General features: G+C 38.0%; 7 protein-coding genes, 1 long non-coding RNA gene, 1 other non-coding gene and 2 pseudogenes across 22 annotated transcripts; 8 read left to right on the top strand and 3 right to left on the bottom strand.

The window, feature by feature from the left end:
* Positions 1 to 44402: 44402 nt before the first annotated feature.
* Positions 44403 to 87440, top strand: ACSL6 (acyl-CoA synthetase long chain family member 6). 4 transcript variants are annotated; one of them, XM_047095099.1, is made up of 20 exons: positions 44403 to 44621; positions 46736 to 46850; positions 47771 to 47835; positions 48100 to 48201; positions 48713 to 48812; positions 49381 to 49559; positions 50541 to 50573; positions 52110 to 52161; positions 60784 to 60857; positions 62438 to 62515; positions 63945 to 64079; positions 64472 to 64606; positions 65657 to 65752; positions 67081 to 67153; positions 69916 to 70004; positions 70697 to 70813; positions 73792 to 73935; positions 75701 to 75802; positions 76726 to 76797; positions 87303 to 87440. In XM_047095099.1, the coding sequence occupies exons 1-20, from the start codon at positions 44427 to 44429 to the stop codon at positions 87438 to 87440; spliced, it is 2094 nt and encodes a 697-aa protein (XP_046951055.1). In that variant the 5' UTR covers positions 44403 to 44426. The 4 variants fall into 4 exon arrangements, with proteins under 4 accessions (XP_046951055.1, XP_046951166.1, XP_046951124.1 ...); XM_047095210.1 differs by lacking the exon at positions 62438 to 62515 and adding an exon at positions 62573 to 62650 and having other exon boundaries at positions 44409 to 44516; XM_047095168.1 differs by lacking the exon at positions 62438 to 62515 and adding an exon at positions 62573 to 62650 and having other exon boundaries at positions 44409 to 44621.
* Positions 87441 to 94865: 7425 nt separating this feature from the next.
* On the top strand, positions 94866 to 184786 carry MEIKIN (meiotic kinetochore factor). Its single transcript, XM_047076008.1, has 16 exons — positions 94866 to 95013; positions 95159 to 95246; positions 95618 to 95705; positions 97580 to 97640; positions 101489 to 101626; positions 108259 to 108378; positions 118154 to 118193; positions 119903 to 119967; positions 125496 to 125566; positions 145038 to 145202; positions 147268 to 147348; positions 161618 to 161737; positions 171492 to 171615; positions 176647 to 176771; positions 183748 to 183898; positions 184713 to 184786. The coding sequence occupies exons 1-16, from the start codon at positions 94881 to 94883 to the stop codon at positions 184784 to 184786; spliced, it is 1644 nt and encodes a 547-aa protein (XP_046931964.1). The 5' UTR covers positions 94866 to 94880.
* Positions 184787 to 192311: 7525 nt separating this feature from the next.
* FNIP1 (folliculin interacting protein 1) lies at positions 192312 to 341220 on the top strand. The gene is made up of 17 exons (XM_047084294.1): positions 192312 to 192460; positions 253969 to 254095; positions 274452 to 274586; positions 279288 to 279388; positions 279643 to 279717; positions 285881 to 285972; positions 292537 to 292608; positions 298169 to 298304; positions 300148 to 300349; positions 304047 to 304132; positions 311884 to 312030; positions 313146 to 313315; positions 316443 to 317871; positions 318908 to 319076; positions 331239 to 331436; positions 335897 to 336012; positions 338412 to 341220. The coding sequence occupies exons 1-17, from the start codon at positions 192369 to 192371 to the stop codon at positions 338488 to 338490; spliced, it is 3426 nt and encodes a 1141-aa protein (XP_046940250.1). The 5' UTR covers positions 192312 to 192368; the 3' UTR covers positions 338491 to 341220.
* Positions 341221 to 347024: 5804 nt separating this feature from the next.
* Positions 347025 to 538246, top strand: RAPGEF6 (Rap guanine nucleotide exchange factor 6). 5 transcript variants are annotated; one of them, XM_047084249.1, is made up of 28 exons: positions 347030 to 347287; positions 365559 to 365629; positions 367622 to 367678; positions 371988 to 372071; positions 393516 to 393585; positions 413414 to 413557; positions 438183 to 438314; positions 450277 to 450454; positions 452538 to 452674; positions 455014 to 455172; positions 455768 to 455920; positions 460455 to 460619; positions 464065 to 464172; positions 466753 to 466956; positions 469908 to 470016; positions 479198 to 479438; positions 485961 to 486118; positions 494528 to 494768; positions 496820 to 497203; positions 508350 to 508561; positions 513092 to 513215; positions 519023 to 519243; positions 521461 to 521652; positions 524109 to 524243; positions 529330 to 529558; positions 530853 to 531355; positions 533636 to 533950; positions 534658 to 538246. In XM_047084249.1, the coding sequence occupies exons 1-28, from the start codon at positions 347219 to 347221 to the stop codon at positions 534681 to 534683; spliced, it is 4821 nt and encodes a 1606-aa protein (XP_046940205.1). In that variant the 5' UTR covers positions 347030 to 347218; the 3' UTR covers positions 534684 to 538246. The 5 variants fall into 5 exon arrangements, with proteins under 5 accessions (XP_046940238.1, XP_046940228.1, XP_046940205.1 ...); XM_047084272.1 differs by lacking the exon at positions 533636 to 533950 and having other exon boundaries at positions 347029 to 347287; XM_047084255.1 differs by lacking the exon at positions 371988 to 372071.
* TRNAN-GUU (transfer RNA asparagine (anticodon GUU)) lies at positions 478584 to 478656 on the top strand. The gene has a single exon. It is a non-coding gene; the product is annotated as a tRNA-Asn (tRNA).
* On the bottom strand, positions 505753 to 694623 carry CDC42SE2 (CDC42 small effector 2). 5 transcript variants are annotated; one of them, XR_006962815.1, is made up of 7 exons: positions 694526 to 694623; positions 646521 to 646697; positions 598663 to 599005; positions 565344 to 565445; positions 561317 to 561433; positions 516730 to 516881; positions 505753 to 507519 (listed from the first exon to the last, which is right to left on the bottom strand). XR_006962815.1 is itself a non-coding variant. In XM_047084315.1 (6 exons), the coding sequence occupies exons 3-5, from the start codon at positions 598714 to 598716 to the stop codon at positions 561335 to 561337; spliced, it is 255 nt and encodes an 84-aa protein (XP_046940271.1). In that variant the 5' UTR covers positions 598717 to 599005; positions 646521 to 646697; positions 694526 to 694623; the 3' UTR covers positions 558508 to 560897; positions 561317 to 561334. The 5 variants fall into 5 exon arrangements, 4 of the variants coding, with proteins under 4 accessions (XP_046940271.1, XP_046940288.1, XP_046940264.1 ...); XM_047084315.1 differs by lacking the exons at positions 505753 to 507519; positions 516730 to 516881 and adding an exon at positions 558508 to 560897; XM_047084332.1 differs by lacking the exons at positions 505753 to 507519; positions 516730 to 516881 and adding an exon at positions 558508 to 560816.
* On the top strand, positions 561412 to 568006 carry LOC124515462 (uncharacterized). Its single transcript, XR_006962817.1, has 2 exons — positions 561412 to 561506; positions 567428 to 568006. It is a non-coding gene; the product is annotated as an uncharacterized LOC124515462 (long non-coding RNA).
* LOC124515451 (plakophilin-4-like) lies at positions 639278 to 643076 on the top strand (annotated as a pseudogene).
* On the bottom strand, positions 680123 to 680208 carry LOC124523782 (uncharacterized; annotated as a pseudogene).
* Positions 694624 to 740811: 46188 nt separating the features above from the next.
* On the bottom strand, positions 740812 to 961164 carry LYRM7 (LYR motif containing 7). Of its 3 annotated transcripts, XM_047084211.1 has the most exons (6): positions 961082 to 961164; positions 955609 to 955672; positions 757905 to 757977; positions 756349 to 756419; positions 751605 to 751686; positions 740812 to 741048 (listed from the first exon to the last, which is right to left on the bottom strand). In XM_047084211.1, exons 1-6 carry the CDS (start codon positions 961138 to 961140, stop codon positions 740978 to 740980), a joined length of 420 nt encoding a protein of 139 aa, XP_046940167.1. In that variant the 5' UTR covers positions 961141 to 961164; the 3' UTR covers positions 740812 to 740977. The 3 variants fall into 3 exon arrangements, 2 of the variants coding, with proteins under 2 accessions (XP_046940167.1, XP_046940182.1); XM_047084226.1 differs by lacking the exons at positions 955609 to 955672; positions 961082 to 961164 and adding an exon at positions 770554 to 770621; XR_006962807.1 differs by lacking the exons at positions 740812 to 741048; positions 751605 to 751686; positions 756349 to 756419 and adding exons at positions 803121 to 803299; positions 879483 to 879639 and having other exon boundaries at positions 757934 to 757977.
* On the top strand, positions 774890 to 778900 carry HINT1 (histidine triad nucleotide binding protein 1). Its single transcript, XM_047084237.1, has 3 exons — positions 774890 to 775043; positions 777292 to 777396; positions 778579 to 778900. Exons 1-3 carry the CDS (start codon positions 774933 to 774935, stop codon positions 778741 to 778743), a joined length of 381 nt encoding a protein of 126 aa, XP_046940193.1. The 5' UTR covers positions 774890 to 774932; the 3' UTR covers positions 778744 to 778900.
* Positions 961165 to 1153433: the final 192269 nt, after the last annotated feature.

The raw sequence follows: 1153433 nt of genomic DNA, 5'->3' as shown, positions 1-1153433 counted from the left end.
CGATTCTGTGTCTCCCTCTCTCTCTGCCCCTCCCCCATTCATGCTCTGTCTCTCTCTGTCCCAAAAATAAATAAAAATAAAAAAATAAAAAAATAAAAAAAAGTTTATAATTTTTTTTCAGCAGAGACTGAGAGTCTGCCTGAGTCTCCCATCACCCAGATGTGTCAGTGCAGTGAATGACAGGGTCCTCTGAGTGCCAATCCCAGGGTTCTCTCCACCCTGATCCCTGGTCCTTCCTCAGCCTGGGTGTCCTTGGCCCCTTCCCAGCTTGGTGAGTGCCTCTTCATTTTGAGACTCAGTTCCTGATCACTCCACTGTATAGCTCTCTGAGCCTCCTCACCTCCCCAAAGGACAGTTCTTGCCCTCCTGTATGGCCAGGCTACACCTACCTTCCTTTCTCTGTTTATGAGAACGTGTGGGCCAGGCCCAGAGGTTTCCATAGGGAGGCCATATCAGCTTCCTCCCTGTGCCCTGGGAGACCTGGGTGGGGAATAGGGGACTGGTCTGGGAGTCCTGGAGGAATAAACATTCTGGACTCAGACACCAGGCAATCAGGGTAGCAAGGAGGTAGAAGCACCACATGAAGATGGCTCTAGCGTCTGGCAACCCATTGCTCACAGCAGGATCTGGCCCAGCCCCAGGTTCCCTTTGCAAATTTGTACTCTTTATATTTGACATTTGGAATGTCAGCTAAGAAAATTTAGATCTCCCAGAGAGTACCCTCAGGGTGAGAGGAAGAGAGGCCGGCAGAAAAGGCCATGGTTCTGCCATCTTGCCAAACCCTCTTCACTCTAAAAATTTTTCTAGCTCTTTTGGGTTTTCCCATATTCAAAGTGCAAGAAATTTCATTTTTTATTGTATTTTTTACATTTAAAAATGGAATATAGAGCACACATACAGAAAAGGGTATAAAACGTGCATGCGAAGTTTAACAAATAATTATGAAGCAATCACCCATATCACCAGTGCTCATCAAATGAAGGAACAATGCCCAAACTCCAGAATTCTCCCCACATTTGCCTTCTGATCATGGCCTCCTCCCCCTTGGGGATAACTGATTAGCCTGGCTTATGATGATCAATTTCTTGGTTTTCTTTAAGCTTTGTCACCTTCATATGTGTTCATAAACAATATCATTTAGCTTTGCCTGCTTTTAAACATTAAGTGAATGGAGCCTAGTTGTTTCCAGTTTTCATTGCAAAAAAATATGCTGTGAATATTAATTATCTTGGTGCACATGTTCATATATTTATTAGACAGAGTAGATGAACCCCAAGCACCCCCATGACCAAGATGTCCGTGTCTTAATATCTGGAACCTGTGAATTTGTTACCTTACTTTTGTTGAGATGATTAAACTATGGAATTTGAAATGGGAAGGTTATTCTGGATTAACCACGAGGGTTATAAGAGGGATTCAAGAGCGTCAGATCCTGAGAAGGAGATGGAACAAAGGAAGCAGAGGTCAGAGAAAGAGGGAGGGTTTTGAAAAGGAAGGCTACACTGACGGTTTGACGATGGAGAAAGAAGCCATGGGCAAGGAATTCAGGAGGCCTCTGGAAGCTGGAAAAGTCAAAGAAACAGATTCTTCCAGAAGGCATGCAGCCCTACCTTTTAAGACTTCTGACCTTTAGAACTGTCAAATAATAAATCTATGTAATTTTAAGCCGAAGTTTGTAGTTACATGTGTATATACTCAAACCTAGGAGTGTAATTTCTGGGTCTTGGAATATATTTAGCTTCACTAGATAATGATAAATAAATGATTTCACAATGCCAGACAATTTACATTCCCACCAACAGTATTTGAGAATTCCTGCTACTCCACATCCTTGCCAACATGTGATATTGTCTGAACTTGTCAGACTTTTTATTTTATTTTTTTATTTTGAGAAAGAGAGTGAGAAACAGCATGAGGTGGGAGGGGCAGAGAAATGGAGAGAGAATCCCAAGCAGGCTCTGTGGTGCCAGCGCAGAGCCCAATGTGGGGCTTCAACTCATCAACCATGAGATCATGATCTGAGCCAAAATCAAGAGTTGGATGCTTAACTGACTGAGCCACCAGGTGCTTCATGAAATTGTCAGACTTTTAAAATTTCTACAAATCTGATAGACATCTGATTTAAATTTTCTTTGTCCTGATTACTATGAGGGTGAGAAACTTTTCATATGTTTACTGACCTTTTGGATTCCTTATATTATGAAATGCCTATTCAACCTTTTGCCTATTTTTTTTCTGGGATTTACTGCAATTTTCTTATTTGCAGGATTTCTTTAAATTGTCTGGCTACTAATGCTCTGTGGATTATACATGTTGCAAATATCTTCTGTCATTCTGTTTCTTCTCTCGTCATTCCATGGTATCTTTTGAAGAAACAAAGTTCTTCATTTTAATGTACACATCTTCCTCAGCCTACAACAGAGTTATGTCCTGATAAATCCATAAGAAGTTGAAAATATCGTAAGTTGAAAATGCATTTCGTACACCCAATCCACTGAACTTCGTGGGGTAGCCGAACCTACCTTAAATGTGCTCCAATCACTTATAGTAGCCTACAGTTAGGCAAAATCATCTAACACAAAGCCTACTTTATAATAAAGTGTTGAATATCTCATGTAATTTATTGAATATTGTACTGAAAGCGGCAATATGTATATTGATTGTTTACCCTTGTGATGGGGTAGCTGAATGGGAGCTGCCACTCCCCAGCATCGAGAGAGTATCCTACTGCACATAGCTATCCCAGGAAAAGATAAAAATTCAAAATTCGTAGTATGGCTTCTGCTGAATATGTATCACTTTCCCACCATTATAAGATGGAGAAATCCTGAGTCAAACTATTGTAAATTGGGACCATACACAGTTAAATCTTTTCTGTATAGGTAGTGCTTTTTGTATCTTCTTCAGGATTTCCTTCCTTCCCTACCTAATGGCTGTGAGATTTTCTTGTATACTATCTAAGAACTTTATAGTTTTGCTTTCCACATTGATGTCTTTAATTGACGTAGAATGTATGAGGTAGGCTCTGATTTAATTATTTACATATTAATATTCATTTGTCCCAGCACCATTTTTTGAGAAGACTGCTCTTTCCTGTTGATTTGCATCACTATCTCTATCATATTTCCAGGGTTCACATATATATATGGATGTGGGTCTCTTTCTGGGAAAGCTGTGCTATTCCATTGGTCTATTTGTCTCCCCTTGAACCAATATCACACTGTTGTAAATATGATAACTTTATAATACATCTTGGTATCTGGTAGAGCAAGTCCTCCCCCTTCTCCCTTCCTTAAGAGTATCTTGGCTATTCTTTATCCACATCAATTTTAAATTGGCTTGTCGACTTTTCCCCCATCCCCACCGCACAACCAAAACTTCTGGGACTTTGGAATTACATTGATTCTATATATCAACTTAAGTAAAATGGCATCCTTAAAATATAGAGACTTACAATCCATGAATATAGTATATCTATTTTTTATTTCTTCAATGTCTCCCAATAAAGTTAAAAAAAATTCTCAGTAGAAAACTTACATATCTTTCGTTAAACTTAGTCCTAGGAATTTGGTATTTTGGTGTAATATTAAAAATAATTTTTTAGGGGCACCTGGGTGGCTCAGTCAATTGAGCAGCTGACTTTGTATCAGGTTATGATCTCATGGTTCAGGAGTTCAAGCCCCACATCTGGCTGGCCACTGTCAATGCAGAGCCCACTTCAGATCCTCTATCCCCCCTCCTGCCCTTTCCCCACTTGTTCTCTCTCTCAAAAATAAATAAAAACATTTATAAAAATAAAAATAATATATTTTTAAAAATTTATATTAATAAATGTCTTTTTATTGTGTAGAGAAATATAATCTATTTTTATAGATTGATTTTGTACCTAGCAAATATGTAAACTCTCTTATCAATATTAAAACTTAATTTACAGATCTTTTTGGATTTTATATATAAAGTTTAACATGTGTGAATAGAGACATTTTGCTGCTACTTTTCTTATTTTTATATGTATTTTTTCTTCTTTACTATGTAGGTTAGGACATTCTGTACAATATTGAATAGAAGTAGTGATAGGCACCATTGTCTTGTTACAGATCTCAAAGGGAAAGATTACATCATTTTACCATTTGAGTGTGTTGTTTCCTCTAAGTATACAGCAGATATCTTTATCAAATTAAGGAAGTTCCCTTGTATTCCTGGGTTTGCTGAGAGCTTTTATCATGAATGGAAAAGGATTTTATCAAAATTTTTTCCACATATTTTGAGATGATCATATGTATTTTTTTAGTGTTTATTTATTTTGAGAGAAAAAAAGAGAGAGGGAGAGAGAGAGATAAAATCCTTAGCACTCTCTGTGCTGTCAACGATGAGCACCATGTGGGCCTTGAACTCATTAACCATGAGATCATAACCTGAACTGAAATTGAAAGTTGGACACTTAACTTACTGAGCCACCCAGGCATCCCTGTATTTTCTTTTTGAATCTGTTTCTGTGGTGAGTCACATTAATTTATTTTCTAATGTTACAATAAAATAATCCATATTCCAGATAAACCCAACATGGTTATCATATATTATTACCATTTTTATATATTGCTAGTTTGTGTATCCTAACTTTTTTTTTAGGATGTCGCATCATTGTTTAACAGTGAGATTTAAGAAAATACAAGTTCTGATTTGTCTGGGATAACTCCATTTTATACTTGTCTTCCTGGCATCATTATGAATAGCACTGCCTTTCGCTCTCAAAAGTGTTCTGTTTTGGATAATAAACGATAAGATCAGTCTAGTGAGAATGACTGTGGTGCTATCTTCTTATACTGTCTAGTTTGGTAACACAGCAGTATTTCCTTATTTTATATTTTCTGCAAGAGTTTGTGTAGGATTGGAACTATGTCTTTCTTGAATTGTAGAATTCACTGTTGAAGCCACTGGGGTCGGAGTTTTACTGAATCCATTACTTTGTGGGTTATAGGATTATTCTTGTTTTCTATTTCTCCTTGAATCAATTTTGAGGTCATATTTTATATTAATTTGTCAACTTTTTCTAAATTTTGTTAGCATATGGCTTTTCAAAATATGCTCTTATCTTTTTAATATTTGTGGCATCAGTAGTGATGGCCCTGGTATTGGTTGTTAATTTTTCTCTCTACTTTCTTTATTATTTCATTAAAAGTTTGTGAATTGTTTTAGTCTTTTCAAAACACCAACTTTAAGTTTTTTTAATCCTTTATATTGTATGCTTATTTTCTATTTCATTACTGTTTGCTTCCTATAATTTTTTTTCATGCATTTTATTTAGGTTTATCTTGCTGTTCTTTATCAAGCTTCTTAAGATGCATGCTTAATTTGTTACTTTTCACCCTTTAATCTTTTCCAGTATATGTAATGAAGGCTCTAAACCAAAACCTTTTTCTGTAAAAGACCAAATAGTAACTATAGTTGGCTTGGCAGGTTTCTCCCAGAACAACTTGATTCTGCCATCATAACACAAAAGCAATAACAGGCAAGAAACAAATGCAAATGGCTGTTCCAATAAAACTTTATTTATAAAATCAGTCTGTAGACTGGTTTTGGCTTGGGGGCTAGATTTTGCCAAATCCTGCTCTAAACTTTACTATATCTCACAAATTTTGATAAGCTGGTTTTTGTTACTCAGTTCTAATATTTTATTTCTATTTTGCATTCTTCTTTGACATGTGCGTATGGGGTGTTTTTGAAGTGTATTTCTTTTTTTTTTAATGTTTTTATTTATTTTTGAGGCAGAGAGAGACAGAGCATGAGCAGGGTAAGGGCAGAGAGAGAGGGAGACACGAAATCTGAAGCAGGCTCCAGGCTCTGAGCTGTCAGCACAGAGCCTGATGCGAGGCTCAAACTCACAGACTGTGAGATCATGACCTGAGATGAAGTCGGACGCTTAACCGACTGAGCCACCCAGGCCCCCTGAAGTGTATTTCTTAATGTCCAATTTGGTGATTTCTAGTTTTCTTTTATTTCTTATTTTCTTTTCTCTCTCTCTCTCTTTGTGTGTGTGTGTGTGTGTGTGTGTGTGTGTGTGTGTGTTACTAATTTCTTCTTAATTGTAGTCAGAGAATATGTTCTCTATCAGTCCTATTCATTAAAAATATAATGGAAGCCACAAATATAATTTAAATTTTTTTAGTAACCACATTTTAAAAACTGAAAAGAAGCAAATGGAAATTAATTTTAATAAAGTATTTTCTTTAACCTTATGCGTCCAAAATAGTATCATTTCAACATGTAATCAATATAAAAATTATTATGCCATATTTTAGATTTTTTGTAGTAAGTGTTCAAAATGCAGTGTATATTTTACATGAATAACACATTTTCATTAGGACTAGCCGTACTTCAAGTGCTTAGCACATGCTTACCAGCTACCATATTAGGCAGTGTAGCTCTAGATCATGTCATCCTTCGAATATAGTATATGGTCCATTGTTATGAATGTTCTATGTATATGTGAAAATAATTTGAACTCTTTAGTTATTGAATGCAGCATTTTGTACAAAATACATTTATCAAAATGTCCACTTGGTCAGATCTCTCACTATATTGCTCAAATCTGTATTCTTATTGAATTTTTGGAATTCTTTTCTTTTTAACGTTTTATTCATTTTTGAGAGACAGACAGAGACAGAGCATGAGCAGGGGAGGGTCAGAGAGAGAGGGAGACACAGAATCCGAAGCAGCCTCCAGGCTCTGAGCTGTCAGCACAGAGCCCGATGTGGGGCTCCAACTCATGACCTGAACCGAAGTCGGAAGCTTAACCGACTGAGCCACCCAGGCACCCTGAAATTCTTCATATGTTATGTGGTGAGTCACAGAGTGGTATGTGAAAATCCTCCACCATCATTGTGAATTTGTCTAATTATCCCTACAGTTTTGCCGGTTTTTCTTTATGTACTTTGAGATAATGCATGTAATACTTAAATTGTATCTTCTTGAATTAAATAGTCCATTGCTGTCAAGGGGCAATGAATGTTAAAAACTCTTTTGTTTCTGAAAAGATGTTTGCCTTGAGATCTATTTTGTCTTACTTCATTTTCTTTTGGTAATTGCTTGCATGTTGTATCTTTCTCCAGTATTTTACCTTCGACTTCTATCATATTTTAGGTGTGTCTCTCATTTTGTTTTTATAGTTTTTTAAATGTTTATTTATTCTTGAGACAGAGTGAGAGACAGAGTACGAGCAGGGGAAGGGCAGAGAGAGAGAGAGGGAGACACAGAGTCCCAAGCAGGCTCCAGGCTCTGAGCTTTCAGCACAGAGCCTGACACAGGGTTCCAACTCAAAAACCTCAAGATCATGACCTGAGGCGAAGTCCAATGCTTAACCGACTGAGCCACCCAGGTGCCCTTCATTTTGTTTTCAAATTCAGCGTGACAATCTTTATCTTTTGGCTGGAGTGTTGTATTTTAATTTGAATGTGATATTACTGTTATATTTTGGATAAACTTTTTATGTTATACAATGACTTCATTTTTCCTGACTATTCTATTTCTTTTCTTTCTTTGGTTATTTTGGGTTGGTTAATTTTTTTTTTAAAAGCATTTTTTTTTAAATTTTTTTTTCAACGTTTATTTATTTTTGGGACAGAGAGAGACAGAGCATGAACGGGGGAGGGGCAGAGAGAGAGGGAGACACAGAATCGGAAACAGGCTCCAGGCTCTGAGCCATCAGCCCAGAGCCTGACGCGGGGCTCGAACTCACGGACCGCGAGATCGTGACCTGGCTGAAGTCGGACGCTTAACCGACTGCGCCACCCAGGCGCCCCAGGGTTGGTTAATTTTTTAAAAATTTGTTTGTTTGTTTGTTTGTTTTAATGATTTTCTCCTCCTTTAGTGGTTTGGAAAACCTCTAGTTAAACCAGAAAATGAAGTACCCTTCTGTACTGAGATCCCTTAAATCCTTCTGACAAACCCAAGGAAGGGACAGGATTTTGGCTGCTATTTTCCTAGGGATCCTTGGCTGCCCCTTGCCTGCCCCTACCCCAAACACCCCATTCTACCAGTTGAGGAACGTTTATCAGGATGGATAAGAGGTCTGGCCCTAAGCCATTTTGCAGTCAATTCTTGTGTCCTGAATCCCTTAAGAGCCTAGGCTTTTGAAAGCTCCCCAAACAGCCTTTTCTCTGTTTCTGAGTTAACATCCCTCCCTGGAAGTCCTGTATGCCTCATATTCCAACCGCAGGAATCAGGGAAGCCTTATGAGGCAACAGAATTTGCCAGGAAAACAACTGGCTTAGTATTTCCCAACATTCTCCTTTTATGTCATTGTCATCCAATCTTCTATCTTTGGCTCCTTGGGATTTAAGGAAAATTGATAAGAAGAGCAAGGGCCCAGCGACCACAAGTGACAAGGAGGGGGTTGAGGTCTGGGTGGCAGTTCTGTTCTCTCCCCACCCTAATCTCTCCTTTTTTCTTTGCTCTAGTGTGGACTTTGAGTCGCATACCCAAGGTACTGCCCTGAAGAGGGCACTGCATCTTGCTCTAGTTGAAGCACATGGGCATTCAGTTTTAGGGAGCACCTGCCCCAGTGATCTCACTGAATGTTTTCAGAATTCTTAGCCTGTCCCAGCACATTGCTGGTCATTAACCTCCTAGGGCCAGGCCTTCCTGGTTTTCCCCCAGACAACTTCTTCTGCCTTTATAACTATTCCTTTGCCTGCCCCCAAACAGCCTTCTTTGGGTTTAGTCTTGGAACTCTATTATATTACTCAGACCAGGATGGCCACCATCTACAAGCTCCTTCACCCCCTCTAGGCCGACCTCTCCCCTTAGATGCTCCACAAGGACCTGAAATTTATTTCACTATAAAATGGCTCTTCTTCCTCTAGCTGAGCCTTCTCTTCCCAGTGTTATCATGCCAGTGGCTGACTGGCACCTACATCCACCCAGACACCCAAGCCAGGTGGTCATCCTCACTTCTGCATGCCCCTCACCTCCACATCGCCCACTCACATCACTTCCATCTCCAAGCTCACCCTCGGTCCTATAGGGGAAACTCTTCTTGGCTTTGCCCCTTGCCCCCTCTCCTATGACCTCTCTCCTGATGTCTGCTACAGCCTCTTCCCTAGAGTCCTGTCTTCCAGTCATGCCCTGGCAATTACTCTGCCCAGAAACCTGATGGAATCTTTCCAAAATTTAAATCTCGCCATTTCACTCCCCTATTCCTCAACTTTTTCAGAGTTTCTCTGTGGACTGGTGTTCAAGGCACAGCTCCTCAAGGCCTGTCACTCCCCATGCTCCTGAATGTTGAGTGTAGAAAGATGATTTATTGGGGCACCTGGGTGGCTCAGTCAGTTAAGCATTCGACTTCGGTTCAGGTCATCATCTTGCCATTCACAAGTTCCAGCCCTGCGTGGGGCTCTGTGCTGACAGCTCAGAGCCTGGAGCCTGCTTCCGATTCTGTGTCTCCCTCTCTCTGTGCCCCTCCCCCACTCAGCCTCTCTCTCTCTCTCTCTCTCTCTCTTTCTCTCTCTCAAAACTAAATTTAAAAATTTTCAAAAAAAGAAAGATGATTTACCTTCAGACCCTGCCCTCAAGAAGTTTACCAAAAAGTAAACAGGTTTCTATTATTCATTCATTCATTCATTCATTCATTCATTGAACTAATATTTATTGATCCCCCACTAATTGCCAGGCATTGTTCTAAGGGCTTAGGATACATTAGTGAAAAAATAGCCAATGATTCCTGCCCCTGTGAAAATCAGGAGGGAGAAAGAGAGACAATACAGAAATCAGTTGCTAATAAATAATTACATAGTATGTCAGAAGGTGATAAATGCTTTGGAAAAAGTCGAGCAGTTTAAGGGAACCAGGAATGTTGACAAGAGGAGGGAGGAATAGTGATTTTACACACCGTGGTCAATGTGGCTCTCAGGGAACTCAGTGGCAGCCTCCTTGAGAACTACAGTTTGTTCAGGGGCTGTGGAAGCAGAGAGGGATGCTCTCCACCCTGCCAGGAGGAGTTTATGGAGGGCTTCCAGGAGGAGGGTCCCATGAATGACCCTTGAAGGATAAGATGAGAAGTTAGCTGAGAGAAGACAGCAGGGGAAGGTATTCTAGGCAGAGGAAGCAGCATGGTCAGCAGCCTGCAAAGAATGGAGAAATTGGCCCCCAGACAGGTGACTTTGTCAAGAGAGTATGAGGAAGAGGTATCCGTCCTGGAGCCAGTGAGAGCTTGGGTGAGGATCATAGCCTGGGAATGGTAGACCACAGGTGGCCCTGCAGTACTTCCATCTGTCCCTTTGCCCAGAATATTGGTGGGATTTTCCAGAATGTGAAGCTAGAGTGACAGGGTGCCCTGTCCTGCCTATGCTGAGTGCAGGTCTGCCCAGAGCTGTTTTGTCTATCTGGAGCCAGGTCTGCCCCTCCCCAGTACAGCAAGGTGGCTGCCAGGAAGCGTGCCCCTGGCTCACTGAACACCTGTCTTGGGAGAAACTGGGGGTAGGAACAGTGTGCCCAGCCCTGTGTCTCTGAAGTCAAGACTCTTCTGACAGGGAAGCCACTAAGACAGTGACTGTGGCTTCTGATCTCAGAAGGAGGCAGGAAGCTGTGGCCAAAGCCTCAGCAACAACGTTTGCTCCTCTAAAAGGAAAAAGGAAGCGTGTGCCAGGAAATGTGTACAGTACCCCTTCCCCAGCCTGGGCCTGAGTAACCTCAGTCCAGCAGAGTCCCGGATCTGACCCGACGCTCATGATGGCACAGTGCCCACTCCCTCCCAGATGGCATCTTCTGCCCGTGGAGCTTCCCTGGTCATTGCGTTTGCTGGCTCCAGGACCTCTGGGCCCTGGAAAATGTAGAATCTGTGACCACAGGCCTCAGGGTGACTTCAGACCTCCCCACACACCCTCACCCCATGACCTCTCTGACTTGGGGCTTCCCATGACTACAGCCACAGAGGTTTCTTGGGCTCTTTTTCTCTGACGCTTTTTCCATAGCACAGCTGGAAACTGATGTGAACTGCCATCTGAAGCCCCAGTTCCTAAAAGCTTCTCAGATTCTCCTCTGCACTCTCTTGTCTGTCTCCACATCCCTGCTCTGTCCAGAAGCCTGGCAGAGAACTCAGAGCTTCTACTGCAGTGGGGCAGAGCATCCCACATTAGTGAGGCTTGACCATCTTGTGCTTCTGTGATGGTCATGCACATCACTGGAATTCACACTGTTCAAACACAGTGAATGTTAGGTCTTAGGATACAGCAATGAACACGGAGTTCCAGGAGCTCCCAGGAGAGGGACAGAGACAGACAATAAAGAAGTGAACACATTCACAAACAAGATAGCTGCAGACACTGATAAGTGTTATTAGTAAAGTAAAACAAGGAACTATGACCAAGTTTGACTGGGTGGTCACCATGAGACTGGGTTTTTCAGACAAGGCTTCCTTGGGACGAGACATCTGAGTTCAGACATGAGCAACAAGAGACAGGCAAGCATAGCAAGAATGGGGATACAGAAGAACAGTGCCAGGGTCTTTCATGGGATCCAGGGAGTCTCTGAGGAAGAGCAGACCAGTGTAGATGGAGAGAGGGCAGTGGAAGGGGATGAGTCAGAAAGGTAGTCAGGCCTACATCACCTATAGCCTTAGGTCTGAATTCTATTGCAAGTTGAAGGATTTTAAGCCAAGCTGATGACCTGATCTTAAATTTTCAAAAGTGAGTCTGGCTGTTGTGACAGAGTGGACAGCAATGGGACAAGAGTAAGCATGGGTGGTTGGGTTGCATATAAATTCTGAAAGTAATGCTGAGAGAAATTGATGACAGACAGGATATGGGGAGTGAGAGTATGAAAGGAGTCAGAGATGAGTTGAAGGATTTTGGCCAAGCCACTGAATGGAATGACCTGCCATGAACTGAAATGGGGGAAGATCACAGAAAAGAAGGTTAATGGGATGGTGGCAATATGAGAGTTCTGTTTGCTCTTATATGGATCATGATGCTTCTATTACCAAGTAGCAGAAAGTACAAGTAAAACTGGCCTAAACACCAAGGGGAATGTATTGACTCTGACAACTGAAAAGTCCCGATTTTGGACATGGTTTGATCAAAGCTTCTCCGTGGGTCCTCAAATCTTGCTTTGTCCTCAGTCTGGCTTCCCACAGTGGTGCAAAATGGCGGCATTGGTTTTAGTCCTGACCCCTACTAGAAGAAGCTTCTACTGCCCAACTATTAAACAAAAGTCCTGAACTTTTGTTCAATTTTACTGGACCAGTTTAAATCACCAATCACTGTGGCCAATGGGAATGGTGTTATACTAATTTTCTTCACCAATTAGAGACCACCCATGCTGCTGTGGGTAGGAGGACCTGCTTACCAAAGCAGGAGGCATGGCATGGATGCTGGGAAAACAGCCCTAATGTCCACAGAGTGGTGGCTCATTGGAGATGGACTTAGGTGTCCAATGGGAGCTACCAAGGGGAAGGCTGGATCTAGGAGTGTGAAGCTCAGGAGGGAGACTGGACAGGGAAATCAACATTTAGTTGTCACTGGTATATAGTAGTAGGAGGGCACCAGCTAGTGAGTGTAGATGGTGACTTGAGGACTCATCCCTGGCGCACTGCAATATTTGGAGGTAGGAATGCTCCTGAAGAGAAGCACAGAAAGGAGAATACAAAAAAGCAGCCAGCTAGGTGAAGGGAAAGCCTAGGGAATGTATTGTCATGGATAAAAGAGAAAAATGTTTTCCCTGAACTAAGTTGAAAACTGGTAAGCGAAAAAGCAAGGGGAGAACAAGGATGTGGATCCTGGATTTGGCAACATGGTCACAATGTGATACTCACACCCACCTCTTCTCTGCGGCCCAGCTTGGCCCAGGGATGGAAATAGTATGGAGAGGACTGAGGCCCATTTATTGTGGCATCAGCACAGAGGGTAAGTCCCGTGCACTGAACATGACAAAGGTGACTGATGGGGAGTTGGGGAATGGGCAGCAGTGGGCTTGGGGCTGAACAGGAATGGAAATGAAGGATGAAGGACAGTGGAGTTCCAACAGCTGGCATGAGTGCTGGAAAGTCACGAGGCTGTGTTTGTGTGAGATGTGTGAGGGTAAGGGCGATGGAAGAGGAGTCACAGAAGTGAATGACTGGAAGGAGAGGGCTGGAACAGGGTCCTTACAGTCCAGGTCACCTTTGGAAGCTGCCCTAGGATGATGGTGGTACCTGGGCTGAGAGAAGCCCTACAATATGGGGCCAAGCCATCACACATGTCATGATAATGTTTTGAGGTGTTAACACCTCCTTCTTATCTGTCTTGTCTCTTAGCTCATGTGACAAAGAGAAAACATGAACCCCCCAGCCCAGAGCTCCATCCACACCAGTGAAAGCAGCCACGTGAGGGATGGTCAGCATGCTCAGATCATCTCTGTATTTCCAGGGGGCAAGATCTCTCCATGGCTGACTCCAGGATCTCAGGTCTCTGTGGGAGAGAGAGACTTGGCTTGGCATTGGCTGGACTCATGGTTGGGGGTAGGGTGAGGGGGTCTCTAACAGCTCAGATATAGTAAAGGATCTCAGCCACCTGCTGCCTGGACACTGGAAGGGGCCCAAAGGGACAATATTTGATGAGTAAAAATGAACAACAAATGATCAAATAATTAGTGATCAATTCTGAAACCTAATTTCCAAAAAGGTAGCAGAGGTTAAAAAAAAAAATTCTAGGTTAGGAAGGATTGAGTCAAGGCAGTGAGCAACCTGTCTTAGTGTCCTGGCTGCTCACGGGAGGCCTGGGCCTCAGCTATGCCTGGTGATGAGAAAGGACATTGACTCATGGGAAAGATGCTGTAATCAGGATCAATATGATTCTGTGGGGGAGGATATTAGAGAAAGACTTTTAATATGTTCCTCTGCCTGGACTTTTCCTTCCTCCCACTGCTCATCTTGTGTTATCTGGATTCTACATGCACATCTGCTGATGGGGCTCTTCCCCACTGCCCCTCACCCCCACCCTCACCCCAGCCTACGTCCTCTACAGCACCAGATGATGTGTGCTAAAATGAATCCCTGTTTCAAAAAGCCACCTACTCATGGGTCTCCACTTGCATTCTTTGAAAAAAAGATGACTCCTTTTTTTTTCCTGGCCACAAATGTGATACACTTTCATTACAAAAAGTTTAGAAAACTCAGAGAAGTACCAAAAAAGAAAACAAAAACCAGCCTCAATCCCAAACTCAGAGACAATGCCTTACTTTTGACACATCAGTTTTGTGTCTTTCCTGACGTCCTTCCAACCACATCTTCTTTTTGTTAATTAGGACTATATAAGTTACGTTCCAGTTTATACATTTTGTCAGGGAATGAAAACTTCTGTGAGACAGTAGGAATTTTATCTGCTTTATTCACTGCTTTTACTACCACAAGATAGCCACTCAATAAATATTTGTTGTTAGAATGGATTTCATAACTTGTTTTCACTTAATGCAACGTAAACATCTGCATCATTATGTATTCTCTTATGCCATTATATTTAATGACTACAAAATATTTTGTAATATGTGTTTATGATAATTGATTTATCAAACTCACTATTGTTAGATATTGTTAGATTTTTAATAGTATAAAAATGACCTCACATTTTTTATACTATAGGTAACATCACGCTGAACATCTTTGAAAATTCATTTATAGCTATTTCTGCACATTATTTCCTGAAGTTAAGTTCCTAGAAGTGGAATTGCTGGATTGAATGTGCTTTACTTAAAATTTCTGTACATTTTGCCAAATTGCCCTCCCACCCAAAAAAAAAGGCTGATGCAAACACAGGTCCTAAACTCTTTCCAGAGGAATCTATGACCATGTTTAAAACTTTGATAATTGATAGAAAAGACATACCTTCTTTCCATTGAATTTTTCTTTGATTATTTGTGGGATTGACTTATTTTTTATATTTTTACTAGCTATTTGTATTTTCCTTTCTTTATTGCTTAGTCAGCTACTTGCTCCTGATTCTTTCCAGGTGTGTCTTGTCTTTTTTTTTTTTTTTTTTTTTTTTTTTTTTGAGAGAGAGAGAGAGAGAGAGGCAAGGAGAGGGAGACAGAGATCAGAAGCAGGATCTGCACTGACAGCAGACAGCCTGATGCTGGGCTCTAACTCATGAACCGTGAGATCATGACCTCAGTCGAAGTCGGATGCTTAACGGACTGAGCCCTCAGGTGTGTTTTTTCTAACTAATTTATAAGAGCTCCTCATATAACCAATATTTGGGGGCTGAAAATTTTTGAAATTTCATGTAGTATTTGTATTTAGTATATGAGCTTTCTAGTCAGTTGGGTCTAATTTCTGTACTGATGAGTGGACTTAATATTTGTGTGATTCATCAAATTACCTATTAAGGCATTTTGGTTTTTAGATTATTCTCCTTTCAAAGAGGGCTTTTGGCCAGTATTGAACAGGTATGTCCTTTAAATTAAATTTAAATCCATTTTAGGGGCGCCTGGGTGGCTCAGTCAGTTAAGTGTCCGACCTGGGGCTCAGGTCATGATCTCACGGTTTGTGAGTTTGAGCCCCGCGTAGGGCTCTGTGCTGACAGCTCAGAGCCTGGAGCCTGATTCGGATTCTGTGTCTTCTTCTCTCTCTGCCCCTCCCCAATTCATGCTCTGTCTCTCTCAAAAAATAAATAAACAATACAAAAAATATTTAAAAAAATTTTTTTATTTAAATCCATTTTGTTAAGTTTAATTTTTTTTAACATTTATTTTTGAGAGACAGAGAGAGACAGAGCACGAGCTGGGGAGGGACAGAGAGAGAAGTAAACACAGAATCTGAAGCAGGCTCCAGGCCCCAAGCTGTCAGCACAGAGTCCGACATGGGGCTCGAACTCATTAACTCTGAGATCATAACCTGAGCCTGAAGTTGGATGCTTAACCAACTGAGCCACCCAGGAGTCTCCATTTTGTTAAGTTTAAAACTGAGATTGCATTAAGTATAAACCCAACTTTGGGGAGGACTGACATGTTTGTAATATTTAGTATTTTAATCCAGAAAATTAGTTTATCTCTTCATTCACTTAAGTCTTTTTTATGTCCTTCTGTATAGCTTGAAAGCCTTCTTCAGCTTGGTTCTGCACACCTATTGTTTTTTCCCAGCTATTTTCTTGTTTTTTGGTTACTTTTGTGAATATTTTTTCTGTATGTTTTCTGTTATATTTATTTTCATATTTAACAAATATTCAGCCACCTTATAGAAACACTTCTATTTAGTATCACAGCTTTTAGTTGCTTCTCTTAGAGTTTCAACCATGCTTACTTTCTCTCCTCTTTCACTCTCCCATCCACATATGGAGGCAGAACTAAATTCGAGTACCCCAGAGCAGGAGTACAGATCAGCGCGCACTCCTGTCCTCAGAGGGATATGAATGATCTTCCCCAGTGAGATCATTTGTGCCTGTCTTGGAAAGAAGAGTCTGCTTTGGATGCATAGATGTTCATGGTGACACAGGAGGCACACGCACCCCCCCCCAACCACCACCACTTACACAGCTATGGAACCACGGAAACAAGTCTCCTAGGAGGAGCACAAACCTGATGGAGCAGAGAGCATGCAGATGGGGCTGGGGGTAATTTGGCAGAAGGTCCAGCAGAAGCAAGCCTTGGGGACTTGCAGCTGGCTAGAGGCCCTAAACTTCGTGCTCTTGCAGGAGGGCCCACCCCTGAGGAACATGGTGATGGGAATGGTAGGGCCCAAGAAGAAGGAGGAGGGGCTGAGTGTGTGTGTGTGTGTGTGTGTGTTGCGGAGCAGTGTCCGGGGCAGTGTGGCAGTGGGGAGGTGGGTTGAAGGGAGCAGAGGTACCTGGAAGGAGGACTCATCTGCCTAATTCTCTGTCTTCCTTCAGCTACCCCCTCACCATAAATCCTTCTTGACCCTTCCTAAAGCCAGAGTTTAGAAGTCCATCGTACCTGTTTCCAAAAGGTCCATGCTGACCCTGGCACAAACCCTGGGAGACATTCTTTCCAGTTCTCTACCAGAATGGATCCTACTGGTGTTTATATCTGCTTAATGATTTCTCTTTTTTTTTAATTTTTTTAAATGTTTATTTTTGAGACAGAGGGACAGAGTGTGAGGAAGGGAGGGGCAGAAAGAGGGAGACACAGAATCCCAACCAGGACGCAGGTTCTGAGCTGTCAGCACAGAGCCTGATGTGGGGCTCGAACTCACAGACTGTGAGATCATGATCTGAGCCAAAGTCAGATGCCCAACTGACTGAGCCACCCAGGTGCTCCTAATGATTTCTCTTTTATTCTAAAATTCTACAACACCACACTTTCACACTGAGCGTCTCCTGAATGCCAGATGGCTGAGCATGACAGCAGCATGTGGAATGGAAGGGATGATGGTATCAAGGGCTGTCCTGGATGGAGGGGGTGGCAGTGTGTGTTTCAGTATGACTCTCCAAAGATGTGGGTGGCTGATTCCCACCCCAACTCCTTACCCTGAGGTCCGTGAGAATTCACCATGTGAAACTCCTCTCTTCATCGTGTGCTTGGCCCAGCAGCTCTATCCTGGGTGTTTCACATTCCATCATCTTTTCCTTGTTTGGGAACTTTCATTCTACAAAGTTAAAATAATGTCTGAAATTATTTTGAATTAATTTGAATTATTATTTGAATGGAGTTGTACAGCGCAGTATGCAGGATGCCCTGGTATTTTAGGTGAATTCCCTGCTGCTGTGTCATCACCAAGAGCTCATGGTTGGCCCTGATATTTCTACCATGCAGGGGATATTGTCTTTCCTTCCGCCTGGGGTTTGCCTACACACAAACCACATCACAGCTTTGGAGATAAGAGTGACACCTGTGATTCCTGAGGATACTGGGGTTACTCTTGCCATCTTTTCCCACTGGAAAACATAATTGGCTCCTGAATTCAGATTTCTTCTTCCCAAGAAATTAACTCGATCTTTTTCCTTCTTTTCCATATTCCTAATTTCAAGAGGTTTTATTGAGAAAGGATGTGCAATTGTTGTGGCTTCCTCTCAATGTGACTCTTGCCAATTTTCCTCTTAGTCGATATGATGGAAAGAACACAGGCATGGTGGGGGCACCTGGGTGGCTCAGTCAGTTAAGCATCTGACTCTTGACTTCACCTTACATCATGATCTCACAGTTTGTGAGTTTGAGCCTCACATTGGGCTCTGTGCTGACAGCATGAAGCCTACTTGGAATTCTTTCTCACTCTCTCTCTCCCTCTCTGCCCCTCCCCTGCTTTCTCTCTCTCTCTCTCTCTCTCTCTCAAAATAAATAAATAAAAATAAACTTAAAAAAAAAAAGAATACAGGCACGGGAGCTGGATGGCTCTGGATTTAAATATCAGGCAGCCTTGGGATCTTAGGTGAATTATTTCAGCTCTCTAAGCTTCAGTATCCTCATCTGCAGAATTAGGTATTTAATGCAAGTGACTGCAAGGCTCACTGGGAAGTATCTCACACATTGCAAATGCAGGAACGTAACTGGGCTTGCAAGGGGTACTGAAATAAGGGTGCCGGGCACAGTCAGAATTGAAGGCCGTTGAAGACAATTGTGTCATGGACATAGCTGGAAATCTTTACCTGGGATTTGTTTTGAGTTGCAACATAGTTGGACCTGATCGCCCTTCTAGTTGGCTGACTAGTATACTGACTCTCTCCACTCCCTCACTTGCCCTGTAGAGAACTCGACAGTGAATTCTTCTGTTTCTCATCTCTGCTGTTCTGGGAATATTTGTTTCATTTTTCATATTCTCTGCAGATGTGTATTCTTTGCGGATAAAGACTAAAATTCCAATTCCAAATTCCCAGGGGTGAACTACTATTGGACCAGTTACCAGTGACCAGGGGACAGAGCCACATTGTGTGAACATGACAGCCCTAGTTGTAAAGCTGTGGCTGGATCGAAGGGCATGGTGAGAACAACATTTTCTAAAGAAGGTGGTGCAGAGATAACCCTGACAACCTTCTGTCTCAGAGTTGGAGCGAACTGGAGTTCATCGCGCAATTTCACCTGGATGACACTCAACACAGCTGCAGGTATGGCCCCTGGCTGTTTGTTCCCCACCAGCCTGTCACCCTGCAGTATGGGTCGGATTTTATTCTAGTGAGAATTCAATTTACATAGTTAACCTGTCTGTTAAAATTTCACTTAGGGGGTGCCTGGGTGGCTCAGTCGGTTGAGTCCAACTTCAGCTCAGGTCGTTATCTCATGGTTCACAGGTTGGGGGCCATGCGTCAGGCTCTGTGCTGACAGCTGAGAGCCTGGAGCCTACTTTGTGGATTCTGTCTCCCTCCCTCTCTGCCCCTACCCTGCACGTACTCTGTCTCTCCCTCTCTCAAAAATAAATAAAACATTAAAAAAATTTTTCACTTAGGATTTTTGCGCCTATATTTATATCTGATGTTAGCCTATCTGTGTTTATTCAGTTGTTTAAAAATCGAGTCTTGGAATTTTGTCTATAGTTACCTCATAAATTGAATTGGATAGCAAATAATGTTTTTATATAGTTTCAAGTAATCTATATAATATAGAGATGACTTATGTTATCAAATTAAAAAAAAATTCTTGCTGGGGAGTAATGTATGGTACATTAGGTTGGGAGTTAGAATGCCCAAGGTTTGGTTTGGTCTTCATCTTAATTTTCTGTATGAACATAAGCAAGCCCCTATGCCTCCCAGGCCTCTGTAGGATTAGGGAGGACAGGACAGCTGGCTCAGATGTCTTGTCCACCCCCCCCCCCCCCCGCCCCAAACCCAGCTGGCCTTTCTGGGTAATCAGCCGCTGGTGCTCGGAGTTGTTTCTTTTGGCAGGCCCGTCGACTCCTTTCTGGAGCCCTGTAGCAGATTTCTAGCCAGGGGTGTTCCCCCATCTTTGAAGTGCTTTCTGTTGTGTTCCTGGTTGTCTCCTGGCCCTGAGAGTGCCCCCGCCCCCCAGCACTGTTTTTGTTTTCCTTGGGTCTGAGCTCACATGGTCAATGACTTAGGCATTGATTTTTTTTGGTTCCCTATAAGGAGCTCTGAGATGGGAAGCATCCTGCCTGCCTCCAGGGAATGTATCATCCCCTTCTGGAAATTTGCTTCTCCTTGGATTTCCCTGGCACTTGGACCCTCCTCAAGAGTCCCCCCTTCCACTGCCTTTGTCCCCCTTCCCTCTCTCTATCACATCCTACTAGGCTGACATTAGCCACTCTGAAGGTCTTCCAACCATGATCTCCCTCTCCAGCTCCAGCTCAACATGGACTTCTTTTTTTGTTTATTTTTGAGAGAGAAAGAGAGTAAAAGCAGGGGAGGAGCATACAGAGAGGGGGACAGAGGATCTGAAGTGGGTTCTGTACTGATGGCATAGAGCCTGAAGCAGGGCTTGAACTTGCAAACTACAAGATCATGACCTGAGCCAACATCAGACACTTAACCGACTGAGCCACCCGGGCGCCCCTCAGTGTGGACTTCTAATGGCTGCCAGAGCCAAGGAAGCCTGGGACAGATGCCAAGAGCCCCCAGGGTCAGGAGGTGAGGAGTCTGGTAACACTGATCTCTACTCATACCCACCTTGAATTCCTGATATTTGGGAAGGAACATCATTCTGATTTCTCTAATGATCTTCCCATGACCTGCTTTTCCCTCTCCAATACCCCAGCCCTTTCTGAACTGAGAGAGGGCTCTGGAAATGGCTTCTTCTTATATCAGATTTTTCCTTGTTACAAAACTGTCTATTCATTGTAGAAAATACGGAAAAATACAGATGAATTCAAAGAAGAGAGAAAACCTTATAATCCCACCACTCAGTGACACCACCTACTAATCTTTCTTCCGTTTTTTCCATGAATATATAAATGCTTTTAAACATAATTGGGATTGTGCTGAATATACTGCTTGGTAAGCTGCAGGTTTTGATTGGCCACATGCCACAAGCATCTCCCCATGGCACCGTGCAGCGTTCTGCATCATCATTTTTATGGGCAGCAATGCATATACCATCTTATAGATGTGCAAAAATGAATTCAGCTTTGTGATTGAACATTTGGGTCATTTCCAATTTGGCACTGCTGTAAATAATATTTCAGTGACAATCTTTGTGGACAAATAATTCCTGATTTTCCCCCTTTGTGTTAATTCCTAAGCAAACCCAAAGGTTAAGTAGAAAAAAAATTTTTTGAGGTTTGTGACACATCCTTGCCAAACTGCATTTCAGAAGGGGTTTGCGGGATGTCAGAGCTTCAGATGCCCATACTTTCTCCTGATCCCTACTTTTCTTTTCTTACTGAGGTCAGCTGGCCTGGCCAGGAGGCTGAGCTGCCTAGATGGTCACCAGGAAGAAGGGTCTGAATTCCTGTTAGATGGGAGTAGTGAAGCGGGGGTGCTTCCAGATAAGTGAGGTGGAGTTTATGGAATGCTGGTCCTCTGAGCACCTCTGTGACATGGCTTGGAGTGGGGCCCCCACCCGTCTTTAGTGGAAGGAGACAGAAAAAGGGACAGTGACACTCAGGCAGTAGCCTCACAGCTCACTTACATGGACCGCTATGAAGAGAGGGCCAAGTATTTCTTCTTCCTTAAATTCCCTGTCCATGTCCTTTGCTCATTTGTCTTTTTCTTCTTGATTTGGGTAACATGTCAAAACATTTTCCTGCTGCCTATGGTATAAATAATTTTTGCAAGTTATCTATTTATCTGTTAAATCTTTTTAATTGTGGTTTTTAAGATGCAGACATTTAACATTTGCTTGTAGTCAGATCTTCAAATCTACCAGTGTTTTCCTTTTGTGGTTTCTACCTTCTTTGTTGTACTTAAAAAGATTTTTCCTAACCCCAGATGGCATAAACATTCACCTATATTTCTTCAAAATTTTTTGTTTGCTTCATTTTCAAAGTCTTAAAAATGTGATTTTTTTCCCATCAAATCCTGACCTTGTGTGAGTGGGAAGCACAGATGCTGGTGCTGGTGGCTTGATTAGCTCTAACTTCCAGGCTTGTGAGCTCAGGACAAATTCCAAGTCCTTCATGTTTGTTCTTCTATGACTCTGGGGAAATCCCAGGAGCCCTCTAGTTATTTAATTGGCCTTTTTAAAATTAAAGAATCTGGGGATGGGGCGCCTGGGTTGGTCACTCATTGAAGCATCTGATTTTTGGTTTTGGCTCAGGTCGTGATCTCACGGTTCCTAAGCACTAACAGCATGGAGCCTGCTTGGTATTCTCTCTCCGTCTCCCCCCACCTGCTCTCTCTGTCTCTTTCTCACTCTCTCAAAATAAATAAATAAACTTAAAAAAAAAACAGTAAATAATGTGGTTGCTTATGTCTGTCCAGTTGGCTCATCAGAAAGCTTTCAATCAAAAGAAACCTTCCCAAATAAGTAGATTAATGCATTTCTGACACCTAGGCAATGGCCTTTCCATAGAGCGGATGCACACCATGTAGGCAGGGACTTCTTGTTTGTTCACTGCTACATCTCCAGTACCTACATAATGCCTTGCACATAGTGGGGACTCAACATAGGCTTCTTAACTGAATTATGCATGAATGATTATCATGTACCCATTTTTTAAATTTAAAGAGGTGATAACATGGAGAAAATACTCATGTGGTCAGGTTTAAAAAAGTAACATAGGGTACTGAATAAACCGTATCCATCATTCATTTGTTTAACAAATAGTTATTGAACTCCACTATGCATGGGGAAAAGACAGGATGAATATAAGGATTAAATGACTTAACATATTGTATTAGTCTTCTGGAGATTCCATAACAAAATACCACAAACTGAGTGGCTTAAACAACAGACATTTATTTTCTCACAGCTCTGGAGGCCAGAAGTCCAAGATCATGATGTCAGCAGGGTTGGTATCTGGTGAGACCTCTCTACTTGGCTTGCGGATGGCTGTCTTCTTGCTGTGTCCTCACAGTCTTTTCTCTGTGTGTGTGCCCTCCTGGTGGCTTTCCCTTTTCTTATAAGGACACTAGGCCTATTGGATCCGGACTCCCTTATGGCCTCATGTAACCTTAATTATCTCCTTAAAGACCCTGTCTCCACATATAGTCACATTGGAGGCTGGGGATTCAACATATGAGTTGGGGGAGGGGAGGGGAGGATACAATTCTTTTTGTAACATATATGTAAAATACTTATAAATAATGCCTGGTTGGAGGCACCTGTCTGGCTCCTTTGGTAGTACATGAGACTCTTGATCTCGGGGTTGTGAGTTGAGTGTAGAGATTACTTAAAAATAAAATCTTTTAAAAAGAAAAAAAAAAAAGAAAGAACATCTGGCACATACTAAGCACGATGTGAATGTTTGATATTATTATTGCTATTATTATTGTTAGAAAATATACAAAATCACATTGTTCATTATCCTTGGGGGAATGAGATTACAAATGACTTTAGCTTATACTTTCCTGTATTTTCTAACATTTCTACATTGAACAATTTTATTAATATGGAGGGGAGTGGGATTTCTACTGTTCAATAAAAGACATGGGTTGAATGTTGTTTGCAGCCCTCCAGCAATTTCATCATATATTCCAAGCTTCTTCTCTGGATAGGGTTTCAAGTTCTTGCCTCAGCTCTTTGGATTTGTGGTTGTCAGAGTGCAGAGAAACAAAAATCAGGTTCAGCTCACGCAGGCCCACCACCTAGAGCTTCTATTTCCTCATGTATGCAGCGATGAGAGTGGGGGTGCATCATATAGTAAGGGCTGGAAAGACCTTTAGCAGTGCGGTAGTGAGTAAATCAGTTTGAGTTCTTGACTACAAGCAACAAAATCCATACTGACTATTTTAAGCAGAAAAGGAGCATTTTAAAGAATGTTAGGTGGCCCACAGAATTTGGGGGAAGGTTCAAGAAAAGGAGTCAGATCTCAGCTTCTAGGAACAACTCCTCAAACCATCCTCTATCCATTGCTTCTGCTACCAGCCTGTGCCAGTAAGATGGAGACCACACATAGGACTTTCTCTTGCTTACTGTTGGCTTTTGAATCAAAGGTTTACAAGGGTATATCTCATCGGCCTGGTGTAAGTCACTTATCCACCCCCTCCTGCAAAGGAGGCTGAAAAAGAGAGTTTTCTGGATTCTACCTTAAGAGGAAGGTTCTTACAATGTGGGAAACTATCAAAATAAAGGAGAGTGTTAAAAAAAATGTTGGAGAGTCAAAAAAATCAGAAGGTCCACCACTGTCAGAGAAGCATGGCTCAGATGTCCTAACTTCAGGAAAACATGAGACCGGAGTGGCTGAGCTCATTGTTTGATAGTACTTAGAGCCATTATCAGGCTAGAGACAGAATGACACTGGACCTCACAGACCAGAGGGTGACTTTTTGTGATGATGAAGCGGCAGCAGAGGTGTGGCTAGTCAGTCAGTTAAGTCCTGATGCCAGAAACCTCTCGATTAGCCTCTCTTTGTACCAATGGACACAGAGAGGGACAAGAAGCTTGCCCAGGACTGCACAGCATGGCAGAACTACAGCAAGGACTGGAAGCGGTGTCTTTTGCTCCACTTTGATGCCTGGCAAGATTTAAGGCTCCTCTGGAATATTTCCTCCTTCAGGATATCTCCCCTGGGTTAGGCTAGGATTAAATGTGTGTCTTCACATTCACCACTTGGACTGCTCATCACCTGTGCTTCCTTTTTGACTTTTTTTCCCTCCTTGGTTCCAAGCAGGGGGCCAAATATATACTAGTGAACATTAACTGAATGAACGAATGAATGAATGGGTGGATGAATGAGAGTCTGGAGGCCAGAATTGCTCTGTGACCTGAGGCAAATTTCTGCTCGCCGGACTTCAGTCTTCTGTTGAAGAATATACTGTTCTCTGTATTCTCTGGATCAGACCCTGTGCCAGGATTTGAAAACATGATCAGGATCCCACCTGCCTGCTCTGTCAGAGGTACTGATCTGGGAGGAGATAGATGTGAACCGAGCTGACCACTACTGTGGCTGATCTTACTAACAGAGAAGTCCAAGGGTCCTCCAGGCTGGCCTTGGTATCTCTGGGCCCTGGGTCCCCTCCTGCTGAGTTCCATGGCTGCTACCCATGCAATCTGGATGCCTCAGTGTCACAACTGCTGAAGTTCACAGAAGGTCCATAGATATCCACCCACAGAGGGGGAAAGAGATCTCTGGAACCAAAGACAGAAAAGAACAAGTGTCTGTAGCCAGTGGCAGGAATAAGCCTAAAGAGGAAAGATACCTGGCCATGATCCCACAGCCAGGCCCATGGTCTTCGAATCCCCACCCCTCAAGGAGTAGGTGGAGATAGGCCATGCTTGAAAAATACTCAGTTAAGCTGTAATCTGTCACAGCTCAGGCACATCTTTTTGAATTAAAATATTCACAAGTAGCAGAGACATCTGTAGAAGAGTAACTGGATGCGACATCCTGCAGGAGGCCAGACTAAATGTGTCCCATGACATCACTCTGGAGAAGAGGCTGCCAGGAGCCATGCAAGGGACTGGAGCACTTCTGCAGCTGAGTGTTGTAGAGGAAGGCTGGGCCTGGGGCTAGCGGCATGTCTTCTGGGCCTCCTGCTCTACAGAGAAGTTCTTTGTTGGCCCCCTGCCCTATGGAGAAATTGTCTGATGATCTCTCTAGACTGATCTGATCTGGAGAGATACTTTCTTGTTGCCCAGCCTTCTGGTTCCCCTTAGGTTTCCTTATGAGCACCAGCAGGGCTTCAGTTAGTCTGCTGCCAGTGTGATTTTGGAGGGGCGGGGGGTGCGGGATTCTGATAGCCATGTGACACCCTCTTGGAGGAGCCTTCCAAACCTGGAGCATGAGAGATTCCATCAAAGTCCCTGCCAGGTTGTGCCTGAGTTCCAGCAGGAGCATCTCTACCAGGAGTCCAGATCCTGCTATGGGGATGGTGGAAGATCCTACTGTAAATATGGGAATTGTCTCAGAGGCACACATATGTACACTTTCACCTACAGGTGTCTATGGACAGGCCTGGGCAGATGTATGCCATATACTGGTACTGCAGGTGCAGGCCCCTGTACAAATTCACAGCCTAATGGCTAAGTTGTTGAGCACATGCGCACATAGGGCAGGTGGTCTCTGGTGGGTCTGAAGAGACCTCTGGCTCTTCCATTCTCTGCCACCTGATCTCTGTTCTCTGGTTTTCTACCCTTTTCTCCCTGGGTCAGCTAGTGCCTGGCCTGGGAGGGTTGCATATATTCTGGACTGGGCTGCTTGAGCGCTGTCCTCGGTGCTGGAGGCCTGGTGGGACATGCACATTTAAGAACAGCGAGAGTGTTGGGAGGAGGTGACCCTGAAATCCAGGTGTAGGTGTAGGACCCACCAGGATATCTAAATTTATTCTAGTTATTCTGTCAAAAGAAGGTACAACTGGGCTTCCTCTTTCCATCCCAGACACTGAAACAGAAGGTGTCCAACCCCTCAGCCAGTAAAGTGGCCATATGTGGCTGTGGGTGGCTGTGTAGCCATTCCCTGTAGCTATGGGGGGCTTCTTGAGACCTCATGTGCCATAAATAGGTATGTATGAAGACCATGACTGCCTGTGTATTCAAGAAACACCTGTGATTCCATGTGGTTTCCTGTGACCTCCTGTGACCCACGTGGCAGGTTGTGACTACATGGAGCCTCCTGTGACCTTGGGTGGCCTCAGATTCAACCTTCCCAGAAGGGAAGATCTGAAGTCTGGGGTTCCCAAGGAATTTGGGCCCTAATCAGGCCTAGAAATTCGTTTGCCAGAGCCTACACGGACCACCTCTCTCTTCTCTGGCTTGCGAACTTGGCACCCATGGGCTCCTGGTGTCTGTAAACTTGGGTCCTGGGAGGCGTCCGCGTCAGCGGGAACCGGCCCACAGGCAGCGTGCCTCCTAGAACAGGTTGACTGCAACCCCTCTGCCACCCAAGCCTGCCCAGCAATCAAAGGCAGGGGCACGCGGAGAAAGGGTCGCGCAGCGGTGGGGTGAGCGCGGTTCACGCTCCGCCGCTCGTCTCCCGTGCGCCCCTCTTCTGCCCGTTTCCCCAGAACGCCTAGTCCTGACGTTGGGGGCGGGGGCGCAGAGGGCTGGTCGGCGCTGCGGCCGGCCCCTCCCCCTCCCGGGCCGGCGGTTCCGAAGAGGCTCTGAGCGCTGGGGGCGCCAGGGACTCGGCAGGTTGCAAGGCGGCCTGGGGGGCTCCGGTGCCGAGCGCGCGCCGCGCCCTCCCCCTCCCGCCAAGACTCCGCAGCGGCGCGGAGAGGGGGGGCGCTGCGGAGCCGGGGGGCGGGGGCTAAAAATACCCGGCGGCGGCGGCGGCGGCGGCAGCGAGGCGACTGCTGGGGCTGCGGGGCTGCGGGGCTGCGGCCGAGGAGGCCGTGCAGGGCCAGGCCGGGCCCCGCTGATCGACATGCTGACCTTCTTCCTCGTCTCCGGGGGCTCCCTCTGGCTATTCGCGGGTAAGTCCCTATTCTGTCCTCGTCCCAGACCCCCATCCCCCGCGCGCTGTAGGGTCTTGGCTCCGGGTGGAGGTGAGCTCCCAGTCTCGGCCTCTGAGCAGTCCCTTCAAGTCTCTCTCGCCACCCTGGCCTCCCAGGTCGTCTCCCCACCCCCAAATTCTGGCGGGCTCTGGGTCGGGGTTTGGGAAGCAGCTGGATGTTCGGAAATGAGGGACCTGGCTCTCAGGACATCACAACAGCCTCCCTCGGGTTCTCGCACCCTCTCCCCTTAAGGGAGCACCACCGGTGATCAAGACTAGGCCGAGCCCACTCGTACCGCAAGGGACACGTAGGGCATCCTTGCCCATCCCTAGTGTCCAGAAACAGAGGTTGTTGGTGCCTGACGTTTTGCCGCAAGTCAGCGACATAACCAGCACTGTCCTGGGGCTTCTGATCGTGGTCAGGGGTCTCCTCAAGACCCCTCACTGCCCACCCTTGAGCCAGAAATCTTAACTAGATTTCTGTAACAGAGGTGTTTACCTGATTCCTCAGCTCTACCCACTGCTTGTGTCCCCACTGCTCCTGGGCCTTTCCCCTCCCCCTCACAGGAGTGAGCTCCTCGCCCCTACATTCTCTTAGGAAGCAGTAAGGACCCCCTGTGAATCCCTGCCCAGCACTCCCCTCACCCCCCTACACACACCTGGGGTCTCACCACAGGCCCGTTCATCCACCAGTTCTGCTGCCTGCACCAGCCAGTCCCCTCTGAGAGCGTTGGGTTCCTCCAGGGTATAATACCACTAAAGGGTCTCCACATCGGATTGCCCATGTGCAGATTTAAGCCTGATAAGGTATGTGAAGTGTTTGAAACTTAAACTGGCCTTAAAAGGGACCTAGTCTAAAGTGAATACTCTGTGAATGTTAATTCACAAACTGCAGCTTCAGAGGTCATAGGGTTCTTTTTGAGCCAAAGAAGGGGAATCCAACCGTTTTTGAAATCCTTACCTGAAACTTTACATGTACTATTTAATATTCACAGCAAATACAAGGAGTTTGGTGGCACTTTCCCTTTCTAACTGAGGCTCAGAGGTAATTGACTTGCCCAGTGTCACATGGATAATATCTGGCAGAGTGGGATTTGATGTGAGGCTTTAATTGATCAATCATTGCTAAGTGCATGGTGGTATAAGGCCTGAAACTTGGTTGGTGGGCCAGGTGATCACCGACCCCCCCCCCCCCATTGCCCTCAGTTGGGCCACGGGGACACTTCCCCTGAGCCGGGGAGTGAGTGAGGCCTCCCTAATCCCTTCAGCTCCCTAAGCTCCTTCTGTCTGTTGGTGTCTGAGGACATGCCATGCAGGGCCACTCTGGGCCTGATGTGCTCATCTAGCAGGCAAGGTCGGAGCCGGAGCTGGACTCACGGGTCAGGGGCAGGAGTTACCAAAATAATGATGAGGATGATGATGGTGATAGCGACAGCCACCATTTACTGAGTGATGGTCTCCAAGCCTTTCCCTAGTGCCAGGACCCTTTGCTTTACCCTTAGTAGGCCCTCACCAAGCCATGGAACCTCGGTCTCCTGCAGCTGCAAGAAGATATCTGGAGACTACAGGGCCACATGTGTTGGGAGTAATCAGCAGCCTTTGAGAAAAAGCCCCTTACAGTGTTGGGTCCTTGTCTGAAATTGGGGTTCAGCAGACATTGACTCAAACTGATCTGTCCTGCATCATTGTGGAGTATTTCCCAAAGTGGTCACATGCCTCTCTGAATGACTGTACAGAGGCTCTGGAGTGGTCAGGGAAGGTGACTCTTGGTACAGGTGGCAGCTGCTTCCATAGAGGGCAAGCTCCTCAATGCAAAACAGGAAATTCCTCAAAGATGCCATATTTGGCACCAGAGTGAGTGACTAAGTAGTGATCACTGGACGGAGCATCCCACAATCATGTTAGGGTACTCCCAGATCATGTGTCCACCGTGCTTGGTACTTTGCCTAGTCCCCAGCTTTTCTGTGGGGAGAGAGGAAACTCCTAGGCTAAGACTGACAATACATTCGGCCTTGTGATCTCCAGGGTTCCTAGGAAGCTGTCAGATCCCTTTGGCTCAGCTAGAAAGAGGAGAGGACCCTCAAGCTGATGTCACTCTTTAGTAGAGGTATGTGCTTTTTGCCACCCATTCTGGCTCTAAGGAGACAAGGACTGCCTACAAGGGGCTGCAGGGAGGAGATAATGTGAAAAGGTAGGAGGAAGACACCTGGAGGAAGAACTTTCCATCTGGGGGAGGCAGCCTTGTGCTCTGAGCCCTAGGAGAGCAAGAGCTGCATCTTTCCTATTCCGCACTGGAGAGGCCAGTACTGAGTCCTGGGCCAGCCCAGGTCCCACCTGTGTGTTGAGTAGTAAACAAGGAAACAAATAAAATAGATCCAGCCTGAGTCAGATGCTGTGCCTGGCCTGGGAAAACCTCGTTGCTTTCAGTGTCATGAGTTCTCAGGACTGTGGGAGCAATGGATTGCCATTTCTGCCTGGCCATCCGGCACCACTGGGCAAAGCAGAAAGAGGTACCCCACTTAGTGGATGAATTTCTGAAAGGGTGTCCCTTCCTCTAGGTTGATGCAGCACCATGTCAGAATAGACAAGGTCTATTCTGCTCAACCATGTGCCTGACCATTGGTGACATCTTAATAGGCTTCTGTGGCATAGAGGGGTGTTTGTCAGAGGCAGGTAGAGAACATCAGGTCAGCAAAGATGTGCAAGAAGAATTATAGAGGAGTGGGTCTTCAGAGCCTTGTGCCTAGGGGGCCTAGATTGTGGGAGGAAGATGGAGTCTGGATAGCTGGAGATTCTGGAGGAAAGGAGGTTTCTTTAGCCTGTAGAGAAGCTCCCTGTTCAGGTGCACTGGCCAGGCTGTGCCAGCAGGGGGAGAATGGAGGCTGGTAGGGTGCAGAGAGGCTGTTGATGGTTTGGATGAGATTAGATGTGGCTCAGGTTGAGGCTGGGCTCCTGGAGGGGAAAGTAGGAAGCCTCAGCTGTGGCCGTGGGGAATGAGGGCTGGCTCTGGTGGCAGAGACTGGTGTGGCAGCCATCTGGCTGTAAGTGTCCAAGGAAGGTGCAGGCTTGCACAGCTTGGCTCAGTTCAACCACATCAAATCTTCCCCCACTGATTCCAGGCTCCCAGTAGTATAGAGGACTGATAAGAGATCTGGGGCCATTATAGGGGGCCCAAGAAGGCACTTAGGACCTGTAAATATTGTGGGGCTCCAGGCAGAACAGCTGAGGGCATGCCTCACAAAAGAAAATTTGGATTTACACATGATGCACTGCTCTGTAGGAGAATTCTCACCTCAGCACCTTATCCTCCCCAGCCTGTGGTAGGATACAAGAGTCATACCAGTGACAGCACACCAACACCAGAGGGCGGCAGAACTGGGCCTTTCAGCTCTGGCTGGTTTCCTGTCCCATGTGATTACAAGGGCCCTTAGATTGACCTTCAGAAGGCTGACTTTGGCTCAGCTTCAGGCCCAGATGGGACCCAGGACTATTCCATACATACATCAAGCAGAATGAGTGAGCATGAGGCTCTGGCTTGTTTGCAAAAAGAGGCAAAAGTTATAGGCATTTGAATAATACAAGCTGCACTTTGTAATTAGCCATGTGATTAGTGTGGCACATAGTAGGCACTCACATATTTATGGAATGTGGGAGTGGGTTGTTTTTATGGGGGGAAGTGTTGTTGCAAACATGCTGATTTGACTGCTGTTTCCCTGAGCACCTACCATGTGTCAAGCCCTGTGTTCTACAATTCCCTAACCTTTCCTTTAATCTTCCCCACAACACTGTGGTGTTGTTATCCCCGTTTAAAAAATGACGCAGTGAGACTCAGGGAGGTTCAGGGGTGAAGCAACTCCTAAGAGCTATGAGCCAGACCATACCCTCAGACTTCCAGTCCAGGGAGGAACCGTCAGATCTGAGCAGCCGGGGCATGAGCCCTCCAGCAGACTTGTCCGTGGGCACAAGTAAGGGAGTGGTCCTTGGAAGGGGGAGGGTTTGAAGAGAGGACAGACATAAAGCGCTGAGAGCAGGGGCTGGCACATAGGAAAGGGCCCTTTAAATGTTCATTCAAGCTAGGCCTTCCTTAAAGCAGGTGCAGGGTTCTGATGTGCAGAAAGGGAGTAGGGAAACAAGGCATTCCAGGCAGAAGGACTAGTCTGAGGAAAGACTGGTCATAGGAGTGACTGTGGCCAAACTCGGCTTGGCGAGTGAGGTCATCAGGGCTGGGTTCTGCAGGCCCTAGAATACCAAGCCAGGCATCCTGGGCTTTGTTCTGTACAGTGGCTGCTTCAAGGAAACATAGCCCAAACTGGACATGTGGGTGGCCAAGGTGACACTACCCCTGCACATCTACAAGCCATGGCTAGTGGCACCTCTCCCACTGAGCTGCAGTTTTGGGCCTCCTATAGTATGATCTCCTAGAAGGCAGGGCCAGAGTTTCTTCTCTCTGTGCCCCAGTCTGGGGCCAGGCACAGTGTGAGCTGTTGTTTACTGCATAAATAAGTAATATGAAGAATTCCATGAGAATAATTTATTTTAATAATGATGTGTTTTATAAGCCATTCTCTTACCACAAATCAATTAGCAAATAATAGATCTTGTGTGTGCTTTTACTAGGTGCCAACTGGGGATGATGCCAGTGTGGTAGAAACAGTAGGGGAAAGCAGGCATGAACTCCTCGCAGGCAGGACAGGTCAGCCTTCATGGGGGAACCGTTAGTGCTAAGAACCCAGAACAGAAGGAGGTGCTCCAAAAGTTTTTGCTAAAGGAAGGAGGGAAGGACCAAACCCATACCTGCAGGTGATTGGTTTTCTGGAAGATATTCTTCTCTAAGGGTGAGGTATTTTGTTTCCTTAGAGATCCAGTAGGGTGGGAGCTCTGACCAACTAGAGCAGACAGGAGGCCCTAATCAGGGTCCTCAGCTCACTTGATGGTCTGGTGTGATGGCCCCATTTCCTGCATTGGCATGGCCAGAATCATCACTAGCCACCCATTGGGCTTCAGGAATGCTACTTTGGGCCCTTGGAGTGTCCTTCAGGATGCCCAGGCTGGTCTCCCACCAAGGCTTGGATGCTCTGGGAGCTCATGGTGGGTGTAATCATTCCCAGACCTTGTTCCTTTTTGTGGCTTTTGATTCATGTGAGGCTTGGGGTCCGTGATAGGCAGAAATGGAAAGATGGGAAGTGGGTTGGGACAAATTCTGAACCAAACTGAGCTATCTGTTCTGAGACCTAACCTGTAATCTCAGAGCCCGAAGAATTTTTAGATCCCAAAAAGTCCCACCTGTACCTACCTACTTGCTCTTCCCAGGAACATCTTTCCTTTCCTGACAGCTAGTTCAGGTGTTTGGCTGGGGTTGTCTATGGAGAATAGTTGTGGGGGAGGGGGGTGCTGGCTTCTGATTTGCCATCTTCCCATTCAGGCCTGCATTCTGAGATAGGTGTCTTCTGGGGCTTTAGAGCAAGAAGCCAGGCCAGGATAGTACCAGTGAGGGAACAATCAGCATCTCTGTTTTCAGACCCTGGGACAAGCAAATCTGGAATGACACCTTTTGGGGCTAGGAACAGACCCAGTGATTGATGATTATTGGAGGAAAGAGAGAGGACAGGCAGGCCCAGGTCAAACGGGCAGCTCTGGGACCAAGCCCACTAACCAACACCAGGAATCCCACCCTACTCCCAGTGCACTACACCAGCCTGGCCCACCAGTACAGGAGGTGGATCCCAAGGGACCAACCAGGACTTAGCCCTGCTACAAGGCCCTTTGGTACCCTCCAGCATGTGGATTGCTGCTGGGGCTAACTATCTCCAGTCAGTGTCCTTCTGACCACTAACCCCTGGCCCAGCCTTGGCTATAGACCATTCTGGGCAGTGACTGCAGATCCTGTCAAATAGGCATAAGAGCTACTGGGAGGGACAGTGAGGTCAGTCAGAGACTGGGCAGCAGGATAAAATATGGGCCTGCCAGTAAGGTTGGACAGGGAAGTTGGCCAGAGGCTGGATGGTGAGGCTCTAGAGGCCAATGAGATGAAGGCAGTTAACAACACGGAGAAGGGGGACTCACCGGGACCCATCCAGACCTTCAGTGAATCCTTAACTTTGGAAAGGGCAGTGCTTCTGGCCCCTCTGCTATGGCCCCTAGAGCTAAGGTTGCATGAGGCCACCTAAACCCCAGGACCCTGTTTAGTGTCTGGCGAGCTTCAGTGTTAATGATGATAGTGCCTTCTAGCAGATGGGTTGGACATGGTTCTCTTGGAGATGCCCTCAACTCACCCTTACTCAGCCCCCCACCCTGCCTACAGTCTCTCCCCACAAGCCTAGCTCATCTTGGAGTGGTGGAGAGAAAGGGAGGGCCAGTGGGCTGGTGAGAGGTGTGTGTACATATGTCCCTATCCCTTGCCACGGGTCAGACATCAGGGAAGGCTGAGACCCATGAAGCACCCTTTCCCCTCCTGCTCCTCTCCTTCCTCTGACCTCCTGTTCCCCTCGGGGTAGCTCCCTGAACACTCACAGACATGCCTGGCCTCTTGGCTTCATGGGGGTACTGTTGGCCCCAACTTACAGACGAAAGACCTGAGGAGGGAACAGCAATGGAGGTTCATCAGAGATGGGCATTTTCTTTGGGCTGAGAAGCTGACCAGGCCTGTTTCCGTTGGCTTGCAGGGAATCAGCAGAGCAGCCACCAGCCCTCCTGTTGGTTCTGAATCAGTTCCTCAAGTGTTTTTGTCCTAGATTTCCTCTCAGGCTAAACCACCATGTGTGTGTTTGAGGTCTCCCTGTGTCACTGTCTCCTGTTAATGGGAGTCTGAGTAGCATTCATACTTCATAAGGTACTAGGTTTGTACTCTGGTTAATGGACAGCTCCTGGTGACCCCCAGGTGTCAGAAAAGCAGCTCTTCTGGCCTCTGGAAGTCTGAACAAAATTGATGTCTGATCTTGTCATGGGGCCTCTGTTGAGGATGGAGTCCAAGCCTTGGAGTGTCCCAGAAGCTTGTGATCTCGCACGCTGGGCTCTGGGTTACCGTAAACCCTACCCACAGTTTGAGGGCAGTGTGGCAGCAGTTCCTGGCGAGGTGGGCAGAGGATGCACGCGGCCTCCATTCTTAAAAGTCCTTTCTGGGCACTGCAAGTTCTTTCGTTTGCCATTACATTTTTCTTCCCTTTTCTTTCTCCATGTTTAATCATCAACACTATGAAAATTACCAAAGTTCCCTCATAAATAAAAGGCGGTGACCTTAGATCCAGCCATTTCTATTTTCGAAAGGGGGCAAAACGAACAGATCCTCAGAACGAGCCAATCCTACTTCTTGGTGCCACCCACTCTGACCCAACACAGTGCTTTCTTTCCCTGGGGCCACAGAGGCCTCTGGCTCCATCTGGAAAGGTGGCGGGTTCAGTGAGAATCCAAGTGATAGTTGCTCTCGGTGGGTCAGTGTGAACAACGTCCAACAGCCTTCCTGGACCAGCCAGGGCCTCGTTTTCGCTTGGTCTGAAAGAGATTTTTGTTTTCTGGTGAGAACAGCCCCAGTCTGGCGCCCGGAGCCAGCCACAGGAATACACACCCTTTCATGTGACAGGCCCAGAGTGGAAAGATACAGCACCAGGCCCTCCCCTGCACTCCTCAGGAGGCGGGCATTTGCATATTCCCCATTCATCCTGGCCTTGAAAAGGAGGCCTGAGTTCTCAATGCTCCTGCCCAGCTGAGGGCTGGGCCACTTGAGCCCTGATATTAACCCTGTGGACACCAGTGGCTCTCAGTGGCCAACAACAGGACCTTGCGGCCCTAGGGCAGTGAGAGACGGCTGCTGTGTGACCCTGACCTCCAGAGGGATGAGTCAGGAAATGACAAGGTCCCACTGACAGGCATAGCCTTCCACTGAACTAAGTGAAACGTGGATTTGTTTCTTTTTGTGGCATTCCGAAGAGAAACTTTGTCAGAGTATGGGGGAGCCAGAAAATTAAGCTATTTATCAAATTTTCCAGAAAATTTACTTTTAACCAAAGGCAAAACTCTCTCTTCTCTGCTTATTGTCTGTTCTGTGAAAAAACAGTGACACTTAGAATGGTTGGAATGGAGTCTTGTTGGCTCCTGGCTACAGTAGCAGCCCCTTTAGCAGAGTTCTAGGGGTACAGCTTGGCTGGTGGGGGGCACTTATGCATCTTAAAACCCCAGGTTACTAGGAGCTGGTGGGTTCTCTTAGCTGATGGCTGTGACACTGAAGGCATGAGGCTTATATACAAGTACCAAGTCTTTTTTCTTCTGCAGCTAAATGCTATCCTCCCAGCCTCAGCTTCCTGCCCCTTTCCTCAATGCAACCAGACTCCTGCCACTTTCCTAGGAGCCTCAAAATCTTACAGGCTGTTTCTGCAACTTACCAACCCACTTTTATCAGTCAGTCTATCCCCTTCTCAGAACACTCCTTTCCATCTGCTCCCAATTCCCACCTTCCTCCCTATTCCTGACTAAGGATGTGCCTCAGGTCCTGTCTTTTGTGCATTCCTTCCTGAGCAGGGTCCCTGAGTGCTCCTGAGTGAACAAGCAGGTGAGCAAATCCCTCTCTTGTCCCCCCACCTCAGTTCCCACAACCCTATCTTAGCAGAACCCCCGTTGGAGGAGGTCACATCCTGGGCCGCAGCCATCTGCAGTGAGCCCTAAGACCCTGGCCCTGCCAGGAGTGGCCTCTGGTCCCTTTCTGAGCTTGAACCTATTCAGTTCACAGTATGTCCTCAGCGTGGGCCGGTGACGGAAATGGATCACTGCGCCTGAAGCCAGGACACTGGCAGTCCTAACACGGACTGTCTGGGAGGGGAAAGGATCATGTTGCAGCCACAGGATTTGGCTTCCTGCACGGTGGGGCCTGGCCAGGGGGGTGTCCCTCTGCCTGTGCAGTGCTCATGATCCTCACCAGCATCCCCGAGTCCTGCCTGCTGTCCCAGGGCTTGGTGTGGAAGGAAGGGCAATGAGGCTGAGGCTCATCCACACCATCGGCCCTGGTTATCATACTCGGTAAATATTTCCATAGGGACTTCTGCCAGTTTTAGCCTCTGATGCCCCCTCTTTGCTCTGAAATTTTAGTTGTGCCCGATTCGTGGTAAGGACAACGTTTATCTCAGAGCTTGTGAAAGACACTGTGTTTCTGTTCGCTCCTCTGTCCTCAAGGTTATTTGTATTTTTAAGTTCCTGAAAGGGTTGTTTGAGCCTGGCTTCCTGGTGTTGTCGTCAGGAATGTGGGCCCATGTTCCCTGACCAGGGCTTAGGGTGAGTGGGATTCTTTAAAGGTGCCGGCATGGTGGGAGGAAGGTGGGGAGGTATCAGAGGGCAGTGAAGGCTGTTTCCCGCACTGAATGAATTGCTAAAGGGAGGCATGTTCACGGTGAGTCCGGGCTAGCAGGTACAGGTGGTGGCCCTGCTCAGCGGTCAGGCACAGCCAACTGTAGGTGGACTTTTCCACATCGAAAGGGCTTAAATTGAGCCTTCGGAGCTATAATCAGGCTCCCTGGGGAAGCTCAGCAGGTGAGTTGCTGTGTAACCCAGCAACCTGCATCCTAGCCTCTTGGGGGATGTGCAGTGTGTCTCCCCTGGCACTTCCCCGGTTGGGGAGGCCCTGGGCCCCATCTCTGCCCCAATCATCTGTGGTTCTGTGACTCTAATTAAAACCCAAGAGGAAGATGGAGAGAAAGCCTCACATAGTAGAGATAGGCATGAATATCTGTGAGGACCGGGTAGATACGTGGGCCAAAGGTGGGCTGCTGTGTTTGCGTGTCTGCGTGTCAGGGCCGCACAGGTTATGGTAAGATCTGTACTTTTCTTAACCTAGTGATGGGGCCACAAACTTCCTGGGATGGAACTGCTGCTGTGACTGTGTCCCCAGCACCCTGTGTGGCTTTCCATCAGCCAGGACCTTGGTCATGGCCGCTGAATTTCCTGCTCTGAAAGCTGCCCTGAGAGGCATTTAAATGAAGATTTTGTCTTGTTTTAAAACATCTCTGAAGATGACTAGAGAAACGTAGGGATCCTGCTAAGAAGGATGAGGTAGGAGCTTTGTGAACAGAACTTGGGTCCTCAGGCATTTGTGTATGTATTTTAAAGCTTCTTCCAGGTGGATTGGAGGAGGATGGGACCTGCGGGCTGAGATAGGCACCTGCCAGATTCTAGGTGGGGGCTACTGAGGCGGGAGGAACTTCCCCTCAGGGCCTGCCCCACGTGGTGGGGAGAGCAATAGAGGCTCCATCAGCCGCAGGCAAAGTGTTGCAAGGTCTGTGAACTCTAGACTCACCTGGCAAGTTGTGCACACAGCCCCTTAAAAGGGAGCTCAGAGCACTGGACTGTGGCATGGGACTGTCCTGCTGCTGAGGAGGTAGGTCGGATTTGGGTAGACACTGGGTCCATCTTGGCAGACTCGGAATCACCTGTTCTGGGTAGGGCCTGGAGGGTGGTGAGCTGGCCACTGTGGCCTGGACTTGTCTTTTACTTTTCAGCAGGGGCCACCATGTTGCTACTGTGTGCCCAGCCACATGCTGGTCACCAAAATAGGAGTGAAAAATGGCCATACCTAACCCCCTCCCCTCAACCCCACGGAGACAAACCTTGCAGGAGTGAGGCCCTGGGAGTCTGTGGGACCTCTGGTCCCAGTCTGTCTGCCAGAGGTGCTGAGAGATGTCAGAGATCAGCTTTGGTTCCAACAGGTCTGGGTGTGGATTCTGGCTCCCGGATGGCTAGTCCCTGGCAAACCAGGAAACAGTGTCTCTAAGGGCAGTCATTAAGGAGGGTCTGGTGTGCTGGACTAGGGTCTTTCAGAAGAGACCTGCTGACCCTGATCCTTGGTCCAGAGTGTCCAGAGCATCTCTGAGCAGGTGTTATATCTGGGACTGTGACCAGTTTCCTTCCTCTCCCCAAGTAGACAGGTTGTGACCTTGTGGGGTCAGGGAGTGGAGACAGTCCCTGGGAGGTGCTGGCGGTGGAGTCTCCTGGGCTTCTAGATGCCTCTCTCAGCCGGACATCTGGCATCCCCACCCCCACTCCCCACTACTTCCTACTACCTCTGCCAGTCACGTTGGCTGCAGGTCCCCAGCCCCTGGCTGAGGCTCTGGCCCCTAATCGGTGTCACGGATGGTTGTGTAAAGAGGCTTTGTCCTTAAGCAACCCATTTGGCAAACTCCCGTCCAGGACTGAAGACAGAGTGGAGGTGGGGGAGAAGCAGTGAACGGAGCTCTGGAAACCTGGCAGAGTGGGGGTTAAGGCGGGTTGCTTGGCTCTAAGCTGATCTGAGCCAGTGCTGCCCAATGTGCAGATGAAGGGGAGGGGGGGGCAGCAGCTCCTCATAGAGCTGTTCTGTACCCAGGTCCTGCCAGACCTGCTCCCACGGCCGCCAGGGAGCCTCTGCCACCACTGCTAACGCCTCCACCACCACCCGGCTTCTCAGAGCAGGCGGCTGTTGCCATCCGCTGTCCCCAGGAGGGCACACTTGGGGCAGGGCCTTCGCCACTTTTGTGCCTTGCTCAAGATGTGGTAAGCTCTCTCCCTGAGCCCCACATACCCTTTATAAAGGGAGGCTGGTACTAGTGGGACCAGTTCAGCCGCCTCCCCAGTGCCAGGAGCCCTCTGGAAAGGTAGGGTATAAATGCATGTACTTTTGCAAGTTATCTTTGAGCCCTTCTGGCTGGCAAAGAGATGGAGTAACCGCGTTAGCTAACTACTGTCTACTGAGGGTTTCATTTACTGTGTGATTGGCACCACACTCTCTGTCTATCCATTGGCTTGTTTGAGCAGAGGCCCAGAGGGATAAAGTGACTTGTCCAAGGTCATACAGCTATCAAGAGTCTGAGTCAAGGTTCAGACCAGGTCAGTGCAGCACCAGAACTTACCTTTGGGCCCTCTCCCTAGATTGTTTTCTGGGGACCCTGGGCCCTGGGAGAGGTTGTGATTTTCTTTTTGAAGCCTTTCTTTGAGAGTTAAGGATGTTCTTTAATGATCTGGTGGCTTGCCTTGTGCTTGCCCACCATCAGAGACCCAGAACCCCATTGCAAGAACTCCCACCCCACTCTGGGTGGATGCAGAGAGAACCTGAATGATTTAAAGGGGAGGAAAGAATCTGAGAGTCATGAAGTCCCTCAGTACTGGCGTGATGAGTTTGGACTTTTGTCATAAGGTGGTAGGGAGCCAGAGAAGGTTTTTGAGTAGTAGCATGACATGGTCCTATCTGTGTACCAGGAAAATAACCTTGGTATCAGTGTAAGCACTGGTTAAAAGCAGGGATGCCTATGAGGAGACTGGTGTGGGAATCTGAACTGCACTTAGTGGTAGCTGGACCAGGCCATGAGCTGTGGGGGTGAAGAGGAGCAGTCAGCTCTGAGAGGTGTTTAGGAGGTGGCCCTGACAGAGCCATCTAGGTAGCTTGTGAAGGTCTAGAGTGCTGCAGTTAGGAGGCTGGGTCTGCCGAGGGTTCTTGGATCTGAGCCAAGGGCCTCAGGGCCATCTCCAACAGGGACTGTGCCTTGGGGCTCTACCCCTGCCACCCTGCCACCTTGGTGCCAATATGCTTCCCACCAGGGTTTCTTTCCTCCTATTCTTCCCCTTCCTGGGCTTTGACAGCTATGCCACTCACCACCCACCTTCCATGTGCCCCAAATCAGTGGAGAACATGGTACAAGGAGGGGAGGGATGGGGGGGGACTCTCAGTCCCCTAGCCTGTGCCACCACTTGGGGTCCTGAACTGTTCTGTGCCAGAGGACAAAGAGGTATAGGATATGTTGGGGGAGAGGAGACTAGTTTGTGCCGAGGGCGCGGTCCTCCTGCCAGCTGAATATTTACAAACACTCACTTGGCAACAGTGCACCACTGATTCCATTGGGTGCTGCCCAGCCCACCCCCATCCCACATCCTATGCTGCTGCCACCAGGAGAGCCTCCTGGGGTATGGGAAGAGGCAGCTCTTGTTGGGATCCCAGGGACCACCAAACCCCACCCTAGCTTAATAGAGAGAGAGTAAAGGTCAGAGGAGGCCAAGGCCCTTTGAAATAATGAAATGAGACCAGACCCCAGGCCTTGACTCTACCCTGCCCCCATGCGAAGGGTTTGGTGGCGTGGGTTGGCTCTCAGGCCCATGTCCTCAGAAGACCTGGATTTGCAGCTCTGCCCTGCAGTGGCTCCCAGGTCTGCAGGGAATCTAAGGGTATACGCAGGCAGCCCTGAATGTCTGAGAAGGTCAGCAAGCCTAGGAGCATGATATGTGCACCACTGATTCCCTTGGTTGCTACCCAGCAGGGAGGGGTGCAGGCCCAGCCTCAGGGCCAGAGTTGCTACATTCACTTCAGATGCTTCCTTAAGGGTGGGTACCTAAGTAGGAGCCTGAGGAGGAGTGGGTAGTCAAGCCCTTTCTCCACCACCCTCCATTGCCCCAGGCAAATAGGTTATCTAGAGAGAAGGTCCCCGCCAGGAGAAGACGGTCTGAGGGACCCACCCCTACTGTGTGCACAGTGAAGAAGAAGCGAAGGGGGCCTGACTGCCTGATGCCGCTTCATAGGCTCTGGTGGCCTTGTGCTGCCTCCTTCCCCTGCAGCCTGGGCCTGGGCCTTTCTGAGCAGGTCTGGAGGTGGTTACCTGTGGGTTCAACCCCACTGCAAATGAGGGCACAGGTGTGGATATGATGGTCCAATGTTGGCAGGGATGGGGTAGTGGTATGGGAGGCTGTGGTCTGGGCCCTGGATCCTGGCTTCCCTAGTTGCCCCCTCTGTATCTGTGGATGGCAAGTACCTTCTTCTGTGGAGTCTGTGTGTTTCCACCTTCGGCAAGGGCTTCCTGGACACCAGGAATTCAGCAAGTTTAGACAAGTTCTGTTCTTCCCTCTCCTGGGGCCTGTGATACTTTGGTGACTTCTGAGAACTTGCATATCTAGGAGGCCAGCCTCTCAGACTTGTGGCATTGACCTTTGTACAAGATTTCTTGGGCTCAGACCTTATTTGCTGAGTGGAATATTCAGTTGGCTAAATGCTCTCTGCTCTCTGTCAGCTCCAGCTTCTGTACATTTGCTTCCCTCTGTTCAGGACATCCTTTCCTCTTCATCTTTCCATCTCAACATCAGTATGACTCCCTGCCAGAAGCCTGTCCTGACTCCCCATGCCTGCGCCGAGCACCTTCTCTGGCTCCCCATGCCTAATCACAGCCCAGACCACACTGCACAGCCCTGTCCGCTCCTTCATGAGCCGCCCAGGAGGAGGGCAGGCCCACATCTGGCTTGACCCAGGGTCCAGCACTGATCTAGATGAGAGCGGTGACCATGTGAGGGTCTGCTGAGTGAATGGGGGTTGGGTGGGTGGATGGATGGATGGCCATTCTGGGCTGTGCTCCGTGGATATCAGCGAATGCTGCAGATACCCACGTTCTGCTGTAGCTCAGGGCCCATGAGCAATGGCCGAGGACTAGGGACTATAGGGTTCTCTCTAAAATTTTGGGGGACTGTACAGCTGAGCTCTTAAGGCTTGTCAGAGGCTTCTCAGCCCATTGAACCAGTTCAGCCCATTAGAGGAAATGTCAATGAGCTCTGAGCGCACCCCAAGAGCTGATGAACACATCCGGATTTTCCACTATGTGTACTGAGTTATTTCTCTGATAGGCAGGGCTGTCACTTGGTCTCCCCATCTGCAGCTTAGGGAAGTAAATGTCCCAAGGAAACTAGCTGGCTGCCTGCCCAGGGTCTTCCCCAGAGTGGTTTTCCTTGGTGAATTCACTGGGGTCCATAGCTGGGCCTCTTCTTTGCTGGTGCAGAACCATAATGTGATTGATATGCCAGGAGTGATTTGTTCCTGTGGGATGGCCTCAAAACTGATCTAGCTCAAGGAGGCTACCAGTAAAACTGGGTTTCCAGCTCAGGAACTCAGTGAGAATGATAAACTCAGTGAGGAATTTAGTGAGGGCTGGCTGGGGGCTCACTTTCTCTGCTCTCCAGAGGGCAGCTAGAACCTGGGGGTGGTTCATGAGTGTTCCCAGGATTCAGACACTCAGACAGCCTGTTGTGCCATCTATAGAGCATAAACTCTTGAGGGACCATATCCAGGGCTCAGCCACCTCTGCCCGGTGCTTGGGCCTGCCTCCTTGGTCTGACAACCATACCCCTTAACCATCTGTTTAGTCATGGCGTGCCTCTAACTATGCCAGGCACAGTATGAGTAAATGCCTCTGTGATACTGTCCCCATATTAAAGATGGGCAAGTGGAGGTCCAGAGAGGTGAGTTATATACAACCTTGTGTCACTGATAAGTGGAGAAGAAGGGATTTGAATCAAGATTTACTTGCTTTCTCTGCAGTGACTTGCACATCACTGATCTCATCTCTGATGTGGTAATGTTACAATTTAGTACAAATATTATTTATTGGGATTTCAGCAGATTGCTCCTTTCTCCGGGGTCAAGCAATTGCTGTTTGGCTCATATCCTATGGCTGCAGAGTAGCTGCTGTTGGGTTTCTCACTGTTTTCCAAAAAGGAAAACCACAGTCTTGCTTCCAAAGGTCAAGGGCCAGTAAGGAGAGCGGCCATAAGTGGTGCATGGCAGCCTGGAGCTTACCCAGCCCTCATTAGGTTGGCAGACCTATAGGTATTATGTGGTGCTTGTAGCCTCAAATCCTACTGGGCAGTGACACTGAAGATGCCCTAGTGAAGATAAAAACATCCAATGCCTGGTCCATCCTCACTGCCTCTCTCAGTCCTGGGTGAAGTGAAGACCCTTAGCCCAACTGGCCATATGTCTGCCTGCCATCATTGCTTCATTTAGTGGCCATCAGGAGAACGTGGCAGCTCCTGAGACCTGCTCTCTTTGAACCAAACTTAGTTAATAGTATTTCTCACAGCAACACTTCCACTGTCCACCCTAGGGCGTCCTCTCTATGCCCTCATCAGCCCACTGTCGCCACTTGGACTGTGGTGGGCAAGCATGGAGTCCTGACCACTTTATGTGACATCACAAGGAGGGCTGGTTACCCCTAGAAGTGCACACAGCACTTTGCTGAGCCCTTTCTCTCTGAGCCTTGGTTCCTTTCCCTTCCCATCAGTTCCCCTATGCCACTTCTGTGTCCTCTGGACATGAGCTGATTGGGTCCCAGGGGGGACGGCCCAGGGCCCAGTTAATGGTGGGGCCAGCTGTGCCTCTTGGTGCTTGGTCAGTGGCCATGCAGAGTTGTAGTGCATAGTGGTCAGCACTCTGGGGCCAGGGAGCAGTACCTGGATCCCACCCTGGCTGCTCTTGGTAACTTTGCTGTTCCTCACAAAGTTGGCCCCAGCATCACCTCTGGCCCTGGCAAGACTGTGGCTCCAACTTTTCTTCAAGAAGAGCCTATGGTATGATGAGGATGTAGACCTGGGGAAGCCCTGTTGTGTCACTCACTGGACCCTTGCCAGAGAGATGATTGCCCTCATGTCATGAGGGCCAGAGGTACCTGTAAGAGTGGGTCCATGGGCTCTGCTCCCTTTCCTTTCTCTGTCTCCCTCAGGATCAGGGCCTGGTGCTGGGAACTTTGAGGTAGACTGGGAGGAACCTGTACCCCTTCACCGACTCATTCTGGTCACTGTGCTTTTCATACTCCAGGAGCAAAGAGAAGCACAATAATATGAACACAGAGGAGAGGCAGAGCACCCAAACCCTGGGGCTCAGGAGGCATTAATTCCAGAGCTTTCAGAGCATTCCCTGGCTCCTGGAAGATAGGGAAGCATCTGTCATCCATGGCCTAGGGCTTGAGCATATGGTTCTCAGGAAAACCGGGCCGGATGTCTGACTGTCAAGTGTGACCGCTAAGGGATCTGGCCTGTCACCTGGACAGGCCTGTCTAGGGATACACTGTGTTGCACAAGAAGACTGTACACCCCAACCAACCCAGGGCCTGCCCTACTGTATTTGGCCAGGGCCTGGCCAAGGTCATTTTGTCACTTGTGATCCAAGACAGATGGAAGGACAGAACCAGACTCCTCCCTAGCCTGCCATCAGCTCTCCTCTCTCACCTACCTCTTGTTTCCTACAGAGTTCATCCTCTCGCTTCTGGAGAAGATGCAGACACAAGAGATACTGAGGTTGCTGCGGCTGCCCGAGCTGGGCGACTTGGGCCAGTTTTTCCGCAGCCTCTCAGCTACCACCCTTGTGAGTATGGGTGCTCTGGCTGCCATCCTCGCCTACTGGTTCACTCACCGGCCAAAGGCCTTACAACCACCATGCAACCTCCTGATGCAGTCAGAGGAAGTGGAGGTGAGCAATGTGGAAGTGGCTGGGCTGTGGAAAGGAGTGGGCAGAGGACAGGTATCTTGAAGGTAGAAGCCAAACTTATAGCTGATTTTACCTAAAATGGTGCAGAGAATCTTGGTTTCCCCAAGCAGTGAACCACTAAGCCTCCCAGTAGCCTTGAGCAGTGTCTCCTGCTAGATGCTCCTCTGCCTCTCCCAGGAATTGAACCCTGGGCAGAGCCCAATCATGGCCTTGCACCAGGCCTCTAGTTTGCCTGTCTCTTGGGTGGGAAGACTTGGCTCACTGGTGCCTCAGTAGAAAACCTAAGGTTCTCAAGGAGCTGCCAGATAAATTCCCTCCCAGAGTCTCTCTGTGCCCAGCCATGGTCTGGAGCTGGGACTCTGAACTGAGCCCACCCGTGCTCCTGTCCTCCCAGAGCACGTGGACTCACAGAGAAGGTCACCAAGGGGAGGAAAGGTGGAGTGGCCCAGCCTGGACAAGGGTATTCCAGGCTAAATCTAGAAGGACTAGTGAGATTTGTTTCTTTCTTAAGCTTGTGACATTTATTTTGCCTTTTTTTTTTTAAGTATATTCATTTATTTTGAAAGAGAGAGAGTGGGGGGGGCAGAGAGAGGGAGAGAGAGAATCCAAGCAGGCTCTGCACTCTTAGCACAGAGCCCCATGCGGGGCTCGATCCTGTGAACTGGGAGTTCATGACGTGAGCCGAAATCACTAACCAGACACTTAACTGACTGAGGTACCCAGGGGCCCCTATTTTGCCTTTTTAAAAATTATCTTTTTCTTAAATTTTATTCATTTTGAATAGATAATATATTCACACTTCAAAAGGGAAAAAGGTCATAGACTGAAGAGCTTCCACCTTTTCTTCCCCAGGGAAACCTAGTAATGATCATCTGTGAGCGAATAGATATTTGCCCCTCTTTTTAAAAGCTATCATGCTGCATATACAGTTCAACATCCTGCCTTTTTTGCTCTTGATCTTGGCAACCATGAGCATAGCAGAGTTTTGCCCACTAGGAGAGGGTGCAAGTCTAGATAGGATGGGGATGTTCAGGGCACTTTTCCAGCAGAAGGCATGATGTGTGCAACGATGTGAGTATGTGATCTTGTACCTGGTGGCTTTGGGAAATGGAGATTCATATGGGGTGGCTGGACAGCGGAGAAGGGCTACCAACAGGCTAGCAGAGTAATTACCAGTATGGCGTTTGGTATACAGGAGCCCTGAAGGGCTGGCTATACCTCTTACTAGCTGTATGGTTGTTGGCAGTTTCTTAACTCTCTGAGCCTCAATGTCCTCAACTGTCAGGTGAGTAATAAAAGGAGTATCTGCTTCCTGAGTTGTGGTAAGGATTTGGTAAGGTGACACAGAGAAAGCACCAGACTATTTGGTAATTTTAATTATAACTTACTTTGAGAGGCCAGCAAGGACAAAGGTCCATGGGCCAGGATCCTGGAGGGAGCAGCATAGATTTATTTTTTGTTTTTAGTAGTAAGCAGACACAGGGTGAATTCGTGCCGTAGAAGGGTCATGTGGCATGGGCAGGAGTGTTCCTGGACAGGCACCTTTAGCCAGTATTCAAACTAATTCACGCTATTATGTGAATGATGGATGGCACCCAAATTTTTCTTAACCTAGGGGTACAGCAGCAACAGATGATGGGATGAAGGCCACCTTTCCAGGCTGATCCTGATGCCAGAGGGTAGCCTGACTCTAGCCAACACTCACCATTCCTTTGTATGAATGAACCATAGGTATATTTGAACAGTCACTGAAATTATGGACATTTTGTGTGTGCTCACGCAGTGTTTAGGTGCTGTGTGCATGTATGGGAGACCAGTGTACTGGGCCTGTGTATGTGAGCCAACTGTGTTTGAGTGTAGCTGCATATAGGTCAAGCGTATACCAGCCATATGTGTGTGAGTGTGTGTAGAGGTTGTGTGTGTACCATCCAGGTGTGTGTAGGCCATGTGTGTGAGTGCACACAGAGCATGTCCCAGTCCCAACTGTGTGGCCCTGGTGTGCATCCACGCCGTGTACAGCCTGCTGCATACCGGTGCTCTCCCCTGATGCCTATGCCTGCCTCAGCCAGCTTCCCTGGCCTGTGCTTGGCTCGTAGGACAGTGGCGGGGCCCGGAGATCTGTGATTGGAGATGGCCCTCAGCTGCTCACCCACTATTATGATGATGCCAGGACCATGTACGAGGTGTTCCGCCGTGGGCTTAGCATCTCAGGTGAGAGGGGCTGTGAGGGTCTGGAGGAGCCCTGCCAAGGGTTGAGCAGGTGCAAATGTGTGAGCCGACAAGCAGGGAACCAGGAGCGTGGCAGGTGAGTGGTTGCCAGGTTCAGAGGAGAAAAGCAACTCCTGGCACTCCTCCCACTCAGGGAAGTAACTGCATTATGCGGCCGAAGGGCTGACCTCAGCTTTGTTCTAGCCCTTAGCACTGCCTGACCTTAAACCATCTCTTAGCTCATAGTTAAAAAAAATTTTTTTTAATGTTTATTTATTTTTGAGAAAGTGAGAGAGAGAAAATGTGGGCCAGGGAGGGGCAAAGAGAAGGAGATACAGATTCTGAAGTAGGCTCCAGGCTCCAAGCTATCAGCACAGAGCCCGACGCAGGACTCAAACCCATGAACCCCAAGATCATGACCTGAGCTGAAGTCAGACGCTTAACTAACTGAGCCACCTAGGCACTCCTTAGCCCTTATTTTATATCTCCCATGGGCAGCCCCTGCTAAGCCTCAAACTGCCAGGCCTCTGGCTGGCATGGTTCAGAGCCTGAGCCTCTGGGATGTCTGGGTGACCCAGGGTATGGGTCAAAAGGAAGTGGTCACAGAGAGGCAACTCTCCATCTCTGCCTCATAGTCCCCACGTCTTTGTGTCCCCTTGAGGCTACATCACACAGGTCATGGTGGGAACTGGCACTGTGTTAGTCCTTATTCCAGGGCCTCCCTGATCCTTGAGGACATGTCATGCTTGTGTGCTTTAGGCCTCCTTCAGCTTCAGCAGGTTAGACAGGCAGCTGGGGGCAGTTCGCTTGACCCATGGACCACCCCACAGGATGGGATGTCCATTCACCTATCTGATGAGCAGATGCAGGTGACACCCACCCTACCATCCTCCCTGGCACAAGGCCTGCTTATCTCTCTGCAGGGAATGGACCCTGTCTTGGCTTCAGGAAGCCCAAGCAACCTTATCAGTGGCTGTCCTACCAGGAGGTGAGTGATAGAGGACAGGCCCCACCCTGTCGACCCATGTAGACCTGGCATTGTGGGGCTTGTGGGTACCCTGCAGGGTCTCAGAGGGTCATTGTTTCCTTGCATGGCCTGTTTGCCAGACTCCCAGCAGCAACTTCAGAGGACTTCCAGCCGACCTGGGTAGGGTCTTAGGGAGGTCTCAGACCTGTAGGAATCCTTACCTGGGAATCTCCCTCCCCTGCTAAAAGTCCTTGCTTTCCATCACTTCCCCATGTCCATGTGCAGGTGGCCGACAGGGCTGAATATCTAGGGTCCGGACTTCTGCAACACAATTGTAAAGCATGTACAGATCAGTTTGTTGGTGTTTTTGCACAAAATCGACCAGAGGTAAGCATCTGCCTTGATTGGTTTTAGAGGTTTCAGTAGAGTAGGGGGTTGGGTACCATACAACAGCCCTGGTCAAACTGCGTGTAGGGCCGAGGACAAGAGAAAACATGGATGTACTTGTTCCATGCCACCACCGACTCCTTTGACTTTGCCCCTAATCAGGAGTGGACATCTCAGCCAAGCTCCATCTATACCCCACCCAGCCCCACAAACAGGTGTTTCCTGAGCCATGGGGGAAGAAAGACCCAGGGAAGAAGGCCACAAGGCCTAGAAATAGGCTTTGGGCTATTTGGAGGCCCCAAATTCCCTGGGGGCATGCGTGCTCTAGAAAGCTGTGGGGAAGCAGGTGCAACCAGTTAACCTCATGGATTCCTTGCAATGTGGAGGGGGCCAGAACAGAACCTTCTCAGGAAGACCCAGAACAAGTACCCTGGTTGCCTGGGCATAAGAGCAGTACAGCCCTCCTATCTGCTCTGTGCTCCCCCAACCCTGCACCTGTGTGTCTCCACAGTGGATCATCGCAGAGCTTGCCTGCTACACGTATTCTATGGTGGTGATCCCACTATATGACACCCTGGGCCCTGGTGCTATCCGCTACATTATCAACACAGGTGAGTCACCGCTGCCTCCTCTTGCCACTGGCAGCCAGCCCCTGGACCCCAGCCTCTTAGCTTACGCTAATTGTCTGATACTAGTAAGCACTTTGCTTCCATTCTCAAAGAACATTTTCCAATCTGGCCGTTGAGTTGGCTTTCCCCAGTTGGACTTCACCTGAAGGCACCTTCCACAGGGCCTGGCTACCGTGAAGGAGCCTCTGCAGCAGCCTCCACACAGGCTTCCTACTCTCTGAGGCTTACTTTTCAGCTCAGGGCAGATGCGGGGGAAGCGGGGTGGTGGTGGCAAATAACCTCAAGCAGACCTGAGATTATGGATCCTGAGCCTGGAGCAAAGGAATGCTTGGAATCTGCTCCAGGACATTCCTTGGCCTCTTGCCCTTGTTTCTCCTAAGCTCCATGCACTTTCCTCTGTGTACAACACATAGCCTACATGGCCTGTCTTCTGCATTTATTTACACACAAGCTTTGGCACACACAGCCCATGGCTCTGCTGCCTAGCACATGCTACCCACAGTCACAGCCTGTGCTCACACAGCCTGACTTTTCCTAATGGTCCCTTCAGCTGACATCAGCACCGTGGTCGTGGATAAACCTCAGAAGGCTGTGCTTCTGCTAGAACATGTGGAGAGGAAGGAGACTCCAGGGCTGAAGCTCATCATTGTCATGGAACCATTCGAGGAAGCTCTGAAAGACCGAGGGCAGGAGTGTGGGGTGGTCATTAAGTCCATGCAGGCCGTGGAGGTGAGTGTCTGCTTCTGGGCTGTTTACTGGGCCATAGCTGGTTGGCTGCTGAGCCAGGACTGCTGGTTATCTGCCCCTCTCATGCCCCGGGGTGGACGTCTTGGGCCATCAGGGTGTGTCAGGGCTGAGATAGGGCAGGCTTTTACAAGGGCTGGTGGCAGGTGGTGAGGTTGGTGCCTATAGGCATCCTCTAGGTGACAGACTCAGTTGGCTGGCACATTGAATAACACAGGCACCAATAGGTATATGGTAGTGCCAGCCTGCCCCAGAGTTACTTACATAGCCTCTGGAGCCTCCATGTTTTCAGCTAGCCATCAGCCTGTGTGAGCCTCAATACTACAGACATGAGGTCCAGGATCTTTGAGAGGTTCCTTCAGTGTGTCCCAAACTCCCAGCAGCCAGCAGAACCAGTTTTTCTGTGCATGACCTCCCCAGAGGCATCAGGCTGGTGGCAGCTTGTGGCCTGCTAGAGTGACACAGGACATCCTGGTCCCCAGGGCCTCACGCCCGCCTCAGTAGCAGCTCACCCCCACCATCCCTTTCTGGATGTAGACCCCTGAGCGATCCAGGTGTTCTCCTACCTGCCTGTCTGTCACCAACTATACTTGTAATACCTGGGCAGTTGTACCCGTCCATGGTTTGGGGGCCACATTTATGCTGACAACCCCCCATCTGCCCCTCTAGCCTTGACCATTTATCTGGAAGTGTAGGCCACCTAGCCATTCTGTCCTGAGCATGTGTCTCGATGGGCACCTCAAGCTGTCTCCCCCGTTGTACACATGCACAGTGTCTAACCTCTCCCTGGGCCTCAGGCCCCTGTCTGTAATGTGTGGGGTGGCCTAGGCCTGGACGTGCATATAAGAAGAGGCCACTCAGGTGGTTTCTCCACCATGCCAAGCTTATTTTGATTTTTTGTTTATTAACTTGTTTTGATCAATCAGAACTTTTGAGCATTTTAAAAATCATGGTTTTCTCTTCCAGGAGTGTGGCCAACGGAATCATCATGTCCCTGTGGTAAGCTCGTCTGCCAGCAGGTCTTTATTGATGGTGTGCGGGGCTTATCCTCACAGACCACGCTCACTATGCACGCGGCCTTGCTAGGGGGTCAGAGAAGCACCCCTGTGTTAATAAGCCATTGCTGTGAGCAGCTTTGGAAATACCCACTCAGGGAACCAGGACTTGTGTAGGTGAGGGTGTAGAGAGGGACCTGGAACAGGAGTCAGACGTTTAAGATGGAGAAAAAAGGGCAGCCATTCCTCACTACCCTTGGTTCTCCAGAGGCCTTTTCTTTGGGAAGGCTTATTTTTTCCCCTTGTAGGTAGTGAACTCTACAAGGATGGGGTGAACAGGAGAAGCAACAGAATTAGAAGTGAACCCCGGGGCCAAGTGCCCTTGTAACATCTGCTGTCCTTGTTCATCTTTGTGAATTTTTCTTTAAAAAATTTTTTAACGTTTATTCATTTTTGAGAGACAGGGCACAAGCGGTACAGGGGCAGAGAGAGAGGGAGCCACAGAATCCAAAGCAGGCTCCAGGCTCTGAGCTGTCAGCACAGAGCCCAACACGGGACTCAAACCCACGGACCATAAGATCATGATGTGAGCCGAAGTTGGACCTGACTGAGCCACCCAGGCGACCCGTGAACTTTTCTGTGTGTTACCCCCAAGTGATACTTCCTGGGGTCAAGTAACCAGTGACGGTCACTGTTCCTGGGAGAGCCATGTGGGAGTTTTAAGCTTGCTTACGAGGCCTCTTGCCTCCAGTCTTCCCTCCAGCTCAGCCTTTCCCACTCTTCTTACCTGCCCCTGAGCTTTCTCATATGCAGATCAGCCCTTCATGGGCAGCCCTGGTGTATGCCCACCTCCCTCATACCATACCCCAGCCTCGGAGCACCATTCTCCAACCTCTTGGCACACCCTTGCCTCCATGCCTCCACCAGTAACCAGGCTAGTTCCTCTTCCAGAGCCCATCTTCCCTTTGTCTGGAGAGATCTTGCTTGTCCCTCAGTCCCAACTCATGTCATCTCTTCTGCATACAAGCGGATGTGATAGGCTCCTCCTGGTGACCACAGGACTCTGTGCCCTGGGCCAGGGCCAGGGTCTGATACAGAGCAGTCTTGGTGACACAGTGGGAATCTCAGTTCCTGGGCCACACATTGTGTTCCCAGGCCTAACCCCAAACATTTGGGAGAAAGTGGGAAGGCAGGATGGAAATTCTCCACTGAGAAGGTGAGGTCTTTGTTAGAGGCCTAGATGTGACCACTGTAGTCCAATCCCATCTCAGATTCAAGCTGGGGAGGCAGCAGGACCAGGTGAGAAATTAGTGTGACAGATGGATGTCCAAGCCCCCATCAAGTTTCCTCAGCCTCTTTCCTGAGGACCTGCCAGCCCACCTTTCTGACGGCTGCAGGCAGGGGCAGGCACACGACTCTATACCCACTCGTGGTGGGTGGGGGTGCACAGAGAGGCAGGCTGGTTGAGAATTCCAGGGGTCTCGGGCCCTGGCTGGCCACTCTGGATCCTCTTAACATACACTTCTTCTCAACTCTGCAGCCCCCGAAGCCCAGTGACCTCTCCATTGTGTGTTTCACAAGCGGCACAACAGGTGAGCTGAGGCACCCAGATCACCAGCCGGGGCCACCTGCAACCTTCTCTGGCAGCCTTGGTGGTGTGACTGCAGGGGTCTCTGGTGCCCCCCTGACCTCTGAGGCATGGGCTGAGCCTTGTCCCATGCCTGATTCCAGTTCATGGGCTCCCAGTGCCCAGCAGGAGGCAGCATGGGTGGTGGGACATGGATAGTGTGGACTGCGAGGTCCAGGGTGGGGGCTGGCCATTTCCTGGAGCTGGGGCCAGAGGAGGGCTGGGTAGCTGAGTCACATCATCCCTTGCTGAGAAGCAGCTCTCACCACTCTCCTTCCTGCCCTGACTTGGCCTTTGTGTCAGGGACCACAGATAAAGTGTGGGGTTTGGTGTCTGAAAGTCTTGATTTGGGTTCCACTTCTACCACTTGCTGGTGGCTAGGAGCCAGTCACCTAGGCTTGCTGCCACCTCCTCTCCAGCCTCTCCCTGTGATAGGGTGGTTGAAAGTGCCAGAGAGGGAATGGTGTGGAAAAAGGCAGTGCAGAAACTCTGAAGGATGGGGCTGGTATGCTGTGGGCGTGGATGTCGGATGAGGACAAGCAGAAATGATTCACCCCATGCCTGGTGCTGACAGAGGAGTGCATAGGGCAGCATCAGCAGGGATAGCCAAGGAAGGCTGCCTGGAGGAGGCAGGGTGCACAGGAGGGGTGTGGCCACAGGCACAGCACTTCACAGTCTGCAGTGCCTTTTCCCCCCAGTCACTGAGCTGCTGGGGCCTCAGCACGGCCTGTGAGGCAAGCAGGCATGGATGCTATATGAGTGGATGCCACCGGCAAGTGGAAGCAGGGGACTTGTGCCCTTTTTCCAGAACCCCCGGCCCAGTGCTCTTCCTCTGCTGCTACTCCATCTCATCTATTGACTTGGGAAGTCACTTGTCCTAGCCTTGAATGGGCAAGAAGTTTCCAGCCGCCTTCTTCTGGTTGGAGGGCTGACCTGCCTTGATGATAACGCTTGATGGGGTGGGCAGTGAAAGTGGAACTTCGCACAGTCTCTGCAGATGCAGCCTCTAAGGCATTTGGCAGGTCCTCCCCAGCCCCATAAGCAGACCCGCCATGAGGATGGATCATGATAAACAAGGCTTTGTTAGATCTAGATGGATTTTTGCCATTAACTCAGTGGGTTTGAGGATTTCCACCCCACGGCTAATTTTTATCAGAAAAGAAATAGCATAGTCCTTGCTCTCCAGTAGCTGACATCTAGAGTCAACGCAGAATTCAAAAACGCCCTTCAGGTTTACGTGGGTGTTTGTTTGTTTGTTTGTTTTTTGTTTTTTTTTTTTGTCATGAGTTTCATACGTAAAATTTTGGTGATATGTCTCTCCAGCCTGGGTTGGGAAACAGGTTACTACTGTGGCCTTTATGTATTTATTTTTTAAATTTATTTTGAGAGAGAGAGCAAGCAGGGTAGGGGCAGAGAGAGAGAGGGAGAGAGAGAATCCCAAGCAAGCTCCATACTGTCTCACAGAGCCCAACACAGGAGAAAGAACTCACAAACCATGAGATCATGACCTGAGCCAAAATCAAGAGTCAGACATTTAACCAACTGAGCTACACAGGCGCCCTACTACCGTGGCTTTTACCTTTAGACCCTTGATGTTCAAGAGTGCCCCTAGGCTTTTAATGAGTCACTTGGTCATATTGGCCTCCATATCTGGAGAAGAACTTCATGGAGCAGAAATGTGCTATCACCTAGGTGTAGAGGGCAGGCCTCATGTCCCATGCTTTTCCAAACCATGAAATCACAATTGGAAGCTAAACCATCCTGCCCAAGCTCTGTGTGGTGGAAGATGGTTATATGGAGCCAGGAAAACAGGTTGTGATTTAGTGCCCAAGCCTCCCTCGATAGAAGTGCTGCTGGTGCGAGGGCAGAGCTGGGGGATTGAGCAGACCTCTTATCACCCTGCCCGGCTGTACTTGGATTTCCTTGGCATTAGCATGAGCCTGTGCTGTGCCTCTGGTAGCCATCCTGTTTTCGAGCACATCAGCCCTGCCTGTCCTCAGCATCACAAACCCCGGATATAGCTTCTCTTCTGAACTGTGTTCCCAGCTTCATCAGGGGCCCACACTCTTCCTTCAGTGGGGAAAGATGGAACGTATGATCTAAACCTGACATTTGGTTCATGATTCTGGTAGAATCATTCTGGGAAGATTTTCTTCTTGCTATATGATGGAAACATCTGTGGAGATCCCCAGAATAAGCCAGTGCTATGGAACCCTAGTCAGGCTGTGACAGTCCTGCAGGAGGTGAGAGGATGGGGTTTGTCTACACTCAGGGATGGCTACTGGGTGGGTATATAGTTCGTTGTTCATTTCAAAATGACTATTAGCTGGACTGGAATCTGATAGCCCCTACCCCCCACAAAGAGAATTTGTGGGTATAATATAGCCTTGTTTGGGAAATTGGGTGCCATGAGTGATAGTTAAGACGCATACTATGAGTTCATGTACCCTCTCTTCCCAGAGAAGAAAATACAGCGATCTTTTTAAATATATCCTTCTCAAGCTCTATGCTTTTAGCATTCTTTTTCTAACTTGTATCGATTCACTCATTCAGCTCATTTATGGAGCATCCAGTATGCATCAGACCTAGTGCTAGGGGCTGAGGTCACGGGGATGGATAAGACAGACCCCTGTCTTCATGAGCTCACAGCTTATGTTACTGGGCAGTTCAGTACAATGTGGTCACTGCCTCAAGAGTCCACATCCCAGAGTGCATGGAGCACTATGCCACCAAGAGGTCAGAAGAGCAGGACAGAAAGGATTCCCAGCGGAGTCCACTGGAGCAGAGTCCTGAAAGATTGGTAGCTGGAGGAGAATAGGAGGAAGGGCATTCTCAGCATGGGGAACAGCATGTGCAAAGGATTGGCTGCAAGAAAGAAAATATTGCTTCAAAGGAGAGTTGAGTGAGGAAATAGCTGTCTGGGAACATGGCCTGGGAGCACTGGCAGGAGAGGAATGATGAGGGCAAGAGTTTCAAGTGGAGGCTGAGCTAGAGGTGAATAGAATCTGTCAGTGTTGTCTGGTGGCTGAACTATACCCAGAGGATGCCACCACAGAAATGCCTGCTGGTGCTCTTGGCAAAGGCTAATCGTGGAGCGGAGGCTGGAAGCAGAAGCTGATTGCGGTGGAATGAGGAGTGAATGGGAGGTGAGGATGTCACATCAGCACATGTGGACAATTTCTTCAAGAAGCATGGCCATGTCACCAAAAGGCATGCTCCATAATGTTGATAAACATCGCTGTTTGAATAGTCAAAATCTGGAAACAACTCCAGTGCCCATCAGCGATAGAATGGTATACCTCAATAGAATCCTCTCCCTTACTGTACATTGAGTGAAAGAAACCAGACACAAAAGATTGCATGATTTCTTTGGTATAAAATTACAAGAACAATAAACTAGTCTATGGTTTTATAAGTCAGGATAATGGTTGCCGTCCAGGATAACGCTGCCCTGGAATGCTGATGATGTTCTAGTTCTTTAAAAAAAGAAATTGTTTTTAATATTTATTTATTTTTGAGAGAGAGAGAGAGATAGAGTGCAAGCAGGGGAGGGGCATAGAGAGGGGGAGACACAGAATCCAAAGCAGACTCCAGGCTCTGAGCTGTCAGCACAGAGCCCAACGCAGGGCTTGAACCCACAGTTCGTGAGATCATGACTTGAGCGGAAGTTGGACGCTTAACCGACTGAGCCACCCAGATGCCCCGTGATGTTCTATTTCTTGATCTGGTGCTGGTTGCCCAGGTAAGTTCGCTTTGGGAACAAAAAAATCTATTGGATCTGTACACTTATTTGGGCAATTTACCACATATGTATGTTATGCTGTAAGGGAGAATCTATGTGAAAAATAGATTAGCTTTGAAGGAATGACAGACCAAGAGTGGAGCTGGCAGAGGCTATGGAGGGGGTGGGGCTCTTGTTATGGAAACACCTGAAAGTGTTTTTTGTCATCGAAAAAGAGCCACTAGAGACAGAGGAAAGGGAGGTGCTGCTCAGTGGAGCAGAGCCCTTAAAACTCTGGTGTGGATTGAGGGAGAGAGGAGGCTTCTGGATACAGCAGGAACGAGATGTACCCTGCCTGGAGAAGAAGGGAGGAAGAGTGGGTAGAGGCCCCTGGAATTGGAGCATCTCTTCTGTTCTAATTGAGGGCACCCAGGAAAGCTCAGTCATCTGCAGTCATTTAGCCGAGGATGTAATGCCCATCGGCCTTACCTCTGTGGCTGCTCAAAAGTGGGATCTTGGGAAAATACTCTCTTTGACCTATTTGTTTTGTGCCATTCAGTTCAAGACTTATGTGACCATATGCGTAAAACTACATCTGGGTATTCCTGCTGTGCAGCTTTAGGAGAATTTCTTAACCTCTCTTAAGCCTCAACTTGCTTGAATATTAAATGAAGCCATCTGATATCTGTAATATAGACTGTTTTAAGAAATAACTGAGTTACCATGTATGTTTGTATGAGATGCCTAGCACAGTGCCCACAGTCATGGATTTCAGCACCTGGCTGCTATTATAGTTATTATTTGTGTTTCTACCAGCTCTCAAGTCTGATTGTTCAAAAAATTGGTGGATATGGGGTTGATGAAAGTAGGACTCAATCCTGAAGAAGAGTTGGGAGCCTCTAGCAGGGAGATGAACACTCTATCCGCATTATAAAACTTCCAGAGTATTTCTGTCACCGGTGTCTTTTGTAACCCACCTTTGTGTGAAAGTGGAAGCCAGCAGCCAGAGGAACCTCCAGCCAGAGGGCCCGTCACTGCTCCCAGCCCCACTCCCATCCCACCCCTGCAGGAGAGACCTCGAGCTCAGCTTCACCCCATAACTGCTCTCACTTGGAGCCAACATCCATCTGGGGCAGACCTTCAGGTAGTGAAATGCCTTTCTGCAGATCAGCCATGGATGGCCAGCCCAGGAATACTGGTTAAAGCCAAAGTGACATCCGCGGAACCTGAAACTAAGAGGTTTTTTTTTCCTTCAGCAGCTGGAGAGAAAATAAATGAAGGGATGGCCAGCCTATGAGTAGAAGGTGGGGAATGGACAGTAGATCTCATGTTGATAAGATGGTGCCATTGATGTTGCTCCAGATAATAAGAGAAACAGAGCAAACAGTGGTTCTGTCACTTTGCCATGGGTCTAGCTAGGAATGCTCACCAGTTCCTCCATGTGAGCAACTTGAAAAATTTTCCATATCACATTTTTAAAAACTGCTGTCAGATGCATGCACTTGTCCTGAATCAGAGAAGCAAACAGAGCTTTCCAAAGAGTGACCTCCCGCCTCCTAACTCTGACCTTGCATCTTCTCCCAGGATTTGCTGTCAACACGTACTTCTCCTTCGTCCCTTGGGACCATGTCAAGGGATGACTTGAAATCATTTGAACCTTTTCTGGGAATATTTAAAAATCCTTTAGCTCATTAGAAGTTTATGAAACTTCACTTATACCTACAAGAAATCGTTTGTTTCTAAAAGGTCTAAACCTCTCTCATCATGTTGGAGAGGAAAAAGATTTGCCTAAGCAGACTTGGGTAACTACTACCCTTGTATGTGTTGTGGACTGAACTGAATGGAGGTTTCAGAAAATTTTCATTAATGAAGACAACTTTCTTTTGAAATTCTCGGTCACCCACCCTGAGGTTACATTAGGCATGAGCAAGGCAGCCACCCTCACGGATCTGAAGTTCTATAGTACTGGACCCTATTTTGTGGGAGTTCTGATTTCACATCTAGTATTTTGGTGTTATTCTTTAGAAACATGTAGAACTTGGGAATCCACAGGTGAAAATTCCCAGGTGATACTCTCAGAATTGTTTGTGGGCCCAGAGACTGTAGAATTTGTATGTAGGAGGCAATTCAGGGACATTTCTTTTTTTTTTTTAATGTTTGTTTATTTGAAAGAGAGAGAGAGAGAGAGAGAGAGCGCACATGAGAAGGGGAGGGGCAGAGAGAGAGAGAGAGAGAGAGACCCAGAATCTGAAGCAGGCTCCAGGCTCTGAGCTGTCAGCACAGAGACCAATTTGGGGCTCAGACTCATGGACTGCGGGATCATGACCTGAGCCAAAGTCGAAGTTGGACGCTTAACCAATTGAGCCAACCAGACGCCTCCAGGGACGCTTCTTAATATGGGGTTGGGTTTGAGAAAAGATGCTGGGTTAAGAGAAGGACCAGCAGAGGTGAAACAGATCCCATGCATCTTCTTCATTTAAAAAAAAAAAAAAGATGTTTTAATAGTTACCTATTAAAACCCTGTAACCTTCTGTGTCCCCAGAATCATCTCTGTGATTTGTCAGTATGGGGGTGTGTCCCAGAGCATTTGACACAACCTCACCCATCACACATCTTGGTCAGACAGAGATGGAGCCATTACTGATGCTCCTGTTTCTGGCAGATGGAGCCCCAGTAAGTTGAGCAAACAGGCCTAATGGGAGATAATTATGTGAGCAACTTTACCTTTGTCTCCATCTGTTCCTTTAAAGTTGTTCAGTGGGGGTGAAAACATACGCACCTCATGCCTTTTATGGTCATTCTCAGGTCAGTTTCATGGGTGTGGTAAGTCACAGACAGTCTTAATTCACAACTACAAGTGTCGGTCCAAAGTGTGAATCGGTCCACTTTCCTGTGACTTCTTCCCTCCGCACCTTGGGCTGGCTGTGGGCTTGGTGGTCTGCTCTCCTCTCTTTCTCTGGTGTCTCTCCTCCTCCTCCCACTTGCTAATGAAGCTTTTAGCCCTCTCCCACCAGGTGGAAGTGGGAAGGGAGAATAAGGAAGTGGGAAAGGGAAGTTCTCTGATGGTTTGGGGCAACACTTAAAACCTGCTCTTTGTGTCACGGACACTTTCAGGAGTTCTTCTGTTTTGTTTTGTTTTGTTTTGTTTTGTTTTGTTTTGTTTTGTTTTGTTTTGTTTTGTTTTTGAGAGAGAGAGTGAGCGAGAGTGAGAGATAGAGTGTGAGTGCACGTGCAGGCAGGGGAGGGGGCAGGGAGAGAGGGAATGAGAATCTCAGGTGAGCTCCCTGCTGGGTGTGAAGCTAGATCTCAAGACCATGAGATCATGACCTGAGCTGAAATCAAGAGTTGGATGCGCAACTGACTGAGCCACTCAGGTGGTGCCACTTAGGAGTTCTCTTTGCACTCCCTCCTCTACATTTTGTGCCTGTGGACAAGATTCCTTTTTAACCCACAGTTCTTGCCATCACCCCCTCAGACTAATGTTCCTTCTGCCAACTCCATATGCAGTCCCTGGGATTTATTATTTTTTTGCAGCCACGGTCTTCTTCACATTTCTCACCAGGATCCCCAGCTGCAGGGAACATGATTGAGCTCTGAGTTAGCTGGGGTTTCAAGTTGGGAGAGAGGATGGGCTAAAAAACTCTGCGTAGCTCTCTCTGAAGAAATTCTTTTCACAAATCCATTCCTCTCCCTCTTCCCCTTCCTCCTCCTCCTCTTCCTCCTCTTCCTTCTTCTTTTCTCTTCCTCTCTGAGGTAAAATTCACATAGCTTAATTAAGCATTATTAAATATTTTAAAGTGAACAATTTTATGGCATATACTACAATACTCTCTTAATCTCTAGTCACTTTGTCCTTTTATTACCTCTTTCTGGGTGACGGTTGCAAAGTTAAACATATTGGTTTATTTAATATTTCCTGGGTAAGTTTGCACATGGTCTGCCCTCTCACTTTTGGAGTTTCACAGTGGTTGTATCTGCTGCCTTAGTGGAAACTTCTAATAACATCTTTTGCACATGGATTATATTCTTAGACCTTATGAAAGCCCTATGAGGTGGGCATTGTCCCTATTTTACAGGTAAGCAAACAGAGAGGAGAAATGGCTTCCCCATGTTATGCTGGCAGTGACGGGAAAGGCCGGGAGTTGAGACCAGTCAGATGTGTCCAGACGCGGCCTGTGTTGTGTCCACCCTGATGTGAAATGGTGACCACTCTGGCCTCCTTCCCCAGCCTCCTGCGCCCTGGGTCCCTCACCTAGAGAATGACTCTTCTGAGTCATTCTAACAAACCTGGGCTTCACTACAAGGAGTAGTGAGAAGTCTTAGGAAGACAAAGCAAGAATATCCATGTCCCATCTTTGACAATGAGCAAGCAGGGGGTCTACCCCAGCGCTCTGCACCTCTAGCCTAGCCTTAACCCCGGGGCCTTTCCTGGTGCTGGATGCATTGAGGAAGTCCTCTGCTAGCACAGTTGGCTGTTGGATTCTGGAGATTAGACCTACTTAGCCCAGAGATCAGCTCCACATACTGGGTGAAGAGGCAGGGGGCTGAGAACCTGTGCTCCCTTAGGGAGCACAGGCCACAAGTAACCAGCCTGTCAGGCTTTGAGTCACCCTGCCTGTGTGGCTGTGTCACCCGCCTTCTGGTTTAAGCTGCTGGGAGTCTCAAGGTGGGCTTTGAGTGTCTACAGGGTGAAAGTCTCTGACATGGCATTCATCTGCCTAGGACTCTGAAGTGGCTGCCAACGAAGGCCAGAGGCTTGGGTCTGGGTCTGGGTCCGACAGTCTGGGGCTGTCAACTTGGGCACTGTTCTCAAGGAGTGGCCCTTGAGCTTCCAACTAATTTGTCTTTTGTGCTTTCTCTTTTCAGGGAACCCAAAAGGTGCGATGCTCACCCATGGGAACGTGGTGGCTGATTTCTCAGGCTTTCTGAAAGTGACAGAGGTGAATAAAGTAGACTCGCTAAAGCAGGTGTCTCTTGAGGACACCCTCAAGCCTCAGAGGTTTTTTTGTTTGCTTTCTTTTTTCTGCCCTGATGTAATCTGAGCTGCCTTTCACAGGCAGGTGTTTCTGTTGTCATTAGTACAATCTGACCTTTATAGATATTTTAACCTCAAACCCTGAAGTGATCCATACCTGAAAAATAGCCAATTTGATTTCTAAAAGTGCTAAGATCCCAGAAAGACCTGTAAAACTCTTTTTCATTTTTAACTGCAAAAAGTGAGATATCTGTGGTTTTTATGTGTACCTATATTTAGAAAGTAATCCTTAATTACTTGTTTTTCAAATAGGTCAGGGTTTAATTCAGTCATTTCGTGTTTAAGAACTACTAGAGTCTGGGAAACAATGGCGACTGCTAATGTGTAAGACTGTACTTAAAAAGGTAAATCTAAAATCCAAAAAAAAAAAAAAAAAAAAGCTTGATATCTTGGCCTGACAAAAGCATGTTAGCATTTTATAACCGGCTAAGAAAGAAGGACATTTTTCCACAAGTGGTGAGTATCCATGTCTCCTGCAGCTTCCTTAAGGAGAAAGGAATGTTCCTTTTCACTTAAGTTAGGCTTTTTCTCCACAGTGGAGAAAAATCACTGTCTGCATTCCTGCCAGATAGCATTACGGAGCATATGCCCCAAACACTGATAGATTTTGGTAGAAGACTGTAAGAGACTGTTGGTGGCTGAACCCAAGACAGGAGCTGTTTGCCCAGTTCCCAGGGCTTGTCCAGACTCATTCAAAAGCCAGCCTTGGAAGAATAAAGGCCCCTGTGAAAGGGTGGGGGACAGGGAAGTCCAGCAAAGGAGAGTACCCGAGGGTATGTCCTGCTCCTGGGCACAGGCCTTGTGCAGGCACCCCTGGCTGGAGCAGCCCCTGTCCCTGAGATCAGTCCCATCTGTGAGATGTGGGCCAGGGAGGAGGGGTGCAGCAGGGCTCCCTCTTGGCCTCCCCTACAGGCCCTGTCCCCAGACCTTGGCTTGTGAGGCCTGGTTTAGCCATCTGTTTGTCCTGGGCTCATACCCCAGCCACAGCTGGTATAGACCCAGGGCTCCCTGGGTCCCTTTTCTGGAAGAAGGACTAGAAAGTGCTGATAAGCCAAGCCCCTTGGACTCCTGGCTCAGGTGGCCCAGGGAGATGGCGAAGTGGGGTCTGGCCCCAGAGGAGACTTCCCTGCGGAGCTCAGCTCTGCTGGTTTATGTGTGCTTCACTGAGCTTTTTGCTTCTGCAGATAACCTAGACCCACTGGCTGCGCCCTAACACTCCGCCTCCTATGCTGCCCTGTCTCCCTCTCCCTCTCTTCTTCTGCGCCTTTCATCTTCCTCTTTCTCTCACACATTTTTTTCTCTCTCTCATCTTGCCTTTCTCTCTCTCTCTCTCTCTGTCTCCTCCCCACCCACCTCCCCATTTCCCTTCCCTTCTTCCTGTTTGCCCCTCCAGGACCATTTTTCTCTGTATTGTTTTATGACTCTCTTGTCGTCTTCCTGTCAGTGTTTTCTTTCCTTTCTGTCTCCCATGCCCGTCACCTGCAGAAAGTGATCTTTCCGAGACAGGACGATGTGCTCATCTCCTTCCTGCCTTTGGCTCACATGTTTGAGAGAGTAATCCAGGTAAGACGCCCACCTGACTGACCGGGCCTTGCCTGGGCTCCTTCTGTTTTCTTACAGAGTCAGTGGGCTCCCACATGTGCGGATGTGCACATTTCCTATTTGCCTTTAGCACACATGTTTGAGAGAATGGTTCAGGTAAGGCCCTGGCTCCAGGGAGGCACATTCTATGCCCAGAACCCAGAACCCTACCAGAGTGCCACTTGTCACTGGTGCCATGAAATAGAACTAAACTGCCCTGTCCTCAGGCAGGTACCACAGGGGTCCTGGGAGGACTCCAGGGAAGACCCCAGGTCTGCCTTGTCTTCCCTGCGGGTGTAACTCCTCTGAGAGAGGCCCCAGGTGATGGCCTGTGCTCAGAGAGAACTATAGCTTTGCAGAAGTATTTTTACCATTCACACTCTGTGCCATATGGCTCCACTTATGGCCAAGACATTTCCATACCATAACTTCCAAAACTCGCCAACTCCTGGAAAAGGAAACAAGACAGTAAAGTTGGGGAATCAAACTGTCATGATCCCTCGCTCTGGAGATGGGACTGGCATTATGATTGGCCCTGAGATAGGCTTTACAGGAGTGTAGAGGGAGTGAGGGGAGTCCCCATGAGGTAGTGGGAACAAATAATTTTCCACACATGGGTCACTCAGGGGGCCAGCTTATGAATGAGCTATGTCTTCTAAAGCCTCTCCCATCTATCTTGGGGGAGGGCTGGTATATTAGGGCAATGCTTTCCAGCTTTTTAGACATAGATTAGAATGCCATAGTTCATTACTATGAACTAGTTTTGCGACTCTGGGCAAGTCCCTTTACCTCTCTGAGTTTTGCATTCCTCATCTGCAAAATGGAGATATAAATGCTGCCTCACTTATAGGGGTGCTGTGAACATTAAAGAAAGGCACATGCATTAGGCCCCTGGAATATTCCTAACCCCATCAAGAACCATCCAGGACACCCCCCCCTTTTGGCCCCCCTCCACCAAACAATACCCAGAGCCAGCGTTAGCATTGTCCCACGGTACTCACAGGCACTGCACACCCTTCCAGAGTTGCTGAGGTGTCCCTGGGGCAGATCCACAGATCTGGATCAGATCTACTGATAGGATGCAGTATAGCTCAGAGACCTGAGACCCCAGGGAGGTCCTTGCCCAGGGCTTGGGAGTTGAGCATGAGGGAGCAGGAACCAGTGAAGTTGGCTGCTCTGGCATCTCCCAAAGACCCAGGATTCCTCCCTGTCTCCTGCTGCTTCACCCCGTGCCTGAGTGGGACTTAGTGGGAAACGGGGGGCACCCCAGACAGCATTCTTAAGTGTCTCATGGCAGAAGCTGGTGCTGGGATAGGGGGTCACGGGCGCCCTCCATGTAGGGCAGAGCTTTGGACTGCAGCCAGGAGTGATCACCCTGAGGGACTCCTCCCTTCCTGTCCTCTCCCTCCAGTCTGTCGTCTACTGCCATGGAGGGCGCGTAGGCTTCTTCCAGGGAGATATCCGTCTCCTCTCAGATGACATGAAGGCTCTGTGCCCCACCATCTTCCCTGTGGTCCCTCGATTACTGAACCGGATGTATGACAAGGTAAGCCCCAGAGGGGGTCTCTAGCCAGGCTGATGTGCTGTGTGTCTGCTTGACTGTACAGGGTCTGAAGCCCCAGGCAGGCTTTCCATGCCTCCTCCCCCAGGTCCTGGAAGTTAACCTCCTCTCTTGTATTCCTTCACTGTCCCCTTCCTTATCCTGTTTTCTTCCCATTCTCCAAAACCCTGTTTGGACAGATTTTTCTTCAGGAATTTCCATCCCTACAATGTGGCCAGACATTGGTAATGTTCACTTTAGCTGGGTGTCACATCCACTGATGTCCTGCAGGGGCAAAATGGAACTTCTCTTTTGGTTAGTCTGGGCCTTCTTTCTGGGGGGATCTGTCTAGAGGTAGTACACGGGGCCAACAGCTTCTTCCAACTTCTGTTCCTCAGATCTTTAGCCAAGCAGACACACCATTAAAGCGCTGGCTCCTGGAGTTTGCAGCAAAGCGTAAACAGGCTGAGGTCCGAAAGGGAATCATCAGGAATGATAGCATCTGGGATGAACTCTTCTTTAATAAGATTCAGGTAAGAAAACAAACAGTGTTATTATGGAGTGACACCAAAGTGGCCTTATAGAAAAATTGGAGAAACCCATTCCAGTGGGCTTATAAAATGATAATTCATTTGCTCATGCAGTCAAAGCTTAAACTACCATTGAAATATTAAAGGACTCATTTTTGTTATTTGGATGTGTGTGATATTTGCCAAAAGGCAACCAGCAAGAAGGACTCCTGGAAAATAGATCTGTTGGTCTTCCCAGGCATTGGGGCAACTTTGCCCTTTTATGGTCAGGTCCATCAGGAGCTTCTGTGGCCCGAAGTTTCTCTTGCCTTTCCCAGTAGCCTTGGCCATGCTGGCTTCCCAGAAACACTAGGTTCTAGCAAGGTGACCAAGAATCTTCCTTTCCCTTCCTGTTAGCTACATCTTCAACCCCTACCAGTGCAGACTGATCATGAATTACTCACTTCTGTATCCTCATTTAAGTTGTCAAGCTCTGCATTACCCAAAGAATCTATAGCTAATTCATAGCATTACTCGTTTTTTCTTACTACCCTATTTTTAGCTCTAAGGAAATTAATATTTAAACTCTCTTGGCTCAACTTACAGAAACAATTCTTTGTCCTCTGCAGTGCATAGTCACTAGAGTAGAAAACAGTATTGATTTATAAATGAAAAAAGGCTATGCCATTAAGATGGAAGTGGGAAGAAATTGTTCTAAGTAATTGTTTTGGCTGCTGGCAGATGATGGGAGAATGAGAGGAAAGCTGTTCATTTCAAGGAAGGGAGAACCAAAATTACAGAACACTGCCCAGAAGAGTGGCACTTACCTCCAAAGGCGAAGAGAAGTTGGCCATTTTGTGGGTTGAGTTGCAAAGCTGATTGGGTTGATTAATTTGTAAGGAGAAGGGACTGAATCTTCAGCTCACATGTTATAAAGCCTCAGGCCTTCTCTTTTAAACCTGACCTAGGGTCAGGTCGGATCCAACTGTTGAATGGTGACCTTGAAAGAGGCCCAGATGGGTTAGATGCCACCTTCAGCAGCCCAGACTGGCAGGTTCTTTTCTCTTCCCACAGGCTAATCTTGGCGGGTGTGTGCGGATGATTGTTACTGGAGCAGCCCCGGCTTCACCAGCAGTCCTGGGATTCCTCCGGGCAGCTCTGGGATGCCAGGTATTGCCTTTATGTGACTTTCCCTAGGGGCAATGGGATGTGTGTTAAGGCAGAGCAGGGAGCCCACTACACCCTCTACTGTATAGAGGAAGATCCTGGGGGCAAAATTTTAGTGGGACAAAAGCTCCCTCCTCTGAGGATGAAAAAAGGCACAGTGAAAGCCAGGATGATCTTGTGATATCCTGCAAAGTCCAATTGTATCTACTCTAGGAAAAGGGGTCAGATAAACTACATGTGGATCATCATTGTGCTGGAGAACCCATACCACACCTGCAATAGCATCTCTGAGTTCTCCATCCTGCAAAATATCTCCCAACCCAGAAAAAGAGCACTAGAGAGGGGGATCAAAGTTCACTGATGTTTTTTTATTTGATTCAGTAGGTTTTGTCATCTCTAAAATATTCATTTTTTCATTTATCTGTTCAACTAATATTTTCTTAAAGTTTATTTATTTTGAGAGATTGAGAGAGCATGTGTGTGTGCGCATGCTCTGGAGGGGAATATCTAACAGAGTTCAAGTAAAACTTACAGTAGGTTTTAAAATATTTGTCTTTGGGGTGTGTAGGTGGCTCAGTCAGTTAAGTGCCCAGCTCTTGATTTCAGCTCAGGTCATGATCTCTTACTGGTTGATGAGTTTGAGACCCACATCTGGCTCTGCACTGACAGTGTGGAGCCTGCTTGGGATTCTCTCTCCCCTCCTTGCTCTGCCCCTCCCCTCCTCACTTTGTATCTCTCTCTCTGTCTTCTTCCAGACATACGCTGACAACTGAATTATGTTACACATAAAATAGAAAATAATAAACCCACGGGCTCCTGGGTGGCTCAGTCGGTTAAGTGTCTGACTTCAGCTCAGGTCATGGTCTCATGGTTGTGGGTTCAAGCCCTGCATCAGGCTGTGCACTGACGGTGCAGAGCCTGCTTGGGATTCTCTCTCTCTTTTCCTCTCTCTGCCCCTCCCTTGCTGGTGCTCTCTGTCTCTCTCAAAATAACTAAATGAACTTAAAAAAAAATTTTGCCTTTAATACATATCATCCAAATGAAAAATAGAGTCAGTAGTTGAAAATAGGTCAGAAATCTTTAACCCAAACCACATAACCTTATCTACTAAGTGTCTGTGGTACAAATCACCCTTCTTCCAAACCAAGTGGTCACACCTGTTGTTTGTGTTCCGTTTCACCTGGAGAAACCTACCTCCAAAGCACCTCCCTCCCTCTGTCACCAGCATGGAGCAGCTAGATGCTCAGTGGGAAGTTAGCTGGCTGAAAAGGGAAGGCCATCAGCTGTAGGAGCATGTATACTTACAGTGTGGTTTTGTTTTCCATTTGAAGGTTTATGAAGGCTATGGCCAAACTGAGTGCACGGCTGGATGTACCTTCACCACGCCTGGGGACTGGACCTCAGGTAGGATGGCCTGTAGGTATGGGAGGGACTCATGGGGCACTGCTGAGTTAAAAACAGCAAGATCTCAAAAAGTGACAGAAAGAGAAGAAACAAACTGATGGTGATTATGTCTGGGTTGTGGCATTATGGATGTCGTTCTTTTTGTAACATGTTTTAGTATTCTCCAAGTATGTTTTGTATTTTCCTATTTCTTTTATAGAGAACTAGAAGTCATTTTAAAAAAGTAGTACATGACAGAATACGGTTCCAGGTAGAAAAATGCTTTCACTATCAGTCAGTATCAGTATATTGGATTTTGCAGGTTCTAAATACCACACAGCCTTGGTTGTGGTGGTTTTATAACAATTTTTTAATGTTTATTTATTATTTTTGAGAGCAAGAGAGACAGAGTGTGAGCAGGGGAGGGGCCGAGAGTGAGAGAGGGGGGGAGAGAGAGAGAGAGAGAGAGAGAGTGAGAGAGAGAGAGAATCTGAAACAGGCTCCAGGCTCTGAGCTGTCAGCACAGAGCCTGACGTGGGGCTCATACTCACAGACTGCGAAATCATTACCTGAGCTAAAGTTGGATGCTTAACCAACTGAGCCACCCAGGCGCCCCTGGTTGTGGTTGTTTTAGAATGAAGTAAGTAGGCTATGAATTGGATATTATTTACGAAAGAAAGGCAAGTTCATAGTGAATAGAGCACTATTTCTTTTTTTTTTTTTTAATGCTTATTTTACTTTTGAGAGAGAGAGAGAAAGAGACAGAGACAGAGTGTGAGCAGGCAAGGGGCAGAGAGAGGGAGACACAGAATCTAAAGCAGGCTGCAGGCTCTGAGCTGTCAGCACAGAGCCAAATGAGAGGCTCAAACTCATGAACTGTGAGATCATGACCTGAGCTGAAGTTGAATGCTTTACCTACTGAGCCATCCAGGTGCCCCAAGAGCACTATTTCTTAAAGGGCCATTTCTGAGGCTCTTTGGGAACTGGGGTGTCCTATGATGTTAATGTCTGGAAGAAAACAGCAACTTCAGGAAGGAGCAGCCCCTTTCCACGCCCTCATTCTGAAGAGATTCACTTTTCAAGGCAAGGAGGAAGCAGTAGGTAGCCCATGTATTGCCCATCACCAAATTTAAACCAAACACTGGAAGAATCTGAGAAGCACGGAACAAAAGAATCCTTGAGGATACCAACTTTCTCTGGGAGCCTGGAGCCACTCTTCATCCTTAAGTTTGCCCAACTACAAACCAGAAAACTTAGGGTGATGCACATGGAAAAGAAATATGCACAGTAATGTAATGCTATTTTCAGAACACCTTGAGGCAGTCAGCAGAAACATGATAGGTGGATTCCAAATTGAAATCATATCTGGCCACATCACGGACAGAAGCATTTTTGTCCACGTTTTATCTCTTCACACTCTAGTTGAATAAAGCCTGTCTTATGTATAAATTCTTTGATCTCTCTATTGCTGGAAAATTTACTGTAAGTACTGTTTTCTGAGATCCTGGAACAGTAGCTCTTTTCTTATTGTTGCCATCATATTTCCTGATTACTCACACATCCCCTTCTTTCTGAACACTCTCTTCCCTCTTAATGTCATCTTATACATTTTCCTATGTAAGATTTTTGAGGTTTTTGCCTTTTTAAATCATATTTACTGCAAAAAGTTGCAAAGCTATTGAGTATGAGAGGATAGATATCTTTGCACAGTATTGTAAAAGTTGGCAGCCTGTCATTTAAAAGAGAAACCAGAGTGTCAGCCTCATTTTTCATCTACGTGGCTCACTTTTCTTTCAGGACCTTGGCCAGCACCTGCTTAAAAATCCTCTACCTTGCCAGTGACTTGTGTTAACAACCACAGTTACTAGAAAATGACTTAGATGTAATTTTGTGGTTGGAGTATATATGACCAACAACATTTGAAGTCGTATCTTTCAGGGATGAGTTACCTCATCCTTGTCTCCCATTCCTTTGTTACTCAAAGTTTTATGTGTGGACCAGAAGGATCAGTATCGCCTTGGTGTCATAAGGGACATAGATACTTAGGCCTCATCACAGTCTGTATTTTAACAAGATTTCTAGATGATTACTATGCACATTAATCAATAGTCTGGTGACTGGAGGAAAAGTGATGATGACTATATATTATCCGAAAACCAAGGGTCTCACAATGGGAAAAAATGTTGAATATGGGCACTATTGTAAAAGGTCCTGATAGTGTGGTTGGTGTGGGTATGAACCCCCTACAGACCCTATTCAGGTTGGTGCTGGGCCAGGTGTGCCTGTCTAGCTTTTTAAGACTCAGATGTAAAACAGACCTAACAGAGATTGGCCTGTCCTTTCTCCAGACCTTTTCTTTTTTTTTTTTTTTTTTTATCATCAGTGCTTGCCTGTGACAAATGCTCATCTAAAGGTATATTGCTTTTCTGGATTGTGTGGGTGGCTCAGTCGGTTAAGCATCCAACTTCAGCTCAGGTCATGATCTCGCAATTCATGAGTTGGAGCCCCACGTCAGGCTCTGTACTGATAGCTCGGAGCCTGGAGCCTGCTTTGGATTCTGTGTTTCCCTCTATCTCTCTGCCCCCTCCCCCACTCGTAGTCTGTGTCCCCCTCTCTCTCTTAAAAATAAATAAAACATGTAAAATTAAATAAATAAAGATATATTGCTTTCTTTCCATAATTCCCCACTTTGACCACTGGAGGGGTTCTACATGGCATGGAGCATCTTCAGTGCTGAAATGGATCTGAACACTGACAAATGCCATATTGCTTTGGTGTTGTAGGGCATGTAGGGGCACCTCTGCCCTGCAATCATATCAAGCTCGTCGATGTCGAGGAACTGAACTATTGGACCTACAAAGGAGAGGGAGAGGTAAACTTAGGAATTTAGCTGTGCATGTCTGTGGATGCCACATAGAGTGAGTGAAAGGGAATTATTTTTCTTTCACCTTACATGTAAAGTCACTTTAAATTACTGATTTATTTGACTCTGTTTAATTCAGCATTTCATCTCCTATTTATGAAGGAACCAACCCCCAAGGTTGGGACTGGGCTGGTCTAACTCAAGACTTGAAATTCCCAAACTTTTTTTTTTAATTCATTTTTTTTTTTCCTAACTGACTTGGCCTGTTACTATGTTTCTGTCCCAGCAGAAACAGTGCCACTTGCAGCTAGGCCAGAAGGGGTAGGTAGTGCTGGCCTGTCCTTGTTTACTGTAAAAGAAGAGGGCTCAAGCACGTCTGGGGAATTAGCCAGTCATCAATACCTGAGGAGACCCCATCCAGTGTCACAAAGCAGCATATGCTAAAGGGAGGGAGGGAAGGAGGCCTGGGATGGCCAGGACAGGGAGAAAAGATGGCAAGGACAGAAGATGGTGTTTAAGAGAAGCGGGAGACAGGTGACAATCTGCTGGTAGCTGCTCCTGTCCTCTCTCTCTGCCACTGCATTCTCCACAGTGCATTTCCTGAGGAATAGGATACCTTATTCTATGTGTGTCTCACACCAGCCTCCCTTCAGGACCCCTCATGCTGTGGGCTGACAGAAACCTGGTGTTTGTCCCCACAGATATGTGTGAGAGGACCAAATGTGTTCAAAGGTTACTTGAAAGATCCAGACAGGACAAAAGAGGCCCTGGACAGTGACGGCTGGCTTCATACTGGGGACATTGGGAAATGGCTGCCGGTGCGTATGTTTGCAACCATGCCTCCTCATACATGCTGGTGGTGCGAGGGTGTGTAATCTGGTTCACTTCAGAGGCAAAAGTCTTCTCCTTACCTGCCCTGACAATTAGCCATTCAGGAACTGAATTAGCCATTCGGGGATTGGGAGGTTCTTCCTTACCTTGCCCCCAAAAGCTTTCTTGTCCATCCTCCTGATAAAGGGGATAGAGATCTTTATGGGAGGGTAGAGCTGGAGTTTAAGATCCACTCCCTACCTTATCTCTTTCTCTGATACAGATCAGACAGTGCTGTGGAATCCAGTGGGTGGAGTGCAAGACACAGGGAGTTCATAGCCCTGGGAGGTCTGAGAAAGGCAGGGCCCAGGAGCCCACAGATGCTGGCCCCTAGCCAAGAGGTTGCACCGAGCAGTGAGAAAAGCTTGGAACTGGGTGGGAGGGTATCTGAGTTCCTTTGGCTCCGTCAGCAGTTGCTCTGAGGCCTTTTCCCGAAGTCTCATCCCTCTCTGGGGCCACAGAATTTTTTGTGGAGTAAAAGAGTAAGGCTACATGACATTCTTTGGCTGTGACACAGCCAGACCCAGTTGTTGGGCCTCATTCTGGCATTTGTAAAGTGGGGATAATGACACTGCTTACCTCTACGGTTGTTGTGAGGAACAAATGAGTTACACCTGCAGAGCAGTTAATACAATGCCTGGTGCACGGGACATATTTAGATAAAAACTCTGACCAGGAAAAGGCTCTGTCACTGGAACCAAGAGCCTCTCCCCTGATGCAGCCCACCCCACAAATCTCCCCTGTGTCTTTGGGAAGTTGCTAAGGTTTAGGGTGGCCATTCAGAAACGAGTTTGTTGGGCACATGAATGATGCTGAGCCCTGCAGTGGTCCTCTGGGCTGGTGAGCCGATTTGCCCCTGCTTGAATTGAGAAACCCTCATTCCTGTAGCAGACATGGAAGTATATCGTATATGTACCCTGGGCCAGGGACTCTGCTCAGAGGAAAGATGCATCTTTAGACAGTTCACAGGCCAATATGATGGGCATAAGCTGAGGGCCATGCTCACCTGGGAAGAGGCAGAGGAGGACAAGCACCTGCTGGAGTCTTCGGATGTGAGTCATGTTCTGAGGAGAGAGGAGAGAGTGAGGGTGGTCAGAGCAGAAGTAAGAGCGCATGCTGAGTAGAGAGACACTGGAGGTGTGAGGTAGGTGATTCTAATTGAGGCCCCCCAGGTGTGGAGGAGGGGGCCCAGAGAGGCAGCAGGGTCCTGCAGGCCAGCTAAGGGGGGATTGTCCCATCAGCTCAGGAAGCTTGGGCTCAGGGCCCCTCACTTACAAAGGTAACTTCCAAGCCTCTGCCCTTCGTTTCATCTTATTTTTCTGAAAGAAGGAGGACCCTCAAGTATGGAAACTGCTTGAAGCTCCACAGAACCTTGGATCTGCTCCTGACTCCCTATAATTTGGATGCAACCACCCACCTTGAAGGGTGTTATAAGAAGCAAGTAAACTAATTCATGTGGAGACCTAGTGTTGTGATTCCACTAAGAGCCTAAGACAGCAGGCAGGCGGTCTGGAGGAGTCCATTTTTTAAAAATTATTATTGTTTTGAAATAGTATTAGATAGATTAAAGAAAAGAGATAAACTTCTGATGCAGAAAGACTTAATTCAAATCCTGGTTTCCCTACTTTCAAGCTGTGTGACTTTGGAGGAATTAACTAACCTCTCTCATCCTCACTTTCATCATCTGTAAAATGGAGGTGATGACAACCAGCTGAGGGGATGCCAGGAGGGCCAAAGAAACCAGTATAGGGAGAGTGCCTAAGGTCCAGCCTGGGTTTTGAACGACACAGAATCGGTTGGCTTTTTCTTTTCTGGAGAGATTGCTCTGCTTTGGCTAATCAAACAGATAGAGGGGAGGGACAGAGTGTATGCAGAAGCCCGGCCAGGAAGTGGTTTTGATGGGAGAAGGAGGGGGTGTGAGAGGGATTTATGATTGAGGACAATGAGCCTGACTGTTAGAAGTCCCAGGAGAGGCAAATACCAAGGCCATCTCCCAAGTTTGGGGCATGGGGGCTGGGACAGGCATGAGGAAGACAGAGATGGGCTTCCTTAGTGGTCTGTTTGTAACGTGCAGGGCAAACGGTCTGGTTTCTGAAGCGTTCTGAGTGTTAGGTTCTGGGCCTGCAATTCAGTGAAGAAGTTTGGCTGGATGGTTAGGCAGAAGTGGGAATGGCCAATGAATGAAGAAATAAATGGGGGTTATTTCAAGTAACATTGTCAGTGGAGGTAAGGAGGGTTGAGCCAAGGAAAGAGACCCACCTCTTCACCTGAGAAATTCAAAGAGGTTGAATAGAGTCAGTGAGGTGGGGGGAAGAGGGGTTCTAGAAGCCAGGGCCACAAGCACTCACTGACCAAGGGGTGGCCTGCCTGCTGCAGAGGCCCTGGAATGGTGAGGACTCCTGATGCATCTTGTCTGTCAGGTAGGAGCCTCTACCAGGCTGTGCTGTATGCTGGGCAAGGGAGAGGCCACTCTTTGGGAGTAGAAGCAGTAACTGGGCAGAGAAGCCTAGGCTTTGTTTGAAGCAGTGAATTTGAAGATGGTGGTGAGAAAAGGGACAGTTGGAGCAAGGGCCTGGGTGAGAGGGGAGCCAGGATACAGGTAGATGGGCCTCCTGAGGACGGGGACACCTGTTGTTGGGCATGAGGGTGGCAGGCATGGGAACAGAGAGTTGGGGGAGGGAGGTAAGTGCTGAGGGTAGGCACTCAGGGTCCAGCAGATCTTGAAAAGCATCAACCTGTGGTGCAGGGTGGCCCTCTCCAGCCACACAGGGGACATGTAAGAGCAGAGACCTCAGATGAAGGAGCAGATCCAGGTGGGGTTTGCAGGGTGGGATGGGACAGGGGTGAGGGGCTATGGCACCATTGAGTCAGGGGTTTCGGCTCAAGAATGCTATCTTTTCACGAAGCTGTTTGTCCAACTCCACAGGCAGGAACTCTTAAAATTATTGATCGGAAAAAGCACATATTTAAACTTGCTCAGGGCGAATATATCGCACCCGAGAAGATTGAGAACATCTACATACGGAGTGAGCCTGTGGCACAAATCTTTGTTCATGGGAACAGCTTAAAGGTGAGTCTCCTGTGCTTCAGCCCTTCCGTGTGTACTGGGCCTGCTGAAAAATCTAGAGTTATTTGGGAATAATTTCATAAATCTTTGGTACTTGATTACAGTGGTAAACATTAATTTCCAGGCAGACACTGATATTCTCCTACGTATTAGATCATGAGAGAAAATTCTTTTTTTAAAAAATATAAATGTTTATTCATTTTTGAGAGAGATAGCATGAGCTGGAGAGAGGCAGAGAAATGTGAGATCATGACCTGAACTGAAGTCGTATGCTGAACTGACTGAGCCACACAGGTGCCCCATAATTACTTTTTTAAGATGTTTATTTATTTATTTTGAGAGTGAGAGATCAGGGGAAGGGAAAAAGAGGGAAAGAGAAATCCAAGCAGGCTTTTCGCTGTAGTGCAGAGCCCAACATGGGGCTCCATCCCATGAACCACAAGATCATGACCTGAGCTGAAATCAACAGTTGGTTGATTAACCAACTGAGACACCCAAGTGCCCTGAGAGAAAATTGCTTTTAAATGAGAAATCTTACTTGCTTATAGTTTGATAAATTGCAATTAGGTAAATAAGTTGCTTGAAATAGTAGTAATGAACATTCCCATTACTTTTAACTTAGGCTCCACCTACTTCCAAGAGGGATTTTGAGGTAAGATGCCAAAGCAGGATTCAGGGTTTCTGCTGTTTAGATTTTGAAATATGCAAATGAACTTTACAGACAAATGGGTACAGTATTGCAAATAATGGTAATGATGATAACATAGCTTAATATATTGGCTCAGTATATTAAACTATTATGTTAACATAGTTTGGGATTAAATTATTTGCAGAGGATTTATATTTATTCTCCTTTCAGCATCATTTACACTTGAAGTCAGCAAGATCACTGTGAACATATTCTGTGCTATCATTGCATTTATATAAACAACTATCATTAAATTATTTTTTAAGACAATGCCCTTAAAAATTAAAATGGAATTCTTCATGACTGGGGACCATATCAATAAAACATTTTCAAACTGGTGAGAAACCCTGAGAAATACATGTGTTTTGGTTCATAGAATTTTTTGAATGGCATCCTAAAGGTGTTCTCATTTAAGATGAGCATGAAATGATCTCATGGTTCGTGAATTCAAGCTTTGCATTAGTCTCTGTGCTGACAGCATGGGGCCCCCTTGAGATTCTCTCTCTCCTCTCTCTCTGCCCCTCCACTGTTCTCTCTCTCTCTTTCTCTCTCCCTCTCAAAAAAAAGAAAAAAGATTGGCATGAGAATCAGATACATGTAGGTCTAACTTTACTGATTCTTAATCACATTAAGCTTATCCTTTATTAACTTTTTAAAAAAACTTAAGGGGGGCACCTGGGTGGCTCAGTCGGTTGGGCATCAGACTTCAATTCAGGTCATGAAGTCACAGTTAGTGAGTTCAAGACCCGCATCAGGCTCTCTGATGTCAGCTCACAGCCAGCTTTGACTCCTCTCTCTCCCCTGTCTCTCTCTGTCCCTCTCCCTCCCGGTCCCCCCAGCTCGCTCTCTCTCTAAATAAACATTAAAAAGAAAAAAATTTTAAAAAGTTAAGGAAATATATCAGAAAATAGTCAAGATGTGTGTTGTTTTGATGGAAATGTATCCTAACATAAGGATGTACTTATTTTTAGAAAAGGGTGGAATTTGAGAATACCAAGAGATTATTTTTAATGCTGGACCACAAATAACCACTTTGAAAGCATTTGTAATGACTGTGTTTTCCTTTGGTTGGGATTGCAGGCCTATTTGGTGGGCATTGTTGTGCCTGACCCTGAAGTCATGCCCTCTTGGGCTCAGAAGAGAGGAATTGAAGGGTCATATGCAGAGCTCTGTGCAAATAAGGTCTGTACCTTGGCTGCTGGACCTCTTATGTTACTGTATAACGGGAGGACAGAAACACAGGAAAGCAGTGGATTTTGAACATGTAGGGAAATTTCTGACTTGACTTTATAAATGGTAGAAATCCTAAACTAGAGGTTCATCTTTTCATTATTGTTGTTGAAAAAATGCAGATTTCTTCTTAGAGAGTTGGATAAGCTGTTGAATTTTAGAGCTGGGAGACATCCCAGGAGGCTTGTCCCACCCTGCCATTTTGCAGCTTGCAGGAGAGTCCAGAGAGAGAGGGGGTTTACCAGAGGCCACACAGTTGATAGAGCTGCTTAGCAGCAGTATCCAGTGTGACTGTAGGCCTTCTAACTCATTGACCTTGCTCTCTCCAAATGTGAGGTGGCTTTTGTGTGCACTGGGCTTAGTCAGTCATGGAATTGAAAAAGTAACTCAGTTCTTCCTGCTTAGAGCTTTACCACTCACACCTTCCCGAAGCCTCTTGGGCACATGTAGGGTCCTAGAGAAGAGATCCCTGTGCTCTGAGATCTCTGTGCTCTGGCTCAGCATCATCTCCTCCAGGCTCATGGCCCATTTTTCAGCAGCATCCATTGATCCTAGTGCTCCCACTGGGTCCTGGGCTCTTCTGGCGGTGACAGGATCCCTGGGACTCAGTAGGCTGAACAACGAGCCACCTTAAAAAATGGATGGTCCCCTAGTCTGTTCATGGCCACTCCTCTGGCTGTGCCTGGCACTTACTTGCCTGATGAGAGGTGGTGGCTGTGTGTGGCCTGGAGCATCAGCCCCAGTGAGGGGGGTGGGGATTGGGGTGGGTGTTGGCACAACCATCAGCTGCATTTTGCTCAAAACTCGTTGTTTCCTGTACCTCCATTTTGAAATGTGTTTTTGCCTTGTAATTTTTCCTATATGGTTCAATTCAGGAGCTGAAAAAAGCCATTTTGGAAGATATGGTGAGGTTAGGAAAAGAGAGTGGACTCCATTCGTTCGAACAGGTAACTATTACCTTCCCCATGCCTTGTTATAGCCCTTTGTGCAGTGACAAAGATTAAACCAGCCCATGGTGACCCTGACCTAGATTCTCCACCCTCCATGCTGCAGCCCGTGGGCAGGCTATGTACCGACAGACCCCTGAAGGCCTGTTCCACGCCAACTCTGTGGCAGCCTCTATCCTGAGCTAAAATAGGTCATATGAGACTGCACTTGCTGTCCTCCTGATCACAGGCATTGGTAAAGCTGAAATATTACCCTCACTGTCACTAGCCGAGTATGTGCACACATGGTTGGCCTGTCTCCACGCTGCCTGCAATACCTAAGACCCGAGTTCTTATTTTTATTTTTATGGAGACTGTCTTCTTGCCTGTGGCAGGCAAACTTAGTTGTTAGGACATTGGAAAGATCATGTTTCTTGGGCCCATGATCTATCAGCCCAGCGTGTCTACCACAAAGGGGAGGAAACATAGAATATGCTGGGAGATGAGACAACAAGCAATACTCTAAGACTCTGTCTTTGCAGGTTTGGGGTTCTTACTGTAACTGAGTTCCTAAACAATGCAAGCTTGGTCCTACTCACCTACACCATTTATACATCCTCTCTAGTCAAAAAATCTAAAGAGAAAAATTTATCAAGTAGAGAAATATTAATATTCTGAATTTTAAAAAAAATTTCCAGGATGTCTTTAACATAATCATTTTTAATAAAATTATATTTCTCCAATAGGGTTCCCAAATACAGTGTTAGGGATCTGGATGGGTTGTGAGAATTTGGAGTTTTGTATGTTCATTTTAATGAAAACCTGAAAACATTTTTAAGTCAGTTTCCAATATAAAACTCTAATGGCAAGTATTTGCAATCAAAAACCATTTCTGCAGAATCAGACTTTAGTTTCTTAAGTTTCAAACTGATGAAATCTAAGCATAGTTTCAGAATTGTTTTCTTTTGAAATGGATCTTTATATAAATCAAGTTTGAGAAACACTCCTTACCCTCATCTGTCAGTATCTAAGGCATAAAAGGTTTGTATGAATAAATCTTCATTAAAAAAAAATTATAAAATTGGAGGCACTCAGGCAAGGTATTTCTGGCATAATTATTTCAATTTCTAAATTTGCTAGGATGGACCTCCGTGTCCTTCCATTAAGGGGAGCTGTGTGACTGGATCATATGATGATGTAGAGCAGGGGCCACATATGGGTGGTCCACAACCCATTTGTTCTGGGCCTACATGTTGGTCTGAATGGGGAGCTATAAGGGCCCTGGGGATGCACTGCCTAAGGGGATTAGTTCTGGCCACTACCTTTGTGATTTCCGAGGCCAGCACGCCCCCTGCTGGGCTTGGGATGCATGACCTGCCCCAGGACTTGAGAGTCTTAACAGTTAGATTCTTATTCATGGATTGTCAACTCTTAAGATTATGCTGAAAGGGGACCTTTGGTTAGGTTTCAGATGTTAACCACTGCTCAAATTAGAGCTTTACTGAGAGGAGATGTGTTCTTGTCTTCCCTTATTCCTTAAGCAGTTTCTGCTCTAATTATCTGCCCTCACCATGGTAACTTCAAATACAGGGAAGTCATGTGGGTATCCCAAAGGCCTGAGTTTTATTGCCAACAGTGTCACCTCTTCATTTTCTCTGTCCTCCTTCTCCTCTTTGTCTGTGTGCATCTTCCCCTCCACAACCAGTGTGTAACCTCAGCTGACCACAGGAGAGCAAAAACCAGGCCTTCATGCCTGAGGAGGATGTGTGCTCCCAGTTGTGTTCCAAAGATCAGTATAAATTCTTTCAGTTAATCTACGATTCACTGTCAGCTTATCCTTTTCCTTTTTCCTCAAAAATGAGTGATCAGTTAAGGCTTAACACTAATTTTTTTGAAAACCACACAAATAGACAACCAAGCCTAAGGCTTAAATCATTCACCAAAAGCTTTAGGAGTTCAGGCTTACTGAGCAGGGTTGATCTGAATTAACATTTGAATTAGATTAAAAATTAATGTAATTTAATTTTCTTTTTTAACTTTTTTTTTTTTTTAATTTTTTTTTTCAACGTTTATTTATTTTTGGGACAGAGAGAGACAGAGCATGAACGGGGGAGGCGCAGAGAGAGAGGGAGACACAGAATCGGAAGCAGGCTCCAGGCTCTGAGCCATCAGCCCAGAGCCCGACGCAGGGCTCGAACTCACGGACCGCGAGATCGTGACCTGGCTGAAGTCGGACGCTTAACCGACTGCGCCACCCAGGCGCCCCTTAACTTTTTTTTTTTTAATGTTTATTTATTTTGGGGACAGAGAGAGACAGAGCATGAATGGGGGAGGGGCAGAGAGAGAGGGAGACACAGAATCAGAAGCAGGCTCCAGGCTCTGAGCCATCAGCCCAGAGCCTGACGCGGGGCTCGAACTCACGGACCGCGAGATCGTGACCTGGCTGAAGTCGGACGCTTAACCGACTGCGCCACCCAGGCGCCCCAGTAATTTAATTTTCAAAAACAGTTCCTAGAATGAGACCAATTTTTATTAATTTAAGGAGATCTTTGGAAGATATATTTTAATGAGTAGATGGGAAGCATTTAAAATAACTCTATCAGTAATTAAAAATGTAGGTGCCTGGGAAGTTTCTGAGCACATCTAACAATGATATATAACCATTTTATTAACATTTATATGCCTTATGAGTTTGTATAGATGATGCAAAGTGAACTTTGACACTTGATAGATAGATTTTCCAAATTCTGGTGTTTTCACTGTCATTCAAAATATGTTATTGTATTTCCTGTCACTGAAATGAATACTTACCTAACCAATTTGACTTTAAATCAGGAAAAAAAAATTGAATTGAGCATTTCCCTAATTAATTTTTTTTACTTTATCTCTTCTGTCCTAAATTATTCACTCTGTGTTTATTATCTCCAAGCAATATTATGTGTTTCATTCACTAATACCATTTAAAAGCTTAAATACCATGTTTCTTCAAAATTATGGGAAGTTTTGTGCTTTAATGAGTTGGCACAAATTGACACTTTTGAAGTATTTTATTCCAGTACAATATTTAAATGTTACAGTATTTCTAAATTTTAAAAAACCCTGTAGAATCACTTTTCAGTGACAAGAGTGTAGTTCCAGAAAGGAAGCTAACATTAAGCATCTCCTTCCTTCCTTAAGAAAAATTTTGCTTATTACAAATTGGAAAATGAGTTTCATGTTGTGTTAGGCATAAAGGGAGAGCAAATCCCTTTACAAATCAACAGTTTGGTTTTATTAGAAAATATGTAATTATTTATAGAAAATGAAAATTTGTTTTATCATTTATCATTAAAAATTTTTTTAATGTTTATTTACATTTGAGAGAGAGAGACAGAGCGACAGAGCCTGAGTGGGGAGGGGCAGAGAGAGAGGGAGACATAGAATCCGAAGCAGGCTCCAAGCCCCAAGCTGTCAGCACAGAGCCCGACGTGGGGCTCGAACCCATGAACCGTGAGATCATGCCCTGAGCTGAAGTTGGATACTTAACCGACTGAGCCACCCAGGTGCCCCTTATCATTGGTTTGCTTCTAAAAAATACTATACATTTGGGACCCACAGTTAAGGTTAGTATTAGTTAAAAAACTGATTTGACCCATTTTTTCCCCACTTAACTGACTGGACTTTTAGTCACTCAGGCAGTCTGTGTCGGTATTTTCACGGAAGAATTAAAATAGACCCAGAGCTGCAGGTCAGACTGGAGCAGGAACTGGCAGCCTGGCAGCAAGCCCCTAATCTACTAACTAAGGGAGTTAAAGGTGAGCCAGGTGCCACATCCCTTGGCTTCCTGCAAGGCTGTATTTAGTGATACTCCCTGTCCTCAAACAGAGGGAGTATCACCAAATACTATTTTGTAGGGAGCCACACCGAACTGCAGATGCCCCCATCGGCCTCTAGGTTTGCTGGCAGATCTACCTGTTGATTCAGTCCTTCGTTCCTAAGATAATGTTTTCTTTTATAGTCTATGTAGCATCTAAATAGCATTAGGTAGCCCTCCCTGTGTAATTCATCTGCCCTGTACTTTATTGTTTGTAGCTTCTGCTTGTCATTGCTAGATTTTCAAAGGTGCTCGCCCCAAGTCCCTGTACTGAACATGCACTCTTGTCCCAATTACACAGTGTTCACCATGTTGGTTTTAGGAGCTAAGATGAGCTGAAACCCAGGCTCCAGGGACACGGCAGATATCATATCTTGGCATTTGCTTCTCCTTTTACCATTGTATTATTAATTTCATTTACAAAAGAAGGTGAATAGATCATTTGCACTTACCAAAAGTCTTTACATGATGTCATTTCTATCAGAAGAGAATTTCAAAAAAAAAAAAAAAAAAAGGAAATTAGCATTGTCAGTTTTCAGCTTTTCATCTTATGACAGTGAACATGAGTTACGAAGTTAAATCACAGTATCTAAGATTAAAGTATGATTTAGATTGTGTTCCTATTTTCTTCAAGTTAATTACTTTTGTTGTCAAGTGGTGATTTCCAAACTTCTGTAAGTAGCAGAGCTTAGATGGCATCTTATCTGAAAATGAAGCTTGCACCAAACATAGATCAGTGGTAGCTCTGATGGGGTTGGGGCTTGAACGAGAGCCTTTCTCCTCCCTGCCCCCCAACCCAACCACTTCCCTTAATCCCACCTCCACCCCACCTCCACCCACCTCTGCCTCTCTCCAGCTACATCCCCCCCCACCCCGGCTGCACTTTACCTCCACCTCTGCACCACCCGAGCAGTGACCTCCACAGGAGCCCTACTTCTCAGTGTACTGTGTCTGAAAATGTCTCCTTTGGGACCTGTTTCCAGGGAATTTGGAGTCCTCTGGAATGGTTTCTGTTTAATAAAAACAAATTAGGGGGGGAAAGTATATCCAGAGGGTACAAAACATGGCAGACCTGTTTCTTCCCAAATCTTTGCTTCTTTGAATATCAGGAACACTGAGACAGTTTTCCAACAGACATTTTTTACAAGAGCCTTTACTAATCTTGAAGCATGTGAGAAGACCCCTTTTTAGCCAACAGCCTCAGATTTCCAGCTATTTATATTGGCTATGCAAGTAGAGATCCTTTCAGTATGTGAAGTGAAGTGGAGGCAGCTACCAAAAAAGCTCGCTCTAGTGTTGGCCTAACACCCCCTCCTCACCTTTCCCTACATACACAAATCCCTTCAAATGCTATTCTTTTCATAGCAAAAGTGAATCCTTCATTTGGACAAATGTCTAAAAACAAAGTGAATCTGACTTGTTAATGCTGTGCTCATTTGAAAACTTTCACATTTTTGAATTATAAGCCTGGGTTTGAAAATGCCAGAATTTGTTAGAATGTTTCTTTAAGGATTTTTCCAGACATTGGAAATATAGCCATTTTAGGATTCTTCTTTGTATATTGAGTTTTTGATCTGAATAACCAATGAACATAATGCAGAGATTTCTGAGCAAAGAATTCTTTGCCATCTCAACATGCCCACCTCCCAGGACACAAGACTGTTAACATCAGAAGTTTTGAAAACAGTCATTGACATATTGAACATCTTGCAACTGTTTGCATCCTCTGGTTTTTTTCAGTTTTTTAAATTGTGGTAAAGCATGTATAACATAAAATTTACCATCCTAACCATTTTCAAGTGCACAGTCTAGTGGTATTAGATGTATTTGTAATGTACAATCATCACCACCATCCATCTCCATAACTCTTTTCATTTTATAAAACTGAAACTCTGTATCCATTAAACAGTAACTTTTAGTCCCCCCACCCCACTCCAGCCTCTGGCAACCACCATTTTACTTTCTGTCTCTATGACTTTGACTACTCTAAGTACTTCATGTAAATGGAATCATAATATATTTATCTTTTTGTGACTGGCTTCTTTCACTTAGCATAATGTCCTCAAGGTTCATCCATGTTGTAGCATGGGTCAGAATTACCTTCCCATTTAGAGAGAACAATATTCCATTGTATGCATATAATCACATTTCGCTTATCCATTCATCTGTCAGTGGACCTTTGGGTTGCTTCCATGTTTTAGCTACTGTGAACAATGCTGCTATGAACATGGATGTACAAATAATTCTTTCCAGATCTTGCTTTCAATTCTTTTGGGTATATACCCAGAAGAGGAATTGCTGGGTCATATGATAATTCTATTTTTAATTTTTTGAGGAACTGCCATATTGCTTTTCCACAGTGGCTGCACCATTTAATGTTCCCATCAACAGTGCACAAGGGTTTAGATTTCTTCACATCCTCGCCAACACTTGTGTCATTTTCTGTTTTTTGGATAATAGCTATTCTAATGGGTGGGAAGTGGTTCATAAATTGATTTTTGAAATAAGTCATTTCCTGATTGTGTCCACTGATCTTATTAGCAGATTTTTTTAATGTTTATTTTTTTATTTTTGAGAGAGAGAGAACAGGGGAAGGGCAGAGAGAGAAGGGGACAGAAGATCTGAAGTGGGCTCTGTGTTGACAGCAGAAAGTGCTATGGGGGGCTTGAACCCACGAACTGTGAGATCATGACTTCAGCCGAAGTTGGACACTTAACTGACTGAGCAACCCAGGCACCTTGATTCTATTAACACTTCTTATATGGACAGTAGCATCTGAAAGAGTGCCCTCTCGTTTTTGTTCTCCTGCCTTTTGTAACCTGCACTCCAGTATCCAAAAACCACGTGGTTTTCCCAGAAGCATTTCAGACTTGAACATGAACATTTGATCTTCCCTCCCCCAAAGCATGTTTCCGTTCCTCCAGTTTCTCTGCTCAAGCAAAAACCTAGAACCATTCTTACTTTTATTATCTCTCTTTCTTTACCACTTACCCACACAAATTCTAAGTCCTGTCCTTTCCAGCCCCCAAATTCATTTCCATCTCCACAGCCAACTGTTATAGCTCAAATCACCATCAGTCTTGCCTCTTGGCTGGTCTTCCAGCTTCCATTTTTACCTCAGTTCAATCTATTCTTAGCAGAGTACTCTTTCCAAAGAGCCATTCTGTTTCTTGTTGCTTAAAAATTGTTTAAAGAATCATGTCCAAACTCCCTACTTTGGTCCTTTATAATTTGGCCCCAGTCTACCTCTCCAGCCCCATTGCTTTCTTCTTCTTCATCTATACCATATGCTTCAGCCTACACTTATAATGCCCTGAAGGTGCTTTGGCACATGTTGCTTCTACCTAGAGCACCCTCCTCTCCTCAGGTCATATAGCAACCACTCCTCCTTCTCCTTGCTGTCTTCATCAGCCTGAAGCTGACTTATAATACAGAGTTCAACTCAGGCATCTTTTTTCTTTTTTTCTTTTTTTTTTAAGTTTATTTATTTATTTTGAGAGGGGGCATGCGAGGGGTGGGGAGGAGAGGGGAGGGAGAGAGAGAGAATCCCAAGTAGGCTCCACACTTTCAGCATAGAGCCCAATGTGGGGTGTGAACCCACAAACTGTGAGATCATGACCTGAGCTGAATCCAAGAGTTGGATGCTTAACCGAGTGACTCACCCAGGTGCCCCAGGCATCTCTTTTCAATGAACCCTTCCCGAGCCTGGGTTAGGTGTTATATCAGAAATGAATTCAGCTCTAACAGAAACACATAGTGTCTTAAACACATAGAGTGTTTTGTTTTTTTTTTCTCACATAAGATGTCCGAAGGTAGACAGTCCAAAGAAGGTACAGGTCCTCAAAGACCTAGGCTTTACTATCTTTCCACTCTTCATTCTTAGTATGTTGGCTTACCACAAGGGCACTGTTATAGCTTTGGACATTGTCCATATTCAAGGAAGGAAAAAAGAACAATGGGTGGAGAAATCTATGTCTGAACCTTATATTAGGAAAGCAAAAACTTTCCTTTATCACTAGCCAAAAATGGATCTCATGGCTATCCCCTAGCTGCAAGGATAGCTGGGAAATCAGAGAACAAGGAGAACAAGATTGCCCTGGTAGACATAGACATAGTTTTGGTTTCATTAGCATGGAAGAAGTCAGGAGTGGGTATTGGCAAAGCAACTGATTCTGCCTGCAAAAGGTGACCCTCTCTGGGCTTGCCCCTGTGGTAGCAATGTCATACTGCAGCATCTGTCATTAGATTGTAAATCTATGAGGGCAGGGACTGTGTCTTGTTATTCTTTGTATCCCTGTTGCCTGACACATATCTGGCACATAGGAGTTGCTTGATAAATACCAAATACATAAAACAACAAATGAATGTGTATGTGTATTTAATACATAGGTTTTGAATTAATATTCTAAATGTCTATGACAGTTGACTATTGAACAACATGAGTTTCAACTGGAGGGGTCCACTTGGATGTGGTTCTATATATATACATATATATATATATGTATATATATAGTTCAGTAACTATAAATGTATTTTCTCTTCCTTATGATTTTCTTCATAACATTTTCTCTAGCTTACTTTATTGTAAAAACACAGTATATAATACGTACAGCATACAAAATATGTGTTAACCAACTGTTTACGTTATAGGTAAGTCTTCTAGTCAATAGTAGGTTATTAGTAGTTAAGTTCTGGGGAGTCAAAAGTTATATATGAAATTTCAGTTGCGCAGGCGGTCAGCTTCCCTAACCCTGTTTTGTTGTTCAAGGGTCAATTGTACATACCAATGGAGTAGTTAGGACTTGGTGCACTTCTTACTGGTGCTACCTGGGCTTCTCTGCCAGAGGATTCTGAGAAAATACTTATTTCAGCTTCAAAATTGTATTTTAGACTTTGAATAACATGCAGGACAAAATGGCATGAATGTTTAGCAAATCGTATCTGTAGTCATATTGTGTCTCTGTGCCTCAGGTTCATGACAGTTTTATTTTTTCAAAAATGTAATAAAAATTGTTATTAAGAAGTCTATTACAGCAATCCATAACCCTGTTTGCTATTTAATGATATGGGCCTATTATCTCAACAAAAATCATTTAATTTAGACAATTGTCAGTCCGGACACGATTTCCAGTATCACTCAAGGATTCAGCTCAAGCCCATATGATAAAATTCTCATGAAACTGTCAGAGACCCTTTCCGATAGAGCCCTACGTGGGAGGAGTCGGCCCAGGCCCTCCTACAGTAGTTCATCTGTCTCTGGTCAATTCATCACTGCAAAGGGACTTTGCATGAGGGGGCCTAGGATCTGCCTCATAGAAATAGGAAGTGTGAATGCTAAACCTGACCCGTACATCCCTCCTTCCGGTAGATATAAAATTCCATGGTGATGGGGCGCCTGGGTGGCGCAGTCGGTTAAGCGTCCGACTTCAGCTCAGGTCACGATCTCGCGGGTCCGTGAGTTCGAGCCCCGCGTCGGGCTCTGGGCTGATGGCTCAGAGCCTGGAGCCTGTTTCAGATTCTGTGTCTCCCTCTCTCTCTGCCCCTCCCCCGTTCATGCTCTGTCTCTCTCTGTCCCAAAAATAAATAAACGTTGAAAAAAAAAATTAAAAAAAAAAAATTCCATGGTGAGACCTTTTTTTTTTTAACAGACTCATCATGTACCCTCAAACTTTATATTCCTGCTCTGAATTGCAATACCATCCATGTACCCATTCAAATCAGAAACCCAGGGGTCATTGAGGCTGCCTCCCTCTTTACTACCTCTTGTCCATGGAATGGGTCTTAGAACTGCTTACTTGTCTCTGTCTCTGCCCTGAATCTAAGTGTAGGTGCTTATCTGGTCCCCTGTGGATTGGCCAGATCCCTCAGATTGGTTTCCCTGTTTCTAATCTTCATGTTCTCAAAGAACATTTTCACATTTCTCTTGGCGAGATCTTTCTAAAATGTGTATTTAGCCATGCCACTGCCCTGTATGAAAACCTTAAGTGCCTTCTTACAGACTCCAGCCTAAAGTTTGAGCTCCTCTGTAAACTGTTGCATTAACCACTTCAGCTTCGTCTCTTACCCCTTTACCTCCTACTTCATGTAGCTACACCAAAAAACCACTTGGATTTCCATTCGCATGTTCTGTCTTTTCTCATTCCCACAGCTTTGTTCTTGGAGTTGTCTCTGCCTAGAATGCCCTCCATTACCCACCTCTCCTCCTTTGCTGGTTAACTCTTACTCATCTTTTAACACTCATCTAATTTGGGAAGGCTTCCCTGGCTGCTCCTCCTCCTTTTCCCCTACCATCACTGCCTTAGGCGCCTGTCACTGTGCATACCACGCTGTCTGATAATTGCCCGGTGTGTCTGCTCTGCTGAATGCTAGTGTGCACCCGCTGAGGGCAGGGGCACTCATGATTCTTCTTTGTGTCCTCAGTGCCTGGGTGCACAGAATAAGCACCCAGCTCATTTCTGTTGACTGGCTAAATGAAGGAGTAGGAAGGGAGAAAAGGTGGCTTGCAGACATGTTAAATAGGCTGAAATGTTACTAACCTAACTTTGACTTTTAAAAAGAGCATAGTGTTTTAATATCAATATATCTATTCTTGTATGCCTGTTACTTTTATCATGTGTACTATAAATGCTATGTTATATTCCTGATAAAGACATATTCTGCATTTGGTTTTTAGGTTAAAGCCATTCACATCCACTCTGACATGTTCTCAGTTCAGAATGGCTTGCTGACACCAACATTAAAGGCTAAGAGACCTGAGCTGAGAGAGTACTTCAAAAAACAAATAGAAGAGCTTTACTCAATCTCCATGTGAAGTTCAAGGAAAGTTCTTCTCAGTATAATGGACTGTGTAGCAATATTATAGTTACTCTTGAAAGTAATGAATCAGAATGATGCAGCTGAAAATGAATAAGCACGTGATCTTATGACCATGCCTTTTCCTGTCCCAAGAGGTCTTTAACAATATTTTCTCTATCATCACTGAGTACACTTTATTTTTATTAAAATGATATTGTAACAAGCTGCTAAAAATATCACAAATGGCAATGTAAAAATCAAGACTTTTCTCAAGGACTGTGTACCACTAAAAGTAATATATTCTCAATGTTCACAGAACTCTTATTAAACATAAAGGAAAAACATAACTGATATACTGTACTTCATTATTTGTGGAATAGTAACCTGATATAGCAAATATCTAAGCAATGTGGACTACCTCATTAGTAACTGATTGTCAAAATCCCAGTTAAATCAGACTTAAAAAATTAAAATTAGGTGTACAGAATCATGCTAAAACAAGATATAATGCACATTCTACATAAATTCAGATTCTTTATACATGACAATTCTTATTGATGTGAACAAGTTTTCCCTGTCATTTTTACTTTTATGCATGAAAAATGCGATTTCAGATACTATTGAAACAAATGTTATATTTATATAACATTTTACAAAGATCTTTCAACATATTTTCTCATTTATTAAGCTCATTAAAATATTCAGGAACTACTTAGAGACAAATGTACGACTACTTCAAGGATAAAATGTGTATATCCATGGACTTCTTACCACATGAATTCTAAAAGATGTCTGTTGACTCTACAATGAATGGACCTTTGGGGAAGACTTGGGAAAAGAAACCCAGAATTATTTCTCAAGATAGACAGCAATTAATGTACCTATATTCCTTGCTGGGCTCTTCAGGCCTCCCATTCATAGTATGTCCAGGCCAGGCCTGGGAAACCAAATATGGCTGTAATCCTGAACAAGGGGAGGAAGGGATGTTATTTCCAAAGAAAACAGTTTTTCAACAACTTAATTTTGAAGTACCTCTTCAAAACACCGCTATGAAAGTTTTTAAATCCATCATAGATGAATATCTCATAGGGCATAATTCCATTCAAAAAATCTTTAAATGCTTTTTTTTTTTTTAAATGCTTTTAAGCTTAACCATGGAAACCTCCTTTTTTTGCATTATGTATTTAGACACTCCTTGCACCCGAGTACCAACAATTTCTTATAATTAAAACCCAGCATGGACAGCAGTTAGGTTCCAAGCTACAGACTGTGCTTCTGAAGAAGGAACCATCCCTAGGCAAGTGTTTTCTTCTATAGAGACAGGACTCTGAAAGCAGACATGGGGAAAGCATTCACAGTCCAGAAGTTCCTTTCCCCTGGAGCAAATCCAAGCTGTAAATAAATGCTATTGGTTAAAAAACTGCATCATCACATGGGCCTACTGGATGAATCTGTATCAGTGATTATATACACTTATATTTCAGTATTGGCAAAAGTGGATCACACCTTCATCTGATGCGTTTATCCAATTCTTTACACATTCCTTTGGCATATTTCTGTCCGCAGATCCTCTACTTACACTTACAAATCTGACTTTTAGTATATGAGCTAGTTCCATGCATATTCCTTCTTAAAGGCATTTCTGAATAAATAAATTCTAAAAATTTCCAAGGCCATATCTACATAGCATTAATTTTTTATATTTAATGTTTGACTAAAAGAGAAAATCATTATCTGAATTAGATATTCATACTCTTTTAAAATAAGGCAAGTAGCTTCACATCTTGAAGAAAATGAAGCTGACTCCCATTGTCCTTCCACTCAAAAAAATTTCAGTTGTCTCTTATTTTCAAAAGGATTTTGGACAATATAACATAAGCAAATAATGTAACACTTATTTTGGTTGTATTTTTACCTCATAGTAGTTAGATATGATTGATTATGGACAGGTAAAGATCTCTTGTTTTTCTCACTTTAAAGATCTTGTGTTTCTTCTGGCCTTCCTGATCTGTGTGTAAAGCACCACACTTGGGCCAATAAATAGGTTACAGCAAATGTGCTGAGAAAAGTAAACGGTGGGCCCTAAATATACTGCAGGTACATTTATCTATTCCTCTGTTTAACTCCACTGAATTTTTGAATAAAGAAGAAATAAAACAAGATGTGTTAATGGAAAATCCCTCTTGCTTCAGATTCCCCAACTTTATTTTGGGGGGAAAATTTTTGTATTTCTCTTTAACCAATATAGGAAAAGGCTATGTACTTAAGATGTTCACATTTGTAGTGGACATCAGATCCGACAGAAGTCTAGAGACATAACAGATGAATTATTTTTTAAAAAATCATGTTCCTAAATGTTTGGCCTTTTATCTGTTTTTCATTCAAATGTACATTATTAATGTAATTAGGAATATAAATTAGTAATTTTCACATTTTAGAAGCCAATCCTGTGTATATTTTCAAATAGAATATACACCTTTTTTTTTCTTTTGCCATAAAAGACATCTTTATATTGTATTATGATTCCCCCCAGGTGAGAGAGGAAACTCTGACCAGGTGTGGCATGGAGGCCTAGTTCCACATTTATTAGGGACTCACAGACTCAGAAGTTCAAGGAATAAACATACTATGTCTCCCTCATATGAGCAAGTTAACCTTTCATTCTACATTTGAGTAAAACTGCAAGCATGAGGAAAATAGAACTTTCCACTGCAATTTTTATAGTCAGGTAATGTTTTAGCAACTCGAAGTTTGCACTTAATTAGGTTGTATTACCCATCTAAGAACTGATAATCTTTTATTTTTTCTGCAGTAAAGAAAATGGATTATTCTTCATTTTCCAAATGTGTAAAGCACAAAGTTGATATAGTTATTTAGGATACAAAATACTATGAGATGAATGTAAACAATGGAAAACTGTATTTTTTGCATGAAAACAGACTACTTACAAACTTGCTTAATATCTCAGGAGAAAAAAGAATGAATAATCATATATAAAATTGATAAATTATATGTTGAGCTAAGTTGCTATATTTTTTTGCCTGTTTTTTTTATTTTAAGGAAGCATAAACATGAAAAGAAAATGATCCTGATAATTTGAATTGTCTCTCAAGTATGCTGCACAGTCCTTTCTGTGATTCTACAATTAACTGCAGTTAAGAATGGGATTAGCATTCAAGTGAGGACAAAGCCCTAAATGAGAAATTCTTGAGTTAGAACAATGAATGGTTATAACCCAGAGGCAATAGATAAATACCTGGAATATAAGCAATTCTAAACCTTGTCCCAAACTGAAAAGGTTCTGATGAGGTGATGGTGGCTTTTAGACATTTCATTTGACTGATTAATTTTCCTTCTAAGTCATTGCAACAATTGCACGGGGTGGGGAAAAGGGGTATTTTTTGAAGAATTGCTTATTCTACATTAAATTTTTAAAACTTGAGGAAATTAAAATATTACCTTTTAAATATGCATACAAGTATCTTAACTGTAATTATCTTTTTAGTTGCTTTGTTATAATAGCATGCCTATCAAATATAAAATGCATTTATGAAAACTTTTGTAAAAAATAAAGATTTTTTCGTTTCTCAAAGTTGCTTATAATTACTATTTTATATATTTATATAGCACAGTCCCCTGATGTTAGTATATTAGTAATTATTGATCATAGAGCTTATGGTAAACATTATATCAAACTTTACCACTAGTCAGCATACTCTGCACTCTCCGTAAGTGTCCCCAAACTCCAAAGATTTACAGTCCTCCCCCACCCCTGAGGTGCTCCTTTTCTTTGTGCATTTTCTGTTACCAAGTGTGTCCTGGATTTAAATGTGTACTGAATTTAAATCATTTTTATACTTTTAAAAGAACAACTGTATTCAAATTTTCCATTGTGATGCCCCTGAAACAGTATTTCCATGTTTTTTACCCATATACAAGCTAATGGTTATACTTTCTTAAGATGGTACATTCTGCCATGCCTAAAGTTATGCAGATTCTGCCTTCTCTGTATATTTGCTATTATCTATTCCTCCATTCTAATGGCTATTAGTATAGTTCAGGCCATTCTCATCTCTTGTCTGGAATATTACTGTTCTTTCTTAATTAGTTTTCCTGTTTCTACCCCAGCTTCTTTAAATGTCACCATCCACATTTTAGTCAGTGTGATCTTTCTAAATTGAAAATCTGGTCATGCCACTCTCCTGCTTAATATTCCTTCCATGACTTCCCAGTTTCCAGGATAAAGTTCAGACTCCCTGGTTCAGCACACAAGGCGTAGCATCTCTACTCCTGCGCTTCCTCCATTGGAGCCTTGGTTCCAGTCATTATCAACCACTTTATGTAGTGCCCTAAAAGCATCATGCTTTTCTGTGCCTCCATGTGGCACATATGGTCCCACTTTCATGGAATGCCATAGCCTTTAATAGCTCTGCTAACTGCCACCACGCAGCTCTTAGAACAGCTCAGTTATCCTTTTATCTGAGAAGATTCCCTCTGCCCCACTCCCACTCACGCTGTGAGTTGCTTGAGGTTATAGCCCCAGTGCAGAAGGACTAGCCCATACAGGATGCTCAAGAAATAGCCACTGAATGAAAAATCCCCTTGGCTGTTTTTCATGTGTTGCATAGCATTAAGATCACAACACCTGAAGATACATTTCCTCTGTCACTGTGGTTTTGTACAGTCTGGTCAAGTAAGCAGAAATAAACTGGTTTCCAGTTAGACCCTGAAAATTGTGGTTAGTAACACAAACAGAACTCAGTGAGTCACTCCAAAAGAAAACAGAGAAGGATTGCATCTGGGCTCCAGGGAATGCTAAACCCACAAAAGAGCTACTTAAAACAAAACAAAACAACAAAAAAAAAAACTTCTTCAGAAATCTCTTCAAAATTTGGAATTTGTTTTACCATGGAAGTTAGTTTCTCCATAACTGTTCCAAACCTAGTCAAACCCATCGTGTGACCCATCGTGTGAACTGAAACACTGCTAGCAGAATTCTGAGTCTAGATATGGGAGGAGTACAAAGGGAAACGGGAGAAGTTCAATTTAACTTGATGAATGCTTGCACTGGCATTTGTGTATCTGGGGATAGAATGAGGAGATACAGAGAGATAATTGAATTGAGACGTCTCTGCTCATCCTTTTGTATGGGACACATCTCCTTCCCTTTTATAGGCTGGCACTGGGTGAAGCTTTAAACAGACCAAGTGTGTAGGGCACCTAGGTGGCTCAGTCAGTTAAGGGTCTGACTTAGGCTCAGGTCATGATCTCACAGTTCGTGAGTTTGAGCCCCACGTCAGGCTCTGTGCTGACAGCTCAGAGCCTGGAACCTGCTTTGGATTCTGCGTCTCCCTCTCTCTCTGCCCCTCACCTGTTTGCTCACTTGCTCTTTCTCTCTCTCTCTCTCTCTCGCTCTCTCTCCAAAATAAAACATTAAAAAAATTTTTTTTAAACAGACCAAGTGTGTCTATAGTATCTTTCATCCCCTTGCAACTGAGGGCTTCAAACTCCTTTCCTTGCTCCCCTGACCCCTTTCCCAGCCATGTGTTAGGAAACACAGGGCCATGACAAGCCCACTAGCCAAATGCCAGGAGACTCATGCCACCTATGCCAATCGTCTGTCATAACGAGCCTCCCTAACCTGTAGTTTCCTCAGCTGCAAAATGAGGGGTAAATTAGATCATCTTCAAGGACCCCTTTTGGCTCAAGAAATCATTCCAAAGTTTATTTCCAGTTTTGAAACCCTATGCATTAACTTCCATAAACCTTTACTTGATGGCATTTCAGTAAATGGAGATCAGTATAGCGAGACAATTAAGGAATAGGGACACCAAAGCACAGATCAGCTTTTGCTTTAAGCTCTTTTCCTTTTTCATTGTTTCTTCCCTTTCTAGGTGTAAAGCATGGAAGGATCCACATCTCCCACAAGTCATTTAAGAACTCTGAGTTTTTTTCACAACAGCCTCCAAAGAAGAGAGGAGAGCCTGGAGACCTGACTTGTAAACTAGAGACTGCTTGTCAGCATGTTATGGATGTGACTAAAGAAAGGAGGTTGAAATATGATAATTGCTTTGTGTTGCAACAAGACTTTGAGATCCTAGACTGAAGGACCATTTCTAACACACTTCTGTATCCCCAGGACCTACCAGAATGCCTAACACAGACTAAGGTGCTAAGTAAGTATTGATTCAGTGACTCAAAGCACTATATCTAACTAGGTAGGAATTCCTACCTTCTGTTCTTTATAAAGCTAAGTTTTAATAATTAATTGTATATTAAATCGATTGTTGTGACTTTCTATGAGCAAATTTTAAATTTTAAAAAGTTCAGAGGAATTTAATTAGGAAAACATTGTGGCTATATGTGTGCTATAGTCACACATACAATATTGGAACATCACAAGTCTTTGAGTTTTTGTAATTTATATCTACAAATGCATTTTTTAATGTGAAATGTCATTTTAAAAATATGAAGATGGTTATTATATGCACAATATGCTTATCAAATGCAGCCAGGTGGTTCAACCAGGATGTATGGAGAGAGGGAAGTCATTCCTACGTTCCTGCAATGAGGCAGAGCAAACAAGCTGAGCCCCAGGACACTAGGAGGTAAGAAATTCTCTACCTTGACCATAAAGCTGCCCAGATGTCCAGGAGATAGCTCCTGGATGGGGCGAAGGGATTCTTCTTATCCTTAAGAAGAAATCTCCTGGAAGCAAGGTCTTTGAATGCTAACTCTCAAATGCCATGGCTCCCCAATAAACTGGTGGCCCCAGAACTGAGGTTGATTGCTCAGGAGGATATTCTCTGCTGGTAACGTGCTTTGGTTGCTGTCTGACTTTCCCTGCACTGAGTCAGGCTGACCACCGCACTCCGGCCCCCCCCCCCCAAGACTCCCTATGTTCGGAGACCTAAAACATTACTGAGGCATTAATGCAATGTTGATAATGAGATGGGCTAAGCCATCGGTAGCACGCACGTGATGAGCTCAACACATTAAGGGAAAAATAAAAAGCAAAGGTTGCAACCACCAGGAAGATTAAAAGGCTTTTTCCCATAAGTTTCTCTTCAAGCATGAGATGAGACAGCCAGCGCCACTGGACCTGCAACCACGCGGGCCTACCGCCAAATACCCGGACGCCCCACCTCCAGGGGGGCGGGGCGGCCTTCACGTCACTCCGTTTCCCAGAAGCCAGCGCATGGCTTGGACGAAATAAAAAAAAAAAAAAAAAAAAAAAAAAGGCGGGAGCGAGGCGGGCTGCTCCAGTCAGTCCAGTGTAGCAGTTGGTTCCGTGGGCTGTTGGCTTTTCTCCGCCCAGCTCTTGTTATACTGCTCCGCAGGCAGCTTCTGTGCGTTGACGCTGAAGCACTCAGACCCTAGCTTGCTTCCTCCGGAAGGCGACGAGAGAGGCTGTGGAGGGCCAAGAGGCCCCTAACGCCTTGGGGGTAGGGTGGCAATGTGGTCGCTAAGGGTGTATACCCGCAAGAAGCGGGCTGGCCAGAGGCTCAACCTAACCCCGACGCCGGAGCTAGGCCCCACCGTGAAGGCGGAGGCCCCTCCAGGTCCAGACAGAAGGCACTCTGCGCACTGTAAGCCCGGGTGGGCAAGCCTGTGGAGCGGCACTCGGGGTCGGCAAACGCGAAGGGCGGGGGCGGCTAGGCCTCGGCCCAGGGAAACCCGAGGCCGGCAAACGGGCCTCAGGGCTTCTCCCTGAAATATGCCGCCCTCTTTTAGGCCTAAAAGGAGAAGCGCCCTGTTTGCCGAAGATCTCAGAGAAAGACGAGTGGAGTGGGCGGGGAGTTAGCCGCTCTAGGCCGCCGAGGTGCGTAGCCACTAGTGCCAAGCCCATGCCTCTGGCCCCCCTCAAAATTTTCATCCTCATTTTCTGCCAATAGCCAACTTCTCCTTCCGAGAGTCAACGAAGAAAATAGGTGGAATACTGTGATTTCGCTCCTCCCACAACATAGGCCCAGAAGTTTTTAAAGAGCAGTTTTGCCAAGTTACCTAAAAGCAAGTGAGCTCAAATCTTCAGAAAGCATTCGCACCATCAGTTGGGTATTGGTACAATTAACCCACTGGGGTCTTTTTCTTAATGGCGTCCCCACATGGCCTTTCAGATTCTGAACAGTATGAACAGAGACGTGGAAAGCCAAGTCCTGACCGTGCAAACTAATTGCGTTGTTTGTTTGTTAGCACTCAGTTAAGAGTTACAGGACAGAAAAGCCTGCGTGGAAATAGCACTAGTGAAGAGCCCTGGGATGAGAAGATTGCTCCATTGAGTGTATGTATATTTCTCTTACGGACCTTGGGTATACTTACAGCAGAGACCAGCGGTAACTGATGCGCCTGCAGATTAAAATGTAGTATAGTCTTTGTTTAATAGAGAATACATGGCTTCGTAGCATTTTTATAAACGTTGGTGTTTTCTCTTTAGACAGGGCTTTGAATTTCTGATTCTGGTGGATTCATAGCCACATTTTTAATTTTTAATTTCCCTTGACAAAAATTTGAGAAATGCCCATTACTGAGTATATGTAAGTTTTTCTTAGTAACTCCCTTATGTTGAGGAGCACTTAAAAGCATTTCAAAGTCATTTTCATGTTTTCTTTTTGACTTTCCATTAACAACTAGAAACAGTGTTCGTTACCATTAGTATATTATATAATTTCTTGACCTACTGTACTTAATATGGATTCTGTACAGTATTTTAAAGATACATAGCAGTAGTTTGGAGAAACTCAGATTTTAAAAATTGCTTGTGACTCATCTACCATTAGCATTAAATAGTCATGTTACAGTGCTTTAGCTTACATATATCTCTAAAACATGTGTTTTGGGGGTGGGCAGTTTCAACAAAGGCATTTTTTTAAAGGATTTTACCCCAGATTTTAACACTGTTAAGTGTTCGTTGTAGATGATCCAGACTATGCCAAAAAAACAAGTGTTTAAAAAGTTTCTTCTACTTTTTATATATTTTTTCTACATTCCTTTTTTTCTGTGCCTTTTTTTAAATTTAAAAGTTGTTGTCTGATTGTATATTCCTCTAACATTAAGTGGTCTCTAAAAATATGATTTTTAGTGTCTGCATAGTGCTTTGTCTTATAGATATACTGTAATTTGTACGACTTTTTCCTGTGGTTGGAGGATTGAAATTGTTTCCAAGGTTTTGCCATTTTAGATATCAATGGGCATTCTACCACAGAAGTTTTTTGTGTACACTCAAATTGTCACTCTAAGATAAAAAATTTTGCAGTGGGTCAAGGGTTGAATCATTTTTAATTCATGTTGGGCAGTTGGCACCATTTTATCTGATAATTTGAAAACACATATATTTGATAGATGAAAAGTAACATGTTACCTGATTTTCCATTTCTCTGAATACTAGTAAAATTGATACTTTTTTTCTCATTTTATTGGCTATCTGTGTTTCTTTTTTGGTGAAATGTTTATTCGTTATATGTTGAAGGGAGTTACACTTTTATACACATATATAACAAATACTTTTATATTTGTTTGCCTTTAATTGTATTTCTCATATTTTATTTAGACTTATCAGTCTTTTTTTTTTTTTAATTTTTTTTTTCAACGTTTATTTATTTTTGGGACAGAGAGAGACAGAGCATGATCGGGCGAGGGGCAGAGAGAGAGGGAGACACAGAATCGGAAACAGGCTCCAGGCTCTGAGCCATCAGCCCAGAGCCTGACGCGGGGCTCGAACTCACAGACCGTGAGATCGTGACCTGGCTGAAGTCGGACGCTTAACCGACTGCGCCACCCAGGCGCCCCAAGACTTATCAGTCTTTTGATTTATTTTGCCTTCCTATCTAGAGAAAGAAAAACTTTTCCTACCTAGGTGGTCAGAAGAATGTTCACCTTCTAGGTGCTGGTTTAACCTACAGTAGTTAGTTGACTAGTATATTGCTGACTCTGTAGATGTGCCCACATTATTATATTTCAGTATTTATTTTTAGATTTAATATTAAATATCAGATTACATCTGTGATCAGGAAACTGAAAGAATCTATTATACATATGAAGCTGATACACAAAGTTCAGTTTTTCGTTTCAAAGTAACCAAATCAATGTGATATAATAAAATATAAAAATATTCAGTCTCATAGTTTGTGCTATACCTTTAATTCTTATTTCACTTAGGAGTCAATGACTGATGACCTCCAGGTTGACAGTAGTTCATCGAGTAGTGAGCTAGTATCAGGTAAGACTGCCAGATATGAACTCTCTCAACTTTCTTTCTTCTGAACATAAGCATCCATTTATATTTTTGCTTCATCTTCCCATCTTAGTGGAAGAGGTATCTTTCTCCTAGTCCAAGGTGAATCCATCTGCCTGTGCAATGGACCTCATCCTCATAGCTTTCAAGTACACACCAGGAAATTAAAATTGTTATAAATGCTACAAAAGAGATTGATTTGAATGTAACAAATTGAGTTTAGCTGGAGAGATTAGGGAAAGCTTCTATGAAGGAACAGCAATTGAATTGCGTTTGGAAGAAAAGGAGAAATTAGCTATGCAAAGAGGTGAGTTAAGAGCCACCCAGGCAGAGGGAATAGCAAAGACCGTAACTTGGGATTAAGCCTTACGTGTTCAATGAACTGAAAGAAGTCCAGTGTGGTTGTCGGTCAGAAAGGAGGGGTAAATGCAATATTAAGGCAAGGTTGAACACACACAGAGGCCTTGCCGAGCCTTGTAGGCCATGTCAAAGATATAGCTGTTTATATTTGGAGCAGCAGGAAGCCACTGGAGTCTTTTACTTAGGAAGATATATGATCACCTTGGCTACAGTATGGAAAGAAGCATGAATGGATGCAAATAGACCAGATAGGAGGTTATTACAGTATTTTAGGGGAGAAATGATGGCACTTTGTACTAAAGGATGACATTGAAAATGGGAAGAAGTGAGCCTAGCTCATGACCATTTTAGGAAACGAAACTGACAGAATTTGGCAAATGAAGAATGAAGGAGATGGAAGTATCAAAGATGACACCTGTTTCTGGCTTGCATAACTGGATACAAGGTGGTGCCATTTACTGAAAAAAAAATTTCGTTTGAGGGAAAGGTCATAAATTATGTTTTTAATATATTAGGTTATGGGTGCTTTTAAGATGACTAAGTAGAATGCCAAATAGGCAAGTTGGATATGGATTATTGCTGATAGAAATTTATGAGCCATCTACATATTGGTGTAATTGAAGTTATTTTTGAATACAAGAAAGGATGCCATCAGCACACCAGAAATACTGAGGAATTCTTAAAAGCAGATGAGATCAGATTGCTGAATATTTGAGAATATTTGAAGAGCAGAGAAAAACCACTGCAGAGATAAGAGCTCTAGAGACATTCCAAATAGTTGGTGAATAAATGCAAAAAAAACAAAACAAAACAAAACAAAACAAAAAAAAACCCCTATAATAAAAAGGACCCTGAAGGAATTGTCAAGGTGATAGATAGATTAAGCACTGCATTTTGCCACTATGTGACCTGGTTCCTCTGCCTCATCCTTTGCTTATTTTGGAAACATTGGCAGCTGACAATGCATGCTGCCAGGATAAACCCTGAGAACTACTCCTAAGGAAAGTGAACTGAGGGTTTAGTTCTTAAGTATCAATGCTGGGACTGGGGTGAGAAGCAGAAGAGAGTCTGTAGTAAATCCAGATTACCACAAGGACAGCAGAGGGAGAAAAAGGTAAAAGAGATAGATTATGCTTGTTAACCCCAGGATAAAGATGTAGTATGGCTCTCTGAAGTGGAAATTCTGATAAAGGAGCCTTCTAGTGTGTACAGTAGCCAGACAATTAAAATAGTGCCCCATTTTACCCACAGTACCTGACACTGCAGGAGGACATCACCATGTAGAACATGGGTTCTCAGCATGTCTCATTACACTTCTAAAAAATCTCCAGAGCTAGGCTGCTGTTTCAGAATTTATACACACTGCTGTAAAAATACATATTTTCAAGCAGAGATATGAACAGACAACTAGGAACACCCAAACCTTTGAATAAAACCAGTGACACAGAAGAGAGGCAATAAATCAAGCAAACAGAGTAACGCTTGAAGAACTAGAGAAAAACTAAATACCTCTTTAAAGACAAGAGGCCCCTGGATCCATAATACAACAGTCCTATTTTAAAAAATTAATGGTCCTTGGAAACTAAAAATATCATCAAATTTAAAAACTCAGTAATTGAGCCTAATATTGAAATGAATTCAGCTCAAAATCAAATTAGCTAGCTAGAAAATAGAATAGAGAAATATTTTCTAGAATATAGTGCAAAAGAGCAAGGGAGCTGCCCAACAAATGCTTTTCCTTACGTCCTTCTTTTTTGCCTGGTTAATATCTACTTGTTCTTCAAGAAAAAAAAAAAATTCCGGTGCTGTCTCTACTGGGAAGCCTCTCCTGACCCCTCTTCTTTGTATATGAGTTGTTTTTTCTTGGAAGTTCTGTGGCACTTTTTGTATACTTCTATCAGGACTTAAAACAGCAGTATAATTGCTTTTGTTACTCTTGGATCTAAAGCTGTTGAGAATAAGCACTACCTTTTATGTTCCTATCCCATATTTGGGACATCATATAATTTCAAATGCTTGTTGAATGAGTTTTATACTCTGTTTAGAGAAAATAAACTAACCATAATTATTATTTTGTAAAATTGTAGTTTAAATACACAATATATGTCCTTGGTTACTAGATTTATAAAGTTGATGTGTGAAAGATATAAGGAAATAGAAAATAGTCTCTAATTTACAACTGGTTGTATCCTTTTTTAAAATTTATTTATTTAAATTGAAGTTAGTTAACATACAGTGTAGTATCAGTTTCAGATGCAGAACCCAGTGATTGATCGCTTACATAGAACACCCGTTGCTTATCCCAACAAGTGCCCTCCTTAATTTCCATCACCCATTTAGCCCATTCACCCACCCTCCCCTCCAGCAACCCTCAGTTTGTTCTCTGTATTTAAGAGTGTCTTATGGTTTGCTTCCCTCTCTGTTTTTATCTTATTTTTCCTTCCCTTCCCATATGTGCATTTGTTGTGTTTCTTAAATTCTACATAGGTGAAATCATATGCTATTTGTCTTTCTCTGATTGACTTATTTTACTTAGCATAATACACTCTCGTTCCATCCATGTTATTGCAAATGGCAAGATTTCATTATTTTTGATCACCAAGTAGTATTCCATTATATATATATATATTGGAATATATATATATATATATATATATATATATATAATGGAATATATATATATATATATAATGGAATATATATATGTGGTATGTATATATATACCACATCTTTTTTATCCATTCATCATTCAATGGACATTTGGGCTCTTTCCACAAAATGGTTATTGTTGATAGCACTGCTATAAACACGGGGGTGCATGTGCCCCCTTGAATCAGCATTTTTGTATCCTTTGGATAACCTAGTAGTGCCATTGCTGGATTGTAGGGTAGTTGTATTTTTAATTTTTTGAGGAACATCCATACTGTTTTCCAGAGTGGCTGCACCAGTTTGCATTCCCACCAACAGTGCAAAAGAGTTCCCTTTTCTCTGCATTCTCACCAACGTCTGTTATTTCCTGAGTTGTTAATTTTAGCCCTTCAGATAGGAGTGAGATGGCATCTCGTTGTGATTTGTATTTCTCTGGTGATGTAGGCTCATTGATTTTTAAATGGAATAACTAGAATTACCCTTTATTCTCAGCTTGTTAGTTTACAGTTAGTGAGTTACTTGTATATAAAACTTGTATTTTGGGGTAAAAAATCACAATTGAAGCTAAGGAGCATAAGGAATAAATTATAAAACTTGGGAAAGCAATGGAAAAGATTATAATGCATTTTTCTACATAAAAAACAAGTTATTTTCTAAGGTTTAAGTTAAAGTGGTGTACAATTGTATGCTTTTTCAGTCATTTATATAAGTAATTTTACATTCTCTATAAAACTGCATGTATATTTCTGCATATTTGAATTCTTAGGATTTTGAGTGTGTTTACTGTTGAAACATTTTACCTTTTTTGTTTGTTTATTCTATAGGACAAAGTTTGCAGCATGATATTTCTAGTTCTCTTCTGAGCTATTCATTCACAGACTCTTACACAGAATGCAAGAGTTTTGAAGAGAGTTTAAGTAGTTTCCCATCACCTGAACTCTTCAGAGGATCAGATTATTTAGGTGAGAAAACAATTTCAACCTTAAGCTGACCCACTATAGAAATTGTTCCTTTGTCCACAAATCCTCCAATGAATAATGTTCCTTTTGAGAAGGTATACTTGTCTTCCTCATTAAAACCTCCTGCCCTCGCTCACTATCCACCGTATTCCAGGCTCAGTCACATAGGACTGTACATCAAAAGCCACCAGATAAGAAAAGGATGAAGACATTAGGGAATGACCCAGAAACAAGCCAATTTGCATTATAGTATCCCAGAGAAGCTCACAATTTGGATGCCCCAATACTTGTAAAAAGATATATCTGAAATGTAGAAGATGTGGTGACTACTTACTTACTTAAATAGAGCATGGAGATTTATTCTTTTGGGTATTTTGAAACTGAGGAACTCTGGAATGGAGGATACTAGGCACTGTTAATAGCAAGGATCGTGGAATTTGAAATGCTGATCCCAATTACTCATTCCCCTGGAGTAGTATCATATGTTCACACCCTTGCCATATCCTTGTAGTGGTGGAATGAACTTTCTCCCTGTTTGGCTTTGGTACAGTAATGGAAATGTGACTTGCTTTGGGCAATAAGATATAAACAGATCTTTGAAATATGCTTAAATGGTTGGGCTTGTCCTCTTAAAACTTTTAACATTGTGAGATAAATATATCCTAATTAGCTTCTGCCTCCCCTGTGGGGACCCCAGAATGAGAGGTATGGGACAGAATAGTCCCAGACAACCTGCAGACTGCAGGGAGCTGCCCCATCTGATCAGCGGGTCTGTAATCTGAAGCAGACCTGCCTGAGCCAACCAGTACACATGGGAATAAGAAGTAAATGCTTTCATTTCATGCCAATGAGATTTGGGGGTTATTATACATAAAAGGCAACTGTCTCAGATACTGTACTGAATGAAGAAGAGGGGAAATTAAATGAAAATGTACATCTGAATTGTGAGACCTTCTCGACTAATGCCTATTCCCATCCCAACCCAACATCCCATTTCTCTGCTCAGCTTCCAAAATACTAGCACCCAGACTTGAACTTTCTAGGCAGGAGAATGGAAGATTCTTTCCTAACAAATCTGAGCAACCATAAAGAAAGTACCTAAAGATACTGACCTCAGTACCCCTTCAGTGAAACTGACAAGAACACTCTGCACTGAAACCAACTCTGTGACAAGCCCAAACAAGTCCAGAGATTCCACTTAGCCTTTTAGGGCTCCCTCTTAAATAAGAGGAGAGCCAAGGATCATCAGTCTTCCTGAGGAAGTCTTCTAACAAAACACATAGTGATCAAAACAAAGGAAAATATAGAGAGAGTGACATCAGCAAGATGTTGGAATAAGAAGCCCTGATCCATTCTTCCCCCCATTGACACACCAATTCAACAGCAATACATGGACTTTTTCCCTTTGTGAGAAATCTGAAACTGGTTAAAGGGACTCCTGCACCTCAGGCATGTATGGGACCAGCCATATCAAAGCCAACAGGAATTGGCAGGAAACCCCTAAGTCCCATCTTCTCCCTGGTTAGGGAAGAAAAGAACTGAACCATGCGTGAAGTGTTGTAAATTTTCTGGGACCTTCCCAAAGGATTGGCTAGTCTCTTGCCTGCCTCAGAGTGCTACCCAAGGGAATGACTTCTTTCTCAATTGTCTCAAAGTGCTGATGGGACCTGGTATATTCTAGATGCCTATTGGCCACTGACAACAAATAAGGTGTGTGAGGAAACCTTAAGAGACTCATAGAATACAATTAAACAGAGCAACTTTTAACTTTAAACTTTATAGGAGTCTCAGAGGGCGAAGAGATGAGGGAGGGAGAGAGGGAGAAAAAGAAAGAAGGGAGGGATAAGGGTAAAAGAAAGAAAATGAGAGAGGGAGGAATAGGGAGAAAGAGTAAGGGGCTGAAAGGAGGGTGAGGGAAAAAGAAAGAGAGCCTGCCAGAAAGTTTATTCACAGAAATAATAGCTGCAAACTTACCCAATTTGGGGAAGGAAATGCACGTGCAGACCTAGGAAGCCCAATGAATCTCAGATAAGGTAACCAAGTAAATCCACACAGGGACTCATAAATTATCAAAAGTCAAATTTTGACTTTTAATAATTTGACTGTTTAATAATTTTTACTTTTTTAATTTTGAAAGCAGTAGTAGAAAAGCAACTTGATATGTACACGGAAACCCCTATTAAACTATCATTGGGTTTCTCAGCAGAAACCTTGCAGGCCACAAAGGGTAGAATGATCTGTCAAAGTGGTGGAAGTAAAGAAACTGTCAACCAGCAAAACTATCAATAGAAACAAACAACATCAATGGAATATTGTTCAGCCATAAAAAATGAAATTTTCCACTTGCAACAATATGGATAGAGCCAGAGAGTATAATGCTAAGCAAAATAAGTCAGAGAAAGTCAAATACCACGTGATTACACTCATAAGTGGAATTTAAGAAACAAATCAAATGAACAAGGCGGGGGGGGGGGGGGGAAGATAAGTCAAGAAACAGACTCTTAACTATAGAGAACAAACTGATAGTTACCAGAAGGCAGGTGGGTGAGGGATGGGTGAAATAGGTAATAGGGATTAAGGAGTATATTTGTCCTGATGAGCACCAGGTGGTTAAAATAAAAACCCAAAAAGAAATGAAGAGATAAGGAGTTTCTTTTTTTTTTTTTAATTTTTTTTTTAACATTTATTTATTTTTGAGACAGAGAGAGATAGAGCATGAATGGGGGAGGGGCAGAGAGAGAGGGAGACACAGAATCGGAAGCAGGCTCCAGGCTCTGAGCCATCCGCCCAGAGCCTGACGCGGGGCTCAAACTCACGGACCGCGAGATCGTGACCTGAGCTGAAGTCGGACACTCAACCGACTGAGCCACCCAGGCGCCCCAGAGATAAGGAGTTTCTTAAACGAAAGCTGAAGGAGTTAATTACCACTAGACTCACCTTACAAAAAAAAATGGTAAAAGGAGTTCTTTAAGTTGAAATAAAGGACTCTAAACAGCAACACAAAAGCATATGAAAATATAAAACTTGCCAATAAGTATATAGATAAATATAAAATAATACTGTAACAGTGGTATTTAAATCTCTTTTAATTCTAATATAAAAGACTAAGGTATTAAAAATAAAAATATGTTAATGGATACACAACATAAAAAAATGTAAACCATAACATCAGTAACACAAAATGTGTGTGAAGGGAGAAATAAAAGTATAGAGTTTTTGTATATAATGGAAGTTGCTATCTGATTAAAATAGATTGTTAAGACTATATTTTATATAAGCACCATGGTAACCACATTAGAAATGCCTATAGAAAATACACAAAAGAAAAAATAGAAAGGAGTCAAAGCATATCAGTATAAAAATAATCAATGAAACACAAATGAAGATGGCAAGAGAGGAAAAGGGGTAAAAGAACTATAAGACAAAATAATTAACAAAATAGTAATATTCTTTCCCTATCAATAATTACTTCAAATGTAACTGGTTTAAATTCCCCAATCAAAAGACACAGAGTGGCTGGATGGATTTTGAAAAACAAGGTCTATATGCTATCTAAAAAAGACTCTACATTTCAGGACACACATAGGCTGAAAGTGGAGCAATAGGAAAAGATAATCCATATAAATGGTAACCAAAAGAAATCAGGAGTGGCTCTACTTATATCAGATAAAACATCCGTTAAGTCAAAAACTATCACAAGACACAAAGACATTATATAATGATGAAAGGGTCAATTAATCAGGAACATGTAACAAATATAAAGAAATATGCACTCAACATCAAAGCACCTAACAGATAAACACTGACAGACCTGAGGGCAAAAATAGACATCCATACAGTAAAGAAGACTTCATTACTCCCATTTTCAATAAATAGAAAAACCATACAGAAAATTGACACTTTTTTGAATTCAAAATATATTGCAAAACTATAATATATTATAACAGTATGGTACTGGCATAAAGATAGACATGTAGATGAATAGAATAGAGAGAAATGATTTTAAACAATGGTGGCAAGAATACACAGTGGGGAAAGAATCGTCTCTTCAACAAACAATGTTGGGAAAACTGGACTTCCATCGCTTCTTGGCCTTTTGTCTAAGATCAAGTGTGGGAAAACTGGACTTCCACCTACAAAAGGATGAAATAAGACCAATACCTTACATCATACAAAAAACCCAACTCAAAATGGATTAAAGACTTAAACATAAGACCAGAAACCATAAAACACATGGAAGAAAACATAGGGGAAAACCCTCATGATACTTAATGATTTCTTGGATGTAACACCAAAAGCACAGGCAACAAAAGCTAAGTTAGACAAGTGAGATTACATAAAACTAAAAACCTGCACAGCAAAATAAACAACAGAGTGAAAGGGCAACATACAAAAAGGGAGAAAATATTTGCAAAACACTTATCTGATAAGAGATTAATGTTAAAAAATATATAAGAAACTCCTATAACTCAGGGGGAAAAAAATGAACAAATAACCCTGTTACAAAATGGCCAAAGGACTTGAATAGACATTTCCCCAAAGAAGATATACTGATGGCCAACAAGTATATGAAAAGATGCCAACATCACTAATTATCAGGGATATGCAAATCAAAACCACAATGAAATGTCAACTCACCTGTTAGGATGATTATTATTTTTAAAAAAAGTGGGGGGGCATCCTGGGTGGCTCAGTCGGTTAAGGATCCACCTTCAGCTCAGGTCATGATCTCACGGCTCATGAGTTCAAACCCCACGTCAGGCTCAGAGCCTGGAGCCTGCTTCAGATTCTGTCTCTCTCTCTCTGTCCCTCCCCCACTCATGATCTGTCTCTCTCTCAAAAATAAATAAACAAAAAAATAAGTGTTGACAATGATGTAGAGAAATTGGAACACTTGTACATTGTTGTTTGGACTGTAAATGGTGCAACTGCTATGGGAAACAGTGTAGAGGTTCCTCAAAAAATTAAAAATAGAACTACAATGTGATTCACCAATCCTACTTGTGGATATTTATCCAAAGTAATTGCAATCAGGATCTTAAAGAGATGTTTGCGCCCCATATCTATTTCAGCATTATTCACAATAGCTAAATGTGGAAACCATCTATGTTTTCATTGATTTATGAATGGATGAAAGAAATATGGTATATGCAGATGATGGAATATTATTCAGCCTTAAAGGGAGGTCCTGCCATATGCAACAACCTGGGTGAACCTTAAGAATACTATGATAAGTAAAATAAGCCAGTAACAGAAAGATAAATACTGTATCATTCCACTTGCATGAGATATCTAAAATAGTCAAATTCATAGAATTAGAGAGTAGAATGTTGGTTGCCCTGGCCTAGAATGAGATAGACATGGGAAGCTGCTATTCAACAGGTATTAAGTATCAGTTTTGTAAGATGAATAGGTTCCAGAGATCTGCTATACAACACTGTGATACACTATACTAAACAATATTGTACACTTACAAATTTGAGAGGGTAGATTGATGTTAAGTGTTCCTACCACAATAAAATTAAAAATTAAAAGTTAAGAAAAGGAACCAAGCAGAAATAGAAACACAAGGAGAAAAAAATATATTGAAAAAATAGTCTCACTGACATAAAATGTATATTGTGTTCATTAAATAAGAATAGGGTGCTATGAAAAAGGGAATATTCAGATCATGAATGCAATAGCAGAGAGAAATTTAGTAGAAGGATTAGAAATTAGGGTTGAGGAGGAAAAAAAAGGAAAATAAAGATGAAAGGTTGCTACTCAACAGAGATAAGTTAGTGGAGGAGTATATGATATCCAATATCAAATGAAAGCAGTTTCAGACAAAGATGGTGAAAGAAACAAGAGGAAAATTACCAATGCTATAATGCAAGAACAGTTTCCTAGCATTAAAGAATATGATTTCTGTGTTAAAAGGGTCACACTGTGCCTACCACAATAGATGAAAAACACCAAGATGAAGCATTGTGAAACTTTAGAACACTAGAGAATGGAATGAAAAGGATGAATTTATAGAACTTGGTAAAGTTTGGGATTAAATAGATGTAAAATACAGAGAAACCTAAACTAACAAAAAAGACTGACTGACTCCAGGGGGTAGAAATGATTGTTATAGTGTACAAGAGTAAATAGCCTTTTTATGGCAATTTATTATTATAATGTCTATACCGAATATTGATCTAACTAAATACGTAATATAATATCAGGATAATGGGAAGTGTGGAAAAGGTGGGGACAGGGATGTAAGAGAGAATAACCTCATTCTTGTGTAGTGGGAAGTTAATGGAAAGTTTAAAACTGACATCAAGTAATACTAGCATGTTATTTAATGGGACGTAGGTATAATTTATACATAAAATATTAAAAGGAACCTCGTAGGTATGCTGTCTGTCTCTTATGTCAATAATGTTTATGGGCCAAAAATCCATGAAAGAAAGTAGGTTACAGTACTGAAATAGGCCAAAGAATATTTACTATTCTGATGCCATCAAGACTTGTCTCTTTTCTCTGTCTTACCCAAATCTTTAATTGCCACAGCTTAGTATGGCTGGGACCTTTGGAGTTGGGGGAGGTAACCTACTACTTGTGTGCTGTTGTTCAAAGTTGTGTGCCATTTCTGCCTGCTGTTTTAGATTGGAAATGTCCCAGGTTGGAAGAACATATGCAATGCAAGAATTCAACTCTTCTGGATACCAGTAAAGCAATAGCAATAGAGAAGGTACCACAGTTTTCAGACCTCTCTGCAATTTTAGGTGAGTTTTCACATTCTTTTTTCTTATGTCACAGAGGAAAACCCTCATCTATATCAGAAAAACAAAGTAATTTTTTGAATGATTTATAGCTAAGTTTATCAATTAGCATTATCTTTGGCTACAAATAACATAGGGGTCTCCTGTTTTATAACTTTTATTTTGAAGTAATTTTAGACTTGCAAAAAAGTTGCAAAAATAGAGAATTCCCATATACATCTCACCCAGCTTTCCCTAATGCTGTCTTATATAACATTAGTACAATGATCAGAATCAGAAAATTAACACTGGCATAAAACTACTAATTAAACCTTATTTGCATTTCACCAGTTTTTCCACCAATCTCTTTTCTTGTGTTTCAGGATCAAACATTGCATCTGATTGTTACTTCTTCCTTAGTCTACTACAGTCTGTAACAGTTTCTCAGTCTTTGTTTTTCATAATCTTGGTACTTTTGAAGATTACTCATCAGTTATTTTATAGAACGTCCCTCACTTTTGAATTTGTCTAATGTTTTCTTATGATTAGAATGAGCTTATACAATGTTTTAAAGAACACTGCAGAAATGATGTTATGCCTTTTTCAGTACATTGTATTAAATTCTTGATGTCAGTATATCATATTACTGGTGATACTAAACTTCATCACTTGATTAAGGTGGTGTCTGTGGTTTTCTGAATAGTTAAGTTACTAGTTTGCCTTTGTGGTTAATAAATATCCAGAGAAGATAGTTTGAGACCCTATAAATCCTGTTTCTCCTCAAATTTTCATTCACCGATATTAGTATTCATCAGAGGAACTTGACTATAACAGTTATTATGCTGGTGTTTGTTTAATGGTGAGTTTCTATTTTTTGCTTCCCTGCTACATTCACTAATTGAAATTCTACTGTAAAAGAATTGTATCTTTTCTGCTGTTTATTTATTCAGTTGTTTATAGCAGTATTAACTCATGAATATTTATTTTATGTGTTAAAATACAATATTTTATTTACTTATTTATATAATTCAAGCATACACAAAGTTATATAGGTTATATATATTTCAGTGCATTTTGTTAATCACTTGGAGTATAGTTAGACTGATTTGCTAGTGTCAGATTCAATTTTTGGTTTTCCATCCTGATTTGTTTCTTTATTTGGGGAGAAGGGGCTATGTGAAGGTATGTGAAACATTGCTATGGTTCTAAGAGTCAAAGCTATAAAATATATATATGTTCTCAGGAAAGCATCACTTCTCCTTCCTGCTACCCTGATCCTATTCCCCTCTTCTTTCTACCCCTTTCCCACCCAACCCTTATGGTTTATCTTTCTTATATTTCTTTTGTATATATTTTCTTATATCCTCTTCTTTATTTCCTTTTTTTTTTTTTTTGAATGTTTCATTTATTTTTGAGAGAAAGAGCACAAGCAGGGGAGGGGCAGAGAGAAGTGGGGGACAGAGGGTCCAGAGTGGGCTCTGCACTGACAACAGCTAGCCCAATGTAGGGCTTGAACTCACAAAACGTGAGATCATGATCTGAGCCAAAATCTGATATTCACCAACTGAGCCACCCAGGTGCCCTATATCCTCTTCTTTCGTGCATGAAGGTTAGCATATTTATATATACTTTTTTATTTTGTTTTTTTTTCCACATATTAGTATGTATTAGAAATCACTCCAGCTAGTTTTAAGGAGCTCTTCCTCATGTTTTTTCAATAGCTGCATGGTACTCCACTGTATGGATGTATTTTTGTTTATTTAAGTACTCTCCTATGAATTAGATATCTAGGGTTTCCCCCCAGTATTTTGCCACTACAAACAGTGTGTAAATGAACAAACTTATTCCATCAATAATATGAAAATATATCGTAAAGATAGATTTTCAGAAGTAGGATGCTGGGTCATAAGGTAAGTGGATATATAGTTTTGTTGCGTATTGCCAGATTTTCCTCTAGAAAGATTATACCAGTTTGCATTCCCATCAACATATTCTCATATCCTGTTTCCTCATACCCTCACCAACAAAATATATTGTCATATTTAAAAATTTTTGCTACTCTAATAGGTGAGAAATGGTATCTCAGTGTTATTTTAGTTTGCATTTCCCTAACTTTATGTGAGCTTAAATATTTTTCATATGTTTGAAGGCTATTTTTATTTTCTGTGTGTGTGTGTGTGTGTGTGCATGTATGTGTAAATTTTCTTTTCATGACTTTTCCCCATTTTTTCACCTGTTTTTTTATTCTTTACCCTCCATTTCTTTTTTTTTTTTAATTTTTTAAATTTTTACTTAGTTTTGAGAGAGAGAGGGACAGAGTGGAAGCTGGGGAGGAACAGAGAGAGAGGGAGACACAAATCCGAAGCAGGCTCCAGGCTCCAAGCTGTCAGCACAGAGCCTGATGTGGGGCTTGAACTCACGAACCGCAAGTTCATGACCTGAGCCAAAGTCGGACGCTTAACCAACTGAGCCACCCAGGTACCCCTACCCTCCATTTCTAAGTACATTAGTTATTAAGAATTTTAGCCTTTTCCTAAATGCTCCAATAAAAAGATATAGGGTGGTAGAGTGGATTAAAAAACAAGACATATCTATATGCTGCCTACAAGAGACTCATCTCAGCCATAATGACACATACAGACTGAAATGAAGGGATGGAAAAACATTTACCATGCTTATGGAAATTAAAAAAAAAACTCCAGGGTAGCAACACTTATATCAGACAAAAAGACTTTTTAAAACAAAGACTGTAATAAGAGACAAAGAAAGGCATTGCATATTATAAAGGGATCAACCCAATGAGACAATAACAGTTGTGTATATCTATGCACCCAATATTGGAGCACCTAAATACATAAAGCAAATATTAATGGACATAAAGAGAGAAACTGATGGTAATACAATAATAATAGGGAACTTTAACACCCCACTTAGATTAATGGACAGATCATCCAGGTAGCAAATCAATCAGGAAACAGTGTCAGAGTTCCTGGGTAGTTCAGTCGGTTAAGTGTCCGACTTTGGCTCGGGTCATGATCTCATGGTTTGTGTGTTGGAGCCTGGGATTAGGGTCTCTGCTGTCATCACAGAGCCGGCTTTGGATTCTTGGTCTCTCTGTCTCTCTGCCCCTCCCTGACCCTCACATGTTCTCTCTCTCTCTCCCTCTCTCCCTCTCCCTCTCTCTCTCTCTCAAAAATAAATAAACATTAAAAAATATATATAAGGAGGGATGCCTGGGTGGCTCATTCGGTTGAGTGTCCAACTTTGGCTGAGGTCATAATCTTGTAGTTCATGAGTTTGGAACCTGTCAGCTGTTCTGACAGCTCAGAACCTGGATTTTGTTTCAGATTCTGTGTCTCCCTCTCTGTCTGTGCCTTCCCCACTCATGCTCTATCTCAGAAATAAATTTGAAAAAAAATTGAAAAAGATATATATATAAGGAAACAGTGTCTTTGAATGACACATTACCCCAGATGGTATGACAGATATATACAAAACATTTCATCCAAACAACAGAATGTACATTCTTTTCAAGGGCATGTGGAAAATTCTTTAGAATAGATTAAATGTTAGGCCAGAAAGCAAGTCTGAATAAATTTAAGAAGATTGAATTTATACCATGCATCTTTTCTTCCCACAGCAGTATAAAACTGGAAGTGAATCATAAGAAAAAAAACTGGAAAAAGCACAAACATGTGGAGGCTAAACAACATAATACTAAACAACTAATGGGTCAACATATAAATCAAAGGGGAAATCAAAAATTACATGGAGACACAAGAAAATGAAAATGTAATGGTCCAAAACATTTAAGACACATAAAAAGCAATTCTAAGAGAGAAATATATAATGATACAGGCCTACCTGAAGAAACAAGAAGAAGCTCAAATAAATTATCTATTTATTTATAATTATATATCTGTTTATAAACCGGGGCACTTGGGTAGCTCGGTTGAGCATCCAACTCTTGATTTCAGCTCAGGTCACAATCTCCTGGTTCATGGGGTTGAGTCCTGCATGGGCCTCTGCACTGACAGCACAGAGGCTGCTTGGGATTCTCTCTATCATTCTCTTTCTACCCCTCCCCCACTTTTGTGTGCTTGCTCGATCTCCCTCTCTCTCTCTCTCTCTCAAAATAAATAAACATTAAAAAAAATTATCTAACCTTAAACCAAAAAGAAATAGAAAAAAGAACAAACAAAGCCCAATGTGAGTAGAAAGAAGGAAATAATAAAGTTTAGAGCAGAAATAAATGACGTAGAGACTAAAACAAAAACCAAAACCAATAGAACAGTTCAACAAAAGCAGGAGCTGGTTCTTTGAAAACAAATAAAATTGATAAGTCCTTAGGCAGACTCTTCAAGACAAAAAGAGAAATGACCCAAATAAGTAAAACCAGAAATGAAAGAGGACAAGTAACAACTGACACCACATAAATATAAGATTGTAAGAGTAGTTTGAAAAATTATATGCCAAAAAATTGGACATCCTAGAAGAAATGGATAAATTTCTAGAAACACACAATCTAACAGACTGAATCAGGAAGAAATAGAAAATCTTAAAGAAACCATTAGTAATAACAAAATTGAATTAGTACACAAAAGACTACCAAAAAATAAAAGTCTAGGACTAGATGGATTCACAGGTGAATTCTAAAAAACATTTAAAGAAGAGTTAATGCTTATTCTTCTCAAACAATTCCAAAAAAATAGGAGAGAGAGGAAGGAAAGCTTCCAAACTCATTCCATAAGGCCAGCATTACCATGATACCAAAGCCAGACAAATACACCAATAGAGAGAGACAGAGAGAGAGAGAGAGAGAAAAGAAAACTACAGTTCAAAATCCCTGATGAACATAGATTTAAAAATCCTCAATAAAATATTATCAAACCACATTCAACAATACATTAAAAGGATCATTCACCAGTACCAAGTGGGATTTATTCTGGGGACGCAAGGATGGTTCAATATCACAATCAACATGATACTCCACATCAACAAAATGAAGGATAAAAATCATGATTATCTCAGTAGATGCAGAAAAAGCATTTGACAAAATTTAACATCCATTCATGATTAAAAAAAAAAAAAACTTTCCCTAATGTGACTTTAGAGAGAACATACCTCAACATAATAAAGGCCATCTATGAAAGAAAAAAAAAAGCACAGTTAATATCATACTCTATGGTTAAAACCTGAGAGCTTTTCCTCTAAGATCAGGAACAAGATAAGGATGTCCTGTCTTACTACTTTTCTAACACTACAGCATAGTGCTAGACATTCTAGCCACAGCAGTCAGACAAGAAACAGAAATGAGACATCCATATTGATAAGGAAGAAATTAAGCTATCATTGTTTGCAGATGACATGATACTGTACACGGAAGACCCTAAAGACTTTACCAAAAAACTATTAGAAGTAATAAATAAACTCAGTAAAGTTTTAGGATACAAAATTAATATCCAGAAATTGATAGCATTTGTGTGCACTGATAACAAAGTAGCTGAAAGAGAAATTAAGAAAACAACTCCATGTGTAATTGCGCAAAAAATAATAAAATACCTAGGAATAAACTTAACCAGGGGGGTGAAAGACCTGTATTCTGAGGACTGTAAAACACTGATGAAAGAAATTGAAGAGAAATGAGAAGGTATTTAGTGCTCATGAATTGGAAGAATTAATATTGTTAAGATGTCCATACTACCCCAAACAATTTGAAGATTCAGTGCAATCCCTATCAAAATACCAATAGCATTTTTCACAGAATTAAAACAAATAAGTCTAAAATTTGTTTGAAACCACAGAAGAGCCCAAATATCCAAAGCAATATTGAGAAATAGTAAAGCTGGAGATGTCACACTTCCAGATGTCAAGATATGTTACAAGCTGTAGTCAAAATAGCATGGTTCTGGCACAAAAATAAACACATAGATCAATGGAACAGAATAGAGAGCCTGGAAATAAACCCATGCTTATATGGTCAATTAATCTGTGACAAAGAATGCAAGAAGATACAATGGGGGAAAAGACTGCCTCTTCAATAAATGGTACTGGGAAAATTGGATAGCTACATGCAAAAAAATGAAAGTGGACCACTTTCTTATACCATACACAAACTCAAAATGGATTAAAGGCCTAAATGTGAGGCCTGAAATCATAAAAATCCTATGAGAGAACATAGGCAGTACTTTTTCTTACATCAGGCATAATGACATTTTTTTCTAGATATGTCTCTTTGTATGGCTTCAGCTCAGGTCACGATCTCACGGCTTTGTGGGTTCGAGCCCTGCATCCGGCTCTGCACTGGTGGTGCAGAGCCTGCTTGGGATTCTCTGTCTCTCCTTCTCCCTCTGCCCCTCCCCTATTTGAACTGTCTCTCTCAAATAAATAAAAACTTAAAAAAAGAAACTTTAAAAAAATGGGCAGAGTACCTGAATAGACATGTTTCCAAAGAAGACATGCAGATGGCCAACAGCCATGAAAAGATGCTTCCATCATTAATCACCAGGAAACTGCAAATCAAAACCACAATGAGATACCACCTCACACCTGTCAGAATGGCTAAAATAAAAAGACAAGAAAAAGGAAGTGTTGATAAGGATGTGGAGAAAAAGGAACCCTCATGCACTGTTGGTAGGAATGTGAATTGGCACAGCCACTGTGGAAAACAGTATGGATGTTCCTCAAAACATTAAAAGTCGAAATACTATATGATTCAGTAATCCCACTACTGGATATTTACCCAGAGAAAACAAAAACACTAATTTGAAAATTTATTGTAGTATTATTTGTAATAGCCAAGGTATGGAAGTGGTCTAAATGTACACTGATGAACAAATGGATGAGGAAGATATGGTACACACACACACACACACACACACACACACACACATGCACGCACACTATTACACAGCCACAAAAGGTTAAGATCTTGCCATTTGCAACTACATGAATGCACCTAGAGGGCATTATGGTAAGTGAAATAAGTGAGGATGAGAAAGACAAATACCATATGATTTCACATGTGTGGAATCTAAAAAACAAAACAAATTAAAAAACAAAAAACAGAATCAGACCTGTAAATACAGAGAACAAACTAATGGTTCCCACAGGGAAAGGGAATGGGAGTGTGGGCAAAATGGGTTAAGGGGAGAGGGGATGAGAGACTTGGAGTTTTGGAATGAATAAGTCACAGGAATAAAAGTCACAGCATAGGGAATGTAGTCTGTGGTATTATAATAGCATCATATGGTGACAAGTTAGCTACACTTGTGGTGAGCATAATATAATATTTAGAGAAGTTAATTCATTAGGTAGTACACATGAAACTAATACAATGTGTTTCATCTATACCTAAAAAAAATTTTTGTAAAGAATATTAAGGGCTCCTGGGTAGCTCAGTTGGTTAAGCATCCAACTTCGGCTCAGGTCATGATCTCACGGTTCATGGGTTTACACCCCACATCAGGCTTTGTGCTGACAGCTCAGAACCTGAAGCCTACTTCGGATTCTGTGTCTCCCTCTCTCTCTGCCCCTCCCCCCACTTATGCTCTGTCTCTCAAAAATAAATAAACATTGGGGAAAAAAAGAATATTAGTCTTTTGTCTGTGGCTTATATTGTGAATATTTCCCCAAGTTTGTCAGTTGTCTTTTTGTGTATGTTGTTTTTGTCGTCCAAAAAAGGCTTGTTTTTGTTAGATTTACTTCTCTTCCCAGGCCAGAGTTAGTGTAGCATCTCACTAATAGCATTAAGATCTTATACTCTTTCTGTCTTTCTACTACCAAGTGTGTTGGCTTGTTACCCCATAGTTGTAGGATGGTTGCTAAGCCTTTAGGCATCACAACAGTGTTCCAGGGAAAAAGAAATAGAAAAGGCAGTACTAGCCACATACATCTCTTTTTATCAGAAAAGCAAAAGCTTTCCAATTAATTCCCTGGCAGACTAGGTCTATTGGCCAGGACTGAGTCCTGTATCTCCTGACTACTTGGAAGTCTTCTTTGATAAAGTTTATAAAAACCCAAGTATTTTATTCTTCTAGTCTCTATAGTGGTAGAAAGGGGAAAATGTATAAGAATAGAGAGGGGGAATAGCAATGGATGTTGTCAGCTCATCTATCAGAGCCTCACAAAAAGGAGGGATAAATATCAAAGAATTAAGCATTGGTTATGGGGTCCCTTATGGGAGAGTTGGTATCTATCTGGATGGCAGTATTTCTGACAGTTTGAAAACCTTGTGTTATGTTTACTTTGGCAACTCCTTTGCTGATAATGAAGTGCCCAAAGAAGCAGCCTGTCTCTTTAACAAATGTTTCAGTTAACTTCTTTGTCCACTGTAAGTGATGACAAAAAAGAAAAAGAAAGAAGAAAAGAAAGAAAAAAATTTTAAAAAAATCAATCCTACCTCAAACTTTATTAGGTTAAAAAATGAAATTATTACCACATATACCTGAAAAATCTAGCAGTATATCATATGCAATTACAACTTGATCCAGGCTTTCTTTTTTTAAAAAAATTATTTTTAATGCTTTTATTTATTTTTGAGAGAGAGAGACAGAGTGCCAGCAGGGGAGGGGCAGAGAGAGAGGGAAACACAGAATCTGAAGCAGGCTCCAGGCCCTGAGTTGTCAGCACAGAGCCTGACGTGGGGCTCAAACCCACAAACTGTGGTTTGACCTGAGACAAAGTTGGATGATTAACCAACTGAACCACCCAGGAACCCTAATTCAGGCTTTCAAATGGTATCAGTAGGACCCAATTCCTTTCCATCTCTCAGCTCACGGCACTAATGTGCAAACTGAACTCTCAGCTAACCTCCCTTCATATAGTAGCTCTTGTTAGGTCCAGGCCTATATACTCACAGCCTCAAATCCAGTGAACAAAAGTGCTTCTCTTTCCCAGTGATTTGAACAAAAGTCCTGGTCTTATACCTTGGCTTAAATTATTTCATATGCTTATCCTTGAACAGTCACTTTGGGCAGAGAGATGCAGGGCTCCCATTGTACTGAGTCACAGGCCCTGTCTTGATTATCACAAGGAAAAGCAAGAGACTATCATCAGCAAAAGCAGAAAGTAGATGCTGTTCACTGTAGTCCTTTATATTTTGGGAACCTCCCTTTCAGAGAAATACTTCTAAATGATTAGTAGGCATCATTCACTTCACTTTTACTAAACTGTAAAATTCTAATTAAATGTAAGCAGAGTTCTGCAGCTTATTAGGGTCATATTCTTCAGAAGACTACTCCCACAGTTCTTTATATACCTAGTAATATAGAGTGCCTAGACAGCAAAACATTGACTGGTAGGCATTGTCTTGACTAATAAGTCTACTAATATGTGTATCTATATTTGTACTGGATTAAGAACCATGATATCTGAGTTTAAGTTCCAGGTAGGCAGCTGTTAGTTTTATCACTTGACCAGTTATTTTGTATATGTATTGTGGGAATAGTAAATTGTTATATTTACCTTGTGGGACTGTTGTAAGAATCAAGTAGATAAAAGATTGGAAAGGACTTCAAAAATTATAACTAACTATCCAAATACAGGCAGATGGATTCCTGCATCTCATAAAATTTCCTAACAGTTTTGTTTTATTTTGGTATTTTGAAAATACTTCTACATAATTTAAGTGGCAGATAAAAACAATACAAAACAATAAAATTATAAAAATAAACTGCACTATCACCATATATTTTAGAGAAAATATTTACTTTTAGCTAGAGTAATTTTGGCCTCTGGTCTGTGCTTGAATTATATTTCTAATAGATTGGTGTTTTGTTTTGTTTTTTTCCTTTCCTAGGTCCCTCTTCAGAAGACTATCAGAAATGCCATAGAGAAATGTAAGAACTAATATTTTATTTTAAAGTTGTCGAGCTTTTGAAAACCCTGTGTTATAATAGTTATATAGCTGGAATGATTGTTAGCCCACAAATTTAGGTATTCATTTTTTCAGTGTTTGTTGAGGAATCATTATGTGCCAGAAGTATTCTTACAGGTAGAGATACATTGTAATTAATGAAATAGATTAAAAACAAAATCTCTGCCCTCAAGTCCACATTCTACTTGGATGAGATAGACAATAAATGAATGAACAAATTCATTCTGTTCTATATGGTAATGAATGCTATGGATAAAAAGCAAGATGGGGGCTAGAGAGTATTGGAAGGAAGGTTCACTATTTTAAGTAGTATGGTCAGAGAAGTCATAAATGAAATTTGAGCAGAGACATAAAGAAGGAAACAGAGAAAGACATGTAATTCACAGGAGAAAAGAGGATTCCAGGTGGAGGGAATAGCTGAAGCAAGGCTCTGAGCCAAGAAGGCCTGGGCTCCTGGGATGGAGTGTGGGAGAAGGAAAAAGAAGATGAAATGAGAGAAAAAGCCATATCATATAAGGCATGGTAGCTGAATGTAAGTGGATTGGAAAGCCTTTGAAAGGGTTAGAAGGCTAACATGATATAGCTTAGGTTTTAAAAGAATCACCCTGGCTACTGTGTTGTGAATAGGTTATGAAGAGACAATTATACTTATAGTGAGATATAGTTAGGAGACTATTGTCCTAATCTAGGCAAGAGATATTGGACCAGAGTGGTAAGAGTATAGGTAAGAACTAGCTTTTGGAACCAAATCCAAAGGATTTTGGATATATTTTGAAAGCAGAACTAACAGGGTGGTCTGTTATTCATTGATGGAATGAATGGTGGAGTATGAAAGTAGTCAAGGCTGACTCCGCACTTTTGGCTTAAGCAACTAGAAGATGGGAGAGACTGAGGAGAAACATTCCTGAGCAAAGATCAAGAGCTTGGTTTGCGACATGTAGACTGAGGGTAGGGTGTGTGTGAGAGCGACAGTATCTAAATTCAAGGAGGTGGTCACAGTCTGGGGCTGGTGTCATTTCTAAAATAGAAAAGGACATTAATTTTTAAGAAGTATTATCTTTCCTGTTACTTGAGATTCTTACCTCAAGAATCCTAGGAAACAAGATTGCCATTCTGTTTTGCATAAATGAGGGAACCAAGAATCAGGACAGGTTAAGTAACTTTTCCAAGGCCAGTAGCAAAACTGGCCTTTAAACTCAGGTCTTTCTGATTCTAAACATTCTACCTTGTCCTCCATATGTATTGTCTCACACTGAAAAGTATATAAATGTATTACCTTTTATTAAACTATTTGTTCATATAGATATGGTAACATTTTCTTAACCAATTGTGTTCTTTCTACAGATATTTAATAGTATATAAATGTTATTATTGTAGGGACACCTGGGTGGCTCAGTCATTTGAGCGTCCTGACTTCGGCTCAGGTCATGATCTCACAGCTTGTGAGTTCGAGCCCTGCATCAGGCTCTGTGCTGACAGCTCAGAGCCTAGAACCTGCTTCGGATTCTGTGTCTCCCTCTCTCTCTGCCCCTAACCCACACGCATTCTGTCTCTGTCTCTCTCAAAAATAAACGTTAAAAAAATTTTAATGTTATTATTGTAAAGATTATTTGAGGATTCTCTACAGTTACTGAAAAATTGAGACTAATCATTAATTTGTTCCTATTATAGAGTGATGACATTAACCGACCAAAATATTTCTCAAAAACCAAAGAGTACTTTGCATTCAGAATCAGGTAATAAACAGTGAAACTAATCATTTTCATAATTCTGTATTTCTTTATTTTTGTGATAATGCAGTATATTTTTAGAAAATTGGTAGCCCAGGAAACTGAGTGCTTTTTAGCTTGGTTATATTTTAAAAAATGAAGATATGTGAAGTTAGAAAGATATGTGTGTCTTTAACTATCACTAAAATACCCATTATTAATTCATTTCATAAACATTTACTGAGTATATACTCTGTATTAGGTGTTGCTATATATACCAGTAAAGAGTAGTATTAAATCCTTGCCTCCTAAGTTTCAGTCATGGGAGAGGAAGATAATCAGTAAACATTTATATTGCAATTATGTGTGATGATTGAAAATAAAAGGGTAAACACAGTGTCTTGCATTATAGGCACTCTATAATTTAGTCTATTATTGGAATAAACTTAGACATTTCCAACCTTATTAATTCATGCTGTATCTCAGATTTCCATTTTTATTTCCTGAATCAAGTTTTACAGCATTTATTTGTGGGTAAACAAAGAATTGCTGGTTTTATTCTTAATAGGCAAGTTTGTATGAACTAAAAGAAAAAAATAGTTTTTTGCATCATTTTCACTGTGAGAAATACTGCTACTGAGTATTTTCTAAATGTCAAGTATTATGTTAGGATTTCTGGGTATAAAAATGATGAAAATAGTTGCTCTTTTAAGGGAAATTAATGAAGTGATAAAAAATAAACTTGTAAAAGCACCCATCTTTCAAAGGAGTAGCATCTACTACGCTGGAGGGTGAGAAATAGAAGAGGAATTTTTGTATAAATCTAAGAGTAAGGGAGCTTGTGAACAAGAGAAGAGAGGCTATTAAAGTGAAAGTAGTAAGGGTTCCAAAAGCAATCATGATTTTACTTAGGTCTTGTCCAATAAAAAGTTTTCTTTGGCTGTGGAAAATACTATTTATAAAGGCTGATAGTGAGTCAGAACAGTGATTCTGGAATTATGTATGCTTTTGTATTCTTACTTCTATGTGGTTGATTAACTTGAAATTTAAAATTAAATGACATCTTACTCAAGAATTACTTTTTACTTCCTTAGTTCAACAAATCCAACTGTGTTCCTATGTCACGTTCTTTACTAAGTGTTAGAAACTTGTCTAGTCATAGAGACAAGCATAAACAGGTAACTACTTCCCAGGTAACTCCTGCACAGTCTCCTTTGCAGTCTAATCTGCCACTATTAGCCATTAAATGTGGAAGTTCTTCAAGGCCAGTTCCTAGATTTTAATCTTTTTAAAATTTACCCCTAATATGTACAGGTGTTCTATAAAAAGCAGGGTCTCCAAGTTTTCTCTCAATCTAGACTTTCTTCTGAGAATAAGACCCTTATATGTAGCTGCCTTCTGGACATTTCCCCTTGGATGTTTCAGAGATAACTTATCACACCATTCATTAATTCCATTCATTCAACAGATATTCTTTAATCACCTACATTGTGACACAAAGTTTCTTAGTTGCTGGGGAACATGACAGAGTCCTTGCCCTAACAGAGCTGCTATAGTGGAGGAAGAAAGATAATAAACAGATAAACAAATGAATATGCATCAATATTAGAATAAAAATAAAGCAGGGTAAAAACAGGGTATGAGTAGGGATGCTATTTTATGATTTTTTTTAAGTTTATTTATTTATTTTGAGAGAGAGTGTGTGAGCAGGGGAGAGGCAGAGAGAGAAGGAGAGAGAGAATCCCAAGCAGGCTCCATCCTATCCGTGCACATCCAGACATGGGGCTTGATCCCATGAACCACAAGATCATGACCTGAGCCAAGATCAAGAGTTGGACCCTCAACCACCTGAGCCACCCAGGCGCCCCAAGGGATACTATTTTATTGTATTTTTAAATTTTATTTAATTTTTTTATTTTTTTATATAATTTATTGTCAAGTTAGCTAACATACAGTGTATATGGTGTGCTCTTGGCTTTGGGAGTAGATTCCTGTGACTCATCACTTACATAAAACACCTAGTGCTTACCCCATTAAGTGCCCTCCTCACTGCCCATCACTCATTTTCCCCGCCCGCACCCCCTTCCACCCTCAGTTTGTTCTCTGTATTTAAAAGTCTCTAGGATAAGCATCTCTGAGGAGATGATATTTGTACAGAGCTTGAATGTGGGTCATGTGAAAATCTGTGATAGAGTATGCTGGCAAAGGGAACAACAAGAGAAAAGGTCCTAAGATGGGAATGAGTGCAGCACGTTTGAAGAAGAGAAAAGAGGTTTGTATGACTGGAGCAAAATGAGTTTAAAAAAAATGAATGACTGCAGTTGTGTTGAGGGCTAGTCAAGTAGTATGATGTAGAGTCTCCTATGCCATCGTAAGGAGTAAGAATTCTCTTCTAAATGTACTGAGAAGTGGGATGATGTGATTGGATACATATTTTTTTATAATTTTTAAATGTTCTTATTTATTTTTGAGAGACAGAGAGAGACAGAGCATGAGTGGGGGAGGGACAGAGAAAGAGGGAGACACAGAATGTGAAGCAGGCTCCAGGTTCTGAGCTGTCAGCACAGAGCCCAACATAGGGCTTGAACTCAAGAACTGCGAGATCATGACCTGAGCTGAAGTCAGACACTTAACTGACTGAGCCACCCAGGCGCCCCTTGGATACATATTTTAGAATAATCACTCTGGCTGCTATGTGGAGATAGACTAAGAAGGCAAAGAGACCCTGTTAAACTATTGTAGTGGTCAGGTAATGGTATGAGACTAACGTGGTAGCAGTGGTCTGATTTGGAATATATATATATATATATATATATACACCTTTAGTGTTTTATTATTTTTGAGAGAGAGACACACACACATTATGAATAGGGAGGAGCAGAGAGACAGGTAGACACAAAATTCAATGCAGGCTCCAGGCTCTGAGCTGGTAGCACAGAGCGCAATGCAGGGCTTGAACTCATGGACTGTGAGATCATGACCTGACTGAAGTTGGATGCTTAACCAACTGAGCCACCCAGGTGCCCCCGGAATATATTTCAAAGCACTAGGATTTTCGGATTAATCTGTATGTTGGGTAAGAGAAAAATAAATGTCAAGGATGAGTCTAAAATTATTGGTTTAAGCAAGTGGATGAATGATGGTATCATTTCTTGAGAAAGCACTGGAGGACAGAGCAAGTTGGGAGGATGATTAAGAGAATTTGGTTTCCTTTTGGGATGAGCACTGGGTGTTGTATGGAAACCAATTTGACAATAAATTTCATATTAAAAAAAAAAGAGAGAATTTGGTTTCAACATTGAATTTTATCTCTCTACTCCTGTACCTAATGTTTCATGAAATGATGCAGACAAAAACATGTATGTGTTGTGTAATTCCATATATATGAAGTTCAAGAACAGGCAAGACTATTTTGGGTAGTAGAAGTAAGAATAGTGATAATCTTTGGAAAGGGGGTGCTGAATGGGAAGGAACATATAGGAAACTTTTGACGTGTTGGAATATTTTATATCTTGATTTGGGTGGTGATTATATGGGTGAATACATACATATTTAAGATTTGTGCCTACTATTGTGTACGTAGAGTTCTTCAATAAAATATTAAAACATTGAGAGACTTATTAGCCTTCAAGTAGAGATGTAATGAGAGCAGTTTATGATACAGGAGTCTGGAGTTTAGGGCAGAGACTGGAGCTATAAATAAATATCTGGAGTCAAGAATATAAATGTTTTAAAGTCATAGGATCAGATGAGATCACCTAGGAAGTGGCATAGAAAACAAACATGCAAAAAGAATGTAAATGAAACACTTCAGCATTTAGAAGTAGCTGTAACAAAAGTTACCGAGAGAATAAATAAAGCAGGAATTGAGGACTGAGAATCGTCACAACCAAGACCTAACCTGGTCTTCCACTAGTGTCTTCCATCTATCAAGTGTAGCTTAGCAGACTGGAAACATCGGGATCATTCTTGACACCTTCCTCTTTGTTACTTCTTAGACTTAATCTATTACCAAACCTTGGTACCAATTTTATCTCTTACAGAATTCTGAAACCTACTACTTCCCTCTACTTGAGGAGATGAAGATGAGTGAAGTGGTTAGTCTCAAGGGTTGCCAGATTTAGCAAGTAAAGATGCAGAATGGTCAGTTAATTTTGAATTCAGATAAATAATTTTTAATATAATTATGTCACAAATATTGTATATACTTGTACTATTACATGGCATATACTTATACTAAAAAATTATTTGCTTATCTGAAATTCAAATTTAAATGGGTATCCTATTTGTATCTAGAAACCTAATTAGCCTCTGCAACGAGGCTGGGAATGTATATGTATTATAGGCAGGCATCACAAAAATCAGGATTTTATATGCTAAGTTAAAAAGCTTGAGTTTTAACTGGAATGCAGTGGAAAGCCTTGGGAAAGTTTTAAGCAGATGATATTAGACTTGTATTTTAGGTATGTAACGGGGGTAGTGGAGTACAGAGCTAAATTGAAAAACTACTGAAATAATCCGAAGGGAAATCTCTTGTTGCCTTTTTTTTTTTTTTTTTTTAAATTTTTTCAACGTTTATTTATTTTTGGGACAGAGAGAGACAGAGCATGAACGGGGGAGGGGCAGAGAGAGAGGGAGACACAGAATCGGAAACAGGCTCCAGGCTCCGAGCCATCAGCCCAGAGCCCGACGCGGGGCTCGAACTCCCGGACCGCGAGATCGTGACCTGGCTGAAGTCGGACGCTTAACCGACTGCGCCACCCAGGCGCCCCTCTCTTGTTGCCTTAAAGCAAGGTATTAGTGTTAAGAATAAAGAAAAGCCAAATTTGCATATTAAGTACATATTCTAGGTAACATTGGCAGAAAGCAGACAGTCAAAAGATTTTTGTTGCTTTTTGGATTGAGTCTGGAGAGTGAAAAAAAAAAGAGAAGAGTCAGGACTGAGTAGGAGCCATGAAAGGGACCAGAGGGAAAATGTTCATGCTTGTTGTACTGATGTCCAATAAGGTAGGGCAGGAAAGGTTTCTGCTCATATTTGTGGGACCTGAAATTAGATTGCTGTGGGTTTGGGAGTAAACAGGAGGAGAGGAAGTTATGTTAGTATATGTGGACATGCCTGTGGATAAGAGGAGAGAGGGGATATAGCATGAAGGGGTATTGGGTACAGATAAAGTTTTTGGTAAGATCAAAGAGTCCTGACTATATTTTAAATGTTGATAGAAAAGTTGCAGTAGAGAAGTTTCAAGAGAGCCTGAAAATACAGGAATATGGAAATGAAAGGATGATTAATGAAGAATTTTAATCACACACACCTTTCTCTATTAATTGAAAAGTAAATATTTTACATAGAGCTTATTTACTCCTATGAAACCTGGGACTCTTATCTGTAGCAAGTCAGATTATTCAACATATATTAAGTTTTTCTTCTGAAACTATTACAGAGATGCAGTCATTGAAATCAGGGTTTTGTTTTTCAAATTTGAGTTCTATTTTCTATACTTATAGTTAAGGTGAGGTTAAATAATTAAAATATTGAAGTATCTTTTTCTTTACAGATAATGCAGCTTGTGAAGTTTTACTTGCTGAGAAAATTTACCCTTCAGCACCTGAAAAAACAAAGAAAAAAGCAAGTATTAAAGCAGAATAACTACATAAACCATAAATTTAATTAATATAGAGCATATTCTTAACTAACAGTTTTATAGGAATTATTTTTCAGTTATTTAAGTCAATAATTTCAAATATTTTTTGAATTTAGTAGTTAATATTATTGTTACTTGAATATATACTCTATATAGGTTTAGTGAAAGAGAATTGAAATTTACAGATTTTCCAGATTTCTTTTGGATAAGTGGATGTCTATTAAACATTCATTTAAGGTGAAAATAAGACATTTGCTGTATGTCCACAGCAGTGTTTTCTGCTGAGGAGTATTTGTGAATTAGTACTTTAATCCTAGAGTCTAGAGGTCTTTGGGGAGGAAATTGAATTTTGTTTTGTATGTAATAGAGCTACTATTTGAGTGAGTATTCAATGCTAAGCATTATTCTAAGCACTTTTTTATAAATTGTATCTTTTCCTTATAGCATTCCTATCACCTCAGTTTTTGTTTTGTTTTATTTTGTTTCCACCCATTTTATAGCTGAGAAAAATGAGATCTAGATATTAATTAGTATGTTTGCAGAGTTTGTGGCAGGTCTTTCTGGATCTAATCCTGTATTCTTTTTTTTTTTTTAATTTTTTTTTTTCAACGTTTATTTATTTTTGGGACAGAGAGAGACAGAGCATAAACGGGGGAGGGGCAGAGAGAGAGGGAGACACAGAATCGGAAACAGGCTCCAGGCTCTGAGCCATCAGCCCAGAGCCCGACGCGGGGCTCAAACTCCCGGACCGCGAGATCGTGACCTGGCTGAAGTCGGACGCTTAACCGACTGCGCCACCCAGGCGCCCCTTTTTTTATTTTTATTTTTTTAATTTTTTTTTTCAACGTTTATTTATTTTTGGGACAGAGAGAGACAGAGCATGAACGGGGGAGGGGCAGAGAGAGAGGGAGACACAGAATCGGAAACAGGCTAATCCTGTATTCTTTACACTACACTTTACTGTCATTGTATACATTGGGGGTAAAATTGGAAAAGGGCAAGACTGTAGGAAGACTCCGTAGCATGAAGTTGCAGATATTTTAGGTGCAAGATTGTGGTGGCTTTGGGGCGCGTAGGTGGCTCAGTCAGTTAAGCGTCCAATTTGGGCTCAGGTCATGATCTCGTGATTTGTGAATTCAAGCCCTACATCAGGCTGTTTGCTGTCAGTGCAGAGCCCACTTTGGATCTTCTGTCTCCCTCTCCCTCTGTCCCTCCCCTGCACGCAATCTCTCAAAAGTAAACATTAAAAAAAAAAAAAAGATTGTGGTGCCTTTGACGAGGGTTTTTTGTAGGAGAGATGGAAAAATAAGCATGGATTCAAGATAATTATGCCTGTAGAGTTCAAGAATCGGATATAGAGGGTAAAGGAATGAGAGGTGTCAAAAAAGACATCTAGGTTTCTGTCTTAACCAGCTTTGGTGGATAAAGGTGCTATTTACTGTGATAGGAAAGGCAGGAAGTTTGAGGGCACCTGAAAATGAAAATGTTGGAAGGACCATTGGCTACAACTCTGCAGGTTAGGACAGAAAAGAAGTGTACAGTGTTTTAAATTCATAGAAATAGATGAAAGCACGTTAGAAAGAATGAGTATCTATCAAGTGAGGAAGAGACAAGAGTCCAGGATCACTCCTTGGAAAGCTTTATGGTCAAGTACAAAAGTAAGAATGGACAGAGAAAAGGAGGGAAATAAACAGAATATGGTATCATAGAAGACAAGAGAGGAGAGCATTTACTCCTAAAAGAGGGAGTGGTTAACAATGCTGAATGTTGCTTGGAATCCCAGTGTTATAAAGAACTTTATAAAATTGGAGGGCTTCAAATTTCTGGTCTAGCATGTAAGGAACTTAGAAGTCATCTCTCTGTCCTAACAAGTAAAAAGCTGAACAAAGTGAAAAATCAACAACTCTTTTTAGGCATGTCAGAAAAATAAGGCCATAGGCTAAAGTGCTGCAGTAAAACTTGGAAAGACAGGTCAGTGGATATAGAGAATCATGACTTACTGGAACAGAAATGTGTGAACAGAAACCTCCCTGAGAACCAGTGCTGGAATGGGAACCAGTGCTAGTGTGATTAGTGAGTTGCTGGAGGCTCACTGAGGACAACACTGAGAGTTAAAAACTCAAGAGGAACACAGCCATCAGGGGGCCTCAATACTTTTATGAGTTTTACCTCTAGGAGGACCTCTACCAAGTCCTCACAGTAAATATCAAAGAAAAATCCCCTCATGCTTTTAGTGGTGAGAAGGGAAAAAGAACCATTTGGAAATACACTAGAATATTATGTTCTTTTTTAATGTTTTTTAAAAATTTTTATTTATTTTGAGAGAAAGAGACTGCAAGCAGGGGAGGGGGGGAGAGAGAGAGAGAGAGAGAGAGAGAGAGAGAGAGAGAGAGAGAGAATGAATCTCAAGCAGGCTCCATGCTCAGCATGGAGCCCAACATGGAACCCGATCCCACAAACCTTGAGATCATGTCCTGAACCAAAATCAAGAGTTGTTTGCTTAACCAACTGAGCCACCCAGGTGCCCCTGGAGTATTTTGTTCTTAACAAAGCCTTCCATCAGAAGAAAATATTTTACCAGAGCCTAATTTGCTGGTATTTTAGCAGAGGCTATCCTACCTGGGGGAAGGGAAGTACCCAACTCCAGCCAGCTCTGCTTTTTCAAATGAGGAAAGAAAAATACTCCAATTCTAGCTTCCTCTAACTTCCACATGGGGGAATGGAAATACCCAACTACAGGGGAGCCTGGGTAGTTCATTTGGTTAAGGGTCCAACTTTTGATTTCAGCTGAGGTAATGAGCTCACAGTTTGTGAGTTCAAGCCCCGCATGGGACTCTGCACTGACAGTGTGGATCCTGCTTGGGATTCTCTCTCTCCCTCTCTCTCTGCCCCTCCCCAACACGTGTACACCCTTGCTCTGTCTCTCTCTCAAAATGAATAAATAAACTTAAAAAAAGAACAGGAAATACACAACTACACCTCTCTCTAGCTGTGCTGTCCCACCTAAGGAGGTGTGAGAACCAAGAAACACTGGTGAATTTTACCATCCAGAAGCACAGGCTAAACAATAAACAAAAAAGACGTCATCACAGCCCTATGACTGCTTCCCCTCCCCCCACATCTTACCACTACATTACTATAGGCCTATTTACCACAGTTCCTATTAACCAGTACGTCTTGTCTACCTTTTAGCAAAAAATTACAAGGCATATTAAAAGGCAAAAAAAAGTTTGAGAGACTGAATAAACATCAGAATCAGAGTCAGATGTGGCAGTAGTATTAGAATTATCAGACCAGAATTTTTAAATAACTATGATTAATATGCTAAGGACATTATAGAAAAAGGAGACAACATGCAAGAACAGATGAATAATATAAACACAAAGATCGATGTTCTAAGAAAGATCAAAAAAGAAATGCTAGAGATTAAAAATACTATAGCAAGAATAAAGAATGACTGTGATGGACTCATTAGTAGACTGGACACAACTTAGGAAAGAATACCTAAGTTTGAGGATATGACCGGAGAAACTTCCAAAACTGAAAAGCAAAGAGAAAAAAGAAAAAACAAAACAAAAACCAGACTATTCAAGAACTGTGAAACAACTACAAAAGGTGTGACATACACATAATTGGAATTCCAGAAAGAAAAGAAACAGAAAAAGGAACAAAAGCAACATTTGAAGCAATAATGAGTCAGAATTTCCCAAAATTATTGTCAGATACCAAATCATAGATTCAGGAAGTTCACAGAATACCACGCAGGATAAATGCTCCCAAAACTACATCTAGATTTATTATATTCAAACATCAGAAAAATAAAAGAGAAAGAAAAAATTTTTTAAAGAAGCCAGAGGGAGAAAAACACCTTACTTATAGAAGAGCAAAGGTAAGCATTACAGACCTCTCCTTAGAAACTATTAAGAAATAAAAGACTGAAGTGAAATATTTAAAGTGCTGAGAGAAAAAAAACACCAAGCTAGAATTCTATACCTTGTGAAATTCTCCTTCAAAAATGAAGGACAATTAAAGATTTTCTCAGACAAACAAAAATTTATAATTTGTTGCCAGTAGGCCTTCCTTTTAAGAAATATTAAGGGAAGTTCTTCAAGGAGAAGGAAAATAATATGCCAGTATAAGTTTATCTATCCTAATAAATGTAACACTGTGTTGCAGTACGTTAAATAAGGGAGATTGTGCATGAGTACGGTCAAGGGGTATATGGGAACTCTATGCATTTTGCTCAATTCTTCTGTGAACCTCAAACTTCTCTAAAAATTTTGTTAGTTTTTTAAAAGTCAGTTGCATTCACAATCAAGAAGGAAACCAATGACTCTAGCATGAATAATTTTAGTGGACTGGTGACAGGCAAGCCAGATTAGAATAGATTGACGAGTTATAGAAAAGAAGGAAATATAACATATAAAAAGAAGTAAATTGGGACACCAAAAACATAAAACATATGTGGAGGTGGGGAGTAGAATATTTTTGTGTAGTTGAAGTTGATTTGTTATCATCTTAAAATAGACTATTACAAGTATTTTGAAAGCCCTATGGTAATCCCAAAGCCAAAATCTTTAAGAGACTCACAAATGATAAAGAGAAAAGAATCAAGGCATACCACTATAAAAATCATCCATTCATAAAGAGGGGCACCTGAGTGGCCCAGTCTGTTGAGCATCCGACTTCAGCTCAGGTCATGATCTCACAGTTCATGAGTTCGAAAACCGCATCAGGCTTTGTGCTGACAGCTCAGAGCCTGGAGCCTGCTTCAGAATCTGTGTCTCCCTCTCTCTGCCCCTCCCCTACCTGCAGTCTGTCTCTCTCTCAAAAATAAATAAAACATTTAAAAACATTTAAAAAAGATCATCCGTTCATAAAGAAAGACAGCAAGAGAGGAAGAAGGGAACAAAGGAACTATAGAACAATCAGAAAGTAATTAAAAAATGATAGTCCTTACTATCAGTAAGTTCTTACCTATCAGAAATTACTTTAGGGGCACCTGGGTGGCTCTGTCGGTTAAGCGTCCGACTTCAGCTCAGGTCACGATCTCACGGTCCGTGAGTTCGAGCCCCGCATCGGGCTCTGGGCTGATGGCTCAGAGCCTGGAGTCTGCTTCCGATTCTGTGTCTCCCTCTCTCTCTGCCCCTCCCCCGTTCATGCTCTGTCTCTCTCTGTCTCAAAAATAAATAAACGTTAAAAAAAATTTTTTTTTTAAATTACTTTAAATGATGAAAATTCTTCATTTAAAAGACATAAAGTGGGGGAATAAAAAATAGCGCAACTATATGCTGCCTACAAGAGACTCACTTAAGCTTTAAAGACAATTAAGCTTAAAGTGAAAGAATGGAAAAAATTATTCCATGGCAATGGAAACTAGAAGAGAACAGGAGTATACTCCTGATGATAAAAGGTATACTTTTATCGGACTAAATAGATTTTAAGTTAAAAGCTGTAATAACAGACAATGTTATTACATAATGATAAAGGGGTCAATTCATCAAGAGGATATAACAAGTTAAATATATACAGACACAATACTGAAGCACCTAATTATATTAAATAATCATTAACAGGTCTCAAGGCAGAAATACACAACAATGCAATAATAGTAGAATACTTCGATACCCTATTATTCAACAATGAATAGATGATCCAGAGAGAAAATCATGGAGGAAATAATGGATTTGGACAACACTTTAGACCAAATGGACCTAACAGACATATACAACATTTCATTTAACAACAATAGAGTCCACATTCTTCTCAGTGTACATGGAACATGCTCTAGGATAGATTACATGTTGTGGCACAAAACAAGTCTTACCAAATTTAAAAAGATTGAAATTATATCAAATATCTTTTCTGAACACATTGGCATGACACTAAAAATCTGTAACAGAAGGAAAGGGGGGAGGGTGTCTGGGTGGCTCTGTCAGTTAAGCTACTGACTCTTGGTTTTGACTCAGCTCATGATCTCATGGTTCATGGGTTTGAGCCCCATGTCTGAACTATCAGAGCCTGCTTGGGATTCTGTCTCTCTGCCCTTCCACCACTCATGCTCCTTCTCTCTTTCTCTCAAAATAAAGACACTTAAAAAAAGGGAAAGGGAGAACATTCACATATATGTGAAAATTAACACATTTGTGAGCAACTAATGAGTCAAAGAAGAAATCAAAAGAGATACCAAAAATATCTTGAGACAAATGAAAATGGAAACACAACATACCAAAACTTAAGGGGTGCTGCAAAAGTATCCCAAGAGAGAACATTATAGTGATAAATACTGTCCTTAAGAAGAAATTAAGGTCTCAAATAAGCAACGTAACCTTATACTGCAAGGAACTAGAAAAAGAACAAAGTCCAAAGTTAGCAGAAGGAAGGAAATAAAAATGAAAGAAGAAATAAATGAAACAGAGATTAGAAAGACAGTAGGAATCATTAACAAAACTAAGAGTTAGTTTTATTAAAAGATAAACAATTGAAAAACTTTTGTCCAGTTTAAGAAAGAAAGAGGGGTGCCTGGGTGGCTCAGTCATTTAAGTGCCCAACTCTTGATTTTGACTCAGGTCCTAATCAGTTTGTGAGTTCAAGCCCCATGTGGGGCTCTGCACTGGCAGTGTGGAACTTGCTTGGGATTCTCTCTCTGATCTCTCCCTCTCCCTCTCCCTCTCTCTCTCTCTCTCTCTCTCTCAAAATAAATAAATAAACTTTAAAAAAGAAAGAAGGATTACTCCAATTAATAAAATTATAATGAAAGAGGAGACATTACAGTTCATACCACAGAAATACAAAGGAACATAACAGTACCATGAGTAATTATACATAAACAAATTAGATAACTTAAATATAAGGATAAATTCCTAGAAACAGATAGAAACTTACCTAAACTGAAAAATTAAGTAATAAAAAATCTGAACAGACAAAAAGCAAGGAGATTGAATCAGTAATAAAAAATCTCTGGCAATTAAGAGACCAGATGACTTCACTGGTGAATTCTACCAAATGTATAATTTAAAAAAAAAAATTATTTTAGAGAGACAGCATGAGCTGTGGAAGAGGGGCAGACAGAGAAAGAGAAAAAATCTTTTTTTTTTTTTACTATGAAATTTATTGTCAAATTAGTTTCCATACAACACTCAGCGCTCATCCCAACAGGTGCCCTCCTCAATGCCTATCACCCACTTTCCCCTCCCTCCCACCCTCCCATCAACCCTCAGTTTATTTTCAGTTTTTAAGGGTCTCTTATGGTTTGGCTCCCTCCCTCTCTAACTTTTTCTTCCCTTCCCCTCTCCCATGGTCTTCTGTTAAGTTTCTCAGGATCCACATAGGAGTGAAAACATATGGTATCTGTTTTTCTCTGTATGACTGATTTCATTTAGCATAACACTCTCCAGTTCCATCCATGTTGCTACAAAAGGCCATAGTTCATTCTATCTCATTGCCAAGTAGTATTCCATTGTGTTTATAAACCACAACTTCTTTATCCATTCATCAGTTGATGGACATTTAGGCTCTTTCCATAATTTAGCTATTGTTGAAAGTGCTGCTATAAACATTGGGGTACAAGTGCCCCTATGCATCAGTACTCCTGTATCCCTTGGGTAAATTCCTAGCAGTGCTATTGCTGGGTCATAGGGTAGGTCTATTTTTAATTTTATGAGGAACCTCCACACTGTTTTCCAGAGCGGCTGCAGCAGTTTGCATTCCCACCAACAGTGCAAGAGGGTTCCTATTTCTCCACATCCTCTCCAGCATCTATAGTCTCCTGATTTGTTCATTTTAGCCACTCTGACCGGCATGATGTGGTATCTGAGCGTGGTTTTGATTTGTATTTCCCTGATGAGGAGTGACATTGAGCATCTTTTCATGTACCTCTTGGCCATCTGGATGTCTTCTTTACAGAATTGTCTGTTCATGTTTTCTGCCCATTTATTCACTGGATTATTTGTTTTTCAAGTGTGGAGTTTGGTGAGTTCTTTATAGATTTTGGATACTAGCCCTTTGTCTGATATGTCATTTGCAAATATCTTCCCATTCTGTAGGTTGCGTTTTAGTTTTGTTGATTGTTTCCGTTGCAGTGCAGAAGCTTTTTATCTTCATGAGGTACTAATAGTTCATTTTTGCTTTTAATTCCCTTGCCTTTGGAGATGTGTCAAGTAAGAAATTGCTGCAGTTGAGGTCAGAGAGGTTTTTTCCTGCTTTCTCCTCTAGGGTTTTGATGGTATCCTGTCTTACATTCAGGTCCTTTATCCATTTTGAGTTTATTTTTGTGAGTGGTATAAGAAAGTGGTCTAGTTTCATTCTTCTCCATGTTGCTGTCCAGTTCTCCCAGCACCATTTGTTAAAGAGACTGTCTTTTTTCCATTGGATGTTCTTTCCTGCTTTGTCAAAGATGAGTTGGCCATACTTTTGTGGGTCCAATTCTGGAGTCTCTATTCGATTCCATTGATCTATGTGTCTGTTTTTGTGCCAATACCATGCTGTCTTGATGATTACAGCTTTGTAGTAGAGGCTAAGATCTGAGATTGTGATGCCTCCCACTTTGGTCTTCTTCAATATTACTTTGGCTATTCGGGGTCTTTTGTGGTTCCCTACAAATTTTAGGATTGCTTGTTCTAGCTTCAAGAAGAATACTGGTGCAATTTTGATTGGGATTGCATTGAATGTGTAGATAGCTTTGGGAGTATTGACATTTTGACAATATTTATTCTTCCAATCCATGAGCACGGAATGTTTTTCCATTTCTTTATAATCTTCAATTTCCTTCATCAGCTTTCTATAGTTTTCAGCATACAAATCTTTTGCATCTTTGGTTAGGTTTATTTCTAGGTTATTTTATGATTCTTGGTGCCATTGTGAATGGGATCAGTTTCTTTATTTGTCTTTCTGTTGCTTCATTATTAGTATGTAAGAATGCACCTGATTTCCATACATTGATTTTGTATCCTGCAATTTCACTGAATTCATGTATCAGTTCTAGTAGACTTTTGGTGGAGTCTGTTGAGTTTTCCATGTATAATATCATGTCATCTGCAAAAAGTGAAAGCTTGACTTCATCTTTGCCAATTTTGATGCCTTTGATTTCCTTTTGTTGTCTGACTGCTGATGCTAGAACTTCCAACACACTATGTTAAAGAACAATGGTGAGAGTGGACATCCCTGTCGTGTTCCTGATCTCAGGGGGAAAGCTCTCAGTTTTTCCCCATTGAGGATGATATTATCTGTGGGCTTTTCATAAGTGGCTTTTATGATGTTTAAGTATGTTCCTTCTATCTTGACTTTCTCGAGATTTTATTAAGAAAGGGTGCTGAATTTTGTCAAATGCTTTTTCTGCATCGATTGACAGGATCATAAGGTTTTTATCTTTTCTTTTATTAATGCAATGTATCACATTGATTTGCGAATGTTGAACCAGCCCTGCACCCCAGGAATGAATCCCAATATATCATGGTGATTAATTCTTATATGCTTTTGAATTCGATTTTCTAGTATCTTGTTGAGAATTTTTGCATCCATATTCATTGGGGATATTGGCCTGTAGTTCTCTTTTTTTTGTGGGGTCTCTGTCTGGTTTGGGAATCAAAGTAATGCTGGCTTCATAGAATGAGTCTGGAAGTTTTCCTTCCCTTTCTATTTTTTGGAACAGCTTGAGAAGGATAGGTATTATCTCTGCTCTAAATGTCTGGTAGACTTTCCCAGGGAAGCCATCTGGTCCTGGACTCTTATTTGTTGGGAGATTTTTGATAACTGATTCAATTTATTTGCTGGTTATGGGTCTGCTCAAGTTTTCTATTTCTTCCTGTTTGAGTTTTGGAAGTGTGTGGGTGCTTAGGAATTTGTCCATTTCTTCCAGGTTGTCCAGTTTGTTGGCATATAATTTTTCCTAGTATTCCCTGATAATTGCTTGTATTTCTAAGGGATTGGTTGTAATAATTCCATTTTCATTCATGATTTTATCTATTTGGGTCCTCTCCCTTTTCTTTTTGAGAAGCCTGGCTAGATGTTTATCAATTTTATTTATTTTTTCAAAAAACCTACTCTTGGTTTCATTGATCTGCTCTACAGTTTTTTTAGATTCTATATTGTTTATTTCTGCTCTGATCTGTATTATTTCTCTTCCTCTGCTGGGTTTGGGTTTTTGCTGTTCTGCTTCTATTTCCTTTAGGTGTGCTGTTAGATTTTGTATTTGGGATTTTTCTTGTTTCTTGAGATAGGCCTGGATTGCAATGTATTTTCCTCTCAGGACTGCCTTCGCTGCATCCCAAAGTGTTTGGATTATTGTATTTTCATTTTCATTTATTTCCATATATTTTTAAATTTCTTCTCTAAGTGCCTGGTTGACCCATTCATTCTTTAGTAGGGTGTTCTTTAACCTCCATGCTTTTGGAGGTTTTCCAGACTTTTTCCTTGGTTGATTTAAAGTTTCATAGCCTTGTGGTCTGAAAGAGTGCATGGTATGATCTCAATTCTTGTACACTTATGAAGGGCTGTTTTGTGACCCAGTATGTGATCTCTGTTAGAAAATCTTCCACGTGCACTCGAGAAGAAAGTATATTCTGTTGCTTTGGGATGCAGAGTTCTAAATATACTGTCAAGTCCATCTGATCCAATGTATCATTCAGGGCCCTTGTTTCTGTATTGATTCTGTGTCTAGATGATCTATCCATTGCTCTAAGTGGGGTATTAAAGTCCCCTGCAATTACCACATTCTTATCAATAAGGTTGCTTATGTTTGTGATTAATTGTTTTATATATTTGGGGGCTCCCAGTTTTGGTGCATAGACATTTATAATTGTTAGCTCTTCCTGATAGATACACCCTGTAATTATTATATAATGTCCTTCTTCATCTCTTGTTACAGCCTTTAATTTAAAGTCTAGTTTGTCTGATATAAGTATGGCTACTCCAGCTTTCTTTTGACTTCCAGTAGCATGATAGATAGTTCTCCATCCCCTCACTTTCAATCTGAAGCTGTCCTCAGGTCTAAAATGAGTCTCTTGTAGACAGCAAATAGATGGGTCTTGTTTTTTTATCCATTCTGATACCCTATGTGTTTTGGTTGGAGCATTTAGTCCATTTACATTCAGTGTTATTATGAAAGATAGGGGTTTAGAGTCATTGTGATGTCTGTAGGTTTCATGCTTGTACTGATGTCTCTGGCACTTTGTCTCACAGGATCCCCCTTAGGATCTCTTGTAGGACTGGTTTAGTGGTGGTAAATTCCTTCAGTTTTTGTTTGTTTAGGAAGACCTTTATCTCTCCTTCCTTCTATTCTAAATGACAGACTTGCTGGATAAAGGAATGTTGGCTGCATATTTTTTCTGTTCATCACATTGAAGATTTCCTGCCATTCCTTTCTGGCAGCGTGTTTATTCCTAGCTGTTTTGAGAATTTTCTCTTTATCCTTGTATTTTGCCAGTTTCACTATGATATGTTGTGCAGAAGATCGATTCAAGTTACGTCTGAAGGGAGTTCTGTGTGCCTCTTGGATTTCAATGCCTTTTTCCTTCCCCAGACCAGGGAAGTTCTCAGCTATGATTTGTTCAAGTACACCTTCAGCCCCTTTCTCTCTCTCCTTCTGGAATTCCTATGATATGGATATTGTTCCATTTGATTGTATCACTTAGTTATCTAATTCTCCCCTCATACTCCTGGATTTTTTTATCTCTCTTTTTCTCAGCTTCCTCTTTCTCCATAATTTTATCTTCTAATTCACCTATTCTCTCCTCTGCCTCTTCAATCTGTGCTATGGCTGCCTCCATTTTATTTAGCAGGTCATTTATAGCATTCTTTAGCTCCCCATGACTATTTCTTAGTCCCTTGATCTCTGTAGCAATAGATTCTCTGCTGTCCTCTATGCTGTTTTCAAGCCCAGCAATTAATTTTATGACTATTATTCTAAATTCTTGTTCTGTTATATTGCTTAAATCGTTTTTGATCAATTCATTAGCTGTCGCTACTTCCTGGAATTTCTTTTGAGGAGAATTATTCCATTTCATCATTTTGGGTAGTCCCTGTGGTAACTCCAAACTGCAGGGCACTTCCCCTGTGCTGTTAGGAGTAACTTGTGTCAGGGCCACAGTCAGACCTGATGTCTGCCCCCAGCCCACCACTGGGGCCATAGTCAGACTGGTGTGTACCTCATCTTCCCCTCTCCCAGGGGCAGGACTCACTGTGGAGTGGTGTGGCCCTGTCTGGGCTACTTGCACACTGCCAGGCTTGTGGTGCTGCTTAGATGGGATCTGGTCAAGGGCGTATTAGCCAGGTGGTTCTGCAAGGTGCACAGGGGCGGGAGGGGCAGGCTTAGCTAGCTTTGCCTTCAGTGGTCCCTTGTGGGAGGGGCCCCGCAGCACCGGGAGGGAGGCAGGCCTGTCGGAGGGATGGATCCACAGAAGCACAGCGGTGGGCGTTTGCACGGTGGCAAGCAAGTTCAGTGACGGGAATTGGCTCCCTTTGGATAGAGAGAGAGAGAGAGAGAGAGAGAGAGAGAGAGAGAGAGTCTTAAGCAGGTTCCACATTCAGCACAGAGCCTGATGTGGGGTTCAGTCCCACATCCTTGGGATCATGACCTGAGCTGAAATCAAGAGTTGGATGCTCAACCAACTGAGACACTCAGGTGCCTCATCTAATGTTTAAATGTTTAAAGAAGAATTAATATCAGTCCTTCTCAAACTTTTCTAAAAATTGAAGAGGAAGGAACACTTCCAAACTCATTTTACAAGGACAGCTTTACTGTGATACCAACTCCAGGAAAGAACACTAAAAGAAAAGAAAATTACGGGCCAATATTCCTGATGAACGTAGATAACAATCCTCAACAAAACACTAGCAAACCAAATTCAAGAGCGAATTGAAAACATCGTATTTCACAATCAAATAGGATTTATCCCTGGTATGAAAGTATAGTTCAACATAAGAGAATCAGTTAACGTGATACACCACATTAACAGAATGAAGGATAGAAAGCATATCATTTCAATAGATGCAGAAAAGCGTTGGACAAAATTCAACATCCTTTCATAATAGAAACTTTCAACAAATTAGGTATAGAAGGAACATACCTCAACATAATAAAGGCTACATATGACAAGCCCATAGCTTATATCATACTCAGTGGTGAAAAGTTAAAAGCTTTTCCTCTAAGATCAGGAATAAGAAAAGATGTTCACTCTTGCCACTTATATTCAGTATAGTACTGCACATTTTAGCCAGAGCAAATTGATAAGAAAAAGAAGTAAAAATCATGCATATAGGAAAGGAAGAAGGGAAATTATCTCTTTGTGGATGGCATGATATTATATATTGAAAACCTTAAAGACTCTACCAAAAAGACTGTCAGAACTAATGGATAAATTCTGTAAAGTTGCAGAATACAAAATCAACATACAACAATTTGTTATGTTCCTATACACTAGCATTAAACTATTTGAAACAGAAATCAGAAAGCAATCCTGTGAGATAAGAGGAAATATATATTTTGGTCTCTGTCCCCATTTCCTGGCACACAGCTCCTAAGTGCTTGTAATTTCCTAAGTGTTAAGAACACCAGGAGCATCTCTTGTTTTAATATTTTTTTGACCCCATCCCTGACACAAGGCTCCTAAAACCCTTGTAAATCCCTAAGTTATAAGAATACTAGAGGATCTTCTGTTCATGGGACAACTCTGGGTGGACTCCTTTGTGGCTCCTAGATGGACCTGGTCATCAGGAAGACCACGCCATAATTAAAAGCTTGAAATTTTCAACCCAGTCACTCCCTTCTCCAAAGAGGGGAAAGGAGCTGGAATGAAGTTAGTAATTGATTATGCCTACATGAGGAACCCTCCATAAAAATTCTAATAGAAGGAGATTTGAAGAGCTTCTAGGTTGGTGGACACATCCACACCAGGAGGTGACAGATCACAACTCCACTGTGGTAGAAGTTCTTATGCTTGGGACCCTCCCAGACCTCACTCTATATTAGTATATATCCTTTAATAAATTAGTAAATGTAAGTGCTTCCCTGGGTTATGTGATTTGCCCTAGCAAATTAATTGAACCTGAGGATAGGGTGATGGGGGCTTCCAATTTGTTGCCAAATTGTATAGAACTTGAGGATAACCTGGGGACCTACTACTTGTGATTGGCATCTGGATTTGTATGGGAGCAGTCTTGTGGGACTAAGCCTTTAACCTGTGGGATCTGATATTATCTGCAGGTAAACAGTGTTAGAATTGAGTTGAATTGTAGGACATCTAGCTGGTGTTGCAGAGAAATTTTGTTGTGGGAAAAACTCCCAATACATGTAGTGACCAGAAGTATCAGAAGTGTGAGTGTTTTGAATGAGTAGTAAAGGAGACTCGCAAGAGAAAGACTCAGTGGAGGAAAGAACTGTGTTTTTTCTTTAAAAATCCCATTTAGAATCTCATCAAAAACAATAAAATACTTAGAGATAAATTTAAACAAGGGGGTAAAAGACCTGTACACTATAAACTCTAAGGCACTGATGAAAGAAATCAAAGAGGACACAAAGAAATGGGAAGATATTGCATGTTTTTAGATTGGAAGAATTAATATTGTGAAAATGTCCATCTACCCAAAGCAATCTACACAGCCAATGCTGTCCTTTCAAAATTCCAATCACATTTTTTCTCAGAAATAGAAAAACTGTCCTCAAATTTGTGTGGAACCATATAAGACCCCCAAGTAGCCAAAGCAATCTTGAGAAAGAAGAACAAAACTGGAGATACCACATTTCTTGATTTCAGTATATATTATAAATCTGTAGAATGGAAATAGTACAGCACTGGCACATAGACCAGTGGAACAGAAGAGAGAGCCCAGAAATAAACCCACATATATACAGCCAACTGATTTTTGACAAGGGTGCCAAGAACACAAACTGGGGAAAGGATAATCTCTTCAATAAATGGTAATGGGAAAATTGGATATCCACATGCAGAAGAATGAGACGGGACCCCTATCTTATACCACTCACAAAAATTAACTCAAAATGGGTTAAGGATGTAAATATAAAACATGGAAATATAAAACTCCTAGAAGAAACTTAGGGAAAAACGTCCTTGACATTGGTCTTGGCAATGATTTGTTTGATAAGACACGAAAGGAGCACGCAAGAAAAACTAAAGTGAGACAACATCAAACTAAAGAGCTTCTATACAGCAAAGGAATTAATAAATTTATAATAAATAAACTTATTTTTTAATAAAACAATTAATTGGAAAAGCAACCCAAAGAATGAGAGAAAATATTTACAAATCATACATCTTATAAGGGGTTAATATTCAAAATAGTTAAAGATCCTATACAATTCAGTAACAAAAAAGCAAATACATAATCCAATTTAAAAACGTGCAAAATACCAGAATAGATATTCTCCCAAAGAAGATGTAAAAGTTGTCAAAACATACATGAAAAAGTGCTCAATATCGCTAATAATCTGAGAAATGGAAATGCAAACCACAATGAGATATCACCTCACATCTGGTAGGATGGCTATTAGCAGAAAGGTAAGAGCAAATTTTGGCAAAGATGTGCAAAAAAGGGAACGCTTAAATACTGTTAGTGGGAATGTAAACTGGTACAAGTATTGTGGAGAACCATATGGTGGTTCCTCATAAAATTAAAAATAGAACTACTGTTACTATTAAAAATAGAACTATATCCTATAGTGTTACTTCTGGGTATAGATCCAAAGGAAAAGGAAATGAAATCAGTATCTCAGGGAGATATCTGCACTCCCATGTTCACTGCAGTATTATTTTCAATAGCCAAGATATGGAAACAGCCTAAATGTCCTTCAATAGATGAATGGGTAAAGAAAGTGATATAGATATAGATATAGATATATAGATACAGATAATGGAATATTATTTGGTTATAAAAAAAGAAGAAAATCTTGCCATTTACAATCTTGCCATATATGAACCTGAAGGGCATTATGCTAAATGAAATAAACCAGAGGAAGACAAATACTGCATGGTATCACTTATATGTGGAATCCTAAAAAACAAGCAAAACCCAAAAATACCCAAAAAACAAAACAAAGAATAGAAACAAAGAATAGAAAATACAATGGTAGTTGCCAGAGGCTAGGAGTCTGGGGAAATGGGGAGATGTATGTCTAAAGGTACAAACTTTCGGGGCGCCTGGGTGGCGCAGTCGGTTAAGCGTCCGACTTCAGCCAGGTCACGATCTCGCGGTCCGTGAGTTCGAGCCCCGCGTCGGGCTCTGGGCTGATGGCTCAGAGCCTGGAGCCTGTTTCAGATTCTGTGTCTCCCTCTCTCTCTGCCCCTCCCCCGTTCATGCTCTGTCTCTCTCTGTCCCCCCAAAAAATAAATAAACGTTGAAAAAAAAATTTAAAGGTACAAACTTTCAGTCATAATGAGAGAAAGTTCTGAATATCTGATGTACAGCATAATGATGATCATAATACACCGTTACATACTTGTAAGTTACTGAGAGTAGATTGTAAACTTTCTCACACACACACACAATATTAATATGTCAGATGGTGGATATATTAATTATCTTGATCTTGGTTATCATTCAACAGTGTATATGTATATACTGTTACTTGTCCACTTCACATATATACAATTATATTTGTCAATTTTTCCTCAGTAAAGGTGGGAAAAAAGAAAAAAGAAGTGAGGAAGTAATGATTACATATAGAGCTTGACTCTGAAGGGAAATTAAGAAAAAGCACAGTAATTAGAAGGAGAGGCAGGGTCAGAGGAAACATGTTTTGTTTTGTTTTTACTCCATTAGCAGATGTATTGCTAATGAGAACAGAGTTTCTTTTAGGAGGGACAAAAATGTTCTAAAATTAGGCTATAGTGGTTGTACAACCCTGTGAACATACTAAAAAACATTGATTTTACTCTTAAAGTGAATGAGTTTTATGGTATGTGAATTATATCTCAATAAAGCTGTTTTTAAAAACCCCAACAAACTTCGTATACAATTAGGGGAAGAGGGAAGTCTTTGAAAAGATGAGGAAAGATGGGATCCAGAATACAAGTGGAGGAACTGGCCTTTAAAAGAGTAGAGAGGGGTGCCTGGGTGGCTTACTTGGTTAAGTGTCTGACTTTGGCTCAGGTCATGACCTCACAGCTTACGGGTTCGAGCCCTGCGTCGGGCTCTGTGTTGACAGCTCAGAGCCTGGAGCTGCTTCAGATTCTGTATCTCCCTCTCTCTCTGCCCCTCCCCCGCTCACACTCTTTCTCTCTCTCTCTCAAAAATAAATAAATGTGAGGGGCGCCTGGGTGGCGCAGTCGGTTAAGCGTCCGACTTCAGCCAGGTTACGATCTCGCGGTCCGGGAGTTCGAGCCCCGCGTCGGGCTCTGTGCTGACGGCTCAGAGCCTGGAGCCTGTTTCCGATTCTGTGTCTCCCTCTCTCTCTGCCCCTCCCCCGTTCATGCTCCGTCTCTCTCTGTCCCAAAAATAAATAAACGTTGAAAAAAAAATTAAAAAATAAATAAATAAATGAATAAATAAATGTGAAAAAATTTTTAAAATAAGAGTAGAGATATTACCATTGTGGTATATTTGTAAAAATAGTGGTAGCAGCATGGGCTTTGTGCTTAGAAGGATCCCACATTTCATTTAATGCTCTCTTGCCTTGACATGTTTAATAGTTTTTTAAACAAGGGACCCCACATTTTTAGTTTGCACCAGGCCCCCAAAATTGAATCCTTAATGGTCATGTCCGTTTGATTACCTCTGTTGTTGTGGGGAAGTGTGAGGTAAGGCTGTCAGCTGAGAATGGGAGAAGGAAGGAGACCAGAGGTTTCAGGAAAATGGGAAGAGAGTGACATAATCATGAGAAGCTAGAGAAATGCAGAAGTGTTGCCAGTCTGTGGCTACTCCTTTTGAGTTTGTGGTGACTTTGATATGCCAGATTGTATGGTTTTCCCAGCACTCAGCTGCAGTGGAGGTACAGAAGATATTGATATCAGGAGTCATCTAGGGCTGGGGGTTTGTCAGATATCTGTGATAGAAGAAGGGATCACAAGTAATTACAAGGATAGATGGTGGTAGATGAGGAAAGAATAAGACAGGAGAAGGGTAATGTATCAAGATAGAATGGTAGGATCAGTAAATTGGAAATTTCAGTGGAGGGGAGTTGATTTCATGAACATAATTGAACATAGGTTGGAAGGATTTAAGAAGCTATTCAAATTGGTGATTCTGTAATTTCTGTTGATGGTAAGAGCTATGTTTGATCACAGAATGATTAAAATACCATGAAGTGAAAAAGTTATTGAAAATGCAAAGGTCAACCACTGAAAATTGCAGGAGGGCTAGTTAGTTAGATGAGTTATCAACTTGCGTGATGAAATTGCTGAGAATGGTGACAGGAGTGAGAGAAAAAGTTGTTTGCTTCGTATACATGAGAGTAGCAAGTCAGTAGATGCCAGTAAATACCTTGCTGTTTGCTCCATACCATTGTTCTTTCCTTTGATTGAAATGAACTTTATAGCTCCTTCCTTCCTTCCCCTACCTCTCTCTACCATTGTGTTTATCCCCTCAGCCCCAACTCAAAACTACTGTCATTCTTCAGGACTCAACTCAAATTTCACCTCCTCAGTTATGTTGAATATATGTAAACTGGGAATACTGTATTGGACAAGTCACACAAGACAAGCAGTCACTGAGCAATCCACAATTTTCAATGGAGGGATTAATTGGTAAAGGAACATGCTTTCTTGTAGTTGCAGCTTCCTGATGTCTTAGAAAGTACTTTTGATTTCTTAAATGAAGATAACTGCATAATAAATACATTTATATAAATACATTTGATGTTTTCTCTAAAATTTAGTTTGAACTACCGACAGGTAGATAAATCTCATTATGATCTGTTTTCATGGAACACTGTTTAAGAGAGGTTACCTTAAATGTAGTAGGGAAATTTTTTCAATTGTGTGTATTTCTTTTTTTTTTTTTAATGCTTATTTATTTTTGAGAGAGAGAAAGAGTGTGAACGAGGGAGGGGCAGAGAGAGAGGGAGACTAGAATCTGAAGCAGGCTCCAGCTGTCAGCATAGAGACCAATGTGGGGCTCAAATTCATGGATCTTGAGATCATGACCTGAGCCAAAGTTAGATGCTTAACTGAGCCATGCAGGCACCCCGAGTTGCGTGTATTTCAAACTGTTTTGTCTTTCAATAGATTTTATTTTTAAATATGTAGAAAACTTTACTTTTTTTTACAAAACCTTTATCTTTAAGTTGAAAACTCTTTTTCAAGTTGAGGAAATAAGAATAGAATTATATATATAATATTTATATGATTGATAAATGTACCCTATTTTAATTGTAATAATTATTACATTAATATTACAGTAAAATAAGACATCTGAGAAGTGCTGCAAATAATTTTACAGTGTATTTCATGATTATGGAATGTATTTCATGATGGAGTATATTTCGTGATTATGAATTTATTTCAGCCTGAAAAAGATCCTGAACATACAGATAAAAATTTTCAAGCAAAGTTAAGTTCTCGTCATCTAAAAATCAAGGTTCCATCATCTCACCAGAGATCTGTTATTGAAACCAGTGCAGGTGGACCAGTTACCAACGTTCTTTTGCCTCAGTCCATGGAATCTGCATCGGTAAGCACTGGTCTTCTTTTAACTAATTCTTGAAAAGCCTGTATCCAGAAAATGTACTTATTGGTAAGATTTAGATATACATAGATTTGTTAACAAATCTAGGAAAAAATGCAGAGAGCTTTATATTTATAGCTGTATATAGGCAGGTCTTTTTTAGTGGATTGATAGTTAACAATTATGTCTCTTGGGACCATGGGGAAGTAGATAGTCAGACAGAATTAAGAGTTCATTCAAGTGGTATACTGGAGGGGATAACAGCTGAGAAAGGAATATAGGGAGAAAGCAGTATTGGGCAGGAATAGTCTCAGCCCTCATTGCAAGTGTGCCAGAAGCTTTCCCCATAAGGAGGTCTGGAGCAAAGGTTCTCTATTACAGGAGTCTTACATTGGGCTTCTATGCTCAAACGTTGGCTAGGGGTTGCCTGAGAAGATGATGGCCTCAACCTGAAAGCTGAAGCTTTCCAGAGATTCCAGAGAAGTTGGGAGGGTTGCGGGGGGGGGGAGGACTGGGGCGCTGTCAGGTAACTGCACTCTTTGCACTGGAACAGCAGGTTCTCACTTCACGGAGGTCTGAATAGAACACCTCCGTGGCAACCACAATAATAAATACTAGCTATCATTGAATATCTCCTACTCTGTAGGCACTGTAGGTTCTCTTTACATGTATTATTCGTAACCTTTGCACAGCAATCCCTAGGGGTAGAATAATCCCCATCATTCCCTTTCCCAGATGAAGAAAGATTAAATAGCTAATGAATTCAAGAGCTGACAGTGTACCAGCTAAATATACATAAAATTTTTGATAAAAATTTTCCTAATAAACAATCCCATCTTATGTCTTGAACAAACAGCTATTTTAAGAGATTTTAAGCCAGAAAGGAAAGGAAGAGTGAAAGAAAAAAAAAAGAGAGAAAATTAAAAAAAAGAAACCTAACACAAATTTGCCTATGATGTTCAAGTTCCAACTCTGAGTTTGTGTTCCAGAGTTGGCTGCATATAATAAACACCTATTCAAAGAGATTTATCAGAGGCACTAGTTGTTTCATGGAATCCAGCAGTTGAAAAGACAGCTGATTGCTAGAAATAAAGTTTTCTGTCTTCTTTTTGAATATTTCTGTCACTCTCTTTCGCAGCTGCCTGTTTGTCTTTGCCTTCCCTGGTTTTTGTCTCTCAGTCTCAAGCTCTGTCTCTCTTCATCCTATCTCTGTCTTGATCTCTCTCCATCTGTTCTTCTCTGTCTCTAATTCTGTTTCTCTGTTAGTTTCTTTCTGTTCATAGTTTGTTGGTCTCTATCTTCTTCATCCTTCCTCTCTCTCCCTCTCTCTTCTCAATCTTTCTCTTTTTTTCCTTCATCTCTTTTGTCTCCTCATTCTTCCTCCCTTTCCTTCTCCCTTTCCTCCTTTTCCCATTTCCTCCCTCCCCCATCCCTACCTCTCTCTCTTAAACTTTTAGGTCTCTGATCCTGTCTTTCTCTTGCTCTCTCCTTCTTGATTTGTCTACCTGTCTCTCTGTGTGTCTGATTCTTTGCATCTTCAAAAAATAGGAATTGAGCCTTTATTATTTCTCTGACTTTGATACTGCATATATGGAAGTGTCTATATACATTTGTATGTATTATTTTAAACCAATTATCCTTATTACACATATTTTTAACAGCTTCAGAAATAAAATCCCTTTCCATAAAAAGTAAAATAATATACTAGGAATTAAACAAATTCTAAAAGTAAAATACTTTTTTATTAGCAGTAAAAAAGATAATCATAGCACCATTTCCTAGTTGAAAACTTAAATTAGTGTTCCTTCTGAAATTAATAGTGATTTCACGCAAGGTATTCTTGCATAGTTCTTGTCCTACATAGAGTTCTCTTAGGAGTTTCTTGACCTAGCTCAAGCCAGAAGATTTTTTAGTTTCTTGTCTAGTGGTTTAAAATTTAATTAGCACATTAAAATTTTATTAGTCTGACACATTATGATCTAGTCTACTAATTTGATACTGTGTTTTTACTGTATTAAATTTTTTTCTTTCTTTCTGCTATTCAATCCCCTATTTCACAAAACATTTATAGAGTACAAATTCTAGTACTCCTGATAAGAAAAGCAGAGACCTCTTAACAAGTACTCCATCTTCGCAAACTGCTGGTTTAGTGGTAAGTATTAGCATTTGGCACTTGTATCTATTTTCTGGTTCCCCCTCCTCCCTATTTTTCTGTTTGTGCCACACCAGGAGAATTTTGTACATATGGAATGATGTCTGTGGTTTTCTGTTGTATAAACATGCTTTTGCTGGAAGTACTCTATATAGTGCTATATGTGGAAGAAAAATTAGAAAGATTCTTTTTCATTTTTTTATTGTAGTAAAATATGGTAAGTAAACTTACCATTTTAACTCTTTTTAACTATACATTTCAAGTACATTCATATTGTTGTAGAACCATCACTTTTTTTTTCACTCAGAACTTTTTTCTTCTTGCAAAACTGAAACTCCATACATTAAACAATAGCTCCCCATTTCTCCATCCTGTAGTTCCTATCAAACACTATTCTAACTTCTCTCTATGATTTTGACCATTCTAGATAGATACTTCATATAAATGGAATCATATAGAATTTGTCCTTTTGTGACAAATTTCATTTAGCATAATGTCCTCACCAATGTTGTAGCCTGTGTCAGAAATTTGTTCCTTTTTAAAGGATTAATATATTCCATTATATGTATATACCACATTTTGTTTATCCATTCAATTGTCTGTGGACATTTGGGTTGCTTCATCTTTTGGCCAGTGTGAATAATGCTGCTTTGAACATGGGTGTTCACATATCTCTTTGTATCTCTTCTTTCACTTCTTTTAGGTATATACTTCAAAGTGAAATTGCTGGATCATATGGTAATTCTCATTTTTAACTTTTTGAGGAGCTGCCATACTCTTTTCCATATCAGCTGTACTATTTTACATTCTCCGTAAAATGTACGAGCATTCCAACTTCTCTACATCCTTGCCAACACTTACTCTTTTCTGTGTGTTTTCTGTTTTGTTTTGTTTTGTTTTGTTTACAATTTTCATTTTATTTCTTACTATAAGGTGGGCATTCATGTTTAATCATATCCACAGACTACCTTGATGAACACAAATGTGTTATGTTATCTTTAAATGAATGTCAATACGTTCTAAGGAAAAAAGTTAGTTACATCATCCTGCCACAAAATTGACACAATGACAGATTAACTCTGCTCCAGGATTTTGAATATATTTTTTTTTCTTTAGAAACAGAAATACATCTATCTTCAATTATAAAATACATGTTCATTGAAAATATAAATTTCAAGAAAGGCAGAAAAGCATGAAGAATATACATAGTAGTTTTTTATTTTCCAAGACATTTTTTTTCTAGGATGTATTCAAACATAAGTGCAATTGTATTTTTATTTTATTTTTTAAATTAAATTCACATTAGTATACAGTGTAATCTTGGCTTCAGTGATTTATCTCTTACATATGACACCTAGTGCTTATCCCAAAAAGTGCCCTCTTTAATGCCCATCACCCTTTAACCCACCCAGCCACCTCCCCTCCAGCAATCCTCAGTTTGTTCTCCATATTTAAGAGTCTCTTATGGTTTGCCTGCCTCTCTGTTTGTATCCTATTTTTCTTGCCCTTCTCCTATGATTATCTGTTATGTTTCTCAGATTCCACATATGAGTGAAATCATGACATTTGTCTTTTTCTGACTGACTTATTTAGCTTAGCATAATACACTCTAGGTCCATCCATTGTGTTGCAAATGACAAGATTATTCTTTTTGATCGCTGAGTAGTATTCCATTGTTTATATGTACCACATCTTTATGTATATATATATATATATATATATATATATAGTTTATTGTCGAGTTGGTTTTCATACAACACCCAGTGCTCATCCCAACAGGTGCCCTCCTCAATGCCCATCACCCACTTTCCCTTCTCTCCCACCTCTCATCAACCCTTAGTTCTCAGTATTTGAGTCTCTTATGGTTTGCCTCCTTCCCTCTCTATAACTTTTTTTTTCCCCTTCCCTTCCCCCCTGGTCTTCTGTTAAGTTTCTCAGGATCCTTGTATGAGTGAAAACATATGGTATCTGTCTTTCTCTGCCTGACTTGTTTCACTTATCATAATAATCTCTAGTTCCATCCACATTGCTACAAATGGCCAGATTTCATTCTTTCTCATTGCCAAGTAGTATTCCATTGTATGTAGCACATCTTCTTTATCCATTCATCAATTGATGGGCATTTGGGCTCTTCCCATAATTTGGCTATCGTTGATAGCACTGCTATAGACATTAGGGTGCATGTGCCCCTTTGAATCAGCATTTTTTTATCCTTTGGATGAATACCTAATAGTGCAATTGCTGGATTGTAAGGTAGTTGTATTTTTAATTTTTTGAGGAGCCTCCATACTGTTTTCCACAGTGGCTGAACCAGTTTACATTCCTACCAGCAGTGCAAAAGTGTTCCTCTTTCTCCACATCTCTGCATCGCCAACATCTTTTGTTGCCTGAGTTGTTAATTTTAGCCATTCTGACAGGTATGAAGTGGTATCTCATTGTGGTTTGATTTGTATTTCCCTGATGATGAGTAATGTTGAGCATCTTTTCATGTGTTTGTTAGCCATCTGGATGTCTTCTTTGAAATGTCATTTGCAAATATCTTTTCCCATTCCATTGGTTGCCTTTTAGTTTTGCTGTTTGTTTCCTTCACCATGCAGAAGGTTTTTATCTTGATGAGGTCCCAGTATTTCATTTTTGCTTTTGTTTCCTTTGCCTCCAGAAACATGTCAAGTAAGAAGTTGCCATGGCTGAGGTCAAAGAGGTTGTTGCATGTTTTCTCCTCTAGGATTTTGATGGCTTCCTGTCTTATGTTTAGGTCTTTCATCCATTTGAGTTTTTTTGTGTGTATGGTAGAAGAAGGTGGTCCAGGTTCATTCTTCTGCATGTTGCTGTCCAGTTCTCCTAACACCATTTGCTAGAGACTTTTTTTTCCACTGGATACTCTTTCCTGCTTTTTTCAAAGATTAGTTGGCCACATATTTATGGGTCCATTTTTGGGTTTTCTATTCCATTGATCCATGTGTCTGTTTTTGTGCCAATACCAAACTGTCTTGATGATTACAACTCTGTGTTTTTAAAAAAAATTTTTTTAATGTTTTTATTTGTTTTTGAGAGACAGAACATGAGTTGGGGAGGGGCAGAGAGAGAGGGAGACACGGAATCTGAAGCAGGCTCCAGGCTCTGAGCTGTCAGCACAGAGCCTGATGTGGGGCTCAAACTCGTGAAACACGAGAACCTGAGCCAAAGTTGGATACTTAACCAACTGAGCCACCCAGATGCCCCAGCTGTGTTTTTTAACTAATGGCCATCCTCATGGGTGTAAGACAGTATCTCATTATGGTTTTGATTTCTATTTCCCTAATGGCTAGTGATATTGAGCATCTTTTTATGTGCTTATTTGCCACTTATGTATCTTCTTTTGAGACATGTCTACTCAAGTCAATTGCCCATTTTTTAATCAGCTTATTTATTTATTGTTGAGTTATAGGAGTTTTTTAATTTTTTTATTTGTTTTGAATATTTATTTATTTTTTTTTCAAATATATGAAGTTTATTGTCAAATTGGTTTCCATACAACACCCAGTGCTCATCCCAAAAGGTGCCCTCCTCAATACCCATCACCCACCCTCCCCTCCCTCCCACCCCCCATCAACCCTCAGTTCTCAGTTTTTAAGAGTCTCTTGTGCTTTGGCTCTCTCTCCCACTCTAACCTCTTTTTTTTTTTTCTCCTTCCCCTCCCCCATGGGTTTCTGTTAAGTTTCTCAGGATCCACATAAGAGTGAAACCATATGGTATCTGTCTTTCTCTGTATGGCTTATTTCACTTAGCATAACACTCTCCAGTTCCATCCATGTTGCTACAAAGGGCCATATTTCATTCTTTCTCATTGCCACGTAGTACTCCATTGTGTATATAAACCACAATTTCTTTATCCATTCATCAGTTGATGGACATTTTGGCTCTTTCCATAATTTGGCCATTGTTGAGAGTGCTGCTATAAACATTGGGGTACAAGTGCCCCTATGCATCAGTATTCCTGTATCCCTTGGGTAAATTCCTAGCAGTGCTATTGCTGGGTCATAGGGTAGGTCTATTTTTAATTTTTTGAGGAACCTCCACACTGTTTTCCAGAGTGGCTGCACCAATTTGCATTCCCACCAACAGTGCAAGAGGGTTCCCGTTTTATAGGAGTTTTTTAAATATATTTGAGATTTTAACTTCTTATCAGATATATAGTTTGCAAATATTTTCTCCCATTCTGTGGGTTACCTTTTCATTCTGTTGACAGTATCCTTTGTTGTACAAAAGAATTCATTTTTTTTAAGTGTTTATTTTTGAGAGAGAGAGAGAGAGAGAGAGAGAGAGAGCAGAGAGAGGGAGACAGAGAATCCAAAGCAGGCTCTCCGCTGACAACAGAGAGGCCCATGTGGGGCTCAAACTCATGAACCATGAGATCATGACCTGAGCTGAATTCGGACACCTAACCGACTGAGCCACACTAGACACCCCAAAAGCTTTAATTTATATGTAGTCAATTTATCTATTTTTTCTTTGCCTGTGCTTTCGGTGTCATAGCCAAGAGTGCATTGCACAATTCAATGTCATTAAATTTTCCCCCTCTGTTTTCTTATAAGAGTCTTAGAATTTGGCTCTTACCCAATTAGGGTTCTTCTCATATTCAAGTAAACAACAGGAATACAACTTGCAAGCAGGGCAGAAATGGTGTTCCTCTTTAGTGGGATCAGTTTTCACAGAAGTCCATGAAGCAGTTTATTTAGCAGTTTGGGGACAACTCAGATACAAGAAGATGAGATCTAGTGTATTTTGTGATAGCACATAGACATAGCTTCCAGGGTCCCCACAAGAGACATGCCAGTTTACAAGTCAGGGAAATTCATGGGCACCTGGGTGGTTCAGTCGGTTAAGTATCTGGCTCTGGCTCAGGTCATGATCTCGCAGTTTGTGAGTTCCAGCCCTGCTTCAGGCTCTTTGCTGACAGTTCAGAGCTTGGAGCCTGCTTCAAATTCTTGGAGCTTCTCTCTCTCCCCCTCCTCCCACTCTCACTCTGTCTCTCTTTGTCTCAAAAATAAATAAACATGAAGAGTCAGGGAAATTCAAAGTATGGTGCTTTTCATAGGAGCTATTTACATATAGTATATTTATCATTTATTCATAATTCATTTATAGCCTTTCCTAGTCTGGATACAACTTATCATCATTTTTACCACCAGCAATGTTGACATTGTTACCTTTAACACCCTCCTAGTAGAATAGAGTGTGAGAATTAACCATCGATCAGTTTTTCAAGCTGAGGAAAAGGGTTCTTTATAGGTTTACTTGTTCTGGCTATTTTATATAACTGGAATCATAGAATATGTGGCCTTTTGTAATTGCCTTCTTTCAGTTAACATAATATTTTCAAAATTCATCCATGTTATAACATGTACTTTCTTCCTTATTTCTGGCTGAATAATATCCCATGGCAAGGATATACCACATTTTGTTTACTAATTTGTCAGTTTGGTAGCATTATGAAAAATAATACTGTTATGAACACTCATGTGCAAGTTTTTGTGTGAATATATGTCTTCAACTGTATTGGGTATATACCTGTAAGAGGAAGTAGAATCGCTGAGTCACATAGTAATTGTATGTTTAACACTTTTTTTGTAGTGGGCTTTTTATTTTTTTTTTTACTTTTTATTTTTTTTAATTTAAATTTTAGTTGACATACAGTGCAATATTGGTTTCAAGAATAGAATTCAGTGATTGATCACTTACATATAACACCCAGTGCTTATCACAAGTGCCCTCCTTAGTAACCATCGTCTATCTAGCCCATCTCCTACCCACCTCCCTCCGTGAATCCATAGTTTGTTCTCTGTCATGAAAAGTCTCTTATGGTTTGTTTCCCTCTCTTCTCTCTCACCCCCCCTTCCTATATGTTCATCTGTTTTGTTTTTTAGATTCTACATAGGAGTGAAATCATATGGTATTTGTCTTTTTCTGATTGACTTATTTCTCTTAGCATAATACATTCTAGCTCCATCCACATCATTGCAAATGGCAAGATTTCATTCTTTTTGATGGTTGAGTAATATTCCACTGGGTACATATGCCAAATATTCTTTATATATATATATATATATATATATATATATATATATATATATGAAATTTATTGACAAATTGGTTTCCATACAACACCCAGTGCTCATCCCAAAAGGTGCCCTCCTCAATACGCATCACCCACTGTCCCCTCCCTCCCACCCCCCATCAACCCTCAGTTTGTTCTCAGTTTTTATTTTTTTTAATTTTTTTTTATTTAATATATTTTTTTATATGAAATTTATTGACAAATTGGTTTCCATACAACACCCAGTGCTCATCCCAAAAGGTTCCCTCCTCAATACCCATCACCCACCCTCCCCTCCCTCCCACCCCCCATCAACCCTCAGTTTGTTCTCAGTTTTTAACAGTCTCTTATGCTTTGGCTCTCTCCCACTCTAACGTCTTTTTTTTTTTTTTCCTTCCCCTCCCCCATGGGTTCCTATTGAGTTTCTCAGGATCCACATAAGAGTGAAACCATATGGTATCTGTCTTTCTCTGTATGGCTTATTTCACTTAGCATTACACTCTCCAGTTCCATCCACGTTGCTACAAAAGGCCATATTTCATTTTTTCTCATTGCCACGTAGTATTCCATTGTGTATATAAACCACAATTTCTTTATCCATTCATCAGTTGATGGACATTTAGGCTCTTTCCATAATTTGGCTATTGTTGAGAGTGCTGCTATGAACATTGGGGTACAAGTGCCCCTATGCATCAGTACTCCTGTATCCCTTGGGTAAATTCCTAGCAGTGCTATTGCTGGGTCATAGGGTAGGTCTATTTTTAATTTTCTGAGGAACCTCCACACTGCTTTCCAGAGCGGCTGCACCAATTTGCATTCCCACCAACAGTGCAAGAGGGTTCCCGTTTCTCCACATCCTCTCCAGCATCTATAGTCTCCTGATTTGTTCATTTTGGCCACTCTGACTGGCGTGAGGTGATACCTGAGTGTGGTTTTGATTTGTATTTCCTTGATGAGGAGTGACGTTGAGCATCTTTTCATGTGCCTGTTGGCCATCTGGATGTCTTCTTTAGAGAAGTGTCTATTCATGTTTTCTGCCCATTTCTTCACTGGGTTATTTGTTTTTCGGGTGTGGAGTTTGGTGAGCTCTTTATAGATTTTAGATACTAGCCCTTTGTCCGATATGTCATTTGCAAATATCTTTTCCCATTCCGTTGGTTGCCTTTTAGTTTTGTTGGTTGTTTCCTTTGCTGTGCAGAAGCTTTTTATCTTCATAAGGTCCCAGTAATTCACTTTTGCTTTTAATTCCCTTGCCTTTGGGGATGTGTCGAGTAAGAGATTGCTACGGCTGAGGTCAGAGAGGTCTTTTCCTGCTTTCTCCTCTAGGGTTTTGATGGTTTCCTGTCTCACATTTAGGTCCTTTATCCATTTTGAGTTTATTTTTGTAAATGGTGTGAGAAAGTGGTCTAGTTTCAACCTTCTGCATGTTGCTGTCCAGTTCTCCCAGCACCATTTGTTAAAGAGGCTGTCTTTTTTCCATTGGATGTTCTTTCCTGCTTTGTCAAAGATGAGTTGGCCATACGTTTGTGGGTCTAGTTCTGGGGTTTCTATTCTATTCCATTGGTCTGTGTGTCTGTTTTTGTGCCAATACCATGCTGTCTTGATGATGACAGCTTTGTAGTAGAGGCTAAAGTCTGGGATTGTGATGCCTCCTGCTTTGGTCTTCTTCTTCAAAATTCCTTTGGCTATTCGGGGCCTTTTGTGGTTCCATATGAATTTTAGGATTGCTTGTTCTAGTTTCGAGAAGAATGCTGGTGCAATTTTGATTGGGATTGCATTGAATGTGTAGATAGCTTTGGGTAGTATTGACATTTTGACAATATTTATTTTTCCAATCCATGAGCAGGGAATGTCTTTCCATTTCTTTAAATCTTCTTCAATTACCTTCATAAGCTTTCTATAGTTTTCAGCATACAGATCCTTTACATCTTTGGTTAGATTTATTCCTAGGTATTTTATGCTTCTTGGTGCAATTGTGAATGGGATCAGTTTCTTTATTTGTCTTTCTGTTGCTTCATTGTTAGTGTATAAGAATGCAACTGATTTCTGTACATTGATTTTGTATCCTGCAACTTTGCTGAATTCATGTATCAGTTCTAGCAGACTTTTGGTGGAGTCTATCGGATTTTCCATGTATAATATCATGTCATCTGCAAAAAGTGAAAGCTTGACTTCATCTTTGCCAATTTTGATGCCTTTGATTTCCTTTTGTTGTCTGATTGCTGATGCTAGAACTTCCAGCACTATGTTAAACAACAGCGGTGACAGTGGGCATCCCTGTCGTGTTCCTGATCTCAGGGAAAAAGCTCTCAGTTTTTCCCCGTTGAGGATGATGTGAGCTGTGGGCTTTTCATACATGGCTTTTATGATCTTTAAGTATGTTCCTTCTATCCCGACTTTTTCAAGGGTTTTTATTAAGAAACGGTGCTGGATTTTGTCAAAGGCCTTTTCTGCATCGATTGACAGGATCATATGGTTCTTCTCTTTTTTTTTGTTAATGTGATGTATCACGTTGATTGATTTGCGAATGTTGAACCAGCCCTGCATCCCAGGAATGAATCCCACTTGATCATGGTGAATAATTCTTTTTATATGCTGTTGAATTCGATTTGCTAGTATCTTATTGAGAATTTTTGCAACCATATTCATCAGGGATATTGGCCTGTATGTTCTCTTTTTTTACTGGGTCTCTGTCTGGTTTAGGAATCAAAGTAATACTGGCTTCATATAATGAGTCTGGAAGTTTTCCTTCCCTTTCTATTTCTTGGAATAGCTTGAGAAGGATAGGTATTATCTCTGCTTTAAACGTCCGGTAGAACTCCCCTGGGAAGCCATCTGGTCCTGGACTCTTATTTGTTGGGAGATTTTTGATAACCAATTCAATTTCTTTGCTGGTTATGGGTCTGTTCAAGCTTTCTCTTTCCTCCTGATTGAGTTTTGGAAGAGTGTGGGTGTTCAGGAATTTGTCCATTTCTTCCAGGTTGTCCAATTTGTTGGCATATAATTTTTCATAGTATTCCCTGATAATTGTTTGTATCTCTGAGGGATTGGTTGTAATAATTCCATTTTCATTCATGATTTTATCTATTTGGGTCATCTCCCTTTTCTTTTTGAGAAGCCTGGCTAGAGGTTCATCAATTTTGTTTATTTTTTCATAAAACCAACTCTTGGTTTCGTTGATCTGCTCTACAGTTTTTTTAGATTCTATATTGTTTATTTCTGCTCTGATCTTTATTATTTCTCTTCTTCTGCTGGGTTTAGGCTGCCTTTGCTGTTCTGCTTCTATTTCCTTTAGGTGTGCTGTTAGATTTTGTATTTGGGATTTTTCTTGTTTCTTGAGATAGGCCTGGATTGCAATGTATTTTCCTCTCAGGACTGCCTTCGCTGCGTCCCAAAGCGTTTGGATTGTTGTATTTTCATTTTCGTTTGTTTCCATATATTTTTTGATTTCTTCTCTAATTGCCTGGTTGACCCACTCATTCGTGAGTAGGGTGTTCTTTAACCTCCATGCTTTTGGAGGTTTTCCAGACTTTTTCCTGTGGTTGATTTCAAGCTTCATAGCATTGTGGTCTGAAAGTATGCATGGTATAATTTCAATTCTTGTAAACTTATGAAGGGCTGTTTTGTGACCCAGTATATGATCTATCTTGGAGAATGTTCCATGTGCACTCGAGAAGAAAGTATATTCTGTTGCTTTGGGATGCAGAGTTCTAAATATATCTGTCAAGTCCATCTGATCCAATGTCTCATTCAGGGCCCTTGTTTCTTTATTGACCGTGTGTCTAGATGATCTATCCATTTCTGTAAGTGGGGTGTTAAAGTCCCCAGCAATTACCACATTCTTATCAATAAGGTTGCTTATGTTTATGAGTAATTGTTTTATATATTTGGGGGCTCCGGTATTCGGCGCATAGACATTTATAGTTGTTAGCTCTTCCTGATGGATAGACCCTGTAACTATTATATAATGTCCTTCTTCATCTCTTGTTACAGCCTTTAATTTAAAGTCTAGTTTGTCTGATATAAGTATGGCTACTCCAGCTTTCTTTTGGCTTCCAGTAGCATGATAAATAGTTCTCCATCCCCTCACTCTGAATCTAAAGGTGTCCTCAGGTCTAAAATGAGTCTCTTGTAGACAGCAAATAGATGGGTCTTGTTTTTTTATCCATTCTGATACCCTATGTCTTTTGGTTGGCGCATTTAATCCATTTACATTCAGTGTTATTATAGAAAGATACGGGTTTAGAGTCATTGTGATGTCTGTATGTTTTATGCTTGTAGTGATGTCTCTGGTACTTTGTCTCACAGGGTCCCCCTTAGGATCTCTTGTAGGGCTGGTTTAGTGGTGACAAATTCCTTCAGTTTTTGTTTGTTTGGGAAGACCTTTATCTCTCCTTCTATTCTAAATGACAGACTTGCTGGATAAAGGATTCTCGGCTGCATATTTTTTCTGTCTAGCACACTGAAAATCTCGTGCCAATTCTTTCTGGCCTGCCAAGTTTCAAAAGAGAGATCAGTCACGAGTCTTATAGGTCTCCCTTTATATGTGAGGGCACGTTTACCCCTTGCTGCTTTCAGAATATTCTCTTTATCCTTGTATTTTGCCAGTTTCACTATGATATGTCGTGCAGAAGATCGATTCAAGTTACGTCTGAAGGGAGTTCTCTGTGCCTCTTGGATTTCAATGCCTTTTTCCTTCCCCAGTTCAGGGAAGTTCTCAGCTATTATTTCTTCAAGTACCCCTTCAGCACCTTTCCCTCTCTCTTCCTCCTCTGGGATACCAATTATGCGTATATTATTTCTTTTTAGTGTATCACTTAGTTCTCTAATTTTCCCCTCATACTCCTGGATTTTTTTATCTCTCTTTTTCTCAGCTTCCTCTTTTTCCATAACTTTATCTTCTAGGTCACCTATTCTCTCCTCTGCCTCTTCCATCCGAGCCGTGGTGGTTTCCATTTTGTTTTGCATTTCATTTAAAGCGTTTTTCAGCTCCTCGTGACTGTTCCTTAGTCCCTTGATCTCTGTAGCAAGAGATTCTCTGCTGTCCTGTATACTGTTTTCAAGCCCAGCGATTAATTTTATGACTATTATTCTAAATTCACTTTCTGTTATATTATTTAAATCCTTTTTGATCAGCTCATTAGCTGTTGTTATTTCCTGGAGATTCTTCTGAGGGGAATTCTTCCGCTTGGTCATTTTGGATAGTCCCTGGTGTGGTGAGGACCTGCAGGGCACTTCCCCTGTGCTGTGGTGTATAACTGGAGTTGGTGGGCGGGGCCGCAGTCCGTCCTGATGTCTGCCCCCAGCCCACCGCTGGGGCCACAGTCAGACTGGTGTGTGCCTTCTCTTCCCCTCTCCTAGGGGCGGGTTCACTGTGGGGTGGCGTGGCCCGTCTGGGCTACTTGCACAATGCCAGGCTTGTGATGCTGGGGATCTGGCGTATTAGCTGGGGTGGGTAGGCAAGGTGCACGGCGGCAGGGGGGGCAGGCTTAGCTCGCTTCTCCTTAGGTGATCCACTTCAGGAGGGGCCCTGTGGCAGCCGGAGGGAGTCAGATCCGCTGCCAGAGGTTTGGCTCCGCAGAAGCACAGAGTTGGGTGTTTGCGCGGAGCGAGCAATTTCCCTGGCAGGAACCGGTTCCCTTTGGGATTTTGGCTGGGGGATGGGCGGGGGAGATGGCGCTGGCGAGTGCCTTTGTTCCCCACCAAACTGAGCTCTGTCTTCCGGGGGCTCAGCAGCTCTCCCTCCCTTTGTCCTCCAGCCTTCCCGCTTTCTGAGCAGAGCTGTTAACTTATGACCTCCCAGACGCCAAGTTGAGCTTGCTGTCGGAACACAGTCCGTCAGGCCCCTCCGCTTTTGCCAGCCAGACTCAGGGACTCTGCTTGGCCGGCGAGCCGCCCCTCCGCCCCGGCTCCCTCCCGCCAGTCCGTGGAGCGCGCACCGCCTCGCCGCCCTTCCTACCCTCTTCCGTGGGCCTCTCGTCTGTGCTTGGGTCTGGCGACTCCGTTCTGCTAATCCTCTGCCGGTTTTCTGGGTTATTTAAGCAGGTGTAGGTGGAATCTAAGTGATCAGCAGGACGCGCGGTGAGCCCAGCGTCCTCCTACACCGCCATCTTCCCCTCGAGAGCCCCAAATATTCTTTATCCATTCATCAGTTGATGGACATTTGCACTCTCTGCATGGTTTCGTTATTGTTGATAATACTGATACAAACATCGGGGTGCATGTACCCCTTCAAATCTGTATATTTGTATCCTTTGGGCAAATACCTAATAGTACAATTGCTGGATTGTAGGGTAGTTCTATTTTTAATTTCTTGAGGAACCTCTGTACTGTTCTTTGGCTGCACCAATTTGCATTCCCACCAGTAGTGCAAAAGGGTTCCCCTTTCTTTTTTTTTTTTTTTTTAAGGGTTCTCCTTTCTTTGCTTCCTCACCAATACTTGTTGTTTCTGGTGGTGTTAAATTTAGCCATTCTGACAGGTGGAAGATGGTATCTCATTGTAGTTTTGATTTGTATTTCCATGATGATGAATGATGTTGACCATCTTTTCATGTGTCTGTTATCCATCTGGGTGTCTTCTTTGGAAAAATGTCTATTCATGTCTCCTGTCCATTTCTTAACTGAGCTGTTTGGTTTTTGGGTGTTGAGTTTGATAAGTTCTTTATAGGGATATTAACCGTTTCTCAACTATGTCATTTGCAAATATCTTCTCCCATTCTGTAGGCTGCCTTTTAGTTTTGTTGATTGTTTCCTAAACTGTGCAGAAGGTTTTTATCTTGATGAGGTCCCAGTAGTTGATGTTTGCTTTTGTTTCCATTGCCTTCAGCAATGTGTCTAGTAAGAAGTTGCTGTGACTAAGGCCACAGAGATTGCTGTGTGTGTTTCTCCTCTAGGATTTTAATGGTTTCCTTTCTCACATTTAGGTCTTTGATCCATTTTGAATTGATTTTTCTGTATGGTATAAGAAAGCGGTCCAGTTTCATTCTTCTGCATGCTGCCATCCAGTTTTCCCAACACCATTTGTTGAAAACACTGTCTTTTTTCCATCGGATATTCTTTCCTGCTTTGTTGAAGAAGAGTTGACCATATAGTTGTAGGTCCATTTCTAGGTTTTCTACTCTGTTCTACTGATCTATGTCTGTTTTTGTGCCAGTAACATACTGTCTTGATGACTACAGCTTTGTAATATAGCTTGAAATCTAGAATCGTGATGCCTCCAGTTTGGTTTTTCTTTTTCAGGATTGGAGTCTTTTGTGGTTCCATACAAATTTTAGGATTATTTGTTCTAGCTCTCTGAAAAATGCAGGTGGTAATTTGGTAGGGATTTCATTCAATGTGTAGATTGCTTTGGGTAGTATAGACATTTTAACAATGTTTGTCCTTCCAGTCCCTGAGCATGGGCTACTTTTCCATTTCCTTGTGTCCTCTTTAATTTCTTTCATAAGTGTTCTATAGTTTTCAGAATATAGATCTTTTACCTCTTTAGTTAGGTTTATTCCTAGGTATCTTATTGTTTTTTTTTTTTTAATTTTTTTTTTTCAACGTTTATTTATTTTTGGGACAGAGAGAGACAGAGCATGAACGGGGGAGGGGCAGAGAGAGAGGGAGACACAGAATCGGAAACAGGCTCCAGGCTCTGAGCCATCAGCCCAGAGCCCGACGCGGGGCTCGAACTCACGGACCGCGAGATCGTGACCTGGCTGAAGTCGGACGCTTAACCGACTGCGCCACCTAGGCGCCCCGGTATCTTATTGTTTTTGATGCAATTGGAAATGGGATTGATTCCTTGAATTCTTTTTCTTCTGCTTTGTTATTGGTGTATAGAAATGCACATTGATTTTATATCCTGTGACTTTGCTGAATTCATGTATTCTAGCAATTTTTTGGTGGAGTATTTAGGGTTTTCTACATAGAGTTGTTGTGGGCTTTTAAAAAACAGCTTTATTGAGATATAATTCACATTCCATACAGTTCACTTATTTAGAGTGTGAAATTCACTGCTTTTTAGTGTATTCACAGGTATGTTCAGTCATCACCACAGTCAATTTTAGAATCTTTTTATCACCTTAGAAAGAAACTCCATATTTTTTCACAAGAAAATGCTTCTAATGAGAGAATATTTCAACTTTAGGTATGTAAAAATAATTGCTTTTCCAGCACTTCACTTCTATAAGAGTAATACATTTTTTATAGATTGATTTGTCCTCAGTGCAGAGAGCATCTTTTGAAGAACTATTTCCAAATGTCAGCACTTATGTTAATTCAAATGAAATTTTTCCAGTGTCAAGTTTGCAAGAAAATTCTTCAAATGAGGTTAGTATTCTCAATTTTTCCTTCAATTACTAAAAGAAATTATTACTATCATATTAGGTACGTAGTATATGAGATGCTCTAAGAAATCTGTAGCTCATTTGTGGCTAACATCATCTACATGTGGAGGCAGCTATCAGTTACAATTCTAAATAAAAGATATTAGGCTGCCACAGCCAGAACACTTTGCATTGTCAAGACTTGGGGTTATTAAACAACTAGAGGAAACAGTATTAACCTACTTTGATCCAAAACACCTATTTCATCTATAACATAAAAACTGTGGTCACCAATTTCATTGTGTTAGGATGAATACACAGAAGTATTATGCTTTATTATAAAAGAAAACATAAAAGTCATCAAGCTAAGTGCCATGGGGGTGGGAGTAGAGATAGGGGATAAGCAGAACAAGAGCGAACAGAAAGTGGGGTATGGGGAGAGAAAGAGCCAGAGAGAAGAAGCATGGGAGCAGACAGAAGGACAGTGTAAGAGAAAGAGGCAGGGAGAAAGAAATAAAAAGGTAAAATTTTAGGGATATGTAGTGGTTTAGTGTAGCCAGATCTTTTCAGTGAGCCCCTGGGGTGAGGATGGGAATCCAGATGGTGGGGAGAAAGCTGGTGATGAGATTCTAAAGGTAAATAAGGGCCAAGATTTCAAAGGGTCTTTAATCCATATTAAACAATTTGGATCTTTTTCCTGAGAAGGGCCAATAATTGTGAACAAGGGATGATATCATATGTCCTTCTGGCTCCAGGGATGGAGAACAGATTATAAAAAGCTGAGACCAGAGGCAGTTAAAGAGATAGTTTCCTGAGAGAGAGAGAGAGAAAGAAAATGTAGTGTAAGAGGCTGAAGGGAAGTAAAAATAAATTGAAATAGGAACTTGGAATGGAAGAAGCAGGGAAACACAAGACTATAGCACATTATTTCGAGAGGTCAGGTGAAACGGGAGACTTTTACCTTTTTAAAAAAACATCTTATGGGGCGCCTGGTGGTTCATTTGGTTAAGTGTCCGACTTTTGATTTCAGCTCAGATCATGATCCCAGTGATTGAGCCCTGTGTCAGGCTCCGCACTAAGTATAGAATCTGCTTAAGATTCTCTCTTTCCATCTGCCCCTCTCCCCCACTTGCATGCTCTCTGTTTAAAATAAAAAAGGCGTGCCTGGGCTCGGTTAAGCATCTGACTTTGGCTCAGGTCATGATCTCATGGTTCATGGGTTCAAGCCCTGTGTTGGGTTCTGTGCTTACAGCTCAGAGTCTGAAGCCTGCTTTAGATTCTGTGTCTCCCTCTCTGTCTGCTCCTCCCCAACTCACGCTCTGTCTCTCTCTCTCTCAAAAATAAAATAAACATAAAATAAAGTAAAATAAAAATAAAATAAATTTTAAAGCGTCTTTATTGAGGAATAATTGACATTCAATACACTGCACGTTATTTAAAGTGTATAATTTGAAAGTTTTCACATATGTATGCAACTGTGAAACCACCACCACAATCAAGATAGTGAAAATATCTATCAACCCAAAAGTTTCCTCCTCCTGTTTACTAATCTTGTCCTTCCTGCCCCTACCCCCCAAGCAACTACTGATCTAGTTATGGTAATTATAGATTGGTTTACATTTTTCTGGAGTTTGGGGATTACTCAAGTGAGAGATTGGAGAATTTTTGATCTGGCATCTTTTACTTAGCATAATTATTTTGAAATTCATTCATGTTGTTGAGTGCATTGATAGTTTGGCCCTTTTTAGTGATAAGTAGTATTCCATTGTGTGGTATACAGAGGTTTATCCATTCACCCACCACTTGGTATTCCATTGTGTGGTATATAGAGGTTTATCCATTCACTCACGCATTTGGATTGGTTCGCTGCTGGGAACATTCACATACAAGTATTTGTATTGACAAAGATTCTCTTCTTGATCACACTTTAGTTAGGCTTCTCTGAGCCCTCTTCTTAACTAGACCTTGACCTTGGGCTTTTGTGTCCATCCTGAATGTAGTTTTAGCAAGAATTTTCTCAGTTTACAGAGAATCTCCCACCCTTGATATCTGATCCCCCTGGCCTGCCTTTGGCACCCTAGCCTATTAGGTCTAATTAGGTTCCTGGACCCATTTTCAAAGTGTGTGTGTATAGTGGGGCTCCCCACACCTCCAACAAGCAATATTCCTCTCAGCAGCTGGGTGTCCTAGAATTCAACTCAGTTCTGACACTTCCCAAAGATATTGGATTCCACAGGTAAAAGGCTTAATTCCACAAGACCACCCTCCACTTCAGATCCCACTTGGAAGCCTAGATTGTTATCTCTGCTTCTCATCAACTGACTTTAAATCAGAGGTTCCCATGACCCCCTCCTTGGAGTCTATTAATTTACTGGAGTAGCTCACAGAACTTGGAGAAACATTTTACTTACTGGATTATTGGTTTATTTTGAAAGAGTATAATTCAGGAATAGCCACATGGAAGAAATGCATAGGGCATTATATGGGGAAAGGGCAAGGAGCTTCCATGCTTTCTTCTAGGGCACCACTGTCCATGAATCTCCATATGTTCATGAACCCAGATACTCTCTGAACCCTGTCCTTTTGGGGTTTTATGGACGCTATGTAACTAAAGTAACATGAGTTTATTCCTTGGTAAGTCACATGTAGAAACTATACCAGGTAGAGTTGTCACACAAAGGAAACTTTATTTGCAGCAAATAAGGAGATCATGGGGAATAACTTCCAAAGCCATGACTCCCCAGAAACGGTGAATGGTTTCCTTTTATTTAGGGTTAGGATGAATATTTAGGTAAAGGAGTTTTGTCATCATATGTGGAGGCAGGCACAAGGTGGTGCATGCGACTTAAGGAAACAAGCTTGTACATATATCATATAATTATGTAAATGAGGCTTGTGCTCCTCCTTGGGCAGAGATTTTAGTGTTATAATGAGGTAAAGGTAACTGCCATTCACAGCTTGGGTCATTCCATAGTTCATCTGTACAAGCGTGAATCAGGGGCAGGGTGGTTATGCTCAAACTGATCTGGGTGGTCTGGCCCTAGAAGGTCTTCTTCCAGGCTATGCCCCTTGGTTCTTTGCCTCTGTTAAGAGATAAACGGGAAAGAAGAGCTTCAGGGAAAATGTGGGACAAAGGTTGGTGGGTACAAGCAGGTGAGCAGTAGAGGTCAGGTCTTGGAGTTTAGCTGGTAACAGCTTCATTCTGTAGGTATGGTTGACTAAATCATTGGCCGTTGACAACTGAGTAAACCTCTAGTCCCTCTCCCCTACCTAGGTTATGGGGTGGGCCTAGAAATTCCAACCCTCTAATCCAGGGTCGATTCCCCTGGCAAGCAGCCCCCATTCTTTTTTTTTTTTTTTTTTTCAACATTTATTTATTTTTGGGACAGAGAGAGAGAGACAGAGCATGAACGGGGGAGGGGCAGAGAGAGGGAGACACAGAATCGGAAACAGGCTCCAGGCTCCGAGCCATCAGCCCAGAGCCTGACGCGGGGCTCGAACTCACGGACCGCGAGATCGTGACCTGGCTGAAGTCGGACGCTTAACCGACTGCGCCACCCAGGCGCCCCATGCAGCCCCCATTCTTAAGTGCATTCTTAAAGTTTCATCGCATTAACAAAAACACTTTTATTGTTGTTATCACTTAGGGAAATACAAAGGTTTTAGGAGCTCTGTGTCAGCAATGGGGGGAAAAACCAAATCTATATTTCTTATTAAAAATCACAGTATCACAGAAAATCTTTATGAAAATCTCCTTACCCTTGATGTCTCTTCATAGTAATTTTCCAACTGCTGACTTCCCCCATTCGGTTTGTTAGCTGTAAATCCCTTGCTGTATTTGCTGTATTTGGATTTAAGTCCAGTCTCTCTCCCCTACTGCAATACCCTATTATAATAGTCTTTTTTTTTTTTAAGTATGGTTGACATACAATGTTACATTAGTTTTAGTTGTGTAACATAGTGAGCCTCACATCTGGCTCCCAGCTCTCAGCAGGGAGCCAGCTTCAGATACTCTGTTCTATTGATCTTTTGTCTAGCTTTGTACAAGTACCACATAGTATTAAATAATGTGGCACTATAACAATTCTTGAAATTAGGTAGTATTAGCCCTCTAACTTTGTTCTTCTTTTTCAATTGTTTAGGCTATTCTAGGTCCTTTGCATTTCTATATGAATTTTAGAATCAGCTTGTTGTTTTCTACCAAAAGAAAAAAAATCCTGATGGAATTTTGATTTAGGATTGAATTAATCTACAGATTAATTTGGGCATAATTGACATCATGACGTTATTGAGTCTTCCAACCCAAGAAAAATGTAAAGCTATCCATTTTTTGAGTCTTTAATTTCTCTCTGAAACATTCTGTAGTTTTCACTCTTTGGATCATTATTCCCACTTGATGTCATCATTTCCCACCTGACGACAGTATTTTATATTCTTGATACTATTATAAATGGTATTCTTAATTTCAATATCTGACTATTAATGCTAGCATATAAAAATACTTTTTTGTGTGTATATTGATCATCATCTTAATCTGTTCGGGTTGCCATAATCAAATACTATAGACTGGGTGGCTTCCACAACAGAAATTTATTTTCTCACAGGGATGGAGCTTGGCAAGTCCAAGACCACGGTGTTGACCTATTCAGTTCCCCCAAGGGCTTTCTTCTGTCTTGTAAATGTGTACCTTCTTGCTGTGATTTCACTTGGTGTTTTCTCTCTTTGCACAAAGAAAAAAGAGCTCTGGTATTGCTTCCCCTTCTTAAAAGGGCACCAGCACTCTCAGATTAGGACCTCACCCTTATTAATTCAGTTAACCGTTATCACCCTCTCACAGAGCCTATCTCCAAATATAGTCTCATTGGAAGTTAGGGCTTCAACATATGAAATTTCTTTAATTATTTATTTATTTAATATTTTTTAATGTTTATTTATTTGTGTGGGGAGAGAGAGAGATTGCATGTGTATGAGTTGGGGAGGGCCAGGAAGGGAGAGAGAGACTCCCAAGCAGGTTCCATGCTCAGTGTGGAGCTCAATATGGAGCTTGATCTCATGGCTGTGAGATCATGACCTGAGCTGAAGTCAAGAGTCAGGTGTTTAACCGACTGAGCCACCCAGGCGCCCCTCACCATATGAATTTTGTGGGAACAGAAACATTCTATTCATAAGTATATTGTAAACTTGCTAAACTTAATTATTAGTTCTAGTAGTCCTCCATACCCCCAAGATTCCATTGGGCCTTGGGCAGTTATATTGTCTGTGGAAAAAAAGGTTTACCTCTTCCTTTTTAATCCAGATGCCTTTTTTTTTCTTGACTAATTTCACTAGCTAGATTTTCCTGTACAATGCTGGGAGAGCAGTGAGGAGAGCAGATATCCTTGCCTTGTTTCTGTACTTTGAGGGAAAATACTCAGTAGTTCACCATTAAATATGGTCTTAGCTATAAGTTTTTCCTATGTTGAGGAAGTTCCCACCTTTTCCTAATGTACTTAAGAGTTTTTGTCAGGCATGGATGCTGGATTTTTGCCAAATGTACTTTTTTTAGTTATTAAGATGATAATAGAATTTTTCTTTTTTAGTTTGTTAATATGATGAGTTGATGATTATGAATTGAGTATAATATATTGATTTTAGAGAGAGACAGAGCGCAAGCAGGGGAAGGGCAGAGAGAGAGGGAGACACAGAATGGAAGGAGGCTCCAGGCTCTGAGCTGTCAGCATAGAGCCTGATGTGGGGCTTGAACCCATGAACTGTGAGATCATGACCCAAGCCAAAGTTGGCTGCTCAACTGACTGAGCCACCCAGGTGCCCCTGGTATATGTTTATTTTTATATATTGATATATTTAATTTGTGAAAATGTTTTTAGAATTTTTCCATCAGTGTTGGTGAGGGTCTTTAGTTTCATTTATTGATTGATTGATTGATTGATTGATGTCTGTGTCTGAGTTTGGCATCATTGTAATGCTAACCTCATAGAACAAATTGGAAAGTACTCCTTCATCTTCAGTTTTCTGGAAAGGAACTAGTATTTCTGCCTTCAATGTTTAGTAGCGTTCACTAGTGAAGTCATCTAGACCTGGAGTTCTTTTTTTTTTTTAAATGAAATAAGCTACCGTTAAAAATCTCTTTAGGGCCTGGTGGCTCAGTTGGTTGAGCATCTGACTTTGGCTTGGGTCATGATCTCATGGTTCCTACATTCCAGCCCCACATCTGGATCTCAGCTCTCAACCTGGAGCCAGCTTCAGATCCTCTGTCTCCCTCTCTCTTTGCCATGTATGTGCCCACACATGCGTACTCTCTCACTCTTTCTCTCTCTCAAAAATAAACATTAAAAAAAAATCTCTTTAGGGTTATTCAACTTACCTATTTCTTCTTGAGTGAACTTTGGTAGTTTGTGTATTTCAAGGAATTTGTCTATTTTTTAGAAGTTGTCAAATTTATTGTCAAGTGTTCTTTATAGTGTTTCCTTGTTATCCTTTTAATATGTTGGTATCTGTAGTGATATAGCCTTTTTCATTCCTGGTATTGATAATTTGTGTCTTATTTTTTTTCTTTCCTCATTAATATGGCTAGAAGTTTGGTTTATTGATTTTTCTCTATTTTTCTATTTTCTATTTTATTGATTTCTCCTCTCATGTTATTTTCTTTTGTCTGCTTACTTTGGATTTGGTTTTCTTTTCTTACTTTTTTAAGGTAGAAGGTGAGGTCATTAATAGGAATCTTTCTTGTTTTCTTTTCTCTTTTTTAAAAATATTTATTTTTGAGAGGGAGAGAGAGAGAGAGCACATGAGCAGGGAAGGGACAGAGACAGAGGTAGACACAGAATCCAAAGCAGGCTCCAGGCTCTGAGCTGTCAGCACAGAGCTCAATGTGGGGTTTGAACTCCTGAACCTCAAGATCATGACCTGAGCCGAAGTCGGATACTCAACCGACTGAGCCACCCAGGTGTCCCGATATTGGCCATTCTAATAGGTGTGTAGTAGTATCTCGTTGTTTTAATTTGCACTCCTTGATGAGAAAATGTCATGTGGAACATCATTTAAAATGCTTACTTGCCATCTATATATCTTTTTTTTTAATTTTTTTTTTAACATTTATTTATTTTTGAGATAGAGACAGAGCATGAACAGGGGAGGGTCAGAGAGAGGGAGACACAGAATCCGAAACAGGCTCCAGGCTCTGAGCTGTCAGCACAGAGCCTGACGCGGGGCTCAAACTCACAGACCGTGAGATTATGACCCAAGCCGAAGTCGGCCGCTTAACCGACTGAGCCACCCAGGCGCCCCGCCATCTATATATCTTTGGTGTACTGTCTAGAAAAGCCTTTGGCCTGTTTTTTAATTGTGTTGGGTTTTTTACTATTGAGATTTAAAGAGTCCTTTGTAAGAGTTATGACCCCTTTGAGTATCCATGCCAGATAGTTTATGCTAACAATGTGATTTATGGTAAATACCTGTTTTTGATACCTGAGGCTTTGGGCTACCTCTGTATCAATTTGACCTCTGGGAGACTGGGATCTGAGTCAAAGTTTACTGGGCTTCTGATGTTGGCAATACTTTGCACTTGGGAAAATTAAACACCATCCATGTGACTCAACTAGGAGAGACAAGTGGAAGCTTATCATCCTGTTGTGAGCTCTGTATACTTTTTCTCCTGGACTCCCCCTATATGCCTTTTCCTTTTGTGGATTTTAATTTGTATTCTATTGTATCATAAACCATAACTGTGAATATACCAGTTTTTCTGAATCTTGTGATTCCTTTTGGCAAATCATTAAGCCTGTGGTGGTCTTGGGGACTTTTTAAAGTTAAACTTTCCGGACTTTATAAAGTACTTCTTATTGTGGGTGTGCTATAATTTCACTGGGATGTATACTTAAAAAGATTAGTATTGTGTTTGCTTTTCTTTTTTTATTGTAATGTTGCTTAGAATTTTAGGCTTCCTGAATGTGTGTACTCATGTCTTTCATCAGTTTGGGAAATTTCTCAGCTATTATCTGTTTATTCTCTCTGGAATGGTAACTGGCATAAGTTAGGCATCTTTCTATCCTCCCTATCTTTAAAAGTCTATTTAATATTTCTCATTTATTTGTTGGGGTACCTATGTGGCCCAGTCAGTTAAGCATCCAACTCTTGATTTTGGTTCAGGTCATGATCTCATGGTGCATGGATTCAAGCCCTGCGTTGGGCTCTGAAATGATAATGAAAGGCCTGCTTGGGATTCTCTCTCTCTCTCAAAAATAAATAAACATTAATTCTTCAGTTGTGTCTATTTTGCTCCTTAAGACCTCCATTGAATTTTGCATTTCAAAAATTTTATTTTTCATTTCAAGACGTTCTAGTTGTTTATTTCTCAAATCTACTTTTCACTCCTGTAGTCTCTTGTTGCTTGCTCATCCATGAGATTTCTATTGTTAATTCTTTAATAATTTCATACATTGTTATTCTATTCTGATTTGGCAGTTCTGATATCTGATGTTCTATAGGTTTAACCCCATTGTTTGATACTGTACAGTCTTATATATGGTAGCTTGATTTGTCATGAGTTTGGTGTTTCATTACTGCTATAATAAAATTAGAGGATAAGGTCAAATATATTTTGTCTCTTATTTCTGCTTGGAACTATTCTGAGCTGAATCTTGAAGAACAACTCTGATACTGACCCTGATCATTTATTTCCTTGCTCTTAGTTGATAAAAATCCTATCAATGGATCCCATCCATTATATATATATATATATATATATATATATATATATATATATGTGTGTGTGTGTGTGTGTGTATATGTATCCCTAAGAGGATTTATATCTGTTTCTACTACAACAGCTATAGCAAGGATTGAGTATCAATCTAGGACCACTTTAGTCCCCTCAAGGATTTTGGCTTAGTGCCAGAGTCTCAAGTTCAGCAATTCCTTCTTCCTGCTGGCCCATTTACAATGTTCTTGTCTCAGCCAGTCACTGTGCCCCCAGGACATGACATATGTTGATCGGCTAGGTTGGGTCCTACAGCCATCTTGGTACCCAGAAGTACTATCAATTCCACCTGAGCAATAAGGAAAGGGTGGTGTGCAGCCTAAGAGAATGAGTAGATTCTTCCAAGAAAACTCTGGTACTGTTTAGAGTCCGAAAAATGGAAACGACGCTAGGCAGGAAAATAGCAGATATCCACTACAGAGGATGATATGAATTTTACAGCAGAAGATGTTTCTGTATCAGCTTTACCTAAAATGTGAGGAGCCCTTGATAAATACATATCTCTACTTCTGAGTTCTAAGAAGTAAGGTGTGTTACTTTAATCTAGAGCCTGTCTTGTCTGTTTGATGGGCAGCTGTCAAAATTCATTGAGTTGAGAAATCAAGGAAATCTAGTGTTTGGCTCAGAATTAAATTAAATTTGTGTTTTAATTCAGTAAATTATATAGACTTGCTCTCACACTTTGGAATGCTTGAATCTTAACTCTATCATTACTCTCTCTGTGTCCTTAAATAAGTTACCAAAATTCTTTTAACTGAAGTTTCTCATTTTCAAATAGTGTTAAATATAATCTGCCTTATCTGCTTCTGGTGATTATTAAATAAGGAAATGTTTTCAAACCGATTCATTAGTGTCTGGAGTGGAGTAAGCATTTCATAAATGCTTTCTATAGTTAATATGTATGAAATATGGATGTTGAGAATATTTGCCTTTGAAATAAAACAACATACGAATATAGTACCTGGAAGAATTATGCATTACCTGGTTTTTTCTTTTTCAGTTTCCTTCAAATAAATCAGAAATATGTTGTATTATTAGAGCAACACCAGGAAATAGACAAGTGAAAAGTAAAGGTGTTGTTGTAAAGAAGAAGAAATATTCTCCACCTAAAGATATTCCCCAAGGTACTATAGTGTGAATGCAGAGCCTACTTTTTGGGTGATATAAAACATTCTTTCATGGTAAATTCCTTATGCGCACAGGAAGTCTGCTTATAAATTGTATTCTTAGAGCTCTTGTACAAAGTGAAAATGGTGAAATTATAAAAAGTTTGGTTCGGTGTCAGAACCTGACCAGAAAAAATTTTTAATGTCAAATACTTAATCTTTTGAAAAATTAGCTTATGCCACTGAGTTAAATATATTTATCTAGGATACTGTTTTCAACTATTTGAAATTTAGTGTTATTGGGTTTCACTTTTATTTATTTATTTATTTATTTATTCATTTTTAATTTAAATCCAAGTTGGTTAATATGTAGTGTAATAATGATTTCAGGAATAGAATTTACTGATTCATCACTTACATATAACACCCACTGCTTCTCCCAATAAGTTCCCTCCTTAATGTCCATCACCCACTTAGCCCATTCTCCACCAAACACTCCGCCAGTAACCTCAGTTTGTTCTCTTTACTTAAGAGTCTCTTATGGTTTGCCTCCCTCTCTGTCTTTATCTTATTTTTGCTTCTCTTCCCCTATATTCATCTGTTTTGTTTCCTAAATTCCATATATGAGTGAAATCATACACTATTTGTCTTTCTCTGACTGACTTATTTTTTTAGCATAATACACTCTGATTCCATCCACGTAATTGCAAGTGACAAGATTCCACTCTTTGTGATCGCCAAGTAGTATTCCATTGTATATGTATAATATATACCACATCTTTATGCATTCATCAGTTGATAGACGTTTGGGTTCTTTCTATACTTTGGCTATTGTTGATAGCGCTGCTATAAACATTGGGGTGCATGTGCGCCTTTGAATCAGCATTTTTGTATCCTTTGGATAAATACCTACTAGTGCAATTGCTGGATTTTTTGAGGAACCTCCATACTGTTTTTCACAGTGGCTGAACCAGTTTGCATTACCACCAGCAGTGCAAAAGCGTTCTTCTTTCTCCACATCTCTGCATTGCCAACATCTGTTGTTGCCTGAGTTGTTAATTTTAGCCATTCTGACAGGTGTGAAGTGGTATCTTGTTGTGGTTTTTATTTGTATTTCCCTGATGATGAGTGATGTTGAGCATCTTTTCATGTGTTTGTTAGCCATCTGGATGTCTTCTTTGGAAAAGTGTCTATTCATGTCTTCTGCCCATTTCTTCACTGGATTATTTGTTTTTGGGGTGTTCAGCTTGGTAAGTTCTTTATAGATTTTGGATACTAACCCTTTATGTGATATGTCATTTGCACATATCTTCTCCCATTCCATCGGTTGCCTTTTAGTTTTGCTGATTGTTTCCTTCACTGTGTAGAAGCTTCTTGATGAAGGCCCAGTAGTTCATGTTTGCTTTTATTTCCCTTGCCTTTAGCAACATATCTAGTATGAAGTTGCTTGGTGGAGGTCAGAGAGGTTGCTGCTTGTTTTCTCCCCTAGGATTTTGATGGTTTCATTTCTCACATTTAGGTCTTTCATCCACTTTGAATTTATTTTTGTGTATAGTGTAAGAAGGTGGTCCAGGTTTATTCTTATGCATGTTGCTGTCCAGTTTTCCCAGTACCATTTGTTGAAGAGACTGTCTTTTTTCCATTGGATATTCTTTCCTGCTTTGTTGAAGATTAGTTGGCTATATGTTTGTGGATCCATTTCTGGGTTCTCTATCCTGTTCAATTGATCTATGTGTTTGTTTTTGTGCCAGTACCATACTGTCTTGATGATTACAGCTTTGTAATATAGCTTGAAGTCCAGAATTGTGATGCCTCCAGCTTTGGATTTCTTTTTCAACATTGCTTTGGCTATTTGGGGTCTTTTCTGTTTCCATACAAATTTTAGAATTGTTTGTTCTAGCTCTGTGAAGAATGCTGGTGTAATTTTGATAGGGGTTGCATTGAATATGTAGATTGCTTTGGGTAGTACTGACATTTTGACAATATTTGTTCTTCCAATCCATGAGCATGTAATGTTTTTCCATTTTTTTGTGTGTCTTCTTCAATTTATTTTACAAGCTTTCTATAGTTTTCAGTGTATAGATTTTTAACCTCTTTGGTTAGGTTTACTCCTAGGGGTTTTATGGTTTTTAGTACAGTTGTAAATGGAATTGATGCCTTGATTTCTCTTTCTTTTGCTTCATTGTTGGTTTGTAGAAATGCAACCAAATTCTCTACATTGATTTTATATCCTGTGACTTTGCTGAATTCATGGATCATTTCTAGAAGTTTTTTGGTGGAGTCTTTGGGTTTTCCACGTAGAGTATCATGTCATCAGCAAAGAGTGAAAGTTTGACTTCCTCCTTGATGATTTGGATGCCTTTTATTTCTTTGTGTTGTCTGATTGCTGAGGCTACAACTTCCAACACTATGTTGAGTAACAGTGTGAGAGTGGACATCCCTGTCATTTTCCTGACCTTAGGGGGAAGGCTCACAGTTTTTCCCTAGTGAGGATGATATTAGCTATGGGTCTTTCATATATGGCCTTTATGACCTTGAGGTATGTTCCTCCTATCCCTACTTACTTGAGGGTTTTTATTAAGAAAGGATGCTGTATTTTGTCAAATGCTTTTTCTGCATCTGTTGAGAGGATCATGTGGTTCTTATCCTTTCTTTTATTAATGTGATGTATCACATTGATTGATTTGTGGATATTGAACCAGCCCTACATCCCAGGAATAAATCCCACTTGATCATGGTGAATAATTCTTTTAATGTATTGTTGAATCTGGTTTGCTAGTAGGGTTTCACTTTTAGTAGCATTCTTTCTGAAAATATTTTTCATATATTTTTACATTCACTTACCATTGGTTGAGCACCTCCTCTGTGAAAGGATCTGAGCTAAGTTTGTATTATATCTCATTTATTTCTTACTATGGCTTTATAATAGACAGATGTTGATTATTATTCTCATTTTATATGTAAAGAATATGGAACTTAAAATAGTATGCATTTTGTCCAAGATTTTACTGCTATTGGGTGGTAGAGAAGAATTCAATCTCTCGAGGTTTTTTTTAACTCCAAATTTAGGTTTTTCTGTATTCTCCTGACTGTATATCAGACAGAATGTCTGATTAATCATTGGAGCCTGGGGACATTTTATGAGTAAGCAGGCAATGAAGCAATTGAAATTTAATAGGTTATGTAAAACCTCAATCCAACTAAACTGCTTGCTTTTGATCCTTGTCCCCATTTCTGCTACACAGTCTGCTCTGAGCACTCCCTAAATCCACAGAAGTCTTTTTCTGTTTTTTAATTCAGTGCTACTCATTTGATGCTTAGTAATATATTACTACCTCACATAATTCACAATGCTGACTTTTCATATTCTTCAGGTTATGAGGTTTTCAAAGACAGAGACCCCATAATAGGCTTTTTTCTATCTCTGTCTCTGATGACATTAGCATGGTGGTAGGGAATAGTAGATGACATATCAGTCAGGTTTTTCCCAAAGAAGCAGAACTAGTAGGTTATAAGTACACATGTAGACCTAGATGTATACAGATATATATATATATATATATATATATATATATAGAGAGAGAGAGAGAGAGAGAGAGAGAGAGAGAGAGGTATTTCAAAGAATTGACTTATGCAGTTGTAGGGTCTGGCTGAAAACTATAGGGCAGACTGGAAACTCTTGGGTGGGAACTGATGATGCAGTCCTTAGGAAGTATTTCTTCTTTCTCAGGGAAACCTCGGTTTTGCTCTTAAGGCCTTTCAACTGATTGGTGAGGCCCAATTATCAAGGATAATCTCTTATCAGATTGGTCTGTTATTATAGATATTAAACTTATCTACAAATTATCTTCACAGCAATACCAAGATTATTATTTAGTTTAATTGGGTAATATAGCCTAACCAAATTGACACATACAACAAACCATCACAGTCTACTTCATGTCAAGTATGTGTTCATACACATCTCCTTAAATCATATTTAATCTGTAAATAAAGACAGTAACAAAGTCATACTTCTGCCTAACATAATGTACCTGTCCTACATACAATCCAAAATGTGCTAATTCCTTTCCCAGAAGAGGATCCAAAATCCTTGGTGGGGGGGGGGGGGTTTGCTCTTCTTGATACCCTGTAACTCAAGTGCTATGATATAAAGTGAATTTATTATTAAGACATTTTATGTTAGATGATATGGGAATAAGAGGGGGAAGAAAACAAAGATACTTGCTTAAACTAGTCATGTGGACATAACTGGTATATATAACTACCTTCCTCCACTACCCATTTCATATTTTTTTCTTCCTCAGCAAGCACCTCAGCTGGTTATAGTTCTTAAACTCGTAGGGTGATACATACCTCATTTAAGTAGGGTCTAGGCCATTAGTCCTGCTTGGATTGGGTTGTCGTAATTTTCCACTGACCTTAATCACAGGGCATGGTAATACTAAGAGATGCCTTAAGGAATCTCTTGATTTCTGGACATACTCTTCCTTGCCTCCATTGTGGAGGAAATTTCGCCTTGGTAGTCAGGATCAGTCACCCCACCAGCACAGTAATTCTTTTCTTTGTCTGTTGATTCAGAGGCCTGAGGAGCCCAAAGCAGCCAAGTGGCAGTCTTAACTTCCAGTTCAATAGAATCATTGTTGTGTCTGTTGGTGGACACATCCCTTCCTTTGGAACTAAGACCTCTAGGACAGCTGAGCATAAAGTCATGGGAACAGGAAGCAAAAAATTTTTGCTAGTGGGTTACGAGTGGTTATATTGAGTGATCTCAGTTCCACCTCCATTTCTTGATTCCTGCGCCTATGAATCCTGGCTGTGGGAGAAATAGTACCATATATTTGATGCTAATTCACAACGTATACAACATTCTGGAGAACCTTGTCCCAGCCCTGCAAGATATTGCTGCCTAATTGGTACTCTAACTAAGTCTTCAAAAGGCCATTCTACTATTCTGTCAAGTCAGCTGCTTCAAAATTGTGGGGAACATGGAAATATCAGTGAATTATATGAACTTGGGCCTTTTGCCACATTTCTTTTGCTGTGAAGTCAGTTCCTTGATGAGAAGCAATGTTCTTCAGGATACCATGAAGGTGGATAAAGCATTTTCTAAGTCCTTGGATGGTGGTTTTGGCAGAAGCATTGCATGCATGAAAGGCAAATCCATATCCAAAGTAAGTGTCTATTCCAGTAAGAGTAAAATGCTGTCACCATGATGAAAGTGGTGCGAGGTAATCATCTTGCCACCTGGTAGCTGGCTGATCACTCCAGGGAATGGTTCCTTATTGGGAATTAGGTGTTGGTCTCTCCTACTAATAAATTGAATATTCATCAGTGATGGTAGCCAGGTTGGCTTCAGTGGACTGCTGAGCCCATGTATAACCACTGTCCCTGCCACCATGGCCCCTTTGTTCATTAGTTTATCAGTTGGTGATGGAGGCGGCTGGGGAAAGAGGCTAACTGGTATCTACAGAATGGGTCTTCTTATCTACTTGATTACTAAAGTCTTTGTCTGCTGAGATCATCCTTGGGTTAGTAGTCACAGGGAACACAGATATCTTCACATTTTTTGCCCATTCAGGTAAGTTTATCTATATGCTTCTTCTCTAAATTTTCTTGTTATTAATTTTCCAGTCATGTCCCTTCCAAGTCCCTAACTGTCCAGCCAAACTATAGGCCACAATCCATGAATCAGTATATAACCACATATCTGGCCATTTTTCCTTTTAACAAAGGGAACATTGAGATATATTTCTTGAAGTTCTTTCTGCCCACTGGGAGAATATACCTTCACCAATTTTCTTCAAGGATACCACAGAAAGGAGATTTTAGGTTGTGCCTGCATATCTGTAAACCAAGTCTGAGGCGTTTTTTTTTCTTCAGTAAGCTGATTGTAGAGAGAATTCTTCATGATGCCAAAAGTACAGGCGGGGAGAGAGAAGATAGTATAGCAGTAGTGTGGACCATAGGCATTTGGGCCACTTCCTCATCTAACTTACTTGTGCCTTTCAGGCTCGAGCTCAGTTTCGTATATGCCATTTCTCTTTGATAGTGTAGTGATGCTCTGCACAGCTAACTTTATGGCTTGGTGCATCAGACTGTGCATAATTTGTGATGGGCAGCTTAGCTCTCTTTGTAACTTGGTGTTCCGTGGTTAAGTATTGAGTCACTACTAAGGCCCAGTAGCAGACCAAAAGCTGTTTGTCAAAAAAAAATAGTAGTTGTTCACAGGAGATGCCAGAGATGTGCTCCAAAATCCTAAGGACCTGTGTGCTGTGATTCACCTACAGGATCCAATAAAACATGTATATTTCTCACTGACATTTCATGCACCACTGGATCTGCTAGATCTTTTGGTACAAGTGTCAGAGCATCTTGCTCAGTAGCCTGGACCTGTTATAGAACCTTCTCCTATTCTAAGGCTTCCTCAAAACCAGTAGCCTTTAGGTACTTGGTAAATGGGTTGAAGTAGTATACTCAAATGAGGTATGTGTTGACTCCAAAATCTGAAAAGACCCAGTAGGAGGGGCCAGATGCAACAACTTATCAGTTTTTGGTTGTAGGAGGAGCAATAACTTACAATTTATTTTAGGAGGTATAATTCTCATATCACTAGGCCCCTAGAAATTTCACTGAGATGAAAAGATACCCTGCAATTCCATTTCCCTGGACCATGGAGCCCCATCATTTCCACTTCCAAGAGTATATCCAACTATAATGTATATACATGTTCATCAACAGATGTATGCTAGAATGTTCATAGAAGCACTTGGATAATAGACCCAAACAGGAAATAATCCAAGTGCCCACCAGCAGTAGAATGGATCAATACTGTGTTACATTCATTTTCATTGGGAGTGCTGTGTAGCAGTGAGCATCAACAATGTGCAGTTGCATGCAATGATATTGATGACATAAGGAGCCAGACACAATAGAGTACATTTCACATTACTTATATTTAGTACCAAGCTAGGTAAAACTAAACTATGATGAAAATCACTATAGTGGATGTCCTCATTAGGGAGTGACTATTAACTAGAAAGCATTATGAGAGGAAATTCTAGGGTGCTAGTAGTGTTCTATTTCATTATCTGAATGCTGGTTACATAGATATGGTAAGTTTGTGAAAACCCATCAAGCTTTGTAGTACATATATGTACATTTTTTTGGGTGTAACAAAAAAAGTTAAAAAATAAAAACAGAGAGAAACACCTGGGTGGCTCAGTTGGTTAAGCATCCTACTCTTGATTTTGGCTCAGGTCATGATCTCATGGTTCATGAATTTGAGCCTCACATTGGGGCTGATAGTGTGGAGCCTGCTTAGGATTTGGGATTCTCTCTGTCTCTCAAAAATAAATAAACCTTAAAAAATTTTTTTAATAAAATAAAAATAGAGAAACTTCTTTTAATTTTATGGCTGTGCATATTAGTCTATGACATGAGATAATATCACAATTTTGGGCTTAAGTATGCAACAAATCAATACTAAAATGTGTCTGGGAAGTTCTTCCAAGTGTTTAGACTGAAATTTTTAATGTGATTCAGAGAGACCCCTTGATGTATGCTGACCAATTATGCCACCTCCTGGCTTCTTTCTAGACTCTCACCTCATTTGGCAGCCTCTTCATTTAAGTAATTCCCTTTCAACTTCTGGCCATTTGTCTGTGCCTTTCCTTTAATAAAAATAGCAAAGCCCCAAGCTAACTAGTGATCGTGTTATTTTGAACATGTAACGGCCTATTTTTAGTCCTGGCATTTAACGTTTTAGCTAGTTTGGCAGTTATCTAATCAGGACTGCAGTATGAAGCTTACTTTTGATGGTCTAGGACCCCTGCTCATTATGATGTTTGATCATTAATGCTGATTAGAGGGGAAAAAAAGTGGTGAAAGTGAACCACAAGAGGAATCCAAAAGAGAAGTGATAGATGAGGTGGTATGGGTAAATAGAAGTTTGAGAATGGTACATCCATGTGAAAGAGGCCTTCAGTAACATCCAGTCCAAGGTTTCTTGATGGGTGGCCCTCTGACCACCTACACCAGAATTACTTCAGACCTGGAAAATTACATTCTCTAGAGATATGGCATAGGAATCCACAATTTGAAGAACTCTCAAAGTGATTCCAGTAAGCACTAAAATTTGATAGCCTTTTAATGATCTGGTCTATTTTGCTTATTTTACATGTAATAAAAATGACTTAGCCAGATGAATAAGTGACTTGTTCATATTCACACAGCTATTGGCAGAATCAGAATTAGAACTTAGCTTTCTTGGTTTTCATTAGTTTGGGTAGCTGTCAAATAAGGCATGTGGGGTAGAGTAGATAGGGCTCTGAGTTTTTCAGCTCATCTATACATAACAGTTTTGCTTCTCTTTGTTTTATACATTGGGCTTCTGTATTATATTTAAACAGACACTTTTTTTCTTGTTGATTCGATGTCAAAAAAGATGAAGTTCTGCAGTTAATTGGTTCATTTATTCAATAAGTTCATTGACTGGATGTCATATGTTAGATGAAGTTAGTGGTTGGTAATATTGAGATAAAGACATAGTTGTCTTTATGAAATTTGTAATCTCATAAAGGAAGTCACATAGGTAAAACAAGTCCAATAGGTACTTTCACATATGTAGGACTGTGTTGGGATACATAGGGAGATGCTTTGAAGGATGATCTGAAGCCCTCAGAGGCATTCTGAGTATAGGCTTTCTAGGCAGAGGCACCATGATAAATAGAAGCACAGGGGCTTAAAGTATCATCAGGTAGTTAAGGAACTGAAAGTAGTTACATTCGGCTGGAGTTGAGATTGGACTCTGAGAACTGATACTCCGAGTCTTTAGTAGGGATCAGAGGATAGATTATGAATCCCAAAATCCTGTATTAGGAAGAACCTGGGTTTAGCTACAGCATAGAGGAGTAGAACACAAAGGAAGGGTGGGTAGGGACATGTGAGGATCTTCTTGCTGGGTGGTTGCTGAGGAAGACAGGGATGAGGAGCACAGCTGGATCGACTCCTCCAGGTTATATGGCTGGAGTTAGAGGCCTTGTGTTGCTACTGTCAGCCATCTTTGCTGGACTTCCCAGTGGAATGTCATTGTCTGACTTCAGAGAGTAACCTCAGCATGTCCAGGAAGGAGTGTGCCAGCTATTCCTCTTTTTATTTTTATTTTTAAATGGCCTCTGGATTTGTTTAATAAGGGACAGAGTGAAACTATATTGGTTGGGTGTCAAGAGCTCATGCCCCCAGAGAGTGGTTATTAATAATTATTGGTCACCTTCTTGTGATATATATGGAATAATCTATTATTGTATTTTTCTCCAGATATTATAATAAAAACAAATGGCAGGATGTAGCAGCTGTGGCTGAATTTTCACCACTTTGAAGATATGCATGAATGTGAAGCCAAAGTCCATAAAGCAGAATATCTGCCTGAAATTATATGTAATTCAAAAATCAAAATTCTCTAATTATTTGTGATATATCCTGGTGTTTAAATTCTACCAAGATTCTTATAATTTAGTCTGTAAAGAGACATTCTTCTGTATCTTCTTAAATATGTGTATTTGTATTGTAAAATAAGAATAAATATCTTAAAAGACTGTACACTAACTAGATATTTTAGCTGTTTATAAAAAGCCAAGTACCAGAATACTGTGTAACTTCCTTTGTGTTTTTCCCAAAGTTTGTCCTCTGTATGAATTAAAAGTATTAAAGTTGTTGAAGCACTAAAAATGAAAATGCTTATATTACAAGCTATTTTTAACAGAACTTAATTGAAACCACATGAGTGAGAGACCTAATTCCAGGTCTGACTGAAAGAAATTCTATACTCAAGTTTGCTGAAGCAGGGAATGTATAATATGTACAATCAATCATACACTAAGTATTTGATATATTACCTCATCCTCAAACCTTTAGCTTATACTATCTGTAGGATTTTTTGTGTTTGTGTATGTGTGATATTACTTGTTGTGGCGTCTTTACACCGCCCTTCCTAAAAAGCAGCAGCTCTGTTGTCAGAGAACATCAGTTGTATAACTGTTGGTGAAATTGTAATTCTTAATGGTTTATTAATGTTATTATACATAAAAGTAAATAAGTCAAATTTTCAAAGCTGCTTCAATATGAAAGAAAATTCTAAAATCAATGGATTAATTTGAGGTTATGTAACCAGTATAACATTCATTTTTAAAGATGAGTTCCATGAAGATATTTTTGTAAATTACTTGACAAGGTCTTAAGCGACTAACAAAACTATTTTTAATTTCTATTTCACGTTTCCATCTGGAGGTGAAATACGGGAAAGTTACTAGGAAATGTAGAAAAGATCATTGAAGATGGTGGCTAAAACCAAGTTTAGATCTGAATGTTTTTAAAATTTTTTAACGTTTTTATTTATTATTGAGAGACAGAGAGAGAGACAGAGCATGAGCACGGGAGGGGCAGAGAGAGGGGGAGACACAGAATCTGAAGCAGTCTGCAGGCTCTGAGCAAGCTGGCAGCACAGAGCCTCACTTGGGGCTTGAATTCACAAATCGTGAGATCATGACCTGAGCCGAAGTCAGATGCTTCACCGACTGAGCCAGCCAGGTGCCCCTAGATTTGAATTCTAAATCAGTATTCAACTAACAGAACAACTTGGTTTTAAAAGCAGAAATGTGACAAGCAGTGAGGGGAAAAGAAACTCCCAAGTTTATAATCCAAGTGGGAAGGGAAAGGACAAATTATACTTGATAGTTTCTAATCAGGTGGTAGGTTCTTAGGAGAAAGAATGACACTTGATTCTTCGGCTGGGCCTAGTGGGGCTGGAGGAAATAAGTACTTACTTCGTATTGCTGATAAGGAAAATAGAGTTAGCTCAGAGAGAGGTTAATACTTAGACCAGGCTGATGTGAGTTAGAAAGTGACAGAGCCTGGATCTGAAGGCAGGACTATTTAAATCCACTTTGTTTTATCAGCTAGAGCATAGAGAAAAATGAGAGGGAAGGAGTTGCAATTGGCATTCAAGGCTTAGGGGTGGAGGTATGACTTAAAGTATTATTAAGAGAAAGGAAAGTTGAATAAGCTTTAGATTGCTGTCTAGAAGACATGAGAAGTCCAAAGCAGATTACTGTTGGCAAATCCTACAAGAAGGTTGTATTCTTCACTTTATATCTGTGGGTAGGTCTCAAGGTCCTTCAGTGAACCTCCCTAGAAGAGCATTATAAAAAGAGTTCTTTTCTGGAAAGAGGGTCTCCATAGTTTTCATCACATTTTCAATGTTGTCTGTGATCTAAAAACAGTTAACAATGGGACTGGACCCCTTACTTCAATGTATAACTAATATTAATTTCAAGCATTTAAATTTTTCTAATTATACCTCATGAAAAAGAAATCTCAGGTCGTAAGTCCCCAGGAAAATAGTTAAAAATGCATGAAAGGGCAGATGTTATGTCATTTTCATTTAGAAATTTTTAACTGGAGTGTTTTTTCACTTCTCCAAGGTGTAATTCATCATGCTTTGTTCACTTGTGAATGGCCTCTTTCTCATATTGTATATATAGCATATGTGTTTCTATGAAGGATATAATGCCCAGACTTTCCAGATAAAAGTTAACTACAACATCTTCTACTCTAATGTTGCTTTCTAACCTACATTTTATTTTACTTTTTACTTTTTCAAATTATTTGTTTTTATTTTTTAATTTACATCCAAGTTAGTTAACATATAGTGCAATAATGCTTTCAGAGTAGATTCCAGTGATTCATCCCCTACATATAACACCCAGTGCTCATCCCAACAAATGTCTTCCTCAACGCCCCTTGCCCGTTTAGCAATCCCCCACCCACCCACAAACCCTCCAGCAACCCTTTGTTCTCTGTATTTAAGAGTCTCTTATGTCTTGTCCCTTCCTGTTCTTCTATTATTTTTGCTTTCCTTCCCCTATATCCATCTGTTTTGTATCTTAAATTCCACATGTGAGTGAAGTCATATATTTGTCTTTCTCTGACCAGTTTCACTTAGCATAATACCCTCTAGTTCCATCCATGTTGTTGCAGATTCTAACCTGCATTTTAAAATGTTGACCCATTTTACATTTTAAATCCTCCCTTGACTCCTTATGTTCTTCTACATACCCATTCTTCACCCTTTTACACCCAAATTTCCTAAAGAGTGCTACTTTCACACCTATCCCTCACTCCTCAGCACATCCTCCTCCTCCACCTGCCCCCAATACACACAGAGTCTGGCTTCAACTCTCATTCTCCACGGACATTGCTCCCCTCAAGGTTACCAGCAATCTTCTTGATGATAATCTAAGGGGTATTTTTCAGTGTTCATCATATCTAACCTCTCTTTCCCAGCTACTGATAATGCAGACTAGTGCTCTCTTCTTGAAAGCCTCCAGAAAGGAATGACCTCTCTGAAACATTACTCTCCAGACTTTTATCCAATCTCCAGCTCTTTCTCTTCTCTTTCTTCTGAAGGTTCATTTTCCTCTGTTCAGTCTTTAGATTTTGGTGCTTCCATGGGTTCTATTGTAGGGCTTCTTCTAATGTTACACAGTCTCCCTGGGTGATTTCATCTATCTCTGACTTCAGTCACTATCTTTTTGCAGTTGACCCTAAATCTTTGTCTGTAACTGCCATGGGTATTGGTAGTAGACATGTGTGGTGATTGTCTCTGCATCTGTCCCCCAAGAGGTTACTTGTCTTTCCTTATATACCCACAGCATCCTATACTTGCCCATTATCATAATGTTAATTGTAATAATTATAATAATACTTATAGTTAATTGTCAAATTCTGTTTTTTTCTTCCTAGACTATAAGGTCCTTGAGTGAAGGAATTACACTTGTTCATTATTATATTTTAATTCCCCTCTACCTCCATCCTAATTGGGTTTTGAATTTCCAAGCCATATGGTTTAGGTTGGATTGATCCCTTCTTAGTTCCAGGGGTGAGCCTTTAATGATTTAAGGAAATTAACATAGCCCACCCAACTCTGGCAGAATGATTGGTTTAGAAATGGGGCCATGGCCTAAAATGATTCTATTGGAATCAAGTTCAGAGGTTTTTTTCTGGAAATTCTGGGATATAGACTTTTTCCTTTTTCCTTTTGGATTTTTACCTGAAAGGATTTTACCTGAAAGGAACGCTGCTGGAGCCACCTGTGTCCACACATGGAGGCCTGGGAATGGAGGTCACATAAAGAGATTAGAGTTGTGATAGAGTGATTGGATTCTTGATATCATTGGGGCAGTCCCTGGATGCAGCTGTGCCTGAACTTTCCATCTACTTTAGGTCAAATTATGAGAGTTCATCATTTTTTTTTTCAATTAAGCTTGTTTAGTTTGGTTTTTCTATCATGTGTAATATAGAACATCTTCACTGCCTAGAGTTGTAGATCAGTGTAACCAAACGCTTACTTGTCATTACTGCATGGGTTCTCATGGTATCTGATATTCAACATACCCCAACCTGAACTTATTTTCCCCCTTGAAGCAGTTCTGTTTTCTGTTTCAGTGCTAGATATCTTCATCCACCCAAGTTATATGAGCCAGGAATTTGGCTATCATCCATAATCCCCCCCTTTCTCTTGTTTTCTCACAGGCAGTCATTCATGAAGTCCTGTTGGTCCTGAATCCTAAAGACTCCTTAGTATTTCCACTCCCCTCCATTCCTATGGCTATTCTCTGAATTCATGGCAGTATTTCATTGGCTGCTTTAGTGTAACAGCCTTACCACTAGATTCTCAGCCTTTATTCTTTTATCCTATAGTTAATTTTCCACAATGCATCAAGAAGGAGTTTTTTGAAATGCTCATCTGATCATGTTTTCTGCTGAAAATCCCCCAATAGCTTTTCAGTGTATTCCGAATAAAGTATGATCTTTTGAACTTATTTTACATAATATTCTTAATCTAGTTCAGTGTTACCAGTAGATTATATTATATGCCACTGAATTTTTATATTTTCTTTTGCCTGCAGGCCTGCCTGTGCTGCTCCATCTGCCTGAAGCACAACTCCCCCACCCACATCCTCTTCTTTAGCTTCTATTTTAATTTTTAATCCCTATTCATTCCTTCCTTCAGAAAACTCTCCTTAATTCCCCTGAAAGGCTGTCTTTGTATTCCCATAATATCCTGTACTTGTCCACATCATAGCATTTGTCACAGTGTACTGTAATTACCTGTCAAATTCTTTTTTTTTCCCCTAGACTGTAAGCTCTTCAAGTGTAAGAACCACATCTTGTTCATCAGTGCGTTTCCAGGTTCTAGCATAGCTGCCAGACACATTAAACATATTATTGTATTTGAAAAATATTTGTTTGGGAGCATGGGTGGCTCAGTCGGTTAAGCATCCGACTTCGGCTCAGGTCATGATCTCATGGTTCGTGGGTTTGAACCCCACGTGGAGCTCTGTGCTGACAGCTCAGAACCTGGAGCCTGCTTTGGATTCTGTGTGTCCCTTTCTCTCTGCCCCTCCCCCCAGTCACACTCTGTCTTTGTCTCTCTCCTCAAAAATAAATGAAACATTAAAGAATATATACTTGTTGAAAAAATGTCATAGAAGTGTGGCATTATATAAAGGGCCTTCTTTTTTTTTTTTAGTATTTCCTTTTTTAATTTATTTTTTTTCAATATATGAAGTTTATTGTCAAATTGGTTTCCATACAACACCCAGTGCTCATCCCAAAAGGTGCCCTCCTCAATACCCATCACCCACCCTCCCCTCCCTCCCACCCCCCATCAACCCTCAGTTTGTTCTCAGTTTTTAAGAGTCTCTTATGCTTTGGCTCTCTTCCACTCTAACGTCTTTTTTTTTTTCCTTCCCCTCCCCCATGGGTTTCTGTTAAGTTTCTCAGGATCCACATAAGAGTGAAACTATATGGTATCTGTCTTTCTCTGTATGGCTTATTTCACTTAGCATAACACTCTCCACTTCCATCCATGTTGCTACAAAGGGCCATATTTCATTCTTTCTCATTGCCATGTAGTACTCCATTGTGTATATAAACCACAATTTCTTTATCCATTCATCAGTTGATGGACATTTTGGCTCTTTCCATAATTTGGCTATTGTTGAGAGTGCTGCTATAAACATTGGGGTACAAGTGCCCCTATGCATCAGTACTCCTGTATCCCTTGGGTAAATTCCTAGCAGTGCTATTGCTGGGTCATAGGGTAGGTCTATTTTTAATTTTTTGAGGAACCTCCACACTGTTTTCCAGAGTGGCTGCACCAATTTGCATTCCCACCAACGGTGCAAGAGGGTTCCCGTTTCTCCACATCCTCACCAGCATCTATAGTCTCCTGATTTGTTCATTTTAAAGGGCCTTCATTTTAATAGAGTAGAATAGAATTCTAATAGAATTCAAGGTCAGGATTTCAAACTGATTTATTTTATATTAAAGTAAAAGTTTGATTCCTTAAAAGCACTTATCACAGTATGTAATAACTTGTTTACTTGTTGGTTTCTTTTTTTTTAATTTTTTTTAAACATTTATTTATTTTTGAGACAGAGAGAGACAGAGCATGAACAGGGGAGGGGCAGAGAGAGAGGGAGACACAGAATCGGAAGGCTCCAGGCTTTGAGCCATCAGCCCAGAGCCTGATGCGGGGCTTGAACTCATGGACCACGAGATCGTGACCTGAGCTGAAGTCGGATGCTCAACCGACTGAGCCACCCAGGCACCCCTACTTGCTGGTTTCTTAAGGGCAAAGGATATACCTGTCTTGTTTGTTATTGTACTCTTAGCACCAAGAACATAGTAGGTGCTTGATGCACCATCTCTTTTTGATTGTTTCCGTTAGCATAAAAAATTCTTTGTTATCTTCTGTCGTAAAAAAAGAAACCAGTTTTCCCTCTTCCCATCTCCTCTCACTCATTTTCTCTGCTCCCTATGTCAGCAAAACAGAGGAAGTATCTATACTTGCTTTAACACTTCCTTTCTACCCTTTATTTTTTTGAACTCACTCTTGCACACGATTCCACTGAAACTACTCTTACCAAGATGCTCATGTTGACGAATCTAATGGACACTTAAATTTTCAGCAACATTCAACACAGCTGATCCCTTCCTTCTTTTGGGAACTTTTTCTTCTCTCCTTATTCTTCTCTGCTAGATCCTTCTCTTCGAGGCCTCTAAGTGTTGTCTTTGTTGAATCTTAGTCCTGGACCCTCTTCCACACATACACATTCTCCCTAGGTAAACTCATCCATTACATTATTTTAAATGCCTTCCACATTTATCTTTCTAATCCTGTCTTCTCCCCATATATTTTACTTAGAATCTCTACATGGATGTCTAATAGACAAGTAAAACTCAACATATCCAAACTTAATACGCTTGATTTTCTTCTTCAAGTCTGTGCTTTTCCTGGTCTTTTTATTGGGAAATAACTTCCATTTAGATGCTTAAGGGAAAAACCTAGGGGTTAATCCTTGGTTTTTCTTTCCTTCACTTATATCAGAATTCTTATTAGCTGTATCTCCAAAATAACTCCAGTTAGCCATTATCTGCTTTCACTGAAAATACACAGTAGCCTCCTATACAGTTTTTCTGCTTTCATTTTTATTCTTCTATAATCCTTTCTTATCAGAATATCCAGAGTGATCTTCTAGAGCCATTTATTGTCCGTCTGTAGTTTTAAACTGCTGCAATAGCTCCCATCACATTTAATCTATCTTTGTAACCTCTCAAACATCTTCTTCTTCCCAGAGTGCACTCAGCTTCTCTGACCTCTTTTTTTCTTCTTCAAACAAGTCAAACCCATTTCTGCCTCAGAGGCTTTGTACTCTTTCTTCTCTCTGCTAGAATATTCTTTCCATGGCTCGTTCCTCTGCATTGTTTAGACTTCATTTTAAATCCCACATCTTTGGAGAGGACTTTCCTGACCATTCTATCTAAGTATGGCCTCCTCCAGATGCTTGCTACCAACTATATTGTTCATAGCTCCTAGCACAACTTGCAAACATCTTGTTTATTTTGCCCCTTCCCACTGAGAACTAAGTTCTCAAGAGTAGGTATTTTTGTTAGTACTGTGTCCTCAGTTCCTACAAGTCTGAGACCTTGGAGGTCCTCAAGAAGTATTTGTTGAATAAATGAATGTTTTTGTTTTCTGGACTCAAACTACTGCTATTCCCTTAAAAACGTTTTTTTTGGGACGCCTGGGTTGCTCAGTCGGTTAAGCATCCGACTTCGGCTCAGGTCATGATCTCGCAGTTCGTGAGTTCAAGCCCCACGTCGGGCTCTGTGCTGACAGCTCAGAACCTGGAGCCTGTTTCAGATTCTGTGTCTCCCTCTCTCTCTCTGACCCTCCCCCGTTCATGCTCTGTCTCTGTCTCAAAAATAAATAAACGTTAAAAAAAATTTAAAAAAAAAGTTTTTTTGTTTTTCTTTTCTTTTCTTTCTTTCTTTTTTTTTTTTTTTAAATTAGGCTTCACATCTAGCACGGATCCCAGCACAGGCCTTGAACTCATGACCCTGAGATCAAGACCTGAGCTGAGCTGAGATCAAGAGTCAGACACTTTACCAACTAAGCCACCCAGGCACCCCTGCCTTTCCCTTATTATATAGCAGTTAATCATCAGTTGGTTTAAGAGTTTTTAAAACTGAGGTACCCTGAGTCCTTCTATATATTACTCAGGCAGTTTTACTTGATCATCTTGATTCTGCATGTCTTGTTCTATGACATTATTGGTGAGAACTGAACTTGTTTCATGAGAATTTAACATAATTGAGACATGCTTATTAGTATTGTGATTAAAGGAGATACATTCCAGTTTTATTGCCACCTTATCCTATATCTGTAACCAGAAGAGAGTGCCCCTGTCTTTTATGTTACTGGAAGCAGGTGGACACAGACCCATAGGCTATTGGGGTTTTGGGGTGGCTGAATCACCTATCCCTGAGTGAAAGTGTAGGCCTTAAATCTAACAGTTACACATTCATATAATATTAATGAATAGAAAACAATTACTTCATTTCTCACATTTCCTCCTTGCTGATTATCTAAAGTAAAAGAGCCTACTTTAAGACACCTCAGCCTCTTTGTGGGAAGAGGCAGTGTTAAGTGAAAGAGAAAAAAAAGATAATATACACTGTTACTGAATTTGAAGTTATTTTCAATTTAATCTGCATAATTAAGTATAGTTATGTGTCGTAACAAACTTGTGTCATTTCATTGCTTTCTTATTATGTAATTTGAATATTACACTGCAACATAAAGGAAATGTGATGAATGATAGCAAGTTAATTTAGTTTTTTCTGTACCTTTTAAGCATAAATCTAAATGAGACTACAGAAATGAAGTTATTACATGATTAGAGAATACTAAAACAAAGTATCTCTTATGCAAGCAGTCATGTTCTTTCCCTTATTAATATCTATAATTATCCATGAAGTAACTTTTTCCCAAGATGAAAGCACACAAGGTTATTGTATTTAGAAACTTACTTCTAAGAGGACAAGGAAATACTCTTCTCTCTGCCAGTCATGGACCAGCCATGAGTCCTTTGTGTCATTGGTTCTATATACACAGGTTTGGGTCTGTTTCCACTCTAACTAATTTAGTGTAACTTACTAATATAAAAGCAAAATAATATACCCCCAAATGAATGATTAATTGACTTATAGGATGTGCATATTCTCACTTCTAAATATTGCATTGATTTCATTTTTTGTTTACAAAAATTGTATTCCATATTCACATTTCTTTTCTCTCTTTTTTTTTGGAGAAAAATACAGTTAATTCTGAGCAACACAAGTGTGAATCTTATCTGTAGATTTTTACAGTTTAGTACTATAAATGTATTTCCCTTATGATTTTAATATTTTCTTTAACTTACTGAATCATAAGAATACAGTATATAATATATATAAAATACAAAAATATGTGTTAATCAACTGTTTATGTTATTGATAGGGCTTCTGGTCAACATTAGGCTCTTAGTTAAGTTTTTGGAGAGTCAAAAGTTATACTTGGATTTTTGAGGTTGTAGTGGTTGGGGCCCCATGCCCCCTGCTCACTTGTTCAAAGGTCAACTCTTTACATAGTTCATTTTGCCTTATTAGAAATCTTTCTGTTTTGGTGCCAGAATCTCAAGGATTATCTTTATACATGTACTGTCTTGCTGTTTTGAGCCTGTATTGCCCAGTAAACTATGGGGCTTGGTAAATGAATCTTAACCCCAGAATGTTGTATGTCACCTTCTCAGAAAGACCTTCCCTACTTCCCTCGTTTCATTACTTAGTTCTCATTCAGAAGCTAGTCTAAAATTACCTTACTTATTGTCTCCTCATATAGAAAGTTAGATATGCCTTCTTTGTTTACTTTGGATCCCCAGTACCCAGACCAAGGACACTTAAGCATTTGTGGAATTAATAAATTAGTTTCTTAATCATCTATAAATAGTGCTTTAAAAAAAAATCTTGCAACAGTGAAACTCATGGTAACCGCTGAAATTGTCAGTCTGCCTATTTGTTTTCTTTTTTCTACAGAAGACCACTTATTTTAGAGTTTAAACTCTAGCTGTAAATTAGTGGGAGTTGGTAGCCACTCAAGGAAAAGACTGTTTTATTTTTCTGCCTAATTAAATGAAATTTTCAAAAGGGTTTTTAAAATCTAGCCTTCCAACCACATACCGGTCGTTTACTGACATCCATATTTGTCAGAGAATTTCGTCCCACGCTACAAAAATTTCTATTATGGAGGGGGAGTGGGGGAATTAATGGGGGTACTGAAAATTTATTTAGACCAGTTTGATCGGAACCCTGATAAATTTTGGCATCCTGGGTTTAATAAGACTGTAAGGTCATTTTCAAGCCATGTGTTTTTCTTTGGAAAGTGGTTTTCCTCCCATCAAATCCATTTGTGTACAATTCCACTGTAGAATTCCTCTCTCCCTTACATAATAGACGTTAAGATTAAGCTTAAATCCTTAAATCCTGAGCTTCCCATCATTAGCTCTCACAAAAGGCTAATTCCCGGTGTCTGGGTTCGAGGGTTCAAGGAGCCTGTGGTAAACCCTGAAGGTGGCTGCCCAGAGCCCCTGGCAGAGGCCTTCTCTGCTGGAGGTCATGGCTATGGAGGGTGTGTTGGGCAGGATTCTCCACCAGCCACGCGCTGTCAAGCTTTGAGCCCACACACCTCGCGGCCTGGCGCGGGCAGGCCCGTGGCTCCGCACTCAAAGTCTAATCTAGGTCGAACACCTTCCCCGCTGAGGGGGCGACCGAACCCGGACAGGCGCCGGATGGAGGTACAAAACCTTGGAGGCTGAAGAGGGAAGGGCAGGGAAGGGTCGATTGCCCGTGGAGCTCTAAGCATCCCGCTTTGTCGTGGGTTCAGGGAGCCGAAGCCTTCTGCATCGCAAAGTCCCGGGCATCGTAGCCTCAGATAGCAGCAGCCAACGTCACAGAGAAGGACCGTGACCCGAGCGCGTTCCCCCTTCGCTTCCCCAACCACCTCTATTCCCCGCCCCTCCCCTCCTTTCCGCGCACACCCCGCCCCGTGAGCTGCCACGTGAGGGAATCCACTCGTTAGCCTATGGGGGCCAGCTCCGCCCCACGCCCCCGCCTTGCCCCCTGCTCTGCGCGCCGCCACGTGATGCGGCTCACCGCCAGCCAATGGACGCCGGTCTTGCCTCGCGCCCCGCCCCGCGCGCCGTGGCCGTTTGAAGTGACTAATTTCTGTCATATGACTGGGGCGCTCATGGGGGTGGCGGGGCGGCTCTAGGAGCGGGGGCCTAGCAATCGCCCTAAGGAAAAACCCTGATCTGGCCGTGGTCAGCATGGCCCCTACGCTGTTCCAGAAGCTCTTCAGCAAGAGGAGCGGGCTGGGCGCGCCCGGTCGGGACGCTCGAGACCCAGATTGCGCGTTCAGGTAGGGCGCTGCGGGGCGGGGGGGCGCGGAGCCGATGGCCTTGTGGGCTTGGGGCTCCAGATGTGCAGGGGCCTTTGGTGTTCGTGTCCGCGCGGCATTGCTGCGCGGGTACTTGGACCTGGGCCTCAGTGAGGTGGGGCTGGGCAGCTGGGGACTTGTGCTAGAGGGCTAGAGCGAGGTCCTGCCTCCCCACCACCCCTATCCCTCCGTTGGCCCCTTCCCCTCCTCCCGGTCTGTTTGTTTATGTCCTGCCCGACTTCCACGCGCGGCTGTGCCTTCCCCACCGACCACCGCGGCCTGAGCGTAGGGTCCACACTCCTTCCTGGAAGCGAGTAGAGTTGGGAGCGGGCTGGGTTGGATCTCAGCCTCGGTCCTCTGGGCTGAGAAGTTCTCCCCTCCTCCTAGCGACCAAGTCGCCCTCTGGGTGTTGCATTCCCCTTACTCGCTGTTGTGGAGAGGAGCTGCACGTTTTGGGCAACCTTCTGAGGGTAGAAGACTAGAGGAGCAAGTAGGCAAGGTGCCATTCTTTCAGGTTTCTTGGAAACGAATACTGGAGGTGTGCAGTTGGCCGGAACGAGCGATCCTAGTGTTATCGAAGGAGAAAGATGAAACCTAAGAGGTTATGGTTACTACTGACTGGACTGATTCAGATGAAGCACGGTCTTAGAATTGACCATCGAATCATCCCGTTAGAATTTACCAAAAATAAGTCTAAAAATTGAAAACGATAGCAAAATCTTTTGTGGTATTACAGGCTTTGTTCATTTTTGGTTGCACTACCTGTTGCTGGCAGAAAAAACTTCGTAGAATTGTAAGATTTAATGTAATAGAAACGTGAATTCAAGGTAAAATTTAGTCTCCAAACCGCATTTGAAGAAGAGGTTATGTCTTTCACATAGCCTTCATACTTGCTGCGGTGTGGAAACTTGTAAATATAACTGGGCTAAATGTCACGTATCACTCAAACCTGGTAAGACAGCAGAGAGCCCAGTGGTTCAGTAGTAGTAGGAAAAAATGAGAGTCTGTTAAATTTTGCAACAGGCAAAAGTTTAAAATGACTGTACCACACTGGTACAAGGTTTTGATATTCTTAAAATTATTCACTCTCTTTGTAATGCAGGTCACATTATTAAACATTGAGTAATACATGTGGAATTGTAGTATTAAATGGAAAGAAATTCACTGACTTTTAGAGGAAGAAAAATCTCAGTATGGACATTTTGGAAAGGTGTTTATTTAGTAAAAGATGTTTTTCTAGGTTTGGGTCTTTTGCACTTGGAAATAAATGCCTTGCCATGCTCATCTAATAACTTTTAAAAAACATTTCTTTCCTGATTTTCTTTTGAAAGATGAAAGTGTAGTGTAGTTAGTACTCCATTGAGACATCCAGTAAATCAGGAGTCAGTAGAAAGCAGTTGAGAATATTATAAAGGTGACACTTGATTAGGCTTTCCATTTCTGGGCAAAGATTGACTTTGGGATACTCAGGTTTCCAAGGGTCTCAAGTCACTCACTCGTGAAAAAAAAATTTTCGTGTCTATTTTTAAAAAATGTAAAGCCTACTATATAGTTGTGTAATAGTAGTTTAGAGTTGCCAAAGCACTTTCTCATTAGTTATCTCATGTGATATTTCACAACAACCTTGTGAGATAGAACAAGTAGCAATATAGATAACTATGTGATCCTTTTTACAGTGGAAGTAAGAATTATGTGTAAACCCAATAAGTGCAGTACAATTTAGAAATGATTGCTTTTAAAAATAAAATGTGTACAAGTGTGAATGTGAGAAAATGAAAACTAGTTAACATTCACACAGCTAGTAACTTGTAGATCTAGTTAGCCCAGGTATTTTTTTTTAAACAACTTCACTGGGCTGTAATTTACATGCAATGAAATTGAGCCATTCTAAGAGCACAGTTCTGTGAATTTTGTTATATGTACACAGTTTTGTACTCACTACCCCAGTGAAGTTTTAGAATACTTCCATCCCCAGAAAGTTCCCTTAAGCCTCTTTGCAGTCCATTCTTAAACTATTGTCACTGAAGGCAGTCCCTTATCTGCTCTAATGACAAAAGGTTTGACTTTTCTAAAATTTCCTATAAATGTGATCATATTGTTTATATAGCCTTTTCTGTCTGGCTTGTTTTAAATCAGAGTGATGATTTTGAGATTCATCTAAGTTGCACTTATCAGTAGTTCTTTCTATTTTGTTGCTGAGTAGTATTCCATTGTATGGATGTACCAAAATATGTTTATCCATTCACTACCAACTGGCAAACATTTGGGTTGTTTCCAGATTTGGGCTGTGATGAACACTGCTGCTATGAACATTTGTGTACAAATCTTTATGCAGACATATGTTTTCATATCTCTTGGATGGTTACCTAGGAGTGGGATTGCTGGGTCACATGCTAGGTATACGCTTAACTTTTTAAAAACTTGGGGTGCCTGGGTCGCTTGGTTAGTTGGTCGTCTAACTCTCGATCTTGGCTCAGGTCATGGTCTCAGGGTCATGAGATCCAGCCCTGCATCCATCTCTGTCCCAACAGCGTGGAGCCTGCTTGGGAGATTCTCTGTCCTTTCTCTCTCTGCCACTCCCCCACTCGTGCCTATGCACTCTCTCTCTCTCGAAATAAATAAGTGACCTTCAAAAACGAAAGAAATTTTTTTAAAAAATTGCTAAACTTCTCTGAAGCAATTGTACCATTTTGTTTTCCCACTGGCAGTGTGTGAAGGTTACAGTTACTCTATCCTCTCCAAAGCTGATATTGCTGGTCTTTCAAAGTTGTTTGTTTGTTTGTTTTTTTTGTATTGTAAAAAACACCAACAATATTTACCGTGTTGACCATTTTTGAGTCTTTCTGATTATAGCCATTTTAGTGGATGTAGTGGAATCTTATTGTGGTTTTGATTTGCATTTCCCTAATAACAAATGATGTAACTCAGGTTTTAGAGTAGATTAAAATTTCATTCCAGTATATCATGCTTTCCTTTCTAGAATCCTTTTTTGGTTTTGTTTTGTTTTAGTCAGCTTAAGTTGTTAAATCTGACTTGGACACTGTTAGCCATTGGCAACTAACCATAGTTCAGCGTCTAAGAGTCAGTTTCTAGAGTTAACAATATACAAGGCACGGTGGTAATAAGTCACAGTAGGGCTCTAGGATAGGAGAAACTTGTGATATGAAGCTTTAGGAGCCTTAAAATATTGTGTGCTTATCTAAGCTTCTTGAGCTGGAGATGAGTGTGAAAAATATCACGGGGATATTATTTCAGTAATTTGTAGAATTAAAACAATAACTTGTTTCATAGTTTGGAGAATTTGGGGAAGAAGTTTCTTTTAGGAAAATGAATAGTTTTATGTTTTCTCCATCACACCACTTTGCAATGGAAGAATTAAGTGTAAGTCCAATAACTATAGTGCATATGAAATGATTGCTTTAATTTAAAAATTAAATTTCTGGGAAGAAGTCTAATTTGGAGAAGAAGTTTGTTTCAGAGCTAAATGTCTGTAGGACATAATGTTTAGTTAAAAAATTCTGTATTTTTGTTTTATTCTTAATATGTGAACTTTTGCTCTTCCTGTCTGTATCAGAAATTCTTACCCTGTTGTAACAATCTCTTAATTGTTCTTTTTTCTGTTCCTCTTGCCTTTCTCCAGACTATTCTCAACGCTTCATCCTTTACAAATGCTAATTCTGATTATGATCAGCATGCAAAGTGTTATAGAATTTAATATCTGCATTACAGAGTTATTTTAAGGATTCAAAGAGATAAGTCATGGTTAAGTACTTAATGCAGTGCTTATTAGCACATGACATTCAGAAACCAGAAGTTGTTGTGCTATGATGATTCCATGTTTATGTGTAAAACCATTCTGTTTGGGCCCAAACTCCTTAAAGTGGCCGTATATTGTGTGGCTTTTGCAAAGTTTCTAGCCTTGACCTTGTTTTTAAATTAACTTAAGGTCATTTTTAAAAACATAGCCATTATTCTATTATTGTAGATATTTCTTAATATTATCTATTCTTAGGCTATATTAATATTTTCTTAGTTGTTTCAGTATGTCTTTTTACAGTGGCTTTGTTTGGATTAGAATCTTAAAAGGGTCTGTATATTATATTTGCAGTTACGTTGCTTAAGTAATTTTGATTCTATAACATCCCTCTCACCCTTTTAAAATAGGATTTGTTGCTGAAACTGGGTTATTTTTCCTTTAAAATTTCCCACATTCTTTATGTTTGCTTTCTTATGGGTTTCTTTAATTCAGTGCTTCCCAGCAATGTGTGTTTTAACCAGTTCCTTCCAGGTTATTCTCATGCTCAAGATTGAGGACCACTGCTTTAGCTTATTATCTATTTCCTGAGAACTGGTAGTTAGATACTTTATTAGATTCAGGTCCAGTTTTTTTTTTTTTAATAAAAATATACCATAGATGTTTTTCGTATACTTCCTTTCCATTAGAATTACATAGTGTCAAGTTGTCCCCCTTTTAGTGATGCTTAGATTGATGAGTAATTTCATATTGTATCAGCCTTGTTTTTCTATTATAAGATTCTCCTTTCCTTAATGGTTTTAGCATCTTTTGTTGATTATTGTCTGAATCCACTATCTTGTTAGGAATTGTGAAATGGTAATATCCTGATTCTTTAATTCTTCCCACATTTATTTCCTGGAAGAGATTTCTCTTACCACCTATTTGGCTACTCTTTGCTATAGGAAAGGTAACATATATTTGATTGTTTGCCTTTATCATTTGTCAGAATAATTTATAATGAATTGTTCGGTGAAAGTTTTCACTTTAATTTTCATTTTTTGTCATCACAAGCTTCTGGATTTTGGTGTATTTTAATTCCTTATAGTCCAAATTGCCCCGTATTTGGCCCATAGAAGACTTTCCAGGTTGACTTCTGTGCCCTTGTGCCATGATCTTTTTAATCTTTGATAACTTCTGCTTTCCTTTGGCTTTTTTTTTTTTTTAATTTTTTTTTTCAACGTTTTATTTATTTTTGGGACAGAGAGAGACAGAGCATGAACGGGGGAGGGGCAGAGTGAGAGGGAGACACAGAATCGGAAACAGGCTCCAGGCTCTGAGCCATCAGCCCAGAGCCTGACGCGGGGCTCGAACTCCCGGACCGCGAGATCGTGACCTGGCTGAAGTTGGACGCTTAACCGACTGCGCCACCCAGGCACCCCTCCTTTGGCCTTTTCTTAATCCCCTCTCCCTCTTCTATGATTTTATCATCTTGGACATGTTTTAGATTCTGTGATGTGCTATGTTGTCCTATTCTCTGTTCTTGACATAGTCATGTATATCTTTTTTGATTGGCATTTTTTTAGTGATCATCTGGACTTATCCTAATTGTCCTTCCTCCGGGAAGCTTTTTCTGATTTCTCCCAGACTGAGTTGGGTTTCGCTGCAGTTTTCTCCCATAGCTTAATGCATTTCCTACTGTGATATCTGTTAAAATTGTCATTATGTGTCCATATCTCTCTTTTTTGCTTGCTTGTGTTCTCTTCAACTTCAAGGTGGATTTAGAGTTAGAACCCTGTAGAGCCGCCTGTTGGATTGTTTGTGGGAAACAGATACCTAGGTTTCTGCCTGGAGCCTTTAGATTGGTGCCATTTTTTGAGGGAGAAGATACAAGATTGTAGAGGCATGTTTTGACTAGTGTATCAGCAGCAGCTTTCCCCCCTTATTCTGTATCATAAGGCATGATTTATATTCATCACAGCTCTTTTTACAACTTACCATCCATCTCCCCCAAGTTCACATTGTTGTGCCAATATACAGCACAGTGCCTGAACATATGCTTAGTAAATATTTGTAGAATGTATGTATGAAATAATTTCAAAGGCAGAGGGAGAGTCAAAAGTCCTATTTTGGACATTTAGTCTAGTTTTACTTGCCACTGAGATATCCACTTTGAGATGTCCAGTTGACAGTTCAATGAAGTAAATCGAGAATTCATGGCAGAGGTTGATTCACAATAGAGTTGTGACTGGAGATAGGAATTTGGGTTTATGGTCAATATTAAAACTAAGGGGAGGGATGAGATCATCTAGGAAAAGGTGTAGATTGGGTATTGGAAAGAACAGGGCTTTGCTCTGAGGAAATTTTAAAAGTACAAATGTAGGATAAGAAAGTCTTTTCTACAGAAGGAAATGGCACGAGAATCCATGAGAAAGCCAGGGGTGTGTGGTGTTAGGAAAGCTCCAAGGGGGAAGTGTTTAAAAAAGGATGGTATGATGAACTCTTTTGTATGCTGGTTGCTGACAGGTCTTGTGAGATGACAAAGAGAAAAGTATCTATTGGATTTGTCATGTTGGAGATAATTAGTGACCTTAATTTTTTTTTTTTTTTTTTGAGATGAGCATGTTTAGGGGAGAAAGATAGATGTGGAGTAAATGAGGTGAAAAATGGCTTCACTGCTAATGCTTTTTATTTTTGTAGGCGAAACCTTCTTTAATGCTTTGTTATTTTTTCACTTTCAGTATTCTGATTTTGTGTCACATTTTAAGCTTCTGAAGTTCTTAAGCTGGCTTTTTAATGTCAATGTTTGTAAGAATTGCATTTGAGAAATTTTGTTTTTTTTCACTGTGCTTTCTAAATATTTGCTGCATTTACAAGGGCTTTTGTTATTTAAAAAATACCACTTTTCCATAAATCGTACCTTTTAACTCTATATTAGAAATAGTAGAAAGTTTTAATATTCTTTACAGAGAATCCTGTGGGATCATACTTTTCTTATTAAAGCGAGAAGCTGAGAATTGTAAGTAATTACATGTTAATGCTCTTTGGCAGTAATATTTGGTCCTAAGAGTCTAACTTTGCAGAGAATTGCAAACATATTTTATTGTTAACTTGTTTTGCTTTTCTGTCTCTAAGTAGTAGTATTAGATTTATTTTTCAGAACCATGTTTATTGAAGGAAAATAGGTGATTGAAATACAGCTTCAGTATTCAGATTGTAAAACTTGGACCTCAAAGGGACATTTTAAGATAGAGGTGTAGGAAGATCCTGAACTCACCTTCTCTCACTGGACACAGCAAATCTATAGCTACATTTGAAATAACTTCCTCTGGAAAAGTTCTGAAAACCAGACAAACAGTTCTTCCACAGCAAAGAACAAAAGGGCCACATTGAGATGAGTAGGAGAGGCAGAGATAACACTCTTGCCAGAAATCCCGGCCCAGGTACACTGACCTGCAATCAGGAGGGATCTTAAAAATCTTTCCCCTGAGGAGCAAGTGTTTTGTGCTCCACATCGGGTACCCCAGCCCTTGGATTCTGCACCATAGAAACAAGTCCTCAAAGTGTAAGACCAGTGGAGACTATGTCCAGGAGAACCATAGAACTGTAGGAAATGGAGAACCTCCTGTTAAAGGTCTTGCAGGCAGACTCACTCACCCTAGGAGCTAGCAAAAAATGAGCAGATTGAAAAGCACCTGGACCATATGTGAAGGAGAAAGTCGTAGTCTTTATTCTTAAAGGGACTGCCAGAAGGGCAGGAATCTGTTGGTACTCTCTCTGGCCACAGAATTGCTGGTGGGTGCTATTTTTGTCATCTCAGTCTCTCTTGTAAATGCCAGCATTTGTGAGCACCACTTTGGCAATGTCCTAACCTGTTAGTGCAGGTGGGTGTGCTCCACCCCCCATGTGCCATATCGCAGTCAGCCTGCAAGCATCTCACACCCCCTGAGCTGCAGCTGCACTATAGCTGTCTGGGCAAGTACCCTGCCCCTCTGTGCCACAGCTGTCTGCGTAAGTACACCCCACTCCCCACATTGTAGCTGCAGCTTTGTCATATCCAGATGTTGTATTCAACCCACATGGGGGGTGCCCGTTAAGTGCCTAGCTCTGGTTGCTGGGTGGAAGGGGGATTGAGCTTCTGGGCCCCACATGTCATTGCTTACAAAAGGCCATTTCTTTAAGACTGTGAGAGGTAGCTATTTCACCTAATGTGAAGAATTAGAATTGGGTAAAATGAATAGACAGAAAAATATGTTCTAGACAAAAGAACAAGACAAAATCTCAGAAAAAGACTTTACTGAGGTGGAGGTAAGTAATCTACTTGATAAAGAGTTCAAAGTAATGGTTATAAATATGATCACTAAACTCAAAAGGGAAATGAATGAACACAGTGAAAACTTCAAAAAATATACAAAATATATTTTGTATAAAATATACAAAATATATTTTGTATAAAATATACAAAATATATTTTGTATAAAATATACAAAATATACAAAAAATATACAAAGAAAGGAGCAAAAAGAAGTCACAGAGTTGAAGAATACAGAAATTGAACTGGAAAATATATTAGAGGAGTTTATCATCAAACTGGATGAAGCAGAAGAATGGATCAGTGTGCTAGAAGACAAAGCAACGAAAAGTTACCTAGACAGCAGCAAAAAGAATTTTAAAAAGTGAAGATGCCTTAAGGGAACTTTGCAACAACATCAAGCAGAATAACATCCACGTTATAGGGATCCTAGAAGGAGAGAAAGGAGCAGAACAATTGCTTGAAGAAATAATGGCTGAAAACTTCCTCATTCTGGGTTAGGAAACAGACACCCAGGCCCAGGAATCCCAGAGAATTCTAAATAAGATAAAGAGATCACACCGAAACACATTATAATTAAAATGTCAAAAGTTAAAGAGAGACTTAAAAGCAGCAAGAGAAAAACAACGCTTTCTATACGAGGGAAACCCCATAGTACTAGAGGCAGATTTTTCAGCAGAAACTTTCTAGGCTAGAAGAGCATGGTGTGACCTATTCAAAGTACTGAAAGGAGAAAACATGCAATTAAGAATTCACTACCTAGCAAGGTTATCTTTAAAAAAATTTTTTTTAAATGTTTATTTATTTTGAGGGAGAGAGAGAATGCAAGCAGGGGAGGAGCAGAGAGAGAGGGAGATACAGAATCTGAACAAGGCTCCAGGCTCTGAGCTGTCAGCACAGAGCCCGATGTGGGGCTTGAACTCACGAATCGCGAGATCATGACCTGAGTTGAAGTCGGATGCTTAACTGACTGAGTCACCCAGACGCCCCAAGGTTATATTTTAGAATAGGATTTTTTCCAATAAGCAAAAGCTGATAGAGTTCATTACCAGCAACCAGCTTTATAAGAAATGCTGAAGGGATTTCTTTAAGGGGAAAATAAATGGCTAATTAATTATGATAAAAATTAATGATAAACATAGTAAAGCTAAAATCTCATTGGAAAATATAAATATATAGTAAAGGTAGTGGCTTAATCACATAAAACTAGTATGAATATCAAGAGATGAAACTAAGACTACAATAACTTACTCAGGGATACATAAAATAAAAATGTGTAAGCTGCAATATCAAAAACATAAAACATTGTGGAAGAATAAAAATGTACATTTTTGGAATATATTCAAATGTAAGTTACTATCAACTCAAAATAGACTGTTGTATAGAGGATGTTATATGAGAACTTCATGGTAACCACAAAGCAAAACCTTGTAGTAAACGTATAAAAGAAAATGAGAAAGGAATCTAAACATAACAATAAGAAATTATCAAGAAAGTTACCAAGAATGAAGAAAAAAAGAGAAGAACAGAGAGGAATTACAAAAACAGCCATAAAACAGTTAATAAAATGGCAATAAATACACACCTATCAATAATTACTTTAAGTGTAAATGGACTAATTTACCAACCCGAAGACATAGAGTGGCTCAGAGGATTTTAAAAAAGACTTATCTGTATGCTGCCTATAAGAGACTCACTCCAGAATAAGGACACACAGAGACTGAAAATAGAGGGATGGAAAAAGATATTCCATGCAAATGGAGATGAAAACAAAGCTGATGTAGTTGTCCTTCTATCAAAATGGACTTGAAAACAAAGAATGTAATAAAAGACAGGAGCAATGCATAATGATAAAGTGGTTAATTTAGCAAGAAGATACAGCATTTATAAACATATATGTGCTTGGCATAGAAGCACTAAAATATATAAAGCAAGTATTGAAAGACTTGATGAGAGAAATTGACCACAGAATAATAGTAGGCAACATTAATACCCCACTTATGTCAATGGATAGATAATCTAGACGATAGTGATAAGGAAACATTGGTTTTAAATGATATGTTAGACCAGATGGACTTAATAGATATATAGAGAGAACATGCCATCCAAAAGTTGCAGAATACACATTCTTGTCAAGTCCACATGAAACATTTTCCAGGATAGATCACGTTAGGTCCCAGAACAACTCCGAATAAGTTCAAGAAAATTGAAAGCATATAAGCATTTTTTCAACCACAGTAATATAAAACCAGAAATCAATTACAAGAAGAAAAATGGAAAAACCATAAAAATGTGATTGAGGAAATCAAAGGAGAAATAAAAGAATATTCAGAGACAAATGAAAACCGAAATATGATATACCAAAATCTTTGGGATGCAACAGAAGTGGTTATAGAAGGGAATTTCATAGCAATAAAGACCTGACTCAAGAAACATGAAAAATCTCAATCAATCTAACTTTACATGTAAAGAACAAGTGATACCCAAGTAAGTAGAAGGAAGGAAATAATAAAGATCTGAGTGGGTATCAATGAGGTGGAGACAAAAAGACAATAGGAAAGATCAGTGATGCTAAGAACTGATTCTTTGGAAAGATAAAAATGACAAACATTTAGCTAGACTTCCTAAGAGGAAAAGATGGCTCACATGAATGAAATCAGAAATGAGAGAGAAGTTACAACTGATATTACAGAATGCAAAAAATCAGAAAAAAACTACTGTGAACAATTATACATCAATAAATTGAACAACCTAGAAGAGACGGATAAATCCCTAGAAGCTTACAATCTTCCACTTGGATCCTTGGGCTGTTTCCGTATCTTGGCTATTGCAAATAATGCTGCCATAAACAGGGGTGCACGTATCCCTTTGAATTAGTATTTTTGTATTCTTTGGGTAAATAACCAGTAGTGCAGTTGTTGGATCATAGGGTAGTTCTATTTTTAACTTTTTGAGGAACCTCCACTGTTTTCCAGAGTGGCTGAACCAGTTTGCATTCCCCAAAACAGTGCAGCAGAGTTCCCCTTTCTCAGCATCATGGCCAACACCTATTGTTTCTTTTTTTTTTTTTTTTAATTTTTTTCAACGTTTTTTATTTATTTTTGGGACAGAGAGAGACAGAGCATGAACGGGGGAGGGGCAGAGAGAGAGGGAGACACAGAACTGGAAACAGGCTCCAGGCTCTGAGCCATCAGCCCAGAGCCCGACGCGGGGCTCAAACCCACAGACCGCGAGATCGTGACCTGGCTGAAGTCGGACGCTTAACCGACTGCGCCACCCAGGCGCCCCACACCTATTGTTTCTTGTGTTGTTGATGTTAGTCATATGACAGGTATGAGGTGATATCTTACTGTTGTTTTGATGTGCATTTCCCTAATGATGAATGATGTTGAGCATCTTTTCATGTGTCTGTTGGCCATCTGTATGTCTCCTTTGGAGAAATGTCTTTTCATGTCTTCTACCTATTTTAAGTTGGATTATTGGTTTTTGGGGTGTTAAGTTTTATAAGTTCTTTATATATTTTGGATGCTAACCCTTTATCAGATATGTCATTTGCAAATATCTTCTCGCATTCTGTCAGTTGCCTTTTAGGTTTGCTGATTGTTTCCTTAGCTGTTGATTGTTTTGTTGATTGTTTTATTTTTTAAATTATTTTTAATGTTTATTTTTGAGAGAGAGGGAGAGAGTGCAAGCATGAGCAGGGGAGAGGCAGAGAGGGACAGAGGATCTGAAGTGGGCTCTGCACTGACAGCAGTGAGCCTGGTGTGGGACTTGAACTCACGAACTGCAAGATTCTAAACCTGAGCTCTAAACCCAGGTGAATAAAAGTGGTGAGAGTAGGCTTCCTTGTCTTCTTCCTGAACTTAGAGGAAAAGCTATTTTTCCCTTACTAAGGATGATGGTAACTCTGGGTTTTTTATAGATGGTCTTTATTATGTTGAGGTATGTTTCCTCTAAACCTGTTTTGTTGAGAGTTTTTTTTTTTTTTTTATCACGAATGGATGTACTTTGTCAACTGGTTTTTCTGCATCTATTGTAATGATCATGTGGCTTTTATCTTATCTCCTGTTGATGTGATGTATCACACTCATTGATTTGTGAATATTGAAACATACTTGCAACCCCTTGACTGTGGTGATTTTTAAAATGAATTGTTGAATTTGGTTTGCTGGTGTTTTACTGAGAATTTTTGCATCTATGTTCATTAGGGATATTGGCCTGTAGTTCTCATTTTTAGTGGTATCTTTTATCTGGTTTTGGTATCGGGGTAATGTTGACCTCAGAATGAATTTGAAAGTTTTCCTTCCTCTTCTAATTTTTGGAAGAGTTTAAGAAGAATAGGTGTTAGCTCTTTTTTATAGCTGTCTAGTCCTGGACTTTTGTTTGTTGGGATTTTTTGTATTACTCAGTTTCTTTTCTGGTCATTGGTTGGTTCAATTTTCTGTTTCCTCCTGTTTAAGTTTTGATAGTTTGTATGTTTTTACCCTTTTCTTCTAGGTCATCCAATTTGTTGGCATATAGTTTTTCATAATATTCTCTGTTTGTTTTTCTACAGTGTTGGTTATTTCTTCTCTCTCATTTGTGATTTTATTTGAGCCCTTACTCTTTTTCTTGAAAAGTTTGGCTGGAGCTTTATTAATTTTATTGATTTTTTTTTCCCCAAAGAACCAGCTCCTGGTTTCACTGATCTGTTGTATTGTTATTTTAGTTTCTGTGTGATTTATTTTTGCTCTCATCTTTATTATTTTCTTCATTCTGCTGGTTTTAGGTTCTTTTGTTGTTCTTTTTCTAGTTTGTTGAGGTATAAGGTTAAGCTGTGTGTTTGAAATTTTTCTTGCTTCTTAAGGTAGGCCTGTGTTGTATAAACTTCCCTCTTAGAACCACTTTTGCTGCATCCTAGAGGTTTTGGACTGTTGTGTCTTCATTTTTATTTGTTTCCATATATTTTTTTATTTCTTCTTTGTTTCTTTGTTGACTCATTCATTGTTTAGTAGCATGTTATTTAACCTTCATGTGTTTGTGATCTTTCTAGATTTTTTTCTTGTGGTTGACTTCTAGTTTCATAGCATTATGGCCAGACAATATGCATGGTATGATTTCAGTCCTCTTTAATTTGTTGAGCTTTGTTTTGCGGGCTAATATGTGAGCTGTTCTGGAGAATGTTCTGTGTGTGTTTGAATAGAATGTGTATTATGCTGTTTTGCAATGGAATGTTCTGAATATATTTATTAAATTCATCTGTTCCAGTGTGTCATTCAGAGCCATTGTTTACTTGTTGATGTTCTGTTTAGATAATCTATTAATGTAAGCAGGGTGTTAAAGTCCCCTAGCATTATTGTATTATTATCAACTAGTTCCTTTATTTTATTTATTTTTTATTAGCTGTTTTATGTATTTAGGTGCTCCTCTGTTGGTTGAGTGCATTAATATTTACAGTTGTTAGATCCTCTTGTTGGATTATCTTCTTTATTATTATATAGTGTCCTTTTTTGTCTCTTGTTACTGTCTTTGTTTTGAAGTCTATTTTGTTTGATATAAGCCTTGTTACTCTGGTTTCCCTTTGATACATATTTCCATGGTAGATGTTTCTCCATACCCTCACTTTAAATCTGCAGGTGTATATAGTCTAAAATGGGTCTCTTGTAGGCAGCATATAGATGGGTCTTGTTTTTTTTAATCCATTTTATCACCGTGTGTCTTTTGAGGGGAGCATTTAGTCCATTTACATTCAAAGTAATTATTGCTAGTTATGCATTTATTGCCATATTATTGCTTATTTTGTGGTTTCTGTAGATTTTTTTCATTTCTTTATTTCATGGTTTTTTGATTTTTAAGTGATATATTTTGATTGTTTTCATTTTATTCTTTGCATATTTATTAGTGGTTTTTGACAAATGGTTACTGTTGGTTTTTTATATAACCTCTAATGCATATAGCAGTCTATATAATAAGTTGACGGTCATTTAAGTTTGAACCCATTCTTTCCTTTTCTCCCCATGTTTTAAGAGTATGTTATTGTATTTTTTTTAATGTTTATTTACTTTTGAGAGAGAGAGAGAGAGAGAGAGAGAGAGCACTAGCAGGGGAGGGGCAGAGAGAGAGAGGGAGACACAGAATCTGAAACAGGTTCCAGGCTCTGAGCTGTCAGCACAGAGCCTGATATGGCGCTTGAACTCAGGAATGGCAAGATCATGACCTGAGCCAAAGTTGGATGCTTAACCAATTGAGCCACTCAGGTGCTCTTGTTATTGTATTTAAAAAAAATTTTTTTTTACATTTATTCATTTTTCTTGAGGGAGGGATGGAGGGAGGGATAGGGTGAGAGAGAGAGAGAGAGAGAGAGAGAAAGAGAGAGGATGAGTGGGGTAGGGGCAGAGAGCAAGGGAGAGAGAATTCCAAGCAGGCTCCACGCTGTCAGTGAAGAGCCTGACACGGGGCTTGAACTTATGAAACATGAGATCATGACCTGAGCTGAGATCAAGAGTCAGATGCCCAACTGACTGAGCCACCCAGGTGCCCCATATTATATTTTATATCCTTTTTTTTAATGAGTTCCTTGACTGATATTTTTTTTTACAGAAAGAGTAATTCATTTTTACTACTTTTGTGTTTTCTACTTCTATATTGTCACTTTTGGTCTCTTTTCCATTAAAAGAGTCCCTTTTAATATTTCTTGCAGAGCTGGTTTGGTGGTCATGAACTCCTTTGGTTGTTGTTTGAGAAATCTCTCTCTTATTTTTTCTGAATGAAAGCCTTGCTGGCTAGAGTAGCTTTGGTTGCAGATTTTTCCCGTTCAGCATATTGAATATATTATGCCACTCCCTTCTGGCTTGCTAAATTTCTGTTGAGAAATTTCCTCCTAGCCTCATGGGTTTTCCCTTGTAAGTTAAGGCCTCTTTTGTCTTGCTGATTTAAAATTTTTTTCTTTATCACTATATTTTGCAAATTTAATTATAACATGCCTTGGTATGGGTCTGTTTTTGTTGATCCTGTTGAGGGGTTCTCTGTGACGCCTTAATCTGTCTATGTTTCCTTCCCCAGATTATAGCTCTTCTTTAAATAAATTTTCTGCCACCTCCTTTCTCTTTTTCTGGAACTTCTCCTATAACATGAATGTTATTACATGTGGTGGTGTCAACTGAGTTCCCTAAGTCTGTTCTCATTTTGCACAGTTTTTTTCTGTCACTTTTGTTCACCTTGATTACTTTCCATTACCTTGTCTTCTAGGTCACTTATTTATTCTTCTGCTTCTTCCATCCTCCTCTTGATTTCATCAAGCGTGTTGCTCATTTCATTGATTGTGCCCTCTCTCCTGTGTTGTTTTTTTATATCTGAGTCTCACTCATTTCTTGAATTCTTTTCTGGAGTCCAGTCAGTATTCTTATGATCATTGTTTTCAATTCTTTATCAGGTATGTTGCTTATATCTCTTACTCTTAGATCGCTCGCTGTGACCTTGTTCTGTTCTTTCATTTGGGATAAATTTCTCTGTCTCCTTATTTTGTCTGCATCTCTGTGTTAAAGAAAGTCAGCTGTGTCTTCTCCTCTTGAGAGTAGTGACTTTATGAAGAAAAGGTCCTGGAATGCCCAGCAGTGCAGTGTCTCTTCTTTATCAGAACCTGGCTTTCAGGAGAGTATCCTAAGTGTGTTGCTTATTCCCTGCTTTTGTGCCTGAGTCACATTTCCTTTCATTGCAGTCTCTGCGCTGACTCTGGCTGTTGTGGGCTGTACTTTTTCTCTGTGGTGTCATTGGGACTCAGGCAGGTCAGCTCTGGGGTGGCATGCATGTGAGGGAACTTGGGAGCAGGGTGGCAGTGTTAGCAAAATTTGCAGCAGGCTACTAGTCCTGTGCTGGACCCTCTGAAGTACTGAGGTGTCTGGGCCCTGTGTGCCAGGGTGGCCAGGGAAATGTGCCTGTGTGACACACAAGAAAGTGGCTGAGGGTGAACAGCTGGGTGCAGTGGGATGGATGCACACAGTGCACGGTGACAGCTATGCACTAGGCCTGCTGGATGGGGTGCCCCTTCAACTTTAACAAAATTTGTCCTGAGCCCAGGGCTGAGGCCAGTAGGCTTGGAGTGGGCAAATTCTCCTTAGAACTTGTGAGCATGGTACGCTGCTAGCAGGTTAGGTAGCAAGTGTCTGTGCAGCCCTGCTTCTCGCGTATGTCTCTGTGCTTATACTGTGGGCCGGGAGAGAAAAATGGCACCTGCCACCTCTCTCATTTTCAGAGAAGTCCCCCAACACACTCAGAAGTAATTGTGAAGAGATCTGTGTCCTCTTTGCCCCAGTGTTGTGTAAATTGCCATTTCTTTGGTTGTTGTTGTTGCTGTTGCCTCTCTGTGTAGGCTGCTGTCTCTTTAAGGGTGATGACTGGGCTATCACTTGCCTTTTGGGCTCACTCAGTGCTGAGTCAGCTGACCTCCAAAGCTCCAGGTTCTTAGCCTCACTGGTTCTTACTAACTCACTGAGTTCAGCTCCTCTGACTTTTAAAGCCAGGCATTATGGGGATTAGTTTTTCCTGTGTGTGCTCCCTGGTGAGAGGGCCAGTTTCTCTGCCCTCTGTGCTCCTGCAGCTTCCTGCCTCCTGTGGGCAGCCTCCCTCCACCTTCCTGACCTTCTTAGCCTTTCAGATGCACTTGCTTCTCTATATTTACTTGTGGAGTTTGTTCTGTCAGTCTTCAGGTGCTGTCTGGTTTATTGACTTGGATGTGGATAGTATCTAGTTGAAAACGTGGAAGGGGCTCAGCTCAGGGTCCTCTTACTGTACCATATTCCCATGCCCCCTTTCTATTTCATAAGGTTCTATTATGTTTTGAGAATAAAGATATTAACTAAAGTATGAAGTATGCATGGTAAAATTTCAAGTCTACACATCTAAATGAATAAAAGTAGAGTGTGTAATTTCCAAATTATTAGAGTGAAAATAGAATATAGAAAGAGAACTAAAAAGAATGTAAGAAGGGGTATGAAAAAGAACATAAGTTACAGAACAAGTACAAAGCAATAGAATCATGTAGTAGAAATAAATTCCAGCACGTTATAAAAACCACATTAAGTGAAAGCAGACTAAATAATGCAGAGAAGACAAAAATTTGTTGGACTGGAAAAAATAATATCTATCTGTATCTGCTGCTTAAAGAGCATATATTCAAGATATACAAATATAGAAAGATTGAAAGCAAAAAAAAAAACAGAAAAAGATACTGAGACAAAAAGAAAGCTGATAACTGCAGTCACATCAGTTAAAATAGACATGAAAATTATTAATGATAAATGTAATGATAAAAGGTTAACTCACCAAGAAGAGTATTTTTGGAAATACATGAAGCAGAAATGTCCAGGAGAAATGGACACATCTACTATAGTAGGTGATTTTTTTATTTTTATTTTTTTTGTGTGAGAGAGAGAGCGGGGGTGGGGAGAGAGAAAGCATGAGCAGGGGATGGGCAAAGAGAGGCACAAAATCAGTATAGAGCCTGATTAAGGGCTCGAACTCATGAACTGTGAGATCATGACCTGAGCTGAAGTCGGGTGCTTAACCGACTGAGCCACCCAGGAGCCCCATAGTAGGTGACTTTTAAACATATCTCTTCTAGTTATTGAAGGTCTAGCCACTCTAGACCTTCTTGGCCTCTCTAGAAGTAGCAAAAAAAGGTTAAGAATAAAAAAGATTCTGGGGGCGCCTGGCTGGCTCTGTGAGTGGAGCATGGACTCGTGATCTTGCGGTTGTGAGTTCAAGCCCACTTTGGGTGTAGAGATTACTTAAAAATAAAATCTTAAAAACAAAAAGATTTTGAAAACAAAATCAACATGAAACTAGCAATTAGAGGAAACACATTTTTTCCCCTGACATTCATAGAGCAGTTAGGGAAACAACTTATGAGTCAGGGAAAAGAAAACCTAAATGGAAATTTAAAGTAACTAGAATTGAATTATAATAAATACCATATTACAAAACTTGGATGTAGCTAAAGCTTCAGTGACAGTAATTTATAATGTTTACATAAGAGAAGAAGGAACGGTTCAAAATATGACTTGAGTGTTCTACTTAAGGAGTTAGAAAGGAGAAAACAGAATAAACTTGAAAAAGAAATAATACAGACAACAAAAGGAAATCAAAGGCATCAAAATTGGCAAAGATGAAGTCAAGCTTTCACTTTTTGCAGATGACATGGTATTATACATGGAAAACCCGATAGACTCCACCAAAAGTCTACTAGAACTGATACATGAATTCAGCGAAATCGCAGGATACAAAATCAGTGTACAGAAATCAGTTGCATTCTTATACACTAATAATGAAGCAACAGAAAGACAAATAAAGAAACTGATCCCATTCACAATGGCACCAAGAATCATAAAATAACCTAGGAATAAACCTAACCAAAGATGCAAAAGATCTGTATGCTGAAAACTATAGAAAGCTGATGAATGAAAGGAAGATATAAAGAAATGGAAAAAACATTCCATGCTCATGGATTGGAAGAATAAATATTGTTAAAATGTCAATACTCCCAAAGCTATCTACACATTCAATGCAATCCCAATCAAAATTGCACCAACATTCTTCTTGAAGCTAGAACAAGCAATCCTAAAATTTGTATGTAACCACAAAAGGCCCCGAATAGCCAAAGTAATATTGAAGAAGAAGACCAAAGCGAGAGACATCACAATCCCAGACTTTAGCCTCTACTACAAAGCTATAATCATCAAGACAGCATGGTATTGGCACAAAAACAGACGCATAGATCAATGGAATCGAATAGAAACTCCAGAATTGGACCCACGAAAGTATGGCCAACTCATTGACAAAGCAGGAAAGAATATCCAATGGAAAAAAGACAGTCTCTTTAACAAATGGTGCTGGGAGAACTGGACAGCAACATGCAGAAGAATGAAACTAGATCACTTTCTTATACCACTCACAAAAATAAACTCAAAATGGATAAAGGACCTGAATGTGAGACAGGAAACCATCAAAACCCTGGAGGAGAAAGCAGGAAAAGACCTCTCTGACCTCAGCCGCAGCAATTTCTTACTTGACACATCTCCAAAGGCAAGGGAATTAAAAGCAAAAATGAGCTATTGGGACCTCATGAAGATAAAAAGCTTCAGCACTGCAATGGAAACAATCAACAAAACTAAAAGGCAGCCGACAGCTTGGAAAAAGATATTTGCAAATGACATATTGGACAAAGGACTAGTATCCAAAATCTATAAAGAACTCACCAAACTCCACACCTGAAAAACAAATAATCCAGTGAAGAAATGGGCAGAAGACATGAATAGACACTTCTCTAAGGAAGACATCCAGATGTCCAGCAGGCACATGAAAAGATGCTGAACGTCACTCCTCATCAGGGAGATACAAATCAAAACCACGCTCAGATACCATGTCATGCCGGTTAGAGTGGCTAAAATGAACAAATCCGGAGACTATAGATGCTGGCGAGGATGTGGAGAAATGGGAACCCTCTTGTATTGTTGGGAATGCATACTGGTGCAGCCACTCTGGAAAACAGTTTGGAGGTTCCTCAAAAAATTAAAAATAGATCTACCCTATGACCCAGCAATATCACTGCTAGGAATTTACCCAAGGGATATAGGAGTGCTGATGCATAGGGGCACTTGTACCCCAATGTTTATAGCAGCACTTTCAACAATAGCCAAATTATGGAAAGAGCCTAAATGTCCATCAACTGGTGAATGGATAACGAAATTGTGGTTAACGAAATACACAATGGAATACTACGTGGCAATGAGAAAGAATGAAATATGGCCTTTTGTAGCAACGTGGATGGAACTGGAGAGTGTTATGCTAAGTGAAATCAGTCATACAGAGAAAGACAGATACCATATGTTTTCACTCCTATGTGGATCCTGAGAAACTTAACAGAAGACCATGGAGGAGGGGAAGGGAAAAAGAAGTTAGGGAGGGAGCCAAACCATAAGAGACTCGTAAAAACTGAGAACGAACTGAGGGTTGATGGGGGGTGGAAGGGAGGGGAGGGTGGGTGATGGGTTTTGAGGAGGGCACCTGTTGGGCTGAGCACTGGGTGTTGTATGGAAACCAATTTGACAATAAATTTCATATTAAAAAAATAATAAAAATTAAAAAAATTAAAAAATGTAAGAGCCCCCAAATTAATGAACTAGAAAATGAATGTGCAAGAGAAAATGAAACTTAGTTTTTTGAAATAGGCAAAACCTGCTAAAAATAATAAAAATAAACAAGCCATAGATAACTAATCTAAGAATAAGAAATGGAATCTATCTATAGATAGATTGAAGTTGAAAAGGTAAGAGAATGTTAGCAAAATATTTATGTAGTGCTTTATGATGTTTTAGGAATTGTTTTAAGGACTTCAGATATATTACTTCATTTAATTGTAAAAACAGCTTTATGAGGTAGGTGACATTACCCTCCTTTTATAGATGAGAAAACTGAAACACCAAGGTATTAGATAACTTGCTCAAAACCTAATAGGTTTTGAGAGAGAATTAAGAACCCAGACCCTGAAACCTCATTGTTCTTTGTTGTTTGGTGGTAGTACCTGTGCCAAGTAATTAAATCTCGGTGTCTGCATTTCATTATCTGTTAAATGTAACTAATACTTCACTTGTTCATTGGAAAGATTGAATGAGTTAGGATATGTAAGGCAATTTCAACAGTGTCTGCTCATTGAATTATTTAAGTGTTATTTTAATTATTAAAGGAGGAAGACTACATAATTAGCAGATGCAGACTTATTTCATAAAATTCAACTTCCATTTATGATACACACTCTTAGCAAACTAAGAACAGAATTCACTAATCTGGGTAACTTTTGGTTGGTGAGGGTATCTGCTGATTCCGCAGCCAGAATATTTGGGGCAAGAACAGTGTAAGCGGATTGGCTTTAGTTTGGCAATGGCCAAAAGTTGGATGGTGCCAAATATTAACAAAAATGTGGAGCAGTAAGAATCCCTGTATAGTATACATTGGTACAAAACAACTTTGGAAAAACAATCTGGCATTATTTAGTGAGGTAGAAAATACTCACTTTATGACCTAGCAATTCCATTCTGTGGCGTATTTGTTTACTCCTCACCAAATTTCATACACCCTTCCGTATTTCACAGTTCTTGTAGGCATATAACGCCATGTGACTCTTGTGGCAAATTTGGTGTAAATACTATTTACTTGTATTGTTTCTGTCCTGAAGGTTGAAGGATAGTGTGAGTTCTTCATGCTGTTATCTGCCATGGAAATAGCCCATATTCCTAACTCTACCTGTTGGAAGGAAGCTTCTTTAGAGAGCCAAGAGATGGATGTATACTGGAATGTTAATAGGAACTGGAATGGTAAAATTTCTGGGATGTAGTGTAGAAGCTGTAGAGTAGGAGAGTTATTGTTTCTAGAGTCATAGACCCGTCAAGTGGCTGTAATAATGATTTTGCAGGTAAGCAATTTCTTCTTTTCAGATTAATTGGCTGGGAACCTATCATTAGAGCTTTGAATTTATATTTACTTTTCTGGTTTTGTAATTAAGATGTAGAAATTTAGTTTCTGTAAATTTTTTTTTAAAGTTCATTTATTTTGAGAGACAGAGAGCATGCGAGCAGGGGAGGAGCAAAGAGAGTGAGAGAGAGGATCCTAAGCAGGATCTGTGCTGTCAGCACAGAGCCTGATGTGGGGCTGGAAAACACCAACCATGAGATCACAACCAGAGCCAAAATGAAGAGCTGAATAGATGCTTAACTGACTTAGCCCCTCAGGTGCTCCAGAAATTTAGTTTCTAACTTTTAATTTAGTTTTATAATTTTTTTTCTAGTTTTTTCGTATTGTTTTGTTTTACTTTTATATTGGATTTTTGGGAGCCAGCATGGCTTACAAAAATGGAAAGTACCCAAAGCATGATAACACTGTATCAGTATAGTTTTCCACTATATTTATATTATAATGTGTTTTCTATACTTTGCCTTGATATGCTTGCATTAAAATATCTTATATTTAGATGATGTTCAAATTCAATCTTATGTATAGTAGGAAGTAGTTTTCAACTATAGCTATTCATTAAAACCATTAGGGAAGCTTTAAGAAAATTCTGATGAGGCGTGCCTGAGTGGTTCACTTGGTTTAGTGTTCACCTCTTGATCTCAGCTCAGGCAGGTCATGATCTCAGTTTGTGAGATCAGGCCCCTTATTGGGCTCTGCACTGACAGTACAGAGCCTTCTTGGGATTCTCTCTCTCCCTCTCTCTCTGTCCCTCCCTCACTTGTGTGCACACAAGGTCTCTTTCTTTCAAAATAAATAAATAAACTTAAAAAAATAAATACATAAAAAATACATAAAAAGATTCTGATGTTAAGGCCTTCCTCCGTACCAGTTTTATGATTCTAATATGTAGCTCTGGGGTTGAGGATCATTGAACAAGAAAAAAAGATGAAGAAGAAAAGTGGATGTCATTGGCTGGATACTCCAGGGATATAGGGCCTAGTGATGATACCATACACCTTAGAAAAACAACCAAAAAAAAAAAAAATTGATCACATCTCTATAAGTACATTAGACTTACTTAAAATTTTTTTAAGTTTATTTATTTTGAGAGAGAGAGAGAGAGAGAGAGTAAGTGGGGGAGGGGGTGAGAGAGAGGGAGGCAGAGAATCCCAAACTAACAGTGTGGAGCCCGATGCCAGGCTTGAACTCACGAAACTATGGGATCATGACCTGAGTTGAAACCAAGAATTGGACACTTAATCTATTGAGCCACCCAGGCACCCCACATTAGACTTCTATAATTGGTAAAATCCATATTGTAGAGTAATTCCACATTTAAGTAATGCTACCATTTTAGAAAATTAGGATTTTTTTTTCTTTTATTTTTTTTATTATTATTTTTTTTAATATGAAGTTTATTGACAAATTGGTTTCCATACAACACCCAGTGCTCATCCCAAAAGGTGCCCTCCTCAATGCCCATCACCCACCCGCCCCTCCCTCCCACCCCCCATCAACCCTCAGTTTGTTCTCAGTTTTTAACAGTCTCTTATGCTTTGGCTCTCTCCCACTCTAACGTCCTTTTTTTTTTTTTTTTTTTTCCTTCCCCTCCCCCATGGGTTCCCGTTAAGTTTCTCAGGATCCACATAAGAGTGAAACCATATGGTATCTGTCTTTCTCTGTATGGCTTATTTCACTTAGCATCACACTCTCCAGTTCCATCCACGTTGCTACAAAAGGCCATATTTCATTTTTTCTCATTGCCACGTAGTATTCCATTGTGTATATAAACCACAATTTCTTTATCCATTCATCAGTTGATGGACATTTAGGCTCTTTCCATAATTTGGCTATTGTTGAGAGTGCTGCTATGAACATTGGGGTACAAGTGCCCCTATGCATCAGTACTCCTGTATCCCTTGGGTAAATTCCTAGCAGTGCTATTGCTGGGTCATAGGGTAGGTCTATTTTTAATTTTTAATTTTCTGAGGAACCTCCACACTGCTTTCCAGAGCGGCTGCACCAATTTGCATTCCCACCAACAGTGCAAGAGGGTTCCCGTTTCTCCACATCCTCTCCAGCATCTATAGTCTCCTGATTTGTTCATTTTGGCCACTCTGACTGGCGTGAGGTGATACCTGAGTGTGGTTTTGATTTGTATTTCCCTGATAAGGAGCGACGCTGAACATCTTTTCATGTGCCTGTTGGCCATCTGGATGTCTTCTTTAGAGAAGTGTCTATTCATGTTTTCTGCCCATTTCTTCACTGGGTTATTTGTTTTTCGGGTGTGGAGTTTGGTGAGCTCTTTATAGATTTTAGATACTAGCCCTTTGTCCGATATGTCATTTGCAAATATCTTTTCCCATTCCGTTGGTTGCCTTTTAGTTTTGTTGGTTGTTTCCTTTGCTGTGCAGAAGCTTTTTATCTTCATAAGGTCCCAGTAATTCACTTTTGCTTTTAATTCCCTTGCCTTTGGGGATGTGTCGAGTAAGAGATTGCTACGGCTGAGGTCAGAGAGGTCTTTTCCTGCTTTCTCCTCTAGGGTTTTGATGGTTTCCTGTCTCACATTTAGGTCCTTTATCCATTTTGAGTTTATTTTTGTAAATGGTGTGAGAAAGTGGTCTAGTTTCAACCTTCTGCATGTTGCTGTCCAGTTCTCCCAGCACCATTTGTTAAAGAGGCTGTCTTTTTTCCATTGGATGTTCTTTCCTGCTTTGTCAAAGATGAGTTGGCCATATGTTTGTGGGTCTAGTTCTGGGGTTTCTATTCTATTCCATTGGTCTGTGTGTCTGTTTTTGTGCCAATACCATGCTGTCTTGATGATGACAGCTTTGTAGTAGAGGCTGAAGTCTGGGATTGTGATGCCTCCTGCTTTGGTCTTCTTCTTCAAAATTCCTTTGGCTATTCGGGGCCTTTTGTGGTTCCATATGAATTTTAGGATTGCTTGTTCTAGTTTCGAGAAGAATGCTGGTGCAATTTTGATTGGGATTGCATTGAATGTGTAGATAGCTTTGGGTAGTATTGACATTTTGACAATATTTATTTTTCCAATCCATGAGCAGGGAATGTCTTTCCATTTCTTTAAATCTTCTTCAATTGCCTTCATAAGCTTTCTATAGTTTTCAGCATACAGATCCTTTACATCTTTGGTTAGATTTATTCCTAGGTATTTTATGCTTCTTGGTGCAATTGTGAATGGGATCAGTTTCTTTATTTGTCTTTCTGTTGCTTCATTGTTAGTGTATAAGAATTTTTTTTCTTTTAAAACTGAGTAAATACTTTTTGGTGCTGGCAACCTTTTCAGTGAATTAGCCACTTTGATGTTTTATTTATTCTTAAAATTTTAATTTTTATATCAACTTTATTGAAATATGACACATTCAATTAAATGCATCCTTTTAACTATATATGTGTTAGTCATGCCTTTTTTTGGTCTGTATTTTCTAGTGTTTTGACATGTGGACCCTTCTTGATCCTGAGACTGGAGAGACTGACCTTTCCAGGGTTACCTAATTCTTAGAGATAGCAAAGGATTTCCCTGTTAGCAGTGCATCTTTCATGTGTGAACCAACCAGTTCAGAGCCTGCTCCAACCACCTCCTTTACTGAGCTGTCATACTCTTGCTCTAATTACCCCAGGTCTAGGTACCAGCCAACTAGGGGGTTGTTCTTACACTGTGGAGACCCCTGTAATTATTGAGACTAGTCAGTCTTATGTTTAGCTTGCTTATCACATCTGGCCCATTTTTTTCTCTGGTGAAAACCACAGTAAAGATTTTTGCCACATTTTTCTCTTTCCCCTGCCTCCTGATTGCCCTGGTGCTTCCCATGTGGCCTGATGTGGTGTGGCATGCTTCCTGTTTCTAGGGAACTGTGGGTATAAACTTCTTCCTTCATGACAGTTTTTTCCATGTCTTTGTCTTGCAATACCTGATTAAAACAAATCCTGGGTTCATTTTAAGACAGTATGGTTCGTGGGGCGCCTGGGTGGCTCGTTCGGTTAAGTGTGTGACTCTTGACTTCTGCTCATGATCTCACTGTTCGTGACTTCAAGCTCCATGTCGGGCTCCACACTGACAGCATGGAGCCTGGTTAGGATTCTTTCTCTCCCTTTCTTTCTGCCCCTCCCCTACACTCTCTCTCTCTAATAAACTTAAAAAAGTCATCTTTATAAAAAAAATAAAATGTTATGTTTCTGAGTTTTGACAAATATATACACCTTTGTAACAACTATTATAATCAAGATATAGAACTTTGTGGGGGTGCCTGGTTGGCCCAGTTGGTTAAGCATCCAACTTTGGCTCAGGTCATGATCTCTCAGTTTGTGGGTTTGAGCCCCATGTCGGGCTGTGTGCTGACAGCTCAGAGCCTGGAGCCTGCTTCGGGTTCTGTGTCTCCCTCTCTCCCTGCTCCTCCCCTGCTTGTGCTCTTTCTCTCTCTCTCTCAAAAATAAATAAACATTAAAAAAAATAGTGAACTTCGTGTCACTCCCAAAAGTTCTCTTATATCCCTTTATAGTCAGTAACCAACCCCCCCAACTCCCGTGACCCCCCCTCCCCCCAATTTCTGATCTACTTTCTGTCACCATAGATTAATTTTCCCCATTCTAAAATTTCATGTTAATAAAATTCTACAATATGTGCTTTTTTTGTTTCTGGATTCTTTTATTCAGCAGAATGTTTCTTAGATTTATCCTGTGTTTCTGCTTACTTCAGTAGCTCATTGATTTTTATTGAAGATGAGTATTCCATTATACTGATATAATAAAATTTGTCCATATAGAAGTTGATGAATATTTGGATTATTTTCACTTTGAGGGAATATTATATATAAAGCTCCTATGAACATTGATGTATGAGTTTTGTCTGAACGTGTTTTTATTTCTGTTGGGTAGATATCTAGAAGTAGAATTGCTGGGTTATAAGCAAGTATATGCTTAACTTTATAAGAAACTGCCAAACTGTGTTCCAAAATGGTTGCACCATTTTACTTGCTCACCACCAGTATATGATAATTCCAGTTATCACCAACACTTAGTCCTTTTTCTGTTTTCAAATTTTTATTTAAATTCTGGTTAGTTAACATACAGTGCAGTATTGGTTTCAGGAGTAGAATTCACTGATTCATCACTTCCATACAACACCCAGTGCTCATCACAACAGGTGCCCTCCTTAGTACCCATTATCCCTCTAGCCCATCTCTCACTCACTTCCCTTTATAGTTTGTTCTCTATCATTAAGAGTCACTTGTGATTTGTTTCCCTCCCTTTCCTGCCCCCCGCCATCACCTTGCCATATGTTCATCTGTTTTGTTTCTTAAATTCCACATAGGAGTGAAATCCTGTGGTATTTGTCCTTCTCTGACTGACTGATTTCGCTTAGCATAATACATTCTAGCTCCATCGACATCACTGCAAATGTGGTATCAGTCTTATGATTTTAATAATTTTAGTAAGTGTGTAGTAACATCTCATTGTAGTTTATTTTGTCTTTCCTTCATTCCTAGTGATGTTGAGCAATCTTTTGAGCTCATTTGCTATATATGTATCTTTTTTTATAAAGTCCAAGTATTTTGCCATGTAAAAACTGGATAACTTCTTAGTATGAGTTACAAGACTTCTTTATATATTCTGGACAAAATTCTTGGTTAGATACACTCATTGCTGATTTTCTCCATGGTCCAGGTTGCTTCTGTGTTAGTGATGTCTTTCAAAGATGAGAATTCTGAAATTTGATGAAGTCTAGCTTATGATATTTTATCTATTTTTATTTTTTTTAATGTTTACTTATTTTGAGAGAGAGAGAGAGAGAGAGGGAGGAAGGAGCATAGAGAGAGGGAAAGAGAGAATCCCAAGCAGGTTTTGAGCTGTTAGTGCAGTGCCCCATGGGGGGCTTGATCTCACCAACTCTGAGGTCATGTTGTGAGCTGCAATCAAGAGTTGGAGGCTTAGTGCAGCTGGGTGGCTCGGTTGGTTAAGCCTCCAATTTTTTAGCTTGTGATCTCATGGTTCATGAGTTCAAGCCCCTCATGGGACTCTCTGCTGTCAGCATGGAGCCCCTTCAGATCCTTTGTCTCCCTCTCTGTCAAAAATAAACATTAAAAAAAGAAAAAAAGATGGGGCACCTGGGTTGCTCAGTCGATTGAACATTTGACTTCAGTTCAGGTCATGATCTCATGGTTTGTGGGTTCAAGCCCCTCATCGGGCTCAGAGCCTGGAGTCTGTTTCGGATTCTGTGTATCCCTCTCTCTGTCCCTCTCCTGCTCATACACTGCCTCTCTCTTTCCCCCTCTCTCTTTCTCAAAAATAAATAAATATTTAAAAAAATTGTAAAATAAAAGAGTTGGAGGCTTAACCAACAGAGCTACCCAGGCCACTCCTATGATATTTTTAAAAGTTTATGGTATTAATGCTGAGTGAAATAAGTCAGAGAAGGACAGATATCATATGTTTTCACTCATATGTGGATCTTGAGAGAAACTTAACAGAAGACCCTGGGGGAAGGAAAGGGGAAAAAATAGTTACAGAGAGGGAGAGAGGCAAACCATAAGAGACTCTTAAATACAGAGAACAAAATAAGGGCGCCTGGGTGGCTCAGTCGGTTAAGCGTCCGACTTCAGCTCAGGTCACGATCTCGCGGTCCGTGGGTTCGAGCCCCGCGTCGGGCTCTGGGCTGATGGCTCAGAGCCTGGAGCCTGCTTCCGATTCTGTGCCTCCCTCTCTCTCTCTGCCCCTCCCCCGTTCATGCTCTGTCTCTGTCTCAAAAATAAATAAAACCTTAAAAAAAAAATACAGAGAACAAACTGAGGGTGGATGGGGGGTGTGGGAGAGGGGAAAATGGGTGATGGGCATTGAGGATGACACTTGTTGGATGAGCTCTGGGTGTTGTATGTAAGTGATGAACCATGAAAATCTACCCCAAAAACCAAGAGCACTTTACACAGTGTATGTTAGCCAATTTGAGAGTATATTTAAAATATATATATAAAAGTTTATGGTTGGGTGTGTATGATGTAAGGAAATTTTGCCCTACTCCAAGGTCAAGAAAATATCCTGGCTTTTTTGTTTTTTTGTAGAGATTTTATAGTTTTTGAGCTTTCATGTTTAAGTCTATGACTTATTTTGAGTTAATTTTTATCTGTAGAGTGGGATAGGTTTGAGGTTTTTTCTCTATGAATATCTGGTTTAGTGCTAATTGTTGAGATGTTATCTTTTGAAAAGCTTTGTCTAATTAGAATATGTTAACATGTGTCTCTCTTTTACAGATACATTCTAGTTCAGAGGGAATTTCTCACTGGGCAATAATAAATGCTATCCATCCTACACTTGAAGTACTGTTGTGAGGGCACCTGGGTGGCTCAGTCGGTTAAGCGTCTGACTCTTGATTTCTGTTGTGGTATGATTTCACAGTTGATGAGTTTGAGCCCCACTTTGGGCTCTGCGCTGATCTTGCAGAGCCTTCTTGGAATTCTCTGTCTCTCTCCTTCTCTCTCTGCTCCTCCCCTGCTTGTGTTCTCTCTCTCGCTCTCAAAATAAATAAACTTAAAAAATTGTATAAAAAAAAAGAAGTACTATTGTATAAGATTAGGCATGTTTTTGGAATGTAGAAAGAGACACAATAAGATTTTATTTTAATAACCAGCCAAAGCACAATGCCTTGTACATAATATGCTTACTAAATAAGAATGTTTGCTTTGGAACTTAGCCTTAACTGCACAGAAAACTGAAAATATTTTTATTCAGGTAGTCTGAGCAGTCTGTGGGGTGAAAAGCAATAGAAGAGTGCTTTCAGTAGAGTCTCCAGTCCTTCAAAATTTAGAATCCAGGAGCAGAGATTCTGTATACATCTAAAGAGAATATACATTTGCTAATATTCGAGAAAGAGAATGACCTTTTTTCTCTAATTTGCCAGTGGTTATCGGCCTGGAGTGTGCATCAGAATCACCTGTGGACCTCTTTAAAAATCCTTCAGATTGCCCTATGTGGAATTAATTCTCAATCTTCTAGAGTAGGTTTTTGGGCAGGTGATTATTTCAACTTGTTTTGAAGCTCTTCAACATGCTTTTTTTTTTTTTTAATGTTTTATTTACTTTTGAGACAGGGAGAGACAGAGCATAAACGGGGGAGGGTCAGAGAGAGAGGGAGACACAGAATCTGAAACAGGCTCCGGGCTCTGAGCTGTCAGCACAGAGCCCGACGTGGGGCTCGAACTCACGGACAGTGAGATCGTGACCTGAGCCGAAGTCGGACGCTTAACCGACTGAGCCACCCAGGCGCCCCAACATGCTTTTGATATATAGCCCTAGTTACCTGATACCTTAGTATAACCACTGATTTTACTCTGTCATTTTCTCATTTGACCTCTCAATCACCCAGTCAGACTGGCTCACTTTTGTACCTGTGGAAGATAAAAATGTGATTAAATGTTTTCCTTCACAAGTGATTTAAACAAAATTCACAGTAGACATTTTTTTAAGGTCTATTTATTTTGAGAGAGGGAGAAGGGGAGAGGAGTGAAGGGCAAAGGGAGAGAGAGAGACAAGGCAGAGACAGAGAGACAGACAGAAGAGAGAGAGAGAGAGAGAGAAAGAGAGAGAGAGAGAGAGAGAGAGAGAGAGAGAGAGATCCCAAGCAGGCTCCACACTGTCAGCATAGAGCCTGATGTGGGACATGAACTCATGAACTGTGAGATCATGACCTGCACTGAAACCAAAGTCGACGCTCAACCTACTGAATATTTGAATAACGTTTAACCTCAATAACTGAAAAATAGAAATAAAGATAATATCCTGTCTATAATTTACGAAGCTGTCAGTCTGATAATACTGGAAAGAATAATACCTTATTATGGCAAAAGAAAATAAAGCAAGCCCTATTTTATGTGACAGTATATATGGGTACAACTACTTTGTAGAGCAGCAGTTGTGCAAAGGTAATATATAAACATATTTTGATGTTCCTTGAAGAATTATTTGAAGTTTCCAATTTAAGTTGTTACTGTGCCCATAATTAGGGTGATTAAATAAATTATAGTTTATACATTGGAACACTGTATAGCTATTAAATAGAATATGATAATTATGTATTGCCTCGTAGAGATTTCCACATACATTAAGTTAAAAAGTAAATTGTAGGGTAGTATGCAATATGATTTTACTTTTATAAATATGTTTGTTAATTCTGTTAACGTGTATTTGTACATTTATAAGAAAAGTCTAGAAGGGAGTACAAAAATGTTGAAAGTGGCTAGATCTGGGGAATAAGATTGGTGGGATAGTTTTATATTTGTTTGATTTTTGTATTCCCTTGGCAGTAAAGTAAGTTTGTTGCCTCTGTTTTAAAAAGATATAAATACGAAAAATTTGACTTGCGCAAGATCAGTATAACTTGGTAAGGGTAGTACTAGAACTTGGAATTGTCAGACTTCATGGGAGAAATTTTTCAGAGAAATATTTACCAGTATACTAAGAATTTTAACTGATTCGCGGTAGGAAAACAAAGTTTTTATTTTTGTAATTTACATAGAGTAAAATTCTCCCATAGCACTTAGAGTCCTACGAGTTTTTTTAAATAAAATTTTTATTGAAGAATAGTATACTTAAGAGAACTGTACATATTTTAACTATTGAATTAAATGAATTTACACATAGTGCCAGATAGCTACTACCAAGCTCAAGAAACAGCATTGCTTGTGCCCCTGGAGTATCCCTAGTGAGCTTTTCAACCTCCACTATCCTCACCTCTCATATCAGGGGTTAATTTTGCCTGAATTTGAGCTCATGTAAATGGAATCATACATATGTATTCTTGTTTGGCTTCTTTATTGCTTAACATTATGTTTGAATTTATCCATATGGTTTGTGTTGTATAGTTCATTCTCATAGGCTATAGGCTAGAATTTCTCAAATTCAGCTCTGTTGACAGTTTGGTTAGGATAATTCTCTCCTGTGCATTGAAGGATGTTTACAGCATCCTTGATCTCTAACCCATTAGATGCCAGTAGCACCCCTGAGTTGTGACAACCTAAAATGTCTCCAGACATTGCCAGATATCCTCTGGGGGGAGCGGGGGGTAGGGAGCAAAATCATCCCTGGTTGAGAACTACTGCAGTGTAATATTCTGTTGTGTGAAAATACCAGTTTATTACCCAGACTATTGCGTTGATGGATGTTTGGATCATTTCCTGGTTGATACTGTAATGAATAACATTGCTTTGAACATTTTATTAGCAAGTTTGTTTGTTTATTTAGAGAGAACACATGCAGGGCAGGGGCAGAGAGAAAGGGAAAGAGAGAGAATCCCAAGTAGTCTGGAACTCACGAACTGTAAGATCAGGACCTGAGCTGAAATCAAGAGTCAGACACTTAACTGAGGCATCCAAATGCCCCTGCTTTGAACATTTTTATACTGGTTTTTTTGAGGGAGGTATGTACATATTTCTATTAAATATGTACCTTAGTTTGACTTTATAGGTCATCAGATATGTATATGTTCAGTTTTTTTTAGATATCGTCACACTATTTTTCAAAGTGGTTGTACCACTTTTCACTCTCCCTCTTGTGTGAGACTTGCTCCACATTCTAGTGAGACTTGAATTGAACTATGCATTTTTGAAATTTAGAGTGTACCCACTGATTGTCACAGTAAATGGCACACAGAAGATGCCATTTGCTGAGGGAATAAAGCCATGAATGTTGGCCTTCTGCTTTAATGTCCTCTGTCTTACTGCTCAGCTGTGGCAATTGGGAAACAGTTAGTTACCCATTCTGGGCTGCTCTTTCCTGTGTTGGTGACAAGATCTCCCTCCCTGCCAACAGCAGCTTATGGGCTCTGTAACTGGGACCATGTTTTCACTTTCTTGTTGAGTTTCATGTAGTGACAAAACTATCAAAGCCAAATGTCAGTAACTGTGATTTGAAAGGCTAACTGAAATTTTCTGGGTTTTTTAAAAAAGTTTCTTTCTTTATTTTGATTGAGAGAGAGAGAGATCGAGCATGAAGTGGGGGAGGGATAAAGAGAGAGATGGAGAGACAGAGAATCCCAAGCAGGCTCCACACTGCCAGCACAGAGCGCAATGTGGGGCTTGAACCCATGAACTGTGAAATCATGCCCTGAGCCAGAGTCAAAAGCCAGACACTTAACTGACTGAGCCATCCTGGTGCCCCTAACTGAAATTATTTTATTTTATTTTATTTTTTTAAAGGAAAGTATTGCTTTAAAAAAAATAATAACGTTTATTTTTGAGAGAGAGAAAGACACACAGCACAAGTGGGGGCGGGGCAGAGAGAGAGGGGGAGACACAGAATCCTAGGCAGACTACAGGCTCTGAACTGTTAGCACAGAGCCCAACGCGGGGCTTGAACCCATGAACCAAGAGATAATGACCAACCTGAGCCAAAGTCAGACACTCAACCTGCTCAGCCACCCAGGCGCCCCTGAAATTATTGTTAAGTTTTGTCATTTAAATAAGACTTGCTGGTCAGATGAGAATCTGTGTTTTCCTTTTATGCTGTGACTATATTTTTACAGAGGGATGGAACTTTTTTTTTAAACAGTGTGTTTAACTGTTCTAGGTGTTCTGCACACTCTGTAAATGTTGAGCATGTTGAAGGTAGAACTATGCCCTCCCTGGTTTTTTAAAGTGCATTTCATTACCACTGTAACATCATCATCGTCATCATCATTGTCATTGTCACCATCATTATCACCATTATGTTGCTTATGTATGAATCTTCATATATATGTATTTATGTGTATACTTTGTTGAGGTGAAATTCATATAACATAAAATTAACTATTTTAAAGTGAACAATTCAGTGGCATTTAGTAGATTCATAGGGTTATGCAACCACCGTCGTTATCTACTTATAGTTAGTTCTAAAACATTTCCATGACTCCAAAGTAAATGTTGTTCTGTAAGCAGTTTCTCCTTCCTTTCCCCCTCAATCCCTGGCACCCTCCAGTCTGCATTTGGTCTATATGGATTTATCTGTTTTGGATATTTCATATAAATAGAATCTTATATGACATTTAATGTCTGTCTTCTTTCACTTAGCATAATGTTTTCAAGGTTCATCCATGCTGTGGTATGTTTCTGTATTCCATCCCTTTTTATGACCAAATAATATTTTCTTGTATTTATGTACCTTGGTTTTGTTTCTCCATTCACTCATTGATGGACATTTGGGCTGTTTCTACTTATTGACGACTGTAAATGTATTTTGCTGCTAAGAACATACATACACATGTACTTATTTTCAGTCTTAACACATGAGTAGGTTATTACAACTGCCAGCACTGATAGTGAACAATTTCAATGCCTCTAGATTTCTCTCATGCTACCACCTCTGTAGTCAGATCCTTCCCTTCCCCTCTAACTGCTGGCAACCACTGATCTCTTCTTTGGCTTTATAGCAGTAAGACAGACACTTAAGTAGTACCCCAACATACTCTGGCTTTCTTTAAGTATAGAATGGATTTTTCATGAGTTAAATTTTTAGAATTAGGGACAATGTTTTAGAAGCCAGGGACTAGCAATACTTTATATGTACGTCCTAAATTCAGTTTCTTCACCTTGCTAATTATGGTAAGAACTGAATTAAAATTACTAGTAAATAATTTTTTATTTACCTGCATGGCAGAGATAACTGTCAAAGATATTATCTTACAATAGTTTATAAATTGAACGTGCAAGTATTAGGTTAGATAGATTTTTTTAATAATTTTTTTTACTGTTTTATTTGTGTACAAAAGATACTTTGCGAGTTTACACTTTCTTCCTGCCAAAGTCTTCAGTGAGATATGTACTGATATGTTTACATGTTAATTTTAAAAGCTTAAAGGAAAGATTATTCAGCTTTCTGAAACCATAGCATGCACAATAAAATAACTGTTTGCCAGGGGGGAAAAAAAGCCCTGTTGTCTTCTAGTACCAGTTGGTATTACGTAGGTTTGTTTCGTGTCTCATATCTTATTTATAGTAGTTTGGAAATAGAAACTAGATACTGAACAAACACTGATGTTCCATTGTAGCTTAACTATGCATTAGAGTATTTTTATGATCATTTATATGCTTTTTTAAAATTGTGTGTATATTTCTCTGAAACGTGGAACTTCTGAGAAACTGGCAACCTTCTGGAGTCCAGTCCATTTCTATATAAATACAAAAATAATAAGTCACACATCTAAATGCACTCATTTGTTTAGATGATATTTATAAAAAGTTTGTAACATTAATAAGTTATGAATTAATAGAAGGTATTTAATGATTATCCCTAGTTACTAAGAGAGAGCATGAAAAAACATTTATTAGTATTGTTTGTGGAGCTGTAGAAGCTTCCCAGACTCTTCTTCTCAAGAAAAGAGCTGTTTTGGGAAGAATTTCAAATCTGATGACTGTTCCTTAAAGTATTTCAGATATATACTAAATATTCTAGGGCACTGAGAAGTTGCAAATGTTTAAAATCATATTACTGGATAATTTTAATTGTCCATTTATCCTTTTCTTGGTATTTAGCTGTTGTCTAGCCTTGCTTGCCTCCAACATGCACACCTGTGCTTCAGAATGTGTTTGTTTTATACTGGGAGTGACCTTTATTAGTTGGCTTGATTACTCCTTCATAATAACAAAGAGCGTTTGTAAATTTCCCCAAATCTTAAAGAACATAATGGAAAAGTATGAAATGGAAAAAAAAAATAGGCATCAGTAGTGTGGCCTTCTGTCGGTGTTTTGGCTGTGACATCTGTCACTGCATTGATCACCAGATTTGATTTGGCTGATCTGGCTGGCTAGGCAGTGTCCCTGCCTCCCTCACTGCTCCATGTATGTCCCTCACAAAGCTGTATACTTGGTCAGAGAGGATCACCTTGGATAGAGGAGGAACATTCTTTGGTCAAGAGTATACGAGTAGCTGCTGTCCCCTGCTAGAACCTCCAAATAAGCTCTTAAAAGTTAATCTTAAAGTTAGAGCTCTTAAAAATCCATCACCCAAGACTAATACAATGTTACTTTTTAGAGGTAACTTAAGATGCTTTATCTGAGTTTTGCCCTTAGACTATTAAGAAAATAAAGACTCTGACTGTGTTTTAAAAATGCAAAGGAGTTAAAAAATTGATTTCAAACATATTGGTTCATTCATTTAGTGAGCACATTTTGGATTTTTGTTGTTGTTTTTATGCCAGATACTGTGCTGGGCCTTTGGAGACAAGTCAAAACCTGTGGGACAGCCTGAACCTTTTGCAGCCTGGTAAAGCTTAAGAGACCTCTTCTCAGAAAGATGTTTATAAATGCTTAAAATTCATAGGATTATAAAGGAAACTCAGTATCTTGAAATAGTTGTCGAGATGCTAAATTTATGATATAGTAGCATGTATACAAATTAACTCATTAAATATTAAGAGTTAGCAGTGGAGGCGCTTGGGTGGTTCATTTGGGCATCCGGCTCTTGGTTTGGGCTAGGGTCATGGTTCCAGGTTGTGGGATTGAGCCCCACATCGGGCTCCACACTTCTTGGGATTCTCTTTGTCTCTCTGCCCTTCTAACCCTGCATGCGTGAACTCACTCTCTCTTTCTCTCTAAAATAAAATGTAAAAAATTTTTATAAAAGAGGTAGCAGTAGATCTAATAAGTATTGTAATTTTGAAGTAATGATGAGCATAAACTTTTTTCTAGATTATCTGCATCAGCTCTCATGTGGTGAAACTGAATCCTGTTAGTGATCAAAGTTACAGGAACTGCTAATAGTGCTGAGATTTGTTGCCTATATTTTAATTGAAGGAAATACTAAATTGTCGTTAGAGGTTGGTGAAAGTGAATGTATCTTTTCCCCCTCTCTATCCAAGTTCATTTTCTACACTGAACTACATACCCCTTGTGTGTCCATAGACTTGACCTTAAGCTCTCTTTTAGGAGCTGTGAGACTGACACTTAAGTACTTAGTTATACCTGAAGTCTGAGCAGGGATTTTATCTCTTTCTTCTTTGTATTTTCATAATTCCAGAATGCCTGGTAAACATTAGGCAGATGACTGTAACATGCTCTAATACAGCTATATAAATAAGTCTGAGAGTGCCGAAAAGGAGATAACCTTTGCTTAGTGGTTTCTTCTGTTTCTGTTACAGAAAGTGGCTTTGAGCTGCATCTTGAATTTAGGATACATTGGAATTTTCAAGTTGAATAAAGTAAGGAAGAGGCATTGTTTATAGGCATAGCCTAAGAAAAGGATATGGCAAGTTTAATGATTATTGAGAGTTTCAGGATATGCATATAAGGGAATGGCAGGAAATGAGAAATTGGGATTATCGTGGATCTCAAATTATAATCACAATTTTGTATGTTCTAGGCAACTGGGAGCTAGAAGTGATGTGATATAGTCAGCTTTGTGTTTTAGGGTATTATCTCAGATGGCATTGTGACAAACACATGGGACAGAGTAGGAGAGAGAGTGGAAGCTGATACTAGTGAAGACATTGTTACATTTGTAACAGGCTTAGAGAAAGGAGGTCATGATAGTAGTAGGGTGAGAAAGGAAGAGCTTTATCTGTGAGAAAAGGATTCAGTCTTTGACTGAATATGGAAGAAGGAGTTGTGGCTGAATCTACTTGGATGAGAGACTTGGGGCATGGAAGATAGTAGTGCCATTAACCAAGGTGAGGAATAAAGGAGGGAAGAGTAGGCATGGTAAAGAAGATAAGGAAGTTTGTAGTTAGTAAGTGTGAGCTACCTTGGAATTCAGGTAGCAGTTTTTAGTAGACTGTTGAGACTAGAGATAGAGATTTTGAAATCTTTGTATCAGTGCACTGCTAGTCATCTGTAATCTTTTTTTTTTTTTTTTTTAGGTTAGTTTTACTGAGATGTAATTTTCATGCTTTAAAATTCACTCTTTTTTAGACTTGGAGTTTTTTTTTTTTTTTAATGTTTATTTATTTTTGAGACAGAGACAGAGCATGAATGGGGGAGGGTCAGAGAGAGAGGGAAACACAGAATCCGAAGCAGGCTCCAGGCTCTGAGCTGTCAGCCCAGAGCCCGACACGGGGCTCGAACTCACAAACCATGAGATCATGACCTGAGCTGAAGTCTGAGGCTCAACTGACTGAGCCACCCAGGCACCCCTAGACTTGGAGTTTTTGATGAGTTTTACAAATATGTAGTCATATAATCACCACAATTGAGAACAGAACATTTCCATCATCCCCGCAAATCCTCTTGTATTCCTTGTGTAGTGATTCTCCTCTCTCCCACGTCCGGTCCCTGACAACCACTGATAACATTTTTCTCTCTATAGTTTTTCCTGTTCCAGAATGTCATATAAGTGAAATTACATATTTTGTAGGCTTTTGTATCAGGTTCTTTCACTTAGTATAAATGCTTTTGAGATTCATGTATATTATTGCCTTTATCAGTAGTTTGTTTTTGTTGCTGTATAGTATTCCATTATATGTGTGAAGGTTTATAAAAACACGTGTATCTGGGCTCCAAACCCTAGTATCAGAATTCAGAAAGATAACCAAGAAATGTTAATGTGTTGCAAACAGGATGAGAGTCATTGAATAGAGTGCAAGGATGTGGCAGTGCCAAATGTTGTGCAAAGTTGAATGGAGCATTAAGAAATTGTGTTAGGTAACTTTTCAAGTTTGATTTAGAAGGGGTAGAAATGGGTCAGTAGTATCCTGGAAATTTTTAGAGATAAATGGGTGGAAGAAGCAAATCAGAGTTAAAAGAAACAGGCAAGATTGAACCAGAAACCAGAAGGGATAGGATCAACTTCACAGATTTGGAAGATGGAGAGGAGCACCTTTCCCTTTAAGGTAGAATGGGAATGTGTGTGTGGCATGATTGGGCTCTCTTACAGGTGAATCTAAAGATGATGGAGGTTTGGTTATCTTAGAAAATTTGTAAGCATTCATGTGAAAGGAAATAAGGAGTCATAGATTGTTTTGTAGTAGTGGAATGACCTGATGAAGCATTATATTCCTATAAGACTGGAATGAGTTGGAACAGAGACCCTTAAGTTGAAAAGATGGCTGTATCTACTTAGGAAAATTTGAGGGCTTGAATTTTAGGATGGTCACGAGAAATGAAAGTGATAGATACTAGGGATATTTGTATGTTTTGTGGTTCAGAGGTTATTTTGAGAATTGTTAGCAATTTAAATTATGGGTTAAAAAATTATATTGAAAAGATTGAATAATCTAATGGAATTGGTGTTATTGAGATTCTGTTTAATTTTGCAAGTTTTTGCTTTTATTATATGTGCCTTAGGAATCACTACTGTAATTCTGAATTAACTTATTTCTAGTTCTTATTTGTGAAGTTTTCTCTGAACAGCCTATATAGCACATAGACTCCTAAAATCTACCTCTGTATTTTAGACAACATCCCAATTTTCAAGTATTAGGCTGATATGAAAAATGACTCCTTATGATTTTCCTTTTTGGGAATTCAGAATACTTTATGTATGTAAGTTTGTGTATGTATCTATCAGTCAATCAATTACTTTTCAGCTTTTATTACAAAAATAAGAGCATGATTCCTAGCCCCAGTTTTACAACAAAAGTTACTAACTCCAAGTCTGATTCGGTCAGGACTGGGAATTCAGAATACTTTAATATATGATAACTCGGTGATATTTGCTTTCTTTCAGATAACTTCTTGATTCTCATAATTCCAGAAGCATCTTGTGAGTTAAAAGATCTTTTTCAAAACAGTGACCTTCAGGTTGATTATTAAATATATAGAATACTATAGCCTGGTTGTAAAACTTTTTTCTTCTGTAACTTAGAAGTTAAGCTTACTGGCAAGCCACTAGCTAAAAAGGGACATTTTTAGGCTATCTGCCTATTTTTTCAGTTTTTCATATCCTCAAGAATGCTGAGATTATTTTCCCTCTAAAAATAGGTTAATTTTTTTAATGTGACGATCGTTTCAAAAGTGGAGACAAAGACAAAGAGAAAGGAAAAAAAATTTTACTCTAGAAGCTGTCAGTTGCCTGGTGCTGATTTTCAAAATTATATCTCTGGTCCTGACTTCACAGCAGACACACACACATTTTAGCTTCCTTTTGGGCATCTTCATTTTGACATCCCTCCACTCTAGGATAATTATAAAATCAAATTGTTTAGGCTTCTTATTTCTACTCTAGGTTATCTTAAAGAATAGTTTGCACACTATTTTTTATACCTGGGATTTTATACCTTGGTCTCTCTGCTTTTAAAATCATTTAACTACTGTGCTGGATTCCTTCCCATAAAGTGTGTTTATTTGAATTTATGTGTTTAAGATTTCTATTAAGCATCCTAAGACTATCTCATTTTTAATGCGGGGTTATGTATAATGAAGCTTGCTCTGTAAATTTTTGCTCCTGAAATGTAGCATAGTGATATATCTTATGCATTGCACTGTTATGTGCACTAGTATATTATATTTAATTATCCACTAAACCTTTTTCATTCTTGTTTTTGTTTTTTTTTTTTTGTTTTTGTTTTTTTTAGGTTTATTTATTTGTTTTGAGAGAGAGCACAAGTAGGGTAGGGGCGGAGAGAGAGAGAATCCCAAGCAGGCTCTGCACTGTCAGTGCAGAGCTGGATGCAGGGCTTGAAATTACAAACCATGAGATCATGACTTCAGCCAAAGTTGTAGGCTTAACCAACCGAGCCACCCAGGTGCCCTTCATTCTTGCTTTCTTAAATCCCTTTTTCACCATTGCCATTTCCACCATTCTAGGCCCAGTATTGGTAATTTCAGGTTGGTTCTCTCTGTTACATCTTTTTTTAAGTTTATTTATTTTGAGAGAGCAAGGGAGAGCATGTGCACGTGTGTGGGAGAGGGGCAGAGAGAGACAGGGAGAGAGAATCCTAAACAGGCTCTATGCTCACAGCGCAGAGCCTAGTGAGGGGCTGGGGCTCATTCCCAGGAACCTTTGAAATCATGACCTGAACCGAAGAAATCCAGGGTGGGATGGTTAACCGACTCAGCTATCCAGGCACCCCCTCTCTGTTACATTTTTAACAGCACCTAAATTGTGTTACTCACTTGCTAAAGAATGTGTGATATTCCTGGGTTTTGTGTTTTTTGGTCATATCTGAAAGTTTTAGAATTCTTATATGTGAGATTTTTGGTGGGTGAATTTTACCTTTCTACCCTTATTTTCCAAATTATGCACAGTCCTTGGGTTTAGTAAGTCTTTGACCCTGCTGCTTATATTTTACTCTGATCTTGTAAGTTCTGGTCAGTGCTGTGTCTGTCTCTTGATATCACCCTGCCCCCTCAAGTGTATAAATTTCTAAAAACTGTAGAATGTATCTTATATTGTAAACTCCATTTTGTAAATGATTGATATTTTGGTATATACCCTGTCTTCTTAATTATATTATAGGCTCTTCCAGGGCTGAGATGGCTGTTTTTACCTCTACAGAAGCCTTTGTTTTCACTTTTACTTATAATAGTAATAAAAACAGATATTTTCAATGCTAATATTTCTGTAGCATAGAATGATTATGTATATTTTTATATCTTAAGCTTAGTGTTGTGCCTGGCGCAAAATACATCTCCAGTGTAGGTGTGTTCAGTGAGTAAAGTGTAGTTTGTCAGTTAATAATAGCTATCTTTTATTGTATATTTATAGCATGCTAGGAATTGTGCCAAATGCTTTGTACTAAATTAAGCTCCTCTAAATCCTTACACAAGAATGAAATAAGTATTGTTATTTACACTGATAGTTGTAATATTTACCAATACAGCAATAAATGACAGAGCTGGGATTTTATACCTTGGTCTCTCTGCTTTTAAAATCATTTAACTACTGTGCTGAATTCCTTCCCATAAAGTGTGTTTATTTGAATTTATGTGTTTAAGATTTCTATTAAGCATCCTAAGACTATCTCATTTTTAATGCGGGGTTATGTATAATGAAGCTTGCTCTGTAAATTTTTGCTCCTGAAATGTAGCATAGTGATGTATCTTATGCATTGCACTGTTAATAAAAAGTCAGGTTTGACAGAAGTCAGAGCAATGTATACCAATAATAAATTCAGAGTTGAAGTTGGTCTTCTATGGATTTTGACCTCAGAAAGGGAAAACAATTTGCCTAAGAAGTGAGGCTCAAACCCAAAGTGGTATAGCTATGTATCAGGGTGTAAGCCAAGCTTGTAACAGAGTCTACAAGATACAGTAAAATAAGATAAAATTGTTTCTTTCTTACATTAAAAAAAAACAAAACAAAACTGGATAGGTAATTCTTGGTAGGTTATCAGTGTAGTTGTGTGAAGTCAATTTGTGTTCCACACTGGTAGGTTAGCTAGGACAGCTCTGCCATCTTTAACATGTGACTTCCCTTCCTGAGTCCCAAGAGACTGTGCTAGTTATTGTTGTCTCCTAGCTATCAGGAAAGGGGTAAGGAGAGAAGGAAAAGCATTTGGTATTTCAGGAGATGACCTAGAAATTGCACACATCAATTCCTGTTGTATTCCATTAACTTGAATATAGTAGTATGACCACACTTAGATGCAAGGGAAACTGGGAAATCAGTGTCTAGATAGGTAGCCTCGTGCATCCGAAAACTCTGGTAGGTATGTTATTAAAAGGAAGGAAGGGAGAAAGGAAACTCCAGGGAACGGTTAACTACAGTCTTATTTTAGTTTTCAATTTGAATGGCTGTAGAGATTTTGGGATATAATGATGAACTTTTAATGGTGTCAGATAACAATTGTAGCAGTAAACGTGGAATATTTACATAATGAGTAAGAGATAAGTTTGAGGTGTGCTATGCCACGGCAGTGGTTCATTAGATCACTGTACAGTTTCTGTTTTCCTGTAGCAAGTCTCTTCAGTTGAGAAAGCAAGTTTATGGTGGGGAATCTGGTGGTGGTAGGGATTCAGGATTAGAAAATAGCCAAGAGTAGAAAGTATGGAATCTGGGAAAATGTAGGTAGTGGTAAAGGGAACATTGAAGTGCCAGGCTGCAGAGATTCTAGCTCAATCAGAAGGCATGTGTACTAGAATTAGTAAAGTGGAGGGCTTGTGTAACTAGAGGGACAGGATAGGATGAAAACATTTATTGCATAACTGAGCAAAATTTTTTTTTTTGCTTTTGTTTTTAAATAATACTGGGTAAAGTAGCACTACTTTTGTTTTCATACTGCAAGCTTAATGCCCTTTACAGACATGCATACTACTTATTCCATGAGTACATTTTTTTATTGTGTTGTGGTACTACAAGACCACCCCCAGCCTTGGTGATTCACTGGAAGAACTCACAGAACTGGTTATATGGTCATACTAGAGCTCAAATTTGTTACAGCGAAAAGATACAAAGTTTGTACAAATCAGCAAAGGAAAAGGCCCATGGAACAAGGTCCAGAGGAAATCAGGTGTACTCTTTCAAGTGTTCTTTTCCAGTGGAGTCACACAAGATGCTTTTAAATCCTATAGCTGTTATGTATTATTACTGGGGACTGATCAGGTAGTGCCTAAGGTTTTTATTGGGGACTGGGCATATAGGTACCTCTGAGTAGCATGGATCAAAATCCAGATTCCCAGAAGAAAAGCAAGTTTTCAGCATAACCCACATTGTACAGGTTAGTCATAGTAAGCTACACTTACCAGTGAGGGAACGTTTCATGTCAGGGTAGGGAACTGTTTACCTGTCAAGTTCACAGATGCCAGCCAAAGGCTAATGTTGCAAACATGCCTTTCTAAGGATAGCAGTCTTAGGCCTGCCATATTAAATCTTTTCTACCCACTGTTCTCTGGCTTTATTCATGGTAGTTTTCTAGGTTTCTTATAGAATGAATGCCCTGTCCGCAAGTAGACAGAAATGGAAGTAATAGTTTGTAGATTGCTCTCACGCTTTTTATTTGATTCTCCCAACAACAAGTCTGTCTGTGATTGAGGTTGGTTGAGGAGCGGAATTTTATTAATCATTTTGTGGATGAGCAAATAGAGATTTAAAAAGCTTAAATGATGTTCAAACCTCATGAAGATTAGAGGCCAGGTTCTGTGAGTTATAAATATTTTAAATACTCTTTGTAAAAGATTTACACATTAAAATTCGATCAGCACTGAGAAAGAAAATTAAGGGAAAGAAAGGGGATATACAGTTAAATGTTCTCATAGCTTCCCATAAAGTCTGCCTAATATTTGTGACCTGGACACCCTCTTTCCCAAACTGATCTTGGAGGAAAAGAGAAAAGAGGACTGTGTATATAACCAGTTTATATTGTACTTACAATGATTATTCTCTTTTTTGCGGATAAAGAATTGGGGGAAAGAGTGAATGCATTACCCCTTGAAATAACTATGTACCTCAGAGTAAGTATGAGCAAGTAGGTACTGAAAGGGATGTTTTTATTTCATTCTCATTAAAAAAAGCTACCAAGATCCTATGGTAGTGTTTTCTTAACATTAATCTCAAGATAAGAAATGTCATCAGAAAATAGTTTTGACTTATTGCCAAGCTACTATCATCCATAGTGCTAGACAGTGGAATATACTTGTGTGCAAGAGAGAAGTATGGTCCTGTCCTCACAGGGCTTATGGTCTGATAAAAATGGAGACAATAAACAGGAAATTACGACAGTAGTCTGTTAAGTACCAAGATAGGGGATGTACAGTGGTATATCCACTGTATATCCACTACGTTGATAGCTTAGGGCTTTCTGTTGGGGGGAAGAAGACAATTATGCTATGGAGATTTTTCCCACTCTGGCTACACTGTGGAGAGTAAACTGGAGGGGGGCAGAAGTAGAGGTTGGGAGACTATTTTAAGTAGTTAGATGCGGTAGCTCACATAAGGATGGTGCCAGTGTGTTTGGGGTGGTGGTCTGACGTGAGACATTTCGGAGGTAGAATAAATAAGAGTTGGTAACTTCTGCATTTTTGGTTTGAGCCTCTAGGTAAAAATACTTTAGTAGGTTGACATTAGAGAAATAAGCTAATTCACCCACTGGCTTTCCTGTTTTGGAACACTTCCTTTTTCTTCCATTTTTTTTCTTTGTTTTGTGACACTATGCTGGTTTTTGAGCAAGTGGCTATCAAGCTTTCTCTGACGAGTTCTTCAGTGGAAAAACAGATCATGTCTTTCTGTAAGATTATGATGGTTATCAAGCTATTTGGTATTTCTTAGACAAGAAGGTGTCTTGGGGAGTCAAAGAAGTGCTTATTGAAATGAACGTAAACTTTTGGTACCCGATTAGAGGTAAAGAACATAATTTGAAAATAAGTGTCTTCCTTCCTTTTTCCACTTTCTACTTTTATTTCCTGGGGGGATCACTTTTTTTTTTTTAACAGGTGCTTGTGTATCTTTGTATTGAGTTTCATATTTATCTTACTTGAAAATCTTACTTTATCTTATTTTGCTTTAATGTACCTACGAGAATATTATGTTTATGTTTATTTGCATTCACTATGATGGTATACATACTGTTTTGAGCCTTGTTTGTCTTCATGTAGTAATTACCTTGGAGATCTTTGTATAGAGCTCTGTTTCATCCTTTTACATTCTTGTACAGTATTCTACCGAATGAATGTAGTGCAGTTTACTTATCAAGTCTCCTATTGACGGGCATAATAGTTGTTTCTATTTTTTTCCCCTTTAATACATTTAGTGGTAAAGTAAACATGCTTGTATTACATGTGATTATAATAAACCCAGATTTGCATTACAGGCCTGTTATGAATGACGTGTGAAACCTTAGATCTGTTAGACCTTGTGAATCATTCAATTTGCTTTTGTGTCTGTATGCAGGTTTCTAACTTGAACAATCAAAGATGGATTTTTTATTTTTTATTAAAAAAATTTTTTTTTTCATTTGAGTGTAGTTGACACAATGCTGCATTAGTTTCAGGCATATAACACAGTGATTTAGCATCTCTATACATTATGCTGTGATTTAGGTTCCCAACAAAATTGAGCAGATGATATAGAAATTACTCATCTGTCCCATGCCCCCAAAGATGAAAGATGGACTTTAAGTTTCTGCCTAATGAATTGTGGAGAAATTGCTAGTACCACTGTGGCAGATATTTATATATCTCAACAAGTACCAGGATTGTTAGAATTAATTATAAAGTATTACAATTAAAATAAAGAAAAGTTAGAGTCTTTACAGTCGAGACAAAAGACAATGTACTTGGAAGAGACAGGTAGTTCTAGCAGCATGTTAGTAATTCAGCAAATGTCACTGAATTCTAGATATGTGTGGCACACTGTTTTAAGTGTTAAAGAGATAAAACACAATGCCTGTACTAATCATAGAGATAGTCCTGTCTTACAGATGGGCATTCTGAGGACCAGAGAAGTTAAGGCATTTTCTAAGATCACATTCAGCCCCTATGTGGCAGAGTTGAGATTTAAATCTAAGTTAGGCTGATTCAGAGCCCGTTCTTTTGTTTCTGCCATGTTAGATGTGGGGAATGATTCTTGGTCTTAGCATATTGCCCATTAGGTTGTGGATTAATAGCTTATTGTATTAAGGCATTTGTGTTACTGCAGTAGTCATATCAGCATAATACACGGATGGTCTCTTTGCTTTTTCTGAAAGAACATGCTTATATATGTTAAAATACAAACCCGGTGAAAGACTGTTTTTAAAGCAAGCTGAAATATCTCTATTTCAAAACCAACCAAGTAATGTGACATGGTAGTTTTATTGAAGTATATAAAAAATATATTTTTATTTTTATATTTTAAATGAATAATCTTATAAATATAAACTTTATAAACTCAGAGGTCATATTTTGTGCTAGACTTGTCTGTCTGAATTCAACACGGCGTTCAGATTAATGAGCCAGTTTACATGTGACCGCTGCTGTGATCATCAGGGCTTGCTTTTCCAGTTGCTTGTCATCTGGGTAGAATACAAGCTTGGTGTGGCTTCCAAGAATGTGTGTATGTGCTTGTCTGAAATGGCAGAGTTGGGACACAGAGAAGTTAAAAAGGAGCTATTCTGTTTTCTTGTTTATTAGATTAGTCTAAGTTCCTTATAGATGGGGATTGTTGAATTGCTGGAAACTAGCCATGGTTGCCTCTGCGCAGACCAGCTATTGTTGAGTTAAAGCGCCCTTAAAAAAAAAATCAGCATTCCTAGGCTGCAGCAGCTGCCAGGGAAGCACTTAGTTGACACAATACTTAGGTTGATTTTCTTTAATTATGTATTTATAGAAGACATAAAGGAATTGAAATGTAGTCATAATATGCTTCTCTAAAAATCTCAGAGTCTTCAGTGCAACAAAAGAATAGGATCCTAGTTGTGAAATGGTAGGACTGAAAAGTTGAAGACTTATGCAAAAATAGACTTTTGTCATGGGCAATAGATTTCCCAAAGACTCTCGTTCGCGCATGGTTCTGTTGCTAGGATTAAGCCTTTTTCATTGCAGCATGGAGAAGCTTTTATTTGAGTTAAATTCAGACTTCTTGGTATGTCACCTGACAGTCTTGTGGTTTCAAATGAATATGGTTCATTGCTATTATTAACCTGAGTTGGCAGTTGTGCATAACTGGAGTTTTTAGGGATTTTGAAAAGTGGAACTGTGTAAGAGAAACAGAAATGCCACTAATGTACAGTTTAACTTCAGATGTTATTTTCAAATGTTGTACCTCAGAGTCATCCTAAATCTAGTTATAAATTTGGTGATAAGTTTGCTTCAAAATATCTGAAGCAAAAATTTAAATGCTGAGACTTTTAGATATACTTATTTTATGAAAAGTAGATTAAAATTGTGATGATAAATTTAATTAGAAGGACTTCTTGAGAATGTTTTAAGCAGATGGTTTTCATTATTTTAAATGTATAATTTATAAGTACTGTATATTGATCATTGATGTATATGTGTCTTACTCGGTCATTCACTGCTCTTTTTTCTCATGTTTACATAGGAGCAATTATTACAGATATTTGAAAAGCAGTTTGCTATTGTGTTTGTATTTCATATACATATATAAGTAAAATTTAAATTAAAATTGATATTGTATTAATTTATTAATCATAATCTATTTTTTATAATCTTATTTTTATAGTTAATATTATTCTTTAATTTTAATGACATGGGGCTGAAGTTTTCTGGTAATGTTTTTTATGCTGTGAACATCTTACGTGTCCCAATTAGTCATTTATGACTGGAGTTAAATAATCTGAATTAGCAGTGAATTTAGACTAAGGTACATTGTTTTTATATTTTAAATGAATCCTACTATGAAGTTTTAAAGTATTTTTTCAATATGTGTAACTCAGTTAACAACTTGGATACTGGCCCTTTGAATTATTTAACTCATTTTAACATTCTTTTGGGGTTCCACTACGGGTTCTTAATTTCTCAGGTATACAGATTAATGTCAGAGAGTTAAAAACCACCTAAGTCAGGTATATTTCAATTAGGCGTATGTGATGCTGAAAAATGTTAAGGAACTCTTACAGTAGATGTGATATATGATATCCTCTTATAGAAATTTACTCTTGCTGAGTTCCATTTCAACAAGAATTTATATTGTAGATTATTAATTTGTTTACTTTGAAATACTTTTTGTAAAATTTTAACTTCATGCATGTGACTTTATACATGTTAGATTAGTGGGTAGGTATAAATGGATTTGGGGATCTTTAATGCTGGTAACCGGTTATATTTTTACTTTATGCGTAGTAATATTTATATTTTTACTTTATGTTACATATAAAATATTTATTTTACTTTATATATAGTATATATTTTTATATTATTTTTCACAAACTAGTAAATGCCTAGTTTGATAAAATAATAGTAACCCTACAGCCAATTAGCTGACTATACTTTTCATTAAAATGTAAATGACAACATTAGGATTTCATCAATATTCTAGGTATAATTGAATTCATTGTGACTTCAATGATAAGATAAACAGATTAAAGGTTATCTAGTGTTATTATAATTTTTAGTTTATTAAACGTAATTGGAGAGAAATACTTGGATATAAACAGCTTATATAAAAATTAAGATTTTTTTGGATAGGAAAAGGCCTAAACTGATAACTGATTTCTTTGAACTGAGATTAACATATAAATCATGGGATTATTTTTCTGTCAGGTTAGAGAATTTCAGTTTCTTAGAAAGAGAAATAATTAGAAACATACATTTTCCTGGGTGGAATAGGTGATGGGGATTAAGGAGTGCACTTGTAACGAGCACTGGGTGTTGTATGGAATTGTTGAATTGCTATATTGTACACCTGAAACTAATTAACACTCTGTGTTAACTATATTAGAATTAAAAAAAAAATTAGCTTCTTGAATTGAAATGGTACTTTCTGATACAGCCATTCATTCACTTGCTTGTTAAGGAAATTAATTGAAGGTACATTATATTCCTTATCTCTCTCATCATCTCATAGTACTTAGTAAGAAACTGAAACAAGAAAAACCAAAATAATATATAAACTAAAATTTGTGATTAGCAAGTTATCAATGTGGGAGGAATTTTCACTGTTTACAAAATGAGTTTAAATTGTACTGAAAAGTGGAGCGGCTGGGTGGCTCACTTGGTTAGTGTCAGACTTCAGCTTAGGTCTTGTTCTCATAGCTCATGAGTTCGAGGCCTGGGTCAGGCTCTGTGCTGACAGCTCAGAGCCTGGAGCCTGCTTCAGATTCTGTGCCCCCCTCCCCCCCCCCACAACGCCTCTCTCTGCCCCTTCCCTGCTAGTGCTCTCTCTGTCTCTCTCTCTCTCTAAAATAAACAAACATTAAAAAAAAATTCTTTTTAATTCTCTTGAAAAGCAGAATTTGTATAATAATGATGCCTTATTACTGATAATCCTACTTTCTTAAGAAAATGTACTTTAAACAATTCTTTAATGTGTGACTCCTAGCAGAAATGTAGTGATACTCTGACGGTGATTTATATTTTATCTTTTTTCCATACTTTTAAAACTTTGTACAGTGTAATTTTCACATGTATTTTATGGTTCCTGTAATCCTGTATGTGATTTGTTTAATTTTGTATATATCCTGATATTAGGTGTTTCAACCCCTGAGTTGTAGTAGATTTATTGAATTAGGTCCTTGACTTTATAAACACATTTTATATAAACTATCTGTAAACTGAATAAATAACTGTTGAATATGTAGTTTCGTTTTGCACAAGTATATAGATGTTCTTTTGATTAATACTGTACTGAGTTCATAGTAGCCTTTATTCATATTTTCTCAGTTACTGGATACCAAATTTTTTAAAATATTAAAATTGTGTCCTTTTACTAGAAATTATTGGGAATTGCTCATACAGACCCATATGTTCACTATTGTTATTTTTTTTAATTCACAGTAAATATATATCGAAAGGAAAATAAGGTGCTCTGTTATCTGATATAGTTGGAACTTCCAGATTAAAAGAAAAAGTTAATTGGAGTGAGGAATTTAAAAAACTATACTTGTTGTGACATTTTATTTTTAGCTTGACCTAAATATGCATTCAGTTGCCAGTTCTTTGCTGGTCACTGTGTTTTAGAGGGAATGGTGAATGTTATTTTATTGAACATTGACTAATTGGCAGCAGATTTCTGTAAAGCACAATCTGTCTACAGGTTTTCAAAAACTCAGGTCACCTGCTCCATGTACAGAATATCTTTCTCTAATTGAATATGGTGCTTTTTGGCTATTGTGCTTTGGGGTTCTGATGGTGACCACTTCTTGCCACGTTGTTATGTTGAGAAAGATTTTTGATTATCTTTTGTAGCCTAGTTTAGCATTCTTCTCTTTCTCCCTCCTTCCCTTCATCCATTCTTCACTTCTTTCTACAGCAATTCTTTTTTTTTTTTTTTTAACCAAACTCAGAATGTTTGCTAGTATTGGGGGCAATTTCTCTGATTCCTCATGTATAGGTACTTGGCTCCCTTCTCTCTCTATGTCTTGTAAGAGTGTAAGATTTTAATTGTTGCTTAGTGTTTGCATCACCATCCATGTTTCCATTTCAGTGAGACCACATTGATGGATAAGGCCCAGGAAAGAACAACTAACAGTACCATTTCCATACTAGGCATTGCAAATGATTATTGAATAAATGAACTTATCATGTCTGATACATATACTCTGTAGTAAGAGATTATTCCAGACACTTTGATTTTAAGAAAAAGTGAAAATATCTGGATGATCAAATGTAAGTAGGAGTAGAGGAAGAGAAGACTAGGTGGTGTTTATCTACAAGTGCATGAAATTTAATTGTTGAGGCAAAAGAGTTGGTCAAATAGGAAAGAAAAAGTAAAATATTTAGATGTTACATCTAAGTGTGACAATCATTAAATGTGTTGAGATACAAACTAACATTTAGCCTGATGTTTCTCAATCTTTTTTTTTTACCTTTATTGTTCCCCCCCTAAGGAGCCTTTAAGATTGTTTTGTCTCCTCTTGGGAAGCCATCTTGCTCCCATCGAGAATGCATGATTTAGCAGTGTCAGTGTGTTAAGGGAGGTGCCTCTTCTAGCATGTTTATTTTCTGTTAGCATTCTTTGAAAGTGTTAGATAAAAAACATGCAGAGCAGATAAGCTAACATAAACTATAAATAACATCTGTGTAGAGTCTTAAAATAGTTTGTGGTTTATCGAGTAGTTTTCTTACTAATGTTTAAATTAATATTAAGTTGAACACAGTAGCCTAATACTGAGGAAAGTTTTGCTATAGCAGAAGTTACAAATAACTTTTGTGAATGGTGTGCTTATCACTGTTAATGATTTGACTTAGTTAAGGCCTCAGTTAAATTTTGATAAAAAGAGGCAACAAGGTGAAGTAGAAAGCATAGTCGATTAGATATCAAAGATTAGGTTTTGGTATAATAAAGGATCATGCCATACTGTTTGCGTGCTGAGTAGAAGTGAATGCCAGTGGAAGATAGAGGTGGGTGTGAATGGAATGGGGGAGGCCAGATAGCCTCACCAGAACAGTGATGTTAGGTAGGTCATTTATGCTTCTCTTTTATTTTTCATTTGAAAACTGAATAAATTTAAGATTACTGTTAACTGTTTACAATTATTTGCCTATTAAAGGAGTCACTTTGGGGTTATCATATTTAATATGTTCTTCAAGTATGTTTCAAATAGAATTAATTCGTCAGGCACCTTTTTGGTAACAGATCAATTTAGTCAATTTCAGTTTGGCGTGTCTATAAATTTCAGGATTCACAACTTGTTTCTATTATAGGATAAGGGAAATCATAACTCTGTCAGTAAACCCTCTCCATTTCAGGTATTTAGTCTTCTAAGTCACAGATCTCTTTCCAGATAACTTAAAAAAAAATTTTTTTAACATTTATTTATTTTGGAGAGACAGAGACAGAGCATGAACGGGGGAGGGGCAGAGAGAGAGAGAAGGAGACACAGAATCTGAAGCAGGCTGCAGGCTCTGAGCAAGCTGTCAGCACAGAGCCTGATGTGGGGCTCGAACCCACAAACTGTGAGATCATGACCTGAGCCGAAGTCGGATGCTCAACTGACTGAGCCACCCAGGCGCCCCATCTCTTTCCAGACTAAGTTAAAAAAAATTTTTTTTTTTTAACGTTTACCTATTTTTGAGAGAGAGAGGAATAGCATGAGTCGGGGAGGGGCAGAGAGAGAGAGGGAGACACAGAATTCAAAGCAGGCTCCAGCGTCAGAGCTGTCAACACAGAGCCCATTGTGGGGCTGGACCTCATGAACTGTGAGATCATGACTTAAGAGCCAAAGTCAGAGGCTCACCAGCTGAGCCAAGTAGGTGCCCCTCATTCCAGATAACTTGATCAGACATTTTTTTTTTTTAAACAGTGAATGACTGTAAGACCTTCTGTTGTCAAAACAACTTCACACAAGATTTCTATTTAAATATAAAGCTGTGTTATTTACATCTCTGTTCTTATTCAGGCATATCCCACAGTCTGAGCCCTGCAGGTATTGAGCCTTCTTCACGTCCCCATCATTCCCTTCCCCATCCATTAATGCCTATGCTGCCTTTTCTCTGCACCATTTAGAATTCCTTCTTTGTGTTTTCATTTTCTTTGCAATTTCTCCACATTTTTGTTATCATGGGCCGTAATTCCTCCTTTTGCCCTTTCAGTATGGGATGTTTATTTTTCCACACACTACCCAATACTGGCTGTAGGAACTTGGCCCGTATTATTGCTGGCAGATTGTTCTTGTCCTCTCATGAAAACCTCTTCTTTTCTGAGGCCTTTGCCATAAGAACACACTTTGCTCTATTTTATTGATGGCATCCACTGCTGACCTTCTACCAGATGGCTCTCTCGTATTCTTCAAGAACTTTGACATTTAGGTGATAGCGTTTCTTTCCTGATCACTTTGCACCATCGTCTTGGGCAATCCACACATCTAACATTCTGACTTCACAGTTATCTTCTCTTACTCTCCTTCTCCTACTGTCTACCTTGATCTGTTCTTAGCTATGCCTTGAGCCTAAGTATGTACTGACTCTACTCTCTTTTTGGGATGCTCCTATTCTGACCACAACTTCATGTCCTTTGATCTCTCATATAAATTTGCTCTCTAACTTCATTGAGACTACTGTTTTTTTGTTTTGTTTTGTTTTGTTTTCCTTCCATCACCTCCATCCTGACCATGTGTCCAGAATTTCTTTCTCAATATCACTCTTAACAGCCTTGCCCCTGGTTTTCCGTTGGAGCTACTCAGAAGATTTCCTGTTAAATCCATTGTCTACTTTTGCCCCTTCCGTACCTAGGTTAACTTGTGATAGTTGAAAAAATTAGTCCTATCACAGATTTATAGTTTTTAGCTCAGCTGGCTTGATAGTGCTTTGGCTTATGCTTTTCTTAGGTTAGCACTACCCCACCCCACCCCACCCCACCCCCTGCTTTTTTTTCTTTCTTTTTTTTTTTTTTTTGATGACTTTGTCAGACCTTTATCTCTCAAACGCTATACCCCAGTTCAGGCCACACATCTATCTCATATATATTTAGGTACGTGCTTGACTTCTACTTTTTAGAAAAAACAGAAGTGATCAGTACAAATGCTTAGTTTCTAGTCTCTTCAACCTGAAAACCTATCTGCAGTAATTTTCATTTGTAGATCCTTTTTGCTTGCCTCAGTAAGTGTACTTTGTAGTTCATTAGCCTTACCCAGGATACTGTGTCCTAATTTGTTTGGAATCTTAGTCCAACAGTTTTCTCTGGTTGCTTTTTTAAACTGTTTCCCTGCTACCTTCTCATAAATTTGGAAATACATACATTTAGGTGTATACCCTTTTTAGATATAAAGATAGGTAGATAAAATAAAAGAATATATATATGCGTGTAAAAGATATATGAAGATCTGTCTACATTTTTTTCTTTTAAAAAAAGCCTCTTGTAGCTTCACCTCTTTTTCTTTTTTTTTTTAATTTTTTTTTTTACATTTGTTTATTTTTGAGAAATAGAATGAGACAAAGCGTGAGCGGGGGAGGGGCATAGAGAGAAGGAGACACAGCATCCGAAGCAGGCTCCAGGCTTTGAGCAAGCGGTCAGCACAGAGCCTGATGCGGGGCTCGAACCCGCAAAATGTGAGATTATGACCTGAGCCGAAGTCAGACGCTCAACTGACTGAGCCACCCAGGTGCCCCTACTTCACCTACCTGTTTGGGGTGACTATAGACTTTGGTTGCCAAGATAATCTCAGTTTACTCCTGTGTGTTTAGGATCTTCCTTTACATTTAAAACTCTGCAGTGTATGTGGTGAATTATATGTGCACGTTATTCCTATCTCTTCCCTTTTCACAGGGAAACCTTTGCAAATAGCACACATACTTACTATCTTAATTGTCTCAGCTCTTTTCCCTTCATTCCATTGCCATTGCTGTGTGATTACCCCCACCCCATCGCACTTTTCCACTGAAAGCGTTCTTGCAAGAGTACCAAAGACCCCCAAATTGACAAATCCCATGGGCGCTTTTAGCCTTTATAAATTTGGCTTTTGGTACTGTACAGTATTCCTTTATCTTAATATTCTTGACTTTTTTTTTTCTTTTTTTTTTTTTTTTAGATCTTCCTTGACTTTCGAAATAACCTCTTACCATGGGTTTTCTTTTTTCTCTCTAGTGGTCTGTCTTTACTGATCTTCCCTGGCTTCTCTGCTTTTTTTCTACCTGTCCTTTAATTATTGCCGTGTCCTAAAATTCTAGTTTATTGGTCCTTCACTTTGTTTTCTCTTTTCAACTAATATGTTCTTCCTGAATAATTTCAGTACCAACACGTGTCAGTAATTCCTTTGTCCAAAACTCTAGTCTCAGCTTTCTTCCTACGCTCCAGACCATTTTTTCATCAGTCTCTTGAACACTTTTCTGCAGCTGTGTTTCAGACTCTCCAAACTCAGTCTGTTTATGCCCTTATCCCAAACTTGCTTTCCCCCTGTATTCTCCACCTTGGTTAATGATACCTGTTTTCATCAAATTGGAAACCTGAGAGTCAGCCATTCTCTTTCCTCACTCTTCATATACAGTCTCTCAGGTCATGTCTGTCTCCTAAATAATAACTAACTCTGTCCCTTTCTTTCTGTCTTCAGTGCTGTTGTTTTGTTAAGTTTATCTTACCTCTAGACCTCCCATTCTAGTCACTTCTCAGTGTGATTTTCTGTCAATGTGATTTTCTGAAATGCACAAATGATCTTTTCACCTGTTTGACACCCTTGTTTATTCACTGCCTGAATGATCAGGTTCTTTTGTGTTTCTGTTTCTGTGAAGTGCTTCTGAGTGATCTGGCTCCAGCCTGCCTTTGTAGTTTGCTTGTTGCTTCACTGCATGCTCCTGAGCTACAGTCACTAAGAATTACAACACATGCTGTTTTCTTCTTTCAGTGAAGAGAATGGTTAGCTTTAAGTAGTACTTCCTGCTTAATCTATAGTACAGAATAATCGTTAAGATCCTGTACTCCACAGACATACTACTTGGAATCTAAACCCAGCATTGCTATTTTTAGTAGGTAGCTATGTCATTTTGGGCAAGTTACTTAATCTCTCCCTGCCTTAGTTTTCTTACCTATAAAATAGGAATAGAGTTGTTACGAAGATCAAATGAATTAATGTGAAGATTAAATGAATCAACACATGTAATGCACTTAGAACAGTAGTTGGTATATAATAGATAATGTGTGTTAAATTTTATTATTTATTGTGTATCATTTACTATTAATTTTTAGTGAGTCCTTACTGACCTCCCTATGCAAATGTCTTGACTAGATTTTAAGTTTGCCTCAGTCATAGACTATATCAGATTGATAAATTGATTATTTTTCTATTAGACTATGAACCTTCTCATGGTATAGTTATCTTTTCCTTTCATGCTTAATGAATGCTTTTAAGTCAGTGAAAGAATACATAGATAAAGAATGTGACAACAGATATATTCCCAGCACCTGGCATTGTGCTTTTAGTGTGGTAAATGTTTAATATCTCTGTTTTAATGAGAAGTCTGTAATGTAAATACATAGTTTGGTTACATACAGTGTTGTTTTTTCTCCCTACAATCCTCTTTAATTTTCAAATTTATTTTTATTATTTTTTAATCCTCTTTTTAAAAATTTACATAAAGTACACATAATTCTAAGTGTATAATGTGATTAATTTTGAAAAATGTATACATATACCTGTTTAACTAAAACCCCAATCAAGATCTAGAATATTTCAGTTACTCCGTAAAGTTCCTTCATGCACTTTTCTAGTCCATTCCCCCTTGCTCCCTCCACCTCTGACCAACCACTGTTTGGGTTTCTCTCAGCATGGATGAGTTTTATCTGTTCTAGAACTACATATACATGAAATTAACAATATGTATGTATGCTTCTGGAGCAGCTGGGTGGCTCAATTGGCTCAGGACATGATCTCTTGGCTTGTAAATTTGCGCCCCACATTGGACTCTATGCTGATTGCTCAGAGCCTGGGGCCTGCTTCAGATTTTGTCTCCTCTCTCTGCCCCTCCCCTGCTCATGCTCTGTCTCTGCTTCTCAAAAATAAATAAATGTTAAAAAACAACAACAACAATATGTATGCTTCTGTGTCTGGATTTTTTCACTTAACAATGTTTTTAGGGTTCATCTATGTTACTGTGTTATCAGTGGCTCATTGCTCGTTATTTTGGAGTGGTATTTCTTTGTAGAAATGTACATTCTAGGTTGTTTATTCATTCTCCCATTAATGATCATTTATGCTGTTCCCAGTTTTTTTGCTATGATGAATAAAACCGGAGGGGGCATTTTTGGGAACATAAATTTTTATTTCTCTTGTCAAGTACTATGAGAATAATTGCTGGGTCATAGCTGCCAAGTAATTTTACCAAATGGTTGTCTCCTTTTATGCTCTTACTAACAGTGTATGAGAATTCCAAGTGCTTCGTATTCTTACCATCAACTGGTGTATTAGTCCTTTTAATATTAGCTATTTTAGTAGCTGTGGAGGGTTCTAAGTTGCATTTCTCTAATGATTGGTACTGATAGCATCTTTTCCATGTGCTTTTGATCATTCATTATTCACATACATACTTATGTAAAATGCTCCAGTCTTGTGATCCCATTTTAAAATTGGATTATTTTATTGCTTTGTAGGAGTTCTTTGTATACAAATCCTTTCCTCAGTTATATACATTTGAAATACTTTCTTCCAGTTTATGGCTGGCCTTTTTTTTTTTTTAACTCTCTTTCGATATGCACGTTTTAAATTTTGATCTTGTCCATTTTATCAATCTTTCATTATTTATTTATTTATTTATTTATTTATTTATTTATTTATTCAAGTTTATTTATTTTGAGAGAGAGAGCCCAAGCGAGGGAGGGGCAGAGAAAAGGAGAAACAGAATCCCAAGCAGGGGAGGGGCAGAGAAAAGGAGAAACAGAATCCCAAGCAGGCTCTGCGCCATCAGCACACATCCCATTGTAGGGCTTGAACTCAAGAACTGTGAGATCATGACCTGAGCTGAGCTGAGATCAAGAGCTGGATGCGTAACTGACCGGTTACCTCCACAGAGGTGACATTTAAGCTAGATCTTTAAGAATGAATGGGAGTTTTGCCAAGATGGTTGAGGATATTTCAGGTGGAGGTAGTAACTCATACAAAGGTATGGAACTGTGAAATTGTGTGGTATGTCTTTGCACCTTTGAGATCATTGTGTTGATACTATGGGTAACGTGAAGGAAGTCTGGAAGGGTAGATCAGGGCCGGATTTTGGTCATTTTTACATCTAAGCAAAGGAATTTAGATTTTATTCTTTGTGTTTCTTGAGATCACAGGGTGTTGGATGAATGAAATGGTGGCCACTGCTCATTCCAGCTCTGTTGGAATACTCTACATCTAGCAAAGCCTAAGTTTTCATTTTCTTCAGAACATTTCGTCCAGATATGCACTTAAAAAAAATGAATATACCTTACTGACTCACATAGCATTTCCTTACTACCACATTCTATCACAGTTTATTGATTCCTTGTTTTGATTTATTTCATCAGCTATTTATCTGAAGTTACCACGTCCATTTCTTTTTTACTTTGCTCTTGCTGTTTCTTGCTTCCACAGCAGGTTCTTACCTAACTTGCCCTGACCAGTGCTTGGCACTTGGTAGGCACATATTTGTATTGAATGAATGAATGAACTATTCATTCTAATAGTTAATATCTTAAACCTCTAGTGTCTTAAGTCTAGTATTCTACCCTATGATGATGGTTTTCTAGTCCTTGTCTTCCTGCCTCCCCCCCATAGCTCTTCATATTATTTCAGCACTTTGACCTCACTGCCTTCATTTTCTTCTAATCTGTTAGCTTCCCCCCTCCTCACTTTCTTACCTAACGAGCCTAGATTTCACTGTCCATCATTCCAGATATATTTTTGTCAGTCTTTTGTTCTATCTCCCAGGCTCCCCTTTGTTTTTGTCCTGTCTCCCTATCATAATCCTTGCCTTGGCTCAATCTGATCCAAATTCAAGAATAGGAGTGTTTGTTAGAAAAAATGACTTAACTGTGTAGTTGGTGGCAGGTATATATTCATAGTCTTGAACATCATGTAGACTTCCTGAATTTCCCAGAAACCTTATGTTTCCTAGTCATCGTAGTTTTCATTCCCACATCACTGTTCTTCTCTATTTTACTCTCTACTTTTCCTGCATTTTACAACTTTTATTTCCCTTCATCTATTTTACAAAGAAATTAGAGCTGTTAGAATGAATTTTCTCAACATCTTACCTTTATATTTACAGTTCTTTCTATATGCATGTCCGTCTTTGCCTCCTTTATTTCCATCCTAGTGCATGGATTATCCCTTCTCCTGTTTGATGTGAATCCTTTCACCTGTAGTCTATATCTATCCAACTCTACTTCTTTGGAGGCTTTGCTGTATCCGTCATCATCTCTCTTCCACTTTATATTCATCGTCATCAGTATGTAAATATGTTCACATGTGTCCTTTTTAAAAACAAAAAAGCTGTCCCTCCATGATTTCATGTCTTTCTTTATTTCCTTGACATTTGTCCTAAATTCGGTATTTTCTCTGTTCCTATTCATTCTTCAGTCCTCTGCAATCTGTTGAACTTCCTTAGAAGTGTCTTTGCCATGGTCCCCACAGACTTCTTTGTTCTATAACTAGTGGGTGCTTTTTAGTGACTGCCCTGGTATTTCTTCTTCCTCTCGAAAATGTTCTTTCTAGTTTCCATAAGACCTCTTTCCTCTTACCTATATGTTGGTGTGTATTCTTTTATAGTTTCCTTTGCATAACAGCAAGCCACAGTTTGGTAAGTCAGTTTTTTTTTTTTTTTTAATTTTTATTAAAAAAGATTTTTTTAATGTTTATTTATTTTTGAGACAATGCGAGAGACAGAGTGCAAGCAGCGGAGGGGCAGACAGAGGGAGACACAGAATCTGAAGCAGGCCCCAGGCTCTGCGCTGTTAGTCCAGAGCCCGATGCCGGGCTTGAACTCACGAACCGTGAGATCATGACCTGAGCCAAAGTCGGATGCTTAACTGACTGAACCACTCAGGCACCCCGGTAAATCAGTTCTTAATACAGATGTTTACTAAGGATTAGACAGGAGAAAATTAAAATTGTATTTACTGTCAAGAATTTGGAATGAAGATATTTTATGTTGCCAGTTATGGGTCATTTAAGATGCATTAAGTGTTATGATTCTCTTAAGGAGGTGAAGGAACCCAGTCACGAGTTGTAACTGATGGATTGTGAGGAATTGACCGTTCATCCTGACATTAAGTAACAACACACAGCCCCTGGAATAGCAGTTAGCAACTGTCCCATCAGGTGTATTGTATTCAGTTCACTGGACAGGTATCTTTACCATACAGTTCATTGTTTTCTCTTTTTCTCTCTTTTCCCTTATCTACTCATTTCTTTAATCTTTTTAAATTATGACAAAGAATGCATATGTAACATACATAAACCAAAGAAGTGGCTTTTTTTAATACTCTAGAGTGAATATTGATGTAAGCACTGTCCAGTCTAAAAATAGAACATAGTGCCCAGTCTACCTGGTGTGTACCTTTCTGGTTATACCACCACCACCTCCAGCCTTATCCCCAGAGGTAACCACTCTCAAACTTTTGAAGGTATCCCTTCATTTTCCTTATAGTTTTAAAAACTAAATATGCATCTGTATGTAAAACTTAACCTGATTTAAACTTTGTGTAAATGGAAAAATACAGTAACTGTGTGTGTTTTGTGTGAGCATACCATTGTCTAATTTCTTTTACTCAGGGTTGATCTATGTTTTTGTCTATAGTTGAAGTTCATTCATTGTATTTATTGTGTCTGAATATATACATATGTTCATAGTCTGAGTATACGATAATATGTTTATCCATTCTACTCTTGATGAACATTTGCATTGTTTCCATAACAGTGCTGTTATGAAGATTATTGTGTAATGGCATGGCACGGAATTGCTAGTAAAACTAAAAATCAGTTTTACTAGATTTTGTCTATTTATTATATGTATTTTAAGGGGTGCCTGGGGGCTCGGTTGAGTGTCCAACTCTTGATTTCGACTCAGGTCATGATTTTCTGGTTCTGGGATTGAGCCTTGCATCAGGCTCAGCGCTGAGTGTGAAGCCTGTTTGAGAGTTTCCCTCTTTCTCTGCCCCTCCACTGCTCACACTGTCTCTCTCTCAATATAAATAAATAAACTTTAAAAACATCAAAAAAGCTTGATTGGAAAGGCTCATCAGAGGAACATGGGAACTAAAGAGTTGGATATAGGAATTTAGAAAAAGTCTACTTGCCAGGGTGCCTGAGTGGCTTAGTTGGTTAAGTGTCTGACTTGATTTTGGCTTGTGTCATGATCTCACGATTGGTGAGTTTGAGCCCTGTCAATGTGGAGCCTGCTTGGTGTTCTCTTTCTCTCCTCTCTCTCTGCCCCTACCTCCACTTGCGCACATGCTCTCTGTCTCTCTCAAAATAAATAAACATAAAATAAAATAAAATAAAATAGTAAAATAAAGTAAAATAAAAAACTGTTCTCTAAGGAAATTGAGCCAGTTTTTATTCACACGAGCTTTATATGAGAATTTCAACTGCCATTTGGTCATTCCTTATTTTTTTTTACTTGTTATTGTTTCTATAAGTAATTAGCTGCTGTTACTTAATCTGAAAACTGTTTCTGTTTTTACATTTATATATAAAGAATCAGAATAAAACTGTTTAAAAATGTGGGTTAGCATTAAGCCACCTGGGTCCATGCCATGAAACAATTTGTATTTTCATTACATTAAGTGTAGCCACATATTTTTATTAAGTTAACCATTTTTTAGATTCATATGGGATGACTATATTTTATATACACTTCCTAGAACTTTTGTTTTTACTTTTTAATCTAAAGTGTCATTGCCGTATGAGTTTTTAGTCCTAAACTAACTGATGGTATTTAATAGAAAGAACTGTTATATATTCTATAGCAATACCACAGCTTAGGGTTTTATTATATAGATTTTATTTCTAGGAATTTATGTGGAGTATTTATTAGAGTAACTAATGGATCTTTATTTTTCTTTGAAGTTGGCCTTTGCCAGAGTTTGATCCAAGCCAAATTCGACTGATTGTGTATCAAGACTGTGAAAGACGAGGGAGAAATGTCTTGTTTGACTCCAGTGTTAAGAGAAAAAATGAGGACATATCAGTATCGGTGAGCATCATTATTGATTTGGTTGAAATTTAATGTCACATATTATAATTTAAGAAAGGAGGAGTGAAATTTCAATTATGACACTTTTGTCGTTACAAAACATCTTTATCATATTTTCAAAATTTAGAGCTGTGATTTTGAAAAATTTTAAAGGAAAAAACTTTATTATCATTCTATCACCAGAGAACATTTTAATTTGATTATTTATTTTCCTACATAATTGTATTGTGAGATATGACTAGAGCTTCAGAGATCCTTATAGAGGATCTGGTCCAAACTCCCATCTTACATTTGTGAGAAGTGTGACCTAGAGAGGTGAATTTATTTGTCTGAAGGAGCAAAGCACGTTACATCTAGCCCTTAGTGCATGATATTTCCCCCTGCTCTACCGTCGTAAAAAGAGCACCTATTTTGTTAACTTTCGATGTCATATTTTGAAATATATTATGACTAGTTTAAGAGTAGTACATGGACATTCATTTGGTTGTCCTAGAAAATGTTAACCTTAAAAATAGATATGCTAGTTATTTTACTAGCAAAAGGTGGGTTTATTTGGGAATAAAAAAAATTGTAATCCGGGACAAACAAGCTGAAGCAAAACCATAGGTAAGTCTAAGGAACAAAGGAGAGACATGCTTTTTTAAGGAGAAAAAGGGTAAGTTGGGAAGGTGGTTCAGAACAAAAAGTCCATTGGGGTAAACTGGGGAGTTTGAAGTGTCGTGGCTTCTCATTGGTGGAGCTACCCGTGGGTGGCAGTGGGGTGAGAAGAATGAGGAACGCGTCTATTCCTTGGGTGGAGTAGTGGAGTACCATCCTCATGCAGGGTCAAGTGCCTGTAAGGTCAAGTCTGTCTCTTCCTGTTGAGTCTGCAGTTAGGTATGAGTGCTAGGGCATGAGTGCTACTCCTGCTGAACCCTCTGACTCCATTTTAGTGAGGTTTCCCATCCATTACGAATTTTCACAAAAACCTAGGTGATTGCTATTATCTTTACTTCTTCTACTGCTAAAGACTCATTCTGTACATCTCTAATGTGGAAATCAAACCCTGGAACAGTGTTTTCTCCCTTCCTCTGAATTAATAATTTTCACTAACATTTTGCTAAATAACTGGAAACAAAATGCTTTGGGAAAGCTTTTCCTAGAATTGTCTGTTAAAGCCAACAAATACTCATTTTTTGAGACTTAGGAGTTTATATTTGAGATTTTGTGTTATTAAAAATATTTGATATATTGGCCATAGTCTATTTTATTTACAACTGCATCCTCAGCATCCACTACAGTGGCATATAATAGAAACTTGACTAATTTTTGAGTTAATTTCATTGCCGTGTTTTACAATGTCCCTTCTAATTACTAACACATTTCTCAGTTTTCTGGAGATGGTGCTTTGTTTAGATTTCTTAGCCATTCTTTGGATACTTTTTTCAATCTGATTAGAAAAGAGCATTGCAGAATGTTCTTAAAATATTGCTTATTTGTGCAAATAACTAAAGATTTATAAGTACTAGGCACTTGGAGATTTAGCAGTCTTTGCTCCTTGGTACCTACAATAAGGTATCCTTTTAGGGGAAGTAGACACTGAACAAATAAGTACACAAATAAATAATACCAAATTGTGATTAAGTGCTGTGAATGAAACACACAGAATGCTTATGACATTCCCTAGGAAGGGAACCAGTTTTCCTCATTTTGGATGTAGGGGTATTAAGAGGTCTCATTGAGGAAGTGAAATTCCAGCTGACATGTGAAGAAACCCAAGGCATGGAATAGGGGATGAATATTCCTGGTAGAAGGACTAACAAATGCAGACTACAAAGTGACTTAGAAGCTTCATGAATTGAAGGAACTAAAAGAATGTCAGTCTGGATTGATAGCAAGTAGTATGTAAAGTAGCTAGAGATGAAATTGGAGAGAGAAAGACAGCAGGAGCCAGAGTATTTAGGGCTTTATCAGTCTCTGGGTTAGAAATTTAGATTAAGTTCTAAATGGAGAGGGAAGCCACTACCAGAATCTTTTTAACATTTCAAAAAATCATTTTGGTAGAGAGCCCAGATATAAACCCATGCATATATAATCAGTTACTCTATGACAAAGGAGCCAAGAATATACAAGGGAAAAGGACAGTCTCTTGAGTAAATGTTGGGAAAACTGCACAGTCACATACAAAAGAATGAAACTAGACCACTATCTAACACTGTACACAAAAATTGACTCCAGATGGATTAAAGACTTAAACATAAGACCTGGAAGCATAAAACTCCTAAAAGAAAACATGGGCAGTGACTACTGATGGGAGAAAATATTTACAACTCTTATATCCAATAAGGGGTTAAAATCCAAAAAATATAAGGAACTCAATAGGAAAAAAAAAACAAAACAGAAAAAACAATAAACCAGTGCAATTAAGAAATGGACACAAGATCTGTATAGAATTTTTCCAAAGAAGACATACGAGTGGCCAGTAGTACAGGGAAAGGTGCTCAGCATCATTAATCATCAGGGAAATGCAAATCAAAACCACAATGAGATATTGTCTCACACTTGTCAGAATGGCTATTTTTAAAAAGACAAGAGGGGCGCCTGGTTGGTTCAGTTGGTTAAGTGTCCAACTTCAACTCTGGTCATGAACTTGCAGTTTGTGAGTTCGAGCCCCGTGTCAGGCTCGCTGCTGACCGCTCAGAGCCTGGAGCCTGCTTCCGATTCTGTGTCTCCTTCTCTGTCTGCCCCTCCCCTGCTCACGCTCTGTTTCTCTCTCTCTCCCTCTCAAAAATAAATAAAGATTAAAAAAATTTAAAAAATAACAAGTGTTGTTGAGGGTGTAGAGAAAACGGAACTCTTGTGAACTGTTTATGGGAATGTAAATTGGTGTAGCCAATATGGAAAACAGTAGGGGGATCCTTAAAAAATTACAAATAGAACTACCATGTTATCTAACAATTCTGCTATTGGATATTTACCCGGTGAAAACACTTCAAAAAGATAAATGCACCCTATGTTTATTGTAGCATTATATACAATAGCCAAGACATGAAAGCAACCAAAGTTTACATCATTGGATGAATGAAAGAAAATGTGTTAACAGCCATAAAATAGAAGATACTTTTGCCATTTGTGACAGCATGGATAGATCTTGAGGGCATTATTCTAAGTAAAATAAGTCAGATAAAGATAAATACTTTATGATTTTGCTTATATGTAGAATCCCAAAAAAAAGATTAAAGTCCTAAATAGAGATAACAGGAAGTGGTTGCCAGAGGGAGAGGGTGGGAAGTGGGCAAAATGGGTGAAAGGGGTCAAAAGGTACAAACTCCCAGTTATAAAATAAGTCATGGGGATGTAATGTCCAGAATGGTGATTATCTTTAAAAATATTGTCTTGTGTATTTGAAAGTTGTTAAAAGAGTAAAAGTTATCATCACACGAAAAAAATTGGTGACTGTGTATATTGATGGATGTTAACTAGGTTTATTGTGGAGGAAATTTTGCAGTATCTAAAAAAATCATTATGTTGTACACCAGAAACTAATATAATGTTATATGTCAGTTATCTTTCAGTTTAAAAGATATAGTGAAAAGAATCAGTTGCTGCTGTTAGGGGAATGGCTGGATGTGGGGGATGAGGGAGAAGGAAGTGTTTGGTAAATCCAACAGTTTGGTTTGAATAGTTGAGTAATGAGATATAGCCTTATAGTGACAGAATTGTGGATGGTTAGACAGTTGAAATCTAAGGTTGCATATGTGATAAGCATGTCTTCTTTGTATTTAGACTGCTGATAGCTCAGCAGAACTAGACTGAGGCTGACAGATTGATAATTGATTGATATATATTACTTTGATTTTTTAAGGAAGTGTTTATTGAGAGTTTTCTTTGCTTGATAGTGTTCCACTGCATTGTAGCATAGGACCTCTCATTTATTATTTATCTTGATTAATGCTTATTCATTGTGTGTTTTTTCAGCATTATTACTTTTTTTCTTATGCAGCCTTGTGAGTCTTGACTCCTGCTGTTACTTGAACCCTCCCGCCCACTTTTTCTGGAATGATGCTTAATTGGTTCTTGTTAGTCTTCTCTCTTGCTGATGTCTTTCACGGTTAACTTTTTTCTTTGTCTGCAGACATTCACAAAGCCCCTTTATACAACACCAACAAAATGATTATCCTTTTACTTTCTCCTTCATGTCTGTGTCGTCTTTTTCTTTTTCTGACTCTTCATTCTTAGCATCTGTTGCTGTCTCAGTCTCTCTGCCTCACCGTCAGGCTGTCTGTCCTTTCTGTCCCCTGGTCTCCTTAATGTCTCTTCTTGGTTTGCTTCATGTCTCTTGGTCTTTTCTCTCTCTCTATGTCTCGGTATTAATCTGTCTGCTGGCTCTAATCTCATACCATCCACTCATTCCTCATTTTTCTGAAATTTTCCTGTAAGCCTACTACTTAAAAAACAAACAAACAAAAAACACAAAACTGTTCTTGGTGTGCCTGTGTGAATCAGTCATTTAAGCATTTGACTCTTCATTTCAGCTTAGGTCATCATCTCACAGTTCATGAGACTGAGCCCCACCTTGGGCTCTGTGCTGACAGTGTGGAACCTGCTTGGGATTCTCTCTCTCCCTCTCTCTTTGTGCCTCCCCTGCTCATGTATGTACACACTTTCTCTCTCAAAATAAATAAACATTAAAAAAAAGTTAAAAAACCTGTTCTCTGGGTGCATGGGTGGCTCAGTCACTTAAGCATCCAACTGTTGAGCTCAGGTCATGATCTCACGGTCCTAAGACCGAACCCTGAGTTGGGCTCTGTACTGAGCATAGAGCCTTCTTAAGATTCTCTCCACACTCTTCCATGCACGCTTGCATTGCACTCTCTTTCTTTCTCTCTCTCAAAAAAACCCCAACAAAAACCCCCAAAAAAACAATAAGCCCTGAAAAACTAAAACCCAAACTTCTCTAGACTCACTGGTGACTAGAAATCAAACAGCCTTGAATATCTCCAGTCTCTCTTGGCTTCATATGTCCTCATCCTACGTGCCATTTCCCTAGATGAAGATTTATCCACTTTCAGGGTTCATTTTATCAGAACTTTATGACTCCTTTCTGATTCTTCTAGGTATATTCCTTTTTTATCAAAATTCTCATAATCCTTTATTCATAGTTTGTTCATAGACTTCTATATTATAGCTATATATATATTTTTTAATTTATTTTTGGGACAGAGAGAGACAGAGCATGAACGGGGGAGGGGCAGAGAGAGAGGGAGACACAGAATCGGAAACAGGCTCCAGGCTCCGAGCCATCAGCCCAGAGCCTGACGCGGGACTCGAACTCACGGACCGCGAGATCGTGACCTGGCTGAAGTCGGACGCTTAACCGACTGCGCCACCCAGGCGCCCCAATTATAGCTATATTTTTATGCACATTCATTATTAGTTGGAAAAGAAAGACAAAGTAAAAAATTCATCTGTTATTTACCTTAGTTTCCTAAACTGCCCACTGCCTCACATGTGGTAAGAAGTACTCAGGATATGATTTGATCAATTTTAGTTATAGTTAGGAAGTTTATTATCAAAATCCTGTAAATACTTTCATGAAGATTTCATATGTTCCTTTTGAATACTGTGAATCACATCAAAATACTCATTGTTTCCTCCAAATTGCAAGCTGTTTGAATCTTTAAGTGATTTTTAAAAATTTACAATTACTGTACCTTTGAAACTTCAAATCATGTGGGCTCTACATAGGCAAAGAAGGACTGTGTGAGTAAATGATATATTTTTTTTTACTTCTTACAGAATATTTGAGTCTATACATAATGATGAGATAGTTTAGACATTAGCAGTTTGCTGAATAAAGGTAAATCATTCAACCTTGTCTTTGCAGAGCAACATTCTATTTTCATATGATAAATACTGAAGTCACTTCTCATATCCTTCCTCTTTCTTAGTTTAAAACAGTCTACCAAAGATAAGGATTACAAATATTGATTTGGACATGTGTTTTTACCAGAAATTTTATTGAGAAAGTTCTCTCTTAAAATTGAGAAAATAATACTATAAATTATAAATGGAGAATTAAATTTTATAGTGTGAGTCATACGAAATTGCTTTACTCTGTTCCCTTTACCAAAAAGAAATTAACATTTTCCAATTTGGAAGCAGCTTTGGGAGACAGCATTTTCCAGTTTGGTTTTGGGTTAGGTCATGACCTCACGGTTGTGAGATCAAGCCCTGCATTGGGTTTCACACTGGGAGTGGAGCCTGCTTGGGATTCGCTCTCTCGTTTTCCCTCTCACACTTGCATGCATGCCTAAATACACTCAATCTCTCAAAAAAAAAAAAAAAATGAGCACTGTAAAAATACTTAATGAGGTCCCTTTAAATAAAACACATGACAGATCGTTTTCTTTGTAAAGGTGATTCACTTTATTCACTTTATTGACTATTTTTTATTTGGGATGGGAGGGGGAAAGGCAGGTAATATTTTCACAATGGCATACTGATTCATATCTGGATTTGGTGGAACCAAGGAATTCTCTATGAAGAGCATGGCAGCACCTTAGATGGATAAACAGATTTTTTCTATGTTTCCATGCAAAGAAAATACTGTCTCTTTAGAATATATTTAATGGGTTTAATGGGAAAATGAGGGAACTGTGTATTTTATCTTTTTAATTTTGTGACTCATAAATTACATGAATGCTTTGATTTTGTGTTAGAAATTAAAGTACTTTGCATGCTAAAATGTCTTATAATGTTAAAATTATATTGATCAATGTATAGCTTTTCAGAACAGGTGTATTTCAGCTTTATTATATTTTATGAAAATGACTATTGAACTGTAAAGATTAAAATGAATACATTCAATGATTTTAATAAAGTAACTTACTTTGTAAAAGAATTATTTTTATTTTTTGTTTTTTACATTCAGTCCTCAGACCTTATTCATTTATAGCTGAAATATAAAAATCACTGTGATGTCGTTTCTTTGAACACTGATGTAGCCAAATGTGTCCTGTGTGATTTCATCCTGTGATACTCTCCTTATCCTGGACATTGTTTTTGTTTTAATGATAATGTAATGCTGTTTCTTGAGTTCTCAGTGAAATTATATGATCATTTACATGCTTTAGCTTTTAATCATTATATTCAAGTATCAAATTGTATAGCAAATGCACGTAAGTTTGGAAAGGTGAACACAAATTACAGTGTATGAGTTTTGTACATGTTGAAGCATTGTATAAGTACTAATAGTTGAGTCTTAATTATGAGACCAAATTTGGAACATTGGATTTTAGGTCGTTGGAGCTGTAAAAAAGGTAATATACAGGAATCAGTAAGCTCCATATATACTTACAGGTTTCAGTTAGATGATGTGAAGGTAGCTAAGACAGCATTTAAAATAGCAACTTAAAAAAGTGCCTTGCATAAATTAAAAAAAAAACAAACAAAAAACAATTATGCTTTCAGAATTTTAAAAGTCTCCAAAAGTATATAGAATCTTACTCGAGCAAAGGGAAAGGCAAAATATATTTTTGGGTAATACTCACTGTCCTAAAGTTGTCCATTCTCTCTAAGTTGCTTTGTAAAATAATGCAATCCCAATAAAAAAGACCATCATTTTTTTGTTTTTTGTTTTTGGTGGAGGGCATTGTGTGGAACTAGGCAGAGGAATCTGAAGTTCAAATGGAAAAAAAATAAGCAGTAACTGGTTGGAAAACTGAAAAAAGGACAGTAAGGATGAGCTAGCTGTACCAGATTTGCAAAAATACTTTGTTTCAGTAATTAAAACAGTGTGTAATTGGCACACTAATAGGCAAAGAGATTAACAGAGTAAGATAAAGAAACACAAATAGATCCACATACACACAGGTATTTAGTATATGATAAAGACATCATCTTAAATCAGTAAAGATCAGTAAATGGTATTGAGTCACATAACTAGAGTAAAGATAAATTTGGATTTGTACTTCAAGTATGTTAGACATAATAATGTAAAAAAAGTAAAACTACAATATTACACAAGAAAATGTGAGTTCCTATATTTTTGTGGAATGAAGAAGACTTTTCTAACTATGACTTAAAATACAGGGGCCATAAAGTAAAAGACTCTTAACTTTGACAACCACTACACATGTAATAGGATTTATATTTTCATTCCTAATAAAGGAAACAAAAATGAAAAGTATACTGTGATTTTAGTTCTTTCCTTTTAGATTGGCAAAAACTCAGATGTTTAATCATGATACTTTGCTGTAAAAGTGAATGAGTAAAGTGATACAATCTCCATGGAGTTAATCTTGCAGTGTCTACTAATGTTATATCTATTTTTGCTTTTTTTTGTTGTTTTATTTACATTTGATTTATTCCCTGCCACACACAAAGGATTTAAATTGCCTTCCAAAATGTATAAAATGTAAGAAGAGTGCATTTTATTTATTTATTTAGTAAATTTTATTTATTGAGAAAGAGAGAGGGAGGGGCAGAAAGAAGGGACAGAGAGAATCCCAAACAAGCTCTGCATTGCTAGCACAGAACCTGATGCAGGGCTCAATCTCACTAACTGTGAGATTATGACCTGAGCTGAAATCAAGAGTGGGATGCTTAACCATCTGAGCCTCCTAGGCACCTGAAGAAGAGTACATTGTAAATAGGTAAGAAAAATAAGAAAAGGAGTAATTAAGGTGAAGCTTATTATTTTTATATTATCATCATGACATCAAGTAATTAATGGTTCAGAGTAGGAGAAACTCAGTGATCCAAAGAGGATGAAGAAACAGTTCCTAAAATAGTAATCTATTGTATGAAGATAAGGTACTGCACAAGAATTTATCAGTTATAATAAGCTCTTTCATAATTTCTTACCATAGCACGATATTGTGGGGAAAAAACATTGACTTTGAAATCATAGTCCCAACTTCCGCCCCCCCCAGCTTTATTGAAATACAGTAGACATACAGCATTGTGTAAGTGTAAGGTATACAATGTAGTTATTTTATGTATGTGTATATGGAAAAGAGATTGTCACAGTAAAGTAAGTTATCACATCTATCATGTCACACAGAATTTTTATGTGTGTTTGTGATGAGAACTTTTCAAATTTACTCTCTTGGCAACTTTTGTACTGTTAACTATAGTCACCATGCTGTACATTACATCCTTAGAACTTAACTCACTCTTTATCTGGAAGTTTGTACAGAGTTCCAGCTTGGAATCTATGCATACTGTGGTGATGATAATACCTACCTCAAAGGATTATTGTACAAAAAAATTAGACAATGTATGTAAGGCCCCAAACATAGGCACCAGGCAAATTGTACCTTTCTTTTTTAAATTCAATTCTGTTTACAGAAAAATAGAGCTAACTAAAATTTAGGTCATGGGAATGAACAGATTTTTAGAGTAGGAAGAAATTCTATTAATGGTCCTATCCAGTGATTGTGCGTGACAGTGTCCTGGGGCACTTGTTAAAAATACAGATTCTGAGGCTGCATCTCCAGAGATTCTTTTTTTCTTTTTTTAATTTTAATTCCAGTATAGTTAACATAGTGTTGTGTTAGTTTCAAGTGTATCAAACGGTTATTCAGTAGTTCTATACACTACTTAATGCCCACCATTATAAATGTACTTTTAATCCCCTTCATTTATTTCACTCATTCTTGACCTCATATCTGGTAACCATCAATTGTCTATAGTTTAGAATTTTTTTTGTCTTTTTTGTCTTTGTTCATTTGTTTCTTAAATTCCACGTTTGAGTGAAATCATATGGTATTTGTCTTTCTCTGACTTATTTCATTTAGCATTATACTCTCTAGAGTATAATAATCCCATTTAGTATGTTACTGCAAATGTTATTGCAAATGGCAAGATTTCATTCTTTTTTATGAGTGAATATTTCCTAATGTGTATATCTCCCTCACATCATCTCTAGCCATTCATCTATTGATGGACACTTGAGCTGCTTCCATAATTTGGCTATTATAAATAATGGTGCAATAAACATAGGGGTGCATTTATTTTTCTGAATTCGTGTTTTTGTATTTTTTGGGTAAATACCCAGTAGTGGAGTTACTGGATCATATGGCATTTCTATTTTTAATTTTTTGAGGAACATCCATACTGGTTTTTCCACAGTGGTTTCACCAGTTGGCATTCCCACAAACAGTGCACAAGGGGTTCCATTCTCTGCATCTTTGTCAGCTTTTCTTGTTTTTTGTTTTTTTAATTTTAGCCATTCTTACAGGTGTAAGAGATATTTCATTATGCTTTTGATTTGCATTTCCCTGATGATTAGTGATGTGGAACACCTTTTCATGTGTCTTTTGGCTATCTGTATGTCTTCTTTGCAGAAATGTTTGTTCATGTCTCATGCTCATTTTTAATTGGATTGTGTGTTTTTTGGTGTTGAGTTGTATAAGTTCTTTTTATATTTTGGATACTAACCCTTTATCGTAGAAGTCATTTGCAAATATCTTCTCCCATTCCATAGGCTTTTTAAAAATTTTGTTGTTTCCTTTGCTGTACAAAATATTTTTATTTTGATGTAGTCCCAATAATGTATTTTTGCTTTTCTTTCCCTTGAAATAGAAAAATGTTGCTATGGCTGATGTCAGAGAGATTACTGCCTGTGCACTCTTCTAGGATTTTTATGGTTTCTTGTGTCACGTTTAGGTCTTTAATCCATTTTGAGTTTATTTTTGTGTATTATGTAAGAAAGTAGTCCAGTTTCATTCTTTTGTTTGTAGCTGTCCATTTTTCCCAACACAGTTTGTTGGAGAGAGAGTCTTGTTCCCACTGCATATTCTTTCTCCTTTGTTGATGATGAAATTACTGTATCATTTTGGGGTTATTTCTGGGCTCTCTGTTCTGTTCCGTTCATCTTTGTGTCTATTTTTATGACAATACCATACTGTTTTGATTACTACAGCTTTGTAATATATGTTAAAATCTAGGATTGTGACACCTCCAGTTTTATATTTCTTTTTCAAGACTGATTTGGATATTCAGGGTCTTCTGTGGTTCCATACAAATTGTAGGATTGTGTGTTGTAATTCTGTGAAAATGCTGTTGCTATTTTGGTAGAAAGTGCATTAAAACTGTAGATTGCTTTGGGTAGTGTGGCTGTTTTAACAGTATTTGTTCTTCCAATCCATGACCGTGGAATACCTTTCCATTTGTTTGTGTCGTCTTCAGTTTCTGTAATCATTGTGTTACAGTTTTCAATGTTCATTTATTTTTGAGAAGGAGAGAGAGAGAGAGAGAGAGAGAGAGAGAGAGACAGCATGAGCAGGGGAAGGAGCAGAGGAGGGGCAGAGAGAGAGGGAGACACAGAATCCAAAGCAGGCTCCAGGCTCTGAACCACCAGCCCAGAGCCTGATGTGGGGCTTGAACTCATGAACGGTGAGATCATGACCTGAGCTGAAGTTGGACATTTAACCGACTGAGCCACCCAGGTGCCCCTTGTGTTACAGTTTTCAGAGAACAGGTCTTTCATCTCCTTGGTGAAACTTATTACTTGGTATTTTATTATTTTTGGTGCAGTTGTAAATGGGATTGTTTTTTTACTTTCCCTTTTGGCTGCTTCATTATTAGTGTATACAAATGCAATGGATTTCTGTGTATTGATTTTGTATCCTGCAACTTTACTGAATTCATTAATGAGTTCTGGTAGTCTTTTGGTGAAGTCTTCAGAGTTTTCTATATATATATAGTATAATTAGTGAAAAGTTTTACCTGCAATTATTGAAAGTTTTACTTCTTTCTTACCAATTTGGATGCCTTTTTTTTTGTTGTTGTTGTCTCATTGCTGTGAGTGGGACTTCCAATACTATGTTGAATAAAAGTGTTGAGAGTAGACATCCTTGTCTTGTTCTTGATCTTAGGGAAAGGGCTCTCAGTTTTTCACGATTGAGTATGACATTAGTTGTGGATTTTTCATATATGGCTTTTACTGTGTTTCCTTTAAACGTCCTTAGTTGAGAGTTTTTATCATGAATGAATGGTGTGCTTTGTCACTTTTTTTTTTGTATCTATTGAAATGATCATATGGTTTTTATGCTTTCTTTTGCTAATGTGAAGTATCACATTGATTGATTTGTGAATATTGAATCACCTTTGCAACCCAGAAATAAATCCCCCTTGATTCTGGTGGATGATTTTTTTAATGTATTGTTGAATTTGGTTTACTGGTGTTTTGTTGAGAAATTTTGCATCTGTGTTCATTAGGGATATTGGCCTGTAGTTCTCTTTTTTAGTGGTGTCTTTATCTGGTTTGGGTATCAGGGTAATGCTGGCCTCATAGGATGAATTTGGAAACTTTTCTTCCTCTTCTATGTTTTGTAATAGTTTGAGAAGAATAGGTATTAACTCTTTTTTAAATGTTTAGTAAAATTCACCTGTGAAGTCATGTGGTCCTGAACTTTTGTTTGTGAGTAGTTTTCTGATTACCAATAAAACTTCATTGCTGGTATTGGTCTGTGCACATTTTCTATTTCTTCCTGATTCAGTTTTGGGATGTTATGTGTATCTAGGAATTTTCCATTTTTGATTAGTCTGGCCAGGCTTTATCAATTTGTTGATCTTTTCAAAGAAGCAGCTCCTGGTTTCATTGATGTGTTCTATTTTTTTAGTTTCTATTTTGTTTATTTCTTCTCTAATATTATATTTTTTATTATATCCTATTATATTCTTTCTTCCTTTGCTATATCCTTTCTTCTACTGGTTTTGGGCTTTATTTGTTCCTCTTTTTGTAGCTTCATTAGGTGTAAGGTTAGATTGTTTATTTTAGATTCTTCTTGCTTCTTGACGTAGGCCTGTATTGCTGAACCTCTTTTATTGTTTAGACCATTGTGCTTTCATTTTCATTTGTCTCCATGTATTTTTTACATTTCCTCTGATTTTTTTTTTTTTTTCCCAGAGAGAGTGAGAAGGCACACACATGAGAGGGAGGGGCAGAGCAAGAGAGAGAATCCTAAGCAGGCTCCACTCCCATCGTGGAGCCCAATGCAGAGTTTGATCTCATGACCATGAGATCATTACCTAAGCTGAAACCAAGAGTCAGATACTTAACTGACTAAGCCACCCCGGCGTCCTTTCATTTCCTTTTTGATTTCTCAGTTGACCCATGAATTGTTTAGTAGCATGTTATTTAACCTCCATGTATTGTGTTCTTTCCAGACTTTTTCTTGTGGTTGATTTTTTAGTTTCAGTGTTGTGGTCAGAAAAGATACATGGAATGACTTTGATCTTTTTGAATTTGTTGAGACTTTGTACCCTCACATACGATCTATTCTGGAGAATGGTCTGTGTGCACTTGAATGTGTATTGTGCTGCAGGGACCTTTGCCTGTGTTATCCTCTGAAGCTTTCATTGGTGGGTGGAGCCTGTAGTCAGACCAGGCCCATTGCTAGAGTCTAGTTTGAACTGGTGTGTGTGGTTGTCTTCCCCTTTCCTTGTGCAAGAGTCACTTTGACGTGGTCCTGGCCCCTTACCAAGCTGCTTGCATACTCTCAGGTTTGTGCACTGCCTTGGCTGGCTCTGTCCAAAGGTCTGTTGGAGGAGGCAAGTCTGCAGGAGAAAACAGGGGCAGGCTTCTTAGTATTAGCCAGGTCTGGACAGGTCTGCTGTGGGATAGGACCTGGAATGAGGCATAGTTGGAGGGGGCTTGTATGGAAGAGAACACAGGAGTGTGGTACTCTGTTAACAAGTTAGTTGGAGCTTGTCGGGGCTGAGGTTTCTCCCCCCAAGTGTCCATGTGTCTAGTCTGGGGGTGGGGGAGGTGGGGGAGGGAAATGGTGCCTTCCAACTCCTTTCTTCCTGGAAAAGTCTTCCAAGGATCCCTGTCCCTCCAACACACGCTCTGAGATTAGTAAACACCTCTCTCTCCCATATACTTGAGGCATTTTTTCAGACTGCTGCTTCTATGCCGTATCTTCACAGGGCTGTTGTTGGTGCTCTTTATGCATGGGGACTCAGTTTCCTCTGCCCTCTCTGCTCTCCTAGAGCTGAGCCTGCTGATTTTAAAGCTCCAGGTGTTAAGCCCCACTGATGGTAAGAACTTGTGAGATTAAGCCCCACTGGTTTTCAAAAGCCAAATGTTATGGAGACTGGTCTTCCCTATATGGGATCCCTATGCTTAGGGTGCTTGGCCTGAAGGTCTGTTTCTTATCCCTCTCTGAGCCTGTGATGTTGGTGTCCTTCCCTTATGCAGACAGTCCCATGGTCCATTTAACTCCTGATCACTTTCCTTCCTTCCTTCCTTCCTTCCTTCCTTCCTTCCTTCCTTCCTTCCTTCCTTCCGTGTGACCTTATCTCTACATTTCGCTGTGGAGAGTCTGTTCTGCCAGTCTTGGGTCATTTTCTTGGTTATTTACACTGATATGGGTGTTAGTTAGTTGTGTTCGTGGGATGACATGTGGTTAGGATCTTCCAACTCCACTATCTTCCCTGGAAGTCTTATTTATTCTTGTTTTAATCCAGCAGTTCCACCAGCAATATCCTTCCTTAACAGATGAATGGTTAAATAAGCTATAATATTTACACACTGGAATACTCTTCAGCTGTATGAAAAAAAGAAGGAGGAGGATTTCTAATGATAAATGGAAAGATTCTCTAGGCTTTTAGAGGAAAATAAAGCAAGGACAGAACTGAATTACTTACCTTTTCTGTAATAGAGAAAGAAAAGTAATACTGTGTTTTTATTTGCAAAAAGAAATTTTAGAAGGATAATAATAAACCAGTTAAAGTGACTAATTGGGAATATGTGGAGTGGGAAATAGGGTACTACAAGAAGGGTTTCTAGATTTCCGTGTGTATACTTACTTATTTTGTTTTTGCTTTTGAGTCATATGAATGGATTACTTATGTACAACTTAAAATTATTAAAAGTTGACTGAACAAGAAAAAAATTGAAAATTTGTGTGAAAGACTTGTAAACTGAAAATACCATGTAAGTGTTGGTTACTTATTTGAATTTCAGTTGTGATATAGAATCTGGAACATAAAATATGGTTATGTGTCAAGGTTAAAATTTTTAATCCTCCATGTCTTTCTACCTTCCATCCATTTACCCTTTCTGAACAATTTAGTCCTAAAGCCATTAGGTAGGGCTGAACACTGATGTCAGTTGGTCGAGACATGGTGGTCCAAGGCAGAGTATTAGAACCCAAGTAAGTTAAGGAGGACATCTCCATAGCTGCTGCCTGATACAGAGTGTCAGTGCCCAAGTGGGATGTTGAGGGCATCCATCTTGGCTGGCTGAGCCTGAGGAAAAGAAAATGTCCATGCAGGTGAGGGAGTGAGAAATGAAAGACTGGTTTCATATAAGGGAGTTGATAAAATAAACACATTTGAAGGCTAATGAAAGGCATGTTGTTCTGATTGTTAGAAAAGGGAGTTATAAATGAGAAAACTAGAAGAACCTTGTAGTCTTGGAATGGAATTGGATTTATTGGTGCAAATTTATGTTTTAATATATATGTACACGCATGTATATACTCAAGTGCAATAAATGTAAATGTAAACTTGTTTATGGATATGTTAGATACATATGTGTACTCCTCAGCCCTGTCAGAGCAGTGAGAGCAGAAGCACAATGAGACCCCAACATGTGGGCTCATATCTAGTATCTAGATCTTAATGTCTTAATTCCCTTCTCCATTAGAATGAACCAGGGCTCTTTAGGGAAATGACTGGTCCTTAGACTGGAGCAGGGAAAGAAAAAGAAAAGCCTGGAACTTGTGCCAAAAGCTTAAACAATGATGGGAACATGTCAAAGGGACATAGAAATCAGCATGAAGGGCCTGTCACTGGCTAAATAGGGAAAACTCTAGCATAAAAACAAATAATGATAGTAGCAGATTACAACCCATTGGATGAAATAGAAAACCATGAGTTTATACTGATATAAATAAGTTGAAAGTTTGATGAGAAACAGCATTTTTATGGCATAAAAATAAAATAGCATACGAATTTCATTCCCCCCCCACCCCTTATCAAAATATTATTAATTACAAAGGAGAAAAAAGTTTGTTTACAGTGAGGTTGCTTGGTAGGTGCCACCTTAATCAAGTGACCATCAGTATTAAGAATATTATCATTAATGGGCATTGAAATCATATGCCACATGAAAAGTGGCTGTATTATGATTATGTAAGGGAATGTCCTTGTTTGTAGAAAATACACATTGAAGTATTGATGCTTTAGTTCATAGCATCTCAGGTAGTCAGCTTACTCCCATTTGGTTCAGGAAAAAATAATTCTTTGAACTAAGTTTGCAACTTGTTTGTGATTATGTGAAAATGTTAAAAAAAAGTTAATAAAAATTATAATCCATTTATAAGAAGCCAGGTTTTTTTTCAGTGGTGTTTATAACTTATTTTTTTATGCGTAAGTAGAGCATGATTTTTTGTGGGTTAAAAATAAAGTATGGCATCATTCTTTTTGGAATGAAAGTGAGATAAGAAAACTGAATCCTTTTGCTCTGTGGTTGTGCTCATAGAAGGCCTATGTTTGTCTACCTGAGGGTTGCAGACTGTGCCCTCTCCCCTCATTAGACCATCTTCCCGTGAAGTTGTTGCTATGTGGATTCAGAAAAGCCATGACTTCAGAATGGGAGGGAGAAAAGACTCTGGACAGCTGAGGAGTTGGTAGGAGAGAGGGGTGTGTGTGTGCGTGTAGTAAGAAATTTTATGTATACTTTAATGCTTCAGTCCTGAAACTGATGGATGTTTGTCCCTTTCCTCCCTATAGCAGATTGCTTCATGATTCAGAGATTGGATATACCAAGGTCCCTCAGCCTGGAATATCGTTCTAGCCCTCCCACTCTTCCTCTTTCACCTTAACTCCTGTGCTTTTTTGTAGTCCTGGGTTAAATGTCATTTTTTGGTTTCCCTAGACTAGGTTAAGTCCTCTCTTGGACAGTTCACTTAAGTATCATTGATCCTTAACCTCTATTTTAATGTGGGGATAATTATAATACTTCCTAGAGTTGTTGTGAGGAATAAAAGAATAACTGTATGTAAAATGGAATAGTGCCTAGGCACATAGTAAGTACAATGAGTTAGCTATTGCTAACATAAAAGAACATATTTGAAATATTATATTTCATTATACATAGTTGTCTAATTATTTGTTAAATGCCTCTTTCTCTCATTCGATTGTTAGTTCCATGAGGAAAAGGACTGTTTCATTCAACTGTTTCTTAGTTTTTGGTATACATTGTATTCAAATTGAGTTTTATTGACAAATAATTGACATATATCATTCCATAAGTTTAAGATATACAGCCTGATGGTTTGCTTTACATATACCATGAAATGGTTACCAGCATAGATTCAGCTAACATTTATCTTCTCATACAGACAGAATAAAAAGAAAAGAAAGAAAAAAGGAAGAAAAAATTCTATTTATGCTGAGAACTATTAGAATTTACTCTTTAAAAAATTGTTTTTAATATTTTTTTTTTTTTGAGAGAGAGAGAGGGAGAGAGGAAAGAGAAGGAGAGGGAGAGGGAGAGAGAGAGAGAGAGAGCGCGAGCGCTAGTGGGGAAGGGGCATACAGAGAGAGGGAGACACAGAATCTGAAGCAGGCTGCAGGCTTTGAGCTATCAGCACAGAGCCTGATGCAGGGCTCGAACTCACAACCAGTGAGATCATGACCTGAGTCGAAGTTGGATACTCAACCAACTGAGCCAACCAGGTGCCCCTAGAATTTACTCTGTTAACAACTTTCCTATAATATTACGAAGCAGTGTTATCTATTATTGTGTTGTGCATTATTACATCCCTAGTACTTATTATTACTGGAAATTGGTACCTTTTGACCACCTTCCTCTAAATCTGCCTCCCCATACCCTCCACTTCTGGTGACTACAAGTCTGAACAGTATTTGCTTTTCTTTGTCTGACATTTCACTTAGCCTAATGCTTTCAGGGTCCATCTATGTTGTCACCAATTGTAGGATTTCCTAATTTTTTGTGGCTGAATAATATAGTTTGTGTACATATAGTACACAATATAGTGTGTACATGTGTACATTACAAATGTACATTACACATGTACATTACATGTGTACAAAATAATATAGTTTGTGTACAACAAAGAAGTTGTGTTACAACTTCTTTATCCATTCATCTGTTAATAGAAACTTAGGTTCTGTCCATGTCTTAACTATTGTAAATAATGCTGCTATGAACATGGGTGCAGATATATTTTTGAGTTAGTTTTCATTTCATTTGGATATGTATTCCCAAAAGTGGAATTGTTGGATTGTAATATAGTTCTATTTTTAATATTTTGAGGATCCTCCATGCTGCTTTTCAAAGTGGCTGCACCAATTTGTAGTCTTAGCAAGAGTATACAAAGGTTCCCTTTTCTCCAGATCCATGCTAGTGTTTGTTATCTCTCGACTAATTGATGATGACCATTCTAATAGACATGAGGTGATACCTTATTGTGGTTTTAATTTATATTTCCCTAATCACTAGTAATATTGAGTATCTTTCATGTAAAACCACCTGGTTTTGCCTTTAAGCATATTATGTAGTTACTAGTTCTTATAACTTTGGTGAAGTTACTTAAACTCTTTGGGCTTCATGTTTCTTATGCATTAAACTGGGCTATAATATCTACCACCCTGAGTATTAAAGAAAATAGTTTTAAAGACCTAGCATTTCGATGGTGATCATTAAATAGAAGGTTGTTAAGATGTGGCCAAGAATATCAGTACCAAAAATATCAATATTTTAATAAGTGTTTAAATGAAATAATATACATGGAAATATCTACTGAAGTTCCTGACTCCAAAGTAGGTATTCACTTATTTTAGCTTCTTACTTTAACTTTTTTCTAATATCATTTATAGCTACAAACCAGTAAGCACATGCTAGTTCTAGATGCTGTATAGAGCACTTTATGTATTTTATATATAAGTACATATGGAGACACACACACACACACACACACACACACCTTAAGTGTCACAAATACCCTACCCATTAGATAGGGTTTTTCTTTCCATTAAATAGATAAATTTAGCGAGGTCAGGTAACTCGCTGAGCCAGGATTTAAATTCACATCTTTTTAGTTGTAAAGCCCTTATTCATTTTAGTTTATCATGCTGTCTCTCTACATTTTTGGTTAGAGGTGATTTTGGAATTACCAGGTGTTCTCTTTTACAATGCCCTTGGTGGTGATGACATCTATAAAACAGTTGATCTTCAAAAACTGTGATTTCAGTCAGATTACTTCCTCTGAAAACCTACGTGAGGTCTGTTACATGGAAGAGTGTACATACAGGTAACTGTGATAAAGCACCAAAATATTTTTAGGAGTATCAAAGTCCATGGTAGATTGCATCTTTGGTAGTTGTGAGCAGTGAAAGCTCTAGAATCTGGGAGTGGGAGAAAAGCAAGAGAATGAAGAAAAAGGAATAGAAATACATTATGCTTTCATACTATGCCACTGTACAACCTTCTTGTCCTAAACTTAGCTGTTATTAAAAGTTTGTTAAGAGAGGGAAGCAAACCAAGAGACTTAAATATAGAGAACAAACTGAGGGTTGCTGGAGGGGAGTTGGGTGGGGGGGCATTGGTTAAATGGGTAATGGGCATTAAGGAGGGGCCTTGTTGGGATGAGCACTGGGTGTTACATGTAGGTGATGAATTGCTAAATTCTATTCCTGAAATCATTATTACACTATGTGTAAACTATCATGGATTTAAATTTTTTAAAAGGCAAAAAACAAAACAAAACATTTAACTGTTCAACACATGAATACATTCTCATTTCAAAATAATAAACATGTATGTTTAATATATGTAAACACATACACATACATTTAGTAAAATATAAAAGCTTTGTATTTCTCGTCTTATCCCTACATATCTGCATAGAAATTTTCTTCCTTAAAAATATGTTATTTATGTTAACTTGTAATGGGTATATTATTATATTTAAGTGAATTAATATTTTAAAATTTCTCAGCTTTAATGTCTTATATGGGAAAATATTGATAGATCTAACTCACAGAAACAAAAGGCCTAAATGGAGTTTGAGATCAAATACTTTGAAAACTGCTGCCATCTCTTAAGTCACTTGTAAAGAATATTGTTGTAGACCATAATAATATAGAAAAACTCCCTTGATTTAACAATGTTTATGAGAAAAGCACAACACAAACTCAACAAATATTATTACAATTATGAGACAAAGAATAGAGAACAGTACTGGAGAAAATGTAGTAAAATCAATATATTAAGGCTATATTTTGAATTATTTCATACTTGTTTTTTCTAAAGGCTTTTATACTGTAAATTAAACTTGTATATGGTGAAAAGTTTGTTAAAACATGAATGGGAATAATATCTCTATTTCAGAAACTCTGTAGTGATGCTCAAGTAAAAGTCTTTGGGAAATGCTGCCAGTTGAAACCTGGAGGAGACAGTTCTTCCTCACTGGATAGTTCTGTGACTTCATCTTCTGATGTAAAGGACCAATGTCCTAAGTACCAAGTAAGATCATTGATGTCATTTATTTATTCATTAACTTACAAATATTTTTGAGTGTCCGTGATGTGTTATGCACCATCCTAGGGATTGCCGTACAATAGGAACTAGTCCTTACCCTCCTGGAGCTTACATTTGTAGCTGTGGAGACAGATAATTAAAGAAGTATGTTTATGCATTTTGATAAATCTTAGAAAAAGTACAGAAAACTATGGTCATAGGTAGCCAGGAGTATTTTCTCCCTTTTATTTACCAGATTTTTTGGGTTATAAGAATAATTTATTTTAGATATCTTTAATTTATTGAAATAATGAAGGTTAATATAAAATAATACAATTTGGCTGTAGAATGAAATTAAGTATGATTGGAACTATACACATGCAGAAATGGACATTTTTGTTTTTCAAAAGTAATGTGATTCTTCTTTTAAAATACAAACTTAAACAAAATAGTATCTAATAGTAACTTCTCTTTAAATTTGTTATATTTCACATAAGTGTTTGGTTTCATACCAAGTAAATGTCATCTATGTGAATTTATTCATGTCATCCAAGCTTGCATGAATGCATCACAAGTATTTTATATTTAGCGGTACCAAAATGGAATCCTGGGCTTTTAAATTATTTGTAATTAGGTAGTCGTGTTTGGAAGGAAAGTGACCCTTATATGATGTCAATATGACAGTATCTATGAAAGAGCTCTGAAGTTATTAAAATCCAGATATTAAGAGGTAGTACATAATTTCCCCTGTCCACCTTTATTCCTCCAGCTTAAGCATGATACATTAATAAGTTCCTAATTGTGCTATATGCTATGTGACATCATCATACTTATACCAATTTGGATGTTTACTACTTTGATGAATTGTGTAAGCTTGCCTTTCTTCCTAAGATTATGGAGTTGAAAATTAGCACATGGATACAGATTATAGGAACCCTGAAGCATTGAGTGATTGGACTCTTATATTGCATCAATATCTCTAGAGATTTTCTTTAAAAAATTTTATTTTTTTGGGGCGCCTGGGTGGCGCAGTCGGCTAAGCGTCCGACTTCAGCCAGGTCACGATCTCACGGTCCGTGAGTTCGAGCCCCGCGTCAGGCTCTGGGCTGATGGCTCGGAGCCTGGAGCCTGTTTGCGATTCTGTGTCTCCCTCTCTCTCTGCCCCTCCCCCGTTCATGCTCTGTCTCTCTCTGTCCCAAAAATAAAATAAAACGTTGAAAAAAAAAAAAAATTTAAAAAAATTTTATTTTTTTTTAAATTTTTTTTTCAACGTTTTTATTTTATAAAACGTTTTATATTTTATTTTATTTATAAAAAAATTTTATTTTTAAAGTTTATTTATTTATTTTGAGAAGGACAGAGACAGTGTGAGTGGGGGAGGGGCAGAGAGAGGGAGAGAGAGAATCCTAAGCAGGCTCTGTGCTACTAGCGCAGAGCCTGATGTGGGGCTTGAATTCACGAACCTGCAAGATCATGACCTGAGCCGAAACCAAGAGTTGGATGCTTAACTGACTGAGCCACCTAGGTGTCCCAAGATTTTCTTTTTTAAGGTACAGATTCCTAGGCTTTGTGCCCAGATATTCTGATAGTAGGCTGAGTATGGTCATGGAACTCTGTTTTTTTAGTAAGAGACATTGAATTATTGTAGCATATAGTTCACTACCCTTGATAAAATGTGATTTCAGGTAACTAGAACATTATCTTTAACACAGATTATTACAGATTAATAACTTCCAACAATGAGTATGTTCAAAAAATTGCCTTTTTAATAAGGGCATTATAAAAAAAAGTATTAAAGTAATAGCACTTTTAAAATTATAACCTTTATTATAGATTATGTCATATATAAATATGCCAGTGACATTTATGCTGAGTATTCGATATGTATTAGAGCAGGCAAAGAGAACCTTTACTAGCGAACTATATGGTCTGATAAAATTTAAACACCAATTTATTTTTACTGCGTTTTGGTTTCTGAGGTTTCTTTTCTAGTTTAGTATTAAAATCTATAACTGCTTTGATACTTAAATTCATAATAATTTTAGTCAAAATAAGAATGGAGTTAGCCACGTTATAGTGAAAATGAGCTTGTAAGAGAAGGCTCTCACTTCTGTCATTAACCAGAAGCAGTGTAGTTTGCCAAGTAGGGTTGGCATTAATTTTTTTTTTTTTTTTTTTGGATACGGGTGGAACAGTAGCTGGGGAGGGGAAGTAGGAGGGAGAGAGAGAATCTTAAGCAGCGTGGAGCCCAACGCGGGGCTCCATCTCACGACTGTGAGATTATGACCTGAGCAGAAATCAGGAGTCAGATGCTACGGACTGAGCCACGCAGGCACCCCTTGCATTGATCTTTTTTTTTAGGAGAAAAAAAAAGACCCTCCCATTTGATCATTAAAAAATTATTTGTCTCTGTTTCTTTTAGTACCCAAACCTTTGTGTTTTGAAATAAAAGTTTTTTCTTAACCAAATCCCTAGATGAGTTCTTTTATTAAATAGGTATATCAAAAGTGTTTTTTTCTTTAAACATTAGCTTTTTGTCTTTATTAAACAAAATTAAGGCTAACACCTAAGAGAGAAAAAATATGTAAGTGAATATATATTTAAAACTAATATGAAATAATTATGATGAAATGGATTGCTATTTGAAGATGTCTCTTTTAAGAAAGGTTGACAAATGTAAATACATAGATTTCTTTAATCCAAAATGGGCAGTAAATAAGCAAAAGAGTAGAAGAATCACATAAAAATAAAAATAGTGTACAGGTATATTTCCTATCCTCCACGTGTAAAATGAGGGTCCTTGTTACTTTATTGTTAATATCAGAAGAGTCTTTTAAGTATTTTCTTAAAACTCCTAATTCTTGATTTTTTATGATAGAATGATTTAATGAAATTTGTGAATAATTATTATCTTAGATAGTTACTCAGGTCCTCTTTCTTATCAGTTTTATTATATAACTACAAGTTAGGAATTACATTTTTCCTAGGGATTATTTTCTTCGCTGGATGACAGGTCTGAAGGTAGGCCATCTAGGTATGATATTTAGGGTTCAAGATGGCTTTAGAGATCAAGGTATCCTTATCTTTCTACTTACCCAGAGTTAATGTGTTAAATTGTTGCTCTGTGTTCCTAATATGGTATCTTCATCTCCAGTGACTTTCATTTATATCTCATGCATATAAATGTATAAATTGTGAAAGCTGCAACTCCAGCCATTAGTTTAACCCTCGAAATGTAGAAACCAACTCTAAATTTGTCTTTTTTTTAATTAAAAAAATCTTTTATTTATTTTTGAGAGAGAGAAAGAGAGAGAGAGTGTAAGTGGGGAAGGAACAGAGAGAGAGGGAGACAAAGAATATGAAACAGGCTCTAGATTCCAAGCTGTCAGCCACAGAGCCTGACGTAGGGCTTGAACCCATGAACTGAGAGATCATAACCTGAGCTGAAGTTGGATGCCCAACTAACTGAGCCACCCAGGCGCCCCTAAATTTGTCTTTAAGGGAGGATGTGAAATGCAGTTGTTTTTTCTTTTTTTTTCAGTTGGGCACATTGCTGCCCTGAAACACATTAGACTTCAAAAAATAAGGAATAAGATATTTCAGGGGGTAATTAGTGATATTTACCACAGTATCTAATTAGTGATGAAATGGATGATAATTAAAGACAGAATGATGGAAAGGAATAACTTTTAATTGGAGTTCTTTGAGAATGAGATATTCTCATGTTTTAAATAAGTCCTTTTAAAAAAATACAAAGTAGAGGTAAATTACCGTGTTTGTGAATATCTCTTTTGTACACCAGGAGTGGTGAAAACTGTTCTGCATGTTCAGTGAATTCTGTTTCTTATTGTCTGTCCTGGAGAAACATTGCATATGCACAAGATGTGGTTAAGAATGTTCATTTAAGGGGCACCTGGGTGGCTCACTTGAGTTGGCTAAGTGTCTGACTCTTGATCTCAGGTCAGGTCACGATCTCATGGTTTGTGGGATCAAGCTCTATGTCAGTCTCTGTGCTGACCCTGTGGAGCCTGCTTGGGATTCTCTGTCTCTCCCTCTCTGCCCCTCCCCCTGCCTGCCTCCCTCCCTCCCTCTCTCTCTCTCTCTCTCTCTCTGTATCTTTCTCAAAAATAACTAAACTTAAAAAAAAAAAAAAGAATGTTCATTTAAGCAATATTGTAATAGCAAAAACCTGGAAGTAACCTAAAGAGCCCATCAGTAAGGGGAACTGTGGTATTTTCATACAGTAGAATACTAATCAGCTGTTCAAAAGGAATCTTTGTATAACCGTATAGTTAGATGTGTAAGACATTGTGAAATGGAGAAAATCAAGCTATAGAACAGTGTATACAGTGTAGTATCACTTAAAAAAATCATTATGTAGCAGCGCCTGGATGGCTCAGTCGGTTAAGCATCCGACTTCAGCTCAGGTCATGATCTCTGGGTTTGTGAGTTCGAGCACTGCATCGGGCTCTGTGCTGACAGCTCAGAGCCTGGAGCCTGCTTCGGATTCTGTGTCTCCCCATCTCTTGGCCCCTCGCATGCTCATGCTCTGCCTCGCTCTGCTTCTCAATAATAAATAAACGTTAAAAAAAAAAACCATTATGTAGAATAACTATAGCAAAGCAATTGTCAATAAAATTCAATATTGGAAATAGTCATAAGGTTTGACATTCTGCAATTTGATTAATGTTATCGTTATTTTTTTAGGGTTCCCGGTGCTCTTCTGATGCCAATATGCTTGGAGAGATGATGTTTGGCTCTGTAGCAATGAGCTACAAAGGATCTACATTAAAAATTCATCAGATCCGGTGAGGGCTTTTCTGATTTTTCATTATCCATGTTAGAATATGTAATTTTTAAACATGAGAGAATTTCATATAGTCTTCATGCAGATTGAGCATGTCAGATACTCAGTTTATGATATTTTGTGGGGTTCATGCTACTTCATGACTGTTGTAACTATACAGTGAAATGTCTGTCACTTACATATTTTGATTTATAATAAATTGAGAAGTTCCTTGTCTTAGTTTTGATCTCTTTCTTTCTTTCTTTTTCTTCATAGTTCCCCTCCACAGCTTATGCTTAGCAAAGTTTTTACTGCACGGACTGGCAGCAGTATCTGTGGAAGTCTCAATACGTAAGTGATTATGAATGCAGGGAGAATTAATTATTTAGGATGTGCAAAGTAGGGAAACGAACAGACTATTCTCGGGGTTGCAGTTTAAATTGAGATTTTCTTCTACTTCTTAAGTTTGAAAGTTCACAGAAGCCAGCCTTTTTTCTTCCAGCTTTATTGAGATATAATTGACATGTAACACTATATAAATTTAATGTGTACAGCACATTGGTTTGATACTTTCATATATTGGAAAATGATTACCACCATAGCATTAGCTAACTAATACTTCCATGCTGTCACAATTACTATTTCTTTTTTGTGCTAAGAACAGCTATGATTTAACCTCTTAGCAATTTTCAAGTATAACAGATACAGTATTATTAGCTATAATCAGCATGCTGTCCATTAGATCCCAGAACTTACTGATCTTATAACTGAAGTTTGTAACTTTTGACTATTATCGCCTCATTTCCTCCACTCTCAGCCCCTGATAACCACCACTCTTCTTTGTTTTTCTGTGTCCAATTTTTTTATATTCCACATAGAAGTGATATCATATGGTGTTTGTCTTTCTCTGTCTGACTTATTTCACTTCTCATAATGCCCTTAAGATTCATTTATGTTGTTGCAAATGGCAGGATTTCCTTCTTTCTCGTGGCTGAATAATATTCCATTTTTTGTGTGAGTGCATGCATGCATGCGTGTGTGTTGTGTATGTGTATGACATCCATTCATCTGTTGTCTCCATTTATTGACTGTTGTCACTAATGCCACATTGAACACCTGAGTGCAGATATGTCTGTGAGATCTTCATTTCAGTTCCTTTGGATATATACCAAGGAAGTGGGATTGCTGGATCATACGGTAGTTCTATTTTTAATTTTTTGAAGAACCTTCATACTGTTTTCAAGTGGCTATATCAATTTATGTTCCCACCAAAAGTGCATAAGGGTTTCCTTTTCTCCATACCCTGGCCACCACTTGATTATCTCTTGTCTTTTTGATGTTAGCTATTGTAATATGTATGAGGTAATACCTTGTTGTGGTTTGATTTGCCTTTGCTTGATGATTAGTGATGTTGAGCACCTTTTCATATACCTCTTGGCTATTTGTCAGATGCCTTCTTTGGAAAACTGTCTAGTCAGTTCTTCTGAATATTCAGAGGAAGTTACTACTTTTTTAGTCAGGTTGTTTGTTTTTTTGCTCTTGATTTGTATGAGCTCTTTATATATTTTGGATATTAACCCTTTAACAGATACATGATTTGCAAATATTTTTACCATTCCATAGATTGCCTTTTCATTTTGTCAATTGATTATTTGCTGTGCAGAAGCTTTTTAGTTTCATGTAGTCACATTTACTTATTGTTGCTTTTGTTGCTTGTGCTTTTCTTTTTATGCCATGTCCAGGAAATTGCTGCTACAATCAATGTCAAGGGAGCTTTTTCCCTATGATTTCTTTTAGGAGATTTGCAGTTTGGAAGTCTTATGTTTATGTCTTTAATCAATTTTGAGTTCATTTTGTGAATGGGGTAAGATAGGGTTCTAATTTCATTCATCTGCATGTAGTTACCCAGTTTCCCATAATCATTTACTGAAGGTACTCTCCTTCCTTTGATAAGTGTTCTTTATATGCGGGTTTTTTTTTCTGGGCTTTTGATTTTGTTCCATTGTTTTCTGTGTCTATTTTTCTGCCAGTACTATACTGTTTTGATTACTTTAGCTTTGTAGTATAGTTTGAAATCAGGAAATATGATGCCTCTGGCTTTGTTCTTTTTCTCAGGATCTCTTTGGCTTTTCAGGGTCTTTTGTACATACAAATTTTAGGATTGTTTTCTTATTTCTATGAAAAATGCCATTGGAATTTTGATAAGACTTGCATTGAATCTATAGATGATTGTGGGTAATATGCACATTTTAATAATATTTGTTCTTCCAACCTACTTTTTTGACTTTTTTTCTTTTCGTGGAAAGATGTTGTGTTTTGTCAAATGCTTTTTCTGCATCTGTTGAGATGATCATACGATTTTTATGTTTCATTCTTTTAATGTGGTAATTCTCATTTATTGCCTGGCATTTATTGAAGCATCCTTGCATCCCAGGGATAAATCCCACTTGATCATATTGAATGATCCTTTTAATGTTCTGTTGAATTTGGTTTCCTAATATTTTGTTCAGAATTTTTGCATCTGTAATCATCAGGAAAAGTGATCTGTAATTTTCTTATAATGTCCTGGCCTTGGTGTCAGGATCATGCTGTCCTTGTAAGATGAGCCAGGGAATACTCCTTCTTTGATTTCTGGAAGAGTTTGAAAAGAATTGACATCAGTTCTTTAAATGTTTGGTAGAATTTACCAAGGAAACCATCTGGTCCTTGGCATTTCTCTGTTAGGAGGTTTTTGATCAATGACTGATTCTACCTTCTTGTTACTGGTCTTTTGAGATTTTTTTATTTCTTCATGATTTAGTCTTGGTAGGTTGTATATTCAGTCTTGGGATTTATCCATTTTTTATAGGTTACGCATTTTGTTAGCATGTAATTGTTGATAAGTAGTTTCATGATCCCTTTTTATTTGGTATCAGTGTAATGTCTCTTTCATATCTGGTTTCATTTATTTGAGTCCTCTCTCTCTCTCTCTCTCTCTCTCTTTTTTTTTTTTTTGAGTTAGTCTGGCTAAAGGTTTGTTGATTTTGTCTCTTTAGAAAACTAGCCCTTAGTTAAACTGATCTTTAAATTTTTTTTCTTTGTTCTCTTTCATATATTTCCTGTCTGATCTTTATTTCCTTCCTAACTTTGGGCTTTTTTTCTGGGTTTTTGAGGTGTAAATCAAGGTTATTTGAGATATTTCTAGCTTCTTACTGTAAGCATTTATCACTATAACTGCCCTCTTTTAAGTGCTTTTGCAGCACTTCTAACAAGTTTTGATATGCTGTGCTTCCATTTTTATTTGTTTCAGAGTATTTTTTTAATTTACTTTTTGATTTCTTCTTTGACCCATTAGTTGTTCAGGAGCATGTTTTTTAATCTCCCCATATTCTGAATTTTTCAGCTTTCCCTGTGGATAGACTGTTTTATCTGTATCTATATTTATATATCTGTTTGGTTCCATTTAGCCTAAGGTATGGTTCACGTCCAAAATTTCTTTGTTGATTTTCTGTCTGGATGAACTATTTGTTGTTGAAAGTAGTCCTTTACTAATTATTGCATCATTGTCTCTTCCGATCTGTTAGTATTTGGCAAATGAATCTGTTTATGTTCTCTGGTGTTGAGTGCATGATTGTTGTATGTTGTGTCTTCTTGATGAATTGCTCCTCTTATCATTATATGACCATTTTTGTCTCCTGGAACTCTTTTTAGCTTAAAGTCTTCTTTCTGATATAAGTATAGCTATTCCTGCTCTTTTCTGATTTCCATTTACCTAGAGTATCTTATTCTATCCCTTCATATTGAGCCTATATCATCCTTAAAACTGAAGTGAGACTCTGGCTTGTTTTTCATTCATTGAGCCACTCTGTATGGAGTCCAGATTACTTCTCATTTTACTTTAGTTGAAGAATAGGAAATGTACTTTCTCTTTTCTCTAATTTGCTTCTAGAAGCTATATCTGGAAGTAAAATGTTGACTGCATTTCCATGTTAGGATGAGATACTGATTTTCCGTTCTGTAGTGCCATGCTGAGTTAGCACCTGTATGTTGTGGTCTTTAGTTTTCAGATCCCCTGTAGAATTAACTCTGCAATCAGGACTGGCCTAGGTAAGCCATGGTGGAGTACAAGGATACAAGTTGTTAATGCCAGGATTAGGGTAGTGAACCTGATATGTCATATGCAAATACCTTCTCTCATTCTTTTGGTTGCCTTTTAGTTTTGCTGCTTGTTTCCATCACTGTGCAGAAGCTTTGTATCTCGATGAGGTCCCAGTAGTTCATTTTTGCTTTTATTCCCTTTGCTTCCGGAGACATGTCAAGGAAGAAGTTGCTGCAGCTGAAGTCAGAGAGGTTGCTGCCTTTTTTCTCCTCTAGGATTTTGATGGTTTCCTGTCTCACATTTAGGATTTTCATCTAATTTGAATTTATTTTTGTGTATAGTGTAAGAAAGTGGTCCAGTTTCATTCTTCTGTATGTCCCTGTCCAGTTTTACCAACACCATTTGCTGAAGAGACTGTCTTTTTTCCATTGGATACTCTTTCCTGCTTTGTGGAAGATTAGTTGGCCGTGTATTGTGGGTCTTTTTCTGGGTTCTCTATTCTGTTCCATTGATGTGAAAAGATGCTCAACATCACTCATCATTAGGGAAATACAAATCAAAACCATAATGAGATACCATCTCACACCTGTCAGAATGGCTAAAATTAATTCAGGAAACAACAGATGTTGTCAAGGATGCAGAGAAAGGGGAACCCTTTTGTACTGTTGGTAGGAATGCAAACTGGTGCAGCCACTGTGGAAAACAGTATGGAGGTTCCTCAAAAAATTAAAAATAGCAATTTTTTAATTGTACTGCTAGCAATTGTACTGCTAGCAATCTATGCAAAGGATACAAAAGTGCTGATTTGAAGGGACATAGGCACCCCGATGTTTATAGCAGCACTATCAACAGTAGCTAAATCACAGAAGAAGCCCAAATGTCCATCAACTGACAGATGGATAATGAAGATGTGGTGTGTGCGCGTGCGTGCGCGCGCGCGCGCGCGCGCACACACACACAGGAATATTACTCAGCATTGAAAAAGAATGGAATCTTGCCATTTGCAACAATGTGGATGGAACTAGAGGGTATTATGCTAAGTGAAATAAGAGAAGGACAGATATTATGATTTCACTCATATGTGGAATTTGAGAAACATGACAGATGAACATAGGGGAAGGGAAGGAAAAATAAGATAAAAACAGAGAGAAGCAAGCCATAAGAGACTCTTAAATACAGAGAACAAACTTAGGGTTGCTGGAGGGGAGTTGGGTGAGTGGGGGCATGGGCTAAAAGGGTGATGGGCATTAAGGAGGGCACTTTTTGGGAAGAGCACTGGGTGTCATATGTAAGAGATGAATCACTAGGTTCTTTTACTCCTGAAGCCAAGACTACACTGTATGTTAACTAACTTGGATTAAAAAAAATATGGAATAGTAAAGCTGAAACAGAAGCACATATGATGTCAGATTCTTGGACTACCTGCCAGACCTAGTAAATGAAGAACTGGGGCTAGGATGAGATGTTAGTGGACCACAGTGATGGATTCTGCAGGGACCATTTCAGAACTCTGGCTAGCAAGGGTCTGAGGGATACCCAAAGTCAGAAGCAACAGGAGGTAGTAAGGAGTTTACTCAAAACGAGAAAAATTCTCAAGAGATTCCATTAATTGTAAATGTTCCTAAAGACTTTTCAGGTGTTTTATTAGCTAAGGTTCTAATACCTGTAGCTCTTTATTAGCTTTTCTTTTAGGAAGGAAGGAAAAGGAAAGATGTATTTCACTGTATTTTGGATGCTTAAAAAATACTGATGATAAAAGTGCTAATTTTTAAGAATTAAACACTAAAGTAGAAATTAGAGATCCTGTATTGGAATCACTGATTTTAGCTGTAATCTTCTCACTTTCTTCATGTTTTCTAATTTTTTATTGATGGTTCTTAGGACAGATACTTTGTACTAAAAGCATAAAGTAATTTTATTTCTATTATTCTGAGTAATTTATGGACAGGAGTAATACAGTTCATTTATAATGTGTGAACTGAAGATATTTTTTGTATATTTGGTGGATTCTTTTTCCTTTTTTGTCTTTTTTTCCTGCCAGAAGTTTCAAAACTAATGTCAGGTCCAAGATATGAGGGGAAACTTTGCAATTTAAATTTGGGTCAGTAATCTTTTTCTGTAAAGGCCTTAATAGTAAATAATTTTAGCTTTGTAGGCCAGACAGTATGTCTGGTTCTTAGCTCTACCATTGTAACTTTAAAACAGCCATACACAGTACATATATGAATGGGCATGGCTGTGTTCCAGTAAAACTTTATTTACAAAAACAGGCAGCAGGCTGGATTTAGCCCTCAACATATAGTTTGCCAACCCCTGATCTAAATGATTAGGTACTTTATAGTCCTATTATGAATACTTAAAACTTAAAAAACTGTTAGACGCTTTAAATTTCATTGTATAAAATGAATTTGCAGTTTATTGTTTCTCTTCCCTTAGGCTGCAAGACAGTCTTGAATTCATCAATCAAGACAACAGTACATTGAAGGCTGATAGTAACACAGTTATTAATGGACTACTTGGAAATATAGGTAAATTATTCCTTTGGTGTTATAAGTTTTAAATAAGGTTAACACTGTAACAGGGATTTGCACTTCTTAATAATGTAGATCTTTTATAAGACCACAGAGTTTGACATACTAGAAGTGGAAAAGGCATTTAAATTGCAAATATGTATAACATTTGTATTATTTGAAAACATAATTTTTATATATTTGAATATTTATTTTGTAATATGAAAAAAGAAAACTTAAAGATATATCTGATTATCTGATTTGTTTTTTGTTTTTAACTTTGATGCATCTTTGAAAGGCACTGTTACTGATATAAAAAGTCTTTACCAGCTTTTTGGAATATTTCAGCTGAGGAAGACTATTATTATACTTTGTCCCTTGTCTCTTCCCTAACCATAGAAGTAATTTTAAAATGGTGCTCATTTTGTGACCTGAATTCACATAAATGGGCAGATATTCAAATGTGATGTTCCTTAAGAGATTTATTAAAGTAACAGCTTATTTAATAATTCAGATAGTTATTGATTGTTATTGTTATTTAATTTCAACAGACTGTTCCTAAAATTTCTTGCCATTTGTTTTACCCTAGAAAGCTCATCTGAGTTGCTGCTGACCATATTTCTGGTGCATAAAATATTATAGTATCCCAGAATGTGGACAGCATTTAGACTAGGAGAAATATTTCTCTTACTCTCTATTTAGTGAGAATTTTTATTTGGAATTAATTTTAATAAATATTAGTTATATATATAAGTAGAAAAGTTTTTCTTCCAACTTGAACCGTATTGTATTCTATTATTTTTCATAATTCCTGTTTATTCAAATGAGCAACCATTTATTTAGCACATAGTATGGGCTAGTTACAGTGAAAGGCATGTACTTTAGAAAGTTTGCATATTTTTTAGAAAGATAGAGTAGTTCTGCTTTTTCTTAACTCACTTGATTATTTTATTGGTTTTAAGAAAGTAAAAATGTGACAGGGAAATAAATGAATCTTTTTTCCTTATGATTTGACACTTTTCAAAGCTTAAGATGTTAATTAAAAGCTGTTTATTTTAATAATACAAATCTATTATCACTTATAAATGGTAAATTACCTTATGGATGCTAGATATACTCATCTTCTCTGTTTTAACGTAGGATAGGAAATTAATCCATATAACAAAGTATAGACTTTAAATAATGAGTGACTTTAACTTGCACATTTATAATTGTGAATTAAGGATATTTGAGGACCATCTCTTATTTTCTTTACATTTTTAGTTAATCAACAAATACTTATCAAGCACCTATTACCTGCTAAGGACTCTGCTAGGCCCTAAGGATACAGTGGTAAACCAGACACAATTCCTGCCTCAACGTATTTGGTAATTATAGTTAGTGGGAATCACACAAATAATACAACAGTTACAGTATACTACAGTTAGTTTTTGGACATGTTAAAGAGCACGTGTGGTAGAAATGAGGAGAAGTACCTAATTCAGTCCTAGAGAGTCCCAGAAGATTTCCTTGAAGAAGTGAGACTTAACCTTGAAGGATTAGCCTTATGTTTAGATAGAAATGTTCTAGGAAAAAGCATAATAGTATTTGCAAAGGCCTAGGAGCAAGAGATGATGGTATGAAGAAAGAATGTGTATAAATCAGTGTTGATGGAGCCAAGAATAGGAGTAAAGGAGGTTAAATCAGGAAGTAGGAGGTAGATCACAGAAGGCACTGTGGGACTTACTGAGCAATTTGGATATAGGTTGTAAGCAGTTGGGTAGCAGTGAGGGTATGTATGTTAGTTTGGGTGCTCCACCTGTTTTTTAACAGGTGCCAAGACATGATTAAATATGCAAGGATATTATTAGGGGAAATGACTATGTGAGAGAAAAAGAGGAAGGAACTGGGAAAGGTTGAGAAAGCCCTCAGATTGTGATACAAATGTTGACCCCAAATGAAAGAGAATAGAAGATTAAATGGAAGTGTCCTATCCTACCATGCAATCCAAGGAAGGTTTGGTAAGGCCATTGACAAGTCTTTGAGTCAAAGTGGTGTCAAAAGTGACCCACGTATTGCCAAAATGTGCCTGTCTTACTATTCCTCCTGTGTTCAGTTACTGACTAGGAGCAGCCTATGGGATATGTGGCCTTGCTCAAACATCACAATAGATTTCAGAATGCAGTAGCTTGAGGTACTTAGTCAATTATAGTCCTTATAGTTGGAGGTCTTTGCATTGTATTCTCAAGACCACCACAGAGGAGTTATCAGGATATAGAAATATGATTGGATTAGATTTATATCTGTAAGAGTATTGATTGCAGTGGGAAAGGATTCAAGTGAACCAATGGGATTGAAGAAAAGATCTGTATAAGAAGTCTGCTTATGATAATCCAAGTGACAGAGAAGGAGGCCTAGAGTAAGATTGTGCCAGTGAGGTAGAGTGTTTTTGAGGGGTTCATTATGGGAAATAGAGTGGATAGGACTTGACTTGGTAATTAGATGGAGTGGGGGAGGAAAAAGGAGGAAGCAAGGGTGGCACTTTGCTATCTGGTTGTATAAATGCTTGGGTATTAGTGCCATTTGTTGGGAGAATCAGAAGAAATTAAGAATTGGTGATTTTAGGTTTAGGTATATTGGAATGGAGGTATTGGTTGAGTGTTCAAGTAAAGATATCCATTATGGTTAGTTAGTTAGTAGATGTAGTGGTAGATGCTGTAACATAAAAATCCATGGGTGTATAATAACTTTAAAGCAATAGGGGTTTTTTTTCAGCAATGTGGAGTTCTAAAGGGTGTTCATCATTGATTAACAGTGTTTCTCCAAGCAATGTTTTAGAGTTCCTTCCTTCTTAGAATTCTGCCTTCTTCATTGTGTGGTTTCCAAGGTTGTGCTCAGCTGCACTAAGCCGGTGGAAAGGAATTGAGAATGGAAAAGGCACTCGATTTCATAATTAACCTCAGCCTGAACATGACATACATCAGTTTTGTTGACATTCCATTAGTGGTAACTAATCACATGGCCTCACATACGTATAAGGAGATTTGAGAAATATGATCCCTAGCTGGGCAGCTGCTTCCCACAAACTACTTGATACAGTAGAAGGGAGAACACAGTTCTTTGTTAGACAGCTGTGTCTACCATGAATTATGAATCATTAGCATGTAAATGGTAAGTAAAAGCATGAGAATGAATGAGATGACCTAGGAACTGTTAAAGAATGAGAAGGCAAGATTGTTGAAGATGAAACCCTGGGAAATGCTGAGTTAAAGACAGAGTAGGTGAAGAGAAACACATAAAGAAGATTAAGAAAAAAACTTAGTATGTTATCATTGTAAACTGTGAGGGGAAAGTTCAAAGTGTAATTTAACATCACATATGCTATAAGGTAATATAAGATAGTATGGACTGCATTAATCAATAAGAAGGCTTTTAGTGGCCTACTTGAGCAGTTTCAGTGCGGAGAATAGAAGCCAGAGTTGAGGAGAGACTCAGAGGTTAGACTTTTTTCCAAGATTTAATTAGTGACTCTTTTTGGTCTCAAGACCCCTTTACACACTTAGAAATTATTGAGGACCACAGAGAGTTTTTGTTTTTGTGGGTTACGTTTGTTGATATATACTGTATTAAAAATTGAAACGATTTTTAAACATTTATTAATTTATTAAAAAATACTAACATCCTTTTTCATGTTAATGTAAATATGTTGTGAAATGATTATTTTCCAAGTAAAATTAATGAAGAACAGTGGCATTGTTTTACATTTTTGCAAATCTCTTTAATTTCTGGCTTAATAGAATATTGCCTGTATTCTCCTATCTGCTTCAACGTTCATTCTCTTGTAATATGTTGTTTTAGTTGAAGTGTATTAAGAAAATCTAGTTTTACACAGACTCCCTGAAAGGTTGCAGGGACCCAAGGAGTCGTTAGGCCACATTTTAAGAACTACTGAACTATTATATAGGATTAGATATATGGAGAGAATAATTTTGTCTGTGTTTAAATGTTGATGGAATAGATTATAAGGAGGGTAAGGTTAGAGATAGAAGTGGTACTTACTCGGTAAAGCAAGGTTTTTGAAGGTACTATCTGACATAGAAGAATTTGCTTTGGAAGGGAGGGAGGAGCTTCCCAGGATTTTTCACTGAATAAGTTCCTAGCACACAGTAAGATTTGAATAATGTTTCCTGTTGTTACTGCACTGGCATCAAGGAGGCAGGTGGGTCAGTGTTTGATTAAGTTTGGAGATAAGGGGGTAGGAAAGGAAGAGTTCCTGTCTGGTGAAATCTGTGTGTGTGCACACATACGCATCTGCATCTGCATACTTGTGAGAGATGAAGTCGCATATCCTGAGAGTAAGGAAGGAGGTGCTAGGTAGAGAAGGAGTTTAAAGACATTAGGTAAGTTTTGAAGTGACTAGAGAAGGATTGCCTTCACATGCACTATAATTTTAGAAATTTTTGTTATAGAAAAATATCTATTAGCAAATTTGAAAAATACATTTGTTTCTTTTTAGAACAGAAAGCCCCCTATTCTTTCCTAGGTAAACCTCCTAGGTGACTCTTTAGGCCATCTTGATTAACCATAACAGGTGACTCAGCTGCTTGCTTCCCGGCTATAATGTTGCCCCTTTGGGGTCTTTAGACACTGTTAGCTTCATTTGGTCCAGTGTGTGGTGGCCATGCTTTGTGGACAGCTGGGAGTCTGGCCCTAATGGGTGCATTGGTGTTCCTCCTTCCATTGTGGCTGACCCTTGGGTTAGGAACTTTGGTTTCTTCCAAAGTTAGTTACTTTGTAGCTTTACTAGGTTAGGGAAAAACAAGTTCCATACCTGTTTTGCCAGTAAATCTCTTTTCTGCTTTGTTGTATGTTGTGTTCTCTTTCTTCAGCCAAGCACTTAGGTGGTTTTCTCCTTATGACAGTGGCAGGAGAATGCTGTAGTCTTAAAACTGACTTTTTAAAAGATAAATTTATTTGGCAAATATCACATTTTATAGATAACGTTACTGTGCTTTTTTGAATCTTTAAAAACATTGTTTTAGGTTAGAAAAGGTTGAACATTTAAAAAACTTTACCTTGTATAGTGGAAGGTTATTTTTATTATTATATATACAGATTTATTAGTAAACAGGCATGAAATTGTTACGTTTGACATCAGCTGTGACCAGAAGAAAACCATCCTGTTTCGAAGAAGGGAACCCTGTTTGAATTATTCTTACTTAGTTTAAAAGTTTCCATCCATATCTCTTGCTGTGCATTTGTGCTGCCTAAGCTCACCCTTTATTCCTGACGCTTTATGGCTTCTCTAACAGCCTTCTTTCATATGTATTTTACGTTTTTGCCATGTAGGTCTTTCACAGTTCTGCAGCCCCAGGCGGGCATTCTCTGAACAGGGTCCGCTCCGCCTGATCAGGAGCGCCTCTTTCTTTGCAGGTTTGCGATGTGCTGTGTGGGTAGACTAGTTGGTGTGCCCCAGTGGCTAGAATCTGTAGTTTAGCTGTGGAAACAAGAGAGTAGATAAATGCATTTGGGGAGGGTGTAGTTAAGAAAACATTTTTGAGCTGAGAACTTAATTCCTTTTCACTGAATATGTTCTTAAAAGTTTCCAGAAACTTTCAGCTATCAGTGGAATTGACATTTTCATGAAACTTTAGTTTGTTATTTCATATCTCATTATGTAATAAAGATTTGAACTTTAGAATCCTAAACCAAATTTTACTATGAACATTATTTCTTATAATAACAGCTAGAATTTCTAATTTGACACTCTCTTGTTTCCATGGTTGAGTAGCTTTTGTACTCATAGTTCACCAATTGCAGAAAATATCCTATCTTATTATTTTAAAATTTCTGATCTACATTATTTCATAAGAACGATTTTTCTTGGAGCTAAGATTTAGATGAACAAGCACCATTATATTGATCTGTAAAAGGTGTATGTGAGTGTATTTGTTTATATCATTACATTGATATAGTGTTTATTATATTGATAGTGTACGTTCATGCCTCTGTATTCAGGGAGTTGTATCTGACTTCTTGTTTTAATTAATATTTATATTTCTTATAAATATGAGGCAGGAACAGTACAAATTTATTACAGAAATTTTGTAAAATAGGCAAAAAAATATATATTAGCCATTGTGTCAGCTAGAATTAATCTTTACAAAAAACAAAATTGGGATCATACTATTCCAGTTGTTTTCTTAAAATTTTTATTATGAAGAAATTTTAAACATACATTAATATAGGCAGAATAGTAAAGCAAACCATTGTATACCCATCACTTACTGCCAGGACCATCGTTCTTATTGTTTAGTAGCATGCTTTTTGGTCATTTAATAGTATATTGTGAGTATCTTCCTTTTAGTCTTCCTTTGCTTCTTTAGATACTGTATCATTTTCATATTATATTTCAAATCTTCACATAGATCTCAAAGCTTGTTCAACTGAGTACTAGCTCTTGGTGTTGGGTTTGTGCCATGCTATTGAAAAATATAAAGGAATGCAATAAGATAAGCATGATTTCATTTGCTATATACAAGGAACGGCGTCACCCTGAATAGCAGTATGTGTTATAACTGACAGTTTTGTCTTAATTCACAGTTCACAGCAATCCAATGGACATGCCTGGAAGAGAGCTGAATGAAGACAGAGACAGTGGCATAGCACGCTCTGGTAATGCCATGTTTATGTATCAGTCTGGTTTTTTTTTGAGATCACTATTAGCATTGATTTTTATTTTTGCCTTTATCATCCAATTTAATGCACATAGTTTGTTAGTGTTGAGATTAACCTTATAAGAGAATTGTGGCAACAAAGAGAAATATTTTTATTTTGTTTTATTTTATTTTGTTTTGTTTTATTATAAATTTATTTATTTTTAGAGAGAAAGAGTGCGCGAGCTGGGGAGAGGGTCAGAGGGAGGGAGAATGCCAAGCAGGCTCCACACTCAGCATGGAGCCTGATGTGGGGCTCAGTCCCACAGCCCTGGGTTCATGACCTGAGCTGAAATCAAGAGTTGGGTGACCAACTAACTGAGCCACCCAGACGCCCTGAGAAATACTTTAAATTTAGAATTTTCATGTTTACTGTGACATGTACCTGGTGGAGTACCACCTGAATGAATGCACATTGGTTTAGGCTTAGCCAGTACATGAAAAAAAATATTAATCAAGAGACTCCTTAAATAGCATAGTAGGAAAAATACATTTGCTCATATCTGCTTGCTGTTAACTAGAGTTTTAAGTTTCAGACTGTCTCTTGCCCAGAAAAGCTTAGGCATTTTGAACAATACTATACATACTGTTTTCAAATATGGACTGATAAACTTCGGTCTGACAAACTTTTATTGCAATATGTTAGAGATGAAAAAAAAAAAGAAAGCTCACATTCTACCTTTGAGGATCACAGAATCTACTGAGAAAGGAGTCAGGAAAATTGTCCTACATTGTGTGATATGTTCTGTGATAGACCTGAGCAAAGAGGTTTGGAGAATGGGAACGTAACTTAGCCTGGGCCAGCAGCAGGGGGCCAGTAATGCTTTGCAGAGAGATAATACTTGAGTTGTATCTTGAGAAGTGGGAGTTACCCAGCCTAAGGCATGATATAAGTAAGGGCTTTCCAGGTAAAAGGAAAAGTGTTTGTCAGGGCCCAGAGTTAGAAAAAATGAAAGGAGTATCTTAGGCTTGCATTATTGTAAGGTATGAGAAACTTTATTCACTGTAGTCTGTCCCTATGAGCTGTCACATTATACGGTTTTGCTGTCTAAATTGTTTATAATTCAGTTTTGAGTATAGATGGGAAGTCCAAACTTACCAATATTATAATCCCTAGGTATGAATTAGAATAACATGGTTTCCAAAAAAAAAATAAAGTTCACACAACTGAACTCTACTCTGAGACTCTTATGAAGCCTAGAGAAAGGTTTATTTATGCAACTATATTTGAAAAACACAACAAAATGAAAAACTCAATACCTCTTCTGACAGACAGCTAGAGTTGAGGACCGCTTCTCTAATATGAAAAATCTTCATCTTTCAAATAATCTCACCTTTCCTTTCTCTTTCTTTCTTTCTTTCTTTCTTTCTGGACAGAAAGTAGGATTTCTTGGTGGGCATGAATAGGAAGAGGGCAATGCCAAGTTTTTCTTGAGTGCAGACCCTACCATTTGTCCAAGGGGCTATGATTAGGGATATATTTGATCCCATAGCCATCTGGGATGAGCTACTTTTCAGCCAGCTACCATGCCTTCAAATTCACCTGCATTAAACTTAGTAAAGTCCAACTTCTTGGAAATGCGGATCTTCTGGTGGCCAGACAACTTGAACTTGGCCCCTTGTAGGACCTCATTCACATGCTCCTTGTTCTGCAGCTTGGTACGATGGACATGATGGCTTGGCCAGTGTGGACCCTGTCCATTCTGCCCAGGGGCTTTCAAAAGGCACTCCATATACCTGTCTGGAGCTTAGATTGTAGCTAGCATGATCACCCTTCTTTTCTAATTGAGTTTTTTATTTTTGTTCGTGGGAACTAATCTAGAGTATATTTTCTTTTAATACTCATTGCTTCTGTGTAATCTAGAGATTTTAGTTTTCTCTACTGTGGCAGGAATTGGGTTCTTATTTTATCCAGGTTTCAGAGGCGATAAATTAATTTCTACACTTCATTTTCTTTAGTTTAAATTGAAGGACCAGGCTGGATTGATCTGTAAGACTTGTTCAAGCATTAAATTCACATACTCCTTTTAAATTAATTGTGTATTTTCTTCTTTTCCCAAAGTAGGGTTATTTTTAATACCAGCATTTATTAACACATAGCTCTTCCAAATTTAGGTTAGCATTTGATTTTTCATTGAAGCCATATCCAAGTTAGTTATACATACCCAATCTAGACTACAAAGTTTTAGAATACAATGATAAAAATGTGGTCTTTTGAAGAAAGTAGTTTAGAATTAATGCATTGATGGTTCAGATAGTTGTATGGCACATAAAGTTCTTGATCATTAAATTTGTTAGTGAGAATTGAAATAAACAGATCTTCATAATGACAGTCTTAGTTTTCACTCCCGATGTCCAAAATAGTATATCATCTGATGTGTACCTTTTTATAGATGATAATAATACTTGGCAGTTTTTGATTACCTTACAAATTTTTAGCATGTGGTTGTAATCATGAAGATAGGAATATAAAATCTTGCCAAACAAATGCAAGCTCTTAATGTCTTTTCCTCTCTGGAGCCAGTATAGAGAAGGGGAGGATTCATAGCCTAAGGAAAAATGAAGGGTTGTAGCTTTTGGCACTTTTTGGAAAGAGAGGTTTGGGAAGACAATAAACCTCACAATTAGGGGATTGCAGCAATTATAATCATAATGGGTTCTGTTAGAATGTGTCTGTCACCCCTTAGAATGCTCCAGAGAGCAGTCCATAGGATTACTCTTTGGAGCTTATTAGGTGTAGTCCTGACTGTTATTAAAAGTGGCCAAACTGGGCATCTGGGTGGCTCAGTTCATTAAGCTTTTGATTCTTGATTTCAGCTCAGGTCATGGTATCATAGTTTTTGGGTTTGAGCCCAATGTCTGGTTCTGTGCTGATAGTGTGGAGCCTACTTGGGATTATTTCTCCCTCTCTCTCTGTCCCTCCCCCGCTGGTGTGTACTTGAGGGCTCTCTCTCTCTCTCTCTCTTTCTCTCTCTGGGAAAAAAAAAAAAAAGTTGCCAAGCATTCAGAAGCTTGACTACCTGTACACAAGCAAATCATGAGTACTGTTGACCCTTCAATAACGCAAGGGTTAGGGGCACCAACCCTCTCCTCTAGCCCTGCACAGTAAGAAAAGTTTTGACTCCCTAAAAAAATAATAGCCTTACCAATAACATAAATAGCCAATTATCATATATTTTACATATTATATGTATTATATACTATATTTTTATAATAAAAAAGCTAGAGGAAAGAACATTTTATTAAGAAAATTAAAAAGAGAAAATACATTTATAATACTATACTATATTTATTGAAAAGAAAATGTATAAGTGGACCTGCACATTTCAAACCCATGTTGTTCAAGGATCAGTAGTATTTTTATTTTATTTTTATTGAAGTATAGTTTTAAGTATAGTTGTAATACACAATGTTGCATCCATTGCATCCATTTCAGGTGTACAACATAGTGATTTGACAACTCTAGATGTTACACCATGCTTACCACAAGTGTAGCTACCATCTATCACCATTCAATACTGTTACAGTACCATTGACTTTATTCCCTATGCTGTCCGTTTTATCCTTGTGACTTACTCATTTCATAACTGGAAGCTTGTATCTCCCACTCCTCTTTACCCAACTTGCCCTTCCTATCCAACAGCCTCCCTCTGGCAACCATCACTTTGTTCTCTGTGTTAATGCGTCTCTTTCTGCCTTTTGTTTTTTTAGATTCCACATGTAAGTGAAGTCTTCTGGTATTTGTCTTTCTGTGCTTGACTTATTTTACTTAGCATAATACCATCTAGGTCCATCCACGTTGTCGCAGATGACAAGATCTTACTCTTTTGTATGGTTGAGCAATATTGTATGCATCTTACTTGTTCATTCATCTTTTGATGGACACTTGGGTTGCTTTTATATCTTGGCTATTGTAAATAGTGCTGCTCCTAAACTTAGGAGTGCCTATTTTTAAATTAGTGTTTTTGTTTTCTTTGAGTAAATACCCAGTGGTAGAATTAACTGGATCATATGGTATTTCTGTTTTTAGTTTTCTAAGGAGCCTCCATACTGTTTTCCATAGTGGCTGTACCAGTTTGCTTTCCCATTACATGACAGTTCTTTTCTCTCCATATCCTTGTCAACCCTTGTTATTTCTTATCTTTTTGTTTCTAGCCATTGTGACAGGTATAAGATGATGTGCTTTTAAAAGACATCATTAAATGACATTCAGGCACTTATTTTCAAATAAAACTTTTGTTCTTAAAATCTGTCTGCTGCATTAAAACTGAATCGTATCAAACCAGCAATTGCACTACTAGGTATTTACCCAAAGAATATAAAAATACTAATTCAAAGGGATACTTGCATGTTTATACAATTTACAATGCATGTTTATAGCAGCATTACCTACAATAGCCAAATTATGGAAACAGCCCAAGTATACATCAACTGATAAATGGGTACAATATGTGGGGTGTGTGTGTGTGTGTGTGTGTGTGTGTGTGTGTGTGTATACACATACAATGGGATATTATTCAGCCATAAAAAAAAATGAAATCTTGTCATTTGCAAAGACATGGATGGAGCTAGAGAGTATGCTATGTGAAGTAAGTTAGAGAAAGATCAGTATCATTTGATTTCACTCATATGTGGAATTTAAGAAACAAAACAAGTGAACAAGAGGGGGAAAAAAGGGAGAAAAGCAAACCAAGAAACACACTGTTAACTATAGAGAACAAATTGATGCTTAGTGGGGATGGGTTAAATAGGTGATGGAGATTAAGGAATGCCCTTGTGATGAGCAAGAGGTGTTGTATAGGAGTATTCAATCTCTATATATGTGCACCTGAAACTAATATTACACTGCATGTTAACTAGCTAGAATTTAAATACAAACTTTAAGAAAAATGAAATTAAATTTTTTGAAAAATGGAATCATAGCATATTTCTTTTAATTTAGGGGCTATTTGGCTATGCTTTGGACACTTATGGCCAAAGAGATAATGCTTTGTTTTAAATGAGCCCTTTCTTCTAAAGTGGGTGGAGTGAGGGTAAGAATATAAAAAGGGGAATGTCTCAGAGTCTCTTGCCAACACACTATTGGTATATTTTTCTGCTCTTAGACTTTGCTCCAACAATGACATTATTTTTTTTAATGGAAATTTTTAAGAAGCTCATGAAACAAAATGGAAAATTTGAGTCACTACTGTTAAATTTGTTAAAAAGAAATTTATAGGGGTGCCTGGGTGGCGCAGTCGGTTAAGCGTCCGACTTCAGCCAGGTCACGATCTCGCGGTCCGTGAGTTCGAGCCCCGCGTCAGGCTCTGGGCTGATGGCTCAGAGCCTGGAGCCTGTTTCCGATTCTGTGTCTCCCTCTCTCTCTGCCCCTCCCCCGTTCATGCTCTGTTTCTCTCTGTCCCAAAAATAAATAAACGTTGAAAAAAAAATTAAAAAAAAAAGAAATTTATATTTTTGCTAGTTTTTATTGACATATTTTTAAATGCTTATATTATACTTGTTTTTATTTTGACTGACAGCATCTCTCAGCAGCTTGCTTATTACCCCGTTTCCCTCTCCCAACTCCTCACTTACCCGAAGTTGTGCCAGCAGTTACCAGCGACGTTGGCGACGCAGCCAAACGACAAGTTTGGAGAATGGGGTATTTCCTAGATGGTAAGTTGGAATCTTCACTTTATAATAAAGTAATAAAATTGAATAGTTCCTTAAACACAGTTCTGAAGGCTTTTTTTGTTTTGTTTTTGTTTTTGTTTTTGAGCCTGGGCTTGTATTTTGTGTATTTTAAGCCTTGAAACTTTTAAAATATAATATATTTTAAATTCAAGTTTTAAGTTTTAACCAGTATTAGGCATACAGTTCAGTGTACCTTCACATTGTTTTGCAACCATTATCACTCTTCATGGTTGGAACTTTTTTATCCCCCCAAACTGTACCCATTAAACAGTTAACTCCCTGTTCCTCCTTCCCCTTAGCATCCTGTCATCCTCTGTCGATTTTTTTTTTGTCTCTTTCAATTTGACTACTATAGATACCTCATATAAGTAGAATCATACAATATTTGTCTTTTTATGTGTTACTGATTTCATTCAGCATGTCTTTAAGGTTCATTTATGTTATAGAATGTATCAGGATTTTATTTCTTTTTATGGCTGAATGATATTCCATTGTATGTATATATCACATTTTGTTTATTCACTTATCTGTTGATGGACTTTTGGGTGGCTTCCACCTTTTGGTTTTTGCAAGTAATGCTGATATGAACATATGTGTATAAATACCTGTTTGAGTTCCTGCTTTCAATTTTGGGGGTGGGTATACCCAGAAGTGGAATTTTCGGGTGATATGGTAATTCTTTGAATACGCTTTTGAAGAAATGTCATACTGTTTTCTACAGTTGCCATTTTACATTTTTGCCAGTAAGTAGTTATTTTTCTGTTTTTTTGATAATAGCCATCCTAATGGATGTGAAGTGGTATCTTATTGTGGTTTCGATTTGCATTTCTCTAATGCAGTAATATTCCCTAATATTGCCTAATGGTTAGTGATATTGAGTATATTTTTATGTGCTTATTGGCCATGTGTCTGTCTTTTGGAGAAATATCTATACAAGTGGTTTGCCCATTTTTTAATTAGGTTGTTTTGTTGTTGTTGAGGTGTAGGAGTTCTTTATATATTCTAATATTATTCCCTTATGAGACATATGGTTGGCAGTAATTTCTCCCATTCCATGGGTGGCCTTTTCATTCTGATATACAGTAGTTTTTAATTTTATGTAGTCCAGTTTATCTTTTTTCTTTTGTTATCTGTATTTTTGGTGTCATATCCAAGAAATAAATGCCAAATTCAGTGTCATAAATCTTTTACCCTATGTTTTTTCCTAAAAGTTTTATAATTGTAACTCTTCTGTTTAGGTGTTTGTTCAGTGTACTCCATGTTTTGATATTTCAGTTTTTCATGTTTCTAATTAGACAAGTTAATTCATTCTTGAAAGATTTTTTTAAGCCTATGTCAAGTACAGCTTAGATTAAACGTAGTATAAAATTAATGTACATAGTACAACGTAGATTAAATAAAGTTTCTTGTTTTCTGTTTTAGTTACTCCCTTTAGTCCTTGATTTTTTAAATTTTATTCTTGAAATCAGAAGGAGATACAAGTAGATCGTAGAACAGTGAATTATATAAATGACTCTGGTCATTTATAACCTTAAAATTAAGGCATTTTAGGTGGATTATGAATTGGGAATTAACTCCTTTTTTTTAGTGACTTCTAACTAAACAAAAATGTTCCCAATATGACTCTCTGTTAAAATTGTTTATAAAAATGTGAGTATGAAGGAATAGCCAGTAGATTTTTCGCAGACAGTTGAGATACATTTTTAGATTTACTTGATAAAACAGCAGAAGACCTTTAGCTTGTATACATTAAATTAGCAAGGAGATGAAATTGTGAATTTAATTATTATTTTTTTTATATTAAAAAAAAACATTTATTTTTAAGGTCTATAGAAGAAAGCTTTAATCTGTCAGATGAAAGCTGTGGCCCTAATCCAGGAATTGTGAGGAAAAAGAAGATTGCAATTGGGGTAATCTTTTCATTATCCAAAGATGAAGATGAAAATAACAAATTTAATGAATTCTTTTTTTCACATTTTCCTCTCTTTGAAAGCCACATGAACAAACTAAAGAGTGCAATAGAACAGGTAAGCATAGTCATGTTGCTGGTTTGTTAATGTCCTTTATTTTCCTCTGAATCTTACTCTCCTGGTTTAGTATTATGTTTATTCATCTGGCAGAAAAACTAACAGCCATGGTGCAAGTACCCTACCAAGTGCTCTGGAGATGCAATATAGACTTCAACTGTTATTAAGGACCTTACTGCCTAATAAATGGTATAAAGTCATTCATTCATTCATTTAATAAATGTTTGAGGGCCCATAATGTGGCAAGCAGTAATCTAGTAATTGAAGATAATATGGGGAAAAAGCAGCACTCTTGATCTCATGAGATAGCAAATAAATTAATAGATAAGATTTTTGATGATAAATGCCATGGAGAAAAATAAAACAGATTTGTAAGGAATGTTGGGTGGAGTTATTGCTCATTTTTTATTGGCTAGTCATGAAGGCTCCTGATAAAATGACATTTGATCCAGAGATATGGAAGAAGTGAGATAGAACTATCTGAGGGAAAAATTTCCCAGGCAGGGGCAAAGGCTTTGTGTCAAGAGTAATCTTGATGCTTGAGCAAAGTAAGGAGGCCAAAGTGGCTGGGTTAGAAGTAAGATCAGATTATGTAGGGACTTTTAGGATATCATTGTAAGAGCACTGACATTTACTCTTAAGAAAGATGGGAAACTATTGGAGTTTCAAGCAGAGGAATGACATTATTTATGAGGATTACTCTTATTGCTGGTGGAGAATAGATTTCTAGGGTCAAACGTGGATGTTGCAGTTAGGAGTTTGTTGCAGTGATCCAGGTGAGAGATGGCAGGTACACCAAATTAGTGATGGAATTGGTGAGCAGTGGTTGGATTCTGGATATGTTTTGAAAATTGAGCTAATGAAATTAGCAGACTGACTGAATTAGCTGATGTATGAGAAAGAGAGCAGTTGGCTTGAGATTTTTCATTTAAGCAGTAAGAAGGATGGAGTTGCTAGTACTAAAATGGGAAAGATTAAGATGGAACAGTTTCGGTGGAGGAAAGTCAGCTGATTGTTTGAAATGCCTCCTGGACATTATATGAGTCTAGAGTTTAGGAGAAAGCTCCAGGCTAGACTGTCATCAGTGTATGGATGATCTTTAAAGCCGTGAAACTGAGGGATTAAAAAAAAGTAAAGGAGATCCTAGACTTGATTTGTGTAACATTTCAACAGTTAAAATCTGAAGAGTTGAGAAAACCCACAGAAGAAATGGGATTGGCCATTCAAGTAATAAGAAGAAACAAGATAGAGTACTTTTTTAGGGGGAGCCAAGTGAAGGAAGTGTTTTAAGAAGGTAGGACTGATCATTTGTATCTCATGCTGCTTCTAGTGTGTATGATAAGTTTGTATAAAGTAAGAAAATTGTGAATACAAGATAGAACATAAGAATAACTAAAAAAGAAAGACAAGCAAAGTTGTTAGGAGTCCATAGGAAGGAAAAATTATTTCCTGTTGAGAAGATGTTTCATTTGGACTACATCTTAAAGCATGTTTATGATTTTTAAACATAAAGTTTTGAAAATTGGATATCGTAGAATAGCAAGAAAAATAGATATACTTGCCACCCCAAAATAACTATGTAACCTTTTGCTCAAAGTCTTACCCAGGCTATTTCTATATGTATTGTACTTTTACTTGATTGGTATTGTTATGTGTACATGTTCTTTTTGTTATGTACATATTTTAAAATACCTATCATTGTAGGGGTGCCTGGGTGGTTCAGTTGGTTGAATCTCTGACTCTTGATTTTGGCTCAGGTGATGATCTCATGGGTTCATGAGATCGAGCCCTGCATTGGGCTCTGTGCTGATAGTGAGGAGCCTCCTTGAGATTGTCTCTCTCCCTCTCTCCATGCCCCTCTCCTGCATGTGTGTGTGCATGCATGCTCACTCTCTCAAAATAAATAAACATTTAAAAAATTAAAAAAAAAACTCATCATTGTAACATACATATTTCTCATGTCATTATAAATCATTCTTAAATATATTTTAGTGGATTTCCTTAAGTAACAATATTTCTATTAGGTTATTTCTTCTTTTTCACAATATAACTACACTGTAGTTAACATCTTGGTGAATTTTTGGAAGACATTCCCAGGAAGTTAAACTAATATATCAGTGGATATAATTAAATTATTAATCCCTTTGATGGTATGTGGAACTAACCACCACTACCATACCAACCAGCCATGGATGGTATGGCTGCAGAATTAATGGAAACCAGATCTCAAAGAATGCTTGCCATAAGTTTTGACTTTGTTGTTAAAGCTATCTCCAAATTGTGCTTTAGAATATTAATTTACCGGTATGTTTTTTAAAAGAGAGTGGAATAAGAGGCTGTAGAGGGGAAGACCAGTAAGAATGATCTAGAAAGCAGAGGATGCATTTCAGTAACTTATCAATGACTGAGGCTCATCTGCCTCTAGAGAGTACACTGATGTTTGTTATTCACATGAAGTCTGTCAACTTACTTTTTCAGAAGTTAGACCTTGGTGGCATTTTCTTCAGTTGGCTGCTGTCCCTTTTTTAAAGTATGTTGTTGCCAGAGTGTGTACACATACATAATATTTAGTTGTGGCTGAACTGACATTTTGGGTTACAGGGAAAATTGTGAAGTTTTGTATAAAACTTGATATATTCAGTCAATATAGAACTCATTAAAGATTACTTTTTAAATGTTTTAATGTTTTGACCATTTTATAACCTAAAGGTGTACATTGCAGTACTTACAGTTGTTTGGATATTTGTTCAAGTTTAACATCTTATTTCTTATTATAGCTAAAAGGTAAAGCTTAATGAATGAATACCTTTATGTAAGGTTTTGTCTCTGGGCACTTTGAGAATTATTTTGAAGCCTGTGCTACCTTTTGAGATCTGTAATGTAATCTTAATACTGTACTGCTGGTAAAATTAATAACAGTGTTCAATTCTAGCTAAAGAATATTCACTTTTTTATAAATTGGGAATCTGTCAACAGTTTGTGAAAACATAAGTAAGTTTTACTTAGTTTTTGGGTATACATGAACATGATTTCTGACCTTAAAGTAGTCTGATTTCTTAAAAAGATGTTTAAAGTTTCTTAAATTGATTTTTAATCATAAAAGTGATGCAGAAGTACATTCCCTTTGAAAAAGCCTAAAAAATTACAAGGTTATTTTTGACATCTGTATCCTAATCCGGATCCCCTTTTTGTTCACCTAAAGCAAGGCCTCTCAACGTTGGCTAAATATGTTTTAAGAAAGCAAATATTACTAATAACTTGTGATATCTTTCAATAGAATCTTGATGTTCTAGGTTTTATAAAAGGTTTACTTAATAAGCCATTATCTGTGAAATATTTGAGGAAGCCATGAGCTGTTGTTACTGAGTTATCATTGTATCTTGTTCTGTTTGTTAAAAAAAAAAGTAGTTTTATATAATACAGAAACTGTCAATATCATTTTCTCTTTGTATTGATATTCTTTCATTTGACAGAGTAAAAGATTTAACATTAGAAAATTTTGAATTTTGTTATAATTGTTAATGATCAAGGGTACGTACAGTAAAGCCACTGTAAATATATGTGCCTTCTTTACATCTTTCTAGATAAGGTTGATGGAAAAGTGTTGTGGAAATAAGTGACTTTGTCTTTCACTTTTTTTTTCTTCAGTATTTTGCCTGTGATCAGTGTAAGAATTAACTATTTCATTACTTTCAAGGCTATGAAAATGAGCCGGAGATCTGCTGATGCCAGTCAGAGGAGTTTGGCATATAATCGAATAGTTGATGCCCTAAATGAATTCAGGTATGTATTCTCCAGCTTTTCATAATTTAGAGTTGTCTAGCAGTGTATGCAAGATTTATTTGGTTTCTTTAGCTTATTCTAATAAAATTTAATTTTTTGAATTTCTTTGTCCCATGGCCAGATGAGGGTGTATAAATCACTAGGCCAATGGGGCTTTTATGTTATTAAATGTCAAATGGGCTAGGGATTCAGGCACATTTGGGATTCATCAGTGGGATCGTTTTTAGTACCGAACCATTACACACAGCAAGTATGAAGAGGAGATCCTCCTTCCAGCAGAAATGTGCTTTGTCTTCCCTGTTGGGCTCCTAGAGACTGGTCAAGTGTACCACCAGTAGTTATTATCACCAGTAGTTTATGTATCTGTTTTAGAAAAACTGGCTTCATATTTGTTCATTGATGACTGAATGGTCTATATTGGGGCAGGGATCTCCTAGATTGTTGTTTTAAAAGGACTATCACATTTAGAGGGGCGCCTGGGTGGCGCAGTCAGTTAAGCGTCTGACTTCAGCCAGGTCATGATCTCGCGGTCCGTGAGTTCGAGCCCCGCGTCAGGCTCTGGGCTGATGGCTCAGAGCCTGGAGCCTGTTTCCGATTCTGTGTCTCCCTCTCTCTCTGCCCCTTCCCCGTTCATGCTCTGTCTCTCTCTGTGCCAAAAATAAATAAACGTTGAAAAAAAAATAAAAAATAAAAAAAAAATAAAAGGACTATCATATTTTGAAGTGAGAACCTGTTTTAGCTTGTGCTATTTCAGAATTGCTATGGTAAACTATAGGCATGTCACACACATACACATATACCCACATACCTTTTGTTAATGGAGATTACCAAGGGGTGGTGTATTTAGTAAATTTCTTTGTTTTTTTAACCTCTCTCAAAATGAGAGACTTAATTGCCTGAACAATCTTTTGTATAATATTTGAAATTGAATTACAGATAACCATTAAATAGAAAATCATGGTAAAAATAACCTAACTAATATGGAATGTTTTATCATGTTTTGAATTTATTTAAATTGAGTATACTTTATAGCTGTTGTGTAGTAATCATCCACTGGTCTCAGCTACTGAGAAGGATAAAATTTTCTAGTCATTCATCTTTTATTTACCATAGTTTTTAGGATAAAAGGCATTAAAAGTGAGTTTAAATATCTTCCATTTTTGTTCATTAAATTCAGTGGTTAGGGAATGTGTAGAGAAAAATTAGAGAAATAAATTTCAACCTGTATTCTTTCTTTTTTTGTCTTAGAAGGAAATAACTTGCACAAGTGAAAATTATATTGGAGGTGATAGTTTTACTAATTTCTATATATATGTATATATACATACATACATATATATATGTACATACATATATATACATATATATACATACATATATATATACGTATGCATATATACATACATATATATATACATATATATATATAAATGGTAACATACTAACATCTGATAGGAACAAAATCTGTGTCTTAGATCTCAGTTTGATTCTGATGCTTTCTTTGTCTTTTCAGACTGTGTTTATTGTCTTTTAGCAATTTTTTGTTGATACAATATGGTGGCAAGGTGCTGGGAATGGAGGAGGAAGTATTCTATAATCTTGTGGTTCAATCTTAGTTCTTTTTGGTGAGCTTGTTTTTAAGTAATATTTTCATGTAAGAATACAATGAATTGAAATAAAAAATGATTGATTTTGTTAAAACTCAAATTGATTTTGTTTGGAACTTAAAGTATATTAAAAACTTCCAATTAAAAAGAAAAATGCAGTGCTCAGCTGATCACTAGGCAAATGTAACAAAATGTTTCCCAGACTTGTGGAGTTTGAATCAGGAGATCTAGAGCCTCGCATTTTTATTTCACAATCTGTGTGGAAATTACTAGGTTAAACTGTTTTCAGGGAAAAAAATTACCAAATCTGTACTACTACAATGTTAGGTATATTTGCAAGCCTTCATTGTACAACCATACAGCAACTGCAGCTGTACAGTTCTGAGAAAGGATGTCATACTCCACATTTGAGAATATTATTTTGAAATAATGACTTTCTGGCCTTGGAAATTCTTGAGAGAGATTATGTGTGCTATGGGAGAAGTTCTTTTGTTTTATTGAAACCAAGACATGTTGAACATTGTAACCTGAAATATTATCAGCTGAGTACCATGGTTATTTATACATTTCTCCTGGTTTATGACAGCTTAGCTCTTCACACATTCCCTTGTAGCTCTGGTCATCTCTGTTTACAGAGCTGAAGAATTTTACTCTAACTGCATAACTCAAAGAAATTCTAGAGTGATTTCTCTATGAGAAATCTGTAAAATATGCCTTTGTCATGAATATAAGTGGTTTTCAAGAAATATGAAAAGTTATAATCTTCTCAGTTTCTAAATTTAATCTGTAATTTGCTTGAAAGTTCACTCAAAGATTCTTAAGAGTTGTGCTTTTCCTAAAGTGGATACTATACCTTTAAAGTAAAAGAAAGGTGCTCTTAATGACTGGGTATTTTGTTAATAATTTTTAAAAATTTTTGTTTCAGTTGAGTTGTTCCGTTGACTTTAGACTGGAATTATTAAAAATATATGTTTGAACAGAACTTTTGCTTATTTGCCTAAACGAATCCTGTAATATTCTTTTTGAGTTTCACATTTTAACTATTACAAGGCAGTGTGAATCTTTGCCCTTGCACTAGAAACTGTTTCTTACATTATTGAATTGATAGTTTTTTCTCTGCAGTCACAAGCTTTGTGGAAAAAGGCCAAGAGTCCCTATTTTAGGTCTGAGGAAACTCTGCCATTATCCAGAGGTTACCAGAATAGTAATATTGTCATAAGATTCATTCCTAGTAGAATACTGATCTTGCTCTTTGGTTATAAAAATTTTTATTCAAAACAATTTTAAATACCTGTGAGTTAATTGCTATATTATTGGGTAGTATGAAAGGCCTAGTCTTAGAATTTTAATATTGCCTAGAATTTACAGTATGTATGACTTATATAACCATTGAAAATGTAGGTCGTGACTGTATACCTTTCCTTTTGTATTAGTTTGATTATTTTACTTCAGTCACTGTACAGATATGAAAGTCTCTGTAAGTCAGTTAAGCATTCTTACAGAATCTTAAAAATACTTTATAAACTGTTGTAATTTTTGTTAGGTCTATCATTAGTACTTTAATATATACATTTAATCCTTGTTACATACAGATTGTACATTTGTGAATTCACCTACTTGCTGAAATTTATTTATGACCTCAAAATATACTCAGTGTTTTAATGATCATTTGTAACATGTGCAGAACAGTGAAAAAAAATAGAGTAGTCTGATACATTCCTAGATGAGGTTGAACAAGGCATTACTCTGCCTTCTTGTTTCAGCTCTCATTCTATAAACAAGTATCCTTTTTGCATCTATTTAAAGGCACTTTTTTTTTTTCATTTTGTGCTTCTTGTTAGTGATTTTGCTATTAAAAATCACCCTCTGGGTTCCTGGGTGGCTCGGTCGGTTAAGCTTCCAACTTTGGCTCAGGTCATGATCTCACTGTTTGTGGGTTTGAGCCCCACGTCAGGCTTTGTGCTGACAGCTCAGAGCTTGGAGCCTGCTTTGGATTCTGTGTCTCCCTCTCTAACTGCCCCTCTCCTGCTCACATTCTATCTCTTGAAAATAAACGTAAAAAAAAAAAAAAATCACCCTCGAGTGTACTGCTGAAATGCTGTCTAATGTTCCTAAGTGTAAGAAGGCAGTGATGTGCCTTACAGACAAAATACATGTAACCTTCCTGAATACCTGAGTTACAGTGCTGTTGGCTGTGAATTCAATGTAAATGAATCAATAGTATATTAAATAAGGTATCTGTAAACAGAAACCCACATAAAACAAGGTTATGTATTGAAGGGCTGACAAAAATGTGATGAGAGACTCACAGGAACCTAACTATGTATTTTCCCTAGGTAAAGTGATTCATTGTTCACTAATTCATTGTTTGCATTGGCTTTACAGAACATTGCTGCAAATAATGAGAATCTGTCTTAATTTTTAAATTAAATGATTATTAAAAATTAATAGGTAGTTTTTAAAGTATGTGATTATTTGAGACCAGATGATTAATGAATTTGGGGTAGTTGGGAAGAGGAAGGAAGTGATTCACATGCATGCAGAAGCCATGATACCTAGACAGACAAGAAGCATGTTTAGTTAGCAGAGCGATTTGGCAAAGTTGAGGTTCTTGGACTCTCACTTAGACTTTGTGCATATCCAAGAAAACTAAATCAGGCCCACAGTTTACTTCCACCTAAGGTAGTCTTTCATTCTTTAGGGACAGTCAGGAAAAAAGGGGTCAGGTAACTAAAAATTCTTACCTTTCTTACCACTGAAAATTAGGGCATAATCATTAGGGGAGAGGAGAAGAAAGTACTATTATTTCTAGATTGCTAATAACAACATGGAGTTGTGTATAATGAGAAGCTCCATTGCATAATTAATTTCTTTGCCTTGTTTTCATTTGATACACTCTGAGGTTGTAGTACCTAGTCTTAAGCATCACAACATTAAAGCTAATGCCCTCAGTGGACCACTATACCAAGGTTAGTGATCTGGCTCTGCCCCATGACACATGGACTTGTAGTAGTCTCTAATATGGTTAAGAAACTCATGGAAAATGAATCGATCAGCTCATTCATTCATTTATACAGTATTTCTTTTCATCAGAAAGTACATTCACATGGTTAAAGACACAAAATATGCTGAGAAATCTAATAATGAAAAAGAAATGAACCATATCCTCTCTTTCCCATCCCCATTCTTACTTCTCAAGAACACTCTGACCTATTTCTTTTATTTACCTCCACATTACTAAGCAGTATACTTACTGTAGATATTTCTTGATTTATCAATTTTGGAGCATTTCTAATTCCTGCCATGAGTTTATACCTGCCTGTTGGCCCTTCAGCTTCAGTATAGCTCTAGCACTAGCTTGAGTTCTGGTAAATTTTCTACTTTTTTTGATTATTTATTTTCCTCTGTCTTCTCTGTCTTGAATTCTTTTTGTTAGTAACTGGCATTCCTGAACTGACCTTTTATGTCTTTTTCATGTTTTCCTTTTTTTGAATGTATCATTTTCTATTTCCTCTGGAGTCATTTTGTGTGAGTGAGTGTGTGTTTCTGTTTTTCTGGTTGTGTCCCTCTCTCCTTGGAGGCTCTCCCTCTATATCAGGATTTGGGTCGCCCTTCCACAGCTGAGAGTGAAGCACTAAAATACAGGTTGGGAGTTCTGTACATAATTAGGCACAAACTGGAGAACTTTACTTTAAGGTGGTGGTTCTGAACCTGTTTTTATTATCACTTCCTGAAGGAGCATATATAAGACATTTTTTTCTCCTAATTGCTGTCCCTTCTTCCCATTAAATTTTAATATCACAAGATTCATTGTGTATCTATTTACATACTGTGAAATCTTTGAATATCGGTAAGGCTTTGAGCAAGGTTATTTCTCTGGGCTAGTCAGTTGCTACATCTGTTCTTCTAGTCTCTAGTCATTCTGTGGAAAAATAGGGGGTGCAGAAAGGGGTCATCAGCCATTTATGGACCTTGAATTAGTCTCCCTGTTTACAGTCCTCTATAACTCCTGTCCTAACTTTACCAGGCATTTGTCAGTCTCGAGCCTCTTCTTGTTTCATTGGAGGAGATTAGCTATGTATGTGTCCCCTTCTGTGAGCACTGTAACCCATATCATCATCTACCTTAACACTTCACTTAACATTCCTTTCTGTGTTTTATGTTCTAGAATTTTATTACATGTATAATTTAAATTTTAAGTCCGATTATTCCCCATTTTTATTTGCTATAGTAATTTATCTGTTGGGGCGCCTGGGTGGCTCAGTCAGTTAAGCTGACTTCAGCTCAGGTCATGATCTTGCAGTCTGTGAGCTCAAGCCCTGTGTCAGGCTCTGTGCTGGCAGCTCAGAGCCTGGAGCCTGCTTCAGATTCTGTGTTTCTGTCTTTCTCTGCCCCTCCCTTGCTTCATACTCTTGTCACTCTCTCAAAAATAAATAAACAGTTAAAAAGATTTTTTTTAATCTGCCTTCGGATCCTTAACGGGTGTTCATTTGGGACCTCAGAACTGAACGGGATAAACATTGGTGCTCACTTTTCCATCTTACCTGGACATCCTTAATAGGCTTTAAAAATAAACATTTTCAGCTATTCCTAGTTTATATTTGAATCATATTTTTCTCTGTAAAATGCCTTTAATTCTTTTCCATTTGTTTATTTTCAAGTTCTCAGCCATGATATTATGCCCTACCAAGAACTCATTAATGTGACCTGTGTTTGTCACTTTTATCCATTGTAATATATTGTGTTCATGCTGGGTCAAGATTCAGTAAAATTTATACAGGCAAGATAATTCTTTTCCTTTTTTTGGGTTCTAGGTGTTAGAGAATTATGCTTGGGGTGCTTGGGTGGCTCAGTAGGTTTAGCGTCTGACTTCAGCTCAGGTCATGATCTCACCGTTTGTGAGTTCGAGACCTGCGTTGGGGCTCTGTGCTGACACTGTGGAGCCTGGAACCTGCTGTGAGTTCTATGTCTCCTTCTCTCTCTGCCCCTCCCCCACTCTCTTGTGTGCGCTCTCTCAAAAATAAACATTAAAAAAATGAAAAAAAAAAAGAATTATGCTGAAGTAGGTATTAGACCTATGGAGATCTTAGATAACTTTCTAGAGTTGTACTTTCTAATATAGTAGCCATTAGCCACATGTGGATACTTGAATTGTTTTTTGGTACTTAATTTAAATAAAATTAAAGTTAAAATCAATTAGTCATACTGACCACGTTTTAAGTGTTAAGTAATCACATATGACTAGTGGGTGCCATCTTGGACAGCACAGATACAGAACATTCCCATCACTGTGGAAAAAAAGGTTCTATCACATAGCACTGTTCTAGAGAGTAGAAAGTAGGACACAGTTCTGTATCTTCCAAAAGATCAACTAGTTTCTTAAGCCTCAGCTTTGTAGCATTTGCTTAATCTGAGTGTATAGGACTTGGCTGAATAGATATTAATGTGGAAGTAAAATGATTAATATTTTAAAGGTGTCCTTGAAGCCTTAAGGAGAGAGTGTAATTCATGGGTCTAGCTGTTGTCTAAGTAAATGCAAGAGAGAGCCAGAAAAGCGTCATCATAATTGTGCAATAATGCTTTCTTCTGTTGATTCAGGGAAAAACATCAGAAGATTGAGAGTCATAAAATACAGAGTGCAGATATAGTGTCCTTAGAACTTTACTAAAGAGTCTCAGCATAGGCAACAAAATGATGCCAATAAACTATTGTTTTGAGTGGGTGTATGGATAAGCTATTATCCAATACAGAATATTTTTCTCCTCTAGGTTGTTGATTATTTGCATTATATTTAAGTATGGCATATACCTTACAAACAAAGAACTGGAAGGGCTTTAGAAATTATCTGGTTCTATACTTTCATTTTTATGGGTGGCAGAAACTGATGCCTAAAGTAGGGAAGTAATTTACCCAAGAGCACACAGTCATCAGGGGCAGAGACTGCATCAGAACCATCATATATTGAGTTCATGTGCAGAGCATTCCTGTGTTACTATGCTGGTGACAAAGAAGGAATGACTTGATTGATTTTGTCCTTTTGAAAGTTTTTATAATCTACCTGTGAGGCCCATCCTGACAATATAAACTTTAAGAGTATGTAGTTCTGGGAACTATGAATTTCATAATGTGTTTTCCTCTTTTTAGAACAACAATTTGTAATCTTTATACAATGCCACGAATTGGAGAGCCTGTCTGGCTTACAATGATGTCGGGGACTCCAGAAAAGAACCAGCTTTGCCATCGTTTCATGAAGGAGTTCACATTTCTAATGGAAAATGCTTCCAAAAATCAGTATGGCTTTCTCTTTTTCTTTTTGTATATCTATCTTAGTTATTATTTACTGTAACGTGATTATCTATATTTTGATCAAACTCAGTTACAAAAGTGAAATAATTAACTGTTATCCTTGGAATTATTTCATATTATTAATAACCAAAACTGAATTCCAAAAGATAGTTAAGAGATAGGATATGGAGTGCCCTGCATGGCTCAGTTGGTTAAGCGTCCGACTTTAGCTCAGGTCATGATCTCATGGTTTGTGAGTTTGAGCCCCACATGGGGCTGCTGTCACCTTGGAGCCTGCTTCAGATCCTCTGTCTCCCCCTCTCGCTGCCCCTCCCCCGCTTGTGCTTTCTTTCTGAAAAATAAACATTTTTTAAATATTAAAAAAAGAGATAAGATATAGAAGTCCACAGAATATTATGAATGAAAAACTGTAAAAAGATCTTTAATTATGTGTTAACTTAAGGACTTAAAGTTCCTGACAATTTAACAATTCTCTGCGGCTTCCCATTTTTTGGTGAGTCATATCCACTTACAGTTTCATTCTATAGAAAATAAGTAAAACAAACAAACAAACAAAAAAAAACCCAAAACAAAACAAAAACAAACGCAGTGCCAGGATTCCAGTGATACATATTTAATGTGATCTTTTATCATACTTTTTTCTTCTAACCATTACATCAGATTCCTAGAATCCAGATGAATAATTTAGATGTTTTATTCTTTTAGATGGTAGACAAAGTTTGCTTAAAATGTTCCTTCATTTTCCTATTCAGTAATATGGAAATATATAGACTTGTTGGTTGATTCATTAATTTTGCAGGAACTAGTTTTTCAAATAAAATGGTAGTTTTGTTTTGTAATTATGATCAGAAATAGCCCTGTGTGAATATTGCTTTTATTTCAAGGATTTTTTTTAACCCCTACCTAACCAAAAACCTTGTTAATATTTATTTTCATCCAGGTGATATATCTTTTCTTTTTCTTTTCTTCTTTCCTCTCCTTTTTTAATGCTGTTTGGCTACACGAGAATATATAGTCTCTTTACTTTATTCTCTTGCTGCATTTTACGTTAGGTCTAATGAAGGCAATTTGGAATATGATAGCTGTGTTTTTGTTTTCAGATTCTTGCCAGCACTCATTACTGCAGTTCTGACCAATCATCTTGCCTGGGTTCCAACAGTCATGCCAAATGGACAACCACCTATAAAAATATTTTTAGAAAAACATTCCTCTCAGAGTGTGGACATGTTGGCAAAGACTCATCCATATAACCCACTTTGGGCACAACTAGGTATGTTTGAAAACCCTTACATTATGCATAATACTTAGATTTTTGTGTAACTGTCTGGAGTTACTTTATAGCAAAAACAAAAATAAAGAAATAAGATGTTCTCTTTTACCTCCTCCATTCGAAAGCACTTCTTTACTTGTCCTTTCATGTCTTATCCCCATATTAAGTGGTATCTCTTCCTTAGAGATATAGAGATATAGATATAGAACTTAGGGAACAAGAGAAGAAGCAGGATGAAGACTGGTTTACTAGTAACTTCAGGGTCTTGAGGGTGTTTTACATTACATACTTTTCCTGGGAAGCATGGATCACAGTCACTTGTGATAGCTAGACTAAATCTGGTTAACTGAGAGGCAATCCTTGAGGTTCCTGTTTTCCACTTTTGTTTTTTTGTTGAGTAATTTTGGAAAATGTTTCCATTAGTGCAAGGCCCTGTTAAAAAAATGAATGAGGAGAGAGGGGATAGTTGATTAGTTGATGGTCACTATGCAGGCATTGTAGCATGATGCTTAAAAGTGCAGGCTGTGAGGGCAGGCTGAGGGTGGCTCAGTTGGTTAAGCATCTGACTTCAGCTCAGGTCATGATTTCGCGGTCCGGCAGTTTGAGCCCTGTGTCAGGCCCTGTGCTGACAGCTCAGAGCCTGGAGCCTGTTTTGGATTTTATGTTTTCCTCTCTTTCTTCCCCTCCCCTACTTATGCTCTGTCAGTCAAAAATGAATAAATGTTTAAAAAATTTTTTTAAAAAAGGACAGGCTGTGAGTTAGGCAGACCACATTTGGATTGTAGTCTCTTTGTTTACAAATTGGGGATAATAATAATAGATAGTACATACTTCATAAAGATGTGGAAATTAAATAAAATAATATGTGTAAAGTGCTTAGAACAGTGTGAGGTAAATGTGGCTGCTGTTACTCCTGCTCTTACTCTATTGCTGTTAGGGCATGGGGGAGGAGTCCAATGAGAACATTTTGATGACTTGGTAGAAACTTCCCTTAGGTTGTGTTGATGAGTGAGCTTGTCAGGCAGGTGGTCATGTAACTTATTCATGTAACTTCCCTTCTTTTCTCTTTCTTCCCTCTCTTCCTTCTTCCTTTACTTTCATCTAGTTAATCGTGGTATAATTGACATACAGCCAACACATGTATAAAACACACAATTTTGTAAGTTTTGATATATATGTCAAAATATGAATGCCTCTGAAACCATTACCAAAATGAGGATGATAAACATACCCATCGCTTCCAAAAGTTTCCTCATGTAATCTCTCCCTCCTTTCCCTACCTACTCTCCCTACTCACCTTCCTTTCCATACCCAGGCAGCTGTTGATCTGCTTTCTGTCACCATAGATTACTTTGCAATTCTAGATATAAATGGAATCATACAGTACATGGTTTTTTTACTGTCTGACTTTTTTCATTCAACATAATTACTTTGAGATTCACCTATGTTGTATATATTCATAGTCAATCCCTTTGTTATGCTAGGTAGTATTCCATTATATGGATATTAACTTTTTTCAAATCAAGTATTCAGTGGTATTTTTTTATTTGGACATATCAAATTTATTTTCAATTCTACAATCACTTATTGAGTGCATGATATATGTAAGGTCCTGTGCAAAGAATATTGGGGGGTATGAAAGGTGAAATGTAGTTCTTGGTATCAAGAAGTGGATAGTTTATTACTGAAGGTAATAAATAGAACAATAATAATAACAATGACAAATTACCGTCAACAAATACGGGGATAATTCAAAGAGGAACTGTAAGAGAAATGAAAAGTTGAGTGAGAGTTCAGTTATGGAAGTTTACTTTTGCCCAAGAGAGGATGCTTGGGTGGAAAGCTTTGGAGTGGCAGAGATAACAGGGGAAATGGTAAATACATAGCATGAGGAAAAGGGGTCTTCATGTTAAAAGTGCTGAGTAGAATGAGTGTTTCATTTTATGTAGTTTGCTTTAAGTGGGACTTTGTGTGAATAATGATGAAAAAGGGTAACTATAAGAAAATAAACCTAGAAAAGTAAAGTAGAACCAGTCATGAAAGTCTCATTTGCCATGCCAGAACAGTTCAGTTTATTTGGTAATTTGTGGGAACCTTAGGAGTAGTTTTGAATAGTGGCATGATGGCATTAGAGCCAGTGTATTAACCAGAGGGGAAGAATTGTCATTATATTGTTTATAGCATATATTTATTTGAGACCTGTTTATGTTTAAACAATGTAGAGGTTAAGTTTTAAAGTGTATATGCAAACAACATGCTAAAATTGAATTAAATTTAAATTAATGACTGTATTCTCCATTTTTAAGTGTACTTTGGCAACTGTGTCTTCTAATTTGAGCTATAGCATAAATACAGAAATTTATATTGATGACTCTTAGGTTCCCCTCCTCCCCTTTTTTATGTAATGGCTGTTTATGTCTCACATGGATGTAAAAGTGAAAATGAACTACATGGCTAAATGTGTTGCCCTTTCTTTTCCTCTTAGGTTAGTTAGGTCTCACTCTTCTGGTCCTTTCTGGCCTTTTCTGAGTACTCAACCCTTTAGGAAATGGAAGGGGAAATGGGCTTTTAAAAAGCTAGTTTTGGGTCCTCGGTAGGGCAATAAAAGTTACTGTTCACGGATGTGATTTAAATCAAGAAAGATCAGATATGTGATGTGACTACTCCAGTTCTGCTCCATTCTACCATTGCTTCCTTTTCTCCTTGCCCCCCAGTAGAGGTTTTGCTTTTTCTTCTCTGCTTTGAGTGCAGCTATAGAATCCTTTTGCACATAGTCCTTAGGTAGAGCTTCTCTATCCCACTGAAGTGCTCTGTGTGAGGACTGGCACCGAGAATATTCTTGATAAATGTGAGTGTCACAATGGACTCTTTGGTTGAAGTTTCAGAACCAGTAGCTGCCTAAGGAGGAATCTGGAAAACCTCTCTGTTCACCTTTCTCTTTGGCTAACAAAGAGATTCATTCATCTTATCGTATCCTCCTGAATAGTCGCTCACGTATGAAAGAACTAAGAATAAAACCTGAGCTAGCCCTCATACAATAAGATTAGCTTTCTGATCATTGAAAATAGCCTGCTTAGTTAGCTACATGAATAGACGATGTGTCCATTAACTGTTTTTTCCATTTCAGGGGACTTGTATGGCGCTATTGGCTCTCCTGTACGGTTGGCAAGGACTGTAGTGGTTGGCAAACGACAAGACATGGTCCAGAGGCTGCTTTATTTTCTTACTTATTTTATAAGATGCTCTGAACTTCAAGAAACCCATCTTTTAGAAAATGGAGAAGATGAAGCCATCGTTATGCCAGGCACTGTAATTACTACCACTTTGGAGAAAGGTGAAATAGAAGAATCTGAGTATGTGCTTATCACAATGCACAGAAACAAAAGCAGTTTGCTCTTCAAAGACCCAGAAGAAACAAGGACTCCTAATTGTAACTGTAAATATTGCAGTCGTCCACTCCTGGGACAAAATATGGAGAATGTTTCACAACAAGAGACAGAAGAGATTCAAAACAGCTCTAAGGAGCTACTAGGAATTTCAGATGAGTGCCGTATGATTTCTCCCTCTGACTGCCAAGAAGAAAATGCTGTTGATGTTAAACAGTTCAGAGATAAATTAAGAACTTGCCTTGACACCAAGTTGGAGACCGTTGTTTGCACAGGATCTGCTCCAGTAGACAAATGTGCCTTGTCAAAATCAGGCTCAGAGCCAGCAGAGGAAACATGGCATAATGAGGAATTGCTGGGTTCAGGTAATCACACAGGCAAAGTGTTGAGATCCACGGGAATGGTTGTGGAAAAAAAACCTCCAGATAAGCTTGTGACTGCTGCATTTTCTTGTGAAGCATCCCAGACGAAGGTTACTTTCTTAATTGGAGATTCTATGTCACCTGACTCAGATACTGAACTCAGGAGTCAGGCAGTGGTGGATCAGATTACCAGGCACCACACCAAGCCACTGAAGGAAGAAGGAGAGGCTGTTGTTGATCAGCAGCATCAAGAAACTAAACAAACAACTAAGGACCAATCCGGAGAGTCTTCTATACCAAACGTAGTTTCTGGAGAGCCCTGTGAACTTCCCTGTTGGAATCATTCAGACCTAGAAAGCATGAGCTTATTTGATGAATATTTTAATGATGATTCAATTGAAACTAGGACTATTGATGATATTATTGCAGTTAAAACAAGTACAGACAGTAAAGAACACTGCTGTATGTTAGAATTTTCAAAAGGATTGTGTACTACAAATAGCAAACAGAACAGTGAATTTTGTAAATGTGTAGAAACAGTTCACCAAGATTCATGTAAAACCTGCTTTCCTCAGCAGGACCAAAGAGATAAACTCTCCATTCTTGTCCCCCATGGGGATAAAGAGACTTCAGAGAAAAAAATTGCTATAGGAACTGAATGGGACATTCCAAGGAATGAAAGTTCAGATAGTGCCCTTGGGGATAGTGAAAGTGAAGATGCAGGTCATGATATGACTAGACAAGTAAGCAGTTATTATGGAGGAGAGCAAGAAGATTGGGCAGAAGAAGATGAGATACCTTTTCCTGGGTGAGTAAGAAGTTTTAACCTATAATAGACTCCCTCTAAATATGTACCATTCTTTTGTTTAGTTGGTCTTTAATATAAAAGAAGAGATCATTGTCCTGGACAGATTTTCTTTTATTATCATGTGCTCTTACTCATAGGAAAGATTAAAGGCTAAGCCCTCCAGGCACCCCAGAAAGGCTCAATGAAGGCTTTAAAGACAAGTATATTTGTGTGTGGGAAATTCTTTACTGCTTAGGAGTTTTCAAGCCATTAAAGAATGAATTATGCCCCCAAATATATGCTGAGCCCAGCAACTAGAGAGAGGTAATCACGGAGAAGGTGGGAAATGGCTATTGGAAATAAATTTGGCCAAGACTAAAAGGAAAAACAGGGAATGATACTCTCAGTCAAATATACAAGGAGTAGATTTGTATTTGAGAAATGTTATATTCCAAGCTTTGGGTTTGTGATGTATTTAACTACTTTGTTTTGAATGATGGTTTTCATTTTCTGATTGCATTAAGAATGTATTACATACCGGGGCGCCTGGGTGGCGCAGTCGGTTAAGCGTCCGACTTCAGCCAGGTCACGATCTCGCGGTCCGGGAGTTCGAGCCCCGCATCAGGCTCTGGGCTCATGGCTCAGAGCCTGGAGCCTGTTTCCGATTCTGTGTCTCCCTCTCTCTCTGCCCCTCCCCCGTTCATGCTCTGTCTCTCTCTGTCCCCCAAAAAATAAATAAACGTTGAAAAAAAAAAAAAAAAAAAAAAGAAAGAATGTATTACATACCAAAGGGACAGCATTCCTGATGACTGTTAAGAAAGTTTTATACTTACCTCCTTACATAGCTGTTCATCTACCCTCTTTTCTTGATAGGAAGGAGTACTTTGTGATCTGATAGATCACTTAGGCCAGTTTTTACTTAACGATGATTTTACTCTGTATTTTATAGAAAATGATGGTACTAGAAATATGGAGTAGTAGAGTCCAAGAAGTTTTTTATTGATACAATATGTTTGTTACTAATTAGATATGCCTTCTTTTGGGACTTTTCTTCCAGGTCAAAGTTAATTGAAGTGAGTGCTGTTCAGCCCAACATTGCCAACTTTGGGAGGTCCTTGTTGGGTGGCTACTGCTCATCTTATGTGCCTGACTTTGTTCTTCAAGGAATTGGTAGTGATGAGAGGCTCCGTCAGTGTCTGGTGTCAGATTTGTCTCATGCTGTGCAGGTGAGTTACCTTCCCTGCTCTTGAATGTATTTAGAATGAACTTTGTTTACTGACAGAACCCCAAATTATCTTGTATTTTTGGTCATACTTTACTATGTACCAGTCACTGTACTCTGAATCTGTCACTTTTGCACCTGCATGTTTGTGCCTGTCACCCTGAAAGCAAGTAGAGAGTTTCAGGAATCTATGCAAACAGAAATGTGAAATACGGAGAGTATTATATATATTCATGGATGTTCATCATCAGATCATTTATGGTATCAAAAAAATTGTAAATGCTTAAATGTGAATGCAGTTATTTTCTTGATTTCATTTTCAGATTGTTCACTGCTTGTATATAGAAGTACATTTGATTTTTGTATATTGATCTTACATTCATCTGCCCTGCTGAACTCATTTATTAGTTACTAAAGTTTTGTGTCTGGATTCCTTAGGTTTTTCTACATATAGGTTCATGTCATCAATGAATAGACAGTTTTACATTTTCCTTTCCCGTGTGGATACACTGTGTCTTTCTTGCCTGATTTTACAGCCTAGAACCTTCACTAGAGTTGCATAGAAGTGCTGATAGTGGACAGACTTGTCTTTTTCCTGATATTAGGGGAAAACATCAAGTCTTTCATTGTTTAGTATGATGTTAGCTGTAGGATTCTTATAGATGCCCTTTATCAGATGGAAAAAGTTTCCTCCTATTCCTAGTTTTTTCATCCCCCCCACCTTTAAATGATCATTTGGTTTTCTTCTTTAAACTGTTAATGTGATAGATTACATTGATTGATTTTTAGATGTTAACCAACTCTTGTATTCCTGGGAAAAAAATCCCATATAGTTCTTTTATATATTACTGGATATGATTTGCTAATATTTTGTTATGGATTTTGGAATCTGTATTCATGAGGGATATTAGTCTGTAGTTTTGTTGTGATATATTTGCGTAGCTTTAATATCAGAATAATACTTGCCTTATGGAATGAGGTGGGACATATTCCTTTCTCTGTTTCCTGGAAGAGTTTCTGGAGAATTGGTATTATTTTTTTCTCCAAATGTTTGATAGAATTCACCTGTGAAGTAATTTGGACCTGGACTTTGTAAAATAAGAATTTTTAAATTACTGATTCAACTTCTTGTTCCAGATCTATTCCAATTTTCTATTTCTTCCTGAGTCAATTTTGATAATTTTTGTCTTTCTAGGAATTATTTACATTTAAGTGATCTGATTTATTAGTTGGGATAAGATGGTTCATATCCCCCTTCTTTCATTCCTGATTCTTACAATCTGTGTTTTTCCTTTTTTCCCCCTCCTAAAAGTGGAATATTCCAAAGAAGAGTTCATTCATGGCTTGACTTCCTAATAGTTATTTTGGGCCCTTATGTATCAAAGATGAATAGGCTGTGGCCCATGGGACAATAGGCTTGTTACATTGGAACATGACCACACCCATTTATATATTCTGTGACTGTTTTCTTGCTTCACCAGCAGAGTTGAGTCATTGAAACAGAGACCTTATAGTCCTTAAAGCCTAAAATATTTTGTCTTGTTCTTTATAGAAAAAGTTTGCTGATTCCTTATCTTTGTGTGTTAATTTTGTTCAACTTTTGTTTTCACTGAGTTTTCTCTCTTTTTCTGTCTTTTGTTTCATTGTTTTCTATCCTAATCTTTATTATTGCTTCCCTCTGCTTGCTGTGAATTTAGTTTGCTCTTTTTTGTTAAGGTGGAAGCTTAGGTTATTAATTTGAAGCATTCTTTCTTTTCAAATGTATGCATTTAGCTCTAAATTGTCCTCTGAACACTACTTTACCCAAAGTTCATAGATTTTGACATGTTGTTTTTGTTTTCATTCACTTCAAAATATTTTCAAATTTGTCTTCCCATTTCTTTGACCCAGGGGTTATGTAGAAGTATGTTTTTAATCCCCATATATTTGTAGAATTCTTAAATTTCCTTTTCTTGATTCCTAAATTAGTTCCATTGTGGTCAGAAAACAAACGTTGTATGATTTTAGTCCTTTTAAATTTATTGAGTCTTGTTTTATGGCCCAGCATGTGGTGTATCCTGTTCCATGTGTAGTTGAAAAAAAAAGTCAGCTGTTGTTGGGCACAGTGTACTATAGATGTCCAGTCAAGTTGGTTGATGGCTTATTTAGGTTTCTACGTCCTTGCTGATTTTGTCTAGTTGTTCCATTGTTTAGTGAGCATGGAGTATTGAAGTCTCCACCTTTGTTGAATTTTCTGTTTCTTTCTTTAATCCCATGTATCACTCTAATAAATTTTTTTAACAAAACCTTCCCCCTTTCCCCTGTGAGAACAACAGCAACAAGGAATAGAGAAAGTCAACGGGGAAATCATGAGTGAGAAAATATGGCTCAGTGAGCAAGCAGTCCTTTAATTATTAGCCAGAAAGGTTTAAACCTGTTGTGTTGGTAGTAAATTATCTAAAGTTGTAAACTTTGGTGTTTTATTATATAGTAGGGAAATTATGAAAAATCTAGATAAAAACAAAGTTTGAAAGAAAACTTATCAAGACTTGTTTTTTTTAATTAATTTATTTATTTTGAGAGAGAGAGAGAGAGAGAGAGTGTGTGTGTGTGTGTGTGTGTGTAAGTGAGGGAGGGACAGAGGAGAGAGAGAATCCCAAGCAGGCTCTGCACTCTTAGCTCAGAGCCCAACATGGGGCTTGCTCCCACAAATTGTGAGATCATGACCTGAGCTGAAATCAAGAGTCAGACACCCAACGAACTGAGCCACCCAGGCACCCCAAAACTCATGTTCTTTATATTTAAAAGCCATCTTGCTCAAACCTTTAACACCAATCAGATAAATGTTTATTGACATACTATGTTCTGAACATGGTGCGAATAGTCCATGGGATATATAGATGAAAAAGAAATAGCTTCTGATCTCAAGTTATTTACTCACTCTCAAGTTAGGGAAGTATATGAATAAGTGTAGTATAATACATAAAAAAATACATGCCTGAGAAAGATAAGAAAAAGTAATTTAATGCTTTACAGGAAACAATTTATATCAGTTAGTGGTGTTTGTCCTTCAGAGTACAGCCTCCATTTCTGGTTTTTGGGGTTTTTTGTTTCACTTCTGTCCTCCTGCTGCTGATGTAGTATGTAGTAAACATTTGTTGAAATACTTGGTTAGGAAATCCAATGTGGATCCTTCTAATGCACTGTGTCCTCTTGTCTTTATGTCTTATCTTAGTTATTCAGTCTCTTTTTTCCCTTCATCTGTACCCATTAGCACACACTGTGTACTTTGATACTGTCTCTGGAAGCCTCGCTTTGGAAGGGGTGACTGTCTCCTATTGAAAACAAAACATTTCCGTTTTAAGGGTTTTACCTTAGGAAGAGAAGGAATATTAATAGTAATAAGCAGTTTTTATTGTAGCCTTAATATGTGCGAGGGACTTAAATGTAATACCTCATCTAATTTTATGGTAATAATTTTATGATACTTATTTTTATCATTCGTATATTTCAGACATAGCACAGAGAGTTACATTAGATAGGGAATGGCAGAGCTAGAAGTCAGTCCTGATCTGCCTTTAGTAATGCTTTTAAGCTTCTGTGCTTAATATATACAAAACACTGGGTCACCTGGGTGGCTCAGTTAGTTAAGCCTCCAACTCTTGATTTCTGTTCAGGTCATGGTCTCATGGTTTATGAGTTCAAGCCCTGTGTCAGGTTCTGTGCTGACAGTGCAGAGCCTGTTTAGGATTCTCTCTCTCCCTCTCTCTCTCTGTGCCCTTCACTCTGCACATGTGTGCTCTCTCTCTTTCTCAAAATGAATAAACTTTAAAAAAGAATACACACACACACACACACACACACACACACACACACACACACACAAAACACCATCCCTGAAACATACCATCTCTAAAACAGATGTACGAAGTTAATGCAAATAAAACAGCAAATTGGCATTACAAAAACAAAGCTTGCAAGACTTTTATTATTAGCGGTCGTACTTCTGTTGCTCTTGGAGTCATTCCACTGTGGTGTAAAAAGTAAGCTTTCTGTCTTCTGCCCTCTCCTTATATTTTCATTTAGTTATAGTTTATAGTCTTTTCTTCTTATATTTTCATTTAGTTATAGAAGATATTTTATTATCAAAGCAGATTACAGTAAAAGTTTTTTAAGTTTATTTATTTTGAGAGAGAGAGAGAGCATGTGCAAGAGGGGGAGGGGCAGAGAGAGAGAGAGTCCCTGAGCTGTCATTGCAGAGCCTGACATGGGGCTCAGTCCCACAAACCCAGAGACTATGACCTGAGAGCTGAAATCAAGAGTTGGATGCTTAACGAACTGAGCCATCCAGGTGCCCCAGATTACAGAAAATTTAATGAGGAAGTGAAAACTAAAATACTAAACTTAATCTCAGAATTAAGAGATTGAATCTTCTGTCATTCATTTTTCTGTATTCATGTTTAAGGTTTATGTTTGATGGTTTTAATTACTGTGTGCTTATAATTTATCAACATTACGTTTAACATGAGAGTGATTTCTCATGCACCTATATGGAAAACCATGTAGGAGTTTTTAATACATAAATCATGAGGATAGTACTTAAAAAACAATACAGTCTTATTCTTCTGAACTATATCGTGGAGTGTCTTTTCTTTTTCTCCTCACTTTCTAAGAAAGAGGCATTTTTCTCATTACCAATTCAATGTATATTTACTATATATAAAATACTGAAATATGAGGGAAGCTGAAAACAAGTTTTCCCAGCTCTACCATGCAGTGGCAGACATTCTTAATATAAAAACCTCTTCCAGTCATTATGTAGTATGTGGCATCTGATAAAACCCAAACTTTGCCACTTCCTATCTGTGAATCCTAAGACAAGATATTTAATCTTATGGAACCTAGATTTCCTTGGCTATAATGAAAGCAATACTAATGTTTATATACCAGAGTTATACTGTGTGGTGTGTTGTATATATTAGGTTCTTTGTGTCTTACAGCTTCTTGTCATTGTTATTATTCTGTGTGTATATTGGTATGTGTGTGTGTATATATACATTTTATATATGTACCTAATTGGGGACTTTTATATATACATATACATATTTTTTCTATATAGTATATATATGTATATATGGTTTTGATCATTCCCCCCCACAAACTTTATTTTTTATCTAGATTTGCCATAATTTTTCTGCAATATAGTAAATCACTAAAATTTACATTTTTATGTATAAATACATATTTACATATATTATACATGTATATAAAATGCATATGTAGCTTGTGTATGTATATATATATATATATATATACAGTATGTATGTATATGGTATTATATTTAATTTCTTTTTAATGTTTGTTTATTTTTGAGAAAGATGTAGACAGAGTGCAAGTGGGGGAGGGGCAGAGAGAGAGGGAAATACAGAATCCAGAATCTGAATAGACTTCACACTCTGAGACTGTGAGCACAGATCCTGACGTGGGGCTAGAACTCACGAACTGTCAGATCATGACATGATCTGAAGTCGGACACTTAACTGACTGAGCCACCCAGGCGCCCCTGTATTTAATGTTTTGAATTCTGTTTTGTTAGTTAACAGTTGATATAAGAGAATTTCCCCGTATTATTAACATACTTTGTAAATACTGTTTTTAATGTTTGTTGGTTATTCCATTGTTTTGCTATATGGTTAGTTTTTCTAACCATTCTCCTATTGCTCAACTTTCTTTTTTCCACTTTTATTTCAAAATATGATTCACAACGTATTAGTTTAAGGGGTACAACATAATGATTGGATATATGTATATATTGCAAAATGACTACCGCAATAATATGTTTAGTTAACATCCAACTGACTTAGTTCACTTAGCATGATGCCCTCAAGGTCCATTCATATTGTTGCAAATGGCTGAATAGTATTCTGTGTGTGTGTGTGTGTGTGTGTGTGTGTGTGTGTGTGTATCACATATTTAAAAAAAATTTTTTTTTTAAGTTTATTTATTTTGAGAGAGAGCATGAGCAGAGGAGGGGCAGAGAGAAAAGGAGAATCCCAAGCAGGAGGGGCAGAGGGAGAGGGAGAGGGAGAATCCCAAGCAGGCTCTCTGCTGTCAACGTGGAGGCTAACATGGGGCTTGAATCCACAAAACTGTAAGCCAAAATCAAAAGATGTACGCTAAGCCCATTGAGCCACCCAGGTGCCCCCCACATCTTCTTTATCCATTCATCTGTTGATGGAAACTAGGTTGTTTCCCTGTCTTGGCTATTGTGAATAATGGTGCAGTGAACATGGGAGTGCAGATATTTCTTTGATAGCCTGCTTATGTCTTTTGAATATATGCATACCCAGAAGTGGTATTGCTGGATGATATGGTAGTCCTGTTTTTGACTTTTTGAGGAGCCTCCATGCTGTTTGCCATAGTGACTGTACCAATATACATTCCTGCCAACAATGCACAAGTGTTCTCTTTTCTTCACACCCTTGCCAACACTTGTTTGACAGGTTTGAGGTGATGTCTCATTGTGGTTTAGATTTGTGTTTCCGTTGAGCACCTTCTTATGTATCTGTTGGTCATTTGTATGTCTTCTTTGGAAAAATGTCATTTCAGTTTCTCTGCCCATGTTTTAATGAGATTGTTAGGGATTTTTTTTCCTTTGCTATTGAGTTATATGATTCTTTATATATTTTAGATTTTAACTTCTTATCTGATAACATAGTTTGCAGATATTTTCTCCCATTCCATACATAGGTTGCTTTTTCATTTTGCTTCTGGTTTCATTTGCTGTGCAGCACCCTTTTAGTTTAGTTTGCTTTTATTGCCTTGGCTTTTTGGTGTCAAGTCCAAAAAATCATTGCCAAGACCAGTGTCAAAGAGCTTACTCCTTATGTTCTTCTAGGATTTTTATGCTTTTGGGTTCTTTGTTCAAGGCTATAATCTGGTTTGAATCTTGTGTATGGTGTATGATAGGGATCTGGTTTCATTCCTTTGCATGTGGCTGTCTAGTTTCCTCAGCACCATTTCTTGAAGAGTATCCTGTCTGTATTGTGTAGTCTTGTCTCCTTTATCATAAATTAATTGAACATTATGCATGAGTTTATTTCTGGGTTCTCTATTCTCTATTGCTCAACTTTTAAAAGGTTTTATTCCTTTTACTGTTATAAATAACATTAATACTGTCTCTGTGTTTTAAAAGACTTTAGGATTATTTCTTTTAGGCTAGATTCTCAGAAATAGGGTTATTGGCTAGCTTTTAAGATTAGGATTATTTTCGTGTTCTTGATGTATGTTGGTTAGTTTCTTCTCCAAAAGGCAATGCTAGTTTGTTTGTTTATTTTTTTAACATCTATTTATTATTTAGAGACAGAGAGAGACAGATCATGAGCATGGGAGGGGCAGAGAGAGAGGGAGACACAGAATCCGAAGCAAGCTCCAGGCTCTGAGCTGTCAGCACAGAGCCTGACACGGGGCTCGAACTCACGGACCGCGAAATCATGACCTGAGCCGAAGTCGATGGTTAACCGACTGAGCCACCCAGGCGCCCCAAAAGGCAATGCCAGTTTAAGTAATTTTTTTTTTTTAATTTTTTTTCAACGTTTATTTATTTTTGGGACAGAGAGAGACAGAGCAGGAACGGGGGAGGGGCAGAGAGAGAGGGAGACACAGAATCGGAAACAGGCTCCAGGCTCTGAGCCATCAGCCCAGAGCCCGATGCGGGGCTCGAACTCACGGACCGCGAGATCGTGACCTGGCTGAAGTCGGACGCTTAACCGACTGCGCCACCCAGGCGCCCCGGCAATGCCAGTTTAAACAGCAATTTGCAGTGTCTCTAAGACCTGTTTGCTCCGCAGCATTGTGGGTCTCATTTTTATTTTGAAAAGTAATTGAAGAAACTGGCTAGTTTTGAGGACAGTACACTGAAGTTGAGTTGGTACATTTTTAGTTTAAAAGTGCAATTTACAAGGCCATGTTTGAATAGCTAGTAGGCGACTGAATAATGAGGTTTTGTAAAGGGGTGGAGATGTAGGAGTATCTGCTAGAGAAGAGATTTGGGGGTTTATGTATTGACATTCTGGAAATGGCTGGGAGAGAAAAAAAGGCTGGTAAGATTGAGGATGAATGTGTGCTGTAGAAGTCATGAAACTCGGAAAAGAAGGTTTAAGAAAAATAAGGCTTCATGGGGCGCCTGGGTGGCTCAGTTGGTTAAGCATCCAACTTTGACTCAGATCATAAGCCCCGTGTTGGATTCTGTGCTGACAGTGCGGAGCCTGCTTGGGATTCTCCCTTTCTCTCTGCCCCTCCTCCACTTACGCTTTCTCTTTCTCTCAAAAACAAATTAAAGAAAAAGAAGTCTTTATGTTTACTGTTTCTCACATAAACTACTTTCCATTTTATGACTAGGAAGTATCTGAAGCAGGATACAAGTTTAATTAAGGTTGTGGAAGAGGCCACTACAAGGTCTGCCCTGAGAATATTGTCCCATTTGCTATATAGTGTCTCTTTTCTAGAAGTTGATGATGAAGAGAAAGACTAGGATTGTTTAAATTGAAATTTTATCAGATTAGAACATTGCATATGACAGTGCATTAAATGAAAACAAGCAGTCAAAATGAATGACTGTCACTGCCTCCAACTTTGTGTTTTTTTTAACAACTTCTAAAGCAAGTTTGATTTGAATTATTTCTGATCATAAGCTTGGAATTTAGACCCTTCTCACTTGGGAGACTACCAACCTGGGACCATTTTCCTTTTCCTTACCAAAAAAATAGCTTTTATAGATTTGGGTTAGATACATTTAAAAACAACAAATACATGGAGAGGCAAACCAAGAAACAGACTCTTAACTATGGAGAGCAAACTAGAGTGGAGGTGGGAGGGGAGGATGGATGAAATAGGTGATGGGGATTAAGGAGGGCACTTGTTGCGATGAGCACTGGGTGTTGCATGGAAATGATGAGTCATTAAATTTTATACCTGAAAGTAATATTACACTGTATGTTAACTAACTGGAATTTGAATAAAAATTTGAGGGAAAAACAAACAAAAATGAAAAATCTTAGCCACATGCCTTTTGATTGAAGAGCGGTAAGGTTAATTTCTAAGGTTTATAACCTTTTAAACAAGGTATGTTTCATAGTAGTTTCCCCATTATCTGTTTAGGCATTTCCTTGTGACAATAGTGGATGTATCCCCTTCATAATTTTAATCTCCTAAAGATGCCCACTGCTCTTGAAAGTAGTATCTGCCTTTAACAGTTTGTTATTTCAGTTGTTTTTTTTTTTTAATTTTTTTTTAATGTTTATTTATTTTTGAGACAGACAGAGTGAGAGTGGGGGAGGGGCAGAGAGAGGGAGACAGAATCTGAAACAGGCTCCAGGCTCTGAGCTATCAGCACAGAGCCCGACGCAGGGCTCGAACTCACAGACCATGAGATCATGACCTGAGCCAAAGTCAGACGCTTAACTGACTGAGCCACCCAGGCGCCCCTCCACTTTGGTTTTTTGATCATACCTCCTGCCTTATTTTTCTTTTATAACCATAGAGATACTTACATTAAAATATATGTTTATATCTTTTTTTTTTAAGTTTATTTTGAGAGAGAGAGTGAGTGGGAGAGAGGCAGAAAGAGAAAGAGAGAATCCCAAGCAGGCTCCCTGTTGTCAGTGCAAAGCCCGATGCAGGGCTGGATCTCAGAAACCATGAGATCACAACCTGAGCCAAAATCAAGAGTTGGACACTTAACCAACTGAGCCACCCAGGCGCCTCTGTTATCTTGTTTCTTAAAAATGTATGGTATAGCTTACATCTTTAGATGTATGTGCCATTTGCAGAATTTTATTTCAGTAATTAAGTTGGTTAATTGAAAAATGTTATATTCTTGGTAAAAGTTGAATAAGAAATATTTGAGTATTATTTCATAAAAACAAATACAAACTTAAGAGCTTCATGGAAAGTTTGCACAGTGTAACTTTCCAGGCTTTTTCTTTGCTATTTTCTTCTTCCCCACTTCTCAGTATCATTTTTCACTAATTTAGTCACATGTATCTACTTCTTTCTTTTGAATCTTCTCATGATATTGTCTTTTACAGAATTATCCATATTCCCCTCTGATTGTTTACCAGCAGTCCAATCCATACTTAAAAGTTACGTTCCTTCTATTGTAAAACTCCTAATCACACAGAACCCATTATTGCCCTCCTGCTACCCCCCACTTGATGCCTGTTTTGTCTGTTACACGTAGGTCTTTTTACAGCCAGTTGTATTTATTTTTATCTCTCACACAGGACTGTGAGCTCCATTGTCTTTTTTTACTTAGTGTCAAGCCAAAGGCTTTATTCAGAGTGGTTGTTCTTTAACAGAGGCAAAGGGATATCCTTTCCGTGTGCCAAACCTGGGTTTACTAAGGAGCAAACCTACATTCTTTGCTATAAAATGTGGTAACAGTACAAGTTTGAAAGGAAAAAAGCCATTGGGTTAAAGTATTTCAAATGACAATTTTTAATCTCAGTTTTATTCCTGCTATTCCATATGGCCAGCAGTAAATAAATCCTTAGCTTTTCAAATGTAGAAAGATGTTGAAATATTGAGCACTTGTAGGAGCATCATTTCTTTTTTCTTTCTGTTTTCCTTTAGGACCATTATTTCTTTTTAATAGTGGTGCTATGTACTTGATTGTCATTTTTGGTCTTTGTGTATAAACCATGAGAAGCCAAGGGCATAGCCATGTGCCTGTGGTCCTTTTAATAGTATATGTTAGTTAAAAATATTTTTCATTTTACCTTAAACTTTCTAATTATAAAAGTGTCACTTAGGTAAATGCTTCTGATAGAAATTCAAACAATATGAAGATACACAAAATCAAAAAGAAATCCTTCTTTATACTCTTAATATTCCATCCACACTTCTTCACAAAGATCTTCATAATAGAGTTTGATTTGAGTATTTTCATTCTTTTCTTTACACATTTTAATTTAGATATAGATACGAATTTTTAAAAAACAACTGGGATATAATATGTATATGGGGTGTATGTGCGTGCATGTGTCGGGGCGTTTATTGACTTTTTTTTCCTACTTAACCATGTGTCTTGGAGAGCCATGTTAGTGCTTGGTGATTTGTTTCCTTTTTAATTTGCTATATTCATAATGTGGATGTATATTGTAATAAAATAGAAAAACCAGGGAACATAGGCAGCAAGGTATTTCATGTAATCAAGTGATAGCCCCTGAGGTGCTCAAGTAAATCAATGTCTGACAAGGTGGGATAGTTAGCACAGAACCTTACCATTAACTTGTTCATTAGAATTCCTTTTGGGCATACTTTGTAAATGTTTAGCTCTTTCAAGGTAAAAAATATTTTCTTTCAATTGCCTGACAGTAGTTAGCACTCAGTAAAATTATTGAATGATCAAAAGACTGGTGACAGTTAACTTCTGGATTAAAGAATACAAAGTTCAGGGGGCGACTGGGTGGCTTAGTGGTTGGCTCAGTGGTTAAGTGTCCAACTTCAGCTCAGGTTATGATCTCGCTGTTTGTGAGTTCGAGCCCCGTGTTGGGCTCTGTCCTGACAGCGTGGAGCCTGGAGCCTGCTTCGAGTTCTGTGTTCCCCTCTCTTTCTGCCCCTTTCCCACTCATGTGCACGTGCATTCTCTCTCTCTCTCTCTCTCTCTCTCTCTCTCTCAAAAATGAATAAATATTTTTTTAAAAATTTAAAGAATACAAAGTTCAACCAACTGATGCTTACCAGAATGGAGGTAGGTGGAGAGATGGATGAAACAGATGATGGGAATTAAGGAGGGCACTGGTGATGAGCACCAGGTGATGTTAATGAAGTGTTGAATCACTCACTGTATTTTACACCTGAAGCTAATATTATACTGTATATTAACTAGAATTCAAATGAAAATTAAAAAAAAAAAAGAATAGATTTCTGATAATGAATTTCTACCAATGATGATTTGAAGAAAAAATTTTTTTTCCAATAATGATTTCTGTAAGATATCTCAGGGTATTTGTTACTGAGTTAATTAAATATTCCATTTACCATGGTCAAGGATTCTTTGGCAGTAGGTGTCAGAATTTAATATTCTTCTTTCTGTTTTTGTTTAGTATCTCTTCCTTGCCTTATTTTCATTAACATTTATTTGAAAACTTCATTTGCTTATCTTAAGATGAATTCTTCTTTTCAGCATCCAGTGTTGGATGAACCAATAGCAGAAGCTGTCTGTATTATAGCAGATATGGATAAATGGACTGTTCAAGTGGCCAGTAGCCAGAGACGAATGACAGATAATAAATTGGGAAAGGAAGTATTGGTTTCCAGTCTTGTTTCCAACCTGCTTCATTCCACTCTTCAGCTTTATAAGCATAACTTGTCTCCAAATTTTGTAAGTATGTAAGGCTTGAATTATTTAGCACTGTGATAGATGATTAAACTTTAGTATGTGCCTACATTGAATACTGTTGTTAGCTTCATCACTGTTGCCTGGAAGAAAGATGTTATGGTGTGAATGTTTGTATTTCCCTAAAATCCATGTGTTGAAGCCCAAACACCTGATAGGATTCTATTCGCAGATGGGCCTTTGGGAGGTAATTAGGGTTAGATTAGGTGATGAGGGTGGGGACCTCATGATGGCATTAGTGGCTTTCTAAGAAAAGCAAAAGAGATTGTGAGGATGCAGGTACAGGCAGTGCTCTGTCTGCCTGGAAGAGAGTTCTCATCAGAACTGGACCCTGCTGGCACCCTGATCTTTGGACTTCCAGCATCCAGAAATGTTGTTTAAATCACTGAATCTGTGCTATTTTGTAATGGCAGCCCAAACTCAGAAAGAGATGTGAACATTTCTGTATATTGTATGGTTGCAGCAGCCAGAATTTAGTGCCTGACTTGTGTCATGTAAGGTATGGATATGCAATGCCTGCGCCCCTGCCCCATCTTTGTGCAGAATGCCATTGCATTCTAGAGCCTCATTGTTGTGTCAGGACTTTGAATGACCCCTTTTCTAATACTGAATAACCTCTTACTGAGGACACCATTTCCAATTTCCAAAGTTCTTTTTTTTTTCTTTTTGGGAGAAATCTAATACAGCTTAGTTAAAAACCTCTGTAGATCAACATTATAAAGGCCACATATAACACATCTACAGCTAACATTATTCTCAGTGGTGAAAGACTGAAAGTTTTACCCCTTAGATCAAGGACAAGGCATGGATGCCCACTTTCACCACTTCTGTTGTACATAGTACTGGAAATTGCTAGGCAGAGCAGTTAAGCAAGAAGAAGAAACAAAAAGTATCCTAATTGGAAAGGAAAAGGTGAAATTATCTCTGCAGATGACATAATCTTAAATGTAGAAAACTTAAAGATTCCACAAAAGAACAGATAGAGCTAATAAATGAATTCAGCAAATCTGCAAGGTACAAAATCATCAAAGATAGTTGTACTTCCATATACTAGCAATGAACAATCTAAAATGGAAGTTAAGAAAGCACTTAAAATAGCATCAAAAGAATAAATTACTTAGTAATAAATTTGACCAGACCCAAATGGCTTGTATACTGAAAACTAGAAAACATTGCTGAAAGAAATAAAAGACATACATAAAGAAAAAGACATCTAGTGTTCATAAATTGGAAGACTTAGTATTATTAAGATGACTGTACTACCCAAAGTAATCTACTTACTCAGTACAATCCTTACAAAAAATCCCAATGACTTCCTTTTTTTTTTTTTTGAGGAAATAGATCAAGTATCCTAAAATTTGTATGGTCTCTCAAAGGACTTAAAGAGCCAAAATAATCCTAAAAAAAGAAAAAGATGGAGGACTCACACCTCCTGATTTCAAAACTTAGTACAAAGTGACAATCTTCAAAACAGTTTGATATGGCTTTGGGACAGACACATAAAGCAATAGAATATGATAGCCCTCAAATAAACCTTTACTTACATGGTCAGTTGGTTTTGGACAAAGGAGTCACGACCATTCAAAGAGGAAAGGAGCTTTTGCAATAAATCGTGTTGAGAAAACTGGATATCCACATGGCAAAAGCATGAAATTGAGCCCTTTATGCCATGTACAAAAATGAACTCAAACTTGAATGTGACTTAAACCTAAACTTAAACCTAAACTTAAGTGCTTGAACTGTGTATAAAACTGTTTGAAGAAAACCTTGGGGGATAATCTTTATGACATTTGATTTGGCACTGATTACTTGGATTTAAAACCAAAAGCACAGAGATGCCTGGGTGGCTCAGTTAGTTAAGTGTTCGACTTGGGGCAGGTCATGATTTCACAGCTTGTGAGTTCGAGCCCCATGTCCAGGCTCTGTGCTGACAACTCAGAGCCTGGAGTCTGCTTTGGATTCTGTGTCTCCCTCTCTCTCTGCCCTTCCCCTGCTTGCCTTTCTCTCTCTCTCTCTCTATCTCACTCTCAAAAATAAATGGACATTAAAAAAAATTTTAGAAGCACAGGCAAGAAAAGTAAAAAGTAGATACATGGGACTTCAGCAAATTCAAATTTTTGTATATCAAAGGACATTATCAACAAGTGAAAAGACAATGTGCAGGGTAGGGGAAAATATTTGTAAATCATGTATCTTCCAAGAGATTGGTGTCCAGAATATATAGAGAACTCCCACAATTCAACAACAACAAAGAAAAACTCAATTTGAAAGTTGGCAAATAGACATTTCTCTAAAGATGTACAAACAGTCATTGAGCATATGAAAAGATCTTCAACATCATTAGTCATTAGGAAAATGTAAATCAAAACCACAGTGAGATACTCCTTCACACCCATAAGTATGGCTCTGATCAAAAACAAAAATAACAAGGATTAGCCAAAATGTGGAGAAATGGGAACCCTTGCGCAATGCTGGTGGGAGTGTAAAATGGTGCAGCTGCTGTGCAAAACACTTTGGCAGTTCCCTAAAGAGTTTAACGTTGTATTGTCCCATGATTCAGCAATTCTACTTCTGGGTTGATACTCAAAACATTTGAAAGCAGGGACTCAAATAATTGTACTGTCATGTTCATGGCAGCATTATTTCCAATGGCCAAAAGTTGGAAATAACTCATGTCCATCAACAAATGAATGGATAAACAAAATGTGGTATAACACATAGAATGGGATATTTGAGTCATAAAAAGGAATGTAATTCTAATACCTTTTGATACAGCATGGATGAACCTTGCACACATTATGCTATGTAGAATTAGCGAAAAGGACAGATATTATATGATTCTAGCTAAGTGAGGTATCTAGAATAGGCAAATTCATAGAGATAGAAAGTAGATAGAGATTACCAAGGGCTTGGGGGAAGGAGGGAATGAGGAGTTATTATGTAATGGGTGCAGAGTTTCTGTTTGGGATAATGAAAAAAAGTTCTTGAAATGGATTGTGATGATGGTTGCACAACTTTGTGACTGTACTTAATGCCACAGAATTGTATACTTAAAAATGGTTAATATAGTAAATTCCCAGATATATGTAAATTATATGTAAAGCTTATAGGTGTGTGTGTGTGTGTATGTATAATTTCTGTTTTGTTTTTCCAAGAAGAAAATGGATTGTTATTAGCAGTTTTGTTTTGTTTTTTTGAGTAAGCTCCATGCCCAGTGTGAGACTCAAGCTCACAATCCTGAGATCAAGAGTCACATGGTCTACAGACTGAACCAGCCAGCCAGTCACACCTGTTAGCAGTTTTAATAGTTGATTTTCATTGGAAAGGAATGGTCTGCAAGAATTTAGTGGATTTTGTTTGTTTTTGTTTTAAATATTTATTTATTTTGAGACAGAGAGCGTGCACACGCCAGAGGGTGCACAGCAGGGGAGGGGCAGAGAGAGAGAGAGAGAGAGAGAGAGAGAGAGAGAGAGAGAGAGAGAGAGAGAGAGAATTCCATGCAGGCTCTGAGCTATCAGGGCAGAGCTGGACACAGGTCTTGATCTCACAAACCGAGATCGTGACCTGAGCTGAAATCGATAATCTGCTGCTGAACCTACTGAGCCACCCAGGCATCCTGAGAATTTAGTGTTTTAACACCTGAAACTCATGTTTTGTCCTCATACATGTATAGCATTAATTCACATGAAAAATCGCCTATTGTATTTAATTGAGCAAGTTAGTTGATAAATGGAGTGTATGTGTTTTAGTTTTTAATGTTCTAGCCTAGAAACCTCTCTTTTCTAGTAAGGACTACTGAGCATTCTCTGTGAGCTGTTGTAGACTTTTTTTCTTTAACTCCCCAGAGTAGAATGCACCCTGTTCTATGTAAATATATTTGAAATGTATCATGAGTATTATATTTATCAAATTTGGAATAAAAGTGTTTTTTAAAGCTATGGAAATGTGTAGTGATAGTTTCACATCTTTTTGAATGTACTTAATGCTTCTCAGTTGTACACGTAAAAATGGTTAAAAAGGAAAATTTTATATTGTGTATAATTTACTGCATTAAAAAACAACAACAACACAGGGTTCCTGGATGGCTCAGTCAGTTAAGCATTTGACTCTTGATTTTGGCTCAGGTCATGATCTCATGGATTCATGATATTGAGCCCCACATTGGGCTCTGCGCTGATAGTGCAGAGCTTGCTTGGGATTCTCTCTCCCTCCCTCTCTCCGAACCTCCCTTGCTCCCACTCTCTTTATCTCTCTCAAAATAAATAAATAAACATTTAAAAAATCTCTGTAGGATCTAAATGTTTGATATGAGCAAGAAAAAAATTTACACTCCTTTAGTTAAAATTATGTGCTTTAAAAATGTGCTCAAAATTTTAATTTATATACAAATAACTAAACAGAATTGTCACAAATGTGATGCTTTGGAATTTCTACCTTCACTGCAGTGTGTAATGCATCTCGAAGACCGATTACAGGAGTTATACTTCAAGAGCAAAATGCTGTCTGAATACCTGAGAGGACAGATGCGTGTCCATGTCAAGGAACTAGGAGTGGTTCTAGGGTATGTTTATGGTTTCTTTTCTGGCTTTGTTTTCTCGTTACACTTTCCTTTTTTATTTATTTATTTATTTATTTATTTATTTATTTATTTATTTATTTTTTAATGTTTATTCATTTTTGAAAGACAGAGACAGAGCACAAGTAGGGGTGGTTAGAGAGAGAGAGAGACACAGAATCTGAAGCACGCTCCCGGCTCTGAGCTGTCAGCACATAGCCCGACGTGGGGCTCAAACTCAGGAACTGTGAGATCATGACCTGAGCTGAAGTCGGAGGCTCAACCGACTGAGCCACGCAGGCCCCCCCTCATTACACTTTCTTTAGAAAAGGAATGTTCGTTCCTCAGAATTGCCTTTTTTCATTTTAAGTTATTTTCCTGTTAGAAGCTGAACAGTTACCAGTTGGGTCGCTCTATACCATATAAAAGCACATCCCTGGCCTCCACTTGTACTATTACAGTAAGTTGAGAATATGGTCAGATAAAAATGAACTAAAATCTGAATTTTCATCTTAGTGAAAATAAGTAAGTATTCATTTTTATTCATTTATGTGTTAAAACTCATCATTCCCAGCATATGACCTGCCATCCACATGAGCTGATTGAAGTAACACCATTCTGTGGGTGGTAGAACATTATCTACATATTACTATTCATTCCCTATTATCTTTATATTATATCTGTTTACTTTGCAGTTACTCCTGGGGAAAAGACACTTTTCTAAAATGCCAACTGAAGGAGGAACAGGAAGTTGGTGGGAGGCATTGTATAGCCCTTTTCCTTATATTCTGTAGTCACTTTGCCTATGTTCTATGGCTACTTTTTGTGTGTGTATTTGTGTGTGTGTGTGTGAGAATGTCAATTTCTCGAAATCCTGTTGAATAAATTAAAACAAGGTAGAAATTTTTAAAATTAAGCTTTTTAGAAGGGAGGGAAAGTCAACATTAAGTAGCAACTGTGCATCAGAAACCAAATTAAATTCTTTGATCAGTGTTAATCCTCATCATCTAGACTGGACATAGATGATTCTGTGTGTGTCATGTCTTTTTTTTTTTAATTTAAACTAGCTTTTAATTTATTATGCATATAACCAGATTTTACAGTGCATTTTGGCATAAAATTAAAATTAATTCATCAGTGTCTTTTCCTCAACTTCTAACCCTCACCCACATAGTTGATGGATTGTCTCTTCTTACAGAATTTTTAAATGTAGAGGATAAAAAATATAAATTAGTTTGTATTCTACATATCATCCTCCAATTTGCCTTGGAATAGATGTTGAATGTTCATACAAGCACATACTAATTTATTTTTAATGGTTGTATAGCATTTCATTATTTGATAGAGTTTAAATTATTTTCAGGTTTTTTGCTGTTACAAATTAGTGCTGAAATGAATATACATCTTTGAAGTTTGTAGGATAAATTCTTAGAAGTAGAATTTTTGGTTAAAGGACATGTGTATTAAGTTTTTGATAGATATTGTTAGTTATTGTGATAGGTAGTACTAAAGGTTATCCAAAAAATATCAGAATAGATTCTCACAGACAGCAGGAAGCTACCTCTTCCTACTGCTGCCTATTAGCAAATTTTTTCATCTTTGTTAAGCTACTAGCTGAAAAAATGTAATAGGATTTTACTCAGATTTATTCTCTGTGAATGAATCTGCATAACTTTTTCTGTCTTTATTGGCCTTTTTTTCCCCTATAAATTATTTGTGGTAGGATGAATTTTTAAGAAGCATCCATTACTTCTTCCCAGTACTTCTTTTTATAAAAACATTTGTATCCAGGGGCGCCTGGGTGACTCGGTCGGTTAAGCATCTGACTTCGGCTCAGGTCATGATCTCATGGTTTGTGGGTTCGAGCCCCACATCGGGCCCTGTGCTGACAGCTCGGAGCCCAGAGCCTGCTTCTGATTCTGTGTCTCCCCCTCTTTCTACCCCTCCCATGCTCATGCTCTGTCTCTGTCTGTCTCTCAATAATAAATAAACATTTAAAAAAAAAAACCTTTTTTTTTAAAATAAGAAAACATTTGTATCCAAAACAGTATGGGTGCACACAATTTTTCTATTATTTATTGTATTTCTTACATACTGTCCCTTGCCCTGATACATGGTCCATTAGCAGGTCAGTGATATGCTTTCCTACATGCATGATCTTGTTGCTGTTGGGTTTCAGAGACTTTCTTTTTAAAAAAATCTTTGGCTCTGGTTTTTACTTACTGAAAAATTTCCAGCTTGTGTTATCTTCAACTCTCTTCTTATCCTTTTCCTTTTGGCCAGAGTGCCCTACGTTCTTGACATCTGAGATATAGTGTGACTTTACCCGTAGCACTTACTGCCTGTAGGACACATGTCCTGGGTACAGAATGCCTAACCTGAAATTTTTGTTTTCTTTATTTCAGGATTGAATCCAGTGATCTTCCTCTTCTGGCTGCTGTAGCAAGCACTCACTCTCCATATGTTGCTCAGATACTCCTTTAACACAAAGGTCATTAGAAATTAACTTTGGTAGAAAGTTAAATAGAAACTAAAGAAGCAGATGCAACATGCATTTATGGCTTTTTTTCTCCCTGTTAGACTTCCATCTGAATGAGTCAAATGCCTGGGTATCCTGCATTGCAGTACATATTGTGTGATCATTGGATTGCTTTTTCCTTTTGGCTGGACTTTTGGGTGGTGGTATATTTTTAACCAAGTGAGCCTAAAGCAGCATAAATAATATTTAGGGAAAGCATTTGAAAAAGCCAAAGTATAGAAATTTCTACAAAATGAATATCATCAAGGAATTTCATATGATCACTCCTGTGTTGCCACACCCATAAATAGCATTGGATATCTCACAATTAAATGACTCAGAAACAGTCATTTAATTAATTTGAATTCCTTATTTCTAAGGTATGGAGACCTATAAAAACTTGATTATTCTTTTGTTTTTCAATTCAAAATAGCTAATTTTAGAGTATTTCTCAAACTATTTTAAATAGCCTGTTAATTATAATAATCCAGAATAATGAGTGTAAATGTGTGTATGTTATCCATCCAAGTGTACATATGTATCTATTTTTTAAAGAAGCAGAGGTAGAAATACAAGATTGATTGGTAAACATGTCTTTTTAAAAAAAATATTTTCAACTAGTATCAGTTGTAAATAGTGTTGAAATGTTGCTTTCTGGTGAATTATCTGTTTCACACACCCTAAAACATAACTAGAGCCAATCTTTTTTTAAGGCTGAGTAATGTAGGTTCCCCAAATAAAAATACTACTTTATACCATTTGTTTTGTTTGTAAGAATAAGCTAATTCTTATAAATGTTAGTATTTACATTTTTGCATCTAATTTAATAAATAAAAATTAGGATTAAAAATTGCACCAAAGCATTGGGAAAAATAATACTGTTTTCTTTAAAAGTGCTCAGGTAGCCAAGGCCTTTGCTTTCAATATCAGCCCTTCTTGAACCCATAGGAACTGAATGTTTGTTTCACTGCTTCATAATAATCAGTTTACACTAATAGAGCTTAGTAATTCTTAAAATTACTCTCTTTTCTCTAACAGCCCCTCCCTTCCAAAATCTAATTTGTTTTCAGAATTTTCACTTTTCAGTTGTTAATATTTTTTGTATATATTGTAGAGTGTTGCTTATAAGAAAGGCTAATATGGAACCAAACTCTTGTAAGTAATGTAAATATAAAGATGGGTAGATAAAGTTTTCATTATGCTCTACTACCTCAGTTTACTTGAATACTACATTATAGTTTATTCTTTACTTACCTGATTTAAGATACTTTTAATGCTGAAAGTGAAATTGGTTCCTGCTTTCATGGACTATTTTCATCATAATTAATTGATTAGCTTAAAAAAAACTACTTGCTATTCTCTTACTCAATATAATTACTGTATAATACATTCATTCTTGCTGTTTGAATTTTCAGTAAATAAGGACGATTTCTGTGGTTTGTTTAGTCTTTGGCCTTGAATTTATAGTGTTGGGTCACATTTTGCTTTGTTCTTTATGTATTCATGAACTCTCTAATAGAAAAGAAATGGTTATTTTAATGGAGTGTAAACCTGAAATTGTTGTGCCTGTAATCATTGTTGCCCCTGTGTCCTGTCACCTGGTCCCAGTTAATACCTGAGTCTCCCATGGATGACTTGCTGCCAAGGAGCATTTATAGATCTGTTTTCTTTGGCTTGAGTTTCTTATTCCATTAATTACTGAAATTCTTCCCTCTTTTATTGTTTGGGATTCTATAGTCAGTCTCTTTGGCAGAATTCAGAGTATAGACAGATTCATATGGGGGCCACTGTACATTATTTTTTTTTATTGTAGTTCAAATGATATGTATGTAGCAGGTAGATAATGTCTGATTTTGCTTGTTTTCTTTTTTTAATTAATCATCAAATGATTCACAGTCCTGTTTGAAATCTCTATCATTTAGGAAATCTAGTCTTCAGTAAATGGATGGCCCATGCTACTACCGTTCCTTTTAAAACTAAGCTTTGCTCAGAAGGAAGAACCTTAGTTTCTTAATAGAATCATTAATCCTTATAGGATTCCTGAGTTTTATAATTCCTAACCCTCTGTAATTTCTACTGCCTTCATCATAGTCATGTTTTTCCTTACACAAAGCCCAAGGAATGAGCTGCTACTTCTTTAAAGTGTGATCATTATGATGGATGTGAAAAGAGTTCTGGCCTGTTCAAAATAATTTTTTCAACTTCTTATGGTACAAACAGTTATGTGTTACATATTTTAAAAACCTGTTTGATGCAACAGGGAATAAAAAAACCCTGTTAATGTTGCAACAGGAAATGAAAAAGGGATCTTTTACATTATAGATTTAAAACTAATTTTTCCTTGTATATAAACTAATTGGTTTGTTTTGAAATATTTTTAGCTTTTACTAATGTGTCTTAATTTTGAGTTTGAAAATGTTAAGTGCAATAAACATACTAGCACAGATTTCATTTTGTTGCAATTGGCATACACTGGGGATGATCACTTAAAAAAAAAGATTTTACACCATGCCTACTTCTGGTGGATGTCTTATGAGATTGTTCTGCTTTCTCTTAAGTTATTTAGATGGTGGGATATGTAAAATGTACATACTTGTTCCTTGTTCTGTATACATTTCTCAAATGTACACCTGTATTATAATAACCTCCCAGTTCTAGGGGAAATTTGTGCAATAAATACACGTCGATTTGATGGATGATGTTAGTCTCTTTCATGTGTTAATAAGGTGTATGTAACATCATAGACTCGGGTGTCACCTCACTTGGATTCTTTTCACAAGTGTGGCACTTCTACATATATGACCATGTTCATTATGTCCTCCTTTAATCCTAAATTTCTTCATTGGTATATAGTAGAATCTGCTTCCTAATATGGTTGTGTGGATCAAGTGAAATAGTGAACGTCAAAAATTTATCTCAGTGCATGGCACACCCCACATGGTCAATAATTCTTGGCTGCTGCTGTTATAAGGTATTCTGTCCAGTCTCCCCTGTATGGCACCCAGCTCTTGGGGGGAGAATTTAACATATGTTCTTGTGAATAAAAACCTAGCCACAAAAAATATACTGGTATAATGTTACATTTGGCCTGTTCCTTATGAGGACAGATAGAAAATCTTCTTTTTGAAAACAAACTAAACATCATTTAAAACCTAGAATCCATGTAAACCTGTTAAGAACATGTATTCAATACAAAGTACCATTAGCCTTATAATTAAACAAAAAATTCGCCAGTTGGTTTGGATTTTAATTCTGATTCGTTCACTGATTTTGCGTGTTGGCTCTGAGCAAGTCTATCCTCTTCATCTGCATTATAGGGTAAGTAATCTCTTCCATCAATCCAGAGTGCCTGCTTTGTGGTAGTGATTAAGCCCTGAGTAAGCTGTTGAGATGCTACCTTATCTTACTCAGGCTGGTCGATTTGGGCAGAGTTATGCCAGGAGATAGGATTAGATATGTTTTCATATCATTTTATATATATGACTCTTAAATTTGACCAAGGAAAATAAGTGCACTATTTTAAAGCAGAGAGGAAGTATCAAGTATTTGGGTACCATCCGTCAGATATTTTAAAAGTTTATAATTGGTACCTGTGTCTATATGTGCTGTTCCTGTATATAAATGATATCTTGTAACATTTCTGACAAGTGTAGAGGAATGATTTTGGTAGTAAGAATCTGAAAATACAGAATTTCATCTGAGATCGTGTAGTCTTTGAGGGTTTGTTTTGTTTCTCAGACGAGAATGGTTTCCAACTACTATGTGGTGACAAATGTATTGTAAAAAATTATTTGGTATTTCTTTGTTTTTGCCAATGTAGAATGTAGGAGTTGGATGGCAAACAAGACCAAAGTGAGTTGAAGGTACAATGGGAGCTGGGGAATTGTAGTTCTGAGTAGGAAGGACTTAGATAGAAAGGCAGAGGTTGGAGAGTATAGAGCTGCTTATCCTTGCTTTGGAGTGCAGACCATGGACTTGGTCATGTTTGTTCTAGGTTTAACATTTGAGACTTCCCTTAAAAAACAAACAAACAAACAAAAAAAAACTATAAGCAGCCCTAAAGATGTTTTTAAAGAATATGTGAAGTATTCATTCATTATTTGTCAGGAGAACTTTGGTGGTCTTAAAGCATATGCTACCTCCTGAGACTTGGTCCCTTCTAGTTCTTTTTAAAGGGACTCTCTTTCTGGTGAAAGTATGAGCCTAGTTTGATCCTTTCATCAGATTGCAGTCTCTGGGTTAACACTGATCAGACCTCCAGCAGATAAGATAAACCTGTATTTACTCTAAGGAGAGTATTAAGTTGAAGAGGCTCGAGCTTCCTTTTTTCCAAGTGACTGTTTTAACAAGGGCAGTCCAAAAATAGATGTATACACCTCAGTGCTCAAATTCAGATTCTTGGTAAAGGCAGTGTTACCTAAATAGTCTTCAGGGGAATAACACTGTTGAAATGTGTTAAGTATAAGGGTGATATTATTTTCTCAAGAAACTTGTGATGCCACTTTTGTGTCGCACATTTAGTCCAGCACTTACAGGTCAGTATCATTCACTGCATGAAAGGTCTGGAATTAGTTGGGTCAGACTAGTCCAGAACCTGAGTTAGTTTCAAGTAGTTTTCAAACCTGGCCACATATTAGAAATACCTATGTAGCTTTTGAGAAATATTAATTCCTAGACTTCACCCTCAGGTCCTGATTTAATAACCATAATTGACCTTACTTAAAGATTTGGGCCAGAAAATGCTCTTCTTTTTCATAGTGACTCAGACTCCCAGCATATACCAAATCTCAATTCTTTACTTTATTCTAGGTGCTGTTAAAAACAGGGCTCTTTGCTTGCATGTTTTTGTTGGTTTGCTATTATTTTGGAAAGACAGACATTATGAGTATGTCTGCCTAATTAGGATTTGGTTTTGCCTAAAGCATTTGCTTAGCCAGAACTTTCTTTGCCATTGGAGAGCAATCAAGTGCCTATCTTTTTTTTATAGCAAAATCCCCTCTTAATTACTTAGTCCTTAGGTAGTTTCATTTATTCATTCAACAAACACTGATTGAGTACTTATTATAGTGCTGGGCACAAGTCTGGATGCCAGTGATATGCCAATAAATAACACAAACCTTCTTCTGTGTTCTCATGGAGTTTACATATTTCCCACCAGTGGAAGAGATAGACAAAAATATGGTGTCAGGTTGTGGTAAGTACAATGGAGAAAAATAAGGTAGGGTAAGGAGTTAAGCCATTTTTTCTTTTTAAGATTTAACCATGTTTTGTTTTTCCTAGGAGTTAGTAAACCGTTTGTATTCAGAATCATTATGGTTCCTTTCCTACCTGGTATCTACCAGGTAGTACTGGTGAATCCCATCCCAAAGGTGGCCTTTTCTCTGAAAGTAGCTATTAGAGCTTTCAGTGTCAATTCACTTTTTTCAGCATACCAGAACATAAAAGATGGTAAGGACAAGATAGATTTTGAAAATGTGTGTGGGGTGCCTGGGTGGTTCAGTCCGTTATACATCTGACTCAGCTCAGGTCATGATCTTATGGTTTTTGGGCTCTGTGCTGACAGCAAGGAGCCTGCTTGGGATTCCCTCCCTGTCCATCTCTCTCTGCCCCCCACCCCCATTTGTGCACAGGCACACACACTCTGTCTCTCAAATAAACTTAAAAAAAATGTGCTTTAATTTCGATTTGTATAGCTACCATGAACATTAATGTATTGTTTACACTGTTGTTGTCTTATAGTAAAGCCTAAAAGTAAGTTATTTTTGTATATTCATTTTTTCATGAAATATTATATACAGAAAAATGAATATACATTAATGTAACCATCACTTAGGTCAAGAAGGAAATCATTTTTAGTAACCTAGAAGCCCCTTCCTCCACGTGCCCTGTCCTGATATAATTCTTTCTTATTTTTCTAACTACCAACCTGACTTTTGTGAACATCATCTCCCTTTTTCTTTATAATTTTATCTGTCTTTGCATCTCTATGTGATATAATTTAATTTTGCTTGTGTTTGAACAAGCATATTATACTTGATATTTTGTGGTTTGCTGTTTTTCCTCTCAACACTCTGCTGGTGATTCATCTATGTATTATGCAGTCGATATGCTACTGAATGCATATACCATAAAAACCCATTCTCTTATTGATGGACGTGTTATTTTTTAGTTTTTGGCTAATATGAACAATGAACATTTTTGTTCATCTTTTCTGGTGTACATGGGTATTCTTCAGGACATACATCAAGGATTGTCAAAGGGTATGTTTCAGCTTTACTACATAATTTTTTTGCCAAAGCAGTTTTCCAGTTAACACTTAATCTGCAGTGTGAGAGTTCTTCTTGTTCCACATCTTCATGAATACCTCAGTGTTTCTGAAAATTATTATTTTTTTTTAATGTTTAATGTTTACTTTTAAGAGACGGATATAGAGTGCGAGTGGGGAAGGGGTAGAGAGAGAAGGGAGACAGAGAATCCACAGCAGGCTCCAGGCCCTGAGCTATCAGCATAGAGCCCCACATGGGGCTCTAACTCAAGAACTGCGAGACCATGACCTGAGCCGAAGTTGGACGCTTAACCAACTGAGCCACCCAGGTGCCCCTGTTTGAAAGTTATTAAAGAAAAAAAAATTAGGCATTAAAAAAAAACTTTCCAGTTCTTCAAATTCGAATTTCTGCTTTAGAGAAATCACTTTTCAGAGGTGAAGTAATAGGAATAACAAAGTGCTTGCAGTATGCAGGCAACATCCTAAGTACTTCACATGAATTATCTCATATAATCTTGAGAATCCCAAAGCAATGGGGTCCTTTACTATTCTCATTTTACAGATAAGGGAACTGAAGTTCAGAGATACTAAGTAACTTCACCAAGTGATTCAAATAGAAATGGCCTATTAAAGACACACATTCAGTGTTTGTCCCTAAAGTCCAAGCTCATGGTCATCATGCTTTAATTCCTCTACCTTCTTTCAAAATACTTAAGTGGCCCTAAAAACTGATCCTTGAAGAATGGAAGGGCTAAACCTTTATGATCCTAGGCAGACTTTCAGAGGTTGTTTATACGCACAAAAAATGTCGAAAAAGGGTCATTGCAATTCCTTGTGATCTCTCCACAATTTATCTCCAGAATGGCTGAGCCACAACTTCCCTGGTAAGGTTTTTGACCTATACCCAAAAAAGAAATGTGCTAATATTATGTTGTAAACTTCAAGTTTGGGCAAGCCCAACGACCAACGGAAAACAAAACTATTATTAACAGCCATCATTACCAGGTCCCAGATAAGGTAAATGTTGCAGCCTGAATTCTTTACTTTCTGTTGTTCTAAAATATAATTTTAATTCTTACTACGTCATTAAAAGAGTGAATAACATAATCCTAAATCACTTCGAGTTACTTAGTGAACTGTGCTAATTGCTGTGAGAAATACGAAGATGTACGTAGATGTGGTATAGACCTCAAAAGGCTTCAAATTCAGTAAAAAGGATTATGCCTATGATGGCTACAAAGTGACGCATTTTGAGACCAGTGCGGCCCATCTGTGCGCTAAAGACAGCCATGAAAAATACTGTCCTGGAACGATGGATTCTGGAATTGTATCAGTCGTCTCACAGTGAAAACATCACCTGCGGGTGCCTGGCTGTTATGAAGTTTGGTCTGTTTTTCTTACCAAGAGACCAGTAGTTTGTAAATGGAAATGTGTTGTATTCGCACTGTTGGGGAACAGGCTAGCATGTAAAATGTAGTGCGAAATTGGGGACTTCCAAGTCCTGACGACCCTAAACCCTACCCGCCTGAGGAAAAGGCTGAGTTGAGGGAGGGCTGCCCTGGGCACTCGTTATGTGAATATAGTACAGACTCGACTTCTGGAACCTACATTAACTTTGAGCGGGCCGCGCCATCAGCGCCTGCCAATCTCTGAGGCTCAAGGCCGCGAGGCTTTTGATTTCTCTGTCCCGATCTCAGTACGTCCGTAAAAGACCGGGCAAGCAAGTACTTCCTGGAGGGTTCCTTCCACAGGAGATTCGTTTTATTTCAACAAATGTAAAGAAGAGAGGGAATGAACTTCCTTACTCGCTGAACGGTAGCACCGAAGTCTGCACTTTGTCCGAGGGAGGGGCGTCGGAGTTGTAGAACTGAAGTTTGGCCCAGGCCTGGCCACGCCCTGAGCTTCCGGATTTGGGCACAAACTGAACCCCCTACCTAGAACGCTTACCCCACCGTTCTGCCCCAACAGGAAACTTCTCTTTAGTCCGTCATAACGCATTTCCGGCCCCTGAGCCGGAAGTTGAAACGGCCGAAACCGCAAATCCGAGGCGGATCCTGTGGCCGGTTTAGGTGAGATCTCGCGACGCTTCTTCAAATCTCACGAAGAGCCGGAAGAGTCCTAATGCACCACCCCAGTTTTTACGTCACCCCGGAGACCCGCCCTTGGGCGCCCGTTTGCGTGCTCGCCCGTCTTGCGCATGCGCAATATCCCCCCTTCCGCCCCCGTGTGGGCTTCCCTCTGGCCAGTCGCGCGTGGGCTGAGGCCCTGGGCGGGCGTTGCGAAGGCTTGTTTGCTTGAGCGCTGACCCCGGGGCCGTCCGGAGTTCTCTACCTCGCGGTTGGAAGGTGTAGCCCCCCTACCTAAGGTGAATGTGCTGTCTCGTGGGCTGCTAAGGCCAGGCGGGGAGCACGGGGGCCGGGGCAGCGGCCATGAACTCGCCCGTGGACCCCGGCGCTAGGCAGGCGCTGAAGAAGAAGCCTCCCGAGCGGACCCCCGAGGTAAGGTTGGCGGACTCTAGTTGTCCAATGGACAGCATCCCCTTGTCGGTCCGAAACCTGCGGCGACTGTCCCCTTGCCAGATCCTCGCACCTGCTGCCAGTGTATCTGTTCTCTGCGTCCCCCCGCCCTCACCCAGGCCCTTCTCGCCGAGGTGATGACCGCCTTTCTTGCTCGCGATGCCGCCTTCCTCGTACACCCGTCTTTGCCGGTGACTTCCTGGTGTTTTCGATAAGAAGACACCATTACAAAGTTGTATTTTGTCAGGGCAAAATGTGCGTCTTGGAGGGAGAGTACCCTTAGGTAGATAGACTTTGAAAAACGAAGTAGACGTTATAAGTGAATAGTCATGTTGCTAAGAAGTAACTTATTGCCTAGAAAAGAAAGTTTTCAAAAGCACTTTAAAACTGCATCCAGTCAGATGATGAATTCTGGGAGTGGGTGATGCATATTTAAAGATCTCTTCTTGTGGTACTTTCTCAAACTGTCAGCGGGAAATTTTACAGTATTTTGTGCTTGGATCCAGAATTTGGTATATTGGGTTAGCATCAGTGGCATACGCTTAAATGATTTTCATCATCAGACCTGAAGGCTGATTTTCAGACTGGTAATCTGAAACCTTTTAATTTTGCACAGCCTTATAGAGTGCTTAAATTGGGGGGGGGGGAGGTTTTCCTTGCTTTGGAGAAGTTTCTGTAATAAATGGTATGTTTCCTAAAGCGAAAAGCAAAAACTGGCAACAGCGTGACCAGATCGGTGGATTGTCTTGTATATAGTTGCAATAAATGAAATTAATTGCTTTGATTCTTACTAAGTCACTTTGTAGGTTTTATCAGATTTATAGGGCTTTGCATAGTGGGTTTCAGTAACTTTGGGCTGACCTTTTGGGACATGGCATTAGTCAAGCCGTAACTGTAGTTGTGGTAAGTCAAACTTTGTTTTGGGGGGGGGGGGTCCTGATCTTTGAATGGAAACAAGGCATATTCTGCCACTTTCCAGAGTTCTCCTTTTGAGACCTACATTTGTAATCCCATGTGTTTTAGTTTCCCTGTGATGATTCTTGAAGTCGTTGTGAGCTAATTGAAACTGTTCACCTTCACAGGTGAATTTGCTATAGTTTTTATATAATTAGAAATTATTACATAAGGCTTCCAATGCATAATGTAGGTTTTACTTTTTTTTCTTTTAAAATTTTTTAAAAATTCTTTCTTCCTTTATTTTTGCTATTTGTATTTATTTATTTTTTAATTTAATTAATTTATTTTGAGAGCAGGAAAGCACAAGTGGGGAAGGGGCGGAGGGAAAGAGGGAGAGAGAGAATTCCAAGCAGTCTCTGTGCTGACAGCATGAGGCTCCAACTCACTACAAGATCATGACTTGAGCTGAAATCAGGAGTCTGACACTTAACTGACTGAACCACCTAGGCACCCCTCTGCACCCCTCTGCTTTTTTTTTTTTTTTAATGTTTCACATTTATGTATTTTTGAGAGACGGAGACAGAGCGTGAGTGGGGGAGGGGCAGAGAGAGAGAGACACAGAATCCGAAGCAGGCTCCAGGCTCTGAGCTGTCAGCACAGAGCCCAGTGCAGGGCTCAAACCCACCAACCGTGAGATCATGATCTGAGCCGAAGTCGGACACCCAACCTGCTGAGCCACCCAGGCCTCCCCACCCTCCCCTGCTCTGCTTCTAAATACAATTTATGATAAATTCACACTTACTGGGAATATCACACTTCCCTTTTTTTCTTAAGTTTTTATTTACTTTGAGAGGGAGAGAGAAAGTGGGGGAGGGGTGGGGGGAGGACAGAGGATCCTAAGCAGGCGATGTACTGACAGCAGAGAGCCCTATTCGAGGTTCAGACTCACGAACCATGAGATCATGACCTGAGCCGAAGTCAGACGCTGAACCAACTGAGCCACCCAGGTGTCTCTACTTCTCTTTAATAGCAGAATTTACTAGTTTGAAATGGCCCATTTTTGAGTCTTAGGAAATTTTCTGAACTATTCACAAAATTATGTTGAGCAATGTGTGCCCCATTAAGTACTTTATCTTGTTTTACTGGAACAGCAGCAGCATTGCTTTAAGGGAATGCTGACCAACTGCTGGCGATACAGTCTAGAGTCCAGATATCTAGCAGCAAAACTTGCTTGATTCATTGGCATTGCTTTTGAGTGAGTATAGAATTTGTTTGCAGTACAAAATTGAGTACAGAAGTGGTAAACCTGAATCCAAGTGATGATTTATTTGTGGTAACTTGAAATTCTCACAGATTCGTTTCTCTTCTCAGGAAATCTTTATTCTTTTAATGGATTCTTAGAATTTTATTCTGTGGTAATTGCTAATTTAAAAAAGATTGAAGGGGTTGGAAGCAAGGGGCAAGGGCTGAGTTGCAGTTTAAATGTCAGTGTTACAATTTTTGAGAAGACGAATTTTCACTTAAGGCTTGATACATGTGATGGAATTAGCTCTGGAGATATATGAGGAAAGAGCTTTCTAAGTAGAAGGGATACTGATTGCGCTCCCAAGAGGAGAGTATGTCTGGTGCATTCAAGGAACAGCAAGGAGCTCTTAGTAACTGGAGGAGAGTTAACAAGGGTGAGAATTCTAAGAGATGAAGTCATGGAGGCAGTTGGTGTAGGGGCACCTGGGTGGCTCAGTCGGTTGGGCATCCAACTTTGGCTCACATCATGATTTCACACCTTGTGAGTTCAAGCCCTGCGTTGGGCTCTGTGCTGACAGCTCAGAGCCTGGAGCCTGCTTCAGATTCTGTGTCTTCCTCTCTATCTGTCCCTACCCTGCTCACGCTCTGTCTCTCAATAATAAATAAACATGAAAAAAAATTGTGGTGTAGGAGGGAGTATATCATTAAGGACTTTGTAAATCATTGGAAATATCTTAACTTCTATTTTGTGTGATAGAGGGGGCTTCTGGAGGATTCCAAAGCAGTGATATTATCCTACCTAATTTTTTAAAGAGCACCCGTCCGCGCGTTGCTTGCTGTGTTGAGAATAGACTATATGAGAGCAAGGGTACAAAGAAGCAGGCACATCAATGAGAAACTATCATGTTAAAGTCAGGAAGAGCTGATTGTAACTCAGACTAAGTGATAGTAATACAGGTGATAAGTAATCAATTATGGAAATAACTCTGAAGGTTTAGCCGGTAGGATTTGCTAATGAATTAGCTTTGTGCTTTGAGGAAAAGTAGAATCGAACAAAATTTCAAGGTCTTCAGCCTGAAAAGTGGAGTGTTGGAGTTACCATCAAGGTGGGGTGGGGAGAAGCTGCAGGAGTAGGTTTAGGGAGGGAAGATCAGGAATTTAGTTTTGAACATTTCAAGTTTGAAATGTCTATTAGAAATGTTGAGTAAGGAGTTGCATATACAAATTTGTTTTTCTCTAGAGAGGGCTGGGCTGCAGATAGAAATTTTATAGTCATTAGCTTCAGATATTAATTAAAGTCATGAGACTAGATGAAATTACCAAGGCTGTGAGTGTACACAGAGAATAGAAGAGGACCGAAGACAGTCCCGTGGCACACTTGAGTACTACGAGATCAGGGGAGAAGAGCAGAAACCAGCAAAAGAGGATGAGTGGCAGCAAACAGTGCAGGAGAAGAAAAGCAAAACCAATGAAGTGTATAATAGAAGGGTATAAAATTCATACAGGTTATTTTTGTGAATCCCTAGTGGGTGCAAAGCGTTATGAAAAAATACACAAATAGATACGAATGACTGCCTTATAATCTTGTAGTCAGTTGTTTGCATTGTGTAGTTAATGAGTAAAGAAGTCTATTGTGTGTTTCTGGGACAGAACTAGTATTCCCTTTATTTTGAACCATCATCTCTTGTCCTTACATGAAACTATCATCTTAATCTTAGTGACCCAGACATTGAATGTGGAAATGTGTTTTAAAAGTATACCACTTAGAATGTGTTCTAACAGTTTTTACTTTTCTGGCTATTTCTCCTACTTTGTAGTTCCAGCTTCACAGCACATTGTCTTTCCTTAGCTAGTTCTCTGATTTCCACATCACAGAGATTTTTTTTTTTTTTTAATGGTAAATTTTAGACTTAAGTACTCTGCAAAGCTTAGTGCTCTAAATCAATGAAAGCTATTAAGGTACTCATTTTGAGTCTTTACACCAAAGTTAAAGATACTACAGTCAAAATTAAAGCCTTGAATTTGGCTTTTCCTCAGCTCAGTCTGTATCCAGCATCATTCTTTGTCTGTAACCTTTCATTTTACCTCAGAGTTAGTTCCTTAACTCTCTTAGGGTTTCTTTTTGTTAGTGTTTAATATTATGCTTTGCATGTACTAAATAATGGATAAATGTGTTAAAACAAAATTTAGAATTTTGTGTGGTCTTCATGTTAAATAGATAATAGTTTCAATTAGAACTGCTGATTTTGTACCTCCTGGGAAGGCTTTCAGCAGCTTGGCTTTAGTTAATATTTATGTGCTGATACCTGGTCCATCTTAACCACCTTTTATGTGCTTCGGATCCATATATCTAACTACTAAATTGTCCTCCAGGTTCTTCAGTCACTAGTCCTAAATTGAAAACTCATCATTCCTTTTTAATATTCTGTTGGTGACTGCTCCATTTGCTCAGTCTAGAAATTCATATTTTCACTCTTGATTCCCCCTGCTAATCTTCTCTGTATCCAACTGGCCTTTAAACCTTGTTAATTTTATGTCCTGAATATCTACCTTCTTTTCCCCTGCTCTGTTACCCTAGTTCAGGCCCTCATTTAATTTTACCTCTGAGTATTTTGAGTCATTTTTTTATTATATCACTGCTATAGTGTTCTTTTTTTTTTTTTTAAGTGTTTATTTTTAGAGAGAGAGCATATCCATGAGCAGGGGAGGGGCAGAGGGAGAGGGAAAGAGAATCCCAAGCAGGCTCTGTCTGCTCTGTCACCATTGAAGCTCCATCCCACGACCCACGAGACCATGACCTAGGTTGAAATCAATAGTAGGATGCTCAACTGACTGAGCCACCCAGGTGACTGTACGATATTCTTTTTAATACTTACATCTAATCATGTTTCAGTCTTGCTTAGAATTACCATGCTTAGGTAAATTAGCAATATAAGTTATCCACATTATTTTGAGGCATTATTAATGTTTATGTCAATAACAGGTTAAAGAGGGACTGTCTGAGATAAGCTGAGTTGTGTGGTTATATCAACTAGGTAATAACTAATTTATCCTTTTCTTTAATAAATATGTCAGACACAATACTAAAAGCCAAGGTTGTAGAAAGAAATTGGATATAGTCCCTGTTTTTCAATGACTTAAGAGACAGGAAAACATCAGTAAAATGTTAAGGTTATTAGTGACAAAGGTATGGATAGGATACTTTGGATTGCAAGTGGGAGAGGAAAAGCTTTGAGGAGCAGTTAATTGAATCTTAAACACTGTGAATAGCTGTCTGTATGATATCCAGAAGGGAGGTCTTTCCAGGCAGAGAGGAACAACAGCAAAGGCAAAGTATATGGGTAGAATAAGAACCCTCTCTGTTAGCATGCATTCCTCATTGGGGTGATATCATCCCCAAAGGGACAAAAATTATTTCTTAGGGGCATAGTGAAAAAAATCTTACTGTGGCTTGTAGCCTTCTAAAACTAAGTTCTCCCTGACAGAATTTCATTCCTTAATATTTGATTTGGAGTGGGGGCAGCGTTTAGGAAAAATGCCTAAAAATGTGCTTTGGAAAGGATGTGATAATGAATAAAGGTTGCAAAACATCACATATTGGTTGTGGGGTGTGGTACATGGTGCTGGATGTTAAATGTTGAAGCTGGATATACTAGCTGGGTTGGATCATTTTAGGGATTTGAACTTGATTTTATGAATAAAGAAGAAACATTGGAGGGTTTAGAGCCTGAAGATAAGCTTTACAAAGATTACTCTGGGCATTGTAGAAGATGTATTGGGGAGGAAGTACGGTGCTATAACAAAGGCAGGAAGGCTTATAGGTAGGGTGAACATGCAACATTTTGTCCAAAACAGCCTACTTTTCTGAATGAAAGATAAGACCTTCAATGATTTTACCAGGATAACAGGGAAACCAGGAGCTCGGGTCCTGGTTATAGGAAACAAATGAAGTAGTTCAAGTGTGAGATAAGGTAGTAGCATATGGGATAATGAGATAGTGAGGAGGTAGAATTGGCCCAAAGCGTTAACTGGCTTTTTTTTTTTTTTTCGAAGTTTGAAATTGACTATAATACACATACGGGAAAGTCCATATACTGTAAGTATATTGCCAGCTTAATTTTTACATATATATTTAGGTATCACTGAAATCAAAGTATAGAATATTACCACCACTTCAGATACTGACCCTTTGCCCCTTCCAATCAATGCCCTTTCCAAGAGGAAAGCACTGTTGTCACATCTTTTACCATAAATTTGTTCTGCCTGTTTTCCAGCAACCAAGAGGACTATGAAGCTACCTTGTATTTTTGTGTTTTATCTCTGGACTGAACTTTGTACCTCCTCTCTTGGTGATTTCTTTGATCTACACCTGTCTCTCCTTTGTATCTTAACTCATCTTTTGGCTACCCTTTTGAATTGTCTGCCTCACACTGTTCAGACCTACTTTTGAGACAGGTGTTTCTCAGCCCCAGAAGTTGCATTTGAAGGCCAAAATACACCCTGCCCTTAGGTTCCTCTCAAGCCTTTCTAATAGCACCAGGTTAAGTCTGGCAAAACCTTCCTGTCTTCTTGTTGGGAACAGGTTTTGGCTGGGTGCAAGAGCAAAGCAGAAGTTTAGATCATTTCTAGATTCTTGATTTGGGTAACTGCATGTTTAAGAGTGCATTATTGGGGCACTTGGGTGGCTCAGTCAGGTGTGTGTCCGACTTTGGCCCAGGTCATGATCTCACACTTGTGAATTCAAGTCCCACGTTGAGCTCTGTGGTCACAGCTCACAGCCTGGAGCCTGCTTCGGATTCTGTGTCTCCCTCTCTCTCTGCCCCTCCCCTGCTCACGCTCTTTCTGTCTCAGAAATAAGTAAACATTTTTAAAAAATTTTAAAAAAGAGTGCATCATTAAGGGGAAGAATTAGGGTAGGAGGAGATTCAATTTTGGAAGGGGTTTGAGACTCTGTGCAAGGGATGTAGAATAGGGATGCTCATTAAGAATTTTGAGCTTAAGATCAAACCAGGCTGTGGATCTGAGTTGATATGAGAGTCTACAGCATGTTGATTATAGGTGAAGTCATAAGATTGGTAGGAATGACCAGGATGAAAAGCAGAATGAGAGTAGGACAGCCCCTTTGGGTGCTCTCCTGTTAAAGGGATGGGACAAGGAAAAGAAAACTGCAAAAGAGGGAAAAGAAGTTGTTAAAGAGGTAGGAGGAGAACAGAAGAGTGCTGCTACAGGAGGGCGTTAAACAGACAGAAATCAAAGCCTTATCAGTAATGTCAGATACTGTAGAGAGTTCAAGAAAAGTGAGGACTGATAAATTCTTTGGATTTTGTCTATCAGAATGGTTTCACTGGATTGATGAATAAGGATCCTGGAAATAAGTCCCAAGAAAGTGAAGGCAGCAAGTACCATTTGTGATATGTATAAACAGATAAAGTCCTCCATGATCTTTTACCTGGCACTCTAGCCTTATCATCCCCCACCCCAAACATAGGCCTTTTAACTACTTACAAATATCTTAACACTGTACTTCTCAACTTAGGCTATGTATATTTCTCAATTTAGGTAATTTTTTTTGAATGCGTATGCCCACCCTTTTTTTCTTGAATTAGAACCTTGTGGAATGGAGTGTTAAGCATTAGTACTTACAGAGAGCTTCTTAAGTAGTTGTGATATATAGATAGCGGTGAGAAGCATTGTTCATTGTGTCACATTCTCCTGTCTCTTTGCTTTACACAAGAGGGGAAAGTATGGTGCAGTATTTATAGCCCTGGAATTTTGGATTTGGACAAGCCTTATGTCAAGTGTGGGTTCCAGCACTGAGACTTTGAGTGACCCTGGGCAAGTTACCTAACTTTTTTAAGACTGAATATCATTTTGGGGTTTTTGTGTGGACTAAATGAGATAATATATGTAAAGTATTTAGCAACGTGCCTGTGATCAACATTCAATAAATGGTAGCCATACGTACTAGCTTGCCATTTCCTTAGTGGAAAGCCATCCGATGGCTTGGCAAATTCAGTTTGCTCACTTTTCCACTCCTCAGTGTTCCCAGGATATTTGACGCCTTCCTCCACCACAGTAATTACTTTGTTATGATTACTTGCATGTTTGTCTCTCTGGCTGGTCTGTAAGCTCCTTGAAAATGAGATATCTTTATGTTCCAGTGCCTAGTATGCAATACTTGGTACATAGTAGGTTTCCAGATATTTTTTAAATGACTTTAAAAAGAAAAGCAATGTGAGGCACCTGGGTGGCTCAGTTGGTTAAGCATTTGACTCTTGCTTTCGGCCCAGGTCATGATCTCACAGTTTGTGAGATGGAGCTGGCATTGGGCTTTGTGCTAACAGCACAGAACCTGCTTGGGATTCTTTCTTCCTCTCTCTCTTCCCCTCCCCTGCTCCTGTGTGTGCTCTATCTCAAAGTAAATAAACTTACAAAAAAAGGAATGTGAAAAATACTTACTGTTCCCCTATTCTTCTAGTGGTGGTTTCTTTTGGTCTAATATTTGAAGTGCTGGGATTAAAAGACTGATGAAGTTTGGCCAAAATGGCAAACATTTGCTATTAATATCCTCTAATTAAAACATGAGTAAAGTACAGTTGCCATGAAGAGACTGTTTTACCTTGGAATTCATCATAAGTAGTACAGATAGAAACTCCTTTTTTGTTTAGTTTTAAAGCACACACACACACACACACACACGAACAAAAAACACACGTGCAGGAAATTTCGGAGAAATACAGATAAATACCAGTTTTAATCTCTCATAGAGTTTCAACCAGATGACTTTAAAACTTTCCTGGGCAAAAATTTCATGCTTAGCTAGATGCTGATATAATTGCCTTTTTACAATCAAAAAAAGGCTTAAAAAAAAAAAAAACAAAACACAAATTTTTATTAGAAAAGCCAAAGAGGGAGCTAGGAATGTAAGAAGATAAAATTTAGTATTCTTGTAGTTATTTATCCATTTCAGAATTTAGAATAGTGGTCTTTAAATGTAGACTTGTAGAGGTTTTTCCTGAATTGGCAAAAGTGCGCCATTGTACTTGGAGTCATTTTTGAGTGAGTCACTGTGCACATCCCTGAGGGTGGCAGAACAAAGATTCTTTTGTGCTTTTCTACAGCAGATGCACATTCAGAGGGTTTTTTGGAAGTAAAAGAATTTATTTATGCTTGTGGGGCCCTTTGGCCTTCATTTGTAAATTCTACTGGATAGAAAAGGAATAGAGATCTGGATGGGGCCTTTATTAGACAACATCTCTTCTGGGCACCTCATTTTACATGTATTGGAGATTCCCAACTAGAGAAAAAACTGTAGCCAATGAGGAGTTGAGACACCCTAAGATTTTGTTTCGGAGAGACTGAGGAGCTTCCCCAAGAGAATTCTGCAGAAAGGAGGAGCATCCAGGCATGATGAGCTTGACTGTGTGACAAAGTCCTGTTCTTTGGAAGGGATGGAGTGACTGAGCTCTGTAACATTGTAGTCATTATTTGATTTAACCTTGGACCAGCCTATTTAAACTGAGATATTGCTGTAAATAAGAAGTGAACGAGCCACTTTATTAAGAACATGAGATTCTGGACGTCTGAGCAGCCCCTATTTGATGTTTTTCCACTCTCCACTGCTTTGCCATAAACTAAAGCTTTGGCAGCTGGAGGGCTTTAGGCTTTGTTACGTGGCAGAGATAGTGGGGTTCACTGGACAGGACACTTAGTACAAAACTAAAGTAGTATCACTGCCAGCAAGTATTTGTGAATGTATATATAGCACTCTTAGAAATACTTTAGCCGGTGAGGTCAAGAGCTAGTGAAATGAGTTGCATACTGATCCAGGAACTAAGCTTCTGAGAGGTAAAATGTCTTGCTCAAGGTCACATGATTCATTGGTGACTTCCTCAGTCCAGTAGCACCCCACTTCTCAGAACAGTGAAGTTTAGGCCATATTTTAAGCTTTGAACTTTTGTTTATCATCTGCATAGATGTCTAATATTTTCCTGAATAAATTGTTACTGTTTTATCTTGCCTGTGATGCATGCAGTATTTTAAGGTGCTGTGTCAGTTCAGTGGAGGATATCAATGTAATGGAAGTTCAGAATTCTCAAGTTTTATGTAGAATGAAAACAGGTGTGTTTGATGTCTGTATTGGTGATTTTTTACACCATTCTGTTTGATAACTTATATTTTTGTTTTCAAAAGGTACTAGTGTATTCAGTTTTGGCTTTTTTTAAAAGTTTGTTTTTTGAGAGAGAGAAAGAGAGACAAAAAGTGTGAGCGGGGGAGGGGCAGAGAGAGAGGGAGACACAGAATCCAAAGCAGGCTCCAGGCTCTGAGCTGTCAGCACAGAGCCCAATGCAGGGCTCGAACTCACAAACTATGAGATCATTGCCTGAGCTGAAGATGGATGGTTAACTGACTCAGCCACCCGGGTGCCCCCAATTTTGGCTTTTTAAGAGCATTCAACTAATAATAAAAGGCTTTATCACAGATTTTTTTTTTTCTTTTACACAAAAGAGTTGTGTAACAGGTACCATCTGGAGTTTGGAGTATTTATGCCTTAATACCTGCCTTAAATGACTGAGGCAGAGTTGAATACATAATTTTTAAGGAGGAGTGCCTAGTGGATATTTGTGTGGTAAATATTTTTTAAGTACTATTTTTAAATGCCAGGGGTCAAAGATTAAAGTGCTTTCATTAGGGGAAGAGATAAGCAAATACACAGACAATTAAAATACCCTGTTAACTACTGTATAGCTGTAAAAGGAGGCACTCAGGAGTTTACAGGAGGACTCTGGGAGGGAGAAGTAAAGGGTTGGCAGGTGTCATTCTTGTTGTCTTAGAAAAGGGAATGCTGCCTTGAGCATAGATGAGAATATGTAAATGTTAGATGAAGAAGGGACAGTTTGTGTTTCCTGAACAGAGAACTGCATTTGTCAAGGCCACAAGATGATCTTAACACAAAGGTGCAAGTTGCCTGGGCACACAAGTAGTAACAGAGATGAGCCTGGAGGCATGGCCAGGGTCCAGATCTGGTGAAGAACTGCTTTCTCTTTGTTAAGGAGTTTCTGTATGCTTTTTAGAAAGTTAACTCTGGCAGGACCATGAAGAATGGATTACAGGCAGTCAGACTTAGATGCAAGAAGGCTGTTTTCTGTTACCCAGTGAGAAATAATAAATTTCAAAATTGCTCCAGGTGGGATCGTGAACAGAGATACTTATGAAATAGAATTGATAGATTTCTGGCCAGAGCGACTAAAGAAGAGAGCATCATGTAAATCAGGGAACCTAGGAAGAAGACCCAGGCAGGAATATAAACAATGAGTTTAGCTTTGCATTTATTACACTTGAGATGCTGATGGATCTCCCAGGTGAAAGGGTTCATTATGTTCTAGAATGTGTAGTTTCTAAGTTTTACTAGAGAGCTCTGGGCTAGAAATACAAATATTGGCGTCATTGGTATATATATGGTAGTTACAACTATGGATGTGGAGGGTAGAAAGTCTCTAGTGAAGAAAGGGTGGATGTCACAGTGATGGAAACATTTATAAACATTTAACGGAATAGGAAAAGAAGGCAAAGCCTGTGATGGAGACTCAGGAGCCTCTGGAGCAGAAAGGCAATAATAGCAATAAGAATGGCTAAGATTTATATGCTGGGGTGCTTATTGGATGCCTGTTACTGTTAAAAAAAAACACACACACACCTTTATACACCTTTAATCCTTCCAAAACCACTCTGAAACAACGTGCTGTCCACATTTTACATATGGGAAGATGGAATCACAGAAAAATTTGTCTAAAGGCACACAGCTAGGAGACTACAGAGTCAGGATTCAAATCTGGGATTTCTAATTTCACATTCTGTGTTTGTAATTGTTACTAAATGTTTTCCATTAGGACAAGAACCCACAGAAGACCGTATGATAGAAGGGATGGGAGGAAAAGAGTTTAGGAGGGAGGAGTGAATGAATGATGAATATGTCAGCAAATTCTGTAAACCAAATGTGTGTAGAGATAAGGATTGAAAAGTGCATGTGAAACTTGGAATTAGCATATCTTGGATAATTGTGTAATGTATAGTGGGATCAAAAAAGTGAACTTTAGCCTAAAGTTTGAATTTAGAAGTAATTAGATACTTGATCTTTTGATGCATTATCATTTCAGAGATTAATTATTGGAGTTCTAATGTTTAAGCATATCATTTGGGATTTTCAGGTCTAAAAATTAAAATTTCAGGCTATAATTTTTTAATGTTAAAGTTTTTATTAATAAAACTTAATGTTCAAGTAATTAGTTTATAATGTATTTTAATCTAAAAATAAAATTACCAGTCTGCTATAGCAAATGTATACCCAAATATATAGTAAGACTAAATTCTAATAAACTGGTGGAATGAGATAAGCTTTTCCAGAGAACATACTTGGGAGCAGTGTGTCATGGACACTGGTCAAAATATGGTGATGTTTGGGGATGCACAGGAAAAGATAATGAAAAAAAAAGAATGTAGATAATTAAATAAGACTTGACATTTAAGGAAAGCTAGAAATGTCTGTCACCCTGTGAATAAGCAGGACATAGTTGTATGTTGCCCACCCCCATCTTTGTTTTTTGAGAATTTCAAAACTATAGAAACATGGGAAGAGTAGTATCTTCCCTATTTTTAGTATCCTTTATTACATACTCTTCATTCAGAGTGATAATTTGCCATATTTATCTTACCTCCATCTCTCTAGCATAAATTTTATTTTGCTAAGCCATTTGAAAGTAAATTGGGGCTTGAACTCACAACCCTGAGACTAAGTCATATGCTCTTCTGACTGAGCCAGCCAGGTGCCCCATGATGTTCTTCAAATATTGTCACATCAGAAGACACATTATCAGTTCTTTCTATTATGGCAGATGCTAATTTGGATTACCTGTATTTCTTTGTTGCAAAGGTACAGTGCTGCAAGTTACAAGTGATCTTTGAGGTGATATTTTGAGAATGTATGGATATATTGTTTTTTGCCAGTATTTGACAAATACTTTAGCATTCATTGATGATCTTTGCCTAGATAACTACTACTTTGCTGTTACAAAGTGATAATTTTCTAATTGTATATTTCTCCCACAGTTATTAGCTGGCATTCTGTATAGAACTTTCCCCACCTTCCCCTGGCCTCCCCCTTTAAAAAACAATCACTCTGATTTCAGGGATTATTTTTGTGTTTTTAATATTGTCATTATTCCCTTTGATTATTAGATTACCCCACATTTAGCCAGTGGGAGCCCTTTCAAAGTCTGCTACTATGTCCTTTTGACGTGACCCCATTGGTCTATAAGTAATTTCTTAACTCTCTGGCACAAAAAGATGTCCGAGGCTTGTACTTTCCTTGCTCCAGTACTGAAATCAGTCACTTACCCAAGAAACCCTGGTTCTTATGTTAGAAAATGGTGTTTAGATAGCAGGGACTGGGCTCAAGGTGTGGTAAGTGTGTGTAGCTCTTTATTGCCGTTTTGTAGAATATATTTATACCTTTGTGGGTGAGAAAACCAGTGAGATAGAGTTCTATGTTTAATGCATGGTCTTGTTAACTTGACACTATTGTCAGAAACATTCAAAATAGCTTTAATAGTCTGCTGACTGTAATTTAGTGTTTGTTTTATAAATTTATGATCCAAACCTTTATATAAATGCATAGTACTAACATTTGTTAACTGTTTACCCTGTCATCATCTCTGTGCTACACATGTAACATTTTATATTCAGAGTTAATCATTCCTATTGTACAGATAATAAAGGTTATATGATTACTGATAGAGGCGTAATTTGAATCCAAGGCTGTCTCCACGTTCCCAGGTTTTTAACCACACTGTCTTCAGCCTAACATTGATTTGTAGAGGATTCTTCACCATAAGTTTTTATTATATAGACCTGTAGCTGCAGAACATATGTATCTTGAAATTGAATCTGTACTGTCCTTAGGATCCACCCTGAGAGATTTTTCATTGTTAAAATTCCAGGGATGGACTTGCTTTCCAAGTAACAAAGATAATGAGTAAAATATCTTGGTTAGTGAGTGTTTTAGATAATTGATGTTGTATTGAAAGTAGTGTGTGACGAATTAAGCATATCATAGATAAGAAATTTGTTATTTGTAGAGTTGAAGAAACAAAAAGCCTTCCAGTTTGAGTTTTCTGAGTTTTGTTTAGGTTTCTAAGCATGTGTAGAATGGCCGTCAGCGGGAATTGAAAGGTGGGATTATTCTAGGAGCAGCCCACTGGTTGGCACAAAATTGAGGAAGGCGCGACCTCTTAATTTTAAGTGTATATATAAAAGGGTCATTAATTCCTCATACAGAGCTGCAAATAGGAATTAATATATCATTTAAAAATGATATTTAAAACCAGTAGAATGTACCTACAATGAATGCATTAGGTATGGATTGTTTGAAGAGTGTAAAAAGATTGCTGCCTTCTTGTATGATGGCAGTGTTACCACCCACCTCAGTTTGCTCATGTTCATTCACATAACTGGCTTGGAGAGTATGGTTGATCTGTTTTCCGAAATACTGAGTCATCACTACTGCCTCATCATTTTTTGCCCAAGTGGAACCCATTGTTTTATTACCTAATCCAGAGCTGATATTTGTTCTTCTCATAGCCTTGGTTAATTTCTGCAGTATGTTATTTTAGTTACAGAACAGGTGGCACATTCTGGTGTTGCTGATCTGGAATGTCATGACTTCCCTCTTTCAGACTCAGTAGAGCAGCTTTCAAGTACTGTAGATTAATTCCTCCTTGAATCTAGCATTTAAATTTTTTACTACCAAGAAATATCTGTGAGACTTTTAGCCTGTCTCTGTCAAGTTTGTTTGTTTCTACTTTCTCTGTCAGCTTTTATTGATCTTCAGCACACCACGCCTAGTAATAATACCTCAAGCCTGTCTCAGAGGTAATTGGTACAAAAACTATGCAAGAAACCAGAGCATGTGGCTGGTTCAGTCGTTAAGAGCATGACAGGATGATCAGTACTCAACTTAAGACGCAAAGGACACCTTCTATAGGTTTCCAGAACATAATTTATTTCTGTGTAACAGTCTTGTGTTCTGCAAACTCTAGCCACTTTGTTGTCCCTAGACTGCCAGCTCCTTCTCCACAACTAAAGATACCAGCAGACGGTAAGGTATCATCATTATATGAATCATTTCGTTTGTCCTCTGTCAGATGTTAAAGTCTTTTGTTTCCTGATGTCTTACCTCATGAAAAATGTATATCATATATTCATTTTGATCTTTAGTTCTTTACAGTGGAAGATAAGTCCAATTCCCCCTTGTCTATGTTGACCTAAAGTTGAAATCCCAACAGTTGGTCAGTAGGAGATGTCCTGAAATGCCCCTGATCGCTGCACACCTAAAAGTGGTAGGCCTTTGCCTCCTCATAGAATTTATTGCCCACTTTCTGGAGTATTAACATGTTATAAGGACTCCAGGGTACCAGCCTCCTCATGGTTATTCTCTTGTTCATTCTGTCCATTCAGCAAGATATCATCTCTGTAATGGGTCAGAAGGTCTAGATGTTTTCAGACCGTATTATGGTAGAGAATTAGAGAGTTAAAATAGTCCTAAGGAAAAACCGTAAGTTAATGTTGTCCCACATGAATGCAAAGTGTTTCTGCTGATTTTTTGTTATTTATTTATTTATTGATTGATTGATTATTATTTTTTAATGTTTATTTATTTTTGGGAGAGAAAGAGAGTGTGAGCTGGGGAGGGGCAGAGAGAGAGGGAGACACAGAATCTGAAGCAGGCTCCAGGCTCTGAGCTGTCAGCACAGAGCCCGACACGGGGCTCAAACCCACGAACCATGAGATCATGACCTGAGCTGAAGTCAGACACTTAACCGACTGAACCACCCAGGCACCCCAAGTTTTTGTAATTTAAATGGAAAAGAATATAGTGACCAAATCAATACCCGAGGCTTAATAAGTTCTAACAACTATGTTATGTTGAGAATATTGGTTGGCATTTGGTTAAGTCTCTGGCAGTATTCAGTCATTTTTTAAATATACATCTTTTTTGTGAAGATGATAATATGAGATAGACCCCCACCCCAAATACTTTAAGTCTTTACTGATGGCACTAGTCTTTGCTGTCCTTTGCCTCTCTGGAAGCAATATTGTCATTTATTTACTATCTTGTTCTGGAGAATGGGCAATTTCAGAGGTTTCCTCTTGGCTTTTTGCACTGTGACTGCTTATACCACATAGGTCCTGGACCCATTGTGGGGATTATTCTAACTAACAAGTACATGCATTTTAATCATAAACACACATAGTGAAGAGAGACTATTAGATGGGTCTGTAGGCTCAGTGAGTTCACTATGGGCCAGACTTTTGCCGGAATGCTATTTATTACCTCAGTTCAGAACGTTCTGGCTGGGAGGTTGGTTCTTTTGCTTCACAGAACTGCCAACTGGGATCTTTCTCTTAGTTGCATTCGTTTAGTAGCTACACTGTTTCAAGACCTTGCTTACATATCTGATGCCTTGGTGCTCTTCCATGTGGCCTTTGTTTATCCATGAGGTTAGTGGGCTTCCTCACAACACTGGTGGTCTTAGGACACTTGAATCTTAGAAGTTACACATCCTTAATTCTTTTGATGAGAACAAATCACAGGACCAACCAGGTCCACGGGGAAGGCATGTAAGATTACAATTTTTGACGGGGGGTGGGGGCAAGGAGTGATAAGGTCCTATTGCAAAACAGCCTATAGGATAAGAAATACCATTGTAGCCATCTTTGGAAATACAGTTTACCATACCACTACTCTGTCTGCTGTCTTCATGAATTTTATAGACCTTCCTCATCTGTTAGGGTTTTTCCTTTGAACTTATCCTTTATATATACATAAAAATCTAATTCACTCCCATTTTCTCAAGGATTTACAGACGTGTGGTCATTGACTCCATCATGGTTAATTGCTGCTTGTAATTTTTGGAATCAAAGATTATTGCTGTTTTACTTAGTGGCTCCATGTTTTCTTAGTAATCCATTAAAATAGAAGTTGTCTGAGGTCTGTGTTTGGGAGCAGTCTGTCCTGGTATAAAGTCATTGTTCTTAGGAGAAAATAAGGAGGTACGTTTTATATAAGAAAATTTAAGGTTGTTTATAATCACTGTGCACCAAAATTATGCGTAAGTGGTAAAGTACACCATTCTGTCAGGACTTTGGACTGCTCCCACATTCTCCCTTTAATCTCTCTTCTTAGCTGAGGTTATACTATATTATCCTCAGACTTTCAATAGCTAGTTATCTGAGGGCTAGAGAGAGGTGCCCTTCCTTGTTCACAGAGTGAGCAGTAGGGTTGTCCCACTGGACTATTTATTGTTTGTTTATTTGTTGATTAATAATCACTTTGAGCCTCTTTAGAAAGAGATTTTTTTAGAAAGTCATATTTAGTAAGAATGTTGACAAACTGGGTCATGTCTACAGGAGGTCAGCCAGGGTACTTTTAAAGATTTGGAACCTGCAGGGGCGCCTGGGTGGCTCAGTGAGTTGAGTGCTTGACTCTTGATTTTGACTCAGGTCTTGATCCCAGGGTTGTGGAATCGGGCCCTGTGTCGGACTCTGCACTGAGTATGGAGCCTGCTTGAGATTCTCTCTCTCTTTCCCTCTGTCCCTCTCCCCTGCTTGCTCTCTCTCTGCCTAAAATTAAAAAAAAAAAAAAAAAAACTGGAATCTGCCAATACTGAAACTGCATTATCTGGAGAAAATAATAATTACAATACTTCAGATGATACAATAGTTCCTTTTGAATAGTTGGATGTCATTGAGCAAGAAGGGTTACATCTGTTTAGAAATGAAATAGACTTTCATATGAAATAATGAGTTTTTGATTTCTGGCATTGTGTGAGTACAGGCTGTCTGTCCTACTGAAGGGGGAGGGAGGTTCCTGTATGAGTAGAGGTAACTTTTCTCTTATCTTTTCAGATTTATTTTAATTCAGATTTTATTAGTCTTCCTATAGTTAACGGTTCTGTCATAAATGGTTGCTTAAAATCACAATTGTGGGGTGTTAAGATATCTTGAAAGATATATTTGAAAAATAATCTAATTTTTTTTTTTTTCTGTTCACCAGGATTTAAATACTATTTATTCTTATCTTCATGGAATGGAAATACTATCAAATCTCAGGGAACATCAGCTTAGGTAAGTGCGATGCTGTGTTTTAAAAGCTTGTGCTATGGAGTTATTCAAATGAGTTTGGATAGATCATTGTAGGGGCCACATGATTTGGGGGCTTTTTTAGGATAAGCATAGAAATTTCTGCTTTCTCATCACAGTTTTTCTTAACTATGGAACCTTGAGCAAATCTTAACATGTAAGCTATAGTTTTGTCTTCTGTAAAATAGGGACGATAAGATTTATCTTTGTTACAGTGTTTTGAGGGTAACATGAGAATAACTACCTGAAGCAGAGCATAGTGTTGAGTATTTGCTAGCCAGTGAAAACAAAGCTGTTTACTTTCTGTAGTTCTTTTTGATATTTATTAGGTCATATGTTTAGGATAGGCAAAGTATGATGTAGTGTATGAAAGTGGACGGATCAGGACTCTCGACTTGGTATGAGCCCCTGTGAACAGGACCCATAAACTTTCTGAACCTTATTTTCCTACTCTGTAAAATAAATTTTCTGTCCTGCTACCTTATGTCATTGTCGTTATATTTATAAAAACACTTTTGAGTTTTGCAAAGCACTTAACTTCGCATATCAAAATTTGGAGTGTGTTTTCCTTCCATGACCAGCTTATCCGTTACTTTTTCTGATCATTCTTTAAGTTTCTGTTTAAGGGCCAGATTAGATTGCTAAAATATAATTGTTAGAGTTTATTTTCTTTCTTTCTTTCTTTCTTTTTTTCTTTCTTTCTTTTCTTTTCTTTTTCTTTCTTTCTTTCTTTTCTTTCCCTTCCTTCCTTCCTTCCTCCCTCCCTCCCTCCCTCCCTCCCTCCCTCCCTCCCTCCCTTCCTTCCTTCTTACTGTTTGTTTATTTTGAGAGAGATTGAGAGACCGAGTGTGAGAGGGGAAGGAGCAGAGAGAGAGAGGGAGAGAATCCCAAGGAGCCTCCACACTGTTAGTGCAGAGTCCGAGATCTAATCCCAAGGAGCCTCTACACTGTTAGTGCAGAGCCCGAGATGTCACAGACTGTGAGATCATGACCTGAGTGGAAGTCAACCAAGACCTGAGCTGATGCTTAACCAACTGAGCCACCCAGGTGCTCCTGGGTTTATTATTGTCTATTTTATGTATAATGTAATCAGATGTCAGCATATGTATGGAAGAAGCGTGCTGAAAACTAGAGCATTTAGTAACACTAAAAGCATTTTTAATGAATTTTTGTAATGTTTATGTATTCAACAGACTTTGTGTGTATGCTTCTGCCAGTAATTTCTTTTATTTTTATTTTTAAGATAGAGAAAGAGAGCATGAAGGGGTGAGAGGGGGGCAGATAGAAAGAGAGAATCTCAGGCTTGGAGCCCAGTGCAGGGGGTTTGATCCCATGACCCTGACCTGAGCCAAAATTAAGAGTGAGACACTCAACCGACTGACCCACCCAGGCACCCCTCTACCAGTAATTTCTTTCTTTCTTTTTTTTTTTTTTAATTTTTTTTAATGTTTATTTTTGAGAGAGAGAGGGAGAGGCAGAGTGTGAGCGTGGGAGGAACAGAGAGAGAGTGAGACACAGAATCTGAAGGTGGCTCCAGGCTCTGAACTGTCTGCACAGAGTCCAACATGAGGCTCGAACTCACGAGCTCTGAGATCATGACCCGAGCTGTAGTTGGATGCTTAACTGACTGAGCCACCCAGGTGCCCCACTTCTACCAGTAATTTCTTAACGTGATTCAGTAGTGAATCAGACAAATGTGTATTTTTCCATAATAGAAAAGGAAAATTATGCAGTGTGAATTGGCAGGTTATAGAATATACATAAGAGATTTTATTTGTTGCCACTTAATATTATCCAATGGATGTTTTCGAAAATACTGCATTTGATGTCCCTATTTCTAAATTCTTGTAGTTGAGTGAAGAAGTTAGTGGTAGATACGATCATTGTCTACTGAAGTATATAATTATAACACTATTTTTAAAACAAAATTGAAGATAAAATAATTTTAAATTTTTGACTTTTTTTTTAATATGTTAGATTAATGTCTGCAAGAGCACGCTATGAGAGATACAGTGGCAATCAAATTCTTTTTTGGTAAGTATTTTCTTAACTAACTTAAACTAATAGCTTTAATGTTTAAATTCTGACTTTTAGCATTGAAATTCATTTGATTTGGAAGGAATTTATTTATAGCAGATTGTAATATATTCATACACTGAAATAGAAGGTGCATGAAATATTTACAGTGCAGTGAAGTTTAATAAATACATATAATATTATGTATTAATAACTAATATGCAACTGAACATAGAGAACATATCTGCTCTCCCGAGGCTCTAGTCAGCTCTCTTAGAAAGGTAATCCATTTCTGACTTATAGCACCATAAATTAGTTTTACCTCTTTTTGAAGTCCACTTAGATAAAAATATTTGGGTCAGGCTTTTTTTACTTGACACATGTCTAAGATTTTTCCATGTTTTTACTTTAGTCTTTTTGCACTGCTTTGCACCCTGTGTGAAAATAACACAATTCGTTTATCCTGTCCACTGTTGATAGATATTAGGGTTGTTTCCAGTTTTTTCCTTTTGTAGATAGTAAGGTTTGTATGAGCATTTTGTTCATGTCTTTTTGTGCTTTTATATACTCATTCCTGAACATTTGAGGGCATATTCTTAGGAATAGAATTATAGGAAATGTGTGACCAAATTTAGGAGAATCTGACATTAGAATCTGACTCACATACTTCATTTTATTATCTCATTATGATTTTATTTTACATTTCCATGCTTATTAATAATGAATGATTTTCATGTTTTTGTAGGCTATTTTGATAGCCCTTTTATGAAACCTGATTTGAATTTTTAACCATTTTTTAATTGGGTTTTCTGTAGTTTTTCTGTCAATTAGTAGAAATTGTTTATAAATTCCATATCCTTGTCCCTTGTTGGGATACTTCTATTTCTTGGATCTTCTCCTACTCTGTGGCTTGCCTTTTCACTTTGCTAAAGGCATCTTTTGAAGAGTAGAAATTTCTGACTAATTTTTCTAATTCTGGCTAGTTTTTCTCTTGTGATTAATGCTTTTCGTGTCCTATTTAAAAAAGTCTTTCCCGTTCTCAAGATGATGAAACTATTTGTACCTGTTTTCCTTCTAAAAATTTTGGCAGTGGTGAGTTCTTTTATTATATAGATTCACCAGCTATTTTGAGATAGTATTGACTTTAATGTTTCATTACCAGCACATTACATTTACCATTTTTAAAGCATTAAACTGGATTCATAGGAATTTTAATAGCTATTTTCATCCATCTGTTGATCCATTTATTATTAAATGTTTTTCTGCTACGCTTTATGCTTACCTTGGTGTAGAATGGTGCGAAGACACAGTGTTTTTATTGAGCTTATTGTTTAGTCAAGTAGAGAAAATTAATTAAAAGTTACACATATTTAAGTGCTATCAAAAAAAGAAAAGTATAGATAAATAGATCAGTGGAAGAGAATTGAGAGGCCAGAAGTAAACCCTTGTAATTATGAACAGTTTGTTTTTAATGGCCTCCAGGTAAGATCTTTGCATATTGTGGCTATAATATGAGGATTAAAAAGGAACCAACCACCAATGTACAATTTATGATGAAGATGTTAAAGTATTTCAAGGAGGTCAGCATAGTTTTTTCAGGAAATAATGCTGTGTTGAGTATTTATTTGCAAAAAGTTAATTTAGACCCTTACCTTACACTATACAAAATTAACACAAAAAACTAATGAGATGTCACTCGTACAGAGCTATTTGAATAGCTACATTAAAAAACGTAGACAGTACCAAGTGTTGGCACTGATGTAGTAACACCTGGAATCCTCATATGTTAGTGGTATGGATGTTAAATGGTATAGCCATTGCAGAAAATAGTTTGACAGTTTCCCAGAAAGTCATATAGTTTTACCACTTGTCCCAGTAATTCTACTTTTACTTATTTATGCTAGAGAAATAAAAACACGTGCATACAAAGACTGTACACAGATGTTCTTAGTAGTACTATTTGTATTTCCAGCTTAAAACTGGAAACAATCAAAATGTATCATGAATGGATAAATAAAATGTCATGTATCTGTATAATGGAATACTATTTGGCAGTAAAAAAGGAATAAAGGCAACATGGATTTATAATGCAGCATGGATAAACCTCAAAAACATGCTAAGTGGAAGAAGCAAGACAGAACCTCCACATATTATATGATTCCATTTATATGAACTGTCCAGGAAAGGCAAATCTATGCAGAGAGCATACTATTGGTTAGGAAACAGAAGTGTTCTAAAACCGGATTGCGGTGATCTTTGCACATTTGTTTTAGTTTTCTTGCAAATTGAGTCATGCACTTCAAATGGGCGAATTTATGGTATTTAAATTTTGCCTTAGTAGAACTTTTATTTTTTAAGTTTATTTATTTTGAGAGAGAGAGACAGAGACCGAGTTGGGGAGGGGCAGAGAGAGGGAGAGGTAGAATCCAAAGCAGCCTCTGTGCTATCAGCCCAGAGGCCGACTCTGGGCTTGAGCTCGCAAACCGTGAGGTCTTGACCTGAGGCCAAGATCAAAAGTCACATGCCACCCAGGCACCACAGCACTATTTAAAAAATATGAAGAGTTATACAACTCTGTATCTGGTTAATAATAAGATAACTTGCAAAGAATGTGGAAGTTAACTGAAGAATTTAAATTCAGAGGTTGGTAAAGGCAGAGAAAAGAGTGTGTAGTTGATCTTAAGCAACATGGTAGAAAAAGTGAAAGTAAATCAGTGTGTGCAAGCACCTTGATGAAAGAAGAGGAAACAGCAAGAGAAGATTCTGGAGAATCAGGTGGAGGCCATCTGAAGCGTATTTTGGTCTTTATCTTAGGAGCATCTGAAGCCTTTGAAGATAGAAGATCTGACAACATTAAGTATGCCTTCCTTCCTTGGACTGGTTCATTCTTTGATTCCTTTGTTTGCCCAGAGGAAGGAGATAGAATGGCTGACACTAAAGTATTTTACTTTGCTTGGGTTTACTTGTCCAAATGCATTACCACACCATGCTCTGAGTGTGAAATTTTTTGTAAGGTCTAAACAGTTTCTTATTCATGGGTTGGCATGGTTCTCTTTGTGGTAGGAGTGAAACTCAGGATTTTCTGCATTTATAATAGAATTAATTGATAACTTTGTGACCACTTCAGCTAAGTGAGATAAAAATTGGATGCTTGTGGTGGCATCCAATTATAACTTAGTTCTGTCTTAATTTTGGGCAGATTGTTTTTTGATTTTATTCTTTCTTGACTTTGTAAGTCCTCTTTCAAAAGAGTAAGGAAGTAGAATTTTAAGCAAGGAACCTTAACTAGGAAATTTGCAGCCATCTACATTTTCCCTCAATGAAGATTTGAAGAAATTAAAAAGAATTTTGAAGTGTCTCTTGGAAAGTTGACAAGAATTTTCCCTTCTCATGGTGAGCATTAGGATTGACATAGAAAGCTTACCCTGAGTGCTGTGTGGAATGTTTTGGAAGCCTAGGTTTCTGGATGGAGAAGAGCAGTGTTCACTGAGGACGGAGAATACTACAAAAAATAGAAGCTTGAAGGAAATAATAGGTAGATTTTGTTGAGTTGGAGTTCTCTGTTAGACATTCAAGTTTACATGTCAAGTAGATAGCTAGATAAATAGTTCTCCATGTCAGAGGAATGATTTGTTTTACAGATACTAAAATTTCCTCCAGATTGGAATTAATTAAAACCTTAGGTATGGTAAATAAAGATATTTGAGAGGACAGAAAGATAAGTTTATACACTAAGATCTAACAAGATGCTGGGTTTCCATTAGAGATTTAACTAAAATGTTGAGAGACTTGAGTCATCTGGTATTCTTTTATCCCTGAAACACATATAAAAGGTATTGTGTTTGTGTATGTCAGAATAAAATTTAAAAGAAATAAATAGATTATGGTTCACTTTTTAGTTGAGTGAAGATACAATATTGATGAAGTGGTTAATTCCAAATATTGTCTTTAATATACATAAGTTATTAGTATAGGATTTTATGATATGCACGTGTAGTACACAATTTTAAGTTTTCATATTCATCAAATGTTATCCACTGCACAAAATTGGAAAATGTGATGCTAATGATCAAATTAATAAGATTGAGCTAGTAAACATATTCTTCTGAAGTCTGTATCTTAAGATAGTGATTACACTTTTTCCCACGTGAACATAGTCTTATAAGTTGGTACATTTTTTAGCAACAGGCACTATGTCCCAAAATTCCATTAATTTTTAGTGATTTGTGATATTAGAATATATTTCATGTTAGGTATTTTGTATTGAATCCATGTAACAGGTGAAATGTGTATGTTTACTTACTCATTAACTTACTTACTTGAACAGTTCAGAAACTGTTGCCCGATGTTGGTATATCCTGCTTTCTGGATCTGTGCTTATGAAAGACTCCATGGTCTTGCCTCCTTGCAGGTATGTTTACATTTGCTGCTTAGAATATATGGCAGGCAACGTTAACATTACAACTTTTTATCTCTCATGTTAAACTGTTTTATGTAGGATGTGTAATTTTTCTAAGTAGGTGATGTATCTTATAAATGTGTTTACTTGCTGGTTCTGTAGGAAATAGTAGCAAGCAACCTGTATTTCTTATTTCTGAGGGTGTACTCTTTATGTCTTGACATTGTATCTTCACTTTGATTTGATCTTTAGTTTTATATGGAATTTGTTTGATTTATCTGATGGATTTGGATTTGTTGCTAATATTAATGGTTACAGGGAGGGTGATACATGTTTATAGCTAAGAAAATGGTTTTTAGAGTCAGGCAAACTAGGTTAAAGTCCTGATTTATCATTTACTATTTATATGATTTTGTACATATTTTAGTTTCCTTGTCTGTAAAGTGAGTATAATAATAGCACCTACTTTAAGTGTCTCTTTGAGGTTTTTAGCAAGCTCTGCTACTCAAAGTTCTGAACAGAAGTCTGTAAACATTGACCTCCAGAGCCAGACTGCTTGAGTTCATGTCTGTGTTCTACTATTTCTTGGGCAAATTATGTAATCACTCCCCATTTGTAAAATGGGGACAATACTAGAACCTATTTCGTAGGTTACTTTTGAGGAATAATTGACTTAATATATATAAAGCTCTTAGGCTAGTGCCTGGCTTTTATAAATCATTGTTAATTATCATCATAATTAATAGGTAAAAGAAGAGAAAGGTGGTTGGAAAAATGGTCACATGGGGTGTTCTTCTAGAATTTGTTCTGTTAGTTCTTAAGATTTGGGGGCTTCATATTAAAATTTGGTGACATTAGGGCACCTGGGTGGCTCCTGTGTCGAGCACCAGGTCAGGCTCTGCTCTGAGTGTGGAGCCTGCTTGAGATTCTCTACCTCTCTCTCCTGCTCATGCGCTCTCTCTTAAAATAATTGGTGGCATAAAAATGTAATTTTTTAGTGACTTTTTTCCAATAATGTTTAGAAGAGATTTTTAGACTTTTGAGGGAGGTAAGACTTTTAATTGTAGCTGTTAGTTACAAAACTGTTAAATTTAAATATCAAGGTATAGTCTGTTTGATAGATGCTATGGATCATTTGATTTTTTTTTTTTAACATTTATTTATTTTTGAGACAGAGACAGAGCATGAGTGGGGGAGGGGCACAGAGATTGGGAGGGAGACACAGAATCTGAAACAGTCTCCAGGCTCTGAGTTGTCAGCACAAAGCCTGACGCGGGCTCAAACTCACGGAATGCGAGATCATGACCTGAGCTGAAGTCGGATGCTTAACCAACTGAGCCACCTAGGCACCCCAGTGATTTTTGATGCCACTTTTAAATTCCTGTCTTGGAGTCCTGAAACTTTACATGGTTGCCTTTTGATTTAATGAAGTCTGTGCTTCTTGAACCAGTAGAACCAATAGAATAAAACAAAGCATCTGCTATTTTAACAAATAAAATGCAGAGTCGTTCTTGGTTATTTAAGCCTCTTGGCTATTGTTTCTTTTTCCCTGTGTTTCTGATGAGATTCACATTAATGAATTTGTAATGAAACAGGATAAGCTGGAATGATAGAGATTACAGTTAAGTTTTTGGAATATTAGTATTGTTCTTTTAAATATTTCCTCCCTTTTGTCTGCTGTGATGAATGGTCAAGAATTTAAGACTTTCTGTAGCCATTAATCAGCCACAATAACTCACCGTTATTTATATCAAGACAAGGAAGTATGGGGTGCTTAGGTGGCTCTGTTGGTTAAGCAGTTAATCGTTCAACTTTTGATATTGGCTCAGGTCATGATCTCGTTTTGTGAGATCAATCCCCACATCAGTATTCTTTCTCTACTTCTCTTTCTCTGCCTCTTCCCTGAGCAAACGTGTACTCTTTCCTTCTCAAAAAAAAAAAATAATAAACATTAAAAAAAGACAACAAAGCTTATTTTTTTAATAATAGAAATGGGGATGCCTGGGTGGCTCAGTCAGTTAAGTGTCCAACTCTTGGTTTAGGCTCAGGTCATGATCTCAAGTTTCATGAGTTTGAGTTCTGCACTGGCAGCATGGAGCCTGCTTGGGATTCTCTCTCTCTCCCTCTCTCTCTCTGCCCCTTCCCTGCTCTTGCGCGCTCTCTCTCTCTCTCTCTCTCTCTCTCTCTCTCTCAAAAATAAACAGTAAAAAAAAAATAAGTGACACAAATGTGTGACATTTAAACAACAAACTCATGGGGCGCCTGGGTGGCGCAGTCGGTTAAGCGTCCGACTTCAGCCAGGTCACGATCTCACGGTCTGTGAGTTCGAGCTCCGCGTCAGGCTCTGGGCTGATGGCTCAGAGCCTGGAGCCTGTTTCCGATTCTGTGTCTCCCTCTCTCTCTGCCCCTCCCCCGTTCATGCTGTGTCTCTCTCTGTCCCAAAAATAAATAAACGTTGAAAAAAAAAAAAAATAAACAACAAACTCATGGTACATTAATCTAACCATCATGAACTTCACAATAAACATTATAGAAGTTTCTTTAATCATTTAAAGGACAGTTCTGGGGACACCTGGCTTGCTTATTTAATAGAGCATGCAGCTCTTGATCTCAGGGTCATGAGTTCGAGCCCCATATTAGGTGTAGAAATTACTTAGAAAAATAAAATTTAAAAAAATAAACATTTCTGGGTAGGGGATGCACATTTTTCATTTGACACATTTTTTTTTTTTAGGTTTTTTTTTTTAAAGCTTTATTTATTTTGAGAGGTGGGGGAGGAGAGGATCCCAAGCAGGCTCCACACTGTCAGTGCAGAGCCCATTGCAGGGTTTGAACCCATGAACTGTGAAATCATGACCTGAGCCTAAATGAAGAGTTGGATGCTTAACTTACTGAGCCACTCAGATGCCCCTGACACATATTTGTAATAGGTCATTGTAGGGTGGTTGTTAGACTTAATAATCAGTGCAGATAAATTTAGAACATGCTTAGCCTATATGAAGTATTAAGTAATTTTTGGCTTCTCATTATTATAGCATAGTAACTTTGGGATATAGTTATTATGATACCAACAGAATATGAACACTGCTTAGTATACGAAGAATGATAGTAGTATTTTAGTTCATAAAAGTATAGCTTATTCTATTAAAAATATTTGATATTCCCTGCATTAGTCAGGAGACAGAAACCACACAGTAATTCGAACATGGACAGTTTAAGAGATTAGGCACTAAGAAGGGTAAAGGAGCTAAGGGAGAGTACCCAAGTAAAGAACAAATTTGGCAGGGGGCCCCTCTCCCCATGATTTCAGATTTTGTTGGAAGTATGTTAGTTGTAGCCCCAGTAGGTAGTGGAGAACTTCACTGGGTTGCCTGTGCCAGACCTCGTCCTCAGTCATAGGGTCAGGGCTGGCAGGAAGGGAACTGCTGACCAGGACTGACCAGAGAACTTCCCCTCCCCCTGCTAGGGTGTGGTTGGGCCCTGAGGCTGGGGACAGGACCTCCTTTGCCTTGACACACGCACACACTGGTGCACTTCTCCCTTCCCTTCCCCTTGAGAAAGACAGTTTTTCTATTGCATTGTTCTTCTGCTAGCACCCTCTACTGACAAAGCTTTAGCATTTTCAGCTGGCAGAAGGATAGCATTAACTGAATCTAGATCCTTTATTGGAAAGTAGATTTGAAACAGCATGAATGTATTTCCAATTGAAAGGCAGTGGATAACTGGCACAGTCCACTCTGAGTTCCTTAGCTTCTACATGGATGCTTCTAAACAAATTTGAACTCCCATCCAACAACAAAACAACTCTGTTGTCACCTTAAAAGATATAGGTGTCTTTTGTACCAGTGAAGAATTTCTTACCTTGTCCCTAAAATAAGGAATTGCACAGTCCTAACAATCATTACTGGTTATATTAATTATATAGTGCATCACAGTGCTTTTGAAAATTCTGTTAACCAAAGACTAAAGTTCGCTTCCACCAAACTGTACTTAAAATAAATAAGGGAAACAGAGGGAAGAAGAAAATGGTTAACATTTACATAAATACAGACATAAATGCAATAAACAAAGGAAAAAAATACCCTATATTTCTTATTTCTGTGATTGGTCACATGGCTGTAATTGGTACCTCTGGCTTCCTTCTTTAGCTACCCATTCAGTACTTCTGCCCTAAGCCAGATGTTCATCCGTTCTGCATCCTTTACCTGATGATGTTAACAAAATCTTCATTTCTGACGGGTCCTTAAATGTCCTGCTCTGTTGTGTTGGTGGTGGTAGTTTTCCATAAACTTTGAATAGTGGACATGGCAGTACAAGGAGCCTAAGGGAATCCCCCCATTTTGTGCAGCAACTCAGTTTGTGCTTGTGATTGTGATCAATTACTCAGGCCTTTAGAGTAACCCCTTCCCCTGCCTGTTGGTTCATTGGCCAGGTGAAAGTATCTAATTCAGTGGAACCATTGTGTTTCCTCATAGAAGCAATCTTCTTTTGGGCACTAGGACTCAAAACCAGAACAAAGTTTTTTGGATGGGCAGCAAAAATTCTGAATGAGTTACTAGGTATAGTAGTGAGAAGAGCCGCTCTTACTTCCATGCCTTGAATATCAGATCTGTGTATTCTGGTTATTGGGGGAGACAGAAACCCTTGCTGTACATAGGCTGTTGCAAAATGAGTGCCTTGATCAAAAATAGTGTTGTCTAGAGTGCCAGGATGGTAGAGCAGGCATTTTGTGAGCCCATGGATAGTGGTGCTGGCAGAAGCATTATGGATGTGGAAGGTAGATCATTTCCAGAATATGTGTTTATTCCAGTGAGGACAAATACCTGCCTCTTCCATGACAGGAAAAGTTCACTGTAAATAATCTGGCCCTAGGTGGCTGGCTGGTCCCCATAAGGAGACTTTCTGTTAATCTCTCATGTTGGCAGATTAGGTTCCTAGCAGTAGCATTAGCAGTTAAGCCCTGCATATTCTCCATCTCTGCCACCATGGCCACTTTATTCATGGGCCCATTGAACAAGCACTGGTGTAGCTGAGGGAAGAGTTTGGTTGACTTCCACAGAGCGTGGCATTTTAGTCACCTCATTATTAAAGCCTCCTTCACGGTGGATGCCTTTCAGGCATTCATATGAGATACAGATATATTGAAAGTCTATGCCCATTCTGAAAGAAGTCCTTCTACATACCACTTCCCAGACTTTTTGTTACCAATCTTCCTTTCAATCCTATTTGTTCCTGGTCCCTAACCTTCCAGCCCTACCATTAGTAACTTCCCTTGAATCTCTTTTGATCAATAATTCCAGCCATCTCTAAATCCAGAAAAAAGGACAACTAAATGTATTGCTTGTAATTCTATTCCCTGGGTCAATTTTCCTTTACCATCTTCCTTGGGGGTTATGTCTGAGTGACCTCTTGGCTGTCCACTTTTGGGTGCAGACCCATTGATAAAACAGGCTCACAGTTTTTCTTCTTCTGTCAGCTGGTCATAAGGAATTCCCTAGGTAGCCATAAGCATAGATTGAGGTAGAGGAGGCACTGCAATAGGAGTTGATGCTGGAGTCTGATCTACCTACCAGCTCTTGGGTAAATTCAGTTTCTTATTTTCCATAATAGATGGCTACTGCCCTGCCTGGCACTTGTGGCTAACTATGCAGTTCATTATAGGAAGTTCAGGCAGCATCGTCATCTGATGTCCTGTGGTTAGTCATTCGGCATCTGCTAAGGCCCAGTAGCAAGCCAGAGCTTGTTTCTCAAAAGGATAATAGTTATTTGCAGAGGAGATAAGTGTTTCAGAAATTGTAGACATCTGCACTATCATTCTCATATTAGTGCTTGGGAGAGTTTCTGTAGAGCATCTGTGTTTGCCATGGACCCTATACATACCATTAGATGTGCAGGTTCATAAGACTGCAATGGTTCAGGGGCTTATCCTCCATTTTGAATTTGCGTACAGCCTTGTGGGTGACGCTGAAAATGGGTCAAAGTAGCACACTCAGTATATGTTACCTCTAGAATCAAAAAACCAACCAAACATTGTGCCTTTTCTCTCTCTCTCTCTCTCTTTTTTTTTTTTTTTTCGTTTGGTTGATGGCATGAGATACAGCAAGTTGTGTTTCACCTTGGAGGGGAAATTTTGTGTCCCAAATTATGGAATTCTCGGAAACTTCACTGAGGGCAGGACATTCGAAATTTTATATGTATTTTAAATCAATATTTTTTTACAATTTACTATGAACTAAGTATATAAGTAAAAAATCAAGTCTGAAATGTAAATGTCTTCTGAAATGAATTTAGTCTCTTTCTGGAATTGAGTTCACTTTATAGTTGCTACAGTAAAATCTGTAAGCTCAAGAAAGCCAGGACTGGGGCAATTGAGTGGCTTAGTCGGTTGGGTGTCCCACTTCGGCTCAGGTCATGATCTCATGGTTCATAGGTTCAAGCCCAGCATCAGGCTCAGAGCCTGGAGCCTGCTTCAGCTTCTGTGTCTCCCTCTCTCTCTGCCCCTCCCCCACTCATGTGCACGCATGCGTGCACGCTGTCTCTCCCTCTCTCAAATATAAATAAACATTAAAAAATTTTTAAATAAAAAAAAAGCAAGGACTTTATTATGTGTGATTTTTAAATAAAATTTAATTCGTGTATTTATTCATTCAAACATTAATTTATGGTGCAAATAAGTATTGTCATCTCTCTATAAGACTCTACCCTTAAGACAAAATACTGATTTACTTTGGTTTGGGATGACTCTTTTGTTTGAAAAGGGTCTGTTTGGCCTGTAAAGAAAACTTTCTTGGGGAAACAGTTGTGGCAATGGATTCTACAGATCAGCAGGATTAGTTAGGCTTAGAAGAAGGGAACCAACATTGAAGTCAGAGAATATCTCCAGTAGTAGGGCATTAATTCATATAGCAAACACTTAGTGCCTACATGTGTCAGGCACACTGCTAGTCTTGGGTTGGTAAAGTTATCACCTGTAAATAGCATTGTAAATAGTAGTGTTCTTTTTTTAAAGACACACTTTTAAGATAGTTTTTTGAAGTAAATTTGTACCATTCAAAAGTGAAAACAGTAGAACAAGAGGTATTTTAAATATTATTATTCCCACTTTTAGTGTCCTCCACACCATTTAACCCATTTACATAGGTAACTAACTACATTTGTTAAAATCTTCGTGGGTTTTTTTTTTTTTTAAATACATATGTAAGAAATTCTTTTTTTTTTTTTTTTTCTATTTCTGACCTAATAGGAACCTAATGTGCATATCAGGGAGTTACTGTAATTTCTTGAACATTTGCCTATTTACTACCCAGAACAAGAATTTGAACATTGTCATCACCCTAGAAGCAGCCTGCAGTCTTTCCTCAAATCAACTTTCCTACTCCCCCCACCACCCAAAGTTACTATTTTTTGAGGTTTTAATTAGTCTTAGGTATCTGTAGAGTTTTAGCCTGACGATACATATACCTAAACACCGTAGTTTGGTTTTTGTTTACTTTTGAACTTGGTGTTAATGTAATCGTACAATATTCTTTTGTGTATGGCTTCTTTGAGCCAGTGTTGTTTATGAGATGCATCTATGTAGTTAGAGTTAATTCATTTTTCTTAATTAGCATTACATTTTATAGTTAAGGGCTGTTACTAGGAAAGCAGCTGTGAACATTCTTGTACATTAGATGCACATGGGCATGAATTTATGTAGGGTACACCTCACAGAGAATTGATGGCTCACAGGATGTGCCTATGTTCATATGAACAACATATACATACTGTTGATTACAAGTTATATTCCAAAGCGAATGTACTAATTTACACACTCTCACCAGCATTGTGTGAGAATTTCTGTTGTTCCACATCCTCACCAACATTTGGTATTGTCGAGCTTTTTATTTATTTTTTATCCTGATACATTTCAGTTACTCTGTTGAATTTATATACTTCATTATAGTTTTGATTTGCATGTTACTGATTGCTAATGAGTACATTTTTATTTGAATAATCTTTTTGTTTTTCAAGCGCATCTTCAAATCCATTGCCCATTTTTGTAATGCATTGTCTTTTTGTTCCTGAGATGTAGAAGTTCTCTGTATATCCTGAATAAGCATCTTTGCTTGGTTATTTTTGTTGGAAAATATTTTCCTTGTGTCTTGTATTGTTCATTCTCTTAGCAGTGTCTTTGGATGAATGAAAGTTCTTAACTCTAATACAGAGCAATTCAGTCTTTTTCTTTTTGTCTTCTTTGCTTAAGAAATATTTATGGTACCTGCAGTCATGAAGATACTTTCCTTTATTATTTTCTAGCACTTTCTTGTTTTCCTTCTACATTTACATCTATAATCTACTTAAAATGGATTTTTTTTTAATGTTTATTTATTTATTTTGAGAGAGCATGGCCAGAGAAGGGGCAGAGAGAGGGGGAGAGAATCCCAAGCAGTCTCCACACTGTCAGTGCAGAGCCCGTTGCTGGCTTGATCCCAGGAACCGTGAGATCATAACCTGAAACAAAATCAAGAGTCGGGTGCTTAACTGACTAAGCCACCCAGGTCCCCTGCTTAGAGTGGATTTTTGAGTATGATAATGTTGCATGGTTTTCCATATGGATTCCTATGTATCCTTTTCCCATTCTTGTTGAATGCCACATTTTTTTTTTTTTTTTAAATAAACATATCCACAGATGTGCCTGTTTCTGGGCTTCTAATCTCTTCCATTCGATTTTGTTCATACCTGCTTGAATACTACACTGTTGTAATTACTATAGCTTTATAATGTGTCTTGAAGTTTAATAGAGAAATTATTTATGAGAAACTGCTAAACTCCATTCCATAGCAGTTGTACCATTTTAAAATCCCACTGGCAGTGTATAAGAGTTCTGTTTCTCTTTCTACATAGTCACAAACGTGGTTGTCAATCTTATAGTTCAGCTGTTCTAGTCACTGTGAAGTGGTTTTAATTTTAATTTTCCTGCTTGGTGATACTGAGCACTTTTTCTTGTGCTTACTGGTTGTGGCTTCCTCTGTATTCTTTTGTGAACTTCCTATTAAATTTTTTTTTTCCCGTTTCAAAGCTGAGCTGTTTGTCTTTATTATTTTGTAGGAATCTTTAATACATTCATGCTGCAAGGTGACAGGTTTTGCAGACATTTTGTCTCATTTGGTCGCTTGCGTTTTTATTTTCTTTAAACAACTTTATTAAGGTATAATTGTAGACTAAACTGTGCATGTTTAAAATAGTTTGATAAGTTTTGGTGTATGCATACACCTGTAAAACCAGTGCTGTAATAAAGCTAATGAACATATCCATCACTCCCCCCCTCCTCCCACCCCAGATTGCTCATGTTCCTTTGTAAACTTTTTCTTTCATCCGTCCTTGTTCCCTTGGTCCCCATGGATTATTAATTACTATTATTATTTTTTTGGTCACTCTAGATTACATTTTCTACAATTTTATATGAAGTGAAACATAAAATATATACTCTTGTCTAGCTTTTCACACTAAAATTACTTTGAGATTTATCCATGTTGTGATATGTATCACTATTTCAATATTTCATTTCTTTTTTCTTTAAGTCACTATACTATACATTTGATCACCAGAAGTCATTCCTGTTGTATCTGCACATTTGTTCGCTTTGACCTTCATCACTGTAATTCCTTCTCCCGAGTACCTGGTAACCACCATTTTAGTCTTTATTTGAAATCAGGTTTTAAAAAACAGTTTTGGAACTCTCCATGTGACCCCATATAGTATTTGTCTTTCTGTGCTCTGTATGGTTTATTTCATTCAGCATAGTGCCCTTAGTGTTCATCTGTATTCCTTTTTATTGCAGTATTCTCTTGTATGGACCACTCTTTGCAGTTCACCTACTGGTAGACATTTGGGTGGTTTTCTCTTTTTGATTATTTTGACTTGTGGTGCTATCAACATTTGTGTACAAGTCTTTATGTGAACATACGATGTCTTATCTTTTGAGTAAATACATGGGAAGAGAATGGATTATAACCCGTCATGTGTACACATACTTTCATTTATTTTGGGCATATAAGTATATATTTTGGAACGGCTAGATTATGGGGTAGAGGGATACTTAACCTCTTAAAGTGCCATATTCTTCTAAAGTTGTGCCATTTTACATTCCCACCAGCAATATATGAGAATGCCTGTATCACCTCCTCACGAACACTTGTTAAGGTCAATCTTTTTAAGTTACATGTCTTCGTGGGTATGTGATAGTATCTGATGGTAGTTTAAATTTACATTTCCCTAAAGACTAATGATTGTGAGCATCTTTTCATGTACTTACTTGTCAGTTATATATCTTTTGTGAAGTGTCTTTTTGAATCGTTTGCCCATTTGGGAGTGGCAGGTAGAGTTGTACAATTTCTTATTTTTTATAGAAGTTCCTTACGCTTTTCACAAGTCCTTTAACAGATATGTGCCACACACATATTTTCTTCACTCTGTGGATTTCTTTTCAGAGGGCAGAAGAACTTAATTTTGATAAAACTCAATTTATCAGGTTTTTTTCTTTAATGGATTATAGTTATGTTGTAGGTAGAAAATCTTTGATTACACATAATTTTTAAATAATTTTTTCTGTAAGTTCTTTAGTTTCAGATTATGCTATGATAGATTTGTCTGTGATCTATTTGTGTCTAGTTTTTTACATAGTGTATGATATGTGGATCTCATTTTATACCTATACATACTCAATTGCTCTAGCACCGTTTGTTGACAAAACTGTCCTTTCTCTGAATTACCTTTGCATCTTGGTTGAAATTTAATTGACCATGTGGATCTGTTTCCCAGTTGTTTACTTTGTTTCATTGATTGATTGATTTTTGTGTGTGTGTGTGTGTGTGTGTGTGTGTGTGTGTGTGTGTGTGGTACCATTGCTACATTTTCTTGCTGACTCTAGCTTTGAATCACAAAACGTATGGGTCCTCCCAACTCTGCCAAATTGTTTGGGTCATTATAGGTTCTTTGCAGTTGCACATGAATTTCAAAATAAGTTTATTAATTAAAAAAAAAGAAAAACCTGGGGCATTTACTTTCAAGTACCCCCTCTCTGTAAAGAGAACTTTCCTACTGTTTTTCCTTTCTAATCTTAGATTCTTTGCCTGCTGCTCAAAGCCTGGGAGTTTGATTGCACCTGCACTGAATCTGTTAGACCATTTGGGGTAGTATTGACATCTTTTTTTTTTTTTAATTTTTTAATGTTTATTTATTTTTGAGAGAGAGAGAGGAGACAGAGCGCTAGCAGGGGAGGGGCAGGGAGAGAGGGAGACACAGAATCTGAACCAGGCTCCAGGCTCGGAGCTGTCAGCACAGAGCCTGACATGGGACTCAGACCCACAAGCTGCAAAGTCATGACCCGAGCCGAAGCTGGATGCTCAACTGACTAAGCCATCCAGGCACCCAGGGTAGTATTGACATCTTAACAGTTTATCTTTTAAACCAGTAACAAGGTGCATCACTCTTTTTGTTTAGGTCTTTAATTTTTTTTCAACAGTGTTTTGTAGTTTTCTCTCAGCAGTGTTTTGTAATTTTCACTGTTGAGGTGTTGTATGTGTGATTTTATATCTTGTAGCCTTGCTAAATTTCACGTTATTCTAATAGCTGTCTTACAGATTCTTTAGGATTTTTCTGATCTCTTGTCTACTGATGTGTGAATTGACAGTTTCTTTTTTTTCCCCTAATTTAAATGTGCCTTCTCCCCATTTTCCTGTCATATTGCCCTGGGAAGAAATTACAGTACAGTGTTGAAGAGATGGGCTGAGAATAGGGGCGCCCGGGTGACTCAGTCGGTTAAGCATCCGACTTCAGCTCAGGTCATGATTTCGCAGTTCGTGAGTTCGAGCCCTGTATTGGGCTCTGTGCTGACAGCTCAGAGCCTGGAACCTGCTTCAAGTTGTTTCTCTCTTTCTCTGCTCCTCCGTTGCTCATGTTCTGTCTCTCTCAAAAACAAATAAACATTAAAAAATTAAATAGAAAATAGATGTGCTGAGAACAGACACTATTTACTTGTTCTGTATTGAAGGGGAATTAGGGATGAGAAGGTAGAAGCATTCAATTTTTCACCAAGTGTATTCCTAGATACAAATTTTTTGTAGATGCCATTTGTCTGGTTGTCAGTTTATAATCTATACTATATTGTACCCTCATCATCAGGCAACCACTGTTCTGCTTTCTAGTAAATAGATTACATTTACCACTATTTTTTTAAATGTTTATTTATATTTTTGAGAGACAGAGAGTCTGTATGTCCACAAATGAGTAGGGCAGGGACAGAGAGGGGGACAGAGGATCTGAAGCAGGGTCCCTTCTGCCCAGTTCAGGACTCAGAGTCACAAACTGTGAGATAATGACCTGAGCTGAAGTCAGACCCTTAACCATCTGAGCCACCCAGACACCCCACATTTACCACTATTTTTTATAAATGGAATAATAAGTTGTCTAGCATTTTGTATTTAAAATATTTCACTTAGCATAATGTTTTGGAGATTCCTTCATGTTACTCTGTATATTGATAATTCATTTTATAAAATTGTTCATTAGTATCCCATTGTATGGATGTACCACTATGTGTTTATACATTCTACTGTTGAAAGACATTAAGGTTGTTTGCAGTTTTTTGCTATAATGAATAAAGCACCTATGAACATTTCTGAACAAGTCTTTTTATGAACATGTGTTTTTTTCTTGGAGTAAATACCTAGACTTCAGTGGCTAAGTTGTATGGTAGGCATGTTTAACTTGTTAAAAGAACTGCCAAATGTTTTGTTGACTGTTGTACCATTTATATTGCCACCACCAGTTTGAGTTCACATTACTTATACTTTTCAGTGCTTGATATGGTTAGTCTTTAATTTTTGCTCTTGTGCTATGTATGTAATGGATTGTGTGGTATTAATATGCATTTCTGTGATAACTACTAGCATTTTTGCATGTAGTTATTAACCATTCACATACCTTCTTTTGTGAAAAGTTGGTTCAGTTCTTTAGAGGTTGTCTTATTTTTGAGTTATATGAGTTACTTATCATGGATAAAAATTAACAGATATATCTGTTGAATATATTTTTCCTCGACTATTTCATGCCTTTGCAGTTTTCAGTGGCAGCTTCTTTAATTGTTACAAAGCCTCAAGGATGATTTTTTTCCCCTTTTATTGTAATACTTATGTGTTCTAATTAATCTTGGCATACTCCAAATTTGTAAAAATTTATTTCTGTTTTTTAAGACCGTTTTCTTGAAATAGCTTTATTGGAGTATAATTTGCATACCATAAAATTCATCCATCTTAAGTTCACAGTTGAATAATTTATGGTAAATGTGTACATTGGTACATGACATTTACAGTTGACTTGCATTGCCTGAAAAAGTTCCCTCATGCTCTTTTGCGGTTAATCTGATCTCCTTTCTGTCATTAGATACTTTCTGTAGATATTTAGAAGTAGTCTTTTGTTTTTGGCTTCTGTCAGCATGTTTTTGAGATTCTCCCATATTGAGCACGTATCACTTGTAACACACGTATTTTTTTAAATTACTGAATCGTACTTCAATCTAGAAAGATACCCCATTTTGTCTAGCCATTTACCAGAAGATAGAAATTTTTGAAAATTAAAAATTTTTTATTGTTTAAGTTTTGGAGTTTTTACAAATAATGCTGTTACCAAGATTTGTTTACAAGTCTTTATATGGGCCATGTGTTTTCATTTATTGTGTAGATTGTTCTGTTGTATGACAAGCATATATTTAACTTTTGGAAAGCACCAAATTGTTTAAAAGATGACTGTACTGTTTCACATTCTGACCAGCAGCATACAATAGATCTAGTTTATCCATATCCTCTCCATCACCTGGTATTGGCAGTCTTTGATTGTTACTGTTTCAGTGTATACTTAATGACATCTTCATGTGATTTTAATTTGCATTTCAATAGTGACCAGTGCTTTTGTGGATCTTTTCTTGTGCTTAGTAGGCATTTCTACTTTGTTGAAAATCGTTCACCCCTTTTCTCTATTTTCAGTTGTATTGTTTGTCTTAGTATCAATTGTAAGAATTTAAAGTTGATTCTTGAACAGCTGATGTAAACATCCGTGTGCATCTTCTTGTGTGGACATGAGTTTTCAGCTCCTTTGGGTAAATTCCATAGAATGTGATTACTGGGTCATATGGTAAAAGTATTTTTAGTTCTCTTCTTGTTCACTTTAGAGTTCTTTGTGTCTTTGTATTTTGGATAACAAGCCTTACTCAGATGGAGATTTTGCAAATATTTTTCCCAATCTGGGGCTTGTTTTCTCATTCTCTTGACTTTGTCTTTTGTAGAGTAGGTTTTAATCTTAATGAAGTTGAGCGTATCATTTATTAGTTTCATGCATCATTCCTTTGATGTTGGAACTAAACGGTCACTGCCATACCTAGAATCATTTAGCTTTTTCCTATGTTTTATAGGAGTTTTATGTTTTACATCTAGATCTGTGATCCATTTTGACTTCATTTCAGTGTAGAGGGGGAGTAAGATGTGTGTCTAGATTCATTTTTTTGACGTGTTTTCAGCACAGTTTGTCGAAGAGACTGTCTTTGCTCCACTTGTATTGCTTTTGCTCTTTTGTCAAAATCAGTTGAGCATATTCATGGAAATCTAATTCTGGGCTCTCTGTTCTGTTTTGTTGATACCTTTATTTTTTAACCAGTACCACAGTGTCTTGTTTCCTGTACCTTTACGATACATTTTAAAGTCAGTTAGTGAGTTAGTGTCACTCTTCTGACTTAGTTCTTCTTCTTCAGTATTTCATTTGCTATTCTAGGTCTTTTGCCTGTCCATGTATTCTGTAGAATTGGTTTTTCAGTACAGTATTTGCAAATAACATGATGAGATTTTAATTGGAATTGTACTGAATATATAATTCAAGATGGTAAGTAATGACATTCTGACAATGAGTCTTCCTGTCCACGAACATGGAATCACTCTTCATTTATTTAGTTATTTTTTATACTTTTTAAAATTAATGTTTATTTATTTATTTTGAGAGAGAGTACAGACGGGAGGGGCAGAGAGTGAGAGAGAGAAAGAATCCCAAGCAGGCTCCGTGCTTTCAGTGCAGAGCCTGATGTAGAGCTCGAACTCATGAATCATGAGATCATGATTTGAGCCGAAGTCAAGAGTCGAGCAGTAAACTGATGAGCCACCCAGGCGCCCTATTTAGTTCTTCAATATCATTGATCAGAGTTTTGTAATTTTCATCATATAGGTCTCATACATTATTCTGGTAGATTTTTACCATAGAATTTCATTTTTTGGAGGGCAGCTAATGGAAATGGCATTGTATTTTTAATATCAAATTCCACTTCATTCAAAGTGTATAAGAAAGTAATTGGCTTTTGTATATTAAACTTGTACCCTGTGACCTTGTTGTAATTGCTTATTCCAGAAGTGTTTTTGGTGTTTCCCCCCTTACTCCAGATTTTCTACATAGATAAACATGTTATCTGAACAGGATGGTTTTATCTTTTCCTTCTCAATCTTATACCTTCTGTTTCCTTTTCTTAGTGTGTTAGCTAGGTCTTCCACTATGAACTTGAAAAGCAGTGGTTGAGGGGGACATCCTTGCTTAGTTTCTGATCTTAGTGGTTATTAGCTATTAGTTTTTTTAAATAGTCTTTAACAAGTTGAGGGGGTTCCCGTGTACTTCTGGTTTACTTGGTTTTTATCTCGAATGGGTTTTGGATTTTGTCAAATTTTTTTCTGCATCTATTGACATAATTCTGTAGTTTTTCTTTAGCCTGTCGATGTGATGGATTACATTAATTGATTTTTGAATATTGAACTATCCTTGTATACTTCATTTTTTTTTAAATTTTTTTTAACATTTTTATTTATTTTTGAGACAGGGAGAGACAGAGCATGAACGGGGGAGGGGCAGAGAGAGAGGGAGACACAGACTGAAACAGGCTCCAGGCTCTGAGCTGTCAGCACAGAGACTGACGCAGGGCTCGAACTCACGGACTGTGAGATCATGACCTGAGCCGAAGTCGGACGCTTAACCGACTGAGTCACCCAGGCGCCCCTGTCCTTGTATACTTTAGTTAAATCCTCCTTGGTTGTGGTGTATAATTTTTACTATACATCCTAGCCATATCATAGTCTGGTTCTGATGCTTGATCTGTCTTTCTCGTCTGTGTCTTTTGTCTTCTAGTATTGCCTTCTCATGATGTAGATGTACTGGGTAAGCCAGACATGATGTACTGGGTAAAAGGAATTGCTATAAATAGGCCTTTAGTAATATACTGGTAAGGTGTGAGAGGAGGGGGCCTTTCGTAATATACAGGTAAGGTGTGAGAGGAGGGGAAGCATTTCATAGTCCTGTGATTAGATCTCAGTCTTTTGGTGAGCCATTACCTCTGTATTTTGAACTTGCCTTGTATTTCTCAGTTTCTACCCCCTGCCCACCATCCCCTTGAAGTGGGTCAAGATCGCTAGAGTGGGCTGGAGTTGGGCATTCCCTTTCTCCTTATGGAAGGTTGCGTATTTTCCTTTCTAAAGGTCACTTAGGCTCTGATGGGCAGACCTTGAAAAGAAGTCAAGAATACTGTAGGATGTTTCAAAATGGTCCTCTGCCTCTGCCCCCGCCAGAAGTACAAGGGTCTCTTACATATTCTGAGATCCTGGTAGAGATCAGTGAGGTAAAACTCCAAAGTGTCGAGGCCCCTTCAGTTGACTGTGTCTCTGAAGTTTTTAACTCTCAGAGTTGTCCACGCTGAGCTTCCAGCAGTTCATCAATTATAGTTTGGTTTTTCTTATCCTGGTGCTAGTGCCTGCAGAAATTGCTATTCTGGGTTGTAATTATCTATACTTGTCTGTTCCCTTCAATTTGGGGGCAACAGTTTGCTCAGTTATCTCAATTCTATTACAGAGGTAAGAAAAAGTGGGTGACTTACTAGTTAGTTCATTTTTTTACTTGTTATTAGGACAGATAGCAATTTCTAAGATTCTTATATGCCAGAACAGAAACTGGAAGTCTGGAAATATTTTGAATCTTTAGATTACTTGGGGGACATTTGTAATCTTAACAACATAGCATTATCCGATCCATGGACATGGATTGTTTCTACTTACATTTACATCTTTCATTTCTCTCACTTATATTTTACATTTTTCAGTGTGTAGCTCTTATGTTTTTGTTAAACTGTTTATAAGTATTTTTCTTTTTGATCCTATTCTGGATGGCATTGTTTGCTTCATTTCATGTTTATTTTATTCATTGCTAGTATATAAAAACATTGCTAATTCGTTTTTATATGTGGATGTTATATCCTGTGATCTTGATACACTCTAAGTTTTCTAAGAAAGTTTATAGGTCCTTAGAGTTTTGCTGCACTCAGAATGAGTTGTCTCTGGTAAAGACATTTATTTCTTTGTACCCATTGTTTATGCCTTTAATTTTTTTCCTTGTGTTACTACCCTGGCTTTAATCTCCAGTACATTGTTGATTGGAAGTGGTGAGAATGGACAGCTTTGCCTTGTTGACGATGCGTAATGTAATCCCTAGATTAACTATTAAGAATTTAACAACAGCAGGGGCACCTGGGTTGGTTGAGTGGCCGACTTCATTTCAGGTCATGATCTCATGGTTCATGGGTTTGAGCCCCACGTCGGGCTCTGTGCTGACACTTCAGAGCCTGGAGCCTGCTTCCAATTGTGTCTCCCTCTCTCTCTGCCCCTCCCCTGCTTGCGCTCTGTCTCTCTCTAAAATAAATAGACATTTGAAAAATAAAAAAAAAAAATTTAACAACAAAAAAGCATTTAAAAATCATCACAGGAATTAAAATGGTACACTGAAAACACTTGTTTAATAGAAATGATGGCAATAATGTAGAAGCAGAGGCACAAAAAAGATGAGGCATTTACAAAATAAGTAGAAAAACCATGTCAGTAATTTCATACTTGTGGTCTAGGCACTCTACTTAAAGGACAGATTAACAGATTCTTTGGTAATGCAAGATACAGTTATATGCTTTAGGTTCAAAGCACAAATACATTTGTAGTAAAAGGATGGAAAAGAATATAGTAGGCAAATTATATTCATAAGAGAACTGGAGGGGTCATATCAATACCAATCAAAATCAATTATAAAATCCAAAATATTACTAGAGACTAACAGCAAATTTTCATAGTGCTAAAAGGATGAGTATATTAGGAACATAAAACGGTTTTTACCATCTATATATTTTCTGATGGGAGCCCTAAAATAAAAGAAGTAAAAACTGACAGAATTGAAAAGATCATTAGAAATTCAACTCTTACAGCTGGAGATTCAGAACTCTGTCTATAATCAGTAGAACCACTAGATTGAAAAATTAGAAAAGCTGTTTAGCTTGAGAGGTACAATTACCACTTTGATACATTGGTTTGTTTTTTTTTTTTTTTCCAGACTTCTAGATCATTCTCCAGGATAGAGCATATTCTAGGCTATCAAACAAATCTCAGTAAGTTTTAAAAGGGTGAAATAATTCAGGGTTTGTTTTCTGAGTATGTTCGAATTAAAATTTTTTTTTTTAATGTTTATTTATTTTGGGGACAGAGAGAGACAGAGCATGAATGGGGGAGGGGCAGAGAGAGAGGGAGACACAGAATCGGAAGCAGGCTCCAGGCTCTGAGCCATCAGCCCAGAGCCTGACGCGGAGCTCGAACTTACGGACCGCGAGATGGTGACCTGAGCTGAAGTCGAACACTTAACCGACTGAGCCACCCAGGTGCCCCTCGAATTAAATTATAAATCAATTCCAGAAAGAAATGTGGGAATTTAAACAACATATTTATAAATGACCCATAGGTCAAAGAATAGTTGACATTGGAAATTAGAAAATGTTTTGAAATGAATGAAAACAAACACATGTCAAATACTGAGTTTCACTTAAAGCCTCCTGGAGGGAAATTCACAGCACTCAATTTGGAGCACCTTCATGAGAAAAGAAAAATGGTCTCAATTCAGTCATGTTAAGTTTCCATCTTAAGAATAAGAATAGCAAAGTAAATTTGAAAAAGAGGTAAAGCTTGAGTAGCAATCACTGGAATAAAAACCATAAAAACAATAGAGAAAGTCAATGAACTGAAAAGGTCAACAAAGTTGATAAACTTTGGGATAGACTGACCATTTTAAAAAGAAAACACAAATTACCAAAATGAGGCTTGAAAGAAGAGACATTATTGTCCTACAGAAATTAAAATATTAGAAAATTTTATGAGCCACTTTATAACAAATTGGGCAAATATTACAAAGACATACATTGCCATAAATAGAGTGTAAGAGAAACTTTGATTATACTTACAAAAAGTAAAGAAATTGATCATTACACTTATGCCCACATAGAAAAGCCTAGGCCCAAAGAGCTTTAGTGCTAAATGTTTTCAGGTATTTAAGAAAGCACTGTTAATTATCCTATGCAAACTCTTTTGGAAAATAGGGGAAGAGGGAGCACTTACAACCTATTTTATGAGTCCAATATTATCCTGACACACCAGACAAAGACATCACAAGAAAACTATACATTGTTATCTCTCATGAACATACATGCAGAAATCATTAACAAGATAACAGCAAACCAAATCCAGGAATATATTAATAAAGTATTAAAAACTGAGTAAGTGGATTTATTTTGGGAATGCAAGAGGGTTTACTATCCATAAATCAATTAATACAATATACTCTGTTAGTAAAATAAAGGACAAAAGCCATATCCTTTTAGTAAACAAAAAAAAATTGAAAAAAAACCTGTTCATGATAATTTTTTTCAAGTTTATTTATTTATTTGGAGAGAGAAAGAGAGTACCAGCGGGTGAGGGGCATAGTGAGAGAGAGAGAATCCTAAGCAGGCTCTGCACTATCAGCTCAGAGTCCGATGCAGGGCTTGTGACCTGAGCCAAAAATCAAGAGTCGGACACTCAGCTGACTGAGCCACTCAGGCTCCCCCTCATGATAAAAATTTTGAGCATACTAGACATAGAGAAGGAAGTTTCCTAATTCTGATCTAGTGCTCATACGTAAATGAAGTTTTTTTTATTTTCACTTCTAGGGATCACAGCCCTGTTCTTTCTGTTTTCCAGTGTCTTGAAACTGATGTTTTATATATTTTGTCTGATGTTTTAGTTTTTTTTTTCAGGTGGGAAAATAAATCTAGTCCCTGTTTCTCTATCTTCAGTAAAAGCAAACTTTGACAAATTTACTTCTAATTATTTTATGCATAAGATGATTAGGTGATGTTTTGGGGAAAAAAACAAAAAATAGACTGTTCTGCTTAAGAAAAAAAAGTGAGTTTTATGTTTAGAAGTAATTAGATATTAAGATTTTGTTGCAAGATTCACGTGATGCCTACTGTGCACTAAGGAGGCACCTTAGGATTTTGTTATGAACCATTATTTGTATATAACTTTATGTGGAGAATTAAAAATTTTATAATACTGAATTTTTCATAAAAGTACATGATAGGTCACTTTCTTTATTCAATCTGTGTTTCCAGTCTATAAAATTGCATAATGTTTTATAAAGGACTTCTGTATTTCTTTATTAAGTTTACTTTTTGATATTTTCTATTTTGCATGATTAGTGGAGTTACTTTTTAATTTGGTTACTTTGGAGCAATATTTTAGATATTTTATAATTGGCCATGGTACTTAATTTTCATTGATGTAATATTTTAGATTGCTTTTATAATTTTCTTTAAGTGTGGTTTGCATATTAGGTATGTTAATACTGTGTCTCTTACATAATTAACAAGTATTTTATTCTCTTCCCTCCTCCCCACTTCTTAAAATGATCAGTTTCTCTTTTCAAACGGAAACATTGTTTTTCCTTTATGAGTGCTCGCTTTTTTGATTTGCTGAGAAATCTTTCTCCCAGGTAAAGAATGTAGAAATATATTTTCTTTGAAAACTAAATCAGTTTAGTTTTTATGAAAGAACTAGCCATGGACTCTCAACACTGTTTTTGAAAAATAAATCACCTCTTTATCTTAATACATTTATTTGTGTATTTAAATGTGGCTATATTTTCTAAGTTCTTTGTATCTTTTGTTTATTACTGCTCCCAAAATATTATAATAATTTATTTTCATAAAAGTACTCTATAGTGGTGGCTTCATTTTTTATTAGGTGTTTTTACTTTAATTCAACATTATACCAAAATCAAAAGTTGAGATTAGGCAAGTATCTTTTATGATCAGCTTTAGAGACGAGTTGAAGGCAGATACTTTAAAAGAACTTTTACAGAGAATTTTGTTGAGATCACTTATATCTGTAAACAAGAAGAAAGGTGATTTTGTTTTTAAGAAAATCTTATTCACATATGTGATAGGGTTACAATTTCTTGGTTAACATCTAGGATTTTGGGGGTTTTTTTCCTATGTGATATATTTTATCTGTAAGCTTTGCTAAAGAAATTGTTTTTTGTTTTTTGTTTTTACAGTTTTGGTAAGCAGTTTGGAGGAAAAAGAGGATGTGATTGTCTTGTATTAGAGCCTTCAGAAATGATTGTGGTAAGAACTCTAAAGAATGCTGAATTGTTTTTTTCTTTGTTTTTTGTTTTATATACTTGAGTTTCAACTTTAAATGTAAGCTTTTAAATAGTGAAGGAGGTTCCATTACTGGGACATTTAAAATATTAAGTAGCATCAGACCTATATACCAAATTTGATATGTTTTTATCTACTTTAAGTTTTTCCTGATCCTTGAGAAAATTTGGAAAATGATACAGTTACATACAACATTTACAAATTTGGTGATTTCTTCTACTAGTTTTACCAGAAATTTTAAATGAAGGCACCCTGATTTTTCGAGTGTTTTCTCTTTTCCTATTCAATTTAGTTAATAATCTTTTAACATCCATCACTCTGTGTGCTGGACTTGAGGGAAAGAGAGACAAAGAGACACAAAATTATAACCAAGTAAGTGGTTTAGATCTTAATATTTTTACTTAGAGTATATTTAAGGAATAATCCTTTTTCCTAAGAAATCTAGGTAGTTGATGTAAAGTTAGAAAATCTAACTTTATTTTGTTTTCTAAGCATTAAAAAAACCAAAAACACAGCTTTGTTTTAACCTGTTCTGAGATGACCTCGATCGACTCATTGTCCTCCTAGCATCTCATGTAGATGATCCTGTCATCTAACTTGATTTTAAACTATTGAGAAGTGAGATTGCATTCTTAATGAAGGATTTTATTGTCAGGCATCAAAACTAAACCATTTTACCATTTCATGGTGCTGTTGTCATGCACATCTTCAAATAGTTTCTGTTTTCTCTTCTACAAACTTGATCACCTACATTATCATGCACTGACTGTCCTAAATTTCATATTTTAACTCCTAAAAGACAAAAATTAGGTCTTAATTAGTTTGTGTCTTTGTTAGGATTGCAGAGTGCTGCTTGCATAGTAAGTATTCAGTGAATGTTAAGTCCATTGAAGTTTGCTCAAGGCTTGGACTATGTATTATGTTTAAGTGTTGGTATATATAGTGTATCTAGTAAGGCCTCAGAACTCTCCCTTTTAAATAAATGTATTGAGGGACATGGCAAGAAAACTAGCTCAAGAAGTACTGGTTTTCTCACTGATTTGTCATTTGATCTATTTTGTATTTCTTTTACTTTATCAGGAAAGAATTGTGCTTTTTACTGCAGTGTTCTCATGTGCATTTTTTTGTTGTTGTTGTTTGGTTCTATTGTGGTAAAATACTCAACATAAAATTTACTATCTTAACCATTTTTAAGTATTTAGTTCACTATGTTAAGCTAATAACGTAGAAATTAATCACTCATATATTATTAAATTAATTTTTCCCTTAAGTCAAAGGGAAAGCTTTTTTCTTCTCATATCTGAAGTTAGCCTTTTCTCTAAGGACACCTGCTTGCTTTTACTGGAGGACAGTATTTAAAGCCATGATGTGGCTGCCAGTTGTTTTCATTGCTCCAAGCACCTCTTTGCTTATAGGGCCTCTCAATAAACAGAGTTAGAAAATATATCTGTGAGTGTATGTATACCCACACACTTATGTGTACATATATCTTTCTTTCTATATGTGTTTGATACCTAGAATTTATTCTGGCCTTTCCTCTTGGCTTTTTTGTACCTCCTTTTTCTACCAGTGAGAAGCTTGATTTCTATTATCATTATATTTATTTACACAGAGTGGTTTAAGAATTGCTTGCTCATAACATTGGAGACAGTGCACAGTGCTGCTAGCTAGAGTGATGTGCACAAATACATCTATTTTAAGTGTACAAGTTGTTGAGATTTTACAAATGTATAATCCTTATAACTTACCTCTATATCAAAGTATAAAATATTTTAATCATCCATCCTAAAAGCAAGGAAATACTCAGAGAATTATAGGAACCTGGCAAAAGACAGAGGAACCAGATTAAAAGAACTCCTGTTTGCCAAATCTGGGACAATTTGAGAATCTACATAAAAATTCATATTAATTAATCATACCCCTGTATATAACATAAGAATTTATAAGTTCTCTGGATATGGATGAATGAATGAGGGAGATGTTCTTCCTGATAATGTAATGTGAACTAATAAATACAGAAAAAATGATTTTAGAAAATCACTAATGAATGCTAAGACTTGGGGACTAATGTTTGAAAAACCAGAATACTTACATAATCTGAACATATCTCTCCACAAATCATTTATGAAGGGAAAAATTACCAAATCTCTAATGGCGTAACATCGAGGATACCCCTATAATGAATATCATTGCTACCACCATCAGTCTGGGCACAAGCTGATAACATACTAGTCCTGATATGATGAACTGAGAAGGACAAAATATCACATTTGTGAGCATTTCCTGCCAGAAATGCATGCCTGAATGTAGTCATTAGAAACTACCAGACAAAACAAATTGAAGACATTCTACCAATTGACTGGCCTATACTCTAAACATTCCAGTGTCAAAAAACACAGAGAAAGACTGAGGAATTATTCTAGATTAAAGACCAAAAAAAGACACATTACTAAACACAATGCTTGATCTTGTATTAAATCTTGGACACAGAGGGGCAATGTGGCTATAAATGCATTTGGCACAATTGATGAAAATTGAATATGGACTTGTGGATTAGATAATACTGAATTTGCTGATTTTGAGAAATATACTTGGGTTGTGTGATACAAAATCTTTGCTCTTAGGAAATATATATTGACATATTTTGGGGTCAATTTATACTAAGATGTTTCAGAAAAAAAATTGTGTGTATATAATATCTTAAAAATTACCAAAAAATCACATCAAATATTTATTGATTGATTGTTGGTTGGTTGGTAATTTTTAAATTCTGAAACCTCATTTCATTGATGAGCAGCATAAAAAAAAATGCTTTATAAGTTATAGGAAAAGATAATACAAAATAGTTTTAAGATTTTTATTTCTGATATTTCTGAAGAAATATCCTATGAATCTTGATTTTTTTTTTTTTTTTGGTTTATCACCATGACAACATGGTTTTTAAAAGTATGCACCACGCCCAACATGGGGCTTGAACTCACGACCCCAAGATCAAGTTGCATGCTCTACTGACTGAGCCAGCCTGGTGCCCCAATATTATATCTTTTGATATATAAAAATGTATTAAATATTTTGTACCAGTATAAATCCTTGGTATTCTGTATTTTTTTAGATGAAATTATTTAGCATTCCTTAAAGGTAGAATTGCAAATATGATAGAAGTAAATGTTTCTTATTTTGATAAGTTCTTTCAAATGGTTTGACTGTATATTTGTACAAATTTGAGTAACTCCTCTAGTGATTGGGAATGCCTGGTAATGAACATCTTCCTGATCACCTGTTAATATTCTTAATCTGACATATTATAAGGAAATCTCCCTCTTGCAGCTTACTTGTGCGTACTTTCATATACCTATTTATGGGCATTTGTTTTTTTTCTTACTGTTATTCTGTCTTGCCCATTTTCCTACCTGGATTCTTCTTCTTTTTATTTAAAAAAATTTTTTTATTAAGAGCTTTTTATTAAGGAATGTGCCCTTTTGCTTATACAGTGTTGTAAATATATCATTTTCTCACTGAAGTTAAAATGAATTTTACATCAGGTTTTTTTTTTAGTCTATAAAGGTATTTTCCTCCTAGAACTTTCTGGTTAGGGTCATGCTTATTATTAGAAAGACCTTCCCCATGACAACATTATTTAACTTTTAACCTGTATTGCTTTCTAGAATTTGTTAGTTCCTTTTTATTTATTTATTTATTTATTTTATTTTTATTTTTTTTTTAATTTTTTTTTTTTCTTTCAACGTTTATTTATTTTTGGGACAGAGAGAGACAGAGTATGAACGGGGGAGGGGCAGAGAGAGAGGGAGACACAGAATCGGAAACAGGCTCCAGCCTCTGAGCCATCAGCCCAGAGCCCGACGCGGGGCTCGAACTCACGGACCGCGAGATCGTGACCTGGCTGAAGTCGGACGCTTAACCGACTGCGCCACCCAGGCGCCCCTGTTAGTTCCTTTTTAAAAAGTTAGAACTCACTCCTCTGGGTAGAAGACAATGATAACCAGTTAACAAAGTGTCTCCCAACATTTCCTCCAAATACAATGCAGAACTACAAGAAGAGTGAAAGAATTGTACACATATACCATGCTCATGGCATAACTTGGAAGCAGAGAATGACAAATTTTAAAAGTAATAGTAAGTAAAAGGAGAAAACCCACCAATTCTCAGCATGTTATCTCTCCCACTCTATGTCTTTTCCCAACCCTCAGCCATCCAAGGCTTTGTGGTGAGCAAAGGCCAACCAAGCAGATTTGCAGAAAACACACAAGATGGAAGCTAACAAGGGGACTAAGGTTAACCTGCACTGCCAGAAGGACTAACTCCACACAAAATGTAAAATTGTGTGTGTGTGTGTGTGTGTGTGTGTGTGTGTGTGTGTGTGTGTGATAGATCAGAACACAGATTACAGGGAAGTCATTTAAAATGAAATGATTTGCTAAAGTCGTCTTCTAAGTGTGTATCTTCGGGGTTAAGACAAAGGTATTTAAGTGCTAAAGAAGAAAGAAACACATTGGGAAATTTTAGGTTTCTGCAAGACAAAGTGAACACAAAATTACAGTCTTATGATGCCTTTCCCCACCTCCCACCCTGCAAAACAAGGAAAAAGTATCCTAAAATACCTGGACCTCAAAGTATTTGATAATTTCCTATTAAACTAGGAATCTTGTAAAACATTCCAGTATCACAAAAAGATAAAAAGGGAAGGTGAATAAATGCATATAGTTATTACAAAAAAAATGAGAAACAGATTCATTACATACCAATTATCCCCATTCTAGAAAAAAAACCATGCAGATGAAAATTGACCATACTTTAGAGATAAACATATTCAGTCAAGCATTCGAGGACACTTTTTAAAAACGTAAAATCAGGAATTCAAAAACCAAGAAAAGAAAATGAGAAGAAAAATAGAATCAAAGAGTATAAAATCAGTAAAGGAATTGAAGAGACAGGAAAAAATTATTTTAGAAACAAAGGACGCCTCAGGGAGAATACACTCAAATGAAAGTTTAATAAGGTACATTGAACATATCAAAATTACAGTGAGATATCATGTTATACCTATGAAAAAAGGCAAGAAATAAAGGTTAGTGAGGATGTAGAGAAAAGGAATCCTCACACACTGTTGGTCGGAATGTAAATTGTTATAGCCAGTGTGAAGAATAGCATGGAGGTTCCTCAGAAATTTTTAAAAAGTAGTACCATATGGTCCAGTAATTCCACTGGTCGGTATTTCTGCAAAGAAAACAAAAACATTAGTTTGAAAAGATACATTCACTCCTATGTTTATTGCATCACTATTTACAGTACCCAAGAATTGGAAGCAACCTAAGTGTCTATAGGCAAATAGATAAGGAAGATATAGTATATATGCAATGGAATATTACTCAGCCATAAAAAGAATGAGATGTTGACATTTGTGATAACATGGAAGGTCCTAGAGGATATTATGCTTAAGGAAATAAGTCAGACTGAAAAAGACAAATGTGTATGGTGACAGATGGTAGCTCTGAGCATAGCATAATGTATAAACTTGTCAAATGACTATGTTGTGCACCTGAAACTAACCTTGTGTGTCAACTATACTTAAAAAAAAAAAAAAAAGGAAAAAACTAAATGAAAATGACAAAAAGAATGAAGTACAAGTTGTGAGAAGTATTAATGTACTTGAAAGCTGCTGAGAGAGCAGATCTTAAACTTTGTCACCCCAGAAACGAAATGGTAGTTATGTGATGGAGGTGTTAGCTAAGGCAATGATGATAAATCATTTCGCATATAAATGTGTTGAATCAGCACATTGTATACCTTAAATTTACACCATCTTAATTTTTTTATTAAGTTTATATATTTATTTTGAGAGAGAGCGAGCACAAGCAGGGAAGGGGCAGAGAGAAGAAGAGAGAGAATCCCAAGCAGGCTCCACACCATCAGCGAAGAGCCTGATGGGGGGCTTGAACCCACGACTGTGGGATCATGATCTGAACCAAGATAAGAGTCGGATGCTTAACCAGCTATGCCACCCAGGCACCCCTGAATTTAAACAATCTTACATGTGAATTGTATCTCAAAGCTGGAATAGAACAAGTGTCAGAGAAAATAGTGAAAATTAAAGTTAGGCAATGAAGGGATAATGTTCATAATTTTAACACTTCCAAGACAGAGAAATCCATGGAAAGCAACTATATTTAAAACAATACTTAATGAAAATTATTTAGAAATTAAAAAAGATTCAGATCTATACATGTAAAGGGTCTGCGGGAACTGGGGAAATGAGCCCATAACTACCATTTCCAGGACATTTCCTGATAAAATTATTTGATTTCAAAGAAAAAATCCTTGAAGCTTACAGTTAAAAACCTCACATAACTTTCAAAGGCAAACAAATTGAACTGATTCAAATATTTAAAATAACACTGGGACAATCAAAACAAGGGACAGTAGAGCAGCATTCAAAAAAAAGGAAGTATAGGGGCGCCTGGGTGGCTCAGGCAGTTAGCGTCCGACTCCAGCTCAGGTCATGATTTCATAGTTCGTGGGTTTGAGCCCTGCATTGGGCAGGGAGCCTGGAGCCTGCTTCGGATTCTGTCTCTCTTTCTTTCTTTCTCTCTCTCTCTCCCCCCCCCCCCCCCATCTCTCTCTCGCCTGGAGACTGCTTCGGATTCTGTCTCTCTTTCTCTCTCTCTCTCTCTCTCTCTCTCTCTCTCTGTCTCTGTCTCTCTCTTGGGCAGGGAGCCTGGAGCCTGCTTCAGATTCTGTCTCTCTGTCTGTCTCTCTCTCTCTCTCTCTCACACACACACACACAAAACTAAATAGAAGCATTCAAACATTAATAAGAAAAATAAATAAAATTAAAAAGAAAGTATGAACTAATGATTTTATATCAGCCACACTATCTTTATCAGGGTTAGGGGAAAACAGTTTTCAACATAGAAGAACTTAGGGAACACACCCATGAGCTGTTTTTAAGGAATCTGCTAGAGGATATTTAATCCACCTGAGAAATAACTGGAAAAACCTCAGTAAAAGAAACAAAGATGAATGTTTAAAATATATAAATGTACTGGTAAGACTAAAACACAGGTAGAGATGTGAGGGAAACACTACAGTTTTATATGTTGTGATAGAATAGAAATAATACAAATGAAGGAAAAGGGAGAGTGAAATAGGAAAAAGAATAAGCTTTATTGATGTTATTGATTGCGTAAAAATGGGTGAGTGTTAAAATAGCAATAAAAATGCTAAACTAGATAATTATCACGTGTGGGATTTGATTACTATGTAATCTGGTAGTTTACTTATTTCATATATGTTGGCAGAAGACTTAAGACTTGTGGGTCAGAAACAGAGAACTTTTTTACTTGTAGTTTAGCAAGCAGCATATCATTAGCATATTTCTCTAGATTCCTCTTGCTTCCCAGGTCCCACAGAGGCAATGCTGAGTGGCCCATACTGATGCCACACACATAGTAGGTTTGCATCGCAACTGAGAATCACTGAGCTTGGGGAATGACTGGTTTTATAGTGAGCAGCCTGCTTTTTTTTTTTTTCCCAGCAGGAAACATTATCTCATCCTTCAGGATTGCTAACTACAAGCACAGCTCTGAGAAATGGCCTAGTTAATGAGTGGTTAGGACTCTGCATTCTTGGCCAATGCAGCAAAATGTGTGGAAGCACAAGAGGCCCAGGGAAGACTTTGTTTCCCCACAGATAGTAAAAGAACAGCAAGAGAACAGGTGGACCATAATAAGTATTGGCAAGGGTGTAGAGAAATTCAAGCACTCATACATCGCTGGTAGAAATAGAAAGTGATGCACTGTCTTTGGAAAACCATTTAACAGTTGATGAAATAGGTAAAGTCTCCGTGGAGTACATCAAAAAGTATAGAGAAACCAGAGGGAAAATGGGCAGAAGGAATAAATTCACAGGAGATCCAAATATCAGAGGTAACATGCAGATTTTAAAACAGCTGATGGGTATTACAGGGATTTAGTGGAGAGTTTTAGAAGATTAGAAACTGTAAAATGAAAGAATGAATTCCAACTTCTACAACTAGAAACATCTATAAATGAAAATAACTCAGTAGGTGAGTTTTACAGAAGATAAAACTTGGCTGAATAGTGGGTTAGGCAACTGAATTATAAGCAGGAAGAAAATGAACAGATGAAGAAAAAACTTTAAAAATACATGATGGAGTGTAGGAGACAGATAATAGAAAAGGTCTTACATGAGTAATTGGATTCATAGAAGGAAAACATGACAGAAGTAATGGAAGAGAGAATGGCTGAGAATTTTCCAAAACTATCAAAAGAAATCAACTCACAGATTTTAGAACTCTACAATCTCAAGGCAGGGTAAATACAAAGAAACTTTGGCATAAGCACATTACAATAAAACCGGAAACCAAGAACAGAGTTATAAAAAGAAAATACATTACTTTTAAACCACCACAACTGGTAAAACACCTACTGACAGCAAAAATTTAAGGTACGTTTGTTAAGGATTGAACAATTTTCCAACAAAAGCTAAGAACATTTTCATCTGTAGACAGGCACTCAGTTTACTAACTGGGAGTTTTTCAGGCAAGAGGGAATCACAGATGGAAGCATAGATAGGTAGAAAGAAATAAGGGCAGTGTAAAGAATTTATATGTGTATTGACTACAGAAACCAGTTTTAAGTGTCTTTTCCACATTAAACACATGACATAAGAAAAGGAGGGATGGAGTGAAGAATACTTAGATGTTTGCATTTTCTAGAAAGTGGTAAATATACTAATAGTGGATTTTAATAAGTCAAGCATATATGTCATCTAAATATACAGCTTACAATTAATAGGAGGAGAATTGGAGGGCACCTGGGTGGCCACTTGCTTATGCATCCAGCTGTTGATCTCAGCTTGGGTCTTGATCTCAGGGTTGTGAGTTCAGGCCCCACATTGGGCTCTGTGTTAGGCATGAAACCTACTTAAAAAAAAAAAAAAAAAAGAAATGTAATAATAAATGAAAATAAAACACAGGAGAGAAGAAACAACATAATAGGATCAAAGAACATAAGATGTTAGATTTCCCTTCAAGTATATCAGAAATTACAGTAAATGTAAATGAAATAAGTGTTCCAGTAAAAAAGCAATTATCAGATTTTTTTAAGTTTATTTAGAGAGAGAGCATGCGTGCACGTGAGTGGGGGCAGGATGGAGAGTGGGAGATAGAGAATCCCAAGTAGGCTCCATGCTGTCATTGCAGAGCCCAAGGCAGGGCTCAAACTCAGGAACTGTGAGATCATGACCTGAGCCAGAATGAAGAGTTAGACCCTTAACTAACTAAGCCACCCAGGTGCCCCAGATTAAAAATTTTAAAACACAATTATATGCCACTTCAAAAAAAATAGCAGTGTAAATATAAAGTTTGAGAAGAAACAGAACTTCTCAGTCTTCTGGCTGAGAATTAGTGGAGGAGGAAAAAAAAGAGCAAGGGGAAAACAATTATATGGAAGAAGTTGTGTCTTAAAAGCATTAACCGAAAGAGCTGGTGTGTCTCCAATCCTCAAAGTGTACTTTAAGGCAAGAAGCATTATTTAATGCATAAACAGTATTTCCTAATGATAAACATGTATCAAGGTTAAACACTCCTAGATTTTTATATCCCTTATTTACACAGCTATAAGATATATAAAAAGTGGTCATCAGTAAAAAGAAAACTTGACAAATCCACAAGGACAGTGAGAGATTTAAACATCCCTCTAAAAGTGATAAAGCAAGCATGAGGAATCAGTAAGGATTGAGGATTTGAACCTCTGCCCAATAGTTCTATAAAGAACATTACACCCATTAATAACAGAATGCATTTACTTTTCAAGTGCACATGGATTATTTTTAAATGTGGCTATTCTCTGGAACATAAAATAAATCTCAGGAAAGAATTTAATTTTTAGTTTGTTTTTTGACCACCATGGAGTTAATCTAAAAACCAATTACAAAAACAGCTAGAACAAAATGCAACTTGTGAAATTCAGGAGTATACTTTATTTTATTATTTTTTTAACGTTTATTTATTTTTGGGAGAGACACAGAGTATGAGGAGGGGAGGCAGAGAGACAGACACAGAATCCAAAGCAGGCTCCAGGCTCTGAGCTGTCAGCCCAGAACCCAACTTGGGGCTCAAACCCATGGACCGCAAGATCATGACCTGAGCTGAAGTCTGATGCCTAACTGAGCTACCCAGGCACCCCCAGGAATATACTTTAAATCACTTGTCAGAGAGTCACTATGAAAATGAGAAAATATTTGGAGCTGAATGAAGATGATATATCAAAATGTATGAAATTCGTCTTGCATCTTAGCTGAGCAATTTAAGCCTTAATGCTGTAAGGAAGGGCTGAGACTCAATGAAGCATCCACGTCAAGAAATTAGAGAGCAGCAAACTATACCTACAGAAATTAGAAGCCAAGAAACAAGATAAATTAAAAAATCAGTGACATGTAAATCAAACTTAAAGAGAATCAATACGAGTAAAAGTTGTTTCTCAGAACAGAGTAATAAATTTGATAAACCTTTGTCAAAAGTAGTCAAGAACAAAACATGTTGCATAGCTTAATATCAGGCACCTGGGTGGCTCAATCGGTTGAGCATCCAACTCTTTTTTTTTTCTTTAACGTTTATTTATTTTTGAGACAGAGAGAGACAGAGCATGAACGGGGGAGGGCCAGAGAGAGGGAGACACAGAATCTGAAACAGGCTCCGGGCTCCGAGCTGTCAGCACAGAGCCCGACGCGGGGCTCGAACTCACGGACCGTGAGATCATGACCTGAGCCGAAGTCGGCCGCTTAACCAACTGAGCCACCCAGGCGCCCCTGAGCATCCAACTCTTGATTTCATTTCAGGTCACATTTCCAGGGTCAAGGGATTCTCTTTGTCTCTCTCCCTCTCCCTCCCTCCTTCCCCCCTCCCTCCTTCTGCTCCTGTTTCCCGTGCTCATGCACTCACATTGTAAGATAGAAATTAAAAAAGTTATTTAAAACTTAAATTTTAAATTTTAGATCATCAAATTCCTTGAAAAATACAGCTTACCAAAACAAGCTCATGCATGCATACACACAGAAAAGCTTCATGATCCATTATAGGAAGAAAGTGAATCTGTAATTAACAGACCTTTTTCATTTGGAAATATCCACCCACATTGTTTCACTGGTGAAGTTTTTCCAACATTGAAATAAGAAAGAATACAAAAAGTCTTGAAAGAGGCTAATTGCTTTTTTTTTTAATGCATCCAGTTTAATTTTATTTTTATTGACATATAAGTAGTGTGTGAGAGCCCAGTTTGATTGTGACAGCAAAACCTGACAAGTACATCACATCACAGAAAGGCACTATCACAGGTTAGTGGGTTTTTATTGTTTTGTTTTTTAATGTTTATTTTGAGAGAGCTAGTGAGCAAGCAAGCGAGCCTATGAGCAGGGGAGGGGGAGAGAGAATCCCAAGCAAGCTCTGTGCTATCAGCTCAGAGCTCAACACAGGACTTGGACTCACAAACCCTGAGATCATGACCTCAGCCAAAATCAAGAGTTGGACATTTAACCAACTGAGCCATCCAGGCACCTCAGCTTGTTTGTTTGTTTATTTTAATGAAAAATCTAAAAATTCTAAACTATTAGAGAATCAAATCCCAGTGATACATAGGATAAACTATCACGACTATGTTGAATTTATTTCCAGAGTTGCAAGCTTGATTGAATTAGCAGGTGGTAATTTGTTTTATTGCAGTTTGCTTTATTGTGCTTCTCAAATACAGTGTTTTTACAAATTAAAAGTTTGTGGAACCCTTGGTGAGCTATTCTTTTGATGCCGTTTTAAAACAGCATTTGCTCACCTCTGTGTCTTTTTATCCCTTCTTGGTAATTTTTTGCAGTATTTCAGACTTTTTCATTATTATATTTGTTACAGTGATCTATGATCAGTGGTTATAGCTCACTGAAAGCTTAGAGGATGGTTATCATTTTTTATCAAAGTATTTTTTAATTAAGGAATGTACTTTGTTTTTCAGACATAATGCTGTTGCACACTTACTAAACAACAGTGTTTTATAAACAGAAGTTATGCATTGGGAAGTGAAAATTTTTATTTGACTTACTTTATTGCAATATTTGCTTTATTAAAGTAGCCTGGTACCAAACCTGCAATATCTCTGAGGTATGTCTATATTTGAAAATTAGAGTAATGTAATTAAAGAGTCATATGATCATCTATATAGATACAGAATAAGCATTTGGTAGTACTCAAAACCCATTTATGATTTTTGAAACTTTTAGCAAACTAGGAAAAGAAGGAAACTTTCATAACCTTATTAAAGGTATCTGTGTTAATACAGTAAATATTGAAAATTTTATCCTGGAATTTGGGAATATATGGAAAGCTCAGCATTACTAAAATCCCTGGCTAAGAAGTGCTTAGGTGAATTTAGGGAAGGGAAGAAGGATAGATAGGGGAAGAAAATATAGAACTGCCCTTAACAGATGAAATGATTTGTATGTAGGAAATAAAAAAATATATACACATAAACTTTTAGAATTAATAAGTGATTTTAGCACGGTCACAGGATGCTTATTCATATACAGAAATCAACTGTATTTATATTTATGAGAAACAGGTATTTAGAAAAATGTAATTTAGTGAACATACCAGTTGTAAACATCAAGAAGTCCATATACATTAGAATAGATCTAAAAAAAGTTGTAGGAAACATGTATATAAACTATAAATAATTTTGAAATCTTTAGATCTAAATCAAGAGAGTGAGGATTTTTGAGAAAGGAATATTGCCTAAATTCCTGTAAAATTGAGTTCAATCCCCATCAGAATCCCAGCAGATTTTTTTAGGGAGATGAAGCAATTGACCTGTTTTATACACACATACACATACATATCACATAAGAGAAGAATACATTGACATAAAAATACTTTGCTGTAGGGTCGCCTGGGTGGCTCAGTCAGTTAAGCATCTGACTTCAATCGGGGTCGTCATGATCATGGTTCATTGGTTCGAGCCCCGTGTTGGGCTCTGTGCTGGCGGCTGGGAGCCTGTAGCCTGCTTCTGATTCTGTGTCTGCCTCTCACTCATTCCCTCCCCAGCTTGTGCTGCTCTCTCTCTCTCTCTCAAAAATAAAAACTTTAAAAAAATTTAAAAATACTTTGCTATAAATTTAAGAAATTTGAAAAAAATGAGATAACCATGTTCTTAAATAGTGAGTTCCTATCATAAAATTATTAATTTTCCTTTGGATACCTTGTAAATTTGATGAGATCCCACTGAAAAATACCATCAGGTATGGTGGTGATTTTGTCAAAAATACATGTGGAAGGATAAAAAAGAAGAGCTAGAAGAAACCTGAGAAGACTGACCTCATTAGTTCAGCCATACAAAGATTTTTATATACTTAAAATAATTCATAAAGGAGGGAAAAAATGTAATCTTTAATCAAAAACAAAAAAGGTGAATTTCATATATGTAAAATTGTTGGTATAATTCTACCAAGATTTATTGTTTCTAGTGACTTTAAAAGGCAGTATTTTGTCTGTGCATTTTTTTTTTTTTTTTTTTTTTTTTTTTTTTGGAGAAAGCAGCACAGGAGTGCAAGCCAGGGAGAGTCAGTGAAAGAGGGAGAGAGAGAATCTCAAGTAGGCTCCACACCCAGCACAGAATCCAACACAGAGCTCACTCTCGCCACTGCTGGATCATGACCTGAGCCAAAATCAGGAGTCATTGCTTAAATGACTGAGCCACCCAGGTGCCCCTTGTCTGTGCATTTCTAATGGGATAAGTCATAAGGACAGAAAGGGCCAGTAGTCTTATTTTTAGTAGTAATGGCAGTGTTAAAAATTTTGTTAGTGTGTGTGTATAGATACATACATTATTAGACATACATAAACATGTATTACATTTATGACGTAGTATGTAATTACTATTATTACAGTGTATGCATAAATCATTAGGAAACAAGACTATGTAGTACCGGGATGTTGGTGGTAATATTGATATTGTTAAAGCTGTTATATATGGATAGGTAACATGTATATGTATATTATGAAAGGAAATTCTGCACCTTAAGATACATTTATTTGGGGCGCCTGGGTGGCTCAGTCAGTTAAGTGTCCAACTTCAGCTCCCGTCATGATCTCGTGGTTTGTGAATTCAAGCTCTGCTTCCGGTTCTGCTGACAGCTCTCAAAAATAAATAAACATAAAAAAAAGATTTTTTTTAAGATATATTTGGACATAATTGAAACTTGTAGCTTATTGTTAATATAGTGTAGGTACTAATATACGTATAAATAAACATCATTAGTAATCAGTTTTTTTCCAGTGTGAAAGAGTTGTACAAAATCATAGATACTAAGAAGAAGTCTAAAGTTTGACTACGAAGTGTCAGCATCAAAACTGTTTGCATTCTTGAGTATTGTTGTGCCATGAATGCAATTTGGTGAGGAGAATCCTTTTTTTTCTCAGTGGTCAATATGGTCCCATTCTGTCACTTTTTTTTTTTTTTTTTTTGAGAAGTCAGTTACTAATCTAGTTGACCTTCCTTTATAGAGGATCATCATTTTCCTTCTGGCTGTGTTAAAAGTCGTCTTATCATTGCTGTATGAATTTGTATTTGTATTTTTCATTTATCCTGCTTGGGATTTGTTGGACCTCTTTGGGTTTTGTTTTTGTTTTAATCAAAGTTTCATTTTTTTTTGGACATGATCTTATTCTTCTGTCATCTCCTTCTTGAACTTTAAGTATAGGTTAAATTTTTTCAGCCTATCTGTATCTTCTGTGATTTCCTTTTTTTTTTTTTTTTAATCTCATCCTGACTTTATACTGCATCCTGTATGATTTCTTTTGGCCTTATCTTCCCAGTTTCCTAATACTTTTTTTAGTTACATCTCAATACACTGTTTACTTTCCTCATCTTTCTTTTCTTGCTCTCTTTTTTTTTTTTTTTTTTCTGTATTTCAGTTTGGGTAATTTTTTTTGTCTTTTCAGTTCACTACTTCTTAATTCAGTTGCATAACATCTTTTTCATCTTTAGTACCATGTTTTTTGTTTCTCGCATTGTAATTTTACTCTATTATTTTATTTCTGCTGAAATTTTTTATCTGTTCATATGGTCTACCTTTCTACCTTTATTATATCATTCATAGTTGCTTTAAATTCTCTGATAGTTTCCGTATCTGGGTCATGTCTGATTTTCATGGATTGCTCTATTGTTTGCTTTGTCTTGTAGCAGTGTATTAGATTTTTGTTTGTTTTTGCTGTTTGTTTCTTTACCCTTTTTATTTTTATATGACTCATTGTTTTGGATTTAATGATACACATTGTGTGTAAGGTAATAGAGACTTAGGATAGATAGTGTTTAAGCCTGCCACACCTCTTCTTCTGCTAGAGTTGAGCTAGGTTTGGATTTTTTTATTATTACAGTTACCTTTAGTTCACTAATGCTTTCAAATTCCTCTAGTTTCACTTTGTGGTTAGGATTGGGATTGGTTTCTTGGAAGATTTTTCTAAGTGTTCTTGTTCCACCCCCCAGTTTTAGGCCTTTCTTCTGCTCTTATGTTTCATACAGGCTCTCCATGTTGTGATCCTTTTCATAAATGAACACTGCTTTTCCTTATTCCTCATTGTTTGCTAGCCTGGCACTGGGGAGGAAGGGCACTTGAGAGAAATTTTTTTTTCTTTGTCCATGTCAAGCCTTATCTTCTTAGTTGTTATTTATAATATCTGGCTCATTTCCAAATTTCTTTCTGTTTGAAGGTTTTTTTTATTATAACTTTATATTTTCTGATACTTAAAATACATGGGAGTGTTTGCAAGTATGAGTCTGTTGTCCTTTTTCTGGCCGTTATTGTTCATCATGTCTATTATTTGTTCTCGTGTTGGGGTTTTGTTGTAGTTGGGGTTTTTTTTCCCTTGTTTTTTGAGGGAGAAAGTATGTTTGTCCATGAGGTCATATGTCTTGAATTTTAGGTGTGCAAAGTTTTTGAGGTTTAGGTTAAAGTTGCATTCTTGCAAAGAGGTTTTAGATTTGTTTTTACCCATTGCATATGTACATTACCAGTCCTGAATGCCTTTAAATTTACTTACATGGTTAAGGTATTAACAGATTTAAAGTACAGACCTGCATGAGGGATGACTTACGTTTTAGATTCTTAGGGAAAATGTTTTTTGTTTGTTTGGTTGCTTTCCACCTGCCCCCTGCTCCCCCTTCTCTCAGTGCCAAGCGAGTTTTCTTACTGTCTTCCTCTGCAGAGTGGGCCCTTTGCTCCAGACCCCTAACAGTGAGGGTTCAAGTAAGTAGGTTGAGCTTCACGAGTAAGTCTCCTGTTGGGTTTCCCATTTTTGGTGGATTTTCTATTTCTTGACTTTCTCACTTCCTACAGCCATCAAAGTGGAGGGTCTAGTCTCTAGAGTTGAGAAATCTGGTAGCCTGTCTCCTGGTATTTGCTTTCACTTTGTTGTTGGCCTTTAGATTTCTTACCTTTGTGCCATGAGGTATGCATTTGCTTGCTTTTATTTTTTTATTTTTATTTTTTTTAAATCTCACACTTCAGTTGTATTTGGAGGGAGATTTGTTAAGGGTACTTAATCCTTCATATATTGTTTGGTTTTTCTTTTCATTTGGTACTTAAAATTTTGAGGCTTAGAAACTCCTTTCCTAGATTTAATTTACTATTTATATTTTGAAAAGCCTTTATTGTGTATCTCTGCTATTGCTCAATAATTGGTAGATATTGGAAGATTTAAGGGTTATATGATATTGAAATTTCACCTAAAGTGGGTGATCTAATTCATCCCTTGAGATAAGGCAGTGTGAAGGAGATGAACTTTTTAGTAGTCACACGTGGGCTTTGAGTCCTTACCCACCTGTATGAATTACTTAAGTTTCATGAGACTCTGTACCATGTATCAAAACAGAAAGAGTAGCTGTGTAATAGGGCCATGTGAACTTTAAATGATATAACTTAAAGTTTCTGGTACATAGTATTGTGTAGTGATTCTGTGGTAGTTCTCCCATCATTTTTTAGAAGAGCAAATTGAATCTCAAGGAGGTAGCATATATTGCTACCTATTCAAAATTCTTTAGTTGTTGAGGTGGTTATTATTCTTCTCTGTCTCTGGATTTTACCGTTCAGAATAGTAACTTATTCTGCCTACCCTCATATTTCTTGAGTACGTATTTCCAAGGATCTAACATGTCTGATGAGAAAGAATCTAATGTATTGCCCAGTTTGGCAAACTTTTTGAATGCTAAGTAAACAAAGATAAATATATAATACATTTCCTGTCTTAGGAAACTTGTTAGTGAGATGAGCTTATCTAGTAATAATTATGGTTAATCTGCTTAGTGCTGTAGAAAGGGTAGCAGCTTTCTGGGGCAGAGGAAGGGTTGTTTAAACTGGGTCACGAAGTATGTGGAGGATGCCAAGATGTTAGCAAAGGAGTAATGGGCTTTGTGGCAGTAGGAACAGCAGCATATGCAAAGGCCTGAAGGCGCTGGAGAGCATGTCCTTTTTTTTTTTTTTATAAAAATAATTTGTTTTTAATGTTTGTTTATTTTTGAGAGAGACAAACAGAGTGCAAGTGGAGGAGGGGGAGAAGGAGGGGGGAGGCACAGAATCTGAAGCAGGCTCCAGGCTCTGAGCTGTCAGCACAGAGCCTGACATGGGGCTCAAACTCACGAAAGGTGAGATCATGATCTGAGCTAAAGTCAGGTACTCAACCTACTGAGCCACCCAGGTGCCCCAAGAACATGCCCTTTTAATGAGAAATCTAGGTTGTGTACACAGAATAAACTAATTATGATCTGGAGGAGAGGAATGTTTTTTCTGGTTATGGAAGAGATGGTAATTGAAATATGTCTTAAATGATTGGTAGTATTTCAGCAAGTGAAGATAGAATGAGTAGGGTAGCACAAATTAAGGAAGTTGAATATAAGTTACTAATAGGGACCAGTGAATAGTCACATTGACTTGGCCACTACTTTTGAACTCTCATACCTCTCATAACTGAAGCAGACAGACATCAACTCTTTCTGAGAAATCATCAGGAAATTTTGCATATCTCATTAGAGCTTTTATGTGAGAGGGATTTTTGTGTGTGTGTGGGGAGAAGAATAAAGAAGCAGTTTTCCCAGGCCTACTTGTGTAAGATAAAGTAATAAAAACATTTTGGAGATGGAGTATATGTGGCTTTTGAATATCAGTTTTAATAGTTTAAAATTTATTTAGTAACTATTAGAGGTCCATTGAACAGGAGACATGATGATTTATCTGGGGGATTTATTGGACCATATAGGATGGAATTGGAGAGGAACAGGACTAAAGCATCAGGATCAACTGTTATATATTGTAGTTCAGGACTGAAGTAAGACTTGAAAAATGAATGGTGGTAATGGCAATGAAAGAAAGGGCAGTGTGAGAGGAATTTCTTAAAACAAAAATTGAGAAGTTCTGAGAAATGATTGAAGATAAGATTTGGAAGACAAGCAGGGAAATTAGGATTTTTCATGAAATTTTCACACTTGGGTGACTAGAAATTTTTGATAATAGCAAAGGATAGAACATTTGAAGGAAAACTTGTGGGGGAAACTGAAATTATTATGTATGTGATATGAAGTTAATTACATGATTTACTTTAGAACATCATTATGCCTTTTTAAAAATAATTTCAAAAAGTATGGTTTAGTCTGACTGGACAGGCAATGTGGTCTTGTATCAGTACCATAAGTGTTGGAGACAGACCTATATTCCAACTCACCTTTAAATTTTTTTTTTATTTGTTTTTGAGAGAGAATGAGCGTGAGTGGGGGAGGAGCAGAGAGAGAGAGAGGGAGACACAGAATCTGAAGCAGGCTGCAAGTTCTGAGCTGTCAGCACATAGCCCGATGCAGGGCTTGAACTCACGAACCACAAGATCATAACCTGAGCCAAAGTCAGACACTTAACTGACTTAGCCACCCAGGCATCCCACCAACTCACCTTTAATAATGAGTATTTCAATGTGAGAGTGGAAAGTTATCAGTCTCTTTGGATTTTACTTTGTTCATCTGTAAACTAGAGATAGTAATACTTGCTTACAGGACTGCTGTGTGAACTCAGTAGTATGTTTATGCATGCTGGCCCATTTTAAGGCCTCAGTAATTATTAGTTTTCACTTCTTTCTTAAAAGATGCCAGACTTGGGGTGCCTGGCTGGCTCAGATGGTGGAGTGTGCAGCTCTTGACCTTGAGGTTGTGAGTTTGAGCACCACATTGGAGGTAGAGATTACTTAAAAATAAAATCTTAAAAAAAGATGCCAGCCTTACTCTTGGCTGTTGTCATATATTAAGATGGACACCAAAGAAGAATTCATAACATTTTTGTTTTTCCGTTTAGCATTTCACTGAAATCATAACCATGATTGTTCCCCAAAATAAATGTATAATCAGGCAGCTTATAATTGGATTAACTCAGAGGTAGTAATTATTGAATGTGTAGGTGTAGTTAACAGCTGTCATTTCTGGTAAGTGACTTGACTTAGAGGTTATATGTTTATGTGAGTGAGACTATTTCCTGGAAGGAAACTGTGGTCTACAGATCTTTATTATAATGTCATCTTTAATCTTTAACTCATGAACATTGTCCTATACAGACTATTTTCTTGAGGCAGTTTCTTGCAAGAAGTAAATGAATCCTCCTTATGAGCCTGTTAAGACTCCATAGACTGTCAGTAATATGGAAAAATTGGATATTTAATCAGGAATGTGAACATGTGTTTCAGGTAGAAAATTCCAAAGATAATGAAGATAGTATTCTACAAAGAGAAATTCCTGCCAGACAGTCTCGACGAAGGTTTCGGAAAATTAATTATAAAGGAGAGCGCCAAACCATTACCGATGACGTGGACATTAACAGCTATCTTTCTGTGAGTATATGTAGGAATAGTTCATGGATTTTCTTTAATTTTTATATATAGTATCTTTAATTTACATATATTTTTGATAATAGCATCACTTTGGGCTTAATGGATAAAATTTTGAGACAAATAAATGTATTTCATTTGTTAAAATACTTCTCACTTGAGTTTGGTAGAAATGCTTGTATGTACCAGTGGAAGTTTTGTTTTACTTTTGGTTTTGTTTAAATAATGTAAAAAAAAAAAAAAAAAAGTTCTTACCATATCTTTTTAGAACTTACTTGTGGATTTTCTTGCCTTTTTATTGCCTGAATGGAATATAGCTTAGAGTTCTAGCTGAGAACTCAGGTAATAGATTCGTTGGGAGCTTTTTTCCTGATAAGCTGTAAGACATGTAAAGAAAGAAAAATATGTCACTTTTTCCCTTGTGATATGAGAGAAATACAAATACTGTGTGTTAGTACAGAAACATGCGCAAATGTTAGCGATAGGTTTTCACATGCAAATATTGAAAAAAGAGAAGCAGATGAAATAATTAGCTTTTGTCACACCATAAGAAACATAAGCTGTTTCTCCAGAAGTCTTCAGTTTTGTAATTGTAGAGAACTTCATTTTAAACTAAAAAGTATTTGAATCAAGAAGTAAGAATAATCTAAGAAAGACTAAATCCAGGTGTATTTTATCAGTTTTCAAAGAAAACAGTCTAGAGATTGATTGCAAAATATAAAATATAAATATAAAAACAGTCTAGAGATTGATTGCAACAAAATTCCCGAGAGTATGTTTAATTCATTTGGTTGTCAGAAACAGAAATGCTTCCTTCGATGTTAGGAGTAAGGAGGATTATTTAGGGAGTTTTGTATAGTGGAATAAGTGTTACATTTAAGACAGCTCAAAGGATTTAGCCATGTTTGCCTAACTTCATTGATTCCATACATTCTATTTCCAACAACAAAGAGTTACATGAAATGATCCCCTGTTTTTTTTTACCACATCCAGAGGTACACAGTGTTCATTTCCTGTTCTTTTTATTTAATCATTTCTTTAAAAAAATAATTTCTTTTTATGTAATAAATTCCCCCATAAAGAATTAATTTAAATGAACATGTTTTGCATTATTATGCAAGTAGTACATGCCTGTTTTAGAAAAATTGAAAGGTGACTAGTCATTACCACCCAGTTATGTAACCGTTGACGATATTTTGTATATTCTTGGATAAAGGTTCTTTCTACCTAAAGATAAATATATAAGCTTTTTGGCCAACTTGTAAAACTTAAACATGTGTTCTGCTTTATAACTTTTTAAAACTTACATGTGTAATCTGAACATCTTTGAATGCTCTTAAAGAAAATTTTTTTACATTACCCTTAATAGTGTCTCTTTATAGTGTCCTAATACTCCATTATAATAATTGTCATAATTTATTTACTCCCCAATATTTGGTCATTCAGAATTTTTAGGTTTTTTTTTTTTAACGCTAATTATCTTTGTGGTTACATGTGTCCAGTTATTGGTTTCTTTAGAAAAGTTCTAAGAAGTAGAATTTCTAAATTAAAGTACCTTTAATTGCATTATTTGGTTTTCCTTATATGAGCTAGAGTGCATAGTTTGTATGTGTGTTTGGATTACTTACTCCAGTCTCAGCTCTAGTGTGTTCTTAGATTATTTTAGTGTCATGTCATGAAGCCTAATAGATTCTGTATTTCCTCTAGGTAGCTATAGCTTATGCTCATGTCATTTACTTGTAACTCTCACGTGTGCTGAAAGTTGTCGTCTTGGGGTTATGCTGGGTTCCTGAGTGGACCAGAAAGAGCAACAGGCACACTGCTTGGGATTTAGTCCATTTGATGAGTCTAAGTGAAGTGTGGCATTGTTGCATTTAAAGGCTTCTATTGCTAGTTTTAAGTACTCAGCCTACTAAGTACTGTCAGGGATTTGGCAGAGGGAAGAGCTAAGTTGATTCAGGGTAGTTAATAACTATGAGATTAGATTTTTGGTCATGATACTTGAATTTGCTGTTTCTTGAAATAATAGTGTGTGTTTGCTTTTGATTCTAAAAGGGATATATTTCAGGCAACTTGGAAAAGATTATAAGAGTTTTTCATTTACTTTTCATTAAAGTCACCAGTATGTAAAACCTATGTGTCTGTTCAAATACCTATATATTGATAGTTGGTCTAGATAAGGATGCTGCTGTGTAGCAAAAATGTTAATTAGTATTTGTGAAAACATCCAGTAGAAAATTGGTTTTATGGCTACTCTGGGGCCCTTTACTTCTTTTGTTCTTCTGTCAGCGATTCAGAGAGATCAAAAGGAAGCATTTTTTCTTTTAGACAGTAGCTGAGTTTATCTTTTCATTTGCAAACTATCATCAACCTTTTCTTGCTAAACTGCTGAAGGTCAAAAATTCTTAAAGATGTACGGAATAATTTGTTACTATCCTTTGTCATAAGTATTATTAGTATATAACCTATACATCAAAGTTTTGTGGTACTAAAGACTTGGCATGTTTTATTCTGTAACTGAACGCTTAGAATGATTGAAAAGAATGGTTTATTTTTATGAATTATTTTCATATTTTTGTCATATATTGCTTTCTGTGAAGATGAGAACCATAATGGGAAAGGGAAAGGTTGTTTTTCTTAATGTTAAAAGAGCATTCCTGACAGTTATGTTTTTGAAACTTCTTTGGGTATTCCTCTCAGAGTTTTCAACAAATTTAAATGTTTTCAGATGCTCTCTGTGAGAATATTTTAAGGTTTGGATCTTTGAGTAAGGTGTGTTTCATATTTAGAAATAGCAAAAAGGTGATTGGGAGTAATCAGTGAATAAGATGGGTAATTATGCCAACTGGAAATAGTCAAGCAGTTACAGGAGATCTGTCTTGACTTCTTCCTTACTTTCCGTATGATTGGGGCATTTCATCTAAATCCTTCATGCTTTGGTTGCTTTCGCTCAGAAACTGAGGTTAATATTTGTCTGCCTGTGTTACTGGGTGGTTGCTGAAGTACATGGGAACATGTTTGTACACTCATAGTCTAATCAGTCAGTAATATCTCTAGACACTTCCTTTCAAATGTTTCAAGATGTATACCCTCCTCACCTGTCAGTCTCTCCATGTGATTGCCTTAGTGTTCACTGCCATTCTTTCTAGAACTCTCGTAATAGCATCTCTCATACTACTCCAGCCCACTTACACTGTAAAAGGAATATTTTTTTCATTTTAAGAGATATGGAAAATTTTTTCTAAATTGGAAAGTGTTTCATAATCTCTTCATTAAAAGATACCTAATTAATTACTGTGTCCATGAACCATGAGATCACAACCTGACTTGAAATCAAGAGCCACACGTTGAACTGATTGAGCCACCCTGGTGCCCCTATTTTCAGCTTTACTGAGATATAATTCACATATAACAAACACTATGTAAGTTTAAAGTATACAGCATGATATTTGATATACATATTATATTGCAATATGATGACTGTATATGTGTGGATATGCATGTGTTGAAGGCTTAGAAACCTGTTGGTATAATCATCTTTTACATATACTGTTCCTTTTACTTAGAATGGTCTTTTATTTTTTGTCTTTTTGGCAAAAATCTTAATTGTCCTCAAGACTCAATTCCATATCACTTCATGGGAAGCCTCTGTGATTTTGGGGAAGAATTAGGTACACATCTCTGTATCCCATGTATATATTTGTGATCTTTCATGAGACTGTATTGTAATCATTTGTTCAGTTGTCCACCTCTCACATCAGATACTTGCCTTGAAAATGTGAACAGAACCATCATCATTGTGTCCTCTGAACTTACTATCTTTCAAAATGAGATTGCCTTTTTTCCCCCATCAGCTTCTTTAGATTCCTGTGTAACTTTGGGCACATTTTGTAACTTTCCTGCATCTGTTTTCATAAATAATCTATAAATTTATGAAAGGATTAAATGAGAGAATTTATGTAAAAGTTTCTGCCTAGTGTTTGGTGCTCTGAAAAACTTTCATTATGTCAGCAACTTCTATTCCTCTTGTTATTGTAAATACTCAGTCTTTGTTTTTGTTGCTTACAAAATGATTTTCCTATTTATTCTGTAGCTGAGTATGAAATACATCCAAGATATTTAAGCATGTTGGGGAGCCTGGGTGGCTCAGTCAGTTAAGCATTTGGCTCTCAGTTTCAGCTCAGGTCTCCATCTCACGATTCATGAGGTTGAGCCCTGCATCCAGCTCTGTGCTGACAGTGTGAAGCTTGCTTAGGATTCTCTCTCTCTCCCTATCTCTGTCTCTCACCTACTCGCTCACTCTCAAAATAAATAAATAAACTTAAAAAAAAAAGTTATTGAAAAGATATTTAAATATGTTAATATAATCAAAAACAAGCTAAAGAATTAGAGCAAAGGGAAAGGAAAAAGAAAATCAAGCTGGCTTGAGGTTAGGACAACCAATAGTCAGCCAACTGCCGCTGTCCTCACCGCACCCAAATTATTTTTGTAGTGTGTATTCATAGTAGCTCACTTCAAACAAGGTAATTTCTTTGTCCAACCTTAAGAGGTAAAGTGGTTACTCAATGTATATGAAAGTCACTGAAAGTGTGCTTTTCTGTGTACAGTAAGTAGCTCGAGTCCAATTAAATGACAACAGGAGATGTCTGCCAAAAACTGATCACTGGTTTTGGGATTACTGATTTGAAGGGCTTCTTTGTGATAGTAGTTAGCAAAGCCAGTAGTTTAGCTCAAGTGTCTTAAAATGTAAATTGCAAAACAGTCCTCGGACATGGGAAGAAAATAGTTTTTATTTATATGTAGTATTATCCTTTTAAATTTCTGGCAAGTTTTGTGTCTATTTCATAATGAACACAAAATATTTTCGAGGGGTGCCTGGGTGGCTCAGATGGTTCAGCATCTGACTCTTGGTTTTGATTGCATCATGATCTTGTGGTTTGTGGGATCATGCCCCTCGTGGGGCTCTGTGCTGACAGCGTGGAGTGTGCTTGGGATTCTCTCTCTCCCTGTCTCTGTACCTCTTCCCTGCTTGCATGTGCTGTTTCTCTCAAAATGAATAAACTTTAAAAAAAATAAAAAGTTTGAGATTAGTTGGTTTTTAAATGTCTTCCTCACTTGGCACTAGTTTATTTTTTTAGCTTTCTAGCATCATTATTTTGTTGGAGGTCCTTTCCTTTGGTCCTGTTTTTCTCTCTCCCTGTTCTTAGAGCCTTCTTTACCTAAGGTAATTCTGTCCTTTGATGAAGCAGTTTGAATTTTAACATTTCCTCCTTTTGTCCAGAATGGTATCCTACTGTGCCTTCCAGAAAACAGAGTAAACAACTTATTTAAGAATTTCCTGCATGTCTGTATTTTTTTTTACATAAAGTTGATTGCTGTGTTTTAATTGCCATCAGTGGTGAAAATTTTTCAAATGTAACGAGTTGAATTTTTAATACTGGTGTATATATGTGAAGTTAAATGGTAAAATTAAAGCAGGATCAGTAAGGGGGAAGTATCTTGGTTTCACCAAAGTCAAGCACCAAGTATGCCTTTAGTTAACTTGAAATGAATTTCCAGAATACCAGAGAACATTCATGCTCATTTTTGTGAAAACATCAATAACTGAAATGTAAATAGGGACATTCTTCAAAGGTTTAAAAAAATCTTGTTGGTGTTCTGGTACTTCATTTATGAAATTAGAGCCCTTTTTATTGATTTCTCCTTGCTCCTGCTATATTTTTGAATAAGGAACAGTATGGTTGTTTGGTGTGCTTGTTATCTTCTCTTAACTAGGTCCCACGTTCCTCAGTAGACCACATTTTTTTCTTTCTTGTCCCCTATGTTGCTTTTTACATTCTCAGGCACAGGATAAGCCACTGGTCATGCTTTTCTCTTTCTCCATCATGGCACCTGCATTTAAGTGGAACCATTAAACTGTTCGCAAAAAGACACATGGAAAGAGGGATTTCCATGGAAGCATCATGGGTCATGGTTTTAAATTTAGAGGGCTTCCTTTTGGTCACCTTTATAGATTTTCTTTCTACAGTTCATTGTTCTGGGAACGTATGCAGGTGGTAGGTATGGTATGATACTCTAGAATCTGATTTTAGGTGCACAAATTATAATGAGGCATGCAGCTCTTCCTCTTCTGCACCCTCTTTGATTTCATCTTAAATTTCCTGCTCTCCTGCGGTGCAGGCTGTTGAGTTTGGATTCAGAGCATATTTAGCAAGATTAAGACATAATTGTCAGTACACCTGAATAGGAGGTGATTATTAGGATCAGATCATGTAACCACCTTTATGTTGGTATCCTGAATAATGGCTCTATTCTTGTACTGGTCCATGAATGTGACATCTTAAGTTTTTTAGCAAAATGTGTTCTGCTTTGGTAGAGACTGTGAGTGTTTTATTTATCAAGCCATTCCTGTGGTAAGAAATGAGATCCTGCCCCCTGAAAGCTCATCAGAAATTAGAGGACTTTGGTCCACACATGATTCCTGAAATCTCCTTATGGAGGATGTCTTAGTCCATTCAGGCCACTGTAACAAAATGCCACAGACTGAGTGGTTTATAAATAACACAAATTTATTTTTCACAGGTCTAGAGGCTGAAATTTTAAGATGAGGGTGCAGGCATGTTTGGGTTCTGGTGAAAGCCTCTCAGCTTACAGACTCTGACCTCTCACTGTCTGCTCACATGATGGAAAGGGCTAGGTAGCTTTGTTAGGCCTCTTTTATAAAGGCTCCAGAGTGCTTTTATAGCGGTGGTGCTTTGCACCTTCATTACAGAAGAGGACTATCCTCTCAATTCATGAGTGTCTAACATCTCCAAGTAGGAAAATTCTTCCCATTTGCCTCCTGAGAAATAATGTGGAATTCTTGACAGGAAGTTCTTGTACCTAGTTAGAGGGTGATGAGTCCACCAATGGACAGAGAAAAAGCAAAGGGGTGATACTGTAATCGAACTAAGGACAGATGCCTGCCTGGAGCAGTTTAAAAAAGAATTCTGAAGAAAAAATGCTCATTGTAGAAATGTAAAAACATGCAAGAACATTAAGAGAGAAACTTGCTCTAATCCTCAAACCAGAGATAGCTAGTGTTGCTAACGATTTTTAAATATATCTTGATTAATTCAGATCTTCTAATTTAGACAGTGCTGAATTTTTATATCTCCTACCTTTCTACTACACATGCAATTTTTTCCCAAAACATATAATATTAATATTATATCATACGAGTGTAACATAGGATTCCCATGCAGCTTCTACTTTTTCTCCCTATTACAAACAACGTCTATGAGTTAACTGGACTTGGATTTTTTTTTCTTAGGGTTGATTAGTAGAAGTTAAATTACTGGATTAAGGATATAAAAATTATTTTTAAGGCTCTACATAAGTATTGCTAACTTCTAAATGGTTGTTTTAAGAAATTGTCTTGATCAGTCACTTTTTTATGAACTTCAGGAATGTTGGGAGCTCAAGGAGTGCAGGGTGTGCTCTTTTGGTCTCCTTTGTCTTTTAAGGTGACACTCATTCATATGGATCTGCTCAGGGAACCAGAATTGGACAATTGTTTTTAACTTACTTGAAACTTTATGCAGTAGCTGCTAATGAAACCTCTTCTGAAGATTGTTTGGAGCAACTCTGATACGGGGCGCCTGGGTGGCTCAGTGGGTTAAGTGTCCGACTTCAGCTCAAGTCACGATCTCGCGGTCCGTGAGTTCGAGCCCCGCGTCGGGCTCTGAACTGATGGCTCAGAGCCTGGAGCCTGCTTGCGACTCTGTGTCTCCCTCTCTCTCTGCCCCTCCCCAGTTCATGCTCTGTCTCAAAAATAAATAAAACGTTAAAAAAAAAAAATTGAAGCAACTCTGATATTAATATATACCAGTGGCCCAAGGTAATGATTTTCAAGAACATTTGGGTTGGAAGAATTATAACTACTGAGACATAGCAAACACATTAATGCTGATTTTTATTGCTTTTTAGTTTGATTTGTTATCTCTTCAGAAACTATGCTTTGTTCAGCATTTGGCTTTTATAGTACTAGAAAATGCATTATTTAAAATTAGAGAAGTGAGGGGCGCCTGGGTGCTCAGTCAGTTAAGTGACCCAACTCTTGATTTTGTCTCAGGTCATGATCTCATGGTTCAGGAATTGGATTCCCACATTGGGCTTTGCACTGACAGTGCGGAGCCTGCTTGGGATTCTGTCTCTCTGACCCTCTACCACTTGTTCTTTCACTCTCAAAAAAAAAAAAAAAAAATAGAGAAGTGATTTAAAGGTGGTCTCAAATATAATCCACGAATCTTCAGATGGAGAGAATATTCTCAATAGTTTAATCTTTTAAATGAGATTTATTTTTCCACTTATCTTTATATATAGCTCTATTTTAATTATGGGTAGACCTCATTTTTAAAGAAAATACAGTATTTTAAAACTTTACACTAGCTTTGCATGTAGTGTATAGCACATTTGACTGTTTACTATACACATAGAATGTATTTATTTGCATGTGTGTGTAGGTGATTGAATGAGTGAAAAATGCTTCATATAACTGCACAGTGTAGGGGAAAGTGGAAGCGTGGTGTGCCTTTTTATTGTTCCTTCAGTTTCACTGATTCTAATTATAGAAGCTTACATCACCTTAGTTGGTGATGAAGGCTTCCCTCTCCTTTGCTTTTTCTTCCTTGATCACTCCCTAAGGAAGGATCATATTTCATAGTGCTTATGTGTCCTGCTGGTAGCTTTAACAGAGTTTTCAACAGCATGGTGCTGACCATTTAGTGGACGTAGATGATCGTGTGCTGAAGCACACTTTTCTTACAAAAGAATAGGAGGAGAGTGTTGATACTCTGGCTTCCCTATTTTCAGAAAGGCTGACCAATAGATAGAATGCAATTTGAAATCAGGAATTCCTGAGGGGCACCAGTAATCAGAGTTAACTATGTCTGGTAACTTAATGAAGATTCATTTCAAATGTTCAAGTTAAGCAAGGGATGAGGAAGAGGTGGGAAAGCTTGCTGTGATCTTTTAAAAGGGCTTGTATGTTACCTCTGCCATTACGGTAAATGGTCATTCATCTTCCAAAAGGATTAAAGTGTTTTTACTATATAAATCCATACATTTAGCAATTTATATTTTGAAGACCAAATACATAAAACTGAAATACAGAAATGAGTAGCCTGTTTATTTTATTTTGTGAAACTCCATAATTTTTCTTTTGTTCACATGCTTTTGAGGTCAGTTTCTCTTAAGTTGTGATTGCAGTATTTCAATGTGCAGATGGGAAATAAACGGTATGACTTTGCCTGACATTACTATGACCTGGTTTTTCTTGTTGTTGTTTTTTTGTTTTTGTGTCTGGAATGTATATTCTCTGATACCTTACCTTTATCCCTAATGACCTTTTCTCTCCTCCTTTTCACTGTTGTTGCTTATCAAGTACAAAGTATACTTCTAGTTTAGCATCTATCAGAACTTCATTTTTGGCTTTCTATGCAATATGAGTTCAGATGTTTTGGTTTGTATTTTTGTTTAGATATAGTTTATACAGTTAACATACATTTTATATCTTAGCTATATAGCATCTAGATTTTTATAAAAATAACTTTGTAATGCTTTGAAGCTTTCAAAGCCAATATAGGTTGATTGCTTTATTTTATGGTGGTGCAGAGGATCCTCCTGAAGCTAAAGATTTCATCTTATGTGGCTTAGCATTATGGCGTTTGATGTACAGGGGAAATGTATTCTTAAATGGCTATCCTGTGGTGATGATTCCTAGATAATGTGTAGATCAGGGCATTCTCCTTGCTGCAGTTACTTCATTTGAGTTGGTAAGATAATGGAATGAGATCACAATAAAATTCTAAAAATGATGGAAGTGAAAAAAATGTTCTTTCACCTGATCATATTTTTAGTGATTTGACAAATTACTGACTCTTCTCTTCAAAAGATGTTTATTTCTTCCTTCATTAATTAAGAGGTCATGTTGTTCTTTCTGAAGAAGTAATGTGGTCTGGTGTACCATCAGAGTGCTGGTGGATTCATAGCTGAATATAGGACTTGGCCTATTTGTTTCTTTCATGGTATTGTTGCACAGGGAGAGTCTGCATGCACGATTCGCCATAGGGTTCCCTAGAAGGGCACATAGTATGAGATGATGTGTAGAACAAGGAAAAGGGTGATGTCATCTTCACTTCCAGGCCACACTGAAGGAAAAGAGAATTGTTGCTTTATTGAATTGGTGTTTACAATAGTAGTTTCTAACATATGGCTTTTAGTGGATTGCATTTCACACACAGGGCAGCAGTTTCTTTAAGCAGCTAAGAGATAGCTCTCCCTTGCTCAGCTTGAGGTCCTTCTTTGTGTGCTATCAGCATGATTTATTATAAAAAGGGGGAAACGTGACCATTATGATTTTATTTTTGATTTGGTAATAATTTATCCTGTTGGTACTGTACATGAATGTAATTATTATCTCCCACTGAAACTGAAATACTCTTTTAAGTCATGTTACAGATGTTTATGTACAAAGGCTTGTCTTTTAGAAATTTATCTTTAGGAATTGTTGGGCTTCATTTACATACAGTGCCTGCTATCATTTTTCTGTTTTAAAAAATGAGTGATTAAAATTAGATTTTAGCTAATTTATTCTTGAATGCTTAACATTATGGTGAAACTCCCAACTCATTGTAGTTTATTTAAAATAATTGAAAAAAATATATTGGTGTTTGAAAAATCAGCCTCTATATATTTTCCATGTTTTATGTTTAGAAAGCTACTCATGCTCATTTGTACTTTTGAAATTTAATTTTACATTTAAACGCAAAATTTTTACATGTATTCCTTTGAAGTTTTTGCAGAAAACATAATTCTTAAGTTTTATAGAAATCTTGATTCATAAGTGATCACATATTTTGAAAGCATGAGTTGTCTTTGTTCAGAATAATATTTAGCTTTACTAAAGTTAATTGTAGTTTTGTAAGTAACAGCATAATTCAGATTGGCAGCATAGTATTGTTGAGAAAGTGACTCATACTTTGCCCAGAGGTATTGAAGACCTCTTTTTTGGGGTATGGGGGGGGGGTGTGCTAATGACAAGATGTTTCTTTGACAGTGGAGTCCTTTGTAGTAACACCTATCTCTCAGGCTATAATTTCTTCTCTTACGTTGCATACCCCTTGTCTTCATAATAGTGTTAGGTTAATAAAGCAAAATAATTGTACTCCTCTGCTTTGTTCATCAGTTGTAAGTCTCAGAATTTTATTGTCTGAAGGTGTACCAAGCATTTTACCGTTGGAAACTGTGTCTTTTTTTCGCCATTGGGAGGCAACATTACCACCTTAAGTGCAAGCTCCTCATAGGAGTATCTGCAGTAGATGCCTTGTGGCAGAACTGTGAAGAGTAAGGGTGGGTACTAGAGGAATTGTGTTTTTAGATTGGACAGGGTGTGGCAAAAATTTTTTTTCTGTAATTTTTATAGCAAAATGAGGTTAATTTTTCGTCCAAGCTCAATTTTTTAAGCAGTTATAATTTCATTCTTCTCTTATGCTTCTGAGTTTTACTGGCTTCCTGTGTCTTTCTAGGAATTGAGCATTGGGCTGCAGGAAAGTACCATATTGCATAGATTATTCTTCCTCAGAGGAGTTGGTACATGCTGCAAGTCGGCTGTTGTGCCTGTGATGTAAAAGCTTTCCTTTGCAAAATGCAATTCTATTGTTTCCACTTAAATGTACTAATTACAGAAAACCTTAGTGCTAGTTTTGATATTTGATGTTAATTTAGAGTATCTTGAAGGTTATACGTTTTAGAACAGTTAATTGATAAATGGGAAGTTTTGCAGGCAGAAATCCCTGAATGAGTAGTGTAACAAATACATGTGTGATATCTGAGAACTGAGCTGCCTTATGTATTTGTAACGCAAGTATCTTACCAGAGCTAATTATTTTCCCTTGGGAGGACAATCCTGTGCTAAATTTGAATAATAATATTAGGAAATCTGCTTCCCAAATAAAGCTATGTATCAATGTACAGAATTAAAAATCAAGATGGATTTTTTAAAACTGAAATAGAGAGGTGCTGCTTGCCAATTTTTTTTTCTTATAGAATTTAGCTTGCTGACGTGTCTCATGGAAGGGTGTGTGTGTGTCTGTGTGTTCTCAGTAAATTGCTTTTTGGGCTACATCTGCAGATACAGTAGCCAATTGATCTAATGCAGTTTCTGAAGGCTTTCTATACAGGTGATGTCATCCTTTTAGCTCTATTCTCCTCCCACTCTCTTTCCTTCTTATTAGATATTTCATCTTACTGCAGAGCATGGAATCAATAGGAGCTTCTCCTTAGGGAGCTGCTGTGAAACAGGCAAGGACAGTAGGAATTAAAACACTAACATATAGTCTTGTTTTAGCAGAAGATGTAGGGTTTTTGTGTCATATCCTATATAAATTTTCAACCAGAAAAGCCAGAGTTAGATCAACATTACTGTCTTACTGATGCATTAGAACAAGAAGCAATACTGCTGAGCTGTAAATAGTGCATGTGAAAAGAGAACATTTTAATTTTGGAGATTTTCAGGCATTCTCCAGGACAAACCTGTTAGAGCATATCTATCTTTTAAGTACCATTTGCTTGCTCAACGGTTTTTTCTTTTTTTAAACCTTTGGTGATTAAGAATATCAAGAAGAAACTTTCATTTTAAGGATACAGTGTTCTGGTTTGCTTCTGATGCAGAAGAAATACTGCAGTGCTTGCTCTACAGAATGAAATAAGTTGAAGAAGAGACAAAGCTGTGTTACAGAGAGGAAAGGTTTCTCAGGATCCAGGAACACAGATTTGGTGCATGTTGCCTTATTTGCGCTGATTGATACAGTATTAACTGTTGTGTTACCGCTGTGCATGTCTGTGCCAGGTGCCTGAGGAAGCATGTGTATGTCTGTATGTGCTGAGCCAGAAATGTAAACATCTTAATTTGCTGTGATTTGCTTGTTAAAAGTGAACCTTGTGATGAAAACTGTTGCAGTTATTTAGAACAATACTCTGAGCTACTGAAAGCTCCTAATTTCAGTGTGAAAGGGATTTGGAGATCTGGGATCTGCCTTTATATAACACTGCAAATGGCGTATGATTTGTAAAAAGAAACTTAACAGAATTTTGTCATCATACTCATCCGTGTGGCTCTGGTTTGAAAAGGAAACTACCCTTTCCAGCCCAGGAAATGGCTTTTCTTGTTCGCTGTTATGCCAATTGTCTTCAGCCATGGGCCTCCAAAGTAAGTAATGTGTATTATTTTCTTAGAGATTGATATAATCTAGTTATTAAATTTAAATTCTATTTTGAATTGTAAATGAGCCTTATTGTGCTGTTACATTTTCTAAACTGTAAAAATAAGAATTACAAAGCAGTCTTAAAAGCTAAATCTCATGGCCATTTTGTTTTTCAATTTAAAGGAATCTCTGAAGTGTCCTAATGTACCTCTAAGAGGATATGAAAAAACCTTCTTAATAATCTGTAGACTTAAAATGTAATGCATTTGAGGTGTACTGTCTTCAGACTGAATCATTTGGTTATAGCTGTTTCTGTACTTTTCTGTGAGTGTACTCTTTAAGTTGATGGCATTGTATTGCCTCATTTTAAGTGGTTGATGTATATAGCTATGTTAGTCTAATCTCTAGCTTATGCTATACAAATTTTTATCACACAGAAATTTTAGGAAGACGGGGTAATTCTTAACCAGTGGAATATGAAGAAAATTATTATTAAAAGGAACTATATGAAAATTTTTTATAGTGTTCTTAAGCATTTTAAAAATAGTAGTAACTGAACTATTAGTAGCTTGAGACATTAAGATAGCATCTGTTATATTTGTCATTTTTTTTAAAAGCAAACATTAACTCACAGTAAAGCAGAATGCTACACAAAAGGACATGCTAGGTTTTAGGAAAATATACAGTGTAATTTAATAAATTGTATTGTTTATATTGGCTGTTTATATAGATCTGGAATCTGATGCCACTCAAGTTCTCTTTCCTGTTATGTAAATTTCAAAACAAAAACAGAGTAGTATGAATTTTTAGTTTTGTCTTATAAAAACTAAATGTGTTAGTAACATTTTAATTGACTCTGTTAAGATTTCCTTATGGTTTTGTTGAATAGAGACAGGCACAATAGAGGCATTTCCTAGGATGAAATCATGTCTTTGTTTAAAGGTTGTCCTACTGATGGTGACTAAGGGAGAAATACTAGGATAGCATCGTCGTAGTATACAGTTTTATCTGAAAGATGGCTCACTGCCTATCTTTCTTAAATGCAGCTTCTGGAAAGACATTGACATTCATTATCAAACAACTGATTGAAATGTAAAGAGATGGAAAGAAACATAGGTATACACTTCATTTGTACTATCTGGTAAGACAAGGGTGGCCTCTGTAGTACAAATGCCACCTGTGGGGTCCATGCTTTGTGGATGCTTGATGGCGACACTACTCAGGTTTAAAACATACAGAAGGGAAATGGATGAGACCAAATGAATAAGCTTTAAAGAAAATCAAGAATGAGATATAGGGGTTGTTTTTTTTAGAATAACAACAAAAAATAGACCTTGGTGGTACTGGTAATCAACTTTTAAGATTTAACAAGTGTAGAAGAGCCAAAGGGGATTTAAAAAAAATCAGATTTTAAGGTTTGATTCGATGCCAGCAAATACCATCTGAGCAGGATTCTGTGATTAGTACTTGACTATGTAAATTAAGTATTTATAAAAGAGTACATGTCTCCTTTTCCCCTCCCCCATCTTTCATGTTATTCCTGATGGAATTTTAACTCTGGATTGTGATTAAACACATTAAACCTGTGATTAATTTTTCATACTTGGTACTTTTGATTTTCCAGTACATCCTACTGATTTTTATTTATTAATTCATGTATTTTGCCCACCCTACTACTTGGATTTCATTACTTCTGAATTCTTTTATGTTCTTAACAGAATAAGTGGTTCTAGCAGCAAGAGAAGGGGGAAAGGGGAGTAGATGAACTTAAATGTTCAAAATGCCTTACTTTATATTTATAAAATAATTGTTTATTATATAAAATAATAAATCTAAAGTCTTTTCTTTTTAGCACTTTGAAAAAGTTAATGCCTTGTCTTCTGGCATCCAGTGTTAATGATGAGAAGTCTGGACTCCTTTTAATTCTTATTCCTTTGTCAAGCAATCTGTTTTTCTTGTTGTTTGTGGTTAGTTGTGTTTTTCTTTGGATTTTATTTTTATCTTTTATGCTGTGAAGTTTTACCATGGATTGTTGTAATTTTTGTTTTGTTTTGTTTTCTTGGTACCTGGAAGTCTCTCTCTAGCTGAAGATTCCCCTGGGTATTCATTTATGGGAAATTTATTTTTTGAAAACTGCAGTTCTCGTCTTATTGCTCCAGATGTTAGAACTCTGGATCTATCCAAAATATCTCTAAACATTTGTTTCATACTTTATTTTCATTCCATGCATTTTCAGTCTGATCTTCTAGCTCACTGATTCTCCACTTGTGACCAGTTGCTGTTCTGCTCTTCATCTTTTAAATTTCTAATTGTAGTAATCATTTATGAAATCTCCACTGATGATTTTTCACAACCACCCTTGTTTAATAACTTGTTTTCCTTTTATGGATACCATTCATTTACCTCATTGTTGTCTTAGCTTTTTCTTCACGTTTAGTTCTTCTCTTAGTTGAGTGTGTGTGGATTTTTTTCAGGAGGTTGATGTTCCTTGAGTGACTGAGAATTCACCTTCCTGGTCTGTGGAAATTGCTTGCCCAAAGGAACTGTTTACTGGATGGAAGAGGCATTACCTCTTTGGCTTCTATTTGCCTTCTCTTAGGTGCTCTTGGGTCACAGGTCAAGGAAATGCTTCCATTTTCTTTCTTTTTTTCTTAAAAAATTTTTTTAATGTTTATTTTTGAGAGAGAGAGAGAAAGAGCACAAGTTGGGGAGGAGCGGAGGGAGAGGGAGACACAGAATCTGAAGCAGGCTCCAGGCTCTGAGCTGTCAGCACAGAGCCCGATGCCGGGCTCAAACCCACAAACCATGAGATCATGACCTGAGCCAGAGTCCGTCACTTAAATGACTGAGCTACCCAGGTGACCCCAGTTTTCATTTTTACACACAACTAAATCTATAGGTTGTTTTTTAGTTTGTTTTGTTTTGTTTTGTTTTGTTTTGTTTTTGGCCCTTATCTTACTTATCCTGTCTGTAGCTTTTGACACAACTGATCACTCCCTTCTGAACAGACTTTGTTCAGACTATAAGCCAAAGTCTTCACCATGAGTCACTAGACAGTGTATGACTCTTCTCCCTTTATCTTCTGGTACATTCCTCCTCATTCACTGCATCTATTCTAGTTTTCTTGTCTCAACGTTGCCCACTCTTTTTAACTTTTTTTTTTTTTTTTTTTAATTTGAGAGAGAGAGTGAGTGTGAATAGGGAAGAGTAGAAGGGGGAGGTGGAAAGAGAGACAGACTTAACCAGGTTCCATGCTCAGTACTGAGACCAACATGGGGCTTGATCCCACAACCCTGGTATCATGACTTGAGCCAAAATCAAGAGTCAGAAGCTCAACTGACTGGGCTACTCAGGCCCAAAGAGGAAACTGATTTCCTTTTTTCTCAACAAGTCTGTCAATACTTTAAATAAACTTACTGTTAAATGCAAATATTGAATGAAAGCTGCTCTTTGCTTTTAAAAATGTTAAAGTGGGGAGATACATGTGTCTTAGAATGGAAAAACTCTAATACTTACTGTTGTTTAACAGTATTCCTTCAAACTTCATCTTTTAGTAAAAATAATAAATTTGAATTAGGCACGCATGCTTCCGCTGTAGTTTGACTTGCCTCAGGCAGAGTGCTGGTGTAACATACCCAAGGCTACTGTGATTAGATAAAGCTTTTTCCTTTAGGGCTTTTGAGAAATTTTAGACTGTCTCTCTCAAACAGGTTCCAAACTGTGCTTCTTGGGCCTTAGAATCTATTTTTAATTCTCTCTCATTGTCAGCAGATATTTCAAGGACATGTCACTCTCTCTAGTCCTGGAAGCTCCTTTATAAATCTGCTTTTAATTTCATAAGGCTTCTGTCTTCTTGTGCCTTGACTAATGTTTCATGTCTCCATACGTATGTCTTCCATTTCATCTTCTATGATGCTAGAGTAATCTTTTTAAAAAGCAGATCTCTTCTAGTCATTTTCTTGCTTAGAGTTGTTTAATAGCTTTTTTTCTAGTAGAGGAAATCTAAAAATACTACTTCTGGCTCTATGTATATCCCCACCTGAGCTACCCTGATTTCCTTACTGTTTTCTGATTGCATCATGCTCACTCAAGCTTATCTAGATGGGTAGATAGGTAGGTAGGTAGATATAGATACACATACACACACTTATACATAATAGGAATAGAGAGAGCATGAGTACCGCATTCAAAGGAGTAGGGTGAAAACATAGAAGTAAGTTCACTTTCCACTCATTTTCAGCTTCCCGTATAGGCTCTGATGTTGAGAGTTTTTGTTTTTACCTAATTTATGTCACTTTGTACTTGGTTTCTGATGGTTTTAAGTTACATGCTCATTCTTAGCTCTGCTTTGTATGTCAAGTATGTTAGCACTTACCATGTTCTCATAAGGGATTCTAGTAAAACTCATTTTTGACCCTTATTTAAGTTTTTCATCATAAAATGCCAGAATGTATACTACTGTGTGTATAGCTACCCTTACACAGTAAGGGCTATAGAATTTTATCACATTCCAATGTTTGTGGCCATTTTTTAAGTGGGAAGGTAAGAGAAAATTACCCTCACATACATGGATTTATATATATTTGTTTTCAGGTTTGAAAACATTTCAAATAATTTATTTATAGAAATAATAGAGGAATGTTTTCTTCATGCTGAAATTCCTTTTGGACTACCAGCCTTGATCTTTCTCTTTCACTAGAGAGTACTACTCTTGATTGTTTGGTATATATTTCTCCAGATCTTTTCTCCCACCCTTAGATAAGTTTGTACCCAGAAAATATGTAATGGTATTTTTAGGCTTTTAAAAAAATGAGTCTTACATTTATAATGATAGTTACTTTTTTAATCAGTGTATCAAGGAGACCTATTCAACTTTGACTATACAGGTCTACCTCATACCTTGAACTGTTGCACAGTATTCCATAATAGGCTATAACAATTTAGCCATTCTTCTTGTGATGGTTGGTTTTCTTTAAACTGTTACAGTTTGTTTATAATGAATGTTCTTGTACATTCCTCCTTACACACCTGTATGCTTTTTTAGGATAGATACCGGAAGAGGACCTGTTGAGTCATAGGTGCATGTATTTTAAATGTAATACTTCTTAATGTTTATTTCCCAGAGTGGCTACTCTTCAAATCACTCTCCAGAGTGGCTGTCCCAATTCATAACTCCCATTAGTAATTTATGAGAATATTGTGTTCCTCCATAGTCTTGCCCATATTTTGTATTATCCAGCTTTCTTTTTGCCAATTGATGAAAAAAAGTTACTTGTTTAAATTTTTATTTCGCTGGTTGTTGCCAGGATTCACCAGTCTCTTCCAGCAGCCTTCTTCTCCTGCTGCTGTGACTTAATTGGTCCTGTATTGATGTGGCAGAACCAAAAGCAAAGCAGTATTGGGGTCTGCATATAAAGCACTTGCCCCAGGGACGCCTGGGTGGCTCAGTCGATTAAGCATCAGACTTAAGATCAGTTCATGATCTCATGGTCCGGAAGTTTGAGCCCCACATTGGGCTCTATGCAGATAGCTCAGAGCCTGGAACCTACTTAGGATTCTGTTTCTCTCTCTCTCTCTCTCTCTCTCTCTCTGTCCCTCCCTCCCCCCCCCCCCAACTCCCTGTCTCTCTCTCTCAAAAGTAAACATTAAAAAAAATGAAATTTAAAGCACTTGCCCCAAATTGTTTCCTGGACCTACAGAGAACTTTGAATCCATGAAATACACATTTTGGTACGTTAAGTCTATCTGAGACATAACAGCAGCTCTGTCTGTCACTGCCCTTCTCAGAAGCTCTCTGTTACCTATCGGAATCAAAGTTAAAATACATACTTTGTTCGACATTGAAGATTATGCTCTACGTCTAGCCTCTTTTAATGCATGCTTTCTCCTTTATATGTACACAGTCTTCAACAGACTATGTACTTTTTCATAATCTTTGTATTCAAGCTGAATAACCTTTCCAACCTCCAAATAAAACTTTGATACTGGTCCTCATGGACATTTGAGCTCCAGCAGAGCCCAGAAGTTCAGGTATAAAAAAATGGATAAAGGAACTGTGGAAATTAGGAGAGATTGAAAGACCTGGTAGGCTCCAAGGATCATGGTGAATTGAGATTGCTCATGAAAGGTCAACTATTAAGTCCCTTCTGGGATCAGGAAGAAAAAAAAAGTCAGAGAAGGTTTAAGAAATTAAGAATTCCTGTGGGAGGAAACTTTTTCCCTTCTGCCTCTTTTGTTAGAAAGAAAATAGGAACTGTTAGGTGTTAAGAATTCACAACTTAGTATCAGGAAACAACTTAGTAGGAAAGAGCAACTGATATGTAGTTAGGCTGTCTGGATTTCAAATCCAGTTTCCCTTCTTCCTAGCTATGTGACTGTGGGCAACTTGTGTAACTTCTCTGGGCCTTGGTTTTCTAATCTTTGATGTTTAAATTAGATGATCTATGTAAAAAGTATGTAGAAGGGAATGTTTGCTAGCTTACATATTTGGCACACGTAATGAGCAAACATTAGCTGCAGTGACCATCATTATTATTCTCATCAGATAAAAAAGTTGAAAGGATCCTATATGTAGATCTGAATTTTCTTCATGAGGTAGAAAGGAGATGCTGTGTACTTGTAAATCTGTGTGCACTCTTCACTCTTAAACTGTGGTCCTTGAAGGTGGTATCTATCTGCTTTCATCTTTATGTTACCAGCAGAGTTGCTGGTACAAAGTAGAATATAGCGGAGACTAATAGACTCAGACCTGGGTTTGCATTCTAACTCCACTACTTACTTGAGTTAGAGATCGCCTCAGTTCCTCATTTGTAAAGCAGGAATGATAATAATGCCTGTTTTTAGGGTCTAGTGAGGATGAAAGATTGCTTAGTAGATTTTAAGTATTACTACTAACCCAGGACTTGCTCTTCTGGCTTTGGTTCATTGTGTTACTTTTATGGATGACCTCCTTCTCTTTGGTCTTAACCTCTGTAGGAATCTTGGAATATAGATTATCTCCCACTCCTGACACCTGAACCAATCATCTGACCTTTGAAAAATATTTTCATTCTTTGGCTTTTCATCTACTTAATTCCTGTGTAAGAATTTTTTTCTGTCTCAACAGTAGAAACTAAGTAGGAGGAAGATCTTTGACCTGAGACATTCTCCTCTCACTATTTTTGTATTATTATAACCAGTTATAGTTAGCTCATTGATTTTCTGCTGCTTTTTAAAATACACATAGTAGAGCCACAGAATGGCCTCTGAGCATAGCTTTAGTTTATTCCACATTTTTTGATCATAGCATTTTAATTTGTTTTTGTTTTTTCTTTGTTTTTTGTTTGTTGTTTTTGAGAGGGAGGGAGGGAGGGAGGGGGAGAGAGAGAGAGAGAGAGAGAGAGAGAGAGAGAAAATCCCAAGCAGGCTGCACCCCTGGCTTTGAGCGTGATGCAGGGCTCCATCTCACGACTGTGACATCAAGACCTGAGCTAAAATCAAGAGTCAGATGCTTAATGGACTGAGCCACCCAGACACCCCCACTTTTTTACTAAATTTAAATCAGAGGTTACAACAATGCATCCTTCTTCTATCAAGTCTGTTGCCACAGTTTCATGGACATTGCAGAGAACTTAAAGTACTTTTATAACTTTACTTTTTGCCAACCTTACATTCTGTTGTTAAAACATATTTTAATTGTATGTATGTATTATAAACTTTATGGGAACTTAATGTTACTATTTATGTAGTCACTATTCATGTAGATTTACCCACACATTTCCTGGTTTTCATTGGTTTTCCTTCTTTCCTGCATCTAGAAATTTCCGTTTGGAATTGTTTTCTTTCTCCCAGTGGATTTTCTTCATTCTAGGTCTGTTGGAGAGTATTTCTTTTCATTTTTGGTTCTCTGAAAATGTCTTTACTTTTGCCTTTTCTTTGAGGACTGTTCTTGCTGGGTACAGAATTTTGGCTGTTGTAGATATTATTCCATTGTCTTCTGGCTTCCAGATTTCTGTTGAAAAGTCAACCATCAGTTTAATTTTGGTCTTGTCAAAGTAATCTTTTTTTCCTGACTGCTTTTAAAACTTTTCTCTCTTTTTTCCCCCCACCAGTTTTACCCTAGTATGCATACCTATGGTTTTGTAATTATTTATCTTGTTGGTAATTTTTAAAGCTGTGTGATCTGTAACTGTATATTCTGTCATTTGGGAAAATGCTCAGCCATTATCTTCTATGCCTTGAATAGCTTTTTTTTTCCCCCCTCTTTGACTCTGGTTATTCAGATGTTAACTTCTCGCTGTATCTCCTGTGGTTTTTGCCCCTTCTCTCCCAACTTCATTCTTTTTTACCTTCATGCTTCATTGTGGATATTTTTTCAGGCCAGTCTTTACTTATTCTTTTTTTTATTCTTTGATTATTTTTGAGGGAGAGAATGCGCACACGTGCATGCACCCATGCAGGCGGAGGAGGGGCAGAGAGAGAGGGGGACAGAGGATCCAGAGTGGGCTCTGTGTCGACAACAGAGAGTGTGACGTGGGTCTTGAACTCACAAACCATGAGATGAAGCTGAATTCGGATGCTTAACTAACTGAGCCACCCAGGCGCCCCTCCCCTTTACTTTTCTAATTCTTATCTTAGTTCTGTCAAATCTGTTGAGTCCATGTTTGACTTTTTAATTTCCATAACTTTAATTTTCAATTTTAGATTTTTGATTTTATTTTTGGTTAATACTTATTTGCTAAAGTTATTTTTTCTTAAGTCTTTATCTCTATAGACTTGACCCTTGAACAGGGGCTCAAGCACCGCTGACCCCTGTGCAGTCGGAAATCCATGTATAACTTTTAAGTCCACAAAAACTTAAGTACTGACAGCCTACTGTTGAGTGGAAACCTTACCAATAACATAGTCAATTAAGACATATTTTGTGTGTTATATGTATTATTACAATAATGTAAGCTAGAAAAAAGAATGTTATGAAGAAGATCATAAGGAAAATACATTTGCAGTACTACAATGTATTGAAAAGATCCACATGTAAGTAGACCCATTCATAAGTGGAGCCATATAGTTCAAACCTGTGTTATTCAAAGTGCAGGTGTCTTTACCATGGATTGCTATACTAGAACATGTATGGCCAGTGAGCTGTATCCCCTGAGAGCTAAGAATGATTTTTACATTTTAAGGGGTTGTTTAAAAAAAAAAAGTCAAAGGAAAGTATGTATAGAGATTATATGTTGCCTACAAAAGTCTAAAATATATACTCCTTGGTCCTTTAAAGAAAATGTTTGCCAACCCCTGCTATATATATTAAATACAGTTATTTTAAAATCTGTTTACTGCATTATTTGTAAGTTCTTCATTGTTGTCTGAAGTTTATTCTGTTTTCATCAATGCTGTCTTGTAATGTGCTTAGATTTATTTGAGCAATGTATGTTGTATATGCAAAATTTTTATGGTAAAGATTCATTTGCTTCCAGTAGTTAACTAGAAGCACTAGTAACCCTGTATAACCTTAATACAACTTCAGGGATTGACATGGATTCTAAAATGAGCATCAGTTTACTTTTGGATCACATTCATTACTTGAGTGTAATGTTTTTTCCAGGGTCCCCTTCCAGAGAACAGCCCTTACATGCTAGGCCTTGGAATATAACTTTTGTCTCTTTTTTTTTTTTTTTTAATTTTTTTTTTCAACGTTTTTTTATTTATTTTTGGGACAGAGAGAGACAGAGCATGAACGGGGGAGGGGCAGAGAGAGAGGGAGACACAGAATCGGAAGCAGGCTCCAGGCTCCGAGCCATCAGCCCAGAGCCCGACGCGGGGCTCGAACTCACGGACCGCGAGATCGTGACCTGGCTGAAGTCGGACGCTTAACTGACTGCGCCACCCAGGCGCCCCACTTTTGTCTCTTTAACCAGTGACTCAGAAGTGCTTCTGAATCTCTTGATCTCATCTTTATGAATCAGCAAAACCTCAAAGGTCATATTGTGTGTGTTCCAGTTTTTCTGTTTACCTTAGTTAGAGAATTCATCTGAGTTAGTTACCTACTATTATCAGCAGGGGCATATGTGATACCATTTCTGTGTGTAGTTTTGATAATTGCAGTGACTACTGTTAAGATAATAGAATTCAGACTTGGCCATTTTTCCTTTAGGGTTTATTTAGTTTTTAGTAAAACTAAATGCATGTTTCCTTAATGTTTTTTTGCACTAAAGCAATAAGAACCCCTGTTTTAAAAAGTAAGTAGAGGGGCGCCTGGGTGGCGCAGTCGGTTGAGCGTCCGACTTCAGCCAGGTCACGATCTCGCGGTCCATGAGTTCAAGCCCCGCGTCGGGCTCTGTGCTGACAGCTCAGAGCCTGGAGCCTGTTTTGGATTCTGTGTCTCCCTCTCTCTGACCCTCCCCCGTTCATACTCTGTCTCTCTCTGTCTCAAAAATAAATAAACGTTAAAAAAAAAAAATTAAAAAGTAAGTAGATTTCTCTTAATGTTCCTGAATAGCAGTTGCAGAGGAATTATTTGGAAAATAGATCACCATGCCTCCTATCTAATACTTTCTTTCACTACTCTGCAGCATAGTGGTTTGTTGTTTATCTTAATTCCTATTGCATTTATTTTGTGAGGTTTGTGTTGTTGTGTTTTTTTTTTTTTTTGGTATGAAAGGTATTGTACAAACTTGCATCCTTTATAAAAGCATAACCGCACTAAAGATAATGTAGAATAATTTCCTTCTTAAGTCTCTTGTATCCTTGCACCTAGCATAGACATTCATTAAATCATGATTACTAACAAACTTTTTAGGGACCAACTACAAATTGGTACAATATTATGTGAAAAGAGGGTATAAAATTTTTGAAATTTGGAATGCAGTCAACTATTAAGTCTTGCTGCCAGATGCTGTACTTTAACCCAAGATACTGCCTTTTTTTTTTTCATACTAATGACTTTTGTGTTAGTGGGGTGTGTGTGTGTTCACATTGTTAACACTTTAGGGTGGCAGTAGCTGATAGTTTTATTTGAAACAAAAGAGGGGCAAAGTTTTTCCTCTGAAATACCATTACTAATGGTAATCTCTTCTGGAATCTACACAGTGAATTCCTGTCTAGGCTTGACTAACAGTGTCATAGTACTAATTTGGTTCTTATTATTTCCGAAGATTTTTCCTAAAAGTGGGGAATTTGGGTTAGAAATGGGGTTGCACAGTAATGTACATAAAACCAAACTTTGTTGCAGAAATTACAATGTGTCAAAAACTCTTGACAAGTTTTTATTTAATTTTTTTATGGTTTCTTATTTTAATTCCAATATAGTTAACAGTGTTATATTAGTTTCAGATGTACAGTATAGTGATTGAACAATTCTATGGTTATATATGTTCAGAATATATTAAATTATTTTTCTTCTTCAGCTTCCAGCCGATCTTACCAAGATGCACATCACAGACAACCCTCATCCACAGGTGACTCACGTGTCTTCTAGTCAGTCTGGTTGTAGTATCGCCAGTGACTCTGGGAGCAGCAGTTTATCTGATATCTACCAGGTAATATCTTAGGAGTTTGTGTGCTGTACATACGGCTTTTTTATTTTGCCAAATATCCCATGGTTGTGCTTTGGGTGATCACTTATCTTTTAAGTAGGGTATGAAATTCAGGTAGAAGGTCTTTGGGAAAATCTGCTATATTGTTTCAAAATTGTAAGCCTAATTAAAGAAGTGATCTATCATTTGAGAGTGATTAAATACGGTTCAGCAGTGTATGGATATAATGGGGTTTTTTTTAAGTTTTTATATATTTATTTTGAGAGAGAGGGAGAGCACAAGTGAGGGAGGGGCAGAGAGAAAGGGAGACCAAGAATCCCAAGCTGCCAAGCAGGCTCTTCACTGTCAGCACAAGGCTGTGATGTGGGGCTCAGTCTCACAAACTGTAAGACCATGACCTGATCTGAAATCAGTAGTTTGATGCTTAACTCACCGAGCCACCCAGGTGCCCCAATGTAATGTTCTTTTTCATTACTTTTATCCAGGGGAATTCATAATAATATATAATCCTTGCTTTGTTAAAAAATAGTTCTTGAAACAGCTGAACTTAAATTTATAAAAAGGCTGAATTTTACTGTAATTGACTAAGTTTTTTATAAGTAGTCTTGAAGATAATAAGAGTTGCTATTTTTTTTTTTTAAGTTCTAGCTGTAGAGTTGCTTTTTATTGTAAAGGCTTTCTTAAATTTTTAGTAGCCCCATTAAAAATGTAAAAGGAAACAGGTAAAATTAATTTGAATAATATATTTCATTTAGCACAATATATCCAAGTATTATCATTTCACACATAATCAGTGTTTAAAAATTAGGGGTTACTTAATTTTTTATCCTGTCTTCAGTAGCCCGAATTATTAAATTTATTTTAATATAAATTTAAAGTAAACCTGTACATGTAAAAATTAATATGATAAAGTTAATTTACTAGGTGATTTTTATTAACAGTGATAGTATTTGATATACAACTTAGAGGTTGTTTAGTGTTGGATTTTAGAAAAGTAGTGGACTTTTCAAGATGACTTCACAAATGTGATTCTGGGTTATTTAGGATGCTTCTAGCACAAGTAATCGAAGAGGTAAACGCCACTTGTTTAAACAATAAGGATAGGATATCAGCAAAAATGGCAGAGTAGAGAACTGTAAATAATCTGTCCTTCCAAAAATAAATAAACTTTGGCTGACCATCAGGCTTTATTCAGTCAAGCAGGAAGTGAAGGCTAAGGTAGGGTTGTAAACTACCTCGCTGAATGTTAGAGGCTTGCTCCATCACACAGAAACTCACCTTTCTGGGCTGTCAGTTACTAGTGGAGTTCCAGGTGGAGTTTTGGGGGGGGGGGTCTCCTAGGTTTGTTGTGGCTGGTGGTTCCATGGTAACCAGGCAGTGCCACAGAAGAGTTGTGATTTTCTGTGGAGCTTGGCTTTGAGCTGATTGTTGGGAAGCTGGTTGAAGTGGTGCATTTGCTGCCCAGTGACCTGAATCCACAACCAACTTTCTAGAGCTTCTTGGGCTGCAACATTCTTACTGCCTTCATTGCCAATCTTACAACAGGCCAGGCAGGGCGCAAGATGGAGCAGCAAGGGTCTGCCAGCCCAGGCTCTGGTGCCACTGGCTCCAAGGTACCACGCAGCAGAGCATAGGGTGCATGCGCAGCATGGGGATGTGACAGTCTTTCAAAGCCAGAATTTAATATAACCTTTAATATAACCTTACTGTGCATCTCAGTTCAGACTAGCCACTGTTCAAGTGACCAATTGTCACATATGGCAAGTGGCTACCATGTATTACTGGTCTTTTGAAATGAAATCATTGTTGTCTGAGGAAAACGTTATAGACATTATAGTTCTACTGAGTTACGCAGATTCAGTTATTTTAGGGAAATCAGCATTTCTCTCTCTTTTTTAAAAAATTTTTTTTACATGTTTGTTTATTTTTGAGCAAGAGAGGGAGGGAGACACAGAATATGAAGCAGGCTCCAGGCTCTGAACTGTCAGCACAGAGCCCGACGTAGGGCTAGAACTCACGGACCATGAGATCATGACCTGAGTCAAAGTCAGACGCTTAACTGATTGAGCCATCCAGGTGCCCCAACATTTCTCTTTTATGGGAAGGTTATAGGCAGAGACAAAATGGAAAAGAAGCTCTATTTTTGGATTATGCATAGCTTTTCTCCACAAAGGTCATTGCTTTAGCCATGTATATGTCCCTGTTTACAATTTTATAGTAGACAGAACAAGGAATTCTCTCTCATTACCACTGTGTAGTACACAGAACAAGGGATTTTTAAAAAGTCCAGTTAAAAAATGCAGTGGCTCTGGAGACACTCATAGTGTGCTCCATGGATTCTGGCTTTCCCCAAAGGAAGTATCATGTGAAAGAAATAAGAGGTCTTGCACACCTAGGGGTGCCTGGGTGGCTCGGTCAGTTGAACATCCAAGACTCTAGATTTTGGCTAAGGTTATGATCCCATGATCATGGGTTCAAGCCCCACATTGAGCTCTGTGCTGAGCATGGAGCCTGGTTGAGATTTTCTCTCTCTCTCTGTCTCTCTCATGCACATGCTCTCTTTCTCTCCTTCCTCCCTCCCTCCTTCTTCCTTTTGCCTTTGCCTGCTCACTCTCTCTCAAAAAAAAAAAAAAAAAAAAAAAAAATGTTGTTGCACACCTAAAAGTCAAAGTAGAGCTGTATAGCTTCTATGGCTTCTTTGTTTTTCCCAGAGAAGACTTACCATGGATTAATGAATTTCAGGGATGTGGCTATAGATTTTTTATAGGATAAGTGAGAATGTCTGGACCTTTCTAAGAGAAATCATATAGCAGACATGTGATGTTGTCAAACTATAGGTACCTGATCTCACTAATGTATCCGTTTTTTGTTGTTTTTTTTTTTTAAGTTTATGCATTCATTTTGAGAGAAAGAGCATGTGCAGGAGGGGCTGAGAGGGAGGGAGTGAGGGAGAATTCCAAGCAAGCCCTGCACTGTCAGTGTGAGGAGCCCGATGTGGGACTCAAACTGATCAACCTGTGAGATTATGACCTGAGCCCAAATCAAGAGTCGGATGCTGAACCAACTAGCCACCCAGGCAACCCAAGTATATCCATTTCTAAACCAGATGTTAACCAACTTTTTGGAGCAAGGAACAGAGCCCTAGATGGTTGTGAGAGAAAGGACAAAAGGATAGTGCCCAGATAGAGATCAGGGTCTTTTGGAGAGGCCCATGCTTTACTACACACTAGAAGATGAGCTATACACAGCAGAGTCCTATATCTTTGGCAGGATCCTGGAGGAGCTCCTGAAACATTGCACTTGTATCTACAGAATGTCTACCTACTGGTTTCCCTACCTGAGGCTGAGACTGGAGCACCCTACTTGTGTAGTTGGAGGTCTTCTGCTGTACTGTTAGGCCCTTGTATGTGGCTGCCCTGCTCCACCCTCCTGTATGTTTTCCTTGCTCAGTGGCACTCTATACAGCTCATTCTGCCTTTTATAAGATTAATTTTAATGTGGATAAACTGTGGGCAAGTATCCTTGCCAGCTGTCCTGCATGTGAAAGGACTCCCTCCATTACAAAGTGAGGAAGGCACCATCCCTGAAACCTGAAAGTTATCATTGACTCTTGTCCCTTGATCATAACATTTAGGGGCACCTGGGTGGCTCAGTCAGTTAAGCATCTGACTGTTGGTTTCAGCTCAGGTCATGATCTCACAGTTTGTGAGTTCAAGCTCCACGTAGGGCTTCATGCTGAGGTTGTGGAGTCTACTTGGGCTTCTGTCTCCCTTTCCCTCTGCCCCTCCCCTGCTTGTTCTCTACCTCTCTCTCAAGAATAAATAAATAGGCATTTAAAAAAAAAATCATAACTTTCAGCACCAAGTCATATTCATTCTGTTTCCTACATCGTTAATTGTGTTTGTATATGTTTGATGTTAACTGACATGTATGTTTGATGTTATATGTTTATATATAATAAAATTTAACCCCCATAGTAGAGCCTATGTGAAGACATAGAACGTTTCCATCACCTCAGACAGTAGTCTTTGCCCCTTTGTAGTCATTCCCTTCTGATCCCCAGCCACTGGCAACCACCAGTCTGTTTTCTGCCTATACACATCTTCTAGAAGGTCACATGAATGGAGTCATAGTTTATTTTTTTTCGGAGATGTACAGTTTAAAAGATGATGCAATTAAACATAGAAAGTAAACAGTAAGATAAAAGTAGGTTTTAATGAATTTAGGAAGAGTAAACAGACAAAAACAAAAAAACAATGAAATCTAGAACCAAAACAGGAATTCAGATATAGAAAGGAGAAAATTATAATACCAAAGTCAAATATGTAAAAAGTTAAGATAAAATCTTTTTAAGAGTGGCCAAAGAAGGTAAACATCCTCAAATTTGGACTTCCTTTAAGAGAATAGCCAGTGGATAGAAACAGTTTATGTTAAAAACAAAGATAAACACAGAAGAAACCACTATGTTAAAATAAATATACTTAAATACATAATTACATATGTTGTATATATGTTATACATGCAATGTAAATCTGAATGAAAGAGGACCAAATGGTAATAATGTTTTCTATTAGTGGTAGGTTTGTGAGTAGTTTTTATTATGTTAGCTAGGCTTCTCTTACCTTTTTTCTCTGTGAACATTAGTATTTCTCTAACACACTTTATGAAGGATGTAAATAGAGTGTACAGTTTTTAAAAAGTTGAATAGAATTTTGAAAAAGGTTAAAGTTAAATACTAGAGAATAAAAGGAATAAGTACAGAATAATAGATTGATAAAATGTTACCCCCAAATGCAGAATTTCTAGACCTACAGTTAAAACACAGATAAGGTAAATAACAACCAATTTGTGTGTGTGTATCCAATCAGATCCTCAGACTAAAACAAAGGGAAGAAGAGTGCTTAGAGTTAAATTCAGTAGTGAACCTTAGTCTTTTCTTGACCTCAGTCCTTGTTTGGAGTACCATTCAAGCTGTGAATACACCGTTAAGTTACAGGCTGTGTTGTCTGTGTATGTATACATTGGCCAGCAATAATTGAGGTAGTCTGGTTATCCAAATTTTGGCACTTGAAAGATTTTAAAAGTGAACACTTAACCTAGTCATGGCTTCTAACAGTATAAGCAAAGCCTTGTGACGTAATGCAAGTTTTTTTTTTTTAACGTTTATTTTTGAGAGTGAGAGAGAGACAGAGTGTGAGAGGCGGAGGGGTAGAGAGAGAGGGAGACCCAGAATCTGAAGCAGGCTCCAGGCTCTGAGCTGTCAGCACAGAACCCGAAGTGGGGCTTGAACTCAGGGACCTTGAGATCATGATCTGAGCTTAAGACCGACGAACAACTGACTGAGCCATCCAGGTGCCCCAGGTATTTTTTTTTTTTTTAATGCACGTATTTTTAATTTGGAGATTTGAGGAGAAGAGAGAAGAGAGACATTTGAACAGCACTTCTTAACAAGATCATTGTTAACACCATTTTATATGGCCACATATGTGGCTGTGCTCCTATGCATTTCCTTCTTGAGAGTTTTCATGTTTTCTGGTTTAAATATAACAGTCCTTGGCTCTCAAGGAAACTTTAAAATAAAGCATTTACCACAGTCTGGGGAAAATGCAAGTTACCATTTTGATATGAATATGTTTCTAATCAGATAAGCTTAAAATGTAGGTAAGCTTATACATTAAGATGTTAAATTGTTCTTGGAATAAATATTTTATGTATCTTCATAGAATATTCAAATAAGGAATGCTTCTTTCTAGATTTCCTTTTTCTATTTATTTCAGTCTGTTTATACCAGCAAGAGCTGGAATATTGTGAAATAAAGCACTTGTCTTTTCGTTAACTTCTTTTTTAGAAACCTCAGGCACACATTCATCACCTGTCTATCTTTCTTAGTTTTTCTGCAGGAAGTCAACGTGGTCCTAAAAATCCCAGTGCTTCAATTACTCTCTCTATGGTAGCGTGAGTCCTTATTTCATAAGTCTACTGCCAGTCTCTCCAGAACTGGGGCACCCCATTGCCACTGGGATGGTCATTGGACATTGACCTAGCTTTGCCATACCACGTGCTTTCTTTTGCTTTAATATTCCCGTTAAAAATGTGTGTCCTGGGGCGCCTGGGTGGCTCAGTCGGTTGAGCGGCCGACCTCGGCTCAGGTCATGATCTCGCAGTCCGTGGGTTCGAGCCCCGCGTCGGGCTCTGTGCTGACAGCTCAGAGCCTGGAGCCTATTTCGGATTCTGTGTCTCCCTCTCTCTCACCCTCCCCCATTCATGCTCTGTCTCTCTCTGTCTCAAAAATAAATAAACGTTAAAAAATAATAATAATAAAAATGTGTGTCCTAGTCATCTCATTTATCTTTGACTAACATTTTATAAACTCCCACGTGAAATAAATTCTAAAAATAGTATGACTTCACTCCTCTATTTTATTTATTTAGTTTTTTTTAAGTTTATTTATTTTGAGAAAGAGAAAGCGAGAGTTAGGGAAGGGCAGAGAGAGAGAACCCCAGGAAGGCTGCACACTGTTATTGCAGAGCATGACACAAGGCTCAAACCCACGAACAATGAGATCATGTCCTGAGCCGAAGTTAGATGCTTCCCGACTGAGCCACCCAGGTGCCCCTACTTGTATATTTTAAAAGCTTCAGTGCTTCAGGGTGCCTGGGTGGCTCAGTCAGTTAAGCGTCCGACTTCAACTCAGGTCATGATCTCACGACTCAAAAGTTGAAGCCCTGCGTCAGGCTCTGTGTTGATAGCTCAGAACCTGAAACCTGGTTCCAATTCGTCTCTCCCTCTCTCTCTGCCCCTCTCCCACTCATGTTCTGTCTCTTTTGCTCAAAAATAAATAAACATTTAAAAAAAATTAAAAAACAATAAAAGCTTAAGTGTTTCACCGTTATCTGATTTATACTCTTCATTTCATTTCAGATTTGTATTTACAGTCTTAGTCTTTGACTTCTAACCGCAGTCTGCAAGTCTGGCTTTATGTTCCACTATTCCCCACTTGAACATTCTAGATTCTGGTTCACAACAAAATACATATGTTATTCCCTGAACATGTTTGTTTTTTCCTAGCACTGTGTTTTGGTTATGCTCTTCTACCTGCCACTTCACCTAGATGACATTTTCACTTGGTCTCTCAGATCTTGGAACCCCACAGCAGTTTTTCTGTGGGTCATGAGTGGAAAATTTGTGGAGGCAGAGTTTATTTCATGTGTATTCCCTGATGAGTTAAGCACACTTTTGGCACTTAGGAAGTAATCTAGATTTTTTTTTTTTTTAGTTGAATTACACTTGAAAGTAGAAACCAATATTTTTTCCAGGGAAAATGCAGAGGATCACTACTGACTAAAGCTTGATTATCTAGGGCAAAGGAGTCTTTCCTTGACCTGCCTGACCTATTGTAGAGATTATGGAATGGGCTCTTCCAGACAGCGTTACTGTGAAGGATCAATTTCACAGGCTTCTTCCGCTAACCAGAGAGACAGGAAACAAGGACTGAGTGGTCCATGAAAAAGATAGAATGGAGTACTCACAATGAGAATGCAGCAAAGAGAAGCGCTGAAAATTTAAGGTTCTGGCTTAATAATGGCTCTGAAATTGAAAACGCAGTTTTTGTTAAGTCTGTATAACTTTTCGTTCCAACCTATAGTTCCCCTCATTCTTTATCTAGATGCAAACAGGAAAAGGATATCCTCTGGTGGTTTATTTGGGGAAGGCAAAGTCATCAAAAAATCTCCTCAGACTGTTAGCCTCACCAAATTCTATTTACACATATACACAGAGACACATTTACACTGCAGGAATGGAAAAACAGAAGTTTAATGAACTTTTTTTTTTTAAATGTTTATTTATTTTGAGAGAGAGTGCATACATGAGCAGGGGGAGGGACAGAGAGAGTGCAAGGGAGTGAGAGATAATCCCAATCAGGCTCTACACTGTTAGTACAGAGCCTGCTGCAGGGCTCTAACTCAGGAACCTTGAGATCATGACCTCAGCTGAAATCAAAAGTCAGAGGCTTACCTAGCTAAGCCACCCAGGCGCCCCTAAACTTGTTCTCTTAGCTCTTTTACCAATATACTTTTTTCCCGCTACACATAACTTACTTGTCATTATCTTCTTGAGGTTCTGCTGTATTCCAGGTTCTAGGATAAAGTAGTTGAAAGGCCAGGGCTCTGATTTTCTGTGTACCCTGCCTTAACAAATTTGGCATATCTGTTGACCTACATTTTTTATAACAACTTTTGATAATGATTTTATTAGTCTTTGGACTCTGGTAAATTTTCTTTATGGCTCTGTTCTTTGCTTCAGTTGGGGTAGTTTTTATTGCCCCCCCCCCCCTTTTTTTAAATAAATGTTTATTTTTGAGAGAGAAAGAGTGCAAACAGGGGAGGGACAAAGAGAGAGGGAGACGAAGGATCCCAAAGCAGGTTCTGCCCAGACAGCAGCAAGCCCATTGTAGGGCTTGAACTCGGGAACCGTGAGACCACAACCTGAGCTGCTCAACCAACTGAGCCAACCAGGTGCCCTTTATTGCCTCTTTTCAAGTTTACTCTTTTTAGAATTTACATTTATTTAGATTTCCCATTTTCACCCTACTTATATTTGTATTTCCTTTTATATCTTAAAACTTACTTACAATGTTGGAAGTTGATGTCTCCTAATTCCATCTCTCTCATTCCTGGGTCTCTTTATATTGATTGATTTTTCTCTTGGTTATGTATTACATTTCCCTCCTCCTCCTTCTCTCTTGTAAGTTTTTGTTATATGTTGGACATTTTGAGTAATACATATTTAAAATTCTCACCTAGTTATTAGAGAATTAAACTGTTTCCAAGGCCTGCATCCTCAGAAGTATCATGCAATGACTTCCACTCCTGATGGTCATTTTATCTAAAATGACCTAACTTAAAAAACCTAACTTCCCTTTGCTTAGTCAAAGAATTAGACCTTGGATTCTACATAGCTTGTTTTATGTACTTATTTTTAAATTACACGATTCTTGGGGCGCCTGGGTGGCTCAGTCAGTTAAGCGTCCAACTTCAGCTCAAGTCATGATCTCGCAGTCCGTGAGTTTGAGCCCCGCGTCGGGCTCTGGACTGATGGCTCAGAGCCTGGAGCCTGCTTCCGATTCTGTGTCTCCCTCTCTCTCTGCTCCTCCCCCGTTCATGCTCTGTCTCTCTCTGTCTCAAAAATAAATAAACGTTAAAAAAATAATTAAAAAAAAATAAATTACAAGATTCTTTTGTAAGAAGAAGAAAATTCTTTTGTAAGATTCTAGCATGTTTTTGACTTCCTTCCTTTTTTATTTTTAATTCTTACTTTGCCTCATCCTTCTGGTATACTTGTAACATTTTATCAGTTTAATCTCTGTTAAATGATATTGTTCATTCTTTTTCTTTTTATTCTACTTTGGAAAAAGTACAGTTAAGACAATTGTAAATATAGGTTATATTCTTTACTTTGCAGATATCCTTAAAAGCACCCTTCTCACAAACTGTACCCTTGATTTCCATTCTCCCTTAAGAATTTTCTTTTTAAGGGGCGCCTGGGTGGCTCAGTCATGTAAGCGTCTGTCTTTGGCTCAGGTCATGATCTCACAGTTTGTGAGTTTGAGCCATGCGTCAGGCTCTGTGCTGACAGCTCAGTGCCTGGAGCCTGCCTCAGATTCTGTGTGTCCCTCTCTCTCAACCCCTTCTGCACTCGTGCTCGCTGTCTCTCTTTCTCTCTTTCAAAAATGAACATTAAAAAAAATTCTTCTTAAGAATTTTCTTTTTAGGTATCTTCACTTTTTACACAGATGACAATAGACCTTGCCTCTTATCCACATACATGAATTGAATCTTGCTTATTTTTGCTATGAGCTATGTTTTTATCAGATATAATATAAAAGGTTAGGAGACTGTTGAAATAGTCCGGATCATAGGATGAAAACTTGAAATTATGATGAAGATAGTGGTTTAAGAACCCAAAGGTAGATTGTTCTTAAAATTTGATAAAATGGAAAAAGGCTATTCTGGGGGTGAGCTTCTATAGTCTGAAAAATTAAATAAACTTGTATGAAAAATACTGCTTTAGTATTTTTTCATACTAGTTTCTTGGATTAAAATCATTACATGTAAATAAATTAGGTTTTTGAAAGTCATGTTAGCATGTACACATTTTAAGTCTTATTTTTTGAAATTAGAACTTGCTTGCAAGTTCTAATGGTTCCAAGGGTATTTTATTCAGAAATATCTCCCCTTAAACTCTAAAGTTCCGTAGCCAGAAAGCAGAGGCAGCTTTGGCCTCAGGGAACCTGGTTGCTTGCAGGTGTGTGCCCCTGCCTTGTCTATCTAGTTCTGTGGCTCCCTGCAGCTTGCTTGCCTTTGCTCCTCCTCCTCCGCCCCCAGCACTTTCAGTCACAGGTGCTCTTTGCTTCACTTGCTTTGCTCTTGCTATCTCTATCATGCATGTTCTATTTGTATTGGTTTGTTGCTCTGTATCTTTCCATGTCTGTCTCTTGTTCAGTGTCCTTCCTTCTCATTCCCTTGCCCCTTTCCGTGCCAATTGGTTCCATTCTCTCATCACAGAATGGCATTCCCATGTAGCTGTTACCACATTCTTCCCAAGCAGTAACCAGAGACAAAAGAATGCTCTGCCCTGTAGCTCCAGTTATAAAAATGAAGACAAGAGTTCTTTCTGCCTTAGCTTCCATAGTCAGGGGCAGAACAGTGTTCTTCACTGGAATCTCTTGGTTAAATTAGAGAGGAACAGTAAGTCCCTAACAGAAGAAAGGGGCTCTTCTGAGCAGTCAAAACAGTAAATGTTTAGTATAGGTGATGACACTTAAATATTTGAATGAAGATGCCATACTCTTCACTCACACCTGTTGTATGCTTATTATTATGAAATTCCTGTATGTTCAACCCATTGTTTCTGTAACTGCTTCAGTATTCATGCTTTTTCATTTTTAATATGAATCAAGTGAATATAATGTTTAGGAGTATTACATAATCATTTCAGGATAATTTTATTTTCTGTAAAACATTATCATTGTTTCCTCTGAATGACATTTAAATTTAGTTTTTTTAGAAATCTGCTAGTTACTTCACAGATATCTGAGACATTATATTTACAAATATATTTCCAAAGTTGAGGTTGTAAATATAAGTTTACTTCAAACATTGGTTGGGATAATCTCAACTCATCTTTGCATACTGTTAGGTTCACCAAAAGGGTATTGGGACATTGTAAGTATGTGTTCAGTACTTCACAGTTGGTCTATTTTAGCACTTTTAAGTTTTACACTTCTTAATTTATATGGTTGCCTATTTACTGTACTCTGAATCTTTGTGGTAAAAGAATATCTTATTTACAACGCCCAGCATAGACGAATAGATACTCATGAAATGATTGTTAGTAAACTCCTTCCTGCACTTCCTGGTTTAGGAAATGTTTTACTTTTAAGAAATAAAGGTGTTGAGGGGCGCCTGGGTGGCTAGGTCGGTTGGGCGGCCGACTTCGGCTCAGGTCATGATCTCGCGGTCCGTGAGTTCGAGCCCCGCGTCGGGCTCTGTGCTGACAGTTCAGAGCCTGGAGCCTGTTTCAGATTCTGTGTCTCCCTCTCTCTGACCCTCCCCCGTTCATGCTCTGTCTCCCTCTGTCTCAAAAATAAATAAACGTTAAAAAAAAAATTAAAAAAGAAATACATGTGTTGGTTAGAAAATAGTGATGAATGCATTTAGTGGTGTTTACATCTCCTGACCATTTTATACTTGCTGGCTCAGATTTGAGTCCTGGATGTTATACTATGTAACATTCAGCCCATATTTTTGAAGAGTGAAACCTTTTACAAATAAGTATCATTTTGTTTTTGATAGAACACAGTATTGCCTGGTTGTTTATATTGTTAGGAGGGGTAGTTGTGATTAATTCAGGCTGTGACAAAATTTTTACAACATGAATAAGTGATCAAGATTTCTTTCTTTAGGCTACAGAAAGTGAGGTAGGAGATGTAGATTTAACACGTCTTCCAGAAGGACCTGTTGATTCTGAAGATGAGGAAGAGGAAGATGAAGAGATTGATCGAACAGATCCACTACAGGGGCGAGATCTTGTTCGAGAATGTCTTGAGAAAGAACCTGCAGACAAAACTGATGATGACATTGGTAAGAAATATATCTATTCACAATAAGAATTTTATATTTTAATTCATATGTAGTTAACCTCTTGTGGCGTAACAAATTACCTGGAGCTTAGTGGTTTAAAAGAACACACATTTATTTTCTCATAATTTTTGTGGGTCAGGAGTTCAGGAGCAGCCTAGCTGAGTGGTTCTGGCTCAGTGTCTCATGAAGTTATAGTCAGAATATCAGCAGGGTTGCAGTTCTCTGAGGCTTCACTGGGCTGAGCTAGAGGATATACTTCCAAGGTGGCTACTCGCATGGCTTTTAGTACAAGACCTCAGTTCCCTGTCAGGTGGGCCTCTCCATAGAGAGGTCCACAACATGGCATTTGGCTCCCCCAAAGCAGGTAATCAAGGGGAAGAGTAAGGCAGATGCCACATTGTGATTTGGCCTCAGGAGTGTCACAGAAAGCAATCCTAATACAATATGGGAGGGGACTGCACAAGATTGTGAATAACAAGAGGTTTAGAGCTGTCTTTGAGTCTAGCTGCCCCAACTGGAGAGTTTGTTTGGAGTTTCCAGCAGGAGAGTACAGCTTTTGGTATACCCTTGACTAAAGAACAGTCAGTTATCCCCTATCTGGGAAGTTGATCCTTCCACTGAGCACACTGCTTGCAGAGGGATGCCCATGGAGCAGTCAGGGAGGAAGGGGACACCTGCCTAGCCAGCCAGATCATCTGAATCAACTCTGGTGAGTATTGGGGTGATAGATTTCACAGCCATGTAGCCCTCACCTTGTGGCTGCTCCAGTTGATAAAAGCTTGACTGCATTAAAGTAATTTCCTCCTTCATGTCCATGAGATATTTCAAATACAGTACATCAGTGATGTCTAGCTTTTTTTAAATTTCAAATGTTAGCAAAAGTCATGTTTTTACTTCTAGCTTGAAAAAAATGTTTATATGTTATTTGTAGATAAAAGTTTATGAATTTTCCCTTTTGTAATTTCTTACAGAACTAATTACTTTGGGAGATTAAATAATACTAAAGATGCTAATGTTACCTTTAAGAGCAAAGATTACTTAGTGTCATTATAGTGCAAACAGAGTGGTGCGGTGGATGGAAGCATGCTGGGCCCATCATCCAGAGGTCGATGGATCGAAACCATCCTCTCCTAGACTCACTTAGTGTGTCATTATATATTGTTACGATTCAACTAAGATTTTATCCTAGATTTCCCTTCTATAACAGTCGTATTACTGATTCAAATCAGAAGATGCTACTAAATAATCATAATCTTTGTGAGTAAAGATCACTACATTTGAATATTCCTTGCCATTCTAATGACATAATATAGTTAATTAACTTGCAGTTTAGACTCATGTTATGAACATTGTCTGGGCAGAAACTGAAAATGCATTTTTAATGATAAAGAATTGTATACTGTGCTATTTGCAAAGTTTTTTTAAAAATTGAAATATAATCAACTCCTAATTATCTGGGCAGATACCACTTTATAGTTATTTCTGTTTCATCACTTAGCTGACTGTATGTTTGTTTCTCCCTTATATTTATGTTTATTACTCTCATATCTGTGCCAAAGAATGTTGGCTCATTAGCATTTGTTGGTTATAAAGAGAGTTATCTTGAAGTTGGTTTGACAGTTTGGAACTAGAATTCACATTTGTTATCCTTAATTACTTAATTGTTGACATTTATTAATAACATTTCTCTAATTCTGGCCTGATAAGAACTAGATCAAAGACTTTTTCACTGATGAGTTAGATTGAAGGACATCACTAACTTAACTACCATGGAGTGACATCTCAGGCTAGGAAAATTACTGCATTTGAATCTGTGGTTTTCTGTGAGGTTGTGAATCCTGGTTATCTTCCAATTTGCCTATATTTTTGTGTGAGTTTGAATCTATCTATTAAACAAATCATTGATTTTTTTTTTTTTAGCCAGCATTCATCTGTACCTTGGTTCCTGTACATTGGCAGCATAAATTCTTAAGTTGATTAGAAAATTGAGTATTCAATTCTAGATTTTACTGAATTTGTAAAGTTTAGTCTTTGATGGTCTCTATACCAAAATTTCTGTTTTTTGTTTTTTTTTTTTTAATAGAACAGTTACTGGAGTTTATGCACCAGCTCCCTGCTTTTGCAAACATGACCATGTCTGTAAGGAGAGAACTCTGCTCAGTAATGATTTTTGAAGTGGTAGAGCAGGCCGGAGCTGTTATTCTGGAAGATGGGCAAGAGGTAGGCTAGCAAATGTTACCTATTTTTTAGTGTGGGAGGTAATTTTTAGAATGATTTAATTTCCTTAGTCTTTTGTAAATCCTGAGTTTTGAAATGTATACAATTTTTACATGAATATTGAGTTACGATTTGTGAAGATACAAGTTTTTACTTTTGATTTTGCTTTACTTTGTTTTAATTTTTACTTCCCAGCCACAGACTTACCTAGCATAGAATAGATGTTCAATAAAGAACATTTATTGAACCATATTTGCTCTTCTCAAATTAAGTTGTAAGACATTAAGAAAAATTTTTAATCATTCTATTTGTATATCATTATTTAAAATATTTATTGAGTATTACTCTCCGTATCCATTTTCTGTGTTATACTTCAAAAAAAAGGTGAGGAAAATGTATTGATAATTATGGCTCCTGGTGGGCTGCTATCAGGTGAGGCATTTATGTGGTAGCAGGTTGTTGTTAAGAAATGCTTGGCTGGGGGCGCCTGGGTGGCGCAGTCGGTTAAGCGTCCGACTTCAGCCAGGTCACGATCTCGCGGTCTGTGAGTTCGAGCCCCGCGTCGGGCTCTGGGCTGATGGCTCGGAGCCTGGAGCCTGTTTCCGATTCTGTGTCTCCCTCTCTCTCTGCCCCTCCCCCGTTCATGCTCTGTCTCTCTGTCCCAAAAATAAATAAAAAACGTTGAAAAAAAAAATTAAAAAAAAAAAAAAGAAATGCTTGGCTGGTAACTTTGGGTGGGTGGAGGAAGGATGCAGAGCACTTGAAAGGTATTACTGCTGCTAGGAATCACTTCACTGTTTTTCTTATCAAACTGATAAAAATTAATGCTGACATGTCAACTGATGAAAATTGTCATATCCTGCTAATAGGAATATAAACAATATTTCTGGAAAATCGTTTAGAAATTTTTAACACGGGCCTTGAAGAATTAACAGGTTCTATCCTATTTCACTCATTATGAGTGTCTTTGCTCAGTACATAAGGTAAAACTCAGAGTTATGCCAAAAGATGTTCATTGCAGCATATTTCTAATAGTAAAAATTAGAAATGACTAAACTATAATTCGATAATAAGCAATGCTTAAATAATTGTTATACTCACACAGGGTCTAATATTATGTAGGTGGTATTCAGATTATTGTAAAATTTGATAGAAGCTCTTTGAAGGCAGAGGCTATGTCTCTAGCTTCATTTACATGCTTTCTCCCCATATTCTAAACATCTGGCTCATAGGATATGCTCAAGAAAAAAACTTTCATGAATATACTATTAAATTTTCCTAAAAAACAAGACAAGTATTTCAACAGTATAAAGTAATATAAACATAGAGAAACTAAACTGTTAGCAGCAACTTTGTAAACAGTGGAGTTTTGAAGAACTCTTCTTTTCCACAAATTTTTGTATTCTCTTAATTTTTCACAGTTTGTCAGCAAAACTTTGGTGTATGCCTAGTTTGTGTTGGGTACTGTTCTAGATACAGGAAGTGTTGTGGTGGAAAAATCTGACACAGTCCCTGTCCTCAAGTAATTTATGTTATCCATAAATTCCATAGTGAGTGAATTTTATATTTGAAATAACCGAAACACACTTAAAAAACTATTTCTTATTGCTACTGATTCTCCTTTAGAACTAATAATCCAGATTTCCCATAAATCACACTTAAAAGTTTAGGCTGGTAAGAGCCATACTGAAGGAGAAAAGTGTTCTTTGATGACTACATATTGAGTTGTCTTCTAGGAGCATTATATGTTGCTGTATAAATGAAGGCAGTATTTTCTTAACATTAGGAGAAATTTTGAATGTTTTGTCATCTCTGCCTTGAAAATCAGAATTTCTGAATTAGTTACCAGCTACTTTTTTTTTTCTTTTGAGTGCTTGCTATGTGCCAGGCACTGTACTAAGCACTTGGTATGCATAAATTCATTTAATTAACAGAAAGGCCCTAATAGGTCTGTTGTTAAGCCCATTTTAGAAGTAGAGAAACTGGAATTCTGAGAGGTTAAATAACTTGCCCATAGTCACTCACCCAGTTAGTGGCATGGTCTGGATTTAGATTTCAAGGTTTGTGGTTTTAACCATTACATAATTTTTCTCTGAGTGTTTAGTCAATTATGAAAGTCCCCTGATGTCGTTTGGTGACTAAAAGAAGGAAGACTAAAATGAGCTTTTATTAGTTTGTGTAGATGGGCATAGACTGTTTTCTGACAGAGTATAAAGTAATATGTAATCAGATCTCTATTTTTCTTTTTTAAATTATATAAATTCAATATGTTGATTATTTTTCAAAGTTAACTGTAACTATATTTTTAAAAAGATTCTTAAAACCTGTCTTTTTCTTTGTAGCTTGACTCATGGTATGTTATTTTAAACGGCACTGTAGAAATCACTCATCCAGATGGAAAAGTTGAAAATCTCTTTATGGGAAATAGTTTTGGAATTACTCCCACTCTGGATAAGCAGTATATGCATGGAGTTGTTAGGACTAAAGTAGATGATTGTCAGGTAAGGTTATCTGTTGAGTCTTGTAACTCTTGTTTGTTGATTTAAAGTGGCTGAGCCTGTTTTTTTCTTCCTCAAAATAAAATAGGTTGACTTGAGAACTGAGAGTTGTCAAAAGCTCACAGTTAATAAAGGAAACTAGATTTTGTGTGTGACTCAAATATTTGTGGATTTGAACAAAGCATAAATTTTTAGAAGAGAAAATTCGAAATTTTGGTTTGTTAAATTTATATCTGGCATTAGCCAGCTTATTCCTTTTTCTTTTCTTCTCTTTTTTTTTTTTTTAAATAAAGGAAAGAAATAGGAACTTCTGAGTTGTTTGTTTCTAACTTACTACTGCTTCATGTTTTCTTTGCCTAGTGTCAGTTTTGAGAGTAGATGTTCACTTCTTCTTTGAGAGCACAATTCAGATGGATTTGACTTCTTTGGTCTCGTTGTATATGAATTATTTCACCTTGATTTTTATTAAGAGTTAAAGGGACTGAATAAAAAAGAACTGATGCCACTCGATTTCTTACCTTTGTGCTCTACCTTGGTGCATAGTGATATATTTATGTACTACAGTTTCATTAACTGTCCCCATGTCATTCTCGGACAGTTTGTCTGCATAGCCCAGCAGGATTATTGGAGAATTTTAAATCATGTGGAGAAAAACACCCATAAAGTTGAGGAAGAGGGAGAAATTGTTATGGTGCATGAACACCGTGAACTAGATCGGAGCGGAACCAGGAAAGGACACATTGTAATCAAGGTGGGTGTTTTTATTTATTATATTAGTCGCTGACAGAAGCTTTCATTTTGCTTAAAAGGCTTTGAACCACTTTTTCAGTAGTGCAAGATAATTAACATTAGAATCTAATTTAAGCAAATGTGTTGGTTCTTTTGCTTCTCCATTGGTTTTTACACATGTTAGTAATGAAGAATGGCATTGCCATTTAATATCAGTATGGATAGGATATTATTTTAGAATATACCAGTCACAGTTTTTCAAATTTATTTTATGATCAATTGATAAGGGGAGTTAATTTCACCAAAGACAGCAATAATTAGAAACAAAACAAAATTAAAGTAGTAGATGAAAATGCAGAGTGCTTACTGGTTATTTATGGCTTTAAAGTAGACATTATCTTCTCTGACACTCATTTTTCTTATCTGAAAACAGGAATGTTATGGCAGGGTTTTATTGGGGCTAAATGAGGTAAATCAAAAGCCTTAGTACATTGTAGAGTCTGAATGTTGATCCCCATATTGTTTTCTCTAGTTCCCTTTCTCCCCTACCCTTTGCCCATTTGCCCCTTGCCTCCCTTCCTCCCCATCCTCTTCACTACCCTGTCTCTTTTAAGACCTCCACATGTAAAATAGAGAAATTGTAATTGAAAGAGGAAATAAAAACGTATAACCATTTCTCTTTCCAAGCTAGTCCTGGTTGCAAAATTAGTAAATGTGTTATTATTCATTACAAATGCTTGAGCTTATTATTTAATATTATGAAGGACTGATGTCAGGTACATTTTTCCCCAGGAGTCAGGCTATTCTAGAACACGTTTTCATTTTCTAAACTGATAAATCTAAGCTTTCTATTGTAGAAAAGATGAACATATGGGTGGATTGCCATAGGCTATCTTTTTATGGGGGCTCATGTTTTTTAATTCTTTATTTTTAAATAATTACAAACTTAGAGAACAGTTGCAAAGACAGTATAGAGAGCTCCTTCCCTCAGATTCCCCACCTATTAGCATTTATTTCACTGCATTTTCTCCATTTTCACCAGTCTTTCTCTGAACCATTTGAGAGCAGTCTGCATATGTGATGCCTCGTCCCTCTGAATATTCTCTTGTATATTTCCTAAAAGCAAGAATACTCTCCTACATAAACACCATAGAACCTTCAAGTTGAGAAATGAAAATTGATAAAGTGCAACCATTTAGCCTACAGACCCTGTTTAGATTTTCACCAACTATCCCAACAGTGGCTCTCTTTCCTTCCTCATCCAGGATCTTATCCCGGAACACAGTTGCATTTAGTTGTCATGCCACTTCTTTCCACCCCAGGAACAGTCTTTCTCTGTTCATATTCTCAGCAGTTTTAAAGAATACAGACCTTTTATTCCTTAGGGTCACCCTCAGTGTGGATCTTTCCAGTGTTTCCTCATGCCCAGACTCAAGTCGTAATTTTCTGGCAGGAATCCTACAGAAATGATGTATTCTTCTCTGTGCACCATGTCAGGGAGCATGTAATGTCAACCTGTCCCACCATTGGTGAAGTTTACATTAATCACCTGGTCATATTGATGTCTGTCTGTGAAGTTTCCTAACTATAAAGTCACCACTGTGTTCTTTGTAATTGATAAGTGTTTAGATGGGAGATGTTCTGGAATAGTGTCAGTATGTCCTGCAAACCTCTGTTTACCGGTCTTGCATTGACTCATGCCTAAAGTGGTGTTCTTTCGGGGCTCTGGGTGGTTCAGTCTGTTAAGAGTCCAACTTTGGCTCAGGTCATGATCTCACAGCTTATGAGTTTGAGCCCAGCGTTGGGCTCTGTGCTCACAGCTCAGAGCCTGGAGCCTGCTTTGGATTCTGTGTCTTCCTCTGTCTCTCTCCCCCTTCCCAGCTCTTGCTCTGTCTCTCAAAAATAAATAAATATTAAGCACATAAATAAACATGTTATAAATTTTTTTTTAATAAAATGGTGATCTTCTATTTCCTTTTTTTCCTACATTTATTGTCATTTTTTCTGTAAGGATGAACCTTCTCCTCTTCCCCATTAATTAATTCATTTCTACTGCCATGGATTTGTGTGTTGTACTGTTACCATCATTGTTGACCCATTGGTCAGGTTGTCCCAGATTTGGTGGGAACTTCATAAGGCTGACTCTGTATTTATTCTTTTGATATGTCCCCATTGGTTTTTAACAGCTTTTTTATTCTCTGCAAAACAAGATGCTCCAGTGTCATATTGTGCTTTTCCTTTTCCAGCTTTGGAATCAGCCATTTCTCTGGAGAGCTCTAGATCCTACTAGTCGAGAATAGCATTTTTTAAAAGTTTATTTATTTTGAGAGAGGGAGTGCAAGCAGGGGAGCAGCAGAGGGAGAGAGAGAATCCCAAGCAGCAAGTTTCATGCTGTCACTGTAGAGCTCGACACAGGGCTCGATCCCAAGAACTGCGAGATCATGACATGAGCTGAGATCAAGAGTCAGATACTTAACTGATTGAGCCACCCAGGTGCCCCGAGATTAGCTTTTAAAAGCCACCGTGTCTCGGGTGCCTGTCTGGCTCAGTCAGTTGAAGCATGTGGCTCTGGGTTGTGAGTTCGAGCCTGCATTGGGTGTAGAGATTACTTAAAAATCTTTTTTTTTTTTTTTTTTTTTTTTTAAATCCAAGATACGGGCGCCTACTCTGTTCATTGCTACTTAGGTGTCATTGCTTCTAGAGCCTCTGATCAGACAGAGCTAGGAAATATATGTATGTATTTACTATATTGCATTCACATCTGTAACATTGTATGTGTCTCTATCTATTTGTAACAATCATAAGTTCATAACAGTACTCCCAGTTTTGATACCACAGTTTTGCTTATCCTTTCCCTTCTTATGTTTGTAAATACCTTCTCCGGTCAGTGGCTCTTGTACGTTTTTTGTATTTACTTATTTATCATAACCAGCCTCTGTCCTGCCGGTGTAACCATGGCAGTCATTTCCTTGGCCTGCCAACTCTGCTCACCATGTCTCCCAGAATCCCACCTTGTTGAATACTAGTGAGCACTTCGGTGATGTGACTCTGCATGCCTATGGGGGCTCACCTTTAAAAAACAGTTCTTGATATACATCTTAGTCTCTGCAGGCATCCTGCCCCAGTGTTTAGCCAGTCAGAATAATGGCCTTTCTTTAACATGTTCATCAGTTCCTCCAGATTTGAAGCCTTTAAATCTGGAGGAACTGATGAACATGTTAAAGAAAGGCCATCAGTAGGTTAAGTGTCTGATTCTTGATTTTGGCTCAGGTCATGATCTCATGCTTCATGAGATCCAGCCCTGTGGCAGACTCTGCACTGACAGCATGGATCCAGCTTGGGATTCTCTCTCTGCCTCTCTCTTTCTCTGCCCCTCCCCCTCTTGAGTGCGCGCGCATGCGCTGTCTTTCAAAATAAAGAAATAAACTTTAAGAAAAAATAAAGACTTCAAGAGTGGCCTGCGAATGATAAACCCAACTTGGTACTCTTTGACTTAGAGTGTTGTGAAGGGTAGAAGAATAGGAATGACCTGTGGTTGCCTTGTCCCTTAAATAGGTTATATGAAGATGCTTAGTTTGACTTTGTTCTAGAGAAGTGATTTGCATACTTTTTTTTTTCAATAAATTCTTAGATAACATCGTTAGTATGAATGTATGTTTACCATACAGTTATTCTGACCGATGACATTGTTTGGATGAATGCAACAAATTGAAATTGGGGATTATGGACAATATTTTCTATATTTGGTTTAACATCTGATTTATTTTTATATTTGTTCTCTGTATACAGTTAGGAAAAGGCTGCAAAGGTAATAAATTTTAACATTGATTCAGAAGCTCAAAGCAGAGCAGCAGATAAATGTTTACATTCCTTTTTATAAACTTGGAGACAGGCAAGTGGTTAAAACTCTGAATTAATGTAAAAACTATATATAGAACTTGTGTTTCCTCTCAAGATGGTGAACTAGCATGGAGAAACCATTGAAGAAGAAACTTCTTTTCTAGGAAGTTAAAACAGTGAAACACATGGTCTTGAATTAGTGTATTGTTTCTCTGTCCTGGGCAGAAGAGATTTAAGGATAATTAAATTTGGAGGAAAGCTTTTTTTTTCTTTTTTTTCTTACTTAATTCAAGTTTAACTTGTACTACTTCTCTCTGGTGCCTTAAGACAGTCATCTTCCCATTTCTACCAGTTGTAGAAAAATGACATTATTGTCATTTTTTTTACCCCAGGCCACATCAGGGGTAAATCACTGAAATTCAAAAGCCCTCCTATGGTAAAATGCCAGGAAAAACAGCTATAACTGAGTAAATGCTTTTGGATATTTTCATTCCTCTGCCTTTTCTGTCTTCCAGCCTCTGGGTGCTGGTGGATTACAAGCTATAAAGACTACCGTCTCCCAGTATTAAGTGTTTTAAGGGTAAAACTCTACTTTGAGAACTTGTGTAATAGAGTGACTACAAAGGGAAGTCACTCTACAAAGGGAACTCAGTAGAGTTCTTTGTTTCCTGAGCTATTGATTTATTTAATAATCTTTTGTATCCTTGGATTTTTAGGCAACACCTGAACGTCTCATCATGCATTTAATAGAAGAGCATTCCATCGTGGACCCAACTTATATAGAAGATTTCCTACTAACTTACAGAACATTTCTTCAGAGTCCTTTGGATGTTGGGATCAAACTGTTGGAATGGTTTAAAATTGACAGCTTAAGGGATAAGGTTGGTTTGATAAATATGAAAAAGTGATTTTAACCTTTAAATTCTATTTATAAAATCTTTTGCAATTGATAAATATTTATTTTGATAACAGGATTTACTTAACCTAAACAACATTTCTCTACTTAGTTTTGTGACAAAACAGCATGTTAAAAGTGGAAATGAGCCTTAAAAGTTAAAAATTGAAATAGGCTGTGATAAAGCTATAAACTCAAAAAACATGATAGCTGCTTGAGAGTGTTTTGAACTCTATCAAAATGTTTGTTCATGAAGATCAATAAAACACTTAAAAGGTGATTAATAGTTAGAAAGACTATTCACCAAGTAAATTATTTTCAAGTGACCTTAGATTGATTGTAAGCCCCAAATAGCAATATGTTGATTTGGGGGGTTTACACTTTTATCATTTTAAAATAATCTTTTTGTCCTTAATATATCCCTGCAGTGACTTATTTTAAATCTACCTTTGAGTATTTTTTTCTTGTCATTAAACATTGTTTGCTGTTGTAGATAATCTTAGCTTATTTCATGGAGTGTTTGTACATTTAATGGGAAGACTTGCAATACCTCAGCAAATTGGTAGGAAGTTAGTTATTTTAAGAAAAATAAAAGAAGGGCCATAATTGCTTGGTGTATCTTTCTGAGTTATATTTTAAATGAAACAATTAGATGTGGCTAGACTGTAGAATTCTCTTGTTTAGGAAAGTAAGGTGTTCAGAACTACAGGCTTGCCCCCCCCATCCCCACCCCCCCAATGCCCTTTGGAGTTATGTGTAGGTACTTCAGTTGCTGAAGAAATAAAGGCATGCTAAATAAAGAATGAGCAAAAATATAAGTGAGGGACAACTAGATATTTACATGCAAAAGAATGAAATTGGACCTTTACCTTACATTATATACAGAATTAACTCAAAGTAGATTAGTGACCTAAATATGAGAGCTAACACTATAAAACTCTTAAGAGATTTAAAATCATTGACTGTATTAAACTTTTTTGTATCCTTATGTATTGTTTAAATCTTTTGCAGTGATCACATGCTATTTTTACAAAAATAAAACTTTTTTTCATTTAAAACTTAAAAGAAAAATCATGACCTTGGATTTGGCAGTCGTTTCTTAGATATGATATTCAGAGCATAAGCAATGAAGGAAAAAAAAATAGATTGAACTTCATCAAAATTAAAACAGTAAATTAAAAGGAAACACTTGAAATGGGAGAATATATTTGCAAATCTTCTATCTGATAAGGGTCTAGTATCCAGAATGTGTAAAGTACCCTTATAGTCCAACAACAAAGATACAACACAACTTAGAAACAGACAAAGGGCTTTGGGGAGCCTGGGTGACTCAGTCGGTTAAGTGTCCGAGTTCCACTCAGGTCGTGATCTCACGGTGCATGAGTTCGAGTCCCGCATCAGGCTCTGTGCTGACATCTCAGATCCTGAAACCTGCTTCAGATTCTGTGTCTCATTCTCTCTCTGCTCCTCCCCCTGCTTGTGCTGTGTCTCTCAAAAACAAATAAATGTAAAAAAAAAAAAAAAAAAAAAAATCTTTTAAAAGAAAAAAGAAATAAAGGGCTTGAATAGAGATTTTTCCAAAGCAGATACTTAAGTAGCTAGCAAACACATGAAAAAGATGTTTAAGGAGCACCTAGCTGGCTCAGATGGTGGAGCATGCAACTCTTGATCTCGGGTCAGGAGTTCCATCCCCACGTTAGGGGTAGAGATTAAATAAAAAACTAGAATCTTAAAAAAACGTTTAACATCATTCGTTATAAGGAAATGCAAATTAAAACCACAGACAGAGGGGCACCTGGGTGGCTCATTCTGTTAGGCGCCCGACTCACTTTCGGCTCAGGCCATGATCTCTCATTTCATGAGTTTGAGCCCTGTGTGTTGGGATCTGCGCTGACATTGCGGAGCCTTCTGGGGATTCTGTGTTTCCTCTCTCTGCCCTCCTCCATGTGCGCGCGTGCTCTCTCTCTCTCAAAAATAAACGTTAAAAAAAAAAAAAAAAGCTTTAAAAAACCACAGTGAGATCCTGCTTCACACCCCCTAGGATGGCTTTTCAAAAAGGAAAGGAAGTAACAAGCACTGCCAAGGATGTGACTGGAGAAAATGAAATTCTCAGACATTGTTGATAGTAATGTAAAATGTTATAGCTACTCTGGAAAACAGTTTGGCATTTCTTCAAAGAGTAAAACAGAATTAGCATATAACCTGGCATTTACTCTTAGTATTTTTTCAGAAGAACTGAAAGTAGGTATGCAAACAAAAATTTATATACCAAGGTTCATAGCACTACTGACTGCAGCCAAAAGGGGGAAACGACCCAAATGTCTATTAACTGATGGATGGATAAACAAAATGTGGTATAGCCATAATGAAGTATTAATTCAGCCATAAAAAGGAACGTAGTACATGCCACAACATGGATCAATCTTGAAAACGTAATGCTAAGTGAAAGAAGCCAGACACAAAAGGTCACAGTTTGATTTTTTTTTTTTTTTTTTTAACGTTTATTTATTTTTGGGACAGAGAGAGACAGAGCATGAACGGGGGAGGGGCAGAGAGAGAGGGAGACACAGAATCGGAAACAGGCTCCAGGCTCCGAGCCATCAGCCCAGAGCCTGACGCGGGGCTCGAACTCACGGACCGCGAGATCGTGACCTGGCTGAAGTCGGACGCTTAACCGACTGCGCCACCCAGGCGCCCCCAAAAGGTCACAGTTTGTATGAAATATTCCACATAGAAGAGAGGGCAGAATGTGAGGTGACTGACTCCTTAATGGGTGATAAAAATGTTCTGGAACTAGGTAATGGTGATAGTTGCATACCTATAACTACAAAATGCCACTGAATTGTATACCTTACAGTGGTTTAAATGGTGGCTTTTGTGTGTATCCTACCAGAGTTTAAAAAAAAAAAATGACTTAAATTATTTCCATTGTTAGGTACATTATTCGGTTCAACTTCATTAATTTTTCTGTTAATCTGTGGTACAAAGTAATCAAACCACTTTACAATTTTGAAGACTCACAGTATTTCTAACAAAGTAGGTTTCAGATGTGGTTTGTTAATAATTTTGATTAAACATGTTCTTGACTATGTAAAGGCTCTTGATATGATTGCCTGCCCTTTAGAAGCTTGTATTTTAGGATACTGTCTGAGGTATACATCCTGTGTACTTCTTATAGCTTAGTAAACAGGCTTGTGTTTTCTCACTGTGGGTCCAGTCTTGGCTCTCTGTGTTGCTTGTGCACCCAAGGAAGCAAAAACTCAGACCAAACCATGCCTGCATATTAGAATGAACCCTTTGTGTGCAGGGTAGAGGGCGAAGGGGTTAGCCATATAGCTCAGTTCCCCCTCAGTTTTGGACATGCTTTTGTAATATACTTCTACAGAAAGAATGCCTCTCATAACTATACTGTCTCCTTCATGTTTCTACAGGTAACACGGATTGTGTTATTATGGGTAAACAATCACTTTAATGATTTTGAAGGTGATCCTGCTATGACTCGATTTCTGGAGGAATTTGAAAAAAATCTGGAAGATACAGTAAGACTCCAAAGAATTTATTTTCTTCAGGATTTAGGGATTTCCCTGATCCTCAAATAACAGCACCTCAGAACACTTCCATTCTCTCTTGTGTCTTGAATGTCTGCTCTAAGAACTTTGAAATTTATATTTTAGATTCTGCTCATTCTCTGCCATTAACCCAAACAGAAAACAGGCTTCTTCCTGACTCTTCTGTGTTCGTTTTAAGGCTGATGATGTTGCTGTCTCCAGCCAGTCAGCCAGTCTTATGATCTCTAGTGTATATGTGGGCTACTTCTTTCTCTGCCTTGAATTCCCTGGCCAGGATGTCCATTCATTTGCTATAGTCACCTGCGTCACTAATTTTAGCGTACACCTATTTCCTATAGCCCCTCTCAGCCATTTCTTTTTCACTCCGCATTGAGGGGCTCATTTGATGATGCCTAATCTTTTATAATGGCTAATTTTAGTTCCAGTATTTCTTTGTTCTAGCGATTTTGTATGGCCAGAGATTGTTTTTAGGCCACAAATAAGATGAATATTTCTCTCTTTGTAAATAAGCTAAGGTACTTCCTACCAAAGTAATTCCTTGTCTATATATTCAGGTACCTCACCTACATCTTCAGTATTTTTTCTGGGTACCCTTGATTTTAGCCAACAGGATTATTTTATATTCTTCACTAATTCTCTCAAACTTAAAGTCTTTGCTTCTCCTCTTGCTATTTGAACTCTGTGCAACCTTTAAGGCCTGCTTTATGTATCAGATCTACATTAGACTTTATGAGTTTCCCTTCTGCATGTGATTTCACTTGTTCTAAATATATAACACCTAAGATAATCCCCTCAAGGTCCTGTTAACTTTGACAGTGGCTATTTATAATTAATTTACTCTGTGTCAAATATAAAACTATGAACTGGAACTGAATTGTCTGCTCCAGGCACCTTGAGATTTTAGGAAGTAAATTAATAATGCGGCTCAGGAGTTAGATTGCCTGAAATAGCATTCAAACTATACCACATGTTAGATATGTGAACTTGGACAAGTTGCTTAACCTTTTTATGCCTCAGTTGTTTTATGTATAGTAGTCCGTAGTTTCTGTTATGAGGATTATAATGAGCTATAATGAAAGTAACCATCTGAAAGGAAAACCTGTCACATAGCAAATGCCCAAGAACCATTGATTTTACTCAAGAGTTTAAGTGGATGGAGTTGAACAAAGGGACAGAGCAGCAGATTTTCGTCTGTTCCCATATCTTTTAGTTCTGTAGCTTTCCCAGCAGCACTCCAGCTCTGTGAAGAATGGGAAGAATGAACAGAGGCTGGGGAACTTAAGAGGCCATAGGAGCTCACCACCATCATATGGGTTTTCCAGTGCTCACTGTGTAGATATTCGTGGGCTGATGGAAAACAGAAATTGCCTTACAGTTGTGGGATTTCTTTTTTGGTAATCATTCAGTCATCAGATATTTATTAAATTCTACATTGTACTCCAAAGTGTTGCATAGGATAAGAACAGGTGTAAGGTTAGGTCCCTGCCTTGAAAAAACTTCAGCTGCTTTTTATGGACATGAGATATACACATACTATGCTATTGGAGAATAGTTGAATATTAAATTGGTGTTAAGGGGCGCCTGGGTGGCGCAGTCGGTTAAGCGTCCGACTTCAGCCAGGTCACGATCTCACGGTCCGTGAGTTCGAGCCCCGCGTCGGGCTCTGGGCTGATGGCTCGGAGCCTGGAGCCTGTTTCCGATTCTGTGTCTCCCTCTCTCTCTGCCCCTCCCCCGTTCATGCTCTGTCTCTCTCTGTCCCAAAAATAAATAAAAACTTTGAAAAAAGGAAAAAAAAAAAATAAATTGGTGTTAAAACCTGAAAGTTAGAATGTTATCAGGCATAAAAAAGACCTAAAATAATACAGGACTAATGTACCTCGAAGAGGCAGAAACTTGAATGTGTCTTTGACTGTTACACATTATTCAGAAGGATGATTCAGGTCCTGCAAGATTCTGGATTGATATAACAGCCAGGAGATAAGCAAGATAGCACTAGAATATGTATTAGGAAAGTTCATGCCATGAGAAGTAATTTTTTTGTCTTCCCTTTCTAAGTGGGACATCATTTTGAAATCTCTTCTGACCTGTGACTATCTAGACGTTTTAAAAAATAACTATTGATGGGGCGCCTGGGTGGCACAGTCGGTTAAGCGTCCGACTTCAGCCAGGTCACGATCTCGCAGTCCGTGAGTTTGAGGCCCGCGTCGGGCTCTGGGCTGACGGCTCAGAGCCTGGAGCCTGCTTCCGATTCTGTGTCTCCCTCTCTCTCTGCCCCTCCCCCATTCATGCTCTGTCTCTCTCTGTCCCAAAAATAAATAAACGTTGAAAAAAAAAATTTAAAAAAAAAAATAAAAAAAATAACTATTGAGAAATCTTGAGAGTGCTCTCCAGTGGAAGCTTTCCCTCCTTCAGTTTTATTTACCCTGACTCGTATGTGTTTTACTCTGTATTTAAATGTAACTCTAACTCTGATGATTTTAGGTGATTTTTAAAAGCCTATAGGAATAAATCCATACATTTATATACATTCTACCCTTTTTTGCTTTTTAGAAAATGAATGGTCATCTCCGGTTATTGAATATTGCCTGTGCTGCAAAGGCCAAGTGGAGGCAGGTTGTGCTGCAAAAGGCTTCCCGGGAGTCCCCTCTGCATTTCAGCCTTAATGGAGGAAGTGAGAAGGGATTTGGTATTTTTGTTGAAGGAGTAGAACCCAGTAGCAAAGCTTCTGATGCGGGACTGAAACGTGGTGATCAGGTAAATAAATACACAACCACTTGAATTAAAAGCCTTCTTATAACTAAAATGTCTGCTACTTTTTTTCTCATGTGATATTTCTTCAAGTAAGCATGACCAATGTAAGGAAATTTAATTAACATTAAAAGGTAAGTGGCCAAAGATTGCCATAAATAATGGTTTAGCTTAAGTAGTGGTCCTATGGTAACAGAACTACATCCATAAGTAGAGGAAGCCGGGCAAGGGACTACGAAAATGAAGGAGACCCCGGGAGGAAGTTGGAGGGGATTTATTATCTCTGTATACGCATTTGATAACTGTAGAGCAGTGTATTCCAAAATGGGATTCCTGAGAACCTTGTTACTAAAAAATGAAATTCCTAAGCCTACCTCAGTTCTACTAATTGTACTAGTGACATTCTGCCATGATGAGGTCCAGGAATCTGTATTTTTAACAGAGTGCTCTCTCTAGGTGATTCGCATGCACACCAAAGAGTCATTTTTCAAATTTAGCTAAATCACTTGGGAAGGTTATGTTTCCCCATTTTAAAGTTTTGTTTGTTCATTTTTTCATTTAGAGTGTGGCTTTATTTGACTTTTAACTAAACTATACTAGCGCTTTTCTTTTTAAATTATGAATGCATTCACATTGTAAAAACTTCCACACTGCAGAGCAGTGCTTCTCAACTGGGAGTGATTTTCTCCCCCCAGGAGACATTTGGCGTGTCTAGAGATAATTTTGATTCTCATGATCCAGAAGTTACTCTTAGCATGAAGTGGTTAGAGGCCAGGGATGCTGCTAAGCAGCCTCCAGCACCCCACAGCAGGATACCCGCACAACAGAGACTTACCCGGCCCAAATACCAAGAGTGCAAGGGTTAAGAAGCTGGTTTAAAATTTTAATGATCCCCTTCTTCCACTAAGGGAACTTTTTAAAAACAGATTTCTGGGCCTAACCGCACACCATTCATTAACAATTTCTAGTAGCTAGAATTCCAGAATCAGTGTATTTAATGTTCTAGTATTTTATTTTATTTTATTTTTTTTTTTTTTAATTTTTTTTTTCAACGTTTATTTATTTTTGGGACAGAGAGAGACAGAGCATGAACGGGGGAGGGGCAGAGAGAGAGGGAGACACAGAATCGGAAACAGGCTCCAGGCTCCGAGCCATCAGCCCAGAGCCCGACGCGGGGCTCGAACTCACAGACCGCGAGATCGTGACCTGGCTGAAGTCGGACGCTTAACCGACTGCGCCACCCAGGCGCCCCTCTAGTATTTTATTTTAAACTCATTTGATCATCTCATTCTTCACAGGGAAGGAAAAAAACAATGAAATCAGATTATTTCATTTTTGAGAGAAAATTTATCTGCTTTTTACCTCTTCCTTCAAGTCTTCTCAGTTATTGTTAAAATTATCTGAAATGTTAGATCTAGATTATTAAGTCATTTTTAACATTATTTATCTTTTGAGAATACTTTTGACATTGGAGTTAAGTTTCGGAGGTTTATCACTAATAACCATGTACACATTTACACCTTCCTTACTGATGTCATTGATCACCTCCATTTCATCTGTGCCACATGCCCCCATGATTAAGATTCATTTCACCAGTGTCTTCTAGTACTTTTCGAATCTCTTCTAGTTCTTGTCTTATATAGGGCCTATAAATACTATGGTTTTTTGTGTCCCTGCATGTTTGATAATGCTTTTGTTCAGTGGGGTATAAAATTTTTTGTTCACAGTTATTTATCCCTCAGAGCATTGATGTTAAAGAAAAGTATCACATCATTTTAGTATGGCCCAAGAGAAGTCCAAACCAACCTTTATTTTTTCTTTTCTAGCTTCCTTTTTTTGTCCTCCTACCCATCCCCAACCCCCCCAACTCCACAGTGGTGCTTAAAGATTTTTTGTTCAGTGTCCGTGGAATTCAAATTTTTCTTTGGGATATGTTAAAAAATAGATCTCTTTATTATCTTTGCACGATACTCGAGCCATTTCAATGTGTAGACTCAAGACTTCTTTCAACTCTGCATTTTACTTCTGTGGTTTCTCTTTCTTTTCATATTTTGTTTCTCAGTCTTTTTTTTACCGTGTTGGAATCATTGTGTGAGTCCTGACATCTGTCCTCTGTGCTGATTATCTGTTTTTTGTGGCTTTTTTCCTCATTATGTTTATCTCTTTATCCTTTTTTGTTAGATTTAGTATTTTTTAAATAAGCTTTCTGTACGATTTGGAGGTACAGCCAAGTTTGGGAAGCCTTCTGTGAAGGGTCAGCACATCACATGCAAGAATCCATCGCAGTTGTACTTGCTGCTTTTCGACTTCCTGATTCATCATCAGCAAAGGATAGTAGATATATTTAAAGTATCACTTTTGAATGAATTCTGTCTTTTAAAAGCAATAAATTTGCATTTAGAATATTTCAGTAAAATTTACACATACATACACGAGCACTAATTTTTATGAGCTGATGTGTCTTGATTTAAAATTCTCCTTCATATATAGGGGCATCTGGGTGGCTCAGTTGGTTAAGTGTACGACTTCAGCTCAGGTCATGATCTTTTGCTTCGTGAGTTGGAGCTCTGCATCGGGCTTTGTGCTGAGCTGGAGCCTGCTTCAGACTCTGTGTCTCCCTCTCCCTCTGTCCCTCCCTTACTCGTGCTCTGTCTCTCTCAAAAATAAATAGACATTAAAAATTTTTTTTTATTTTTGTTTCATATATAAACCATCCTGTTTTTTAAAAATTTTTTCTTTGATCTCAGAGGGAATGAACTTTCAAAAAATGTTTTTAGTAGTGATTTGGGGAAATAAAATATAGAGAAAAAAATTAAGTGGTAATTCCACTTCTCGTAGAGATGAACATTGTTCACATATGGGTGCATTTTGTTCAAGTGTCATTTTTTTCACCATTACACCTAAGGTTGCAGAAGTAGCTAATATTGTTTCTGTCATAATTTGTATTTTTCTTCAAGATAATGGAAGTAAATGGACAAAACTTTGAGAACATTACATTTGCAAAGGCCGTTGAAATTTTAAGGAATAATACTCACCTTGCACTTACTGTGAAGACCAACATTTTTGGTGAGTTTTGTTGTAAAAACTGAAAGGTTTTTTCTTCTGCTTTTTGTTTATTGTTTTTGTTTGTTTTGTTAATTAAAAGCAAAAGTCATCAATGAAAAGGAAAATAATAAAATACAAACATGTTTCTTTTTGAGCTCCTTGATCATTTTTAGGAACTTCAGTGTTGAGGTATAGTAAGTACTGTGTATTCTAGAATTTTCATTTTTCATCGTTTGCATTATTTTGGTATCTTACAAAAATAAATTTTAAAAGAGGTGTGCACGTACATTTGGTTAGACGTGTGAAATGTCTACTGAAGAGGTATTATGTACTGTACTTTGCTGGGAGATACTGAGTGAAACTTAGAATGACCTGTATGAAGCATAAAAATCATAATCAGGCTTTTATTCCCCCTGCTAATGGGCAACTCAGACTATTGCTAATGTTTTAGCTAGCTTTCTGAAATAATAATACGAATGCTAGATTGGCTATTTCATGAAACTAAATTGAGTAAAAGAATTAATCACTGAATTCCAGATTTTTAATAACAGTGTACTCTGCCTTTCTCTCTAAAAATGTTGATTACTGTGTCTGCAGAGTATTTTGATCATGTTTCTATTTGAAGCAAAGACTAAAGCTTGCGCTTGCATTTTTTTTTTCTTTGTTGGTTCCCCCTCCCCGCCCCCCTGCTTTTTAGGGAAGACTTATTGTAACTGGGTTTCCTTAGATACCATAGGGTATTCAATGAAATTCTGAGAAGGGCGATAATAAAAACAGCATAATAGTTTGAAAATTATCAAAGAAAATTTAAGAGTCTAAATGAAGTTGGGGAAAATTTCTTCAGGTCATCTGGGTTGCATTTTGAAAGCTAGGAGTTGAATTTAAAAACTGTGCCTATGGAAAAGGAAGTATGTTTTATTTTTTCACTTTCACTGCTCCTCATACTGCACTTAGTCATAATGAAAAATGAAACATTTGGTATTTTTCCTCTTTTCAGTGGAGTCCTTTTTACTGAATTATGTCCTATTAAGTCTGATATATAACTCCTTTGGCAACTTCCTAATATTATATTAGTTTAGCGTCAAATAAGTGAGCCTTCACAGTTCCTGGGTTTCCTGGAGTTTGGACTAGTATCTAGAAACATCAACTTTTGGGTTAAATAAAAAAGATTCTGATTTTGAAAAGTAAGAAAGCAGAGCTTGCTCTGTGTCTTAGAGCATCTGATTTAGTGTCTCCAAGCTTGACTTTGTTTAGATGTATTTCATAGGGGTCTTACAAGGATCAAAGACCTTGAACTTTTTGTGCCCGAACGTAATAATTATTACCTGGTATCACATACTATTATGTATAAAAATATAAAGATAGTACTATTTGGTGATTAATAACATGGCCCATGGGAAATAGAAAAAATAGATCTGAAAGGTACAAAAGGCAGGGAAGCCACCACTTCAGGACTCTCCTTGAGTGGTGAGAGACATTTGCCCAATAGAACTCTAGATGGGATGTGGTAGAGGGTAGGTTGTGGTACTGCAAAAGAGGGCCCATGTCCTCAATACCTCCTTCCTTACCCTTGGCAGAGAATGGTCAGCCAACTTTACCCCAAGCAAAACACCAAAGAGTATCTCAAAGTAATAGTAATAAAGCATTTTTAAAAATGGAGCATTTTAGTATGGATGTGGTACCTGGAATGAAGCCCTGGTAATTCTGACATTACAGTGAAGCAGAGATGAGCACTTAGGTTGTCCTGTATGGAGCTCGCAGTCAGAACACCTACAGACAGGAAAACTGTGACCAGAACACAGATTTTTTTTTTTTATGTTTGTTTATTTCTGAGAGAGACACGAAGAGTGTGAGTGGAGGAGAGGCAGAGAGAGAGGGAGACACAGAATCTGAAATAGGCTTCATGCTCTGAGCTGTCAGCACAGAGCCCAACGCGGGGCTCAAATGCACAAACTGTGAGATCATGACCTGAGCCGAAGTCAGATGCTCAACTGACTGAGCCACCTAGGCGCCCCTAAAACTGACAGCTAGGTGTAGGAGAACAAGAATCATTGAGGCATTGTGGGAAACATAATAACTGAGCTTATGGAATCTGAGGAAAGTAGTTAAAGAAGAGAAGAAAAACATTTCTAGAACCGTGCTCAGATTTAAAGAGTTATCCCTTAAAATAAGAACAGGATATTAGGAAAAAAGAAACAGTCATTGAAAAAGAAGTAACTCAGAGTGACTTACAGTATGATAGCAATGACAAAAACAAAATGTAAAGTAATGTCGATGCAACAATAGCCGAGACTTTCCCAGAGTGAAAGAAGGATGTGAATCTTCTAATTCAAAGGGCACCTGAAATCTGAGCAAAATGAATTAAACTTGTTTTAACTTTCTGTTTCCAGTATTGGAGAATAACCAGAAAAGGTAGACTAAAATATAAAAAGTAGTTACAAACAAGTGCAACAATCCAAAAAGAGAGCTAACAACTACCTGACACAGAACAGAGAGAGAATCGGACTGGAAAGATGTGAACTGGAGCCATATCTGCTCTGAGACATTCACCAGTACAGGAAAGCTCTTGAAAGACAGCCTCTTTGGGCAGTAGACTCCTAGCAAAAGTCTAAAGCTTTGGAATCCTGCACTTGCTAGGAACACAAAACTGGATGTGTTACATCCCTTCCCACCTCCTGAAACCATACCCCAAAAGGATGTCTTTTTTTTTCCATGGACATTATCAATCCATAGAATGTAGCTGAGAGGAAGAACTGCAGGATAAAATCACAGGTTTCTAGTGTTAGAACCCACCAAGGCCAGAACGCTCAAGCATAATAACCTTTGTTGAAGATTGGGACCTTGAATGGCTTACTCTAAAGTGGATGTGGGTTGTACTCTAAGCAACTCGGAAAGACCTCAAATTTTGGCCCTGGCTCTAGCCCTGGGACCTCAGGTGCCTGGCAAAAGAACATAAAAATCTTTTGAGGATTCCAGCAGTAACCTATTATTTGTGTCTTTTTTAATAAGTTTGTTTTTTTTTTTTTTTAGTTTATTTATTTATTTTGAGAGAGAGAGAGAAAGAGAAAGAAAATGCCTAGCAGGCTCTGCATTCACTCTGGAGCCCGATGTGGGGCTCAAACCCACAAACCGCGATATCATGACCTCAGCTGAAATGAAGAGTAGGACGCTTAACCAAGTGAGCTACCCAGGCGCCCAATAACCTATTGTTTGTAAAAATAATTTTTCAAATACAGAGTTAAGCAAACAATCAAAGATTGTGAGGCTCTCTTAAAAGTCATTGTAATCCCCGGGCACCTAGGTGGCTCAGTCAGTTAAGTGTCTGACTTCAGCGTAGGTCATGATCTCACAGTCTGTGAGTTCGAGCCCCACATTGGGCGCTATGCTGACAGCTCAGAGCCTGGAGCCTGCTTCGGATTCCGTATCTCCCTCGCTCTCTGCCCCTTCCCCTCTCACACTCTGAGTTTCTCCTTTGCTCAGAAATAAACATTTAAAAAAAAAAATCTTTTTTCAAGTCAGTGTAATCCAGAACCAACAGAAACAGAACCAGAGGAGTTCCAGAGTATCATACACAGTCTGTTAGGTAACTGTCTTGTATCTGTGAAGTTAAAAAATCAAATTGAGGGTTCCATTTCTAGGTAAGATGGAGTAAACACATGCCACCCTTTGTTTCCCAATCAGCTCAACAGTAAAACGTGGGCAGAATCATTTAAGAACTTGGAAAATTTAAAGTCCCACTACCAGGAGTAAATTAATTAATTTTTTTTTTTTTTTTTTTTACTCCAATAACACTGGACTGGAGTCAAGGCAAGCTGAAACCTGGTTGAGTACATACTGGTAAAGGTTCAAATGGAGAAGCCTGGCTTGAGGAGTGGGAAAAGGAATCCCCACAGTTTTTCCCCCCTCTTTTTTTTCCCATTCTGTCAGGCCTCAGCCTCCAAGCAGCAATGCAGCTGCACAAGCCAGACTTCTGAGGGAGGGGAACATTCTTCACCGTTCACTGGAGCTGTGGCTCCTTCATTGTTTCTCCCCTGCCCCCCACACACTCTTTCTCTCTTCCTCCTCATTGGCCCCTACAGAGCCAGAGTCAGCAATTTCTTTCTAAAGGACTGAAAAGGGTAGCCTAAGGAACTGTGGAAGTTAGTAGGTTGATAACTGAGGTAGAGAAGACGACTCCATAAAGTTGTTTATGAGATCCCGAGCTCACCTCCGTCCTGTGTGTGTGCACGGATGTGATCCTATTCAGCACACCAGAGACTTGGAGAACTGGCATGCCAGTGGACCTATGCTCGGGTCCCACGCAGACTGAGTGGTGGCACAGAGCAAACAGGTGGAGATAACACTGCAAAGCTTTGGAAACTGTACCACAGCCCACAGAAGGCTAAACAAAGATAGCAAAACTTTGTCGCAGTCATCAACTGAGGCATTGCCTTTGCCATTCTGCCTCCTTTTTGTGTGAGAGTTCACTTACTTACATATTAAAAGATTGAGTTCCATGCATCTTTTACAGACTGTTGTGTTCTTGACCTTTTTCCCTCTCTTTGTGCTTCACTTTGGATATTTTCTAATGACCTGGGTTTAAGCAAAGTTTTGCTCTTTTCTTCTGTATCCGTCCTGCCCTTGAACACAGCCAGAGAATTTCATTTTAGATAATTTTTAGTTCTAGAATATCTGTTTGAATCTCTCTTATAAACTCAATTCTCTTATACTCAATTCTCAAAACCATATTTTCATCCATTTTATCTCTATTTTATTTAATATATTTATAACGGTTATTACAAAAATCTTGTGTGTTAATTCCAAAATGGGTGTTATCTTTTATTCTGTGATCCCCCCTATTATCAAAGTGTCTTATTTTGTGTGTCTTACAATTTTTTATTGTATGCTGTACTTTGTATACTAAGGAACCTTAGCAAATAGGCAGATTAGTATTTTCTCATAGAAAGGATTTGCCATTTCCTCTGTTTAAGCATATAAGGTAAGGGGAATTGAGCTGGGTCAGACTAGGTTACAAAATTACTTAGACTATACCCAAGTTTCAAACTGAGAGTGAGATTTGTCATGTGTTTGATGCAGGCCCCTCCTCTAATGGAACTTTGTCTCTGAGCACAGAGAGATTGTGGGAAATTATACTTTGTTTTGTCAGCCTTGTCCTCCTACCCTCACTCCCAGTTTTTCCCTAAGGCGTGGCTTTTGATTCAGAGTCTGGTAGCTTTTTGTCTTATTTTTTGTAGAAATTTGGCCCTTGAGAGATTTTTTAACTTAGCTCTTGAGCCTCTCACCCCAAGCAGAGAAATATGTCATGTATTGGTTGCACACCCTTCCTTGTTGTGTGACTTTGTCTCCTAAGTACCATGAGACTAAGAAATTTCGAACCTGTCCCCAGCTCTTCTACCTTGTCTTAGGAGTAGATATGTCCCATGGAGGAAGGCATCACTGCTTTGGGCCTTGTGTGTATTCCAGTTTTTATGCCAGTACTTGAAGCCATCAAAAATCCTTTTTCCTCTAGCAGAGTCTCTCTACCTGATGGCCGTTTCATGTTTAGACTTCATGTTGAGAGAAGAAAACATCAGGCAATCTCCGTTTACCATCTTTTTGCCCTGGTATTTTAGCTCATCTATTCCTCCTGGCTTTCATAACTTTCTAACATTTGAAAATCTCACCACTCAGATAATTTATTATTAGCATTTTAATGTTTTCATAAAAGTATTATATGTGTATGTTTTGAAAATGAAAACATTTAAAAAAGGTATACAGTAGAACCATACTGTGTATAGCATTCTGGATCTTTGCTTAGGAGTTGATACAGATTTAATTCTTGTATAATTGTTATTGCAGAGAAATCCACTGCAATATTATTATAATCTGTTGAGCTAATGTATTGATGGGTGTTTTTGGTTGTTTTCAGTTTTTGCTATTTACAGTGTTGAAATAAAAATCCTGTATACTTTTATGCTTATGTAGATAGACCTAGAAGGTAAATTTCTCATAGTGGAATTAATTTTTAACAGTGCTGCAGTTTCACTTTCCAAAAGTTTACCCCAGTCTACATACACTTTCTTTATCAGTATATAAGAATGCCTCTGCAACAGGTATAATCAACTTTATTTTTATTGATACATATTATTTAATAATGAGGGAGGTTGAGCACCTTTTTTTTTCAAAGGTTAACATTTATTTTTTACAAAGTCATTTGTCCATTTTTATTTTGAGGTACTCATGTTTTATTGATGTATTTGAATGTGTTATAAGAAAGGACAATATCTTGTAGTCTTTTTTTTTGTTTTTTAATATTTATTTATTTTGGGAGAGAGTGTGAGCAGGAAAGGGGCAGGAGAGAATCCCAAGCAGGCTCTGCAGTGTCAGCACAGCCCGATGTGGCGCTTGATCTCATGAACCATGAGATCATGACCTGAGCCAAAATCAAGAGTCAGACACTTACCCTACTGGGCCACCCAGGCACCCCTAGTATCTTTTAGTCGAAGGGTTGCAAATATTTTCCCAAGTTGTCTTTTGACTTTGCTTGTTGTGTGTGTGTATACGTATGTATGTAATTGTAGAGACTGAGAAATTTTTAATCTTCATGTAGTCCAATTTATTACTTTTCTTGATTCTTGGGCACCTTCATTTCTGATTCATATATTTAGTATTGCTTTTTAATAGCATTGTAATTACACTTGCTCACCTATTAATTTTTGTCTTGAACCTTGACTGATTTTTTAAAATTTATTATTTTCTCTTCATCTATAAATCAAAATTTCTACAGTTTTATTTATAACTATATACACAAGTCCAGTGAAGATGTAAGCTACTGTGTACACCCTTGAGTTGTCTTATGTACATACCACAGGCAGGGATATCTTCTGCCCATTTAAAGATTTCCCATTGCTCTTCACTGTAGCATTTTTAGGCCCTTTCTTTGCCTTGTTCTCCAGTCATCTTAATTTTCTTTGTTTCTTTTTACCACAGGGACTTGGAACTTGAGATTTCTTCTACCTAGAGTCATTCCTCCTTCCCCTCACTTTGCCTAGTTAAAATCTACTCACCTTACAGCAACTTAATTAGGGAAGATTTTTCCTTTCCTGCTTTCTTAATTCCTCTGGTTATGATCTTTCTGTACCATATTTTGTATACTTACTCTTCTGCAATAGGGGTTATCTACAAGCGCATAGTGTAGTGCCTTCGTGTTTGTAGGTCAATAAGTGTTTTTTTGCATGGATGTGTATCAGTTTTACCTCAAAAAGGCATTTTAACCTTTACCACATGGCTTAAACAAAATTTTCTAAACAAACTCAAAGGAATTTGTTGCATTTTAATCAAGCAAATTATCTTTAAAAGGTGACTCCAAAGATGTTTATTATTTTGAAGGCAGAAAATGTGCTTTTCATAAACTTTCAGTATGCTTTGGTAATGTGATAACATCCTGGTTGAAACTTTCAAGATGATCTACTTTTACAACTGAACACCAAGCCATTTTGTGTTGTCATGCATCAGCTTTTAAGTCTTTGTCTATTGGATCTTACTTGTAACTCGTTTGATATTGAAGGAAATGATTGATTTGTCCCCAAAACAAAAAAGATCACAATTCTCTGTTTTTCAGTGGGCACATTTATAAAATTTTTTTTTCTTTTATGAAGGTTCCAAGTAACACTACAGAAACCTGCACCTTCTGAAGACCTTCATATTCAAGAATATGTAGCTTCATTTTTCTTTTATTCAGACCCTCCCAGACACCATGAATTCTTAGGAAATTACCTTCTGCCTTAGCATTTATCTTTTTAGTGGGTTTTTTTCCCCCTCTAGTAGTTGATAGGTCTTATTTAAGAACACATATTTAAAACAACTGAAAAATATTTTCATGACATTAATGAAACCTAAGTAATATAGGTTATCCTAATTGGAAAAGATGACACTAATAGTTACTAGATACATAGTCTTCTATGGATTTTTCTTTTTTTCACTTGATCCCAAGGAGGTATAGCCCCTCTCACAAGGTAAAAAAATCTGATCTAGGCAAAAAGATCGCTAGATAGGCAAATCTTCGAGTGCACTTGTACTGTTCTTAAGGATGAAATAACTCCTTAGACTTACGGTCGACCTGAAGTTACCTAAGAATGATTGGTTGTTACTTCAGACCACTGTAGTGAAAGTTTATTAGCTGCTTTACTCAGTGACAGGAGTCTCATAAATGTGACCTTGAGGAAATGGTGATTTATTATTAAATTTAGTACTGTTTATTTCTGGCAAAAATAGGTCCATCAAAACTCTTTTTTTTTTTCTTTTTTTAATGGCTAAATTTTACAAAACAACATGACTACAGTACTTCTATCTCATATCAAGTGATATATATTATGATATGAAATAACATAAATAATAGAATCTAAATATCTGGTTTTATAAAATCTGAGAGGATTAGCAGTTAATATTGCTTATTATTATTACATAGCAAATATTGCTAAATAGGAAGCCTTGAACTTTTCAAACATGCTGCCTGCCTACTTCCTTTTCATTTCTGCCAATGACTTTGTTTTTTTCCCTTTTGGCCTATATCAGAAGTATAGGTATTTATAAAAACTGAAGACAGGGGCACCTGGCTGGCTCAGTTGGTAGAGCATGTGACTGTTGATTCCAGGGTCCTGGGTTCAAACCCCATGTTGGGTGTAGAAATTGCCTTAAAAATTTTTTTAAAGGACATCTCGTTGGCTCAGTCAGTAGCACATGTGACTCTTGATCTCAGGGTTGTAAGTTTGAGCCCCTACATTGGGTGTAGAGATTACTTAAAATCTTAGGGGCGCCTGGGTGGCTCAGTCAGTTAAGCGGCCGACTTCGGCTCAGGTCATGATCTCGCGGTCCGGGAGTTCAAGCCCCTTGTCAGGCTCTGTGCTGACAGCTCAGAGCCTGAAGCCTGTTTCAGATTCTGTGTCTCCCTCTCTCTGACCCTCCCCTGTTCATGCTCTGTCTCTCCCTGTCTCAAAAGTAAATAAAAATGTTAAAAAAAAATTAAAAATAAAATCGTAAAAAAAATGAAGAGATAAGTTGGTATAGCTGATGAAGCATGGTGTAGATTTCATAATGTTTAGTGGATGAGACTGTGAAAGGCCAAATAATAGAAAGTGACTGTATTGATGTTTAAAATTTGTTGTTTTTTGTAAAAACTTGCTAATGAGAATAAAACAAATGACAACTTTATTTATTTACACAGTGTTCAAAGAGTTACTTAGTAGGACTGAACAAGAAAAATATGGAGTTCCTCATATTCCTAAAATTGCTGAAAAAAAAAGTAATCGCCATTCAATCCAGGATGTACCAGGAGATATCGAACAGACATCACAGGAGAAAGGAAATAAGAAAATAAAAGCAAATACTGTTTCAGGTGGAAGAAACAAAATCAGGAAAATTTTGGATAAAACACGGTTTAGTATCCTGCCTCCAAAACTGTTCAGGTAGGTGCAATCATCTCAGTAATGTAGACATTTTCCTGTTGACTCTAAAGTTTTTATTTGGTGGAAGGGAATTTGGGGTCAATTTGTTTTTTATACAACTAACGCATTATAAAATCTTCAAGTAAACCATAAATAAGAAAATCTTAGTATCTTTCCATCATTTCCATGAAATTACCACTACTAGAGTATATATTCTTCTAGTAGCTTTGTTTTGAATTTTAGGAAAGACTGACCATTTTATTTTACAAAATCTTTTCTTGTGTACTTTTTATCTAATTTAAGTCCTTTGGACATCTTTTTTCTTTTTTTTTTTTTTCAGTTTATTTATTTTGAGAGAGACAGCGACAGTGTGAGTGGGGGAGGGCAGAGAGAGAGGGAGGGAGAGAACCCTAAGCAGGCTCTGCCTTGGCAGTGGGGCTCGAACTCACTGAACTGTGAGATCATGATCAGAGCCAAAACCAAGAGTCAGATGCTTAACCAACTGAGCCACCCAAGTGCTCCCAAATTTGAACATCTTAAAACTTGAGGATAAATTTGCGGATGCTAGTTTTTTTGTCTTCTAAATCATCTTTCTCTTATTGCACTATTTATTCCTTCCTGAATTCTAAAGCTGACCTTTTTAGTCAAATCTACTTGTTTCTAAAATGAGATGTCACCAAAACTGAAGGAAACTTTGTGATTTGAAATGTAATTTGAGGTCTGTAAAGTACTTAAGAAAATCATTTCACTGAAGTGGATGGGAATGGGTGTAGTATATATTATATCTGTATATTTTACATTATCTACTTCATAAAGCAATCACAGAAGTGTTAATCCAGCTCAGTACCTAGCACATCAGTAGGCACTCAGTATTTGTTGAATAAATTAACACAGTGAATTAAGTAAAAGAAAGAGAAGAGAAGAAAAAAAATAAAAGGAAGAAAACATTTAAGCAAAACATAATCAAATATTTGTTTAGTTCCTTATAGTTCCCAGCACTATGCTCTGTGGTTTTGAGAGCTGAAAAGAGGTAGTTACTACTTTTAAGGAATTGGTATCAGGAACCCTTTATTCTCCACATGCTTATACACAAGGCACAGACAGTGTTCAAATATAGAAATGTAGGAAGATTAATAGAGCAAGTTTCTTGTCCTCTAAGAGTTGGTAATCTAAAAAGAGAAAGCAGACAAATGGTGCATTACAGGGTGATAAATGTTTTGATGTGCACAAAGACAGGAACAAGTTTGGTAGGTTATATAGACTCTGGGTGTGCATGTAGAGATGAAGCAGGAGAGATAGGGAAGAGCTGAGTTATGAAAGACTTTGAATATTATACTAAAGTGATGGACTTCATCGTGTCATAGTAGGAAGTGATAGAAGCTCTGTTAGTTGTATTTGGTGTATTGGGGTTGACAGTATAGCACATTGTCATTGTAATAATGACACTAATTAGGGGACAAGTTGGAAGTAGGTAAATGTCAACTCTCAGCTTTTATAGTGTTCAAGATCTCAGAGATTGCCTGATCTCAACATGCTTTTCTTCTTGAGTTCTTACTTCCAATCAGGTAACACATTTGTTCTTCATTTAATTTGGGGCTCACAGAGAATTAAAGCATCTTGAGCTCTGTGTTTATTGTCACTCATTTCTTTCTTAATGACTGCTCTCCTAGAGGCAAGCAGATTGTAAAAATCCTAACTTTAAAGTAGCAAAATTCTTTTAATATTGAGCATACTGTCATATGACAGCAGGGCAGCAAACACTGTAAGAGAAGTCTTATTCTCATAAATGGGAGGTAAGGAGAATATGAGAGGGACTAGCCTACATTGTAAAGATGGGAGACAGTCTTGGATGACCGGAATTGTGCATGACAGCACTGGGGAGAAGGGAAATGAATGGAGGACCAAAAAGAAAAGAGTTTGTAAAGGGAATTCTTAGGAGGTATTACCCCGAGTTCCATTTCTAGAAACCCTGGTGGATTTGATGTAGAATAAATGTATCCTTTAACTGTTTTTCATTTTGAACAGAGGCATAATTGTGACATGTGTCGTCTAGAACCATAGGACAGTGATTGTATTGGACTTTAGCTTGTTAGTGTCAGATTCCAAGTAGCTATGTTCAAGTTTCAGGCAGCTAAATCAGTCTGTCATCTCCATAGTATCTCCTTCAGGGAGTGGGAATTGGTTTCACCTCTTGGATTCTATCTTTGCTTATAGTAGGCATGGAAAGGAAGGTGGCCAGGAACAATCATTTGAGTGTTTTCAAGCCTTATTTCTTTGTATTGGTACGTCTCAAAATGAAATATCTTGTAGAAGTAGTTAACTCAGAAGGGAATTGTTTTTTCTTTTAGTAGTTAGCAAGTATTTATTGAGTCTGTTTTGCCAGTCGGAGGCTGTTCGCTGTGAATGCTAACATTAGTAAAATACTGTACATCAGGTGTTAATATTAAACTGGCTCTCTCTTCTAAACACGTTTCAGTGAAGTAAAATGCCAATAATTTCAGCCATATAAATACCAGAAAAAATGTTATTTTAGTAGAAATCATAAAGGTTTTCATTGGAGCCTTTTTTTTTTTTTTTTTGCAGAGAACTGATTTGTCATACTGGTCACTTTGCAGTTTTGAGAATGAATGTGTGTCCTGTTTCTTGGCACTTAATCATTACAAATGAATTCAGGTGATTTTTAATAGGTACACAATAAAATCACTGAAACTTCAATAGAAAAATAGGCAAAGAACGTTGAGTCACATACTCTACATCCATAATAATCAAGGACACACAATTTATTTTAAAAACGGTGTATCATTTGTTTTATCACAGATTGACAGGAGAATAATCAGGGCCTGAATTGATAACATAAGACAAATAATAAGCTCAAACTGCTGTAGAAATATGAAATTATGGGGTACATGAGTGGCTCAGTCAGTTGAGCGTCTGACTCTTGATTTCAGCTCAGGTCACTACCTCATGGTTCTTGAGTTCGAGCCCCATGTTGGGCACTGTGCTGACAGTGTGGAGCCTGCTTGAGATCCTCTCTCTCCTCTCTCTCTCTCTCTCTCTCTCTCTCTCTCTCTCTCTCTCTGCCCCTCCCCTGCTCCCTCTCTCTCTCAAAAATAACCATTAAAAAAAAAAATAGGAAATGACAACCTTTCTATCAAGTATTCGGGCATTTTTTAAAAATGTTTTATTTATTTATTTTGAGTGAGAAAGAGTGTGTGCAAGCTGGGGAAGGGGCCGAGAGAGAATCCCAAACTGGCTCCTGGCTGTCAGCTTGGAGCTGGATATGGGGCTTATTCCATGAACTGACAATCATGACCTGAACCAAAATCAAGAGTTGGAGGCTTAACCAGCTGAGCCACCCAGGTTTCCCTGGGCATTTTTTGATTAAGAGTTTTAAAAATGTTTATACCTTTGATTCAACAATTCCATTTCTAGTAATAAATTGATGAAGATTTATATACAGATATTCTTAGTAGTATTACCTATAATGAAACAAAGTTGGAAATACCCTAGAAGTCCAGCTACAGGGGATTGGTTAATTAGATTGTAATGTATACTGTAAAAATAACTAAAAAGGAAAACTGTTGGTTGTGGTTTTGTGTAGGGTGTGGTTTTATAGGTAATTGTTTTCTTCCTTGTTTGTTCACTATATTTTTTTAAATTTTCTACTTTGAATATTTTTTAAGTGAGAAAAAATTTTAATGAGTCTAATTCCATAATTCTGAACATATGTGTGTCAAGGCTCTTTGAAAAAGGCTCTTGGTCTCTGCCTTTGTAGCACTCACTTTTCTAAGAATTGTCCTCGAAATACTACAAGAAAGAGTATGTGTATCTGTGAGACAAAGAATATTAAAATAAGGAAGGAACAAATAGTTGAGATTAAGAATAGATAATTCCCCAAATCCCTAACCATGACATAATTTTAAAATGAAAGAATTCTCCTGAACATTAGAAGTAGAAAAATAGTTACTAATTTCCAATAACATCAGTGGAAAAACAAATCTGATGTCCTATTTTTTAAAATCATTCAGCTTTTAATTTGTTTTTTAATCACAAATTGCTTATATAACAGCTTAATATTATTCTTTGTAACACAGTCCCAGAAGTAGACTGTCTTGTTTGCTTATCAGAAATTATTTTTTCTCACCTTTTTTTTTTTTTTTGTCAGCATACTTTGTTTGCTTTTAACATTGGGATTATTTTTTATTAGCATACAGGTGTTTATGTAGCCTTCTTAGTTTCATAATGTGAAACTAAAATATACTTTTATTCTAAGTAAAGTTAGTGTTGGGGAGTTACTGAGGAATTTTTTAAAAGTATGTTGTTTCTGTTACTGCATCATCTTCTCAGGAGACTGTTTTGGTAAGAAATGATGTAATTACTATATTTGCAAACGGGCTTTATCAATTCAGCTTCCAAACAAGCATGGATATTTTGCCAATTAGATACTGTTTCATTCGTGTCATAGCATGGGTTGTACATAATAACATTAGTATAGTTTTCATTTATACATGCTCACACCTTAATTACCATGAATTTGTAACCAGCTTTACATTAATATATCTCTACAGTGTCCTGTCTTTGATTATTAAAAAGCAGAGGTAATGTTAAATAACATCAATAAAAGAGATAAGGACTTTTAGTGTTTCATACACTTTCCTTAGTCTTATAGTGAATTCCATCTTACTGTAACTTAAGGCAGCCAATTCCCTTTAGTAGAATATTATAACTTTTTAACACAATTACATTTGATTCTACTGTGATTATTAATGGGACCAGCTAACTTCTTTTAACAGTTTGTTTCTTTGGATTTAATTACTTGACCGTCTGTGTCCAAAAATTGGCAGATATGTTTTCAAAAGTCAATTAAATTAGAAAGCCTGTTAAAATTTTAAAATGTACTTTCTAGTTTTGTACTGTTCTGTTTTAATTTCAGTAAAAGTAATTCACTGTCTTCTTAAAAATTGGAATTGTTTTTTCCTCTGAGCCAAAATGTTCATCCACATTACCTCATTTAATCTTTACAGTAGTCCTGGGGGAGAGAGAGTTATATTTTTAGATGGGGAAACCAAGGTCCAGAAACAAATTTCCCTGAGGTCATGTAGCTAATTATCCAGGTTATGCATAGCTGGCTCTTGAAACACTTTTGCTCTCTTCCGTGTCTTCATGCTTTTCCCTAACTCCTCCGCAGTCTTGCTTGTCCTAGCTCTGTCTTCCTTGTCTGGCTACTAGCAGCAGCTCTTTAGCTGTTTATTTAACCATCCTCCACACTTCATCTTGCATAGTTGCCTTATCTGCCTAAGTCCTGTGTTTGACTCCTCTAACATTCTGGATGTATCCCATACCATTCATTTAATGCATTCCTTGATAATAGGTAAGTATTCTGTGATACCTCTATATGTGTAACAAGTATTGGGTAGAATTCTACATTGAGTAAAACATAGATAAGAATTAATGTTAACCTAAGAATTGGTTTAACTCTTAGAAACAAGTGGTGTTTTGATCATTGATGCTAATGGAAATCTTTTTCATTGCTGTCCTTTATATAGGACTGTTTCATTTATCCTTTGTTTTATAGAACTTTTGGGGGTATCTAAAACTTAAGTAACAGAGTTATATTTCTTTTGATTTTTCTCTCTTCAGTGGATTTAGAGTTGCCTCTGTAACACCTTTAAAGTATTTTAAGAGTGCTTTATTTGCTTACATATGGCCATTTGATTGATATTTTTTAAAACTTTAAAGGGAATTAACTTTAGATGGTTCGCTTTCTTTTGTAGTTTTGATGTTCTCATCTAGGGAGTAGCCAAGTAATTAGACTTGAGACATCACACAAGAAATAATGTGTCCTCGATTAAACTTCAGAGACTATAAAATTCTTTTTCCTTTATATTGATTTCTGGCCCTCTTCTTTCTTCTTTGTACTTGTCACATATACCCATTGTTTTCTGTTTGCCATCTTCCTCTTATCTTTTCCCAGTTATCACTGGTTTGGGCAGTTCTCCGGTTGTTCATATGTTTAAAGACCTCTCTTACTTTGTCACTCGGATATGGTCCCTTTGTTTTCTGCAGCCTGCCATTTTTTGGTTTGGGTTTAGACCCAGCTGCATCCTTTGCCTAAAAGGTCACCATCCACTATGTTGTGAGTGTGAACCTTGTTGGGGTGTGGTTGTGCCTTGTTGGATACATATATTAGTGTCTACTGAAACTGGCCAATCTTAAAGGCTCCCAACACACCCAGATTTAATTTCTTTACCAAACCAACAGAAACTCAATGTGACTATTTCTTTATGATGCATTATGAAGTACACCTTTATGGTATAGTAGAATTTCTTAGGTTTAACTTGCTTAAAATTTATTTATCCTAAAAATTTAACTTATAAGTGTATTCATTATTATAGTTGTCCTATTTTTAAATTGCTGTAATATATAATTTTTAAAATCACCACTCTGAATTGGTTCCATTATGCCTCAGTGTACAGACAGCAGAAACGTTTACCATTAAGAATTCTCAATTACTTTAAAGTGATGTATGACATTTTTTTCAAGTGATGGAGGCCTGAGCCAGTCGCAAGATGACAGCATTGTGGGAACAAGACACTGCAGGCACAGTCTGGCTATAATGCCTATTCCTGGAACACTCTCTTCCAGCAGCCCTGATCTCCTGCAGCCTACCACCAGCATGTTGGATTTTTCTAATCCTTCAGGTAATTTTTGTTTGTGATTTTATACAGCCATATTGATTCCAAAGTGACAAATTAGATGGTTGAGACTTGTGTATCAAATAGATTTGTTTGCTTCCCTCTTCTCTTATCTCAAGGTTATGACTCACTGCAGAACTCCAAACACAACATTCATTTTGTCTTTTTGCGTAAGCTTGAGCAGTACTTGCTCCAATATAAAATAGTACATAGGAAAGAGATTACATTTAGGTATCTTTTGGTAACCCTTATCACAACAGTGGAAAGAAAGCAAGAATGCTGCTTCTCAGCCAAGAAATAAGTTATCCATGGTGTGGAAAAGGATAAGGGAGATTTTTTCAGTCTTGGTGGCCTCACTTCTCTTCCTTTGTGAGGTACTGAAATGTGTTAGTAATTTTCTGGAAACTTTTTTCCCCAGCACCTGAAGCTAAAATTGTTTTATTGTCATGTATTGTTAATTAGATATACTATAGCATCTTTTCATTAGTGCTTAAATTTTGGTTTTGGGTTTAAACATCATGTGGGACATCAAGTTTATTTTTATGCATCAGTTCGTGCCCAAAGACAAAAATTGTTATTTAACTGTATAATGTAAAATTTCATTACAGGGAAGAAAAACTTGAAAAATTACTTATGTATCCATCACTTGAAAGGATTTGGGACGGTTTTCAATAAAAGACACATACAGTTAAAACCAAGATGTATAATTAGGTCCAAGGAGAAGAAAGAAAAAAAATAAATAGATCTACAAAGATTGGTGTAGTTGTGATTCAACTTCAGTTTTAATGCTGAAGGCCCTAACAGCTAGTATAAGAAAGGAAGGAAGCTTGATTACATGAATCTCATTATTAGAAAGGAGGGAATATATAGTAAGTGTAGTAGTAAAGTTTCTGTTTTATTATAGCAACTTGAATAAAAACTCAACGTACCACAGTTTAGTGACATTCATTCTGTACATTGTTATTTGGGTCTTTAAAAATTTCATTTGCCTCTTAACTGTTGGAGGGTACAAAACTCACTAATCTGTCTTCAACACATCCTCCTCTCTACCTGTCTACCAGTGTTCTTTCTGGATCACAAATTTTAATGAGTTGTTACTCTGCTTAGGAATTCTTAATGATTTCTGAATTAGTGAAGGTTCAGTCATGAGATAGAAACCACTCCAGATATTTAATCGGAATTTAATATAAGAAATTGTTGCCAATTAACTGTTTACCTAAAATGGTAAAGAAGTAAGCACTAAGGTATCACAGAGGCAGGAAAACTGCAAAGTGGATTCATCTTCTGGTACATGAAAGAAATGCCACCACGGGGTGAAGACGTGTTGCTGGGGTAGTACAGGAAGAAAAATCCCACAAGAAAAAATATAAAGCAGGAAGTGTTTTCTTCCTCTAACCTTACAGTTGCTTTTGGTGCCCTTTTTGGCATAACCTAAGAAGGGACCAGTTGGCAAGAATGTGGTTCGCAGAATCTCAGCCCCATCGTGACAAGGCAGAGTGAATCTGTAACCTTGCAACAATAACATAGTAACTGTCAGTGTTCACTTTACACAGCATGATTGTAAACCCCCTTTTTAGCCTTCTGTCCTGCCAGTCTCCCTACTCTGACATTCTCTCTCTTTGCCACATATCTTCACAAGTGTGATTTCTTTGCCCGTGCTGTTTTGCCACCTGTCAAGTTCTCTCCCTGCATATCCGGTGAACTTTCTCTTATTCCATGATGCTGAGCTCAAATGTTACATTCTCTGGGAAGGCCATCCCTCCTTTCTGAGAAATCTTTAACGCATTTTCATTGTCTATTCTTACATTGCTTTCAAGTAGGAGCATGGGAATTTATTTTCATGTCTCTATGTGTGTCCCACAGCAATGCCTCTTACTTATACTACATTCACAAATAAAATATTTTTAAACTACCAAAACACAAACTAAGTATGCATACTTTCATAAGCTGCATTTTTAAGGACAGATGATTTCTAAATTAAGTGATTTTTATGGCTGTGTTTTTGTCATTGGCATATCTAGAGGTGGGGGTGAGGAACATAAGGGATGGTTGTAGGGAGAGGACTAAGAGAGCAGTCAGCTGGGGAGTTAGCTGGGGGAACCAAAAGAAGAGGTTGAAATTACTAAAATTTAGAAACTGTAAGCCCCTCATTGCACTGAAATTTGAAGAGAAGGTGCTACTTGGTTTGATTGCATAGTTCACTCATTGAAAACATGTTGAAAGAGCCAAAGATGCTTTGATAAAATCTGTATTGAGAGGTCAGTCTGCAAAGCTCAGTCTGCAGTCTGTGTCCATACCAGCAATATGAATGAACACATATGGGGCACCTTGGTGGCTCACTCAGTTAAGCATCTGCTTCATGATTTCAGCTCAGGTCATGATCTCACTGTCATGAGATCCAGCCCCACGTAGGGCTCCTTGCTGACCTCGCAGAGCCTACTTAGGATTCTCTCTCTCTCTCTCTTTCTCTCTCTCTCTCTCTCTCTCTGTCTCTGCCCCTCCGCCACTCTCTCTCAAAAAAATTTTTTTAATTACAAAAAAAAAGAATACATACAGGTATTTAACTTATAAGTTGTAGTTTTTAAACCCCAAAATGTATAACTTTCTGAAAACGCTTTTATGGTGCTGTTTATATTTGTTGAATAAAATACTCCTTAGCAATTAATTTTCAAATTCAGTTCCTTAAGTTCTGCATGACAGCACTGAATTTTAGGTTAGCTGTGTACATCACATGTGTGTATTGTAGTACATGTGTGACATTGGCCAAGTCTGATTAACTTACTGTTGATTTCAGTGTGTTTATGCTGCTTGTTTAATTGTTTTTAGCAAGTTGGGTGAAAGCTACAGAACTGTTAATAGTTTGCTTTTGATTGCTGACTGTTCTGTGATTTTGCTTTGTTTTTGCTGCCTACAGCTGTTGGTTTTTACTGTAAGTATCTTGAAAACTGTGGTATTCCATTACTTAATGTTTCTGTGTAGTGTTTTATTATTTTTAAAAAGTCCCATGATACAGAATTGAATGAAGTAGGAACCAGAACTTTTCTACCCACTGATAAGCTTGCCAGTGTAGACTGGTGTGTATTCTTTTCATCATTTTCTTTGAATACATATATTTTTGGTTATAGAATCATTATACATGCTGCTCTATAACTTGGAAACTTGTAGGGGGAATTTTTGACCTAATATTCGATGAGACCTAAAACAACTCAAGAGTGTGGCCAAGGATTGTAAAACTGGAATTTTTCTTTTTTTCTCAAGCGTGCATATGGAACTTTTTGCTTACCTCTTTTTCATTTAATAGCACAAACCTTTTATTTGATTCTTTAATACTTAGTAAACTTTCAGATTCAGCATTACACTTCTGAGTTATTTTAACTAATTTTTTATTTTAAAGGAACATAAAGTTTTTGAAAAATCAAATTGCAGAGAAAGGATAGAATATAAGTCTCCACTCCCCAGAATTAACAATTGTTCATTGATTCATATATCCTTCCAGAAATTTGAGTGCACATAAAATGTGTTCACATTCTCTGCACCCCAAATGATACACTGTACTTTTCTTCTACTTACCCATCTCACCTGGCAATATACCTTGAATACTTTCCTGTTTCAGAATGTGTTGTTCTACCACAGTTTTTTTAACAGCTGTTGGCATTTCATTTAACCAGTCCCCTTTTGGTGGACATTTACAGTGTTGACTAAGTCTCTGTGTTTATGTATCCTTACATTTTATGTTTGCATTATTATTATATTTCAAATTTTTGTCATGTTTTGTGGAGATTTGTTTTCTCTGTTTTATATATATATATAAATATATATATTTATATATATATAAATATATATATTTTTATATATATATATATATATATATATATTCTGTGTGTGTGTGTGTACAAAATATCATCTATTTTGCCTCCTGTCCAGCAAAACTTAAAATGTTTACTGCCTTGCCCTTCATAGAACAAAAGTGCCAATTCTTGATCTATACCATTATACAACTATCTTGTGTTTTCCTAGTGAAACTCTTCACTATATAGATTTTCTTTCCTTGAACCACCACTTATTCTCTCAGGTATGAGCAGAGACTTTGTCCCATCTTATTTATTATTGTATCTTCATCATATGGAACACGGTTGACACATAACAGGCACTCCCTAAATATTTATTCACCATTTAGCAACTTAAAGTAAAATCAAAATGGGACACCTGGGTGGCTCAGTCGGTTAAGGTTCCAGCTGCAGCTCAGGTCATGATCTTGCATTTGGTGAGTTCAAGCCCCTTGTCACGCTCTCTGCACATAGCTCAGAGTCTGGAGCCTGCTTCAGATTCTTGGTCTCCCTTTCTGCTCTGCATGCACATTCTCTCTCTATCTCTCTCTCTCTCTTTCCCACTCACTCTAAGTCAAAAATAAATAAATAAACATTAAAAACATAAGATAGAATCAAGAGGCAGCCTTTTGGTTTTATTTTATCATCATCTTACCTAAAAAGGTCTCCCATTTTTACTGTAACATCAGGGTCAGTACATGCTTCCCTCAAGTATCTTATTTTTTTATTTTATTCAGCAAGATTATAGTTAGCATTCTAGAAATTTTGCCTTTGGGTTGAAAGGCCAGATATTGGAGATTGCTTTTCTTAAATTTATTTACCTATTATGTAAGATTTTTTTTTAAATGAACTATGAATCCTAAGACTAATAAATGCTGTCATCCACCAAGAGTCTTTTTAAATGTGTTTTCTCCTTACGGGGTTATATTTTTATATGCATTCTAATTTCATGCCTAAAATTTGAAATAATTAGATCATTTTTCTTGATTGAAATTTATTCTGACCTCATGTCTGCCATTCATCTGATCATTAACATTGGAATATCTGCCATGTTTAAGTATTAGGTTTGACATCTATGATGTCCCGCTGACAGCAAACTTGTTGATGAAGAATATGGATATTTTATATCTGTAACAACTCTAAAAGAGAAAAATAGGTTTACTCTGACAATGATAGCAATGCAAAGAAATGTCTTCCTCTAATCCTTTTCCAGGTAACTTTCTAGGTTGGCATTTACTACCTTGGCAAATTTATCAGGGTTTGGGTAATGGGCTGCCCTCTGGATAATCCCTTTTATGGTTCTATTCTAGAGGTACCCATTCATAATGCCAGATCCCTTTTATGTGATTATGTCACAGTTTGGCCTTCACATGGGAAACAAATCACTTTTAGGAGAGTATGACTTTTTTTTTTTTTTTTAACTGTTTAGCAAGATACACAACTCTGAGTTCCTTCCCAGAAGATGTTAATAGTATGTTGGAAACAAAAGAAGAGAAAATGAAATGTGTGCAAATTCCCACCCTCTCTTTGTGAATAAATTTCCCTAGAGAAATTAAAGTGATCAGAGCATCTCCCCCTTACCTCAGGGTTAGCCAGTCCTGCGGGCTGAAAGCTCAGTCTCCAAAGACCTAGTAAGCTGATCCAATTCTAGAGCCCCAGACAACTGAGGCCTACTTTTGTGAAGAGGATAGGAATGGGGATAATGAAACCCTTTTGTTCACTGTCTTTCTCTTAGCAAACTGCAGTTTGCATCTACTTGAAAATATTTTCTAGCCACGGGTAGAGAAGCATCTCAATTTGGGTGGATCATAAAACACTCTAACCTTAAGCCTTGTAGGTTTACAAACCCGATGTCAGCAACACCTGAAGGATTGTCTTATTGCAAAGAAATAATGAACAAGAGGCTTTTGGTGACTCATATATTTGCATACATCAAGAAAGGCAGTTTGTTGCATCTATCTTATAAAAGAGACTTGACTGAATATATGAAGCTTTCTGCTTCCAACTTGGCAGTAGACCCAGAACATTTAGGACTCCTTTTTCCTGGAATTGTATTCATATATGTTCAGTTGAATCTTCCAGTCGGTCATGGAAATCTGTCTCTTTTTGTGCCATTAGCCTCAGAATGTTACCTTATTCTGTGAAATTATTTTCTGCCGCATCTATTTCATTACTCTTTTCTTGCCTTTAAACAGAATTATACTTCAGATGGCCTTAAGACAAATTTGTTAAGTTTTCTTCATCTCTTAGAGTTAATAATGCAATAAGATAGTGCTAGAGAAACCATATCTACTTGAGCCACCAAACTTGCTCAACCCAATTACAGTCATTAGCAAAAAAACCCCCACAAATAATATATTTTTCTTAAGAAAAAAAAAGACAATTTTGGGGTACCTGGTTTGCTCAGTTGGTTAAGCGCCGACTTCAGCTCAGGTCATGATTTCACAGTTTGTGAGTTTGAGCCCCACATCGGGCTCTCTGCTCACAGCTCAGAACCTGGAGCCTGCTTCAGATTCTGTGTCTCCCTCTGTGTCTGCCCCTCCCCCACTCACACTCTGTCTCTCTCTCTCTCTCTCTCTCAAAAATGAATATTAGGAAAAAAATTTTTAAACAATTTTGTAACAATAATTTTAGGAAATTGGGAAATATTAATGATTAATTTTCAGATTATTTATGTTTATAATCAATATTTGGTAATATTAGGGGAAAATACACCATGTGTTCATGCTGTCAAATCACTTTTTCAACGTTTATTTATTTTTGGGACAGAGAGAGACAGAGCATGAACGGGGGAGGGGCAGAGAGAGAGGGAGACACAAAATCAGAAACAGGCTCCAGGCTCCGAGCCATCAGCCCAGAGCCTGACGCGGGGCTCGAACTCCCGGACCGCGAGATCGTGACCTGGCTGAAGTCGGACGCCTAACCGACTGCGCCACCCAGGCGCCCCAAATCACTTTTTACTTACACTGAATTATATTAAAAAGTAGCCCGGGGTCATCATATTGAACATTGTCCTGGAAGTTTTTGGCCAGTGCTGTGTAACCAGAAAAAATTTTTTAAAATAAGGTAGAATGGGGAGGATAATATCATTACTTATTTGTGCATATCCTATGAACATTTATCTTGAGGTAAGATTTATCTGCTGATAGCAGAAATCACAAAGGTAAAGGGGTGCCTTTGTGGCTCAGTCGGTTGGGTGTCTGTTGATTTCAGTTCAGGTCATGATCCCAGAGTCATGGGAGTGAGTCCTTTGTTGGGCTCTGTGCTGAGCATGGCTCCTGCTTGAGATTCTCTTTCTCCTCCTACCCATTTCACCCACTTGTGCTGTCTTTCTTTTGTCTCAAACATCAAAAAATTAAAAAGAAATGACAAAGTTTGAGATTTAACCGCATGAATATTTTAAATTTCCTGTTAAATATGAAAATAGGAAAACATGTCCACTTTATAGTAGACTGAGCGTTGTTATCTAGTATTGGCATAAATTCAGTAAGAAAGAGCATAAAGAATACCAAAAAGTATTTTTAAAAAGAAGGAATACTAAGAATGTAACTAAAATTGTTCTCTTTATATTCCAGGATGATAAAATATTATAGCCTTTTTGGAGAACACTTTGGCACTATATTTCAAAAACCTTAAAAATAAGCATGTCCTTCCTTGAATTCAGCAATTCTCTCTCTCTCTTCTTCGTCTCCTCCCCCATCCCCCACCCTTTTTGGATTTTCGTTGAGGAAATAATCAGATTGCCTGCAAAGGTTTATCTACTAGGGAAGGGGCAGGGGGTATTATTCATCATAATGTCATAATAAAAGATATGCAACCTAATGTTTGTCATTAAAGGTTTGTATGATGTAAAAATATAAAATACATATTATGGGGTTGCCTGGGTGGCTCAGTGGGTTAAAGCATCTGACTCTTGATCTCATGGTTCATGAGTTCACATTCTGTATCAAGCTTTGCACTGATAGCACAGAGCCTGCCTGGAATTCACTCTCTCTACCCACCTCTCTGCCCTTCTCCTGCTCACGCAAATGCACACGATCACTCTCTCTCTCAAAAATAAGTAAACATTTTTTAGAAGAGAATTTTTTTTTAATTTTTTTTAACGTTTATTTATTTTTGAGACAGAGAGAGACAGAGCATGAACGGGCGAGGGGCAGAGAGAGAGGGAGACACAGAATCGGAAGCAGGCTCCAGGCTCTGAGCGAGCCATCAGCCCAGAGCCCGATTCGGGCTCGAACTCACGGACCGCGAGATCGTGACCTGAGCTGAAGTCAGCCGCTTAACCGACTGAGCCACCCAGGCGCCCAGTAAACATTTTTAAAAAAATAAGTATATCTTAAGGAGTCCTATGCCTCCATTAAAAACAGCTTATTTTTTTGTATGTGTTTTTCTGTGAACATATATTAGTATTTCATCACCTGAGAAGGCTGATATATTCATTTATCAATAAATGCAACAGTGATTTCTGTTAACCTCCTAGAATAGAAATGTATGTATCACTGTTCAGAGGGAGCTTTTTGTTCTGAATTGCTTTTTGAAGAGTTTAATTGTCTTGAAAATAACAAGGCACACTTTTGTATTCATGTAGATATTCCTGATCAAGTTATAAGAGTTTTCAAAGCAGATCAACAAAGTTGCTACATTATCATCAGTAAAGACACTACAGCTAAAGAAGTTGTTTGTCATGCTGTTCATGAATTTGGTTTGACTGGTGCGTCTGACACATATTCTCTCTGTGAAGTTTCTGTTACTCCTGAGGGTGTCATAAAACAAAGAAGACTTCCGGACCAGTTCTCCAAATTAGCTGATAGAATTCAGCTCAATGGAAGGTGAATGTGCTTATTAGTGAATGTATTTTGTTTCTAGATGTGTTTCTTTTTTTTAATGAACTATAATTAGCCTACAGTGTTCTCTTAGTTTGAGGTGTACAGCATGTTTGACAGTTGTGTACAGTGTTCAGTGTTCTCCACGATGAGTGTAGTCACCGGACAATGTTGTCAGCCTGTTATTGGCTATATTTCCTCTGCTGTATGTTTATCTCCATGAGCTATTTATTACATAACTGGAAGTTTTTAAATCTCTTAATCCCCCTTCAGATGTGTTTTTGAAGATCATGTGTAAAAACAGACATTTTAAGTAGAAACATCACGTCTTAAGGCCACTGAATTCACTCTAAAATTAAAGTAGGATTTCTCTTTTTCAGCTTCCTTGTCTCCATAATTACGTAAATGGAATCTCAGAGTGTTAGCTCTCATAAAGACTACCTGAAAATGAGAGGAGAGAGAGGACAATTTGCTAAGCTATTTTAGCCCTCTTGCTGAAATAGTCTTAGAACCACTGATGTAGTCCAGTCCATTTTTTACAGAGGAAACCAAGTGATACATATCTTTATATGTATTTGACAATATATGTGTTAAATTATAAATTTGTTTTTAATGTGACTAAAATTTACGTGGGACAAAAGAAGGCATAATTTTTAAATGAGCTCCGAAAATTATTTGATCAACCAGAAGATTGTTTCTATAGTACATTTGTTCTTTATGCTGGTGGTTTTCTCTGAGAATAATATGTTCTTTTTAGTGACCTTAGATTTACATGTAGAGTAAAATCGTTAGAAACCTTACAGAGATTGCCTGTCATGGATGCTGTTAAAAGAGTGGGTTAACTCTGCTTTGCTAGCTACACATAGTGCTTAAAGAGCACAGACCCTGGAGCTAGGGTGCTCAGCAGTCTGGGTAAATTCTAGTTCTGGCTGTGTGACCAGGGTGTTATTTAGTTTCTCTCTGCCTGAATTTTCTCATCAAAAATATGGGGATGATAATAAATAGAAACTACCTCATAAGAATGTTAAGAGAATTAATGAGTTAACCTACCCTATAAATGTTAGATATAATTAACTAGTGTAATGGGTCTCAACACATTTGTAGTATTCTTTTAGGCATGTGAATAGTATAAAAGAAGAAAAAGAGGTATAGTTGCTTGACTGTAAAAATAGATGAGATACAAACTTAGGCTTGGATCGAGTTGTATACCAGAAAAGAATAAAGTAAAAGTGACGTGTGACACAGCATGTTACCTCTTTGTCCCCAGCAACAGCCTTGTGCAAGATATTTCCCAACTGTGAAGCTTGTCTCTTAAGTGCTATAGAATTGTTGATGTAAAAAGAAGAAAATGAAGGTCTTTTTTATGCTTGCTGATCAGTACCATTTGCTGGAGTGAGGTTTTGTATTTAACAAGGGAGAAATCGTTAGTGCAAGGGTTTCTCTCCTTTACAGGTCTTACTCTTCTTTGCTCCTCTTGGGAATTCAGAAATGAAGAAGAAAATAAGCGTAGGAACAACTTCTGAATAGATTCAGGTGTTTATTCATGCTGTCCATGAACAAATACTTAACATAGTACCTGCTATGCATCAGATACCTTCATATAGGCCTTAGAGAGCTTTCATCCTCAAGAATATATACACAATTATTGACACATTTTGTGAGTAGTTGTGTAAAATGATAAGGTTCACGGCACTATCAACATTATTTTTACTCTTTAAATTTTTCTCATTTAAAATGTTAATTTTCTGGGGCACCTGAGTAGCTCAGTAGGTTAAGTATCTGACTCTTCATTTCTGCTCAGGTCATGTGTTTGAGCCCTGCCTCAGGCCTTGTGCTGACAGCGCATAGCCTGTTTGGGATTCTCTGTGTCCCTCTATCTTTCTCTCAAAAATAAATGAACACTTAAAATGTTAATTTTCCATTTCATCTACAAATGAATAGTCTGCTAATATTTTTGACAAAATGTTATTAACCGTATAATGACATTTTGACAAGTTAGATACGGAAGATGCTCTTATAATTGTGAAATCACTTATAAAAACAATTTTTTTTTTTAGGTATTATTTAAAAAATAACATGGAAACAGAAACTTTATGTTCAGATGAAGATGCCCAAGAACTAGTTAAGGAAAGCCAACTGTCCATGCTGCAGCTCAGTACCATTGAGGTGGCCACTCAGCTATCAATGAGGGACTTTGATTTGTTTCGTAATATTGAGCCTACTGAATACATCGATGACCTTTTTAAGTTAGATTCCAAAACAGGAAATACTCACTTGAAAGAGTTTGAGGACATTGTTAACCAGGAGACATTCTGGGTTGCTTCAGAGATTTTAACTGAACCAAATCAGCTCAAACGAATGAAGATTATTAAGCATTTTATTAAAATTGCACTTCATTGTAGAGAATGTAAGAACTTCAATTCCATGTTTGCAATAATAAGGTAAGTTTGTACAAATAGTTGTGTATAGTTTTGTTGTATTAGATATGAAGCTAATTTCTTGTTTGTTAAGTGACTAGGAGAAGAAAAGTCCGATTAACAGGTTTTTAAAGTATTGTTAGAGTTAATATGTTTTCCCTTCTGGTGATAGTGGTTTTTTGCTTTTTGTTTCTTCCATCATTCATTTAAACTTTTTTTTTTTTTTTTTTGGCTGAGTAAGGTTGATTTCCTTGCCATTTTTCTTCCTTTCTCTCCCTTTGGCATACTCTCTTTGGATATATGCCCAACAGTTGGTCTTTATCATCAGACTCCAGTACTGTGCATCTTTCATTATCTACCTCACTGTGATTTGGCACTGAAAAATCATAGTGTGGTATCAGTACTCTAATCTAAAATTGCTATTTTGAAACAACAACAACAGTAATAATGCAACTATTTGGTAAGCTCATTCATCAGGTACTGCCTCACATATCACTGGATGTGTTGTTGTCCAAACTAGGTAGGCATTAGAATTAGAATTACAAAAATTTGGTTTATAAAAGCCCAGAAAGTGTGGATGGTTATATGAGCTGGGAATCTTCTTCCCCTGACTCACTAGGTCTGGCTGAGATTGATAATTTATCTTCTGACCCTCCCCTATAGTATAGTGCTGATCATTAGAGGGATTCCTCTCAAAGGAAGTGTAATTTTAAATAGGGAGGGTAGTTGCAGTTTTGTGCATTTATAAGGCCACGTGCTTACATATAGCAGCATAATTACATCTTAATCCCAACTATGTATGCCACGCCGCACCGCCCCCCGCCCCGCCCAGAATTTAATTATGGCTTGTTCCTACCCTCACATGAGATAGAATCAGAATCTTTATAATCATAAATCTGTCATGGTAATAAAAAAGTCCTTTATGAAGTTAACCACTGGATACACTTTAATTAGATGCTTTAGGAGGAGTTTTGGGTTGGGGCGGGGGTGTTTTTTGTTTGTTTCTTTTTTTTAGGAGGAGTGTGGAACAGAGTTTAGCAGTGACCTTTAGAATCAGCTGCACTTGTGTCAGAGTCCTGCCTCTGTGGTGTAGTAGCAATGTGTCAGTAGAAAATTGAAGACCATTTTTTGTTTTGTTTTGTTTTGTTTTTTGTTTTTCATCTGTAAAATGCAGGAATCACACTTCATACTGACAGTTTTTAACAGCTGAGTCTAAAGGGAACAAAAATGCCATTGATAAGTACTTCGAAGGTTAGAAATTGAAACTGTGTAGGGACAGGCTTAGTTTTGGAATAGTGTGAATAAAACTGACACCAAGAGGATTTCTGTGTAACAAGAGAGCATAAAAGGTAAATGGCTTAAGAGTCATAACTAGTGACCATCCTGAATGTTGGGGTGAAGAAGAGAGTCCAACCAAGAGATAGAGGATGAATAAAAGAAATAATACACCAGCACAGTGATGATCGTGTCACTAAAGCCAAGGAAAGAATGATTCAAGAGAAGGTGGTGGACAGTAGCCCCAAAATGGGTATTTGGTTAAGAGGTTTGTTTTGTTTTAAAGAGCGTTTTATTATACACATTACACATTTTCAGTAGTTCCTGAAAAATTAATTGCTTTGTTCCTCCTATTTTATGTTTAAGTGTATCAGACAAGATAAAGCACATACCAACTTTCCAGCAGAGGTGACACAGGTGAACCAACCAGTTCTTCCTGCTATTAGATACTATATTTTATTTATTTGAGTTCTTTTTCTTAGTTTTGCTAAGAGTTTGTCAATTTTGTTTATCGTTTCATTGCTTTTTTATTTTTATTTTTTGGCCTCTATTTCTGCTGTGATATTTGTTATTCCCTTCCTTTTCCTAACTTTGGGCTAAGTTTCTTTTTCTAGCTCTTTGATGTGAAAAGTTAGATAATTTATTGGAGATCTTACTTACTATAGAAAGTTATCACTAAACTTCTGTCTTGGAAATCGTTTTTGCAGCATCCCAGTGGTTTTGGTATGTTGTGTCTCCATTTTCCTTTTTGAGAGATACTTATTTCCCTTTTGGTTTTTTTGACCCATTCACGGTTATGTTGTTTAATTTCTACCCATTGGTAGATTTTCACATTTTCCTCTTCTTAATTCCTAGTTTTAGACCATTATGGGCAGAAAAAAATACTTAGCATGATTTCAGTCTTCTTAAATTTGCTAAGACTTTTGAGGTTTAGTTTCTAATCTCTCCTGGAGAATGTTCTGTTCATGCTTGAGAAGAGTGAATATTCTGCTAATGGTGAAAGACCTGTCCAGTGTGTATTTGTTAGGTCCATTCAGCCTAAGGTGTGGTTCAAGTCCCATTTCTTTATTGATTTTCTGTCTAGGTAATTCATCCATTCCTGCAAGTGGGGTATTGAATTCCCATACTAGTATATTGCCGCTTGTTGCTACTTCAGGTCTGTTACTGTTTGCTTAATATAGTTAGGTGCTGAAATGTTGGGTGCATGTATATTAATGACTTCGATGTTTTCTTGATGAGTTGACCCTTTATCATTATGTAATGACCCTGTCTCTTGTTACCATTTTTGATTTAAAGTCCTTTTTATCTGATACAAATATAGCTACCCTGCTCTCTCTTGGTTTCCACTTGCATGGACTGTCTTTTCCATACTTTGATTTCCAGCTTATGTGTGTCCTTTAAGCTAAAGTGAGTCTTTTGTAGGCAGCATATAGTTGGGTCTTGCTTTTTTATTCTTCCACCCATTTGGTGGGAAGATTTCAATCCATTTACATTTATTTTTTTTTTTAGATGAAGTCATAGTGTCTTTTATTTTTTTAAATTTTTTAATGTTTATTTATTTTTAATATGAAATTTATTGCCGAATTGGTTTCCATACAACACCCAATGCTCATCCCAGCAGGTGCCCTCCTCAGTGCCCATCACCCACTTTCCCCTCCCACCCCTCATCAACCCTCAAGTTTATTCTGTTTTTAAGAGTCTCTTATGGTTTGCCTCCCTCCCTCAACTTTTTTTATCCCCTCCCTCTCCCCCATGGTCTTCTGTTAAGTTTCTCAGGATCCACATAAGAGAGAAAACATATGGTATCTGTCTTTCTCTGTATAACTTTTTTCACTTAGCATAACACTGTCCAGTTCCATCCACGTTGCTACAAAAGGCCATATTTCATTCTTTCTCATTGCCAAGTAGTATTCCATTGTATATATAAACCACAACTTCTTTATCCATTCATCAGTTGATGGACATTTAGGCTCTTTCCATGATTTGGCTATTGTTGAAAGTGCTGCCATAAACATTGGGGTACAAGTGCCCCTAGGCATCAGCACTCCCGTATCCCTTGGGTAAATTCCTAGCAGTGCTATTGCTGGGTCACAGAGTAGATCTATTTTTAATTTATTGAGGGACCTCCACACTGTTTTCCAGAGCGGCTACACCAGTTTGTATTCCCACCAACAATGCAAGAGGGTTCCCATTTCTCCACATCCTCTCCATCATCTATAGTTGCCCGATTTGTTTGTTTTAGCCACTCTGACTGGCGTGAGATGATAGTGTGATTTTGATGATTTGTATTTCCCTGATGAGGAGTGACGTTGAGCATCTTTTCATGTGCCTGTTGGCCATCTGGATGTCTTCCTTAGAGAATTGTCTGTTCATGTTTCTGCCCATTTCTTCACTGGGTTGTTTTTCGGGTGTGGAGTTTGGTGAGTTCTTTATAGATTTTGGAAACTAGCCCTTTGTCCGATATGTCATTTGCAAATATCTTTTCCCATTCCGTTGGTTGCCTTTTAGGTTTGTTGATTGTTTCCTTTGCAGTGCAGAAGCTTTTTATCTTCATGAGGTCCTAATAGTTCATTTTTGCTTTTAATTCCCTTGCCTTTGGAGATGTGTCAAGTAAGAAATTGATGCAGCTCAGGTCAGAGAGGTTTTTTTCCTGCTTTCTCCTCTAGGGTTTTGATGGTTTCCTGTCGCCCATTCATCCTTCATCCATTTTGAGTTTATTTTTGTGATGGTGTAAGAAAGTGGTCTGGTTTCATTTTTCTGCATGTTGCTGTCCAGTTCTCCCAGCACCATTTGTTAAAGACACTGTCTTTTTTTTCCATTGGGTACTTTTCCTGCTTTGTCAAAGATTAGTTGGCCATACTTCTGTGGGTCCAGTTTTGGAGTCTCTGTCCTATTCCATTGGTCTATGTGTCTGTTTTTGTGCCAATACCATGCTGTCTTGATGATTACAGCTTTGTAGTAGAGGCTAAAATCTGGAATTGTGATACCTCCCACTTTGGTCGTCGTCTTCAATATTACTTTGACTATTCGGGGTCTTTTGTGGTTCCATACAAATTTTAGGATTGCTTGTTCTAGCTTCGAGAAGAATGCTGGTGCAATTTGATTGGGATTGTATTGAATGTGTCGATTGCTTTGGATAGTATTGACATTTTAAACAATGTTATTTTTCCAATCCATGAGCATGGAATGATGGAGAACTATCTATCATGCTACTGGAAGTCAAAATAAAGCTGGAGTAGCCATACTTATATCAGACAAACTAGACTTTAAAGGCTGTAACAAGAGATGAAGAAGGGCATTATATAGTAATTACAGGGTCTATCCATCATGAAGAGGTAACAATTATAAATGTCTATGTGCTGAATACAGGAGCTGCCAAATATGTAAAATAATCACAAACATAAGTGACCTTATTGATAAGAATGTGGTAATTGTAGGGGACTTTAATACCCCACTTAGAGCAATAGATAGATAATCTAGACACAGAATCAATAAAGAAACAAGGGCCCTGAATGATACATTGGATCAGATGGACTTGACAGATATATTTAGAACTCTGCATCCCAAAGCAACAGAATATACTTTCTTCTCGAGTGCACATGGAACATTCTCCAAGATAGATCACATACTGGGTCCCAAAACAGCCCTTCATAAGTATAAAAGAATTGAGATCATACCATGCACACTTTCAGACCACAATGCTGTGAAACTTGAAATCAACCACAGGAAACAGTCTGGAATACCTCCAAAAGCATGGGAGTTAAAGAACACCCTACTAAAGAATGAATGGGTCAACCAGGCACTTAGAGAAGAAATTAAAAAATATATGGAAACAAATGAAAATGAAAATACAACAATCCAAACGGTTTGGGATGCAGTGAAGGCAGTCCTGAGAGGAAAATACATTGCAATCCACGCCTATCTCAAGAAACAAGAAAAATCCCCAATACAAAATCTAACAGCACACCTAAAGGAAATAGAAGCAGAACAGCAAAGACATCCCAAACCCAGCAGAAGAAGAGAAATAATAAAGATCAGCGCAGAAATAAACAATATATAATCTAAAAAAAACTGTAGAGCAGTTCAATGAAACCAAGAGTAGGTTTTGAAAAAATAAACAAAATTGATAAACTTCCAGCCAGGCTTCTCAAAAAGAAAAGGGAGAGGACCCAAATAGATAAAATCATGAATGAAAATGGAATTATTACAACCAATCCCTCAGAAATACAAGCAATTATCAGGGAATACCATGAAAAATTATATGCCAACAAATTGGACAACCTGGAAGAAATGGACAAATTCCACACACTTCCAAAACTCAAACAGGAAGAAATAGAAAATTTGAACAGACCCATAACCAGTGAAGAAATTGAATCGGTTATCAAAAATCTCCCAACAGATAAGAGTCTAGGACCAGATGGCTTCCCAGGGGAATTCTACCAGACATTTAGAGCAGAGATAATACCTATCCTTCCCAAGCTGTTCCAAAAAATAGAAAGGGAAGGCAAACTTCCAGACTCAATCTATGAAGCCAGCAATACTTTGGTTCCCAAACCAGACAGAGACCCAACAAAAAAAGAGAACTACAGGCCAATATCCCCGATGAATATGGATGCACAAATTCTCAATAAGATACTAGCAAATCGAATTCAACAGCATATAAAAAGAATTATTCACCATGATCCAGTGGGATCCATTCCTGGGATGCAGGGCTGGTTCAACATTCACAAACCAATCAGTGTGATACATCACTTTAATAAAAAAAAAAGAACCATAGGATCCTGTCAACCAATACAGAAAAAGCATTTGGCAATATTCAGCACCCTTTCTTTTTTTTTTTTTTTTTTATTTTATTTTATTTTATTTTATTTTATTTTATTTTATTTTATTTTATTTTATTTTATTTTATTTTATTTTATTTTATTTATTTTTTTTTATATGAAGTTTATTGACAAATTGGTTTCCATACAACACCCAGTGCTCATCCCAAAAGGTGCCCTCCTCAATACCCATCACCCACCCTCCCCTCCCTCCCACCCCCCATCAATCCTCAGTTTGTTCTCAGTTTTTAACAGTCTCTTATGCTTTGGCTCTCTCCCACTCTAACGTCCTTTTTTTTTTTTTTTTTTTTTTTTCTCCTTCCCCTCCCCCATGGGTTCCTGTTAAGTTTCTCAGGATCCACATAAGAGTGAAACCATATGGTATCTGTCTTTCTCTGTATGGCTTATTTCACTTAGCATCACACTCTCCAGTTCCATCCACGTTGCTACAAAAGGCCATATTTCATTTTTTCTCATTGCCACGTAGTATTCCATTGTGTATATAAACCACAATTTCTTTATCCATTCATCAGTTGATGGACATTTAGGCTCTTTCCATAATTTGGCTATTGTTGAGAGTGCTGCTATGAACATTGGGGTACAAGTGCCCCTATGCATCAGTACTCCTGTATCCCTTGGGTAGATTCCTAGCAGTGCTATTGCTGGGTCATAGGGTAGGTCTATTTTTAATTTTCTGAGGAACCTCCACACTGCTTTCCAGAGCGGCTGCACCAATTTGCATTCCCACCAACAGTGCAAGAGGGTTCCCGTTTCTCCACATCCTCTCCAGCATCTATAGTCTCCTGATTTGTTCATTTTGGCCACTCTGACTGGCGTGAGGTGATACCTGAGTGTGGTTTTGATTTGTATTTCCCTGATAAGGAGCGACGCTGAACATCTTTTCATGTGCCTGTTGGCCATCTGGATGTCTTCTTTAGAGAAGTGTCTATTCATGTTTTCTGCCCATTTCTTCACTGGGTTATTTGTTTTTCGGGTGTGGAGTTTGGTGAGCTCTTTATAGATTTTAGATACTAGCCCTTTGTCCGATATGTCATTTGCAAATATCTTTTCCCATTCCGTTGGTTGCCTTTTAGTTTTGTTGGTTGTTTCCTTTGCTGTGCAGAAGCTTTTTATCTTCATAAGGTCCCAGTAATTCACTTTTGCTTTTAATTCCCTTGCCTTTGGGGATGTGTCGAGTAAGAGATTGCTACGGCTGAGGTCAGAGAGGTCTTTTCCTGCTTTCTCCTCTAAGGTTCTGATGGTTTCCTGAAAGCAGCACCCTTTCTTAATAAAAACCCTCGAGAAAGTCGGAACAGAAGGAACATACTTAAGCATCATAAAAGCCATTTATGAAAAGCCCACAGATAATATCATCCTCAATGGGGAAAAACCGAGAGCTTTCCCCCTGAGATCAGGAACATGACAGGGATGTGTACTCTCACCGCTGTTGTTTAACATAGTGTTGGAAGTTCTCGCATCAGCAATCAGACAACAAAAGGAAATCAAAGGCATCAAAATTGGCAAAGATGAAGTCAACCTTTCACTTTTTGCATATGACATGATACTATACATGGAAAACCCAATAGATTCCACCAAAAGTCTGCTACAACTGATAATGAATTCAGCAAAGTCGCAGGGTACAAAATTAATGTACAGAAATCAGGTGCATTCTTATACACTAATAATGAAGCAACAGAAAGACAAATAAACTGGTCCCATTCACAGTTGCGCCAAGAATCATAAAACACCTAGTAATAAACCTAACCAAAGATGTGAAAGATCTGTATGCTGAAAACTGTAGAAAGCTTATGAAGGAAATTGAAAAAGATACAAAGTCCATTTACACTTAGAATGATTACTGATACATGTGGGCTTTTACTACTGCCATTTTATTATTTTCTCGCTGTTTTGTCTTTCTTTTTTACTCCCTTGCTGTGTTCTTTTGTGAATTGATGATCTTCTGTGCTGATATGCTCTAATATCCTTTTCTTTGTCTTTCCATGAGTCTATATTATAGGTGTTTGCTTTTTGGTTACCATGAGATCTACATGAAACATAACAATTTATTTCATGCTGATAATAACTTCAATCATATGCAAAACCCTTTTACTCCCCACCTTTTATGTTTTTAATGTCAACAGTTTGCCTTCTTAGATCCTGTGTTCATTTACAAATTATCCAGGAATCTTAAATGCTGCTCTCCAGATCTGCTCCCTCCCCCTAGTCATGGAGCTCCCACTTTAATGGATGTTCTGGGTCTGGATCTTCCAAGAATAAAATGAGTGTCTTTGACAGCATCCTACACAATTAGGGAAACCAGGCATGTACTCACCAGCTCTCCCTCTCTCCTCTGGGAAAAATCACCAGCTATCTAGTTACCTTTCAACTGTGCTGCTTTGGAGAAGAGATGATGCCAGCAAAATCAAGCTCTTCTCTTTACCTACTTGAATGCATCCAAACCTTTTTTTTTTTTTTTTGTTTTACTCCAGCTGAGTACTGGAACTTCTCTTCTGGAAACCTGGACTTCCACAAAGTCTCTCTCTCTTCTTTAGGTGACTGAGTTCTTGTTCTGCAGGCACTGCCAGACTACAGGCAAGGGGGGCACAAACCACTTCATAACCTCCTATAGGTTCTACAAACAGTACTAAAGACGGTCTCTTACCAATACACTTGTAAACAAGGCTTTCCCGAGCCCCCTTGGCGAATGATGCCGGGTTCCACACACGCAGTGTTATTCATGAGTAGATGCTAGACTTTTGTTGTTTGGTTGGAGGGATAAAACAAGGGATAGCTTATGCTGTCATGACGCAGACATCACTCTCTGTAATCAAATCTTGGTTGAAATTTGCTTTCTAGTCATTTTATAAAGGTCTTGTAGAAATTCTATTTGCTGAATATATTCGAAGTGTCTTCCTGTTGTCTTTGAATGTCCATCACATTGTGGCTTTAAAATTCTTGTCTCACGTGTTATTTCCTGGTAATGTCATAGACAATAGCTTCATAACTAGCATTTTATGTAGCTGTTCAAATCTCTGAGATTTCTCCCCATGTTCTGTCCTTGTCTCTGATGTGCTTTACCTTTACATCTGTGTTTCTACCTCTCTTTTAGTTCTGTATCTGGTTCTCTGGGACTGTGGTGCCTGTTCAGTCTATAGTGCCTGATTTGTTTCTGTAGTTTTCTCAGGTTATACCTTTGAATATTTTTTCAGTTCCATTATTTTTGTTTCCTTCTTCCAAAGATAGCAGTTATTGCACATTTTAGATCTCCATTCTCTTACATATCCATTATTTTCTCTCTAGAGAAATAGAATTTCCATTGATTGCTGATTGCTTCCACTGATTGCTTTTGTTGATCCTTAACACAACTTGTGCACGGTCTTTTTTTTTTTCTTTAGTATGTTCCAATATGGCCTTCATTTCTGTGTTGGTTTTTATATTTCTTTCATTTCTTTTCTGAACTCGACTAGTTTTTTGTTTTGTTTTGTTTTGTTTTTTTGTCAACTTCTCTTACCATATTTTCTCCAAGCTCTTTATATCACTCCATTAAGCTGTTTACTTTATTCATTTGAAATCATGGCTAGGTCATTGATTTTTATTTGATTGGTGGCAACATTTTTCTTACTTGTGTTCTTTGTTAGTTTTCCTGTACCAACTATTTGCAGGAGGTTCATGTGGGAGAGGATACAGGGCATTATTTCAGGCTAGCAGGAATTGAGCTTGAATGTGAATTGTTTCCTCCCTCCCTTCCTTCCTTCCTTCCTTCCTTCCTTCCTTCCTTCCTTCCTTCCTTCCTTCCTTCCTTCCACTACGTGGAGATGGGCAGCTTTGGGGCTGCTTACCACTCAGAATTTCTACCTTCTGTCCTGTCTCACTGTTAAAGGTATTAAGGTATTGTCTCATGAAGATATTATCTCACTCTGTGTACTTAACCTGGCATTCCCTGGTAAAGATCACAGTCAAGCCCCCACCTAATTCTGTCATCCTATGGATTCTGTTGTGTTGTCTCCAATAGGATATTTGCTGTTCTTGCCTTTAGGGTGAGGTAGCCACTTCGGAGAACTTCACCAGCTTGCATTGAGATCTTTAACCATGCCCATTCTTTTTCAGCATTTGGCATTCTCCTGTTTAATCTTAACTGTTTATTGGCAACCTTTTAATGTGTTTAGATGTTACAGATATCTTAGTCTCTGTGAAGATGAAATTTGCATTTCTGTTATTGATCCGTAGAGTTTCTTGGGATGATTTCTGAGAGGCAAAGGGAACAAAGATATCTTAACTCCGAACCTTAAAATCAGAAGTCAAGAAAACATTTTAAGTACAGTGGTGTGCGTAAAAGTCAGGTGCCTGGGAATAAAAGAGGGGTTAACTGGTTAGAAAATTGAAGCATTATATATGCAGGATTCATGTGGCAGCCTACCTGCCTGATGGTAGTATAGACATAAAGGGATAGAGAGGAGCGAATGGGCATGTTTTTCAAAGGAGGGCTATCTGAGCTTAAAATCCTGTCAGAAGAAGACATTGAATATGTGGACGCCTTGGGGGACAGGATTAGAACCTAGAGATAGGGAAGTATTTGAATCAGGGACATGAGAGAACAAAACCTTGGAAAGAAGGCTGCCTCAGCTCTAGAACTTGCCTCAGTTATTATAGCAATTGTGTCCAGCATTACTTAAACCACTTTCACAATAGACAGTGTCTTCATAAAGTTATTTTCTAAATAAAGCAAAGAAAACTTTGTGATATTTGAAGGGTTTTTTTTTTTTATATTTAAGTGTCTATTTTATGGAAATACTATGTTTGTCTCAATACATGCAAGCTGTAAAATAAAGGCTACAGTCTACAACTATATGCAAGTTAATGTAGTTCTTCTGGTATAAATTTTCCTGATTGTAACATCAGAGAGCCCTTTTATTATTTTTTTTCCCATGGTTTTGGTCTCTTCATTTCAACACATTAGAAATATGTCCCTATTTATTTTATCTTTATTAGAGAAATTTGTTGTATACGCTTTACTGCCCTGAGTCTTCTCCCTTATCCAAGTCCCTTATTAATGTTTTTATTCTCATCTTTGGCAGTGGCTTGAACCTGGCATCTGTAGCACGACTCAGAGGTACTTGGGAAAAATTACCAAGCAAGTATGAGAAACACCTCCAGGATCTACAAGACCTTTTTGATCCATCTAGAAACATGGCAAAATATAGAAATATTCTTAGTAGTCAAAGCATGCAGCCTCCAATTATTCCACTCTTCCCTGTTGTCAAGAAAGATATGACATTTCTACATGAAGGTATTTAAAAGTTACTTGAAAATTAGTGTGTTTAGCTTCAGCAAATTCCACAGAATTGTGATGTATTATATTTTTCAGCCTTTTATATCACAAAAGCTTTACCTAATTAAATGTAGCAAATTTTAGAAATCAAAACCCACATTATTGACAAAAACAAATTTAAGTGTTTTCCCTCTGCATTCAAACTTAAATTTGACTTACACCCACATCAGATTGTTTGTTCATGTTTTTTATTTTGTTCACTAATAATTTTCCTTCCAAACTTTTTTTAATTGAATTATTCAACACATTCAATACAGTAAAGTGACCATAACAAGAGAATAACTAAATGAATTACAACAGAGCAAACTCCCATGTAATCAACTCACTGGTCAAAAATAAAATGTTGCTAGCCTTGCAGGAGCCCTATTGATGCCCGTCTCTAATAACCGTCCTCATTCTCTTCCTCAAAAGCAATGACTGTCCTGACTTCTAATACTGTGGTTTAGTTTTATCTGTTGCTGAACTTTATATAAATGGAATCACATAGTATATTTGTTTTCTTGCATTTTGGTTTGGTTTGGTTTCTGGCTTATTTTAGTCAATATTAGATTTATGAGATTTTCCCATGTTTTTTGAGTGTAGCTGTATTTCATTTTCAAAACTAGTATTCCATTACCTGAATGCAATACAGTGGATTTATCCATTCTCCTGATGAGCATTTCATAGTTTTCCACTGTTCACCTATTACAGATAATGCTGCTTTGAATATTAATATTGTTCATAGTGGATTTTATTATGGATGTGATATTCATATAATCAACTTTAGAAAACAGTTTGGCATTGTCTAGCAAAAGTGCAACACTGGCAGTGGTGCTAGAGTTAGTGTTCCTCACCAACACCTGGTAAATTCATTCGTTTATTAGGTTGTTGCTTATTTAATGCATTTTTAAGAATTTCTTATAAATCCTGGGTGTAATACGATTTGCCTTTTGAATCTCTTAAGGTTATCTTTTAATACACAGCATGTTCTTAGTTTTAAAAGACTAGCATATGGATCTTTTAGCATGTTTCACTTCCAGTCTCCCTGAATTCATTTTTGTGTATGGTATTTATTCTAGTCTGGTAACTGGCTAACTATACACTGTTTTACTATTTTTCTAGTGTTACCCTAGGCATTATATTTATACTTAATTAGTTGATATTAATTAGGTTAATATTCATTAGTACTTTTCTGTGTATTGGGCAGTGCAAGGAATTTAGAGTACTTGAATTCCATTTACTCACCTACCAGTTTATATGCGCTTGTCATGCCTTTAACTTCTATGTGATCTTATCATTTAGAGAAGTCAGTATTTATCTTTTTCTAGATGATGTTACTGTTTTTATTCCTCTGTTTTCAAAGCTTCCATGTGGTTGGGTTTTTTTTTCTTCCTATAGAATACTATTTATTGTTTATTTAAGTACAAGTCTGCTGGTGATAAAATATCCTAATTTCATTTATCTAAAAATATCTATACTTCATATTCATTTTTAAGGCATAATTTTGGTTCGCAGTGGTCTAAACATTTTAAAAGACCATTTCATTGTGTCCTGGCTTTTATTGTTGATACTAAGAAGTCATTTGTCAGTCTTATTTGCTGTTCCTGTGATTATATTCCACCCTTCTTCCAATAGCTGCTTTGTAATTGTCTCTTCTCTTGGTCTCTCTTTTTTTTTTTTTCCCCTGTAGTTCTGCTATGATGTAGCTAGGTGTGGCATTTGCTTGTTTTAGTTCTGATTTGTTTATAAGATACCTTGAAACCTATGTTTTGGTATTTTTCATCAGTTTTGGAAAAATTCTCATTCATTTTGTCTTCAGATTTCTTACCTACCCTCTTCTGACCTCTATTTTAGGGATTTTGATTTCGCCTGTCTTAGACATGATGACTGCCTCTATTGTCTCATACCCTCTTTTCTCCATTTCTCATCTTTTTGTCTAACCATGCTTCATTCTGGATATTTTCTTCCAACTTACTGTCCAGTTTATCAGTTCTTGAACTATGTGTAATTTACTCTTAAATATATCAGTGAGTTCCTAGCCAGTTATTGTGTTTTGTCAGGTTTACAACTTAAATTTTTTTTATCTCTGTGTTCTCTGCTAAAGTCCTTGGTGTTGTTTTCTACATCTTTGCACATATCCAGCTTAGTTAAAGTCTTTGTCTAATAACTCCATCCTTTGTGGGTCCTTTTCTGTTGTCTTTGTCTCCTGTTTTCATTTGTCATCTCTTCTCCTGACGTCTCTAGTTACTTCTGATCAAATGGATGTTGTGTATAAAAGATTACAGAAATAATTTGAGGTTTCAGATGATGTTCCATTCCTCCAGAAAGAAATAAAACTTGTTTTTGCCAGGCAGCTACGTAAGCTAGCAGTCCAAGATCACCTTAATCCATTTTTACATTTTTAAGATATTTTAACACTAAACTTTTATCTTGGTCACAACTAGTTCATCGTAGTCCCACATAGCCCTTCAGGATCCCAACCCAAAGCACTGGAGGTTTACCAGGACCTAAGGTGTTTTCCTCTAACCTAAGAAGTCAGGGTGTCACTACTTAGTTTTTTAAGCTCATCATCCCCTTTTCTGAATCAGTAGATGCCTCTAGGGTCAGGCACTGGGAAATGGTAAACCTTTCCCAGATCTTTCATTCTTCTTCCAAATCTTCACTTCCTTGATAGCTTTTTATTGCCTTAAAATACTTGTTTTTTCTATTTTTGCTCAAATTTTCTAATTATTCTCAGCAGGAGGGTTGTTCTAATTAGTCTTAATGCTTCCTCTCTATCACTCCTTTTTCATAAGGAAATACTCTGATAGGCTTCAAATATATTTTTCTGACTTGTTCCCTCAAGACATGTGTATGTGACTTGGAAGTTTTTGTTTTTGTTTTTGTTTTTTTTTAATGTTTATTTATTTTTGAGACAGCATGAGTGAGGGAGGGGCAGAGAGAGAGGGAGACACAGAATCCGAAACAGGCTCTAGGCTCTGAGCTTTCAGTGCAGAGCCCCATGTGGGGCTCGAACCCACGAACAGTGAGATCATGACTTCAGCCGAAGTCAGACGCTCCACCAGCTGAGCCACCCAGGCGCCCCTAGTGACTTGGAAGTATTTTTGGTGATTATTTTGTTAGTAGCTCACATGTTGAGACCCTGAACAACTCATACGTTCATTGTATAATGCTCTTTACCATGAGAAAGCAGACCCCACTCTATGTTTCAGACGCATTAAGTTCTCAGACTTGCCATTAGGAACTTAGAGTTCCACAGAGGCATCTCACAGGCTACCAGAGTAGATAAATGGGGTCACAGAAACTATAAAAGACAGGTGTGAAAAAGAAACACTACTATAGACCATCACATTGCCTTTTAAACATACAGTTTTTACCTTGTAGTCTGAACTTGGTAAGCCATCAAATGGGCTAAGTCTGATCTCCTAGCTATCCTCTTCAAAGAAAAGTAGATCATTTTGAAAGTTGTGTGAATTTTTCCTCAGAGCCCTACTGATTAGAACAAATAAAAGTTATGGAACTTAAGAGCTAGCACAAATGTAAATGCAGATTTCGGAAAGAAAAGATGAATGGCAGACCAGAAAGTGTTTACTCTATGAGCCAGTCACCTTAATTTAACTAATAATTGCCATTTGGGAAAACAGATCTACTCTTACTTAATCCCCCACTAGAACCCTCCCTTTTTAAAAGCAGTCAGAGGTTTTCATGGGATATATTCCATTTGTTAAATGTTGACAATTCATTTAACACTTTTTTTAAGTATTTTATTTTTATTTTTTTTCTTGATTTTGTCTGACCTATGCATTATTTCAAAAGGTATTGTTCAGTTTTCAAACTTTGGGAGATTTTATAATGTTTCTGAGTTTATTCATTTATTTTGAGAGGGACAGAGAGAAAGCACAAGCAGGGGAGGGGCAGAGAGAGACAGGGAGAGAGCTGACTCTGTACTGAGAACAGAGAGCCTGATGAGGGGCTCAAACTCAAAAACTGTGAGATCATGACCTGACTGAGCCAAAGTGAGACACATAACTGACTGAGCCAGTTAGGCACCCCTTAAAAGATTTTAAACCAAAGAAAACTTACTGGGTTAATTAAGCCCATAGGTCACTCTTTGTGACCTCTGGCTAAAGCCTAAGTTTTCAAGTGCTATACCCTGCTGTCCAAAAGAGCAGATACAGGTACCTGATAGAGTGGGCTGAGCATCTAGACAGTAAGATTTCAGGAGCCACACATTTTATAGATGTGCCTTTAACATCGTGAAATTGGTTTAGAAGCTATGTAGCTTATCAACTTCCAGTACTTGTAATCACTCCCATAGGAATAGAATTCCTCCTAGTTAGCTCATTCCCTGGGAGCATAGTTGAACCATATATGCTTTTATCGGTTCAAAACAGAAGTGGCAGTTTCATAAAGACGGTTCTGATTTGTGCCCCCAGAATAACTTGACTTTTCCTACCTTCATATGGGCATTTTAATTTTGAAAATGAAAAAGTTGGTTTTATTCCGTAGGGAATGACTCCAAAGTAGATGGTTTAGTGAATTTTGAGAAGCTAAGAATGATTGCCAAGGAAATCCGTCAAGTTGTTCGAATGACTTCTGCTAACATGGACCCAGCTATGATGTTTCGACAGAGGTATGGCATTGAAGTCTGTAGAAGTGTTACAGTGGCATCAAGTGATACAGTAATAATATTTATCATTTATTAGCCATCTCCCATTTGCTGTGCACTGTATGTCAGTCTCCAGTAATCATTTACCACAGCAACCCTTTAAAGGTAGGTGGTATGGGTTTCTTTGTACCTGTGAAAAAGGGACGCTCAGAGCATTTAGGTAATATGCCCAGAATTATGTAACTTGCTGAGATTTGAGCCCTGGTTCTGTATTACTTTTTGGAGTACGTGGATAATTCTATCTTGTTATGTTAAATAACTGACTTAAATATTAGTCTGCACATGCCTTTTATTTTTACTAAATGTTTTTAAAGTTCTATTTCTATTAAAATCATACTTTATTTTTTTAAAATATATTAGTTTCCTCAAGCCATAGTACTACTGTTTATTTGTATGCAAGTTCTTTAGCAGAATTTGGAAAGTGCAAATGTAAGCATGTTCTATCATTAATAAAAATGGAAAATGTTATTTGTATTCCATATTAACCTGATCTTCTAAGAATGAATGCTTTTTAAAATTCAGTTTTAATGTAATAACAGAGACTTTCTCAAACTCAGTAAAACTTAGAGAAAGTGTGTTGTCAAACCCTTCTCAGTAATTTCTAAAATTTTCAGGGTAAATAGATATTAGGGTTCTAATTTAGGGGACTTACTTTCTTCAGGCCTATGTGTATAACTTCAGTGTATAAGGCTTTTAAAAATGAAATAGGCACAAAGATAGGCACGGTTCCTCTGGCTAAAAAAAAAATACAGTCCAGTAAGGAAACAAAAACACTTGTTTCTTTAAAAATCAAAGGTGGAATTTTTGTAATCAAACAGTATCAGTATGTGTCAGTATAGGTGTTTTCTTCTGTTTTACTTAGATTACTGTTCAGGAGTCTTTGTTTTTGTAAGTAGTTGATTTGATAGTTGGCTCTAGTGTAGAGATCCTCAGAGAACAGACGAAGGGGGCGGTCACTCTTCGCTACCCATCCCGCTCCGCCCTTAGGAATCCAACATGTAAGGAGACATGTTGTTGCTCAGTAGTATGGAAGCAGAAAACAGTAAGAACCAGGGACCAAAGCAAACCTGGAGGAAGGTTTGTTGTTTGTTTGTTTGTTTTTTAAGTTTTTGCCTTTGTTGCTTGTTTCTGTACAGTGGCCCCACTACTGCCTGTTGTCTTACGTGGACCTCCATTTTCTCATATATGTTAGCACTCCTTCCCAAAAACAATGGATTTGTGCCCCTACAGACCAGTAAATAACATACTAAGTACCAGCTATGCTTCAAAAATGAACAAAGGAGGAAAAACCTAAGGAGGAATTTAATAAACTTGGCCATTTTCTGGGGCATGACCTGGGCTAAGTAGACTACAAGATAGGGGAAAATAAAACATTCATAATTAGATTGGACAAATTGAATTGGACTGAACTTTTCCTGAATCAGTTTTCTTTTTTAACCAGTACTTAAATGCACTTTTTTTTTTTAAGCAAGTAGTTATCCATTTTTGTGGTGTATATTATATAGTGTGGAAAAAGTAACCTCTTTCATTCTAACAGTAATCTGACAGAAAACAGTTTGCTGATAGAAAAGCAGAGTCTTGGGCCACCTGCAGCACATGGACTCTGGCGAGGGGCAAAAAATAAAATAAAAAGCAGTCTTTATTCAGTCCATTTGTAGTATAAGGATATGCAGTATCCTATTCTGATGTTATACTTTTACTTAAATTTTAAGTTGACTTCTTGGTCAAAATTTCTTTTAAAGTACATTGTTGGAGAAATTTCTGCCCTGAGAAATGACATTATAAATCTTTATGTTCCTTGTAACTTCATCTTGTCACTGAAAGGAGTGCTCAAAAATCCTTTCAAAAAAATGTTCAAAAATTCTCTTCCTTAATTTAAGGTTTACGTCCCTTAAAAACTCTAAATTCAAAATTTATAATAAGTATTTTTTTTCTTAAGTTGCTTATTAACATAAGCCTATGGTGTGAATTAGATATTAGAAATATAATTAGCCTTACAGCATATTTTAAAGAATATTGTGGGTTTGTTGGCTTCCGGTACACATCCTAATTCATTTTACCCCCTCTGCATTCCATTAAAGTCATTTTACTGTTAAGCTGCCATTTTTTCTTAGTAAAATTTTTCTGTTCTATTCTGTCTCCATAGTTTCTCTGACTCTCAACTGTTGTCTTTTTTCTGTGCTTTCCTATTCAAACCCATGCGTCAATGTTTGTGGCTCTTGCTTACAGGAAGAAGAGGTGGCGGAGTCTGGGGTAAGTGTAGAGATGAATGCACCTGAACCAGAGGTTGTGCAACTCTTAACACGTACTGCATCCTTTTTGTTAATGCACGCGGATGAACTAGCATGCGTCCTGTTAACCCTGTCAACCTACGCTCCTCACAAATGCCTTTTGCTAACAAGGTGAAAATAGTGATAGAAGTAGCTTTTTTTTCCCATGGACTTTTCCATTGTTGGTGTCCCGTAAGTCCCTTGTAGATTTTAATTTAGTAGGGTCAGTTAAAAGAGGATGATAGTAAATATTTGTTGTGTGCTTGTTATGTGCCATATATTGTTCTAAGCACTTTATAAGAATTATTTAATTCTCCATGCACCCTGTGAGATAAATACCGGTATTCTTATGGTGCACGTGGGGAAGATACACTTGTCTCAATTAAAGCTCACTAATGCTAGTTCATACTTAGGTAGTATCACTCCAGAGTCCATGCCATTTTCTTTTTCTCAAATCCCTTATTGTGGGGTAGCCTGCTTGGCTCAGTCATTAGAGCATGCAACTCTTGATCTCTCAGTCATGATTTCAAGCCTTGGGCATGAAGCCTCCTTTAAAAAGTTTGTTCACGTGTCTTATATGTAATTATCTAAATATGTAATTACATAAAAATGAACGAAGTTTGTTTATAAAGCTTATATTTCCATCAGTTTTACAAAAAGAGGCAGCCCTTATCCAAACTATACTATAAAGTCAGTAAATGATTGAAATGGAAGATGATTTTAATTATTCAGATCTACTAATACCATGTGACATAAACAATATTCATTGAATTTTATTTTAAATTTGTACCATTTTAAATAAGAGACTCCTTTCTCTCTGTTTAAACTGTGATATAGTCAAGTGTGCCTGGACAGCTCAGTGTGTGGAGCATTGGTCTTGGGGTCATAAGTTGAAGCCACACATTGGGGGCAGAATTTACTTTAAAAAAAAAACTGTAATATAATCTGAAACTGCCACCTTTTGCTGTTCAGGTATGTTTGGATCTCTCCTTATACATAGATATCTCTTATTTAGAACCCTAGAATGTTTAGGACCTTATAAATCACCTATGTATCCTTTCATTTTTAGATGAAGAAAGACAGTTTTTGTGAATGAAGGGATTGCATATGAAGGATTTTTGTTATTTTAAGACTAGAGTGAATCATGAAGTCAGATGCTTTAATTACACACAAAAAGGATTTTTTTTTTTTTTTTGTGAGCCACTTACTTGAACTTGAGTCTTGTCTTATTTGTGATCCTGTTTTCTGTTGAATTTTGGTGAACTTGAATTTCCTTCTACATTCTTCCTTCCTTGTGTTTTTCTCATGTGTTTCCTTCCGTATTATACATCTATGTCTTGTTCTTTTCTGGTTCTTTTCACTGAAAATAGAAATTGATTCCTGGCATTACTGTTATGAAGAAAAATACTTGATCAGCACATTCTAGTAGGAATTTGGGCTGTTGAATGACTTAGGTTAACACATTCATTGTTTGTTCAGTTTTAGGGTTGCATTGTATGATACTTGCAGACAGTAGGCATTTTTGTTATTTCATAGCGTTCTTCTGTTTTGGAACTAGTTTAGAAGGCATTTTATTGTCATTTATTACAATGTTCCTAGAATTTTGTATCCTAGATTTGTGGACTTTTTTTTTTTTTTTGTATCAGTAAAGGTAAAATTACTAAAACATTTGTATTAAAATTTGTTCCTAAATGTTGGCACTTGATTTTAATGCATATATTTGAATCTAAGACATCATCGATTGTTGGACACACCATTATTTTATGTACCACTGAGAAAAAATCACTTAAGTGCCTTCTTACCACTGAAAATGTTTTACTTTATGCTTATTTAAAAGAGCTCTTATGTAAACTTAGATAGGTATTTTTATCACATAACACCCTTTTACATTCATTAAAAGAAAAATGTGAGCACATTAAATTGGTTTATTTAGATCTCTGTCAAACTCACTCATATTTAGAATATGAATCTTTTGAGTTACTAGTTTCTGGGTGTTTTTCTCTGCACGGTATTTTCTTTTGTGCCATCAACTGTATTGGTAATGAAGTATTTCTTAAAACAAGCCATTAAAGAAGTAAAAGCTGCTGGTGCTGGGCTCTTAGCTTGGCTTTGCATATATTTAGAGCTGTCCTCTTTTTGACAGCTGCTCTGAGAATGTTGTTGAACATGTCACATCCACTACCTTCTTAAAATCATTTGGTTACTGGAGATTAAAAGAGTAATTCACTAATGTTGTTGGATTTTCTTCCCAACCATTCTTCAAGTTTTGAAGTTTCTGTGTGTACAAGTAGTGACAACCATGTCACAGATTCTGCCTGACCAGCAGCAATCAAAAGTTGCTTTCAAATGTAAGACACATCTTAATTCAAAGATATTAAAATTGTGAAAGAAAAAAATACTGTGACACTTTTACAACTTTTGTTTTGCTTAATTTACAATGAACACATTAGGGTTTTATTGTCAGTTTTAAATAGTATGTGAGCACTGCAGAACAAATTGTTCTTTGTGATCTGTGTATTTAGAATATTTTAGGGTAAATATGAGGCTCGTTTAGATAACCCATAGATAACTTTATTATTTTGGAGTGAGAACTGCATTTAGAATAAAAATCATTTAAGAACTTCGTGTTTCTAGCCTCATTAGAAAGGACAAATAGCATTGCTTTTCCTGTTTTCCATTGGTTCCAGATGTGGCCATTATAGAATGAGGTTTGCCACAAAGAGGTTGGGTGAAGCTATAGTTTGTTTGAACTGTGGTTATTTCTACCCAGCTTGCAATTCATCGCAGAGGCATTGCAAAGAAAGTTCCCAAGTCCCAGATCCTCAGTCCAGAACCACATATTGCCTAACCATTCCAAGTGTGAGTGGGAGATTGAGCTTTCTCTTGTACTTCTGGTCTCTGACTATACGGGATTGAGTATAAATGCCTATTTTTCTTTTCGGTTGTTCTCTTTGAATTTGGCCAAAACACTTAGTGGTAAAATTGGTTAGCTTTCTAAGAGTGGCCTGCTGTAGATAGGAATGGTGATGGCTATGGCATGTCCAAAGAAGCAGCACAGATAAGCAAAGCTCCTGTAGAAACTCCCTTGCTCAAGAATCCTGGTATAGAGATCTGGCTAAGGATGGACTTGTTCTGACTCAGACTCTTGCCATATTTTCAGAGTTTGGATGGCCTCCTGGGGCTGCTGTTTACTTGTCCCAGCTGTGCCATGGATTGCATAGGCACAAACACAGATTTCATGGAATTTGTTGCTGGGGCACAGGGTTGGAGGGAGGAGGAAAAATTATTATCTTACTCTTTTGAATTCTGCACTTTGCCGAATCTTAAAACTTAGAACATAGCCATGTGTGCCATATTACTTTGCATTAATGCTCTTCATCTTTTAACTCATTTGCATCAGCATGCAGTAGCATTAACAGAACAAAATTCTTTTAATCTTCAATCTGCCATGTGTGGTTCTCATCTTTACTGTTCCTCATTGTGATATCCATCATCCTACAGGTCATTGAGTCAAGGCAGCACAAACTCTAACATGCTAGATGTTCAAGGAGGTGCTCACAAGAAAAGGGCACGCCGCAGCTCTCTGCTCAACGCCAAGAAGCTATACGAGGATGCCCAAATGGCAAGAAAAGTGAAGCAGTATCTTTCCAGTCTGGATGTAGACACAGATGAGGAAAAGTTTCAGATGATGTCATTGCAGTGGGAGCCTGCCTATGGTACCTGTAAGTACAAGTTTTCACTTAATGTGATGTTAAATAGTACAACAAAATAGACATTATATCTTTACAGTTAAGCTTAAGTCCAGTGAAAATTAACTTTCTCTCAAAAAGGTTTCTGACATCCCAAGCGTCAAATGATCTCTTATCTGGATACTGAATTCCATCCGTTCCTAATTGCCATGTGTAGGAAACTGAGGGTTGAAGAATTCTTTAAAAAGCATTAGAGGGGAGGCTGGGTGGCTCAGTCAGTTAAGCATCTGACTTCAGCTGAGGTCATGATCTCATCATAGTTTGTGAGTTGAAGCCCTGCGTCGGGCTCTGCCCTAACAGCTTGGATCCTGGAGCCTGCTTCAGATTCTGTCTCCCTTTCTCTCTGCCCCTTCCCTACTTGTGTTCTCTCTTTCTCTCTCAAAAATAAATAAATAAACATTTTAAAAAAATTATTAGAAAGTTGGGGCCCCTAGGTAGCTTGTTTGGTTGAATGTCCAACTTTGGATCCTCTGTCTCCTCTCTGCCCGTCCCCTTCTTACTCACGCATGCGCTCGCGCGCGCGCACGCACACACACACACACACACATACACACACACACTCTCTGCCTCTCACAGAAATAAATAAACGTTTAAAAAAATCATTAGAAAGTCTTCTTATAAAAACTGGAACATTATAGAGGAGCCCTTCAGTTTGAGGACATATTTATCTTCATCCCTAAATACAGAGTAAAACTAAGTGAACTTTTATCTTCGTTAAATTTCATAGATATTTGCCAACTAGGAAATGGAAGAAATTTAATTGAAAGCCTTATAAACAATAGGTGTTAGTAAGGTGAACTAAGAAAAGTGAGGCACATTCTCATATTGTTAAAATACTGGAATTATGTGGGGGAAAAAGGAGAGCCTATTCTCAAAATTTTTAATTACACATAGGCTTCCTCCACCATTTGTAAGTAGAACATTCCTATGAAACATTTTGTAGGCCAAAATGACATAAAGGGAAGAAGCAGTTACCATTAATTTCTATGGAAAAAAATTTGAGTGTTCCCAGATCCAAAAAAATAACCTCTGTTAGGCTTTTCTGATACTTTAGGACACGACTTACTAACAGATGCACAGAATAAATCTAGATAGAGCACACAGGCTCACAGACACAATTTAAAGTTATGGCAGTTTAGGGGCGCCTGGGTGGCTCAGTTGGTTAGGCGTCCGACTTCAGCTTAGGTCATGATCTCACAGTTGGTAAGTTCAAGCCCTGTATCACGCTCTGTGCTGACAGCTCAGAGCCTGGAGCCTGCTTCAGATTCTGTGTCTCCCTCTCTCTCTGACCCTCCCCCACTCAAACTGTCTCTGTCTGTCTCTCTCTCTCTCAAGAATAAATAAACATTAAAAAAAAAATTTTTTTTTAAAGTAGCAGTTTGATACTGAGGTGCTGAGTGTAGTTTCTGGGAAAGTAGCTTGTTGGTTGTCTTCTCACTGCTTCTTACATTGCCTCTGTAAGCAAGAATCCTCTTTGAATTTATTTGGGCTATTTGGGCTAATTTCTAATGTAGGTATTTCGTAAAAGCAAAATGGAGTAATACAACTTGTGAAAGCCGAGAATACCCATATGAACAACATAGGGTATATGTGTCTGGGTCAAGGAAATCATGAGTTGTAAAAGCAGAAATCAAAAATGGTAAATTACACTATATTGTAACAATCAAAAAAGATTAAGTTGTAAGTGGCTGTTATTTTACACAGTGGATGTTATTTTACACATATATATGATTAAATGTTATGCCAATAAAAATTCCAATAGGATACTTAGAACTTGATAAACTGCTGATAGAATAAAATTGGAGAAGGAAACTGGTATGATCCGATTTTCATGTTGGAAGAGGCACTCTGCTGTTCTGTTGAGAGTGGCTTGAAGTCATAGACTAGAATTGATCCAATGAGGGAAGTATTTCAGTAGTGTAGATGAGAGGATGTAAACTTGGCTGTCACTGTTATGGTGGAAAGGGGACCATTTAAGTTAATGGGTTCAGAATGTATGGAGGAAGCAACTTAATTCTACAGACATTTTAGAAGTCATGTTTTATAATACATGAAATTATTTTTAGGAAGATTAATCTGTTGTATTTTTTCTGTTAAAAATAGAAGGTTTCAATGCAGTCATTATTGTCACTAGTGATAACCTTGCCTAAAAAAGTACACAGTTACATAATTCTTACTCTGTTCTATTAGTGACTAAGAATTTCAATGAGAAAAGATCGGCCAAGTCATCAGAAATGTCTCCAGTGCCTATGAGATCAGCAGGCCAAACAGCTAAAGCACATTTGCATCAGCCTCACAGAGTGAGCCAGGCACTCCAAGTGCCAGCTGTTAATTTGCACCCCATCAGGAAGAAGGGACAAGCAAAAGACCCCGCCACATTATGTGAGTATTCACAATTATTGCATTGATTTAATTAAAATTTCCAGGGGAGTTAGAATGAAAAATAATTACAAATATAAATGCTCAGAAGATCAGCTAGTATAGTTCATATAATTGTCATTCATGAATTGAAAGATGTTTGTTTGCCTCTAGGTATTTGATAACAGCATAAATATCTTAAATGCTGATAATTGGAATTCCTGTAGTCCTAGCAACAGAAAACTTAGAGCAATATGCCTAGGTACCAAGCGTTTGCTGCTTTCAGAGGTGCATTTGAACACTTACCTAACGCACCTGCAACCTATGAGAATGAGGTTGCTTATTCTAAAAATGTATATTGTTTTTACATTCACGATCACTTCTCAAAAACCTAGTGAGGAGACAAGAAAAGATTGTAAGGTTTATAAAGTATAGACCATGCTTTATCCCTCCTCTTCTAGGCCATGTAGAAAAGAAGCTACATTTAGTTTGGTTCCTAACATTAGCGCTTAACCCATGCATTATACATTTAGGACATATTTAGTAGAACTTTGTGAATTTTATTTGATTTTGTTTTGAGATCCAAAGTTGAATAAGAAGTGCCCCCCACTCCTTGCCTTTGCCAGGTTTCCATTTTGGTACTATAGACCCACAAACCGGTAACAAATATAATATGTTTGCTATTATGCCTAGAGTATGTTCAGAGCTTATAAAAAAACAAAAAATGGGAAGTTTCTGGAGCACACAGAGCTAAGTATAAAGTGGAACTTCAGAGCAGGCTTTGTGGAGATAACACCTAAGCAGAGTTTTAAGGCTTGATCAAGAGGGAGGTAATGAGGCAAAGACTGCAGAGAAATTGCTTCAAGCAAAGGAAAAGCATGGTATCTGCAAGGAGCTACTGGCAGTTTGCTGCCTCTGAGTGTAGAGCTGCAGAAAGAGTGCTGAGAGACAATAATAATTAAAGCTACCACCTACAGAGTACCGCCTGAGTGCCAGACACAGTTCTGAGTGCTTTATGCTTTACTAAGTTCATTATGTTCATTTAATCTTCATAATAACCCTGTAAGATAGGCAATACTCTTGTTTTAGAGAGTAAACAAAGAAGGTCTCAGTAACTTACACACTGCCAGTGTGTGATGGAGGTGGGAGTTGATCGCAGGCTAACTGGCTTTAAAGTCCTTTTTTTCAACCATCATATTAAATAGCCTCCCAGTATGACAAGAAGTGAAGTCCTAGGCATGCTGAAATTTTAATATGGCATGCCAAAGGACAGTTGTCCGTGGGTAGCTGTTGCAGACATTTGAGCAGGGGAAGGTTATGGTCCACTTTATATTTGGAGAAGAACTAGAGTAGGGAGGGCAGTGAGACTGCAGATAGACAGTCCAAAAGGAGGGCTGATAGAACAATTCACTGGACGTTGCTCAGAGCCCGAGCTAGTTTGATGGTTGGGGAGATGAGGAAATAATTGGGTTCAAAATTGATGAAATCAGTCAATATGCTGGTCAAGTGAGAAACAGGAGAGGTGTAGGTCTGGCTTCTTACTCGGATGTCATCACCCAAGAGGCAGTATTAACTCTAAGTAGCCCTCTTTTTGCTTGTTGTAATATGGCTGTTATTTATGTGATAAATGTATTCATATTAAAAAAGCACTTAATTAAGAGTAGTGTGAGTATACTGTGATTTAAATTTTAAATTTCTGCATTGTTAAAAAGGGCCGCTTGTTACTATGACAAATGCGCATCAAAGTTGGGCTTACTTTACGATTACAATAGTGTCGATAGCTCTTTGACTTTTCTTAGAGAAGATCTATAATATAAAAATGTCAGTATCGTGAAACCATTGCTAAGTTTGACCTATGCTAAACAGGAACGTCTATTCAACAAGAGTAAAGATAGAACGTTGCAGCATGTTTCCAGTGGGCTCCATACTATTTTTCTATAAATTCATGATTCTTTCTGTTGTCTACTTTTCTCCTATAGTGTGAATTTAGTCCTATTGAAAAGGGCTGGACTGGCAGCCCGGCAGCCTCTTCCATATGCCCACAGGTAGTGACAGTGCCAGCATCCCTACACTGCCCTGGCCACGTGCCTCACCCTGACTTGGAGAGGCCACCTCTAGAGGGGAGAGAAGAGTTGGAATCCATACCTTCCCTATTAAGACTTCCGACAAATGTGTTAATTGTGGGGGCTGGGACACTATACTCAAACCATTAAATCGGTTTCCCTTACGCCACAAAACAGACAACAAAGAACTGTTATAATGTGGTTTGTGCTGACTAGCTGAATTGGAACCAGTAACCTAGAGGTGAGAATCTCTGTATGCTATTACCCAGTCATTTAGTCCCTGTTTGTCATTTACACATTTCAGTTGACTACACTAGCCATTGTGCATCATGGCTTTAGTTACGTAGCATATTAGGCACCTTACAGATATTTTCATTGTGAAGTGATGCTTACTTGCTTCTTGGGTTTTATTTTCAGGTACAAATTTACCTCAGAAAGTTTTAGGGACAACTGAAGAAATAATTGGTAAGAAACATCCAGAAGATACGATCTCTGTGGCATCATCCTTACATTCTAGTCCTCCTGCATCTCCTCAAGGCTCTCCTCGCAAAGGTAAGACGTAACAGTTTAAGCTAGTTGTTCTTACACCAGGCAACGCTTTGTGACACATAATTTGCTTTTTCCATCTCTAGTGATAATAGAAAGTGAAGAAACATGTACCTCCTGATACTTTTTGAACTTTCATGTTTTAGTTTGAATTATTCAGATGCTCTCCAGGTGTTGTGCCTTATATAAGCTAGGACTTCTGTATTCAGAGTGGACATGCATAGATAAGAATGAAGGCAGAAGTCACAGTCACTTCATTCTTTGCAGATTCTTGGTGGTGTTATTCAAATTTCCAATTTTTTAAACATTTCTGTGGAGTATTTTAAAATACGAATTTCTACAATAAATTGGTTTTAACCAGCTACAAAATTCGGGGGAAAAAAGCATATTTAGGTTGATATGTTCCCTTTTTTAGTAATGGAATATTATTACCTTTTTAGTAATCAGGATTTAAAATAACTTATAGCCCTGTGGATTTTACATCACACTTAAAAAGAACCTCTTGATGTAAAATGCCTGAAATCGGTCTTGTTCGTTGACCTACATTTTTGTAATTCACAGTGAAGCTTTTTTTGTCTTGAGTAGACTGGGTAGTGTGTATGCAAATGCAATTTCACGTTAGCTGCACGTGTAGTATTTTAAATGGTGTGTGTATTTCTTACACTGGATGCTCCACACTCTTTTTGTATTTTGGTAAAAAAGTCTCCTTAGTTCTGGCATCATCTTCCTGGATGTAAAAGAATCACATGTTTAAATAATCACAGTACAAGAGGCCACATGGGATTGGGGAAGAAAACCTTATGAATTCTAGCAGGAATGAAAAGCTTCTAGAGCTTTCCCCCGCTCCCATGTTCTGAGTTTGATCCCACTTTTGCGAGCTCTTTTTTTATTATTTGCCATATTTGTGGCAGCGATATGGTAAGTGATGTCAGACCAGAGCTTGAATTCTAACTCTGTTCCCCACTATAGCTGCATTACTAAGCCCAGGTAATTTATAAGCTGAACAAAGACCAGCTATTTTAGGGACTTTATACAAGGGTTAAACGAAGTAGTATTTATAAAGCCTGATAGACGATAAGTGTTTAGTAAATTGAAGTGTGTCCTCTTTGTCCCTTCTGCCATCCCAGGGTAACTTAGCTTCATTCTAACGTTTCCTGTTCTCCTTCACATAGCTGAGAGAAGCTGGAATTTTCATTCAGATTTTACTCAGAAAAGATTAGTACAAATTAAACAGGATGTATAAACAATATATATTAACAGGTATGTTTTTAAAACACAGGTCTCTGATCTTGTGGTATGTAGCTCACATGTGATTTTGTGAAGTACAGTCTGTTTCATCCTCTTACTGTGTGCCTGGTGCCCTCCGAGGTCCTCCTTACCACATCCATTCACACAGATGGTCCTAATGAACAGTGGCTGTGTGTTCTTAATCCTCTTTCAGGCACATCTTTACACCCTCCACCCCTTGGGGAGACTAATCGGAAGTCCATCATAGACAGTTCTCTAACTAGGAAACTAGTTGATTGGATTTGGTGTTCTTGCCTGAACGTTACTTGTAAGAACAAGAATTTCCCCATTGCTCTCATTCTCGACAGAAAATCTACTCTCACCACTAGAATAGAGAGTCTTTGCCACAGTGTCTTTCAGTATGTGGCCAGCAATTGACCTTGACATTCATAGCTTTGGGAGCCTATCATAGGCATGTTGAGAATCTTTGGAAACCTGAGGAGTTTATTATCTTTAAAACTGTTACTAATTGTACAGTATGTTTTACCAAAACCCCAACCAGTTATTGGATTTCTTTTTGTTTCCATAGACATGGTCTTGCCAGTAGTCTGTAACTGAACAAAAATGTTACTAAACTAAGAATACAATAGTAGGATCTGTTTCTGGTTCTTGCTAAACTTGGAATTAGTGTTCTGTTTTTTAACATTCAAGGAAATAAGCCTAGATTCCTATTTTTTATAAGGGGAATTTATATAAGTAAGAACTTTTAAAAAATGACATCAGGCAGCCTTAACCTCCATCTTCCTCAATACATAAGGAGGGCAACCTTTCCACCTTGGAGATGAAACAGGATCAGAAATGGTGCTTTATAAATACTTATATTGTACTTAGTATTTATATGTCCTGTCTGGCTTTTTACCAAGCTTTTTCTTAGTAGAATCTGCCTGAAAATTATAGACATAGTTACTTTTGAGAAATAATTCTGGTTACCTGATACTCTTGTCATATTTTTCCTTATGATTTTACCACCCTGGCTTACTTTCAACAATATTTTATTACCAGCTTGTTCTGATTAAGGTAATTTTTCTCCCATGTTCTGTTTTGCAATGACTGAAGTATTTATGGTATATTGTAGACTTCTGTCCTTTAAGAAATACATTACTAGATTTCAGTTTTTCCAGTATTGTTAAAATGTTTGAATTTTTTTAATAACAAAATACTCTGTAATAGAAACCAAGCTAATTGTGATTAATTGGAAAGAATTAATTGACCGTGACAGGGTTTTTGCATCTCTCCCTCCAGTTGGCAGTATCCTATCTGATCTCAGCATCCTGCTGCGCCTCTCAGGGTCTTCCTCATCCCCTCCCCGTGAGTCCAGCACCAAGATCAGTGGCCAGAGCTGCCCCGGCATAGGCGGGGTTTACTTGCAAAAGAAAATCCTTCAGATTACCAGGAGCACAGCCAAAAGGACAGACAGGACCGAGAAGGCCACTGAGGAGGATAGAGACAGGACAAGTTGTGAGAACACAGCCAGAAAAAGAGTGACGTCCCCGTTTAGAAGATTTAGGGAAAGAACTCTTTCAAGGGAGAGACTAGCCAACAGCAAAAAAGAGGACGCAGATCACAATCAAGCTACAGAAAGCTGTGAGAAAGTGAAGGATGTTGGAAGCAACATCAAAGATGAGAAAGGGAAAGACATCTTCAGTTCAAATAGCCGAGGCAACAGTAACACTTTAAACTGCTTCTATACGCGATTCAAGTCTAAAAGGAGAAAGACAATCTGATGGAGTTCCTTACTTAATTTTAGTGTGGAATTTGTTTTCATTTATTAATGTAAATGTAGCTTAAGTTATTTATCGAACAAATTTTAGTCAGAAAACTTAGTGTATAATATGATTGATATAGGCATTTTATGATTAGTGTTAAAGGTACTCTAGCAACAAAGTCATATTTATATAAAGTGCCTTATTTGTACATGTTATTTTCCTAATGTTAGTAAAATTTATACTCTTGTTTTCTGTAGTTGGCTTTATTTCCTACTGTGAATGAAATAAGTAGAGGTGCTTTTTAAAAATCAGTATTTACTTTCTCATGAGAACACCCAGGAATGATCTTATCACCACCTTTACCTCAGAATTCTATTGTTCTTATTACTGCAACTACTTTACCTGCTAAGGGAAAAAGAAGGCAAGAAGCTGCATCTTGTCCACACTTTTAATTTTATCCGTTTTTCATATAAATCTCTGGCCCAGAGGAGGAAGAGGAGATAGTCTAAAATAGCAAGTAAAAATCATGTGGAAATTTGTTAAAAATGTAGTTACTGTGTCTACCACAAACCTCATAAATACTGAATTGCCAGAAATAAGCCCAAGAATATATATATTAATAACCCTTCAGGTGATTCTTAGAGCTGATTATATTTGAGAAATACTGATCTAACAGATACAGGGATGTAATTACTCTTAAAACAGTAAAGCAGGTCTATCCCCTAGGATAAAAGAGCAATGATTTTTTCTTTTGAGGAAGAATTTATATATGTTTATATTTATATATTTTTAAATTTACTACATCCGTTTTCATGGTACGCTTGAAAATTACCAGTCAATTCATAAAGGGCACTGAGAAAGTAGCAGTGAGTGGTCACAGGTCAAAAGACTGACTTATCTCAACTTGTCCTGTGCCTGGTCCCATAAGGCAAATATAAATCAGCCATATTCTTGGTGTTAATTTTTCTTTTTGAGATAATTAGTGGAACTACTCATTATGGTTATTGTTCAACAGATTTTTTCTTTAGTGACTTGAGTTATATGTGAATATAAAACCTGTAGTTTTTCTTAATGAGATTTCTAGGGATTGTCCTGAAAGTCGTGTATCTCTTGAACCTCATTTGTCCAGTGAACAGGAAAATAATTGTTTGCTTCGTTGAGACCTACTGGCATTTTCTTTTCTTTCTAAATAAAAGAGGTTTTGTTTACTTTTCTAACAGTTATCAAAACAGACATAATGTACATTTAACTGTCATGCTGCAGATTTATTTTTGGATGCTTCCATCTCATTCCATCTCTACCCCTTTATTCCAGAAAATGCAAAAGAAAATGTCTCTTGCTATATCTGCTGTGCAGTAAGTCAGAGAACAATTTAAAACAGGCAGATGCTGTTTTTTTCAGAACACATTTTTATAAATTTGTCAGTTTTGCTGTTTAATGCAATATTCTTCAAAGTTGGTGAAGAAAAAGGAAACCAGGTATAAGATTAAATCCGTATTTATTAAAAAATATGAAAATAATTGCTTTCAACTTGGGGCAAGACTCCTTAGGTATTATTCAGTATATCTAGGGTAAGTATGTGTGGTTGGAGAAAGCAGAAAAGAATTCTTTCTCTTGAGTCTTGATTCCCCTCCCCCACTCCTACCTCAAGGTGATATTCTAGACATTCAGATCAGGCCATGAAATATTTATGTTCATTAAAAAAGGAGACGCAGGATTAAAAAGAAGTTGAGAAATTCAAGATGTCTGCTTTTTACTATTTTGAAATACATGTAATTTCTCCTTGTTTTATTAAATGCTTACAACTATGTGAGAACGTGGGGCAGGTACATATTTGGACTAGTTTCCTCAGTAGTCCTGATTTTGACTTCCAATTTCTTGAGTTTGGAGGTGGGTTGGTACAGTATAGATAGGTAGGTGAGTGAATATGGAGGGAAGGTGTGTAGGAGATTGGCATCATTACAGCCACATAGATGGAAACTGAGATTGCTACTCACTGTCTTTTGCTGTTTTTATGCTTTTCTTTGTCTTCTCCCTGACCACATACCCCTACCTATTTCCTTGTTTTGTAGTTTGATCACTTGTTTTTTCTCATTTAGGTTGTACACTTATGACATCAACTAAATCTGACAACTTGTCTGACTCCAGCCATAGCGAAATTTCTTCACGATCCAGCATCGTGAGCAATTGTTCTGTTGACTCCATGTCTACAGCTCTACAGGATGAACGGTGTTCTTCACATGCTGTGGCGGTCCCTGAATCCACTGGACCATTGGAAAAAACAGAACACTCCTCAGGGATAGGAGACCATAGTCAGCTGGGCCCTGGGTAAAACATACTTGCCTGTGTTCATATCACAAAACCCAAGCTGAGTGGCCACTGCAAGCAGTGCTCCCCAACTTGGCCTTAAATACCCCCTATCCCCTGGGGTGGTTGCAGGGGGATCCCTAAAATAATATGAGGGCCAAGCATGGATTATCTGTATCTCATTTGCAAATGAGTACTATTTTATGTATGGGTGCTCATTTTTGAAGTGTTAGTGAATTCAAGTAACTTTCTGTCAAGTATATTTTTATTTAATAAGAACTCACAGAAGCTGCTGTTGACAACAGGGGAGGTGGTTGTTGCACTGTGGCTGTTAAGTTAGAGAATGCTCAAAAGATTGTATAATGGGAAGTATACCCAGTACTTTACACAGTGTAGACGTGTTGAGGGAGTAGGGCCAGTCCTTGATCTGAAAGTATGATTTGGAGAGTAAGAATTACTTGTGGAACTCCAAAGCTTTTTTTTTTTTTTTTAAGTTAACTGTAAATTTAAATTTACAATCACATAAAATGGAAATCTTTGAGAAAACATTGAGAAAGTTGATTCTAAGCCGATAAATAATGTTAAATTTGGTATTCCTTAATATGAAAAACTGAAGATATAGTAAAGTATTAGCATATTTATAAAAGTTTTTAAAGTATGATTCTCTAGACCAGGGTTCAGCAGACCTTTCTATAAAAGTCAAAATAGTAAATAATGTCAGCAGGCTATCAGTTTGCTCCAGACCATACAGAAACATCTGTTGGCCAGATTTGACCCTGGAGCCTTTATTTGGGCCACCCCTGCTATAAATACTAGAATTCATTTAATAGTTGTTAGTTAGTCAGGGAAGTTACTCTTTACTTGGCATTGTAGTAGGCTGATCTCAGAATTAAATTGGAAAACCAAACATGGTTCCTATAGTTGAGAATTCTTTATTCTGTATCCATGTAGAGAATGTAGCATTATATTGACCAAGAATGAAAATGTATACTTAATTGTATTCGTTTCAAACCTCATTTTTCATTTTCACTTAAAATCAATTCAAGAAAAATTCTTAGGTAACCTTGCTAAGTATTTGAGTTTCTTCCATGTATGTTTCTAGCTAAATACTAACATTAATGGGAATAGAGATTAAGTGATGATTAATTACAGTGTCTTTTTTTCTTTCAAAAGATTATTTTGGTATTGAACATTGATGATCCATGTTCTGTAGTCTCTTGTAGGCAGTAGTACTTGGATTGGACAGGAGGTTTTTTCAGGAAGCCAGTAAATCACTTTTAATTGTGTATCCTTAACTTTTTTTTTTTTTAAAAAGGTGGACACTGTCAAAGCCATCTCTAGTCAAGAGTTTAGCTGTGTCATCTTCTATGAGTAATGAAGAGATTTCTCATGAACATATCATTTTAGAAGCAGCCGATAGTGGTCGTGGAAGCTGGACTTCCTGTTCAAGCAGCTCCCATGACAACTTCCAAAGCCTTCCAAACCCAAAAGGCTGGGATTTTTTGAACTCTTACCGACAGACCCATTTGGATGGCCCCATTGTTGAAGTTGAACCCCCTGACTGTGAGCCCTATTCCTGTCCTAAAGGCTGCTCCCGAACTTGTGGTCAATGTAAAGGAAGCCTAGAGACTAATCAGATGAGACAGAGTTGGGCCTCCTCCAGTTCTCTGTCTGACACATATGAACCAAACTATGGGACAGTTAAAAGGAGAGTGTTGGAGAGCACCCCACTTGAGTCTTCTGAAGGCTTGGACCCCAAGGATGGCACTGACCCAGTTTATAAAACTGTTACGTCAAGTACAGAAAAGGGCTTGATTGGTAAGTTGTGTGTTCTTTGTCATATCTGTGGCATTGAGAGATTAAGTGGCAAAAAATCGCATTGGGATATGTTGGCCCAGAATTTTACGCTTGGCAAATATTCCATCTCTCTCTCCGACCTCTCTTCCTGCCCTCTACAAACAAGTTATTTTCAGAAAGTTCATGCTTTCTTAAGGGTTTGGGGGCATGTGCTCAAGCCTATTAAAATGAAAAGACTGTTATGAAGGTGCTTAATTAAGGCGACAGTTTTGTTTTGTTTTTCAGGTCTCTTTGGTTTCATTAAGGAAAGATTTTATTGTTATGCAGTAGTAATGAAGGGATTGTTCTCTCTCCACCTCATAGTTTGGGCCACAAATGTTTTCTACAAATGGTAGAAACTTTGGTACTATTTTTAGATAGCAGAAGTGAGGGTAATTGTGTTTAGAAAGTCCAAATTTTCACCATACCCTTCTAGCACACAGCGTGGGTGCCCCAACTCCTGTTGTGGGCTCCATTCTGAGCACACGCAGCTCTCTTGGTGTATGTATCCTTTTAGTATTTTGCCCTCAAATATATTTTTTTCATTTATTCCTTGAATTATGTAAGTATTAGGATATAGTAGCCCCTGCTTTTCTATTTATATGGAATGACTATATTATGAATCAACTCTGTAACATATTCCTGAAGTCAATTTAAATTTCTAAGAATGTGAAAGATGTGCTGATTTTTATAGCACATTTGTAGTACATTTTTTTTTACTTGTCAAATTGCATTATGGATTGGGATTTTTAGCTCATTCATTTTTTTCCAAGGATTTTTTTTTACATCTTTCTAGGTAACCACTATATGGATATATAAGCATGTGTGTGCAAGGATATACAATTAATCTCTTGTCCTTTTAGGCAACTAGATTTTTAAGAATCTTTTATTTCATTTCCAGATGACTCTGGGCAAATTCCTTAAATTCTTCATTCTTGTCTTACTGGTCTTGACAACTTGTGCTCTGCCCTGTCCCTGCCACATCCTCTCAGCTAGGAATGGAAATCCTTTAGGACCTTGATACTATATGCAGATTTTGCTGGTACATTTGTAGAAATTTCAGTATGGGAGAACTTGATCCTCTAAAAGGAGACTTAATATTAGAATTATTAATGGTCCTTTTTAATTTATTCTGCTTATATGTAGGTAATGCTTGTGTTTAAAAGTTACTTACGTCATCAGGATATTCAGATCCACCTGTCCCTTAGATCCTGCGAATTGCTCTTAATTTCATGGAACTTCCTTTTTTCTTTAACCCATTTCTGATGCTTTTTGAAACTTTGCCTTACTCCCAACATTTGCAAACTTAGGGAAAAGGATTTTAGGTCACAATTTTTCTAAAGTCACAGTTATTTTTTCAAAAATGTTTTAACAATTACTCATTTTTGAGAGATGGAGAGAGGCAGAGCATGACTGGGGGAGGGGCGGAGAGAGAGAGAGACACAGAGGGAGACACAGAATCTCAAGCAGGCTCCAGGCTCTGAACTGTCAGCACAGAGCCCCATGCAGGGGCTTGTGAACTCATCAACCATGAGATCATGACCTGAGCTGAAGTTGGACACTTAACTGACTGAGCCACCCAGGCACCCCAATCACAGTTATTTTTAATGTCCACTAAAAACCACGGAAACTTAGGATGAATTGCCTAAAATGATAGCTGTTTTTTTCTTTTTCACTTAGTCACAGATCAGAAGTTGGAAGGAAGGTTCTTGAAGGAATTAGGACCTCTGTTTCCCAGAACGTTAATGTTGTTCATATGCCAGGACTGATAGTCCACCTGGGAGGCCATGAAACAGTGGTTTGTGTCTCAGGGACAGGGTAGAAGAGACCTGAAATAGAGGGCCCAGACGTCCTTCCTGTGAAAATCCTCTCAGTCAGCAGAGCATAGATGTTCAGGGTAAACTGTTCAATGCTTCTGACTCCATCGTCCTCAGACCTGGAGTCGTCGAGGAGCCAGGCAGACATCTCTGTGGTGCAAGGGCCCCCCCCTGCAGAGGGGGGCCCGTCATGGCATCATTGTTTTCAGTTCTCTGTCACTCTGTTTATTTATGTTTATAAGACCTCATGTGATTTATGTGTTTGAAAAAACTGGTTTAATACTAAGGTTTAAAATAGTGTGTTTTTATAATCTGTCATTGTATTCAAATATATTTATTTAGTTTGGTTTTGGTTTCTGTTTTGTCAGTGTAATAAGTTTCAGTATGGTTTTTTTCATTTCTTACATTTTTCATTAACATTTCCATTGCTTATTTTTCATGCCAGTGTACTGTGTCACCTCACCCAAGAAGGAGGATAGGTATAGGGAGCCACCTCCCACTCCTCCAGGATACATGGGCATTTCTTTAGCGGACCTAAAGGAAGGACCCCACCTACACCTAAGACCTCCAGATTATAGTGTGGCAGTGCAGAGGTCAAAGATGATGCATAACAGCCTCTCTAGACTTCCACCAGCTTCTCTCGGTAGCAGCCCCGTGGCCTGTGTTCCATCGAAGATTGTAACTCAGCCTCAGAGGCATATTTTGCAACCATCCCATCCTAAACTAGCAGATGTGACTGACGCAGATAGCGAAACAGATGGTATGTTGACAAACTACCTTAATGGGTCTTAAATGAATTGCTGAATACATTAATTGGTCTTTACTATGTTATTTTACATAATCATTAAGGTTACATGTAAAATGCCTTACAAATCTCTGGTAAAAAAAGAAATTCCTAAATACAGGGGTGTATTTTTTTTTTAATGGAGAGATCAAGCTGCTTGTTTCTTTGCGCCCTGTACCTTTCTTCTGGCTCAAATAGGGTATTCTCATATTTGACAAATAGCAGCTCAATCTCAGAGGATAATTTCAAGAGGAGGCACTTGACATTAGTGGAGTTGTGTCTCCCATAAAAGCATGAAAACTTCAAAGTGCAAATATCAAAGTGCTGAGTTGCCTGAATTCATGCCGTTGATGTCGTTTCTCTTATGAGCAAAACTCTTGACTGACTGCAGCTGGGGCGATATTTCAAAAATGGTTCGCTTTATTAAAAATAAGTAAAATTGTATCCTTTTAAACAGTAGAGTAATGAAGTGATGAAAAAGCAGTTAGGAAATTGTAGTTTTTCAGCCTTCAAGTGTGATCAACACTCATAAATGTCATTATAATAAAATCAGGGCCCTGATGGGATATTTGAGAGGATTTCTCGTTGAAATTGACTAATTGTCTAAACAGGTAACTACATTGTAAGTTGATTTTCATTAATATGCCTCATCTACCACTTTCCTCTGTTTTTACTGTTTGCAGAAAATGAACAGGTCTCAGCAGTCTAGACTTTGGAGCACCCGTTTGAAGTTTACTGAAAGTCGTCGGGGAAGGAGTGGGTAGAACCACGTCATGATTCTGCAGGCCATTGCCAACAAAAAGCTTGCTGCTGCTGCTAATCCAGAGGTTTCATTCCCTGTACCCTGAGCAATGAAATAGCCCTGAGTTATGCTTCCTTTTATTTAATCCTTGTAGATGCATAGTTTCTTCAGCTATGGATATTGTGCCTGGAAACCAGTCTTCACTTCACACACCAGACCTGCCTTGGGACCACAGTTACTAGAACAGATTCAAACTCAGAGTCCTCCCTGTGTATATCAGATTTTTCTTGAAGAAGTTATTTTTAAGAGAGTAGTGGTAGTATTTCCAAGCCATAGCTTGGGTTAATGGACAAATTGAAAATGTCTGCCAATACCAAGGATACTCTTGTGTATTTGAAAAGTAACTTATTATTTCAAGTTTTGTGGTTTTCTTTGTATTGGGGAGCTACCATTAGTGGATGTTTATGTTTTAGGCCATAAAACTGTCTCTGGTCTGAACAAACTGAAGTCATCTTTCCAGGATGATATGCTTAATGTATACAGAGATGAACTTGATCTGTTGCACCAGTGCAAGGTAGGGTCTCCGTTTGAGTGGGGAAGGAAGCCGTATTTGGTTAAGGTGTTAGGAGGGAAGATACTGCCATCTGCTGATTTGGAAGGCCAAATGAAGCTGCCACAGGGTTTCTTATTAGTCCTTTGGGAAAGGGAGGCTATAATTAGGTCGGTAGCCACCCTCATCTCTAAAGAATGAAGTTTTCCTTAAACATGTATACCAACCCTTTTTGAAGTGAATGTCGTGCTGCATCTACCTAAAAGTATAAATCCAGTAAGTAGGAATGGGTTCTAGAGAGTTCTGCAGAAACCCAAAACAAAAATTTTTAAATGCTCAAATAATGGAGTTCTTTTTTTAAGAAGGAAGTGCAATCATTGGTGTGTAATCATGGAGATGAATTAAGCTTTATGTAATGTTCTGCAACATCCCCTCCACTCAATCTCACAGCATGAGGCTGTGTTCATAAACCTTGCGGCCCCCAGCTGCCTGCAACACAGCTCATTAGTGTACCAAGGTATTAATTGGTTGAAAATTTTAGGGGGGGACAGAGGAGCTAGAATTATGGGAATGATTCTCTCTTGGCTCTCAGTTTAAGCCCTTGAGAGGAAAGAGATCTATGTTTTAACAGTCTGTTGGGCATGGCGCTCCTTAACTGTTTAGTTAAAATTTCCGTGACTGTTTACTGGGCGACCTAGACCTTACACATTTTTACAAATTAAATACGGTGTTTTCTATATCTTAAGTTTAAATTTAATCATGTTTTAAAAATGTAAATGCAGGTGAGAGCTTAATTAACTTCTATGACTACCAAAAAAAGAAAAAAAAAAAAAACCAAAGCCATTCATGTGCACTACCCAGATCAACTTGGAGCCAAAATGGGTTTACTTCTGAGTACTAATTGTCTATATGTGAATTTATAGGATTTAGCTGGTTTGTGATTTCCTTTTCAAGACTGTTTCCTCTTTTTTTCCTAGCTGTCTCTTCTCTCTCTCCTTCCCTGCACCCCCCCACCCCAACCCTTGGTTTTTGTTGTTGTTGTTGTTAAGTAGGCTTCATGCCTTATGTGGAATTTGAACTGTTGACCCTGAGGTTAAGAGTCACATGCTCTACTGACTGAGCCAGTTAGGCACCTCTCCCACCCCAGTCCCCTTCGTTTTAAAATCATGAATCATTTCCAAGTGGTAAGTGGCAGTGGTCTATCTTTTCTGCCAAAATGATTGTCTCTTCATTTTAGGAAAAATAGCCTATCTGAAAACTTCCTTTGGGCCAAAAACAAAAAAACAAAACAAAAAAATGTCAATCTGAAACTTAAAGCCTTAAAAACCTGCCCACCACCCACCCCACCAGGTATGTCAGAATGAGGCTAATTGGCTCTCTAGCTTTCTTGGTCTGTTGAAATGGAAAATGGCCTGGATCAAAAATCCTGGTTTAAAAGTCACACTGTAGTGATTTAACCTATAAATACTGGTCCTTTGATTACAAAAAATGTTCCTTCACTGATTTACGCAGTATTGTTTTCATGTCCAGAGCCAAACAAAGAAAATGAAAGATACTTTTGTTAGTCATTTTTTTTTGTCAAGTTTGAGTATTTATTCTATTTTATATCCATTTCCCCAGAAAAAAAATGTGCTGTTTGTAAAATATCTGTTCATTTGCAGGTGTTTGAAATCATATGGGAGCCTTACCTGTCTTTGTCCTTAATGGTGTCAATAATATCTTGCACAGAGAGTCAGAGGCTGTGCTTTGGGACTGCACCTTGTAGCTGACTTTGTCTGTCTGGCTCCAGCTGTGAGTGTTTGAGTCAGCCAATCACAGTGATCAGGAACTAAAGCCAAATGCTTTGTATGTGGTATGTGTGTATCTCCTAAGAACTCATGGAGTTTGGATTTTTACATTTTAATTTTAATTTAGGGAACACTTCTGCCTTCTCTTAGTTTGTTACATGACTAGAACAAGAGAAGCCTTAACCTGTATTTCCTCCAGTTCTCAATCCCCATTTGTTTTTGTTTTTATTTTAAAATTTTAATGAGACTAGTGCCCTCATCCCACCTCAACTCTAAATCTGTCGGGACTTAAGGAAGTAGTAAATCCTCAGTGCAAAGTTTCTACCAAATAAGTTTCAACAAAACAGTTTCTTCATAATGAAAGATTTGAACAATGAATAAATCCAGTATATACTTCCATAAAAGTTTATCTTAAGTCGTAGATTCTTATTTCCTCCAAATGATTACTATGAATCTGATCTTTGGGGAGAAAAAGACTTAACTGTTTTTTCATGAGGGTGATAAGTCACACTGTCGTCATCTGTATAACCTCCTTGAGAATCTCCCAGGCCGGGAAATGAGGCAGTAATCATGAGGATTCCCAAGAACAAACCTAATTTTTATAAAGTGTTCTCTTCTCTATAAAAAGAAGGAGAGAAAGAGTTTCTTTGTATATTTAAAACAATTACTGTTATTCTGATACATTTTAAGTTTCTAAAAAATGTGATATTAAAGTAGATGTATCCCGTTAGCAGTACCTTAAAGGCCAGAAAAAAGGGATAAATCTTCAAAAAAGTGTCACAGTACATTTTCAAATTTAAACTTGAACTCCAGTTCATCTTCAGCTTTTGTTGTGCTTTTTTAAGGCTTCTTTATTTTTGATACACAGAATGCAGTTGTACTTGACCTTTTGAAATAGAAACATGTGAGCTTATCAGAAAAAGACAAAACAAAACTGCACAGTTGTAATCGAATGCAATTATACTGCACAATTCAGTGATTGTAAAGTATCCTGTAATGAGCAATGTTTGTCTCCTATTTTTTGATACCTCTTAAACTTATGTCTTTTAGAAAGACAGTGCCTCTGTATGCTTTTTGTATTTTTACTGAGTGTAAATATTTGTTATATTTTTGGTTAAGAGAATGTAAAAGTACTGTTTATTATTATCATATCTACTAATACATTGGTGGAATCAATAAAGAATCTACATTAACCTTCTCTGCACGTTATTACAAATGAATGGACACAGATAACTCAAGAGGGCCAGTCTGGGACCGGCATTGGTGTCACATCTCCAGATACTGGAATGATCCAATTACTGTTGACTTTGTAGTGTCTTATAAAATGCCCACCTGTTGTTTGGTTCTTACAAAGTGTGTTTGATTACGTATCAAGCAATAATGGTTACTCCCATTAGGGCTTGTTTTTCTCTTATGACAGGAAAGTCTGTGGGCAGACTGTCCAGGGCTAATCAAGTGACTGCACACTGCTGTCAAGGACTCGCGGCCTTTGTCAGGACATTGATACCTCTTGACATCACCTCTGTTTTGTAGGAAGGGCTTAAGGGAAAAGGTGCAAATTTTATTAGCAAAATAGCAGCTTTTCCAGAAGCTCCACTAGGTATTTCTGCTTTTATCTTACTAGGCAGAAATGTGTCACATTATCGGTGGCTGCAAGGAAACTTGGGAGGTGAACTTTTTTTTTTAAGTATATTTATTTTTGAGAGAGAGGTGGTGGGGCTGGGGGGTGGAGATGGGGGGGGGGGGGAGAGAGAATACCAAGCAGGCTCTGTGCTGTCAGCTTGGAGCCCGACACAGGATTCGATCCCACCAGCCACTGTGAGAGCATGACCTGAGTCGAGATCAAGAGTTGGACACTCAACCGACTGAGCCAGCCAGGCACCCTGGGACGTGAACTTTTTAGTTGAGCAATCCATGGTTCCAAATACAAGTGGGATTCCTTTCAATGAAGGAGGAAAGAATGCATGTTGAGTTGGCAGCTGGCTTGGCCCAGCACAGCATGCCTATTGCCCACTCCTCTAGTGGCAGTAAATGCAGCAGCTTCTTTTACAGGATCAGATCCTAGGACCTTGGCAGATAAGGAGGAAATTATGTTTTAGCATTCCTTTCTAAAATTTTCCCAATCTTTAGTCTGTACCTAAAGAATACTATTTCTGTGAAAGGTAGGGCTTCTTCGTCCTCCCAGCACACACACCAGGTTTTCCCAGGCTGATCCTTCCCCTAACCATTTGTGCAGTATCACTAGTTCATTCCTGTACTTAGAAAATACTAAACATGGGTGTAATAGGTTGAGTAATGGTTACCCAAAAATATCAAGCCCTAATTTCTAGAACTTGTAGATGTTACTGCATTTAAGAACAGGCTCTTTGTAGATATAATTAAGCATTCTGAGATGAGATTACTTTGGATTATCTGGATGAGTCCTATAGGCCAACACAAGTGTCTTTGTAAGAGAGAGACAAACTAAGAAGATAAAAATAGACCTAGTGGAGAAGGCAGTGTGAAGACAGCAGATGTGGCCAGGAGTGGAAGGATGCCAACAGCTTCCAGGAACTAGAAGAGAGGAGATTGTTCCTTAACGCTTCTGGAGGACACCTTGCTTTGGACTTCTGGCCTTGTTTTAAGACACCCAATTTTTGGTCCTTTGTCACTGTAACCCGAGGAAACTAATACACACTACGTTATTTGTCTGATATTGGGGACCCAGAATCTGCAACCTCTCTGCCATCCTCCAGAAGCACCTGATGAACAAAGACCAGGGGTACTGGCCACCCCAGAAGCACTCTCTATAGCCACCTGATCAGTCTGTTGTTTTTGCAACTGTTTACACAAGGGACATTCCTATCATCCTTGCCAAACTTAATATTTCTCATTTTTCTCATTTCAGACATTGTGATAGTGTGTACTGGTATCCTACTGTGGTTTTAATTTTCACAATGACTAACAATGCTAAGCATCTTTTCAAATATTTATCGGCCTTTTGGATATTCTCTTTTGTTTAAATGTTTTTTTAAGATCTTTTTTTAAATTTTTTTGCTAGAATATTGAACTACAGTAGTTTTATAATGACCTGTATCTAGCAATCTTAATTCATTTATTCTAGGTTTGTGTTTCTTTTGGATTTTTCTAGATACTCCCTATCATGTGCTCATAATGACTTTTATTTATTTCCAGTCATTTTGCCTTTCATTTCTCACCTGATTGCACTGGTCACGGTGCTGGTACAGTGTTGAAGTGGTCAGGGTGAAATTCCTTTCTTTGCTCCTGATCTCAAGGGTAAATTTTGTGATTCGCTATTGATCGGAATGACTGCTCTGGGGTTTTAATAAGTATTCTTTAGGGTCAATTTAGGGTGTTTCCTTTTATTTATAACTTGGTAAGTGGGTTTGTGGTGTACTGAATTTTGGCACATGACTTTTCTTGAGTCTCTTGAGATGATCGAATTATTTTTCTTGTATCTCTTAGTGTGGTTGGTTAGTTCATAGATTTCCTAGTGTAACCCCTCCCTCTTCCACACCTGCTCCCCCACTCCACCATCGGCTTTGCTAGAACAAACCCCATTTGGTTATGATATCTTCTTTTTATAGATATATAAACAAGATATACAGATATATCTTGTATTTCTTGATTGATTTTGCAGTATTTTACTTAGACTATTACATCTATGTTCAAGAGAGAGATGGTCTCTAACATCCCTGTCTTATAATACCCTTGTTAGGTTTTGGTATTAAGGTTAAACTGGACTCGTGGAAAGAGCTGGAAGTTACTCTTTGTCTGTTTTTGAAGCTTATGGAAGATTGAACTCTAGCTACTTGCATCTTCCCGGACTCTCACCTGTCTCGTCAGCTCTGGAACACTGATGAGCTCCGCCTCAGTTTCTCCTCCCTTACATTACAGCCTGGAAGTTTTCTTCAGGTAGTAAACTGGGGCAGAGGTAAGGCTCAGCTCTTGTTTTTGTGCTCTCGAGGATTACTGTTCTTCACTGCCCGATGTCCAGTGTCTTGAGTGGCATTGTTTTACATGTTTTCTCTAGTGTGTTAGTTACTTGAGGCATGAGGGTAAAGTGGTACTTACTCCATCTTGACTGGAAGTGGAAGTCCATATAGAAAAATTGAATATAACTGTCAGTAAATAACAGTAACAAGCAAGCACACACACCCTATTCCCCCCCCCCCAAAAAAAAAGCATTTAGGATACAGAGGGCAGGAACAACACAATTAACAAACTTAATCTAATGGACTATATAGAACACTTAATCAGCAACAGCAAAGCCTATGTTCTTTCCAGGTGAACACAGAGCACTGATCAAAGTTGGCTCTCTGGTAAGCCATAAAGTAAGTAAAAAATTGCGAAAAGTTGGACTCCTGAAGAAAAGGCTCTCTGTACAAAATTAAACTAGTAACACAAACTAAAAATTAGAAGTTAAGAAATGTTTCCCCCAATAACCTGGTGGAAAGTAGAAAAAAAATTTAATTAAAATGGAAATATGAATATCAAACCTTTTGGTTGAGATTAAAGCCATACTTAAAGGGGAAGTTTGTAGCCTTAAAATGTATATGTAAGAAAGGCTAAAAATGAATTAAACATCCTCCTCAAGAAACCAGAATAATAACAGCAAATTAAATTCTAATAAATTCAAGAAAATAATAACAAATTAATGAAATATATAACATGACCAACAGAAGATTAACAAAGCACTAAATTCTTTAAAAATTTTAGACTAATAAAATTGCTAATCTCTTGGGGGAATGACCAAGAAAAGAGAAAAATGGCAAAACTGTTATTAGGAATGAAAAGGAATCATTATGATTGACGTCATTAAAGACGAGACGTTTAAAGTAACCAAAATATAGATGAGATAAATTCACAGAAAAAAACAAATCTGTAACAAGGAAAATTTAGTAATCCTGTGGCTGTTAAAGGCGTTGAATCTGTCATTTTAAAAGCCTTTCCACAAAGAAAACTCAAGCCCTGGATGACTTTATCAAAAAATTGCACCAATGCTTACAGAAGAAACAATGCTTGTGTTAACAAAATGTCACCAATAGGAAGGATTTCTTAAATAAGGTCCTCCAAAGACAACTCTAAAGGAAATGATTGATGTATTTGACTGTCTTAAAGACAGGTTTATCTTAAGATACCATTTAAAACCACAAAAGGGGGGCGCCTGGGTGGCTCAGTCGGTTGAGCATCTGACTTCAGCTCAGGTCATGATCTCACGGTCTGTGAGTTCAAGCCCCACGTTGGGCTCTGTGCTGACAGCTCAGAGCCTGGAGCCTGTTTCAGATTGTGTCTCCCTCTCTCTGCCCTTCCCCGCTCATGCGCTCTCTCTGCCTCTCAAAAATGAATAAACGTTAAAAAATTATTTTAAAAAAAGATAAAAACACAAAATGCCATAATAGAGTTGGACAATGTACTTTCATTCATATACCCCTTCAAGGGACAGGTATCCAGAATATATGAAGTACATCTGTATATCAAAAGAAAAACCCTCAATAGAAAACAGGGCAAGACTTAAACTAAATTAGAGGGGAAAATTTCCATTAAACATGGAAAGTTGCTTAATCCCATTTTGAAAAACTACATCGGTTTGGAGTTCGTGTGGAACTTTAGCTCTGCTCTGCTCTATTTTGACTGTAGCAGCAGCTAATCAGGGGCCAGAACCTTTTATACTTTGTAAAAATGTGGCCTGAAAGGGGAAGTTGTGGTAAAATACATTGGAGCCACCAGATGGCGCCACACTAAAGCGTGTTTCTCGCAGTCTTTGTCTTCAGAAACGTAAGAGCGAGGTAATTTCTTAGCCGTCTTTCCCGGTATGCCTGCAGTCCACAGTGAAATATTTTGAGCTCTCCTTCACAGGAGTGATGAAACTGAAACATTTCCAACTAGAGAAGAGAATTTTAGACATTCTCTTTGGATAAACTCTGGACAGTGTGGATGCAGTGATTTCCTAACATATCATTTGTACATTTGTACATAGGATTTGGTGTTTTCCAGGGCACCTAAGGGAAATCTTCCAGATTTCCACATATGACCCAACTCTGATGACCCAATTCTGAGCAGGAAGGAAAATCAGGTAACACATAAGAACAAGTCAGATTGCTAGCAGTCTACACTGAACCACTGCCTATTCCATAGACTCCTGGCAGCTGTCTGTTCAGACCATTTGGTATTTTTCGCATTTTTAATGTTGGCCATTTTGGTAGATATGTAACAGTATTTTATTATGGTTTTAGTTTTTGTTTCCCTGGTTATAGGGAATTGAGCTCCTTTTCATAATTTGTAGGCCATTTGATTTTCACTTTTATGAAGTACATTTTTTAGTCTATTTCATTTTTATCTACCTGTAGATGTTTTTTATGTATTTTGGATATGACTCCTTTATCAGTTACATCCATGACTAATAACTTTTCCCACTCTATGGCATGCTCTGTCATAATGAAAAAAAAAAGTTCTTAATTTTAAACTGGAGAAACTGCATTACTCTTTTCCTTTATGGTTAATGCTTTTTCTGGTGTGATCTAAGAAGTCTTTCTCTGCTCCAAATTCATTAACATATTTGTGCCAATATTTTTCAAATACTTCAGTGTCTTACCTTTTAAATTTGGATCTACAGTTTATCTGGAATAGAATTTGTGCCCAATGTAAGGTAGAGGTCAGGTTCCATTCTCTCCCCTATGGATTGTTCCTATACTGTTTGTTGAAAAGATAAATCCTTTGTTGCATTGATTACAGTGCTATGAGCCAGCTGTCTGTATATGTTTGAGTTATTCAGGGGTCTGTATTCTGTTTTATCAGCGTATTCTTCCCTAATACCACATTGTCTTCATTGCTCTAGCAGTAAACTATATACTGATACCTGGTAGTGAAAGTTTGCTGACCCTGGTGTTTTTCCAGAATATTAGCTGTTCTTTATCATTTGCATTTCCAAATAAATCTAATGGCCAGCTTATCAACTTACACACACACACACAATTGCAATTTTGAGGAGGGTTTTTTTTTGAAATAATATAACAATTTGAAGGAAATTAACATATTCATAAAATTTAGTCTTCTGATCTGTGAAGCCAGTATATTTCTGCATTTATTTAGATTTTCTCTTGACTCTCACTGTTTTATTGTTTTGGTTTAAGGTCTTTAATATTTTTCATATAAGATGTATTTTTTAAGTGATGTGATTTAGGGCTCCCCATCCCCCCTGCTTTACTGAGGTATGCTTGACAGATAAAAATTGTATATATTTGAGGTATATGTCTTAGTTAGTTTGGGCTAATGTAACAAAACAGTTCTGAAAGCTGGGAAGTCCAAGATCAAGGTGCCAGCAGGCTCACTCTTCTTTGAGGGTCGCTCTCCTGGTTCATGGATGGTGCCTTCTTGCTTTGTCTTCACAGAGAAGGGGCTTCTATTATAAGGGTACTAATCCCAATCATGAGGGTTTCACCCACTTGACCTAATCACCTGCTACAGGCCTCACTTCCTAATACCCTCCCCTTTAGCGATTAGGATTTCAGCATGTGAATGGGGGTGGGGGCATAAGCATTCAGTGGATGGCAGCATACAACTGTACAACATGATGGTCTAATGTATGTTTATGTTGTGAAATGGTTACCACAGTTAAGCTAATTACCGTATTCATTACTTCACATACTCATAATCTGTGTGTGTTGAGAACACTTAAAATCACCTCCCATAGCAAATTTCATCTATGCAGTACAGTATTGACTCTAGTCCCTATACCATATAGTAGCACTCCAGAACTTACTCATCCTGCATAAATGAATCTTCGTACCTTTTGACCAACATCTTCCGTTCCCACACCCCTCAACTCCTGGCACCCCCCCCATATTCCACACGTAAGTGAGATCGTGCATTCTTTGTTTTTCTGTGCCTGGCTTATTTCACTTAGCATAATGTCCTCCAGGTTCATCCATGTTTCCCACAAAAGGCTAGATGTTTTTTTTTCTTTTTAAAGGCTGAATAATATTCCTTTGCACATACCACATTTTGCTTCCCCATTCATCAACAGATTGTTTCCAAATCTTGGCAGTTGTGAATAACACTGCAGGGAACATGGAGTTCCTGCTATGTATTCAGCCATCAGTCAGGAAGAAGGTGGAACCCTCAGTTCTCCAGGGAATGAATTCTCCCAAAATCTGGACCAGCTAGGAAGTGGCTTTTTTCCTAGGTCAGCCTCCAGATTTGAGCACAGCACAGCTAGCAGCTTGATTACAGCCGTGGGAGACCCTGAGCAGATGACCCAGCCAACCTCGGCCCAAACTCCTGACCCACTGAAATTGTGCTATTTTGAGCTGCTGAGTTCGTGATAATTTACAGCAACAGATAACTAATATTATTACTTATTCGCTGTATATTCTCTCTGCCTTAGTTAGTTCTCTTATCCACAAACAGGTTACCAGCAATAACCTGTCTCGTATTTATTGTTGCTCTGCAGATGAAGTGAGTTCACACATGTATAATCCTTTGTCAGTGCCCGGCCACCTCGCACATGCCTGTGCTGCCACTCTGTCTGCCTGCCTGCCTCTTAACCCTCATCACACTTGGGTAGTTTTCTACCTTAATTCTTCCATTTCATCTCCTTTTCTAGAATTTCATTTCTTGACCCAACTTGGCTGGCCAACACTCCTTTATGTAGTGGTCACTTATCTGACAAAAGCACCTCTTGGAAATATAATCAAGATGCTCCCCAAACTAAAATTGGTTCCAAGTAGAAAATGCACTAAGACTATACTCTTAACGTGTTGATGAGACTCAGCACTTCACTGTTTCTAAGTTAAAACACACTGGGAGTCAGAAAATTAATACGTGAGTGGAGAACTAGAAAGAACCATACTCCTAGCACTAAGAATGTGATGAAGGCACCCTGAGATGGAAGGAGCCTAAAAACTCGGACAAGGCACAGAGGAGCTCTAAGGTAGAGGCAGGCTGTACCCTGGGGTTCTCTGAAGGTATCACTGAACAAATATAACGTCATGTAGGGTAAGACACTCCTCTTAATACTTTCACACTTTTAAAGACATATATTAGAAATATCTAATAGTTTAAAAGATTTTTTAAATTTTATTAAATATTCCTTGTTCAACAATAAAAATAATTTTAAAATGTGTAAAGGACCTAAAGAAACTTCTCTAAAAAAGATACACAAATGGTCAATAAGCACATGAAAAGATGCTCAACATCACTTAATTATGAGGGAAATGGAAATCATAATCACATTAAGATGGGTACTATAAAAAATAAAATAAAATCCCAAGTGTTGGTGGAGAGGTGGAAAAATTAGAACCCTATGCCCTGGAGGTTCCTCCGAAAAATTAATAGTACCATATGATCCAGCAATCCTATTTCTGGGTATATATCCCAAGGAATTGAGAACAGAGTCTCAGAGAGGTACTTGCACACCCATGCATGATTCACTATAGCCAAAAGGTGGAAGAAACACAAGTGTTCATCGATGGATGCATCAAAAAATAAATTGTGGTATGAACATAAAATGGAATACTATTCAGCTTTTAAAAGGAAGGAAATTCAGACAGCTGCTATAGCATGAATGAACTTTAAGAAAAGACATTACGCTAAGGGAATTAAGCCAGCAAACAAAAAGATAAACAGTGAATGATTTTGATTGTGTGGGGTACCTAATAGAGTCAAATTCACAGGCACAGAAAGTAGAATAGCAATTGCCAGGGGCTAGGCAGGAGGGAAAAATTGAGTTATGGTTCAATGGGTATAGAATTCCCATTTGGCAAGATGAAAAATTTCTGGAGATGGATTGTATGACGTTGCAAATGTATATAACATTCCTGAAATGTACAGTTCAAAATGGTTAGGTTTGTGTATTTTACCACAATTTTTTTTAATTGCCAAAAAAAAAAATCCAACCCAAGAAAAATGAACAAATGAAGTATTTGTGGTAGGCTGAGGGAATCGGTAGGCAGTGATGAGTTTCAAGTCCTTTGAGACCAGAAGCATGTTTAGGGCAACTGCACACACCTAAAAAACCCAAACTCCAAATGATCACTCCCCTGCATCTCATCCATAAAATCCCCTAGGGCACCAAATATCAAGTAGCTAGTCAGCACTGATATTGCACCTAGGGCAAAAATTCACAGGGAAACTTGAACTTGGGTTTTAAGTCAAGCACTTCATTTCGCTAAAACCCTCTAGGGCTTTGTCATACTAAGGAGCAAAGAAAGAAGCTTTAAAAGTAGCAATTTTTTTGTCATTGCCAAGGTCAGACTTTAAATCTTAATTGAACTCGTGACTTCCTTTGAGAGGCAAAATAATAGACGAGATAGCCAAAGAGCTCTTTCTGTTCCAGGAGGCACGTGCAAGGGACAGGTATTGGGTTGTGGTCTAGAGATTTGCCAGCGACCAAGATGCTCAGGATGGCGAGAGTTCCGGAATCCTTTGTGGCCTGCTTAGAGCAGCACATCAGGCCTCCGTTCTGACTTCTGATGGCCCCAAAGCCAGCAAATCCACTGCAGCCTGGATCTTGGGGTGGGTTCTACCGCTAAGTCATTGGCGTTCTGGGTTTCTTTTCACTATTTTTTATCTTCCAATTAAAAAAATGTTTTGCACTAGTTACTCCTGAGCCTTGTCCTGTCTCCACCTTCTGGTTTAAAGACTACTGGGGCCTGGAATGTTACTGCATCGGGGCTCCTGATGAGCATGGGTTTGAGGCTTCAGAGTCAGGTGCCCCCCCACCTCCACTCAGGTGACAGGGAAGGAGAGTTAGAAGTGTAGCAGAGGGGCTACTGTCTTTGCTGTGAAAGCCTGTTCTCTTAGAGATCATGACTGGCAGGCAGCCGACCTATGTGGACTTAACCCCAGTTCTGCCTTCTCCTTCCTTGCTTCCCTGCCTTCCCTCGTTTTAGAACATGTCCCCAAATCCCTTTTTTAAGGCAACCATTCCGTCTCCAAGGCATGGTGTTCTGGTGGGATTTCAAGTGACAGTAACCTCCCTCCCCCCCCGCCCCGTGTGCACACACACACATGTATTGTGTGCATGACTGCAGGTGGGCCTGTGTGAGGCCTTCCTACATTCCTTAGCATATAGGTGGAGGTCAATTCCTGTGAGCTCCCATGACACTCTTTCTCAACTACAAGACTACTACACTCAATAATTAGCTGTTTGACCTTGAGCAAGTTATGTACCCTCTCCAACCATCGGTTCCAACATCGGTGCAATGGGGGGTAAAAGTTCCCTAATAGGATGGTTGTGAGAATGAGCACAGCCCACGCATGCCTAGCGCAAGGCTGGCCTTTACTAAGCACGTCTTCATCCCCTCCATGCAGTGGCCCAACCCTCAAATAGCCCCACAGCCTAGCACGTTCCACTGAGCTTTGCTTTCCCTCCCCTGTTAGGCCAGGTCTGTAAAGCGCTTTTGGCAATCTGGAACTAATAAAAGTCTAATGAATAAACCAATCATTGAACCTGTACTGGAAATTTATCTTCTGCATTTATTTCTTAAGGTTGGAAAGAAAGCAGCACTCTTAATTAATTTTGTACTATCTCTTTCAATAGGAGTGTATGCTGGTGATTTTCTTTTATCAGTCCCGAAATCCTTGTTTTTAGGAAATAGAGGGTCTGAGGAACTTGCTCATGAACAGCCTTGAACTAGATTGAAACACCTGCTGATTCTCTGGTTTTCTGTTCAGATTTGAGAGCTGCAAGTGGCTGGCGACAAAGGAGAGAGAAACCTCCAGTGACTTCACAAGCTACTGGGCAGAGAAAGGAGGGTGCCAATGTCATGGAAGGCAAAGAACAGCCTGTTTTCTGAAATCCAGGTCAAGAAGATCATTGAGAGGTTTGTTTAATTCAAGGGAGCACGTTGTGCTCGCCACTCACTGATTTCCTGGAATAACTGGCTGGGCTGCACTGGGTTTCCCCTTACTCTCTGCCCATCATGCCAGGAAAGCCCCTCGGCCACGTCACGGTTTGGCATGTGGTGTTCTTCACGTGGGATGCTCTCATGAGATTGTCTGACCCTGTGCGTGATGTCTGAGGCTTCATTTGAAAGCATCAAGTGGTTTTTCATAGCCTTCCATGATTTGTTTCCCCCAAGGCCCCTGCTCCACACTGGCCCAGTGAGGACGCTCTGTGGGAGCACTATATACTATCTGTCCAGTGAGTCGAGCGGAGACCTTGTAATGGTTTGACAGTCTGTACAGAACTCGTGCTACCTGAGGAAAGAACACAGCTTAGTCCTGAGGTATCGGGCAGTTGCTCAACAGCCTGAGCTTCTGACATGGCCTCTTTCGGGGTCTCTGGTGCTGGCAAAAGGCACGTGCCCATGTGCCTTTTAATGAGATCTCAGTCCTGAAGGCATTTCTCCTGGCGTGCAGGGGTAGGCGGAGGTTGACTCTATTCAAGTTCATCCCCAGGATGCATTCAGCAGGAATAGAGAGGAGGGTGTCCAGTGATTAAGTCGCTCATCGGCATTTCTCAGCTGGAGGTCCACATCTGCTCTGAGGCGTTTCTCCCTATGCACTTGATCATGCTCTGAATAGCCCACATTGTTTCCCGTCTCTTCATTTGTGCACTCTGCGGTTGTCTGTGAGTCAGTTCACCTGACCTGTTCTTTGGCTTTCTGTTTATTTGAATCTGACTACCATAGATAACTTATATTTTATAAACTTCTATTAACTTATATAAAAACACAATGTTTGTCTTTTTGTGCTTGGTGTGTGTCACCTAGTGTTGTGTCTGTCTTCAAGGTTCATTCATCCATGTTGTACGGTGGCAGAATTTCCTTTCTCGTCAAGGCTGAAGAGTATTCCTCTGTGTGTGTGCATTATTTTTCCATTCAGCTCTTGCTGGTCACTTGGGTTGCTTCTAACCCTTGGCTATTGTGGATAATGCTGCTGTGAGCATAGGTGTGCAGGTACCTCTGGGACTGTGCTTTCACTTCTTTGGCATATACCCCCAGGAATGGGATTGCTGGATCATATGGTAGCAGCATTTTTCATTTTTGAGAAAACTCTGTACTGTTCTCCCATGGCAACTGCACTGTTTTACATTCCCACCAGCAATGGTACACGGTCCCAATTCCTACACATCTTTACTGACACTTGTTATTTTCTGGGTTTGTTAGTTTTTTATTTTTTTAATTGTAGCTATCCTAATGGGTGTGAGGTGGTATCTCACTGTGGTTTTGATTTGCATTTCCTTCACAGTTAGTGATGTTCAGCATCTTATTAGCCATTTGTACATTTTCTTTGGAGAAATGTCTATTCAAGTCCTGTGCCCATTTTTTAACGGTGGTGGTCATTGTTGTTGAGTTGGAGGAGTTCTCTTTTGTTTTTAATGTTTATTTATTTTGAGAGAGAAAATGTGCAAGCATGAGTGGGTGAAGGGTAGAGAGAGGAAGAGAGAGACTCCCAAGCAGGCTCAGTGTTGTCAGCACACAGCTGGACACAAGGCCCAATTCCATGAACTGTGAGATTGTGACCTGAGCCGTAATCAAGAGTCGGACGCTCAACTGACTGAAACACCCCAGGCACCCTTGGAGGAATTCTTTATATATTCTGGATATATGATTGCAAATATATATTCTCCCATTCCACAGGTTATGTTTTCATTCTGTTGTGGTTTTTTGATGCAGTTGTTAATTTTGATACAGTCCAGTTCACTTTTTTTTTTTTTTTTACTTTTGTTGCCTTTGCTTTTAGTGTCATATCCAAGAAATTATTGCTAAATCCTCTTGTGAAGCTTCCCCTCAAAGCCTTTTCAAAAGTTTTGTGATATTAGGTCTTAACATTGGCATCTTCAATCCGTTTTAATTTTGATATTTTGTGTAAGGTGAAGATCTGCTATGGTCTCAATGTTTGTGCCTCCTTCCAACTGATATGTTGAAATGCTCTTTATGATGGTATTAGCAGGTGGATCCTTTGGGAAGGGTCTGCCCTCACGAATACAACTGGTGCTCTTGGAACAGAGAGATCCCTTGTGCCCTTCTACCACGTGAGGACACAGCAACACAGGCACTGGCTGTGAAGTGAGAAGAGGGCTGTCATCAGAAAGCAACCATGCTGGCACTTTAACCTTGGGCTTCTCAGCCTCCAGAATGTGAGAAACAAATTTCTCTTGTTTATAAGCCACTCGGTCTGTGGCATTTTGTTATAGTAGCTCAAACAGACTATGACAAAGTTTAACTTTATTCTTTTGCATGTTTATATACCATTTCCCAGCAGCATTTGTTGAAAAGACTGGCCTTAACCTTTGAGTGGTCTTGGCATCGTTGTTGAAAATCCCTTGTAGAGTAGGTGGAACATACACAGGAGAAATTATTTCTGGGCTCTATGGATATCCAATGTTCCATTGGATTCTATGGCTGTATATGCTAATCCCACATGGGATTTAATTACTGTAATATGTTTTGAAATGAGACCTCCAGTTTGTTGTTTTCCAAGATTGTTTGGTTCTTCAGAGTCCTTTGAAATTCTATATCCATGTTAGGATGGGTATTTTTGCTTATGCAAAAAATGTCATTGGGATTTTGATAGTGCATTAAATCTGTAGATTCCCTTATAGAGTATTGACATCTTAACAGTATTAAGTCTTACTATCCACGAAAACAGGATAACTTTCCCTCTTTTGTGTCTTTAATTTCTTTTACTAATGTTTTGTAGTTTTCAGTGCACAGTCTTTTACTGCCTTGGTTAAATTTATTCCTAAGTATTGTAATTTTTTTTTTTTTTTGAGGCCAGTATAAATGGAATTGTTTTCTTTTTTTTTTTTATTTTTATTTTTTTTTAACATTTTACTTATTTTTGAGAGACAGAGACAGAGTGTAAGCAGGGAAGGGGCAGAGTGAGACAGACAGAATGTCAAACAGGCTCCAGGCTCTGAGGTGTCAGCACAGAGCCCAACGTGGGGCTTGAACCCACAAACCGTGAGATCATGAGCTGAGCCAAACTTGGATGCTTAACTGAGCCACCCAGGTGCCTCTAGAATTGTTTTCTTAATTTCCTTTTTGGACTGTTAGTATGTAGAAACATAACCGATTTTTGTGTGTTGATTTAGAATGTGCAGTTTTATGGAGTTTACTGTTGTAACTGTCCTTTGTGAGATCTTTAGGACTTTCTATATACAGATCATGCTGTCTTTGAAGAGCGGTAATTTTACTTCTTCCTTTTTAGTATGGATGCCTTCATTTCCTTTTCTTGCCCAACTGCTGTGGCTAGACTTCTGGTATTTTGTCCAGTAGAAGGGTGAAAGCAGGCAACTAAGTCTTGTTCTTGATCTTAAATGAAAAGCTTTCAGTCTTTTGACCATTGAGTATGATGTTAGCTGTGGGCTTTCCATATACAGCCTTCATTTTGTTCAAATATTTTCTTTCTATTACTAGAGTCTGTTGAGTGTTTTTTCTGTGAGATTGTATTGAATTTTTTCAGATGATTTTTTTCTCTATCAATTGTGATGATCATACCAGTTTTCTGCTCATGTGGTGTCTTACATTGACTGATTTTCTTATGTTGAACCATTCTTGCATTCTTTTTATTATTATTATTTTTTTTAAATGTTTTTTTTTATTTAGTTTTGAGACAGAGATAGAGCATGAGCAGGCGAGGGGCAGAGAGAGAGGGAGACACAGAATCCAAAGCAGGGTCCAGGCTCTGAGCTGTCAGCACAGAGCCTGATGCGGGGCTTGAACTCATGGACTATGAGATCATGACTTGAGCTGAAGTTGGACGCTTAACCGACTGAGCCACCCCGGTGCCCCATCTTGCATTCTAGGAATAAATCCCACGTGGTCATCTGCATAATCCTTTAAGGTGCTAATGAATTCTAGCTAGCATTTTGTTGAGAATTTTTGCATCGCTTTCCTCTTGCTGCCTTTAAGATTGTCTTTCTTTGACTCTTGATAGTTTGATTATACAGTTTACCCTTGAGCAACCTGGGGGCTAAGGGTGCTAACCACCACCCTCCTGTCATGTACTCAAAAATCCAGTTAAAATTTTTGACTCCTCAAAACTACTAAGAAAATAAATTTTGATTGGCTTCTGTTGACCAGAAGTCTTACCAACAACATAGTTAATACATATTTTGTATGTTACATATATTCTATACTGTATTCAAAATGTGAAACTAGAAAAAAGAAAATGCTATTAAAATAATCAGGAAGAGAAAATATATTTGTCCATGTTCACTTAGCTCACTGAGCATATGTAAGACCCCTGTTTTAAAATGTGTGCCAAGTCAGAGAGCTGCATTTTTTTAAAGACTGGTTTCTAGAGATGTATTTTGTTCCTTTGAATGAGCCGTGTTTTGTTATTTCTTTCTACGTCTTATGATCTTTTGTTGAGATCGGGGCATTTGAAAAAGGAGCCCCCTCTTCCACTCTCCACACACCGGGTTCATGCAGGGGAAGACCTTCGCTCATCAGCCCAACTGAAGGCCTGATGGTCTTCTCCTCTTTCCTGGGAATGTATCTTCCCTGGGACGGCGTGTGTGCTTTTGTCCTAGTTCTCCACATAGCAACTGCTCTGACATGTTTCGCTTCCATAAGAATCTCATTCGTGCTCCTTCTCAGGAGACTTGAGTTTGTGTTCCCCTGCCTGTTATCTCTAGTCCCCAGCCATCCACAGGTCTTGAATCCACATGCACCCATGTCTGTTGTCAGCATCCTCCAATCTACCTTCCACATTATGCCACCATTTCCATCAATGTTGAGTCCAGCAAGACAAACCAGTCCCTCACGTAGCCCCCAGACAAGCCGGAAAGTTAGAAGCAAGTTTCATTCTTTTCCTGGAGTCCTGAGGGAGAAATCCAGAATTAAGTGGTTTTCTCACAATTGAGGCATACTGCACAAGAGCAAGGGTGTGGCACAGGCCAACAAAAGGCCTCAAAATTTCTGACCATTCTGAGCATAGCCTTTTTTTTTTTTTTAATGTTTATTTACTTTTGAAAGAGAGAGAGAGAGCGAGCGAGAGCATGAACAGGGGAGGGGCTGAGAGAGAGGGAGACAGAATCTGAAGCAGGCTCCAGGCTCTGAGCTGTCAGCACAGAGCCCGATGCAGGGCTTGAACCCACGAACTGTGAGATCATGACCTGAGCCAAAGTTGGACGCTTAACCGACTGAGCCACCCAGGTGCCCCAAGCATGGCCTTTTCTGTTAGGCGTTCACTTAGTTGATGCAGGTGCACTGGTTTCTAGCATTTTCACAAAACTATTTTGATTCATATATTGTGTATTTGATGTTTCTTTGCGGGAAACAAGAGCCTAGAGCATCCTAGCCTGCCATCTTGCTGAAAACACCTCCCTGATAATTATTTAAAAGGTATTGTTACTTTGTTTTATGTTACTGTTATGAAATTAACAGTATAAAGAAAATGAAATCCAAACAGGAAAACCGGAACTACATGAAAAATAAAAGTCTCCATGCCTGCTTCTAACTCCATTCCTACTTACACACATTGCATTTTGCATTATTCTGCAGGTTACCTCTTTAATAAGAAATTTCATTTCTTGACTCATCAACTTTGAATCCTGTAAAGGAGGAGGCTTGCAAGACTTCCTTCTCCCTCATTCCATTTATGGTTTTAGTTTACATTTAAGTTTCTCAGTTGTTAGGTTTTTGTTAAGTAAGCTCTGCACCCAACATGGGGCTCAAACTCATGACCCCAAGATCAAGAATCGCATGCTCTACTGACAGAGCCAACTAGACACCCCTAATTTGTTAGTATTATAATTTTTTTCAAGCTCTACTGAGATATAGTTGACATGTAACGTTGTTTATAACTGTAAAAGATAAACAGACCTAGAGGTAGTACTTCTCCCAGGATTTGCATAAAGAGATTAGCACTTACACTCTCCTCCACGACTTTCCCTTGCATTGAATTTTGCCATTTTCTAAAATGTATGGGGTGTTCTGTGAGAATAATTCTTTTATGCTATGCTTTTAAAAGATGATTATCTATGGACTCTTAAAGAGAGGCAATTAGTTGTCATATAACTCTTATTTGCATGGCTGACCCTGTCCTAGGTTCTTAAATTACGTACATTGTTCCCTCAAAATCATGTCCTAGCTTTGGACAAGTGTGTGGTTTATACCAGCATATCAAGAACTGTCCTTTCTGCTCACTGACAGTAGAACATGTTATGTCACCCTGTTACTACAGTCCTCTCCACTTCTTATCACAGTCTCAGCCTGGTGGCATTTCCAACTGTAGGTCTTCTTCCAAATCCTCAGCTGTCCAGGCCACTGGTCATTTTGTGATCTCTCGCATGATTTACTTATTTGGCTTTTAAAGTCCATCTGTCTGCATCCCCAACACTAGAATGAGAGCTCCCGGAGGGTAAAGGAATTTGTTTTGTTCACTGCTGTTATCTGCAGTGTGTAAACAGTGCCTTGGGCACAAAGTGCTCAATAAAAAATGTTTGAATGCGTGAAGCTTGCAGCTAATGATGCTTCTCATAACCAGCTTTCCTAAAATCTTCCCCTTGTTTCTTCTCATTAGGATAGACTGCTACATCAGCTTCAGACCTAGAAGTCCTGGCATTTCTTTGAATTATCCTCTTAAATTTGTTCTACTAGTTCTTGCAGAGCACACTCTTTGGTACGTGTTTTCAGAAAGGGTGTGTGGAGAACTTTCTGACCACTCATCTTTATTTTGCCATCTCATTTCACAGACAGTCTGGCTGTAGATAGAATGTACGAGTTCAAAATAATTTTCTCTCACAAGTCTGAGAAAGGGCTCCATTATAGGGCTGCTACTGAAAAATCTCCTAATCCTCAGAAGAAGAAATAATCTCCCAGAGCAGGGTACAAGTCTTCAGAACAAAAGGTTTATTGAGGCTATGAGTGGGAAAGTATAAATGCAAAAAGGTTTTTGAAATTTCAAGACACAAAGAATGAAGAGAGCATTTCTTTTTGATATTTTTTTTCCTTCCCCGTGAGAGCATTTTCTGGGCTTAGCACACCAGGGATCACTTGAATCCTCCGTTTCCCTTAACTTTTCACACCTCCTATGACCTAACAGGCTGGGTTTTTTTCTAAAATGTCTACCTGTCATGTTAGTCTCCTTCAGGAATATCAGATTGGTAAAAGGGAGGCAGGGAGGGAGGGTGGCTGGTTTTGGCTTCTCGGTTTCAGTAGTGCCTGATCCTGATAGGCTACTGGCCTGTAGCCTTTGCTCCGTTGTGCACAGGTTGGATGTGGCTGCCTCTAAAGAGGGACGATTCCACTCACTTCCTGTAGCTGAGTGCTTTGGTCTTTATGTGTGTATCCCCAACAATTCATGTTGAAATCCTAACTCCCAAAGATGATACTATCAGGAGGCGAGGCAACCGGGAAGTGCTGGTCATGAAAGTGTCACTTGTGAAGAGATGTTTTATAAAGAGATTCCTATTCACCCTATGCAGATCTGAAGCCCAAACAGGCTAAGACACTATCCAAGCAGTGAAAATTAGAGGTAAGCAAAATCTACAGAGATTTGTGAAAAATCAAACTCATATCTCATAGCATTTGGAATTTAGAATCTGAGTGACTACCAAAAGCAGCAACAAGGATATTTACCTCTTTGCTGCACTATTTCTGAACATCGAAACGATGATGTTGAAAGACACCCAGAAACAGACACCGCCTGAGCATGCTGTGGCAAAGAATCGGGGTCTAACGTAAATAGTCGGCTGAAACATTTGAAAGGCACAGATGTATAACGAATGAGTTTGTTCAGGTAACTAGGTGAAACTCTGAGGATTTTTAAGTTTTTTTAATGTTTATTCATCTTTGAGAGTGAGTGAGAGCAGGGGAGGGACTGAGAGAGAGGGAGATACAGAATCTGAAACAGGCTCCACGCTCCGAGGTGTCAGCAGAGAGCCCTATGCGGGGCTTGAACCCACCAACTGTGAGATAATGACCTGAGGCGAAGTTGGACTGAGCCACCCAGGCACCCCTGGGGATTTTTAAGTAAGTGTCTTGTTGGTTGTTCCTTTCGAGGGGCAAAACCAAAAATAAAAATCCTTGCTTAGGTATCCTTTCTGAGCTCCCAAAGCAGGCTGTCCTCATATTTATCCATAGAAAGCTACTGCCCATGGGAGTTTGAGCCAGTTGTAAAACCTCCAGTGAACTGTGTTTACGGGGGAGCAAATTTGGGGTAAGAGGTGGATAATGTCTTCTCTCCCCAGCTGTCACCTTCCAATCAGACTACAGTCCCCCTGACTGCATACCAGGATCACCAGTCCTTCCCCCTCAAATCAAACATTTCCATCTCCTTATTCAGGTGGTAACTGAAGGCAGGCCAGACAGAAACTGTTAACATCAGTGGACTGGAGAATGAAGGGAGGGGTCAAAAGTAGCTAACTGGTAGGAAGCACTGAAAACATAGAGTGAAAAGTTAATGTGCTTAGATATAAAGTCAGATTAACATGAGTTGTTGAGTGGTAAAGTTTTCTTACTGGACCCTTCGGGGTGGAGACAATAAATTGAAGGTAACATTTCAGTTGCTTTGCCATGTGCTCAAAGCATACTTTACTCAGAAGGTAAATGATTTCCTTACCTATGCGAGTTGCAAGTTTTAGCAAATTCCAGATCATTTTTATAGATTTGTCCTTTATGTGCTTATCTTATGAGTCCTTGCACATTTTATTCATGTGTTTTGAAAACGTGCTCAAAGTAGAAATCTTGATAAACCAACATCAGTTTCTTCAGATATTTTTATTCTTAATCATGATGTCTTAATTGTTACTATTTTATCATCTTAACCCAATTTCCTTTGAGTCTTGGGCCATGAAATGAGGACAACAGGCATCAAAACTTTTTGCAATATATATATATACACACACACACACACACACACACACACACCTATTTTAAAAGTTTGTTTTCGAGAGAGAGAGGGAGACATAGAATCCCAAGCAGGCTCCAACCTGTCAGCACAGATCCCGATGCGGGGCTCTAACCCACAAACCGTGAGATCATGATCTGAGCCGAAGTTGGGACACTTAACCGACTCAGCCACCCAGGTGCCCCTGAAATATTCTTCCTATTCTTCTCATTGATTTTTCTATTTTAGGACCAACATTACTTGGCAAGATGCACCCAAACCTACCTGACCTATGCACAAGTGCAGTGGAGAGTTTCTAACTGGATGTACTGGTCAGTGTATACACATTCTTTGTCCTCAGTCAGGGTTTCTCAATGGTGGCACTCTGACATCTGGGGGCTGGATAGATGTTCGGTAGCGCCCCTCCCTGAAGATGTGACAATGTCTCCAGACACTGCCAAGTTTTTCCTGGGGAGCAAACTTGCTGTCGTGTTGGAAATATTCCAGAACTGCTTAATGTGGTAGCTCACCGCTTCCTTACTGTGTGGCTACAAATTTAAATTCTCTTTTAAAAAGCCATGGGTTGTATTTTCAGTTGTGATTACTGTCATGCAAAAATAAGAATGCTAAAAAGGGGCTCTAAGAGAAATGAAAAACCAAACCAGGATGGAAAGAAAACATTTATTGAATCAAAATCAATACTTTCTTTTTAATATCTACAAGCCAACACTGAATGAACACAATGTACAAAAAAAGTATGCTTATATTATAAAAATATGTCAATTTTATCTTCTGGGAGCTGAGCAGAAGTCATTTTAAACAAAATCAAGGCAAACTTGCTCTCTATAATGAAACTGCTATAATTTAATAACAAAAGTAAAAGCTAATATATAAAGTATCTCCAAAGGCCCACTTGAAAGGCGATAATGCTGCACTGGAAATGCCAAACCCCATCACCACAGTTAACGTTCCCGGTCTGTGCTTACTGGCACCACTTCATGCCTCCACCAGGGGAAAGCAGCTCTTGTATGGAACGCAGATCACTCTTAGAATCCATGGCATCAGTTAACCCTTGTTTCAGCAAACCACTAACAGTCAATCCTGTTTATTTAGACTCAATTTTAAAATGAGACATGTTGCCCAAAATTTACAATTCCACTTAGGATGTGGGGAAGCTGCACCCTTCACACTCTTATCTTTAACCCTCCCTAGAAAATCTGTGTCCAAGGTTAGTATGTTAAAACTGTACTTGTCTCCTTGAATTTATTGGCACCTTCCTTGGCATATGTTCTTGCACACAGTGTGGCTACTGCAGGTCAGTTACACGCCGAGGAGCATAGTAATGCTCCTGGAGTATTTGGTCCACACAGAAGACGTTAATTAGAAAAAGAGGAACATCAAATCATGAATTCAGCAAAAAGGAGCATGGCTCCCTGTACTGTGATTCCAGGAGTTATAAGACAAGTATAAAAGTTATACGAATTTTAAAAGTCAAAATAGACTAAAGAGCATCAGTACAGACAAGGCCAAGGTCAGCAAATTCCAGAATGCAGTATCCACAGAGTAAATTAAACTAACTGCCTATTTTTACTACTAAGCATAGATGTTTTTCTTCACAGATTCTCTCTCCGTGTGGGGTTGACACCTAAGAAGACTCAAAAGTGCAGAAACACAAGCACCGAGTTACCTAGCACCCCCACTGCACTGGGTAACTTAAATTCAAAAGCACTGGTGGAGAAATGCTTGCCTGTTTTGCCTATATAAACCCATTATTTATCCAGTTACCTAATTTCTTGGCTCTCTACATTTTCAATTAAGCCCCACCTGCTGCATAAAATGCTAACCCTACAAAGTGTAGTCAGAACTGAATTAGACATTGGATTTAAACATTTTAATAAGACTACAAAACCACTAACTGTCTTAACACTACACCCTCATAGGGAAGGAAAAGTACTTACAGAATTATCTGAAATATACATAATTTGTGAAGAACAAACATTTTGGAGCCTGAGCAAAGGTTTCTCACCAATGTCCTAAAGAATCACCAGCCAGACTGTTTTCACGAGCAACGTTTCAGTCAAGTCACTAAATTGCTCTTGGTAACTTCCACTACCCTGAAAGAAGTCTGAATATGGAAAGGCCAAGGACTCTAGAGTGTGAAGTTAGGAGTACCGGCCAGGACTTGAACAAACTGTTAGTGGAAACAACTGGATCCCATAAAACTAAAATAAAAACAAGTAAAAACAGAATGAGTACACAATGAGACTGGATGAGGGCATCACCCCAACACGCTGATACACAACCATACCTGTTTACAATCCCAGGTCCTTGCTCTCAAAATAAATATATTGAACATTTACAACCAAATGAATGCCTTATGAATGCCAGATTTTAACTTTAAAAGAAGCTACAGTTAGGCCTCTTTGTGTGAAACTGACGAGACTTGGTGCCACAGCTAACCTTTCTCTAATAGCAGCAGTTACCCTCAGCCCACAGCAGCAAAGAAATACTCCTTTCTGGCATCCCATGGGCTCCCATATGAAGCAACTTCATAAAGCATGCAGATATCTATTCTGCTCAAGTTTCAAATGAATAAAAATGATCATTGTGCTTGTGGATGTCATACCTCCCAAAATATACATAAATGGTGACAAATTAACAAATAATAGCAGGTCCTACCTTACCAACAAACTCATAAGGCAGAGGGTTGGAGATGGAAGAGAAATGTTTCAAATGGCAAAAAAAAAAAAAAAAAAAAAAAAAAAGCAAAACAGTGCTAGCATTCACAAAAAAGATCATGCTAAGATCAGATCCATATTGGTAAAAATTAAGCCACAATCCAAAGTCTGTGAGTCCAAAGGCATGCATGCCAGCTGAAGGAAATGCAGGGTTCATCTGACAACAGCTTCTTCAGAGCAGAACAAGAACATCTCACTGGAGAAATCACAACAGGGTGAACAAGATGCCATCACACTTCTTTTTGTATTTGAAAAGGAATCACAACAACAACAAAATTAAAGAAGAGTGAAAAGAGAAAACACAGAAATTCACAATGACCTATAAAACCAAAAGAAAAATCCAAATTATTTTTACACTTTAAGGATTCATCCTTTAAAATTAAACTAGACAACTCTTTCAAAGTTTATCAATAACGCTGTGTAAAATATAAAGGTACTTCATGATATACGGCATTCCCCACAGTATCAATACTCAAATCAGTAATTTCACTTTTGTTTAAGGGACACACTCTGTCAAAGCCTCCTTCCCAACTGGATGTCTTAAAGCATTTGAGAAGAGCAACCTAAAACTAATACTCAAAGTAAAGTGCCTACAACGATCACTAGAAACACTCAACGGAGTAATAGATGTTTGCCCTTTTTCAGTAATTCACAATTTCTAAAGAGAACAAAGTATGTATCTTTTAACTCGAAGCCCTCACAAGCTATGCTGTTGGCGTGTGGGAGCTGGGTACTCACTGGAGAAGGGACGCGGGGCTATCCAGCCTTCGTGTCCACAAGCTGCATCTGTGCACTGGCGGCCATGCCACCCCCATAGCCCCCCTTGGACTGCATCTGGTTCTGGATGGAGCTAACCTAGAACAAGACAGAAACAGAACCAAGTCAGCAACTAGGGACAATGCAGCAGATGCTGGTCTCAACATTCCAGGTGAGCAGTTGTGGAAAGCATACTTTTTATAGAAAAAAATTCCATTTTTATAGACTTGAATTTTTATTTTAATATTTTGTTTATTTTTGAGAGAGATCGCGAGCAGGGGAGGGACAGAGAGAGAGGAAGACACAGAGTCTGAAGCAGGCTCCATGCTCTGAGCTGTCAGCACAGACCCCAATGCTAGGCTTGAACTCAAAACCAGTGAGATCATGACCTGAGTCAAAGATGGACGCTCAACCAACTGAGCCACCCAGGCGCCCCTAGACTTAAATTTGTCTGATTGCCCTGAGGCAAGTTGAGGAGGCTAGAAAACCACTTGCTGGGCCGCCTCTTTCTCTCCCCATTTACCAGTGACAAAATCCCTGTTCTGTAATTCACAATGTACTTGGTAACACTTCAAAAACAGTCTAAAGTATACAGATCAACTCAAGTTAAAGTATACAGACACCTCACGTATGGAACCACGTCCATTAGAGACAAAAATAATTATGAATGAAATTGGACCTAAGATCAATTTTTAAAGTTCCATTTGATAAAATTTACATACTTGATAGTGTTAAAGTTAGGCATCCAAAGACTTGGATGGTAGTCCAAATGTATTCATTAATATGGTTAACTCTGGGTGAAGTATTTATTCTCTCTAAAGGTAAGTCTTCCTATCTGTAAAAGAGTCAACATGATAATCTGTCCTAACCACCCAAAAGGGCTATTTTCTGATGTATGAGATACATAAATGGTGCAGTATTTTCTCCTTTACTGGGCTAAAACAAAGGTGCATAAACTTACTGGCAAGTTGTGAAGTACCCTAAGTGTATCATCCATTATTCCAATCTTACTTCATACCCCACTGGAAGCAGTGAATGAGAGAATCAGGCTAGAATGCTAGAAAAAGGAGAGGTAAGAAAGTTTCAGAGGTGTTGACCTAACTGTGAAGAGTCACAGAACCCTGGCAATCAGTTCAGCCAGCCAGTTGACACTTCCATGGTTCCCCAGGGAGGGGACACGACAGACAACATCCATTATTAATCTACTTATCAAATACTTAGTAAGCACTTAATAGAAAACATGACTTGTGTGGTGTTTTCACTGGTGATGCTGAGTCAGTAGGTTTAAAGAAAATAGTAAAGACTTGCCTATTTTCTGAGCAAGGCAGTTTTAAATATATTCTAACAGAAAAGCAAAATATAAAACGCATAGCTTATTTAGAATCCAAAAGGGTTTAAGTAAAAAAATGTAACTGGCTCTCAAATGGGTAATTTTTACCCATCAACTGAAAATTTTACTCACGTTGAACATCTTATTCTAGTGGTATCACATGTTTTATCTGTTTTCACATTATTTAAAATGACTACTTTATTAAAAAAAAAAAAACCTGAAATCTATAGGCCAATTTATTTTCAATAAACATCCCCGTCTGAGAAGGCCACAGTACAGTCCATATGCTACAGTTAAAATTCATTTTCTGCTCCTTTTTTGTGGTACAAAGTTGATTTTACGTACCAAATAATTTCCCACCTAACATGTTACTTTTTCTAGATATTTTAGGGCCTATTTATAAAAAAAAAAAAAAATACAATCTTTGTATTTTTACATAGTGGATTCATAATGTCATGCTAATTCTAACCAAGAAAAGAAACTGGTTTTCCTCCAAAACTCAATTGTTCAATTTCAAACCCCAGGATTTAGGTTTTCTAATGTATTATTTTGACTGTGTCTGTATTTTAACACAGTAAGTCTACATTATTAAAACAGTCATGGACTCCTTTTCTAGCAAAAATTTAGTATAAAAGGTTATCTTGGGAAGAACAGTTTATTTAGGAGAAAATAAATTCCAAGTCATCTGACCATTCAGTAATCCCGTATTGCACAGCTGTTTCATGTGCATCAAGCCATGTACCTAACACATGCTGCTCAGTCTAGGACAAACTAACAAGGCAAACTATTTCTTTGGATAAACAACATTTATGCTTTTGTCTCACTTATACTATTACTGCGCGTAAGAGCAAAATTCTCTCACCATATCAGGCTCAGACAAGTTTTATCTATCAATGAGACTTTCAGGAAACTCAGCAATGGCATGATATTCAACCTGACAGAACTGACTAAAAAACCAAGTCCATGCCCAATAGGAGTCAGAAGCTGTTTGTCACTGTACAAACAAAAAACTAATGTCGGCAGTAAGTACAAAAAGCCTTTGGGAGACATATTTGGTTCTAATGAGCTATGACACTTTTTAAAAAATCCCATCCCTTAGCAGAGAAAGCTGCCTGGAGACAGCCAAGGGCCTGTCTTGACCCAGCTCCTTCAGATGAAGCAGAAGTAGACGCCCCTTCAAGAGTCCTTCCTGAAGTTCTACCTAAATCAATGGCAACAATAGTCACCAACATCAATGACAGGCTCCTTGTAGAGACCAAATGATGAATAGGAATCTTAAAGGAAACTGTGAAATGTACATAAACAAGATTTAAAAAGTTAAATACCATGAACTAAAAATTTAATTCATTTTAAATTAAAATGAATTTTAAAAACCTGAACTGGGGAAGACATTTATTACGAAATTAAAATTTGGGGCGCCTGGGTGGCTCAGTCAGTTAAGCATCTGACTTCAGCGAGTCTGAGCCCCGCCATCAGGCTCTGTGCTGACCGTGCGGAGCCTGCATTGGATCCTCTGTTGCCCTCTCTCTCTGACTCTCCCCTGCTTGCATTGTGTCTCTAAAAACTAATAAACATTAAAAAAAAAAAATTCATCAAAATTTGAAGCCATTCAATCTATTTATATGTATTAAAATAACCCTCTAAAGAAAAATCCTAGGTTCCCATTTGGTTATTTCATGCTGATCCAGGAAACAAAGCTACTGAATTTGTATTTTGATAGCAACCTGACACCTCTTACAACTCCACAAAAGCAGTTGAGCAAAACAAAGCACTTTTCCTACAGATTTAAAATAAACAAGCTGTTTCCTTTCCAGGAAGCTACAAATGTTATTCCTTTGCTTACCTAGTAACTGATGTGACAAACTTGTTTGCTGTATCCAGGATAACCATCTACCTATTTTAAAAGTCTCTGCTCTCTTGTAAAGTCTTTTGTTAATTCTGCCAAGTAAGCAGACAACGGGCAATTCTCTATCTATAAAAGTCTTACTAATTTTCTGGTTCTAAACACTTCAGAGACCATTTAGGTATATTAGTGTACTTTAGATTTTGGGCAAAGAGGCTCCTGATACTTAGTGGCTTATTACTTCAGGGCAATAATGAGCCAGAGCCCTGACAAACCCTCATTTGGTGCTGCTTCTATTCTAGTGCACTGTTTTCCTCTTGCATGAAAATTAAGGAATATACAAGTTCAAGTGAATAAATCTAAAGTCTATTCTGAAATACACTGAAATCTCTATAAATAAGAGCAAATATGCACAAATTTTAATCCTCTGCTTAGTATCCAAGTTATTTACATTTCAGTGATGAATAAATCACATTCTAGTATCAAGTAAAGGCTAATATTTTATAAGGTAAAAGTGATAAACAGGTCTGCAAAAGGCAACTAAGTAAATTTAAGAGAACAGAAAGATTAATGTTACCAAAAGGCTGGTGTTCAAGTCCTTTAAAGTATTTTTTTCAGGAGAAAGGCAGAAACAAATGCATAGTTTGGCAAGTTAGGGAAGAGATTAAATTTTCACTGCTTATTTTCTTCTCTATATACTCAGGTTATGTATTTATATTCAGTGCCTACACATTCAATGAGCATTGTATCACCATTAAGAATGTGTGTACCTGTCATACAGATGACACAGGTCTATGCCCCAAGACCCCATCTGTATCTTCCATCAAAACACTTACGGAATTCATTCCACTGAACAGGTCTCCTGATCCTACATGAGCTGTGTGCACAAAATTTGTTGGCTCTCCAATCATACTTCGGTCAATCCGCCGGCGCCTTTTCTACAATATAGGGAATAATGTATTGAGAGATGATTTTATTAGCAACAAACTTACTCTGATCGATTTATATACTACAGATGAATGATTTTAATAACATAATAAAATTTGCCCAAGACACCAGGATCCTGAAATCTTGGACTACCACAATTATCTCATATGATGAAATCCCAAGAGAGATACATGCGCACGTGTGCACACACACACACACGACCCGTAAAGCAAAACAACATATTATTCAGAATTTAAAATAGATTTTTTGGCATCGCTTTAGCCACTGGCTTGTTTGCATAATAACCATTTAGGTTTCATTGTTTAAAAAAAATAAATGTAAAATTATCATCAGTCGCCACTATTGTTAGCAAAGAATACAGTCTGATTTGAGTACAACACTCTGATTTTTAACATCACTTTCTAGTTTTCATGGTTAACTGACATTATTTTGATGGTTATTATTACTTAGATTACACCCAAAAACTCTTCCACACTGAAATAAATCAGCTGCTCCGTCTGGAGGAGATCTGGTCCTAGCCTGTTCACTCTTTTCGGGTCTGCACTGACTGGGAATGAAAGCCTATCCAAACTCATACTAGGCTGGGCCTTAATAAGTCCTAATTTCTGACAACCACCTCTGACAGGGTACAGAATCCTATTTCCCAGTAACTTGTGCTACCAGCTACAATCCTTCCCTCACCAATATGCCCATTCATCCATTGAGAGGTATTTCCAGGGTAACTGTTTTACTGATCGTGAGATCATGAGAATCAGATTGTTCCAGAGACCAAGGTTATCTTAAACCAGTCCCAAGTTTTCCATGAACCCCTTATATAACTGGGATCTAATATATTCTAGAAATTGGAGTGTATCTACATCTACTGAAAGGTTGCTAGAATCCTGATAAATCCTAAAAACAAGACAGACTCAAGCAGCAGCCCCTCATGATTAAAAATTTATTTTCTACAAAGCCACACAAATGGAGGGTTCGTGCATTAATTTTAGGAGCCACCAAAGATTGTTTTTACTGTCCTCTAGTTTTTACTGCTACTGTTTAGAATCCCAAAAGCAGCTTGAGCTTTTCCCTGGAAATACTTATGTTCATCCTCACAGTTCAACAGTGACACTGGACTACCTCCAAGTTCATTGTTTTTTTCCATCCAGGGTTCTATATGGCAGGTGGTGGTCCTTGTCTATCTGAACATAAGTTTTACTGTCTCTTGGGAAAGTTTTCTTCTATTATGTTTTTTAATAATGCACCTTGTGTTTCTTTTTGTAATTTCTGTAGTTCCTGTTATGTGCACAGTGGATTGTGTGTATTTTCATCCATTATTTTTATTTCTCTTTATAGTTTTACGGTACTGGAAAGTAACTTTACTCGATTCTCTTTGGGAATCCACTAATTTTTTCCTATAGGCCAAGACAGTAAGTAAGCCATTCAGTCTGTCATAGCTTCAATTCCACTCTGGTCCTTTTGGCACAAAAGCAGGTACGGACAATGCATAAACATATTAAGTGGAGCTGTGTTCCAGTGAGCATTTAAACAAACAAGTACCAGGCCCAATTTGGACCATAAGCAGTAGTTGGATGATCCCAGTTCTAGACCATTTTTTTTAGTAGATATTATTTCTCGTTTATGGTTATCTTTTCAGAAGCTTTGTTATGAGAGGACATCACTGCAATATTTTCTAATCTGAGAATTTGTATTATAGGTTTTCATTTTTCCCTCTCAAAATGCTTGATTGCATGGATTATAGTCTGTAAAACTCAGAGCAAAACATTCTCATTCGTGTACTTAAAGCCCCATTTAGTTACTTCAAGTCCTTTTTTGAAGGGTTGATAAATTCAATCATTCTTTTGGGGCCCTGCTTCCTAGGATTACAGAAAATTTTCATGTTATCAGAAAACCAAGGGAAGGTATCACATTCTTCAATTTTCTGTCAGCACAAAGGCAGAGATTTCCTGCTTTTTATTCTATGTTCCTACTTCAGGTGTTCTAAAGGAGCCTCAGACTGCCGACCCCTCCATCAGACTTGACACCCACAGCATCTTTTCATCAGGGAGCCGCGTATCAGCAACGCACCATCCTTCCCACTGTTTTCCATCTTTTCCCCAGACTCCTAGTTTATCTATTTCTATCATCCCATTTAACGTACTTCCCTTCACACTATTCTCATCTGGGATAACATAGCATAAATGAGCCTTAGGAAGTGATGCTATCTTCTCTTTTCTAGGATTCATGTAGGGAAAGAAGAAGCTAATGATAGTCTTGCAGCTTTTTTCATCTTGGCTACCCTGTTACATTCCAGTGAATTTGTGTGAGAAAGTTGTTTGTCCAGGCACAACCAAATAATTTATGTTTGCCAGCAGAAGACAAGAATTTTCTCAGTACCCAGGCAAGACAAATTGTTGGGGCTTCTTCCCCAGTAAACCCCTTGACTGATAGAAAAGACTTCTAGCTTCCTGGCACCCTCCACAAGGCAGGAAAGGGTGGATGGCTCCAGGTGAAGAAAAAGAATAGCAGTTAAGTTCCATGGGATAATGGCATTTGCAGACCTGCAAACTTTTCCTCCTAAGGGCTTGTGCAACCAGCTTGCAGGTGCAACAGCTCATGACAGCTGAGGGTGCCACTCAGCTCAGCCAGAGGGCCCTCTTAGGCAGACAAGTGACAGGCATATTTCAGAAAGAAAGATCTCTACTTCAGGCCACTGGCAGTCTTGACCACCCTTGCCCTGTGAACACACAGGAGCAACTTCTCAAGCTCGATCTTCATCATTGCCCCTGGAAGGTATGTTTGTCTTAGCACAAGGCTACACTTGGCCCATACCTTCACATGAAGTGATTCATTCTAACAAATGGATTACTGCAGGAAGATGTTGGGAGAAGAGTCAGCACTCAGGCCATCACCCAACCCTTTCCAGAAAGGTCTCCTGAAAGGAATTAACAAATGGATCAGCTTGTGAATCAAATTCTAAGACTAAAACATTCTGAATTTTGAGGGAGGATGTTCAACAGAGACTATTCTCTTAATGAAAAGCAAAGAACAAATAACTAATTTGTAAATCTGAGAACAGTGAGTACTGAGTTCAGAGTCTGGCTTTCCCTTACATACTGGAATGTTTCTTCATGCCATGTAATCCGATACTGATTTAAGATACAGACGTTGAAGCTTTCAGTCCTTCCTGCCCTGATGACATGACAAGTTGGTTTTTTTTTTTTTAATTTTTTTTTCAACGTTTTTTATTTATTTTTGGGACAGAGAGAGACAGAGCATGAACGGGGGAGGGGCAGAGAGAGAGGGAGACACAGAATCGGAAACAGGCTCCAGGCTCCGAGCCATCAGCCCAGAGCCCGACGCGGGGCTCGAACTCACAGACCGAGAGATCGTGACCTGGCTGATGTCGGACGCTTAACCGACTGCGCCACCCAGGCGCCCCGACAAGTTGGTTTTAAAAGCCACTCTGTGATATCTGCAGCTGGCAGGGAGGCTGGAGGTGCCAAAGGAGAAGTTATTGCAGTAATGTTGGTGGAAAGAGAGGACTTGGATTTAGCTGACAGCAGGTGAAGGGGAAAGAACTGGCTGGATTTAAAAGGTATTTAGGGGGCAAGATCAACAGCATTTGGTTGCTAACTGGATTTGAGAAGGGAGAGCCAGAAGTTAAGAATATCTGAGAACAATGTGCACAATTCACAGGGTCAGAGAATACTGGAAGAGGGCCAGACTTTAGGAAGAACATGAAAGAGTTTAACACACACTGAATTTGAGTTATCTGTGAGACATGCAAGTGAAGTTACCAAGAGGGCAAGTTGGATACAAGGATATAGGATTCTGAAAGAGGCTAAACTAGAGATAAGAAATTAAGTCTCACCACTCAGCACAATAAATTTTTTTTTAATTTACTTTTGAGACAGAGAGCCATCAGGGAAGGAGCAGAGAGGTAGACACAGAATCCGAAGGAGGCTCCAGGCTCTGAGCTGTCAGCACAGAGCCCGACATGGGGCTCAAACCCACAAACCATGAGATCATGACCTGAGCCAAAGTTGGACGCTTACCTGACTGAGCCACCAAGGCACCCCTCACCAGCAGAATAAAGGTGTACAAGTTAAGGGGACTTCTGAGGAAGACAAGTGCACAGAGGAATCCTAAAGTTGGGCAGAGAAAAAAAATCCCTCAATGGACACTACAAAGAAAATGCCTGAAAAGGAGGAGGAAAATCAGGTGCATCCTCTTCTAGGTGTCATGGAGTGATGAGGCAAACAGTGGAAAGCTGGGGAGAGGTCAGGTCAAGGCTGGAATATGTCTGCATATTCAGATTCAGCAACATGCAGTGAGCACCTTCATGAGGGCTAAGAATGGAAGACCACTGAGGGGGCAGAAAAGTGTGTAGGAGTCAGGAAACAGAGCGGTCAGACACAAACAACTGGACAAGCCTAGGACAGGGACAAGAGGGCAGGCTGCAGCCGAAGGAAAAAAGCCATTTTTCCATTTAAGATGAGAGAGACTGGATTTATGCTTAATTTCTGATAAGATGCAGTAAAAGAGACTGAAGTAGAGAAAAATAATGATCAAGGTGGTAGGTTCCAGAGAAGGAAGGAAGGATAGATGCACACACAGACTGCAATGTTCTTTGGATCTGTGTTCTAACATTATCAATAAATCGAAAACCTAGATTCCAAATATAATTTATTATTTCAAAATACAAAAATGTATTACTTTTTAGTCACTGTGGACATTTAAGGAGTAGGTCACCTCTGTGGTAAGACAGAGACAAGATTTAACTCATGGGTAAACAAGGGGAACTCCACAGTTGGGCCTCTGCAAAGAAAAACAGGAAATGGTGCACTCACTCTTATACGTATTAACTGCTGTCAGTAGCAGAGTCATCGTTTTTCCTGGAAACGTACTCTATTCTTTATAGGGAACTCTATTAAGAGTGTCAACCTTTTGAATAATTGTTGCTATCCTTGAAATACTGTTATTCTGCATAAGGTCAAGGAAGGAGACAAGGAAAAATGTCTCTTCACATTTACTGAATGTTACTGATGCCTCCTTAAAGCAGTTTAATCTTAGACACACATATTGAAATTTTTTTTGAAGATTTTTAACCTCTACACCCAATGTGGGGCTCGATCTCAATGACCTGGGAATCAAAGTCACGTGCTCTACTGACAGAAACAGCCAGGTGCCACATACTGAAATAGTGTGGGATGAACTTGCTTTAAGTTTTCCAGCTGAGGCAAGAGGGTCACAGGTGACACAGGATGGGGCCCCCATCCACAGCTAGTGAAGCTGGGTGCTACATACCTGGGTGAGGCGGTTCTCTTCCCTGTTTCTGTGTACATGTGGTAATTTTCCTCATCAGTTTTTTTAAAGTAAGTTTTTAAAGATTTGTTATTTTAGTGAATTTTCTCCTACCTTTACAACTTAACACAAAAACCTAAGTCTTGTTTACTAGTAAAAACTATGTGACACGAGAATGAATAATAAACAATTCCTTTTCTGATTTCCACCAGAACTTTTGTCCTCCTCTTTTCTGATACTTTACTTTTTTTTTTAAAGTTTATTATTTTTGACAGAGAGAGCGCGCGCGCACGTGCCCGCGCGCGCACATGAGTGGGGGAGGGGCAGAGAGAGGGAGACACAGAATCTGAAGCAGGCTCCAGGCTCGGAGCTGTCAGCCCAGAACCTGACTCAGAACTTGAACCCACGAACCGCGAGATCATGACTTGAGCCGAGGTTGGACACTCAACGGACTGAGCCACCCAGGCGCCCCATGATACTTTACAATTCTAAAATCATACCCTACCTACTTCCTGTCTTCCTCCCCAAAACTACCGGCAGAGATTTTAGGTCCTTGAAAACTACACTGCAGAGCTCCCATGTGACATTGGAGCTGGCTACATTGTCACCTTAGGGTGTGTGTGCTATTCGCATCCATCATTCATACACTCCGATCACATGTTCCTTCTCTGAAAATAAAATTATAGCTGAAAACCAAAAATGGCTTACACAGTAAGGCCCAGGGGCAAGGTGTTTAGTGTACTCAGGGCTTCCACAAAATTTCTCTACACTTTTCTCAGCTGTGCCCTCCTGTCAGCTTCATTGTCAGGCTGGTAGCCAACAGAGCTGCAGCAAGTCTAAAGTCTTCTGTCCGTGTTTACTGACATACAGAAGAATAGCGCTTTATTAAAAACAAGACAAATTCCCCCCTGAGGTTTCCACAAAACTTCCTTTGGCATCTGAATTCTCTGCCCTGTCCTGAACCAACCCCTCTCATCCACAGAATGCCTTCCTTGAGCCAAACTCAAACCCAATCGCTGCAGAGGGACAGCAGTTCCCTATGAGCAGCACAGACCTAATCAGGAATCACCAGGAGCAGGGGGGGGTCTGCCACTCAAACGATGGCTCCTATTCGACAGACGAGGGGGAGAATGGATGCTGTGGTTGTAACGATAATATCCCGTTAGGAAACTGTTAGTGAAATTACTAGTCAGATATTTCAAAAACCTAGAACGTACAAAGTAGAGAAAGGATTACTCTGAGCTGCTTCTTCCAACAGATCCCTCTTCTCTGGTTCCTCACTCATCCACTACCTTACATCTCTGTGTTTTTTTTTGATCTTGTGTAAGCTGGCACCCTTGGTGTCTTTTCTTCCCTCTCACACATCTTTACCTTATCAAGTCTATGCCGATAACTAGTGAGTCTATTTTCTACTTTCTGGGCTTGAGACTATACATTCAACTGCTTACTGATGAGGCCAGAGGACACTCAAGCTTCTGCACTTAATGCACAACTTTCTTTGCATAGCCCATTCCTCCTCTTCAGTCCATGTTTGGTCAACAACATTTCTGCCAGTATTTCCAGCCAGGTTTGAGGGCTGTCCCTCACCACTCCTTCTCCCTCATATGATCACATCCAATTAGCAAACTATCCTGGGGAGTCTGCCGCTTTCCTCCCTCCATCCCCACATTACTGCCACGACCTTATTTCGGGCCCTTGAGCCTCTCACCTATGTCAATGCAGTCAATGCAGGAGTCAGGAGTCCCTCACTTATCTGGTTCCAGTTTTACAGTGTTCTTTCCCCTTCCAATACACCTCACCCTGAATCTAGGTGTACCTTTCCAAAGTACAAAACTGATCGTGTTACTCATTTCAAATCCCTCAAAGGCTTCCCAAATTTTCAGGATAAATAAAAAACTCCACAGGCTATGGAAATCCTATTTCTCTCTCTATCCTCATCTTCAACTACATTCTTCCATGCATTCTAAGCTTTCATCTGCTATTTCAAGTTCCCTAAGTATACTATGCTCTTCCACAACTCTGCATGGAAGAATCTTTCCTCCTGTTCCTTCAGTTCACTAACTCAGGCCTGACTCCTTTACTCCCTGGGGTTACTCCCACTCAGGACTCCCTGACTGCCTTGTATTCACCTACTAAAGCAAAATTTACATCTCGCACCAAATTTAAACTGTCCCCTGGATAGAAGATGTGCTCCTATATAGGCAGGCATATAAAATGTGAATCCACAAGGGCCAGGGCTATATATAACACACAGCAATTTATCAACAAACTTTTTATGAATAAATTTATGAATAGTAGGACATTCATGTTTTCAACACACCTTTTTTAAACACATTTCTACAGCAATATAAATACTCCCCCCCCCATAAATATTGCACTCTCATATTTCTTGAATATTAACCAAGTATAGCTTCTAGAGAAATAGTGATTAATCACTTAAACAGAACTTCCTTCAGGACTACCATCTGGGCAGTTTAGTGTGCAAACACATGCCACTGAGGAACAATTCGTGGCCAAGCCCCACAGGGCAACAGAAGGCATAAGCTAAGAGCACAGGTAGGTACTTCTAGAAATGGGCACACAGTGAATAGAAAATGAAGGTGCCGGGGCACCTGACTGGCTGTCGGAAGAGCATGAGACTTGATGTTGGGGTCCTGAGTTCAAGCCCCATGTTCAATGTAGAGATCACAAAAAAAATAAATAGAACTTAAAAAAATGAAAGTGCCACCTGAGGCAGTGAAAAAAGCTGGTGCCTTCAGGCTATTAGGTAGCAATCACTCACACCAGTGCAGCCTAAGTGAATGAAGAACAGAAAAAGAAAGATATGCTACTGACAGCTTGGTGACCCAGACAAAATAAGAAGTGAACCCCACCTGTGTATTTTATCAAATAAACCTATGATTCCCAGGAAATATCCTGGGGCCCCACACAATATTTTCAATTTGAGGGAAACCCAATGATATTCAACTTAGTAAATAAAGGTAATTCAAAATTGCAACATTATGAAAGAGAATGTCAACTACCTCCATTTTGACTTTAGGCTGTACTTTCCAACTGATTAAGTTCTCCTTTCCAGCTTATCTCTTAAGTCAGGCAAAAGACCCTGTGGGCAAAGTATCCCCTGAAGGGAACAGAAACTACTCCCTTAAGCAATGAGCACTGTCCTGAGCCACAAGACCCCATGTGACTGACTCCAAGACAATGATCAACTTGACCTTCAGTGCCCGCCTGTTTGCATTCAACCATGTTTATCCCACATTATCCTTATATAAACCTGGTATTTTCGGCACTCTGGACAGGCTTTGAGACTTCAGTCTACTCTCACCCTAGTGTCGGACTCACTGAAATAAATTGTCTTGTTTCTCCCTGCCTTTGGATTTGATTTGTGGCAAGTGGCCAAACCTGGTCTGTTCGGGACCCCTGGAACCAGGTGCTCTTGCAGCCCCCTCCACTCCGGGCTACAATTAGACCATGTGCTCTTTCTAATGGCACATCTCTGCAAAGCAGTGCTTTCTGTGGTTGCTGTGAAAAAACCCCAAGCATTGTACGAGAGACATATGGAACTAGAAAAGAGAGTTGGTGGCATTCATTCTGATTCCATGGCTTGACAAGGACAGGCATTGATATCCCGTCAGTAATCATGATTATATTCAAAGGAAATAAAAATTTTTTTCTTTCAATTTGTTATTTTTTTAAAGCAACCAAGATGTTAGGACATACATGTTTACTAAGTTGTCTGCACAAAACCAGTTAATACATCTGTAAAGAATTTCTCTTGGCTGAGAGGTGCCATGAAAAAAGTTACTCAAAGTATTAAGGGGACCAAAAAACAAACTCTGGGAACCTCTGAAATAAGTTTATGTTTTGAAATATTGACAGTATAACTAGGCAACAGGCATTTCTAAAACAGTAATTTTTTTCTATGATACTGATTCCCTGGGGGCATGAGCTGCTTTTGAGAGGCCTATTAACCAACCAATCCATGTAACAGAAAAAACAGAGTAATAAAAGCTATAATATAAAGATGGATTTGAGATTTTTTTTTTGGAGCAAAAGAAAAGTGTGTCTTAACTTAGGCAAAAAATGAGAACAGTAGCTTTTATAGCACTAATATCAACAAATACATGGAACACGCTCACCCCAAACCTATCCTCACTTGGCAACTGCCCATTATTCCTTAAGACCCAGATGGAACTCAACCTTGTGAGCATGGAGAGAAAAAGGCTATTTCAACCTTGTGAGCTCCTTGATCTGAGCATGGAGTGAAAAAGGCTATTTCTATTCTAGCACCTAAAACACCGTATCATAATCGATATACTCAGAGTTTGATTTCCCTAACATACTAAGAGTTACCCTATGACCAGAGCTGTGCCTGACAATAACTAGACAAGAAATAACTGCTAAATGAGAAGAAGGCTTTTGAAATAGTGTCAGCTCATTTCTCTAAAACCTGTCTTATTCAGTATTATGACCAACTATTTCTCAAAGAACTATTTTATGTGAAAGACATTTTTAAAAAGAGGGAAGGAACGCAAATTCTGGTGTTCCTATTTGTGCACAAGTCACTTATCTGATAGCTTTTTTTTTTTTTTTTATCTCTGCTTCACAGTAATGCTGTGTCCTAAAGACCTCAACTGCCATCACTATTTTGGTTTTATACTGGGTAGAACCTCAAAAGTGGTGGTTCTCAAACTTCTCTGTACATCAGAATTCCTGGAGAGTTTGTTAAAACACAGGCTGCATAGCTCTACCTGAAGGATTTCAGATACAGCAGTTTTGGGGAGGGACCAAAAATCTGCATGTCTAGCTGCAGGCCCCAGCTACTCTGATGGCTCAATGGTTTAGAAATACTGGTTCTAAAAACTTACAGGTGAATAGCTTAAAATAAATAATAGGTAATACTTAAGAGTCTTACTACATGCCAGGCACATTTCTAAGCACTTTAAACACAGGCACTCAATTGCTAATACCTTGAATATGTGATGCTTTAATATTGCCTTCAAATCTCAGCATCTCTGGCAATTCTTAGTATCCTGACCTTTCCTCAAGTCCATGCATTATACTCCCATTTGTTCACCTGTTACACTCCCTGAATAAAATTTTAAACTTTATGTGGGTTTCTTTTTCCCCTTTATTTATTTAGAGAGAGACAGAAAGCACAGGAGTGGCAGACAGGGAGGGAAGAAAGGAAGGGAAGGAGGAGGGGGGGAGGAGGGAGGGAAGGAGGGAGGGAGAGAGAGAGAGAATGAGAATTAAAGCTGACTCCACGCTGTCAGTGCAGAGGCTGACAAAGGGCTAAACTCACAAACCATGTTATCTTGACCTGAACTGAAATTAAGAGTCAGACCAGTAACTGACTGATCCATTCAGGCGCCCCCAATTTGTGTTTTTAAGTTACTTGGCAAGCCATTAGGTTGAATGGGTTTTTTTTTTTTCCATTCACAATAACTCTACAACAACCAAGCCACCAATGGTGGTGTTTTGTTTTGTTTTTTTTAATTTTATTTTTTTAGTTAGACTTCACATCCAGCACTGAGCCCAATGCAGGCTTGAACTCACAACCCTGAGGTCAAGAACTGAGCAGAGATCCAGTCGGAGGCTTAAAGTACTGAGCCCCCCAAGCATCCCCATACAATGTTTTTTAAATCACTTTTTATCAGAAGACCCTAGGGGTGTCTGGCTGATTCAATCAATAGAGCATGCGACTCTTAGTCTCAAGGTCATGAGGCTAAGCCCCACTTTAGGTTTAGAGATTACTAAAACAATAAGTAAATAAATAAAAGAAGAGCCTAATCAATGAAGCAATAATGAAACACTTCTTAACCAGCTATACCCTAGGGGCCACCGAAGAGGAGGCAGATACAAACTCCCATCTCCCAGTCTCTCCCTGGAAGCAGCCTATGTGCATACTTTAAGAGCTACTGTCTGAGTATCTGATTTTTAACAAGGCTCCATATCTAGGTGATCCTCCCCTTTAGGACACTGACAGGTCATGGCATATGGTCAAGGATTAGGAACCACTAACAACATCTTACAAGGTTTTAGAGAGAACCAAAAACTTCCACCAGGCTGGAATGATACACTTCAACTCCTACACAAGCCCAGTCCATCATGACTGGAAGAGGTGGTTCTTTGATATAATGGAAAGAAACCAACACCCAGTCAAGGAAAATAAGAGAAGAAAATTCTCCAAACTAAAGAACATGATAAAACTCCAGAAACACATCTTAATGAAATGGGAGTTGATTTCCCTGAAACCACTAAAGATCTCAAAATAATGGTCGTAAAGATGCTCACTAAGGTGAGGAGGACAACATATAAAAGAGAAACAATTTCCACAAAGAGAAAATAAAAGAGTGTACCAATGAGAAATCACAAAACTAAAAAATAAAACAACTGAAAAAAAATTAAACATTTTAACAAAAAAACTAGCTCAAGTGGAAGAGACAATCAACAAACTCATAAGACACTGCATGTTCACGAATCAAAAGGATTAGTATTGTTCACAAGTCCCTATTACCCAAAGCAATCTACAGATTCAATGCAATCCACATCAAAATTCCAATAACATTTTTCTCATAAATAGAACAAACCATTTAACGTTTGTGTGGACCCCCCCCCCAAAAAAAAACACCTGAGCAGCCAGAGCAATCATGATAAAAAAAGAACAATGTTGAAGGCATCACACTTTCTGATTTTGCACTCTATCACACAACTACAGTAATCAAATCAGCATGGAATTGGCATAAAAACAGATACAGAGACCAATGGAACAGAGAGACCCCAAATAATCCCAATCTCATATATGGTCCATTCACTTACAGCAAAAGAGCCAAGAATATAGAACACAGAAAACTGGACAGCTACATGCAAAAGACTGCTATTTTATACCCAAAATTCAACTCAAAATGAACTGAAGACATGAACATAAAACCTGAAACCATAAAACTACTAGAGGAAAACATAGGGGATAAGCTCTTGGCAGGGATTTTTTGCATTTGACACCAAAAGCAAAACAACAAAACCAAAGTAAGTTTGATTACATGAAACCGAAAAACTCCGGCACCACAAAGGACAATATGAACAAGATAAAATGGCAACCTACAGAATAGGACAAATTATTTGCACATCACTTATATGATAAGGGGCTAATATCCAAATACATAAAAAACTCACACAACCAATGTATTTTCTCTTTCTAAAGATCTTTTTTTTTTTAATTTTTTTTTCAAAGTTTATTTATTTTTAGGACAGAGAGAGACAGAGCATGAACGGGGGAGGGGCAGAGAGAGAGGGAGACACAGAATCGGAAACAGGCTCCAGGCTCTGAGCCATCAGCCCAGAGCCTGACGCGGGGCTCGAACTCCCGGACCGCGAGATCGTGACCTGGTTGAAGTCGGACGCTTAACCGACTGCGCCACCCAGGCGCCCCTCTTTCTAAGATCTTAATAACATTTTCTACAAAGGGCACGCGGGTAGCTCAGGTGGTTGAGCCTCTGACTTTGGCTCAGGTCATGATACCACATGAGCCATGATCTCGTGGTTCATGAATTCGAGCCCTACATCAGCCTCTGTGCTGAACGCTCAGAGCCTAGAGCCTGCTTCAGATTCTGTGTCTCTCCACCCCACAAACTCCCCTGCTCACGCACTTGGGGGCATGCGCTCTCTCTCAAAATAAATGAACATTTAAAAAATTTTTTTAAATCTGTTTTAAAAAATATTTTCTTTTCGGGGCACCTGGGTGGCTCAGTCAGTGGTGGTGCAGAGCCTGCCTGGGATTCTCTTTCTCTCTCTCTGCCCCTCCCCTGCTTGTGTGCGCTCTCTGTCTCTCTCAAAATGAAATAAAACTTTAAAATAATAATATTTTATTTTCTCTGACTTTATTGTAAAGATACAGCATATAACACATATAGCAGCAGTTTTTAGGGAGTTTCAATTGTGCAGGGGATCGGCCCCTACCTCTGCACTGTTCAAGGATCAAATGTATATACATACATCAAATCCATTACATTGCATACCTTAAATGAATATAATGTTATATGTCAATAAAATTGTGGGGGAAGAAGAGAAGAGCCTATTTCTACCTCACAGACTAGAAATAGTTAGGTCCATAGTTCTGTCAAATGATCTACCTGTACACATTTTCATTGCTTACCTCTAGGCACTAACCAAGTTTTCTACAACATACTTCAAATGTGAGTCATGGTTTTATTTAAATAATGATTGATAAATCACAAGCTTACCAGGATGATTATTCAGAGGTCATCTATAACCTATGTACAGATATCACTAATGACCTGACCTACCCAATCCACTATTTCCCATCTGTGTCCATAAGCCCCTTTAATGCTGAGTCAAACCACCTTTGAAGGTAGTCTGTAGTCCTTACTATTTAATACATTAAAACTGAAAGAAAATTTCTGCAAAAATCAATAGACATAAAAAAGCTGCGACCCTGGAAAAAGGCATTGTCATTACTGACTTTAAAATATACAAAAATAAATGATTTATCAGAAGAGTTTATTACCTATTAACCAACATGTACCTAGTAAGTGTCAATACATTGTTCAAAATGACACAACACTTATCATTTTAAAGGGAGGAAAGTGAAAACCATATGAATAAACTGTGATAGATAATACAAGTAGCTTCTACCTTTTACATTATCTTTCATAACAGATTTATTTAATATGGCATAAAAGTCAAAAGGGCTTACATAGCTCAGCTTTGCTAAAACCCTGCTGAAAGTATGTAATTAGCATCAGAACTTGAGCCTTCTTTTACTTTTTCACTTTGGTTATTCTATCAAGGGGTTGTAAAATAGCCTCAAAGTTTATTTTAGAATTTGGTAAAGAAATACAAGTTTCTGACAGTATAAACTATCATTTACCAAAAGATAAAGAGTTGTTTTTACAATTCACGTATCCTTAGCTCCTATTTCACTGATTCAGGTTTAACTTCTTTTTTTTTAATACAGTAAGCTTAGGGCATTCCAGACCTAAAATAAATTTTCTATTGTTCTTAAAGGATTTCATGCAGCTTTTTAACATGCTTATCAGAATGACTAACAGATATCTAAACTGACAAAGTGAGATTTATCCTTTTGCAAAAATAGACATAAATCTTATAATGGACACATGCCATTTTTCCTGCATATTTTTTGTTCTGGAAACACCAGTCTCCTTCCTTTCCTTTCAGGAAATCACCTCTTCCCAAACCCAACCTTATGATTTTGAGAGGCTGCCAACCACAACAGTCCACAACCCTGATTATAAGTGTGTGCATACGACACAGATTGCTCCAGAATCCTTCAATGGAAAGAACTAAACCAGGGAGAAACCCTTTCTTCCTCATGGTTGTGAAACTGACATGATGGACCTGGAGCTGAGGGTCACCATGTTTCCTATGAAGGAAAAACAACCACCTCTCGTCAGAAAGCAGCCTAAGTGCCAAGAATCAAGAAAGACAGAGAGGAGTCTTCACTGTGCCCCAGGCCCTGGATACAGATGTTTAAGAAGTCAGATCCAGCTTTCCCAGGACTAGTAATAATATGAGCTAATAAAACCACCTGTGGAAGTCTGATTTCTAAGATCATAACCAAAAACCCCCAATTAATAGGTTAAGGGACAAACTGAAGAGAACCCAGGGGTGAGATACTACAGAGACTGGAAAAAAAAAAATCTATTCTTCAATAACTTAGCCTACTTTACATTTCATATTCCCCCATGAGGGTGAAACTTTTAAAAACAGTAAGGCTTTTCAGTATATGTATCAACTTATACTATATCTTCCACTCTGGGGATGATGAACAATAATCTGCTGGCTTCTAGATCTTGGTGCACAATCACCGGCATGCCAGCAGTGGCCCTGAGGTCAAAGGGCTTCTCTAAGCCCTTTCGATAAAAAGAGGAGAGCTACACCACATATCACCACAGAGAAATCAGAACACCCAACTAGAGTTACAAGCAAGGAGTTACCTCAAAGTACAATAGGCAGGATATTTTGTGCTGGAAATGCACTGAAAATCCAATCCTCAGTACAGTCTTCTTTATTTTGCCTTTTAGAGGTTAGTAGAAACTAACCTTTTCCCACTCAATATAAATTTCACAGTTGGTAACAGATAAGAAGTTTGCAGGAGGCCTCAAAATTTGCTTTTAAAAAGAATCTCTAAGCAAATTTATAATGACCTTTCAAGGGCAAAATTGCTAAAAGCAAAACTGAAAGAACTAGCTGTTCTCGCTCAGAGGGAAACCTGAAGTGAACATGAGTTCTTTTGTCCCTTCTATTTAAAGTTAGTATCTGGATTAAACCACATGTTGCAAGCACCAAATAGGTTTAAAAAATAATCTGAAACTGGTTTTCTAGCTACTAATGACAGTTATTTCAATGATCTTGAGTATAAAAGCCTTTCCAACACTAGAGATTTCCGCCACCACGAGTCGTTGTGAGATTGTTTCTGTCCATTCAATATGCAAGCACGTGTGTATACATGCATAACATAGCTACCTTTAGACTTGCAAAATACCTTCTATACTGCGCAAAGAAAATGTGATGTGGGTGACTCAGCTGAACATCCCTCTCTTCATTTCGGCTCAGATCATGATCCCAGGGTCATGGGATCACGGACTGAGCCCCACGGTGGGCTCTGCACTGAGCATGGAGCCTGCTTGAGATATTCTGTCTCTCTTTCCCTGTGCCCCTCTGCCCACTCGCACACATTCTTTCTCTAAAAAAAAAAAAAAAAAAAAAAAAAAAATTTAAAAGAAAATGTAATATGATGACCTACATTGATTTTAGTACAGTGAGACCTGTACTGGACTTGTGGCCTCAAGAAGTGCACATAATAAATTTGTGCTTTCATCTACTAACCTTGCGACAGACAATCTGTTACTGCAGCAACAGGAAACTAATGCACCCAGAGAGATCGTTACTGCTACCCAAGGAGCCACAGCTGCTACTAATGCACATCTGGGAATCTTCTTGTCCACTATTCTTTCCATCTCTACTGTACTGACAGTTGCTCTAAAATAAACCATTTTCTTAGAACTGAATTATTTTATTTCTTTTCTTTCTTTTTTTATTGTCAAGTTACCTAACATACAATGCAGTCTTGGCTTCAGGAGATTCCCATGATTCATCACTTACATACAACACCCAGTGCTCATCCCAGCAAGTGTCCTCCTCAATGCCCATCACCCATAAAATAAACATCTTTGTTTCAAAGAAAGTCATGTAACTCCCCAAAAATGCTATGTAAAATAGAGAAAGAAAAATCCAGTGTTTATATTAATTTTTTGTTCACAAGTGAGTCAAGCAGTGTTCCATCATTTTCTTTTCATGTACTATGTTGAATTGCTTCTTTTTCTTTGCTTCATGTTCTATGAAACCATCATTAATTACTCCAACACCATCCATAAATAACTGCTGGTTAAATAGCTAAATGGCTAGTCCATATAGTCTGAAATTTCATTCAATAGGCCTTCAACCAAGAAATCTGTTGTTGGGGCCCTGGGTGGCTCAGTCAGTTAAGCACCCAATTTCGGCTCAGGTCATGATCTCACAGTCTGTGGGTTCAAGCCCCATGTAGGGCTCTGTGCTAACAGGTCAGAGCCTGGACCCTGCTTCAGATTCTGTCTCCCTCTCTCTCTGCCCCTCCCCTGCTCGTGCTCTCTCTCTCAAGAATAAACATTTCCAAAAAAAAAATTTTAATAAAAAAATTGTTTTTACAGTTCAGTAAAATATTCCTGTAATGTTACTTTGGTAACTTATTCTTGAAGGAATTCTGAAGAGCAAGGCAGTTAAAGAATGTTACATTACTTCTGGTCAGTATGTCCCTTTTTAGGCAATTAGGCTGTGGCAGTGTTCAGCAAATTCCTATTCTATCATGCACTTTTTATTATCTCTCATCCATGCTTCTCTCTTTATTCTCTTTTTCTTTGTGAGTTGTATCATTTCATACCTTTTGTTTTTAAACTCCTTTAATGTCATGTAAAGTGGGTTTCAGGAGAGCGGTGATGGGGAAAGAGAGAGAGTGTATGTGTGTGTGTGTGTGTGTACACTTGGAAGATCCTGTTCATTTCAAATACAATGTACTTAGGGGCGCCTGGGTGGCTCAGTTGGTTAAGCATCCGACTTCCACTCAGGTCATGACTCCATGCTTCATGGGTATGAGCCCCACATCAGACTCTGTGCTGACAGCTCAGAGCCTGGAGCCTGCTTCATATTACGTGTCTCCCTCTCTCTCTGCCCCTCCCCTGCTTGCATTCTGTTTCCCAAAAATAAATATTAAAATTTTTTTTAAAAATACAATGTACTTAAAAATAATCAGTGGAGATAAAAACAAGAAAAAGCAGGAAAAAATGTTTTTAAATGAAAGGAAATTTCAATTTATCAACTCAATATCCATATTAAGAGCAACCCTGTAAACCATGCACTATTCTAAGCACTTTACATGAATTACCTTACTTCACATACTTAATCTATTCAATCCTAGAATACTTTTTTCAATTCACATACTTTAATATATTCAATCCTAGAAGATAGGATTATTATTCCTAATTTTCCTATCATTATTCCTACTTGCAAAGGTTTAATTAATCTGCTCAAGGTCAAACAGTAAATGAGTTTTGGCAATGGAATTCAAACCCTTATCTCAACAACTCTTAAACCCCACAGAAAACCACATCTCATATGACGAAGGTGGAGAAAAGGAAAAAAAAAATTTTTTTAACTACCCTTAACTTTGGGGTTCCTAAAAATGAGATCAATTTCCCATAGCTCAACACTACTAAAAGTAGATTTGTCTTATGTTTCTTATTAATTTTATCTGTTCCAAAAGTAGGCAAGAAAATGGTATCTAGTAACAGCTTTTCTGTGTTTAATGTAGAGAAGGTTCTGTTTACTTAATGTATATACAGAATTCACTCAGCTAGTATTTTTTCCAGTATCTTAATCCCTTTTAGATACATGCATATAAGTGTATACACAGAAGCATTTGTGTATCTTAAGATCCCAGTGAGAAAATCACCCAACTACTACCCAAGCAGACACTGTAAGGACAAATAAAGCCAAAATCAAAACCACACAAAGAATGGCAGAAAGAAAAACGCAAAGATGGAATGAAAATGACAGGAATGTATACTATTAAGTTAATATATATGAAAATATTTGAACTAAGAAGGTCTATAAAAATGGCAGATAATAATTAACATTTGGTAGCAAGGAGAGCCTTTTAAAATATTGTAACTGCTCTGCTGGTTTCACCTTAACTTATTAAAAGTGATGTTTATTTGCAGAGTTTCATAATTCAATTTCTTATCCAATATACATATTCACTTCCATTTGGGTAAAAGTTACCGAAACACACACAGAAAGAAAACCAATCTTCAAGCACAAAGACTCTGCCATTTACTCATTAGTCTCAACTTTACTGGTTAACTTCAAGTTTCCAAGTCTGCACGTGTGCACACACAAGCATTTGACTAGATGTCAGTGCAAAAATTGTTTTTAATTCACAAATGAAAACAGAAAACAAATCACAAGTAAAAGAAATAATGTCTCACCTTCTAAAAGAGAAGAATTTAAGCATAGGTATTAGCTTTTCAAATAACTAAAAGAAAATTCAATGTACAAAAGCAAATGGAACATAAACATGGGAAATGTCTTATATAAAAAATCAAAATTTTTACTATGTACAAAGGTGGTAAGAGACCAGACCAACCTTTAGAGTACTCAGTACTTAAAGCAGATACAGGTGAGATCTTAGAATCTGTCCTGCATATAAGAGCTGCTAATAAAACTGATCTCTAATATTTTCTACCCATTATAAACAAGTTTAAAGTAGAGAAGGATAAAAAACAGAATTTTTTTCCATGTATTTATATCACTGATGAACATATTCTTAAGAAGTGTTTCTCAAATTTTCAGTATACTATAAACACCATAAATATCTATCCCAGATAATTACCACTATCGCATTAGATTCCAGAAATTATTTAAATTCTAATTTCTCCTTAGTAATAGATCACATAAAATTTGCATGAAAACTTCCTTTTTCTACAAAAATGAATAGTTTGTTACCTGGCCTGGTATACTCATTTTTTTTTCCCTGATTTTTATAAGAGTAAAATTTGTGTTCCTTAACAGTATTACTCTTCTTTCCTTGTTTGTATATAATACCAAGGCAATGGGAGGATAAGGACCCAATCCACAGTAACTCTAGATATAGGCTTAAACTACTTCAATCTTGCAGTTTCTAAGTTTATAAAATCCAAAAGTCAGTAAAAGAAAACTTAATGCTATTGATGTTTTAGAAGGGCCCTTATTTTAGCATTTTGAGAATTCGCCACCTTATGAAACGATGCAGATCTTCACACTATTTACACAAATGACGCAACTTAGAATTGAAGACTGTTTTCTAAATAAACCTAACAATATCCCAGGTGTGGTCAGAGGACTTGCAAACAACTGATCTTTTAAGAAATGCTTCAGTATTCATATAAGCAGCCAATTAATACAAGCTCACACTACTTAACATTACAGATGAGGAAGATTTTCTTTATGAACATGAGGATATGTACTTTGTAACAAGCAAAGAGAAAAGTATTAAGTTAGGGCTTTGTCATATACATACATACTTTTCAATTATTTGATCACAATGGGTTTTTTCCCCTCCCGGTTCATAAAAAAAAAAAACTCTTTCCAAGTTTTTCCTTTTCATTTTAGTAATATTTTTAATCACAAAGAACATAATACAATCCTGCTTTTGAGCTCCAAAGCTCCATGCTCCGACTTGTTCTGTATTCAATGGTCTATACCATGGGATACGCTTACTGAGGAATGCTCAAATGATCTGATGGGATGTCAGAGGAAAATAAAAGAACTCTGGTTTTTTTCATTTGCCCTTTATGAAAATTGAGCTCTAGTAATATCTGGTATATATAGACTGACATGGATGATGCTTGGTGGCTACTGACGGCATGTATTTCTACAACACTAAAAGACTAAATAGAAAGCACTGAATTAATGCTTAACCATACTTTAAATACAAAAATGAAACGTTACAGAATCATGTCTTAACTTAATGTGCTTCAATTTATCTAAAATGTCTTTTCTGTACTCTTCAGTAAGTGATTGTATGCTAGAATATAAATAGAGTATGCTGATGAACAAACTGTGGAAGAGCTGATTTGGGGAATTGTACTTGAAGAAATTTCTGGCTTGTGTATAATCCTGAATAGTCAAAAAAAAGTCAGGTTACTTTTCACTCCACTATATTTAATATGCAAGATAACACAAGTTCAAACTTCAAAGAGATGTCATTACTTCCCTCCCAGAGTGATAAAAATGTAAAAGTTTGCTAATACGTGTTCATGAGGATATGGAACAGTACACTCAAACTACTGGTGGGAATGTAAACTGGTAACACCAAATTTAAAACAATTTCGTATTGCATGGTAAAAATGACTGCCTTTAGACTTCAAAGCCACTGATTCCACTCCCAGGTATATACCCTAGAGAAACTCAAGCATGTGTTCACTAGACAACATACTCACAGGAAGGCACAAAAGAGCATTATTCACCACAGTCCCATATTGCTAACAACTCAAATTTTCAAAAGGACTATAGTGGATAAACATATTATGGGGTAGTCACACAACAAACTGTGAAAGAAAAAAGAAGTTTAGCTACCTGGATCCATATGGTCCAATCTTATAAAGTTAATATTTAATTAAAGAAAACACAAAAGAGTACAGCTAGGAGAACTCCATTCATTTAAAGTTACAACAGGTAAACTAAATAATACTGTTTGGGGATACATATATAGATGGCAAAACAATAACACAAAGCAAGGAAGTGATTTGAACCAAGGTCCTCCCAGTGATGGACCTGGGGTGTGTCTGGAAAGTACACTAAGAGACTGCTGGGGGGTTGGCAATGCTCCTTTTCTTAATTTAGGTAGTGTGTGCTGCCTAACATATATGCTTCATAATTATTTACAATAATGGATGCTTAGATGTAAAACAAACTTTTAAATTATTAATATTTTGGTATAAGAAAAGTGTCATGGTTATGTTAAATAATAGTCATTTATAGGAATAAACAGTGACATATGTATGGATAAAATTATATAAGGCTTGGGAGTGGTCTTCAAAGTAACAAAGGAAAGGCAAAAATGGATGGAATGAGATGAACAAGGTCATATAAGAATTGAATCTGTTGAGGGGCGCCTGGGTGGCGCAGTCGGTTAAGCGTCCGACTTCAGCCAGGTCACGATCTCGCGGTCCGTGAGTTCGAGCCCCGCGTCAGGCTCTGGGCTGATGGCTCGGAGCCTGGAGCCTGTTTCCGATTCTGTGTCTCCCTCTCTCTCTGCCCCTCCCCCGTTCATGCTCTGTCTCTCTCTGTCCCAAAAATAAATAAAAACGTTGGAAAAAAAAAAAATTAAAAAAAAAAAAAAGAATTGAATCTGTTGAAGCTGAGAGATGGGTGTATCACATGGCTTGCTAAGAAATAGCTGGTTGACAGCCCTACAAGAGATCCTAAGGGGGACCCTGTGAGACAAAGTACCAGAGACATCACTACAAGCATAAAACATACAGACATCACAATGACTCTAAATCCGTATCTTTCTATAATAACACTGAATGTAAATGGATTAAATGCGCCAACCAAAAGACATAGGGTATCAGAATGGATAAAAAAACAAGACCCATCTATTTGCTGTCTACAAGAGACTCATTTTAGACCTGAGGACACCTTTAGATTCAGAGTGAGGGGATGGAGAACTATTTATCATGCTACTGGAAGCCAGAAGAAAGCTGGAGTAGCCATACTTATATCAGACAAACTAGACTTTAAATTAAAGGCTGTAACAAGAGATGAAGAAGGACATTATATAATAGTTACAGGGTCTATCCATCAGGAAGAGCTAACAATTATAAATGTCTATGCGCCGAATACCGGAGCCCCCAAATATATAAAACAATTACTCATAAACAGAAGCAACCTTATTGATAAGAATGTGGTAATTGCTGGGGACTTTAACACCCCACTTACAGAAATGGACAGATCATCTAGACACACGGTCAATAAAGAAACAAGGGCCCTGAATGAGACACTGGATCAGATGGACTTGACAGATATATTTAGAACTCTGCATCCCAAAGCAACAGAATATACTTTCTTCTCGAGTGCACATGGAACATTCTCCAAGATAGATCATATACTGGGTCACAAAACAGCCCTTCATAAGTTTACAAGAATTGAAATTATACCATGCGTACTTTCAGACCACAATGCTCTGAAGCTTGAAATCAACCACAGGAAAAAGTCTGGAAAACCTCCAAAAGCATGGAGGTTAAAGAACACCCTACTAACGAATGAGTGGGTCAACCAGGCAATTAGAGAAGAAATAAAAAAATATATGGAAACAAACGAAAATGAAAATACAACAATCCAAACGCTTTGGGACGCAGCGAAGGCAGTCCTGAGAGGAAAATACATTGCAATCCAGGCCTATCTCAAGAAACAAGAAAAATCCCAAATACAAAATCTAACAGCACACCTAAAGGAACTAGAAGCAGAACAGCAAAGGCAGCCTAAACCCAGCAGAAGAAGAGAAATAATAAAGATCAGAGCAGAAATAAACAATATAGAATCTAAAAAAACTGTAGAGCAGATCAACGAAACCAAGAGTTGGTTTTTTGAAAAAATAAACAAAATTGACAAACCTCTAGCCAGGCTTCTCAAAAAGAAAAGGGAGAGGACCCAAATAGATAAAATCATGAATGAAAATGGAATTATTACAACCAATCCCTCAGAGATACAAACAATTATCAGGGAATACTATGAAAAATTATATGCCAACAAATTGGACAACCTGGAAGAAATGGACAAATTCCTGAACACCCACACTCTTCCAAAACTCAATCAGGAGGAAATAGAAAGCTTGAACAGACCCATAACCAGCGAAGAAATTGAATCAGTTATCAAAAATCTCCCAACAAATAAGAGTCCAGGACCAGATGGCTTCCCAGGGGAGTTCTACCAGACGTTTAAAGCAGAGATAATACCTATCCTTCTCAAGCTATTCCAAGAAATAGAAAGGGAAGGAAAACTTCCAGACTCATTCTATGAAGCCAGTATTACTTTGATTCCTAAACCAGACAGAGACCCAGTAAAAAAAGAGAACTACAGGCCAATATCCCTGATGAATATGGATGCCAAAATTCTCAATAAGATACTAGCAAATCGAATTCAACAGCATATAAAAAGAGTTATTTACCATGATCAAGAGGGATTCATTCCTGGGATGCAGGGCTGGTTCAACATTCGCAAATCAATCAACGTGATACATCACATTAACAAAAAAAAAGAGAAGAACCATATGATCCTGTCAATCGATGCAGAAAAGGCCTTTGACAAAATCCAGCACCCTTTCTTAATAAAAACCCTTGAGAAAGTCGGGATAGAAGGAACATACTTAAAGATCATAAAAGCCATTTATGAAAAGCCCACAGCTAACATCATCCTCAACGGGGAAAAACTGAGAGCTTTTTCCCTGAGATCAGGAACACGACAGGGATGCCCACTCTCACCGTTGTTGTTTAACATAGTGCTGGAAGTTCTAGCATCAGCAATCAGACAACAAAAGGAAATCAAAGGCATCAAAATTGGCAAAGATGAAGTCAAGCTTTCGCTTTTTGCAGATGACATGATATTATACATGGAAAATCCGATAGACTCCACCAAAAGTCTGCTAGAACTGATACATGAATTCAGCAAAGTTGCAGGATACAAAATCAATGTACAGAAATCAGTTGCATTCTTATACACTAACAATGAAGCAACAGAAAGACAAATAAAGAAACTGATCCCATTCACAATTGCACCAAGAAGCATAAAATACCTAGGAATAAATCTAACCAAAGATGTAAAGGATCTGTATGCTGAAAACTATAGAAAGCTTATGAAGGTAATTGAAGAAGATTTAAAGAAATGGAAAGACATTCCCTGCTCATGGATTGGAAAAATAAATATTGTCAAAATGTCAATACTACCCAAAGCTATCTACACATTCAATGCAATCCCAATCAAAATTGCACCAGCATTCTTCTCAAAACTAGAACAAGCAATCCTAAAATTCATATGGAACCACAAAAGGCCCCGAATAGCCAAAGGAATTTTGAAGAAGAAGACCAAAGCAGGAGGCATCACAATCCCAGACTTTAGCCTCTACTACAAAGCTGTCATCATCAAGACAGCATGGTATTGGCACAAAAACAGACACACAGACCAATGGAATAGAATAGAAACCCCAGAACTAGACCCACAAACGTATGGCCAACTCATCTTTGACAAAGCAGGAAAGAACATCCAATGGAAAAAAGACAGCCTCTTTAACAAATGGTGCTGGGAGAACTGGACAGCAACATGCAGAAGGTTGAAACTAGACCACTTTCTCACACCATTTACAAAAATAAACTCAAAATGGATAAAGGACCTAAATGTGAGACAGGAAACCATCAGAACCTTAGAGGAGAAAGCAGGAAAAGACCTCTCTGACCTCAGCCGTAGCAATCTCTTACTTGACACATCCCCAAAGGCAAGGGAATTAAAAGCAAAAGTGAATTACTGGGACCTTATGAAGATAAAAAGCTTCTGCACAGCAAAGGAAACAACCAACAAAACTAAAAGGCAACCAACGGAATGGGAAAAGATATTTGCAAATGACATATCGGACAAAGGGCTAGTATCTAAAATCTATAAAGAGCTCACCAAACTCCACACCCGAAAAACAAATAACCCAGTGAAGAAATGGGCAGAAAACATGAATAGACACTTCTCTAAAGAAGACATCCAGATGGCCAACAGGCACATGAAAAGATGTTCAGCGTCGCTCCTTATCAGGGAAATACAAATCAAAACCACACTCAGGTATCACCTCACGCCAGTCAGAGTGGCCAAAATGAACAAATCAGGAGACTATAGATGCTGGAGAGGATGTGGAGAAACGGGAACCCTCTTGCACTGTTGGTGGGAATGCAAATTGGTGCAGCCGCTCTGGAAAGCAGTGTGGAGGTTCCTCAGAAAATTAAAAATTAAAAATAGACCTACCCTATGACCCAGCAATAGCACTGCTAGGAATTTATCCAAGGGATACAGGACTACTGATGCATAGGGGCACTTGTACCCCAATGTTTATAGCAGCACTGTCAACAATAGCCAAATTATGGAAAGAGCCTAAATGTCCATCAACTGATGAATGGATAAAGAAATTGTGGTTTATATACACAATGGAATACTACGTGGCAATGAGAAAAAATGAAATATGGCCTTTTGTAGCAACGTGGATGGAACTGGAGAGTGTGATGCTAAGTGAAATAAGTCATACAGAGAAAGACAGATACCATATGGTTTCACTCTTATGTGGATCCTGAGAAACTTAACAGGAACCCATGGGGGAGGGGAAGGAGAAAAAAAAAAAAAAAAAAAAAAAGACGTTAGAGTGGGAGAGAGCCAAAGCATAAGAGACTGTTAAAAACTGAGAACAAACTGAGGGCTGATGGGGGGTGGGAGGGAGGGGCGGGTGGGTGATGGGTATTGAGGAGGGCACCTTTTGGGATGAGCACTGGGTGTTGTATGGAAACCAATTTGTCAATAAACTTCATATATAAAAAAAAAAAAAAAAAAAGAAATAGCTGGTTGACGTTGAGGAAGAGAGTAAAAAACCACAATCTAAACTGAACAAAGATCAATTTAAGAAAAGCATTAAAGAAACCATTTTTAACATTTACAAACTTATAAAAGCACTGTAATTTCTGAAAATAAATGGCTTTCTACTACTTCTGCTCATCCCCAACTTGACCTCACGTGAAACGCAAGGGACACTAACTTACAGGGCTTGCTGACTGGTCAAGGGCAAAAACCTTCCACTGCACTCTGGTGCCAAGAGCCTCTCTAATTTGTCTTTAAGCGTGTACACACAAATTCAACCTTCTCCTTGGGATCTGAAGTGCACAGGGCACACAAACCCCCACACTCCAAAGTAGGTGACTATGAGGAAATATGGCAGCTACTCCTGAGGCAGGTCTGGAAGTTGTGGGGCATAAAACAGTCTTAGGAATTTCTAGGTTTAGTATACACCTGCAACATTTCAATCAGTCTTGTGCACTACCTTTCTAAAAACTAATGACATTTTTCATTTCTCAACTGATAAGGGTAATTTTTTATTTTTATTAAGCAAATTCATCTATTAAATGCTTTGAGATGCTTGTGGTTACATGATAGGATTTTTTTGTGAAATTAAGCAAATCAAGAGCACATACTTTTTTGTTTTCAGAAGGAATAAAGATATTTTTACCATATTCACATTTCACATATGGTATATGGAATATTATTCTTGAAAATGGAAGTTCTAAATGAACCGGCCATCTGGAGTCATTATAATATAGTACCTACAGGGATGCAGTGCACTTGAGTAAGTACTCTTCTAACTATACAAATCCCCCGAAATCACAGAATGCCCTCAGCTGGAGTTTCCTCTACTGGCTTTTCACAGAATTGTTACTTCATTTTAGGAGGCTGCAGTAATGGCTTTGATGCTTGTGAGGATATCTATGGTCTTCTTAATAATTCCGAACTGTCTAGTGACCCAAGCCACCCCTTCCAATACCTCAACTATTTCCTTTGAAGAAACTTGAAACCCTTGAAAACATGGAGCACGATAATCTTTGTTTTGTTGTGGTCAGTCCAGCAACACCTCCACCACCACCATCACCACCACCACACACACACACACACACACACACACACATACACACACACACACACACACACTCAATTATACATTAAAACTACATGAGAACAACAACAAAAATGACAGGAAGAAGAGCCACTGAGGGCTTTTCTAACAGCCTCATTGTTCGACACACTACAGGCTGATGAGGAACCTCTGGGTGAGTGTGCACAGAGAAGGCAACTACTCACCAGTCCAGAGCTTAACAGTATGGTCAGTCACGGCTAACTCTGAGTCTGGGCTTACAGAAAGTAACATTCAAAACATTACAAAAAGACCATGTTCTTTTCCACTTGTTTTGTTCAAAACCATTCAATGATTTCCCATTTCATAAAGAACAGAAACCATGAAGTCTTTTCATGGCCTGAAAGGCCATATAGGAGCAGGCCCTCAGCAACCTCCCCGACCTCATCTCCCAGCACTGTTCCCTGGGCTCACAGCCACTCTGCCTTCTCTGATGTTCCTGTCACACACACAAACTCTGCACTTGCAGAGCCATGCACTCTCAGTCCCTCTGACTGCATGCTCCAACCTAAGGATCATGTGTTTTATTCCCCTCCATCTTTGCTTAAATATCACTTCACCAGACGGGCCTTTCCTGTATACTCTTAACACCCCTATTTCTCCTCTATCTCTGCTCCCTGATTTCCTTTTCCACACAGCAGTTCTCCCCAGCTGACATCACAAACACTTATTTATTCACTAGGTTTCTCCTTTACTAGAGTGAAAGCTAAGACAGCAGAAACAATGCCTGCCATCACTACCTAGTTTACTGCAGAAATAACTGGTGTGATAGTATATGCAGTAGCATACATTAACTGTGTGTATAGGCCTAATTAAAGTAACACATTTCAGTGACAAATAGCATTAACAAAATATGTGATGAAATATTATAAGTGGAAGGCATGTAATATAAATGGAAAAGTGGGGGAGGGTTGTAATTAATATTCACTATTTTGAGGATACCTTAGAAGTTTATTACCTTGATTGTGGTGATGGTAACACAAGTGTATGCATATGTCCAAATTCACCAGACTGTATACATTATTATGTGCAGTTTTTTGTATACCAATTATACTTAAATAAAGCTGGAGGAAAAAAGAAGCCCTCCAGTACTCTAATGCACAATACTAAGTAAAGAATCACTAGAGCCCTAAAAAGATCTGACAGATCTTTTCATTTTTTTTAAAGAAAATTAAGTTACAAAGCAGCAACCATCCAAGTTTATTACTGTAGCTATATCTAATAATAGTAGCTACAACATTAATAAATTTAGTCAACTTGAAAAGTTAGGATTGCCATGGCTCAAAAAATTTGAGACTCCTTTATTCTCTGTACTGCACTGTGAAGTGAATGAGTGGGAAGAAAAAGTATGATCTTGTGCCACTACACAGAAAAATGCATCTGTTTTCTTCCCATATTGGGTTGTTTCTTTTTCATACGTGGAATGTGCAAGAGCAGGCGGTGGCAAAGAACGAGTGGGAGAGTTGGCATGCAGCACTTAATTTCAGTAAATACTTTAGAAAACTTCAGAGATGACCAAGCAGCTTTCAAACAAGGCACTCTTGATACGTCTCATAGAACTTCAAGGATATGTTTTTGAAGACTGTAAATACATAAAACTATTAGTGCATCCTTTAAATGTTTTTCTGAGGCCAATAAGCAAGGTATTCTTGCACTGTAACAGCCACATGGCCTTGTTAAGTTTTGTGTTCTTTTTCTTGGCAAGCCAAAAATAAGAACTCAAATGCCCATGGAATTCTTATGATGGAATATCTCATGCAAATATATATTATTAAACAATAACAGAATACTGACGTGTTGTATGTGTGCAAAAAACTCAAGGTGTATGTAAATCCTCTGTAACAGAAAATGTATTTCTAGAGTTTCATACTTTCAATTCCAAGGCTTTATGCTCCTGTGGTCTACTCTCCTAACCTATATTTTTCTATTTTAGCTATTAGTGCTTATACCCACATCACATACTGGAACAGGACTCACTTTACTATTTACATTATGAATAATGACAATGAAAAAGTCAATGTTAAAAATTATAGCAATACTGACTTCTGGTTTCCAGGCTGGCATGTAAAGAGCGTGGCAAGATTCACTCCCTTCCACACTCAAGGAAAGAGTTGAACAAACTGAAAACAAATAACTCTTCTTACTGAGATCATCATCAAACTGAGATCACAGAACTGCTGCCCCCAAAACCAGATAGACAAACACAGAAAGTCACAACTTACTGGAGCAGAAACCCATGATGAGGAACTTCTGGGTACCCAGGACCAGTGTAGGAAGGCCTAAACTCTAAGTGATGAATTACTGGAAGAGGAATGTACACGAGTTTGAGAGTTAAGTACTTCAGGGGGCCCAGTCTTAGTTTCACCTCCAGGAACTCTACTATATACTTAATTGAAGATCAAAGAAACATCTCCTTGTGCTTCAACAAAGAGAGAGAAAAGTAGGTATTTTTAAGTCAGACACGGCGTTTTGTTCTTAACAAAGGCTACAATCATGACAAACTATTGTACCCCACACCTTACCAACACATCAATAAGGCTTCTATATAACAGGAGAATACAACTGAAAGAAGTAGACATCTCAGATCTTATTTAAGAAGTCTCCAAGCAAATGCAAAGAAAATATGGCACAAAAACCAATATACCAGAGGAAATTTTATCTTCTGACACCAACAACTACAGTAAACATGGCCTAACACCGAGACAGATAAACATAAGTTGGCCTGTTCACTTCAGTTCCTTTATTCGCTACTATATCTGACTCTCAACAAAATATTACAAGGCATAAAACAATATACCCACAATTCAAAAATTCCATAATTTTTAAAACTGGTGAAAATGTAATCCTTGATAGTATCATTTATAACAAGTTACACACAATAACTTAAATGTACAGGTTAACACACATTCACTAAAATATATATTCATATTATGTTTAAATTAGAACCTTTCCCATTAAAGTCAGGAAAAGCAATGATGTTCACACATCGCTGGCACTATTCAACGTTATACTGGAGGTCTTAGTTAATGCAGTAAGACAGCAACAGGACAAAATATTTACTTACTAGAAAAAGACTAAAAAAAAAACATTGTTACCATAAAAGATATTTTGAAAATATAAAGTGTTCAATAAGTTGTCTGGTTAAAAGATTAGTGGATAAAAATTTTTTATTTCCTATATACTAGTAAAATTCTATTAGAAAATGTAATAGAAAAACAGTTCGATTCACAACAGTATTAAAAGACCCTAAAATATTTAGAACAAATCTAACAAGAAACGTGCAAAATGATGAACTGATGATGAATGATGAAGTTTTAAAGCTTTTCTAAAAGAATATTAAAAGGTTTATGTAAATGAAAACATGTGGTATGTTTCTCAAAGGGATTGTCCAGAATTTTGAAGACATCAATTCTCACCCAATTACACCCTATATATAATGCAATCCTAAAGTAAACACCTGTTGGATTAGAAATATGCATTATAGGGGAGTGTGGGTGGTTCAGGGAGTTGAACGTATGACTTCGGCTCAGGTCATGATCTCACAATCTGTGAGTTCAAGCCCCACTTTAGGCTACGCGCTGACAGCTCAGAGCCTGGAGCCTGCTTCGGATTCTGTGTGTGTGTGTGTGTGTGTGTGTGTGTGTGTGTGTGTGTGTCTGCTCCTCCCCCACCCACGCTCTGTCTCCCACTGTTTCTCAAAAATAAATAAACATTAAAAAAAAATTTTAAAAGGGGTGCCTGGGTGGCTCAGTCAGTTAAGCTTCTAACTTCAACTCAGTTCATGATCTCACAGTTAGTGAGTTCGAGGCCCACATCAGGCTCTGTGCTGACAGCTCAGAGCCTGGAGCCTGTTTCAGATTCTGTGTCTCCCTCTCATTCTCTGCCACCCACACACACACACACACTCTCTCTCAAAAATAAACATTTGAAAAAAAATTTTAATTAAAAGATATGTTATGAAATATTTTATATAAAGAAAAACCTAATAAGGAACCATATAAAAACCAGCTACCTAACAAAATATTACCAACATAGTTGAAAAACAGTATCTATGGAATAGATATCCTCTATGATACAGCAAAAATTTACTTAGTAACTACAGCAATTAAAGCAGTATGGGAGTGACACAGATGTAACCATTATGAATAAAACCAAAAGAAAAAAGAGACTTCAGGAATGGACCCTGAAATATATGAAAAAACATAGTATATAGTAAAAGTGACATTCCAAATCACTAATACAAAGATTATTTAATAAACTGTCTGTAGAGGCTACTGGGTGTGTCAGTCGGTTAAGCATCCGACTTCAGGTCATGATCTCGCGGTTTGTGAATTCGAGCCCCGCATCCGACTCTGTGCTGACAGCTCAGAGCCTAGAGCCTGCTTCAGATTCTGTGTCTCCCTCTCTCTCTGCCCCTCCCCTGCTTGCACTCTGGTCTCTATCTCAAAAATAAATATACATTAGAAAAATTTTAAAAATAAACCAACTGTCTTTAGATAGCTGATTAGCATGAAAGAACAGACCCCTACCTCACACCACACAAAAGAATCTTCCATACTTCATGGATCAAAGAGTCAAATGTAAAAAACAAAATTATAAAAGTTGTAAAAGGGGAAATGGCAGAGTAAATGGCACAAGGAATCTGCATCCAAACACAACAAATGCATTGGCAAAATCCGTCTTGACAGAACTATTTTAGAACTCTGGAGTCTGTTCAAGGCTTGCAACCTCCAGGGAAGACTTGGAAGATAAACTACAGTTAATTTCCCCTCAATCTCAGTTCTTACTAGAGTAGCAGCTACCCATCCCCCCACTCCTAGCTGTGCAGAGCAGCTTACCACATCTTGCAGAGCCAGGGTGGGCAAAAATCAATCTGTCCTCTAATTACCTGTGCTTCTCATCACAAAAGAGCAAAGAGGTGGGCAGCCCTTGTACCTCTCCTTCTGGTTCAGCCACTTGTAGGGGATTTAAAAGCTGGCATCCTTTCTCCTCTCCCCCCAAATCCCTTCATTTTTTCATTTTTTCCCCCTTGTGGAACCAGACATAAAAGACTAAGACATTCAAAAATCACTGCATGTATACCCAAGAAAAAATTTAAAAGTGACTGCACATGCCCTGGAAAAGGCTCAGAAAATATCTGAGAAGACTTTAAGATTACACCTCATTCTTCCTTTTATGGTCTTATAAGTGTAAACCAAACAATACAAACTCACTTATTCGGCCAGCCAGCCACCCCACCCGGCTAACCAGCTGGCATCTATAGCTACATTCTCCAAGGTAATAGATCTGATCCTGAAAATACAAAGTAAATATAGTCAGGGTCCCTAAAGAATTAAAAGTGTGGTAGCGAGACTGTACAAGGGTTATTTACCATGCAGAAGCTCCATGTCATAACAGAAAAATGAACTAAGGAGCTAGTAGGAATAAAGATGAGGTAATGGCTAAGTCAGGAAAAAGCTGGTGGAGATTTTATAGAGGTTATTTGATGTACACATCTTAAAAGATGAAAAGAAAATGAGACTTTGGAGGGCAAGATTTAGGAAGGGTTAACAATATGAGTGTACAGGTTAGAAGGCACAAAAGTGGGGCATGTACCAAAAAAAGTCAGCTAAGACCACTTACTATCTATAAGACTTTGAGCGAAAAACTGAATATATTTCAACTGAACAATAAGGATAATGGTATCTTCCTCAGAGGTACTGTGAGGAAAAAGAGGTAGTAGGTCAAGAAGGATGTAAACGCAGTCTGGCTGCCACACCCTCCACCTGCTAACTTCCAAGGCCAACTCTACTGTTTTACCTCAAATTGGAGTCTCCACCTCTCACTGTTCCTCTAGAAGCCATGTACTCGGTAGAGGAGGACAACATCCTCACTCATGTACAATGATCTAGCACAGTTCTTGACACATAGTATTTACCCAAAAAACAGGTGTTTTTTTTTTCTTTTTTTCCTAACCAGATGTTCAGAGTTCCCCTAAACTACTTTCTGACACTCCTGAGATCTGCCCTCCAATTACTGCTACAGTCCTGATTCTCAGCTTAAGAACCAGTGGTATGTTTAATAAGCACCCCACCCAATCTGTACACATATTACATCATACTTACAGGCTGAGGCTGTTCTGCAATACAGCAGTTGAAACATAACCAGAATTCACTCATGCTTATAGTCCACAGTATAAATGAGCACCAATGAAGTTCTTGAATCTTAGCTCAGGAAGCTTCACAAAGCACGCTCCTTGAGATGCTGAATGTCCAAAGATGCCAAAAAAATAATTTTATTACTTCTCTGTGTTTTTGCTCCTGGAAGTCAAGTATCTTATACAGATAATTCAATGAAGAAAGTCAAACTGTCTTTCTTTCTTTGCTTCTGGCTCTACAGAAACTTGTTTCTGAACCACCAGGAAGGTACAAAAGTTCTTGTCTTGACTCAAGGCCTCTAACAGGTAATCTAAAGAAAAAAAAAAAAGAAAACAAGTTATTTTACTGATCGTTAGATGCTTTTATTTTCTCAATCTGTGATAAAAATATTTCCCTACAACATAAGCATTGAAAAAAATCAAGATTTTAATAATCTGATATTTGACAAAAAATTTTTAATGTTTATTTTTTTACTTTGAGCACGTGAGCAGGGTAGGAGCAAAGAGAGGAAGGGAGAGAATCCCAAGCAGCCCCCACGCTATCAGTGCAGAGTCCCAGTGGGGTTGGATCTCACAAACTGCAAGATCATGACCTAAGCTGAAATCAAAAGTAGGACGCTTAACCAAGTGGGGCACCCAGGCACACCACAAAAATTTGTGAACACTTTTTTTGAGTGTTAGGTATTAAGAATATAGCAGTGAAATAAAACAGAAACCCTTGCTTTCATTAGGCACCCTATTTTATAACTATAAGTATTAATTATTCTAATAAATTTATCTAATCACTAACTACAACACTATGACTGCCATATAAAAGTCTCAAATTCCAGGCAGAAATACTGATCATTTTCATGTTTCTTCACTTGAACACTGATTTCAAAAACAACCCAGAAATAACTGGTACAGCAATCAATTCTTCTTACTCATTTTGTGAATTAAGACATTAGATCCCTGCCACCACCATCACCACAATCAGTGTCAGTAAAAATAGTTTATATCCCACTGGTAGTCAACCAAGCTGAGTCGATCAGAATACATGTCTGCCAATATTCTTTGTGGACTTGGGTTAAGAGTGAACCTATCTTTTCTTCTTGACTGCCAAGATGTTGATTTTAAGGCTTTAGCCAACTAAATTCCAAACTTCATGTAGATGACCATTCTGAGATAATAATGCTGACAAGCAGACAAGAGAGAGGAGAAAATTTAGATGACATGAATCTCTGCTTCCTGTCATCCCTAAGACTAGTGTGACCTATGGGCCTGAGCTCTGTTTTTGTGAGGCAGTGTTTCTCTCTCTGCAGCCTGAAGCTACACTGAAGTGGATTTATATCACCTGCAGTCTAGTACAATTATCATGTGAAGATGTCCAGTAGACCACTGGATATACAGCTTTGAAACCAAAGAAAATTCCTTGAATTATCAAGAGATGATAAATGAAGCAATGAATCTGAAATTCTAAAGTAGCATATAATAATAAAGAAAGCAGTATCATGAAAAGCAAAGAGAATCTAATAGAGAACTCTAAGTAAGTAAGCATTATTAAGTTAGTTAGGTAAGTGAGTTACTAAGTAAGCAAGTCAGGAGCATTTAACTGATGGGTAGAGAAAGAAAAGTCTACCAAGAATATCTGAGTGCTATCAGAGAGAGAGAGAGAGAGAGAGAGAGAGAGGAAGAAAACCAGCTACTTTGGTGATCCTGCTTCAAAGAGGAAGGAGATAACGTAACTAACTGACATGGAGAGAGCAAAGAGAGAAAAGAGTCCATCAGAATATGGGCAGCGAGGAGTCTGCTTGGGATTCTCTCTTCCTCTCTCCCTGCCCCTCCCCTGCTCTCTCTTGAGTGTACATATGCACGCATGCTCTCTCTCTCTCTCAAATAAATAAACATTTTTAAAAAAGAAGACAACGATGAAGAAGAAGAAAGGGCAGCAGTTACATGGCCCTGGTTACATCTGTTTCAGTAAAGTAGTATGGGCAGAAATCAGATTAGAGTGGGTTAAGAAGTGAGTGAAAGGTGAGAAGCAAAGGCAACAAATGTTAGGAAAAATTTCCAGAAAGACGGGATACGAAGTTTTAGGGGTGCCTGGGTGGCTCAGCTTGATTAAAGCATCTGACTTTGGCTCAGATACAATGAAGAAAAAAGCCATCCTGGAAATGAAAAGATCAAAGACCAAAGGTGCATTAACAATATTCCTCAAAGATCTGTTAACATCTTTGTCCCAAGCAGTCAAACAGGTATCGTATGTTTATAAATTTTTGAAAAAGTTATCATAAATTTATAAGCTATGCAAACTATAAATCATAAACCATCACAGGCCCTGAATATTAAGTGAAATAACGTTCCTCCTTTTCACTGTCTCCAAAACCAGGACTCGTATAACAGGAATGATAGTAATTTTTATATTCGTACACATGAAGATCTTCAGTAAAGATAAATGCGTCTTATGTTTATGTCACAAATGTGGTACTCTGCTTCTACAAAGTCCAGAAAACAAGTCTCCTAACATACCACAGAAAAATGACATGTTAAGATTTAAGCCTACATTTAAAGAGAAAGATGAGAAGGAAGAAAATTTACATTCTTGCCATAGTTAACAATTCAGAACAGGGAAGATTTATTTTCAAGCAAGGATGAACATTCCTCATCTCACTCAAACTTCCAAAACAAAGAAGTGGCAGTGTTACAATTGATTCTGTCCACTGAAGTAGGTAAATAATATGAAGGTTTAAAGGCTCAGAAGAACAGTATGTTTCACTTACTTCCTTCTTAGGAAGAATATAACAGGAAACAGTTAAATTCACAATAACATGAACATTATTTCAGTGTTGCATTTAAGAAGTTTAATTCCACCCTGAATCAAAGACAAGAAGTCACTGTAAAATAAATCATTGAGATGAAACAAGCATGGCAGAGGGAATACAGTCAATAATAAAGTAGTAACTTTGTGTGATAACACATGGAAACCATACTTGTGACAAGAATTTCATTATGTATGTAACTGTCCAATCTCTATGCTGTAAGCCAGAAACTATGTCAACTATACTTCAATTAGAAATTTAAAAAAATTTTAAAGATAAAAAAGTCTTTGTGAAATGAAGTATCTTTTAACCAGTTCCATACATCTCTGTTTAAAACTGAAAATTCTTTATGCTCATCATTGCTGCAACACAAACAGACATGGTAAAACTCCAAATCTATTGAAATATGAGGTTAATTTTTTTTTGTTCCAAGTTTTTATTTAAATTCAAATTAGTTGACATATAATATTGGTTTCAGAAGGAGAACTTAGTGGTTCATCACTTACATACAACACTCAGTGTTCATCCCAACAGGCACCATCCTTAATGCCCATCATCCATTTAGGCCATTCCCCCATCCACCCACCCCCTGCCACCTCCCCTCCAGGAACCCTCACTCTGTTCTTTATAGTAAAGTCTCTTATAGTTTTCCGCCCTCTCTCTTTTTACCTTATTTTATTTTTTCTTCCCTTCCCCAAGTTCATCTGTTTGGTTTCTTAAATTCCACATATAAGTGAAATCATATGGCATTTGTCTTTATCTGACTTATTTCACTTAGCATTATACACTCTAGCTCCTGAAATCTGATGTTTAAAACTACTGTTTAATTTAATTTTCTTATCTACATATAAAGTCAGGTAAGTTTCCTTATCTGGAAATTATGTTTTTCAGAAACCACCTTTAAATATTAATTTTGGATTGGGAGGTGTTGTGGTTTTTTCTCCTTTTAACCAAGTGTGCTTTCTGTTTAATACTTCAAAATAATAAACGGCTTCCTAATTTACAATCCATAATATTTCATTATGCCACATTTTACCAAATTCAAAATTCCTTCCCATTTAAAGCACAGCTATTCATTAATTTGTGAATTTTAAAATATACAATTTCCCACTCTCAGGTAGTACTTTGAAAATGACATTCACAAGACTTCCTTCATGTTTAGTTGAAGAATTATTTTTTTTGAAGTACACTAATCTGTGCTTTGTTTTTGAAAAGCATAAACAGCTGAAGTTATTTCCACCTAGATAATACATCTGGAGAAACATACTTTCAGACCAAAAGGTTATTTGCAACTCCACAGATGTGTATTTGTTAAGTAAATACATAACTCTAAAAATGGTTCAAACATGCCTTGGAATGTCATGCCAATACATTTTCCATCTTCTTGCTTTTCTTAAACTTCCTCTTTAGAATTATTTTTCGGAAGTGTATAGACTTAAAATATTTATACATACCCATCTTGAGAGAAGTACTAAATTTATCACAAAAAAATGTCACTAATAATATATATATAATAGTTACTTTCATTTCTTGAATTGCCAGTTGCTTAAAACATGCAACATGATGTTGCAACAACATCAAAATCTACACTTGGCTTGAAACACAGCTCAGCATATGCTGGACATGTAAGGGATCAGACTGGTCTACAGACCAGAGACTATTTCACAAACACAGAGATTCGCAAGATACAAAATTTTAGTAAAGCTTGCAGTGAATTATCTGGCAATTTATCAACTGAGCAGAGCTTCCTTGAATTAAAAGCTGGTCTCTTGATTTTTAAAGAGATTGGCATGAATAAAAAACTGTGGTAGTATTCTCCACCATCACCTTCCTCTCCTCCTCACTTTCTGCACTTAAATGCTACAGACATTTGCTTTATACTTGTATGAAAACGATTGCTATAACAATGTAAAGAACAACCTACCCACAGTAAAACTGTTTCTTAGATAAACTTCTAAAGAAACAAAAATAAAGCCTTGATGTAAGACACAAGAGGGGCACCTAGCTGGCTCAGTCAGTTGAGTGTCCAACTTCAGCTCAGGTCATGATCTTGCACTTTATGAGTTTGAGCCCTGCATTGGGCTCTCTGCTGTCCGTGTAGAGCTTCCTTCGGATTCTCTATCCCCCGTCTCTGCACCTCCCCTACTCGTGTGCCCCCCCCTTAAAAACAAACATTCTAAAAAAACAGGAAAATGAGAAACATATTTAGCTAAACAATTTCTTTTTTGTAGATTTTAATTTTTATTTTTTTCCAATATATGAAATTTATTGTCAAATTGGTTTCCATAGAACACCCAGTGCTCATCCCAAAAGGTGCCCTCCTTAATACCCATCACCCACCCTCTCCTCCCTCCCACCCCCATCAACCTTCAGTTTGTTCCCAGTTGTTTGGTTTTTTTTTAATTTTTTTTAAATGTTTATTTATTTTTGAGACAGAGAGAGACAGAGCATGAATGGGGGAGGGGCAGAGAGAGAGAGGGAGACACAGAATCGGAAGCAGGCTCCAGGCTCCGAGCCATGAGCCCAGAGCCCAACGCGGGGCTCGAACTCACGGACCACGAGATCGTGACCTGAGTTGAAGTCGGATGCTTCACCAACTGAGCCACCCAGGCACCCCTGTTCTCAGTTTTTAAGAGTCTCTTATGCTTTGGCTCCCTACCACTCTAACTTTTTTTCTTCCTTCCCCTCCCCAATGGGTTTCTGTTAAGTTTCTCAGGATCCACCTAAGAGTGAAAACATATGGTATCTGTCTTTCTCTGTATGGCTTATTTCACTTAGCACCACACTCTCCAATTCCATCCACGTGGCTACAAAGGGCCATATTTCGTTCTTTCTCATTGCCACGTAGTACTCCATTGTGTATACAAACCACAATTTCTTTATCCATTCATCAGTTGATGGACATTTAGGCTCTTTCCATAATTTGGCTATTGTTGACAGTGCTGCTATAAACATTGGGGTACAAGTGCCCCTATGCATCAGTACTCCTGTATCCTTTGGGTAAATTCCTAGCAGTGCTATTGCTGGGTCATAGGGTAGGTCTATTTTTAATTTTTTGAGGAGCCTCCACACTGTTTTCCAGAGTGGATGCACCAGTTTGCATTCCCACCAACAGTGCAAGAGGGTTCCCGTTTCTCCACATCCTCTCCAGCATCTATAGTCTCCTGATTTGTTCATTTTGGTCACTCTGACTGGCGTGAGATGATATCTGAATGTGGTTTTGATTTGTATTTCCCTGATGAGGAGCGACGTTGAGCATCTTTTCATGTGCCTGTTGGCCATCCGGATGTCTTCTTTAGAGAAGTGTCTATTCATGTTTTCTGCCCGTTTCTTCACTGGGTTATTTGTTTTTTGGGTGTGGAGTTTGGTGAGCTCTTTATAGATTTTGGATACTAGCCCTTTGTCCGATATGTCATTTGCAAATATCTTTTCCCATTCCATTGGTTGCCTTTTAGTTTTGTTGGTTGTTTCCTTTGCTGTGCAGAAGCTTTTTATCTTCATAAGGTCCCAGTAGTTCATTTTTTTCTTTTAATTCCCTTGCCTTTGGGGATATGTCGAGTAAGAGATTGCTACGGCTGAGGTCAGAGAGGTCTTTTCCTGCTTTCTCCTCTGGGGTTTTGATGGTTTCCTGTTCTCACATTCAGGTCCTTTATCCATTTTGAGTTTATTTTTGTAAATGGTGTGAGAAAGTGGTCTAGTCTCAATCTTCTGCATGTTGCTGTCCAGTTCTCCCAGCACCATTTGTTAAACAGACTGTCTTTCTTCCATTGGATGTTCTTTCCTGCTTTGTCAAAGATGAGTTGGCCATATGTTTGTGGGTCTAGTTCTGGGGTTTCTATTCTATTCCATTGGTCTATGTGTCTGTTTTTGTGCCAATACCATGCTGTCTTGATGATTACAGTTTGTAGTAGAGGCTAAAGTCTGGGATTGTGATGCCTCCTGCTTTGGTCTTCTTCAAAATTCCTTTGGCTATTCGGGGCCTTTTGTGGTTCCATACGAATTTTAGGATTGCTTGTTCTAGTTTTGAGAAGAATGCTGGTGCAATTTTGATTGGGATTGCATTGAATGTGTAGATAGCTTTGGGTAGTATTGACATTTTGACAACATTTATTCTTCCAATCCATGAGCACAGAATGTTTTTCCATTTCTTTATACCTTCTTCAATTTCCTTCATAAGCTTTCTATAGTTTTCAGCATACAGATCCTTTACATCTTTGGTTAGATTTATCCCTAGGTATTTTATGCTTCTTGGTGCAATTGTGAATGGGATCAGTTTCTGTCTTTCTGTTGCTTCATTATTAGTGTATAAGAATGCAACTGATTTCTGTACATTGATTTTGTATCCTGCAACTTTGCTGAATTCATGTATCAGTTCTAGCAGACTTCTGGTGTAGTCTATCGGATTTTCCACGTATAATATCATGTCATCTGCAAAAAGTGAAAGCTTAACTTCATATTTGCCAATTTTGATGTTTGATTTCCTTTTGTTGTCTGACTGCTGATGCTAGAACTTCCAGTACTATGTTAAACAACAGCGGTGAGAGTGGACATCCCTGTGGTGTTCCTGATCTCAGGGAAAAAACTCTGTTTTTCCCCATTGAGGATGCTGTTAGCTGTGGGCTTTTCATAAATGGCTTTTATGATCTTTAAGTATGTTCCTTCTATCCCGACTTTCTCGAGGGTTTTTATTAAGGTTGCTGAATTTTGTCAAATGCCTTTTCTGCATCGATTGACAGGATCATATGGTTCTTATCTTTTCTTATATTAATGTGATGTATCACGTTGATTGATTTGCGAAAGTTGAACCAGCCCTGCATCCCAGGAATGAATCCCACTTGATCATGGTGAATAATTCTTTTTATATGCTGTTGAATTCGATTTGCTAGTATCTTATTGAGAATTTTTGCGTCCATATTCATCAGGGAGATTGGCCTGTAGTTCTCTTTTTTTACTGGGTCTCTGTCTGGTTTAGGGATCAAAGTAATACTGGCTTCATAGAATGACTCTGGAGGTTTTCCTTCCCTTTCTATTTTTTGGAATAGCTTGATAAGGATAGGTATTATTTCTGCTTTAAATGTCTGGTAGAACTCCCCTGGGAAGCCATCTGGTCCTGGACTCTTATTTGTTGGGAGATTTTTGATAACTGATTCAATTTCTTTGCTGGTTATGGATCTGTTCAAGCTTTCTACTTCCTCCTGATTGAGTTTTAGAAGTGTGTGGGTGTTTAGGAATTTGTCCATTTCTTCCAGGTTGTCCAGTTTGTTGGCATATAATTTTTCATAGTATTCCCTGATAATTGCTTGTATCTCTGAGGGATTGGTTGTAATAATTCCATTTTCATTCATGATTTTATCTATTTGGGTCCTCTCCCTTTTCTTTTTGAGAAGCCTGACTAGAGGTTTATCAATTTTGTTTATTTTTTCAAAAAACCAGCTCTTGGTTTCATTGATCTGCTCTACAGTTTTTTTAGATTCTATATTATTTCTGCTCTGATCTTTATTATTTCTTTTCTTCTGCTGGGTTTGGGGTGTCTTTGCTGTTCTGCTTCTAGTTCCTTTAGGTGTACTGTTAGATTTTGTATTGGGGATTTTTCTTGTTTCTTGAGATAGGCCTGGATTGCAATGTATTTTCCTCTCAGGACTGCCTTCGCTGCATCCCAAACCGTTTGGATTGTTGTATTTTCATTTTCATTTGTTTCCATATATTTTTTAATTTCTTCTCTAATTGCCTGGTTGACCCACTCATTCTGTAGTAGGGTGTTCTTTAACCTCCATGCTTTTGCAGGTTTTCCAGACTTTTTCCTATGGTTGGTTTCAAGCTTCATAGCATTGTGATCTGAAAGTATGCATGGTATGATTTCAATTCTTGTATACTTATGAAGGGCTGTTTTGTGAACCAGTATGTAATCTATCTTGGAGAATGTTCCATGTGCACTCGAGAAGAAAGTATATTCTGTTGCTTTGGGATGCAGAGTTCTCAATATATCTGTCAAGTCTATCTGATCCAATATATCCTTCAGGGCCCTTGTTTCTTTATTGACCGTGTGTCTAGATGATCTATCCATTTCTGTAAGTGGAGTGTTAAAGTCCCCTGCAATTACCACATTCTTATCAATAAGGTTGCTTATGTTTGTAATTGTTTTATATATTTGGGGGTTCCTGTACTCGGCGCATAGACATTTATAATTGTTAGTTCTTCCTGATGGATAGACCCTGTATTTATTATATAATGTCCTTCTTCATCACGTTACAGCCTTCCAGTAGCATGATAAATAGTTCTCCATCCCCTCACTCTCAATCTGAAGGTGTCCTCAGATCTAAAATGAGTCTCTTGTAGACAGCAAATAGATGGGTCTTGTTTTTTTATCCATTCTGATACCCTATGTCTTTTGGTTGGCGCATTTAGTCCATTTACGTTCAGTGTTATTATAGAAAGATATGGGTTTAGAGTCACTGTGATGTCCGTAGGTTTCATGCTTGTAGCGATGTCTCTGGTACTTTGTCTCACAGGATCCCCCTTAGGATCTCTTGTAGGGCTGGTTTAGTGGTGACGAATTCCTTCAGTTTTTGTTTGTTTGGGAAGACCTTTATCTCTCCTTCTATTCTGAATGACAGACTTGCTGGATAAAGGATTCTTGGCTGCATATTTTTTCTGTTCATCACATTGAAGATCTCCTGCCATTCCTTTCTGGCCTGCCAAGTTTCAGTAGAGAGATCGGTCACGAGTCTTATAGGTCTCCCTTTATATGTTAGGGCACGTTTATTCCTCGCTGCTCTCAGAATTTTCTCTTTATCCTTGTACTTTGCCAGTTTCACTATGATATGTCATGCAGAAGATTGATTCAAGTTACGTCTGAAGGGAGTTCTCTGTGCCTCTTGGATTTCAATGCCCTTTTCATTCCCCAGATCAGGGAAGTTCTCAGCTATGATTTCTTCAAGTACACCTTTGGCACCTTTCCCTCTCTCTTCCTCCTCTGGAATACCAATCATGCATAGATTATTTCTCTTTAGTGCATCACTTAGTTCTCTAATTTTCTCCTCATACTCCTGGATTATTTTATGTCTCTTTTTCTCAGCTTCCTCTTTTTCCATAATTTTACCTTCTAGTTCACCTATTCTCTCCTCTGCCTCTTCAATCCGAGCCATGGTCGTTTCCATTTTACTTTGCAGCTCATTTATAGCATTTTTAGCTCCTCCTGTCTATTCCTTAGTCCCTTGATCTCTGTAGCAATAGATTCTCTGCTGTCCTCTATACTGTTTTCAAGCCCAGCTATTAATTTTATGACTATTATTCTAAATTCACTTTGTTATATCGTTTAAATCCTTTTTGATCAGTTCGTTAGCTGTTGTTATTTCCTGGAGATTCTTTTGAGGGGAATACTCCTGTTTGGTCATTTTGGATAGTCCCTGGAGTGGTGCGGAACTGCGGGGCACTTCCCCTGTGCTGTCTTGAATATCTTGCGTTGGTGGGCGGGGCCACAGTCAGACTGGTGTGTACCTTCTCTTCCCCTCTCCTAGGGGCAGGATTCACTGTGGGGTGGCGTGGCCCATCTGGGCTACTTGCATACTGCCAGGCTTGTGGTGCTGGGGATCTGGCGTATTAGCTGGGGTGGATAGGCAAGGTGCACGGGGGCGGGAGGGGCAGGCTCAGTTCGCTACTCCTTCGGTAATCCGCTTCAGGAGGGGCCCTGCGGCACCAGGAAGGAGTCAGACCTGCTGGTGGGATCATCCGCAGAAGCACAGCGTTGGGTGTACGTGCGGTGCAAGCAAGTTCCCTGGCTGGAACTGGTTCCCTTTGTGATTTTGGCTGGGGGATGGGCGAAGGAGATGGCACTGGCGAGCGCCTCTCTTCCCCGCCAAATTGAGCTCCGTCGTCCCGGGGCTCAACAACTCTCCCTCCCGTTGTCCTACAGCCTTTCTGCTCTCTGAGCAGAGCTGTTTGTTAACTTATAACCTTCCAGATGTTAAGTCCCGCTTGCTATCCAAACACACTCCATCCGGCCCCTCCCAGTTTGGCCAGCCAGACTTGGGGGCTCTGCTTGGCGGGTGGGCTGCCCCTCTGCCCCAGCTCCCTTACGCTAGTCCGTGTAGCGTGCACTGCCTCTCCGCCCTTCCTACCCTCTTCCGTGGGCCTCTCGTCTGCACTTGGCTCCAGAGAATCCGTTCTGCTAGTCTTCTGGTGGTTTTCTGGGTTATTTAGGCAGGTGTAGGTGGGATCTAAGTGATCAGCAGGACGCGGTGAGCCCAGCGTCCTCCTACACCGCCATCTTCTCCCAATTATATGTCTGTAGATTATTTTTAAAAAATTTTTAATGTTCATTTATTTTTGAGAGACAGAGTATGAGTGGGGGAGGAGCAGAAAGAGAGAGGAAGACACAGAATCTAAAGCAGGCTCCAGGCTCCGAGCTGTCAGCACAGAGCCCAACATGAGGCTCAAACTCACAGACCATGAGATCATGACCTGAACCGAAGTTGGATGCCCAACAGACTGAGCCACCACGGCACCCCTGGGTAATTTTCACTGACATGTTTTTGAGGGAAAGCAGCAAGGTACAAAATAATATACATGGAATGGTTTCATTTACATGAATTTCAAACAACAAGTTAAACTAAACTATTTTGTTTAGTGATACACACATTGGTAAAAGGAAAGCAAGGAAATTACTGTAATAAATGTCAGGAGAGTAGTTACCTCTAAAGTTGAGGGCAGGGATTGAGAATAAGCCCATGCATAAAAGGCTCCTGGCATGCTGGCAATATTCTACCTCTTGATCTGGCTGATATACTTGGTTTATAATTATTCATTAAAGAATACATGTAAGTTCTATGCAATTCTCTATATATTTTTAAGTAACAATTTAAATGAAATGTAACTAAAAGAAGCAAATCCTAACAATGTCCACTTGATCATAGTAGAATGATAAAGATCAGGAATGGAAATGCAAAACATAGAATCAAGCAAAAAAGAACATCCTTGCTGCAGACTTTGAAGGACATGGTGAACATACTGGGGTTGGGGCAGGGGATGAAGTCTCTGGTTCTATCAAATGGCAAAGAAGTTTTTGCCAAAAATGCAAACATTATTAATCAACAACCAAGCAAAAGCACAAATTATCAATAAAGCTTATTCACAGCTACACCAGCACTAAATCTGTCCCAATCTGAGTAAAATGGTTCTTTAATACTGACCTGTGGTACAAAATCTTTTTGAAAAACTACCTACTTATCACAGATCTACTTTTCTGTGGCTAATCAGGTTTCTGTAACTACTAAAATAAATGGGGTGATTTTTTCGTACCTTTGAAATGACTAATTCTATGTTAGTCTTCCTGCAGCTTCATATAAATGTAATCACACAGTATGTGCTCTTTACAAAAAAATACCTGACTTCTTTCATTTAGCATTTTTTTGAGATTTACTTATGTTGCTTCTACTTTTTTTATTTTAATTTTTATATTTACTTTAATGTTTGTTTATTCTTTAATGATTTTTACATTTTTATTAATTTTTTTATTTTTAAAATTTTATTATTATTTTTTAAATTCACATCCAAATTAGCACATAGTGCAACAATGATTTCAGAAGTAGATTCCTTAGTGCCCCTTACCCACTTAGCCCATCCCCCCTCCCACACTCCCTCCAGCAACACTTTGTTTGTTCTCCATATTTATCAGTCTCTTCCATTTTGTTCCCCTCTGCATTTTTATATTATTTTTGTTTCCCTTCCCTTACGTTCATCTATTTTGTCTCTTAAAGTCCTCACATAAGTGAAGTCATATGATATTTGTCTTTCTCTGACTGAATAATTTCACGTAGCATAATACCCTCCAGTTCCATCCACATAGTTGCAAATGCCAAGATTTCATTCTTTTTGATTGCTGAGTAATATTCTATTGTATATATTCACCACATCTTTATCCATTCATCCATCGATGGACATTTGGACTCTTTCCATACTTTGGCTATTGTTGGTAGTGCTGCTATAAACTTTGGGGTACATGTGTCGCTTCAAAACAGCATACCTGTATCCCTTGGATAAATACCTAGTAGTGCAACTGCTGGGTCGTAGGGTAGTTCTATTTTTAGTTTTGAGGAAACTTCATACTGTTTTCCAGAGTGACCGCACCAGCTTGCATCCCAACCTCTACTTTTTTCTAAATAGATTTAACTGTACAGATACAGTACAATTTGTTTATTCATCCGTTGATGGTTACTACTGCTTTTCCAGCTTTTTGGTTATTAAACATAAGGCTATTACAAACTTGTGTGTACAAGTGTTTGTATAGACAGACGTTTTTATCCCTCCAGAGTCAACAGTTAGGAATGGAATTGCTGGATCTTACTCGAAGTTTAATTTTAACTTGGTAAGAAACTACTGACCAATTTTCCAAATCCATTATACCATCTGCACCTGTGCCAGCAAGAATGAGAGGCCCTGCTGTTCCACAATCTTGCAACTGTTTGTACTGACAGTCTTCAGTGTTGGTCATTCTAGTGGGTATGAAGTAGTATCTTACTGTGGTTTTATTTTGCACTTTCCTGATAACTAATGGTAGTCTTTTCATAAGCTTGTTGGCCATTCATATGTCTTCTTTGGCCATATTTGTTCAGAGCTTTTGCTCATTTTTAAATTTAGTTGTCTTATTCTGTTGTGTTCTTTATATATTCTAGATCAACTCGACTGTCCAAAATATATACTGTGAATATTTCTTCCTGGACTTTTTTTTTTTTTAGTGACATCTTTTAAGTATGTTTTTTAATTTCATGAAGTCTGACTTAACAATTTTATAACTTATGTTTTTGGACTAAGTTCTTTGCATTTCCATACACATTTATTTTTTCCCAACGTTTATTTATTTATTTTTTTTTTGGGACAGAGAGAGACAGAGCATGAACGGGGGAGGGGCAGAGAGAGAGGGAGACACAGAATCGGAAACAGGCTCCAGGCTCTGAGCCATCAGCCCAGAGCCTGACGCGGGGCTCGAACTCACGGACCGCGAGATCGTGACCTGGCTGAAGTCGGACGCTTAACCGACTGCGCCACCCAGGCGCCCCTCCATACACATTTAGAATCAGTTTGTCAATTTTTACAAAAAGTGTCCTATATTCTGAGATAAATTTTTCTAACAATTACAAAACAGAAAATCACATCTTAATAATATTGTGTGTTCTGATCCATTAACATGGCATATCCAATTGAATTAACTGACTTTGTAGTTTTGAATGTAGAGGCTTTACATGTTTGTTTTTTGTTTTTGTTTTTTTTGCATCAGTTTGCTCCTCAACATTGTTTATACTTGTCATATGAAAGCTTTAAAATCTAATGTAGTCAAATGTCAATTTTCATCCTGGATTAGGGGGTTTATTTTACTTGAAAAGTCATTCCCTATCCCATTATAAACCATTATTCTATTACAAACCTATCATCCCATATAGCACTGGTTAGGTTTACTTTTATAAACTGACTTGGACATTAATCATTGACATTTTATAAGTTTCGTAAGGTAACATTTTCATAATATACTCAGGCTTTATTCCCCTCACATCTTCCTTTTTCTCTCTGAATTAAAACCAAGTATTTGACACCAAACATAAACATATCATTATGTTTAGGGATATAGTAGAGATTTTTCTGGCTCAAGCGTGCAAGGGTTTACAATACAAACACAGAAGAAAGTAATATTCATGGACACCACTCTCTCATGTTCTACTCCCCACACTTCTCCCCCTTGTATGAGAATGACTGCTATGTTTACCTTTTCCTCCCTTTAATAATTTTCCTCCTTTTCTTTTCTTGCTACTTCTCTTCTTTCCATTTTTTGGTTTCTCTCCCTCCCTTTTTCTTTCTCCCATTTCCATTTTATTATTCCCTCCCCTTAAACATTTCTTTAGCTGCCTCGATTAGAAGTAAGAATTATGTGACATATAGCCTCTCAATGTATTAGTTGATGGATTGAAACTCTCTTATCACTCTGAACTTTTCATCTAAGTCCAGGCAGACATTTATATACACCTGCAAATGAACATCTCATTTAGTCTCCTACTTACCTGAAACACAGTATGAAAAACTGAATTCATTGCCCTTTCCCTCATACTTGTTTTTATGTTACCTTTCTTGGTGGGTGGTACCATCACCTACTGTTTACCAGGACACACACTGGAGTTCTATCCTACTACCAGAAGTTCTTGGAATAAATCCACACTTGTACAATGCTTTCTTACATTTTAACAAATCTGTCACTCAAATAATACAAGCACATAGATTTTTAAAAGTCAAGCAGGGGCGCCTGGGTGGCGCAGTCGGTTAAGTGTCCGACTTCAGCCAGGTCACGATCTCGCGGTCCGTGAGTTCGAGCCCCGCGTCAGGCTCTGGGCTGATGGCTCAGAGCCTGGAGCCTGTTTCTGATTCTGTGTCTCCCTCTCTCTCTGCCCCTCCCCCTTTCAGGCTCTGTCTCTCTCTGTCCCAAAAATAAATAAAAAAAAGTTGAAGAAAAAAAAAAAAGTCAAGTAATGGGGCACCTGGGTGGCTCTGTCGGTTAAGCATTTGAATCTTGATTTCAGCTGAGGTCATAATCTTATGGTTTGTGAGTCTGAGCCCTGCATCAGGCTCTGCGCTGATGGTACAGACAGATACTGCTTGGTATTCTCTCTCGCACATACACACACGCAGATACTATTCCGACCTCTATTGTTGCTGATGAGAAGTTCATGGTTAATCTCACTTTTGGTCCTTTGAATGTAAATGTGTTTTTTCCCTATGGATGCTTTAAAGATTGTCTTTCCATTTGGCTCCCACATGTGCTCTCTCTCTCTCTCAAAATAATTAAACTTAAAAAATAAAATAAAAAAAATAAAAATAAAGTAATAAAAAGCTATTAAAAATCAGAAATCTCTAAAAAATAAAAACACACACACAAAAAAGAAAAAACCTCTTCATCTCCTGGTGGTAGTAATTTTTAATTTACCAACATGTTTCGTCTAGTATTTTTAATTATGAATATGTTTATTGCTACCTGTTGAGTTGCTGATTTTTTGATAAACTGACTTTCTCTTAAAACAGATGAGAATAGGTCTTTTCTTACCACATTATCTCCCATCTTCAAACTCCATATCACTGTCATCATCACCACTAGATAATCACAATTTTTGGTTGAATCAATATTCAATGTTTCTGTTATTGTAAGTGCTACTGCAAAAACAAGTAACATTAAAATCAGCTATCCCTTCTTCAATCATCTTTTGTTTTCCCTGAGGTTAATAAGTGCTCATCTTTTTTATTTGCTTAGTTTTTCCATGCACATGTATCAGAACTGTAAAATATTTTAATTAGAGCTGTAATTTCCAAAAATGTAACCAGATGCACAGATGTACAAATTCAAATTTTTTTGGTTTCTTCACAAAACCTAGCTTCTTGCTTCATTTCTGACTAGCTGCTCTCTAGGCACGTTCCCTCAGTTCCTTTCCTGTTTCTAGTAATTATGTATTACTTTTTCTTCATTTTCCTCAGCTTATTTATAAAATCACATACTCCATCATCTTTTTGTATGTGAAAATAGTTGATTTACTCACACCTTCCACAGTCCAGTAGCTTCTGAAGAAAGGGTATATAGGAAGGAAAATGTTTTAAATCCTTGCATTTAACATTTGACTGAGCATTTGGTTGAGTACAGGATTTTAGAGGCACTGTTTCACTCTCTTCTGTTTCCAGAGTTGCTAAGAGGTCTGGTGATATTCTAATTTTCTTTACTTTCTAGGTGAAAAGTTTTCAGTTTTCTCAAAGGTTTAAAGATTTTCTCTTTACTCAGAATTCTCAAATTTCAAACACATAACTTGGTTTTGTCCTTTTTCACCCAATGTGCCGAGGACTGAATGAGCTCTTTCAAAAACAATGGTATCCTTCAGTTCAGAAAATGTTAAGTATTCACACCATAGGGCTGTTGTGTGAAGTAAACAAAATACTTATACTTGGCACATGTAAGTACAGAATGATAATGATGATCGATAGTTATCAACATTTATCCATTTCTTTGATAGCCACTCTATCTTGCTTCTCAATCCTTCCTTTAAAGTTGAATTTCGATCTTCATAAAGTATAGACTTAAGAGGTTTTTTTAATAATACATGCTTTTAATGATTATCTGCAAGTGGTAAGCTTCCAGTTGTTTCTCTAAAATTGTGGGAGAGGTGGCATTTAAAATTTTTAACTTTAAAACAATTTACTTATAGAAGAGTTATCAAAACAGAAATCTCCCATCTATCCTTCATTCAGATACATTGATAACACAGTTTCTATATTATGCCCTTATTCTTGCATGACAGTTTACCAGCTAAGTATAAAATTCTTGGTTGACAGTGCTTGTTCACAGTTAATCTTTTGGTCCTTTGAATGTAAATGTGTTTTTTCCCTATGGATGCTTTGAAGATTGCCTTTCTATTTGGCTCCAGTTTCATAGAATCTCTAGTTTCAGGTTCATTTCTAATTATTTAAGATTCTTCCACCTGTTTCTCAACTGCTATTTAATTTTCACTATTAATATTTTCCCCCAACTTTGACTTTTAATTCAATCATCAAAATTTTTATTTCAACAAATCCTACGTGGTTGTTTTGCAAATTCACTTATTTCAGTGTCTTAGTTGTTTATTTAGACACTTTAGACTGGATTTCTATTGTTTTTCTGATCTGCTAAATCAGTTCCTAGTCTTCTAATTAGCCTTCTTATGTTGTCTGCTAACTCTCCCTCATGTTGGACTACTTCCTTGTAATTATATTATGAGTTTATCATCACTGGGAGGTTGTTTTTCTGGTCAAAGTCCCATGCTCCCTGGCTGAGGAAGAATCCCTACACAGCAGCTGCATTTGCTAACGCTTAGATACCCACAAGGCCAAGTTCACAAAATCAAGTATAAACTTTAGATCCTTCACTTGGAATTCTCATACCACATGGCTACTATGCATTCATATGGAAGTATAAGCTTGGAAAGACAGTACAACTTACAGCCTTACAACTTAAGGCTCTGAAACTAGACAGCCTAAGTTCCAATCCTGAATTCCTCTACCTACTAGCCATAAGATCTTGGACCTGTGTGTGTGTCTCAGTTTCCTGTTCTGTAAAATGGAGTTTATAATTTTATCTACCTCAAAGGTTTATGTGAGGGTTAGATGAGTAAAGTTGCTAAGTACAGAGGGGTGGCAAACAAGTTTAAATAAATAAATAACCAACCAACCAACCAAACGGTACTGTTTTTACTGTTACCATTATCGTCATCATTATTACATCATTTTTTTTCTCTTCACCCAGAGAACTGAGCAGAGATAAGCTTCCTTGATGCTTACCTAGGCAGGTGGAAAAACTTTTCTAGTCAGTCTCCCTTCTTAGATGGGAGTAGCACACATAAAAAAACACATGGGTCAAAAATAAAAACAAAAACAAAAAAAATGAGTCTATTTATTATCATTTATATTTAACAGGGAGAATAAAGTAGGAGCAGTAAAGAAAAACAAAACTTACTTAAGTCGATTAAATTAATCCCTTTGACAGTAATGACATATTTTCCACAAAAGCAAATATAAATGTATATATAATTTGTATGTCTATGGCATACAGTAAGATTAACAATATCAAGAATACTCAGCACATACTTTAAGTAATTCTAACTTAATTCATCAGTTACTAATTATTTAAAAATACATTCATATATAAATTGTATTTAGTCAGGTTTGCTCTTCTTGGTATAGAAAACCTTGGTATCAGAGATTTAAACTTTCAGAAGGGAATACTCATTCAGTACCTAGTTACTGCCTGAACTGTGTGCCAAGTCTGTTTTGCAAAAGAAAGGCTGAGGGGAGGTAATTAAAAGGCCTGAAAAATGAGAAGTATGTGTAATTCATGCTTCTTAGTCAGGCATGGAATCTCCTATCAATCCCCTGAGGATGTGAAAGTCAACTGAACACAAACTGTGGTCATTTATCTGGATGTAGAACTAGGTAAGGCAGAGACCAGTCTTTGATTTTGTGTTCCAGATTCATCCCAGAGAGAAAAGATCACTGTGGTTTTACATTTGATTCCTACTTGCTTTGTGGTAATTGCCTGAGAACTTTTTGTTAACTTGATACTTTCCCTAAATAAATGAGGTATTCTCGTCTATCAATGATTCTTTCGCTGGGAGAAACTTTTACAAGATTAATTTGTTTGGATAAGAGAACTCTGTCACACTCCTTAAAGAGTTCTCTTAGCTGTTGTAAATTTCTCCACCCCAACACTACCATAAAAATTTACATCAGATTGTATTAACAAAGTGCCTAATATCTGATCTGGCACAAAGTAAGAGCTGACTTATGTTATCAGGTTATCAAGTTTCTTCTCAAGTCAAACATCAGGCAGTATCAACAGAAGGTCTAGCACCAGATACAGTTTGTTCTGTAGCTTAAAATGATTCACAGATTTTCTTCTTAGAGACTAATAATACCTACAGAAAAAAATTTTCTAAGAATTACATATGTACATAATATCTTTTAAGTTCCAGATGGAGCTGATGAACACAAACAAAAAAGCTATATACATCACATTTCACTTATGTATTTCTCATCATTAGTAAGTTAAAAACAAATGACAACACATGTGACACAAGTATGCCCACTGCTAAAGACTAACCAGACTACAGGAATTTATTTACAGCTCTCAAACTTATCATAATTTATTCTTTCAACAGTTGCTTAGGTCTCCAAAAAGATGTTGCTAAGGCTAATGAGGTAAGGTAAACAAAGAGAAGAAAAGGAAACAAGTGTAGAAAAATACGGCCTATATAAATGGTGTATCAAAAAATATACCATTAGCTTTATTACAAATGAACAACAATCAAGATAAATCATATTTATTACAAGTAAAAATCACTGGAATCCTTATATTGTGTAAGTGAACTATTGCTTCTGGTATTAAGATAAAACTTACACAAAAAACTGTTCTCACACCTACCGAACAGATTTTTTATCTACAAATGCACAGAACTATTTCCATAGGTTTTTAAAAAAAATTCTAGAAAATACCATCCTGAAATTCTGTTCTAATTTTACAGAGGAAATAAAAAGAAAAAATTAAGTCAATGCCACCAACTGGAAATCAAAACATGGTATCTTGTGTTCTTAAGAATACAAAAAAGCAGGGCGCCTGGAAGACTCATTGGTTAAGCTCAGGTTTAGGCTCAGGTCATGATCTTAGGGCTTCTTTGTGGAACAGAGCCCCACACTGGGCTCTGCACTGGCAGCATGGAGCCTGCTTAAGATTGATATTCTCTCTCTCTCTCTCTCTCTCTGCCCCTCCTCCACTTGTGCTGTCTCTGTCTCTGTGGCTGTCAAAATAAATAAACAAACTTAAAAAAAAAAAAAAAAAAGAGGACAAAGCAGCAATATGCTGCCTGGAGTCAGAATGGGTTTCTATTTTTCCAAAAGAAAAATTACTAAACTCTTTAGTAAAACCTCTTACAGGCAGATTAAGTTCATTAAAACTTAATGTTCTGCCCTGATAAAATAATACAAAAATTCAAGCTGTCAAAGGGTAAAACTTGCTGTTATCTTTATCTTTTAAAAAGTTTTCTTACAAGGGGCTCTTGGGTGGCTCAGTCAGTTAAGCGTCTGGCTCCTGATTTCGGCTCAGGTCATGATCCCAAGGTTTGTGAGATCCAGCCCATGTCGGGCTCTGTCTGACAGGGCAGAGTCTTCTGAGGAGTTTCTTCTTCTGTCTCTGCCACTCCCTTGCTCGTGCTCTTTCTCCCTCTCTCTCAAAATCAATAAAAACGAAAAAATAATTTTTTAAGCTTTCTTATTATAAACACCCTAAGTGCATTTATACAATTATTTTTTAAAACACAGTGAAATTACATTCCCAAAAGTTAAAGCATTTTTTGTATTTTAAATGATCCTCAAAATATCTTAAAAAAAAAATTACTCAAATCTGCTATTCTCCTTCCTTACACATGAACTTTACAAGAATAAGGTATATGTATTTAGTGTATTACTAAAATAGAGAAAATTTAAGTTGGAATTTGTATGAAAGGTTAAAGATATATCTATGTGGGATCCTAGTCAGTGGTTAAAATCTATTGCCCTTTTTGGTTGCCTAGAGAAAATAATATAAGGAAAAAATACTTCTCTATCACCTCTTATCCTCTAGCCCTTAAAATGAAATTTAATATATTTCTATGAACAGTGTTGAGACTTTATATGTAGACAAAAACCTAAGAAATATTTTAGAACAGATCATCTTACAGTATGATAATCTCAAAGATCACAGTCAAAAAATTCAATTTGGGGACAACACAAAGAATACTGAAACACAAAGTATAAAATACCTGTTGTAACTTATCAGTGAAGTCTTCCATTGCTTCATTCAACTTTAAGTGCACTCTATCAGTGAGGAAATTAAAAAGTACACTCACATTTGGCATCTTTTAAAAATATTTCTTTACACAAATCATGTAATCAGTAACCCTCTGATAACTCAGAAACCAACTTCAGAAAATGGGATCAAGAGAATGGAGTAGGAATATCCTGACCTCACATTCATTCAAGGAAACACCAAAATCTACAAATATATACAGAACTATCTTCGACAATAAACTCAAGACTAACAGAATGGATCATACACACTGGGATATTTAAAAAAAAAAAAAAAAGCCACAATGATAGAATAGGAGGAGCAGAGAGGCAGTTTAGTCAAGACCCACACCCCAGTGTTAATGACCCACAAAAAAGGATGAATATCACAAATATAAAAGCCATCTCTGAAGAACGAAGGTCTGAGCCCCACATGGTTCTCTACATCCCAGGGTGCCTACGCTGGAAAGAGACACCTAAGGTGTCTGGCTTTGAAAACCAATGGGATTTACATCCAAAAGAGCCAGAGGGGAGTAGGAAACCAAGAAGACTCTGCTCTTAAAAGGCACACTGAACCTCAGTGGCTCAGAGTCCCAACACAGAAACTACAGTCTGAAAAGTGCCTGGGTTACATGTGAAGGAAATCCACTGACTAATTCTAGGGCATGTAAAAGATGGGTAGCAATCTGTTGGTATGTTCTCTGGGGAAGTGCTTATGGGTGCCCGTTTTCTTACCCTCATCTACTTAGGCCTGTAAGCACCATTTCTGACATTCTCCATATACTATGCTAGCACCACTCACCCTGCTCCAGCATTATCCTGTGTACTTGCCTCACCCAACCCACTCATGTAACTTGGAATCCCTCCCAAGCAGCACCCCATTCACTCCCACCATAACTGCCAAGTAGCCTTGGCTGGCCCTGAGACCCTCCTAAACATTCTGCCCTGGGGGAGCAGTCCCATACACTAAAACTCCCAAAACAAACACAACCTTACCTCATAGCAAGCTGCCCAAAAGACATGCCTCGCCATCAGCAAACCCCAGCTGTCACAGCACGGCCTGATATCTAGCCACACTGTGGGCCGACCCTTTACCAGTGCACCTACAACAGTCCTGATTGGGCTCCTCAGCCACACAAACGGCACACCAGCCTTATTCACCATCATGCATGCAGCAGTTGATGGCGAGACCTCAAGAGACAGCCAGACGAGGGGAAAGTCCCATAGACCAACAAGTCCACATCATTGCAATCAATCCATCCACAACAGGAGAGTAAATGCACACCACACAGGGAACATTCCTGGAGCACATGCCTCAGGTGACCAGCGGAATTTGTGCTACAGGGCCCAACAGGCCAGCTTCTGCATAAAGACACTACTTAATGACCAGGAGCTGTAACAGATCTACCTAACTAATAGAAACAAGCAGAGACTAAGGCAAATGAAGAGACAGGGGGAATAGATTTCAAATGAAACACGACAAAACTTCAGAAAATGAACTAAATGAAACAGAGATAAGCAATCTACCAGATAAAGAGTTCAAAGTAACTACCTAAAAATGCTAATCAAGCTCAGGAAAAGAATGGACAAACACAGTAAGAACTTAAAAGCAAGGAAAATACTTGAAAAAAAAGTAAGCTGAAGAATACAACCACTAAAATTTAAAATACACTAGAGGGAATCAGCAAATTATTCAGAAAAACAGATCAGCAATTTGGAAGACAGTATAGTGGTAACACCAAATCCAAACAGCAAAAAGAGGGGAAAAAAGTGATCTGAAAAACGAAGATACTTTAAGAGACCATTAAGAAAACATCAAACATACTAATATTTGCATTATAAGGGTCCAAAAAGGAGAAATCAAGGAGAAAGGGATAGAAAATTTATAAACTTATTTGAAGAAAATAGCTGAAAACATCCCTAACCTGACAAAGGAAACTGACATCCAAATCCAGGAAGCAGAAAGAATCCCAAAGTCACCCACACTACAATCAAAGTCCAAGCAGTTAAAGAATGTTAAAAGCAGCAAGATAAAAACAAACAAAAAAACTAAATACTACAAGGGAACACTCATAAGGCTATAAACTGATTTTTCAGCAGAAACTTTATGAGCCAGAAGGGAGAGACACAATATTTTCAAAGTGTTGAAGGGAAACAACTTAAAATCAAGAATACACTACACAGCAAAGTTATCACTCAGAACTAAAGGAGAGATAAGCAGTTTCCAAGACAAGCAAAAGCTAAAGAAGTTCACTGCTACCAAACTGGCCTTACAAAAAAATCTTAGAGGGACTTCTTTAAGAAAGAAAAGGCCATAACGTCGAGTGAGAAAATTATGAAAGAAGAAAATCTCACTGATAATAGTAAACATATACAAGCATACTCCAAAAATATTTTGAGTTCAGCTTCTGACTACCACTATAAAGCAAAGAAAAAACATGTGAAGGCTATACAACATGCTACTAAACAACCAATTTCAACAAAGAAATCAAAGAAGAAATCAAAGACCACACGGAGACAAGTGAAAATGAACACAATGATCCATAATCTTTGGGGCACAATGAAAACAGCTCTAACAGGGAAATTTATACCAAAACAGGCCCACCCTAAGAAATAGGAAAAATCTCAAACACTCTAACCTTACCCCTAAAGCAACTACAAAAAGAACAAAATTTAAGGTTAGCAGAAGGAAATAATAAAGATTAGAGCAGAAATAAATGAAACTGATATTAAAAAGAATACACAAGATCCATTATACTGAAAGCTGGTTCTCTGAAAAGACAAAACTAGTAAACCGGTAGCAAGGCTCATCAAGAAAAACAGAAAGAGCTCAAATAAATAAAATCAGAAAAAGGAGGGATGCCTGGGTGGCTCAGTCAGTTAAGTGTCTTTTTGTTGTTGTTGTTTTTTGTTTTTTTAGTGTTTATTTTTGAGGGAGAGTCAGAGCACAAGCAACAGAGGGGCAGAGAGAGAGGAAGACATAGAATCTAAAGCAGGGTCCAGGCTCCGACCTGTCAGCATAGACCCTGACGTGAGGCTCAAACTCACAAGCCCTGAGATCATGACCCGAGCCAAAGTCGAATGCTTAACTGAGACATCCAGGCACCCCATGCTCTGACTCTTGATTTCAGCTCAGGTTGTGAACTCAAAATAAGTTAATAAACAAACTTTAAAAAAATAAATAAATAACCCTTAAAAAAAAAAAAAAGGAAATCAACCCCATTTATAATCACATCAAAAAGAACACCTAGGAATAAATTTAAACAAGGAAGTAAAAAAGACCTGTACTCTGAAAACTGTAAGACAATGACAAAAGAAACTGAAGACATAAATAAATCGAAAGATATCCTGTGCTCATGGATAGCATATATTAATATTAAAAGGTCTATAATACCCAAAGAAACATATACATTAAATGCAATTCATATCAAAACACCAATGGCATTTTTCATTTAACTAGAATGAAGAATCCTAAATTTTATGTGAAACTACAAAAGACCCCAAATAGCCAAAGTGATCTGGACAAAGAAGAACAAAGCTGGATGTATCATGATCCCTGGTTTCAAATTACACTACAAAGCTACAGTAATCAAAACTGTATGGTGCTAACACAAAAAGACAGAGATGGATCCATACCAATACAGTCAATCTTCAACAAGGGAGGCAAGAATATACAATGGGAAAAACAAGTCTCCTGAATAAATGGTGTTGAGGAAATGGAAAATTACAAAGAAAAAAAAAAAAAGAATGAAAGGGGACCAGTTCTTTTTTTAAACATTTTTAATGTTTATTTTTGAGAGTGGAGGGGAGGGAGAGGGAGAAGAAGGGAGAGGAAGAAAGACAGGGAGAGGGGCAGAGAGAAACGCAGACAGAATCTGAAGCAGGCTCTAGGCTCTGAGCAGTCAGCACAAAGCCCTATGTGGGGCTTGAACCCATAAACCATGAGATCATGACATGAGCCGAAGTCGGACACTTAACTGAGCCACCCAGACGCCCCTTAAATATTTTTAAATGTTTTTATTAAGTAATCTCCACGCCAAATTCAGGGCTCAAACTCACAACCCTGAGATTGAGAGCCACATGCTCCAACTGAGCCAGCCAGGCACCCCAAAACTCGTTTTTCTTTTTTCTTTGTTCTTTTTTTTTTTTTTTTTTTTTTAAGTAAGCTATAAGCTCAGCGTAGGGCCTGAACTCACAACCCTGGTAACAGAGTCACATGCTCTACCAAATAAACCACCCTGAAAGTGGACCACTTTCCTTTGCCATATACAAAAACAATCTCAAAATGGATTAAAGACTTAAAAAGTAAGACTGGAAACCACAAAACTCCTTAGAAGAAAACACTGGGAGTAAACTTTTGGATATCAGTTTGAACATTTTTCTGGATGTGTCTCACCAAGCAAGGGTAGCTAAAGCAAAAATAAACAGAACTACCTCAAACTTTAAACTTTAAACTAGAGGATCTGAATAGATAGTTCTCTGAAGAAAACACATGGCCAACAGACATATGTATCACTAACCATCAGGGAAATGCAAATCAGAATCACAATGAGATCTCACCTCACACCTGTCAGAATGGCTAGTATCAAAAAGACAAGAAATAACAAGTGTTAGCCAAGATGTAGAAAAAAAGGAACCCTCATGTGCTACTGGTGGGAATACAAAATGGTGCAGCCACTATGAAAAACAGATTGGTGATTCCTCAAAAAATTGGCAATAGGACTATGACACAATTCAGCAATTCTACTTCAGAGTAGTTATAACAAGGAAAGGAAAATACTAATTTGGAGCAATATACAAACCCCTGCAGCATTATTACAATATCCAAGATACGGAAACAATCTAAATGTCCATCAAAATATGAATGGATAAAGACAATGTAGTGTACACACACACACTAGAATAAACCATAAAAAAGCATGACATCTTTCCTGTGCTACAAGAATGGACATAGAGAGAATTATGTTTAATAAAAAGTCAGACTGAAAAAGACCATACCACATGACTTCATTTTATGAAGGAATAAGGGAATAGGTAAAATAAGGGAAGGGGATTAAAAGGTACAAATTATACCATGTACAGCATAGGGAATATAGTTACTAATATGTAGCAATTTTGTATCATGGTAAATGGTAGCTAAATTTATAGCTGTGATCACTCCCTAATGTATATAAAATGGTTGAGTCACTATGTTGTACATAAGAAACTAATAATATGGTATGTCACTACAGTTAAAAGAAAAAAAAGCATGCATTTTTGAATGATTTCACCATACATACATGTATGTATGTATGACATTGTATGATATGTATGTTATGACAGATTTGTTGGGCAATAACCAAGTAATAAGCTCCAGGAATATAGCAATTAACAACAGAGTAATTTGAATACTTTAAAAAATTTATTACTCACTAACAAGGTTAAATACAAATATGTAGCACGCATGAAACTATAGGCCCATCTTCTATTTCATTTGTCTCCTGAAGATGTAATTCAATTTGGGGTTCCATTCAGTCAAGTACCCCCACCACCCTGCCAAAACCCTACAGATTTGGTGATGAATTACAATCTTACGGACATTACCTCCTAGAGTAAGTGTTATTTCTTATTTCTAATAAGCAATACATATTTCTTATCTCCAGTACGTATTACTACTCATTTCTAAGAGTTTAAAAAATAAACCCTGATGGGGCACCTGGGTGGCTGAGTGGGTCAAGTATCCCACTTCAGCTCAGATCATGATCTTGTGGTGAGTTTGAGCCTGAGCCTGGAGCCTGCTTCAGATTCTGTGTCTCCCTCCCTGCCACTCCCCTACTTGCATTCGCGCTCTCTCTTGCTCTTGCGCTCTCTCTCTCTCAAAAACAAATAAGCTTTAAAAACATTATAAAAAAAAATAAAATAAACCCTGCACATAAAATGATGCAGTAGCAGCCAACAGGAGAGCAATTTGGTGGTGCAAGATGGCTATCTGAGCAGAGACCCAAGCCCCTCCACTCCTTAAACTCACCCGGACTCACACAAACCAAGGTCTGGATGATGGCCATTTCCACCACAAATATTAGATTAGGCAGATCTTCCCCCTGCCCCAACCAAGGGATCATTACCTTACCAATCAAAATAAACAGACATCTGGAGCAGGAAAAAAAGGTAAAATAAAGACAAACACTGAACAATTTACACCATCTGGAGCACAATGCCTCAACTGTACAATACAGAAATGCACACCAAGGGACTATCATTAAAACTGGACTCCAGATACCAGAAGGGGGAGCTCTCCTGCCCTACTACTCCTAGTTAATTGCAATGCCACCAGAGAAGGAGGAAGGAATAATTTCTCCTTGCCCAGCAACAAGCTCAGCCAATAAGAAAATATATACCTCAACCAATGAGAAGCCATCATCATGCTCAACTCAAGCTTTACTCCAAAGGACTTTCCTTCAAAGCAGCTCCCTCCCATCTTTCTCCTTTTCTCAATAAAGTAATGCTCCTCTCCTCTCCTCTTATCTCATCTCCGGACTTGCATATGGTTTTACATACTTGCATTTTGAGATATATTCCAAAATGCAGTACCTTCACTGATGCTGAATAAACTCATTTTGCTAGTAAAATAACTGGCTGTTTTACTTTTAGAGTTGACAGGAAATAACTGTACTAGACGGATATTATTACCACATGAGAGAAGTTCCAGAAAGAGGGAAAAAATAAAACATTTCAAGAGAAAAATAAACATGTTAAAAAATGATGAGAGTAAGTTTTCCCAGAATTAAAGATAAAAGAAGTCACGACTGAAAAGCCCAAAGAGAGGCAGCTGGGTATCTCAATCAGTTAAGTGACAAACTTTGGCTCAGGTCATGATCTTACAGTTCGTGGACTGGAACCCTGACACGGGCTGTGTGCTAACTGCTCAGAGCCTGAAGCATGCTTTAGATTCTGTATTTCCCTCTTTATTTGCCCCTCCCCCATTTGCACTCATGCCCTCTCTTTCTCAAAAATAAACATTACAAAAAAAATTTTTTAAGAAAATTAAAAAATAAGAAAAGCCCAAAGAGCCAGATAAGATACAAAGGAAAAAAAACTCACTGCTGAAAAAATTAAGGTTATGTAAATTGGTAGTACTTTTAGAAACTGTCAAAAATGTGTACATTTAATGTGTATGACTTCTGAAAATCCAGCAATAATTGAGGATAAGGCAGAAAATGCAAAATATTTATATGCACAAAAAATGTTTTATTGCAATACTTCTTTATTTTTATTTTTTTTAATGTTTATTTTTTGAGAGAGACAGAGTGTGAGTGGGGGAGGGGTAGAAAAACAGAGGGAAAAACAGAATCCGAAGCAGGCTCCAGGCTCTGAGCTGTCAGCACAGAGTCCCACGTGGAGCTTGAACCCTTAAGCTTTGAGATCATGACCTGAGCCAAAGTCAGACGCTTGAGGCGTCCCAGCAATACTACTTATGATAGGAGGGAAAAACCCAGACACAACCTAAATGTTGGTAATAATTAAATTATGGCTTAATGATAGATTCTACAGCAGCCACTCTCATAGTGTTGAGAGAAGAGAGTATGTTTAACAAATTTTATTTGAGGACATCTAAAGAGTCCAATAACCGTGAGAAATGTACATTAAAACTACAATGAGCATGTATTTCTTAAATTACTAAAATTTAAAAACCTGTTTTTAAAAATCTGACAAACTTGGTAGCTTGTGCTTCAAATATTTTACCAAGAATAGGCCAGCAACAATTACTTTTTAGATATAATTCACAGGAGTATTAGCTTCCCAGACTTTACAGGGCATTTCTATACTAAAGGAGAATATAACGCAGCTACTCTTATTGAGTAAGCACCTTATGACAGTTTTTTCATTTTGTAAATATTAAAATATAGTTCAGAAAATTTCAACATCCACTAGGCCAAAGAAAGGTCTTATTTCTGGTCGTATTTCTACTAAGTGGTTTATATTTTTATCAGTTTCATTAGCTCAGCTCCACATGAGACCAGTGCCTGCCTTGATTTCTGGAATTCTGCCCCAATTCTTTTCTCCTAGTCCATGTTGCCAGGGTTGCAGCTGCACAACCAATTCTTATTAAAATGTAAGTCTTTGAAATGCATGTCTATGGAAAAGAATATAAAGGATTTCATTATCTTTTCTCAAAACTGACAGGATTAAACCCCCACCCTTCCCAAGCCTTACTACCACTCAGCACCCTTCTTTACCAACTCACACACCAAGTACAGTAAATGCAACTGCTCAGTCTTAAATATTCAAATGAAAAGTCATAAAGAAGTTAATTACACAGTGGTGAAACTTGAAGTCTAGCAAAAATTATTTTTAAATGACTTCTAATACTTACGATTTAATTGTAGGCTACAGCTACAGCTGTATATATCTACAGCTAGATATTCACATAATGATGTAATACTTTTAAATACTACTACTAACTACTTCCAAAGAATAACTACTTCTAAGACAGAAGCAGCAATTCTATGATGATAATGCCAGAATAATGATTTCAGGCACTTCAAGTCAAGAAAACAAAACTGCAATTTACTTAAAATGGAAAATGTTTTACCAGGTATTTTGTAGTAGGACACTCATGACCCTAAAATTTTTTTGGAGGAGAAAAAAAAACCTGAAAAGCAATTTATACCCTTTTTCCATTTTTCACTAGGATCTCATGTACTTTTTTGGTCTGGATAAAATCCTTCAACACTGCTTGACCTTGCTCTTAAAAAAAAATTTATGACTGAATTCATCTTGTGAGAAAAGTTAACACCAAACTGTCAAGACCATGAAGGTAAAACTTTTCAATTAGAAGTAAACAGAGGCAGGGGTGCCCAGGTGGCTCAGTTGGTTAAGCGGCCAACTTAGGTTAACATTATGACCTCTTGGGTGGGTGAGTTCAAGCCCTACGTCGGGCTCTCTCCTGTCAGTGCAGGAGCCTACACTCAGACCCTCTGTCCTGGTCTCTCTCTCTGCCTCTCCCTGGCTCAGATGAGCTCTCTTCCTCTCTCAAAAATGAACATTAAAAATAAATAAATAAACATGTTTTTAAAAAGTAAACAGAGGTCTAATTCTACCTTGCAGAGGAAAAATGACATACAGTTTTTTATTAAAACATCGTACTTTTAATGCTGGTACACAGTTGAAATTCTTATAACATGCAGAACCTGAGAATTTAAACTATGTATGAGAAGGGGCACCTGGGTGGCTCAGTCAGTTGGGCGTCCGACTTTGGCTCAGGTCATGATCTCGCTGTCTGTGAGTTCGAGCCCCATGTCGGGCTCTGTGCTGACAGCTCAGAGCCTGGGGTCTGTTCCGGATTCTGTGTCTCCCTCTCTCTCTCTGACCCTCCCCCGTTCATGCTCTCTCTGTGTCTCAAAAATAAATAAACATTAAAAAAAAATTTTTTTAACTATGTACGAGAAAAGTTAGCATAATTCATTTGGGTTAAATATAGCCTAGTTTGTTCCTGGATCATTCGATCATGGTTAAATAGAAGGAAAAAACAGGAGAGGCACAGTAAAGGGTACTATCCCTTTAAGATCTGATTATAGAACATATACCTAACAACAAAGCATACTGAGCAACGGTTGTAAAAATTGACTACTTGTTTCATTCTAGGTGATCAAAATGAAATCAGATTAAATATACTTGATAAACTTTTTTATTTTTTATTTTTAAAAATTTTTTTTCAACGTTTTTTATTTATTTTTGGGACAGAGAGAGACAGAGCATGAACAGGGGAGGGGCAGAGAGAGGGGGAGACACAGAATCAGAAACAGGCTCCAGGCTCCGAGCCATCAGCCCAGAGCCTGACGCGGGGCTCGAACTCACGGACCGCGAGATCGTGACCTGGCTGAAGTCGGACGCTTAACCGACTGCGCCACCCAGGCGCCCCATTGATAAACTTTTTTAAATATGCAAGGAATTTATGACTATAATGCTTGTTAAAAATGTATATTGGGATCACCTCATACCCATTACAATGGGTAGTATAAAAAAAAACAGTTAAATATAGGTGAGACTGTGAATAAATTGGGAAGTCTTGCACACTGTTGGTAAAATTGTAAAATGGTGCAACTCCTGTAATGAACAATATGAAGATTCCTCAAAAATTGAAAAATAATACCACTAGGTGATCCAGCAATCCCACTTTCAAGTACATCACGTGTGTGTATATATGTATATGTATTTTTTTTAAGTTTTTTTTTTTTTTTACGTTCATTTATTTTTGAGACACACAGAATGAGAGGGAAAGGCAGAGAGAGAGGGGGACAGAGGATGTGACAATGTGGGGGGCTTGAACTCACAAACTATGAGATCACGACCTGAGCTAAAGTCAGATGCTTAACCGACTGAGCCACCCAGGCACCCCTATTTATTTATTTTAATGTTTATTCATTTTTGAGAGAAAGAAAGATATGGAGTGTAAGCAGGGTAGGAGCAGAGAGGGAGACACAGAATTCAAACAGGCTCCAGGTTCTGAGCTGTCAGCACAGAGCCTGACGCGGGGCTTGAACCCACAAACCACGAGATCATGTCCTGAGCCAAAGTCAGACGACTAACCGACTGAGCCACCCAGGCGCCCCTAGGTATATCAGGTATATATTTAAAAGAACTGAAGGCAGAATCTCAAAGAATATGTACACTCTCATGTTCATAGCAGCACTATTTACAAGAGCCAAAAGGGGCAAGGAAGACAAACATCCAACAGCCAATGAATTCACCAACAAAATGTGATCTATACATATAACGGAATACCATTCAATAGTCTTAAAAATCCTGTCACATGCTGCATGGATGAACTTTGAAAACATTATGCTAAGTGAAATAAGCCAGTCACATTATGATTCCACTTATATGAGCAATTCTACTTACATCTAAAGTACTCAAATTCAGAGAAACTTCTAACGTGCTAGCAATAGAAAGTAAAAGGAAGTGGCTGAATGAGTATTTGAGTTTCATTTTTGCAAGAGGAGAGTTAAGAAGATCTGTTCACAACAATGTGAATATATTACTAAACTATACACTTAAAAATGGTTAAGATGCTGGGGCGCCTGGGTGGCTCTGTCAGTTAAGCATCTGACTCTTGGTTTCAGCTAAGGTCGTGATCTCATGGTTCATGAGATCAAACCCCCTATCAGGATCTATGCTGATGGCATGGAGGCTGCTTAGGATATTCTCTCTCTCCGCTCTCTCTGCTTCTTCCCTCCACTCATACTCTCTGTCTCAAAATAAATAGACTTTTTTTTAATGGTTAAGATGGTAATTTTTTTTAAATATTTTTTTCAACTTTTATTTTAGGAGAGAGAGACTGTGCAAGCAGGGGAAAGGGACAAAGGGAGAGAGAGAGAGAGACAATCCCAAGAAAGCTCAATGCTCAGAACAGAGCCTGATACCAAATTCAATCTCACAATCCTGGGATCATGACCTGAGCAAAAATCAAGAGCAGGATGTTCAAGAGACTGAGCCACCCAGGCACCCCAAGATGGTAATTTTTGTTGTATGTTTTATATCACAATAATAAAAAAAAACTTTTTAATGTAATTTAATGTAATGTAAGGTTTCACCCTTAAGAAATTCTGATGAGTTGATAAAGATGAAAATTAGGATAAAGAGGTTTTATTACTCAGTATTACATATTAATTTGTGTGTGTGTTATATGTTTCTTTCTGGTCACATGGGTAATATACCAATATGTTACCATAGTGTAAAACTCTAAAGATGCAAGAGTAGATTATGACAAAATAAATCTCACCATTATCTAGCCACCCAGTTATCCTCCACAGACACAGCCACTAGTATCAACTTCTAGTGTAGCCTTTTACAAGTATTCTATACATACAAAAGAATGTAAATATGTATCATTTTCTTTTTAAAATATTTTCATGTGACTGCATATATCATTTGGCACCTTGCTATTTTCACTTAATACTTCCCTTGGAAAACAGGCAATATCAAGAACTTTTTTAAAACTGCCTACCTCAATTTTGAAGGCTATATTTTATCACATGGGTATAAACAATCTCCAATAGGTGTAAAGCTGAGTTGTTTCTCACCTTTTACTTCCACATACATAATGCATGGAATAATCTTGTACTTTCACACATGTGGAATATGACAGAGTGAACCCAAAACCTAGAGCATTTATCTGTGGTGGTGGATCAAAGAATTTGTAGATTTAAATTTCAGTAGGTATTTTAGATTTTCACAGATATTTTTCAAATCTAACAGAATATACCAAGCTACACACCCACTAACAATCCACTAGAGTATCTGCATTTCCAATCTCTGAAAAATGCCTCAACTCCAATAACATAAAGGGGGGTAAAAATCTGCTTTCCTCCTCTGAAGAGAAGGATCTATTTTGTTTGTTTGTTGTGGACCATTACCCTGCTATAATATACTGCAATTAAAAAAACCAAAAAATGCTTTTCTCTGATCTGAAATGCATTTTTATCATATTCTAAATTTCTATTTCCATTCAGAGTGATTATTAATAGATATGAATTTAACTCATTGTATTACCTATAAAGTTGTTGTTTGGGGATTTTTTTTTTTTTTTTTTTTTTTTTTTTTAAGAAAAAGAGGGAAGGAGGGGCGCCTGGGTGGCGCAGTCGGTTAAGCGTCCGACTTCAGCCAGGTCACGATCTCGCGGTCCATGAGTTCGAGCCCCGCGTCGGGCTCTGGGCTGATGGCTCAGAGCCTGGAGCCTGTTTCCGATTCTGTGTCTCCCTCTCTCTCTGCCCCTCCCCCATTCATGCTCTGTCTCTCTCTGTCCCAAAAATAAATAAACGTTGAAAAAAAAATTTAAAAAAAAAAAAAAGAAAAAGAGGGAAGGAGACCACGAGTAGGGGGTAGGGGGAAGAGGGAGTGAGAGAGAGGGAGTGAGAGAGAGGGAGAGAGACAGAGACAGAGACAGACAAAATATGAATCTTAAGCAGGCACCACACTCAGTGAAGAGCCCAACACAGGGCTTGATCCTACAACCCTGACATTGTGACCCTAGCTGAAATCAAGAGTCAAACGCTCAAATGACTGAACCACCCAGGCAACCCTTCTTTGTTCCTTTCTAGTCTTGGTTGCTTTTGGTCTTTCTTTCCCAAAGATTCCCCTTTAATATTTCTTGCAGGGTGGGTTTAGAGGTCACAAAGTCCTTTAGTTTTTGTCCCGGAAACTCTTTATCTCCCTCTAATTCTGAATGAAGCCTACTGGATAAAGTATTCTTGTATGCCTATTTTCCCATTCAGCACACTGAATATATCATGGTTAGTGAGACCAACAGAAGTTCTTCCCAGAGGCAGAAACTGTTCTCCACATTACTTTCTATGGTGTAGAGAACAACTACAGCTGAAATAAGATTATTCCATAAATAAAGGGAAATAAGGGGTTCAGAATTCCATCCCAAATAAAGAACTTAAAATGAGTGCTTTACTACAGGCTTAGAGCACCAGGATGAAGTGGGACCCAGAATTTGAGAAATTAAATAAATAAATAACACTGGGGCTTGGAAAGATCTTCCTCCCACCCCTACTTTCAACTCATTTAAAAGACCAGCATTTCAGGTAAGTACAAAGATGCATAAAATACAAAACCCATGTGTCTGAGTAAATAGTTAAAAGAAGAGGACTCAAAAGGTCCCATTAAGTGAACCCATTCAACCAAAGAAAAGCACGCATGCTAACCAAGGCCAGCTCAGGCTTGGCAGGTGTATCTAGGTCCTAGACGCTATCAATATCAAGTTTCTTTCCCCAGAAATCCATTCAAATTCTATAGTTTTTGACCTTAAGAGCTTTACTCATAACAGCATCCCAATCCTGATTTTTAACCAAATTACCTCAGCTAGGCTTGACAGTAACTGTCTCCTTTTCAGTGGATAACTCTATAACTCCAGGAAAATATAGAAATCAATACAGAAATGATGAGGTCAACCAAAAGCTACAGCATTAATATTTTATTGCCATTAAATATATTTTAACAACTTACTATTAGGGTATTTTATGTTCTATTTATAAAGGTATTTAACAGATAAGAAAATGTGATAAGCTAAATTTGCAAGTATAATTTATTGGACATTTAAGGATTATTTATGTTTTAAGAAAATTTACTGGTAAATCTGCCTTGTTAAATGCCTGAAATATATGAAGGAATCAGAAAAATGTAGCTATAGCTTATAATATTTAGGAATGTAAGTAATCAGGCATGAAAGTGTTAGTCAATTTGTAAAGAGTAAAATTTACTCTTCCCCATCTACCATTAAAACCCAAAGACAATACCACAGCAACCAGACAACAAAAAGTAATGAAAACTATCCAAATTGGTAAAGAAGTAAAACTGTCACTATTTGCAGATGACATGATAATCCTGAAACTCCTGAAACTCCACCAAAAAACAACTAGAACTGATAATTGAATTCAGTAAAGTCACAGGATATAAAATCAGTGTATAGAAATTCACAACATTTCTATACACTAGTAACAAAGAAGCAGAAAGAGAAATTAAGAAAACAATCCCATTTACAACTACGGCAAAAATAGTAAGATACCTCAGAATAAATTTAACCAAATAGGTGAAAGATCTGTTCTCTGAAAACTATAAAAGACTGATGAAAGAAACTGAAGACAACCCAACCAAATGAAAAGAGATTCCATGCTCATATGTTAGAAGGACAAACCAGGTAAAATGTCTACACTACCCAAAGCAATCTATACACTTAATGCAATCCCTATGAAAATACCAATGGCATTTTTCACAGAACTGGAACAAAAAAATCCTAAAATTTTTATGGAACCACAGAAGACCCTAAATAGCCAAAGAAATCTTGAAAAAGGAAAAACTGGAAGTATCACAATTCCAGACCTCAAGTGACACTACAAAACCATAGTGATTAAAACAGTATGGTACTGGGATAAAAACAGACACACAGATCAATGGAAAAGAGTAGGAAGTCCAGAAAGAAACCCACTAATCATATGGTCAATTAATCTGCAATAAAGGAGGCAAGAACATGCACTGGAAAAAGTCTCTTCAACAAATAGTGCTGGGAAAACTGGACAGCTACAGCAAAAGCATGATACCAGACAACTTTCATACACCCTATATATAAATAAACTCAAAATGGACTAAGACCCTAAATGTGAGACCTAAAACCATAAAAATCCTAGAAGAGAGCACAGGTGGTACTTTCTCTGACACTGATTATAGCAACATTTTTCTAGATATGTCACCTGAGGCAAGGGAAACAAAAGCAAAAACGAACTACTGGAACTACTTCAAACTAAAAAGCTTCTGCACAGCAAAAGAAACAACCAACAAAACTAAAACACAACTTACTGAATGGAGAAGATACCTGCAAATGACACACTCAATAAACAGTATCCAAAATATATAAAGAACTTATATAACTCAACACCAAATGAACCAAATAATCCAATTGAAAAATGGGTAAGGGCACCTGGGTGGCTCAGTCTGTTAAGCATCTGACTCTTGATTTTGGCTCAGGTCATGATCTCATGGTTTTTGAGATCAAGCCCCACATTAAGCTCTGAGCTAACTCTGCTGGGCTCTGTGTGGGGCCTGCATGAGAGTCTCTCTCTCCCCCTCTCTCTCCACCCCTCCCCTCCTTTTGCTCTCTCTCAATATAAATAAACTTAAAAAAAATTTTTTTTTCAATACAAATGGGAAGAATAGGGGGTGCCTGGGTGGCTCAGTTGGTTAAGCATCCGACTCTTGATTTTGGCTAGGGTCATGATCCCAGGGTCACAGGATCAAGTCCTGTGTCAGGCTCTGTGCTAAGTGTGGAGCATGCTTGAGATTCTCTCTCTCTCTCTCTCTCTCTCTCTCTCTGTCTCTGTCTCTGTCTCTCTCTGCCTCTCTCCCCTATATTCACGCTCTCTTAAAAAACAAAAACAAAAAAAGGGCAGAAGAAGACATGAATAGACACTTCTCCAAAGACATACAGATGGCTAACAGACACATGAAAAGATACTCAACATCATCCATCATCAGGGAAACTGCAAATTAAAACCACAATGAGATCTTTCTTCATACCTGTCAAAAATAAAAAAGACAACAAGTGTAGACAAGTATGTGAAGAAAAAGAAACCTTCGTGCACTATTAGTGAGACTGCAAATTGGTACAGCTATTGTGGAATACAGCATGGAGGTTCCTCAGAAAATTAAAAATAGGACTACCCCATGATCCAGTAACCACATTTCTGGTTACTTACTCAAAGAATATAACACCGCTAATTCGAAGGGATAAATGCACCCCTATGTTTACTGCAGCATTATTTACAACAGCAAAACTATCGAAGGAGCCCAAGTGTCCACCAACAGATGAATGGATAAAAGATGTGGCACACACACACATACACAGGAATGTTAGCCATAAGAAAAGAATAAAATATAGCTATTTGTATCAACATGGAGTGAGAAAGCATAATGCTAAGTCAAATAAGCCAGAGAAAAACAAATCTTGGATGATCTCGCATATATGTGGAATCCAGTAAACAAATCAGCAAGGCAAAAAAAAGAGGGAGACAAACCAGAAAACAGACTCTTAATTATAGAGAAAAACTGATGGTTACAAAAGGGGAGATGGGTCAAGGGATGGGAGAAATAGGTGAAGAGGATTAAGAGTACAGTTATCTTGATGAATGCTGAGTAATACAAAGAATTTTTAAATCACTATACTGTATACCTAAAAGTAAAATAACACTGTATGTTAACAACACTATAATTAAAATAAAATACCCAAAGACAGTATACACAGTACTCAACTTGTTCTGAGTTCTATGGGTCAACCATTTTTAAAGAAAACCATAGAAAGATAACCATAGGAATGTGGCCTTGAGTGGAAAATTTCTATACCCACCCTAATATCAACACATTTCCTTTAATTAGTATCATTCCCTATAAGCATTTCTTCAGTGAACATGTGCATTAAAACCATTCACAATTATTAGATGGTTAATAATAAAATTAAAATAGGTATCTTGCATAGGACTACTTTTTAAAGAAATGGCTCCTTTTGTAAAAGCACATCTTATATCTACAGAGCACAAAACAAGCAGAGCATTTTCTCATGCTGCCAGGAAAACACTCGTTAATCAAAACCACAAAAGGGCTGCTTTTCTGATTTCCTCACAGAAATCACAGCCTTTACAGTGAGAACATACAGCAATAGCTACAATAAATTCCAGCTGCTGTGGTAAGGATTATTATACTATGGTTAGCTGCTGAGTGGGCCCAACACGGACCCACCAATTCTATTTACTTAAGCAAAGCATAGCTCCTCAAATGGCAATTATGTCCAGATAATTATACCCTAGACCATTAACCAAAATAACTAGAAATTTAATATCAGTTTCCATTCCCTTAAACTATAACACTATTATAAGACTTTCAAAAATATTTTCTAGCTATAGATAGAGACAGATATTTTGGATCATACTGACAAAATTGAAGAGTAATTCCAATTATTCCATTCCTTAGATATCTCCCAAACTCCTCCTTTATAGCTATTTGCAAGTTTAACAGGAGAAACTCTGAACCATTCAGGGGCAATATTTGAATGGGACAATCACATTCTACCTCTGTATTTTAATAATTTTCTATAATATGCATATTTCCTCATTCTCTCACATTTGGTAAATGAATTAGTCCTCGTGTGTGTGTGTGTGTGTGTGTGTGTGTGTGTGTGTGTGTGTGAGAGAGAGAGAGAAAGAGAGAGAGACAGAGAGAGAGAGACGGAGGGAGGGTTGGATGGAAGGAGGGAGAAAGTATGAGAGAGAGAGAGATAGCGCTCGTGCGAGAGAACTAAGAGAAATACCTAAACCCACCAGCGAACTACTGAAAGAGTGGTACCTACAGCAAAATGCTATCAAGTCAGAATGGGAAAATGGTAGGATCAGAAATCAGCTAAATGACCATGAAACCAGGAAACTACAACAATACTACATATCTATTTTCTGGGTTTTTTCCACTTCTAAAATTGATACAACATTTTCCTATCATTAGTCATAATACAGGCTTATTATCAATATGCCTCACTAATCAGATAATTATAAAAATTAACATATTGAACATATATTCACTGAACTCCTACTACATGCTAGCCCCACATAAAAATTTTTAAATATATATTTAAAATAAATACAACTCAGCAAGTTACAAATTATAATAAACTTATTTTTTAAATGTACAAAAATGAATACTGCCAGAGGTAAGACGTGCATACATTATCAGAGATTAAAAATGAGTGCGGTATAAGTAGGTAGAAATAACAGTAATTTTTAGTTTCAGCCATTATGACACAGCAACAATTAAGACTTTAAAATCTGGCCTACATAGACATCCAAAAAGAATTTTAAAAAAACTCTTAATAAAACAGAAGTACTTTGCTCTCTTTCCTATTTTATTTATGAAGAATACTACTAAGGGCTGGCATCATGCTCAGTGGTGAAAAACTATATTCAATTAATGTAAGCATTTAGTGAAACATCAGATGTTTTAAATTAATTAACAAGATGCTCACTGTTATCACAATGTTCTAGAAGTTCTAGATAATGCAACTAGTAAGTGAACCAATATGATATAAAGTCTGAAAAGGATAAGCAAAATTCAATATTATGTATGTTTATAAATAAGGACTTTATTCCCAGAAAAGCTAAGTCAATCAGCAAGACTATTAGAAATATTAAGTGGGGGCGCCTGGATGGCTCAGTCGGTTAAGCATCTGACTTTGACTCAGGTCATGATCTCACAGTTCATGGGTTCCAGCCCCACGTTGGGCTCTGTGCTCACAGCTTTATATTCTGTGTCTCCCTCTCTCTCTGTTCCTCCCCACTCATGCTCTCTGTCTCTCAAAAATAAATACATGTTAAAAAATTTTTAAAAGAAAGAAATATTAAGTTAATTTAGTTAGGTTAGCTGATTAAACTTCCCAATAATAATCTTACTAATGTTAATAAATAGGTGAGTTTAAGGAATACAACACAATGAAGAGGCAGTGCAACAGAGGTTAATACACACATGGATCTCAGAGCCAAACAGATATGGATTATAATCTCAATTCTACCACTTCCTAGCTGCATAAACTGCTATAAAGTCACCTAATGTCTCTAAATTTTTTCAAGTATAAAAATGAAGAGGGGCCTCTAGGACTGAGTCCTTATCAATGCTGGCTGCAAAGCTAACTCCACAGGCACGGGGCAGAGGGGCAAGGTAGCTACCACCCCTGTGGCTGGTGGGAGAGCTGTTCCAGGGAAGGGGGTGTGTAGGGAAAGGAGGGTTGGGGAGCCGTTGCTCGCTTTTCAAATTTTGGAGGGTAGCACAGCAGCTACCCCTCAGGCGGATGTACCTGGTTCCTGGAGTGACAAAAAACCCTGTTTAATCTAGAAAAAGAAATAAATGCCCAATACTGAGCAGGCCTCACTGGAGGAGGAGGAGCAACCACACAAAGAAAACTGCCTACACTGGCCTAGACCTGAAACCCAATATCACAGCCACCACTGTTCTAGCTTCCCTGAAGGAGCAGCTCACCTAAGGAGTCATCTCCTTGGAGATCAAGAGATGTGCAAATACTGATATGAACAAACCTAGAGTTTTTGATGCCATCCATCCCAACAACAACCTCATCAGGACAGAGTCAGCACAAGGGACCCTCTATTCACCATGAAAGATCATTGGGTAACTCAAGAAGTTCAACACAAATGAATTCTTATTCTGACAGTGAAAACCAGGAAGCAAGGAGTTTCCAAGACAGCCAGAATCTGGGTAAGACAAACAAGAGACCACAGCATTCGCTCACAGTTCAACCAGTAACCATTTAGTGAGTAATTCAAGAGCTGAAGGGCAAACACTAGTTCAACCATGAGTAGCCAATCAGGCCATGAGAAGAGTTAGTTCAGCTCCATCTAGGGCACAGTCGTTCTTATGTTACCAGGACAGGTATGTCTTCCTCAAAGGGGTCAGTGAGAACTTCTCTGGATAGTAGATTTGGCTCTCCGTCACTGAGACTCAAGACCACCGAACCCCAGGGCATCTTCCTCCACCCCATTACCTGCTCAGTGGGCAGCGTCTCCATACTCTAAACAGAGAGTCAGCTCCCCAACAGTTGTACATCAGACTGTATTAGTCACCACCCTACACTCCTCCAATCCCGAAAGACCAATCCCTCAGTACCAAACTGCCACCAGAGCAGGGTCCCCACTGACCCTGATGGTCAAGCTCAAGCAGCTTCCCCATCCAAAGGCCAAGTGGGGTCATTGTCCTGCAGTGATGACCACTATACCACACATCTGGGACCTTCACTGAAAAGGACTGTTCATGACACAGAACAATGTGGACAGCAGCATCGTGCCATTACAAGTATGGTTCCTCATCAGCCAGACAGCCTGACAGGCTTACTGTTCCTAGGCTAGTCAGCCCAACCAACTTGGGCAAGACCTTCATTCTGCTGTGTCTCCCAAACTGCTCATCACTACTATATATGGAGGGAAGACCCAGTACAGCCCAAGGTTATCGCAAACCAAACCACGAAACCATGGAGCTCTAAGGATTACAGGCAGCACTGTATTGCACAGGTACAGTAAGTATTGAAAATGTGCAAACGATATCCAGACAACAAAGCACCCTTACATACCAAAAAAATAATGATGCTCTGAACACAACAGCTAGCCACACAGAGCCCTACAGTCCAATCCAACACTGAGTGCAGGAGTGCAGATGTAACAGGCTTCACCATGCAGCACCACCTGATGATGGCACCACAAGATCCACAGCAATAGACCGTATTCAGACAGACCCCAGGGAGTGCCTGGCATGTTCAAAAGTTGGGTCAAGTCGCTCACATGTTGCAACACCATTCCCATCAGTTCAGGCAGATGCAGTGGCCTACCTGCATCACCTGTGCTCTGGCAACAATAAAGTGCAGAAGGTGGTGTATAGGTTAGGAAGAATCAAGCATTTGGTGCACCTTCTTGATGACAAGAGTTTTGGAACTTTGGCGGAATGCTGTGGTGCTCTCTGAAACCTCCTTTTTGCCAGTCTTACAGATGAAAAATAAAATACCAATCAAGAATGTTGGTGAGATATCTGCCTCGTTCCAACTGGTAAGAAAATCTACTGATAAAGTAAGGAAATTTGTATAGGAGTTCTTTGGAATTTATCTCCACAGGATACTGTAAAGGTGACAATCGACTGAGATACTCTCTCAATCTTAACAAAAAGTGTGAATATTCCAGTTCTTCTGAATGCAGTAATTCTTCTTTTGATGCTGATCATAATCAGACTTCACTTGTTCTGCCTAATTCTGTAGGGGAGGGAGGGAGGGAAGAAGCAAATGCAAAATCCTATGAGGGGCTGGCAGACTCACATCGGCATGTGATTCGCACATGTATGAACACATCTAATTACAACAGCAACACTGTGGTGAACTGTGTTTGCACCCCCAAGAAACCTATCCTATCAGCCTGGCTGCTGGGATGACTTAACTAGGAAAAGAGTCTCCCAGCAAGGACATAGACCCAGGCTGACAGGGGGAGAAGAAAAAGAGAAGGACATAAAGAGATCAATGAGATGAAGTTGGTCATATCCCCAAGTTGTCAAAGTTCTCCAAGGGGACGAGATGCTGTGGCATCCAACAATGGTAAAACGGTATCTGATTCTTCCACCAGAAAGTTCCAACCCAGCCAACTTGAAAAGCTCTGCTAGATCTCTCCAGAAGCAGTCTTCTGGAAACTAGATGTTTACAGCATACATCCTGGTGGCCATCCACAAAGAAAAAGGGCTGCCCATCCTTATAGAACTTCTAAGGGCAGATAATGATAGAGCTACTCCATGTGAAGCAATTGCTTTCAGGAATATGGTGCAAGATGTTCAGAACAAGAAGCTCACAGGTAAATATACCATGAGACCTAACCAACTGGCTTCCCAGTAGCCCTGGTCCTCATGTGCTGTCTGACGAGATCACGGAAGCCATCTGCTATACCAGGTCCCTCCAGCCTGTATCCAGCTCACTCAGTAGTAACCCGCAGATGCAGGGTCGGATGCAGGCACCCACAGGACTCTACAGACTGAGGCTGGGCTGGTTCTGTCTGCATTCCAGGCCCTTCCTCTCTTCATGATGCAGTTCTGTGTATGGAGCACTTCATACAGCTGCAGGCATCAATTACTACTACCCCAATAAACTGGAATTGTGGAAGGAAGGAAGGAAGGAAGGAAGGAAGGAAGGAAGGAAGGAGGGAAGGAAGGAGGGAGGGAGGGAGGGAGGGAGGGAGGGAGGGAAGGAAGGAAGGAAGGAAGGAAGGAAGGAAGGAAGGAAGGAAACAATAAACCTGCACGAGGTCACTAGCAAAATCATGGAGAACAACAAAGTCCTTGTTGACTCAAGGGAGAAAGAAAAGCTAGTGAACACAACCAAAGGCAGAGGAGACAGATCATCTCTCAAAGTGGTAAAGGCAGCAGCCCAGCTCTTGAATACATTATAGCAATATTAGGACCTCCAAAGCATTCATGAAAAAGATGGATGCAATCAAAACCATTTTTTTACACCTTCATTGTACATTGCAGACCAATTCAATTCACATTCTTCCTTGTCTACCACTAACCAACAGATGTCACCCATCAGTCCGTCAGCAGCACTTCCTCCTCACGAATACTGTTAAGAATCAGAGACCCTCACTCTGAATACAACAGGATCCAGCCACCTATGCAGTATTTTAAGAGCCAAAAGGAAACCACATATAAAGGCTTACACTCAGGCTCCAGCAAATCTTCACCAATTTACATCAGTTCCTATTACTCACTAGCAAGAAAACAAAACAGATGGCTACAGGATACTAGCTGTATTGTAGTCAAGATGATTTCAAAAGAGGGGTGCCTGGCTGACTCAGTTTTAAGAGTGACTCTTGATCTTAGAGTTATGGGTTCAAGCCCAACATGGAATGCAGAGATTACGTAAATAAATTTTTTAAAAAAAGAAAAAGATGATTTCAACAGAATTGTATTTGTAGAACTGTATTTCCAGTCTCCTCATAGCTATGAAGATCCTTATTTTGATGATGACTAAGTTCACTTTCCAGCTATTTACTGATTATCCAACACAGTATGGACTGAAATCAACCACAAATTATATAGACTTTTATTCCATTAAAGGACCTTCTTAAGAGCAGAACAGTACCCAGAGTCTCCAGACTTGTGGGTGTAGTATCAAGATGCTCAGCAGAAATCTTTCTAATCTTGTTTAGAATGAGAAGAAAAATACACTTGCTGATCTGCTGATGAAATGTGAAAGTGAAATATAAAGAATGAGTGAAGAGCGTTTCTTTTTTGAAGACTTATCAGTGAAGTGAGGAAACCTTTGGGAGAGAGCACTTTGACTTTCTAAGCTCTATTTAGGTGTCAGAACTAATTACTTATAGACTCTTTAGTCTGGTAAAGGTGTGGGCAATGCAAGGAGAGGTTTGAGAAATGAGTGAAAAGAGATGGGGGACGTGTAGGTAAAATGAAATTAAAGGGGATTTTTAAAATGTGCATAAAGTTATGTTCTGATAGTATGAATAGACAGTCAGTAGAGCATGTGACTCTTGATCTATAGGGGTTGTGAGTTCAAATCCCACAATGGGTGTAGAGCCTACAAAAGAAAAGAAAGAAAGAAGAAAAAAAGTAAAGAAAGAAAATGGATGGTCTTCATGTTTTATTGCTATTAGAAAAAAAAATTTGTTCAAGAATTAAGATAATGTTGAAAAGTGTACAGAACTTGGCATTTACTCATGTAAAGTATTATTTGCATTTTTCCTTTAAAATTTTTTAATGCTTATTTATTTTTGACACACGGAGAGAGAGAGAGAGAGAGAGCGTGCAAGTCAGGGTGGGGGAGTTAGACAGAGAGGGAGTCACAGAAATGGAAGCAGACTCCAGGCTCCACACTGTCAGCACAGAGCCCAACACAGGGCTTGAACTCATGGACTGAGAGATCATGACCTGAGCCAAAGTTAGACACTTAACAGAATGAGCCACTCAGGCGCCCCTATTATTTGTATTTTTAATAACAGAAACCAACTTGTCCCTTAAGTTAAAAGATACAAATACACAGTGTATGCACTATATTAACCTTTCTAAAATCTGAAGAATTGTGAAACCCCCACAAATATATCTGGCCCCAAGATTCTGAATAAGGAAAACAAAAAGATTTTAAATAAAGGCATAAGGTGTGTATATTTCCTAATGCTTTATTAGGAAAAACTGATTAGTGAGAATTTATATATATATTTTTTAAGGACTGCCAGACTCCAGGTTCCCCACAATTGTTTGTTTTACCAGCTTCAGAAGTACCAAGGGCTCAGTAGGAGTCTCCATCAAACAGCTAATTACAAGAGACGATGGATACTCCTTTTCTTCCACAACCCTAGCCTCAGTTAATAACAGATCATTAGGAGCGCGAGTGGCTCAGTCGGTTAAGCATCTGACTTCAGCTCAGGTCATGATCTCTCAGTCCATGAGTTCAAGCCCCACATTGGGCTCTGTACTGACAGCTCAAAGCCCGGAGCATGCTTCAGATTCTGTGCCTCCCTTTCTCTTTGCCCCTCCCCCCCACACACTCCTTCACTCAAAAATGACTAAATGTTAAAAAAAAAAAAAATTTTTTTTTAAAGAGATCATCAATCCTCAGTTAATAATCCTACTCTACACTAGTAGGATCATTCAGGTAATGATAGCCTATTCTAGTTAACAGTAAGCTCCTTAGCAATGGCATGGACAATGTATTTATTCACCACCTTCTACTTAATCGTAGAATCCTTGGAATCAAACAATGAATGGCCTGCTTTATCTGCCCCCTTACACAACTGATAATGGATTGCATTATCAGAGACTTACTTACCTAATTCACAAAGTCCCTTGAGTTATCATTATACAGTTTAAAATGGGTGATGATAAAGGATGTATCAGTCAAGATGTTTTCATACACAGGGGCGCCTGAGTGGCTCAGTCAGTTAAGCGTCCAACTATTGGTTTGAGTTCAGGTCATGATCTCACAGTTTGTGGGACTGGGTTCCAAGTCAGGCTCCTCGTTGACAGCACAGAGCCTGCTTAGGATTCTCTTCTCTCCCTCTCTCTCTGCCCCTCTTCCCCTAACTTGTGTTCTGTCTCTCTCTCTCAAAATAAACAAACTCTCTTTTGAGAGAGACAGAGAGAGAGAGAGAGAGAGAGAGAGCATGTGAACAAGCAAGGGAGGAACAGACAGAGAAGGAGACAGAGGATCCAAAGCTCACAGCATAGAGCCTGATGTGGAGCCTGAACTCACAAACTGCAAGATCATGACCTGAGCTGAAGTCAGACGCTTAACTGACTGAGCCACCCAGGCACCCCTTTGTTTCTTCCTATCTTTGGCCCTTATTCCTATTATTAGTATCAAAAACAGAACATAAACTATTCTGTTTATAACACAGAAGACAGTGAAATTTATTAGACTGAAAACCAAAAATCAAATACATAGGAAAAGATCTGATTTTGGCAGTCAAGTTGAAGAAAAACAAAACATTTTTTTAGAATAGAACTGATTACTTGAAAATGTATTACACACCAATCATCTTAAAAGCCAAACTTCATTTATAATCCTCCAGGGAAGTAGTGTGGTTAAAGAAAAGAATTTGAATTAAAAGACAATCTCCATAATTATTCAATTCTGTAGATTGGTTTTTCAAATACTAAACTGTTCAAACAATTCAATTCAGTAAATATGCACTGATGGCTTTATTAAGAAGATAATACTAATGTAAGACACAGCAGGAATATAAGCACAGCCCTTGACTTCACAAAATTTATAATGTGCTAGAAAAGCGACATACATAAACAAGTATTACTGGACAGGACAGGACCTAATCAAGCATAAATAAATGCATGACACACTAAAGACAGCGGATAATCAGTGGAGAAATCAAATGAGAGGATTTCTGCAGCAAGTTAACAGTAAGGAAATTGATTATTTCACATCACAAGTTAGGGTAATTCTAGGTATATTACATGGAGCTCCCAGTTCTACTTCTCTGCACTCTTCTTGCCTCTGCCCTCCTTTCCATAAGGGCATCACTTTCAGTCTAGTAACAAAATGGCTACAGCAGTTCCAGAGGTCAATCCAGATAAAACCATCTTTACGGAGAAGAGGGATCATCTCTTTTCTTCTTTCTCAAAACCAAGAAAACCTCTCCCAGCATCTTCTTAAGACTTCTTTCTATGACCAACTGGCCAAAACTAGATCGATTCCTAAAACAACCACTTCCAACAGCAATGACATCTACCATTAACCAAGATTAGAGTGGATGCTGTTAAGTATCATGACCATCATTTTAACGTGAGCTGAACATTTCAAGGACAGGCCTTGGAGAAAGGTATAATTTGACAGAGAAATAAAGAAGAAAAATACAATGCCAAAGGAATAGATGTGCCTAACTTAAGAAAAAAGTCTGACTGCAAACATACGTTAAATACAGTTAGGGATAAAGTGTCTTCCTAAACTGCACTGTTGTCATTCTCTGTGATACAAAAATTAACTTACTATTCAACAGTGAGTAAATGGTAAGAACAAAAGAGGAGGAGTGCTCTTTTTATGGAAAGGATATAGTTAATTATCAGTGGGGATAGTCAAACTTACCACTCCTTGTCAATGGAGTCACCCATTCAGCTATCTCTAGGTTGAGAACATTCCATATTACACATACAGATGACTGCAGATTCTATGAATAGCAGTTGGTTCTTGAAGGTTTCTTCTCATTTGGGTTCAGTCAAATGGGTTTCAGTTAAATGTCCACAAACTCACAGTTGGCCCGATCTACAAATGAAAGCATGCAATTAGGAGGCAAAAAGCTATAGGGAGCAATTCCCTCTTCCACCATCTATAAGTAACTGACCTATAAGAAAACTGAATTTAAATACCAGATTCATTAAGTGCCATGTTCAAGTTAAGCAACTTGCATTTCAAAGGTTGTAATGTGCTTATTACAGTTACCACCCTCTTCACATCATATAAATTTATTGTTGTGTTCATAGTATACCAGGTCCAAGGCTTACCATAGATTGCTCACGAGGTAGAATCTAACACATATGTATGGTGGACCAAATAAGGATGACCTACATAGCATGTAGGATATATACATATATAGGATAGCTACCTATAAATCAGAAGACTCGACATGAAAACCAGTATTTCTGACCTCTCTTGGAGGGGAAAAAAAAAAAAAAAAAAAAAAAGGTCAGAAGATCCAGCAATGCCGGGCCCACATTCCCACATGGTAACAATCTGTTGGAGCTGATTAGCAGCTAATCCTTCAGATGGGACATAGGCTTTGCAGTTGCCTGCAGATGTCATCACTCTCTTATAACACAACTCAATTATCTGTATGGATCCTGCTGGCCTGGGATGTTGCAAACTCTGCTATAAAATCATAAAAGCTCAGAGGGAACATTTATTACTGTCAAAGTGAAGCATGTTTTTCTGCCTTGACAATACAACAGGGACAGCTATATTGGCTTTGGAGTCAGAGGGCCCTAGGTTTGAGTTCTAATTTTGCATACAACTAGTTTGGGACTTCAGGCATATTTTTAACCTAAGATATATGTTATACATATTTATAAAACTCCAAATAAACATATAAGCACTTAACAGTCAACAAAAGGCCTAAAATCTACCATGTCCAAATTGAAATGAAAATCCCAAATTCACGGCTTCCTCAGTCTTCTGCATCTCAGTAAGCTGCAATGTGATTCATGTGCATAAGCCTCAAACCTCAAAATCCTTATACGCTTTCCTTCATTCTCACAAAACCAGTACCAAGGCACTGGGTTCTCTAAAATATATAATTTGAATGGACTCTTGGAATCCCCTAAAAACAAATAATTCCTCCTTCAGAATCAAATACTTTCCTGAAATTGCCTACAAATTCAACTATTTAAATAATGGTACTTTGAAGTTTCAAGGTTCCATATTATGAGGAATATTAGTATTTCATTTTAAAAAAATGATGGAGGTACCTGGCTGGCTCAGTCAATAGAACATGCAACTCTTGATCTCAGGGTTGTAAGTTAGAGCCCCACAATGGCTGTGAAGATAGCTTATAAATAAAATCTTTGGGGTGCCTGGGTGGCTCAGCTGGTTGAGTGTCTGACTTCAGCTCATGATCTCATGGTTTGTGGGTTTGAGCCCTACATCGGGTTCCACACTGACAGTGCAGAGCCTGCTTGGGATTCTCTCTCTCCTTCTCTCTCTGCCCCTCCCCCACTCATGCTTTCTCTTTCTCAAAATAAAAAACTTGAAAACTTTTTAAATAAAATAAAATCTTAAAAAAAATGAAGACAAAATACTGGGGATAATATGTACCACTCCTTGCAAGATACTGACCCATTACATTTTGTAAGCTTACACATTTCTTCCAATCTAAAATGACAATGAACTAGGACACTATACTTCATCTGAAGATGAAACTAAGCAACAGATGGTTAGAATTAAAAAATCAACTGTTTCTATAGAACAGCTGTTCAAAGAAATCAGAAAATTAATTTTTGAAAATAATTCTATTTAGTATCACTGGAAAATAGGAAATAATTAGAATTATCAAATGATGTACAAAGAGGACAAATAGATACAGTACTGTATTCATGAATTCAATGACCTTTACATGTCAATTCTAATCTGAGCAAGATTCCATGCACTTCTAATCAAAATCCAAGCAGTGTTAACAGAAATTGACAAGGTGAATCAAAAATTCATATGGAAATGTATATGAACTAGAATGGCCAAAACAACCTCAAAGATCAATTATATTCGAAGATTCGTTATAAAACTGCAAATATCAAGACAGTGTAGTACTGAAGAGAAACAAATAGATCAATGAAACAAAACTGACAGTCCAGAAATAAAGCTACATATATATGGTCAACTGATTTTCTGCAGAGGCAGGCCTTTTCAACAGCCTTTTCAACAAATGGAGCCAGAATGACAGGATATCTACACATTGTACCATATATAAAAATCAACTCAAAATCCATCACAGCTCTAAAGGGAAAATCTAAAACTGTAAACTCCATGAAGAAAACACAGTGGAAATTTTTGTAGTCTTAGGCAGAGATTTCTTAGATAAAACACAAAAGCATGACACATAAAAGACAAAAGTGATAAACAGGACTTCAAAATTACTAATTTCTGCTCTCCGTAAGATGCTGTTAACAAAATGAAGACAAGCCACACAGTGAAAAAAAATATATATGTAAATCATGTCATCTGAAAATGGACTTGAATCCAGAAAGAATACAGGAATGCTCAAAACTCATTAAGAAAACCCAATTTTAAGAAGGGACAAATGATCTTGACATACTCCTGATCAAGGATAGATACTAGCAAGTAAGTACATGATAATATGCCCTAACATCATTGTTCATTAGGAAAATACAAATGCTGGCAATGATATGGAGCAAATTCAACTCTCCTATGCTGTTGATGAGAATGTGAAATGGTAAAACCACTTTAGAATGCAGTTTGGCAGTTTCTTAAAAAATTAAACACACACTTACCATACAACGCAGCAATTCCATTCCTAGTTATTTACCTAACAGAAATCAAAGTCTAGAAGTGCCTGGGCGGCCCAATCAGTTAAGTGTCCGACTCTTGATTTCTGCTCAGGTCATGATTTCACTGTTTACTGAGTTTGAGCCCCACATGGACTCTGCGCTGACAGTGCAGAGCCTGCTAGAGATTCTTCCTCTTTCTCTGCCCCACCCCCACTCACACTCACTCTCAAGATAAACGAACTTTAAAAAAATAAACAAAAAAAACCCAAAAAAGATATGGAAGTCTACGTCCACAAAAGACTATTAACAGCACCTTTATTTTTAATACCTGGAAGTGGAAACAACCCAACTATCCTTCAAGAGGTGAATGGAATACACTAAGTAAGCTATAGCCAATCAATGTATTACTATTTGTAACAAAAAGTTAATGAACTATTATGCACTAGTCAACATGGATGAATCTCAAAATAATTATGCTAAGAAGCCACACCGGATTGTAGAATTCACACATATATAATTCTAGAATCTCTAGTGATAGGAAAGAGGTTCAGTTGATTGCCTGAGAACAGACAAAGAAGGTTGAAAGAAAGAATTTTGGAGGGGACAGGTATTTTCATTATCCTGAGTGTAGTGATAATTTCACAGGTATAAATAGTTCTCAATTTATAAAAACTAAAATATGTGCAGTTAATATTAAATTTAAAACAAATTCATTGCATATTAATAACTGGTAGCAAGACTGATTCATACGAAAGGCAAGACCCTTTCAAGCCATTAACTTTAAAAATTATGGCCACCATCTTTCTTTTTGGAAAATAACTCCATTGAAAAGTACAGTATGTCAATGCTAAAGATCAAAACCATAATTACTAATCAGAAAGAAAGCATATGCCAAAAATAGTTCTCTAGAAAACCCCATATAATTTAGCAGGAGCAAGAAAATTTAGTGGATTTCAAAATTACTCATTCAAATGCAGTCCATAAAGTCCCAGTCTTTCATTACATTTTGTAGGAATTACATGAAAAATAATTTTTTTCACGGCCAACCAAAAATATTTTAATGCAGTCATTTTATTAGCATTCATCTCATATCACTATTACAATGTAATTCACATGCTGCTTAGAATTAATGAAGAAATAATGAAATGAGATCCATTTTAATTAACTGCTGGCATCACTTGCTGCTTTTGTACCTCATTAAATGGCACCTCCATCCCCATTTGCCTGTTATTTATACTGAAGACAAAGCAAATTACATTATTTCCTTAGGTGAATTTAGCCATTGAAAAAAATTTTTAAGTTTATTTATTTGGGGGGGGGGGGGGGATGTGAGCAGTGGAAGGGCAGAGACAGAGGGGGAACAGAGAGAATCCCAAGCTGGTTCTGCCCCGCCAGTGCAGGGCCTGATGTGGGGCTTGAACTCACGAACTCTGAGATCATGACCTGAGCCCAAATCAAAAGTGAGACACTTAAATCAACTGAGCCACCCAGGCACCCCAACCATTTTAGAGAATATCAAAAGTGTGTAAGCTCATCTCTTATCCAAAGACACCTCTTCTCCAAATTAACAAGGCTCAGTTCCATCACAATGCTATAAAAAAAAAAAAAAAAAAAAGCCTTCATCTTTAGAGAAATGAGTTAATAGTGCTACTTAGAATACTTTTAGGGAAGTCAGAGAGAAAAAGTATACCAGTTCTGAATCAAAACAAATGGCACAACTAGAGTGAATGTTCCGCATATGAGAACATCTTTCCAAGTCACTGCTGCCTCAAGGGGAATGTCCTGTCTTGGGACACTTATCATAAGCAGTAAGTATATTAGGATAGTGATGTGAAAGTACCAGATCTAGACCAACTTTATGATACCTGGCAACCCTCGGATCCTAAGAATTTAAAAATAAAATCTATTTTTAAGTGCCCAAATCCAATGCAAAAGTCTCAGGTTTAGGAGCACCTGGGTGGCTCAGCTGGTTAAGTGTCCAACTTCAGCTCAGGTCATGATCTTGCAATTGCTGAGTTGGAACCCCACTTCAGGCTCTGTGTCTCCCTCTCTCTCTGCCCCTCCCTGGCTTGTGCTCACTCACTCTCTCAAAAATAATAAATGGTTTAGGAAAAAAAAAAAAAAAGCAAGAAGCTAAAGCTCTAAGTCTTACAGTAACATTGTTGCTTAGTTTCCATTTTCCCCCAATGAATAATGGCTTAAATCATCAGGCCTTTACCCTATTAAGTTACTCTGATACTGAAAGAAAAATATGTACTAAGTATATGCCCCATCTCCTTGCTCATTGTATTGTCAAATGCTAATTCCTTTTTTCTTCCCAAAGAAATACAGATCTGGCAAGAACAATAAAGACCTGTAAGAAATCTAGTCAAATTTCCTCATCTTACACATTCAGAAAGGTAAAGAAATTTGCTCTGAATCTCTTAACTAATCAGTATACTGTAATACCTATTAGCACTGCAATAAGTCACTGCCATTTATTTCCTTCCTAAGTACACTGTAAAGAAAGGCATATTACCATTCACTTAAACAGTTTAAGTGAAAAGTTATCTGGGCAATAGTATCATAGCCAGAGGTGATACTGTTGAAGACTCAAAACATTCTGCCTCTTGCTATTTGCTGGTGCTAATAACACTGCACATAGTAGGGTTACAGAAATGGATAGAAGTGAGGTTGTACTTGAGAGTACCTATGAATGAGGCAAAATGTTTAAAGAGGGAGAAAGAATGTATTTCTAACTACCAGAGTTTCAGGACTTCTGGAAAAGGCTGCATATGCCTTAATAAAAAACAGAAAAAGAGGGAGGAGGTAATCAGATGGACTACCAGCGTGAATGCAAAATTGTACAACTTCAGAAACACTAAGGAAACCTACCTATATAGGTATACATACACTTACCAGGCACCAAAACAATTCCACTCCCAAGAGAAATGAAAACAGGTCCAAAGAATATGGGCTAGAGGAAGCTGTACAGGATAGCAGTTTAAGAAAACAGGCTCTGGAGTAGAACTGCCAGAATATGAATTCTGGCTCTGGCACTTACTAAATATGTTGAGTTTAGGCAGTTACTCACCATGCCTCACTCTCCTAACTATAAAATGGAAATAATTCGTAACGCTATTGTCAGGTTTAAATTAGGTTAATACATGTAAAATGCCTAGAATGTAGTCTTAGCACAAAGCCTTCAGAGTTATGGCTATCAGAAGGGGAATGGGATTTGATATATGATGTAAGATTACAAGAGTAACTTTCTAAGTCAGAGGACATTTTAAAATACATATACACACCCACAGCCTCTGCAGTACAGTTTAGTCAAGAGTTTACATGGATTTTGATTATGGGCAATATTAAGTCATTTCATTGTTTCCAAGTCTAACTGCCATGGAGAAATGCAGGCCAAGTTTTCTGCACTTTGGTTTCATCAACTATAAATAAAAACAATGCCACTTACCTCAGAGAATTATTTTAAGAATGTAGGAAGATGTTCAAAGTGCTTACTCAGTACAATGCTTGGCACATGGTAGCTTAAAGTTGACACTATTTTATTAAAGTATTATTTAAATAAGCACATTTTAACTACAATGACCATTTGTCCTTATTTGCTTATGACAGCACCAGTTTATGCAAGTTTTCACAATGTAATTACAGCCATTCCTCTATCTCGGTATGTCCCAGTTTAAATGAAAAATTTTCTCATTATGTCCTAGTTTAGATGATAAATCATATGGTTGCCCTCATTTATAAATGAAGTACTTTCAAGATTCTCCATCTACTTAGTTCTTTATCTTCTCAAATGTTCTCTTACCTCCTTTTAATGGAATCACCTCTTTGTTCTCCAACTCAACATTTCCATTTTACACACACACACACACACACACACACACACACACACACACACACAGTCTCTGGCTCTCACTCTCCTACTAATCTCTTTATCCCGGTGGTTGGTAACCTCAATGCCCAAGTCCAGGTTTCTCTGTCACCCCATACTCCTCAGCGATGTATGTTTCCCAAATCTAATCCTTCTCAAATTCTTACCTGTCCCTTCAGTCTTAATTCCAAGAAGAAAAACCTACTGACCCAAAATACCACCACCACCACCAATTAACATTTTAGGTCTCTTTAGGGATATCGACATTTCAACAGCTAACTCCTAGAGACAATGCCTTAACCCAGAGTAGAGAATCTACTAACATGAATTTTAGACACTGTGAAAGTTGACTAGAGGAGACAATTTTGAGAAATATTTTCTCAAATCAAAACTCCCCAAATCAAAAATTTTGGTGGGTTTCTATTAAATAAATACATCAGAGCGGTCCTGTTTTTTTTTTGTTTGTTTGTTTTGTTTTTTTTTTTTTTTTTGCTGGTTCCCAAATAATCCCGACAGAAACACCACAGGCTTTTAGCTCAAATATAAGGTAACAGTTCTTTAAGGGTTTTGGCCTGTGCCTTCTTTTCACTCTACAAATGCTCCTCTGAATTATGTTGGATCACTGCCCTGAGGTCAGTTATTATATGCATATTGATGACAGCCAAATCCACTTTCCCAGCAGAGCTCTATCTAAAGCACAAAGTTCTCAAGCAGAGATGCCTTTCAGCTCAACCTCATATAACCAAATGCATACAGTATACCTCCACCTGGATGTGCTACCTGTCTCAAGATTAACTGAACTCCAATTCTTCCACGGCACTCCTCTACTCCAATCCCACTCAAATAACTTTCATTAAATTCTCTCATCCACCCAGTTCCCCAAACCAAATCCTTGACTCCTACCTTTCCATCTCTTCCCCTGACAGTCAAACAACAATGGAATTCTCTAAACTATTTTTCCAATCTGTTTCTTCTTACTCCAAGAGTCACTAGTGAAGGTCTGAGGACCACCATCATATCTAAAAAATACTATTATATCTGCTTACTGATCTCTTGGCACATCTCAGCCCTCTAATTCACTGCCATTTGGGGTAGAATGATCCTTCTAAAATGAATGGCTGGTGGCATTTATTACTTTTTTTATTAAACTCTGTTAATGACTAATATCCTCAGGAACATCTCCATTAATAAAATTTCTAAGGGCCTTTTTGATGTGGTCCCAGTTTTCCCTTCAACATCATTTACTACCTTTTCCACTCAATGCCCTATAATTGTGCCATCCAACCATTCTCAACTTCATTCTGTTCCACAAGATACCAGGTTCTACCTGTCATGGCTATAGGGCATCACACCTGGTGTTCAACTTAGCCTGGCATACTCTTCAGAACTTTATATGGCCATCATTTCCCTCAGGAAACTTTTTCCAACGCTCTCATCTATTTTAGGTGCTCTTCAAAAGTATCAGGCACCTTCCATTTAAGGCACTTATATTAAAGAGGTTATCAATCCTGCTTGTACCTCCAAACCATGAAAGGAACTTAGGGCTAGAATTTCATATTCAAAAGTTCAGGAATATGGCCTCTTATTTTAGATACCATATCTTAAGAGACATTAATAGGCCAGAAATATCCAGAAAAAGAAAAAACAAAGCCAGAGGTATCAGAATCCCAGATTTTAAGATACACCACAACACTATAGTAATCAAAATAGTATGGTATTAACATGAACACTGACACATAGATGAGTGGACCAGAATAGAGAGCCCAGAAATAACCCTACCTTATATGCTCAATTAATCTATGACAGAGGCACCTGGCTGGCTCAGTTGTTTAAGGGTCTAACTCTTGGTTTTGGCTCAAGTCATTATCTCACAGTTCATAAGATAGAGCCCCATTATCTCACAGTTCATAAGATAGAGCTCCCCACTGTTAGTGCAGAGCCTGCTTGGGATTCTCTCTCCCTCTCTCTCTGCCCCTCCCATACTTGCACTCTCCCTGTCTCTCTCAAAATAAATAAACTTAAAAAAAATCTGTGACAAAGGAAGCAAGAGTATACAACGGGGAAAAGATGGCCTCTTTAATAAATGGGGCTGGGAAAACCTGACAGCTACATGTCAGAAAATGGAACTAGACCACTTTCTCACACCATACACAAAAATAAACTCAAAATGCATTGAAGACCTAAATGTGAGACCTGAATCCATAAAAATTCTAAAAGAGAACAGAAGCAGTAATCTCTCTAACATCAGCCACATTTTTCTAGATAGGTCTCCTCAGGCAATGGAAACAAAAGCAAAAATAAACTACTGGGACTACATCAAAATACAAAGGTTTTGCACAGTGAAGGAAATCATCAACAAAACAAAAAGACAACCTACTGAATGTGAGAAAATATTTGCAAATGATATATTCAATGAAGGGTTAATACCCAAAAGACATGAACAATTTCTACAACTCAACATGGAAAAAGCAAACAATCTAATTAAAAAAATTGACAAGGAGGGGCACCTGGGTGGCTCAGTCGGGTAAGCTTCTGACTTCGGCTCAGGTAATGATCTCACAGTTCTTGGGTTCAAGCCCCATGTCAGGCTCTGTGCTGATAGCTCAGAGCCTGGAGCCTGCTTCAGATTCTGCATCTCCCTCTTTCTCTCTGCCCCTCTCCCACTAATGCTCTATCTCTGAAAAATAAACGTAAAAAAATTTTTTCTTAAATGGACAGAGGACCTGAAAACAAATTTTTCCAAAAAAAGACATACAAATGGCCCACAGACACATGAAAGGATGCTCAAAATCACTCATCATCAGGGAAATGCAAATCAAAACCACTATGAGATATCATCTTACACCTGCAAGAATGCCTACTTGAAAAACATAAGAAGTGTTTGGCAAGGATGTGGAGAAAAAGGAACCCTTAGGGGCACCTGGGTGGCTCAGCAGGTTGAGCATCTGAGTCTTGGTTTCAACTCATGTCTCATGGTTTCATGTATTCAAGCCCCACATCGGGCTCTGTGCTGGCAGCATGCAGCCTGCTTGGGACTCTCTCTCTGCCCCTTCCCCACTCACATTGTCTCGGTCTCTCTCAAAAATAAATAAATTAATTTAAAAACAAAAAAAGGAACCCTCATGCACTGTAGGTGGGAATGTAAACTGGTATGACCACTGTGGAAAACAATATGAATGTTCCTCAGAAAATTAAAAAAAGAAATACCATATGATCCAGTAATTCCACTACTGGGTATTTGCTGGAAGAAAATAGAAACACAAATTCATAAAAGTTTTATGGACCCCCACAGTTACTGCAACATTACTTACAAAGGCCAACATATGGAAGCAACCTCAGTGTCTATCAACAGACACATGGATAAGGAAGATGTGATACACACGCACTGGACTATGATTAAACTCCCTTACAAAAGGATGAGACTGTACCATCTGTAACAACACGGATGGACCCAGAGGATATTATGCTAAGTGAAACAAGTCAAAATGAGAACAAATACCTATGATACCTATGATTTCACTCATGTGGAATCTAAAAAAACAAACAAACAAAAAACAGATTTAGACCGATAGAGAAAAAAACTGATGGTTGACAGATGGGAAAGCAGGTAATGGGGAGGACAGGCAAAGTGGGAGAAGGCAAGTGGGAGATATAGGATTCCAGTCACAGAATGAGTAAGTCAAAGAAATAAAAGGCATAGCATAAAGAATAGAGCCAACAATATTGTAGAAGCATCATACGGTGACAGATGGTGGCTACACCTGCGGTGAGTACACCATAACATACAGAAATGGTGAATCACTTTCTGTATATACAAAACTAGTATAAATGTTGTGTGTTGACTATACTCAAATTTTTTAAAAAACTTAGAAAAAGAATATATCCAGAGAAGAGAAAGCTGAATGGTGAAGAATCTGAAAAATATGTCATGTAAGAGTTAAGGGAACTAGAGATTTATCACAGCTTTCAAATACATGTAGGCCAGAGCATACATCATGTGAAAGAGGAAGCATTACTGTGGGTTATCAAAAGAGGATGGAACCAAAGCCACTATGCAGAAGTTTCAAAAAGGCAATTTTTGGTTTAAAAAGAAGAACCATACAGGGGCGCCTGAGTGGCTCAGTCAGTTAAGCATCCGACTTCGGCTCAGCTCAGGTCATGATCTTGCGGTTTGTGAGTTCAAGCCCCATGTCAGGCTCTGTGCTGACAGCTCAGAGCCTGCAGCCTGCTTTGGATTCTGTGTCTCCCCCTCTCTCTGCCCCTACCCTGCTCATGCTCTGTCTCTCAATAATAAACATTTTTTAAAAATTAAATTAAAATAAAAATAAAAAAAGAAGAACCATATAAAGTATAACTGTCCTTCTAAAGACAATGGGTTGGCTAGAAAAATGGTGAATTCATACTCGTCCAAGTTTAAAAAAAAAAAAAAAAACACTAAAAATAGTTCTACACTTGAGAGAATGTCAGATTAAATAATATTGACAGACCAAATCAATTATAACATTCTAGGACGCCTGAACTTCTAAAATATTTTAAATAGGACCAGGTGGCAGCTGAATTAAAGCAAATTACCCTAGCCTACACTGTTAAGAAACAATGCCCTAAGACCTAAGATTTAACTGCCTGTTTCACAAAGAAATCAGAGGAATCACTCATTGTTAAAAAAAAAAAAAAAAAAAAAAAGCTGAAGACTTTTCTTATATTAATGAAGGTTTCAGAGAAAAAAAAAAAAATAAAGCACTTTGAGTAAGACTACATGAAGGGAGAGTTTCCTATTTTTTTATTTGACCCGATTTGGGGGGAAAAAAAATCTAGATAACAATTGGTCAGTTTATTCCCACAGAATGCTTATTTCTCCAAGAATAAAAAGATACAGGGGTATAGCTCAAGGGCAGAACATCTGATTGCAAAGGATAAAAAATAACAAGAAGGCTTATTTAGGATGTAATCACTTTTAAAAAGATTTTGTAGACTAACAAATATTTGGCTTCTGATTTATACCTGACGAACAGAGAAAGGCAAAAAAAAACTTTTAAAGTTTTCCTAATGTTTTTGTAGAATTATGATGGCCAAGGTACAAAAGAAAAATTGACAAGAATGGAGCTAACTAAAGGCTATGTGCTCTCTGCTGCCATATTTGATTTTATCTTTAGATGAAACTGATCTGGAAACAGGCCATTTTTGCATGGGTGAGAACAAAAGTGAAAAAAAAGCATGTATTTATCTTCATGGTAAGACTTTATTAAAAAGCAAAAAAATTGTCCAAATTAGGAACGCATTGTCAGCTCTCACTATTTACAACCTCCACTTTTATTTTACAACACTGAGAAAAAAAATACTCTATTTTCATTAAAACATTACTTTTAAAAAACAGGCTGGGGGCGCCTGGGTGGCGCAGTCGGTTAAGCGTCCGACTTCAGCCAGGTCACGATCTCGCGGTCCATGAGTTCGAGCCCCGCGTCAGGCTCTGGGCTGATGGCTCGGAGCCTGGAGCCTGTTTCCGATTCTGTGTCTCCTTCTCTCGCTGCCCCTCCCCCGTTCATGCTCTGTCTCTCTCTGTCCCAAAAATAAATAAACGTTGAAAAAAAAATTTTTTTTTAAAAAAAAATAAAAAAAAATAAAAAACAGGCTGCATTCTTAAGTTTGATTTTATTCAGAGATGGAATCTTTTCTCCTTATAGGAAACACTTTCCTATTAAAATATTACAAATATTACGAGTCTTTAAAAATAAACTAAATTTGTAAAACATTATTTATCTTTCCATACAACTTTCCAAAACACTTTTGTATATATGAAAGGCTATACCAGGAAAGCAACAAGCCTCCATTTTGGGTTGACTTGTGTCCATTTTCCCCTATTATACCCCACAAAATACATACTGAAGTCCTAACCCCAATAACTCTGAATATGGCCTTATTTGGAAACAGGACTATTGCAGATGGAATTAGTTAAAATGAAGTCATACTGTAGTAGGGTGGGTCCCGAAACCACTATGATCAGTGTCCTTAAAAGATGCCAGCCAGGTGAAGACACAAACAGGGAGAATGCCATACAATAAGGAAGGCAGAGACTGGAGTCACACAGCTGCAAGCCTAAGAATGCCAAAGAGTGCTGATAAACCACCAGAAGCTAGGAAGAGACAAGGAAGGATTCCCCTACAGGTTTCAGGGAGTGTAGTCCTGATGACACCTTAATTTTAGATTTCTAGCTTCCAGAACCATGAGACAGCAAATTTCAGTTGATGGTATCTTACTGTGGCAGCCGTAGGAAACAAATACAGCTTTCACTTATTTGATTAGAAAAGTGAAAAATCATCACATCATGTGAATCTAAATGTTACCATCATGACCACTGCAATCCATTACCCAATGAAAACAGAACGTTGGCCTTGCTTTGGAACTGTGACTGTCAACAACAAGGTCTCCAGCTAAAAGAACTGAGTCCATGTTTCTATTAACTGTAGATTTTTTATTCACTATCTAGGCTAGACTCATACAAAGGCCATTAGGTGTTATAAATATGTGTTTTCCATCACTCTCTAACTGGGCAGTCTTCACGTTCATACTTTACATCTTATTTATTTACTCATTTTGACTAAGTAGTATATATACAAAGTAAATGGGAAGTGAACTTTTTTTAATGAACTCGACGTTTTTCATTTTTTTTAACATTTTTTAATTTTAAATCCAGTAAAGTTAACATACAGTGTTACATTAGTTTCATGTGTACAATACAGTGATTTCACAATTCCCTACACTGTTCAGTGCTCAGCACGAAAACTGTCCTCTTAATTTCCATCACTGATTTCATACATCCCCCTCCACCAAGTTTCCTCTGATAACCATCAGTTTGGTCTCTGTAGTCAAGGGTCTTTTTGTTTTTGTTTTTTGGTTTGCCTCGTTTGTTTTTCTTAAATTCTACATGAGTGAAATCATATGGTATTTGTCTTTGACTGACTTGTTCCACTTAGCATTATACTCTCTAGATCTACCCATGTCAATGCAAATGACAAGATTTCATTCTTTTTTGTGGCTGAATAATATTCCATTGTGTCTATATACCACATCTCCTTTATCCATTCATCTGTTGATGGACACTCAGGTGGGATTTGAACTATTTCACCCACTCCTATCTATCAATCACCCTGTTCTCCACTCCCAAGACAAGCACTATTAACATTTTCTTACGTATCTTTCCAATGATATTTTATGCATTTATAAAATTATGTGTGTATATATAATTTTTGTGGTAGACATAATGGTAACATATTCCATTTACCATTTCATATCTAATTTTTATTCTTGTACCTTAGGAGAGGATTCTGTATAGGCAGGACTTCTATTTTTATTTGCTGTACAGCATTCCACTATATAAATATATCATAATATACCTGGCCAATCCTCTGTAGATGAATATTTCGAGTGCTGCCAATGTTTACCTTTATCATAAACGATACTGTAACAGCTGTCCTTTTATTGTCTTTCTGTTGAGCCCTTTCTTTGCCATCCTGTTTATGACTGCAATCTCCTCTTCCTTACCTTGACAGTCCCCACCTTGCTCCAATGCTTTATTTCTCCCCAGAGCACTTGAAGTTACCTGGCATTCTATGTATTTTACTCATTCATTGCCTGTCTTCACCAACTAGAAAGGAGGCTCTAAGAAGACATAGATTTTTTTCTCTTTAGTTTGCAACTGAACTCCTGCTACCTGAGTCCCTACAACACAGCTAGTGCTCAGTAAGTATTTATTGAATAACTCAATTTTTTACTTACTCCCACAAAAGAAAAACCTACATAACTAAAAGGTACAACATATATTCCCTTCACAAAAAAAAAGTTTGAGAAAGAGAGTGTGTGTGTGCGCACGCAAGAGCAGGGGGAAGGGCAGAAAGAGAAGGGGAGACAGAATCCCAAGCAACCTCTGCACTGCCCCACTGCCCCCAATGCGGGGCTCAATCTTACGAACTGTGAGATTCTAACCTGAGCCAAAATCAAGAGTCAGATGCCTGACTTAGCCACTCAGGCACCCCAACATATCTTACATTTAAGGCAAAATAAAGCTAGTTTCCAAACTGATCAATAATTGCCCTTTAATAATTGCCCTGTATTAATGTGCTATATTATGGCAAACAAGATTATGACATTTTAATTTGATCCAGATTTGATACACTCTGTGAACCCAGGAACGTCTCCATTTATTTCAGCTTATTTGCCCAAGGATAATGCTTCCTGATTTTACTGAATATTACTCAATTAAAGGATGAGTCTCTGCATCTTAGTATGCAGCGGCCCTCCTGCACTGACACTGTCATTAACATGCAATTTCTTCTACCAGCTGTGCATTTTCAATCCCAAGGGTGACTCAGTGTGGTATTATTTCTGGTAAATGCAGAGGGTGCTGAAATCACAACTTATTTTCAGAAAGTCAATACATTTTTAATTTATACCAACTGCCTTCCTAAGGTCTTCAGATGTGGTAAACTGCATCATTCTCTTGCAGAGCACTCAGTATGCATTTCAGTCAGGCCCTGGCACACTCTGGCCTAAAAGTGGTCACTGACAAATTACTCACTGGGAGAGAAGGGAGGATATACTTTATAAGAAAATAAAGAAATGTAAGTTCTCACTCATTTTATATTAAAACTTAACAAATCTATATAATAAACTGTAAAAAGAATTCTATGTTCAACAATTCAATACTCAAAATTAACAAGTATATATACTATTATTCAGTATGAAGATCTCCATCATAAACCAGATTAGTAATCAATACAGACTTCCTGAGCTAAAATTTTTTTTTTACTTTACCATGGGGAGAAAGTTATATACATTCAGGAGAAACCGTACTTGGACTAGTAATAATGGGGTATAATACTTTCTTGTGATTTTCACAGCAGCAGTGAGCCACAGGTCCCATCAGCCATGCTATCTTGGGGGTAAATGACAGATATACTTACAACCATTCTGTTTTTCACTTACAGCATTCAATATATTACATGACACATTCCATAGTTTATTATAAAACGGGTTTGTGTTAGAGCTTTTTGCCCAACTGTAGGCTAATGCAAGCATTCTGATCACATTTAAGGTAAGGCAGGCTAAGTGATGATGTTTGTGGTATGTTAGGTGTATTAAATGCCTTTTAGACTCAGGATACTTTAAACTTCTGATATAACCCCATCCAAAGGAAGTCAAGGAAGATCTGTACTTTATTCCAAAAGAACACAACAGACTGGTTCCCTAACAACTTCAATTCCACCCACTCCTGTGTATGTACAACCCTGTCTGTTACCAAGAGGCAAATAACCCCCAAACTTAGCAAAGGAATCATTAGGAAGGTTCATGGGTACTGGGTCATGTTTGTTACAACAGCATTTTGAAGGGTTTCTCTAAGCTTAAAATTTTTTTTTAATGTTTTTTATTTATTTTTGAGACAGAGAGAGACAGAGCATGAACGGGGGAGGGGCAGAGAGAGAGGGAGACACAGAATCGGAAGCAAGCTCCAGGCTCTGAGCCATCAGCCCAGAGCCCGACGCGGGGCTCGAACTCACGGACCGCGAGATCGTGACCTGAGCCGAAGTCGGACGCTTAACCAACTGAGCCACCCAGGCACCCCAGGTTTCTCTAAGCTTAAAAGGGAAAATATATTAAATCTGCAAGAAAACTTAGATGTAAACAAGAATCCTGACCTTTTACATTTATTTTTAAAACTTTATTTCTGAAACAGATAAGAATCTGTATTTTTAAAAAAGTTATGGCCATAAAACAGTAATTTTAAAATTTACTTTTTTAATAAGTATAGTAGTCTTCCCCCTTATTCCTGATTTGTTACCCACCAGCAACCTCATGATCCTCCTCATGAAGCATGTTAAGAAGGTCAAGAGTAACCTAATGTTACATCACAAGACCTGTATCAGTCACCTCAGTTCATCTCACCATGGAGGTATTTTTTCATCTCACAACATCACAAGAAGAAGGATGAGTGCAGTACAGGAAGACATATTAAGAGGGGAGCCTAGCCAGCTCAGTCAGAAGAGCCTGTGACTCTTGATCTTGAGCCCCATGTTGGGTATACGGATTACTTAAATAAACAAGAGAGAGAGAGAGAGCAGGGGAGGGGCAGAGAGAGGAGGACAGAGGATCTGAAGTGGGCCCCACACTGAGAGCAGTGAGCCTGACGTGGCGCTCGAACCCACCAACTGAGAGATCGTGACGCAAGCCGAAGACAGACTCTCAATCAAATGAGTCACCGAGCGTTAGAAGATGGTACTGATTTTCAAGTCTCCAGGGCACCAAAGGCATAACTGGGAAAGTCTCAGGTCAGCAAAGCAAGAAATACTGAAAGAAACTCATGGTCAAGATTCCTTGCCTAATCAGTCAGTCTATGTTAGTATTACAATTTGCAAGTGAAAGTAGTCATGCAGTGGTTGTTCAGTGCAGGTGTTACCATTTCTATTAGCATTGAAAAAGTCAGGCCACTTTGACAAGAAAACAAACACAGCCTGGCTGGTTTGACAGTGAGAACTAGTAAGTTATATAGCAATATTTTCCATTAAAGTAAGTAAGAAGAACCCACAGGGTCAAGATGTTTGGCAGCATATTCTTTAAAAACATAGGCAACATACAATACTTCAGAAATTACATCTTTGACAATTTGGTAAACTTAAGTTTTTAATGTCAGTTCTAAAATATATGAGGAAGTACAAAAGCTTTCAAAAAACTTTTAGAGTCAACATATACAAAAAAGTTTAAAGGTAACAACTTGCAGAGAATAACAGTATTGTAGAACTAACTAGAATAGCAACAGAACACTATCAGCTCTTTAAAAATAAATTTGGAAAGTAACTGGAAGGAAAAAATGCTTATACCAAAACCTAATCTCATGCTCCTTGCAAGCAGTCAACAGGGATTCCTAAAGCAGAATTAGGTTTCCAGGTCAACTTAATACTTTTTCTTGCAAAGAATAGATGCCATGCTCTCAAATACTTAATAGTGAAGAACCTAAGTCATAGCATTTGACAGGTATTTAGCAAAAGGCTATTTAATGACATGTTCACCATACCGAAACTACTCAACAGTTTGGTATCTCACAAAATATGGTAGGTATAAATACTTTCTGATAGAAAAGCATACTAACTTGTAATACTCTCAAAATTTTATGAGCAAATAAAAATTTCTTTAAAAAACTCAGTATCAAAAAAGTTTACATGTTTTCATTCTAAATTATAAGAAGAAAAGCTATTTTTACTATCTGACACATTCTTTTTACAGATTACCACACCTTCTCCTTGTTAACAAACAACTGAGGTAGCATAAATGATTTTTAAAAAGATGTTTAGGGGTGCCTGGGCAGCTTAGTCGGCTGAGCATCCGACCTCAGCTCAGGTCACAATCTCATGGCCTGCAAGTTCAAGCAGCCCTGTGTTGGGCTCTGTGCTGACAGCTTGGAGCCTGGAGCCTCCTTCGGGTTCTGTGTCTCCCTCTCTCTCTGCCACTCCCCTGCTAGCTCTCTCTCAAAAATAAATTAACATTAAAAAAAGAAAAAAACTTAAAAAGATGTTTAAATTACACGTTAACTCAATCCTATGAAAAACCAGCAGTGAGGAGTAAACATGAGATTTTACAATTATATTTTTTTTAATTTTTTTTTAACGTTTATTTATTTTTGAGACAGAGAGAGACACAGCATGAACGGGGGAGGGGCAGAGAGAGAGGGAGACACAGAATCGGAAGCAGGCTCCAGGCTCTGAGCCATCGGCCCACAGCCCCGACGCGGGGCTCAAACCTGCGGACCGCGAGATTGTGAGCTGAGTCGAAGTTGGACACTTAACCGACTGAGCCACCCAGGCGCCCCTACAATTATATTCTTTGAAAATATTTCACCTACTCAACCCAGAGGTAAACACTACAAAAGTTTTTACAAACACTAGTTTATTTCCAATTGGAAATATTAGAATTGACATGCTGTTTTAGGAAATTAACAGAAAAGCAATGGCTCACATTACAGGAAAAGAAAATTTTCTGAATAAATCAAGTCTAAGTTGTATTTTTTCATCCCACCACCTTCAAAATACACTACACATAAAGCCTTGTCACCTAACAAATATGAAAGCTTGTGCTGAATGTTAGATAGGTTAGGTTATTCAAGTAGTGCTTGGCATTCATTCTTTCCTACCATTCCTTCTATATGCCTTACTGAACCTCAGGCACAGGAAAGCTAAAAGAAAATAAAACCAGAAAACTAAATTTCCCAGATTTCACCTAACAGTTAGCATTCGGAATCAGGTTCTACCAGTAAAGCCTCATTGTGAGACCTGGAAAGCAAAAGTGAAGTAAAGAAAATTTGGAAGCTATCCTTCCAATGTTAATTTAAGTGGTAAACAATGACACAACAGAATCAATGATGAGAAACAGTTACAGTAACTTTACTCACCAGATGCAAGGATATCAAGAAGCAGTCGCATCACAGATTCAGCATTCCTATGACGGGTCCCTGGTTTTATCTTCCTGACCTTTCAGCTATGGCTTTATGTTCTTAAAAATATAATCCAGTGATGGTCCTCTGACTCCGACTCTTCGAAACCAACCAATGATTTTTTTTTTAAGTAACAAATTCTCTGTATAAAATAACTTTCCACCTGAGAATCCTAAAATACTGTTTGTATCTTGCAAAGAATGCTCACAGATATAAGTTTAAACTGTGCATTGGCTGTATTTATTCTCCCTCTCCCCAATGTAGAAGTCAAATACACAAGAATTAGTATTATTCTGTACTACAATTATGAAGTGAAAATTTGAGGTGAAAATGAAGAATTAAAAGTTCTCTTAGCAGTAGTATGAAACGACTATGACAATTAGAGCAACATAAGAGCAACATTTAATGAAACCAATATTGCACTGTTAACTAAAATTTAAATTAAAAAAAGAAAAAAATAATAACACTGAATTATCTTTTCTTGGCTAAATAAATTTATCAGTAATATACAAAGCTATAGCTATGGTCATTTTTTTTAATTTCTTTTTTTAACATTTATTCATTTTTGAAAGACAGAGAGAGACAAAGCGCCAATGGTTGAGGGGCAGAGAGAGAGGGAGACACAGAAACAGAAGCAGGCTCCAGGCTCTGAGCTGTCAGCACAGAGGCCCACGTGGGGCTCAAACCCTCAGACAGCGAGATCATGACCTGAGCCGAAGTCGGCCACTTAACCAACTGAGCCACCCAGGCACCCAGCTATGTTCATTTTTTTAAAACGTTCTTGGGGCGCCTGGGTGGCTCAGTCAGCTGAGCGTCTGACTTCAGCTCAGGTCATGATCTCACATTCTCCGAGTTCGAGCCCCGCGTCAGGCTCTGTGCTGACAGCTCAGAGTCTGGAGCCTGCTTCGGATTCTGTGTCTCCCTCTCTCTCTGCACCCCCCCCCCCATTGTCTCTCTCTCAAAAATAAATAAATATTAAAAAATTTTATATTAAAAACATTTCTTTCACTCTGATTATCAAAGAAATATATGCTGGGGTGCCTGGGTGGCTCAGTCAGTTAAGCACCCAATTCCTGGTTTCAGCTCAGGTCATGATCTCAAGGTTGGTGGGATCGAGCTCCACGTTGACTGATCTCTGCACTGACAGCACAGTGTGCTGGGGATTCTCTCTCTCCTCTCTCTGGCCCCCTCTGCCTTGCTGTCTCTCAAAAGAAATAAACATTAAGTTTTTTTTTTAAGAAGTATGTGCTTATTGCGAATTGTATGGAAAATACAGAAATGTTTAAAAATTTTGATAATCCCCATCCCCCACTACTACATGCACTGATTAACAAGTATACATGTACAACTTAATATCTTAGTTTAGCACATGGGCAATCATTTTCCCTTAAAACACTCCATAGTTGTTAATGGATGGTACAGGCAGATGTGCCTAATGTAACCATTCCCCTTCATTGAAAATATAAGTAATTTTCAATTGTTCTTTCATATAAATAATGCTTCGCTGAATATTTCCGGATAGAAAGCTTTTTTTTTTTTTTTTTTTCAGAGTTTATTTTTAAGTAACCTCTACACCCAACATGGGGCCCAAACTTATGACCCTGAGATCAGGAGTTGTAGGCTCCAGTGACTGAACCAGCCAGGTGCCACAGAAAGCTTATTTTAAGGATAAACAAAAAATGTTATATATCCATAAAATATTATTCAGCTATAAAAAGAAATGGTGCAGTCTAGTAATTCCTCAAAATGTTAAACATAAAGTTACCCTATGACCCAGTAATTCTGCTCCATACCTATGATAAATTAAAACATACATCTACATAAAGTTGCATATGAATATTCAAAGCAGTATTCATAATAGCCAAAATGTGGGAACAACTCAAATATCTATTAACTGATGAATAAATAATATGTGGTATATCCATACAACTTATATTCACCCATAACAAAGAATCAAGTGCTGATACATGCTACAACACTGAAGAACCTTGAAACATCTGCTAAGTGGAAAAGCCACTCACAAAAACACACAATACTGTATGGTCCTATTTATATAAAATGTCCAAAGGAGGCAAAACCAGAGAGACAAAGAACAGATTACTAGTTGCCAAGAGCTGTGAGAAATGGAGGAATGGGGAATGACTACTAATTCTTTTTGGAGATGATGAAAATATTCTAAAATTAGATAGTGCTGATGGTTGTGCAACACTGACTTATACATACTTTAAAAGGTGAATCATGATATTTGAAAAAAAAATTTTTTTTTTCAACGTTTATTTATTTTTGGGACAGAGAGAGACAGAGCATGAACGGGGGAGGGGCAGAGAGAGAGGGAGACACAGAATCGGAAACAGGCTCCAGGCTCCGAGCCATCAGCCCAGAGCCTGACGCGGGGCTCGAACTCATGGACCGCGAGATCGTGACCTGGCTGAAGTCGGACGCTTAACCGACTGCGCCACCCAGGCGCCCCAGAATCATGATATTTGAATTACAATCCTGACACCAATTCCGAGGTACAAAACACACCAACACCAAGCTATTCTCCAACACCAACTGGGTGTCCTATAACTCAACTCAATTCTAACACTATACCTAGAGACAGCATTAGATCCCATAGGCTAAGGGGCTCATTCCTACAAGACTGCCCCGCCCTTCAGAAACCAATCATTAGTCCAGACTGTCATCTGTGCTTCTGAAGGTCCCAGGACACCCTCCTCAGGTGTAATTAATATGCTACAACAGCTCACACAAGTCTAAAAACCATTTTAGTTAGGAGATTACCAGTTTATTATGAAAGGATATATATAATTCTGGAACAGTCAAATGGAAGAGATGAACACGGATAGGAAAAGGGCACATAGCTTCCATAATCTGAGTATGTCACTCCTCCCAGCACCTTGACGTGTTCACAAACCAAGAAGTTATCTTAACTTCATCCTTCGTGGTTTTATGAAGAGGCTTTATTACACAGTCACGACTGATTAAATCACTGGCCATTGGTGACTAAGCCTGCAGCTCCTGGCCCTCTCTAGGTCAGAGGGGTGGGTTCTCCTGGCAATCAGCTGCCATCCTTTAGTGCTTCCAAAAAGTTACCTCATTAATGTTACAAAAGACACCTTTAAGGCTCTCTTCACTTAATAAATCCCAAGGGGGTGGGAGGGAGGGGAGGGTGGGTGATGGGTATTGAGGAGGGCACCTTTTGGGATGAGCACTGGGTGTCGTATGGAAACCAATTTGACAATAAATTCCAAATATTGAAAAACAAATAAATAAATAAATCCCAAGGGTTTTAGGAGTTCTGCACCAAAAACAGGGAAGACCCAAAAGATTATTTATTGTAAATAACATCACATAAATTACCTCAAGAAAGGTGCCATTAAAAAAAAAGAAAACAACCTCCTCCCTCAAGAAAGGATGAGGATTATTTCCTTAGGATATAGTCTCAGAGACAAAAATACTACTCTTTTATATATTCCAAACTGCTTATGAAACAAACAAACAACGTTCTACACTCCCTCCAGCAATGTATTTGGTACCTGTTTCACTGTATTCAGGTCAACTGGAACCATTTCTTAAATCTTAAATCTGGTAAGAGAAACTTATAAAACACATTTTCCCATATTTTAGTCATTTTTTTCCTTTGCAAAGGGTCAGTTCTCAGCCTTTAAAATAGACATCTTTATGCACACAATTATTACACTATACACAAATGCTTCAATTTCTCAAGAAACAAAGAAATTAGTTATTAACCATTTTGGTCAGCAATAATGAACTTGTCCTAACTCTGTTCTACTTTGGCTTTAACTTTAAAACTTTCCTTGAAGTCAAAATACTTTTTAAAAACAGTCACAGGAAGCACTCTCCTCCTTAAATAAGCAGATTATAAGGACACTACACTGAATCCACCTGGGTTACACAAATTTCCAGTTTCCTGACTGCAATTCACTTTTAAGTGAAATGTCCAACTGACTCCAGAGATGTTTTAAAATAGGGGTGCCTGGGTAGCTCAGTTGGTTGAGCATCCAACTCTTATTTCAGCTCTAGTCATGTTCTCACAATTGATGGGTTGAGTCCCACATTGGGTTATGCACTAATAGCATGGAGCCTGCTTGGGACTCTTTCTCCCACTCTCTATGCCCCTCCCCAACTTGTGTGTGTGTGCTCTCTCTCGAAAATTAAAATAAAAATACACCTAAAAAAAAATAACATAAAGTAGCAGAAATGAAATATTTATTAACTTTCTATAAGCCAAGTACTTAATATGTACCTCATTTAATTCTACCGAACCTATTACCCTCACTTAATAAAATAAGAAAATTAAAGTCACCAAGACTGAGGGCTGACCATGCAGCAAATATGTGGCAAAGTTATGGATCAAACTAAGGTGTGCTTGGGGCACCTGGGTGGCTTAGTCGGGTTAAGTGTCTGCCTCTATTATGGCTCAGGTCATGATCTCAAAGTTCATGGGTTAAAGCCCCGCATCAGGCTTCATGCTGACAGTGTGAGGCCCGCTTGGGATTCTTTCTCTCCCTCTTGCTCTGCCCATCCCTGGCTCATGCTCGCTCGCTCTCTCTCTCTCTCTCTCTTTAAAAAAAAATAAAACCAACAAAAAGAACCCTAAGATGTGCCTAATTCCAAAGTCCATATTCTTTCTGCCACTTTACAATGCTTCCCAAGTCACTGACTCTGGAAATGAGACAAGATTTTCAACACCAGTACTGCCATTTAATATGTGACTAATTTGAGCTTTAGTGTGTATCATTTTTAAAAAAACAAGGTATTTATTCACAAATACAAAAATGGGAGACTACAAATTCACTGTGAGATGGAAATCTAAAACAATACCTATTTCTTAAACAGTAAAATGTACAGAATTCTATATATTCTTCAATTTGTATCAAGATTCACTGAACCTTCCAGCATTTACAAACTTGTGATCACTGATTGAAAAACATTTTTTGAGGAACTGACTGCCAGTCTCCACTTCAGACAACAAACACATCATTTCTCAGTAGAAAAGGCCACATCAAGCACAATGCCTTTTATTCTTCTTTACCACATGAGAAATGTCTTCAGGATTATATGCACCAACCAGGAAGTAGCACTACAAGTTAAGAGAAATGGCTACTTAGCTTACTTAAGAAGAAAGAGTACAGGAGCTTGTGAGCAAGCACTAATACAACAAAGAAAAAGACAAAATCAAAAACAATAAAAATAAGGTAAGAAACCAGCTTTCTACTCTACCAAAGGTAATGAATACAGCTGTGATAAAGAAAAAGTCATTTAAACCATACAACTCTTAAAGGACTCTTTATGAGCTTTAAAAACTACTTTTAGTCCGGAGCAACTACTTGGTAAGATTAGGACTGATTTCCAAAGCATGAAATATGCCAATACATATTACAAGGATGTGCACATTCATGAAACAAAAATCAACACGAACGTTAATAAAAGAATTCTTACACTTAAAACCTTTTTCCAAGCACTCCTTCACTCCTCATTCCAACATATGAAAAAGGGTAGCGACAGGCACCTGGCTAGCTCAGTGGGAAGAGCATGCAGACTCTCGATCTTGGGGTTGTGGGTTCTAGCCCCCTGTTGGGTATAGAGATTACTAAAAATAAATGAATTTTAAAAAATAAAATAAAAGAGGTCGAAGTATCTAGTGAAATAGTCTTGGATAGATGAAAGCCTTTAATAAAACATATTTTTCTTCTAAAATTATTTTAATATTAAGACATTGGGAGGACTTGGGACAGACCAAAAAACAATCTTTATATACAGCCCCGAACTTTTTACCCTAGGGCTATTATTAAAATAAGTCCACTGTACACAGAATCATGTACTGTTTTCCTTAGCTGGTACAACACAATCAAGCTATTGTGCAATGGTAAAAGAGCTCTTAAGAAAAAATTACTGCTGAAGTAATTTTTGAGTCGAGGTGACTTACCACATTTTACTCTCCATAAACACCATTGTTTTTAATCACAACTTTACTTACAGCTTTACCCACTGTCAAACAAAATTTTCACTTTTCAATGAGATCCTTTCAAACTAAAGTAATAAAAGTAATGCCTTTATGATCACAGTATTTGCTAAATTGTTTACTAAGTGAAAAAACATTTGCTAATCAATTTGCCTAAAAGGACTTTCAACAAAACATTACCAGTGGTGATTACTGTGACAGAATTATGGACGTGTGGGTTTTTTAACATATATGTATACTCTGATTCTCTGCATCAAATATAAGTTATTTTTTTAGTGCTTGTGCATAAGAGACAGATCCTGAGTTAAATGATAAGAAATATAGGTGCCATATTTTAATTCATTATCACCAATGAAAATCCACTTATTAACGTAAAGACAAATGTCGCTCAAAAACCGTCAGTAGGTCGACAAAGTTCAATTTTTAAATGAAGCTCATCAGGAAAATTTTAAATAAATTTCCTAAGATAGGTGCCTATAAGAAAGTAACCTTATGGTGTGGGGGAGGGGAAACGGTGAGATGAGGGAGGAAAACAGTTTGGAACATCCAGGTGATCAGAGGAAAAGACAAAAGACAAAAACTACTAAAACCTGAGAAACAGGACAACATCAATTTGTTGATTTAAAGATTCACAGAATAAATCAGAGTAGCAAGAAGTAAATTATCAGAGACAGCAGGTAAGCACTTAGAGGATAATGGGCAAAAGGTGAAAACAAAAAGGCGGGGGGGGGGGGTGGTAACGAACAAAACACAAAACACTGAACTCAGATGTATTTATGTCAATCTTTCTGAAAAGCAAATTTTAAAATAAAAGTTACCTACTAATTTATGACTCAAATTGAATCGGCTCTCAGTTCTTCACCAGAAAAAGAACACCTTACAATGAACATAGCAACTCAGTAGCAAAAACAAAAACACCTTCAGAGGCATCTCAAGGTCTTATGTGCCTGGAACTAGATAAAACTAAGTATGCAGTTAAACAACTGATAAACAAACATACAAATAGTTTTTACACATTAAAAGAATCTACAAATCATCGTCAGATGTTAAGGGAATGTAATTTTGAAGAACAAAAAACTTACAGCTCTGAGGTAAACCCATGACTGAACTGACTTCCTGACTACAATGAAGAAATTATCTTTAAGCCGAAATAAGTAACTCAACTAGTTTAAACCACAAAACATTGTCAATATTCAAGCATTTTTATCCATAAAAACAATTTCATATAGTTCTACCCAGTGGTCTGCTGATAAATATTTAACAACCACTTCTCTGGAAAAAAGGTCCTGATTTGTACCTTTTGCAGACTACCATGTTGTAGAGTCCACAGCCAGTTTCGAGCTGCCACCATGTCATCACTGAACACAGAGCTGGAGAGATGCACAAGATCAGCTCACCAGCTCCAACACACCATTAGTTTTTCCCAATACTCTCATCTAAGCATCATCAGCACAGTTCGTAAATTTTCTCATCCTTTCCTTACATCAGGCTTTTACCTGAATAATTCTGTTTCCTACTTCCCTACATTAGAAGGAATACATTTTTGACACTTTAAGATACCAGTGCACTGAAATCCATTCACAATAAAGAATGGATGAGGCTGGTACCTCATTTTATTCATTCAATACTTTTTTACTAAACACTTACCTAGTGCCTGAGCACTGTGACACCAAGGAACAAAAAGGAGCTCCTTGCTCTCATAAAGTTATAATTGATTTTAGGACACAATAAAAAAATTAAAAATATATTATCTTAAGGTCTGAAGAATGCGGTAGTGTAGAACAGTGATGGGAGGGTGCTATTTTAAACTGAGTGGTGAGGAAATGAGGTGATATTTAAGCTGAGATCTTAAAGATAAGAGGCCAGCCTTACAAAGATCTGGGAACCATCATTTCAAAAGGGCACAGGAAACAACTAGTATAAAGAAATCACTGGGGTGCCTGGGTGGCTCAGTAGGTTAAGTTTTGGCTCAGGGCATGATCTCAAGGTTTGTTGAGTTCGAGCCCCAGGTCAGGCTCTGTGCTAATAGCTCAGAGCCTGGAGCCTGCTTCAGATTCTGTGTCTTCCTCTCCCTCCGCCCTTCCCCCACTCACACTGTCTCTTTCTGTCTCTGTCTCAAAAATAAACATTTTTAAACGTTTTTTTAAAGCCCTACGCAAGAATAAGCAAGGCATGTTTGAGGAATTAATTTGTAGCTAAAGGCTTATGATAAGGAAAGGGTGAGCTACTCTGAGAGGTTGTCAAATCTGTATTATATAAACAGAATGTGAGTGAGCTTGTATTTCCTGAGTGAGCACAGTTTGTATTTTATTCTGAACAGATGGGGAAGAGTACTTTGAAAAAGCTGTTCTATGAATGAATGAATGCATACTTTAACAACCCTTTATGAGACTCGGTTCACAGTGTATTATTTATATTCACTTTTCTCAATATTATCATTTTGGTTACTTCACAATCCACCTAGAACAATATCAAGTTAAAGCAGGCTATAGTAGGCCTCCAACTATGAATACACTTAAAAATAAACTTAGAGATTTGACTACATATCACTTCAGAAATAATGATCTTATTAATCCAAGATAGGTATTTCATATACAAAATGCTAACATATGAATTCAGGTAGGCCAATGTCAAATTCTAATGAAGACTATGTAATTAGTCTACAAAATAGAACAATTAATTCAAAACTGTAGGCAAACACTTGTTAGTATGTCATCCAGAATCAACTTTACAATAAACTTTTAAAAAACTGTGTCATGTTTCATTTACTTTTTATAATGTCACAGGTTTAGTATGAAAATTTTTATATTTTAATTTCCTATTTAATATGAAAGAAAATATACCAAATCTGATTTATAGATATAATTGCATAGAAGTTAAAATATCCAGCATATACACATTTATATTACATCTGTGTATTACAACAACTACAGATACATACCAACACATACATACCCATACCTCTATGGCCATGAAAATTAAGTTCACATTATGGCAACATGAAAGTCCATCAGACAAGTCAATCGAGTCAAATTACTGCATATTACATAAAAATAGAGAAATGTTTAGACTGGTTTATGGAGAATAATGTATGCCTAATGCATAAAAAGTTATTCATTTAGAAACTTCTAAGTCACCTATTTTAACAATTTATTTAAAGGATTTTTTTTTAATCAACAGGAAATGAGACTTATAACTCAGAAAAAAAAAGGGTTTAAAAATAAATAAATTTTAGGGGCACCTGGCTGGCTTAGTCAGTGGAGCGTGTGACTCTCGGTCTCAGGGTTGTGGATTCGAGCCACACATTGGGTGTAGAGATTATTTTAAAAGATAATCTTCAAAATTAACTAATTAACTGACTTTAAAAAGATTTTTTAAAAATCTTGTCCCAGCATAATGAAATACTTAAAGTTTACATTATCGTTAACTTCCCTCACACTCCCATTTCCTACTTAAATATTAAATTGCAGCTTTAAAAATTCATTTAAATACATTCAAGTATTTTTCACTAAAGAGCACAAATATGTTTATAGATATTATTCAGTAAAATTGTGCACACTAATATAGCTAACTGCTAGCTTACCAAAGAACTACAATAAGGCTACTTACAGTTCTCCCCCCTTTTTCGAGGGGGTGGTAAATAGTGCAATACCAAGAGGACAAGGCATACTCATAAATTTTTGTACAGTGAAAAGCTCTAAAACTATGAGACCTCTTTTTGACCTCTCTACAAAAAAAATTAAGAAATGCTAAGTAAATGTCAGGTAAGCCACATTCTTGATCATAGTTTTCTTTAACAAAAGGAGTTTGGTAATAGACAAGCAACTACATTTTGGCTCCCAATCTCACTTGAACCAATGTCTCTGATAAAAGAAAGGCAAAATATAGCCCAACTTGAAGAACCTAGTAAGTCCATGTAAATCACCAACATTCAGAATTCAAAAAACAGCCCAAAAGAAGTATGCGGCAAGCCAAAAGTAGTTTGTCACCCTACTTCCAAATCAGGCTTTCCTTCTCTTTATTCCATTTACCTTACCCTCTCTGTTCCTTTCCTACCTCCTCTGTCCCTTACCATTTTCCTGTGTATTTTCACTTTCCATACACAAAAAGTGATTTGAACAGTTTTTCCTCTTGTATCTAAATGTCTGCATGTAATTTTTACAGGACTTTATAGTTTTAGGTGAAAAATTTTTAGTCAAAATAGTTTTAGTTATAGAAACATACATAAAAGTTGTTATCAAAGACCTGAATAACAAGTTAAGCGGCCGCTCATTTAGCAAATGTGAATGCTCATCCAGTGCGAGTCATTATACTGAGGATCCTTTAATGAAAAGAAAGCTCTTTCCCCAAGGAAAGAGCAAAACTCTAAAGCAAAACTGTGCTTGGCAGGTTTAACAAAGTTCCAAGGAGGCCTGCGTACCTGGTGTGGAGTAAACCAAGGAGAAACTAGTAGGACATGTCATCAGAGAGGCTGGAGGCACAGATTATGGAGGGCCCTGTAGGCCCTGTTGTATTCTGGCTTTTACTCTGATTAAGGAAAGCCACTGAAGGGTTAAAGATATAAGTAAAATAATCAAACTTTCATTTCAAAAGGATCACTCTGGCTACTGTGTTCAGAAAAGCAGAGAAGCAGCAAAAAGACCAGGAAGGAGACAACTAAAATAAGACAGGCAAGAGATAATGGTGGCTTAGAGAGAGAAGCAGTAGGTGAAGATACCAAGTTATGGTTGTATTCAGACTTACAGTAGATTTTAAGATAAATACAGGACATACTTTCGTTATACATTATTTTGAATCAGAAATGGGAGTATGAGAAAGAGGAGTCAAGAATTTCTATAAGGTTTCAGCCAGAAAAACTGAAAGAAGGAAGGAGTTATCACCTAATAAGACAAGGGAGACTGGAATAGGAATAATCATTGGGGTGGGAGAGCAAGAAGGATGAGGGGTTCAGTTTTGACTTATTAAATGTGGGATATTTACTTGGGAATGTTGACTTGGCAGTTGGGTACACAAGTCTGGAGATTAGGAAAGAGAAGCTGAAGGTAACATTTTTAGTTTGAAATATATGATAATTCTAGCTAGAGGATAGGATGAGATTACAAACACTACATATAAATATAGAAGAGGTTTAAACATAGAGCTCTGGGATACTGCCTTATTTTTTAGAAGTTGGGGCAACAAAACAGAACAAGCAAAAGAAACTGAATATAAGGAGTAGTGTCCCAGAAGCAAAAGGAAAAAAGGTTTCAAAGATAAGAAAATTATCAACCATGTCAAATGCTGCTGCTACTACAACCAAAAGGATTAAGACTGAGAAGTGACTAGGGAATGTATCAGCAAGGAGGTCATTAGGAATCTCAACAAGAGTAGAGTAAAAAAGAAAAAAACCCAAAGGTAATGGATCCAAAAGAGATTGCACTGATGACCACAAAAAACTCATACAGAAAACAACCTGAAGAAAAGTGTGGTGTTGAGGGAGGTTTGTTTGTTTTTTTTAAAGATGGGATATATTTCAGCATATCTCTACACCAACAGGAATGATCCTGTAAAAATGGGAAGCAGTGATGACACAACTCATTGGCAGGCAGGAGACGGTATGAATACGGAGGCAATGCAATGTCCTTGACAGCAGGGGATAGAACCAAGGGCAGAAGAATAGAGGCCATGGTCATAGCATAATACAAAATCCAGACAGTGTAGGTAGAGAGGCAAAACTTTTCTTCTGATTGCTTTCATTTTTAATATACAAGAAGTAATGTCATTAGCTGAAAATGAAAAGAAGTGCTGAAGTTTTCAGGAAAGATGTAAAATGGTCATTGAGGGGAAGTGGGAGAGTGATTCAACCGGGGAAATGTACTACAATTACAGAACTGTGGGCAGCATGAAGGGCCCTCCTTAGGTCTGGTCACTGGTCATGAATTTACCAGGAGACCAGGTCAGCAGTGTTGTTTTCCTCAAGCTACACTCAAGGTGACATACAGGATGGACTAGATGCAGCACTGAATTGGGGGAAGAGAGGCAAACTGTGAGAGGAGTAGAGTGAAGAAGTGCTATAGAGAAATGAGGGTGTACAAAAGGTAGAAACTGTAACACGGACCATGGATTCAAAGCATGGACATGGCAGAAGGGGTACTTGTGACAGTAAAAAAAGGTGGTGGCAGCAATGGGCTATAGGTCCCAGACACAGAAGTACTGTTTAAGTGGGGATAATTTACAGAAGAAGCTGGAAAGGTACAATGTTGGGGTCCTCGTGGAATGCCTGAAACTGAGTCGTATGAAATAACCTTAATAAACTAAGGGCGGGTCTAGTTAAAAAGTTCTAGAATTACTTTAATACTAAACCAAAACCTCTCCTTGGACATAGTGAGCCTGCAGATGAGGCCAACTGGAAGGTGAAGAGAATGTAAAAGAAAAATTGTATCACAAAAATTGTAGGTAGAAGATTCCCAGACATGGAATCCCCAAAAAACCCATTTCCAGCACTTCTGAAGAAAGGGTCCACTTTGAACAACTGCCCAATTCAGAAGGCACCAAAGTCAGATCATAACGGGATGAGCCATGTTAAAATCATACCTTTCCCCCCCAATCCCCTTTCCTCAATGAGCTGGACCCTGGACAGGTGAATTGGACAGCATTTTAAAAAGGTAATGGTAAAATAAGAGACACCTACCAGGACTCCTGCTCCAAAGCAGGCTTCTAGATCTCAAGAAGTTCTGAGCTAGAAAAGCTCTAAATTAAGAGTTTTAACAATGAATATTATACTGAACTGTGCCTTCTAACAACAAAATAAGACTATTACTGACAAAGGAGCACAAGAATTTTTATTATCTAAAAGTGACTAGAAAAGCTATCTGATCTTCCTAAAAGCTCATCCACAGGCAGGGAAATCCTTAATCTACAGGGACAGTTTAAAGGTATAGGGTGAGAGAGTTGTTTTCTGCATAAACTTTATCAAATCCCATCCAATACACATAACAATTCCACAAATATCCATGGGTTCCCGCTATATGTAAGAGCAAAATATACTCAATTGCTCAATATACATAATATACTCAATGCTCAATTGCTTTATTAAGCAAAAAGTGGGAGAATATTAAGCTAAATGAAACAAAATTATTTTACTAAGTTGTTTTACTGAAAGATGCCTATAATAATTCAATCATAAAGATTCAACTGGAAATCTTAGCATGAATTTGTAACTGGGAAAGAGAGAAAATGAAAATATCAGCACTCATGGGTTGGTCATTTTCAAAGACACCTAAATTTAGTATGAAATTATCTAAGGCTTTCTAAGAAAAAGGGAGGTTTGTTTTACTACAATCCATTGTGACTAAAATGCATTTGCAGGTATCTTATGGTGTCTTGATAAAGACAGCTTATTACCAAGTCTTTTGGCTTGCAGTTCAGAACTCCCTTTGGATGGGAGCCTACAACTCTTTCAGCTAAATCCTGCTCTGTTCATTATTTGTTAGTATTATAGAAATGTTCAAGTATTCTTAAGCTTTGAAGTGAGGTACCAGGACACATAAAGTTAATTATTAATATGCTAAATTCCAAGTTTCTCCACATGGTATGCAAAAAACCCAGAATAAATCCCCTCACCTAACTAGGAACTAAGCAAGAAGGATAAGCACACATTTCACATCTTTCTTCTCCAGAATGCACCTAAAACATCACAATCATTTAATATTCAATAAAATGTTAAAATATTTCATGGGAATGGAGATTAAGAACATTGTAACAGATGAATACCAATATGCATTTCCAATTGTGAGAAAAAACTTGATACTTTCTTAATCTATACAAATTCGAGAACAGGTATAATATGCTTTTTATCAGCATCATTTAAAAAAAAATTTTTTTTAGTATTTACTTTTGAAGGAGAGAGACAGAGTGTGAGTGGGGGAGGGGCAGAGAGAGAGAGGGAGAGAGAGACAGAGACACAGAATCTGAAGCAGGCTCTTCAGTGCTGACAGCTCAGAGCCCAACGGGGGGCTGGAACTCACAAACCATGAGATCATGACCTGAGGTGAAGTCAGACGCTCAACCGACTGAGCCACCCCGGCGCCCCTATCAGTATCATTCTTAATCACTATTAATTATATCTGACAAAGGAAACACTTTGTATAGCACTCTCAAGGGTCCCAAAAAAACTTTACAAATCAACAAACTTCCTACTCCCATCCTGAAATAATACACATACCCTGAGAAAGAAAGCATCAACATTTCAAATACTCCAACAATTATAAAATGGTAAGGTTCTGGAATTTATTTAGACTCAAAACACTATAAAATCCTCCCAAGTAGTAATAATACTTTGAAAACACATTATTTTTTTTAAGATATAAAAACCTAGTCATTATGGGTTATTTCTTAAAAAAAAAAAAAAAAAATTAAAATGTCTCAATACTCTTCACTTGATCTTAGCCAAAAGGCCAAGAAGCGATAAAATGTCTCAATACTCTTAACTATCAGGAACTCTGATGAGGAAGTTCGTTTCCAAACAAAATACACCAAGCATTTTTTATTCAACATATCACAGCTTGCATACACTTTCAAAATATTTTTTTCCTTATTAGAGAGGGGGACAAGGGAGGGCGGGGTGGGGAGGGTGTGTGTGGGGAGAAGGGGGGGGATCTCAAGCAGGCTCCACACCAGTGCAAAGCCCTATTGGAAGCTCAATCCCATGACTCTGGGATCCTGACCTAAGCCCAAATCAAGAGACACTCACCTGGCTGGGCCACCCAGGCACCCCTTGTTTACACTTTTTTTAAACATCACTATTAGCATCCACTGTTAGGTTTCTTATCAGCACCAGACTATCAGCAGTATATTGTCAAAGTAACTCTTCCTACTAGAAACATACATTTAAAGAAAAACTATCATAACCCTCTACAACTAAAAATTAAGGAATTACTTTCCATATTACTCCCAAGCACAGCGACAAAAAGTAGCCAATAAATCTAAAAATCTGAAAGTTCTATATGAAGGTACGTATTTTTTCCAACAATGTGTAATGTAAGGTGTTAACAAGTCAAAAGGGTCCACCTAAAATGAAATGTTATCTATAAAAAAATTATTATCCTACATTATTTTGTAATAATCTAAACTGACTTTGGAACACATCAATTTGGCCTTCTGATGAGGCCAAATAAAATAAGCACTGTTTTGGAGCACCCGAGTGGCTCAGTCAGTTAGGCACCCGACTTTGGCTCAGGTCATGATCTCACAGCTCATGGGTTAGAGCCCCCCCCCGCCCCCCCCCGCCCCCCCCCCCCGCCCCCAAGTCCAGCTCTGTGCTGACAGCTCAGAGCCAGGAGCCTGCTTCGGATTCTGTGTCCCCCTCTCTCTCTGCCCCTCCCCTGCTCACACTCTGTCTCTGTCTCTCAGAAATAAACATTAACAAAATTTTTTTACATAAGCACTGGTTTTTTTAATCCTATGTATAAGACAAAAAGAGGCAATGCAACCTTACATTCAGAATAAATTCAATACTACAAATAGCATTCTCTTTTTTAGTAATCAGTTTCATCACGGTCGCAATACTAGATAGAAAAGCCTAAACATGGAACCATGAATTATTACTAATAGTCCTTCCCTTTTCAGCATGATCAAGTCAATATTGCATTTATTTGCAAATGGTGGCTACAAGGTCAAATCAAACTTCTGAATAGGTGCTTTACTGAAAACATTTCTTGTAGAAAAGGAATCCACTGTTTTTCCTTGGAGATTTTTAAAAATAGAAAATGCTGTATAGCAAAGATTACTTACAGAAAACAACCACAAGTACATTACTCTTCAATAAATACACTGTACCAAATTTATCCAGTGGGGAAGAAGGAGAAAATAAAAATACTAGGGTGTTAAATGTCTTCCTCCCTTCATTTTAAAATGTAGATTGCTTTTATTAAACAGACAATATGGAAAATCATTGTCTCAGCTCCATGAAGTTACTTATTAACCATTAAACAGAATGTTAGGGATCTACACTTCCTGCACTCCACCTGCCATCTTTCCCAACTTTAAGTAGGCAGCAGGGGTACAAGACAGTCCCAACTTGCAACATCGATCATGAGGAAAGAACTTCACGCTCAGGTTAAAGCCATAATTGTGGGTTTCGTTTGCTTCTAGAAACTCAGCAACCAACTCAGGTGCTAGTACATAATGGGTGCTTAATGAATACCGGTTGAATAGGGTTTGATTGGTGCAACATTAGTTTTCCTTTCCCCCTAACTTTAGAGTTCCCTCTAGATCAAAAAGCAACTTAAGACCAGGCCACCACGGTCCCCCACAAAGCCCATAAACTTCATTTATTCGTAAGGAAAGAGAATGTGGGGGGGGGGGTCTCAAAAAAACAAAATGCAATCCACTTCTTTAATTTCTTTGCTCTTTCAGAAGAAAATCTTGTTTAAAAACAAGAAATAGCACTTGTTTTTAAATAACAGAAAATGTCTACCAACTTCCCTCAAAATGAAAACTTCCACATTTCAACCATATTTTCTACACTTGCAACATGGAAAACTGATTATCAACACTATATATATGCGTTGGGTAAAAGCAAGAAACACGAATATAAAGAAAAACTACATGTTGTCTGCCAACGGTTTTTCCTCGAGTCAAGAGGGTTGTATACCTAAATTTTACTAGCTCTGAAATCAGTTTCGAGGTTTCAAGATTCGCTCATTCATTCAAATACTTTACTGAGCACCTACTATAAGCCAGGCACCTTAACAAAATGTGTCAATTCTGTGAACTGAACCTCAGCACCAAATTCCCGTACAGAAGCTTATCATCTACGGTTACAGCAGCTAAAGAGAAATCCCAATGTTGTTTCAAGTACACATGAAGTCAGGCCATCGGGGCTCCTTTTCAGCTATGAATGCGGCATCAGCGAGCCGCTACCTACCACACCCGTTACCAAAAATCACAACTAAAGCAGCAAGCGCTCGGTAAGACAACCTGTAAGAGTAACACGAGCTTCTCCGAGGAGGTGGTCAGTGAGGGCTTTCTCTCCGGGGCCCAAAGAGAACCGCGGCGAGACACGCGGGCTGAACGCGCCGCACGCCTCAGGCGAGAGTCGGGGCTCCGGAGGCTGGGGGGGCTCCCCGCCCCCCCCAACTCTCACCTGGAAGACCCCGACCTTCTCCGCCCACCCCCTCGCGCCTTCCTCCTGACTCCCAGACCTGCAAAGTTGGGGGGGAGGGGGGGGTCTTTTCATTTCCATTTTACATCAGGCGGGCGGTTGGCTCCCTCAGCCGCCCGCCTGTCGTGAATTTTGAACTGAGCATGTAACCATTTCTCAGAAGGAAAGGGAAGAAAAACCAAAGGCAGGGTCCGCAGGAAGACCTCGCCCAGACCTGAAAATGGAGCCGCAGGCTCAGCCCACAGCCCGCAGCGCGCGGGGGGTAGGGCCGGGCCGCGCTCCCCACCGAGCCCGTGGCGACGGGGGTTCGAGGCTGCGGGCCCCCGCCCAGGAGGCCGCGAGGGCGAGGGGTGGGGGCCGGCGCTCGCCCCGGACCGGCGCTGCACTCACCGTCGCCTTTGTCTCTGCCGCCCGCTCCGGCCGCAGCCGCTCTCGGTGCCGGCTCCGCGGCTCCTGCCACCCCCACGCCCGCAGCTGCGCTCCCCGGCGCGCTCGCCGCTTCCTGGCCCCTCCCTCCCCGCCCAGGCTCGCGAGCGGGCGGAGCGAGAGGCGGCGCGCGCTCCGAGGAGCGAGGGAAGACTGCGCCGCCGCGCAGCTGCCGCCGCGCCGGCCCCACCCCTTGCCCCGCCTGGGCGTTGGACTCAGCCCGCGACCCCCACGACGCGCAGCGCCAGCAGCTGCGCGCGTTGGGAAGCCCCTTCCAAAGAGAGACAAGGGCCGAGAGCGGGGGCTGGAGCCCGCGCGGGAAAGGACGTGCCGGAAGATGGCGACCAGGTCTGGGTGGGAGCGGACGACAGCCCCTCCTCGCCCTGCGCCGGGGGACTGGCAACGGTGGCTCGCGCCCCCTCCCTGGACCGCGCGGAGGGGAGGTGCCTGCACTCGAAGTGCGACCGCGAGCGCTGCCAGGCTGGCCGGGATCGGCGCTGAGCCTTGGCACCGCGTGTCGGTTGGAAGTGTTCGAGAGACAGATACCCCGAAATCAAATCCCTGGACCACAGCTTTTTCTTAACGTCGGAATCGTTGAATCTGTCATCAACTAACTGGCTTTTACGGCCTAGAACTTCCACCTGACATTTGAAAAGTGTGAACGTACTCGTGTCCTGGATCTCTGAGTCTTATTTAGCTGTACATTTTATATACCCCAGAAATCAGACACACCTAAGAGTGCCCATCTAGCAGCCAACATTCCACCAAAATGACTACAATAACTTTTCAGGCCTACCGCACTTGGAATATCCTATAATACACACGTCTTCTCCACCTAGATGGATTATATTCGTGCAATATTAGTGGGTTTTTTTCTAAATGTATAATTCTCCCTTGCTCAAAAAGCAGTTCAAGACCTAGCCACGGTCCTTCTAGCTAGTTGCTCCGAACAAATACTTTGTGGAGTCCTTGGCTCCTTTCCTTCTCTCATCTTCACCTCCAAGCCTTCGAGCAGCCTGCTAGTTGTACCCTCAAAATGAATCAGAATTAGACTGCTCATCACCTGCATTATTTCCATTTTCTCTTGTCTGGATCATACTTCAGTGGCCTGCTAAATGGTCTCCCTGCCCACCATTCACTCAGTCCCTTGTCAGAACAACAACCAGAATAAAGAATACTCTCTTGGGATGCCCGTGTGGCTCAGTGGGTTAAGCATACCACTTTGGCTCAGGTCCTGATCTTGGAATTTGTGACTTCCAGCCCCGCACTAGGCTCTCTGCTGTCCACGTGGAGCCTGCTTTGGATCTTCTGTCACCCCCCCCCGCCCCGCCCACTCCCTGCCCCTCCCATGTTTGTTCTCTCTCTCTCTCTCTCTCTCTCTCTCTCTCTCAAAAATAAATAAACACTTCAAAAAAGAATACTCTCTTAAAAGTCAGCTCCTGGCTTATCTGGTCAAAATCTTCCAGTAGCTCTCTTTCACTGTCCGTAAAAGCTAAGGTCTTTATGGCGACCTACAAAGCCCTTGGTTTGCCTTTGCCCCTCACCTCTCCCACTCCAGCTCCAACCACCCTCCATCCTTTGTTGCTTAAATGTTCCTGACAGACTACTACTTAGGGCCTTTGCGAGAGTCATTCCTTCTGCTGGGAACATTTTTCCTGTGTCTACTTTCCCTCTTTTAACTCCTTGCTCAAATCTCACCCTGTGATGCTTAGCCTGACCATGCTATTTAAAATTGCAACCACCCCAGGGTGCCTGTGTGGCACCCTGTGTGGCAACCACTCAGGCCATGACCATGGGTTTTGTGAGTTTGAGCCCTGCATGGGGCCATGTGCTGAGAGCTCAGAGCCTAGAGCCTGCTTCACATTCTGTACCTCCCTCTCTCTCTCTGCCCCTCCCCTGCTAGCACTCTCTCTCTCTCTAAAATAAATAAATGTTAAAAAATAAAATATATTGCAACTTCCCCAACCCCAACTCTCATTCCTTCCTAACTTGCTCTTTTTCTTTTCTTTCCATGACAGTTTATTTTTTATTTTTAATATATTTTTAAGTGTATTTATTTATTTTGAGAGAGAGAGAGTGAGCAGGGAAGGGGCAGAGAGAGAGGGAGAGAGAGAATCCCAAACAGGTTCTTGCTGTCAGCACAGAGCCCAATGCCAGGCTCAACTCACAAAGGATGAGATCATGACCTGAGCCGAACCCAAGAGTGCAATGTTCAACCGAATGAGCCACACAGGTGCGCTGTATGATTATCTTTTAAAGTCCATCTTCTCCAATACAAGATGAAATTTTGTTTTGTTCAGCTGATGTATTCCACTGCCTAAAGTAAGTGAAAAAAAAGATTTTTAAATCCCGAAATGATAAAAAGCGCAAAGAAAAAAAAATAACCCAGTTTTTTTTAAACTTGCTCTTGTCCCAATTTCTCAGTTAACCATAGATCCTTATCTACATTATAATTTAAGCATTTTTTTTGTAGTTACCTGAGTGCAGTGAAAACTTGCCATTTAATGCAGTTTTTCTACCCACTGATATACTGGTATCCTATTTCACTAAGTAGGAATAACTTGTTACGCTACAGAAAGCTTTCTGGCCTGAAATTCAAAGGCATATTAATTCTAAAAATTTCCCAGGACAAAAAACCCAGGAAATTCCTCTAACTGCATGTGAATCTATAATTATCTCAAAAATTTTTTAAAATGTGGGATGCTAGGGGCGCCTGGGTGGCTCAGTCAGTTAAGCGTCTGCCTTCGGCGCAGGTCGTGATCTCACGGTTCGTGAATTTGAGCCCCCACATCGGGCTCTGCGCTGACAGCTCAGAGCCTGGAGCCTGCTTTGGATTCTGTCTCCCTCTCTCTCTGCCCCTCTCCTGCTCACATTCTGTCTCTCTCTGTCTCAAAAATAAACATTAAAAAAAATTTATTTTAATGTGGGATGCTAAAAAAACACAAAAAACAGAAAATTCCTGAATTATAGCAAATGTAGGTGTTTTTTTTTTTTGAACTTTGTTTATTTAAGTAATCTCTATACCCCATGTGGGGCTCAAACTCATAACCCTAAGATCAAAAGTCCCATGCTCTTCCAACTGGGTCAGCCAGGTACCCCACAAATGTAATCATTTTGTGTGAATGTCTTAAATAGTAACATTTCTTATCATTTATTCATAAAGGTTAATATTCATTATGTAAACATTCATTTTCAAGTTTCCCATATTATGTTTATAACACATCACATGCAATTGATTACCCTGATAATATCCAATTTCAGTTGCTACAGCTATTCATACACCCCTCTTGTCAATAGAAAAAGAAAATCAATTAAGAATACAATTCTTAAAAGATACCTTCTGTATGAAAGTCTGTGTGTGTAATTATCTGGTATTATATTTATAGCATATCCTCTGTATGTATTTATCTCTTATGATTTAAAACAATTTAAAGCTACAATTATCCTTATAGTTTAGCTTTTTTTTATAGAATTAAATGGACACCTTTTGTTTAAAAACCACTGATAATGTGTTTCATCAATGTCAAAACATGGCTTGTAATTACAATAATACTAAATAATTTTATTAGAGTTAATATTATGATGCATCTCTACTGTCCTTAAAATTGTTACCAAGTAAAATCTTACTCCAAAGAACAGGTAGAAAATAGACACTGTTCATGCTTTATCTATATAACATACACTGAAAACTCTGCTAAAATAAACCCAACCATTGTACTACAACAGTTTTGTTGTAGTACGAACTATTTTGCATACTTAATAGTTCATAGAAAAGAAAATGACCTCAACAAAACTAACAGTATATTTGTGCCATAACAAATGGAAACGTTAATGCAAAGAACAGCAAGAATGTGTTTGTCTATCACTACTCATGACCTCACAGCTGCCACATTGACTTGTTTCTGCAGTCTGTAATTAGTTAAATACCTTTAAACATGTAAACACATGAAGTTTTTCTAAAAGTATGGTATTAATATTTTTAAATTACTTTCCAAAATTTGATACCAGCTATTTCTCACATATAGGAGACTACAGTCTACACTGCACTATATTACTACTACACTATCGTCTACACTCTAGTCTGTGGTTCAACCTCTACTACAAAATAAGCTGGATGACCCTGAGCAAGGTTCTTAATCTTTCTAAACTCATCCTTTCTTCTAATTTAATGAGACCATAGTAGTACTTACCTCCAAGAATCGCTGTGAGAAATCCATGAGAGAACTCAACCAAAGTTCTTAGCCTTGGGCCTTACACATGCCAAGTGCTGGTAAATGCTAGCTATTATCATTACGCAAGCATATAATTAAGCTCATTGCCCTATATTTTTATACTGAGAAAATGGCTCATAATTGGCACCAAATGGGATGGTTTGAGTTCTACATCAAGATAGTATAATATGCAATTAAATGAAAATTATTAAAGAGGCACTCACATTTCTTCTACCACCACTATGTGCCAGGTACAGTGCTTGATAACAAAGGAAGCTAAGAGAAATAAGGCTCAGACTTAGAACAGCTTTACGGTTCAATGACATACAGTAAGCAAATAACTACTTTCAAAGTAGTATAACCATACTTCCTGGTTTGTCAGGAACACCTTTTATCCTGGCTTACTAGTTATTTGTGCCTCCTTTCATTCTCAATGTGTCCAAGTTTGGACAATAAATTATGTGGTCACCTCTAACTAGAAGTATGTATGATGACACGCTCAGAATACAGGAAAGGAACCATCGGTTGTGTGTAAAGCTCTAAAGACTTACATTGCTCCTTGAAAGAAACATTTGAATTGGCCAAGTGGACCAAATGAAGGGGGAGAGATAGAAGGAAGATCTCATTTTTATTACTCCAAGTCAAAACCACAGAGCGTTTGCATACTTGTTAATAAACTTAGTAAATTCCCTTGACCAGTGTTAACATCGATTAGTTTGGTGATTTCATATTTTTTTCCTAAAGACATAACAGAACTACTCCAAGACACAAACAATATTCACATATTCATTTCTTGATACAATAAATAGCTATTATGTACCCATGGTCTGTCTTTGATGTGATAGAAGATACAAAAAAATTGTATAAGACACAGCTAAGCTGCATAAGATCTAGTAGCAAACACCAAATATCTTAGCTAATAGTCAACAAGATAATGAGACACAGAGCACATGAAGTGGGACTTGGGGAGACTGAGAAAAATTGGGAACCACCTGGAACTTACTGAGAAAAGGGAACCTTACCAATTCAGAGAAGGATCATAATCCATGGCCCTTTCTGTGACTGAAGCAGCCAAAGGTAGAAGAACCTGAGACAAACTTGGCTTCACACTTTTACCCAGAGCTGCTCCTTGCTGATCATCAAACCACAAATATTCATTGAATGCCTGCTGTTTGCCAGGTAGCATACCAAGTGCTGTGGGAAAACTTAGTCTAAAGCATGGTCTTTGTCCTTAATGAAATGTCACACAGCAACATTTGAATAATTAGACACAGTACCCTTATGAATGTAGTTGAGGAGATCACTGAGGTCTGTATTGTCAGAAAAGGTTTCTTAGAGGGAAGGAATTCAAGGTGGGTCTCTGGGAAAGAGGGAGTCATATCAGTGTTTTCTAAACTGTGGATTGCATACCTCTGGTGGTATGAGGTATGATTTTAGGTGATATGCTTAACAGCAGCAGGGATGGAGGGGGTGAGAACGGGGAGAGGTAGTATGGGGCACATGCATCTTCAACACAGCCTGAGATGTACAGTTGACCCTTGAACAACGTGGGGGTTAGAGGCATACTTGAAAATCCACATTTAACTTTTGATTCTCCCCAAAATGAACTAATAGCCTACTGTTGACAAGAAGTCTTGATGTGGAGAACAAACACAAAAGAAAAAAAATTTAACTTCCTTACATCTTACAGCCCAGTGACAAGGACTTGAGATAGACAGAGTGACCTTCCTCAAGAAGATTAGCTGCCTCGTTGTTAATACTTTGCTAAAGGCAAAAGGCAACTTCAGCTTGACATTATCCCAGCCTCCAGGATCCTGTATATCTCCTTTAACATATAAAAATCCCTTTGGAAACTTCCTTTATCTCTACCCCCACCCCCAGATATAGATAGATAGATAGATAGATAGATAGATAGATATTAACATATATATATGTGTTGATGTTTGTTTATTTTTGAGAGAGAGAGCATAAGTGGGGAAGGGGCAGAAAGAGAGGGAGACAGAATCTGAGGCAGACTCCAGGCTCTGAGCCATCAGCCCAGAGCCTGTCGCGAGGCTCAAACCCACAAACTGCAAGATCATGAACTGAGCCAAAGTCAGACGTTTATCCAACTGAGCCACCCAGGCATCCCTCAAGATATATATGTTGGCAATCATGTTTCAAACATATGGCCCAATGATGTACATGTGAAGGGTCTCACGACTAAGGTTTTACTAGACAGTAATCAATGACCTTCTAACAACAGCTAGCCCCTCAAGGTCCTGGAAACCTTGCTTCCAAATTCCTTAGGGACTTACACTATCCCTAACACCATTCCAACTTGAAAATATATAATCAGCCACTTCTCACAACCCCAGTGCAGCTCTTTCTGCCCGTGGGTCCTGTCCCCATGTTTTAATAGAACCACCTTTTTTGCACCGAAGATGTCTCAAGAATTCTTTCTTGACCATTCGTTCCCAAACGCAACATTTCACATCATTACCTATAACATAAACAGTTGATTAACACATATTTTGTATGTGATATGTATTTATATATGTATTTACATTGTATTCTTACAATAAAGTAAGCTGGAGAAAAGAAAATGTTATTAAGAAAAGATGAAGGAAGGGGAAATACATTATGGTACTGTACTGCATTTAATGAAAACAATCCGTGCATAAGTGGACCCACACAGTTCAAACTCGTGTTGTTCAAGAGTCAACTGTAATTGCATTACGGCCCCTCAGTTCAAAACAAAAACCCCATATGAAACAAAACAAAAATAAAACAAAAAAAGCATTAGGAATTATAGTAAAAATGCCCCTGGGGACAACCAGAGAAGAAGAAAGGAGACTTTTGAGAATAATTCTGCTACATCAGGTTAGAGACTACCAGTAACTAAGAATTACCTTTTCTTTTTTCTTACAGTGAACACTTATATATGGCAGGTAATTCAGATCTTGCCCATATAATAGTGAGAAAAGTTTCCTCTATACATTTGTTAATGTTAAAAATATGAGTCAGCTAAAAGGAACCTCTCAAGTAAACAACAGTAGCGATAAAGAGAAAGGGGATGTGTCACTTAGGAGAGCACAAAGTTGGGCAAGCAAAACCTCAGTAATTGGCATTTCGTTAAAGGGGAGTTCCCAAGAAGAGCAAGAGCCACAGTGGATTTTGAGCTGAGTATTGGCAGGTTGGCATATGAGAGTGGGGAAAGAAAGAGTCCAAAAGGCAGGTTTCCAAGAGAGACTGAGGTCTGCACTGTGCTGGGGGGAGGGGACTACTCCCTACACCTTGAGGAGGCTCTTTGGCTCAGAGGAACCAGCAGAATTGGCCCCAGTGACCTGTTAGGAAGACATTCAGAAGGCACCAGTGGGACTCCCACCTCCATGGTTTCCTAGGGCTTCAGCAAGAGGGGACATGGAAGCTCCAACATAACTTAAAATGTCTGGACACCACTGCCCTTAAAACTGATGGGTCAGAAATGTTGTAATTCCACCTAACACAGAGATCTACTTGTTGCTTTCACAAAGAAAGGGTTTTATATATATAATTTTCTTAATGTTTATTTATTTTGAGAGAGAGAGAGAGAGAGAGAGAATGGGGGAGGGGCAGAGAAAGAGAGAATCCAAGGAGGCTCTGATGATGTCATCGCAGAGCCCAACATGGTGCTCAATCTCATGAACTGTGAGGTCACGACCTTAGCTGAAACCAAGAGTCAGACACTTAACCCACTGAGCCACCCAGGCAGCCCTCACAAAGAAAGTTCATGATGAGTAAGATTTGAGGGTAAAATTGGAAGAAAGGGAAGGTAATACACCAGGATTTTTCACATCCAATTCTCATTCCTTCCCCAGCAAATGTTACTACCTGAAAGAAATTAAGCTCTTGCTTTTGTCCCTGTGACTGGCTAAGCTAAGTAGCTGGCAGAATTCTGATACTTTGCTCTGTGCCACTGCCACTGTGGTAGCATACATGCCTTATATAATCCCTAGGACTATAGTGCGCAGACTGATGAAAATAGATCACCCACCCCCCCCAATATTCTGTGCCCTCATTCCTGGACCTGTGGCTAGGATGAGATAGTCCCATGATTATGTTATGTTATATGTCATAGTTGACCTGAACAGAAGATAATCTGGGTGAGTCTCATCTCACTACAAGAACCCTTAAAGCAGAGAGTTTTCTACCATTAGTGGCAGAAGGAGAAGTCAAAGAAATTGAACTCATGAAAGAGACTTGATGAACCATTACTGGCTTGAAGATAGGGTAAGGGGTGGGCACATGACAAGGAATACAATCAGTCTCTAGAAGCAGGGAATGGCCCTTGGCTGACAGCCAGCAAGGAAACAGGGATCTAAGTCTTATATCGACAAGGAGCATGAACACTGCCAACAACAATAATGTGCTTGGAAGCAGATTTTTCTCCCAGAGTCTCCAGATGAGAGCTCAGACTTGCAGGCACCTTGATTTCAGCCATGTGATACTGTGAGCAGAGAATTCAGCAATGACATGCTGGACTTCTGACCTACAGATAATATGAGCTAATAAATGGGTGTTGTCTTAAGCCACTAATGGTAATTTGTTACACAGCAATAGAAAACAAAACCACTGTTCACTGAATTAACTCTTCTCTAGACAGGATGTGAGGTGGTCCTCCAGCCTTGAGTGTATCTGAGTTTCCACTCTATGGTCAATTCACAAGACAAATAGATCAATACTCAGGCATTAGTAAACAACTCTGGGTTATTTACGATTATATAGGGAGGGGAACCATGGGAAAAGACTGGAATCTCTGATAATTTGGCATATGAGGGACTTAAGTTTTATTTTCATTTGGGTAAAAAAGAAAATCAGATCTTATTTTGAAGTAATCGGCTGGTAAGACCTCATAACAGTGGGTGGTATTAGAATTTCTGGTAGCATATGGTGCCAGTCTCTGAAAAGAAAAGGCATTTTAGAGAGTTCTCTAGTAAAAAGAGAATGATGTCTGAAGTCAGGCAAATATGATTAAGTTTTATTGACAGACAGCTGAGTGTCTGATCATGGGCTTGTAGGAAATTTTTTAAACTCTTTGAGCCCCAGTCTACCTATTTTAAAAGAGGAACAATACTTATCTCATAAGATTTGGGGAGAATTAAATGAAATTTAGTTCATGTAAAATCTCAGTGCCTGCAGCACAGCAGACTATCAACTAATTTGTCCCCTCTATTGGAGTGGAAATTTTTTCACAACTTCCTTGTAATGTTTTTAAAGTAAAAGTAACTAAATTATAGCATATACTAGAGTAATGCTATCTTACAGAAATATAATGCATGCTACACATGTAATTTCAAACTTTCCAGTAGCCACATAAAAATAGTAAAAATAAGCATATAAAATTAATTTTAATAATATGCTGTTTAACCCAATATGTAAAAATACTGTCATTTCAACATGCAACCAATATAAAACTGTATTAATGATAAATTTTACTTTTAACTAATAAGCTAAGCCTTCAAAGTTGTTTATATATTTGATACAGCACATCTGAGTTGAATATAGTCATGTTTCAAATGTTCAATTTTGGCACGTAGGTAGTGACTATGGTACTAGACAGCTCAAATATTTCAAAAAATTCTCCTTTATTCTTTCTTAATTCTAAAATAAACATGAATAGGTGATAAATAGATAATTATAGATGTATGAGAACACACATGCATATACGTTACACTCTGGCATAAACTAAACAGGTGTTTTTTTGTGTGTTTTTTTTAAACCATCGGTTCTTAGTTACAATAGTTGCACTGCGATAAGAGAATTAAGGTATAAGTGGCTTTCTAATTTCAGATTCCAAAAATACTACAAATCAGAGCTATATAGCCAAAGTAAAGTAAGTACAGGCAACCATGATAGCCAGGTGAAAACAAAATCCTGTCTTGCACAAAAGAATACAGGTTGGCTTTTAAAGTAACTTTACTTGAGGGTTATATATTCATTTTCTTTGCTTTTTCTTTCAAGACACTGGACTAGACTTTTGGATTCTACAAAGCTTGTTTCTTCTTTCTAAGTCAGTATCTCCATTATTGAGAATGAGAACTAAAGCATTTTGGAAATGGTGGGAAAGAGGAGTAATACACAGTAGCCACCTAAAGGCTCAAAGAAAATCTGTAACACTTCTACTAGGATCTTCAAAGATGATTCAGACAGTGATCTTGCCCCTAGGGTGGATACCGTCAGGCAGGAAAAGAAGAAAAAACCCCCCAAAAACAAAAACCAACAGAACAAATTCAAACATGGGTAATACAAAGTACAACACTGAAAGCGACTGAGAGATACCAAAAAACATACCAGGAGTATATATAAGAACAAAATCCTATTCAGTGGCAGTGAGGGAAGGTTTCCTAGATAGGTATCCTACACGAGAGATTTTTTTTAAATCTTTTTATTTTTAAAGATTTTAAAAATCTTTTTATTTTTGAGAGAGAGAGAGAGAGAGAGAAAGGGAGAGCGGGGGAGGGGCAGAGAGAGAGAGAGAGAGAGAGAGAGAGAGACAGAATTCAAAGCAGGCTCCAGGCTCTGAGCTGTCAGCACAGAGCCTGACACGGGGCTGCAAATCATGACCTGCAAATCATGACCTGAAACAAAGTCAGCTGCTTAACCAACTGAGCCACCCAAGGGCCCCCAAAATGGTTCTTAAAGAATAGTTAATAGGGCTCCATGCAATTCAACAGATATATGCTGCCTACGTACTGTGCAGCAGGTCCCATAGAAAGCAATAGAGCTACAGTGATGGAGGTCTACGCTTAAGCTGTTGGGCTGGGGATGGAGAATAGTGGAAGAAAAGCAAAAACCAGAAAAATGTCACAGCTGTGGATCCTAACAGCTCTTGGCTCTTCATACCACCTCTGACAGCCCCTTGTCTCTGAACTCTTCCCAAGTTCTGCCTCTTGTACCCACAAACAACTTCTGGCTTCTTTTCTGTTTCTGACCCTCCACGTACAATCAGACTCTTGGTCTTACCTTGTCCGCAGGCCAGCCTGGCTGTGGGGTGAGTGTTTCATCTCTGACCCCTGCCCTGCAGCCACATGCAGACTCTGCCCACCCTTGCTCTGGCTCTAGCTGTAGTCAGGAAGCTGCTGAATCAAGAAGCTGCCACCACAACTTCCGGCTCCAGCTTTACTCTAGCGTGAAGAGGAAGTTGGGCAGAGTTAGGTAAGTATTATCACAGAGATAATTTGGGTAGAAGACGTTTGACTCAGTCTGTAGGAATCCTATTCTTAAAAGATCAGATACTTGAGAGGAATTATCCAAAAAAGAACGGAAGGATCCGATTTTTTGGCATGGAAGAACCAAACGAATGAAATCAGGGAGAGGTGAGAATGTGGTGCCTTTAGGTAACTAGGGAATGAGTGCAGGGTCAGAGGAAGGAGCCTCTTAGGCACAGAGACAAAAAGATGCTGCACCTGCACAATGACATTACACTGTACTGAGTCTGGCTTTAGAATATGGAACAGAATATGATAGTAATAAGTAGGGCAGAAAGACAAAATGCATGAATGATATTGCTTTAAGAATAAAGTGTGTATATATGGCCATGTCGTTAAAGTATCACATATAACCTTTGAACTTCAAAATATTCCTGCTTCAATTACTTCCTTGATAAGCTCCATATAGCATTCGTCCGTAAAGGATAGTATGCGAAGAGTTGAAATGGAATTTTTTCAAGTTTATTTATTTATTTTTAGCGAGAGGGAGAGAGAATCCCAAGCAGACTCTGTGCTGTCAGCACGGAGCCCAACACAGGACTGGATCCCACCAACCGTGAGATCATGACCTGAGCTGGAATCAGAGTTGGGCACCTAACCTACAGCACCACCCAGGTGCCCCGAAATGGAATTTATAGTACCTGCATGATTGTTTTATATGCATCTGTGTGTTTTTAATAAATCATCAGTATTGCAGGGATTGACTTCTTCCTGGTTTATTTTCCATTACTATGAACAGTTTTGTATTTACAGTATCTCCTTATGAACAGAAATTGCACACACGTGAGATTCAACGGGCACTGTCAATTCAGTGAGTTATTCTGCTATTCATATATTGTCTCCAAGACCATTTCCCTCCATTTTTCTCTTCTCTCATAATAAAGAATATTCTACTTCATTAAAAAGTAGATTAAATGGGGGCGCCTGGGTGGCTCAGTCGGCTAAGCGTGACTCTTGATTTCGGTTCAGGTCGTGATCTCACAGATCGTGGGTTTGAGCCCGGGGTCAGGCTTGTGGCTATCAGCCTGTCAGCACGGAGCCCACTTTAGATCCTCTGTCTTCCTCTCTCTCTTCCCCTCCCCCGCTCACTCTCTCTCTCTATCGAAAGATAAATAAAACACTAAAAAAAATTAGGAAAAAGGAGGTGGATACCTTAAAAGAGAAAGGAAATTAACTTTTTTGAGAGGGGAATGTTAACATTTTGATCATTTGACAACTTCATGGGAATTTCTTAAGTGGAAAAAACATAAAAGATTTTTTAAAAAGAATTTCCTTAGGTAAAAAGAATGATCTCCACAGTGATTTCTTGGTTTAGAAAAGTGAAAAGAACTAAAGGAGCTTTTTACAGCTTTTTGCTCCAAGTAAGACCTGCCCAACATATTCTTTTGCTAACCAAGCGATAATTTCAGTCCTATTTCCATATCCCATGAACTAATAAATTATAAATCAGTAAGACAAATATATAAAATATTAAAATAAGTCATCTCTTTGTTAAGAATTCTGACAAACAACTATAGCACTATTCATTATTTCTTCATTTGTTTTTATATAGTTTTCCTGCCTCTGTATATATTCTTTAAAGGGGATTTTTTAAATTAATGGACTTCTTTTTAGTAGTTTTAACTTTACAGAAAAAACTGAATGGAAAGTACAAAGACTTCCCATATAGCTCTCATCCCCATAACCCTATTATTAACATCTTGCATTAATATGGTATATTTGTGTTATGGTAGGTATTTTTTATTTACTCATTAAAAAAAATTTTTTTTACATGTATTTATTTTTGAGAGACAGAGAGAGACAAAGCACCAGTAGGAGAGAGAAGGAGACACAGAATCCAAAGCAGGCTCCAGGCTCTGAGCTGTCAGCACAGAGCCCGACACAGGGCTCAAACTCACAAACCGTGAGATCATGACCTGAGCCAAAGTCAGATGCTTAACTGACTGACGCACCCAGATGCCCCTTTGATAGGTATTTTTTCAAAAAATTTTTAAACTTTTCTCTACAGAGGTGTTGGATATTTTCCATTAGATTTATTCCTACAGACTTGATATTCTCCAATATTACCACAAATAGTTTCTTCTCTTTTATTACTCTTTCTAGGTATTTGGTGCAGTATATAGAAATAAAACTAACTTTTGTCTACACCTGACATCTTATCAATTTGTGGATTATTTTGGGTTTCTCATATAAACAGAATCAATTGCAAATACTGACCATCTTATTTCCTTCTTGCCAAAGCATATGCCTCTAAACTGATTAGAACCTCCAATGCAAGACTTAACAGAAAAGATGATCTTTCTCTAATTTCTGTTTTTTTTTTAATTTTTTAAATGTTTATTTATTTTTGAGACAGAGAGACAGAGAGAAAGGGTGAGACAGAATCTGAAGCAGGCTCCAGGCTCTGACCTGTCAGCACAGAGCCCAATGTGGGGCTCCAATTCACAAACCGTGAGATCATGACCTGAGCCAAGGTTGGACGCTTAACCGGCTGAGCCACCCAGGTGCCCCTCTCATTCTTGTTTTTAAAAGGAATGCTTCTAATATTTGCTCACTTAGAACGATGATTGCTTTGGGTTACCTATAGATAACGTTAATCGCATAAAGGAAGATAAGGAAGTAGATACAACACACATGTAATTGGTATATAATTGGTATCCTCAAAGATATGAACCCCCTCCCAAAAAAGGACCATCTTAAGTAAAGACATAAATCAAGAAAACTTTTTGTCTAGATAAAAGGCCACTTATCTTTTACTCTACTATGAACCAACTAACACGAGACATATCCTAGCAAAAATGTTACTGAGCATCAACGGTAAAGAAAGAAAATTTTGGTTTGCCAGGTAAAAGTGTAAGTCACAATGACTGTGTTTCTGATTTCTTCATAGCCTTGTTTTGAAGTCAGTAAAATGATGTCCTCAAAGAACTCAACATCCTCAAGGGAAGAAAGTGTGACTCAAGAAATTTTATGCCTGGTAAATTACTCCTAGGTATAAAAGCAATAGAAGCACAATTCTGAATACAGAAAAATTCAGGGAGTTCTTCAACAAACTACTTCAGAATTTAATTTCAGCCAACTGAGAGATAAATGGAGAAACTGGCAAAAGGACAAAGTATGCAATAGTGAATTCATTTAACTGTGAAAACAGATTAAAATAAAAGTTTGTGGTTAAAAAAAATATATATAAATGTCATAAACTCTAATGTCAAAATAATGTTACCTTTAACAAAAGTTGGTACAGGAAGAAAAAAACCGTAGGCTCAAATTATATGTATAAGAAAATTCATTTGGCATTGGGTTTTTTTTTTTAATGTTTATTTATTTTTGAGACAGTCAGCATGAGTGGGGGAGGGGCGGAGAAAGAGGGAGACAGAGAATCCCAAGCAGGCTCTGAGCTGTCAGCACAGAGCCGGACGTGGGCCTCAACATTCACAAACTGGGAGATCATGACCTGAGCCAAAATCAAGAATCAGATGCTTAACCATCTGAGCCCACCCTTGGGCCCTGGCACCAGGATTTTTAAAAATCCTTCCAGGAGATTCTACTATGCACCAAAATTTAGGAACCACTGCACAATGGGAATAATGACAGTCACTTTCCTGTTTCAGCCTCAGTTGTCCACGGGAAGTGCAGCAAACAATGTTGACTTCCACCTGTCCCAGGACTGTTGAACAGGGAGATAGCAGTGGTTACAATCCGTACAGTTAAATTAGGAATGAGATAACTAAGTTTTTTTCTTCTTCTTGGTATGACACATTGTTTTATCATAACAGTCTCAGCAAGAACAGGCTCTTATTGACTATGAATCTTGCCCATTGTTATAGAAGTCATTAACAAAGTTTACCCTGAATAAATCCACCCAGGATACCCTGTACCCAGAACATCCATATCACTCAGGAAGACAGACAAAAGAACAGTAAGCACAGTACAGACCTAAAATAAATACATAAGAAAACAAACAAACACCAGAAATAATCACCTGTAAGCTCTGGTATCCAGCAAATTCAAGAATATTTGGGGTCTCTTCTTTGGGATGAGAGTAGTGGGGAACTAACAGAACCTTGTTCTTTCTTTCCTGTACCCATAATTTTCTTATTCCATGCTGGGTTTGCTCATCAGCCTATTTGCTTGTCTGGGCTTTTGGTCCATAGAGGCAGCAAAATCGATTCCAGATATTTCTCTCAGCCCATCAGAATGGCTGCAATTCTGAGCCATTGGCAGCCAGTATCTTTGCTTTTCTTGTACATTTTCTCTGTAAACTATAGGAACAACTCCTGCCATCCCTTATTATCATTTCCCCTGTAATTCTGAACCACCAGCTTTAGCCATAAAGAATACACACACTCACGTGTATGTTAGCTCTTTTGGTAGAAAAATTACCCAGAGTTTCCTTTCTGGAGGGAATCTACCTCTTTTAAGGGTGTCTTGCACACTTTCACATTTTGAACACAGTAGATCTTGCTGCTGTTATGTAACCCCTCAGGACTTAGAGCAGATTCCTCAGCAGGCCCTCTTGCTCCTGGGATCATGGAAATCTGTAGCCACTTCGTTCACTCCTAGGTTAGCAGACACCTTGGCCTTCTGACCCCGTGGGACTTAAGACACCTGGGCCAGCCTAATTTCCATTTTTGAAAATGTTCTTTTGTGTGCTCGAAATGTATGTTTTCTGCAGTTGTGAGTATAGTGTTTTCTACATTGCATTAAGTCAAGCTTGCAAGTTATACTGTTTAAATCTTCCTTACTTTTTCTGTTTTTTAACAATATTTGTTTATTTTATCCCTATCAAAAGAGGTGGATTATATCACCAACTATGATTTTGATTTTGTCTAAGGTCTATTTTTGCCTCTTAAATGTGGGCCATGTTAAGTCTATAAAAATTTGGAATTTTATATCTTCCTGGAGATCTGGACCTGGACCTTTTTTTATGTTATTCTTTTTTATTTTAAGATTTTATCTTTAAACAATCTCCACACCCAACATGGAGCTCGAACTCACAACCCTGAGGTCAAGAGTCACGTGCCCTACCGACTGAGCCAGTCAGGTGTCCCTGGACCTTTTATTATTATTAAGTGTTTCTCTATCTCTAGTAGTAACTTTTCATTAAATCCTGATATTATTAAAGCTACATCAGCTTTCTTTTAGTCAGTACTTGCACGGTTTAATTTTTGGAATTCTTTTGCTTTCAGCTTCAAGATCTCTATTCAAAAAAATGAGAGTTTAATGAAATTTAATTTGACAGCCATTTTACCACATTGAAACTCTCTGTCCACTGTTTTCTGGCTTCCATTGTTGTTGGGATCTAACTGTGGCTCCCTTAAACATATGCACTGCAGATATGTGGCTGGACAGCAGGAACTCCAGTCCAGAGCAACTGTTCCTAGATCAAAGTCCTCTTTCTTGTGGACTCAGATTATGAGCCTCCTGGGCTAACCCAGAAACACAAACTTGAGTTATCAGGAACTTTAATGTTGTTTTGACATTGGAACCTCTTCACTTTCACCAAGAATTTTTGCTTCAGAGATGAACAAGTACTGAGATCAAGATTGGCTACATAATTTATATGTCTTGTACAAAATGAAAATGCGAGGCTCCTTTTTAAAAAATAGTAGGAATAAAATAAATCCACGATTATATGATCAATTGATCTTTGACAGAGGCAAGAATATGCAGTGGGAAAAAGTCTCTTTGGCAAATGGTGCTGAGAAAGCCATTAGAGCTACATGTAAGAGAATGAAACTGGACCACTTTCTTACACTACAAACAAAAATAAACTCAAAATGGATTAAGGACCTAAAGGTGAGACCTTAAACCATAAAAATCCTAGATGACAGCACAGGCAGTAACTTCTCTGACATGAATCATAGCAACTTCTTTCTAGAGACGTCTCCCAACACAAGGGAAACAAAAGCAAAAATAAACTATTGGGACTACATCAAAATAAAAAGCTTCTGCACAGCATAGGAAACAATCAACAAAACTAAAAGACAACCTACTGAATGGGAGAAGATATTGGCAAATGATAGGTCTAATAAACAGTATCCAAAACATATAAAGAACTTATAAAACTCAACACCAAAAAACCCAAATAATCTAATTAAAAATGGGCAGAAGACATGAACAGACATTTCTCCAAAGAATACATACAAATAGCCAATAGACACATGAAAATATGTGCAACATCACTTATTGGGGAAATGTAAATCAAAACCACAATGAGATTTCACCTCACATCTGTCAGAATGGCTAAAATCAAAAGACAAAATGGGGAGCTTCGCTGGCTCAATTGGTGTAACATGTGACTCTTGGTCTCGGAGTTGTGAGTTCAAGCCCCATGTTGGGCTTGGAGCATACTTAAAAAAAGTAAAAATAGGGGCGCCTGGGTGGCTTGGTCGGTTGAGCGTCCGACTTCGGCTCAGGTCATGATCTCACGGTCCGTGAGTTCAAGCCCCGTGTCGGGCTCTGTGCTGACAGCTCAGAGCCTGGAGCCTGTTTCAGATTCTGTGTCTCCCTCTCTCTCTGCTCCTCTCCTGTTCATGCTCTGTCTCTCTCTGTCTCAAAAATGAATAAACGTTAAAAAAAAAATTTTTTTTTTAAAGTAAAAATAGAAATGAATAACTAAAAAAAATACAAGAAACAACAAATGTAGGCAAGGTTGTGGAGAAAAAAGAACACTTGTGTACTGTTGAAGGGTATGCACACTGGTGAAGATACTACGGAAAACAGTATAGAATCTCCTCAAAAACTAAAAAGAGAACTACTCTATGAGCCATTAATTGCACTACTGGATATTTACCCAAAGAATATGGAGACACTAATTTAAAAAGATACATGTACCCCTATGTTTAGTGCAGCAGCATTATTTACAATAGCCCAGTTATGGAAACAGCCCAAGTGTCCATTGACTAATGAATGGATAAAGAAGATGTGACAACATTACTCAGCCATAAAAAAGAATAAAATCTTGCCATTTGCAAACACATGGATGGAACTAGAGAGTTTAATGCTAAGCAAAGTAAGTCAGTCAGACAAAATAAATACCATATGATCACACTCATATGTGGAATTTAAGTAACAAAACAAAAAAGCAAAGGAAAAAAAGAGAAACCAAAAAAACAGACTCTTAACAATAGGGAACAAACGATGACAGAGGGGAGGTTGGTGGGGAGGATGGGTGAAATAGGTGATGGGGATTAAGAGTATGCTTATCATGATGAACACTGAGTAATGTATAGAAGTGTTGAATCATTATATTGTATACCTGAAACTAATATAACAACTGTATGTTAAGTACACTGGTATTAATTTTTTTTAATAAAATAATAAAATAATAAATAAATAAATACATACATACATAAATACATAAATAAATAAAGGGGTGCTTGGGTGGCTCAGCTGGTTAAGTGTCTGACTCTTGATTTCAGTTCAGGTCAGGATCTCATGGTTCCTGGGATTGAGCCCCTCATTGGGTTCTAGGCTGACAGTGTGGAGCCTGCTTGTGATTCTCTCTCTGCTCTCTTTCTCCCCCTCCCCTTCTCTCTCTCAGAATAAATAAATAAATTTAGAAAGAAGGAAAAGAAAGAAAGAAAGAAAGAAAGAAAGAAAGAAAGAAAGAAAGAAAAAATACTAAGACAGCAATAGCAGAACATTAAACCAAGTTCAGGATCCTTCTGAACAGGGGAACCTGTGTTACTGCACAGGCTGCACACTGAAGACACTGGCCTGTATAAGCCAGATCCTGCTTGCTGGTCCGATTGATTACTCTTCCGCACCAACACAGCCATTTGTTCCACTAGGACTTCAGTGAAATTCAAAGGAAAAGAAAGCTGATCACAAGACATGAGTTGTAAAACTTTAGAAATTGATAACCTTCTTGCAAACATATATACGCTTTTTCTAGAAATAATATATAAATGAATGAATTCTTATAACTCTCAGTTATTGACTTCAGAAGACAACTTAACCCTAATTATAATAAGCAAGCAGAAGTGTAAGAGAGTAAAGACACTCATATGAATGAGATCTGCGAAGAGTTCCTAGCAGAGGGCTTAGAGTTATGCTTCGTTGCACTTTATTGATACTTCTTACAAAGTCCTAAAATAAATGGTTAATAGAAATCCAATATACAGTTTGAGAGATACCCAGGCAAAAATAAATATACAAAGGTTAGGAGTAGAAAGACTCAATACTGCTATGTCTACGAAAGAACAAAATGGAAAAGTAGTTTATATTCTAAGCTAAGCAGAACATAATAAAAATCCATAAGATGAATTTTGAAATTCATAAAAATGTTGCATAAAACATAAAGAAATGTTTAAAATCTGTAACTGAGTCTATAAGAAAGAAAAATTCATAGGTGCCAGAAATGAAAAAGGACTCATTTCTGCTTTGGGAAGTGTGTTAACTGATACTAAGGCAGAATACTGGATCTAAATATTGACCCTATTAGCTAGAGACTGGAGTTTAATCATCATAGGAGAACACAACATAACAGTTTTGGCCATTTCAAAGCGGGGATATAGAACCGATACTTCCTATAAAAAGAAATGACGTGTGGAAGGGTTTCCCCTTTGGGTAGACAAACTCTATCAAATCAGAGAAACATCAAGGAAGTAAGCTCTGAGCAGGACTCTGGGATAGCGATCCCCACTCCCCCACCGAGAAACAAAATGTAAGTTAAGCCTCTCTCAGATGTGGAATCTGAATTTATTCTACCCCTATGGTGAGGGAACTCCTGGCCAAGACATTAATATTAAAGCTGGTGCTGGATCCCAGTGAAAAACACCCAGGGTGCCAGGCAGTAGCAAACTCCAAAGTGCTCTACAGGGATGCTTCTTCAGCAGTGGTCACATGAATTTTGTACTCAAGATACACGGTAAAAAAAAAAAAAAAAAAAGACAAAACATATGACATTATGTCCACAGAAAAACAATAAACAGGAGTACAAGCAACCTGGAGAACTTACAGAAAAATATTTCTGCAAAATAATTCTTTCAAATGATTAAAAAAATGGAAAAAGATAAAAAAGTTTTAAATTACTGTTAATAATAGTAACAATAATGGATTTTTGAAGTTTATTTATTTATTTTTGAGGGAGAAAGATAGGGAGAGCATGTGATCAGAGGAGGGGCAGAGAGAGAGAGAGAGAGAGAAAATCTTCACTGTCAGCATAAAACCCCCTACGTGGGACTTGATCCCATGACCTGAGCCCAAATCAAGAGTCAAATGCTTAACTGACTGAGCCACCCAGGCACCCCTCAATAATGAATTTTTAAGAGAAAAAATATTAAAGAAAAACAGTAAATAAAACTACAGTATAATATTTATGAAAGACAATATGCAATTTTGATTTTAAAAATACATAATTTTGGGCGCCTGAGTGGCTCAGTTGGTTAAGTGTCTGGGACCTCAGCTCAGGTCATGATCTTGTGGTTCATGAGTTCAAGTCCTGAGGTTCATGAGTTTGAGCCCGACTCATGCTCTATCTCTCTCTTTCAAAAATAAATAAAAAACATTAAAAAATGTTTTTAATATACAATTTCCAGAAATGAAAACTAATGCTTTGAATTGAAAAATTCAATTAAAGTACAGATTATACATAGCTGAAGAAAAAAACAGTAAAGTGGATAATGGAGCAAAGCAAATTACTCAGGATATCATGAAATGATAAGATGGAAAATAAGAACGAGTGGTTAGGAGACAGGAAGGCTAGGGGCACCTGGCTGGCTCAGTCGGTAGAGTGTGTGACTCTTGATCTTAGGGTTGTGAGTTTGAGCCCTACATTGGGTGTAAAGATTAAGGAGAAAAAAAGACACATGAAGGATAGACTGAAAGGCCTAATATAGACTGAAAGGATTTTTAGAGTGAATAGGGATAATATAAGAGAGAATGTATATGAAAATACAATGGCTGACAATTTTCCAGAAATGATGAATATAATAAATTCTGAAATCAGAAGAGAGTGGAGACTGGAGAAGAATAAATAAAAACAAATCCACATCTGCACTGTAGGTGATACTGCAGTGATACCTACCACTTCAGTGATACCACAAAATGCATAGATTAAAAGGAAACTCCTACGGCAACCTTGAGAAAAGATGGAGACTACAAAATACATTTTTTTAAAAGTTTATTTATTTATTTTTGAGAAAGAAAATACAAGTGGGAGAGGGCAGAGAAACAGAGAGACACAGACACAGAATTGAAAGCAGGTTCCAGGTTTTGAGCTGCCAGCACAGAGCCCAACACAGGGCTCCCACTCACAAACCATGAGTCATAACCAGAGCCGAAGTTGTACACTTAACCGACTGAGCCACCTAGGCTGCCCTACAAAATACTTTAGAAAGAAAGAAAAATCTGAAAGACAGACTGGAAAAATGATTTCATTGATAACAGATATATCAGCAGCAACTATAGAAACTGGAAAACAATAAATAATACTTTCAAAGTGCTGAATGGAAAGAACTGTCAGAACAATTCTGTCGAGTGAAACTATCATTCACAAATGAAGGAGAAATAGACATTTCAGACAAACCGATTAACACAGGCTGCCTCTTACAGACTCTCAGGAAAAGAACTGTCTTAATAAAAAGAAACTTGAACTAAGGCAGAGTGAGAGGCAAGAAACAATAGTGATCACATGACTAAAAATGTTGACCTAACAAAACAGCAGCAAAAATGACCAATTTGATGTTTAAAATAGGTGATGTCCCCCTCTCTCCTCCAAAATTAGGTTACGTATTTTTGAGAGCCAGATGGGCTTAATGTAAAGTTTACATGGACAAATAAACCAGAATAGTTGGGAAAATTATGATATAGGAGAGTAACGAATGGGAGCTCTCTCTACAAGACAGCCAAACACTTTTATGAAGATTACATGAGAATAATGTGGTCTGGCATCTGAATACACAGATACATCAGTAGAACAAGATAGAAAACATGAAAACTGCTGCTGTGACGTGTGTTGGAATTCAGCATAGGTGGTCCCCAATTTACAATGGTTCAATTTAAAATTTTTTGACTTTATGATGGACTTTATGAAAAATCTCCTGAGTTTCCAGGAGAAATCATACTTCAGATTTTCAATCTTGGTCTTTTCCTGGGAGAGCGATATGTAGTAGGGTAATGTGTTGTGATGCTGGGCAGGGACAGTGAGCCACAGCTTCCAGTCAACCACGTGATGATCATGAGAGTAAGCAAACGATATACCTATAAGCATTGTTTTTCACTTCATTACAGTATTCAATAAATTATGACATATTCAGCACTATATTATAAAATTGGCTTCGTGCTAGATGATTTTGCCCCACTGTAGGCTAATGTAAGTGTTCTGAGCACAGTTAAGATAGGCTAGGCTAAGGTATGATGCCCAGTAGGTTAGGCAGAGTACATTCATTTTCATTTTCTGGTAGTTTCAACTCACAATGAGTTTATTGGGACATAACCCCATCATAAGTTAAGGAAGCTCTGTATATGACAAAGGTAGAACTTCAAGTCTTGTGGAAAAGATAGATTAGGCAAAAATCTGTTAGAGTAACTGGTAGATGTGAGGGAAAAAATAAATTTAATCTCTACCTACCTAAAACCAAAATAAAATCTAAGTGGATCAAAACCTTAAATGTAAAAAATTAAAACTATAAGATTACTATAAGGAAATATAAAAGAATATTTATTAAAAATCTTGAAGTGGGGGCGCCTGGGTGGCTCAGTTGGTTAAGCGTCTGTCTTCGGCTCAGGTCATGATCTTGCGGTTTGTGAGTTCAAGCCCTGCGTTGGGCTCTGTGCTGACAGCTCAGAGCCTGGAGCCTGCTTTGGATTCTGTGTCTCCCTCTCTCTCTGGTCCTCCTCCACTCACGCTCTGTCTCTCTCTGTCTCAAAAATAAATAAAACATTAAAAATTTTTTTTTTAAATCTTGAAGTGGTTAAGACTTTTCTAAGAGTGATTAAAAAGAAAACCCAGAAACTGTAAAATAGAATATTGATAAACTCATTACATATAAAACCAAAAATTCCTGCACAGCAAAATAGAAACAAAAACAAAAGAAAACAAAAAACCTCCCCCCAAATCCCATAAAAACATTAAAAGAGAAATGACAGTCTGGGAAAAAAATCTTACAATTTGTATCACAAACAAAAGAAAAAAACCAACAATTGTATAGAGAAATGGGCATACGATGTGAAATGACAGTTCACAGAGAAGGAACTATCAATGATTCTTAATATATGAAAACATACAAAAAGACTTTTGACTTGAGTCACAGTAAAAGAAATGCAACGTAAGACTCCAGTAAGATGGATTCTCTACCTATCTGATTTGTAAACAACACAAGAGTTTCTAACACACTGTTAACAAGGGTATGGAGAAATCTTCTTTCAAAATATATATTACTGGTAAAACCATAGTTGATGAAGCTGAAGGTAATCAGATATAGGTAAATTCTAGTTGCTGCTTCAAATAAACCCCACAATTTTATTTACTTAACAGAAGTGTATTTCTTGTACATGAAACAGTCCACTGGGATTTCCTAGTGGTGGGAGCAGGTGATGGGGGGAGGGATGTGTAGGGAAAGAGGTTTGATTCATGAATTCACTCAGAGATCTAGGTTGATGGTAGTTCTGTCCTCTCCAACAGGTAGCTTTAAAGTTGCCCTGATATCAATATCCAGTCAACAAAAGCAGAAAGAATTTAGAGAACTGTACGTGGTAAATATCTTAGCTTGGGCTGCTTTAACAAAATACTATAGACTAGGTGACTTAAAGAAAGTAATTTTCGGGGCGCCTGGGTGGTGCGGTCGGTTAAGCGTCCGACTTCAGCCAGGTCACGATCTCGCGGTCCGTGAGTTCGAGCCCCGCGTCAGGCTCTGGGCTGATGGCTCGGAGCCTGGAGCCTGTTTCCGATTCTGTGTCTCCCTCTCTCTCTGCCCCTCCCCCGTTCATGCTCTGTCTCTCTCTGTCCCAAAAATAAATTTAAAAAAACGTTGAAAAAAAAATTAAAAAAAAAAAAAATAATTTTTTTCCTCATAGTTCTAGAAGCTGGAAGCCTGAGATCAGGGTGCCAGCATGGTGAAAGCCCTTGTCCGGGTTGCAGAAAGCTAATTTCTTGTATGCCTGAAAGAGAGCAGGCTAGGTCCTCTGTCTCTTCTTACATGGGCATGAATCCTGTTCATGAGGGTTCCACCTTCATGACCTAATTACCCCCAAAGGCTCCACCTCCAAATACTATTACACTGAGATTAAGGTTTAAATTTAATATATTTTTTTGAAAAATTTTAAATGTTTATTTATTTTTGAGAGAGAGACAGAGCGTGAGTGGGGGAGGGGCAGAGAGAGATGGAGACAAAGAATTTGAAGCAGGCTCCAGGCTCCTAGTTGTCAGCACAGAGCAGGATGAGGGGCGTGAACTCACAAGCCGTGAGATCATGACCTAAGCCAGTCAGACACTTAACTGACTGAGCCACCCGGGCACCCCTGAGATTAGGGTTTAATTTTGGGTATTTACATTCAGTCCATAACAGTAAGCTTTTTTTTTTTTTTTAATTTTCACTCGCTTAATTGAAATGTACCAAATATCCTTCCAAACTGCAACTTAAATGGTATACATGGGTGTTATAAACTCTTTGAATAAACTTTAAAAACTGAGGTTATAGTTGCTATATAACATTACATCAGTTTCAGGTACATGATATAATGATTCAATATTTGTATATACTGTGAAATGATAACCATTTTAAGTCTAGCTACCTTCCTCATCACACAAAATTACAGATTTTCTTTCCTAGTGATGAGAACTTCTAAGACTTAATCTCTGAGCAACTTTCAAATATGCCATGCAATATTATTATTACAGTCATCATGCTGTACATTATATCCCCATGTCTTACTTATTGTATAACTGGAAATTTGTACCTCTTGACCCCTCTCACCCCCCTTTTTGCCCACCCCCCAACTGCCTCCCCTCTGGCAACCACCAATCTATTCTCTGTATCTATGAGTTCTATTTTGTTTGGTTTGTTCATTTTTTTTTTCAAGATTCTACATACAAGTGAAATCATACAGTATTTGTGGTTCTCTATAACTTATTTCACTTAACCTAATACCCTCAAAGTATATCCGTGCTGTCACAAATGGCAGGCTTTCATTCTTTTTATGGCTGAGAAGTGTGTGTGTGTGTGTGTGTGTGTGTGTGTATGTGTGATATATATATATATATATATATATATATATATATATATATATCACATCTTCTTTATCCATTTGTCCATCAATAAGCACTTAGGTTATTTCCATATCTTTGTAAATAATGCTGCTATAAACATAGAGGTGCACTATCTTTTTCAAATTAGTGTTTTCATTTTCTTCAGACAAATACCCAGAAGTGGAATTGCTGGATCATATGAGAGTTCTATTTTTAATTTTTTTGAGGAACTTCCATACCGTTTTCCATAGCAGCTGCACCGATTTGCATTCCTACCAACAGTTCATGAGGGTTCCCTTTTCTCCACATCCTTTTCCACACAGGGTCACCAACACTTTCGGAACAGGAAATTTTAAGGGGGCAGCCATAGGAAAGCATTGAAATGCATTTGTAGAATAATTTGCTGAAATTAAGACATACATGCCCTGTGATACATGCTCTTTGAGGAATTTATCCTACAGATATATACACATATATGCAAAATGATGTTTATGCAAATATGCTCACTTTAATATTGTTTTTAGTAGCAAAACATTAAGTAACCTGTAGGTGTTTGTGAAATACATTATGATACAGGCATGTAATGGATATTATAATAAGAATTATAAAGCTATTATTTTATAACTTATTTATATGTGTAATATAAAATATATTTATAATATATTATAAATAATTATATAAATTATTATAGGAATGAGAAAGTTGTATATTTACTGATATGAAATAATCTGGAAGAAGTATTTTTGGATGAAAAAACATGTAGAACAGTATGGGTTCTATACCACCATTTACATGAGAAAAGAAAATACTACGTACACACCTTATATGCTTGTCTACGAGTATTCTGCCTCCAGATGGATATACAAGAAACTGGTACGAATGGTTGCCTGCACAGAGGAGGGGGCCTTGAAGGCAAAAGACAGAGATGGGAAAAAATCTTTCACTGCATAGCTTTTTGTAGCTTCGAAAAAAATTGTTTTTACTATGTACAGCCTAGTCAAAACACAAGATATTTAGGGGTGCCTGGGTGGCTCAGTCAGTTAAGCGTCTGACTTTGGCTCGGATCATGATCTCACGGTTTGTGAGTTTGAGCCCCACATAGGGCTCTCTGCTGTCTGCGCAGAACCCACTTGGGATCCTGTCTCCCTCTTTCTGGCCCTCCCTTACTGGCATGTGTATTCTCTCTCTCTCTCTCTCTCTCTCTCTCTCTCTCTCTCTCTCTCTCAAATAAACATTAAAAAAAAACCCAAGTTATTTAAAGATAAACCAAAATATAAGAGAATAATAATATGGAAGATGCTGGAAGTTAGGCAGAAACACAGTGATGAGGATTAGTTAGAAGGCAGGTAGACACAGTTTTAAAGCAGATTTTTTAAAGACATCTATGCAGGATACAAGTCCAAGTAACCACTAACAAAACAGACATAAAATGTATAATTCTGAAATAGAGTTGGGGTAAAGAAAAGTTGCGGTAAAAAAGAAAACTTCAGCAGAAGACAAAAAGGAAGAAACAAATGAAAAGCACAAAATGGGACAGGTAGTAATAATTCAAATATGTCAGAAATTGCAATGAATGTGAACTGATTAAGTCATAAGTAAAAAAAAAAAAAAAAGAAGCAGCGTCTGGGTGGCCCAGTCGGTTAAGTGTCAGACTCTTGGTTTTGGCTCAGGTCATGACCTCAGGGTTTCGTGAGTTCAAGCCTGATATCTGGCTCTGAGCCGGCAGCCTGGAGCCAATGCCCGGAGCCTGCTTGGAACTCTCTCTCTCCCTCTCTTTCCCTGTCCCTCCCCCACTTGCACTGTCTCTGACTCTCTCAAAATAAATAAATAAACTTTAAAAAGTTTTTTTAAAAAAGTAAAAGGAAACTTCAGATAGGCCCTTCCAGATTGTCCAGCCTGCCAACCAGCAGAGATGTGAGAAAAGCCATCTTAGACCATTGACTCCCCAAGCTGGCCCAGACCAGAAGAGACCATCCAGTCAATTCACAGAATCATAATAATAATAAATGTTAAGCCACCATGTTTTGCAGCAAAAGTTAATTGACAGAGTTGGGATTTTAAAAATCATAATAAAATATATCAACAATTTTAGGCTATTAAATTGAAAAACCTTAGGAAAAGATGATTTTCTAGAAAAATATTCCAGAAACAGATTCAAAAAGAAAGAAAAATATGAATGAACATAAACCATTAATTGAAACCATTACTCTCATTTAAAGCACTAGGTTTAGAGTTTATATGAGATTAAAAAAAAGAACAAACTTCAAATAACAGTTAATTTATGATAGAATACAAAAGTAGGAAAAAGAAACAACTAATGTAACCTTAATACAGAGTTACACAAGAACAGAATGGAGAAATGAAAATGAAAGGCCAATCTTGCGGATAAACATACATGAAAAGCCCCAAACAAAAATGTTAGCAAATGAAATCATGCATATACATTCATACACAGAAAACGCAAATATTTTTATATGTTTACAAATGCATCATGATCAGGGCACCTAGTGACTCAGTTGAGTGTCTGACTTTGGCTCAGGTCATGATCTCACAGTTCATGAGTTGAAGCCCCACATCAGGCTCTCTGCTGTCAGCACAGAGCCGGCTTCTGATCCTCTGTCTCCCATTCTCTCTGCCCCTCCCCTGCTTGCACTCTCTCAAAAATAAATAAAAACATTAAAAAAAAAGAAGCAAATACATCATGATCAAAAAGGTTTTACAGCAGAAATGCAAAGCACATTCAACAATAAGATATTTAACATAATTTCCTTGTTGTACTCGTTAAAAGATTTAAAAAGAAAAAGCCATTTGGAGCACCTGGGTGGCTCAGTCGGTTAAGCATCCGACTTCAGCTCAGGTCATGATCTCACAGCCTGTGGGTTTGAGTCCTGTGTCGGGCTGTGTGCTGACAGCTCAGAGCCTGAAGCCTGCTTCAGATTCTGTGTCTCCCTCTCTCTCTGCCCCTCCCCTATTCATGCTCTGTCTCTCAACAATAAATAAATGTTAAATAAATAAATAAAAAGAAAAAGCCATTTAATCATCTCATTTGGTACAACAAACATGAAAAAACTCTTACATGACTATGAATGGACAAAAACTTTCCTAATCTGAAGGGTACTGTGCAGGCTTTTTTGACTTTTAGCTGTCAGCTTTATTCCTGCACTTGCTTTTTCTCTTCTGTCACAGGAGGCTGGAAGGCTGACAATTCTATTTCCCTTGTTCCCTTGCTGTTGTTTGGTTAGGTTCTGCCAATGGGAGACAATGGTGAGGATTTAAAAGGTGGCAGAGGGAAAGAAGCCATTGGTTGCCTTCTGCTCCCGGCCCTAGCAGCTGCACCAGCTGGGCCCCAGCTGCCCAGCAGTACAGCATTCCTGGGCTCTGAGAAGCACTTTCACCTTTTTGCTCCTCTGTCATTTCAACTATTTTGTAATTAGTTCTCTGTGTTAACTACCCTCTGTTTGACATTCCTAAAATGGTTTCTATTTTTCAAACTGGTTAATAAGTGATATAAGTATCCATCAGCCTGCAACAAACATCATTAATAGTGGTGAAACTTTAAGAGATTTTCCTGTGAAGACAAGAATAGGACAAAGATGCCTGCCCTTACCGCTTTCCAAGGAATATTGCACTGGAAGCCTTAGTCCAAGCAACAGGATAATTAAAAGGAAATGAATTATAAGGAGTTAAAAGAAGGCAAGAGAATTGTCAATAAAAAAAAAAAAAAAAAGGATGCTTGGCAACACTTCTTGGTGCTATATTACACCAAAATCAATTGCATGCTTATAAATGCTATCTGAAGGATTTTTCAGAGAGGGCTCTCTGGTGTCTTTGTATAAGGGAAACTGATCTTAAAGGATCAGGGCCCTGCCCTTATGACCTCATTCAACTTCAATTACTTCCTTTGAGTGCCCTCTCTAAATACAGCTTCACAAGGCTTAGGGCCTCAGTATGAATTTGTGGGGGTGGGGGGGGGCGGGGCAGGGACACAGTCTGTAACAAGAACGTACACCCTGAAAGAAGGTGAGAAGCTAGGCTGCCTGTGTTTGCACTCAGAAAAATTGAGGTATCCTTAATTACTTTTAGGTCAAATGTCTTTTATTGAAGAGAATAGAGCCTTTGAATAACTCGGATGAAGGGCGTAAGTCACACGGAAAACAGAGACTGAAGCCAAAATTCCAATGGATTTCATGGGAACTAGAAAGCCACCAGGGACCAAGGCTGCTCTATGTTTATAGTCTGTGGGGCTGATTCTTTATATGGTGCTGCAGGTTGGGCAGACAATGAAAGATAGGTCTCATACAGTTACTAAGCATGAAGTTAAGTTGTGCACCTCTAACAAAATATTCCGTTCCTTCATGCGTTTACTATGCATATCCATACCTTTACTTAAACTTAGAAAGAAAACTTAATGTAGATTGAAACATAAAAGTCCAAAATAAAATTAAATTCCATAAATTAATGTTTAATCTAGGTTTATAAAACAAATGTACCCAACCTGACATTGAGTCATGAGCTACCAAATATGGAAGTTACATTTTATAACTATAAAGCCCTACTTCTTTGTAAGACCACATCTGGTAAAGGGAGTATTATTATCACTATTTTTTAAAAATTTTAATTCCAGTGTAGTTAACATGCAGTGTTGTATTCACTTCAGGTGTACAATATAGTGTTTCAACACTTCTGTATGTTACTCAGCGTTAATCCTCTTCACCTATTTCTCCCATCTTCCCACCCCACCTCCCCTCTGGTAACCATTTGTTTGTTCTCTATAGTTAAGAGTCTGTTTTCTGATTTCTCTCTCTTTTTTTTCCCCTTTGTTCATTTATTCTGTTTCTCAAATTCCCCATATAAGTGAAATCATATGTTATTTGTCTTTCTCTGACTGACTTATTTCACTTAGCTGAGGGGACACCATGGCTCTACTCTGAACTGTCACCCTGGGCTCCACCTAAGTCACCGTTCAAACAGCAGCCACTGCTTTACATTGCATGCCTGTTGTGCCTGTCACGCTGCTTCACCTGGGCCCCTACTCCTTTCCCCTCAGGCTGATGCTTATACTGGTGCTGCTGCCCTAGGTGCCCCTCTTGGTCCCTCCACATGGGCTGGGGCTGCCCCAGATGCTGTCACTCTCCCTGGATGCTCCTTCTCCGTGCTATGCCGCTCTGACCTACCCCATTGTTGCACCTTCTGCTTCAGCTCCTGCTTCTACCATGGTTGTCCTCTCTGGCTGGTCAGCATGCGTCACCATCACCCCCACTCTGCCCCAGGCTGCTAGTGCTCACCTTTCATTTCTAAAATAGGTAGGGAAACAGTTTCCCCTTCTGTTTTCTTCCTCCTGTAGAATCCCACATCAGGACTTCTTGGGGCCTGAGGTGTTACATAGTTTAAGGACTCTTTACCATTATTCACACGCTGCTCTGTCCTTGTACATCCTCCACACTGGTGACTGGGATGGCAATAGAGCATATATAAGTGGAAGTTGTGTCCTACGCATTGCACTGCACCCAGAAATCCTCTTGAAATGGCAACCCTTATTACTTAGTTTAGTTTATCACGCTAGGCTTCCTTCCTTGATATTGTGCCATACTTCTTCCAGGAGTTGCATAATCCACTTTTCTTTTATCCAGTTTTCCACTCAGTTTGAACTCCATTCATGAACACAGTTCAAATACATGTCCTCAAAGATGCATTAGCTTGTGGCTCCACCAGTGAATGCAAAGAGATCCAGTGGTAGCTGTGGGCCGTATCCCACACTAAAATATGGAGGGTGGCTATGCCACTACAGGATTTAAAAAATTCTCCTTTGGCTTTATCATAGAGAAACAAGTCTTCTATAATATCAACTGTTCATCAAATACATATATTATACAGATGCTTCCAGTCTGGAATAAAACAAGGATCTTTACCCTCAAGCAGCTTACATTTTAGTGAGAATACAGACAATAAATAACAAATATTTATAATAAGTATATCCCATATTAGCAGAGGACGACTGCAGAAAAAAAAGAGAACGGTTATAATAGCATTAGGATAGTCAGAAGTGCCAGTGGTATATGTATATGTGTTGAACCAGTGTGTGTGCATCCATGCGAGGACACAGCTGTAGTAGTAAACCAGGCGGTTAGGGCGAGTCTCGTCGAGAATGGTGTGTCACTCAGGGAAGACGGGGAGAAACAGAGGAAGTTAGCTAAGGGAAAGAACATTTCAGTCAGATGGCATAGCCAGAGCAAGAGCATGTTTGGAGTGATGGAGTAATAGCAAGGAGGCCAGTGGGTGAAAAGGAGAGTAGATAGAGATAAAGTCAGAGAGATAATGGGATACCAGATTAAGTAGGACCTTGTAGTAAGAGTTTTGCTCTTACTTTTGTTGTTATAAGAGTTGCTCTTACTCTACTTGTTGTAAGAGTTTTGCTTCCTTGCTGAGTAAAATGGAAAGTTATTTGAGGATTTTGAAGAAACGACATGGTCTGTCCTACATTTTTAAAGCTCATTCTGGCTACTAACATGGGGTTTAGGTTATAGGAAGAGACACAGTGAGGAGGTTACAGGGTTAGTCCAGGTGAGAGAGGACAGTGGCTTAAATCAGGGCAGTCACCAAGGAGGTAGTGAGTAGTTTGATTCTGCAAATATTAGAAGGGAGAGCCAACTAGGAATTCTTGACAAATTGGATGGGAGAGATACACAACAGTCAAAGCTAACTGTAAGATTTTTTTTTAAAGCTGTTCTTTTTTTAAGTTTGTTTGTTTGTTTATCTTAAGGATAAATAAAAAAAATGAATAAAGATTTAGAATCCTAAGCAGACTCCACACTGTCAGTGCCCAGCCTGACCCGGGGCTCAAACTCAGAAACCATGAGATCATGGCCTGAGCTGAAATCAAGAGTTGGATGCTTAACCAACTGAGTCACCCAGGCGCCCCTAACTCTAAGATTTTTGACCTGAGCAGATGGAAGGACAGAGTTGTCCAGGATGTCAAGATGCCAAGATGGAGAAGGCTCCAGATGGGCCAGGTTTGAATAGTGTGATCTGGAGCTCCATCTGAGACCTGTAAAGTTTGAGATTCCTATTAGATATTCAAATGGAGATACTGAATAGGCAGTTAGATATGTAAGTCAGGAATTCAAGAGAAAGATCGAAGCTAGAGAGATACATTTGGGAGTTGTCAGATTAGAAGAGACATTTTTAGCCCAGAGAACAGATGAGATCATCAGCGGAGTGAATGTGGACAGAAAAGAAGAAAGGACCCATGATTGATCCTGAGGGATACTCTAACACTAAGGGGTTAGAGAGGGAAGAGGCTAGGTTAGCCAGAGGCTGAGAAGAAATAGCCATGGAGGGAGGAGGAAAACCAAGAGTGTGGGGTCCTGGAAGAAAAGTGAAGAAAGTACATCAAAGAGGAAGGAATGATCAGTGTCATAAATGCTGCTAGTCAGGTAAGACGAGGACTGAGAACTGATGATTGGAATGATCAAATGAGGTCATTTGATGGCCTTAACACAAAGAAATGTGGTGCATCAGTGTGGGTAAAAGCCTATTGGAGTAGATTCAAGGAAGTGGGAAGGAAAAAACTGGAGAAAGAATTTACAGATAGCCATTAAGAAATTTAACTGTAAAGAAAATGGGCAGTAGATGGAGGGAAAGTAAGTCAAAAGAAGGCTTTTGTTCATTCTACTGGAGATGATAGAAATAATAGCATGCTTGTAGGCTGATGGAAAGGATTTAGTGGAGCGGGAAGAAACGATAACATGAGCCATGGAGCAGGAATGACTGGAGAGATGTCTGTTACTGGGAGAGAGGGGATAAGATCTAGATAAGATCAGAAAAGATCTGACTGCCTTTAAACAGAACAAGAAGAGTTCATCTACCGCAACAAGCCGTTTCGGGGAGTTTTTGTTTTATGTAGAAAATTGAATTTTTTAATCTGACTTATAATATTGATCACAAGAAAGCAAAATGTTTGTCAGATCAATGGAAAGTTACCTGTCCAAGTTGGCAGTTGTGCCCCCAGACATCCTCCTGCCAGTACTCATCCTGCAGACACATGTCTAGTCCCAACAGTGCAGTCCATGCCCCAGACATATTTTGGGAAGGCCAAAGAAGGCCAAAGACCATTTTTCTTTCTTTTTATTTAAAAAATATTTTTTTAATGTTTTTATTTATTTTTGAGACAGAGAGAGACAGAGAATGAGCAGGGGAGGGGCAGACAGAGAGGGAGCCACAGAATCCGAAGCAGGCTCCAGGCTCTGAGCTGTCAGCACAGAGACCGATGTGGGGCTCGAACTCGTGGACTGTGAGATCATGACCGAACTGAAGTTGGACGCTTAACTGACTGAGCCACCCAGCCGCTCCCACCAAAGACCATTTTTCTAATGGTCATTGACATTCAGTTCTGGGGTGAAGATGCTCCAGGTTAGATTAAAACATCAGGATGAAAGAAAGAATTGCATTTTACAATCAATTGTGTTCCATTTAGGACTACAAAGGAAAAAGAAACAATTTTCTATTTTAAGGAAGTGGATAGGGTGATGATGAGTCGAGTAAATTAGCTAAGAAACAGTGCTAGGAAGAAGGAGAGAAGATAATATGCTATTTTTAAAAAAAATGGATGGGGTGACGATGATTTAATTACGTTAGCACTAGCTAAGAAATGAGTTAGCGCTATTGTACCTTTAAGGGGGGCTGGTCTGGAGACTTGAATATGGGACAGATCTGGAAGCTTGGCAGCAAGCAGAGTAAGAAGCAAAGACTTCTTTGGTAGAAAATGATATTGTCATTTGTATCTGTCTTTCTGAGGGAATCACTGGGCATGGTATTGAGAAATTAAAGGTGCCACGTCCCACATTCAGGTCCTCCTCCTGTGTCCATGCCAGCCCACATGTCACTCTGTTAAAGAAGACTGCTGATATAAAGCAGATGGACAAGAAGCAGATAGTGTGTCATCTCAGGCCAAAATGGGACTGGAGTGTACTCATCCGCAACAGACACACAGTAGAAATGCAAAGGCAAATTCAGTAATGTGTGGGTCTTCATCTCCATTCATTTTGTTTCTTTTATGTGTCATTTAGAAATAGCTCTGGTTTCTTTTGATTCAGTGTCATTATCAGATAATGCAAATAATAGATGGCATATCAAGAATTTCCAATGTGCCGGGCACTGTTCTAAGTAGTTACAATGGTTTTTTTAAAAATATTTTATTTATTTTTTTAAAGTAGAGTCCACACCCAACATGGGGCTAGAACTCATGACCCCCCCCAAAAAACAGTTACATGCTCCACCGACTGAGCCAGCCAGGCATGCCCTCAGTAGTTAAAATGTATTAATTAATCTGAAGTAGGGACTATTATTTTCCCTTTACAGATGAGGAAGCTGAGACACAGAGAGGTTAGACAACCTGAACCTCCACACAAAATTAGTGGCAAAGCTGTGTTCTTGCCTCATCTGGAATCTCAGGACTTAGGGACTTTTTGATTGCTAAGCACTTCTTATTCTATTTGTGAAAAATCTGTTTCGTCTTTGCGTTATGAGATTCTATCCCAATGATGAAAATTGAGCAGAAATTTCTCATCTTCATAGACATATTAAGGTAGAAAAACTCAGTTACTCTTTCCCGGAGCATTCATCCACATGAGCATTATGCAATGATGAATCAGAGCTGTTTGAAAGGTTTGGGGAGTGATATATTATTCATATTACTAACTGCCTTATCACACTAAAATGGTAACTTACACAATGTTTATTTTGAATATTCTTCAGGTAGAATTTAGTTATTTAAATGATTTCTGACTTCATGTATATATATGAATCAATGATAACTTGCAATGTTCTTTTCAATAACAATTTTTAACAACTAATAAAATATTAAATTTACACAATTCACTTATGGAAAAGAGCTGATGGGTAGTGTGAAAAAAGAGGGCTGCAAATAGAGGAAAAAAAGGTGTGAAAGAAAAATTTATTTGTATAAGTTAACAGAATCATTTTCCTCTTTCCTTTAGAAATTGTTTGTAGAGGAGGATAAATGAAACAAAGAAGTCAGAAGATACTCTGTTAGGCATGAAGCTTCTCCATCCTGTAATAGAAGTAGTCCCTGAGACCTCCATTCCATCCTCTGGAAAAACACAATGAGTATTCTGGGGTTGCTTGTTTTTTGTTTGTTTTGGTTTTCTTCTTATTTTTCCTCAATCATAGTGTTCTCACACAAGAGAATCCCATTACATTTTAAACTCTGAGGGTGAGGTCACATTTCTTGCTCCTTCTGTATTTTGCCTAGTATCTAGTGCTATGCTTTGCTTAGTGAAGGTTGTTAATCAATATTGATTTAGCTGGGTGTGATGGTTAATTTTATGTGTCAACTTCACTGGGCTAAAGGATGTTGGTAAAACATTATTTCTGGAGAACTAGGAAATCTCAGCTGGTAAAACATTATTTCTGGATGTATCTGTAAGGGTGTCTCTGGAAGAGATTAGGATTTGAACAGTAGACTGAATAAAGATCTCCTTTAGCAATGTGGGTGGGCATCATCCAATGCATTGAGGGCATGAATAGAACAAAAGGTAGAGGAAGGATGAATTCACTCTTTGTTTGAGCTGAGACATCCACCTTTACTGGTTGTTAGATATTGGCACTCTGACTCCTTAGGCTTTTAGACTTAGATCAGGACGGACACCGTTGGGATCCCCAAATGCCATCCTATTCCCAGGTCTTTGGATTGGACTGAAGGACACCACTGCCCTTCCTGATCCTCCAGTTTGGAGACGGTAGCTGGTGATTAGCCTCCATAACAGATACTGCTTCTGTTTCTCTGGAGAACCCTAATACATGGGGAGATAGGATGGATGACCAGATATTTAGCCTCAGATGAGGTACTCTTGGAAACATTTTGGCCTTGGAGACACACGAACAAGTCTGTATAACTTGGGAGATTAGAGCTGAATATACACACACACATCCATAATGTAGAACTGTGCCCTAGTAATTAGGCCATAGCACGTGTTTCACAAAAATATCACTTGATGAATGGCTCATCCTGAGCAAAATTCCAGTAATAGTTCTGCCCTGATTTGCTTTGTGATCTTAAATAATTTATTACCTTCTGTCATTCTACCTCATTTTCTACATCTATAATAGGATATTCTATCAAGGTGCCACAGAATCACATTAGCTAAAATGTGCTGTTGCAGATGGAAATAGGTGTTATGTGCTGCCTGCTTGGAAATCTTTTCTGAGAAAAAAAGTAAAAGTATTTTTAAAATAGGGCTATTCCTAAAACAAATGACATAATTAAATGCAAGTGTATGAGCAGAAAGAACATTATGTACTGACAGCTTACACTTACAGAAATTGAATACTTCTAAGTAATTCCTATATCAACTATTACTCAGGCATATTGATATAAAATATAGAGGAATTAGAGTGGTCACAAGCAGAAATAATCAAAACCTTATTCCAATAGATAACTACATTACAGTTACTGTGGCAACCCACAACTTTTCTTTTCCTGCCTTGTGTGTGTATCAGAGCCACATGATGTTTTGGCGAATGCCATTTTAACAGCCCAGGTTCCAAGTACAAAAGTTAATGACCCACCTCAGTTCAGTCTTACTTGTTCATTATTGTGGAAGGAAGTAATAAAGTGCTATAGTTCCTGGAAAAAATGGCCAGACTTTATTTTTAGTGCAAACAGAATTTTATTCTTCTGAAAAGGATACTGAGGTATATTCACAATAAGCAACAAATGTGGGCTTATATAAGAAGCCACTGGGAGCTTCCCAGAATTAAATGGTAATTAATTATTTTTTAAAAGATTTTATTTTTAAGTAATCTTTACCCCAATGTGGGGCTCAAACTCACAACCTTAAGATCAAGAGTCGCATGCTCTACTGACTGAGCCAACCAGGTGCCCCGGTAGTTGATAGTTTTTAAATCTTGAAATATAACAGAATTGTGGGCTTTACTTACTTGTTTAATTTATACCATTACCAGGAACAAAATTTTTTTGTGTGTTTCATATAAGTGTTGTGTTCAAGTAACTATGCCAAGATCACAGGGAGGGGGTAATGATTTAATGTAAACTGCATGGTTTGTTTGTTTTTTTCACTTTCTTTTTAAGTGAAAATCTTTATTGCTAGCATAATATACACGTATACAAAAAAAGCACACAAATTCCAAGTGCGTAAGCTCACTGAACTTTCACAAAGTAAACACTGTGCAATCCCCCACTTTAATCAAAATACCGAGCATTAGCAATACTTTAATAGCTTGTTTCCAGTTTGGGCTAAAATATTAGTAACCATATTTGTATGTCTTTGGTAAACATAGTTCCATAACTCAGAGTACAAATGTTGGGTCATAGGATATGCATATGTCCAGCTTTAGTAAACACTGACAAACAGGATTCCAAAGTTGGTCCAATTTGCACTGTGGTCAGCAACATATGAAAGCTCCATATGATGCTCCACATCCTTGTCAACTCTTGTTATTATCTGTTATTTACATTTTAGTCATTCTGGTGGGCATGTAGTGATATTGCCTTCCCCTTGTATTTTCCATTTCCATGATGAGTAATATAGTTGAATACCTTTTTTTCAGGTTAATTGACTAATTAGAATCCCCTTTTGGAGATGTGGAGATCTATTCAAGTCTTATGCCCATTTTTCTAATGTTATATCTTTTGTATACTGATTTGGAGGAATTCTTTACACATTCTGGATGTGAATCAGATATATGTACTGCAAATATCTTCTTTCACTCTGTAATCTGCCTATTCGTTTTCTTAATGTGTCTTTGGCAAAGAGGTTCTTAAGTTTAACATAGCCCAAATGATCATTTTTCCCCTTATGATTGATATTTGTGTCCAAGAAATTCTTGTGTACCCCAAAGTCATAAAGATAGTCTATTTTTCCTTTAAAAACTTTGTTTTCTCTTTTATGTTTATATCTACACAACATTTCGAGTGGAATTTTTGGTATGGTGTGAGATATGGTCCAATAGTTTTTTTTCTATTAATATTCTATTCACCCACTACCATTTATTGAGAAGAACACATTTTCTCAATCATACTTTTGACACAGGCCTATATGAGAAGGCACATTCAGAAAACATAAGTCTTTAAAAGAACTGTATATAATCGTGTGAATAATTTGGAATGCTCTGGATTGCCAAAACAGATAATATAAGAAAATTAATTTATCTTTAGACTTGGGTTGGCAAATTGTTTATGTAAAGAACAAGATAGTAGGGGCACTTGGCTGACTCAGTCAGTAGAGCAAGCAATTCTTGATCTTCAGGTCACCAGGTCAAGCCCCATGTTAGGTGTAGAAATTACATGAAAAACAAAATAAGCTTGTAAATATTATTTTAGACTTTCTGGGTCATATAATTTCTGTCCCAACTACTCACTGTTCCTACAGTGTGCTGCTATAGCAAAAAACAAAACAAACAAAAAAAATATAGCTACAGACGACATGTAAATGAATGGGCCTGGTAGTATTCCAGTCAAACTTTATTTACAAAACTAGGTGGAGGGCTAGATTTGGCCTGATGGCCATAGTTTGCCAACTCATACTCTAGACGGTGACCAAATTACCAAATAATTATGTAATTTTTCTATTTCCTTGTATCAGTGAAAACCTGATATAGGAATAGACCTTTGGCAGACAGATGCCCTGATCCTGCTTCGGGGTTGTTCACAGGAGTTGATATTGATTCACCCAGTCTGAGCTACCCCTTAGGTGTTTCATGAGTATTTAAGATAAGACTGAGTGAATCAATATCAACTTCTCCAGTGAATCTTCCCTATGCAGTCATTTAGTGAGTGTTTTCAGAATGGTTTGGAAGGATTAATGTGGTATAAAGTTCCCTAATATGAGAGGGAATGGAATTATTGAGGACCTAATTGAATCATGCCCCAAGTCAGGTCATTTCACTGGCAGTTTTGGGGACCCGAAGATCAGGGAAGTTTGCACAAAGTACTATTTTAGTGCAAATGAATTGTGTCCTCTACCTAAAGACTGTATCCTCACCCCACGTCTATAGCCCCTTTCTGTCAATCACTTCACAAACTCTTAATGACAGCTACACTTCTGGTTATAGAATATAACCTTCATTGTAAATAAATATCAGAAATTGGTTTAAGCCACACACCAATCACGAATCAAGAAAAAACATCTTAGGGGCACCTGGGTGGCTCAGTTGGTTAAGTGCTGACAGCTCAGAGCCTGAAGCCTGCTTCAGATTCTGTGTCTCCCTCTCTCTTTCTCTGCCTCTCCCCAGCTCACATTCTGTCTCTCTTTCCTTCAAAAATATATAAACATTTTTAAAAATTAAAAAAGAAAAAACATCTTTAGTCCAGGTGTTTTAAACATTCACATTCCTCTTCTGAAAACATTATTTTTGCATTTCTTGATATTTTATTACCAGGTAAACACTGTCAGTTTTGTATGGGTCTAAATAGAACAGTGAAGTTGTCAATGCATCTTGCTCAGAGAATTAGGTTTCAACCTCCCTCATTGAATTGTCAAATTCCCATTCACAATTTGTGTATTTTAATTAACTGCCATACTTTTTTTAAGTTTACTTATTTATTTTGAGAGAGAGAACATAAGTGGGGGGAGAGGGAGAGAGAGAGTCCTAAGCCCTGATGCAGGTCTTGAACTCATAAACCATGAGATCATGACCTGAACCGAAGTTGGACGCTTAACCAGCTGAGCCACCCAGACTCCCCAACCACCATAATTGTTAAATGACAGTTTAAAGCATCATTTAAGAATCAGTGGAAAGTGAATCAAATTTCACTTAGGTAATTGCTTAATCAAATCATAGGATTTTAGTGTCAACAGCAGTGTACAAGTTGGCTGTCATGGAACACTGTCCTAAATATTTTCTGGAAACTTCTCTCTCCACCAGGTTCCTCACTTAGCCACAGTTATTTGAATCAGAGGTTGTTTCCTTCATACAAATAAGGCCAACAAGCACTGTTCTCAGACAATCTGGAACTCAGACCAAGGGATTTTAGCCTGGGTGTGGCTACTCTCTTGAATACAGGAAATGAAAACAGAAGAGCTGCTATTTTATTATCTCCCTCGTGTGAACTGAAAAACAGTGACTGCAGCAGTAGGAAAGAATGAAGTAGGTGCAGAGGCTGGGGTGGAGGGCATCCCTGGATGGCCTAAAGTACTCCAGTCTGCTCCTATAGCTCAGCTTCAATCCAGCTTCTATGAGAGGCAGATTTATTCTTTAAACCTATTGCCTCCTCTCTTTCTCTCTTTTCTCTCAAGCTAGGTAAAGGGAGTTTCTGTTAATCACAACTAAAATATTTCTTTATTTTTATTTTTGACACTGTGAGAGAGAGAGAACAAGCTAGCGAGTACAGGGGAGAGTGGGAGAGAGGAAGAGTGACAGAATCCCAAGCAGGCTCCACACTCAGCACTGAGCCAATGCAGGGCTTGATCCCATGACTACCAGATCATGACTCGAGCCATAAATCAAGAGTCAGTATGCGGGGCTCGAACTCATGGACCACGAGATCATGACCTTAGTCAAAGTCGGATGCTTAACTGACTGAGCCATCCAGGTGTCCCCACAACTAAAATATTTCTAATAATCTAGTCCACACATCTCATTGTATAGGAAAAGAAACACAAGTCCAGGGATGATAAATGATTTGCTCAAAGATCCCATTTTCAGTGACAGGGCTGTGACTAGAACCCAGTCTCCTCCCATTTTGGTAGGTTTTTCTTCAGGTGATCCTAGATAGACATTTATTGAATGAATGCATAAATGACTCCATGAATGAATTCACCTTGAATCTCAGCATGTGATTAGCTCTTTTCTAGTGGGTTTGCTCTCTTCTTTTGGTCTGAATAGGTAACAAACGGTCTCTGGGATACTTACTTCCCAGAAGGGAAAACGCTCAGCTTTAGAGTTGTGCTTTTCCTGCTCAAGAAGTACGAGCTAATTATGGAAAGGCCTTATTTGGTATAGCAGATTCTGTGCACTGACCAGATGTCTCCTTCAGAAGGAGTCATTCATTTCCCTAGCTCCTGGGAGTGCTGACTGCTGAGGGTTCACAACTATTGCTCTTGCTAGTTGTTCGATTGAAGGGAATTGCCTCAGTCAGGTTATGCCTCTTCACCGGGATCTGACTGTCCTCAATGACTGCTGATGCCAGGAAAGGCAAGTCTGGTCCCCTTGCCTCAGCTCAGCACAATTCTGAAGGCCAGTTCATCTCCTGGCCTCCTTTGCAGCTGTGTGCTAATTCCACCGCTCTCTCCGTCAAATCTCCCATACTCCCTCAAAGGGGTTATTCCTGAGAACACTCCTTAACTTAAATCTCCTACATGCACAGTCTGTTTCTCTGGGAATCTTATCTATGACAGTAGTACCTTCACTGTTACCAGAGCAAAATATAAGAGGATGAAAAATGCTACATAAAGCGATTTGTGGCAGAAAGCTTAAGATCTCGCAAAGTTGTCCTCTCTTGGAAACAAAATCCTGGGGTGCCTGGGTGGCTCCGTCAGTTAAGCGACCTACTTCAGCTCAGGTCATAATCTCGTGGTTTGTGAGTTCGAGCCCCGCATCCGGCTCTGTGCTGACAGCTCGGAGCCTGGAGCCTGCTTCGGATTCTGTCTCCCTGTCTCTGCCCCTCCCCCACTCATGCTCGCGTGTGCGCGCGCGCGCGCGCGCTCTCTCTCTTTCTCTCTCTCTGCCAAAAATAAAAATAAACAGTGGCGCCTGAGTGGCTCATTCGGTTGAGCATCTGACTTCAGCTCGGGTCATGATCTCACAGCTCCTGAGTTTGAGTCCCACATCAGGCTCTGTGCTGACAGCTCAGAGCCTAGAGCCTGATCCGGATTCTGTGCCTCCTTCTCTCTCTGCCCCAACCCACTCGCATTCTGTCTCTGTCTCTCTCAAAAATAAATAAACATTAAAAAAAAAAATTAAAAATAAATAAATAAATAAAAATAAACGTTAAATTTTTTTAAAAAGTCCTACTTTTTTCATTCTAATTGATATTTAAAAAATAGTGTTAGCTGTGAGTTATTTTATAACTGTTTACTTCTTTAAGATATTAAAAGCACGTCATCTTATGTATTTATTGTATTTTACCAACCACTTTCTAATAAATTACTTTTTATATACTTAAAACTTTTTAATCCCTATATAGCAGTAATTACGCTCCAACTGCCTCCTTCCTTGCTGGTCTTCCCTGATAGATTGTCTTGTCTTTGAATCTCTAGCACCTATCTTTCAGATTGACCCTGAGCAATTCAGTTATTGTTGGTTGAAAAAATAAAAAAGATCGCATTCAGTTGAAATTAGGAAAAGGATTATGGCAGGAAAAAGATTCATAAACTGAAGGCCTGAATCACATTTCGTTGAATAAGATTCCTTATACTCAGAAGCCTTGAGATATTAACATTGGATTGACAGACAATTGGATTAACATTTTAGGAACTTGTTTGTTGCTGGGGCACCTGGCTGACTCAGTCAATGGAGCACGCAACCCTTGGTATCAGGGTTGTGGGTTCAAGCTTCACTTTAGGTGTAGAGTTTGCTTAAAAACAAAATCTTAAAAAAAAAAAAAAAAAAAGAAACCTGTTTGTTCCTAGAAAAAGTATCTGGAATTCTCAGGCAACATGTGAACTAAAGCTAATACAGAATTTAACCATTCCACCAACAAAATGCTGAATAAGATTCAATTTCAATTAACTTCAACTTTTAATTTTGAAAAATTTCAAAGCTAAAGAAAATTCAGTCTGCTTAAAAAAACAAAAAAGCCCTCCAAACCTCACCTTTTTTCTTTCTTCCCCTCTTTGACTGTCTTAATGAACTCATGGGTTATTTCATTTTAAAATTTTTATTTAGGGGCGCCTAGGTGGTTCAGTTGGTAAGCGTCCGACTTCGGCTCAGGTCAGGATCTCACAGTTTGTGAGTTCGAGCCCCACATCGGGCTCTGTGCTGACAGCTCAGAGCCTGGAGCCTACTTCGGATTCTGTGTCTCCCTCTCTCTGCCCCTTCCCCACTCATGCTCTGTCTCTCTCTGTCTCTCAAAAATAAATAAACGTTAAAAAAATTTTTAATAAAAAAAATAAATAATAAAATTTTTATTTATTTTTATTTTATTTTTTAAAGTAGTTTCCATACCCAACATAGGACTCAAACTCAGAACCCTGAGATCAAGAGTCAGATAATCAACCTACTTGAGCCACCCAGGTGCCCCAGAATATTTTATTTTTAATTTATGTATAAGTCCATTATAGTATAATTGTTATTTTTGACCCATAAATTGTCCCAAACTTGGAGCTCCTGGGTAGCTCAGTTAGTTAAGTATCCAACTTCAGCCCAGGTCATGATCTTGGGGTTTGTGGGTTTAAGCCCCGCGTCGGGCTCTGTGCTGACAGCTCAGAGCCTGGAGCCTGCTTCGGATTCTGTGTCTCCCTCTCTCTCTCTGCCCTTTCCCCGCCCACACTATGTCTTTCTCTGTCTCTCAAAAATAAATAAACGTTAAAAAAAAAAAAAACTGTCCCAAATTTGACTGAAGAGTTCCTTCACTCTGGCTTGTGGGTACTTCTAACATTACATCATTACTCTTTTAGCATTTCTTTGCATTCTGGCTTATATTACATGGCTGAGCTCATAGGAAATGAAAAGAAATTCCCATTTGCTAGAAAGAAAAGAGAACTGAAAGTCAAAGCAGATTGTAATCGTAAGGTGACACTGAGGTAGCCTAAAAGGCTGTGAGGTGACCTGGAAATAGACCTTAATTAATAGCTAGAGGCTTAGATTTTATTTCCAGCATATCACAGGTGATGAGTCCCTGGACTTGGGTGTAACAAGGAGTAGAACTGAGATCTCTGTATAAAGCAAGTCCCCTTCAAAGTACCATGAAAAAGGACTGAAAAACTATTCATAAGGCCAGAGAGAGAGAGCAAAGATCCAGGGACTCTGGGTGGGGGAAAAAAATCACTGGTGAGAGAAGAAAATCACCATGCCATTCACTGATTCAGGATCAATTCTAAATAACCTGAGTGGAATGGAAATCTCCAAGTTACTCTTGGGGTACCTGGCAAAGTCACGCATAAAATCTCTTTGGAGGTACACTCCCATAATTTACAACTCCACATTTGATCATAAGAGAAATAATAATTGCCATTCAAGATATACACATTATCAAAAAACTATAAGACACATGAGGAAAGACTGTCAAAAACAAAAAGGAGTATTGACAATCTAGACAGATGATAGAATATTCTGAGAGAGACTATAAAATTAGTATTTTTAAATGATGAAAGATATAAAGAACTAGGATTACAGAACAAATCACTGTGCAAAAGGAATAGTGTATTTAATATAAAAACCAAACATTATGACTAGAAATGAAAAATAGTCACTGAAATTACAAGAGAAATGCATGGGTGTTAATAAACAACAAATCAGATACTGATGAAGAAAGTGATAGGGAACTAGAGCAGATACTAAACCAGTAAAACTGAGCAAAGTACCAAAATGAAGCACAATGAGAGACGCCTAATAGGAGCCCCCACTACGCAAAAAACTGTAGAGAATGTTTGTGAGTTAATGAAAATATAGGGGATGAAAAATTTCCAAAATTGAAGCATGACATGAATCTTCAGAAAGATGAAGTACACCAAAGTTGAGTAGGATAAACAAAAATAAAATCTCTACCTAGAATACCAAAGAAAACACAGAAGTCTTAAAATCAATCATAAAGAAAGGACAGATTAGCCAAAAGGGACTGCAATTAGATTGCTAATAAATGTCTCAGCAGTAAAATGAGGTTAAAAGACAACACCATCTGTGAAGTGCTAAGGAAAAAGGTGCCAACATAAAATTCTTAAAAAAAAAATTTTTTTTTAATGTTTACTTGTTTTTGATAGAGACAGAGACAGAGCATGAATGGGGGAGGGGCAGAAAGAGAGGGAGGCACAGAATCCCAAGCAAGCTAAAGGCTCTGAGCTGTCAGCACAGAGCCTGTCGCGGGGCTCAAGCTCATGAACCTCGAGATCATCACCTGAGCTGAAGTGGGACGCTTAACCGACTGAGCCACCGAGGTGCCCCTCAGCATAAAATTCTGTATCTAACTAAACTTATTCAAGGAAAAGGCTGAAAATAAATACTTTCAGACACAGATATTCATTGAAAAAACTATTAAGAACGTATAGAATAAAGAAAGTATATACATTCAGAGGGTTATTTGGGTCTATCTCTGTGTTCTATCTTCTGGTCAACTGCTACCATTTTTCAGTTTTTTCACCAATACTACACTTAGAATCACTATGACTTTATAGTATTTTTTAACAGCTTTATTTTATTATAACTGACATATATGGTAACTACACATATTTAAAATGTACACATGAAATTTGTACATACATGTGCATGCATCCATCAAATCATCACTACAATCAAGAAAATGAACATATACATCACCCTCCAAAGTCTCCTCATACACGGTTTGAATTTCTCCCACCATCCCTCTCCATGCCCTCATCCTCTGGCAACCAATGATCTGCTTTCTACCACTATGGATTAGTTTGCAGTTTCTAGAATTTTATATAAACAGTATCATAAAATATGTACTTGTTTTTGTCTGGTTTCTTTCACTTATAATAAAGTATTTTGAGATTCATCTATTCGTTGCATGTAGCAATAGTTCCTTTCTTTTTATTCTAGAGAAGTATTCCTTTGTACCAAAGGAATATACCAAAATTTATTCATTCATCTGCTTCATGGACATTTGGGTTGTTTCTAGTTTGGGGCCATTACAAATAAAGTTGCTATAAATAAGGTTTTATTTTATTGAGATATAATTGACATATTAGTTTCAGGTGTACAATGTAATGATTCAGTATTTGTATGTATTGTGAAATAATCACAATAACAATAAGTAGAATAACAGTAAGTCTAGTTAACAGTCACCACCACACATAGTTGCACTATCTTTTCTTGTGATGAGAACTTTTATTTTCTTAATTAATTTTATTAAAAAAATTTTCGAGACAGAGAGCCCACAAGTCAGGGAGAGGGGCAGAGGGAGAGAGAGAGAGAGAGAGAGAGAGAGAGAGAGAGAGAGAGAGAGAGAGAATCTCAAGCAGTCTCCATGCTCAGCGTGGAGACTGATTTCATGATGGTGAGATCATGACTTGAGCTGGAATCCAAAGTGGGATGCTTCACTGACTGAGCCACCCTGGTGCCCCGTGATGAGAATTTTAAAAATTTACTTCCTTCGGATATTTGAAATATACAATATTATTAACTATAGTTAATGTATAACTATATAATATATATATCTATAATTTATATATATAATTTTTATATATTATATATAAATTATATATATAATTAATGTAATGTTGTACATTACATCCCTGTGATTAATTTTTTTTACAACTATAAGTTGTACCTTTTGACTACCTTTGATTACACATTTTGTCCACCCCTACTCTTTGCCTCTGGCAACTACCAATCTGTTCTCTGTATCTATAAGTTCAGTCTTTTTGTTTTCAGAGTACACATCTAAGTGAGATCACACATTATTTGTCTTTCTCAGACTTATTTCACTTAGCATAATGTCCTCAGGGCCCATCCATGTTGTGGCAAATGGCAAGATTTTATTCTTTTTAATGGCTGAATAATTTCTCTCTATATAATATAAATACCTGCACCACATTTTCTTTATCCATTCATGCACTGACAGACACTTAGGTTACTGGAAATACACTGCAATGAACATGGGGCGCACAAATATCTTTTCGAGCTAGTGTTTTCCTTTTCTTTGGATAAATACCCAGAAATAGAATTGCTGGATTGTATGGTAGTTTTATTTTTAATTTATTGTGAAACTTCCATACTGTTTTTACAGAGTGGCTCCACCCATTTACATTCTACCAACAGTGTACAAGGATTTCCTTTTGTCCACATTCCCACCAAAACTTACTCTTGTCTTTTTGATAATATCCATTCTAAGAGATATGAAGTGGTATCTCATTGTGGCTTTGATTTGCATTTGACTGAACACCTTTTTGTGAGCACCTTTTTGACTTAACACCTTTTTGTTGAGCACCTTTTTGTGTACCTGTTGTCCATTTGTATGTCTTCTTTGGAAAAACATTCAGATCCTCTGCCTGTTTTTTAAATTGGGTTGTTTTTTTCTTGCTCTTGAGTTAAGTTCTTTATATATTTTTGGATATTAGCCCCTTATGAGATATGCTTTATAAATATTTTCTCCAATTCTATAGGTTATCTTTTCATCTTGTTGATGGTTTCCTTTCTTGTGCAATATAATATAAATAAGTCTCCACGTGGATAAATGCTTTCATTTTTCTTATGTAAATACCTGGATTATACTGGGAGTATATGTTTAATTTCTTAGTAGTTTTTCAAAGTTGTTCAGCCATTTTGCATTCCCACCAGCAATGTATGGGGATTTCAGTTCCTCTAGATCCTTGTCAGTCTGTGGTATGGTCACTCATTCTAATTTTAGCTACCAGAAAAGGTGTATAGCAGTATCTAATTGTGATTTTAATTTCTAGTGACTAACGTTGAGCATCTTTTCATGTGCGTATAACTTAATTTTTTTGATAACTTGATAATTTTTTCAAATATTTATGTTTCAAAAATTAGCTTGTTCCCTGATTTTGAGTTCTTTATATATTTGGGATACAGATTCTTTATCAGTTTATGATGTGTGAATATTTTTTCCCAGTCTGTGGGTTATCTTTTCATTCTCTTACAGTTACCTTTCACAGAGCAAAGTTTTTTTAATTTTGATAAAGTCCAGCTTATTTTTTCTTTATGTATGGTACATTTTGTGTTATATCTAAGAAATCTGTGTCTAATCCAAAGCCAAAAAGATTTTCTCTTGTTATTTTATGAAGTTTTACAGTTTGGGTTTTATATTTAAGTCTATGACAAATTTTGAATTAATTTTTATATATAGTGTGAGGTATGGATCAAAATTCCATTTTTTGCATATGGATATCTAATTTTACTCTTCTGTTATAGCTGATTTAGCTATTTATGGACCTTTATTATTCCTCATAAATTTCTGAGTAAATTTTATTAGTTCGTCAAAAAATCCTATAGCAATTTCAACTGTGATCACAATGAATTTAAAGATCAATTTGGGTAGAATCAACATGAGCATAACTTTCTCCAATTATTTCATTGAAATTCTCTTGCCTAAGGGATCAAAACCACCTTCATGCTTCTAAATCCTACTGGAATTTTTAAATTGCAATTACACTGCAATCACTCCATCTACAATGAAACATTTTTTTCACTTGGCTTCCAGGACTCTACAACCAGGGTCAAAAACTTGTTCTGTATGAGAACAGATAGCAATTTTAGGTTTTATGGATGAAATTACTCAATGATGGCATTATAGTATGGAAGCAGCCATAGAAAACATGTAAAAAGACAAGTGTGGTAGTATTCCAATAAAATGTTACTTACAAAAAAAGGCAGTGGGTCAAATTTACTCTCTGTGAGCCACAGTCTGCCAACCTCTATTCTACCTTCTTTTTGTTTTCCTCCTACCTTACTGGAAATTTTTCTGTCTCTGGTGCTTGTTGTTCTTTATCTCCTTAACCTCAACGCTGGAGTATCCCAGGACTCAACTTTCCTTTTCTATCTAACTTCAATTTCTTGGTGATTTCATCCAGTATTATGGTTTTAAGTACTTTATCTATATTAATGGTTCCCAAATATGTATTTCCAGCCCAGACAATTTCTTGAAATACAGAGGTTACATTTAATGTCTTATTAGTATCTCCATTTGGATATCTAATAGGCATTTCAATCAATACATGTCTAAAACTAATTTCCTGATTTTTCACAAACCTAGTCTGTTTTTAACCATAGTAATTGATGGCAACAATGTATTTCTAGTTGCTCAGGCCAAAACTCTTGGAAATTATCTGACTCCTTGTTGTCTCACTTCACATAAGAACACCATGAGCTCTATGAAAATATACCCAGAATTGTGCCCCTTCTCACCACTATCATTGCTGCCACTGTGGTCTAAGCCATTATCACCTCTTATCTAGATTTATTCAACAGACTTCTAATTCATATCCCTGCAATCAACCCTGCCCCATAGTCTATTCTCAGCACAAAAGCCAAAGTGAGCTCTTTAAAACTTAAAATCAGATATCACTTCTCTTCTCAAAATCATCTAATGGCTCTCATTTGATAAGTGAAAACCATAGTCTTTGTAATAGCCCAAATAACCTGGCATCTACTCCCCAGCTCTTTCTATCATATCATTTCTATGACTGCATCTACTACTACTCTTGCCGTAAGTCACTTTCCTCCTGTCACTGGGCTTTCTTCCATGACAATAAGCATGAGCCAGTGTTAGGAACCTTGCACTAGCAGTTTGCTGTAAGGGAAAACTCTCCCCTTACATATATGTATGTCTAGATCCCTCATACCCTTGTCTTTGCTCAACTATCACTTTCTTGGTGAGACCTTCCCTGATCACATTTAAAATTGCAACACCTTATTGTTCCCAGCTTCCCTATCTCCCTTTCCTGCCTTATCTTTCTCCACATTACTTATCACCTTCTAATTTACTTGTTAATTTTGCCTATCATCTGTCTCTCACCTCCATAAGTAAGTTTCCTCAGGGCAGTGAATTAGTGAATTAAAATATGGCACTTTGAAAAAAAAAATATGGCAGTTTGAGAAAGATTTACATGTAAAGTCACTATTTATAAAACTATGAGTGTAGGGGAACCCATGTGGATAGTAACAGATAAGCTGTTGCAACCCCAGGCCTGAAAAGGAAACGGAAGCTCTTATGCAAACTGGAAGGCAAGAACTGTACAGAACCCACCTTGAGAGAAGCTTTGAGGATAGTACAGCCTGAGGCAACTTCTCAGGGATACAGTCAGAAAGATAAATAACTGCCCTCATTTTCCTCCCTCCTAATATCCTGCCAGCATCCCCCATTAGCCGAACCAACCAAAAGTCAGAAAGTACAGAAGCCACTTGGAGCTGGTTTACACAGTCAGTCCTCACAGAGGAGGCTGAGACCAGGGTCAAGAAAGGCTGAGAGTGGATCTAAAATAACAAATAGAAGACAAGGCAGGCATTTTTGTTACTTGGGTCCATGTTTGTATCATACAATAGGTTTATAGTAAATGAGTGTCTAGGTCTCTGTTCAAAAAAGAGGGAATGATTGATTATGCCAACTGCTACTGAGAGGATGAATAAAATAAGAACTAAAAACTGACCTTTGGACTTCTAAGTGGAGGTCACCAGTAACTGGGACAAGAAGGGTTTGATTGCAGTGGTAGGGATTAAGCCTTGAGTGGGGTCTGTATAAGATAGAATGGGGAGAGAAGTGCTGATAAGGACAGTGTTTTCTTAGTAAAAACTGCAGAAAAATGTGGTGTTGAAGCTCAAGGGCAGAGGTGGGTTCAATAAAGTTTTTTTTTTTTAACAAAGGAAATATTCCGGAATGTTGAATGCCATTGAGAACAATCCAGTGGGGGGGGGGGAAGATTTGGGGGGAGAAGAGGGATAATTGTAGAAACCAAGTCCGTAAATAGCTATGTCCTTAAATGATTCTAATATATTGTAACTTGAGATATGATCAAAGTTCTTTTACACGTAATCAGAAAAAGGATGGGCTATCCAATAAATGATCCTGAGGCAAAATTTTCCCATAAAAAAAGGCAAAACTAAATCCCTCCCTCATATATAAAAAAAATAAATTCTAGATGGCATTAAGTCCCAAATATAGAAAGCAAAACCTTAATGTTCAGAGGAAAATGTTTTAGAACATCTTTATGCCTATGGAGTATAAAATATTACTTAAAAAGGTACAAAAGCAAAATTAATAAAAAATCTTTTGGGCGCCTGGGTGGCGCAGTCGGTTAAGCGCCCGACTTCAGCCAGGTCACGATCTCACGGTCCGTGAGTTCGAGCCCCGCGTCAGGCTCTGGGCTGATGGCTCAGAGCCTGGAGCCTGTTTCCAATTCTGTGTCTCCCTCTCTCTCTGCCCCTCCCCCGTTCATGCTGTGTCTCTCTCTGTCCCAAAAATAAATAAACGTTGAAAAAAAAATTAAAAAAAAAAAAAATCTTTTAAAATGGATACACTAAAATAAACTCCCATAATACAGGTTGATGATAAACAGTGTTAAAATACAAGTCACGTTATGGAAGAAAGCATTTGCAGATAACAAACACAAGATTAGTACCCAGAACATATAAAAAGGATTAGTGAGAAATAGCCAGACAATCCAAAAGAAAAAGGAGGACACAGGATATGAACACACATTCATAAAGGAAAACTGTAACGACCAGTAAGTACAAGATGATCTCACCAGTAATACAGAAATCCAAATTAAAACATGATACCATTTCATGGGGCACCTGAGTGGCTCAGTCGGTTGAGCGTCTATCTCTTGGTTTTGGCTCAGGTCATGATGTCAGGGTTTTGTGGGTTCGAGCTCTTCACCAGGCTCTGTGAGGCAGCATGGAGCCTGCTTTGGAATCTCCCTCCCTCACTGCTCTCCCCCACTCGTACTCTGTCTCTCTGAAAATAAATAAACTTAAAAAAAAAATGATACCATTTCATATCCAAATATTTGACAAAAATGTGAAAAGTCCTATATAACACTAACAGTGAAGATATGGAAAAATGGGGCTTCTCATACAGTGTTGACTGGAATATAAAGTGGTACAACTACTTTAAAGAACAATTTAAGAGTTACTTGGGTGGCTCAGTCAGGTGAGCAACCAACTCTTTATTTTGGCTCAGGTCATGATCCCAGGGATGTGGGATCGAGCCCTGCCACTGGGATCCATGCTAAGTGTGGAGCCTGCTTAAAATTCTCTCTCTCTTCCCTCTAACATTAAAAAAAAAAAAAAAGACCAATTTAAAAATTCTAGCAAGAATTGAATATGTACATACCCTACGACTCAAAGGTTCTGTTTCCTTGTGTATATTCAGGTAAACTTTGGGTGCAAAATCCACATGCTGGAATCTTTGGTAAATTTGTTTGCAATATCAAAAAACAAAACAATACTACTGTTCATCAAGAGACATGGATAAACTAGTTCATTCTTACAATGGAATAAGACATAAAAGTAAAAGACCTAGCTATTTATGCAACAAAATAGATCTCATGTAAAAATTTTTTTAAAATAATCTCTAGGGGCGCCTGGGTGGCGCAGTCAGTTAAGCGTCCGACTTCAGCCAGGTCACCATCTCACGGTCCGTGAGTTCGAGCCCCGCGTCGGGCTCTGGGCTCATGGCTCAGAGCCTGGAGCCTGTTTCCGATTCTGTGTCTCCCTCTCTCTGTCCCTCCCCCGTTCATGCTCTGTCTCTCTCTGTCCCAAAAATAAATAAACGTTGAAAAAAAAAAATTAAAAAAAAAAATAAATAAAAAAAAATAAATAAATAAAATAATCTCTAAAACCTCATGTATGATGAAAATAAGCTCGAGAACACATAAAGTATAACACCATTTATTTTCATTTTAAAACCACAAAACAACACTATATATTGTTTTGAACACATGCACATTTGGTAAAAGTATAAAAACAAGTATGGGAATGATATCCATGAACTGTAAAACAGTAATTATACCTGAAAAGAGACAGGCGAAAGAAAAGAGAGGTGGGACTTTAACTTTTTAAGATTTTGTGACTCACAAGGAAGGAGCTCTTTAAACAAATATGGCAAAATGTTAACATCTGTCAAATGTGGAAATTAGGCTCATGAGTGTCTCATACACTAGATGCTGATATCTGAACTATTTCATAATTAAGTTTTAAATAAGTCACTAGCAGCTTAAGTACTGTCCTTTAAAAATTATACATTGATACACTCACTGTAAAAAATATTTAAACATGCAAGAGTTATCCTAATAAAAATCCTCAATTTATCAGTCCTTTCATCAAATCTCATTTTCTTACCTACCTACACTTGGCCCTTGAACAACATGGGGGTTAGGGGAGCTGAACTTTGTGCAGTCAAAAATCCACATATAACTTTTGATATGCCTCAAAGCATAACTAATAGCCTACTTGTTGACCTTAACAGTAACAGTTGATTAACACATATTTTATACAGGCATTATATACTGTATCCTTTTAAAAAAAAAAAGCTAGAGAAAATATTAAGAAAATCATAAAGACAAGAAAATACATTTATAGTATTGTACTCTATAAAAAAAAGTCTATGTATAAGTGGATCTGTGCAGTTCAAGCCTTTGTTGTTCAAAGGTCAACTGTAGTAACATTAAACATGTATATTTCTATTCATTTGTATATACAGTAAAACCTTGGTTTACAAGTATAATTCGTTCCAGAAACATGCTTATAATCCAAAACACTTGTATATGTAAGTGAATTTCAAGAACCATCGGCTCAGTTGTGATCATGTGACATTCGGCATCATGTACTACACATACTGCAGGACATTGCTCGTTTATCAAGTTAGTATTTATTAGAAATGTTTGCTCGTCTTGTGGAACACTCAGAGAACAAGTTATTCGCAACCCAAGATTTTATTGTATATGCACAAACCTGTGCAAAGTAGTTCTTTTGTATGTAAATGGATTCATAGAGAACATATATTGCGACTTGCTTCTTTCAGTTGACAATACATATATTTTGCATCAATTTTTGAACTGCTGTGTAGTATCCCAGAACTCTATTTCCTTTAATTCCCCGTCCCAAGTTTGGAAATTTAGGCTATTATCAATTTTTTTTAATTATAAATAATGTTACAGAAATTTCTGTAAATATATCTGAGTATTCATTTATTAGCACTCTTGTGTGCTATTGACATAAAGACTGAGCAATATATTTATTTTAAATTTTGATGTCAATTTTCCTTTCAAAAAAGCCCTATCACTTACATCCTTTCCAGAAATATGAGATTGCCCATTCCCTCACACCCTATGACCTTTAAAAATATTGGGTATCTTGAGCTTCTTTAGCTTTTGCAAATTTGATGAACAAAATTGTTTCGTTTTGTTTTAATTTACATTTCTCTGATCACTAGTGAGGCTTAATATTTCTTCTTCTGTGAACTTTTAATTTACATCATTTGATCATTTTCCACTGAGTTATCTTTTACTGAGTCATAGGAACATTTACATCTTACCTATCTTTTTAATGTTTACTTTTGAGAGAGAGAGAGAGAGACAGAGACAGACAGACAGATCTGAAGCACACTCCAGGCTCTGAGCTGTCAGCACAGAGCCTGACATGGTATCTGAACTCACAAACTGCCACATCATGACCTGAGCTGAAGTCTGAAGCTTAACTGACTGACCACCAAGGTGGCCCACATCTTAACTATTTTAATCATTATGTTGGTAGCAAGTATCTTCTGTAAACTTTATTTATAGTAGCTTTCACAGAGTGTACAAGTTATATATTTTTATTTAGACAGACTTCCAATCTTTGGGGATTTTGATAGGTAACATTTAAAGAACTGTTCACTTCCATAATTTTCAATTGTCCCATCTAGGAACATAGTATATCTTTCATTTTTTAAGTTACAGCTTTTTTAAAAAAAAAGTCCATTTCCTTTTTTTTTTTTATTTATTTTTGAGAGAGTGTGTATCTATCTGCTCAAGGAGGACAGACAGAGACGGGATAGAGAATCCCTAACAGGTTCTGCACTACAGTGTGGAGCCCAGTGCAAAGCTCAATCTCACAAACCATGAGATCATGACTCAAGCCAAAATCAAGAGTCAGCAGCTTAACCGACTGAGCCATCCAGGAACCTCTAAAAAGTCTATTTCTATTTTATAGTTTTGTTTGCTAATATAAACAGGATCTTTTCTCTTATATATCTAAAACATGTATCTTGGAGAAAATCTCAAAGCCACTATTTTAATAAAATAAACCTATGAATTATTAACCTCTATTGCTCTTAATGGTAACTATTAAAAAAAACCCTGTTGAGATATTTAAATTAATGTGAGTGAAGAATTGAACAAGGGAATTAAGATTAAAGAGAGAAAGCTAAGAACTGCTAAAACTGTTCAATAATACGGAAATAATTAAAATATGTTAAATTAACCTAGGTCAGGCAACTTTCCTTAAAATATATAATATACTTAATGAAACAGTAGTAAGTCAGGCAAATTACCAGTGATGGTATTATGACAATTTTCAGCACACTTTTATAAAGGCAAATTTCAAATAGCAAACAACTTTTATTTTTATGTAGGTATAATTTCCACATAAGTAACAAATATACATGGGAGATGAAAAACTAACATAGCAAATCTTTTGACATGTATAAACCATTTCACAGAGTACTAACTACTCTCCTCAAAAGTATTAGAAGGCATTAAGGATAGTCGATGGCTTAATGTTAAGTATAATATGTCTTAAGGAATTTAGACAAATCTTTGATTTTCTAAAATTAAATTATTTTATTATGTTTTAAAATTAAATTACGTTAAAACCTAACATTTCATATCCAGAATGGATATATCCATGTTTTTCCAAAAAACAAAGCTTGCATCAAGAATCTTGCAAAAATTTTACGGGTGCCTGGGTAGCTCAGTTGATTAAGCATCTGCCTCTTGGTTTCAGCTCTGCTCATGATCTTACAGTTCATGGATTCGAGCCCTGTTGTCAGAGCAAAATCAATTTTGGATTCTCACTTGCCCTCTCTCTCTCTCTCTCTCTGCCCCTCCCCTGTTTGTGCTCTCTCTCAAAAATAAATATTAAAGAAAAAAAAGAATCTTGCAAAAATTTAAAACTCTGTATTGTTATTGGGAAAACTTATCAGGGAATTAGGAAAGAACACACTGTTCACTAAGAACAGAAAATGGTGGGGCGCCTGGGTGGCGCAGTCGGTTAAGCGTCCGACTTCAGCCAGGTCACGATCTCGCGGTCCGTGAGTTCGAGCCCCGCGTCAGGCTCTGGGCTCATGGCTCAGAGCCTGGAGCCTGTTTCCAATTCTGTGTCTCCCTCTCTCTCTGCCCCTCCCCCGTTCATGCTCTGTCTCTCTCTGTCCCAAAAATAAATAAACGTTGAAAAAAAAAAATTAAAAAAAAAAAGAACAGAAAATGGTAAAGACACACAGATAAAAGAAAAACAAGAAGATTATTAAATACAATTTTATAATTCCTACCATTAGAGGGTACAATGACAAACTGTTCTGTGATATTCCCAATCTTGTCAGGGAGGGATGGAACATGTGGGAAAAAAAAAGCCATTTAAGTTTATTGATTAAAATGGAAAGAATGGAGCCATGTATTACATTTTCATTATAAAGTCTAGCTATGTCTAAGTACAGCTATTTCTACTAAGGCTATATTATATAGTTTGATCAAGGGTCACTCCTTCCTAAAAAAATTCGGATTTATTCCACAGTGATCCTAGGTGATTTTGACATTTTATTCATCTATCTTCAGAAGACTTATGAAAAAAAATGTCTTTACAGGAACAGAGAGATACTCTGTCTCTGAAATGAAAGTGTATAATTATTTGTTAGAATAATTACAGAAATAATGTCAATGCTTTACAGGAAACAAAGGCCACTTTCTATAGAGAGTTGGTATATGCTATGGTTTTTTACTAATTTAAGGTTTGTGGGACTAATCATAAATTTAATCTAATAATTTTAATCTAACAGTTTCATTTCACATGGGAGGAAAACCCACCAACTTGTCAAAACACTGCACTCTTAGTTATGGTGAGACTAAAATACTCATCAAGGTCAAAGAGAAATGAGTATGACATGCCTCCCTAAGCGTTCATTTTACTTTATAAACTTTGATTTTATATGCAAATTACAGGTCTTCTTATCTAATGCTGTCTAGAAATACTTAACTATGTTCTGCAGTTTTCAGCAATGTTCATTTAATGTGAAATTTAATTATGATGCAATACTTCATTCATTTTCAACAGGCCAGTTCTAAGAGGAATATTTCCATTTCCAAAACTTTTGCCAGAGTTATATATTTAAGATTAAAAACTACAAAGCTTGAGTTTATCCTAGAAAACTCATTTTTTCTGAGTTGGTGCATCACAGTATGGCACATTTTCTATAAGGAGTTCTTTCCTAGGGACCAATTCTGAAAGAAAAACAAAAAGAGTAATTGACATCATGAAAATGAACATACATTCATTTCCCCCTAAACTTTTTAACAGTAAAATATTGAATTTTAAGGTAGATCTTCCATAAATATTTGAGTTAATTTCTAGGGTGAAGTCCTTGATTTTAAATGGAAACTGTTAACAGAATTCTCATTTCAGATTATCTTAAAACATATATTATCAACTGAACCTTTTATCATTTATTAAATATAACTAATTACGTGAACAGAATTAGGCTAAAGCAGATTATCACCTATCTGATGACAGATTACTGATAATTAAAATAATCAACAGGAAATTTGTTTAAATGCCTATTATATAAAAAGCAAGACTGTTTCTCTAATTTAAAGATCCTAAATTTTACAGAATAGTAGTTCTCACATGGGGGTGTTTTGGGTGGTCACACCAACTGAAGAACGCTGCCTGCATTTAGTGGGTAGGAGCCAGGGATGTATGGGACAATTTGGTGCAGTGAAGAACTATCCTGTTGAAAATGTCAACAGTTCCCCACTGAGAAACACAGTTAAACAACAACAACAAAAAATATGAGTCTTCAGTAACATATCTTGCTGAAGGTCAACTGAGATCCATAATTTTGAGATCATTGATTTTCCCTTTTTTTCCCTGAAGAGGTTAATTCAGGTATCATGATAAAAAAAATGCTCACATCACTTGCTATGAAATAACTTGGGTATACTCTGTCAGGGGCCTACTCTGTCAGGGGCCCCTGGGTGGCTCAGTACGTTGAGTGTCCAAACCTTGATTTCAGCTCAGGTCATGATCCCAGGGTCATGGAATGGAGCCCTGCATCAGACTCCAAGCTGAGTGTGGAGGCTGCTTAAAACTTGTCTCTCTCTCTCTCTCCTCTCCTCTCCTCTCCTCTCCTCTCCTCTCTCTCTCTCTCTCTCTCTCCCTCTCTCTCCTCTCTCTCCTCTCTCCTCTCTCTCCCCTCTCTCCCTCTCACTCTCTATCGGGGCACCTGGGTAGCTCAGCTGGTTAAGCGTCTGACTTCAGCTCAGGTTATGATCTCACAGTTTGTGAGTTCAAGCCTCGTGCTGGGCTCTGTGGTGTCAGCATGGAGCCTGGAGCCTGCTTCAGATTGTGTCTCCCTCTGTCTCCGCCTCTCCCCTGCTCATGCTCTCTTTCTCTCTCTCTCTCAAAAATAAACAAATGTTAAAAAAATTTTTGAAAGAATTCTCTCTCCCCCTCTGCCCCTCTCCCCCACTTGTGCTGTCTTTGTCTCTCTCTCAAAAAAAATCATGGTCATGAAAGAAAGAAAGATTGAGGAATTGCTTCAGATTAAGAAAGACTAAAAAACATGGTGACTAAATGCTATTTGTGTGATCCTCAATGGATCCTAGACCAGAAGGAAAATTTGTTTCTTCTGCTATGGAAGACAAGTTAGGACAAATGAAAACATGCAAATGATACAGTTGTATCAATGTTAATATTGTGGTTTTGATAATTATACTGTGGTTTTATAAAAGAATCTCCTTGCAAGTTTAGCAAATATATATGAAAGTATTTTTAAGAAATACACTCTTTCTCCAAATATAATCTTAGAGGGCTATCATGATTTTAAAAATGATCATTTGGGGGTAAAGAGGCATTATGTCTGCAATGTACTGTCAGAACATCCAGGAAAAAAAATGAGGGAGGAATAATAAAGCAAATGTGGTAAATGTTAGCATTTGTGAAATTTCAGTAAAGGAAGTATCCATACCCTTCAACTTCTCTTGCATCTTTTCTGTAAATTTGAATTACTAAAAAAAAAATTTCTAAAAGGTGTCACTAAAATAAATTTAATTCGAAAGGAAAATATAACTGACCTAACTAAAAATAATGTTCTTATGAGCCAGGTCGTAAATGTGGCTTACTGAAATGAAAACCAGTTAAATAAATATTTTATATCTCATCTGCTTTACCAAATCTTGGGAGATATCACCAGAGAGCAAATTATAGATTAGGTTTTAACTTAGTAACAATGGCAATAAATTGTTTCACTTATCAAACATATATGTGCCTATTTTATGCTGAACATTACATCATGAAATGAAGATGCAGAGATGAATATGTAATAGTCTTTTCAGGACAGCATGGTAACAATAGTTAATAATACTGTATTTGAAAGCTACTAAGAGTACATCTTAAAAGTCCTTATCTCAAGAAAAACAATTTGTAACTATGTAGAGGACAGACATTAACTAGACTTATTGTGGTGGTCATTTTGCCATATGTACAAATATGGAATCATGTTGTAGAAATGAAACTAATAATGTTATATGTCAATTATACTTCAATTTAAAAAAAAAGCCTATTCGGCTTCAAAGAGTCTACAGTCTGGTGGAAAAGACATTAACCAAAAGTACAACAAACAGTAGTTTAAAAAAGTAAGAGATTTAATTTTCTCACATATCAAGAAATATGAATTAACGCAGTCCTGGGCTACTACGGGTCTTTACTACCACTAAGAAGCCAGGCTCTTTTTACATTCCTGTTGTGCTATCCTTCATGCGTGGTTTTTGTCTTTACTGCTGCTGTGACATCACATCTGCTCTCCAGGCAAGAAGGGAAAAGGGCAAAAGGTGAGTGCTAGGTTGGTTTATGACTTTTTAACAGGAAAACAATAGCTTTCTTGCAAGCAACATCCAGTACACAACTGCTTATGTTGGCCAGAAAGGTGTCCTGTCGCCTGAGAAATAACCTTTTTTTTTTTTTTTTTTTGGCTTGGCACACTGCACCCTGAACAAAAGTTTTCAGCCAGTAAGAAGGAATGGATAGTGAATACAAGTGGTCCACCCTCCTGTCTACACAACATGAATATATACCCTTTGGTGCATACACAGAATATATCAATTTACAACCCCCAAAGTCTTATCCACCAGGTTTAAATCAAATATTTCTGGCTGATGTGCTAGTCTTTCCCTTAGGTCTACCCAGGGCTCACATGGTAGTATAGACACAGCAATGAAAAACTGGAATAGGAAACACAGCAGTCACTGTACCACAGCAAATCCTAAATCCTGCTGGACAGGAAGAGCAAGGACTTCTTGCTTTTGCCAAGCGATATATTCCCTAGTTAGCCAATCTGGCAGCACCTATCCTGTTTTGTGGGAGACTAAAAGACCTTCTCCTGTCCTCTCTTCTTCAAGGCTCCTGGTTCTGTATGCTAGGGGCATCCTTGTCCAGAGGTGGGATACTGGGGAAGATCCTCTTCGTTGAGACTGTGAAGCTTTCACAGTCCACTTGCTATTGATATGTGTTCAAGGGTCCAGGGATGGCCTTAAGAGTTGAAGTGAGCTAGCCAGACTTGGGGTTTCTTGGCAATATAATTCATTTAAAAACTTTATAAGCTCCAAATTTATTTTTTTTTTCTAGTCATTTCCATGTATAGGTAGTCATAGGTTTTTAAGCATGAAGATTTTCATTCTTTGGTAATGGCCTCTACGTTCTGCCCATTCCCCAATCCTTAGATTAATGCATATTTCTTAAAGTAATGAAAAACTATAGGCTCCAGTGAATAAATGCACTGTATATCTGATCTTTGCCTGACAAATGAGAATGGCTTGAGGCAAGGATCTTATTTCATGTCAGAACTCAAAAGCCCCGGCTTATATTGGCTATAGTGTTAGTAGGTAAGAGCAATTCTCATCTTCAACACTGCAAGACTCTAAATCTAAAGTATAGGATTCTCCATCAGGACACAGACAGAAAAGTGCCCTTAGCAAAACAGTACTTCCTTCCATCTTTGCTTGGTAGCAACTAGCTTAATCTGCATTCATTCTCTTTTTCAATATTCTGCTGAAAGCAGGAAGATATAACCAGAACACCATGACATTCTGGTTATTTCTCTTATTCCTATAGCTTCAGCTGGTACTTGGTGTGTTTCAAGAAACACTACGAGGCACTTACCTCATGTTTCATCACTACATAACAAGGGCCACCAGCCTTAAAGACTGTAAAGGTGAGATCCATAACAGTCATATCCACCTGTGTCTTTGCCTTCCATTCAACTAATCGCACAGCACCTCACTTTTGGTAACAACTTCTGTTGTTCTTAGTTAAAAGTAACAGAAGCTGACTCTGGCTGATTAAGCAGAAAAGGCATTTATTAAAAAGGTTTTTGGTCTAACTCATGCATTATTGTAAGGGCTTAAGAATCAGGCATGCTTAAGGCTAAGCTTCCAGGAACAATGTACAAATCCATACCACAAAACTGGCTTGATGATGAAAACTGCTGCTGCCTGTTGGCCCCTACAAGAAATTGCCATCACTTCTATCACCATGGAACAAAAGATGCTACATTTCAGATGCTGCTGGAAACTAAATTTTACTACATCTGCTTCTGCCACCACACCAGTGCCACTTGTGAATCAGTAAATTGACTCTGACATTACTGCCAGCAAAACAGATTGTATGCCAACCATCTTTTCTCAAGTTCATTTCTGAGTATGAGTGAATGTACTGCACCTATGTCCTATGTACTGCACCTATGCACCTATTCCATGCCTGAAGTTTATTTTTTTTAACATCTATTTATTTATTTATTTTTTATTTTTTTTATTTTTTTTTCAACGTTTATTTATTTTTGGGAGAGAGAGAGACAGAGCATGAACGGGGGAGGGGCAGAGAGAGAGGGAGACACAGAATCGGAAACAGGCTCCAAGCTCTGAGCCATCAGCCCAGAGCCTGACGCGGGGCTCGAACTCACGGACTGCGAGATCGTGACCTGGCTGAAGTCGGACGCTTAACCGACTGCGCCACCCAGGCGCCCAACATCTATTTATTTTTAAGAGAGACAGAGCACGAGTGGGGAAGGGCAGAGAGAGAAGGAGACACAGAATCCGAAGCAGCTCTAAGCTGTCAGCATACAACCTGAGGCTCAAACCCACAAGCTATGAGATCATGACCTGAGCTAAAGTCAGATGCTTAACCAACTGAGCCACCCAGGTGCCCTTCCATGCCTGAACTTTAAAGAAAACCAAGGAACTGAATTTTCCAGATTCTTATACAAAATTTTTTTTTAATGTTTATTTATTTTTCAGAGACAGAGAGAGACAGAATATGAGTAGGAGAGGAGCAGAGAGAGAGGGAGATACAGAATTTGAAGCAGGCTCCAGCCTCCAAGCTGTTAGCATAAAGCCCAACATAGGGCCCAAATCCACGAACCATGAAATCATGACCTGAGCCAAAGTTGGCCACTTAAATGACTGAGCCATCCAGGAGCCCCTGAATTTTCTAGATTCTATAATGGAAATTTAGAACTCACTGAGATGGAAATTTCTGAAACAAAATGAGCAATTCAGAAAGTGGTAAATAACCAGAAAACCTGTCAAATATTCATTACTCAATCCCTTAACCCAATTCACCTTATTAGGTAATCTTTGGAATCAAAAGGTGCCCTACAATAGAATTTTTCTAAAGTAACTGCTAGCACTTTCATTAGGACAAACATATAAGAGGCAGATTTACATGCTGTATACTATTTTTCACTGTAATGTTTCTTTACTGATTATAAAATCCCTGACTTTGTTCTCTATGTTAGATATCAATGTGCCATAACAACATTAAGTTTATTGAAGTTGTCAGATCTTGAAAAAGAACTACATCGAGATCATGATTTATTTCCTGTACTTTAGAGGTCCCTAAAAACCTTATTATGGTCATATGAAATTTATCAGTTAAAGAGTAATTTCTTTTTTTTAATGTTTTATTTATTGAGAGGGAGAGAGCACAAGTGGGGAAGGGCAGAAAGAGAGAGGGACAGAGGATCCAAAGTGGGCTATGCACTGAAAGCAGCAAGCCTAATGTGGGGCTCGAACTCATTAACCATGAGATCATGACCTGAGCCAAAGTGAGACACTGACTGAGTCACACAGGTGCCCCCAAAAAAGTAATTTCTTTTTTTTTTAATCACTTTATTTTATTTGTTTTTTGAGAGAGAGAGGGTGCAAGTGAGGGAGGGGCAGAGAGAGAGAGAGAGACAATCCCACAATGGGCAGAGAGAGAGAAAGGGAGAGAGAGAGAGAGAGAGAGAGAGAGAGAGAGAGAAGTGGAGCTCACCCAAAGTAGGGCAGAACCTCACTTTAAGCGGAGCTCAAGCTCACTTGTTGCAGGACTTGAACTCATGAAGTGTGTCAGATGCTTAACTGACTGAGCCTCCCAGATATCCCCAAAACAATAATTTCTTAAAATAAAATCCTTTAACTTATTTATGGCCCAAATAAAAATTTAGGTCAAGATTAAAAATAAATAAATAAGTAAATGAAACAAAAGAGGAAGGAATACTTTCAAACTCATTTTATGAAGCCAGCATTACTCTGATACCAAAACTAGACAAGGACACTACAAGAAAAGAAAATCAGAGGTCAATATCCTTGAGGAAAACAGATGCAAAATCCTCAACGAAATATTAGCAAATCAAATTCAACAACACATGAAAAGAATCATGTATCAAGTGGATCAAGCAGAATTTGACAATCAAGTGGAATTTATACCAGGGATGCAAAAATAGTTCAACATCTGCAAAATACTGTGATACACCACATTAACAAAATGAAGGATAAAAAAGAAACATAGAATCAATGCAAAAGATGCAGAAAAAGGATTCAACAAAATTCAACATGCAGTCATGATTAAAAACTCTCAGCAAAACTGCTGTAGTGGAAACACACCCCAACATAATAAAAGTCACATAGGACAAGCCCATAACATCATAGTCAATGGCAAAAAACAGAAAGCTCTTCCTCTAAGATCATGAACAAGACAAAGTTGCCTATTCCCACTGCGTCTGTTCAACACAGTACTTTTTAGCCAAGTAGCAGAATTTTAATTCATTTCTATATACCAGTACAAACACTGCTAAAATTTGTGAAGATATTTGCTTAAAATAACTTTAAAGTAGATTAAATAATCCAATTTGTTATATCTTCGACATAGGCACAAAGTAGGAAAAAGAGACCCATATATCTCTTAATAGAAAGAATGATGAGGCCATTCTTAAGATAATATAGCACTATATACTAATTACCATGAAAGGCTCAAAAATTTCAATCTTGTGGGAAAATTAAATTATAAAGAAAACCAAAAGATCAAAAGAAATTTAAACCAGTATTATCACATCTAAAACCAGGCATGTGAAATATATCCAATTTAAATGTTTGAAATAACTTAATTTTTATTCATATAAATAAATATTATTTTATTCAAATAATAACATTTAGAAGGGACTACCTGTATAAAATGTTGGCTATACTACACAAAAGCTCTAAAGATCATTATTAAGATTAAAGGTAATGATTAAAATTTGCAATTTAGAGTAATGCAAATTTTATGTTTTGCATTTTTTTTTACTATGTTTACTGCCCTTATGAATACAACTCAGATCTAATAATTTCTGATAAATCCTCATGAACTTAAAAATAACTTTAAAGCTTTATAGGGCTTAAACTACTAAATACCAAGACTTACTATGAGACTGTAATAATCAAGACATTAAAGCATATGATGGATCGATACAAAAACTAATTGCAGAGATTATGAAGTTCAGAAACAATTGAGAGCATATATAGTCATTTTATTTTATAACAAAAGTAACCCTGCAGTACAGTGGGAAAAAGTGGTCTTCTCTATAAATGCTCGATCAATTGGACATTCACATGTAAAAACATTGTGACAAACACCAAATGATTTCACTTCTATGTAAACCAAACCAAACCAAACCAAAAACACACAGCAATGAACAAAAAAAGCATAAAGAGACCTATAAATACAGAGAACAAACCGGTGGTTGCCAGAAAGGAGAGTGGTGGGGAAATGGGCAACAAGGGGTGAAAGGGAATGGGAGGTACAGGCTTCTAGATATGGAGTAAGTCACAAGGATAAAAGGTAAATAATAGGGAATATAGTCAATGGTAGTGTAATAGTGTGTTGTGATGAATGGTTGCTACATTGGGGTTAGCATAGCATGGACAGTTATCAACTCACTATGTTGTAAACCGGAAACTAACATTGTGTCAACTATACTTCAACTAAAAAAAAATCTTGACCCCCTAGCTCATACCATATACAAAACCCAACTCCAGGTGATATAAACAACCAAATGGAAAAGATCAAACATTAAAGCTTTTGGAAGAAAGCATAGGAATATCTCTTCATGACCTTGCTTGAGACACACAAAGATTTTTTTAAACAGGACAGAAAAGTATCAACCATAAATGAAAAAATAGACAAACTGGATTATATTAAAATTACAAACTTCTCATCAAAAGGCAACATTACCAAAACCAAAGGCAAGCCATTAAGTAAAAGATTCTTGTAATACATAGATCTAAGAATGTATATTCAGAATATACAAAGAATTCCTTCAAATCAGTAATAAAAAATCAGCTAACCCCTTGGAAAAAGGGGGAAAAGACCAGTCACTTCATAAAAGAATATCCAAATGGCCACTTAACAACTGAAAGGGTGCTAGTACTTTATTAGTCACCAAAGAAACGCAAATTAAAATCACAATGCAAATACCATAACACAATCACCAGAAAGGGTGCTTAAAGAGGTGCAGATTACCAAGTGTTGGTGAGGATATGAAGCACCCTGAGGTCCCAGACACTGCTGCTGGAAGTGTAAATTAGCCTAACTAATTTGGAAAACTGGTTAGGAGTATCATACATTCATATTTTCCTTAAAATATAATGTTTTCTTTTCTCAAGCTTACTTTATTGTAAGACCATAGTATATGATACTATAACATATGTGTTTATGTTATCGGTAAGGCTTCTTATTAACAGCAGGCTATTAGTAGTTAAGGTTTTGTGTAGTCAAAAGTTACACATGAATTTTCTAATGTAGTCAGCACCCCTACCCCTGTACTGCTCAAGGGTCAACTATGTATATGTGTGTGTGTGAGTGTGGTGTTGGTGTGTGTGTGTGCGTGTGTATACCCACACACACATAAATTTTTCATATATTTATAAATTTTGAACTAAAAGGCACATCCAATTATGTTCAAGGAATCAATAGTCATTACACATTAAGAATTAGAAACAACACAAATGAACAGCATGGATAAACTGTGATATGTTCCAACAGTATTCATAGAAATGTTATACACAACAAAATAGATTAATCTCACAAATGCAATGTTGAAAAAAGCCAGACAAAATAGTAATCCTTTACAATTCCATTTACATAAAGTTCAAACATTTTATTTTACTAAATTAAAAATCTATAGTATTAATAGTAAGGATAGTGGTTAGCTTATTAGAAGCGGGTATCTGGAAGGGACATGAGGAGTTAGGGGAATACGATAATATTATGAAATAGCTTACTTTGTATGGTGATTACATGGTTATTTTACTCTGTGAAAATTCCCTGGCTGTATATTTATAATTGAGCACTTTTCTGATTGTATGTTATACTTTGAGATTACTTAAGAAAAAAGAAAGAAAGAAAGAAAAAGAAACCTTGGGACACCTGGGTGGCTCAGTCAATTTAGGATCTGACTCTTGATTTTGGCTCAGGTCATGATCCCAAGGCCAAGGGAGCAAGACCTGTGTTTGGCTCCACACTGAGTGTGGAGCTTGCTTAAGATACTCTCTCTCTTCCCTGCTCTGCCCCTCTCCCTTTTTTTTTTTTCAATTAAAGAAAAAAGAAAACATTTTCAAAAATTTGAATGTCATCTTTTGTTGTTGTTGTTGTTGTTGTTGTTGTTGTTGTCGTCGTCGTCCTCAAAGATATTTTAGGGAATGAGAACAAAATATAATGTGAAATGAAAATTCTGCTGAAGCCCTATGAGGTATCTGGAAGTATAATGGAGGATCCTCAACTGTATTTCCATTTTCTATAATACCAACTCTTCTAAATTAAAATAACTCTAACCAAAGAATAAAAGATAAACAGTCTAAGTAGGTTTTAACTGATAATACAATTGTTAAGAACATCAAATAAATATGATGAAAAAATAGTCATACTGTTTTTGTAACTATAGTTCTATAATATAACCAGTAGTTAAGATTAAACAGAAAAAATAAATTTAAAAAAGAAAAAAAAATCTGGTAAAATAAAGTTTCATAATCTGGCATTTTAAATGGTAGCCTTACAAATATATAGAGGATAGGAGCACCTGGGTGGCTCAGTTCGTAAGCTTCCGACTTCGGCTCAGGTCATGATCTCGTGGTTTGTGAATTCGAGCCCCATGTCAGGCTCTGACATGGGCTGACAGCTTGGAGCATGGAGCCTGCTTTGGATTCTGTCTCTCCCTCTCTTTCTGCCCCTACCTCACTCACACTCTGTCTCTCTTTCTCTCTCTCTCTCTCTCAAAATAATAATAATAATAATAATAATAATAATAAACATGTAAAAAAAATTTAAAAAAATTAAAAAGAAAACAAAATTTATAAAAAACAAATGTATACAGGATATACCACATTGTCTGGCAAAATCAAGTTGCTTTATTATTAAGCATTAAAAGCACTGCAACTGCTCAATAGTTTAAAACACATAGAAGTCAGAAAATATTTTTAATTTTACTTACTCAATGTATTGTGGTCTGTATGAATACCTTGTACAACAGATGTTCTGAGTAACAATTCAACGTCGGAACCTATTTTTATTAGCTGTTAAGAAAACCAAACATAATAAATCCTCTGGGTGTTTTTTTTTCCAATGGTCCATATAGAATGCAATGATTTTGAAAACTGTAGGTATACTGTTTAGTTGTTTTTAGGTAATACTGCCTTTAACTTTTTAAAACTATTCCAAGCGTAGAGAATATAGACATATGTGTAGTTTGAACTTTTATCCATCCATTCCAAATTTTGTTCCAAAATAGATTATTTTTTCTTGAATGTGTATTTTATATGTTAAAAATGCTGTTTTGGGGGGCACCTCGGTGGCTCAGTTGGTTGAGCCCTTGGCTCTTCATTTCGGCTTACGTCATGATCACATGGTCATGAGACTGAGCCACATCAGGCTCAGTGTGGAGCCTGCTTAAGATTCTCTATTCCCCTCTGCCCCTCTCCCCTGCTTTCTCTCTAAAATAAAATTAAAATAAATTTTTTTTAAAAAAGCTGTTTTGGGGCGCCTGGGTGGCTCAGTCGGTTGAGCATCCGACTTCAGCTCAGGTCACGATCACGCAGTCCGTGAGTTCGAGCCCCGCGTCAGGCTCTGGGCTGATGGCTCAGAGCCTGGAGCCTGCTTCCGATTCTGTGTCTCCCTCTCTCTCTGCCCCTCCCCCATTCATGCTCTATCTCTCTCTGTCTCAAAAATAAATAAATGTTAAAAAAAATTTTTTTTTTTAAATAAAAAAGCTGTTTTTGGGGTGCCTGGGTGGCTTAGTCTGTTAAGCATCCAACTTTTGATTTCAGCTCAGGTCATGATCTTACAGTTCATGGGATTGAGCCTGGCATCAGGCTCTGCTCTGCAGAGCCTGTGTGGGATTCTCTCTCACCCTCTCCTGCTCTCAAAATAAATAAACTTAAATAAAAGAGTAAATGCTGTGTTCTTCAGGAGACGGCTGAGTCTTTCTTTTATAGAGTCGGATGTACTATAAACACTAGAAATGATACTGAATTAGAAGTCAGAATACTTGGATTCCAAATCTGGCTCTATCATTAAGTATTAGGACTTGAGTTAATAACCTACTCTGAGTTTCAGAATTTATCATATGCAAAATGAAGAAATGGACTAGAACAAAGATTTGTAAAGTTGTGGACCCTTAAGGTACCTTGAAAGTCTTTCAGATACCATGAAGTCAAAATGATTTTCATGACACTAGAGCTTTCTGCATTGTTTGAGTTATAGCAAAAGTAGAGTTTTCTCCATGGACTACCATTTTGACCTGAATGAACCACAGACAGACAAACTATGATTATTCAGACTTGGGTATTTGGAAAACATTTTCTTGAAAATGAGTAAGTGGACTCTATTTTATTTGCTGACAATGACAAAATTCAAATTTTCAAGAACAAATTAGAATTCTAGGGAAATTGTATCTGCCACCATGAGCTTGATAGTTTCCCAATACTTAGAAATTTTACTTATGAGATGGATATTAACATTAATAAATATAATTTTAAAACATTACATACTGAACTATGTCAACATTTGGAAGGTATGCATTACTTAGTGAACCTGTATTTTCCAAGTCAATGGTGCACGATGTTACAAAATCATGCATGGGTAAAAGATCCATTCCAAGAGAAAGACATATTAAATATATTAGTCTACTAAATCAAGACTTGAGGCCACGCTGGAGAAGAATATCCTAGGAAGAAGCAAAACCATAAATGCCTTAAGACAGGAAAGTTCTTGGTGAATTCCAGTGCTCTCAAAGAACACACTGAGACTGGAAGAGTAGGAGAGAGAGGGTGAGCTGAAGTGGGGAGTTAACAGGAGTCAGATGATACAGTCTTACAGGCCATGGTAAGGACTTTAGTTTTTACTTTGGGATGAGAAGCTATGAGGGTTTTTGAGTACAAGAGTGATGAGATACACCTTTATATATTTTTAAAAGGCTCAATCTGGGGCACCTGAGTAGTTCAGTTGGTTAAGTATCCAACTCTGATCCCAGCTCAGGTCTTGATCTCAGGGTCATGAATTCCAGCCCCATGTTGGGCTCTACACTGGGTGTGAAGTCTACTTAATAAAAAAATAAAATAAAATAAAAATAAATAAAAATAAAACAATCTTCTTTTAAAAGTGTTGAGGAATAGGCTCTAGGGAGTTAGGGTGAAAGCAGGGATACCTACTAGGAGGCTTTTGTAATAATCCAGTGAGAGATGATGGTGGCTTGAACTAGGAGGTAATGATGGGGAGAATGAGAAGTGGTAGAATTCTGGATGTATTTTGAAGGTTAAGCCAACAAAACTGGCTGACAGGTTGGATATAAGTGTGAAAGAAAGCAATCAAGAAAGAGGTTGACCAAGGTTTTTGGTCTGAGCATTAAAAGGAGGGAGTTGCCATTAACGGATACGGAGAAGGATGTGTTAGAGCAAACACTCACCTCTCAAAAACCTGAGAAGGGACCTGGCAAGAGAAAGGAAAAATATGGGTGTTCTCATCTATTGGAGGTGCATAAACTGAGTTGAATCATAGGTCTAATGCTGGAAACAAAGTTAGATGAGGAACAGGGATATGGGGAAATCAGAGAGGATGAGCAAGAGGTGGTCCGTACAAATCCAGGAGCCAAAAAAAAAAAAAGCATCTACTTATCTACCTACTTCTCTCCACCCATTCGTCTAACAGGTAACAGAGTTCCACAGCGCAACTAACCTTTAAAGAAATTTACAAACTGTTGAGGTGTAGTATCAAAGAATATTCAATTTATTTGAAAACGTTACTCTGTACTCTGACACTTTTCCAACTACACATCTGTGTAAGGCTGAATTTTCTTCATATATTTCTTTTTATGTTTATTCATTTTTGAGAGAGAGAGAGCATGCGCACAGGGGAGGGGCAGAGAGAGAGGGAGACAGAAGATCTGAAGCAGGCTCTGTGCTGACAGCAAAGAGTCCGATGTGAGTTAGCTTAAACTCACAAACTGTGAGATCATGAGGTGAGCTGAAGTCCGATGCTTAACTGACTGAGCCACCCAGGTGCCCCTTCATATATTTCAATCTAAAAAACACTGCACCGGACTGAATGAGGAAGCAGATATGAGAATTTAGCTGACTGCTATTAAGCCAGACTTTAAAGAGATTTGCAAAATATAAAACAATATTCTCACTAGATTTTTTGAAAATATGGTTATTTTCCATAAACAGTATATCTGTTAATGTGTAATGAGCTTATTTTTAGACAATAAATATATATTTCAAAAATTTCTCAGTTTTAATTTCTACTATGGTAAATAGTGAAAGAGACACCACATGAACAGCACTTTGGGGTCCTCAACTTTTAAGAAAGTAAAAGGGTCTTGAGATCAAAGAGTTGAGAACTGCTGGTGTAAAGGATGCATAAAATTCCTTTTGGCATCAAGATTTCATTAATGCTCTAATACACAACAATGTGATAATCTAAGAACCACTAAATATTTAACAGATGCAGAATTATAAAACATACAAAATATATATTTGTATATAACAAATATCTAATTTCTATACTGCTTAATGCTAAATTGGTGCTTCACAAGTAAAATAAATTTAGAAGACTGTAGTTCATCTCCCAGTTGACATAAACAAACTTCAATTTAAAATTTTTTTACCATGATTTCAAAATTAAAAAACAATTATCACATTCTTAGTAATCAGTCTACTGAAAAGCAAATGGTACAAACTTTTGTATATATCCATTACCCTCTCTTCAAGTCATCACTTATGATGTCATCTTAACTTCTGCCATGAAAAAAATTACAAAGTCCCTGTTTGCCCTATCAAATGGCTAAGTGAAATCTTTCCCTTTATATTACAGGGATAGAAATACTCAAGCTACCTCATTTTGTCTCATTAATTTGATCATTATAGATATTTACTATTCTAAAAATAGTATTTTTCTCTACTGAAAATAAATGCATTTTAAGTAAAAAAAAAAAAAAAAAGTTAACAGGTAGATTTTATTAAACCAAACCAATTCTTGGAATTATAACTGCCCTGCAAAAAATTTTCCATTTTTTTGTTTTCTTCCTAAGGGTTCTTTCCCTACATTTATACAAAATGAGATAAAGAAATACTTGGGAAGTTAAAAACAGAGACAATATGTATGTATATGCAATATGAGTTTAAACAATAAACAAATCATTGTGCATTTTTTAAAATGAATATGTACTGGGAGTATTAGGAAGTTCATAGATTAGTGTCAGTAGACGGACTGTCTTCAACTAGAACAAGTGACTAAAAGGCAAAACAAGAAGAGTTCACAAACTGGCTGATTAACTTTCACTGCCAAGACAGGAATTAAAAAAAAAAAAAGCCTCTAGTTGAGCTAAATGAATAGAGAAGTTCTATCTGCAATTTTAATATTTATTCTCCTTAGTTTCAGTCACTCGCCTTAGGTGAAGATAGGATTTCTGTGGGTTTCTGGATTGGTTCAGCTGCTCTTGCTCTGACCATAGCTACATCCATGTTCTTTTCAGCCAGAAACTTGCTGTCTTAGGGGTGTAGGCAGATGAGCGTGAAGAGGTGAGCCATACCAAACAAGTAAACTATAGACATAGTTGTGATGCCTTTAACTATCAAGTAATAATTTTTATTTCATATAACCCCTCTATTTTCATCATTTTCTCTAGTGGCTAAGAAAATGTATAAGGGCTTTGTCATAAATGAAAGACGCAATTACTGTACCTCTTCTATTTTCTTGGGAGAAGTTTCACTTTTATTACTTTTGAATTCTTCATTTATCTTTATTCTGGCTGCTAGAGAAAGAAAAATATATATACAATTATTTCTTTTCTAATTTATAATTCCTGCCCCAAGAATTTATAGGTTATTCATTATGAATGACTACTTCTCTAGTAGTCGAGATAGTTTTGCCTCATGTAAAACAAATGCTAAAAAAAACAAAATATTTATTAAACAAGTGTCTTGGAGAGCTTTTGACAGGCCGGCAAATTTCTAATTAAACTGAATACATTCTTAAGGCTCTAATGTTTTTGTTTTCTGCTTTTTACTTCCAGTTTCATTTGTGTACCTCCAGCTACTAGATTCTAATAAATCCCATTTAATGCTTTTTTTCATAAATCTAAAAATTACAATTAAAATGCTTTAAAATGGCAAAACCCAAAATATACAAAAGCATGTTAAACCACACACACACACACAGACAAAGACATAGGAACAAAATATATATATAAGTGTCTTGGCTAACATGTAAAGTGAGTGATAAACCTTTTGTTCATGTACACCACTGACACTTGGCATCATTATAGCACAATTTAGTCCAATCTAACAACTGCCTTATTGATGCTGTGAACATTGAATAGAGCAACCCATGTAAAGTGCTTAGTAATTATGTAAGGCTAACTGTTCTTATGTCACTTGAAAACACTTAAAGTAACAAAAATATGCTGCTGATGGAGAATAGCCAGAAAAGCTGCTTGATATATTTCGATGTGTAAGATGGTGAAGATTTGGGCTTTGCACCCAAACTGCTTAGGCTAAATTCCAATTGTACCTCTCACTAAATACGATGTGGGAGAAATTTTTTCACATTTTGTCAATTTTGTCATCTGAAGAAAACAGAAATTATAATAGTAACTCACAGGGATCTAGGATTAAATGAATTTGGTAAAGTATATACAAAATGAAGTATACACTTTAATATTCAAGAAATTATTTTTGGTGAATTACAAAAACTTGAATTCCTGGGGAAAAGTGAGGACACTATCTAAGTGCCCTCTCAAAGAGTTTTAGAAATGTATTAAGATAGATACTGAACATGACCAACATAGAAACTAAGCTTTAGAGCTCTGATTTCCAGATAAGAAGCCACTTAAAACAGTGAAATACTAAATTATAATCGTTTGGGATAGGTTCTCTTTCAGCACTACTATCACTTTGAGCATGAAACAAGGCATTAACTATATGGTAGTATCTGGTCCAAGAGTGTGAAAATGGGATTATATAATAGAGGAGTAAGTTTAATGGCTCGAACATAAAGCAAACAAAGGATCACACTGAAATTCTGATTTTTTGTAAGAACTTGATCTTTAAAAATTTTTTAAGAAGATACGCCTCAAAGAAGTGTAATATAAACTAATCTTTACAAAACATAACAACATTAGGGGAGAGATAGTGAAGATCACTCTCTAAGATGGGTCTTGAGCATACAAGTTTTCTTGGATATATTAGTAGCCATGTGAAGAATGCACTTACTCCAAAGGAGCAAAAAGTAAACCTACCTTCTAATGCTCTGGTATCATTTTTAAAAACCTGTTGTCTGGTCCTGTGTAATGTTTTAAAGAGCTGTAAAACCTGTAAAAGAAAAAAAAATTAGAATTCAGATCTCAAAAGAAAAAAAATTCACATTTTATATAATTACAAGGATTCAACAGCATTTCTTTCCTGTTTGTTACTTAGACTATTTTTCTTTAATTTTTTAAAAAATGTTTTTATTTATTTTTGAGACAGAGGGAGACAGAGCAGGAGCAGGGGAAGGGCAGAGAGAGAGGGAGACAGACTCTGAAGCAGGCTCCAGGCTCTGAGCTGTCAGCACAGAGCCCAGCGTGGGGCTCGAACTCAAAGACTATGAGATCATGACCTGAGCTGAAGTCAGACGCTTAACCGACTGAGCCACCCAGGCGCGCCTATATTTCAAAGTAGCTGGTGAAAATGAGGGTTTGCCAAAATAACTTTCCCTTCATTATTTATCTTTAAATAAAAAAAATAGCTTTATTTAAAAAATAATACCAAGTTCTTGGAAAAAACAAGGAATGGTCAAAAAGTTAATAATCCCCCTGTCAAAACCAGTATACTATCAACTACTAACAAACTTTGTCAGTCTGGTTTGTACTCTCACTTTTCTTAACATTGAGGACTTCATCTGTTCTTAAAGTTTTACACACACATACACAAACTCATGAACCTGGTATATATCTTAAGAGACCAAGAAGCAAGATGTCACATATAATTTAACAAAGTGTGATTGTGATTTCCCAAAAGAGAAGCAGAATACTGAGACTAATGAATATTCTAAGGCTATGTTAAAGAAATAGAGAACAAAGGCTGACATTTGGGTAGAAGACAGACTATGTAGAGTCTTTAGTGTTAAACTAAGTCTACTTTGCACTTCTCAAATCTAAAAACATACTCAATCCTGTTGCCCCAATATTGCTTTTTCTCCTGTCTTCTTAATTTCAGAGAATGGGAGACACTGAATTTCTCAAGCTTGAAATATTTAGGTGATTCTTTAAGTCTACATTACTTTTCATGTGGAAACCTTAGGAATGTCTCTCTAATGTTTTCGATATTCTCCATCCCTGAACATTATTCAAGTTCATCCTCTTGTGGTAGAGCATTTGCATTTTTGAAAATGTCTACCTGCCTCTGTAGTTGGGTGATCATTTAGCTTAGACTACTTAACACAGATTTGTCACTCTGCCCCCATTCCCTCCTTTCCTCTAGTTTATTCACTAGACAAAATACCTAATATTTATTTACTGAGTATATCCTGTGTGCTAGGAATGGTTTTAAATATTTACATATATTTACCAAACATCAAAGACAGACACCAAAACAGAAACAAGAAACATGTAGCAAAAAATAAATAAAATAAAATAAAATAAATAAATAATAAACAAATAATAAATAAATAAAACAAAACAAAAACCAAACCATCACAATGAACTTACTCCGAAACAAAGTGACTGCAAAGACGTTGTAACAATAAAAAGAAATTATAGTAAATTAACAAAGAAACATTCAGAAAATTCCCAAAAGCTCTCAGATAGCAAATGAGTAATAGCAAATATTAAGTTGAGAAAAACAGTTGAGAAGTAGAATAAAAATTCAGAGGTAGAAACTAAGGGGAGAAAAGAAAGTAAATTAAGAGCATAATCTAGATGAACCAACAATTACATTAATAGGATTTCCAACAAGAAGAGAGAAAACAAAGGAAATTAAAAGGGGGAGAAAATTAAGAAAATATCACCAACTAAGTCACTTGAGATACTAGATTGATAAAGTTTCACCAAGTACCCAACACAAAACCCATACGATAGGACATCATGATATAAGTTCAGCACAATGCTAAAAAACAAAAAAAGGAAAATCTCAAAGATAAAAAACAACTCACATACAAAAAACAGAAAATCAGACTGGCACTTGACTTCTAAATAACATCATTATGAGAAGACAATGGTTTAAGATTTTCAAGCTTTGAAAAAAAAAAAAATGTCCAGCTCAAAATACCATACATAGCTAAACTATCACCTAACTACAAAGGCAAACAGACATTTTCAAAAATGCAAATGCTTCACAAGGCGATGAACTACAAAAGAAAAAACATGGGAACCAGTGAGACAGGTGATCCAACACAGAGATGATGGTGGAGGACAAATACATGTCAGCATTTGTGTGCCCACCCTGGAAAAGAGTCTAGACTACAGCCAAGGTTGAACTGCTCTAGAAAAGATGTTCCTAGGAAAAAAAAATCAAACTGAATTTTGGAAAGATAAGTAGGAAACTAACCAATGATAATAAAAACAAAATTATTAATTTCAAGAAAAACAAAGAATTAGAAAAGAAAGGCAATGTAATCATATATTAGAGGACTCAACTGTGGACAATTTTATACACTCATAGTAACATCAGAAATGAAAACTGATACACCAAAATTTATATAACAAGAAGACTAAGGTATAAGGAGGGAGCTTAGCTTGGTCCTTAACTTCCATTGTTAAAAGTCAGTAAATAATTATCCTCAAAGAGAAAAAAAACCCAATGAATAGCAGTTTAAACATGTTATTTAGAAACATGGAGGTAAATATGAAAATAGCTAAAATGACTAAAAGCACTTATCTCTGGGGAGCAGGAATTGGGAGTATGTAGAAGGAAGGAGACATCTATTAGTTTCTGTGTAACACTATTTGACTTCTTAAACTTTTCACATTGATCACCTTTATAAAAACTAAAAAAAAAAAAATTTTTTTTAAAGAGAAAGTGAAAGGACTTTATCAAAAAAGAGTTAAAGACAAGCACACATTGGAGGAAAATATTTACCAACCATATATCTGGTAAGGGGACAGTATCTAGAACATAAAAAGAACTTTCACAACTCAACAATAAAAACACAGACAAAGGATATGAACAGACATTTCTCTAAAGATAGACAAATGGTCATTAAGACCATGAAAAGATGCTTAACATAATCTGGCATCTGGGAAATATAAATGTAAATCTCAGTGAAATACACTTAACCCCAGCAGAATGGCTATAACGAAAAAGAAAATCAGTAACAAGCATTGCAAGAATGTGCAAAAATTAGAACTCATACATTGTTGGTACGAATGTAAAATGGTGCAGCTGTCTGGAAAATAGTTGGGCAGCTGCTCAAAAAGTTGAACATAAAGTTACCACATTTTCTAGCAATTCCATGCTTAGGTATATATCCAAGAGAAATGAAAACATACCCTTATATAAAAACTTATACATGAACGATTACAGTACCATTATTCACAATAGTCAAAAAAGTAGAAACAACCCAATTTTCTATCAATTCATGAATAGGTAAATAAAATGTGATATACCCATACCGTTATAGCACGAATTGTGCTTCCCCCAAAGGACATGTTGAAGTCCTAGTCCCTAGTACTTGTAAATGTGACTTTATTTGGAAATAGGGTCATTAAAGATATAATTAAGATGAGGTCATTAAAGTGAACTCCACTTTAATGGATACAATATAACTGGTATCCTTAAGAGGAAAATGCCATGTGAACACAGAGACACACACAGACTGCCATATGAAGATGGAGACAAACATTAGAGTGAGGTAAGAGCAAGCCAACAAGCCAACGAACATCAAAGATTGACAGCCACCATCAGAAGCTGGGGAGACTCTACCCAGTTTCAGAGGGAGCATGGCTCTCCTGGCACTTTCATTTCTTTACATTCTCATTTTCATTTCATTTCATTTCTAGCCTCCAGAACTATGAGACAATACACTTCTGTTGCCTTAAGCCACCTAGCCATAGGAAACTAAAACAGATTTTAATACTGGGAAATCGGGTACCACTATAACAAGTACATAAAAATATGGAAGTGGCTTTGAAATCGAGATGTGTAGAGTCTGAAAGAATTTTGAAGTTGTGACAGTAAAAGCTGAGACTGCCTTGAAAAGACTGTTTGTATAAATATGGACTTTAAAGGTAATCGAGTATCATAGAAACCTAGGCAGTTTAATATTACAAGAATGGTGGAAGACAAGTTGCATGGGATTGAAGGAAATGTAAAGTTAAGTAAATTTTACATGCTGTTTAGGGAAAAAAGAAAGTAATGTCATTAATACAAAAGCCAGTGTTCCTAATTTAAGAACTAGTATACACAAAAATAAATTCAAAATAGATTAAAGACTTAAATGTTAGATATGAAACCATAAAAATCCTATTTGACACTGTCCATTGCAACTTCAAACTAGGTATGTCTATTAGGCAAGGGAAACAAAAGCAAAAATAAACTATTGGGACTACATCAAAATAAAAGGCTTCTGCACAGCAAAGGAAGTCATCCACAAAACTAAAAGGCAACCTCCAGGATGGGAGAAGATATTTGCAAATGACATATCTGATAAAGGGTTAATATCTAAAACATACAAAGAACTTATAAAACTCAATACTCAAAAGATGAATAATCCAATTAAAAAGGGGCAGAAGACATAAATAGACATTTCCAAAAGGCATACAGATCACTAACAGACAAATGAAGGCACTTAACATCACTCATCATCAGGGAAATACAAATCAAAACCACAACAAGATATGCCCTCACACCTGTCAGAATGGCTCAACTCAAAAACACAAGAAATAACAGGTATTGGCGAGGACATGGTGAAAGGGGAACCCTCTTGCAGTGTTGTGGGAATGCAAACCGGTGCAACTACTCTTGAGAACTTTATGGAGGTTTCTCAGAAAGTTAAAAATAGAACTGCCCCATGATCCAGCAATTGCACTACTAGGTATTTACTCAAAGAATATGAAAATACTAATTTAAAGGGTTATATGCATCCTGATGTTTATAGTAGCATTATTTACAATAGCAAAATTATGGAAACAGTTCAAGTGTCCATCAAGTGATGAATGGATAAAGAAGATGTGGTAAATATATATACAAAATGGAATACTACTCAGCCATCAAAAAGAATGAAATCTTACCATTTGCAATGACATGGATGGAACTTGAGAGTATTATGCTAAGTGAAATAAGTCAGTCAGAGAAAGACAAATACCATATGATTTCACCCATGGGTGGAATTTAAGAAACAAAATAAATGAGCAAAGGGAAAAAAGAAACGGAGAGAAGCAAACCAAGAAACAGACCCTAAACTATACAGGACAAATTGATGGTTACCAGTGGGGAGGTGGTGGTGCAGGGGAATGGACTATGTAGGTGAGGGGGATTCAGGAGGGCACTGATGATGAGCACCAGGTGTTGTAATACCTGTATTACAGGTATTACCTGTGTAACTGTATACCTAATATTATATTGTATGTTAACTGGACTTTAAATGAAAACTTAAAGGAACTAGTGTAAGGAAAAGAAAATGTCATCAATACTCCCATACCCCAGCTGACATTCCAAAGGGAACCAGTTCCTGTCACCACACTTGCTTGCACCCCGCAAATGCCCAACGTTGTGCTTCTGTGGATCCATCACTGCGGTGCTGCAGGGCCCCTCCCACAGGAGACCACCAAAGGCAAAGCTAGCTAAGCCTACCCCTCCCACCCCTGTGCACGTTGCGGATCCACCCCGGCTAAAACTCCCTTGGCCATATACCATCGAAGCAGCACCACAAGCCTGGCAGTGCACAAGAAGCCCAGTCAGGGGCCACACCACTCCACAGTGAGTCCTGCCTCTGGGAGAGGAGAAGATAAGGTACACACAAGTCTGACTGTGGCCCCAGCGGTGGGCTGGGGGCAGACATCGGGTCTGACTGCAGCCCTGCCCACCAACACAAGTTACTCCAGAGAGCACAGAAGTGCCCTGCAGTTTGGAGCTACGACAGGGACTACCCAAAATGATGAAATGGAAGAATTCTCCTCAAAAGAAACTCCAGGAAGTAGTGATAACTAACGAATTGATCAAAAAAGATTTAAGCAATATAACGGAACAAGAATTTAGAATAACAGTAATAAAATTAATCGCTGGGCTTGAAAAAGGCATACAGGACAGCAGAGAATCTATTGCTACAGAGATCAAGGGACTAACAAATAGTCACGAGGAGGTAAAAAATGCTATAAATGAGGTGCAAAATAAAATGGAGGCAGCCATAGCACGGATTGAAGAGGCAGAGGAGGGAATAGGTGAATTAGAAGATAAAATTATAGAAAAAGAGGAGGCTGAGAAAAAGAGAGATAAAAAAATCCAGGAGGATGAGGGGAGAATTAGAGAACTAAGTGATGCAATCAAATGGAACAATATCCATATCATAGTAATTCCAGAAGAAGAAGAAGAGAGAGAGAAAGGGGCTGAAGGTGTACTTGAACAAATACACCATACATACGCCATAGCTGAGAACTTCCTTGACCTGGGGAAGGAAAAAGGCATTGAAATCCAAGAGGCACAGAGAACTCCCTCCAGATGTAATTTGAAACGATCTTCCGCACAACCTATCAGAGTGAAACTGACAAAATACAAGGATAAACAGAAAATTCTGAAAGCAGCTAGGGTTGAACATGCTCTAACTTACACAGATAGACACATAAGAATAGTAGCAGACCTATGTAGTGAAACTTGGCAGGTCAGAAAGGAATGGCAGGAAATCTTCAATGTGATGAACAGAAAAAATATGCAGTCAACATTCCTTTATCCAGCAAGTCTGTCATTCAGAATAGAAGGAGAGATAAAGGTTTTCCCAAACAACAAAAACTGAAGGAATTCATCATCACTAAACCAGCCCTACAAGAGATCCTAAGGGGGATTCTGCGAGTGAAATGTTGCAAGGACCACAAAGTACCAGAAACATCACTACAAGCATGAAACCTACAGACATCACAATGATTCTAAACCCCGTACCTTTCAATAATAACACTGAATGTAAATGGACTAAATGCTCCAACCAAAAGACATAGGGTATCAGAATGGGTAAAAAAAAACAACAACAACAAAAACAAAACAAAAAACAAAAAACCAAGACCCATCTATTTGCTGTCTACAAGAGACTCATTTTAGACCTGAGGACACCTTTAGATTGAGAGTGAGGGGATGGAGAACTATTTATCATGCCACTGGAAGTCAAAAGAAAGCTGGAGTAGCCATACTTATATCAGACAAACTCGACTTTAAGTTAAAGGCTGAAACAATTGATGAAGAAGGGCGTTATATAACAATCACAGGGTCTATCCATCAGGAAGAGCTAACAATTATAAATGTCTATGTGCTGAATACGGGAGCCCCCAAATATATAAAACGATTAATCACAAACATAAGCAACCGTATTGATAAGAATGTGGTCACTGCAGGGGACTTTAATACCCCACTTACAACAATGGATACAACATCTAGACACAAGATCAATAAAGAAACAAGGGCCCTGAATGATACATTGGATCAGATGGACTTGACAGATACATTTAGAACTCTGCATCCAAAAGCAACAGAATATACTTTCTTCTCCAGTGCACATGGAACATTCTCCAAGATAGATCACATACTGGGTCACAAAACAGCCCTTCATAAGTATAAAAGAATTGAGATCATACCATGCACGCTTTCAGAACACAGTGCCATGAAGCTTGAAATCAACCACAGGAAAAAAACTGGAAAACCTCCAAAAGCATGGAGGTTAAAGAACACCCTACTAAAGAATGAGTGGGTCAACCAGGCAATTAGAGAAGAAATCAAAAATATATGGAAACAAACGAAAATGAAAATACAACAATCCAAATGCTTTGGGATGCAGCTAAAGCAATCCTGAGAGGAAAATACATTGCAATTCAGGCCTATCTCAAGAAACAAGAAAAATACCAAATGCAAAATCTAACAGCACACCTAAAGGAAATAGAAGCAGAACAGCAAAGACACCCCAAACCCAGAAGAAGAGAAATAATAAAGATCAGAGCAGAAATAAACGATATGGAATCTAAAAAAACTGTAGAGCAGATCAATGAAACCAAGAGTTGGTTTTTTGAAAAAATAAACAAAATTGATAAACCTCTAGCCAGGCTTCTCAAAAAGAAAAAAGGAGATGACCCAAATAGATAAAATCATGAATGAAAATGGAATTATTACAACCAGTCCCTCAGAAATACAAGCAATTATCAAGGAATACTATGAAAAATTATATGCCAACAAACTGGACAACCTGGAAGAAATGGGAAAAATTCCTAAGCACCCACCCACTTCCAAAACTCAAACAGGAAGAAATAGAAAACTTGAACAGACCCATAACCAGTGAAGAAATTGAACCACTTATCAAAAATCTCCCAACAAATAGTCCAGGACCAGATGGCTTCCCTGGGGAATTCTACCAGACATTTAGAGCAGAAATAACACCTATCCTTCCCAAGCTGTTCCAAAAAAGAGAAAGGGAAGGAAAACTTCCAGACTCATTCTATGAAGCCACCATTACTTTGATTCCAAACCAGACAGAGACCCAGCAAAAAAAGAAAGCTACAGGCCAATATCCCTGATGAATGTGGATGCAAAAATTCTCAGTAAGATACTAGCAAATAGAATTCAACAGCATAAAAAAAGAATTATTCACCATGATCCAGTGGGATTCATTCCTGGGCTGCAGGGCTGGTTCAATATTTGCAAATCACTCAATGTGATACATCACATTAATAAAAGAAAAGAACCATATGATCCTGTCAATTGATGGAGAAAAAGCATTTGACAAAATTCAGCCTTTCTTAATAAAAACGCTCGAGAAAGTCAGAATATAAGGAACATATTTAAACATCATAAAAGCCATTTATGAAAAGCCTACAGCTAATATCCTCCTCAGTGGGGAAAAACTGAGAGCTTTCCCCCTGAGATCAGGAAGAGGACAGGGATGTCCACTCTCACCGCTGTTGTTTAACATAGTGTTGAAGTGCTAGCATCAGCAATCAGACAACAAAAGGAAATCAAAGGCATCAAAATTGGCAAAGATGAAGTCAAGCTTTCACTTTTTGCAGATGACATGATAATATACATAGAAAACCCAAAAGAATCCACCAAAAGTCTGCTAGAACTGATAATGAATTCAGCAACATCACAGGATACAAAATTAATGTACAGAAATCAGTTGCATTTTTATACACTAATAATGAAGCAACAGAAAGACAAATAAACTGATCCCATTCACAATTGCACCAAGAAGCATAAAATACATAGGGATAAATCTAACCAAAGATGTAAAAGACCTGTATGCTGAAAACTATAGAAAGCTGATGAAGGAAATTGAAGAAGATATAAAGAAATGGAAAAACACCGTGTTCATGGATTGGAAGAATAAATATTGTTAAAATGTCAATACCACCCAAAGCAATCTACACATTCAATGCAATCCCAATCAAAGTTGCACCAGCATTCTTCTCGAAGCTAGAACAAGCAATCCTAAAATTTGTATGGAACCACAAAAGGCCTCGAATAGCCAAAGTAAATATTGAAGAAGAAGACCAAAGAGGGAGGCATCACAATCCCACACTTTAGCCTCTACTACAAAGCTGTAATCATCAAGACAGCATGGTACTGGCACAAAAACAGACATACAGACCAATGGAATAAATAGAGACTACAGAATTGGACCCACAAACGTATGGCCAACTAATCTTTGACAAAGCAGGAAAGAATACCCAATGGAAAAAAGACAGTCTCTTTAACAAATGGTGCTGGGAGAACTGGACAGCAACATGCAGAAGGTTGAAACTAGACCACTTTCTTACACCATTCACAAAAATAAACTCAAAATGGATGAAGGACCTGAATGTGAGACAGGAAACCATCAAAACTCTAGAGAAAGCAGGAGAAAACCTCTCTGACCTCAGCCACAGCAATTTCTTACTCGACACATCTCCAAAGGCAAGGGAATTAAAAGCAAAAATGAACTACTGGGATCTCATGAAGATAAAAAGCTTCTGCACTGCAGAGGAAACCATCAACAAAACTAAAAGGCAACCGACAGAATGGGAAAAGATATTTGCAAATGACATATCGGACAAAGGGCTAGTTTCCAAAATCTATTAAGAACTCACCAAACTCCACACCTGAAAAACAAATAATCCAGTCAAGAAATGGGTAGAAGACATGAATATACACTTCTCTAAGGAAGACATCCAGATGGCCAACAGGCACATGAAAAGATGCTCAACGTCACTCATCAGGGAAATACAAATCAAAACCACACTGAGATATTACCTCATGCCAGTCAGAGTGGCCAAAATGAACAAATCAGGAGACTATAGATGCTGGAGAGGATGTGGGGAAACGGGAACCCTCTTGCACTGTTGGTGGGAATGCAAACTGGTGCAGCCACTCTGGAAAACAGTGTGGAGGCTCCTCAAAAAATTAAAAATAGACCTACCCTATGACCCACTAGTAGCACTGCTAGGAATTAACCCAAGGGATACAGGAGTACTGATGCCTAGGGGCACTTGTACCCCAATGTTTATAGCAGCACTCTCAACAATAGCCAAATTGTGGAAAAAGCCTAAATGTCCATCAACTGATGAATGGATAAAGAAATTGTGGTTTATAAACACAATGGAATACTACCTGGCAATAACAAAGAATGAAATATGGCCCTTTGTAGCAACATGGATGGAACTAGGGAGTGTTATGCTAAGTGAAATCAGTCATACAGAGAAAGACAGATACCATATATTTTCACTCTTATGTGAATCCTAAAAACTGAGAATAAACAGAGGGTTGATGGGGGGTGGGAGGGAAGGAAAAGTGGGTGATAGGCATTGAGGAGGGCACCCGTTGGGATGAACACTGGGTGTTGTATGGAATCCAATTTGACAATAAATTTCATATTAAAATTTTTTTTATTAAAAGGAAGAAAACTAAGTTACACATTATGTTCTCTTCCTCATTTGCTTATATTAGATAATTTAGGTAGCATATATGGAAAGTGGATTTTTTTTACAGGCAGATCAGTTGGAATAGGACACTGACATTTATTTTAAGCTTGGACAAGTTAGTCAGCCTTTGTCTCAATTTTCTTATAATGGATTAATATTAAGAGTATATGGGAAATTTTCAGAACTAGGTTCCCTTAAAATTTTTTTAATGTTTGTTTTTGAGAGACAGAGAGAGAGGATCCAGAGTGGGCTCGGTGCTGACAGCAGAGAGCCCCATGCAGGGCTTGAACTCCCCAACGAAGAAATAATGACCTGAGCCAAAGTCACATGCCTAACCGACTGAGCCGCCCAGGCACCCCTGGGTTGCTCTTTAGATAGTCATTACTTACCTGTCCTTTATACGTCTGGGTTATATGTTCCTGAGGGACAACCACAGCACTGGGTACCTCCGACACTGTATGTTAATCAAATGCTTACTTGCTGTGGTCCCATACTTCCTCAAAGACTTCTTGGTCACTTTTGTATTCTTCACACTTACCATAAGTACCTTCTATACATGGTAGATCTTCCCAAAAGTGTTTTTGGAATGAATCCTATTTAATTTATTTTGTATTAAAGTTTTTCAAGCAACTTCCCACTTCAATAACTTTCCATATAGTACTTCCTCTTTCTGGAATATTCTTTTCTCTCTTCACCTATCAATTTTTTTTTTCCCTCCTAGCAAATTTCTAATCAAACGTCAGGACTCAACTTATACTTCTATGAGATGTATTTTTTTGCGTCCCTCTAGAGGTTAAATGCCAGTAATCTCACAAAATACACTGTATTTTCCATTCGAAATCTTCCTAACTGCTAGATTTCTTTACGAAGCAAAGATAGTCTGTTTATCTTACATCCACTATGCCTAGACACTGTACAGGGCTAAATGCTGGCTTGAAGGCATTACTGATAGCTATAATGGATATGCAATAAATCATTTGAATAATTCTTTAAAATTGTTTCTATTGGTGCTGTGACATATACTAAAAGGTAGTAGGAACACTAAATTCACTAAAACACGAAGCACCGCTTGTTTGTTCCTTATTGTTGACCAACCATAAGCAGTGCTTTTCCTCACTACACCTTTCCAGGCTTATACTGCAGCAACAGTGACAGGCCCCAACAGGTCACGCTCTTATTTAAGGTTAGGAATGGCTAGTCTTGAGAAGTGTGCCCCAGCCAGGAACCTTTATCATTTTAATGAGAAATGAATCTGAGACCAGGTCTTCAGCGAAGTGCCTGGTGGGCCCATCACTTCCCAAGCTCATTCCGAGCACTCAGGTCTCACAGGACTCTGCTGTCTCCTCAGGTGTTAATTTTTGACAAGTGATTCTGAGGGTCCTCGGTTTCCTTGGTTCCCAGACTTCAGTGTACTTTCCGGTTATCTGACTGAACTTTTCATCTCATCTCATCGGATGGTTGTGGCGCAGGAGTGCATTTGGCGTTTCGTCCACCTTTCAAGGACGTAAAAGTGGTCCCTCAGACAAACGTTCAGTGTGGGGATGAAACAGGGGCAGAACTCAAAGCGCAGCCTTGCATGGCTTGGAAACACATACTTTGGCACCCCAGAAAAAGAGGGAGAAGCACTGGTGTTGCCCTCCCTCCGCACCAGCACAAAACCTCGACGGCCCTTCGGAGTTGGTCACCGGGCTCCACAGCGGCAACGTTCACATCCTCCGTGAAGGATCCTAAACCCGTATCTACTGAAGTTACAGACAAGCTTCGCAAGGCCACCGCTTTCCCTCCCCGTCGCTATCGTACCCACGCCCTCCCCGGACCCTGTCACCTTGGCCGCCTGACCCATGGCTCTCCGCGCCGCGGCGGCTACTTCTTCAGTGGTCGAGTCGCCCCGCCTCTCGACAACCAATCACTGCCCGGCGTGGACTATCCAACTACCTGAAGTCACGTTCCTATCGTGCCGCAACCAATCACTGCGCAGAATCCCCTTCGTAACCCGCCCCCACAGAGGACCCTGGAAGACAGTTTGCTAAACTCCCGCAGTCTGGTAAAACCGCGAGAAAGTGCCGAGCTCAATTACTGGAGAGAGGAGAACGGAAATTACCTGGACGCCATGTTAGTCAGGGGCAGAGTCACTTCCGGTCTCGCAGAGAGTCCGTTACGTTTAGTGGATGGTTTCTAGACCGATACGTTATACCTGTTGTTTGGGGGTTGGAGTTATCTATTAAAGAACACTTATGTTAACGTTTCCTAGTTGCGAAAGTGTGCGTAAATAAGGGCCAAACCCTAACTACTACAGCGGCTGTTGATTGGAATGCTGATGCCCCAAAGCGCTTGTCTAAATTAATCCCCCGAAAAGGTGAGATAGAGTTACTTAATACCACACGGCTAGTAAATAGAGGTCTGGGATACCAAACCCTATGTTGCACCTGAAAATCCAGTCTTACCCTCGACACATTCTGCTTGGCTTACTCTACTCCTTGGTTTTGCTGGTCAAGAGGTCGGAAATGTTATTTAACTACATTTTAACTTAGGACCTTGCAAGCTTCAAGAAAAATCTAAACCTTTCCCCCATTGCATAATCGCTGTTTGCCTTCCCTACCTCACAGCCTTTCAGGTTAACGTTTAGTTAAAACCGACTTTTTATTAGGAATGAAAGATTTGAAGCAGTGGATCTTAAAGACCTTTTTCCTTCTCTGATTTACGTCATTTTAAAGAATGTTGCAAGTCATCATAAGACTAGCAAGATAATAGTTGATTTTTTTTAATTATAATTCCTTAGATCTGCAGATGAGTGTTTAACATAACCAAGCAATTAAACCAAATATACTGGAAACAGGAAAAATATCCAGGAAACAATAGATGATCTAGTGACACTACATGATTCTGCCTTCTGATTTGTAAAGAATGATTGAAACATGCTTTTCTTTATTTCCAGTTTAGAATCATAGCAGTTTCCTGAAAATTCATAATTTATTGTTATAATTTCTGGCTAACTAGGGTCCTGTAGTCAGTTAAGCAAACCCCCTCACCTGCCAATACTTGAAAATACAGTTCCCATAGTGCCCTAATCGGTTCAGTACTAAAGCTTCTCTTAGATAAATCTGTATGGTTTGTTCAGCTGTTCCATAAATGAGGTGACTATATTGGTTATTCTAGGAGTATGAGTTTGGTAACATCTCAAAGTATGGGACCCAGAACTGAACAAGAAATTCCAACTTGTTCCTCACATAAGTTCATGCAGTTATACAGTAGGCAGAATGAAGGACTCCAAAAGGTGTACTGTTTAAATCCTAGGAACTTCTGAAGATGTTACCTTATATGACAAAAGGTACTTTACAGATGTGATTAAATTAAGGCTTTTGAAATGGGAAAATTATCCTAGATTGTCTGGTGGGCCCAATGTAATCACAAAGATCCTTAGAAGTGAAAAAAGGAAGGAGAGACAGGGAGAGGTTTGAAGATCCTCTGCTGTTGGCTCTGAAGATAGAGGAAAAGGCCTCAAGCCAAGAAATGCTGGTACCCTCTAGAAGGTAAGGAAGGGGAACTGTTCTTCTCTAGAGACTCTAGAAGGAATGCAGCCCTGATAACACCATGATTTTAGCCCAGTGAAACTCAGATTTGTGACTTCTGGAATGCTACCTGTTTGTGGTCCCTTCCATCTTCAAAGCCAACAGGAGAGCATCTTCAATCTTTGACTGTCACCTCTATTTCCATCATCATATCTCCTCTCTTTCCTGTGTCTCTTTTTCACTTATAAAGGTCCCTGTGATTATATTGGGCCCACCTGGACAATCCAGGCAATCTCTTCCACTGCAAGATCCTTAATTTAATGACATTTGGAAATCCCTTTTACCACGTAAAGTAACATATTCATAGGCTCCAGAGATTAGGGCAAGGACATCTTCTGCCTACCACACCCAGTTGGGGTAAAGCTAGTTAATAAGGTTGAAATGGAAGGAAATGAAGAAGTAGCCATGGGCCTGATTGCATAAGAACCTAATGTGTCAAGGCCAATATTTCAGATTTAATTCTGTGATGAAATGCCTCGCCAGCAGGAGAATGACATCATGATTGGTATTTTATAAAAATTTCTTTGTGTGCTGAATGGCAAACTGACTACAGAAGAAGCAGAGAGGCTAGCTAGGAGGCTCTCAATGTACTCCAAGCAAGATATGATAATAGCTTGGATTAGGGTGATGTAGTAGAAGAGGTGAGGAGTGATTAGATGTATGATATATACTGCAAATATGAGAAAGAAGAGTTAAGGATGATTTCAAGGCTTTTGACTTGAGCAATTTGATGAATGGTATTATAGCAGATGTAGAATGCTGCCAAGAGGAGTTTTGTGTGTTTGTTTACTGTGCAAAGAGTAAAAATATAAATTTGAAGTGCCTGACAGACATCCATATTAAGATAGTGAGTAGGCAGTAATATATACTATAGACCAATCTGGAATTAAGAGGTAAGGTAGGTCAGGAGATACATACTGGAGAATCATTATTCTGTATATGGTAAAATCTGAGTGAAAGATGACCATATTTATTATCCAAACCAGTATATATCTCTTTTTAACTTTCTACTTTGACAATTTCAGTCTTACAAGAAAGTTTCAAGAATAACAGGATTTGCATGTCTCACTTGGATTCCCCAAATGTTCACATTTTACTACAAATGGTGTTATCCTTTTCTAGGTCTCTATATATGAACATTTTTCTTCATTTCTTTACTGTTTGAAACCAAGCTGCGGTCATGATAGCCCTATACGCCTAAATACTTCAGTGTTTTTTTATTTCTACAAAAAGGTCAGTCTCTTACATCAGTGGGTCTCAAAGTATGATTCCAGGGTCAGCAGCAAATACATCACTTAGAAACCTGAATTATAAGACCCCATCCCATATCAACTAATTTTGATAATTTTGTTGTGGTTATGTGAGGAAATTAACATAACTTTCAAAATTACTATCCAATTTATAGGCATTACTTAGATTTTGCCAATTGCCCCAATAATGTTGTTGATAGCAAAAGTAGCAAATGGGACACTTGAGATTCGAAGGATCTACTATCAGTAATTTTTATTGGTAGTGGACAAAGCAATACAAACTGGTAAAGTATAATCACATAAGTAGTCCTGGAGCTATAGTTAATTTTTCTTAATAACGATATGTAGAAATTAAATATTAGCTAGAGAAGAAGGCTAAGAACGGAACCCATTGAGAAGTCTGGAACTGGAGGCTTACTGTGAAGGAGAAATAGCATCCAGAGAGGTAAGAGAAAACTAGGAGAGTGAAATCTATACCTGAAAAGAGGAAATGGTCAACAGTAGCAAATGATACCAAGAGGTCTAGTATGATGAGAATTGTAAATGCCAACAGAATTTTATAAGTGGGACTTCCTTAGTGACATTGCAAGAGGGAAATGGGTTAAAAAAAATATGAGAGGGTGGACACAGAGTAAATAAAACTTTTAAAAGGCAACAAAGATTTGAAGGGGTATGTCAAATTAAGAAAGGTATTGTTCCTTTAAGGTGGGGCATCTTACATTATGTTGATTACTTCTGGGAAAAAGTCTTTGTAGAAGAGTCCTGGGAGGATTACAAACTACTGATGCCTGGGTCCCAACCTGGGAGTCTGATTTAATTGATCTGGAGTGAGGCCAGATTCAAGAGGATTTTTCAAAAGTTCCTCAAGTGATTTTTAACATGTTGTGCGAACCACTGCTAGAGGGAGAAAAAAACTGACGCAAGGAGGGCTTACTTACTGGAGCCAAAACTTTCTGTGGCTGAGAAATTACGTGGTACAGTGTCTCATACAGCAAACATGCTTGGATTATCAAATCTTTTCAGTTACAGTACCTAATTTTTCCTACAAGTGCCCATAAAGCAAGGGAAGAAGGGCGTATACAGTAACTCCACTCCCCAAGACACACTAAAGGAAGAAAGAAAAATGACCTTGATGTGGCTCCCTAGAGTCTCCGAACAGGAACCTCCCTTCCGCCGGGTCTAGTCGGGCGGTTCTTGCAGGCTCCCGCGCGCTCGCTGCACCCCACAGCTCAGGTCGCCAGTGCGCACGCGCCGGACCTGCTCGGGAGCCCGAGCAGCGGTCCCCGCGCAGGCTTGGCCGCGCACCCCCGCCCTCTGCCCGCTGCCCCGGCTCCTCCCTCCTCCGGAGCTTCTCCCTGGGGCGGCCGCGCGGGAGGGAGGCCGAGATGGCTGATGAGATCGCCAAGGCTCAGGCCGCCCGGCCTGGTGGCGACACGATCTTCGGAAAGATCATTCGCAAGGAAATCCCAGCCAAAATCATTTTTGAGGATGACCAGGTAGAGACCGGGCGTCACCTCGCTGGCGGGCAGAGGCAGGCCAGTCGCCCGTGGACACGCGGGTTTCCTGTCGAGGGAAGGGTCTGGCGGCGCCGCGAAGGGAAGGGACCCGGTCGCCCCGCGCGGCCTCTGCCGCGGGCCCCCAGCCAGCGGGCAGGGCCGCGGCCACTCCGAGGCGGCCTGCCGGCGCGTGCCGGCGCTCCGGTTACGCGTTATCAGCCCGGGGCGCGGGTCAGGCTGCCCGGCGCCCGCGGGGCCCGCACCGTGAGGTCTGGGCGCGTGTTGGGGACGCGCTGGCTCCTCGGCGTGGGCTCCCGCCGGCTCCGCGGCTGCCTCGGACCTCGCCGGTGTCAGGAATCTTACAATCTCGCCAGCGCTCTGCCTGACAGGGAGAAATCCGATCGCGCCCTGACTCGGGCCCAATCTCCGCGATCTCCCGCGCACAGCGGGTCCGCCTGGGCTTTCCCGGCTGCCTCTCAGCGTTGCTCAGACAGCCTGGGGCCGGGTGCACCGGGGTGGCGGGGGGCGTGCGGGGGTCGAAGGTCAGCTTCCGCGAGGGCCAGCCAGTCAACCCCACCCCCACCCCTGAGATGAGTGGGTTCTGGGATTTGCTTTCCTTTGACCCCGCGCGGTAGCAATGGTTCCTTTCTTGTTTGACAGGAAGCAGTTTTTCTGCCAAGGGACTGAGCATGTAGTTTTTGTTGATTTCACCGTAGGTGAAATTCTGTTTGAGAAAGTCCGAGTTGATGTGACATCTTGTATAAAATATTTAGTAAGCAGTTGTATTTATGAGTTTGGATCTGAGACAAAGCTGGGCAGGAGGTTGGATGATTTAGACAAATACTTTTGTAACTTTCTGTTAAATTAACTTTAAGAAATATAGAATATAAGGGAAACATTCTTCTGATGCTCCTATGGCATTCTTAGATTCAAAATGTTATCCAAGATTTAATTAGATTCCTTTAGGTGATTTTATTTGGATACCTTTATTTGTCACTAGGAAGAAAGTTATTTTGTTCTAAAAAGTGCGTCTTTTTAAATATTTTCACTTGCTTTTTATAAATTATTGAAATATTGACTTTTGAACCACCTACGCCCCAAGAAGTATAACTGCATGAAGCAGTCTAAATGATACAGCATTTTGTGTGGAGTACTAAATAGAAATACTCCTGAGACACTTGAGTAGGGCTAGGTTCTATTAAGTAGCTTCCGCCTTCATTAGAGAACAAGAGATACAGAAATAGTCATGTGGTATGTAATTTGTCTAAATGCTAACTATTCTCCTTGTGTCAATGAAAGAATAGAATATTACTTAAATAGTTGAGTAAGGGGGGAAGAAATAGGTCTTAGTCAAATATCAGACAAATACATGATTACAAAGCTGATCACTGCAGTAAAGGAAAAAAAAAACAGGAAATTGCACAATCAGGGCTTCTAACCTAGGGACATTGGGGAGGGGAATCAGATTTCTTTCAGAAATTTTATATATGCTGGGAGCTGAGAAATGAATAGCAGATTAAGTTAGAAGTTGGGGTTGGAGAGGGGAGAGAGGACCATTGCAGTAGGGAATGGTCTTTGAAAAAGCCTGGGAGGGTAGAGAGAGATGGAAGACAATATGATTTCAGCAGGAAGAGTTTGCAGTTTCTACTGGAAAGGTAGACAAGGATTAGCATGCCTAATTTCTACTTAACTTTTGGAATTTCCCTAACTCATAGAGCCTGGGGTAGCTCAGTTGGTTGAGTGACTTCAGCTCAGGTCATGATCTCACGGCTCCTGGGTTCCAGTCCTGCTGAGCTGTCAGCACAGAGCCTCGAGCCTCCTTGGGATTCTGTGTCTTCCTCTGTCTTTTCTCCACTCAGGCTCTGTCGGTCTGTCTCTCTCTCTCTTGCTCTCAAAAATAAATACACATACATACATACGTACATACATACATAAATTTCCCCACCTCAGCATGGTTGTCTGTAATCACCCACTCAAAATCAGGTTCTTCTATGTTAATCATGTATTTCACCCTTTTCCTTTGTAACAAATAGGTAGATTTCTAACTTAATTAATTATACCCTTTTTTAAGGCCAGCCTTCCCATTAGGCTGTAAGTTCCATGAAAAGGGACCATGGGATCACATGTATTTTGTACACTTCTGATTTCTGAGCATCTAATACAGTGCCTCCCATGGGATTAGTGTGAAAGAATAAATGTAGCCTATAAGATGATATACTAAAACTGATTTTTCCCCCCTTATCTCTAGTGTCTTGCTTTCCATGACATTTCTCCTCAAGCACCAACACATTTTCTGGTGATACCCAAGAAACATATATCCCAGATTTCTGTAGCAGAAGATGATGATGAAAGTGTAAGTAAATTTACCAACACAGTTTATTTTCTTGCCTTTTTTTTTAAATTTGGGAGACTAAATTTTGACCTGAAAGTGATGTCACATTTTCGTTTTCCTAAGGACAGTACTGAGGGAACAAACCAGATAATCACTAGGGAAGTGCAATGTATAAATAATTTGAGGGTTTTTTTTTTTTTAAATAGAGATATAGTTGACACATAATGTTTTGTTAGTTTTAGGTGTACAACATAATGTTTATATATATGTATATTATGAAATGACCACAGGAACTCAAGTTAATATCTATCACCACAATATTCTTAAACAAAATGGTTCCTAACGAGGAATAGTTGGTGAGACTTATTTTTCCTTAATAAAGAAACAGTACGTCATATAGGGGAAATTCAGTGAGTCTTCTTCTATTAATGCTATTAAAGGAAAGAAAAATCATTATTTCATTTTGCCAGACATACAGGCCTCAGTTAAATATTCTCCTAATGCTCCTTGTGATTGATTGTATAATTGTTTGTAAGTACTGGCTGTTCTCCTTCACGGGTGCTTTAAAACTTCCTGCCTCATTGATATCAGGCCTGGTCATATGACTTGATTTGGCCAGCAAATGCAAGCAGAAGTGGTATGTCTTGCATAGAAACTGTAAGAGCTAGTACCTGGTTTGTCATGTTCTCTCTTCCCTTTCCCCCTATGATCACACAGAAACTACTCCTTCAGCCTGGGTTTCAACGTGAAAAAAGATGTATTATTTAGAGCCTAGTCTACTTGTGATGAACATGTAGTGAGCACAGGAAATGTATCTTTGTTATAAACCAGTATTTGGGGTGGTTGTTACCATAGCTTAACCATACTTATCCCGATTGATATACTCTCCTATTACAAGAAAGCAGGATATATCTTGCTTTATTAAGAACATTTAAATACCTCTTGGAATATGATTTTACCATTGTTTTAATTGAGATTTACCTCTGATTTGTTTATTGGAATTAGTGATGCATAAATACCTAATCTTAATGGGTTTTTAATTGTAAATTAGGTTGTATTAGTACTAAGAGTTACCAAATAATTTGTCCAGACAGGTATGTTTCAACTTGGTGGTCTTTTAATATTTCAACTTGGTAGTATGTTATTTAATGGCAAAAACTTGTAAATTGCCTATACTTAAGAAACTTTTTTTTTCTTTTCCAGCTTCTTGGACATTTAATGATTGTTGGCAAGAAATGTGCTGCTGATCTGGGCCTGAAGAAGGGTTATCGAATGGTGGTGAATGAAGGTTCAGATGGGGGACAGTCTGTCTATCACGTTCATCTCCATGTTCTTGGAGGTCGGCAGATGAATTGGCCTCCTGGTTAAACATGTTTTAGGGATAATTTTCCCTTCTCTAGGCAATGATCAATATTTGCAAGTTCCAATATGTTAAGTAGTATACGTATTTTTGCCTGTGTATGGAGAGATTGAGGGAATAATTTTAAAAGCCCATAAATAATAAAAGATAATGTTGCATGGTTTACAATCTCTCTGAAACCTGTGTTTGCTTTATTAAAAAAAAAATGTTGGAATGTATGAAGGTAGAATTCATAATTTGGGTATTCTTTTTTCTCCCTAATGTATACTAAACATATGTACATTGTTAAAATGGTATGACTGGTTTCTGAAGACAAATACAAGATTTCACAAATTGAGTTTTAGCTTTGCAATACCCTTTTAGGGTAAAATATTAGTCCAGGTGGAGATTTTCTAATCTAATTCTCTCAATACTTAAGAACAAAAGAGTATCTGATGTGATTGATCCAGAAAGTGAATGTTTTGGGTCTAAAAGCAATGGTTTTTGTCAAGCCCATGTTCCCCCTGGACTGTTGGGGTAATTTGGAAGGAATAAAAGTAGATTTGTCACAGAATCTTTGATGACCATATGAAGCCATACGTTGTTATTTCTTTCATTATCTAAACTCTCTGAATATTTACTATAATTATATTACTTAGAATTAACTTTCCACATTGAAAACTTATAAAAATATTTTAAGTTGTGCAAGAATCTGGCTGTGTGGAATTAAGGAAGGAATCTCAAGGTCTGAGTTCTCCTTATCAGAACATACTTTTTTAGTCTTGCCTTTCTGCCTTCCACAGACTAGTAGTTGTCTAGCAACCAATTTCTGTAAATAATAGTGGGTGTAACTTTTTTTCCAAGTTAAATCTCCTTTCTTGCTTCATTCATATATGGTACTTTATTGTATTGATTATAATTTTTTTCTGTTCGCATTTTGACTTACAAAATAAGAAGTAATTAAATTTTAAAAAGCCCTTTTCTTATGGCATGGGTTTTAATTAAAAAGAAAAGAAAGTAGTTAAGTCTTTTTCAAACATGTACTACAAGTGTGCCAAGAGTTCATTTAAACTCTGCATATCAGTCCTTTCATAAGTCTGGAAAGCAAACTGTTTGAGAGCACCAGCTGATGATAGTAATTGCTTCTTGAAATGCTTTGTGTGATATACAGGATCATTTAATAAAGAGATTTTTGCCTCTACTGTCATAACTTGGAGATATTGCAGGTTCTGTTCCAGACCACTGCAATAAAGCAAATATCACAAAAGTTACTAAAATTCAATGAATTTTTTGGTTTCCCAGTGCACATAAAAATTACATTTATACTATACTGTAGTCCAAATATGTGATAGCATCATGTAAAAAAAAAAAAAACAAAACAGTGTATAAGTGTATATACTTTAAAAAATACTTAATTCCTATAAAATGCTTACCATCATCTGAGTTTCCAGTGAGACAATCTTTATTGATAGAGGGTCTTGCCTTGATGTTGATGGTTGCTGACTAGTAAGGTTGGGGTTGCTGTGGCAATTTCTTTAAAAAGGCAGTGAAATTTGATGCACTGATGGACTCTTCCTTTCATGAATGATTTCTCTGTAGCATACAATACTGTTTGATAGCACTTGACCCACAGTCGAACATCTTTCAAAATTGGATTTTTCTCAAACCCTGCCACTGTTTGATCAACTAAGTAAGATTCTAAATCCTTTGTTGTCACTTCAACAATCTTCACAGCATCTTCATTAGGCACAGATTCTATTCACAAGAAAGCACATTGCTCACCCTTAAGAAGCAACTCCTGGGGCGCCTGGGTGGCGCAGTCGGTTAAGCGTCCGACTTCAGCCAGGTCACGATCTTGCGGTCCGTGAGTTCGAGCCCCGCGTCGGGCTCTGGGCTGATGGCTCAGAGCCTGGAGCCTGTTTCCGATTCTGTGTCTCCCTCTCTCTCTGCCCCTCCCCCGTTCATGCTCTGTCTCTCTCTGTCCCAAAAAATAAATAAACGTTGAAAAAAAAAAATTTAAAAAAAAAAAAAAAGAAGCAACTCCTTATAGCAATTTAGTCACATCTCAGGCTCCACTTCTAATTCTAGCTGTCTTGTTCTTTCCATAACATCTGCAGTTACTTATTCCACTAAAGTCTTGAACCTCTCATAGTCATCAATGAGGGCTAGAATCAACTTCCAAACTTATGTTCATATTGATATTTTGACCTCTTCCATGAATAGCAAAGGTTCTTAATGGTATCTGGAATGATTAATCCTTTTTAGGAGGTTTCCAGTTTACTTTGCCGAGATCCATCAGAGGAATCTATTCTATGGCAGCTACAGCCTTAGGAAATGTAGTTTTTAAAGGGTAAGTCTTGAAAGTCAAAATTACTCCTTAATCCATGGACTGCAGAATGGATGTTGTCTTAGGCATGAAAACAACATTAATCTCATTCTACCTCTCCAGCAGGGCTGATGACCAGGGTGACCAGCTACATTGTCAACGAGCAGTAATATTTTTAAAGGCCTTTTGTTGTTTTTTTCCTTAGCACTAGGTCTCAATGGAGGGCTTAAAATATTCAGTAAATACTGCAAACATGTTGTAAACAGATGTGCTGTCATCCAGACTTTGTCCAATTTATAAAGCAAAGGCAGAGTAGATTTAGGATAATTTTTAAGGGGCCTAGCAGTTTCAAAATGGTTAATGAGCAATGACTTCAAATTCATGTTTCCAGCTGCATGAGCCCCTAACAAGAGAGTCAGCCTGTCCTTTGAGGCTTTGAAGGTAGGCACTGACCTCTCTAGCTATGAAAGTATTAGCATCTTTTTCCAAGAGAAGGCTTTTTGGTCTACATTGAAAATCTGTTGTTTGGTATGGTCACCTTAATTCTCTTCACTAGACCTGAAAAATTTGTTCAGCACTTGCTGCTTCCTCTTGCAATTTTATGTTATGGAGATGGCTTCTTTCTGTAATTCTCATGAACAAACCTTTGCTAGCTTTAAATTTCTGGATCCTTCTTTCCTCTCTCAGCCTTCGAAGAACTGAAGAGAATTAGGGCTTTTCTCTGGATTAGGCTTTGGTTTAAGGCAATGTTGTGGCTGGTTTGATCTGTCCAGACTATTAAAACTTTTCTCCATATCAGTGATAAAGCTATTTGCTTTCTTATTCATGTAGTCACTAGAGTAGCACTTTTAATTTCCTTCAAGAACTTTTCCTTTGCATTTGCAACTTGGCTAACTGGTACAAGAGGCCTACCTGCCAACTTGTTCTGTCTTTTGACATGCCTTCCTCGCTAAGCTTAATCATTTCTGTCTTCTAATTTAAAGCCAGAGACATGTAACTCTTTTCAATTGAACACTTGGAAGCCACTGTAGGGTTATTAAGTGGCATAATTTCAGCATTGTGTCTTAGGGAATAGGGAGGCCCAAAGACAGGGAGAGATGGGGAAGGGCTAGTTGATGGAGCAGTGAGAACACACAACATTTATCAATTAAATTCGCTGTCCTACATGGCTGTGGTTTGTAGCACAACAAAATAATTACGATCACAGATCACCATAACAAAATTGTAATGAAAAAGTTTAAAATATTCCAAGAATTACCAAAATGTGCCAAAGATATGAAGTGAGAAAATGCAATTGGAAAAATGGCACTAATAGACTTGCTTAACATAGGATTGTCACAAAGCTTCAATTTGTAAAAAATACAGTATCTGCATAACGCAGTATCTGTGAAGTGTAATAAAATAAGGTATGCCCCTAATAGCTCATTAAGTTTTCTTCCTAAGTATATTTATTACCATTCTATCCAGTTCCATAAACTTCTCAGGAATAGTTACATTCATTTGTTTATTTAGAGTAACTTTTTTTTTTTTAGATTTTTAAAAATGTTTATTTTTGAGAGAGAGAAAGCACAAGCTAGAGAGGGTCAGAGAGAGAGAGAGGGAGACACAGAATCCGAAGCAGGCCCCAGGCGCCAAGCTGTCAGCACAGAGCCCAATGTGGGGCTTAAACTCACAAACCATGAGATCATGACCTGAGTCAAAGTTGGATGCTCAACTGACTGAGCCACCCAGGTGACCCTAGAGTAACTTCTGATGTTTCTATAGTTGGTTTCTTTGTTTCATACTGAAGATTAGGCACTTTTTCTTAGAAATGCCCTTGGTTTAGGGGTGCTTGGGTGGCTCAGTCGGTTAAGCATCTGACTTCAGCTCAGGTCATGATCTCGAGGTTCGTGAGATCAAGCCCCGCATCGGGCTCTGTGCTGACAGCTTAGAGCCTGGAGCCTGCTTCAGATTCTGTGTCTCCCTCGCTCTCTGCCCCTCCCCTGCTCATGCTCTGTCTCTCTCTCTCTCTCTCTCTCTCTGTCAAAAATAAACGTTAAAAAAATTTTTTTAATAAAAAAAAAGAAATGCCATTGGTTTAACATGGATTCACTGTACTTTGTTTGAAAATGACCTGATAGTGATGGAACTGACAAGGAGTGATCAGATTTCAGCATGTTTTTGAAGTTAAATCTGGAAGGATTTGCTAATGGGTAAATATGGAGGTAAGAGAAAGGATGAAGGATTTATTATTTCTCAAGAGTCTGTGGACTGACTGGGTGGTTTTTCTGCTGCTTTGGACAGAGTTAGTTGTGTCGCTGTGTTCTCTTGAAGGTTGGAAGGTCCAAGATGACCCCACTCAGATGTCTCATGTTGGTAATGGAAACTAACTGTGGTCCTTTGATTCTCCTTTGTATGGCCCCTTATTCTCTTGTAGCTTAGACTAGCTTACATGATGGTCACATGGTGATAAACACCCCAAACCCAGTGTAAAATAATTATTATTTCTCATCGTTTTGTGTGTTGGTTGGGTGGTTCTGCTTATCTCACCTGGGCTCACTCATGTAGGTTGGATAGAATGGATTCTGAGAATTGGGATGGCTTGGCCTCTTTCCATGTCTTTCACCCACAATATTCTACACAGCTTAATGTTCTCAGGGCAGCATTCAAGAGGGCAAAACCAATGCTGCAAAACACCTGAGGCATAGGCTTCAGAACTCAAGTAACACCACTTGTACCACACCTTATTGGTCACAGCAAGTTAGAAGGCCAGCCTAGATTCAAGGGTTTGAAGAAAGAATGAAGTATGCAAGAAGTAGATCTCTTTTTTGTTTTCTATAACAACTTTTCTGTTTTGATTCTCTGATCCAGCATGGTAGGAAATTCTTCATTTTAGTCAGTTTAGAGTTTCCCCCGCCCATCCCCAGGTGTGTACCTAATTTATGGAGGGTCTTGTATAATGTCATGGTATCAGGTGCCATCTAGGCCTAGGTGTCATGGGTCTCTATAGTCTGCTGGAGACTTTCATTATGTCACTTAATCCTTATTTACTGATCCCTGTAGGTTGACACTTTGTAATAATGATGACCAAGATTATGATAGTAATTATGACAGTTTTATGATAGTATTAATAGCCATTGCTATTTATTCAGTGCCTGCTATTGGATAGGTGCTGTGCTCTATTAAATACGGTATTGCTAAAAAATAAATAAATAAGTAACTCTGTATATGTCTATTATATCCTGCGGCATTTGCTCAGAGTATTATATGTGTAATGGACGCTTGTAATTATTGGTGCCCAGCATTTGAACCCTGTTCGCATCTGAGGGATTCCTTGCCTCCCAAAAGAGAAGCTGAAATGAACAGATATCTAGTATTCTAGCTCCTCTGCCAGCTGGGATTGGGGCCCTTGACTTAGGCTCTGCCAATCAGATACACTCATCTGGGATTTTGAATTTGAAACTAATGACACAAAGAAACAAGGACAGTGGAGACTTCTTTCTGGTGTCAGTGGCAACAGCACCCAGTTGGCAGGCACAGCAGTGTCTGTGTTGCCAATCGCTGGATCCAGTATTGAATACCAGGGATGATAACAGTGCTAGCTGTGGTTCCTGGGTTCAGTGACAGTGGGAGCAGAGCCCCACCAGACTAGCGCTCTGGTTCTGTTTTCGGGTGTGGTATTACTTGTATAGCTTCTCTTTCTTTTTGCCTGTTTTCCCAGTTAATCTGTGACTAGCCATTAAATATGGTTTCAAGAAATTAATGTTTGGAGAAATTTTTAGTCAGAATGGTTTAGACAATAGATTCTCAGGGGAAGGTGAGGTTAGGGGGTGGAGAGCCACGATTAGTTATTTGGCCTGGTTTGGGATAAAGACAAGGAGAATCCAGCTAACATTAAGGAACTGTATTTTTATAGCCCATGGTAAATAGTAGTAAGTAGCTAATCAAGTCATTCTGTGGATCACTTGTACCAGTACTGCCAACTGAAGGCAAGGCTTTGGGTCTGCCAAGTGCTACGGCCATAGTACCGTATGAAGGGCAACCAGAATTCAAGGATGGTGGAGGTATTGTGATTGCTTCTGATTGCTTGCTGAACAGCTTTAAAAAACGAATTACAAGATTTCTTTACTTTTTCTTCCCTTCCTTTCTTCCTTCCTTCCTTCCTTCCTTCCTTCCTTCCTTTGACAAACTAAGATTTCTACGTTAGTAGTTCAAGTTAGCAGTTGAAACCCAAGGGCTTTCTATGACAATGCTATAAAAATCTGAGAGATTGTTCCAGGAAATAAGCTCTTGTAGCTAGAGAACTGAAACAGTTGTAAGCCAAACAACATTTTGATCCTCAAGGTTGCCATGTTTCAATTCATAGCTTTGTCTAGACTCTTATGAGGAAGTTAGAGTATCGATAAGCAAAGAATGGTATCTGAATACTTGGAATGAGCTATACTGGACAATTTTGCTGACTCAGAGCATCCCACATTCCTAACCTCCTGAGCCTTTCTTGTCAGCTGAAGCAGCCTCTTCTCTTGTGTAAAAGGTATCGGTTGCTTAAAGAACCTTCCCAATTATTTCTCTTATATACTGCAGCTATTCCTGTTCCTCATTCTTGAAAAAGAAAAGTAAACTCCTCAGGGCTAATCTTCCATGCATCTCTTACATTTCTTTCTCTGCAGTTTTATCAGAAGATCCCAAGAGACCCTAAATGGTACATCTGGGACCATTCTCAGAACTGCAGAAAGAGAAGTCGCTAGGTGAAAAGAACACTTTCTACTACTGACAGGAATGGAGAAAGGCTGAAAACACCCAAGAGTTAATAAGCTAAAAGTAAATTAAAAAGATAAAAAGTAGAGGGGTGCCTGGTGGCTCAGTCAGTTGAGCATCTGGCTTTTGATTTCGGCTCAGATCATGATCTCACAGTTCATGGGATTGGGATTCTCTTTCCCACTCCCTCTGCTCCTCCCCCCCCCAAATAAACAAATAAAAACATTAAAAAACAAAAGATAAAGAGCCTAAAATCAAATACAAAGAGAACCAAATTAAATCAACTATATATAAATCTTAAAAACAAACACACACAAAATATAACTCAAGTTACTTTTTGTAAAGTTTATTTTACTTATTTTGAGAGAGAACAAGAGAGAAAGAGCACGGGAGGGGCAAAGAGAGAGGGAGAGAGAGAATCCCAAGCAGGCTCCACACTGTCAGCCCAGAGCCCAATGTAGCGCTCAAATTCATGAACCTTGGCATCATGATCTGAGCTGAAATCAAGTCTGCTTAACTAAATGATCCACCCAGGCACCCCTCAAGTTACTTTTGAACACAACACATGGACTCTAGATCCTAAACCAGATAAATTTTGAGGACAAGGACAAATGCAAAAAAATCTTGAATATTATCTCATGGGCTTGCTGTTTGCAGTATTGTTTGTAACTCTTTCTGTGTGTATCATAGGATAGAACAAAGTTAATGGTGTGAATGAGAGTTTTCATTGTGCCAGAAGGGAGATAAAGATATGGAACAGGAAAAGGCGAGAAAGAAGCTCATGAAGTTGAGAAGTACGAGTATACATTGATGGTTTAAAAAAAAGGCATAGTCTTATCCACTAGGCTTAGTGACAGTAACATTACATAAACACCTAGCTTTTGGTCTTTAACTACTGTTCCTGATTAAAAGGTTCCTTGAAGAAATGGCTGATTCCAGGTGTGGGGAAGGGAAAGTACAAGGTGAGCATTGGATATCTTGTTTGGGTATGCTGGGCAGAGGGAATGCTCAAAGACTGAGGAGGTCATGTCAAAAGGACACAGGAATTTGACTGAATGAGCTCCAGGTGGCCAAATATGCGATAGAGCATAAGAATGATTAATAATGGGCACGATACATGGAGAAATAAATATGTAAATCTATATTGAGAGGTACCTGGGTGGCTCAGTTGGTCTAACTCTTGATTTCAGCTCAAATCATGATGTTACGGTTTGTGGGATCAAGCCCTGTGTAGGGCTCTGTGCTGACAGTGCAGAGCCTGCTTGGGATTCTGTCTCTCCCTCTCTCTGCCCCTCCCCACTCGCACGCACTCTCTCAAAATAAATAAACATTTTTTTAAAAAATCTGTGACTTTATATTGAGATGACAGATAGTGTGTGCTTTTTTTTTTTTTTTTAGCATAAGCACCAACTAGTAATTGTAGAAGAAATGATCAAATGGAAGAAAAAATCACAATTTTTCCACCCACTACATAACATATATATAACAATATAACACAATGTAACAACTGAATCAGTCAAGGATCATCAATGAATGCTAACACCAGAGGGGGATATGGTCTCAAAGCATCACTTATTTACTGGTTTGCAATCTCAGAGTTTCTTAGGTGAAATTCAAAACCGGGCCCCAAATGTGCAGTGCAAGGAAAAACTGAAGAAATAAGCAGATCCCTCCAGACTGGTGGTTAGCAGTTTTGGTTTTTTTTTTGAAAAAAATTTTTTTAGATTTATTTTTTTTGATAGAGACAGAGCACAAGTGGGGGAGGGTCAGAGAGAAGGAGACACAGAATCTGAAGTAGGCTCCAGGCTTCAGGCACCGAGCTGTGAGCACAGAGCCCAATGCGGGGCTCAAACTCACAAACCATGAGATCATGACCTAAGCTGAAGTTGACACTTAACAGACTGAGACACCCAGGCGCCCCTGGTGGGTAGAAGTTTTAATAAGCAGGGGAACTTACATATGAGGCTTGTCTTGGGCAGCCTTGAGATGAGTAGATCTCTGGATCTGCCCACAAGAATCTTCAATATTTATTTAGAGGTCTTAACAGAGCTCAGGCACATATGCCATCCGGATAGTCTCAACAACATATTACTCTCTCTAGGCTGCATCCTTGAAGTAGCTGCTAGTATAGCAATAATAGGTGGAATGTAGATTCCTAGGATAGGGGAGAGAGTAAGGAGGCTCCAATAGCCTGGGTCTAGCTCACAAGTCAACCACACTGGTCACATCCTCTCAGTGACCTCCTCCAGTATACTTCCAAATCACTTACTAGTTACAAAAGGAGAAAGTATGTATTCCAGTGAAAAGGTCTGCTGGTTATTAGCACATTAAATATGTACACCAAAAAAAGCATCACCAATAATGGTGCAATAAGGAATACATGAAACTATCATAGGGTATTATCTTGCTAGATGTGTTTAATGTGAATCTAATGATGAAGAAACAATCTAATAAATGTTTAAATTCAGAATATGGGACATTTATAAGATAATTGGGTTAAACTCTTTTTAAAAAGTCATTGTCATGAAAAACATCAATACTGCAACTATCAATATTGTAAACAATAACCACCACCACCAAAAGGTAATTATATTCTTATATTAAAAGAGGCTACAGAGACGTAACATAAGACAATGTATTTATAAAGATTGGATCTTGGATTAAAAAACAGCTGTAGGGGTGCCTGGGTGGCTAGTCAGTTAGGCATCCAACTTTTGATTTGGGCTCAAGTCATGATCTCATGGCTCATGAGATCATGCCCCACCTCAGGCTCTGTGCTGGGTATGAAGCCTGCTTGAGATTCTCTCTCTCTCTCTCTCTCTCTCTCTCTCTCTCTCTCTCTCTCTCCTCCCTCTGCCCCTCCCCTGCTCATGCTTTCTCACTTTCAAAAATAAATAAAGAAAAAATAAAATATTAAAAAAAAATCCCAAAACAGCTATGAAAACTTTCCTGTAACAACTGGGAAATTTGAATATAAACAGTATATTAAATGACACTATTGAATGGTTAACTTCCCTAGGTGGGTTGTTACTCTGTTGTAGTTTTACAGGAGAATATCTTTGTTCTTAGCTGATGAATGCTGAAGTATTAAGGGATAAAGGGAAGTGTAATGATCATTGCAACTTATTCATTAACAGTCATTCTCTATTTCCTTCTAAACCTACTGACTCCATCCCTGAACAACCACTATTTTCTGTCTTTATGGAGTTGCTTATTCTGGACATTTCAGAATCATACAATATGTGGTCTTTTGTGACTGAATTCTTTAATTTAGTACCCATTTTGTAGCATGTATCATACTTAAGTCGTTCTTATATGACACCTTTTGGTTTTCCATTCATTGGCTGATGGACATTTGGATAGTTTCCACATTTGGCTCTTATGAATAATGTTGCTATAAACATCTGTGGGCAGGTTTTTGTGTGGATATAGGTTTTATTTCTCTTAGGAATCTACCAATTTAATTGGAATAGGAATTGCTTATATGGTTACTCATTTGGTCATATGGTTAGTCTGTGTCTATAGTCTTTTATGACATATATAACATAGAGACATATATGTCTACATTCTTTTTGAAAATTTGCCAAAATGGGGGCTAACCCATTTTCCTAGTCCACCAGCCATGTATGACAGCTCCAATTTCTCTACATCTTGGCCAACACTGCCGTTTTTATTATAGTCATCCTAGTGGGTGTGAAGTGGTATCTTGTGGTTTTGATTTGTATCTCCCTAATGGCAGATGATTATCTTATCTATTGGTTATCTTTTCATGTGCTTATTGCCCATTTATCTATCTTTGAAGAAATGTCTATTCAGATCATTTGCCTATTTTATTTTTATATCTTATTTTTAAAAAATATATTTTAATGTTTATTTATTTTTGAGGGATAGGCAGAATATGAGCGGGGGATGGGCAGAGAGAGGGAGACATAGAAACTGAAGTAGGCTTCAGGCTCCGAGCTGTCATCACAGAGCCTGATGTGGGGCTCGAACTCACAGGATGTGAGATCATGACCTAAGCCAAAGTCGGACATTTAACCAACTGAGCCACCCAGGTGCCCTTCATTTGCCTATTTTAAAAATTGTCTTGTCTTTTTTATTAGACCCTTATTAGATATAGGAATTGTGAAAATTTTCTCATTCTTTGCATCACCTTTCCTCTTTCTTCATGGTGTCCTTTGAAATACACAATTATTTTTATTCTGAAAAAAATTTTTTTCTCGTAAACTTTAAGCCCATTGTGGGATTGAACTCATGACCTTGAGATTAAGAGTCACATGTTCTATCAACTGATCCAGCCAGCCCCTAATTTTTTTTTTTAATTTGAGTATAGTTGACACACACTGTTACATTAGTTTCAGGTATACAACTTGGTGATTTGACAAGTTTATACATTATGCTGTGTTCACCACAAGTATAGCTACCATCTGTCCCATTACATTGTTATTACAATATCACTGACTGTAGTCCTTATGCTGTCTTTTTTATTCTCGTGACTTACTCTTCCATAACTAGAAACCTTGTATCTCCCTCTCTTCTTTGTCCATTTTGCCCAACCCCTTACTCCCATCCCCTCTGGCAACCATCAGTTTGTTCTCTGTATTTATAGATCTGATTCTATTTTTTTCTTTATTCATTCACTTTTTTAGATTCCATTTATGAGTGGAATCACAGGGTATTTGACATTTTTCAGTTTTATTTCACTTGGCATAATACCCTCTAGGTCCATCTATGTTGTTTCAAATGGGACAACTTCATCTTATTTATGGGTATATAATACTCCAGTGTGTGTGTGTGTGTGTGCGTATATATGGTTTCCTTATTCCTTCATCTATTGATGAACACTTAAGATGCTTCCATGTCTTGGCTATTGTAAATAATGCTACAATAAACATAGGGGTGCATTTTTTGTTAGCATTTTTGTTTTCTCTGGGTAAATACCCAATAGTAGAATTATTGGATCATATGTTATTTCTTTTTTTTTTTTTTTCTTTTAGAGAGTGCTAGAGAGAGAGAGCACATGTGAGCAGGCGAGGAGCCAGAAGGAGAGAGAGAGATAATCTCAAGCAGGCTTCACATTCAGTGGGGAGCCTGATGTGGGGCTGGATCCCACTACCCTGGTATCATGACCTGAGCTGAAATCAAGAGTCAGACACTCAGTTGACTAAGCCACTCAGGAGTCCTAGATCATGTTATTTCTATTTTTAATTTTTTGAGGAACTGTTTTCCACAGTGGCTGTACCAGTTTATGTCCCCAAATACACAATCATTCCATTTTCTCCACATCCTTGTCAGCACTTGTTGTTTCTTGTCTTTTTGATTTTAGCCATTCTGGTAGTTGTGAGGTGATAACGCATTTGGTTTTAATTTGCATTTTGCTGATGATCAGTGTTGTCGAGCATCTATTGGCCATTTGTATGTTGTCTTCATGAAAATGTCTATTCATGTCCTCTTCCCACTTTTAAATTAGATTGTTTTGTGGTATTTAGTTGTATAAGTTCTCTAAATATTTTGGATACAAACTGTTTATTGGATATGTCATTTGCAAATATCTTCTCCCAGCCAGTAGGTTGTGTTTTACTTTTGTTGGTTGTTTCTTTTGCTGCAGAAGTTTTTTATTTTGGTATAGTCCCAATAGTTTATTTTACTTTGATTTCCCTTTCCTTAGGAGATACACCTAAAAAAAATTGTTGCTATGGCTGATGTAAGAGTAATTACTGCTTGTGTACTCTTCTAGGAGTTTTATGGTTTCAAGTCTCATGTTCAAGTCTTTAATCCATTTTGAGTTTATTTTTGTGTATGGTGTTAGAAAGCAGTCCAATTTCATTCTTTTACATGTAGCTGTCCAGTTTTCCCAGCACCATTTATTAAAAAGATTGTCTTTTCCCCATTGTATATTCTTGCTTCCTTTGTCATAGATTAATTGACCTATAATTGTGGAGTTATTTCCAGGCTCTCTATTCTGTTCTACTGATCTATGTGTCTGTTTTTGTGCCAGTACCATACTGTTTTGATTGCTGCAGCTTCTGAAAAATTCTGAAGTCTGGTATTGTGATTTTTCTTTCTCAGGATTGTTTTGGCTATTTGGGTTTTGTTTGGCTATTTCTGTTTTGGCTTTTGTAGTTCCATACAAGCTTCAGGATTAATTATTCTAGTTTCATGAAAACTGCTATTCTTAATATGATAGGGATTGTGCTGGATCTGTGGGTAATATGGACATTTTAATAATATTAATTCTTTCAATCTGTGAGCATGAAATATCTTTCCATTTGTGCTGTTTTCAATTTCATCAGTGTTTTACAGCTTTTGGAGTACAGGTCTTTCAACTCTTTGGTTATGTTTATTCTTAGGTATTTCTTTTTGGTGCAATTGGAAATGGTGTTACTTTTTTAAATTTCTCTTTCTGTGACTTTTTGTTAATATACAGAAATGGTACTGATTTCTGGGTATTAATTTGGTATCCTGCCACTTTACTGAATTCAATTTCCTGACGGAGTTTTTAGGATTTTCTATGTATATATTATACTGTCTGGAAACAGTAACAGTTTAACTTCTTCTTTACCAATATGGATGCCTCTTATTTCTTTTTCTGGCTTGGTTGCTGTGGCTAGGACTTCCAATACTATGTTGAATAAAAGTGGTGAGAGTGGATATCCTTGTCTTGTTCCTGACCTTAGGGGGAAATCTCTCAGTTTTTCACCATTTAGTATGAGGTTAGCTATGGGTTTTTCATATATGACCTTTATTATCTTGAGGTATGTTTCTTCTAACCCCATTTGTTGAGAATTTTCATCATAAATCTATGTTGAATCTTGTCAAATGCTTTGAGATGATCATATGATTTTCATCCTTCATTTTGTTGATGTGGTGTATGACGTTGATTCAAACATTGAACCATCCTTATACTTGGGGAACAAATCCCACGTGATCGTGGTGAATTATCTTTTTAATGTATTGTAGTGGTTTGCTAAAATTTTGTCAAGATTTTTGCATCTATGATCATCAGAGATACTGGCCTATTGTTTTCCTCCCTCCCTCCCTCCTTCTTCCTCTTTCTTTCTTTCTCATTCTTTTTCTTTCTTTGTTTTCTTTCTTTCTTTCTTTCTTTCTTTCTTTCTTTCTTTCTTTTTCTTTCATAGTGTCATTGCCTAGTTTTGGCTTTGTGGAAACTTTTTGGAAGTTTTTGGAAACTTTCTTTCCTCTTCTATTTTTTGGGATAGTTTGAGAATAGATAGTAATTCTTCTTTAAATGCCTAGTAGAGGGGCACCTGGGTGGCTCAGTGGCTTAATCATCTAACTCTTGATCTCAGCTTAGGTCTTGATCTCAGGGTTGTGAGTTCAAGCCCTGCATTGAGCTCTGCATTGGGCCTGAAGCCTACTTAAATAAACAAACAAACAACAACAACAATAAAAAATGCCTGGTAGAATTAATTTGTGAATCGATCTAGTCCTTGATTTATTTTTTGGTGGCTTTTTGATTACTGATTCATTTTCATTATTTGTGACTGGTCTGCTTAGATTTTCTATTTCTTCCTGGTTCAGTTTAGGAAGATTATGTCTCTAGGAATTTATCCATTTCTTCTAGGTTGTCCAGTTTGTTGCATATAATTTTTCATAATATTCTCTTATAATCCTTTGTATTTCTCTGGTGTCAGCTGTTACTTCTCTCTCGTTTCTGATTTATTTGGGTCCTTTCTCTCTCTCTCTCTCTCTCTCTCTCTCTCTCTCTTTTTTTTCTTTATGAGTGTGGCTAAGGGTTTGTCAATTTTGTTTATCTTATCAAAGAACCAGCTCTTGGTTTCATCTATTTATTTCTTTTTCTTAGTCTCTTATGTCATTTATTTCTGCTCTGAACTTTATCACTTCTTTCTCCGACTTACCATGGGCTTTGTTTGTTCTTTTTCTAGTTCCTTTAGGTTTAAGGTTAGATTATTTATTTGGTCTTTTTCTTATTTCTTGAGGTAGGCCTGTATTGTTATATACTGCTCTCTTAGAACTACTTTTGCTGCGTCCCAAAGATTTTAGACCGCTATGTTTTTATTTTCATTTGTCTCCATGTATGTTTTAATTTCTTCTTTGATTGCTTTGATGAGTCATTGGTTGTTTAGTATCATGCTGTTTAGTCTCCATGTGTTTATTTTTCTTCCAGTTTTTTCTTTTGATTTATTTCTACTTTCATACCTTTGTGACTGGAAAAGATGCATAGTATGACTTCAATCTTCTTAAATTTATTAATGCTTGTTTTATGGCCTAATATATGATCTATTTTGGAGAATGTTCCATGTGCACTTGAAAAGAATGTGTATTCTGTTATTTTTCAATAGAATGTTCTGTATATGACTGCTATGTTCTGTATATGACTGCTATGTCCATTCAAAGACATTGTTTCCTTATTGATTTCTTATCTAGATGATCTGTCCATTGATGTAAGTGGAGTGTTAAAGTCCCCTATGTTATTGTATTACCATCAATTTCTCTCTTTATGTCCATTAATATTTGCCTTATGTATTTAGGTGCTCCAATGTATTTACAAGTGATAAACTCTTTTATTGCATCGATCTCTTTATGATTATGTAATGCCCTCTCTGTCTGTTGGTATGGTCTTTGTTTTATTTTATTTTTGTTTATTTATTTTTTTTACTCTTTATTTATTAATTTACATCCAAGTTAGTTAGCATATGGTACAAGAATGATTTCAGGAGTAGATTCCTTAATGCCCTTTACCCATTTAGCCCATCCCCCCTCCCACAGCCCCTCCAGCAACACTCTGTTTGTTCTTTATATTTAAGAGTCTTTTATGTTTTGTCCTCCTCTCTGTTTTTATATTACTTTTGCTTCCTTTCCCTTATGTTCATCTGTTTTGTATCGTAAATTCCTCATAGGAGTGAAGTCATATGATATCTGTCTTTCTCTAATTTTCCTTAGCATAATATCCTCCAGTTCCATCCACGTAGTTGTAAATGGGGTATAGTCTTTGTTTTTTTTTTTTTTAAATTTTTTTTTTTCAACGGTTATTTATTTTTGGGACAGAGAGAAACAGAGCATGAACGGGGGAGGGGCAGAGAGAGAGGTAGACACAGAATGGGAAACAGGCTCCAGGCTCTGAGCCATCAGTCCAGAGCCTGACGCGGGGCTCGAACTCACGGACTGCGAGATCGTGACCTGGCTGAAGTCGGACGCTTAACCGACTGCGCCACCCAGGCGCCCCTAGTCTTTGTTTTAAAGTTTGTTTTGTATGGCATGTTTTTTTTTTTTTTTGAAACACATAAATTTTTAATTTTGATAATGTCCTATTTACTTCTCCTGTGTTACTTGTATTTTTTGTGTCTTATCTATGAAATCATTGCTTTATCAAGGTCAACATTTTACACCTATTTTTTGTTCTTTTAGATTTAGTTCTTACATTCGGGTCTTTAATCCATTATAAGTTTCTGTATATCATGTTAAGTCTAACTTCATTGTTTTGCATATGGCTATCTAGTCCCACTACCATTTGGTGAAAAGATTGTTTCCCCATTTAATTGTCTTGGCATCCTCATTAAAAAATCAACTAACTATAAATGTGAGGATTTGTTGCTGGGCTCTCAATTCCATTCCACTGATTTATTTATTCTTATGCCAGTATCAGACTATCTTGATTTCTGTAGCTTTGTAGTAATATTTGAAATTGGTGTGATTCCTCCAGTGTTTTGGTTTTTTTTTTTTTTTGTTATGTTTTGTTTTGTTTTTTGGCTTTTTGGTTTGTTTGTTTTTGTTTTTGTATTTTAGATAGAAGTGTAGTTCACACTTGAGTGTTCTTTTTCTATTTTGTTTTGGCCATTCTGGGCCCCTTGATTTTTAAAAGTAGACTTTATGTTTTAGAACAATTTTAGTTTCACAGCAAAACTGAACAAAAAAAGAGTTTCTATATATCTCTGCTCCTACTATCAATATCCTGAACCAGAATGGTACATATGTTACAATCAGTGAACCTACATTAATACATCATAATCTTAAAAAGTCCACTGTTTACTTTAGGGTACATTGTTGGTGTTGTACATTCTATCAGTCTGAACAAATGTAAAATGACATCTATCATTATAGTATCATTCAGAATATTTTCACTGTCCTAAAAATTCTCTGTGCTCTGACTTTTCATCCATCCTTCCCCACTAACCACTGACCTTTTTATTGTCTCCATAGTTTTGCCTTGTCCAGAATGTCAATCTGTTTACAGATTGACTTATTTTCTCTTAGTAATATGTGTTGTAGGGTTTCTCCATGTCTTTTGATGACTTGATAGTTCGTTTCTTTTTAGTGGTGAATAATATTCCATTGTCTAGATGAAACACCTTATTTATTTATTTACCTACAGAAAAATATCTTGGTTGCTTCCAACTTTTGGCAATTATGAATAAAGGTGCTATAAATACCTCTGCACAGGTGGTTTGTGTGTTTGTCTGTGTGTGTGTGTGTGTGTGTGTGTACACAAATTTTCAACTAATGTGGATAAATACCAAGAAGCACAATTGCTGGATCTTATAGTGAAAATATATTCAGTTGTTAATAAACTGCCAAACTGTTTTCCAAAGTGGGTATATCACTTTGCGTGCCCATCAACAATGACTGAGAGTTCCTGTTGCTCTACATTTTTACCAGCATTTGGTGTTGCCAGGGTTTTGGATTTTGGATATTTTAAAGGGTGTATAGGTATATCTTATTTTTGTTTTAATTTGCAAGTCCCTAATGAGATAGGATATTGAACATCTTTTTATATGCTTATTTGCCATATATATATCTTCTTTTCAGGTCTCTTGTCAATTTTTAAATCCATTATATATTTTCTTATTTCTGAGTTTTAGAAGTTATTTTTATATTTTGGATTACGGTCCTTTATCAGATACATCTTTACCAATACTTTTTGTAAAAACGTTATGCATGTTGGGATTTTGACTGGGATTGCAATGAGCATTTAGATCAAATTGGAAAGAACTCACATCTTGATGATACTGAGTTTTTCTGTTAATGAATATGGACTGTCTCTCCATTTCTTTAGTTGATTCCTTCATCAGAATTTTATACTTTTCCTCATTTAGATATTATACATACATATATATATACACATATTAGATTTATACCTAAGTATTTCATTTTTTTGGGTGCTAATATATAAATGGTATTTTAAAAAAATTTTTGAATTCTACTTGTTCATTGAAGGTTTATGGGAAAGTGGCTGGCTTTCGTATATTAACCTTGTATCCTGCAAACTTGCTTTAAAAGCTTATTAATTCTGGTAGTGTTTCTTGTTGTTGTTTATTCCTTCTGTATTTCTACAAAGAAAATGATGTCATCTATGAACAAAGATAGTTTTATTTCTTCCTTCTCAATATGCATACCTATTATTTCTTTTCCTTGTCTTACTGCATTAGACATGGCTTCCAGTATGTGATAGGAGTGGTGAGAGGACATTCTTATCTTGTTCTTGATATTAGCAGGAAAACTGTTTAGTTTCTCACATTTAAATAGGTGTAGGTTTTTGCAGATGTTCTTTATCAAGTTGAGGAAGTCCCCCTCTATTCCTAGCTTGAGAACTTTTATCATAAACCAATGCTAGATTTTGTCAAATACTTTTTTCTGCATCTACTAATATTATGTGTTTTTTTTTTCTTTTTTAGTCTGTTTCTGTGATGAATTACATTAATTTATTTTCAAATGTTGAACCAGTTTTGCATATCTGGGATAAATCCCACTTAGTCATGATAGATAATCCTTTTTATACAATGGTGGGTTCAATTTACTAATATTTTGTTGGGGATTTCTGCATCTGTATTCACAAGGGATACTGATCTGTAAATTTATTTATTTATTTATTTATTTATTTATGCACGCTCTGGTGTTTGTATTAGGGTGATGCTGGCCTCACAGAATGAGTTAGGAAGCATCCCCTCTGCTTCTGTCTTCTGAAGGAGATTGTAGAGTATGGTAAAATTTTTTCCTTAAATGTTTAGAATTTACCAGCAAATCCACCTGGGCCTGTTATATTTTGTTTTGGAAGGTTATTAACTACTGATTAAATTACTTTGATGTATGTAGACCTATTCCAATTGCCTATTTCTTCTAGTGTGAATTGTGGCTGATCGTGTCTTTGAAGGAATTGGTCCATTCCATCTAGGTTACCAAATTCGTGGGCAGAGAGGTGTTCACAGATAGTATCCCTTATAATCCTCTTGATATTCCTGGGGTCTGTAGCGATGTATGCTCTTTCATTGTGACTAATGGCAACTTGTGTCTTCTCTTTTTCTTGGTTAGCTTGGCTAGAAGCTTTTTTGGTTTTAGTGATCCTTTTTAAAGAATCAGCTTTTCATTTCAATGATTTGATGGCTTTTCAGGTTTCAAGAGAGAATTTTACAATTTTATTAAATTATTCTTTAACTTTGATTATTTCTTCTGGTTCCTTTGAATTTAATTTGCTCTCCCTTTTCCAGTTTTAGGTGGAAGCTTAAATTAATAATTTTAGGGGCACCTGGGTGGCTCAGTCGATAAAGCCTCCAGCTCTTGGTTTGGGCTCAGGCCATGATCTCACAGTTTGTGGGAATGAGCCCTGTGTAGGGCTGAGCTGACAGCACAGAGACTGCTTGGGATTCTCTCTCTCTCAAAATAAATAAACATTTAAACAAACAAAAAACGTTAATGATTTTACATCTTCTTCTTTCAAAAAATTTTTTTTAAATGTTTATTCAATTTTTGAGAGAGACAGAAACAGAAGGCAAGTGGGGGTGGGCAGAGAGACAGGGAGACACAGAATCCAAAGTAGGCTCCAGGCTGTGAGCTGTCAGTGCAGAGCCCAACACGGGGCTTGAACCCATGAACCACAAGATCATGACCTAAGCCAAAGTCAGATGCTTAACCGACTGAGCGACCAAGGTACCCCTAGATCTTCTTCTAATACATGCATTCAATGCTATAAATTTTCCTCTAAGCATTGTTTTTGCTGTATCGTAAACTTGTTTTGTTATATTTTCACTTAGTTCAAAACATTTTAAAATTTTTCTTGAGATTTCTTCTTTGATCTCTAAGTCCACATGAATTTTTGAACTAGCTTTTCTTTTTCTGCAAAGAAGACAGTTAGAATTCTTATTCTTCAATAAGAATAAATGATTTCCAATGACTAAAAGTACTTTGGAACCAATGTAATGCCAACTGAGGTCTACAATACTTTTCTCCTTTAGCTTCATTCTTTCTCCGAATGTGTCACTTCAAAACAGAAATAAGATTTATTTTTTGAACGTACAACCTTGATATCGAGTCACAGCCTCCACCAACTGAACCATCCAGGTGCCCTCCTCCCGGTATCTTTGATGGAATATTACAAAATACATTTTGTCACTCTTCTTTCTCTTCTTTCCTCTTTTTTGATGTATTTATCCTTCTGTGGATAGCATCAACAATTCCTGAAAATGAAAGAGCTCTAAGGCTCATTAGCTATAAGAATGGTAAGAATCTTAGTCTTGAGACCAAGTGTTTACCCTTTTTAAATTTTATTTTTTGTCCTATCACATTAGACACTTATATTTGGCCACATAGTACAGGATAGGGTCAGGAGAGCATTAAGCTTTGCTAGACTGCATTTAAAAAAAGTTTCCTGGAGCACATTTTTGTTATTAAAGAAAATAAATTAGGTTCTAATTCAAGAGGTGTTTCTCTGGATTTTTGTTAATGCTGTAAAAAAATTGTTTTGTGTCTGCCATCATAAAACCAGTGCATTGATTTTCCTTTCTGAGTTCAGGAAATGCCTCATTTAATTATTTGTTTGCTAGTAACTACTCTTAGGTAAAAAGCAAAGGAATGAATTCTCTTTATGATGGAAATAAATGGTAAATACGGCATATAGCATGTATTTTGCAGTTTATACTACTTACATTCCATTGAACATGGCTATGAATGAGTCAGGGAAAGACAGATATCAGAGAGTTCTTGTGTTTGCTAAAGGGAGGATTTAATTCTTGGTATTGAGATACTCTATGTCTTTAAGATTCAGCTATTTGGTGTGTTTAGGAATCTGTAAAAGGTTTTGTTTAAGAGTATAATTATCATGATGAGCATGTATAGAAATGCTGAATTACTATATTGTACACCTGCAACTAATATAACACTGTATTTTAACTATAATGGAATTAAAAAAAAAAGGTTTTGTTATTACTCTTATGAAATCGTAATGACTAGCATTTCTCTTTGGAAAACATAAATTACCCTGTGTTGGAGTTTCCAAGAGGACTCCCAATAAATACCACCTCTCTTCCTTGTTTGAGTTTTGGACAAACTGAGAAAATAAAACCAAGAGTAAAGATAGAAGCCAACATTTTGATTACATCTTACTATTGGTAGAGATGTGGCTGGAGGATATGACCCTAGGTCTATAGCCATGTGTTCTTCCTAATTCTCAGCCCATAATTAGATTTAATCCAGGAGGGGTGAAAGAACTGGGGGAATAGGAGGGGATATGAGTTTCTTGCTTGCAAGAGGAAGAATGGCAGAGGTAAGAATTTCCATTAGGGGTTATTCTTCACAGATTTACCCAACAGATAAATCACTCCACTCTCTTGGGATGGAATGGAAAAAATGGAAGAATGTGCTTAGGAAGAAGCCCTCCCCAAGGAAGCCAGGAGAAGAAGAAAGGAATTCCATTCCTACATTCCCCAGTTCTTTGTTCTTTTAACCCATTTATTTAGTTACTAAGCCTGTGGTTGACCACTGTTTAGTGCCCCTTCATAAAACTGCTCCTCCTAAATCATTCACTTCTCTCTGGGCATCATTCTGGAACTGTTAGTGGGAATTTAGATTTTGACCCAAGAAGGCCAGGAAATGAGTGAGAAAATACATTTATTAGTCAATACTAAAGATACTCTATTTCAAAGGCTGGAAACTAATTCCCCACTTTGCATTCTCAACTATGTACAGTTACACTGTCCAACAGAGTGTATCAGAGGTCCTGCATGAGAATGGATTAACATATTAATATATAGTAATTAAATAATAACAAACTCTGAAAATATGGAACTTCATGTGTGAATGTGAATGTAAATCTTTTCTCATTATCAAATTCCCAGAAATTAGTCTAAACATAAAATCTTTTTGTAAATTTTATACAAAGGAATTAAAATCCAAAATCAACATTTTTGTTCTATTGAGCTGCAAGTCTGAAGTTAAAAATTTTTCAGACCCCAAACTCATCCTCTCAAATTTCTTTTATTTGGTTTTAGCCAGGGACTAGGTGCTTAGCCATGGACCATGATGTTAAGGTTTCAGCTGGCTCTCATGTAAGGAGTATGTTTTCTTTACAATTTCAGAAATAATACCTGTTCAGAGTCAGGTTTTTCCTGGCTCTCCCATTTTAGAAAGTTCAGAGTGTTCACAGACCTTATCATAGCCACAGATTTAGGAAAGGAGATGTCTCTATTCCAGGAGCAGGAGATGGGGGAAACCCAGACCCCACTCTGCTTCAGCTTCAATGAACCTGGGAGATGGGGAGTACAAGAATACTTGGGCAGAGAGCTCCAAGCTGGAGAAAACCAACCCACTGTCAAGAAAACCCACACTCACAGCTACATGCAAAAAAATGCACAAAATGTAACCATGTACAAAAATAAACTCAAAACAGTTTCAAACCTAATTAAGACCTGAAACCATAAAAACTCCTAGAAGAAAACATAGGCAGTAAACCCATGGATGTTGATCTTAGCAGTATTTTTCTGGATCTGTCTCCTGAGGCAAGGGAAATGAAAGCAAAAATAAACTACTGGGACTACACCAAACTAAAAAGCCTTTGCCAAGTGAAGGAAACCATCAACAAAATCAAAGGGAAATCTAATGCATGGGAGATGGGTGCAAATGATATATTGAATAAGGGGTTAACATCCAAAATACATAAAGAACTCCTAAAACTCAACACCAAAAAAAAGCAAACACTTTCATTAAAAAATGGCAGAGGACCCAAACAGACACTTTTCTAAAGAGGACATACAGATGGCTAACAGACACATGAAAAGATGCTCAACATCCCTAACCATGAGGGGAATATAAATCAAAACCACAGTGAGATATCACCTCACACCGGTCAGAAGGGCTAGTATCAAAAAGACAAGAAAAAAACAAGTGTTGATGAGGATGTGGAAAAAAGGGGACCCTTGTGTACCATTGGCAGAAATGTAAACTGGTACTGCTACTATGAAAGAACAGTATGGAGATTCCTCAAAAAATTAAAAATAGAACTACCAAACCATCCAGTAATTCTACTTCTGTATATTTACCCCAAGAAAATGAAAACACTAATTCAAAAAGACATATGCACCCCTGTGTTCACTGCAACATTAAATATAACAGCCAAAATATGGAATCAAACTAAGTAGTCCATCAATAGATGAATAGATAAAGCAGCTGTGGTATATCTATAAAGGGGAGTATTACTTAGGTATAAAAAAGAAAAATCTTGCCATTTGCAGCAGCATGGATGGACCTAAATAAGTCAGAGAAAGATACCATGATTTCATTTATGTGTGGAATCTAAAAACAAATGAATAAACAGCAAAAAAAGAGAAACAGACTGATAAACACAAAGAATAAACTGGTAGCTGCTAGAGAGGTGGGGTGGGGAGGTAAAGGGGATTAAGCAGTGCAAATTTCCAGTTATAAGGTAAAGTCATGGGAATGAAAAGTACACATAGGAAACACACTCAATAATAATGTAGTAACTTTGTAAGGTGACCATAGTAACAATAGTTATTGTGGTGAACATTTCCTAATGTATACACTTGTCAGATCACTATGTTTTTGTTTTTTTTTCAGTAGGATCCATGCCCAACATGAGGCTCGAACTCACTAACCTCAGATCCAGAGATCAAAGGTTAAATCCTCCACTGATCCAGCCAATGCACCCCACTGTGTTGTACTCTTGAAACTAATATTTATTGAAATTATATTTAAATTAAAAAAAAAACCCAAACTGGGGCGCCTCGGTGGCTGTAGATTAAGCATCGGACTTCACAGCTTGTGAGTTCAAGCCCCACATTGGGCTCTGTGCTGACAGCTCAGAGCCTGGAGCCTGCTTCAGATTCTGTGTCTCCCTCTCTCTCTGCCCCTCCCCCGCTCATACTCTCTTTCTTAAAAATAAACAAACATTAAAAAAATAAAAAAAAAAAGTTAATCACCACACACTTCTCAAACAACCTTGTAGATAAGGTGTTCCTTCTTTGCCCCGGTATTTGTAGGAATTTTCCAGGGAAATAGAGCCAACACAATACAGATAGATATAAATAGATATACAGATTTAGATACAGATGAGGAGATTTATTATAGGAATTGGCTCACTGCGGTTATGGAGGCTGAGAAGTCCCATGATCTGTATTCTGCAAGCTGGAAACCAGGAAAGCTGTTTATTTACTTCAGTTCAAGGCCTGGTAACCAAGGGCCTCTGGTGTAAGTCTGAAGGCTCCAGAGTCCAAAGGCAGAAGAAGATGGACGTCCTAGCCCCAGATGAGAGAGAAAGTCTGAAAGAGAAGACAGGAAATTCTCAAAAAGGACTGAATGATACCCGCCCATATTTGTCAGGGTGGATCTTCTTTACTCAGTCTACTGATTTAAATGCTAATTTCTTCCTGAAACAGCCTCACAGATGCACCCAGCAATAATGTGTGATCAGCTCTCTGGGTGTCCTTTAGCTCAGTCAGGTTGACAAATAAAAATCACCGTCTTAGCCTCCTAGGGAGAAACAGCAAAGGAGGACACTCCTTGGCTGAACTTACCCAAGTCAGAGGTTTCTAAGCAACTGCTGAAGGTCAGTGAGCCCCCTTATTGGTCTCCTCCCCTCCCACGCACAGGACTTCAGGTTAAAATTTATCTAATTTTAAACCTGAGGACACTTGGACCCCAGGCTGCTGGTAGAGGCTTAACATTAACAACTGACTGGAGCTTGTTAGGGGCAGAGCCTTGATTCGTAGTGTTGGCTGATCTGCATGGCATAAATACTCCCACCCGGACCAATTTCAAGCTGCCAAGTGAAAATTGAGTTGAGAGGAGATGTGCAGAAGCACAATGTTATATGATATTTCCACCGTACAATATACATAAATATTATCAGGAATACAGATAATTGCAAATTGTAGTAAAATAATTAGGAAGTGATAACTTTTGAGTATTGTAAAAAAAATCCTTATAAAATTTTTTAATTTTAATTTAATTTCTTTTTCAAAGTTTTATTTATTTGCTTTGAGAGAGAGAGAGAGACAGAGAGAGACAGAGACAATCAGAGGGAGAGAGAGAATCCCAAGCAGGCTCCAAGCTGTTAGCAGAGAGCCTGACTCCCGGCTCCATCCCACAACCCTGGAATCACGATGCCAGAGGAAATCAAGAGTCAGACGCTTAACAGACTGAGCCACCCAGGCGCCCAAACACCTTTTTATTTTTAAATAATTATAGACTCACAAGAAGTTGCAAAATAGAACCAGGAGGTTCTGTGTACCCATCACCCAGTTTCCACCAGTGGTAATACCTTATATAATGATTCTATATTATGAAACCCAGGCAATTGAGATTTCATGGCCTTTGATTTTTTAAATTCTACTTTTAATTGTGGTAAAATACAAATAACGTAAAATTTACTATCTTAACTATTCTTTTTTTTTTGAAGTTTTTCTCTGCTCACTCTAGGTACAATTCCTAGCAGCTAACATTTATTGAGGAAAACTATGCCTAGCATGTGCTTTCCGTGTAAATTTGGTCCTCACAGCTATTGAAAATAGATGCCAGTTTTCTTTTAAGTGTTTATTTATTTGTTTTGAGAGAGAGAGAGCACACATGTGAGAGAGTGAGGGGAGGGGGAGAGGGAGAGAGAGTCCCAAGCAAGCTCCATACCCTTAGTGCGGAACCCACTAACTGTGATCATGACCTGAGCCTAAACTGAGTGACTGAGCCACCCAGGTGCCCCCTATCTTAACTATTCTTAACTAAGTGTACAGCTCAGTACTATTTTTTATTCACAATATTGTGAAACCACCTCCAGAATTTTTACCTTGCAAAACTGGAACTCTATGTCCATTAAATAACTCCCCACTCTTCCTACCCTCAACCCCTGGCAACTACCATTCTACTCCTAGGGTCTATGAATTTGATTACTCCTGGTATCTCATATAAATGGAATCATACAGTATTTTTTGTCTCTGGTTACTTTCACTGAGGATAATGTCCTTAAGATTCACTCATGTTGTGGCATGTGTTAAAATTTATTTCTTTTTTTTTTTTAATTTTTTTTTAATGTTTATTTATTTTTGAGACAGAGAGAGACAGAGCATGAACGAGGGAGGGTCAGAGAGAGAGAGGGAGACACAGAATCTGAAACAGGCTCCAGGTTCTGAGCAGTCAGCACAGAGCCCGACACGGGGCTCGAACTCACAGACCGCGAGATCGTGACCTGAGCCGAAGTCGGACGCTTAACCGACTGAGCCACCCAGGCGCCTCAAAATTTATTTCCTTTTTAAGGCTGCATTGAAGTATTGCATTGTGGGTATATACCACATTTTCTTTATCCATGATCTGCTGATGGACACTTGGGTTGTGCCTACCCTTTGGCTATTAAGAATAATGCGACTGTGACATTATTAAGAATAATGTGACATGAGGGTTGCCTGTGTTTTTAACATAACTTATGTGTTAGTTTGTATAATTTAATTTTTAATAATGGCTGTATTTAAAACTGCCTTGAAAAATTCCTGAAAATTTAACAATTGGTTTTGAGCCACTTTACCAACTAACACATCAGTGGATCATAGTCACTTGAGCGTGGGAATGAGCGCAATGTGTTCTGAGACAGTGGCAGAGGAGAAAAAAACAAAACAATATTTTCTCCCATTTTGTTTTATTCTCTCCTGCTGGGCTGCCTCCCGTTCTAGGCCAAAGCCACCATACCTCACACATACCAGTTCAAAGTACTTCCCCCATTAAGAATTTCTCACAGTTTTCCTTCTTTACATACTTGAGGTCAATCTTGGGAGAAGGAGCCAGTATTTCTGGCAGCTCAGCATCCTTTCCTATGTTATCTCTACCATTTGCAATGATATTTTATTTTTTTAAATGAATGTTTATTTTTTAGGGAGACAGAGGGACAGAGAATGGGGGGAGGAGGAGAGAGGGAGGGAGACACAGAATCTGAAGCAGGCTCCAGGCTCTGAGCTGTCAGCACAGAGCCTGTTGTGGGGCTCCAACTCATGAACAATGAGGTCATGACCTGAGCCAAAGTTGGATGCTCACCTGACTGAGCCACCCAGGCGCCCCTGCAATGATATTTTCACCGGGGAAGTATGACAACAGAATGCCTGTCTCCTTTCATAGGACTATGCCTTATTAATCCTGGACTTCATGCTTACTGGAGCCCTTATCTGGAGGAGAGGGTATGACTGTGCCTTAAAAACACACGTTGCATCCCCTGACATTTCCAGGGGGATAGAAGTCTTTTAACTTGTCAACAGTGATTTTTTCCCCTTCTAGACAATTGCCAATCTCTGGATGGAGGGGATGATCCCCTGAGGCTTTGTGGACTGCTTTGGTTTTCATGAATGCCTAATGGGATTAGGAGAATTTCTGCTTTGATTGCAAATTGGGAGAATGGGCTTTAGGAAGTAATGAAGATACAACTAAAGTCGAGCAAAGGCCTTATTGCATTATGGTTTGTAGAACACTGTTAATTTTCCAGAAAAGTATATATATATATTTTTATGTGTAGCATATAATGAGAAGTTGTAGTGGGCCATTTGCATGGTACAATTATACTTTTGATGAGTGGTATTCATAAAAGTTAGCCATGTACTTTGGGGACTCATTAAATTTCATTTAGGTGACACATTTGAAAATTCATAGATCTGATAGGAAATTGTAATTAATCTCTGTTTCTCTTCAGGGAAGAAGCTGAGAAATGTAGCTGCATCTGATGAGGTAGAACTGAGAGACTAAGTAGGAGGGGTAAGCCCGAGGGAGGCAGGCATACAGGCCTACGTGGCCAGCCTACGTGACCCAGGACACTGGGGAGATAAACCGCACAGAACAACTTGTAGAGGCTCAGAGGAGGGTGTCCACACAGCCAGCTGGACATGTTCACTTTCTTCCATCTCTTCTCCAGGGGCTACGTGCCAGTTTTGGCACTAGGGAACTTCTTTCTCCCTTTAGGTATTGGTTATGACATGGCATTTCTGTCAGTTATTTAGTAAGAATTACAAGATTTGTGTTCCTGTGCTATTATTTTTGCTGATTACACAGCATGTACTACCCCATGGTATCTGACCATTTATTTATGTCATAAATTTATCTCAAGATTCCTACCACTTAGTCGGCCACATGTTATTTCTCTTTAGGGAATGGACATAGTTTCCTGTTCAATAAGCATCGATTAGGTCTTGGGCAGGAAGTCCTACATGCAAGAATATCATCTACGTACATTAGATAAAAACCTTGGAGACATATTTCGGCAATAAGTAAAGGGTTGTTTTTATTTATTTATTTTTTGTTTTTTCCCTGCACTGTTTGCAAGTGAGTCCAGTTTTCAGAAGCAATGGCTCACTAAATTAAGAGAACTATGGTTATAACTCAGTGTATATGACAGTCAACAACTCTAATTAGATAGCATTTAGCTCAGGTTTGATTAAAAAAAAAGATGTGTCTGTGTTTTGCTAAAGGAAACCAAGGTGTGCCTATTATTCTTGGTTTATCATGGAATGCAAGGATTTTAGGAATCTTACTGTCTCTTCAGATTATATGTGACAAAGAGTCTCCCCTTGACCACACTTTAGTCAGGCTCATTGGAACTTTTTTTCTCAACTGGTCTTGACTTTTGGACTTCTGTGTCTTTCTCTGCTTTGCCACATTTTAACAAGAATCCTGTCAAGTTGGTTTAACCAGAATCTCCCACCTTCCATATCTGATCACCTTCAATATCTGAGTGGGTTCCTCATTCCCCATGATTCTCCAGTGTCTGAACACTCTGGTCTGCTTTCAGCAAGAATCCTGTTGGATGGGCTTAGCCAGAATCTTCTCTTACCCTTGATGTTTCCTCTTAATGACACTTCATTCACCAACCCCACTTTCTCCCACTCCAACCTGGTTTATTGGCAATAAATTTCCACTTTTCCTTGCCATATTTGGAGTTGAGCCTGATTTCTCTCCCCACCTACAAAACTTCATTGTAGCGGCTCCCTTTGAATAAGTTCCCTTACCATCTTGAAAAGGTGACTGCATATTTGCTTTTCCTTTAACATATGAAAACTTGCTTAGCTGAATGGTGAATAGAGTTGGGTTAAGGATAGGATGTGTTTTTCCTTTTCAGGTGGCTCTAAAATTTATTACCTTAACTTTTGGAGGAAAGTATTGATTCTAATTATTTTATAAATGTTTTATGAAGATGTGTGTGCACAAGCACACACCCTCTACTTTGGTTCTTAGAACGTTATCACCTCTGATAGAATTGGAATCTAGCTAATCTATGGGCTCTTAAGTGAAGAGCAGCAGCTGGGTAAAGCAGAAAAAAGATTGAGGGAGGTAATTCTTGAGAGACGCTCCTGGCCTTATCCGTACCTCTACATACTCTTACACTGCACACCCTCAAATGCCCCATTTTCCTCCATGTTTTATTTCATTTTTTTTAACTGCATGAAATTCCACAAAATGAAAATTAACTTGAGTTAATCAATATCATTAAAAACATGAAAAATCTAGAGGGTTGAATAAACTACTCATTTATAGTTAGGGTGAGTCCTTTTGTGTATTCTTCTTGAGGTGCATGGGACTCTGCTCCTGGGATAATGTATTTGGCCACATCAGAGATTATATAAGAAATGCATGAGTTAATGCACATTATAAAAATGTCAAACAATTTGGGTATATACAGAAAAAACACAATCCACTTTTTTATCTCAATTCCTTCTTGCCTCCTAGTTATAAGCATATATATACATAGATACAAATATGTTTTTCACTGAACACTATGTCTTAAAGATCTTTCCATATCAGAGTACCATGATTAGTTAAAATTTAGAGGCCCCTGGGTGGCTCAGTTGGTTAAGCACCAGACTTTGGCTCAGATCATGATTGCAGGGTGTGTGGGTTTGAGCCCCATGTCGGGCTCTGTGCTGACAGCTCAGAGCCTGGAGCCTGTTTCAGATTCTGTGTCTCCCTCTCTCTGCCTTTCCCCAGCTCATGCTCTGTCTCTCTCTGTCTCTTAGAAGTAAATAAATGTTAAAAAATTTTTTTAAAAGGGCTTCTAGGTGGCTGAGTCAGTTAAGCGTCCAACTCTTGGTTGCAGCTCAGGTCATGATCTTGCAGTTTGTGGGTTCGAGCCCCACATCAGGCTCTGCGCTGATAGTGTAGAGACTGTCTGGGATTCTGTCTCCCTCTCCCTGCCCCTCCCCTACTTGCTCTTTCTCTCTCAAAATAAATAAATAAACATTAAAAAAACCCAGATTGTTGCATGGTATCACATTAGGCAGACATAAAATAAATTATACACTAAAAGTTCAGCATTGGTTAAAATGAGAAAAAAAGAGATAGTTTCTAAATCTTAATGGTAAAAGAAGTCTTGAGGGGACAAAAAGAGGATAAAGCTGTTTATCAGGACATGTGGTTAGAGGTGGTTATCTCAAAAACACAACAGATAAAACTTGAAGCTAAGACAAAGTTTTTTTTTTTTAATATTTATTTATTTTGAGAGAGAGAGAGATAGAGAGCAAGTGGGAGAGGGGCAGAGAGAAGGAGACAGAGAATCCTAAGCAGGCTCTGCATGCTCAGTAGAGCCCAATGTGGACTTAAACTCACAAACTGTGAGATCATAACCTAATTTCTATATTTAACTATTATAACATTCGTGGCAAACATCTTTGTATAAGCTTTCGTAAATGTGTACAAATATGTGCAAATAGGAGAAATGTCTAGAATCGGAATTTCTAGGTCAAAACATCTGCACATTATGTTTTGAAAGAAATTATCTGATTTAAAGGCAATATATTTTGGGTCAAGTTGGTGGTTCAGTCAGTTGAGCATCTGACTTCGGCTCAGGTCATAATCTCACGGTTCGTGGGTTCAAGCCCTGTGTTGGGTTCTGTGCTGACAGCTTAGAGCCTGGAGCCTGCTTCAGATTCTGTGTCACAGTCCCTCCCTCTCTGACCCTTCCCTCCTTGTGCTCTGTCTCTCTCTCTTTCTCTCAAAACAAATAAACATTAAGAAGAAATAAACCGTGACTTTAAAAAATAGAAAAAGGTTGTATGTTTGTAGCAGTATATAAGAATATCATTTATGCAGGCACCTAGAAGGTTTAGTCAGTTATGTGTCCAACTTCAGCTCAGGTCATGATCTCATGGCTGGTAAGTTTGAGCACCACATTGGGCTCTCTGCTTACAGTGTAGAGCCCACTTTGGATCCCCTGTCTCCCTCTCTCTCTGCCCCTCCCGTGCTCATTCTCTCTCTCTCTGCCTCTCAAAAATAAATATTTACAAAAATTAAAAAAAGAGTATCTTTTATGCAGTATAATTACCAGCACTGTATTTTAAAAGGTAGCTTTATTGAAATATAAATCATACACTGAAAAATGCACCAATTTAAAATGTATAATTCAATGGTTTTTCATGTATTCACAGAGTTGTATAACCATTGTCACAATATAATTTGAGAGCACTGTCTTCACTACCAAAAGAAACTCCCCATTCGGAGCCACTCCCTAATTACCCCTTTCTCCTGATCTTTCAGCCCTAGACAGCCACCTATCCTCTGTCTCTATAGATTTGCTAGTCTGCACATTTCACATAAATGGAATCATAAAATATATGATCTTTTGTGTCTGGCTGTTTTAACTGAGCCTAATGTTTTCAAAGTTCATCCATGTTGTAGTGTGTATCAGTGCTTCATTTCTCTTTATGTTTGAATAATACTCCATTAAATGGATATAACCCATTTAGTTTATCTATGTATCAGTTGGTAGACATTTGGGTTGCTTCCACTTTTTGGTTATTATGCATATAATGCTGCTGTCAACATTTGGGTGCAAGTTTTTCTGAGGAGACATGTTTTTGTTTCTCTTGGGGGTATCCCTAGGAGCAGAATTGCTGGGGCATATGGTAACTTTATGTTTAACTTGCTAATGAAACTGCAGAACTGCTGTCAAATGTGCCTGTACCATTTTACATTCCCATCAGTGATAAATGAGGGTTCTGAGTTTTCCACATCCTCACCAGTGATTGTCTGTCTTTGAGTCTAGCTATCACAGTGGGTAAAAGTGGTATTTCCTTGTGATTTTGATTTGCACTTCCCTAATGAATAATGAAGTGAAGCAACTTTTCACTACGTGCATTGAGGCCATTTACATACCTTCTTTGGAGAAATGTCTATTTAGATCTTTTACTCATCTTAACTGGGTAATCTTTTTACTGTTGAGTCATAGGAGTTCTTTATATATTTTGCATATATAAGTCCCTTATCAGATGTATAGTTTGCAAATAACTTTTCCTATTCTGTGTGTGGTATTTTCACTCTAACATTGCATTAAAAAAATGTTTGTTTATTTTGAGAGAGACAGAGAGAGAACAAGTGGAGGAGGGACAGAGGGAGAGAGAGAAAGAGAGAGAGAGAGAGAGAGAGAGAGAGAGAGAATTCCAAGCAGGCTCTGTGCTGCCAGGACAGAGCCCAACACAGGGCTTGATCCCACAAACAATGAGATCATGACCTGAGCCAAAATCAAGAGTTGGATGCTTAACTGACTGAGCCACCCAGGTGCCCTTCCAACTTTGCATTTTATCAATCTTTTAATTACTGGCAATCTTATAGGCAGAAAAGGTGACTCACTGACCAATTTGTATCATTTTCTCCAGGTTGAACTCATTTTTTAAAAAAAGATTCTTTATTTTTAAGTACTCTCTACACCCAACGTGGGGCTCGAACTCACAACCCCAAGATCAAGAGTTGCACGCACCACTGATGGAGCCAGCCAGGTGCCCCAACTCATTTTTATATACTTACTAGTTTTTATTAGTGCTTCTTATATAGGTTGCCTGGTTCTGTAATTTGCCAAGTTTTGTTTGCTCCTTTTGTTTAAAAAAATCTAGCTCACAAAAATTTGAATAAAATATTCTGTTCTAGCCTCCTTCTTTGCAGATACACCTTTGTAAGGAAGACTAGATTTGAATTTTTCAGACTCTCAGCAGGTTTCCCTAAAATGTGGGACTGCAGGGAGGGCTGGTCCTCAACCCAGCTCTAGGGCCACCCCGTTTTTTCCTGCTTTTCCCCTGAGGCAATACACAGGGTGTTTATACCCTGGCTCTCACAAGCACTCTCCTCTTCTAACTCCCTGTAAAGGACTCGTGACCCCCACCCCTGCTGAACCAGGGAGCCCAGGTGCCAGTGGAAGGGGGCAGACTCTGGGTGGGCACATCCTCATTGCTCTGCAGACTCCTGGCTCCATGCCCCAGGCAGAGGGGTGAGCCCAGTGAAGGTTCATAGCCGGCATAGGGACCCTTCTTGTAGGAGCTGAATGATACAAAATTAAAAAAAAAAAATACTTTTTTTTAATGTTCATTTGTTTTTGAGAGACAGAGTGTGAGTGGGGGGTGGGGCAGAGAGAGAGAGAGAGAGAGAGAGAGAGAGAGCACAGAATCCAAAGCAGGCTCCAGGCTCTGAGCTATCAGCACAAAGTCCCATATGGGGCCTGAACTCACAAACCGTGAGATCATGACCTGAGCTGAAGTCGGACACTTAACCGACTGAGCCACCCGTGCGCCCCTACACAATTTTTTTTTTTAAATAAATAAGCTCTACTAAAAATAAATGCTATTAGTACCAACTTTAATTTGGGAAAACCCGGGGCGCCTGGGTGGCTCAGTCGGTTAAGCGTCCGACTTCAGCTCAGGTCATGATCTCTCGGTCCGTGAGTTCGGGCTCTGTGCTGACAGCTCAGAACCTGGAGCCTGTTTCAGATTCTGTGTCTCCCTCTCTCTGACCCTCCCCTGTTCATGCTCTGTCTCTCCCTGTCTCAAAAATAAATAAAACGTTAAAAAAAAATTTGGGAAAACCCGTCACAATTTCCATACAACTCACTTGGAAATCAACTTTTGTAACCCACCTATTAGTTTGGAAGAGTGTTCTGCCAAGTCCATGTTAATTTTATCCTAGACCTTGCCATTTGTTAATTTATGTTTGTAGTTGCAAACTCACATGAGAATGGTCAGCCTGAAGCTGGGAATGAAAAAAAAATTTTTTTTAATGTTTATTTATTTTTGAGAGAGAGAGAGAGTGCAAGTGGGAGATGGGCAGAGAGGGAGGGAGACACATAATCGAAGCAGGCTCCGGGCTCTGAGCTGTCAGCACAGAGGCCCACGCGGCGCTCTGACTCACCAAATGTGAGATCATGACCAGAGCCGAGGTCGGAAGATAAACCGACTGAGCCACCAGGCGCCCTGAAGCTGCGAATTTTATTTTTGAAAATATAAAATATATAAAATGTCTTGATCTGGAGGAGCTTATTGGGGAAATCTAGCTAAATATAGAATGCAGTTTTCAAGTACAATTCACCACAAGATTAAAAGTTAAAGATCTAAATGATGGTCGTTGTTTGCTCCAAACAGACAGAAAGGAAACCAAACCCGAACAACAAAATGTAAACATAAACAAAAACAAAAACAAAGGCAAACAAAAACCAGACTGAAAGCGGACAGCTTGTCAAGACCAAGTCATATCAGCTCCTTGGGAAGTCTCATATGAATGTCTAGATGTTAGGAACTGGACATAATTAAGTAGATCATATCAATGCGGAGAAAAAATGGAAAAGTTCAGCTTAATTTTGGGTCTTCAGATGGGGCTTAATGCTAATTATCTTACCTTAAACTGAGTCTGCTTAGTGTATAACAGAATAAACCATTATGCCTAATTAGTCAGCATTCTTTTCTTCCAATGTTAAAAACAGTAAAGAGAAAACCTGTCATTGTAAGATGCAGTCATAATGCTTTCTGCTTATTCAGTTTTGATAGGCATTTCTGAGCCAAGATGAGTTGGGTTGATAGTTTTTCTTTAGGCTGTAAACCCAACATCTTTGTGCAAGTAAAATGAATACTGCCCTGGGAGTTAGGATACCTGGACTCTGGTGCTGAGTGTCACCTGAGGTCTATCTGTTCAGCTCAAGGTCTTTAGGTGTCTTGCATACCATGAGGTTTCCTGTCTCCCTCACAGCACTGTGTAGGGAGCAACAGAAAACACTTATGGAAAAGCACTTTGAAAAGTATCAAGAGCTGGTGCTCCGTATCATGAGTTGGTTGTGAAGATCAAATAAATATTTGTCTGGTATCTGATAGATAGTAATGGCTCAACTAATGTTAATTATTATTGTTATCCCTGCCTCTCACATTTAAACCATATTATGTTTTACACAGCTTCAAAGATCTTACCTTGGAAAAATTAGAAGCATGTAGGAACATTAAATTCCACCTTATAAGTGAATGAATTAAAAACAATTTGATATTCGCCACTTTCCCTCTAAGTCATTTACATATTATCCTTTTATGTCCAGTAATGCTATGCTCAGAAATATGAATATTTAGTGCAGATTTATTCTTAAAAGAGAAGCCTCTGGGGACACCTGGGTGGTTCAGTCGATTGAGCGTTCGAATCTTGATCTGGGCTCAGGTCGTGATCTCACAGTTTCCTGAGTTTGAGCCCCACGGCAGACTCCCCACTGACAGCATGGAGCCTGTTTGAGATTCTCTCTCTCTCTCTCTCTCTCTCTCTCTCTGCACTCCTGGCACTCACACTCTGTCTCTCTCAAAATAAATAAGTAAATAAACTTAAAAAGAAAAAGAGAACCCTCTTTTTTATTTGTGCTTTGCCTGTTTATCTGACTTAAGGCATTTCTATTAGTTGATTCTGAGTCTTTTCATGCACTTCTCAGTGTTCCCACAGCAGGGCAGAGCAGCACTGTGAAATGAACACTAGTCAAGCTGAGCTATTAGAATGCTAGGTCTGCTGGCCTTCACCTTGCTGGAATCTGCAACCTAATAATGAAACCCTGTGAACTCTTTGTTTGCAGTCGTGCTTATTAAATTTAACGGCTCCTTCCTGAAGCACTTTCATGCCATCTGAGCATTTTGTGTGTGTATATGTTTAGTATAATCAGAAGGGCAACAATTTAATGTTTACTCTGTATAACTGCCCTTCATTTAGTTTGATGCTTTCCTCTGTGGAAGGGAAGAGAAACCTAGCCTTGCGGTTGAGACAACCACTGATGTTGCTTTCGTGACTGAGAGCAATCCTTTGAGAAACCATCAGGTTGATGCTGCTGTTGTTTTTTTTTCACTCCTTACAGGTAGAAGAGAAATTATAAAAGGCTGCATCTGAGGCTTACATGTTGTTTCCACAGCCATTGTTTAACACTTACCCAGGGATCCAGACATTTTGTTGAGGCTCTCCCTACAGCTTGAATTCTAGAGTAATCTGTAGATAGGTCTCTGAGGTGGACACTGATAAATTAAAAAAATTAAAAAATATAGCAAATGACCATATATGGGTGCAATATTACAATGGCTATTTGAATGTAAATCTAATCACTCACTATTAACTCTTCTTTTCCATCTTGGCAATCTTTCAGAAAAGCACTGATAAAAGAAAACATTTACTTAGCTATCTTGTTCTTCATAAAGCCGAGGACCTTCCTGATACCACCAGTATGTTTCTATGATTTAATTAATGCCCCCCTCCTCCCGCCTCCCCCGCCCCCTGCCTCAACTTTCTAATCCCTGTTTTTTTTTATTATATGAAATTTATTGTCAAATTAGTTTCCATACAACACCCAGTGCTCATCCCAAAAGATGCCCTCTTCAAAGCCCATCACCTACCCTCCCCTCCCTCCCACCCCCCATCAACCCTCAGTTTGTTCTTAGTTTTTAAGAGTCTCTTATGCTTTGGCTCTCTCCCACTCTAACCTCTTTTTTTTTTTCTTCCCCTCCCCCATGGGTTTCCGTTAAGTTTCTCAGGATCCACATAAGAGTGAAAATATATGGTATCTGTCTTTCTCTGTATGGCTTATTTCACTTAGCATCACACTCTCCAGTTCCATCCACATTGCTACAAAGGGCCATATTTCATTCTTTCTCATTGCCATGTAGTACTTCATCATGTATATAAACCACAATTTCTTTATCCATTCATCAGTTGATGGACATTTAGGCTTTTTCCACAATTTGGCTATTGTTGAGAGTGCTGCTATAAACATTGGGGTACAAGTGCCCCTAGGCATCAGTACTCCTGTATCCCTTGGGTTAATTCCTAGCAGTGCTACTGGTGGGTCATAGGGTAGGTCTATTTTTAATTTTTTGAGGAGCCTCCACACTGTTTTCCAGAGTGGCTGCACCAGTTTGCATTCCCACCAACAGTGCAAGAGGGTTCCCGTTTCTCCACATCCTCTCTAGCATCTATAGTCTCCTGATTTGTTCACTTTGGCCACTCTGACTGGCGTGAGGGGATATCTGAGTGTGGTTTTGTCTAATCCCTGTTTTGAGCAAGTTACAGTGGCGTGTGTGTGTGTGTGTGTGTGTGTGTGTGTGTGTGTGTATTTAGGGCTTATTTGATAGACTCACATACAAATCAACAAGTATTTGTTAAATACCATGTATAGAACACTGCTAAAATGGGGGATTTCAATCAAGTAAAGAATGTAGACTTTACAAAAGTACAGTTTGAGGCTGATGGATAAGACCTTAGATATTAATAACTATTAACATTTTAAATTTGTGCCATTGAAAATGGATAAGCACTAAGGTTTTCCCAGTTGTAAAATTTTGATTCTATGATTTAGAGAAAAAAGGAAAGGAATATATATAAGCAGATACTAAATTTTATGGCATAGCTCTAAGCACTGCCTCAGAAGATTAATGATGATGATAATGATTTAGGGTTGATTTTTTTTGACCCCCAAACTGTTACTAATGATTAAGGTACCAAAGGAAGAATTTGTATTTTTTCATTCCTTTTGGAAAAAGACACGACCAGAGTTTTTCCACTTGCTGTGGGCTGTTTCTATCTGCTCAACAACAGGTACCTATGATAAAAATTGTACAGTGTAATGGTGCCTGGGTGGCTTAGTCATTTAAGCATATGGCTCTTGATTCTGGCTCAGGTCATGATCTCATGGTTCATGAGTTTTAGTCCCACGTTGGGCTCTGTGCTGACAGCTCGGAGCCTGCTTAGGATTCTTTCTCTCTCCCTCTCTGCCCATTCCCTGCTCTTGTGCATGCATACATGCTCTCTTTCTCTCTCAAAATAAACATAAACTGAACACTGTACATCCTACTCAATGCCTTTTTAAGGTATGTTAATCATCTCAAATTGTATCTGTCATTTTAACTTAATCCACAGGTATTTCAGGGCCACCTACTGTGTGCAAGGCACAGGAAATACAAATAAGAATAGGCTTTATTGTTTTGCATTACATATACTGACTTTATTATATTTATTGTGATTTCTTAAAAAAAGGTAGTAATTATAGAATATAGTCTGCCTGCTCTTCTCTCTCTTGGGATAATAAAAAACATAGGGAATGATTTTGTGTGTCCACAGAAAAGAGCCACAATATCTGTGGCTTTTCAGAAGTCAGTGGCTATTCTCAGACTATAATTTCAATATTGGCAGAACCCTTGACACAGATGACTTCCAAATCCACATCCCTAACTTTGAACACTTCTGAATTTCAGTCATAAAACTCCAACCACTTAGTGGAAATACATTTGGATATCCTGCTCACCTCAGTTGAACTTAATCGTAAGAGTCATCATTGACTGGCCCCCATCCTTTTTCGACTTCTTTTTATGGTGAGTTTACCTAGTGTTGAAACTTTGGAGTCATCTTAGATTCCTTCTTCCTTCTATGTCATAATCAGTCACTAAAGCCTGTCAGTTCTTCCTCCATAGCTTCTTTCATATTAGACTCCTTAATTTGACTTCTGCAGTCATCACTATAGTATATGTCTTTATCTTCTATCTCTTATCTTTTCACCTCCAGGCTCTCTGTCCTCTAATCTAACCAGTCACCATTTTCATAATAAACTTCTGAGAGTACTGCTTAGATCTCTTAACAGCATTTCCAGTTCAAAGATATTCTAATTCCATTACTCAAGAACATTTAGGATGTTCCTGTTATTTAGAAGATGAAGCCCAAGTTGGAGTTCAAGGAATTCAGTCTCATTCCAACACATTTCCAATGATGTCCTCTATTACACTAATATCACGATCCTCTGCAGCAGGTTTGGCAATACATTCATGCCTTGGTACTTTTTCACACCTTCTTTATCTGCTGTTTTTTCTCTATATTCCCATGTTAATCACCTGTCCAAATTGAGCCCTGGTATCATTTTTAAAAATTGAATCTTCCCTGACTGCTCTATTTGAAGTGATTTCTCCATGGCTGAATCAAAAGCAATGTCTATGCTCATATATGGTGCAGTTGTCTGTGTCTGATGTTTATAATTCTCCCTTTGAAATAGAGGCTATCCATTATTCTCTATATCCCCAATGCAGATAAAGCAGCTCTCAAACTTATTTGTCAGTCAGCCAACTGAATGAATGATTCAGTAAATACAGAATGAATGAAAAGTTAGGCCCAGCTGACTTGACCTAAAAGCCTTACATATGATTTTGACCACTGAACACTTTAAGACTGGCATTATGTTCTTCCCCAGTGCCTTGAATGGACCATAATAAAGTCAGGAAGAAGATATCATCTGTCCTCTGGAGAAGATTATAGGCTTGGGTAGTCAGTCAGAAGTTTCTGCTGGAGTGCCCAAAGGGCTCTTGTAGTCCTACATCCTTTTGAGCCTCAAGTCTTCGAATATTCTGTGAGGAGTGTAGGGCATTTGCAGAGAAATGAGTTTAAGATTTGCTTTTATTCTGTCCAGAATGGATTGAAACCACAAATTCATATCCCTGATCTTCTTCCCAGACTTCTGGAAAATGCTTCTGCCAAGAAGGCACCAAGCATCCCTCTGCATTAGGTCGAGAGGTTTTGACAAATATCTACTGATCTCTGTTGGATACTCACCATAAGAGCTGTCAACTTCTATCCCAAGAGATAGATGTCCAAGGGTCTGGCCTGATTAGAATTACCTTAAGATTTAAGGCTAAAGATTTAAGAGTTTATCTGCCCAGATTATCACATATACAAGTCCACATAACAGTTAAAGGGCTACTGAATAACTTCCTATGGGTAATGGGACTAAGAGGGAAAATGATTAATCCACTCTGTGTCTTCTTTACTGACAACATTATGTACCATTTAGGCTTGTGAATTTGTATGGAGTAAGTATGATGAAATATTAAGAAGTTTTATTTTATTATTTTATTTTATTGAGATTGTTTTATTTTGAGATTGTTTTATTGTGTTGTGGTTCAAAAGTGAAAAGAAGAATTTGACTTAACATTTTCATTATATCACCAATCAATCATCTGAGTACATGATTCAGATATATCCCCTTGGCCCAATTTCCATGACATCACTGCTTTGGATCTATGATGTTGTTGACCAAAGAAGTTGACTTGTAGAAGTTCTAATTATGCCACTTTTCTATTGGTTTCCTTGCTCTCCTCTTTCACATACTTGTTTGGGAAGGAAAGGAGTCCTTTACTGACGCTGTGATAATGATTTACTGTGAAGCCGAGCTTTCATGATAATCAAAGAATACATATACAATTTCCATGTTCTCAACAGCAGGTATTCTGAGTCTGCAAATATTCCTCTATTTTCCTTTTCCTAGGAAGTTCACTGGAGACCACCGTATGTGAGCCTCTGTTTCTTCTTTAAAGCCCAAACAAAAGTATTGTTTTTGCTCAGATAGTTGCCCCCTCTCCAAATTATTCCCTTAAGAACTAGTGTACATTTCCTAGTCTTTAAGGATCTCTAGGGTATAGTGATTTTGAGTGACTTTTCATCAGTTTTAAATGGATATTTACTTAATATCAGCACCACCATGGTGACAGAGCACATCACTGAGCACATCACCAAAAAATGATTGACACACAGTATGAGATACTGAAGATGACTCTTTTGACCAAGAACCATTCATTCATTCATTCAAAAAATAATTCCTGAGCACCTACTTCATGCTAAGCACCATGGTATTAACTGGGAACAAAATAGTAAACAAGGTAAGAACATTCCTTATCTTCAATGATCTTATGTTCTAGTAGGTAAGACAGATTATAGGCAAGTAGACAAGTGGATAAATAAAATAATTGCACACTCTTTTATGTGTTATTTAAGGAAATAACCAAGCATTGCAGTTGGGTGGTCATGGAAGACTTCCCTGAGGAGGTGACATTTGGGCTGAGACTTGAGGGCTGTAAAGAAGCCAGACATATGAAGAATCAAAGAAGAGATTCTCCAAAAGATCAAACAGTTAGTGCAAAGATCTTAAGGGAAAAAGTGAAACTAGCCAGGTTGGAGAGAAAGGTGGGATCCAAATTTTGTTGAGAGAACCCTGAAGGAGAAGGTAGAAAAGAATGGGAAGACCTAGAGGGTTTTAATCTGGGTTATGGTAGGAAGTGGATTTTACTTTGAAAGATCATTCTGGCTACTGTGAAGAGGTGGGAATGGGGGAAAGGTTAGAAGTTCACTGAGAATGTACATGTGCCGATGTCTTCTGTTTGCTCCTACATATTCACCTTATACTCTATCCTAGATGGCTAATCTGAATGGATTACTTCAACAGGGTTCCCATGCCCTGTGTCTTCAACAGGGTTTGACCAACACTCAGCTGAACACCAGAGAAAGAGAGTGAGGTTAGGCTAATTATTCACTTGGATTCTTTCCTGTAAGACCTATGTTCCTCAATGAAGACCCTTGCTTCTCTTGATGTGGCCTACTCTTTTATGACTGTTTCTCCTCTGGGGTTCTTTCCCTCCCCTCACCCTTGTGAGGTTTGATAACAGCTCTGATGCTGCTAGCTTAGATTGCTTCAATCTTCTGTTTCCTTCACTTTGTATGCTTGTTTGAAGATACACCTTGAAGTTCTAGTTCTGTCCAGGGTTGGACAGAGTCTTTCAGGGTTAATCACCTCCAGGATTCTATCTTTCTTTTTGGCTTCTACAGATTCCTTACTTTCTTGCAGTCTCAGCAACTCATTCAATATGGTGACTGTTAGTATTATTTAGCTTTTTTAGTAAATTCATTGGGAGAGTCTTAGAATATCTAACCAACATGGGTACTCTCCATTTATCCTTGTGATAGACACAGAATCTCCTGATCATGGGATGGACACATGACACAGGCTGAGGCAATCTTAGTTTCCAATTTCTCTGGGTCAGTGATTGGTTCAGGCGGAGCATGTGCCCCAAGTGGAGACAATCAGAGACATTCCCCGGGATTTTTCTAACCAAAGCCAATATGGGAGAGAGATTTCTTCTTTTCCTTGGTTTTGAGCATCGAGGATGTAGGAAACCAGAATTTCCAGCACTCATTTTTACCCCTGCCATGGGGCAAAGGCCTGTCTGCTATAGGAGAGGTTGAAGGCAAGCAGAGATCAGCAAGCATTAGAGATGGGTTGAAACAGAGTGACAGGGGGTGGGGGTGGGGGTGGGAGGTGTGGGGTGGAAGACTACTTTGGAAGTATCAGGTTTCCAGTTCCCATTGCTGAGATCCTTGGAGCTGTATGAATCCCCATAACCCTCCCTTTGATTCTGTGACAAATTTCAATACCCTTCCTACAAATTCCTTAATTCAGTTGGGTGGATATCCTATGGGACTCAGGGCCTAGGCACTGTGGGATACTCAGGAGACAGCTTTATAGCCACACTTTTATCAGTGTGACCTTGTTGGAGACTGGCAGTTTTTGAAAACAATCATGTGTTACCTCTTTTAATATCAAAGCAAAACTACTCAGCAGCATAGCTCTCGGGCTAGAGATTCAGGATCAGAGTATCTAGTTATGAACTCTGCACAGGGCACCTGATTCAGAAGCTAAATCAAAGGTAGCTGAGATGAGGCTATCTTTCCCATGACATCAAAGACAAAATTAAACCTGCAGCCCCTAACCTGTCGATCCAGAGCCTTCACCAGCTACAAATTCAAATTAACATTTAGGAGGAATTTGCTTTCTTACATTTTCTGTTGCATTTCCAGTCATTGGCAAAATTCTGGCAGACTTGATATCTTGAAGCATGATTGAATATTTAACATATTTTAGAAAGTGAATGTGAAAAATTAATTTCAAGAATAATTTAATTTTTTCTTTTAGAAAAAAAACTAACACCAGATTTTATAAAACCTTTTAACATTGTCTCGAAAAAACGAGAGAGAGAAAGAGAGAGAGAGAGAGAGAGAGGCACATTACATACATTAGTATACGTGTTCCACTTTTAAAGTCTGTCAGATTTGAAGTTTTAAACAGCTGATAGGCAAAACAGAGTCAGCACTATAATCAAGTTACTTCCCACTTGATGTCAAGGGGTTTCTCTTGCGAAGTTAGCTTTACCTGAACTGAAGTTGACAGGTGGGGGGTGGAGATGTGCGGCTCTTTGTTCTTCATCATGAACAAGCTCAACTTCCCAACAGCTCCCTGAAAGACTCAGTAAACTCTCAAGACCAGTCAAGATTCAAGTCCATTTACATCACCATTAACAGAGCTCCCAAACTCTAACCAAGCAAAACACATCAAAGGATCTATGAGCATATGAGGAAAGTGCCTCTACTCTCAGTCATTCTTTGAGGGACCAACAGGATCAAGTGAGATGACACTTGATCAGCCTGGGGCATTATCAAAAGGATCAGACATGGAAACAGTACCTAATGGTGCCTCTCTGTCTTTTTCTCTTCCTCCTTCCTTCACTCTCCCAGCTACTGTCCTTCCCCATTTGTATTAGTTTCCTATTGCTGATGTAAGAAATTAGCACATACATAGTGGCTTAAAACAACACAAAAGCTTTATCTTACAGGTCAGAAGTCGGAAATGGGTTTCCCTGGACTAAAATCAACATGTTAACTAGGCTGCATTCCTTCTAGAGGCTGTAAGGGAGACTGCCTTTTCCACCTTCTACAGGTCACCTGCATTCCTTGGCTCCTGACGTCTCTAGTCACCTGCATATCAGCAACTGCAATATTTTGACCTCTGCTTCCCTCATCAAATCTCCTTCTCTGACTTTGACAAAGACTCTTCTGATTCCTTGTTTCACTTTTAAGGACACTTGTGATTTACAATGGGCCCACATAGATAATCTGGAATAATCTCCCCATTTCAAGGTCAGCTGATTATCAACCTCAATTTCATTTGCAATCATAATCTTCCTTTTCCACGCAACCTAACATATTCACAGGCTCTGGGGATTAGGATGTAGACTTTGGGGGTGTGTATGTGTGTATTATTTTGTCTACCACACTATGTCCCTCTTAAGCCATTACAAATCAAAAGTAGTTTTTAAGGTCAAAAATAGATCTAAGATGGTGAAATGTTGCAGAATTAAATAGTTGTGATGGTGCACATCCCTGCAAATATGCTAGAAAACTACTGAATGGTATACTTTATTTAAAAAATTTTTTTAATGTTTATTTATTTTTGAGAGAGACAGAGTGTGAGTAGGTGAGGGGAAGAGAGAGAGGGAGACACAGAATCCGAAGCAGCTCTGAGCTGTCAGCACAGAGCCCGACACAGGCCTTGAACTCATGAACTGTGAGATCATGACCTGAGCTGAAGTCAGAAGTTTAACCTACCGAGCCATTCAGGTGCCCCTGAACAGTATACTTTAAAAAGGTGGATTTTATGGCATATGGATTATATTGAAAGAAAAAATATGTCTACATACCCCGTGGACTCACTATATGCTTGTCAAGTGCTTGCTCATTAAAAATAATCTCAGTGGAAAGAAAAAATATATATGTATACAAAAAAGTCTCAGTTGTCTATATGGGTTCTATTCACCTTGCTTATATCACTCAGTCACTCCTTCTCCAACTTTATCTAATTCATTTTTCTCCTGAGTGGGAAAACGTTAATGAATCCAGATATATCAATTTCAAGAAAGATTAAAGAAGAGACAGATATACAATAAAACAGCATATTGGAGCTTCAAAGATGTTTTAGATAATTGAGGCTTTCAGATCTAAGACCAACCTAAGTCATACACTAGCAGATCGTACTGGGTTCTGTAGAATTTGGAATAATTCCCAAGTAAATGAGGTATGTGCTTAAAAATATCCTGGGAAGGTTTATATAGAAGTTTAAATGGTACATGTTAGTAAATATTCTGAAGGAGAAAATATAGACAATTAGAGATCAGCTGCAGCTGCATCCCAAGATAAGTAAGTACAAGTTCCCTGAGGCCAAAGAGAGTTTTAGGTAGGTTTTAATGACAAAAAATGATAAAGAAAATAAAAGAAGAAAACAGCTCCAGGGGTCCTTCATTTAAGACTACAGGCTTAAATCACACAGTATCAACTAGTAAGCCTTATTCTATCTGACACAGAGGCTCAGTAGAGATGGTAATGTTCACAAGGATCCCAGGACACAGAGCACAGGGCACAACCATCATGTGGACCAGTGGTTCTGAAACCTTCTCTGTGCTGTACACTGTGGGGAATAAGCTTAGGAATTCCCTGAGCTTGCACAGATGGGTTAACAAGGCATAAAGAATTAGAAAACCATAGGATGTACACACCCAAGTTTTGGTAAACAAGAGTAGGTAAATAAGATTAGGTAAATGGGTCAAAGTCCCCCAGTTATAGGCGAAGTGGGGCAAGGTCCCTGTATAGGACAAAGGTATAGGAATAGGGAATCTCAGGATGAAAACATCCAAGATGTACTAACTAATGTACTAACCAAGTTAGTACAATAGCAGAAAGCTGCTTTCACAGCAAGGAAGGACCAAATTAGGTAAACAGGTAAATAGGGCTATAGACCGATGTGGGGTGAAGCTGCCCAGAGTGGAGCTAATTAGCAAAAGAAAGGTGTCTTGTTGAACCTGAGGTAGCATGCTCTGTCTTTGTTCCCTAGACCAGTTTAGGTAAATAGAGGTTGTGCCTCCATCTGCTGTAAACAACCTTCTGCCTGGTGCCAGGATTTTGTTTTGTATTAACCCAAACCCCTAATACTGCATATCTTCAAAACCCCCTTTTCCTCACGCCCATGAGTTAATGTTCATGATTTCATTGTCTCTTTGTGCATGTCCATCACCACATTTTTAAGCCTTCTGATCCTAACGAAAACAGAGCAAGGACCTTTACTCGGGGCTCTTGTCTCCCCCCGGACATTAGCCTCCCTCACATTTTTAATCCTGCATCCCGCTCTCTTACTGGACAAGAGAGAACTCCAGACACAGAGTCTATGACAGTACACCTCAAAAATCTAGGTGCAGAATATATGTGAATAGCTGTGGCAAGCTTTCCCAGGTTTACTTCTCAAGCATCAAGTTCATTAGAGGGGAGAAGATATTAGAAATGGGGAGGGTGAAGATTGAGGAGTATAGTGTCAGTTAATAGTGAAAACTGATCCCTTGAACTGCCATTCGTGTTTGGGGAATAATACAATTAAACAACTAACTAGTCACCCTAGCTGTCTCCTTTATCTCTCTACTCACCTTAGGGGAAATTCAAAACTTATGTTGATGAAATGGTATTTGTATCTTTTAAACTATTTTTATTCACTGTGTAAAGTGCCTTTATTCTTCAGGAAAAATCTCACAACATTTATTAATCCTCCCACAGTGCTGTCATAAAAGACAAACCTGAGATGAACTTTTTTCTTTTTTTTTTTTTGCTTTGAGTTTGCATTTAAAAGAATATGATGCTGCAAGAGAGGTTTCAAGAATTTACAATGAACTCACTGAGTTATTTATTGCTGAACTTTTCCTTCACTCTCACCAAGGGAACACATTTATTATATTTTCTTCCTCTGTGCATTTACATTTCTGAGAAGTCTCCAGAAATTGAAGGAAGTGGGGAATCAGTATACTTACTCTGCAGCCAGGGAGACTCTTCATTTTTTAATGGCTCATGATACCAATGGGATGGTTGAATCAAATAAATTTCTTGGCCAGAGATTGTGTTGGTCTAGCTTGATTTTTCAAACTGTAATCAACCCATTTCTATGCTGCTCTTACAGCTGGATGTAGTTTATATTTCAAAGTCTCTGAAAACATAGGTTACAAATTTTCTGGTTGTAGACGGGGTGGGAAAACCTTTTGATGTTTTTGAGGTGAAAATTACCCATCAAAGAAGGAGACTTGAGCATGTGCACTGGGAAAAAAAAATATCCTAGTTCCATACTTGAAAAGAAGAAGGAAAACAAAAACCAAAGACCTTGTAATTCAAGGAATAAATTTTATTAATTTTAGGCTTCCTTGGAAATATTATCCTGACCTGTCATGGGCTCTAAGAAATGTTAAGACAATCAAACCAAAATTATCAGTAGATTTATCAACCAAGCCATACCTTACCCACAACAAATTTTGAAACCTCAAATTGTTTTTTCATGCAATATTTTTGTACTATTAACCTCAAATCTTTCTCTCTCTCTCTCTCTCTCTCTCTCTCTCACACACACACACACACACACACACACACAGAGGACCAGTTGGTTAGCCTTTATGGACTGCAACAAAGCTTAATGTAGTAAAATTCTATTACAGGACAATTTGCTCTCCCACAGATTTGAAGGATGGCATAAAATATATTTTTCATTTCTTTCCCAAGCTTAAGCAGTTGGGTTCCAATGCAATTAGCTTAAGCTATATAAACTATCAGGAAAAGTAAATAAATAATCACTTCCTCAAATAGGTTATTTGAAGTGGGGTTTCTCAAGCTTGGCATTATTGACATCTGGGTCCAGATAATGCTATGTTGTTGCAGGTGTCCTATGAATTATAGGATATTTAGCAGCATCTCTGGCCTCTTCCCACTAGATGCCAGTATCACTCCTCCTCCATTTGTGGTAACCAAAAATACCTCCAGACATTTCCATTAATTTCACAGGAATAAAATCATCCCTGGCTGAGAACCACTGATTGAGAGTGATGGAAATTTGGGGTTCTTGTTTAGGATCATCAGCTCTACGGTTCCTCTTTCTTTCTCTACAAGGATCAGAAGTGCATTCTCTTGTAAAGGAGTTTATGTAAAATACAGACATTTATGCAAAATGTGTTGCTAGACTTATGCAAAACCCCATTCCTCACCCGACTAGCAATTTCACAGAGCCAACACCTTCCAGACTGATGGTCAGACTGTTTCACTCACAAATTGTTCAGTGGTTCTTTTCTTTTTTCATTTCAACCCCTTTCCATCATGATGATCAAGCCAGCCTTTCTCCCTGTGGTGCCCACTGAGAACCTTGTGTAACCCCCTGCAAATCAAGCCTTGTGTTATTTCTTGGGTCAATACTGCCTTGCTTGCCTTATCCTGTGGGCCTTCCAGTTCCTCTCCATTCAATAATATTCACATGTTCTTGGAGACACTTTCTCAGTAAAAGGCATCTTAGACATATACTGTGTTACAGTTTAGAGTTTTATTTTGGTTGGCTGGGCCTTTAAAAAAAATCTGTGTCTTTTATTCCTGACATATATGTATATATCCCGAAACTGCAAACAGAAGTTTCTAAGTAGCCTCAAGTCCCCCTGAGTCTTAGAAAAAATCATTTTAACTACTCTTTTTTTTTCCAGTTCTATTGAGATGTAATTGACATATAACATTGTAATAATTTAAGGCATACAGTATAGGACTATATTGTAAAATGATTATCATAATAAATTTAGTTAACATCCATTATCTCATAGAGATACAAAAAAAGGGAAAAAGAAAGAACATGTTTTTTTCCCATGTGATGAGAACTCCTAGGATTTACTCTCCTCATATTGTACATTATATTCTTCCTACTTGCAACTAGAAGTTTGTAGCTTTTGACAATCTTGATCCAATTCTTCCTCCCATTCCCTCTATCTCTTGTAACTGCAAATCTAATTGCTTTTTCTTTTCCTTCCTCTTGTTTTTATTTTTTTTTTCAAAAAAATTTTTTTAACGTTTATTTATTTTTGAGACAGAGAGAGACAGAGCATGAACGGGGCAGGGTCAGAGAGAGGGAGACACACAATCCGAAACAGGCTCCAGGCTCTGAGCTGTCAGCACAGAGCCCGACGCAGGGCTCGAACCCACGGACCGTGAGATCGTGACCTGAGCCGAAGTCGGCCGCCCAACCGACTGAGCCACCCAGGCGCCCCACTTCTTCTTGTTTTTAAATAAATTAAATGTTTATTTATAAGTGAGAGAGTGAGCGAGAGTGCAGGGGAGGAGCAGAGAGAGAGGGAGAGAGAGAATCTCAAGCAGGCTTTGTGCTGTCAGCACAGAGCCCCACTTGGGGCTCGATCTCATAAACCGTGAGATCAGATGCTTAACTGAGCCTCCCAGTCTTTCCTCCTCCTCCTCCTCCTCCTCCTCCTCCTCCTCCTCTTCTTCCTCCTCCTTCTTCTTCTTCTTCTTCTTCTTCTTCTTCTTCTTCTTCTTCTTCTTCTTCTTTCTTCTCCTTCTCCTTCTCCTTCTCTTCCTCCTTCTTCTTCTTCTTCTTCTTTCTTCTTCTTTCTTCTCCTTCTCCTTCTCTTTCTTCTTCTTCTTCTTCTTCTTCTTCTTCTTCTTCTTTTTAGATTACACATATGAGTGAGATCATACAGTACTTGTCTGTCTGTCTCAATCTGACTTGTTTCACTTAGCATAATGCCCTCAAGGTCCAACCTGTAATTGCAAATGACAGGATTCCCCCCCCCCACACCCTTTTTTTTGGCTGAATAATATTTCACTGTGTATATATATGCCACATTTTCTATCCATCCATTCATCTGTCAAGGGACACTAAGGCTGTTTCCATGTATTGGCTATTGTAAATAATGCTGCAATGAGCAAGGAGGTGCATATATCTCTTTGAGACTATTTATTTTGTTAATTTTTTTTTTTTTTTTTTTTTTTTGCTGTGCAGAAACTTTTAAATTTGATGTAGTCTTACTTATTTTTGTTTTTGTTGCTTTTGCCTATGGGGTCAAACCCAAAACATCAATGCAAGTCCAATGTCAAGGAGCTTATCCTCTATGTTTTCTTCTTGGAGTTTTATGGTTTCAGGTCTTACATTCAAGTCTTGAATCCTTTTTTTTTTCTTTTTAAGTTTATTTATTTAGTTTGAGAGCGACAGAGACATTGTGAGTGGGGGAGGGGCAGAGAGAGGGAGAGAGAGAATCCCAAGTAGGCTCCACACTACTAGTACAAGCCTGATGTGGGGCTTGAACTCATGAAATCGCAAGATCATGACCTAAGCCGAAACCAAGAGTCAGATCTTAACCGACTAACCCAGGCGCTCCACAAGTCTTGAATCCTTATATCTGCTACTGCTGTATTTTTAAAGTTCTCTCCCTTAGTAGGCAATTCCCTGTTACTATAATCTCCTGTTAGAAGTTAATAATTGTATTAAAAATTTCCTATTTAATTACTCTGTGGTCTCTGTCTATTTATTTTGTTAATAGATACAAACTGACTGATACAAACTCTACCACCATTGATTTTGTAAGAACTTTGCCATCCCATTATTTTCGTTTTAAAAAAATAGAGTGCTGGTGCAACTGGTTGGCTCAGTTGTCAGAGCATGTGACTCTTGATCTCAGGGTTGTAAGTTTGAGCCCCAAGTTGGGTATAGAAATTACTTAAAGATAAAATCTTTAGGGGCACCTGAGTGGCTCAGTCGGTTGAGTGGCTCAGGTCAGGATCTCATGGTTTGTGAGTTTGAGCTTCACATTAGGCTTGCTGCTGTAAGCCTGTCAGCACAGAGCCTGCTTCAGATCCTCTGTTTCTCTCTCTACGCCCCTCTGCCACTTGCACTTTACCAAAAATAAATAAATATTTTAAAAATCTTTAAGAAAAACAAAAGCCAGGTGCTGGTTTAGGCCAGGGTGAATAAATAACTCCCATATCATCTTCAGCTACCTCAAAGGTGTGACCATATTCCATGCTGTAATGCTATAGCAGTGTGGCCAGTCAGTACTCCATTTGAAAGAGACAGTGGTCTTCAGATAACAAAAGAACAAAAAACATTCTGTGAGTATCAGTAAAAATACTGAGTGTTTACAGTATTACATATATTCAGAGCAAAAAAAAATGATACTTTATTAGAAGGAGTTGGCTAAAGGTACTAGAAATCCAACTTAAACTAAATTAAGCATACCAAGGAATTTATTAGAAGGACATTTAGATTTGTCACAGAATCAAAGGAAGGAATCCAGGAACTCATGAAGCTCCAAAGATCTTAGCAATTAGAACTGGAAGCCTGACACTTCCAAAGTGTTCTCTTTTCTATCACTCTTTTTCAACCCATTTCAAATTTTTGCTGATCTCTGCTTGCCTTCAATCTCTCCTATAGCAAACAGACTTTTGTCCCATGTCAGTGGAAAAAACCAGTGCTGGAAATTCTGATTTCCTACATCCTCGCTGCTCAAAACCAAGGAAAGGAAGAAATCTCTCTCCCCTATTGGCCCTGGTTAGAAAAATCCCAGGGAAAGTCTCTGTCTCCACTTGGGGCACATGCTCCTTCTGGACCAATCACTGGCCCAGAGAAACTGGAGACTAAGATTGCCTCAGCCTGTGTCATGTGTGTGTCCTACAATCAGGAAATCCTGGGTCTGGTTTAGGGATAAATGGAAAGCAAGCTTGTCACTTAGATATTCGAAGGATTCAGCTAATGAAAAGACTACAAAAGCTAAATAATAAGCTCTTAATAATACATAACAACCATCATATTAACTAGGTGCCGAGATGGCAAGAAGGTAAAGAATCTACAGAAGCCAAAAACAAATTGAAAGGAGATCCTGGGAATTGTTTAGCCTGAAAAACTGCCCAATCCTGGTGACCGAGAGCATCTATCTTTATTGCTACAGCAGGTACAAGAGACAAGATATATTTTTATTAGAAGCTTTTTAAATCACGGCTGCCTTATTATTGATGTTTCATTAAAGACTAAAAGTAATCTTATCTTAACAATAGCTAGCCCTCCAAAGGCTTGGAGACCTTGCTTTTAACATGCACACATTCCTTAGAGACTGAAGTTATCCCTAACTGCCGCTAACTAAAAATTATATAATCAGTTACTCCTCAAAAGCCCAGTGCAGCTATTTCTGCCCACGGGTGCTCTCCCTATAATAAAAGCACCTTTGTGCACCCCCTAAAAAAGTTTTCAAAAAAATGGGACTTGAAAATATGAGCAAGGAACAAGAGTGTGTGAAAATGATATAGTAGACTTGAAAAAGAGCCAAATCGAACTTCGTGTCAAAGACTGTCCGCCTAGATTTTGTTCCTGAAAGACAAAGGACAACTTTAAGCCATCACTCTGACGAGCTACTGATCATCTCTGGGGACTGTGAACTGCGGCTTTGAGCCTGTGATAAAACTGCCTTTCTGTGTTCCAAGTGATCCCTTTTCAGCTTCGTTTATTTACTCATTCTACACATATGTCACCATCAGGCTGTTTGTACCACAAAGGAGGTCACAGTGTAATAAGAACTCGGGTTCACAATCGGATCATGACAATGCAGGGTGACAAGTGCTATAACAGAAGAGTGGACGAGAGGTGAGAGGAGTTCAAGAGGAAACTCCTATATCTACCTGGGTAATGAGGAGCCGTTTCAAACTGCGATCCGAGGCAGACAATTGAGGTCGGGCACCTTGGGAATTGGGAAGAACACGTACAATAGCACGGCCCCTAGGAAGGCATGTGGTGTGTGTGGCAAGTTTCCAGAGCTTCCGTATTATTGACTCACAGTGGCGAGTGTGTGTAGAAGAGGGAGAAGATGCAGGAATGGTCAACTGGGACCAGGCCGAAAAGACCTTGTCCGCCTTGTCTCAGAGCTGAGATTTTATCCTGTAGGGTAGGGGAGGGGCGTTACAGAATTTTAATCTGGGCAGTGACATGACAGAGGCTGCAGGAATGAGCACTCCCTCATGTGTAGCAGCAATTCACAACAGAAGTGGTGAAGGCCTAACCCAAGGCTGTGGTGGCAGGGGGATGAATCTGAGATATTTAGCTCGTTAAATCACCATCCTTACTGAAAAGGTGCGATAAAAGAGAGAGACAAGGTTTTTGGCTTGTGTAAATGGGTATGGAGTAAAGTGCGAGTAAATGTTGTCTCATGAAAATGAAAGATAAATGTGAGTTAGAAGGATATAATATAATTCCCACCCCACCCCCCGCAACCCAGAAGAATGTAATTTTAAAATTATAGGGAACCTGCAGCAAAAAAATCCCAAGGAGGAAAAAAAAATGGCCTTAATTTGTCAGCTGAGCATAAAGCAGTATTATTGGACAAAAGTAGAAAGGGCTGGCTTTCAGAAAGGCTCAGCGCTGGTGAAATGAGCCAAAGAGAGGAGCAAGAAGATTTTCTTAGTCTCCTAGTGCCATAAAATGAAGCTGGGACAGATGCCCGGGATCCTATTTTCGCAGTTTTAGAACTCCTCTAGAGACAGAATTCTTGCTTCTTCTTACTTCATCAATGAGACCAAGAAAAGTTTTTGGTATTTTACGGAGAGTGGTTATTTCTCCAAAAGAAAAATAAAATCTTACATTATCCTGTCAGGCTTACAAATGTTTTAGTTAAAACATTAGGGCCATCAAATCTGCATAGGTTAGTCTCGCCTATATTATTTATTTATTTATTTATTTATTTTTTTTTTTTCAACGTTTATTTATTTTTGGGACAGAGAGAGACAGAGCATGAACGGGGGAGGGGCAGAGAGAGAGGGAGACACAGAATCGGAAACAGGCTCCAGGCTCTGAGCCATCAGCCCAGAGCCTGACACGGGGCTCGAACTCCCGGACCGCGAGATCGTGACCTGACCGAAGTCGGACGCTTAACCGACTGCACCACCCAGGCGCCCCAGTCTCGCCTATATTTAACAGTGCCACTGTCCCATTTTCTAGGTGGCTTTGCTTCTTGCTAAGGCTGGACTGTCCTCAGAACACGTACACTCACATATGTATTTTCTAAAGAGAAGGTGGGGAAAAGAACAGTGCCTGATCGTGCTGGGCTTGAAACTCATTATTCTGCCGTCTCTTTCTCTGTGTCTGGCCTGAGCCATGAACCATGAAGCTGAGTCCTATCTTCACGTTCTTTGCTTCTGCTACTGGTCATGCCTGCAAACCTGACTTACACCTCTGGACTTTTCCTCTCAACCAATTCTCCTCATCATGTCCTATACCTTCCATATGGAGTACTCTTATAATCTGAGTGAATCCAAATGCTCCATGTTGACCAATCTCAGCATGCTGCCACATTCAAAGAAGTGATGAATCAGACAGAAGTAATTAAAATTAATTTGAACCTTTGCCTATGCCTCTCAAAGAACATGAAGGGAGATCCAATTCAAAACTCACAGGACCACTGTTTAAACTAGCCATGTTCTCATTCTCTTCCTTCTCTATCACTCTGACAGCCCCACAGATGCTTCCATGCATTAGTTCTCTATCAGATGCCTTACTTCCTCACCCTCATTTATTATGTGTTTCTGCATAATAGGACTGGGATGACAGGGAGAGGAGGGACATGCCAGATACTCCTTAGTAGGCTGGAGTGGGAGACACTATTGGTTTTGGTTACAATGTCCTTGAACTTTTAACACTTTAAGATAATTATTTATATGTTTATCTCTATCACCTAGATCAGCAGCCCTCCATAGAAGTATCCTAGCCCTCTAATGTGTTGGAATCAGGCTGGAGGAAGGGCTTGGGTTATAGCTATGGCTCGGGGACTGTGCTTAGCTCTTAGTGTATGCCAAAGCCTGGTGTGAGTGACCACAAAAATCTGGATGTATAAAGACAGTAAAATCCTAGACAGTAAAAGGGTAGGGAAAGCCACTATACTCATTTCTGTTCTTTATCTATAGGAGGAATGAGTAAATGCACTTTCACAATGTAGATTGGGATTTATTTAAAAGGTCCAGTGGTTATAAGGTTAAGTCTTAGTCATAAGTTAGTTGCTTTCAACTTGAAGTTACTAACACAAATTTCATGATTTACATATTCCTAAAAGAAATAAATGTGGTAGGAAGAAAGAAGGCGAAGACCAATTCTAAACTTATCTGATGGATATAGATTTTGGGGACTTTTCTTTTTTTTTTTTTCCTCCAGGACAAAACATAATGACTCTCACTTAAAAAGTCCAGATCTCATGACAGTGGATTTGCCTGAAACTCAGTATGATATTTGCTGCTAGAGTTTTCATATAACTCTATATTGATTCTGTACTAAAGGATATAGAAAACTGGTTTTAGGCAAATAGTAAGTGTGTGATGGGCTTCTTTTCTTTTTTTAACTTTGCCTTGTCATACATTATTGCCAAACTCCTTGTGCTTATGTGCTCATATGATTTTGCATTTCTGGGTAGCATTCCATCTGATTTATCAAAACTGTGAATCTGTTTCTTTGGTTTGGGGAAAAACAGGAGATACAGTTTGGGTGCCAGAATATGAAAAATCTGTTCTCTTTCTGTTAATACTTATCAAGTCAGCAAATCATAAATCACCAGTAAATCATATATAAGAAAGAAATCGACAGAAAGTCCAGCCCCTTTCTCTGAAGATCTGTATTCATACATGCAAGTGTCTAAAATCACCTCAAATATAACATGTCTACAAAAGATTCTTATTTCCTTTCCAGTTTACACTTTTCTACTGTGCTCCATCATTATAATAAATGGTAGCACCATCCACCCAGTTGCAAGGACTAAAAGCTAGTAGTCATCCTTTTATTTTCTTCATTTATCACCCTCCACATTTAGTACAGTAGAACATTCTATGGAATCTACTCCCAAGATGCCTCTTGAATTTGTCCATTTTCCTCTTTGACCCAAACTACCATCATAATCCAACTTATATCATCTTTTTTTTTTCTAGATGTCTATAATAGCTGCCTAACTGGTCTCCCTGATTTTAAGGCCACCCTTCACCTCACCCTTGATATAATCCATTCTCCACATAGAAAAGTGATCTTTTATCTTTTGATCATTATACTTTTTTTTCTTAAAACTATCTAATTTCCTATTTTATTTAAGATAAATTCCAGACTCTGTACCTTGGCCTGAATGGCCCTGTGTTCTGGGTCCTGCCAGAACCCTCACCATCATGCTCTAGCCATGACAAGTTTATTTCCACCTCAGCGCCTTTATATTGACTGTGTTGCTAAAGGTGCTTTTCTTTCTTACTGATGGGACAATGGTTCACTGTCAGAGATCAGGTTTCCTGGGATATTGATTCTGAGATGCAGATTTATATGCACAAAGTATACTGGGAACACTTGGGATCCATACCTGTGGGAGGAGTAAAACAAGCAGGCTTAAGCAGAGGGAGAAGTTGAACTGTAATATAGTTGCAATGCAGGCCTCAGCCAATTCTAAAAAATTGGCCAAATTGTAAAAAAAAAAAAAAAAAAAAAGAGCCCTAGGAACACTCAGTCAGTTAAGCATGAGACTCTTGATTTTGGCTTAGGTCATGATCTCTTGCTTCATAAGATTGAATCTCGTGTAAGGCTCCCCAGTAACAGTACAGAGCCTGCTTGGGATTCCCTCTCCCTCTCTCTCCTGCCTCTCCCCCACTTGAGTGCTTGCGTGTGCATGTGCACTCTCTCTCTCAAATAAATAAATAAACTTAAAAAACATTGTAATATAAGAGCTCTGGAATTGGGCCCTGAATTGGGCCAAGGTGGCTGAATTTCTATAGTTTCATATCAACCAGTCATTGGGTAAGAACTGTCCTGGGAAAAGGGTATAATCTTAGGGAAACAGTCTTTTTCAGCTGTGAATATTCGCTAGAGAGGGACTCAGGTGAGGGCTGTTATCAGGCAAAACTGTCAGGAGCTGAGAGATTGATTCATTCCTGATAGAAGGGGGTATCTAGGTGGTACTCCATCACAACAACTACAGTTTCAAGACTTTCTTCAGCTCCTGAAAAAGGATGTCCATGACCATCCTAAAATTGACAATACCCACCTCTTACCTCCATCTAAAACTATCTTGCCGATTTGTTACTTCTATGCTTTCTACACTATACTATACATACAGGTATCCACATGAGAAAAACAGGGACCTTGGTTATCTTAAAAATTTTTTTTACATTTATTTATTTTTGATAGAGACAGAGCACAAGTGGGGGAGGGGCAGAGACAGAAGGAGACACAGAATCTGAAGCAGGTTCCAGGCTCTGAGCTGTCAGCGCAGAGCCCGACGTGAGGCTCAAAGCCACGAACTATGAGATCATGACCTGAGCAGAAGTCAGAGGCTTAACTGACTGAGCCACCCAGGCGCCCCGACCTTGGTTATCTTATTTAATACTAATGCCACAGTACCCAGAAAAGTATCAGTTGGGCAAATAATTGATGTGAAAGAAAAATTTCTTGAAAAGTTCAGTCTCAGACAGGCAAACCTTTTTTCTTTCTTTCTTTATTCCTTCCTTTTTTTTTTTTTTTTTTGAGAATGAGAGAGCGAGCGAGGAAGAGCATGTGAATGAGGGAGGGGCAGAGGAAGAGAGAGAGATGAGAGAGAATCTTAAGCAGGTTCTACACCCAGAGTGGAGCCTGACAAGGGGCTCAATCTCATGATCATGATATCATGACCTGAGCCAAAATCAAGAGTCAGACACTTAACTGACTGAACCACCCAAGTGGCTCCAAAAGCTTTATATATACTATACATATCTTTCCCCATAAAAATGTGAATCTGAAAACTCTCACAAAACTAATTTAGAGGAAGTGGATTTGTGCAGTGAAAAGAAGTCCTGAATGGTAAGACAGAAAAGTCACGGCTTCCTGCTACTTAGCAAATGAACATCAACAGCACCTGTTGGGACCTCTATATCATCATTTGTTAAAGAAACTTTTATAACGCTGATATGGATGATTGTAAGCTGAGGGTGTGGAGAATACAGATAGAGAATTACTGATTAAAAGGCGAAAGGATTCCACTTATGTAAATATAACATCAATTTACAACAAAAATAAAATTGCCTTATTAAATAAGACAATATTAGTATTGGATAACTAGAGCTCGATGTGATAAATACACTCTTGTTAGGTATATATAATATAAATAACCAGAGCTTGATCAATTGCTTGTTTACTTCAAAAATAATATCTGTTTTTCAAGTAATTTAATTAAAAAATGGCAGAGGACCTAAATAGACATTTTTCCAAAGAAGACATCTAGATGGCCAACAGACACACGAAATCTCTCACTCAATATCACTCATCATCAGGGAAATACAAATCAAAACCACAAAGAGATATCACCTTACATCTGTCAGAATGGCTAAAATAAAAATGACAAGAAATAGTAAATGTGGGTGAGGATGTGGAGAAAAAGGAACCCTTGTACACTATTGGTGGGAATGTAAATTGGTGCAACCACTATGAAAAACAGTGTAGAGTTTTCTCAAAAAATTAAAAATAGAAGTACCATATGATCTACTAATTCTATTACTGGGTATTTACCCAAAGAAAATAAAAACATGAATTCAAAAAGATATATGCACCTCCATGTACAATGCAGCATTATTTACAATAGCCAAGAAACGGAAGCAACTTAAGTGTTCATCAATAGATGAATATATAGATATCCTTATGATAAGGATATAATATACATATATACATTACAAAGCCATAGCAAGGACATTATACAGCCATAGCAAGGACATGAACTTGGCATTTGTGACATGAATGGACTTAGAGGGTATTATACTAAGTGAAATGGGTCAGACAGAGAAAGACAAAAACCATATGATTTCACACATATGTGGAATCTGAAAAACAAAACAAATGAATAAACATACAAACAAAATCAGAATCACACCTATAAATATAGAGAAAAAATTGATGGTTGCTGGAGGTAAAATGGGTGAAAGACATTGGGAGATACAGGCTTCCAGTTATAAAATGAGTAAGTCATGGGGATGAAAAGTACAGCACAGGGAATGTAGTCAATGGTGTTGTAATGGTGGTGTATGGTGACAGACGGTAGCTACACTTTGTGGTAAGCATCCAAATAATGGTAATAATACAAATAAAAATTAAGAACTAAATGCTAGCCCAAAATGACAATATCTGAAATTTAGAAAAAGGTCAGAAATTGTCCCCTTAAAATAGTATAAGGATCAGGGCTCCTGGGTGGCTCAGTTAGTTAAGCGTCTGACTCTTGGTTTTAGCTCAGGTCATGATCTCATGGTTCGGGAGTTTGAGCCCCACTTCGGGCTCCATAGTGACAGTGGGGAGCCTGCTTGAGATCCTCCCTCTCCCTCGCTCTCTGCCCCTCCCCCACTCACTCTCTCTGTCTCCCTCTCAAAAATAAATAAACTTTAAAAATCTAAAAAATAAAATAGCATAAGGATCATTAAAATACAGATGATGTGGGGCGCCTGAGTGGCTCAGTCGGTTAGGCGTCCGACTTCAGCTCAGGTCACGATCTCGCGGTCTGTGAGTTCGAGCCCCGCGTCAGGCTCTGGGCTGATGGCTCAGAGCCTGGAGCCTGCTTCCGATTCTGTGTCTCCCTCTCTCTCTGCCCCTCCCCCGTTCACGCTCTGTCTCTCTCTGTCTCAAAAATAAATAAAAAACGTTAAAAAAATGTTAAAAAAAATACAGATGATGTGTAACACACAGTATTAGAATACAGCTAATTTAAATGTCTATTTGTAAACATGATGTTGGTATAAATGGGATGTTAAATACATCTCAGTAAGAATTAGGAACATCCCTGAAAACAGAGATATCAAATTCCAAAGTAAGATGGCTAATTGAACAAAGGTATCAAATTCCATTCCTTCTACATGTAACTAAATCTAGAGTAAGGGATTTTAAAACATTAAGCCACAAGAGCAGTGAGAACAGAAAAAAAGGAAAACATACGTGAAATTTTAGAAGCTAGAAAAGAGATGAATACATGGTAAGCAACTTAGCAGAATAAAGAACTGAATACTAAGTCAATAATTGGCAAAAACTGAGGCATGATCTGATTTTCACTGCAGAATATTTAAAGACTTAGGAACTGGCAGTACTAAGTACCTCTGAAATGGATGCCAAAGAGAATATGAAATAATACTGATTTGATGAAAACTATATAAAAATGGTATTTCTAAACCCACTCACCATTATATGTTTCTGGGCAACAGATTCTACCCTACCCATGATAATTCAGGAGTGGAGAAAATAAAACCCAGGGCATTTACCCTGGAGAACATAGGCAAAGTTAAAGGCACGGGTGCAGAAACAAAAGTAGATAGGTTAAGTGGTCTTGTGCAGACTGTATATTGAGATCCCCAACTTCCTTCATTCACTCTGCAGCCCTCTGGTGGACAAAACTTTACCCTCCAAAGAGAAAATAAAAGCCTTCTATTTAGAAAACTGATGAGCTAAAGAAAATATCTAAAAATACCATATATCAGAGTTTCTTAGAAAATAACCTACCTGATCACTCTACCAGAAAACTTAACCTCAATGAGTCAACCCACTTGTTCAGAACTTCTAATTAGTTTTTTTAAAAGCTTATTGAAAGACATAAAAATAATTAAACAAAAAGGAAAATAAAGGCAACCTGTTGCAGACAGAAGTTATGTAGTAAGGGGCACCTGGGTGGCTCAGTCAGTTAAGCATCTGACTTCAGCTCAGGTCATGATCTCGTGGTTTGTGAGTTCAAGCCCCATATCCGGCTCTGTGCTGACAGCTGGAGCTCGGAGCCTGCTTCAGATTCTGTGTCTTCCTCTCTCTCTGCCCCTCCCCTGCTCTCTCTCTTTCAAAAATAAATAAACATTAAAAAATTTAAAAAAATGAAATTATGTAGTAAAACAAAACAAAAAAACGACATAAGACTTAGATGAATAAACCAGGTGTATCAATTGAGAGATTTAAATCTCCCAATAACCCTCATCTAGATCTATAGATTAAGTGTAGTCCTAATAAAAATCAGGGTAAGATTTTTAAAAATAGAAATTAAAAAGCTCATTCCAAAATGTACATGGAAATGCAAAGGGCCAAATATAAGATAATTCTGAAGGGGGATGAAACTTGAGATATTTTGCTTTCAGATATAAGACTTGTTGCAAGGATGCAGAAAATGCGACAGTGTGATGTTAAACAAGGATTGATGAATTGATCAATGGAACAGAGTAAGAAGCCAAATAAAAAACTGACATATAGACAAACACATAAACAGTTTTTATTCTACATGTAGAGTCATTCCTATGCAGTGTGGAAAGAATTTCAGGTATATAAAGGACAACGATACAGAAAAATAATCTATCTAGACTTCTCCAATCCATATCCTATCTATTCCAGGAGTGTCCTTTGGTATGGCAGAGTAAGCTTCTAACCTACCAACCCTCAGAGAAATATTAGCGATGGCAAAGATGCCACCATGACTAGCCAACAAGAAACTTAAAGCCACTCATACCAGTAAGTTGAGAATGACCATCTACAAAAGAGGTGGTATCATTAATAACTTGTGCCAGAGTTGGTGATAAGATTCTTTCGTCTTTTATTTGTAAGATTCTCACCATTGGGAACACCGCTTTGATTGTATAAACACTAAGTTGGTAATTCTTCCAGGTAGAGTGCCTGAACAGTCAAAAGTAGCCACATTTGGGAGGTCATGTGTAAGTTCGAACTTCCAGATTTAATGATTTACAAAATTATATTTCAGAATACTGTTCCTAAAACACATGACATATTAGAGGCAAAATTGACCACAAGTCCTAGATGTAAAAGCAGTAAGTGGCTCGTAAGGGCATGGGAAAAAAAAGGTATTTCAAAATGAGACCAGAACCAAGGCCTTACATCAGCTTGGTTACATATTTGGATCTCTATTAGTGTCTTCTAATTGGCAAGTTTTTGGCTCATCATCCAATGAATGCTGTTGAATTCAGATTTAAAATCACCTCTAATTGATCAGTTGTAATAATTAGTGTTTTGGGGGGAGGAGAGAGCCATCAAAGTCACAGGTTGATTTTTAAGGTCATTTGTCCACTGAAATGAATTTGTCCATTGAAATGCCATTGGCTATAATTCCCTGTGGTCTTATTTGACGAGATGTGAATTTCCCAGAGGTTTTAAAATATACATATATTTCTTTTGTTTTATTTATTTATTTTTGAGAGAGAGAGAGAGAGAGAGAGAGAGCGAGAGGCAGACAGAGAGAGGGACAGAGGATCTGAAGGATCTCTCCGTTACCAGCGCAGAACTGACATGGGGCTCCAACTCACAAACTGTTGACATCATAACCTGAGCCAAAGTCGGATGCTCAACCGACTGAGCCACCCAGGTGCCCCCCACCCAGAGGTTTTTATCATGGAGATCTGGGGATAGATGGCATTTTCAGCAGTAGGTAAGATTAAGAGTAGTGCCTACTGTTTAAGACAATCTAAAAATGGCATTAAAATAAGTTTCTTCTAACCTAACAATGACCACACAGAGGAAAAGAGAAATAGGGTCATTATGGATGGACAACAAGAGTGATTAAATATAATCGAGAAGATAAAGGTATATGCAGAGCACTTACACTTGATTATGAATACAAGAGTCCTTAGAAACCTCTAGAAATAGTCCGTTTGGTGAACACTGAATGTTACAATTCCTTTTTTGGCAAAGCAAGTCTGTCCCTATTAAAGGAGCAGTATCACAGAGCAGGAAGAAATATTTTTCAGTCAAGGGCCCAAGAATTATAATGAGGGACTAGGAAAAAGGGAGTCTGTGGATTATTTAAAATACCTACCACCTGTGTGGTATGTTTACTCCAAGGAAGAGATTGAACAAAGATGTCAGGCTTTAAGGTAGAAAGAAGAGTGGTAGTATCTACCATAAACTGATGAAGATTACCATCTATATTTATAGTTAATTCGCTTTGAGTGTTTAAGGTGAAGGCAGTATACTGGGTGCTTTAGCCATTCTTGGAGTATTCTCGTTGATATGAAGTGAGGGATTTTTCTTTGCCTCAGTTTTCTTTTGTAAGATGCATTAATATTTTTTAAGAGTACTTTTTATTGATAACATTTACAAGTGTTCTTGTTAATAGGTGATCTGTTAGGAAGTGGGCTATGCACGTTTTGTATCTGTAAGTCTATGTAAGTTTATTTGTTAAGGCCCTGTCTTGTTCTGGAACCTTTCAGAATGTCTCACCAGGTGTTGCAGGACCAATTCCCATTCTGTTTTCTGCTTTCTGATTAGGTCTCTGATTTCAGGTTCAATTCCACTGTTAAAGATCAGAAGAAAGGTCTGCATCGGTGCCTTCTCTAACTCCCGAATGTTGTCAGAAGACATTTTCTAGTCTATCCCATAAAACTCCTGTCTTTAAATATTTGAACTTTCTCCTGGAAAATCACAGTACAATAAATGAAATCAAAATCTCTGACAGATCCTTCAATAAAGAAATTCTTTTGTCAAAGATAGAAGAAAGATTATGGGAAATGTTGTGTTATATAAAACACTTCTGTGAACTAGAAAGATATATCATTGGTTAAGATGAATAAATCACCTTATAAATCGATATCACATTAGTTTGGTTATATGACTCATTTTCACAGAGCAGGACTACAATTGATAAAATTAAACAACTGAACATACAAAGCTGAGGATCTAATTCTGAACTTCCACTTACCCGGTAAAGTGCAGATGCCCTGAGGATTCAGAACAAATGCAGTGTGTGCTTGTGTCTCTTTACCACCTCGGCTGTAATGCTGTCCTGTAGTACAGAATTTTAAACTTAAATTATATACTTTTAACATATTTCTAAAGGCCATTCCATTTTTTCACTGAGTCTATCTCATTCACTGTTTCTAGAAATGTGGGGTTTTTTTTGGGTCTATTTGGTAGTTTTAATTCCAGGGTCATTAACATACAATGTTGTATTAGTTTCAGGTGTACAATATAGTGATCCAACAGTTCCATACATTACTCAGTGTTCATCAAGACAATTGCACTCCTAATATCCTGGGATCACCTATTTCATCCATCTGCCCACCCACCACCCCTCTGGTAACCATCAGTTTGTTTTCTGGTTAAGAGTCTGTTTTTTGGTTTCTCTCTCTTTTTCCCTTTGCTTTTTAAAAAATTTCAAAACAAATTTTTTAAACGTTTTATTTATTCTTGAGAGAGAAAGAGACAGAACATGAGCGAGGGAGGGGTAGAGCGAGAGAGGGACACAGAATCCAAAGCAGGCTCCAGGCTCTGAACTGTCAGCACAGAGCCCGACGCGGGGCTTGAACTCACAAGCCATGAGATCATGACCTGAGCCGCAGTCAGATGCTCAACTGACTGAGCTACCCAGGCACCCCTCCCTTTGTTTGTTTTGTTTCTTAAATTCCACATATGAGTGAAATCATATGGTATTTATTTTTCTCTTATTGGCTTATTTCACTTCTATTATACTTTCCAGACCCATCCATGTTGTGGCATATGGCAAGATTTCCTTCTTTTTTTTTTTTTTTACAGCTGAGTAATATTCCATTGTATATATATATACCACATCTCCTTTATCTATTCATTTATTGATGAACACTTGGGCTGCTTCCATAGTTTGGCTATTGTAAATAATGCTGCAATAAACATAGGTCTATATACATATATCTCTTCAAGTTAGTGTTTTTGTATTGTTTGGCAAATACCCTACTCCCTACTATCTTGTGCAGTGATTGCACCAGTTTGCATTCCTACTAAAAGAGCATGAGGGTTTCTTTTCTTTCACATCCTTGCCAACACTCGTTTCTTACGTTTCTGATTTTAGCCATTCCAGAAGTGTGTTCTTTAGAATACTATCACAGCAGAGTATAAATAGGTATTATAAGAAAATAGGAGAGGAGGTAGGGAGAGACTGAGATCAAACATGTTTAGGAAAAAGCAATGTGCTAACCAATGAAAAATCATTTGTTTTTGCTTTTTCCTTTTAATATTTCTGAAAGCATGTCCTTTATTTCAAAACGGAAACATGTAGTTTTACTCTTTAGCACGTAGGTCATGAAAAGCCATTAAAATGCATTGAGTCATGAAATTATGAGACAAGTCAATTGCGAAGATGAAAATGGCTGCAAAGAAATAATGAATAATTGCTTAAATAGTTTGTGTAATTTAAGAAATAATGCCACAAGGGAAACAAAATAGACCTTTAAGGATTTCTCTCTATACCTGTTGAATTATGTGAAGACTTTCAGCTTCAGAGGAATAAATCACTGCAGCTGCCTTTCTGCCTTATTCGAATGGCATTTATGCTCTGATTATGCTGAAATTCTTTCATAGCTTTGATCATGTGGGCTTTCCTTTGAAACTATGTGGAAATACTAAATTGGCATTTATACTAGATATTTATGAAAAATGCACTTCAAATTTTAGGATTCAATTAATATAAGTAAGAAAAGTAAAATAGCTTGCATTCAGAAGATGGACTAGAGAAAGTAAAAAATTTAAAATATGGTATAAGGGTAGAAAAATTAAGCATTACAAAAGACAATAAAACACTAAAAACAGGCAACGAATATGTTATCATGGAAGTTTTAGAAATAGTTTCTTATGGAAAATTGTTCAAATACTGTTCATGACACATTTTACACAATCAGTTCAACCCTAAGGAAAAGAAATTATGCCCAGGTGTTAAGGGAAGGGGGCATAAAACTTTTACCGGGGAGTGGAAAAAATTGTAAAGTGAACTGATTTGAAGTAAATATATTCCTTTGTAGGATATATGTTCCCCTGCTGCTCTCTCTTGCATCATTCCACTTGCCCTCTCCTCATCCTTTATATTTTGCTGGCGTAAACCATGAAACTGATTTCATGAATCTTCCTCAGGTTAAGCTTTAAAAGAAAGAGTAAAAGGAACGCTCAGAGCTTATATATATGTCTTTGTAACTAGCTAAGATAGGAGTCCAGGTAGGTGATCAAAGCCATAGCGTCAATAAGACTTTCAGGAACCCAGGTGGGTGCTGCTGCTTATGAGAGAGCAGCATTCTGGGTTTCAGAAATCCTAAGGTCATTACCTCAGGGAATAGGGTAATACAAATATTTTTGGTGAAATTTCAAAGAATTCTGCTTGGATTGCAAAACAACAATCTATCCGGTAACATGGGAGCATAGGTAAGTGAAAAAATATTTACCTGCATCATGAGCCATATGAATTAAGCGTTTTTTAAAAGTGTTTTTATTTATTTTTGAGAGAGAGAGGAGACAGAGAATGAGTGGGAGAGGGGCAGAGAGAGAGAGAGAGGGAGACAGAAAATCCAAAGCAGGCTCCAGGCTCTGAGCTGTCAGCACAGAGCCCAATGGGGGGCTCAAACCTGCAAACTGTGAGATCATGACCTGAGCCAACGATGGACGCTCAATCAACTGAGCCACCCAGGTGCCCTGGATTAAACATGTTTATTGCCTTTAGTTTGTATAATTTTAAACTTTAGATGTGTAGGTCCCAAATAATTTATATATTTGATATAGCATCCAAGGTCATCTGAGGACCACTGAAAGGTCTTGCGAGTTTCATTTTGTCAAAGCAAAAACTGACAAAGTTAAATAGGCAAGGAAAACTTCATTCAAGGTTATTACCAACACAGAAAAAACCCAAAACTGGTCTGAACTCTACTGAAGCAAAGGTCAGAAGAGTTTTTCAAAGCTAGGGTGAGCAGGAGAACATATGTTCCCTGTGTTTACCAATGGAACTTACTCAAAGGAAGGATAAACTTTCTCCTATCTTTGTGACAGGAGGTAGTTTTACAACTTGGATCAAGGCACCCATTGAAGTTAGGCTTCTATTCTCCCAGAGAAACTGAATGATAGGGGCACTATTATCACTGATGATTTGATGACTTTTCAAAAGGGATGGCTCCCAGGTCCTTAAGAAAGTCCTATACTGCAAGATTGACAAGAGGCTTAAAAAAAAATTTACATCTTAAAAGAATAGAGAATAATTTAAGTGAAGTAAACACTCGAAGGAAAGACAGGTCAGAGACCTAGAGACAGAAAGGAACCTGCCTAACATTTGGCCAAGCTGAGGAGAACGCTAAGATCATCTTGGTCACTCCCCTCTTTCATTCAAGGGTAACCAGTTTAAGAACAATTCTGTTCTTGGGTGCCTGGGTGGCTCAGTCAGTTATGCATCTGATGTCGAACTCAGGTCATGATCTCATGGTTTGTGAGTTTAAGCCCCAAGTTGGGCTCTGTGAGCCTGGACCCTGCTTTGGATTCTGTGTCTCCCTCTCTCTCTGCCCCTACCCGGCTCATGCTCTGTCTCTCTGTCTCTGTCTCTGTCTCTCTCAAAGATGAATAAACATTAAAAAAAATTTTTTTAAAGAACATTTCTGTTGTTGAAGGACTAATTGAACTATCTGCTGAGTCTTGGCAACAGAAAGTTTTGCTGGATGGCACAAGCAATTGGGCATTTAATGAGGGGGATTCCTATAGAAATAAAAAGAAAAACAAAGATTAGTGGTTGGGACAGACTTTAAACTCAGTTTCTAAGACCAGAGCTCAGCAAGTTGAGAAGATTTCTAGACAATGGGCTTGAAATGTGTTTAGACAGTGGAGTAAGGATGGCAGTGGTAATCCAATGGATTCTTCATTTGCAGTCTCAATGTTTTTGGTGTGACATAAGAAGGATTTTGGTAAGATTGTCCATAGTCATGGCTATTTCCTGCAGCAGAGAAGGGAGGTTGCAGTGAATGTTCTGAGTGGCCCACCCAGCAGGAGGTCTAGGTACAAAGTGTGCCCACACATGATCAGCTCTGGCATAAGCTTCAAGCAATCCAGCTTCAGCTTGCAAGCCTTCTTCAGATCCTGGGGGAAAAGGCCAGCTATGAAATGATATGGAATCCCAAAAGGATCTGGGCAGTCAGACTTTATAGTTTTCAGTGATGCCAAAGTCAGGAGGGCCAGAAAAAGTTGGAAGCATAAGTTAGTAGAGTTGTACTCAGATATTGAAGGAAACTGCAAACATTTAAAATTTGGTAAGGATTACCAATTTGTGAAAGATGACAGGATTGAATGTCATGTATAGGTACGTAACAAAATCATGTGATTTATATAGAGGTGCATAATCACTCAAAGACAATGAACAGGACTCAAATCTGATAACCCACAAGGGCGAGCTATAGTTTTCTACTGAAACATTAAATTCCTCTCTACAGTTTATACCCTTTCAATAGAAGATAATAAAAGTAAGATTATGTTCAATCATAAAATAAGTCCAGTCTCATTAGATCTGGTTTGATTATTTATGTTCATACAGCATGAAGAGTAATAGATTACATAGATCTTTTAAAATTTACTTTACAGGAAGTTTTCATAAGAAATCCAAGCCAAAAAAAAAAAAATCCAAGCCAAGAATTTGCTATCAGATTTCACCTGCAGTATTTATGGACTTAGGTGAATTCCTCTCTTCCTGAGGTCTCCACAAGACCCTAAAACTCCTTTGTCTTCCAGGAAGTGATCTTCCTTACTCACCTATAAAGCTGGGAATGAGATAAGCCAGATGCCAGGCCACTTTTCCCAAGAGAGCTTTATAAGTATTGATGCCATAAAGTCAACCTTAGTTCCTTAAAACTCTCTGATCATATCTGATTCTAGGCACATCATTGTCAAATATGACATTCCAGTTAAAGCCAATGTTTCCAGTTATGTCCTGTTATAAGGAGGACAGATTCTTATTCAACCTACAAGAATTATATTGCAATAAAATAAATATACAGTGAAACTTTGGTTGGCGAGCATAATTTGTTTCAGAAACATGCTTGTAATCCAAAACACTTGTATATCAAAGCGAATTTCCCCATAAGAAATCATGGAAACTCAGATAATTCATTCCACAGCCCAAAAATGTTCCTATAAAAATGATTACAGTACTGTAATATAATATAAAATAATAAGGAAAATGCAAAATACAAAGAAAAATAAGCAAATTATCCTGCACTTCTCTTTGAAAACCTTTGTGGCTGGTATGAGGGAGACAAGAGAGAAGAGGGTTATTGTGTAGGACGACTTTCACTATAACCAATGGAATCAGTGGTATCTATGGCTCAATGGAATCTTTTTCTTTTATTGCAGCTTTAACAAGGAACCTATCCAATGGCAATTGCTTTTGCCTCCTTTTGAGGATTTCATGGAATTGTGACATTGCATTGTCGCAAAACAGATTTATCACCCACACTGCTATAGTCTTAGTTGAGTGGTGCTTTTCTACAAAATTTTGCACTGTTTCCCACATTTTACACATCTCCCTAATCTCATTTGAAGTGAGGGATTCCTCTGCCTTTTTCTCCTCCTCCTCTGCAGATAAGATGCAAATATAGATTTCTTATAAAATCTTGCAATTTTGGCCACTTGCATACCTCATTTATAGTTCTCCATGATTTCTTTCTTAACTTCCACCGTAATCATCTCCTTCTTACCGCCTTTCTTTTCAACCTTTTTCTGCATGGGGGCCATTGTATATGCTTGTATGGATGTTGACTATAGCACAGTATTAATAAACTCTTGTTATATACTGTATTTCATATAACTGGCAATAAGGCAGCAGATGAAAGGGTCTATATCTGCAGGCAGTCTGACCTAGAATGAAGCAAAGCATTCCTAAGCTTACTCTTGTATGGAAAAGCAAAGGACTGTCCATAGGTCTTTGAAGTGACAAAAAATACACTAGTGCCAGTTATGGGCACCTTCCAACATTCTGAAAAATCACTGATTTCTGCCAAACACCGCGGCCTGAGACCGAGCATCTGGGCATCGGAGACGATCACCCAAAATTCCAGAGCAAGAGAGAGAGAGAAGAGCCACTGGCTCAGTTGTGATCATGTGATCACGTAATAGTCACATTGCAAGACAATGCTCGTTTATCTAGTTAAAATTTATTAGAAATGTTTGCATGTCTTGAGGAACACTTGCAGACCAAGTTACTCACAATCCAAGGTTTTGCTGTACCCAGTAAGAGTTTCTGAATTCTGGAGGAATCAGGCAGGGAAAAAAAGACAAATATTTTATTTCTGTTTTCAAAAGCATACTGTACTAAGTTGTTATGAGTTATAGAAACCTTAAGAGAAAAAGAAAGGAGTTCCTTACATCCAGAAAACAGAACATTAAAACATCAGCAATATTCCAAACAAAACCTATAATCATCCTTCATCAGTTCCTTCACTACTATATAATTAATTCTTGTCCTGCTTGATCATGGGTTAGCAGTCTCATGAACCCATCAGTATCTCCACCAGAGTTACAGACATTCTGACTCAGTCCAGTGGAATGATCTTAAAGTTATTAAGCAATGTCCTCAGGAGTTTGTGCCTCAGAGTACCTGGCATAGCCCTTTCCATGGGTCTCAGAAATAGTCTCTGTATGTTGAAGACAAAGAATTCTGATCTATAGCTAAGTGCAAGTGCTTTCAGAGAAGGATTAGAGTAAAACAAACAAACAAATCTGTGTATAACAAAAGACCTCAAATGGCTGTGGTTAAAGATCTGATGTGACTTCATTACAAAAATAATGCAACTGAGCAAGGTAGTTTGGTTGGTGGGAATGTAAACTGGTGCAGCCACTAAGGAAAACAATATGGAGGCTCCTGAAAAAAGACTAAAAATAGAACTACCGTATGATCCAGAATTCTTACTTCAAGGTATATGTTCAAAATAACTGAATCAGGATTTCAAAGAGATATCTGTACTCTCATGTTCACTGCAGCATTATTCACAATAGCCAAGACATGGAAGCAACCTAAGTGTTCATTAACGGATGAATGGATAAAGAAAACGTACATACATAGAATAGAACAAGATTCATCCACTAAAAAAGGAAATCCTGCCATTTGCAACAATGTGGATGAACTGGAGGACATTATGCTAAGTGAAATAAGCCAGATAGAGAAGGATAAATACTACATGATACCACTTACATGAAGAATCTAAAATAGTCACTCATAGAAGAATAGTGCAGAGAGTAGAATAGTGTTTGGCAGGGCAGGGGCAGGGGAAAGGGGAAAGAGGAAATGGGAGGTATTACTCAAAGGGTACAAGGTTACAGTTATGCAAAATGAATAAATCCTAGAGATCTACTGTATAGTATAATGTCTTTGGTTAACAATACTTTATTGTACACTTAAAAATTTTTTAAGAGAACAGATCTTATGTTAAGTGTTTTTATCACAAAAAATAAAATAATAACAAATAGAGCCAGAGGAAACTTTTAGGGATAATGTATATGTTTATGGTATTGATTATGGTGCTGGTTTCATAGATGGGTACTGATCTCCAAATTCATCAAGTTGTATACATTAAATATACAGCTTTTTGTATGCCAATCATACTTCAATAAAGCATGTTTAAAAAGAAAGAAGATTTCCTTTAGGATTTTACTTCATGAAGAAAAATATACCAAAGTTGTCAAGTTTGAACACTTGGTAAATAAAGTCATGAGTCACGGAGAAACAATATTTAGTTACTTAGTAATCTAAGTGAAAATAAAAGATTTAAAAAGTAAATATAAGATATAACATGATGGTAAAAAAACACTTTAAGTCATTAAAAAATAAGATTTGTTTCTTTTAAATAATCGAGGATATGATAACATCAACACAAAGAACAAGAAATAATTCTAAGATACAGATTGTGTTGTGTCTTGTGAGTTTTTTTTTTTAAGTTCATTTATTTTGAGAGAGAGAGAGTGTGAACTGGGGAGGGGCAGAGAGAGAGAAAGAGAGAAGAAAGAGAGAATCCCAAGCAGGCTTTGCACTGGCAGCGCAGAGCCTGACAAAGGGCTCAAACCCATGAGCCGTGAGGTCATGACCCAAGTCAAAATCAAGAGTCGGATACTTAACCGATTGAGCTACCCCGGTGCCCCTATGTTATGTCTTGAAAGTCAATTATTCAAAAGGTAAAGAAAAAGCTTTTACAACTTCTTATTAGGAGTAGACCAATAATCCAAGAAAATTTTTCTCATTTTATGAGAGAAACTCAAACTCTAGTTTTACATCCTTATGCTACTGATACTAAAGTTTATTTTTAAAAACCTTATAAGTAAATCCATCAACTCTTTGTTGGCCTGTGTTTTTCTCAGTTCCACGTATTTGCCTGGGCAGATCCCAAGGATACTAAAATGCTGGTGTTTATATAAAAAAATAAGAATCACAAAATTGGAATTCACAGGGTTGAAGATAGATATTTCTCTCTAAAAGCAAAGAGGATAGCTGTTAATGATCTCTCCCAATTATCATTGGGATCACATTCCATTCTGTTTTCTAGGTAAAAATTCCCTTCTTCCCTGACTAAAGCAATGCCCTGCCAAGAAGTTAGATGAATATGATTCTTTGATCAAGGATACCTACTTCTCTCCCCATCTATCCCTTTTGGAAATCCAATCACTTGTTAGCACTAATTGAGCTTGCCATATGGCACTGCATATGACATTGTTAATCAATCCCTTCTTCAAGGAAGTTTTTCTTACCGTGGTTTTTTTTATTTTCTCTTCTCTCCTGGAAAGCTACCCAAACAAGAAACCTCGGGTCGTTCTTATCTTTTATATTTTTTTTGTTGGTTCTCACTCTGATATGCCCTTCTGTCTAGCAGAGTATTTTAACAGTGGGACTTGAACCAAAATGTAAACAGCAGTTCCACTGTTTATAAGCTATATGATCTTGGGAAATAATGATACTAATAAAAATAAGAATAGAAATAAGAATAAGACTATGTATCAGGCACTATTCTGAAACACATATATCATCTCAATTACCACAACAACTTAATGAGATAGGTCCTATTATTCCTCTCATTTGATAGATAAGGAAACTGAAAAAACAGAGGTTAAACAGCTCTTTGAAGGTCACATACACAGTAAGTGTTCAACCAGGATTCAAACCCAGTCTGACTGAAAGTTCATGCTTTTAACCTCTTAGGTTTTTTGGGGTTTTTTTGGCCCCTAGGTTTCAGTTTGGTACCTACCAGGTAGTAAATAATAAATATCCTAGCATTCTTATTAATCCAAGTGCATGAATGTTACCAAGATTTCATTATTTCTTCCTTGTACTATTCTATCAGTCTAACTGCATGTCCCTAGGTTATTTGATCTCACATTGCTGCCAAGGACATCTTTCAAAAAACAGAACTAACCATGTTACTTATTTGTATTAAAAACTTTTAATGATTTCTATTAAATCTACCAAATACCAAATACAGCATAGTGTTCAAAGGTCTGAATGGTTTTGCCCCAAACTAATTTTCTCACTTCATGTTTTATCATTCTTCTTTACTCACTCATTCCACACCTGCCCAATCCCCAGCCACATCAACAGTTTGTTGGTCCACATGGCTCTACACATTGTTAGATCTTGGTATAAACTTAGTGACGTCACTTCACTATATTGGACTGACAGCTGGGTATCACACCTAGGTCCAAATGGGTTCTAGTTGGTAAGCATGGGGTAAGAGGGCCTCTGGGTAGAATCTGTTAGTGTGTGGATGCTATGTATGAGATGGGGAAACCAGGCCCATGGAGAGAACCAGCAGGGTGTCCTGGTCATGAGCACCAGGTCTGATTCCTACGGAGAAGGCAGCAAGCAGAAGCTGAAGGGGGTTTTCCATAAAAGTCTTAGGGCCCAAGACCTGCTGCTCTGAAACTCTGAGACCAAGCTTAACATTATCTTGGGAGTAGCTCTTCCCCCATTTCTGAAACAAAAGCAAGACAGCTCCAGGTACAGAGGAAAGGCAATAAAGTAGCACATTACTGGGCACCTAGGGAATGGGAGAACTGAGAAAAATTTCCTTAGGTGGTAGAGGGGTGGCCATGGAGAGGAACGTACAGATCTGCTGGTTTTGAGTATATGGAAAGTACTCTAGAGACCCCAGGAAGAACAAGGATAATAACAGACCACTTCATCCATAAGTGCAATTACTGAGATGCTTAAGTGTATGAGTCACCATTTAGATTTTGTGATACACTCTACAACTGGATTCAGCTAGACCAGTATTCTAGCATTCTAACACTATGTTTAAGAATCATTATTCTTCCAAATTTGCTGCTATTTTCCTGGCAGTAGGCCAACATTTCTCAGGTTTTCCTCTGCACTTTCCATAAGTGGAAAAAAGAAGGGACCCAGGACGCAATGGAAGACTGGGTTTAGAGCTTGTGTGCATGAGTGTGAGCCGCAGGTTAGAACACTGATGACTACAATCATCTCGATTTATGATAGACCGCAGGGGTGCACTGTGGAGGCTAAAAGATAACAACACCTGCAGCAGTCAAATTCCAGGTGTCAAAATTAGAATCTCATACAGTAAGCTGTGCCTTTTCCAAGACACTCATAAATGATTCACACTCTTACTCCTTCCCTCAAATGGCCCCCTCAGTCACTCATCCTCCAGGGGTGACTCACTCTGTTCCTGTTTATGCTTGAGCACAGGGCACTATCTTCATATATGTCACACATGTCATGATTTACTTGAGTAAAAGGTTTCTACAATGAGTCTGGGACACGCACCCCTGCAGGGTTTCTCAGATGTTTCACGTTACTTAGGGCACTAGTCAGGGGCCTGGCATTTGAACTTAGAGTCATCTCTAGGCATCAAAGACTCCTTAATAGGGAGTGTAAACAACCTCCTATTTCCTTTACGGTTTTGTTTAGTAGCAAAAAAACTTTAACATTTAGCGGTTGCAAGTTGCTAGAGTGCAGTGTAGGAGAAGGACCAGTAAGCCTGTTCCTTTAACCTTGTCCTAAGGGTCTCTGGCCTAGAATTCACTGCCCAAAACCTCACTGAATTTGATTTTCTCTAATTACCAATGAAAATATAGGAAATAAATACTTTATTCTTTGCTGTCTCTCTGCTGTCTTACTTATGACATTCAATCTGGTATCACATAATCCTGAAAGTATCATCAGTAGAGTATTCACTATTATTATAACACCCTATATGATAATATTCTACTTATACTGTTTCTCTAAACTGTTGCCAAAGAAGTCCATTAATACTAATTTTGCCACACTGTTTGATGCATCCCACAGACCCTTAAGCATCTTCTTTGATGAGACTCTAACCTTGCATTTATGACACATGTTCCAATAACAATAGAAAAGGAAACTAGCAAAGTGGACATCTAAGTCAAAATACTTTAGTTAATAAGTAAAAACATTGGAAATCATTCCACCAGTTGATCTAAATGTTTTTAAAAAGTGTATTTATAAATATTAAAAACCAATAGAAACCACATAGGCAAATTCAAATACTCTCACATCCTAGAATCTGATACATGGTTGACTTTGTAAACTTTTCAATATTTTCAGACAATGATGTAATATGCATAGAGGGAGAAATTCTGTATGTATATGTATGTGTACCATATTGCCAAAATTTTAAAATGGAGATAAAAATATATATTCTCAGATATTACTTCCTAGGGATTTCATGTGAATAGATTTAAAAATCTAAGAGATTCCATTGGCTTAAAAATAAATCCTGTGTTTAGTAAAGAAAGCAGTCTTTCTTTTTACATAATAACTAGTCTAATCTCACTGATGGACGGAACGTACCATAAGGTTAGTCTCTGTGTGGCCAAGCAGAATCCTTATAATGTTCAGGAGTTTCTGCACAAAATCATAATCATAAATAGCTAATTAACACTTCATGAAATCAAATGGTACCTAATGCATCTAAGTTATATCCTTAAGTATGATGTATATATTTAAGAGGGACAATATGGTCTAGAAATTGCCAAAGGAAATATTAAAAAAAAGCCAAACTTCATTAGAAAAAAGTTTTTTGACTTGGGGGTGAGGAACCATTTTGGGTTGAGCTGAGTGGCTGAGCCAGGGAAGGCATGGATGTAAGTCCATGTGGGAGCCTGAAACCTTGCACCCCACCTTCACCCGAGCAATAACTGTTGATGCTCTCCAGCCAAGGAGAAGGACCCTTAATCCAAGCCTAGTATCAAATCAGGCGGAAATCCAAAGGCATGGCCAAACCTCAACTAACCCAAACTAAACCTTTTGGGCACCAATGAGTCCAAGCACAGGGTTGTTGTGGTGACAGTAAACCAGCGTAGATATAAACACAACAAGAATATGGCTCCTTGAGTGCAGGGATTGAACACTCTTTCATTAACTGCTTAATTTCCAGGTCCTAGAATAGTGTCTGGTATAGAACAGGTATTCAGTAACTATTTGATGAATGAATCTCTACTTCCTACGTAATAACCAGTCTGGCCACACTTGGTCTATACATATGAAATATCTGAGACATGATGATCACCCAGCAATCTCATACACATAGACCTATCAGGCATATGTTTCTTTAATTAATTGTTTTACGAAATTAATCTTAATCAAATGGGAAAAGGACAATCTCTTCAATTAATGGTGTGGGGAAAAGTGGACAGTCACATGCGAAAATGAAACTAGACCATTCTATCTTACACCATAAACAACAATCAACCCCAAATAGATTCAAGAGTAGAATGTAAGCCCTGAAACTATAAAACTCCTAGAAGAAAACATAGGCAGTCAGCTCCTTGACAGAGGTCCTGGCAGTGACTTTTTGGATTTTACACCCCAACTAAAGAGAACAAAACAAAAAATAAACAAGTGGGACTACATCAAACTAAAAAGCTCTTGCACAGCAAAGAAAACCATCAACAAAATAAGAAGGTAACATACAGAATGGAAGAAGAAAGTTGAAATCATATATCTGACAAGGAGTTAACATCCATAATATATAAAGAACTCATATAGCTTAATAGTGAAAATATGAATAATTTGCTTAAAAAATGGGCAGAGGATCTGAATAGACATTTTTGCAAAGAAGATATACAGATGGCCAGCACCCATGAAAAGATGCTCAACATGACTAATTGCCATGGAAATGCAAATTGAAACCATAATGAGATACTACCTCGAGTCTGGTCGAATGGCTAGTATCAAAAAGACAAGAAATAAGTGTTGACCAGGATGTAGAGGAAAGGGAATTCTCGTGTACTCTTGGCATGAATGTAAATTGGTATAGCCACTATGGAAAACTGTATGGAGGTTCCCCCAAATTAAAAATAGAACTACCATATGATCCAGCAATCCCACCTCTGGGTATCTATCTAAAGAAAATGGAAACACTAAATGAAAAAGATATATGTTTTCCCCCTCTTGTTCATTGCAGCATTATTTACAATAGACAAAATATGCAACAAACTAAGTGTCCACTGATGAATGAATGGATAAGGAAAATGTGATACACACACACACACACACACACACACACACACACACACACACAATGGAATATGGACCTTGAGGGAATTTTGCTAACTGAACTCAAACAGAGAAAGACAAATATTGCAAATCTCAGTTGTATGTGGAATCTTTTAAATTTTTTTTAATGTTTATTTATTTCTGAGACAGAGAGAGACAGAGCATGAGTGGGGGAGGGGCAGAGAGAGAAAGAATACACAGAATCAGAAGCAGGCTCCAGGCTCTGAGCTATCAGCTCAGAGACCGACCTGGGGCTTGAACTCACAAACTGTGAGATGATGACCTGAGCTGAAGTCGGTTGCTCAACGGACTGAGCCACCCAGGCACCCCTCAATTGTATGTGGAATCTTAAATAAATAAATACCCCACACCCCCACCAAAACCAAACACGCTCACAGATACAAGGAACAGATTGTCGGTTGCCAGAAATGGGAGTGATAGTGGGGCAAATGGGTGAAAGGAGTCAAAAGGTAAAAATATCTAGTTATAAAATTAAGCTAGGAGGATGTAATGTGCAGCATGGTGACTATAGTTAATAATATTGTATTGCATATTTGAAAGTTGCTAAGAGAATAGATTTTAAGAGTTCTCATTCTAAGAAAAAAATTTTTAAGTATGTATGGTGATGGATGTTAACCAGACTTATTATGCTGATCATATTGCAAATATCAAATAATGTACACTTGAAACTAATGTAATGTATGTTAATTGTACCTCAATAAAAATTAAATTAAATTAAAAAGAGAAATTAATCTTAGAACTCCTACAATGAATAATATACTTTCACCTATTTTGAACCTCAGGTACTACATAAACGTGCCTATAAAGGTGTGTATACCATTTTAAAAAGTTGTGGTAAGAACACTTAACATGAAATTCTCCCTCTAAACAAAATTTTAAGTGTACCACACACTGTTTTCAACCATGTTGTAAAGTAGATCTCTAGACCTTAATCATCTTGCATAAATGAAACTTTACGCTCTTTGAATACCAACTCCCCATTTCCATCTTCCCTCAGTCCTTGGCAACCACCATACTACTCTCTGCTTCCAGGAATGTGGCTTCTTTAGACACTTCCTAGAAGTGGACTCATTCAGTATTTGTCCTGTGACTGGCTTATTTCACTCAGTGGATTGTACTCAAGCTTCATCCATGTTGTTGCAGTGGCAGGATTTCCTTCCTTCTTATGGCACCTTTCAGGCTTGATAGAACCTGCTTAAGTTTTCTGAAGCCTGTATCTTGCTATGAGAAACTGTTGATTGATTTCTTTAAAAAAATTGTTTTTAATGGCTTTTTTTTGAGAGAGAGAGAGAGAGAGAGAGAGAGAGAAAGGGAACGCGAGCACAAGCAGGGGAGGGGTAGAGAGAGAGGGAGACAAAGAACCTGAAGCAGGTTCCAGGCCCTGAGCTGTCAGCACAGAGCTCTAGGTTGGGGCACAAATTCACAAACTGCAAGATCATGACCTGAGCTGAAGTTGGATGCTTAACTGACTGAGCCACCCAGGCACCCTGGTTGATTGATTTCTTAAAGGTTTATTCAGTGGACTTAAATGTTTTCTTTTAATTATATTTATAATTAAATGTAATAATAAATAAATGTGTTAAAATTTTATAATTAACTATCCATTCTGCTATGATGGCAAGTGGTACATAGGGTACAACTTAAATAATAATCACCATTTACTTGAAGCTAATATGTACCAGGTCTTGGGCAAATAGCTTTTCATGCATTTCAAAATTTTAATCCTTATGAAACTTCAGTGCAGAATATATGATTATCCTCATTTTATAGATGAAGAAACCAGGGCTTAAGGAAATTATACTTTCAAGAATGTAAAGTTTATACAGAGCAATGCACAAAATACGTGTGATGTGACCAGTGCTGCTCAAATAGCACATCTGAACCATTCGTTATCGGTTCAACATGAGATAAGAAGCTTGTGCTGGGAAGTAAATCGAATGAATCACAATTCATTTTCCCATGAGCACAACAGAATTGTCAATTAGAAGGAATCTGTTATCCACATATATACACAGAATCCCTATCCCAGTATTTGTTAGTGTGTTGATCCTTTCTTCATTGAGAAAGTCTTGCTTAAAAAAAAAAAAAGTCAGCTGAACTCTAGAGCAGTATGACAACAGAAGGCGGGGAATCCAAAAAACCAGGGTCATTGTCTGCTTCATAAAGTTTGCCATCTGAATGGAGAGAAAACCGAATGCAAAACAACAACAAAAAAACCAAACCAAAACAAAAACTCATGATACGTAGGCATTAATGGTAAAGGTCTAGAAAGTGATGGAGACCACAAGAGCCAACACAGGCAGCTGAGGGAGGGTGCTCTGTGATGATGTGCCAAAACTTTGTGGTAGAGGGAGAATATACTCAGGTCCTTTCATGACGAAACGCTCCATCTGGTCTGAGAAAAACGGAGAGGCAGAAGAGACTGTGACATTCCAAGGAAAAGAAGGGAAAGTAATCAAGTGGAGTGAAGACTTTGAAGGGAAGAGGGAAAGGTCGACCAGGAAAGTAAACTTTCTTTCAGGGACAGGAGGTGCAGATGCTTAATAAGCATGCTGAGTTTCTTGAAGGAAAGCTTTTTATTGCTGAAGGCTGACTGTCTTAACAAGTGAGCAGGGACTTAGGTAAGGACAGTGTTTTCCATTTTTAGTATGCAAGGGTGCACTTTTCTGCATAATTCTCACTTTGCATGAATTGTCATGAATACCCTGCAGGTTTAGTTTTAGTCCAGGTTTATGTATTAAGGATGGGACATTTTATATATGAAAAACTTCTAAAAAGCCCTACCCTGGTAAATAATGCATATATTCATAGCCTTTGAAAGTATCTGATCCAGGGTTTAGGCCTAAATCAAAATGAATTTTCCTAGGAAGCTGTTAGTAAGTAATATCCTGGGATATGTTCCAGGAATAATCAGTGTCTCTGATATTTTCCAAGTTTATGTGGTGAGTTTAAATTGGGAAATCTCCTTAAACTATATACATTTGTTACAGAGTAAAAAACAGCCAACTTACTGGGGGCAAATACTTCTTTAAAATTGAATATACATTTTCCTCTCTATTAAGACTTTTTTCCCTTACTTTGGTTTTATATTTACAAAATGCTAAACATACGAATCCCCAAATTTGAACCAGTGAAAGATGATGGTTGAATGTGATATGTGTTCTTTTCTATTTCAAAGTTCAAATGCCCATCTCTGTCCTGATTCATAAGGGAACCGTTTGGGAACATCTACACCACCAATCATGTCTGTATCTGCATGCAGTTTGTGTAGTATAAGAAAAGCCTATAACTCTCCTTATTTAACCTGTGTAAGTGACCCACAAACATTTATTGAAAGATTTAATGACCTAGATTATTTCATGGAAGCAGGGAAATACCTGACAAAAAAATCCATTCACGTGCCAATAATTTCACCTGGTTTTAGTAACTGGTAAGGTAAAACCAAGATGGGCTATATTTGCATTTTAGCTTGGAATAATACGCTGACATTTGCCTAACATTTCCAAGTGAATTTGCACATCTTTCCCCACAAGCATTCATTGTCACATTAGTTGCTTCTCCTTCCCAGATATACTCTTGGGTAATTAGGGTTAACTTCAAACTAAGCCTGAAAAAATTTGTTCAAGGGAGCAAGAGACTCCAGAGGACAGGAAGCCCTCCGCATCAGATATAAACACACAGAGCGGAGTACAGACACCTGGCCAGAGGCACAGGTTCTATGATAATGAGGAATCAAGAGGGGATGAGCCTATGTCAGGTCAGGGGCAAGGAAGTTTTTCAGAGAAAATACAAAGAGAGTGGAGAAATGAGAAGAGGATGACAAATTACAATCCAGAAATCTGAGCACAGATAGAAGAGATGCCTTGCCAGTTTACCAAGCTTTAATTGCTGATGGGACCATGAGCGCTGGGGGGCTCAGTGGATTGAGCGTCTGATCTCATGGTTTGTAAGTTCAAGCCCCACATCAGGCTGGCAGGTGTCAGCATAGAGCCTGCTTGGGATCCTCTGTCCCTCTCTCTCTCTGCCCATCCACTGCTTGTGTGTGAGTTCTCTCTCAAAAATAATAAACATAAAAAAAAAGAGGGCACCAGGGTGGCACAGTCGATTAAGCGTCTGACTTAGGCTCGGGTCATGATCTCATGGTTTGGGGGTTCAGCCCCACGTGGGGTTCTGTGCTGAAGCTGGGAGCCTGGAGCCTGCTTCAGATAATGTGTCTCCTTTTCTCTCTCTGCCCCTCCCCCACTCATGCTCTGTCTCTCTCTGTCTCTCAAAAATAAACAAAAATGTTAAAAAAAAGAAAAGAGTTGAGGGGACCCTATACAAGAAGTCAGGACATCTGATATCAATGAGTTTGTTTTGTGGAAAGGTCCTGACCTTAGAGTGGGTCCTAAAAGTCAGAATTTCTCACAATGGCACTGAAAGAAAGCTGTCAAAGGTATACCTCCGTGAGGGTTTCTGTTTGCCTGTGCATGCACATGTGTATTCTCCACTAAAGAAATGACTTACTGTCTAAAGTTCCATCTTTTTTTTTCAGCACTCTTCTATTAGTGAACTTCAGACACAAAAATCAGGGTTCAATAGGCTTCCTTGGGGTGGAAGTGTGGAAGGAAAGATTTTTCTAATTTAGAGTTCTGGAATGCTTCCATAAAGCTTATGACACTGTCTTCGTTTCTACCTTTTGCTGTCAATTATGAGTTCCACTTGGCCTGCAGAGAAATCTTTTCATAAGCAGCTGCTTTCCTATAAGATAGAATAACACAGTTGACAGCGTTCTCTGCTCTATCATTAATTTATGTTATTCCTTGTGGGTGCAAAGATTAAAACTCAGTCCCTGATGCATTTATAACTCATAGAATTCAATCTGAATTCCGCATTAATTAATGTGCCATTAAGCATGCTCTCTTTTTTCTTGACACTGCATAATATTAAGTCCTTTTAAACTTTTAGTTGTTCTTAGTCATTTACACTATTTGAAAATAATATGTTGTGGCAGAGCAAGCAGAAGTCAAATTTATAGCTGATTTAAGTCAATGTATTCCAAATCACAATTCATTTACCTATTAATATATCAGAGTCGTCAACTAGAAAGCATCTGTTATCCTTATTATAGTAACCGAATTTCTATTACAGTGTTTGTCACCAAAACTTCAAAGAAAATACTTTTGACATGCTTAAGTCTCATTCCCTGTGAGAGACAGTCTTGCTATGTGTGGAAATAAAAGTAGATGCCCTACAAATCCTATCATAGAGAAGCCAGAATAAGAATATGACACTAAGTTATTTGTTCTAAGGATGGGAAAGAAAAATAAGTATAATAGAATTGATAAACGACTTTCTAATGTTTAAACAGAGTCTAGTATTTTTGTGTTACCATAAATCACCGGATCTTTAAATTCAGAGCATCTATATGAGGCATTAATTCATAGAGGTTTTTCGTGAAGGTCAATACTGAATATTTATTGCATGTGTTTATGCTTTTGTCTAGGAAAGCAGTAACGGAGACAAGTCATTTTATCTCTGCATTTTGTGAAAAGTAGTACTCAACTAGGTGATATTGGTTCTTATACTCAAACAATATATGCATGCCCACACCTCAGTTTGAGAGCAAGCAGATTAATGGTGGCAGGCATAATATGAACGGTACCTGTTCAGGTGGCTTCTTTTTCATTCCCACTCAGAAAAAGAAAAAGGAAAAGAGAATCTTTACAAAAAATGTTTGCCTGTTCTTTGTCAGAGAGGGCAGGTTATCTTTCCTTTTAAAATGACCTTGCATTTTATAGAATCATAAAGCCACAACTGTCACAGCTAAAATTTGTCAAACTTGTTAAATGTAACATCAAACATGTTACATGAAAAGCAGTCACTGTTCCACAGGTGAGGCTGACAAAGGTGTACTGGGTATCCTATAATTCCTTCTATAACAAAGAAATGAAGAGATGATGCAGGAAACAAGAAGGAAATGTTACTCATGTTGGTTTCCCTGAGCCACCCATACTAACTAGAAATTATACCATACTAGTGATCAATACAGTTATTAGTCAAACAAGTACATTAATATATTTCATTATCGACACAGCTCGCAACAAAATTCCTTTAAGACATCACACTTCAGCCCAATCATTAAAATTTTGACATGGTTTCACATACTTTTCTATTATTAACACCAAATTATAGAAGGGGATTCTATTAAAACGTACAGTTTGCATACTTGAGGCACTGTTCAGCTTAAAACAGGAGACATCTTTGTGATGCTTTACTTTGCATAATTTCCCAGATTGACTTCTAAAAGATCAAATACATAAATACCCTGAATTATATTCACGTCTCAAGCCAGTCACTACTGGCCAGAGTCGCGTAAGCAGTAGCCTTTATTTAAAAAACAAAATAAAATAAAGACAAAAGAAAAAAGAAAGAAAATTGGGCATTGTTTTTAATGTGGTGCCTGAATGGTTTTGTGTTCAGAGCCTGGAATAATTAAGCGAGAAGCATACTTTCTTATCACTACAAGAAGAGAGAAAATGGAAATTGTGACCAACCTCAGCCTCAACTTTTTCCCAGTATCAGTGTGGTCAGATGGAGCTGAGTTGGTCAGGGGGATGAAGGAGATACTAAGGCTGGATGCTTAGTAGGAACCAGCAGGTCAGGCCTATGTGGGTATCAAAAGTAGTCACTGTGGATGAGGTAGAAATCCTTGAGGCAGTCAGTGTGTCTGTATTGACGATGTGTCCAGACCATCAGTTTGAATAGACCCTGCGGTGAGGTTTTCATATAATTTTTGGATGCTGGGTAACCATTAGCTGAAGTTTTACCTGTGAATCACGGTCACCAAAACCGTGGGAGGAAAATCTCTAAGTTTGGAATGTATACCGATCATTTTAAAGGTATAACTATAGGGTGCCTGAATGGCTCAGTTATTAGGTATCTGACTTGGACTCAGGTCATGATCTTATGGTTTGTGAGTTCAAATCCCACAATGGGTGAGCACAAGCCCCACTTTGGGTGAGCCCTACTTCTCTCTCTACACCCCTCAGTCTGCCCCTCATGGGAGTCTCTCTCTCTCCCTCTGCCCTTCCTGGGATTCTCACTCTCTGTCTGCCCCTTGCTCACTTGCGCCCCCACTCTAAAAAAAATAAAATAAAGATATGCGTGTTGTGTGTGTGTGCGTGTGTATGTGTGTTTATCTGACTCTGCAGACAAGAAAATTCTAAGTTCATCATATCATAGATCTGACCTAAAAGCAGAATTATCTTGAATGTAAATGAAGTGTGGGAAAAGGAGCAGGAAGAGTTTAATCTCTCACTTTGTCACTGAAGGAAAGACCCTGCATTTTGTTTTATTTTTTATTTACTTAAAAATTTTAATGTTTATTTTTGACAGAGACAGTCAGAGACAGAGTGTCAGTGGGGGAGGGCCAGAGACAGAGACACAGAATATGAAGCAGGCTCCAGGCTCTGAGTTGTCAGCACAGAGCCGGGAGGCAGGGCTAAACCACAAGATCATGACGTCAGCCAAAGTCGGCCGCCCAACCCACTGAGCCACCCAGGTCCCCCAGCAAGTTGTTTTTAGAGTTTCAAAACACAGATGCTGATTCTCATCAGAGGTTTTTCACTTGGCCCCCTCTCTCCTGTTCCAATGTAAGTCCTTCAATTGCTGTGTGAAAGACCACAGTGCCACAAACTTGCCAGGTCCCTGTCCTTAAGAAAGACACCTTTCTTGAAACAATGCAGTGGAACCAATATCTTTAGCCAAGTGTCTCTACTGAACGCCAAAGGTTTTGGGGTTGAAAAGTGTTTCCATCTCTTCTGCGTTTTGGATGATTAGCTCCATGGATAGTGCTGGCACTGGTTAGGGAAATATTCATCTGGGGGCAGAATTCGGGGTTCCAAGCAGCATGGCATTATCCTTTGTGGGCCAGACAATACCACAGTTGGTAGGGGAATAATCACATACATTGCCTCACTTTAAATCTGTCCAGGCATTCGGCTACACAAACTATTCCTCTTCACTTGGTCCTAATTGACAAATTGACTGGGGAAAATACAAGGGAGCACTAAAGAGATTTATCTCAAATTACTGCAGGGAATTGAATTTGTGGCTCAACTGAAATAGGGAACCACTTCTGTTTAACAGGCTATAAAGAGATATCAGATGGCGTCATGATGTATGTTCCTTAGGATAACCTTTGGCATGTTACGGTGGGTCCCGAGGCACTTCACGCCACACCTGATGGTAGTACTTTCTTGTGACTTTTTCTGTTAACATTCTCTGTGAATCAGAGAAGCCAAGAGGTTGGTTTCTTATCTAAGAGATTTTTTGTATGCACTTATACCACCTATTGCTGTAGGACCATCAAATGAACAATGGTTTTGGTGGGAAGAAAGGGGAGATACTTGAATGGCAAAATTTAGTAGTAATAATCAACATCAGATGTGGACTGCATTTGGTCTTCAGCTAGGCCTGGTACACTACCTGTCATTTTGTATTTTACATACATTAGGTATATAATTTGCACTTAAAGCAATTTCAACTAACATATATTAGAAAAGATTATTATTTTCCCCAAGTAATTCTCTGACCTTACTTTATTGCAAGATAGTGATGCTGATTAATGTAAAGAGAACTGGAAAAAAAAAGATTAGGTAAAGATAACTACTCTTAATTGAGAAAATTTTAACGAATAATTATAACTTTTCCAGAATAATAAAAAATTTATGTGTAGAATTATTAAAAACAATTTAGTAAAGATGCTTCTACATTTTCCTTTAGATTTTCAGAGCTATCATGTTAGAGTTAAAAATATCTCAAACTTCTGAAATTAAATGTTATTTCTTTTTTCTTAAGTTTACTTATTTATTTTGAGAGAGAAAACATGAGCAGGGGAGGGGCAGAGAGAGAATCCCAAATAGGCTCCAGGCTGTCAGCGCAGAGCCTGACGTGGGGGTTGAACCCATGAACCATGAGATCATAACCTTAGCCGAGATCAAGAGTCTGATGCTCAACCAACTGAGCCAGCTAGGCACCCCAAGAAATGAAATGTTATTTCTATAGAAAATGCCCCTCTTGACCCACAATTAATTTAAAACCAGCAATATTCATTTTTTAATGCTTCCAGGTTTCCACGGGGTTACCTGAATTATGTACATTATAAATGCAGTCATCCTTACGTTAGTCATCTTTCACAAAAATTATGCTAAGTTTTGGTTTTGCAAAACAACACTGAGACACTGGAAGCCTAACATTCCACACAAAGATTCATTCGCACTTGAAATGAAAGGAGGCAGAGGGAAAGGAAGAGGTTATTAAGTTATTATCAAGTTAGCGTAGAAAATAAAAAGCAAAATGTAAGATCATTTTACGACAGCCACTATTCCAGATTTCATATGACTCCTCCAAGTGGAAACGTGAAAGAAAACAAAAATGGGTAAGAAAATCCTATAGAGAATGGAAAAGAAACTAAAGCTCTTAGATGAGGACTAAGTGAAAACTAAAAAGGAATAGCAAGGTAAATGAAGGAGCTAAATGAAAAGCACACAATTTGCATAAGAAAAACACTTGTGAAACATTCTTACCAGGATGTAAGTAGGATTGCTGCCTAGTTTCAAACTCAGGTACCATGTAAGTATGCCAAGGAAAGGGAACAATGAGACAATAAACAATTCTTATCAATTGGAAGTAATGATTTCAAAAATGGAAAATTCAATAGAAAATAAAGATGATTACATGGAAGATGTTCCTCAGCATGTGAATGAAAAAAACTGTAAAAAAGCAAAAATTTTAGGAAATATAGCATCATGAAAAACACAGCATCACTTCATCATTCAGCTGTTAGGAATTCTAAAAGAAAGAAGTGAGAAAATATTGGGAAGAAAATTAGCAAACAACTAACATAAGTATCTATCTGAGAGTAAAAATATTTGCATTAAGCGCCCACTGAGCAATGTCATCAACAAATCAATCAGTATCAGATTAGCAATAGCGCCTAAAATATAGGAGGTATATAAGCCATATCTGTTAAGACTGGCAACAATGGATGCTAAAAAATGAAGTGATACCTTGAGAGTATGAGAAAAGAAGATATTTGATCTATGATTCTATGCCAGTCCAATTATCAACTAACTTTGAGTGTTCAAAAAATTTTCAGAAATGCAAGGACTCAAATTTTACCATCTGTACTTTTTTTTTTTAATGAAGAAAAGGCTTGAAGTTTACTCTATAAAAAGAAGAGGAAAATGAGACAGTGAAATGAAATGCTGATACTAACCCAGGAAGCAAAAAAATTAATCTTTTTTATTCATCAATATTTTATTAATTCTTGATTTTACAAATATCAAAACAATTCACTAACAAGTTTGTGTAAGAATTATGATATTAACACACGAAGCATGAATTATTTAGAGTATAAAAAAGAACTGATTAACCTAAATCACAGAGTGCACTATGAAGAATGCTATATTGCCTCACTGGCCTAACTGGCAGGTAGCTTCTCTGATGTTATGACAGAAGGAAGGTCCATTATCAGCGGTCACCACAGCATCCTATGACACCACTTGAAATACTGCATTTTTATGCAAAGTTACGTTATAATTGATTTTATCACTTATTACTGATATTATTTAAAGTGCTTTCCTTCTGATACACAAATATTTCATTGCTTTAAAAATGGAAACAGGTGTACTGGTATGTACTAGTTACATGTCAACCTTGAATGGGGCCAAGTTAGAAGAGAAAGTAAAGCTCCTAAAACAATATCTCCAAAAGTGGCGCCTGAGTGGCTCAGTCAGTTAAGCATCCAACTCCTGATTTTGGCTCAGGTCATGATCTCACAGTTTGTGAGTTGGAGCCCCATGTCTGTCTCTGTGCTGACAGCATGGAGCCTGCTTGGCATCCTCTCTCTCCCTCTCTCTCTGTCCCTCCCTTGCTTGTGCTCTCTCAAAATAAATAAACTTAAAAAAAGCAATATCTCCAAGAAAGAATACAATTGAGTCAAACAGTTAATAACTCAGAAAAGAAGCTGGAAGATTACTTATCTCAACAGGAAAAGAGAAATGCAAGAAACTCATGGTTCAAAAGGGAAACAAGCCAAAAAGATGAATTTTAAGTGAAAATAGCCTATTTAATTTTGATGCTACGTATATGCTCCTTTGAGAAGCACAAGGATGATGATATCAGAACCCAGAACAGGGAATGTAAGTGGATCATGATACCGATGTAAAAATGAGACAATAATATGAATACTTTCATTTGAGCTCATCTTTTAAAATTATTCTTTTTCTATGACTTTTCTATAAACAGGTAATTATGGAAACAGAGGAGAGTGTGAATTGTATCAACTGTGACCAAAGACATGAGGTGGAGCTGACAGAAGTTGAGGATGCAGTTAGGAAGGACTGGTGAGAGGGACTAACAGGGAGCAAGGAATGTCTGGCTGTGCCTAGAACTGATGAAACAGTAAGGTAAGTTATACACACATTATTTAAAGTTACAAGTAGGAAAAAGAAAAAATAATATCTCCATCAAATATGGGGAAGGGGAGGAAAGACGATATTCAACTGGAATGAATCCTCATTTTTTATAGTGGAGAAGCAATAGGTACCATCTCAAATTGCCAAAGCAACAAATAGTAATGTGTTTATATTGCTTAGAGGAATGAAGGTGAATATTCAGGCCCCAAAATTAAAAACAACAACATTTGATGGGCCCCTGGGTGGCTCAGTCGGTTAAGTGTCTGACTTTGGCACAGGTCATGATCTCACAGTTCATGAGTTCGAGCTCTGTGTTGGGCTCTTGCTGACAGCTCAGAGCCTGGAGCCTGCTTCAGATTCTGTATCTCCCTCTCTCTCCGCTCCTCCCCTGCTCACGCTCTGTCTCCCTCTCCTTCAAAAGTAAAGAAACATTAAAAAAGTTTTTAATAAAAACAACAAAATTTGAGTAGTTACGGACAGAGGATTGGAGCTTGTATGAGGTGCAGAGCAGAATAATGCAAGCATAAAGTATGTGTATTTATTAATATATAAAAAGTATTTTAATTATTTAAAGGCTAAAGATAAAGGAGAGCCATCACAGGAGATTTATAAGATAAGCAGCATGACCCACGCAGCTGGAGAACGCCACCTTATAAAGGATGAATTATGGAGCTGGGTGTTTGGATGGGTACAAGAATTTTGAAAGAATGATGGCAGGGCTAATTTTATCTCCAGTTTCTCGACAAAGGGAGTTGAGGGTTAGACTGTGAAAATCAGTGCTCAGATATTTGCTGATAGTAAATACGGAACATGGAAGGAGAGCCTCATCTCCTGCATTTTATGCACTTTATATCCTTTGAGACCCACCCTTATCCTAAGGTCTTTGTACATTCTTATAAAAGTTAGAGAAACATGTTCCAAAGCCTTTTTTTACACTGGTTTCAGTGCTGATTTTCCTGCAAAATACAGACTTAAAATTTGCCCTGCCCTTAAAATGATTCAATTAAAACCAACTACAGAACGTCTGTCTAGGGATAGAAACTGTGCAATGTGGTAAAACACAGTGTTCTTCCTACTGCATATAATGGATAATCCTTTGCCTCCTGTAAATTCTTACATTGCCTTAAGACAAAATAACAATAGCTTAGATATCTATTTAATAAAATGTGGATTTTTTTGCAGAGCAAAATCCAGTGTTGTACGTAGGAGATATAAAGTAATTCAGAAAGACTAAATGTAAAGGGATGAGCAAAGGCATAACAGACAAATGAAGACAATAAGAAAACAAGGAGTTGTTTCCTGATATTCAGCAGACTACAATTCATATAAAAAGGCACTGAATGTAAAAACAAATACAGCTTATAGTACTTGCTAAAATAAAATGGAAACCAGGCTTGACGATCCTGCAAACAAAGAAGACTAGTTTAGCCACATATGCAAAACTTAATCTAGCTTATTTCATGAACGTGAACAAAATTTAACTCAGGTTATTTCTTGTAAATACCTCGATAATCACGAATGAAACTTAAGTCATCTTCCTAAAATGATACAAGAAAATCACTTTTAACCAATGCCCCACTATCTGGAAATACCCATTGTAAGAACCAATCACTGTAAAAACAACTCACCCTTGCTCACTTTGGAAGCTCTCCTGCAAGGACATGCCCTTTGAGCTTCACACCTCTTTCGGGTTTCAAGTCTCCCAATTCTTCAACAGTTTATTCCTCACTCAATGAAATATTCACATCAAGTAGAGCTCTGAGTTTTCTTTTGACATGTTAAAAGCCACAATTCACAGAGAAGATACAGTACTAATGAAAATCTATGCACCAGAAACAGCAATCACTTTCACAAAACAAAAATCATAAGGAAGGAAAGGGGAAAAGAGAGAAACCCATTAATAACGGGAAACACCGTCATAACAATCTTAATCCAAAAGAGATCAAGCGGACAAAAAACAAATAGGAATATAGAAGACCTATACAACAGGACCAATAAGGTAAATATTAAAATATGTATTGTACTCTATCACTCCCAAATAGAGAATATTCCTTCTCCAACACAAATACAACTTGCACAACTACTGATCAAATACCAAGCTGTAAAGACAGCCTAGGCAAGTTCCATAAAATAGAAATAATAGAAAAAATTCTTTGAGGACAATACAATAGAACCAAATATTAATAACAAAATCAGAAGGATCCTGAATATTTATAAAAAGAAACTGTGTGTGAAATAATTCTTGAGTGAAAGAGGAAAATGAACTCTTAAGTCCTGTGTTTCTTAAGGAGTAATGAAAATGTAAATATAGTACCAGAATACATGGAATGAACTGAAAGCCACAAATTCATAAACTTACTTAAATAATAAGGAAGAACTGACCAGCGAAACGGAAGAAATTACAATAAAGAGACTATATGATTAATGTAAAAATGTCAGTATCTATATAAAATCATTGATAATTATTTAGGAAAACACAATTAACCAAAATTGATTCCAGTCAAGACGGAAAGTTTGAGTAAATCAGTTTCCACAGAATAAATAAAGGTATCAGACTTCTACTCAACAAAAAAAGGCCAAGGCCCAAAAGATTTTGTAGGGAAATGCCACCAAGTTTCTAAAAAACAGATATATTAAATGTTGTTCCAGAGGATAGAAAGTGAAGGAAAATTCCCAAACTTCTTTTATGGAACAAGTATAACATTAATACCTAAACTTAGGATCCTAAACTCAGGATCTCTCTCTTTCACACACATGTATACACACATAGCTCAATTTTACCTATGAATATCAAAGCAAAAATGCTAAAGTAGAGTAACAGCAAACATAATAATACATTTAGATAAATAATAATGCATAATAAATAGATAGGATTTATTTCAAGAATGCAAAGATGGTTTAATAATAGGAATCCATTAGTATAATAAATTATATTAAGAGATCTAAGGAGAAAAATCAGATAACTAGCTCAGTAGATGCTTATAGGCCTTCAAAAAAATTCAACATTTATTCCTTATAGAAACATTCAATGACAGGGAACTGATATTTCTTTGTTCTGCTTTAAAAAATACATATATATATGTATATATATATACACACATACATACATATACACATATATACAACATATATATACATATATATGTATATATATATACACACATACATACATATACATATATATACATATATACACATATATATGTATTGTGTGTATATATATACATTCATACATACGTAGTGTGCGTGTGTGTATGCATGTGGAGAGAGGAAGAGAGAATATACACACAGACACACACAAAACAGCCCTGTACTGTATTCTTCTTTTACTGGAGACCTCTGAGGAAGAAAATAAAATGACCCAGTCAAATGCCTTTGCAAACAAGATAATGTCCTAAAAACATATTAGTGGTACTTACTAGCAAGAAGATTAAAAGGAATCTTTATAAAATACTTTTAGTAGGATAGACATTTTAAAATAAAATAGTTGCTCATTTTAACTCAGAAAAATATTGTAAACAACCTAAAAACCCAAACATAGGAGAAACATTATGGTTCGAGGAATATTATTCAGCTGTATAAAAGAAGAAGAAATACCTGTAAGAACAGATATGAAGTAATTGCTAGGATACATTTTTTTTTTGAGTTTATTTTTGTGAGAGAGAGACAGAGTGTGAACACAGCAGGGGCAGAGAGCAAGGAAGACAGAATCTGAAGCAGGCTCCAGGCTCTGAGCGATCAGAATAGATCCCAATGCGGGGCTTGAACTCGCAAACAGTGAAATCATGACCTGAGCCAAGGTCGGATATCTAACCGACTGAGCCACCCAGGTGCCCCCGCTAGGATACATTTTTAAGCAAAATATGTAAGAAAAAAAATCAGATTTTTTTCCTACCTCTTGTGTAAGAAAGATGTGCAAATTTATGTATATATGGGTTTCTAACTAAAATCCCTCACCAGAAAGAATCAGGACTCCTTAGAGGTAATACCAGATATGAAATAGGAAATGTTCAAAGCAAGTCTAGAATAATGTTTTGTGCCAGAAACTAAGGAAGTGCCAAAAAATGATGTATAAATGCCAAAGGTCACAGTAACTCTCTTGTAGGAGCTCCCACTTAACAATCATATATATATATATATATAATGATAATAGGTTATGACACGTTGAATAAAAAAGAACCTATGAGTCCTTAGAAAGAAGGGACAACTCTTCTTGACAGAAGAAAATAAGCTAAGAAATGTGTAAGAAATGATAAATGATAAAATCACAGTTTTACAACTACTTGCAGGATAACTGATTCAGGAAAACATCATTAATAAATGCTCAAACCGTTGAATGGAAATTTGTTGAAGAACAGGTATTCATACAACCTGTACAGATTATTTATAAATTAGAGTAGTGACCTTTAAAAAGCAGATGCAGAGTAAGTGACATAACATTCTCTGTTTGGTGGTGGTGGTGTCAAATTATGAGAGAATGTTAATCAGCAAATCTGAATGAATGGTATGTAGGGTTTTTTTTTTTAATGTTTATTTATTTTTGAGAGAGAGAGACAGAGTGTAAGCAGGGAGGGGCAGAGAGAGAGGGAGACACAGAATCTGAAGCAGGCTCCAGGCTCTGAGCTGTCAGCACGGAGCCCAACGCGGGGCTTAAACTCACGAACCTGTGAGATCATGACCGGAGCTGAAGTTGGATGCTTAACCGATTGAGCCACCCAGGTGCCCCTATATAGGTGGTTTTTGTAATATTCCTTCAACATTTCTACAGGTTTGAAATGATTCAAGATAAAATATTGGGGAACGTAGAATTTTCCAATGCTTTAATATTTTGAATCTTTATGACCTACTTAATTAATAATTCTAAGATTCCTTGTCTTTTCCAAGTCCGTGTAAATTTACTACCTAATTCACATTGAACTAAACTGCAATGTACATACGACTTTGCTGCTAAATGGCAGTGGTAGCACAGTACAATGGAAAGAACAATGCCTGGGAAAGAGAATCTAATCCAAGTTCTGTTGCTAACATATTTTATGAGTTCAGACAAATTTCTTTCCATCACTGAGACTCTATGACCTTATCTGTACAATGGAGAGTTTTCAAGTTGTGTTCTTAAGCATTTTTCAAACCAAGGCTTACTGTACTAGACCATCTTCAAGTTCTGATAACACTCATGCTTTTTAGGAAATTAGTTCACATGGATTATATCTCTGTAAATGAGTGGTTAATTAGCAGTATTTTGTCCATAGAATTCTGGCTTCTCAGAATTGCTGTGTGATTAATCTAAAGGGAGAGGAGTTCTGAGTGTCAGAGTGAAAACAATATATTGGCTTGTGATTTTCATTTAATTTGAAGTGCAGCTGCCTGACTCACATATTCTACTATCAATTAATTTAGTCTGCAAAATCTAGCGTTGTTCTTTAAGGCAGAAAATGCTGGAGGGTGGAGGGAGTTCATATTGAGGCACTTTAAAAAAATGTTTATTTATTTTTGAGAGAGTATAAATGGGGGAGGGGCAGAGAGAGGGAGGCAGGATCTGAAGCAGGCTCCATGCTGACAGGCTGACAGCAGGGAGCCTAGCAAGAGATCATGACCTGAGCAAAAGTTGGATGCTCACCAGACTGAGCCACCCAGGTGCCCCTTTAGGCACTTTTATGGAGTCACTAACTCTCTCACCATGTTCATTTAGGTAACCCAACTGATACATAAGTATGTTTCTAAGGAAGAATAGTGTAGAAACGTCCAGAAAACTGCAAGCCATATAACCTCAGATTACTCCTCCAACTTTTCATGGACATCTGAAATCCCACAAGTGTTCCTTCACTCTTTGTTAGAATGTTGATACTAAGAAGAAATACAAGATGGCTTGTGTCATTTTAATCATGAATAACATTAATTTAACAGGTCATTTCTTTGGAAACTCAGGGATGAAGAGATGAAAGTCAGAGGACATATGGGAATGTTGGGATAATGAGAGAAGGGAGAAAAAGCCCAGACAAAAGATGATGGGAGGCAGTGTAGACAAGCCAGTCAGACAGAGCTCTGCTGTCTCAAGGCCTTCCTGGGTGCATAAAAACCTTAAAAGATGCCTGAGGGCAAAGTCAATCTGAGCAAGAGACAAAGTGAGGTTCTTTAACTAACTCTGGACAACTGGGGCACCTGGGTGGCTCAACTGCATCTGATTTTGGCTCAGTCATGATTTCACAATTCGTGGTTTCCAGCCCCGCGTTGGGCTCTGTGCTGACAGCTCAGAGCCTGGAGCCTGCTTCAGATTCTGTGTCCCCTCTCTTTCTGTCCCTCCTCTGCATGTGTTCTGTCTCTCTCTGTCTCTCAAAAATAAATAAATGTTAAAAACAAAAAATAACCCTGGACAATCAAGAGCAGGTTACTATGATGAAAGGTATAGGTTGCTTTTATTTTTCATTCCAAATGTCATCAGCCTAGGATTAGTCAAAATTGTTCATAGACGATTAGAAATAAACTCCACTTGTCACAAATAACCTTGACACACTTTAAAGCACAAAGTACTATGGTAGATATGGGTTAAAAAAGTCTCCAAATGGCATAATCAATCTCTCTGTGCTCTATATATTCTAAATCCTCCATAAAAATGTATTTGGCTCCGGAGGCCAAACAGTCCTTTTGAACTGCCCTTTATCTCCCATCAGTGGCCAAGTGGCCATATCTTCAGGAAAAACATTCACAGAAAAGGAGAACGGACAGGACACAGTATATATTCTGGTGGCTCCTCCTGAACGACCACATGAATCCCTTTTATAGCTTTAAAAAGAGTTTCATCCTGATTAACCATGCTTTGCTGATACATCACAAGCCTGGAATGAGCCTATAAGTGGATCCCCATGTTAGGTTTCTCTGTGCACAGATATGCCCCCAGAGCCTACTTCAAATATGCCAACAGCTAACACCCTGCAAGTGCAGATGCCCTACCAGCTCATCCGTTAGAAATGATCTTGTTCTATCTGGGATAGTTGGCTTGCAAACTAGAATCTAGTTCAGTCACTCTCCCTCTCTGTCCTGGCAGATGTGACGGATCCTCAGAAAGCTATCTCAAAAGCAAGAAGCGTTGGGATAGGGCTGCTGTTGGAGCTGATGCGTAGCTGGACAACTGATTATACTGGACCTGAGTGGTAACAATACAGCTTCTCTACCTCTCAGGATTTTAATGGGTTTCAGAAAGTCAGATAACTCTGAATGCCATGGAAACCTCTCATCTGAAAGCTACAAGGGGATATGGAAAGTTTATTTCCTTCAGTTAGTGATTCAGTGAACTCAACATAGCATCAAAAAAAAGAAGCACTTTGGGGTCAATGCTAACGTAGACACAATTTAGACAAAAGCAGTAGAAATAGATCAGGTCCTCTTTCACTGGGGTACCCATTGGCATACCTGCCCATTAGCAATGAACAGAGAAAGAATTTTCAATATCTTTAGAGCTTATAACCATGTTGTCATCTGTAGAAGAACTACTGCCTGCAAACAAACCCATTTCCTGAATTTTGATTCTTTTGATTAACTTAAAAGAAGTTAAAGATGTAAAAGACATCATTTTTTTTTTTTTTGTAAATGAGTTTCTGTACTTGGCCAGATTACTGTCAGGCTTATAGTTTTATTTATCTTCTTATCCCAAGAACATGTTTGGCACAAGTTATGTCCTTTTAAATAAATGGAACATTAAACAATAGATTCTGAGACTTATTGGAGATTCGTTAAGATTTTTTTCATCCCTGTTCATAGCATTCTTCTCAGTCTAAATTAATTCCTTGGAAGAATATAAGTAGTTCTTAATACTCTCCATCAGCTTTCATAATACAATTGCATTTTCCTCTTTACAGAGGAATGTATGCAAGGGAATGTAAGTCATTTTAAAACTTCTCTGCTATTCTAAGAGAAAGGTAAATGACTAATAAAAGCAATAATCAGAGATCCAGGTTAAAATAGAAGACTGAAAACACACATCCAAAAATTTATTCTTTTCTGAAGTAGAAACAAATGGGATCTTTAAAAATAAAACACCAAAAATAACAACAACAAAAATATACTCTCTCAAACATGGGAAGAAAGTAGCTACTAATTTATTAAATTAAAAACCAGATAAATGTATGACCACTGATTAAGTAGATCTAATACAACCAAACTCCTAAGCCTGTAGAGGAGAATAGCTGGAAACAGCCTGACTTACAATGAAGAAACCTCAAAAAGCTCAGAAGCTGGCAACACCAGGGACTTCTGGTATTTCCGGAAATGAGAGTGAAGGGTGAGTGAAAGGATAAAATATAGAGAACATGGTAAAAGTTGATTAGAATCTTTTAAAACCTTAGATGCCCTCCCAGATTGCACAACATTGAGTCTCGCTCACTTTCCACCCCAATAGAAATATGAAAGATTATTCTTCACAGTAGTTTTAAATGGAGGATCTCTCTGCCGGTCATATTAAGCAAAGTTGTGAGCCAGGGCTACTCATGTGGAATATAAATGGTGAGTGCTGAAGGCTGGAACCCTTGGGTCCATCAATCCTATCATCCGCCCCCCAGCTCCCCCCTCCCGCCATCCCAGCCCTCCCTCCTGTTCCCTACTTCCTCCATACCCTGATCTCTGGCAGCAAAAATCTCCACCCTCTAGGCTGGGGACTGGGAGACTTTACTTTGGGACACCTGATTAGCCCAGAAAGAAATATATAAAGATACTGACATATGGAGCTTCGCAGCTAATGGTCTGCCAAGACCAACCTACTGTGAAATCTGCAAGCCTCATTCCCATACTCAGAGCATCCCATCAGTTTTTAAACCTATCCTAGAAGCAGACAAGAAAGAATCCATAAACATCTAAGGAAAGTCTGTAACAGGAAGACAGCAATTAAAACAAATAATCACAGGGGCGCCTGGGTGGCGCAGTCGGTTAAGCGTCCGACTTCAGCCAGGTCACGATCTCGCGGTCCGTGAGTTCGAGCCCCGCGTCGGGCTCTGGGCTGATGGCTCAGAGCCTGGAGCCTGTTTCCGATCCTGTGTCTCCCTCTCTCTCTGCCCCTCCCCCGTTCATGCTCTGTCTCTCTCTGTCCCAAAAATAAATAAACGTTGAAAAAAAAAAATTAAAAAAAAAAATAAAACAAATAATCACAATGAACAAAGCAAAAAAAAAAAAAAAAAGACTTGGAAGACAATGTCTGAATGCAAGAAGAAAATAAAAGGAAAACAACTATTATTGATATCTTCCCAAATATGAAAGAAGGCATGACATCCCTGATCAGGTCAGGAAATAATAAGAAAGAAATAGTTAAAGAACAGAAAAGTAGTTCTTAGCAATAAAAAAATGATGGCAGAAATGAAAAATATCAACATACAGGTTAGAAGATTAATTTCTCATAGAAAATAGAGCAAAAAGACAAAGAGAGAAAAAGAAGGATGGAAAGTTAAGAAAAAAAGGAGCAATGTAGGAGGTTCAATATCCAAAAAATAGCAGCTCATTAGGAAAGTACTGAGAAAACAGAAGAAAATAATCCATGAAATAATTCAAGGAAATATCCCAAGATTAAAGGGGAGATTGAAAGGTCCCACTGTGAACCAAACACAGTAGATGAAAATAGATTCACATTAAAATACAACCTTTAGAACTTTACTGGGAAAAAAAGAAGATCCTAAAACTCTTCATAGAGAGAGAAAAAAATCATAAATCAAAATGAATTATCTGTGGAATAACAAAGAAAATAGAACAATTAACTTCAAAACTCTGAAGGGAAATTATTTCCCAACTAGATTACCATGTCTAATCAAACTCACCATCAATAAAGATATTTTGAAACAAGCACCAACAAAAGCAATGAAACAATCTCCTAAACAATCTTTAGTGCACAACCAAAATGGGGAAGCAGATTAAGAAAGCAGTTTACAAGGCACAGAAGACAGAGGAATTGCAAGTGGTCCTCTGAGAACCAGGTATGAAGCTGTATCAGTTAATGTACACGATAAACACTATAATAAACTGGTCTACCAAATACAGTGGCTTAAGGAAGGCAGAAATCTCTTTTTCTTTCATGTAACACCCCCGAGTCGAGCAAGGATGTTGGTGGGACATCTGTGCTTCACACAATCATTCAGGGACCTGCACTCCCTTTGTCTTCTTGCCCATCCAGATTGTCGGACAATCCTGCATATTCAAAACTTGAGAACATATCTATGTACCCACTTGTTGGAGAAGGGATGTACCTAAATCCAGAGTAAAAATTACAGTACTTTATACACCCTACTTACACTCTGATACAGTCAGTGATAACTTCGTCACATGATCACACCTACCAGAAGAGAACTTATGTGATATAGTTCCTATCTATACAATCATGTGTCCAGCTTAACTTCTCTTATTACAGAAGACAGAAACAGACTTTGTGAAATAGTAGTCTCTACCATAAAGACCAATCAGTTCAGGTTGCATCATGTTGTAAAAACTTGTGGATCAGAACACTGTAGGTTCCCTATATCCATGGCCATCCCTCCCTACAGAGTGAATGGAGACATAAAATGAAAATTAGTAGGATCACAAGTTTTAAACACAGGATCTTCAGTAATTCTGATATATGATAGACAGTGAACAGTGAAACAATATAGAACTGTGTTCCTAACATGAATAGTGACATAATAGCTAGAACCTTTGGGCCCTCTTCAGTGCAGCATAGAAGAAACCATAAATATTCCCAGTGAAGAGAAACTTCCTAATTCCTAATATATGCATACGTTTGTATTTGCATAGAATATCTCTGTTAAGGATATATAAGGAGCCCCTAACAGTGGGTGCTTATCAAAAGGAGATCTGGTAATATTTTCACTGGTTTCTTTCTTTTTGTTTTCCTTTTAATTATATATATCATACATTTTTATCTCATACAAGAATGAAAGAAGAATTTTTATCCCATTTAAGAATAAAATAAAATCAATTCCCTAAAAAAAGAAATACAAGTGCTTATACCCTCTGGCCAGCTAATTCTAGTTCTAGGAATTTACCCTATAGATATACCAGTACAGAATTTTTTATAGTTAAAAAAGAAAAGAAACCTAAATATTCAACAGTAGGACACTGTGTGGAATTAATTATGCATATCTATACAATGGAATACAACACAGCCTCAAAAAGGCATACATTGTGGAAATTATCTAAAACCAAAATATAAATTGTGATCAGTAACTACATGAATGATTAAATGAATGTAGTCTTTGGCTCTGATCACAGCTTGATTTCACACACATTTAAAATATTAGTTTGAATAAAAAGACAGCCTAAGAGTGAAAATGTAATGGCATAAAGTGAAATTTAAAACATGTAGGAAAGCACAGTTGTTCACCTTTCTCTGTGAATCAAAGTCTGCTCAAAATCACACTTGTGTGTAAAAAAGCAATGGCAATCATACGGCTGACTCATAAAAGTATTATAGGAAGTCAGCAAAAACACTGGATTTGGTGTTTTTGACTTGGGTCAGGGCTCAGCTCTTTCATGGACTGTCTTGGCAGCCAATGCTGTAACAGACACAAAAGGTCAAAACCTAGAGCTCAGTGAGGTTGGACTGGTAGGAAGGAGGAGAGAAGATATAACACTACAGTCCATGTGGATAATGGACTTAGTTACCCTGGAAGTTCAATATGGGGAACTAGAAATAACAGAGATAAAAATTGGTGTCCAGGGTTAGAAAAGATACAGGATAGAGGTGCCTGATTGGCTCAGTAGGTTAAGTGACAGACTTCAGCTCAGGTCATGATCTTGCAGTTTGTGAGTTCGAGACCTGCATCAGGCTCTGCGATGACAGCTCAGAGCCAGGAGCCCATTTGGGATTCTGTGCCTCCTTCTCTTTCTGCCCCTCCCCCACTCACACTCTTTCTCTCTCCAAAAATAAACATTAAAAAAAATAAAATAATAAAAAAGAAAAGATACAGGATGATAAAACTAAGTCATGCAAGAGACTGATCCTCTGGTACCTGGTGTTTTCAATAAGCTCTCTGGGCACAGGCATGCTGGTATTTTGTGTAAGATGTCTCCAGGTGCTGATTGGTGTTTCTGTAATCCTGGCAAAGGAATCTCACCTCTAGGAGCCTCGATTTCCTCATCTGTGATGTGTAAATAACAATACATATCCTGAAATGAGGAAGGAAAAGGACTCTTACAAATGTAAAATAGTATTAATTTATTTACTACCAGCTGTTTAGGGCTACTACATTGAGCTACAATAAGAATTAACTTTTCTGTTAGCAGGACTCATTCCATCTCTATATGTGCAGAGCAACTGTGAAATCCAGTCTACTGCTGATTTTCAGCATTTTACTGTGGCTTCTTCTTTCTGGAGGCTGTGCTTCATGGTGTCCTGATAACTTTCCTAACTCAGACCCATGTTGAGAGTTCCCTCAAGCTTATTCCTGCAATAACTTTGTGTCTTATTGTCTGATATTTATGCCCCAAGCAATTAACTTCGTAAGACTAACACAAAGAATGTGAGATAGCTGTAACATCTTAGGATTTTCTTGCAGAAGTTCCTGTGCAATTAGGGACAAGAATGGTTCTTCAAAATTGTCTGTGGTAGCTCCAACTGTAAAATCATTCCACAATTTAGTTAGAAAATCAACAGTTCAGGGGCACCTGGGTAGCTCAGTCGGTTGAGTGTCCGACTTCGGCTTAGGTCACAATTTCGTGGTTCGTGAGTTGGAGCCCTGTGTTGGGCTCTGTGCTGACAGCTCAGAGCCTGGAGCCTGCTTCGGATTCTGTGTCTCCCTCTCTCTGCCCCTTCCCCGCCTACACTCTGTCTTTCTCTAAAAAATAAATAAACCTTGAAAAAAATTTAAAAAAAAGATCAACAGTTCACTGGTTCATGTTCTGCCTGCATTCCACCAATGTGCATGGTAGCTGTTAGCATTCATAATGCCTATTTATTAAATGACCATAGGTCACCTCCTTTTGTTCCTTCTAATATGTAGATGATTTTAAATAAAAACACATAGCGAAATGTCTGTGATGTTCTACAAATAGGGTTTAAATATCCTGAATAGAAATCACTGTATTTTCCCAACATCATTTGTTGAAGAGACTATCTTTTTTCCCATTGGATAGTTATTCCTACTTTGTCAAAGATTAATTGGCCATATAGTTTTGGGTTCATTTCTGGGCTTTCTAGTCTGTCCCATTGGTCTATGTATCTGTTTTTGTACCAGTACCATACTGTCTTGATCTCTATAGCTTTGTAATATAACTTGAAGTCCGGAATTATGATGTCTCCAGCTTTGTTTTTATTTTTCAAGGCTGCTTTGGCTATTTGCAGTCTTTGTGGTTCCACCCAAAGTTTATGATTGTTTGTTCTAGCTCTGTGAAAAATGCTGCTGGTATTTTGATAGGGATTACATAAAATGTGTAGATTGCTTTGTGTAGTGTAGACATTTTAACAATCTTTATTCTTCTGATCCATGAACATGGAATGTCTTTACATTTCCTTGTGTTCTCTTCAATTTCTTTCATTAGTGTTCTACAGTTTTCAGAGTACAGTTCTTTTACCTCTTTGGTTAGGTTTATTCCTAGGTATCTTAGTGTTTTTGGTGCAATGGGATAGATTGGTGTAAATGGGATTGATTGACAGTGTAAATGGGATTGATTCCTTAATTTCTCTTCCTGCTGTTTCATTATTGGGTGTACAGAAGTGCAACAGATTTCTGTATGTTGATTTTATATCCTGTGACTTTAAATTTGGGTATCAGTTCTAGCAATTTTTGGGTGGAGTCTTTTGGGTATTCTCTACAGAGTTTCATGTCATCTGCAAATAGTGAAAGTTTTACTTCTCCCTTGATGATTTGGATGTCTTTTATTTCTTTTTGTTGTTTGCTATGGCTAGGAATTCCAGTACTGTATTAAATCACAGTGGCAAGAATGGACTGACCATAGAGGAAAAGGTCTGTTTTCCCTCACTGAGGATGATACTAGCTGTGGGTTTGGGAAAACTGGACAGCAACATGCAAAAGAATGAAACTGGACCAATTTCTTTTTTTTTTTTTTAATGTTTATTTTTGAGAGACAGAAAAAGACAGAGCACGAGCAGGGGAGGGGCAAAGAGACAGAGAGAGAGAGACACAGAATCCAAAGTAGGCTCCAGGTTCCAACCTGTCAGCACAGAGCCTGATGCAGGGCTTGAACCCATAAACCATTAAATCACCACCTGAGCTGAAGTTGGATGCCCAACCAACTGAGCCACCCTGGTAACCCTGGAACACTTTCTTACACCAAACACAAAAATAAATTCAAAATGGATTAAAGATCTAAATGTGAGACCTGAAACCATAAAAATCCTAGGGCAGAACATAGGCTGTAACCTCTTTGATCAGCTATAGCAACTTCTTTCTAGATATCTCTCCTGAGATAAGAGGGGGAAAAAAGCAAAAATAAATTATTGGGATTTCATCAAAATAAAAAGCTTCTGCACAGCGAGGGAAGCAATCAGTGAAACTAAAAGTCTACCTACAGAATGGGAGGATATGTTTGCAAATGACATATCCCATAAAGGGTTAGTATCCAAAATATATAAACATGTAAAATATACAACTCAACAACAAAAAACCAATCCAGTTAAAAAATGGGAAGAAGACATGAATAGATATTTTTCCAAAGAAAACATACAGATGGCCATAGACTCATGAAAAGATGATTAACATCAGTCATCATCAGGGAAATAAAAATCAAAACTACAATAAGATATCACCTCACATCTGTCAGAACAGCTAAAATGAACAACACAACAACAGATGTTGGTGAGGATGTGGAAAAAGGAGAAGTCTCTTGCACTTTTGTTGGGAATGCAAACTGATGCAGTCACTCTGGAAAACACTATGGAGATTCTTCAAAAAATTAAAAATAGAACTACCCTATGATCCCAGCAATTGCACTACTAGGTATTTACCCAAAGAATACAGAAATGCTAGTTTAAAGGGATACATGCACCCCAGGGTTTATAGCAGCCTGATCTACAATAGCCAAACTATGGAAAGAGCCCAGGTATCCATCAAATGATGAATGGATAAAGAAGGTGGGTGAGATGTATATATATATACACACACACACACACACATACACACACACGTATCTACATGTGTGTGTGTATATATATATATATATATATACACATGTGTATGTAGATATATATATATATCATGAATATTACTTTAGCACAGAAAATAATGAATTCTTTAAAACATTTTTTTTAATGTTTATTTATTTTTGAGAGAGAGAGAGACAGACAGAGCACGAGCAGGGGAGGGGCAGAGAGAGAGGTAGACACAGAATCTGAAGCAGGCTTCAGACTCTGAGCTATCAGCACAGAGCCCAATGGGGGGCTTGAACTCACAAACTGTGAGATCATGACCTGAGCCGAAGTCGGATGCTTAAATGACTGAGCCACCCAGGCACCCTGAAAAAAAATGAATTCTTGCCATTTGTAATGACATGAATTGATCTGGAGAGTATTATGCTAAGCAAAATAAGTCAGTCAGAGAAAGATAAATACCATATGATTTCATTCATATGTGGAATTTAAGAAACAAAATATATGAGCAAAGAAAAAAATAAAGAGAGAAAGAGTTAAACCAAGAAACAGACTCTTAACTATAGAGAATAAGCTAATGGTTACCAGAGGAGGATGGGAGAGGAGGATGGATGAAATAGGTGATGGGGATTAAAGGAGGGCACTTACTGTGTGAGCACCAGGGTTGTATGGAAATACTGAATCACTGTATTATACACCTGAAACTAATATTACACTGTATGTTAATTAACCTGGATTTACATAAAAACTTAAAAAAAATTGGGGCACGAGCGTGGATCAATCAGTTGGGCATCCGACTTCAGCTCAGGTCTTGATCTCGTGGTCTGTGAGTTTGAGCCCCACGTCGGGCTCTGGGTTGACAGCTCTGAGCCTGGAGCCTGCTTCAGATTCTGTGTCTTCCTCTCTCTCTGCCCTTCCCCCACTCATGTTCTGTCTCTTTCTCTCTCTCTCAAAAATCAATAAACACGAAAAAAATTAAAAAAGAAAAAAACAAACAAAAAACTTAAAAAAAGAGGGAAAGCTGAAAAGAAATCACTGTATTTTGATCAGGTATGTCTTAGAAATGACCATCTTGGTAAGAAGTAGCTATGCTGGACAGACATATCGCACCTTAGGGTGTGCGCCCATAGTAATTGCTACAATCTGAAAAAATGAACATGTTGAATTAACAGAAATTTAGGTCAGGAAAAAGTAAGCATTTTATAGTGCCATAAATTCAGAAGCAAAACACAGAGATTTATCACTGTGGCAGAAATGGTTAATTGCTTCACAAATCCCATTTTCCCTCTCTGCTCATTTCTATCTGGGCAGTTTGCCACCCAGCGAAAAGCATGTATTCCCCAGTCTCCCTGACTGTGTGGCAATTCCTTGCCTCAAATCCTCTATAAAACTTAATGGAGGATGAATAAATACATACAAAAAAAATTGTAAACTTACTTATTTGTTTCAACAGCCTGGGAAGATGGTAAATCTTGTCTTTCAGCTAAGAGCCTCTCTAACCTGAGCAATGGAGCAAGGTGATGAGAGCTGGCAAAGTAATTAAGTTTGTTTGACCTGAACATATGTGCACTTGCCCATTTCTTATCATAAACCACAGCCAGAAGATGAAAAGGAGCAAACAAATCCGGAGCCAGGTATGTAACTCCAATGATGGTCTTCTGCTACTATAACGTATTTGACAAGACACCCTTGTTCTTCTGAGACCAGAGAGAAAAGGTAAGAAAGCATGGAGATTTAGAAAAGGGTCAGACAAAATGTTCAGAAAATTGTATCTCCTCCTGCCAATTCTGATCTCAGATCTTACTGCAGACACCAAAATGCGTTTGTTCACCTTGATTCCCCAAATCTGTGTTCAATGTCTGCTCTTGGCCCTATCCTTTGGGAAGTTTATCCCCAGGTCTCCCAATTCCTGCTTCAGAACTCCTGTAGTTCAAAAAGATACTAATTTGCTATGCAACTACACCAAATAATGAAGTTGGAGCTGGAGTGTCCTGAAATAATAATATGGCTTCGTTTTCTAAAACTGTGTGTTGTAATAAAAAAAATCTGGACATAGATATCAGTATATCTAAGGACTCAATCTTGTGGCATCAAAGTATTAACATTTTCAATTTTATAAATGAAGCATATAAAGAGTAAGAGACTTGTCAAAGACCACTTTACTTGTTTGCTAAGAAAAGACAAGGGGGAAAAAAAGGAACAGAAAAGACCAAATATTTTTCCAGGTAATTTCTTGTCTCCTAAAAATTGCTCTTTTCTATATTTCACGGAAGATGGTCACTTAGGCTCCTACCAAAAGAAAGAAATACATTGCAGGAATTTCTTCATTGTTACTTATCACCAAGGGTAGTCATGGTATACTAGTGAAATACTGGCAAAACACTGTTGTGTAATATACTACCCAAAATTCAGAGGCTTAAAAAACAGTCATTTATTCCCGTAGATCTGCAGAACAATTAGGACGGCTCTGCATGAGACTCTGGTCACTAGGATTGACTAGGCAGCTCTCCTTCACCTCCCTCTCACCCTTTTCCCAGGATCAGTAAGCTAACTAAAGAACTAACATGAAAGTCTGTCTCATGGTAATGACTGAGGCACAAGAAGGCAGGTCGAAACACACGATGCCTTTTTTGATGCTTCCAGTGGCCAAAACAAGTTACATGGTCAATCCCAACATCACGAAGATAGGAAAATACACATCACCCACGGTGGGAGGGGGCACTGTAAAGAAGGTGGCAAAACAGGTGGAGGTACAAGCCTGTCAGGAAGTGGTGGCAGCCAGGGCCAGGAGTTGGGAGAATGTCAGGGGAAGAGTTGGAATGATAATCCAGGCTACCATAATGTATTGGAAGAAATGCGAGATTTTATAAAGGTATATTATTTGCAATCAATGCCTATCACAGATGAAGTTCACAACATATTGTTGGACACTTTTTAAAATTCCTTTAAGGGATTACATTTTCTAAAGGAGCCAAGTGTAGACCAAACACAAATGTTTTTTAGGAAAATTGGTAAAGAAGACAAAGAACTTGATTGATTGGTAAAAATTGATGGCCAGCAGTGTTTTTAAAAGTAGATCATTTCAGTAGCAGATAAATACTAATTACATAAACAAACAAACAAAAAGGATGAAGTAGGTGAAGTTGGATGAATACTGAAGAGTTTTAAAATGTCGGTTCAATTAATAAAATGTGTTCATCACCAAGGGTGTGTGTGTGGGGGGGGTGTGGGTGTGTACGTAACAAATATTTTTTTCATGCTGTGTTATCTAACTGTTAATAAAGTATTATGACTCTTGGGGTGCTTTTCTGGCTCTGTCGGTGTGGCGTGTAACTCTTGATCTTGGAGTCGTGGGTTTGAGCCCCACAATGAGCACAGCAATCACTTAAACAAATACAATCTTAAAAAAAAAGTATTATGGCTCTTTACCAAGTAATTGTTGTAAGATACCAGGCACAAAGATTATTCCTCCAGTATTCCTTAAGAAGTCAGCAAGGAAAAAGCAGGGAGATTTTTCTTAACTGTTGTTTTGTATTTGTTTTTTGTCGATATTGTTGGTAAGCTCAAAGAGGCAATGATAATGAGGCTTTTTATTTCAAAATGAACTGTCATATCTTGTGATACTTCTTAAATATGATAATGTAGAGATTCTTTTCTAAATAATATGATTTAATTGATAAGGAGCATACCTGCTTCTACAATCACAGCTGTGTGGTGCAGTACTGCTGAGTATTTACCATAAAACTGTCAAGAATCTGAATTTAATTTATTGTCCAACCTTGCTGGGAAAAAACTCTACGGGGCTCCTCTGGAATCAACTAGTACTTCATTTACAACTACTTGTTCAGAACTTATTAACACCAGAAAAAAAATTACGTAAGTTTTTATCATTTGGTCAAGGAATTTTTTTTCAAAGAATTAAAGAAATAAAAGTGAGGCCTGCTCTCTTCTTCACTATTCAGTGAAGTAACACATATTAAAGAAATGAGTGTTATTTATTTTTTGATACTTCAATTGTATTAAATTAGCACTTCTGATCATAGTGGAGAATACATTTGCAGTCATTCAGACTCTCCATGTAGAGATTACACTGAATTTTAGGAATTGACTCACTGAGAGAAAAAAAAAAACACTGTTTCAGATTTGATTTATGGAGGTGCTCAAACAGGCTAAAGAAGATCACAGTGAAGGTCACTTATAAGCTCTGCAATGAATCAAAGTTTTCTGTCTTTTTTTTTGCAGCCAGTTCATTGCTATTACAAGCAGTCTCTCTGAAGCCCAATTCATGGACATTTCAACCACTGCCTGAGTATAAGGCAACCAAAACAATGTCTCTGGCCTCCATGGTGCCTTGGTGGTTTTCATTTGATATTCTTTGTTCTCAAAAAATAGGACACTCTTAAGCGTTTTTGAGGAACAACTAAATATGAATGTAGAGCATATTAGGAATGTTTACATCTGGTACATCAATTCTAAAGAATTTCAAAACAGGTAGACTGTTTGTATCCTCTTTTATTAGAGGTACTTAACACAATCCTGGAATATTATGTGTGCTCTATTAACATTTGTTAAATAAAATAATGAAACAGTACTAAAGCCAACAGCTTGTTTCAAATTAAAAGAAATATTTTGGCAAACAAAGGACATGGATTTTCACAAATGGCCTTAATGTTGGTATTATACAAATAAAAATAAAATGTACTCTATTATCTGTAATATCATTAAGGAAACTCTTTTTCTTTGTTGTAGTCAAAATAGGCAAGAAACAATCTCCATTAATTTCTCTTAAAAAACATCATGCTATGCAAATCAATGGAATACTATCCTTACTGATTACAGTGGCTTGAATGTTCAACAATACACACTTTTTTTTCGTAGTTGTTCACAAAAATCACAATCTCAACATGTTCTTTATTTCATGGAGACCTAACAGTGGATATCTCAGACTTAAAGACCCCAGCTACCTCAGTGATTACCAAGTATAGGATTCATTTTAGCCATTACTCGTTTTATTTATGATTTTAGTTTAATTGCTTCTAGGCTTTTATTTATACATATCTTTACGGAATGAATATAATACTCTGTACACAAAAGAGCTATCATTGCTTTTGAAATTTAAACTTAGAATGCAAGTATTTCCCAGTGCTATCAAAACTTTAGTAAGTCATATTCTAATAGTACATAATAGTCAATTAGATATATTTACCAAATCCTGTATCTCTACTCCTTAATTGTAAACTTACTATACTACTTTTCATTTTAAATCATTATATACAATACTGTCATGTACATAGGTACAGATATTATGGTTTTAGGCATTGTAGATTATTTTTTTAGGCTACATTCCATACGTGAAATTATTGGGCCAAATATAGGTTTTGAAACATTTTGTTCAAATTTCCAAATCACTTTTCAAAAAAGTTAAGGACAAATAATTCCTTATCTGAGTGGTAGCCTCATTTCCATCTCACCAGCATTTAGCTTGGTCTTATTTTAAAGGGGATTTGCTAATGTGAAAGATGAAAACATTATTATTGCTTTATATCTACAATTCTCTCATTACTAATAAGGTTAATTCACTTGTCCGAATGATTATTTGTATATGGACAATGTCCAATCTATGACTGACTAATATCCAAATAAGATTCCTTGCAGGTTCCATTTAGTTGCCTTTTCATTTGATATAAGAAATCCCCTTTCCTCTCACTGGGTGAAAATTTGGTAGTTAAATACTTACCATGTACTACTATTACCCTGGCAACTGGAGCCAGGCATCACTCTGGCCCTTTTCTGGCTGCACCTTTCTCTAGAAGGCAAGAAGTCCAAGGGGACAAGGGGACATGCTACCTGAAGCCTGTGCCCCTCGCCACCACAATCTAGGTTCCCCACACCTGGCATTCCCTGTATGAATGACTCCAAGTGTATTTCAGAGGTTGCTTGGGCCCCTTCCATGACTCTATCCTCCTGAGGGCTTCCATCTGTAGGCTTGCCCTGGAACTGCCAATGTTAACAACAAGCCCAACATGGACTCTTCCATATCTTACCTATTGAGTAGATTGTTTTGGACCTTAGTCACAAAATTAATCTGTGGAACTTTTATATTTATGCTCAGCAAGTTGCAGGGCCAAGTTATTAAATGCATGGGATTTGGGAGAAGTATGGATTTGAATCCTAGCTCTGCCGCTTACTAGTTCTGAGACTTTAAGTAAGCAACTTAATGAATCTAACCTCATGGAGCCTCAAATCTAGAATGTAGATACTTTCTAATATTAGAATTATGGAATTATTTAGTGTTTATGGTGTTTAGTGTATAATAATCACTTGATAAGTTATAGCTTTCATTGAGAAGAAATAATCAAGTATTAGGAAAAATATGCATTTTCTTCATCTTCTGAGTAGTCAGGCAGAAGATGTGCTGTGAAATTCTGTGTATATATGTATGTGTTCACAAATATGACCATAGAGAAATAGGTTTAAACTAAAAATTGAATGTTAAAGATTGACTGAGTTTGGCTTGAAAGGTATAGAAGTAGCAAAGACAAATTCAACCTACTTTGTATGAAATAATAAGATGATCTATTATAGGAGAATCAAACTGAAAATAAGCAAGTGTTACATTCACATTGTATTCTTATGAGAGTAATCACTTTGGACTACTATTTCCCTATCTATAAAATGGCAATAATGATATTTCTCTGCCCACATGATAGTACAATGATATATTTATGTTTATATGAATATATAAATTATAAAATGCTATTCACCTTTAATAGTATTAGTAAGAGTAGTATCTAAGGTAATTGTATGTGGTCCTGTGATGGGTTTATATTCACTACTCTAGTTAGAATATTTTCACCCAAAAGGTACACATATTCATTTTGGCTTTCAGGATGTCTTGTTGCATTGGCATTAAAAATTAAATGGAGGGGCACCTGGGTGGCTTAGTAGGTTTATCATCTGACTCTTGATTTCGGCTCAAGTCATGATCCCAGGGTTGTGGGATCAAGTCCTGCTTTGGGCTCTGTGCTGAGTGTGGAGACTGCTTAGGATTCTCTCTCCCCCTGTGCCACTCTCCACAGCTCATACACTCTCTCTCATTCTCTCTAAAATAACAACAACAACAAAAAAGAAACAAAAAGAAAATAAATATATTCAGTGAGACTAGAAGAGATGAAGTGAGTCTGAAACTTTTAACTTTGGGGACATGGGATTGAATTCAGCCCAATCCAATTGTGGTTAAAAACCTCCAGATAGGAGAATGAGAGTAATATGCCTCATTATGTGAGTGTGTGTGTGTGTGTGTGTGTGTGTGTGTGTGTGTGTGTGAGAGAGAGAGAGAGAGAGAGAGAGAGAGAGAAAGGGAGAGAGAGAGAGAGAGAGAGAGAGAGAGAGAAGGAGGCTATGCTATGCCTTGCAGAAACGGTAGTCAGAAACTAGTTATCATTATGATTCATTCTGTTTAAAAAAATTTAAAAAAACCTCTAAACCTAAAAAACATAAATAGAGCAATAGGTTAAAAACAAATTGTAGAGGGGCGCCTGGGTGGCTCAGTCAGGTGACCATCTGACTTCGGCTCAGGTCATGATCTCACAGCTCGTGGGTTCCAGCCCTGCATCAGGCTCTATGCGGACAGCTTGGAGCCTAGAGCCTGCTTAGGATTCTGTGTCTCTGTCTCTCTCTCTGCCCCTCCCCTGCTTGTGTTTCTCTCTGTCTCTCAAAAATAAATAAACATTAAAAACAAATTGTAGAGGGAGAGGAAAAACTGTCATAATCCTAACTTAACATTAACATTCTTGGTTTCTTCAAGTATGGATATTGATAACTTACCTTTCACAAGTAAAGTACACTGGCACTATTGGGTCCATTTGGCCTTCTCCTTCCCCTCATCCTATTAATGAGGGCTAGAATTTAAAGTTTGAATCAAGGTTGGATGCATGTTTTTATTTTGTTTTCATTAATCCCAGCTCCTTTCTTTCTTTCTTTCTTTCTTTCTTTCTTTCTTTCTTTCTTTCTTTCTTTCCTTCTTTCTAACAAAATATTTGATTTTGATTTTGATCACCTTTACTTCACATGTATCTTGCATCATCTTATAAAATTGTTTCTTGTTTCTCAAAAGTGCTCTTAATATCCATCTTTGTGTGACAGTCCTTCTGAGGTGTTTATTTTTTAAATGCCTGAGAGTATTTTCATTATATATCCCTATCTGAATGGTAATGTGGCTAGACATAAAATTGTAGATCGAAGTACCCCTCTTTTTATACTTAAAAAATATTACCCCATTATCTTCTTTCTTTTAGTATTACTGGTGAAAAGTTTAAAGTTACTATTTTTTTTCCTTTGTAGGTAATCCTCTAAAGTTATATAGTATTCTTTGTTTCTGATATTCCTACATTTCTCTACAATGTTTGTATGTGTGGATTTTTTTCTTTTTCTTTTTTCTTGATGTTCTATGTGTGGATTTTTTTCTTTTTCTTTTTTCTTGATGTTCTATGAAACCCTTATAACTGAAGATTACTTTTTTTAATAGTGGGAAAGGTATTTCCATTATTTCTTTAAATATTTTCTTCTCTTCATTTTTAATTTTTTTTCTTTCTGAAACTTCCATTATGTCTTCTATTTCTATCCTTCAAATCTCTTTAGCCTTTCTTTTTATTATTTAAGCTCTTTATTATTTCCTGAGGACTCTGGAGGATTTCTGACAATGTGACTTCACAATTTAACTAAACTGGTCTTAGGTGTATCCTTCATATTATTATCATATATTAGTTTTCACATTTCAAATAATTTTTCATGCCTAATATTTCCACTTGGTTATTCTTTTTTTTTTTTTAATTTTTTTTTCAACGTTTATTTATTTTTGGGACAGAGAGAGACAGAGCATGAACGGGGGAGGGGCAGAGAGAGAGGGAGACACAGAATCGGAAACAGGCTCCAGGCTCTGAGCCATCAGCCCAGAGCCTGATGTGGGGCTCGAACTCACAGACCGCGAGATCGTGACCTGGCTGAAGTCGGAGGCTTAACCGACTGCGCCACCCAGGCGCCCCTCCACTTGGTTATTCTTAATGATTCTAGTTGTGTTTCATATTGCTAATATCATTCCTTATCTCTTTAAATTTAGCATGTTTACTTTTTTAATGTTTATTTTTGAGAGAGAGAGACAAAGACAGAATGAGCGGGGGAGGGGCAGAGGGAGAAGGGGACAGAGGATCTGACAGCAGAGATCTAGATGTGGGGCCTGAACTAACTGTGAGATCATGAACTGAGCCAAAGTTGGACACTTGACTGACTGAGCCCCCAGGTGCCCCCAGCATGTTTATTTTAATTCATTGATTCAAGCACTAGTTGGAATAGATTATGATGCAGCATGAAAAAATCTCCTAAACTCAGTGGTTTAGCTCATAGAAAGTCTACTATATATCCAGGCAATGCCTCAGGGCAACACATGTGGTATCACAGGAATCTAGATGGTTGCAGGTTCCACCACAATGTTGTCAACGCATCTGGAACATGCAACCTACATGGCAAACACAGCAGGAAAAAAGCACTCTGGAGAATCTTGTACTGGCAATGAAAAACTTCACCCAGAAATCATACATCATAACTCCTAACTTTGATTCATAAAAAAAAGGGACCCAGTACTAATCACATGGTCCTGCTTAACTCCAAAGGTGGAAAAGTGTAACGCTCTTATTCACCTGGAAAGAGAAAAATCTCATGCAGATGAACATTACAAATTGCTACAGTCCCTCTGTTCTGGTACCTCTGTTCAGGTTACATACTCTGTTCTGTTTATTTATTTCCTTTTGAGGTTGTTTAACTCAGGTGTAAAGGAAGAGTCACCATGGTAATGGTTAACTTGATGTGTCAGCTTGGTAGGCCATGGTACCCAGATAATTGGTCAAACATTATTCTAGATGTTTCTGTGAAGGTACTTTTTTAGATGAATGAACATTTAAATTAATAGACTGAATAAAATAGACTACAATGTGCGTGGACCTCATCCAATCAGGTGAAGGTCTTGTTAGAAAAAAACTAACCTCTCTGTAGAAAGAAAGAATTCTGCCAGCAGACTCTCTTTGTACTGGAACTACAACACTGACTCTTCTCTGGGTCTTTAGGCTACTCTGCAGGTTATGGACTTGCTAACCTCCACTATCAAGTGAGACAATTCCTTAAAACAAACATCTCTCTCTCTCTCTCTCTCTCTCTCTCTCTCTGCATATGTATTTCCTATTGGTTTTATTTCTCTGAAGAACCCTGACTATTACACGATAAAGCCTGAGAGTCATGGACTCTCACTAGCAAGTGGTTGCATATTTTTGTACATATGCAAAAGTAAGATACTTAACATGCAATGAGTCAAGACTGCTGTATCTTTCCACTCCATTTCCATTCCAATATATATGATTTGTGGTAACTTCTGAGTATGGTTATTACTAGCTGTACCTGTGTAAAAATAGCTTCCAGAAATAGTACACTGTGCCAATTCATCCTGCATCATGACATCGAACAGGTCATATTGTATTATGAAAATGTTCTATTGTGTCCAGCATTGAGAATATGAAGGAAGTGGTGTGGAAAGCACAAGGCAGAAAATGATACATAAAAAATTATTCTAATCATCAGATATAGAAGATTCTAAGAGGAGAAGTTGTTTTTCATTGACCCCTACTCAAAATGCAAGTTCTCTGTTTTTAGGAATATAACCAAAAATTGAAAATACACAAAATTTCAAATGTAACCTATAACTTCTCTTTTTTGATACAACTCATGCAAAGCAGGATTAATCAGATGTCCTTCAATCTACTCAAAGCAGAAAACCATAGCAGGATTAAAGGTACTTAAGTGGTGTGCCTGGGTGGTTCAGTCACTTGAGCATCTGACTCTTGATTTTTGATCAGGCCATGATCTCATGGTTCTTGATATCCAGCCCCACATTAGGCTCTGTGCTGACAGTGCAGAGCCTGCTTGGAATTCTCTCTCTTCCTCTCTCTCTGCCCCTTCCTTGATCATGCTCTCTCTCTCTCAAAATAAATAATAAAACTTAAAAAAAAAAAAGACAAGTCAGTGTCTGAAGCTGTATGTTTTATGCATTTAGATATCAATAATAAAAACAAAATTTGACCAATCATATTATAGAAAAAACTAAAATACCTTTCCTTTTTAAAACTGTAATTATCTTTGATAATACAATTGTTGAAAGATAAAGAGGTGACCAGAAAGAATAAAGACCAAAAAAAAAAAAAAGAGAAAATAGTTTTCTTTTTTTCTTTAAGTTTATTTATGTATTTTGAGAGAGAGTGTGAGCAGGGGAGGGGCAGAGAGACAGGGAGAAAGAGAGAGAATCTCAAGCAGGTTCCACACTGTCAGCACAGAGCCTGACGTGGGGCTCAAACTCACAGACCATGAGATCATGACCTGAGCCAAAATCAAGATTTCGACACTTCACTGACCAAGCCACCCAGGCGCCCCAACAAAATAGTTTTCTAAGGATATATCAGCTGGTTAATTAATAAACATACCTTTTGTAGATTTAGTGATGCTTGTGATATGTCAGGTTTTTTAAAAATGTGTATTTGGTTGTGATTTCTTTTGTCATCCTAAACATTCATTTTCTTTTTATTTAAAAAAAAAAATTTTTTTTTTAATTTTTTTTTTCAACGTTTATTTTTTATTTTATTTTTGGGACAGAGAGAGACAGAGCATGAACAGGGGAGGGGCAGAGAGAGAGGAAGACACAGAATCGGAAACAGGCTCCAGGCTCCGAGCCATCAGCCCAGAGCCTGACGCGGGGCTCGAACTCACGGACCGCGAGATCGTGACCTGGCTGAAGTCGGACGCTTAACCGACTGCGCCACCCAGGGGCCCCTAAAAAAATTTTTTTTAACATTTCTTTATTTTTGACAGAGAGACAGAGCATGGGGGGGGGGATAGGGAGAGAGAGAGAGAGGGAGACACAGAATCTGAAGCAGGCTCCAGGTTCTGAGCTGTCAGCACAGAGCCTGATGTGGGCTCATGGACCGAACTGAGTGAGATCATGACCTGAGCTGAAGTCCGATGCTTAACCGACTGAGCCACCCAGGCTCCCCCTAATCATTCATTTTCATTTCTGATTTTGTATTTGTAATTTGTTTTTATTTTTTGTAAGATAAAAAATAATTACATAATTTTCAGGCCTCAGAATCCTAGATTCACCCTTCTCAGAGCTCTGTTCTCTGTCAGTTAGATTCCCAGTAGTTGACTCTGTGGAGCCCCCTGCAATCCCTCTGCGGTGAGATCAGAGTAGGGGATCTCACAAAGTGACCCACAGTGCTGGGAGTGCTTGGGGGTGCTGGTTGTCCCCACAGGGCTCTCTTTTCCCAATGAAGGAACCAGAGGCTCAGGAGCGACCTCTCCATGTGGTGCTGTGCTGGCTTGGGGGAGGGGCGATGTGGTCACTTGTGTAGTGGCTCCTCTTTCCCTTCTAATGCAGTTTGCTTTGGTCTCTGTGGTGCAAGTCGTCCTTCAGCCCAAACTCCAGTGTTCTAGGAGTCCCTCAATGGGGTTCTTGTCCATGAGTAGTTGTTGGTTATTCTTCTTGCGAGGGGGAGCAAAGTCAGGAACAACCTATGTCACTGTCTTGATAATGTCACTCTCCAGAGGTCTCATTGTTGTGTCTGATAAAACCATGTCCTCTTGGGGATAACAGCTATTCTGTCTGGTCAATGTTTAGTTGCCCAAGATTAAATGTTGATTTGGATCAGTCCAGGTTTAGTTGGGGAGGCAGAGATAAGCCCCCAGGGTAGAGTATCTCAAACTCCACAGAATCCTTGGTGACTTTTTGGCTGACCCTCCAGCAGGCAGCTACCTGAATCAGGGTTTCTTTAAAGCCTGAGGTGAATCAGCAAAGGCAGGTACACTCTATTCCTGAGGCTGTAACCTGAGGGCTTCAGTGGAGAAATAAATGCTGGAGAACAGCTGGTTACACCTATGTTCCTAACTTTTTGTCCAAGCACAATTTTTTGCACCTGGTGTAATACTCCCCTCACAAGTAATGACACTGATCCTCTAAGTTTTGCTGAGCTGCTGGGGGAGAGGCAGATATCTGTAGAAATGCTTGCAGGCCATGACTGTTCTAAGGCAAAGCAAGAAAAAGGCAAGCGAGGCTTAAAAACCCGTTCTCTCCTTAAACTTTACCATATATCAGAATTACCAGAAAAGGTTACTGAACATAGACGGTTGGCTCCTGCTTTAAGTTCCTGATTCAGCAGGTCTGGGACTAGCCTGTAATTTGTATTTCTAATAAGTTCTTTTTTAAAAGAAAATTTATTTATTATTTGAGAGAGATAGTACAAGTAGGGGAGGGGCATAAAGAGAGGGATAGAGAGAATCCCAGGCAGGCTTGTGCCACCAGTGCAGAGCCTGACCTAGGTCTTGAACTCATGAAACCAGGAAATCATGACCTGAGCTGAAACCAAGAGTTGGATGCCCAACCCACTGAGCCACACAGGTGTCCCTGTATTTCTAATGAGTTCTGATGCAATACCAATGCTACTGGTCTGAGCACTTTACTTGAGAACCACTCTTCCAACCCACTCTCCCATTTGTTGTGTCTGGCTTTTCTCTGCCCCAGGCTACCACTACCCATCTTTTCCTGTGCAAATCAGTTCTCAGATGGCCTTCTTCCTGGGAGGAAGAAGACAGTTTGATAGTTCCTTAAAACCTTACTTCAAACCAAACGAAACCTTCCTTAAAACCATACTTTCCTCTTGCTTCTATATTTTCCCCAGGGTTTGTTTTGAAGGATAGAGACTGAAACTGGTATTATTTCACCATCTTGGCAAAACCAGAACCCACACCTCCTTTAACCCACACCTCCTGTCTCCTTAAGTTTAATATTTACCTAAAACCCTGGTGATGAATCACCCTGGTTTTCCCAGATTAAAATGCAGTGATAGAGAAAGTACCACATTAAACTGACTATTCTTAATCAATTAAGTAGCAACATAAAGTACACCAATACTGTGGAGTCGTCACCTGAAATCATGTCCAACAGATTGCCTCTATTATAGCAAGTTCCTTCTGGAAAACACATTAAAATAAAAGGTCAGCTTGATGAAGAAGGGAGTGGCAAAAGATCATGCAGAGAAAGCAGAGCAGAGCAAAAAAAAGTTTCCAAAACCAGGGATTGTGAGCCCAAAGCTTATAGTTATATGAATTTTAGACCAAGAGTTTTCAAACTATTCAATGTTTCCCTTATGATTGGAAATAAAAGTCTTTAGAATCTTGACGATGCAGCAGTATTTTAATTATATATGTAGATGTTTTAAAAAATCTATTTCCTTTTAAATAATATGTATAATAACTTGCAATAAAATAGCTTATAGTCAATGACTCACAGTAAAAGAGGAAATAGAATATTTATTTATTTTTTTAACGTTTATTTTTTTATTTTTGAGACAGAGAGAGACACAGCATGAACGGGGGGAGGGTCAGAGAGAGAGGGAGACACAGAATCTGAAACAGTCTCCAGGCTCTGAGCTGTCAGCACAGAGCCCGACGGAGCTCGAACTCACGGACTGCGAGATCATGACCTGAGCCTAAGTCGGACGCCCAACGACTGAGCCACCCAGGCACCCCAGGAAATAGAATATTTTTTTAAATGAAGGAAAACAAAGAGGAATAATAGAAGAAAAGAAAATTATATATTAAGTAAACTCTACAGTGAGATTGGGATCTTATCAAAGGCAAACTGTTGATCTTTCCTTGAATATCACACACACATACAGAAGTAATACGTTTCTTATCCCTAAGTGTCTCATCTGTATTTTGCTTTCCAGTGGAGTCCGCTGATTGCCCTAAGCACGCCACCTACAGGATGAGGACTAAACTGCAGATTTGTACCTAAATAAAACTAAAGTAGGAAGTGATTTTATTTTTTTATTTTTATTTTTTTAGAAGTGATTTTAAACTAATAGATTTTAAACTACGTACATTTATAGAGTATACGAGCAATGTTGTGGAATTATTCTCCTGCGACCTTCTGTCCTTTTACCTCACTGTTTCAACATATAGAGGAATAGAGAACGCTGCCCTAGCTGAACAAAAAAATCTGAAATCAACAACAGGGCAGATTTAAAGGAGGCTTTTTTTTCTCTTTAAATTGGTAAGAGCTGAGGATAATTTCACAGCTCCTCAGAGGCAGCTGTTGAGAGTCACAAACACAGAGCTCAGCGCCTAAGCCTGGCTGTCGTACCCCTGCTACTCTCCAAAGGAAGCTTGCCTGTGGCCCTGTTCTCCCTGAAGAATGACTTTGAAAGATGAGTGCCAAATTACAGTAATTTAAGACTTTTTAACGATTTTCTAGTAGCAGAAAATAATCCACAATTCATCTGTAGAGCAGAGTGAGGTTAACAATTCAACCACATTTTGAATCTTTGAAGGAATCTTACTCTCCTGAAATTTGCAAAAAAAAAGTCAACATGTGCTGTTTTTGCAGTATTGTTAGCGCCTGAAGTTCCTAAGGAGAGCATTGTTTAAGCTAGTTCTTTGTTCACCATGTAAATTATTCCAATTCAGTGGTTCAAGAAAAATGAGCACGGTACATGCTAAACTGCAAATTCCTTAATGCAGATTTAGTAACGTAGAATCTCCCCACTGTGGTCTTGACTGTGATTTAAGTTTCCTTTGTACATGTCAGAAATGTGTGTCAAGGTATTTCATTTATCAGGAAATGCCTTTATTTTTTAATCCGAAAAGCCAAAGAAAGAGCCTCAAATCCACAGTGAGCAGCTCTCTTTTTGAGAGTATGTTTTTATTAGGCATATGGTGACAATCCTCAGCCACGACAGAGAAAAAGACAGCTTTTGGAGGTGCAGCAAGGTTTGGGAAGTATGAAGGTGCCAGAGAAAATCACTGGAATATGTCACTTGTTTTGCAACTTTCTGTGCCCACCTTTAATTTGCAGGACTCTGTGTCCTTGGAGGGAATTATTCTTTGTGGACTCATTTCAAAAGTTTCTCTGTACACGAATGCTTCAGCTCCCCATGGTGTCATGAAAAGAGACTGAATAGGCTGTACTTTCACCTGAATAGGTGCCGAAAACAACAACAAAAACCTCTGTGATGAAAACAACAAATTGCACAGTGCCTGCTGCATTTAAGATGCCAGCATTCTGTGAAGGAAGATGTTCTGAATGCTCAAGAACAATTTTGCAACATAAATAACTTGTTCACTGAGATAGCAACTATGCATATATTTTTCAGCCAGGCAGGGAATGTGTGAGTGAGAGGGATAGAGTGTACTCCTCTGCTTCTTCCTTCTTGGGAAACAGACAAGAAGCCCTCTGATGAAACTGCAAATTCAAAGAAAAACAGTAACTGTTGTTCCATTCCCTCAGGGCAACATATCCATGTGTTAGTTAAGGATTTCTGAATCCACAGTACCTTTATTCAAAGAATGCTCAGTGTCTTAACTGACTTTCTAGTGTTGTGCATAATCAGTTGGGAAGATAATCAGTTGAGAATACAATTTAAGAGTAAAGGCTCCCATCAGAGTGATCTGGGGGTAAAATCCCACAAAGACAAATGACATTCTTGAGCTAATTCTTTCTCTTCTCTGAGAATTATGTTCCTTGTCTATGAAATGAGGCTTGACAAAGTTTTCTCTAAGATCCATTTTAGTTTGAATATGGCATCTAAGAAATCACCCCTTAAAAAGGCACAAAAAGATCACTGTAATTGCACATGATGCCATTTTCTTTTCTACCTCTGGTTTCAGGTTGAGGCAGCATTTTGGTGAGGAGAGCTGAGCCGAGTTGCGCATGCCTGTGCCTGACTATTGGTACCTCCCCCTGCCAGCTGCATAATCCTGGGAAGGTTGTCTAACAGGTCTAAGTCTCAGTTTTCCCACCTGGAAAATGGGAGAGGAAAACACCTTCTCTTATAAGGGTAGTTGTGAGGATTAAATATGTTAATCCCAGTGATGGCTTGCAAAAGAACCATGAACATGTAAATATTCATATATAACACTCCAAAAAAATTTTTTTTAATAACATTTTACTCTTAGAAATGCATTTATTCTTAAGGAGATCAAAGACATAGGCCCAGCCATTTTCACATTTGGCTCTCAGCATTGATCCACATGCTTTTAGATCCTTTCAGAAGCCTGTAACCATTTCAGTTTACACAATTGTTAGCAATAAAAATCGATTCTGTTCCCTGAACTTTTCTCTCAGTACTATTGCTTTAGATCTTTGTTTCTCTCATCTTCACAGTGAAACAGCATGGAGAATACTATTGATTTCACCCATTATGGTAATACCAGAGAGATCTTTGATTTCATCAGGCATCCTTTGTTTTATTTTTATTTTATTATTTTTTTTCGAGATTTTATTTTTAAGTAATCTCTATACCCAAACTGTGGCTTGAACTCACAACCCTGAGATCGAGAGTCACATGCTCCACTGACTAAGCCACCCAGGCATCTCACATCCTCCATTTTGAAAACAAATAGTATTCAGCAAGATTTTAATCATTCTTTTTTTTCCCCCCAGGTTTCCAAGATTCTTCATATGCTGCCTGTTTTTTTTTTTAAAGTGTTTATTTATTTATTTGGGGTGGGGGAGGAATGAGCAGGGGAGAGGTGGAGAGAGAATCCCAAGCAGGCTCAGCACTTTCAGCACAGAACTCGATCTCACCAACGGTGAGATGATGGCCTGAGCCCAAAATCAAAAGCCGGACACTTAACTAAGCCAACCGGGCGCCACTGCCAATTTTTTTTTTAACTGAGAAGAGAAGAAACATTCCTATAAAAATTATTTTTTCATCAAGAAAAGGAGTAGGACAAAAATGTTGGAGGTCAGGTGAGGGAAAGAATAAGTCTGTGAGCAAGAAGTCTGTCTAGTGTGTCTGAGAGTGAGAAGGAGAAATTGGAAGGAGAACTATAGGCACAGAGAAGGGAACAGATTGAGAAACTAATTTTAAGCAGAATCAACTAAAGGGAAATAGAAGATTTGAAAAAAAAAAAATAAGAGAGTGGGCACCAAAAAGAGAAAGTCTGATAAAGAGTAAAGAGAGATAAGAAAAAATTCATAGCATTTCATGTATATGACAAATTCAAACACTTGTGAATAGAAATGCCAAGAGAAGCACCAAAGAAGGACCTTAATGAAAGATTCTCATCACCCACATGAAATGGAGATTCTTTTCCCTAAAACTTATTACCCTCTTGTACTGCTTTCTCATTCCTTTTATAATTATTAAGGCTAAATAATTCATCACAATATAAATATGTGTACTGTTCTTAAGTATTTTCCCCTCTTCCACACCAAAGAGGTAAACCACCATTCAAATGATCTGTGCGAATTACCTAACGTGGTGTACCAAGAAAATGTGCTTAGATTTCTGTGTCTATCAGTATGACACTGTAGATACCTCAACTATCATATTCCCTGAACACAAATAAAAATTATGGAAAATAAATATTAATGCATGTAAACTGTCCCCAGAGCTGGCAAGAAACTAAGAAATAAGCATTTTTGGTGACTGTGGGATTTCACCTGCTTCACGGAGGACATTGGCTCTCATTGTCTCCCAATCCCGATGACCCTTCCCCCAAAGCCCCTCAGTGAGATGGTTTGATTCCACCACCTCTCCACTGCAAAAGAAGAAATAGGGGTGAAAAGTGAAGTGAAAGAGGGAATTTATAGAGGTAAGTAAGTGTTCACCAACTGGCTTTCACCTGGAGGCGACTGCTCACCCCTGGTGACACTGAGTGTCTGTTTTGCTGCCATCGCGGGGATAGTGGACCAAAGACGAACCCTGTTTCCTACAAGATAGGAAATGAAGAGGATCGTCTATGTGAAGCTGGGACTTTAAAGGGCTATAGCCTCAGTGCAAAGGTGAATCGCACACACAAGCACATTGCAGATGAAATCTGCCTGTTTTTGTGGACACAGGAACAAAAAGAAATCCCCCTTAATAACATGAACCAAAAAAACTGACCAAAATGATTTATAATCCAAGTGCCAAAGGGGAGATCGATCAGTAATGAACTGTTATTAGCTGTTACTTAAAAAAAAAATCCATCATCTTGCCAAAATAAAGGGAGCAGTGTCAAGATTGTAGAGGAGGCAGGAATATTGAAAGAAAATGTTCCTTTTATTGAAATTTGGAGACACTAAGTCCCGCAGCAGGGTATTGGCTCTTTGTATTAGTGTGTGGATAAAACACAAGGACACAGGCAGGAAATACACATTTTTGGAGGGACCAAAACTAGTTTAATTAATGCCTTGCAATGACAGAGATTTCAGGTTCTTACTTGGGCGTCCATCTCACTGAAGGGCCTGCCCATTCATTTCTGAGAGGAAAAAAAAAATCATCCTTTCCTGACTTCTCCATGGGAGGCATGGAATTTGAATGCCAGAGAGTCTTTATTCTCTCTTACTCTAACTTCCCTAAATCTGATCCTCCATAGAAAAAAAATGGCCATAGCAATTCCTACATTTATAGAGCATCTCTGGAGTATCGGCTCTGAAGCTGGCATTCAAATAAGGCAACAGAGAAAAGAATGAGATATGCTCTAAGCCCAGGAGGAGCTCAGTATGGGAGCAACAAGAATGTAGACTGAAGATTTAATGCATAATAGGGAAACTTGAGATGCAACAGAGGTTTGGAATGGCAAGTGTGGTAGGAAAACAGGGGGCAGAGCAATTAGTTTTGATGAAGAGTGGTTGTTTCTCAGCTGATCAGAGGAAGGTGGCCTTAAGAATAGGAGTAGAAGAATTTTGTTCAGTGAGTTAAGAAGAACAGAATGGTATTCCAGCATGAGACATAGCATGGGAAAAGGCACATAGACATTAAAAGGACTTCATGTGTTTATGTTAAGATAAAATGTGTTACCGAGTAAATGACCCGCCGAGTTACAGAAAGAAGAGCCACCTTCTCAACCAATAAACAGCTGTGCCGTGGGCTGTGGATTCTGGTCTTGTGTGGTGTGGTCAAGTTTTCCTCTATAGTGAGGGGTGGGACTGACCAAACTGATTCAGGGATACCTGTAAATGCCTGGGGATGCCTGGATGTACCTGTCTGCAAAAATTGTATTATCTATTAATTTGGGAAGATCAGGAGTGGTTCTTGGGGTTGCAATGTAGGCATGTTGACAAATTAATCTGCTCTTATTACGGGAAGGTACTTATTCACAAATGTATTTAAAATGAGTTTTTTTCTATATAAAGAAATCTGTCAAAGGCCACAAAACCCTTGTTTTAAATTTTCTTACAATCTAGTTGAGGAACTAATGTATGCATTTATTTGTTGATTCTTTCAACCAGTATTTTTGATCACTTACTGTGTATCAACTATCAGTCTGGGCGCTGAAGACATGGCAATGAAGAAGGTAGGGGATCCTGTGCACACAACACTTATTTTCTCTTGGAATCACCAAGAACTTACAAGTCTTGATATAATTAGCTGCAGCAGTTCAACAGATATGTATAAAAGACGTTCTAAACTCGATATACACCAAGGTAATCTGGAGATTTTTTTAATATAAGACCCCAGGCCCTGATCACCAAACATCCTATGCTTTTTAAGAAGTTCCCTGGAGAACCCTTGATAGCCATCAGGCTTAAGTAACAGTAACGTAGACCAGTGGTTCTTAAACCATCTATGGTGAAGGTCTAACTTTTTGGTCACAAAAAAATAATTCTATAAAATAATTGTATTTTATAAATACAATAAGAGATAAATTACCAGAAAAGTAAAATGCTGCTTGGACAGCTTAGCAATATCAAATTGCTACAAAAATTTGTCATTGTTGGGGTGCCCGGGTGGCTCAGTCAGTTGTGTGTCCAGTTCTTGACTTTGGCTCAAGTCATGCTCTCACAGTTCATGAGCTCTAGCCCTGCATGGGGCCCTGCACAGACAGTCTGGGGCCTGCCTGGGATTCTCTCTCGCTCCCTCTCTCTCTTCGCCGCACCTCTCATGCTCTTTCTCTCTCAAAATAAATAAATAAACTTAAAAAAAGTTGTAATTGTTTGTCCCAAATTCCTGTCTTGTTCTCATTGTGGTGGACAGGTGACAGCTTGTATATCAGCCCCAGAATATTTTGAGTAGCACTGGTTTAAATTTTAAGTGTTTTTGTAGTTCATAAAGTGATTCCAATGTTGTTATGTGACCCAGGAAGAGAGTATGGAGAGAGAGAATAATTGTCTTCAAATATGCATTACATGCCTGAGGAAGGTATTATCTTAGGAACTGTAGAAATTAACCAAGTAAACACTCACTTTTGTGAGACTGGCTTCTAAATCAACCAAGTAACTGTTGAACAGAGCTCATGTTGGTACAGAGTAATTTAGATGTATGTACAAAATAAGACAGATAAGTATTTTATGTGTATTTATATAGAGTACATATTTTACACATGCCTGTGTATGTGTACGTGTGTTCTTATGCACCTGTATATCTTTTTCAGTGTATTGTGTCTGGAACTAACTATTATTGCTTCTACACAACCATACCAATATTTTACCCTCTTCTACATATACTCTTTGTAGACAGTGAAGGATGGGATACTGGAAAGGTAACTTAAAGTTGATCCATACTAAACCTTATATATATATTTATTTATTTATTTGTTTGTTTGTTTGTTTATGTATCTATCTATTTATCTATTTTTCTATTTATTTAAGCCTAGTGCTATGTCTTGCTTAACAGAGTTGACTGCCTCAAAAATCCCTTGGTAAGTCACTGGAGTTGAGTAAACAACTCATTGCCTTATGTAATGAAACAACATATCAACAATGCATTTCATTACTTTATGAAACATTTTGAATATTCATGCTATTTGCAATAAGAACTTAAAAAGCAATTCAATTGCAGGAGAAGGTCATGATAAGAATGAGAGGTGGGGTGAGGTGAGGGTTGACCTCTTTCTTTGCTTTATTTCCTTCCCAAACTCTCATTGTCCTAAAAGATGACTAAGCCAATGTGTAAAAGCACCATAGAGAATACTCCAAATGGAGACATTTAGATAAGAAAGATAAGCTTAACTCCTTTAGAAAATAAAATGCCTTCTGCAAAATTTTTCATTTACTTTTATAGATTTACATTTACTCTATTCAGAGACTGAAAGGCAGAATTTCTTGCATTTCAATAGAAAAAGGATTTGTATCTGAATTGTATGATACTGGAATACAGACTATCGATTAAATATTTTCTTCTTGGTTTCAGGAAGATGTTCGTTCCAGAACCTTTAATGGCTTACTTTAATGTGCACACATAATAGTATTCACATAGGGTTTAATATTCTTAGAATAACATAATAGAAAACATGGATAACCTGCCTCAGTGATAATGGTTTAGAAGCCATTATGGGATATTTATGACTGATAGTCCAGAAGTTGGAAGTATAGTAAAACCACGGTTTGTGAGCATAATTCGTTCCAGAAACATGCTTGTAATCCAAAGCACTTGTATATCAAAGCAAATTTCAAGAACTACTGGCTCAGGTGTGATCATGTGATGTTTGTCATTATGTACAACTCGTATTTCGAGACATCGCTTGTTATCAAGTTAAGATTTATTAGAAACTTTTGCTCATCTTTCAAAACACTCACAAAACAAGTTACTTGCAATTCAAGGTTTTACGGTATTTTTCATAGAAGTGCTGGCAGTTTGGGGAAATAAAGAATGTGTTAACACACTGGGGAAGACATAGGTTAGCAATAATATAAGCATTGCCTATGGGCTAAGGACAGAATTTGGAGAAAAGTATAACAGAGAGATTCAAGTGATATGCAAAATCAAGGAAAATCCATCTGGAAAAACACTTTTTATCTTTAAGATTAAAAATAAGGTGGGGTGCCTGGGTGGCTCAGTCAGTTAAGCATCTGACTTCAGCTCAGGTCATGATCTTGCGGTTCGTGAGATCAAGCCCTGTGTCAGGCTCTGTGCTGAAAGCTCAGATCCTGGAGCCTGCTTCTGAGTCTCTGTCTCTCTCTCTCTGCACCTCACCCACTCACATCCTCTCTCTCTCGTAAAACTAAATAAACATTAAAATAAAATAAAAAAAATAATCTGAAGTGTCACTTATATCAGGTTTCCAGTTGAGGAAGAGAGCCCTTTAAGCTTTACAAATCAGTGATTTTCTTTTTCATAAGCATTTTCTTATATCTAACAGTTAAAGAACAGTTAAAGAACTTAAACATTTGTATGTTAGAAGTTAAGGAACACTCTTGCCTTCATTGCTATATTATTTTGTTCTACTCCTGCATTGCTTCATTACTTTAAAAATACTGAATTTTCCTTGATTTTCTTACTATTATAAGTGTCTCATGGGTGGGGATTCATTTCTGAAAGCAATAAAAGTTTCATTCGGTTCATAATAGAAGAACTGGTTGTGAATTACATTACCACAGCTGTTCTTGAGATGCCTGTCCATTAAAATAACACAGAATTGCCAAGAAACTCCCATTAAATCATAAAAAGAATTTTTTTAAAGTTACCATTTTGAAGGACTGACTTTGTTACTGTGTAATTCAATATGCCCAAGCATAGGTCCATTCTTCTAAATCCTGAATACATAACCCATTAAAAAATCATGACAAAGTGGCCTTGAACTAGAGACAGTAGTCCCTAAGTAATAGAAAAACCAACTGAATGCATGAGTGGTTTAAATTCAAAAATTTAAAAACAGTGAACAAAATATCTTATGCTTTCTTCTATAAAAATCTTCTCTAATGTCATATCATTTCCAAAATATAAGTACTATTACTACAAATAAAAAGTGTCAACAAAAGGATTATTCAAATGTATAACAAATTCAGACTTAGAAATTGCATCACGAATTATAAATTATTTTGGTTCTAAATGGAATCTTTGATATGGAACTTTATTTAGTGAAGCTGCCAGATGAATTGACAGTACAAACTCCAAATTTCTACCTATGAAGGGGGTTAATAATATGCTTGGAATGGGTCCTTGAAGCTGAGCTTGCAAAACACTCTGTGATCCATCAACAATTCATGACTTGTCCACATCAAAGAAGAAGAAACAGATGATGGAAAGTTGAGGTGGGGGTGCGGGAGGTGTTAAAGACATAGGTTCCCCTGGTACATGGGGTCAGGAGAATGGAAGTGATATGGAAGGAAACTGAAAACAAAAAAGGAAAATGAAGCAATCATGGTGTCCATATACTTTAGTTTTAGTTCTATACAAACTAGGTGGAGATAACCTTTTCAGCTTTAATCATTTAGGAGAAATTGGTCCAGGTAACATGGGTCTTTATAGAAATTAAATTCCTTATTAAATTTCTTAATCTTGAGGGATCATTTGAAAGACTAGTCCTGGATTTGAATTTTATTTCTCCACTTTTCAGTTATGCAACTTTGAGCAAGTTACTTAACCTCTCTTGGATTCTCTGTCCACGTCTTTAAGTTAGAAATATTAACAATCAGCCCCTAGAATGGTGCCTGGTACACAAGAGGTACTCAATTCATGTGGATGAATGGATGATTGAGTTGCTTACCTCGCACGAGTATTAAAGACCTAAATAAGAGCATGCAAAATGCCTGACAACTAGTAGGGACACCACATGGATTGATTTTCTTCCCATTTTACACCTCCCACTAGTTACCGCTGCAACCTCCCTCCTGTTTTCTAATGGATCAAAGTAAAAGAAGTCAATTGTTTAAGGGAAATCTCTTCTCATTTCGGTCCCCAGAGAACATGCAACTAGGCAAAGTGGGAGAAGAGAAAGTGATAGGAAATTCCTTCCCTTTCCTCCCTATCTCCCCGCATGGAAGTAGCAAGCACAGCAGGGGGCAGAGCTATTGTCAGAAGCTTCCATGGAACCCAGCCTATCCCAATCTCTAGAGATCTCTCATGGCCAATGCTGACCAGAGATTTGTATCCAGGCTCCAGTGGCACCAAGGCACACTCAGAATGTGTAGTGACCAGTGATGATGACAAAACTTTGCTGGTAGGGCCTAGAAATAAGTTAGCAGAGGTCAACACCTAGCTATAGACTTCCCTTTTCCAACCATTGTCAAGGGTGACACCTCACAGGATCTTCAAGCCCTAAAACTCACATTCAGAGATAACTCATGCTTCCCAATAACACTTAAAATCACAATAATATTCCTGGCCCCATGTGACCATTAGAGGCAGAGAGTCTGCTGGGAATGAACCCTGAAACATGATTCTGTAGGCTCCTGATATATACTGGTCTTGCTTAAAGTTCTGAGAAAACCTAGTTTTAACACATAATGATGTACTAAAATATCTTGATATTGCTACCAACTTTGTCTTTTTTACTGCAATAAAACTGTGTAAACGAGGAATAAAAAATATTTAACATATTGGTAACACATATTCACCTTGACAACAGAAGGGATTAAACTCAAGTAACTGAAACCATAATGCCTTTCTCAAGGATACTGTCATCTAAAGATGATACAGAGCAAAAATTAACAAGAGGCATGCTTTCTTTCTTTCATGGAAACTGATTAAAAAAACACAGTCTAAGTCTTGCCTCCATCTGCACTGAATTTATCTTCTATGAAAGTTAGAGGTTTTTCTTCTTTTAAAGTTTATTTATTTATTTTGAGAAAGACAGAGAGAGAGAGAGAGAGAGGGAGAGAGAGAAAGAGAGAGAGAAGAAGCAGGGGAAGAGCAGAGAGAGAGAGGGAGAGAGAGAATCCCAAGCTGGCTTTGCACTGTCATTGGGGAACTGGAACGTGGGCCCTAACTCACGAACCCAGGAGATCATGACCTAAGCCGAAATCAAGAGTCAGTTGTTTAACCGACTAAGCCACCCAGGTACCCCGAAAGTTAGGTTTTAATGCTAGTTCCTCACTTTGGGTCAGAACTCAAAAAGAAGCTCAGCCCTGGATTCTTCGGATCTTTGTAACAACCGTGAGCAGTAAATGATATGATATTGGCTGCAAGCATATTCTAAGCACATATCAAAATAATACAAATAGAAAAAACGCTTATTCACTGGAATGGGGTGATGGTAAAGTCTGTATGGAGAAAACTAACTCTTCTGATATCAGAACAAACTTGTTAGCAACAAAATTATGGAATGAGATGGTACCTAATGAAAAAAGCCAAAAAACATGTTTCTTCTTAAATTTCAATCTTCCTTTCCTAACTCTTCTTGTCTCACTGTTTTCTTCTTCCTCTTCCATTATGTAAGTGTTTAACTGTGTCTCATCTCAGAAAAACCTTAGAATAGGAGGTAAGATGGTAATATCCTCAAGGTCACTTAGGTGTAAGTTTGCTGAAAAATAAAGTGTAAAATATGTACTCCTGAAGTTTGTCTTTCAGACCAGCAGTTTAGCCACCAAAAAGCTTTCATATCAGACAAACTTCAGTTTTAATCATAAATCTTCTCCTGACTAGTTCTGTGGGCTTACCATTTTTACTTAAACTTTCTGACCCTCAATTCCCCTTTTGGAAAAGATATATGGGGAAAAACCAGTGTTGTGTGAGTTTAAATCTAAGAATACATATCTGGAGCAGTGGAGAAAATATTTTTATGTTTCAGCACAGATAGGGCTCTTTTTTGAGCAAATTTTACTGAAATTTGGCCTTGGCTAAAAGCAACCCATGGAGGTTAACTCACGACTGATTTACACAGTGAGAGAACTCAAGAGTGGGAGACTGGAGCCATCCCCCTGGATTGTGATGCTGGAAACCTTGGTCTTATCTTAACCCTGGGGAGATTTAGTTATATTCCAACAGGTTAGAGAAAGAACTCAGGATCCTTTCCACTGCGCTTTTAGGAAGACTCTATCGGGAGGGAGGGAAATAGCATATATGAGAACCCACATTCATAGTTTCAGGGTTCCTCATCTAAAATACAGACTCCTTATGTATAAAGTTTTAATCTTTATTAGATAGTGCTCTCATCATATCACCCCATTTATAAGAACTGGACATAAGGGAACCATGTGGTTATTATTATAAATAATAACAGGCTCTGCTCCAGAAACTTCATGTATGCATTCAGGATAATATTTTTAAATATCGATATTTTTAATTTTTCACAAAATATAAATTATCTAAAAGAGTACTTGATGTGGGGCACCTGAGTGGCTCAGTAGGTTATGTGTATGAGTCTTGATTTTGGCTCAGGTCATGATCTCGCGTTTCGTGAGTTCAAACCTGGTATCAGGCTCTGCATTGAAAGTGTGGAGCCTGCTTATTAGGATTCTCTCTCTCCCTCTCTCTCACTGTCCCTCTCCTGATTGTGCTCTCTCTCAAAACAAATAAATAAACATTAAAAAAAGTGATTTTTTAAAAAAAAGAGTACTTGACATATAGTTAATACTTAATAAATTACACTTTTAAAAGACTTTAACATTTTTTTCAACCACAGAAACTTCATCTGAGATATGTAGTTTTTTTTTCCCCTCAGCCAGGATTTCAATATAAGATTTATAGGTGAGTTTCGTATTAATAAAATCTGGCAGTCATATAGCCAAATAAATTAGGATCACTTGTTCATATTATAAATAGAGTTTTCACTTTGTGTAAATTAAACCTTTATTTCTCAAACTTACCCAGGCATAAAATTCTTAGTTTCGATGGCAAAGGCATCCTTTTTCATTTTATATACCGATACAAGCATATACTTATCAGCCAACCACATTTTAAATTTGCACTAAGTAACAAGTATTATACTAAGTACTTTAAAGACATTATCTTATTTTATACTTACAATCACCCAATGAGGTATTATAAGCTCCATTTGATAAGAGGGAATTAAGCAGAGGCTTAGTAATTTATAAAAAATATTTAGCTAATAGGTAGGACAGAGGTCTAATTTAATTTAGGTTGCCTGGCTTGAAAGTAGGTTATGTATCTTTTGAGGATGCCTTACTGCTTTTGGCATGTGTGGAGGTCATATTTAGAAGTTCATAAAATATCAGCTTTTATTTAAAATGTCCAACATGAATATATTCCCTTTTTGACATCTGGCTTTGTAACATATTTGGAGATGGTAAGCCACGGAAGCTCCAAGGAACAACAGAAACTATGTGGATTCCGTGTGCTGAATGTTGTACTCGTAGTGATGGTAGTAGTAATAATCAAGTACTAATAATGCTAATGCTTATAGTAAAAGCAGCAATAATATTTATTAGACACCTAATATATGCCAGGCCCTGTGCTAGTTTTAAGTGTTTTCTTTTAGACAGTAGTCACTATATGCTTCTCAGTTACATTTTCTCTGTTTTGCAAATGAGGAAAATGAATTTTCATGAGGCTAAGTAATCCGTCTAAGATTATATAGTCATTAAGTAGCAGAGGATGCTAGATAGAGCTATAGTAGCCAAAGGACTCTGGCTTTCTGATTCCATCTTTAAAGCTAAAGTAAAGAGTGCCTGGGTGGCTCAGTGGGTTAAGCGTCTGACTTCTCTCAGGTCACGATCTCACGATTCTTGGGTTTGAGCGCTGTGTTGGGCTCTGCACTGACAGCTGGGAACCTACAGCCTGCTTCAGATTCTGTGTCTCGCTCTCTCCCTGCCCCTTCCTTGCTCACACTCTGTCTCTCTCTCAAAAAGTAAATAATAAATATTAAAAAAAACCTAGAGTAAACAACCTCAAAAAGACTTGAATTACTATGAATTATCAGAACGATAAAGGAATCATTCACAATCATAAATGGATTGTCTGTGATACTTCTGAGAGAAAATAAAGTCTCCAGATAGTGGGTTAGTCATGTGAGTATGTGCATAAGCTAAATCTACACACACACACACATGAACAGACACATACCTTCATATGGTTTTATACACCAATACACAGATGTACACATTTACATACGGGGTACACATAAGGACACATAACACACTCAAGTACTTAAACATCTGGAGTTTCAAGGGAAAAAAAAACTTTAATGCCGATAAATAAAAGCAGAATCTTATTTATGATTTCCTCAGGATCTTTAGTTTTATTTCCCTTTATAATTCTAAGTGTCTTCCCTAGGAACACCTGCATCCAGCTCTGATATTTGTGATCTATTAGCTACTAAGTGGAAACTTATTTTTTTGGTTAGTTTTTTTATTTTTGAGAGAGAGAGAGAGCGGAAGAGAGAGAGAATGCACGCATAAGTGAGAGGGGGCAGAGAGAGAGGGAGAAAGAGATTGACATGGGACTTGATTTCACAAACCATGAGATCATGAGCTGAGCCAAAATCAAGAGTCTGAAGCTTAAGTGACTGAGCCACCCAGGGGCCCCCATTATGTGGAAACTTCTGGTTTCAAGTGATAATCCAGCTCCTCTGGCACTTTCATATGATGAAGACTGTGAGCTCTTCTGCCATGGTTGGCTAGGTGTGGAGTCTGCCTGAAGCAGGAGATGGGGGTCTGACAGAAATGAAGTCCTTTCTAGAATCACTCTAAGCCAAGATGACTTTATCAGTTTTCCAAGTGACAGATAAATGAAAATAAATCATTTAAAGAATCACATTCCAAGAAAGGAGCTGAGTAAAGGTCAGAAGATAGAAGAATAGAAAGGCAAAATGTTGAAAGAAGTTAGGGGATGAATTAGCCTACCTATCTTAGAATCATCCTTTTCAAATACCACCTTGTTAATTACAGTGTAGTCAATCAGAGATAACAGAAAAACAGAGAGGAGCTGAAGACCATTTTATTAGAGTTGCATCTAAACTGGTGTTTTGATAGGCATGACTTCAAAGGTAGTGAGTTATCATGAAAAAACTCTGTTTTTGTACTAATTTGTTAGTACATGAGTCATAAAGGCTTCTAATCCAACATATGAAATGAAAAGCACTCTGAACATCTGCCTTATGTAGTGGCCAAGGGCAGGCTGCCCCCAAATGGGCCACTGTGGCATACTGATTATTTAAAATAAGAGTCACTTAATGTACAGCCTGTGCATGAACGACACCCATGACCTCCTTTGTCCTCCTAAAACCAGGAAATAAATCTCCCATGTGAAAGGTACCCTTCGTGTACCCGGAGGTAAAGGGGCATCCTTATCACCTGGGAGAGGAAATTTAGAGTCAAGAAAGCTGGGTATAAATAACACTTGTAACTTTTTATTGCTTTACTACCTATACCCCAAAATCTTTTTAAAACTGCTTACTAACTGAAGCTCCCCAAGTTAAGTTTTCTTTCTTGGGTCAACTCCTAACAGAATTATTGCTTCTTTGTATAAAAAGTATAAAAACTGCCTGCCTTGGTCATTTCTTTAGGTCTCAATTTCATGATTGGGCCTCCATGTGCTGGCAATAAAACTTCCTTTTTTTCTTCTCTTAATCTGTCTCATGTAAATTTAATTCTTAGTCCAGCTGGAAGACCTTGAGGGTAGAGAAAAATCTTTCCTCCCTCTCACCTATGAAGATATTTGTGAAGATAATTTTACCAAAAATGGAGGAAAGTGTGAGCTCAAGAACTGTTCTCCAATTCCAGCTCGACCAGAAAAATCCACTTCTCCAGCCATTTTTGATAATTGCTTATTTGTCTTGCATTCAACTTTTCCCCAGAATTGGCTCATATAAATATCTCTGACTTAAAAAACATAAAAGCTAACTGGAAAGAACCATTCAAGTTATCTCCAATGTACCACTAATATCTGAACTATTAACTTGGTCCAGGAGAGCAAACCATGTTCTTCCCCTGAGCAAATCTTCATGAGACTTGTCATAAGAGGTTAACCCCTGGGAACCTGGGTGGCTGAGTAGGTTACGCGTCGAACTTTGGCTCAGGTCATGAGCTCAGAGTTGGTGGGTTCAAACCCCATGTAGGGTTTGGTGCTGGGAGCTCAGAGCCTGGAGCCTGCTTTGGATTCTGTGTCTCCGTCTCTCTCTGCCCTTTACTCACTCGCACGCTGTGTCTCTCATAAACAAACATTAAAAAAAAAAAAAAGAGGCTAGCGCCTAATCAGAAAATATCTAATGTGGTTGGAGACTTTATATATATATAATTATCATGTATTTATATTAATATAGTATTACATTATAAAAGATTTAATACAAGATTTAATATAATTATATATAATTTGTACTAATTATGTTATATATAATATACATATTATATACATAATATATATAATTAGTATAATTATTATATATTATAATTATATATAATTAGTATGAATTACATATAATAAATACTAATTATATATAATTATATATTTATTTATATTTAATTATATAATAAATAACCATAGAAGTATAATTATATATTAATTATATTAATAGTAATATCATGTAATTTTATTATATATTATAGTATGATGTTATGTAATTCAATGATATGATATTAGTTATATTAACATTAATTAAAATCATATAATTTTATTATGCATTATAGTATGATATATTATGTAGTTCAATTATATATTGATTATGTTAATATTAATTAGTATTATGTAAGTATATTTATAGTAAATTCTATATCATAATGTAGAATTGTATACGTTATGTTAATATAATATACAATTCCTTGAAATTCCTCCCATGGTCTGATGAGTTAGGTACTGTGATCCATCATCACGGGGAGGAAACTTAGACCAAGTTAATTGTCCAACATCATTCAATGAAGGGGGAGAACTGGTATTTAAAGCCAACGCTTCTCACTCCATTCAAGCCGCTTGGAATCTTGTAATTTTAAATATGACAAAAATGTTCATTTAAATAATAAACAGCCCCTAGAGCACCCCAGTCACACACCCTGTGAGTCTCTTTTCATAACAGAAAACCCCAGGCACCTGGGAAAGGAAAACATTCCAAAATAACCTCAAGGGCTTGATGCTTATTTAAATACCAAGATGTTTCAGGAAAAGAAGCTAATGCTGCCAAGAAGAGTCAAGATTTTCTCCAAAGCTTCAAGGTGAAGATAAATAAAGCTCTCAGCAGCATTACAGATAATGAAAATCATCAACAATTTCCTACCTCTACTGTTTCTTGTTAATACTTTTGTTATGCAGATTGTCCTAATTGGATTGCAGGAATTTTTTTTTCCTGCCGTTGCCAAGAACTATAAACACAATGGGATGTAATAAAGTGGTGTTCTAGGTCTTTTATTAGCATTAGTATTCTCATTTGGTTTTGGAAATTAGATTTGACTACTGGCTAAGAGTAGAGCTCTCCACCTTTTCACATAAGGTATGCCAGTCAGAAATCTCCTACCATGTCACCTCCCATTCATCACCTTTGCAAAACTGCCCTGGAGGAAGAACCTTGCAAAGCAGACAGACACCTGTAAAATACACTAAAATCTCTTCTGAGAATGATGTTTCTCTGGGACTGAGCCACATTTATTAGGTGACACCCTTCTGGCCATCCTTTACTGATAAAGTATGCTTAACAGTCTCCCACAACTCTCAATAACTGCCACCCCACCTTTTTATTCTATTTTTTAAATCTTTTTATTTTAAACAATATCAGAATTAGCTGAGTGGTCCCTGTGCTAGGGAAAGGGCCAGTATTGGGTACCTGAAAAGCAGTAAAGCATCCTAAAAAGATACATAACCTACTTTCAAGCCAGGCAACCTAAATTAAATTAGACCTCTGTCCTACCTATTAGCTAAATATTTTTTATAAATTACTAAGCCTCTGCTAAATTCCCTCTTATCAAATGGAGCTTATAATACCTCATTAGGTGATTGTAAGTATAAAATGAAATAATGTCTTTAAAGTACTTAGTATAATACTTGTTACTTAGTGCAATTTTAAAATGTGGTTGGTTGATAAGTATATGCTTGTATTGGTATATAAAATTCAGCATCATTGGCAAAATGAAAAAGGATGCCTTTGCCATCGAAACTAAGAATTTTTATGCCTGGGTAAGTTTGAGAAATAAAGGTTTACACAAGTGAAACAGATTTTTTACTGAAGATTTCACAAAATTTGTATTATGCTAATATGCATTAGGAACCTACTAGAGAAAGCTATAATAAAAGTAATAATTAAAAAACATGGAGCTTCACAAATGCCAACCAGTCAGCTGAAAAGAGACACCGAAATGTTAAATCAACACTCAGAAAAACTGTCACACAGAGGGTTTCAAGAGAGGCCAGGCCAATTCTCATCTTCACCTGAAAGAAAAAGACCAAAAAGTCAGCAGAAAAAGCCCATGAGAAAGAAGACACAACAGATTCAGAGAAAAAGTATTCTAGGGCTGATTATCTAAACTGAAGTTGATGCCTAGCCCTGCACACTCAGTCCTTTCGGAAAACATCGGGTACACACATATGAGACAGGAAAATTAAGACTGAGAATTGTCTGGGGTATGCTACTGGGTACTGGAGCTCACTTTTCTCAGCGTAGAAACCAACTATTCAAATCCACTGGTGTGACACAGTGATGATTAAATAAGATACGGTCTTTCTTTAAACACCAAACTATTAGACATTTTTATATTGAACAAAAGCTGTGACCGCTTAGCAAGAAACTGGTGAAGATAAGGCCAAGAATCACTCCCCAAACTACTGAAATAATAGAATGGGACCTTCTAGGGTCTCCTGGGTGGCTCAGTCAGTTAAGCATCCAATTTCAGCTCAGGTCATGATCTCATGACTTGTGGGTTTGAGCCCCGCATTGGGCTCTGTGCTGAGCCTAAAGCCTGCTTCGGATTGTGTGTCTCCCTTTCTCACTGCTCCCTACTCACACTCTGTCTCTCTCTCTCAAAAATAAATAAACATTAAAAAACAAATTTTAGAATGAGACCTATTCAAAGTGTTGTCTATGGATCAGAAGTCTCAGCATAACAGCATTATCTGAGAAACTGCTAGAAAGTTATCTAAACCTATTGAAAAATGATCTGCATTTTTAACAAGACATCTAGGTGATTTGGATACACGTTAAACTTTGGGGAGTACTGGCAGAGTAAGTTGATAGAAGTTAGCACTGAAAACCTGGTAGAACCTGAGCATAAGGAAATAAAGCTAAAAGTAAAAGAAAACATGGAAACTCAAAAAAAATCTACGACAGAATTTTAAAAACTATCTCTTAAATTCCTCTCTTATCAAAGAGGAAATACAAATATACATTGCAGAGTATTTAGAAAATGATTAAGCATCATGTAGGCAGACCCTCTGAAATACAGGTGAAGTGATAAAAAAAAAACCAACATGCTTAAAACTGATAAATATGAATCTTAACTCGGTTAAAAAAATTCTAGGACTTCAGCTTCTGCTTCGTTAAAAAACTATAACCTTAGGGATAGAAGATAACTCCAAAGATCTTTTCAAGTTGAGATTAAGTGTGTGTCCCCTAGATGACTCAGGGACACCAAGGAGGTATATCCCTTGTAAAAGGTTGAATGAAAAATAAATTCTAGCTCAGAAAAGAACAAGGAAAATTTCCTCCATCAGTCTCAACATAGGATGAAAGAACAACAAAATAAACAGAAATGAGAAATATAAAGTAGAAAGAGCTAAAAACCTGTCAGTAATCATTTTGAATATAAATCGACCTTCTGCTTATCTAAAATGCAAAGAATACTGGATTGGATATTTTATAAAATATCAAAATATATGCATGTGATGTTAAAATTACATGACTAAAACATTAAGACCACAAAGGATAAAAAATAAATATCTTAGAGGCAGGTATTCTTTCACAGAGACTAAGTGATAGGGGTGCTATCTTTCTTGATGATTATGTTTTAAAGGGATGGCTCCCAGGTCCTTGAGAAAGGCATTCTTTGGTTGTAAAACTGGCAAGAAGCTTAAAAACTTTTACATCTGAAAGGGGCAGAGAAAGAAATTACAATGACAAGATTTCTAAAGTAAATGCTCTAGGCAAAAGGATGTTAGGGTCCCAGAGTTAGGAAGAATTCTATCTAGAGGTCAGCTATGCTGAGGGGAACATTAAAGCCTTCTCAGTCAATGGTAAGAGAGTGACAGCTAGAGTAATCAAAAATAGTCATTAAAGACATAGAATACTTAAACGATAGGATTAACAAGTTTAATTTAATGATTATATATAAAAAATTGCATGGGCCAATTAGAGAATTAATCTTTCCAAGCACTCTCAACACAGTAATATAATTATATATTTTTTTCTAAGGCCATAATGCAAATCTCAAAATATATCAAAGGAATGGTAAAACATATGGTAAATGGTAAACTGTAAATTACAACAACAGATTCTCTGACCACACATAACACAGATATCAATAACCCAATGACAACTAGAAGAACCCAAATATCAAAAATTTTTAAATACATTTCTAAATAACTCATGAATTAAAATGAAGTCATAATAGGAAGTAAAAAGTGTTTAGAAAGGGATTAAAATGATTTTAAATTGTGGGAAAGAGCTAAATATTTAGGGGAAACGTAGCTTGAAAGCTTACATGATTAAAGAATAAAGGCTTAACGTTAATGAAAGCATTATATAACTTAAGAAATTAGAAATAAATAAAAAGTAAAACAAATAAAGAAGAAGAAAAAAGGTAATAGAGTAAAATATAGACTTAATAAAATAGAAAACCAACAAAACACAGAAATTAAACAAAGAATGAAGGCTGCTTTTTTTGAAAAGGCAATTAAAATGTTTAAAAAATCTAGCCAGATTAATAAAAAGAGAGAGAAATTACAAAGAAGCAATGAAAAAGGGATGTGACCACAGATGCCATAGAGGTCAGACAGATGCAAAGATATATTAGGACCAAATTTGTTCCATTTCAGACTCACCAAATTGTCAAAAATTAAAATTTTATACCATAGTGTGTTCAAATATATGAAGCAATGGAAACTCTTAATACTTGTGTAAATGTAAACTTATTCAGCCATATTGCCAAATAGTTTTAGTATTAAGCATGTAAATGGTATGTGGTATACCCTTAGTGGTTTAAAATAAAAATAAAAAATGAAAACATTTGGAGCGCCTGGTGGCTCAGTTGGTTAAGTGTTTGACTTCGGTCAGGTCATGATCTCACAGTTTGTGAGTTCGAGCCCTGCGTCGGGCTCTGTGCTGACAGCTTGGAGCCTGGAGCCTGCTTCGGATTCTGTGTCTCCCTCTCTCTGCCCCTCACCCGTTCACACTCCATCTCTCTCTCTTTCTCTCAAAAATAAATAAACATTAAAATTTTTTTTAAAAAAATGAAAATATTTGAACTTATATAATGAGACATGTACAAGAATGCTCATAGGAAGACTGTCCCAAATAGCAAAAAATAGGGATTTAATCCAAATGCTCATTCAGGGTAGAATGGCCACATTTTGGTATATTTCTCAAAAAAAATTTCTTTTTGAGAACTCAGAAATGGACCCACAAATGTATAGCCAACTCATCTTTGACAAAGCAGGAAAGAATATCCAATGGAAAAAAGGCAGTCTCTTCAGCAAATGGTGTCAGGAAAACTGGACAGCAATAGGCAGAAGAATAAACCTGGACCATTTCCTTATACCATACACAAAAATAAAATGGATGAAAGACCTAAATGTAAGACAGAAGCCAACAAAATCCTAGAGAAGAAAACAGGCAACAACCTCTTTGACCTTGGCCACAGCAATTTCTTACTAGACATGTCTGTGGAGGCAAAGGAAATAAAAGCAAAAATGAACTACTGGGCCCTCATAAAGATAAAAAGCTTCTGTACAGCAAGCAATCAACAAAACTAAAAGGCAACAGATGGAACAGGAGATATTTGCAAATGACATTTCAGAAAAAGGGTTAGTATTCGGAATCTATAAAGAACTTATCAAACTCAACCCGCAAAACAAACAAACAAACAAACAAAAAAACAAATCCAGTAAAGAAATGGGCAAAAGACATGAACAGACACTTTTCCAAAGAAGACACCCAGATGGCTAATAGACATATGAAAAGATGCTCAACATTGCTCATCATCAGGGAAGTACCAATCAAAACCACAATGAAATACAACCTCACAACTGTCAGAATGGCTAAAATCAACAACACAAAAAACAACAGATGTTGATGAGGATACGGAGAAAGGGAACACTTTTGGGGCACCAGAGTGGCTCAGTTGGTTGGGTGATAGACTCTTGATTTTGGCTCAGGTCATGGTCTCGCAGTTCATAGCATTGAGCCCCAAACTGGACTCTGCACTGACAGCACGGAGCCTGCCTCGGGATTCTCTCTCTCCCTCTGTCTCTCTGCCCCTCCCCAACTCTTATGCACGTTCTCTCTTTCTGTCAAAATAAATAAGTGTAAAAAGATTTTTAAAAAGGGAACACTTTCACACAGTGAGTGGGAATGCAAACAGTCACTCTACAACACAGTATGGAGATTCCTTAAAAAATTAAAAATAGAGCTACTCTATGACCCAGTAATTGTACCTCTAGGCATTTATCCAAAGGATACAAAAATGCTGGTCCAAAGGGGAACATGCATCCCGATGTTTACAGCAGTGCTGTCAACAATAGCTAAATTACGGAAAGAGCCCAAATATCCATCGATGGATGAATGGATAAGGAAAATGTGGTTTATATATTCAGTGGAATATTACTTGGCAATTAAAAGGAACGAAATCTTGCAATTTGCAACAACGTGGATGGAACTAGAATGTATTATGCTAAGCAAAATAAATTATTCAGAGAAAGATAAATATCATATGATTTCACTCGTGGAATTTAAGAAACAAAACAAATGAACATAGGGGAAGGGAAGGAAAAATAAGATAAAAACAGAGAGAAGCAAACCATAAGAGACTCCTAAGTATAGAGAACAAACAGGGTTGCTGTGGGGGGGAATGGGCTAAATGGGTGATAGGCATTAAGGAGGGCACTTTTGGGATGCTAACACTGGGTGTTATATGTAAGTGATGAATCACTAAATTCTACTCCTGAAATCATTCTTAAACTCTAAGTTAACTAACTTGGATTTAAGTAAAATAAAAATAAATAAATTAAAGATCAAAAATATTTTTTTGCCCATTAGGAATGGTGTTTCTAATAGTTAAAATGGGAAAGAATGTGACTTCATTCACAGTTAAATGTGTCAAGGTGGACAAATTTTCTTATACCCTCCTAGGTTCTTTGGCATACTAATTAAATTGATTTACAACAGATTAATATGAGAAAAACAAATTTAATTTCATAGGCATGGAAGCCCCATAAAAATATGAGACCCAAAGACAATCAGGCAACTGAGGCTTGTAAGCCATCCTGAGCTAAGAAATGACACAGGGCTCCAGGGCTAGAAGGCAAACAGAACAATCCATAGGGAGATAAATAGAACAGACATTTGGTAATGAGATGTTTGCCCTGCCATGCTGGTATGTCTTTCAGATAAAAAATTCTCTGGTAAAACTTCTCTTTCTGTGCTAGGCCCCCTATCTAAATTCTTTCAGGCAGTTAAGAGAGAGGTAAAAGTTTTTGAGTCTGTTGGGTCTTGATTGCTTCCAGCTCAAAATAATCCACTTATAAAAGTGGCACATTTTGGGATTGCTTATTCTGCTCCTATTCAAATGAATACATTCTGGTATACTCATTCTTTGGAAAATATATAGCTGTGAAAACAAGTGAACTCAAAAATATAATACTAAACAAAAGAAGCTAGTCTTAGAAAAATACAACATAATTTCATTCCTATTATGTATAAATGGTGGCAAAATTTACCAGTATATTGCTTAAGGATAAATATACAGGTAGTAAAACTATCAAGCAAAGCTAAGTAATGAGTACCATAAACTTCAGGACTGTGGATTTTGTTAGGGGAAAAGAAGGAGAAAAGCACCAGAGAGGTTTATTCAGTGCCTTTCCAAGATATTAATAAAATTAGGGGCGCCTGAGTGGCTCAGTCAGTTGGGCTTCTGACTTCAGCTCGGGTCATGATCTCCCAGCTTGTGAGCTTGAGCCCCGCACTGGGCTTTGTGCTGACAGCTCAGAGCCTGGCACCTGCTTCGGATTCTGTGTCTTCCTCTCTCTCTGCCCCTTCCCTGCTCACACTCTGTCCCTCTCTGTCTCTCAACAATAAATAAGCCATAATAAAAAAAAGAAGATATTAGTAAAATTCTATTTCTTATCCTGTGCAATAAACACATGTGTGTTTATTATTACTACTTAAATTTTTCATGTACATTTATATTATTTATGCATATATGTTTAGCATGGAAAAGTAAAACATAGTTTTACATACAAAGAGGAAAATAAAGATGTGTGAATCCTTTTTCCAGAAAAAAATTATGAATCTAATAACACTGAAAAGAATAAAGATAAAAGTTGAGAATATTTATGAAGAATAAAACAATACAACCTTATATTTTATAAATCAATAAAACATGTTACAACCTAATCCCAATGAAAAAAAGGGAAAGATCAAGTACACAAATTTTTAAATAAAAAGAGAGCGGGAAAATTGCTAATGAGAAAGTTTAGTTAAGGGTTTTCCTAGATGTCACCAAAACTCTACCATGGCCAAAATCCCCATCATCATCTTTCTTATATGTGAGATTCAAGTATACATGTATTGGAAGGTAATGGAGATAGTCACAAAGTAGGATGGGTAGAAGACTTCATCTGGATGTTCCTCTTAGTTCTCATTTGGATCTACTCACTTAACATAAACAAGGCAGCTTTCATCTTCATCACAGAAAAAGAAGAAAAGCATTCTTGCACATCAGCGATCACTCACATCGACAGAAACAACATATAGTGGTGGATACGCTGGAAGTACCTTAACGGTCAATTGGCAATTCTGGAGCTCAACAAGGACAGTATTATTTTCTTGTTTAGTTTTACAGTATCTGCAAAACCAGAAAACTAACACTCCAAGTGGTACCTGGATTCTTTTTAAAATAATAGTGGAAACATCTCATTGCATATTTGTCAAGAAACATATACAACAAAACAAACACAACACAAAAGTGAACACTGATGTAAACGATAGACTTTAGTTAATGATGATGTCTCAGCATTGTCTCATCAACTGTAACAAATGTATTGCACTAAAAATGGGTAACAAAAGGGGACACTGAGGAAAGTGGTGAGGCAGTATATGGGAACTCACTCTTCTTTTGTTCATTTTTTTGTAAATCTCAAACTGCTCCAACAAAGTCCATTTATTATTTTTTAAATTGTATTGAATAAATTAACCAGAGTTGGAGATGGGGAGAAAAATGCAAAAGGATGCTCAGAAAAAGATGCTATATATCATAATGACAGATACGGAGGCTTAAACACAAGACTGATTTAGGAGGTCATCATTGGTCTTGTTCCCTTTATTTAATATTTATGAAGAAATAAGTATTTCATAAATATTTTTATTTTTTAAAAAGTGTATTTATTTTGAGAGAGAGAGACAGAGAGAGTGTGTGTGTGCATGGCAGAGGTGCAGGGAGAGAGAGAGTGAGAGTGAATCCCAAGCAGGCTCCACGCTGCCAGCACAGAGCCTAATGGGAGCTCAAACTCATGAACTGTGAGATCATAAACTGAGCTGAAACCAAGAGTCGGACACTTAACTGACTGAGCTACCCAGGTGCTCCTCATTAATATTATTAAGGAAAGACAATTATTTGCATCCAATGGAAACATGCATACTTTGTAGTTACAGTCCAAGAGTACAGACTAAAATTTATTTCATAGTTTGTTCTGATTCAAGCAGTTGCAGCAGCGATAGAAAATAAATAAATGAAGTCATTTCTTTTTTTTTTTTAATTTTTTTTTTTTACGTTTATTTATTTTTGAGACAGAGAGAGACAGAGCATGAGGAACTAGCCAAGGATGGCAAGCAACAGAAGAAAAGGCTAGTTAAAATTATACATTAAAAACCCAGTCAGTGCTGGTTTCATGTGCTATGTGCTAGAGCACTAATTCCTCCTGGCTGAAGGAGTACAGGGACATCACAGGCATGGGTTGGCAAAGAACTTTACCTGCTGCAAACTGCAGTGAATTCAGTCCAGATTAGCTGACCTATTTACTTCATAGGTTACTAGAGAGGCTCAGGTCTTTGTCTCTGCTAATGTACCACACACTGCAAGGAAACAGAGTGACTTGTGAAAAGCTCTCCGATAACAAAAGGGGACTTGTTTCTAAAGATTTTGTTCCGCTCCATTAGCTCTCTTTGGTGTAGGGTAATTTCTGATTATGGTATAATGTGTTATCAGATGCCAGGCTTTGGGAAGTGCTGCTCTCCTATGGCAGAGAAAGGCAGTGTCACAGGATCACTTGGGTTGCTATTTTTCTAATGAGAGAGTAACAAGGTACTCAGGCCAGCAACTTTTTTCAAGATCCTAACAGTGAATGAATGTGAAACATGGCTCCTAATGTGTCCTCGCATGTTTTAACCCAGGTGACTACAGACTGAAATACCTTGCAGTACTAGAAACAAGTGACCTACTGCTTTGCCTTTAAGCGACTCCCTCAAATTCTTGGGCTGATGATCTGGAATCATTCCTAAGCACTTTTTTCCCCTCCCTCTCAAAAGATTTTCTGAGCAGTTGCTGTCATACTGCGCTGCCCTTTGGGGCATTAGATTTTGGAAGATTTTTGCCACTTCTTGGCAAGAAATGGAACTGAAAAGAAAGAAGAGCAGACATCCACCTATAAACTTTGCCTGGCCACTCCATTGGCTAGCTTTTCTCATGAGCAACCTCACGACACATGGAGAAGATTCTTCTCAACTCCATGCCATTATTATACGTTTCTAAAACGAAGCATAATATTTATCCTGACTAATCTAAACCAATTAATTACAGAGATTTGTTTAATCTTGTATCTTCAGAAATTCACTGGCCCTTAAAATGATATAAAGGTCAGAGCAAATTCAATTTCTTTGAATCCTTTATTCCTTTATGGAAAAAAAAATTTTTTTAACACACAAAATGAAATAAAAATCAAAATAAGCAAATATTCATTTTTATTAAATAAATAATGTTACAGAGGGATTGCTAATCTTCCAATGGATTTTGAGTAGAAGAGCACAGATTAAACGTAAAAACGAAAGGGTGGGGTACCAAATGTTTTGAATGGTTCTTTCCGAAGCACAGATGTCTTCTTTCTTGTTTATGATTGCTAAGACATTGTGTACATATCAACCATTCCAACATCTATCTTAGATTTGCCTGAAGTGCTAATTAGAAAATTATTAAGACATTTATTTTTGTTTCCTTCAATAACAGCGAGTTACTTTGAGTGGAAAAAGCCAGGTGAGACCATTGGAAATATAATTATAGAAATGAGGATGTCAGTCTTTCATAGAAGAACAACCAGTTTGTCATAGTTACCAGCTTCAAATGCCATCATTTAATAAATAGAAAATATTGCTATAATATTTGAAAAACTAGTCAATAGCCATAGGCAAAATGTTCTAAAACTAAGCAATGAGGAAACAGTCTTAAAAAACTAACTAGCTCAAGAATGGCTCTTCTCAGGTCTTTAAAATAATGGACTAGACATAGGCAAATGGGATAGTCACAATGATCAAATATTTTCCAAAATGATCTAAGTTATTGTGATATTTTTCTTTAGAAGCCTGGCTAGATATTTTCCTGCCCTAACCAAACATCTGAAAGAGGTCTTGATTAGTTTTTGATTGCTGTGGAACAAATTACCACAAAGATAGTAGTTTAAAAACAATACAAATTTACTGCCTCACTTTCCTTGGGTCACGAGTCTGGGCATGGCTTAATTGTGTCTCCTGCTCTGGATGTCACAAGCCTCCAATCAAGGTATTGGCTAGCATGCATTCTCATCTGGAGCTCAGAGCCCTCTTCCAAGTTTATCTAGACAGTTGGTAGAATTCAGTTCCTTGTGCCTATAGGACTGAGGCCCTCTGCTCCCAGAACCTGCCCATTTCCCTAGGTAGTTCATGACATGGCTGCTTACTTCTTCAAGGGTAGCAGGAGAGCTTTTGCTTTCAAAGGGATCAACTGATAAAGTCAGCCTCATTAAAATCCCTCCACCTTTTCCATATACTTTTCCTTTTCCATTTACTACAACATAACTACTGGAGTGATAACCCATCATATACATAGGTTCCAAGCACATTCGAAGAGAGGGGATCTCCACTTAGAGGACATGGTCATTTGGGGTTATCTTAGGTCTATGTCAGGCCCCTGCTAATGAACTTAGTACTGATTTCTATCCCCTTCCTCGAACATAAGACTTCAACATACTATAGACCTCCTTTCTTCTGAGCCACACATCTTTTTAGCCAGGCGAATCTGTCACAGAGAGACTACAAATCCTTCTCCCACCCTCCTACTTTCTCTGGTTCCCAACTCAAGTCCTTCAAAATTTACTGACTCTGGACTTTCATACACTTCTCTGTTGTTCTACTCACCTCCTGAAATAACAATCCACCTCTCTTAAATTGCTATCCATTCTGTTTCCACCAGTTTCCCACATGAGTATTGCTATGGCCAGGCCACATGTGTTCATGCCGAGCAGAATTTGCTACGTTGGGAATAAGAGACATGCACATTAATACTCCATAGTGTTTTATCAGGGCACTGTAACACTAGGAAACCAGAATCAACATTCCCTGAAACACTTGACAATGTAGATGTGATTACCAATTAATGACGGTAGGATTTAATGTCACTTCAGATATTTTTATATAACAATGAAGTAATTACTTCTAAGTTACAAATGATAAACTTTAAGGCTACTTTCTGACAATATTCTTGCCTTTATTGGTGTTCTTTCAAACAAGAGCTAAATTTATTTATGAAATATGCTGTCTTTTAAAAAAATTTTTTTAAATGTTTATTTATTTTTGAGACAGCACAAGCAGGAGAAAGGCAGAGAGAGAGGGAGACACAGAATCAAAAGCAGGCTTCAGGCTCTGAGCTGTCAGCACAGAGCCTCACATGGGGCTCGAACTCACAAACCGCAAGATCATGACCTTAGCCAAAGTCAGACGCTTAATCAACTGAGCCACCCAGGCACTCTGCTCATTGTCTTAATAATTATCTTATTGTATACTTGAGTGAATCATGTTTTCTGTTTCAGAATATACATATGAAATAAATTATAAAAATATGATAGAAACGTGGAACAGTAAATTCAAGATAATGGTTATTTATGGAGAAAGAGATGGAAATGGGTTAGAAGAATATAGGAAGTAGAATACCGAGGGCTATGATTGCTTCTATGATATTTTATTTCTTAGGCTTCTTAGGGAATACATAGTATTCAATAAATTATTGAAGTCATTTTTTAAAACCATTTGAAGTCTCTGGAAATAATTCTAAAGATATACAGCAAGGGAAAAAACACTTCTTTAAGAAAATCTACTAAAAGTAAGAACAGCAGTAGTTTGTGCCTTTGATCCACAACCCATTCTCTTCTCCCTGCTTCCTTGGCCAATGTGACAGAAATTGCAATCAGAAGAACACAGGGCTCCCTTTTGGTCAAGCACGCCATCAAAAGCTACACTGTCTTCTCAAGAGGGGCAGAACATCCACATTTCTCATTGTACCCCACAGCTACTACTTGCATAACTAAGTTCCTATTAAGTGCTGCCAAGAGTTTGTGGCCTCCCTTTTTCTGCCCAGCCCCCATGTGTGGAAAGAAATGTTACATTTATGTGTTTATGACTCTAAGAATACTGGGGCCCCAGCCCCAGCTCATTCATAGGTCTGAGGTTGCAGGCCAGGAGAGGCAAGCAAAGAAGACCAGAGTCAACCACTCCCATCCAGTGCACAGTAACAAAAGCAGGAATCACTCAGACAAAAGCATACCACTATTCCCAGCCCCAGCTCTAGCCCCTTGGCTTAGAGATTGTGCCCAGGGGAAGAGGCAGCCATAAATTAGGGAGCTCTGAAGTTCTATCCAAGAGAACTGACTATTTGAAACAAAATGTAAGCATGTTCAGGCCTGAGGGCACTCAAAAACAATGGAGGTTCTGGTGCAAGGTAATTAAGAGCAGGACAGTAGCTTCATTACAGATAGAAACTAATCCAGACACCAGCTAGTTTACCAGGGGGAACCAGGGAAAAGAAAAGCTAAGAAGAGCCATTCTAGAGTCAGAACAAATCTCAAACACTGGCCTCAAATACTATCTCTGCAAGGGATCCTGATTAAGTAGATCAGTCTAGGGCACAATTTATACCACAGAGCCTCATTGAAAACAATGGAGCAATCACCCAGCAATTATTGGAGTTTAACAGATGGATGCAGTCAGGGAAAGAAAGAGTCCAAAAGAACCTTGTCCAAACTACTTACTGTAAGCATGCCCAAGGCTATATACTCTGAAGAGGAATGCCTGAGACCTTAAAGGGGTGGGGGAGGGGAAATAGAAAAAAATAATCCAACCAGTCACTAAACAAATAAACAATAACAGTCTCCAGAGGAGAGGGACCAGTACCCAGAGTTGCTAAAATGTCCTAGTTTTAACCAAAATTATGAGACCTGCAAAGAAACAGAAAAATGTAACTGGTATATGGGGGGTGAAAAGGAAGCAAAGCAAACCGCCTGGAAGAGCAATCCAATGTCAGATTTAACTGACAAGCATTTCAAATTAGTGGTCGTAAATACATTCAGAGAACGAAAGGAAACCATGATTAAAGAAGAGTATGAAGACAATGTCTCATCAAATAGAGAATATCAATATAGAGTTAGAGATTATAAGAAAGAATCAAATGGAGATTGTGGAGTTGAAACGGACAATAACTGAAATGAAAAATTCACTAGAGGTGCTCAACAGTAGATGTGAACCGGCAGAAGAATGAATTAGCAAATATGAGTTGACAGAGATTATGTAATCCAAAGAATATAGAGAAAAGAGAATGAAGAAAAACAGAGTCTCCAATGTGGGACCCAAGGAATTTAACAAGAATCCCCTACCCCTGGACAAGCAGAGCAAGACTAACTCCATTTTGTGCTACACCCACCATCTCATGTATAACCCCCACATGACCTACTTATTGCTTAAGACACTCCCCCACCCTAGTCAAGCCGCTGAGCACACCCTTACTGGAAACCGGCTCATACAGGAATACGGAACCCCTAACCACCAAAGAATGTAAACCCCGCCTTTTGCCTGCCAAACTTGTGCGTCAATTCTGACCAGTGATAGGCTAGTTCAAACAGTTACTATAGGGTAAATTGTAATTTAATTGGCCACCTGCGTGTGGACTGACATGACTATGCAACTTTCTGTGTGTGTTACAATCTCATTGGCCACTGGCCCCTATAAAACTGCTACGTCTCTTAACCAAGGGGTCCAAGTCCCTGCTCTGCTGTGTCGGGTATACTTGGGCCCAAGCTGGAGCTTGCAAATAAATGCTCGTGCGTTTGCATCAGTATCGGCTCCTTGGTGGTCTCTCGGATTCGAAATCGGGGGCATTACATCCGAGAAATGTGGGACACCATTAAAATCAACAACATACACAAAATCAAGTATTTAGAAAGAGAGAAAAAAGAGGACAAAATATTTGAAGAAATAATGGCTGTACATGTCCTAAATTGAATGAAAACCTATGTATCTGAGAAGCTTATTGGAATCCAAGTAGAATGAACAGAAAGAGATCAACAGAGACAATTCCTAATAAAAATGCAGAAAGTCAAAGATAAGAAGAAAATCTTAAAAGTTGTAAGAGAAAAATGTCTTGTCACTTACAAAGGAACTTCAATGAAATTAATCATTGATTTCTCATCAGAAACAATGGAGGTAAGAAGTGCTTAAAGGTGCTCAAAAAACCCCCCCAAAAAACCCTGTCAAACAAGAATCATAAATCCAGAAAAATCTTATTTCAAAGGTAAGAGAAAATAAAAACATTTCAGATCACTAAAAACTGAAAGAATGTGTGTTGTTAGCAGACGTGTGTTATGAGAAATACTAAAGGAAGTTTTTCAGACTGAAATCAAGTAACCCTAGAGAGTCATTCAAACACCTAAGAAAAAACCCAAAGCACTGGTAAAGGGAGTTACATAATTATAAATTATAATGTATAAATTATACATTATAAATGTATAAATGCACATTTCTTTTCCTTTCTTCTCATAATTGACTTAAAAAGTAATTGACTAAAACAATATGTATAATAAACATTAAAAAAAAACTTCTTGTTTTTAAATGTTTATTTTTGAGAGACAGAGACAGTGTGAGCAGGTGAGGAGCAGAGAGGGAGGGAGACACAGAATCTGAAGCAGGCTCCAGGCTCTGTGCTGTCAGCACAGATCCCCATGCAGGGCTATCACCCACGAACCTATAGATCATGACCTGAGCCAAAGTTGAATACTTACCCAACTGAGCCACCCAAGTGCCCCTATTTATACAATAAACATTTTTTGAATAAATCAGATGAAAAGTAGAGTACAGGGAATACAGTCGATTATATTGTAATGATGTTGTATGGTGATGACTGGTGATTACACTTACACTGACCATCGAGTAATGTATACAATTGTTCATTCACTATGTCGTTCACCTGAAACTAATTAATATATCATTGCATATTAATTGTACTTCAATAAAAAAATAAAGGGTCACAAAAGTGAAAAAAAATATAGGTACTCAAAGGTAAATGTTCTTTTAGTGAAAGGAAATTTTAAATGTAAATAAACATCACTTAATTTACATGATTTTAACTGATAAATCAAATCATAAAATTATATGATTAAAAAAATTAGAGAATTAAAAGAACTGAAAATCCCCAATATGTATATAATCATATTGTTGGACTTATAATATATAGAAATACAGCAAAAAGGAGAAGATGAAAACAAAACTGTATTGAACTAAAGAAATGACACTACATGTTAACTCGAATCCACAGGAGCAAGTAAAAAGAACCAGAAATGGTAAATAAGATATTTATTGCTAAATAAGATATAATAAATGCTATATATATAAGTGTGTATATATACACTACACACACACACACACACACACACACACACACACACTTGCTTTCCTTGCTCTCTTAGCTTCCTGAAAAGATCCAAAATTATATAAAATAATAATTAAAACAATGCATTGTTGATTTTGTGATACATAGAGATATAATATGTAAAACCACAATAAGACAAAACAGAAGAAAATGGAGTAGAGCTACACAAACTGAGCATTTCTATCTCTCTTACTGGAATTAAGTTAATATAAATCTGATGAAGATTCTGGTAAGTTAAGAAGCAGCCCTACAGCAAAAAATAAGAAAACAACTCAACAAAAAATTATGAAAAATCATTAAAGGAATGAAAATGTTACATTAGAAAATGATTAAGCAAAAGAAAGCAGTGAAGGAAGAATAGAGAAACGAAAAATACATGAGACGTATAGAAAACAAAAGGTAACATTGCAAATGCAAATCCAACTATATCAATAATAAAACTAAATATGCATAAATTAAACAAACCAAGCAAAAAAGAAGATTGTCCACTGGATTAAAAAAAAAAACAATCGGGGCGCCTGGGTGGCTCAGTCGGTTGAGCGTCCGACTTCAGCTCAGGTCACGATCTCACAGTCCGTGGGTTCGAGCCCCGCATCGGGCTCTGGGCTGATGGCTCAGAGCCTGGAGCACACTTCCGATTCTGTGTCTCCCTCTCTCTCTGCCCCTCCCCCGTTCATGCTCTGTCTCTCTCTGTCTCAAAAATAAATAAATGTTAAAAAAAATTAAAAAAAAAACAAGTTCTAATATATGCTGTGTCTAAGAGATGCCTGTTAGATTCAAAGTATAAATAGATTAAAAGTAAAAGGATAGAAAAAGATACATCATGCAAACAGCAACCATAATACAGCTAGAGTGGCTACACTACCATCAGAGAAAATAGACATTAAAACAAAAAATATTACTAGAGATAAAGACAATTGATAAAGGGTAAATTTTTTTTAAATTTTTTAAATGTTTATTTATTTTTGAGACAGAGAGAGACAGAGCATGAATGGGGGAGGGTCAGAAAGAGAGGGAGACACAGAATCCGAAACAGGCTCCAGGCTCTGAGCTGTCAGCACAGAGCCTGACGCAGGGCTCGAACCCACAAACCGTGAGATCATGACCTGAGCTGAAGTCGGACGCTTAACCGACTGAGCCACCCAGGCGCCCCTAAAGAGTAAATTTTTATAAAATGGTAAATCTATTAGGAATACATAGTGAGTTATAAACCTAATCACTGAGACATGTACCTAATAACCAAAGTCATGAAGCGAACACTTGCAGAAAGGAAGGGAGAAATAAACAATTCAACAACACTAGTTGGAGACCTTACTACTTCACTTTAAATAATGGATAGAACAACTGTCAGAGGAACAAGGAAACGAAGACTCCTACAACACTATAAACCACCCAGACTTAATGGATATCTATAGAACCCTTCACCCAGCAACAGCAGAGTATACATGCTTTTCCAGTATGTACGGCACATTTTCTGGGATAGACCACATGCTAAGCCATAAAACAAACTGGATAATATTCTCCAAAAATAATGAAAATTAGAAATCCATCAGAGAGAAATTTGGGGAACTCATAAATATATGGAAATGAAATAAAACACTTCTAAATAATCAGTGGGTCAAAGAAGAAATTAGAAGTGAGTTAGAAAATACTTTGAGATGAATAAAAATGAAGACATAGAATACCAAAACTTATGAAATGCAGCTATAAAAGCAGGGTTCATGGGGAAATTTATAGCTATAAATGCCTATAATAAAAAATAAGAAAAAATCCCAAATCAATAGAATAATAACCTTCCACCTTAACACACGGAAGGGAAAAGACAAACTAAACCCCCAGCAAACAGAAAGAAGGGAATAATAAAGATTAGACTAGAGATAAAAGCAAATAGAGAAGATTAATGAAACCAAAAATTGGTTTTTTGAAAAGATCATCAAAATTGAGAAACCTTTCAAAGAGTATAAACTTCCAGCTCTAAGATAAGTATGTTCTGGAAATCTAATGTATAGCATAGTAATTATACTTAATGATACTGTATTCGATACTTGAAAGTTGCTAAGAGTAGATCTTAAATGTTCTTACCACAAAAAAGAAAATGATAATCATGTGATGGAAGTATAGCTAATACTATATTGGTGATCATTTTGCAATATATAAGTGCATCAGATCAACACGTTGTATACCCTAAATTTACACAATGCTATATGTCAGTTATATCTCAATAAAGTTGGGGAAAAAATGAACAAACTTTTAGTTACACTTACCAATAAGAGAAGAGAGAAACCTCAAATTATTAAAATTAGGAATGAAAGAGAAGAACATTATTACCAACCGTATAGAAATAAAAATGATTATTAAAGAATACCATGAACAATGAATGCCAATAAATTAGATAATATATTGAAATGGACAAAATTATTCAAAAGACAAAAACTACCCAAACTGATTTAAGAAGAAATAGACAAAATGAAAAGATATTTAAGAAGTAAAAAGACTAAATTAGTAATTGAAAACTATCCATAAAGGAAAGCGCAAGCCCAGATGGCCTTACTGTTGAATTCTGCCTAATATTTAAACGAATACTTAATGCATTCTATGAGGCTCTAACAACCCAGACCTGACAAAGATATCATAAGAAACTACAAACGAACATCTCTTAAGAATGTAGGTGTAAAACTCCTCAACAAAAAACTAGCAAACCAAATCTAGCAATCTATAAAAAGGATTATATACCATGACCAAAGTGGGATTTATCCTAGTAATACACTTAATGGTGAAGAATGAATTCCTTGTCCCTAGTATCAGGAACAAGACAAGTATGTCCACTTTTACCACTTCTATTTAATATTGTACCAAAGGTTCTAGTAAGATCAATTAGGCAATAAAATTAAATCAGTGACAACCAGATTGGAAAAGAAGAAATAGAATGACGTCATGGCAGGATTGTGTGTATAAAAAATCCTAGGGAAACTTCTAAGGATTATTGCAACTAATAAATTCAACAAGATTGCAGAACAGAATCCCAATATACAAAAATTTATTATATAAATCTATACACTTACAATTTACAATACAAAGAGAAAATTAAGAAAACAATTCCAATTCTATAGTATCACAGAATAAAATATGCAGGAATAAATTTAACAAAAGAAGTGCAAAACGTATACTCTGACAACTTCAAACCACTGTTGAAAGACATTAAAGATCTAAAGAAACAGAAAGGCATCCTACATTCAGGGATCAGAAGACAGTATTGATAAGATGGCTATGATCCCAGTTTGATTTACAGATTCAGTGCAATCCTGATGAGAGTGTCCTAAAGTTATCTATGGTAAACAAGTGTATCACAAGATATTGTTAAGTATTCAGTGGAGACAAACTAAAAAACTTTCTCTGATCAAGGATATCTTGAAAAATAAGTTAACCAAAATTAAACAATGTTGTTTAAGCCAGAACTTTTTAGTAACTTTATATACTTATAAGTACTCTGACTTGGCATTTTCTTAACTTATTTAACTACAGTCACTTTTTTGGGGTGCATGTATTAACATATCAAGAGCAATTAATGTTCTCCAACACACATTTTGGGAAATGGTATCCTAAGGGATATTAATTCACTATGTTTGTCTAACTCCTCTTGTCTCCCTAGCTAACACAGTGAAGTAATCAGAAAGGAGATTCAGAAACTCAAGGCCATGCACGTAAGTACACATATCTTAGACTTTCACTGAATCAAAAACTTGAGTGTATTCATTTACTATGATCTCAACAGGATTACAGAAAAACTTCATACAAACTGCCTATCTGAAATAAACATACACATTCCTTTTCAGTGATGGTGCATTAAAATGCCTTTCATCATCTTAGAAATGACATGTACAGATATTTTTCAATGATGTTAGCTCAAGGTTCACAAGGCTTCCAAACTGCCAAACTCACCCAAGGAAGTAATTAATACAGCAAAATTCAGAGGGTTGGATTTCTACAGATCAAACAACCTGGGTTATTCAATGAATGAAGAGCAAGGACATAAAAAGAAGTGTGAGGGGGCATTTAGGCTAAAACAGACTTTAAAAATACCTTTTAAAATGGGGGAAATTAATTAAAATGTTTAGAAATACACTAGTGATACACCCTTGGGTAATCATGTTTAAAGAAATGCAAAGAAATAATTACTACGAAAATCAGAAGTGTGGTTACCTTTACAAAGGAAAGGAGGTCATGTGATTGGGATAGGGAATGTGGAAGAGCTTCTGGAGTGGCTGGTTAAACTCAATTTCCTGAACTTTGTGATGATTCACCTGTTAATAATTCATTATGGTATAATAATTCTTTAAGTTGCATATAATAATCTTTGTGTTATATTCATTATGCTACAAGTAGTTTTCTTCATCTGTGTTTTGTTTTATAAAGAAGAATGTTTTTATTAAAAAGTATGCACCAAGGAGTATACATATCCCTATTACATTCTTGCAGAAAATTGTGGGAAAAGCAATAGATCTTAGCATGCTTTCTCCTGATATTCAATACCTTCCCATGTTACCACATTAAGGCACATAACATTTCCACATTCACCAAAAGACATGTGCGTATACCCCTCTGAGGACACTGCTTTCTTGCTTTTGTTCTTCACACATAGAACTAAAGTATTCCTATATTGTGAAACTTAAAAAAAAAAAACTGTTCTAAACAGTTCTTTATGGAAGTCATCAAAATTTATTACAAGGCTACACATTTCTTCAGTACAAGACATTCATAATACGCTCCTCATGAGGTATGCAATTCAATTTTACCTTGTAAAATAATTAAATTGAATTTCTGACACTGTGAATAATTAAGTACTATGAGATGAAAGGACAAATGATTCAACAGTTGACTGGGATGATTTAAAATATCACCAATGTTGAAAAATGTGTTGCAAAATATTAAAAAACAAACACATTGTTATGATACTCATTATAATAAAATGTGACTTGATCTAAATACTATCATACATACTCAAAAACTGTTAACATTAAGTTCTGTTAAGTCCAATGAACACAGGGCTTAAACCACAGGAACTGAAGAGAAATAAATAAAATATGCTAAACTATGAAACACATAATTACCAAACTTCTTGCTAGTTCTTAGATATATATGATGTGACCAGTTGACAATATGATTAAATATTCACCATCTAAATTCAACCTCAAGTCTCTATTATCCCCACTAGAATTCAGGCTGAAATGAGATAATGTGAAAGTCATTCCCTTCTACTAGAAAATTTTCAATAACCAGCAGAACTCTTTAGTAATGAAACCTAGGGGTACCTGGGTGGCTCAGTCAGTTAAGCCATGGACTCCCGCTCAGGTCATGATCTCGTATTCTGGAGTTTCAGCCCCACGTGGGGCTCTCTACTGTCATCATGCAGAGCCTGGTTCAGATCCTGTCTCCCTCTCGCTGCCTTCCCCCTGCTCATGCTCTTTCTCTCTCTCTCTCAAAAATAAACATTAAAAAATATAAAATGAAAACTACATCGAGAAGAGTAACACACTAGCCTATTAAGATTATATTATATATTAGCTATAGAATTTAACCTTCTAGTCATTGACAAACAAGAGGCAGAGGACAGAAAGGAAATGGGGGAGGGGAGAGGAAGAGGTGATATTAAGCAACATAGCCTGGAGCAGGAAACACTGTGTTAGGATGACCTAAGCAAGGTACATTGAAGAAAGCTCTGGAATAGGACCACATTGTATGACTGCAAGAGTTCTCACTCATATTGTAATCTATGTAACTGGTATTTATTGGAAAAATTCTATTGAGATTTGAGACAGAACACTGGGGTCATGCCCTGGAAGGCAAATTTGGAAAGGATGGCATTGTGCTAGTTTGGTAAAGGGAAGAAGAGAAGGTAGATAGGAGGTTACAAAGACAAACTTCCTCTCTTTGCCTATGTCACAAGGCAGCAGTGGACCTCCTTCCATCCCTTGCCATTTCCGTAAGTGCACTCTCTTAGTAGTATCTGCAATAAAGGGCTTAGTTTCATAAAAAATTATTGTCTCTTACTCCTGGAAAAGCATTTAGGAATCCTGAGATCTGGAACATTTAATCAACAAGAAACTCTTCAGAACTCAACGGTTAACTGAAGCATGCCTATAAAAGGAAAGGTAACCACAAAGATATCTGCTTTTGGCTTGGAGATGTGGCTTGCAGAAGGCCAATGCTCCCATTGAGAATAATTAGAAAAACTGGACAAAAGACAGAAATGAACTATTTGAAGGAATCACACTGATAATGAATCAGCCAGGACATGAAGGTCTACACTGCAGAAAGATGAGAAGCAAGTTGATAGAAGAACAATTTCCTTCATGCCACTTTTCCTCTTGGGGGATGTGGCAGTACTCAGAAACATGTATCAGGCTTATGAAACAAAGGTGAAAGAGAAGTCATTAGAATTTTTAAACAAACTCAGGAACAGAGAGAGAGAATTTGAGGCTTGAGGCTACTAAAGGAGGCAAGATGCGGGGCCAGCATGTAAGGCAGACAATATTCCTGGGACATAAGGACACAGAAGAGTGTAACCAATATGGAACACTAGTCATCATACAGGCTTGTACTGATGTGGGGCAAAAGGCTAACAGGCAGAGCTAAAAGTAGTTAAGAAGCACAGTGAAACTTTTTATAAGCTCAAGTATTGGAGATATGAATATTAGAGTTCATGGCTTATAGAAAAAAAGGTCCTTAGGAAGCACCCTAGGCACTTAGTTGGAGCCTTGGAGGGCTTCACCCTGGGGGTCAGGGAAGAAACTCGAAGACCCATACGAAGACTGCAAAAGAGCTTCAAGTTGGCTTGCGTTCTCAATGAGTTGAGATAACATGCCCCTCTGCCACTAGCAAGAGGATAAAATAAATTTCCCAGGAGGAAGAAACATCATCCAGAGCCTCAAAATGTGTATATGCAATGCCCAATTTTATTCAAACATACCCCATTCAGTAAGAAGCAGGGCCAAGAAACAAAAGAGATAAATAGAAAAAGATACACGGTTGACCCAAATATTGGAGTTATGAGTCACTGACTTTAAGAACATTGTGGTTATTAATGTATTCAAGAAAATAAATTACAAGATTTCAAATGGAAACTGCAGAACAGAAAAACACAATGACTAAAATTTAAAACTCAGTTTAGTGGGTTTAGGCATATGGAACACAACTCGAGACAAAAATTGTGTGATCTGGGAAAAAGGTCAGTAGAAAATATCAAAATTTGTGAACTGGATAAAAGAAAATAAAAACAGAGCATTGAAGACCTATAGAGTATGATACATGGGGTGCCTGAGTGGATCAGTGGGTAAAGCAGCTGACTCTTGATTTCAGCTCAGGTCATGATCTCACTGTTCATGAGTTTGAGCCCACATTGGGCTCTGTGCTGACAGCATGGTGCCTGCTTGGGATTTTCTCTCTCTCCCTCTGTCTCTGCCCCTCCCCCTTTCCATTCACGTTCCCTTTCTCTCTCAAAATAAATAAACACTTGAAAAAATACAGAATATGATACAAACTTTTAATAAGATGTAATTGTAGTCCACATGGGAGGAGTGAGAGAATGGAGAAAGAGCAGTAAGTGAAGAGACTTTGGCTGAGATTTTTCCAAAGCTGTAAAAAGACATTAAGTGAGATATTTAAGAAGCAGTATGGCCTCATGCAGTAGCTTATATAACAACAAAGAAAACCCACTTAGGTACCTCGTAATAAAACTGCTGAACATTAAAAATTAAGTCAGTGTTGGGGCGCCTGGGTGGCTCAGTCGGTTAAGTGTCCGACTTCGGCTCAGGTCATGATCTCACGGTCCGTGAGTTCAAGCCCTGCGTCGGGCTCTGTGCTGACCGCTCAGAGTCTGGAGCCTGTTTCAGATTCTGTGTCTCCCTCTCTCTCTGTTCCTTCCCTGTTCATGCTCTGTCTCTCTCTGTCTCAAAAATAAATAAACGTTAAAAAAAAATTAAAAAAATAAAATTAAGTCAGTGTTAAAACCAGCCACGGAATAAAAGACACATTTCCTTCAACAGAAATGATGGAAGCCACAGGATATGGTGGGATTTCTCTAAAGTCCAGAAGGGGAATAAAAAGCAAAAATGTCTTTTAAAAGTGAAGGAGGAATGAAGACATTTCCAGAAAGAAAAAAAAAATAGAGAGCTTGTCAAGAGCAGAAATGTACTAAAAGAAATACTAAAGGGAGTTCTTCAGGGAGAAGAGAACTGGTTCTGATCCAAGATGGAAATATAAAATTGTAGGAAGAGATGAAGAACAAAAGAATGGGCACTGATATGCATAAATCTAAAGGAATATTGATCACATAAAACAAGAGTAATATTTGGTAGGATTTAAGAAATATATATAGAGGGGCACCTGGGTGGCTCAGTCGGTTAAGTGTCTGACTTCAGCTCAGGTCATGATCTCACGGTTTGTGAGTTTGAGCCCCATGTTGGGCTCTGTGCTAACAGTTCAGAGCCTGGATCTGCTTCAGATTCTGTGTCTCCCTCTCTCTCCGCCCCTCCCCTGCTCATGCTCTATCTCTCAAAAATAAACAAACATTAAAAAATTTTTTTAAAAAGTTTAAAAAATATATGTAGAATTAAAATTACATACAATAAAAAATTTTAAAGTCATAGTAGTAAATGGTGATAGAAGGATCTGAAGCTCTAGTATTTTCTAGGATGCGGTAAAAGTATTAATTTCTATTAGGTTCTAAGTTAAGAATGAATTATCTATTTTCGATTCTAAAGTTAAGGATTCATGGTATAACCTCTAGTGTAAAAAAAAAAAAGAAAAAAGAATAAATGTAAAGCCAATGAATAGTAAAAGAATGGATAACAAGAGAGGGAAATTAACAAAAATGTAATAAAAGCAAAGTCAAAAAGGAATCATAAAAGGAACTTGCAGGGGTGCCTGAGTGGCTCAGTCGGCTAAGCGTCCGACTTTAGCTCAGGTCATGATCTCACGGTTCATGAGTTCGAGCCCCGCGTCAGGCTCTGTGCTGACAGCTTGGAGCCTGGAGCCCACTTCAGATTCTGTCTCCCTCTGTCTGTCCCTCCACTGCTTGCACTCTGTCTCTCACATTGTCTCAAAAATAAATAAACATTTAAAAAAATTTAAAAAAAAAGGAACATGTGAAGGTAGAACAGAAATCAAATTATTAGACAACAGACATATAGCAAAAATATACCAGGAAGTACATCAATTGTAAATGATCTGAAAGCTTTGATTAAAAGACTTTTCAGACAAGCAAAATATACACATCACAAACATTAACTTAAGAAGCCAAAAGGAAGCTGTTGTAGCATTTGTAAAAATAAAGAAACAACAGGCATTTCTTGAAATAAATAAATAAAAGAATCCTTTCATAATGATAACAGGGCCAAACCACCAGGAAGATGTAATAATTCTAAATTTCAAAACACAAAAGGTAAATTGTACCATAATAAAACCTGATAGAACTAAAATCAGAAATAGACAAATACACATATAAAAGGAATTTTAGCACATCTATCTCAGAAAGTAATAGAACAAGACAAACACTGCTAAAGATAAAATAAGTTTGAATAAGATTAACAAATGTGACCTTTACAACTGACATATATGAAACATTATGCTTGATAATAAAGGAATAGACATGATTTCCAAGTATGTTTGGAAAGCTTGCCAATACCGATAATATCCTGGGCCATAGGAAAAACTGTCACAGTTTTAAATAATTGAAGTAATTCAGAGTGTTCTGACCATTGTGGAATGAAGCTAAAATTAATACCAAAAAAAAATCTAAAAATCTTCTAAATACTTCTACATTATTCAAAATAATTCTAAATCACACTTTAGAATTATTAGGTCAAAGAGGAAATTGTAATAAAAATTAGAAAATATTTTAAACTGAACAATGATGAGAATATTTCATATTAGTTTTTGTGGGGTAGAGCTAATACTATGCTTAGAAAAAAATTTATGTCACCAAGTGTATAGAGGAGAAAAAGCCTAAAAATCAATTATTTAAGTATCTGATATGAAGACGTTTGAAAGGAAACAAATTTGATTCAAAGAAATTGAAAGGAAGGCGATAATGCGAAGAGCAGAAATGAATAAAATAGAAAAAAATGCACAAATGAAAAATTCAACAAAAACACAAGGATTTTTTTTTTTGCAAAAGACTAATGAAATTGATATTACTATTAACACCTCAAAAGAGAACAAAAGAACACACATATTACCAAAATCAGGATTGAAAAAGAGGGCATCATTACAGATCCTGTAAACATTAAAAGGATCACAAGAAGATTTTTTCTTTAACTTTATCCATAAAATTTAAAAATTCACATGAAAAGGACAAATTGCTTAAAAAGGTCCACTTATCAAACCCTACACAAGAAGATACAGAAAATCTAAATTGTCCTATATTTGCTTTAAAAGTTGAATCTGTAATAAAAAAATGAAACCTCTACTAATGGAGTTTAATGATTTCACTGGTAAAATTTTCCATGTAAAAATAATAGTGTTTTTCAGGGAATAGAAAAGAAACAAATACTTCCTAACTTGTTACATGAAGTGAAGATAATCTTGTTACAAAAACCTGTCCAAAAAGAAAAGAATACTAAAGGTCATTCATTTTAAGAGCATAAATACAAACATTATGAAAAAAATAAGGTATCAGGGGCGCCTGGGTGGCTTGGTCGGTTAAGCGTCCGACTTCGGCTCAGGACATGATCTCACGGTTTATGAGTTCGAGCCCTGCGTGGGGCTCTGTGCTGACAGCTCAGAGCCTGGAGCCTGTTTCAGATTCTGTGTCTCCCTCTCTCTCTGCTCCTCCCCTGTTCATGCTCTGTCTCTCTCTGTCTCAAAAATAAATAAACGTTAAAAAAAAATTAAAAAAAAAAAAGAAGGTACCAACCCCAATAACAAATTATTTTAAAAAGTATATCATGGGTCACCTGGGTGGCTCAGTCAGTTATGCATCCAACTCTTGGTTTTGGCTCAGGTCTTAATCCCAAACTGACAGTGCTGAGCCTGCTTGGGATTCTCTCTCTGTCTCTCTGTCTCTCTCTCTCTCTCAAATAATAAATAAATAAACTTAAAAAGAAAGCATATCATAACCAAGCAGGATTCACTCCAGCAATGCAAAGTTGGTTTAACACTTAAAAAGAAGGGGCACCTGGGTGGCTCGGTCAGTTAAGTGGGTGACTCTTGATATCGGCTCTGGTCATGAGCTGATCGTTTGTGGGATCAAGTCACGCATTGGGCTGTGCACTGACAGTACAGAGCCTGCTTGGGATTCTCTCTCCCTCTCTCTCTGCTCCTCTCCCACTCACACACACATACACACTCTCTCTCAAAATAAGTAAATAAACTTAAAAAAAAAAAGCAAATGCAATTTATCACCTTAACAGGATAGAGACTAATCATGTTAATTCAATAGATATGGAAAAAAGCACTTATAAAACTGAACACATATACATGACTAAACAAATTTAAAAAACCTCTTACAAACTAAGAGTAAAAGGATAATTTTCTTTTTTTTAATTTTTTATTTTTTTTAATTTAATTTAATTTTTTTTAAGGATAATCTTCTTAAACTAGTAAGTAGTACTAATTAGTCCTAGTAAGTAGTACTAACTAGTAAGTTAACTAGTTAGTAAACTAGTTAGTAGGACTAGTAAGTAGTACTAACTAGTAAGTAGTACTACTAAGTAAGTAGTAAGTAGTACTAACATAAAAACTACAGAGAACAACAATGGTGAAATAATAAAAGCTTTCTCTGTGAACTGGAAATGAGATCATGATGCTTGATATCACTACCTCCATTAAAAATTGTGCTGGAGTTTCTAAGAAATGATATGAGCTAGAAAAAGTAAAAATTATAAGGGTTTGAAAAGAAGGAGTAGTCATAATTCATAAATTACATATTTTCTATGTGGGAAATCCAAAAGATTTACAATCAGGAATTAAAGGTGATCTCAGGAAGTACATTGGATGTAAGGCTAATATAAAATACTGATTTTTTTAAACAATTAGAAAATAAAACTTTAAAAGATATACTATTTATAACAACATTAAAAGTCTTGAATATTAAGGAATAAACTTAACGAAAGAATTATAAAACCCCTACTGAGAGAATTCAATGAAGACCTAAATAAATAGAAGATTATGTATTCTGTGTACATATGGCCATGTATTAGAGATCTTAATATTGTAAATATATCATTTCTCCATAAACTGATCTATAGATTCAATGCAATTTCAATCAAAATCCCAGGAGGTAATTTTATATACAATGATAAGATAATTCTAAGATTTAGATAGAAATGCATAAAACAAAAATAGCCAACATTTATTTATAAATTATAAATCTGAGTATAGTTGATACACAATGTGACATTAATTTCAAGTATACAACATAAGTGATTCATCTTCTCTAAACTTCATGCTATGTTCACTACCAGCTTGTCTACCCTCTGTCACCATACAATGCCATCACAATGGCAGTGACTGTATTCCCTATGCTGTGCCTTTTATTCTTGTGACTTATTCATTTCATAACTGGAAGCCTGTATCGCCCACTTCCCTTCACCCATTTTGTCCATCTCCTCACTGCTCTCCCGTCTGGCAACCACCAGTTTGTTCTCTATTTTTATACTTCTGATTCTTCTTTTGTTTCCTCATTTATTAATTCATTTTGTTTTTTAGATTCCACTCATATGGCAATTTGTCTTTCTTAGTCTGACTTATGTCACTTAATATAATACCCTCCTGGTCCATCCATCTTGAACCAAATGGCAAGATCTTATTCTTTCTTTTTTTTTATGGTTGTCTAAGATTCAGAATAGCCAATATTTAAAGAAAATATGTTGAGCATTATTTTTATTTTACATGGCATTATGTTGATATAGTATTATTACTTTTTTACCATAATGGCAGGTTTAATTCCTTTCTTCTGAGTCTAATGCAGGAATATAGGCATAACTTAAATCTTAAGGAGATGGTTGGAAGAATCCAGAAGTCCTAATCTATGGGTTGACTTATTCAGAATCTGTTAATTCAGTTTGGAATCTTACAGAGTATAAGCAAAGGAACAAATAAAATCTTTAAGGTTTCATAAAACAACCAAGGTTCTTGTAGACGGTTGTAAATTTGGATTTGAGCTTTGCCACTTAAAGGTGTATGACTTGAGCAAGTAATTCAATCTCACAGGGTCTCACTTCCTCCACAGTAAACATGAGATTTATTATTCCTCCCGAGAAGGACTGTTATGAGGTAAAAACATAAGATTTTTAAAAATACAGAAGATATTCATGTTGACAAACAAGATATTTAATGTTACTTACATTTCTTTCCCCTTCAGATCAACATACTGACCTTGCTGTAGTTGCTGAAAATGATCAAGTAAATAGCAATGCATTATCCAGGTTGAGTGGCAATTAAATCCAGCTTCAAGTTGGGTGTGAAAAGGGAAAATATGCCCCAATTTTTGTTTCCTCTTATTGCAAATTCTGCTAAGTAGTTTTTGCATTTTTAGGGAAAGGGAAATCTGTGTGCTTTAAAATTTTATCAGTTATGCTTGGGGGTCCAGGTTTGTAGGTATATCTTTGGATCTCAGATACTGAGTTTCATTCTTGAGAGATAATGAAACCTTGAACCAAAGAGCAAAAGGCTTTAAAAATTTTTTTTTAAACATTTCTTTTAATTTATTTTTGAGAGAGAGAGAGAGAGAGAGCACAAGCAGGGGAGGGGCAGAGAAGAGGAAGACACAGAATCCGAAGCAGGCTCTAGGCTCTGAGCTGTCCATACAGAGTCTGACACAAGACTCGAATTCAGCAACTGCAAGATCATGACCAGAGCCGAAGTCTGAGGCTTAGCCACGTAGTCATGCAGGTGACCCAAAAAGGCTTTTATTTTAGTGCCACCACTCATCAGTTGATGGTGGCTACCTAGAGCATGTATGGAGAAGCGTTCTTAGACTGAATCTGAACTGACCAAAAAAAGAAGCTACATCTGCTATGAGCTGTGGGAGGTAGGAATAGCAGTATAGGCCATTTTGCTGAGAATTTACCCTACCCTCCACAGTATACATCATTTCAGAGTAGGAGAAATCCTCTCAATGTAAAAAAATGTTTTCAAGCTTCCCCATGATAGAAAAGTAGGGCTTTGCAATTTCTCTTAAACACTAAAACAAATTATGACCAGAAATCTGGGTTTCTATAACCTATATGCTATAAAATGTCCTCTATGCAGTATTTTTCAAAACTAAGAAAACGTGTGGATGTTTAATGGATCAAAAATAAAGTGAGATTTTTAAAAAGTCCTAGCACGCTTATGTACAATGGTTGTTTATATAGGATGTTTGCATGCAGACTTATTCACCTAGCAATATTATGATTTAGGTTTATTTCACAATGAAAGAGGTGGTCTCGTGTGATAGAAAATGGACAGAAGGTGTATCATTAGGGGTATATATGTGATTGCAGAATATAAGTATTTAAAATTCCTACTTTCCTTCTTTTCATCAAACACGCACATGGCTCTTTCCCATTAGTCCAAGGCATTCTCACCCAGAAAGCACAGGTACAGCAATACCATTCAGGAAGTGGATGGGGCACATTGTGTAAAATCACACAAAATCAGAGGCACAGATCAAAAGATGTCCTAAATGCCAACCTATACAATCATACTGTGTTACCAAGTTCATCTGCATCTCTACTAACAAGTTCCAGAAAATAAAGCAAATCAAGTCAATATGGATAGTTGGTCCTTCTTTCAGTGCTATGATTTATAAATATCAAAATTTATGTAATCTTGGCTCCATGGTAAGATGACGAATATAACACATTTCTTCATACACTGTAGGAGTTTTTGTGTTAACACGTCAGCACATTTTTAGTTACTTAGATGTAGCCATGAAATATCTTTTTTCCCTGTTAGTTGGCAATGTGAGGTAGAATTTTTTTTTAAACATTCCTCAATATCGTCACTTCTTGCACACCAGCCTAATCTGAACTTAAACAAAAAGCAACATTGCCAAAGCTAATAAACCATGACTCTGGAGACATTAGCCAATGAACAGTTCAGTATCACACAAATCCTCTGGTTTTGGGGGGTGGGTAGAAAGAAGTTCATGTCTTCACTCTTATTTGTTTTAGTTATTCTACTCTTTGCCTGTGCAACGAGGCCCAGGAAAAGACCTGATAAAATTCTTGGTTCCCTTATCCACCTATAACATCCTATTTTAGTATCGGTGGAGACTGTTAACTTCCCTATTTGATTTTCTTGTTGCTGTTTTAAATACAGCACCGTGCCATTTTCAGACCTCAGTGCAAGGCTTCTGATTTTAAGATTACTAGCCAGGAGTTTCTCTCTTTTAGACTCATTAATCATTGATAGAGCTACAACACTTTGGAGCTGAAAAAGTTAAGGTGCCTGAGAACTTACAGGTATTAGAACTTCTTAACTATACGTAAGGCGCTGTGCAAGATGCCAAAGATGTACGTAGATAGAATATGGTTCCTGCCCTCGGAAGCCTTCCATATGCCTGTCATATTATATCATTAAATTCAACAACGACTCATTGAGCATTTACTATGATAGGACATTTTACAAGACTGCATGAGATACTCTGTCCTTGCTGTCAAGTTGATTAGGATCTTTTCTGTTCAAATAGTTTTAAGATGTCTAGTGAAGTAAAAATATACATAGAATATTACAAGTGTTCGTGATTCTAAATAAGTATGTAATGTACATTCTTATCTCATCTTCTCAAATGGAAAGTTTTTTAAGGCAATGACTCTGTGATGCTTGTTTTTAATATTTCCAATACCAAGCCTAACCCACGGGGATATACTTAAAGAGACTACATGACTACTATGGAAAATATACATGAAAAAAATTTTTTTGAATAAAGTGTGGTAAATGCCATAACAGAGGTATTATCAGGAACCAAAGAAGGATAAAGGAGGAATAACTTATTTGAAAGAGTAATAAATGCCAGTTGCATAAATGAATAAAAATATTAAAGTGAAATTGCTTGCAATATAGGAGGTTAAATTATTACTTTTCATTATACCTTATAAAATAGCCTGGGTATGATAGTGCTTTTTGGAGCTAAGATTATTATTTTTATGTACACTCACACCGTATCTTATTGTTGTATTTCATTTTTCTTCAACTGTAACAATGATTATTTGTCTTCAAATCAATGAAAGCATAAAGTGATCCATGGAACCAAAGACATGATCTCTTTGAGATATTCTTCTGAATTGAAACTTTAAGAATTTTGTGTTAGTGGAATTGCTTTAGATAGAAATGTTTTGAGAATTTGAATCAGGCATCAGTGGAGCCATCAGAGGGTGCCAATGGAGGGTGGGTTATCCCGTAAATATGCACTGTCTATTATATGCTAGGCACCCCAGTAGACACTGGTGAAGAACACAGACTAATACATTGGTTTTGGCCTCAAGAAGCTCACAACCAATAGACATATGAATGAGCAGGGAAAGAACAAACTTAAAATCTGGGCTACATTTCGCTTTGTTGTCATGCAATCAGGCAGTATTTACTGTAAGCTAGTGGTTCCCAAACTATGGAACCTAGACCCGAAGCATCAAGTATCCTCAGCAAACTTGCCAAAATGCAAATTTTCTGGTCCAGGTCACATCTAGTGGTCATAAATCTGGGGGTGGGGCCCAGCAATCTGTGTTTTAATAAGTCCTCTAAATGAGACTAATAATGCACACTACAGTTTGAGAACCCCTCACATAGCCTGGCTCTTTCACTTCAGACATCAGTACTGCAACTACAACTAAAATACTATCTTCCCAGTCATTATGTAAGTGAAGAAAGTGTGACATGCTTATGTATATTGAACATGAGCCCCCAAATTTAACATTTATTAATCATTTAAACAATAATATTTCTCCCCATCTATTTATGGTCTTGGCACAGTTTATGTGGTGGCCTTTGTTTTTTCCTCACCTTCTGTGATACCAGTCAGAGTGCTTGATACTGGATAAAAATATAAAAGAAAGTGGTTTTAAAAACCTCAGAGATCTCTTGTATGTTCTTTGCTTATAAACTTAACTTCAGCCCAAAGGAATTATGACCATAGTACAAAACTCTGGCTTCCTATAGACTGGTAAATGTACATATGGAGAGGAGGCAGACATAAAGAGTACATAGTCAGCTAAATCTAAGATTATTTTCTCCTCCAAAGTAAGGAATATTTAGTGATGCCATTCTATTCCCTCATCAGTAGTGGCAGCAGCACCTCTGATTATTCTTCAGACCACTTTAAAGAAGAAAAGTGGCACTCTATTACAGCTGATCAGACATCAGTTTATTTTTTGAAGTCTTTTGGGTGTTTTATGAAATGGGTGTGCCTGTTGTCATTAGATCCACCCCATGTGACTGTCTAGCATAAAATACCTGTCTTACAGGAGAGAAGTAAGAAGCATGATGGGAACTTCTGTGCATCTGCTGATTTCTCAGTCACAATCTTGTTGGCGAAACTAACAAGGTAACCTCACTGATTTCCTCTGAGGAAGAATTGAAAAAAATTGCTAGAGATACATTACACAGGAGCTGTCCCCATGGAACCTCATCAATTCCTCCCAGGAGTTCAGAGGTGAGTAGAAAAGTAAAGAACTTGGGATCTGAGACAATGCGCTTTCTTTCTAGTCTCCTTCCATGGCATTAATTCATCAGCCATATGGAACTCTCAGCCAGAAAGGAATGAACACAATAAACTGGCCTAAATAGGATTTCCCTTAACAAATACATTTAAGTAAGCAAAATTTAAACACACAGTTTATTCCAATATCTTCTACTTAGGAATTCTTTCTGTTTTGGGTCATTTTGTTATCTTTCCTGGCTTCCTACTTTGTGTGGTTCAACTTTTTTTTACTTAACTTTTTTATTATCCCTCCATATCCAGTCCGAGAATTAAACATTTTGTAGGATACACCTGCGGCAGTGCCAGCGTGTTGGCTACTCTATGGTCACCCTTCTTCGCTATAAACAGACATTTAACAAGTAGTCTCAGGAGAAGGAGTCCCCACCCACAGTTCAGGAGGATGAATCATAATTGGTCTAGTTAGTCATGGGAATTTCATTTAATTTGCCAGTAACTGGTCTGGAGTCAGCCCATTTCTGACTAAGGAGATACAATAGACAGTTTGAGGAAGAGTTTCCTTTCCGAGAAGACAAAGAGCTGTCTTCTTTGTTAGAATATTTGTGTGAGGATATCTCCAAGAGATGACAAGGGCAAGAATTAAAGGCAACAGGTAAGGATAGAAGAAGGGAAGGACAATAAGAGCATGGGGGTCTTGGTAGTATCTTTAAGCAGTTGAACCAATACCTACAACCACCCACATCTGACTTCTTGCTTGGGGAACAAAACAAATTGCTGTTTGTTGAAGACATCATTGATTAGGTTTCCAGTTATATACAGCTTAACATTTCTGGCATTATGAAGTATATATTTCAAAAATATTTCAAAGCTGACTTTATTCGAAGTCCAAAAGCAACATCCACATTTCCAGGGTATACGCCCTATGGAACTGGGCAACATCTTTCCACTAACTAGAGAAAGGGCAGTTGAGAGCCTTCTGGAATCCAAAAATGGGGTTCTAGGAAGTTGTGCCATAAATGTCTTTGCCACAAACATTTTTGCCACATACATTTTCACTGTGTAACTAAAATTATGAGGGCTACTATTTACATAATATAAAAATGGGAGTACCACATCAATGTAAAACTGAAACTGACTGTCAAATGGTTATTTTGGAAGACGGAATTGCCTTATGGCCAATTAGTCACGTAGTGAAACTGCTTGCGGCAAAGGTACCTGAAGTGAAAACTATGGACATGCAAAAATGGTTCCATTTTATTTATTTATTTATTTATTTGGATTAAAAAAATGTTCATTTATTTTTGAGACAGAAACAGAGAGAGAGAGAGAGAGAGACAGACAGAGGATCTGAAGCAAGTTCTGTGCTCACAGCACAGAGCCTGACATGGAGCTCGAATCCACAAACCATGAGATCATGACCTGAGCTGAAGTCGGACAACAAACTGACTGAGCCATCCAGGAGTCCCAAAATAGTTCCATTTTAAAATAATGTGGATATTTATTAATTGTGAGGTAATAGCGAATTTCCATTTTATCAAGTCCCATTGAGGATTTTCAAACTTTTCAACTTGGTAAACTTACACATCACTCTATAGGTTTGTATTCATTTCATTTTACAATCTTAGAAATTGTTTTAACTTTGTCTCCCAGATCTTTTTATGTTTTATTTCAGTAATTTTGTTCTAATTTATAAGATCTTCTTTCTCTTTGTTTTTATCTCTTCTTTTCCCTGCCCCGCCCACCCCCCCTTGGCTCTTCCCAGATCCCTTTTAGAGAGGTTTGCTTTTTTTTCTTTTACTTTTTATTTTTGTATTTATTTTTTAAATTTACATCCAAGTTAGTTAGCATATAGTGCAACAATGATTTCAGGAGTAGATTCCTTGGTGCCCCTTACCCATTTAGCCCATCCCCCCCCCCACAACCCCTCCAGTAACCCTCTGTTTGTTCTCCATACTTAAGAGTCTCTTATGTTTTTGTCCCCCTCCCTGTTTTTATATTATTTTTGCTTCCCTTCCCTTATGTTCATCTGTTTTGTATCTTAAAGTCCTCACATGAGTGAAGTCATCTGATATTTGTCTTTCTCTGACTAATTTCGCTTAGCATAATACCCTCTAGTTCCATCTTCGTATTTGCAAATGGCAAGATGTCATTATTTCTGATTGCCCAGTAATACTCCATTGTATAGATATACCACATCTTCTTTATCCATTCATCCATTGATGGACATGTGGGCTCTTTCCATACTTTGGCTATTGTTGATAGTGTTTCTAGAAACATTGGGATGCATGTGCCCCTCTGAAACAGCATACTTGTATCCCTTGGATAAATACCTAGCAGTGCAATTGCTGGGTCATAGGGAGTTCTATTTTTTATTTTTTGATGAACCTCCATACTGTTTTCCAGAGTGGCTGCACCAGTTTGCATTCCCACCAGCAATGCAAGAGGAGGTTCCCCTTTCTCCATATCCTCAACATTTGTTTTTTCCTGAGTTGTTAATTTTAGCCATTCTGACAGGTGTGAGGTGGTATCTCATTGTGGTTTTGATTCGTATTTCTCTGATGATGAGTGATGTGGAGCATTTTTTCAAGTGTTGGTTGGCCATTTGGATGTCTTCTTTGGAGAAGTGTCTATTCATCTCTTTTGCCCATTTCTTCACTGGATTATTTGTTTTTTGGTGTTGAGTTTGATAAATTCTTTATAGATTTTGGATACTAACCCTTTGTCTGATATGTCGTTTGCAAATATCTTCTCCCATTCTGTCGGTTGCCTTTTAGCTTTGCTGATCATTTCCAATGCTGTGCGGAAGCTTTTTATTTTGATGAGGTTCCAATAATTAATTTTTGCTTTTATTTCCCTTGCCTCTAGAAATGTGTTGAGTAAGAAGTTGCTGCATCTGAGGTCAAAGAGGTTTTTGCCTGCTTTCTCCTTGAGGATTTTGATGGCTTCCTGTCTTACATTGAGGTCTTTGATCCATTTTGAGTTTATTTTTGTGTATGGTGTAAGAAAGTGGTCCAGGTTCATTTTTCTGCTTGTCACTGTCCAGTTTTCCCAGCACCACATGCTGAAGAGACTGTCTTTATTCCATTGGATATTCTTTCCTGTTTTGCCAAAGATTAGTTGACCATATGTTTGTGGGTCCATTTCTGGGTTCTCTATGCCAGTACCATGCTGTCTTGAGGATTACAGCTTTGTGGTATAGCTTGAAGTCTGGGATTGTGATGCCTCCTGCTTTGGTTTTCTTTTTCAAGATTGCTTTGGCTATTAGGAGTCTTTTTAAAAAAATTTTTTTAATGTTTGTTTTTGAGACACAGAGAGACAGAATGTGAACATGGGAGGGGCAAAGAGAGGTGGAGACACAGAAAATGAAGCAGGCTTCAGGCTGTGAGCTGTTAGCACAGAGTCTGATGTGGGCTGAGATCATGACCTGAACTAAAGTCAGAAGCTTAACCAACCGAGCCACCCAGGCACCCCCCTTTTTTTTCGGGGTCTTTTCTGGTTCCATACAAATTTAGGAATGTTTGTACTAGCTCTGTGAAGAATGCTGGTATTATTTTGATAGGGATTGCATTGACTATGTAGATTGCTTTGGGTAGTATTCACATTTTAACAATATTTGTTCTTCCTATCCAGGAGCATGGACTATTTTTCCATTTTTTTTGTGTCTTCTTCAATTTCTTTCATAAGCTTTCTATAGTTTTTAGTGCATAGATTTTTCACCTCTTTGGTTAGATTTATTCCTAGGTATTTTATGGTTTTTGCTGCAATTGTAAATGGGATCGATTCCTTGATTTCTCTCTCTGTTGCTTCATTGTTGGTGTATAGGAATGCAACCGATTTCTGTGCACTGATTTTATATCCTGCAACTTTTGCTGAATTCATGAATCAGTCCTAGCATTTTTTTGGTGGTAAATCGAATTAGTAGTCAAAAATCTCCCAAAAAACAAGAGTCCAGGGCCAGATGGCTTTTCAGGGGAATTCTACCAAACATTTAAAGAAGAGCTAATACCTATTCTGTTGAAGCTGTTCCAAAAAATAGAAATGGAAGGAAAACTTCCAAACTCTATCTATGAAGCCAGCATTACCTTGATTCCAAAACCAGACACAGACCCCACTAAAAAGGAGAACTATAGACCAATTTCCCTGATGAACATGGATGCAAAAAATCAAGATATTAGCCAACCAGATCCAACAATACATTAAAAAAATTATTCACCACGACCAAGTGGGATTTATACCTGGGATGCAGGGATGGTTGAATATCCACAAAACAATCAGTGTGATTCATCACATTAATAAAAGCAAGGACAAAAACCATAGGATCTTCTCTAGATGCCGAGAAAGCATCTGACAAAATATAACATCCTTTCTTGATAAAAACCCCCAAGAAAGGGATAGAAGGATCATACCTCGAAATCATAAAAGCCATATACGAAAGACCCACCGCTAATATCATTCTCAATGGGGAAAAACTGAAGCTTTTCCCCTAAGGTCAGGAACAAGACAGGGATGTCCACTCAGCACTGTTATTCAACATAGTATTGGAAGTCTTAGCCCCAGCAATCAGACAACACAAAGAAATAAAAGGCATCCAAATTGGCTAGGAGGAGGTCAAACTTTCACTCTTTCTCCACTTCTTTAGAATGTACTCTAGGTTGTGATTCCTCCACTACTTTTTTATCACTCCATAGCAACCTCTCAGTCACTTTCTATTTCCCAGAACTTTATTTCTTTCCTTTACTATCCTATTCCTTTACTTTCTTACTGGCAGTTCCCTCTGGATGCTCTGCTCCAATCCTGATCTATGGGATTCCTATCTCCCCTTCCTTCTGCTCTGTTCTCCTGATTTTTTTTATTACAGATGCTCAACATAATCACTTTTGCAGTATTAAAACTGTCTTCTGAGGATAGGTGGAAATACTCAGGGGAAGAAACTAACCTGATACAATTATAAAATTACAAGTGAAGGGTAAAGCGATTGGCATGAGGGAACATATATTTCACACAGCAGTGATTAGCTGAGAGGGATACAGAAGACTCTCAAGACACATAGGGTTTTTGTTTTAGCTTTTAGTACATAGATCAGACTGCCACTGGCTTGAAGTTGTGAAGTAGTTTGAAGATTTCGAAATACAAAGCAATCTACTATGACTCCTATAGTGTTAAGCTTTTCAACAAAGAGAATAAAAAGACCAGACATACCATGCATAGGACTCATGCATAGGCAGAGTGTTCCAGTGACTGAAAAGACATTTAGGCTTTATTCAGAAGGCCTAAAACAATACCCAGGAAACTGACAGTAGTACTCCCGGCCAGCCTGAGGCCAAAGAGTAAGCATGGAAGAACTCTGGAACCTTCAGCCTATAGTTGAACAGGAGCAATCGTTTTCCTCCTATGTGTTGGACACTACCTTGTTTCCACCTACCCTGAACGCTTACAAAGTTGCACACTGGAAGTGAACGAGCGAGACCTTCTGGAGCAAACCTCCCTGTTTAGAATCCCAGAGGCAATCACCACTGTGCCGTGCTATCTTGTGTGCAAAGTGAAGGGGTAGGATGTGAAATCCTTATTGTAAGGCTCATAGTAGCAGGCATTTCATCAGAATTTGCAGTCACCCCCCTGCTTAAATTACATGAGCAATACATACTCTCAAACACTGACAAAAAAGGATGTCCTTGTTTTGCAGAGAATTTACAGCTGTGTCTAGCAAATTTAACAAAGATCAGATAAAGTCACTGATTTACAAATAGCAATATAGATAGGTAATGCCTATTGGATGTATCTACTTTAAAAAACTTTGGCCTTTCCTTTTAGAAATAGTTTTTAAAAAATAAGTTAATTTTTCTTTCAAAATGATCACTAGCTCATCACATTTAATTTTTGTTTTGGTTTTGATATATAACTACAACATAATGTAAAACATTTATTCCCATAATATTTACTGAAGATCTAATTTGTACCACTGATGGTAGATATAAACATAAACACAGGGACTCTCTTATTGAGAGGTACTGAGCTTGTTTTCTGTAGCCAAAAGGATTACTACAGGTCCTTCAGGTTAAACTATCTGGAGATTTGGGTTTAAGAATGCCTAAAATCTGTCTCTAAACAGAATTCTACATGTAGTCACATCACCTTATGTGTTACCAATTTTCTTTTCTTTTTTTAAAAGTTTATTTATTTATTTTGAGAAAGAGAGAGAGAGATGCAGAAAGAGAGGGAGAGAATCCCAAGTAGGCTCTGTGCTGTCAGTGCAGAGCCCAAGGTGGGGCTCTATCCCATGAAGCATGAGATCATGACCTGAGCGGAAGTTGAGTCGGAAGCTTAACTGACTGAGCCAGTCAGTTTTACAAAATTTTCTTTTCACCTTTTACCAATTTGCCTAAGTCTTTTAATTCCTATTAGGGAGAAAAATCTAGAGATTTATTCCTAATCCGTTGTTTTGCTAAATTATTTCCAACAATGCCACATAGCAAGAATTACACTGAGAGAGCTGACAATTAATGTACATGTTCAAAAACTATCTGTCTAAAGTATACAAAGAAATCTTAAAACTAAACAATAAGAAAACAAACAACCTAATTTAAAAACAGGCCAAAGACCTTAGTAGAAATCTCATCAAAGAAGACATACAGGTAGGAAGTAAGCATATGAAAGATGTTCAGCCTCATATGTCACCAGGGAAATGCAAATTTAAACAACAGTGAGATGCCACTACACCCCTATTATAATGACTGGAGTCTAGAACACTGAAACACCATATTCAGGAACTCTCATTCATTGCTGGTGAGAACACAAAATCATACGGTCATTTTGGAAGACAGTTGGGTGGTTTCTTGCAAAACTAAACACTCTTTCCATAGGATCCAATAACTGCTCCTTGGTATTTACCTGAAGGAGCTTAAGCCTCATGTGCACCCCAAAACCCGCACATGGATGTTTATACCAGCTTTATTAATAACTGACAAAACTTGGAAGGCAATCAAGATGTCTTGACTGAATGGGTAAAACACAACTGTAGTACATCCAGACAGTGGAATATTAGCACCAAAATGAAATGAGCTATCAAGCCATAAAAAGACATGGTGGAACCTTCAATGAATATTACAAAGTGAAAAAAGCCAATGTGAAAAGGCTACATCCTGTATGATTCCAACGATATGACATTCTGGAAAAGATAAAACTATGGAAATGGTAAAAAGAACAGTGATTGCCAGGGGTTGGTGGAATAGGAAGAATGAATAGGTGGAGCCAAAGGGTTTTAAGGCAGTGAACATGCTTTTTATGATACCATTATGGTGGATATATTGAGGCTCTAGAAAATAAAATCTCCTAAAAAACTCAAATAACTCATTCACCATGACAAATGAGTAGCTTCCAAGTGTGAAAAATGAAGTCCCTCCTGAAATTAGGACAGAATGATCCCAACTCTCTCCTATAAATACATCATTTGTAATATTCTGAAGACAAGTGAATCCCATCAAGCCTCTGGAAACAGAAAACTGCTAATGGCCAAGAAGCAGATGCCTTGTTCTATTCCCATTCTGGACAGTACTAGTCCTCCAGGGTGGTAAGGAATGGACAGGAAACTAAACAGCAAATAAGGGTTGTTCCAGTTCTGGGCAAACCTACCTGGGGCCCCAGAATGGTGAGCTTCAACTGTTCTCCAGTATAAAGTTCTTCCAGGAAGATGCCACTGAAAAGAAAAAAAATGATATAGAAAGGTAATTACATGATAAATTACTTACACAGACTTTGAAACAAAGCTAGGACCCATAAAACTTTCTCTTGATTGACTTTTGGGTAATAACATTCTTTTTCATGAGATTCAAATTCTTTCCCTTTGTGGGCTCACCACTTTTTTATATAAATGTCTCTCAAACTCTTCCCCACATACTTAAAAATTTGTAAAGAAGGTATATCTTATGTTAAGTATTTTATCATAATAAAATACATAAATAGGGTGGATGGAAACTTTTGGAGGTAATGGATATGTTTATGGAATTGATAATTTCATGATGTACACTTATGTCTAAACTCTTTAAGTTGTATCTATAACCTAAGTATATACAGCCTTTTGTATGTCAATCATAAATTTTTTTAATATCTCAAAACAAAACAAAACTTCTCCCCAAATCTTTTCAAAACAAACAGATGGAACCATATTTAATTCTGAGTCTCATTATCATATATATTGTTTCCAAATAGTTTCTCATTTTTATCTCATTATTATGAAATATATCCCATCAGGAGTGGTACATTCTAAATTTTAGGCTTTATTGAGAGGCCTGAATACTATGTGACAAAACTACTGTGTTCTTAAATGGCCTCAGTTTTGTGACTGCAATAAAGCAAAGCATTCTACTGTCCTGACTATATTCTTTCATATCTTATTTCTCACTCTCCCTCTCTCCCTGGCCCTAATACTGTTCCTTCTTTCTTCATAATATATATAATATATTCTCCTTTTTTAAAATAAATATATTCTCATTTTGATCAGTACAATCCAACTCAACTATTTTTTGTCAGCTTTATAGAGGTGTAATTTACATGCAAAATTCAACAATATTAAGCATATACTGAAATAAGTTTTGACAAGTATATACAATGGTAAGTGCCATTACAGTCATGATATGGAATATTTCCATCACTCTGAAAAGTTCCTTTGTTCCCCTTTGTGGTCAGTCCACTCCTATCACCCAAACCAGTAACAGGTACTAATTGTTCTTTCACTATAGTCTTTTCTAAAAGCTTATACAATGGAATCATACCATGTGTAGTCTTTACAGTTTCTTTCACTTAGCGTGATACTTCCAACATTCATCCATGTTGCTACATGTATCCATTGTTGGTTCCTTTACATTGCTGAGTAGTATTATAATGTATGACTATGTCAAAGTATGTTTATCCATTCACCATCTGACGGCATTTGGATTATCTCAAGTTTGGGATAAAGTTTATTAATAAAGCTGCTAAAACATTTGAGTACAAGTCTGTCAAAATGTTTTGATTTTTCGTAGGTAAACAATAAGGGATAGAATTGGTGAGTCATATGGTAAGTATATGTTCAACATTTGAATAAACTGTCAAGCTTCTCTAAGTGGCTCCAATGATCCTTCTTGAAGTATCATTGTGCACTATGACGAGCAATAAATGGGAGTTTCAGTCGTCCCATATCTTTGCCAACACTTTGTATTGTCCGTCCTTTTAATGTTAACCATTCAAGTGGGTATGCAGGGGCAACTCAAAGTGGGTTTAAATATACTATCTTGCTATTTGCTTTTTATCTGTCCTACTTTTAATTTGTTCCCTTTCCCTTATGTTTGTTTCTACCTTGTTTGGATTTACTGATTTATTATTTTATGATATACCTAAACATATCTCAAATGAATTCTGATTAAGGTCAATGGCTTATGACTCTACAGACTTTATTCACTCAGTGGAAACTCAGTTTATTTCATGACCCACTATCCTAAAATGGATCTGTGGACTTGATCAAACATGGTGAACTTAAAGAAGAAATGGCTGGAGTTTGTATTCAGGGAAGAGTTAGAATCAGTATAGTGGTGATGAGGGAAGCACAGATGTGAAAACCAAACTTTTGCAAATTCAGCTGTTTGTTTTTAAAGCTATTACATAGTCTTGAAGCTGTTTCCCTTTAAGAAAACTATGCAGGCAGGAAAAGAAAAAAAATTACTATTATTATCAACTGTATTCTCTACTGATGTGATGAATTTTATTAAAGGTAGGTGAAAAAGAAATAATCTTTAAATACAATAAAATACCTAAATACAAAGAATGGTGTCCTGATTCTTGGTAAAATATAGTGTAAATCCAGAGATTAAATTTATAGGATAACTGAATATGAAGAACTATTCCCTATGAGTGTACCTGGAGGCATAATAGCAGAAACCCACAGAAATTCAATATGAAAATGAGAGTGGTGGATGGACACATGTTCCTCCTCCTGCTGAGAAGGATGATTTTATGGTTGGGGAAACATCACTTAAGGGTTTGGGAGTGAAGCTGATAAAGCACAGGAAATGAAGAGAGAAAGAAAGGAAACAATGACTCTGCTGAAGGAGGATGAGGATCTATACTTTCCGCAAAGCAGGAGATAGTTTTCCAACACTGATCGTAACACATCTGTAACTACCTTTCTAAATAGCTCAGTTGTAGGCATGTTTATGAATAAAATCCATTATTTAGAGAACAACATGGAGAAGTTAAATGGCCATATTTATATACTTATGGGGGCGACGGGGGAACCTGTGTTATTTTATCTGGGTGTTTATAGCAAATAGATCAAAGAAATTAAGTCACAGGGATTGGAAAATTTCCTGGCAAGGAAAGGACTCATCTTGAGTAAATTCTTTTTACTCTATTAAGTTTTTCTTCTTGATTTTTCTTTCTTTCTTTCTTTTTTTAAGTTTACTTATTCATTTTGAGAGAGACATAGAAGGAGCCGGCATGCATATGTGGGGGAGGGGCAGAGAGAAAGGGAGAGAATCCCAAGCAGACTCTTCCATCAACACAAAGCCCGATGTGGGGCTACATCCCATGGAACCAAACCATGAGATCATCACCTGAGCTGAAATCAAGAGTGCGCTGCTTAACCAACTGAACCACCCAGGTGCCCCTCTTTTTCTTTTTTTAAGCAATCCCTACACCCAGTGTGGGGCTCAAATTCATGACCCTGAGAATTAAGAGTTGCATGCTCCACTCACTTGAGCCAGCCAGGTCCACCCCCCTTTTTTTCTTTTTGTTCCTTTCCCACCCACACTGCCTCATTTCTCTTTCTTTTTTCAAGAAACAATGCTGTGCTGGTTCTCAGTAGTATTAATTGAAGGCAAATATAGAATCAGTTAAATTCAATCAAAGAATGGATGTCTCAACTCTGTTAACATAAAGTAATTTCTGTAAAATAGTCAATCATTTCTTTTGCTTTTGATTCTTGACAGACTCCTCTGGAGATATGTAAATTATTGATTCCATCTGGTTTATTGCCATCAGGGCTGCTTGAGTGTTTATTTTTTGAAGGCAGGTGTAAATAAAGCTAAGTTAATTTCCAGAAAAGCTGCAAAGAAGGTTATAAACCTGAAGTGTAATTCTCCTCTTCCAGATGCCACCCCAGACCTAGATATGTACACAGAGAAACATACTATCTTTTGGGGGCTGCTAAAGTGAGGAACTCAGGGGAAAATCACCAATGTACAGCTGAATGGCACTCTGAAACACTTTCTGAATGGCAAAGAAAAGTTGAGGGCATTATAATGTTTTTTTTTTCTTTTGGATTTTTCTCTCCTCTTTTTGTTTTTCTTGGGTCAGGGTAGGTGGAGGGATGTCTGATGTAGCTGCCATATAAAGTGTTTTTCCTTAGTCTGAGGTAGGATTGATTGTCAGGGTATATTTCTTCTCCCACTACTCTCCTCATTTTCTTTCTCTACTTACTTTCTGCTCCCATCATCTTCTGACATGAAGCTTATCTGCCTCAATACATCATTTCCAATCTAAATGGAAAATATTGAAGAGGAAAAATCTTTCCTTAAGCCTCCTTAAATTTCCAAATTAGCCCTAAATAAACTTTATTTATTTATTTTTTTAAATGTTTATTCACTTTTGAGAGAGAGAGACAAAGCACCAGCAGGCAAGGGGCAGAGAGAAAGGGAGACACAGAATCTGAAGCAGACTCCAGGCTCTGAGTTGTCAGCACAGAGCCCGCGCAGGGCTTGGACCCACGAATTCCAAGATCATGACCTGAGCTGAAGTCAGATGCCCAACCAATTGAGCGACCCAGGCGCCTCAGCCCTAAATAACCTTTAAATCAGTTCTAAATAAAAGAGTTATGGATGAGACTCAAATCCTACTCACTTCCCCAGGCCTGTGGCATCTCTCTGCTCTAATCAGAAAATGTATCGTTTATGAATTAATGGTTTATTCATTGAATTAGCAGATTATAAATCATATTTAGATACTCAAACTGAAAATAGTAGTCAGATGTGGAAATACTCATCTCTGTTAGTACTTTTAAGACATATCTATAGTTTCTGCATTGCCAATGCATACAAAAAAACGAGTTTGTGCTGGGCAATGGTCCAGGCATAATAAGCTCTGAGTGTTGCAAATTAGCGAGCACAAAATAGATAATGTACTATGTAAAATATCAAAGAATGTCAGATGTGCCATAATAATCTAGAGAAAAAAAAGTAAATTCTTACACTTATGTTAAGCTTCTAAGATTTCTCAGTTAGTTATTAGTTGCAATTTGCCAGGACTTTATTCTGGGACATTAAGTTCCTATTTTCAGGTAGTCTCTTCATGTTCTAACTGTCAACAAACATCTTGGTGCCTCCTTGAACTACGGAATCATCTTGATGAACTGACCTGTTAGAAAAAAATCCCTACATAGCCAAAATGAGAAAATGCAAATGCATGTTTACATTCATTTTGGTGTAGTATAAAAGGTCAGAGATTTAGAACCAAACGGATATGGGTTCTAGCCCCAGTCCATGCCAGTTACCACTTATGGGGTCCTGAGAAGTCTATTAATTCCTGTGGGTCTCAGATGGCTCATCTGAAAATGAGATTGTTGTGGGATTGCTCTGGGGATTAAATAACATGAGGTATGCATAGCACCTGTGTAATAGATGGTCAAATAATGAATGATAGCTCTCTGCTTCCACTCCATTTATATTTTCAGCTTCCTCAGTAAAAAAGGATAGTTGGTCTTTAAGGATATAAGAGGGGTGCCTGGGTGGCTCAGTCGGTTGAGCGTCTGACTTCAGCTCAGGTCATGACCTCACAGTTCATGAGTTCAAGCTTCGTGTGGGGCTCTGTGCTGACAGCTCAGAGCCTGGAGCCTGTTTCAGATTCTCTGTCTCCCGCTCTCTGCCCCTTCCCTGCTCATGCTCTGTCTCTCTCTGTCTCTCAAAAATGAATAAAAGTTTAAAAAAATTTTTTAAAAAGGATATACGAAATTTTTCTCTCTCTTCTCTGAAAGCATTCAGCAGATCGGAGGTGCTCAAAAATATGTGAGCTCCTTGTCAAATGTTTGTCTCATCAGACTGCAGGCATCCACTGGGGTATAACCCTTCACAAAAATTACCTTACTCCATCCACACAGCAATTGTGAGGCAGACCAGTTCTGACTTCCTCATTTCTCATTCCAGAAGCAGTGAGTCAGGCTGAAAGAAATAGTGGAGTGCGTAAGTATTTGCAGATCTAAGATAAACAACACCCATTTCTGGGGGAGATTAACATGAAAGTACTGGTGTAGATACATGTATTAACAGAGGATGACATTTCAGGATTTGTGCCCTCTTGTGTTTTGGTTACACGTCTTGTTTTGACCTCGACTAGAGAGTTACCACTGTAATTGTGGGTGAAGGTAGTGCTCATAAAAAATGATGTTCTTTTAATTTTTCAAGGTCAAACTTCAATGAATTTGTGTACTATACTCAGAAGTAATAAAAATCAGACAAGCAGAAAGGAATATAATTTGGCATTTCTTATTCAGAAAATTTATACAATGTATAACCCTATAAAGTGAAGGATCTTTAGCCTCACATACTCTGCTTTATTTGGGTTATTCATCAATGGATATGTGAATAAAAGTCTATTTTAAGACACACTGTTCAAAGTAACATTTTAAAAGGGATAATGCTTTTGAAAATATTAAACCAATGTATTTTTTTATTTACCATAAATCCACTTCTCTATGACTCCCCACCCATTAGATGAGTAATACTCATTACTTCAGATATTTCCTAGAACAAGTAAGCCATTATTCAATTCTGAGCTTCAGACTAAATTATTCCTGAGTTTATAGCTAGATGATAGTCTTGTGAACCAAGCTTTTCGGGGAGTAATATGTTTTCTAAATTTCAAAATATTCTTTTTACACTGAAAAAGCTAAACAAGAGAGTCAGAGCCTGGATTTTTACTGTCAGCCTCAGGACACAGAGGAGGAAGGCTGCCAGGGAAGGCTCTGACACACAGCAAGAAGAAGCCATCCTACTGCAGACAGGACGCTGAGAGCTCTGGAGGAGATAAAATTAGGGTAACTCTGACTAGATCCCTGAGGTGACGTCAGATACCCATACTACCCCGGACCAAAGATAGGAGACAGAATGAGATAGCAGGAAGTGAAAAGCAGTGGGAACAAATCCTTCTTTCCCATTTCGGCTATAGCCAGAGAATGCCCCAGAGGTATCTTGTAGCCATTGGCATGGCCACAGAAGAGCAGACACAGTCTAGGACAGGCTCTGTCAGTGCAGAGCCTGATGTGGGGCTTGACCTCACAAACCATGAGATCAAGACCTGAGCCGAAACCAAGGGTCGGATACTTAAATGACTGAGCCACCCAGGTGCCCCAGTGTACGACATGTTTACACACAGGTGGCTCCCACACCCTTGCCACCATGTGGCATGTTAAGAGGTTTAGACCTAAAAGGCTCTCTGGGTGAACTAGGGCTGGGAGTGGGGGCAAGATGGGAGAGTTGGCAGGTAGCTAAGAATTAAGGAGCAACTTGCCATCCAGGGGCACTAGGGTGGCTTACTTGGTTAAGCATCTGACTCTTGGATTTGGCTCAAATCACCATCTCACATTTTGTGAGTTCAAGCCTGGTGTCAGGCTTTGTGCTGACAGCGCAGAGCCTGCTTGGGATTCTCTCTCTCCCACTCTCTCTCTGCCTCTCCCCTGCTCATGCCCTGTCTCAAAATAAATAAATAAACATTAAAAAAAGGGAAGCAACTTGCCTTCCAGTGGTTTGAGGGGAGAGGAAATGGAAAGAGCTGGAGGGCAAATGGAAAATGCACTGAGTCTCAGAGGTGCAGCCATTCAAACAAATACTAAACTGCTACACCCCAAACTGAAGTTGGTGAGAGCTATCAAGAGGTCTAGACACTTCCTTGCCTACCATCACAAAGTGATGTGAACTCTCCCTTGTGCCAAGAAGCCTCTGAGGGAGAAGGGGCAGATGATGGGAAAGATGCCTTGAAATACCAAGTACCCTCTTCCCAAAGGAAAGTCTTTCACATTAAAAAAAACAAAACCAAACACACACACACACACACACACACACACACACACACACACACAAACACAAAACCCCTTGAATAATCTTGAATGGGCTATTTTGTTTTGGCGATTGTTAAGTGTTTGCTACTGAATGGAAAAGGGGGCTGTTAAGCAACATGATGTAAGTGATAGAAATTAATTTCCTACATATCTGAATTGTGCCCTTTGCTACTTTTTGGAGGACCAGGTAAGAAATTCTGGTTTGTCCACAGCTCAGGGCTTGCACTGTATGAATTAGGAATTAGAAACACCATTTGCTTACTCACATTACAAGATTATAGAGAGTGTCACAGTTTTCAGAAGTATAAAATAGTCTTCAATGGTCTTCAACCATAAATGCTATTAAGTATTGTACTATGCATTCATTTTAAATTGTCTATGTGTGTGTTGTGACTCTTGTGTTTTGGGGCTTCAATTCACAGAGAGGTCAAATCAAATGCACCATTTTTTTTTGTCCACAAGAACCCAGAGGCATGAATATGCAAGGATCCCAAATACAACCATTTTAACACCTACAGCCCCAAAGTAGCAGGCTACGCTAGGGTTAATTTACATTCCACAGCAGCAGCATGAGAACTCCAGCAAGACAGTACTTAAAAGAAATCAATCCGGCAAAAGCAAAACACATATCTGTTTCAAATCCAACACTATCATTCTAAAATGAGCATTTGTTTTTAATTCTGTAGATCCTGACTGAAATGTACTGAGCATTCTCAAAAGCAACTCATTAACTACAACGTACAACATGATGACTATAGCTGACATTGCTGTATGATATACAGGAACTGTTAAGAGAATAAATCATAAGAGTTCTCATCACAAGAAACAATTTTTTTCCTTTTCTTTCTTTTCTTTTTATTGTATCTATATGAGAAGATGGATGTTAGCTGAACCTACTGTGATAACCATTTCACAATATTTGTAAATCAAGCCATCATGCTGCATGATTTAAACTTATACAGTGATGTATGTCCACTATTTCTCAACAAAACTAGAAAAAAGTAACCCACAGAAACTGGTGACTTAAAATGAGTTTCCCCCAAAACAGACCCCGAGATTTGAGTGCAAGTGGTTTCTTAGGGAGCTGATCTTAGCAGGACTGCAGGGGAGTGGTAAAAGGAGACAGGGAATGGAAAGGAAGCAACGTGGAGTAAGATGATGTGCAGGTGACCACTGTGGGAAACTGAGGACCACCTACTGGAAACCTTGGAGTGAAGAGATAATTCCACAAAGTTATAACATATGAAGGATGAGGTAGCCACCATTTATTATCCAACTCCCTCTCTCATTAGCTGAGAGCTGCTCTTGGAGCATCAACTTCCAGCACTCTGACCTGCCCCAGGCAAGAGCCAAACACATCAAGGAAAGCCCTCTAAAGGAAAGTAAAAACCACATGCAGTAGGAAGCTATCAGTGTGTGCATAGAGAAAGGAAAGCTAACGGCAATCTGGGTGACTCAGTTGGGTGAGCATCCAACTTCAGCTCAGGTCATGATTTTACAGTTCGTGAGTTTGGGCCCTGCGTCAGGCTCTGTGCTTAGAGCCTGGAGCCTGCTTCAGATTCTGTCTCCTTCTTTGTGCCCCTCCCCCACTCACGCTCTGTCTCTTGCTCTCTCAAAAATAAATAAACATTAAAAAAAATTTAAAAAAAAGAAAAGGGAGAACTAACAATGTTAATTAGGCATCTGGGCAACTTAAAAGAAGAAAATAATGAATCAGGGATTGTTGGAAGCAGCAAAAACTATCCATGTTATTAAATGAAGGTGAACACTAGAAGGCACTAGGGTTCTGCTAATGTCCACGCAAAATGTAACCTTGTAACATGTAGTCTTATCAGAATACATGTGCTTAGCTTGTAGATTTAAGCTACCATTTTGTCTAATTATTCTTTGACATTTCATTCAACTGGGTAGATCCACGAGAAGTTTGCAAAAGACAAAAAAAGATTTTTTTTAAACAAATTCACTAGTGGAATCCAAAGCAAACCGTGAAAGCTAAAATCCTCTGTGCATCCCTACTAACATGAGGGGAGGGGTAGACCAGTTATACTTAAGAAATGAGAGGAAAACAACTTTTAAAAACCTTTGGTTTCTTAGGTGCTTAAAATGTTAACACTGGGGAAATATGAGTTCTGTAGCTTTAGAATTAAAACTCAAGTTGTGGTTATTAATGGTTTAAGAAACATAGCTCTCCTCTCAAGTAATTTATATTTAATATACAACTATGGTTGAACATCAGTTAAAGAAGACTGCTTAATTAATCTCCACAGAAGGGCAATCAGTTTGGAACAAGTTCCTAAGAATGTCTCAAGGGGAAAAGGGTGTGTGTATGTGATTCCTTTTCTTCTTCTTCTTTTTTAACTAAAAAAAAAAAATTAGTTTCAGCATTGACCTCTGGTCACAACATTATCTTTGAGGTCAGTACAGATGTGCTTAATTTATTTCAAGGCTTTATTTCAATTATTTCAAAGAGAAGAAGTGAGGCCTGGAATGTATAAAATGTAATATTTTAGATGGTGCCCATGGAAAGAAGGAAGAGAGACAAAATCTAAAGAGATATTCAAGAAATATGCTCCTTGTCCTTCCCAGTAGACTGACCCAGACATTTAGGAGACAATGACAACCCAAAGAGAGACTGAGCATGAGTAAGCCCTTAGGAACCAGACAAGTTCTAGCCACTTTGCTAAAAAAAATATGTACAGTTCCTTATATGGAAAAGTAGCAGCTAGTTACTAGAAGGGGACAAATACAGACAAGTCTGAGTCAAGCAAGTGCCTTAATGACATCTGCTAATACTAATATTCACTTATAATAATCATTTTTAAAACTTTGGCTAGTATACATATACAAACATTAAATGCTTCTTTTAATGCAGATACTTTAAAAATGAGTATGTTTAATATTTTTAATGTTTATTTATTTGTTTTTAAATTTTTAATGTTTTTATTCATTTTTGAGACACAGAGAGAGACAGAACACTAGTGGGGGAGGGGCAGAGAGACAGGGAGACAGATCTTCCAGGTTCTGAGCTGTCAAAACAGAGCCTGACCTGGGGCTTTAACTCGCCAACAGTGAGATCATGACCTGAGCTGAAGTCGGATGCCTAACCGACTGAGCCACCCAGATGCCCCTAAAAGTGAATATTTTTTACAAACCTACATTATATAGAAAAATAACGTCATAAAATAAAATAGTAATTCATCTTTAAAACTGCCTTGAATAGTGTTATGTCTTTTCAATGCAGGTATTTAGCATATACTAAGCAGTGAATAAACAATTAATAGGGATGAAGGAGGAGTGCCTGAGTGGCTCACTCGGTTGAGAGTCTGACTTTGGCTCAGGTCATGATCTCACTGTCTGTGGGTTCAACCCGCGTGGCAGGCTCTGTGCTGACAGCTCGGATCCTGGAGCCTGTTTCAGGCTCTCCCTCTCTTTCTGTCCCTCCCCCACTCATGCTCTGTCTTTCTGTCAAAAATAAATAAACATTAAAAAAATACGGATGAAGGGAATTAGTAAGCAGGCCAGTGGAATGAGGGAAGAAAAAGGACTGAGGGCCAAAAATATTTTCTCACTGAAAGAAGTATATAGAGGAAGGGAAGATGGCGGCGTAGGAGGACGCTGGGCTCACCGTGCGTCCTGCTGATCACTTAGATTCCACCTACACCTGCCTAAATAACCCAGAAAACCGCCAGAGGATTAGCAGAACGGAGTCACCGGAGCCAAGCGCAGACGAGAGGCCCACGGAAGAGGGTAGGAAGGGCGGAGAGGCGGTGTGCGTTCCACGGACTGGCGGGAGGGAGCCAGGGCGGAGGGGCGGCCCACCGGCCAAGCAGAGCCCCGAGTCTGGCTTGCAAAAGCGGAGGGGCCTGACGGACTGTGTTCCGACAGCAAGCGCGACTTAGCGTCTGGGAGGTCATAAGTTAACAGCTCTGCTCAGAAAGCAGGAAGGCTGGAGGACAAAGGGAGGGAGAGCTGCTGAGCCCCCGGAAGACAGAGCTCAGTTTGGTGGGGAACAAAGGCGCTCGCCAGCGCCATCTCCCCCGCCCATCCCCCAGCCAAAATCCCAAAGAGAACCAGTTCCTGCCAGGGAACTTGCTCGCTCCTCGCAAACACCCAACTCTGCGCTTCTGCGGAGCCAAACCTCCGGCAGCGGATCTGACTCCCTCCCTCTGCCACAGGGCCCCTCCTGAAGTGGATCACCTAAGGAGAAGCGAGCTAAGCCTGCCCCTCCTGCCCCTGTGCACCTTGCCTACCCACCCCAGCTAATACGCCAGATCCCCAGCATCACAAGCCTGGCAGTGTGCAAGTAGCCCAGATGGGCCATGCCACCCCACAGTGAATCCCGCCCCTAGGAGAGGGGACTAGAAGGCACACACCAGTCTGACTGTGGCCCCAGCGGTGGGCTGGGGGCAGACATCAGGTCTGACTGCGGCCCCGCCCACCAACTCCAATTATACACCACAGCACAGGGGAAGTGCCCTGCAGGTCCTCACCACGCCAGGGACTATCCAAAATGACCAAGCGGAAGAATTCCCCTCAGAAGAATCTCCAAGAAATAACAACAGCTAATGAGCTGATCAAAAAGGATTTAAATAATATAACAGAAAGTGAATTTAGAATAATAGTCATAAAATTAATTGCTGGGCTTGAAAACAGTATAGAGGACAGCAGAGAATCTCTTGCTACAGAGATCAAGGGACTAAGGAACAATCACGAGGAGCTGAAAAACGCTTTAAACGAAATGCATAACAAAATGGAAACCACCACGGCTCTTACTGAAGAGACAGAGGAGAGAATAGGTGAACTAGAAGATAAAGTTATGGAAAAAGAGGAAGCTGAGAGAAAGAGAGATAAAAAAATCCAGGAGTATGAGGGGAAAATTAGAGAACTAAGTGATACACTAAAAAGAAATAATATACGCATAATTGGTATCCCAGAGGAGGAAGAGAGAGGGAAAGGTGCTGAAGGGGTACTTGAAGAAATAATAGCTGAGAATTTCCCTGAACTGGGGAAGGAAAAAGGCATTGAAATCCAAGAGGCACAGAGAACTCCCTTCAGACGTAACTTGAATCGATCTTCTGCACGACATTTCATAGTGAAACTGGCAAAATACAAGGATAAAGAGAAAATTCTGAAAGCAGCAAGGGGTAAACCTGCCCTCACATATAAAGGGAGACCTATAAGACTCGTGACGGATTTCTCTTTTGAAACTTGGCAGGCCAGAAAGAATTGGCACGAGATTTTCAGTGTGCTAGACAGAAAAAATATGCAGCCGAGAATCCTTTATCCAGCAAGTCTGTCATTTAGAATAGAAGGAGAGATAAAGGTCTTCCCAAACAAACAAAAACTGAAGGAATTTGTCACCACTAAACCAGCCCTACAAGAGATCCTAAGGGGGACCCTGTGAGACAAAGTACCAGAGACATCACTACAAGCATAAAACATACAGACATCACAATGACTCTAAACCCGTACCTTTCTATAATAACACTGAATGTAAATGGATTAAATGCGCCAACCAAAAGACATAGGGTATCAGAATGGATAAAAAAACAAGACCCATCTATTTGCTGTCTACAAGAGACTCATTTTAGACCTGAGGACACCTTTAGATTCAGAGTGAGGGGATGGAGAACTATTTATCATGCTACTGGAAGCCAAAAGAAAGCTGGAGTAGCCATACTTATATCAGACAAACTAGACTTTAAATTAAAGGCTGTAACAAGAGATGAAGAAGGACATTATATAATAGTTACAGGGTCTATCCATCAGGAAGAGCTAACAACTATAAATGTCTATGCGCCGAATACCGGAGCCCCCAAATATATAAAACAATTACTCATAAACATAAGCAACCTTATTGATAAGAATGTGGTAATTGCAGGGGACTTTAACACCCCACTTACAGAAATGGATAGATCATCTAGACACACGGTCAATAAAGAAACAAGGGCCCTGAATGAGACATTGGATCAGATGGACTTGACAGATATATTTAGAACTCTGCATCCCAAAGCAACAGAATATACTTTCTTCTCGAGTGCACATGGAACATTCTCCAAGATAGATCATATACTGGGTCACAAAACAGCCCTTCATAAGTTTACAAGAATTGAAATTATACCATGCATACTTTCAGACCACAATGCTCTGAAGCTTGAAATCAACCACAGGAAAAAGTCTGGAAAACCTCCAAAAGCATGGAGGTTAAAGAACACCCTACTAACGAATGAGTGGGTCAACCAGGCAATTAGAGAAGAAATCAAAAAATATATGGAAACAAACGAAAATGAAAATACAACAATCCAAACGCTTTGGGACGCAGCGAAGGCAGTCCTGAGAGGAAAATACATTGCAATCCAGGCCTATCTCAAGAAACAAGAAAAATCCCAAATACAAAATCTAACAGCACACCTAAAGGAAATAGAAGCAGAACAGCAAAGGCAGCCTAAACCCAGCAGAAGAAGAGAAATAATAAAGATCAGAGCAGAAATAAACAATATAGAATCTAAAAAAACTGTAGAGCAGATCAACAAAACCAAGAGTTGGTTTTTTGAAAAAATAAACAAAATTGACAAACCGCTAGCCAGGCTTCTCAAAAAGAAAAGGGAGATGACCCAAATAGATAAAATCATGAATGAAAATGGAATTATTACAACCAATCCCTCAGAGATACAAACAATTATCAGGGAATACTATGAAAAATTATATGCCAACAAATTGGACAACCTGGAAGAAATGGACAAATTCCTGAACACCCACACTCTTCCAAAACTCAATCAGGAGGAAATAGAAAGCTTGAACAGACCCATAACCAGCGAAGAAATTGAATCGTTTATCAAAAATCTCCCAACAAATAAGAGTCCAGGACCAGATGGCTTCCCAGGGGAGTTCTACCAGACGTTTAAAGCAGAGATAATACCTATCCTTCTCAAGCTATTCCAAGAAATAGAAAGGGAAGGAAAACTTCCAGACTCATTCTATGAAGCCAGTATTACTTTGATTCCTAAACCAGACAGAGACCCAGTAAAAAAAGAGAACTACAGGCCAATATCCCTGGTGAATATAGATGCAAAAATTCTCAATAAGATACTAGCAAATTGAATTCAACGGCATATAAAAAGAATTATTCACCATGATCAAGTGGGATTCATTCCTGGGATGCAGGGCTGGTTCAACATTCGCAAATCAATCAACGTGATACATCACATTAACAAAAAAAAAGAGAAGAACCATATGATCCTGTCAATCGATGCAGAAAAGGCCTTTGACAAAATCCAGCACCCTTTCTTAATAAAAACCCTTGAGAAAGTCGGGATAGAAGGAATATACTTAAAGATCATAAAAGCCATCATCCTCAACGGGGAAAACTGAGAGCTTTTTCCCTGAGATCAGGAACAGCTAACATCATCCTCAACGGGGAAAAACTGAGAGCTTTTTCCCTGAGATCAGGAACACGACAGGGATGCCCACTCTCACCGCTGTTGTTTAACATAGTACTGGAAGTTCTAGCATCAGCAATCAGACAACAAAAGGAAATCAAAGGCATCAAAATTGGCAAAGATGAAGTCAAGCTTTCGCTTTTTGCAGAAGACATGATATTATACATGGAAAATCCGATAGACTCCACCAAAAGTCTGCTAGAACTGATACATGAATTTGGCAAAGTTGCAGGATACAAAATCAATGTACAGAAATCAGTTGCATTCTTATACACTAACAATGAAGCAACAGAAAGACAAATAAAGAAACTGATCCCATTCACAATTGCACCAAGAAGCATAAAATACCTAGGAATAAATCTAACCAAAGATGTAAAGGATCTGTATGCTGAAAACTATAGAAAGCTTATGAAGGTAATTGAAGAAGATTTAAAGAAACGGAAAGACATTCCCTGCTCATGGATTGGAAGAATAAATATTGTCAAAATGTCCATACTACCCAAAGCTATCTACACATTCAATGCAATCCCAATCAAAATTGCACCAGCATTCTTCTCGAAACTAGAACAAGCAATCCTAAAATTCATATGGAACCACAAAAGGCCCCGAATAGCCAAAGGAATTTTGAAGAAGAAGACCAAAGCAGGAGGCATCACAATCCCAGACTTCAGCCTCTACTACAAAGCTGTCATCATCAAGACAGCATGGTATTGGCACAAAAACAGACACACAGACCAATGGAATAGAATAGAAACCCCAGAACTAGACCCACAAACGTATGGCCAACTCATCTTTGACAAAGCAGGAAAGAACATCCAATGGAAAAAAGACAGCCTCTTTAACAAATGGTGCTGGGAGAACTGGACAGCAACATGCAGAAGGTTGAAACTAGACCACTTTCTCACACCATTCACAAAAATAAACTCAAAATGGATAAAGGACCTGAATGTGAGCAGGAAACCATCAAAACCTTAGAGGAGAAAGCAGGAAAGACCTCTCTGACCTCAGCTGTAGCAATCTCTTACTTGACACATCCCCAAAGGCAAGGGAATTAAAAGCAAAAGTGAATTACTGGGACCTTATGAAGATAAAAAGCTTCTGCACAGCAAAGGAAACAACCAACAAAACTAAAAGGCAACCAACGGAATGGGAAAAGATATTTGCAAATGACATATCGGACAAAGGGCTAGTATCCAAAATCTATAAAGAGCTCACCAAAGTCCACACCCGAAAAACAAATAACCCAGTGAAGAAATGGGCAGAAAACATGAATAGACACTTCTCTAAAGAAGACATCTGGATGGCCAACAGGCACATGAAAAGATGCTCAGCGTCGCTCCTTATCAGGGAAATACAAATCAAAACCACACTCAGGTATCACCTCACGCCAGTCAGAGTGGCCAAAATGAACAAATCAGGAGACTATAGAGCTGGAGAGGATGTGGAGAAATGGGAACCCTCTTGCACTGTTGGTGGGAATGCAAATTGGTGCAGCCGCTCTGGAAAGCAGTGTGGAGGTTCCTCAGAAAATTAAAAATAGACCTTCCCTATGACCCAGCAATAGCACTGCTAGGAATTTATCCAAGGGATACAGGAGTACTGATGCATAGGGGCACTTGTACCCCAATGTTCATAGCAGCACTGTCAACAATAGCCAAATTATGGAAGGAGCCTAAATGTCCATCAACTGATGAATGGATAAAGAAATTGTGGTTTATATACACAATGGAATACTACGTGGCAATGAGAAAAAATGAAATATGGCCTTTTGTAGCAACGTGGATGGAACTGGAGAGTGTGATGCTAAGTGAAATAAGCCATACAGAGAAAGACAGATACCATATGTTTTCACTCTTATGTGGATCCTGAGAAACTTAACAGGAACCCATGGGGGAGGGGAAGGAAAAAAAAAAAAAAAGAGAGGTTAGAGTGGGAGAGAGCCAAAGCATAAGAGACTGTTAAAAACTGAGAACAAACTGAGGTTGATGGGGGGTGGGAGGGAGGAGAGGGTGGGTGATGGGTATTGAGGAGGGCACTTTTGGGATGAGCACTGGGTGTTGTATGGAAACCAATTTGACAATAAATTTCATATATTAAAAAAAAAAAGTATATAGATAAACCTTATGGTACAGAGAGCATGACTGTGACTCCTGCTACTGTCCTCAAGTTATAGCAACAAGCAGATCCAAATGTTGTTCTATACTTAAAATAAAATAAAAACACTTAAAATTAATAGGCATTACAAATTTTTATAAAAAAGTTTTCAAACAACAATTGTTTATTTTTCTTTAAATTCCGGTATAATTAACATACAGAGTTATATTAGTTTCAGTTACTGATCACATGGTATTTCCATTCTTAATTTTTTGAGGAAGTTCCATATTATTTTCCACAGTGGCCGCACCAGTTTGCATTTCCACCAACACTGTATGAGGGTTTCTTTTTCTCTACAACCTTGCCAACACTTGTTTCTTGCAGTTTTTTTTAAACCTTTTTTTTTTTTAATTTAAATTTTAGTTAGTTAACATTTCAGTGCAATATTGGTTTCAGGAATAGAATTCAATGATTCATCACTTAAATAAAATACCCAGTGGTCATTACAAGTGACACCCTTAGTAACTATCACCTATCTAGCCCATTCCTTGCCCATCTCCCTCCGTCAACCCTCAGTTTGTTCTCTATCATTAAGAATCTCTTGTGGTTTGTTTCGCTCCCTTCTCTTCTTTCCCTCTTCTTCCTATATGTTTATCTGGTTTGTTTCTTATATTCCACATATAAGGGAAGCCATATGGTATTTATCTCTCTCTGATTGACTTATTTTGCTTAGTGTAATGCATTCTAGTTCCATCCATGTCATTGCAAATGGCCAGATTTCATTCTTTTTGATCGCTAAGTAACAATACACACCATATGTAAGTGTATATATATGTATGTATATCACATCTTTATCCATTCATCAGTCAATGGACATATGGGCTATCTCCACACTTTTGACTATTGTTGATAATGCTGCTATAAACATTGTGGTGCATGTACCACATCGAATCTGTATTTTTGTATTCTTTGGATAAATAATAGTGCAAGTGATGGATCATAGGGAAGTTCTATTTTTACTTTCTTACTGTTCTCCATACTGTTTTCCAGAGTAGCTGCACCAGTTTGCATTCCCACCAACAGTGTCTGCACCCTTGTCAACACCTGTTTTTTGTTATTGTTAATTTTAGCCATTCTGACAGATGTGAGGTGGTATCTATCAGGATTTTGATTTGTATTTCCCTGATGATGAGTGATGCTGAGCATCTTTTCATGTTTCTGTTAGCCACCTGGATGTCTTCTTTGGAAAAGTGTTTATTCATGTCTTATGTCCATTTATTCACTGGATTATTTTTTGTTTGTTTTTGTTGAGTTTGATAACTTCTTTACAGATTTTGGATACTAACCCTTTATTAGATATGTTGTTTATAAATATCTTCTCCCATGCTGTAGGCTGCCTTTCAGTTTTGTTGATTGTTTCCTTCACTGCGCAGAAGGTTTTGATCTTGATGAGGTCCCAGTAGTTCATGTTTGCTTTCATTTCCCTTGCCTCCAGTGATATGTCTAGTAAGAAGTTGCTCTGGCTGAGATCAAAGAGGTTGCTGTTTGTGTTTTCCTCTAGGGATTTTGATGGTTTCCTATCTCACATTTAGGTCTTTAATCCATTCTGAATTTATTTTTGTATATGGTGTAAGAAAGTGGTCCAGTTTCTTCTGCATGTAACTGTCCAGTTTTCTGAACACCATTTCTTAAAGAGACTGTCTTTTTTCCATTGGATATTCTTTCCTGCTTTGTTGAAGATGAGTTGACCATATAGTTGTGGGTCCAATTCTGGGTTTTCTATTCGGTTTCATTTACCTATGTGTCTGTTTTTGTGCCGGTACCCTACTGGCTTGATGACTGCAGCTTTGTAATATAACTTGAAGTCTGGAATCATGATGCCTCCAGTTTTGTTTTTCTTTTTCAGGATTGCTTTGGCTATTTGGGGTCTTTTGTGGTTCTGTGCAAATCTTAGGATTGTTCTAGCTCTGTGAAAAATGCTGGTGGTATTTTGATAGGGATTGCATTAAATGTGTAGATTGCTTTGGGTAGTTTATAGACCTTGTGTTTTTTACTTTAGCTATTCTGACAAGTGTGAGGTAGTATCTTATTGTGGTTTTGCTTTGCATTTCCCTGACAATTAGTGATATTGAGCATCTTTTCATGTTCCTGTTGATCATCTCTATGTCTTCTTTGGAGAAATGTCTGTTTATGTCTCCTGCACATTTTAAAAATTGGATTATTTGTATTTTTTTGGTGTTGAGTTATATATGTTTTTAAAAATGTATTTTGGATATTAACCCCTTTTGGATATATCATTTGCAAATATCTTAATAGGAGTTATTTTTAAAGTAACTGATTTCTTTTTTAAATTATTTTTTTGTTTTTATTTTATGTTTGAGACACAGGGTGTGAGCAGGGGAGGGATAGAGAGAGACACACACACAAAATCTGAAGCAGGCTCCAGACTCTGAGCGTCAGCACAGAGCCTGATGCGGGGCTTGAACTCATCGACTGTGACATTATGATCTGAGCTGAAATCGGATGCTTAACTGACTGAGCCACCCAGGTGGCTACTCTGGCTACTCAGCCCCTCAAGTAACTGATTTCATGCTGGAATTAGTAAGATTTTACTCACACAAAAAGAAACATGTTTACTAATCATTAAAAATCATTAAAGTTAAAATATGGCAATAATATATATAAAATCAATATTCATCTGCACGAAATTTGAGGAAAATTTCTAGCAACTTCTAAAATAGTAAAAAGGCCATTTACAAGTTTTAATTCATTAGTATGCCTAAATCTCATGCTACTACTTACTAATTAACTGTCTGCCCACAGCAAACAGCCTAAGTATTCTAATTTGGGTTACCAGTAAATGATTCCTATTCTATTAGACAAACCCATTATTTTTTTTTTTAATATAAAAGCATTTATCACAGTATCTGGTAGGCAGTAGATATCCAAAAATGTTACTTATACTTAAGCAAATATGTTCACATTTCTATGATAAGAAAGAGTGAAGTATAGAAAGATAGAAATATGTGTTACTGGATTCCACTTTTCATGAAATGAAGAGAGTTGCTGTTAGGTTTTGTCAGGTTTGGGTAGGTAAGGGAAGTCCACCAGGCTTTAACATTTTGACTTGTGGGAGCTTGTGAGGAAAACTGTTGTATCTAGAACTGCCTTATCAAACTTTACCTTAGCTAGGGTTATACAAAAATGTTATTATTTGTTCCTGATACAATGCTTTGACCACAAGTGAAAGTTTTATATTGTGTGCAATACAAGATTTAAAAACACACAACTAACAGTCTCAAGTTTTGTGGATTATTTGATATCCCCTCAAATCTATAACACTAGTTTGAGAGGTATTATGACTCTTATCCATCAAAATGAGCCTCAATATAAAGAAATTCACTAAGAAGTTACCCCTTCATTCATTGCCTAGTATGTATTAACCTAAATTAAGCTTCTAGGATAAAGGACTAAATGTGAAAGACAGGAGAAGTTTCAGTCTGCAATTATCTTTAATTATACTGGGAAGATATGTAATGAACAGATAAAACAAGAACACAAAGAAATTTGAGCTAGCAGTGAATATTATGAAGGATGATGTGATAGATACCACTGGAGACTAGAGTTGGGGATATAACTGAAGAAATTTATCAGATTAAAATTATAACCAATGGCATCATTATAAACTTAAATAACTTGATGAAATAATCAGGACTTCTGAGAAATTACTGAAAAAGAAGAGATAAAACAGGAGCTGGCAGAAGTGAAGAAAGAAACACATAGTAACATAAATTGTAGACCTCACTGGAATAACTAACTCACTCTGAAACTAATAATAACTAATGATGATAATACAATGAGATTCATAATAGAATGAGAAATGTGAACAAAAAATTCAAATTATGAGTTCAAAATTATTAGATAAGTGATGAATGTGGATGATCCAATACATATGTAACTGGAGACTCCTAAAAGTTTCCATAAATAAAAGACTAGTTGAATTTATGGATTAGAAGGACTTATTATGCCATAGGAATATCATCATAGAACCATCAACACTGAAACACTAGCCTTCAAAAGCAAAGAAAGAATTTCGTGGATGTTTAAGAAACACAATTAGGTTATTTGTCAGGGCAGAAAAAAATCAACTTGGAGTTTGATCAACAGACTGATTCAAAGACAGATGACTTGGAGAAGCATCTAAAAGTCTTTGGAGAACAAGCAGGGAAGGGATAACCCAATAGTTTCATATTATGGCCAAACTGTCTTTTATGTGAAAGTTCCACATTCAAAAAATCAAGAAATCAACTTCTATGAGGCTTTCTTGAAAATATTATTAGGGTATTGTCTCCCATGAAGATCACTAGGTAAATACTGCCACATTTTGTATCTATGGCTTCCCAATTTTTAACGTTTTATTCTTACCACTTTCTATTATTGTACCACCACTAAGTAAGTAAGAATGAAGTCATTCTTACTGCTTTCTGAGACTCATTCCATGTCTCTGTTAACTAAAAGATAAATGTAAAAACTGAAGCAAAATGAAGTAATTTAATTGAAAGACTAAGAATAAAACAGTTTTGGAGATTATAGTTCAGAAGAGAACACACTTTTAAAAATATTATTGTTACTTGTAAACAATATAGCTAACAACCATATGGAAAAAGAAGTAAAAGTTGACAGGCTTGCAAACGGGTTGATTTCTTTTAAAGATATGTCAACAGATTTTATGCTGACAAAGAAAGTAATGGAGTGTATCAATCAAGGCAGACTAGACTGGGTTGAAACAGTTCCCAAATCCCAATCGTTTAACGTGATAAAGTTTTATTTCACACAAATGTGAAATGCCCATCATGGGTACACTGTGATTCTATTCTACATCATCTTTACTCCTACACAAACTGACAGAAAACCACATTCGGTAACATTACCAGACTTATGACAGAAGAAAAAGTCTCACATCAGTAATGTCATTTCTGCTCACAACTCATTGGCTAGAATTCATCACTGGAACTCTCCTAAACACAAGATTATCTGGAAAAGCAATCCTCCCACACGCTCAAAATGAGAGAAGTGTATTATATGGCAAAGAACACTAACCGCAACCAGGAGGAGAGAGGGAAAAAATAATGAAGATAGGAAGAATGGAAGTGTACTCATAGATGGGAGTTAGTGAATACTGTTTAATGAAATAAAGAACTGAATATACCACAGATCTCTATTGTCCAATAAGGTAGCCACTAGTCACTTGTGAATATTTGAATTTACATTAATTAAAATGAATATTAAAAAATTCAGTTTCTCTAGCCATAGTTCAAGTTAAACTAGCCATAGTTCAAGTGCTTGATATCCAACATGTGGATAGTAGCTCCTGCACTAAAAAGCACAGACATATGACAATTTGACAGTCTCAGAAATTTAAATTTCAATTCATAATGTTGCCATTGATATTTGTTGTTACAAATTTTTAAAAATAAAGGCCTTGTAAATTATGAGAACGGAAATACACATACAGAAAGTAGTCAAAGTGCAGCCAGATAGTAAAAGATAAAACGATAATTTGAGAAACAGAAATGACAATGTTATATGATGACAAAGCTAAGAACAAAGATAAATGTCACACCAATAAATGTGACTACAATAATAAAAAATTCCAATATGATCATGTGTATAAACTCAAATATATGTAAACATAAATAAAAATTGTTTATATTTTTTTTAATGCTTATTATGAGCCAGGCAACTAACATAGCTGTGTGGTACATATTATTTCAAGTAATTATCCTAATTAGTTATGGGCCAAATTCTTAGGCTTAAGTCTCAACTCTTAAAACCTCAGAATATGATTGATTTGCACTAAATGGGTCTTTAAAGAGGTAATTAAGTTACAATGAAGGCATTATGGTGAGGGCTCAAACCAGAATGACTAGTGTCCTTGTAAGAAGATGAAGAGACACCATAGGCACATGTGCACAGAGACGACTATGTGAAGAGGCAGCAAGAGGGCAGCCATCTACAAAGCCAAGGTGAGAATCCTCAGAGAAATCCAACTTTGCTGCCATCTTGATCTTGGACTTCCAGCCTTCAGAACCATGAGAAATTAAATTTCTGTTTTTTAATCCACCTAGTAAGTTATTTTCTTATGGTAGCCCTAGCAAACTAATACAGTAATATTAATATATTTGTTTTATTGTGATAAAACCAAAACACTGAAATGTTACATAATTTAACAAAGATTACAAAGCTTGAAAAACAGCAGAGGCTAACTGTGAAGCCAGTCAGTCTGATTTCAGACCTTGTCCTCTTAACCCATTTGCCAAAATTGGTCATGTATGGAACATAAAGCAAGCCTTAACAAATTTCATGATTAAAACAATTCAGAATATGTTCTCTGACTCTGGTGGAATTAAGCAAGAAATCAAAAAAAGATGTCTAGAAAATCCCCAACCGTCTGGAAACGTAAAAATGCACTCTAAATAATTCATTGGTAAGAGAAGGATTTGAAATAAAAAATTCACAGTACTTTTAATGAATCATTAAGAAGACACTACAAATAAAAACTTGTGGGATACAACTAAAGCAGCATACATAGGGGAATGGGAATCCTTAGACACATGTATTCAGAAACAAGAGAGGCTTTGGGGTGCCTGGATGGCTCAGTTGGTTAAGCCTCAGACTCTTGGTTTGGGCTCAAGACATGATCTCACAATTCATGAGATCAAGACTTGCACTGGGGGCTCCCAAGCAGGCTCCATGCTTTCAGTGCAGAGCCTGACACAGGGCTCGAACCCATGAAACATGAGATCATGACCTGGGCTGAAATCAAGAGTCAGAAGCTCAACTGACTGAGCCACCCATGTGCCCATGAATCCATTAGTGAAAACCTTCCCCAAAGAAAACTTAAGACCTAGGTGTCTTCACTGATGAAGCCTTCCAAACTTTTAAGGAAGAAATAACACCAACCACGCATAAATTCTTCCAGAGAATAGAAAAAGAGAAAACTTCTTTGCAATAATTTTTATGAGGCCAACTTAACTTTGATTTAAAAACATGAGGGGTGCCTCATATTCTCTCCCTTTCTCTTTCTACCCTCCCCCTACTCACATTCTCTCTCTCTCTCTCTGAAAAAAATAAATAAACTTAAAAACAAAAACAAAAACATTTGATAAGCCCATTACCAGCAAGGAAAAGTGAAGACCAGTTTCTCTCATAAACCTTGTTGTAAAAATCTTGAACAACAGATTAGCAAAACAAAAACAGAGATATAGTAAAAAGATAACACATCTTGAACAACAGACTTTTATTCCAGTAACGCAAGGGTGGTTTGACATCTCAAATTCATCCTAAGTAACTTACTACACTAACATAAGGAAGGAGGAAAAAAATAGAATCATCCCAATAGAGACAGAAAAAGCATCTGAGAAAATTCAACATCCGTTTCATGATAGAAATTCCTTTGGAAACTAAAAATAGAAGGGAACATCCTTAACCTAATGAATACTAGCTATACAAAAAAATCTACAATGAACATAACACCATCAAGATGTTGAAATCATGAAAGCTTTCTTTCTGAGATCAGATACAGAACGATGATACCTGCTATCACCAGTCAGGTTGTACTGGATGTCCCAGCCAATATAGGAAAAGATGAAAGGAAGAGAATAGCATAAACATAAAAATAATGGCATAAAACTGCCATTTTTGCAGATGATGTGATTAGAAATATAAAAAATCCACAACAATCTACAGACAGAATATTAGAACTGGTAAATGAATATAATGAGGTTACGGCATACAAATATATAAAAATCAGTTCTATTTGGGTTTACTTGCAATAAACAAATAGAAAAATTAAATTTGATAATTTACATATGCTTTTTACAATATATTTTTAAAAAGTCAACTACCAAGGAATAAATCTAGTGAAAATAAGATGTGCTGTATTCATTGACAGAGTCATTATTGTAAAGGTATCAATTCTTCCAAACTAATCTATAACTCAACACAATCCCAAACAAAATTCCAGCAGATTTTCTAAAGAAACTGAAGAATTCTAGAAGAAACAAATAGAAGAAACAAAATAAATGAGCAAAGGGAAAGAGAGAGAGAAGTACATTTTTGATGAATACTAGGTGATGTACACAACTGTTAAATTACTATATTGTACACCTGAAACTAATAAAACACTGTATACTAAAAAAAAAGAAGTTACACGGAAATATACTAATCAAGGATTAGCTAAGGTAGTCTTAATAAGGAACAAAACTAAAGAAATTATCCAACCAAGATTACTGTATTATATTGTGCAGCTATAATAATTAGTACTCTGCTGCTAATACAGGACCAAATAGAACAAAGAGACACAATACAGAGTCCAGACAGAGATCCATACAGACATGATCACTACATTTATGACACTGCAGAGCACAGACTAAGAGATGGTCTTCTCAATAAATGGTACTGGGTCAACTGGATGATTATACAGGAAAAAAAATAAATTTGTGACCTTTAATAAATAGCATACTTAATCATTAATTCCCCATGAATGGTATATCTAAAAGTGAAAGGAAAAATAATAAAGGTTCTAAGAGAAAATATGGTTGGACCTACTCATGACTTCAGAATAAGAAAAGATTTTAAAAATAGAATATAAAAACTGCTAATCATAAAGAAAAAATTGATAAATTGGATTACATTAATATTAAAAAATTCTGTTCATTAAAAGATACTATTAAGAGAAGAAGAAGGAAAGTCACATGCTGGGGAGAAGATATTTGCAACAGATATATTTGACAAAACACTTCTATCCAATATATAAAAACAAATTACATATATCAATAAGAAAACAAAGCCTAAAGTAAAAAGGTGTTTGTTTTCTCTAGCTATCAAGAAAAGACAAATTAAAACCACCACAAGGATAATATGATTACATGCCCATCACCAAAATGACTAAAATGAAGAATAAATAAATAAAACAGATAATACCAAGGGTTTGTGATTATTAGGAGCTTCCGGAAATCTTCATTAGTGACACAAGTAAAATTGAAAGCACTTTGGAAAACTAATTTGTAACATCTATTGAATGTATGTCTAACTTATAATTAAACAACTCTACTCCTAGGTATCTAATGGATATGTAAAGGTATATGAACCAAAATAATATACCAAAATGTTCATAACACTATTCAAAACAGTTGTCAATTACCCAAATGCTGATTAACCAGTGAATGACTCCATTGGCACAGCCACACAGTGAAATAGTGAAACAATGAGTCTGAATGACCTACAATCCTATCTGCAAAGTATGGATGTATTTCATCATCACATAAGGATCAAAACAAAGCCAGACACAAATAAAAAATATACTGTACAATTCCAAAATATAAAGAATACCTTTAAATAAATATGAAAAAAGGCAGACAACCCAATATAAAAAACGAATAAAAGACTTGCACAGGTAATTCACAAAAGAGAATATCCAAATGGTCATCAGGGAAATGCAAATTAAACGACCAGAATGGTAAAGATGAAAATGACAAAAAATACCAAAAGTTGGCAAACTGTGAAGAGGAACTAGAATTCTCATACATAGGCTGCTAGGAGTGTAAATTGGTACAACTATTGTCAGATTGTATCTACTCAAGTTAACCTAGGTATATATATCCTGTGATCGAGCAACTTCATCCCTTGGTATATAACCTCCAGAAATACAGAAGTCCAACAAAAGGTATGTACCAGAATGTTCATAATAGCACTATTTGTAACACCCCTTACCTGGAAATGTTCATAGTACCAAAATATCCATCAATAAGGGAACAGATATCTTAATTACAGTATTGCATATAATGGCATACTGTACAACAAGAATGAATGAATTACATTTACACACTATATAGATGAATCTCACAAACATAATGTGGATAAAAGGAGTGAGGCAGAAAAGAGTACATAATGTATAAATCCATTTATAAAAAGTTAAAGAGATGAAACTACTCTATGTCATTAGAATTCAGAATGGTGATTACCCTTAATAGGAGGAAGAGAAGATAGGGTAGTGATTCAAAGGGGCATAAGGATTTCAGGCAATGTTTTGATGTTAATCTGGTTGCTACTTACAAGGATATATTCCCTTTGTGAAAATTCATGAAGCTGTACATTTATGATTTTTATACATTTTTATTATTATTATGCATTTCAATAAATGGTTAGTATAAAAATACAGAGGGAGAATTAAACAACTATGGTATTGGGAAAGGAAAAAGTGGACTCGGAAGGATTTGGGGTCCTTTGATTTTAAATTACTAGAAAATATTATACTAAGTCAAGATTGTACATTATATTCTCCAAACCAAAACATCAATTGCTAAACAAACCTAAATGCTCACACCTATACTTAGAGAATGAGATTTGTCCACAAGGAGGAACTTTCAAAGAAACTGACGAATGGTCCTGCCACCATTACAATGGTCACAAACACTTCCAGTCACAAGACTGGGGTCCTCTGTTGAATGCTAGTACTCCAAATCAATGTAACTTGGAGCATTTCCTTCATGTTATTTTCCCTCTAACAAAAACCTCTACTCCAACTTTGTCAATGCTGACTATCTGAAGATATGTCATGACCCGTGGAAAGAAGATAACCATCTAAAATAAATGGTTTTTTCACCATGAACAGAACTTTGTGGACTTTATCATTAAATACCAGTTGTATGTTTTTGTTTGGTGATTCCATCCTCCTAAAGCCTCAGAGCTCCTGCCTTCCATGCAGGTAAGCTTTCCCCCTCCATGCTCCCTCGCCCCAAATGATGTCTTCTCTGAACCTTTCTTTGACAACACAAAACCCAAAGCTATGAGATTAAAGATCAATAAGTTTGACTATTTTGAGTTTCAATATATTACCAAAAATCTCTCTGTCCACTTATCTATTTACATACTCTCTACCTCATGTGAAATAACGCGAGCACCAATTTTATAAATAAGGATTCGTTAAGTAAATATTTGATTTAGGAATCTGGAGAAATAAAGATGTAGAAGAAAACATAACACCTGTCTTCAAAGAGTTAACAACAGATGGTGAGATAAACAGATAAATTATGAACCAAATTATTAATGTGATGAGTGCTATGATATAGATGTACAGATGATGAATTCCCTTGTCCATGAGGAAAGGAAAAGCAAAGCAATGAAATCTCTTCGGGAAGAATTTCAGTTAAAACAAAAGAATTACTAAATTAACATAGGACACAGAATAGAGGAATATTTAGCATTCTAATGGCAAGTAAAATATCAGGGGAACAATGTTACGAAGAATGGGCCACTTCTACTAAATTCATCACTATTAAAAGTTTGTTACAATTGTAAATGGGATTGAGTCCTTGATTTCTCTTTCTGCCGCTTAATTTCTGTATGTTGATTTTGTATTCTGCAGCTTTACTGAATTTGGGTATCAGCCGTAGCAATTTTTTAGTGGAGTCTTTTGGGTTTTCTACATAGAATATCATGCCGTCTGCAAATAGTTGGGACTTCTTCCTTGCCAATCTGGATAGCTTTTATTTCTTTTTGTTGTCTGAGCGCTTAGGGGAGGACTCCCAGTACTGTGTTAAATAACAGTGGTAAGAGTGGACATCCCTGTCTTGTTCCTGACCATAGAAAAAAATATCTCATTTGTTCCACATTGAGGATGATGTTAGCTGTGGGTCTTCTGTATATAGCCTTTAAGATGTTGATGTAAGTTCCCTCTATCCCTACATTGTTGAGGGTTTTTACCAAGAATGGATGCTATACTTTGTCAAATGCTTTTTCTGTATCTGCTGAGAAGATCTTATGGTTCTTATCTTTTCTTTTATTAATGTGGTCTATCACGTTGATTGGTTTGTGAATATTAAACCACTCTTGTGGTCCAGGAGGAAATGCCACTTGATTGTGGTGAATGATTCTTTTCATGTACTGTTGCACCAAAAACCAGAAGATAGAAATAAACCTAACTTAAGAAGTAAAAGACCTGTACTCTGAAAACCATAGAACACTTACGAAAGAAATTGAAGATGACAAAAAGAAATAGAGAAACATTCCATGCTCATGGATTGGAGGAACAAATATTGTTAAAATGTCTGTACTACCCAAAGCAATCTACACATTTAATGCAATTCCTATCAAAATACCACCAGCATTTTTCAGAGAGCTAGAACAAACAATCCTAAAATTTGTACGGAGCCACAAAGACCTTGAATAGCCAAAGCAATCTTGTAAAAGTAAAGCAGGGTCACCTGGGTGGCTCAGACAGTTGAGCTCCAATGTTGGCTCACGTCATGATCTCACGGTTTGTAAGTTCAGGCCCCATGTCGGCTCTGTGCTGACAGCTTGGAGCCTGGAGCCTGCTTTGGATTCTGTGTCTCCCTCTCTCACTGCCCCTCCCCGACTTGTGCTCTCTCTCTCTCTCTCTCTCTCTCAAAAATAAATAAGCATTTAAAAAAATTAAAAAAGAAAGAAAGAAAAAAATGAAGCAAAGCTAGAGGCATCACAATTCCATACTTTAAGCTATATTACAAAGCTGTAGTCATGAAGATGGTATGGTACTGGCACAAAAACAGGTACACAGATCAATGGAACAGAATAGAAAACCCAGAAATGGACCCGCAACTATATGGTCAACTAATCTTCGACAAAGTAGTCAAGAATATCCAATGGAAAAAAGACAATCTCTTTAGCAAGTAGTGTTGAGAAAACTGGACAGTGACATGCAGAAGAATGAAACTGGACCATTTTCTTATACCGTACACAAAAATAAATTCAAAATGGAGGAAAGACCAGGACACCTGAATGGCCCAGACAGTTGAGCATGTGTCTGACTCTTGGTTTTGGCTCAGGTCATGATCTCACAGTTTGTAAGATTGAGCCCTGTGTTGTGTTCTGTGCTGGCAGCGTGGAGCCTGCTTGGGATTCTCTCTCTCCCTTTCTCTGCCCCTTCCTCACTGATTCATTTGTGTGCTCTCTCTTTCTCTCAAAATAAGTAAACATTAAAAAAATGAATGAAAGACCTACATGTCAGACAGGAAACCTTCAAAATCCTAGAGGAGAACATAGGCAGCAACCTCTTTGCCCTCAGCCATAGCAATTCCTTACTAGACATGTGTCCCAAAGCAAGGGAAACAAAAGCAAAAATGAACTATTAGGATTTCATCAAGATTAAAAGCTTCTTCACAGTGAAGGAAACAATCAACAAAACTAAAAGGCACCATCAGAATGGCAATGGATATTTATAAATGACACATCTGATAAAGGGTTAATATCCAAAATCTACAAAGAAGTTATCAAACTCAACACCCCCCAAAAAACAAATAATCCAGTTAAGAAATGGGCAAAAGACATAAACAGACATTTTTCCAAAGAAGACATCCAGATGGCCAACAGACACGTGAAAAGATGCTTAACTCACTCATCATCAGGGAAACACAAATGAAAACTACAATGAGATATTACCTCATGCCTGTCAGAATGGCTAAAACTAACAACACAGGAAACAAAAGATGTTGGTGAGGACACAGAGTAAGCAGAACCCTCTTACACTGTCGGTGGGAATGCAAACTGGTGCAGTCGCTCTGGAAAACAGTATGGAGGTTACTCAAAAAGTTAAAAATACAACTATCCTATGAACGAGCAATTGAACTACTAGCTTTTTATCCAAAGGATACAAGAATACTGATTCGAAGGGACATATAGATCCCAATGTTTATAGCAGAATTATCAAAAGAAGCCAAATTATGGAAAGAGCCCAAATGTTAATTGACTGATGAATGGATAAAAAAGATGTGGTGTATACATACAATGGAATACGAGCCATCCAAAAGAATGAAGTCTTGCCACTTGCAATGATGTGGATGGAACTAGAGTGTATAATGCTAAGTGAAATAACTCACTCAGAAAAAGATAAATACCATATGATTTAACTCATATGTGTAATTTAAGAAACAAAACAGATGAGCACAGGAAAAAAAAAAGAGAGAGACACAAACCATAAACAGGCTCTTAAATATAGAAACAAACTGATAGCTGCTGAAGGGGAGGAGGGCAGGGGAACGTGGAAAATGGGTAATGGGTATTAAAGGGGTGGTGGGGGGGAATGGGAAACCGGGTGATGGGCACAGAGGAGGGCACCTGTTGGGATGAGCACTGGGTACTGTTTGGAAACCACTTTGACAATAAATTATATTTAATTAAAAAAAATAAACAGAATTCTAGAATGTAAAAAAAAAGAAGAAAAAAAAAGGGGGGAGCATTTGTTTTCATGAGTGCTAGGTGTTATACGTAAGTGATGAATCACAAAATTCTACTCCTGAAACAATATTACATCATATGGTAATTGGAATTTAAATAAAAACTTGAAAGAAAGTAAAAAAAGGTTGTTATAAGATGCTTTTATAATTTTCAGATTTACAAAAAAGAGGTAGTTTCTACATATTTAATTATATAAATGCTCGTACCAGAGTGTCAGATACTGAGCTAGATATTTAATGTAATTCTCATATACAAGCTGATTTTCACAAGGATTCTGAAAATTAGGAATCATTGTCATAGTCTTAAAGACAAGTAAATTGAGGTTCAGTGAATTTAAATCTGTTGCTCAAGGTGAAAGAGCTGGCAGTTGACAGAGTGAGGACTCAGACCCAGGCTTGTTTGTATCCAATACGTTCACCTTTTTATGCTACATCATGTAGCTGTCATGGTTCCTCACAGACATTTACATCATTCACGATAGAAATTAATACATCAGTGACATACTAGTGAAAGAAATTTGAAAGATGGAGTAGGGGGTGGTGGTCAAAGAAATAATTCTGTGCCCTTCAAATAGCTGCCTTGGCATGCAGAAAGCTGGTCCCATTACATTAAGGAGTTAAAATATATAGCCTGGGTACACTAAATTAAAAGGGGGTGTATGAATCAAGTGCAGATGGATTTGGAGGAAGGTGCATTTATTATTCTGTATACCTTGGCATGTGTGATTGATGTCAATTTGGGAAGTAAAAAGTGCTGACAAACAAGTGAGTCACTTTATTAATGTGCTATAAAAGGATAAATGAGGCTTGAGAAACTTTCTTTGCCCTAGACTCAGCACATTGGGAAGGCTGGCAAAGGTAAACGCCTCCTTGGGATGATCCATTGCTCCCCCTGCTCAGTTTTTCATATGCAATGTTCCTTTAAGTTTCTTAGAGGTATTAATTCTCTGTGTTCACAATTTCAAAATACTTGGTCTCACTTTGACACGTCTCAAAATACTTGGCTAAGTTATTATACTCATTTCCTACCCCTCAAGCATTTGACTCATCTCTTATCCAAAGTGAGCTCTCCCGAAAGGAAGACTAATTAGATATCTTCCTCAGGACTTCTAGAGAAAATGCATGAGAAATTTGTATACCTTGGGAGGAACAAATCAATGTTGTCACAATGGGAATCATGAGTCCTAGGAAAATCAATGAGCTTTTCTCACCTCTATCACCGTCATGTGCCTGAAAAGCTTCTTTGTAACATTAGAAATTCATTTCTATGTTTTAGAATTTTTTATTTTTCAAGAGATCTTTCTCAGAATGCAAATATCCCCAATCATTATTAAATGTATCTTGGAAAAGCCAAGAAAAAAAAGGGCAAAGAAGTGATAGGATCTCTAGAGGGAATTCAAAGGCAATCCACCTATTTTCCTGGACCAAGGACGAATGTCTTCTTAGGCTTCTGAAATCACCGTCAGTATACTTTTCCAACTTTCTTGGATCCCTTGTCACCCTTTCCTTTTCTTAAGAATAAATTTGTTTCTCCAGGCCATGAGAAATGGTACCCATTGACAGGAACTGTTCCAGAGAGAAGCAGGTATGCATTTAAGTCACACTTGGGAAAATAAACTGTGAAAATCTCAGCTTGCTGTGCTATTTAGGACCTCAGGGCATCTTTGTGCAAATTAGAAAAAGCTGTCCTTTCTGGGTGGATGGAACATGGTTTAGTACATAGAGAAGGAGTTGGATTTCAGCCCCTACTCCTATTCTTGCCAGGAACAATTGTGCAGTACACACAGAAACTGCACAACCATCCACGAGGCTCTCTAGGAGTACTGTCTTGGTTTACTAAAGTACTGTTCATAGGTTCTGAGACTAGGCTTTATGCAGATGTATTAATTAACTAAAATTAATTAACATTTTAATCTTATAGGTTAAATTCTAAGTGCAAATTTCTGAAAAGTTAATACTTGTTTGATATTTCCCTACAAGGTATCTTGAAATTCACTGAGGAAATGGACTTTTTTTTGTTACTCTTTAAGCATTTTTGGTTTCATCTGCCTCTGCTGAACCTTTTACATGAATATACACACATATAAACTAGACACACCCACAAACACTCAGCCACACTCATACCACATGCATAGCCACATATTCATATGTATGTATGCATACATGCATGCACTCAGACACACTTTCACCCTGCCACATACTAGCACACACATACACATAATTGCATGCATGCAGAAATACAGCACATACTCATATCAACACATGTTCACCCACACTTCTAGCCACACTTCTAGCTCACCCACATGCCCATAAAAATATTCACATACACTTACCCATAACCATATACAAATTCTTCCTCCAATCACTGATACCTTCTTCTACTCACAGACACTCTACTATACTATAAATTGTTTTGCTATTCCAAATAATTTTGCTGAGGTATGAAGGAGGCTAATAAGTGATATTCCTTTTCCTGGGCAGATCAAAGCCTATTGAGAGCCAAAGTGTTAGGCAGAATTTACTGTAGATGAAACTGGATTGGAGGAAATGGTCTTGGAGAACAAAAAGGTTCCTAAAACATCCCTGTCCAGAATTAGACACCCACTATTCACAGGCAGCACAGAACAATGACAATCTTTCCTCCACATAAACAACAGTACACCAGACATTGCTATAGAGAGACAACTCTCAAGAAGGAAAGAAGTAGGCTAAGCATGTCTTGTTTCTTGTCCCAAAATCACCGATGAGGATAGAGTCCATTCTCCTCTCATTACGAGATGTAAGGGGCATAGAGGGGAAGAATGTCCCTCTATGTAGAGATATCAGGAGTAGGGAATAAAGATTTCCTTAGAACACTCCTTAGCTTCTCATCCATCTTTACTGCTTATGCTAACCCAGTGAACTTAAGCATAACCAGGGGTGGGAACATCTCCCTTAGGGGAGGAGACCTACAGTCTGTTACAGTGTCTACTCTCACTTCTGTAAGAGCATTGGTTCATCCTCTTTGAACCACCTTGGTCCCAAAAGACACTGTATGTGCTAGAACTACAAATTAACTAAGTGAACCCCAAGGCTATTTAGGAATTAAGCCTGAAAATTTACTCTCTATTCTACCTCTTGTCCCAGATTATTTCCAGTCTTGTTGTCTAACATAGCTTATCAGCTGTTTGGCAATAAGATCAAAAGCCATCATAAAGATATTCTGGTAATAATATAATGAATTGAGATGCCCCAAATTTAAACATAATCCCTTTCCTGGAAGCAATTAGAATTCAATTATTAAAGTCTCAAGTAAATTGAAGCCCTAAATTCTTATGTTAGTGTCCAAGAGGTCATTATCGATTAACTCCCCCAAACCCCCAAAATACTAAAGCCCTACTCCAATTCTTATACTACTCAACTTCGGCCAGAAGAATTATTGGATAGAATCAGAAATTCCTCTAACAGCTAACAGCTGGTATCATCCTCTAATGGGAGCTGTTGTTCTTTCAGTACCCTAGGTCTTGAGTCCGGTTACAAGAATATTCTAATGTGTCTGGCTTTTTGCAGAGTACAATGAGTTACTAAAACCCAAATGATGCCCGGCAATGACAAGCTACTAGCTTTAATAAAAAGCCATTCCCCCGTGAGTTCGAGCCCCGCGTCGGGCTCTGGGCCGATGGCTCAGAGCCTGGAGCCTGTTTCCAATTCTGTGTTTCCCTCTCTCTCTGCCCCTCCCCCGTTCATGCTCTGTCTCTCTCTGTCCCCCCCAAAAAAAAAAAAAAAAAGCCATTCCCCAGTGATTAATAAATCATCTAATGCATCATTATGTTCTCAGTATCTAGTTATTCATTTTAGCCAAAGACTGTGGCAGAAACTCTATGGCTCTATGAAAAGGAAGGTAGATGAAGATCTTAGTTTCAAGTTCATTAGGGCACAGGTAGGTATGGCAATGGCCTAGAGTTTATAATCTCTTATAACTTTAAGGTCACACTTAAATTCAAGTGATAAAAATCTTCCATTAAAAGAATTACATATGGCAATATTTAGCTACCTAATCTGGAAAGAAATTTCACTTATGCATACTATCTCCTTACAGCAATAGGCATTTGCTACACTTTACCTTCTTGGAAGCTATAGACAACTGCAGTCACGGCTGCCCAAATCATCAGATCTTATTTATGCTGCCATTTTATGTAACAGATTTATAAAATAAGCACCTCTCAATGTCCCAATATTGGCATAAATTTGTTCAGCGGGGTTAGTTCTTACCCTGTCCTTAAATAAAAGCACAGACAGATTCCATGGCTTTTAAGGTCATCTTTAAGTCCTAGAAAGTCTTGGAGTTATTTTAAATAAGATTTTAATTTGGAATTTGAAATGTCCAATCCAATGTAATAAGGCTTCTAGCTGCATTTATGGTTAAACCTCCACTCCTCTAATTAGAGCCTTTGGCAGACAGGAAGCAAGAGAAGGAAGTGCTATGCCTCTTTTCCCTACTCCACCTTACAGTTTGCAGCCTTTCTCCCTCAACCTAGTAATTATAGTTTCTTATCCACCATGTTCAAAACGAGAGGAAGATGTAATGGGCAGGGAATATCCCTCTTGACTGATATTATGAGAAGACAGTTTTACATGATAGGAGTTAGAGTTGCTTTTTTTCTTTCTGGGGACTTTGCTTTGGGTACTTGGAGAGGCTCTCCATTGCTGATAGTCTCGTTTATAGTCCCCTCGACTTGAGTGAATGCATACTTTTCTGGTGGCTTCTCACTCCCCTCTTGGCTCCTAAAAATCTGGAAGTTCGATTTCAGCTTCTTTGTTTACACTTGTTTACCCCTGTCTAAGCAGGCATGTGACAAGCTATCTAGGATGTCCCCCCATACTGCAGGCACATGATCAACACCTTATGCAAGGGAACACTACTGCATTAAGGCTCATTTATATTCAGGGATTTATGGAATTTATTTTGGCTGTTGTGAATTCATTTCTCATCAATTCAATTGCTATTTCTATTCTTATGGCTCTCAAATTAGTACCCCAGAGCTTCAGTCTAAGCTGCAAATGCCACTGACCGTTTTTCTGTGAGGCATCATCACAATAAAGCTGCTGTCTTTTACTGCTCTTATCTAAATTCCCTGCTTCATAATCTCAAATCGAATATGCATAAAACAAACTTTGTCACCTCCTCCAAAAATAGACATCAGAGCTATTTTGGCTACCATGAGAATATGTCATCTGCAGACCTCCAAGTAGCCAAGGGTTTGAACTACTGTCCTTTGAATTCCATGGCTGCATTTATACTGAGACAGCACTTGCCGTGGGCTGCTCCCAACCAATGACTGAGCATGACAAGGACACTAGAACAGGTTTATTCCTCAGAAACACAGGATTCCTAGGACAACTGACTACCTCTAGAACTTCCTAACAGTCTTGGGAGCTGTTCCTGGACCGCTCTTTCTTTCTCTCCTTCATTCGGGGAAGGATGTGCATTATAGTCTGAAGGCTGTCTCTCAAACTCCCTTCCTGTTTTCTCTCATGGCTCTTTGCCCAAATAAAATCCTTTATTGTTGAATAGCACCCAGGGTTTGCCTTTCAGAAGGCCTAATGAGTTTCTCACTGACAACCTTCTCCCATCTTCCTTTCCTTCTGACCACCTGTAAGACTCAACTTAGAGCCAGACCCCTAGTGATTGTAGCTCATCTGGTCAATGAGTTGTGAGTGGAAGTGACATGTGTCACCTCCAGGCTAGAATGTTTACTTGCTGGTTTAAGACCCACCTATGCTTTCTTTCTCTGTGCTACAGCACCTACTTACTTTCCAGACAGTGACTGATCTGTCAGTGTGAGTCTCCAAAATGAGGAGGATGTGGGGAAGAAATCCCAGCTACACCAAAATGGGCATGTAGCAATAGAAAAAAAAAGCTTTTGCTATTTTAATCCCTGATATCTGAAGGTTAACATTAACACAGTATAACCCAGGTCATCTGGACTGATAAACTCCTATTCTCTAGCTATCTTTCTCCTCCTGTGTTCCCTCTCTTGATTAAAGTCATTCTCAGGCACTCAGGCCTATCATTTTTATTACATTCCTCTCCCCATGTTTCATCAATCACTAGACTCTATTGATTAATTCTCCCAAATGGTTCCAACATCTGTGTACTCTACTTTTTATTTCCAAAAGAGCTCTTGCTATAGTTCTCATCCACTGGCAAGTATGGAATTACATTCATATCTGGTATCTGATCTTCCATTCACTTATTTATGCAGCTAATCTTTCTTTGGCATGTTAACTGGCCTTGCATGTAATGGACACAAAGTAATCAACTCCTTAAAACTTTCAGTGTTCGCTTACCGCTGATTAAAAATCTAAATTCCTTAGTAAACTTTTTAATACTATATTCTCAAACTAACTTCTTAATCATATTTAGCACTCAAATTTACAATCTCATATATTTCAGGCAGCTTCCTCAATGGAGGATTCAGCTTTCAGGATAATATGAATAGTGATCATAATCTCAGTTTTAAAAAAAATTCTACAAATGCTAAGATCTATAAATCCTCCTACTATGTATAGGACTGATGAATCCAGCTATCCATGGAGATAAGCCTTCAAGATTCTGTTCTTTAACACTCAGGCCAAGTAAGAAGTTTATTTCACTTGTTAAAGTATGTTAAAGCAGCAATGGGGAATTTCTAAATTAGTGATCTAAGGTTCTTCTATCTTGAAGTGTCCTTACTGCACTTATTTACTTCATAAGAACTTCCAAATGGGGTATTTAAAAAAGTATCCCCCTTCATTCTGTTTATCAGATTTTCTACAGCCATGCACTGTTTAAGATGATGACTACTCACTGTTGGCAACAGACAACTAAGACTACTCCCATGTAATTCAGTCACTCAACATATATTGAATCAGCACCTAACACAGGCAAGGGACACCTACCACAGGCATGGGCTATGTGTCCATGTTTGTATCTCAAGCAAATAGAGCATCCTATAAGCTCATTAGCAGAATGGCCAAATGCTAGTTATTGCTAAGCTTTGGGAACATAAGATCAATTACTCATGGGCCCTGCCCACAGTGACCTTCAAATCTTTGGGTGAGACAGTGAAATGAGCATACAATGGAAATACAAATACTGTACTGGGAGAGCCTGGGGCAAGAAAAAATGCATTCTGAGAATCCAGTAAGGTTTAAAAGAGAAGGTTTCATCTGAGTGAATGCCATAATTTTTCACTGCAAGGGAACAGTAAGAAAGCATTGCAGAGTGAAAAAGCAGTATAGTCAGTCTAAAGAGATACAGAATTACCTGACATGATTGGGAAACAGAAAATACAATGGAATGCTAGATCAGAATACAGAGTGGATTTATGGAAAATTTGGCTGGAGAGGTAACTTGTGGTCATATCATAAAAGAAACTTAAATACCAAATTAAAAGCTTTTGAAATTATGTCTTAGGGGTAACTGCATTAGGAAGATAATTGTTTGGCGACATCAAGGATAAATAATTTTAAAACAATTTATTTCATAGGAGTCTGTATTTCTCTAATGATATTATGTTCACGATTTATTCTCTTAAGGATACCTGAATATTACACTGTACTCTCCTACAGAGTCTCTGAATGGTTTTGTGGGAATGAAGAGAAAGTGCATTTTTATCATGTGGTCCTGTTTGGCATTTAATCTGGTTGCCTTTGAGTAAAATATTTTTATATAAGTTTATGATAGCCAGATGCCCTTACTTCCATTCAACAGGTTTATGAATCATTTAAAAGGATGAAGGACTAAGAAACCATAAGTTGTTGTAGTGGATTAAAGAGTTCAAGGATGATGGTTACTGCTTTATCAACAGTTTTCCCATTGATGTGTCATTTATACATTAAGCAATGTTCTCTCATGGCTAAAATCATCTCTTTTGACATCCTTAACAGTCCTGGTCTCTTGCTTCATTGCGATGAGGCCTGGTGTTCATAAGGCTATATTCATGCTTTTCAGCTTAATATTCTGTGTCACTGCCATGAAGAAGGTCCCTTTCTGATTATAGTTATGCAACAAGAGTTAATTGTTAGTACTGCTGTCTGCTCCAAAGGTCAAAGCTGGAATTGTTTCACTTTGATGCCCTCCAGACACACAATGAGACAGCAGGTATTCAAATTTGGCTTTAGGGTCAAGTTGGTATGGTTTGATGAGTATAGCATATGTTTTATTAAGCAGTAACTAAAATGCTACAAACAAATCTCACAAGGTGGAATTTATAAACAAAAGCTATATTTCTCGTTCAACATATCTACAGAGATAGAAAAGCAATTTCGTGTAGTTTCCTAGCAGTGGAAATCATAAATCAAAGCAAGCATTAATTATGCTCCATCTTCATGAAAGTACAGGTCAAAACTCCACAAAGATGCAGTAAACCCAAAGCCTCAAACTCCATTAATCTTTTCCACTTTTATGACCTTTCTAACAGATAAGTATAACACCAAAAAGAACATAGTACTGTGTAAGAACCACATATGATGTGACTGAGACAGTAGCATAAACCAATGCAAAGCCTCTCAATCAATGTGGCGTTTACCTCAGCAGACAGGTTAAGGGAGAGTAATTAATTTCTTAGTCATTTGCAAAAGGACATGCACTAAGATGGAAGAAATTTTGGCAACATTTCAGTAAAGGACACATTAATAATGGCTATTTCAAGGCCTCTTCCTTTAAAGGAAAAAGACTTCCATTTTAATAACATATATGTTTATCACAATCACATGCAACTTTTTTTTGCAGTTTTATTCCTGTGTATTTAAGTGAAAGTATTCCTTAGCCTTTCCATTATAGAATAATATGTACAATTTTACACCAATAAGTTAGGAAAAATTAAAGAAAACCATACATTTTATTAACTAAATTGTAAAGAGAAATAAATTCAGTCACAAGGAGACATTTCTCATTCCCGACAGTGAAGCACACTTCTTTCAGTAACTGACAGATCAAGGAAAAATGTAAGAATATAACGAATTGAATAGAAAAAATGGAATTGAATGGACATATAAAGAATCTTGTAAACAGAAAATGGAATAAACATTTTTTTCCCCAAGTACACATAGAACATTTGGAAAAAATACCACATGCTGGGTCAGAAGGCATATCTCAACAATTTCAAAGGACTGAAATGATGCATGTTTCACACATATGCTCTCTGGCCAAAGTAGAATTAAGCTAGGAATCAAAAAACAAACAAAAAAAGGTATTTTAAAAGAAAGAAAAGTCCATATGGTTAGCATTTCAGAAGAAAAAGACTTAGAAATAACCTAAGAGTCAAAGAATGAAAATGGAAAAAATATTTTGACTCAAATGATATATAGGGAATAAAAAGAATCTCATATATAAAAACTTATGTGGAAGGGCGCCTGGGTGGCTCAACTGGTTAAGCGTCTGACTTCAGCTCACCTCATTATTTCCTGGTTGGTGAGTGGGAGCCCTGCATCTGGCTCTGTGCTGACGGCTCAGAGCCTGGAGCCTGCTTCAGAGTCTGTGTCTCTCTGTCTCTCTCTGCCCACTTCCCACTCATACTCTGTCTCTCAAAAATGAATGAATGTTAAAAAAAATTAAAAAAAAAACTTAGGTGGATAAAGCAGCACATTTACATACTGAACTGCATATTAGAAAAGAAATAAAACTCAAACTCAGTGAGCTAAGCATCTATTTTAATGTAAAGGAAATAGAAGATTAAATCTTGATCAAGTACAAAGAAGAAAATAATGAATAGAGATTAATGAAATTAAAAAAAAATAAACAAAAAACAGAGTTAGCTAAGGCCAAAGTTGGTTCTTTGATAGGACTGGTTAAATGATAGATTCTTGCTCAGACCAATCAGAAAAAAAAGGCAAGACATAACTGATACAAGATGTCTCTACCAGTGAATTCTAACAAATTTTTAAGGTTGAAATAACATGACTTTTAACAACATCTTTTGAGAGAAGAGAAAAATCCCAACCTATTTGATAAGGACAGCATATCATATCAAAAAGACAAGAAATAGACAAGTGGTGGTGAGGATGTGCAAAAAAAGGAACTCTTGTGCATTGCTGGTGGGAATGTAAATTGGTACAGCCACTGTGTAACAGCATGGAGATTTCTTAAAAAATTAAAAATAAAAATACCATATGATCCAGCAATTCCATTATTGGGTATTTACCCAAAGAAAATGAAAACACTAATTTGAAAAAATATATGCATCCCTATGTTTACTGTAGCATTATTTACATTAGCCAAGATATGGATGTCCACTCATACATAAATGGATAAAAAAATGTGGCCTCTTTCAAATACGTATATAAATAATTCTTAATATATATAATTTATTTTTATATAAATATATACATTTATATATATAATTTCTTAATGACTTGCAAAATTATATACTCACTAAAATGAATATAATTATGTTGCAAAATAAAAATTACATATAAACATGTATATAATGGAATATTACTCATCCATAAAAAAGAATGATATCTTGTCATTTGAGATATTTTGGAGGGACCTAGATGGACTTAGTATAATACTAAGTGAAATAAGTCAGACAGAGAAAGACAAATAACATATGATTTTACTTATATGTGAAATTTAAAAAACAAACAAATGAACACACAAACAAAATCCAGACTCTTAAATACAGAGAACAAACTGGTGGTTGCCAGAGGGTGAGGGTATGGGGAGATGGGAGAAATAAATAAAGGAAATTAAGAGGTAATGACTTCCAGTTATAAAATAAATAAGTCGCAGAGATGAAAAGTACAGCATAGGGAATATAGTCAATAATACCGCAATAATGTTGCATGGTGACAGATGGTGATAATATTTATTGTGATGAGCTTGGAGTAAGGTATAGGATTGGCAAATCAATATGTTGCACACCTAAAACAAAACATGGTATGTTAATTTAACTTCAGTAAAAAATATATATACCACACACATAAAAATAAGGCCAGCATACAGGAAATCCCAAGGCCAATTTCATTTCTGAATGTAAATGTAAAAAGTGAATACAGAAGTCAATGAAAAGATCAATGCATGTTTGTACTTGCCATATTTTGTTGTTCTTTCAGATCCACCCCACTTGGTAAAACGGGAGAACACTCTACAAGGACTGCGTCAGTGAACTTCCCTTTCCTTAAGTTTTCATCCGGATTTGGCCACTAACTGAGCACTAGTTACAGGTTAGAAGAAAGGAGACTAAGGCTGGTTTATTAATCCCTCCAGCTGCTGTCCAGGCATCCCTCTCTACGCAGCTCTCTTTCTTCTTGTTCTGTAACTATTCTAAACCCTTATGCCTGCGGGCTTAGTGACAGTAATATGGCTCCACTGTTATACTTCTGGTGGGTTTTTTGTTTTGTTTTGTTTTTTTCATTTTCTGGCCCTTATCTTTTTAAAGCACCCTTTTGCTTAGCTGTCTTCAAAATACCCATTTTCACTGGGTCATTGTTTTCCTGCCAGGACCCATGACAAAGTAGGGTTTATTCAAAGAATGCAAAGCTGACTTACCCCAGGTCAACCAACGAGTTCATACACATGACCAGAATCAAGGAAAAAAACCATCATAATGTCATCTCAGTAGATGCAGAAAAAACATTTTCTCAACATCCATTCTAATATATTATATATTCTAATTTGTATATTCAGCAAACTAAAAAATAAAGGAATCTTAAAAAAATTTCTTTTAATGTTTATTTATTTTTGAGAGAGAGAGAGAGCACAAGCAGGGAAGGGGCAGAGAGAGAGGGAGACACAGAATCTGAAGCAGGTTACCATTCAGAAAAAAAAATGTTTAACATGTTCCCTCTGTTACTTCATTTACCAAATTAAATTTCAAGAAAATTAAAGACCTAAATTTTCATTTATTTATTCATTTTATTGAGGGATAATTGACATTATATTATATAATTGACATTATATAATTGACATTATATTAGCTTCAGGGTATATCACAAAATGATTTGATATTTGTATATATTGCAAAATAATCACCACCTTAAGTCTAGTTAAGATCTGTCATCATACATAGTTAGAAAATCTTTTTTCTTGTTATGAGAAAGTTAAAGATCTACTCTCCTTGTAACTTTCATATGTGCAATATAGTATTATTAACTATAATAACCATGCTGTACATTACATCTCCAGGACTTAGTAAGACCTACATTTTATTTTTTAATGCTTTTTTATTTATTTTGAGGGAGACAGACAAAGGCTACAAGGAGGGGAGGTGCAGAGAGGGAGAGAAGAGAATCCCAAGCAAGTCTCCACATTGTCAGCACAAAGCCTGATGCAAGGCTCCATTCCACTAACTGTGAGAACATGACCTGAGACGACATCAAGAATTGGACGCTCAACTGATTGAACCACCCAGGTGCCCCAAGATTGTTATATTTTAAAATAAAAATTATTGGGTATAAAGATATCCAACTGCATGTATAACCTTGGGTGAAAGAAAGAAAGCCTTCTTACACATCTTCAAAAAGCAAAAGCTAGAAAAAAAGCCAGAAATGAAACAACACAAATAAAATAAAATACAAAAATTCTGAATAGAATAAAGCAAATGATCTATGAAATGCGAATGACACAAGGAGAAAATATTTTTAATATATAAAGTAGGCAAAATTCCCTTAAATCATTTAAAAAACAACACACACGATGGGATATGAGTAAAGAGTAGAAATATATAATTCATAAAAATGTAGATACTATTGATTTATTAAATGTATGGAAAGATATTTGACCTCAGTGGTAATGAGAGAAATGCACATTTTGGCTGAACTAATTTCTCTACTGTCCGAAAAACCGACTCCGAGAGTCCCCCACTGTACCCCCCCCCCACTCGCCAATAAACCAAAGAACACAAATTTGTGAAGGGGATATTTTCACAGTAGGCACATCGAGTTTGGGCCAATGAATATGATAACTGTGCCAGGCACCTTACAACCACAGATAAGTTTCACGAAGCCAGTATCCTGAAGATCAGTGCCTCATAAGCTATGTTTGCCCCCAGGTACCATCACTATCTACCTGCAGCAAAGGTTAAGGGTATAGTAGTGAAAATCTACATTAACTCCAGTCTTCAGAGACCTTCATGTAAGCCAAAGAAATGTTTCTTGCTTTTTAAACTGCAATCTAGAATTTCCTAAAAATTTTCAGGTATTCAGAAGCAAACATAAAAGCCTGGTGGGAGCCGAGGGGGTTGGAACCACCAAAACTAAATTATAAGAAAATTAACATTATAATAACACAGGCATAGTAAACAGAATAAAACTTTAAATAAATAAAATTATTACCCTTAGAAAGTCCTTCTTACCCATAATAAAAGAAACATGTCTCTTTAATATAAACTATTTTGGGGCTTAGATATTAAGCATACATATATAAAATCCTTAATAATATATATTTCATATATTGTCAATTTCATATAGTTTAAATATTTTTATAATATGTATAAAATATTATGTAAAAATGTTTTACATATTTTTATGTGTATGTAAAATACTTAATGTATGAAGATACACACAGATATAGGTTCATAAATAAATGCTGAAATTTAAAAACACATATAATAATAAAAAGAAACCTAGATAAAATATGAATTAGTGAGACTGCAGATTGAATGAAAGGATTATCAAAAAATCCTCAAAGAATGCAAAATGGTAAAAAATGGTGAACAGGTAGAAAAGAAGACTGGCATAGATATGTACAAATATGTCCATCACATCACTCTTGCAACATTTAAAATGTCTTTTACGTGTTCAATTGTTAAATAATCTATGACACATCCCAATTTTTTAAATAGTGCATCCTAATTTTATTAAATATGATGTATTTAGCATATATTCTATTAAAATATGGTGCTTCCATTTTGATTATTACATATATCACAAGAGTTGCACTCAGTTGTAACAAATGTTAAGTAAGCAGTGGCTTAAGAAAATTAGGGTTTTTGTTGTTCCAACTTTATCTGAGGTGTGACTAACAAATAAAAATTATATATATGTAAGATGTATACCATGATGTTTTGACATACATATACATTATGAAATAATTACCATAATCAAACTAATAAATATAACCATCACCTCACATAGTTACCTTGTGTGTGTGTGTTTGTGTGTGTGTGTGTGTGTGTGTGTGTGTGTGTGTAATAGTAGAGATCTATTCTCAGTAAATTTCAAGTATACATCAACTATAGTCACCATGCTGTGTACTATATAGGTCTCTGGAACTTAGGCACCTTACAATGGAAGGTTTATACCCTTTGACCAACACCTCCTCTTCCCCTCCCACTCCTGCGCCCCCCTCACCTCCCCCAACCCTTACTTAATCTCTGGTAACCCCATTCTACATTCCATTATAAGGAGTTCACATGTGAGATCATGGAGTATTTGTCTTTCAGTATCTGGCTTATTTGACTTACTGTAACATTATATCCTCATGACTTACTCCTTTTTAGAATTGAAATTTGTATCTATTGACTCCCTTCACTCACCTGGCCACCTCTCTGGCTCAGAAAACCACCAATCTGTTCTTTATATCATAAGTTCATTTTTCATTTTTTATTCATTTTTTTTTAGATTCTACATATATATGGGAGATCAAACAGTATTTGTCTTTTTCAGACTCATTTTACTTAGCATAATGTCTTCAAATTCTACCCATGTTGTCACACATGACAAGATTTTCTTCTTTTTTTTAATGTTTATTTTTTTATTTTTGAGAGAGAGGGAGTGTGAGCAGGGCAGGTACAGAGAGATGGGGGACAGAGGATCTGAAGCAGGCTCTGTGCTGACAGCAGACAGCTCAATATGGGGCTCAAACTGACAAACTGTGAGATCATGACCTGAGGCAAAGTTAGATGCTCAACTGACTTAGCCATCCAGATGCCCCAAGATTTTCTTTTCTTTTTTTTTTTTTTTTTATTTATGGCTGAATGATATTCCATTCATGTCTGTGTCACATTTTCTTATCCATCCATACATCAGTGAACATTTAGGTTGTTCCCATATATTGGCTATGATAAAATAATGTTGCAATGAATAGAAGAGTGCATGTAACTTTTTGAATTAATGTTTTTTCTTTGGATAAATACCCAGAAGTACAATTACTGAATCATATGGTAGTTCTATTTTTAATTTTTTGAGAGAATTCAGTACTGTTTTCCCGAGTGGCTGCACGAATTTACATTTCCACCAATAGTGCACAAGGATTTCCTTTACTCCATATCTTTGTCAACACTTACTATTTTGTGTTTTTGTTTTTGTTTTTGATAATAGCCATTCTAACAGGTGCGAGGTGATATGTCGTTGGGGTTTTGACTTGCATTTCCCTAATGATGAGTGATGTTGAGCATCTTTCCATGTACTTGTTGGCCATTTTTATTTTTTCTTTCAAAGGATGTCTATTCAGATCCTCTGCCCACTTTTTACCTGATGATGATGATGATAATGATGATGATTTGCTACTGAGTTATGTGGATTCCGTATATATTCTGGATATTAACATTTATCAGATACGTGAGTTGCAAATATTTTCTCCTATTCAGTAAGTTGCCTTTTCATTTTGCTGATGGCTTCCTTTGCCATGCAGAAGCTTTGTAGTTTGATGAAGTCCCACTTATTTATTTTTGCTTTTGTTGCCTGTGCCTCTGGTGCCAAATCCAAAAAACTATTGCCAAGACCAATGTCAAGAAGCTTTCCCCCCATGTTTATTTCTAGTCATTTTATAGTTTCAGGTCTGATGTTTAAGCAATTAATCTATTTTGAGTTGGCTTCTGTGTATGGTGTAAGATAAGGGTTAAATTTCATTCTTTGCAAATGCGTAGAAGTCTGCAAGTGTGGAATGTTAGGGGCACAAAGTTGGCCATTCACTTAACCTTTCTCTCATGGTGGAATCATAGCCCTTCCAGCCATTATACCCATGTTTTAAGGCAGCAAGAAGGATGAAAAGGATAAAGAAGTAGAGGCAGTACCTGTACTGAGGAAACAAAACTTTGAAATCCCTAGCATATATCTGCCTATACCTCATAGGCAAGGACTTTGCCAATGGCCATGTGAACTGCAAAGGATACTGGCAAATTTGACTGATTTTGGTGTTGTAGCTGGGTGTATTGCTGCTCTCAGTAAAACTAGGATTCTATTATAAAGAAAAGGAATTGGATAGTAAGTAGGCTTCTATCAGTTACTACAAACTATAAAAAAAGAATGATAATGATCTATATAAATTAATACAATATACTGTGGTCACAGAAAACATATGTATAGTATCATTGTATGTAAAATGAAAAAAACCCTCAAAGTATATTTTTGTTTGTATGTGACTTTCTGTGTGTATACGTATGAAAGTGAATACACTAAGGCATTGCATTTCATTGCAACTTGGGGAAAAAAACAGGGAAAAAACAGAAAATAATATCCTATGAAACGTCAAAGTTGGTATATATGAGTGAGGATAGTTTTTAAATATTAGTGCCTTTTTTCCCATTTTTTTCTACACTCAGAATGTTTATTTTTATAATCAAGAAAAAAACCCAGCAAGTAGATATGTGTAAAGGCTGGCATTAGCTAAGTGAAGTTTTATATAGCTTAGAGAGGTGGGCAGCCAGAACAATTTCAGAGGACAAAATATTCTCTGGTGGAAAATCTATTTCCCTTGGGATTTTTCCATTGTTTTCTTACCCTGTTTCATTTATTTGCTTGTTTTATCAATTCTGAACATCAAAACTCTTTCATATTGAAAGTATTTATAGAGATAGAATTTTAAAAACACCTATTTACTTCCTGTTTAATGAATTCACACTGATTGCCACTGTGCCAGTTTGATTATCATCTCCTCAGGCACAGGAAGTCAGCATTCTTTTCTGGAGAAAGCCAATATGTTATCTAAAGCTAATACTTTTTACAAATATTCTAAATTAATATTTTAATTAATTTTTAATAATTTATCACAGATGCTAGTCTGAACTTTTATAATGTGAGTGTTATTTCTCTCTCTCTTTTTTATTTTTAGCCTACAGTTTAATTACCAAAGAAGCCAAGGCATGATCCTGGGATAGGAGATGAAATCTAATCAATCCATTTCCTCCCAAGGCTCATCTCCTAGGACGTATTATTTTCTTCCGGCCTCTTCATTTTCAGTTCTGCTTGTTTGATCTTTAGGCTCCTTATATCTTATTCTTCAATAAGTCAGAGACCAGAAAGTATATGAACTGAGGCCAAGGGGAGTATATCAAACATTTGGTGCTCTGGAGCTGCCATCTAATTCTTACCAACTCCTTGAGGTATTTACCTCAGAGCAGTAAACTGTGGGGAAAACCGATTTCTTTATCTGTAATAATGCCAGGTCATATTTATTTCACTGCATTGCTATAAAAAATAAGTGAAAGAGTTTAAATTAAAAGAATTTTAGAATATTAAAGAACATGAGCCTTCCATCCCCCAAATCTCTTCTTTCCTGATAGTATTTGCCTATAAGATATAAGAGCCACTCCTGCTTCTAGAATATGCAAGAATTCTAGAAAATATTTTTAATTTCTTTAGGCTATGTCACACTTTAAAGCATTACCTATCATCTGGGTCACCAGCTTTCATTAATCTAAAGGATCATCAGTTAGAAATATACATTATTGATTCAGGAAAATCATTTTCATTCCCAGCAAGAGGGAGGCTCTTTCTCTCTCCTGGTTAGGAACTTGCTAAAATTCTGACTCTTAAAAGACACATTCAACTTTAAGCAGCACATCTCAAGATCAAGAATATTGGTAAAGGGTAAAAGTGGGAAAACTAAATATTTAGTTTCCTGATTTTTCTAATTTCATTCTTTAAAGAGGACATATGCAGTGTTTTTTTCAGCATTTCTCTGGATAAGGGGCTCCATGACCTTAAGCTTGAGGCAAACACACACATCTGCCTTATTTGGTATTTCAGTGATGCCAAAGACAATGGAATACAGATTTGTATATAGTTCAGGTATGTTATTAGAATCTCTCTCTCTCGCTCTCTCTCACTCTCTCTCTTTTTAATTGTGATTAGAAAGCAAATTCAAGTCTTATTTTACCAAATCACAAGAATGAATTAACTGACTTTGAAACACAGCAATGCTGCACGAGGGCTTTTTGAAAATATAAATGATATAAGCTTTAGTTTGTCTTTATTCTCAAAGTGAAATTATGTGATCATGATGCAGTTACCTCCACTGAAAGAAGACATTCCTTATCAAAGAATCAGGGAGTTCTACCTTCAGACAGGGCACACCTCTGCTTATGACTTCCTCCTTATCTTCAGAAAATGCAAACTGTATGATACTCTTCAGTATTGTCTAAGGCTCTTCATCCTCTTTTTTAAATTTTAATTCCAGTGTAGTTAACATACAGTGTTATATACATTTCAGGTGTACAATGCCATGATTCAAAAATTCCATATATTATTCAGTGCTCATCAAGATAAGTGCACTCTTAATTCTCTTCCCCTATTTCACCCATCCTCCCACCCACCTTCTCTCTGGTAACCATCTGTTTGTTTTCTACAATTAAGAGTCTGTTATTTTGGTTTATCACTTTTTTCCCTTTGTTCATTTGTTTTGTTTCTTAAATTCCACATATGAGGAGAATCATATGGTATCTGTCTTTTTCTGAATGGCTTATTTCACTTAGCATTCTATTCTCTAGATTGATCCATGTTGCTGCAAGTGGCAAGATGATGATGATAGTTATCATCATAATTTTTTTATGGCAGAGTAATATTCTGTTGTATGTATTATACCACATCTTCTTTATCCATTCATCTATTGATGGACACTTAGGTTGCTTCCAAAGTTTGGCTATTGTAGATAATGCTGCTAAAAACAGACGGGCACATGTATCCCTTTGAATTAGTGGTTTTGTATTCTTTAGTAAAATACCCAGTAGTGCCATTACTAGATTTTTAACTTTTTGAGAAACCTCCATACTGTCTTCCAGAGTGGCTACACTAGTTTTCATGCACACCAGCAGTCCGTGAGGATTTCTTTCTCTCCACATCCTCACCAACATTTGTTTCTTGTCTTTATGATTTTACCCATTCTGACAGGTATGAGGTGACATTTCATTGCAGTTTTTAAAAAAAAAAATTTTTTTAATGTTTATTTATTTATTTTTTTTTTGAGAGAGAGTGAGAGAGAGAGAGGGAGTGAGCACATGTGCGCGCACACATGCTGGGGAGGGGCAGAGAGAGACAGGGAGACACAGAATCTAAAGCAGGCTCCAGGCTCTGAGCTGTCAGCACAGAGCCCAACGTGGGGCTTGAACCACAGACTGTGAGATCATGACCTGAGCTGAAGTTGGACGCTTAACCCACTGAGCCACCCAGGCGCCCCTCACTGTAGTTTTGATGTGCATTTCCCTGATAATGAGTGATGTTGAGCATCTTTTCATGTATCTATTAGCGATTTGTAGATCTTCTTCGGAGAAATGTCTGTTCGTGTTTTCTGTTCACCTTTTATTTGGATTATTGGTGGTTTTTTTGGTGCTGAGTTGTATTATTTCTTTATACACTTTGGGTACCAACCCTTTATCAGGTATGTCATTTATTCTTCTTCTATTCCATAGGTTGTCTTTTAGTTTAGTTGGTTGTTTCCATAGGTAGAAGCTTCCTATTTGGATGTACTCCCAAAAGTTTATTTTTGCTTTTGTTTCCATTGCCTCATCTAGAAAGATGTTATGCCAATGTCAGAGAAATTGCTGCCTGTGCTCTCTTCTAGGATTTTAATTGTTTCAGGTCTGACATCTAGGTTCCTAACCTATTTTGAGTTTGTTTTTTGTGTATGGTATAAGAAAGTGGTCCCGTTCCATTTTTTTGCATGTAGCTGTCCAGTTTTCCCAACACCATTTGTGGAAGAGACTGTCTTTTTCCCAATGGATATTCTTCCCTGCTTTGTTGAAGATTAATTGACTGTATAATTGTGGGTTCATTTCTGGCTATTCTATTTTGTTCCATTGATTTATATGTCCATTTATGTCGGTGCCATGCTGTTTTGATTACCGCAGCTTTGTAATATAACTTGAAGTGTGGAATTGTGATGTCTCCAGTTTTGTTTTCCTTTTCAAGACTGCTTTTGCTATTCAGGATCTTTTATGATTTCATACAAATTTTAGGGTTGTTTGTTCTGGTTCTGTGAAAAATGCTATTGGTGTTTTGACATGGATTGCATTATATATCCTGTGATTTTATATCCTGGATTGATTTTATATCCTGTGACCTTACTGAATTCATTTACCATTTCTAGTAGTTTTTTGGTGGAGTCTTTAGGGTTTTCTATATATAGTATCATATAATCAAATATGAAAGTTTTATTTCTTCCTCACTAATGTGGATGTAAGGCTCTTTATTCTTAAGCCATATATATGTTGGCTCTTGTGGTCTGGATAACATAGCTCTCAGGCAGAGCCACTCAACCAAGAAGAAAAATAAAATTAACACATTTGGAAATTTAGCCTTTAGTCAAGCATTCCATCTTGTTTGCTTTTCTTCAATTGTGTGGTCAATATTTACATTCTCCTCTCCCCAATAAAAGAAGATCTTAAAAATTGGGTAATACATTAAGATACTGAAATCTCAGGTTGAATTTAATTTCATGGTTAGCCTTTTCCAGTTGAATTTTAATTATAATCCTTCCACTTTTTCCCAATATAGGTCAGCAGTAACACCTCCACAACCAACATTTCTTGAATCAAGGTGAGCAAGAAGAAACTTAGAAGAAAGGGAGAGACATCAATTTTATGCAGTATACATAATTAATATACCATATGCCCCAAACCGAATTATACATTTCTATGATGTTTCACTTTCTTCTTCCACAAAATAGAATAATAATTCAAGCCTCTTTCATAAACTTTGATAATAAATGACCAATACGTTAGAAACTAGGAATCATAGAACTTTTTTCAGTTTCCTTTTCTTACCCCTCCCCTGGTAATGGTTTCTTTCTTTTTATTGCATTGCCTCTCTCTAGCTAAAGATCTGCTATCCACTATTAAATTATCTTTCATAATTGAAATGTCAAATGAAACTTTTGCATCTAAATTGCAGATGGCACTTCTAAGCAAAGAAAAACAGGAGAGAGAAACAGGATTCATGAATAACACACCCACGTTATTCCAACATCTTTCAGGGTTATTTTAAATATAATTCATTAACTCAATGCCAAGACAGTACCTTTTTGTTCTTCTCTGCTTTATATAGATACTCTGTCAAATCTCAGTGTTCTTGTTTTTGACTTATTAAAAAACAAAAGTGAAAGGAAACCAGGGTGTAGAAAAATTAACTTGTTTATAAAAGGAAATCTTAACATCAGATTGAGAGGAGAGATGATTCATGAAGACATACATTCACAAGGTACATTATAGCGTTCTGCCAAATTTCTAGCTATTTCATCACTGCTTGTTCATTAAAGGTTAAAAATAAAAACTCTTGATATGTATGGAAAATGCAAAGGTGAGAATGTATACTTCTATTTCTGACTCTTTGATTTTAGTAATGTAGAAATAAGGTGTTCATTTTAGCTAGAAGTGAAAACATTGTTGGGTGGGTTAGGAGAAGATCTGAAACAGAGTTAAGGATAGTAATGAATAAAAATCTTTTCATTGTGTGTGCATGTGGTCTAAATGTTATGAGAGGTACAGGTAATCTATTGAAGTGATTAACAGCCCAAGCTCTGAGATCAGACAGTTGGACTGAATTCCAGTTCCCTCATGTCCCAGCTGTATCACATTGAGCACGTTATTTAATATCTGTACGGCTCGTGTTTTTTAATCTATAAAATGGATACACTAATAAGGCCTAGTTAATACAGTATTATATCAGTATTATATCTGCCTTGGTTTAATAGTTTCATTAACTATTTTCTGGAAAAAGAATCCCTGACTATAAAACAAATATTTAAATATATCAAGTATAAGAGGGCAGATGTTTTGAGTTCTTAACAACACTGAAAATACTTCTAATACCTTCATTATCTCAAGCCTCACAAAATGGTTCCCCCTTAGCAATTTGGTGACTTCCCCTCAAGTTTTACAGAGAAAACAGAAGCCATCAGAAAGAAATTTCATCATCTTCCCACCACTAAATTAAAAAAAACCTTCCTGTATTAACCCCCATTCCTCATCTTCCATCTTGTCTCAACAAAAGATATGACCATGCCTCTCTCCACAAATAGACTTCGCTTTAGCTCTAGATCAAATTCTCTCTCACGTTTTTAAAAGGTCTATACAATGTCAATCACCTGATTCTCTCCTGTGTAATTAATCTCTTTCCCTCTACGTATCACTTCTAGTGGAATACAAACATGCTCTAGTATCTTTCATGTTAAGATTAAACAAAAACGCTAGATGTTACATCTCACTACCTGTTTATATGAGTCAACTATTCACAGTCAAACCTCTTAAAAATGTCAACTTTTCCTCCATTTCCTCACTGTCTTCTAACTCGTTAAAATGAGCCACCACAATATTGCTCCTTACCCAACAATGTACCGAAGCTGCTTTTGCCAGGACCACTAGTGACTTTCACGTTGCCAAATCCAATGGGAACTCTATTTATTCTACTCTGACATTCACACTCATTTAATACCGTTGACTCTTTCTTCTTAAAACTGTATCACCTCTTGCCTTCAGAGACACTGTGTTTTCCTCCTACCTCAGCCTCCTTTGGGTCTTGCTCTAATACCTGACCTTTCAACATCAGAAATGTCTCAGAGTTTGCCTTCTACTCTATCTATACAACCTCCAAGAGCAACCCATCCTCAAGGCTCTAATTACCATATTTAGGCTAACCCATCCCAAATTCATATTAAACCCAAATCTCTTCCCTGAGATCCAGACTCATATCCAAGAGTAGATGTGAAATCCTCACAGGATATCTCGGAGATTTCTCCGTATTGATGTTAATTTTAATGTCATGTTAATGTTAATTTCTCAATGTTAATATGTTTAAGATGGAATCATCCGTACACTTTCCCATAGTAGTCTGGCCTTCCAGACTTCATCAAACGAGTGGCACCACTGTCTTCCTAGTACCTCAGACCAAGAAGATGTAATGACTGCCCTTAATAACTCTCTTTTCCCTGGCTTCTATATTCTATGTGTCAGTAAGCTCTGTTTATTCTATATCTTAAGCATTTCTGTAATTCATATCAACAAAAATTATTAGGAGACAGCTTTCACCATGTCATTTCAATATTTTCAAAGGTTTTTGGTTTTTCATTTGAAGATAATGGAGAAAAGTTTCTTTTTACTGTACTCTCAACCCCATGAAACCAACTAAAAACATCTGAAAGAAGGCAAAAAGAGAAATCTTCATATGCAGTTAAATTATAAAATGTGAGGTATTTTTTCCACTGTGGGATATCTAGACCAAACAAGGAGGACATTAGGAACAGGTAGGTACAGGCTTAAGTTGTGAATAAGAAACACTTTTCTAAAAACTAATGATTCTGTCCCAAGTGAGCAACAAGATTTGGAAGGACGAGAGGATTAACAAAGGTAATAGGGAAGGTAAACTTAACAGGGACAGAGGGAAAGTGGAATGGAATGGATTATCATGCTGGTATGTTATTTTTCTGGTCTATGACCTGGACTGTTCACGGATGGATAAAATGGGGTCAAGGCAAGAGCAGACCCAGTTACTGCACACTACTTGATCTCAGCAACAGAGCTGGGACATAAAAGATTTGAGACATATAAAAACTGCCAGGACACTGAAAGCTGAGATCAGAGGTGTCCCCAAACAGAGGAAATCAGAGGTTTTCTAAGAGGGTTTTTAAGATGAGAAACCTACACCTAATAGTGTTCCAGCTCACATGACCTCCACCTCTACTCAGTTTTTCCAACTATGTTTTTTCAAATAGTTTCATCCATTAAAAGCAAAAGAATAAAAAAAATTTTAAATATGTATATATGCTCCAAAAAAAGTAGAGAGGGAAAATAAAAAGCAGACAGATGAAGAACATATATTGCAAAAGCAAATGTCGAACAGATTAGGAGCTCTGGAAGTAAGTCTCTATGGCCTCAAATAAATTTAGGTGACACTACCTCCCCATAAAAGAAAAGCTCACAAGAAAGACAGATAAGGTAGTTGCTAAGACCACAGAAGTTAATAGGAGCTAATTGGGTGCTGGAATAACACGAAAAGAGAGTGAAGAAAGTCTATATTAAAACAACTAAAAATAGGCTCAAGATGACTTAACATATTCAGGTACATGCTGAAAGGACAGATGAAATTACAAATAAAGAATAATGGAAAATAAAAAATTTATAGAACTAATTATGAAGAAAATGGTAGACTGAAGGCTGAAGATCTACACATACATACTTAGCGCTCATGAAGCAGAATTTATGATTAATGGAACTGAAAACCATGCAAATACCAAAAAAAGTTTTTAAATTTCAAATTATAGATAAGTTTTAATCTGCATAACGAAAGAACACTCTATTTCCCAGATGTCTCATGAAAGTTTGTTTAAAGAATGATCAACACTAAGATATAACATGTTGTAGAACTTAGCTAAGCAAAGAATTTACCTGAAGAAAGAGGTGTTTGCTCATCCAATTAGAAAAGGAAGCGATGTATACAGGGAAAAGTCAGGTGGCTTTAGTCTTCTCTGTAGCTACTCTTCATGCCAGGAGTCATGGAAGACATAGCTACAAGGTGATAAGAAAGTAAAGTGTCATCCAATCATTTAAAACAGCTGAGTTAGGGACCACTGCGGGGTTCAGTCAGTTAAGCATCCAACTCTTGGTTTCAGCTCAGGTCATGGTCTCAGTTTGTGGGTTCAAGCCCCATGTCGGGCTCTGTGCTGGCAGCATGGAGCCTGCTTGGGATTCTCTCTCTCTCTCTCTCTCTCTCTCTGCCCCACTCCTCCTCACACTCTCGTTGTCTCCAAATAAATAAATGAACATTAAAAAATTAAAAGTAAGCAAGTATGTAAGTAAGTAAATAAATAAATAAATAAAACAGCCAAGTTATCCTTCAAGTACAGCAGCAACTGACACAATATCTTAGAACCTAGACACCTCTGCACAAATAAACTACCCTGTTTGTGAAGGAAAAATCACAATATTTTAAGACAAGGAAAGAATTCAGTTTACTACCCATAGACTTCCTCTGAAAGAGTTACCTTACAATATATTCCAGCAAAAAGAAAAGAGAATTCATAAGGAAGAAGTGGGATGTATGAACCAATACTGAACAAATAAAGCAGAAAAACATATTAATTCTCTTACTTGTTTTAAGGGCAAGATAACTGATAGTGATTCATTCTAGATAGTGTTAGTAAAACAAGTAGAAATATGTGTCGCACTCAGCTTTTACTAGGTAGTATTGTGTTGTAAACAGCCTCAAACATCTCAGTACTTCACAAAAACTAGGGTTTTTTTCCCTACTCAGTTTCACGTGTCCACAGATTGCTCTAAATTTGGATTTCCATTGAAAGAGCTCCAAGATATAATGTTAAATGGCCAAAAAGAAAAATACAGAAAAATATGTATATTATGATGAAGAAGTATGTATAACAGTGCTGTACTGAAGATACAGTCTGTTGACTAGCCTTACTGGTCCACGATGAGGTAAGTACAGAGAAAGAACTGGGAGATGGGAAGGGGAAGATGACTAACAATCTATCAGGGCTTCAAAACTGAAATGGAAAATCCATTCTCAGCAACCCTGCAGAGTCCCTTTTACCAAGTCTGGGCAATTAAAAGGAGCTGGTTCTGTTTGAGAGGGGATGGTACAGAAGCTATGTATTATCCCCAACTGAGGAGGAACAAGGCTTCGGCCCAGAGTGTGGAACCCTCTTTTTGTGTTTTTTTTTTTTAAGTTTATCTATTTATTTTGACAGAGAGTGAGAGCAAGACAGAAAGAGAGGAAGAGAGAGAGGGCAGAGAGATTCCCAAGCAGCCCTCACACTGTCAGCTCAGAGTCCAACACAGGCCTAGATCCCACGAACCAATGAGATCATGACCTGAGCAGAAATCCAGAGTGGAGCATTTAACCAAGTAAGCCCCCCAGGAGCCCACCCAGAGTGTGGCAATCCTCTTAAGTGGAGGTAGAAAGGTGAAGGCTGCAACTTGGTGTTGGTTCAAGGCTTGACTTTCCTGAGTGAAATGTGAAACTGGCTACTGTATAGAGAGGGCAAGGAGACAGTGAAGAAAGAGTGAGACCACTACAGCTTGTAGGTGGCAGTTTTAACAAGCAAGGGAACTTACATACAAGGCTTGTCTTGGGTGGCCACAAGCGGAGTAGCTCTCCATACCCACCTGGCAGAATTTTAAAAGTTTACATGGAGGCCTGCACTGGGTTCTGTCACGTATTACCCTCCAGATGGTCTCAATAACGCATTTCTCTCTCTCAAGGCTACATACTTCAAACAGGTCCTGTTGTGCGTACGGTGGGCAGAATGCGCCTTTCAAGGATGAGGGATGGGGGAAAGAGTCTCTGATTGCCTGGATCTAGGTTGTGGGTCAATGAGCAGTCATGTACTTTTGATGACCTCCAATGCTTGGGTCCCTCCAGCTCACAGGAGCCTTGAGCTGGCAGGAACTCTGAAGGGGACAGCTACGGGAATGACTGTGTAGGATGCAAAGTAGGAACCTTGGTCTTGGGTACTCCAGTGATATTCCCATGGCTGAGGCTGAGAACATGTCCTGTCTGCAGCTTCAGCTGTGCCAGGGCCCTGCATACCACAAGGAAGCACAGCATCATGGCCAAGACAAGCAAAAGACCATGCCCCTTAGCCTTTTTCTTAAATTAACTGAATAAACTTTGGAATTTATTTCCATATAATGGAGGAGTGATGCTGGAGATAGAGCCAACGTTGGCACATGGATGTTAAATCAAGATTTAACTCCATTTAGACAAATATAAAATGTGACCTATCTTACACTACCAGTATCATGGAAACATTGGCTGATTTTCTTTTTTTCAGGCGTGATACTTGGCAAATTAAATTACTATATACTCAAACCTTATGAGATAACCATTATCATGAACCCTATTTTATAGATGAGCAAACTGATACTTAGATTTGTCCAAAAATTTGCAGCTGGATTTTGGCTGAGGCAGAGAGGAAAAGGTCTTAAATATCAGTTTCAGATTGCTCATTTAGGAAAATCAAAGTTTACCTACCTTTTATCAGTGAGAAATTCCCAGTAAGTCTTGAATGCATTAACCTTCAAATACGAGCACTTGTCAAAGTTTCTGGCATAATGGAAGCATGTATTTAGCGGCTGCCGGTAATCTCATGCTTCAGAACCGTGAAAATCAACGGAAGAAACATGGGCTCTGAAATTAAAGAAAAAAGAACTGCAATCCTAGTTTTTCCCCTTATTAAGTATATAACTGTGTAAAAATTATTCACCACCAGGGGCTTTATTTGCTTCTTTGTATCTTCCCAGATACAAAGTCAGATAAAACGTGTAAAGCACCCCGTAGAATACTCAATACTATATAAAAACTCAGTAGCTCAATACGTGGTTATTATTTTTATTTTAGTTTGCTTTCCTCATCTGTTAAATCTAGATGGGGCTTCCGTTAACTCAAAGGGAGAGCTGAGATATACTTTTAAACGTTTATTGGTGCTGTAGAGAAAGATTTCTTGATTAATTAATATGGCAGTTTTCTTACCAATGTATTAGGTAATTCACATTTTTATTCCTGTAAGGGTATTTTGCGTGTTTTAGTTCAATAACTATTTCCTGGGCATTGACTGGTCCTGTGCTAAGTTGCAGGAATTTAAAATGGCTAGAAGTCGGAGAGCCTGACTCTTGATTTCAGCTCAGGTCATGACCTTGCAATCTGTGTTAACAGAGCAAGCCTGCTTGGGATTCTCTTTCTCCTTTCTCTGCCTCTTCCCTTTTCTTTCTCAAAATAAATTTAAAAATTTAAAAAAAGGGATGCCTGGGTGGCTCAGTCGGTCACGCCCAGGTCATGATCTCACAGTTCATGTGTTCGAGCCCCGCATCGGGCTCTGTGTTGACAGCTCAGAGCCTGAAGCCTGCTTCGGATTCTGTGCCTCGCTCTCCCTACCTCTCCCCTGCTCGCTCTCTCTCTCTCTCTCTCTCTCTCTCTCTCTCAAAAATAAACATTAAAAAAAATTAAAAAAAATAAAATGGCTAGAAGTTAACCTTACTTTCAAAGAGAGGACTCCTGAGTAGTAAGGAACTCAGTACAATCATAAATTCCACAAATACACACAGGGTCTTCTTCACCTGTGTAACTCCTATGGCGTCTAAGCACATTGCATGCACTAAGCTTAGGAATGCTGCTGAATTTAATTGACTTTCTGCCAGAGTCCCATTTCCCCACATCTTAAGTCCAAATTTCTGCTACAATATCTCATAGTCCTTTATCTGTGACATGCAAAGCTGTCTGGAATAGTTCCAGGGATGTTTTTATTATTTTTCTTATTTAAGCTAATGTCACTTCTCTAGATTTAATTGTGCCATCCATGTCTCTACAAAACCCATTATCTATTAACTCTTTTCATATTCCAAAGAATTCATCTCTATATAGACCAGATAATAAAAATCAAAAGGGAAAGGTTAAAAACAGGAGAAGGTGAAGGGAGAAGAGAATTACAATAATGAGATACAGAAAACAAGTTCTTGGAAGAATTATCAGTGAAGACATAATTATTATGCGTTAACAGCCGATAGCTAGCATTAGTGCAAGGAAGCTGTCTGTATTCTCTAAGTACTTCAGACAATGTGGTATTCATTTATAAATTCTTGACAGCTCTTTAGATAAAGTGTGTATAATAATTTTGCAGCAATCCATTATCTGCCGGAATGTGCTTTAATTTTAGAGTTAGAATATATTTGAAATAATTTCTCCAAGTCCTAAACATACTTCCTTTCAAATACATGACCTACATGTAAAAGATCATTAAAAGAATTAAAATGAGTCAAAAAGTTCCCCTTTTCCTTCTTTGGTTCTTCTCTGTTCTATCTATAGGTCTGTGAACAGCGTTTCTGGCTTGATCATTGAATCTATGTAATTGTTTTGGAAAAATACATTCAGCCCTCAGGAAGGAACATCTACCATCATCCTGCCCAAGCTGAGGCTGCGTGAATGTGCTGAGAAATTCTGATGAGGAAATGGTGCAGCCCTGGACTAATAATTAATTGAAAGTTACCAAATAAAAGCACCCCAGTAGACAATACAAAGAGACAGCTTATCGTATATACTCAAAGTTGAACACTCAAGGTTTTTCAAAGAATCTAGAAATACCTGAAATTGGTTTTCTGCTTTTTTATGAGATGACCCCAGGCAGCCTGTGCAAGAGCAGCTTCTTCATTAGCTGCCAGGCAATCAGTTTTCCTCACATCCTTACCCTCCAAAATGCAAAAACAAACTTCACTGGTCCCAGAATGCCTGTAGGGTTGTTTTTTTTCTTTCTGCTAATTTTCTTAGAAATCTTGCTTTTTGAAGATTATATAGTGGTTATCTCCTTTGCACATGAATAAGCTGCTATTCTGTTTGCAGCTAACTAAAATACCTGAATTGTTCTTCAAAATTCCCAACACAGTAAAGCAGCTCCATTATAAGGGCAAGTCCAGGAGGATTTTCTCAAAAGCCATAAAATAGTAATTAAGTATCACGTAATGACAAAAAAGATCAGGCTGCTGAAAACTATGAAGCAAGTTAACTGGGACTCATCATTTCACTTTCTGTTTTTACTTGCCTTTTTGGTTGAAAGTAAACTCCACTAAAACAAAACAAAACAAAACAAAACAAAACAAAACAAAACAAAACAAAATGAGGGTACCTGCATGGCTTAGAGGGTTAAATGTCAAACTCTTGATTTTGGCTCAGGTCATGATCTCATGGTTTGTGAGATTGAGCCTCGCTGCTGGCTCTGCAATGACAGCGTGTAGCATGCTTGGGATTCTGTCTTTCCCTCTCTCTCTCTGCCCTTCCCTTGCTCATGCTATCTCTTTCTCAAAATAAATAAATAAACAACAACAAAAAATAAGACTTAAAAAACAAAATGAAAAGTAGTAGTGAGATAGTAGGATAGGGTAATCATAAGTGCAACATGCATGAGGCATCTTCTTATGTTCAACTAAACATTCAGACTCACAGGACAATCACAGGCCCCATTAGCTTTAGTCAGCTCTGGAAGGTAGAGGATGGAACCACACCTTGCTAGCAGGGAAGAGTGGCAATAGGCTGATTCTTTGGGAGGAGTCCTTATAGTGTCCACTCAACCATCCAGCAGGGGTCCTCTTTTCTCCCTCACCTCATCCCTGTAAAAGAAAAATTGCACTGGTCACTTGTTGAAAATAGCATGGAAGACTTTATTCAAGACTATTGCAACAGAGGAGATAGAATGAACTCAACTCCCCTGAAATAAAAAAAATGAGAGGATTAGAAAAACTTTTATTTGAGTGTAGTTGACACACAAGGTTACATGAGTTTCAGGTATACAACAAAGTGATTCAACAAGTTTATACATCATGCTATGATACAACTGTACCTACCTCCTATTACCACACAGTGCTATTACAATATCACTGACTATATTCCTTATGCTTTGCCTTTTACTCCTGTGATTTACTCATTCCATACCTGGAAATCTGTATCTCTCACTTCCCTTTACATTTTGTCTGCCCCAATCCCTCTCCCCTCTGGCAGTCATCATGTATTTATAGGTCTGATTCTGCTTTTTGTTTGTTTATTCATCTGTTTTTTTTTTTTTAAGATTCCACATATCAGTGAAATAATATGGAATTTGTCTTTCTCAGTCTGACTTATTTCACTTATCATAATACCTTCTAGGTCCATCCATGTGGTTGCAAATGGCACGACCTCATCCTTTTTTATGGCTGTCTAGTATTTCACTGTACATATATATCACACCTTTATCCATTCATCTACTGATAGACACTTAGGTTACTTCCACATTTTGGCTACTGTAAAAAATGCTGCAATAAACACAGGGTTTGCATATACCTTTTTGAATTAGTGTTTTCATTTTCTTTGGGTAAGTACCCAGTAGTGAAATTATTGGATCATTTGGTATTTCTATTTTTAATTTTTTAAGGAACCTCCATGCTTTTTTCCATAGTGGCTGTACCAATTTACATTCCCAGCAACAGTGTACAAGGGTTTCTTTTTCAAAGGTGTGAACATTAAAAAAAATTTTTTTTAACATTTATTGATTTTTGACAGAGAAAGAAAGACAGAGCATGAGTGGAGGAGGGGCAGACAGAGAGGGAGACACAGAATCTGAAACAGGCTCCAGGCTCCCAGTACAGAGCCTGAGGTGGGGCTTGAACTCACGGACAGTGAGATCATGACCTGAGCTGAAGTCAGATGCTCAACCAACTGAGCCACCCAGGCACCCCCTCAAAGGTGTGAACATTTTTAAACACTGGAGTGAGCTAATGAGAGAGTATTGGAGGACTTTAGCAGAGAGGTTAGTCAATGTGATTAGGCCATACTATTTGTTCTCTGTTTGCTAGTTGCCACTTAAAGCTCACTGAGGTTAGATTCCTACCCTCCCAAAGAGGCTGGGGACAGGGGTCCTATCTTTCTTGATGATTACATTCCAAAGGGAAGGCTTCCAGGTTCTGGAGCAGACATTTCTAGGTTATAGAAGATTTACATCTCAAAGAGGCAGAAGAAGAATTTACAATTCTAAGTGTTCTAATGTTAATGCTCTAAGAATAGCGAAGTCAAGGGCCTATAGTCAGGAAGAAATCTGACCAAGTTTAGTCAGCTGAGGGGAGTGGTAAAGCCATCTTGTTCACCCTGAGGGACAGTTCAAGTACAAGGGAATGAAATACAATGGCTTAAAAGCTCCTTCCCCAGAGGATCTGGATTTCTGGAAAAAGTCCCATACATCCCCACAAGGGACACGTCTAACTACAAGAATCACCATATTCCGGGAAGCCCAGAGTTATGGCTCCCTACCAGATCTTTATAATTTTTCCAGTCAAGATGCAATTTACCAACGCTTCCTAATAACACAATTGTCATTTTATCTTTATTGGGTTTCCAGGGAATAAAAAGCCAGAAATTTAACTGGGAGTCAAAATCTTATGTAGAAAAATGGACTTTTGTTATTCATCACTCTTAACAGGTATCACAAAAATGCTATATTTTACTTCTTTGCTTTTTCTACAAATACTCTATTTTTCCAAAAACATGAAAATGCATGAGAACACACACAATTATGCACACCTATCTACACATCCAATCTGTCATCCTTTTCTCCACCATTCAAAATTGGCTAAAATTCCTGCTTAGTGAGAGCTCTCTTGAATGTCACTCTTTTGTAATCTCACCTGTTAAATTAGTATGTGATACATGTTACTGGTTATGAACATATACTTAGCTCTCTCAGTGTTCTAGTTTTCTATTTCATGTTTTTTTTTTATTTCTAATTCATTTATTCTACCTTGGAAAGCAATCCTCCATGGACATAAATATTGTATACTGATTATATACCTCATCCATTCAATCTGTGTTCACCCAGTTGATAATCTACAATGGCCAGACTCTCTTTCATGTGTTACGCGATGTATGCCCCTACTGTTGTGGGTGTTGGTAGTTTGAGTACCATGGATCTAATTTCTTTGTAACACAGTTTGACAAAAATTATTATAAAACATATACTGGTATAGCAACAAAGAAAATTAAAAATGAAAACCAAGCAAAAAATAGATCCAAATGTGTTAGATGAAAGGTTAATATAATTGCTGTAACTATACCTCAGATTTAATTCTGAGTCTCCTATGAGTTAGCTAAAAAAAAGCAAATATACCATCACAATGTACATTAAAAGAAGTTGAAACAAAACGATTTTTTAAATGAGAAATTTAGTTTCTTTAATTTTTTTCTTTTAATAAATCCTAAAATAAATCTCTTACCAGGTTTATATAGGGAATGCTATTGCAAAACTTGTTAGCATATATTTTATAAAATACCTGCTTGAGAAGTAAAAATAAGATATCATTCAGTTGTTTCGTAAAACAGTCTTCAATAAAAACTTGAGTAATATATGAATGTACAAGCTATTAAAAGTACTTGTAGGGGTGCCTGGGTGGCTCAGTTGGTTAGGCCTCTGACTTCGTCTCAGGCCATGATCTTACAGTTCATGAGTTCAAGCTCCATGTTGGGCTCTGAGTTGTCAGCATTCAGATTATGTGTCTCCCTCTCTCTCTGCCCCTCCCCTGTTCATGCTCTGTCTCTCTCTAAAAAAACAGACATTAAAAAAAATTTAGAAAAAGTACTTCTAAAGAGCAAGCCGTATGGTTCTGATACATAGTTGTTTCATGTCTAAACTGAGCATAGAATATGACCAAGAGTAACCAAGAGGTGATGAATGGTATCTCTCTTTCAAACCCTTTCCCAGATGGAATCCATGGCAGCCAGACAAAGAGCGGGGACCATGTTATTGTATATATGTTTTAATAATGTGAAGAATACACTGAGGTTGCTTATTGCTGCTTGAGTGAAAACCTGTGTATTTTGGAGATGAAGATAGCAGACTGTAGAGTAACATAGCTTTGCTAATTTTTTTTTTTTTTTTTTTTAATTTCAGTTGGTGTTCTCCCAACTTCAACAGAACACCTGTATGGAGATACAGCCCAGGAGTAATTAATTGCCTGCATGACCAAGATGTTCTTTTGGGAAAAGACTAGGCCCTCATTCAGTACTTGATCTACCAAGTATTCAAATGAGTTTCTAGAGACCAGTCCTATAAATTATGGGAGATGCCGGAACCAAGAAATGTTTTAATGTGGGGTGCCACCAGTCACAACCCTATAGATGGGGCAAATGTCAAGTGTTCCACATTGATATATATTTCTGATCTCCATGACTTCTGGTCATGCATGCCAGAATTAATTAGCTACAAATGTATTTAATCTCTGATCAGGAAACTACTTTCCATGTAAGGTAGAGCTATTCATCATGGGCTTTTCATATTTTGAAGAAAATGTGGGAGAGGAAATGTTTAATTCATATCGTGGAGTTCTTTGTGGCAGTAGCTGGGTGGCAAGGCTGGTTATCTTTATGAGTTTATGCCTGGCTGGCTCATGATGGTAAACAGTAATGCCAGTACACAGCAGCAAATGTTCTCTCTCCTTTATGGATTGAGGGCATAGGTCCAGTTCATTTAAAAGGAATATCAAACAACAAACTTATAAAATAAAATTAATGGGTGAAAATACTGCTTGGGGTCATTCGTCTTTGCCCTAATTCTTGTGGCATTATAAAAATATATATTTTACAACATGCAACCATATTCAAGGATACATATTAAGGCCACAAATCTTGTCCTTTTTATAGTTAATAATAGCAGAGCTGAATAAAGTGAAAAAATCTCCTCCTTCTTACATAAGCTACTCATTTGGAATACAAAGAAATCATTTTGCATTAAAACACAGATCACAATCGCTCAGAAGAAAAGCTGATTTTGTCTGGTAAACTGGGGAAAAATAAATCAAGGAATAATGTGAGGAAAAAAGACCTAGATTAGTCACAGCTGATCTCCCTCTACAGTGAATTTAATTTACTCAGCAACGTAATTCTCAGTAACCCTTTGAAAAGGGCTACTTTCATCAAAAGCAGTTCTACATTTTATTAACCCAGTTACTTAACTTAAACAGGATAATAAAAATTATCTCTTAGGTAAAATTGAGGAGAACCAGGATTTAAGTGGTTAGCCCCTATAAAAGAAGCAGCATTTTCACTTTCAATTTTCTGGAACTTCCCTCAGTCAGTGAAGGGGTTGTATCTGTTTGATATGTTGATAATGTGACTTCTAATTTTTTTCAATGTTTATTTATTTTGAGAGAGAGAGTGTGTGAGTTGGGGGAAGAGGTAGAGAAGGCGGGGTGGCTAGAGAGAGAATCAAGGCTGTCACTGTGAAGCCTGAGGAGCCTGACTTGGAGCTCAGTGCAGAACTCCATCCAATGAAACTTGAGATCAGACCTGAGCCAAAATCAAGAGTTGGCTGCTTAACTGACTGAGCCACCCAGGCGCCCCTGACGTCTAATTTTTTGAAAGCCCCCTATTATGCAGTAGTCATTCTGCATTAAGTCAGCATTCGGCAGGAATCGGAACTCCCGCTGTGCTCTAAACACAGGATTGTGGTTCATTCTTTTCCCCATGATTCTTTTCATCGTGACTAACAAACAGAAGAGAGGTGGTTTCAAAAAGTATTTGGTAGCTTATTTGTTGACTTGTCTGTTCCACAAATATTTGGTGGGTGCCTGCCATATACCAGACTCTATGCTATTTGCTAAGGATAAAGCAACAAATAAGACAGATATTTGTCTTTGGCTGCATGAGGCTTAGTAAAATAAAAGAACAAACACCCAACCCAAAATTATCAGGGTGGTAAGTGCTACATTTAGGGGAGTTCCAGGCACTTTGGCAACAGGAAGCACCCCTTAACAAGGTTGACATGGAGGGTGTGCTGAAACTTGAAGGATTAGCAGAAGTTATGTTTTATTCTGTAGTTGACATTTATGTGAAAGGACCTTACCTGAGAAAAAAATTAAATGTCTCCATTTGCCAATTTATGCTTCTAAGTGTCCCGACCTACATAGATGCCTTAACGTAAACAATAAAGAATCAAGGCCAATGGCTTCTTATTCAGAGATGTAGTTCTCCTGAGGGTTCTGAGCACTTAAAATACTTGTTTTCCATTTAGTCTTAAACTTGGCTCTTTGTCTACAAAAAAGCTTAAAGTGTCACTTGTGATTATGGATGACTTTTTATATCACCTCTTCCATACAACCTTTGTCTTCAACAAGGAAGGTCAACACAGAAAGTCACACTTTCACTTTCAAACAGCAGTTCTTAACCCAGGACCCAATTCCAGGAATTCATAACTTGGGTGGGGGAAAATTACAACTATACTTTGATCTTTATTTTACTTCCTTATCTTCTTAACTAACATGTAGCATTTCCTTCATTATGAATACAGACAACAAATCACAGAGGTATTAGCAGTACTTGTGACTTTATAGACCAACAGAAACCAAAAATATTTTTATATTATATCTACAAGATACAAGTATACATCTTTATGTATACAAGTATACATTTTTATATTACATCTACAAGATACAAGTATAATATTTTATACTTGTCATATATACTTCAAATATTGATTTTTCACCATTACTTAGAAGTTACAGTGGGTATTAGCCTTGCCACTAGATCCTATCTCACTATGATCTTTCTACCTACAGCTACTCATAACGCACAGCTAGTCAACTACATGTCACCTAGTGGTGGTCCCATCAGCAAACGGTGGCAAGTTCCTATACTGGTGACAGAAGCATGTATGCTGATTTCTGGAATTTCATATCTATAACTGTTTATTCGTCAACACATACATGGACATAAGTCATCTTCATTGTTTAAATTCTGTAAGACTGGATAGTTCACATGAGATTTTTTAACTCCCTGGAAAGAGGAGGGTATAAATAGCCTTCATTCGGATATACATTTTAAAAATACTTTTGGGATGAGCACTGGGTGTTGTATGGAAACCAATTTGACAAGAAATTTCATATTAAAAAAAATAAATAAATTTTAGGGGCACCTGGGTGGCTCAGTCGGTTAAGCATCCGACTTTGGCTCAGGTCATGATCTCACGGTTCGTGGGTTTGAGACCCGCATAGGGCTCTGTGTTGATGGCTTGGAGCCTGGAGCCTGCTTCGGATTCTGTGCCTCCCTCTGTCTCTGCCCCTCCCCTGTTCATGCTGTCTCTATCTCTCAAAAATAAATAAATGTAAAAAAAAAATAAAAAATAAAAATAAATTTTAACTTTAACTTGTCTATATTCTAAATGTACTGCCTTGTTATTCAATGTGTTACGGAAAATTCATAGTTGATATTTTGCTAATGGCGCTGTAATGGGTTTCCTTGTAATCTTAGGTGTATTATTCTTATTTTGTGCATTTAAGAACATTTTTATGAGAAGGAGTTTATAGGTCATACCAAACTAGCTGAGGAATAAAAACGGTTAAGAATCCCTGCTTTAGAGGAATGCTCACCTAGTTACACTGCAATTATAGTGCTGAAAGGCATCCTTCCAGAGCTTCCAGGAGAGCAATAGCCTTATACTGGTAACGCCCGTATGCTTCTGTAAAGCATATTTACCATATCTACCAAAAGTGATCTCTTTTAACTTTTATATAGACATATCTCTGGCATAAAAATTTACTATCATCAGCTTGTATTTTTAAGAACACTTTTATTGAGGGGTGCCTGGGTGGCTCAGTCAGTTGAGCATTCGACCTTGGCTCAGGTCATGATCTCACTGTCTTTGAGTTCGAGCCCCGTATCGGGCTCTGTGCTGACAGCTCAGAGCCTGGAGTCTGCTTCTGATTCTGTGTCTCCCTCTCTCTCTGCCCCTCCCCCACTCATGCTTTTTCTCTCTCTGTCTCAGAAATAAACATTAAAAAAATAAAAAAAAACACTTTTATTGAAGCATATATAGCATATACAGAGAAATGTATACAAATCATAAAATATAAATTATCACAAAATGAACATGCCATAAGCTACCATCCAGGTCAAGAAAGAGAATATTCTTGTATCCCCAAATCCCTCTTCATGCCCCTTCCCAAACACTCCTTTTCCTCCAGAGTTACCACTCTCTTGACTTCTAATACGGTTAAGTTAGTTTTGTCTGTTAGTAAACTTTATATAAATGAAAACAGCTTTAAGATTCAGCCATGTTTATATACGTAGCTACATTTCATTCATTTTCTTTGCAGTATAATATTCCATTACATGAATATACCACATTTTATTTCTCCATTCTACTGTGGATGTACAATTCTGCTACTTCCAATTTGGGGCCATTACAAATAATGCTCCCTTGAAGATTATCATTCATGTCTTTAGGCACACATGAAAACAGCTAATTAAGTAGTATACAAATGCTGAATTTTAGTAGATGAGTCAAATAGTTTTCTCAAGTTGTGGTACCAATTTATATGACAACCAGAAATGTACAAAAGTAACACTGGTTGCATATCCTCATCAATCTTTGACAACAGTATTATTAATCCTGTTATTTTTAGCTATTCTGAGGTGTATCTCATGGTTGTTTTAAGAATATTTTGTATATAAGTTCTATGACAGAAATTAACATACCAATTTTCTGAAAAAAACATGATTCAACTTCAAACATCACTGGCAAGTTTTTCATTAAATATATGGATGATTATGTAAAAATTAATACAAGTTTTTCTCTTACATTTTTGTAAAATGAAAGAAAAGGAAAGCAGGTTACTGGGTTTCTGCTACTTTGAGTAAGGACTTAATCATAATCAAGACCCACATGATGCCCAATCCCGAGGATCAGACAGAAGAAGGAAGCAGACGAATGCACAAGTGTTAATAAGGCAGTATGGCAATAGTTTATGGAAAAACATAAGAAGGCACTGATCCTTTTTCAGGGGGTCTGGGAACTGAGCTCTAAGTTGGGACATAAATGGTAAGTAAGCTCTAGACAGGTGAACACGTGGGAATTATGGAATGATAGAACAAAGGGCACTGCTTATAAAAGAGTCTACTACCAGCACCAACTCCCTGAATGAATACCTGAAGGGCATCTCAGGTCAAAAGTTCTAGAGAACTGGCAAGGGGGATGTTGTTGGCAGCACAGTGGGAGGGACTCTATGAGACTGTTTAATGCATGTGTGCACAGACACATCACCTTTGCATTGTTTCTGCACCTGCATCATGCTGGTATTATTGGGTCCCCTGGTGCCATAGCGTAGCATGTATAGATAGCTGAGAGGGTGAAAGACCTGTAGATATATTAGAGTACCGGTGAAGTAGGATCAAGCAGGTACTTCCCTCATCTGCTCAAAACCGATCTGAATGAGGACCTCTCACTGGATTCCAGCGTGATTTTCTGACAATTCCAAGGAAAGCTTTTTTTTCCTCCTCCATGCAAATGACTTTTATTTTAGCATGTGTCACTTAAAAATTAGATACAACTTCAGGAAAAGAGGGAGAATGTCTAAAGTGACTGAGATACAGTTTGTCACCCAGTAGAATGGAAGTGTAAATTAGATGATAAGTGCTTATGAGAAGAATGAAGAGTTACTATTTAAAAAAAATTAATGTTTTATTTATTTTTAAGACAGAGAGAGACAGAGCATGAGTGGGGATGGGGCAGAGAGAGAGGGAGACACAGAATCTGAAGCAGGCTCTGGGCTCTGAGCTGTCAGCACAGAACCTGACATGGGGCTCGAACTCACGAACTGTAAGATCATGACCTAAGCTGAAGTCAGATGCTTAACCAAATGAGCCACCCAGGCACCCCTGAAGACTTACTTTCTTAAAAAAAGTTTTATTTATTTAAGTAATCTCTATACTACATGTGAGGCTCGAACTCACAACCTGAGATCAAGAGTCTTACACTCTTCCTACTGAGCCAGCCAGGGCCCCAAAGAGTTACCTTTATTGCACAGCAGGAGTAGTAAGATTTGCATCTTCTACAGTTTCAGGGATTCTTTTCTTTTTTTTAAAAAAATTTTTTTTCAACGTTTTTTATTTATTTTTGGGACAGAGAGAGACAGAGCATGAACGGGGGAGGGGCAGAGAGAGAGGGAGACACAGAATCGGAAACAGGCTCCAGGCTCTGAGCCATCAGCCCAGAGCCCGACGCGGGGCTCGAACTCACGGACCGCGAGATCGTGACCTGGCTGAAGTCGGACGCGTAACCCACTGCGCCACCCAGGCGCCCCTCAGGGATTCTTTTCTAAAGTGCTTGGCAACACGTTTGTAGAGCGGGATAGAGACTCTCTAGGCAGAAGTGGAGGAAGGACAAGAGCAAAGAAGGTGGGAGAACCTAGCAGACAGTACAGCTTGAAAACAGTCTGCAGAATCTAAACTTAATAGGAAAGAAAATGAAAACAGAGAGAAGTTAATATGTCCAACAGAAGTATGCAGTCCAAGGAGCTCTTAGAGTATACCATGAGACTAAGGGTCAGGAGTAACACCATTGAAAGAAGGGGGCAGAAGAGAGAATGGTAAGGTCAGAGAGTAGAACATTTATATTGTAGGAGTCAAAAGCTTTAACTTGGAGCAGGCATCTTTATTTTCCAATCCAAGCTCTACCACTGGTTAACGTATAACTTATTTGGAGTCTTGGTTTTCCTCTCAGTAAAATGGCGTCATTATAGTATCTACCTCAGAGAGCTGAATTTAGAATTAATTAAATGAAACAGTAAATCTAAAGGTACTAGCTCAGTGCCCTGGCACAAGATAAGAGTTTAATCAGCTATAGTTATCATAACTGGTAAAGTACTTACTGTTACAGGATTGAGAGGGATACAGTATCCACAATGTGGACAAGGATGTATGTGGCTGACGTGGAAGAGCACTTTAAGACTTTGGCAATGAGGGGGTCAAGAATAGGTTGGATGGCAATTCCTGTAAACTCTGATATCATAAAGCGCACAGGCAGAGAGGAATTCTGTGAGCTGGATAACAAAATTATATTAGTCGACAGGAGTGACCAGAGAGTCGGAAATAATCATGTGGAGGAAAAGTATGAGCATCAAGGAGCAGGAATTTGGGGGGAGCAGAGTGTAAGAAAAGGAATTCAGAAGGGACACCGGGGAACCAAGAGGTAGGAGCTTCACTGCCCACTGCTTATAAAGCGCCTACAGCACTGCGAGTGACTGAGAGAAGGAGCAGTATTAACTTGAAAAAGATGCAAGATGGAGGGTCCTCAGGGAGAACCAGGTTCAGTTAAAGCAACAGTGTGACAAACTGTTCCAAAAAGTGGGGAAAGGTAGTAGAATTTGTTTGTTGTGAAAAAAGAAAATAAAGCAGTGGGCACCTGGAAAAATTGGAGAGGAAAAGAAGACAGGAAGTTGGGAATGACTGAGGGAGCTCTGAGCAGTGTCTATCAGAATCGCTCCATAAGACCCTGCAGAACCCTAAAGGTCACGTGCAACCCTTTTAAAGGCCTTTTTAAAAGACTCAGGCTTCTCTGCACTGTCGGGGCTGAAAAGACAAAAATGCATAAAGAATAAACATACACATATTAAAGAGAAATTGGGAGGAATTTCAAAGGCTAATTATCAAATCAGTGTATTTCATAATCCAGTACTTGTCTATAACTCCCGCTCTACAACATCCCAATAAAACCCTTCCCTAATGAAATAACTACTCTGTTCTATCTCAAAAGCACATATCCTTTTCAGTACAGGCACCAGATGCTTGACTTGGCAAATCCCACAATCTGCGAGGCACTGATTGGTTTTAGCAAACCACTTAAGATACTTCACTTCCTTCAGTTTAAAAAGTTTGGTGTTTCGGGGTGCCTGGGTGGCTCAGTCGGTTAGGTGTCCAACTTCGGCTCAGGTCATGATTTCACAATTTGTGACTTCAAGCCCCGCGTCGGGCTCTGTGCTGACAGCTCGGAGCCTGGAGCCTGCTTCGGATTCTGTGTCTCCTTCTCTCTCTGCCCCTCCCCTGCTCCCGCCCTGTCTCTGTCTCTCTCTCTCAAAAATAAATATTAAAAAATAAAAAAAAAAAAAGTTCGGTGTTTAGACTGTCTTTGAGCATGCCTTTCAACTATCGAGAGGTCTCTGTTGTCCAGGACATGGTCTCATCTCACTGCCCTAGACACCTTTTAGGGAAACTGGAGAAATCTGCCTGTCTGAAAAACACAACTGCCAAAGTCAACTTGGACTGTGGCTTTGCTTCAAATTCCAAGAGCTTTTTAAACAGTAGGGGTGATGCTGCCAAGGCCAAGTACTGCCTCTGAAATAAAAGAAACATCCAAATGAGGGATACCAATGAAGATAAAATCATTGTTTCAGGAAAAGTAAATAAAGCAGTTACAGAGGGATGCTGTGATAGGATCTGTTTCCTATTTAAATTAATTATTTTGCCACCTCCAGGTAAATTACAGCATGAAGGTGAGAGAGATCTTTCAGCCTGTGCAGCAGAGACAAATTTTGTTAAAAAGTAAGGAGTGCAGACATCTGTCTGCCAGGACAAGCAACTTCAGACCAGGGGAAACTCTTTTCAGCTCATTCAGACATTTGGAATAAATCACTGGCTGCGGGCTGGAAATAACTTTTTGGGAAGGATTTCCTGAGACACTAATATTATGCTCGGAAACTCAGTGCCACGGAACAAAGAGAGCACTGTTGTGGAGTTGTGCCACGAATCTGGAGCACCTGGGCGCGATGCTGGGACGCCAAGGCCCTTGAAACTATTTGAAGTTGCAGGGGTCTCCCTAGTGAGCACTAGGAACTATTGCATTTGTACTTGGTTTAGAAGAGAGAATGTGGGAAGAACATGGAAGTGAGAATCAGGCAGACCTGCACTGAAATTCTGTTCCATTGCTCCCGGTGCGTGTGACCTTGGGGTAGTTACTTACCCACTCTGAGGTTGAGTTGTATAAACTGGGCTAGGGCCTGGATGGAATTACAATGGATAACATATGTAAGGCAACTGGAAAAACTTTCAGTTTTTAGAAAACACTAAATAGTATTTATGAACAGAGCCCCAGACCTATATGCCTAGACAGACATGAGCGGGACCGGGGCAGAGAGAGAAGGAAACACAGAATCCACAGGTTCCAGGCTCCAAGCTGTCAGCACAAAGCCTGACACGGGGCTCGAATCCATGAACCATGCGATCATGACCTGAACAGAAGCTGGAGGCTTAACCCACTGAGCGACTCAGGTGCCCCAGAGGATATCCATTATTATGCAACTTGGGACTCACACTAAGTCTAAAAGAATTCACAGGTCAGTTCTCTAATTTAGGTTCCAGCATACCTTCCAACTTTTTTGAAAACCACATGAATATAGAGGTTCTGCAGTGGGATGCTGTAGGCTGTTCAACCAAAATTCAGGCCTTCAACTGGTCTGGGTCGCCCATGCTAGACTCTGAAGCTCGCACATGACCACCACGTCTAGCATTTAGAGAAATAAATGCTTCCTAACAAGGAATTCTCTGTGTTTTCTTTGCTCCTCTCCTCCAAAAGCCCCACTGTCTTTTAGCCTCTTCTAGAGGATATCAATTAAATGGGTTGAGTTGGTTTCACTGTGAGTATAACTAAGTGGGAGTGGGAAAGAGAATTCAAGGTTCCTTGGAACCTAGCGAGGTAATCAGACATTTTTTAGACTGTGAAGATGAATCTTCTCTCAGCAGTTCTCCTGGGAGTTATGATATTTAAAATTTTCTATCTGTTCTTTAACTAGGAGAGCTCCTTTTGCCTCCCTGGCTTCTACCAGCCAGGCTATGTATGTTAGAAAGGTCGAGTGTGAGAGAGGAAAAAAGTTCCATTCTGCCACATTCTTCTGATGGATTTCACTAAGCTCTCATAAAGGGCTCTCACACTAGCTCTTCCTAGTGGTTAAAGATGGGCTGCAGTGTTCTTCTGTTCCCTAACACCAGCAGTAAATTCCCTGGCATATTTAGCTCTTAAGAGTCTGTTCTATATGATCTTCCATTTGCCTTTCCACTTTGGAGCTCCTTAAAGTCTCCACATACCAACCTCTAACACTGTGTACAAGATACACTGGCTGTTCCCTTGGGCTGTACTGCCATTGTCCCCTGCTCAAGAACTGTCAAAGAGGCTATCTGCCTCTCTGTGTTGAAGGTATAGCTTTCCCATCCCTACCCAAGACCTCTTACTCAGTCTCCTCCTCTACCATCATTCTACTCTCTTTTTTCAGAGAGAATAGAGTTGTTTTTTTTTTCTCTAATGGCAGAGAAGTCTGCCTGTTAATCTGGCTATATCCTATAAAGCGTGGATCTTCTATTCTTCATACCTTTAAAGATCCCATCCCAGCCTCCTGATGCACTTTATAAGTGATGGGGAGCTTAAGCAACCCAGTAGAGAATATAAGGAGACTTCCAGCAGTCAGCTACTTTACACCTCCCCAGAACCATAAATTCATAGCAAAATTCAGCTCTCCAAGGTTATTTCTCTTGGTATCATAGTGCTTGGTCTTCTTTCTTCCACTGCATATTATTATGCTGATCCATCATATCCAACAATCAATAAGCTACTTAGAGTTTACTGCTTAAGTTAGAGGTCTATATTAAAGAAAATTGGTCCCTTTTGTCCCCTTGTCACATACTACAAACCACACAATAGATATCCAGGTGTCCTTAAACTTTGAGAAATGAGACTCCAGTGGTAACATTTCTAGTAGCATTGAATACACAGACTAGGAGATTTGTATACTGACTCCATTAATATGCCACTTCAAAAAACCACTGAACTGCCAAAATTGAAAAGAGCTAGAACAACCATTTCTGGTATGGTTATACAGAAAAGGTACTCTCATATGTTAACAAGCATGAACTATTACACTTGTAAACATCTATTAAAATTAAAAACACTTATATCATTTAATCCAGTTTTCAACTCCTAAGAATCTATTCCATAGAAATGAAATATTTCAGTCTGAAGAGACATTTGTGCAGGATATTTATTATGAAATTATTTGTACTGGACAAAACCTGAAGACAAATTTGTTATCTGTCAATATTAGAATGACCATACACAGTTTATACCATATCATAAAATATGATGGTGACATGAAAACAAAAAAATTAGAGTTTTACCAAATTCACAGAAAGTTTTCCATGAAAAAAAGTTTGTTTTGCGAAACAATGACAAAAAATAGATTTCATATGTATATACATGTGAAATAGGTATATGTGTACATGTGTACATATGTATATATATCTTTATAAATAAAGATATTTATACACAAACACACATATATATCTTTATAAAATTCCACCAATTTGGAGATAAAGGTGGGAATAAAGATAAAAAAGATTATTTGTGGGGAGGGCCAGGCTTATTTTGACAAGAAAGTCAAAATACATAGGTCTTATGTAACCTTAATTATATTAGTATGTAAAAAAAAAAAAAAAGGTCATTATACATGTGAATTACTCTGTACCCACCAATGTGGACCTTATGTTCAAAGCCCATGGCTGCAGACTCATAGGAATGAAGGCTCTGTACTGATAAGGTATCCTTGAGGCAACTAGTAAGAAAGTTGTTTTTGTTTGTCTAGGGCCTTCTTTGATCTATGATATCAACTAGATCCCATCAACAGTTTGAGTTCTCTAGAGCTGTTGTGGAACTGTACTTTTTCTCTATTAAAAACTACATGTTCCATGCATACCTTCTGCATGCGAAGTCGGACGCTTAACCGACTGAGCCACCCAGCCGCCCCAATATTCATTCATTTTTGAGAGAGACCGAGAGAGCGCCAGACTGCGCCTGAGTGGGGGAGGGGTAGACAGCAAGGGGCGGGCAGAGAGCAGGTGGGGGAGGGGAGGGATTGAGCGGGGGAGGGGCAGAGAGAGAGAGAGAGAGAGAGAGACAGAAAGAGAGCGAGCGAGCGCGCGAGAGAGGCAGAATCCAAAGCAGACTCCAGGCTTTGAGCTGTCAGCACAGAGCCTAACATGGGGCTCAAACCCACAAACCGCAACATCGTGACCCGAGTTGAAGTCAGATGCTTAATGAACTGAGCCACCCAGGAGCTTCTCTCCCAGGGCTCTTTTATAGTCTCAAGTACAAACATTTTATCTAATTACAGCAGCACCTCCAAACATCTTTAGATTCCATCATCCCTCCTCGTCAATTGATGAAATAAAACTTTACTTTAGAAAAATCCCATGAAATTTATCTCCGTCAGGTAAGTCTGGAGAAAAGCTGCCTTACCTTCCTCAGTCAAATGCAACTGACAATAACCACCATTCCTCATTCTTTCGGTAAAGAGTATCCTGAACTCAAGGTATAGTGTAACTAACCTTGCTCCTTTCACTCAGTTCAGAATAACCCACATTTACCATGTACACATAGGATTTTGAAATACCAGTATAATATGGTTTTTTAATTCATAAATTAATAAAAAGTAAACTTCTGAAGAATGCTCTGGAAATTTCATGGCATTACAATTCTATTCAGTGTTTCTTTTGCACAGCCCATGTCCCATTTATGGAGAGAGAAGGCCACCCTCCTCTGAACTTAACTCCTAAACCCATCTCCATTCTATACCTGTGCATTAGGCATATGAGAAGTTGCCTTCTTTTCCTTTCTTCTCTTGGCAGCATCATGCTAGGACGTGGGTAATATATTAGGAAAGTAACAACACATTGCTCCTCAGTCGGCTGATGGAAAAATCGGCTGATTACCTAGAGAGGTTTAGACTGTACCCAATGAGCACATCTATTTCTGATTTGACTGTGGAAATTTCAGCAGGCTATTTCAGATATGTACTTAATTATCTCACTCCCACAATTTCCTTTGGAAATTCTAGTCCACAATATGCCCAAGATACAGGTTGATCTCTAATTAAAAAAAAAAATGGCAGTGATTGGAACTCGCTGTCCAATATTGCTTTTCACAACATTACTCAACTAAGACTGTGGCTGCACTGGCATTTTGAGATATATCCTGAAAGTTACGAGCCATAATTCCAAGCAAATGGACCAGTTAGTTTTGCAAGGTTTAATTTAACATTGCAGGGCCCTGAAAACATTGCCTTTAGGACCCAGTTCACTTTCCAAATTCTCAGAACCTCTTGCAACTTTTTCAACATTATGCTATGATTTCCCAGACAAATGGAACACTCCATTAAATTCGTATCTTTCTTACACTGGTTACAAAAACAGGAAGCCCTATGAGTTTGCTTTGAAACATCTCTCTCCTGCCCTCTCAAAAAATATCCAGGAGATCCTCAATCACCCATTTTTTTCTCCAGGGGACGCTAACATTTCAACCCGATTCTGCAACATCTACAATGATCACTGAGACGAGAATTACTGTACCCAATTCTAGGGTGTGTGTATATGTGTGTGTATGCCAATTCTTAGTACGTAGTCTCAACTTTTTCTGCTTCCGTTCACTTTGATGGTAATAACAGGAAGACCACTGCGGCCTGCAGTCTGCTGACAGAGCCTGGATGTATTTGGCTTCCAACAACATTTGACTGATCTTTATTCACTTCTCTGTACAAGTTCCATGGGCCATTTCTTTACTACTTTAAGTAAAACTTTTTTCTAATTTCAAAAAACACAAAGTCTTTTATCTCACTTTGCTGGATAGTGAGAATATTGGCATGCATACTGTAAAATCCTAAGGACTTAAGAAATTTTTTTTTTTTGCCAGACAGATGGTTGAAAAAAGGTACCTCACAGTTGTTATAGTTTGTATTTTCACGATGAAGAGTGAGGACAAGCATAATTCCACATGTTTACTGGCCATTGTTTGTTTTTCTCTAAATGATTATTCAGAGCCTTTGCCCATATTTCCATTGAGCTGTCATATTTTTTATTTTTGTTTTATTTTTGTCATGTTTCTATTTTGAATGAGTATATCAACTGTTGGCAAGAGTCTAGAAAAACTAGAATAGACATATACTGATTGCTAGAATACTGTCACAGGCACTTTGAAAAGCAGTTTGGCCATACCTTCTAAGCTTTAAACATGAGAGTATACTATGAGCCAGCAATTCCATTCTTAGAGTCCATCTTAAGGAGAAATCTCCCTCATGTTCTTAAAGAGATATAAAGCATATTCATTGCAGTGGTCTTTGGACAGCAAAAATTGGGAAATTAATTAACTGCCCCTAATTAGAAAGAGCTAAATAAGTTATTTGCTCCATACATAAAGACAAAATGTATCTGGAATATTTTAAAAACAAGTAATTCATGAATACGTTATTCTTTTTTAAAAAGTTTATTTATTTTGAGAGAGGGCGAGGGCAAGAGAGAGACAGAGAGAGCGAGAGAGCGAGAGCGCAAGCAGGGGAGGAACAGAATTCAGGGCTCAAACTCATGAACCTGTGAGATCGTGACCTGAGCCAAAATCAAGAGTCGGATGCTTAATCAACTGAGCCACTCAGGAGCCCCATGAATACATTATTCTTGTAAAAAACATCGTAATTCTATATACAAAACTAAATCTCTCTTTTATTACTTCTCCAAATCCCAGGTCCCTTGTACCAGGTAACCACTATTAACAACTCCCTATGTACCTTATTCATAGCCTTTTTCCATCTTGCTACTAGTTTTATTTCTTTTTTCTTCTTGACTTCTGGAATTTTTTTTTAACTTTTTTTTTTTTTTTAGAATTTATATTCAAGTTAGTTAGCATATAGTGCAACAATGATTTCAGGGATAGATTCCTTAATGCCCCTCACCCATTTAGCCCATCTCCTCTCCCACAATCCCTCCAGTAACCCTCTGTTTGTTCTCCATATTTAAGAGTTCCTTATGTTTTGTCCCCTCCTTGTTTTTATATTATTTTTGCTTCCCTGCCCTTGTGTTCATCGGTTCTGTTTGACCTCTGGAATTTTTATATAGTCTCGATATGAATCCAATTTCCATGACATATATTGCTAATATTTTATCCCAGTCTGTCGTTTATTATATCTTTTTATAAATAAGCCTTTAAATTTGACATCCAATTTATCACTTGTTTACAGCTTTTGTACCTTGTCTAATAAGGTTTATGCTATCCCAACTTAAACACAGTCAGATGTCTTCTACTGTTACTTTGATAGTTTAGGTTTTTGATATAAAGCCTTTATCACATACAGGATTTATTTTTGTGAAAAACATGTAGTAGGAAAATAACCTTAATTCTTTACTAACAGATAACTAATTTCCTCAAAAATATTTATTGAATACTTTATATTTTCTACACTGATTTGAAACGTCAATTTTACAATACAATAGATCATCAAATGTGCCTTGGACATTTGTGATGTTTTATTCTATCACCTCAATCCACTGAATTCACAGAAACCAAATAAAGATCTTAAAATAAACAGCAAAATATTAGCTAGAATTCAAAAGGCACTCATGTATAAAACAATATTAAATTTTTACTGGAATAATCCCTTCTTTCATATCATCATAGTGGTTCCACTTTCCTGACAGAACCCCAACTGATACAATTGTTTTAATTATGATTTACTTCTTGGGAAGAGCCATTTGTACAAATAATACATGTTGGACTTTATCATGAGAGACATAAGGAGCCAATGAAACTGAAGTAGATATTTAAAAAAGCAGGAGGATAAGGGGGATTAATTAAGAAAAGGCAGGTATTTCTCTTCTACAGATGAGAAAACCAAGATATACAGAAGTTTGGAATTTCCAAATCAAATAGCAAGTGGCAGAGCATGATTTTTAAAAAAAAAATTTTTTTTAACGTTTATTTTTGAGACAGAGAGAGACAGAGCATGAACAGGGGAGGGTCAGAGAGAGGGAGACACAGAATCTGAAACAGGCTCCAGGCTCTGAGCAGTCAGCACAGAGCCCGATGTAGGGCTTGAACTCACGGACCGCGAGATCGTGACCTGAGCCAAAGTCAGCCGCTTAACCAACTGAGCCACCCAGGCGCCCCAGCAGAGCATGATTTTAAAGAGAAGCTATAAGTCTAGATGTCATGTATTTAACCTAAACAACTAGAGCCCAGATCCCATGTGCTTAACCACTACCTAAAGTGACTTCCAATTAGAATGAGATTAAACATTCATGAGTCCAGAAGTACTCTAAGCTTGTGTGTTTACCTACATTTCCCTACCTAGCCCTACAAGAACAATCAGCAAATTTCTTCATAACTATAATTTTAAATGTTACAAAATTTGTTGCCAGGCATTTAAATGTAGCCAAAGAGCTTAAGAAAAGCTGCTTTGAAATATATATTCCTTTCTCATTAACACATGATTAGGCACCACAAATTATTCCAAGGCCTAGATAATAAAATAACATAATAATAACAAAAGTTATTCTATTTCCAAGATCTAGAAGATTCTCCACTTGCAATGATGGCACAGTTACAAAGTAGTATTTTTATATAATGATCAGCACATACCTAATTATCAGGGGAATCACTGAGATACTGGCACTACCCATTAATAATGTGTCTAGTTAGTATAGGTTCAAATCCATCAAACAGGATGTGGTAGCTGTGATGATTATAAATAAAGTCATTCGAAAAGATAAGAATGCAACCATAGCATAAGCTGTTCTTAAAGCTAAAAACGAGAAACCTATAAAGGTAGAGTACATTAAGCTTTCTTGTTTTTTCCTGTACAAACAAGTAATTTCTTTATTTTTAAATGTGAGATATAATCAACATATAGATTATATTAATTTCAGATATAAAACATATTGATTTGATATTTGTATACACTGTGAAATGATTACCACAATAAGTCTAGTTAGTATCCATCAGCACACAAATATTTTTTCTGGTGATGAAAATTTTCAAGATCTACTGTCTTAGCGACTTTTGAATATACCATACAGAATTATTAACTATGCTCACCATATTGCACATTATGTCTCCAGGACTTATTTATTTTACTACTGGAAGTTTGTACCCTTTGGCCCCTGCTTCTGGCAACTATCAGTCTGTCCTCTGTATATATGAAGTTTGTTTTTTGTTTGTTTTTTCAGATTACAAATATAACTGAAATCATATGGTATTTGTCTTTCTCGGTCTGACCCATTCACTTAGCAACATGCCCTCAAGGTGATCCATGGTGTTGCATATAGTGGCAAGGTTTCATTACTTTTTATGGCTGAATAATGTATATACATATACACACACACATATTTTCTTTATCCATCTGTGCACTGAGAGACACTTAAGATTGCTTCCATATGTTGGCTATTGTAAATAATGTGAACATGGGGGTACATACATCTTTCAAGTTAGTGTTTTCATTTCTTTTGGATAAAAACCCAGAAGTGGAAGTGCTGGACCATGTGCTAGCTCTATTTGTAATTTTTTGAGGAACCTCAATACTGTTTTTGATAATGGCTGAAACAGTTTATGGGATTTCCCTTTTCTCCACATCCTCACACTTGCTGTTTCTTGTCTTTTTGATAATAGCCATTCTGAAGGTGTGAGGGACATCTCATTATGGTTTTGATTTGAATTTCCTTGATGATTAGTGATGTGGAACATTTTTTCATGTGTCTATTGGTCATCTCTATGTCTTCTTTGGAAAAATGTCTGTTCAAGTCCTCTGCCCATTAAAAAAAAATTTTTTTAACGTTTATTTATTTTTGAGACCGAGAGAGACAGAGCGTGAACAGGGGAGGAGCAGAGAGAGAGGGAGACACAGAATCTGAAACAGGCTCCAGGCTCTGAGTGGTCAGCACAGAGCCCGACGCGGGGCTCGAACTCACGGACCGTGAGATCGTGACCTGAGCCGAAGTCGGACGCTTAACCGACTGAGCCACCCAGGCTCCCCAACCTCTGCCCATTTTAAATAGAATTGTTTGTCTTTTTGGTGTTGAGCACAAGAGTTCTTTATCCGTTTTGGATATTAACTCCTTATCAGATATAGGATTTGCAAATATTTTCTGCAATCCCACACATTGCCTTCCCATTTTGTTGATGGTTTTCTTTGCTGTACAGAAGCTTTGTAGTTTGATGTAGTCCCATTTGTTTATTTTAGCTTTTGTTGCCTTTAAGTGTCAAAGCCAAAAAATATCAATGTCAAGACCAATATTAAGGAGCTCACTGTTTATGTTTTCTTCTAGGAGTTTTTAAAATTTATTTTGAGAGAGAGTGAGTAAATGCATGCAAGCAGGGGGAGGGACAGAGGTGGAGAGAGAATCTTAGGCAGGTTCCATGCCCAGCACGGAGGCCAATATGGGGCTCAACCTCAGACCTCACATTCATGACCTGAGTTGAAATCAAGAGTTAGATACTTAACCGACTAAGACACCCAGGCACCCCTCTTCTAGGAGTATTATGGTTTCAGGTCTTTGTTCAACTCATTAGTCCATTTTGAGTTGATTTTTGTGCATAGTATAAGATTCGTAGTCTAGTGGTTTGATCCTTTTCTTCATGTGGTTGTCCAGTTTTTCCGAAACTACTTATTGAAGACTTTCCTTTCTCCATTGTATATTGTTGGCTCTCTTTTCATAGATTAATTGATCATATACTATGGGTTTATTTCTGGGCTCTCCATATTCTGTACCACTAATATATGTGTTAGTTATATTAACCTTTCTTCAATCCTGCTTTGCACTGAAATGTTCTCAAGGTTCTAGAAAATCTATAGCAAAGAAAAAAAAATCAATAATACATACAATTAGATTCAGTATGATCTGACAGTAAAATAAAGCTAAATCTCATTCAAGTGTAATCTTGTAAAGGACAAAATATGCACCTGAAGAAAGTTCAAAAGAAATACAGTTTTAGTATTAGATTCTCTCCCGTAACCCAATTTTTTAGTGTTGTTTTAAAAATATTTTTAAAGTTTTTATTTAATTCCAGATAGTTAATATACAGTGTATCATTAGTATCAGGTGTACAATACAGTGATTCAACATTTCTATACAACACTGGTGCTCATCATAAAAAATGCACTCCTGGGGCGCCTGGGTGGCGCAGTCGGTTAAGCGTCCGACTTCAGCCAGGTCACGATCTCGCGGTCCGTGAGTTCGAGCCCCGCGTCGGGCTCTGGGCTGATGGCTCAGAGCCTGGAGCCTGTTTCTGATTCTGTGTCTCCCTCTCTCTCTGCCCCTCCCCCGTTCATGCTCTGTCTCTCTCTGTCCCAAAAATAAATAAACGTTGAAAAAAAAATTAAAAAAAAAAATGCACTCCTGACTCCTCTTCACCTCTTTCACCCATCCACCCACCCACCACCTCTCTCTGGTCACCACCAATTTGTTCTCCATAGTTAAGAGTCTGTTTCTTAATTTGCCTCTTTCATTTGTTTTCCTTCTGCTCATTTGTTTTGGCTGAGGAATATTTCATTGTATATATATTTACATCTTTATCCATTCATCAAGTGATGGACACTTGAGCTCTTTCCATAGTTTGGCTAGGGTAGATAATGCTGCTATAAACATCGGGGTGCATGTATCCCTTTGAATTAGTATTTTTGTATTCTTTGAGTAAACACCTAGGAGTACAATTGCTGGATCATAGGGTAGTTCTATTTTTATTTTTATTTTTTTGTGGAATCGTCATACGTTTGTTTTCCAGAGTAACTGCACCATTTTGAATTCCCACCAACAGTGCATGAGGGTTCCCCTTTCTCCACATCCTCATCAACACCTGTTATTTGTGTTATTGATTTTAACCATTCTGGAAGGTGTGAGGTGATATCTCCTTGTGGTTTTGATTTGCATTTCCCTGATGATGAATGATGTTGAGCATCTTTTCATGTGTCTGCTGGTCATCTGTATGTCTTCTTTGGAAAAATGTCTATTCATGTCTTTTGCTCATTTTTAACTGGATTATTCATTTTTTGGGTGTGAAGTTTTATAAGTTCTTCATATAGTTTGGATAATAAACCCTTTATCAGATATGTTGCAAATTATCTTCTCCCATTACACAGGCTGCTTTTTAGTTTTGTTGATTATTTCCTTTGCTGTGCAGAAGCTTTTCCTTTTAATGAAGTTCCAATAGTTTATTTTTGCTTTTGTTTCCCTTGCTTCAGGAGACATAGCTAGTAAAAAGTTGTTGTGGCCAGTGTCAAGGAGGTTATAGACTGTGTTCTCCTCGAGGATTTTGATGGTTTCCGGTCTCAGATTTAGGCCTTTAATCCATTTTGAATTTATTTTTGTGTATGGTGTAAGAAAGTGGTCAATTTCATCATTTTGTATGTTGCTGTCATGTTTTCCCAACACCATTTGTTGAAGAGACTTGTTTTTTTTTTCCCATTGGATATTCTTTCCTGCATTGTAGATTAATTGACCATACAGTTGTTGGTTAACTTCTGGGTTTTCTATTCTGTTCCATTAATCTATGTGTCTATTTTTGTGAGAGTACCATACTGTTTTGATCATTATCACTTTGTAATATAACTTGATGTCCAAAATTGTGATGCCTCCAGCTTTGCTTTTCTTCTTCAAGGTTTCTTTGCCTAGTTAGGGTCCATATAAATTTTAGGATTGTTTGTTCTAGCTCTGTGAAAAATGCTGGTGGTATTTTGATAGGGATTGCATTAAATGTGTAGATTGCTTGGGGGTAGTACAGACATTTTAACAATATTTGTTCTTCCAATCCATGAGCATGGAATGTCTTTCCATTTCTTTGTGTCCTCTGCAATTTCTGGTTTTTTTTTTTGTTATTGTTGTTCCTCATCAATTTCTTTCATTAATATTTTATAGTTTTCAGAGTACATGTATTCCTAGATATCTTATGGGTTTTGGTGGACTTGTAAGTAGGAATGATTCCTCAATCTCTTTCTGCTGCTTCATTATTGGTGTGTAGAAATGCAACAGATTTCTGTATATTGATTTTGCATTCTGAGACTTTACTGAATTTGTGAATCCATTCTAATAATTTTTTGGTGGAGTCTTCCGGATTTTTTCTTTTTTTTTTTTAACATTTATTATTTTTTTTAACATTATTTATTTTTGAGAGACAGACAGAGAGACAGAGTGCGAGCAGGGGAGGGGCAGAGAAAGAGGGAGACAAAGAATCTGAAGCAGGCTCCAGGCTCTGAGTTGTCAGCACAGAGCCTGACATGGGGCTCAAACTCACAGTCTGCAAGATCAACCAACTGAACTACCCAGGTGCCCCACTGTTTATTTTTGAGGGAGAGAGCAAGCAGGGGAGAGGCCAAGTGAGAGGGGAAGAATTTGAAGCTGGCTCTGCATTGACAGCAGTGAGCTTGAACTTGTGAACTATGAGATCTTGATCCGAGATGAAGTCAGACGCTCAACCAGTAGAGTGACCCAGGTGCCCCCCTTTCGGGTTTTCTATATAGAGTATCAGGTCATCTGCAAACAGTGAAAGTTTTGCTTCTTATTGGCTCATTTGGATACTTTTAATTTCTTTTTGCTGAATGTTGGTCTAGAAATAGGACTGTGTTGAATAACTGGTGAGAGTGGACATCCCTATCTTTTCCTGACTGTAGAGGAAAAGCTCATTTGTTCCCCATTGAGGATGTTATTAACTGTGGGTTTTTCATAGATGGCCTTTATTATGTTGAGCTTTGTTCTCTCAAAACCTACTTTATTGAGGATTTTTATCATGAATGGATATTGTACTTTGTCAAATGCTTTTTCTGCATCTATGGAAAGGATCATATAGTTTTCATCCTTTCTATTATTAATGTGGTATATCACATTGATTGATTTGTGAATATTGAACTAACCTAGCAGCCCAGGAATAAATCACACTTGATCATGGTGAATGATTCTTTTTATGCACTGTTGGACTCAGTTTGCTAGTATTTTATTGATAATTTCTGCATTCATGTTCATCAGGGATAGTGGTCTATAGTTCTCTTTTTTAGTGGAGTCTTTATCTGATTTGGTATCAGGGTAATGCTGGCCTCAAAGAATGAATTTGGAAGTTTTCCTTCCTTTTCTTTCTTTCTTTCTTTCTTTCTTTCTTTCTTTCTTTCATTTATTTATTTATTGAATAGTTTGAGAAGAAAAGCTATTAGCTTGTCTAAGCCATCTGGTCTTGGACTTTAGTTGGTTGGGAGATTTTTGATTACTTATTTGATTTATTTGCTGGTTATTGGTCTGTTCAAGTTTTCTGTTTCCTTTTGTTTCCGTTTTGGTAGTTTATATATTTCTAGGAATTCATCTATTTCTTGCTGCTTGTCCAACTTGTTGGCATATGGTTTTTCATAATATTCTTTTATAATTGTTTGTATTCCTGTGGTAGTGGTTATTTTTCCTCTCTGATTTATTATTTTATTTATTTGGGTCTTTTTTCTTTTGATAGCTCTTGCTAAAGGTTTATCCATTTTATTAATTTTTTAAAGAATCAGCTCCTGGTCATTGATCTGTTCTATTGATGTTTTTTAGTTTCTATATCATTTATTTCTGCTCTAATTTCTATTATTTCCTTTCTTCTACTGGCTTTAGGCTTCATTTGTTGTTCTCCCTACATCCTTTAGGTGTAAGGTTAGGCTGTTTACCTGAGATTTTTCTTTGGCTGTATTGCTATCTACTTCCCTCTTAGGACCACTTTTGCTACATCCCAATGGTTTTGGACAATTGTGTTTTTGTTTTCTTTTGTTTACATATATTTGTAAAATTTCTTCTTTTATTGCTTGGTTGGCCATTCAATATTCATTATTATATTCTTTAACTTTCATGTATTTAAAGTATTTTGTTTTTGTTTTTTTTTTTTGGTAGACTTCAAGTTTCATAGTGTTGTGGTCAGAAAAAATGCATGGTATGATCTCACTATTTTTTTATTTGTTCAGGTCTGTTTTGTAAACTAATATGTGATCTATTTTGGAGAATGTCCCATGGACACTTGAAAAGAATGTGTATTCTGCTATTTTAGGATGGAATGTTCAGAATATATCTGTTAAGTTAATCTGTTCCAGTGTGTCTTTCAGAACAATTGTTTCCTTGTTTATTTTCTGTTTAGATAATCTGTCTGTTGATTTAAGTGGGGAGTTAAAGTCTCTTATTATTAGTATATTATTATCAACTAGTTACTTTATGTTTGTTATTACTTGTTTTATATATTTGAGTGCTTTTGTGTTGGGTGCATAAATATTTACAACTGTTAGATCTTCTTTCGGATTGTCCCTTTATAATATGATATAGTGCCCTTTTTCCTTTCTTGTTACAGACTTTGTTTTCAAGTCTAGTTCATTTAATATAAGTGCTGCTACTCTGGCTTTCTTTTGACGTCCATTTGCATGACAAGTATTTCTCCAATCCCTTACTTTCAATTTGCAAGTGTCTTTAGGTCTAAAATGAGTCTCTTTTAGGCAGCATATAGATGAGTCTTGCTTTTTTATCCATTCTGACACCCTATGTCTTTTAATTGGCGTGTTTAGTCCATTTACATTCAGAGTAATTATTGACAAACATGTATTCAGTGCCATTTTATTACTTGTTTTCTCATTGTTTCTGGAGATTTCTCTGTTATTTTCTTGTCTTTGTCATTTTTGGTCTTTCTTTTCTACTCAAAGTGTTCCCTTTAATATTTCTTGGAGGGCTGGTTTAGTGGTCAAGAACTCCTTTAGTTTTTGTTTGTCTGGGAAACTAAATCTTCCCTTCTATTCTGAATAACAGCCTTGCTGGATAGGGTATTTTGGGCTGCAGATTCTCCTCGTTCAGCACATTGAATATATCACGCCACTCCCTTGGGGCTTGCCAAGTTTCTTTTGAGAAATCTGAAGCTGGTCTTATGGGTCTTCCTTTTGTAAGTTAAGGACTTCTTCTGTCTTGCTGCTTTGAAAAAAAATTATTTTGAGAGAGACAGAGACAGTGCAAGTGGAAGAGAGGGTGAGAGAGAGAGAGAGAGAGAGAGAGAGAGAGAATCTTAAGCAGGCTCCATGCTCAGCAGAGAGCCCAATCAGGGCTTGATTCCATGGCCCTGGGTTAAAGACCTGAACCAAAATCAAGAGCTGGTTGATTTTGAACTCACTGAACCGTCCATGTGCCCTTGTCTTGTTGCTTTTAAGATTTTGCCTTTATTACTATATTTTGCAAATTTAATTACAATACATCTTGGTGTTGGCCTGTTTTTGTTGATTTTCATAGGAGTTCTCTGTGCCTTCTGGGTCTGGATGTCTGTTTACTTCCCCAGGTTAGGGAAGGTTCCAGCTATTATTTCCTCAAATTTTCTGCACCCTTTTCTTTCTCTTCTTCTCTAGGATTCCTATGATATGAATATTATTACGTTTGATGGAGTAACTGAGTTCCCTAAGTCTATTCTCATGTTCCATAATTCTTCTTTCTTTCCTTTGTTTAGCTTTATTATTTTCCATTATTTTGTCTTGTCTACCATCTATTCATCCTGCTGCTTCTTCCAACCTGCTGTTCATCGCCTCAAGCCTCTTTCTAATCTCAGTTATTGCATTCTTCATTTCTGACTGATTCTTTTTGAACTCCTTTATCTCTGTGGTGAGGGTGTCACGATGTCTTCTTCCATTCTTTTCTCAAGCCCAGAGAGTATCTTTACGATTTTGGCTTTAAATTCTCCATCTGGCATGTTACTCATAATTGTTTTGCTTAACTCTCTGGCTGTGGCCTTATCTTGTTCTCTCATTTGGGATGAACTCCTCCATCATGGCTTCTTGTCTAAGTGTCTGTCTTCTGTGTTAACAGAAAAGCCAGTTATCTTTCCTGCTCCTGAGAGTAATGACTTTATGAAGAAGAGGTCAGTAGTATCCAGGGCCTGGCTCTACAGGGAGCATCTCTGTGTGTGCTGCATGTGCTCTGCTGTTGTGTTTTGGCTGCTATATCCTTCAGGCCAGTTGTCTGCAGAGGCTCTCTTTGCCTGTAGTGGACAGTGTTTGGTCCTTGGCCAGAGTGTGGTGAGTTTTAATTAGCTGTGCTCTGGTCTGCTTGTTAAATGAGACCTGATACTACTTCCACTAGAACTGAAGCCCTGCACACCTCTCTAATTGGTTGATGTGGTGTGGGCAGGGTTTTTGCTAGTCTTTGGGGGAAGGGGCCCACCCTGCTGGGACTAAGGGAAGTTCGACTAAGAAGGGCAGTCCCACCAGAGCACAGGGGTGTGGGAATTGTTGTAAACAAGTTAGGCAGCCTGTGTTGGTGCTCTGCTGTTTCTCCCGGGTGGCTCTGTGTTGATGCTGAGGGGCAGGGGAGAAATACGGTGCAGGCCACGTCCTTTGTCCCCTGAGAGGCATCTCCATGAACGCTGCTTCTCAGGGATACACACCAAGAAGAGTGAATAATGTCCCTTCTATGTGCCCCAGGCATTCTTCAAAATGGTGTTCCACCATCTGCCTCCAGGGTGTTTGCCTTCTCTCTAGGAGCAGAGCAGTGCCCTCAGGGCTCTATCCCAACTGAACCTGCTGACCTTTAAAACTCTAGGCTTTAAGCCTCATTGGCTACAAGAACTCAAAGAAAAATCACTTCATCTTCCCAGTCAATTGCTCTGGGGAAATGTTCTCCTTGTGCGTTTCCCTGTGGGCGCTACTCTTTCTTGCCTTTCACGGTGAACATGGCTCCCCTCTCCTCCACAGCACCAGAGTTCTGTTTCTCCCTTAAAACACATATATAAACTTTCTGTCTTCTTTGATATGGCCTCTTCTTTCCCTTTAGTTGTGGAGTTTGTTCTGTCAGACTTCAGGTTGATTTGGGGGATATTTAGGATGATTATCTAGTTGTGTTTGTCAGACAAGAGGAGCCTAAGGGCCTTCTACTCAGCTCTCATCTTCTTAAAAATGTGTAATCCATTTTTAAACTTCCATTAATTATAGAGAGTATTATGGGAAACACTTCAGATATAATCAATATAATATGGCTTAATTTGACTCCAGAAGAAATATTTTCATAATGTTAAGAAAACCATGTTAGCACTCCAAATAAATTCCTAGATTTGTACAAATCAAAATTCGCCTGTACGTTCTAGGCAATGGTGACTCCATAATAAAGGAATGTGAAAGATCAGATGATCAATTGTTTTATGTACAGTCCTTAAGCACTACAATGATCTGGACAGGGACAGTCATTAGAAGTGTCTCTTCAACACAAGAGAAAATTGTAAATTAGACAATGACATCAAATAACTTGAAAATATAGAGGAAAATGGAAACATTCTGGGTAGCTGGAGCAAGCATGCCAATGATGCTTCATATGAAAATTCTATTAGTTTTCACAAGACAGATAAATACTAATACTTCCTTTTATTAATAGAGTGCTCAAAAGCACAAATGACCTACTGAAGATCATTCAGTGAGTTAATAATAGAATAGATACTATGTTTTCTCAGCACCATTTGTTAAATGAAAAAAATGTGTCACCTTGAGTCAATTAAAACTGGAATGTTATAAAAATAGAAGAAATTATCAAGGAGCAGATTTTGAAAAAATGTAATTTATTCGACATATAGACTTATGTTTTGGCATTTTATTTCAAAAATTTTTTGTAATGTTTGTTTTTGAGAGATTGAGAAAGAGAGAGAGAGTGAGCATGAACAAGCAGGGAGGGGCAGAGAGAGAGAGAGACACAGAATCCCAAGCAGGCTCCAGGCTCAGCACAGAGCCGGATGTAGGGCTCGAACCCACGGACTATGAGATCATGATCTGAGCTGAAGTTGACCACTTAACTGACTGAGCCACCCAGGCACCCGTATGTTTTGGCATTTTAATTGAAAATTTTAGGGTGGAAAGTTTTAGGTTGGAAAGTTTTTCTGAAAGCAGCAGCAAACATTTTCTACCTGAGGACTAAGTATGCCATGGAGCTACCATTCACCTCAGTCATTCATTCTTTTCTACAATAAATGAATGAATGAAGTAATATTAAAACAAAGTTTTCCATATTCAGCAAATACCTCTGGGGTCTTACAGATGGACTGAAATAAAGCACTGTCCCAAATTATTTCATGCATTAACCAACAGAAAATAATCAAATAGCAAAAATTCTATCTAATAGGCCACTATGAACAGATATGTAGAAAGGGAGGGGAAAATATTTAATAGTGGAAACTGGAATTAACCACAGAGTAAACTACTTCTGAGTACTACAGGAGAATCTTTCAGATAGCCAGGCGAGTCTATCCTGCCCCAGAAGCACAGATGGGCACGAACATTTTGGCTAACGTGGCAGCAGCAGTCATAATTGCAGGACTGCACAATCTGAACAAGAACAAATGGAAAGACGGAAATAAGCAGAGCTGCAGACGTAAGCCTGAACTAAATTCTGTGCTCAGTGAACTTTGAGGAATTACTGGTATAAGAAAGAAATTCTTCCAAAGATCGTATCAGCCCTGATGGCAGCTACCAATTGTGAGAAACACAAAATTAGGGTATACGTTGCCTCATAGCAATGCCGGCATTACCATATCTGTGCCATTCTTCTACCGTTCTGGCCAGGTCTGAGAGATGTGGAGGAAGAGACCAGGAAGAGTTAAAACTGGATGAGTCAGTGCCTTTGTCCAGAGAATGTGGAGTTTGAACAGAAAGACATGGGACCCTATAGGCACCTGGGCTGAGCCTTGACAATGGCAGAACTCTAAAAGAATCTCTATAAATGCCAGTTACTGAAGCCCCAGACCCACCTGCCATCCCTGTCTCCCAGAAGCATGACTACTTAGCTTTTTGGACTGTGTGCAGCTCTCTCCCAATAATTTATTTTCTGCTTTAGTTACCCAGAGGCATGTTCTTTCTGTTGGTTGCACTAAAATAAAACTTGCCTAATGTATTGTCTAGTGTAAAATGTTGCACAGAACCACACGTGATGTGAATGGGTATGAACCACACAAAAGGAATGAGCAAATGATACTAAGCAAAATGCTCCTCTCCAAAAACAAAGTCCAAAGAGATATTAGTCTTATCCACTCCTAATTAGCAGATAGTAACAGATCAATAGATAAATAAAAGATATGTCTGTATATAATCTTTTTGTATTTAGGCTTAAGTTAACGATTTGGGGCACCTGGCTGGCTTAGTCAGGAGAGCATGCAACTTTTGATCTCAGGGTTGTGATTTGAAGCCCCATGTTGAGTGTGGAGCCTACTTAAAAATAAAATAAAATAAATAACATAACATAAAATAAAATAAAATAAAATCATAGAAAACCTTCAGTTCTCAGTTTACATGTTCTATATAAATTATTCCACAGTGTGTATCTAGTACTTCTCAAAGGGTTAGTCAAATTAATTCTTTGGTGCCCAGAAACTTCAGACTGTACGAAATCATACCTAAATAAGATTTTATTGTTATCTGGAGTTTCTACAGTTGTGCAGACAATATACATATATAGTAAATCAGGTAATCTCTAGTAATAAAGATCAAAGGGGAAAAATACAATGAAATGATTGTGCCTTAATTCTGAAACAACCTGAACAGCTAAGGCATATCTTTAAGACAAGGGATATGGAAAACATAGGGCAGTAATTTCGTTGAGACTTGGGCAGTGATTTAATTGATATATATTTGCAAGGTAGTTTTCCTGGACATGTGTGCCAATTTAATGTATATTATGCTAGAAAAATACATTTTATAGGATCACTAAGTTTTGAAAGTAAGTTACAAAGATATTGAACATTCTGTGAAACTGCGTTCCCAAATGTTTTGTGGGAAAGCTTACTGCTTCATTGCACAACACAGAAGTGTAATCAGATTATTGAAATCTCTGGAAAAAACAGTATCAGCACTGTGAAACTGGAACTTACCAAAATTAATATTTAAAAAACTTCTGGATTTATTCTTTTATTGGATCCTTCTTACATTTGTATTCAAGTGACCTTTTCAATGTAACTCCTGGTGAACTATAGAGACCTATAACCTCTCTATGGTTTATATTCTGTAACCTAACTAAAGGTAATTGTCTTGAATCCTAATTTCATTTAACACATATTCTGAATTATTGGCAATGCTGAAGCACTTACTGTTCATTTTGTGGAATTAAGTATTTTTTTAATATCCTTGATAAGACTGGGAAAGATCCATAATTATTTAAATCTACCAAAATGCAGATACTATATTTTATTTACTGGTCAAATTTTACTTCTTGGAAAAATGAGGAATTATAAAATGATTTTTACTCTGTTAAATGTTTAGTGAATTTGATAACATTTTATTTAAAAAATATATAACAGTACAGAACAACATTACAAAGTCATGTTTCTAAAAGTCTAGATGGTGTGATACTCTGTGAAATGTGATGGGTATATTGTTTAGTGTATAAACTCATCAATGGAAATGCATTTCCATTGGCATAGCTATTGTTCAAACATAAATGGAGACAGTTAAAAAAAAAAGTGCCATCCATTCATTTCCTCTGAAATTTTACTGTAAAAAAATCATAAACAGAGATGGGACACTACTGTGCACTTATGTATCCAAAGATAATATGATTGTTATTCATGGCATTTTAACAAGCAAATTAGCAATTTTATAGTTTTCATAATAGTAATATATGAGACTTTTCAAAAGATTTTCACATACATCACCTCACATAATAACAAATAAACCATGAATTACAGCAAGTAGTATCACCTATTTAAAAGGAAAAATTTGAAATGTTCTTACCCAAGACTATTCACAGCTGGAATTCATACCTTAGTTATCTGGTTCTAAATTCTGGGTTTTTTTCCACAGTGTCACAATATAACATATAACATTGCTACTGCTCAAAACTTCTTTTGAACTGTTCTTTCGGAAATTTTTTCAGTATCAATTTAAGAGCCATGAAAAAAAGCTAACTCACTACAACATACCAAAGGTCTGGCGATCATAGAGATGAGTAAATTACTGATGACAGAAAATTCTAGTCATAGAGAAAGGTAGCTCACTCTTCATCCAGTCATCCAGCCATTAATTTAATGAATATTTATTCATTATCTACTCTGCACTATCTACTTATCTACTCTGCACAAAATAGTGGATATACTGGTAACAGTAGTAAATAGGGAAAAAAAAAATGATCTCACTAAGCTTATAATGAGCGCAATGGCAGGTAGGAACAAAAATAAGCAATTAAAATACAATGTGACAAGTAATCTAACAGAGACAACACTGTTTCCGGAAGATAATACTGGAAGTGCTTTCAAACTATGGAAAGAATAACTGTTCCATCCTTCCGGCCATTTAAAGTGCAACAAGAGAGCAGAGTGTCTAAGCACACAGACTTAGACGTTTCACTGCTTGGCCTTCAATATCTTGATTCTTAGCTGGGTGACTTTGGAGTTGGAGAAGGTGATTAATTTTACAAAGTCTCAGTGTCTTCTCATAAAAATAGGAATGCTTAAAAGTGTGACTGGGGGAGAATGCAATGAGAGGAGATCAATGCATTCAGAGGATTCCACAAAATTCTATCCTGTGGCATCACCGCTTACACAATAGATGAGAGTGGAAGGTCTGTCCTCTCACAGGGAGAAGACACAAGAGTTACAGAGGAATGAGGGAAAGAAAAAAGGAAAAACAAAAACAAAAACAAACCCCACAATCCTTGGCTGTATGTTTGAGCACTAACTGATCCAAGAGATTTGAGGTGAAAGTGGAATTTAGGGAAACTCTGCTGTATTTAAGTAGTTGTATCTGTTAATCACTTTTGGGAGATCAAAGTAAAGCCTGGGTCTTGTGTTTAATTACATTTGTTTCCTGGACTATGTTTCTTTGAAGATGACACTGTGTAGAAAGTGAGCCATTTTGGAGCCAGGATTTATTTGGATCACACAGGTTGGTGTTAGACTGGTTGATGTTATAAAATACTCAGCATAGTGCTTAACACAAAGTGAGCACTCAGGAAAAAAAATGTTACTGTCATTATTCACAGTGTACTGTTTAGAAATTCCTATTTCCCTTATTTATATGTCTCCTCTAAATCTAATTCTAATTTGAGGAAACCTGACAGAAATTCCAGAATCCTGTAATACTGAATATATTTAAGAGAAACAGAGGACAACAAAAATTATCTGCACTGATACTGAGCAAAGGCTGCAAAATACTGAGCAAGGCTCTAACAGGTGAACATAAAACAAAGCTCTTTTCTTTCTACAGCTAAGGCAAAAAGGAAAATTCCATTGATTACATGGTTCCAATTGGTAGTAAAGCAATTTAGTCATTAAGATCTTTACATCAGAAAAACTGGGGGTGTGTGGGTGGCTCAGTTGGTTAAGTGTCTGACTTCGGCTCAGGTCATGATCTCACAGTTTGTGAGTTCGAGCCCTGCAGCGGGCTCTGTGCAGACAGCTCGGAGCCTGGAGGAGCCTGGAGACTGCTTCGGATTTTGTGTCTCCTCCTCCTCCTCTCTCTCTCTCAGCCCCTCCCATGCTCATTCTCTGTCTCTCAATAATAAATAAACATTAAAAAAAATTAAAAAAAAAAACTGAACAACATATTGCTTAATAGCCCTGACAACAGTTCTAATGCAGAAAAGTGCACAGATGCTGGCCGCATAGCTATTTATTATCACATCCTTTTGAAAGCAGAGAGCATAATAGGTTTCTGTGAAGGCAATTCTACTGAAATATAACTTTCTGGTGATTCACCTTATCACTAAGATACAGCTTGGGAGTAATTTGGCCAATGAGCCTAAACCAGACCCACTCAATCAGAATCTCCAGGGGTGAGGCCCAGGATTATGTATTTTTAAAGTTCCCAAAGTGACTTTGACAATGAGACAGTACCAGCATGACTGCTGGTTGCTACCCAGGTCCACTCCCTTCTTTGCTCTTACAAGAATAGAACCTTGATTTCTACTGCCTCCTGGATACCAGAACTAGGAACTAATAAATTTTCCAACTTCTTTTCTGTTGGGTGCCACCATAATGCTATGTTATATGCAACGGACTGTAGTAGAAAATGACCTCTTCTGGACTTGTCCTTAAAGTAGAGATCATGCCATTTCTTTACCTTTCCCTCATTTTGCTGTTTAACTGATTATACAAAACCCGGAACCCTCTCATCTACCACAAGCAGAGAAAGCACAAATAATGGGCAGAGAATGGTTTCTGGATGATCTCATGGAGACAAATGACCATACCAGCCCTGGACTACCTGCTTTCTGACCATTACTACAAAGGAGAAATAAGCTTCCATTGCGTTTAAACCACTACTATTTGGCTAGTCACTAATTAGTGTAGACGGTTCTCAGGGTAGTTTTCTAAAACAATAACATAAACTAAAAATAGAGTCCTTGATTTTGCCTTAACAGTTTGCATGCAAATTTTAGATTATATCAGTCTTGACTTTTGTGGACGTTTCTGGAATGTGACATAGGATCACATTATTCACATAAAGATGATGATTGTCTTCTGGCCTGCTGGGATAGGTAGTGGCCATTTTGTCTGAAATCTATCAAGTCTTAGGGGAATGTTTGGGTTTATGCCTGACTTAGTCTTATACATACAGGAATATTCTCTGTCAGAGGAGGTTCTCAATGTCCATTTGAACTCTCGTGATTTCTATGAAGGTTGTGAAAGTGTAGAAATGTTCAGATCAAGGTCACAATGAGGTAATTTGACACCACGTTATTTCTCCTGAACCAAACTGAGTCAATGTCAAAAGGCAATAAATGTCAGGAGAAATTTCAGATCATTTTTGAGTGGTTTACTCTTCAGTAAAGAGTATATTAACATTTAAAATCAGACACTTTCTCTTCCTCACCCAGTGCTCTAGAATAAGCACCATTCCTACAATTTATAAGGGTAAAGCCAACACTATGGAGCATGTATGAAAGAAAACCTGGAAAATCCTCTCACCATCATAGAAGACTTCTTGACTATTTTCCAGAGAACATCAGGAAAAATGATGGATTTTACAAGAGCACATGGTGCCTTAAAACATGGCCATTCCATTCCCAAGAAGTAGTTTTTATCAGTTACATGTGTAGGGGTCAGGGGAAGGTGGTTATTCTTCAAAATTCTTTAGGTGCTGAGAAATTTGACAGGCTCTCTAGTTTCTAGTACTTCCAGGGAAAAAGAGATAGCTCAAATTAGAAATTCAAATATTATTGAATGTCATCGCTGTCAATTATTTTAGGTATAAATGAGGGAGGCCAGATAGCAGTGACAAATGAGGGGTTTCAAGTAGGTGACCTCAAGACATTACTTTTTAGCTTAAACTTTCATGATTCTAGGGTTCATTAGAACTTATACATTCTGATATATTTCTCTTAAACTCAGAACAAATAAACAAGGGTAGTCTCATGACATCACACTAGCCATCACCAAGCTGAATCTGGCACATAATAAGAACAAGTAGTTGATGAACCTCTAGGCCTGTCTTCACAAAAGTAAATGGTGAACATGTGCATAGAATTCTATGCAATTCCCAAATAGGAGAAAAAATGGGCCTCCCCAGCCTAGGGGAGGCCAGGTACACAGCACAAAATATAGGGTCCAGGAGGATTTTTTCATTCACAATGAAAATCAAGTTAGTTTTCGTGTGTCATGACAGTGCCTACTTAGCATCATCTTTAGTCAGAAACCTGACTATTTCAGAAATCTGAAAATATTTTTCAATTGCTTTTTTGTTAATTTACAAGGACATAATCTCATCCCATATGTCAAGGATATATGTGATTTAGTTCATATATCTGAATAAATCACAGTCAATAACCCACTCACGGGTATTTCCTTTTTTGTTTATATTAAAATTCTAATTGTATGAATCCCCCAAAGCCTCATGTAACTATTTTGGTTTAATTTTCTTTTTGGCAGCCTAAGCCTCTTTGAAAGTTAGAAACTAAAGAATCTAAGTTCAGAATGACTATTAAATACTTAAATAGCTGATAATCGGGGATGGGGGTGAAATGGAAAAGAGAGCCCAGTTCTAGGAAATCTGCCACCTAAGTTCCCTACAACCAAAATAAAGAGAAAATAAGAAATGTCCTTGAAACAGACTCTTGAGTTTCAGAAAATGTATACAAACTTAGAGTAATTTATTTAATATTTGGTCAACAGGACAAGTCAATAATGGTTTTTTGATTCAAATATAATTTTAAAAAATCATTAAAAATCATTTACCACTAATCCTACTACAGACAGTATTTACTCTTTCCCTGGAACAATGTCAATAACTTGGGCATTAGCAACTTTCACTGTACAAAAAACGGTTTTGCAAAAAAAGCACCTGTAAAGCTGATCCCTGGGTTACTGGAAATAACTGGGGTCAAGAGGAAAGATAATCACTATGGTTGACTCCAACAATTCATATTATAGAGCAGTTATCCAGGCAATTAGTTGATCTACTTCTCTATTAATTATCTCTCAGCTCACTTTCCAATCCCTATTTTCTAAAGATGTGCATCTTCAGCATTTTTAGGCTTGAAGCTTAATATTAACTATTTGTTGTGACCTTCTGCAAAAAGAATAAAGTTAGCTCAGATGGTTTGACAAACTTAATTCCTTTGAGCAACAAGAAGCAAACAGAATTACTTTACTGTGCTGGGTGTGTAGGAAAGAGACCTAGACCTGAACTTGGTATTTTTTTGGTGAAGAATTATTTTAAGCATAATTAGACACAGCCCTTGGAGCATTGACACAGGAACCAGGCAAATGGGATTCTAGGCTCATCCTGCTACTCCTTCATTCTTCACCGAGAAAAAGCATTTAATTTCTTTGGGTTTAACCCTCTTTATCTTGGAAAATAAATATTTATTAGAATAAGTATTTCCTAAAATTCTCCTATTATAAAATTCTACAAAATAAAAGTTTATTTATTTTGATCACTGAAAATGCTTGTGTGTTTACCAAATAGATTGATTTTGATTTTTTGTTAATAAAACCAATCCTAAAGCCACATGTTAATAAGAGCACTTGGGGGAGCCTGGATGGTTCAGTTGGTTGGGCGACGGACTTTGGCTCTGGTCACGATCTTGCAGTCTGGGAGTTTGAGCCCTGTGCTGGACTCTGTGTTATGACAGCCCAGAGCCTAGAGACTGCTTCGGATTCTGTGTCTTCCTCTCTTTGTGCACCCCCCTTGCTCATACTGTCTCTCTCTCTCTCTCTCTCTCAAAAATAAAAAATAAAAAAAAAAAAGAAGAGCACTTGGGTATAAATGCTGTGGTGTGGATGTCCTTTGCCACCTTTTCTGTGAGGGCACGGGGCTTCACTCTGGCCATCTTCCACATACTAATTAATGCCCATGTGATTTTGGACATGGTGTCTTGAAAACTTCTTCCCAAAAAGAAATATTTTGATAAATGGGCTTGATCTCCACCAGATCCCAGCAGATTTCAAGCTTCCATAATAAATCATATCAACACAAGATTTTTCATTTCAAAAGTAATGTTTGAAAATTGTGAAAAAAATTAAAAAGTAGAAGGTGAGAACAAGTTTCTTGCAATTTTCCTTAAAATTTATTTATTTATTTTGAGAGAGAGAGAGAGAGAGAGAGACAGAGCATGACTGGGAGAGGGGCAGAGAGAGAGGGTGAGAGAGAATCCCAAGCAGGCTCCAGACTGCCAGCACAGTGTTCCATGTGGGGCCTGATCCCACGAACCATGAGATCATGACCTGAGCCAAGATCAAGAGTTGGATGCTTAACTGACTGGGCCACCCAGGCTCCCCAAGGTTTCTCACAATTTTATAATCCAAAAATCTTATTTGTTATTTTTTTATTGTTTATCCCATCACAATGTTGTATATATGAACAAATTTAGCTGTGATCATCTGGTATATTATGACTTATTAAATGTCAGGTTTTCTTACTGTTAAGAACAATATATATATACATCATGTACGTTTAGAAAATAAGAGGGAAATGCTTAAAAGAAAATAAAAACATCTAAAATTTTATTTAAGAAGACAATTATCTGTATAGGGTTAGGGAAAACTCACTGTGAACACATTTGACCACTGGCACCTTGAGACTATACTGACTGGTGGGGTAGGGAAATCGTGAGTATAATGGTGTGACCCCTGGTAAGGCAGCTCAGCTACAAAGATCTAGTTTCCATGTGTTTGTAGGACACTAGTCCTGTTTTGGTACTTATTTTAAAAAAATCATGTTTTCCATTTGTACTAAGGCCCTATCTCCTCTTTTGCACAGCTAGATATTTGCAATTCTGTTCGTGGTTGGGCATTCTGCTGCAAAACAATAAAAACAGAGCACAGAAAAAAAAGCAAAACAAATACTAACGATATTGACATATTTTCTAACTACTGTGTATCTGTATGTACATATTTTACAAAGTACATACTATATTCAAGATGAGGCATTAGTACTGAAATTTCTAGAAAAGCTGCAACCTTGGCCCTACTGACTAACACCTTTACAGTTTTCAGGAAGGTAATTCAAAGGAAGTTCCTTGACTGATGGATAACGTGTCTCCTGACAACTTAATCAATATCTTTGTCAGCACTTCAGACTCCTTCAGCAGTCCCATGGCCGCCCCACATTGGGCACTTCCCTGGAAGGACTCACAAATCCCAGCATATGGTTGTACCCATGGCTAAGATTTATTACAGCAATGCAGCAAAGCTACCTAGAAAGACCAGTAGGGGATAAAGACATGTCTGGCAGGGCCTGGAGGCTTTCTATGCTCTCCTAGAAGGGGCTACAATCAGTTCACTCTCCCCCAGCAGTGAAACACAGCCTCGCGTCTGTAGGGTTTCTGCTCAGGGAAGCCTGTGTGAGACTCGGATCCCAAGGCTTTTAGCTGGGGGCTGGTAATGGAGGCACACATTAGTTGCAGCTACCCAAACTCTAGACTCCCAGAGTAAAAGCTGCTGTTTACCATAAATCGTATCATCCAAGAGGACTGGCATAGTGGTCTTATTAGCAGTGGGAACATTCTAAAGCCATTGCCAGCCAGACACCAGTTCTGCCACTTGCTGGCTGTGTTGTTGATCTCTTTCAGATTCAGTTTTCTCACTTATTCATTGGGAAATATCATAAGAAATAGGGTCGTGAGATCCCAATCTTCATGATGGAGTTACTGCAACACCCAATCACAGAATTCTATACAAGCTATTTTTATCTAGTTAAATAAAATTATATTAATGATATTTATAATGATTTACACAGGATGTTCAATATGAGTTTAAGGATATTCAGAGCAGTATGCAAGCTCCTTGGTAACAAAAATAGACATTGTGTTGATTTATTCAATTTTATATGTCTGTAAGTATTTTAGGGGTGGGGAGTGGTATTTAATACAGGTGTCCTGACTATTTGAAGGTATATACATTAGGAACCAGTGCTGAAAAAGAACAAGATAGGTTATTGATAGAAGTGATCCTAAAACTTTCAAGAGTTTTCATTTGAATTATGGTATGAAGGTTTGTTTTCCTTAGTAGTGGGAAAGGAAAAGGAGAAGAAAATGACAAGTACTGTAAGGTCAGACTGAGCCCCTAACTCATTGGTGTTATACCTGAGAAAATGTTCCATTTATTTATTGAGTGCTTTAGTGTGTCAGATACTGTACTAAAACTTTTCACCTTTATTTCACTTGTGAATTAGGTATCATTATTGCAACTGTACTGACGAGGAAACTGTGACCCAGAGAATCTAAGGAATATGCCCTAGTAAGTGCAGGTCTAGGAATTTGAATACAGAAAGGTCCGCTTCCCAGCCAGGGCCCTTTCCCACTTTGTGTTTCTGTTTCTCTGGGCCTAAAAGAGGTGTCCATGTCCAAAAGGCTACTCATGCCAATAATTCTTTCATGTTGCCTTTACTTGTCTATAAACATACAAAGCGCTGGAAAAAGAGTAAAGCAGATTTATATTAACCCAAGACTCAGGGGTCATTTAGAGATCATTTACTATCCTGGTTTTTTTTTTCACAAGCTTCCCCCCAAATAATTCTATACAGATGAATTACTTTTAAAATACCCATGCTGGGGCACCTGGGTGGCTCAGGTGGTTAAGCGTCTGACTCTTGGTTTCAGCTCAGGTCATGATCTCATAATTTGTGAGTTCAAGGCCCACTTTGGGTTCTAAGCTGACAGTGCAGAGCCTGCTTGCGATTCTTTCTCCTTACCTTTGTCTCTGCCTGTCTCTCTCAAAAATAAATAAATAAACTTAAATAAAAAAAATAAAAAAATAAAGTGCCCATGCTGTACCTAATTTCATATAAAAATTTTATTAGAGGTAATCTACTAGTAATGACAGAAACAAAGGCAAGAGAAATGTGGCTTAGATTAAATCTCCCTACAGCTTGCAGCCCACAGATAGACATCTGAAACATACAGAGTGTGAACTTCCTCGAGGACTCATGGCTGCCTTACTGCATGTTTTTGTTTTATTAAAGACTAAAAGTAACCTTTTCTTAACAGCAGCTAGCCCCTCAAGGTCAGGAAAGCCTTGTTGCCAAATTCCTTAGAGATTTATGCTATCCTCAACCCCCACTAACTTAAAAGTATGTAATCAGTCACTCCTCACAATCCTGGTGAAACTCTTTCTGCTCACAGGTCCTATTCCTGTGCTATAATAAAATCACCTTTTTGCACCAAAAACATCTCAAGAATTCTTTCTTATCCATTTTCTCACAAACCTACTTCATAATTTCATCATTTTGGTGCCCTTATGTGGGGCTTGGAGTCTTTTCATCTGGACTCTAAGCCTTGGTACAAACTTGGTGAGTCTGCCTGACTTTTCCTGACTTTCATTTTAGGGACTTTTCAAGGAATAAAGTCTTAATGGAACACTTTCATGTTGATTGCTCAGGCTGTAATCCTCTAGCATGTGGCTATTCTAGAGGGAGGGGAAAGTCTGTGTTTTGGCTGGAAGTTAGTACCCTGGCTGGAATGGTAATAAGACCCAGAAACTTCTTGCCCTCTCTTTATTCTTATTCTTATACAAAGTTGTCTGTCTTAGGCACAAGATAGCCACCTAAGTCACTAGTATGGCTGCAAATCTTAAAGACTCCCTTGTGAGGTTTCCTCCTCATTGGTCTAATGTGATTACCTCCACCTCTCTAGCTACTTCTGGCCTGGCCGTGAGACCTCTGCTCCGAACTGGTCGAAACCAGTGCCTGATTGAATTAAAAGCCAACCAGCGGGGTGCTTGGGTGGCTGAGTTGGTTAAGCATCTGGCTTTGGCCCAGGTCATGATCCCACAGTTCATGAGTGCGAGCCCCGCATGGGGCGCTCTCTGTTGTTAGCACATAACCAACTTCTGATCCTCTCTCCCCATTCTGTCTCTCTGCCCTTTTCCTGCTCACATGCTTTCTCTTTCTCTCAAAAATAATAAATAAGACAAAAACAAAACCAAAAAAACCAAACCCAACCAGGGACTGGTTCCTAAGGAAGCTGACCATAAAGACTACATGTGTTGGAATGTCACTAAGACCGTGATGGATTTCCATCTTTCCTATTTTTCATCAGTGTCCCCTACTGACTCCTGAGGTTATCTCTTCTGCAGGAAATAGAGCAAATAGACTGAGGTACCCTATGTCTACCCCTAAATAGCCCTAATCAGGACTGTGATCTAAGGGCTTCTTGTAGAATGTGTTTCGCCACTAACCAGGCGGATAAAGTCCCTCTTGGTATATTGGATGATTCTCTAAACAGGCCTCCTCCTTAAGAAGCCCCTCCTGGGTAGGGGTAGTCCTTTGTGTTTGTTTCATTTTTGCCCTAATAAACTTGGTGCCTGTGCTGCTCTTAACCTTGTTCATCGTTTGCATTCTTCAGCTCCAACAGAACATGATCATGGGTTTTAAAAAAAGCAGTTACACTAGGAAGTAAATGTTTTCAACAAACAAAAGGAATAAAAGACAATAATGTATCTGGAAAACCAGAGAGACCATTTTATCCAGATTTCCTTTCTTCAAAGAGATATATTCTTTTTGCATTGCTCTTTCCATAAAGTTCGGCTTGACGTCCTTTTCTTTTCTTTTTTTTTTTTTAATGTTTATTTATTTTTGAGAGAGAGACACAGACAAAGCACAAGCAGGGTAGGGGAAGAGAGAGAGGAGACACAGAATCTGAAGCAGGCTCCAGGCTCTGAGCTGTGGACACAGAGCCCGACATGGGGCTCCAACTCACGGGCAGTGAGATCATGACCCGAGTAGAAGTCAGCCACTTAACCAACTGAGCCACCCAGGTGCCCTGGCTTGATGTTATTTTTAAGGTGTACAGAACACAGACACACAGAGACACACACACACACGTCACATAGTCCAAAAAGAAAGAATGCAAAAAACAAAAACAAAAACAAAAACCAACAAACAACAAAAACCAAAACCAAAGTAGTATGCTCTAAAGCCCCAGGGAACCAACCTACAGCCAATGCATTTTATGACCAGACTTCTTGGTCTAAACAGGGGAAAATGCACAGTATCTAAAACTTCCTAAGATTAATGTCTGCATTTCAAGGCCACTTGTGTAATGTAGAGAAACATCACTCTGTTTGAAATAGTGAAAAAAGAAAATCAGGATTTAGTGTGTAGGGTGTGGAATAGCAGGAATTAGAGAATATTCTTTCTAAAGAGTGAAAGTAGGAACAGAGAACATGTAGGGAAGTTGCAGCCTTCTGGAACTGGAAAAATGCAGCCGGTCTGTGACCTCAAGAAGCTGAAACGATTTGACTTAAGGGAAATATTGACCTATTTCTCCAACTCTGTACTACCCATGGGAGTCCATGGGAGCCAAACTATATAAAATGCTCAGAGGTCACTAGGTTTGTTTTGTTTATGAAGTTTATTTATTTAAGCAATCTCTACACCCAACAGAGGGCTCAAACTCATGATGCTGAGACCAAGAGTTGCACACTCTGCCCAGTGAGTCAGCCAGGCATCCCCAGAGGTTACTATTTTTAAAGTGAAGTATCATAGGAGGATCCAGGGGTGTGTGTGGAATAATATTTAAAAGTAATTGTGTGCTATCAGTGTCACACCACAGAAAAATTCTGGGGGAAATTTCTAACATGATTTCCTCTCTTAATGTAGGGCCCACCTTGAATTTCTCTTTGTCACTAAAGAGTAGTTTTTTCTAACTAGAAAGAAAGTGCAGGCCTCAAGCAGAAATTTTAATCTATGTAGGTCAAGGAGAGGAAAAACAGCTAGATAGAGACAAAAACATAGATAATAGATATAGATATAGCTACTAGGTACTTTATTACAAATGAAAATTAAGAAGACCCTTCTTTTAATATTTATTTCCCTTTAGAGAAAAGTATTTTAACTTTGAACTCTGCAGAGCTGCTACAGTCTTTTATATTTTTAAGCTCAGGCCCAATAGTGAGAACCGTACTTATCTATAGTGTTAAGTAGCCAGTCATTGCTGGAGGTATATAAAGTTTCAGACACATGGGCAGACAGAGAACTTACTCAGAGAAGCCTTCAAAGAAAAGCCAGGAGAAGGAAAGCCCACAAGCTTTAACATTTTCCTTCTACCAGTATTGGATTTGATGTTTCTTGGTGACCACAGTCAGGATGACTGTAAGTTCTGGGGTACTCTAGGTTTGTTATCCTGGTATAATTACTAATAATGTCTCCTGTTGCTCTCAAAAGTGCCCCATTTCAGGAAAAAAAAGAGAGGCAACCAAGAAACAGACTCTTAACTATAAAGAACAAATTGATGGTTACCAGAAAGGAGGTGGGTGGGAGAGTGGGTCAGATAGGTGATGGGGATTAAGAGTGCATTTATTGTGATGTGTATGGAAATGTTAAATTACTATATTGTATACCTGAGAAGACTATTACACTGCATGTTAACTGGAATTTAAATAAAAACATTTAAAAAAGCACCCCATGTCTTAATTATAATGTTAGTTTTTTAATACTCTTACTTTAGAAATTGCTGTAGATGGATGGATATAAAAGATGTGTTACATATATTTTATATATAAATATATTACACATATATATTTGATATATTTTACATATTCATATATTTGAATATACATAATATACTTTATCTATTATTATATACATATAAAATATATATAACAGAATATTATTAAGTCATAAGAAAGAATGAAATCTTTCCATTTGCAATGACATGGATGGAGCTAGAAAGTATAATGCTAAGTGAAATAAGTCTGTCAGAAAAAGACAAATACCACCTGACTTCAGTCATATGTGGGATTTAAGAAACAAAACAAACAAAGGAAAAAAATGATTAGCATGGAATACTATATACAATTGTTGAATCACTATATTATATACCTGAGACTAGTATAACACTATATGTTAACTATGCTGGAATGAAAATTTAAAAACTAAAAAAAAAATACTTGAACTGGAGGTAGAGGGCTTTGCAAAAAAAAAAAATACCATAATTATATATAATATATCCAGAGAGGAATGTGAATGCATACATCCAATATTCCCATCTACAAACCTTCTCTACTACAAATTCAAACCAGGCAGCACCTGTCTTACAATAGATGCCCTGGAAGTCAATGGCATTTTAACTGACTTCAGTAGAACTTAAATAAGAACTGACTCTGTTAAAATGTGCCAAGAGGTTTTGGTTCAATATTATTATTTATTTTTCTTATGAATTTTGTTAATGTGGTTCCTTCCAGATTATGGTAGCTGTAAACCATAGGAAGTAGACTATGCTAGTCAAATGATGTCATTAAGTGCCATTCTTGACATCAGTGCTTCTCAGGACAACCTTACAAGGGTGAACCTTTCACTGACTTGTTAGCAATTCAGAGGGAACACATGGTCTATTTTATTTCTTCTGGTTTTTCTTTTTTCATACAACTTTATTTTATTTTAAAAAGTTTATTCATTGAGAGAGAGAGAGAGAGAGAGAGAGACTGAGCAGGGGAGGGGCAGAGAGAGAGAGAATCCCAAGCAGGCTCCACATGGTCAATGTGGAGCCCGAGGCAGGGCTTGAAACCATGAACTGCAAGATCCTGATCTGAGCCGAAATCAAGAGTCTGTTGCCCAACCAACTGAGCCGTGCAGGTACCCCTCTTCTGGTTTTGCTTTTGAAGCTGGAATCCCTCTTAAAAATTTTTTGTTGTAAATATTATCATTGCAATTCTTGCTATCCTATTTTCTCAAGCTTTGAAGGAAAATAAGTATTAAAGAATATAAGACAAAAAGAACAGAAGCCTCTTTATGGCAGAATAAAAAAGTAGCTATGATTTCTTGAGGACTTATTAAATGCCAGGAGATTCTCCAAGTCACTTACTCATTAAAAATCTGCAAAAGAGTCCTATGAGGTAAGCAATATAATTTTCCCCACTTTACAGATGGGTAAGCTAAAGAACAAAGAATTCAAGTCAGCTGCCCAAGTTCAAGGTACTGAGTACCACAATCAGGATTTTATTCCAGATATGAATCTCAAGTCTTCTTCATATTAACATCTTCGCACATTGCCTATTTGGATTGTGACCACATACTTAATTCAGCACACATGTGGGCACTGGTTCTCCCAGCCCTGAAGCAAGCACTAGTGTTTGTAAGTCACCACTCTGTGACCAAACCTGTGCTAAGGATCCTGAGTCATACAAAAGGAGTTTCACTTTCACTTCCACCCTCTCAGAAATTAGAGTGTATATGTACAGCAGTGGGTGCAAATTTGGCTGCACACTGGAATCATCTGGGGAGTTAAAAATAAATGATGCAAGGTGGGAGGTGTGGGGATGATGGGCAGATGTCTTTAACTCTAGCGATTCTGATTTAATTAATTTGGGTCACAGTCTGGGCATAAGTATTTTGGGAAGTTCCACAGGTGAAGCCATTGAGGCAAACCACTGCTGTACAGCAAATAAGCAATTCAGGTGGAAAAGTCATTCCAAACATTTTTATAAACAATCTAGTAGGTAAAACAGACTTGAGAGTCGTGAGGCCAGTGCAGGCTGGAGTTTTCAGGGAAACCTGTGTGGGAACTTAAAATTGGCACTGAAGGCTATACGAACTTTGAGTAGGTGGAAGAGAGGGCACAAAACAGAAAAAAGAATGAAGGCAGCAATTAACTTGATCCTAGGTGGAGGCAAGAGTAGGACAAAGCATATGCCTTGCCTCTTGAGCACAGAAGCTCCCAGGAATTAGTCTCCAGGGAGCACTGTCAGTCCCATCTGGCCTGCAGCTGCTTCTGGTAATCAGACAAGATTATCTCCTGCCAGAACAACCTCATTCCTTCTGAGTAGTTGAACTTAATGGCTCAGCACACCTTCCAGCTCTGAATTTGGGATCCACCAATACATGGCATCTGAACTCCAAGAGAATTACCCACATACCCACCATACCATCCACACTGTACCTTTTAGGAAAGTTTCAGAGGAAATATATAGACATTTGTATTCTAAAAACAAGAAAAGATTTCTTAGAAGTATCATGCCTGTAAGGTTCCAATTATTTCTCATCCCCTGAACCAAGCATCCCCATGTTCCCTTGGCAGTTCCAACATCCAGGTGAACACCATGAGCTGAGATCCAAAAGTCACTCCCAAGTACTTTCTAGACTCAGGACTTTGAAATGGGTTGGTCCCTGGTGTTTCAATCATAAGCCATGCATTAAAACTGTATTTTATTGTTGAATAAAATCATACACCACGATCAAGCAGAATTTATTTCTGGGATGCAAGAGGGGTTCAATATTGACAAAACAATCAAGGCAGTGTGTCACATCAATGAGAAGAAGGATAAAAACCATACAATCATTTGAACAGATGCAGAAAAAACATGTGACAATGCACAACATCCATTCATGATAAAAACCCTCCGCAAAGTAGGTCTTAGGGAACATATCTCAACATAATAAAGACCTTATATGAAAAACCCATAGCCAACATCATACTCAATGGGCAAAAACCAAGAGCTTTCCCCTAAGGTCAAGAACAAGATAAGGATGTCCACACTCACTGCTTTGACTCAACATAATACTGGAAGTCCTAGCTACAACATAAAGATATAAGAGGCATCAAAATTGGTAAGAAGAAGTAAAACTCTTGCTGTATGCAGATGACATATTATATATAGAAAACCCTCAAGACTTCATCAGAAAACTACTAGACCCACTCGATGAATTCAGTAAAGTCACATGGTATAAAATCAATGCACAGAAATCTGTTGCATCCCTAACACTAATAATGAAGCAGTAGAAAGTAAAATTAAGAAAACAATTACATTTATAGTTGCACCAAAAACAATAAAATATCCAGGAATAAACTTAACCAAAGAGGTAACAGGCCTGTACTCTGAAAAGTATAATACACTGATGACGGACATTCAAGATGACACAAAGAAACGGAAAGACATTTCATGCTCATGGATTAGAATAAATATTGTTAAAGTGCCTACGCTACCCAAAGTGATCTACACACTTCATTCAATTTCCATCAAAATACCATCAGCATTTTTCACAGAAGTAGAACAAAGAATCCTAAAATTTATATAAAACCACAAATAACCAAAGCAATCTTGAAAAAGAAAAACACAAATGGAGGTATCACAATTCCATACTTTAAGTTATATTACAAAGCAATAATAATAAAACAGAATGGGACTGGCATAAACAAAGACACATTGATTGATCAATGGAATAGAATATAAACTCAGAAAAAAACAAACCCACAATTATATGGCCAATTGGCTAATATGGCCTCCTTTGATGAAGGAGGCAAGAACATGTAATAGGAAAAAGACAGTCTCTTTAACAAACTGTGTTGTGAAACTGGACAGACACGTGCAAAAGAACGAAACTGGACTACCTTACACACCATACACAAAAATAAACTCAAAATGGATTAAAGACATGTGAGACCTGAAACCATAAAAACCCTAGAAGAGGACGTAGGTAGTAATCTCTTTGACATGGAATGAAGCAACATCTTTCTAGATATGTCTCCTGAGGAAAGGGAAATAAAAGCAAAAATAAACTATTGGGACTACATCAAAATAAAAAGCATCTGCACAGCAAAGGAAACAATTAACAAAACTAAAAGGCAACCTACTGAAAGGGAGAAGATATTTGCAAGTGACGTATCCAAAAAAAGGGATAGTATCCAAAATATACAAATAACTGATACAATTCAACACTCCCCCAACCCAAATAATCCAATTACAAAATGAGCAGAATACATGAACAGACATTTCTCCAAAGAAGACCCAGATGGCTAACAGACACATGAAAAGATGCTCAATACCACTCATCATGAGGGAAATGCAAAACCAAACCACAGTGAGAGATCTCTTCTCATCTGTCAGAATGACTAAAATCAACAACACAAGAAACAAATGGCATTGATGAGGATGTGGAGAAAAAGGAACCTTCATGCACTGTTGGAAGGAATGCAAACTGGCACAGCCACTCTGAAAAACAGTATGGAGTTTCCTCAAAAAATTAAAAAGAGAACTACTCTATGGTCTAATAATCACACTACTAGGTATTCACCCAAAGAATATAAGAACACTAATTCAAAGGGATATATACACCTTTATGTTTATGGCAGCGTTATTTGCTATAGCCAAGATATGGAAGCAGCCCAAGTGTGCACTGATTGATGAATCGATAAAAAAGATGTGGTATATATACACAATGAAATAGTTATTCAGCCATAAAAAGAATGAAATCTTGCTATTTGCAACAACATGGATGAAGTTAGAGAGTATAATGCTAAGCAAAATAAGTCAGTGAGAGAAAGATAAATACCATATGCTCTCATTCATATGTGGAATTTAAGAAACAAAACAAAAGGGCAAAGGAAAAAAAAAGAGAGAGAGACAAACCAAGAAAGAGACTCTTAACTATAGAGAAGAAACTGATAGTTAACTATAAATTACTTTAGTCCATGAAACTTATCACAAAGTGAAACAAGGCAAAGAACAGTATTTTAATAGTTTACTAAAAGGGATTACACTCATGCTCTATTTCCTAAGTAATAAATTCTGTTACCACTCCCCACATTACTAAATTCACATGAACACAAGTTCTTCCCATAGGGGACACACTATTACCCAAAGATGCTGATAACATGAAGCATAATGGAAAGAACATTTAGAGTCCTGAGTACTATTTGTGGTTCTGCTACAAAATTCTTGTATTAATTCCTGTGAACATGTCCCTCTAACTTATCTGGGCCTTGGTTTCCCTTTCTTTAAATTGGAAGTAGATGACAAAAACCTCTAGGTCGCTTCCAACTCTGAAATGTCTGGATTCCTGGATCTAGACTGCTTAATTCTCTGAAAACACTTTGCAGGGACCAAAGGATTTATGTTTGCCTGGAACATAAAATGGTTAGAAGGACTGTAAGAAGTCATTAGATAAGTTGCGTTATAAGCCTGAATATATTTATATACTTATTCTGTTAATGTAGGGCTTGTCTTCCATTAAATCTCCATTTTAATTTGACATTACTTTTAGGCCCAACCTATCAAAAATACAGTAAGAAAGCCATATCTGTAGTAGCTAATCTCCAAATATGGTCCCCAGTGAACCACAGTTTCAAGTGTTCACATCCTTGCACAGTCCCCTCCTCTCTCTCTCTTTAACCAAGAGAATACAACTGAAGTGATGTTGAGGGATTCCCAAGGTCAAGACAAAGAAGACTTGCCACTTGTTCCTTTGATCATTCACTCTGGAGGAAGCTAGCCATCATGAAGTCTGACTACTCTGAGATCACCATGCTGTAAAGAAACTCAAGGTAACCATGCTGAAAGGCTGTTAGAACTAATAAACCAATTCAGTAAAATTACAGAATATAAAACCATCAAAAGGAAAAAAAATCAGTTGTGTCTCTATACACAAACAACGAACTATATAAAAGAGAAATAAATAAAGCAATCTCGTTTGCAATAGCCCCCAAAACAATAAAATACTTAGGAACAAATTTAACCAAAGAGCTGTATATTAAAAACTATAGACACTGATGAAAGAAACTGAAGAAGACACATATAAATGGAAAGACATGCCAACTGGCTGTATGAAATTTATAATAAATAATATGTGTGGTATGTATCCTTTATAACATTAAACTCTATAATAAACCTACGTACATAATATGTATATATGTACCTTATATACTCATACGCACACTTCTTGTTTTCAGAGAGCTTATAGCTAAACCACTGGATGTATTTATATAAAAATAACACATTGGTATAAGCCAAAGGCCAAAGAACACCATGTAATTATTTTTCAGGAGAAAAAACTGGAGCAGAATTGAATCATCATAATTTTAATAAGAATGCTGAAGCCAAACATTTTTGAACCATAACAATAGTACCATACTCATGCTTAAAGCAAAAATTTAATTTCAGTAAAACAATATTATCTATGACATTAATGTTATTAAATATTTCAGTTTAATAGATTTGTTTTAATACACTTAATAGTGAAATTTACTTTGGATTTTATAGCCAGTGAATGACTACATTTTATTCCCAGTGAATGGACATCCGTTCATGGACGTAGTTAATATATGTCAAATCACAGTCTAGGAGCTAGGAAATATCAGTGAACAAAATTTAAAGCTTTGTTCCTATTTTGTTAGTTCTTCTGCATGTTGCTGTCCAGTTTTCCCAGCACCCATTTGCTGAAGAGACTGTCTTTTTTCCATTAGATACTCTTTCAAAGCGTAGTTGGCCATATATCTGTGGACCCATTTCTGGGTTCTCTATTCAATTCAATTGGTGAGTGTGTCTGTTTTTGCCCCAGCACCATACTGTCTTGATGACTAGAGCTTTGTAATACAGCTCAAAGTCTGGAATTGTGATGCCTCCAGTTCTGGCTCTGTGACGAATGCTGCTGGTATTTTGATAAGGATTGCACTGAATGTATAATTGCTTTGGGTAGTATCTACATTTTAACAATATTTGTTCTTCTGATCCATGAGTATGGAGTGTTTTCCCATTTCTTTGTATCTTCTTCAATTTCTTTCACAAATTTTCTATAGTTTTCAGCATACAGATCCTTTACATCCTCGGTTAGGTTTATTCCTAGGTATCTTATGGTTTTTGGTGCAATTGTAAATGGTATCGATTCCTTGATATGTCTTTCTGCAGCTTCATTATTGGTGTACAGAAATGCAAACAATTTCTCTACAGTGATTTTATATCCTGTAGCTTTGCTGAATTCATGTATCAGCTCTAGCAGTTTTTTGTAGAGTCTTTCAGGTTTTCTTTCTTTTTTCTTATACATGTTCTATTTTTTAAATGTTTTGTTTATTAATCTTTGAGAGAGAGGGGGGGGACAAAAGAAGAGAGAGAGAGAGAACCTTAAGCAGGTTCCACACTTAGCACAGAGTACAAGGCGGGGCTCGATCCCACGACCCCAGGGTCATGACCTGAGCCAAAATCAAGGGTTGGACACTCAACCGACTGAGCCTCCTAGGCACCCCTGGGTTTTACTTATCTGCAAATACTGAAAGTTTGACTTCTTCCTTGCCAATTTGGATGCCTTTTATTTCTTTTTGTTGTCTGATTGCTGAGGGGTTCATATTTAAGTACTACTCAAATTTAAAAAATATAGTTACACAGTGGATATTTCTTTTTTTTTTAGTGTTTATTTATTTCTGAGAAAGAGACAGAGCATGAGTGGGGGAGGGGCAGAGAGAGAGGGAGACACAGAATCTGAAGCAGTTCCAGGCTCTGAGCTGTCAGCACACAGCCCAACATGGGCCTCGAACTCATGGACTGTGAGGTCATGACCTGAGTCGAAGTCGGAAGCTCAACCAACTGAGCCACCCAAGTGCCCCAACAGTGGATGTTTCTAATTTTTTTCTTTAGAGAAAGCCTATAAATTACCCAGATTTGAGAAAAAAAATCCACTTAAAGCCCTTTTCAGAAGTCAGACAAATGGTCCATGGACTATTCACTGCTGAGAGAGCTGAACATAAAACTCTTAACTCAGTCAACAGTTATGGCTAAGGGATAGGAGTAGGGGGAATTTGGGCTTTGTCACTATTTCATTTTAATGCGTATGTGTGTTTCTTTGTTGAGCATCAAAAAATTGACCACACTCAACATTTATCATTTCCAAAATAATTTTATTGGTGACTAGGCCCTTACACTAAACCTTTTTCTCCTTTTAAAAGGATAAGGTTTTAACAGGGCAATTTAAAGTAGATAGATGTATACGGGTTCTCCAGAGAAATACCACCATCAGGCTATGTATAGACAGATTGATATATAGCTAGCTAGCTATATAGCCAGATGTTAAAGAATCAGTTTATGTGATTGGGGAGGTACAAGTCCAAAATCTGCAGAGTAGTCTGGCTAGAGACCCAAGGACAGCTGCCATCTCAGTCCAAAAGCAGTCTGCTGTTGAAATTCCTTCTTCCTCAGGGGATGTCAGTCTTTTCAAAATTAAAGCCTTCAAATGGCTGGATGAGGCCTGCCCACGATATGGAAGGTAACCTGCTTCACTCAAAGTCAACTGATTTAAATGTTAACCACATTCAAAGAACACCCCTACAGAAACATCCAGAATGTTTGATGAAATATCTGGGCACTGTGGCTCAGCCAAGCTTACACATAACATTAACCAATTATAGTAGAATATTCAATATTATCATAAGTTCATTCAGCAAGTATTAATTGGTAATGTGCAAAGTACATATAAAAATATTTAGAATGTTAAACTTATCTCTTATTTTGAGATAAGAAATCATTTCTAACAAGTCACTATAAATTGAACTCAGTTTTGGCAAAGAACCATGATTTGGATTACGGTGTACTTAAACTCATATTAGGTTCTCCTATTGTCTGTTAAATTACTCTGACCTGCAACAAAAATAGAAAGCAAATAAAACTGAAATTATTAAAGAGTAATTTAAACTCAAAAGGAAAAACAAAAATACTAAATTTGGAAAAGAATATAGAGAAATAAAGGTCAGTTGTTACACTTATATTTTAAATTCTTTCACTAAAAATAAGGGCATGATGATAATTTAAACACATGCATGAACAAAAGATAGGGAGAGGTGAGGAATAAGAGAGCAAAAGGTTTTGCCAGCATGTCAAAGGAAGGAATTGCTGGGGAGGATCAGAAAACTGCAGAACAGAAATGAAGTCAAACAGGGAGTGATGAAAGGGCTATAAAGGTTCTCAAGCTATAAAGAAGAGACCAGAAAGAGAGGCATCCCATAGATTGCCTGAAGAGCATTTGGCCTCTCAGACAATAATGTGCTGAGCTTTTGGGCTCAGGAAGCAATAAAGAGACAGAATACAGCCAATGTGTGTAAATCAGTGATGACGCATTTTCTGATGCCTTGCTCCTAAGACCCTATGCCTCAACTAGAACTATATGCCCTTTCTACCGACAGCCAACTTGGCAAGCACCTTGGGACCCTACATTTTCTTTTCAGATTAACAGCCCAGTCCCGGCACAAAACGAATCTTCAATTTTTCCTTGTACGAGAGGAATTCACTCACTTTTCCTTTAAAATAAGATAGTTATGATCGGTATAATGGGTAATGGTCAGTGCTTTAGCCAAATTACCTGGGATACATACCTTCTACAGTTTCTGCCTACTCCTCCTCAGGCCTCTGGTGCCCTTCTGCTTCCACAGGCCTAGACACAGGATTGCCCCCTTCTGGCACAGCTGGGCTGCAGGGAGCCTAGAGCTGGCAGTTTTCCATTTGCACTTCCCCACTTCCCTCCGCCAGCCAATGACTGGCAGGAGAGTATGAAAGCCCATTGCTTCTACTCAGGTCAAGACAACTCTGAGGTTTCCACTTCAACACTTCCAGTACAGGAAGTGGCTAATCCTCCCCAGAGGAGAGCTTGGATTCTGTCCTGCATTCCCCCATACCCTTAACCAGTTTCTTCTGGGAACCCTTCCCAGGAAACCACTTGCACAGATAATCTTTGTCTCAGCCAATCAGTGAAAGACAAATCTACAACTTAGGTCCGTTTGGTCTTTGGGGTTCTGTCCAAATAATACATGCAAAACAAGACAAAACACACAAATCCAAGGCTTTGTTATAAGGAGCCCGATTCTACAGCCAAAGTTGTAAATGGTGAGTTAGAGGCATCTCAACTCCATAAAGTCACCAGTTATGTCACATATGTTATTGCCAGTGGCCTGAGTTTTAAGATTGAAAGCAATATGATGTTCTAGGGAGACCATGGACTTTAGAGCCAAATGGACGTGGATGCAATGTTGGCACGGCAAATTTCCAGTCCTGTACCCACTGGAACCCTTAGATTCTGAATCTCTAACGTGAATCTCTAAGATGGCAATATTGACCTTGAAGAGTTTTAAAAAGGTAAATGAATAAATGTTTAAAGCACCTGATACATAGTAACCACAAATTACTGCATTTGGTTTTCTAAAGGGAATAATTTCACCACAAGGAAAACAGAAGCTGATTGAAGCATCTGTTTCCATACAGTGAAGGGCCCTGAGGCACAGCCCTAATTAATTTCTGTCATTAGCCACCAGTTTATATGTGGGAGAAGAGTGACATGGCAATTATTACTGTTTACTAGTCAACTTAAGGTTCTCTTAAGTTGTTGAAGGAGTTGTTTCACTCATTCATTAATACATGTTTAGTGAGTGGTCATATCCCAGACTCTGGGATATAAAGAGATAAAATAAACTAATTCAATACCAAAAAGCACGTAAATAAATAAGGACTCAAAATAGAGATGGCATAAGCACCATGCGAAAAATAAGCAGGGGTATGGGATAAAGTAACTGAGTAAGGGAAGGAAGCCACATTAGACAAGACAGTCAGGAAATGCCTCTCTATGGGAGGGATATTTGAGCTGGAGCCAGTCTTGTGAAGATCCCAGAAAGAACATTCCAGGCAGAGAAAACAGCAAGTCTTAAGGTAGGAGAGATCTTGGTGCCAGTGGAACTAAAGGGCTCTGAATTCAGGAGAGCATGGAGAAGATTAAGCCAGAGAAGTGGGCAGAAAAGATAAGACATTTACTCATGGATGTACTGAATGGCATGACTCAATGGAGTACAGACATTGATAGCTTTTTTGTTTTTGCTCCTATGTATATTTAATCAAGTCCCTCTATGGTCATTTATGCAGTCTTTGCTCCTGTATGCATTTTGTGCAATTCTTTGGTAACATTTTAGGTGGTAGAATTTTACAGCCAATTTCAGGTATAAAATAAGCCAGTTCAATAAAATTAAATACAATATAAAATTTAACCCTCAAATTAGTTTAATGCTCTATTCCTGCCCTAGCTGAGACCATTTACTAGCTGTCCAATGAGCATGTCTCCACCTCCTCCCTCTCCTTCTTCTGGGTCTCTTCCTTCTTCCTCAGGGATGCAGAGCCTTGGAGAAGGTAAGAGGAAAGAGGGCAACTGTCTCCAACTTCAGTGGTGCTGCTGCTCCTCTCCCTCATCTATCAATACTTTCTGTGTCACAGACATTTAAGAGCTCACTCTCTCACAGCAGAGGTACATGTGGGTTCTTCAGGAAGCCCTGAAGAGAATAGCCAGATTGTTGATGTAGACAATCTACCCAACTTGAACTCAACCAATTCACTATTGTTCAGTGATATGTTCTGTAACCTCTTTATTCTCGCAGCACGACTAAAGCCTGGTTCCCTTTCGCACAGCTGGCTGGTCCATGGAAGGATCATGATACTTTATGTACTAAATAGTGAAAATGTGACTTCCCCAATACTCAACTCTGTTCCCTTTATTTATTTATTTTTTTAATTTTAGAGAGAGAGAGCATGAACAGGGGAGAGGGGCAGAGGGAGAGAGAGAAATAGAGAGAGAGAGAGAGAGAGAGAGAGAGAGAGAATATGAATCCCAAGAAGGTTCCATGCTCAGCATGGAGCCCACTGGGGGGCTCAATCCCATGACCCTGGGATCATGACCTGAGCCGAATTCAAGAGTCAGATGCTCAAGCGAGAGAGCCACACAGGCACCTCTCAACCCTGTTGCTATTATGACACTTTCACTTGTATTTTCAAATAGGCACACAGGGAGATGAATAAATCCACTGTAAAAGCAAACATCCAGCTTGTAATTCAGATGTAACTCACTTCAGGTGATCCCATCCCAGTTTGTGAGTGGATCTCTTGACGTGCCCATCCTCCTCACCTGGATGAAGCAAAACAATCCCCTCTCATTCCTCAAGAGAAAGAAAAAGGAAATCTACAGCACTCTCCCACAGGCTGATAATTTAGTAATTTATTCCTAATTTGGACTCAGGTAGACTGGTAAGAAAAACAGGTAAGGAAGTCTAATAAGTGTGGTAATGAAACTGATGCCGCTGGGCACCTGGGTGGCTCAGTTGATTAAGCGTCCGACTTAAGCTCAGGTCATGATCTGGCAGTTTGTGAGTTTGAGTCCCACGTCGGGCTCTATGCTGACAGTTCAGATCCTGGAGCATACTTTGGATTCTGTGTCTCCCTCTCTTTGTCCCTTCCCTGCTCATGCTATGTCTCTCTCAAAAATAAATAAACATTAAAGAAAAAAAAGATAATGATGCTGCATTTCAAACATAGTCCTTTGGCACTATGTCTGAGGCCACACTTTACAACATAGAACTACTTAGCATCTATTTCACTTTGAGTACAATCTTTTGTGTTGAATACAATACAAGCTTTTTTACTCTGAATACAATATGCATGATGTATCCATTATTTTATTATTATTATTTTTATTTATTTATTTTTATATGAAGTTTATTGTCAAATTGGTTTCCATACAACACCCAATGCTCATCCCAAAAGGTGCCCTCCTCAATACCCATCACCCACCCTCCTCTCCCTCCCACCCCCCATCAACCCTCAGTTTGTTCTCAGTTTTTAAGAGTCTCTTATGCTTTGGCTCTCTCCCACTCTAACCTCTTTTTTTTTTTTTTCCTTCCCCTCCCCTATGGGTTTCTGTTAAGTTTCTCAGGATCCACCTAAGAGTGAAACCATATGGTATCTGTCTTTCTCTGTATGGCTTATTTCACTTAGCATCATACTCTCCAGTTCCATCCACGTGGCTACAAAGGGCCATATTTCATTCTTTCTCATTGCCACGTAGTACTCCATTGTGTATATAAACCACAGTTTCTTTATCCATTCATCAGTTGATGGACATTTAGGCTCTTTCCACAATTTGGCTATTGTTGAGAGTGCTGCTATAAACATTGGGGTACAAATGCCCCTAGGCATAAGTACTCCTGTATCCCTTGGGTAAATTCCTAGCAGTGCTATTGCTGGGTCATAGGGTAGGTCTATTTTTAATTTTTTGAGGAACCTCCACACTGTTTTTCCAGAGTCTTGCACCCGGTTGCATTCCCACCAACTGTGCAAGAGGGTTCCATTTCTCCACATCCTCTCCAGCATCTATAGTCTCCTGATTTGTTCATTTTGGCCACTCTGACTGGCGTGAGGTGATATCTGAGTGTGGTTTTGATTTGTATTTCCCTGATGAGGAGCGACGTTGAGCATCTTTTCATGTGCCTGTTGGCCATCCAGATGTCTTCTTTAGAGAAGTGTCTATTCATGTTTTCTGCCCGTTTCTTCACTGGGTTATTTGTTTTTCGGGTGTGGAGTTTGGTGAGCTCTTTATAGAATTTGGATATTAGCCCTTTGTCCGATATGTCATTTGCAAATATCTTTTCCCATTCCGTTGGTTGCCTTTTAGTTTTGTTGGTTGTTTCCTTTGCTGTGCAGAAGCTTTTTAGCTTCATAAGGTCCCAGTAATTCACTTTTGCTTTTAATTCCCTTGCCTTTGGGGATGTGTTGAGTAAGAGATTGCTACGGCTGAGGTCAGAGAGGTCTTTTCCTGCTTTCTCCTCTAAGGTTTTGATGGTTTCCTGTCTCACATTCAGGTCCTTTATCCATTTTGAGTTTATTTTTGTGAATGGTGTGAGAAAGTGGTCTAGTTTCAACCTTCTGCATGTTGCTGTCCAGTTCTCCCGGCACCATTTGTTAAAGAGACTGTCTTTTTTCCATTGGATGTTCTTTCCTGCTTTGTCAAAGATGAGTTGTCCATACGTTTGTGGGTCTAGTTCTGGGGTTTCTATTCTATTCCATTGGTCTATGTGTCTGTTTTTGTGCCAATACCATGCTGTCTTGATGATGACAGCTTTGTAGTAGAGGCTAAAGTCTGGGATTGTGATGCCTCCTGCTTTGGTCTTCTTCTTCAAAATTCCTTTGGCTATTCGGGGCCTTTTGTGGTTCCATATGAATTTTAGGATTGCTTGTTCTAGTTTCAAGAAGAATGCTGGTGCAATTTTGATTGGGATTGCATGGAATGTGTAGATAGCTTTGGGTAGTATTGACATTTTGACAATATTTATTCTTCCAATCCATGAGCACGGAATGTTTTTCCATTTCTTTATATCTTCTTCAATTTCCTTCATAAGCTTTCTATAGTTTTCAGCATACAGATCTTTTATATCTTTGGTTAGATTTATTCCTAGGTATATTATGCTTCTTGGTGCAATTGTGAATGGGATCAGTTTCTTTATTTGTCTTTCTGTTGCTTCATTATTAGTGTGTAAGAATGCAACTGATTTCTGTACATTGATTTTGTATCCTGCAACTTTGCTGAATTCATGTATCAGTTCTAGCAGACTTTTGGTGGAGTCTATCGGATTTTCCATGTATAATATCATGTCATCTGAAAAAAGTGAAAGTTTGACTTCGTCTTTGCCAATTTTGAGGCCTTTGATTTCCTTTTGTTGTCTGATTGCTGATGCTAGAACTTCCAACACTATGTTAAACAACACTGGTGAGAGTGGACATCCCTGTCGTGTTCCTGATCTCAGGGAAAAAGCTCTCAGTTTTTCCCCATTGAGGATGATGTTAGCTGTGGGCTTTTCATAAATGGCTTTTATGATCTTTAAGTATGTTCCTTCTATCCCGACTTTCTCAAGGGTTTTTATTAAGAAAGGTTGCTGAATTTTGTCAAATGCCTTTTCTGCATCTATTGACAGGATCATATGGTTCTTATCTTTTCTTTTATTAATGTGATGTATCACATTGATTGATTTGTGAATGTTGAACCAGCCCTGCATCCCAGGAATGGATCCCACTGGATCATGGTGAATAATTCTTTTTATATGCTGTTGAATTCGATTTGCTAGTATCTTATTGAGAATTTTTGCATCCATATTCATCAGGGATATTGGCCTGTAGTTCTCTTTTTTTACTGGGTCTCTGTCTGGTTTAGGAATCAAAGTAATACTGGCTTCATAGAATGAATCTGGAAGTTTTCCTTCCCTTTCTATTTTTTGGAATATCTTGAGAAGGATATGATGTACCTATTATTAATAAATGCTTGGTGACTACCACAGAACTTGTCATTGGAATTCAGATATAATAACTGTGTTCATTAGTTCATCAGAACATATTTGTTTAGTCATTAGCATGATTTTTCTTCACTGGAATTTGAATACATCCCTATTGCTTTTTCTAATTAATCTTTTAATTTCTCAAGGTGAATGACTAAGGAACATTTGTGACCTTTAAGAAAACTCTCTAGCAAGGGATAGTGACACTTGGACTGAGCCTCCATGCAATCATCCTAAAATAAGTATTTTCATCTCTCTCACATGGTTCTCTTACAAACAATATCTTCGAATACATGCAGATACTTGGGAAGCAGCATGATGGGATTCTTTTCTTTTTCTAATTGAACTTCTAGTTTTTATATATAATGAGTGAGAAAATTAAGGAAGCTGGATGCCTTGGCTTCAAACTGTGTAAGGAAAAGAAAATAGTAGAGTAGAAAAATAACGTATTAACTAACCAAAGCTAATGCATACAAAGTTATAATAAGAAAAAGTAAATATACAAAAAAAGAAAAATTAATGTAAAATTGTTTTTGATCCTTAAAGCAAATGAAAACACCAGGAAGTCAAAGAACCACATTAAACCTTTACCTCTGACAGTTAGTCATGATAGATGATTCAACAAAATCATAAACGTATAAATTGGCACATCATTCTATAGCTAATGTGCCATGTATCATGTACAGAGTACATGAAGCAAACCAGCTCTAGGAATCTGAAGCTTCAATAAGTTCTAAAGAGAGTAAAATTCAGAAATGGCTTGCATGGCATCATAGCCATAGGATATTGATGCCCAAGTATCCATTCCAGATTTCTACTTAAGCACAGATCTAAGTTGTAAAACACAGTGGCCTAAGACAAGATATTACAGCATCCTTTCCCTTTCCTCAAGCATGCAGGTAGAGCAGATCAGGTGCAGAAGTAACACATCCCTTGTTCTCAGGGCCTACCCTTACACATGTAGTCTTTGATTTCATTAAGACTGTGAGGTCATTAAAGCCCTTTGAAAACACAAGGCTGTAGTTAAATAAGCTGAAATCAGTTTATGTCATGTAGAGTGAATAAAAGAGTTCTTCTTACCAGGAGAAAAAAGAAAGAGATAAAAACTTTTGAACTATAACACATATTATCATTTATAGAATATTTGCTATGAAAAAAATCTCTAAAATAAAGAAAAAAGAAAATCTATATGAACCTGGTTTTTATTGATTTACTTTACTGTTCTTATTCCAAAGTCAACAACTATATGAAAACAGAGAGAGAAGGAATAAGAATCAAAGGCAAAGGAGTCTCCTCAATAAACGGTACTGGAAAAAGTGATGAGCCATGTGCAAAAGAATGCAAATAAATTATTATCTTATACCACACACACAAATCAACTCAAAATGGATTAAAGGCTTGAATGTAAGACCTGAAACCATAAAACTACTCAAAGAGAACACAAGTAGTAAGCTCCTCGACATTGGTTGTGACAAGAAGTTTCTGGATCCGATTCCTAAAGCAAAGGTAGAAAAAGAAAAAATAAACAAATGGGATTACAAACTAAATAGCTTCTGCACAACAACGGAAACCATCCACAAAATGAAAAAGCAGCCTATGGAATGGGAGAATATACTTGCAAATCATGCACACGCTAAGGGGCTAGTATCCAAAATATATAAAGAGTTAATACAACTCAATAGCAAACCCAAACCACTGAATTTAAAAAATGGACAGAGAATCTGAATAGACAATTTTTTCCAAGGAAGAGACATGAAGATGGCCAATAAGCCACACAAAAAGGTGTTTAGTATCACTAGTCATCAGGGAAATGCAAATCAAAACCATAATGAGATTCACTTCACATCTATTAAAGCTGCTATTGCCAAAAAGATAAGAAATAACAAATGTTGGTGAGAATGTGGAGAAAAGGGAACCATGGTGCACTGTTGGTAGAAAGGTAAACTGGTTCAGCCATTAGGGGAAAAAGTATGAAGTTTGCTCCAAAAACTAAAAATAGAACTACCATATGGTTCAGAAATTCTACTTCTGGGTATTTCTTTAAAGGAAATAAAAACATTAACTTGAAAAGATATATGTACCCCCATGTTTACTGCAGCATTATTTACAATACCAAGATATAAAAGCAACCTAAGTGTCCAATGATATATGAATGGATATAGAAGATGTGGTATATATATACACAATGAAACACTATTCGGCCATAAAAAAGAATGAAATCTTTCCATTTGCAACACGGAAGGACCTTGGGGGAATTACGCTAAGTGAAATAAGACTGACAGAGAAATATAAGTACTATATGGTCTCATTTATACGTGAAATTTAAAACAACAACAGCTACAATAAATCAAGCTCATAGTTACGGAGAACAAATCAGTGGTTACCAAAGGCAAGAAAGAGAAGGGAAGGAGAAATAGGTGAAGGGGGTCAAAAGGTGCAAACGTCCATTGATAAAATAATTAAGTCATGGGGATGTAATGTATAGCATTACAGTATTAACAATATCATAATGCATATTTGAAAACTGCTAAGAGAATAGATCTTAAATGCTCTCATCACATGAAAAAAACTTTTGTAACTGTGGATGGTGACAGATATTAATTGGGCTGATTGTGATGCTCACTTCACAATACATACAAATATCAAATTATTATGTTGTATACCTGAAACTAACATAATGTTGTATGTCAATTATACCTCAATGAGAAAAACAAAATACTAGATGAAAAAAAATAAAAGCAAAGACAGAATTACAAGAATTAGCCAAATTGCTTTTTTTTAAGTTTTTTTTTTTAAGTTTATATTTTAGAGACAGAGACAGCGCGAGCAGAGAAGAGGCAGAAAGGAAGACACAGAATTCGAAGCAGGCTCCAGGCTCCAAGCTGTCAGCACAGAACCCAACTGCAGGGCTCGAACTCATGAGCCGCAAGATCACGATCTGAGCCAAAGTAGGACACTTAACCGACTGAGCCACCCAGGCGCTCCTAGCAAAATTGTTTTGAAGCTTCTCAAGGAGCTACCTTTGGGAAATATAATAAAGGCCTATAAACATAAAATTTTCTGTTATTGTTATATCGAGGGCATACCGTCAGTACCCTAAGAACCATTGTTTTGGTATTAACCCTTAAACAGGAAGGCCCATCAATCAGTTTTCCTGGGTTATATAAAGGAAATGCCACAAGTTTAATTGTTAGTTGTCCAAATTTGTCTTTCTCTCTTCCTCCTGGTCTTTGCATATGTCATTCCTTCTGACTGAAATATTTTCCTTTCCTCTTGGGCTAACTCCTTCTCATCCTTTATGTGACAACTTAAAAATTTGACAATAAGTTTCATATTAAAAAAATTACTGCTTCTCTAACACCTTTATGGAATGCATTCATGCTGGTTATGCACCTATTGTGGCTCAGCTCCACACCCTCTCTTTTATGTTCTTTTACATAACGCTTAAGCTGGGACTCTGCAACTGATCCTTTCCAGACTCCTTTGCCAGAGGCTTATGTTAGATTCAGTCAAGAGGAGGCATCAGAGAGAGACTGGAAGGAAGAAGGAGTAGAGAAGGGCCTTTATTTAGTTTGCTGTCTGTGTTGCCACAGCACTGGCAATTCCTCTCAGCAGCAGCAGTTGGCTCTAGACATCGATAACTTTCAACACTCAGAATCAACCTCAGAAGTGTTAGCAGCAGCCAGATGTACCTGTTCCTCAAAGGCCTGAGATCCAATTCTGTGCAGTCCCTGGTTCAAAATCATAGGTTATGGTAACCTATTGTTTCACCCAGCCTCAGGAGTGGCATCTGATTCCTGCAGTTGTTATATCTGGTGATCTCCTGGCTATGATTTTGTCAATTCTTCCATTACTACGTATTCAGTTCTCGATATTAAAACTGTAGTGTAGAAATTCCCAGTGTGATTTCATTTTCCTAAGTGAACCCAAAGGATATAGCAATCTACACCATGAAAGAAGTTAGGAAACAGATTCTCTAAGATAAAATCCTAGGACTGATTTGGTTATGCCATTAGTTTTGAATGCTAAGCAACTTGAAAAGTTAAATGGGTACAGGCATAATGGAGATAATTGCAGGTATGGTTCCAGACCACTGCAAAATAAAGTCAGTCAAATTATTTTATTTCCCAGTAAATAAAAGTTATGTTTACACTATACTGTAGTACATAAAGTGTGCAATAGCATTATGTATAAAAAGCAATGTACATATCTTAATTAAGAAATATTTTATTTCTAAAAAATGATAATCATCATTGAACTTTGAGTGAGATGCAATGTTTTTGCTGGAGGAGGGTCTTATCTCAATGCTGACGGCTGCTGACCAGGGTTGTGGGTGCTGAAGACAGGAGTGGCTGTGGTAATTTCTTAAAAATAAGACAACAATGAAGTGGGCTGCATCGACTGACTCCTCCTTTCACAAATGACTTCTGGGTAGCATGTTGATAGTGGTTTACCCACAGTAGTACTTGTCTCAAAACTGGATTTAATCCTCTCAAACCCTGCTGCTGCTTTATCAACGAAGTTTATGAAATATTCTAAATCCTTTGTTGTCCGTTAAACAATCTTTACAGCGTCTTCGCTGTAAAGGAGTAGATTCCATCTCAAAAAACTATTTTCTTTATGCATCCATAAGAAACAAATAATCATTTGTTAAAGTTTCATCATGGGATGGCACAGCTTCAGGCTTTACTTCTAATCCTAGTTCTCCTGCTGTTTCCACCACATCAGCACTGACTTCGTCCAATGAAGTCTTGAACCCCTCACAGTCATCCATGAGGGTTGGAATCAACTTATTCCAACCTCTTGTTTGTGTTGATATTCTGATCACTTCCCATAAATCACAAAGGTTTTAATGGCAGCTAGAATGGTGAATCTTTTCCAGAAGGTTGTCAATTTAATTTGCCCAGATCCATCAAAGGAATCACTATCTATGGCAGCTATATAGCCTTAGGAAATGTATTTCTGCAATAATAAGATTTGAGAGTTGAAATGACTCCTTGATCCATGGGCTGCAGAATGGATGCTGTGTTAGCTGGCATGAAAACAGCAGTAATCTCAATGTTCATCTCTGTCAGAGCTCTTGGGTGACCAGGAGCCCTGTCAATAGGTAGCAGTATTTTGAAAAGAATCTTTGTTTCTGAGCTTAGGTAGCATTAGTGGTCTTAAAATATTCAGTAAACCATGTTATATACAGATGTGCTGCTACCTAGGCTTCCCGTTTATAAAGCATAGGTAGAGTAGATTCAGCCTAATTCTTAAGTCCCCAGAATTTTTGGAATGGTAAATGAGCACAGGCTTCAACTTACAGCTGCAGTAGCCCCTAATAAGAGAGTCAGCAAGGGCACCTGGGTGGTCCAGTTGGGTAAGTGTCTGACTCTTGATTGTGGCTCAGGTCATGATCTCAGCGTTCATGAGATCGAACCCCATGTTGGGCTCTGTGCTGACAGTGCAGAGCCTGCTTGGGATTCTCTCTCTCTCTCTGCCCCTCCCCCTGACACATGTGTGTGCTCTTCTCTCTCAAATTAAATAAATAAACTTAAAAAAAAGAGAGAGTTAGCTAGTCCTTCGAAGTTCTGAAGGCTTACTTCTCCTTTCTAGTTATGAAAGCCCTAAGTGGCATCTTCTTCCCACAGAAAACTGTTTTGTCTACATTGAAAAGCTGGTGTTTAGTGTAGCCATCTTAGTTTGTTACCTCAGCTAGAACTTCCGGATAACTTGCTTCAGCTTCCATGTCAGCACTTGCGGCTTCACCTTGCATTTTATGTTATGGAGATAGCCCCTTTCATTAAAACTCATGAACCAAACTGCTAGCTTCAAACATTTCTTCTGCAGCTTCCTCATTTCTCTTAGCCTTCCTAGAACTGAAGAGGTTAAGGGTCTTGCTCTGGATTAGGTTTTGGCCTAAGGGAATGTTGTGAATGGCTTGATATTCTCTCTAGACTACCAAACTTTCTCCATATCAGCAAAAAGGCTGTATTGTTTTCTTATCATTCATGTGTTCACTCGAGTAGCATTTTTAACTTCCTTAAAGAACTTTTCCTTTGCATTCAAAACTGAGTAACTATTTCATGCAAGAGGACTAACTTTTGGCCTCTCTCAGCTTTCCACATGCCTTCCTCACACTAAACTGAACCACTTCTAGCTTTTGATCTAAAGTGAGAGACATGTGACTCCCCTTTTCACATGAACACTTAGAGGCCACTGTAGGGTTATTAATGGGTCTAATTTCAACATTGTTGTGTCTCAAGAAATAGGGAGGCCCAAGGGCAGAGACAGAAACGATGGAGGAATCAGAACACACACAACACTTATTGAATAAGTCTGGCATTTTATGTGGGTGCTGTTCATGGCACCCCAAAACAATTTCAACGGTAACATTAAAGATCACTGATCACAGATCACCATAACAAATAATAATGAAAAAGTTTGAAATATTGGGATAATTACCAAAATGTGACACAGAGACGTGAAATAAGCAAATGCTATTGGAAAAATGGGGAAAATAGACTTGCTTAATGCAGGGTAGCTACACATCTTCAATTTGTAAAAAATGTAGTATTTGTGAGGTAAAATAAAGCAAAGTGCAACAAAATGAGGTATGCCTTTACCAATCATCTCTGGCATACAATTTAAACTGTGTCATCAGAATTTACTAAATTATCAGTATAGTAAGTACCATAAGGTGCCTATTGAAGCAACTGTCTTGGGAAACGAGAGGTGTCCTACCCCTGAACTATATGGTAACAGCAATGATGACCGAACTCATTTTGGGGTGAGACTTATTTTCTTTTGTTACGTCTGTTGGAGAACATACAGGAAGTAAATAAGCTCAGGACTTTTAAACTCTCAGTTCAAGAAAAAGAGACCTTCTACAGCAGTCCTAAGATAATTTTTGATTTCTTATAGCTGTGGGACAGAGACTGCTTCAACCAGATGCCAAATTTAATTGTGCACTCTGAAGAACTACAACAGAAGTGGATTTCACAGAAAGAGTCTCCTTTGTGAAAGTCAGGGCATCAAGAGGAAACAGTAGGTCCCAGCCCTGTGAAATGAGGACATCTAGGTAGATGTAGACAAAAATGAGACTCATGAACTTCAAAGTCATTCTGAGTCTCTTCTGAGGAGACTCACCTTCTTTTGCTTGAAATCCTATAATAACTCATCTGAAACAGGTATCTTGCAAGAGGATACGCACATCCGTTACCCCTTATAATGTCTACTCCTATAACTTGAGTGTAATGATCCAGGGGAGATCGTGCAAAAACGAACAAGGAAGGAGATCACTTACACTCCAAGAGAATTACCTGATTTAACTAATTTATTTTGACAAAGACCTGGACAATACATGAGAATAGATGCTAGGAGTGTTAAACCAAGGAGGATGGAATATAACTAAATGGAGCCTAACACACTGACATGACAGCATTTACCAGGGGGTATATATTTAATGTGTGAATGAGACGCCCAAAAGTCCCTGGAATACAAACTTAAAAATTCCAAAGAAACCTCTCTTTCTTTCTCTATCTCTCTGTCTCTGTCTCTGTCTCTGTCTCTCTCTCTCTCTCTCTCTCACACACACACACACACACACACACGTATCTTAGAGAGATAGGAATGTAGGAGTGATGGAGTGGCTTTATAATGTGTAACTGCACATCTACCCCCACTTCAATTAATTCCTCCCAAGAAGGCCCAGAGAATGCTGATTTCACCAAAGAATTATGAAATACATTAAATAAAGGAGCAACAACATACTTGAAAAGCTCAATACTGCCAGTGAAGTGACTCTCTGCTTTCAGTAGGGTTGAAAGAAGCCCAGTGATCAAAATGAAGTGGTGGTACTTAATTGCCATAAACAAGGGGAGTGAAATGACTTTAGTGAGAAGCAGGATAAAGAAATAATCAGAAAATTTTGACCACAAGGCTCTTTTTCAGCAGCCAACTAATCATGATATCTATACGAATAAAATGATAAGTAGCCTATTAAAATACTATGTGATATGTGTAACTGGAAGATCTTTAAATACAGGGGCCAGAAACTTGACTTGAGCCTCCATGATGAGACTCACAGCCTCTTGAAAGGAATCCAGGTCCCCGTGAGAAAAAAACACATATAAACCCTGCAGCATTGCCACATGTAATAACTATGAATCTTTGTGCAAGCCTCCCGCAAATGGAGTTGAAGTCATTAACAAGTCAGAATGATTGTGCATTGAGGGAAAGGAAATACCCAGATCTTTTAGAAGTAGACAGTAACTCTGAACTGACACTAATTTTTGTAGACCAAAACTCTCCAGAATTCTCTTTTCTTTCTGACAACATAACTTTTCACATTCAAGATACTTCAGTAGCCTTAGTGACAGCAATGCAGTGTCCTGTGCATTGCTGACCTGTAATAGACATGTAGTGAATGAAAAATAAACTTTTGTTGTTTTAAATCAGTGAAAGGGGGGAGTTATTTGTAACCACAGGAAAGTACTGTCTTTACTTGCTGATGTTTCATCATGTACAAGCCCAGGCTTCTTAGCACAACACACAAGATCCTTCAAGCCCTTGCCCCATCCATTCTCCGTCCTCACCTTCTGTCACTCATTCCTTTAAACTTTATGCTCTAGGGGCACTGGGGTGGCTGAGTCAGTGTGAGCGTCTGACTTCAGCTCAGGTCATGATCTCACTGTGAGTTTGAGCCCCATTGATGGGCTCTGGGCTGAGAGTTCAGAGCCTGGAGCCTGCTTTAGATTCTGTGTCTCCTTCTCTCTGTCTCCGCTTGTATTCTGTCTCTCTCTCTCTCTCACACATACACAAATAAATAAACATTAAAAAAATTTAAACTTTATGATATAATAACAGAGTTTCTGTGTGTACTCAGCCTTTTCACAATTTTTCACCGTATCTTCCTTGCTTATAACTCTTTTTTTATCTTCTTCACTTTGGCTACAACTTGGTTCAGCATCACTTTCTCCAGAAATCATTCCTTGATTTCTTTTGGAGTTTAGTTGGAGTACCTCGGAATAATTCTATTGCAGTCCACACCACCGTGTATTGAAATTATCTGTTTACATAATTCATTCCCAATTGGACTGTGATCAGCATGGCCAGGGAATGATCTTTTCATCTCTGTGTGCTCCTAAACCTGATGCAGCACCTGGCACAAGTATCAAATAAACACTTACTCTTCAGCTTAATCTAACTTGTGCATTCAATTTAGCCATCTTAGGGCTTTCAGGTTTGAAGTATAAATCAAAGCATCTGTGTCCAATATATTGTCTATGTTCTCTTAATTGTGACGGAGTAGTGAAGAATGCTCATTTCTCCTAGTTGTTTGATGACTGATTGTTTCATTTGCTCTATTATTATTTTCATGATGGGATAAACCTGTTTGTCTTCTATCTCTTCTTCTTTCTGGAATCTGTCTAGACCATGTAAAGATTACGAAAGGGGTCTTGACCAATGCAGCTGAGCTGAGGACATGGAAATAAAGGAGTCAGACATTCTTTTGAAGAAGTAACACACAGCAGACAGGTTAGAAGAAAGTTAACTTCTATACCCTGATAAGCTGGATTTTCTTTTATATAAAATTCTGAGGGGAAATCCCAGTAAGAGCTTATCTTGTCAATCTTTCTACATCCCTGTTCCTCATCAGAACTAGATAAAAATCAATGCATAGCAATTCCTCAAGAGCCTGAACTCTCAAAAGAATCGAATGAAGTGAAGCAGAGAGGATAATCAAGAAGTAACATGTAGAGAGGGGACAGGGGTAAAGGAGAGAAACTACAAAGGGAGGACACGTAGGACAGAGAAAGGGACATGTGGTTGCCTGAATATCAACAATGAAAGATTCCAGGCCCATTAAAGCAAATGGTAAGATGAGTTGAACAGAAGCCGCTTCCAAATTTTCACCTTTTCGTGATCAGAATGGTTTAGAAGGTGCTTCCATATCTAAAGTAAAGCAATGTCTACGTATTTTTTCTATTCATTAAATGCATTTGAAGGCCTCACAGAAGAGCATTCAATCCCAGGATTAGGTACGCTTCTCTCCCAGGCTACGGATGGTAGGTCTGCATTTACCTAACAACTTTGATACTGTGGAATAATCATGAATAAAACAGACAAAGTTTCTGTCCCCATGAAGCTATAAAGCAGCACTGTCCATCAGGTGATGCCAGGGGAGACAGTTCATTCATAGATCTCAGGATTTCTATAGCAGAGCTCCTTAGGACCCCTGAAGCTGCTACCTTTAAAAACCTAGCTAGGCATGGGAGACATCCAGAAATTTCTAGAGGGTGGAGAAGATACACAGCAGATGCATTTCTCATAGTTTTCTTTACACCCTTACTTCCTATTATCAGAGGGGCCACATGAGACCTGTGAACTTTTGCACAAGGGCCAGGATGTCAAATGTGGACTTTATAGAAAGTGAAAAAGATGGCAATATATTCTAGTGGTTGGAATTCCTGTACATTTTGAGTCACACAAGTCTGGGTTCAAATTCTAGCTTTTCCAATTACAGGCTGTGAGAGCTTAGGAAAAAGTCTTCACATCTCTAAGACTCAATTTCTGCATTAAGATATTGGAAAAACAGTACCTATATCATAAGGTTTTTGTAAGTATTAAACAAGAAGCTGCATTAAAGTACATTAACAAATTGGCTCACAATAAGTACGTAATCATATTAGCTAGAAGTAGTAATAAGAATAGTAGTATCATTCTTCTTCTTGGTATTCATTTATATAACAAACATCTCATTAAGTAGCAGACACTATGCTAGACAGGGGGAGACAACACAAGAGCCAAGTTTAACTGAAATGCCATTCCAGGGGATACTTTCCTATACCCCTACCACCATGTCAGATCTCTCTATTATCTGTTTCCATCAAGCAGAGGCTTTTGTTCATTGTGTTCACTGCTATATCTCCAGTTCTTATCACACACAACAGGTGATAAATAATTAACTCTGGTTGTATAAATAGCATCCATTACTTCCCCTTAGCGATACACAATTTCAATTAGTTATTTGTACAAGTATTTATGTTTTGTTTCTATCTTTTTATACTAGACTATGGACATCAGTGGAGACTGTCTCTTCTTCAACACTGTGTCTAGTTAGGTTAACTTACTACAACGCCTGGTACATGACAGATACCAATTAAATGTCTATTGCCGGAAGGAAGGAAGGAAGGAAGGAAGGAAGGAAGGAAGGAAGGAAAGAAAGAAAGAAAGGAGGAGTGGAGGAAGGAAAGAAGGAAGGAAAGAGGGAAGAAGGAAGGATTAATAAAAATAGATGAAAGAGGAAACACAGGTGCCATGGAAACACATAGTCAACAGGGCATTTCAGAGAAAATGTCCCAAGGAACAAGGGGAGGAGTAGTACTCCAGTGTGGGGTATTTCCTGTGAGGGAGAAAGCAGATGGCAAAAAACCGCATCTCCCTCTACAAACTCCATGCTTCAGTAACACCAGATTTTATTCTCTTCCACAAAATATATCATGCTCATTAATAACTCTACATCCTTTGGGGCAGTAAAAAATGCTCTTCTTCCATGTCTCCATCTGTCAAAAATCCAATTTCTCAGTGAGTCCCAGATCAAATACCACCTCTACTGTAAAATACTCCTGAATTCTCCTCAGCTCAAATGAACTGCTTCTTCACCTGTATTCTATCATATTTCCTACTGCATTCACTGACTCAAGGGTTTAATGTATGTGTGGTTAACTGCAGGTGTCTGTCTCCACCTAGATTAGGATGTCCTTGGAGGCAGGACTCATTTATTTCACTTCATATCCCCAAAATACTTGCAGAAAAAAAATATATTTAATACTTGTTTATCAAACCGAATTGAAACAAAATCCAAGAGTTACCTAAGCAGGAGTGATAAATTAAAGTATCTTTTATTCAGTCTTTAACACCAAGCTCACTTCCAAAGCTCTCTTTATCTTTCTCTTTGCCTTTTTCCAACTGCAACTCACAACTCCTAACACCTATTTTACTGACATTGCAAGGATCCATAAAGTAATATTACTTGGCACTTTTAAGATTAGAACATAAAAGATACTCCTTTTTGTTTGCAGAAATTGCACTAACTTCTTCTTTATATTGTTAGCTTCCATTGGAGACTCGTTAATATAGACCGCTTTTTTCAATCTCTCCAGCTCCCCTACCCTCTCCCCTTCCTATTTTCAATCTCTCACCTAAAAATAGAGATACCATCTTGTATCTGTAAGTACACCAAAGTGAAAATCTATTTTGTTGTCAAATAATATTTTAAATCCTCAGTAAATACAAGAAGCATCAAACATCCGAATAAAATTAATTTAATGGAGTTAGGACAATCATACTCTCTGTCATTAGACTTTTCTGATGTTGTGAGTATATTTTATCACCTTTTAACCTAGAAAACAATGTTAATAATAAAGTGCTTCCCTTTAAAAACTGAGACTGGACTGAAAGTAAAGTTACTCAAAGAAGCAAGTAGGGGTGGGGATATTCTAGGCAGAAGCAATGAGGCATGTGAAAGCCCTGAGGCAGGGAAGGGAAGAACTCTGTGTCCTCAAAGAACCTTCAGAAAGACAGGTAGCTACAACTGTGAAAGAGGATGTGAGTGAAGCAAGATGAAGTCTGCAAGTAAGCAGAGGTCAAATCATTCAGTGCTTTGCAGGCTCAGTCAAAGATTCTATTTTCATTTCAAGTGATCAGGATTTCTTTGAGTTTGTATTTCTAAAATATCACTGTGGCTATTAAGCGGGGAATGAATTGCTAGGGAATTTGACCTACGAATAAGACAAGTGAAAGTAGATTCATTCTTTCATCCAACAAATACTTATAAACACTCCAAAGTCCTCTTTTCACAGAACATTCTCAAGGATAGATCATACGGTGAGCTATGAAGTAAGCCTTAACAAATGTAAGAAGATAGAAATCAACTCTAGTATCTTTCCCAACTATAATGGTATGAAATGAGAAATCAATAACAAGGGGGAGTGGAAATTTACCAATATGTGGAAATTAAACAACAGACTTCTGAACAATCAAGGGATCAAAGAAGAAATACAAAATCAGAGAGTGGGGTTCCTGGCTGGCTCAGTTGGAAAAGCATGCAACTCTTGATCTTGGTGTTGTGAGTTTGAGCCCCATGCTGGGTGCAGAGATTACTTAAAAATAAATAAATAAATAAATAAATAAATAAATAAATAAATACGTATGTAGGTTTAAAAATATAGTTTTAAATAAGTTTAAAAAATATGAAAGTAGCTTGAGACAAATGAAAACACAACATGCCAAAATTTACAAGATGCAGCAAACACATTTCTAAGAAGGAAGCTTATAGCAACAAATGTGTACATAAAGAAAAAAAGAAAGATCTCAAATAGATAACTCGATTTTACCTTTCAAGGAATTAGAAAGAAAAAAAACAATTAAACTCAAATGTTAGCAGAAAGAAGAAAATAATAAAAATTGACCAGAAATAAATGATGTAGAGATGAAAAATACAATAGGAAAAAATCATGAAAAAAAAATCATGAGTTAATTTTTTGAAAAGATAAATGAAATTGGCAAAACTGTATCTAGACTAACCAAGAAACAAGGAGAGAGGCCTCAAATAAAATTAAAAATATAAGAGAAGATATTACAACTGACACCACAGCAATACATAGGATTATAAGAGTATAATCTGTTTCAAATAAATGGATACTCTGTTTCAAATAAATGGATTGTTTCAAAATGTAAAAAGAGGGGTGCCTGGGTGGCGCAGTTGGTTAAGCATCTGACTCTTGATTTTGGCTCAGGTCCTGATCTCATATTTTGAGTTTGAGCCCTATGCTGGTCTCTGTGCTGACCCTGCAGAGTCTGCTTGGGATTTTCTCTCTCTCTCTCTGCCCCTCCCATGCACTCTAGAAAAATAAATAAATACACTTTAAAGAAAGCAAAAAAAAAAAAAAAAAAAAGTAAAACACAAAAAATACACCAACAAATTAGATAACCTGGAATAAATTCCTACAGACGTGCAACTTATCAAGATGAATCATGCAGAAATAAAATGTCTGAGAAGACTGTTAACAAGAAAGGAGATTCAAACAGTAATCAAAAACTTACCAACAAAGAACCTCCCCACCCTAAACCAGATGGTTTCAGTGGGCATTCTGCCAAGCATTTCAAGAAAAATTAATGCCAGTCCTTCTCAAACTCTTCCAAAAAATTGAAGAGGAGGGAATACTCCCAAACTTACCTTATGAGGTCAGTGTCACCAAAGCCAGATATTGACACTACAAGAAAACTATAGGTAAATATCTCTCATAAATATAGATGCAAAAATTCTCAACAAAATTCTAGCACAGTAAGTTCAACAGCACATCAAAAGATCAAACAGGATGATAAACTGGGATTTATCTCTAGGATGCAAATATTGTTCAATATCCACAAATCAAAAATGTGACACCCTCATTAACAGAATGAGGGATAAAAAGCACATGATTCTCGCAATAGATGTAAAAAAAGCAAGTGACAAAATTCAACATTCTTTTATCATAAAAACTCTCAACAAATTGGGTACAAAAAGGACAGAAGTAAACATAATATAGGGCATATATGACAAATCCACAGTTAACACACTCAATAATGAAAAATTGAAAGCTTTTCCTCTAAAATCAGGAAGAAAACAAAGATGCCCATACACACCACTCTTATTCAAAATAGTTCTACAAGTCCTAGCCAGAGCAAGTAGGCAAAATAAAATAAAAATTAAATTAAAATAAAAAAAAATTAAAGGCATCCATATCAGAAAAAGTAGTTTCTGTGGATGACATGATCTCATATCTAGAAAACTAAAAACTCCACCAAAAAAATTTTGAACCAATCAATAAATTAAGTAAAGTTGCAAGATATAAAATCAGCTACAAAAATCTATACGTGCATTTCTATACATTAACAACAAAATGAGAGAAATGAGGAAGACACAAATAAATGGTAAGATATCCCATGTTGGTGAAATCAGAAGAATTACTATTGTTAAAATATCCAAACCACCCAAAGCCATCTATAGAGTCAATGCAATCCCTACCAAAATTCCAGGGGCAGTTTTCACAGAAATAGAAAAAACAATCCTAAAATGAGTATGGAACCACAAAAGACTCCAAAGAACCAAAGCAACATTGAGAAAGAAAAACAAACCTGGAGGAATCATACTTCTGGGTTTCAAACTATGTTACAAAGCTGTAGTAATCATAACAGTATGGTACTGGCATTAAAAGAGACACATAGATGAATGGAGCAGAATTGAGAGCCCAGAAATCAACCTATGCACATATGATCAATTAATATTTGACAGGAATAATCAGTGGGCAAAAGGCAATTTCTTCAATAAGTGGTTCTGGGAAAACATGAGAAATAATGAACTTAGATCTCTTATACCATTCACAAAAAAAGAATCCAAAACGGATCAAACACTTAAATGTAAAAGGCCTGAAACTGCAAAACTGCTAGAAGAAAACAGGAGAAAATCTTCTTGGCATTATTCTTGACATTGATTTCTTATATATGACACAAAAAATACAGGCAACCAAAGCAAAAATAAACAAGTGGGACTACATCAAACTAAAAATCTCTGCACAAAGACACAATCAACAAAATGAAAAGGCAATCTATGAACAGAAGATAATATTTTCAAACCATGTATCAGATAAGGCGTTAGTATCCAACATATATAAATAAAGAACTCATACAACTCAACAGCAAAAATACAAATAATCTGATTTAAAAATACGCACAGGACCTGAACAGACATTTTTTCGAAGACATACGGATGGCCAACAGGTACATGAAAATAGGCTCAACATCACTACTCTTCAGGGAAATACAAACCAACTCAAAAATAGAACTGCACAAATATGGACACAATGGGCTTTTAAGAAAGGAACAAGTAGGGGCGCCTGGGTGGCGCAGTCGGTTGAGCGTCTGACTTCAGCCAGGTCACGATCTCGCGGTCCGTGAGTTCAAGCCCCGCGTCGGGCTCTGGGCTGATGGCTCAGAGCCTGGAGCCTGCTTCCGATTCTGTGTCTCCCTCTCTCTCTGCCCCTCCCCCGTTCATGCTCTGTCTCTCTCTGTCCCAAAAATAAATGCACGTTGAAAAAAAAAAAATTTTTTTTTTAAAAAAAAGAAAGGAACAAGTAGAATTTGGTGGACAAAGTACAGTCTTTTCAACAAAGGGTGCTGGAACAACTAAACATTCATATGGAAAGAAAATTAAACCTCAACCTATACCTCACATATTGTTCAGTAATTAACCCAAAATGGACTATAGACCCTAATGTGAAACATAAAACTATGAAACATTTAGAAAAAAAATAATGGAAGAAAATTTTTCTTAACCTTGGGTTAAACAACTACTTTGTAGGTTCGACACCAGAAACAAAATTCATTAAAAAAAAAAAAGACAGGGCGCTTGGGTGGCTCAGTCGGTTGAGCATCTGACTTTGGCTCAGGTCATGATCTCATGGTTTGTGAGTTCAAGCCCCACATCAGGCTCTGTGTTGAAACCCAGAGCCTGGAGCCTGCTGCGGATTCTGTGTCTCCCTCTCTCGTTGTCCCTCCCCACTCACACTGTCTCTCTCTCTCTCTCTCTCAAAAATAAATAAAACATTAAAAAAATTAAAAAAAGACAAACTGGGCTTTATTAAAATTAAAACTTTTTTCCTCTCTGAGAAAGACAATGTTAAGAAAGAGAAAAAATAAACTAAAGATTGGGATAGTATTCACAAATCACATATCTGCAAGGAATTGTATATAAAATATATTAAATTTTCTCAAATCTCAACAGTAAGAAAACAAACAACATAATATAAAAGGGACAAAAGATGTGAACAGACACTGAACCAAAGAAAGTATATGGATGGCAAATAAGCTCATAAAAAAAGATGCTCAACATCAACCATAAATAGCAAAATGCCAGTCAGCTTCAGTGAGATATCACTAAAAACCTGTACAATGATCTCTACAAAGAAATGGGAAGGTAGAGGAGAAGGATGAGAAGAAAGAGAAAAAGAAAAAAGGAAAAGAAAGTAATGGTCCCAAAGTACTAGCAAGAAAGCAGAGCAAGGGGAAATCCCATACATTGTTGTGAAGAATCCTGGTAGGTTAAAAAAAAAAAAAAAATGACGTGTGGTGGACAGGGATGTTGGCTTTGCTAGGAACAAAATTGTCAATTAGAGTAAAGAGGAGAGAAGCTAGAATGTATGGGGACAGACACAAGTAGGTGAGTAGATATAGTGGGTGTCTTAAGTTCTCTCTTGATTGCTTTAATTTTTTCGCAGTGAAATAAGAAGCTGAGCATGATGCTGAAGGAAGAAGCATTACATGAAATTAACATCTAAGAGTGTGGGAGGATGAAAAGATTAGGGGAATACAGTCTAGGTAGATTCAAGAATTATTTAGTGATTCAGTAATGGTGCAAGCCTCTGAAAACTAATAATTCTCATCCAGGGGAAATATGTGGTTTTAGTCTTAAAAAGAGAACCTATAAAATACAGTAGTATTAGGTGGGGTCAAAACCTGTATTCATAATAAGAAGCTCTAAATGCAAAGGAATTTCTGCCATCAGAAACCAAAGACATAATCATCTGGGATAAGAAAGATCCAGATATAGTGTTATATAAATGTTTAAAAACAGAGAAGTTATGAGAAAATATCAATTCCCAAGGAACTCCAAGTGATTATGTATTACTGAAGTAGAGGGGATATAAAACATGACACAGGCTTAAAAATGAAACTACACTGAAGACAAAGCTATTATATGGAGGCACTTGTTTAAAGAAATGTTTTTTAATGTTTATTTATTTTTGAGAGAGAGAGAGAGAGAGAGAGCGAGTGCGAGTGAGGGAGGGACAGAGAGAGAAGGAGACACAGAATCCGAAGCAGGGTCCAGGCTCTGAGCTGTCAGCACAGAGCCCAACATGGGGCTAGAACTCACAAACCATGAGATCATGATCTGAGCTGCAGTCGGACACTCAACCAACTGAGACACCCAGGCACCCCATGGAGGCACTTTTTTAAAACCCAGCAACATTCAGAGTGAAACTTCAACTTGTCTACAATTCGGCTCTTTTAATTTCACAGGTGAGAAAAAGTTAAGAAGGGTAGGCAGAGCTTAATAGTACCAGTATATCTGGTACATGCGTCAATAAATAATTTAAAATTACCAGGAACAACCTAGATATGGTAGAAAAAAAGTCATACACCATTACTATTTAAAGGGCATTCCACTTAGAGTCCACAGAAAAAGAAAGAGAATTAACTGCCAAGCAGCATCCAGTCCACAACAGCCTTCAGAAGCAAACTGTTCTTACAATATCCAGAAACTACGCCTAAAGCAAAAGATTTAAAGGAGAGGTTTCAAAAAAGTGAAATGAGGCTCATCATATGGTTAGGGGAAGATAGCCAAAGCATCTTAGGGAAGCATCCAAACTTATCATTGCCAAATTGTCCTTATAAATTATAAAAGCACACAAGGAAATGCAGCTTATCTACTTCCATAAGCATTACTACTAAATGAATAAATGATCTATAGAAGCCAGACTCTGAAAATCGCATTAGAGTAATTTGGAAAATGACACCAGAATGGTTACCCTGCCCAGGTTAGTGGCCTTTTCCTATCTATAAAAAAGTCAACAGATTAAATACAAAAAAGAAAAACACCTACCTCCTCCCAAAAAGCATTTGCCTTCACTTTTAGGCAGGCAGCTATAGGTAGGAAAATGTAACCTCTAATGTAACACAGAATGCTACAGGATTTTGTCAGACCTTTTAAAAATGAAACCATCCATGAAATCAAATAGTCTGCCAATCAGTTCAGTCTCACTATTACTTTTTATAGAGTTCATTATTTATTTTGCTTCTCATGGTAATCAGTATAAGGGTTCTACTATACTCAACTTTGCAGTCAGTGTTGACCAACTGTTTTAAGAAAGAGGTGACATTGCTGTAACCCTCGAAGCAATATAACATAAACTGCATGCTGACTTCTTTGGCAGTGTGCTGTGTGAATAAAAGCCAAGCATTTAATGGCAACAAACAAGGAGGAATGTCAGGCAAGGACATAAAGTGATAAAGGCATTCCACGCTAAATAATAGAGAACATCCTGCAATTGTTTCTTTGGTTTTGCTGATGAATAAAAGTGATGGTAAAGTTCTTGTACTGAATGATATGCTATTCAGAGTCTTTTATCTATGGCTTGGGGTTGGAGGGAAGCAGTGAATTAGTCTCATTCGTACTCTATAATTAACAAAAACAACAGCCCTCTTTAAAATTATTTTTCCCTGATTTCAAAGCCTTCTGTTTTAATTGATGTTCACTGGATACTGCCTCAGCAATTAACATACCATATTTATCTATTTTTTCCTTATCTGACTTAAAATGCTTTACTACTGGCAGCTCAAAGCCTATAATAGACACACACACACACACACACACACACACACACACACACACACGCATGCACACACACTCAACTACCTAAAAACATGACTGAACATTCATAGACTATTGATTGATTGAGCCAATTTGACTGATTTAAAGACCAGATTTTTCATCTTTTTTTCTTCCACTTTGCATTTTTAAAAGTTCATGGCAAAGAAGACTTTTGGGTTAGTAGTTTTATTCTTGTGAGATAAGTAGATGATGTGAAAGCCTTTTCTCCTTCAGCACTGTGCTGTGCTATTTCTTCACATGACAAATTTTTAACTGATACTGAATTATTTCTACAAAAACTCTGACTGAAAATGTCAATAGGTTCAATGGGATAGACTGACAACATAGGGACAATTTTTGACAGTCAATAATAGCTAAAGATTGCCTATGAGGACTAGAGCATGAGTTCTATTCCTGAGTAAGGACATAAAGAGGAGATAAAAATATATAAACGTGTGCTTTTAAAAGTGTAATTGTGACTGGGTAGCTCAGTCAGTTCAGCCTCCAACTTCGGCTCAGTTCGTGATCTTGAGGTTCACAGTCCGAGCCACAGGTCAGGCTCTGTGCTGACAGCTCACAGCCTAGAACCTGCTTCAGATTCTGTGTCTCCCTCTCTCTGGCTCTCCCCCACTTGCTATCTGTCTATCTCTCTCTCTCTCTCTCAAAAATAAATAAACACACACACACACACACACAAAAGTGTAATCGACAAAACATGGATAATTAATAAAACCTAATTAATAAAAAAAAAAGCAATCCCAAATTTAGAATTTAGGCTTTATCCAAACAGTAATTTAAATTATTTGGACATATATTTTCCCCATAGAAACAATGTTATGTATGGTGCTTAAGATGTAAAATTTTAGCTGATAAAGTTATTTTCAACACATAATATAAGCATTGCAGATAGTGCATTCTTTTATTTAAACATAGGATATTAGCTATGACAACTCAGCTGGCAGTAGCAGAAATGAACCTGAGCTCTTACAAGCACAGAAGGAAGATTTACTATAGGGATATAAGGATGCCTTACGCAATCCTAAGACATAAGAAACTGAACTGGAGAGGTACCTTGGCTTTCTCTTCAACTTCGATCCCTACTTATCTCAGTGAGCCTGCTTTATTTTTTTTTCTCTTTCTCTGCAGATGGTTTTTCTAAAGAACACACAAGCTGCTGTGTGCAGCACAGACAGTAGAGGGGCAAACACGGAAATAAGGCAGACGAGAGCTCTGGTCTTTAATCCTCTTGTTCTAGACAGAACAAAACTGACAGGTCATTACAGATTCAGAGCAGGTAGGACTGAGCAAAAGTATGCAGATAGTAGGTGGAAATAGAGAAAACTGTAAAAAGTACAGACAGACACACGAAGGGCAAGGAAATTGGGGATGATAAAAATAATGGAGGTAATATTAGGGAAGGAAAGAAGAGTAAGGTGCACAGAACTCTCCTAATTCATCTTAAGATGGTGACTTAACCTAAGTTTAAGTAGGCTAGACATTATTTACTAGGCAGAAGTATGCAGAGAGAAAATTCCTGGTCATGATCCAAGAGTCTAGTTTTCTTGGACAACTGTACCCTAGGCACTTGAGCTCCTTGTGGGTTTGTTCCTCACGTGAAACTGTGTGATAAAACTTCTAAAGAACCCTCTTGTTGCTATTGATTTTTACTCTAAACAAAAATGACAGAACTGAATATCACACCTTTGTTCTGAAAGTCAACCCACTTACCATTATAGATGCTCTGAAGACTTTGAAATGAAGTCTAGAACAAGAAAAGCTCTGGACCTCATCAGGAGGCCAAACACTGAGCCAAACAGAAAACAAAATTTTACCCTGATTAAAAACTCATAAAGAATCCACACAATATGACTTTGTGGTTAATGAACCTCAAAACAAATAGAATAAAGCTGGAGAAGGTCCAAAGACACAAAATTAAAATGATAAAAGATATCAGCTTGAACATGGACTAAAACAATTAAGGTGCTCCTTTATAAAAAGATTAAGATTAAGGAGCCATGGAGATAAATAACCTCAGAAACATGGATAAAGTACACTTGGATTTCTTCAGTTTATCTCAAAGTATTAGAACTAGGTACTATCTTCAAACTTAAAAATATAATTTTAGGACAAGTACTTAACATAGTGTCCCAATATGAAAAGTGTCTCCACTTAATCAGAAGATATAAATTCTGCTAGTTTGGAGTTTCAAGAAAATTCTTACAATTCACTTTTTAAAAAATAAAATGTTCCTAATGAAAGAAGTGTGTCTCTCAACACATGAAAACAAGTTGTATCTTTTTTGTTTTAAACAAAATTTTTAGAAATGTTTATTTATTTTTGAGAGAGAGGGAGAGAGACAGAGCAAAAGCGGGGTGTGGCAGAATCCGAAGCAGATTTCAGGCTCTGAGCTGTCAGTGCAGAGCCCGACAGGGGGCTCGATTCCACCAATGGCGAGATCATGACCTGAGCCGAAGTTGGAGGCTCAAGTGACTGAGTGACCCAGGCGCCCCACAAGTCATATCTTTCATAGTCTTTGAATAAAATACATCTTTAAGAAAAGCTCATTAATTTTTGAACCATCACTAATTTTCAAGCAATTGTTATCTGGCATGTGGATGTGGCAATGACAAGGCATAAGGTACTCTCAGGGCTGCCATAGACACTTTAATTACCAGTCACCAACACAGCCAGAAAATTGGAAAAAGGACTATATAATTTTATAGGCTCATCAGTTACTCTGTCATGTACCTCAGTAAACAAGGGAGTAACTTCCAGACTTAAAGGCTGAGTGCTAGAGCCCAGAAAATGTGGTTTTGTTAAAAATCAATATAACTGTAAAAAAAAATAAATTCTTGAGCTTCAGTTAAACATGAAAGACTGAACACATGTCATTTCCACTGCTCTGTCCTGAAATTCACTAAAAAGGTAGTGAAAAGATTTAAAGAGACTCCTAAGCATAAAGTGAACTTGAGAAGGAATGATGGTGACCTATCTTTGGAAGCCAGAAAAAAGATTAGAGAGCAAGAAAAACCCCGAAAGGAGGAAACGAGAAGCTGGCTGTTTTAGGCCTCAAAACAAAGGAAATTCTCAGAAATTAAGTGGTATCATAGGGGTGAGATTGGACTTGATACGGGAAGGTTGTTAGAGAATTTATATAAAGTAGCTGTTAACACAGATTCTGTTCTCCATCCCCAAAGAGGACTTGGAGAGATTAAATCAGGGAGACTGTATAGGAGGACTCCAGGAAAACTGAAAAACAGGATTAAGTGAAAGTCTATATGCTGAACAATGAGATACATGGGGTCCATACTCCCATTCGTCTTTAGAAACACTAGCAGACATTTTAGATCTCCCAGACAAGATTTTAAAGCAGTTGTCTCTGAAGTCAACGAACAGCATAACTAGTAGGGGGCGGGGCGGGGGGGGGGGGACGGGGGGGACCTACAATAACCATCAAAATTGCGAAGACCATCAGTGAAGACCATCACCTCATAAACTGACACACAGGGCTCCCAGTCAGCTTTCTAGGGCCTCACCCTTAAACGTGAATACATCAAACGCTTTAGAAAAGCCTCCTACACGAAGCCAAGATGAAAATGAACTGGGACGATAGAAAAAGAGATCATAAAGGGAACCAGGTAAATAATAATTATTTTTTTTAAAAAGGGAAAAGAAAATACTAATATGCTTAAAAAAATAATGGTGAAGTTTGAAGGAAAACTGAAAAATCAAATAAAGAGGTCTTAGAAATTAAAAATCAGATATACGAAATGAAAAACTTAAGTAGAGTAAGAGGATGTGGTTAAGGCAATCTCCAGAAAGTAGAATAAAGATAGAAATAGAAAACAGGAGATGAAAAAAGAAAGCTTCAAAGGTGATTTCAGAATGCCCACAGATAAGTAGCAGAAATTCTAGAGAACAAAAAAAGAGAGGGAAGGAAATGATCAAATAAATGATTCAGAAAATGGTCCAGAACTGAATAAGTGTCTTTATTACGAGTGCTTAATACATGGACCTAGAGGAAAGCAAAGCACATCATCAGGAAACTTCTCAATGATGGGGACAAAGAGAGTAGAACAGCAGCTTCCCAAGAGAAAAATAAATAAATAAAACAGGGCACAAAAGTCAGGCATCAGGATGGCATTGCACTTCTCACTGGCAGAAACAACACACTAGTGAAACACCTTCAGATCCTGAAGGAAAAATCACTTCCATCCCTAGGGACTCTTAGGTAAAAAATAAAGATATTTTTTGGATATATGAGGCATCAAAAATTCTATCTTCCATGTACTGTTTTCAAGATGCCAGAGAAAGTGCCCTAACAAAATTAGAGGGTAAGCCAGCAAATGAGTTTCCCATGCTCCTGTAACTAATTACCACCAACTTAGTGGTTTAAAACAATATAAATGTATTATCTTACAGTTCTGGAAGTCACAAGTCCTAAAATTAAGGTGTAGGGAGAGTTATGTTTCTGAAGAAGGCTGTAGGGGAAAATCTGTTGCCTTGTCTTTTCTAGCTTCTAGAAGCTGCCTGTTTTCCTTGGCTCATGATCCCTTCCTCAATCTTCAAAGCCAGCAGCATAACATCTTCAATTCTCTCTTTGATTCTGATACTTCCTTCTTTGACTTATAAAGACAATGGGCCTGCCTGGAAAATTCAGAATAATCTCCCCAGCTCAAGGTCCTTAAGCACATCTACAGTCTCTTTTACCATGTAAAGTAGCATATACACAGGTTCCAAAGGTTAAGATATGCACATCTTTGGGGGACCATTATTTGGACCACCACACCCAAGAGAAAGGAAAACATGAAATCTAAGATACACAGCTCCCCATTAAAAAAATAGGAAAATGGAGTCTCAGAATGATGAGAAATCAACCAATTCAGATTAGAACAAGAGAATGCAGGGCTCAAGGAGAAAGATATCCAAGAAAAATTTGAAATGGATAGACTACTTAATGCATTTGAATGTTTGAAAGGAGATTTATAGTTCTGAGGAAGAGTTTGGGAATGAATTAATGATACATAGGTAGAAAACAAATTAAAATTTAAAACGGGTCAATCATTAACACTTAGGAAGACAAAAGGAAATGTAATGACAGTTAGCTACATGGCTCTTATCATTCCCCATCATAATATAAGCACAGAGCCATTAACTCTAATGATCTAAGTGATAAGAGATCTCATGGATCTACACCGATTAAATGATCTAAACTGATCTAATTAAAACTGATGGTATAACTGGTTTTAAAAGATAGAGAGAGGACGTGGGAGGAGAAAATAAGAATATTAAAATATTAGTTTCAATAGAATACATCAATACATGACATAGAAAGCTGAAAAATCTAGGAACTATGTAAATCTGTTATTTTGAAGCCTGAGAAAATAGCACAGATTGAAAGTGGTTGTCTCTGAGATGTAGAAACCGCAGGTGACGATGAGTTTAACAGAAGATAGTTCTTTTTCCTTGTAAGCTTTTTCGGAACTATTCGACTTTTAAACTCTGTATATATGTAACTCGATAAAAATAAAATGGAAAAATAAATGTATTTTGCTTTATTAAAGTCAGTGTAAATATATGACTTTGGATCTTTACCCTGAAAAAAGGAAGAGAGAGAGAAGGAAAAACTTGAGAGAGAAAAGAGACTTGGAAGTTGTTTTTCTCTCTTTAACTGGGGTTTAATAAGAGGATGCCTCACTTAGGTTTTGTTTGCTTGTGTGTTTTGTTTTGGCTTTGGAAGGATTCCATACTATTTTTAAATTTTTGATACATTTTGAAACCTTTATTTCTAACTGTTAATATTAATGAATAGAATGTGAACTATTCAATTCTCATTTCTAATGTCACCTCCTCTGAGAAGCTTTCCCAGGCTCCCCATCTAAGACAGCATCACTCCGCAGTTAAAATCAAATCATCTGTCTTTTTTCCCCTCATAGCTCTGACCATTATCTCATACTTTCTTATGAATGGAAACTACAATAATGAGCAAGGCTACTCTAACCCCTGACATATCCCCATCTTTTATAAGATTGCTGGCCCTCAGTAAGACCCGATTAATATTTAACAAGATCTTCATATATTATTATGTAACTTACTTCTTTCCCCACCTCCTCTCCCAATTATTTCTAAAACTAGAACACTGGAAAATGTACTCATTTTAAACCTAACCCTGAGATCAAATCACATTTAACAGGCAGAGCTTCAGACTGGAAATTCTATTATCTGGTTTGGAATCCTGGGTCCTTCCTCCTTTGTTAGCTATGTAGACTGGAGATTAACCTTCTTTCTAGAACTTGGTTATCTCAACTGTAAAGTGGTGTTATTCATAATAGCTATGTTGTGACATTTCTTAAGGATTATTCACTTCATTTTTGATATAAGAGGAAAGATGAGTTATTCCTTCCCTCTCATTTGTCATACCATTCTGAGGGAGGCCAAGTTCACACAGAGTTAAGAAGATGGTTTAGCAAACGGTGAGCAACTTCAGGGAACATAAATAGCCCCAGTAGACCTTTTAAAAAATTCTGAAGTTCAGATAATGTTTTTTTCTGGTCATCCACATAATCTTGGTGTAATGTAGTTCAGGAAGAGATTCTCAGTCAAGTGGATCTTAAACAAGAGCTCAGTGAGAAGTAGGTCATCTTGACCTGAAGAGTTTATGCACAGTATGAGTCTGAAAAGGAAAAATCCAAAAGGTAGAGGGAAAAAAACCCAAAAGGGTCTAAAAAAGAGAATACCGTATCAAAGTAGAGAAAGTGAGTCTGAAAGGTAATTACCACAAGAAATGGAAACAAGAAATACTGGAAAAGGAATGGTAATAGAGACTTACAAGAAAGAAATGATGACTTTATTAGGAATCTGATCTGGAAGGCATCAGAAAGATGAAGGAAAACAAAGGGGCTCAGTTTTACTAAATATAGCTGTTAAGTTGCAGTGTGCCACTGTCAGGTGACATGTGTTAATATAAGGACAAGGAAAGGGTCAACTGGCTCTTAAATGTCACCTCCATGGCATACTTGCTGCTCTTGAGAATAAAAGACAACAGGGTAGCTCTGATTAAAACAAAAAAATGTCCTGGGAATTTCCCTAATATCCCATGGCCGAAGCAAAGGAATGCTTTGAACTAGGAAACAAATAACTAGAGCCAATGAATTTTCTCAAAAGTAAAGTATCTAATTTCCTGCAAATATCCCTAGAGTCTGAGGCAAGAGAAGGACAACATTCTGTGCCCTTCCTATGATGCATCATCACAAATAACTAAATAATCCCCATCGGCAGAGCATAGTCTACAGATGTATGTCTTAAGGAAACAGCAGAGTTGAGGTATTTTCAGTAATTCAAGACACCACTGGCTCTGAAATTCCTCAAAGGTGATTGCATAGCTGGGATAAAATTACTTTTCATTTGTTTGTAGCCCATGGGCCAAAACACACACACAAAAAACACTGTTACTTGAGTTGTTTCTGTTTCGCCAGAAAAAATTACATTGATTCTGCCATCGATAGAGTGGGACTTTAATATGTTTTTGAGTTAGGCTCTAGTTCAGTGCCTTTTGGGGTTTGCCGCTATTAAAATAAGAATGCTATGAACATTCTGCTAGAGTTTAGTTGTCTTCACAAATAAGTATGAAGCAGGAGGATACAAGATGTTTTAGGGAGTTCAGCATTCACTCAAGATGTAAACACTTAGGAAACATTTGCCTTTTACAGGGTGTTACATAACAGAGAATTAATAGTAAGTAAGAAAAAAAAGACTTTCCTTCGTGGAACATCCAATTCAGTGGGGAAAACAGACAAGTAAACAGGCAATTAGAGTTGGTAAGTACTAAAGGGAGGTTAGTACCAGGCAATGAGGTTTCTGCTCATCTGACCTTTGCCTCAGCAGCCCAATGACTCCCTCTACATCAAATACCACTGAGCACACAACTTACAAGGCAAGAGAGCTGAGCAACAGAACACCAGCAGAAAAATAATTCAAGATGTATCTCCTACTGATAGTGGCTCAAAGTTATCAGCATTGAATATTAAGCAAATAGATTATAACAGTATTAGAAATTAGTAAGACAAGATTTATTTGGGTTCTTTTCAGGTATTGATACAAGAAAGGGATATTAAATAATAAACAGTGGGTATGGCACACAGGGAGGACAGCAGAATGATGACAGCCTCTGCCTCACATCACCTCCCCCAGCCTCCCTTTGCCAAATGCCAACAATTACTGCTAGCATAATAGAGAATCAAAGGGAAATCTTACCCTAAGGAAGGAATTTGTAAATGTGATGGTAGAACTCTCTCCTTGATACCTCGCAAGTGCAAACACTGCGAAGCACAGATTCGGTCAACTACAAGTAAATTGTACCATCATGTTATATGTTTTGAACATTTAATGCTTGGTTATTTATTATACCCTTCTGTTTTATACAGCACTTGTGTGTGTTTTGCAGACATGTATGACAATGCAACGTGATGAATTTTGGAGCCAAGCTTTGAGACGAAAAAGGAGATTTCTAGGCTTAGGTCTATAGACAATTCTGATATGGTTAGGGATAAATAATTATTTTATAATCTGAGTCATTTTACTGTCCTAGTGCAACAAGAGACACAGACAAAAACCAAATCCATTTCTATAATGAAAGATACTTATCAATGGATTTTAAATGGACTGGTAATCCAAGTTGATTTTCCCTTGCATGTAGTCTGGTACAAAGAGTTTTCAACTGCTATGACAGCTCCAGCAAAATTGAGACAACACTGAACCACAAATAACATCCATTTAACAAGTGAAGATGTTGATTATTTTAAATGGCAATTGGAATCCCAAAATAGACTAAAGCTTTAGTAAAAAGGCTTAGGAAACAACTTATTCAGTAATAGAACTTGCTTCCCAAAAAAGGAAAAATAACACAGTTGATGGGAACGTAAGAATAGCAATGTGAAACTATAGTAAAAACGTTAGGGCAAAGATGCAGTATGAGAAATTGATAAGGTTTCATTCTCAAATAATGACTTATTGATGACATTCCATATGAAGCAAGAGGTTTCGTGGAATAAATTAAAAAGCAACTTCTCCGTCTACATTGATGAGTCAACATATTTCACCAATAAATTCAAGCTATAGCATTTGTATAGGCCTTTAGATTTGCATATGATGGTGAAATTCAAAAAAAACATCATGTGTTGCAAAAAGAAGCCCTGACGGCGAAAAAAATTTTCTGGCATTAGATAATAGTGTGGTTGCAAAACCATATCAATATACTGAAAAATCACCGAATTATATAATATGAAATGGTAGGTTTTATGGTATGTGGATTATACCACACTAAAAAAAAAAAAAGTGCCCCAAATAAGCAAAGGTGAATATAGATGACGAAAAAATTTAAGACACAACTAAAATACCTTTCCCTATCCCTTACCCTTTACTCTCATAGCACTCTTCTTCTTCTTCTTTATTATGGCCTTCATCAAGGCTGACCTGTGTTAATAGTCAGCTTGGGATTTCTCCAGCTAGATTTTAACATGCTCAAGGCATTTCTCTGTAAGATTTATTTCTTTTGGCCAAGTATTACCTAGGAATGCTAACCAGTTTCTATTTTTGCCTGGGTGGCATTGTAATATCCTCACTATAGTAGTTAATGAATATTTAGGTAACAAGAATTTGGCCCAGACCAACCTATGCCCCACCAGAAACATGAGGTTATGAGATGTGCTTTTCTAACCAAGTTCGGTTCTTTGGCCAAAGAAATTAACCGGATAGACCTAGTTCAATGAGTCACTGTGATGGTCAATTTTCTATGTCAACTTGACTGGACCATGGGGTGCCGAGATAGTGTGTTAAACATTATTCTGGATGATTGTGAGAAAGTGTTTTGGATGAGATTAACATGTGAATCAGTAGACTGAGTAAAGCAGAATGCCCTCTCCAGAGTGAATGGGCCTCATCCAATTCATGGAAAGCCTGAACACAATAAAAAGGTTGAGTAAGAAAGAATTTTCGCTTTCTAATGGTCTTTACACTGGGACATTGCTCCTCTGCTTTCATATCTAGCCTTGGACTACAACTTACACTATGTGCTGTCCTGATTCTCAGGCCTTTAGACTCAGACTAGAACTATACCATTGGCTCTCCTTGGTCTCCAGTTTGCTAATTGCAGCTCTTGAGACTTCTTAGCCTCCACAACTGCATGAGCCAATTCTTCATATTTCATCTCTTTATATATGTATATTATCTGATTGGTTCTATTTCTCTGAAGAACCTTAACTAATACAGTCACCCAAGGAGATTGAATTAGTCTCCACTAGAGTGTTATGTGTGTAGATCAAGTCAAACTGATGGCCATGGTGTGCAGAGGGTGAGTTAAGAACCCAGGCCAGGCTAGATCTTTGTTTTCCTCCTTTCCCAGGTGTATCTAAATGTGGAGAATACTCCCAAACCGATGCAGATCCAATAAACATTTTAGTCTCCCAAGCCACTGATCTATCCTGAACACATGTGTCACCTCAGTTTGCTCCTGGGGTTATCCAAATTAATGGGTCATAACACTTGGGTATCCAATGGATTATTTCCCATATGAACAACCAGAAGTACAGTAACAATGATCAAAGGCAAGTTTTTCTTTCAAAGAATTTATCTGTTTTTTCCCCTCCATACTCTTTATAGCCTTTGTCTCCCAAAGGAAGGCTTCTGCACCATCAAAGTTAAACATAAAGGCCTCATATGTCTGCTGTGTGCTAAATATGCCAACCTATACATTGCTTTTCAAATAAATTCCAGTTTTAAAAACCAGATAATATAAGCACAATATATGAAATTACAGGCTATCTCAGAGCAGTGAGAGAATCAGTAGGAAGACAGCTCTAAAGCTTATTTGACGGGAAAAGTTCAACAGTTTGTTACGTAAATTTGGTTTTCTCCTTTCTGAAATCCCTCCATAACTTACCAGTGTTTCTGTGGCTCTGAACTTGAATACTTCCCTATTCACACTAGCAAGGCTGAGGTTTTCTTGTGCCAGAGTTGGGTTTAGAGAACACCCTAGCTTAGAAAGTCACAGCTTGCAGCTCTCAACCAATGCAAGAGCAATCTTTCAAGAGTATTTTTTTATTCATTTTTCTGTCTGCCTTTGGACACTGTCCAGTGCCTTCAACTAATTGCCTGTAGTAATAATGTCCGGTTTTTAAAAAAATTGTTTGTGGAAGAAAATGCCCCAATTCTTTTTGCCATCATAACAAGAAATCCCATTTCTATTAAGTTTGGAATTCATTTGGAAGAATTCAGTTGCTAAATGTGTCCCTTAATTCTCCCCAATGACAACAGTATTAACACAGTTTTCTTCATCAGAAGCAGGATATAGCAGAAAGAAACAAAGAAAAAGTGAAAGGGGGACACTTTAGAATCTTTATCAAAAAGACTAAAAAATTCTTATGCAGTGACTCATCATCACTCAAAATATTTAACTAAGTCAAAGCAGTCCGAGGAGCTAGAGAATTAACTAATAAGGTTCCTAAACTTTTATCAATCTCTATGTCCTTCCCATATCAGCTGCATCTTTAAAATAATTTTTCCTTCTCTCCTTAGAGAAAGTAATTGTCAATCAGAGATTGAAGATTCCAAAGGACATTTCTTAATCTCTGTAGGAAACATTTTTGCTGTTTGAAAAAGCTCAGAATATTCTGAGTTGCTCCAGTGAGGTGGCTTACTCCGCATCCTAACCTTGTTCATAATGATAGAGAAAAAGTTCTTAAGTCATTTCATCCAACAAGATTCAATAAAGAAAACAAAAGGAGAATAGAGAGAAAAGACTGGGGGTCCTGCATTCAGGCTTCCTGTGTTCAAAATCTGCAGCATCTCTTTTTAGCTGACTGACTTTGAAATCACTAAAACTCCCCAAGCCTCAGCTTCTTCATTTATAAGCTGCAGGAAAAAAAACTAGTATGTCTCGCAGAATTATGCTGAGGTTTAAATGAAATAATCTATTTAATGCACACACACTACATTGTCTCATGACACAAAGTAATTGTTCAATAGTCATTAGCTATAATTATTAAGGAAAGCAAAAAAAGGGAGAAAGTTACCAGTACTCATCCCTCTTTCAGCAAGGCATTAGATCTGAAAAGACTAGAAGAAAGCATGTTGATGTGGAGCTACTGAGAGAGGGCCCAAGGAGAGAGGGCATCTGGTTCATTTATATAATTGCCTGCAGTCTCTCACTGCTACCTACCACTCTTGGATCTCTTCTGCTCTGATCACCAAAAACATTCACAATATCTTCACAGTCCCAATGGGGGTTCAGCATCTAGCTCGGGAAACAATGACCTAGAAAATAAAATCAAAGGCACAGCAGCCTCAGTATTGAAAGCATTTCCCAAAGTCTGACATTTTACTTTTTGCCAATGTCATCTTTTTCATATTAACACTGACTAAACCTTGGCATACTAATCTTTTATCAGGGCATTTCTTAGATACTTTCCTGTCATTCTAATGCAGTGTAACAAGTCACTGTTTCCCTGGGCTGCTATAACTTGAATGAAGCATTTTATGAAACAACATGGTTTGTGGTATGCAAATACTTTAAGTGCATTTTCAAGGTTCAGATTAAGAAGTTTTAACACACTAAAAGCTTTGTAACTTTTCTTACACATACAAAGGAGAATTAAAATAATTCAATAAACAAATGCCATATTCGATTTTCAAAAAGTAATTCTAATTGTCAGGGTCCTATCTTTAACCTTCAATATGCAGATCAGCCCAAAGAAAGAATATTTTATATAGTAAGCCCTGGGAGCTCTCTCTCTCTCCAAATAAGTTTGTCACTACTTCAATGACTAAATATTTTGCAAAATGTGAACTAAAACACTGAATGTATAATGATAAAAATGTTAACCTAATTCTAATTTCTCAGCTCATAAATATTAGAGATTTGGCATTATCCCAAATTACTCCCAAACAGCAAAAACCTTTAGAAAACACAAATTAACAACAAAAGCCAAACATTACATTTGAATGAAAAAGGGGCTGTATAAACTTTATAGTGTCATTTGTGTTGTATTATAAAAATTCTTAGTGGATTCTAGAAAGCTGGGAAGGTGGCAGAATAGGAGGACCCTAAGCTTGCATCCTCCATGGATACAACTAGATAATATTGACATCAGTGTAAATAACCTGAAAAATAACCCAAAGACTGGGAGAACAAACTCCAAAACTAAAGGTAGAGAAAATGCCACAAAGAAGAAGGTAAGAAGGATGGAGACATGGTTTGGGAGCAAAATAACAGTGATCAACAGCAGTCAGGACGGAGCTCGGATCACAGACAAGGGTGAGAAACAGACTATTACACCCAAGATCCCGTGGGGAAGATGAATCCCCATAACATTTGGCTTTCGAAGTGAAAGGGGTGAATGTCATGAGTTCCTACAAAGAGTAACTTAAAGCCTAGAATTTAAAAAATCAGCAGGCTTGGCTACGGAAGAGCTTGGAGGGCATTAGGAAACTGAGTCCTTGCCCTGAAACAGACAGTATTAAAACAGCCCATGCAGATGTAACATAGAACCAGCGGTTTGAAAAATGCCTAAGACACACTCAAGGGAGACTTATTTACTCATCTTAGAGTGTGGTCCAGAGAGACAGGATTCACAAGGAGAATTCCATGGGAACAAAGGAGATAGCTTGTGCCATTTCCTTCTTCTGCCCCTCAGCATAAACACACAGCCACCAGCTAGAACCAGCACCATGCCAATGCTCGCTACCTAACTTGCTTACACTATGCCCCAGCCTGTGCTTCAGCAGAACTGCCCTTCCCAGTCACACTTGCCTCAGTCCTTCTGCTGCAGGGCCCCTCTCCCAGAAGACTGGTGCAAACCTTCAGCACCACATCTCCCCACCCATGCTTTTTTGCCAGGCCTTAGTTCTGAAGGTGGTGGTGGCAGGTCTCATTTTGCAGTCAGACCAGTGCACACCTTGTGAAAATATACCCAATCTGACTGGGAAACAAACATTGCCCACAACAGGCAAAGAAAGCCTCTACAGATGAGTGGACTGAAGGAAAAAGAAGCCAGGACTCTACAGCAGGGCACATACAACAACACATATAGGAGACACTCCCTAAAGTGCCAGGTTCTGAGGTGCAGGTGACCTTGTACTGCAAGACACTACAGGACCCCTTCTTCATAATGCTATTACATTCAAGAGCAAGAGACATAACTGACTTTCCTAACACACAGAAACATACACAGAGACAGAGGAATATGTCCTAAATGAAAGAACAGGAATAAACCAGAGCAAGAGACCTAAGCCAAATGGATATAAGTAACATGCCTGATAGAAAATTTAAAGTAATGATCATAAACTACTCATTGGACCTGAGAGAAGAGGGGAGGACATCAATGAGACTCTAAATAAAGAGATAAAAAAAAACAACCACTCAGAGATGAAGAACACGATGAATGTAATAAAAAAAATACACTTGATGGAATAAATAGAAGGCTACAGGAAGCAGAGGAACAAATTAGTAACCTGGAAGACACAGTAGTGGAAAGTAACCAAGATGACCAAATGAGAGGAAAAAAACAAAACAAAACTGTGCAAACTGAGAATAGTCTTAGGGAGTTCAATGACTCCACCAAGTGTAAAAAAAAAAAAAATATTATTACAGAAATCCCAGAAGAAAAAGAGAAAAAAGGGGAAAGAAAATGCATGTGAAGAAACAATAGCTGAAAACTTCCTGAATTGGGAAGAAAACAGATATCCAGATCCAGGAGGCAAAGAGATTCCGCTCCAAAATCAAACCAAGGAAGTCCATATCAAGACACCTACTAATTAAAATGGCAAAAAGGAGGGGCGCCTGGGTGGCGCAGTCGGTTAAGCGTCCGACTTCAGCCAGGTCACGATCTCGCGGTCCGTGAGTTCGAGCCCCGCGTCGGGCTCTGGGCTGATGGCTCAGAGCCTGGAGCCTGTTTCCGATTCTGTGTCTCCCTCTCTCTCTGGCCCTCCCCCGTTCATGCTCTGTCTCTCTCTGTCCCAAAAATAAATAAATGTTGAAAAAAAAAATTTAAAAAAAAAAAAATAAAAAAAAAAATAAATAAAATGGCAAAAAGGAGTGATAGAAAAGAAAACATTTTAAAGCAGCAAAAAAAAGTAGAGAGTGACATACAAGGAAAACCCTTTAAGGATATCAGTGGACTTTTCAGCAGAACTCTGCAGGCAAGAAGGGAGTGGCAAGATATATTTGAAGTACTAAAAGGGAAAATTCTGTATCTAAGAATAGTCTGTCTAGCATGGCTATCATTCAGAATAGGAGACATAAAATTTCTCACACAAACAAAAGCTAAAGGAGTTCATGACAACTCAAGAAATATTAAAGGGGACACTCTGAGTGGAAAGGAAAGACCATAAGTGAGAGTATAAAAGGAAAAAAAACACAAAAGCAGTAAAAATAAGTATTTTTGTAAAAATCAGTCAAGGGATTGATAAAATAAAAGGATATATAATATGACACCATATACCTACAACATGGTGGGGGGAGATGAGTAAATAATGGGTTCAAATTTAAGTGACCATCAACTTGATATAGACTGCTTTATGCAGATGTTACATATAAACCTAACGGTAAGCACAAACCAAAATCTAGTAATAGGCAAAGAATAAAGAGAAAGGAATCCAAGTGTATCACTAAAGAAACCCAAGAAACCCTGAAAAAGAGTAAGAGAAGAAAGGACCAGAGAAAAACTACAAAAACAACAGCAAAACAATAATAAAATGGCAATAAATACATACCTGTCAATAATTACTTTGAATGTAAATGGACTAAATGCTACAATTGATAGGTGACCGAGTGGACTAAAAAATGGATCCATCATATTTGCCTACTAGAGACTCATTTCAGACCTAATGATACATGCAGACTGAAAGTGAAGAGATGGAGAAACATTTTATCATGCACATGGATATCAAAAGAAAGCCAGGGTAGCAATACTAATATTAGACAAAATAGACTTTAAAACATAGACTGTAATAAGAGACAAAGAAGGACATTATATAATAATAAAGGAGGCAATGCAAAAAGAAGACATAACTACTGTAAACATTTATGTATTCAGGATGAGAGCACCCAGATATATAAAACAATTAATAACAAATATAAAAATTAATTCATTGTAATAAGATCATTCAAACAGAAAGTCAACAAGGAAGCAGTGGCTTTGAATGCCACACTGGACCACATAGATTTAACAGATATATTCAGAATATTCCACCCTAAAAGAGCAGGATACACATTCTTTTCAAGTGCACATGGTACACTCTCCAGAAGAGATCACATATTAGGCCACAAACCAAGTATCAACAAACTCAAAATGATCAAAGTCATTCCATGCATCTTTTCTCACCATAATGCTATATTAGAAATCAACGACAAGAAAAAAATCCAGAAAAAACACACATACGTGGAGGCTAAATAACATGCTACTAAACAAAGGACAGGTCAACTGAGAAATCAAAGAAATGAAAGGCATCCAGATTGGTAAGGAAGAAGTAAAACTCTCACTATATGCCAATGGCATGATACTCTATATAGAAAACCCACAAGACTCCACCAAAAAATTGCTAGAACTGATACATGAATTCAGTAAAACTGCAGGGTACAAAATCAACATACAGAAATCTGTTGCATTCCTATACACCAATAATGAAGCAGCAGAAAGTGAAATTAAGAAAACAATCCTGGGGTGCCTGGGTGGCTCAGTTGGTTAAGCATCTGACTTGGGCTCAGGTCATGATCTCACGGTTAGTGAATTCAATCCCTGCATTGGGCTCTGTCCTGACAGCTCAGAGCCTGGAGTCTGCTTCAGATTCTGTATCTCCCTCTCCTCCTGCCCCTCCCCTGCTCACACTGTCTCTGTCTCTCTTTCAAAAATAAATAAACATTAAAAAAATTTAAAAAATGAAAACAATGCCATTTACAATTGCAACAAAAACAATAAAATATCTAGGAATAAACTTAACTGTAGAAGTGACAGACCTGTACTCTGAAACACTTATGAAAGAAATTTAAGAGGACACAGAGAAATGGAAAGAGATTCCATGCTCGTGGATTTGAAGAACAAATGTTATTAAAATGTCTATACTACTGAAGCAACTACAGATTTGATGCAGTCCCTATCAAAATACCAATAGCATTTTTCACAGAACTAGAATAATTTTAAATTTGTATGGAACCTCAAAAGACCCTGAATAGCTATGCAGTTTTTGAAATAGAAAAACAAAACAAAAGGTATCATAATTCCAGACCTCAAGTTAAATTACAAATCTGTAATCACCAAAACAGTATAGTATTTACATAAAGATAGACCCATAGATCAATAGAACAGAGTAGAAAGCCCATAAATAAACCCACATTTATACAGTCAATCAGTCTTTGACAAAGGAGGAAGTAATATCCAATAGGAAAAAGACCACCTCTTCAAAAAACGGTGTTGGAAAAACAGGACAGCAACATGTGAAGGAATGAAACTGGACCAATTTCTTACACCATACTCTAAAGGAAACTCAAAATCAATTAAAGACTTAAATGTGAGACCTGAAACCAATACCTTCTCTCCTAGAAGAGAGCACAGACAGCAATTTCTCTGACATTGGCTATAGCAACATTTTTTTAGATAGGTCCCCTGAGGAAAAGGAAATAAAAGTGAATAAATAAACTATTGGGACTACATTAAAATAAAAGGCTTCTGCACAGCAAAGCAAACAATCAGCAAAACTAAAAGGAAACCTACTGAATGGAAGAAGACATTCACAAATGACATATCTATATTTTTTGGATAGTAATACATAAAGTATCCAAAATATATGAAGAAATGATACAACTTAACACCAAAAATCAAATAATCCAATAAAAAAATGGACAGAAGACCTGAAAAGACATTTCGCCAAAGAGGACATCCAGATGGCCAACAGACACATGAAAAGATGCCCAGCATCACTCACCATCAGGGAAATTCAAGTCAAAACTAGGATGAAATATTACTTCACACCTGTCAGAATGGCTAAAATCAAAAACAGACACAACAGGTGTTGATGAGGATGTGGGAAAAAAGGGACACTCATGCACTGCTGGTGGGAATGCAAACTGGTGTGGTCACTCCGGAAAACACATGGAGGTTCCTTAAAATACCATAAATAGAACTACCCCATGATCTAGTAATTTCACTACTGGGTATTTACCCCAAAATACAAAAACACTAATTCAAAGGGATACATGCACCCCTATATTTACTGCAGCATTATTTACATTAGCCAAATTACAGAAGCAGCCTAAGTGTCTATCGATAGATAAATGGATAAAGATGTGCTTATATCGAATGGAATACTATTCACTCATAAGACAAAATTAAGTCTTGACATTTGCAAGGACATGGATGGAGCTATAAGGCGTAGTAACATTAAGCGAATTATATCAGTAAGAGAAAGACAAATACCATATGAGTTTACTCATATGTGGATTTAAGAAACAAAACAAATGAGCCAAGGAAAAGAAGAGAGAGAGACAAATGAAGAAAGAGGCTTAGCTACAGGGAATAAAATGATAGTTACCAGAGAGGAGGTGGGTGAGGGGGATGGGTGGAATAGGTGATGGGAATTAAAAGTACACTTATCATGAAGAACACTGAGTACTGTATACTGTTGGATCACTGTCTTGTATGCGTGAAACTAACATAGCACTCCATGTCAACTCTACAGGAGTTACAAAAAAGAAAACATTAAAAAAAAAAAAAGCGTTCCTAGCAAAACTGGAAATCCTGTGTTACAGATACATTTCCCCCAATTTCATTAAAGCAGTTCTATCTTTGTTATAAACCTCAAAACTTTTCAAATAAAGTCAAATAGAGAAAGCACATAAAACTATGGATGTTTCAAATTTATTGTTTAACATTTATATAATGTGTACTATGTGCCAGGCTGTGTTCTAAGTGCTTTTAAATACTAACTCATTTAATACTCCTAACAACCCCATAAGGTAGATACCATTTTTATCATACCCATTTGGAGATGAACAGACACAAAGATGAAGATGAGGCACAAAGAGTTTAATTGAAGTTAATTCCAAATAAGAAACCAAATGCAGGGGTGCCTGGGTGGCTTAGATACGTAAGTGTCCAGCTTCAGCTCAGGTCAGGATCTCACGGTCCATGAGTCGGAGCCTCACGTCGGGCTCTGTGCTGACAGCTCAGAGCCTGGAGCCTGCTTCAGATTCTGTGTCTTCCTCTCTCTCTGCCCCTCCCCCGCTCATACTCTGTCCCTCTCTCAAAAATCATTAAAAATTTTTTTTGTTTTCAAAAACCTAATGCAATAGAAGAGTTATGTAAAAGGAATGAGAACACTGTGCTCACTCCAACCTCCCACTCCAATGTGAGCTGGGGGCCTTAAGTAGCTGCTGAACACTTGAAACTTTTTTGAGGCGAAATGTTTCTAAGGGATGAATATCTTCTAGATAAAGTCAAATTTCTTCATGCGTTTATTTTCATTCCTAAGGAAGAGAATTCCCTAATAAGTACAAAATTTCAAACCAATTATTCTTTTTTTTTTTAATTTTTTTTTTCCAACGTTTATTTATTTTTGGGACAGAGAGAGACAGAGCATGAACGGGGGAGGGGCAGAGAGAGAGGGAGACACAGGATCGGAAACAGGCTCCAGGCTCTGAGCCGTCAGCCCAGAGCCTGACGCAGGGCTCGAACTCCCGGACCGCGAGATCGTGACCTGGCTGAAGTCGGACGTTTAACCGACTGCGCCACCCAGGCGCCCCGTCAAACCAATTATTCTTTAAATTTAAAAGTTGTCTTGGTCTGATTTAGCACCTACTTCCATGGCTTCAATTCTGTTGTGCTTCTACTTACCACCAGTAAATGCTTTGGCCTCTTACTACTTTATAAAGCAGAAGAAGGTCTTTTGTGACTTTAGAGGAGGAAATAAATCATGTGTGTGTGCACGTATGTATGTATGTATTGTGGTAATAACCACCCTTTTAGTGTTTGATTTCATTAATTTGACTATTTTAGATACTTCATATATAAGTGTAATCATGCAGAATTTGTCCTTATGTTCTGTTTTATTTTACTTAGCATAATGTTCTCAAGGTCCAACCGTGTGGAATGGCAGTTATTATGGGCTGGAGAGAGGGGAAATGGGGAGTTAATAGTCAGCAGTCCTAAACTTCAGTTAATGAAATGAATAAACTCTAGAGATCTACTATACAACCTTGACTAGAGTGAACAATAATGTATTGTGCACTTAAAATCTGTGGTGAGTACATGTCACATTAAGTGTTCTTAACACAATAAAATTGTTTAAAAGAGGTAGAGAGAATTCATTAAAAGGACTGTATAACCTCAACCAAGGCTGAACCATCCACACTACCTGTTGGAACTATTAGCACTTGTAACTTACTTAGAACATACAAACACACATACATTTTTTAAACTTGGGCATAGAGGGCTATACATGACTTACTGTCATATTGTTATGCAAGAATCCTCTCTTGCTTTAACCTATTTATCTCTTTTATTTCATCCTTTCATTATTTTCTCTCACCTTTCAGCCACCAAAGACATGATTTCTCATGCATTTAACATGTATAAATACATGGGTTCTTTTAAAAAAATTTTTTTTCAATATTTATCTATTTATTTCGAGAGAGAGAGAAAGAGAGAGAGAGAGAGAGAGAGAGAGAGAACGAGCATGATTGGGGCAGGGGCAGAGAGAGAGGGAGACACAGAATCTGAAGCAGGCTCCAGGCTCTGAGCTGTCAGCACAGAACCCAAAGCTGGGCTCAAACTTGTGAACCGCAAGATTATGACCTGAGTGGAAGTTGGACGCTTAACCAACTGAGCCACCCAGGCCCGCTAAATACATGGGTTCTTATAAAACCTAAGTTGTTTTGAGTGTATGTATTTCTAATGTGCACAGATGGTACTGTATTATTATTAACTCTTATTTTTTACCTTTAGCAGTAAGATTTAAAATTATCTCATATTGTTTTATAGTCTATTACTTCTAAAGGTAAAAATGGATTCCATGATGTGGATACTTCATATTTGACCTACCCATCCATAGAAAAAGACATTTGAATCATTTCAGTTTTCCTGTCATCACAAACAACACAGTGATGGACATCCTCACAAATTTCTGGAATAAGGATGACCCAGGAACCTGCTAATATTTATTCTTGTTTCAAAATGAGTTAAATTACTGGAGCAAAATTACTGAGTCATAGGGGAGATGTGCACTTCATTTGATCAGGTCCGATGGTTCTCTATGATGGCTAGAGAATGGCCAGGATGACTATCTTCACACTTTCACAGGCATTGCATGGAACTTCTATGTACGTATAGATACTCCATCTCTTATCTTAGCAGTATTCAGCACCCTAGAGTCTTAGTTCTAGGCTATTATAGCTATATTCTTAATCACTCTGTCTCTGTCTGTCCTGTTGGATTGCATTACAGGAGAGGAACACTGAGCTTAAGATATTCGCTATTTTTTATAGTAAGAGGAAGGAGCCCTGCTCTTTGTCTAGGAGGGATATTACTACATCTGTCATGGTTACTGGTAACAAGCATAACCTTGAGAAATGATCACAGTAAAGAGTGGTTAGAGTCTTGCATTTTGATTTCCCCAGCCAAGAACATGCGGGAACACTTAGGGTCCCTGGCAGTTGTGTCTTCCAACAAGTACATTTTTCCACATCTGTAAATTTAGTAAATTATAGCGAGTATGAACTTGGTCCACAAACTCAGGTGTGCCAGAAATGGAACATTTATGTTCCTCTTTGCATCAACTTGATTCTATTCTAACCTCCATGACATTGTGAAAGCAGGAAATACAACCATGGCCATGCTTGGAAGAAAAAAACAAATATTCAATAAATTACCTTTTCCAAAGTGTTGTTATTGTTGTTATCATCATCATCATCATTATCTTCCTATTTCAAATGGTTATTTTAGTAGTTTTGATATGGATAAAAGTCCAACATAAAATTTTACACCAGTCCTCCCCGCTTCCTAATCTCATGATACTGCTCTCTTTAATCTAGCTCATACTCACTCACATACTGCTTAGAAATGCTTAAGATTCATCAATATTTAAAAGTCAGTGAGAAATAAAGTTTACTGGTTTTTTTGGTGCTAGTTCTGTTAGCCAGAATTTTTTCACAAAGCTAAAGGATAACTATTGCAAAACTCCTCACTGTTATTCTCCGTACAGATGGCGAACAATGAAGCTCCAAAAACTGTGGCTCCTGTGTAATCTTTGTAAAAGATAGTTATTGTTGTCAAACATAAAGCCAAAGGAAAGAAATGAATGCTAGGAAAGCAATATGAACGAAACAGGTGCCTAAAAAAAATAGGGACATGTTTGCAATACACACAAAGCATTTCAAGGCAATATGCAAGATACATTGTTGAGCTTTTCTCAGGCTTCATCACTCAGCATCCACTCCTTCACCTCACTTGTTACTGGAGGAATGGCCAGACAGTAAGAACTTTGCTTATAAATGAGGTAACTAAATTGAAAACTGACTTATTCAAGAATATTATCTTTCAAGCAAATTCTGTTGTTCTTGGTCCCTTATACCAGTCACACCATATGTGCTATATAATACATCAGAATTAGTCCTCCATTCTGAGGGGACTACAAAAAGAGAACTCTAGAATCTGGTAGTCATCTATCAATAAAATGTCACAAATTGGAACCGCTGTTAAATTTCATCTACTTATTCTTGCTGGTTAAACAGTTTTAATGTCTTCTAATGATCTTCAAATGAGGCAGGTAACACTGCAAAGCTGTGAAATTATCCAATTTCCTCTTGTAATAGCAAAATCTTAATTCTCCAAATTTTGAAACATAAATGTAATTGTTTTCCAATCTTTCTACTCTTGAATAAGATAGTTGTAAATATTTATGTAACTACTGTAAGGAAAAACAGCTATTCTTCCTCCCCCTAACTGAACATGCACTAAGAGAAATCATTGAACTATTACAAAGATTTTCAATTTGGAACTTACAAGGTCAATTGTCAAGCAAAGTTGTTAAAATGTAGTCTGAGTTTGTCCCCCCATATTTTGTTTTTTAATGTCTTTTCAGTTCTACTCATTGTGATACAGGGAAACCCTAATGAGAATGCAAATCTCATTTTACCTCTTTAGTTGTTATGTAAACTAAGGCTTTGGTTTTCCCTTCTGTAATTACTTTTCTTGGCTCAAATCCTTACCTGACACCTGGGAAACACTCTGCCCTATAAAATCTGTCATAATACACCAGGACACAATTAGCTTGTAAACAGAAACCTTTAATGATATTGATTTTACCATATATCCTCATGATCATATCCTTTGGAAGATCGCAGAGATTTTCAAAATCTGAATCCTGCCCTCCCTGGGCAAGGAAAAGCTCAAATAAAGAATCTAAACTTACACTTAAATGACCTAAAAAAAAAAAAAGAAACAAACAAAGCTCAAAGTTAATAGAAAGAAGGAAATAACAAAAATCAAAGTAGAAATAAATGGAAAAGAAACAAGCAAACAAAAACTCACAAAAGATTAATACAACTCATGGCTGGTTCTTTGAAAATGTAAGCACAACGGACAAAACTTGAACAAGATTCATCAAGAAAAAAAGGAAAGAGGGCTATACCAGAAATTAAAAAGAAGTTACAACTGATACTACAAAAATACAAAGGATCATAAAATGCTACTATGTACAATTGCATGCCAACAAATTGGACAACCTAGAAGAAATAAACAAATTCCTAGAAACATACAATCTTCCAACACTGAATCAGGAGGAAATAAAAGATGTGAACAGGGCTACAACTAGCAATGAAACTTAATCAGGAATCAAAAAACTCCTAGCAAACAAAAGTCCAGAATCAGATGGTTTCACAAGTGAATTCTCTACCAAACATTAAAAGAGTGAATACATATCCTTTTCAAACTATTCCAAAAAAATGAAGGGAACACTTTGAAACTCATTCTGTGAGGTAGCATTAGCCTCATACCTAAACCAAAGACATTACAAAAACTGAAAATCACAGGCCAATATCCATGGATGAGCACAGATGTAGAGATTTCCAACAAAATATCAACAAACTGAATTCAACACTGTGTTAAAAGGATCATAATCATTATCAAGCAGGATTTATTCAGGGATGTGAGGATGCTTCATTATCTACAAATCAATCAACATGATACACTACATTAACAAAACAAAGGATAATAATCATATGATCAACTCAATAGATGCAGAAAAATCATTTGACAAAACTCAACACCCATTTATGATAAAAATGTCAACAAAGTGGGTATGTACAAAGGAAACATACCTCAAAATAATAAAGGTCATATATGACAAAGCTACAGCTAACATACTCAATGGTGAAAAGCTAAAAGCGTCTCCTCTAAGATCAGGAACAAGACAAGGATGCCAACTCTTGTCACTTTTATTTAACATAGCATTGGAAGCCCTAGCCATAGCAATCAGATAAGAAAAAAAAACCCAAAAACAAAACAGGACCCAAATTGGAAAAGAAGTAAAACTTAACTATTTTCATGTGACATGATAATATTTATAGAAAGCCCTAAAGCCTTCACCCCAAAACTACTAGAAGTAATAAATGACTTCAGTAAAGTTTCAGGACACAAAATCAATATACAGAAATTTGTTGTTGCTTCTATATACTAATAATGAATAACAGAAAAGAAATTAAAAAACAATTTACAGTTGCATCAAAAAGCATAAAATACCTAAGAATAAATTTAACCAAGTAGGTGAAAGACCTGTACTCTGAAAAGTCTGAGACAATGAGGAAAGAAACTGAAGATGACACAAATAAATGGAAAGATATACTGTGCTCATGAACTGGAATAATAAATATGGTTAAAGTGTCCATACCACTCAAACCCATCTACAGATTCAATTTAATCATTATAAAAATGCAAATGGCATTTTTCATAGAACAAATAATACAAAAATTTGTATGGAACCACAAAGACACCAAATAGCCAAAGCAACCTTGTGAAAAATAACAAAGCTGGAGGCATCACAATTGCAGATTTCAAGATATACAATAAAGCATTAATTATCAAAACAGAATGGTACTGGCACAAAAACAGACTCATAGATTAATGGAATGGAACGGAGAGCCCAGAAGTAAATCCATGCTTATATGGTCAACTAAAATATGACAAAGGAGGCAAGAATACGCAATGGGGGAAAAGACAGTCTCTATGATAAATGGTGTTAGGAAAACTGGACAGCTAAATGCAAAAGAGTAAAATGGACGGCTATCCTACACCATACACAAAAATAAGCTCAAAATGGATTCAACACTAAAGACCTGAAGCCATAAACTCCTAGAAGAACACACAGACAGTAAGCTCTGCGACACTGGTCTTAGACATAGTTTTTGGAGACAGCTCAGGCAATAATAAGAAAAGCAAAAAGAAAGGGGAATACATCAAATTAGAAAATGTTTGCAAAGTGAAGGGAACTATGAATGAGACAAAAAGTCAATCTGGTGAATGAAAGAAGATATTCATAAATGATATATCTAATAAGGGGTAAACATCCAAACTATATGAAGAACTAAAGAATATTTATATACAACTTAATATCACCCAAACAAAATCAAAACAATCTCATTAAAAAGTGGGCAGAGGAACTAAATAGTTCCTCTTTCACAAAGAAGACATACAGATGGCCAAGAAGCACATGAAAAGATGCTTCATATCACTAACCATCAAAAAATGCAAATCAAATCCACAGTGAACCCTCAACCCACACATGTCAGAATGGATGTTATCCGAAAGACAAGAAACAACAAGTATTGGCAAGGAGGTAGAGAAAAGGAAATCTTCATGCACTGTTGGTGGGAATGTATACTGATGTAGCTACTAAGGAAATATTAGAGAAGTTCCTCAAAAAATAAAAAATAGAACTATTTTATGATCTAGCAATTCCACTTCTAGGTATTTATCCAAAGAAAATGAAAACACTAATTCAAAAAAATATATATACTCCTACGTTCATCATGGCATTATTTAGAATAGCCAAGATATACAAGCAGCCAACATGTCCAATGATGGATAAAGCAAGTTTCGTGTATACACACACACACACACACACACACACACACAGAGGAATATTATTCAGCAATAAAATCTTGTCATCTGTGATAACATGGATGGAGCTATAGGTCATTAGGCTAAGTGAAATCAGATTGAGAAAGACAAATACCATATGATTTCACTTACACGTGGAACTTAAAAAACAAATGAAAAAACAAAACAACACAGAAAGAGACTCACAGATAGAGAGATCTAGCTGATGACTGGCAGAGGGGAAGTGGATGGGAGAATATTTAAAACAGGTAAGTGGATTAAGATTTATGGTCTTCTAGTTATAAAATAAATAAGACACAGGGATGTAATATATAGCACAGGGAATGCTATACAACTTTGTAAGGTGACACACTATAACTAGCTAGACTTATTGTGTTGACCACTTCATAATGTATATAAATACTGAGTCACTGTATTCCATACCTGAACCTGAAGAAAAAAAAAAAAAAGCAGAACACTAAATGGAAAGTCTCTGATGGCATTTTTCCTAGTTAACAACCAAACTGGTTACCACATTTCAACAATGTCTGTATAAAAGGCTAATGGCCCAAAATACATGAAGACAATAAAAGATGTGTCTTATCTGCTGTATCAAAAATTTTCTAAGAGGGGAGGAACCAAGATGACAGAACAGCATGGAAGCTTTTTGTGTGTCTCGCGTCCATGAAATACAGCCAGACCAACACTAAACCATCCTACACACCTAGAAAACTGACTGGAGGATTAACACAACAATCTGCACAACCTGAACCACAGAATTCAGCAGGTACACGTCGCGGAGAGCTGAACTTGGGGAGTGAGAAGCCACGAAAGGTAGGGAACCCCTTTTGTGGACAGAGAGAAGACGGAGACTGGGGGGGAGCACATGGGAAAAGCACCCCTCCCCAAAAGCAGCTGGAGAGAAAGTGGAAAATTGGAAACAGCCCCAGGGACTAAACCAAAAAGGGAGAAAGGAGAAAGGAGAGGGTTTAAATCCCATTAAGACTGTAAACAAGGGGAATGCAAAGGCTGCAACTCCGCAGTGCTCTGGTGGGAAAGACAAATCCCCAGGAACAGACTGGGGTCTGGGAGGTTCTTGGGCCACACGGGGAAAAGTGGTTCCACTGCTGGAAGGACATTTGGTAGAGACTGTTGGAGCCACCTGGTCCCAACAGACCCCAGAAGGCGGCAACATTCGCTGGTGCTGGGGCCAGGTCGTTGAGGGTGAAGCCTGGTGACAGATATGTGTTGTAATTTTCCATAATCCCTGGAACACTGCTGATACACTGTCTCGCGAACTTTTTCTGGGGTAGGCTGGCACCTGGCCACAGTCCTGAGGCCCAGGCAACAGCAGGGTCCAGCGGGCGTTCCTGGGTGCAGCTGACATTCAGCCACTGCTGATTTGGCCATTGCTTGGTGAGACCGTCCTGCAGTGGGGCGGAGCGGGTCAAAGCCACAGTCCTTCGGAAGAAAGGGGCTGGGGAACAGCCACATCTGAGACAGAACTTGGGAGAGAGGTACTGCCTGGGGCCTGGTCACGGAGAGTGAAAAGCGGGGAGTGGACAAGAGCTGAAGACAGAAGACTGGTGCACGATGGCTGATCTGGGAGAACAGACTGGGTAGCTGGGTAGCACCATTTTCACCGCTTCCACGCATGCACATGAGCACCTACAAGAACTGCAACAATCCACCCCAGAAGGATAGCAGTGCCATCTAGTGGAGAGCAGAGCTGTTACACCAAGCCCAACCCAACTGGGCCAACTTTGCTCTTCAAGAACACAAGCCTCACCGCTGGCTTAATTTATGGACTATAAAGAGCTACAAAGACTGACCTCTAGGGGAAAACGAAGCAATTTCAGACCTACTTCATTCTGTTAGCAGGTTCATCTATTCAATTTTTTTTTGTTTTTTTCTTTTTCTTTTTTCTCTTTTACAATTTTTTTTTTCTTGAATACAGAAAGAGAAAAAAATCATTTTAATTTTCAATTTTTATTAAAAATATCTGTCTTTAATTTTTATTACTATATTTTCTACTTTTGTGTAAATTGTTTCAAATTCTACTTTACTTCCATCATTTTATTTTAGTCTACTTCAGTGTACTCATCTTTTCAAATTTTCAAACAATTTCCTTTTTTTTTCTTTTTCATTTCTTTTCTTTTTCTTGAAAGCAGAAAGAGAAAAACTTCATTTTTACTTTAAATTTATTTTTAAAATATTTTTATTTAATTTTTATTACTCTATTTTTTGCTTTTGTGTAAATTTTTTCAAATTCTATCTTACTCCCATCATTTTATTTTAGTCTACTACAGTATATTCACTTTTTCAAATTTTCAAATGATTTCTTTTTTTCCTTTTTTTCTTTTTCATATCTTTTTTCTTAAATACAGAAAATGAAAAAATTCATATTTATTTTTAATTTTTATTAAAAATATTTTCCTTTGAATTTTTTCTACTATATTCTTTACTTTTGTGTATATTTTTCCAAATTATACTTTACCCCCATCATCTCATTTTAGTCTACTTCAGTGTATTCATTTTTTCAAATTCTCAAACGATTTCCTTCCCCCCACCTTTTTTTTTCCTACTAATCTGTCAAAACACTTTCAACACCCAGACCAAAACACACCTAGGATCTAGTATCATCTATTCAATTTTTGTGTGTGTGTATTTTTAGTTTTAATTTTTTTTTAATTTTAGTTTTTTTAATTTCAATTTTTCTACCTCATTAATTCCTTTTCTCCCTTCAAAATGACAAAATGAAGGAATTCACCCCAAAAGAAAGAGCATGAAGAAACGACAGCCAGGGATTTAACCAACACAGATACAAGCAAGATGTCTGAACCAGAATTTAGAATTATGATAATAATACTAGCTGGAGTCAAAAATAGATTAGAATCCCTTTATGCAGAGATAAAAGAAGTAAAAAATAGCCAGAATGAAATTAAAAGTGCTATAACTGAGCTGCAATCACAGATGGATGCAGCAGTGGCAAGGACGGATGAGGCAGAACAGAGAATCAGTGATATAGAGGACAAACTTATAGAGAATAGCGAAGCAGAAAAAAAGAGGGAGATTAAGGCAAAAGAGCATGATTTAAGAATTAGAGAAATCAGTGACCCATTAAAAGGAACAACATCAGGATTACAGAGGTCCCAGAGGAGGAAGAGAGAGAAATAGGGGTAGAAGGGTTATGTGAGCAAATCATAGCAGAAAACTTTCCTAACCTGGGGAAACACACAGACATCAAAATCCACGAAGCACAGAGAACCCCCATTAGATTCAACAAAAACCGACCATCAACAAGGCATATCATAGTTAAATTCATAAAATATGCAGGCAAGGAGAGAATCATGAAAGCAGCAAGGGAAAAAAGTCCCTAACTCACAAGGGAAGACAGACCTATCCACAGAAACTTGGCAGGCCAGAAAGGAGTGGCCGGATATATTCAGTGTGCTGAATCAGAAAAAATATGCAGCCAAGAATTCTTTATCCAGCAAGGCTGTCATTCAAAATAGAAGAAGAGATAAAAAGTTTCCCAGACAAACAAAAATTAAAGGACTTTGTGACCACTAAACCATCCCTCCAAGAAATTTTAAGGGGGACTCTCTGAGGGGAGAAAAGATGATTACACACACACACACACACACACACACACACACACACACACCAAAAGCAACAAAGATTAAAAGGACCAGAGAACACCACCAGAAACTCCACCTCTACAGGCATCATAATGGCAATAAATTCATATCTTTCAGTACTCACTCTAAACATCAATGGACTCAATGATCCAATCAAAAGACATAGGGTAACAGAATGGATAAGAAAACAAAATCCATCTCTATGCTGTTTACAAGAGACCCACTTTAGACCTAAAGACATCTTCAGATTGAAAATAAGGGGATGAAGAACCATCTATCATGCTAATGGTCAACAAAAGAAAGCTGGAGTAGCCATACTTATATCAGACAATCTAGACTTTAAAATAAAGACTGTATCAAGAGAAGCTGAAGGGCATTATATCATAATTAAGGGGTCTACAGACGATGAAGACCTAACAATTGTAAACGTTTATGTGCCAAATGTGGTCGCACCCAAATATATAAATCAATTAATCACAAACATAAAGAAACCAATTGATAGTAATACCATAATAGTAAGACACTTCAACGCCCCCCTCACAGTAATAGATCCTCTAATCAAAAAATCAACAAGGAAACAATGGCTTTGAATGACACACTGGACCAGATGGACTTAACAGATATATTCAGAACATTTCATCCTAAAGCAGCAGAATATACATTCTTCTCCAGTGTACATGGAACATTCTCCAGAATAGACCATATACTGGGACACAAATCAGCCCTAAGTAAATACAAAAAGATCGAGATCATACCATGCGTATTTTCAAACCACAATGCTATGAAACTTGAAATAAACCACAAGAAAAAATTTGGAAAGGTAAAAAATACTTGGAGACTGAAGAACATCCTACTAAGGAATGAATGGGCTAACCAAGCAGTTAAAGTGGAAATTAAAAAGTATATGGAAGTCAATGAAAATGATAACACCACAACCCAAAACCTCTGGGACGCAGCAAAGGCGGTCATAAGAGGAAAGTATATAGCAATCCAGGCCTTCCTAAAGAAGGAAGAAAGATCTAAAAAATTAAAAAAAAAAAAAAAAAAAAAAAGAAAGGGGCGCCTGGGTGGCGCAGTCGGTTGGGCGTCCGACTTCAGCCAGGTCACGATCTCGCGGTCCGTGAGTTCGAGCCCTGCGTCAGGCTCTGGGCTGATGGCTCAGAGCCTGGAGCCTGTTTCCGATTCTGTGTCTCCCTCTCTCTCTGCCCCTCCCCCGTTCATGCTCTGTCTCTCTCTGTCCCAAAAATAAATAAACGTTGAAAAAAAAAATTAAAAAAAAAAAAAAAGAAGGAAGAAAGATCTCAGATACACAGCCTAACCTTACACCTTAAGGAGCTGGAAAAAGAACAGCAAATAAAACCCAAAACCAGCAGAAGACAGGAAATACTAAAGATTAGAGCAGAAATTAATCCTATTGAAACCAAAAAAACAGTAGAACAGATCAATGAAACCAGAAGCTGGTTCTTTGAAAGAATTAACAAAATTGATAAACCACTAGCCAGTTTGATCAAGAAGAAAAAGGAAAGGATCCAAATAAATAAAATCTAGAATGAAAGAGGAGAGATCATAACCAATACAACAAAATAAAAACAATAATAAGAGAATATTATGAGCAATTATATGCCAATAAAATGGGTAATATGGAAGAAATGGACAAATTCCTAGAAACATATACACTACCAAAACTGAAACAGGAAGAAATAGAAAATTTGAACAGACCCATAACCAGTAAGGATACCAAATTAGTAATCAAAAATCTGCCAAAAAACAAGAGTCTAGGGCCAGATGGCTTTCCAGAGGAATTCTACCAAACATTTAAGGAAGAGTTAACACCTATTCTCTCAAAACTGTTTCAAAAAATAGAAATAGAAGGAAAACTTCCAAACTCTTTCTATGAGGTCAGCATTACCTTGATTCCAAAACCAGACAGAGACCCCACTAAAAAGAACTATAGACCAATTTTCCTGATGAACATGATGTAAAAATCCTCAACAAGATATTAGCCAACCAGCTCCAACAATACATTAAAAAAATTATCCACCAGGACCAAGCAGGATTTATACCTGGGATGCAGGGCTGGTTCAACATCCGCAAAACAATTAATATGATTCATCACACCAATAAAAGAAAAGACAAGAACCATATGATCCTCTCAATAGATGCAGAGAAAGCATTTGACAAAATACAGCATCCTTTCTTGATAAAAACCCTCAAGAAAGTAGGGATGGAAGGATCATACCTCGAGATGATAAAAGTCATATCGAGCGACCCAACGCTATCATCCTCAATGGGGAAAAACTGAGAGCTTTCCCCCTAAGGTCAGGAACGAGACAGGGATGTTCATTCTCGCCACTGTTACTCAACACAGTACTGGAAGTCTAGCCTCTGTAATCAGACAACACAAAGAAATAAAAGGCATCTAAATCGTCCAGGAGGAGGTCAGATTTTCATTCTTCGCAGATGACAGGGTACTCTATATGGAAAACCCAAAAGGTTCCACGAAAAAACTGCTAGAACTGATTCATGAATTCAGCAAAGTTGCAGGATATAAAATCAATGCACAGAAATCAGTGGCATTCCTATACACCAAGAATGAAGCAACAGAAAGAGAAATCAAGGAATTGATCCCATTTACAGTTGCACCAAAAACCACAAAATACCTAGGAATAAATTTAATTAAAGAGGTGAAAAATCTATACATGGAAAATTATAGAAAGCTTATGAAAGAAATTGAAGAAGACACAAAGAAATGGAAAAAGATTCCATGCCCCTGGATAGGAAGAACAAATATTGTTAAAATGTCATTACTACCCAAATCAATCTACATATTCAACGCAATCCCTATCAAAGTAACACCAGCATTCTTCACAGAGCTAGAACAAATAATCCTAAAATTTGTATGGAACCAGAAAAGACCATGAATAGCCAAAGCAATCTTGAAAAAGAAAACCAAAGCAGGAGGCATCACAATCCCAGACTTCAAGCTATACTACAAAGCTTTCAAGATAGTATGGTACTGGCACAAGAACAGACAGATCAATGGAATAGAATCAAGAACCCAGAAATGGACCCACAAAGGTATGGCCCAGTCATCTTTGACAAAGCAGGAAAGAATATCCAATGGAATCAAGACAGTCTCTTCAGCAAGTGGTGCTGGGAAAACTGGACAGCGACATGCAGAAGAAGGAACCTGGACCACTTTCTTACACCATACACAAAAATAAACTCAAAACGGATGAAAGACCTCAATGTAAGACAGGAAGCCATCAAAATACTCGAGGAGAAAGCAGGCAAAAACCTCTTTGATCTTGACCACAACAACTTCTTACTCAACACGTCTCTGAAGGCAAGGGAAACAAAAGCAAAAATGAACTACTGGGATGTCATCAAAATAAAAAGCTTCTGCACAGAGAAGGAAACAATCAGCAAAACTAAAAGGCAACCAACAGAATGGGAGAAGATATTTGCAAATGACATATCAGATAAAAGGTTAGTATCCAAAATCTACAAAGAACTTCTCAAACTCAACACCCAAAAAACAAATAATCCAGTGAAGAAATGGGCAAAAGACATGAATAGATACTTGTCCAAAGAAGACATCCAGATCGCCAACCAACACATGAAAAAATGTTCCACATCACTCATCACCAGGGAAATACAAATCAAAACCACAATGAGATACCCCCTTACTCCTGTCAGAATGGCTAACATTAACAACTCAGGCAACAACAGATGTTGGCGAGGATGCAGAGAAAGAGGATCTCTTTTGCACTGTTGGTGGCAATGCAAGCTGGTGCAGCCACTCTGGAAAACAGTATGGAGGTTCGTCAAAAAATTAAAAATAGAACTACCCTATGACCCAGCAATTGCACTACTAGGCATTTATCCACAGGATACAGGTGTGCTGTTTTGAAGGGACACATGCACCCCCATGTTTATAGCAGCACTATCAACAATAGCCAAAGTATGGAAAGAGCCCAAATGTCCCTTGATGGATGAATGAATGGATAAAGAAAATGTGGTATACATAGAGTGGAGTATTACTCGGCAATCAAAAAGAATGAAATCTTGCCATTTGCAACTACATGGATGGAACTGGAGGGTATTATGCTAAGTGAAATTAGTCAGAGAAAGACAAAAATCATTTAAGGACTTCAAGAGACAAAACAGATGTACATAAGGGAAGGAAAACAAAAATAATATAAAAACAGGGAGGGGTACAAAACAGAAGAGACTCATAAATATGGAGAACAAACTGAGGGTTGCTGGAGGGGTTGTGGGAGGGGGATGGGCTAAATGGATAAGGGGCATTAAGGAATCTACTCCTGAAATCTACTATATGGTAACTAATTTGGATGTAAATTTAAAAAAATAAAAAATAAAATAAAAAAATTTTCCTATACTTATATCTTTCTGAATCAATAAAGTTAACTCTTACGTGGACCTCAAAAAACAAAAAACAAAAGAAAAAAAAAAGAAAAGAAATGAGAAATGCATGGTGGAAAGTTTTATACATGGTTTATATATGAAGGTTATATATGCAATATATACGTACATATATACACTTTATTTGTTTGAACAGTCTCTTATATTAAACATGTGCTTGATTTATACATACCTAGGGACTCTTTATATATTTTTTTATTTTATTTTTTATATATATATGAAATTTATTGACAAATTGGTTTCCATACAACACCCAGTGCTCATCCCAAAAGGTGCCCTCCTCAATACCCATCACCCACCCTCCTCTCCCTCCCACCCCCCATCAACCCTCAGTTTGTTCTCAGTTTTTAACAGTCTCTTATGCTTTGGCTCTCTCCCACTCTAACCTCTTTTTTTTTTTTTTTCCTTCCCCTCTCCCATGGGTTCCTGTTAAGTTTCTCAGGATCCACATAAGAGTGAAACCATATGGTATCTGTCTTTCTCTGTATGGCTTATTTCACTTAGCATTACACTCTCCAGTTCCATCCACGTTGCTACAAAAGGCCATATTTCATTTTTTCTCATTGCCACGTAGTATTCCATTGTGTATATATACCACAATTTCTTTATCCATTCATCAGTTGATGGACATTTAGGCTCTTTCCATAATTTGGGACTCTTTATATATTAAGGATACTTATTCTCTTATCTTTAATATGTATCAGATATTTTCTTATTTTATGTAATCTTTTTTAAAATTTAAATTCAGTGAGTTAAAACACGGTGTAATAGGAGTTTCAGGGGCCAGTATAGTGATTCAACACTTCCATACAACACCCGGTGCTCATCACAAGTGCTCTCTTTAATCCAATCACCTATTTCACCCTTGCCACCACCCACCTCTCTTCTGGTAACCATCAGTTCATTCTCTATAGTTAAGAGTCTATTCCTTGGTTTGACTCTTTTTCTTTTTTTCCCCCCCTTTTGCTCATTTGTTTTGTTTCTTAAATTTCACGTACGAGAGAAATCATATGGTATATGTCTTTTTCTGAATGACTTCCTTCGCTTAGCATAATATTCTCTTTAGTTCCATCCACGCTGTTGCAAATGGCAAGGTTTCATAGTGTATGGCTGAAAAATTTCCATTTTATAAATACCACGTCTTCTTTATCCATTTATTGCTTTATTGACATTTGAGCTGTTTCCATAGTTTTGCAACTGTAGATAATGCTGCTGCAATTATCAGAGTGGATGTATCCCTTTGAATTAGTATCTTTTATTCTTTGGGTAAATATTAGTAGTGCAATTACTGAATGATAGGGTAGTTCTATTTTTAACTTTTTGAGGAAACTCCATACTGTTTTAGAACTGGCTGCACCTGTTTGCATTCACACCAACCATGCATGAGCATTCCTCTTTTGTCACATCCTCATCAATACCTGTTGTTTCTTGTGTTGTTGATTTTAGCCATTCTGACAGGTGTGAGGTGGCATCTCATTGTAGTTTCTATTTGTGTTTCCCTGATGATGAATGATGTTGAGCATCTTCTGATGTGTCTCTTAGCCATCCGTATGTCCTCTTTGGAGAAATGTCTATTGGTGTCTTCTACCAATTTTTAAACTGGATTATTAATTTTTCAGGTGTAGAGTTTTATAAGTTTTTTTTATAGATTTTTGATACTAACCCTTTATCAGATACTTTATTTGCAAATATCTTCTCCCATTCTGAAGGTTGTCTTCTAGTTTTGATTTTTTCCTTTACTGTGCAGAGGTTTTTCCTTTGTTATTTTTGCTTTTGTTTCCCTTGCCTCAGGAGACATATCTAGTAAGAAGTTGCTATGGCCCATGTCATAAAGCTTGTGTCATAAAGCCTGTTTTTGGCTTTAGGATTTTAATGGCCTCATGTCTCAAATTAGGTGTTTAATCTATTTATTTTTGTGTATGATATAAGAAAGTGGTCCAGTTTCATTCTTTTGCATGTTGCCATCACCAACAACATTTGTTGAAGAGACTGTCTTGTTTCCAGTGGATATTTTTTCCTGCCTTGTCAAAGACGGATTGACCATAAAGCCGTGGGTTCATTTTATCAAATTTTCTATTTGTTCCATTTATCTATGTGTCTATGTTGTGCCAGTACTGTATTGTTTTGATTACTAAAGTTGTGCAATATAACTTGAAGTCTGGAATTGTAATGCTTCCGGCTTTGCCTTTCTTTTTCAAGACTACTTTGGCTGTTTGGGGTCTTTTGTGGTTCCATACAAATTTTAGGATTGTTTGTTCTAGCCTGTGAAAAATGCTAGTGGTATTTTGATAGAGATTGCATTAAATCTGCAGATTGCTTTGGGTAACATAGACACTTTAACAATATTTATTCTTCCAATCCACGAGCATGGAATGTCTTTCCATTTCTTTATGCCCTCTTCAATTTCTTTCATAAGTGTTTCAGAGTACAGATCTGTCACCTATTTGGTTAAGTTTATTCCTAGATATTTTATTATTTTTGGAGCAACTGTAAATGGGATTGTTTTCTTAATTTCAATTTCTACTGCTTCATTATTAGTGTATAGGAATGCAACAGATTTCTGTATGTTGGTTTTGTATCCTGCAACTTCAATGAATTTGTGTATCAGTTCTAGCAATTTTTCGATAGAATTTCATTTTGGATTTTCTGTATACAGAACCATGTCATTTGCAGAGAGTGAACACATGACTTCTTCCTTGCTGATTTGGATGCCTTTTACTTCTTTCTGTTGTTTGACTGCTATGGCAATCATTGTTTAGTAGCATGTTGTTTAACCTCCATGTATTTGTGGTCTTTCCAAATTTTCTTATGGCTGATGTCTAGTTTCATAGTGTTTTAGTCAGAAAAGGTGCATCATATGATTTGAATCTTTTCGTATTTGTTGAGGACTGTTTTGCAACCTAATATGTGACCCATTTTGGATAATGTCTCATGTGCACTTGAAAAGAATGTGTTTCTTGTTCTTTTAGGAAGCAATGTTCTGATTATATCTGTCCATCTAGTATAGTGTGTCATTCAAAGCCATTGTTTCCTTGTTGATTTTCTGCTTAGATGATCTGTTCTTTGCTGTAAGTGGGGTGTTAAACTTGCCTACTATTTTTGTGTTACTATCAATTAGTTCCTTTCTATTTTTTACTGTTTTACATATTTGGGTGCTTTCATATTGGGTACATAAGTATTTATAATTGTTATATAATGCCTTCTTTGTCTCTTTTTACAGTCTTTGTTTAAAGTCTAGATTGCCCAATATAAATATTGCTACTCTGGCTTTCTTTTGAAAACCATTTGCATGATAAATGCTTCCCCATCCCCTCATGTACAATCTCCAGGTGTCTTTAGATCGGAAATGAGTCCCTCGTAGGCAGCATATAGATAGGTCTTGTTTGTTTACCCATTATGACACCTTATGTCTTCTGATTGGAGCATTTAGTCCACTCACATTTATTATTTAAAAAAAAAATTTTAATGTTCTTATCCATTTTGGAGATACAGTGCAAGTGGAGGAGGGCCAGAGAGAGAGGGAGACACAGAATCTAAAGCAGGCTCCAGGCTCTGAGCTGTCAGCACAGAGCCCAATGGGGGCTTGAACTCACGCACCATGAGATCATGACCCAAGCCAAAGTCAGAGGCTTAACCAACTGAGCCACCCAGGCACCCCTCGTCCACTCACATTTAGAGTAATTATTGTTTGATATGTATTTAGTGCCATTTTATTACTTATTTCATATTGTTTCTGGAGGTTTTCTCTGATCCTTTCTTGTCTTTGTCACTTTTGGTCTCTCCTTTCCACTCAAAGGGCTCCCTTTAATATTGCTTGCAAGGCTGGTTTAGTAGTCACAAGCTCCTTTAGTCTTATGTATCTGGGAAATTTTACCTATCCTTCTGTTCTGACAGCCTTACTGGATAGAGTATTTTTGGCTGCAGGTTTTCCTCACTCAGCACTTTGAGTATATCATGCAACTCCCTTGTGGCTTGCAAAGTTTCTGTTGAGATATCTGCAGATAGCCTTATGAGTCTTCCCTTGTAGGTTAAAGACTTTTGTGGTCTGGCTTCTTTTAAGATTTTTTCTTTATCAATGTATTTTGCAAATTTAATTATAATAGGTCTTGGTGTTGGCGTGCTTTTGTTGATTTTGATGGGAGTTCTCTGTGCCTCTAGATGTCCGTTTCCATCCCCAGGTTAGGAAAGTTTTCAATTATTATTTCCTCAAATAAATTTTCTGCACCTTTTTCTTTCTCTTCCTCTTCTAGGATTCCTATGATACAAATATTATTATGTTTGATGGAGTCACTGAGTTCTCTAAGTCTATTCTCGTGTTCTACAATTCTTTCTCTCTTTGGTTTAGCTTCATTATTTTCCATTATTTTGTCTTCTCTGTCACCTATTCATTCCTCTGCTTCTTCCAGCCTGCTGTTCATTGCATCAAGCCTGTTTCCAATCTCATTATTGCATTCTTTATTTCTGACTGATTCTTTTTAAACCCCTTTATCTCTGTGATAAAAGTCTCCCCTAGTCTTCCATTCTTTTCTCAAGCCCAGTGAGTATCCTTATGATTACGGTTTTAATTTCACCATCAGGCATGTTACTTATATCTGTTTTGCTTAGATCTTTGGAAGTCACCTTATTTTGTTCTTTCATTTGGGATGAGTTCCTCCATGATGGCATCTTGTCGGTCTCTGCCTTCTTCTCTGTGTTAGAAAATCCTGTTATGTTTCCTGCTCCTGGGAGTAACGGCTTTATGAAGAACAGGTTATGTAGCGTCCAGGGACTGGCTCTCCAGGGAGTATCTCTGGTGTGTGCTGTGTTCTCTCTGCTGTTGTGGTTTGGCTGCTGCATCCTTCAGGCTGGTTGTCTACAGAGGCTCTTCCTTGCCTGCAGTGGGCAGTGTTTGGTGTTTGTTCAGAATGTGGCAAATTTTACTAGGTGTGCTCTGTTCTGCTTGTTAAATAATACCTGATGCTACTTTCACTAGAACTGAAGCCCTGCAGAACTCTCTATTTGGGAGATGTTGTATGGGCAGGGGTTTTTACTGGTTTTCTGGGTAAGGGGTCTGCTGTGCTGGACTGAGGCAAGTTTGACTGAGAAGGGCAGTCCCACAGAGGGCAGGAGTGCAGGGTGTGGTGTAAGCAAGTGCGGCAGCCTATGTTGGTGCTATACTGCTTCCCGCAGGTGGCTCAGCTTTTTGTCCCTAGAGAGTTACCTTCAGGAGCACTGCCCCTCAGGGAAGCACTGTGAGAAGAGCTCTAATTTCCCTGTTGTGTGTTGCAGGATTTTTTCAGATTGCTGTTTCCACCCTGCCTCCAGGTTTTTTGCCTCTCTTTTCTCCAGGAGCAGCACTGTGCCCTCTGTGCTCTATCTCCACCAAGCCTGTTGACCTTTCAAACCCCAGCCTTTAAGCCCCGCAGGTAGCAAGAACTCACAAAAATCAGCCCTTCACATTTTCCCAGCTATGGCTTTGGGGAAATTTTCTCCATGTGCGTTCCCTTTGTGTTCCTCTCTCTTGCCCTCCTCTGTGACTGTGGCTCGTTCCCCTCCACAGCACCCACAATATGTGTCTCCTCTAAACTACATCTGTGCAATTTCTACCTTCTTCGATGTGGTTTCTTCTCTCGCTTTAGTTGTGAAGTTTGTTCTGTCAGTCTTCAGGTTGATTTCTGGCATATGCAGGATTGCAGGATGATTGGAAAGTTATCTTGTTGTGTTTGTGGGATGAGACGAGCCTAGGGTCTGCCCACTCCATCGCCATCTTCCAATTTTTGTGTATCACAGATATTTTCAATTGTAGAATCATTTATATTTTGGTGATGTGTATGTCTTTTGTAATACAACATATATAAATTATTATATAGCTCATTTTGATTCCTTTTTGATTCTGCACATGTATATTTATAAATTCCATAATATACATGTATTTCCTATTATATTTATAATATAAAGGCTTCTTAAATTAATTTGTGTCTATGAACTGAGGTATATACACATATCATATATATGACATATATGCACATATGATAGGCTTTCTCTTATTCTCTTGATCATATTTGTTAGAAGTTTGTCTATTATAGTTACTTTTCAAAGAATTAGGTTTTATATTTCCACTTCTCCCCTTTGTTTCTTTGTTTTATAATTCTTTAGTTTCTCCATTTTCTTTTTTTTTTTGGTCTTTATTTGAGTATTTTATTACCTTCGGTAAAATTACAAATCGAATAGGAAATATAATTACGGATACCCTATAACACACAAAAATAAATGTTTTTCTTATATACTGACAATAACCAAATAGAAAATTGGAAAGTGTAAGAGAAATAAAGATACAACGACTGATGGAAGTGTGTATTAGTTTCCTAGATACCACAACCTAGTGGCTTAAACCATACCACTTAGTATCATGCAGTCACAGAGGCTATAAGTCCAACATGGGTCTCAGTGGACAAAAATTAAGGTGTCAGCAGAGCTGCATTCCTTTCTGGAGAAAGGGGAAAATTTACTTCCTTGACTTTCCCACCTTTCAGATACTGCCCGCAGTCCTTGGTTCATGGACCTCGTCATCATCACAGGCAGAAATAACAATATCCTTCTCATATTTAATCACTTTGAACTGTTTTTGTCATCACACCCCTGATCTCTCTTCTACTTCTCTGTTCTGTTTTTAAAGTCCCCCATGATTATATTAGGTCTATCCAGATGATCCAGGATAACCTCCACATCTTAAGGTCAGCTGATCAGCAACCTTATTTTCATCTGTAGCCTTAAGTCCCCTTTGCCATGGAACCTAACATGTTCATCGATTCTGGAAGATAGGACACGGTTATCTTTGGGAATCCATTATTTTGCCTACCACAGAACAAAGCATGTAAATTATCAAGGGTCACATCTAACATATGTGCAATACTTTTAAGGAGTAGAATGCTTTTAAAGACCATAGAAGATGACCTGAATGAGTGAACAGCTACACCACATTCAGGTATGGGAAACTTAGCATTGTATACATGCTGAATTTTTCCAAATAATCTATTTTTTAAAATTGTTTTACACAGAATTCAGTAAGCTGTCACCAAATCCACTGGAGTATAAAAAATTAAGAATGTTGAAGATAATTTTGAAGTAAAGAAAGGTGATAGGATTTGTCTTAGTATATACATAAAGACCTATTTCGAACTATAGTAATTAGTGTACGATAATGATCACACGAGAGGATCCAGAAAAGAACTGCTCTCTATGAAAAACTGGAATAAAACATGGGTAGTATGTCTCAATAAATCAATGGGAAAAGGATAGACTATCCTAAAATATCTATTTGTTAACGTTTTAGAAACTTTTAACAGATCCCTATCACAATACCATGCACAAAACTAAAATTCAAAGCCTAAAACAACAAATGTTAAGAAAAATACTGTCTCTTCGTGAGCATGATTCTATTTACGTGAACTCTGAGAACAGGCAAAATTAATCCGTGGTGACAGAAATTAAAGAATGTTTGAACACCCAGAGGAAGTGATGTGAAAGGAGCATGCAAGAATTTTCTGGAGTTACGAAAATGTTCTTTTGATCATTATTTAGGTGTTGATTTCACAGGTGTATGCGATTCTCAAAAATCACTGAACTATACACTAAGATCTGTGCATTTTATTATACATAAATGATAATAAAAATCATCATATGAAAGTATAAAAAGCAAATAGTATGTGTTTAAAATTCTCACAATATTTATATGAAAGATGCGTGTGTGTGTGTGTGTGTGTGTCTATAATTTCTCAAAGAATACACAGAATTCTTTTTTTATGTGAGTGGTTGCTGATAAAAAAGAAAGCATGGGACCCACTGTAAGAAGAGACTTGCTTTTCACTTCATCCTTTTTGTTCTAATGTTTTACTCTGTGTAAGACAATAGATGCTATCAACCTGAAGCTGTATTTCATAGCAACATATGGCAGGTCTGCTACTGAAAAATAAAAAATTTTTAAAGCTCCTTTCAGATTTATTATAACTTCAGGTAGCAGTAAGTTATTTAGAGACAGCCATCAGTGAATCCAAGAAATTTGTGAAACCATATTAAACAAATCTTATAAGCTATCTGCCAAAAAGCGGATAAAAGATAAAATGGGAAATACAAACTCAGCATTCAATGAAGTTATTGACTACACTTCACAATTATATTCTTCTTGAAAGATGGGAGAGAAAAGCTGTCACTCATGTAAACCAAACAAACTCAATGAATATTATTCCTTTTTATGTATATTTTACTCAGCTACTTGAGCTTAAAAAAGAAATTATTTCCTGAAGCTTATAAAGGGCCTCTGAAAACAAACATATTTTATTAGTGCCAGTCAAATACCTAGAAGTTATGAGATTAAGTCAAACAGAACTATGATGAATCTCCAAATTTCAGATATTACTTATGCAAAATTATGTGCCTCAAACAAATAGGAAATACATGAGAGGGAAAATGTAAGATTCCATCAAACTCAAAGTTTTTTTATATTTGGGAGGAAGATACTTCTATTTCTTATAAGTCAAAAGAATGCAAAATCCAAATTGGTGACACAACTACCTGGGTGGGAGTTGAATACTATCTTAATCATATCCAAGAGTTGTATACCACATGATTTGAATTCAGTGCACCTAAGCGATGAGATAACCCCATGTGAGATTCAATGATTTTTCCACTATGCTAAACAGGGCCGTCAAGAAGAACACAGGGAAGTATGAAAACAAACAGAGGTAGTGTTCCCCTCCAAAGCAAAGGGCAAGAAGCCTCACTGGCCATCATAAAAGACTTGGGTTCTCTAAGCTCAAGATTTCTCTCTGTAACACAACCCTACTGTGTATGTAGGTGACACCTGGCTCTCTTTAAACCAAACTAAGCAATGGGGCTCATGGAAAGAATTGTAAAATCAGTGGATTCTGAATCCCAGTGAAAAGATACTCAAATTCTCTTAAGCAAAAGCTTAATAACTGCTACTGATATTATGCATTGATCCATCCCAAACAACACACACACTTTGGCAACCTTGAATAATTACATCTAAGAGTAAAACAGTAAGTTATATTCTTAAGACTTAATAAACACCTACACACCAATATAAGGATCCTTCCGGATTTGTTAAAACAATTTTCTTCTGTTATTATCTTACCAGGAGTTATTCTAAGAAATCCTAAGCTTTGAAATACATATTGTCATCAATCAAAGAAATTTCAGTAGCATCATAAGGAAAAGATTTGGGAGGTAATCAGGGAAACTGCCAACTTTATCTGTGCATATATAAACAAATGTAATCTTAGGAAAAAATATTCAGTTACAGTTTTTCCTAACTGGTGTGTAGTCTTTTTTGCAGTTATACAGCAATTAAGGCCTTATGCCTTGTCAAGGGAATTTCAGTTAGCAAATGGGTGAAACTGGGAAAACGGCTGGATAAATCTCAATACTACAGAGAAATCGACTTGATCTTCCTAACTTGGATGGATGATAGAGGGTATAAACGATTGTATAGGGAACCAGAGAGGAATGTCTAAATTATGACCTGCTGGGTTTCCCTCTATAGTTGTCACGATTACTTAAAGCAAAGCAAAGTAGCACCCTATTATCACTTCTCACTCTTTGTAATCCTGTTCGCAGGTCTTATCTTTACTGATTTTCTTAAACTTCTTGAACACCAATCCTAGTTGGGCTTCCGCTTCTCTACCTCTGTAAGCACTCCCCTTGGCCCAAGACCTCCAGAAGTGTATTTTCTATTGTCTAAGAACATTCATGTCATTAATTAGTAATTAGTGAGATATGTATACCTGCACTTTACTTGTCTGCCTTGGGCAAAAGACTTTGAAACAAAAAAGTCTGTCTCTGGAGTGTATTCCCTTTATCAGGGGAGGTGATACTAACATGTATTGCTGAGAAACTAAAGGTCATGAAAACCTTTACTTGCATCCTTTCACATTGCCTGATAATTCATACCATCAGCTTCTTCTCTAAGTTGCTTCATTACTTAAACTCTCATTGTTAAGATTTCACTTTTAAGAATTAAGAAAAATACTTCCTATTAGAAATTCTTCCCTGACAATAAAATCATTCTTGCAGCCAAAAGGCAAAAACAAACCTCACTAAACTGTCATATCATAAAATGCTAAGGGCTAGTAACTCACCCTGTGGTACTTAAAACTAAAACTCTCAAGAAACCCCAATGATGTATGCTCTTCTGCCCTCTTCTATAACCAGACGCTCTGGACTACTTATGGTCATATACCCCTTTCACACAATTAAAAAGATAGAATTTTCCATCTCTTCAGTGCCTGATGAGTTCAAGAAATATGATTTCTTTGTCTCATCCTTTTATTATCTCCACATTTAGGGAAATTTTTCATCTCTAATCTCAAGTCTTTTTCCAGATTTATTACCACCATCTGTTTCCACACAATATGAAGATGTCAATAAATCACTGGCCAGGTGTCCTTTCATACCTGTCAATGTGTCTCAGTTATTAAATTTTACTTACAATAAGTTAACTTCTCTTCCATTGTCATTCCATGAGAGTTGCTTCTAAAAAATTGGTAATAAATTGATTTCATAAACTTACTTTTTTGTTTTTACCTGAGTAAAAAAAGATTTTACATCAGTAGTCTAAAGATTCTCCAGAGAGAATTCTCCCTCCCTAAGGTGCAATAGTAACAAAAAGCATTTGTTTTGCTCAATCTGGCAACATCCAATGTGCTCTTTCCTTCTCCACTTCGTATCACTAGGGAATTCAAAGTGCATCAATCAATCTCTGCTGTCATCTGCTATCTGGAAGGACAGAAATCAGAGACCCGCTACGTTTCCAGAAAGTTTGGGAAATGGTCTAGTCAACAGGATTTTCATCTAGCAGAGGCCTTAGTTTGACAATCTAATTTTATGAGTGAGAAAACAGAGGCCTAGAATGCATATTTTTATTAGAAGTACACAGCTAACTAACGACAAAACAAGTAAAGAACCCAAGTCTCCCGATTATTTGGGCATGTAAATCCAATTTATTTTACGTTTTGGTTAATTTGGAATTACACAGGAAACAATTTTATCTCTTAATTCCTATAATTGAAAGTCTTTCTAAATATGCTTAATTATTTTTTAATTGCTAGTTTCCTCACAGGTTTATCTTTAAAATTTTATTTTCATGATGTTTATGTTTTCCAAAGGTCATGGTTCCTTTATAATACAGAAAGGGAGTTACTTACCAATTCTCTCTTTTTCACCATGTATTGGGGCTGCCTCTTTCTAATCAAAGAGCTAATATGAATAAAATAGAAGCTTTCCCTCAAGGATACTCTCTCAGTCTAAATGGAAAACAGAATGGGCAACAAATAATCACCAGTGCAGGATGATAATGAAATAAGGGAAGTATGAACAAATGTTGGAAAATAAAAGAAGAAAGAAATAATAACTCTGCTTGCATAAAGATGAAGGAGATGTAAACTTATGCTAAAAAAGAAATTTATGCAGTCTTAAAGGATACAAAGGAATTTGCTGAATGGTAACGAAGAAGAGGAACATTACAATCATAGGGAATACCAAATCCATAAGCAGAAAGACATGGAAAGGAAAGTGTGTTTGTTCACTTAAATGCAAGTAGGTGGATATTTTGAAATCATAGTGTACAAGGAGGAATTTTACAAAATACATTCAATAGCTAACAAAGATATCACTGGCAAGAAATCAGTGTGAGCAAATAGAGGCCATATTGTATAAAGCTGTATAGACTATTCTAAAAATGTTCCTCATATTTGTGCCTTGCATTCTCCCTCTCTCTTTCAATCCCTTAAGTATATTAAATACCCTACCATATTCTTAGCACTTCCCTAACTATCATAAATAAAAATAATCTAGTAGAAATTAGCAGGGGTTAAATAGAAGAGTGAGAAAAAATTAAAAGCCTCTGTACAGAAAAATATTGAAGTATGAATCACTTTTAAGTATGGACATGATATCTTCCTTTAAAATTTTATTTCAAGAAATTCTTCAGGAATTTGATAGGGAAGATGACAGAGTTAGAAGCACCAGGAATCTTCTGTCTAATCCAGACAAGAATTACACCAGCAAAATCTCATGTAGCAATTTTGGAACTCTGGAGTCCATTGAAGGTTTGCAACTTCCAGGGGAGGGATTGAATAATAAACTGTGGTTAATTTCAGTCAATTTCACTTCTTAGCAAGGTAGCCCTTACCCTTACCCAAATCCCATGTCAGGCAGCTATGCATAAGTTCCTGAAATAGCTTGCACATAGGTTATGAGAGGCAAGGTGAGCAAAAAGGCTCCAAATACTAGAAGATCTATGCTCTGATTGATGATTTCCTCTTCTGATCATAGAAGCAGAGACAAGGGACCAGTGACCACTGTTAAATGCAATGCCTATGGTAACCATAAAGAAAATAGGCAAAGGAAATGAGGACAGAACTTAGACATTTCAGAACATAAACTTAACTCAAAAGAAGACAGTAATGTATTAAATGAAAGACAAAAAAGCTATAAGGCATATAGAAAACAAATAGTAAAGTGACAAATACTTCCTTATTAATTATTTTAAATGTAAATGGATTAAACTCTTCAAACAGAAGACAGAGACTGGCAGAAAGGATTAAAAAAAACCAAACAACTACAGGTTATCTACAAAGATACTTTAGATTCAAAGATACAAAGAGACTGAAAGTAAACAATGGAAAAAATATCCCCAGGAAAAGACTAACAAACACCAAGCAGGGGTGTTTAGCATAATATCAAAGAAAATAAACTGTAAATAAAAAATTTACAAGGAACAAAAAAAGGATATTAAGTACTAATAAAAGGTTCAATATGTTAATGGGCCCCCAATACGAGGGTCTTAAGTCTCAATGTCATAGACATGAACACCAAACTTGAGAGAGGAAAAAAAACCCAAAACTTGTGCACTTTTTTAGAGATAGCTTATATACAAGGGAGCCAACAAGAAAAAGGAATGCAGAGGTAGCATGTAAGTCTTATATGAAGGCACTTTTCCAAAGGGTAAGGGGCTAGGAATGGGGAAGCACCCTTCAGTCACACAGCCATTATCTTGTGGCTGTTACTTTTTAGTGGACACAAGATAATCACAGGAAGTCTTTTTCATGGTTGACATGCTTTTACGGCTCTTGGAAAATAGAAATACTTGTGCTAGCTGGTTTCCAATTGTTAATTCTAATTTTGCCCAGATAGCCATTACTCCCTAATGGCTCTTATCTCTCACTTGTTTGCTTTCCCAGAAGGAGGTATTATTCTATAAGTGTATGGAAACTTTTAACCCTTGCCTCAGACCAATGGCTTTATAGGAGTTAAGTCCCCCCTGCTTTTCCTATACTGTCTCAAATATAGCAAGAAGATATAACAATTAAAACATTTATGCATCTAATAAGAAACAATAAAAACATATGAAACAAACCTGACAGAATTGAAAAAATAAATAGATAATTCTATAATAATAGTAGGAGATTTCCATATTCCAGTCTCAACAATGAATAGAAAAACCAGAGAAAAGATAAATGAGAAAGTAGAAGACTTAAACACACAATAAGCCAACTAGATCTAACAGGCAAATAGAGAACATTCTATCCAACAATAACAGTAGTCATATTCCTCTCATGGGCACCTGGGACATTTCCCAGGACAGATCATATGTTAGGTCACAAGTTAAGTCTTAATGAATTTAAAAAGAGATACTATACAAAGCATTTCTCTGACCACAACGGGATGAAGTTAAAAATCAATAACAAAAGTAAAATCAGAAAATTCATAAATCTGTAAAAATTAAACACTATACTTTTAAAAGACAAATGCATCAAAGAAAAAACACAAGGGAAATTAGAAAATTCTTAGAATGGATGAAAACGAAACATAACTTACCAAAATTTATGGGACTTAGTGACAGTGGTGCTGAGAGAAAAATTTATACCGATAAATGCTTATATTAAAAAAAAAAAACAAAAAAGATGTGAAATCAACAAGCTAGTTTTACAACTTATGCAACTAGAAAAAGAAGAGCACACTAAACACAAAGTTACCAGAAGAAATGGTATAATAAAGATTAAAGTAGTGATAAAATAGAGAACACAAAAACAAAAGAGAAAAACAAGGAAACCAAAATTTGGTTCTTTGAAAAGATCAACAAATTCACAAACTGTTAGTTAAATGGACCAAGAAAAAAAAAGAACCCAAATTACAAAAATCAGAAATGAAAATGGAGACATTACTACCAATTCTACAGAAATAAAAGGATTAAAGAAGAGTACTAAGAACAACTGTGTGCCAAAAAATTGGGTAACCTAGATGAAATGGACAAATTCTTAGAAGACATAATCTATCAAGACTAAATCATGAAGAAGTAAAACCTAACTGGACCTACAACTAGTAAGGAGATTGAATCAGTATTAAAAAGTCTCCCCCAAACAATAATACTTGATTGGACCTATAACTAGTAAAGAGGTTAAATCAGTAATCAAAAATCTCCTAAAAACAAAAGCCCTGTTTTACTGGTAAATTCTACAAAATATTTAAAGAACTACAATCCTGCTCAAACTTTTACAAAATATTGAAGAAAAGGGAAATTTCCTAATTCATTCTATGAAGCTAGTATAACCCTAATACCAAAGCCAAAAACATTATAAGAAAACTACAGACAAATATCTTTAATAAATATGGACATAAAAATTCTTAACAAAATACTAGCAAACAGAATCCAGTGGCATATTAAAAGGATTATACACTATAATCAATTGGGATTTATTCCTGGAATTCAAGAATAGTTAAACATATGATAATCAATGTGGTGCACCATTTCAACACAATGGATAGGGGAAAATCACAAACATGACCATCTCAGGTGATGGACAAAAACATCTGACAAAATTCAACACCTTTTCATGATGAAGACACTCAATAAACTAGGAATGGAAGGAAACTATATCAAAAGCCAATAGTAAACATCTTTTTTTTCAAAACATTTTTTAATATTTATTCATTTTGGAGAGAGACAGAGCGTGAATGGGGGAGGGGCAGAGAGAGAGATGGAGACACAGAATCCAAAGCAGGCTCCAGGCTCTGAGCTGTCAGCACAGAGCCGACACAGGGCTAGAACCCACAAGCCAAGAGATCATGACTTGAGTCCAAGTCGGACAATTGACTGAATTAGCCACCCAGGCACCCCACCCGTAGTAAACATCTTAATGGTGAAAGACTGAAAGCTTTTCCTCTAAGATCAGAAACAAGGCAAGGATACCCATTTTCACTAGTTCATGTCAACATGGTAAGTTTTAGAGTAACTAGGGAAAAAAAGAAAGAAAGAAAGAATGAATGAATGAATGAATAAATAAATGACACCCAAAATGGAAAGGAAGAAATAAAATTATCTCTGTTTTCAGGTGATATGATCTTTATGGAGAAAACTCTAAAGACTCTAGAAAAAAAGCTGTTAGAATAAATGAATTCAGCAAAATAACAGGATATGAAGTCAACAAGCAAAAATCAGTTGCATTTCCATACCCCAAAAATGAATAATCTGAAAATATGAAACTATAAGAACAAGTCCATTTACAATAGCTTCAAAAACAATAAAATACTTAAGAAGTTAACCTAACCAAGGAGGTTAATAAAAACTACAAAACATGGCTGAAAGAAATTAAGAAATAAATAAATGGAACACATCCCATGTTCATGAAATGGAAACTTAAAATTGTTAAGATGTCAATACTACCCCAAATGCTTTATAGATTCAATGCAATCCTATCAAAAGCCGACAGATGCTTTTTTTCAGAAGTAGAAAACCTTATCCTAAGATTCATAAGAAAATTCAAGGGCTCCCAAACCATTGAAACAATAATGAAAAAGAAACTGGAGGACTCACACTTCCTGATTTCAAAACTTATTGCAAAGCTACAGAGCTACAGTAATCAAAACAATGTGATATTGGCATAAAGACAGACACACAGACCAATGGAACGCTACAAAGCTCAGAAATAAACCCTTGCATATGTGGTCAGATGATTTCTGACAAAGTTGCCAAAATCATTCAGTTAGTCAAGAACAGTCTTTTCAGGGCCCCTGGGTTGCTCAGTGGGTTAAGCCTCCGGCTTCAGCTTAGGTCATGATCTTGCAGTTTGTGGGTTCGAGCCCTGCATCAGGCTCTGTGCTAACAGCTTAGATCCTGGAGCCTGCTTTGAATTTGGTGTTTCTTTTGCTCTATGCCCCTCCCTGACTTGTGCTCTGTCTCTCAAAAATAAATAAATGTAAAAAAAAGAAAGAAAGAAAAAATAAAAGAACAGTCTTTTCTATAAATGTTCCTGAAAAACAGGTTATCTACATATAAATAGGATATTAAAATTATTTGTATTTTCCTCCAATTCTTCATAGACAGCTATTAAAAACTTTTTGGTACAGACCCTTTAAATACATGTCTACAGGACCTTACGTGCAACCTGGTTACTCCTATTTTGAGGCACCAGCTTCAAATTTGAAGGCACAGAATGTGTAAGTTTCCCCACATTATAAAAAGAGCCTCAAAGAATTTGGGCCAAACATCCCCTCCAAAGCTTACAATATGGAGAGGAAAATTTCTGGAAGCTTTCCTTTTAATGTGTTTTAACTAAAACTTGCCAGCCTCATGTGCATTTCCATCTTCAGAATTTCTTGAATGTTCCAATTCCTAAGTCCTTCTAGACCCTGCCTCTTGGCTTCCACCCACTGCTAATCACCAGGAAAGCCTATAGATGGAAAACAAGAGATTATCCAAAGTCTCCCTTGCTTAAAAAACACATTCCACCATACTGCCTCCAAGTTCATGTTATTTAAACAAAGGTGTAATAAGGGAATACAGAAATAAACAGTATTCCTAAAAGAAAATGGATAAAACAGTAAAAATATCCAGAGGTAACAATTAAATATAAACACAAAAGTACAAATGGAAAAAATGTTTTTTTTTTTTATTAAAAAGTAAATAGGCATGACCACAAAAGGAGTATGTGTCTCTAACATTCTCTCCCTTTAACAATGAGAAGATTGGAGAATTACTCTGAGTGGAACCAGATACGGCAATAAGCAAGGTTAGTCCAGAATTTCTGGTAGGAAGCAAAGGGCAAGCAAATAAAGGCATCTATTCACTTGTTCAGCAAATATTTAACAACAATCTTCTTTTGACAGACACTGTGCTTAGCTTCAGAACAACCAATGTGAGCAGAGCAGACATGGTCTTTGCTCTCACTGAGCTTCGCATTCAGCAAAAAGGAAAGATCATGAATAAATCTTTATAAATAATTATTGTGTCTCCATTTGTATTAATTCTATGAAAGAGAATAGCAAGATGCTGGAATAAACAGCAATAGGGGAGTACACCTGAAGCTAACACTGTATGTCAACTGTATTCAAATAAAATGAAAAAAAGGAGGCAATAGGGGACCTAGCATAGGATGTGGGTTAGGTGGTAGCATGTAACCAGTTGTTCTCCAAAGTGTGGCCCCTATGTTAAAATCTGAGAACCATTTATTTACACTGAAACTTGAAGGATATACAGGAGGTGACAGGGAAAGAGGAGGTGAAGAGCAGAGAAAGAAGGTATTATAAGGGATATGAAAAATGTCATGAGCTACCAGAGGGTTAAGAGAGTACTTTTGACTGTGGAGATCAAGAAAACTATATCCATTTCTTGTTTATTTCACTTCTTCTATTTGACAGGTACAGACCATCAAAACTAATTTTCCATTAATTCTAGAGCCACAGAGTAATTCAGCAGAACGGTTCTAAAGCTGTATGTACATCAAAATCACCTATAAGTCTTATAGACCATAGATTGCTGGTGTTGCCAGTATGTTTGAGAGGAGTCTGACGATCTGCATTCCTAACAGTTTCCTAGGGAAACTAATACTTCCAGGAGAGGGACCACACTTTGAATATCACTGCTGTAGCACACGTTTTGGAAACTTGTCTGATGATAACAGTCATGTGATATGATTCATTCCAAGTTGCTTATACTGAAAATTCTGATTAAGAAATCTGTAGTTTTGGTTTGTATTTCCCAGATGATTAGTGACGTTGATCATCTTTTTATGCGTCTGTTGACCATCTGTATGGCTTCTTTGGAAAAATGTATATTCATGTCTTCTGCCTATTATTTAAGTGGATTACTCATTTTTTGAGTGTAGAGTTTTATAAGTTCTTTATATATTTTGGATACTAACCCTTTATCAGATATGTCATCTGCAGATATCTTCTCCCATTCAGTAATTTGCATTTTAGTTTTCTTGTTTGTTTCCTTTGCTGTGCAGTAGCTTTTTATTTTTGCTTTTGTTTCCCTCGCCTCAGGAGACATATCTAGGAAGAAGGTGCTATGGTCAATGTTAAACAGGTTACTGCCTGTGTTCTCCTCTAGGATTTTAACAGTTTCATGTCTCATATTTAGGTTTTTAATCCATTTTGAATTTATCTTTCTGTATGGTGTAAGAAAGTGGTCCAGTTTCATTCTTTTGCATGTTGCCATCAGTCTTCCCAACACCATTTGTTAAAATGACAATGAGATATCACCTCACACCTGTCAGAATGGCTAAAATCAACAACAGAAGAATCAACAGGTGTAGGTGAGGATGTGGAGAAAGGGGAACCCTTTTGCACTGTTGGTGGGAATGAAAACTGGTATAGTCACTCTGGAAAACAGTATGGAGGTTCCTCAAAAAGTTAAAAATAGAAGTACCCTACAATCTAGCAATAGCACTAGGTATTTACCCAAAGAATACAAAAATACTAACTCAAAGGGATACATGTACCCTGATAATTATACCAGCATCATCAACAATAGTCAAATTATGGAAAGAGCCCAAATGTCCATTGCCTGATGAATGGAAAAGATGCGGTATATACATACAACGCAATATTACTTAGCCACAAAAGAGAATGACATCTTACCATTTGCATTGATGAGGATGGAGCTAGAGAATATTATGCTAAGTGAAATAAGTCAGTCAGAGAAAGACAAATACCACATTATTTCACTCATACGTGGAACTAAAGAAACAAAACAAATGAGCAAAGGGGAAAAAGGGAGAGAGGCAAATCAAGAAACAGGCTCTTAACTACAGAGAACAAACTGATGGTCATCAGAGGGGAGGTGGGTGGGGCAGTAGGTTGAATGGGTGATGGTGGTTAAGCAGTGAACTTGTAATGAGCACCAGGTGTTGTATGGAAGTGTCACCTCAATATATTGTACATCTGAAACTAATATTACAGTATAGGTTAACTAACTGTTACTTAAAAATTCTGTGGTGAAGCTCAAGATTATATTCTTGAAACAGTGGTAAGGAGATCCTTTTGATGAAACAAGACTGGGAAATATGGTTCTAGCTACAAGTTAGCTTTCAGGGCCCTTCCCATGAAAACCTCTGCTCTTTGGTATTCTTTGTTCTATATGTAAATTAGAAATTGCTGATTTATATGCCCTTGATACATTATCTGTACATTCAATAAAAAAGTAAAAGGCAATAAGTTTCTAATATCACTTATTAAAATATTAATTTCTAATAGTTTTATTTTTCACAATTGCTGCATAGAATAGACTGACATTTACCTCTTTTTTACACTTATCATGCATACTCATTTTATAATCTATTTTCAGGAATTCTAATACTCGAGGTCTTCAATGTTATAATTCTGCAATTGTTTGCTTCTAGTTAATGCTAAGAGGTGCTTATTTCTCCAACTGTTTTATGATTGCTGGTGTGTGTGCGTGTGTGTGTGTGTGTGTGTGTGTGTGTGTGTGAGAGAGAGAGAGAGAGAGAGAGAGAGAGAGAGAGAGGTCATTTTTACAAAGACTTTCCCTATTGGGTTTCTTGGAAGCTTGAATTGAGGGTGTAATCTTCTAGACAGGATTTGTGTTTGCATAACCAGGTTAAACAAAATACTTAGCATGGGGTTTCTCTGGGTCACATAGGTAAAGAGAATTCGGGCTCCCAAATGACCGTGAGACCCAGCTCATAGTTATAAATTTTCATGGAACTTTTCTATCAGAGACACAGTTAAGACAAGCAAGATTCCTTACTATCTCTCTGTGTAGAACTTTTTTTTCTGGTTCTCTTTTTTGCTAAGGGTCACTTTCTGGGAAGTTGACTTTCTCCTAGAGTCTCTGGTGAGTCCACAGATCTCTCTGTGTACCTATCCTGCCCTACTGAAAGAAAAGCTTCAGGCCACCGGGAATCTACAGATTTTCCCAGGGCAGCTGCTAGCTCCAGGGCTGCTGACCATGAAGATTTAGACTCACCATTTCGAACTCAAAAATTCCTTTGCACCCTTGCCAACCCAGCTATACATGTAAAAAGATGTACGTACGATACATGCATGATAGAGTGTGTGTACAAAGCGTTTTCGGTGTTCATAAACTATCTAGTGTACAGTGCTGCTATAAGAGGAAGTTGCCCCTCACCAGACTCTTATCTTAAAGGCTGAGGCAGAAACTTTTTGATCTCTAAGCCATGGCAAGTACGACTTATCTCCTCTATCCCTGGACCCTGAGTTCTAGGAAAAATTACCAGAGTATTCGTCTTTTGGTACCCTCTTACCTCCAATGTTCTCATCTCCTAGTGTCTTCCTTTATTTCTCCTGTCCCCCCTCTCCAAGCACATGGGTCCCTGTGCTGCCTACCCATCACACCAGGACCCAGCCCAAATTCCACAAGTCACTTTCACCTCTCCCCCTCTCTTCCAAACTGTACTTCTCCTTAGGTCTACTTGAAACTTCAAGCTATTGTCTAGCTTGGTTAATCAAGGTTAGACTACTTGCTCCAAGAGTCCTTTACATAAGAGACTATTTTCTACATATATCCAGCTCCCCAGTTGGCAGAATTCCAGGTAATTTTTTAAAGTAAAAATCATGCTAAAAGGAACGCTATCTTGAGGCCAGGGCTTTCCCCCCATGTTCCCGCAAACAAAAAAGATCAGAATCTACCTCGCATATAAAGTCAGCCACATACTTACAGCTGGTATGAGGGTTGGGAGCCTTTAAGAGTGAATGTTTAAAACAGAAAATGTCAAGAGACTCAAAAAGAATAAAAATGGAAAGTTACAGAGTAAGTTGTAACATATGGTACATTTGTTTAATGTCTTTTGTTAATGAACCAAAAAATGTAAGCAGCAAATTAATTACATGTGCCAATGATAAAAAATTAAGATGTGGCACCAGTGACATGAAGACAGAGAAAGAATGAAAATGTTCTATGTTGAAAATATGGGGAGAAAAAGAAAATGGGCTTTGGGACCACTCTAAACAAACAACCACATTGTATAAAACATAAAGATGCTGTATAAAGGAAATCTGGGAAAACTTAGTATGCAAAGGCAGATGCTGAGGGGAAAGAGGGAAAAGTGACAATAAAGCAGCCACTTGCAACGTGAATGAATTATCATCAAAGTTGGGGAGGGGACAAAAAGCATCTAGCAGCGACAGTGAAATGTCTAGGAAACAACAAATCACAAAGTCTATTATTTTGGACTTTGGAATATTTGAACAGCAGCAGCAAAATAATTAAGAGGAGGGATTTCACATAAAAACCCTGACTTTACACTTCGGTGAAGGTTTATTTGTAGAAGCACAACTTAATGAGCAGTTTTATTTTGTTACATCTTTACCTTAACAAATACCCCAGCAAATAAAGCAGCTCTGCCCAGAGCTGATGTAAAAGAAATTTAAGCCTTAGATACTGACCCCAGGAATACATTCCTGATCAAACTCAGGTTTTCCTCATCTAGTAATGACATACTGGGAGCAGGAAGAGCGCGATGAAAGCAGTGTCCACCTCCATTGACCAACACAGGGATCTAGGGGTAGCAATGGTCTTCGTTTTCACTCGCTGAACTTTGCCCCTTCTAACTATCCCAAACTCCTTTCCCTTATACATAAAGGCATGGACCTCTTTCCTACTACCCCACATTCCCAACCACTGGTCTTTCTCAACTGGTGTTCCTCATTTGAACTATAAAACACAGAAAAATAATTAGAGTTGATTATTTTCTCAGTTTTCCCAAGGATGCTACCAACTAGTAGCATTCCAAAAGCAGAGGAGAGAATTAATTACACACAATAAATACAGTATGGCATTAGAGCTCAATTCTCATAGTTCTCAGGTCTTTTTTTTTCTCCCTATTTTTTGTTTTTCTATGTCATTCCAAATTTCTGATACAATTATTAAGAAAGAAGCCTAGCCTTTACACCTGCAACCTATACATCATTGTACCAACTATTTACACTAGCTTAACTACCTCAGACATGGCAACAGAAGTCCAACACAGAATTTGAGGGTTAAGTGTGCACCCTAACTAGAATGTTTGAGCCTCTTAAAATGACCTGACAGAACAGAACTAAA

This window comes from Lynx rufus, unplaced genomic scaffold, assembly GCF_022079265.1.
Source record: "Lynx rufus isolate CCGP_SWC_20201006 ecotype Redwood Valley unplaced genomic scaffold, mLynRuf1.p SCAF_1, whole genome shotgun sequence".
Lineage (NCBI taxonomy): Eukaryota > Metazoa > Chordata > Mammalia > Carnivora > Felidae > Lynx > Lynx rufus.
The sequence above is the reverse complement of the archived record's forward strand: the minus strand, read 5'-3'. Positions and strand labels throughout refer to the sequence as shown.

What these genes read in the sequence shown, in the direction of transcription:
- LYRM7 (XM_047084211.1), bottom strand. Translation starts at nt 961,140, where the DNA reads ATGAGAAATGAGGAAGTCAGAACTGGTCTGCCTCACAATTGCTGTGTG. An exon ending in TCACCATTCTGGGGCCCCAG is followed by an intron (nt 757,978 to 955,608) that starts GTAGGTTTGCCC and finishes TTTCTTTTACAG; the next exon opens with GTTTTACAGCTCTTTAAAAC. An exon ending in TGATACCAGAGCATTAGAAG is followed by an intron (nt 756,420 to 757,904) that starts GTAGGTTTACTT and finishes TTCTTTCTCTAG; the next exon opens with CAGCCAGAATAAAGATAAAT.
- MEIKIN (XM_047076008.1), top strand. Translation starts at nt 94,881, where the DNA reads ATGTGGTCGCTAAGGGTGTATACCCGCAAGAAGCGGGCTGGCCAGAGG. An exon ending in TACTTTGCATTCAGAATCAG is followed by an intron (nt 119,968 to 125,495) that starts GTAATAAACAGT and finishes TTTTCTTTACAG; the next exon opens with ATAATGCAGCTTGTGAAGTT. An exon ending in ACCTAAAGATATTCCCCAAG is followed by an intron (nt 171,616 to 176,646) that starts GTACTATAGTGT and finishes TTTGCTGTGAAG; the next exon opens with TCAGTTCCTTGATGAGAAGC.
- FNIP1 (XM_047084294.1), top strand. Translation starts at nt 192,369, where the DNA reads ATGGCCCCTACGCTGTTCCAGAAGCTCTTCAGCAAGAGGAGCGGGCTG. An exon ending in GATGCCCTAAATGAATTCAG is followed by an intron (nt 304,133 to 311,883) that starts GTATGTATTCTC and finishes TCCTCTTTTTAG; the next exon opens with AACAACAATTTGTAATCTTT. An exon ending in CCCACTTTGGGCACAACTAG is followed by an intron (nt 313,316 to 316,442) that starts GTATGTTTGAAA and finishes TTTCCATTTCAG; the next exon opens with GGGACTTGTATGGCGCTATT.
- HINT1 (XM_047084237.1), top strand. Translation starts at nt 774,933, where the DNA reads ATGGCTGATGAGATCGCCAAGGCTCAGGCCGCCCGGCCTGGTGGCGAC. An exon ending in TCATTTTTGAGGATGACCAG is followed by an intron (nt 775,044 to 777,291) that starts GTAGAGACCGGG and finishes CCTTATCTCTAG; the next exon opens with TGTCTTGCTTTCCATGACAT. An exon ending in CAGAAGATGATGATGAAAGT is followed by an intron (nt 777,397 to 778,578) that starts GTAAGTAAATTT and finishes TTTCTTTTCCAG; the next exon opens with CTTCTTGGACATTTAATGAT.
- CDC42SE2 (XM_047084308.1), bottom strand. Translation starts at nt 598,716, where the DNA reads ATGAGTGAATTCTGGTTATGTTTCAACTGCTGTATTGCAGAACAGCCT. An exon ending in TTGCAGAACAGCCTCAGCCT is followed by an intron (nt 565,446 to 598,662) that starts GTAAGTATGATG and finishes CCTATATTGTAG; the next exon opens with AAAAGGCGCCGGCGGATTGA. An exon ending in TGTTCAGTGGAATGAATTCC is followed by an intron (nt 561,434 to 565,343) that starts GTAAGTGTTTTG and finishes GTCTTGTTCTAG; the next exon opens with GTTAGCTCCATCCAGAACCA.
- RAPGEF6 (XM_047084249.1), top strand. Translation starts at nt 347,219, where the DNA reads ATGAACTCGCCCGTGGACCCCGGCGCTAGGCAGGCGCTGAAGAAGAAG. An exon ending in ATGGTCTTGCCTCCTTGCAG is followed by an intron (nt 372,072 to 393,515) that starts GTATGTTTACAT and finishes TTGTTTTTACAG; the next exon opens with TTTTGGTAAGCAGTTTGGAG. An exon ending in AAAAGACCCCGCCACATTAT is followed by an intron (nt 521,653 to 524,108) that starts GTGAGTATTCAC and finishes TTTTATTTTCAG; the next exon opens with GTACAAATTTACCTCAGAAA.
- ACSL6 (XM_047095099.1), top strand. Translation starts at nt 44,427, where the DNA reads ATGCAGACACAAGAGATACTGAGGTTGCTGCGGCTGCCCGAGCTGGGC. An exon ending in CCGTGGGCTTAGCATCTCAG is followed by an intron (nt 46,851 to 47,770) that starts GTGAGAGGGGCT and finishes ATCTCTCTGCAG; the next exon opens with GGAATGGACCCTGTCTTGGC. An exon ending in ACATTGGGAAATGGCTGCCG is followed by an intron (nt 70,814 to 73,791) that starts GTGCGTATGTTT and finishes CCAACTCCACAG; the next exon opens with GCAGGAACTCTTAAAATTAT.